The 1,153,433-nt window shown below is 37.8% G+C and overlaps 8 protein-coding genes, 1 long non-coding RNA gene and 4 pseudogenes across 11 annotated transcripts; 8 read left to right on the top strand and 5 right to left on the bottom strand.

Moving 5' to 3' along the window:
- Positions 1–13,075: 13,075 nt before the first annotated feature.
- On the bottom strand, positions 13,076–13,919 carry LOC117012222 (60S ribosomal protein L39-like; annotated as a pseudogene).
- A 184,952-nt stretch (positions 13,920–198,871) lies between these two features.
- STEAP1 (STEAP family member 1) lies at positions 198,872–208,239 on the top strand. Its single transcript, XM_033088767.1, has 5 exons — positions 198,872–198,972; positions 202,535–202,648; positions 204,533–205,045; positions 205,629–205,793; positions 207,898–208,239. Exons 2-5 carry the CDS (start codon positions 202,565–202,567, stop codon positions 208,153–208,155), a joined length of 1,020 nt encoding a protein of 339 aa, XP_032944658.1. The 5' UTR covers positions 198,872–198,972; positions 202,535–202,564; the 3' UTR covers positions 208,156–208,239.
- A 25,654-nt stretch (positions 208,240–233,893) lies between these two features.
- Positions 233,894–260,425, top strand: STEAP2 (STEAP2 metalloreductase). Its single transcript, XM_033088766.1, has 5 exons — positions 233,894–234,242; positions 247,206–247,730; positions 250,187–250,714; positions 253,615–253,779; positions 255,734–260,425. Exons 2-5 carry the CDS (start codon positions 247,239–247,241, stop codon positions 256,019–256,021), a joined length of 1,473 nt encoding a protein of 490 aa, XP_032944657.1. The 5' UTR covers positions 233,894–234,242; positions 247,206–247,238; the 3' UTR covers positions 256,022–260,425.
- A 5,495-nt stretch (positions 260,426–265,920) lies between these two features.
- CFAP69 (cilia and flagella associated protein 69) lies at positions 265,921–325,177 on the top strand. The gene is given in 24 exon segments (XM_033088515.1): positions 265,921–266,125; positions 275,478–275,537; positions 277,132–277,197; positions 279,407–279,516; positions 282,012–282,088; positions 284,748–284,846; positions 287,857–288,006; positions 288,114–288,291; positions 289,973–290,096; positions 293,450–293,498; positions 293,599–293,720; positions 295,906–296,122; positions 298,654–298,818; positions 301,672–301,790; positions 303,306–303,424; positions 310,822–310,826; positions 310,829–310,902; positions 314,082–314,274; positions 318,776–318,913; positions 319,500–319,576; positions 320,739–320,936; positions 322,685–322,771; positions 324,080–324,184; positions 324,735–325,177. Coding segments are annotated over 24 exon segments (2,817 nt in total). The 5' UTR covers positions 265,921–266,011; the 3' UTR covers positions 324,906–325,177.
- A 23,440-nt stretch (positions 325,178–348,617) lies between these two features.
- On the top strand, positions 348,618–371,823 carry GTPBP10 (GTP binding protein 10). Its single transcript, XM_033088921.1, has 10 exons — positions 348,618–348,737; positions 352,645–352,838; positions 356,111–356,202; positions 356,592–356,736; positions 361,537–361,610; positions 363,091–363,143; positions 365,240–365,347; positions 366,263–366,340; positions 368,323–368,446; positions 370,281–371,823. Exons 1-10 carry the CDS (start codon positions 348,705–348,707, stop codon positions 370,541–370,543), a joined length of 1,164 nt encoding a protein of 387 aa, XP_032944812.1. The 5' UTR covers positions 348,618–348,704; the 3' UTR covers positions 370,544–371,823.
- Positions 371,824–373,493: 1,670 nt separating this feature from the next.
- Positions 373,494–380,814, bottom strand: LOC117012221 (transgelin-2-like; annotated as a pseudogene).
- CLDN12 (claudin 12) lies at positions 380,595–389,037 on the top strand. Its single transcript, XM_033088790.1, has 3 exons — positions 380,595–380,718; positions 382,170–382,231; positions 387,545–389,037. The coding sequence occupies exon 3, from the start codon at positions 387,570–387,572 to the stop codon at positions 388,302–388,304; it is 735 nt and encodes a 244-aa protein (XP_032944681.1). The 5' UTR covers positions 380,595–380,718; positions 382,170–382,231; positions 387,545–387,569; the 3' UTR covers positions 388,305–389,037.
- A 4,215-nt stretch (positions 389,038–393,252) lies between these two features.
- Positions 393,253–397,997, bottom strand: LOC117012220 (40S ribosomal protein S8-like; annotated as a pseudogene).
- Positions 397,998–417,722: 19,725 nt separating this feature from the next.
- Positions 417,723–418,061, bottom strand: LOC117012219 (eukaryotic translation initiation factor 1-like). Its single transcript, XM_033088255.1, has one exon. It carries the CDS (start codon positions 418,059–418,061, stop codon positions 417,723–417,725), a length of 339 nt encoding a protein of 112 aa, XP_032944146.1.
- A 106,346-nt stretch (positions 418,062–524,407) lies between these two features.
- CDK14 (cyclin dependent kinase 14) lies at positions 524,408–1,077,971 on the top strand. Of its 3 annotated transcripts, XM_033088529.1 has the most exons (15): positions 524,408–524,662; positions 531,716–531,747; positions 655,144–655,389; positions 673,498–673,592; positions 706,762–706,841; positions 763,932–764,026; positions 797,440–797,502; positions 813,510–813,633; positions 850,489–850,609; positions 873,708–873,801; positions 927,854–927,917; positions 955,468–955,516; positions 989,614–989,753; positions 995,105–995,248; positions 1,076,851–1,077,971. In XM_033088529.1, exons 1-14 carry the CDS (start codon positions 524,572–524,574, stop codon positions 995,218–995,220), a joined length of 1,410 nt encoding a protein of 469 aa, XP_032944420.1. In that variant the 5' UTR covers positions 524,408–524,571; the 3' UTR covers positions 995,221–995,248; positions 1,076,851–1,077,971. The 3 variants fall into 3 exon arrangements, with proteins under 3 accessions (XP_032944420.1, XP_032944418.1, XP_032944421.1); XM_033088527.1 differs by lacking the exons at positions 524,408–524,662; positions 531,716–531,747 and adding an exon at positions 629,231–629,314; XM_033088530.1 differs by lacking the exons at positions 524,408–524,662; positions 531,716–531,747 and adding an exon at positions 629,547–629,678.
- LOC117012062 (elongation factor 1-alpha 1-like) lies at positions 874,002–875,792 on the top strand (annotated as a pseudogene).
- On the bottom strand, positions 933,672–983,054 carry LOC117012345 (uncharacterized). Its single transcript, XR_004421157.1, has 4 exons — positions 982,946–983,054; positions 960,090–960,157; positions 934,837–935,017; positions 933,672–934,226 (listed from the first exon to the last, which is right to left on the bottom strand). It is a non-coding gene; the product is annotated as an uncharacterized LOC117012345 (long non-coding RNA).
- A 44,258-nt stretch (positions 1,077,972–1,122,229) lies between the features above and the next one.
- On the top strand, positions 1,122,230–1,127,505 carry FZD1 (frizzled class receptor 1). Its single transcript, XM_033088671.1, has one exon. The coding sequence runs from the start codon at positions 1,123,753–1,123,755 to the stop codon at positions 1,125,697–1,125,699; it is 1,947 nt and encodes a 648-aa protein (XP_032944562.1). The 5' UTR covers positions 1,122,230–1,123,752; the 3' UTR covers positions 1,125,700–1,127,505.
- The last annotated feature ends 25,928 nt before the right edge of the window (positions 1,127,506–1,153,433 follow it).

Raw genomic sequence — 1,153,433 nt, 5'->3', positions numbered from 1 at the left:
TAAAAAAAAAAAAAAGATTTTCCAGTTAAAAGGGCATCTGAACACATCTGAACAGCAAGCCATACCATGGTTTTCAAAGTTAAAAAACAATCTCCACCAGCATTTCAGCAACTACCACCACAAAGTATATGCAAACACTCAAACACAAACATATGCTGAAGTGAAACTTTTGGGTCAAATGCACAACTCAGTGCTCATGGCTGGAGCTGAAATTAATACACACACACACACACACACACACACACACACACACACACACACACAGAGTTATAGAAAAAAAAGGATCTGAACCAAAGAGAAATCTTTATTCACGAATTTGTTTAAAATTCTTTGAGCATACATTTCTGTATCTTTTCATGATTTTTTTAATCAAGTAACAAATGAGTAAATATATCTTTCTGCAGGACCAAAAACAAAAACAAAACAAAATTAAAGTTCTCAAAAGCACCATGATCCCCCTTAAACTTGTGGTAGAGATATCATTAATTCACTTATTTCCTTAGTGTAAATAATACATTATAATACATTACCCTGGCCTGAAAGAGTGTATACAACTTGAAATTTGCAGAGTAATTCAAGAACAAGAAGATTCTGAATGGTTGAAATGTTGAATGAAAGCATTATCAGTCTAAGGCTTATATTTAGGATTGACCCTAAAATCTCTAATCTTAAAATCAGACCTCTGACCTGTCAGACTACCTACTTACTAAATGAATATCTTTATTTCCCAATAAATTTGTTATACTGCAAGGTCTTTATTAAGGAAGACATGATAGCCTTAAGGACATCTGATCCCAAAAGAAATGCAGCACTGTTATCTTTATATTAAATTGCATGTTTGTCGTGATACTTGGAGCAAACATAAATACTTGATAGATTAGGAAAGAGAAACTATGGTTTTTATCAAAATTTTCTAGTCATCTATCTAAAGCAATCATTTCTAATAAAGCACACTGAATAGATCAGTAGGATAGTAAATCTTCAGAACATAAAAGATACTTATCTCTACATTATCAAATGAACAAGTGAAAATTCAAATTTAAAATGCATCTACTATGTAGTCCCATTTAATGTGGATCACTCAAAGACATCTACTAGGAACTTGTTCTGTAAAATATAAACACATCTATGTTCAGGCTCTATTTGCAGATACCTATCCTCCATTTAAAAAAAAAACAAATTTTAAAAGTGTACCTTATATTCATTTGGCATCGATATTAGTCAGGATTCTCCATAGGAAAAAAAGAACAATAAATCTATATATAGAGAGGGATTTACCGTAAGGAATTGACTCACATAATATGGAAACTGAGAAGTCCCAAGATCAAGTTAGAGACCAGCAAGTTAGAGACCCAGCAGAACCAATGGTGCGTCCCAGTCCAAGCCCAAAGAGAGCCAAGGATCCAAGAGAGCCAAGGATGCAACTTCCAATCTAAAAGCCAGCAGGCTGCAGACTCAAGAAGAGCTGATTTTTGCATTCCAGTTTGAAAATAAGAAAAGACCAATATGACAGCTCAAGTGGTGAAGTGGAAGGAGTCCCCTTTTACTCAAAGAAGGGTCAGCCGTTTTGTTCAATTCAGGGCTCCAACTGATTGGATGAGATCCACCCACATTACGGAGGGCAACCTGTGCTACTCAGTTAATCTCCTGCAGATGTTAATCTCCTCCAGAAACACCCTCACTGACATACCCAGAACAATGTTTGGCAAACTGGCTGGGCACTCCACGGCCCAGTCAAGATGACACATAAAGTTACAAAGGGGGGTGGGGGAGGATGCAGAGGGTAAAGAGGGTCAAATATACGGTGACAGAGGGAGACTGGGTTCTGAAAGGTGAGCAAATAATGGAATGTACAGATGCTGTATTATAGAATTGTACATCTGAAACGTATATAATATTGACCGATGTTACCTCAATAAATTTAATTAAATTAAAATTTTAAATAAATAAAACCAAAATAAATAACCATCACAGTAGCTTTTCAAATAAATATATAGGACTTTTTAATTTTTATGAACAAATGAATGCTTAACTTGTGGAAAGCGATGAACAAGATTTTTTCGGTGTTAGAAAAGCAAAGAAAATTATTAACTTTAGAAATCAGAAACAGAGTACAGAAATATATGTTTCTAAAATAGGTCAGAAGAACAAAAGGAGAATCTTTAAATCTTATGTCAGACACCAAATTTCTTTTTATAGTAAAGTTCTTGATTGAAGAGGGCCTATCTTGAAGGAACAAGCAAAAAACTTTCTTGCAATTCTTTGTCCATAAGGAATCAAGGCCAGAAGCAGCTAAGAAGCCTTTGGCCTTTGAAAAGTAGAACAGTAAATAATCTAGTTAAGAGCACAAAATCACTTTTGGAACAATATTCTCAAAGGCATAGAAGGAACAAGTTTTTTGGTTTAAGCCCCATAATAATCTGTTAAGAAATCAAGAAATAACATTATAATATATAAAATGCATAGAATAATATTAAAATGAAATACTATTATATCTTAAAAATTCTACTATATTTTAGAAGACCTCATCTCATTTCTTGTTGTTAATATACATAATTAGATCATTCCTATAAATCTTAAGTTTAATGTATATTCCTATTGACAAAGAGCAAAGGGAAAAAGAGTCTTAAAATGCTAAATTTCTTTTGAATTTATTCAAAATTTTACCAAGCACTTACCTCATACAGTCCATGCTTAGGAAAATTTGTGTCCTTTCCATATTGTCCTAATTTGTAAGCAAAGCTAAAAATTCATTGTGTGTGTATATGTGTGCCTGTATGTGCATATGTGTGTGTGTGCATGTGTATGAAAACTCATATGTTTAAATAACAATGTAATCAAATTTAAAAAACACAATGTGAACCACATAGAACATACTTATGGTCCAAATCTGACCCCAGACTGCTCCTTTCCTCACTTTCGATTATGCCATCGTTTCTCTCTCCAAATCTATGTATCTTTTAACTGCCTGGCAATTCTCTTTTATACAATAAGGCTTTAGGGTTCCGATCACAGCCTTTCTATATATCCCAAGCATTGTCATCATTCTTGGTAGCTTCAACAAGGATCGAATTTTTTACCTATCACTTTAATCCCACAGTGTCTTAACATCCTCCATTCCAGTGACGTCATTTCATTGTGACGCCAACAGCCATATCCGGGACTTCCTTCTTGGTCTCGGTTCACTCACTAGCTATTGATGCCACAAGCTTCCTAAACTAAAGCATTCAACTTCTCTGACCACAGCTTTCTGTCCTCCAGAATCTTTCACACAATTAACAGCATCTGTTCTTTTGACTTACTGAGACCACTAATCCTTGATCCTTTCATTGGGGGCCTATCTCTTATCTGCCTTTACTTCCGTATTTTCCCTCAACTTCAAGGGTCATCACATCAAGGGCCTCTTGCCATTATCTGTAATATTTACCTTCTGTTTTCCTTTCATCAGTCATTCCTAACTAAATGACAACATAGGATCAACCCAACTTCTCCTCTTCTCCGTGCCTGCATCCAGGCTGGTAAAGCTTTCAAGGAAAATTACACAACTAAGCTCATTGATATCATGACACATTTTAGATCTCCAGTGTTGACAAAGTGCTATTTGCTGTTTGCCAAACTTTCGAATGTTTCCTTCCTTAGCTTTCTCATTCACTCTGCAGAGCATGTATTTCAAATTTCTCCATTACCCTCAAACTCCAACGAATCCTCCATCATTCAGTAAATGGCTTTTCTTCCTCCTCCACAGAGAAAAATAGAAGCCAGCAGAGAGAAACGATCTCAATTCTTTGCAACTGTACCTGCTGTTTTTACTTTCTTCCTTTCATAGAGAAGAGGTGTCAGCTTCCTAGGCCTACTGCATTCCCCCAAGGCTCTGGATCCATCCACAGGTGCTTCCTTGGGGGCTCCTTTCTCTTTATTTCCTCTTTCCTTTTTCTATAGTATTTTTTTCTCTTGTGCTGTCATTCATCCAAAGAAAATTTACACATGCTCATTATTTCTGCTATCTTAAAAAAAGACTCCATCCCTCCCTCCACAACTGTCTTCTCTCTCATTTATCTTCATTTATTCAACAAATACACACATACTACATGACAACCATAGTTCTTTAAGTTGTCCTTTTTTTTGTCTCCACTTCATCACTTCTTATTTACTTCTTAGTCCACTTATATCCGGTTTCTACCATCCGTTCACTAATAGCTCTAACTATTGTGATCAGTATTCTCTATTTTGGTAAGTCCAATAGACACTGTGTAGTTCTTACTTGATGTCTCTGCAACATGTAACACTGTTTCCCTTAATGTAGATGTTGCCATACTTTCCTGATAATCTTAGCTTTTTCTCAGATGGGATAAGCAGAGAATGGACCTCTTCTGGTCATTGTTTAAACGTTGATAGTCTCCTACCCTCTCCTCTTTTAGTCTACAAACTCTCTCCCTAAATAACCTCATTCATTCTAGTGGCCATTATATTACCATCACTAGTTCAGTACTTTCCTGAGTTCCAGAAAAGTTATGTAATTGCAAGGGCATTTATCCACGTAAATGTCTCAAGCTTCACTTGTACAAAAATGAACCAATAACTGCTCTCACAAATGTGCTGTCCCTTTGTGTTTCCTATCCCCATGAAAAGCAGCATAATCCTGCTAACTAAAAACTTCCTATATTTCCCAACCCAGGAAAAAGATGCAAAATTCCTTCCAACTGATCAAGCCAAAATCCTGAATGTTGTTTATAACTTTTCTTCTTCATCTGGTTTATTCCACCTCCTCAAACTTTTGCAATATGGACACTTCCATTCATCTTAGCTGCTAAATTCAAAATGCCATTTTTCCCTTTTGTGATCACTAACAGCCTCCTACATGATCTCCTCACTTCGACTGCCACCACTCCCATTATATTGTTAAATGTACTTATAGTGTTAAATATAAGTATAGTGTCCATACTATCCCAAATGATCGACAGATTCAATGCAATCCCTATCAAAAATCCCAATGAAATCCTGTACAGAATAAAAAAAGCAATCCTAAAATTCATATGAAAACACAAAAGCCTCCTTACAGCCAAAGCAATCTTGAGCAAGAAGAAAAGAGCTGCAGGTATTACATTTCCTAATTTCAAAATATATTACAAAGCTGCAGAAATCAAAAATGGTACTGACATAAAGACAGACACATACACCAATAAAACAAAATAGAGAGCTCAGAAATAAACCTCCTAAAATAAATTATAGGGGAAAATCTTCTTGACATTCATCTTGACAACAATTTTTTTGGATATGACACTAAAAGCATGAGTAGTGAAAGAAAAAAGTAGTTAAGTGGGACTGTATCAAAACAAAAAAGCAAAAGAAACATTCAACAGAGTCAAAAGGTAATTTATGGAATGGGAGAAAATATTTGTAAATCATATATCTGATAAGAGGTAATACCCAAAATACATAAGGAACTCATACAACTCAATAGCAAAAGAAAGAAAGAAAGAGAGAGAGAAAGAAAGAAAGAAAGAAGAAGAAAGAAAGAAAGAAAGAAAGAAGAAAGAAAGAAAGGAAAGAAAGAAAGAAAGAAAGAAAGAAAGAAAGAAAGAAAGAAAGAAAGAAAGAAGAAAGAAGAAAAGAGAAAGAAAGGAGGAAGGAAGGAAGGAAGGAAGGAAGGAAGGAAGGAAGGAAGGAAGGAAGGAAGGAAGGAAGGGAGGGAGGAAAAAAAACCCCAATTTGAAAATAAGAGAAAGACCTGAAGAGACATCTCTCCCAAGAATACATACAGATGGTACATAATAGGTGCTGAACATCACTCATCATCTGAGAAGTGCAAATCAAAACCACAATGAAATAATACTTCACACCTGTTAGAATGGCTATCATCAAAAAGATAAAAGATAACGTGTTGGCAAGGATGTGGAGAAAAGGGAACCTTTGTGCACTGTTGGTGGGAATATACACATACATCCACCATGGAAAACAATATGGATGCTCCTCACAAAATTAAAAATAGAACTACCATATGATCCATGAATAAACAAATACTAATACCTAATGCTAACACTTCTGAGTATATATCCAAAGGAAATGAAATCAGTATCTCAGAGATATCTGCACTCCCGTGTTCATTGTAGCATTATTCACAATAGCCAAAATATGGAAACAACCTACATGTCTAACAACAAATGACAGTAAAAATTGTGACACACACACACACACACACACACACACACACAGAAAAATATTATTCAGCCATGAGAAAGATGGAAATCTTGCCATTTGTGATAACATGGATGAACCTGGAGTACATTAGGCTAAGTAAAATAAGCCAGACACAAAAGGAGGAATACTGCATGATCTCACTCATATGTGGAATCTAAAATAGTCAGACTCATAAAAGCAGAGAGTAGATTGGTGGTTGCCAGGGGCTGCGGGACGGAGAAATAGGGAGATGTTAGGCAAAGGGTACAAAGTTTCAGTTATACAAAATGAATAAGTTCTGGAGATAAGGACTATACTTTACTTGAAATTTTCTAACAGGGTAGATCTTAAGTGATGTCATCACACACAAAAAAAAAGAAGGAAGGAAAGAAGAGAGGGAGGGAGGAAGGGAGAGATGGAGGGAATGAGGGAGGAAGGAAGAAAGGAAGGGAGGGAGATGATGGCTATGTTTAGTAGCCTGATTGTAATGGTTATTTCACAATGTATACCATATATCAAAACATCAAGATGTACACTTTTAATATACCTATGTAATTCCCACTTGTCAATTATATATTAACAAATAAACTGGGAAAAACTGGTATATAGAGAAATATTATCCCCAGGAGAGCTTATTTTCTAGGTTCATTTTATTTTCTCAAAGACTAGATGTAACACTAAATTCTATGCGTGCAAAAGATGTCACAAAATATGGAAATTTAACTAATTGAGACTTAACCTTGTTTTATTTATTTCAATACTAGAGTTGGCTCTCAGAACTAAAATTTTTTTAACAGCAGTTTCTGCTATAAAATGACCCAGTTGCCATTAAATAAAAGGTTTGTTTGGCAGAAGTGAAGGTGGGCTGAATAGATAAGAGATTCAGCATTGTCGTGGAAGATCTGAGCACCGTACCACAACTCCACATGGGGAACTCCGCCAAGAACTAAATGAATGCCCACCGCCAAGACCAACATACAGAGGGAGTCAGAGGAGCAAATGTGAAATGAAAGAGAACAGAACCAATTCAGGTCAATGAGGCCTAATGAAAGACCAGATGAGAGAAGAAATAGAAGCCAACCAAGTGAAAATGCCTGTCTAGATAACAGAAAATGAAATAACCCACCAAAATGAACTGTGAACAAAAGGTCCTCACAGGCCAACCTTCCAAGTGGTTGAAATGCAAGTGCTTTAAATGAAAACAGTCTTCTCCAAGAAGACAAAAAATCCAAAATGAAACTTTTCATAATATCACCATTTTAAGAGACAAAAGTGACTCCTGAAACATATTTTGGCTTAAGGAGAAATTGTTTAATACTCCATTAGTTCCCTGGATTTAGTAAAAACTTTTGAAAAGAAAAAGTCACTATGGAGGTTGCTGCTCTTTTCCCAATAATTAAATAAAAACAAACAAAAATAACAATAAAAACAAAGAAAACCTTCCTGGAATGAAGAACTATGTTATGACTATCCAACTATCCAGAACCAGATTCTCCATTGAAGCTAAGTGTTGATAACGGAGCAATTCAATGACCATCCAATTTTGAAGATTTGATGCCTAGAATAATAAAATAAATAAAACCATGGCGTAAAATAAGTTTTTGTAAAGGTCTTCTTTATATCATACCTGTTGGTATAGAGGTATTCTTATTTTGTTAAACATTTTATCAAGAAAAGATTAGAAAGTGTATCAAGCATTAATGGCTATAATAACCAATTTCCATTGCAGCAAAAGGTTAAGAACAATAATAAATACAATGAATTGGCTAGGAAATAGTTCAAAAATCATAGCAGATATCACGAAAATTTTCTAAAACTAATTAAAGACACAATTAAGTCTGTCTTGATGTTCCCAAGAACGCATACTGTGTCCACCGTCAGATAGCCTGTCTCAGGTTTGCACGTACTTGCGGACTTTGAGTGCCCACAGAGATGAACTCTTCCATTCAGCTTTCAAATTCTCTAGATCACCTAACCTCATCCATAGTCATGAGAAAGGAAGAATATTGCTTCCTTTGCATTCATTTACTTTGCAAAACTTTTACCACGCAGATTACACTTGTCCAAACCTCTAAGTTTGCTATGACCAGAAACTAAAAGTCTAATGAAAACTGGTTCTGGTAAAAGCGTGGGAAAAGTGTCATTCCTGGACATATCTGGTAGGACTGTAAACTACCTACAACCTTTCAGAGTGCAATTTGGCAAAATCACCAAAATTTAAAATGTGTCTGCCTTTTGACCCAACAATTCAACTTCTGGGAATTTATTCTGTGTGATATTTGCTAAGAGATATATGCTTGGGTATTTGGCCAGCATTATTTATACTAGCATGAACAAAAAAGCTAAATATGCATCACTAGGAGAGTGGTTAAATAAATTATTGTCCATCCATACAGTAAAATTAGTATACAGTGATTGAAAAGATTGCAGTATTCTATATTCATTGCTCAGGAAAAGCTCTACAAGATGAACTAAATTTAAAAAGTCAGGTTTAGCATACTGAGATTGTACCCTTCCTTTCATGAACAATTTCTAAAGCATATTTTCCTATTTATATATAAGAATATATTCATATTTACATGTATTCAGGCACGAAAATGTTTTTGTCAATGCATGCACCGAGCAAGTTTCAAAAGTGGCAAACTAGATTTGCGATCTAAATGGGAGTATGTTTTTTAGTTTTCATTTTACACTTGCTATACCATCTAAATTTTCTGACCATGTGCATTTACAACAGTTTCCAAATGTCTACGGGATTTATCCTAGCAGCTGGGATTTGAAACCACTTTGATTTTTGGTGTGTTTTTTTTTTTTTTCTGATAAAAGTTATTTTTTTGAGCTCAGCAATAACTGTCAAGTAAGAAAGAAAAGCATCCAGTTAGTCATGGTAGGGTTTCTTTGCTCAAAATGAAACATAAACAAATACTAATACCTAATGCTTAGATCCCCAGTACTGGCTCGTATGATCACATTCTCTACTTCACTCCAGAGTAAGCATGTTCAATGAGGCACTAGTGTTTAATTAAGCACAATTTTCAAAAGCTGGATCAGGCCCCACAAGACGTATAAATGCAATTTACTTAGCACCATAAAGTTTGCTAATAATACACATCCATAAGGTGAAAGCCCTTTTATAGCAGGGTGTCAGGTTAGCTGGAATCCAATTTATGAAAAACCTCCTGTATATTCTCATTTGTTAAGCAATAATGCATTTCAATTCCACCCTAACACAAAATCTCTCAGGTTCCTTTATGTCATTTTAAGTAAGTATCATAAAACATTAATAAAGGTGCTCTCCTAGGTCTCTATTCAAATGTTCCTTGATTTGTAGATTTCATTAACAAAAATCAAGAAAATTTTCTTTTGCCGGTATTACAGAGTGGGACAAAGCTGCTAACACTTGCTTTGTAAAAACTTGCATAATGCCATTTAAAAACAACTTTGTTTTGGGGCCTTGTCAAAATAAGAAATGATTTCTTCTTAGGACCAGGCCAATTTTGTCTTTTAATGAACAATAAGATAGATGTTTCAGCACACCAGGAGACTAAAACCAGCCAAAGAATTATTCTACTCTTCACTTTATTCCTTCCTCTAGGGCAATGATTTTTTTTTTTAGGAAATCAATTATGATCCATCCAGCATTGCATTTCAGCCCTCTTCTGAAGAGGGGAAATTGTAAGCAATCTAGGACCTTCTCCAGTCCCAACTCTGAGCCCCTTGGTCTTGGGAGGCAGACACAGAGGACTGCTGCAACCTATCACTTCATTTAAGGGTTAAACCGGGGACTTCTTCAAAGGCATGAGATATTTCCATCATTTTATTGCATACTCTGGAGCAGAACTAGGAACAGTAGTAATAACCGACCATAATTCACTTCCTCATTGAGGCAGGTTCAGGGGGCACGTCTCCCTCTCTTCCAAAAGCAATATTAAACAGCAACCAAGCCTAATTTCCCAAAGAGCATTTCTCATAGGAATTTTACAAGTACTACATGTTCTATTTGCTATAATATATGTTGTTTTCTGGGAAAAGTACACTCAGATAATAGCTTGATTGTAAGACTTGCTTATGGGAACAAGTATTTATTGTTTGTTTGTTCCCAGGTTAGTCAGTTTGGGGAGATTTTAGGCCAATAAAGGACAATTTGAGCATGTGCCTCACAGAACTATGCTAACAGAAGCACAGAAGAGAAATTTCATATTTCTACCAGAACAAAAATTCAAGTTTTCACCCATATATTAACTCTTAATTCACCTTCACCAGACAGGAATAGCAACAGCATGTTAAAGGAAAATTTGAGTGATGGAACCAAATGTTAAATGGAAAGCAATTTTTTTGTCTTGAAGTCCCAAGAAATTGTGATGACAGAGTGTTATACAATTCAGAGAACCTTGTATTTTAATAATATGTAATAATATTTCCAATTAACGTAGATATCACTTATCAGCACTGTCTACCCACAAAGTATTTAGACATACAAAGCATTTTGTATGGATTTAAAAATAGCCTTGTGACCTTAAATATGATATTATACAAACTATAGAGTTTATACTGTTTATTTACAAACATTATATGTCATAAGACTGCCATCTGAATGAAATATATGCTATAGTTACTATAGTATTTCCATTGTGGACATAGTGGAAATAGAGCCTGAGAAAGAATGAGTTCTTAGAATCACACAAAAAGAATCACACAAAAAGTTCGAAACTTGAATTGGGTATTTCCGCCTCCAAATCCTATGCCTTTCTATTATTACCTTGTTTACATGTAATTATATAGACATTCTATTAGAAATATTGTGGTTTACATGAGACATATGCTTTGTTCACATTTGAGCTTCAGGATACAATTCTTATCTTCAAGTAACATACCTGTGGATGGTAGTCAATCAGCTAACAAATATTTATTGAGTGCCTTCTACATGCCAAGCACTATTTTAGGCTTTAACAGTGACCATTAAGAATCCTTCTTTTTATTGAGCTAGCACTCTAGGATGAGAGGAGCAAAAACTAAACACAATATGATAGTGTTAGGTCCTGATAAATACTGCAATGTGTTAGAGTGACTGTATAGACAGTGACCAGTAAGGGAGGCTGTGGTAGACAAGCGCGCAGGGAGGGCCTCTTTGAAGAAACGGCTTTGAGTTGATAATCTGATTGGAGAGAAGGAAGTAGACATGTTTTCATCTAAAGGGAACATCAATCCAAGCACATGAATAATAAGTACAAAGGTTCTGATTTGTGTGAATTCATGGGTTAGGAAGAAATTCATGGGTTAGGGTAAATGGGGCCTAGTGAAAAAGGAGAGTGCAAAATAAAATGAGATTGAAGATATGGACAGGAGCTGAATCACGTGGGGACTAAAACTGTGGCTTAACAAAGTAATGCTTCATTTCTAACACATGTCATATTCCAATCAGAGTTAGCTGGGGTGGATGGTTTGCTCCATGAAGACATCCCATCCTTCTTTCATCTTGTGGGCATACCATCCTTAACACATGGCCTCCGATTTTGCCACACAATAGGAAGACAGAAGAGAGTATTCCACATGGGAAATTTTGAGGGTCAAGCCTAGAAGGGATGTCCAGTAATTCTGCCCTATGTTTCACTGCCCAAATTCAGTCAATCTCCACAAGGGAGGAAAGGATGTAGATTATTAGCTATGTGCCCAAGAAGAAGAGAAACTAGGAAAATGGTTGAGTGCTAGCATTCTTTGGCACTAGTTTTATATAAAAATGGACTTTCACATACAGTGTGAAACCTTTTGAAAGTGTTAAGCAAAAGAATAACAGGAGGCTATTGTAGGAATCAGGGCAAAAATTACGGGTGCTTGGACTGGTTGTGGCAAGGTAAATTAAGAGAAGTGATAAGATTTGGAATATAGTTATTTAAAGGACGGGGTAGAGCTTATTGACATATTGGATGCAAGTATGAGAGAAAGAGAACAGTCAAGAATGACTTCTTGATTTCTTTTTTTTTTTTTTTTGCTTAAGCAATTGGTATGATTTATTGAGATATAGTGATTTGGAGGAAATTAGATTTGGGATTAAAGTGGGAGAGACTGGAAACTCTACTTCTATTTGGAAACATTAAGTTTGAAATATCTATAGGTATTCATTCCAAATGAAGATATGAAATAAGAAGTTGGATACATGAATGTGGTTCTCAGGAGAGTAACTCAGTTTGGAGATACAAATTTTAATCATCAATAAATAGATGGAATAAAAATTCACAAATCTTATTTTCTGATACATACAAGGAAATAGAGAGACAATACAGATATAGTAATGAATATTTATGAAAGAAACAAACATTTAGATACAAATTCTTCACTTTCAAGGAAAACTATACTTTGGGAAGTGATAAATTAACAGAATCATAATAGGAATTTACATCAGGACGTGGATATAATTTCTTGTTTTCAAACAATGCAAACAGGGGGCTTATGTGTAATAATAAGACACAATAGCTTTTCTGTAAATCTTCTCAATTAGGGATACGTGGTGCTCTAGGGGCAAATGATGTATTTTCTGATCTCAGTTCTTAGAAAAACTAAAAGTCACGACTCAAAATTTAAAGTGACATATAAAAAAATCAAAATTTTTGATATGATCCACTAAAGCATAAAAATATTAGGTACCAATAGAACTAGACAAAATCATAGTCAAAACAAGTATTTCATCGTCCAAAGGTATATTCCAATTTGGAAATTTGATTATAAAAGCGTTTCAACCAATAAAATGTTTCATTTTAATTTTAGCTCACAATAGCCCACATATATTTCTAATCTTTTTATTCAATGCATGAATAAAAGTGAAAAAGCTTCAGTATCTGAAATTTTTCTTTAAAAAAAGAAAACTGCGTCAGAATACTTTGAGTATCTTTCTAGCTTGAACTCAACACAACACAGAAGTGTTCACTATCATGTGGGCTGTTTGTTGCAATCCCAATTTGGTTCTTCTCCAGTCTCCCAGACTTATGTGTCCTTTTATTATCAATTTTCACTTGAACTCTTTGAGGAATGGTATGATTTTGCTTTCATTTCTTTGCTAGGAATTGCTTAATCCTGAAAGTCTTATGGGAATGTAAGGCCAAGGCAAAAATCAAAAACCAAGTGTATCCATTAAAATGGAGAAGAAGAAAAAGAGGGCTTAGTCATACTGCAGCTATTGCAGATTTTTTCCATGAGGGACTAAAGAGTCCATTTTACCTAATTAACCGTGTAGCCGTCAAGTAGCCGATTTTAATGATTTGACACGTGTTTTAAGTCAACAGTTGTTCAATACAATCACTGTTCAGAAAAAGAAAAGAACGTTACCAAAGTTTTAGGTAACAAATAACGTGAAAATGGTGCACACTTCACCCGTATTAAAAACAAGTTATTGAAAAATATAAAATCTTTCCTATGAAGTTTAAAATTGTGTTATTAATAATTTCTCATAACCTTCTTCTTGGTGCATAAATACATTAACTTTAATTAAAATCCCAGGAAGGGGTCTTTATAGCACTACCGATCTCTTCTCCAGTGACTACTTTAAAGAATCTGTATCTGAAGTGAAAACAAAAGCACTGGATCACACAAATATTGAGAAATTTCTAAACTCCCCATGCATGAGCATACGAAACAAATGTGGCCTGGAACATCATGATCAAGAGCAATTTAATCAATATCAGAATCTTACTCCAAAAGCTTACATGTTGATCTCACCTTTTTTCAACCAAAGAAGAAAGTAAATTCATTATAACATTGTTATCTAATTCTATTCCTCACAGTTAATCCAAGTCCCCCATAAACAGAAAACAGTTTTAAGAACACAATCCTCCACATGGTAATCACAATCCTTGTAGATTTACACCTTAAATCCCAATTTATCCCCCACAAATCCCCCATGTGTACTTTTTAATCAGTCAAACTGTACAACTCTTTGTTTCCCCCATCTGTGGCTTTATTTGCCATCTTATTCTACTTCATAGCTATTTTTTTCCAAATAGTGCACATACCAAGGCCTGTTTCTTAGGATACACCTTTCTTATAAATGTCAATGACTGTCTTATACGTATTGCTTTGGGCAAGTACTCAGACACACACACACACACACACACGCACACCATGCCACACCCTTTGAATTTCCACTGCACAGCCACACCTGTACAGAGCACTTATCACATTCTAATTACGTAGTTATTCTGTATTCATTTTATCCTTGGGAGTAGGGAAGAAGCTTGAAGGCTAGCACAAAGCCTTGCTCAGAGAGAGAAGTACTAGTGAGGATACAATGGAATAGGGGTCAGCAGACTTGAGTTTGAAACTCACTGCCCAGCAGATTAACCTCTTTCTCTAAATTTCCCTTTATTTCTCTGTAAAACAAATATACCAGAAATTATTGTGTAGTATGATTATGAGGCTTAAATTGGTCACACACGAGAATCTTTAAGATAGAGCAGATACAAACGTAAAGCCTTATTATCTTTCATCTTCCTATTTATCTATTACTTTCATTGATCACAGCCCTTCACTCCCTGTGCCCACCTAGTATTTTAAGGAAAATGTTCAAAAGATATTTCTATATTCATATAACATTGAAGAACGGAAGACATAAAATATTATGTAAATATTTTTTTACAAATAATGTATAGTAAATCCAGATCCAATTAGAGTCCAGACAAATGGGACAAAGACCTCAAAGATAAACAAGTTGGTTGGTGTCAATAAACTAAATGCTACTGCATCCACTTACATATTCTATCTGGATGTCAAAATGGCATAAAAGGATACCTCCAGGTTGGGAAATGTTAAAAAGCATTATTCTGTTGTGGATGGAGGCTCAGATACACTGTCTCAAGCCCTCAGACATTAAGATGCTGTGCTTGACTGTTCAGCAGTGCACTTGTCACCACCAAGGAGGGACTATTCCATCCCAAATGGTTAAAATAGACAGATGGGAAAATGTAGTTTTACTATAAAGGCAGACATATGGGTCACAGAGGAGAAGATGACACCTAAAGTTTGTTATCAAAAAAAAGACACTGAAGAAAATGTGAACTCAGACAGAAGAATGCTTACATGGACCAAATAGACTTACCTACCTACTGTATTATACAAAATATAATTATTAACATTCATAATAATGATCCTGAATCATCAATAGCTTTACGTATCCTCTGTGGTCTTAACAAGGCAGAGATGCTTGTAATACTTGACAGAAATAATGCATACAAAATATACAGAAATGAAGAATGCAGTGCTTTTGTTATCTGGAAAACTCACTCTCGTGAAAACAACATTCGCAATAATAACAGATAAATGAAGTGTTGCATGAAGTACATAAAATGCTTTTTGTAACTCAATGCAAGTGTAGTAGGAGTTTAAAGAAAGAGTTCAAAAACTGTTGGAATTGTCAGGGAAGATTTCACAAAGCTGGTAGTGCCTGTATCCTCCTTGGACAAGTTAGGAGTAATCAGGAGAGGAGATGGAATTCCAGGACCAAAGAGCACCGTCATTAATGATTGGGGAAATGAACATATATGGCATGTTCATGAACCATAAAGAGACCAGTCTCGAGAAAATGAGCTGGATACCCAACAATGTAGCCAGAATGTAGAAAGAGACTTAAAAGCCATGCAGAGAAATTTGGTTCTAACAGAACATGTAATAGAGTCATTGAAAGCTTGGGAGCTAGAAGCAATCTGATAAAAAGCATCATTTAAGCAAGCCTGCTTTTATTTCTTTTTTGTTTGCTTCTTCGTTTCATCAATTGTTTTTAAGATACTGAATTTGTAAGACTGGAGACCAGAAAACCAGTTATCAAGTTCTGGTATCACCCAGCCAACAGGACAAAAAAAGGATGCTTCCTCCCTCCCTCCTTCTCTCCCACCTTTCCTTCCTCCTTCCCTTCCTTCGAATGTGCACCAATACCTGAAGCAATCCTATGAAAGGGTTTTATCAAATAGACAGAATTAAAATGTATACGAATGAACAAAAAGTTCATTAATATATCCTTGTTCCCAGCCCTTCACTCTTTGTGCCCACTAAACAAAATTCTAGCTTAGCTCACGCTTTGTCTTTCTTATTCTTCTCTAGTTGGAGGGTCCAGTAGAGGGTTGTGCAGGGTCTTTTCTTTCTTTTTTTTTAATTAAATTTATTGGTGTGACAATTGTTAGTAAAGCTATATAGGTTTCAGGTGTACAATTCTGTAATACACCATCTATATATCACATTGTGTGCTCACCATCCAGAGTCAGTTCTTCCATCACCATATATTTGACCCCCTTTACCCTCTTCTACCATCTTCTCTCCCTCCTTAACCTCTAGTAACCACTAAACTGTTGTCTGTGTCTATGAGTTTTTGTTTCTTTGTCTGTCTTGTTCCTTTGTTGCTTTCAGTTTTATATCAGACATATCAAAAGAATACAAAACCATGAGCAGTATTATGGACAGGCAGAAGCAGGAAATGGCAACCCTTACACAAAATAGGGCACCATGCACTTAACATAAAGGATAAAGAAGACAAAAATATTTTAAACAAAAAAAAAAGGGAAAAGAGAAGAAAAAGATAACTTGCTACTGCAACTCGGAAATCAACGCACAACATAAATTAGGGATAACTTGATACAACAAAAACATAAAAGGGGAGACAGTAAAGGTCTGAATCTGCAAAGGGGCTTTTCAATTGAAAAAATAAGTAGAAAGAAGAGGCAAAAGTCTGTGGCTAGAGAAGAGGCTTTTATGGGAATTCAGGAGAGTTTAGAGAATAAAGCGTGAGAAGGTCAAAGCAAAGACTTCACTGAACAAAGTTCAACAGGCAAAGAATTCAAGGCTACAGCAAGAGGGAAGGGAGGCCAGAATTGAGTCTGAGCTCAACTCTGCTGAAACAAAAAGATGCTGAGATTTTTTAAGGGCTGGAAAGGGGATCTTAGGCAACTTGTACGTGCTAGCAGCTTTTACCCAAAGGAAATGTAAACTTCCTCATACCTTCATGACAAGTTTACAGCTTTGAGCAAGGCCTGTGCACTGAGGATCCTACCCTCCCACAGAGAATGGGAGGTAGGATAGGTCTTCCCTGATGGTTACCATTCTAAGAGGTGGCTCCCGTGTCCTTCAGAAAGACAATTCTGAGTTGTGAAACTGGCAGGAGACTTTTTTTTTAAATTTACATCTCAAAGAGGCAGAGAAAGAGTTTGTAGTTACAAGTTTTCTAAGTAAATGTTCTAAGCAAAAGGAGTAGGGGACCTAGAGGCTGGAAAAGGCCTGTTTCCGCAAGCTGAGGGAAACCCTAAGGCTAGCTTGGTCGGGAGCAAACTGCTCTGTAAGAGAAAACTGAAAGAAAAACTAATTTAAGAAGTATTACTAGCATGAACAAAATTAATGTCCTTCATGGTTTTTGAAAAATATAAGGAAAAAAACAAAAACTTGAGTTTCTATGAAATTATTTTTTGGTTATAGTTTTTTTGTTTGTTTTTTTAATCAAAGCACTACTCTGAGACTAAATTTTAATACTTTTGAGTATTATACAATAGTACTAAAATACCAACTTCCAAAATAAAAACTAGCATATCACATTAAACTTTGATTAGCCTTTTAGAAATGATCCTAACAGAAAATAATCCCTCTCTAAAGAAAGGAATATATTCGGATATATGACAAAGGAAGGCTTCATATTAGAACGTTTTTTCTGGAAATCAAGAAAACAAAATTTAATAAATAGCATTGGTATTGTACCCATATAGAGAAAACACAAACATACTGACAACCTCATCTGTCTGTGGTCAGTAACATAGCCGGTGAGAAGATGACGCATTTAAACAATAGCCCACACCAATGTCCCTGTTTAATGTGCAACATCCAAGATATATCTATTTCACAAAGGTATTGTACGTTCTTAAGGAAAAAGGAAAAAGTTTTTGTTTTTTTTTTTTTAATTCCTAGTGCTTAAGGCTACATATGATAAATTATTTTCCTAGTTTTACACTTGCAGAGTTTTATTAACAGTTTCAGAAGAGAGAGTAAAGAAAACCCTCTTAAAATAATTGTTTCCTTTTATTCTCCAGCAGACTATCTGCTTGCATGAATACATAAAATACCAAAAGATCCCCAACCTAGGCCTAATTGCCATAGAAAAGTGACTAAAGCAAGAAAGTACTAAATATTGACTTTTTCTTCCAGTACTTCATGTGATAACACTAACCTGCAAAGGTCCCCACCTCTGAATTTCACATATCCACTGCTCCTCAAGCAATGACACAGTGATAGACTGGGCTTTTTACACATCATTGTGGGAAAGAGCAGATGCCCTCAAAGCATTCAAGTATCTAAATACTTGCTAAAATCTTCATTTGTAAACTATAACTCCCACAACAGAAATCACTGACCATCTGTTGGGCTTAATGAACTGCCAATAAAAAACTATTTTGATCTTAACTGGACCTCACTGTAAATGCTTCGTAGGAATAAACAAATTACAAGTTTCTCTAAAGGCCAATTTTCTCCATTGTTGCCTTTTCTGTGACTTTTCATTAAACCTAAAAGATACTGATTCATCATATCAGTAATACATAATAGGCTTCCTAATTTCTCTAATTCTCAAATTCCTCCTTTCTCCCATATTTTAGATTGCTGGCAAATTTGGGGGTTTTCTGAAACCTGCTGGACAGATTGAATAAAATTCCTTGAAGCTGCTCCGTATCCCCACTGAAAAGGAAAAAAATTAGTGTTTGCCTTTTTCCTCCCACTAAAGAAAATGTAAAAGAGGAAAGACGGTTCATCTTTTCTCCCAAGGGGAGGGTCTTAGAAAATAAACTGGAGTAGAATTTGGTTCTTTATGCTAATAATGTTATCATTACACTCTACCCTTCTTTGAGGAAAATCAAAAGTTTATCTGTCCACTCAATTTGTCAAATATTCATGAAGTGCCTTAGAGAAAATATATTCTGCTAAACACTGCAGGAGACTTAGAAAATAGCATCATACATTTCTGTCTTAACAGTAGAAATAGACGTATTTACCAAAAAAAAAAAACTATTTCAAAGCTGAATGTGCCAAGAAAAGCATTTTAAAAAATCACATGGATGGTTCAAAAAGTAAGAGGTCACCTCCATTTGAAGAGAACCAGAAAATAACATATCTTGCCACTATAGCTCTGTGTTAAGATATGTGACTCAAGTTCAGTTTCTTTAATATTAATAAGATTAATATTAATAATAATCAATAATAATAATAGTTATTGTTTATTATATTATAATAGTTAAAAATAGTTATTATTATTATTAATGATCAATTTATGAGTTGAGAGCAAGATCTAGAGAACTTGGATCATGAGGCAGGCAAGTTTGTTTCTGTCTTTTTCAATTACAGTTGACATTCAGTATTATACTAGTTTCAGGTGGCAATTCAATATTATATTAGTTTCAGATGTCTCTAAAGTAGAGAGGAAAAGCTTGGATCTTAAAAAAACCTAAGAGGGTTTTAAAGGGTATAGTGATAAATATTAGGCATTAAAGGGTATAGATTGAAACGATACAAAGGATTAAATTATCATATCAGATTTACAAAGATTAAAGATGTTATCTAGAATTAAAGCATACTAATAATTTCAAGGAGATAGGAAATCATGAGAAAAGGGAAAAAGAAGTCTGGGACAGCCAACGTCACTCCCCAGATCCCTTTGTGCAGCATTAGTACTGCTTTGGTCTAGATTTAATATGCAAGCTTTATGTTTTGCATGCAGAAGCATGACTAACATAAAAAAGAGGTATTTTTTGTCATGAAACATCTCCAATTTATACAACGATGGTCACATAGCTTATGTTATATTTTCCAGGTAGCCATGCCCCATAAATTCACACATTTCCAGGTTTAACATAAGCAATCCTAAACAGACCAGATACATGTACTAAAAATATTCCACATATAAGAATTCTCCTGCTAGTAAATACCATTACTGTGTTTGCCAGAAGTTCTCCAGGTGGAATGTTTACAAGGGGGTTTTATGTATCTTCCTTCCAGGGGCATCCCACAGCAGAAGGAGAAAATGACTTGTAGGTCTGCAACTCACATTTTCCTTTCTGTTATCAGTCAATATACCCCTTGACACAGATTTCTTGGGTATTTTTTCATTATTTGTCTTACAATATGTTATACAGAAGAATAAGCCTGCTAACATCCACAACTACCATGATTTTAGCCTCTCCGATGGTGAGTAGGAATTTCTTCCACAAAACATGTTAATTGTGACCATAACGCTTTAGGAGTCTTTTGATATTCTCTTACAAGTGTGATTACGCTTCTTCCTCCATCACCTATAATTATATGAACCATTTATAAGTTATGATAAATGCATTTAATTATGTGTGTAGTTATTTCTAAAATACGGCCAAATTCACTCATATGTCTGGCCAATTGGTTTCCATAAATATCGTCTGTGGGCTTCAAATCAAACTTCCAAAATATTTACTAATACATTGTATAATTCTATCAATAAACAAGCCATTTATTGTGTTATACAGCTTTGAAAGAAAAATTAAAGTAACATTTAACACACCATGAAATTAGTTAAAATTATAGCATTATTCTCCATTTCTTCCCAAGAGAAATTACATGTTCCCATGTGTCACACATTCCCAATGACGGGGATGGTGACTTAGAAGATATTGTTTGGCACATTCTAGATTCCATTTGGTTTTAATACAGCCATTCCAGATACCAGTGTACAGGTATTTACAGACACAGGTTTCCACGTATCATTCTCTACTATCACCTCTATACCTCCCATAGGTACAACAGGATGTGTTCATCATCTATCCTACCCAAACCAATTACAAAGGGAAGACAAATTCATTTTGTATCCATGATACCTGGGTCATTGAAAAACAATGATAAAAGCCTCACTGTCCAGTGGCAGTCTGCCAAAATGTGGGACGAACATATTTTTCCCATAAGTGTACCCTCTCAGCCTAGCTTTTCAAAATTCCAGGCCACTGGCCTTTAAAAACATCAGATTCAGTTGTGACTAGAATATCTAATAGTCCTTCCTTAGTAAGGGTACAAAACTTCTCCTAGTATGGTCAAGGATTATAGTGCTTCAATAGAACAATTATTAATTAGTTCATTTACTTAAAGCTTTATTAGCCTCTGGACAGTAATTTCTGAAAGAGAGCTCCCTCTGGTATCGCTGTTTGGGTTAACAAGTCCTTTTTTATCATGATCAATCCAGGAACATTATTTCAAACAAATTCAATACCCAAAGCCATCTCCTAAAATCTCCACAGAATATCTGGAGTGGCAAGGCCATTCTTATTAAGCTACCACATATGTTACTGACATTTAACATGTATGGGATTTGTGCAATTTGTAAATACATTCTACAATGAAAAGTATTCTGCATCAATCGGATCTATTTTACCCTCAAATACAGCTCCATCTAAGTGCACCGCAATACCGCCAGAAGAGACTTACTGGTAATATTGGATCACTGGGTTCCATTTCAGCTTTTTTTAAATGCATTCCATGCAGATGGACATTTGATATACTCGAAGGGACAAATCAAGCTTTCATGTATTTGGCAGAAGGCAGCAATCTGCTTTCCATTGTATCCAGGCAGCTGTGACAGCAATGCATCGCTTATGCACACATAGAAAGCCGAAACTCTGCTGTTCGGCATCTCTACCCAATAAGAGTCATTGGGAGTGTTTCTCTCAGGTCAACTGAGAAATAACCAGAAAGGAAAATACAGCTTGTAAACAACGAACTGAATGAGAGCCGTAGTTAGGTGCACTAAGCTGATTCATGAGAGGATACCGCATCCCTTCTTTTCTCAAATTATTCAGGTGGAGTTCAATTCCCCTTTTTTAGAAATAACAGTTCAAGAAATTTTCCCCAGCATTCACCGTTAGCCAGCACCAGACTGCTCTTATTGCACTCCTCCCTTTGATCATTTCTTTCCTCTTTTTGCCGAGACATTTCTCTGTATCCATTTATTACCTGTTCACACCCTACCGTGGGGAAAAACCCTACCTTTTCACCATGGTAGGGTTTCCCAGCTCACATGTACTATTTAACTATAGCACTGGTAATAACAAAATCTTTCCTAATACTTCTTGGCTCGCTCCCAGGAATAACTTATCAACTCATATGATTTCCTCCAATCAACAGTATTCAGAATCAGTGATATCATTAATTTTAATTAATGATAATTAAATCATTAACTTTAAGAATCCAATAGAGAGACTTACTCCATTACAGCCGTTACTAACACTTTCCTTTTCATAACTTAAGAGAAATAGGACAGCATAAAGAGATAATAAGTCAAATGAAAATTTTTCAACAAGAATAGGCAGAAGTGCCAAATTTCAGCCTAATTCAGCTTTGCCCAAGATCAAACTCTATTAAAATAATGGCTTAATTTTCATTTTAATTCCATTCAAATTTTTATTGATTTTAAAATAAGTACGTAGGTAGATTAGGATAAAACATTAAACCCTAAGTAATTATTTCTCTTGACATTCTACAGCAAACAGAAGCATTCCTTTAGATGTTTGGAGGAACTTCCTTGTATGAAGAAGTTCCACAGTAGATGATGAAGAACAGAGTAAAACTGTGATTCTGGGAGTTGAGACACTGAAGTTCTTGCCTAGTCTTTGCACTAAAGTGCTGGGAAACCTTGAGCAAATCACTTACTGTCTCTGTGTTTCTTTCTCTATCTGGGTATTAGGTTGGACTAGGATTTTTTTTCCTGTATTATTTGTCATACTTTAGGAAGATACTCACCCTTGATGGCTTCTGTTGCCTACAAAATCAAGACCCAACTTCTTAGTAAGGCACACAAGATACTTCACAATCTGACTCCAAAAAAATGCTCCATTTTGACTCCAGAAAACTTTCTCTATAAAGGTCCAGATAGTAAGTATTTTCATCTTTTCAGTCCACATAGTCTTTATCCCAACTACTTAAGTCTGCCATTTTAGTGCAAATGCAGTCATAGACAATACACAAATAGATGAGTATGGCCATGTTCCAATCAAACTTTATAATAGGCACTGAAATGTGAATTTCATCTAATTTTCACGTCACAACATATTATTCTCCTTTTGATGTTTTTTCTACCATTTTGTACAGTTCACAGGCCACAGAAAAATCAGCAGTAATCTGTCAGCTCCTAATGTACACTGCTTCTCACCAGTATCTCACCACTTCCCAAATAATTATTTTCAAGGTTCACTGCCATTGCACAATGATCCCTTTGCCTAGAACATCTTTTGTTTCACACCCTTGTTCTCTCCTGGTGAATTCCCAACAGGCCCATCAAGGCTTACTCACATATTGTACCCCTCTCTAAATTTTCTCCTACAATCTTTCCATCTCAATAAGTGGCAGCTTCAATCATTCAATGGCTTAAGCCACGTAACTCATGCTTGACTCTCTCACATCTCACATCCAATCCATGAGCAAGTCTTTCCAGTACTCTCTTCAAAAATATGTCCCAAATCCTACACTTCTCTCTCTGATAGTCGGTGACACCATTATCTTTCATCCGGTCTATCTGAACCCCTCTCCAATAGAAGGGAGAGGAGAACACAGGAGCCAGAGTGGTTTTCAACATAGAATTTGGATGATTCCATAAAAATATATCAGGTTATAATTTCTTCTGCTCAAAACCCTCAATGACTTTCTATTTTACTCAAAGTAAAAGCAACGTTCTCACACAGCCTAAAATTCCATACATGACATACAAATCCCCACTTATTGTCTCTCAATATCATCTCTTACTATTTTGCCCTCCACTCACCCAACGCCTGCCACAGTGTTGCCTGGCTATTCTTACCACAGGCTGCACAAGTTCCCACCTCAGTTCTGCAACAGGCTGCACAAGAACCCACACTTGCGGTTCCTCATATCTGAAATTTGCTTCTCCACTTATTTGCTAGGATCACTCACTTGCTTCAGGTCTTTGCTAAAATGACAAATTCTCAGAGGCCATTTCTAAACACTCTCTTTAAAATTTCAAATTCCATCACCCCCAAAACTTCATATTCTCTTTCCTGGCTCATTTTTTCTCCATCACACTTATACCATTTGACACGAGATACATTTTGCTCTTTGCTTTATAATCTGTCTCTCCGCACCACAATGCAAGCTTCAAGAGGTTAGGAAATTGTGCCTGTTTGTTCACTGCAGAACTGCCAGTGCCTCTATTAGCAACTTGAACTTGGCTAATTTGTTGATCACTTACTATGTGCCCGATTCTACTACTGAATACTGAGTGCCAAATCCTTATTTAAAATCTCCATCCTTTGAATGTCCCTTCAGAACTCATCATTATAAGACACCCATTAAAACTAAGGAAAAACATATTGAAATCTGGCATGAACCCCTCAAAAATTCATATTGGACTGTATTCCGGTACAAAATTTGCCATGAATACCAGTATTACATTTTTAGGGCCTTCTAAGGAGGTTTTTGGATATCAGAAGCATAAAAAATAGTTTTTTTTAAGTATTTAAATCAAAAGGAAAGTATATGATGCATTTTAATGACTTTAAGGAAATGAAAATATTCATTTAGGTTGCTTTCTTTGGCATACTCTCTCTGCTATAATCTAAAATATCAACTCAGATTTTTGCCATATTAAACCACTCTTACAAAACATTCCCCATATACAAAAGTCCTTAATTAAACTACCTACTCATCTACTATATCTTGAGGATACTTTTAAAAAGCTCAATTAGCAAGAAAGCTTCTTTTCTACTAGCAGGGCATATATAGCTGTTGATCCTGAATAAAGAGCTATGTGCAAACTGGACGAAATCTGCAGTGCATAAGCAAGTCAGTGCTTTTTGTAACAAAGTTTTTGCTATGTACCATAAAATTGACTTGGTTAAATTGTTTGGTTCCATTAGATGTACACTTCTTGCTATGGTAGACATCAGTGATTAAACATCATTTCAATTACATTAAGTTTAACTTATCTCCAAACTTCCCCATCCAATCCATTTGACGCAAAGCTCAAAAAAATAAAGATAAAATAGTGTTATAACAAAGCAATTTAGAGGCAGAAATTCACAAACTGTTGGGGTTTAGCTACCAAATTTATACCTTACCAAATATTTTATATATGAGTAACAGAAATTAAATGTTTAGTAAAGATCAGAAGATATAAAATTGATAAGAAATCTTAACTCATAATTGCCACATAAGATTTAATTTCTACATATACCTGTTTCCAGAATTGTTGCTGGTATTGAGAAATTTAATTACTTTAAACAGCATACACCTTCTTTTTTTAGCATCAGGCCAAGGCCAAAAGTGACAAAATGTGAAGTTACCAAAGTCCTCAAGATATCTTGTCATTACTGTTTATTTGTACAAATTTCCAATGTAAAAAGACATTTCTCCATACGCACAACCTAAATCAAAATATAAGAATACTATCCATCAGTCCTAGGGTGGGATAAATTAATATATTTAATGGGCTTAGAACAGTGTCTGGAGCGTATTAAACATTCAGTAAGTGTTGGTTGTTGCTGTTTTGGGCAATGGGAGTAGTTATATCATAAAGTAGGAAAAGCACACCCCCTGTGGATTGATATTCCAGCTACAGGACAAATGCACATCTTTATAGAATATCAGTTTTACCTGGAAGCAAATAATTTAAAACTCTTTTTTAAAAATATAAACATGGATACACCATGCAGCTGAATCAAGCATTCAATTGAATATTTTCAGTAATAAGGTAGATTTTAAAGAAATTTTCCCATTCATGGAAAACTTTGGCCTACAATTACAGACCCAGCTCAATCTCTTCCACTTAGGGATATTTTGGTAGGAAAAAAAAAAAAATCTTTGACAAGCACTGATTTATGAAACCACTCTTTGTGCCTGTAGACAAACAAACAGCACACGTCTACCCTCACTTTCGATGTAGACGAAGAGTGAATACTTGAACACCTTGCTCTGTCTAGCTTTTCATTGGCTAACATCTTTTCCTTGCTGCCCTCCTCACCAGGAAGGATTTATATCCTGGACATGTGGAAGCAAACCTGAGTTAATATCACATCTGTAATTGTTCCCCCTTTTTATTTTGAGCACTGTAAAACCAAGACTGACTAATACCTCCCTGCAAATTCCTAAAGTGCAGCTGATTTTCAATACTTATAATAAATTATAATTAGGAATTACTAACTACCATATAATTGCATCTTGATGAGAATATTGGAAAGGAGAAAATCAAAATAACGATTTCTCATGTTCTTAAGAAGTTCCATAGAATTTAGTGTTTACATCTTGATTACAAATCCTCTTCACAATTCACAACACATTCCTCAGTTCTGCCTCCTATTTAAATCTGGTTAATCCAAATGATCTTCTTTTAATAGCGGGTGGTTTACTGTGATTTATTTTTGGAAATTGCTAATAAAAAATAAAACTTTTATCTTTAAAATATCTGTATCCTAGGAAAGTGTAATATAACTTTTAAGGAGGCAGTATATTTGAGAATTATACTCAAAGCTGGTATAGTTACAGCTTTCTACACTGAAATGAAAAAATAAAATTCTCAGTATGCCCCTCTCATAGGAAGAGTTTAAAAATAACTGCATCTAATTAATAACAAAACTTGAATATGCACACTAGGGAAAAATAATTTTTAAACTTAACTTATAAGCACCAGATAGATATATCTAATTGTTTATACTTATAATTTTTCTCTATATATGAATACACACACATTTATGTACATGTACATATATAGAGAAAAAGTTGTAAACTTTACCAAAACTTTATAGATTAATGTAACATATTTCCACCAGACAAAACTAATAAATAAACTGAAGCAAGAGAGAAAATGTCTTGGTTTTGCTGGCATTGAAAAAACAAGATTGGTAAGAAGTGGTAATTCTGATGTCATCCCCTTAGGGATAGCTAAAGCGTCTTGTAATTGATTTTCATATCATCCCCGTGAAAAACACATTACACATATTATATAATAAGTAGTTACTGAAATGGAAATACCAGAAAATTACTTACTTTTACTTTGGCTTATTTTTAAAAATCACCTTAACTGTGGAAAACAGATTATCCCAAAAATTAAACTAGGATTAAACAACATCCTTAAAAATATTTATGAAAACAAAAAGAAAAGAAAACTAGTCTTCCAGGTCCTTCTCTGTTCATATGCGATTTTACAGATTGCAAGAGAGTTTGAAGTAAGTCCAGCAGAGTAATAACAAGTAAGTTTTTCTGTAAACATATCAGTGAAGGTATAAATATGAGATCTACTGTTCATATTATAAAATAAATCCTCTTACAGTCCATCCATATGACTTTTCCTGTATCCCCTGGACCACATGGACGAGTTCAGTGCTACATCTATCAGCAACCATATTTGGAGGATGCTGATGGGAAAGACTCCTTGCACACACCTATGGCCAGGCACCTGTGCCTCTGAATTCTACCTACCAGTACTACCTGTCGACCTCAAACTTTTCAGAACTCATGACAGTTGGGTGAAAAGTAAATCTCCTGGCATTATAAAAAAAAAAAAAAAAGTTTGATTTTTTTTTTCATAAGTCACAATTTTTCTGTCATTAGATATGATAAAATTGGGTTGGACAATTTCAGGATCTAGTGCCCAATCTGTCTTAAATATGTTGATCATTTTATGTCGGCCAAAATATTAAAGACAAAATATTTATACCAACTACTTATACTAGTCAAAATAGACTTTAAAACAAAGGCTATAACAAGAGACAAAGAAGGACCCAGTAATCCCATTTCTGGCTCTTTATCCAAAGAAACCCAAAACCCTACTACAAAGGGACATGTGCATCCATATGTTCACTGCAGCATTGTTTACAATAGCCAAGATATGGAGGGAACCTGGGTTGGATAAGTGGATATAGAAGAGGTTGTACATATATACAAAGGAATATTACTCCACCATAAACAAGAATGAAATCTTGCCATCTGAAACAACGTGAATCTATCTAGCAGGTATTGTGTTGAGTGGAGTAACTCTGACAGAGAAAGAAGACACATGCCATATATTTTATTTATATGTGGAATCTAAAGAACAAATTAATAAACAAAACAGAAACAAATTCATAGATACAGAGAACATTTTTATGGTTGCCAGATGGGAGGGAAGATGGTAAAAAAGGGAAAAGGATTAAGAAGTACAAATAGGTAGTTACAAAATAGTCATAAGGATGTAAAGTAAAGCATATGGAATTTAGTCAATATTATGGTAATAACCACACATCACGCCAGGTGGGTACCAGACTAGTCAGAGGAATCACTTCTTAAATTAGTCATAAGCTGAAAAAGAATTGTACACAGAGCATTGAGGAGTCCTCAGAATCAGTTGAAAGGTTATAGAATGAAGTTCAAGAAATTAGATAGAATCAAAGAAGGCCAGAAAGTGGGGAACACAGTCAAAGTCATGTTACAGGAAGAGACAGAGGACACAGCCACTGGTGCCACTGCCACTGGACACACACCACCACCCCACCTGGATACATTGTTAACATGATACGTTGCTGTATGTCACTATATCATTGTGTTAATGCCTCAAGTTAAAGAATTGCATAGCAGTTTCTAATCAGCTGAGTGAAGGCAATGTGTCTCTGTCAAGTGAGAAGAAATGTGTGCCCCCTCTTTGGTTTCTGTAGTGGAAGACAGACCTCAGTTTCCAAGGAATACCTCATGATAGGGAATACCCACAAATAGGAATGATGATTGGATTCTGCGTAGCCAAAAAATAATTATGTTAACTACAACCTTCTTTAAAGGAATCCTTTACCTTTGACTCCACATTCCCAAATACAGCATCAAGGAAATAATTATTCCATCCCCCAGACTCCCTTTCCAGACTTTTATTCTCTTTTTTCTTTTAATTAATTATTCACTGACCATTCCCCAGTCTTACTGCATCTCTCAGATAGTTCTTTTACTGCTAATTACCCTTCCTGGTTTCTACCTGTATAAGACTCCTCCAACTCTGTCAAGACTACTCTTCAAATGCAACCTCTTCCAAAACTCTTCCATGTTATTAGGTAATCTTTCCCTTTTGGGGTGGGGGTGGTCCCAATTTATAATAATTACACTCTTCCCAAATTATATTTGAATTATGTGTATGCATTCTATTTCTCTCTCTAGATTACAATTTCTTTAAGAACAGAGTACGGTATATTTTTCACATTTTTACAAGTATCTTTAACATAGGTGCCAAATAAATGCTGAACTGAGGGTGCAAATGTAGCACTCAAAAGCAGATCTAAAACATAATAATTCACAAGCAGAAATTGGTTACAGAATTGCTGTGGAACAAAAACACACGGATACTATAATAAAAATCGCCTCTAATTCAAGAAATGTCCTTATAAACATAAAAATCTAAATTTTAGAAAATTCCAAAATGCTAATTCGAAAAAATCTATGCACCACTATGTCTATTGCAGCACTATTCACAACAGCCAAGACATGGAAACAACCAAAATGCCCATTGGTTAATGACTGGATTAAGAAACTGTGGTACATTTATACAATGGAATATTATCAGCTATAAAGAAGAACAAAATCTTACCATATGCAACGATATGGATGGACCTAGAAAACATTATGCTAAGTGAAATAAGTCAGACAGAGAAAGACAAATACCACATGATCTCACCTTTATGTGGAATCTAAAGAATAGAATAAACGAATGAACTAACCAGAAACAGTCTCAGAGACATAGAGGAAAAACTGAAGGTTGCTAATGGGTGGAAGGGGTGGGGATAAGGGGGAAGGTGAGGGGATTAGAAAGCACAGTTGGTAACCACAAGATGGCCACGGGGATATGAAAGTCAGTTTGGGGGATAGAATCAACAATGTTGTAAAGATTTTGTAGGGTATCTGACGGACACTTGTCTTATTAGGGAGACCACTTCAGGGACGGTATAGATGCCTGATCACTGCACTGTACACCTGAAGCTGAACTGAATAATAATGAATGTCAACTATAATTTTATACATATATATATATATATATATATATATATATATATATATATGTATGTATGTATAAATGTATATACATACATAGTCACAAGAAGTGGAATACAGCTTATGGAATAGAGACAATGGAAATGGCTGTATGCGATGTCAGAGGGGTAGTTGATTGGGGGAGGGGGTTATCACCTTGTGAGGGGTATAAATGATAAATGTCTAACTATTACAGTGTTTTATACACATGAAACTAATAAAAAGAAGATCTAACACCAAAAAACAAATCTAAATTTTAAAAATCATTTCTCTTTGTACATTTACCTAACAAATGTATTCATTTTCAAAAAGATTCATTATAACCTTAAAAAAGTAAACTTGCTAGAGTATTAAAATACCATTTCCTTTCCCAAAATATGTTATTTTAAATATCTATTGTCATAATAAAGGTGCACATATACATAAACACAAAGGATAAAATCCTTTCATGAAACTCCTACTCTTCCAAAAATATCCTCTCTTGCTCTGTGATCTACAAGTAAGCAAAGAGAAAAGAAAAGAAAGCTGATTTAGTGGAAAGCTACAAATGGTGACTGAGGGTTTGGAAAAAGATCTAATAAGGGAGGTCATGAGAATGGATATTACTCAGCATGAAATTTGAAGGTTGATTTGAGACAATTTAATAACAATCTATAGATAGAGGAAGGGCTCTCACATAGGAAACAATCACCAGCTTCTCTCCAACTTCAATTTGGTCCAGGACAAGAGAAAAATTATGTTAGATAAAAGGAAGAATCCTTGATAGTAGGAATTATTTAATACTAAAATGAATAGCTGAAGAGAGATGTGAGCTCTTGTTCCTTGTGAGAAGGCTTTAAAATGTAACTCACAACACACCGCTGCCTATGGGTAAAAGAAATGCACTAGAACATGTTTCAAAGTCTCTTTCAACGTCTGCAGTCAGAAGTCTTAAATTCATTTCTCTTTTTAAAAATTTTACTATTTTTTGGAATCCTTGTTTTGCCTATGAAAAAAACTGTGTTGAAGAATAATTTTAGGATGTGGTTATATTCCAATTTCCTCCCACATCAATCTTCAAGTTCTGCCATTTTGATGATTACATTCTGGCATCTATTTGAGTGTTAAACACAGATAGAAGGTGAGCAAGAACATGGACAATATAAATTTTGAAATATGCTAGGTAACTTCTTCTATATTATAATTAGTTTCTTGGTAAAATAAACTAACTATAATATATTTCCAATTTTATATTGCATATGTTCTTGCTCACTTCTTGCATAGGTTCTTGCTCACTCCCTTCATATCCAATAGGGTTCCAGCAAAGCATGATTCCTTCACTTGTGTAGCTCTACCTTCTCCCATGCCCTATGGCTGGTTTATATTTGGATCAAAGAATCCCTTCTGCCTCTGTTGTTATTTCCCACCATCTTGTCTGTAACATTGACCTAGCTCAAGAAAATTAATAAAGGAAGAGATGAAAACAGTGTGAAGATAGATGTGACACAAATAGCCTTCAAGGTTAACCACGTTACAGCCTACATTAAAATTTCTATTTGCTTTCCACTGTCTACAAATTAGTAGAGGAAACTAACTCAGTGTTGAAAATCTCAAAATTTAAAGACAATTCGAATTGTTTTTAAAAAGCCTCGATATACTAGCAGTGTATTTAATTACAGAGAGTTAAAGATTTGTTAAAAAATTTTATTGGCATATCAGTCAGGGTTCTCCAAAAAAGAAAAAAAAAGAACCAATAGGATATACATAGAGTGAGAGACAGAAATAGAGATTTTAAGGATTGCCTCACAAGACTGTGTGGGCTGGCACATCTGTATGACAGATCAACTGGCTTATAACTCAAGGAAGAGTTGATGTGCAATCTTAAGTCCCAAATTTATAGGCAGGTTGGCTGCCTGGCAGTTCAGACAGTATTTCTGTGTCACAATCTTGAAGCACAATTATTTTCCCTTCAATTTTTTATCTTAAAGACTTCAACTGATTGGATAAGGCCCGCCCATATTATCAAAAGCAATCTTCTTTACTTAAAGGCAACTGATTGCAGGTACCAATTATATTTACAAAATACCTTTAAGCAACAGCTAGACTAATGTTTGACCAAACAATTGGACACATAGCCTAGCTCAGTTGATGTAAAAAATTTAATCTTCACAACTGGGTTCCTTGTTTTTAAACTTAGGAAGTAGGAGTTTTTACTCATTTCTTTGTTCTGAAGTTCCTGAATGTATTCAATAAACTCATCCTTGATAACAGGTATAGATTATTTGAAAATATTTTGGTTTGTATATTTATTCATTTAGACAAGAAATATTTATTGAGCACTCCTATAATCTGGCACTGTTCTAGGCAGTAGGGATACAAAGCTAGAGAAGACACACAAGGCCCTTGACATCATGGACTATAAATACATCTCATTTAGAATACTTATTACCTCTCAACATTTTATTTTTTATATCTGCTAGCTTATTTGTTAATTTAATCCCAACAATAACATCATTTTCAATAACCTGGAAATATTTTGATTTTTTTTTTATTGTTTATGCCCAACACATACAGGTCCAGATAGATCACAGGTAACCAAGACATGTGCTAAATGAATTAATAAATAGTCCAGTACAGTCTCTCCATAAGGCAGGTGCTAAAACAAAGACCCAGAGAAGTTGATTTATTTAGTAATACAATTTTAATCATTCAACCAGAATAGACCACAAATATCCAGTCAAATGTGTTCCAATAAACCACATATATAAAATGTACATTCAACAAAACATTTATGAAAACCCTATCAATTTATGAAAATACTGGCCCCACAAAGAGCAATTATACCCATGAAGTAGTCCAAGGGTATAATTTATTCTTCATCATCATTCTTCCTCCATAAAATTAATGTCAGTTTGACTACCTTATTCATTTTTAAATGAAAAAAAAAAAAAAGATTTGGTATTTAGAACAAGGGTATAACTGGAGCTCCACTGGTAAAAAAATTAGCATGAAGAGTTTCAGAGCCTTAATAAAAGTAAATTATTCTATCTACCCACACAGCCTAAATTTGATACACATAGTTTAGTACTTAAATTAAACTGTAATAGCTTAACAGTTTATCTCAAGTTTCCTCCAAAAATAACCCTGCTTTCCCACTAGAAATTCACTTCATGAGGTTGAAGTGAAAACAGCCTCCAAACTCCTATATTTCCTTCTTCACCCTGAGTGCAGGGATGGAACCACAAACAGAACAAATCATTCAAAGTACTATATTTCTCAGAAATTGGTTTCTAAAGAAATCTACAATGCAACACATTAAAATTAAATAGTGAAAAGACAAAGATAATTTTGAAATTGGAAAAAGTGACTCGTCACATACAAGAAACTTCCCAGAAGAGTTTCAGTGGGTTTCTCCAGACTCATAGACGGAGAGAGCAAACTGATGGTTGCCAGAAGGGAGGGAGGTTGGGGTGAAAAAGGTGAAGGGATTAAGAAATACAAACTGGTAGTTACAAAATAGTCACCGGGATGTAAAGTACAGCCTACAGAATATAGTCAAACAACTATGAATAGTGCCTGGTAGGCACTAGACTTTGGCACTATTCTAGTGCCAATTGGAGCGATCACTGCATAAATTACATAAATGTCTAACCATTATGCTATACACCTGAAACTAACATAAAATAATATTGAACATCAACTGTAACTGAAAAAATAAATAATTTAAAAAATGTATCACTGGGTTTCTCAGCAGAAAACTTGTAGGCTAGGAAAAGAGTGAAATAATTATTCAAAGTGCTGAAAGTCCACTCCGAGGTATCTATCCAGAGAATCCAAAACTCTAATTCAAAAAAATTTATGCACCCCTATGTTTATTGCAGCACTATACACAATAGCCAAGACATGGAAACAACCAAAATGCCCAGTGGTAGACGACTGGATTAAGAAACTGTGGTACACTTATACAGTGGAGTATTACACAGCCATAAAGAAGAAAGAAATCTTACCATTTGCTACAACATGGATGGACCTAGAGAACATTATGTTAAGTGAAATAAGTCAGACAGAGAAAGACAAATACCATATGATATCACTTATATGTGGAATCTAAAGAAGAGAATAAATGAACGAACTAATCAGAAACAGTTTCAGAGACATAGAGGGAAAACTGAGGGTTGCTAGATGCAAGGGGGTGGGGATAAAGGGAAAGTTGGCAGACTAGAAAGCACAGTCAGTAACCACAAAATTGCCACGGGATTATGCAAATTAATTTGGGGAATGTAATCAATAATGTTGTAAAGATTTTGTAGGGTATCTGATGGACGCTTGTCTCATTAGGGAGACCACCTCAGGGAAGATGTGGATGCCTGATCACTGCACTGTACACCTGAAGCTGAAGCTGAACAATAACGAATGTCAACTACAAGTTTATATACATATATATGTATACAGTTACAAGAAGCGGAGTACAGCATTAGGAATAGAGACAGTGGAAATGTAATGGTTGTGTGTGATGTCAGAGGGGTAGTGGATGGGGGGAGGGGTGTTCACACAGTGTGAGGGATATAAATGATAAATGTCTAACTATTACATTGTTTTGTACACCTGAAACTAACAAAAAAATTAATAAATGGGGAAAAAAGGTGCTGAAAGAAAAAAACTGCCTATACCTGGAAGAACTAGCCTTTAAAAATGAGGAGAGATAAAGACTTTCCCAGAAAAGCAAAAACTGAGGGAGTTTATCATCACCAGATCTGCCTTATAAGAAAGGTTAAAAGAAGTTATTCTAGTTAAAACAAAAGTACAGTGAGTAGAAACCTGAAAGTATATGAAATATAAATATTACTGGTAAAAGTATATACATAGACAAATAAAGAATAATATAATACTGTAAGAGTGGTCAGTAAAGCACTTTTAACCCCAGTATAAAGGTTAACAGTATTAAAAATAACTATGACCACAAAAATTGGTTAATGGATACACAATATAAAAAGAAATTCTAATATCAAAAACATAAAGAATGGACAGGAGTAAATGCGTAATTTTTTTTTAATAAAACAAACAGCTCATCTTTATTCTACATATTAGATGACATCAACACATGTGTCCTTTCACACACTTCATTTTATTTGTAAGAGTAAGATGTAAAATTTAAAAATTTTAACTTATCAACTAAATAAACAAGCTGCACGTTGGATAAAAATGGGTTTGCCCTTTGAGACAATGTGTAGAGTTTTTGTACGCAATTGAAGTTATTGGCTTAAATTAGACTGTTATAACAATAAGAAGTTTTATGCAAACCTCATGGTAAACACAAAGAAAAAAACTTTATAGTAGATACCAAAATGATGAAGACAAAAAAATCAAATCATCAAATCACAGATGACATCAAGAAAGGAAGTGAAGAACTAAAGAACCATAAAACACAAAAAATAATTAACAAAAAGGCAAGAATACGTCTTTACATATCAACACTTACTTTAAATATAAATGTATTAAACTAATCAATCAAAAGACATTGACTGAATGGCTTTTAAAAAATCAAGATCCAAATAAATGTTGTCTACCAGAGACCTACTTTAGATTTAAGAACACAACTAGGCTGAATGTAAAGAGATTAAGAAAGATATCCCATTCAAATAGTAAACAAAAGTGATCAGGGATAGATAGCTATACTTATATCAGATAAAATATACTTTATGTAAAGAAGGTGATTACATAATGATAAAAGGGTCAAGCTACCAGGAAGACATAACAACTATAAGTATATATGAACCCAACATCAGAACACTTAAGTATATAAAGCAAACAATAATACTAGGAGACTTCATTACCCCATTCACAATAATGACAGGCCATCAAGACAGAAAATCAATAAGCAACTAGCAGACTTGAACAACAGTACAGACCAAACTGACCTAACAGATATATACAGAATATTCTACCCAATGGCAGCAGGATACACATTCTTCTCAAGCATATATGTAACTTATTCCAGGATAGATCACATGTAGGTCACAAAGAAAATCTTAACAACTTTAAGAAGACTGAAATCACTCCAAGCATCTTTTCTGACCATGATGGAAAGAAATTGGGAATCAATTAAAAACAGAAAAAATTCACAAACACATAGAAATTAAAGAACACACTCTAGAACAACCATTGGGTAAAAAGAAATCAAAAGAAAAGTTAGAAAATATCTCAAAACAAAAGAGAATGCAAACACAACATACCAACATGTATGAGATGCAGCAAAAGCAGCATTAAGAGGGTAGTTTATAGCAATAAATACCTACATTATCAAAGAAGAAAGATATCAAATAAACAACTAGCATTACATTTCAAGGAATTAGTAAAAGAACAAATTAAGCCCACAGCAGAAAGAAACAAATAGTGAAGTTTACAGAAGAAATAAATGAAGTAGAAAATAGGAAGCAATAGGGAAAAAATGATAAAATTAAGAGTTGGGTCTTTGAAAAAAATAAAATTGGCAAATCAACAGACTCTTTGCTGGATAAGAAAAAAAAGAGAAGGCTCAAATAAATAAAATTAGAAATGGAAAAGGAGACATTATAACTCATACCACAAATAAAAAAGATCATAGGGACTATTATGAACAATTATATACCACCAAATTGGGCAATATAGAAGAAATGGATAAGTTCCTAGAAACATACAATCTACAAAGACTAAGTCATTAAGAAATATAAAGCCTGAACAGATCTAAAACAAATAAGGAGAATGAATCAGTAATAAGTAAGCTTCCTACAAAGAAAAGCTCACACACACACACACAAACACACACACACACAAAAACTTCACAGGTGAATTCCACAAACATTTAAAGATAAATTAATACTAATCCTTCTTAAACTCTGACAAAAGATAGAACAATAAAGAACACTCAACCTTTATGAGGCCGGCATCATTCTGATACCAAAGCCAAAGATACTACAAAAAAAGAAAATTACAGACCAATATCCCTGATAAACATCGATGTAAGAATCCTCAACAAAATATTAGCAAACCAAATTCACCAGCATGTTAAAAAGGTCATACACCATGACCAAGTGGGATTTACCCCTGGATTGCAAGGATGGCTCAAGATACACAAATCAATCAATGTGATAGATCACATTAGCAGCATGAAAGAAAAACATGACTATCTCAATAGATTCAGAAAAAGCATTTAACAAAATTTAACATTCTTTCATGATAAAAACTCTCAACAAATTAAAGAACTTACCTCAACACAATAGAAGTCATACATGACAAGCCCACACTTAACATCATAGTCAATGGTGAAAACTGAAAGCATTTACTCTAAGATCAGAAACAAGAATGTCCATTGACACCATTTTTATTCAACATAGTAATGAAAGTTCTAGCCAGAGCAATTTGACAAGAAATGAAAGTTATTCATTCGTAAAAGAAGCAAAATTATGTCTGTTTGCAAATGACATAATCTTATATGTGAAAACCCTAAAGATGCCACACACAAACACAGACATACACACACACACACACAAACACATGCACACACACACATACACATACTGTTAGAACTAATAAATAAATTCTACAAAGTTGCAGGATAAAAAAAATCAACATACAAATATCAGCTGCATTTCTATACAATAACAAATTATCTAAAGAGGAAATTAAGAAAATAATCTTATTTATAATAGCATCAAAATATAAAATAAAATACTAAGGAATGAATTTAACCAAGGAAGTAAAAAACCTGCACACTGAAAAGTATAAAACTCTAATGAAAATAATTAGAGCAGAAATAGAACACGTATTCTTTACAGAAATAGAAAAAAACAATTCTAAAATTCATATGAAATCAAAAAATACCCTAAATAGCCAAGCAATTTTGAGCAAGTAAAACAAAGCTTGAAATCACACTTCCTTATTTCAATATATTACAAAACTATAGTATTCAAAATGATAGTACTGGCATAAAATATATATAGGCCATAGAAAAGAATAGAGTGCAGAAATGAACCCGTAGATATGTAGTCAACTGATCTTTGACAAGGGTGCCAAGAATATATAATGAAAAAAGATAGTCTCTTCTGTAAATGGTGTTGGGAAAACTGGATATCTGATAGAAAGAAATGAAATTGGACCCCAAACTCAAAATGGATTAAAGACTTAAACATATGTCATGAAGTTGTAAAACTCGTAGAATAAAATATATGGGGGAAAATTCTTAACATTGACTTTCGCAATTATTTCTTGGTTAAGACACCAAAAATATATGCCACAAAAAAAGCAAAATTAGGTAAGTTGTATTATGTCAAACTAAAAATCAACAAAATGAGACAGGCAACCTAAGGAATGGGAGACAATACTTGCCCACCGTATGTCTTATAAAGAGTTAATATCCAAAATATATAAGGAACTTATGAGTCAACAGCAAAATAAGTAATAATAATAACCTGATTTAAAAAGGGGCAAAGGACCTGAAAAACATTTTCCAAAGAACATAAAAATGGACAATAGGTACATGAAAAGATGTTTAACATCACTAACCATCAGTGAAATGAAAATCAAAACCACAATAGGCTATCACCTCACACCTGTTAAAATGGCTATTATCAAAAAGATAAAAAACAGAAAATGTTGTCAAGAATGTAGAGGAAAGGGAACTCTGTACAATGTTGGTAGCAATGTAAATTGGTGCAATCACTATGGGAAACAGTATGGAGGTCAAAAAATTTTAAATAGATCTATGACACAATCCAGTAATCCCATCCCTGGGTATATACCCAAAGGAATTAATATCAGTGTCTCAAAGAGGTATCTGCACTCCCATGTTCATTGCAGTATTATTACAATAGTCAAGACACGAAAACAACTTAAATATCCACTGACAGATAAAAAAATAAAGAAAACATGGCATATACATATTAGGCAATTTTTAAAAAGAAGGAAATCCTGCCATTTGTGACAATATGGATGAACCTGGAGGACATTATGCTAGGTGAAAGGAGCCAGACACAGGACAAATATTGTATGGTACCACTTGTATGATGAATCTAAAACAGTCAAACTCATAGAAGCAAAGAATGGGATGGCAGTTATCAGGGGCTGAGAGGAGTAGAAAACTGGGAGATATAGTCAAAGGATACAGAGTTTTAGTTATACAAAATAAGAAAATCTAGAGATCTGTATGACACAATGCCTATAGTTAACAATATTATATTGTATACTTAAAATTTTCCTAAGAGTTTAGATCATATGTTAAGTATTCTTTTCACAAAATAATAATAATAACAAGAACAACAAATAAGAGAGCAGGAGGAAATCCTAGAGATGATGGATAGGTTTATAGCATAGATTATGATGACGATTTCATAGGTTTATTATTATCTCCACACTCACCAAATTGTATACATTAATTATGTACAGCTTTTTGTATTTCAAAAAAATTTTTAAACTATAAAAAATAGGTCAAAATAAAACTTGAGTAAAAAGAGGGAGAGAAAGGAATCAACATAAATTCCTTGGTTGTCTCAGAAGCTATGGCTTGAATTAAAATATTACTTAAACTAACAAAGCTTTAGCATATTTGAAAGTACTAATATCAACACTAAATAAATTAGTACCGTTGACTAAAATTACATGGTAGGAGAGAGACAAAGGAAGAGGAAGAAAACGTTTCTACTCTAAATTTACTGTTTATCATAGATACTGGGTAAGTAACAGGGTAGTACTTATATTATTTAAAGTTATTAATGTAAAAGTAAGCACTAGAACAAACATATAAACCTTCCAAAAGATCCAAAAATTCCATACATAGAAAGAAGAGAAAGAAAAGGAAAAAAAGGCAGATAACACCGTGATTGTGAAAAGCACTCTCTTCTTATATATATAATGTATTTACTCACATACATAATATATGTGGTGATATATTATATGTATGATACTATTAACCAAGTATCAAATGTATTAGTCATATCAACAAATGTAAATGCAGTTAACTCATCTACAAAATAAAACTATTGCCATATTAGTACTCAAAATATAATCAAATTTTATGATGTACATAAGAAGACCACCTAAAACAGTGATTCAGATATGTTAAAATTCAAAGAGTAATAGAAGGTTGCGAAGAAATTCTTATGAGCTAAATAGTGTTACCCCCAAAATTCATTTGTTGAAGTCCTATCTCCCAGTACCTCAGAATGTGATTGTATCTGGAGAGTCTTTCAAAAGATAATTAAGTAAAATGAGGTCATTAGGGTGGGCCTTAATCTAATATAACGAAGAAGAAATTAGGGCACAGATACCACAGAGAGAAGACCATGTGAAGTCATAGGGGAAGGCACCCTCTGCAAGCCAAGGAGAGCGACCTTAGAAGAAATAAATCCTGCCAACACCTTACTCTCAGACTTCTACGTTCCAGAATACCGAGAAAGCAAGTTCTGTTATTTAAGTCATTCAGTCTCTGGTCTTTGTCATAGTAGACATAGCAAATTAATACAGAGACTACTGACCCTCACAATGAGAACACACCAGATAAACTATAATTTTTTTTTTTAATTTGTCAGAGAACTGAAGATGCACAGAAATCTAAAACAATAAGTTCCAGACAGTGATGAGGTTTTCTTAAGAGAGAAGAGATTCACAGCTTTGTTTCTTCCTGGTGGAGCTGTAGGGAGAAGAGAAATCCATTCTATATAGAATACAGAAAAACTATCCAAACTTGTTTCAAATGTTTAATGGTTATGCATGTGTGGGTATGATAAGTTAGAATCACTAGGGACACCAAACACAGTGAGTCTGCGCCACCAACTTCCTCTTCCCACAGATTTTCACCAAGCGTGCAGGATAAAATGCCTAATACTGTGGGAAGAGCAGGAGAGTTGAGAGAGATCTACCCTGAGATGCACAGGACCTCCTCCAAGGACAAGGCAGCAGGCTGTGGAAAGCTGCGAGGAGAGTAAGAATGGGGAGTGAAATCCTCACAGGGCACTCCAAAGAATGAAAGATGGAGAGAGAAATTCTCAGGTACAGAAAGGAGAGGATGGAAATTAGGAGAAAAGACAATTCTCCAGAACCCAAAAAGCTAGTATCCATGCAGTAAGACAAAGAGGAAAATCTCCCCCAGTTCAGAAAGTTGATGACTGGGTTGAATAGGTAGGTAGATACGTATGGATGGATGGATGGATGGACATATTGGTGAGCAAAAGATAATAGTAGATTATAGATGGATGGATAGGTAAATACATATAGAGAGAGATGATAATGGATGGATAGAGAGATAGATGATAGATGATAGATAGATAGATACTCTTTCTCCTTTCAAACTGAATCATGCTTGTGGGGACAGAGCCAGGAGTTCAGTTTCTAGGTTCTGGCCCTCGCGTGGAAAGGTGCTGGCTCAGGTAGTAAATGGCCGTCAACTGTGATGGGATGGCCATCAGCTGTGGCTTGTTGGCCGTCAGCTGTAACCAGTGAGCCATTGGCCACTAATATAACTGCCGTGGCTATGCTAGCAGCAAATGGGGGCTAGCAAGGAGATGGTGGCTGAGCTAGCAAGCGCGGATTGTAGTTAGCACAGCGGATTGCAGCTAGCAAGTGGGGTTGGTTGGTTGGCAGAAAAGCAGACGGCAGGTTGCAGATGGTGTGGCTCCGCTTCTTGTGTCTCCAACCCAGCCGCCAGAGAGACTATAGTGGTATGACTCCCCTATCTATGGCTCCGTGGATGTTCCTTTTTGGCCTCACCGCGTCCTGTGTTCTTATGTGGGGAGCTGGACCAGAGACACCGCATGACACCCTGCATGACAATGCTATACTCTAGTTTTAAAGAAATACATTATGAAGGATTTGTTTTGCGAGGACCTCTTCTAGTTTTTCAGAGACCAAGACATCAGCATTATCACTACTGTGAGAGCCCACTGAAATCCATCGCAAAGGTCTCCTTCTAAATGCGTGTGAATTGCTTTCATTTACAACTGTAAGAAAGAAAACCTGCCGCGACATTACTAAGAGTAAAATCCATTCTTCTGTTCACTAAACCTAAACCACTGCATTAGTGTAGACCACGACAAACACAAAATATCACAACAGTGCTTTGGGGGATACACACTTCATTAAAGATAGTCCACAACAATATGACAAAACATAAGGTAGCTATTCTTTCTGCAGCAATACAGATGAAGACTTTATTTTAAACCTATAGCAGATGGAATTTTTGCATGATGTTTTCTTTAAACTGCCTTGCTTAATCTAGAAATACATTAAAACACTCATCCACCAGCTGTGCTGGTTTCAGCTGTAGCAAATTGATGATTAGCTTCCTCCTGACAATATTTTCCTCCCACAAAATTTTTTAACTCGACTGAAACAACATTAAAATTCAGGAAAGGAAAATACAATTTCATTATTAAACTTTTCAAAACTATTTTATCTTTAAATCATTTGAAGAACATATGAGATTAAACTATTAATATTATATAGAAAACATTAATTTGTATAATTAGTATTAATTATTTTGTCTTATTGAGATAAAACTCAAAATATCATCCCAAATATTATCCCAAAGCCAAGTAAATTCTGTAAAATTCATTCCAATTGCCTGCATTAAATTTGGAACTTTTGTAGTAGTCTCTAAACTTGTTAGTAATTTAAGGCAAGCTTGGCTATTAAAAATGCAGACCAATTTACTTTTTTAATTTAATTTATTTAGAAGGGTCTCAGCAAGAGTTGGCAAACCAGGACGTATGCACAACTGTCTGGATTTGGAAATAAAGTGTTACCAGAACACAACCACACCCAATCATTTCCATATTTATCTTGGCAGATTTCACATAATGGCAAAGTTGTGTAGTTAGAGACCTTATAGCCTTCAAGCCTAAAATATTTATATCTGGTTCTTTAAGAAAAAGTTGTCCAACTCCTTGTCTAAATAAAAATGTTTCAGACCATCTCTCACCTCTATCTCATCAAGGTTTTTTGTATGTTAATCCAGGAAGAGAAATAAAAATTAAGAAAAGAATTAACAGATGAGATGGTCTCCAGATTGAACCAATTACATTAAAATTAAGAAAAAATAAAAAAAAAACACCCACCTTAGCATTCAGCATTTCATTTGTCCCTTTACCTGACCCAGATATGACATGAATTCTCCTGAAGTGTGAGGAATCGCACATGCCCGTACCACTTTGATTAGAATATGCACCCTTTCCAATGATAGTATTCACACCTATCCTTGTTTTCATTCACATTATTTTGTATTTCCTAAAATTTGAAATAATTTGTACCAAATAAAGGGAAAGTTAATGAATTTTGACCTCTTCAAAGTCTGAGAGGTTAAAAGGTTCTGAGCATAATTCCAATGTACGAAGGAGGTTCCTCCCACAACTGTGGGTGTCCTATAAATAGACTCAATTCTGACACACTCCAGAGATAGAGGCATATCCCATATGTTGAGGTCCCAGTGCCCTCCTACACATACATACTTCAGATGCCAGGTACCTGTGCTTCTGACTGACCAGCTGCAGATTGGAGGTTCCCATGACCCTCTCCTTAGACTTCACACAGTAGTCGCAAATTTAGGTTGTTCTTCTGACTTGCTGGCTATAAATCAGGTTTCTGCAACCCCCTCCTTGGTGGAAGAGATGCATAGGGCAAGGTCTGAGGAAAGGGCATGGAGCTTCCATGCTCTCCCCAGGGGCACAGCTCTCTCTAAATCTCCACATTGTCACCAACCTGAACGCTATCCAAAGCCAGTCCTTTTGGGGTTTTATGGAGGCTTTACTACATAGGCACAATTGACTAAGTAATTGGCTACTGGCAATTGATACAATCTCCAGCCCCTCTCCCTTCCTTGAGGTCGGGGTGGGGGGCTGAAAGTTCCAACCGTCTAATCACATGGGTGGTTCTGCTGGCAACCAGCCCCATCCTTAGATGTAGCCCAAATGTCACTTTAGGAACATAACAACAGACACAGTTTATTGCTCTTATCACTTAGGAAATTCCAAGAGTTTTAGGAGCTCTGTGCAGGAAACAGAGACAAAGACCAAATAAATATTTCTTATTATGAATCACAATATCACTGAAGTAGACCAAATTACTTGACATCTAGCACATTCAGATTAAAATTTTGCTTAGATCATTTATGGTCAAAAGCTGTTACCTTGTAGAATTCTACAAGCCCCTGTGGATAGGCAGTCATAAGTGGTCTTATAAACTGAATATGTCCTAACTAGTAGAGCCTACCTGACCATGAAATCCTGTATGTGATGATTACCAACTCCAGGTATAAGACTGAAAATCGTTGGATTATCTTCCAAACTTCAATTAGAAGAATAGTATAACCAAGTACCCACTGCTATTATGAGACTTAACAAGTAGCTGCAGAAGATAAGCTAAAGTCATTCATTGTAAACATTTTCTAGTTCTCATTTGACAACAGAATTAAAGAAGAACTGAATCCCAGAGAAACAAGCAAGTCCAAATTCACAAAAATCCCTGAATCATTTTTAGGGAAGTCTGCTCTTGTGGGTTCCAAATCTTCCTGCACCTATGAAATATATTACAAAATAAAAGGTAATAATATTATGAGCCCTCCCTCCGAGATTCTGACTCAGAAGATCTGTGGTGGTATTAAGGATTATACAGATTTTAATAAGCACCTCATGCCATTTTGATGCAGTGGAGACATGGACAGATGTTTGGGAAGTGATGCAGTTGATATTAGTATAATAACAAAAGAATGATAATCTAGATAGATTTTTTTATTGTTATTTCTTTCCCCAGTAGCTATCTGTTTTGCAATCAGTGTGGAAAAGAGGTAAATCAATTTCAAAAAAATCCAGAACTCTTTATTCTTATCCAGTTTTATCATTGTCAAGCCCTGTGATACTGGACAATCTGTTGGAATGTGTATGCATCTTCTTAACCTAAAAATAAAAAGCTTATGAGAGGCCACAAGCGTTTATTTGAAATTAAAAAAAGAAAGAAAGAATTGAAATCCCGGGGCATCAAATTATGTGCAGATTTTTGGGGTAAAGGCAAGGAGTTTTTATGAGAAAGGGGAAGGAAATAATTACATGAACAGAAGAAAGGAATTTTCTAACAAGCTCGGTCACTCGTTAGTTGTACGTGGCTAGTTACTGATTCTAAAGAATGTCCATAATCATCAGTGCTTGTGGTCAGGATGGCTTCTTTCCTATTAGTTTTACAAACAGTTGTTTGTAAGACAATGTTGGCTTAGCCCAATTCAAAGCCTCTTTTGCCCAGCTCAAACATTCCACAAGTTCAAGTAGTAAGACTCCAAAGCAGTTCCTCTGGAATGGCTGCTCTAGCTCTATTTTAAAATGGTTCCATTTATGCCAACTTTTCATATTCTGTTTTTGAACCTGTTCAGTGATAAGGATACCTGTCTGTTTATCTCACAGAAATATGGGAGTATATGCCAACGTACTTTGAAGAAAGTAAGGGAGGAACACCAAGGTACATACGACAAATTGGAAGCACAAACTTCACTCTCCTAAGTGACAACAGTGACCTCGAGTATATTTAAAGGAATTATACCATAAAAAAAACAAAGGGAATGGGAAAGAAGACTATACCAACACAATTTAAGCAGAAGGATAAGTGGTAAGTGATTTAGCACACATGAGAAAGCCAAATCCTGAATGAGCATTACAGAAAGTTCATATGTAACCTAATTGGTATGGCAGAAACCTCAAAAGGTTCTACACGAGTGGAGGTGGAGGTAAAATTAGGACTGTAAACAAACAAAAAAAAAAAAAAAAAACAAGGAATAGTTGAAAGTTTATGGTGAAATTCAGTGCCAGGATGCACTTAACTGGATGACCATTATTCCCTTCCTCCAGCAGAAGAATGGAGCTCTATTCTCTGCAGAGAGCAAAATGAGGATCTCGGATTTGGGAGATGCAAGGTGTGATTGAGGGTGAGGTTACCATATAAAATCGGGGAGATTCAGGAAACATTTCATATCAAATATTGCAAGTCCCTAATCTCTAACTCTAACTCAGCTCCCTAAACACTGTCAGTCAAGCCTATACATTCTGGCAGGCAAATGTGTCTTCCTACTGAATCTGACCAGATCAAGGGAAAAGACCTCAAGAGTTTCCCAGAATAACTGGCCAACAAAATACTCTATGGTTCCCCTACAATCTCCCAATCTCTCAAGTACACAGAGCTTGCAGTCAGAACAAACACCTGCAGAAAGCCTCTAATGCAAAAGACAGATCCAAACAAAGAGTAGGTGCAACTAGGAAGAACCAACATCTATGCAGGAAGATGGAGGGTTTTAAAAATGGTAATTAGGTCCATAATCCATGTGTAAATAGAATTTGTTTATCTAATTATATTTTTAACTAACGTGCATCATAATTTTGGAGACACAATTTTAATTTCAGAGCTGCAAAAACAGTCTGCTCAAAACATAATAAAATAACAACACCATTTAGTATAATTTATCTCTTGACAAACTCAGTAGTATCTATTTACTTAATTATCCCACACAAGCCCAAGACTACACTGACTGATTAATAAAAACAAGTCATAAAAAGTTGTAAATGAAATGTTTTCTGTCATACTCAAGGCTAATTTTAATTGGGCATGTATTTATTTCATATATATGTGTGTATACATATATATACACACATATATATACATATATATTCCTTAAAGACGTCCGTGTGCCTCTATGCTTATCTACATCCCACAGTCTATTTTCAACACAGCAACCAGCGATATCTTGCTACAATAAAACCCAGAATCACATCATTGCTCTGTTTCAAATTTTCCTATCTCATTCAGAGTAAAAGCCAAAAATTTACAGCAGCCTGCAAAGCCCCTCCTTCTGTCTCCCCACTCTCCTCTCTGATCTCCTTCCTCCTCACTTCCTCCTCTGAAGCCACTGAGACTCCTTACTGTTTCCTAAAGAGCACACTGCCAAAGGGGGCCTTTGTACCAGCTGGTCAGTCTTACTGGAACCCTGTTCCCACAGATACCCATGTAACTCATTCCCTCAACTCTATCTGAAAGTGACACCTTTTCAATAAGGCCTACCTGGACTATGTAGCCACCACTCTTTTAACCATATCAATTGATTCTACTCTCTTTCATTGTTCTTAGAACTTATTGGCATCTAACATACCATATAGTTCAGTTATTAATTATCTCAATTGTGTATTGTCTTTCTCTCCTTGCTAGCCTATAACCCCATTACAGAAAGGTAATATGTATTACAATTACATAATCATTTCTCTTTTAGATTTTCTTAAATTTATTTTTGTTATAGTTGACATACAATATTATGTTAGTTTTAGTTGTACAACAAAGTGATTTGACATTTATATACCTTACAATGTAATCACCACAAGAAGTCTAGTAACTATCTGTCACCAAAGAAAGTTGTTATGATATTATTGACAAAATTCCCAATGCTGTACACTACATCCCCATGACTTATTTATTTTGTAACTGGAAGTGTGTACCTCTTATTCCTCTTCACCATTATCACATACTCTCACTCTCCTCAGTTCTAGAAACCATCAGTTTGTTCTCTGTATCTATAAGTCTGTTTCTGTTTTGTTTGTTTTGCTTTTCTTGATTCCATATATAAGTGAAATCATATAGCAGTTGTCCTTCTCTGACTTATTTCACTTAACATAGCTCTAGGTATGGTGATGATTGCACCACTTAGTAAATTTTCAAAAAAATCACTGAATTTTACACTAATGGGTGAATTTTGTGATATGTAAATTATACCTTAGTAAAGTTGTCTTTTAAAAAGAGATGTTTTTAAAAGGGAAAACATCATGATTTATTGGGGTGAACACTTCATAAGTTATATAAATGTCTAATCACTATGTTATATACCTGAAAGAAATAGAATATTGTATGTCAACTGTAACTGAAAATTTTTTCAATTCAATTTTTTTGAAATAAAGAAAATGTGATATAATGGTTTATTACTCAGCCATAAAAGAGAATTAAATCTTGTCATAATAATTTATTTTAAATAACTATCTGCATGTGCCTGGTACATAGTAAGCACTCTATAAATATTTGCCAGAAAGAAAGAGTTATCTTCTTTTTTCATTTGCATCTTCAAATAAAAAAGGAATAAACAGAGAATAAGAAAGCTGTCTGTAAAAATTAAAATGTGATAACAGAAATGAAAAACTCAACAAAAGAAAATATAGCGAAAAGCAAAAAGACCAAGAGATGAAAAATAGCAGAGAAAAAAATTAAAGGCTTAATCCAAAAAGTTAACATCAAAACATAGGAGCTCCAGAAAGAAAAAAATAGGAAAAAAAAGGAATATTAGAGAAATAATTCAGGAAAGTTTCTGAGAATTGAAAAAAAAAAAAGTAAATTAATACTTTGAAAGGGCCCATCAACTTCCCAGTACAATGAATGAAAATAGACTCACATATATTAAGGCAAAACAGAGTGTAATTTTCTGAATACTACCGTGTTTCCCCGAAAATAAGACCTAGCCAGACCATCAGCTCTAATGCATCTTTTGGAATAAAAATTAATATAAGACCCAGTATTATATTATATTATAGTATAGTATAGTATGACCCAGTCTTATATTATATTAAAATAAGACCAGGTATTATATTGTATTGTGTTATATTATATCATATTATATTATATTATACCCAGTCTTATATTATCTTAAAATAAGACCGAGTGTTATATTAATTTTTGCTCCAAAATATGCATTAGAGCTGATGGTCCAGCTAGGTCTTATTTTCGGGGAAACATGGTATGCATAAAGAGAAGATACTAAAAATGTCAAGAGAAAAAAACAAAACAGTTCCCATACAAAGCATAGAGCCATACTGGTCTTTAACTTTTCAAGACAACACTGAAAGTTGGAAGGCAACGAAAGCATGCTTCCAAAATTCTAAGAAAAATTATTTTCAACCTAGAATACCATAACAAATAAACAATAATTTGAGCAGAAGAATAAAGACACTTTAAGATGTGGAAGACCTCAAGAAAATGAAAAATTCCATTGCTCCCTTTCTTAAGAAACTAATGGAGGATATACTATACAAATATTAGGGGTATGCTAAGAAAGAGGAAGACAGGGGATCCATGAAAGAGACGCAAATTCAAGAGAGAGGCAAAAGGATATCCCAGGAAGATATTTTATGAGTTGAACTGTGTCCCCCCAAAACATGTTGAAGTCCAAGCCTGTAAATGTGACTTTATTTGGAAATGGAGTTCTTGCATATGTAATCAAGTTAAGATGAGGTTGTAACTGAATTAGGGTAGGCCCTAAATTCTATAAGACTACTGTCCTTATAATAAGAGGGAAATTTGAACACACAGATACACAGAATGTCATACGAAGATGGAGAGAAAGATTGAAGTTTTGCATCTATAAGTCAAACAATACCAAAGATTGTTCACATCCACCAGAAACTAGAGGAGAATCAAATGGTGCTGGGAGAATTGGAAAGCCACGTGCAAAAGAATGAAACTAGACTGCTATCTGCCACCATGCACAAAAATTAACTCAAGATGGATCAAAGACCTAACCGTAAACCTGAAACAATAAAAAAGAATAAACAGCATAGAAGAAAACATAGGTACGAAACTTATGGACCTTGGGTTCAAAGAGCATTTTGTGAATTTGACTTCAAAGGCAAGGGAAGTAAAAGCTAAAATAAATGAATGGGACTATATCAAACTAAAAAGTGTCTGCATAGCAAAAGAAACCATCAACAAAATAAAGAGGCAACCTACTGAATGGGAGAAGATTTTTGCAAACAACGCCTCCAATAGGGTGCTAATATCCAAAATATATAAGGAACTCATACAACTTGACACCAAAAAAACAAATAATACAATTAAAAAATGGGCAGAGGACCTGAACAGACATTTCTCCAAAGGGGACATACAAATGGCCAATAGACATATGAAAAAATGCTCAACATCACTAATCATCAGAAAAATGCAAATAAAAACTACAATGAGATATCACTTCACACCAGTTACAATAGCTATCAACAAGACAATTGTTGGAGAGGTTGTGGAGAAAAAGAAATCTTCATACACTGTTGATGGGAATGCAGATTGGTGCAGCCACTATGGAAGGCAGTGTGGAGATTCCTCAAAAAATTAAGAATAGAATTACCAGCAAGCCCTCTCCTGGGTATCTACCCCAAAAATCTGAAAACATTTATCCATAGAGATATGTGTGCTCCGATATTCACTGCAGCTTTACTTACGGTGGCCACAACATGGAATCAACCAAAGTGTCCTTTGATAGATGATTGGATAAAGAAGTTGTGGTATATATACACAATGGAATACTATTCGGCCATAAGAAAAGATAAAATAGTGCCATTTGCGACAACATGGATGGATCTTGAGATTATAGTGCTAAGCAAAATAAATCAGACAGAAAAAGTCGAGAATGATATGATTTCACTGATATGTGGGATATAAAACTGCAAACAACAAAGGAACAAGACAAACAAATGAAGAAACAAAAACTCATGGACACAGACAATAGTTTAGTGGTTACCAGAAGGTAGAGGGAGAGAGGGGTGGTAGATGAGGGTAAAAGGGATCAAATATATGGTGATGGAAGGAGAACTGACTCTGGGTGGTAAACAGACAAAGCGACATATAGATAATGTATCACAGAATTGTACAACTGAAATCTATGTAACTTTACTAACAATTGTCACCCCAATAAACTTTAATTTAAAAAAAATTAATCTCCAAACAGATACTCAAAAATCCTAAAAACCATAAACAAAATGAATTACAAATGGATAAATATCTCAATGCAATTTAAAGTCAATTCAGTATGCTTTGGAAAAAATTATGATAGTTTGTTAGGGGAAGGTTTCCATATGATATGAGATAGTAAAATTTTCTTATATGCCACCCAAAAAGTGAAGGTGGTAAAATTTGCCTACATCAAACTTAAATACTTTTCTCAGGCAAAATAACCTGTAAAGTTCAATTACAAGCTATGGACGAAGAGAAAATATGTGCAATATGTAAAAGCTAAATATCTATTATATAAAATGAATAACTATAGAACAATTTTTTTAGTAGACCAAAAATGGCAAAGGCTATAAATAGGCAATAACAGAAAGAGAATCCACAATAGCAAACAAGCATTTGAAAAGATGCTCACCAGAACTACTAATCAGTGAGATTATACCAATCTCACCATATTCATACCACATTCATCAGATTGGTAAAACCAAAATTTTGACAATATCTGCCTTGGCAGGGATATGTTTAAAAAGTTCTATAAAGTAAATTGGAATCACCATTTTATAGAGTAACAGGACAATTATCTAGCAATATCCAGCAAAAGTTGAAAATATTCATACAAATGGAAATGACAGAAAATCTGAAGTAGCAATACTTACATCAGACAAAATAGACTTTAAAATGAAGACTATAATAAACGATAATGAAGGACATTACATAATAATAAAAAAGGGATCAATTCACCAAGAGAATATAACCCTAGTAAACATTTATGCACCCAACATAGGAGGACCTAAATATATAAAACAAATACTGACCAATATAAAGGCAGACATCAACAGTAACACAATCGCAGTAGGGGACTTTAACACTCCACTGACACCACTGGACAGATCTTCCAGACAGAAAATCAACACAGAAACAGCTGCCTCAAATGACACACTAGACCAGATGGATTTAATTGATATTTTTAGAGCATTTCACTCCAAAGCAGCAGAATATACATTCCTTTCAACTGCACATAGAACATTTTTCAAAATAGACCACATGTTAGTAACAAAGTAACTCTCAATAAATTTAAAAACATAGGAATCATACCAAGCATTTTCTCTGACAACAATGGTATCAAACGAAATCAATTATAAGAAAAAAACTGAAACCACACAAACACATGGAGGCTAAATAACATGCTACTAAACGATGAATGAGTCAACACTGAGATGAAGGAAGACATCAAAAGATATCTCGAGACAAGTGAAAAGGAAAACACAATGACCCAAAATCTATAGGAAACAGTGACAGCATTTCTAAGAGAGAAATACACAGCAATACAGGCCTATCTAAAAAAAGAAGAAAAATCTCAACCAGTCTAACTTTACACCTTTGGGAACTAGAAAAACAACAACAAATGAAGTCCAAAGTGAGTATAAGGAAGGAAATAATAAAGATCAGAGTGGAAATATACAAAACAGAGGCTAAAAAAAAATAAAACAATACAAAAGATTAATGAAATCAAGACTTTTTTTTGAAAAGATGAACAAAATTGACAAACTTTTAACTAGACTCATCAAGAAAAAAAGAGAAGACCCAAACAAATAAAATCAGAAATGAATGACAAAAAAGTGATAACAGACACCACAGAAATACAAAAAGTTTCAGAAAATACTACAAGCAACTATATACCAACAAATTGTGCAATATGGAAGAAATAAATCCCTAGAAGCATACAATCTTCTAAGGGTGAATCAAAAAGAACCCAAAAATCTAAACAGACCAATCACTACTAATGAAATTGAATCAGTAATCAACAAGCTCCCAACCAGCAAGTATCCTGGACCAGATGGTTTCACAGTTGAATTTTGGTTGAATTTTACCAAACATTCCAAAAATATTTAACACCAATTCTTCTCAAACAATTACAAACATTTCAAGAGGAGGGAAGTCTCCCAAGCTTATTTTACAAGGCCACCATTACCCTGACTCCAAAACCAGACACAGACATTACAAAAAGAGAAAACTATAGGCCAATATATCTAATGAGCATGGATGCAAAAATCCTCAACAAAATATTAGCACACTGGGGGGCGGCACGATGGCTCAGTTGGTTAGAGCGTGAGCTCTGAACAACAGGGCTGCCGGTTCGATTCCCACATGGGCCAGTGAGCTGCACCCTCCACAACTAGATTGAAGACAATGAGCTGCCACTGAGCTGCCAGTAGGGTGGCCAGATGGCTCAGCTGGTTAGAGCGCTAGCTCTTAATAACAAGGTTGCCGCTTCAATTCCTGCAAGGGATGGTGGGCTGCATCCTCTGAAACTAAGATGGAAAATAGTGACTGGACTTGGAGCTGAGCTGCGCCTTCCACAACTAGATTGAAGGACAACGACTGATGAGTCCTGGAAAAACATACTGTCCTCCAATATTCCCCAATAAAAATTTTAAAAAATATATTAGCACACCGAATTCACCAATACATTAAAAAGATTACAAACCACAATCAAAGTGGGATTCACTCCTTGTCTGCAAAGTTGATTCAATTTCAGCAATACATGCAGAAAAAGTTTTGACAAAATCCAGCATCAATTTATGATAAAAACTCTAAGCAAAGTGGAAATAGAGGGAATATATCTCAACATAATAAAGGCTATATATGACAAACCCACAGCTAACATCACACTCAGCAGGTAAAAGTTAAAAGTGTTCTCCTTAAGATCAGGAATAAGACAAAGATACCCACTTTCACCACAAAATAAAAAATAAACAAATGGGACTACCTCTAACTAAAAAGTTTTTGCAAGTTTTTGCACAGCAAAGGAAATCAACAACAACAACAAAAAGACATCCTTCTGAATGGGAGAAGATATTTGACAATGATACATCTGATAAGGGGTTAATATGCAAATTTTATATTAAAAAACTCATACAACTCAACACCAAAAAAAACAAACAATCCAATTAAAAAATGGGTAGATGACCTGAGTAGACATTTCTCCAAAGAGGACATACAGATAGCCAACAGACATATGAAAAGATGTTGAACATCACTAACCATCAGAGAAATGCAAATAAAACCACAGTGAGATATCACCTCAGTCCTTTCAGAATGGCTATTATCAATAAATCAACAAACAACAAATGTTGGCAAGAATGTGGAGAAAACGGAACCCTCGAGCACTGTTGGTAGGATTTCAAATTGGTGTAGCCACTATGGAAAACCCTCAGTATGGAGATCCCTCAAAAAATTAAAAGTAGAACTGCCTTATGACGCAGTAATTTCACTCCTGGATATTTATTCAAGGAAATCCAAAATACTAATTCGAAGGAATATATGCACCCCTATGTTTACCGCAGCACTATTCACAATAGCCAAGATATGCAACAGCCGAAATGCCCATCGATAGATGACTGGATAAATTGTGGTACATTTATGCAATGGAGTATTACTCTGCCATAAATAAGAATGAAATCTTACCATTTGCAACAACAAGGATGGACCTAGAGGATATTATGCTAAGTGAAATAAGTCAGACTGAGAAAGACAAACACTGTATGATCTCACTTACACTATGTGGAATACAGAGGACAGAATAAATGAATAAAACAAAACAGAAATACGCGTAGACTCATAGATACAGAAAACAAACTGATGGTTGCTAGAAGGGAGGGTGGCTTGGAGGATGGGTGAGAAAGGTGAAGGGATTAGGAAGTAAGTACAAATTGGCAGTCACAAAATAGTCACGGGATGTGAATTACAGTATGGGAAATATAATCAGCAATGTTGTAAAAACTATGTATGGTGACAGATGGGTACTAGACTGATCAGGGGGATCACTTCATAAATTATATAAGTGCTTAAATCTGTGCTATACATCTGAAACTAATATAAAATAATATTGAATGTCAACTATAATTAACTACATACACATGGTCACGGATGTAAAGTACAGCATAGAAAATACGGTAAATGTTATTGTAATAGCTATGTACGGTGCCAGATTGGTAGTAGACGGGATTATCACTTTGTGAGGGGTGTAAATGTCTAATCATTATGTTGTTTTGTACACCTGAAACTAATAATAAAAAAGAAAGAAAGAGAGAGAGAGAGAGAGAGAGAAGGAGGAGGAGGAAAGGAGAGGGGAGAGGAAGAGAGAAAGGAAGGAAGGAAGGAAAGAAGGAAGGAAGGAAGGAAGGAAGGAAGGAAGGAAGGAAGGAAGGAAGGAAGGAAGGAAGGAAGGAAGGAAGGAAGGAAGGAAAGAAGGAAGGGAGAATTTCAATGTAGGGAAGAACTTCTTTAAAAAGACACCAAAAGCATTAACCACAAAGAAAAAGTTTGATAAACTGGACTACATTAAAACTGAAATCTTCTGTTCATCAAGATACCATTATCAAAGTAAAAAGACAAGTTCAAAGCAGAGAATATATGCAACATATAAATCCAACAGACTCATATCCACAACATATGAAGTATTCCTAGAAGTCAATTTCTCAAGACAGACAACCAAATGAAAACTGATAAAGAGGTTTGAACAGTTTAATCAGAATATATCCAATTGGCCCATAGACTTATTAGTCATCAGGGAGATGCAAATTAAAAACGCAATGAAATGCAACTACACACTCATCAGAATTGGTAAAATTAAAAGATGGCAAGGCTATAGAAAAATATGCATCATCTTATATTGCTGATGGGAATCTAAATTGGTGTAACTTCTTTGAAAACAATTTCTTATCATATACTGAGTGAAAGATATGCATAATCAATGACTAAGCAAATCCATTCCTAAATAAATACTCAGGGTTGTGTTGGTTAATGTTTAATGTCTAGCTCTCTGGCGGAAGTTGGGACTTCTTATTTGCAGTATTTCCTGATTTCCATGGGGTAAACACTGCTAACAATGGCTGATTTCAAGCTACCAACAAAATGTCACTGAACTCAGAGTTGGGAAGAGATGAACATAATTGGCTCTTTTGAGCAAATGGGAGTCAGCTACAATATATCACTGTAAACATCCAATATAAATGTATTCACATGTCCAAGAAAAAAACATTAATAAGAATGTTCACTAGAGTATTAGCATTAGAAAAACTAAAAAGCAATCTAAATATTCTTCAACAATATAATGGATAAATCAACAATATAATGGATTGCAATGTATATTAGCACAATGGAATATTATACAGAAATGAAAATGAACAAGCCATGACTACATGGAATAAATCTGATACATATTAAAAATAAAAGAGTGAAAGAAAAAGACCCAAAATAATAAATACAGTACGGTTCCATTCATTTTTAGAAGTTAAAAAAAATTGTAAAATTAAAGTACAGTGTTTATGCACATTTTGGTTATAAAATAAGTAAGGAAAATAATAAAGAAAAGCACTGAAATGTTTTTTTATAAACCATTAATGACCACATCTGGGGTGTTGGAAACTGTAATGATTAGGAGAATGAAAGGTGGAGAGTCTCTGGAATGCTGACAATGTTCTCTTTCTTGTCCTCGGTGTTCCTTTTGTGAGAATCATGAGTTGTACATTCAGGTTTTGTACATTCTTATATGTTGCTGTACTTTATTATTTTTTAAAAGTTTAAGCAGGAACCTGAAAGAGATACCTATGAGAAAAATTTTTCTTTCCTTACAGAAAGGGATAGATGTGGCTGGTACAATCCTTTCCTGTCTTTTTCTTTCTCCATTGAAAGAGGAAGTGATGGCTGGAACCGCTGCAGCCACATTGCAGCCATGATGGAAAAGCCAAGAGATCTGCAAACAAATTAGCCCTGACTTGTTGAGCTGCTGAACCAACAGCAGTAATTGCCTGTCTCTGGACTTCCTGTTATATGACTAAGATAAATTATCATTTTTTAACAAGAAAGAGGAGAATGTGGTTAAGGGTGAGGTAGTGTGATGAAACTTAATTGCTTTTCATAACATATCTAAATTTCTAAATATGTCAGTTTTCTCACAAGGGTAAAACAAGGATAATAATAATTAACTTATATGGTCATTATAAGGATTGAATAAGAAATGTAAGTAAAACACATAGCATATGATAGGTACTAAAAATGTTAATTTCTATTACTTAAAAAATGCTTTTATTGAAGAAAGGAGGACTTCAACATCAGTCATTCACACTTAATTTTTTTTTTACATTTCTGTGTTGTTAGTTTTATTTTATTTTGTTTTAGTATCCTCAGTGTTGATGACTATAGCTGTGTGTCTGTGTCTGTATGTGTACAATACTTAAATTTTATGTCATATACTTCATATCAGGTATCTATGCTCTACCAGTCTTACCTTGCACTATACTGCATTGGAGGAAAAAGTCAAACATTAAACATAAGTGTACTACACAGACTTCTTAACAAATTTCCAAATTATGAATTTCCAATTTCTTCTCTTTCTTTCCTGTTTGTCTTACCCTTACACAATCTGTTATAACACAGGTAGGTGAACATAAAGCTGGTATATTCTTTAGCAGTTTTTCACATGCTTTGCTTTAAAATTTCCCTTGATTTTAGATATTCTCATTTTAAAAAGTTTGAAGAATTTCTGCTAACTGAAAGCCAGATGTTAATAATTATGGAAAGAGGATTGCTTAAATTCCTTACCAACTGGAGTCTCTTGACCTAAAGGAAAAACATGATTTTACTGAATGATCTCATCATTTTCTAGTTGCCTGAGTACGTATGATTTCCATTTCCTCCCTGTTTTTAATTCTTTCTTCTATTTCCTAGTAGTGCTGTCTTCTTTGAGGTATTTGGACTGACAGTAGCTGAAGGAGAAAATGGAAGCTTGCACTCACTTGTGTTTGACAAATTATCTCCTGGTCAGAGTGAGAAGTAACTGTTAGGGTAGATTTTTGAGTGGAAGTTCAGTGCAGTTGCCATGAACAAGGACTCAATGGAACAAAATCATCATTCCCTCCTTGAGTCCTTGATATCCCCCACTATACCATATTGATGAATGCTGGAGGACTCCCAAATTTGCCCTAAGACCCTCATTGCCCTTTCTACCAGTATTTGTGAAGTTCTACCAGTATTGTGAAGCTCTTTAGGGGGTCTTGACTTCATGCTTCTGTCAGACTGACACTTTTCATGAATCCATGTTCACGCATATGATAGTACAGTAGACACTATTAAATAGCACAGAAGACATATCAGAGAGACATTTTAAAAGGATTGCTAAAGGTAAGAGATATTATTATACACATCAGAAGAAAGAATTCTTTTCATCCACAGGACAGAGTTCTGCAGGAGGCCAACCAAACCATGAATGTATTCTAACATTTAAAACCCATGCAACATATTAAAAATGAGACAATATTATGGCAAAAATTGAGCAGGCTTGCTTTCACAGACAATAACAGGTGTGCAAGCCAGATCACACAGTAGAGGGGGTGAACACACACACATACATACACGCACACCTCCTGCTCCTCTACTTTCCACAAATTAGATCCTGAAAAGCTATTCATTAAAATCTCCCTCTCTGTTAAGTCAAAATAACAACACTGTGCAAGGGACTTTTGAAAATATTAGCAAGCAGATTTGATATTTTATTGTGAGGTATGATTGCACTGGAATAATGACAGGATCCTAACTATATGAGCTTCTATTACACCACCACATGACATAGTAATGGAGGCTGGAACTTGTCTTTTTATGCCCCGTGGAAGATGATTTTCTGTTTCCTGACCCACCATCTGTCCATCATACCATTCAAATACTGCACATTTCTTTGGGACTAGGATGGCCCTACCCTATTCTCAGACCCCACTACCAAAAGATGAATACCCTTGGCCCTAAAAAAGTAAAAACAACCATTTAAAGGTGTTTCGTCTAATGGTGAGTCACCAAGTGCTGCCAACCACACGAGCATATACACAGTCTGTTAAAACAGAACAAATGGGCAACTGCTCAGGGCCTCGCCTAAGCAAAGCCTTGAGTGACAGATGAGGTCAAATATGACCTTAGAGAATAGATTTAAGGAGAACACATACTTTTGAAAATTCTGTAAGAATTCTAAACATAAAGGAAAATGCAAGGAAAACATAAGACATACATTGACTAATATACAGCATATTCAAAACACCCCAGATATTCCTGTCACTTGGGTTGTCATAAATTCTACAGACATCTTTAATTAAAAGCACTTTTTCATTAGAAGCACCCAGGAACTTACCACAAATTATATTTAACTTTGCTTTATTGCAATTTGAAACTCTTGTTTAAAATAATAAATTTTACACTGAGTTGTAAGATTTTAAAAAATTAACCCCAGGATATTTACATTATTGTTGTTTCTTGTAGTTTAGTTTAAAACAAATCTGCTACTAAAAACAGTAAACATAATCACATAATTTTTTAAAAAAAAAAGTGTCAAGCACTATCAGCGGTATAATTTAAATTTGTAAAAATTTGAAATGTACGAATAATATGCTGTGCAAGGATACAAAACAAACTTCCAATAGCAGTGCTCTAATAGTGGCCGTTGGCAAGTGATGTCATCAAAATGGCCGTGTGAGGTGAGCCTCCGTAAATCTCCCCTGGAATCAAACAACTATAACTCCACAAAGGACACGCTGCACAGCAGACAGGCAAGACGAAGAGGCCCACTACTGAATTCACTGAAAGGTGGGCAAATTGCATGGGCAGGGGAGGAGGGAAGGGAGAAGTGAAGAGATGGGGCCGCACAGGCGCAGGACGCAGACCTAGCTCCATGCACCGAGCTCGCTACATGCCGGAACTACTGCAGCTGCAGGAAAGGGAAGAACTCAGACTGCAGGGCTCTGCTTATGGCCCACAAGGCTGATGGGGACAGCATATAGCATGGCTGAACCCAACGCTCACTGCAGAGACCTCAGAGCAAAGACTGAGGGAAGAAGGCTGAAAACGGTGGTTTAAGCCCTCACTGCCGAGCAGAGAACGGGAAGCCTTAGGCACTGAGACTAGCCGCCCCCTTCCTACCCTCCCAGAGCTCGCCCCACCCCCACCTGCCCAGTGCTAGAAGCGGAACAGGAGCAGTGTCAGATCAAAAGAACAGAGTATTTGCAGTTCTGAGAACTGTGGACCGCAGACACAGATTTGCTGCCCAACTAATTCCAGCAAAGGGGAGGGAGCTGTGGAAGCAGGAACGGCTGTGGTGGTGGTCGCCACCATTGCTCTGGGCCACCTCTCATAACTCACCGTGCCCCTGGCCCCACATATCTGAGCAGATCCCTGCAGGAGTAAACAGAACTGCTGAAACACACAGGCTCTGAATCTGCTGCAGGAAGAGTTTGGAACTTCAAAAGCTCTCCGCATCCCCACACAGACGTGGCACCCTATGACCCAGGCAAACTGTTAACAGAGGAGAAGCCCACCTTCCAAGGAATCCCCCCCAATTGTGTGAGAAGCTGGAATAGTGCAGAGAAAACATAACACTACAGTGTGAGAGAGAAAAAAAGGCGGCAGTCAGAGAGAAAATAAAACATTCTACCAACACGTACTGGAAAACAAAAGAAAGACCTCTTCCTATCAACCTGTTGCAGAACCCACTCCTGTAGATGTCTAGGAAGAGAAATAATAAACCATTAAATGCCATCAATAACCAAGGCAACAAAACAGCTCAGAAAGAAAATGAAAAGTCTCCAGAAAATGAACTTAAAGATATGGAAATATGTGACTTAAATGACAGAGAATTCAAGATTGCAGTTCTGAAAAAACTCAATGAGATGCAAGAAAACACAGAAAGGCAGTTTAATGAACTCAGAAGCACAATCAAAGAACAACATGAACATTTTACCAAAGAGATTGAAATTTTAAGAAAGAACTAAATAGAATTTCTGGAGATTAAGAACTCAATAAAAGAAATGAAGAATGAAATAACCAGCTTAGGTAGTAGAGTTGACCAGATGGAGGAAAGAATCAGTGACATCGAAGATAGAAACCTGGAAATTACACGGATGGAAGAAGAAAGAGACTTGAGACTTAAAAGAAATGAAAGGACTCTACAAGAACATTCTGACTCCATCAGAAAGAGCAATATAAGAATAATGGGCATACCAGAAGGGGAAGAAAGGGAGAAGGGAACAGGGAGTATATTCAAACAAATAGTCAATGAGAACTTCCCAAACTTCAAAGGAAACAGAGGAAAAAACTGTATCCTCGAATCCAAGAAGCAAATAGAACACCTAATTACCTCAACCTCAACAGGCCTTCTTCAAGGCATATTATACTGAAGCTGTCAAAAATCAAGGACAAAGAAAGAATCCTCAAGGCAGACAGGGAAAAGAAGATGGTAACTTACAAAGGAAAGCCCATTAGATTATCATCAGATTTTTCAGCAGAAACTCTACAAGCCAGGAGGGAGTGGAACCAAATATTCAAACTTTTGAAAGAGAGAAATTATGAGCTAAGAACAATACACCCAGCAAAGATATCCTTTAGATATGAAGGAGGAATAAATACATTTCCAGACATACAGAAGCTGAGGGAATTTTCTAATACACGACCTGCACTACAAGAAATACTAGAGGAGGCTATTCAACCACCATCAACAGGGACAATTTGTGGCAACCAAAACATAAAAAGGAGGAGAGTAAAGGCTTGAACCGGAACATGGGAATTGAGAAAGTAAGCATGCTGAAGAAAATGAAATACTCTAAATATCAAACTTTCTTTTACATAAACTTAATGGTAACTGCTAAAAAAAAATCCAGAACTGAAATATATACTGTAAGAAAAGAATAAACAGAGGGAAACATCATAGAATACCACCATACAGAAATAATAGACAACAACAAAAAGGCAAAGAAACAATGGAGACACAGTCTTACCAAAAAACTAAAGATAGAATGATAGGAAATCCTCACATATCAATAATCACCCTAAATGTAAATAGACTGAACTCACCAGTAAAAAGGCACAGAGTAGCAGATTGGATCAAAAAACTAAACCCAACCACATGCTGTCTCCAAGAGACACATCTCAGCTACAAGGACAAGCATAGACTCAAAGTTAAAGGGTGGAAATTGACACTACAAGTAAATGGTCTCCAGAGAAAATCAGGTGTAGCCATAATGATATTAGATGAAACACACTTCAGGACGAAAAAGGTAACAAGAGACAAAGATGGACATTTCATAATGGTAAAGGGGACTATACAACAAGAAGACATAACAGTCATCAATATTTATGCCCCCAATCAGGGAGCACTGAAATATACCAAGCAACTACTAACAGAACTACAGGGAGAAATTGACCAAAACACAATTATCCTAGGGGACCTAAATACATTATTGACAGCTATGGATAGATCATCCAAACAGAAAATAAATGATGAAATAGCAGCCCCAAATGACACATTAGATGAAATGGACATAATTGACATGTATACAGCACTCATCCTAAAACATCAGACTATACATTTTTTTCTAGTGTCCATAGAACATTCTCAAGGATAGACCATATATTGGGACATAAAACTAACCTCAGCAAATTTAAGAAGATTGAAATCATACCAAGCATATTCTCTGATCACAAGGCTGAAATTGGATATCAACTACAAAAAGAAAGCAGGTAAAACCACAAATACTTGGAGATTAAACAACATACTCTTAAAGAACGGGTCAAAGAAGAAATTAGAGGAGAGATCAAAAGATACATAGAAACAAATGAGAATGAAAATACATCCTACCAAAATTTTTGGATTGCAGAGAAAGCAGTTTTAAGAGGGAAATTTATATCACTACAGGCCTATTCTCAAGAAACAAGAAAAATCCCAAATAAATAACCTCACATTACACCTTAAAGAACTAGAAAAAGAAGAACAAATGAAACCCAAAGTTAGCAGAGGAAAGGAAATAACAAAAATCAGAGCAGAACTAAATGAAATAGAGAACAAAAATATAATAGAAAAAAATTAATGTGACAAAGAGCTGGTTCTTTAAAATGATTAACAAAATTGACAAACCCTTGGCTAGACTTACTAAGATAAAAAGAGAGACAACATTAATAAACAAAATCAGAAATGAAAAAGAGGCAGTTACCACGGATGCCACAGAAATACAAAGGATCATCCCAGAATACTATGAAGGACTATATGCCACCAAATTCAATAACCTAGAAGAAATGAACAAGTTCTTAAAAACATATAGCCTTCCTAGGCTGAACTATGAAGAATTGGAAAATCTAAACAGACCGATCACCAGTAACGAAATGGAATCAGTCATCCAAAACCTTCCCAAAAGCAAAAGTCCGGGACCAGATGGTTTCACTAGTGAATTCTACCAAACGTTCAAAGAGGATTTAATACCAATTCTGCTCAAACTCTTCCAAAAAATTGAAGAAGAGACAGTACTCCCTATCTCATTTTATGAGGTCAACATTACCCTGATACCAAAACCTGGTAAGGACAACACAAAAAAAGAAAACTACAAACTAATATCTCCAATGAATACAGATGCAAAAATCCTAAACAAAATTCTAGCAAATCGAATGAAACAATTCATTAAAAAGATTATTCATCACGACCAAGTCGGATTCATCCCAGAGACACAAGGATGGTTCAAAATACCCAAATCCATCAATGTGATACATCACATAAACAAAATAAAGGACAAAAACCATTTGATTATATCAATTGATGCAGAAAAAGCATTTGACAAGATACAACATCCATTTATGATTAAAACACTTAATAAAATGGGTATAGAAGGAAAATACCTTAACATAGTAAAGGCCATATACGACAAAGCTTCAGCTAATCTCATAACTAACGGTGAAAAACGGAAGCCCTTTGCTCTACGTTCAGGAACACGTCAGGGTTGCCCCTATCACCTCTGCTTTTCAACATAGTGTTGTAAGTCCTCGCCAGAGCAATCAGAAAAGAGAAAGAAATAAAAGACATCCAAATTAGGAATGAAGAAGCTAAATCGTCACTCTTTGCAGATGACATGATGCTATATACAGAAAACCCTAAAGACTCCACCAAAAAGCTATTAGAAACAATCAACAAATACAGTAAAGTTGCCGGCTACAAAATGAACATACAAAAGTCCATTGCATTCCTATATGCTAACAATGAAATCTCAGAAAAAGAAATATAAAACAAACAATTCCTTTTGCAATTGCAGCAAAAAGAATAAAATACCTAGGAATAAACTTAAGCAAGGATGTGAAAGACCTCTATGCTGAAAACTATAAGACATTTGCAAAAGAAATTGAAGAAGACACAAAGAAATGGAAAGACATTCCATGCTCATGGATTGGAAGAATCAGCATAGTTACAATGGTCATATTAGCCAAAGCAATATACAGATTTAATGCAATCCCCATCAAAATCCCAATGGCATTTTCTAAAGAAATAGAACAAAAAATCATGAGATTTGTTTGGAACCACAGAAAACCCCAAATAACCAAAGCAATCTTTAGAAAAAAGAACAATGCTGGAGGTGTCACACTCCCTGAGCTTAGCTTGTACTACAGGGCAACAATAATCAAAACAGCATGGTATTGGCAGAAAAACAGACAGATAGACCAATGGAATAGAATTGAGAACCCAGAAATAAAACCACATAAATATGGACAGATAATTTTTGACACAGAAGCCAAAAACATACAATGGAGAAAAGACAGCCTCTTCAATAAATGGTGCTGGCAGAATTTGAAAGCCACATGCAAAAGAATGAAATTGGACTGCTATCTGTCACCATGCACCAAAATTAATTCAAAGTGGATCAAAGACTTAATTAAGCAAAAGATCTGAAACAATAAACTGCATAGAAGAAAACTTAGGTACTAAACTTATGGACCTTGGGTTCAAAGAGCATTTCATGAATTTGACTCCAAAGGCAAAGGAAGTAAAAACTAAACTAAATGAATGGGACTATATGAAACTTAAAAGCTTCTGCACAGCAAAAGAAACCGTCAACAAAATAAAGAGGCAACCAACAGAATGGGAACAGATTTTTGTAAACAGTGCGTCCGATAAAGGGCTAATATCCAAAATATACAAGGAACTCATGCTACTCAACAACAACAACAAAAAAAACGCAATTGAAAAATGGGCAGATGACCTGAAGAGACATTTCTCCAAAGAGGACATACAAATGGCAAATAGACATATGAAAAAAATGCTCAACATCACTAATCATCAGAGAAATCCAAATAAAAACCACAATGAGATATCACCTCAAACCAGTCAGAATGGCTATCATCAACAAGACAAATAGTAACAAGTGTTGGAGAGGCTGTGGAGAAAAAAGGAACTCTCATACACTGTTGGTGGGAATGCAGACTGGTGCAGCCGCTATGGAAGGCAGTTGTGGAGGTTCCTCAAAAAATTAGAAATAGAATTACCATATGACCCAGCAATCCCTCTCCTGGGTATCTACCCCAAAAAATCTGAAAACATTTATCCATAAAGACATGTGTGCTCCAGTGTTCACTGCAGCTTTATTTACAGTGGCCAAGACACGGAAACAACCAAAATGTCCTTCAATAGATGAATGAATAAAGAAGTTGTGGTATATATATATATATATATATATACACAATGAAATACTATTCAGCAGTAAGAAAAGATGATATAGGAACATTTGTGACAATATGGATGGATCTTGAGAGTATAATGCTAAGCGAAATAAGTCAGACAGAAAAAGCAGAGAACAATCTGATTTCACTGATATGTGGTATATGGATCAAAAACAACAAAAAAAGAAGACAAACAAATGAGAAACAAAAACTCATAGACAGACAATATTTTAGTGATTCCCAGAGGGTAAGGGGGGAGGGGAGTGGTAGATGAGGGTAAAGGGGATCAAATATATGGTGATGGAAGGAGAACTGACTGGGTGGTGAACACACAATGTGACATATAGATAATATATCACAGAATTGTACACCTGAAATCTATGTAACTTTACTAACAATTGTCACCCCAATAAACTTTAATTTAAAAAAAAGAATTATAATAGTGGCTGTTGAATAGGATTTCATTGCTAAGGAAAGACACACAGGACTCGGAATGACACTACTTAAAATTTTATGGTTTTTGCAAGAAAAGGATACAATAGATGCTCCACATCTTATATCATCAGGAAAATGCAAATTAAAACAATGAGATACCATTACTTATCTATTTGGATGGTGAAAATCTGGAAAACTGACAACACCAACTGCTGTCAAGGATATAGAGCAACAAAACTCTCATTCATTGCTGGTGGGAATGCAAAATGTTACAGCCATTTGGAAGACAGTTTGGTGGTTTCTTAAAAAACTAAACATACTCTTACCATACGGTCTAGCTACCATGTTCCTTGGTATTTATGTAAAGGAGTTAAAAACTTATGTCTACACAAAAAAGTTGCATATGGATGTTTATAACAGCTTTGGTCATAACTGACAAAACTTGGACGCAACCATGATGTCTTTCAGTAGGTGAATAGATAAATAACCTGTAATAAATTCAGACAATGAAATATTATTCAGCGCTAAAAAGAAATGAGCTATCAAGCCATGAAAAGACACAGAGGACACTTAAATGCATAATGCTAAGTGAAAGACACCAATCTGTAAAGGCTACATACTCTACGGTTCCAACTACAATGACATTGCGTAAAATGCAAAACTAGAGAAACAGTAAAAAGATCAGAGATTACCAGTAGTTGGGGTCAGGAGGAAAGGATGAATAGGCAGAGCACAGATGATATTTAGAGCCGTGAAAATACTCCATATGATACTATAACAGTAGATATGTGTCATTGTACATTTGTCAAACCCGTAGAATGTACACCACCAAGAATGAACCCTAAGGTAAACCACCGATTTTGTGTCATCATGATGTGTCAATACAGGTTCATCAGTTGTAACAAATGTACCCTTCTGGTGAGTAATGTTGACAAAGGGGACGCTAAGCATGTGTGGGCACTGGAGTACATAGGAAATCTCTGTACCTTTGTCTCAATTTTGCTGTGAATCTAAAACTTCTCTTAAAAAAATAGCCTGTATTAAAAAAATTGGGGGGAGGCAAAAATTCAAAACAGTCATGTAGAGTCAGTCTGCATGATTCTGATATTTCTTGAATAAGGGTACAATGCCAGGAAATTTTTTAAAAGTTACAATATAGCAACAGCAATAAGCAAGGATATGCATTTCAGCCAAAGGCTGCCTCCTAGCAAGAAATCCAGGGAGGCCAGGCGTGGGCTCCTTTTCCTTCCCTGTTTAAGGGTGCACTTTCTCTCTTGGATCAGGAGCTACCAGTATGTGCACAGAACACTTTGGAACCAGAAAGCCTAAAGTGGAGTCTCCACTGGGTTTTGTTTTTAGTTTTAATTTTGTTGGTCATGGAGGCATAATCCTAACTACATAATCATACTCAAAAGTAGAGCCCTCCCTTTGTCTCTGAGACCAGGTGCAAATCATCATTCTGATTGTTACTAATAACCATCCCTATGTTATTTACATGTCCGTGTTTACAAAGTAACACTCTTCCTCAGTGTGTTTCCTGCCTTGAGTCAGTGTAGTGCAGATACATTTCTTTCTTTTTTTCTTAGTATGTTATTTTTTTTAATTAAAGTTTATTGGGGTGACAATTGTTAGTAAAGGGGAAGGGGGGAAGGGGGTGGTAGATGAGGGTAAAGGGGAACAAATATATGGTGATGGAAGGAGAACTGACTCTGGTTGGTGAACACACAATGGGATTTATAGATGATGTATTACAGAATTGTACACCTGAAATCTATGTAACTTTACTAACAATTGCAGATGCATTTCTTTTTTCAGTAGGAAACCACAGGCTACTTCCAGACATACTGATTTAGCCCTCACAGCAGTTTCTTTGGTGAAAAACAAATCAAGGATATAGACCAGTCTTGTGATTTTGATTTTCTTTTTGTACTTTTTTACTGCTTAGAACTTCAGCACTTTGAGGAAGTATCTCCCTTTACAGATGTAAATGTAAGGGCAGGTACATTAGCAGATACCACCTACTCCATGTGAAACTGGAAATTAATTGTTATGAATAAAATGTATGCACAATTGTTATGAAAAGTCTTGCCAGTAGAAGGCAAGACTCCTGTACTTGGTAACCACAAGAATGATTAAAAACAAGAAGGAAGAACCAAATCCCATTTAATCAACATTTAACTTCAGTCTTCTCTTTTAGAAAAATAATTCCTAGCACATCAGTGGAGCATGGAAGCACTTTACAGCAGATCATTTAACCCAGAATGAGATGAGGAATCTCTAAAAAGTTAAAACACTAAGCTGCTGAACATAGGACAATTAAGGCCCATTCAAAACTCTGGCACTGTCATCTCTCAATTCTTCCTTCACACATAAACCAAAGCTCAAATGTAAAGTTGTAAATTCTATTAATAATGACGCTGCACGATGAGGAAAATTACATGTCCCAGAGTCTACCTCAGGGGTACAGGGGGAGTTCAGAAGGAAGAGAGGTTAAAGCTGAGTAAGAAATAATAATAAAAGGGGTACACAAAGGCTACCTTAATTCTTATCTGATGAGTTTTGCCTATAATTTATAGCTGAGAGGAGATCATGAATTCATCCAACTATAGCAGAACGAATTTTTAAGTCAATTAACAGGCATTTATTGAGCATGTAACAGTTGCTCAGAACTGTCTTATACTTGGCTCTCAATGGGTTTACAAACAAGCAATGCCATCCAAGAAACTTTTAATAGCTTGTCCTGTGCTTGCCTTGCATCTCAACTACCATGAATTTGTGTCACTGTTAAAACACTGGTTTCAACCTGATTCATTGAATGAAATCCTGGCTCGGTTTATAGAATATTTAGAGAGTCTACTGTAGTTGTTTTAGAAAACTTAGAGCTGGTTTGTGATTTATTTTTCTCTCTTAGTTTGTTTAGTTTTTAATTATTATGATTTGTAGCTGAGTAAAAAAATATAATGGCAATTTAATTGGTTTAAGTTTCAGCGATTGTTTTTCAGTTTAGGGGTCTCAGTTTGGCTCAAAATCCTTAATCACTACATTGTTTTAAATAAGCACAGTACAAGATTCACCAAAAATAACTTCTTTGCAACATTCACTTAGTGACATGACTTTTTTAAGCAAATCAGTCTTCTTGGAATAAATACTGCAAGAAGAAAATAAAATTCTGAAACTACCTGCTTGGTGAAAGAAGAAATTATCTGCATAAATGAGAAGTTGGGGAAACCAGTATAGGGCTCAGGGAAACAATTAGAAAACTTTTCCCAATTACAAAAAAACAAAACACTTTTTTTCAGTCATAACAGTTACTCCCATGCACACCCAATGCTTCGTGTGAAAGCTTTCACTTCATCTATTTCCCACTAAAGAAAGGGTATCATAATGCTAGTGAAGGAGTGGCATTGCTAGGGATACCAAGGCCCCTCTAATTGTGTAAGTAAATCAATTAACACATCAACAATCAATAGTAATATGTGCAACACACCTTGCTTCATGTCAAAACACACTGTGTCAAAACATCCTGGATGAGAAATGCAGAAGACAGTGTCATCCCAGGGCTGAATGTGCCTTCGCTTTAAGCAGACTCTAAGAAGGCCTCGGTGAGGCATTTGGTGGGAGTATTTTGAGTTGTTTTTAGGAAGAGTAAAAGGAATTGATGACATAAAAGAGAGGAGGGAGAACTACAGAGGCAAAGTTCTGAGAAGACAATAAGAAATGGGAGCACAGGTCACAAAGGAGGTGGTGTGTTTGACTTTGGTGGGAGCATGGACACTCCAAGTAATAGCGAAGTGAAAGGAACAGTACAAATAATGCAGGGAAGGGGACAGAGGTGTGATGGGAGACTCCGCTTCTCTTTCCGAAGTACTAGAGGAAACTGTCTCAGGATGAAATGAGAAAGGAAGAGGTAGAGAGTAAGCATCCAAGGGAGTGTGGACGCAATACTGAAGACCCATTTGAGAGCTGAGTCCTCCGCCCTCAGTAAGAGGTTTCTGCCCGCGGATTAATATGCCATTGGGTATTCCACAATTGATGAAGGCTTGGCAATGAGTCTTTTTTATTCTTTTCCCTGCTCGCTACAAGGGAGGTCTTTGTTGCCTTCTCTTCCTCTATTTCTTCCTTTCCATCTGAGTTCCCCTCTGTCTCTGACCTTTAAAGCTCTTTGAAAGAAGAAAAGGAAAAACCGTCCTAAGCAAACGCATACTCATTTTTTTCTGATTCAGTTTTCGTCCTGCTTTTATTCTTCTTCCTTTCCTTTCCCTTCCAGGTCACTCCCTTTCTTTCCTAAGAGCTCAATAATAAAACAATTAGGTGGGACAGAGCAAGGTAGGCATCTGTACTTAAAGCCCGGAGGAGGGGCCGTCATGTGGCCCAGGGAAAAGTGGCAAAGCTTAAGCAGAGGGAGGAGGACATTCATGTGGGGTCATAGGTACAAATTCTCTTTAAAAAAACTTAACATCTCTAATAAATTCTGACTTTTTCCGACACAGTGGCATGAATAAGAAAGGAGAAGAAGATAAAATCATGGCAGAAAGCACGAATTCTTAGGGGTGTCCTGAATAGCATAATAACAGAGAGTACCTTTGGAGAAAATTATACTGAGACTAATACTATACTATACTATACTATACTATACTATACTATACTATACTATACTATACTATACTAAGACAGATAGCCATAGAGCCACGGCTACTCCAGGACACTCCAGTAGGTATTGGGAATCCAGACTCCCCAGGTACCTCAAAAGGTCTCAAAAGAGCCAGAGGTTCCAGGAAAGTCCTCCACCTCTTTGGAGAGGTGCCAGGGGTGATGCAATCCTGCACCTTCCTAACTAAACGAACTTGAGGCAAGAGGCAAATGGTCCAGGTCAAGATACCTAATTAACGAAACAGGCAAGTTTGGAGACTATCTGCAAGGAGTCATGCATGCAAAGGTGAGGGGCAGTGCGGGAGGGCAAGAAAGCATCTATACTGAGTCACGTCAACAGCAAATCTTTTTTACTAAAAGAAGTCTCCATTCAAGATGAAACATAACTGAAGAATATCAGACTGCCCTCTGATTCCAGTAAAATACCTTGCCAGGTGCATAATTTTCTCAAATTGCACCCATTTTTATGACTAAGTGGGGCCCTTGGTAGCAGTTCCAAATGATTCTCACGACTAAGCACAGTGGCTGTTTCTTTGGTAGGAAAGCCTCTTCCTTCAATGTAGTCACCAGCATATCCTGATAACATCATAGCATCCTCCATTCACCCTCACCCCCACCAATAGGCCCTGAAGGCCCCAGGACAGTTGACAACTCATTTCTGAAAATGTTCCTGCTTTTCCTCAATAGTCCAGCAACCGAATCACATGGTCAGTTAGCTTGACTGCCCACTCTCCTCTTAATAAACAAGCAGCATCACTCAAATAAATTATATGATGCTTCAGAACTTAAGAAAGAAACTAAATTCGATGCTTTACAGTTAAAATGACTTGGGTCACCTCATTAGTTTTCATTTATATATAATGTGACCATGTTCTGAGACGGTTATTAATCTATGGACTCTTACGTCCAAATCTACCCCCTCTACACTCTGCTTCGTGGTGCCAGGGCTGGGACTCTGCAAACCATCTTTCACCTGTGCCAGCTGAATCTCTTAGATATTGTCAGTAATGGGTACTCAGGGAGACTGGAGGCTGGAGGAGGAGAAAGAGACTTATTGCAGATTATCCTGGTGGACTCTGAATGCCATCATACATACCCTTATAAGAAAAAGGCAGAGGGGTTTGGACTCAGACACACAGGGAAGAAGCCATACATAGAGGAGGAGACAATATGATCATGAGGTCGTGATTAAACTGACGCAGCTACAGGGCAAAGAACGCCAAGGAATGTCACCAGCCTCCACACCAGAAGAGGCAAGGAATGGATTCTCCCCGAGAGTGTTCAGGGGGAGCATAGCCCTGCGACCATCTAGTTTGGTTTCAGACTTCTGGTCTCCAGAATCGTGAGAGGATACACTGCTATTCTTTTAAGCCACCAAGTTTGTAGCAATTAGTTTTGGCAGCCCTAGGAAACTATTTCAGGTCCCAAATCAAAATAATCCAATTGCAAAAAGTGTTCTGACAGCATTGTTAAAATAAATCTAGATTTGAAAAAAAAAAAAAAAATTAGCAGACATAGTACCTGTATTTGTCTCCAGGTGGGGACAAAAAAACTATTTCAAAATAGTTTTTAAAATACAAAAGTTATTATTGTTCAGCTGTTTTTTAAATCAAAAACACAAGTTATGTGCGAGTTTCAAGAACCAAAAAGTCCTTCAAAAATTAGTGAATCATTAAATTTATTTAGCTAACCAATTCCTTATAGTAACAACTCTGGTTTTCAAAAGCACAACCAAAAGCAACCTGCAGCTACAATGACATTCTCTTGGGTGATGTGCTTCAAAGCAGCATAGAATGCCAGCCTCCAGCAATGCAGATAATCCCAGTGGTATTTTCTGTTCACTACCTATAGATTTTCAACCTGAAATCTTGCAAATCAGACAACGCTATTATAAAGTAAGTGAAAGAAATTGGATTATAGCTGTCTCCTTAATAAAAGAGAGGAGAGAAAAATTCTAGCATTTATCTTAATATGTGCAACAATTTAAAATCCTCTAAAACTATTTTTTCTTTTATTCATCAAGCTCATGAAAAAAGTAATTTTCCTAAAAGTAAAGAAAAATCGTGAAGGAAGCAATTCACATTATAGCGTCTTTCAAGTTATGATACCTATGTGTTTCAAAACTATTTTAAAGGATGTAGATATTATCAGCCTGGCTTAGAGCTATAGATCATCTAACAACCTTAACGACCTAGTTTTCTGCCTTTCATAGGTTTCAAGGAATGTCCTTGCTGACCTCAACCTTGGAGCATTCTAACATTTCAGAAACATATTGGTTTCCCTAACCCACTGTATCTGTCAATGGAAGAAATAAATAATCTAATTCTGTTTTTCTTTTCAGAGCTGAGTGTTTCAAATACGATATCAGATATGAATAAGTTAATATGGAGAAAAATAGTTTCATGAAATGACAAATTATATTCTAAGAGTCCCAGAAATCATTGGCTTCCAAGGTCAAGACTAACTAGAAGCTCTGAGAGACATTCCTGGTCTGCTATCACCAGACCTCAAGCATATGGCATTCTGGTCTTACAGGAAGTAGAAAAGCTTTCAAGGTATCCTCTCCCACCAACACATAAGCAAACTGATCTGAGCTTTAAATAGCAAATGGTGGGAATGGGGATATTTAGGAGCCTAAAATCGAAGCAGAACTGCCCAAGGCCATGAGTGGAAACACTGGGGCAACTGGCAGAAGTGGCGAATTGGTACCTGAGCTGCTGGGAGTCTGAGTAAACGGGGACCAGGGTAGTACATAGCCAGATTAGGCCAGCAGACCAGGAAAGGTCCAAGTTACCCACAGGTGCCACAGACACCATAATATAGCTAGCTGCACATAAATCATGGAACAGAGCAAGTTGAATCGGAGACTACTCTAATACCAAACACTTAAGGAGTAGGATATTTGCATGTTCTTAATGTCTCCTCACAAATTATTAGTTGTAAGGAGGGTGGGGGAAAATGTAATTATAGCAAATCAAGTGATCAAAATGAGTACCACCTATGAGGGACAGATGGATACATATAACCTCTGTATGTGACACCCTGAGAAAAATATGACATCATCTATCCAGGATTACAGCAAAGAACTAGGAAATGTTTCCAGGACAATATTTAAAATAGCACCAAAAAAATTGCAAAGTTACAAATGATGTGTTATAAAACTTTAATGAAAACACTGAAGTAGACCTAAATAAATGATCTTTCCCACGCTCATGGATTAGGAAGTCTTTATATCATAATAATGTCAGTTCTCCCCAAATTGATTTATATATTTACTGCATCTACAATCATATTACCAATAGGAGTTTTTATAGAATTAGAAAAATTTGTTATAAAATATCTATGGCAGAGCAAAGAGTGAAGAATAATACTTCAGAAGAAAAAGAGATTTTCCCCACCATATATATAGACTCATTATAATGTTATAGTAAAAAGGCAATATGATATTAGCATAAGGAATGAAAAACTGACCAACAAAAAGAACAGAACCCAGAAATAAGCCCATATCATACGTGGAATTGTGATAGGTAGTAGAGGTGACAAGCCAATCAATGAGGAAAGGAAGGACCATGCAATAAGAAAAGCTAAAAAATATTGATTATCCACAAAAAAATAAAAAGAGTCTTTACCTCAAACATAAAAGTCATCCCCAGATGTATTAAAACATTAATATTTAAAGCAAAACTTTAAAACTAGAAGAAAATATGTTAATGTCTTTCTGTCCTTGAAGCAGGGAAAGATAGATTCAACAAGACAGAAAATTCCCAAATTGTTTTTAAAAATGATAAATTTAATTATATTAAGAACTTCTATTCATAAAAGGCACCTTAATAAAAGTGAAAAGTCAACTAATACTTGGAGAAAATATTAACAACATATAAAATTGACAAAGGATTAGTAGTAAAATATATAAAGAATCCTTAGAAACCAATGAGGCAGTACACAAAGGATATAAATATGTGTTTTATAGAAGAAACACCGATTTAAAATAAACATAGGAAGAAACAATCAACAATACTGCTGATTCATAAAATTCAAATCAGAAACATTATGGAATATCATTTTAAACTTATTTGGAAAAAAAAGAAACAAGAAAAATGACAATGTTGAAATGTTGGAAACAATAGAAATTTAGTGTAATTTTTTTTATATATATTTCTGGTGGTATACCAACTTCAAAAAACAATTTGACATTATCTTATAAAGGTGCATGTAACCATGCTCTGTAACCCAGTAATTTTGCTCTGAGGCTATAGAAATGTTTACATGAGCGATGAGAACTAATATGCATGGGCACAGTGTTCATACCATTAAAATACTAGAAAACATGTAAAATACTCATCAAAAAATAAACTATAATATATATCATAATATAATGTTATACAAAAGTGAGAATGAAAAAACTACGGCTACAAGCAACAACATGAATGAATAATATAGTGGAGAGTCAAAATGTCATGTCCCAGAAAACTATATACAGTTGTAAAGTCATAAGCTCTTTTACTAAGTTAAAAACAAAGTAAGTTAAACAATATATTATTTGGCATATAAATATATGGGATAATACTTTTCAAAAAAAACAAAGGACGAGAAAATTTAGTATAGTATATATGTCTGGGGGGCCTGTGAAAATGGAATAGGAGAGGGACAAACAAGTAAATGTCAGTTACTGATGAATTCTAGTTCTTCCATCAGTAATGATTTTTCTCTTTTGCAGGGAGGGGGCGTGGTGGTGGAGAGAATGTCACACATAGACTAATGATGATAATGTGTTTCCAACCAAAGACTGTTATGATTAATACAATTCTGTTCACCTGAGTTTTTTTAAGTCCTATAAGGTTCTCACAACATTCAGCGTACTCTATTCAACACAAGATGAACTGTTTTAAAAGTGTCATTTGCTTTTTTTCCTATTTGTTTTATGGTTCATGTTTGTTATTTATTGGTAAGGGGAAGAGGAAAGAGAATAGAGAGCAAAGGGGCAAATAAAAAGACATGTCCCCAAGTTTCCTCTGATGCTTCTAGTGCTGTCAGAAAGTAGTCACTGGAACCTAGGCATTTCCATCTATTACATCCACAACTGCATCTCTTTGCAAACAAGCTCAAGAAGGTTCATGGCTTGTCATAACATAATTTTGTTTAGGTGTAAATTTGAATGATATGCATAGTACTTCTCAAATTGTAGTATGCATAAGAATCACTTAAAGTGTTTGAAAAAAGGCAGAGATTCTGATTCAGTAAATCTGATGTAGGGTCAAGGAAACTACTTTTTTTTGGGGGGGGGGAAGGGGAACAGGACTCTTTTTTTTTTTTTTATTGGGGAACACTGTTTACTTCCAGGCCTTTTTTCCAAGTTAAGTTGTTGTCCTTTCAATCTTAGTTGTGGAGGGTGCCATTCAGCTTCAAGTTGTTGTCCTTTCAGTCTTAGTTGTGGAGGGAGCAGCTCAACTCCAGGTCCAATTGCCGTTGTTTTTTTTTTCTAGTTGCAGGCGGCACAACCCACCATCACTTGCGGGAGTCGTACCGGCAACCTTGTGGTTGAGAGAACGCGCTCCAACTAACTAAGCCATCCAGGAGCTCAGCGGCAGCTCAGCTCAAGGTGCCGTGTTCAATTTTAGTTGCAGGGGGCGCTGCCCACCATCCCTTGTGGGACTGGAGGAATTGAACTGGCAACTTTGTGGTTGAGAGCCCACTGGCGAATTGAACCGGCAGCCTAGGGAGTTAGGAGCATGGAGCTCTTACCGCCTGAGTCACCGGGCCGGCCCCAAACTACATTTTTAACAAGCCTCCAAGTGATCCTGCACATTTTGAGAAACTCTATTATAGTTAGTGTTTTTCTGCCAGCCATATTGTTTTGATTATTGTTGCCCTGTAGTACAAGCTAAAGTCAGGGAGTGTGATACCTCCAGCATTGTTCTTTTTTCTTAGGATTGCTTTGGCCAATCAGGGTCTTTTGTGGTGCCATACAAATCTGATGATTTTTTGTTCCATTTCTTTAAAAATGCCATTGGGATTTTGATGGGGATTGCATTAAATCTGTATATTGCTTTGGGTAATATGGCCATTTGAACTATGTTGATTCTTCCAATCCATGAACATGGAATGTCTTTCCATTTCTTTGTGTCTTCTTCAATTTCTTTTAAAAATGTCTTATAGTTTTCAGCATATAGGTCTTTCACATCTTTGGTTAAGTTTTAATCTTTTGTTGCAATTGCAAAAGGAATTGTTTTTTTGTTTTGTTTTGTTTTTAATTTCTTTTTCTGAGATTTCATTGTTAGTATATAGGAATGCAATGGACTTTTGTATGTGATTTTGTAGCCGGCAACTTTACTGTATTCGTTTATTGTTTCTAATAGCTTTTCAGTGGAGACTTTAGGGTTTTCTATATATAACATCATGTCATCTGCAAAGAGTGACAATTTAAGTTCTTCATTCCCAATTTGGATGCCTTTTGTTTCTTTCTCTTGCCTGATTGCTCTGGCTAGGACTTCCAATACTATGTTGAAAAGCAGAGCTGATAGGGGACAGCCCTGTCGTATTCCTGAACATAGAGCAAAGGGCTTCAGTTTTTTACTGTTAATTACGATATTAGCTGAGGGTTTGTTATTGGCAGAAAAACAGACACATAGACCAATGGAATAGAATTGAGAACCCAGAAATAAACCCACATAAATATGGACAGATAATTTTTTTACAAAGAAGCCAAAAACATACAATGGAGAAAAGACAGCCTCTTCAATAAATAGTGCTGGGAGAATTGGAAAGCCACATGCAAAAGAATGAAACTAGACTGCTATCTGTCACCATGTAACAAAATTAATTAAAAATGGATCAGAGACCTAAACATAAGACCTGAAATGGTAAACTGCATAGAAGAAAATATAGGTACTAAACTTATGGACCTTGGGTTCAAAGAGCATTTTATGAATTTAACTTCAAAGGCAAGAGAAGTAAAAAGTAAAATAAATGAATGGGACTATATCAAAGTAAAAATCTTCTACACAACAAAAGAAACCATTAATCAAACAAAGAGGCAACCTACAGAATGGGAGAAGATTTTTGCAAACAACGCCTCCAACAGGGGGCTAATATCCAAAATATAAAAGGAATTTATACAACTCAACACCAAAAAAACAAACAATCCAATTAAAAAATGGGTAGAGGACCTGAAGAGACATTTCTCCAAAGAGGACATACAAATGGCAAATAGACATATGAAAAAATGCTCAACATCACTAATCATAAGAGAAATGCAAATAAAAAACACAATGAGATATCACCTCATTAGAATAGCAATCAACAAGACAAATAATAACAAGTGTTGGAGAGGTTGTAGAGGAAATGGAACCTTCATACACTTTTGATGAGAATTCAGATTGGTGCAGCCGCTATGGAAGGCAGTATGGAGAGTCCTCAAAAAATTAAGAATAGAATTACCACATGACCCATCTATCCCTCTCCTGGATATCTACCAAAAAAATCTGAAAACATTTATCCACAAAGATATATGTCCTCCAATGTTCATTGCAGCTTTATTTATGGTGGCCAAGACATGGAAACAACCAAGTGTCCTTCGATAGATGAATGGATTAGGAAGTTGTGGTATATATACACAATGGAATACTATTTGGGCATAAGAAAAGATGAAATAATGCCGTTTGCAACAACATGGATGGATCTTGAGATTATAATGCTAAGCAAAATAAGTAAGACAGAAAAAGTAGAGAACCATATGATTTCACTGATATGTGGTATCTAAAACTGAAACCAACAAAGGAACAAGACAAACAAATGAAGAAATAAAAACTCAGAGACATAGACAATAGTTCAGTAGTTACCAGAAGGTAAGGCGGAAGGGAGGTTGTAGATGAGGGTAAAAGGGATCCAATATATAGTGATGGAAGGAGAACTGATTCTGGTTGGTGAACACACAATGTGAGATATAGATGATGTATTACAGAATTGTACTCCTGAAATCTATGTAACTTTACTAATAATTGTCACTCCAATAAACTTTAATTTTAAAAAAAGAGTTAGTGAGATGTCTCTCATCACAGCTATGTAGTCTTTTCCTTGTCAACAAGTTTCATGGCTATATTATTAGCTGTCAATTTAAACTTTTTCAAATGGCCCTACAACAGTCTGGTGAATGTCACGAGTTGACTATAAATCTGAAAGCCTGCATCTCACTCCTAGCCCATTAGACCACATCAGGAAAGCATTTTACTAGGAGTCATTTTAGGCTAATGAGAACACCTAAAGGAGCAATGTGAAAAAGTGGCAAATCTTGCTGAATACAGAATGAGAAGCACTACTGTTCCTATAATTTCTTTTCCCTTCCCACTTCTCCAGTGGAGCAGCTTGGCACCATCTTGGTAACTACTGAGCTTTCCCCATAGTTCATAGCAGCAGGGCTACCCAGACCTTGTATACTCTTGTCCTTACCGCATGCAGACTTGAAGTCCCTGGCCAAACACAATATACACTGCCAGACTCTATTCACATCCATCTGGCAGTGACACCATCCAAGCAGTCCCAGCACCAACCTTGGCATGGCTCCCAGTGTGAATTTCAAGGTTGGGTGTGGCACCCATGCCTATATACCCAAAACTCCTAAGAAGCAAGCTTTGCTGGCCATTTTTTTTGTAAAAAACACACCAAGCTAATAGTTTCAAGAAATAAGCAAGATTGATATATTGAACTTATAATAAATGGAAGAGTAAGTACTCCACTTTTTTACATCTTTGTGTTTCTAATCTCTCATGTTCCTTATTGACTACAATTGACTCTTCTTTTAATCAGCCATATTCTAAAAGTTTACATTGTCTAGAAGAGTCTAGCTCAGGAGTATTTATACACTGACTGGTATAATTTTTCCTAAATAAAATATACCGAATACTTATAGTTAGGGTGTCATTAATGATTGTCTTATATCATGAGCCCCAAGCTGATTTATTAGCCCCCTCAATACAGATATGGAGGACTTCCGCCCATCGCTTTCCTATTAGGTATCCCTTTCTTAGGCTTACATGAGTCCTAAGGTTGTCCAAGGAGAGATACACTCCTGGGATGTGGAAACTGAGCAAGTCTGAGGCAATGACAGAGGTTACTCTTGTTAAACAGGCACCAAATTAGGTATTTACTACTGACGAAGTTAAAGTTTCACCATCTGCTCTCTAAAAGAACTGCCGCAGTCCATGCGTGTAGGCAAAGGTGGGCTTCCTCCAAGGAAAGCTGGGAAATCTATGATCCAGTTCCCACGTAGTTCCTGGATGTGCAAACATGCCTCTGTCCTTACCTGTTATGAGTCGAATTGTATCCCCCCGAAATTCACATGTGGAAGTTCTAAAGTACTTCCAATAGTTCAGAATGTGACTGTATTTAGAGACAGAGCCTTTTTTAAAGAGGTGACTAATGTAAAATGAGGTCATACGGGTAGGCCCTAATGCAATCTGACTAGGGTCCTTTAAGAAGAGAAGATTTGGACGTAAGCATGCATGCACAAAAAGACAATGTGAGGAGTGAGGAGTGAGAAGGCAGCAATATTCAAGCCAGGGAGAGGCGCTTCAGAAGAAACCAAACCTGCCAACGCCTTTATCTTGGACTTCTATCCTCCAGAACCATGAGAAAATAAACTTCTGTTTTTAAAGCCACCAAGTCTGTGTTATTTTGTTACGGCAGCCCTAGCAAACTAATACACTGCCAAGTAAACCCTTTTGGCTCCTCTGGGCAGCAGCCACTTTCTCTTCTTGAACAAATTCTCCAAAATCAGCTCCTTACTTGAACCCCTCCACTTGCATTTTGTCATCCTCCTTCATCCTATTTCTCCTTCATGCTTTCCTCATAACTTGTATTTGTTTTTCAGGGTTGCCATAACTAAATAACACAAACTGGGTGACTTAAAACAGGGAAATTTATTCTCTCACAGTCTGGAAGTTAGAAGTCCAAAATCAAGGTGTCATCAAGGTGATGCTCCCTTGAGACTCTGAGTAGAAAACTTCCTTGGCTCTTCCTACTCGCTGGTGGTGGTTGCCAATCCTTGGCTTGCAGCTGTATCACTCCAGTGTTTGCCTCTATTGTCACGTGAAGCTTTCCCTCTGTTTATCAGTCTTCTCATGATGTTTTTCTCTTCTTATTAGCACACCAGTCATATTGGATTCAGGGTCCACCATAATGACTTCATCTTAAAAACTTGATTACATTTGCAAAGACCCTATTCCCCAATGAGATCACATTCACAGGTACCAGGGGTTAGGACTTCAACATGTCATTTGGAAGGACACCGTTCAATCCGTAACACTACTAAATGTAGGGAAGGTTTAGATTTGCAGTCTCCAATATCCCCTCTCTTTTCATGTTTCTGATCAAAATGTTTTGTGCTATGAATTTCCTTCCCTTTGCTTCCTCTCCAACAGTCCCTCTATTTTTCTAACACTTTGAGAACTTCTAAAAATAGTAAACACCACTAAGTCTGTCAAAGCAGGGTTTGCTTGTTTTTTTATCTGTTTTTTCAGCACTGTACCCCAACATCCAGAACAGTCAGGCCCATAAATATTTCCTGAATAAATGAATCGCTACAAAGACTTATGGGGTACCTCACTTTCTGACTTGCCCTATACCTGCCCTTGTCAAAAAAGCCAAGAGCCAGCTCATTCCTTAATATGAGGATGGCAAAGTAGAAAATATAGAAGAAAAGAATCTTAATAACTAAAAATATTATTCAGTTACATGCTACAATAGCCCAAGGATATATTTCCAACACAAACAAAAAAGATGTATCAATAGGCAACTCAAATGATTAACATATTATAACAAATTATTGCCTTTATGTTTCAGTGTTACATAAAAATTTAAAATATGTGCTGTCTCATTTCATATTAACACTCGGAGGCTTTGAGAAAAGTCATTAGAGAAATCATTAATTAGATACCTCTGCATACCAAAAGTTGACCTCTTGAAACATGTCAGCCTATAATAAAGCCATATATTTGATACCAGAACACAGTAATCTGACGTAGTTGTTGAATTTTGCACAACATGTATGAAAGCTTAGAAGTGAGAGAAAGAGAATCATCTTATTTTCAAAAATCACTTCAGCAGGCCTAATGTCAAATTAAACATGTTGAGGGTAAGTGGTAACAAAAAATAAAGGCAGAGAAATCTTCAGTTATATGGAACAAACAAACACAGCCTGCCCAAGCACTTCCTTCAGTAGAAGAGCATGGTGGCTAGTCAGCCCTCCCACCAGGGGGCGTGGTCCTTCTCCCCAAGGTTTTCAATCTCAGGTAACTCACCACCTTTATTAGGTATCAGTACTAGAAATTATTTTATGTATTTCTCTACATGTTCTTCTGCCTCTAGAATGAGCAACTGGAAATTAGGAACACTGTCTTTTTCACTGCTGAATGTCTAATGCTTTAAATCACACCTAGCAATTGTTCAATAAATCTTTGTCAACTGACTGATTGACTAAAGTATTCAGTAGAATGTTTCCAAACATAGAAATCATGGATCCAAACAAGATTATAGGAAAGTTATAAGAGATTCGTACTCAAAGAAACAATGAAAATCTGAATTGGTTTTAGAGAGGAGGCAACAAGATACTTGATAAATTATATGAGATACAGTTAAAAAAGTAATTTGAACACAGTACTATTTGAAAATTGCAATGCTTAGCAGGAAAAAGGCATTGTGGGTCCTTTATGGTTTCATAGGGAAACAGTCTGAGAGGCACTTTTGTTTCAAATACTGAAAAGTCTACGTTAAAATATTTTTATGTACCCAAGTCATTACATTTATTTTTTTATATAACAGCAAAAAAAAAGTTAAAAAATAAAACTGCAGGTTTTATGGAGCACAGTGAAACAGTAATATTGCCATTTTACAGATAAGGAAACTAAAGTCTTAAAGAGGATGAATAACTGCTCAAAGTGACAAACTAGTAAGTGAAAGAATTGGGCTTTGGACCCAGAAGATGAAAGTTAGGAATATTAGCTAAGATCTCAAAGCTACTCCATGGGCAATTTTGACTCTAGTATTCAGTATATTCAATATGTTTCAAAAGCAAATCATCTCCCCTCTTCTTTCACATGAACATGGGTCTGGGCATATTACCAATTACTATAATTCCCATATAATTGCTCATAATTTTTCTAGCTCTTTTGTATACAGGATCTCAAAACACTTTCAGTAACTGTGAATGATCAAATTGTTAACATTTATACTTGCTGTCAGATTACAAATCAGTTTAATACAATTATCTTCATTGAATTGTTGAAAAATTACATTATGCATTATTGAATAGTATCTTTCTACTTGGCACTTTCTAAACCAAGCAGCATACAGGCCTTTCTTCATGCTATGGTATAGTGTGTTATTAGCTTCTAAAAGACCAGAAAGAGAAAAAGACATGTTGCCCTACAAAAAAATAAAAAATAAAATAAAAACAAACAGATAAGAAAAGCCATCAGAGGAATGAATATACAAAGTAAGCACGAGTAGACAATTTTTTGTCAGGGTATATAGCAAAGAACAGCTAATGAGGATGGAATATACTCATATTAGACATATCAGATGGGTAGCCTCAGATTTTTTCCATCTCACCTGTCTTCTAGGCCTTCAGCCTGTTCCCCTAAGTCACCACCTCCTAGCCCAATTCTAAGACCCAGAATGCTGTGTGGTCAGCCCTCTGCAGCTGACAAAACGAGTCATCTCTGTCTCTTTCTGCTGCTTCCTGACTCAGGTGAAGTACTACAGAACATGGGATCTGGATTCCCAAGCCGCACAACTTAGTGACATAACCCCAAATGTGAGGGGATCAACTCCCCATAGAGTTTACTTTGACCAGTGAGAAACTGGAGATGGGAGTGAGCCAGTAGATACATTCACTTTGCATTCCACCCGCCTACGGTGGACCATTCAGGAGCAAGGTGCTTCTGAACATCCTGACAGGAGACCTCTTGTGGCTGGAAGACCACCTTTGTGCTGCTGTGAAACAGGATTGCTCAGTAATGCACCACCTTATGTTGGCTTTCTGCCTTCTTTATCTAGGTCTCTTTTTTGTCACTCTCACTGCCCTGAGGTTGGATGACCAATACAGCATTAGCACCTAAGCGTTGCGCCAGTCTATTTTCCAAGGACTCTAAAAATAGACCTATGGACTCGTACTATTTGAAACCTGTCAATGCACTAATTATAAAACTGGCTGGAGAAGGAGCCTTCTAGTGAGTAGAAAAGACAAACACTTAGATGATGAACATGGATTATGCTCCTTATTCATCAAGATCCCAGCACAATTTTTGTGTGCAATATACAAGTCAATTACGAATGCCCATCAACATTAGCATTTTTGTAGTGCTGCATCGTGGAAAAACATACGTTTACATGAGACTATTTTTCCCATGTTTGAAAAGAAAATAATACAATCACAAGTCCATTTTACACAGATAGTTTTTTTTCCTTACGTAAGGAAAAATAGTGAAACCAGTCATCCAAGGTACCTATCTAAAATCTAATTACTGTTATCAAATAAAATCTAGGAAAACAGCATCAGAAACTATTAAACATATCTTAAAATCCACCCACACCCAGCACACCCTACACTTCATCCAGCTGCCTCCTGTTGTCTAGTTACCACAAACTGAGAACAATCGGCTGAATTTCAAAATGGAATTATGCAAGTTTATTTGACTTCCTCTGCTTGCCTCTCATGAAAAGACATAAAAATGAAAATGGATTGGTAGAGATGGTAGAAACAGCCAGGTGAATGCAAACTACGGCCATCAATCTCATCGTTTCCGGAAGCAACGGGCATGGTGGGCACAATCAGGCTTAGCAGAAAAGAAAAATTATTTCCGCGGAGGCCACCATGAAAAATGAGATACCAAGGAACAAGGCAGCAATTTTGCAGCAGGAAGTGAATGTACTTTCTTTATAAAAATCTCCAGGGAAATCGGCAATTGTAAGTAAAGGGATTAAGGAAAGAGATGCTTAGAGAAGAAACGCTTGACTTTTCCCTAACCACCACAAAATTTCACCAGCACAAACTCTTCAAAAGCCACCAGGTTTACAAGCCATGAGTATTGCCAGTTATAAGAGCCATTTCAATAAATTATTTTGAAGATTTTAAAAGACAAGAAAATGAAAACGTTGCTCCTGTGGCATAAACTGCTTATTTAGCTTTCAAGTCTTCCTCTTTGATGTATTTTGGCTAGTATCAATCAAAACCAATTGTGAGTTAACAGCACAAGAGATAATAAGTATGCATCTTGAAAAATTAAAAGATATTGTCAGCATTTACTCCTAGGATAATAATCCTTCCTATTAAGAGAGTCATGGCATTATTAATATAAGGCAAGTCTAATATATAAATAAGTTGCAAAAAAAAAAAAAAGCTCAGTAACTATAGAATTGTATTAACTTTTGTTGGTATTGGAAAGCTACAGTCTCTTTAGTTCTATATCAGACAGTCCGTTCATGATTTGGGAGAGTCTTTATCTTTAAGACTGTCCCTTCAATGTCACTCTTACTGTCCTCTAACCAGACAGCCTATCTGTGAACTTCTCTCCCAGGATAAAAGTATTCTTAAGAAGCTGAACCTATCCCTGCCCTCATTCCACGGTAACTAGCAATGGGCTATATACCAGGATCTGTAAGCATTTTCGACCATCTAGGAAAGCTATTCTTTTAAAGATAGCACCACTCCCAGATCTTCCACTTTCTTCATCAGAACTTAAATATTATGTTTCACTTTTACTTGAGATCTTGCCTCATTTCCAGTTACAATGGATTATGAGAGAAGAAATGAATTAATTTTATTTTTTAATAATTCTAGCTCATATATCATCCTTCCTAGAGAAAACACTAGTCTAACAATTGAAAAGACCAACATTTTCATCACCACAGAATGCAAGTGGGAGGAAATTTTTGGTCAGGGGCCCCTTTCTATTCTTCTCCAATTATAAACCCTGGAAGGTTGCCCAGCTGACCAATGCACAATGCCAGTCCTAGGTTAGAGAAACAATTTAATTAATAGCATGGGCAAATAAAACAGCAATTCAAACAGTCAGGTAATAGATTTCTAGGGTCAGACTCTGGACCTCAAGTATCCACATAGTTATAAAAGCAAATGACTGTACAGTTACTGCATCGCTGCTTTTATTGCCAAGGTTGTTATACGTAAATAGATTCCAATACCTACTTTGTCTCCCTCAAATTGCCATCACATTGCTAAACAGCAAGAACGTTCAGACCAGAAAATTGAGTTATTTTTTTTTATAAGTAAAGTTAAGTGGACAGCTGCTGCAGGATTAATAAATTCCCTTGATTTATTTTTTATTTACAGATGCACATTTTCATTAGCTGGGACTTGAACAGAACGGATTTTTACAACAAAAGCAAAAGCAGCCCAATTCTGGCTTTTAGACACAGATGGGTTTCTCTCTGTCTCCTTGGACAGTTTTGAGTGTATCCTCCTCCAACACAGCCCAGATGCGTCTATTTGTAATGTTCAGCTTGCAGCCTCAAGGCAGAGTACATAATTTCCCTCCCTAATCTTCAGAGGCAATCTCAGATTCAGTGTTCTCTGTGTAGATGCAAGGAAGTCTCAGGGAGCTGGACTGGAAATACAAACAGTGTTTCCCCCCCTTCCTCCTATGGAAATTAAGGCAATTCATGCCTCTGTGATGATTTCTTTAGTTATTTATATTTGCTGCAATGATTTCCTAAATGGCCTTAGGCTATATTATTTCCTCTTGCCTTAGAAACCAATCGAATTTGTTTTGCAAGTGTCCCAGACTGACTCTTCTGTTTGATCACAGTTATTACACTCTCCTCTAGTGCTCTGACATGTTTACTGTCTTAGACTTCGAACTACATTAGTTATAAATAACCAAAGATTCCAAAAATTCCTTATCTGTGGTCCACATTCTCACTGAACCAGTCTTGCTTGTTTAGAGGCCCACGAAATGTTTGATAATTGGATAAATGCACAGTAGATGTGGCAGAGAACTTGAAAATTGCTAACTGTCCAGCCCTGTCTTAAGTTCGGGGATGGTGCTGCCAGTACATCTTCAGGAGCTCTGGTTTAGAATTGACCTCAATTTTCTAACTGTGTTAGGGGAGCAGTACAGTATCCCATCCTGTTAAGAAATTTACAGGATGCGGTGCTACTAGTCTAGCCAAGACAGTAAATCGGCATCACAATGACTGATGGCGAATATCTAGAGTGCTGGATAGAGGCAACAGTACCCACTGTCTTTGTGATGACAAGATCACAGATTGCAGGAGACATCTGAACCCCAGGGTATGTACTCTGCCTTTTTCCTATTCTTATTCCATCTGAGGCACCCAGAGAGTCTAAAAAAAGGTAAAGAACTGGGGTGGCAGGTAAGCAGGTAAGCCTTGCTGACTCCATACTTTTATCCTTATCCCTGTGCAAACAAAAATAATAGGGAACTTGGTTGAAAAGTAAGACAGATCTAAAATATTAGCAAAGCAACCAGGCCATTTTCCCTGGTAACTCTCAGATTCCTAGTCCATTGTCTCAGGCACAAATTTTTACTTTCCCCTGGCACGTGCTTGTTCATATTTATGGGTGAGTGGATTATCATTAGGCAAAGACAAAATTCATTTTAAATCTGAAACTATAAAATGTTTGTTCAGAAAACAACATTTTCCAGTTGTCTTACCAACAGGGTGGTAAACAGGGTGACCTGGAAAAATAGAACAGCGTCAGCACTTTCTAAGCCGAACATAGAAAAAGAATTAAAATGACACTCCCAAGCACTGATGGTGGTCCTTACTCCAGCAAATGTAAATGAGCACTACACCTTTTAAACTAGGGTGGTAAGGAAGAAAACTCAGTTCCCTATTCAAAATGTATTCCACTGCTGGAAGCCCTGTCACCTCAAGGTTTTCATATACTTCCAGGTAAAGGTCTGTACACCAAGTTTCAACCCAGTGTGTACTTTCTAACAGTTCATCTGATTTCTTGACATCTGAAGTATCATAATATCACTCTCAATATCACTCTCAAGAACATGAATGGTTAAGTCACAATTCAAAGGTGCCTTATCAAATCCTGTGGAAATAATCCTCTCTGAACTTTACCTTCATTTTAGATGAAATACTTGTTGTATAGAATTTATACTCAGTGTTTGTGCTTAGGTTTTATTTGCCCAATTTTTTTAACTTAGCATGAGTTCTTCTGAAATTCACCTCTGCTTAGCTAAAGCAATCACAGAATAAAAACAAATATATAAATAAAAAGAATTTTTTCCCATAGATATACTGACACAACCTTAACTGGAGTGGAGGGAGTCATGCAGCTGTAATAATAAAAGTAGCAAACGTTAGCAATCTGCTTCATAGCATGAAATAAAATGTATTTTAGTAAAAACATGAACACTGCTCTAACTGTAATTTTTCACACAGCTGTGATAAAAGAATGATAAAAGTGATAAGGCAGAACAATTCCTGAGTAAACACACATATAAAATGAAGTGGAAGTTCAGGTCTAAAGTGTTTTGTTTTACTTGCAGACTCTAAATATACCAAGACTGATGCTTGAATTTTTTTTAACAAATATCAATTTTGTTCACTTGTACAATTTAACGGGTGCTAGAAGCTTCCAAAAATCATGTTGCATTAAGAAATACATTCCCTTAGCCTGTGCATTTGACATCTTGTCACTTTGTAACATTATACACTTTTGAATACATATCCTATCCATTGCCTCTTGATAGGAAAAAAAAAATAGCAAAAGCAATACCAATGAATCTTTCCTCTGGGGGGAAATAAAACACACTTTATTCCCTTAGAAATTATGTGATTCTATCCCTGGCTCTTAAAAATTTAAGTCTTTCCCAATGTAATAAAACACTTCTTTAATCATTAAAACAAATGGATGTTTGTCCAACAATGGGAACAATTATTTTTTAAAATAGAAACATATCTTCTAGAATGTTCTTTGGGCAAATAAATGATTTTTTTAAAGTGCTTAAATGATAAAATGTACTCAAGAAAGAAGATGACTATATATTTTCATAAGTATTCATCACTATTTCTGAAAATAATCTGTGACCTTTGGAGCAAGGCATGTTTAAAGAGTGTAGATAAATCCCAAACTGGTCATTTCTCCCTTAGAGCAAACAGCTACTCTACCACCACCCACATTAAGTCTGTGAACTATTACATCTAGTAGCCATAAAACACAGGCTAACTTGTGGCTCTCACCTTCTAATTGCCTATACCTTTGACCTGGTACATGCTATTTATTCATTCATTCTTTTTTTAACTAACATATATCAAACACCTCCGATGGAGCCGTAAAGAGCTATGATAGCCTGTATCACTGTGGCAGAGCTACTTGTTCAACAAAGATATGTGTTCCTATCCCATAGTGTCTAGGGAAGTGCTGTCTAGCCAGATGCTATATTTCCCAGTCTTTCTTTGCATCGATCAAAGAAAGACCAGTGGCCAGACAACTGCAAATGTAAGCAGAAAAGTGAACCCTTTGGGGCCAGCCTGGTTAAGAAGTGTATGTGCTGTGTCTACTCTCTCTTGTCCTTACCTGGCACTCTTGGAAGCCACATGTTTTTTATTTTGTTTTGTTTTTTTGTATTAGAGTTGGCATACAATATTACATTAGTTTCAGGTGAACAACATAGTGAGTCGACATTTATACATGTATATCTTAGGATGTGAATGTCACAATGTCTGTGTTGCAGATGGCAGTGCCTCCAAATGGAAAGAGACTGGTTGCTACATCACCATACAGGAGACTGCCTGTCAAAGACCACGCCAACGTGTGAGTGAGAATAAACTACAGTAGCATTAATTCTGTTATGACCATTAACACAATCACATATAATAATGCTGTTCTTAGGAGCTTACCTCTAATGAGAGAGATATAACTACCTGGAAACGTTTTGGGGACAAAATCAGCTGTATTTATAGAAGATAATAAAGGTGATAGGCAACTAACCCACAATTATAGTTTACAATATCACCAACGCAGCAAAATGAAGGGACCTGGGTTTCAAAGAAGGACAAGATCACTTAAGTCAAGAATTACTAGAAAAGGCCTCACGGAGACAGAGTCCTTTTAACTTGATTTCAAAGGATGTGCAGCCGCGTGACAAGTAAGCAATGAAGTTGAAAGGCATTTCAGGCAGAGGGAACCGTGTGATCAAGTCCGGAGGAAATAAAGTGTAATGATTTTGGAATAGTGAGTTGTCTGCATAAAGGATTACAGCCAGCACAGAAGTAACCATGAAATAGTTAAACAGAACCTCCCAAGTTGCTGTAGTTTAGCACTTATCGATAACCTGACAAGTAAATTATAAAGCCACGGCTTTGGCATTGGGGAGGGATCAAGATGTCTTGGAGGAGAGTCATTTCGTCTTAAAAGTTTTTCTCTTCTTTCCAAAAATCTAGGAGCTATGATATCTCTCTCACCACTCCAGATAATGAGAGAGTGATACAAGGATTTCAAAGATCTGAGGTCACAAAACAGAGCGAGAAACACAAAGCACATATCCCGTGAGTTCCAATGTGAAAAAGGAAACCGTTCCCCTAGAAATTGACATTTTTCAAGAAGCACGATGAAAGGGACAGAAATCCTGCAGTCCCAAAATTGCATGGATCTGCTGTCGGCAAAGACAGGGAAAATAAAGCAACATCGATTAATTACAGAGCCTTCTAATTTTATGAAGGAGACTAAAAACTCTGATCTTAATATTTAAAGATCTGATAAGTAAGCATTCGTTCAGAAATTGACGTGGTTCACAAAAGGTACCTGGGAAACCTGGATGATAACAGAGGGGCATAAGACGGCTAAGGAGTTCCCCAACCTTATTTAGAAAGGATTGAAAATTAAAATGAGAACCCACTATAATTATTCTTAAATAGTCCTTATGCTTGAGTTAGTAATGAAGAAGATTATTAATGATTTTCATTCCATAGTATAAATGCTCATTTTTTAGAATAATTCTTTAAGGAATTCTTTAATTGACAAATAATGGCTTATTCAATAAACGATATTTGTCTAGAGAACACATCTGCATTACCTTTGAATCTATATGTAGAGTTGTCCATTTATAGACAAACATCTATTGGCAAATAACTCTGTGTTTCTGCAAAAGGCTAATAGGTCTTGCCTACAAGAAAGAATATTCTCCTTTCTTCAAGCTCCATCTTTGTAAGGGTACAAAAGAGACCTACTGTTATGGACTGAATCTTTGTGTCTTCCCCCAAATTCATATGTTGAAACCCTTCCCCACTGGTTGTTAAGAGGTGGGGCCTTTGGGATATAATTAGGATTAGGTGACTTCCTGAGGCTGAAGCACCCATGAAAGGGATTAGTGCCCTTACAAGAATCAGGAGAGAACTTGCTTCCTCTCTCTGCTCTCTACCGTGTAAGGACGCGATGAGAAGTCAGCTGCCTGCAACCCCAAAGGAGGGCTCTCAATAAACCTGGACCATGCTGGCACCCTGATTCCAGACTACCAGCCCCAAGAACTGTGGGAAATAAAATTCTGTTGCTCATAGCCACCCAGTCTTTACTAATTTGTCAAAGAAGCCCAAACTGACTACGATACCTACCCAAATATAATATAAACCAATGTCTGCTGCCTCCTTTACAGAAGTTTGAATCGCGTTCAAGTCTTATTCTATAAAAAGGAAAATGTTTCCTTGTTTTTGTTTGCCTTTTTAAAAAGATACATAGTTTTCATACTTCTTTGCTAACATTTGGTGTCCTGTGTTATTTGTTCAGCATCTTTTGGGTTAGGAAAAAGAAGGTAGAGGCTCATTTCCAAGAGAGTACTGTGTGAAAAAACTGAAGAAAAGGTGTGGAGTTAGCAAATGAAGCAACCTTACCAGTTTCCTCCAACAGCTTGGCAGTAGCTTCATGTGCCTAACCATGCCAATCCTGATTCTAATTGCCAAATGTATCCTTCGCCATTTTTTTATTATTTCACTTCTTCTCACCATGTACTACAATAATTTACAAGGAGAGAAGTTTTGGATAAATGCACTTACGCTCTAAAAAGAAATTTTCATTTAAATGGATGCAAATGTCAAAGGAAGATAAAAATATCCCCTTTCTACACAGATCTTTTTCATCTTAACATATTTTCCCAGCAAATCTAAAATACATGAGGCTGCAGATTCTTTTGGACAGCAAAGAAAGGAGCTGTATTCTGAGCATAAAAAAGAAAAATAATTTTTCTGAAACCTTCATTCTTTCCAAAATGGAAGATAATTGGAAAACAAACTAGCACAATGTATTTTCTTAAGAACATTTTTTATGAAAATAATAATTTAATTCAAAGACCTACACCTGAATAGAATTTTCTCTTTGATAATCTCTTACTCAACATGCTTCCCTGAGCATTCTCTCCTTTCTGAACCACCTTCCCCCTGTTTATCCTCCATGGAGTCATGAGCACAGGGTGCCCGAAAATACAGCCTTCATAGTACCACTCTCAGGTTAAATTAACTCAGCAGCTACCTAATGCCAGCTTTAGAAAAGCATACAACTCACAACATAATTTCTTTTCTTTGTAATGCATCGACCTCATTTCCTATGTCTCCCACCTCCTTACTCTCCAACAATAATGACTTACTTTGATTCATATTAACATACCATAGCATTGCATGCCCTCCATCAATTTGTTCACTCTGTTTGCTTTGAGTGGAATGGACCTTTCTTCCTTTGTTCACTTGGTGAGCTTCTATTCCTCTTCCAAACCTTTGTTATCAGTCAGAGTTTAATGTAAAAATAGAAGCCACGCTGACTATGTCACACAGGAAGATATTTAATGCAGGGAATGAAGTGCCAACAAAACTGTTGAAAGGATTAGAGGAGCACAAGTCAGCCACCGCCAATAAGCTTTCAGGTCACAGCACTGCAGGTATAATCCAAAAATGGGGAGCTGCTGCTGCTAGTCAGAGATCAGAAAGCTACAAAACGACTGCTGATGTCACAGCTGCCCAACAGCCAAGGCTGATGATTTGGCGGTGAAACAAGGAGTCTGATCACTGTAAAAGCCAATGTTTGCTGGATCCTTATACATCAGCTGCCACCACTGCTAAAGGAAAAATGACTCTATTCTCTCCTGCTTTGCAAAGTTTGTACTAGAGCATCTTATTACATTTTTTAGCCTTCCAACCCTTGTAAATGTATAGAGACACTAAAGAGGACGAAATAGGTCAATAGGTAATATGAGGCATCATATCCTCTGCTCAGCCCTTCTCTGGACTTTCCACCCCCTAAAGAGTCTTGGTTAATCATTCACTCCATTATATCATCTGTGTTATTTACCAAGCATGTTCTTCTATTATGTTAATAGTCCCACCTATTGTAATATTTGGAAATACATGAATGATGTATAGTTCATGTATTATAAAAACATGATTATTGTACACCTGGAACTAATATAAAATAATATTGAATGTCAACTATAATTACACACACACACACACACAGAAGGTGCAAAAAAATGTATACACATTTTAAGAAAGGAAAACTGTATTAAAATGGTACTACTCAATATATACCGATAACTAAAAATAAATACAAATCACGTTTGACTTCTGCAACTACAAGAGGTGATTCAAGTGGTTACCATCAGTGTCCAGATACTTCTGATTACGGAGAACTACTGCTTGATCAATGTTGACCAAAGTGTCCACTTGTATACATCCTCTGTGTGTGTGTGTGTGTGTGTGTGTGTGTGTGTGTGTTGTGTGTATGGTCATGGGATGTAAAATACAACATAGGGAATATAGTCAATGGAATTGTACTAGCTATGTACCGTGTCAGGTGGGTATTAGACTTTGGTGAGGTTATCACCTTGTGAGGACTATAAATATCTAATCACTATGCTGTTTTGTACACCTGTAACTAATTTAAAAAATTGAAAAGTAAAAATATATATGTAAAAAAAAGGTACGATATATAGGTAAAAAATATAGGTAAAATATATAGGTGACAAAAAAGACCTGATTATTAATTTATTCATCTTTTTAAATACCCAGTGTCTAGCATAGTCTCTGGCACATAATATGCCTTGCACATTTATTTCACCAAATATTATTAAGCAGCACTTTAATTTGCAAAAAAAATATGAACTTTGAAAAGTGAAATTTTTAGTTTCAATCTTCTCTTTCAGTTGATTTGAAAAATATAGAGTTGGGAAGTGGTGACATTCAACTCCATTGAGAATGCAGTAAATTCTCCTTTTGTTAAAAGAATAATATGTTAGGATGTTATTCAATTAAAAATGCAAGTTTGAGGATTCTTTGGTTTTAGTAGATATTCTACTCATTGTACTGTCCAGTGCTAAATTTGCTCATCCCAATACAGAATAGAAAATCAGGCATTTAATTGCACTTATGCAAATTATACTTCATTTACGCATTGTGTTAAATAACCTCTGAGCATGCTTATAAGCCTCACAAGTAAAAACACAGCAAGCAATTTGAATTTATGTTCTAATATAGACTAAGTGTCAAAAGAATGTTCAAATCAGATTCAGAATATATTTTATGTTCCACTCACGATAATTTCTTCATTAAAGTGTGGTAGATAAAGAAGGATATCTAGATCTAGCTTCTCACATCACTAGAGTGGGCTGTTCTACTCACAATTAAGCCTAGGTACAGTCCTGTGATTCTACACCACCAAGTCATATATTAACAACAACAACAACAACAACAACAACAACAGCAAAAGCTTGAGGACACACAATATTCCTCTGGACACCATACAAATACCCAGTTATCCAGTGGAGGCTTGATTAGAGGGAAAACTAAGACATAATCAAATGAGCAATGCCTTTTTAAATACTGACCTAGAAACATCTTATGTAAAATTACGCCACGTACTAAGAGAATATTATATGGCCAAAGAAGAATTTATCTTTCAGTTTCACTTAAATTCAGTAACGAGAATCAAATGTAAAATTAGACTACTTTAGAGAAAAATTAAGAGTAGACATTGCAGTTATCAGTCGAGAAATTAACTGCAGGGGATACAACTGTCATCATTAGCTCTCGGGTACTTTTAAATGTCTCTCTTAATGTTTACAAATGAAGGAACTGAAGTACCTAGAACTTATGCTGAGAATATCAAAGAAGTGGAATTCATCAATGTTTGTGTCTTCTCAAAATTCATATGTTGAAACTCTAACCCCCCGTGTAACTTTATTTGGAGATGGGGCCTCTAAGGAAATAACTGAGGTTAAAGGAGGTTGGGTGGGGGTAAGAGGGAAGCTCATCTGATAGGATTACTGTCCTTATAAGAAGAGACACTAGAGAACTCAATCTCTCTCTTCTGGAGTCACAGAGGAAAGGCCATATGAGGACACAGTGAGAAGGCAGACATCTGCAAGCCAGGAGGAGATCCCTCGACAGAAAAAACCATCATGGTGCCATGACCTCAGACTTCCAGCCTCCAGAACTGTGATAAAATACATTTCTGTTGTTTAAACTACCCAGTCTGTGGTATTCTTTTATGGCAGCCCAAGCAGACTAACACAATCAGCAAGACAAACAAGATTCTTCCCCACTCCAGCTCTCATCCACACACTCATCATGTCTTCACCGAAAAGCTGATGGTCTAAGAAGCAGCATGTGGAAAGAGGATGAAAAGCACTAAAGTTCTTACACACTTCTATTAAGGAAAATAGCATACATATACTTTGTCCCTCTGATATTTCTCACACTTAAAGCTACTCCTGATGTAGATATTTATACAGATAAAATTAATGTTAGCTGTTATCACATGCATAAGAATGTTGTGAGACCATCACAGTGTGATTTAGCCCCCTAGGGAAACCCTGGGCCATACATTTTTGTTGGTAGAGCACTGAATCACAGTAATAGAAATGGGATTCCAGGTTCCTCATTCTCTCCGATGAGAACACAAATCCCGCTATATATTACTGTGGAAATTATTTACTGCATATAATGTGTTAAAATTGTTTTAAATCTTGGCATTGGAATTGATAATAAGAAATAATGTATTTCAAATTGTTTAGTTATAAGCTAAATCTAAGAGGTAGAAATACTCTCACCATTAGTTAAATTAATACTTGGAAAGCATTAATTCAAGCACCATTTCCTTGAAAAAGAATAATTTGGATACAGCTAGTAAAGGGAATATATAAACTAAATGGGTTTCCTCACCCTGTCTACTTCCTACCAAATTTGTGGCCACTTGATAAAGACTGCTCTCACATTCTAAGAGCTATGACCTAAAGTCAAAAACTCTAAATGCAGAAATATCTTTAAATGATCATAAATATTGTGGTGGTTATAAACCTCTCATCTCGCAGCTCTGAATCTATTATTCTCTATCTCTTGTGATCCTGGGGCTAAGACCTTGAAAACCACTTTTTTCCTTTGTTAGCTTGCTCCTTATTTGGTGCAGCCAGTAAGGGACTCTGGGTGAAGACTGGAAGGCTGGAGAAGAAAAGAAGGAAAACATTCTTTCCTGTTCCCTTCTTATTGTCTAACACTGACCCTTCATCCCAATAGTAGCCCCGGACATTCCTAGAACCAGCCTCATTGCACCCTCCTCAGAGAACCTGCAGTAGCCAGGTCATGATGCCTCTTCAGTAATTTGAGCCCCAATATACAGTCTGCAGTCTTCTAGATTCTGAAAATCCTAATCTCTCCCTTGTGTGCTCCCAGTCCGAGGGAAGGTAGGTATTCCTACAATTATAACTGGGCTTTCTGATTTTGCTCTATTAGCTTTCTTTAACCAATTCTCTAGATTAGATTCCCTTTGTTGAAATATCTAGTGAAGTTCCTGTTTTCCTGACTGGACCTTTACCAATACATATATGGAAAATGATCTTTAAATTCAAGATTTACTCAAGCTATTCCTCATTCCAACTAGATTATCCAAAACCAAAAACCATCTTTGACACAAACGGACTACCTACATTAAAAGAAAAAAAAAAAGCACCTTTTCTTTGGAATTGCGTATGGTACAAACAAGCACAGGTTTGGGGTTTCTCTATACAGAAATGGAATATTATCATATATTTTGTTCTGCACATGAAACAGTTAACTGCGGTAGCAAGCCTAAAAAGTGAGAGTAAAAGCAATGGAGACCTTTACTTTTTCCTCTTGACATTGACTAGGTTTTAATTTTTTTCAACTATGTGCTGTTGAAGCAGTTGTCTGTTTTCTTACAGGGTTGTTCATAGGATTACCAGCACTGCCATGCTAATTGCCTAATCACAGTCTCTGGCACACCGTAGGCAACCAACGGTAGGCAGACATTAACTGACCAATATTCTCTACAAGTTTCTCCTCTCTAAGCTGGTAATAATTAACAATTATGGCACAAGCCGTGTAGCAGTCTGGTCTGGGTCTTCCTGGAATCAAATGCTCGTGCCTTCAGAAGCATAACCACAAGCTTGTGCCTTGATCTACATAGTAAAGTAGAACACTGGGGTCATCTTTTCAGCACACATGTAACCAAAAGGGATTTCAAACTAAAGTAACAAATCTTTTATTTGTGTTTGTCAAACGTGGTAGAAAAGAAAGACGGTCCTAGCAACATCTTTTTTTATCTCTACTTTTCTGTTCCACTTCTGCTGTCACATCATGGTTGTGCTCCCAATCCTCTGCTGCTCCACAACAAAAACAAAACAAAACTACTTCCGGCAGTTTCTCACCAGTTTCCCTTTTCTTCCTAATTCCTCCTCACAAAATCTCACATCATGACCTGTCCAACATAACCCACTTTAGAAAGCCTAGCAGGGAAAGCAATTGAAAAGGTCAGGCCAGAATGCATTTCAAACAAGGAAGAGAAATTCAAGAAATTGATACCAGGTGACTCACACATTCCCATGCTGGTTAACCCTGCGTAGGCTGCATGGTGCTAAAGCTCTCTGCCTCTGTAGATTGAAGACTCCAAACGCATCTCTCCTTTATGGCAGTGATATCCTCTCTGCAGAACTGAAATTTTTCTAGCACCAACAAGACAGAATGGAGATTTTGATCTTATTTTTGTGCAGAAAGTGACATCTGTTTAGAGTGGTAGCGTTCATCTGTGTGGCTCCTTGACACCTCTATGGACCACTGTAATATTTTCGCCACCTTTCCAGCGAGTAAATCACTACGTATTACTGTTTATTCAGTTCACACTCAGCATCCTGTGAGTCACACAAGCTCAGATACACACAGATGTAAGAATCAGGAGACAGGGTTACAATTGCTACTTTGTCAACAAATTCATGAAAATTTGTGGGAAACGATATTTGTGCTCAGTTTCACTGTCAAGACTAAAAAAGGCGGGGGGATGCCTTTTCCACCTTCACCAAACTCATGTATGTGAAGTATCTAAAATATCTACAATATGAGGAACACAGCACACACACATTAAGTAGCGGTTTCGTGCTTAAAATATAAGGCAAAGTACATGGAGCTTAAAGGATAATAGAAATAGTGAAATTCATAGATTTAAGGAGATATAAGGAACATTAGTCTCAAGAGAAATGAATATGTCAAATAACTAAGGAAAGGGGGAGAGAAATTATTAAGAATTATTAAGAATTATTATTAAGAATAAAAGAGGAATAGAAATAATAAGGAAGACAGGGATCTAATGTTAATGAATCCATCTGCCCGTCCCAGCTAGCATTGCCAGAGTAGGAGGTTTTTTTCAACTTTTTGGCACTTTAGCATAGACCTTATATTGAATTACCAGAAATCTCTTACTGCGAAACAGATTAAAAAATAATTTGTATGCAAATCAAAATCATGACAGTCTATTACACCATCTCCAAATCCTGATACTTAATCTCTCATTTTAAGAAAGAAAAATAAAACACATCACAGCTTATTTTGATCATCTCCTATATCTGGTCATTTTTCTTTTATTTTATGTATTTTCATTTTATTTTGTTTTCATGTGGAAGTCCTTGACCAAAAATTAATCAAAAGACATTGCCTAGATATATTCTCGTTCTCTCTGAAGGGATGAATAGCCAACCTATAATAAGGCTTGTTCAAGGTCTAGCAATCACTATAAATGCTATGGCGTAGTTTGGAAGGCCGCCTCAATCCTTATCATTGCTCACAGACAGTGATAAGGTACAAAAACACTGTTATCTGAGTAATAGTTACCTCATCACTCTTTACTGAAGAATTTGTCCTTCATCAGTATCAGCCCCAAATCAATTGGTTAGAATACACCCCAGTTAGAAGCCCCATCTTGCCTTCTGCTTCCATGTATTTACAACCATTCTGTTTGTTTGTTTGTTTGCTGCTCAACCTCAATTTGCAGGAAAAGAACGGCAAAGATCAATTGGAAACCTCAACTTATGCACAACTACCTGGAAATCATTTCTTTGCTATTGATGTAGGGTCAGAGAAAACGACAGTGAAAAATACTGCTCACTTGAGCCAGAAAAGAAACAGTCTCAAGAGCAATGTTCAAGTACAATAGAAAGGGTGAATGGCTGGAATTCTTTTGTAGATAACCTGAGGGATAGAGGAAGAGTACTAATAGATTCGGCCTTAAAAAAGTGTTAGCCTAGCATTCTTCTTTAATTCTCTCTTTTGAAAAAGTAATTGTATTGTTTACAGACAGTTGATTTAGTTTGAAGCATATACATGCATTCCTCCATGCCTTTGACCTAAGAGTTTTCTCGGGTTTGTAGGATACACAGGACCCTGATTAATCCAGTCTTCATGAAGTCTCTTTTTACTTAGGGAATACCTTTGATTTTTGACTGGCATTATTTTGAATGAGTCCATAAATTAAAAAGGTTTTACAGGAATTGTATTTGTTGACCAAATTAAATTGCTTCCCAGTGGAAAAAAAAAAAGTGTTAGCCTAGTAACCTCAGCTCTCTCACACTGCATGAGTGTGAAGCTCTTATTTTTTAAAGAGAAAAATAAAAGTACAGAAAGATTGCTAATGTCGGTAATAGGCAATAATGGTACTTGGAAATTTCGCAAATCAAAGGCAAATCCAGGACTTGAAATCCATCCCCGGCAATGACCATCAGTTGGTTAAGAAAGATATCACCAACATTCTAGATCCATGTCAGAGGGGCACAAAAAAAGGGATATCCCATTGCCCAATTGCCACACTCTCTAAATCCCTTCCTTAAAACGTACTGGAGCCTGTGCTACAATGTGAGTTTCCTGTAGGTTGGTATCAGCCTTATTTTCCTAGGATTGATTTTTAAGCCAGCTGAATTTTATGTAAGAGCTCCCTATAGACTGATATCACTAAAGAAAACCATTCCTCTTGGGTTAAAAGTAGAAAAAAAATGTTATTATTCCTTCTGTATGATGCCAAACAAGAAACAGAGCAATACTGAGTCCAGGAAACTCTACAGTTAGGATAGGAAAACATCATAATTGGCCGTAATACCATGGCAGATACATTTTTGAAATCTGAATTTGTATTCCTCCCTATCCCTTTCCCAACTCAAAGAAAAGGCAGACCCTATGCTTCTTTACCTCAGGGAAATATGTGGCTTGGATTCTTTGAAGAAAGTAGGACCAATGGAGCCAAAGAAAAACTTGAAGGAAGAGGTAGAACTTTCTCTGAAACTAACAAAAGAGGTTCTCCAAACTAGGGAAAAAGAGAGGTCTGTGGCTGTCTTCACTCAGAGATAGAAACCTGTTCACTGCTCACTAATGTAGCAGCACCTCAGAGGGAAAGGCCAGTTGGTACAGGTTGTGGGGTAAGGTGCTATAGTCACGGTCATTATATCCCAATGATGGCACTAACGCAGTAAAGAAGTGGCTGGAAAGGCAGAAGAACAGGGAAGATGGAGCTAACAGGTGCTCCGTCTGCACACAAGGTGAAAAACTAATAGAGTCACAGTTATCCTTCAAAATGCCTTTGATTGCCCATTAGGCTTTAATCGCCGACCAATCATCTCTCAGGAATGCAAATCAGTCAGCTTTCTTCCAACACTGGAACAGTTTGTTATTTCTTCCATTGGGCCCCAGATTAAGTACCTGGATTGTGGTCAGGGGAGATTTTATGGGGGCCGGGGGGACACACATCAGAAGCACACTCAGTGCATCTAGATACCCACACTTGGGAAGCTCAAACTGAGCAGCAGAGACACAACTTCCATTTCAGGTTCACTCCCGGTGTTGTCTTCTGGAGTTCCCTATAGGTAAGGAAAATTCCCTGAACGTTTTTTCTCACTTTTTCTCTGACAACAGAGTTGGAGTTCACTGAACTACATAAAAGAATCCAACTAGATTAAAAGATAAATATAATAAGCAAGAACCTCTGTGAGGACAGAGTTTCCCCAGTAACCTATGTTATTATGTGGTTATCATGTGACATGCAGAATCATAGGTCATGTTGTGCAGAAAGTAGAATAGAGGGCTGAGAATCTGGAAGTGATTCCTTGTCAAAGGCAGAGTATGTTTTGTCAAGAAGAAAATGAGCTTTCGTGCTAAATTGCCTGAAGATCAAATGGCAGATCTCAGTTTGCCTCCGTGCATGGTCACAGGCAAGTCACTGTATCTCTTTGCTCCTCAATCACTTTATCTGTGAAAAGAGAAATAATGTATAAATCTGAAAATATACACAAACTATGTGCCACGCCCAATCCCTGGATTGTGGCAACTGTTGATTTTTTTGGTTTGTCCACAATATTCTTCCCTCCGCCCCCATTCTACCATCATTTTTTTTTTTTTAATTTAGAGAATGTCATTTTAATTTTCTAATGCTTACTATAATGCTTGTATTGTAGTGGCTTAGGCTACATGGGGAAATTTATAAAATCTTGTTATACTTTCAAATCTTTTCATACTAAAAATTTTAATTCATTTTTCTTCAAAAACTTCTCAGTACCTCTTAGCTATTAGCTATAAAGCAAATAAAAGAGGGATACACGGAAGCAATTCAATAAAAATCGGATTTGCTTTTAGAAAAAGAAAGGTTTTAATCTTCCTTAATTGTCCCTTTGATGTAGACAGTTTTCAAGAGTGGGACATTTTATAGACTAAAAGATCATGTTAAAGTCCACCTGTATGGTAATCAAGATTTGGTGATTCTCTGGAAGAACAGGAATGATTAAAAACAGCAAAGAGAAAGGAGTTATTAGATGTGGACGATCAAGGTCTCCAATATATTAAAGCAACTAATGCAGGCCTGCAGATTCTAGCAAGCTCAAGATAACATTTTCACTGCACATTTCTTTAAAAGAAGATAAAAAGCATTGAATCAATATATCATTGAAGAGATTATTATTTTGTACAAGCTGAAGGTTGGTGCAGGTCATTCCCACTAAAGCAAACAGAACTTGTTAATTTAATCCAACAAACTTGGCAGTAAAACCAAACAGGAATTTAATCAGCAGGTGAAGGGTGGTGAGCATCTCTGAAAATTGAATGATCGCTGTGCAAACAGTAAATATCCTTATGGAAGGGCAAGGAAATAAAAAGGGTGCTCCTTTCATGATTTTCATTGAGCTCATCAAACATAATAAATTATTCCAAGTAAACCGTTTCTAGGACTGCAACGATGACTTCACGTTACTTGTGCTAGAAAGTTAAAATTTATAGTTTTCCAGTCCCTCATCTTTCTTAAATACTTTTCTTAAAAATTGCAAAGTTATAAAATGAAGGACTAAGTGTCTTATATTCCAAGTAAACACAGCAGCTGACTTTTCAGTTTCTCATTTCAACATAATGTTCTAGCTTCCTGATGCCAACTTGAAGGCTTTTTATACATAGACTAACACAGAGACAAGGCTAAGATGTCTAAGGTAACCTGAGGTATTTAGTTGAACAATAATTGCTTTAATCACCTAAGCTTTTTTTAAAGCATGTATATTTTGTAAAAGGATAAATAAAATGTACTTTTCCCTTCCCAATCTCTGTCTCTCACTACTTCAATCAAATTACCATCAAAGCATATTCAGAATCTTTCCCACTTCTGGTTATCACTTTGCCATTCTTTCTTTCTTTCTCATTTCAGCCTTTTATAAAACTCTCTTAGCAAGCTCTACTTATCTCCAATCTAGTCTCCTTGAAAGCCTGTTATAAAAGCATAACCTTTTGCAAGTCTCATGCAGAATAGGACATGTAAATATGCACTATATTCAAAATAAAAAGACTTGCTCAATAGTGTTTTTTTCTCTAGATATGAATATGAAAACACAGTGTTATCATTAAACCAGTTAATTCATTACTCCATACAATCTCTTAAACAAATGTCAACTGCTGTTTCCCAAGAGGGTCAATTGCTGTTTCCCAAGAGTGACTAAAAAAAATAAATCATGTAAGTGGCAAAAAAAAAACAACACAATAAAAAACATATCCTTGTTTCATAGTCTCATAGAAAATGTTCAGTTATTCAAAGTAAAATGTAAACTTATCTGGAAACTCTAAAAGAACGTTGTCTAACTTCATTTAAAAAATTAGACTAAGAGTTGAAGAGATAATGAAGAACTGTATTATGTTAGACTATTGAAAAGAAAGGATTGGGAAAATCAGGAGCTACCATTTTAAAGGATATACTCAGAGAATAGATTGAAAATCCCAGCTTTAAGCAAAATAGAGAAACACTTTTTCATAAATTTTCTCTGTCAAAATGGACAGTAAGATACACACTTATTTGTTTCTAGCCCAGTGTTTATACTGTCTTGAATCACTTATCTCCATATTCCATCTCCCAAAGAAACAAAATATTCTCTTTTTTTAATGTGTATATGGCTGCACCATCTTTTCTTCGCAGTTAACAGAAAGGATAGACTATCCTGTAGAATTTTGGTTACTTTAAGAGTCTAAATATCTGTTTAAGTGTTTATGGTAGATTGTTTACAAAGAGAGCCACAAAAATTTCTCCCAATCTTACATGCACAATATCCCTTTACAATGTGACTTTGCAGCCTCTTCCACCAGGAGGTAGAGAATATTTCCCCGCACCTTGAATTTGAGCTGTCCCTGTCAGTTGCTTGGACCAATAGAATATGGTGGAGATGTTGGTTGTGACTTCCAAGTCTAGGCCTCCCTCAAGAAACCTGTCAACAATTGTTCTTGCCCTCTTGGAGTATTGCCTTGAAACTGCCATGGGAAGAAGACCAAACTCTAGGAGCGTGAAAGACCATGTGACCAAGCTGTCCTGGTTGAAGCCCTCCAGATCAACCTGCCAACAGCCAATCAACAACTACCAGATATGTGAGTGAGGCCATCTCAAACCATCTAGCCCCAGTCAAGTTGCCAGTTAACTGGAGCCAAAATGAGTGACCCCAAGTGAGATAAGAAAACAAGCCATTCAGTTGTGTCCAACCCAAATTGCTTACCTACAGAATCATGTGCACATAAATGCTTATTGTGTTATATATGTGTATATGTGTTATTGTGTTTTACTAAGTTTTGGAGTGGTATGCAGCAATAGATAACTGATACATAATTGGTACTAGAAATGAGATGCTGCCACAAAACTTAGGACATTTAGCATCAGCTTTGGGACTAGGAGGTACACAGAGCCTAAAAGGTGATATGAAATTGTTATTGGAGCCCTAAAAGTGATGAAGAAAATACTATTAGAGGCTGGAAAAAGAGTACCCTGGCTATATAGTGTCAAACGTGATAAATTATAATGATAATAGTCATACCTTCCTATTGCATGACAAAAAAATACAATTTGAAAATTAGAAAATGTGCTTAATGAACTTAGTGATACAGCTAAAGAGATCTCTAGTCAGTATGTCAAAAGTCAGGACATTGGGTGTTGCTAACTGTATATGGTAAGTCAATGGGGAAAAAAAGAACAAAAGAAAGAACTCACTGTTTGCAAGCAGAATTTAAGGAAAGTTGTTAAGTTGGAAAATAAGCCTATTTCTTATGCCCAGTCTCTCCAACTGGCAAAAAGATTCCAAATTAAGAAATAACCTCAAAGTTGTGGGTATAAAGATTAAATCAAAGTTGTGGGTAAAAACCCTTTGTACGACCTCAGAAATATTTAAGGTAGAAACTAATAGAGTCTCTCAGACACATAAAGAACTTCTAAGAATGTTAAAGGCATGTCCCACACATGCTGACACAAAAATAGAGATCTGTCTGAAAAAGAATTGTGGTGTTGTTTGTGGGGCAGGTAGTAAACCCTGAGAAGATTCATTTAAAAATGCACAAAGTTTTTAAGACAGTTTTTCTAGCAAAAGCACATCCAGCTTATATGAAAAGGGACTGAGTAATTCAAAATGAAAAGGAACAAATGGACCTCCAGATTTCTATGGGTAAGAAGCAGCCTGAGAAAATAACTCAGCTACAAACACAGGGCAGTTCTTATTTAAAAAAAAAAAAAAAAAAAAAAGGAAAGAGCTCAGAGGACTGAGCCAAGGCTGAGAACAGTAGACCAGGGTATCAGTCCACTGGAGTTCAACTAGTCTCTAATCAAGGCATGTGCTTGGCCCCTAGAACAGAAAAAACTGGCAACATGTGCCCAGTTAGATTTCAGAATTTCCATGGGCAGATGACAGCTGCGTGCTTCCATTCTTATCTTTTTTGAATGCAAATGTCTATTGCAGTTATCCTTGTCCATTCTTACCATTGTATGTTGTGTGTAGAGTGAAAAATTACTTATCCTCTTATTTCACAGCTTTCTGAATCAAGAAGAGTCATAAGCAAGGAGCTGCACTGAAAAACCTTATCCACATCTGGACCTTTTAGATGATGAAATCCTGAACTTCATGGATGATTCCATGTGAATATAAGACTTTTATGAAATGGGCAGTACATTTTCATGTAGAAGAGAATGCGAATTGTTGTTGCCAGAGGGCTGATTATGGTAGGTTGTATGCAAAGATGGCTACAAAAATTCTCAAACCTTTGTATGCATGTCCCTTTGTAATGTGACTTTGTTGCTCCTCCCAACTAGGGATGGAGTTTATTTCCCCAAACCATAAATCTGGGCAAGCCTAGTGTTTGGGAGCTCCAAATCCTAAGCATCAAGGGAATGTGCAGTTTCTTTTCTTGCCCTCTTGGAAAGCTGACCCTAGATTGCCATGAGGCAGCCCAGTACAGTAAATTAGAGGATAAGAGAACAAATAGAACAGAGATAAGTCATGCAAACTAAGACCCCTAGACAACCAGCCAAAGACAGACATGTCAGTGAGGCCACCTTATACTATCTAGTCCCACTAGAGATATAGAATGTAGCCACATGAGTGAACCCAAGAGAGATCAGCAGAAGAACCACCCAGCTGGGCCCAACCCAAATATTTACCCACCAGGGGAAAAAAAAATGACCATTGTTTCAGGTCATTTTTTATACAGTGAGTAATAAATAACTGATACAGTGAGTAATATATTTCCTAGTTTTCCAACACAATACAGATTTTAAATATTCTGTCTTGTTATCATATGCTGTGTCCAATAGACGCCATTATTTTCACTGGAAAAATGATCCTACCAGAAAGCAAGCCCTAAAATGTGTGCTATAATGATGGCTGCACTGATGAACACTGCTCACCTCCGAGAAGGTGGATTATTATTATTGTCTAATATTAAAATAAAGTCCTCTTAATCCTGAACATAGCTAGCTTTCCTTCCAAGGATGCAAATCAAAAGAGGCAGGAACATAATCAGATTCAAATGTCTTCTGCCTGCAGAGGTAATATAGATACTACTCAGTGACATTTAAGTCCAGTGAATTCCTTGAATATTCTTTCCCAGTTGTCATTGTCTCATAACCACTCTTTCTGCCACACACATCCATGGAAAAGCACACATACATAAAAAATAAAGTGAGGAGAGGAGAGGAGTGAGAAAACTACGGATTAAGAGGAAAAGATGAATAACAGTTATAATGACACACTGAACAATTACATTTCTATATATTTTTGTTTGAATTTCTTCCCAGCTAGACCTCTGCTTTGGGAGTTGCTGTGTAATTTCTTTGGTTATGTGATAGAACCAAGATCAAAGATAACTCAGGAGCTCCTGTGGCTTAAAATATAATGGTTGAAAATTGATGGGTTATGTATAAAGGTTTTTTGTTCCTTCTGTTTGACAAGGAAAAGCAGAACTATACTCACTACCCCCACCTCTGTCCTTCTCCAAAATAAAGGTCAAATTGCTTTATTTTTAAGACACTGCTAAAAAAATTCTTATGCAAATGTATAATGAAGGATAATATAATGGCCCAAATAGCACCCTCTTCTCTACAATGAAAACCAAAAGATCTAAAACTTCTAAAAACAAAGTATATTCAAGTCTGAAGAAGAAACCAACTTTAAAAATCATCTATAATTGAATATCTATAATTGCAAAAACTGTCACAACAATATCACATACCTCATGAAACAGTCATTTAGATTATATGATCACTTATTTTAACTCCCACTATTCTTAGAATAGATAAAAGTCAAGGATTTATACATCCAGAACCTCATCTCTAAGGACTGCTAACTAATTCTACCAAAGTCAGAACTTATTTCAATATTAATTATAAATTAAAATTAACTTATTTTAAACCTCCTAGACTAATTTAGCCCTGGTAGCACCTCTGTTCGAATACACAAAATTATTTGATGGATTTTTTTTTTTTAGTACATATGCTAGACATATGTAAAGATTTTTTTTTTTTTAGTGAAAAACTAAAATCATAGACTCAGCTCTAAAAGGGAGCATAGTTAAACTTCTTAACTTTATGTATGAGAAAACCAAAGGTCAGAGAGTTGAAATGATATGCCTGGAGGTAGTGGGGCTTACTAGAGGTGCTGCTAGTTTAAGAATCAGGTCTCCTGGACTCTCAGGCCAGTGAGCTCCCCACTTTACCATGTGGAGTCACACAGGAGTTTGTATCTGCTGTGGATGGGAGGTACTGTCCTCTCCCAGTCCTGAATCCAGGAGCTGCCACACCTAAGTACAGAATTTTTACATCCTTCAGTCATGCCCTATCCCTGAATTATTAATTCAGATTCTCTGGGAAGGAGCAGAGCACAAGTAATGCAAAAAGAACCCCAGGAGATTCTAACATCACTGGAATGGTTTCTCATCCTCACTCCCTAAAATGGTTTAGGCTACCAGGCTAGCAGTCACAGTCTCACTTCCCAGAGTTTCTGGCTCTCTTTGGCACTTTGACACCCTAGACATCAAAAACTTAATTCTGAGAGCCAAGGCTCTTGGAAAAGAAAAAATGAAAAAGGGAAGACAGAGAATATTAAAGTATGTGGTCTTAGGGACAGGCAACATCAGTGACACTTCTCATAGACACACAAGAACTAACAAGAGAAAACCATAAAAAGAAAACTCAGTTTGGCTATATAAAAATAGTATTACTTACAGGTGTTCATTCAAACAGCTAACAAACTTTGCAATAATATGCATCAGATTGTTTATTGTTTTATTTCATTATGTCACTCAACCACTCATATAAAGCCATGGTCATCGGATCACAAGCTCGTGAACTTAGAGGCAGCTTGGCTTAGATAGATTCTTAGACATTATGACAAGGGAGAGAAACAGAGGTAGAAAATCTCATATGGGCAAAAACAGGCCTAAATCAGTCAAAGTCCAGTTTAACAACAACAACTGTTAGCAATGCAGAGGTGAACGAACCTACATGTATCACGTGATCCTCCATTCCAGCCTAGTCCTCAAGGAGCAAAGCTAAATCCGGGTTATTCTGAACCTCAGAGGTGAGAAAGATAAAATTTACTTGTTGGAATAGGATCATAAGCAAAGACGGCCTCCTTGCCTCTTGCAATTCTTGCTAACTCTGGCAGCTCAGTTAGAAAAACTGGTGATGCTGTGCATTGAGCCTGGTGAAGCATAAACAGTTTGGTCAGTAGTGGTGCCACATCCGCCTGCCTCCCTGCACAGGCAGAACTGTTTGGGGTCATATGTTAATTTAAATCATACATAATACCAAATAGTTAGCAAATATTCTAAATCTGAACTAATCAAGAAAGGCGATGGCTGTGCAGTTGCTTGACTCAGCTCCACGTGGAGAATAGTCCAATATGCCAGAAACAAGCATGTTCCTTAAATTTCGAACAGGACTAAAAAGAAAAAAGTTAGTTTGTCTGGTGTAACGTGGGGTCTCTGGTCCCACTCCCCACACAAGAACGCAGGATATAGTGAGGCCAAAAAAGAACACCCACGGAGCCATGGATAGAGGGTTCATGCCACTATACTCTCATTGGAGGCTGAGCTGGAGACCCAGGAAGCAGGAGCTACACGATCCACAATCCACCGTCCACTTCTCTGCCCACCAAGCAACCCCCCTCGCCACGGCAGTTATATTAGTGGTTAATGGCTAACCGGTTACCGCTGATGGCCAACTAGTTACAGCTGATGGCCAACTAGTTACAGCTGATGGCCATCTGATTACAGCTGATAGCCATCTAATAACCAAGCCAGCACCTTTCCACGTGAGGCCGAGAGCCTGGAAACTGCTCTCTGGGACTCTGTCCCTACATCTGGTTTTAGCTTCATGCTCTAGTTTAAGGCATATTTTGTAGAAATGATTGCTTTGCTTTTCTGCCTCTGTCACCAATTCTTCTCCACTGCAGTAAATCCCACACATGGGAAACACAAGTTAATTAAGTGTTCTGTTAAAGAGTATTAATATAAATGTCTCAGATGTTCCTCCTTAAACTTCTACTGTGTAATTATTATTGCCCTGAAGGAGAAATGAATTTACATTGTTGACAGAAATACTTAGAAACAAACATATTTAAATGTTAACCATCAGTTCTACAAGAACAGATTAAAGGAAGCAAAGTTAAATCAAAATATTAACATTTAGGTGGTCCCACAAGTTAATGTGAAAAGAGAATATACAACTCTTGCTGTTTCAGTCAGACTGAAAGGTTTCAAATAACCTCATTCGCTTTCATTCTAGAACCAAATATGAGTGTTGTCAGTTCAATCTCTCTCTTTATCTTTTTCCAGGCTAATCATGAATATCATCAAGAAAGCATTTCTTCCAGCTCATCAAACACCCTCCCTCTGATAGATTAAGATAACTTTGCAAGTATCCACAAGTAGAGCCAGTGTAAACAGTGCCGGGTTGAAATCAGAGGGCTGCAAGTACCTTTCCGCTATTCTATGGTACATCCTCCACTTCCAATATAATCATGTAAATCAATGGTTCTCAGTCTTCGCTGCACATTGAAATTTTCTGAGAAGCTTTTTAAAATTCCACTGCCCAGCCCTAAACCCCAGAAATTCTAATTTAATTGGTCTAGAGATAGCCTGAGTATTGAGTTTTAAAAGCTCTTCAGGTGATTTTAATGTCTAGCCAAGTGTCAAAGCCCATCAAAGACCACGAAGAAAACATCTGTAGTCAAGACAAGTTAGGTTTACTTAGCTTGCTGTAGCATGGGAGACCCTAGGAAAATCTTGGGAGCTTCTCAGTAATGGTAAGTTGCAAGAGCTTCAAACTGGGTGGTTTTAAGGAAAACTGAGGGAGGCAGGTGACAGTTCTGGATTGAATGACATCAAGAAATGGGGGAAATTCAGTCATTGGGTATCTCAGTTATCTTCATCAAAGAGGCAGAAAGATTAATGCAGGGCTATCATTTATAAAGAATCAAGATTACTCAGAAGACGGTGTTAGAATGAGCCATTTTTGCGGTTAAAGTATGGCCTAGTAATTGTCTCATTGTCCTTTTCTAAACATGGTGTATTTATGACCTTTGGCAAACTCTGTGGTCCAGTTTTCTAGTGAGGCTAATTTTCCCTTTCTCTATTTAATAGGACCCATTTTCATATTCTCACAAAGGCTGGGAACCACTGATTTAAACAATCTCAAAAATCTAGCTGAATATGATTGTTATCTGGTTGTGACATCTGTCATTCTTTTGAATTCCAGGGTTAAAAGTAGCTGATCTGGCTTATTAAATATGTATTTGATTTCTCCCCAATTTTTCCCTACTTGAGCTCTGAACCAACTAAGAAAACCAAAAATTAAAGCAGAAAGATATTTAAAACATTTACAACCAAAAGAGGTCATGTCACAGGTTGGGTTCGCCAAGTGCAAGCACTGAAACAGATTTTGAGTTCAAGATGTTGTGGGGACAGAGCCAGGAAAGCAGCTTCCAGGCTTTCGATCTCACGTGGAAAAGTGCTGGCTTGGGTAGTAGATGGCCATCAGCTGTATCTAGTTGGCCATCAGCTATAACCGGTTAGCCGTTAGCCACTAATATAACTGCCGTGGCTACGCCGGCGGGTTGGTTGGTTGGCAGAGGAGAGGACTGTGGCTAGCAAGTGCAGTTAGCAAGCAGATTGTGGATTGTGGATCATGTTGATCCTACTTCCTGTGTCTCGCCTGACCGCCAGTGAGACTAGGGTGCAGGAAGACCCCTTCATTGGGGTACTGGCGGATGTTTGCTTTGTGTCTCAACCAGCCGCCATCGAGAATATAGTGGTATGACTCCCCTATCTATGGCTCCATCGTTGTTCCTTTTTGGCCTCACCATATCCGGCACTCTTGTGTGGGGAGCGGGAGCTGAGTCCCTGTATTACACATGGTGTAGCGAGCAGGGTATAGTGCCGGCCAAAGCTCTCCGAAGGACGGTGGAGCAGTTTGTGTGTATAGACACTCAGTCTCAAGAAGCCCGTGAGGAGTGCTGCCCGGAGCAGGAAATGCGATCTGCCTGGGAGAAACGTGACCGCTTGGTAAATTGTTAGTCCTCTCAAGCCGCTGGATGGCACACCACCCTACTGGCCATAGCAGGTATCACCTGCTTTCTGAGCCTGCTGCCGTAGGCTCCTAGAGTTGTGGACATCTCATACCGGGGCCACCACCCACTTGGATACCTGGCGCGGCAAGGAGGATTCCGGCCAGGTAGGAATGATGTCTGACTCTGGGCAGGAGGACATGTGGCCCCCACACAGTGTGTGGTGCCTGGTGGCCACTGTTCTCAGGAGTTGGACCCCCATGGAGGGGTGGGAAGATATGGACGGTTCTCCAACCAGCGTAGAAAAAGCCGGGCAGCTGCCGGAGAGCTGGACCCCCATAGAAGTATGGAAAGATGTGGAGATTCTCCAGCCAGCATGGGCTGGAGAAAGCCAAAGTCATTGCGGCCATGTGGGCGGGGAAGTGCTTGCTGAGGCAGCCCAGGTGCGGGACTTGTAGTCCCAGAAGGAAATGCTTGCTGAGTCCTCAGTAGAGGATGCAGGTGAGGTCAAGGTCATCCCTCACCCCCAGGTTGGGGAGGACTTGGAGCCCTCGCCCTGCGGAGAGGGCACACATTGTGAGGCCAATACACAGCCCTGGCGAATGACTGTGGACTATGGGGACTTGCCTTCCATCCCTAATTTGATGGACCTCTTGACTGTTTGCTTGGGAACGTACCACCATGTACGTTTACTTCCCGTGTCTCCCCCGGCCTCCAGCAAGATTGTGATGCAGGAAGACCGCTTGTTGGCGTACAGGTGGATGTTTACTTCTTGTGTCTCACCCAGCCGCCAGCGAGACGGTGGTGTAGGAAGACCCCTTGTGGGGGTGCAGGCAGATGTTTGCTTCCTGTGTCTTGACCAGTCACCATCGAGAATATGTAAGCACTTTGGCTGTGCCCAGAAAGACTGGTGGTACCCTGAGAACCCTGGCTGTGCCCAGAAAGTAGGTGGACATTGAGGGACACCCCCTGGGACATTACTTGAACTGGACTGAAACTTTTTCTCATGAGCTGGGTTCCTGGCACAGGGCCCCTCGGGAAAGACACTGATTGCATAGGGTGTGAAGCGAAATGCTGGAGGTCTACATTGTGGGGACAGAGCCAGGAGAGCGAGCAGGCTCTCGACGTTACATGGAAAGGTGATGGCTTGGGTAGTAGATGGCCATCAGCTGTAACTAGTTGGCCATCAGCTATAACCGGTTAGCCATTAGCCACTAATATAACTGCCATGGCTACACTTGCGGGTTGGTTGGTTGGCAGAGAAGAGGATTGTGGCCAGCAAGTGTGGTTAGCAAGCAGATTATGGATTGCAGATCGTGTTGATCCTATTTCCTGTGTCTTGACTGGCTGCCAGCGAGACTGGGGTGCAGGAAGATCCCTCACTGGGGTACTGGCGTATGTTTGCTTTGTGTCTCGACCAACTGCCATCGAGAATATAGTGGTATGGCTCCCCTATCTGTGGCTCCATTTTTCCTTTTTGTCCTCACCAAATCCTACGTTCTTGTGTGGGGAATGGGAGCTGAATCCCTGCATGACAGATGTACATAAGGGATTAAAGGAAGGGGACGAAGCAGGACTGAGAAGATGAAAAAGTCACACTGTGATGCAGACTCAAAAAAGCCTTGGCCAACCTGGCAGGAAGCTCCGGAGTGAACACTACTCATGAGAGTCATCCCATAGTGGGTTGAAATGTCTGGGACTTTACACCCCCTCCTAGCTCACTCACCAAATATGGGCTGCCCGGGAAGGGTGTGACTTTGAGCAAAGCATCTAGCTCTGTGCTGAGGCAGACCCAAAAACAACAGACAACTGTTTTGGAGACCCAAAAACACTCTCCCACCACCCTCATCACTGCTAGACAAGTCCTGCTTTGAAGGGACTCTGGGAAGCACATCTTATGTTTCCCCCAGACCAAGTTGGAATGTGTGGCTAAGATGTTCAGCAACAATACGTTTCCCAATACGACACCCAGTACTGTGACATCCAGACACAGGCCAGCCCTCAGTAATAACAGACCTCATTTACACGTTTGGGCCACTGAAATTTTACAGCATAGAGATGGTGACCCAGGATATGTAGTTTTCAGTAACAGCTGGCTCTTAAAGAAGAATGTGAAGAGACTGAGATAAATATGCCCAATTTCTGCTCCCACATTCACCAAAACAATGTTACTCCAGGAGAGAGAGTGTAGGAATGAAGATGTGGAGACAGGGCAGAAGTGATATGCTAGTGGTAACCCTCCACATGGAAGAAAACACCAGGAGGGGGAAGTGGGTGGGACCCTCTATCCTCCACCAACTGAGTCACAGAAAATGGCAGTCAAAGGCAGTACGGTGAGGCTTACTAATATTCTTAGGTCTCCAGATTATAATAACTCAAAAATATCATGTATACAGTAATCATTTTTCTGCATACTTATAAATATTATTCCATCTGAAACTTTGGTTCCTGAAGAGTTGGTTTGTTGTGTGGAAATTTGGAGTTTTTATTCTTGTAGTTGCATGTAAAAGAATACATAGGTTTCTTTACCAAGTCCTAAATAACATGAACATTTTCTAGATCCTCTCTACTCTTTTCTGTCTTAATGCGAAAGTCACAGAAGGAATTTTAATGACTCAGTGACAAAGTGATATATGCTGCCAAGTAGCAATTCAGCAGCCAGACTTTTCACCTTTATTCCCCTTGCAGCCACAGACCTCTCCAACTAACTAATAGTATGTTGCCACAGAGGGAAACTGCCTTGGCAAATACTTAGGATAAAGGAGTACCTAGGAATTCATATCAGGGAGTCAAAGTAAGACTCAGAGAGCACAGGAAGTCAATGAAACCACAGAGACGCCCACTTCCTCAGAGACATATTGAGGGTGATTCCAAGAGAGACCACAAGGTACAAATCACAGATTTTTAATGAAGGAGCATCGAATTGTCAAAGGCCTGTCAGTTTTTTCTTAGCCAGCCAGACAATTTCTTTTAAGTCATTGGTTAGTCCTTCCTCTATGAAGGCATGATAATAAAACGTTGCTAAGGAATTTCGTTTTTAGAACAGTGGTCAGCTGGGATTAAGAAGTTTAAATTGGCAGTTACAAAATAATCAACGGGATGCAAAGTACAGAATAGGGAATGTAGTCAATAATACTATAAAAACTATGTATGGTGCCAGGTGAGTACTAGAATTGCCAGCGTGATCACTTTATAAGTTATATAAATGTCTAACCACTATGTGTATACCTGAAACTAATATAATATTGAATGTCAACTGTAATTGAAAAATGTTTTAAAAATAAAAAATAATAAAAATAACTTTTAAAGTAAATTTAGAAAACAACAACAGTCAACTGTTTGATCATTTAAGATTTGACGTCATGGAAATTTACTCATGACAAGATAATATATGACCAGCTGTTAACATCTGCATGTGCAACTGAGACAAGACAGTCTTTTAGAATTCATTCTAGATTGATGATCTAAAGACTGCCATAAGACCATTTCCTAAAACCAGTTGTCTAGAATATCTGCGTGAAATATATGAACCTAACCAAATTAAAGAAAATACAGATCTAAGTTAGGTGTGCCTAACTCTTTCTGAGCATTTTACAGTGTGGTCCTATGACCACCTGCTACACAAACACTCCAAGCACTTGCTAAAAATGCAGATGGCTAGACCCCACCTAGTGAATGAGAATATCTATGCGCCGTGGCCCAAGAGTCTGCATGTTCAACAAGTTGCCCAGGTGATTATAATGCACACTAGGATTGGAAAAACCTTGTTAAAATTGAGGTTGCAACATCAAACACAAAGTCCAGAATTCAAGTTCAAAAGAAAAATTCTGCAAAATTTATTTGACATTTATTTGGCAATAGTCGTTTTCACAAGAGAAAACGAAAACGTTTACTCATTCAATAAATATTTGATTGTGTTCCTGACACATCCACTGTGGTAAATACAGTGGATTAAAAATAAAACACAAAGAAGATTGTAAGACTATGTGTAGTAGTGCCACACATTTTAACTCCTTTCACACTGAATTTGGAACTTAGGGCATGCATACCACTAGGAATTAAAACGAGAATTCAGGGGAAAAAAATTAAACTTCTGCTGGAGTAGAACTACACTAAGGAAAGAAAACCATTAAAAAGTACATATAAGTTATTAAGTGAATCTAGTTCCCTCCTGAGAAAAGAGAGGTGTGGTGGGTAGACACATGTGCACATGACTATTTTAAAACAAAAGATCTCTTGAAATAAGAGATCAGAGCTTAGAGATGATTCCCGTCCCAACTGGAGTCAGTTCTTTATACTAGAATCAGAGAGCTGATGAACTTTTGATCTATCCTTTCTTTCTCTAGAAGCATAGATCTAAAAGCTGTTATCAAACAGAGTTGTAAAGAGAGGCTGAAAGGATAATATATAAACCATTACTTATTTCCCATGAGCTCTGCTTAAAGAAACTCCAGATATTAAACCCACTCCACACGTACTACTGCTATGGGACTAAGTGCGTCCCCCCAAAATTCATGTGTTGAAATCCTAGTACCCAATGTGACAGTATTAGGGCCTTTGAGAGGTGATTAGGTCATAAGACCAGAGCCCTCATGAACGAGACTAATACCCTTATAAAAGAGACCACAGAGAGCTCCCTTGTACCCTTCCACTAAGTAAGACCACGGGAAGAAGACAATGAACAAGGAAGAGGGACCTCACTCCGTCATCCTGGCACCTTGAGCTTGTACTTCCCAGCCTCCAGACCTGTGAGAAATAAATTTCTGTTGTTTATAAGCTACCCAGTCTGAGGTATTTGGATACAGCAGCCAGAAAGGACTAAGACACTACCACAACCCACTAGAAAATTCCTCCCTCCTTACTAAAATAAGATCAACTTGCTCAAGAAGGAGCACCTGAAATGTTTTCTATAAAGCTTTACACAAATATGGTTATGGTATGAGAAGCACATTATATATTTCTCCATTTGACCCACATCGCTTTTGTTTATAAAAAGATTTTACAAAGTATTTGTATCTATAATTTTGTCCTCTGATCAAATAAAACCCAATTAGATGATTTTTATCAACAATTACCAAAGTCAAAACAAACAAAAGCATGCATTGAAAAAAACAGGAAAGAATATATATTAAATGTTAAGATTAAATGATGGAATTATATGGTTGATTTTCCTACATTTCCTAAATGTTTGATGATGAGAATGTATTACTTTCTAATGAAAATATCCAAAATGATTTTCTTAGGTAGTTTTTTTTTTTTATAACGATAGAATTTTTTAAGTAAAAATAAATTTCAAAATTAAGAGTCTTCAGTGGTCATTGTTACTTTTTACCTTATTTCCTTTCTTCTTTTCTAAAAATGTCGTTCACCCTACAGGCCAGATCATCTCCATTCTTTCAAACATTTATAAGCTTCAACATTTTTTTTATTTATGAAATTTACTGGGGTGACATCGGTTAGTAAAATTATATAGGTTTCAAGTGTACATTTCTATAATAATCATCTATATATATTACATTGTGTGTTCACCATCCAGAGTGATAGAAGGTCAACGTTTTTGCTAGAACAAAAAGTTCTGGCTTTTCTTTTTCTCTTCTTTTTTATTACAACTCCATAAATTCTAACTAAAGCTGTCTACTCTATCTCCCATTATTCTCAATAATCTTGACTAACTGACTTTGAAAGCATATTGCTTTAGCACATTAACTTTTGCTGGGGAACCTTTTTTCCACACCTGACTCTCCTACCTTGCAATTTTATATCCACTTTAACTAACAGTTTTCTAGGTAATAAATTATACATGACATCTGTCTTGTCCTAGTTTTCAAAATCCCCACAGCCTCTTAAAAGTCTTTTTAATGTCCTCATCCTTCAGGCCAGACCATCTTTGGTATTTCTTTAGGTAATACTTTCTGCTTATCTTTTCTTCAGTCTACCTTTATGCTCTACTCCACTATCTTCCTCAGCATTTCTTTCCATTTTCTAATCCCTTTTTTGTTTCTTCCATTTGTCTTCCTGGCTCACTTCATCAGCCTTGGGCTAGTGAAATGTGAACGCTCCTCATGCTCTACCAAAATTGTGCCCCTTCTACCTACTTTAGATTTAAATACAATTATACTACATTGTGACATAATCTGTCATGCATCACACCAAGTACCTGCTATGAATAAAGAGCCACACCACCTAGTTCCTCAGAATATTGCCTGGATTGGGACACTTTCCACACCATGTTGTCATTTCCTCATTTTTTCATCTACTTTTCCCTCTAAACTTTAACATCCAATTGGCAGAGAATGAGGTTATCTTCATGCTTGTATCATCAATATTTACCATAGCTGCTACAACATGGCAAATGTTTAATAATTATCTATTAGGTAAATACAGGATCCACTTTCCTGAATTCAAAGAAATCAAAAGATACCTTCAGACAAATGAAGAAAAAAACACAATGACCCAATATCTATGGGATACAGGGAAAGCAGTTCTAAGAGGGAAATTTATAGCATATATGACTACCTCAACAAACAGGAAAAATCTCAAATAAACAATTTAATCTGACACTTAGAGGAACTAGAAAAAGAAAAATAAGCAAAGCACAAACTGATGAAAGGATGGATATAAGTTTAGAGCAGAAATAAACAAAATAGAGTCAAAAAAAATAACAATACAAAAGATCAATACTTTGAAAAGATAAACAAAGTTGATAAACCTTTAAATAGACTCATCAATAAAAGAAGAGAAAGGACCCAAATAAATAATATCTAGAATGAAAGAGAAGTGACAATTGACACCACAGAAATATAAAGGATTAAAAGAAAATATTATGAATAATTATATGCCAATAAACTGGACAACCTGGAAGAAATGGGCAAATTCCTAGAGACATACAATCTTCCAATAATGAATCAAGAAGAAACAGAAAATATGAACAGACCCATAACTGCTGATGAAATTGAATCAGTAATCAAAAACTCCCAACAAACAATAGTCCTGGACCAGAGGGCTTCACAGGTGAATCTTACCAAACATTCAAAGAATTAATACCTATCAAAGAGAACGAAAGGCGCCCAAGCTCATTTACAAGTCCAGCATTACCCTGATTCCAAAACCAGAAAAAGACACTACAATAAGAGAAAGTTATAGTCCAATATTGCTGGTGAAAATTAGAGCAAACCAACATTTAAAAAAGTCATACACCACAATCAAGTGAAAATTTATTACTGGCATGCAAGTTTGGTTCAATATCCTCAAATCCATCAACATGATACATCAAATAAACAAAATAAAAACACAAATCATATGGTCATATCAATAGGTGCAGATAAAGCATTTGACAAAATCCAGTGTTCATTTTATGATAAAAACTCTCGGCAAAATGGGAATAGAGGGAACATACCTCAACATAATAAAGATCATATGTGACAAACCCACAGCTAACATCATATTCAATGGTGACAAGCTAAAAGCATTTTTCTTAGGATCAGGAACAAGACAAGATGTCAACTTTCACCACTTCTATTCAACATAGCAGTGGAAGTCCTAGCCATAGCAATCAGACAAAAAAAAAAAAAAACAAGAAAAGAAAGAAAAAAGAAATACAAGGCATCCAAATTGGAAAAGAACAAGTAAAACTGTCATTATTTGCAGATGACATGTATTATAGAGAGAAAGCCCTAAAGATTCCACAAAAAAAACCATTAGAACTGAAAAATGAATTCAGGAAAGTAGCAGGATACAAAATTAATACTCAGAAATAGGTTGCATTTTTATACACCAATCACACTGTCAGAAAGAGAAATTAAGAAAAAATGCTATTTAAAATTGCATCAAAAAAATAATTAGGAATAAATGTAACCAAGTAAAAGACCTGTACATGGAAAATTATAAAACATTGAAGAAGATATGAATAAATGGCAGCATATACCATGCTCGTGGATAAGAATAATTAATGTTGATAAAATGATCATACTACCCAAAGGAATCTCTAGATTCAATGCAATCCCTATCAAAATACCAATGGCATTTTTCATAGAACTAGAACAAATAATTATAAAATTTATGTGGAACAACAAAAGATGCAGAATAGCCACACCAATATTGAGAAAGAACAAAGTTGGGGATATGACACTACCTGATATCAAATTATACTACAAGGCTATAGTTATCAAAACAGCATGGTATTGGCATAAAAATAGACACATAGATCAGTGGAACAGAATAGAGAGCCCAGAAATAAACCCACACTTATATAGTTAATTAATCTATAACAAAGAAGGCAAGAACATACAGTGGGGTAAAGACAGTCTATTCAAAAAATGATGTTGGGAAAACTGGATGGATACATGCAAAAAAAAAAAAAATGAAACTGGACCACCTTCTTACACCATATACAAGAACAAACTCAAAATGGATTAAAGACTTAAATGTAAGACCTGAAACCATAAAACTCCTAGAAGAAAACACAGGCGATAAACTCTTTGACATTTCTCTTAGTAACATTTGTTTGGATATGTTTCCTTGGGAAAGGAAACAAAAGAAAAAAAATAAACAAATGCGACTATATCAAACTAAAAAGTATTTGCACAGCCAAGGAAACCATCAACAGTATGAAAAGAAATCCTACTGAATGGAAGAAGGTATTTGCCAATGATACATCCAATAATATCTAACATATACAAAGAACTCATACAAGTTAACACCAAAAAAACAAACAATTCAATTAAAAGATGGGCAGAGCACCTAAATAGATATTTTTCCAAAGCAGACATACAGATGGCCAATAGACGTTAAAAAAAAGATGCTCAATGTCACTAATTACCAGAGAAATGCAAATTAAAACCACAATGAGGTATCACCTCACACCCGTCAGAATGGCTGTCTATCATCAATAAAACAACAAAAACAAGTGTTGGCGAGGATGTGGAGTAAAGTGGACCCTTGTGCACTTTTGGTGGAATTGCAAATTGGTGGAGCCACTATGGAAAACAGTATGGAGGTTCCTCAAAAAATTAAAAACAGAACTACCATATAATCCAGCAATTCCACTTCTGGGTATTTATCTGAAAAAAAAATCAAGAACACTAATTCAAAAAGATACATGCATCCCTATATTCACTGAAACATTATTTACGATAGCCAAGATATGGAAGCAACCTAAGTGTCCATCAATAGATGAATAGATAAAGAAGAAGTGGTACATATATACAACGGAATATTACTCAGCCATAAAAAAGGATGAAATCTTACCACTTGCAAAAACATGGATAGACCTAGACGGAGTTATGCTAAGTGAAATAAGTTGAACAGAGAAATATTAATACCATATGATTTTACTTATATGTGGAATCTAAAAAACAAAATACACAAACAAACAAAACAGAAATATAGATACAAACTCAAAGAACAAATTGATGGTTTCCAGATGGGAGGAGGGTTGGGAGAGTGGGAACAAATGATGAAGGGATCAGGAAGAACAAATTGGCAGTTACAAAATAGTCACAGGGATATAAAGTATAGCATTGTACACCTGAAACTAACATAATGTTGAATATCAATTAAAAATAATTTAATAAAAGTAACAATGATCTGAAGTTTTTGCAAATAATTGTAAACATAGCTGTATGTAAGTTTCTATTATTTTCTTTCAAATAGTACAACATAAGCTTTTCATGAAAAAAAAAACATTCAGTCACAGGCAAGCCTTGTTTGATCTTTATAACTGATGCTTAAAATTGATTATTGTGAATAGAACACTTATCATAATCTTTGTAGATGGGGAAACTGAAAAACAAAAAGGTTTAGTAATTTTGCCATGAACATTCAATAATTTAGTGAGAGAGCAAAGAACAAAACTCAATTGCTCTGTTTTATTTTATTTTGTTTTCATACCACTTTATATTCTGACAAGAGCAGAAACGTTTCTCCAGCCAAGATGGCCAACTAGCATAGTGCTATGACTCCCATGGCTAATATGTTAACAGATAAACTACAGTAAAATGAAATATGCATGTGAAAATATCAGTTACTTGCAGAGAGAGCTCATGAATTCTCCTAGAGAATCCATTACTTTGAACACAGTAGGTGCCCCATTAATGTATGATAAGTGAAAGTACAAATAAATGGCTAATCAATCTAAACATGGTATTTTTACAATCTACAAGTTTTTAAAATTATTCTACTAGAATAAAACCACACACGATTTAATCAAACAGACACCTAGAATTCCCTAGATCAAAGGAAATAATTTTAATTTAAAGAAAGTGCAAAGTTTAAAACACACACACACACACACACACACACACACACACACATACACACAGTCACAATCAACATGACAGGTAGATTGGACTCATTTCACAGAATAACAGTATAAATATAAAAAGTAAATTCCACACTGGATCTCCATCAGTACGTGTGCATTCATTATAAGTAAATATATCAAGAAGCCTGAAAGCCTGAGAAATGCCATCTATAAAAATTATCTAAGACTGGCCTTCTAAATTCTTCTGACACATTCTGAGTATGCAATTGACACCAGAATATACAAGCAAACAATACAAGCATGTATACACCCAAATGAGGAATATAACTAGTAATCTAATAAGTGACTAGTAATGTCATTTACTAGTAATGTCATTCCCTAGTACAAGCACAATTTCACAGGCAATTATTAATATATGCTAGCTCTATAAATGCATTTTTCAAATAGTGATTTGAAGGACCCTGAAATTATAAACACAGAACATTGTGTCTCTTGAACAGGACTGTGATCATTCCAATTTGAAATTTCTTGAAAATGAAAGTGGTCATTAGATACCAAATACGTTTTTTGCTAAGAATTGTACTATAGCAGTTAAAAGCTTGCTAGGAAAACAATAGGAGGAGTTGTTCAGAATTAGAGCAAACCATTCAAACCTGCACTGTCCAATACTGTAGTTGCCAACCACATGTGGGGATTGAAATATGATTAGTTCAACTCAGGAACTGAATGTTAAATTTTATTTAATTTTAATTAATTTCAAGTTACATGTAATTCTAATTAATTTTAAATTACATTTAACATATTAATTGTGATTAATTTAATTTAAATGTAAAAACCAATCCTCAATACAATTAGGAAACTTAAATATATTTGGAATGATTTGAGTGTATGAACCTATTTTCCAAACTACAAATTCTATGAAATCTCAATACATATCAAGCGTTTTTCTGGCAAAAATTTATGTCCAAATTAAGTTGTGCTGATCCACTCAGTTGTTATCTACTTTCAGAAAAAGTCAGAGACAAATAAATAAGTTTTCTTAAGCACGGCACACCCTACTGAGTACTTACTAAAGACTCAGAGATAATTAAAACCACCCAATTAAATACCAACTGCATAAAAATTTTCCCCTAAAAAATAACAAAACAGCACAGATAAACAAGAAAATGTCTCAAAAGAGACTAACTATATGTTTTGTGGTCTTGGATTAGATATAAGAATGATTATCAAAATACAAAAAAAATCACCAGGAGGGGTTTCAATATTCTTAATATTAAGTCCCACAATTATATTGGGCATGAGCTCAAAATTCAGCAAGCCAAGTCATAATGATATAGCAATCAACCACACCATTACCCAAAATCATAAAGTACATTACCAGGACTTGAGATGCTGATGTTGGTTGGCGATGGGTGAAGAAATACCCACTTGGTATTACAGATCAGAGGTATATATTTTCAGACTAAAACAAAACAGAACAAAAGGTACAAGAGTTGAATAAATTTTGTTTTGGTTTTTAAAATAGAAAAATCTTTAAAAGATTTCACTTTTTTTTTTAACATCCCACTTTAAACATTCCTCAAAAATATCTGGAGAATAAGACACAAGGTTCTAGACTTAATTGCAAACTACATGGCAGTAGATGGTAACCACTACAAAGTTTAAAAGAAAAACGTAGGATAAAAACTTAAAAGTGTTGTCCAGAAACCATACTCTAGCTTCATAAATAACATCATGAATAAATATGATTTGGCATGTTCTTTGAATGCAGGGAGTACAGTGTTATGCCGCTTAACCTCACACACGTTGAGCATCATTACAAAAGTTTAAAAGCAAAGTCTTTATACAGAAGGGCAGCATACCAAAGCCTGGAATAGTGCTTTCAATTCTGTCTGCCATTCACGTGTCAAGACAGATGTAAGAGACCAAAAGAGACAAAAAGTTGAACCAACATAGTCAAAACTAAAGGGAAACAGAGATCCAATAGCCTCCAAATAAAAAGATGAGAAATGATTAGAATGTATCCAAGTCTATTTTTAAAATACCAATAAACAACAGAGACAGTAAATACCATCTTGTTTAAAAAATACACGTTAGGCCAATTCAATCACTTATTCATGAAACATTTACTGAAGACCCACTTCATGTTAAGCACTGTAACAGGTAGGTTCCGGTACAGAGATAAGAAAGGCAAAGGAACTGCCTTCAAAAGGTCACAATATGGATAGAACAATGGTTATAAGTGAATGCAATAAATATTTTAATGTAAAGCATGGCCATCCAGTCTGGAAACAGATATTATTTTATACGTATTTGAATATACCGTTAATAAACACGTGTACTGCCTGTGTTTCCAGACTTGAAGGCCACCCTTACCTATGTACCAGGTGCTATGGGACCACTGGGAAGGATGTACCCACCTCTTGACGAGGAAAAGAAGAGAAATGTCAGGGATTAATTTACAAAGGAAATAATGGTTGAACTTAGCTGGATGATGGAGGAATTTGGGAAGCAAACAAGGGAGGGAACATTTCTTAGTTGAAAGAACCATGGGAAAACAGATGAAAGAATGCACCGAGCATCTGGGAACTGGCTAGAAGTTATTCTGTTTAGCCCTCGCACAGAGTGAGTACACTGAAACTTCCTGCCTGCTGTCTCTAGTCCAACAGCAGTTTCTTTTTCTGTGCATTCTTGTTCCAATTAAACTTAAAGGTATAGGAAATTGAAAACAAAAATGAAATAAAGAAAAACATATTAATTACTCATAATTCTACCATCCAGAAATAAACAATTTTTGATTACTTTTCTATGAATGTAAATATTTTATGGATGGAAATATGGATAGATACATGATAGATAGATGATAGATAGATAGATGATGGATAGATAGATAGATAGATAGAGGATAGATATAGATATGTGTATATATCTATAGTTACATATTCTCTTTTTCATATTTCACTTAACAAAGACATCACCCTTTGTATTCAAAATTATTCATAGATATAATTTTTTTCCAGCTGTACTGATATATAATCGACAAATAAAAATTACACATATTTAAGGTATACAAGGTGATGTTTTGATATATGCATACATTATGTAATGATTACCACAATCAAGTTAATTAACATATCCATCACCTAGCAAGGACTTTGTCATGCAACAGAGCATGATTCAATTCTATTCTCTTGTCTTGAGGGGGGAAAAAAACACAAATGTTCATCCAAGTAGAATGGAAAAATGATGGGATTATTCCATTGGTGTCGTTGGGAAATGGAGTACTATTCAGCAGTGAGCATAAACATGCTCCTGCTCACAACAATATGGATGAATTACACATACTGAGTGAAAGAAGACAGCGACAACAAAGTCCCTACTGTACGAGTTTATTCCTATAAAGTGGAAAAACAGACAAAGCTAATCTCTGGGGAAGGGAATCAGGACAGTGGTTAGCAGGAGAGGTCAGGAGATGGTGCATTCATTTAGTCTACTAATATCCATTTCTCCCCAACTCCACTGCTACCACCATAGTCTATACCGCTGTCTCCTCCTGCGGGGAATATCCTGGCTGTCTCCCTGCCTCAGCTCTAAACTACTCCACCCATTCTCTGCAGATCCTCCATAGTGATCGTTTTTCTACATAAATTAAATCACATCACCTCTGCTTAAACCACATCGATGGCTTTCTGTTGCATTCAGAGTAAAATCCACTCTCTTTACATCACCTACAAGGTCCTCTCAACCTCTCCACTTTTGCATCCTGCTCACTCTCTTCTTGTCCGTAGCATCTGGTCACAACTCGTTGGTCAGGCCCAGATCACTAAACTCTTTCTCCATCTCAGGGCCTTTGCTCCAGGTCTCAGTTTAAATGTCACTTCCCCAGAGAAGCTCTCCTGACCCCTAGATTTGAAAGCACTTTGCCTTTCACTGCTTACTTTCCTTATATCATTGACTTACTTTCCTTATATCATTGACCACAATCTGTACTCATTTTGTTGTACTGTTTTTGTTTACATTCTGAATCATGCTGACCCATAGTAGTTGCTCAAAACCTATACCGTGAATAAAACACTACATCCAATCAACCCATAAGCACCACTAAGGCAAGGCGTGGGAATATGCTTTAATAACTTAATAAGCATATCTGAGATGGAAAAAAATGACTTCTTTCCCATCTCAAAGCTTTTCTGGAAATTAATTTCTGGGGGTGTGGTGGAGAGTGCTACACACACACAATATTGTTCTCCTTAATCATATACTTTCCTGGGAATAGCCAGGATTGGAGGTTAGGTCTTCTGTCCTTACTACACTTTGACCTTTAAAAGGGGCAGTATGGTGTAAATAACACCTTGTATGAGTAATTTGGATGCCTACACATATCCAGCCCCTTTCCTTTATCACACAGATGTAATATGCATGATACATATTAACAGGGTAAAAAAAAAAAACAGTAACAGGTGATAAACAGAAAATTGTGTGGTGTAGTAAACAGACGAAGAGCCATATTAGCTGGGTTTGAATCCTCCTGCTCTGCTCCTCATCAGCAGTTCCCTTGAAAAACATAACTATTTTTGATCCTCGGTTTTGTCAGCAATAAAATGGAGTTAACACAGCCACATGCATTTCTCAGGGTTGTTATGGAAAGCAGACAAGCAAATCTATGTGAAAAGTATTTTGCAAACCTGCTATACACTGTGTACTGTAAGTTGTCATAATTATTTCAATGTAAGCTTTTCCCCTTGCCTAAGCATAATTTACATCCCTCATTTCTGCTTGGAATGCAAACATTATGGCCAGCTAGATAAATGGAAAATTTTAATCATCCCATAATGGGGCACATTAATGTGATAAGGATGGTTATGCTGGCACAACTACTGTGCTTTATGTCAGTTTGGTCCCAATACTAATCAGGCATTTTTCTATATATGAGTGTGTGTGTGTGTGTGTGTGTGTGTGTGTGTGTGTGTGTGTGTGTGATTTATACATTTATGTTTTATACCATTAAATACTGTTGGCAAACGAAACAGACTCTGAAAAATTTGTTTACTTCTGGGATATCTAATTATTCATACTTTGCCTCTAAGAGTATGTAAATTAACGATTTTTCAGCCTCTAAATATTTTCATATATTTAATAAATGATAAAGATCAGGTTTTCACCTACACCATCTACTCATATCTCAGCAGAAAACAGCAGTTGAATTCATGTGAGTTCCCCTTCTCAGTTATGGCTTTGACTATAGCAGAAATTTTGTCACGAAGATCCTCTGCTTGTGTTTTTCTTTTGATTATAATATAATAAACACTAGGAATAAAGACACATGCTTGATTAGTCTGGAACCATGTAAGTTATAAAGAGGTGTCAATTAAATGTTATTATAAATTAAATATCAGTTATAAGCCATAGTCAAATTCTAATATTTTAGCTCTATAGCATAAAGGACTTTACATGCCTGTAGAATTTATTTTATTTCTATTTACTTGAAATTTTATTTACTTAAGGGGATTTTGTATCAACATATGCTTTTGCCGTTATGAGAAAAAAGAAAGAAAAAGTAAACCTCCAGAAAAGCAGACCACTGTACAATGAAGCCACAGTTCATGCAACCACTCTCATTTAAAACAGGAAATAAGTGGCTTCAAGGGGAAAAAAAAAATGATTCTAAAAAGTATAGAGAATAAGCAAGAAACTAGAAGATACCAGCGATGTGGTAAAGAATACACTTTTTTTTTCATCAATTAGGATAAAAAGAACAGAATCAGTTTCTCCAGCAATAATAATAAAAATGATACAAGCAGCAGAGTTCAAACATGAAACCTATTCAAATGTGACATGATTTTGAGCAGCCAGTAGACTGTATGACAGGAGAATATAAATGTTATCAATCTTGACTATAGAAAACTAAAAATACAACTTCCAGAAACTAGGACATGGAGGTGGGAGGAAGGCTAGACACACAAACATCCTCATCTTACAACTTGGGGAGGCAAGAGGAACTATGTAGAGTGGATGTAAGCAGACGGTTTAATCAACTTATTTCAACTTACAAGTGCACACAACAAAAATATGTTACATGTAACTATTGAGAGAAGGTGAGAAGAAAGATGGAAAGATGGACTAAAGCTTCACGTAGCATAGCAATCGATGACTCAAAGTTGATAAAACAAGAAAGAGCAACATAGCATCATATTTGAAGATACAGACAATGGCAGTAACAACTAAAGTAGCTAAACACCGTTAAAAATGTTTCTCTCTAGACAGATGGACTGAGGGTGGAGTAGACCAAGAAAATGTCACCTTTTCCTATAGGCCCTTCTGCACTATTTAGCTTTAGAGTTGTGTGTGTAAACTGTGTCTGTCAGCTACCTAGAAGACATGGTCACCTGGATGTCCCGCAGCTCCCTCACTCTTAAAATCTCCATGTTGAATTCCTCCTGGTCATTCTCCATCAAGCATTTAGCTCTTACTACATTCTTTCTATTATTCAATAACATTCATTTATTCATTCGTTCAATAATTGAGGGACTGCTTTGAATCACTGTGCTAAATGCAGGATGTACAATAGTAGCAAGATAGATATTGCTCATTTGCTCATAAAGTCTGTACTCTAGTAAGGGAGATAGAACAGGCATACACTCACTCACTCACTCACAACTAAAATTATTTCAAGTTATCATAAATACCTAGAAAAAATAAACTAGGGTGTGGGAGATAGAATAACAGGGGTCTATCTTTAACTAGGATGTGCAAGGAGGCTTCTCAGAGGTGACATTTAAGCTGAGACTTAAAGAATAAGAATTGGGTAACCATGTGCAATAGACATTTGTCATATTTGGGGCTACTCAGTATCTTTTGAATACCCTCCCTATGTTAGGGGAATTTCTTATTTCATAAGTGAGGAAATGAACACTCAGTCCTACTGAAGAACAATACAGCATTGTTCAAGAATGTGCTGCGATTAAGCAGAAGACTACATACTATGTGATTACATTTATATGAAAGGTTCACAATAGGTAAATCTATAAAGAAATAAAGTGTTTTAGTGGTTGCCTAGTGCACGTGGAGACAGTGAAAAAGGGGAAAAGAGAATAGGGAGTGACTGCTAACTGGAACAGGAATTCTCTTTGTGGTGATGAAAATGTTCTAAACTTAGAATGAGGTGATGGTTGCACAACTCTTTGAATATACTAAATTTGTAACATTGCTGAAAACACACCTCACAAGCCTTCACAGCTTTTTTTATGTGGTCATTCTTGATTAAAGAGTATAGGGTAAGAGTTGTGGAGAAGTGTTTCCCTGGGAAAGGGACAATGTTCATCATGTGATTAAGATGGTTAAGGTTAAGGATCACGCTGTTGAGCACCAGAGCCAATGAACAAAGGCACCTGTGCACTTTAATAAATTGATTGTGAGACACAGAGTCCCCCATAGTGCAGGGCCCAGGCCAAGAGCCCCACTTGCCTAAACCAAGATGGTGATAGTGGACATGAAAAGACGTGGAGACGCTAGAAATATTTTGGAGCTAGACGTGAAAGGACTGAACGATTAATCATATATGGGAAAATGTGGCAAAAGCTGTTCATGCCTAGCGAACTTGAATCTCCCCACATCTTAGCAGGAAGAGGAAGAAGAAAGGAGAAGAAGAAGGAGAGGAATGAGAAGGAGGAAAAATAAGAGAAGAACTGTAGAAGAGAAGGAATTAAATTAGAATTAAAATGATTTTGTTGATGTTTTGAGCAGCGATTTTGCTTCATGGCCCCCTTCCTAACCCCAGTGGCTAAATGATGACATGTCTAAATCAATCAGTTATCAAATACATCTAACCAGGGACTGATTTAGATATGGACCTACAACATAATCTTAACCAAAAAATATATCAGGGAATATCTTCTGGAAGAGCTCCTGCTATGATTTTCCTTATTCGTAAAGGAGACAGAAAACAAGTGCTTTGCTGGGTAACTATTCTTATCCAGATAAGATTGATTACTTCCCTTGTAGGTCCTCAGATCCTATATTTGTGTGTCTATTACAGCTCATTTAACATTTAACCTATTTACATGTTTGGCTCTTTCTATTAAATTTTAAACCCCTCTAGTACATAGGTGATATATTATTTGTCTTAATTACCCTCGGCTTCTAGCGCGATGCCTGGCTCAGCGTAGCTCTTATTAAATTTGTCGGACAAGGTGGTATAAGGCTTAAAACTAAGATCCAGTATTATGTGCTGCCTCAATATCTAGTGAAATCAGGAAGGACTCAAAGACCTAACCACCAGTCCCCCTTCCCACTCTGCTCCTGTGCATAAGATCCCCTAGCTAAACAACCCTCCTTATCAAATGGACCAGGTCCAATTCCTGCTTATTCTTAAGAGCAAGGTTAAGTTCTCTGCCAGTCTGTGGAATTATTCCAACAAGCCAATGACCCTCCCACTACAACCAGGAGGCACCCCACCTTAGTGATACTATAAAGCCTGCCCCTCACAGCGCCCGGTGGTTCACTCCTGAGTGCAATCCATGAATTCCTGTGTGGCATGTGATGCCCTTTTCCACCAGCCTGTGAATAAATGTGTATCTTCCTGTCTGGCAATTGGCACTGGCTTTCATCTGGGCCTCACTCTTTCTGTGTTCCTCATCCTCGAGGAGACTAGTCCAGGCTTTCTCATGACACAGCCCTAATTCCAAGATCTGTTGATATAATCTGTCCAGTGTTGGGCATTGGGTGTTCGGCCATCCCTATACACCTACGGCAAGAATCCCTCCCTCACTAACAGGGTGAAAAGGAGGTGATTCTATTCTCTATGCCAACTTTTAGTCAAATTATGTAGTTGAATAGATTTATTGGGGAGATCATTTCATAAATTATATAAATGTCTAACCACTATGCTATATACCTGAAACTAATGTAAAATAATATTGAATGTCAACTATACTTTTAAAAATTAGTTAAATGATGTAAAGTACAGCATAGGGAATATAGTCAATAATATTGTAATAATTATGTATAGTGTCAAATGCGTGATAGACTTATGGGGTGATCACTTTGTGAGGTATATAAATGTCTAATCATTATGTTTTGTACACCCAATACTAATATAATTTGTGTCGATGGTAATTGAGAAATAAATTTTTTTTAATTAAAAAAAAAACCCTATTTCCAAATAAGGTCACATTCTGAAGTTTTGGAAAGGGCATGGATTTGAGGAGGATATCATCCAATCCAGTATATCTATAAGCAGATATTTCTCAATGGAAATATTACAGAATTGTACACCTGAAATCTATGTAACTTTACTAACAATTGTCACTGCAATAATCTTTAATTACAAAAAAAAAAGAAAGAAAACAGAAATATTTCCTTTGTCATATAGATATTGTCAAGAATGTAATTTGAGTGAAATGTCTCAATAGCTCCATGTATACACAGAATAGCTGATGTGTACCAACATACATTCTTCTTTTATTAAAACACACACACACACAAATGGCTAAAGAACACTGAGAGAATGCGTATATTTTACCAATTGACAGAGAAAATTCAGTGAAGTTCACTACAGAAAAAAAGCCTTTTCAGACAGCACTTGGTGGTGAGGCTGTTAACCACTGCAGTGCTTTTGATCTTACTTCAATGTCGTTTTGGAAAGAATCACTATAGCTATCTCGACCAAGTCAGTTTAATACCAACTTGATTTCTCATCAAAAATGAAAACTAACCAAACAAATCTTTTTGTTATGTTTTTGACTGGGAACAGAGCTTGCACATAGTACCTTAGATATTTTGAGTGTGGAGATCAGCAGTGAGCTCTCACGAAGACCATTTGCAGAGGAACAAAACTAAATGATTCACACTTCTGATTAAAATACACATTACAGGAAGGGTTTCCCTTTCTTTTAAAAATGCAGCTTCTTTATAAACTTGTAAATTGTTTCTTCTCTCTACCTCTGGGTTTAACAATGCCACCCACAAATTAAGGAGTACATTTTTCGAAACAGAAGTAGGAAAGTGAAGCTCGCTGCACGCTATCATCAGAGAAAAGGGTTAAGCACCAAAGTTGACCTAGCAAAAGTTAAAAGTAGTCATAGGTTTTAATGAAATTATTTCAGAAAACTGGAAAGACTTTGTAAAAGTACCTCTTCGGCTTTAGATTATTATAATTTTCCACCTTGTGATTCTGCTCTTATTTTATTTTCTCAGTTTGCAGTTGGTGACATTATTGGATTCTTCTCTATGTTTTGATCCTCTGAACTTGCTTTCATGTATTTCATATAAATGAACACACATTATTAGCTAATAATGCATGTAAATAAGCTATTACAGGTGTTGTGAGGTAAGCTTCTCCGGAAAGATGATCACAGTACAAAATGACAGTTTAACTTCTACAGCACTTGGGTCACATCTTCTCTCCTGTCCTAATTTATTAATAAACTCAGATAATAATTACAACTGACATCATTGAACATGAACAATGTGCCAGGCACTGTTAAACATTTTTACTTCTTAGTTCATTTAATCCTTCCAGCAGCCCCACAAAGGGCACATCATCCAGCCACAGGGTGTTAGTGTTAAGGAAAGGGAACCTCTCCCCTACGTGAATGCTGAATTTCTAGACCAGCACGACGGACAATTATGCAGTAAGCACATTAGTCTTGCCCCACCCCTCCTGCAAAAAGTGACTGAATCATGAAAATATGAACACAATGAAAAGCAGATAAAATTACAAGTTTCCTTTTACAAAAAGTAAAAGATTATCAGATATTTTTGAATAAAATTAAACATACATTCACCACTTGCTCCAGGAATTCTACTCTTAAGTGTGTATCCAAAAAAATTAAAACACATCCACACAAGCACCTGCACACAAATGTCCGTGGCACCTTGATTTATAATAGCCCAAAACTGGAAGCACCCCATTAACTCTAACAACTGTATCGACAGATAAATGAATAGGCAAACTGGTATACTCAAACAATACCACTCAGTAATAAAAAGGAACTACTGATATGTGTAAACCACAGATGATTCTCAAAAACATTATGCCTGCCAGACATAAAAGAATACATAATATATGACCCATTTTACCTAAAATTCTGAGATGGGTAAGACTAATTTATCAAGACAGAAAGCAGATCAGTGATTGCCTGGTACCGGAAGTAAGGGGGATTGCAAAGAGACACAAGGAGACGTTTTTGGAGGTCTGGAAATACTCTATATCTTGATTAGGATGCAATTGATCACACATGTGTATACAATTATTAAAACTTATACTGGACAATTGAAATAAATGCCTTTCATTGTATGTAAGTTAGACCTCAATAAGTTAATTCAATATAAAAGATTGCCAGAGTTCGTTTAAACAGTAATTTCCTTTCCCTCAATCCCTACATATTTTTAACTACTCAGTGAGGGATAAGGCAAAGAAACAAACTATTAACAGCCACAATCAAGAAAAAGTCATTCTGATCTGAAAGGAAGATAACTTCTGAATTATGTACAATTCCATTTAATTCAAAAAACATTTATTCAAAATTATACAAGTATATTTATTATCACGTTTCTCCCTCAGAGGAATTAATTTAAGCCTTGTGTCACTACTATCGACTCCTTGGGAATAAATGAAGTATTTTTCTCCTTTCCCAAAAAAGTAAGGCTTCTGTTGTTGCGTCCTGGAGTTTCTGTCCTGTCTGGGAGATAGAAAGCGGTGGGAGATGGGGTTAACAGAGATTTTTATGTTTTTCCCAGAGTGATTATCTGGATATTTGTTCCTTTGTTCCTAAACTGACCTTTGTTTCTAAGCTATAAGCCAAGAGTCACAAATTCAAATATTAGGTTGGTGTAAAAGTAATTGCAGTTTAAAAGGTTTAAAATAATTGCAAAAACCACAATTACTTTTGCACCAACCTAATATATACAAGGAGTAAGCAGGTCATATAAAGGAGTGAAATAGACTCATGTAAGATGATATGGAATGATGGAGATGGTGATGAACTGGACAGCATATGTCACATATTATTCATCCATTCAACAAATATTTAAGACCTTCTATTTGCCAGGGAGTACCCTAGGCACTAAAATATAAACATAAACAGCACGGACAAGTCTGTTTTAAAAAGTAGTTTACATTCCAGTGGAGATAAAACTAACAATAAATAAGTGGACAAATAAACAAAAACATGTAATATGTCAATGCTACAGGTGAAAGGGATAGGGAATAAAAGAAGTTTTCGATTTTAAATAGGTCATCAGGGAAGTTATTGTTGGTAAAATGACATTTGAACAGAGACCTGAGGAAAGAGCCAGGCCAGCCATGTGGATATGCGGGGGAGAGTAACAGCATTCCAACAGAGGAAACGAGAGACCCCAGAGCAAAAGCAAAATTAACACAATTAAGAAATTACAAGGCTATTGGAGTGGAGTGAGGAAGGGAACTGTGCTAGGATATATTATTTTAGGATGTTTAGGCCTCTCTATGGCCTTGACAACTTTCTTTTTACTGTGTGTGAGATGAAAAGCCACGAGAGGATTTAAAACAGAGAAATAGCATAATCTGACTATTGCCACTGTGTGAAAAACAGACTATAGAGGAAACTGGAAAGCTTATGTGTAGGTTTTGGCAATAAAGAGACAAGATGGTGGCTCAGAAATGAATGGTATCTGTAAAACTGGTGAGAAGTAGTCAGACTCTGAATATATTTTGTAAAATTGAGCCAACCAGATATGTTACGGCTTATAGATGGAGTGAGACCGAAAGAGGAGTTGAGGAGCTTTCTCCGTATGGATCCTCTTCTGGGTAAAGATTCAACATGAGATATGCCTCACACAAATGATGACCATTTGAGACAAACTAATAAAAGTGTTACCTTAGCATTTAGAAGCAGCTTGTGTGAGTCCAGAGACTATATGGATATATTCATGGTAGATGTTAACTGTAAGATTCCGATCCTGGAATAATCTCTCTGAAGAGTAAAGTAGGTTGCCATCACACAGAGTCATCACTGCTAATGCTTGTTCTTCCAAATTTGGAGGTAAATATTCTCTAAGTCAACACACTCATTTTTCATTCAACTTTGTATCAAGCATCTTATAAGAGGAAGCCTGTTATCTTGAAACAAAGGGACCATGGTGAAGTATCCAGTGTCTCTGTTGACCAGAGGAAGTCTTCTCAGAACTACTCAAAGTATGCCTCTTCAGCCAAATAACAACCAGAACCAAGGCAACTCCCTTTCCTACTTTCCTAAACAAGTACAGGCAAAGATCAGGGGTGATACCAAGGGGGACCACCCAAGACAGCATCTAGCAGAGCTGCTGAGTACAGGACCTACAACAGTCTAGCCCCAGAGAGAACCCTGACAGCAGAATATATACATGGTGCCCCAGGAGAGAACACCCACCGGGCAGAGCCAATTGTTGTTGGATATATGAGCACATTGTATGCTGAGAATTAACTACAGTCACAAAGTTCCTTTCGTGGTGCTTAAAATGTGGGGAAACTCACATTGTAGGACGGGGTAAAGTAGTGTCAACTCAGAGTTGATAGGATTGGAGGCTTACCTGACTAAAAATGTTAGGATGGTGGAATTCCCATAATTAGTGTTAGAATATAGGAGTGCCCGTGGATTCTGAGCCAAATGTGGAAGTACTCAAGAAATAAAGCAGGTATATGATGCCCAAAAACAGGAAGAGAAGCATCAGTCCTACAAGAAGGAAACTGTGGCGATCCTGGCAGGCTCTTCCTTTCCACCTGACCTAGGAAACAGGCTTATTCTTGACCTCAAATTGTCAATAAGTGCCTCCCTCCCATTTTTCCATCCATTCTGGGTTGCCAGGGCCTACAGGTATAACGTTTCTCTTTCTCGGGCCCCCATCAGGGAGACAATAGCATGTGGGCACTAGTATGCCCTGGGATCCCCTCACCCCTAACATAGGATTTCCCGTCCCCTTGCTAATCCACAGGCTGAAGAATAGTATTGGCTGGACAAGACAGCGTCTGCTTCCAACCTAAAGGTGTTCACCCTCTCGTTATGCAGTAGTGAGGTAGCTTCCCCACTGTAATCAAGGTTACCAACACCTGCCACCATCGTCAAGCTCTATTTAGCCAATCCAAAGCCTATCATGAACTGTCTAAACAATTCTGGAGAAAAATAAATTTTCAACTTTGGAGGTAACTAAGCTGTATCTGTATTGCATTGGAATGAACTGGGCCCACACCCAGGGCAGCTACATCTAACCCTGACGCGCCCAGTGTGTCAGTGGCTATTCGGAAAACAATCTGGTGTTCCAGGTTGCTATGTCCACTGTATTCACCTGCCTATCCCTCTTCCTACAGGCAATCTCTGAGTTTGTTTGACTTCCATGATTGCTTCAGCCAGGAATGTAGTCCTGCTTTTTGTAAGGATGGCACGTGAACTGTTTTTTCACCTCTATGTAGAGCTTTTGTCGTGCAGGGGATCCTGCCGACTACGCCAAGTGTCGTGCAGGGTGTCAGGCGGGGTCTCTGGTCCCGCTCCCCACATAAGAACGCAGGACATGGTGAGGCCAAAAAGGAACCCCCACGGAGCCATAGGTAGGGGAGTCACACCACTATAATCTTGCTGGCGGGTGGGTTGGAGACACAGGAACCAGGAGCCACACAATTCTCAACCCTCACTGTGCCGCTTGCAGGCTCAGCCACCATCTTCTTGCTAGCTCCCCCTTTTCTCTTTTTCTGCTACTAGCCTAGCCACGGCAGTTATATTCATGGCTAATGGCTCACTGGTTACAGCTGACGGCCAACTAGCCACAGCTGCTGGCCATTTGATCACAGTCAATGGCCATTTACTACCTGAGCCAGCACCTTTCTATGTGAGGCCGAGAGCCTGGAAACTGCTTTTTGGGGCTCTGTCCCCACAGCTTTAATGATTGGGGTGTGTCTTAGGACTTAAAGATGGAACGGTCTCGCATGTGAATTTTTAACATGCCATTTACCATTTACATGACACCCATTTTCTGGATGGAATAAAGTGGATGGGAAAACTCAGGAGCTGTTCTGTCTCTCTGACCAGTCCTCGATGTCTTTGGCCATGACGTGAGCCCTCTTAGTCACTGGGTATGATGCTGGAGTATACATCTGTGATTGCTTTGAGACTTAATAGTGCTGTCAACTATTAGCTTGTCAACTCCCAAGTTGGCGCCCACTGTGCTCAGGGTGTATTATTGACTCACACTGAGACATAAGGAGCCAATACCGTCCACCTGAATACTGTGTGCTGCACATGTTCGCCATATTGGCATTATAAAAGATGATGGCCTTGTAGGTCTCTATCTGTTGCCACAAGGATTTCAATTTTTAAATCAAACTTAGTTTTGGAATTAACAGTTTAATGTCATCAGATAAATTGGGAAAGTAAAATTTGTGTGAGTTAAGAATAGCAAAATAAACTTTGTAACGGAATTTTTTTTTAATGCAAAAAAGTTCACCTTTTCTGAATGTACCAGTAATAGTAAACTAAATGATACGATAGTTTTACTCGGAAGTATGATCCCTCATGTATGCACTTCAGTGTTGTACGTATATCTTTGTGTTTTATGAGTATATGTAAATACAGCTTAAGTTTTTTGATGCCTTCTTTGCCTCATGAACCACTGCATCACTGCAAAATAACAAACTGTGGTTTTAGCAGTTCTCCCTCCTTGTATCTGGTCTCAAGCTCACATCAGAGGATAAACTCCCAGCATCACTTCTGATTGTGACATTACAGCCTCTGGAATGTTCACTAAGCCTATGTTCATTTCTTTCTCTCCTTATTTTTTAATTCTGTCAGGTAACCACTGTAACCATCCTAATGTAGCATTGATTGATATTATTTCAAACAACAGTGGGTTTTTTTAATTGAAACAGAGTAATTGAAAGAGCCTTCTAGTATGGCAGACTTTATAAACCTGAAATCCTTAGTATTCATAAATTCCCAAAAGATTGCCGCTTTTTTCTGAGCATTGATTTTAGGGAGAATCTCACTCATATTTAGATATAAATAATTTATGTAATGCTGCTCAACCATTCAGCAGAGTCTCAAACAAACAAAAGTACAGTCCCTGTTGCCTTTCATAGAGTACATCTGAGCAGGAGCCATGGGCACACCTACACAGGTGGCACTCCTTGGCTTTTTGGCCCCAGCTTCACTCTGGCTGAGTTCCAGCTCTCAGAACAACTGACATGCAGGCATCTTGCCAACAGCAGAAACTGGAAGAATCCCGTCATTATTCCAGCCAGAACATTTTTTTCCTTTTCCCATCCCCAGTTGGCTGCCAAAAGTTTTGGCTCATGGCTGGCCTTTGAGGGTATTTTCAAGTTCTAAATATATGGAGAGCAGAGCTTCACCTCATGAAAAGTTATTTAAAGAACAGAAAGGGTATTGCATAATTCAATCTGTCTCTTTGTCGCTGGCAGAAACCTTTCTAATATCCTCTACCATCTGATCCTTCCAATCCTTTTCCAAAGGGAAAAGAGTGTCTCAGTCATCTGGATACCTTGGCAGCTTTTGCAATATTTATCTCACCTTTCTATTCGAAACTGCTTAGGTAAACTTGATCTTAACTTTCCAATTAACTGTTGACAGAGTTCACGACGCAATCAGTCTAATTTTTAGTGGGCAATACAGGTGTCTTCAGGACTAAGATAAAAAGGCTAAAGAGAATGAGGCATATTTCCAAGATTAAATAAGTCATGTAGTGTCACAAAGAGTGAAACAGTAAAACATTTTCAAAATTTTTAATTTATTCTTCATATAAAAAGACAGTTTAAATATGTCATGTGGAATTGATGACTTGTCAAAGCTTCTACAGTACACATTTTGAGAATATTTACATGTGACTTATGACACTAATTATTGGTTAAATTGAACCAAAATACATTTTAAAAAATTACAATGCAGGTTTTTTTTTTTTAATTGAAAATTGTCCTCTGCAAATGTTCACTAAGGATCCAAGAAGATGCCCAGCTCACAGAGCTTTCAATTTAGAGTGTGGTTATCCAAGAATGCCATAAATAAGTAGCTTTGCTAAGGCATTTCTGCACACCACTACATTAGGAAATGCTATTTATTTTGACAGTCATTTCCTCAGAGATTGTCTGAAATCATTATTTATTTGAAATTCCTTTTTTCATATATGTCTTACTGCCACCTTGTGGATAAAATGTTTTTCTTCCTTTTTTTATCTCTCTCTCTCTCTCTCTCTCTCTCTCTCTTTTACACATATATTTTTGTATGTGGGTGTCATTTCAATGAAAATGTAAACCTCTGTTCCAGAGCAACTTTCAGTGATACTACCCTGTGGGGACAGAGCCAGGAGTGCAATTTCATGGCTCTCGCCCTCATGTGGAAAGGTGCTGTCTCAGGTAGTAAATGGCCATCAACTGTGATTGGATGGCCATCAGCTGTGGTTAGTGGGCCGTCAGCTGTAATCAGTGAACCATTGGCCACTAATATAACTGCTGTGGCTATGCTAGCAGCAAAATGGGGGCTAGCAAGGGGAGTGGGAGCAGAGATCCCGCCTGACACCCCGCATGACACATGGTACAGCGAGCAGGGTACGGTGCCGGCCAAAGCTCTTCGAAGGGCGGTGAAGCAGTTTGTGCGTATGAACACTCAGTCTCAGGAAGACCAGAAGGAGCAGCTGCCTGAGAGCTGGACCCCCGTGGAGGGGTGGGAAGACATGGACGATTCCCCAACCAGCATAAGCCGGAGAAAGCGAAGGTCGTTTCGGGCCTGTGGGCTGGGAAGTGCTTGCTGAGGCAGCCCGGATGCAGGACTTCTAGTCCCAGGAGGAAACACTTGCTGAGTCCTCCATGGGAGATGAGGGTGAGGTCAAGGTCATCCCTCACCCCCAGGACAGCCGTGGTGAATGACTATGGACTATGGGGAATTGCCTTCCATCCCTGATTTGATGGACAGCTTGACTGTTTGCTTGAGACTTACCAACATGTAGTGGAACTGGCGGATGTATGCTTTTGTGTCTTGACTGGCCACCATTTAGAATATATAAGCACCTTGACTGTAAGTCGCTGTTGTTCCAGCACAGTACCCTGAGAGGCCCAGAGAAAATGGCAGTGCCGTGAGAACTGTGGCTGAGCCCAGGAAGTCTGGCTGAGCCCAGAGAGAGTGGCAGTGCCCTGAGAGGCCTTGGTTGTGCCCAGGGCAACTGGTGGTACCCTAAGAAGCCCAGGAAGTCTGGATGTGCCGAGAAGAACTGGGTGCCCCGAGAAACCCTGGCTGTGTCCAGGATATTGCATTCACCTCCAAGCTTCTCACACAAGGCCCCTCGCAGAAGACGCTTGTCATGTAGATTATGAGGGATGGAGTGTGGGGACAGAGCCAGGAGTGCAGTTTCCAGGCTCTCACCCTCACGTGGAAAGGTGCTGGCTCAGGCAGTAAATGGCCATCAACTGTGATTGGATGGCCATCAGCTGTGGCTAGTTGGCCATCAGCTGTAACCAGTGAGCCATTGGCCATTAATATAACTGCCGTGGCTATGCTAGCAGCAAAATGGGGGCTAGCAAGAAGATGGTGGCTGGCAAGCGTGGATTGCAGTTAGCACGGCAGAGCAAGCACAGGTTGCAGATTGCAGAGAAGTGGACCGCAGGTTGCGAATAGTGTGGCTCCTGCTTCCTGTGTCTCCAACCCAGCCATCAGTGAGACTATAATGGTATGACTCCCCTATCTATGGCTCCATGGGTGTTCCTTTTTGGCCTCACCATGTCCTGCATTCTTGTGTGGGGAGCGGGAGCTGAGACCCCGCATGACACCCCGCGTGACATACTCATATTCCCAATAATAACCATTTTAAATCAAATGACTCCTTTATTTATTTCTAAATTAAGCTATGAGTCTTTAGCCAATATTTTCAATCAATCTTATCTATGTTTTCCAAAGATTTCCTTTAACTTCTAATATTACTCCACAACATAATAGAATGAAATACATGACTCTGAATCTACGTATGCAAAAGAAAATATTGAGGCCATTATTCACACAGTTCAGAGGAGAAAATGGCAACTTCAAGACTAGTAAGACTTTTTAGCCTTATTTAAATGCTAGAGGGTGTGGATTCCCACTATTAACATATAAGATCTTCAACAAAATAACAACCAGAAGCAAAAGGAGAGAATCAGACACAAGAGACAGAAAGTCAAAAATCTCTAGCAGCTTCTTTCTGTTTCATGTGAACCACAAACCAGATGCTCCAGCAGCATCTGACACTTGGAAATTCAGTCTCCACGGCCATTCCAGACCTATGGCTCATAATACCTGCATTTTAACAAGATTCCCAGGTGGTCTGTGCGTACAGAATAGAAGCATTGCTCTCTCCCTGTGCTCTTGACAAGACGTTGCTTAGATTGACTGAACCTATTACCTCTAAAGATCTAGCAGGTGTCAATAAACTGTGCCTAAAGGCTGCCTCGGGATGTGGTCATTATCACTAACGCAGTCCGTTTTTCCATTTTCCCACCCACTTATGCAAAGAACTGGCCAAATATGAGCCTAAGTGCGCAGAGTTCCTATAAAAAACTCATCAGAAACTACGATCTCTGTTATCATAAGTGAATGAACACCATAGGTGAACATCATCACAGATGATGATGCTGCCTCTCGATTTCCTTTAGTTTTCTTTTTTATGAGAGGAGAGAGCATTTTAATTTACAAAGAGCAATGAAGCAATGAAAATTTGCAACTGCTATCAGGCCTTGTCTACTTATTGCAAAGCAGAGACAGAATGTTTTCTTGAACTATCAGGTATTTATTCATCATTTTGAAAATATTTATTGCCCCCCCCTTTCATATTAGGCACCATGCCAGGCATTTTCGAAGGCATGATATGATAAATGGCAATAGACTCACCACTGTGTTTTAGTCCTAACTCTGCCCTGACTGGTTGTATTAGTCAGTGTTCTCCAGAGAAACAGAACCAATAATCTATATATAAATATATAAAACTATTTATTATAAGGAATCAGCTTATACTATTATAGAGGCTAAGAAGTCCCACAATCTGCCATTTGCAAGACTGAAACCCACGCAAGCAGATGGTGTTATTCCAGCCCAAGTATGAAGGCCTGAGGACCAGGAGTGCTGATGATGTAAGTCCTCGTCCAAGGTCAGAAGAAAACCAATTCCCAGCTCAACAGTCAAGCAGAGAGAGAAAATTCTCACTTGCTCCATCTTTTTGTTCTATTCAGACCCTCAATGTGTTAGATAATGGACCCCCTCACTGGGGAGGGCAATGTACTCTACTTAGTCTATTGATTCAAATGTTAATCTCATCTGGAAACACCCACACAGACACACCCAGAAATAATGTTTAGCCAAATATCTGTTCACCCCATGAACCAGTCAGGTTGATATATAAAATCATTATCCCACTTGTTTCTTCTGAGCAAGTCACTTTATGTCTCTCTGGGACTAAAAATCTTTGTAAAATTACAGGGTAGGGGATAAATGGTATTTGATAGGCATGTAAAAAAAACAATTTTAAAGATCTCTCTCTTTCTATGGTCATTAGCTCTGTTCCTGCCTGACATTGACTCAGTCAACGGAGCATATATTTCTATACTTGAGAGACAAGCTCAGAAAACAAGCATTTAGACAACATAAAAAGCAAACATAGGGGATGGAAATATTATCAAGAATCAGCCACTAAAACATACCTCTGCCTAGCAGTCTCCATACTCCAAATTGAGAGTAGGACTTCAACGTGTAAGAAGCCAAAACGAGTTCTAAGGCTACGGGTACTTCATAAGTGTAGATCAGACACTGCTGACATGAATTATATACCCATAGTATCACATATTCCAAATTTTGTTCAACAATAGTTCTCTACTTCCAAAGTGAAACTAAAAAGCAAGACTTGAATGTCAACCCAAATAATACCTTATCCTTCTCTAAAAGTCAAGAGTTCTGAGAACTAAATGGCATTGTATTGGATTTAAAGTTATTGAATTTTTTAACATCAGACACAATGGGAAGAACCTAAAGCATTCCCCTTAAGATCAGGAACAAGACAAGGATGCCCACTTTCACCACTTTTATTCAACATAGTACTGGAAGTTCTAGCCACAGCAATCAGACAAGAAAAAGAAATCAAAGTCATCCAAATTGGAAAGGACAAAGTAAAACTGTTATTCGCAAATGACATACTATATAGAGAGAATCCCAAAGATTCCACCAAAAAACTATTAGAACTGAAAAATGAATTTAGTAAAGTAAGAGGATACAAAATTAATATTCAGAAATAAATTGTATTTTTATACACCAATAATGAACTATCAGAAAGAGAAATTACAAAAACAATCCCATTTACAATTGCATCAAAAAAATAAAATAAAATACTTAGGAATAAATTTAACCAGGGAAGTAATAGACTTGTACTCAGAAATGTATAAGACATTGAAGAAGAAATTAAAAATGATGCAAATAAATGGAAACATATGCTCATGGAGAAGAAGAATTAATATAGTTAAAATGTCCATACTACCTAAAGCAATATATAGATTCAATGTAATCCCTATCAAAATATCACTGACATTTTTCACAAAACTAGAACAAATAATCCTAAAATTTATATGGACCCATAAAAGACCCTGAATAGCCACAGCCATCTTGAGAAATAAGAACAAAGCAGGAGGTATCACGCTACCTGATATCAAACCATACTACAAGGCTATAGTAATCAAAACAGCATGGTATAAAAAATAAGACACATAGATCAATGGAACAGAATAGAGAACCCAGAAATAAATCCATGCCTATATGGTCATTTAATCTATAACAAAAGAAGCAAGAATTTACACTGGGTGATGACAGACTATTTAATAAATGGTGCTGGGAAAACTGGACAGGTACATGTGAAAAAATGAAACTGGACCACCTTCTTATGCCATATACAAAAATAAACTCAAAATGGATTAAAGACTTAACTGTAAGACCCAAAGCATAAACTCCTAAAAGAAAATATAGAAGTAAACTCGCATACATTACCCTTAGTAATATTTTTACTGATATATCTCCTCAGGCAAGGGAAACAAAATAAAAAATAAACAAATGGGTCTACATCAAACTGAAAAATTTCTTCATCAACAAAACAAAAAGACATCCTACTGAACGTGAGAAGGTATTTGCCAATGGTACTTCTGATAAGGGATAAATATACAAAATTTATTGACAAAAAAACAAAAAACAAAACAACAAAAAAACTCATACAACTCAACACCAAAAAACAAATAATCCAATTTAAAAATGGGCAGAGGACATGGCAAGACATTTCTCCAAAGAGAACATACAGATGGCCAATAGACATATGAAAAGATGCTCAACATCATTAATCATCAGAGAATACCAATAAAAACCACAATGAGATATCACCTCACTCCTGTCAGAATGACTATCATCAATAAATCAACAAACTATAAGTGTTGGCGAGGATGTAGAGAAAAGGGAACCCTTGTGCACTGTTGGTGGGATTTCGGTGCAGTCACTATGGAAAACTGTATGGAGCATACTCAAAAAATTAAAATTAGGATTACCTTTGACCCAGAAATTCTACTCCTGGGTATTTATCCAAAGAAATCCAAAACACTAATTTGAAAAAATATATGCACCTCTATGTTTACTGCAGCACTAGTCACAATAGCCAAGATGTGGAAACAATTGAAATGCTCATCAACAGACGACTGGATCAAGAAGTTGTGGTACATTTATACAGTGGAGTATATACTCTGCCATAAAAAAAAGAATGAAATCTTACCATTTGCAACATGTGATGGACATAGGTAATATTATATTAAGTGAAATAAGTCAGACTTGAGCAAGACAAATACCATATGATCTCACTTATATATGGAATCTAAAGAACAGAATAAACAAAACAGAAATAGACTCAAAGATATAGAGGAAAAACTGATGGTTGTTAGATGGGAAGGGGTTGGGGGATGGGAGAGAAGGTGAAGGGATTAGTAAGTACAAATTGGTAGTTAAAAAATAATCACAAGGATGAGAAATACAATATGGGAAATATAATCAAAAATGTTGTAAAGATTATGTAGGGTCCCAAATGGGTACTGGACTTACCAGGGGGATCATTTCATAGATTGTGTAGATGCCTGACAACTGCTCTGTACACCCGAAGCTGATGTAGAATAATATTGAATGTCAACTATCATTAAATACACACACACACACACACACACCTACACATACATACACACACACATATATATACAGAGGATGCCAAAAAATGTATACACATTTTAAGAGAGGAAAAAACTGTATTAAAATTGTAATAATATATGTCGATAACAAAAGATGAATACAAGTCACATGTATACATTTTTGTGGCACCCCTGGTGTGTGTGTGTGTGTGTGTGTGTGTGTGTGTGTGTGTGTGTGTGTGTGTGTGTATTCACAGGATGTAAAGTATAGCATAGGGAATATAGTCAACAGTATTGTAACAGCTATATTCATTGTCAGAGTGGTAGTAGATTGAGGGGGTTATCATTTTGTGAGGGGTGTAAATGTCTAATCATTCTATTATTTTGTACACCTGAGACTAATTTTGTTTTAAGTTTATTGAATTTTTGGTCAAGCTACTTACTCTGAGGAAGAATTGCATTATAGATCTAACTAGCAGAGGGACCATGAAACAATTTTAACTAAAAAGTTGTATCTGAATACCTCAACTCCCTCAATAAAAATGGGAATATTTATATTAAAAATTGAATCAGTTTGCTACTAGTTAGATGCATATTTAGGTTATATTTATACACATAAGCAAGTTTACTTGAATTCATATTTTTTAAGCTGAGTTCAGCAAATAGCAAGTATTTTTCATGTCTCCCTAAAATCAATAATTCGTTCATCTGAATTTTCATCCTTTTTAACTAGTTATTTTGTCACAGTTATTTTGTCACACAGGCAGAACTTCAATTTTTGCTTGAAGTTTTGTGTATTGTGTTTGGTTGCAGTGTTATATAAATGCTGAACTTACCATCTAATGGCATTCCTGTTACGTTGTTGTTAGGTCATTTTTGTCTATCATAAGGCAAAAGAAGTGGTCTCTATCAAAGATCTTCAAGGATATTTTACAAGGAAAATTTATTTCCAATTCCATGGCTCAATAGTTTACGAACTAAAGTATGATCTTATAACCTAAAGCATAGAACTCTTAAGTTACTTATTTTACTATATAAATGTTATTGGTTATAAAATTCTCCCAACTTCATTTTGAATCCATCTGTTATAACTGACTTGATGACCTCCTATGGTAATAAATTCTACAGACTGAACAAATGTAATCTGGAAACTATTTCTGTCTACTCTTTTTCTTTTACTTAATAAGGCTGATGTGAGTGAGCAAGGCAGAGGACAATAGGGGCTCAAGTTTCTAGAAGAGAAGACCAGACCTATAGCTTCCCAGTCACTATAACTGATAACTGTAGAACACCATATAAAGTATCATGTTTTTATTAACTGAGAAAATTCATTATTTAAAAAAGGAAGGTTATCAGTTCCCATTCTATGTTAATTACTTCCTTTCAAAAACACATACTACAAAATATCGAGTACACTTTTAGTATGCATTTTTAACTTGGAATATAATTGAGGTTGGGCATTGGTTTAAGATGCACAGATCTTTCAACTTGTCCATCTGCTTTGGTTTTTACCTTGACAGTGCAAGCATCTGATTTGCAGCTCACAAAATTTTCTATTTTATTCAATATGAAATAGTTTTTCCCAATATTATTTGTTTAAAGTATAATTTTAAAAGTATTCAATCAAGGACTTCCTTTTGATTCTTCCATCAATAAAAGTAAAAATGCGAGTGGGAGAGGGAAGGCAACTGTAAGAATAATTTAGATCCAAAATCCTTCTACAAAGAATGAAATCATGCATGTCAGCCTGAGTTAATGTAATTTCTTGTCTATATTGATCAAATTCACAGAAAAATTGTTGATTTCTGTTCTAATTACCCCTGTAGACACAATTAAAGGTTGCTTTATTGTAAATCTCCCTCTCCTTATCTCCAATGGGAAAAATAAAAACACCTTATACTTCTGATTAATTTCTCTTCCATATAGCTTGAAACAGTTCACAGTATCACCTCATTAATCCTAACCACATTAACTTCAGGTAAATAACGGGAAACTATCGCCGTGTGCATTCATGGACATGTGTTAAAGCACAGAAAGGTTAATTAACATGCAGGAAGTCATACAACCAGTGAGCCTGAACCACATCTATTGTCTTCTCTCTCCTAAGACCCCACATTTTCTGCTTGATCTCACTGCTCCCTGCCTCCACCTGGGGAAGCGAGCCTCTTCTGCACTTCGGAAACCTAAGCAATTTTATGGTTTAACTTTGGTTTACATTTTATCATTGTGCTTTTTCTTTTAAAATCTGTATTGCTAGGTGTTTGGGTTGGAGGTAGGTTTTTTTTTTTTTTAACTTTGAGCTGTGAGTTTTTCTCTTCTAAAAAATGTTTCGCAATAGTGCTCTCACAGTCCATCAATGAATCAAAAAAGGATTTTGCTTTTTTTCTCTGTTTAATTTATATCATTGTAAAACAGCATGGAATCTAGCCATCATTTTGGAATGTCTCTCATAACTCAGATTCTGTTATTTTACAGATTCTGGCTATTTCTTTTCTAAAAAAAAAAAAAGATTTTTATTATTTCATTGTCTTTAATTAGTAGACTTTATGTTTTTAGAGCAATTTTAAGTTCAGAAAAAAATTGAGTGGAAAGTACAGAGTTCCCATATACATCCTGTCCCCACATATACTCAACCTCCCCAACTATCACCATCCCCCACCAGAGGGGTACATTTGTTACAATCAATGGACCTACATTGACACATCATTATCACTCAGAGTCCATAGTTTACATTACGGTTCACTCTTGGTGTTGTATATCCTTTGGGTTTTGACAAATGTATAATGACCTGTATCCACCATTGTAGTAGTATCGTACAGAATATTTTCCTGGCTTAAAAATCCTCTGTGTTCTGCTTTTCATTCCTGCATCCCCTAATCACTGGCAACCACTAATGTTTTTGTCTCCACCATTTTGCTTTTCCCAGAATATCATATAGTTGGAATTCTATCTAGTCTTTTCATTAGGTATTGTAACACTTTCACTTAGTAGTAGGCATTTAAGTTTCCTCAATGCCTTTTTATGGCTTGATAGCTCATTTCTTTCTTTTTTTATTTTTTTTATTAAATTTATTGGGGTGACATTGGTTAATAAAATTACGTTTCAAGTGCACAATTCTATAATAAATCATCTGTATATTGCATTGTCTGTCCAACACCCAGTCAAATCCCCTTCTGTCACCATATATTTGATCCCCTCTATCCAATTCTACCTCCCCCTTCCTCCCCTTTTTCCCTCTGGTAACTACTAAACTGTTATCTGTGCCTATGAATTTCTGTTTGTTTATCTTGTTCGTGTGTTGCTTTCAGTTTTATATCCCCCCAAATGAGTGAAATCATATGGCTCTCGATTTTTTCTGTCTGATTTATTTCACTTAGTATGGTAATCTCAAGATCCATCCATGTTGTAGCAAACGGCACTATTTCATCTTTTCTTATGGCCGAGTAATATCCCATTGTATATATACTATATACCACATCTTCTTTATCCAGTCATCTGCTGAAGGACACTTTGATTGTTTCTATGTCTTGGCCACAGTAAATAATGCTGCAATGAACAAAGGGGTACATAAGAGTATATCTTTACAGATAAATGTTTTCAACTTTTTGCACAGATACACAGAAGAAGGATTGCTGGGTCATACGGTAATTCTACTCAATATTTTGAGAAACCTCCATACTGTTTTCCATAGCAGCTATACCAACTCACATTCCACAAGTACTGTGTCAGTGTTCCTTTTTCTCTACAACCTCTTCAACACTTATTATTACTTGTCTTGTTGATGATAGCCATTCTAACATGTGTGAGGTGGTATATCATTGGGGTTTTGATTTTCATTTCCCTAATAGCTAGTGAAGCTGTGCATTTTTCATATATCTGTTGGCTGTTTGTATGTCTTGAGAGAAATATCTGTTCAGGTCCTCTGCCCATTTTTTAATTGGATTGTGTTGTTGCTGTTGTTATTGTTTTGTTGTTGAGTTGTATAAGTTCTTTATATATTGTGGATATTAGCCCGTTATCAGAGGTGCTGTTTGCAAATATCTTCTCCCATTTGGTAGGCTGCCTCTTTGTTTTGTTGATGGTTTCTTTCGCTGCTGCAGAAGCTTTTTACTTTGATATAGTCCCACTCATGTATTTTTGCTTTTACCTCCCTTGCCTTTGAGGTCAAATTCATAAAATCCTCTATAAGACCAGGGTCAATAATTTACTACCTATGTTTTCTTATATGCATTTTATTGTTTCAGGTCTTATATTTAGGTCTTTGATCCATTTTGAGTTAATTTTGCTATATAGTGATAAATAGCAGTCTACTTTCATTCTTTTGCACGTGGCTTTCCAATTTTCCCAGCACCATTTATTGAAGAGGCTTTCTTTTCTCTATTGTGTGTTTTGGCTCCTTCGTTGAAAATTATCTAGGTTGAAAATTATTTATTTCTGGGTTCTCAATTCTGTTCCATTCATCTGTGTCTGTTTTTCTACCAACACCATGATATTTTGATTATTGTCACTTTGTAGTATAATTTGAAGTCAAGGAGTGTGATACCTCTGGCCTTGTTCTTTTTTCTCAGGATTGTGGTGGCTATATAGGGTCTTTTGTGATTCCATACAAATCTGAGGATTTTTTTGTTCTATTTCTTTAAAAAATGCTATTGACATTTTGATGGGGATTTCATTCAATCTGCATACTGCTTTGGGTAATATGGCTATTTTAACTATGTTGATTTTTCCAGTCCATAAACATGGGATATCTTTCCATGCCTGTCTTCTTCAATTTCTTTTGATAATATGTTGTGTAGATAATATGTTATGTATAGGTCCTTCACATCCTTTGTTAATTCCTAGGTATTTTATTCTTTTTGTTGCAGTTTCAAAAAGGAATTGTTTATTTCTTTTTCTGAAATTTCATTATTAGTATACAGGAATGCAATGGATTTTTGTACATTGATTTTGTATCCTGCAATTTTACTTTATCTGTTTATTGTTTCTAATAGTTTTTTGGTGGAGTCTTCAGGTTTTTCTATATAAAGAACCATGTCATCTGCAAACAGTGACAATTTGACTTCTTCATTCCCAATTTGGATGCCTTTTATTTCTTTCTCTTGGCTAATTGCTCTGGAAAGGACTTCCAATCCTAAGTTGAATAACAGTGGTGAGAGAGGGCATTATTGTCTTACCCCTGATCTTAGAGATAAAGCTTTCAGTTTTCACCATTATGACATTGGCTGAGGATTTGTCATATATGGTCTTTATTATGTTGAGATATTTCGCTTCTATACGCATTTTATTAAATAATTTAACCAAAAATGGATGCTGTATTTTGTCAAATGCTTTTTCTGCATCTATTGATATGATCAGATGATTTTTATCCTTTATTTTGTTTATGTGGTTTACTACATTGATCGATTTGTGTATGTTGAACCATTCTCGTGCCTTTAGAATGAAGCCTACTTGATTGGGATGTCTAATCTTTTTAATGTATTAGTGTATTCAGCTTGCTAGTATTTTGTTTAGGATTTTTGAATCTGTAGTCATCAGAGATATTGGTCTATAGATTTCTTTTTGTGTGTTAGCCTTACCAGGTTTTAGTATCAGGATAATGTTGGCCACATAAAATGAGTTAGAAAGTATTGCTTCTTCTTCAATTTTTTTAAAGAGTTTGAGAAGGACAGGTATTAAATAATCTTTGGATGTTTGGTAGAATTCACTAGTGATGCCATCTGGTCCTGGACTTTTTCTTTTGGGGATGTTTTTGATGATTGTTTCAATTTCCTTACTTTTTTTTGTCTATTTTCCAGTTCATCGTGATTCAGTCTAGTAAGGTTATATATTTCTAAGAACTCCATTTCTTATAGGTTATTAAATTTAGTGGCATATAGCCTTCTATAGTATTCTTGTATGACCCTTTGTATTTCTGTGGTATCCATTGTAAGTTCTCCCCTTTCGTTTCCGGTTTTTTTGTTTTGTTTTTTTTTGTGTGTGTGTGTGTGTGTATCTTTTCTCTCTCTTTTTTAGTGAATCTAACCAGGGATTTGTCAATTTCATTAATCTGTTCAAAGAATAAGGTTTTTGTTGCATTAATTTTTTTTCTCTTGTCTTTCTGTTCTCTGTTTAATTCAGTTCTGCTCCAATTTTTATTACTTCCTTCCTTCTGCTAAGTTTGGGTTTCATTTGTTCTTTGTTTTCTAGTTCTTTAAGATGTAATGTTAAGTTGTGTATTTCAGATTTTTCTTATTTCACGAGATAGGCTTGTAATGATATAAACTTTCTTCTTATTACTGCTTTTGCTGTGTTCCAAAAGTTTGGATATATTGTATTTTCATTCTCATTTGTTTCTATGTATCTTTTGAGCTCTCCTTTTATTTCTTCTTTGATCCAGTGTTTCTTTAGTAGCATGTTGTTCAACCTTCAAATATTTGTGGTTTTTCTTGCTTTCTTTTTGCAGTTTATTTCCAATTTCAAAGTATTGTGGTTGAAGAATATGCTTGGTATGATTTCAATCTTCTTAATATTGATGCAGCTAATTTTGTCCTAATATATTGTCGGTCTATCCTTGAGAATGTTCCGTGTGTAGTAGAAAAGAATGTATATAGTCTGGTGTTCTGAGATGAAAGGCTCTGTAAATGTTGATTATGTCCATTTGATCTAATGTGTCATTTAAGGCTGATATGTCCTTACTGATTTTCTGTTTGAATGATTGTCAATGTCAATGGCAGTGATTGTCAACTGTCAATGGTATATTTGGGTCCCCTACGATAATTGTGTTTTTGTCTGTGTCTCCCTTTAGTTCTGTTAGTAGTTGCTGTATATATTTTGGTGCTCTCAGGTTGGGAGCATATATATTGATAAGTGTTACATCTTCTTGATGTATTGTCCCCTTTATCACTATGAAATATCCATCTTTATTTCTTCTTATCTTTTTTATCTTGAAATCTGTTTCATCATGTATCAGTATGGCTACACCCACTTTTCTCTGGATTCCATTTTCTTGGAGTATCATTTGCTACCCTTTTACTTTGAGTCTGTATTTGTCCTTATGGCTGAGATGTGTCTCGTAAACGCAGCACATGGTTGGCTTTTATTTAGAATCAAACCTGCTGCTCTGTGCCTTTTTATTTGTGAGTTCAATCCGTTTACATTTCGGGTGATTATTGATGTATAAGGATTTCCTATAGCCATTTTATCTTTTGTTTTCTGGTAGCTCAGTGCCTTCATTGCTTCTTTGCCCTTGTGTTTTCTTTTTGTTATTCTAGTTTGGGGGTATTCTATGATTTTTTTCCTCTATTTCCTCTTTTTTTTATGTCAGAACTCTTTTTTTTATGTCAGAACTGTGTCTCAGTTCTGGATTTTGTGTGTGTGTGGTTACTAAGTTTATGCAAAAGGAAGTTTCATACATAGAGTAGTCCTTTCTCTTCAGCATGCTTATCTCCATTCCCCTGTGCAATTTCACACCTTTAACCCCTCCCCTTTTATGTTTTGTTGTCACAAATTATCCCTTTTTATGTTGTGAATTCATTTCCAAGTCACAGTAGCTATTGTCTTCTCTTTTTTATAATGTTTTTATCTCCTTTAACCATTATGTTATATTTAGGTGTATAGTACCCTATTCTGAATGAGATGCAATTTCCTGATTTTGTCTGTTAGTAATCTTACTCACTTTTGTCTTTTTGTGTCAGATAGAATAACCTCCTTCAGTATTTCCTGTAATGCAGGTCTTGTGGTAGAAATTCCCTCAGCTTCTATATATCTGGAAAGGTCTTTATTCCTCCTGCATATCTAAGGGATAACTTTGCTCGATATGTTATTCTTAGCGGATAATTTCTGTGTTTCAATAGTTTGAATATTTGATTCCGTTCCCTCCTGGCTTGTAGAGTTTCTGCTGAAAAACATGATGATAATCTAATGGGATTTCCTTTATAGGTTATAGTCTTCTTTTCCCTGGCTGCCTTGAGAATTATTTCATCATTAATTTTTGGCAGTTTTAATATAATGTTCCTTTTTGGAGAAGGCCTTTTGGGATTGAGATAATTAGGTGTTTTGTTTGCTTCTTGGATTCGAGGACTCAGTTCTTTCCATAGGTTTGGTAAGTTCTCATCGACTATTTGTTTGGATAGGCTCTCTGTGTCCTTCTCCCTCTTTTCTCCTTCTGGTTATACCCATTATTCTTATATTGCTCTTTCTGATGGAGTCAGATAGTTCTTATGGAGTTCTTTCATTTCTTTTAACTCTCAACTCTCTCTTCTTCCATCTGTGTCATTTCCAGATTTCTATCTTCAATATCACTAATTCTTTCCTCCATCTGGTCAGCTCTATTTCCTAAGCTTGTTTGTTTCATTCTTCCTCTCTTTTATTGAGTTCTTCAGCTCTAGAATTTCTATTTGTTTCTTTTTTAAAGTTTCAATCTCTTTGGTAAACTATGCCTTTTGTTCATTGAGTTTATTTATGAGTTAATTAAATGGCCTGAGTTTTCCTGCATCTCATTGAGTTTTTTCAGAACTGCAATCTTGAATTCTCTGTTACTTAAATCACATATTTCCATGTCTTTAAGTTTATTTTCTTGAGATTTTTCATTTTCTTTCTGAGCTGCCTTGTTGTCTTAGTTGTTCATAATATTTCATGAATTGTTTCTCCGCCTAGGCATTTGTGGAAATGACTTCTGCTTGCTTTTAAAGAGTGATACCTCTTCAGCAGGGTGATAAGAGTCTTCATTTTGTTTTCCAGTAGGTAGCGCTGGAGCACAAGTGTTTTATTTTTATCATGCAGTTCTGCTTCTGGGATCTCTACAGGACCGTGGAAAATGCTTTGTATTCCCTGGGGAGGTGGGCCTCTCTTCTGTGACCAGGTCAACTTGGTCTCAGAGCACCACCTCCGTGGGAGAATATGGTGGGCCATGGGCTTTACGTCTGTGAAATTCCTGCAGCCAGTGCTACACTGCCCGAGGTGTCCCAGGTGCCCCTGCTAGGATAGGCCACGATGGCTGTAAGTAGGATGGGCTGGGAGAGGCCGCTGCTGTGTTTGTGGCTTTATTCTCCTCCCAGTAATGGCAACTGCCAGACCTCAGCTGCTTTGCCTCTGTATCTCCACCTCTCTCACTGGGATTAGCTGCAGTGTGTGTCTGCTGCTCAGGAACTGCCTCCAGTTCTCAGAGCCGTAGATATTCTGCTCTGTAATCTGACACTCACTCTAGGAGGGTGCAGGGAAGCGATCTCCAGGAGGGTCAGGGGAAGGCAGTCAGACTCCATGGCTTTGTTTTCTGCCTGGCAATAGCAGCTGCTAGGACACAGCTGGCATACTTCTGTGTTCTGTCTCTGCCCCAATCACTGGGTTCAGCCTCAGTATGTGCTATATAGATCATTCACTCCTCAAGTTGAGCATATGATAGAATTACGTTTGAAGGCTGATTCAAGGAAATAAATAAACTATTAGTGAGGGATTGGGCAATCAATCAGTTGAGCAATCAGAAAAAAAAAAAAACATTTATTGAGGAATACTGTGAATCAAGCAATGTACTAAATGTTGGTGGTACACGAATATGACAATATTACCTCCTGAAATAGCTCTCAGCCAGATGGAAAGATAGGCAATATATATAAAATTAGACATAATGTGGCAAGTGCTACCTAGATTGGGGGATAAGGGGGCACGAGGCAAGGTTTTGCATAGCATATGACATTAACAGTGAGTTTATACAGACAGGTAGGAGTTGGACAGACAGTGAAACGGGCTATGTAGGCAGGGGACATAGTGTGTGCATAAAAACAAGGGTATGGGAAATCTGGCAATATTGAAAAACAGCAATAGTTTCATATGCATAGCATATAAGATGGAAATTAGGAGTCAAAAAAAGATGAGACCCTGAATTAACAAAGACAAATGACAAAAGGCCTTATAGTCAAAGTATAAAGTTTGGTCTTGTTCTGAAAGCTATGGGGATTCTTTGAAAGATGTAGAGCAGTGAAATACAGGCTTTAAAAGAAGTTTTCAATGAATACTGTACTAGCTTCCTACTGCTGCTATTACATCAAATTACATCAAACTCAGTGGTTTAAACAACACCAATCTATTATCTTATTGATCTGGAGGCTAGAAATCTAATGTGATGGCAGAGCTGTGTTCCTCTCTGGAGGCCTCAGGGAAGCATCTGCTTTTCTTGCCTTATTCCATTTCTAGGATTCTCGCACATTCCTTGGCTTGTTGTCTCCTGCCATCTTCAAAGCCATCAATGTCCTAATGACTCTTTCTCACAACTCATCACATTGACTCTTAACACTTCTACCTCCCTCTTCCACATTTAAGGGACTTGTGATTACACTGGACCCACCCCAGATAATCCAAATCTCCCCATCTCAAGATCCTTAATTTAGTCACATTTGCAAATTTAGTCACCTCATAAAGTAAAATATTCACAGGTTCCTAGAATTAGGATGTGAATATCTTGAGAGACCATATTTTGGCCTATTACAAGTGGCACTGTTTTACATTTTTCATTTCCTTTAATATCTGGCTTAACCAAAGGCAACTGGATTCTCATATCTGTTTCTGCATTCAATCTGCAGCAATATCATACATCAAGCAGCCCGTGGAAAACTCTACTGTATACTTGTTAGAGAATAGAAGTGAAAAAGGTAAATAATGTTTAAGTATTATAATCAAAATGATTTTGATGTCATTAGCTGCTTGAAAAGGTCTCAAGAACCCAAGGATCCCAAACCACACTTTGAAAACTAGCTATGCTAGCACTTTATAGGCTATCAGAATCTGAATATTACATAATTTAGCTCAGTAATTCACAGAATTGCTGCAGTAAGGTGAAAGACTTTATTATTAATTTCTCTGAGAATATGCTCTTTTCACTTTGAATCTGAATTTAAAATTATAAATATCTAACAGCCCATCGTCATTGGGTACTTATCCTGAAAAATATATATTGTTATGAAATCTATTACAGGAATGTTTCATTTGTACCAATCAGGAAATTCCTCCCTCCTAAACCTTATATGTATTTTCTCAATTCCTTTCAAAGCAATTGGTGGAGAAAGGCTTTTGAGAAATGTACAGTTGAAAACTAGGTTAAATAAATAATTGTTCCACTCTATAAGGAAACAACTGAAATCCCAGATATTCTTAAGGCTTCCCTTGAATTACTCAACCCAGAAAATATGAGTGAATCTCAGAAGGTAAAGTTTTGGATGACAGAGAGAATGTAAAAAAAAAAAAAAAAAAAAAAAATAGGCAGGGTGTCTCCGTGGAATATGCATTTGCCAGTGGTAACGGAAAAACAAGGGCAATTGTCATTTTTCCCAAATCTAATTTAAAGGATTAGCAAAAGAGAAAACAACAATTCAGAATCTTTCACAGTCCCAAAGATTTCTTTGCCCTAATATATGAAATGATACAAGCATATGATTCTCAGGAGATTATATGTTAGTCAAAATATAACATTTGGAAAATAATTAAGGCATTATTTGCAAAAATAACTACTAGAGTTTCTAATTAAAAATGGCACCTGGGTTTCATTCCATGATACAATCTGTACTCCTTTCTGACTATTAGAAATATAAAAAGAAAAAGATGAAAACGAACAAAAATTAAAACTGACAGTTAACCTACTGACAGAAACCAGGAGAAATTTTCCATAACTATACCTTACCAATATCACTGACCAGACTTATTGAGAAACACAATTTATAAGTCATGAACACTTTGCCAACTAGAAACAATAAAGTGCCCATCCTAGAAAGACAGGGGGTCCAAGCTAAGTAAAACTGAGTGGCCACCCTGTACTGAGCAAACATTGTATTATGAAACAGCCAGAGTTGTGTACCTTATCTCTCCCTTCTGTTTATCTTTCTGTAGACAGAGACCAGATCTCAATTCCACAGCAGTACACAACAGCTCAAAACGGAGACTAGAGTCCTCTAATGTGAAATGCCTCTGGGTTAGTGTAGACCCCACTAGTAAAGTACTTCAGATAGAAACAAATAAAGAGCCCAGGTAGCTATCCAGGTCCTGTATTGCTTCTCAGTGCTAAATTTTTAAAACAGAAATAATAAGAGAATAACGCACACCTCATTCAGTCCAGCAAAGATAGATGACTGCTGGGTATCGGGAATTAGACTCGTAAGTACACAACTACCTTGTTTCTGTGAGGAATTTATGTGGAACTTAAGTAGCATCGAGTTGGCTAATTGTAATCCAAACACTTTGACTATTTATAAACATCCTATGTAGAAAGAGGTCTCTTCATTCCAGAGATCATGGAGAAAGCATGGTCTTTCGGTCCACAGGCACGTAAGTTTTAATCCTAGCTTCTGCACTCTAAGCCTCAGCTTCTTCATCTACTAAGTGAAACTAATAATCATTAATATATGGAAATATCCAGCACAGAGTTTACCCTGGAGTTGGCACTCAATAAATGACAGTTATTATTATAAGAAAGAATTAAGTGAGGAAAATTAGAATGAGCTTAAAAGCGAAAATACTTGAAGATCAAGTAAAAGAATACAACATACTAAAAGGGAAGACATACCACTAAAGCCAATTAACTACAAGAATTAGAGGACAACGTTTAAATACAATTCTACTTTCTCAAAAAATAGTTTAAAAGTTACCTCTATGAAAAGGAACAGAAATTAAAGGGTGGGGGGGGGCAGTGGGGTGCGGCCGGATGGCTCAATTGGTTAGAGCGTGAGTTCTGAACAACAGGGTTGCCAGTTCGATTCCCACATGGGCCAGTGAGCTGGGCCTTCCGTAACTAGACTGAAGACAATGAGCTGCCACTGAGCTTAGAGCGTGCGCTCCCTACAACAAGTTTGCTGGTTCGATTACCACATGGGATGGTGGGCTGTGCCCCCTGCAACTAAAGATTGAAAACAGCAACTGGACTTGGAGCTGAGCTGCACCCTCCACAATTAGATTGAAGGACAACTACTTGGAGCTGATGGACCGTGGAGAAACACACTGTCCCCCAATATTCCCCAATAAAATTTTTTAAAAAAGGAAATCAAAGGGGGCAACAAAATTAAGTTAAAAATAAAGATGGCCAAAAGAGATCTAAAGAATAAAATTTACATGTGAATTTTTTAAAGGAATACTAAGAAAAAAAATAAAATAGGCATAAAATATTATTTTAATTGTAATAAAAATTGCATAGTTGATACTGAGGAAAAGAGAATAAATGATGAGAAGTGTAAACTTGAAATGATCTCACAGACTGCAGAGGGATACGACTGTGAGATAAATGAAAAGAATGAGGGCAAAAGGAAAGAAAAATGGAGATTAAAACTAAAAGATCCTGATTTTTCTGAAAAACACAAAAACAAAAACAAGAATTATTAGAACAGATGCACTTTATCAAAGACAAGATTGAAGAAAGCTTTCCTGAGCTGAACCAAAATAACATACAAAGGAAACATACCACCTGGATACCCTTTCTGAGAAAGTTACTCAAGAAGGTAGTCCCAATCATATGAAAATTAGATCCAATGAAGATTTCAAGGAAGAAAAAATGAGGAGATAAAAAATGGTGATGAATGGATGAAGACCTACTGGAGGATTAAACTACTATAAATCATACATAAATAAAAAAACAACTACCTGAGCACTAGAGAGTGAACAAAAGTAGACAGATTCTGGAAGGGAGCACATGGTAAAGAAAGGAATGAAGGGAAGCCATAGAAAGTAAACACCCAAATTTTGTGGTGTTTAAATTCGAAGTGCAGTTGACAAACATTGAAATCAGCAAGCGAGGGCACTTGGGGTAAATCACAGTCTCTCTTACATAAGCATACATGTTTAGAAAAATCAAAACATTTTTCTGGCTAGGTCTCATTGACCAGGACAAGGTTATCTCTGATCCAGAACACATTCCAAACTAAACTATATTAATATCTAACACTTACAACATAGGCAATATGATTTTAACTCTCTCAAAGGGAACATAATTACAATCATATTTTGTGGGATATTCCAACCAAAGAAGCAGGCTGACGCTGCTTTTTTTTTTCTTTATCCTGAAATAAACAAAAATTGAAGAAATCACCAATACAGTTATAATTTTTACAATTTTAGTTATTATTTTTATCAGAAAGAGCATAATTATTCTTTAATTTAGGTTGTGGTTTATATATATATTTTACAACTAAATGTCCAGTGACAATCCATGTGCAGAGATTCAGACTATGGTTAGTAAAAAGTTGCCACCAAAAAAATGTCAAATAAGCCCTGTCTCCAGAGAGGTTGCTTCTAAGATTATATTTATCATAATGTTCCAGTATTACAGACATTTTTAAGTTACATTTTCTTACTGCTCAAGCAAATAAAGTAAATGTTTAACATATGAGGCAGAATTAGGTTTTCTAAGATGTTTTATCAGAGGTAAGCCTGTAAAAATATAATTGCTTTTTAAAAAGAATCATAGTAAAATCACAATACATGTTTTATAAGCAACATTTAAAGAAGTAAACCACTTTATAACAGATGTAACTTTAAAAAAATAAAACTCTTAAGACTTCATATAAAACCATTTATTTTGCACTTACAATGTCCCATTTCCTTGCATCAGCAGATATAAGCATTTATCACTACATGAACAATTTATCCAAAGTATAAAGTGATATAATTATCTTTTAGGTGCATTTTGCAAAAAATGTGAACCCTTTTTATGGTCTCCTAGAGAGAAAAAGAAAACATGCACATTCTAATATTTTACCTGATTTACCATAATGGAAGATTATGTATATCAAAAAGCTAATTTGACAAATCAAATTCAATTATGAAATTCTATAGAAATATGACACTATAGAGCAGGGCTGTCCAAACTTTTTTCAACGTTTTTCACCAAGGGCCATATGCGGTAAAATACACAAACAGCCGGGCCACTCACTCGAGGTGAAGTACGTATTGCCTCACCTGGTTTATTTAAGTAAACTAAATATATTTTTGGAATTTGCTGCGGGCCAATTAACAATTAACAATGGATCGTGGGGGGCCGCAGTTGGCCGGCGGGCGCAGTTTGGACACCCCTGCTATAGAGGAAAATCATTCACGCTACTTCATGTGTTTTGAAGAACTACATTCCATTGCTCTGGGGGGGGGGGGGAAGTACACTTTGAGTTGTTAAATATTTACCCAAAAATGCAGTTGTTCATTTGTCTGTTCCTATCAGCAACCTGGGTTTCTCTCTTTGAGAGAAGAAAGAACAGCTACGGTAGAGAATTGTAAGAAAAATTTCAACTGCATTGTAGTCCACCAATGGCACAGACCTTCCAACCTACTTACACAAAAATTTATAAGCAAATCTAAAGACTGGTTCTGTCCCCAGGATGCATCCCCTCTGTATTGCACAGTATTGCTACTGGTGCAATAGTGGAAATTGCTCTAAAGCAGCAATTAAAAGGGAAGAAATATTCTAAAATCTGCAAATGGAATACAGCATTGTTTAATATACATGGTAGCACAACAGAACTAATTGAGATGCTTTTTAAAAATACAGATTCTTAAACCACACCTCAGATGTACCAATTCAAAATTCCTGAAATGGTTCCCGTATATTGGCATTTTTTTAATAAAAAGCCATTTGTTCTGCTGTGCAGCAAGGTCTGGGAACCACTGGTATACAAGATCACTCAAACACAAATCCAGTTCTCAGGAAGAAACCCCTCAAAGAATCAACTGATATTATTTACAATTTTCATTTTTTGCCTACTCCATGGCTACTGCATATTTTAATTTGTGAAAAAAATTCCTATCTCCTTGACAGAGGCTGAAATGTGAAAATTAAAATATAAAGGGAGTCAAATATATGGTGATGGAAGGATAACTGACTCTGGGTGGTGAACACACAATATGATATATAGATGATGTATTACAGAAGTGTACACTTGAAACCTGTGTAATTTTACTAACAACTGTCACCCCGATAAATTTTAATAAAAATAAAATAAAATTTTTAGTTTACCCAGTTACAGAAAGACTGTCAGCCTCAAAAAAAAGTAAAATAAAATGTTCAGTTCCATTCTAATTCCTTGGGTAAGCATTCCTTCACAATCAAAAATCCAAAACAATAAAACTGAATTCAATATGGAATATTTATATGTGTTTTGTATGTTTTGAATTTGAAATACAGCTTTAAAATAACATAAAGGGTCATCCACTTTGAATATGGTGGCATATTGTCAGAATTTTCCTTTCCCCTCTTGGACATTCCAAAAATTAAAAATAAAAACAAGAATAGAAATAGAATTTTTTTCTTTAGCTACATCTAAAAGTACACCTAAAAAGGACCCACATAAAGATAAGTGAAATTCCCTTAAAGCAGACCAGAATAATGAAACATTGCCATTGTTAAAAGACAAAATGCAAGGAAAAAAAATACAACATTTCTGAAACTACACATCAAATGGCAGGTCATTCTCCAGGAAAAAAATAAAAACATAGTCCCAGAACAATAACATCAATTCATAGCTTTGGAAAGCTGTAAGAATTCAATAATAAAGACAGACTATATTAGCAATATGAGGGTTGGGGGGGTGGAGATCAAGGCATTCACTGGGGAAAGAAAATCAGCCTTAATTTTTTGGGGAGATGGCCTCAAACACCTCCATAGTAACATTCAATATTTAACAAGGCAGTGGAACGAATTATAAAAATTGTAATCCAAGAAATAAATATAGCCAAATGTTTGTTTGAATACAAAGGCAACACTTAACCAGTTTTTAACATGAAGAGAAATTTCATTTCCCGTTCCCAAATTCCTTCTACACGGAGGGAGCTCCACCAGCATAACATGCCTCCTCAATCTCTCTGCCTCCTTATTCTCTCCTAAGTGCATTAGCTTATTATTAATGGGATGAAATTAGGATCTGAACATCATGTTCCAACCCCTCCCCCTCTACCATTACTCTTAGTAGTTGCCTGAGTGCAGAAAATATAACAGCTCAGTTACTGTCAACCATATATCAAGTCTAGCACAACATTCCTTAATGGAGGCATTTTTGACATTTTGGGAGGGATAATTCTTTATGCATTATAGGACGTTAAGCCCTGCTCTTCACCCACTAAATCCCAGAATGGTTGCTGAAGGCTCATGGGGATGTCCAAGAGAGGACTCAACCCCGAGCAATGGTGACCAGGTTCTTGTCTCTGCGCAAGAAAGAATTCAAGAGTGAGAAGATGCAGGAAAGCACAGGAAGTTTATTGAAATGAAAGTACACACTTGAGAGGGAAGTGTGGGAGAACTCAGAAAGCAAGTCCACTGAGGAAGTCCTGACCAGGGGTATTTATACCTCCCAGCGGCAGGATTTGGTGACATCCCATCGAGGTGGCTCCTAATATTCCTCCCAGTAGGTGGGATCCTCAGTTCCCTGCTCTTTCTTCCTTATTTGGCTCCTCCAGAACTGTCATGGCATCAGATGCATGCTGGGAGTCATAGTAACCACAATGTAATTGAGATTATAATGACATTATAATTAGCTAAAGGGCAGGTTTCAGACATAGGGATTAGCCTTGCTGGATGAAACTGGTTCTTGTTCTTCTCCAGCTACAAGTGCCAGATACAGTCACTTGTTACTTGTGTAGCCAGTGACTGCCTCATGTTGTATCCTGGAAGGAGTGATCAATTTCCTAGGCTACTTATCCTGCCTCAAAAGTATTTCCTAGTTATTGGGACAATCAAAATTGCCTATTCAAATGCAACCTAGAGGGAAGTTACTCTCCAGTTGTTGATATGAAGAAAAAGCCCTTTCACAGAAGAATCATGTGACTCTCCAGCCTGCTCATGACCAAGAATGATATATCTGCCTAATTCTTGGGTTCAGTATTAGTAGCCCACCTGCCTATAGATAATAATAAATAATAGCTAATATTTATTGAGTGCGTAATAATCCAAGCACAATCCCAAGCATTTTAAATGTGTGTAAAATTGAATCCTAAAATGTAGCTTTAAATACTATTATCTTTCCCGTTGCATACTAGAGACTCAAAAAGATCATGATCCTATGATTTAGTACATGGGCAAGGAACATTGGAAAAAAGTATCAGATACAGGGAAGTAAAATATTACATGCAGATTATGTTTTCTGATATAGCCAGGAGGTGGCTTTAAACTCAGTTATTTTACTAAGCACAGATCAACAGAGTTCTTGACTTTTGCAAAACTTGTGCTACAGATTAAATGTTGGTTTCTGCCCCAGAAGTCATATGTTGAAGCCCTAATCCTCAATGTGATGACATTCTGGGGAGGTGGAGCATTTGGGAGGCTAGAAAGTCGAAAAACCAGGTGCCAGAAAATTGTCTAGCAAGGGCCCAATTCCTGGTTCACAGACAGCCATCTTCTTGCTATAAGTTCAGATGGTGGAAGCAGAGCACGGATCTCTCTGAGGTCTCTCTCATAAGGACTCTAACAGTATTCATGAGGGTTCTACCCTTATGACCCAATCACCGCCCACAGTCCCCACCTCCTACAACCATCATATCAGGTATTAAGATTTAACGTGTGAATTTGAAGGCAATGCTAATATTCAGTCTATAGCATTCCACCCCTGGTCCCTCAAAATTCAGGTCCTCCACACATGCAAAATATATTCATTCCCTCTCAACAGCCCCAAAAGTCTTAACTCATTCCAATGACAACTCTAAAGTCCAAACTCTCATGTAGATATCATCTAAATCAGATATGGGAAAGACTAAATCTATGATTCCCTCTGAAGCAAATTGTTCTCTAGTTGTGAACCTGTGAAACCAACAAGTTCTATACTTCTAAAATACAGTGATATGACAGGCATAGAATAGGTATTGCTATTTTAGAAGGGAGGAATCAGGATAAAAAAAAGGAGTGACAGGTCCCCTGAACAAGTCCAAAACCCAACAGGGCAAATCCCATTACAACTTAAGCCTCAAGAATAGTCCTCTTTGGTTCAATGATCTGCCTTGCAGGTCCACTGGGATAGAGGCCCTGCCTTCCTGACACATTGGAGCAGAGGGTCCTGCCTTTTGGACTGACTTGGGCAGTGGTCTTGATCCTACTTCTTTGGGAGGTCCTGCCCCCATGGCATTTCTCTGCCTGGGCCCCTCAGCTTCCTGGACTGGGGTCCCAAACTGGTGACTCTGCCAGAAGGCCCTGTCTTTGAAATCTAGGTAGAAGTAGCCATGACCCCATGGCTCTACTGGGTACAGCCCTTGCTTCTCTGGGGCCCTGCCAGAGTAGCACCTGGGGCAGCAAGAAATCACAGCACCAAACTGTGGCGAGTGGAACCCTGAGGTGTGAGGTGGTGCCAGGCAGCATGCACCAAGGTCCCAAAGATGCCAACAGACCCTCTGTTGCAAACACTCTGCCTCCTAGGCCCTTGCAAGTCCTGCCCCCTTCACCAACCCCGATATACAGATACCCACCCTGGACCTGTGAGGGGAGTGACAGCTCTGATGATCTCTGAATGGCTTTCAGGATCACTCTTCCATTTCCTTGGACAATAGTTCCTAGCTTCTACTGAGATGGCTGATCCATACAAATCTTATCAAATGGTCATTTGGCCACCCTTAGTGTTCTCTTCCAAACACACTTTTTCATTTTTTTAATATGAATAGGCTGAAAATGTTCTAAATCTTTCAATTCTCCTTCCTTTTAGATTAACCACTCTTGTCTTTAACTCATTTCTCTCTTCTTACGTTTTACTATAAGCAGTCAAGAGGAGCCAGACCTCTCCTTTAATGCGATTAATTCTTAAAGCTATTAGAAATAGCTTCAGTTAAACATCCACTTTCATCACTCCCAAGTTCTATCTTCCACAAAACACTGGAACACAGATACAATTCAGCCTATTTCTTTGGCACTTTATAACAAGATGGCTCCTCTTCCATTGGCCAATAACACATTCCTCATTTCCATCTGAGACCATATCAGAATGGTTTTACCATCCATATTCCTGCCAACATTCTGTTCAGGATGACTTAGGATTCTCTAAGAAGATTTAGGCTTTCACTACAGCTCTCCACTCTTCTTTCTAAGCCCTCACCAGAATCACCCTTAATGTTCCATTCACAGCAATGTAGGCTTTTCCTAGCATGTACTTCAAAACTCTTCCAGCCTCTACTCATTAGACTTGGGTTGTTTCCTCATGAACAAAATAGTTCATATGAACTTCCTAACATTGCTTCTACATTATATTTCAGATTATGAAAAATATATTGTGTTAAACTAATTTGAAATGTTCTGACAAACTTTTTATATCAACAGTAACGATGTGTAATACATCAACTTAAACATAATTTCTAAGATCTTTAGGTAACTTAAACCCTTGAGTCAATATTAAAATGAGTTAATAGATCATTTTGGGGTACCTACATAATTTCTAAGTAGGAAAAAAATACTGAAATATTAGTTACTGACCATAATTTTAAGTTTATATTCTATTAATTTTTATTTTTACATACTGTAGAGCAACTGACTCTTTGTGTCATACCAATAAAACATGTTCATTTTTGGTGCTTTAACACGTAAAAGTATTGTGTGTGGCTAAAGAAAGTTATGTGTATTCACAGTTACAGTCTGCTAAGATGCTTATCTCTGACAGTTTTCAGTTACCCATCTCTCAGCTTTCTCTGTGCAATAGAAGTTAAATTCTATGGTTAAAAGTTAAAATATTATGGGTGGTTGAGACTATGTTAAGCAATAGGAAACTACAACTGAATATGTATTTCTATTTTTAAAGAAAAAAAAGTAATTTTGTCCTAACATAAATATCAGTTTGTCCCAGAATATGAAATGACATTGCAAAGGACAAAAGTTGAAACAAGTGAATTTTATTTGCTTTGTTTATAACATCTGAGTTTAGAGAAGAAAAATCTATGAAATGTATTAAATTTTTAGCAGATTTTGTTTAGTTTTGAAGGGCTTATTTCCTAGCACCTTAATCTACAATTTGAAAGATGATTCTTTACCTTTTATAAATGTGTCTAGATAGCAGAGATTGTTTCTTATCAGAATAACTTCCTGTTCTTTATGTTGATGCATATACTTGATTAATAATATTAATAATTTTTTTAAAAACGACTAAGAACAAAAATGTTCTTACACGTGAAAGAGTTAAGTTTCCTTACACTTGAGTTACTTTCTTTTATGCTTATATATTTTATTTTCACTTTGTTTAAATAGAAAACCAATTGTTGTTTCTCAGGAACCCACATCCTATCTTTAAATATTGAAAATAATCTCATCCTACAACTCTTCAACTTGCCTTCCTCAGATAATATCCTACATTTAGAAAAATAAATAAAATAAAATTTTCAGGATATCTTTTTACAACTAAAGCTATCTTTGACATTTCCCAGAGGGCCCCTGGAAAATCACAAAGATTTGTTCTTCCATCTAATAAAAGGAGGGATGCTATTGAGCAAGAGGGCCTTAATGTCTCCCTCAGCTCTGCTAAACTTGAGATGAGCTTCATCCTGACTTCAGGCCTCTAACCTCCCTTTCTTAGAGCACTTACTTTAGAAAACTTGTAATTGGAAATTCTTTCTCTGTCTCTTCGAGATGAAATTCCTTTCTGGCCTCTTGCCAGTTTTATAGCCTAGGACTGTCTTTTGCAAGGACCTAGGAGCCATCCCTTTGAAATGTGACTTCATTAAGGAGGTTAGTACTCCTGTCTCTCATTCTCTATGGGAGAACAGGAGCCTACCTTGAGCAGGAGCCTTGTTCCAAATTGTTAAAACTATCTCCTGTCATGAAGGTACAAGAAAGCTTTCTTCTCCTATGGCTAAGACCAATTAGCCAACACAGGTGGCCAACTACTATGTACCCCTATGTACTATATGTACACACACATACCCAGCTCTTACAAACTTTCTTGATCTTTAATTCAACAGAGTTGAAATAAGTTAAGACTTTAGTTTTGGCCTCTCTCCCCAAGTTCCAGAAGACAATGGCATTGAATAAATTCTTTCTTGCCTGTTTAACTTTCTCAGGCACAAGTTTTGCTTTGACACTATAAATAAGTTGGTTTGCCTGATGTATTCCATATGGATCCTAATTAGATCCAATAGAGGGAAAGCTGCATAAGAAGCATTGTCAAATCAAAGAGACACTCAACCTTTCTTAGATTAAGGTAAATATGTTACCAATGTAAGTATTTCAGAAAGTTTACATTTTATGGAAAGGCCTTATAGATTTGTCAATGCCCCCACTGTCCATAACTTATTTTTAATTTCAGGGGTAATACTGATCAAACTCTTATGAAATAATATGTACTATACTCCAATAAATAATTTTATTCTCCTCCATCCCAATATTTTGGTTATACTGGAATAAATTAATCACATTTATTCCAGTTTGGGGCCTCTACAGATAGTTTATTTTACTTTGGTTCTTGCCTGAAAGCTCTGCTCTAAGTTCCTGGTCAGAGTTTATATCTTCAACCAAGGACAGTTTCACGTGAAGATAGCCTCATTAAAAAGGACTATACTCGTACAGTACAAGGTTTTTTTAAACTACTGATCCTTCCAGAAATAGGTTCTTGGGCACAGAGTTCCAAAATGATATCACTTAGACAACTTTCAGAAAGTGCCTGTGGACTGAGTCAGGATTTCCAGGACTCTCTTAGTCCAGAAGCAAATGGTTTCATGAAAATATCTCCTGACCCAAATTCCAGAAGACAAGAATTACATAGGACTGAGAGCACTGATGAGGGAAATTTAATTATGGCTACTTATTTGGAATATTATTAATATTGTAGTTTTTTATGTATATATAAGGAAGCCCTTGCTCCTTTCCTTAAGCTATTTCTTATGCTCAATTTAGTAAATTCTGCTTTTGAAAACTGACAGGAAGTATTTTTAAATGGAATCTAATTCTTGCTGGACTCCCCTCTGCCAAATTCACAATTACTTTAAGCCTTCTTGGTATTTAAGGCAATAAGGTTATTTGTATTGATTCAATAACTATCTCTTCTCCTTTTTACCACAAACATGATTGGATAAATCAGTGTTGCATCTGGAGTATCATATCTGAGAACGAGTCTCATTTAATCTTCCACAATGAGCCACTATTAAGGGACAAGTTTGACTTTATACATGGATTCAATATCTCCAACGTCCTCCCAGGAAAACTGGCGTCAGGGAAGGAAAGGAAGATCACTTACTAGCAGACCAGAAACCTCAGCAAATTTTAGAGACATCAAAAAGAAATTCATCTGAATTTATAGGTACTACAAGTGAAGTCTGATGAAGAGATTTTCTTGAATTTGGCTTACTGATCTTGGGAGAGAAGAACAAATTGCAGAGCATTTTAAAAAGTCCAGTCAAGATTCCTCATAAAAATTTCAAAATCAGTGTTAGTTAGTTCTGTGACTTTTGTAGTTTCATAGTATTGGCTGACTCTAGATTTGCAACGCAAATTCAAAACCTATATAGAAAAGTAATAGTTTTCTTGCACCCTGTGTTAATAATCATGTAAAACCTAATGAGACTAGCCTTTTTGTGATGAATATATTTGGAGATTATGTTATCATCACATGGAAGAGGGTGAGAACGTCGGGAAAACTGCAAAAGACTTGGGGGGAAAAGCGAAAGAGACCACTGGGTGCCCTTCTAGTGTAATGTTGGTCATTTGTCTGGTAGATTCTCCAAGTGATATCTAATTCCATGGGGATGTGAACCTTTGATTGTCTCATTGACTAGATTATTTAACAAACTCTTTACGAATAGAAATTAACTTGTGGAAAACTGCATAGTAATACAAATATCTCCAGCCTATAGCGATTCCAATTATTCTTTTCATAGAGATGCTAATAAATTTTGTCTAGTACAGAATGTAAATCCCTGTAAATCAAACTCTCTTTTTTAATCAGTTTTAACATCTTACTGGTTCCCTCATTAATTAGAGTTCTTTTAAATCTTTTAAATCTTTTATATAATATGTCTATTATATAAAAGTGATTTTTACCTTTTTGAAAATTATGCTTTATCAGCATGAACCTAGAATTTGTGTAAATAAAAGACAATGAGTTGAGAAATATATTTTAATTGAATTGAATTATATGCTAGCAATCACAATAGCTACTATTTATTAAAAGCCTAATGTGTACCACACACTCTGCTGACACCAATACTTTAGTTTTTCCAATGACCCTGCGTTATTACTATCCCCACTTTTTAGATGAGGAAACGTGTTCAAAACTATTAAGTGAGTTGCCTGAGATCACAGAACAGGTAATTAAAAATCCAAGATTCAAACACAGGTCTAGCTGATTTCAAATCTGTTTCCACTAGTATTACTACCAGCCAATCTCTTAATCTCTCTGGATGTTAGTCTTTCACCTATTATTGAATGGCAACCTTTCAAGGTCCCACATGTTTTTAATTGCAGTACATTTCCCAGATTCAAGCCTCAACCCAGTGAAGTGGTTTCTTTTTCTGCACATAGATTCAATGCAGCAAAAGGTAAACTTTTAATTTGAGGAGTCAAGAGATAAAAATAATACAACACAACACTAATTAAAGTAACTGAAGAAAATCAGCTAAAGTAATTAATAAAGCATCCAGATAAAACCCTTATTTAGGCACCCCATTGTGAATGGGGCACATTTCAAACAGGAAATAAATGTGAAGGAAGCCACAGTAAAAGAAATTAATGAGCCTTTTTAACATTATAAATGGTAAATTGAAGCTCAAGTAAAATAGAACTGCAAATTAAATGTAAAGAGGGTAATGAGTTAGAAATTAAGGTGGTACAAAAACAAAGTAGGCAAGAATGAAAAGGTGGAAGAAACTGAAACCCAGAGAAGGCTGGCTACACTGGCAATGAGAGATGGCTTCTAGACAAAGTGCTGCAGAGGCCAGAAAAAAACTACCCCCAAAATGTGGGACCTCCAACCCACTATCATATAACTGCTCAATTCATCACTTCCTTGTCCCTACATAGTATAGCCAAAAATTGTAACACACTATAGATAGGTGTCAGCTATAGCAAAACATCAGAAGGGAAACACAACCGCGCAAGCGCACTCACGAAAAAGCAGGGTAAATCACATGCTTAAAACTTCTAGCTAGATAATCGCCTGCAAACCTAAATTCTCTAAGCTGGGCAAACCCATAAAGCCATACTTTCCTTAGTTGCCTTTTCATTGGGAACGTAGATAGAACCTCAGTGTGACTTTACTTTTTCTGAAGCTGCTCCAATTTCAGATGATGCAGAGAAAGAGCCCTACCATTTGCTTCACCCCCTGAAAGCATGTGATAGCGCTTGGGACTTCAAGTCATAGATAACCGAGTTTAACTCTGGTTTCACCTGCAAGCCCTGTGACATTGGGCAAATTACTCGTGTATTCTGAATCCCAGTTAAGTGAGAGTAAAGGAGCAAAATAGTAGCTATCAGATTAGGTTGCGGTAAGAACTAAATGTAATAACGTACTAATTTAATTAAGTACCTGGCACGTGCCTACCACAAAAAACTTGCTCAACAAATATTCTCATTCTGTTACCAGGTTGTGATAATAGTCTCAGCTCTTTGTCTTCTTGAGGGAGAGAATTCAATTGAGAGACAGAGTTTTGTGCAGGTATAGGGTAGTAAGAAGTTTATTAGTAAAGGCAGATACACTCCAAGATGTGGAGCAGACAAATCCCAAAAGCGGGAAAGGCCTCTCCTTACATTGTATGGAGGCCTTTATCTCTATGGGTAGAATTGCCTCTCTCTCTCCCTCCTCTTTATCTCTTTCTCTCCTGCTAAGGTGCCCAGTCCTCCCTTTTGGTTCTCCAGGCAGTGTCTGTCAATTTTCTTTTTAGGATTTGTTTGAGCTCACTAAAATGGTCCTGATAAGCAGGATGTATACTCTGGTAAGTGGGATGTCCTCCTCCCTTCTCTGGCTTCTAACAACACATCCCTTTGATTTAGGGGTATGTGTAAGCCTGGAATCCTGGTGGGTTAGTAAGGCATTGGTGCCCTAAGTGAGGCCAGCTGCAAGGGGCCTTGACCCAAGTAGGAGCTGCAGCAAGGGGCTTTCAAACCAGGTCTAAGTCTCTCCTTCTGCTCATTTCTATCTACCTACCTTATCAATTCCTTTCCCTTCTTCTTGTAGACTATAACTGTTCTTGTAGACTATAACTGGGGATTCCTTGCCTCATTTTAAAGATTCTGTGTCAAAGACATATGCCTACTGAGTTTTTCCCAATAGAATTAAATCATGAGAAACCTTAAAGTTCTGTAAAATTGAATGCATCCACAAATTTCTCATGTCATGCCATATTTCAAAAGTAATAATTATGCCGCACACTGGGATATTAACAGACAAGACTGTTGGGTTGGGAAAATTTTCCGTCTATCCTTCTGGGTTGTTTGGCTGGTATAATAATTAAATTGGTATCAGACAAATTAACAGGACAAAAACAGATTTAGTTTTGTATGGTCTGGAGCCCCATAAAAATATATGACCCAAAAGGCCGTCCGGTAATTGAAGCTATATAACATCCTGAGCTAAGGAAAGGGCCAGGGACCTCGGGATACAAAACAGGAAGACCTTTCACAGGAAGGCAAAGGAGCTGTTTGGAAAACAAAGGTTACTCTGTTATGCAGAGAAGTTTCTTAGGTAAAAAGGTACCTCTGCTAATAGCTCTTTTCAAGACAGGGTCCCCTTTCCAATGTTAATTTACGCAGTTGAGAGGGACTATAAAGAGTTTTCCTGAGTCTGCTGGGTTTTGATTGCCTTTGGCTCAAAAGAATCCTTATGCCAAAGAGACATATTTTGGGGTAGGAAAATCTGCTCCCCCTCAAGAGATAACAGGCTTATGGCTCTGGCATTTCTACAACACACTTATTACCTCAAAGATGAGGTAGTCATATTTCAGCTCATTTGAAACCCATCTGAGACACACAAGCGCGTCACAGCTCACCTATTTGAACTCTAAAGTGGTTCTCAAAGTGTGGTCCCCACACCAGCAACAGGAGCCACCCAGGAACCTGTTAGAAATGCAGCTTCTTCCCCACCTTCCTTCTACTGAATCAGAAATTCTAGGGTTCGAGTTTAGCAATCTGTTTTAACAAACCCTGCAAATGATTTGGATGCACACTTAAGTTTGGATACACTGCTCTTAAATAACAAAGAACCCTTCCCATTCTATTGAATGTATAGTCATGCACCACATAACATTTTGGTCAATGACAATGATCCCATAAGATAATTAACAGAGCTGAAAAATTCCTGTCACCTAGTGAGGTCATAGCCGTCATAACGTGACTCACAGCTATTAATATAAAGATATAAAGAAAAAAATGTTTGTATAGCTGTACCCCATGTTTGTGTTTTAAGCTAAGTGTTATTACAAGAGTGAAAATGTTCAAAATTTTTTAAAGTTTATAAAGTAAAAAAGTTACAGGAAGCTAAAGTTAATTTACTATTGGGAAAAAAACAGTTTTTACAAATTTCGTGTGGCCTACGTATATAGTGTTTATAAAGTCTACAATAGTTACAGTGATGTCCTAGGCCTGCACATTTGCTCACCACTCACTCACTGACTCACCCAGAGCAATTTTCAGTCTGTTCCTGGTTCAAGGGGTCCCTTTGCCTGTACACATCCAATCCAAACAAGACACAAATATGAGATTGCAGCAAAGAAAGTAAATGTTTATTTAAGGAATTGGCATCAAACCCGGAGACACAGGTGAGCTACTGCTCTCACAAACCTGGCTCCCCAATGGCCTCTAGTGGCTACGTTATATAAGGGACAAATCATTAATCATGGTTACTGTGGGAGTGGGGGTCAGGGGCTCTGCTGATTGGTGGGGCCTAAGGCAGGGAGCAATGGATCCTGGCTCCGGGTCCTGGTGTTGGTCACAGCATCGTGCTGTCTGGTTTCAAGGGGATGAAGTCTTTCATGAGTCTAGAGCTGAAACATGACTGAGGCCAAGGTGTTATCCTTGTTTGATTAAAACCTTATGCTAGTTTGAGGTCTGGTTATTGTGTCGTGGTCATGAGTGATAGATCTGATGCTTTATTCTTAAGTGAATTTGGACCAGAACCTAATGTCCTGAGGACTTGATGACTAAAGGGAGTGGACATATGGTACGTGTACAGGTAGAAGGATCTGGTGCAAGCAAGTCATAGTTCTATCAGGCTAAACACAGCTAGCTTGGTTTAAAACAAAATGCATGCTAAAGTTATAAAGTTCTTGTGTGTTTACAAAGGGCCTTGGGACCAATAATTCAAAAGGCCAATATTCAAAATGTCGTTCCAAGTCCTTGAAATAAGGAAAGGTTTATTCATCAAGAAAATGGGGGGTGGGGGCTTTAATACTTCCACAAATCCATCTTAGCAGCCTCAATTTCCAGTGTCTTTTATGTAAAGGGAAGGGAGGAGGGGCAGGACAAGAGGTGGGTGAGGAAGAGTGAGAAATCTCCAAATCTCTCCGTTCTCAGTCAGCGGGAATCCACTGACCCCTGCTGATCTGAGCGCCTTCCTGAGGCTCCTGTAAATCTTTGATAATCAGTCATTGTTTTGTACATATTTCCCACCTCCTCGGGAGATGCCCCTTCCTGACAAGGGGCTGTTTTTGCAAAATATGCAAAATACTCAAGCCTTAGGCAGAATTCCTCTAATTAATAAGCATATCTATACCGGTAGCTATTAGCTTGAGTGTGTGTGTGTGTGAGTGTGTGTGAGAGAGAGAGAGAGAGAGAGAGAGAGAGAGAGAGGAGAGAGACAGAAAAAGCATTTCAGTCTGTTACAGTCCTGCAAGCTCCATTCATGGTAAGTGCCCTACACAAGTGTACATCTCTTTATCTTTTCTACCATATTTTTACTGTACCTTTCTATTTTAGATATGTTTAGATACACAAATACCATTGTGTTTCAGTTGCCTACAGCACTCGGTACAGTAACATGCTGTACAAGTTTGCAGCGCAGGAGCAATAGGCTATACTATACAGCCTACGTGTGTAGTAGGTTATACCATCTAGGTTTGCGTCAGTGCACTCTATGATGTCGGTACAAGGATGAAATCACCTAATGATGTATTTCTCAGAATGGTTCCCCATGGTTAAGTAACACATGACTGTACTGAAGCTGAGGGTCCTCATAATTCTGATTCGATTTGCGACTATAGCTTTAGAAATCATTTTGCTTTCTTCTCTCTGCACACTTCACAGACCTTAGCCTTTCCCCTGAGGCAGCAGAAAACAGTAGCCCGGTCCTAACTAACGGTCACAAGGTTTGAACCTCTGGCAGGCTAAAGATAACATCTTGATAAGTTATGTTTCAGTTCGGAGCCCTAAGGCAGATTGACCCCCTCTGCTACCTCGTCAGGAAACCAGACAGGATGCCAGAGCTGTCCTCAAGAGTTGAAGAAATGATTCACTACCCTTACCTCACCTTCGACCAGTCAGCTCCTAACACAACCCCCAAGCTCCTAATCCACAGTGTCTTGTGATTTTGCCCTACATAACCTGTTAGCCCGGTCTTCCAGAGTACAAGCTCACCTGAACACTGGATTGGCACCAATCTTAATAAAGTACTTCCTTTCTCTATTGCAAACTCCTGATCATCGGGTTCTTTTGGCCAGTGCACGCAGGCAGATGGACACACATATTGGGGTTCAATAACTACTCATTTTTTTAAATGTTGCCATATTAGTGATACATGTGACCCTGAGGTAGTACCTATTCTCTGCTGACTTTCAAGGGAGCAGAATTTGTCTACCTAAAATATGCCTCTTTGGCATATGGATTATTTTAGGCTGATAATTAAAAAAAAAAAAAAAACAGCAGACAAGATAGAGCACTCTAAAAACCTAGTAGAAATTACTTTTTGTAAGAGGCGTTTACATTTATAAGAGAAATCTCCATTTGTAAGGGTGTCTCCCTCTCTGTACCAGGAAGAGAAGGGTGACTAAATCTCTAGAAACTTATCAATGAAGAGGCATGGACTTAAAACTGCATAACATGGAAACAACCAAAGTGTCCTTTGATAGATGATTGGATAAAGAAACTGTGGTGTATATACACAATGGAATACTATTTGGGCATATGAAAAGATGAAATAGTGCCATTTGCGACAACATGGATGGATCTTGAGATTATTATGCTAAGCGAAATAAATCAGACAGAAAAAGTTAACCATATGACTTCACTGATATATGGGATATAAAACTGAAAGCAACAAAGGAAAAAGACTAATACAGAAACAAAAACTCATAGACACAGACAATAGTTCAGTGGTTACCAGAGGGTAAGGGGGAGGGGATGGTAGAAGAGGGTAAAAGGGGTCAAATATATGGTGATGGAAGGAGAGCTGACTCTGAGTGGTGAGCACACAATGCGATACAGAGATGATGTATTACAGAATTATACACTTGAAACCTATGTGATTTTACTAACTGTTGTCACCACAATAAATTTTAATTAAAAAAACAAACTGCATAACAACCTTACTCTTGATTAGTGTGCTTTTCCTGAAAACCTGGCCCTCCCCCATGCCACGTCTTTTGTTTTTAGTTAGAGATGATATGTATTTAAGGTGGTGGTTGGGCCATTTGGGAGAGTCGCTCATTTTTCCTGGGTCTCTCCCATATATACAGGGCATATATATGTTATTAAACTTCTATCTGCTTTTGTCTTGTTAATCTGTCTTTTATCACAAGGGAATCTCAGCCGAGAACCTACAAGGGTAAAGGAAAAAAATGAGTGAATAGTAGAGTTCTTCAAGACTGAATAGTGGAGTTCTAGTACCCCTACAGCCCAGCAGCAAAGTGTCCGCTCATTGGCTGGAGGGTTAGTATTTGGCAGGAAAAGAGATAAAGGGAAATAAAAGAGAGTGGAAAATATTTAACTCTTGGAAAACCTTTCCAAAGGGCTTCAGGTCCTTTGCTGTCCCCTAGAACCTATTTCTTTAAGCACTTTATGTAATTTGATCTTTTGTTAAAGCCACACTTGCCTGGAAGATAAATGAAATTTTCTACTTGGTTTTTAGGAGGAGAAAGCTTGACCTTTCCTACTCCATTTCATTATGAAGATTAAAGTTAAATAGCCTAATGGAGAAGAGGAGAATTTATTTCATATTTAATAATTAAAGTCATCAAGATGAGCAATTGAATCTGTGAAGTGTATTAGGTAGCAAATGTGAAAAAGAATTGTTCTCCAGATTAGAATGCCATCTTTTTTATAAAGTAAGCATTTTTTTAAAAAAGGGCTTTCACAATTTAAATAGCATCTCTCTTATCCCTTATGGCCACAAAAATGAGAGATTTGTCCTTTTGTTGTGAATAATTTCCAAGTGAAAGAGCCATAGGAGAAGTGAGAATAGCATAGTTCCAAAAGATCTTAAAAGAGAAGATTGATTCATCTTTTGACATTTTGGTTTCTTGTGTATTTATTAAAAATTATACCGTTTTAGTGGATTCGGCTTTAACAAATGTCAACCTCAAGCATTTTCACATTTTTAAAAAACCAATTCCACACGTCAGCTGGTTCCTTATTCACACCTCAAATCCTGGTACAGACTGAGGAGCGTTCATTTAGGTCTCTCCAGTCTCCACTGAACTTTCATCAGAGGATTTAATGTCTCCCACCACTCAGGTTAAAGATTTCTCTTCACAGTTACACTACTTCATATCTCATGGGTTCTCTTCCTCTCACAAATGAATGTTACTCATTTCTATTTTCAATTTTGCTATTTTACACTTCATTAGATTTCTACAATATTTATTTATGAAAAAATGTTTCCTAAATTTCATAATGTTTTCTACCAATAGTCTTTAATTTAGCCACAATCAATAAACAATTTACTCTCCAAAAATTTTTGTAGGGTGTATTCATCTGAAAAGGGCTGTATTTAATCCATACGTGAAATTGAAATTTTATGGTGTTTATGTCTCTGTCATTCATTCGTAAAATGATATCATTATCATTGGATCTCAAAAAATACAATGTATCTACCATATTTAAAAGCTACTTTTTTCCTTTATGTTTTTTTGTTTCTGTGTTTTGCGTTTGCTTGTTTTTTTGTTGTCTGTATGTTAATGGCCACCTTTACCAAACAAATGATTTTAAAATGCTGGATGAGCACCTGCCATACAGTTCTTGAATTGTATAGTTTATCAGAATAAACATCAAGAATGGTAGCCTTCCTTTGGTGATTTTACTGAGAAGTTCTAATTTGTATAGCAGCAAACAATAAAATGGAGTGGTTTTGAAATCAGAGATTCCTGGGTTCTAATTCTAGCTCTACCTCTTACACAAGGTGAATGTCCATGAGAAAAGTGTTTAATTTTCAGTACATGGCGTACAGCAAGCCTGCCAGCAACTACAAAGGAGTTATAGGGTGTTTGGCTGAGACATATCACCACCCATTGTCCTGCAGAGTAAGTCAGCTGATCTGGCTGGCTGACAGCTGTCCCATTATTTTCTTCACCACTCGGAAACTGCATTCTAGGTTAAAACTGAAAAGAAAAAATATAAAGGTATCCTTCCCCAATTTAAAAGGACTATTTTTAAATCAAGAATATAAGAGTAGCCATGTTTCACTGTCAGAAGGATCATAGTCTATGAATTGAGATAATACAGTTTCAACAATGGAGAATACTTATTTTCATCAGTATTTTTAGAATCAGTTTCTTAAAGAGGTGCACAAAAGACTTTGTTTTCAAATTAACACAGGCCTGTGGTCACAGATTTTTTTTAATTATAATTAACTACAAATTTCTTGAAAGGGAAAAAAATTAAGGAAAATGAAGAAAAGAGGAAGAGAATAAGGGAGAGAGGGAGGAAAAAAAGAAGGAAGGAAGAAACAAAGACTTAGATATCATTGATTTAAAGAAACCTAAATTAAAATTGAATATTTAAAACAAATTAAATAATGTTTCCAAAACACCTAAAACACCACAGCCAAGAATTCATACTGGAAGATTAACTCTGTATAGTGGAGAATAGTAAAGGCGCCAAGAAGGCCTGCGATAAAAAATTTTTTAAATTATCTAAATTGTTTTAGCCAAGATTTCCAAAAGTCTTTAATTATGGGACCCATTGTTCCTTGGAATATCTCTAAACACTTTGCTGAACCAGCTTTCTGAGTAAGATAATTTGGAAACTGCTTATCTAAGTTAATCATTGGGTATACCTGAAAACCTAAGGCCAAGTCTTTAAATTCTGAGTTCCCAGACATCTATCATACTTGCGCTTCATTATCCATCTTATGTTGTAGTCCAAACAGACTCTATGCCATTGACTGATTATATTAGATATTTGCACACTGTTATTTAGGTGGTCCCTTCTATTAATCAAACTCCTAGTCATCCTTAGGACCCAGGTAAAAATACCTTACCTAATCCGCCTGGGTAAAATTAATTTTATTTTCTAGGATCCCACAATACTGTAGAGCTTTAATGCTATTACAGACTTTATTTGACTCCTAAATTCTCTTTTCAGAATTAGATCATAAATACGTGTATCAAATAAAATAACATAACTCATGTCATATTGCCTTGTATATAATTACATATGATTTGCCTCCAAAACTAATTTAAAGTCTTTTGAAATCTTTTTAAATCTTCCATTAAATTCTACAGAACGCTTGAGGTAGAATTGTTTTGAATAATTTGTATTTCCCACTTGAATTAAATGACGATCCAGATATGTGAGATTATTTGAAGCTAGTGTAGAAAAGAGGAAATTGATTTTGTTTCCAATATTCTCTTCATCCCCCATCTAGACCCACATTTACTAAACTTCTAAGACAAGAAGATAAAACAACATATTTTGCCCTCTGACATTAAAATATCATGGAGAAAGATTCTTCTGTAGTTTAATGATTTCTGAGAACTAGGTCATGTGCCTCTTATTACCACATAATTTGGGCATTTCAATACAGCCAGAGTGAAGATTGCAGTGCAACTAACAAATGCATCCAAATAAATGTGAAAGTCAGTGCGCATAATTCAAATCCAAAATACATTAAGAGTGGGTTTTATTGGCCTGAATCATCAGGAGAATTTCTTCTCCACTTAGCTTACTTGCATTGGCACAGCTTTAGAGAAATGAATATAGAGATAATGCTTTACATTAAATCGAGCCATGGAGGGAATCCTATATTTCTCATTTATTTCCTTCATTGTCTTAAGTTCCATGTCTTAAGAAAAATATTTCCCGATAAACTGGAGATAAAATTTTGGTGAGATGGGCTCTAACCAAAGACCTTGTTGAATTCTATAGCCTTCCAACAGACACAGAAATTCCAAGAACTGGAGAGGTCTCCTAACGTCTTGAAGAACTTCAGCTTTTTAAACCCTTCCATCGCTGGCAACATTGCTAGTCCTCAACAAGTTCCCTAATCTGTGGGGATTCCCTAGTTTCCCTCCGCAGTTCCTAAAATTGTGTCTCCTTCTTGCTTCAATCTAAATACAGAGGGTGCCAAAAAAATGTATAGACATTTTAAAACTGTATTAAAATTGTAACACTCAATATATACCAATAACAAAAGATGAATATAAGTCATGTGTATACATTTTTTTGGCACCTCCGATATTTATCACATATACTAGAAATAAGCTATATTTTACTCTCTTTTAGGTGCCAATTTTGTGCTTTATACTTAAGGAACAACATAAACCTCCTTATGTGTGAGACTGTATCCCTACTTTCTTAAGCCTATATACATTGGATTCATTAACAAAGAATATATTAAGAATGAAGGGAAGTGTATGTCCATATTTCCATCCTTGATATCTTTTTTCCACGGACTCAGGGAAAATAATTTGAACAACAAGTTTGTTACTAATGGTAGTTAACATTTATTAGGCACTGTTCTCAGTTCTTTATATGAATTAGTTCATTTAATCCTCACAACAATCTTATCAGGCAGGTACTACTACGTATAGCAGGTACTCCACTCTATAGATAAGGAAAATGAGGCACATTAATGTTAGCTAACTTGCCCGAGATTAAACAGTTAGTGAGGGACAGACATGGTATTCGAACTCAAGTGGTCCGGCTCCAGAATCTATGTTTTTAATTACGATACTATACAACCTCGTTTGAAAGCATGAGCAAGAAAGTAAGTCATCTGAAATGGCTGCTTTGAGAGATGATACAATTAATATTTTAAGTATCCTTTCAAGCACATCTTTAGAAATATTCTCATTTCCAAGACAGTTTCCTCACTCACATATCTGGCACCTTGGCCTCTCTCCACATGGCACCTCAATCCTCTAGGGTTCAGGGTTGTCAGACTTCTCACTTGGTGGCGCTGGGCTCCAAAAGGAAGTGTTGCAAAAGAAGGAAGTGGAAGCTACCACTCTGGGCCTAATCCTGGAAACTGGTACAGCTTCACTTTTGCTATATTCTGTTGGTCAGAGCAGTCATAGAGCCTGTCCACATCCAAGGGAAGGATTCATAGATGTCTACCCCCCGATAGAAGGTGTGTCAAGAAATTCTTGGCCATCTTTTATCTGCCATAGCTGAATTAATATATTTTAAGCATCCGTTCAGGCACGTCCTTAGACATATGAATATTGTGTGTGTGTGTGTGTGTGTGTGTGTGTGTGTGTGTGTGTACATACATATACATACACACATATATATACATTTAAATAAATGGAATTGCAGTAGTCCCCCCTTATCCACAGGGAACACGTTCTAAGACCCCCAGTGGATGTCTGAAACCACTATAGTAACAAACCCTGTATATACTATGATTTTTCCTATACATACTGTGTTTCCCCGAAAATAAGACCTAGCCGGACAAGCAGCTCTAATGCTTCTTGGAGCAAAAATTAATATAAGATCCGGTCTTATTTTTCTATAATATAAGACCAGGTATAACATAATAAATATAATATAATATAATATAATACTGGGTATAATATAATACTGGGTATGATATAATATAATATAATATAATATGATATAATATAATATAATATAATATAATAAAGACCAGGTCTTATCTAAGACTGAGTCTTATATTAATTTTTGCTCCAAAAGATGTATTAGAGCTGATTGTCCGGCTAGGTCTTATTTTCGGGGAAACACGGTACATACTTATGATAAAGTTTAATCTGTAAATTAGGCACAATAGAGATTAACAACAATAACTAAAAATAAAATAAAACACAACAATATACGGTAATAAAGTAATATGAATGTGGTCTCTCTCTCTCAAAATATGTTAGCGTACTGTACTCACCTTTGCACTTAAAGGAAGCATTTCACAGCTTCTCTTTGGCATATCCAAATTGCCAGCATCACTACGCTTGCGCTTGGAAGCCATTATTAAGCAAAATAAGGGTTACTTGAACACAAGCACTGCAATAACATGACAGGTGATCTGATAACTGAGACCACTACTAAGAAAGTAACAAGTGGGTCGCAGGTTCAGCATGGATATCCTGGACAAAGGGAATGATTCATGTCCCTGACGGGACAGATCAGGAAGGCACAAGATTTCATCATGCTACTCAGAATGGCATGCAATTTAAAACTCATGAATTGTTTATTCCTGGAATTTTCCATTTAATATTTTCAGACTGAGGTTGACCATAGGTAACTGAAAACGGAAACGGAAACTGAAACCACAGATACAGGAGGACCACTGTATGTGACAAATGCTGTTTTTTTGGACTTCTTTCTTTATATAACTTACTTGTATTTTACTTGCCTACTTCTTCCAATCTATTCCTTCTCCTCCTAAACACATGCCTTCTTTCCTCAGCCAGGTAACCAATGTTAAAAAACACCAGTCAGGTAACCAATGTTAAAATCCTTTTCTGCAGTTATATAATCGTATGTTTCACACACATACACACACACGCGTGCATACACACACACACACACACACACACACACCTTTATTTAGTCTTTTAACAATTGACACTTTCCTTGATCAAACTTTAATTGGGCCCCTCTAAGTCCTCTTCTAAACTAGGCTTCAACCTTGGGCTTCAGTGTCAATCTTCTGTCCTGTCACACCTGTATCACCCAGTTCTAGCAAGAATCCTGCTAAGTCAGTTTAGATCAAATTTACACCCTTGATGTCGGATCTCTATAACATATGATCAAATTCCTCATCCCCCATCCTAAATATCTGATCCCGCTGGCCTATCATCAGCAAGAATCCTGTCAAGTTGGTTTAGCCAGAATCCTCTCATCCTTACCCCTAATGCTTCCTTTTAGTAATTTTCTTACCACCGACTCCCATCCTGTTCCTCGGCTATACATTCCCACTTATCCAAGCTGTATTCGGAATACCCCCCTATTGCAATAGTTCCTGAATAAAATCATTTTTTACTTCTTTAACTATGGTCCAGCTCTGGTTTTCCTTTAACACAATACATTGGAAATCCATCCAACTTGCATGGAAAGAAGTTAACATTTTTTTATTGGATTAATATCTATGTTATTAATATATTAAAATGTATTCAACCGTTCTCTGTAAAGATGGAAAGTGATATCCAAAATAGTTATAAAAACGAAAATACTAATGGGGAAAAAAAAAAGATGGGGGATTAAACACACATTTACTGCTGCCCTATCCTGAAGTTTTACTAAAATGAATTCACAGTTAATTTATTGTAAGTCGCAAATCCATAATGACAGGGAGAATGGAAGAGTGCATAATACCCACAAAATTCAGAAGATGGAAAGCAGACAGACGTTTTGTAAATCATTTATCAGACCCGAGACAACAAAGTCCTGTCAGTGTTGAGGAGAGCCAAAAAGAAACCAATTTACACTGTAAAATCCCCAAAGGATCAGAATCGGTAATAACACATACCCCTGGAGAAGAGGTGAATGGGAGACTACTACCTAGAGTAGAGTGGATTAGTTGAAAGTCTATTTAAGAAACTGCTAGAGGCGGTGACAACATCACTGCCTATGGTAGGTAGCATAGGTCGTTCCCAACTTCAGTCCCGCTCACAAGACCAACTAACTATCCATAGACAATACCATTGTGAAAATGCCAGAACCCTGGTTATAGAGATGGAGAAGGACCCCATTAGAAGGGTAAGAGGAGTGGTTTCACTGTGACAGCATTGCCCCTCCCCCCTTCCCGAACTACTGCCAGTGTAGCCAGCTTTCTATGGTACACCACGTCCTTTAAGGTCCACCATAGGTAGAAGTCAAGGGGTGTTAAGTCAGGAGAACGTTCTTGAATTTCAAGTACCACTTCAAAATAGTCTTGTTCTCCTTGAACGACAATTGTGCTTCCCCCATTTTCTTTGTCCTACCTGTCACATGGTGACACTAGCATTCATTTGATTAATGCAGTCTTTTCAGTGAACGTTGTACTACACATTGCTACCGTAATTCAATTCAACTTCAAAAAATAATACATAGATAACATCACTTAAAACGTGTATACATTTTCTTGACACCCCTGGTGTGTGTGCGTGTGCGTATTGATCAATAGATAGATAGATTGATAAAAAGATAGATGATAGATAGATAGATAGATAGATAGATAGATAGATAGATAGATAGATAGAATCTCAAATTAGCAATTTTCTTGTTTAGTAAAGCCTACTATTGGTGGGGGCTGCCAGGAGAAGGCACTGCTAGCAAAAATGTAATTTATTAAGAGTGTTTTTAAGAAGCAGTCTGTCATCATCAATTAAACTTAAAATTCATACTACCGCAGACCCAGTAATCTCATGCTTGGATATCTATCACAGAGAAATAAAAATGCCAGTGAGTAAGAACATCAGTACGAGGATGTTTACTGTAGCATTGTTTGAAGAGGCAAAAACTGACAACTTAGAAGGTGTCTTAATGGCACCACTGATGAAAACAGCTGTTTCAATAGGTTAAACCACAAAAACTGAACCAGCACACTCAGTTCCATTTAAACACTATCCCTGACTAATCAAGAAAGCTAGTTTTCCTTCCTCTTCCTTCTTTGTACCGTCTGTTAGTTTAAGCCATCCAAACACTTTCAAATCTCTAAACCCCATGTCAGCAAGATCCCTGGAACCCACAGAGACAGTCACATGTCCAAAGCTTTTCCTCAAAAAAGTCTCTGCTTTCTACCCTCACCACTGTTTCCCATTAGACCACACCTCCTTTTAATAAAATATTGCCTTGAGATTAAGTGATGATTATTGTGGCTACAAAACAGCAGTATCTAGTGCAATCCTACTCACATGTTACAATATCTATATAACTGACGTCTATCAGTTAGATAACCATCTAACTAATCTTTCTCTGGAAAGGTATGCTCCAAATTCTCAACAGGTTAACTCCATTTGGTTGATAAAATTACCATTCATTTTTATTTTCTTCTTTCTATCCTACAACTTCTACATTTCATTCAATAAATATGTATTTTTTTCATTGAAAGCCACAATAAATATGTTTTAAAATAGCATTATCACAGTTCCAATTTTTTTGTCTTCAACCATGTTGATGAGTACATATCAGAGTGGAAGGGAAGAGACAAAGAGATAATCTATTTTTGTGTGTGTGTGTGTTATCCAACCTACAGACTTCATTCAGATTTTACCCTCTGTCCTGCTTGTCCTTTGTAGTAAGAATTTTTCAGGTCCAAAATCACCTGTTACATTTCAGTTGTCATATACCTTAGGTTCAGCCTTCCTTCACGTGGATCAGTTTTAATGAGTCTTTCTTTGTCCTTCACAAGTTTGACATTTTGAAGAGATGGGGCCAGTTACTTTGAAGAATGTCCCTCAATTTGGGTTTGTCTAATGTTCATTAGATTCAGGTTATGCATAGGTGGTGGGAATACCCCAGAAGTAATGCTGTATTTTTCTCATTGATTCTATCAGGTGGCAGGCAATTGTGACTTGTTCCCATATTGGTGCTGTTAACTTTGATCACCAAGTTCTGGACATGACCTCCAAGTTTCTCAACTGTAAAAATACTGTCCCTCCCAACCCTTGTAATTAATAACCAACCTTTGGGGAGATTATCTGAAGCTATGTGAATATCCTGTTCCTTATACTAATTGATGGCTCTTGCCTGAATCAAATTACTATAATGATTGTCAATGATTTTTAAACTCTATCATTCCTTCTGTGTTTATTAGTTAACATTTCATGGTAAGGACCTTTCCTTCTCCCTTATTTACTTATTTACTTCTGTCAATATGGATCCATGGATTCTGATTTTATTCAACAGATTATATCCATTACTATCATTACTTGTTGTGATGCTCAGATTGAGACAATCTTTTTTAAAAGACACTTATTTGAATGGGAAATGAAAAATTTCATTAGCAATATATAAAAATTAACCAAGAAAATGGTAGAGCTACTCTATGTCTGGGACTACAAATGAAATTTTTCACTGTAATTTTAAAGGCAATAATCCTTCCATTTTGCCAGCCTCTAAAATTTGAAGAACTATTAGACTACTCCTCACTTCCTTTTGTCCAGTAGTCATGTATATAAAAGCTAGATGCTAATATACCTATATAAGTAAGATTTTTCTCCAAGGAAGGCTCACCATGTACTACGGAGAAAAGAGAACCATAGTGCACTGTTGGTGGGAATGTAAATTGGTGCAGCCACTATGGAAAACAGTATGGAGGAGACTCAAAAATTTTAAAATAGAACTACCTTATGGTCCAACTATTCCACTTCTGGGTATTTATCCAAAAAAATAAAAACACTAATTTGAAAATATATATGTATCCCTATGTTCACTGAAGCTTTAGTTACAATAGTCAAGATATGGAAACAACCTAAGTGTGCACCAACAGATGAATGGATTAAAGAAAAGGTGGAATATAAACACAATGGAATATTATTCAGCCATAAAAAAAAGAAATCTTTCCATTTACGACAACATGGATGGTTCTTGAGGGTATTATGTTATTTGAAATAAGTCAGACAGAGAAAGACAAATATTGTATGATCTCACTCATATGTGGAATCTTAAAATAATAATAATAATAATAATAATAATAACAATAAACTGAGCTCATAGATACAGAGAACAGATTGGTGGTTGCCAGTGGGTGGGGAGTGGGCGAAATGGGTGAAGGGGATAAAATTTCCAGATATAAAATAAATAAGCCATGGGGATATAATGTATAGAATGGTGACTATAGTTAATAATACTTTATTGTATACTTGAACCTTGCTAGGAGCACAGATCTTAAAATTTCTCAACACAAGAAAAAAAAATTTTGTAACTATATATATAGTGACAGATGTTAACTAGACTTACTGTGTGATCATTCCACAATATATACAAATATCAAATCATGTACACCTAAAGCTGATATAATGTTATATGTCAATTATACCTCAATTTAAAACAAAAATAAGACAATTTATGTGAAATGCTTGAAATGATAAGCACTCAGTAAGTATTCGATGAAGATGTAAATATAGATACTAAAGGATATATAAAAGTACACACATATACACCTAAGCAAACACATAGGTGATAAACACATAGAAATGAGTCTGAATATACAGAATCTGATGCTTACTCTAAACATCATGAAAATTATTTAAACCTTGGAATACGCTCAAATAGCATAATAGTGACACAACCGCAAAGAATGCCATCTTTTTCTCTTTCCAGGGTCTGAGAAAGTGACTTTGAGAAAGCCAGGTAAAACAAGTTGGAAGCCTCATGACCAGAGGCCCGGGAGTACGTTCGTTTTTGCTGCAAAGGGTTCTGGAGCCACCTTGTGGCCACAAAGCACAGCATCCCAGCTCTGCACAGAAATTGTGACGTCGGAGCTTTCCAAAGGCTGCTTTCAACACTAAGATGAATAGTTTCCTTGATTGGAAGAAAAATCCTATCCTATCCTATCCTATCTCAGACGGAAACAGTGCGTAAAGCTCACCCTATTTCCCACGAACCTATCTCTGCGTTTTTACTGAATTATCCCAACTAACCACTCTCCCAGTGAAGCTGGTGGTGGGTCCTTAAGGATTCTGCCACAGCTAGTCAATAGGAGAGGCAGGCATGTTACACAACTGACTAGAACATGATCAGAAAAGAACTATAAAACAGGTGTGTAGACAGAAACAAAGGCTTTGAGGGAAGCTAACTGGAATTTAAAAAAAAAAAAAAAAAGCAGAACTAAGAACGACAGGCCAATAGCCAGGGTTGAGTAGGAGAATTCCATCTAATAAAAATTTTTTTGAGCTCCAGCTATGATTCATGCTCTCTGCTAAGGGTTGGAGATACGATGAAGCCTAACTCCTTAAGAAGCTCACCTAGGGAAAAGCTTTTATGAAGTACTAAGGAATCACCAATAATACCCTTAGAAATTCTCTGGTTAGCTCAAACAAGCAGTAGTCTACCAAGTTTATAAAGCTAATTCCTGGCATAAACACGTTGCTAAATGGAAGGAAAATTTAATCCACATATGCCACTTCTGGTTTGGGAGAGGAAACAAAACCTTCCCCTTCCTTTTCCCCAGTGAAAAATCTTTCACTCTTCCGAGGTCAAGTTTAAAACATCAACTCCTCCATTTTAGGCTTCCCTAACCAATTACATCCCAAATCATTGCTCCATTGCTTCTGTGAATTTTAGGCACCCCAGTTCCCATATTTTATTACTTGGTACTTTCCCAATAAAGTCAGTTATGTTTTATCTTGTCTCGCCATTTCAGTCAAATAAATGTTAAATATTTTGAAGGGAGGGAACAAGTCCTCAATTTTTGCAGTTTCGAAGTCCCCACCCTCTATCCCCTTCAGCTGGTCTTGACTCCATTGGGCAAAAGCTCATTCATTGTCCTCTTACCTGCTCCACAAGGTTGTGCACATCTACGCACATTTCTTTTTTTTCTTCTAATCCCCGAGAAAGGGGTGTCCCTGCTTCTACTCAAAGATAACTTTTCACCATGTTCCGATTTTCATCTCCATTCACTTTACTCATGCGCCTAACTCCATATGTCTTTTCCATATATCTGCAATCTCTCTCTTTCTGCAGTTCTGTTCATTCAGCCTATAAAAAGACTCTAATCTCTCTGACTCTTAAAAGACTATTATTCTCCAACTGTTGACCCAACTCTCTCCCTCATTTTTATCCAACCTATGGAAAGTCTGTAGTCATTATCTTTATCCTTCCACAGTTCTTCCTTGATGTACTCAGTCTTGCTTCCCCCCCAATGATTGCGCTCATACAGTTAGCAAAGTCCTCTCAAATTCTGAATCCAAATATACTCTTTTTTATTTCCTATTGTTTTAACTTTTTATAGCACTTGACTCTCTCTATTGACCACTTGCTCTTCCTTAAATTCTCCCCAAACTACTCTTCATTTGGTAAGTATTTATCAGCTCCTCACTATATATACTATGCTTCTTACCCAGCCCAAGGAGTCACATAGACAGAAATGATTCCTGCCCCCCAACAGTTTACAATCTAGCAGAGATGGGTGAGTATAAGGTACGGAGAGTACAGAAGTATCTGAGCCTCCTGGCTCTCATCCTCACCTTTGCATGTTCTTCTTTTCCTATAACAAAGGTCTCTCCAGTTTTTCACCTTATCTATGTCTTCAATATACTTATAAATATATGCATATATAAACTATCATTGGCTAATATCTCAGCGTAATAAGGCGAGATTTGTCATTATGTATACTGAATATAAGCCCACATTTCAAATAATCCTTTAGATAGCTTCCAAAAAATTACTTCATAATTAAACTGATATATAGATTAAACTTGGAGTAAGAAAACAATGCCAGCTCAAGGATGTGGAGAAAAGGGAACCCTTATACACTGTTGGTGGAAATGTATATTGGTACAGCCACTATAAAAACTGTATAGAGGTTCCTAAGATATTTGAAAATAGAACCACCATATGATCCAGCAATTTTACTTCTGGGTATATATCTGAAGGAAATGAAATCACTATCTCAAAGAGACATCTGTACCTTCATGTTCATTGTATCATTATTTACAATAGCTAAGACACAGAAGCAACCCAAGGGTCCATGAAAGGATAAATGGATAAAGAAAATATTATGTATATAGAATATTACTCAGCTATAAAGGAAAAGGAAATCCTGCCATTTGTAACAACATGGATGAAACTTGAAAGCATTTATGCTAAGTAAAATAAGTCAGAAAGACAAATAAAAATGTTGTATGATCTCACTTATATGTGAATCTGAAAAAAAACTGAACTCTTAGAAACAGAGAACAGACTGGTGGTTGCAAGGAGCCGGGGTTGGGGGATGACGGAGGAAGTGGAATAGGTGAAGGTGGTCAAAGAGTACAAACTTTTAGTTGTAAGGAAACAAATCCTGGGAATACAATGTACAGCATGACTATAGTTAACAATACTGTATTGTATATTTGGAAGTTGCTAAGAAAGTAACTCCTTTTTCTGGTAAAAATGGCAGAGTAGGTAAATGCTGTGCTCACCTCCTCTCATGACCACATCAAAACTACAACTAAACTACAGAACAAACATCATTGAGAATCCCCTGAAGATTAACTGAACCAAAGTCCTACAACTAAGGACATACCGAAGAAGCCACCTTGAGACTAGTAAGCGAGGCAGAGACATGGAATGGGCTGGTCCCACACCTGTGTGTGACCATTAAAAGTCACAAGGATATCTCATCTGTGGAGGTTCCTCCACCCCACCAAAGGAGGAAGGGGTCCCAGCCCTACACCAGGCTCCCCAGCCCAGGTCTCAGTGCTGGAGAGAAAAGTACCCATAACTTCTGGTTGTGAAAACCAGCAAGATTGTGGCAGAATAAGATGGAGAACAGCTGCAGTCCCAGGCAATCCTCTTAAGGATCCACGCATGGACTTACTGACGGACACACTCGCTCTGAGTTCCATCGCTGGGGCAGCAGCTCAAAAGGTGCTAGGGACATGTGGGGAGGAACTGAGTTGTTTGGCTTCAGGGTGAGGGCTAGAGAGGCAGCTTTCTCCTGGACAGAGGAGCTGGCAGAAGCCATTGTTTCTTTGTTAGCCTCCCACCCCCAGGTGCAGGTGTAGGCAGCTGCTATATCTGAGTTTCCATCAACCTGGCTAACACCATTTGTTTTTTCCACCCTGGTGAATCTGACTTGCACCCCACCCAACTTGTGGGCCCACCCAAGCTGCTTTCAGTGGTTTTTCAATACAAACTGCCTGCCTGGGCTCATGCTGTGGATTTTCCTAAAATCTCTCAAAGGTTCACAAAGCCAAAACAAGCAGTGTCTGGCTTTAGCATGTCCTGTACCTCTGACTGAGCAGCCCTAAGCCTGGCACTAGTAACAGCTGGCCTCGGTTTGCAGCTAGCCCTCTTGAGGCATCTCTAAGATCAGCATGGGTGGCAGCCATCTGTGGATTGCTTTGTGGCTCATGACAGGTGGCCCTGGGAAAGGCACAGGCTGTGGCTGAACTTGGCCTGCAGCAGGTCCACTCCAAGGAGGCCCCAGAGCTGGCACACCCAGTGGTCAGTTTTGGACTGATTCAGAGCACCACCCAGCCACCTCCAAGGACAACACACCCAAAGGGTGCACTGTGCAGACATCAGGGCCCTGCTAAAGCAAATCCTGCTCCATGGAATCAGCCCCTGTACAACAGCTCCTCCACTGTAGTCACAGCAAGTCTTCAGAAACATTGAGCCCAAGGCTCAATCCTCCTCATTGATATGCAAATAACAACGAAGGCTCAACTACAACAGGAGGGTATACACAACCCATACAAGGGACACATCTGAGTACCTGGCTCTGGTGACCAGGGAGACTGAACCACTAAGCCCCACAGGACACCTACTACATAAGGCCACTCTACTAAGACCAGGAGGCATAGCAGCCCTACCTAATACATAAAAACAAACACAGGGAGGCAGCCATAATGGGAAGACAAAGAAATATGCCCCCAAATAAAAGAATAAAATAAAGTTCCACAAAAAGAATTAACAAAATGAAGACAGGCAATCTGTCAGACGCAGAGTTCATAACACTGGCTATAAGGATGCTCAGTGACCCCAGGGAGAACTTCAACAAAGAGATAGGAAACATAAAAATGGAGATAGAAAATATGAAAACAACCAATCAGAAATAAAGAATACAATCACTGGAATGAAGAATGAACTAGAAGTAGTCACCAGCAGACTAGATGAAGCAAAGGATCAAAACAGTGATTTGGAAGACAAGGTAATATATAACACCCAATCAAAACACTAAAAAGAAAAAAAAATCCAAAAAAATGAGAACAGTTTAAGGGGCCTCTGGGACATCAAGTGTATCAACCTTTACATCATAGAGGTACCAGAAGAAGAAGACAGAGAGCAATGAATTGAAAACCTATTTGAAGATATAATGATGGAAAACTTCCCTAATCTGGCAAAGGAAATAGATATACAAGCTCAGAAAGCACAGAGAGTCCCCAACAAGATGAACCCAAAGAGACCCACACCAAGACACATCATAATTAAAAATGCCAAAAGTTAAAGACAAAGAAAGAATCTTAAAAGCAGCAAGAGAAAAGCAGTTAGTTACCTACAAGGGAGCTCCCATAAGACTATCAGCTAATTTCTCAACTGAAACTTTGCAGGCCAGAAGGGTTTGGCACCAAATATTCAAAGTGATGAAAAGCAAGGACCTACAACCAAGATTACTCTACCCAACAAATATAATTGAAGGGCAGATAAAGAACTCCCCAAACAAGAAAAAGCTAAAGGAGTTAATCACCACCAAACCAGTAATACAATGAATGTTTGAGGGACTTTAAGACAAAAAAAAAAAAAAAAAAAAAAAGATTAAAAATGTGAATAATAAAATGGCAGTAACTATTAACAATTACTTTCAATGTAAATGGATTAAATGCTCCAATCAAAAGACTTAGGGTGGCTGAATGGATAAGAAAATAAGACCCATAAATACACTGCCTATAACAGATTCATTTCAGATCAAAAGACATACACAGACTGAAAGTAAAATGATAGAAAAAGATATTTCATAAAAATGGAAAAAAAAAAAGCTGGGGTAGCAGTACTTATACCAGACAAAATAGACTTTAAAACAAAGGCTATAACAAGAGACAAAGAAGGATCTAGTAATCCCACTTCTGGTATTTATCGATGAAACCCAAAACACTACTTTGAGCGGACATGTGCATCCATATGTTCATTGCAGCATTATCTACAATAGCCATGATATGAAAGCAACCTGGGTGTCCCTAAATGGATGAATGGATAAAGAGAAGGTGGTATATGTATACAGTGGACTATTGCTCAGCCATAATAAAGAATGAAATCTTGCCATCTGCAGCAACATGGATGGACCTGGAGGGTATTGTGCTGAGTGTAGTAAGTGAGACAAAAAAAGACAAATGTCATATAATTTCACTTATAAGTGGAATCTAAAGAATAAAGTAAACAAACAAACAAAATAGAAACAAACTCGTAGATACAGAGAACATTTTGATGGTTGCCAGACGGAAGGTGAGTGGGGGTGGGTGAAAAAGTGGAAGGGATTAAGAAGTACCCATTGGTTGTTACAAAGTAGTTATGAGGACGTAGGTTATAGCATAAGGAATATAGTTAATAATATTCTAATAACTATGTATGGTGTCAAATGGGTACTAGATTTATCAGGGTAATAGATGGAAGGGGTTGGGGGGGCAGAGTAAAAAAGGTGACGAGATTAAGAAATACAAATTGGTAGTTACAAAATAGTCATGGGGATGTAAAGTAAAGCATAGGGAATATAGTCAATAATATGGTAATAACTATGTATAGTGCCAAGGTGGGTACTAGGCTAGTCAGGATCACTTCTTAAATTATATAAATGTCTATCCACTATGCTGTACACCTGAGATTAATATAAAATAATATTGAATATCAACTGTAATTTAAAAATTTAAAAGGATGGGAAAGGAAGGGCAAATAAGAGGTTCAAATTTCCAGTTATAAAACAAGTAAGCCTTGAGGATATAATATACAACCTAAGAAATATAGTGAATAATATAGTGATAGTGGGGTATGGTGTCAGATGGTTCCTGGATTTACCATGGTGATCACTTCTTTAGGTATATAAATGTTTAATAACTACTGTGTACGCCTGAAACTAATATAATATTGTATGCTAGCTATATTTTAATAAAAATCTTTAAAAGAAGGAATACATTGGATGCCAGATCCTAACTCATAACAGACAAAAATGCTCTGAGATGGAAACTGGACTAATCAGATTCTGGCTGTCTTTTGCAAAGTGTGATGCCTAAGAAACTTGGTCTTACTAGGAACCTTGGGTTGATTTCTGATTAGCTGATTACTGAAGTCAGCAGCAAAGTGAAAATAATGTAGTGGTTCACAGTGGGGTAAAAACAAAAAAGCAAATCTTAAAAGTTCTCACCAGACACACACAAAAAAATGTTAATGAAGTGAGGTGATAGATTTAACTAACCTTATTGTGGTAATCATTTTGTAACATATACATATATAAAATCATTGTGTTGTACACCTTAAACTTACACAATGTTATAGGTCAATTATATCTCAATAAAGCTGAAAAAAATGAAACAAAAACAAAACGTCCATGTCTTTCACCATCTTTTTTGTTTCCTTTTGCTTTCATTATAAATATTTATCTTCAAACTACAATGTCTTTGAAGAAATCTTTTAAGTGACTGTTTAAGTTGAACTTGTCTAACAGGATATATACAGAGGGTGCCATAAAAATGTATACACATTTTAAGAACGGGGGAAAATGTATTAAAATTACATTTTTAATACTGATGGTAACTACTTTGAGCAGCTCTTATAATTGCAGAAGTCATACGTGACTTATATTCATCTTTTGTTATCAGTATATATCGAGTATTACAATTTTAATACAGTTTTTTTTTCCTTTTTTAAAATGTAAACACATTTTTTGGCTATATATATATATATATATATATATATATATATAGATTACACTTAGTGAGTATTTATTAATAGATTTAAATAATATGCTGTAGGGCTTAGGCATTTTTCTGTGCTAAGAGAAAACATGTTTCAGGTCCTTAGAAAGACTTTAGAAATTGAACGTGTTGTGAGAAACTGCAAAAGCTGCTAAGAAGTGGTCCTGGATCACTGCACAAATGCTCCACCCTTGGGACTATAAATAACTGTGAATAGGCAGATACATAGAACTGAATAGTTGCCACCTAAAGTAGAATGGATCCTGACAGAAGAGGATTATTGCGGAAAATTGGTCAAAAATAAGAGAAAACAAATATATATTCACCTTCTTAGTGCCCCTAATATTGGTTTTTACTTATGGCTCCCGATTATTTCTTTTTAATTAAAGAGTTGATTCTGTAGTAGCAAGGGGTCCCATGGTGGAATTAAGTGGTGCCCCCACAGAGTATTTCTTATGTCCAAGCATACCTGGAGAGCCAGCAGGAAGACCATATGAGAGAACCTCTATACAAAATGCTGGTGGTCAGGATATTTATGAGTTTGCTTTGGTACTAATAGCCTCCAGTGTAAAACTGAACTGTAACAAATTTACCCTGAACCTTTAGACAGGCTTCAAAATGAGGAAGGCATTCAGTCCAATGAAGGAAGAAATCTAAGTTCCCAAGCTTGGTATGAACACAAGACCAGAGTTAGAGATGAGAATGGGGTACAGAATTCTAGTTGTTCACCAAACTTTGCTGTCTTTCTTTTAAAATAAATTTTATTTTTTAAATAAATAGGTTTTATAAGTTATTTTTGCCATCCCTTATTCCACAGTAATAGACCTTAAAAGCTGGCCACTTCCCTAGAGACTACATTTCCTTGCCTGCCATGCCATATAAGTAAATTATCATCAATGGAATGTAAGAGGAAGTGATTGCAATTTCTGCCTCAATTCTTATAAGAAAAGTTTCTTTAGACGTGTACTCTTTCCCTCTCCTGCAAGCTAGATAATGGATGTGCCTATGCCATGCTTCAATCATGATGTCAAGGACTGGGCCCTAGGAGACAGCAGAGCAACAAGATGGAAGGAGCTTGGGTCCCTGAATGACCTCATGGAGCAGAATGACCCCACCAACTTGGAATACTCACTGCAGGACTATTACATAAGCATGAAACTATTTTCCTTAAACACCCTATTTTGATCCACTTTGTTAAGTAGCTTAGCCAGTACTCTAATTGATACCGAGGGAAAACTGAATACATTATAGAATGGTTTTTGTAAACTATTACTCTCTTGAATCCCCCAAACTGGTGTAGCCTGGGGAAATTTTAGCTGCTTATATGTGGTCAGAGAGGCAGTGTAGTACAGCAGAAAGAGATCTGGAGTCAAATAGACTTTGGCTGAAGTCCCCACTTGACCTCTAAAAACTACAACTGTGATCAAGTTACTTAAACTGGACCTACATGTTTCTGGAGAAAAAAAAAAAGAAGGATACAGACTAAGAAAGGTTATGGGGGAGAGTCTTTTCCAAGATGTGACCACTGCCTGATCCACGAGAGGGACCCAAAAGAAGGAGATTGCTTCCCCCAACTTCCCTTTGGAAACTGTCTAATCCTAATTGATGTTTGTTCTGAAATAAACCAGTACTCCTCCCTTGCCTTCTGTGCTGATACCTGGAACAGGCCATTGTCCTTACCTGGTCAAATATGTAATCTTCTATATCTGGTAACATTCACGTAATAGAACCTGTGACTATCTCCACCCTCTTTATACTGTTTAATTCTTTGCCACCTGAAAGCAGTATGGGGATCCATTTGTCTTGCACCTGCTGAAGACACACCTCTTATGTAAGTTTCCCTTAATAAACTCTATCACTTACCAGACTGTAGTGGCCAGACTCTTTCTTCAGTCTTTCCCTGCCTTCTGCTTATGGAGGTAGATTTTCAGTCTCAGGGCCTTCCTCTGGGTCTGTGGGTACAAAGAGAGGTGGGTAAGAGAATGTTCTCTATAAAACAAATAACCAAAGGATGTATACTCCCTGTTCAGGTACATGATGTCCAGACATTCATGGGTCCCATATTTATGTGCTCTTACAATTTTACTGAGATGCAGGGCTAAAATCACATTCCACAAACATTTACAATGAGATTGTTCTATCTATCTCTAAGTTACAAGAGATACAAAGATAAAAATGGCAAGGTCTCTGCTCTATGAAGGTTCACAATTTAATGAGGGTAACAGAAACACATATAAAAATCTCCCATACAGGCAGACTCTGAAAAGTGCTATAATATCAAACAAGCTAGGATGTGGGCTAAGCTACCATAACAAAGAGGACCAAAACAGAGTGGTCTAAAGAAGAGAGTTTATTTTATTATCATGTATTGTTTGATATGGAGATGTGGGGAGAGGAGAAATTGCCTAGTTTAAGTAATATCATCAAAGTGGTGAAATCTGTCCCCTTGGCCCCAATGCTTCTTTTTTTTTCCCCTAAGGTATAACCCCTTTATGACCTCCCAGTATATGCCTTCAATATCCTGATATTTCACTCCCAATGCCAGAATATACTTTCATAACAGTACCGACATACTCATTCATAGCAGGATGTAAATAACCGGTAAGGCTTGATATGGTAACACTTCCAGGGCCTTTAGCCTTTTGATAGATCACAACAGATTTGAAGACAATAGAATGTATTTTGTCATGTAATTTTGAGTATCATTAAGCAGTATTTGGGCAGAGATGGATCTGTGAACCTCAAAATAAACCATCTATTCTTAAAAAACCGCTAGAACAGAATGTTGACTGTCAACTGTGTTGGCGAATGAACAATAAAGGGTTTGGGTTGGGAAAATTCTATGGAAGAATTTTTAAAACCTCTAATCTCAAGGGTAGACTTTCTGTCTACCCCCAACCACTTTCATACACAGACATTGGGGAGGAACTGACGACATACTTTGAGCACTATCCTACCAGTAGATCTCGAACTATTGAAAAGAATTTATCAATTGAGGCTAATACAACCAGAACAGTAGGCCAGTAGAATTCTAACATGTCTGCACTAAAACAATCATTTTGACAAAATATTTCTCCATGAACTGTAGGTAATTTTTGCCTCGTCTTAAGTCTGACCATTCTTCCCCAGGAAAAGATAGACTTGGAAATACTATTGATCTTTATTGAATTACTGTGCCCTTAGGAGTTAGTTTGATTTTCAAAGGAGAAAAACCAAATACAGTTCTAGTCATCCTCTTAACAATTTACTGTCTATGGCTTATTGTGATTATCTTTAATAGTATGATCATTTTAATTTTATCTCTCAAGCCATTGTCCTCCAATTACTTCTTAAATAGCAGTCTCATCAAATTCTAAGATGAGGTCGCTTATTCATCAGGTAAAAGTACTCATGAATTCTAAATTATTACATTCTCCCCATGACATGTTAATGTGAAATGACTAGTTTAGTATTTGACCCCAAATACCATTGAAGAACTGTTTTGTTAATATGCCCTCTTTCTATAGTTTATTACAAAATATTTTGAATAATCCAAATTTGTCTTATAACTCACATTTGAATTCCTATTTTAAAATCCTCTAGCTCTTACAAGTCATACCCAAACTAGCAGTCTGCTTTTCAATATCTATAATAGCATAACATTGTTTTCCACAAGTCATACCACAAGTCATTGTTTGTGCTATAGAGGTTGACTCAGAACATTTTCAAATGCTTTAGCTTTGTATTTCTCAAAAAAACAAAAACAAAACAACAACAAAAAAAAACCTTCTTTACCTCATACCCAAATCAAAGGTCATTTGTATGCAAAAATTGCATAAATTTCATCTGTAATATTAACTCATGACAACTCAGTAAAAGTTCTTTAATACTATTTTTTAATCCAATTTTGTGGTGTCTTTATAACATCGACAAACTAATTAGTAAACAACCTCACATTTTCAATCATTTTACTTTGAAACATACTATTTTTATTCACCACAATAAAATATTGACCAAGAAAAAGCTTTCAGAAGAAGTGCAGAAATAAAATTGGTGTTCTAATTATAAAACAAAAATATTTTAAGCTTGATTTTAATTAAAAGGGGAAAAGCAGTTTTAAGTAGTTTGCTATAATTAGCCAATTTATATTAATATAACTTCCTTGCTCCCTTCATATGCAAAATAGATTTTGAAAAAGAAAATGTTCTAGCAAATCTTAAAGAATAAAAGCATATTGCTTTGTTTGACCATTTAAGACCGATGATCATTTAAAAAATTCAACAATGCTTAGACACATTTAACAATTTGTCTTAATTCTTTGTAGTCTGTGTTATGAACACACAGAGCGAGATTTTTTTTAACGCTTTTTTAAATGATTATTTTATAGTTTCACTAGAAATAAAAGTGTAAGTTTCTATTTCTACCACAAGGCGTCAGTCAGTCCATGGTAATTTAACCTCCAAAGGGTTTTTAACATTACCCCATGGAAAGTTAATGACTACAAAAAAAACATGCTAAAACATGAACAGTCCCAGGAGCCCTAGCTATGAATAAAGGACAATCACGGGAAATGAGGTTGAGCGTTTATTTTCCTTTGCTTTTTCTAATAAGACTGTTTCTAAGAATGTTGTACACCAAATCCCCAGATGTTGCAACTCAGGTCTCCAACACCCTGAGACTGGTTCCAACTCAGAGGAGTAAATTCTCTGTTCACATTGTCTCTTTATCCACACCCCTCATATTTTAAAAACAACCTAAAACAACCTAAAACGTTTAGTGACAGAAACTTTGGTTTAGGTGGGAGTGCTTGATTAAGTTAGGATATGGGCAGTTGGCTTTAATATCTGAGGCAAGGAAGGGAAGGAGTAAACGTGGGTTTTAAGAGCTTATTCAGCTAGGGGATAGATAATGTTTGTGTGGTTTAGGGTATAAGGTTTGGACAATTTATGGGGGAAGTCACTCTCAGAGACTCAGATTCGGATTCCTCAGCTGTAAATAACAGCCGCTTTACAAGTTGCTGTGAAGTTTAAAATGAACTAGTTAAGCTTTAAAATAGTCCATCTCAAAGTGTGATCTAAGAGTGTTTCAGCATCACTTGGGAACTTGTTGGAAACGGGGAATCTCAGGCTCCATTCCAGATCTACTGAACTGGAAACTGAGGATGGCCCAAATCGGTGTTTTAATAAGCCCTACAGGTGATACACGTTAAAGTTTGAGAACCACTGCTCTGAAGAATTGCACAAATGTTCATTACTTACGAGATTAAAGAAAGGCGAGGAGTGGGGGGTAGGGAGCGTAGCCGACCTCAGGCGGAGGACATGCCTATTGGGGGCGGGGGGAAAACGGGAGCCGCCAGTTGCAATATAGGGGAAATCCTCAATTCGGGGACTGGAACCTGCGAGGACAGCCCATCCGAGGCAGGAGCGGTGCAGATGCCACGCACCCACAGGTGGCGCTAAACCAGCAATTGACAAGGAGGCGGAGTCTGCAGCGGGAATGCAGGCTCCGCGCTCCCTAGGCTCGGGCGCCGCGTGGAGTTGGCACTTTCAGGCAACTGCTGCGGTCGCGACTTACAGTCAGGTCACGCCGGGAAACAGGTGAGTCCCTTAAATTGTTCCTGCTCGCCGCTTGCTCCCCGCCTCCGGGTGTTCCTGCGAGTCCGGCGCCGGCTCCCAGCCTCGGGTGGGCTGTAGTGGGCTGCGAGCCGGCGCGGGACCCGGGCGAGCGCCGCTCAATAAGCCCCTTCTGCGCGACTCCGGGGAGCGCTGCCTCGCAGCCCTGCCCTCCGCAGAGCACAGCGCTCCGTTGTGGCCGAGCCAGGGGCTGGGAGCCAGAGACTCACAAGGAAGGCTTTTCGCTGGGGGCTCAGGGGATATGATGGGTTATTAAGTTTGTCCTTAGATTGGGTTCTGATGGCAAGTGTGCCAACTTGGCAAAATCCCCGCGAGTTTGCCTCGCATTGATGAATGACTGGTACATAGTACTTAAAATCATGCAACTTGTCTTCAGGTTTCCTAGTAACAGGAAGTTTTCATTTTAAGCCAGTGGAACATTAGTCCTACTCTTTCAGGATCTGGGTTGGGGTTTAAATTACCTCCAAATAGTCAACCAAGGCTTTATTATTTGTATGTATCATGGGTCAGATCCGTTGGAAGGGGTTTGTAGACTTAAAATTTAGAACACCTCCAAATTTCTTACTCTGTTCTTTTTGTAAAAAAATATTTCTCTGAACATCCTGACACATAATAAAAGGTCATTCATTTAGCACAGAATATTAAGCACAGGGAAGAAGCAATGCTTAAAAGAACAGCCCAGTGAAGAAAAACATCTCCCCTTCACATAGTTAAATGTGGTAACGCAAGTGTGCACTTGAAACTATGGAAGATTTGGATATGCACTGCAATCCACAGTGTATCCCAGTCACTGAGTTCCTTCATTTTCTAAACTCTTCAACATAAACATGAGTCAGTTGGTCTGTGTCAATATTTAGCAGGAACATCAGGTCAGCAGTCCTGGTACAACAAAATGTAACAGTCACATCAGAAATATGCTTTGCTTTTTAATGGGGGTGAAAGAGAACTCTGGGTGAAATTTTGGAGTTCCTAATATCTAAACACAGTGCTGTTGCCTGTATTTTTTTTTCATGAGAAGATTTTACTGTAGAATTTAAATTATATATTTGGTTCATGTCTGATGGAAACCAACATATTTTATTTGACTGACATTTTATTTTCTTGGTTTCTGGGCACAAAGTTGACTGCGGGCCACACGATCAACAAGCTCTCTCACTGCCTGGGTTTTCCTTCCTGACCATGCAGACAAATGGCCGGATACCTCTCCAGGCCCACTCTGGCTTTTCACCCCGATTCTGTACGAAGTGGCCCTCAATCAGCAAACACTGCCAACTTGCTAGATGCCCCAGGTCTTTTAGACCAGGTCTAAAAGAAAGCCTTCACCCTTCCCATGCTACATCTGTCTATGAAACTTTGTCTTCTTTTAGGATTGCACGACTGTGCAGTTAGTTGTTCAAATGTGTGCCTTCTCTCCTAGACTTTGAGGTGTTTGAGAGCAGAGGCTCCTTCTCATTTAACTTTGTATCCCCACTGCCCTGGCATTGTTGTTCACAATACAGTTAGTGAGGTAACATTGAGTAAGTATAGATTTGAGTGTTAACATCCCTGAAATCTTGCAATTCACAGAGTTAAAACATCTGCCAAATAGTGTGAATTATTTCTTGTTTGACTACAGTCGATAAAACTTCTATTCCTAGACACATGTTCACCCCCAAAACTACCCTATAATGTTGGGTAAATCACCAAATGATTTGGAATACTTCTTAAGGAAAAATATCGCAAGTTCCTCCAGCGCAGGTCCAAAGTCTCATTTCTCTTTTTCTGCTCAGTATCTATCATAGAGTTGACTTCATAAATACTTGATATGCTTTACTCAGAATCTTTCAAATGCCAGTGATATAAACCCAACTCAAACTAACTTAAGTGAAAAAGGGACTGTATTGGCTTGTGTAATTGAGAATGTCAGGATCTGGTGTCAGGGAATCTAAATACTTAAAATATGCCACCCTGACTCTTCCATGTCTTTCCCTGTTTCTTGCTTGTGCTTCTGTGTGTAGGCTTTCTTCTGTTCTATTGAAGACATCTTCTTCCTTATAGCATATAGAAGAAAGCATGGCAGGCTTCTGTTATCCCACTTAAAATGTTCAAAATGTGTCCTCTTTATCTTCCATTTCCATATATGAATATCAGAGAAGAACTCTAATTGGGTCAACGAGGGTTGTATGCCATCTCTAAGCCAATCAATGTGACAGAGGAAATAGAGAACTGTGATTAGCCAAGACTGAGTCATATGCCCACTTCTATGACCAAAGGAGGGTATTTTTCCAAATGGGGGAAATGTTTTATAACATAAAAAAGTGGGGAAAGAATGTGTGCATACAAAAACAACAAATATCCCCAGCATGAATATGTGAAATTTAGAAATAGAGAATATATGGAAAATGTTCTCAGAGCATTTCCACAAAAGCAAATATTAACATTATATAAAGATGGCTCTTCTTTATTCCTTTGTGAAGATCAAACCTTTAAAAGTTAGAGAATGTTTTAAATATTTTAAACTACTCCTGGAAACAACTTTCCACTTAATGAAGTATTACAGGTGCTCTAAAATTCAGAAATACTTGGCATGTTTTCTCTCAATCAAATTGTTGTATGCCTAATCGGCTTTTCTCATTGAATTTCATCAAATTGGTGATAATAGTCCTCTGGAAATAAATGTAGAACTAATAAAAACAATGAATAATATTGTGATATTATATGTTTCCCTTCCCTAAAAAAATGTTATACAAGCCTGAATAAGGATCTGTGAAGGGTGTTAAGGAAAACATTCCTTTACTGGGTAGGAAGTTTGACAAAATTGATTTCCACAGAGTTAACCTGGAAAATGGGCATGTCAGTGATTGAACACAACTCCATAACCCCACTGGAAATATAATAACAATTCATGTCTTACCAATAAAAACCAGCCTGTTACTCTGAGAGGAAAATGACACTCTAAAAATACCACCTTTCATTTGTGCCCTATCATGGTTCATCTTACCTAGAGTGTCTATTCTGTGCATTGTCTAAAACTCAGAATATATTTGCCCATAAAATCATTAATTATTATTTCAAATTCTAATGTCAACCTCAAAAGTCTATTAAGCACAACTTCCTGAGTTATAATCTTGTATCCACTAACTTGCAACTTCCACTGATAACATTATTACTCTTAGAAAAATACATTCCTAATTATATTTACCTTTGAGGGGAGTTGGCTTTCCTCTAAATGAGCACCTGGAGCTAACTTCCTCTAAAATAAAAGGCAACGTCCAGCCCTTTGAGTTCCATATAGACACCTAGGTCATACATTGTACCAATAGTTGGACAAAGAAAAGCTGTTATTATTGACACAAGGGCCCTCCTTTGAGATTCCTGCAGATTATAAAGTGAGGTTAAATGTGTAAGTAAGTCACTATTTGTATTTTAATTGTACTTTATCTGCCAGTCTAGTCCTTATATGAGTAAATTTTTCATCTTGCCCTGTCAAACCTTGTTTATATCATAAATAGCATAGACGTGAAGATAATCATTTTTATTTTCATAGGTGGCTGAAGCCATACTTTTTATAGAGTTAATGGAAAGTAGACTAAACATCACAAACCAAGAAGAACTTTGGAAAATGAAGCCTAGCAGAAATCTAGAAGAAGATGATTGTTTGGTAAAATAATAATTAATTAAAACCTATAAACATAATTTAAATGCTGTTCTATATCTCCTAGTGTTGTAAAAGTGATTTTTGCCCTGACCTGTTGAAATTGTCACTCTGATTCCTGTCACTGATACTGTGATGGGTGAAAGGCAAAGTCATAAGGAGAGACATTGTACCTTGACTGAATGTCACAGACTTAGCTGAATAGCCTTGAACTAAGTCCTTGGAAATCCTGGTTCTTGATTTGTCTATAAAGTGAGAGAGTTGGACCTGATCATCTCCAAAGCCCTTCCCATTCTATCTAACTTTCTATGGGTCTGTTTTAAGAATCATCAATTCCTATGTAACAGCAGTTTTATAAGCATCCATTTTTTTTTAATAGGCACCATGACAGCTAACCAAGAGATCATCAAGTTAATTGATGATTCACTGCTTAAGTGAACAAATTCAATTTTGGAATAATAATCACTGGTCCCATTTTTGCCCCACCTCAAGATTAAAAGTGTCTCACTACATTATTTAACTGAAAAAGTGATGGAAATTTTTGGTTTCAAACTATTTTCACCTTTCTAAATGATCTCAACTGCAAATGTAACAGAAATTATTTATTGTTTCTTAATAAGAACAATAATTAAGGAATTACAGGTACATACTCTATAAAATAGGTATGCATGAAATAAAATAATTTTTATTTTTTAAGTGAACTGTTTTACTTGCTGTTACATGATTGTTTACCCTTAACCAGAAAATTGACCTCAGTTGATTGTAGATTGTTTTAATACGAAGAGATGACTGACACTGTATCACGCTCTACTCCCTTCCAAATGGAATAATTGGGAAAAGCATTGGATGTAACAGTGATCTATTACTAAAAGTAAAAGTCAAATGATAAAAGATCATTTTTAAACACCAAAAATTATAGAGAACTATGTGAAGTAAGGTTACTCTGCATAAAATGAGGACATGAACAGGACAATCACCAACATGTCCAGCATTAAAATGTTATGATTCTACATATAGAGCTATAAGAAATACATATTCGATGAGAAATTAAATTTATTCGTGAAGTAACACAATATGAAACATTATGATATAATTTCTTATTTTGGGTTTTTTTGTTTTTTGTTTTTTAATTTTGCTCATATGTCATTCAGCTGGAGAAATGACAAAATATTCCATCCAACCTTCTTTTCAATTGTTGACGACTACCTAGAATTGCAAGTGGGTAAAGAAGTATAACTTTCTCAGGAAATAGATCATCCCTATAGGATTTAGCTACTTATATAGCCTTTGTACTTCTATTGGACTGGCCATCAGTACTTACACAAATGAGATATTTTAGAAACATAAAATCAAAGTACAAGACGACATGACAGAAATTACATATTTTTATCTAATAGTAACAACTATATTATTCCTGATCCTTTGCACTTAATGAAGAGTTCACTCTTTACTTCTTTGCAGAGTGTTACCAAGTAGCCAATAAAAATATTGAAAAACAAACACAATTGTTAAAATTTACATGTTTTACTATTTTTACCAGACTACTGGAATTTTTTAAGTTTTTCAGTTTTAGTTTCCCAGTTGCATTATTTCCTCCTTTTATGCCTTCAAGAGAGAAGGATAATGGCCTGAGCTTTAGTGGAGGAGCTGAAGACTGTGTTTCTTTTGTCTTAAATAAAAATAAATGACAGAAATGAATGGACAACCACAGCGTAACTCAGTGCACCTTTCATTAGTGCTACATAGACATGCCATCTCTTCAGCTAACCCGTACCCAAAAGCAAGGTTCTGACTGTCCTTTTTTACTGATAAGCACAATGAGCAACAAGTACTTAATTAAGGAAATCTCATTGTTTTCATTTTAAGGTGTTTATTTTCTTTCCTTTGTAGAATAAGGACTCAGGAGAGACCAGCATGTTGAAAAGACCTGGGCTTTTACATTCGCACCAAGCAACCTATTCTGATCAATTCGATTGCCCCCAAGAGCTTCAGCACCAACAGGAACTCTTTCCAAAGTGGCGCTTGCCAATTAAAATTGCCGCTGTCGTATCATCTCTGACTTTTCTTTACACTTTTCTGAGGGAAGTAATTCACCCTTTTGTAACTTCCCATCAACAGTATTTTTATAGAATTCCAATCTTGGTCATCAACAAAGTCTTGCCAATGGTTTCCATCACTCTTTTGGCACTGGTTTATTTGCCAGGTGTGATAGCAGCGATTATACAGCTTCGAAATGGAACCAAGTATAAGAAATTTCCACATTGGTTGGATAGGTGGATGTTAACAAGGAAGCAATTTGGGCTTCTCAGTTTCTTTTTTGCTGTACTGCATGCAATTTATAGTTTATCCTATCCAATGAGGAGATCCTACAGATACAAGTTGCTAAACTGGGCATATCAACAGGTAGGACTGACAATATCACTAAACTCAAAAAATCACCTGTCACATTAACTCTTTGTCATTTTAATATCAATATCCCAAACCCCTGTGGAAACCCTGTGTTGAGAAAGTAATCTTCATTTTAAAAAAAATTTTATTATTACTCTTCATTGGGGCTTCGTTGTGTGGTTTTACATTGAGGAATTTAAGGTGAAAACAGTAAACTACAGCTTTAATAACTTAAGTATTTTGTTCATGGATGATAGAGCCATGTATCAATTTTTGACCACCCTCACAAGATTACTTTTTAACGTTAATTTTTCTTATTTTCTGCATATTTACCATATGTGCATGCACATTACAATTCTAACCATCAAATAAGTATTATATAAATAAAACAGATTATATCAATGTTACATTCAAGGAAAACAATTAATAGCTCCCATGTTATTTCTCTAGAGGAGTGCAGAAACAAAGTCATACTTTGGTGGAGGCCCTTAGTTACCAGGCCCTTCATAGTAGCCAGAGTGAATGCAGAAGGAGGTTCATATGCAGGAAACAAGTTGTTCTTCATGTTGTTTTCTTTCCTCTTTTCACCCACTGGTAGGTCCAACAGAATAGAGAAGATGCCTGGATTGAGCATGATGTTTGGAGAATGGAAATTTACGTGTCTCTGGGAATTGTCGCACTTGCAATACTGGCTCTGTTGGCTGTGACATCTATTCCATCTGTGAGCGACTCTTTGACATGGAGAGAATTTAATTATATTCAGGTAAATGACATATAAAATAACTCTGTTCCCTCAGGTAAATCTTTTTGTGCTTATAATATCATCAAATATATTGACTATACCTATAAAAATTGACAAATGGTTTTCCAATAGCAAAGACTGTATACTTGTTCCAATTAATAATGTGCTCTCCCATCAGTTTTCCTATTGCTACTAAATAAAAGTGTTTTCTAGATATAAATAAACGGCATTGCTCAAAAATATTATTTCTAACATTTGAGACTTGTTAGACAATTTGCTGTCCATCTAATAACCATAAATGTGATATTTTAGAAATTCAATATTCATGGTTTGTTAGTGCCCAAAAAATAAAAATATGTTTGCCCCTATTTTATTCATGTCTTAAATTACACAGCTTTTTACTATCCATAGAAAAAAATCATCTCTTCTTGAAATATGGTATTTTATCCTCCAAAGGCATTCTAATACCTAATTTTAAAGGCTCCTTTTTTCAAGTTACATTTTGTGTAGCTTACTCACTTGAAGTTTCTCAATATTCTTGGAATTCAAAACTAGTCAGATTTACTGAGGTTAATCTGTTAGTGGTAGATTACATCCTAAAGAGCTATGTACCAGAATTCCTAAGGGTATCTATGTTGGACAAGATTCAAGGCACTAAATTTGATTAAGTCATAAACACTGCCAAGATTTTTTAAATTACATAGCTTTCGCCTTTATCAGAATAAAAACTAAAGCTATAGAAATTCTCACAAAATCAGACATTTCCCACTATCCTTTGTACATGTTCATACATATACTCCTACAGACACTTGATCCGGGTATCTGATTAGGCTGAAAAGTATGTCTCCATCTGAATTATTCTATTGTGGCTTAGAGACGGTGCCGTATTTGCCAAGTGCAGTATTTGCTGATTTTTTAAGTTAAGCCTGATAGCCATTGGAGTTTTCTGTTCCTCATTAAATAACTTTCTTCTTATATTGCTCTGCCTGTTACACATATCCTGAACACCACTTTCCAGATTTAAGTAGGAATTCAAGCACTGCGTCTTGGCAACTGAGCCCTTTCCACTATGTGCATAACACCTAGCCCATAATAAGTATACAGTACATATTTGGTAAAATTACTCTTCAACCAGTCACATGTATTTTTCAGTTAATAACCTAGACATTTTTCATTTACCATCCAAGAATTAATGTACCTTGGAGATTTATATCTGAAAACATTAATTTAACTATTTGATTATGTTCATTGGGGCTTAAGAGTACTTACTGCTGAGTTTTTGTGAGTTGGAATTGTTCTGGCAGGCTAATGACCATTTCCAGTAAAGTGAATAGAAGTCAGAAGTTATCCAGAAGAGCTATTGTCAGGATGCCATGAAATTACTCAGATGAACAATTGTTTTTAAGCATCTTTAGCTGGATAATGCCACATATCCCAATGCAAGCTGAAATTTTTCTTCACATCTTCATATCTCTGTGTTTAGTTCAAACATTAAAATAATTGTTGGTATTTTTCTACTTTATCAGAAGGTTTGTTTTTTAACATAGGCCAAGCTCATTCACTTTAATATTCGTACACTAAAATCAGAGTCAATCACTTTAATTGCCATCACAATTAATAAAGATCACTGAAGTTGAATTGATTTTTACACTAATTTTCAGTCAACCTGCAAATATTTATTGAGCACCTAAAATGCGCAAATCATTGTGTTCATTCTGTAGGGATCCTATGATAAATGAGACTGAGTCCCTTATTTTTAGATGTCTCTTGATAGGCAGAATTAAGGCAAATGCACAAGAGACAAAGCACCATAAAATAAATGTCATAGAGAAATGAACAGTCTGGAGAAAGCTACTGATTAGCCGAGACTGAAAGGAGAATGGTTGTGAATTTTCTCAACTTAAATAGCCTGGAGACAAAGGCATTAACCAAAAGTAGGGGCAAGCGGGACATATATAAAAAGAATGGAAAGACATGAGTGGACATAGTTGAAAAATGTAATAGGAAAGCAATTAGAGATGAATGAAAAAATTTCCAAGGAACAGAACAGATCCAAATGAGGTAGGAGGGAATAAACTCATATTGAACCAATCTTCACCAAAATATTTGTTTTTTTCTTTTGCAGAGCAAGCTAGGAATTGTTACCCTTCTACTGGGCACAATACATGCATTGATTTTTGCCTGGAATAAGTGGGTAGACATAAAACAATTTGTATGGTATACACCTCCAACTTTTATGATAGCTGTTTTCCTTCCAACTGTTGTCCTGATAAGTAAAGCCATACTATTCCTGCCATGCTTGAGGAAGAAGATACTGAAGATTAGACATGGTTGGGAAGATGTCACCAAAATTAATAAAACTGAGATATCTTCCCAGTTGTAGAATTACTGTTTACAATGCTTTTGTTCAGTTTTGATATAATTTTATGATAAACATTTCAAATTTGTACTTGTTTAATAAAATGATCACTGAGCATCTTAATGTATGTCTTTGTTTCTGAATGATGAGTTTGAAATATGTGTATTTCCTTGCAGATTTTATTCAAAGCAAGAAACAAAATAATCTTTAGCACATTCTCTCTGTTCAGTAAAGCTGAATAATCACATCTGATTTGTCAGACAACATAGCATTATAAATAATAAACGGCCCTGAAATACCAGTACTTGCTCCTCATTAACAGATATCATGAGCCATGAAAAAAATATATGAATCCACCACACGAGTATGTCTGGTGTTTATGATTGTTGTTAAAGAACTTTCATTTTTCTGTAACTGGGTGTTACTCAAGGAACACCTATCTCAAAAAACACAGATTGTGTCTACACAAGTAAAGCAACAGAATAATATCAGATACACATCCATGCAAAATAAAACTCAGGCTTTCCAAGAGCAAAAGTCAATTTACTCATCTTCACCTGAATTATGTACATACAACTCAGTTAAATTTAATATATTGTCAAAAGCAGACCACAAACCAGTTCCCCAAAGAACAAACTATACATCTACTATCAGGACTCTTCTAACCCTACATCAGAGGTTTTTCATAATTAGCAAAACTAGAAACCTTTTATACGGGTAAATCATCTATTATGACTAAAAACAGTAGAGTTAATGCTAATGGTACAAATTAGGAAAAACAATTAGTATATTCATTGAGTGGAGTCCAGTTTTCTTTTTTTCTTTTTGTTATAAAGAATAATTATTCATTATTACATATGGGCCAAGAAGCCTTCTGGAATATAAATTAGAGTTCTGTGCACTATTGGGGTTCAGACATACAAAGTCATGTCTGCAGATAGTGAAGAAAGGAGTTGAAATTAGCACAACTGGAAATAGTAGACTACAGTGACCTTGAGAAATAATTCACTCTAAGACAAAAATGAATCTAGGGCTCTAGAACTGCAAACCAGATGCAGCAAGGGGACTGACTATGGGACTACTTAACTAAGCATCACACATTTACCATGATCAACCAGCTCTAATATGCAGCAGTCAAATACCTGCATTGAAACCTGGCAGAGAGCCTCTCCAGTACTGAAAGGGAGAGCTCAAGTTTCAACCTTCCTGGTACCAAGCTATCATAGAGGCTGCAGCTTGGGAACAGGGTTCCAGCCTGAAGTGGGAATTCCTTTAAGGAATTCCCAGTGATAAGAGAAAGCAAACTTACAAGGGCCTTAGAAGTAAAGTATAAAACATCTTCATTCGATTTGTAGTGACAGGCTGTTGAAAACAAAACCATTCATTCTTTGTATCCTTTCTGAATTTTGTACAATGCTTGAGGTAATATTTTTATAAGCAGAAGAAAACAAAAGTCTTAAATAGAACAAATATATTCTGGTATAAGCTTGGATTTCCTTTTACTCATTCAACCAACATTTATAGAGTACCTCCTATATACCAGGCCCAGTGCTAGACAAGATATAGCAAGATAAAAATGACCTAGTCCCTACTCACAGTCTCAGGGAAGTCAATTTTCATCAATGGATTCTAGGCTTATTGATATCACTGAAAAGAAAAAAAAAGTTCAGTTTAGAGGAGAAAAATCAGAAAGGTGTGAGGTTGATCCAGAAAGAGAGAAACTATTTGAACTGGGTGTTAAAGTATAAGTAGGAGTCTTTCAGATAGAATGGGAAAACAGGTAGCATAATGAGTATCTTGGAGGTATAAAATGATGGGATGAAATGTGTTGGAAGTACTAAAGTCCTGGAATAGAGAATGAGAAGGAAATACCAGATTGAGTGGGGACACGGGCCAGATAGATTAATAAGATCATTCATTGTATGACATGAAACTAAATTTGGACTTTGTCCTTCAGGGAGTTGGAGAGCCCCTGAAAATACTTTAAACAAGACCTTAACATGATCTGGTTGGCATTTTAAAAAGATCTATCTATAAATTATCCAAGAGATGGATTTGATGGTGGTGGACAAAGGGTAAAAGCAAGTTGGAAGGCTGGAGCAATACCTAAGAAGATAATTGCAATATACCCAGACAGAGACAGTAAGTTCTTAAATGGAGGTCTGTACAGAAGGGGTGGATAAAAGAGTGGCACTAATGAAATACGGTAGAAGGCAGAATTTCCAGGAATTCATGATCATCAGAATACGAGGAGTGAGGGAGAGGAAGGCGTTTAGGATGGGGCGTCCAGGATTCCGTTACTTAGATGACTTAAAGAATGATGCCATTACAGAGGATTGGGGAATTCTACAGGAGAAGCAGATTTTTTAACCAATACAAAAACAGAGTGTGTGTTCTGTACATTTCATGCTGTTTATAATCATCAGTTGCTAAGGGATGCGGTGTGTTTTTCAGTTTCAGCGTACACAAATGTAACTCACTGTGAAAGACATACAGTTTGTGGCAGGGGGAAGAAAAAGGAAAGTATGTGTTTACAGAACTTCTGAGACAATTAACAGTTGTGGAGAACAGTCACACAGGGTCCCGCTGGAGCACGAAGAACAGCACCTAAAAAAGCTGCTGGCCAGGAATCCTATGCCTGCCTTCTCCACACAAAGCTGCCTTTCCTACTCAAAATGAAGCCTGCCTGGGGTTTATTTTCTTTATTTGTGCTATAGGGATCTTATAATCTTTGGTTTAAAACTGTTAAAATTATATTCTTTTAATATTTTAATAATGAGTTACATTTAATGTTGTTTTAAGACAATAAAAAATCTATGACTCTATGCTGTACTCCAGATCCTGTGACTATATATATATATATATATATATATATATATATATATATATATATACATGTATACATATATATATATATATATTATAGTGCTTATGAGATAGTTTTTCATAACAATTGTTGTATTGTCTTAGAAAGGAGCAAAAGACAAATAAAACTTTGTTTCTATAAAAAAAAAACTTATGCTTCTGATTTAATTTTCAGACCATAGGCCACATGTGTGAGAACGCCTGCAAGAAATTATGGCCTATTGAGCATGGGATCTGTAAAATTAATAACAAAAATATGTAATTTTCATTGGTAACATTAAGTCTAGAATTGTCTTCCAAGAAAATGAACAAGATGTAGCTCCTTTCTCGAAAACTAGTCTTCAAAGTAAAAGTGTTTGTTAGAATTCCAGTATGGGTTTAATGTTAAGATTTACTCAGTTAATTAGAAACTCTCTTTCTTCATGCCAATTTTTCCACTTATTTTCAAGAGGCCCTTTGAGGAAGTAATACATTATTTGATCTCTTATTTGTTGAATACAATCCTATGATTGAATAAATTAATAAATCACTGACTTGTGATCATTACACAAGACCTGAGGTTAAAGTTCAGTGCCTTCTTCTTCTCAGCCAATTCTACTTCTTCAGTTGGTCAGACCTCACATTAATTGCTCGTGAGTATGTGACATTCCCAGAATTATTAATGGATGCCCATTTTAACTGTGCCAAGAACAAGTTGCCGGTTCATGCAGCTATAAAATGATTGAACTGACGAGATCACGTGCGCTTGTTAATCCCTGGCCCAGAGGCATGACCCCACTGAAACAAGTCTCATTCAGCAAAACGTCTGTATAAACAGCATTGAAGAGAGAGAAAAATGGAAAGGAACATAGATGCCAAAATTGTAATGGTGAAGAAGCTATTGATCTTCTTAGGACCCATACCTGCTCTTGCACATCGACTGGATGAAGAAGTCACTGACTGGACAAGATCTGAGTCGGAGAACAATGAAAATAAGCTTGGGAGTAATGATGACCATTTGATAATGATTGACATGTGTCTCAACAAATGACCTGGGAAATTATTTCAGACCTACTCTCATCTTGTACCTTGAAGTTGTTCTATCACCAAAGATAAATATTAGTGGATTTACACAGTGGAATTATACAGTGTAAGAGCTGGAAGAGTAAGCTCTATATTCATTGTTTAAAATATGGCCTTTTTGAGTGAAATCCCTGACAAAAGTCCAGCATATAATAGGGTAAGAGTTAAAGTAGGCTAGCGGGACTGGGAGCTGTGTCTTGTTGTTACGTCTTCCATCCTGCTCACAAGCCCCTGTGACAACTTGGTCTCCATGTGCACAGTTTGAAAACCCCTCCTCATTTAAACAGATGAGGAAACCGATCTTTGTTTACAAGGCACAGAAACCCACTCAAAGTTATTCCTGGGGGAGATATTGATAACATAAAGGGGGACACTGAATAATATAGGTAAGGCGAATGACTTATCCTCCCAGGCCCTAGAGCTGGAATCTCACAAGACAGAATCTTAGTGTGTCTACGTGTTTTATCTCTGCAGACAGCTGGAATGGTGCTGTGAAGTTCCAAGTGGACTCTTCCCTATTTTTTCAAATTTGGCAACTAGGCCTACAGCTGAGATTCAAAATTACTAACTAGTCCTCATTGTAATTTCAGAGAACAATCAGCTGCAGGGTCAGAGTTTGGTGAGAGCTGTTTTGCAGCAGAACCAGCACTACAACCACTCATCCTCACCACTAATACATATATAAGCGGACAAAGGGACGGATGAAGGTCTCCGTTAGTCTGGGAAGTGCAGCATTTATGAAGACAAACTACGCCCACGTCTTAGCTCACTTCACCTGAGCACAAATTCAACTCTTCACATACTCTACATCCTCACCGAAGAAGATGGACTTGGCTGGAAAAAACATATGTCCTCCACACTGACTAGCCTCACTTTAAATTGACGATCGCAAATGTTAAGTGAACTCAACACTGGCTAATCTTTCTATATTTCCATAGTGAATTTGTTGTTCCTCTTATTAACACTGCTATATTACACCTTCCCTCTGGGCAAACCAATAATAACCTCTCCTACACTCAACTGGTAAATTTTTCTTAGGAAACAGATGTAAGCGGAAGAGAACTATCTCCTCTTAGCAACAAATCTACTAATGTACATGCATCTGGTACCCTTATCCTCTGCTTACTATAGCAACAAAAAAGAAAATTGTCTCCATCCCTAAGGCCAACTCTTCTGTTTCTGCACTGAATCCCATTCCTTTTCTACTCAAAGAGCTTTGCTCTTATATTGTGTACATCTTTCTTCTGTCATTAATTTACCCCTCTCTGCTGTATTATGCCCATTAGTACACAAATATTAAAAAAATTAAATAGTTTGAACTAATGCTCCCCTCTAGTTATTGGCCCATTTCTCTGCAAACCTTTAAAACAAAGTTCCTTAAAAGATTTTCTTACTTTAATATTAATTTATCTACTCAGCTTTCTTTTGGTTAGTATTTGCATGGCATGTATTTTACCATTCTATTACTTCCAACCTTTCTGTTTTCCTGTATTTTTAGATGTGTCTTTTGAGAGCAACACATAGTTGCTTTTTTAAAAAATTCCATTTGGCAATCTGTGCTTTTAATGGCAGCATTTAGGCATATATGTTAAATGTAATTATTGACATATTTGGACTTCATTCTGCCATCTTACTCTTTGCTTCCTATTTTCTCACCAGTTTTATGTTTATTATTTCTTTATTATATTGCTTCTTTCAAATCGATTATTTACTATTCTAGTTTTCCTCTCTATAACAGTTACAGATGGTTTACTACTTTTAGAAGTTACTCTAGCAGTTACATCATCATTTACTTAGCAAAGTCTAATATCAATTGGTATTTTTACCTCCTCTTATACAATGTAAGAAACTTAGACCCTTTTAACTTCATTTAACGCTCTCTTAACATTGTTGTTGTGTATTTTAATTCTATATATATTTAGACCCAACAGGAATTATAACTACTGTTACCATGTTTCCCCGAAAATAAGACCTAGCTGGACAATCAGCTCTAATGCGTCTTTTGGAGCAAAAATTAATATAAGACCTGGTCTTGTTTTGCTGTAAGACTGGGTCAATATAATATAATATAATATAATACCAAGTCTTATATTAATATTTGCTCCAAAAGACATATTAGAGCTGATTGTCCAGCTAGGTCTTATTTTTGGGGAAATATGGTATACACAATCATTTAGATTTATACACATTTACCTTTTTCATTACTCTTTATTTTTTCCTGCATGTCCTAGATTCCATCTGGTTTCATTTACCCACTCCCTGAAAAAAAAAAAAAATCTTTAGTTTCCTTTTGAGTGCATAATGCATGCCTGCTGGAAAAAAATGTTTTCACAACTTTTTGGTCTAAAAGTGTCTTTATTTCATCTTCATTATGGAAGGATATTTAGATGCTTAGTAATCTAGGTCGGTAGTTATTTTCTTTCAGAACTTTGTAAAAAGTTCCATTGTTTCTGTTGAAAACAGAAACTAACTGTTGTTAGAAACAGAATTCTAACTGTTGTTTTTTGAGGTTCCTATGGTTACTTTATAATTTTTTTGCTTTTTGTCTTAGTTTTCAGTATTTTTGCTATAATTAGGCAAAGTGTGGTTTTCCTTTTAGTTATCTTAGTTGGAATTTTTAGTACTTCTTGAATTTGTGGTTTAATATTTAGCAACCATTTTATCTCTCCTCTGCTTCTTCCAGGGCTCTAATTACACATGGTAGATATTCCCACTGTGTCTCCTCTTCTATAATCTTCTCTTTGTATTTTTCATTCCTTTTTTCCCCTCTATCTTCCTCTGATAGTCACATTTATCTATCCCCTAGTTCACTAATTCTCTCTTCAGCTGTGTCTAATCAGTTATTAAATCAATTCACTGAGTTTTTAATTTCAGTTATCAGGTAAATTCAGTTTTAGAATTTCAGTTTGGTTCATTTTCATAGCTTCCGGTTTTCTGTCAAATTTTCTTTATCTTCTTGAGCAGAATTAGAATCTTAAAGACAAGTCCATTACCTGATGCTCCTATGGGTCTGTTTCTATCGTCAGAGTTGTTTTTCCCCCTTGGTTTTTACTCATGTTATTTTGTCTCCTAATATGACTTGTTGTTTTATTGAATGCTAGACACTGTATATTAAGACACTGTAGACATAATTTGAAGCCTAAAATGATGTTATCTTACTCCTGCCAGGTATACGATACCTGGCAGATGTTTTCTTCTAGCAGGTATAATAGGGGCCCTGGCAATGTGAGGTTTCCTTAATTAAATTTTATGATTGAGTTTATTTGAAACTAGATTTCAGTCTATGCCAGATTGGAACTACATCTGGTTTACACTTATTTCTAAGAGTTAGTTTTTTGGGGATTCCAACTCTAAGACTGGTGGAGGGTGACTATGTTGCTCACCCCCTAGGCATACTCTGGATTACAAACTTTTCCTATTAATCTTTTGAGAGTGTTAAAAGTGCTATTCAGTTTCTCAACATCTCAGTTACCTCTTCTCCCAATGAAAAAGTAGACCTCGGTTCTGGGATTACCTCTCTAGGTTTCTTTCGTCTTCCAAAACGTATTATTCTTCACCATTTTGTTAGTTGTCCAATACCTTCAGGCAGAGAATTTTTATATTTAGTCTTGCTGTTCTAGTTGTTCTCAGGATTGAAACATATAACTTAGGCAAGCATTACCAGAAGTAGAAACCCCTAGAGAGAGTTGACTATGTTCACATCTCTATACCCTCTTCTTCCACTTTCTCTCTTCTATTCTGCATAGTTTTACCCCTCACTATTCCACTGCATTCGCTCTTGTCAAGATCACCAACTGATCAAGTTTCAGTACTCATCTTACTTGCTCACCCAGTAACATTTGACAAGTTTGATTACTCTCTTTCTTGAAGTATTTTCTTCCTTGACTTCTAAGAAACCAAACTCTCCTGCATGCCTTCTCTATTTCTTTTGCTGGCTCCTCTTTCTTTCCCATCATCTCAGTGTTAGTAAGTTTAATTTCTTGGTCCCCTTCTCTTGTCTATCTACACCCATAATGTAGGTGATCTCCTTGAGACTTATGGCCTTAAATATAAAACATCAGAAGTATGTTGATGTGTCCTAAATTTATATTTTACCACTAGCGTTAACCTTTCACCTGATTTCTACTTTATTACATTTAACCATCTTCTTGATGACTTCATTTGAATGTCTAAAAAGCATCTCAAACATAAAATTCTCAAGGTAAAATCTTAATTTCCTTCCCATCTCCACCTAGTTGCTCAAGATACTCAGGAGTCATCTTTAATACTGTTCTATACCTCACACACCATATCCAATTTATCAGCAAATTCTACTGCCTCCACCACCAGAATATATTCTGTATCCAACTGTGTCTCATCACTAATGTTATCTTGGGCCAAGCCACCACCGTCCTTCTCTTAGAATTCTTGAAAACCCCCAGCTGGTCTTTCTGCTTCCACTCTCATCCTCATCCAAACACTCTGTGGGAAATACTCTCACTCCCACAGAGTATTTTCCACTCAGCCACCAATGTGATGCTTCAAAATGTAAATGATATATCTCTCCTCTGCACAAAAACCCCCAATGTCTTCCCATAAAGTTTAAAATAAAATGCAAACTCTGTGTCATGGGTTATACATCTCTAAAACATCTGCACCCTGCTCACTTTTCTGAACTCTGCTACTCTTTATTTCACTCAAACTACTCCCATCACATTGGTCTCCTTGCTTTTTCTCAAACACAAACTCATTCCCCCCTTAGGGCTTTGATACTTGCTGTTTCCTCTGCCTGGATGTTCTACCTTTCCCATGATTAGCTCTTTCATGTCATTATATCTATATTGAGATGTGGTCTCTTCAGACTGACCTTCCCTGATCATCCTATCTAAAATAGTTCTCTTCCTGTACCATGCTCTCTTTTTCCTTGGCTTTATGTATGTAGTTCTTATTACTATCCAATACTACATCCTGTATCAACATGCTTGTGTTTGTCTGGCTGTCTTGTTTCCTTACTCATGAGAACAGGGATTTGTTTCATGACAATATTCTCATGACCTAGAACAGAGCCTGGCCCATTGTAGAAGTACACTAAATATTTATTGAATAAATGAACAAACAAACAAGTGAATAAGGAACACAGATATATTATCAATAAATGGTTGAGACAGTGGTGCTTAATTTAGATGAGTTGTTCTCAAAGTATGGCCCACAGAGCACTAGTATAAGCACCACTTGGGAGTTCATTAAAAATGAAAATTCTGGGACCCCTATCCCAGACCTATTGAATCAGAGACTGGAGGTGAGGACAGCAATCGGTGTTTTAGCAAGCCTTGTTAGAGATTCTGATACATGAAAATTTTAACAACCACTGATGTCAGGGATAGGTGAAACCCGGCCCACTGCCTACTTTTTAAGTAAAGTTTTATTGAAACACACCCACTTCCATCCATTTACATATTGTCTGTGGCTGCTTTTGCACTAAAACAACAGTGTTGGATAGCTGCAACAGAGAACTTATAGCCCACAAAGCCTATAATATTTACTACCTGGTCCTTGCAGGAAAAACTTGATGACTCCTAGTTTAGATCAACACTTTATACCATATAATTATGGCAGAGTAACACACATCTATTTTCTTCCCACCAAATGCCACTGAAATTAAAGAAAAGCTATCATCACTAAAGAAGGATCCATAAGAGACTAAAAACCAAGAAAAGGTGGCATTGGTGGACCAGAAAACTTGAGGAATTTTCAGTACACTAAAAGTATTTGGTGCAGCAGGATAAGCAGATGTGATTAGATCAACAGAGAAACAAGTAGGAGAAATGGCAACACAAGATCCAAATAAAAGCTGTTGTAAACGTTCTTAAGAAAACCCTGGATGAGTTTTATGCCAGAAGCTAACAAAACCAAATCAGTCCTGGAGAAATCCTTGGATGAGTCATTAAAGGATCAGAAGATCTGGCCAGTAGCCCTTTCACCCAAAGATCTGAACAGCTGCCTGAAGATTTCAATTATAAACAAAGCTAAAAAACCTTTGGGAAAGGCTCCAGTGACAGCTGAGGACACAAAGAAAAGGGCACCCTGACTCCAGCATTTGCCATCAGCATAAAATGTCATGTACAGGTCTCTGAAGTGAGAGTTCTGGAGTCGAAGACTCCCAGAACAGCTTCTGGGATTGAGAAGTAAGACGTTGTACAAAGGATAGGAAGCCCACTTTCAATCAGTGGACAATCTACTTACTCACTGCAATAAGTTAAATTGTATCCCCAAAACAGTTACTTTGAAGTTCTAACCCCTAGTACCACAGAACGTGACCTTATTTGGAAATAGGTCATTGCTGATATAATTCGTTAAGATGGAGTATATTGGGCCCTAATCCAATATGACCGGTGCCTTTATAAGAAGAGGAGAGAGACATAGAGAGAAAAACACCATGTGAAGACACAGACACACACAGACACCGAAGGAGGTTGACCAAGTGAAGCCAGGGGCACAAGTGGGAGTTATGCTGCCACCAGCCAAACAATGTCTGGGACTGCCAGAAGCTGGAAGAAGCAAAAAAGAATCCTACCCTAGGGACTTCAGAGATTATGTGGCCTGGCCAACACCTTGATTTTGAACATTTAGCCTCCAGAACTGTGAGAGAATAAATTTCTGTTGTTCAAAGCCACCCAGTTTGGAGTACTTTGCGAGTGCAGCCCTAGGAAAGCAACAAACCAACTCTCTGGATCACACATTCCACTGTGCTTCTCCTTTGTCACCAGGAAAACATGCATTCACAGATAAGTAAACAGGGATTCTCATTTGGTCATGGAAATAGATCTCACCAACAATAAGAATAGACAATTATCACCAAATATTTGAGGAAAATTTACACCATTAGAGAGGATCAACTGATTTAAATAACAGAACAACTAAAACCTACAGAAAATTGACGGAGGCAACAGAATAAGACCTTAAAATAAGTACACTAATATATTTGGAGAGATTTGAGAAGCTAGTATATTCATTAGCAAAAATATGACTGCTATGAAAAAAAGAAACAATTGGAGTTCTTGGGACTTAAATTATTATTGCTACAATTTTTTAAAAACTATGCTGCATAGAGCAATATTGTATACTTATTAAGTTAGGGGAAAAGCATGCATAGAAGACAACAAAATATCTTTAGCATACAAGAATAAATGCAGATTTAAGAATCTTAAATAGAAACATCTTAAATATCAAACATCTCAAACAGAAATAGTGATGAGGAGAATGGAAATGCAAATCAGGGATGAAGTTTTAGAAAATAAATGAGCGAGACAAGACCCTGACATGGACAAATGATAACGTGTTATGATTTAAGGTGTTAATGTTAAAGAAAAGTTAAGAGACATGGAAAAGAGATCCATGTATTTGAGATGATTTCAAATACCTCTCATGTAAGTTTCAGAGGGATGGAATGGAAGCAATAAAATGAGAGAATAAATAATAAAAGAAAATTTCCTGGAACTAGAGAAAGACACTAGACTTCAGATCAAAGTTCTCCCTAAGATGAATTAGGGGTTGAGAGAGGACAGGAATCCACCCTTATACTATTTCGGTGAAATTTCAGGCCACCAAAGACAAGGAGAAAAATCCCAAAGCCTTCCATAGAGAGAAAAAACAGACTACTTACTTTAGGAAAAAGGTATTTATTAATAGATTCCAAGTAATTGAGGAGAGAGTGGGTGGTTAAGCACATTCCTAAAATTTGGCTGCAGAAGAAAGCGAGGCAGTATATAGCACTGCTGGAAGGGATGTCATTAATAATGAGCTAAGGAGACTAGAATTATCACTTTCCTCATACAGCTTCATGTTCTGACAGGTATGAGGCAATTATAACTCTGGTCCCCGCTATAAATGAACTGGCGCCAAAATGTTTAATGTACCTTCGCTTAAGTTTTCATGTATAATCATTCTAACATTTAACTCTCATAAGAAGCAGAGTTTATAAGATCACATTCTAATGTCTACATATCCATAATCCAAAATAAAATTTTTGTAAACTCTAATTATGCATCATAAATTTGTATCACAAATCCCTTACAAAGTCCCATTTTTACAGATGGCACTGAGGCCAAGAAAACTGCTCTGGAGTCACACACTTGTAGGCGGCAGAACGAGCTCATGGCTTTGCATCACGTCATACTAACAGCTTAGCCCTAATCCTTCTACATTCTTGGTCTCTTTTGTGACAAAGGGTGTGTATTTGTGCCTTTCGAAGGGTTGGTGAAGAGTCTAGAGACTCAAAACGGCAAATCTCCCCGTCCTTTGCAGAAATCCTCAGTCCTGGCTTAACAAGCTCACCAGTCAGAGGCAGTAAATCTGAAGTTGCTTCAGGTTACAAGACAGGTCCACAGTGTAATAGTGCTGGGAAAACAGTCACTAGAAAACCCCTGCCCGGGCATTGTTCAATGACTACTCATAAATCCTTTGTGGCACAATCCTTCCTTCTATTGAAAGCCACGAACTGTCTGACACCACCATTAGTCACCACCAGGACTTCCTGATGAATCTCGGTTCTGGGATAACTGGACCTTGTGAATAAAATTTACGCAATAACTCTAGCAACAGTTCCTCGTCCAAAGCCACTTCAGAGTAATCATTAAGATCTCATGGACTAGTCAGGATAGTGATTGATATATGCTTTCATATTAAGAAATGCCTGTTTCTTCCTTTTAAAATTTTGTTTTTTAATCTACCAAAAACATTTAATGTGAAATTTATTGACTATTATTTTAAAAACTTGAAATTCAAATACAAAATAGCCTATTAATGCCTAAGTTTTTAATACCTATTAGAGTTTCCTAAATCTACATTACATAGGCTATAGAATAACATACTGTCTTTATCTATACAAGACAAATCTAGTCTTTCTGAATTTTTAAGGCTAATTGTTGTAATATCAACCGGTTATTTACCTTCTTTTCTTATTTCTATTAGTCAATCACAAATCACATTTCCTTCTTCATAAGAGTCCTTTGAAAAATATTTTTGTTCTTTTCAGAGAATCAGAGAATCACTAACTAATTCTTAAGAGGTCAGTGAAAACCAAAATTATTTTAGGTTTTCATTACATTTGTGCAATATCACTAGTAGAAAAAGAATGCCTTTCCAGACCACTTACTGGAATGAAAATATGAGTGGGAAATACACCAAACCTATATAGTTAAACATTCTCCTTGGCAACCAAATGCTTAATTTTCAACATACAATTTTAAACTAGGGAAATCTCATTTGCAACATGAAAAGTGGCATTTTATTATTAAATTACACTGTATAGTGCACAAGTTATATCAAAAGAAATAGCAAAATATTTTTAAAACAATCTTGTAAAATGAATGCTCAGGAATCTTCTCCCTTGTTTTCTACAGAAAAAAGAACACTTTGTCTGCTGAGAACTGAGCTAAATTTGTTCCATAAAAGCTGGTAAGATTTATTTCTCACTTCGAAGGGGATAAAGGAAGAAGAATGCACATTGTCTTGAAGAAAATCAAGAATACTGCCAAATCCTGACTCCTGCTTTGGCATTCTGCCTTTATCCTGAAAGATAATATCTTCTGTATTATAACAGCTTATCGTAAGATGAACTGTCAACAAAAGGAAGGAGGTTGGAGTTAGGGACAGAGGAAAAAACAGCATCATGAAAGGAAAATTATGAAACCAATTGACACAATACTCTCTTCGTTTGCATATACTTATGCAAACTGAATTAAAAAGTCAAATAACCCCTTTAGCCAGATGCAGTGTAGTTAGAAAAGGCTGACTGGGAATTCCCCTGTTGTCATCAAACAGTTGATGAGTGAATATTGCATCAGCTTGGTCTTCTTGACATTCTCAGATGGTAAGAAAACCTTAATAAGTTAAGGCTATTATTTCCAGTGATAAAAATCTCTGCTGTGTGGTTTTAGAAAATCACTAAAATTAAAAACGTTTTTGCTAATCCTTTCATGCTTGCCAAAATACATGTTTTCAAAGAAAGGCTCTAATTTTTCATTAAAATATTCAACTGGATGTGGGGAAAGTAAACAGTAAATCTCTAGGGCAGTCATCGACCAAATCATGCAAGCAGATGAGATTTTTCCAGACTGGAAAGAAAAAGTACTCAGTGAATCTAAGATGTGGGGTGAAGAGGCAGGAATGTGATGGAGCTGTTTTCTTTACGTTGTCCCACTTCCTTGTTTGCTGGGTTGCACAAATCCTATCGAATATCAAGATTTGGCTTCTTACGACTGAAACTTAATAGAGAAGGGTGTTAACTTTTTCAAGCCCATAAATGCCTTTTAAATGTTCATAAAATTTTACAACAATTTGATGAAAAAGTATTAAAAACCATAACTTCTATAATTGTGTCATTAGAAATGTTTTTAACTATTACCAAAGAAATTTAGTAATGCTGAATAGAAAATACTTAGGATTTACTATTTAAGTTTATGAGCTAAAAGGAAATCTTAGCAACTGACTAGTCTAACTTTCTCATTCCACATTTCTGTTTTATTTTCTAAAGCAAAACAAAACAAAACAAACAAACAAACTAAAAAACCCAATATTTTGTTTGCTTCAGGATTATGTTAAAGAAAAAGAGAAATTTTTTTTTCAGAAACAAAGACTAGATAACTTTTTTAAAAAGAAAAGAAAATTAAGGAAAATTGAAATTTAAGCGTATAGCACAATATAGGAAAAATACATTTACAGGGCGTAAAATCACTTCTAATGAAAAAAAGACATGGAGTTTGACAGTTTGCTAAGGGATCTTTTGGATTTCTCTGTTTTTCTGAGTATTTTGTGATATGGCCAGTATTACATAGCATAGAAGTAAAAGTTTTACATAGCACAAGTAAAAGTGGAATTGAAGTAATTTGCAAAGTTGAGAAATGGGTGTGATCACGAGTTTTCCTGATCCTGGTTCCAGCCTGCCTACTAAATTGGGTACGGTCCAACAAGATCATAATCCACCTGAGGTAACAAGTAAGAAACAAAAAGAAAACTGCTGAGATCTATGGGAGGAGAAATTATGGTTATTGCTTCCATTTACTTTTAGTGTCCCGTCTTTTGAGTGTGAGTGTGTGTGTGCACGTGTAACAACTAGCAGAAATCAAATCACTTACTCGGAAGTGATTTTAAACGCTATATTATTATAATAAATCCAGTCTCCAGCATCCTCAATAAGGAATCGTACAGTGACAGAAAACTCACTTGTTTGTGAGACACTCTACTTCGTTTTTGTGAGTACCAGCCATTGTTCCTAATATTGCTAACCATAGTCTCAACCTAAAAATAAATTCCTTATCTTTGCCGATTCATCTCCCTTAACAAAAAAATCTCCCTTCCCAACATTGTTACATCTGTTAATGATATAACAGTTTTGTCATACTCAAAAATTGTCCTCCTTTACATCTAAAAATTCAATCAGTTACCAAGTCTTACTGATCCCATTTTGGAAACTTTAACTTCAATCCCTACTCAGTTTCATATTGTCATTTAAAAGATACCATCCATTTTGCTGTATACTACCTACTCATCATATAGACCAACCCTAATACAATATGAAAGGAGATTTTAAACAGGCATGAATATCAAGAGGGAACATAGAGGACCATTTTGTAGGCTGCCTACCACACAATGTGACAGAAAACATGACCACTGACAATATTAGGATCCCTGAAGAAGAGGGTATCTTTCCTGAGATCTATCAGGAGAAGTTCTAGAGATAACACTAATTGGCTCAGTTTAGATCGTGTGCCCATGTGTGAACCAATAATTATGACCAGACAAATGGATGCCTTGAGTTGAGCAGATTAGAATTGTTTGCTTAGCTGTGACTCTTCAGGGGAAATCTAGTTGAACCACTGAATCAGAAAGGAGAGAATGTTGAACAGAAAAATTACATATGTCCTCTGTTCTATCTCACACTTCAACTGCGTTATTAGTCTTCTAAATATCCTTATATTACCCCATCTCTTTGCTTTCCTTTCAAATGGCACATGGCTAACAGATTAATCTTCTTACAATTCAACTTGGCTCAAGATATTTCTTTTATCAAAATCTTGCCCAAATAAGGCCTCACTGCTTATGAAATAAGTACTTAATTCATTAACCTGGCATTCTCACTCTCTCACAATCTGACCCCAAACTCTTTTTCTAATCTAATCTACAATTTGTCACCTCTCCTCCCCAAATAGCTTTGACTCCATAACCTCGTTCACATTGCTTGCATTCTTTCATCTCCACCAGTGCCTTTTTCTCTCTTCTTCCCTTATTCAAAGTCCACCTGTTCTTCAAGTACAACTTACTTCTGTGGCTTTCCCAACCCAAAGGAACTGTTCTCTCCTTCTCTCTCATAACATTTTTTGTGTGTCATTCTTTGACAAATATGATATACTGCTTTATTCTATAATGAATTCATATTTCAATTAATAACACATATTATTTATCTGTATCTACCTATCCAGAGTGCAAACTTCTTAAAGGTAAGGATTATGGCTTTTTATCCCAACTAAGGCTTAGTTTGCAATTAATAAAAATTGTTTATTTGACTTTTATTGTACACCTCTGGATAATTTATAGATATAAATGTCCTTAATCCAGTTTAGGAATTCTACTTTCTGATTGATGTACACATTAAGGGAAATTGCTAAGTTTCCATTGACTCTTTAGTCACTATACAATGACACTCGTATATATTTTTTTTTATTTCTTCCACACACTAGCTTAAACCAAAGTCTACACCAGAGGAAGGGGTGTTCAGTAATTAGAAAGGCAGTTCAGGTATAAAAAGATGTGTACTTTCTACTATATATCTTCAGAAAATAAATTGTGACTTTCCAAAATTAATTGAATTACTGAAGCAAAACAACCGAGATAGTTTTGACCAAGAGTTAAATACTACTATTACTCCAAGCTAGCTATCTACAGTGTTAGTTTTACCACACGTTGTTTTATCACTTTTAAATGAGCCTGTTTGGACCAAAGTACAGTCAATGCAAATTGCTTCTAAGAATCCATTTCTGAAAGAATTTGGCTATTTATATCTTTGGCCAGAATTACTTGAGTTTTGGCTTGCAGTACCTATTTTGGTTTCCTTGTAGAAACATGTACTCATAGTAACGTGCCTGAGAAGATATCTTGCCAAAAGGAAATTTACATGACTTCATCATGAAAGGACCAGAGCTCTCCCAGGTAGACTTGGCATATACTCTAAATGAAATGAACCTACCCATCATTACATCCTTGCCAAGCATCTATTAAGACACTGTTCTAGGTATTGTGGATAAAGACTGTGGTAGGTGTTGCAGATATACAAAATAATCCAAAGGTTACTTAGAAAGATTAGCAATACAAAAAAGCATGCATGCTCTATATCAGTAATAAAGAGGACAAGAGAAAGGTTTTATAAATGAAATAAATTTAACCAGGGGTCACGTAGTAGAGGTGGGTTCTTTAGTAGGGTCCCACCAGGAAAGAGGACTGCAAATGACATATTCTAAGCCAATAGGATATAAAAAGAGAGCTTACACAGGGACATGAAAAGTAAAAGAAGCTATGTAATTTGGAACTGCACTAGAAAAGTTTTAATAGTCTTGCTTTATCCTATAGACAATTGAGATTTTTGGAAGTTTAAGAGTACCTGCAAAATAATATTTTAATATCAAAATGAGAAATAATTAAATCATTAAAACAATTTTTGAAGAAAAAGGTAGACAATTAAAAATGGCATCATTTTTAATAAAAATTACAGACAGCTTAGAAAGGAATCAATAAAGCTCAACGTCAGCATTTTGAGTAGGAAATATAGAATTCAAACATCATAGTGGTTGGACCATAAAAAGTAACAATATTATATAACTGAAATAACTCAGCACTTTCATTCACATTTAGCGTTTTTTCCTGATTATAAAACAATCCATATTCATTTTTTAGCAATATTTCTTAGATATTTCAAATATGTAAAATATAACTGGAAACTTGGTAAGACAGAAAATTAGAAGTAAACGTTTAAAAGCTGTTGTGAAATTAAAGGGATATTAAAAATCTTTGCTCTAAAATTCAAATACTTTATTTTTAGTGAGGACTTCATTCAAAACAGACTTACAGATACTTTTGACATAGTTATATCAAACTTTTAACTAGTTTATAGCACTTCAGATGCAACTTAGAAGAGTTTTACTGCTAGGTGCTGGCATGTTAATAGCATCAGAAAGTTAAAGCTCATGCCAAGGGTAGAGACAGAGAAGAAGAGGAAGAAGAAAAGAAGAAGGAGAAGGAGAAAGAGAAGGAGGAGGAGGGGGAGGAGGAAAAGAAGGAGAAAAAGAAGGAAAAGGAGAAGGAGAAGAAGGAAAAAGAGAAGGAGGAGAAGGAGGAGGAGGAGGAGGAGAGATCCAAGATGGAGTAGAAAACTGCTGTGCTTGCTTCTTCCTCTGAATACATCAAAATTACAAATAAACTATAGAACAATCAACCTGGAGAACCACCCAAAGTCTAGATGAGCAGAAGTTTTATAACTAAGGATATAAAGAAGAAGCCATGTGGAGACACACAGCAGCCCATAAGCTGTGGATGTGGTCAAAGCCCACAGCCAGTCAGCCTGAGGGTCAGTTCCACCCACTGACATGCTAACAGCAATCAAGGATCAACTATAACAGGAAGGCACACACAACCCACAGAAGGGACACTCCTGGAGCACCTGGCTCAGGTGAACAGGGAGACTGTGCTACTGGGCCCCACAGGACCACTACTACATAAGGCCACGAGGCACGACTGGGAGACATAGCAGCACTACCTAATACATATAAACACAGAGAGGCAGCCAACATGAGGAAAAGGAAATACATCCCAAATGAAAGAACAGAAGAAAACTCCAGAAAAAGAACTGAACAAAATGGAGGCAAACAACCTACCAGAGACAGAGTTCAAAACAGTTGGTTATAAGGGTGCTCAAGGAACTTAGAGAGAATTTCAACAAAGAGATAGCAAGCATACAAAAAGACATAGAAACCATAAAAAATAACTAGTCAGAAGTAAAGAATACAATACTGAAATGAAGAATGCATTAGAGGGATTCACCAGCAGACTAGATGAAGCACAGGATTGAATCAGCAATTTGGAAGACAAGGCAGGAGAAAACAACCAGAACCCAGTGAAGAAAAAAAGAATCCAAGAAAAATAAGGATAGTTTAAGAGACCTCTGGGACAACAGCAAGCATAACAACATTCACATCATAGGGGTACCAGAAGGAGAAGAGAGAAAGCAAGGGATAGAGAACCTATTTGAAGAAATAATGACTGAAAATTTTCCTAACCTGGCAAAGGAAATAGACATATAAGCCCAGGAAGTGCAGAGTCCCAAACAAGATGAACCCAAACAGGCCCACACCAAGGCACATCATAATTACAATGCCAAAGGTTAAAAACAAAAAGAGAATCCTAAAGACAGCAAGAGAAAAGCAGTTAGTTACCTACAAGGGAGCTCCCATGAAACTGTCAGCTGATTTCTCAACAGAAACTTTGCAGACCAGAAGGGATTGGCAACAAATATTCAAAATGATGAAAAGCAAGGATCTACAACCAAGACTATCTTATCCAGCAAGGCTATCATTTAAAATCCAAGGATAGATAAAGAGCTTCCCAGACAAGAAGAAGCTAAAGGAGTTCACCACCAAACCAGAATTACAAGGAAGTTATAGAGACTTCTTTAAGACGAAAAAAAATTATCAAAAATATGAATAATAAAATGTCAATAACTACATATCTCTCAACAATAGTTTCACCGTAAATGGATTAAATGCTCTGATCAAAAACATAGGGTGGCTGAGTGGACAAGAAAACAAAACTCATATGTATGCTGCCTACATGAAACTCACTTCAGACTGAAAGACACACACAGACTGAAAGTCAAGGGATGGAAAAAGACATTGCATGAAAATGGAAATGGGAAAAAAATCTGAAGTAGCAATACTTATTATACCAGGCATAATAGACTCAAAACAAAGACTATAACAAGAAACAAAGAAGGACCTAGTAATCCCACTTCTGAGTATTTATCTGAAGATACCCAAAATGCTACTCCAAGGGGATGTGTGCATCCATACGTTCATTGCAACATTATTTATAATAGCCAAGGTGTGGAGGCAATCTGGGTGTCCACTGATGGATGAATGGATATAGAGTAGGTGGTACATATATAAAGTGGAATGTTACTTGGCCAGGGAAGGGAATGGGTTCTTGCCATCTGAGGTGGCATGGATGGACCTGGAGGGTATTGTGTGGAGTGGAGTATGTCAGGCAGAGAAAGACAAACGCAATGTAATTTCACTTATATGTGGACTCTAAAGAACAAAATAAACAAACAAACATAACAGAAACACACTCATAGATACAAAGAACATTTTGATGGTTGCCAGAAGGGAGAAGTGTTGAGGGAGTAAGTGAAAAAGGGGAAGGGATTAAGAAGTACAAATTGGTAGTTACAAAATAGTCATGCGCATGTAAAGCATAGGGAATATAGTCAATGATATGGTAATAACTATCTGTAGTGCCCAGTGGGGGCACTATAGATGGGGGATTATTTCTTAAATGATGTATATGTCTAACCACTATGCTATTCACCTGAAATTAATATAAAATAATTTTGTATGTCATCTGTAGTAGAAAATTTTTTTAAAAAGTGGAAAAGGTGAAGGGTAATAAGAGGTCCAAATTTCCAGGTATAAAACAAACAAGTTTTGGAGATGTAATATACATCATAAAGAATATAGTCAATAATATTGTTATAGCATAGTACGGTGTCAGATGGTTACTGGACATATGGTGATCACTTCTTTAGGTATATAAATGCTGAACAACTATGGTGTACACCTGAAAAAATGATATAATGTTGTATGTTAGCATATTTTTTAATAAAAATCTTGAAAAAAGGAAAGAAAATAAAACATGGACCTTCTTAACTAAATGACATAATTCTGGAAATATGGCCTCAAAAATTAATGATGCTCATAAAATGGGTAAGTTTACTGCTGTAAAATAATCTAGGCATTAAGATAATAAGGACCAGTATATAAATTGAATATTGGAAAGTATGGGAATTGCTTTATTATATAATTGCATAATAAAAATAAGAACAGGAAAAATGTCCTTGGCATTTATAAAATGGTCGACATTTTACTTTTTGCCTTGACAAAGATTCACTGCAAATTTTAAATAGGTAAAATCTTTGGTGATTTACTTAAAGGTGGAAATACTTGATTACTAAGAATTAATAAACAGGAAAAGAATAAAGAGATTATACAGAATGCCTATAGACGGTATCTTTCTCAGTGTCTCTATTTATTAAACAGTTTTATTTCCTCTTTATTAAAGTGTTCATTAAATAGTTTTGCCCATTTATTGAAACCTAAACTTTTGTTTCTCTTCTGAATTTGTGTGACCTATTTGAAATATTTAAGACATAAATATTTTGTTAAATTTAAAGCAAACATTTTCCTTTACTATGTTTTTTTAAAAACATACAGAACTTTACATTTTATTTAGTCAAAATATAAATCTTTATCTTTGGGATTGCTTCCATCTGGTCAAACTTAGAAAGTCCTTCCCCACTAGAAATCGGACAATTATTCATTTCTGCTTTTTCTAATTTTCTTTATCAGGTGACTTTTTTGTTTTAATACATTGACCTAAATAGAACTTATTTTGATGTATTGTATGGAATTCAGTATTTAAAACACTTTGGGGGCAGATGGGTGGCTCAGTTGGTTAGACCGCGAGCTCGGGGCAGTGGGGCTGCCGGTTCAATTCCCACATGGGCCAGTGAGCTGCGCCCTCCTCAGCTAGAATGAAGTCAATCAGCCGCCACTCAGCTTCCCCGGGTGGCCAGATGGCTCAGTTGGTTGGAGCGCCCCTGTCAACCACAAGGCTGCCAGTTTGACTTCCCCAAGGGATGGTGGGCTGTGCCCCCTGCAACTAACAACGGCAACTGGACCTGGAGCTGAGCTGCGCCCTCCACAACTAAGATTGAAAGGACAACAACTTGACTTGAAAAAAGTCCTGGAAGTACACATTGTTCCTCAATAAAGTCCTGTTCCCCTTCCCCAATAAAATCTTAAAAAAAAAATAAAATAAAATAAAGGACTTTGTTAGTTATAAGCACTGTGATCAATTCCTATAACTTTTGTACAAAAATAAATGGCACTCTCTTTCAGAAATATTTGGAGTTGGAGTCATAAAATGTTAACATTTTAAAGAACATTTTAATTTTACTTAATAGATTAAAGGCTCTGAGAATTTCTAAGTAAAGACATTTACTTAACCTATTCCCAATAAATTCCCAAATTTATTCTGAGCACTGAAGCTTTGTGAGCAATGCTTATTAAATGAACTAAGTTAAATATAATTTAAAAAATAATAAAATACAGATTAAAATAGATTCCTGTTTAATATCTTTTCCATTCCTAATCCTCTCTGATCCCTTTACAGTCATAAGGGTGAAACATTTATGTTTATTGAAATAGCAGTGGGTTTTGTTTCTGAAAGCTGGTTTCATTTGTCGAGTATTAACAACAGGATTTGTAATGTTGGAGATGTGTTAATTTTTCCCAGAAACTACATCTTAGACCAGGCATCAAACAGATGATGAAATGATATGAAATTATGAATTAGAGATTGATTAATTGCATATCTTCATTGGAGAAATGTGTATTCAAATCCTTTGACCATTTTATAATTAGGTTGTCTTTTTATTTTTCAGTTGTAAGAGTTCCCTTATTAAGGTTTGACACCAATGCAACGATAAGTGCAAAAAAATGTGGGCTTTGAAATTACATAGTTGTACTGAGTTTTAAGATCATCGTCCATAAAATCCATAATCAAATCTGTTTATACTGAAAATTTTAAGATCATTTTTAAATATACATTTTAAATGTTTGATAGTGAACTGATATCAGAAATATTTCCTCCACTTATTACCCCAAAGAGTAATTTGTTCAAAAAAGTTAAAGCAATTTTAGTTACAGTACAAGAATCAGAAAATGTATTTTCCTAAAGTTTAGGGTTAAGAAAACTATTCTATACCAATATTATGGAATATATATATATATATATATCCATTAAGAATTATACACATCTGGGCCATGGTAATATATGAAAATATGTTCATGGAAAAATAACTACAAAATATTTGTTTCATACAGATGTACGTTCATATACTTTCATAGATTTATAAATGTTTCTGTCATTTTGTCCAGACAAAAATCTATAAAAATATATTTATTCTTATGTATTAAAATACATGAATGTATTTATAAGTATTTCTATACCATGTTTTTCTTCAGACAAAACTTATTTCAAATAGATTATATGTATATTTATAAATCTATTAAAATATATGAATGTATATTGACAAATAAATGTGAGGTAATATTAATGAAATTTTATGTTTATTGGATTCTTTGGTTTTAAAAAAGCAGTGTTTTACAAAAATGGTTCTATTTTATTAATACGCATTGCTCACCAAGTTTCAGTGCTCAAAACAAATTTGGGGTTATTTGGAATAAGTTAAGTAAATGTCTTTACTATAGAAATTCTCAGAGCCTTTAATGTATTAATATGCATTGTGAATCTCTAAAAAAAAATCTCTAAAATAATCTCTATTATTTATCTCAAAGTCTATTTTCATATGACTTACACTTATTTTACTTGTGTACACAAATTTGTGTAAATCTTATTTGTATTTGTTTCCTAGTATGTCTTCCCAACCAAACGATACATTCTATCTGGATAGGTAAGTGTATCTGGGTTCTCCACCATTGTTCCTACTGCCCCAGCTAGGGGCCTGTAGTGGAGCTCAATCAATATTTTATAGTGTATGAATTACTGGAGGAGAATCTGGAGGGACTAGTGCTTGAAGTTACATACTTTGGGAACTACCACTCTCAACTTATTCAATTGTAGAATAATTTCAAAGAAGAAATTGTGTTAACACCTCTAGGCCACTAGAGATCCATTTAATAAACTATTGCTGCACTTCAGTGGAATCAATTATTACTTCACGGAACTGAGGAGATTTCTCAGAGAGCACGTCATGACCTGGAAAAAACTTGCGAAATCATTTTTACACTCTGAAACTCCAAGCAAAAAAACAGTAGTAAAAATTGTAGTTAGCGTTAGACGAGCTGAAATTGTGCTTTGCATCAATACCAACAATTTTTTGGAACACATTTCATTACGAGATTTTCTACCAAGTATATTTTCTTATTGTAATAATTGAAGTATGATTAAGCAGATATTCTGTCTGGAAATTGCAAATTATTGACTCATTGATTTTCTTTTAGGATAAGTAATTTCACATATTACTATTTTATTTTTTTTGGATAGTCAGTCAATGTTAAGGCAACTTTTAAAAATATTTAAAATATGTGGTGTTCCTACATGTTTTATACATAATTTACAGTTCTAAGATAGTTAGAAAATGGTATATCTTGTAATAACCCTTTGTGAAAGTTATAATATATAATACTATTGTCTTTTTAAAACTACACACTTTCATTAACTTCTAAGATTCATGAATGCCCTCCAACTGTCCTTCAAAAGTGGTAGGAAAAAAAACGCTAATTGCATTATTTGAGAATCATGTTAAAATGAAATAACAAAAATTGATATAAAAAGCTTATTATTTTTTTCCAGTTACCACAGGGGAAGAATTTTATCAGCTGCCAATGCTCCATAACCTAACACACCACTAAAAGCTTAGCTTATGCCTAAACTTTAACCCTTAATAATATTTGGCGGTGGAGGAGGGACCACATGTCAAGTCAAACATAGGATGTATTTCCAAAGCAGCATTTGCAAAGGTTAATCTGTGTATGGACTTCAGAGGGGAAAGTGCAGTGTCCAACGATCGATCCAAGACCCCCTTCTCGGTTTTTCCCCTGGTTAATAAACCACCGGGAGAGATAACTTTTAAACTTAATTTGCTGAAATGGGAATTCACTAACGTATGCGAAAAAATCCGCGAATTTGAGAAATTTCAGTAAATTGATTTTATATCTGAGAATAAAGATATCTTGCTTCTTCTACTGACACCTTCTACACAAGAGATAAAAGATACCTAAATACTTGGTAATCTGCAAGGAGAAATTTCACAGAATCCCTTAGCCAAAGGTGCCCTTTCAGCTCAGAGATTCCCTGAACACTCAAGGCCACCGTGGCCCCAGGGAGTTGAAGAGGTCTTCCCAGGAACACAGGTCTCCTAACTCCAGGCTTAACCCTCTTTTCTCCAACACCAAAGGTCGCGTGGCTCCAGCTAGAGTGAAGGTCAAAGTCAACAGACTGATCTCCAGTCTACCAGTTTTGAGGGTCCCCCTATCCGAGTGAATTTGAAAATATGGTTCGCGAAAGGACATTTCTAAACATTTTATTCCAAAAACAGTCCTGCCAAAAGATGGTTTGAGTGAGTGGAGGTGAGAGACAGATCACGTACAGGAGAAAGAGCGCAGTTTCTTGCAGACTTGACAGGAAATGAGAGTGGGGAAAAGGGAATGGGGGTGGGGGGGGTAATAAAAAGCAATCTAGAGAGGAAAGGCGACCACAAGCACAAAAGTAGTGAGTACAAAAGTGGGCTTGATTTTTCTAGAGCTGTTTCAAAAGCCATCCTCGGGGAGCCCTGCAGGCGGGCTCCGGCGAGGGGCAGATACTCAGCTGCTCCCAGTGAGGGGGGAGCGCAAAAGGGGAAAACTGGAGCCGCGCAGCTGGGACTGCTGGCTGCACTGCCCGCCCCCCTGGGCTCCCCGCGTCCTCCCGGACTCTTCCCCACGCCTCTCCCTGCCCCTACGAACTCCGCGACTCCTCCCTGCGCTCCGCGGCTCTCCCACCTCGCCCGCCTGGCCCTCCAACCGGTCTCCGCGGGCGGGCTCCTGGCTCAGCGCCCTCCCTCCGCGTAGCCCTCGCGGCGCGTCACCGCCAGGCCGGCCTCCGCGCGCCTCCCTCCCTCCGCCTCCTCTCCAGCTCTACGCGATCCAGCCTGGGGCGGCGGAGGAGCAGCCGGAGCGCGACCGCCGCGGCGGCCACCCTGCATCCGCGGAGCCGAGGCGCAGTCCCTAGGCCCTGGAGCCCGGGCGGGCCCCTGGGGAGTTGACGCCGCTCCCGGGGGGTTGCCAGGCTGGCCTCTGCCCGGCGTGGAGGGCGCGCAGGTGAGTGGGTCCGAAAAGCACGCGAGACGAAGTGTCGGCGGCGTAGTTGAGGGTCAAGATGCAGGCGGCGCCACGCGCTGCATGCATCCTCCTGGGATTCCGCGCCCTCCGAGGGCGTCCGCCCTGAGCTGGCGGGGTTCCTGATTTCCTGGCACCTTGAGGTGGGGAGTGGGAACGGTGGGGAAAGGTGTCTCTTCCACCGATTCCGTTCTCTTCCCCCCCGCCCCCTCGGTCTTCGTAGAGCTCCCAGATAGTCCTGAGATTGGGCCCTGGAGAGTAGAGGCCAGGAAAGACATCGTCCCAGGTAGGATGTGCCCCAGAGGGAAAGGTTATTTCCCTGATAGTCTACCTACCACTTTTAGGCTTGGTGCAGCCCATTTCATTGAAGATCAGACAGCACTGGGACAGGGAAGTATTTCTAGTAGTCATTTTGTTTATTACCCAGTTATGTGACCGTGATGTGTTTAGGCCATTATGTGTTAGAAGTAATTGGCCTCGTCTTTGAATGTCCTAAATTACCTTTGAATCCTGTCTTCAGCCTCAGCCAAAACTTGTTGAAAATTATGCCCTAAAAATCTTGCTCTTAAAATAGGGCAGAGAGATAAAGAGAATTTTTGTCGAGAGATTTCCATTTATTATCTTCCCCACTTTTTGGAGAAGAATTGGTGTCAGTTTTTACTCCTCAGGCAGTTCATTTTTTTGGATGGAAAAACTTATTACAGGCTATGGCTAATTATCTCTCACAACTATGGATGAAACTGGGAGAAATAGAATTTGAGTTCCCCCACCCTCATGGCTTTGATTTGATTATAGACCAGTTAACAGCCCCACTACTGGGCACCTTTTTAGTTCTCTTTCCAAACCACTGCCCCCATCCCACCCCATACACACTTTTTCCACCTTTATTATTTCTTCATTGTGTTGATTGCCTCCGTTTTGTTTTGTTTTTTCCTCTAAGGCTATATATATTTTTTACTCTGTCTCTACTTCTGTTGTTTCATAGCTTAAAAGCTATTTACAAAAGAAAAATACCCATTCTAGATATTTTGCAGAGTATTTAGAAAACAGTTCGCAGTTTCTCTCTCTTAGCTAGTCAGTCTTTGGGGGGGGCTTGTGAAGGAATGAAACAGTATCAGTAATAATCAACTAAGCTAATTGTGCAGAAATGAAATGAAAAGCTGTATCGAAGTCACTTTTTATTGTACTGGTAACAGGGAAAATGTACTTGTAGTTAATGAGCATAATTACATTTTAATACTGAAAAAGCACAGATGAAGGCAAACAAATATTTAAAGAAAGGATCATAAATGAGTTAGAAAGGTGAGAAAGAAAGCACACCAAAAGTTTGAAAGACTAAGGCTGCAGGACATAATCAGGACTTGAGGAAATGCATTTATTCTGTGCTCAGTTAGTAACCATGACATTGACAGAACTATGACATTGACATACCACTTATCCCCTTTGGGTCCACATGTCTTGATCAGCAGAAAGAGAGGTCTGACCTAGAGGCCTCTGAGCTCTCTCTTGGTCCTGACATTTTTAGATGCCTTCAACAACAAAGAATATTTATTGCATTCTTATTTCCTATGTGGAGGCAGTGATGGACGAGACAAACCTGGTTCTGCCCTCAAGGAGCTTTTTGTCTGGTGGAAGAAATAGTAATGAGTAAAGAAACAATTACGTAAGATAATTACAAAGGACACTTAACAAGGCCTGAAAGGAAAACAGAACAAAACACGGAGTGAATCATTCTACTGATTCACTACATGTGCAAAATTCCCAAGATGGGAAAGAGATTGGCCTTTTCTAAAGGATGCTGTGGCTGGATCGTAGGGAGTAACAGTCGTACAGGATGAGATTGGAGAGGTGTGCAAGGGCCAAGCTCAATGAGGGCTTTGAGGGAGTCGAACTGGCAACCTAGGGATTGAGAGCCCACGATCCAACTAACTGAGCCATCTGGCCACCCAGGAGCTGAGCGGCAACTCATTGACTTCATGCTAGTTGCAGAGGGCGCACGCAGCTCCCTGGCCCATGTGGGAATCGAACCAGCAGCCCGGTTGCCCAGAGCTCTTGCTCAAACTAACTGAGCCACCCGACCGTCCCAGCCATTGAGTTTTAACGAGGGGAGAGACATCATCTGATTTGTGTTAGCTCATCTTTAAGATGATCTTAGGGGCTGTGTGGAGAATGATTTGGAAAGAGGCAAAGAAGAAAGTAGAGGGAAAATGTTTGCAGAGTTTAGGTGAGAGATGATAGAGACTTGGATTAAGCTGGTGTCAGTGGAGAGGGATTTAAGAAATATTTTGGAGAACAGGAGTTGGTGTTGGAGTTTATGCCAAGGGGAAGGGAAAGGAAGGACTAGAGAATGAATCCCAGATTTTTGACTTGAGCAGCTGGTGGGTAACGGTACCATTTACTGAGATGAGAAAACCTGGATGAATGGGAACAGGTCTGGATGGGGGAAAAAAAGAGTTCTATTTTGAACCTATTAAGTTTGAGATGTCTCCGAGGAGATAATAACTACCGCCCCTTGGGAAAAGAAAGGGGGTGGTCTCCAGGATAGAAGTGGACACACTGTTTGATGGGTGAAGCTGGAGATCATGAATTTAAGGTGACACTAATGAGCTCAGTTGTCTGATTTTCTTCGGCAGCCTTCATCAACTTGGATACAGAAAATGGATACCCAGGTATCCTTTCTTTCAGGCCTAGAGTTTTGTCAAGTGGATGTGATAGAGAGCAAGAAAGCTGTTCTAGTTCATTCAGACTGCTATAATAGAATACCATAAACTGGGTGGCTTAAATAAAAAACATTTCTTTCTCACAGTTCCGGAGGCTGGAAGTTAAACATCAAGACACTGGCAGATTCGGTGTCTTATGGGAGCCCACTTTCTGGTTCATAGACTGCCATCTTCTTGTTGTGTCCTCACATGGCAAAAGGGGGAGAGAGCTCTCCAAGACCTATTTTATAAAGCCACTAATCCCATTCATCAGTTTCTACCCTCATGACCTAATCTCCCAAAGTCCACACCTCCTAATACCTTCACATTGGGAGTAGTTCAACGTATGAACTGGGAGCCAGGGGTGGGGGGAGGTGTGGGGTGGGGACACAAACATTTAATCCACAACAAGAGTCAATCTTTTTAAACAAGTGATGATAAATATAATACATACTATGGAATCCAGGATGGATAAAGTGAAACCAGTAGGAGATCAATGGAGAGTGAGAAAATAGTGAGTTCCATGAATCAGATTTCCTCTGTCTAGAATTATCAGTGTGAATATTTCACTAAGATTATTAGAAGGCTAGGAGATAGTGTTTGGAGATATCAGAAAGTGAGTGACTGAGGTGGGGTGGAGGCAAAAATTCATGGACTTTGATGAGTAAGTGAAGGAAACAAGAGGCCGTGAGGTTGAATGGTTCATCCCCTTGAACGGTGTAGTACTAGAGAAGGATGACAACGGTTGGGGTAGTGAGGAAAACTAAATATGTATTGGGGGGCCCAAGTCACCAGTGATAAAGAATAAACTAAAAGTCAGTAGATGACAGCAGTACGTTTGGGAAAAGGGTCTTATGAGGTGCCATGAACCTCAAAGGAACTGGGTGTTTGTAGGAAAGACAAAAAAAGTTTCAGATGTGGCCTTGCAAAGTCAAAAATCCACCTACCCCATCTCGTAGCCATGGAGGATTACATTTTCTTGATAACATATGTAAATCAGCAGGTTTTGAATGTCATCAAGATCTCTGAGGACAGCCCTTTCAGAGTTACTATCATCCATTAATTAATTCCCTAGATGTTTATATGTGAAATAAATTAGGTTATATTTTTATAAATTTATATAGGATGACAGCTGCCATTCAGCCAGAGGAATGTCAAAAAAACCCTTCTAAGCTGCAAATCTTAAGAGGCTATATAGCTGAATGTAATAAAATTATCATATCTTGATAATATACTTCAAGTATTAAATGCATACAGCAAGTCAAATGTCCATTAAAGGAAACTGTGACCTTGATATTTCAGGGAGCCATGTGCTACTTAAATCACACTTTTAGATTGAGCTCATAAAGTTGAAGTGTCACAGTGTTAAATATAAGATAGTGATATTACCATTATCATATAACTTTAAGACTTGAAAACAAAAGAATTTTATTGTTGGAAAGGACTGCAGGAGTCAAGTGCAACCTCTTTGTTTTCCATTTAACAAAGGAAATGCACTCAAAAAACAAGTTGATTTCAGAAGCCTCGGCCAGTCCTTTAATCTCAACACCACAGAAACAAAACTTTCTATCAGTGCCATAGTCGTTTCAATTATTTCGTCTGTATGACCCGTAAATAACAACAAATCAAAAAGTAGAGGGACTCTAGGACATTGCTAATCAAGGTGTGGCCCATGGACCATGGATACAGGCATCACCTGGGAGCTTGGGGGTAATGCAGAATCTTGAGCTTCACTCCATCCAGACCTAGAGATTCACAATGTGCATTTTAACAAGATCCCTAGGTGATGATATTCACACTGAAGCTTGATAGGCATTATTCTAGAACAAGGCAGCCCACTTAGAAACTCTCATCTGCTCATGTCAGCAAAACCTATGCCTGGAGAACTGAGGAGAGGAGCCCTTTGTCAGACAGAAGAAAGAGAGATCATCCCTGGAACATTCTGTATTTCGAATCTTATGGAAACAACAGGAAGAAAGTATGCTGTGTGTTGGATGACACATTTTAAGGAATGACACTGCCCTTCCAGAAAACTAAGAGAGGAAATTGCAAAATAGTGAATGGACCTTCTAATACACTTCCTGCCCGAGTGGGAAAGGGGAAAGGTCTGCATGCAAATCCTTCAGCTTCCTGTGTTCAAGGGCAACTGTTATTCTCTCACTAGTGTTGTTTTTCATTATTACAAACAACAATGTCAACATGGGCATAATTGAGGATCAAAAAGCCACATCTGGAATCTCCAAATACCAAAATAAGCATTAGGTTGAATCCTGAATCTCTTAATAGAGGTGTTTTCAATCTTGGCTGCATATTAAAACATCAGATGGTCTCCGAAAAGAAATCTTGATGCCCAGGTTGAACCCCAGACCATTACATAAAAATCTGGTTGGTGGGGTGGGGATTACGTGTCAGTGGGTTTTACAGCCCAGTGTGCAGCTGGAGTTGAAAACCACTGTTTTAGTAGTCGTTCCCCCTTGTGAGAAGAGGCAGCTCGGAGACTGCAATTCTGCCTCTCTGCTTAACCAAATGGTGGGACCTTCTATTCTTCTCATAGCATCAAGCAGAGTCAGCAAACCTCGGGTCACACTCTGCTGTGTGTATGAACGCCAGTGGGGCTTTCAGAACATTGAGGGAGGCAGAATTTTTTTTTTTTTTTAAAGAGGCATTTACTCTTGTCCAATTTTGTTAAAATTTGAGTAATAACAGGTACTGCTGATGGAAATGTTCTAAAATTGGATCGTGGTGATGGTTGCTTAACTGTAAATTTACTGAAAATTATTAATTTATACACTTAAAAAGTGGGTAAATTTTATGATGTGTAAATTACACCTCGATAAAGCTTTTTTTAGTTGCTGTGTATAGTTCAACATCCATGACTTTATCATACTGATTAGATAGCCAGGAAGCCAGTGCCTGTTTTGTATCCTTGGAGTGTCAGCACCTAGCCAAATGCCTGGTGGATGGGGCTCAATAAGATATTGGATAGGCGAATGGTTAGGGGTGGATGGATGGATGGATGGATGGATGACTATCATTATGATCTTTGGCTGTGGGCTGATTTCTAAATTAATTTCAATCACCAGAGATCCCTAAAATTCATAGCACCCAATGGGCATTGGTGCCATTTATAACCTGTTTTATGGTATTGCATTGAAATCAGGGAAATGGGTTTGCGTAGAAGCTAGAATGTCAGGCCTTTCAGAGAAGATTATTTATTTATAAGTGAGTTATGCAACACAGGAAAAGTTATATTTGCTAGCCAATAAACATAAGTATCCTTATCTCAAAGTACCATTTGCAGCAAGGTTATCAGATGGGGAAATTATTTCAGCCATGCTATGACCCGCTACTGCTATGTCTTCCTTTTAGACCATACCTGTTGGTCATCATGTTAACTTGTATTGTTATGAAAGCCCAGGTATGCACAGGCACATGGCTACGCTGGTGAGTTGGACGGAGGGACGCATATAGCATTCTCCTCTGTCCGATATATAGAAGAAAAATGGGTGGGGAACTATTGGGGAGTTGTTGCTTTAATATATTGATGAGGATTCTAAACTTTTGTTAACTGAAGTCCTTGGGAAATGAATTTTTGAAATTGAATTTGTAAACTAACCTAAATTTAATCAGAAAGCTTTTTTTGTTGAAAATATTTGTGACATGTATTAAATTCTTTCCTGCCCTACTATTGCAAAGTAATAAATATATGATGTTTTGTTTTGGTGACTTAGGGTCTAGAAATGTCATAAAATCATACCCATATGAACATATATATTGACTACATACTGAGCCTAGGAAATATCATAGAAATGACTGCTTATTTTAAATTTGTCTCATGAAAATTCTGGTTGCAGGGTCTGGGAGGCTTAGAGTTAGTGAAGCTTTAGCTATAAGGCTATTATATTTATTTTCTGATAATTCTTTGGTTCTATAAAACATGAACACCAAAAGACACTCATATCTGAGTATGAACTATTAATAAATCATTTACAATTGCAATATAAACAGAATTTCAAAGAATAAATCTACATAGTTTTAATAAAATTACTATTTCATAATTTTTGGAAAAGGATTTTTAAATGAGGTTGCGTACCAATTATCCAAGAGTTTCAGCTAAAGGAAAGAATTTAATCATTTAACTTAAGTGGATTTTAATATTCAAACAAACAGCGAATAGTAGTTGGACTGCATTACATTAGGGAAGTTATTCTCAAACTTTCACACGTATCAGGATCCCCTAAGGATTCTTAAAATACAGATTGCTGGGCTCCATCCCAGGATTTCTGATTTAGGAGGTCTGGGGTAGGGCCTGAAAATTGACATGTCTTACATGTTCCCAGGGGATGGTGGTGCAGGGACCACACCTGGATCACTGCCGCTTCGGAAATCACAGTCTGATTTGTCAAACAGAATGGTAGCTTTGCTTCTGGGGTTTTCTGAAGGACTTAAAAACGTCTTCCAAAAAATAAAAACCTGGAAAAAAAAAAATCCACCTCTTCCATCAAAGAAATTCTGTATTGTCACAGGTATAAATTTGTTTATTTAAATATCAAGAGAAATTAGATTATCTTTGTGCAACCCAGAGGTCATGATGTAAAAATCACCACTCACAGAAAATTAGATTGGGATATTTGATATTTCATCTTCAGAATGTGTTCACCTGAGTATTCAGCAGACATCACCAGCTGTAGGGAGCTTTTCTGCCCTCTCTAGAAAGGAGCACTTTCATATAGAAAGCTTCCTAATGTCTGCTAAGTCCGTGCTCGTCAAGCTTACAGGTTTTACAGTAAAATAAAAAGGAGGGAGGGGATCTTTAGAGGACTGCCAACTCAAACGGCTATTATCACTATCCTTTTATGAAGAAAGGACACTTGGACCCAAAAATGTAGGAAAGACATATTTTCAGAGTGAAGGACAATCCTTTAAGTTGAATAGGTTTATGAAAAACTCTCTACTGTTTCCATGTACTTAACATTTTTTTTAATTGAAGTATAATTGACTTACAATATTGTATTAGTTTCAGGTGTACAACTTCATGATTCAATATTGATCTACATTATAAAGCGACCACCACAATAAGTCTAGTTACCTTCTGTCACCATACAAAGTTATCGCAGTATTACCGACTTTTGATTCTCTATGCTGTTCATTACATCCCTATGGCTTATTTATTTTATAATTGGAAGTTTTTTACACCTTAATCCCCTTCACCTTGTCCCTCTGGCAACCACCAGTTTGTTCTCTATATTCATCAGTCTGTTTCTGTTTTGTCTTTTATATTCCCCATGTAAGTGAAATCATACAGTATTGTCTTTCTGTCTGACTTATTTCACTTAGCACGATACCCTCCATGTCCATCCATGTTGTTGCAGATGGCAAGATTTCATTCTTTTTTATGGCTGAGTAATATTCCATTCTATATATGTACCACATCTTTTTTATCCATTCATCTATCGATGAACACTTAGGTTGTTTCCATATCTTGGCTATTGTAAATAATGCTATATTGAACATGGGAGCGCATACTCGTATGTCTTTTCGAGTTAATATTTTTGTTTTCTTCAGATAAATACCCAAAAGTGGAATAACTGCATCATACAGTAGGTCTGTTTTTACTTTTTTGAAGAACCTCCATACTGTTTTCCATAGTGGCTGCACCAGTTTACATTCCCACCAACAGTGAACAAGGGGTTCCTTTTGTCCACATCCTCGCCAACACTTGTATGTTGATTTATTGATGACAGCCATTCTCACAGGAGTGAGGTGGTATCTCATTGTTGTTCTCCTGCATTTCCCTGGTGATTAACGATGTTGAGCAATTTTTCCTATGCCTGTTGGCCATCTGTATGATTTCTTTGGAAAAATATCTATTTAGGTCACAGGCCCATTTTTTAATCAGATTTTTAAATATATATTTAGTTGTTCCATATGCTTTTTAATTGCTATAGACCAGTGATAACTTTATATTTTTGAAACCAGTAAGGTAAGTTCAGTGAAAACCAAACTTAACTTTGAGTCCTTATAGTTTTAAGCCAGAATGAACCTGTAGTGCTCTAGCATCAACCTGGCTTGAAAAAGTTCTGTGTAATTCAGAGATTATTTTGTAAATACAATTTTATATATATGAATGACTTGAGGTAAGGGAACACCATGTGGTATTTATTCTCCCTGGTTTTCTAGAGTATGCTCTAGAAAACATGGTACAATCTAGTTTTTAATTATATGCTGATGTGAGGTTTTTTCTGCTTTCTATTCTAAATACATCTTGTCTCTTCCTAACTAGAGTGTAAATTCCTTGAGTGTAAGCACCATGCTTCTTTGTCCTTTATCTCTAATGTGCAAAGCACACACTGGCCTTGATAAATTCGTGCTGGGTCACAGCAGGGTAGATCTTGTCCTTAGATTATAATTGCTTCATTCTTTGTCTGTGGAAATTTACAATGTAAGGTGTTTAGTATTCTTTTTTTAAAATACTAGGTAAACCTCCTTCAGATATTGACATTATTCATTTTTATAACCTGTTGTTTTATGGCTATCACAAGTGTTAACTTCAACTCAGCTGTGAACCAAGTGATCCAAACAGTAGCTTAGCAAATTATAAATTGATTGATGAGCTTTTGCTCCAGTGTCTTAGCACCAGATAGTTAGCCATAGCTTGTGGGGATGGGTTGCTTTTAGGTCTGTATATGGATAAGTTCCACAAGATACCGACACACATCTTAGCCCTTTCTTCTTCCCTCCCTCTATAAGCAAACACACCTTCAGGGGGTCAGCAGAGTCCCCAGAAGACAAATGGGTTGCTATCCAGGGTTTCCCAAGAGTTACCTAGCAACCATTCATGTTTTATTTTGCGCTGTTAATAAATTTAGATTTTTGGTTGGTTTTGATCTAAAAATTGGAATTATTTCAATATTTTATCTGTTTTGTAGCTGGAATTCCTAAGCATATAGCTTTGGATTTACCTAAAATTTTCCTAAGCTGAGATTCATATGGTAACTACCCTGTTTCCCTGAAAATAAGACCTACCTGGACAATAAGCTCTAATGCATCTTTTGGAGCAAAAATTAATATAAGACCCGGTATTATACTATATTGTATTACATAAGACCCGGTCTTATAGTAAAATAAGACCGGGTCTTATATTAATTTTTGCTCCAAAAGATGCATTAGAGCTGATTGTCTGGCTAGGTCTTATTTAAAGGGGAAACACAGTATTTAAAGTTAGTGTTGCTTTTAAAGAATATAGTTATGGCTGACATTTAGAGATGTAAACAGTTTTAAGATTCTCCATATAATGTTTGAACTGCAGTTGTAGAATGAGCAGAGATGGGAAGACTCACATTTGAATCCTGGTTGAGTCGCTACAAACTGCATTGTCTTAAGTAAATTGCTAAATTTCCCCTGAGCCTGTTTTCTTGTCTTTAAGATGGGAATAAGATATATTACACAGCCATTTGAGAATTAAATAAGATAATATTATATATGAAAACATTGTGAACTATGATGTAGCAACAAGCACATCGTAGTATTACATGCTTTCAACAATACACAAATAAGCCATCAGATCCTTTAAAGGTTTTTTTTTTTTCCCTCTCTCTTATGGATGCTTTTACATTCCTTAAAACTATAATGAAGAGCCTCAATTATTAGGCCCACTTTTATTTGTAGCCACAGTCACAATATTAAAGTGTTCAGTTAGAACTTGCCATTAGAAATATAATGTGAATAAGGCCCAAACTTGTTAGAACAGAGTCACCCATAAATATGTATAAAATACATGGTGTAACGAGGGGCCCATAGGTGACGTTACTAGAGCCCAATGTATTTTTGCCAGTTCACATTCTGATTTACTGAAGGGATTTGAACTCGCTTTGTAAAACAAGCAGATACCTGTTGTTGTTTTGCTTTTGTTTCATTTTTAGTTTGAAAAGGCCTCGATCATCATGATTTCTTAGGTTTAAAGATTTTTTTGCAATTCCTATTTTTTGGGAGATGCTGCAGTCTCTACTCAGAGGAACTTGAGACTGAGCTACAGGACACTTGGGTTCCTGTGTGTGCGTGTAGTAAGCCTTCCACCCTTAGAAAACATAAATGATTAGGGGTAAGGCGATCAGTTCACCTTGAATTGTCGTCAAAGGAAATGAGCAATTTAATTGCTTCTGGTTCCTTTAACTGCTCCTGAATCCCAAGATAGCCCACGATTTCTCCAAGAGGATGTTGATGCTTTGGTACTACCCTGGTGCCTCCGAACCCCTCCTGGCCTTCTGGGTACCTGGAATCAATCAAGGGAAAGCCGATAATTACCACCCCTTCTATCTTGAAAAATGTGAAATGAAGCATGCGTAATAGATTCAAAAATAATGTTCTCCTTCCCCAGGATCTGAGTCAGGCATGACGATCACTAGATAATGCTTAGGCGTAGTGACACGGCCAAAGAAGGCGAATATACTAATGTAAGCGCAACTATTACCCTTCTCTTTTCCCCCTCCCACACCTAAAGAAAAAGCGCTTCCTTAAATTCCTTACATGCACCCAGATGATACATGCCTTAGCTAGACTGCCTGGATTCTAATCCTGGCTCCCTCAATTTCTCTCTTATGACCTTGGACAAATTAATTAATCTTCAAAATGGACAATATCAGCACCAATCTCACAGAGGGTTGTGGGGATTCAATCAGTTCATATAAAAAGCACAAACAAAGCTGGCACAAGAACGTGCTACCATGAGTATTACGTAATATTTCATCGTCTTTCTTAAGATTAATTTACTGATTTCTTTGGAGTCATTGAATGTGATCCATTTCTAGGGTTAAAAAATGAATTTTCCTGGCTCTGGTTGTTTCAACTTTCATTTAGTAAAATCCCTAAAAACATGTTTTTGAAACATTCTAACTGTTCCTGTAAAATCCATTAAATCCTCTGAAGTGTTCCACATCTGGTGTTAGCATGAAAGAAGTTGTGCAGCAGCGAGGGAATGAGAGTCTTTTTCATTCAGACCCAATAGTGACACTGATTCATGGCACTTGGACTGGTATTCTTGAGGAAGTTATTATGAACATTTCAGACATTAGTCACTTAAATAGAATTTGAGAGATTTTTCCAGAAGGAATAACTGTATCATATTCTATTCCACCAATGAATAAAAGGAGAAGAAAAAGATTTCATAAGTATTGTGTCATTTAAGGCCATAAAATACCTTACTAACACCCTTTTCCCGGGGGAAACTGTCTTTCTCAGTGACAAGTTATAGGATGTAGGGTGAATGATGGAAGCCAATGATATTTAATTAATCCTTTACTATATTTTGATGCCTATTTTTCTGGCGATATTACGTGCCAGGGTTCACTTTTTTTAGTAGTTGATTTATCTTACTCTCATTTAATAATAAAGTCACGCGCTAGAGGATAGTTTGTAGACTCCACCCTCAAGTGACTCTAGATAGTTTGGATGTAAGCAGTTCTTTGTGGTTTTTTCTGTCTTCTGTTATCCTGCATGCTATCCCGTTCTAGCACAGTCCTTTTTATCTCTAGCAACATTTCCAATTTGCTGCCTCTGATCTGCTGAGAACCTGGGTAATCAGACTTGTTAGAACTGTGTTTTTTAAAAAGTTCTCAGTGAAAGCATCAGTCTCTTTGTTTTGTGCCCTATTGCCTTGCTGCTCAAAGGGGGGTCCGCAGACCAACTGTGTCACCTTATTAGAAATGCAGAATCTTGCGCCTCACTCCAGAACTACTGAATCAGAATCTACGTTTTAACAAGATTCTCGGTGATTCGTGTGCACATTAAAATACGAGAAGCCCCACTTTCACACATCAACTTTGTGACAGTTCATTTTTCTATTTCAAGATCCTGTTTTAGCTTACAGATTGTGTCTGGTTGTGTTCTAGGTTACATAGCTTGTCAAAATATTTTATCTCTAGGGGTGGCCAGATGGCTCAGTTGGTTAGAGCGCAAGCTCTGAACTACGTGGTTGCTGGTTTGATTCCCACATGGGATGGTGGGCTGCACTCCCTGCAATTAAGATTGAAAATGGCACCTGGACTTGGAGCTGAACTGTGCCCTCCACAACTAGATTGAAGGACAATGACTTGGAGCTGATGGACCCTGGAGAAACACACTGTTCCCTATATGCCCCAATAAAAAAAATTTTTAACCTCTAAAAATAAGGGACATTATTGTAATGTCTAGAAGTGTATCAGTGTTTGGAAATAGGCAACAGATGAACCGTTTGTTTTCTCTTCCCTAGGCTATCCCTGGTGATCTTGGAAGAGTCCACATCATGGCATCCATCTCTATGTTGGGGAGCCCTAAGAGCCTTAGCGATACTTTTTTGCCTAATGGCATAAATGGTATCAAAGATGCAAGGAAGGTCACCGTCGGTGTCATCGGAAGTGGGGACTTTGCCAAATCTCTGACCATTCGACTTATTAGATGTGGCTACCATGTGGTCATAGGAAGTCGAAATCCTAAGTTTGCTTCCGAATTTTTTCCTCATGTGGTAGATGTCACTCACCATGAAGACGCGCTGACGAAAACCAATATAATTTTTGTTGCTATACATAGAGAACACTACACCTCCCTCTGGGACCTGAGACATCTGCTGGTGGGTAAAGTCCTGATTGATGTGAGCAATAACGTGAGGATAAACCAATACCCAGAGTCCAATGCTGAATATCTGGCTTCCTTATTCCCGGACTCCCTGATTGTCAAAGGATTTAATGTTGTCTCAGCGTGGGCACTTCAGTTAGGCCCTAAGGATGCCAGCCGGCAGGTGTGTATTTTTAAACTTTATTCTTATTTCTTTGGTATTTTGTATGTAAGTAAACAACTATTATACATTTAAAAACCAAATTCTTACTAACACACATCCACAGTGATTATCATTCTGAAAAGCATGTGTGAGCTCTTGAAAGTTAAGGCCACTTTTTTCTACTCTCAAAATAATGTGGAAAGCTGAGCAAATAATTTGGACTTTCCTGCCATAAGCAGCTAATTCAAGAAAAGGCCAGCTTAGCTGATGAATAAAGAGGCCGCTGTGTCTCTCCTTGCTTCCTCAGTAATAGAAACAGTAGCACACGTGTCTTTTTTCTTTCCCTCTTTCCCTCCCAACCTTTCTTCTTCCCTCTTTTTCATCTTCCCTCTTCCTTTCTTGCAGCTATTTGTATTCTGTCTCTGTATGAAATACTACATAGTCTGATCCTCAAAAAGAATGCTTTAGGTACTTACCTTTTTATTTTACATAGATTATTCATAGAATTTAAAATAGTCCAGTTTGTTTTATCTTAAGTGTGGGTTTTAATCTGTGTGGGGAGGGTAGAGGCAGATCGCATTTCTTAGGTTCTCTTTTAGTTTAAGGGTTCTATCTAGTTCAACGTGAGAATAAAGCAGATGGGAAGCTCCATCAAAGGCTTTGTGGAATGAGAACTTTTATAGGTAAACATACAGAATCATGCACCTTAAAAATCTTTTCAAGGTGTGGTTATGCATTATAATTAAGCATGATGATAAAATACTTTTATTATTTTTATCCATAAAGAAAGTTGACTAGATGCCTTAGAAAATAAATGGAAGCATTATATCATTGTATGTAGCATATCAGAATAATAACAACCATTCACTTTCACGTCGTTAATTTGGAAGACTAGTTCAAGAATATATACTTTCCAAATTTCCTAGAGGCTATTTCTGATTTTTTTTTTTAATTCCTTTTGCATATCCTCTAAAGTTTAGTGATGGATATAGACCAAATAAATTCAGGATAAATCTAAATTTAATCCTTTGCCTATATCTGTGATAATTTTAATTGTTTAACAACAACCACAAATTCGTGGAACAGTGATTAAATTCTAAGTGAGCAACAGAAATAGCTGCATTTGTATCCCATAGTGTTCATGTCCTTATTATGAATGTTTGGTTTCTACTTTTAGGTTTATTATAAAATTTTATTTATAATTTGTAGGGTTTTTTCCCCAATGAATAAAAGAGTTTACTTCACCATTGTTACAACTATAATAAATTAATTTAGAACACTTTTCCTTATTTCTTTGGTATGTAGGTATTCTTCCCCACTCCATTTTAAAAGTTCATGAACATTTGTAAAATAGTATAAACTTTGTCATTCATCTGGCTAATATTAGGTAAAATTAATAATCCAAAGAGCTTTCCATTGTCAGCATAATGTAAATAGGTTTAGCGTGCAAATATTTTCAGTGTGGTCTATTCCAGAGCACTTATATAAACATCTTTTGGGATATATTTAGGAATTTGTTTTCCCAAATACCTCTCAAAGACTTTATAGCAATATTTTTCTAGCCCAAAGTGAGATGACCTACCCATAAGTAATAGTGGCTTACTCCAGCAATGAATTTGGTGCTCAATAAGTATTTGTTGAATTCTCAACTGCAGTACTATATCTAAGGTTTTGGTAGCTCGAAAGCCCACTCTCACCGCCACCTATCAGGTCATTAGAGTTCCTACAGAGTTAACACCTTAGTCTTAGAAAATGGCCGTTGATTTACTTTTTAAATTAACCAAGCCTTATAATACTATTCTGACCAATGAAATAATGTACTTGCGGTTTTTCAGCAATATTTGGTAAATTGGTTTCCTAGCCAAAAGATAAATTTTATAAATAGTACAGAATTATGACATCATTTAGAGGTTTTAATTGCAAATTCATTCATCCAGAGTCCATGCCCACCTTCTCTCTTGCCGAATATCTCTAAAGTGCTTGCAATCACTCTACTAGGCAGAATCACTGCAGTCCCAGAACTAAATGCTGTTCAGGACAGCCTGGATGACCAGCCCACCCTGTTCCCTGAGGGAGAGAGAGAGCTGGAGGGCGGAGAGGCACGGTCTGCAGCTCAGACTCCACCAAGCCCCCCAGTGAAGGGAAGACCTGAAATTGCAAGTACCACTGAACCAGAAACCTGTGATCTAGAAACCTTGCTCTCCTCCTGCCTCCTTTCCACTGAGGACTTCCTGACCTCAGGTTCTAGTAGATTCTTCTGCATTTTATTTTCAAGCCATCACAGGTAGCAGGCGCTTTGTTTTCTATGACACTATTTTAATCTATTAATAAATTGCATAATACATGCTTTATCTCTTTAACTTTTTGCATCACTCAAGGTTGCCACAAGTGATGCTCCACAGATTAAGTGGAGTGTGGGATCATTACCATTTTTATAAACAACAATAGTAATGATGCGTCTTTTGTTTTTGCTACAGGTTTATATCTGCAGCAACAATATTCAAGCTCGACAACAGGTTGTTGAACTTGCGCGGCAGTTGAATTTCATTCCCGTTGACCTGGGGTCATTATCATCAGCCAGGGAGATCGAAAATTTACCCCTGCGACTGTTTACTCTGTGGAGAGGGCCAGTGGTAGTAGCCATAAGCCTGGCCATGTTTTTCTTCCTTTATTCCTTTGTCAGAGACGTGATACATCCATATGCTAGAAACCAGCAGAGTGACTTTTACAAGATTCCTATTGAGATTGTGAACAAAACCCTGCCCATAGTTGCCATTACTTTGTTGTCCCTGGTATACCTGGCAGGTCTCCTGGCAGCTGCTTATCAACTGTATTACGGCACCAAGTATAGGAGATTTCCACCTTGGCTGGAGACATGGTTACAGTGCAGAAAACAGCTTGGATTACTAAGTTTTTTCTTCGCTTCGGTGCACGTTGCCTACAGCCTCTGCTTACCAATGAGAAGGTCAGAGAGATACTTGTTTCTCAACATGGCTTATCAGCAGGTATGGAACGTGCTTGTTATTTATCTGATGCTTAATGTAATTTGTAAAACATAAGATTAAAAACAGTACAATTTTACATACCTCATAATAGAAATTTTGGTATATTTGGGCAGGGAAAGTATTTTTTAAACAATGTTTGGGCATAAGAATTATGTGGCTAATTCAAAATCATTTAGGTTTGTAAAACGTGCAACCATGCCTTTCTTTGCAGAATAAAAGTAGAGAAATAAAGTGTTGGGTTTTTTTCTTAAATGTTACGATTGCAATGATTGCGTTCAGTACTGAACATGTCACTATTTTAATGTTTTGTAAATGGCTGTGTTCCACAATAATGTTAAGGCAATTCTTAGTAAATGTATACAGTACAGTTAGAACCAATGAAAATATAAAACAGAATAGGAAGTCAAGATGAGAAGACGTACACTTTTTTTGTTATCAAAAAGCCGTAAAGATACTAGTTCCTCAAGTGAAGGGTTTCTAGCACTTAGCTCAAGAAAATCTCAAGGAAAGCTTCATGAAAGGAGCTTGATGATAGAGGAGGCTATGATTTCCTCAATAATTCCAATTCAGCAAATGTGACTTGAATGTTGTCATTGAAGCTCTTTGATGTAGCTTTTTTTTTTTTTTTTTTTTTTTATGAAAGCCGAGGACACTGCACCAACACAAATGTGAAAAGGCTTTTTTTCTTTTTATAAGGAACTAAGGCATCATGGTCCAAGTATGTAGCATCTAGTACTTATGCCTGTTTCCACAATTTCAACCTAAAATAATCTGAAAAGAAAAAAATGAACACATTAATGTTTTTAAGCCATTCTTTCCCAAAAAAATACCACTTCTCTTAACTGAATACTAAGGCTTTGCTATCTGCTCGACCAGCTTTCACCCTCCTTCCAGCCATTTGCACAGAAACTACCTCCTCAGTGAGGTCTGCATTGGACACCATTTTACATTCTGCTACCTACTTCCTACTCAGCCCTGGTACTCCCAGGCCCTCCTACATACTCTGCTCGTTCTCTTGTGTCAATAGCGATCTACCACCTTCTAACATCCTTTATGTTTTCCTTGTTTATTATAGTTACTGTTGTCTGCCTTCTCTCCTCAGAATGTTATGTTGAACAAACTCAAAAAGAGTCTGGAGACTTTGCTAGAAATAGATGATAGAGATTGATTGAAGGGCCTTGGAGTCTGCAAACTGGGAACACAGCTAGACAAAAAGCCAGAAGTGTTCCAAGGAAGAAAGAAGCGTTCAAAGTTCTTATAGTAAAAAGTACCATCTTGAGAATTATCAGTCCTGCATTCTTAGTCCTAGGATTAATCCAGGAAGGTTATTAGTCAGATGTCAGGCAGTCAGGATGCTGGATACCAGGTGGACTGGAAGACGGGTGCCAGGAAGTCTGGTCAGGTCCCAGGGGTCTCCATAATGGTTATCAGATAGATGTATACATGAGTCCTTCAGAGGGAAACAAGGTGGCCTGGATAAGTGAGCCCTTCAGGGGATAACTAGAGGGTTACCTGAAGGTCCAGTTGTGTATCCAGACATTGACACAGCGCTAGAAAGTTCAAAAAAGTTTTAAGTTCCCAGGCTAGTTAGAACAAGAATGGAGTCTTTCCTCATGCCTCAACCTTCATAGTAATAACTTTGGCAGCTTGGTTAAAATGACTCCATTTTATATATTCCCTATTTTCACTCTTTCCTCAGTAAGTTTAAGAGAGGAAGGATCTTAGTCCATTTTGTTCATTGATCTATGCCTAATGCCTAGAACTGTGCCTGGCACATAGTAGACACTCAGAAAGCATTTTTGTGGAATGAAGGAATGAACTGGGAGGGCAGGTAGATCCAGGTTGTAACTTCTGGGTACACCGAGGTATGGTTGTATAGACATCACGCAAGATAGGAAGAGCCTTTTTCCACAGAGGAACTCTCTGGCTTTTTTCAGCATGTTGGTATAATTGCTCCAGGGACCTAATGGCTAAGAACTAGCTTTTCTTTGTTTTAACTTCAAGTATGTTTGGTTAACTGGAACTGGACAAAGTTAAGCTGTTGTGAAATTAGAATCTGTTTACCATGAACACTTATTTAAATCAAAGCTTTAGCCCAAGAGTCTAACCCTTGGTTGACACTCCGATTATATTATGTACATCTGAAAGTAGTCCCTATGAAGAATACCTCACGTCCAGCATTAATCAAGCCTGACTTGATTATAAATGAATTATCAGTGTGAAGGAAAGATACTTGGTAAAGTATTGTATAGAAATGAGGTAGTTGGACAATTGGAAAAGCATATTACATAATGAGACAATTCAAGTAGATAAATATTTGCATTCAGTAGGGCTTTTTCCTCAGGGAAACCTCAGGTTTCTGGAGAAAAGAAGGTGAGAAGAAAGCTAAATGAACATATAAATCTTCATGTGAGAGAGGAAGATACAGAAGTAGTTTAGAAATTCCCGTCCTAGATTCTAAGTTGAACTAAGGCCAAAATGCACCAAAATATTCAATGAAGTTTAAACCAACTTGTAAGAGTACCTCAAAATTAAGTCTAACTGCCAGTACTTCTTTTGTGTCACCCAGGAACCAACCACTCGTTATTTCATGGTCTGAGGACCCTAGAGTCCCTGTAACCGTGATCTATTACAAATGTGATGACAGGTCAACCCACTCTTCTCCTATGTATGCAAGGAAGGAGAGAATCTTAGTCCTCTTTTTGTTTAATTCTCCCTTCTCTTTCCCCCACACCTGAAACAGTGCCATCCAGTAGTAGGTTCTCCATAACTGTTTGTTAAATTGAATTAATACAACTTAAATATGTCCGTATGTGGTGTATTCTTATGCCAAGCGTGAACTCTGTGCTGATTTACTTAATGTTCTACCAAATAAAAGAAATTTGCATTTGCTCTGTTAGGTTCATGCAAATATTGAAAACTCTTGGAATGAAGAAGAAGTTTGGAGAATTGAAATGTATATCTCCTTTGGCATAATGAGCCTTGGCTTACTTTCCCTACTGGCTGTCACCTCCATCCCTTCAGTGAGCAATGCTTTAAACTGGAGGGAATTCAGTTTTATTCAGGTATGTGGGATTTTGTTTGGTGAAGGAATGGGCTGCACAGAGATTAAGTGTCAAGATTTTCATTTTAAATATGCTTCTTATTAAAAGGAATGCCTTTGGGGGGTGCATTTATGTATCTAGCTTGGAGAACACATATCCTTGGAGGCTAGCTTAGGACCATTCTGGTTTAATAAGTGAAAGACCAGTACAGGATTCTACTGGAAGGCTTTGATATCATTGCCTGCCTTGCTATGGGGAAAGGTTATTTTTAAAAGAGAAAAAAAATGAAAGTGGAGATAAGTGAGCTTAGATCAAGTTTAATGCCAAAAGTCAGTGTATTATTAGCCAAATGAAGAATTATTTTATATTTTGAGTCATCTTTATCTGTCCAGAAAAACTCATTAATTTGAATTCAAGTGGAGAGAAGGTCATTCTGAATATTTTAAAAGAAAGAACACAAGCAGTGGAAAACTAGGTAACTAGGTTAATGGATTATGACAAACAACCAGCCTTATGAATCTTGTTAGCATATAAGTTATATACATATGTATATGCTTGTCTATAAAAGGGTTTCAAAACACCATTGTTCTTTAATAAGTTAAATATTCACCACCAGTAATCATTATTTAATAAATTTGCACATTTAAAAAATATATAACTCAAACTTAGACCCTATCTATATTATCACAAAATCAGTATTAGTTGTACCCAAGTGGTTTACAGCACAATGTGCGAACAATTGTTTTTGGTGGCACACTAAATTTGGGAGGTTTTGTCCGTTCGCTTGAGCTTTTTGTTTTTAAGTCATCTAAAAATCTCATTCAGATTAAGGGTATAGCCCTTGTCGAAATTCATTTTTCCTTTTTGAAGAAAAGAAAATGTGAATACTTTCCCAACTACTAGTTTGATCACACCTGAAAAGAAATAGAAGGCCCTCTGATAAAGGTGCTAGACGGTGTAAATTATCATTATAAATTTAGATGAGTACTTGCAAGCAACAATTTTCTGCTAGAGATTTAATCTTTTCCCAGTGAGGTTAGACGTTATATCATTATATGGGTGTAATACTACATTTTATGTAAAAGACCCTTTCTCAAAGTAAGCAATTGAACATAATAATTTAGGGAACCCAGAATGCTGACCTATCAGATTGTGACCTATAATTGCTTAACTGAAGTGCTCTTGATAACCTCATTTAATATAATGAATAAAGCCACATCTTTGAAATGTTATTTATATTACATATTAATATATAAGATTTTTTATATATATCTTCAACTAGTATGTAAGTATGTATGTATACATTTAAGAGAATGTTCCTCAGCATTTAATTTTACTATATATATGTGTATACATATATATGTATGTACATATGTATACAGACACACACTTTTTTTTAATATGCACAGCTGGCAGAAATGTAGATAACCTTTATAAAGAAGCTTAGCAGTTTTTATTAACACACTTAAGGAAAAGTCAGATGTTTCAACCAGCAATGTCACAATTAGAAATCAGTTCTAAAGAAGTAAAATAAAATGTAGAAAAGGGCTTAAAGTGACATTGTTTATAGTTGAGGAAAACTGGAAACAGTAAATGATCAACAAAAAAGAACAGTTAAATAAATTATAGCACATCCAGTCAATGGACTATTATACAGCATTAAAGGCATGTTTTCACATTTAATGACACGAGGAAAAAGTTCTTGATATAATATGTATCAATGAAATAATTAGAATATTAAACGATATGCAGTATGGCCTTATGTGTGTAAAATAAAGTGTGCATATAAATATATAAATATATGTATGTGAAAATGTTTAAATTGTTTAATTCAGTAGAGAACAAAGAGTAGCTTGGTAAGTTAAGATAAAATCATTTTATCAAAACATAAGCATGGTATAGCTGGGATGGGTTAATTTATGAGTTTGAATAATTTTTTCTTATTCTTTCTTTTTCCTTCCTCTCCTGCCCCAAGTCTACACTTGGCTATGTCGCTCTGCTCATAAGCACTTTCCACGTTTTAATTTATGGATGGAAACGAGCTTTTGAAGAAGAGTATTACAGGTTTTATACACCACCAAACTTCGTTCTTGCTCTTGTTTTGCCCTCAATTGTAATTCTGGGTAAGAGCATTTTACTTCTGCCATGTATAAGCCGAAAGCTAAAGAGAATTAAAAAAGGCTGGGAAAAGAGCCAATTTCTAGAAGAAGGTATTGGAGGAACAGTTCCTCACCTCTCACCAGAGAGGGTTACAGTGATGTGATGTGATGGTAAGTGGTGCTGGCTGATGCCATATCAAGGTCTTACTCGTGCCATTAGCTTTGACCTCCGCCATGTTCAGTTGCCAGTGCATTGTCAGATTGCTGTGGGCTGAACCCTGTTCCATGTGCTCTCAGCCAAATTACTGGTAGAATTTTCTTCCAATTATTTTTCACAAATGTCCTATTTTGCCAATATGAATTTTTGTAGTTAACTTATTGTTGAAATTTAGGTATGGTTTGTTTTGTTTTGCACAACTGTAATACTATTGTTATTTTAAGAGATTGCATTCCACAATCAGGCAAAAATATTTGTAGTTAATAATGTAGATACAGTATGATGTTGAGAAAATTTTGCAAACCAGGAGAATTTTAAGTTTTAATATAATTCAATAGATAACATTTTTTTTTTTCTGAAGCTTAAGTAAGGTTTTTCATTGTTAGCCAGCATAAGAAACAGAAATGCATAATTGTACATTAGTTTTAAGAAAGGACACATGACATTAGCATCTAGCTAAGGGTGCGTGGTAACATTCCTGTATTTCTCTCCTAAGATAGGATTTGAAGAATGTAATTAATTTTAAAAACCAATGTGATTATGTGAACAAACACAAATTAAAAAGACAAATTGAACCCGAAATTGTATTTAAAATGCGTGGAGACAGGAAATACATACTGATAATCTGTACCTCATGAAAGATTTTCTTCTTTCTCTTATTACAGAGCAGTCCTATTTGCATATTAAGATATTGTCAAGGAGAAGCCAGTAACACCTGGCCTCTGAGATTGATTTTTCTAATATAGTTCCAATCCTGGGAATCTTATAATAGTTTCTGGTCAGAGGGAAAGTGTTACGTTTACACACAGGTAGTTGTTTGACAACTGATCTTTATTGTTGCGCCTTAGCCAGTCACCACTCTCTATGGTATAGGATTTTATAGAAGTTCATGGAGGGAGTATAACATGCCAGGTACTGTTCTCAGCGCTTTACTTGTATTATCCCATTTAATACTTAAAACAACTCCGTGACAGAGGTAGTAATTATCCTCATTTCACATGTGAGAAAAACTGAAGGATAGAAAAGTTACGTAATTTGCCCAAGCTCATGGAGTTAGTAAGTGGCAGAGCCAGCATTCAAGTCTGGGCAGTCACATTTCAGAGGCTGTGGTTTTAACCACTAGTCTGTATGGCCCCTGACCCATCCCCCGCATTACAGTCAGGATGCCAATCTAGAGGCTTCCTCTTTTGTATAAAGTCATTGACATTCTTTAGAGTGAGTTGTGGGTACCAAAAGAAGTATGAAAATATTGCAATCATATATTTATTATTCCTTGTGGGATAATCCACACTTATCCTGGGGGAGAGGGGATCTTACCTGGGACATGACCCTGGAGACTGCTCTCTACGCAGTAAGGGACTCCAGCAGAGAGAGGACCATAGCAGTTTTAATGAATGGCTGAAGTCCTGCAGAATCTTAAAAAGTCCCTGTAGAGTTGGTCGTCAATTTTTCTCTTCTTGAGAAGTCCTCCTGCCTGCTCAACCATTCGTTAGGGAGCAATTTGCAAGTAGGATGGATATTAGAGTAAATGGTCCATTATAAATCCACTCTAGAGATATAATCACACAAATTACTCATAAAATTTTTCAGTACTGACATTCCACACTAAAATTGCATTTTATTCAAACTTTGGTTAGAATGCCCTAGATTTTTTTTCCATTTGCTCTTTTCTTGTTAAAATAAAATTAAAAAAAAAATGCAGATAAGATACAGTGATACGCATTCCTCTGAAATTATAACAGTTCTAAACTTACCCATTGAGGTATATACTGAATCCAGCTGCCAAAAGTACAAGGACTTTTTCTTAATGGAGGATAACGTTTCCCACCAATGGCTCTCACTACCTTGGCATTATGTCACTTTGCTAAGTCACTCATGATTCTCTGCTGTTCTTTTCTTGGTGGATTTTAATATCTGCTATTTTTTAATTGCTCTAGCTTTCCATTTTCTTTAATTATATTCTTCCCCTCTTGATAATCACTTAGTTCTTAGGAGAAATTCAGTTGGGTGATAACTTTTAAAGGTAAACACCTATAAACTATTGTAGTGGACTAGTGAAATCAACAGCATACTTTCAATACTTTCTTATTCCTTAAGTTTCACTGTCTTAAGACCATAGGTTCACCATTTAAGGTAAAAATACAATGAAATATTTTTAAGTTAGAGCACTATTGAAGTATATTGTTGCATGTATATATAAAATAGCCAATAAGTAAAATTATCACTAAGACAGATAAATGGGGCCTTTGAAAATACGAGAAAAGTGTTTTTATGAAAATGTATATAAGGTGTAACTGTTGTTTCAAATGATATCTCCTTTTCTCCTTTACACAGATGAAATTAATTTTGAAGTTTTAGAATAAATGTAATATATTCATTATAATTCTTAATTATTAAGTCTTTCTAAAAATGCAAAAATATTGACTTTTAATTGCTTTATTTATTTGAGTTTTAATTACTTTATTTTACTATTTCCTATCTCATTATTTTTCTTCATCACTGTTATTCATAATCATTTTCTTTTAAGTCACTACGCTGGCCTCAGAAATAGGATTGAATTGTTTTTGCTAGATGTGAGAAAGTGGAGGGGATTTTAAAGTAATATGGATTTGTTTCCTAATCTGTATTTTGAGAAGTGCCCCTGGGAATATTATAAGAATGTAGAAAATATACCCGGTCTTAAACCTATGCAAAAAAATCAAGTAATTTTTTTCCTGAGAAGAAAATAATTGTGGACTGAATCATGCTACTTACCTGTTTTGTGTGCAGATTTCTTGTCTCCTCTATTAATAATTTTAAAAATCATGTTTAAATATAAATGTATTCATGCTGACATATATTTTTCAAAGCATATATGGAAATTTAGCCAAGATTGCCTACATTTAGAGATTTTTATTTAAATTTTAAAATATTTTAAAGTATGAATAAATTATATTTATAAGTATTTATCAGAGATGATTATTTTGTACTACATAAAGGATTGGCTAATGAACTCCAGTGTTAAACTACCTGATTATTTTCTTATAAATTGGCATAATCCTGACTTAAGTAATTTTACTTTCAAAATTAATTTGGTAATAGTAACATAAAGTATATTCATAGTCAAATTATGAAAATTATTTGTGTAAAAGGGCTTCAAGAATATATCATATTCAATTTTTGTATTGTTTATCTCTTATGTAATATGATTCTTTTAAATTGCTTTTTACCATTAAACTATTTCATAATAAATTCTGTATAGAGCTCCCCCAAAAAATGTGAAATTATTTGTGAAATGAAGGTTTCTTAGGTGATATTTTAAATGGAGTACCATAAATGTAATTCATTATTTCTTTATGAAGAACCTGTATCAGTCTATAAAATCTGTTTTGAAACAAGTATTTACTCAGCCTAAAATGTTGTGTTGAACTTATTTTGTAAATTCACGACTTAAAGCAGTGTTACACATCGTAAAACATACACCTGTCCAGTGTTAAGATTAGTATTTGTGACGTGTCATCAGAAAAGGAGATGTACTATCTTCAATTGTTCATATGACAGTAAGTCAGTAAAACAAATTCCGGTATGTATGCAGTATATGTAATTGCTCTAAATGGAACTGTAATCATCTTAGTGGAAACACAGTCTGTTCTTACCTTTCAATAGTGGATTTTACAGTAATGAATAGGTTCTTCAATTTTTAATGCAAAAAAATTATAAAGTGGTAATATTCAGAAATTCTCTCCATATGATACCAAAAATATTTAGTTCAGCCTAACACATGTACATACTGAGATCTTTAGCTTTCCAAATCATTGGATCTCTATCGTGAAGTCATCCAAAATTAGGACAGACTATATGGATACATCCAGTGGCTAGATAGGCTAAATTCAATCACCAAACCAGGTGCTTTTGTCTGATTTCCAAAATGCCAACTTCTAGGAAGTATTCTCTAAAGATTTTCTTTAATGGTCTTTCATAGCTTTTTAGATATCCAACCTGAACAGGGACTGTTCTTTGAAAGCTGCTGCCCATCCAATTCCTCAGTTGCCCTTGCAGTTAGGTGTTCCCATGTGACTGAGTGTTGGCCAGTGAGATGTAGGGGGAACAAATGAGTGACTTCCTGGAAGTCTCTTCAAAGGAAAGCAGCATGTGTTCTGTATCTTATTCTTCCATCTTGCTGCTGCCAGTATGGATATGACAGGAGCCCTAAGGATCAAGGCCACACCCAAGGAAAGCATGTTAGAGACTAAAAAGATCTTGACTGCTTCACTACTTGGACTGCCTTTTCCTGTATTTAAGCCATTGTAAATTTTGGTTTCTTTATGTGAAGTCAAAAATCAATCCATTCTGGCCTTTAGTTGTTGTTGTTTTTTTTGGTTTTTTTTTTGTCATGATACCGTTTAACATTGTTTGAATGAAGTAGACTGCAATAATTCTTACCTTTAAAAGTTTTTAAAGGATATTCTGCAATTCACATTAGAATTGATTTTCCATTGTTAATTTATCATACTCATTTTCTTGCCTTGATCTTTGATTAGATATTTTGTATCTGCTTAGAAAATACTGTCTTCTTTATAACTGTGTAATAAATATTTGTGAAAACTCTGTAATATTCAAAATATTGCTATCAAAATACATGCCATGTTTTTATGTCATTCTCATAGATCTGCCTTATAAACACCTAAATAAAAATACTATTTAATGTGTTTTACCGTCTTTTTTGAAATGTTGTATACAAGCGGATTTTTCTTCCTTACTGAATAATAATTCCAATATTTAATGGAGGCTATCTAATATTTTTATGTTTCTTTTTAGAAGCATCCAAAAAGCAATACACATAATAGTTTTGGGGCTTGGCGGCAGGGGGCGGGGAGTTTAGTTTGTTTGTTTTTGCCAAAGTAGTTATTTAGAAAAATAACCAACTCTCATGGAGTTGGTATTCTTAAAATTATTTCATTTCACTAGCATTCATTAAGTTTCTTTAACGGAGAACTCAACACAATATTCCAGCGATATTCTGGAAGCTTCCTGATAGCAGGAACTCTTTCTAATTCACAACTATACTCCCAGTGTCTACTGCAGTATGGTCTGACAGATACTAGCAAGATATTATAATGAATGTTAATTCATTTTTATAGCAAATTGTGTTATTTATCTCCCACATCCATTTGGCCACGCCTGCCATCCTCCTGCCCGCACCTCTCCCCATCACTGCCTCCGTTTCCGCCTTGCCTCATGGCCAATAACCTGGAGCCGCCCTGGAGTCACTGCCACACTGCCACCATCACTCCCCCTGCCACACCGCTGTATTGGGGAGGAGAACTAACCTTGATGCCTATACAGTATCTGGCTTCCCCTGCCGCTGCCTGGTAATGCATGGGTGTTAATGTCCTTAGACTAGAGTTGCCAGGTAAAATACAGGACAAACACCCAGTTAACTTTGAATTGCAGATGAGTAACTTTTTAGTGTAATTCTGTTACTAATATTGCATAGGATTGGCCATTTATTTATTTATTTATTTATTTATTTATTTATTTATTTATTTGCTAAATGTGGCAACCCTACTTAAGTGGGGAACTTTGACCAAAGAGATGCAGCAGAGGGAGATGGTGGATAAATTCTCCCTTTCCCCCAGATGGGCTGTTCCAAAGTGCAATAATTCAGTGCAATAAGGCTTCCATGAAAATATCTAAAAGACAGAGGAATTAACTGCACTTATTCCAATGCCATAGCCAGCTCCGTAACACCTATATTTGTGCTTCCTCCTCCACTGCCTGCCTCACTTTCATCTGTTTCTAACTTCTGCTTCCCGGGGACAGTGCCCCTCTCCCTCCAATAAAGTGGCAGCAGGTGAATGTTTGTTGTTGTTTGTTTGTGGCAGTCTTTAGGGAACCTAGGCTAGCACAGTAGTTTGGGTAGTGGATTCTTCAAATGGAAAATGAAACATGAAATAAATGACGATTTTGACAAAATCCAGATTGGTTGGGAGCCCTGGAAGTGAATACATGTCCCAGGGGCAGATTCACATTGATCAAATGTACAGATAGATTCTTAAATCAGAATAGTGATTTATCACCACTGTGAGAAATATCAATGTCCTGTAGGCAAGAATATCAGTATTGCCTTGACTAAGCATATTCTATTCTTGAATCTGTTCTAAGAATTCAAATTATAATTCAAAGGATGTTGGAATCTGTTATGGCTGAATTGTATACCCCTAAAATTCATAGGTTGACCCCCAGTATCTCCGACTGACTATATGTGGAGATAGAGCTTTAATTACCTCCTTAAGGTAATTAAGGTAAAATGAGGCCATAATCCAATATGGCTGGCATCCTTATAAGAAAAGGAGATTAAGATATAGAGGGAAGACAAAGGGAGACAGGAGGCTTCTATACGCCAAGGAGAAAAGCTTCAGAATGAAGCCAATCTTGGACACCTTGATCTTGGATTTGTAACCTCCAGGCTGTGAGGAAATAAAATACCACCCATCTGTGGTATTTGTTCTGGCAGCACTAGCAAACTAACACAGGGTCCGTGGAATTAGAACAAGTCAAATTAGTTATAGAACTGGAATAACGAATGTCATTGGAGAAAACCTGTCTGGTTAATCCTGCTCCACAATAACGACAGTTCTATCCCGGAGGTACTTCACTATAACCTCCCAACATGTGAACACAGTAAATAGTTACTAGCTCTAAAAGCTTGAGAACATTTTCATTTCACGGAACTATTCCTGTGTCATGGAACTGAAGCTCTGATCAGGTAAAAAGACACTCTTTATAAATTCATTTCATTTATTACCATTTATTTAGTTTCTCCACTAAACATGAGTACCTCCTCCAGCTTCCTAATTAAAAATCACTTGCATTTTGGATTAGTAGTACACTTTGTATTAGAATGGTTGACTTCAGGGATGGCTGTTATTTTGCTTTGTTTTCAGTTTCATGTAGTTATTACTCCCAAATTTGCATTAGTGATTCTCTCAGAAAGAGGTAATTTTGTTCCTTTTTTAGGCTTTGTTTCTGTAACAATCAACCTGAAATAATTTTTAAAACACTAAGGTAGATTAAAGTCCAGCTTTATATGTATTTCTTCTGTTATATAATTCCCCTAAAGCTAACCTACTAAGACTATACTCTAATAACATTTCATAAGTTCTGTAAAAATTCTGTTTAAAATGAATTACTCTGACTCAGAAAGGAATAACCTTTGCTTGAACATTTAGAATCTCTGGCATGAGTTTAGAGACTACCAAATTTGTATGTAATCTAAAATACTTATTAGAAATGTTCCTAATTCATTGTAATGAATAATTATAATTTTACTGAGCATTGCTAATTAGGCAAGTGTGTAAAGTATCAGGAAAAAAATCAGAACAATATTTCTTAATACTACATTTATTTATGTTAAAAACATTTAACTTTGTTACTTTAAAAATTAAAAAACTTAGTTACTCTTTAAGTTTACAGCTGCTTTTTTAAAAGAAATTGCAATTTGTAACTTAACAGAGATGTTAAATTCTGCAGACTTGCTATCAGATTGAAGCATTTTTGTTTTCTATGTATAATTCATTTCTCATACATTACTATGAATTTAACTTTTTGTTGAAATAATTTACCATTTCAATAGTTGCTCACTTTACCCTTATATCTTCCTGGTTGAGTCTCATAAAAATGTCTCCTGTGCTCTTAACTTACAGCCTTTAAAAAATCTATATTAAGAAGGATCCATGATTAATGTTTAAACCTAAATCCTACCTATTTTAAACAGGAAAAAAGTCAAGGGTTTTTAAGTGCTAGAAAGAGGAGTTCACGGGAGTTTTGCTAATTAAGCATTGGAAATTGGTACTCTGGATATAGGGCAGAATTAATGGGTAGGTCTATATACACATTGGTTAAAATAAAATAAAAATCCTATTGTTCATTCAGGAAAGTGTCTTCAGTTAAGTCAAGTGAGGAGAGTCTGACGTTCCAGAGTCACTGAGGTTTATGAAACCTTATCAGCTTCAACCTGTTGGGCTGAAACACAATAGTTAGTTGATATCTCCTAGGCAAACTGTTTTAAGTGGAAGATTTTCCTTTGCAATCCCTCCTATTTGGTTTTCCTCATCTTGAGATGCCAGGATGCGCAGAAAAGATGAGCAAATCATCCAGTTGTCAGCTGTCCACCACCATCTTGGTTTCAGGTGCCAGTCTCACAGGATTCCATTGTCTTTATCCAAGTGGTTTCAGTTTCGTTTTGATGAGGTGTACTCAGTATGTGCAACAGCAATTGAGGTCATGTTAATAATACACTTGACGCACCCTTTGCACTCTCCCTGGGTGATTGTAACCTGAGACCTACTGAACCCAACGCTAGGTGTTAAGGCCTGAGAGGCTTTCTAGAAATACCGATGGGTAACTGTAAAGAAAAAAGAAAAAGAATGCTGCAGCCCAAGCAAGGGAGTTTCAAGAAGGGAAGAGTAGTCAACACCGTAAAATACTGCAGACAAGTACAGCAAGGTTGAGGACAGGAAAGCGTCTGCAGACTGCCGTCAGTCAGAGCAGTTTCAGAGGACTGAGAATGAGGAAAAGGGAAGAATGAATTGAAGTTAGGAAATAGAGACTGGAAATGCTCCAGTGCTCTTTTAAAGAAGCTTGGTTTCTTTGGCTATGATTTACATTAAGTGCTGCCAGGCCATATCTAGTTTTTCTTTTCATTTGAAGAACCAAAACTGGTGTCATTCAGTGTTTGAACTGGTTACAGAATCTTAGAAATCACTGATCAACTTGCTTATTCTACAAACGAGGAGAGAAACCCTGAGAAGTGAAGTGAAATTTATTTTCATGGAGTTTGTTATGTGTAATTTTTTATAAATTTTATAAATTTTATAGAAGATATAAGAACTCACATTTAAATCTTGAATTTCTGGAGGTTGAAACAAAGATGAAAAGGTTAAACCTAAAGGATTTTTTTTTTTTTTAAGGATTCTTAAGTAAGGATTCTTAAATAAGTTTCACAGCCATGGTGTTTGGAGTGATTGAGTTATACTGATGATTATCACGAAAAGCTTTCCATTCAAGTTTTCACCCTTCTTGTATTATGACTCAGGACACAGTGAATAGATAACGATAGTAAAGATAATGATAAATTGACCATTTATATAGGTTGCTTATTATGTGTCAAGCACCACTGTACAAAACTATCATCTTATTGGATCCTCTCACAGCAATCCTATTTCACAGATGAGTAAAGGGGGGACGGGGAGAGGGCTTCCAGGGCTTAACTTGCTTTAGATTCAAGGATTTGATTCCAAAGCCTTCTAACATTGTGTAAAATGCCTTGTTTGTTTACTTAACCAGTAGGGCCACTCAAGTACAGAAGAGATAGTAGACTGGGAAATGCAGATGACAGTGGTCACTTCTCTGGGGTGTGACTGCTCCGCTTCCAACACTATCCGTCATCCATCACTCAAACATCGTACAAACCTCACCCCTTCACCCACTCACGTCCGTTTTAAGAAGGCCCCGCACAAACTACCGAAACAGACATACATGGCGCTGAGGTCACATTGTCCTAGTACGTACCGAGGTCTTCCCTCGCCTCCCTAAGCGGCGGAAGCCGACCCGGCCACCCCACGCGTGGAGGTGCAGATGAGTGTTGGGGATAATTTGCATCCCCGGGCATCCAGAGGAGGAGGCGCTTTGGCCGCCTGTGGCCCCGCCCCTAGCAACGGCCTGGCTTGTGTTAGCAACCGGCGGGCGGGCGGCGGCGGATCGCGGCGGGTGGTCTGCAGCGGCGCGCTGAGAGTGGGGTCCGGGTGGCCTAGGCCACGGCAGGACCCCTGGGGCCTTTCACTCTCGCGGCTCCCAGGGGGGAGCCTTCCTTCTCCGGGGCAGAGCTTCTTTGGGTCCCGCAGCGGCGGACACTGTAGGACCCAGGACCCCCACCCCTCACTCGGCCGCCGCAGTCATGTTTACACAGCAGGCGACCGCCCGGTCCCAGGAACCCGGCGGCAGGACTAAGTCCAGCAGCCCTCGACAAATCCCGGTGGTCGGGGTGGTGACGGAGGACGAGGACGCTCAGGTAGGGGCAGGTGGATGTGCTTTGGAGGGTGTGGAGGGAGGGGGTAGATTGAGATCAGGCCAGGGGCAGCAAGGGCCGAAATGGCCCAAGTGGAAACACCGGGAGCCCGCGGGACCGAGGTTCGGAGCCCAAGGCCGATCCCTTCGAGAACTGCGCCGCCTGCAAGCAGGGCTGACTGTCGTCAACCAACCTGTCTGGAGATTTGAGCCGCGAGGTCCTCCCAGAGCGTCCTACTACTAACTAACGGAGCTGGCAAGGCTTTTGCTGCTCATCTTCGAAAAGCGTGACTACGAGGGGCCTGGGGAAGGAGACGTTCTTAGCGAAAACAGGAATTGGACCACTTTATGTGCACTGTGCTTTTGTATGTTAGATCCCTTTTGTCAAGGGATGTTCTTGACAGAGGCAGAAATTTCTCCGGTGTTGAAATTTGCTATTAAAACCTGGACCGGGAGGGAAGGAAAAATGCTGTTAAAATTAGAAATTAAGAATCGTTTTTATATGAAATTGGAAGCTGATTGTGGAGAGGGTCAGAGAGAAGTGGCAGAGAATAGATTTGATTTCTTGTTTTGTGCTCGTATTTGGTTTTCTGTTTCCTTTTGTTATGAATACAAAATTGATTCTTTCAAGTTGGTCTGTGGAAAAATTTCACTTCGGAACCCTCGCTTGGATTTCCATTTGTGGCGAGGTGTTTAGAAGCTCCAAGTCACTTGTTTCATGTTAGGGTCCTATTGCTCCTCCTTTGAGAGCCACGATCAAGCCCTAAAAACGTGAATTCTATGGAGGAATCCAGCCCTGCGTCCTCACACTAATGGCGTGGGGCCGCTATGGGAATTCCTGTGGAGACTTCACAAGTCTCAGGCTGCGTCAGGAACCCGGTCTTCTGGGTCCCCATCCTGGAACCTTGGACAGTTCCTTGGGAGTGGCTAGTTAGTTGTCTGGGGACCTCTTCTACAGCGGGAAGAGCGTTGAGTTCTCTGAGGATGGTCAGACATTTACATTATCTGCAGAGCAACAAGCACTTTTGCATGAGGAGAAGCAGGCGGAATTGACCTAAACAGTTTTGTGGAAATATTCCAGCCCGGGTTGAGAGAAGAAGAACTTTGAGGAACAGCAGCCCTCCACTTGCAGGGCTGGCTGCAAAGGTCGCAAGACTTCCGCTGTTCTCCCAGGAACTGGGCAAATTTGGGAAGCAGGTGAATTTTGTATCTTATGGCTCTCATTAATTCTTCCTTTACTTGGTGTGAAAAAAAGGGTGGGCGTGGCAAGGGTATATGAGGCAAGCAAGCATGGCTTGAAAAAAAAAAAAGAAAAAGAAAAAAGAGAAAATACTTTAATAGGCCATGGCCAAAATAGTCCACAACATACCAAGTAAAGCAAAACAAGTATACCTGTTTATATGTGTATTTTCTTCTTTCCCTTTTTCCTTTCATGCTTTTTTCCTTTGCTTTCATTGCCACCTCTCCTTCCATGACCTAGGATTCTCTCCCAGGAAGAAACCAATTTGTATACATTAAAGTTCCTACCTTGTTAATAATGACAAGAGAAAAATTCTGAGATATCCTGCATTAAATTACATCAGGCCTGGGTAGTAAGAGGAAAAGGCAAGAGTAGTTAACCAGTTAGTAGCTGTGGGCCAATTAACAAAAAAATGTGTGTTGGAGCTATGAATCCACCTCTGGGTGTCTTATTAGCTGACCGCTAGACCCACCGCTTCCTGCATATGTGCATGAACTTTCACAATTGTTAGTACCAATCAAATGTAGTAAATATTTCATAGAGATTGTGCTTCTGGGCACTTCTTATAGAACTGCCCCTACTTCACTCTTTCCCTGCTCCACTTAGCTGTAGCCAATGTAAATTCTTTCAAAACAAGGTACATCTTTCTTCCACAAAACATAATGTCTAAAAGCTCTCCTCAACTCCAGGATGGTGGACAGATTTGTCCTTCCTACCTAGCCCTGCTGTTGCTGGTTTAAACGGCATGCCCCCGTACCTGGTCTTTTTTTTTTTCTTCTTCTTCTTCTTTTTTTTTTTTTTTTTTTTTTTTTTTTTTTTTGGCTAGCTTATGGCTCAATAAATCCTTTCTTTCAGAAAGACTTTAAGCCGTGAAAGGTTTTTTGTTTGTTTATCTACTTCAGGAGTATTGATATTTTATAAAGTATTAAAGAAAAAGGCAGTATCTACCAAAAGAAATGCAATAGAATAAAAACTTTAGAGCCGGGAGAAATGATCACAGCCTCGCTGGGTTTTATTTGTTATTGATTTTACAAATGAGGACCCTAAGGCCTTGAGAAGTTAACTTAGCCTTACTCAGTTTCATTACCCAGAGTGGGGTCTAGTCCTCTTTGCCATCATTAAAATGGTAATTTTTAAACCCCTACTGCCTCAAGCCAGTAGAGGAAAGACTGGTGGAACTCTAAATGTTTTCAGTCCTTTCAAACCATTCCACATTTGCAACCTCCTCCTCTGCCTACACTTGAGACACAGTATATATCCTAGCCACTAAAAGTGAGTGTGGATTCTACCTCAATTCTTTAAGCCAGCTCCATCATAGGTTTGAAACCACAAACTGTTTACCTTCATCTATCTTCTATTTATGTTAATGTTGTTCCTGTCATTCTAAAGACTCAGAAACCCTTTAAAATTTTAATGTGCATTTGTAGCACCTGAGGATTTTATTAAAATGCAGTTTCCAATTTTGTAGGTCTGCAGTGGAACCCTGGATTCTGCTTTTCTAACAGGATTCCAAGCGATGTCACTGTGACTGTATGGAGGACCCCACTTCCCACTCTGAGTAGCAATGCTAGTGTATTATGGCTACAGTGTGGTGTAAACAGTGTTACAGAGTTTCACAGCAACTAACTCCTGGAAAGCTGCAGGAGGTATTTTAATACGATTCAGATTATAAAACAAAGTAAACAATAACAATAAAACAAAATTCCAGCTCTCCCCTCACCAGGTCAGATGAGGTGGTAAAAAACCCAGGGGTACCAAATGGGGCTCTACAAGAACTACCTGCTGTCCTTTCTTGTCTCCACAGTGTCTCAGTTCGTCCCGGATTAATCTTTCCTCCTCCTAGTCAGGCCTTTGGTTTGCTCCTTTTCCTTTTTCCAATCTATTTTCCATAAATACCACGTTGTCATCTTCCTTTCTCCCTGAGTCCCAACCCTCTTTCTTTCGGGATTCCCCAGAATCTCCTTATTGCTTACTTCACCTAATACGCATGTATAATTACACTGGCCAAATCATTTAACCTCTCTAGACCCGTTCCCTTTTCTATTATCAAACAAAAAAACGTTCAGGGCCGAAAGCTTTTCTAAAAGAAAGGGCTTATTGAACCATATGCTCGCGAGGAAAGGACCAGGTCCTGGGGCAGGAAATGTAAACCACCGCTCGGTGACCATCCCGGAGTGGATGGACCGTTTTGTACATCGAGTAGGGCGACGAAAGACGTAAGTTGTGTTGAAAGCATTTACATTGATAAAGGGGGTGGAAGAAGGTGAAGCAGGGCTAGTTCTGGGATAGGTGCACAGTCCGTAAGGGAGAAGTGTTTATTCCTTTGCATTGGTTGTGGGTAACAGTCCGGAAAGTTCATGCGTAAGCAAAGTAAGCAAGAAGGGAGGCCCCTGGTGGTCAGTGGCACCGGATTGTTCTCTTTAGATAGTCATGGAAACAGCCACCGGAAGTCAGTTCAGAGTCCCAGCATCCACCCAGGAATGGAAGCGGTCTTTGGTTGGTTTTGCCCTGCAGTTGTTAGCTAGTTAACATATCTTTTCCTTCCACACTCTGGCCTGCTGCGATTAATTTAGGACATCTCCGAGTTTTCTCCCCGTCACTGTAAAACCAGCCTGTCCTAGATGAGTGTTCCCCAAACCTGAGTGACCATCACAGTCATCTCAGCTTTTTAAAAACACTGTACCTACGTACTACAGATCTACTCAATCCCCAGTATGGAGCCTGGGACTCTTGAAACTCACTGAAGTGATTTTTAGCCTCAGAACCACTGTACAAATGATAACCAAGGTCTCTGCCATCCCTAAAATGCCTCAGCCCCACTTCTGTGTTCTGTTTTCAAGGTTTCCCAGTGCATAATCTGTACATTATCTGTTATGTATGCTAGGCATAGTGCCAGCTTCATGAAGACAGAAACTTGCCTGTTGATTTTTAGCGCGGTTTCCCGCATTTCCCCCACTATCCCTACCAGCAGCATCCAGCACAATACTTGGTACACAGAGGGTGAAGGAGTCCCTTTCCCTCTTTTCTGAATTTAAATCTTACACCACCTTCAGATCCAGCCTCTGCAGCATGAAGTACTTTCCCAATAGGAAGCACTCCCATTTATTTTCACCCACCGATCTCTCATAAATGGGTATAGTCCTAGGTCTGAGTCACACAATTTTTCACCCAGTTATCACTTGTTTTATGTTGGTCACTGTTTCATTTATCTAAGTTTTGTCTCTCTCACTAGAATCAGGGTTCCTTAACTGCAATATACCTTAATACTTACGTGTCCTTCTCTCCTGGACTCTGAGCTCAGAGTGGAAATTTAAGTCCTCATGGTAGCTTACAAAGCCTTCTGTGTTCCAGTCACACTGGCCTCCTAGCCTCTCCTCATCCATGCCAGGTGTACACCTGCCTTTGCACTTTGCCTTTGCACTTGCTGGGCCTGTTGTCTGAACGTTTTCCTCTTGCTATTCATGGCTTGTTGCCTTAGCTCCTTCGAGACTTGCTGAAATGTTACCCTCTCTGTGAGTCCTTTGCTGACTCGAGCATCCTAGCACTTCTCCTTTTCTCCAGATCATTACCATCTTGTGGTATGCTAGATAATTTACTGATTTTGTCTCCCTCAAAACATATGAATTCTTTCTGACAGCAGATTTTATGTGTTTTATTCAATACCATATCTTTAGTACCTAGAACAATGTCTAACACACTGTAAGCTCTTAATAAATATTTGCAGAAAAAAATGTGGAATTGTGATTAGTTCATTTGCATAGGTGTCATGGCTGAGCTTTCTTGCCCAAATTTGCCCTCCCTCTGAGAGCCTCCACAATCTGCTAGTTGATGTCATATCCCGCCACTGTCTGTACTATTGCCGTGGACTGTGTCCTTAAAATTGCCCACCCCTGTTTTGGAGAAATTGCTAGAAATAACCTTTGTGGTCAATTGAGGAGTCAGGCAGAGAACTAAAATGCAAAGAACCGGCATTCGTGCAACAGGCAGACCTGCTAGCCCATTTACTAGTTATGTGACTTTAACAAGTTAGGTCTCAGGGCCCCAGTTTCGTCAACAGTTATAATAATGCTACCTTTCTATGGCAGATTTGAGGATTAGCTAAGATATAAAGTGCCAGCCACATAAAAGGACCACAGTAACTGTTACCGTAGTTCCTTTCCCTATAACAAAATATCAAATGAGTAAGATTTCTCCCCTTTGAAAGCTCCCTTGGTAAAGTGGGAAAATAAGTTCATGCTATAACTTGAACTTGGAGGTATAATTTACTTCATAGCAGTTTATTAAACTTTTGATCTTAAAAAGGTTTTGTTAAATATTTTTACAATTTCTCTATCAACATCTTATGATAATAACAGCAATTATTTTGATATTTATACGTGTATGTTTTCTGTTGCTTTTACCCTCTGCTTGTGTGATCTCATTACCCAAACTTTACCAGATATTTATCCTATGATTTAGACATCTCTGCCTCAAATTTAACACATCGCCAGCCTCAGCACAAGCCTCTTCCTCCAGAATTCCCTGCCTCAGCCAGTGATGATACCACCACCACTTGTATAATTCCTCCAGCCCAGGAGTCATCTTCACCTTTCTCTTCTCTTTCCCACCAAATCAAATCACTCATTAGGTTCTGCTGATTCTACCTCCTAGATGGTTTTCGTTCCATCCGCTGTTGTCTAGCCCAGTTACCACTGCCTTAGTCGGGGCCTCAAATTACAGACTGCTCTCCTACCTCCAGTTCAGACTCTACTCAGGAGACAAAATTATCTTTCTATTGTTACATTCCTCTGGCTAAAACCTGTGGCAATAGACGAAGACCACCCTAATAGGAACCAAAAGGCTATTTATTCAGAACTTGTTATAGAATGAGCGTCAGCCAGCACTACTTGCGTTTGACAGAGACTCCAGGGCAGGCAGAGCTTTCCAGTGAAGGTGTCTGGTGTGCTTTGGTTGGGTGTGGTTGCCATGGGGAAGCTGGAGGTGAGCTAGCTAGGAACAGGGCATCCTGTGTCACTCATTTGGGAAGTATATTTGGCTTTTTCTGGGTCCCAAGTGGCAAATGGGGCAAAATTAGGGAGTCTGGCAATCATTGACCTAGTCCTAACGTTGCTGAACCAACTGCTGCAGAAGATGTGGTTTGGCTCTCTAGGTTGGTTGCTGCAGAGGTTGGAGGCCAGAGTTCTAGTGCCATATATAATCTGGCTATTGTCTGTTTATATATCCAGTCTCTCAAACTATCCAATAGCTTCTGAAGAGCCTCAGCATAGCATACAAAGCCTTCTGTAAAATGGAGTTCATAATGGCACCTATGTCATAGAATTTAATTAGTAGATACGTGTGAAATGATTCCAACTGCACCTGGAAATAGACATTGTCTAGTAAGTTGTAGCTATCACCATCATTGTTATTATCATTATTGTTATTCGTGATTTGACCTCTACTTGTCCTCAGCAGCAGCACCTGTAGCCACGAACTCCTGCACTCTCCTCTCCCAACATACCAGGTGACTCACGGATCCTCTAGATGCCATGTTTTCTCTTGCCTCCAGGCCTTCACACATGCTACTCCCTCTGCCTCCATCTTTCAAACCTTCAGTTCATCTCATAAATCCTACTCACTCTCGCCTCTGCCTGCAGATTACTTCTTCTGGAAGCTGTTCCAGATTCCCTCCCCTGCTCCCCATGTCATTCTGTGTCCTTCCACCTCTTAGTATTCGTGGAGCATTTTGTAGTGTGTCATCTGTATTCCCTGCATCCCGTGCCAGACTGACAGCTACTTGAGGTCAGGGCAAGATGTTTCCCACACCTAGCACAGTTTGTAAAACACAGAAGCTGTGTTATAAATATTTGTGAAAGGAGGTAAGGGCTAAGGGAGATAAAAATCTTTAAAATATAATATATGCCAAGCAAGTAAAACACAGAGTAACATGAAGAGATAATACAAGATAAATCTAACAGGAATCTATGCTTTAATCTTTACTACTCTCTGTTTCTTATAAGAGTTATACCTGCTCATTGGGGGAGAAAAATCTGATAATACATATAGATATTAAAAAGAAAATCCTGCACTGACTTTTCATATCCTTTCCAACCCTCAAAGCCAATATTGCATAAAATCAGAAAATAAAAACTCACTATATGTATTTCTCCAAGAACACAGGAAGAAAAAAGAAAGAACTACTAAGGTAGTGGCGGATGGCACTATTAAATACCCAAATCTTAAAAGGCAAAATTCTATTTACAATTTTTTTGGTCACAATAAATTTAATAATGTAAACAATTTAACAGTAAAATATAATAACTTTTAATGATAACCATAGTATCAGATATAGTTAAATATTTACTAAATCCTTTTTGATTGTTAATTTTTAAAATAAAAATCATTTTGAATAAATAAACTCATTCCAGTATATATTCTGCAAAGTTAAAGTTAAAATGCTTAACTGAAAATTGTTTTTGCAAGATTTTTTAAGGTCAGAATATACGACTTTGTAATTGTGAAAGGGAAGGAAATTCTAGATTTAAGAGTCAATGGAATAATGACTATGTAAAAATAGGGAAATGTATGTATCATAGATTTAAAGATCAGAAAATACAATTGTGTTAACGCTAAGTGAAATTACATAAAGTATTTATATATGTAAATAGAACCAAAAATAATACATAAAAATATATAAAACCAAAAAATAATATGTAAAAATACAAATAGGTGTATTTAGATGATAGGAATAAGTAGGATTTTTCTCCCTTTTATAGCATCATTACATCATCTTTCCAAACAGTTATTTTAAAGTAGAAGTAAGCACGAAAGCAGGCCCCCAAGGAGGGGGCCTTTCCTTCCCCCAAGGAGGAAGGAAGGAAACAAAGGAGATTGGGATAGCTTAACTCATATAATAGGAGTAAGCAATTTTGATATAACATTTGAATTAAAAAGAAAATGCCGTGCAACAAAGCATTAGTCCCCAAGATAAATATAGCCAGAGCTGCATTTAGAATTTAAAGATTTCTGTATCACCATAAATACTTAAACTTTGGACGATAGTACCACCTATTTCCTTCCTCACTATGCCAGGTGCAGTGTTTGGTGCTGCGGGTGCCAGAAAACAAAAGCCTTTGCTCTCAAGTGAACTTTGGGGCAGGGTGTGGTGGGGAATAAACACGCACGGAAACCATTTTAGAACAATGTGATGAGAGTTGCGATGGATATGCACTTAGGGTGCTATGGAGCATGGAGGGAGGACATTTGTTCTGTCCTTTTTCATCCCTTGAAGAGATGACTCCTGAGCTATATCTTGAAGGACTGACCTGTGGGGGTTAACCAAGGAGAGGAATAGAATTGTAACAACATAAATGGAAATAAAGGAGGGAATGAGAGGCATTTGGTGGAGATTCATTGAATGATTCAGACAGTTACGTTCAGATTTGAGTTTTATTACTCTGACCGTAGGGTAGAAGACGACGTTGCAAGATACAAGAGTAGAGCCAGGGGGAACAGCAGGAAGTCTTCGCAATTGAGTGAGAGATGAGAACTGACTGGGCTCAAAAAATACTAAAGATATAAAATCTGTAGAACTTGGAGTTTCCTGTTTGCTAATGTGGATGACTGTAAGAGTGCTGGTACCAACTGAAAGAGGGGATACCTAATTCAGGAAGGCAATTTCCTACCTGTAGTTTAGAAGCTAGTCTTATGTGTATCTGCATAGGCAAATTCAGTGTAGTGTGTATTCAGTGTAGTATGTAGTGTGTATTCAGTGTAGTGTGTATTCAGTGTAGTGTGTAGTGTGTATTCAGTGTAGTATGTAGTGTGTATATAAATGAGATGATTTTATTTTCCAAACCATGGAACTGCTGTTGTTATTCCAGATGCTCTCTTGGGCCTTTTGGGACTAGTGAAATTTAAAGACGTTAGGATTATAATACTAGAATTCAAGAAGTTTGGTGTTTTTTTTTAACTCCAAAATGTATTTACACCTGTAATGTCTCATCTGCTTTTTATTCTCCCCCATCTTTTTGTCATAATATTTTTAAAGTTACCAAGGGATAATATAAAAATAGTGTGTTTGATGTGATTTCTTGATTCTCATAATATAGAATACTAAGAATTGTTTGTTTTTTAGGGTGCTTTAAAGCCCATGGACCTAAATGGTGTCATCAAACTCCTTGAAGAGACTGATAAAGTAAGCTTTGAGAGAAAATTTCTCTGCTCTATCACTTATAAGCCGTGATTTCCCTGAAAGGTAACATGTATTTCCCCAAATATAAGTCTCATTTCTCTCCTGTTGTTGAAAATATTTCAAATAGTATATGTCTTATATTCAAGGACTGTTTAAATTTAGTATGAATGTATTTAACCTGGTAGGGAGGCTGGAGGAGGAGAACAGACTAGGTTTCATGGGGTGGACAAATCGATGGTGGAAGTAAAAAGAAGAAATCATAAGAGCAGAAAAAGACTCATCTAGCTTCTATATTTGCTTGTTACCAAGTGGGATGTGGGGAACAAGGTGGAAAAAATGTTTCATGATATACTACTTAAATTTTTCTGATATGGAATCAAGATGTATATATATATACATACTCATACATATTCAGAGGTAATTTATTTTGAGAAAAATCTTACATAGAATGTAACGGAAATCAAATTATTTTAGATACAAAACTCAAAATTGAGATTTCAGGCATTGGGAAAAGGTTAACAAATGCATATATATACCTGCTCACACACCACACTCTCCTGACATTACCCAAGAATTGACTGAATGCCTAAAAGCCAGCACACACTATGAACTTACTACAGGAGGAAGACGGCGTACTTTTAGTAAGTGGAAAACGGGCTGACCGTGGTAGAGCTAATCAGAATAGAACAATGTCCTGTGATTAGTAGGCACAAAAATTTAGTCATCGTTTTAACATTTTTTAGACTCTCCATTTTTACATAGAAAGAAGAAAAACCAATAAAAATAATGACTCTATAGGAATAATTTATCTTTTACTGGCTATGTTTGTTGTGAAAGTTATTTTTTGTTGTGAATATATCTGCATTTTTTTAAAAAGAAAACCGAACTACATATAACTCCTACTAGTTGTTAAATAAGGATGGGCAAAAAAAAAAAAAAAAAAAAAAGGGTGTGGGGGGAAGAAAATATAGAAAAAGCCACATCTTCTTACAGGCAATTTAAGATTAAAAGGACAGATGTGATTCAGTCATGTAAACACATCACTGTAGAGTTTTATTTTGTTTTAATTGGCTGAAGATGTTTGGCTTATGCCAGTACTCTGGGCATATTTTAAAGGTTAAAATACAATTTCTGGAGTCAGATTGCCAAATGTGACTCCTGATACCACCACTTATTATCTGTGATTTTAGACAGATGAGTGTTTCAGCTTGAGTTTCCTATTCTGGAAAAGAGGAATAATAATAGTACCTTCCTAATATGGCTGTTTTGAAGATTGATAGTTGTGTATAGTGCCTAAATGGTACATGGCATAGAAAAATACTCAACATACTTTGGGTATTCTTAATAGTATTTCTGGAAACAAATACTGCTTTTATATTAACCTTGTTTTAATTCTCAATTTCTTAATCAAAATTAAATGGTAGCTTATTCTTACCTTCATTGTTTCAGGAAACATTTTATAATCCTTACACTATAACACAGTAATTTAAGAATTTCTTAATAATTCTGATGTGTCTACTTTCTTTTTATAGTAGAAATTTTAAAATCTCAACAGTTTTAATAGCACAAAAGAACTAAAATAGATCATTTGTTTTAGGGTGACTTAGAAGGCAAACAACTTAAATCTGTCAAGAAACTGATGCAATATTATCAGAATGGACTTGTATCCTTTGTGTATATATATATATATATGTATGTTTGTTTCATTCATCCTGAAATGGGAGGTTTTTATTAGAAAATGTATTAGTTTCCTATTGCTGTTGTAAAAATTACCGCAAACTTAGTGACTTAAAACAACATAATTTTTTTGTCTTACAGTTCTGGAGATCAGAAGTTCAAAATAAGTCTCACTGAGTTACTAAAGTCCAGGTGTTAGCAGGGAAAATCCGTTTCTTTGCTTCTCCCAGCTTCTAGAGGCCACCTGTATGCTTTAGGCTCAGGGTGCCTTCCTTTGAAGTCGCATCACTCTCACCTCTGCGCCTCTCACCACCTCTCCTGCTCTCTTTCCCTTGTAAGGACCCTGTGATTACATTGGGTCCTAACTGGATAATCTAGGATTACTTTCCCATCTCGGTTTTTAACTTGACCACTGTAATGTCCCTTTGTCATGTAAGGAAACATATTCACAAGTTCTGGACATAGGATGTGGACATCTTTGGACAGGCCATTATTCTGTCTATCACAGAAAATAACATTTTGGGTTTTTTATAAAATTGTATTTTTTTGTTTATCAGAAAATATAAAATGGAAGAGAACAGTATAATGCAGTTAACTCTGTGCAGATAATGTCAGTTTCTATAGATTCAGAGAGACAGCAGTTGTAGTTGGGAGGGCCGCATCAAAGTCTTGTTTCTGTCAATTTACTTGAGTATTTTCACTGTTGATAAATTTCTTAACTTCTCCGCCCTTATGAAACAGGGATAACAGCACCTCATGTAGTAGTTAGCAAAACTAGATGAGATAATGTACATGCAAGTGCTTAATAATCTGCTAACCATTACAGAAATATAAGCTACTACCCCCACTGAATACTCGTATGTCACGCCAATCAGAATATATGGAAACTAGAGCATCTCAAAACTATCTGTGCTTAATAATCAGTTTTTTGTTGGGTGCCAGTTGTTGTCATTGTTTCAGTCCTTGCATATATATGCTATTATAAAATGCAATAAAATGGTCACAGGAAACTCTCACTTTTTGTAGTCATCTTGCCACAGACTGGTAACATACAATTTCAGAACTGGCAGTGGTCCATGGAACACACTTGCAGTAGTAGTGATCTAAACAATCTCTGACAGTTGTCTGGCCTGATCTAAACAAGGTACCAGTCTCTAATATTAGCTTGTTCCAGTATTTCAAAATGTCTTAAGACTACCATTCAAGGAAATGTGCTTATAATTCTACTTCTTTTCTTACCATACTTTAGCCTAGCTTTATATGGATTTGTTGGGTCAGTTACCCGATAGCTTGTGGATTTTAAGCACTATTTACTGGTAGCCAAGAACGTCTACTAGCAAATGATTTATTTTCCTATCTTAACTATCATTTTTTCTCTTCTTCAGGTTAGAGAGTGGGTGGCAAATGGCTCTATTTCTGAGTGCCTTTAGTAGGCTGGCTTTAGAGGTTATAAAACTTAAAGCAAAGATAAATTAGAGAAGTATCTTGGTCACTTCTCTAGGAAGTTAACAGAAGTTTGTATTTTTAATATACCCAGCTCTTACAACTTCCATGTTCCCTTAGCTGTAAAACAAAATTATGAAATTTGTTTATGTCCCAATTGGGTTTTTTGAATAGATGAAATAAAAGGTGCTTTTACTGGAAGATCTAGAGATGGTACATTTTGCTTTAATACTAGTTTTAAATGAAATAAAATCTCAACCTATTTAAACCTTAAAAACAAGAAACTGAATCTGAGTAATGTTAATAAAATAATGCAGAAAAGTAAGATAGGATTGGGTTGCTCATTCCGAACCAGTTAATGTTTCATGTGGGTGGGTGGGGATGAAGGATATAATTGAGCCATTAAGTTAATTTTTTTCAATGTGTTATTACTCATAGCCAATAGTAAGTTATTGATCAACTGAATCTGTGGTGTAGTAGTTGGTAGTCAAATTCTAAAGACTAGGAGAAGTTAAGAGAGGAGAAAAAAATATTTTAAATAAGAGTTTACTAAGACAAAAAGTGAATAATATTCCTTAAAAAAATATGGTTCTAAGTTTTCCTCTTTAGACTTCAAAATTATTATAATTAAAATAGTGTCAACCCATTTAACAAAATAGGAATTCTATAGACTTTCTTGGCAGATGTGCTATAAAGAATATGTTAATAAAAACATTAATCTTAATTTTCTTTCTTAACTAAAAATATTAAAGCCCCTAAGGGATTTAGCACAGATATTTAAAATTCTGAAACTGTGTGCAGGAAAAATTGAGCACCAGCCCCATTTTATAGAATCTGTATATAATATCCTAAAAGTATGTAGGTAAGTTGTTTTTCTTTAACTTTGTTTTACATTGGCATGCAGTATTGTTAATGTTTTATTTTGTATTGCAAAGATATTATGCATTATGGTATAGCAAAATGGTACAGCACTCAACAAAACACTTGATCACTTTATTCTAGCAGTTGGTATTGTGAAGGTCATAAATTTTGTAACCTGGGATGGTAGCCACGAGAGATTGAACTGTAAGTATATTAAAATGTGTTCTGATAATAAGTTGCTCACATGTGAACGACAAATGTGAAATGAAACCAAGAAATTGTCATATTTTTAGAGAATCCTTGATATAGCCTTATTACTTTCAGGCTAGTTTCTTTCTCTATCTTTAGAAAATTTAACTTAAATATATATTAGGGTCTGTGTCATGTTTTATTTGATTTTCCAAATATGAATATGAATTAAGAATGTCAAATTATTTTTGATATATATGTTTTAATGTTAATTAGAGGTCAGAATTTAAAAAGTAATATGTCCCACCCTCTGTACTATTGTTTCTCCAACCATTTTGGAGAACTAGGAATACCTTTTGCTTCCTTGCTGCCACATAGTGGCTAATCAAGATATATATTAATAATCTGTTTTTAGTTTTCAATATACTATAGTAGAAGAAATTTCTTAAAGCAGGAATAAACTTTTCTGACAATTTCACCTTCTAAACCTTTCTACCAATTTAGCTTTTTAATTAGTGTTTTTCTTTTAATATGCAAATATTAGCAAGACTGTAGGTTTTAACTCTGACATTTAGATTTAGCAGCAATAATATTTAAAATTTTGTAACTACTTTAATTTTTTTTGACATCTGAACAAAATAGTCAAAAATAATTTATTGAATGCCTTTACCATGCCTTACTTTTTAATAGTGACCATGAAAAATAAAGAAATTATTGTCCAGGTGCTTTCAAGGAAATTTAATGTACTAATTGGAAGTTGTTATTAGTTGTTATTATTATACTGATGTGAGATTATGAATGTTAAAGCATTTTCAAATTTGAGGCTGTGCAAGTCATAGGACTGCAGGTTCATAAGCATCCACCAAAAACTGGTTCTCTCTGAAAGCTGTGACTAAATGTTTCACTGCAGAATATGACAGATCTTTTCAATACTCTTCACTTTCCCTTGTATTTCATAATTATTCATATTATTATATTTCTTTTTTTCCTACTCTCTTAATTTCTGCTTTCGTCTTACATTTCTCCAGGCCTCACCCTCACTTGATTCTCCTTTCAAGACATTTTTGGGAGATAAAAGCATTGAAAATTAAAAACTAAAATAAAGCCTTTCTTTTTTGGCCTCTGACTAGTATGCTTTCCTCACTGCATCAGAAATAAAATGCTTTTTTTTTTCGTAACCTTTTTTGGTAGAAAATTCTTCTGATGCTTTATCGTTTAGGTTGTTTGGTAGAAAACAAAAAAGTTGGAAGACAAATAGAACTAGTTTTAGAGTTCTTCAGATAAGAGGTTTAACAATGCACTGAATAACAAGTGATAAGTTATTTGTTTCAAATGATAAATCCTAACAAACACTAGAAACGAACCTCTGTGGCATTTATAAAATTGTCCGTTTCATAGCTTGCCCTTGAAATGTCTTAAATATATATGTATATATCCATCCATAAGTGAGATAGTTCTAAATGCCATTTTTCAACCACTTGGTTAATTTTTCTTGAAAAACATTAATTAAAAGTCCTATAATAGGATATATTATACTTTTAAATAAGTAATACAAGAGGTTCAAATTTTGAACTCAAGAAATACCAAAATAGTTTATATTTTGTATTTAAGAAATAACTTTTATCTGTCCTTTGACATTTAAACTAATGACCTAGGTTCGAGTGCCTTGTCTTTTATGATTTGTAAATAAAGTATTTTCAAATCACTTTGGTTCTAGTGGCTGTGAAATGCAATTATAATACAATTAATGTTTGTTAACTTGGATTCCTTAGTGTCTCAAAAAGTATATCTGTTATTTTTGTGGACAGTAACTGATCCAGGTAATAAGGAAATGTCACTGACTTTTAAGAACAAATAGACCATTGATCTATTAACTAGAGTTTCAAAAACTTCAGAAAAAGGCCTTGAACAGCTTTTAAATTATGGTAAGCCTAGATCTGTGATTTGTATCAGATTATCTAATGTTGTCCTAATTTTGGTAAAAGTATAGCTATAATCCTTTATTATTTTGCCCTCAGAGAGAAAGAGAATCAATTTTTAAGTTTTTTATTTATGCTGTATTCCAAGATGTCCTTCTTAACCCTTGCCTTTCATGTCCGTCTCTCTTCTTTTTTATTCACTTTCTTTTCTTTTTGGTCAGTTAGAGACACACATTTTTTTTTGCTAGTTACCAATTCCTAAGGCTAAAGTATAGCATATTATTCTCATTTTATTCGTTAGAAAGGATATTTTCCCCTACTTTGCAAATGATGCTTCAATTAAGGACTTCATTAAACATAACTTGTACATTCTTCATTCTTATTGAAGCTTGCCGTTTTTGAAAAAAAAGGTATCGGATGAAATAACATATGCTGAAGATACTGCTAACTCAATCGCACTTCTGGGTAAGTTACGATTTCCTTAACATAGAGGGGTGTAACAGGCGCTACCGACAAGAAAGAAATATCTCTTTCACTAAGTTTCACTAGGAGTTCTCCTCCAAATCTAGGCTCTTTTCTTGTTTTCTGGCTGGAAATTAATCATAGTGTGCTTGGTGATAATTTTTGTATTGTTTTCCACTCGGGTGTTTTGTGATACCAACAAGATTCTGTGTTTCTTAAGTATAAGGACTGGCAGATACTTTTGTATGCTTCTTTGTCTTGATGTTATTCAGTATGTGTTATTTAGACGTATTGGTCCCTTTCAGTAATCACAAAATGTTTTCAACTTTGAACTCTAATAATTGCCAGAATCATTGAGAGCCGAAGTGTTCAATAAATACATCTAAAATTTTAAATAAAATCATAAAATGGCAGAGCATTAAGAACTTTAGTATAATACACAGAAAGATGAAGGTGCCTATGTTTTGTATTCAAAAATATGAGGAAACATAAAACAGCAGGTGTTCGTGTTTCAGTTATTGCTTAATTTTCTAGAGAAAGAAAATAATAATTTTCTAGGGAATGAGATCAGACACTAGTGCCTTGAATCTGCCCTTGAGACACGACAGCATGTTCCCAAAACAAATCCTACATTAAATTTCTACTTATTAATTTGGTTTTTTGTTCATATAAGAGAAATAAAAGATACACAATTGGCCTGACAAATAAAAAACAAGTATTTACGGAATACTTATGTTCCCAGCATTATATACCATACTGAAAGATGTTAGAGACTCACCTGGAATAAATAAAAAACACTCTTCGTTTTTAACATAGACACTAACCCTTTTATATATAAATTAGTTTCTCAGTAGTCCTCAACTGTAGATTCTTTGGGGAAAATTTGTGGCCTAGAGAAGGTAAAGGTGTTGAGGAAATTAGAATAAATATGGGGAGTTAGGCAAGGTGACCTTAAGAAGCAGGCAGGCTAAAATAAAGTATTTTCAAAATATTTCAAAAACGAATGGGACACTGAATTCTGTGAATCTCTGTCATCAGTGGAAATTTACAAGGGGAAGCCAAGCCAAAAGAGGACATGGTAGTATTGACAGATTAAAAGCGTAGGTTTGGTTGGTAACATTTTAAAAATTCCTCTGTTGCTCCTGTTATTTTAAAATGTTGCCTCCGAGAGTGTTGGCAGACATTTGTATGATAAATACACAGCCTGCTTCTTTCTGTGTCAGTCTGCTCTTTGCTAAATGACTGCCTGCCTACAGAACATGCTACTGTCTCACTTGAGGCCGGTGTGAACACGCAGTTTAAAATGAACTCCCTTCACTGATTACTGACTGCAAATACTGCTGCTCTGTCCCTAATTTTTTCATTGCTGGAAACATGAGTTTAAACTAAAATAACTATAGGTAGTACAAAGACTATTTATTCTTTATTAATAACTTCCAATTTCTACTAGGTACTAATAAATTATATTACTTATTTTTCTAAATGATAGATATGTCTGACTCCAGAGCAGGATTCCAGAAATGTGTGAGTGAAGAAGTTGGCACTCTGCCCTGAGATTATAAAACAGGAGACTGAGAACTAAAAGGCTGGAGAAGCAGATGAGAAACCTTAGGATTTCCTATAAACTGAATGTTTGGTTAGTTTTGTTGGAAAAGTTTAGTTGTTACTGTTGCCTAAATTTTTTTCAAAACATGATTTTTCAACTTCAGAGCAATGCCCCCAAAAATTAAAATTGACAAAATAACCTTGAACCTGCCCTTTTTTGTAGTGGTGTCTTTTGCAGATAGATTCTTCTCAAATAAGGATGAGGCTTTCCTATGTGCTCCCTCCTCTGTCCACCTGCGTCCGCGTTCACTGATCACCCCTAGAGATGAATATTGTGTAAGCCCTCAAGTCTTCAGGGAACACCTGATTCCTCCCTTTTCCCTCTGAGAATCCAACCAGATATGAGTCAATCCTAAAGGTAACACTACTGACTCCACTTATCCTCAGTCACCCAGAGGGAATGGATTAGTTCTAGAATTTCACGGATCATTTTCAGATTCCTTTGAGGATCGTACTTGTAGGACTTCACCAGAGCAAAAGCAATCCAGTTGGAAATATCGCCTGAAGCCAGTTCAGAAGTCGTTGAGAAATGACTGAAAAGGAACCTTCTCTATCCTCCATCCCCACCCAGAGAACTTGAACATAAAAATATTACCTGTAGGACAAAAACTGCCAAGAAATGCACTGTTTTCCAGTTCATCAGCAAATTGAAGAACAGAGCTCACTTGGACCTTCTCCAAGCAAAGGATGCTTTATTACAGGCAACAAATTACATTCTCTGGTTAGGGAGGAAAATGCTACTCACCCACATCTTGCCAAAATAGTAATAATAACTTACTATTTGCCAGACACTGTTCTCTGTCCTTTTATCATAGTAACTCATTTAATCCTCACAACAATCTTAAATGCAGTCACTTGTTATACTTGCTTTATAGACAAGGTAACTAAGACACAAGTTTATGCAGATAGTAAGTGACAGAGCCAGGATTCAATATTAGACAGTCTGGTTCTAGCATTTATGCTTTTAATCACTATTCTTTTCTAACACTTTATGCTTAAATTTGCAAATAAATCTCTGACAGTGTTATTAAATAGTATTCCTTTGTCTTTCTGGCAGGTGACTTAATGAAAGTACCAAGTTCTGAACTGAGGATACAAATTTGTAAGTGTATTGTTGACTTTTATCATGCAGAACCACCAAAGAAGCATATTACAGGTGAAGATTTTAATGGTCTTTCAGTAAATACTTAAGTCTTTATAAAACAGACTATTCTGTCTTATTTGTCTTTGAACTTGGTAAGACAGAGTGGGATCATAAATGCAACGTAACAAAAGCAGGTTTTTTGATTATTTTTTTTTTGTAGATTCAAGCTCTTTGGTCATTTTTAGACAAAAAATTTTACATATTTTAATTTTAGATTTGTATGACTTTTTATTCTCATGCTAAATATTTATGATTTAATTTTAAAGTCATACCCAAGTTAGTTTAATTATAATTATTATCATTAGTTTAATGTATTTCATAGTGTTGATAATATTATTCATTATTTTCTAACATTTTATAATTATTTATAATATCTGTCCCACCCAATTAAGTGTTACATTCCTAATAATAACAACATTCTCTATCATGTTTGGGAAATCAGTTCTGCATGTTACAGCTAAGGCATCTGAATATATGATGATAAAAATGAATCACACTGAAATGGATGACATTCAAGGCAGAGGGCGCTTGTACTGTGAAGGGTATAAAGTCATTTAGGACATACTTCCTACCGTCATAGTTTCTATAATCTATAATCTAAGAAGAGAGAGACAATATAAATAATATTTTTAAGTTATATGTTCCTTAACATAGATAGTAATAAGACTCTGTGGTAGAAAAGAAAGGTTACATATGCATAAGGGAAAAATAGGAAGACATCTGAAGTGAAGAAAATAAGTGAGACTATTAAATGTCAAACTTAAACTATCGATGAGTTATACAGGTGGAAGTGTTGGTAGATAGGAGACATTAGATACTAAAAGCAGAAGCTGGTGATGCAGGTTTGGAATTCCTCCAAACAGATGAAAACTGAGGCCATCAGAATGGTTGAGTTTACCAGAAAAGCAAGGGACCAAGAGGGACATGGAAGGTGCCCATATTGAGGTTTGGGGAAAAATGATCCAAAGAAATTGGCAGTGAAGGGAGAGTCTAAGAGGAGAAAGAAAACCTAAAGATTGCTATGTCTTGTGTGCCATGAATGAAATGTTTGATGAAGGAAGGCGTGGTCTCAACAGCAAATACTGCATGCAGAGGCCTCTGTAGTTGCAGAATGAAAAGGCCAAGTTAATGTGGTATCTGGAAATTGTGGTTAACCTTTGGCAGATTATTGCCATAAAATGTTGAGGGCAGATGCAGGATTGAAGAATGAGAGGATTGTGGGAGTGGAGACAGTGGGAACGAGGGAATAGGGGCGGTAAACGCAGACTTGTATTTTAAGATCAGGTGGTGAAGAAAAAGAAGAAAGATGGAGTACAGTTCAACTGGTAGCAAGATCAAAGAAAGATATTTAGGTTTTGTTGTTTTTAATTTGTTTTTAGGATAGGAAAAAAATGATGTGTGTAAGTAGAGGAACAAGAAGCGAGTAAGTGGGAAATGGGAAGGTGAAATTCCCAAAGAATGCATGAGAAGATGGAATTAAGAGTGCAAGCTTAGGGTTAACCTTGGTAAGATACAGGCACCCTTCTTTAAGACAGAAAGAGAGTATGAGATATGACAGAGGAGTGAAGGGGCAGAGCAGTGAGCTTGACCTTAATTGTATCAGTCTCTCACTAACTATCACACAGTTGATTTCAAGTGATGGGCGTGGCTGGACATCTGGGACCTCAGCTGAAAAGTCCTCAGTAGAGCAATTGTAAGAGACATAGCCCTGGAGATAGGAATCCAGTCCATAAGCCTTAATATTACTCTATCCTTCCACAGAAATGTAAACTCGACGGGAAAAGATACAGTAAATTTAAGTAGGCATTTTGGGCCATCCCTATGATAGACTATTACGCAAACAAAAATCATGTTTTGGGAAAATGTTTTACAGAATGGAAAAAAAGCTTACAATAAAATGTTTAGTGGCTCCAGTAGAGTGTAAAACTCTGCATGTATGTAGTATCTTGTTAAAGTTCTATGCATACATTAAAATATCAGCAAGAAATACACCAAAATGTTATATTGTTATATCCGGATGGTGAAATTACAGGCAATTTTTGTTTTCCTCTTTATACTTTTTAAATGCCTAAAGTGAGTAGCTGGAGCATACTACAGAGAACCCATCACAGGAAGGGCTACGGCCTGGTCCAGGGCCAGAGCTCAGATTCAGAAAGATTAGACAAACTGACTATGACAATGTTAAATAATCTAGTTAGTCTCAAAAGTCAAGAAGTCAGGGAGTCATATAATAGGTGAGATCATCGAAAGAAAATGGCTGCATCTTAGGTGAGCAAGTACCCTCTGATGTTCATTTAATCTCTCTTGTTAAATGTCGTTGGATAGGTGCCTTTCAACTGTATCAAAAGGAGAGGTAGTGTTTCCCATAAAAGCTAAGACAGAAGGAAATTCTTATAAGACATGTCACCAAGAATCAAACGTCCCTAAAATGCCATGATATTCACTAGCATTTGTCAGAACAGCACTACATTTTTACCTCTTAACTTCATTGCCAACATCACATTCCCTTGGAAGCACTGAAGTAACGTGTAGACTTGAATAGTGAAAACATTCAGTATTTGTAATCGTGCCGTTTTCCTTTATGGAAAGGCATAGCTACTGACAAATAAGAAATATTGTTCCTTTTTAGAATTTAAGATGTGCCCCCAAATTTGTGGACCTATTTCAAATGCTACACCAGGGATCAGCAAACTATTCACCCCTGGCCAAAATCAGCCCGCTGTCAATAAAGTTGTATAGGAACACAGCCATGCCCATTTATTTTTATATTGTTTACACCTGCTTTCATGCTATGGTCACAGAGTTGAGTATATGAAATGGAAACCTTATCACCTGCCAGACCTAAAATACTACCTGGCCTCTTATAGAAAAAGATCCCTGTGCTAAACCATTTTATAATGTCATACACTGGTAAAAAGTTTTGTTGCTGTTGTTTAATAATAAATTACTCATTCCTTTGTTGTAATGTAGATGACTTACTGTGTGAGATAACTATACATATGTATCAACTAATTGTTGTTAGGTTACCAGCCGGCCAGCTCATCCTATAAGATTCAAATGGCTGAAGTCGGAGGATTGGCAACAAGTATGGTCCAGTCACTGGCCTGGCTTGAAAATCAACTTGTTGAGAAACTTTGGGTACTTAAAGCTCTACAACATCTCTCCACTTCTGGTTAGTATATTCTTAACTTTGAATACTTTATTCTCAGCTACTTTTGTTTCTATCTAATGATGTCAAGACTGTGCGACATAACAAATAATTTTTCCATTTATTTGCAGAAGTGAACTGTACTTTAATGATGAATGCACAAGCAGCCAGTGGCCTCTGTGCTCACCTCACTGATCCAGATCCCTCTGGACAGCTTCTGTTTCGTTCATCAGAAATACTTTGGAACCTATTGGAAAAATCTTCCAAACAAGAAATCATACAACAGCTTAGTAGTTTGGAATGTTTGCTGTAAGTATATGTGGTTAGATAGGAATATTTTTTAATCTTGAAGCGATCGTCAGTGACATAACTAACATGTTTGTTTGAATTCGTGTGCAGTTAGGCTTTTGATTCATGTAATGGCTCAGTTTCAGGACATCTTTTTGGTGCCATGGTGTAAATGCATCTGCAAAACAACAAGCCATTTTTTCATAGGTGGAAGGCTTTTAAAGTAGCTTGTTAACAAGACTAAAGTATGTTTTTGAATATGTGTAAAGTAAAATTAGACATTTCAAAGAACTATTTCCTTTGTTCCTTCAGTAAATCAATTTTTTGAATACTTATTGTCTTCTAGGTACTGCAAAAAGCATTAGATATAATGAGTCAGGCTTTAGTTACTTTTTCATTTACTCATCAAGGAATTCTTATCTGCTCAAGTTCAGTACTCGACCATAGAAAGACAATTGAAAACAATACAGACATGATCTTTGCTCTCGTGAAATTTGCATTATGGTAGGAGAGATGGACAAGTAAGTAGGCAACAAAAAGGGAGCGTACTAAAGGTCACAAAAGAGACTATCACAAGGTGTTACATGTTTTCCAGAAGAAGGTGAATCAGTATGTTTTTGCTTGCAAGTGACTGAACACCTAACGCAACTGATTTAAGCCATAGAGGAAATTTATGGGCTAATGTAACTGCCAAGTTAAGAATAAAACTGGTTTCATGTATTCAAGGCTCAGCAAATATCAGGACTGGGCCCTTTTCATTCTTCCTTACTGTCTTCCACTGTGTTGGTTTTCTTCACAAGGTCCACATGGTGAGACCTAGGAAGTCTGAGTTCACAACCTCACTACCCCAAATCAAGCAGAGAAAACTTGCTCTTCTGAAAGTGCAAAGAAAATTCTTCAAATCGAGTCCCCATTGGCCCTGGGCATTCTGGTGTTGGCCATATGCCCACTCCAGAGTGAATTACTTGTGACCGAGAGAAGGACAGCTCTGGCGAAAAGGAAGTGAAGGCAGTTCACAAGACCAAAAGTGGGGAAAGAGTGAAGCCTGCATAAAAATAAGGGTGCTGTTATCACAAGAACAAGAAGTGGGTCCTAGGAAGTACAGGGGCATTGTACAGGGAACCTGACCCCGACTTGGAGAGTTAATAAATGCTTCCTGATGAACCCTAATCAGGAAGTAGGAATGATAAGTAGGAACTGGCAACACAGAAGAGTTTTGCATGTGGACGGCATCCTAGATGGGGGAACAGAAGTGAAAACAGAATTCAGCAAAATCAAAAACCTGAAAGAATTTCACTGTGGTGAGAGCAGAGAGTATAGGGTAGAATAGTGAGAAATGAAGCTAACAATGTTAGTAGAAACTGTAAGGACCATGGAAGGCCTGAGAAGCCTTGGTAAGACAGTAGGACTTTATCCTAAGAAAGAACAACAAAAAGCCTTTAAGTAGTTTTAGAAAGGAAAAGGGTGTGATCGAGTCTTCATTTTAGATCATTTTGACCATCATGCATGGATTGGGTCGATGGCTTCTTACTACCTGGATAGTCTCACTACAGTGAGTTAGAGGCAGATTGGGAAATACAGGAAAGATGAGAAATACTTTGAAATGAATAGTATAATATAAAACGGAAAATTTTGTTGACAGATACCTAAGTAGTCGTCCTATTAAAAAATGTGGTTCTAAAAATATGGTTTTCCTTTCTAGGGCTTTGAAGGAAGTATTTAAAAATCTGTTTATGAGAGGCTTTAGTCATTACGATCGTCAGCTTAGAAATGATATATTAGTGATCACTACAATTATAGCTCAAAATCCTGAAGCACCAATGATTGTAAGTATGAGTAAATGGTATTAATTTTAATTGGGGGAGGGGTAAGAGTGGGGGGAGGGAGAACTAGACTGTGTTGTAAAATGTACTTTGTTGTAACGTTCAGTTATATTGTAATGTCATGATGCTCAACCAGTGTCCTCACTCTGCCAATTCTTTTCTTTCCATCACCTTTGGAAACTTGAGGCCCTCCTCATATTTTATAATTTACCCACATATTTACCATTTATGATGCATTTCTTTCCTTCCTGATGATCTGAGTTTCTATCTGATGATCATTTCTCTTTCACCTGACGTACTTCCTTTACCATTTCTTGTGATGCAGATCGGCTGGCTGCTGGCAACAGATTCTCCTCGTTTCTTTTATCTGAAAAGATCTTTAATTCATTTTAATTCTTAGAAACCTGTGTTCACAGAATATAGAATTCTAGGTTGCAATTCTTGTAGCACTTTAAAGATATTGCTCCACTGTCCTCTGGCCTCCATTGTTTCTGATAAGAAGGATTTGTTGTTTCAAATTGTTCTTCTCCTGTGTAAAATGTATCATTTTGTTTTCTGACAGTTTTCAAAGATTTTTCACTTTGTCTTTGGTTTTTAGCAGTTTTACTATGCTGTTCCAAGATGTGATTTTCTTTGTATTTATCCTGCTTGAAGTTCCTAGAACTTCCTGAATATGTAAATTTAGCTCTTTTACTAAATTTGGAGAATTTTTAGTCACATTCTTCAAGTATATTTTTTCAGCCCAATTCTCTCCTTTTGGAACTCTGATTACATGTATGTTCAACTTTTTGATATTGTCTCACAAGTTTGTGAGGCTCTATTCACTTTTTTTAATCTTTTTTCTCTCAGTTCTTCAGATTGGATAATTTTTGTTGGTCTATATATTTTAAATTCACTGACTTTTCTCCTGTCATTTTCATTTGCTATTAATCCCATCTAATACATTTTTATTTCAGATGTTATATTTTTTAGTTTTAAAATTTCCTTTTGGTTCCTTTTTATAGTTTCTATTTCTCTGCTGCGAGTCCCTGTCTTTCCATTCCTTATGAGCATCTTGACGGTGAATTCTGGTATATTCCTCTGAAAAGTATTCAATTTTTTCATATTAATAGGCATGTAGATTGGCTAGCCTCATCCCTACGGTGGATGGCAGCTCAGACCTCGGTTCGATTCCTTTAGCCTTACTTACGTGGGATGCTTGAGTATTCGCTGCCCTACTGTGGTTCAGGCATCAGCCAGAGACTTGGGAAGTTTATTCACAGAAATTGAGGTTCCCCTCCTCTGGCCACCCTCCTTTATGGGATTTCTCCCTTCACTTTCCAGTAGCGGTGGTTGCCCCATGATTGCCTCTGTCCTCTGGTTCCTCAAGCCACTAAGATTACAGGTTTACCCTGAGATTTAGCAACTCCATGAGGTGCAGGCGAGAGCCTGGCCTCACTCTAAAAGCCATTTTAAGAAAAAGGGAAACTCAGGCGGTGCCATTTCCCTCATCAAAGGCCTGACTCCCCTCCAGTACCTGCTTGGTTTTGGTCGCAGACAGGTGTTTTTATATTTTGTTCAGAATTTGTCATTGCTACCTGCAGGAAGATTTCTATAATAATAGGAGCACTGAGCCATATCAGAAGCTTAGCTACCCCATATTTTATAATGTAAAAATCATTGAATGATTGACCTCCCAAAGTAGGGATCTTTGGCAATAATATTCACATGTCAGCCACATACTTTCTAAGTTGCACTAAAGGAAATTTGGCAGTGAAGGCCACAACCCGATGTTAATGGACGTCGAGTGATCCCAACATAAGAAAACACTCACAGGATGCATACGAGTTTTGACAATTAAGTTTGCGAACTTGTTGCAATGATGTTGCTAACCTTTTTTGATATCAGAGGGATTATTCATTATGAATTTGTACCAACTGTACAAACAGTTAACGAAGTTCACTATTTGGAATTGAAAAAGTTAGACAAAAACGACCTGAACTTTTCACCAACAATTCATGGCTCTTGCATCACGACAATGTACCAGCTCACATGGCACTGTCTGTGAGGGAGTTTTTAGCCAGTAAACAAATCACAGTGTTGGAACACCCTCCCTACTCACTTAATCTGGGCCCCGATGACTTCTTTCTCTAACCAAAGATAAAGGAAATATTGAAAGGCAGACATTTTAATGACATTCAGGACATCAAGGGTAATACGATGACAGCTCTGATAGCCATTCCAGAAAGAGTTCCAAAATTGCTTTGAAGGGTGGCCTAGGTGCTGGCATCGGTGCATACCTTCCCAAGGGGAGTACTTTGAAGTGACCGTAGCGACATTCAGCAGAGAGGTACCATGTTTTCCCGAAAATAAGACCTAACCAAAAAATAAGCCCTAGCATGATTTTTCAGGATGATAACTCCTGAACATAAGCCCTAATGCGTCTTTTGGAGCAAAAATTAATATAAGACCCAGTCTTATTTTCAGGGAAACATGGTATGTAGTGCTTTTTCTAGGATGAGTTTGCGAACTTAATTGTCATTCCTCATCCTGTGCAAATGGGGAAACAATCCTAATAGCTTCCTTGTCAAGGCTGCAATGTGTAGGTGGACCTGTATGTTTCTCTGGAAGCCCTGGTAGGTCAGTAAGTTCTCATTGGAATCCTTGCAAACATTCAAGTGAATACCATGAATGTGTCAAAGAAATAACATCCTCACTTAAAAAAAAAAAAACAACAAAAAAAAACCGTATTGATCCTAAAGTAGAAGGTATGTAAAGCTGCAAGCTCAAAAGCCCAGAGTTTGCCCCTATCAGCTCTCCCTAATGTACAAAGTCCAATTAGGACATCTCTGTCAGGAATGAGTTCTGTCATGCTGAAATATTTGCACTTCTGGTCATTCTTCAGGGCTTTTCATATTAAGTAGGAATTGTTTCATCATTGCTTGACCAAACCGTTGACATCCTGAGAGTGGTTGGGGTTGGGGTGGGGAGCGTGGTTGTTTAAGAAGAAAAACTGTTGAAAATAACTGTTTTCTTCCCTTATTTGTTGTTTGAAGGTATAAATAATGAATTACATACGTAACTTGTACTCAATACATTTTGCATTTTTAACCAAATTTTAAACAGCATCTTATTCTTGAATAATGTAAAATATTTCTTAGAACCTACACAAATAAGTTTAATATTTAATAAATTACAAATTTATCTGGCTATATGCTTTTATTTTCTTGCTTTCATCCCTTCCTATTTTAGTGCTTTGTTAATCAAATGAATGACAAGGGAAATCTGATAGTCATATATTAGGTAAACATGGGCATCTGCAACTTAATTTCCATTAATTAATTTATCCTTCTGTTTGTTTTGTGTATGTATATTAGGAATGTGGCTTTACCAGGGATTTGATACTACTTGCAACCTTTAATGAAGGTAAAATCATAAAATTTTCAACCTATAATTGTCTCGATGAGTCTTAATACATCATATTAGCTTTTATTTTACTCTTTTTTTTTTTCTTGTCCCCTTACAGTTAAAAGTCAAAATCCTTTGGTAAAAGGTCTTAAGCTTTCTAATTCCTATGAAGATTTTGAGTTGAAGAAGTTGCTGTTCAATATAATTGTGATCTTATGTAAAGATTTACCTACTGTACAGGTAAAGGGTAATCAAAACAAAAATTAAAATCAATTCATTTTGTAGTATAACTTTTTAAAAGTCATGACTGTAAATCATTTACCATAGAAAGGAACAAACTCTCGTTGGCCAGAATTTTACTGTTTTCAAAATTTCCTTTGCTTATCTGTAAATAGTGAACTTACCTAAATTTAAACCATAAACCAAAGAAAAGCAGGAGAACCCTTGAGATGTATTTACATATTTAAATCTTCTCAGTAAGAGAATATAAAATGAAAGAAGATCCATATAGGCCCATCCAGCCAAATAGTCTATCTCTGACCATAGAATCAAGTAAGTGTTGATTCTGCTGGAGGAATGAATGCTGACCTCTGTGCCGCCAATCTCAAATCCTTATGAACCTCCTTTTTCTCTATTTATCTTAATAATTTGTATCCTATATAACAGCATGATGTAATTTGAAGGACAGTAGACCAATATTTCACTTCTGTCTTATTACCTACTAGCTCTGTGGCCTTGGCAAAATTACCTAAACTTTCTGAGGCGCAGTTCTTCCTAATGTAAAAGGAGGGTTCTAATACTTCTGCCCTGCTCACAGGGCTATTGTGAGATTTAGATGCAGGCTTTGTAAACTATAAAGTGATAGAAAAAATGTCCTACTAACAGTTTCATTAGTTTAGTTATTTGCTGCATTCAGTGAAATTTCATTTTAGTCCTAAAACACTTTCAAGCTCCAAGGGGTTACCATGAAAAAGAACTGGGAATTCATTTTATCAATATTATTAATGATAACATAAAGGTGACATAAGATAGTGGTTAAGGTTTTAGTTAGGGTAGGCTGTTTAGTTTCTCTAAATCCCAGGTATCTCAACTTCAAAATGAGTATAATACCTACTTCATGGAATTATTATGAGAATTAAAAGAGCTCAGAATTTTCTTGGTAATGCCACTTTGAGGAATATATAATTAAAAAAAAGAAAAAGAAAAATTGCTCAAAAAAAGAAAAATTGTCTTTACAGTCATAACTATTATTTATATCAAAAATAAATACTCTATACAATCTCAATGTATTTTCTGGAATGCCAAAAGAACCATTCAATAAAATACGGTTTCTTGTTATAGTAGAATATTATATAACTATTAACATGATACATATAAAGATAATAAATAACCTTTACACTATAGTTTACCAGTTTAAATTGAAACAGAATTAAATGGCACAAACACTATGGTAAGCTTCTTAAAGCTTCCACTGCAAGCAGTGGAATCAACTAATTTTTTTGTGTTAAATGTATTAGTGGCCCGGTCATAGTAGTGATAATGAACATGTGTACTGTTATTTGCAGTTTACAGAGTTTTTCAAAAATGTTATCCACTTTCTATTTACCATAATGCTAGAACTACTTGTCATTCTTGTTTTCTCAATCTTAAATCTTGTGTTCTTTTCATGTGGACTAGTAGAAACCCGAGAAAAAATTCATAGATATCATTGTGAATAAGTCTTTATAGAATAATGCCAAATGAAAAGAAAATTGAATAGAATTTAGCACATGGGGTGTTACTATCTTGTGAACCACAAGTATGCATCAATCAGCATTGGCTACAATATTAATAACTGATTATCACATAATAGCTATGCATTCTTTGTTTTATTTTTATTGAAATCATGAATTTAATTTTAAAATTCTAGGCATGTAATTAAATATGACTTGTGATCTGACTGGCATTCATTGGACAGAATATTTGTATAAGTTCTGTTGTGTGTGCTTAAAAATTAGCCATAGTCATTACTTCAGACGAAATTGATTTTTACACATTTGAGTCTGTGAAATGTTTCCTTTAAAAAAAAAAAGAGAGAAGAGAGAAATACCAGCAGTTTATTTGCCCCAAATTTTCTATTCCTGTGGTTTTATGATAAGGAGGAATTAAACTACATATATAAGCAGCATAGATTAATGCTTACTTTATATTATTAATGCTTACTTTATATTATTTATTGTCAGCTACAGAATACATATCACAGAAAGAGGGGATCATAGCCAACTGTTGTTATTATTAAGTTGTTTTTATCTTTTTTGGGTGTTCAACATAGGTTGGGATCTTTATGAAGGAAATATTTTGAAATGATCAATAAAATATCAAATTGGAAATGTTTTATCTTATTTTCTTAGATTTTTAACAAAATACTGCCTGCCCTTTCTCATAGCTACTAATTGATGGCAAAGTTGTTTTGGCTTTGTTTACCTATGTTAAAAAGCCTGAGAAACACAAAATAATTGAATGGTCTGCAGCACAGTATGAAGAATTACAACTGCATGCAATTGCCACTTTGTCATCAGTGGCTCCTTTATTAATAGAAGAGTATATGTTGTGCCAGGGAAATGCTCGAATCCTGGCATTTCTAAAATGGTGTGAGAGCGAAGGTGAGTGGTCTTTCAAGATTCCTGTCAAAATTCTAATCTAATATATGGGGAAGGAGATTTGACTTTGGGTGGTAAACATACAATGCAATATATATAGATGATGTATTGTAGAATTATACACTTGAAATCTGTATAATTTTATTAACCAATGTCATCCCAATAATTTAATAAAAAATTCAAACTACATATTTTAATTGAATTTTCAATATATGCATAGAAAAAGATTTAAAAAATTAAAGGAAAGAGAAAAACATAAATCTGTCTTTCTGTGATTTTGATGTTATTTACATGTTTTAAGAAAAAAAAGATCTGAGATTTCATTTAAAATCAAACAGTAAATGTCATAACTATAGCTAATGCACACCTCTCAGTAAAAAAAAAAAAAAAATGATACATACAATCTGCCGTAAAGTTTTGTATAATTAGGCCTATCCAACAATTATACTAAGTCCTGGCAATATTTTAATTATTTATTCAACAAATATTTGTTGAATGCACCATAGGTACCAGATACTGTTTTAGCAGCTAAAGATACATTTATGTTCAAAATAAATAAAAATCTACCTTCATGGAGCTTAAAATCCAGATCTCACGTCAAAGGTAATGATGCCACATGTAGTCTACCAAATTAGCAGCGTCCCAATTTGTTGAATATTTTATTTCAATTCTCATAATTCTTAGAAAAGAAATAAGAACTAGGTCTTTTTTAAAAAAATATAAAGAAGATACTGCATTCTTTTCTGAGAGTATTTTGCTCTAGAAATAATTTTATATTGTGCATTTTCATTCGATCAGGAATATCACTCATGTATCCATGGGAGAGGAAAAAAATGATAGCTTATTTTTTTTATTCTCTAATTTCTAATATGCTGAGTTACTAAATTTAGTCTTGTTAAATTACTACACACTAAATAAAACAATTTTTCTATCCTTTATATCATACATGTTTACAGAAGATCGTATCATTATTGTACTATTTATGTTTATCGAAGACTGTAAGCAAAATACAAAAGGTTACCTAATAAGAGGAAGACTGATAGCTAACAGTTATTGAGTACCTACTATGTGGTAGGTCTTAACCACTTTACAAGTACTAATTCATTTAGTCCACACAACAGATCTAGGAGTTATAGGTACTATTGTTATCCCTGATTATCAGCTGGGTAGAAATCAATAAGAGAAATTAAAAAACTTGTTCCCAGCCATACAATAAGTGGCAGAGCCAGGATTTAATGCAGGCAGTCTAGCTCCAGGACCCACATTTTTAACCAATACACAATACTCAGAACAGTATTTTGAACATTTTTTTTTTTTGGTTTAAACATAGCGCTACTTCTAAAACAACCTTATAAAGAAAAAAGGAGGACTTGCCTTGCTATTTTTCAAGACCTACTACCATGAAGCTAGAGTAATTAAAACTGTGTGGTACGAGGCCAGGAATAGACCAATGAAATGGAATATATGGGAGTCTGGCCTTATCAGAGATGATATTGCCAGTCAATGAGGGAAGGATGGTGCTGGGGCAGTTGGCCCTCCAGGGGAAAAAATAAAATTAGATCCTTTCACCTTGTTAAAAAAAAAAATCAATTACAAAATGAATTAAAGCCTTAAATATGAAAGGTTAAATTGTAAAATTATTAGAAGAAAACATGGGAAAATATCTTTATGATAACAGGGTAAGAAAAGATTTTTAAAAATCAGAAGAGCTTAAACTATACAGGAGAAGACTGATGCATTTAACTACTGTAAAACTTAGAAATGTCTCTATGACAAAATCTGAATAAAATATGAATCTACAAATTGAGAGAAGACATTTATTACCCCTGTGACTGATAAAGGATTAGAATAAAGGTTCATAACTCCTACATATCAAAAAGGAAATAACTCTGTAGAGAAGTAAACAGAGAGACTGCCAAGTAACAGAGAAAAATCTCAGTTTTCCAAAAGACTTTAATAGATTTTCAACCGCATTGGTAATCAGAAATGCAAATTAAGATAACAATGAACTACCATTTCACATTTAACAGATTGGGAAGACTCTATTAGTCTTACACATTATATCCATATAACCACTTTGGGAAACAATTTGGCAATTTCAGTAAAATTCAATATGGGTATAACCTATATGATTCACATGGCAAAACTCTTTTCAGTGGGAATGAGAAGACATAAACCAGAATGTTCGTTGTAGCAGTTTGTACTAATGAATGGCAAAACTGTGATTTATTTCTAAGACGGATGCCAAAAATGATTAAAATGAACAATCTAGATCTACTTTTGACAATGTGAATAATTTGGAAAACAATGTTGAGTAACAGAAGCAAGTTACAAAAGATACGTACAATATGATACATTTGAAGATTATTTAAAAGCACGTATTTCTATTCTGGAAATAAAAGTAGGAAGGGGAAGGAATAATATTTCTCTAAAAAAAAACTTATAGATATAAGATGTCTGATATATATTCAGTTTTATCATTTGAAATGTTTTAAATTTCTTGATGAAAGTAAATTATTACTGTTTCTTTACAGATTCCTTCTTTATTCACGGTAACAGTTTTCATGGTACAGGCGGCCGTGGCAACAAGCTCGCCCATATGCGTTACACCTTAAGGCTCCTGAGAGCCATGGTCTCTCTTGAGGATGAGACTGTAAACACAGACCTTTGTGAAAGGAGAACAATTCAGCAACTGATAGGTAAACATAGCATGTTTGGTACTGATGAAAGTAGACTATTTATAAGTTAGAAGTTTTGTTTGAAATGTTTTCTACAAATTTATTTTGTTTTTATAGCTGAGACACTCCTCAATGTTTTCTTGATTTTTGTTTTATATTGTTGCTAGAAATCAGTTTCTTTACTGAAACATGATCACTCATCCCTTAAACATTTGTTTTCTCAAATCAGGTACTATTTCATTAGGGCTATTTTTATCTTTTTTTTTTTTTTTTTTTTTTAATGGGCTATTGTTTGGTTCATTCTTCTAATACTAAGATCACCACTTTCTGGCCACGCCTTTTGGAGTCATTTTAAAATAGGATAATATTACATTTATCAGTGCATCTGATATACCAGAACACCGATACACTGGTACATACAGAAATGTACACTGGAGCTTCTTTTCTAATATGAAATATCAGGATATCCTTGATTTTCAACTTAGAATCAACTATACTAAGTCGCTTTATCCCCAAAATACATCACATGTGAGGTCAGTGTAAAATTCAGAAACCCTACACAAAAGCTTCTTACCTTTTGTTAAGTAAAAAATAAATAGCCCTCCAGCCCTAACCTTTTCTGACTTTGAAAAGTAAGAGCTATTTCAGTCATATGCATATTCAGTGTTTGCCTCATGAGTAAGTGACATAATTTGCTGGATGTCAATTAATTACAAATGCCTCCTCAGAAACTCTTCTGCCTATTAAATTGAAGTGCCTACTCTTTTCTCTCATTAGTGGACTGGAGTGGTGCTCTCTAATAATAACACTAGTAAGCAAAATAAGGATATCAAAAGGGGGCTAGGCAGAAATATTCACTTCCTTGATGAGTTTGCTTAGGATGACCAAACCTGAAAGTAGATTTTTCTCACTTCTGCTGCACTATTCACTTGTTTGCTTAGGATGACAAACCTGAAGTAGATTTCTCACTTCTGTGCACATTCCGTGGTACAGAACTCCTAAGACCCCTAGCCTTACTGGATGGAGTCAGGAAATACAGTTCCCATATGTCCGAGAAGAAGTCTTAACCTTACCTGGGTGGCAAGTGGGGCAGGGAAATGGGAAAACAAATAGCAAGGGTTCTTTTCTTAGGACCTTCTCCCTTTATTGAAAGAAGCTGATCTTTATCACGTGAGTCCTTATGGAATCTGCAGAGGGTTCTGCAGTAGTACTGTGCTCTACAAATATAACTGCATTGTAAATGTACATGTTTATACACCCTTCGTATAGGCACTTGGATTACAAACACGCACAGAGTGGACACTGGGGACCTTGCCCGTAATGAGAACAAAAGAAAAGACGTATATCATAGAAGCTAGCTTGCGTTACCATGCTCCATAAGGCACTTAACGAGTCACAGAATAAACACCATAGAAACGAAAAGATATGGGACGTTTTCAAGGCGAGGCAATCTGAACAGGAACCTTTCCTGAGTTGGAGTGTAAGGCTACTTTCAAGACGGGGGAAAAAGGGACAGCCTGAACAGAGACGTGGTGCTAAAATATACATGATGATGTGTTCAGAGCTAGCTTAAGTGGAGTCAGAGTTTCATGAAGACAGATAATTTGAGATAAGGTTAATTATCTGTCTAGTTAGGAGCCAACCCAGAAAGAGTTTTCAGGGGCAGATAATAGTTTTAACTACATCCTCGTTAGGTATGGGGAACCACTCGTAGTTTTGGTCAGGGAAGTTATGTGTATAATGCTGTTTCAGAAAGAGGAATCTGGAAAAAATATATCGGATGATTTAGAATTGAACTAGGAGAGGGTAAAGGGAGGGAGCTAATCAAAGCATAGTGAATTTTAAAGAAAATGATTCAATGTTAACATAACATGGGAAAGTGAGGTGCCTGTACCCAGGTAGAAAGGAGAATGAGATCATCTAGAAAGGAGAAGCAGACCCGTGGGCAGCCAGCTGCGTTTCCTATAAGGTGTTCCCAATAAAGGCACGGAGGTCCCTCCGTCCGTGGCCTGCCCCTGCACTGGGTCTCCAGCATGCTCAGCTGGCCTGCCTGGGTCTGATCCCCCACCTGTATTTCATCCTCACAGAACCAATAATCATCCCTCAGAGCCACCTGTGGAGATAGCCTTTGATTTCCATGGTCCTTCTATTTGGGTAAAAAGCTCCACACCTTCTGCTAATGCCAGTGACCTCTTTAACAGAGGAAAATGACTTTTGTTCCTCATTTAAAGCCTAAAGGAAAATTCCTTTCTGAGGCAAAATTTTATTGTAAATATCATTCCATCAGTGTAAGTGGCTGTTTTCATGTCGTTTTAAATTTGGATTAGAAGCAAGGGACAGATTTTAAAGAACATGGGACTACTGCTACCTAAAATTGTTGAGGACACTTTCATATAGACATAAGGAGAGGATGCAGAAAGACGTAACAAGAACGGAAAACATACCTATGGAGGTCTTCCACCTTGGATTAAAATTGACCCAATTAGCCATGAGGAGAAGAGATGAGGCAAGCTATGATCAGGCATTGTGGTCATATATTTACAAAGGCACTCATTTCTGCCTCATGAAACTGCATATTTTTAAACGGTTTTGTTTACTGAGCAAAGTACCAGGTTGTGAGGGCCTCTTAATCACACAACGTTAATTCTGTGCTAGAACTTCTGTATAGATGGGGCTACTGATTTATTGAGAGCTCAAAGAATCCATCTATCACCATCTGTCTGCAGCTTCTAGGCAACTATGCAATGAAAATAGACCCTTTTAAAATTGTTTCTCTAGCTGAAATGTTCTAAGAAGGTATTTCAAAACAGTCATTGATCAAAATAAAAATATAGTCTCTAATAACTTTACATTTTTTAAATTTTTTCATACCAGGAATCTTTAAAAATACAATAAGCAAGTCTAATGACAAGGAAGAGGCCATTGTTTTGGAAATTCAATCTGATATATTACTTATTTCATCTGGTCTTTGTGAACATAATATTCCTAGGAAGGTATGTATGCATGCCTGTGAATCAGTTTTGTTTAGAGCTTTCAATCACCTAACACTTTGAACATTTTCTTCGTACTTGTCCATAAATGTTGATGTTCTTTAATCTTGTGAATATTTAATTTAATATTCTTTTATAATTAGAGTATAATTACACAAAGTATATAGATCTTAAATAGGTTTTGATGAATATATACACTCATTTAACCAATACCCCAATTAAAATATAGAATATTGTTAACTCTCTATAAAATGCTTTCATGCCCCTTTAACCATTTCCCCACTTGCCTCCAGGAAACTACTGTTGTGATTTTTATCCCCTTAAATTAGTTTTGACTATTTAACTTTATATTAATGGATTCATAGTAGTTACTCTTTCATATCTGGTTTCTGTCATCTAGCATCATATTTCTGAAATATGTGTATGTTGTTGCATATATCAGTAGTTTACTCCTTTTTATTGGTAAATAGTATTTCATTATGTGAATATACCAAAATTTGCTTCTCCATTGCCATGTTAATAAACATTTGGGACTATTATGTATAAAGCATCAGTGAACATTGTTGTACTAGTCCCTTTGTGGACATAATGCTTTCATGTCTCTTGGGTAAATACCTAGAAATTGATGGGTTCATAAAGTAGGTGTATGTGTTTGAGAAATGGGCAAACAGTTCTCCCAAGTGAGCTGTACCATTATGAAGGCTGTTTTGGGTTTGCATTTGGTTCATACCTAAAACGAAAGTTAAAAAAAAAGAGCCAGTTCCCTTTGATCTTTTTTAACTCCATAGCAAACTCTGAGTCTCAGAAATTGATAATTAAATAGCAAGAGACAGAATTGGAAAGGTAAAACTAACAAATTATGAAAGTTTCAATAGAGGGAATTTAGGGAGAGTTAACAGGAACAATAATGCATACTTAGCTCCAAGCTTTGATGCAACTTCTCAAGCTTTTATATTCTACCATTCTGCCTGTGCTCTTCTGGAAAAATACAGTCTTGCTTACTGGGAACCAGAACTGAACAACAAGGCAATGAGAAAGGTAATTAGCAACGGACAAATATTAACTGGTAATAACTTCATATAAATTATTAAAGTTTTAACTACCATTTATATATTTATTTCTCCTTGGGGAGCATTAGAATATCTTCCATGATAGAATTTTAGCCTCTTAAATGAATTGTTTTTATCTAGTATTCATCTGACATGATGATTAACTACTGTAGAAGAAAATCTTATGGTTTGTTTTTCTAAAAGAGAGAGAAAGGGAAGAAGAAAACATAAAGGTACACTAAGCTGGTCTATTGATTGAGCCTTTCTCTTAAAATAATTAGCTTTACAATAGTTTGTCTTAAATTTCTGAGAACAAATGAATACAAGTTTGGGGGGAAATATTGTATTAAAAGGAGTATTTACCTACTACTGTTGTATTTTTCTGGTAGAAAAATTTTTAGGGAACAGTATAAAATGGGAAAGGAAAGGAGTATTTATTTCTAGAAATAATTTTAAATAAATCTCTTAGGAAATTTTTGGAACTGAAGGAGTGGATATAATTCTTCATGTAATGAAAACAGACCCCAAGCAGTTTCAGAGTGGATTAGGCTATAATGTACTTCTTTTTAGTACATTGGACAGCATTTGGTGAGTATTACTGTACCCCACTTAGATAGAATCACAGTATGAGGAGATTACCTCTAAAGCTATTTATGCCAATTGTCTTACCTCAAAATCACACCAGGAAGAAAACTCTCTCGATGTCTTTTTCTTTTCAATAGTCCAGAAATGATACTTACAAATGTCCTTTGGAAGGTAATCTTGTCCATCACTCAAATGTAGAAATCATTCTTGTATCTAAACTTAAAATCTTGTTTTTGTGATTTGAATCCATTCCATTTTGACCTGGTCTGAGAAAACACTAGCATCTATTATTACTCATACAGTATTCTTTTTACACTTGCAGACTGTTGAATTCCTTATTCATCTTTTCTTCAAGGAGTTGAAAACCAATATTGGTTAGGTATTTCCTAACTTAAATAGCAAGAGACAACCTGGAAACAGCCAGATGGAAGAGATGCAAAATATGGGAGAAGGGGCATGGAACGCCCCTTCGGGGTATTTCCTAACCAATATTGTTACCCAAACTTTATAGCAAAATATAAGGGCAAAAAATACTGCTTTAATATTAATTTATGAAATTTTGTTTTGGAGAAAACTACTTGAGCTTCATGTATCATTCACACTTAATACATTTCTTTAGTTCTAGTTGGGTGGTATTTATGAAAGTCACATTGCAACACATTTGTTAAAAAACCGCTGATCACTATAGAGCAAATGAACCTAACAGACATACACAGAAGATTCCACCCAATAACAGCATACATATTCTTTTCAAGTGCTGTGATACTGTAATTTATAAGAAATATATGGGGGTGCCAAAAAAATATATACACATTTTAAGTGACGTTATCTATGTATTACTTTTTGAAGTTGAATTGAATTACAGTAGCAATGTGTAGTATGACATTCATTCAAAAAATGCCATTAATCAAATGAATGCTAGCGTGACAGGCAGGACACACAAAGAAAATGGCAGAAGCACGGTTGTCATTCGAGGAGCACAAGACCACCAAGACATGAGAGCTTACCTCAATGAGAATTTGCCAGGACAATGGATAAGACAAAGAGGTGGGGTTGAGTTACCCTCACGTTCTCCTGACTCAACACCCCTTGATTTCTACCGATGGGGAACCTTAAAGGATGTGGTATACTATAGAAAACTGACTACACTGGCCGTACTTCGGGAAGAAATTGAAACAGCATGCACAGCGTTACAAGTGGACACTTTGGTCAACATTGCTCAAGCAATAGTTCGCCATAATAAGAAGTATCTGGATGTTGATAGTAACCATTTGAGCACCTCTTGTAATTGCAGAAGTCAAACATGACTTGTATTCATATTTTGTTATCAGTATGTATTATTACAATTTTAACACAGTTTTTTCCTTTCTTATAATGTGTATACATTTTTTGGCACCCTCTTTATATTTGGTCCATTCCTAGTAAGGAGTTCCTAAAACTCTTGTAATTTCCTAGTCAATAAGAACAATCAGAACATCTTTTTTTTATATTTCGTCTTTTATTCTCCGTCCCTATAATAGCTCCAGAGTAATAAATATTAGTGTCTTTTGTTATTCATAATAAGTCCCTTTCAACCACATCTGAGTTTATGTTATTACAGTGATTTTTGGAAAGCCCCGAGATAATCACAGAATAGGGGGCTGGTTGCCAAGGGAACCAACCAGATGATTGATTAGAGAGTTAAAACTTCACCCCTACCCTCAACCTCCAGGGAGGTGAGAGAGACCAGACATTGAGTTTTTTCATCAATAGCTAATGATTTAATCAATCATGCCTATATAATGAAGTCTCTATAAAAATCCTAAACTATGAAATTGAGCGAGCTTCCAGGTTGGTGAACACATGGAGGTTCTGGGAGAGGGCATGGGCGTTCCACGCCCCTTCTCCCATATCTTGCATCTCTTCCATCTGGCTGTTTCCAGGTTGTATGCTTTTATAACAAACCAGTAATTTAGTAAATACACTGTTTTCCTTCGTTCTGTGAGCCTCTCTAACAAATTTTTCATCCCGAGGAGGGGTAGAACATCTGATTAATAGCTGGTTGGTCCGAAGCTCAGATGACAACCTAGACTGGTGTCTAAAGTGGGGACAGGGAGGCAGTGCAGTCTTGTGGGACGGAGTCCTCAACCTGTTAGATCTGTTTCTAATTCCAGATAGACAGTGTCAGAATTGAATTCAATTGTAGGACACACAGTTAGTCTGCAAAGAATTGGAGAATTGGTGTAGGGTGAAAAAACAATACATTTGGTGGTCAAAAGTGAAGTATTGAGAGGAGACAGATTTTTTTTTCTTTTTTTACAAGCACATGTGCAATATTCTCAGGATAGATCACATGCAAAGTCACAAAACAAGTCTTAAATTTAAGAAGACAGAAATCATTCGGAATATCTTTTCTGACCACAATGGAATAAAATTAGAAACCAATAACAAAAGGAAATCAGGAAAACTCATCAATGAATGGAAACTAAAAAACAAACTCTTGAAACAATCACTGGGTCAAAGACAAAAACAAAAGAGCCATTAAAAAATTTCTCAAGACAAACTAAAATGAAAACGCAACATACCAAAACTTATGTAATACAGCAAAAGCAATACTAAAAGAGAAGCTTACAGTGATAAATACCTACAACAAAAAAAGAAGACTCAAACAACCTAACTTTACACCTCAAGAACTAGAAAACAAAGAAAAAACCAAGCCCAAATAAGGAGAAGAAAGGAAATAATAAAGATTATAGAGCAGGCAAATGAAATAGATAATAGAAAAAACATAATAAAACTAAGAGTTGTTTTTTTAAAAAGATAACAAAATCGACAGGTCTTTAGCTAGACTCAGAAAAAAAGGGAGAAGATTCAAATAAAATAATAAATGAAAGAGAAGACTTCACAACAAATGCCACAAAAAAAGGTGATTAAGGATAGTATTATAAATAACTATATGCCAACAAATTGGACAATAATAGAAGAAATGGATAAAGTCCTAGAAAGAGACAACCTACCAAGACTAAATCAAGAAGGAATTGAAAGCCTAAATAGACCAAGGAGATTAAATTAGCAATCAAAACCTCCCAACAAAAAAAGTCCAGGACCAGAGAGCTTGACAGGTAAATTTTACCAAATATGTACACAATACCAATCCTTCCTAAACTTCCAAATTCATTTCATGAGAAACACATCTTATATAGCATCTCATGAGAAAATGTTATACCAAGTCCTGACGAAGATACCATATGAAATGAAAACTACAGACCAATATCCCTGATGAACATGGATGCAAAAATTCTTTAGAAAATATTAGCAAACTAAATTCAGTATCACATTAAAAGGATCACACACCATGACCAAGTGGGTTTTATCCCTGGGACCCAAGAATGGTTCCATATATGCAAGTCAATCAGTATGCTTGAATGAAATAAATATCACATCATCATCTCAATAGATGCTGAAAAAGCATTAGAAAAAAATCAGTATTCTTTTATGATAAAAACTCTCAACAAAATTAGGTGGAGAAGGAACTTACTTTGACAAGTAAAGGCCATATATGAAAAGCCTACAGCTAACATCACACTCAGTGATGAAAAGCTAAAAGCTTTTCCTGTAAGATCAGTAACAAAGCAGGGCTGCCCACACTCACCAGTTTTATCAGCATATTGTAAGTCCTAGCATAAAAAACATCCAAATCAGAAGGAAGAGGTAAAATTATCTGTTTGCAGATGACATGATTTTATATGTAGAAAATCCTAAACACTCTTCCAAAAACGCTGTTAGAACTAATAAATGAACTCATTAAAGTTGCTGGTTACAACATAAACGTACAAAAATCAGTTGCATTTCCACACATTAATAATGAACTACCTGTAAAGGAAATTAAGAAAACAATCACATTTGCAACAACACCAAAAAGAATAAAATACTTAGGAATAAACATAGCCAAGAAGGTAAAAGACTTACACACTGAAAACTATAAAACACTGATGAAAGGAAAAACGCAGACACAAATAAATGGAAAAGCTTCCTGTATTCATGGATTGGAAAAATTAATATTGTTTAAATTTCCATACTACCCAAAGTTATCAATGGATTCAATGCAGTCCCTATTAAAATCCTCAGCTATTTTTTATAGAAATAGAAAATACAATCCTAAAATTCATATGGAACCACTAATCTTCAGAGAAATGCAAATCAAAACTACAATATGCTATCACTTCACACCTGGTGGGATGATTATTATCAGAAAAAGACAAGATACAAGTGTTGGCGAGGTTGTGGCGAGAAGGGAACCCTTGTACACTGTTGGTAGGAATGTAAAATGGTGCAGCCACTATGGAAAACCAATTTGGAGGTTCCTCAAAGAATTCAAAATAGAACTACCATACGGCCAGCAGTCTCACTTCTGGGTATTTACCCCAAATGATTGAAATCAGGATCTTGAAGTATCAGCTGCACTATGTTCATAGCAGCATTCTTCACAATAGCCAAGATATGGAAACAACCCAAATGTCCATCAGCAGGTGAATGGATAAAGAAAATGTAATGTCTATATATACAATGGGATATTACTCAGACTTTACAAAAGAAGGAAATCCTACCATTTGAAATAACAGATGGACCTGGAAGACATTATGCTAAGTAAAATAAGTCATTCACAGAAGGGTATCCCGTATACATGATTTCTCTAAAATAGTCAAAATTATAGAAGCAGACAATGGTATGTAGCTAGAAGAGTGATAGGGTGAGGGGTTATGAGGAGTTGTTCAATGGGTATAATGTTACAATTGTTAGTAAATTCCAGAGATTTGTTAGACAACATAGTGCTTATGGATCTACTGTACAACAATGCCTATAGTTGACAGTGAGGTATTGTGTACTTAACAATTGTTAAGTGGGTGAATCTCATGTTAAGTGTTCTTACTACAAAAACACACAAAAAACACCAAAGACACAGGGAAACTTTTAGAGGTGTTATTTTTAATACCACCTATTAAATACCATCTATTTTAATAATAGAGGTGATAGTAACATAAGTCCAAAGTCCAAAGTCCAAAATATACATATGTCCAAACTCACCAAATTGTCTATATTAATTATATGCAGATTTTTGTATTCCAATTATATCTAAATAAGTTGGGAGTGGGGAAACACTGATGAATACTACTTCCCATAAGATCAAGTAACTAGTTTTACCCATTGCAAATTCACTATATCGAGAGCTGGAATACTCTGCTCTCATACAGATGGATACACGTACATAGGCAATGGGGCTAATCAGTTATCTAATTTGTTTGTTTGTTCATTTGTTTTTTACTGTAGAGACAAGAGGGATATAGTGATAACATGAAAACCTGATCTTAAGTTTCAATAGCCATTTCTTATCGACCAAAGCACTGCGTTAAGCATAGTAAAAAACCCAGAGCTGAGTATCATTAGTACTACCCTTACTATCTACCAATATATTGAGATTCAGTGGTTACTGCAGAAAATATCTTGAGGTTTTATTCCTTCTTTATTTAACACATCACAGTTATACTAAAATTAAAATTAATAGATGAAGGTTTTATTTATCTGTGTCTTTTATTACAATACAACTTCAAATCCTTTTGGACAAGAGAGAAGGTAGAAATAACAAATAAGTAACAAGTTCAGTGTTTAATTGGTGATACCCAGGCATTTGTTCTTTTTCCTCTTCTCAGGAACTTAAACTGAGGTAAGTTCTAGTATCTAGTTTATGTTGATATAATAAAACAAGTTAGGAAGTATTCTTTCTTTTATAGTCTATAGAAAGAGTGTGTGTAAGATCGTTGTTATATCTTTCTTAAATAATTAGTGGAATTCACCAATTAAGTTGTCTGTGCCTAATTTACTTTGTAGAAAGATTCTGAAATAATAGATTTTATTTCTTTAATATATATATATACATGTCTGTTAAGATTTTCTGTTTCTTCTTGTGTAGGTTCTGATAAGATGCATTTTTCTAAGAATTTATTTATCTTGCTTAAATTTTCAAATTTACTGTCATATAGCTGTTTGTAATATCTTCTGAGTATCTTCAATGTCTTTAGGATACAAAGTGGTGCCTTTCTTTTTTTTCCTTCCTGGTATTAGTCATTGATTCTTTATTTTTTTTTTTTCTTTGATGGAGATGGGTTTCACCAGGAATTAATATTATTGGTTTTTCCAAAGAATCAATTTTTGTGCTTTGGTGATTCTATTTTATTTTTTTCCAATATTTCATTACTGTCTATATTCTTTTTCTTTGATTCAATTTTACCTTTTCTGTTTTTTGAGATGGATGACAGGATCATAGGTTTCAACCTTTCTTCTGCACTAATAGATGCATCTAAAGCTGTAAATTCTCCTCTAATCATGGTTTTAGCTCCCACCCACAAGTTTCAATATGTTCTATTTTTATTATCATTAAGTTCAAATTATTTTCAATTTTCATTGTGATTTTCTTTTTGACCTTGAGAGATTCAGAAGTATATTGTTTAATTTCTGAACAAATGCGAATGTTCTATTTTTGATTTTATTGTAATTGTTATGAATGAAAGAGGTAAAAGGCAGCCCATGATAGGCGTCAGAGAGTATTACTTCAAAAGGGGGAACAAAATAAGCGCAGTTCATACCCAGAGGTGGAAAAACCTGGAACCACCTGAGTGGGAGGAGCCAAGCTCATGGCCTTTATGCACCTCACCCCACCCAACACACCCGTCTACACACAACCATCACAAACCAGGCAGCAGAAACAAGTATCTTTGTTTTTTTTTCCCAAAAGGAAGCCATGTTAAATAAGTACCAAAATTATTACTGAACCATAGATAAATAAGTAATAATCACGTTAAATAGGAAAGGGACACAGGAAATTGATCCCAGCAGGTTTACAATGCCTGGAGAAATAGAGGAGATCAGCCTCTGTTACTATTTTCCACCACCACCACCACCACCACCACCACTACCACCAGCAACAACTTCAATCCCTCCCTCCAGGTGAGCTGCACAGGCCTAAGCAACAGGCGCTTTAGCAAATAATCTCAACAGCAAAGATAAGAAGTAATTAAAAATCATCAAATGTTTGAGACATACCAACACTGAGATAAACCTTGAAGAAACAGTTACTAGAGTAACCAGGGGAGACCTTTAAGAATAATTAATGTCATGAAAGCAAAGGAGAATATTGCATCTACATAAAAGAATTAGGCGGTTATAAAAAATTAACTGATATTGGTTTAAAATAGTTGAACTTAAACTACACTGGCACAGTCTCCTTAAAGTTCAATTTTTAAGTAAAAAAATTACTTGATTTAAGGGAATGAAAAAATTCTTTGAAAAAATTTTGATAGAATAAACTCACAAATTGAGGTTAACAACAAATGTTTGTTAAATGCATAACTTCATTTTTATTTAAGGTGCTGCATTTGGGATGTTATGCCTTGGAGGATTACTTTCTTGAAAAAGAAGGCATTTTTCTCCTTTTGGATTTATTGGCAGTAAGTATGATTATAACAACTCTAAAAACAAAAATAAATGTCTATATTAACCCTTTCCAAACTAAGTACCACAGAACATTATTCTGTGATAAAAATGTACCCTCAAATCATTCAAATGTTTGTTTTATCAAAATCCTATTGGAGATTTATAATATGCATTGGCATATTAAAAGTTCTGAAAATTCCTCCAGTGAGAAACCAGTTTATATAGGTGAGTGTTCCCAAACACATGACAGTAGAGAATTTTTATGGGTTTTTTCTTCCACCAACCTTCAAAGAAACATTTTGTGAAGTGCTAGGCTATATCAAAACCCTTCATCATTTATTAATAACTTCTTACTTCTTCTGTCAGTATTAAAGTTAAGAGCCACATTAGACAAACAAGTAAAGATCAGCCTTATTTAAGAATCGTGTAATTTATAGTTAACGTGAAGAGCTAGTGTGTCATGGACCGTTTTACAGGATAAGCAGGATTAAGCATCCATACGAAGCCTTCAGGAAAGACACTTGCCATCTTGCAGCTGTGAAGAATGGCAAACACCCTCATTTATCCTCAGAGTAACCCCTTACTGACTGTCCTCAGTCCCAAGTGAGTCCATAGTCAAGATGATATGGGAGAAAAAGTATAATTTATTTCAATAAAACTTTGTAAGGTATTCTCGGAGAGTTCTAGCTATGTCACTGGTTGCCAGCATTCTTTTTTTTTTTAAATTAATTTATTTTAATTTATTGGGGTGACAATTGTTAGTAAAATTACATAGATTTCAGGTGTGCGATTCTGTATCACATCATCCATAAATCACACTGTGTGTTCACCACCCAGAGTCAGCTCCCCTTCCATCACCATACATTTGATCCCCCTCACCCTCATCCCCCACCCCCCAACCCCCTTACGCTCTGGTAACCACCAAATTACGTTCCCCAGATTAATTTTCAAACCCCGTGGCCATCCTGTGGTCACCGACTGCCCTCCAATCCCCTCACCCTCCCCCCCACCCCCCACCCCTCCCGCCCATCTAGCAACCCTCAGTTTTTCCTCATTGTCTCCCAAACTGTTTCTGATTAGTTCATTCACTTATTCTTTTCTTTAGAATCCGCAAATAAGTGAGATCATATGGTACTTATCTTTCTCTGTCTGACTTATTTCACTTAACATAATGTTCTCTAGATCCATCCATGTTGTTGCAAATTGGTTGCCAGCATTCTTGATTTTATTAACGGAATAACCTACTTTGATTTAACAAAAGTGCTAAAGTTATTTGTGTCCTTTGATCTTTCTGAAAGAAAATTAGTTGACACTGGTGAGAAGAGAGCAGACTCATTATATATAAAACACTGCAAACAAAAAAAAAAGTAAATAATAATAGCAACAATAATAAAAATAATCCAGTTTGATCAACAGAAATGGGTCATAACCAGAAATCCTTGCGAAGTTCTGAAATTCAACTTAATAGAGAAGGCTGTATATGTAGCTTTCCTAATATCCTGAATGATGAACAGCTCACCATGTTTCTCCGACAAGAGCACAAGTATGCCCAGAGGCACATGGTGATGTGTCTGGGGTTCTCAAAAGCCACAAAATTAATTTGGTACAACTTCCTGGAATCTTGCTTTTACTTAAAGATTTGGAAGTAAGCAGTTAAACTTGTACATCTTAAGTGCTTAAATTTAAGTTAATATTTAAGATTATACAGGCGACTTCAAAGACATTTCTCACTGTATTCACTCTCCTTCACCATTAGGGTTTCTTTGCTGGAAAGGCACGAAGACTGGGGTACGCGAAGCCGTATAGCATAGTGAGCACAGGCTGGAATCAGTGTGAAAGGCCTCCAGTACTTGTTAGCCATCTAACTTGGACAAGTTATTGAACATCTCTGTTATCAACTTCTTCAAAACCGAGATAACAGTGTCTACCTCATGTGTTATTGCGAGGATTAGATGAGTGATTATGTGTGTGCATTCACACATGTGCACATGCATATATATATATATATATACACACACACTTACATGCATTAGTTAGAAGAATTCCTGACACATATTTTTGCTATGTAAGTGTTTTCTATTATTATGAGTACAATTATTAGATTGTGCTTAATGTAGATTGAACCAATCAAATTAATTATAACTTATAAGCCTTCTTTAATGAAGTTTTTATACCAACTTGAACTTTGGACATTTGCCTCTTTTGAAAGTGAAGTATAAAAACAGAAAACTCATTCGATTGAGAGTTCTGCTTAATGGAATCTACTAAAGTATTTATTGAGTGTGCAATGATAATAATTGCTAATAGTGATTAAATATTGAGAGCTTCCTATCTGACAGTCAGTCACATATTAACACATCATCATAACTCTCTAAAGCAGGTAATATTATTATCTTTCATTTAATAAAAAAAGGGAAGCTGATAATGTTTGTAATTCAGACAACAGGTTTCCTGTTTTCTTTGCGATATCCTATAAGCTGTATACTATAAGAGTTAATCAACAAAAAAAATTTCCAATAGAAGCCCTCACCGTGTGGAGGAAATTGCTCTGGATAGACTTCTCTCTACTATTTTGGTTTTCTGAAAATTAGTTGTAGCAAAACAAAGGAAATAGGCTTGATAATTTTTATTAAATTCTTAAATATTCTTATGGGTGCTGATTTTCCAAATACAAAAATTGCAACTCATTTTGATTATTTTGATATATGACCGCCATTTGAAATTACCATCAGTTATGCTCTTAGTAACAATGAGGTTATAGGTAATATGAGTCTTTACAAACCTTAAGAAAGCATGTAAATTGGAAAGACCCTATAATTACAGTGACCTATGCATAGCCCAGTTGATGTTGCTCCACTTAAAATGAACATCTTTACTGATTTTTACAATCTCTCTTTTTCCTAGTCAACCAAATCAGTTACATTTTTGGTCATGACATATGTTTATGACTACATCAGAATTATATTGAATCTTTTTATTCTTTTTAACTCCTAATGTTTGAAAATGTATTCATTAAAATGAGTATTTTAGCAGGAGATTATCATAAATCATACTTGATTAGAGTTTGAATTTTATAAGTCAATCATGTAGAAGAAACACTGATTAATACAAATGTTTCTCCTTTTTTTTTTTTTAGGCAATAGTTCTTTATATATATTACAACTTTTTTTCTTTTTCTGTTTCCTTGTAAAAGTTGAACCAAAAGAAATTCTCTAATCTAATACTTGGAATAATGGTTGAATTTTGTGATAATCCCAAAACTACGGCTCGTGTCAATGCTTGGCGAGGAAAGAAGGACCAGACAGCTGCTAGTCTTTTAATAAAATTGTGGAGAAAGGAAGAAAAAGAATTAGGAGTAAAACGTGATAAACATGGGAAGATAATTGGTGAGTGTGTTTATAATTGTTAGTAGAAGCACTTAAATATGTATTTTTAAATAGAGATCTTTAAAAGATACTAGGAAAATATGAAGACTTTCACCCATTTGTTTAAAGTTCTTTTCACAGGGTTTGTAGGTCTTGCTATCATAAATTTTGTACGATTAAAAGAAAACTGAGTAAATTAGCAGATTCGTATTTATATAGAAAATTTCAGAAAATGATATTTGATTATATTCTTTTTAAACATTTTTTTATTTTTCAATTACAGTTGACATACAGTATTATATTAGTTCCAGGTGTACAACATAGTCCTTAGACATTTATATAACTTATGATCACCCTAATAAATATAGTACCCATCTGACACCATACATAGTTATTACAATATTATTAACTATATTCCCTTTGCTGTAATGTACATCCCCATAACTATTTTGTAATTACCAATTTGTAGTTCTTAATCTCTTTCCCCTTTTCAATCATCCTCCCAAACGCCTTTGATCTGGCAACAGTCAAATTGTTCTCTGTATCTGTGAGTTTGTTTATGTTTTGTTCATTTATTTTGTTTTTTTAGATTCCACATATAAGTGAAATCATATGGTATTTGTCTTTCTCTATCTGATTTACTCCACTTAGTACAATGCCCTCTAGGTCCATCCATGTTGTTGTGGGTGGCAAGATTTCTTTCCTTTTTATGGCTGAGTAATATTCCACTGCATACATGTACAACTTCTTTATCCATTCATCTATTGATAGACACTTAGGTTGCTTCCATATCTTGGCTCTTGTAAATAATGGCTGCAGTGAACATATGGATGCATATGTTTTCATGAATTAGTGTTTTGGGTTTCTTCGGATAAATACCCAGAAGTGGAATTATTGGGTCTTTCTTTATTTATTCTTGTAGCCATTGTTTTAAAGTCTGTTTTGTCTGGTACAAGTATTGCTACCCCAGATTTTTTTTTTTCCATTTTCATGAATTATCTTTTTTTCAACCTGAAGTGAGTCTCTTGTAGGCAGCATATATAACTATCTTGTTTTCTTATCCATTCAGCCAACCTATGTCTTTGGATTAGAGCATTCAATCCATTTACATTTAAAGTAATTGTTGATTACCAGAGGGTAAGGGGGGAGGAGGGTGGTAGATGAGGATAAAGGGAATCCAATATATGGTGATGGAAAGAGAACTGACTCTGGTGGTGAACACACGTTGTGATATATAGATGATATATTACAGAATTGTACACCTGAAATCTATGTAACTTTACTAACAATTGTCACCCCAATAAACTTTAATTAAAGTTTGAAAAAAAATAAAGTAATTGTTGATTACTTTAACAATAGATATGTATTTATTGCCATTTTATTATTCATATTTTTATCTTTTTTTTCTTATTATTTAAAAATTCCTTTAACATTTCTTGTAACACTGGTTTGGTAGTGACAAGCTCCTTTAGCTTTTTCTTGTTTGGGAGGCTCTTTATCTTCTCTTTTCTAAATAATAGCTTTTATGGGTAGAGTAATCTTGTTTGTAGGACCTTGTTTTTTATCACTTTGAACATTTTGTGCCTTTCCCTCTGGCCTGCAAAGTTTATGTTGAAAAATCAGCTGACAGTCTTATGGGAGCTCCCTTATAGGTAACTAATTGCTTTTCTAATTGCTGCTTTTAAGATTCTTTGTCTTTCACCTTTGAAATTTTAATTATGATGTATCTTGGTGTGGGCCTCTTTGGGTTCATGTTGTTTGGGACTCTGTACTTCTTAGGCTTGTATGTCTGTTGCCTTCGCCAGGTTAGGGAGGTTTTCTATCATTATTTTTTTGAGATAGATTTTCAATTCCTTGCTCTCTCTTCTCCTTCTGTTACACCTATGATGTGAATGTTGATATGCTTGATGTCGTTTCAGAGGCCCCTTAAACTACCCTTTTTTTTTTTTTGCTGTTCTATTTGAGTGTTTTCTGCTACCTTATGTTCTAAATTGCTAATTTGATCCTCTGCTTCATCTGATCTACTGTTCATTCCCCCTAATGTATTCTTCATTTCAGTTATTGTATTCTTCATTTCTGACTGGTTCTTTGTTTTATGTTTTCTATCTCCCCCTTTTTTTTTTCTGTCTCTTTGTTGAAGTGATCTTTGTTGAGATCATTGAGCATCCTTCTAACTAGTGTTTTGCACTCTGCAGCTGGTAGATTGCTTGTCTCCATTTTGTTTAGCGCTTTTTCTGGAGTTTGTCATGTTCTTTCATTTGGGTCATGTTTCTTGGTCTCCTCATTTTATCGACCTCCCTGTGTTTGTTTCTATGTATTAGGTATGCCTGCTATATCTCTTGGTCTTGGTAGAGTAGCCTTCTGTAGTAGGTGTCCTGTGGGGCCCAATGATCACCTGAGCTGGGTGTTCCATGAATGTCCTTTTTGTGGGTTGTTTGTGCCCTCCTGTTGTAGTTGAGCCTTGATTGCTATTGGTACATCAGTGGGAGGGAATGACCCTCAGGTGGATTGGTTGTGAGGACTGGCCATGACTTTAGTGGAAGAGCTGTTGTGCAGGGGCTAACTCTACAGAGCAGGATTCACTTTAGCAGGGCTCTGGTGCCTGCTCAGAGTACCCTTTGGGTGTGTCATTTGTAGAAGTGGTTGACTAGTGATCTGAAGCTGGCCACTGGGTGTGTTGGTTCTGAAGCCCTTTGGGAGGTACTCTGCTACAGACCAAGGTTAGCTGCTGCCTGTGCCCTGCCCAGGGCCATTTGGTATGAGCTACAAAGTGATCTACAGATGGTTACCACTTTTGCTGGGCCTGGGAGAGGCTAAATTGCAAACTGAGGCCAGCTAGTGCTTGTGCCAGGCTTGGGGCTGTTTAGCAAGAGGTATGGGACATACTGAGGCCAGATGCTACCTTTTGGGGGTTTGCGAACCTTTGGGAGATTTTAGGAAAGTCCACAACATGAGCCAAGGTGAGCCATTTGTATGGAAAAGCAACTGGAAGCAGTTTAGGTGGGCCCGCAAGTTGGATGCAGTGGGGTCTCAGGAAATCACTAGGGCACAGTGAATGGATTAACCAGGTTGATAGAGACTCAGATATGGTGGCTGCCTGGATGTACAGGCTGGGAGGGGGAGGGCTTAACAAAGGAACAGTGACTTCTGTCTGGGAGAAAGCCACCCTCCAGCCCTCACTCTGAAGCCCGTCAATTCAGTTCCTCCTTCTGTGTCCCTGGTGCCTTTTGAGCTGCTGCCCCAGCGCTGAAGCTCAGAGCAAGTCATTCTGTCAATGAGTAAGTCTCTGCTTGGGCCCTTTAAGAGGAATGCCGGGGACTCCAGCCTCACTCAGGTACAATCACCACTGGTTTTCACAACCAGAATTTATGGGGACTTGTCTCCCCAGCACTGGAGCCCTGGGCTGGGGAACCTGATGTGGGGCTGGGATCCCTCGCTCCTCAGGAGTACCTCAGCACCCAAGGTATCCCTCCTGATTTTTAACACCACACGGGCTGGGTGTGGGACCAGCCCGTTTCGTGTCCACCGCTTTTACCAGTCTTGCAGTGGCTTCTTCTGTATGTCCTTAGTTGTGGGACTTCTATTCAGCTAGACTTCAGGCGATTTTCAGTGATGGTTGTTTTGTAATTTAGCTATAATTTTGATGTGGTCATGGGAGGAGGCGAGCACAGCATTTTCCTACTCTGCCATCTTAACCAGAAGCCTTTGGTTGTATTCTTTAACTTGAAAAAAAACTATCAGTATTTCCCAAAAGTTACCTGCTTTTAGAAATAGATTCAGTAATATTTCCTTTACCAATAAAATTTGGTATGTAAATAGAGTGCTTGAAAACACTCTTGAAAAAGCTATGGTATTTTGTAATTTAATTTTTATATGAAAGAAATAACTTTTCTAAATAAAAATAAAACAAATGTTTCATAAATTTCAATTACTAGAATCTAAATTAATGAAGTTTACTATATCAGAATCTATAGTTCATTTATTCTACAATGTTACATTACATTTTATAGACCTCTTAAGATTCTTGTTATGGTTCATCTGAACTGTTAGTATTACCTATTTTTAAATGAAAATACTTCCCCTTTAACTTCTGATGATTTCTGTCTTTTGATTTTTTTATTTCTTAGTTTTGATCTATAACATCATGAAATAGTTTTTATATTTATAGCTTAATATATAGAAACCAGAAGCAAAGGAGATTACATCATTGTTAAACTGACATTGTTCAATTTCTGGATTTCAAAAGTAGAATAGTTACATAGGAGTATCACTTTTTAAAAAGTAATTATGTGAAATTTTCATATTTTACATAAATGATAAAAATAAAAGCTATAAGTTTTGCCACAGAATGGGGATGAAATCATAGATTACTTATGTTTTCAAAAGAGTAACTAACCATCTACAAGGCACTATTTTACTTTGTTATATATTTTATGATGTCTAGTCTAAAATCTCAAAATTAAATATTAATTTACTACAGTTTTTATCTGTCTTTTCTGTTTTCATGATATCTAACGATTAGATACAAAGAAACCTCTATTTACTAGTTTTCAAGAAGAGCAAAACATCGTTCCACTGCCTGCCAACTGCCCAACTATTGCAGTTATGGATGTTGCCGAGAACATTAGAGCAAAAATTTATGCTGTGTTGGGCAAACTAGGTAAGAAGCTATTCGTCAGATTCATAAGAGCGTCTCTGTTTTGCTAAGTATGTGAGTTGATTTTACTTTGGAATCAGTTTTTCAAACACGATGAACAAAAGTCCGTCTATACAGATAAATGCAGATTCCATTGTTAACCCAGTGCCCAGGCCACACCCCTGATCAATTAAAGCAGGGTGTGTGGGCCCAGACATCACTGTTTTTTAAGTCTCCCATGGCAATTCCATGTGTGCAGCCAGGATTAAAGGCAGTTACTTTGGATGACTGGGCTTAAATACTAGAATTCTGCATTGCCTGAGTTGGTTTAAATCCTTGCTTCTTATTAAGGAAAAGTCCTCACCGTTCAGGTTCTGAAAGTACAATGTCATGGTCTCACCACAGCACAGAAAGTATTCCTGTTTAATAACTAGATAAGGATGACCTGGCAGAGGTTTGTTAGTAGGAAGAAGTTAGAAGGCAGAAGTAACTTTTTTATAAATCAAAATGAAATCAAAGGGAACTGTTTGCATTTATTTTTATGATAGATGTCTGCATTTGGAATCACTTGTCCTGTTGAAGTAATTCTCTCTTTGTAACCTTTGTTTAGATTTTGAAAATTTACCTGGCCTATCCGCTGAAGATTTTGTTACCCTCTGTATCATACATAGATATCTTGATTTTAAAGTGAGTACCTTCTTAACCTTGCGATTAAAATCTAGTATGGCAAAAAGCCAGTTGGGAAATAAAAGATCTCTTCATAGTGTGAGCAATTGCTCACGTACTGTGTAGTTTTTACTTTTCATTTGGTACTATTCAAGAAATATACACTTGATTGTGTGTTTTCCATGGGATAAAATTTCATCCAACTATTAGTTTATAAAAGAAGATGGTTGTTACTGACATAGAGCTATTCAGAAGCCTAACATAATGTTTAAAATATAATTTCTTCTTGCTATCGATAATTAGGAGCTAGAATTAAATTAATTATTGCTTATTAAAATAAATTATTACTACGTATTTTATTATCACTTTATATAATGATCAAAAATCAATTATAAGATGTTATGTTGCTTACGTTGCTGGTTATATTTTTGTTAAATAAATGTCTTTGAAGTTTCAGGAAAGTCTTTTCAAGTAAACATTTTCTTCCTCTAATATTAGTATACTATGTATTTGAATGTTATAAATGAATAAACCTATTTTCAAATAAAAACAAGACTAAATTTTATTCCTTTCCTGAATATATAAATTTTTCTCAAAATGTAAACATACTCAAGCACATTAATTTCCAGACAACTCAGAATATGAGATGGAGCTATCGACATGATTGGAACTATGGAGTTAAGAACTTGAGATGCAGTTATTGCCTTAGCTAGAAGGGGAGGGGCAGGGCCCTATTTCTCAGGGTGGCTGGGTTCTAGAGTTCCAGGAATTCCCATGTTCATTGTCATGTAAATTGAGCTTTACCTAGCCTTCAATGTAGAGCTTTAAGAAGGAAAGCATCAGTAGTTCAGGAGGAGAGGAAAGAGCACTTTCTGCAGCTGTAAAAACAGACTGACTATAAGAACCAGAGGGCAGTGATGATGGCAGTGAACTAGACTGAAGTAACAGAGCCTCATCTATGAATACCTTATCATTGAAAAACATTTGTTAAATTACCTCTGAATACTCAAATGTAACTGGTGCTCCAAATCGTTCCCCATGCACTTAACCTATTCTTAAGGAGTAAGTTCGGAAAAGCTGATCAGTGTTAACTTCAGAACAATCCAAATAAAGTATTAGCTAAAACTGAGTCGTGTATTTTTGGTTAATTTCACTTTTTTAAACTTAAACTTTGTTATAACAGATTGGAGAAATATGGAATGAAATATATGAAGAAATAAAATTAGAAAACTTAAGACCAGTCTCTACAGATAAACATATTTTGGAAGCTATTACAACAGCATCAGAAAATATTGGGAAGATGGTTGTCTCTCTGCAAAACGAGATAATTGAAAGCCAAGCACGCCAAGATGTGCAAAATGAACAAAAAGTATATGCAAAAGTAAGCGACAGATACCACTGAGGCACAAGATGATAATTTCATTGTATAAACTAGTTGAAGTTATCCATAGGATATACTTGTCTTACTTGTGAATATTTTAGCACTTAAGTTATTTTGTAGTTTTATAGTTACTTCCAGTCTCTTTGTACAGTTTTTAAAGACACCATGGAGTTAAGAGCTTGATATTTGATTGCTACACTCAATGTTGTTTTGTGGCATTATATAATAATTTTATTTCTACAGGCCTACCTATTAAAAGGTAAACATTGAGACACTCCCATTTTTCAAAATGTCAAACTGAGTTCCAAACATTGTGGGCTATTTAAATGTATACATTTAGCAAATCCTGACAATCAGCGTGTCTCTGTGACTATCGCGATAACCTCGCTAATAAAGTTGCCCTCATCCCTAACTGTGATAAGGCCTCACTGGTGTGCCAACCAGAAGTGAATCGATAAGCTCCATCCTCACCTCAGGGCTAAAACACGTACTATGAGCGTTTTGTAAATCTAGGATAAACTGGTCTCTGACTTTAGCTAATCAGAAAACACCTGTCAGGAAAACATAAGCCATTTTCCTAAAGCTTTATACAAGTGGGAAACTGACACGTCAGAAGCTTTTGATCAAATAGGTTAAGTGACTGTTTAAATTAACTTGTCCACAGACACAAAGATAATGTAGATTCCCCATTTTTGCTTGCTGGTCCTTTACGACTGTAGTGAAATATTTAAAGCCCTTTACGGTGATTTCCAAAGTGTGTTCTATTGCCTGCTCTTTTCACATGGACTATTAAATGTTTATATCTTCAGTCTAGTGGAACTCTGTCTGTATCCACCTATGAATTCCGCTCCAACTTAGGCACCTCCTTGCTTGAAACTTTCGTTTGCTAAGAGTTTTTATTGCATGGATGCTGCCATTTAAAGCGTTTCTTTGCTCTCAAGTGGGGTAGCCCTGTTGGAAGTTTAGCTGCCTCGTGAGTTCTGTTAGATGGCAGAACGTCTGCTGTGTGGACTAGCTATTGTCAATTTGTTGGTTATTGTTGATTTGTTATGGCTCTGACACCACTTGTTTTTTTAGCAGTTGTTTAATTAAATATTCTTAGGTTCATGATTTAAACCCAACAGTATATTTTACACCAACCAAAGGCATGTGTGTCCTCTGACTATATATGTATATTTAGTGGCTAGCCTGTTGAGTATAATTTTCGCAGTTTGTTAGTTACCTCCCTAGACTGCATCACCATAAAAACTCAGCACTCTCAAAAAAATAAAAATAAAAGTGAAAAATGCTTGTCTTGTTGCAGTCATAAATTAGAAGTCATTTTACAAATATGATCTTGCTTAAACTATTATCAGTGGCGGCAGGAATCTCTTTATGTTCTCTTATGAATGTGCTGTTGGGTCACTTATGTATTTTGTTCTGGATTGTTATCCGTCTTCACAAGTGATAATCATGGAAAACAATCAGTCTTGCTGAGAATGATTATTGGTATTTTTATAACAACAGTTTTACATTACATTTCATGGAAAGTAATTCAAACCTTAGACAAATAAGGGAAGGATTTCTTTTTCCGTGTTAATACTTTTGCCTTTTAAGTTGTTGAACTTTATGATTACTCTAATCCTTCTGCCAGTCAGCCTTAAATTTTGCCTTGGCAAAAACTAGGTCTTCCTTCAAAGTAGGGGCTTTCATGCCCACTGGTATCTTTTCATAGAAACTAGAACTCTTAATTACGTTTCTCATTTCAGATCCAAGCCTCCCACAAGCAAAGAGAATTGGCTAATAAGTCATGGGAAAATTTCTTGGCTAGAACATCAAATGCTAAAACTTTAAAGGTAGGATTTTTTTAAAATATTGAGATATCCACAACAAATAGCCAACTTTGACAGACTTCTTCAGAAATAACATTCATTCATCTTTTTTCTGTTGACCTTTCTGTAGAATACTAATATTATTAGATCTTTATATGCACTTTAGAATGATACTTGAAACTATGAATTTTCACAATTACAGAAGATGCTACTCTGAGTTTTACTTGGTTTATTAGTGGGAAGCAAAGGAGGTCTTTCTGGTTTGTAAAAAGGAAAATGATAGCTAGCTAGCCTTCATATTCATTGATCTGTTCTGTAAGAAGCAGAGTGAAGGACAGAGAAAACAATTGTCTATATTATTCTCTCCCCCACAGATGTTTCCCCTCCGGGAACACCAAAAGAAACATTATATTAAAGTTTCAATGTGAATTTAGGATAAACAACCCTTCAGAGAATGTGATAAGCTTCTTCAGCTAGAAGCTAGAAACTAAAGAGTTTATAATGCTAATTGTTCACTTTGAATATATGAGAAGTGCCACAGATTTCCAAAATCTCATTACTTTTTTTCTCCAATTTTTCCATTAATACTTTGAATACACTATTATGTAACATTATGTTAATAATTCTTCCTCTAAATAGGAAATTGTTAAATGTTAGCCCACGAAAATAGTGGAATCATTTTAAGATAGCAAAACCAAAGCTAAGAACACACTTGTTCAAAGTACCATGCCTCTCTCTTCTCATGGAAAGTTCTTCACAACTTTATTTATAACGTATTCTCATAACTACCTGTATTTTAAAGGAATAGTTAATGAAAATCATCCCCTTCCGTGCAGGTCATTGGTTACCTTGAATTTCACCTGTTCTAGTGGCTCAAATATTGAGTTTGAATATAACTGCAACAAATTATGTAATTTATATTATTCTGAGTGCTTGAAACATTTAAGTGTACTGAATTAGTATTTAATGTATGCAAAATATTTGGAAAACATGCATCATCACCTGATGTAAATTCAGTGGCTTATTCAATTAAGTGTTAAAAATTGAACCTGATTTCCTTAGGACCTGCTTTATTCCTGCTTTATTCACCTATGACTAGTACCCCTAGAAATCTCAGTGATATTTTCACGTGACTGGTATCTTCTGCAATATACAAAAGATATAACTTGCTAATAATAACTATATTCATAGCCTAAATGAGTAAATAAAGATTCCAGTGCTAATAGTCAAATAATAAGCCAGACACAATTAAATGTATCTTGTATGCTTCATTGTAAGTACCACAGTTAATGCTTTAATAGCAATATTATATTCTAATTTAAAAATCTTCAGAAAGCAAAAAGACTTCAGGACAAAGCTATAGAATCCTCTAGATACAATGGGCGACCACCAAATGCAATATTTCACCAGACAGCTATTAAAGGCCTAAACACAACGGTAAGATATTTTTTCTTCATAGCTTTTCTTAGCAGACACTGAATTTAGCCCTCAAAATGTTCTTTCCATGGGGTTTTGTTTCATATTTTTTATTTTCGCTGCTCAAGTTTCACATAGCTAAGGCATATTGATCTCCAAGGTACCTCTACCCTCACTCACCCAGTGCTGGTTTGGTCTAGACGCAGCCCTCCAGGATGCCCAAGAAACTGCCACAAAAACTGGTCAGAATATATTTCTACATCTCTTTGGCAGAAGATGTGCAGTGCCTCCTTTGGCTGGCAGATAGATCCGTGCCACATTCCAGTGTCCTGGTTTCCTCCTCTAGACATAATTTGGCCCTGACTGCGAAGCTGAGAAGCAGTAGAAGGAGAATCCAAACCCGTTTCCCTGGCTCCAAAGCCCTTAGGTTTCCATTATGCCATGCTGCCTCCTAGTTACTTACATGTACACTTTGTGTCTTTTCCAAAGGAAGCGGAAAGACGAATGGGTTTTTCTCTTACTGAAAATCGTTGTAAGTGGACTCTTAGATATTTGCCTTTTGTTTTTTTAGGTGCCTTCTGGTCAGGTAGTAACACTGGAAAGCACTCCTGCCCGTTTAACAGGAGGACCTCTGGCTGAGACAGACATTGCCCTTAAAAAACTGCCTATTCGAGGAGGAGCCTTAAAAAGGGTGAAAGCAGTAAAAACTGCGGATGAGCCAAAGAAGAGTGTTCCTAAATAAAATGTTCTAGAGACTTTTTGAGATAAATTCTGCTTATAGTTTTTTTAGTTAAATAAATTGTTATATACAAATGTAAAGCAAATATTTTAGAATAAAATGCTATAAAAATAAAAGCAAGCACATATAATTTATTGAAAATATCAACATATAGCATCAGAAAAGCATATATTTCTTTGAAAAGATTACTAATTCTCTCGACTGAAATTATAAAACATGTTGTATCCGTTAAGACCATTTTGGTTGCATAGGAACTACTCCAACTGATTTAATGCCCCCCCCCCAAAAAAAAAAACTTTTATAGTCTCTGTAGCTATCAATCTGGGAATAATTAAGACTACCAACATTGTTGGATCTAGGGACTGAAACTCTGTGAGTAGGATCTTCTTCCCTAGCAGCTCCTGGATAAAATTCTGGGAGATCGCCAGTAGAAAGGAGTGCGAGCCTGTCTCTCAGCAGTCCTGCAACTGCCTCTGAGTCTTGGGATCCCTGACTGGCGGCAGGCCCATTGCTGAGCCATTCACCATGACGTTGGCCAGATCTGAGTACTGCCTACTCGTGGAACTGGAAGCAGGCCAGCACCATCCACGGCAGATGGATGGACAGTTATCATGAGTCTATATAAATACTAGGCAGCAAAAACATTAGCAACAAATACATCGGTCAAAGTAAAATAAGTTATCTCTGTGACAGGAAGCAAATGTTAGTCATGAACTAAACAATGAAAAATTAAAAATACAGATGGTTTTATTTTACTATATAAATATGCAAAGCAAATGTTATTCATGAACTAAACAATGAAAAATTAAAAATACAGATGGTTTTATTTTACTATATAAATATGCAAAGCAAACTCTATGCTACTTCTCTTGTTTAATGGGGAAGGGAAAGGGAGAGTGGGGAAGTGTTTTCCCTTCTTTCGTAGTGGAGGTATCTGGCCAAAGAATAGGAGGTAGATGCCTTAATGCTGGATGTGGAGTAGTATCTGTTCCCTGTATGCCCTGATGAGGTTTCCATTGCCTGTCTCCATCCTCATCAATCCTCTCCTCCACCCCGGAAACCAAAAGTTGAGTTCATGTCCAGAGCTGGGAGAGAAAAGAATTGGTGTTCTTAGACAGAAAAATATACTGGAATTTGTCTAGATTCTAGGCCCGTAGGGCACACTCAGCCATGTATGCTGATGTACTGTTATACATGTACTGCATGTATAACAACTAGCTCTTCAAGAGGAAAAAGCCCTGATTTGTAGTGTTTGACACTTTGCCCTCCACTATGACCAATTCCAAGCTCCCAGCATGATCCTACTGAATGCAGAGTTGGGAAGACATGCATAGAATCCACTTTCATTATCAGGTAAAAGAGGGGCCCTCCTCCCATGAGGCCCACCTTCTACTTCCTTCTTCCTTCTTCTCCTCCTCCAACTCACCTTCCGCCAGGAATTTTCCATTATCCTTGTCTGAGGATAGTAACACCTACAGTGGAGAGAGAAACTGCCGCTGTTGTTGTTGACGTTGTTCTAATTAGAATGAGTTGCCAGTTCACCTTTGGCCAGCGGCCCCTCACCCTGGCCCAGCTGCCCATTCAATTCCTTGTGGCCCGCAGGAGTAGATCAAGTCCATCAGCTTATTAGTGAGCTTTGTCCTCTCCTGAATCCCTTTCTCGATTACCACCATCAGTAATGAGATCGAGCTATGAGAAGGCATAATTTGTTCCTCTTCTTCACAGGAAGTCCTGAGCACAAAGGTTCCGTGTACAGAGAAATTACTGAGACACTAGAATGGATGTGGGTAGAAACACGGAGCAATGAGATGTCCATACAAAAAGCACCAGATACACTTCAGGTACATCTCAGATGCAGAATCAAGATGAAGTATCAATGGCTAACAGCAATGAGTCATTGCCCCATTTTCTAGACGATACGCTCCTTTCTCAGTCTCTAAGCTCCCTGAGGACAAGGTGAAAAACCACATTTCATTCATTATTGTAACCAGTTCCCCAGTAAATTAGTTATTGAATAAGTGTTGGTGGCCTCAGCTCCGGGCAGCTTTTCCCTTGAGCTCCGCAAAGGCAGACTTTTCCTGAGCTCAAAGGAAAGATTCAGCCAACAAAATACTATACAGGTAATGCTAAACCCAGACATGTTCAACTGTATTTACCTCAGAACAGTGATCGACTTCCTTTAAAATGATGAGGCATAAATACTATGACATTATTAAAGCATATGTAGAAATAGAATCGATATCGGGTGGTCGAATATCCGTTTTTATATGTAATATTATACAACTTGATAGCTCCAGATTGATTAGGAATGACTTTGATCAAAATACTCTCGTGATGTCTGTGGACCTTTCTCCTACCATGTAGTTCTTATCCATCAGGAAGAGGAAAATAAAACAGGGCAGGTTATTATTACCTAGCAGCCATCCAACAGCTGAAGAAATGTAGATGGGCGGAGGGTAGTAACGTTGCTTAATCCAGACCCTTGCACTTGGGTAGACAGATGGCACCTAAGTTTGCGTATTATAGTTCCAGCCACCCAGCAGGGAGTGAGTGAATCGGTCCATTTGTCTGACTCACTAACTCTAATGGTTTCCCTGTCTCTCCTCACATCCTGTGCTCCCTCCCACAGCACTCCTGAGCCCTAGGGGATATAGTGGCTAGCCTATGAGGTCAGGCAATTAAGTTTGCAAACCCGTCCTAGAAAAAGTGCTACATACCTCCTTGCTGAATATCACTACAGTCACATTCGAAGTACTCCCCTTGGGGAGCTATGCATCAATGCCAGTGCCTAGTCCACCCTTCAAAGCAATTTAATTGTCAGACCTTGTATCCAGCCTGACGAAAGGTGGACAGTATATTTCCTTCCATGAGTCAGCTGAGACAACATTTCAAGCTCTCAAACTGAAACTTGCTAATAAACTAAAGGAAAAGTCAAAAGACTCGAAATGATGGAGTTGACTGAGCACAGATGCAAGTGGCTTCAGCACTCTTCAGTGATGACGTCTTTACCACATGAGGGAGCTCATTCCATGGTTAAATTCTTGTCAGCCAGTGATTGCCTCTAAGGGATGAAAACCAATGAATAATTAGGTGAATAACTTTGGTTCATCTGGTCCTCAGTCTGCCTTCTGGAACAGAAGATAACACTTTGTATCACAGGAAAAAACTATGATGTTCACCCTAAGTCTTTTTAAGTCCAGTTTCTTTAATCATTCTTATTTAATCCCTCTAGACTATGAATCTGGCCAAACCCTTTTGAAATGCTATAGTTTAGTAATATTTCTCTCTCCTGTGACCAGCTGAGCCAAAACAAGGATTTCCAGGTGTATCAGGACCCATAGAGGGAAGTGTAATGAGACTAGTCCTTCTCATTTTCACACACTTTCTGCCAACACAGCCTAAGATTACATTAATTTCATTAGCAATCATGTTTCATAAGTGCTTGTATTTAGTTTACAGTCAAGGAAAATGTCAAGGATGCTTTCTGAAAAAGAAAAGCAACCTCTGACATCCAGAAACTGGCCTGGTACTATCAGGTTAAAATTCTATAGATAGACCCAATGCTCAGATCTTGATTTCTAATAATTTCCAATAAAAAGAAACCAGAGCTCCTTGGAGAAATGGCTGATTCTAGGGATGGGGCAGAAATACACAGGATGCATCTGGAGCATCCTATAAAGCTCCCAATGGCCAAAGCTGGAACAATTTGAGCAACAAAATAAACTGTAGTCTTGGATTATAACCCAAAGTGTAAATAAGTGTCCAAAAGTCCATACTAATATGAATAAATGATGAAAGACTAGGAAGGGAAGGAGGGAGGGGAGACAAATCTCCCATACAAAGAATTCCAGATAATTTTTGTAGGTATTCCCTCCTCAAGGTGTTGGAACATTGTGGGGACAGAGCCCCAAAAAGCAGTTTCCAGGCTCTCAGCCTCACATAGAAAGGTGCTGGCTCAGATAGTAAATGGCCATCGACTGTGATCAAATGGCCATCAGCTGTGGCTAGTTGGCCGTCAGCTGTAACCAGTGAGCCATTAGCCATGAATATAACTGCCGTGGCTACGCTAGCAGCAAATGGAGGCTAGCAAGAAGATGGTGGCTGAGCCTGCAAGCGCGGATTGCAGTTAGCACGGCTGATTGCAGCTAGCAAGTGAGGTTGGTTGCCAGAGAGAAGTGGATGGCAGGTTGCGGATCATGTGGCTCCTGCTTCCTATGTCTCCAACCCAGCCGCCAGCGAGACTATAGTGGTATGACTCCCCCATCTATGGTTCCGTGGGTGTTCCTTTTTGGCCTCACCATGTCCTGCGTTCTTATGTGGGGAGCAGGACCAGAGACCCCGCAGGCGGCCCCGCACGACACATGGTGCAGCGAGCAGGGTCTCCCGCATGACAAACATAACTCCTCATTCCATTAAGTGTTGGTTATGCTTAATGACTCACTTCCAAAAAATACAGAATAGAGAAGGGAAAGTAACTTTCCAGCAGAGAAACCTGGCAAACACTACCTTAGCCAAGATTAAACATCACCAGTGCTAAGTTACGTTGATAGCGTGTACCCTTGATATAAAGTGTTGAGAATAGTATTTTACCTCTGTAGTCTTGTGGGGACAGAGCCCCAAAAAGCAGTTTCCAGGCTCTCAGCCTCACATAGAAAGGTGCTGGCTCAGGTAGTAAATGGCCATCGACTGTGATCAAATGGCCATCAGCTGTAACCAGTGAGCCATTGGGCACTAGTATAACTGCCGTGGCTAGGCTAACAAAAGATGGGAGCAAGAAGATGGTGGCTGAGCCTGCAAGTGGCACAGTGAGGGTTGAGAATTGTGTGGCTCCTGTTTCCTGTTTCTCCAACCCAGCCGCCAGCGAGAGTATAGTGGTGTGACTCCCTTACCTATGGCTCCGTGGGTGTTCCTTTTTGGCCTCACCATATCCTGCGTTCTTATGTGGGGAGTGGGACCAGAGACCCCGCAGGCCACCCCGCACGACATCTTCATCCAAAAAACCTATAACCACAGCGAAACCATGAGAAAAACATCAGGAAACCAAAATTGAGGGACATTCTGCGATATACGTGACCAGTACTCAAAATTGTCAAGGTTATCAAAAACATCTTAGAGCTAAGGGGACATGACAACTCAATGTAACGTGGTGTCCTGGATGGGATCCTGGAACAGAAAAGGACATTAAAGACGAACTAGTGAAATCCAAATAAAATATGAAGTTTAAGTTTATAATGTATCAGTATTGGTTCATTAGTTATGACAAACATACCATACTGATGTAAGATTGGAAAAAATGGGTGAGAAGTGTACAAGAACTCGGCACTATCCTTGCAACTTTTCTGAAAACCTAAAACTATGCTTTAAAAAAAAGCTGAAAGTAAAAAAATAAAAATAGAGACATTTTATAGGAAGAGCAGAAGAATTTTAGACATAGATACTCAATTATTGTCCATTGTTTGACCTTACGAGAAATATTTTGGGAACAATATTAGATGTTTTGCTGCCTGTTTTTCCTCAACCTTAAGTTCTCTGGAAAATAATTGGTTATGAGTTAAGCAATATGAGATCAACATAAACCCAAAGCTGTAAAACTGATTGAATCTTTTCCATAATTGAGTCAAGAATTAGTGGGGGTTTTGTTTTGTTTTTAATGATCTTTTGACTGATCTAGTCAAATGATTTTGAATATGGCAAAAGAGAATACATATTGCTGTGTCCAGCGCAGACAGGAGGGCTAGGCCTGAGGGGGAAGGTTGGGAGATTAAGAAAACCACAGAGACAGGAAAGTTGGGATCAGGAGGTCCACTGTCCACGGATGGCAGAGCAGTGGCGCAGTTTTTATTTTTCACACGGTTTTTATGCTGTCTGGAACAATTGTCTGTTTAAGCAAGTATTAGTGGAACTTTCTGTTATGTGTATTTGCAAGCTTGTATGTCTGCGGCTGTCATTGTGCTGTCTTGTTCTTTCTGGGGGAGGATGCTGAGGTGAGGCGTCCCTTGGAATGACCTTGCAGGCGGCAAGGACCTTGTCAGCTTACATCCTGCTCTCCACACATATCATTCCCCACTCAACCCCATTTTGGCCAACATTTCTGTTTTTTTGAATTTGTGTTTTAATATCATAAAACTGTTTTTGAGTTACTTATATTTCTTACTTCACCTTTGTCCTACTGGAATGACAGCTCTGTGAGTCAAGAATTGTATCTGGATTATTCACCATTGTATCCCCAAGCTCAATGAATTTTTGTTGAATAAATGAATGAATAAATTAAACAATATTTTAGGAGCATTTGAGATCTTGCTTCCTGACACATCATCAGTTTAGTTTGGCTCAAATAAACTCTTATAAAACTTCCAAAAACAAGAAAATATTTTTTTCTATATACAAATTACATGATTTGGGCAAAAAAAAACAGGGGGCAGGGGGTAATTCTAACAGAATATGATACCAAAGGACCATCAAAAAGGCTTCAGAATAACTGCTTTAAAACTAGAATGCCGTTTTTGGCAAATGTCCTTATTTTTAATTTGTAATAATCTGATGTAGCATGTAAATTCAATTGGGAGAACTAGGGAATCATTTGTAATTAACCTATTTTGGACAGCTAATAATTCATTATATTAACACTAAAAAGTTCATATTGATGCAACAAAACTTTTATGACAACTATGATTGGTGACAACTGGTTGGACAATTTTTTAGATAAAATTATGTGGTCTTGCTTTATGGCATTGAACTTTTGAGCTTCGATCATTTGCCCACAGATTGTAAAAGAGCTGTTTTCTGAGAAAAATGATGACCGTGTGCGCCAACCTGCAGGAAATGAATTAGACATCTTGGGTATCTGTCTGGTCATTTTAATAAGAACATAAGCCCTCCAACCAGTTGATTTTCTGAGCTTAGAGATCCATCATTAATTGGCAAGATAAAATATTTTCAACCTAAGAATTTATTAGACTTATAACCTCATATTCTGTGCAACCAATTATTACATCAAACTTGGTTATATGAAATAATGTTTGTAAAAGATACCTGAAAGCTATGCAGTCTATTATTGTTTAATATTGGAGATTCTTAACCTCAGGTTCTTGGACTCCCCTGAAATTATACACAAAATGATGTGTACATAATACAACACCTTGTATAGAATCTATAGCTTCATCAGAATTTCAAAGGGGTCCATACTCAAAGAATATAAGCCCCCACGCCTTTAATTCAAAGTTTATCCTTGGATCAAATCAAATCATCAGACAGTTGCATACGTTTTCAGTTTTTTTGTTTGTTTGTTTTTTTTTTGCTGCTTTTAAAATTGTTTATATTTGATTGAGTTTGGGTGTGCTGGTATCAGCCTGCATTGAAGGGAATGTGTCATTGTCAGGATAGTTGAAAACAGAGCTGTACATCATGGTAGACATTATGAAACCCTAATGGACCGATATCTATTGGCTTTCAGTCCTAGGAAAACCTGGGCTTCTCCCAAACAAGTTTGGTTTTTCTTATTAGCATTGTGAATCTTGAAACTGCTCCTGAGTCCCTCTTCACCCTGAGAAGCAGAAAACTCAGACCAAATTTACAACTACCCTTTATCAAAGATAGAGGTTTTTATGACATGCATTTTAAACTATTAATCTAAACTAAAACTGCATATTATTAATTTCTTGTCTTTATTTCACATCATCCCAGTTTTCTCATCTACTTCATCTTACCTTATTGTTTGGTATATTTCTTTAAAGCTTCATATCCTTTTTTAGAATGAGATGTGAGCTATAAAAAGGAAATATAAAAAACTGAGCTAACACCTAAAGACAAAAATTCTATCAAACTGTACTTTACTAAAATGAAATTTCTTATTACCTTTCTGTTTGTTACTCCTTTTTAAAAATGAAGACAATAAAAATGAGAACATAAAAAATGTAGTCCCTAATGCATAGAAAAACATTTTATATATAAGATGGCTCAGTGATGAAATGCCGTATCAGAAGCCACACAGTACACTACATCAAGATTACATATAACGTTTTAGAACAATACTGGCATTAGTTTTGGTACAGTTTTCAAGTCAGAGTTATGTATAAGATACCTTATAAAATTGGTGACAATTTTATACCACTGACTGTTGTATTAAGAAATATGTTGCATTTTAAGTGGTGTTTTCTTTAAAATAAAGATGCTTAAAAGATACCTTTTAAATAAATAACTATTAGCAAATTACCTGAAAAGACAGGAATGATCATTCAATAGTCATAAGGCAATTACACATCAACAAAAATACAACCTTCGTCAATATTAAAGAATTAACAATTTTGATAAATACTACAGGAAATATTTGATCTCATAAATGCCAACAGAGTTAAACTTTCAGGTTGGTGTCATCTTGCTAAAGATATTTTCCATGTTCTCTTAAATGTAAAACTCACATTTTGTAAAATCCAGTCCTATAAAGTTACAGAGAAGTTGTTCATATTTATTTTAATATGTCTCTTAATATTCCCTCCTATTAAACAACCCTATTGAAAAAATTAATTTCAAAAGGCTAAATACATATCCAATGTTTAAAAATTTCTTCAACAACAAATATAATATAAATAATTACAGTGTTAAATGGCTTTCTTATTAACTATTCATGGGAAAAAGTAAGATAATTTTAATGATTTACCGAAATGTACTATATTCCGAGATCACATAGAATCAAGAGTTTGTACATCAGAGCTCCCGTGGTTTCTAAATAACATGAACTCAATAAAAACAACAACCAAAGCCAATCATATTAGGAAAAAATACGACGAGTTTGCTAGCTTGTTGGATAAACTTGAACAATCAAGAGGATTAAATACTGAATGTTTAGGAAAACTAAACTGCTATTCTCTTGAGTACACATTTAGATTACCTCCTGTTATCCTCTGTGGAAAATTATATTTGGGAAGCATCACCTGTCTTCTGCCCATTCCATGAGATTTTGAAAGCAAGCAGTCTACATACATGTCCCAGAAATCCTGAGCTATGCTTAAGAAGACTTTATAATGTCTAGGCCGCTGGGATTTTTGCAAGAACAACATGAAATTCCAGAAAGCATCCACATTGTGTGCTATCTTGAGTTCCTTGAGATCTATCAGTGTCAAAGAGCAAGCGTTCCAGCACTGGAGATCCACGTCTTCTGTGATCCCTGGGCTGACACTGGCAAGCACTCCCTTTTGAAATTCAAAATCTGCATTAATCAGGTTGATCAGCATCATGCACCCCAGTGGTAGACAGAACCATCTTCTGGCAAAGCCCATATTCTATACAGAAAAAAAAAATGAGGGGATATATTTTTAACTTAAAAAGAAAATGATTCAATTACTCAATGATCTGTTTAAACCTAAAAAATGATAAATAATATGGATTTGTTTATGAGCCAGCCAATTTTGCCTACTGTGTTGGTTTACCTCTAAGTTGCTGACTCTCAGACCTTCCTTTGAAAGGATATTACAATTGCAACTTGTTTGCCAATATTCTAATCAAGTCTTCAGCAGCCACTGAAATCCAACACGTTTATGAGGATGCAATAGATTCATTCCATCATAAACCTTTAGAGCTGGAAGAAACCTTAAAAAGCATGTGCTCCAACCTTCTCCCTTTACAGGCTGGAAAAATTCTCAGTGATTTGGCTCAGCATGTTTTCAGGGCTCCTATCACCCTAGCCAAGACTCTTACCACAACACATTGCAATTAAGTGGATCAAACTGCAGCTCATTATATGTGTAACCATGAGACAAAGTTTTTCGGTTTTGGGTTTTTTTTTTATTGAGCTGTTACCAGTCTATTAAACCAAGTGGCGCTGGAGCTCAAGCACCGTTTTAAGTTTCAAAGTTACTGATACTTTCAATTTTATTCATTGAAAAATTTTGTTAAGCTTTGACGTATAGCAGATCCCTGGTTTCTCTTCGGTTGTTCAGCAGCTGGAAGGAGAAGATTAACATGAGGGGCGAAGACAATAAAGGTGATATCAGCTCATATGAAGGACATGGTGCAAGGTCAATGACATTCAGCAAAATCTTGGATTTTCTAATGGCTCTTTACACAGATTTCCCTTTCACTGATCGCTCAGTAAATCGGCCTAAAGCACGGAGGTGGAAGACAAGGAAGAAAACGGTCTTTGAATTGCCACAGAGCTACTATTGAAGGCTGGCATTGGAAACGTCCCTGACACAAACTTGACAACCTGAGTAGGGGAGTGGAGTGGTGAAGACTGATCCAGGAGGCGGGACTCACTTACCTCCTTCCCCGTATACTGACTGCCATCGGCCACCTTCCCCCAAAAGTTAGGATAGACAAATCAAAAAAAAAAAACTAATTTAAATTTAGGTTATTCAGGTCGTTTCATATCGTCGAATATTATGCACATTCTCCAAACTGACAGCGGCCACTTTATGGAGATCTAAAAGGAAGGGAGGGACTGGGTAGGACGGGAGAATATTTTTCCCCGTAACTTTGAGGTGACGTTCCCCCACCAATGCCCTCTTCCCGGGTCGGGTCACCTGGATACAGAAGAGGAAGCCCGCGCGGGAATGGAGTACCTTTAGTCGGTGGCCGAGGTGCGCGTCCTGGAGCTGTGTCCTGCGTGCGTTGCGCTCTCGGGGAACGCCGGCTGCTCCTGTCCGGGAGGGACGAGAGGTCTCAGGGGGGCTCAGACCACCACCGGTCCTCCCAGCCCAACCGAACTCACCCAGGGGCAGGTGAAAGGCGGGAAGCAGCGCTCAGCCACCCGCTGCGAACGCACCTGAGCTCGAGCGGCCGAAGGGTCTCTGCTGCTCCGCGCTCTGTGCTGCGAGGCTCTCGATTTACCAGGGCGGCGCTGTGGGTTCCGCGGCGGCCACCGGGCGCTCTGGAGTCAGCCCCGCAGCCCGAACCGCGCTCCTTTTCTTGTGACAAAGTGAGGGGGCAGAGAGTGGGTGGCCGCGCTCCCGAGTCCCCGCCCTCACCCAGCCCGGAGACCCGCAGGCAATCACGTCCCGCACCCCTGCCTCTGCCACTGCTCCCGCCTCTCTTGTCCACCTGGGGGAAGGGGATCTTGAAATTACGGTGACTCAGGGTCTTACTCTCTATTCCTTCTTGATTCTTCCTTTCTCTCCTTGAGAAGATCCATCACAGCAATAGTCTGTCTATATAACCAAACTATCTGCTCCCTCTACCCACCCAGCCTCCACACCATGCTGTTCTATCCAGAGAAAAACTTCCAAATCGTGGTCAGTTGTCTGAGTTCTTGATATATTTTTGGATATTATACCCTTATTGGAGGTATCATTTGCAAATATCTTCTCCCATTCAGTTGGTGGTGTTTTTGTTTTGTTGATTGTTTCTTTAAGATGATTTTAACAAAAATAATGCATGACTTGGAAAACATATTTGTTTAGTTAGAATACGGTTTGTTTTGGATAAATGGTAAATTAGATGGGTTGATTAACTAGACCAACTGTTAAGTCTAAACTTCAACATGAATTTATTATAGTGATTTATTTATAAATGTGTTCTGTGCTTTTGAGTTTCACTGCTGCACCTTTTTGCTACAATGAGATACCACCTCACACCTGTTAGAATGGCTACCATCAATAAGACAAGAAATAACAAGTGTTGAAGAAGATGTGAAGTAAAGGGAATCCTTGTACACTGGTGGTGAGAATTTAAATTGGTACAACCACTATGGAAAACAATATGGAGGTTCCTCAAAAAATTAAGAATAGAGCTATCATGTGACCCAGCAATCCCTCTTCTGGGTATCTAGCCACAAAATTTGAAAACACTTATTCATATAGAGATATGCACCTCTATGTTCATTGTAGCATTATTCACAATAGCTAAGACATGGAAACAATCTTAGTGTCCTTGACTGGATAAAGAAGATGTGTTACATCTTCCATTCATGTACAATGGAATATTACTCAGCCATAAAAAATGATGAAATATTGCCATTTGTGACAACCTGGATGGATCTTGAGACTATCAGGCTAAGTGAAATAAGTCAGATGGAAAAAGACAAGAACCAGACTTCATCTCTGAGTTATATCATAAACATTCTCCCTTTCTCTCTGTCACTTTAGGTCCTGACCTCATTTCAAAGACCCTTCCACTTAATGAAGCCTTACTTCTGTAATTAGGTGTTCATTTTCACTACATTACTTGGCATCTTTTTGTATTTGTACTTGGCATGTACTACTACACATGTCATTTTTTCCATGAGAACATGTGATCTTCCCTATTAGTTTACAAAAATACTATTTTTATTTCATGTTTTTCTAGTGACTGGAGTATTATAAAATGGATACTAAATAAATAGTTTTAGCTGATTTCTCCTTCATATCCATGATATTCCCTCCACTTGGAAACTTTAGTCAGCTTTCCACAGGCTTTCAGAACTCCAGTGTTTGCTGTGAAGATTTCCTGGTTTAGTCAGATCGGTGGCCTATTCATTTGCCCCCAGGTTTCCTACCTTCCAATCACTTAGTTGCAGTTCTGTCATACTTGTGTTTATGCCATTTCTCCTTTATACAGCATATTTCTCCAGGAAATACTGCCATCATCACACCCCACAGGATTCAGAAGAGCATTCCCCACACAGCAGGACCATATTGACTGACTAATGCTAAATATCTACAAAAAGAATAATTTTTCAATTCATTGACTTTCTGACTCGCTATAATGAAAGACATTAATTTAAAACATCCACCATTGCAACTGCCTCTAGTAAACTTTAATAACAATCTATTTATCAAAGTGTGATTCAATGACCTTGGGGAGAAAGAGAGCAGGAAATGAAGTCAAAACAAATAAGTACCCTACAGAGGAAACAAGCACTCCTTGACTGCTGACTAATTGAAGGGAAAGAGGGCATTTTCTTTTTTGTTGTTGTTTTTCAGGAACACAAAATGAACAAAATACTGTCTCTGAAACAGGAGAAAAAGAAAAAGTTCAAGAAAGAAGGTGAAAAAAATTATTAATCCTTACTCGTGCCAAAAAGGACCATTAGTACTAAATATTTTGTTGTCATTTTTTAAGAAAAACAAGAAATAAAAGTTTATCTTAGGTTTAGTTTATATTTATCTTTAGTTTAGCTAAAACATAGAAAGTGTATAAACATCATGTATTCCAGGATCTTCATTATACTAACTCTTTCATTATTTTTTTTAGTGGTTTCTTTAAGGATCACAATAGATATCCTTAACTTTTCATAGGCTGCTTAGGGTTAATATTGACTCAATTCATGTAAAACGTAGAAATCTTGCAACGTATGAATCCATTTACTCACTTTCCCATCCTTTTTGCTGTAGCTATCAAATGCATTACATCTACACACATTATAAACCCATAGTACAATGTACATTATACATTATAAATATTCCTCAGTGTGAAGAGCTTATTTAGTATTTCTTATAGTGCACATCCACTGTCAACATTTTTTTTTTCTTTATCTGCAAATGTATTTTATTTCACCTTCATTCTTGGAAGATGATTTTCACTGAATGTAGAATTCTGAGTTGATGTGGTTTTGTCTGGAATTTCCATTAGTGTCTTTTTTGTAGTTTCTATTTCTCTGCTAGTTTTCCTGTATTTCATTTATGATATACATATTTTCTTTTGCTTATACTAATTGCTTTAAATCTTTGTCTGCTAATTCCAACATCTGACGCATCTCCAGGTTGATTTCTATGTGTCTTTTTTCTCAAAAATGAGTGACATTGCCATGTATCTTGGTTTATTAAGTAATTTTAGGTTGTATCCTTGACATTGTAAATGTTATTTTACAAAGACCGTGGATCCTGTAATACTCTCCCAAACAATGTGAGGTTTTTTTCTTTAGTTGGTTGTTTCGGTTTAGCATGCAATTAACTTCACTGGACTGTTTTTTGGTCAGCAGCTCAAATATCAGATTAATTCTTTTAGCCTGGGCTTATCTGTCCCCCAGAATCTGCTTACTTTTGGTTGTTCTCCCAGGCCTTCAGGTATTTGTTCTTTGTCTTTCACATAGAGTTTATCCTTGTCTGACAAGAGCAACTCATGCCAGAGCTCCTTTATGGCTCTCATTTTGTAGGTTAAGAAAATTGAATATAAGAAGGTGTTTTCTGGTTAATGAAGAATTTATTGGAATTGGGATTTGCCACCATGAGAGTTGAGTTGTTGCAGTAAGATAGAAGTTATTGGGCAATTTCCTTAACCATAATAAATATCACTAGTTTGCATTAAGAAGCGTGACACCCATCAGTGTTAATTAAAATTCTATATTATGAAATATTGTAAGAGAAATCGTATGTTATAACTTTTTAAGGACATTGCTAGAAAACAGCTGAAAATAGAAGTTCCTAAAAGATATATTTTACTGAGTATCTAAAAACTGTTTGAAATTAGCATACATATACTCAAACAGACAGTCTAATATGAATGTTTTTTCAAAAGCTAAAACAATATACACAAAAACAAACAATTACTTTACTGGATGATAGAATTTAGGGTGTTTTTATTTTCTTTGTAATATTTTGAACCTGTACTGTTTTGCAATAAGAAAAAGAGTGGTTTTAAAATAAAATAAATCCTCAAAACATTTCATTCACATTAAAGCATTTAAAAATTTTATCTATGCTTTTCTCATAGATTATGCATTTAATGCTCCATCCAAATCACTAGAAAATTTAAATTATTATGGGCTACAATGAAACTATTACTAACATAAAAGCAAATATTTGAGATATTTGCAATTAACTTTCTTGTAAATTTGTGTCCTATACCATAAAATCTATAAACAGTGAAAGGATTATAATGCTTAATTTTTAAAGAAAAAAATGTTATGTATAAGAAAAATATTCAGTGTAATGTAAAAGTAAGTAGATGTTTTGAAAGCAAAGATCTGCATTAATAATCTTTTAACCTCTAGTTGTACTCAGAAGTTAGCAATAATTTCTACATTTTGGAGAAAACTTTAGGCCTTACTTTCCTTTTCAACTAGTAGAATGTTTTTTGAGTTTTAAAGATTCATTGTCATGCGCTGGCTTCTCCAGGAAGCAGGTTCTGTGATTGCATTTTGAGGGCAGAATGTTTATTAGCAAGTATCTTGGGATCCATACCTGCAGAATGGAGGGGAAGAAGCAGGGTTGGACAGAGAGAGAAGCTGAGCTATGATTCGTCTCCAATGAAGTACTCAGGGAACCTCACTGGGAATGCTAAAGCTGAAGTGGTCCATCAGAGTTTGCCATATTGGGTCAGACTGGTAAGTCCCTACATCCTCTCCTCTGTTAGTCATTGGAAGATCAACCCTGGAAGGGTGTGACCTTGGGCAAAATGACATCTTGCATTTGAGACAATCTTTGAAGGGCCTACAGCTAAAGGCTGTTTGTTGACACCATTCCCAACAGGTGAGATAACAAGTCCTTCCTTGAAGGAGGATTTTGGTGTTCCATCTCCAAATTTACCACAATCATGAAATGTCCTTTCTACTGGAAAATTCAACTCAATGCTAGGTTCAATATGAATCAAGTAAATATTTATGCCCATATTTAACGAAGACTGGAGATCTGGATTATCAGCATGATGGGGTACAAAATTTAAGGCAGTAAATGGCCCATTTAGGAAAAGTAGTTTAAACATAATTATTTGAATTAAAAAGGAGAGAGCTAATGAAAAGTAGATGGGATTATCTGAGGAAATGTCTAAGAAAATACAAATATTGTATAGGAATAAAATAATCTTCTAGAGCCATACGTTGCTGCTAAATGTCTTTAGGACTGTAAGGGCTGAAAACAGAATGCACCAATGAGGATTCTGGTAAGTGAAGCTCTGTACTCTGAGAGATACAGCTCTCTCTGTACACCGTCTGTGTCAGTCCATGCTGTAGGAGCAAGAGAAGACTGTACACCAGGAACCACAGAGAGAAGGAAGAAGAAAGCAAAATACCAGACAACAAGGTCCAGCAACAGAAAAATATGCCAAGCATAAGGAACTGTTCTGCAAAGTCAAAAGGAAAACTAACATATGTGAATACAACCTTTATTCAGGTTGAATTAGGTCATCTGGTACTCCGCGGGACCCAGACTAGATACACATTCAGTGACCAAAAAGTAATTTATAGTATTGTAGATCTTCTCTATGACGGGAAATGCCAAGGGAGAGGGGAGTGGGATTTCTTAATAAACAGCACATCTTTAAAACCTTCTCAGTCCATCATCATTCCTCTTTGTATTCTCCAACACCATAGCTATTCCCAGAAACTCTAACTCTTCTCTACTCTGAGCTCTGTGACTTCTCTGACAGCTTTGGATATGCCTTTTTCTCTCTACCCCCTCTCTTTCTTTCTCTGTAGCTTTTTATTATGTAGCTCCACCTAGCCTGTCTTGTTTCATTTGTTTTATTTTATTTGTTTACACTTATACTTGAATTGTGGAGACCAAATGATAGCCCGAAGGGGCCAGAAAGAAAGAATCCTTTGTATTAAGTGTAGGTGAATGTCCAATGAGAACAGAGAGAGTATGAGTGTTCAAAAATTAGTAATTATGACTTCGTTACACAATTAACTAATAAACGTATCTCTATTACACTAATAAGAATAGTGTGCTTTATCTTGGAGGATTTTGTTAGGGGTGACTGGAATCTAGACCCACCTGTGAATTCTGAAATTAATGGATATACAGAAGCTTTCTTGAACTGTTGTGTATGATTATGATTACTGGGTTCCTCTAAACTTTGTTGGGTACAGAGATAGAGGGCAACTTGATGCTTAGTCCTTTAGAGATTAGAGGAAATAAGTTTTTAAACCTATACCTTATTGTTAATTTTTAGCTAGAATCACAGAATAACATAGTACATTCAGCTCCCTATATCTAGTTTTTGGGGAGGTTATCTATCCCACTTAGGAGACCCAAAATGGGTTGGACATCACCAAAAACACAACCAATAAAAATAAAGTATGACTAACTAGGGATTATGGAGGGCCAAGCGACACCATGGAGAACTTAAGGGTGGAGATGCCAAAGTAATGTTTGAGGTTCCATAATGATGGACCAGCTTCTTGAAGGGAACAGTTACAGAAAGCATGGTGATTATGATTATTTGAAAGTAGAGAAGAGAGTGCAGATTGAATTGTTATTAAAGAATTTTAAATATATGCAAAGAAAAGGACACATTTTGAGAGTGAGGTCTCTTTTTAACGTTACTTCACTGAGAACATAAGTATATGTAATACATGGTAGGCTTCTGGATTCCCTTTTAATTTCCTTGCAGTGTTTAAGATTTTTTGGCATTCCTTAGTGTAGACTATGCTGTACTCTTCCTGGCCTCTCCTGCCAGGATAAGCACACGTCTTCTCTTTCTTTGACATTTCCAAGGAACTACTTTTACGTTGGGTTTTTTGAGTGCTCCAAATGAGGTATAACTAAGGGTAACTCTTTTAATCCTTTCTATCTATACACAGTCATTACATCAGATAGGGTTCAATCAGAGAAACAGAACATTATGAGTAGTATGGGATAAGGGATTTATTACAGGTATTTGAACTTACACAATTGTGAGAGGAGCTGAGGAAATAAAGGTCTGAATGTGAATAGTTAGAGGATTAGAGAAAAGCCAACAATAATGAAGGACCACAAAGAGATCTGTGAAGAAGGCTGTGGTGAGCTGCTGTCTCTGCTTATGGTGGTGGGTCTGAAGTCATTGTAAGTAAGCAAGTCAGAGAGTCAGGAAGAAAAGCTGGACTGCTGGGCAAAGCAATGACACATTTTCCTGCCACAAAGACAAAATGGAACCTATGTTGGTCGTTCATTATGTGAAACCCCAAGGATACAGGCCACCTGCAGAAAAAGTTGGTTTCTTTGACCATCTTGCTACACATGCTACTGGCCCAAGAACTGTAAAAGCTGAAGGAGGAGATTTCATGGGAGCGAGAGAAACTGTGCGCCTGGGTGCTGCTGCACATGAACAAGATGAGCCAGAATGTCAGTAACTGCAAACACATGCATGCACACATATGTGTGCACACACACACACCACACACACACACACACACACACACACTCACTCACACATGCACTCATGCATGTGAGGTACACAGGCACTGCCTGGGACCCTGCACCAACCTTCTGAGAATAATGGCTGCTGCTTCTCCCTTCCAAATCCCATGCACATTTCTCTAATGGCCAACTCTAAATTGAAACAACTGAAGGGAAGGAAATTCTGGAAACAATAGTTCCAACTGAACTGACACAGCACTACATTGCTACAGTCATGCTTGTCACCAAACATACCATGAAAAAGATAGCAATAACTCACCTTGACCCCAATTGTGGCCCTATTAAAAAAGACATGAAGTGAGGTTGGATGTATTTAAGACCTACAGAATGAGATGGGACAAAATAAGTCAATGAACTCAACTTTCTGGTTCCACCCACCCAACAATTCTGCCAGAAATTCTCAGACATTACGAGTAGCACTAGCATAGCAGTTTTTTATAACCTTGGGCTACTGTTATTAGTAAAATGTGGAGCTGAGGTGGATCATAGCTTTGACTCAATGGTAATTCCTATGTTCCCACATAAAAGAAAAATGGGCCAAGATTACTCAAGATTACTACCTAATTCTGCTACAGCCTTGTATACACAGCCTCTCAGTAATGTTTGATAAGAAATCCTTGCTTTCTTGTTGCAACACTTTAGTATCTCAGAAGGAAGCAATACAAAATTGAGGTAGTTATTGGTTTTTCTCCTCTGAACTGTAATTTCCACACATCATAGATCTCATCTTCTTTTAAGAAAAACAGTGTTCATCAGCTAATAAGATACAAATTTTCTGTGGTAGAAAGAAACCATCTTTCATTTATAGTAGAATTTTCTATGAGAAGTCTTATATGGCAAGAGTCTAATAATAAGAATTTTTTCTAAGATGAAGTTTCATGTGAGAGATGATTTACTTAATGAAGAGACGTGATCATTCCTAACTATTAGAGAGACAACTTACACAGTAGGTAAAGAGAAGTCCAAATTTGAAATTAATGGCATACGAGTCCAACCTCCCATAGAAGTTTACTTGAAGTATTATTATTTCCTTTATATTTCAGAAGGAGAAATAAAGGATAAAAGAGGTGGGAAATATCATCCCCAAATATATATCAGTTATTATAATAGAAAAGTTGTAAAGACAAAAAAAATTCATATTAACACCTTCGTCAACTGCCCATAACTAAATTATTAATTAACTAAGAAGAGACATGACAAGAGTTTGCCATCCTGCAGAGAAACAAAAAAGAATAGAAAATAATGTGTTTATATTTTAGTCAAACTCAGTTGCAGTCCCAAATTTCATATTTCCCAAAAGGGAATATCTCAGGATATTGAATGACAAGTTATAGCTGTTCGTGATCAAGATGAAATAGATGCTTCATACTAAAGTAAGATGCCAGCCCAAATTCAGATTTTTAGAGGAAATGATCTCAAAATTCTTAGACCTCTCAGGTCCTCCATCTCCAATGGGCAGGAAGTAGGGGATGCCTGATCCCTTTCCTCACGCTCATTTGGATGTAGAGGGGCCTCGAAGAACTCTGCTAAAAGAGCATACTGTCTACCCCTGCAGTGGTGAGGCATTATGACTGAGGTCTGCTGATATCTCTTTCTAGAGAATGTTCTAGCTGATTAACTTACGATGTGGTAGTAACAAAGACTTAACATATACATGAGTATGCTAATATAAGCATTCATTTCTTTATTTTGAATTATTATTGAAATTATCTAAGAATTCTATTTTACTGGAAATGGTTACTGCTTTATGAAGTATCAGTAACAAGCAACAAAGAAAATGGGTCAGGTAAATGAGATCCTGAATACATTGCTGACTTTCTTGCTGTATATACACTCTTGTTTTGCACAAGCAGGAAGCATCATTATCAAAGGCCTTTCTGATAATTCCACTGCCATTCTTAAACTTGCAGATGATTAAAAGAAGTATAAAAAAAGAGAGCAATCAATGACTCATAGTATAGCAATAGCCCCTTAAAATATTTTTATTCCTCTTCCACAAGTGATTGACAAATGGGGGTCTTAAAAACATGATTCAGCTAATTCTTAGGAATTCTATAAATATTTCTGAGAAAGTCACCTTTCATGATATCCTTCCAATTGAAAACAGGATACATTAAGAACAAAGTAAAATCATGTTTTATAGGAATAAGTTTCCTCCACTCACTATGAATTCAGGTATCAGAAATATTAAAATTCATCTACGGACATATCATGCATGTGCCTAATCTCAGAAGCTAAGCAGGGTTGGTCCTGGTTAGTACTTGGATAGGAGAAATATTAAAATTTGCTTCTTTCCTTCATTAACACAACTATTCTGCTTAATTAATCTTGCTTAGTAATTCTAAAAACGATGGCAGTGTTCTAGCATGTAGCTAAGTGTGTGAGACAAATTAGAAACCCGGTAATGGTTGTTATTGAATGAATGAACAAACCGTAAATCCTTAGGAAGAAAAGCAGTAAGATAAATTCACTTTTTTTTTCTTCACATTGGTCTTATTTCAGGACAACAATTACACGGCCTGAGGCCCTCACTTTGAAAATGCTATATTTTAATGTAGAGAGATGAATAGCTTAGCTGGTATGTAGCTCTCATTTATTCAATCCGCTTACCTTTATCTAGAACTTGATTTAATTGTAAAGTGTAAGACCCCCATTTATAATGGTTCTCTGTGTGCAATATTTTGAATAGCATGAAACTAAAAGAATATTTGGTATTACTTTTGGGGATTATAAGGCTAATGAGTGAGAATAACTCTATGCATTTCAGGTGATTCATATGTCATAAGAGTTAGCAATCTAGGTATTGTCTTTCTTAAGAATAAATTAATTAACTAACAAATATTCAGAGAGTATATACAAAGTCTAAGGCCTGATTCAGTTGGAGCCTGTTAGGAAATATAAAAAAGGATAAGATGTAGATAGCTAAATAGTTGGAGATAGAAATATATCCAGCATTTTTTTAAAAAGTTATCTTTTCAAGATTGAGGTGACAAGAAGATATAAGAATAGAATTTCCAAGAAAGCAACTTCAAAGATGTCCTTAACTGGAATATGGATATAATGGCTGGAACGACAGCAGTCATGCTGAGACCATAAGGGGATCTTGAATACAGTGATATGATCAAATCTGTTGTTTAAGGGGAAGAAAACACCACTGGAGATCATTGTGGATAAAGGATTACAGTGAACAAGAGCTTTGGGTCATAGTCTTTTCTCTGTATATGAAAACTGGTGAAGCCTGATAGCAATTAGGTTATATAATCAATAAAATAATTAAGGTTAGAATAAATCTTATAGAAGCAATGTAAGCTGCGGTGTCCTGTTATATTAAGGATAACAAGAAGCTACCTCTGTTTCCACATAGTTCCTGCACTGAAGGATCTCCCACACTAATGCTTGATATTCTTTTACTGAAAGCTAGCTCCTTTTTTTCATTCCACAATTAGAGATAAAAACTAAAAGTAAATGCTATGAGAGAATTAACACACTGACAAAATCATGCCAGCTTTTAAAATGCAGATATCAAATTGATGCCTGAGATCCAGTTTTGACAGGCACTGTGAGAGGAAAGCAGAAAGGTACTTACTAGTACCTGTAGCAAGAAGTGATTACAAGGAAGAGGGGGGATGCAGAAAAGGGAGGTTACAAATACTAAAAACAAACTACTCTTTCACACATAGTGTGTCTTTGGAAGAGGAAATGCAGAGAGGAAGCATTTTGTTAATAAGTACTAGTAAATCCTCTGTAATGATTACTGCTTGCTAATCTATACTATTCATAACAAAAATTAGAGATCCTGAAGAGTACCAGAAAGTCAATCTCAGCAAATGCCGAGGTAAACTATTTAGTAAAGAGAAGTGGGGTGAATAATATAAAACAGTAGAAATATGTTTATGGTTCTAAATGTAGTGATGTACTTTCATTTATTGGTTGTATAGGAAACTTCTTGAGAATTCGAGTACAGTTATTATCTCATAAAAAGAAATTTCAACACTCACTTACTTATACAGGCTTATTTATTTACACATTTAACCACCTTTTTTCCCATCTGGTTTAGGCCTGTAAATTTAAATTTATTACAAAATAAAATGCTTGTTTAAAAATGTTTCTAATTACAATAACTCTAGTTTATACTAAACGTTTTTTGAAATCAAATTCTGAGTTATGCCAATGGCTGGCTCATTTGGGACTATCATTTCTATTCAAATTTCTTTAGTGCCATGAGTTTAATGGTTGGCCTATACTTTAATCTTCTGAGCAACCATGGGGAAGGCATTCTATCCTCTCAGTGGCAGAAGTAGTAGTATTTTCTTCCAATAATGACTTGTGCACCAGGTCTGGATAATACCTTGGGTCATTTCACCTCATGTTCATTTTAGCCACACATTTTAAAGGGATCAATTTCCAGTTTCATGCTTCTTTTGCTATCTGGTAGCCAGAGCTGTAATCAATACTTCAGGCTCTGACCATATTTTGTTCAAGAAAAATATTATGCTTTCTCCTTTGTTTATACTACATAATATTCCTCGGTGTTCTGAGATGTTTTTATATCAACTTCTCATTTATGTTTTATTTACTGTTATCATCTCCCCATGTATACATTATAGGAAAGAAAACAATTTGGGCTTATATTCACTAGTAAGAAATCTTAGAAAGTAAATAAATTGGGCTTAACACAATTCTGACATAAGAAGAAGACCTAGTAAAAATAATCATCCAAATGGCAGCAAATGTTATCAAGATTAAACATCTACATAGTAACAACTTTATGTCCTGATTAATTAATCATTACATTACAGGTTAAATTTCAATTACAGCTTTGACTGGTGGGGAAGAGGGAGGTTCAGTAGCAGCAAAGGAATCAAGACAGAGAGGGATAGTTTCCACATCGTGCATTTCCAAATAATCACTGTTGCAAGCGAGGGATTAAAAATGTGCAAAGGATTCTAGATATTAACAATCTTGGTGGTTAAGAAAGACAGAAAGACTGGCTGTGTAGTTCAGGGCCACCTAATACGGCTGTGCACTTTTCACTGCAGGAAGGCTCGGGGAGAGGAGTGGGTGGGGCGGACCACTCTAGGCTGATCCTGCCCAGGTGGAGGGAAGTTAGATCAGGACCCTTAGCTACCGGACTCCAAAAAAACTACTGTCTGACAAACAGTTGCAAGTTTCCTTCCCCATTGAATACAATGTGATTTTTACAGATCTCAGATCCTGACATTTGTCACAAGTTTTACATTCACTGTCTCCTGGAAGCTTTTCCTAGAGATCACTCAGCTCGTCAATGAACGAACAGCTTTCTCTAACTCTTCTTTTCCTGCTGAATTTCCGGGGCTTTCATGCATTCAGTTTTGTTTGTTGGAGTTGTTTTTCTCCCCCTCTGTTTTACAGGGACAAGAGACCGAGGCACCTTATGGTTTCCTCAATTAGCACAAAACGTCCTCCCTGGTAGCTTAGTTCAAAATGTTCCCGTTCATCATGTTAATTCCTGAGGCACACTCTCCACACCTAACTGTCCCTGGCCACAGTGCCTCTCGACATTTCCTCAGTTTTACGCTGCTTTCCCCTAAACAGAGTACGTGCCTACTTCTTGCAGGGTGCACTGCAGGGCGCATGCGCCAGTCCCGCAGCGAGCGCACCCCGCGGCGCCTGCGGCGGTGGCGGAGGGACCGTCCTGTCGGGACGGAAAGTCGGCGGCCCGCGGTGACGTCAAAAGGCCGCGCGGAAGTTCCGTGTGTTCACTTCCCGCAGGAGTGAGTTCTGGCGCGTCGCAGGCATGGTGCACTGCAGTTGCGTGTTACTCAGAAAGGTCTGTGACGGGTGCCTTTCCGGCTGAAGGTGCCCCTGCCCCCCCCCCCCGAGGGCTGGGGTGCTCCTGCCCTTCCTCCCCTCTTTTTGGCGTCCTCTTTCCTGCTTTTATGCTACCATCGTTTTCCCTCCACCTCTCCTGGAGTCGGGGTTGGCTTGTGAGGGGTGTGTCTGCGTGGCATGGTTAGGACGGTTGTTTGGGGACAGGGTTTGAGATTCTTCTGGGGAATCGTGTGCACTTGGGATGAAGAACTGGGGTACCTGCCTGCCGTTTAGACTCGCAAGATGGTATACGTGGGGTGTAGGTTTTAACTTTTTCTTTTGACTCAGTGTATTTCCCTTCTTTTAAGTAATATCCATAGAGTAGTTTCCCCTTGAGTGCATTGTTTCTAAATGCTTTGTCATCAGTAAACGAAAATATGTAACAGGCTTGCTTTATTGCAAGAAATTAGGTCCGTTTTTGTGCAGTGTTGGTTTTAGAACCGTTTATGTAAAAAAAAAATCAAGTTTGCTTCAAATTAAAATCCTCTTTAGGAGACTTGCTAGTAATGTTTTTGAAACCTGTGGACATCATAGTTTGGCCATTACTAATGAGGAGATTGAGATATTCCTTTTAAGTGTGGGTTCTAATTCTCGGAATCTGATAAATCTAGAGCAGTTAAAAAATATGTCACACATTGAGCGGAACTCTTAAGAATAGATTTCTTTTTATTGGAGGAAAGGCATGGTTAGTAATATCTGAAAGAAAGTATACTTTATCCCACCCTCTGTTTTCTAGAAAGTGAGGGAAAGAGACTTATGAAGGGTAGTGCTTAAAATATATGAAGTAGCTAATCCAACCAAAAAAGAAACTACTGCATTTTTTTTGTATGTGGATAAGTTATTAAAGGCTACTTTTGTAACCTTACTGTCATGAAAACTTACTTCCAATCAATGTCATTTGCAAGTGGAATCTATCTCTTCACTTACATGTGATTCATCTTTTTTTAAAATAGTAAAAACAGCAAATCATCATGTATCTATTAATCATTTGTTATTTTCAAGGCCTTTAATTCCATTTTTTAAAAAAATGTTATTAAATTTATTGGGGCGACATTGGTTAATAAAGTTATATAAGTTTCAAGTGTACAGTTCTGTAATACATCATGTATTTATTGCATTGTATGCTCACCACCCAAAGTCAAATCTTCTGTGACCATATATGTGACCCCCTTTACCCTTTTCTACCTCCCTCCACCTCCCTTTCCCTCTGATAACCATCATATGTTGTCTGTGAGTTTTTGTTTGTTGTTTTCAATTTTATATTCTACATATGAGTGAAATCATAATGACTTTTTCCATCTGACTTATTTTGCTTCGCATGATATTCTCAAGTTCCATGTTGTCGCAAAGGGCAGTATTTCATCTTTTCTTATGGCGAGTAGAATGCCATTGTATTTATGTACCACACCTTCTTTATCCAATCATCTATCGAAGGACATTTCGATTGTTTCCATGTCTTGGTCAGTGTGAATAATGCTGCAGTGAACATAGGGGAACGTATATCTTTATGAACAAATGTTTTCAAAAATTTCATGTAGATATTTCATGTAGATATCCAGATCCTTCTGGAAGAAGGATCATATGAGTCATATGGTAACTCTATTCTTAACTTTTTGAGGCACCTCCATACGGTTTTCCATAGCGGCTGTACCAATTTACATTCCCACCAACAGTGTATGAGGGTTCCTTTTTCTCCACAACCTCTCCAACACTTGTTATTACTTGTCTTGTTGATAATAGCCATTCTAACATGTCACGTCCAGCACGATGAGGGTTGGAGGGAGGCGGAAGGGTGGTGCAGGGTTAAGAAAAGACAGAAGCCATGAATAGAATGGAAACCGCAGGGCCAAGGGGAACAGCCTTGGACTGAACCCCGAAACAGGCCAACGCGAAGTTTTTATTGGTAAACTTCTACAGAGGTAAAGGATTGTTAATCTCAAGATCTGTGTGTTAGTAGCCTGCTGGCTGTCTTTCCGAAAGTTCCCATTGTGTTCCAGCTTGTACTTTGCCTTCACACACACGCACATCTCCAAGGAATCCATTGAAGGGGAGGGGCCAATATGATTCCATCGGGTCTCAGTTTGCTGAGACTTCCCCTCCAAGGAGCGTTTCCGATATCTCTCCATCGGGCCTCAGTTTGCTGAGGCACTCCCTTGTGAAATCCTGGGTCTTCCTGGGGAACAAACGGTTTGGCAGCTGTAAGGCAATACTAACAGGTGGTGCATTTCTGATCTAGGCGTGAAGAACCAAAGCATAAATTCTTTACCCTCAGAGAAAAGTACTCTGGCTAGCTCTCAAGTTCATTTTTTATATATCCCTTCCACCCAGTTCCCTTACAACACTGTTTCATGAGTACATCCGCATACTTAAATGGATATCTGTGCTTTGAATCTTTGCTGTGAACCCATCCACTGCAATCTCTGATCTAGACTACATCAGAATCACCAAGGGAGCTAAATGTGCTGGGTTGACCTGTCCTCATCCCCTCCTCCAGAGTGTATCAGAATGGTCAGTGGAGTGTATGTATTTTGCAAAAAGTTTCCAGATGTTTTTTGATACTTAAAGCTATCCTAAATGACTAAAGATGTGAAGATTATGAATTTAAGAAATTACTCTGTAAGGAATCTTGATAGTCTGAGAGGTTAATACTTAGGATCTTTACCTGCAAGAAACTCTTGATTTAGTGAGGGATACAGACGTAAACACTAGGTACAGTATAAGATTTCAAAAAGTGTAATAGTAGAGATACAATCAAATTGCTAAGAGCCCAGCAAAGTGGATGATACATGTTGATTAAAGGAATTAAGAAAGATGTCAGTAAATACGACATTCAGGTGGGTTTATGATAGAAAAGAATGAATGACATAAGTAGAGGAAAAGAATGAATGACATAAGTAGAGGGAAAGCATTCCCAGAGTGGCGTGGACACATGAATATGTAACGTGTAGTACAGAGCAAAAGAGGAAAAGGAGATAAGAGGGATAGAACGAATGGAAACAAAACTGGGAAGGTAGGTTAAGAGCTTAAGAGCTTTGAATATAGTGCTGAGAATTTTAGACTTTATTAAATAGCAAACACAAAAAAACAATTTGAATAAGGGAGAAACATGGTTAGAGATCAGATCCATTTTTATAAAAAATGGCTCAGGCAGCGAGATGAAGGATGTGTTGAGAAAGGAATGCCTAAACGATGGAAGACCAATTAGGAGTTAATGAAATAGTCAAGATACTAGGGCAGTTTTTACCAGAAAGGAAAGAGAGGGTTTGGGGAAAAAAAGCAGGTATAGTAATAGATTCCCATATGTCGCCTCAGTGAATATTAAACTGTGGTTCCATTATTTGAGAGAACATTGGAGGAAGAGAATTTACCGAGGAAAAAGTTTGGTTTTGTCATATTAATATGCATTTGAGGTGACTATTATCCTTTCAGTGCCTACAAACAAGTTACATATTTGAAGGGTTTCAAATATAAGTTAAATACCGATATTGTTCGTAGTTACTTTAGACTATTAAGTTTACATTCTGGTGGAGATGTCCAACAGACTGGACGTGAAGAATATCTCATCTAGGTAATAGTTTCTGGTACAGGCTGAGATCACCCAGGGGAGTCTGGATTGAAATGTGGGCCAATGTCAGAGACCTTGAGGATAGGTGGGACAACAATTGATAATTGGAAAAAAAGGATCTTAAGAGAGTTAATTGGGAAGAGGAGGTCAGACAGATGAACTAAGAAAAGACTATAAATTTGGCATACAGGAAACCATTATTGATTTTTTTAAAGGAGTTTTAGTGGCAACAAAGAACTAGAAAGGAGTTCTAAAGTGCTAAACACACTTGGTATACAAACGTTCTCTCTCTCTTTTTAAGTATGGAAACTTCATCGATAACTTAAGACTCTTCACCAGGGGAGGAAGTGGTGGAATGGGTTACCCTCGTTTAGGTGGAGAAGGTGGAAAAGGCGGTGACGTCTGGGTTGTAGCCCATAACAAAATGACGTTAAAACAGCTTAAAGACAAATATCCTAAGAAACGGTTTGTGGCTGGAGAAGGAGCAAACAGTCGGTGAGTATTTACTGAATGACTTTGATTGTATAAAATTAATCCCTCCCGGAAGAAAAAAGTTAAAAAATAAAAATTTAATTAATAATTTGAAGTAAATTATATTCTGTATTTTTAACTGAGCAAAAATTTACGTTTGTCTAAACTCCAGTAAAAAGATAGGTACTAAGAATTTTTTGGAGCTTTTAAACTTTTTATCCTTTTCTTCTCTCGATGTCTGTTTATATTCTTTTGCACTTACCCTTTAGAAACAGAAATAGTCTGAATTCCCAGTTTTCTCCCTAATTTATCTTTGACAATCCTTAGGAATCCTTTCTGAAATCTCAAATTTCGCCCCCCACCACCAATAGTTCTGCCAGCATCTCATATGCAGTGCTGAAAATTTAAAGCCTGTTTCACTAATACATCTCTTGTATGTTTTCCTTTTGCTTCCGTTTTGGTCTTCTTTCTATGACAGCAAAACGTTTCCTTACTTTTAGTTAATGTACAAGCATTTTTTGTGGAACATGCTGTGTTGACCTCAAAATATGAGAAGATTTTTTTCTTTAATTATAAAGAAAAGAAACAAAAAAATTCTTAAAGCTTCTACCAAAATGTAGGCTATGATTCCTCAGGCCTCTCTCACTCGGTTCTTCCTTAGGAGGTGTTGATGTAAAGGTTAGATTTGATGTCGCTTTTTTCTTTCTCCTTCTCAAGGTAGTGTTTTGGTATATTTATTTGTCACAGTACTAGAGGATGGAATGTGGCGCTTCTTTGGGTGATGGATATGATAAGCAAAAGATAGAGGCTGGGATGTTAAACACCCTGTAATGCAGAGTGAGGAACACTCCCAGCAACAACAAAGTACCCTGCCCAAAATATGCTGGGAAAGGAATCCTTAGAGAAACCCCTTAAATTCTTTTTGAGCATTTTTGTTTTATGAATAGTCTGACTGAAACCATTTTATAGGACAAAATTTGGGAGCCTCTATTTGTTAGAATTTAGTAATCAAAGTTTTGAGTTCAGAATGTTATTTTATTATTTTGCTGTTACAGGCAGGAAATGATAGCAGTTTACATCCTGAAGTAAAAATTTTGATAATTATTTCTTTTGAAAAGTAAAGTTGCTATAATTCCAACCTTATTCTGTGTTCAGATTAGTGGTATATTAAAGATGGTATACAATGTGTAAATGTTAAGAAAGATTTAAATAGAACATTTTTCTTACTGAGATTGTGTGTTGCAACTTTTAGAATGTAGAGGCTTAAATATGAAGGATTACAGGAGCCAACCAGGGTGAAGGGGAGGAAAAAACATAACAGAAAAGATAACATGAACAAAGGCCCAATGATAGAAGACAGATACTAGTGTAAGACTTTAAAGGAAGGCCCGTGTGGCTGGAATACAGACAACACAGGAATGCCAGGCTTTCATTCAGACCACCATCACTGCTGAAATACTGCAGCATTCTCCAATTTGGTCTCCTGTTTCCAGTCTCAGTCATCACCTCCAATCCATTCTTTATCCAGTTATTCCTAGACTGATTTTCTAAAACACCAATTTATTGATGTCACTTGCCTATATAAAATCCTTCAATATTCCCCATCACTCTAAGATAATCTTTAGGCTTCCTAACTTAACATATCAGACTCTTCATGATCTGGACTACAGTGCCTTTATTTCACACCATGCCACCCCACTTGTCCCAGTGTTATGCTAGAAATAGCTATTATGTTCCCTCCTAATCCAGTGTGTATGTATTCAGTTTGGCAACACATCCTTCCCTACACTGATTGTTTGGCGAAGTCCTATCCCCCCTTCAAGACATGATTCAAGCACCACTTCCAAAATGTACGTAACTAAGTAAGATTTTAATTTCAGATATCTAATCACGTCTACTAAAAATCAGACTGCTTTTGTTCATCATGAAAATATCTCTCAGTAAATTTGTTTATGATTGTTCAATTAAGAAAATTATCAGATGCTATTTCAATTATTTAAAAAACTATCCAAAGTTTTTCTGAAATAAAAGTGTAAATGTTTTTAATAACATGATATTATAGTAGAAGTTTCATCAGCGATAACAAAAAAAAATGGAAAGCCTTGCCTCTACATTCTAAAAATTACAACACACAATCCCAGTAAGAGAAGTACTTTATTTAAATCTTTCTTTAATATATTTCAAATTCATCCATTTCTGTCAATCCAATTCATTCATTCAGCTAATGTTAATTATCTACTATGTGCCAATCACTGTACTAGATATCTAGGATAAAAATGATGATCTAAACTAATAGGTTCCCTGCCCTCCTATCCTAGAACTTACTATAATCTAATAGGAGAGCAGATATTAATCAAATACATGAAAAATGGAAAATTATAACTGTGACATGTCTTATGAATGAGAGCCTACGTGTGTGGGCATGGGAATTGTGACATAATCAGGGAGATCAGGAATAAAATGATTTATAAAAAGGTCAACCACCTATAATTCTTCCACTTGGAGATAACCACTATTAACTTTTAATTGACTTTTCTAAGACTTTTCTGTGTAGTTACACAAATGTAATTATGTGTATATGTATATAATTTGGGGTATGAAAACGAGAGGACAATATTTTGCAACCTCCTCTTTTTACTTAACTTTTTTTCCGTGACAGAAGATTATTCAGGTTGGCTGCATAGTATTATAGTATTGGAAATAGCATTATTTATTTTGTCATTCATCTATATAGGTAATTGTTGATTTTTTTTTTTTTTTTTTTACTGTTATAGTCCCAATGCAACAAACATCCATGGGTATATAATAGTTTATGTGGTTGTTCAGTTATTTTGTTTTAGGATAAATTCCCAGAAGTGGAATTACTAGTTACAAATTTGTACCAATTCACTCTCTCACAAGCAGTTTGAGAGTAGCCAGATGAGCCTGCTGTAATTGAGGTCAGTTTTTTAAAAGTTTTTTCTTCAGTGGATTTTTCATTTTTTTCTAGTTGGTGTTGTAATGATTTTTTCATTTCAGGTATGCAATATATTAGTTCATTATTAGTTGAAATGACTTTTGGTGGTTAACTTGGTAACTTAAATCATTACTCAATATTATTGTTATCGGGATACAATAGTCTAAAATGCAAATAAATAAGTAGGTATAGTTTTAGTTTTCCTCTAATATTTGACCATTTATCATCTATATTGGATGAGTTGGTTGCTAGTCTCCTTTGTATACCATTATATTTGCTTGAAACATAATCTTCAATTTAGTGGGTTTTGCTTGTTTTAACTTAGCTTATGTTTTTGTAGGGTTAGTGCACTGAAAGGCTCCAAAGGAAAAGATTGTGAAATTCCTGTACCTGTGGGCATTTCAGTAACTGATGAAAATGGTAAAATTATAGGTAAGTATACTGCATAGTCTAAGGTTGTGAAAAATGCACATTTTCTAAGTTGTTTAGGAGCTATGGGGAATAGTACCTCTTGAGTGTCAGAATTGTTTTTAAACATTCCTGTTTTAGCTGCTAATTTATAAAAGAACTTTTAAAAACGTTATGTAAAGGTTGTTCAAAATTAACTGCTACATTTAAGATTATTTTAAAAATATAAGAGTATTTACTTGGTTTTAAAACATATAACTGGTCTCTTTTCAGCTGCTTACAAATGTGCTTTTCCACTGTCAAGCTTTTAATAGAAACTTCTGGCATCTATTTCTGAAAGAAAAGTGTCATTAGTGATTAATTAGCTCCACTTACTAATGTTGGCTCTAAGTATCTTTATCTCTCTTTTTAAGGAGAACTCAATAAAGAGAAAGACAGAATTTTGGTAGCTGAAGGAGGCCTTGGTGGTAAATTATTTACAAATTTCTTACCATTGAAAGGCCAGAAACGAGTAATTCACCTTGATCTAAAACTTATAGCTGATGTAGGCCTAGTGGGGTAAGTATCATTCATATCTTTATTTTTTTTTTACTTTCAGAGAGATAGTTCATGCATAGGAAATAAATATAAATGGTAATTTGGGGCTGGCATTATTTCTAGTTTATGGAATATATGCATTGTTTGTGCTTTGAGAATATGCTATTAAATGTGGTTATTTTCACAGTACCAACATAGTTTCATATTTACTATTCATTTGTCAAAGATGATAGCAATATAATAGGCCAGTGAAATGTTAGAAAATGAATAAAGAAAGAAAACATCAATCAAATGTAGCAGTATAAGAAAGTAAAAGAACATTACCAAATATTAGGGAATAAAATGAGAAATCCGAACAATCCACATTTTAAAAAGTGTATAGAAGTAAATAAAAGAAGGGAAACAATAATTAAGATATTCTTACAAGTCTTAATAGAGGTACTAAAGTGTCATTAATCAGATGGCTAAAAGCCAGTACAGACAATGTCAACTGTTCGACTTTTACACTATCGAACACCAAAGTTGAATCTTGCTATAATTGCTGTGTTTCCCCCAAAATAAGACCTAGCCAGACAATCAGCTCTAATGCGTCTTTTGGAGCAAAAATTAATATAAGACCCGGTCTTATTTTACTATAATATAAGACCGGGTATAATATAATTAATGTAATATAATATAATACTGGATGTTATGTAATATAATATAATATAATATAATACAATACCGGGTCTTATATTAATTTTTGCTCCAAAAGATGCATTAGAGCTAATTGTCCAGCTAGGTCTATTTTCGGGGAAACAGGGTGTTTCCCTATCCTGTACACTCGGCTTAGGATCTGTCCATCAGCACTGCAGACCTTACAATGTTGTCCTTTCCACCAGCCTCCATTCTTTCATCAGACAATGCTATTTAGCTATAGGGTTTGCAGTGTTGTTACCCAACTGACTGGAGGGAGATAGCAAGATAGAATAGATAAAGGAAGGGAAAATTTCAACTTTGCATTTCTCCTCTCCCTCCCTCTCTTTCCCTGCCTCGTCCCCCTACAGCATTACACAGTAGTCAGATGGAGGCCTAAGGAAAAGGTAGAAAAATGTTGCCAAACTGAGTGCCAAACTGCCATTCCATACCGTATCTTCCCATAGCTTTTTTCTAAGCTCTTTTCATCTTCCTCTCCAGCAATTTCACTGCTTCTTTACCAGACTCGACAGTCTGAATCTCTCACCTCTTTCCATGCCTGTCTAGGTCTTAACCAGCAGTGGCTTAGAGTTCACAGAAGCCCCATTCTGCTGAATATGTAACAGGGAAGATGTGATGCTGGCATTCAGGCTTGCCACTTGCATTTAATTTTTTCAATGAAACATAGTTATGAGGGTTATGAGTCATAGCTTCTGTAATATTGTATATTTTTCAGACATTATGGGTATAATAGAGTTTTGTGGGTAAGACTGAAAATCCAGCCATTCAATTTCTCATTTAGTAGAAAAATGGTTTCAAGTTCCATAGAGATACCTTTACAGACTAAGAAGAGCCTAGCAAAGCTGAGTTGTAAAGATGGGGTAAGGGTCGGGGACTCAAGTGAGACTATTTGGGTTAGAATCTCAGGTCCTCGGGAGGCTGGCTGGCTGGTCTTGGATGTGTTATACAGTCTCCCTAAGTTTTTGTTTTTTCATCTTTAATAGTAGATGGAGATAGTTCCCACGTTAAAATGTTGTTGGTGTGTAAGAGATTGCATTTGCAGCACAGCACATGCCTTGGATTTATGAATGCCCAGTGAAAGAATGGCAGCTGCTCTCACCATCATCATTGGAGTGCCAACTTATTGGAGACTACATACAGTGAAATGCTGAGCTTTTCAGAAGGGCTTGAAATTATAGTCAATAATTAAAGCATCATGATTCCTAAGCACAATGTTAACATGTGTCCTAGTGCTTTTAAATTAAGCACCTGTTCTTCAAAAGTTACTAATGTGAATACCAGTATAAGCAGATATCCTTTTAGCTGGTTTCAGGAGTGAATTGAACCTTACAAGAAAGGCATCATATAACGAATACACTTGTACCGCTGTTGTTAGATCTGACCTTTGCATAGGTTGGATTTCAGCCTCTAAAATTTTCGTTAGGTACTTTTCAAGAAAAATCTCAAGTATCTTCAACCACGAGCATCCTTTTCTTCTCGTACTTTTATCTTTTTGGAAATACGTAGTTGCTTGCATTTTCCTGTGTTTAATCACTATTATGAAAACGTAAGGATATTGGAAAGAAAGAAGCAAGTGCAACCCGTGGTCATCATAGACGAAAATGATTGCAATTTACTTTCCAAAAAGTTCCAAGAGCCTAGGTATAACAGGATGTAAGAAAATATTGTATTTCCAAGGGAAACAAATCAGTAAGGCATCTCACATAATTTTATTCTAAAGTCCTACAGAAGTATTTTTAATGAGAAAAATTGTTAAATGAGCTCCATTAAGAGCTTACAGATTTTTACAGAATTCTAAATTAATATTTACAAAATGTTACACCATTATTTCAAATGAGTTTGGAAGAGTTTTGGAAGAAGAGCTTTCTCAAATTTGAATGAAAGCTCTGTGAAGAGGGGAGGTCACATTTGTCTCATTGATTGCTGTGTATCTGGTGCCTGTGATATTGCCCAGCCATTGTTTGGGTATGATACAAGTCAATGCTCAGTAAATATTTGTTGGATAAAATTTTTTATTGAGATATAATTGACATATAACATGTCAGTTTCAAGTGTACAACATCATGATTCAATATTTGTATGTATTATGACATAATCACCATTGTAAGTTTAATTAATATCTATCACCATGCATAGTTGGCAAATTTCTTTCCTTGTGATGAGAACTTTTAAGATTTGTTCTCTTAGCAAGTTTCAAATAGACAATACAGTATTATTATACAGTATTATTTACTATAATCACAATGCTTACATTATATGCTTCATGACTTATTTATAACTGGAAGATTGTATCATTTGACGCTCTTCACCCATTTTGCCCACCGCCACATCCCCCACCACTGGCAACCGCCAATATGTTCTCTGTATCTTTGAGTTTGATTGTTTGTTTGTTTGTTTGTTTAGATTCCACATATGAGCTCGTATAGCATTTGTCTTTTTTTGTCTGACTTAATTTCACTTAGCATAGTGCTCTCAAGGTCCATCCTTATTGTCACAAATGGCAATATTTCTTTTTTATGGCTGACTAATGTTCTATTGTGTGTTATATGTTATATATCATGTATATATTGTATATTATATGTGTATATACCACGTTTTCTTTATCCATACATCCATCAATGGACGCTTAGATTGTTTCCATATTTCGGCTATTGTACATAATGTTGCAATGAACTTGGGGGTGCATATATCTTTTCAAGTTTGTGTTTTTGTTTTCTTCAGATAAATACCCAGAAGTAGAATTGCTGGATCATATGGTAGCTCTGTTTTTAATTTTTTGAGGAAACTCCATACTGTTTTCCATAATGAGCAATGGCTGCACCAATCATATTTCCATTTCTTGGATAAATTTAATGAAAATACCTGAATGAAATTTAAGAAATTATCTCTTAAGTGACCCTCCTCCCCCATTCCTAGTACTCTTTTTCATGCATTGTGGGCCTTAAGGAAAATTTAGCAATAAAATGAAAGCCTTTGAAACTACCATGTATTTTAATCCATATTTCCTTATCTAGAAATTTAACTCAAGAAAAAGATTAAAGGTATGTAGAAAGATTCAAGGATAGTCACTTCAGTGTTTATAAATTTTTAGAAAAAAGTTAGACAATAAATGCTCATTTACAGAAAGAATAAGGTAATTGTCTATTAATCCCACCATTCAGAGGTGACTGTTAATGCTGGTGTATGCGTGTGTCTTTCTAGCTGTGGCATATTTCTGCAACATTATTTATAATAGTAAACAAATTGAAGACAACCTAAATGCCTAGCAATAGGAATTTAGTCAGGTAAATTACAGTGCACCTTTGAAAGGTATTCACCTTATGTAATTCAATTTGAACAAGAGGCCAACCAATTATGGATAGTTGTTCAGAAAAAAAAAAAAATCAAAATTTAATCTGATCAAGGCTTTATAACTAATTACCAATTTTTAGAAAACCCAGGGCAAAAGAGCATGTTAAATGACATCATGGGGTGTCAACAGAAAAATCCAGACTGTGGTAAAGAAACTCCACAGGACAAATAACCCAGTTTTTAAAAAAAAGTAAAATTACAAAGGGGGAAACAGATGGAGGGGGAACCTTTACCAAAAGAAATCTAAGAGACACATCAACCAGTTGTAATGCAGACCTTATTGGAATCTATATTCAAAGAAGACAACTTTTTAAAAAGTTTTGAGAATAATATTTGTTGAAGCTAGATGATGGCTAAATGGAATTTATTACTCCTTTCTGCTTTGGTATATGTTTGAAAATGTCCATATAAAATTTTTTTTTAAATCCATAAAACAATAAAAGTAATATTTTATCAGTTTTTGGCTAGAGATAGTGAATTACAAGTATTTTTGTTCATTTCTTTTTGTTTTTCTATGCTTTACAAGTGTTTTTTTACATAATTTGAATTATTCACAATACTGAAACATTTCAGTGTCCAACATAAATTTATCTTTACCTTTTTCATAAGTATATTTTGTTCAAGTTTTTCAAGATTATTTTAAATTTATACTCTAATTTCAATCCCAGAAATATTCAAGATGTCTGCTTCCTGAAATGTTAGGAATTCAGAGATAACCAAGTATTAATAGTACTGATACCTATTGTAATATATAAATTTATTTTCTCATTTCAGATTCCCAAATGCTGGAAAATCCTCTTTGCTAAGTCAGATTTCTCATGCAAAACCTGAGATTGCAGATTATGCATGTAAGTATAATTAATTTTGTACTTTAATGTGTGGTGGTGAATTTTTAAAGACTAATTTTTCTTTGAGTATGAATAAAATGACAATTCTAAGGGTAGCCATAATTTGAAAACTCTTGGCGGAATATATATGCATTTCCCATTAATCTTTGAAACCTCTATAGCCCTCAGCAAAGTTTCTAGTACTTGTTAGACACTTTGTTGCATTTATTTTTCTACTCCTTAATCATTTATTTGGTTTAGTTATGATTTTATGAGTACCTATCCTTTATCAAGCACAATGATAAATACTAGGAAGGGAGAGATGAATTCTTTCACTCATTTAGCAATTATGTTTTTCTGGGAACTACAATAGATTCTGGAATTATAAAGACTGGTGAATAGAAACAGATACTGTTCTGACTTTTATTGAGCTTACAAACTCGTGGGGGAAGGCACAAATCTCACTAATGAATATAAGGGAATATAATACCATTCTATGAAAAGAGTGTAGGCGACTGCTTTACTTTTTTGTGGAAGTGTTGAAATTTGAAGAGTAAATATGAGTTAATGAGTGACAAGTAATGGACGTGAAAGGTCTTTCAGAGGAAATAGCATATACACAGAGGCTCTGTGATGGCAGGGAGTGGATTTGTGTGTCTAGAGAACATGTGGTAAGGGAAAGGAAATCAAGATGAGGTGAGATGTAGGTAAAGGCTATCAACAGACCATGTAGGCCATATTCGATCTTTATATCTTAAGAGCAGTGGATAGCCTTTTTAGAAAGGGATAAAATTATTAGATTTGCTTTAGAAAGATGTCTGCATATAATACAGAAAATGGATGGGTGTGGGACATATATAGATCTTGGAAGAACAGTTAGTGGGCTATTGCAGCAGCAAGATGAGAGCTAATGGAAGCTTAGACTAAGAGTAGTGAATGAATATTACAGGATCTCTGCCATCACTAAACAAAAAGGTACAGAATGACATTAACTTGGAGTAAAATTAAGCCATTCTAAAATTACACTCTGATAGAGTTAATTTTGTTCTTAATACGATATATTACATGGCCAGTATTTATTGTTGTAATACAGGGGACTCTTAGAAGGAAAGAGGAAGAAAAGCAAAAAGTCATAGGAAGGAGACTAGTGTAGGACTGGTGAGGCTTGAGGATAACTGACTAAGAAAGCACCAGATACATTTCTCCCACAGACGCAGTGATAGAAACCTAAATTCTGCCCCCTTCCCATGCTTCGTAAAGTATAGTAGACCCACTTATTAGATTAGACCTGTGCAGATTATAATAATTAATATTTGTCCTTTTCCAAGCATATTGTAAATAGCAAAGATAATTGTACCTTCCGTTTCAACAGATGAGAACATAATGTGAATTAAAGTGTTAATAGAAGAGAGATATTGTTTATTTTAAACGTAATCCTAGGGCAGTGTTGAGAGTACCAGCCTTTATTCTAACCTTAATTTATTGTTGTTTTTTCTCTCAGTTACAACACTAAAGCCTGAACTTGGAAAGATTATGTATAATGATTTCAAACAGGTGGGTTTTTTGTTTTTTTTAAAAGACAATTGGTTAAAAGTGAAAGTACTTGCTTTTAGTACTTGGGCTTTATAATATTTGACTGTTTCTGTAGTGATAGGGGGAGGAAAAGTAGCAGAATTTTGTTTTTGATAAATAAAACTGTGATCAAATCAATTCTGCTGAACATTGTCATGGTAAAAGATTGTATAAGAATGTAACTTCTTGTTCTTGGAAAGTATAAGTCCAGTTTGTCATTACAACATCATAATTTCATTGTCTTCCTAATCTCTGTTCTCATTGCAAGTCCCTATTTTACCTCCATATTTGATGATTGATTTTAGCTTCCTACAAATATTTTTCTCAAGTTCATGGAAGTCATTTTGTTCTAATTTTCTCTTTAAAAAAGTGGTTTTTTACTTGAACGGGATTCTGACCTTAGGTAGCTCTTAAAATTTATTTTTTCTTGACAAGGAAGAACTACATATCTTTTGATTAAAAGAGAATAAAAACAAATATAAAAGAGACAAAATTTTAAAAATATGTAATATATGATCAGCAGTCATCCTCTGGTATTTACCCGAATGAGTTGAAAACTTAACGCTCACACAAAAACGTGCCCACAGATGTTCGTTCGTAATTGCCAAAACTTGGAAGTAACCAATAGGTCCTTCAGTAGGTGAATGGATAAACTATGATACATCTAGGACATGGAATATTATTCAGCACTAAAAAGAAATGCGCTACAAATTATGAAAAGACACAGAAGAGCCTTAAATGCATATTACTAAGTGAAAGAAGCCACCCAGAAAAGGCTACATACTGTATGATTCCAACTGTATGACATTCTGGAAAAGGCAAAACTATGGAAAGAGCAAAAAAGCAGTGCTTGCCAAGGATTAGAAGAAGGAAGCGGTGAATAGGCAGAACACAGTAGATTTTTAGGGCAGTGAAACTATTCTGTATGACATTATAATGGTGGACGTGTCATACATTTGTCAAAACCCATAGAATGAGAACCAAAAGAGAATCGTAACGTAAAGTATGGTCTTATGGTGATGATGTATCAGTATATTTTCATATAATCCATTGGCATAATTCAAAAGAAATAAAAGATTTGTATTCATTTATAATAGTGATATAACAGTAAAAAATAAACAAACAATTATATAGAATATTAAATAATAAGTAAAATTATAAATTCAGGATAATATGAATATAGCAAACAATATTGAGAGGAAAAGAGAACATTGTAATTTTTAAGGGAAGTCAGTAGAGAACCTTTGAAGACAATGTCAGGGCATGAGACCTCTATAGTGTACACTGCTTTGTCACAGCCACAACTTCCTTTAAAACTCAAGTCCTGATCCCCATGTGCAGTGTGTTTAGAGCAGTGCTTCTCATCCCTTACTGCACGTCAGGATTATCTGGGTGGCTTAAGAACAACAATGACAAATGAAGCATGTGCCCCAAAGATCCAAAACCAAATCCCTTAGGGATAGGGCCTAGGCATCTGTGGTTATAAAACTTCCCTAGGTGGTTATGAGGCACAGTGAGGTTTGAAAACCAGAAGTGTAGAATAATAGTGAATAACTCTTATCACCTCCAAAAGAGTATAGGAACACTATATCCTTTACTTTTTAAGAACGGTCAGTAGTCCTCTTGGTAGAATGTGAACAGAAAAGGAAAGTGGTGCCAAACATGTAGAATTTAAAACTTAAAACTGCAGAGCTGTATTAAGTAAATGTCAGTTGAATTAATATCTTTGAACACTTTTAAGAATTCAGAAAGTTGAAGTTCTATGGAAAGTTCATATTGAACATATAATTTATGGAATTCTAAAGAATTTATGTGATTAATAACTGTTAAACTAATCCCTAAAATTCTGTCTTGTTAGATTAATAAGTAAAAATTGGACTCTTAATTTCTGATAACAAAGGATTTGGATTCTTAATACATTTATTTTGTTATTAAGGTATCTTGGCTTTATAAAGATGTGGTAATCACAAATCAGGAACTGTTTATGTTTGAAATACCATGAAAATTTTTGAATGTAATTGTGCTTGTGGTTTTCATATATTTTTCTTTTTTTATCAAACCATTTAACTTTGTATTAGATATCAGTAGCTGATCTTCCTGGTTTAATAGAAGGAGCACATATGAACAAAGGAATGGGCCACAAATTCCTCAAGCATATAGAAAGAACTAAACAACTACTTTTTGTTGTAAGTCATATGCATATACATGTAATATTCAAATGAATGTGAAAATCAATGAATTTAGTTTTCCTAGATTTTTTTTGTAATAATAAGATGTAAAGATAAAGTAGTAACATACATGACTCCACTAAGTCTGTTTAGATTGGGGTCAAATATGGTAAGTAATCTTTGTTTATAATATGCACATTGAAATGGCATTATTTACTATGTCAGACGTAAGTTTGGCCATATTTGGCAAGGTTTAATTCCTTAAGATTTTCAACATAGTACTATATTATATAGTATCATTTTCCTACTTCATCGATGGAGCTTGAGTTACACAGCTGACTCAAACAACACGGGTTTGAACTGTGCGGGTCCACTTATATACAGATATTTTTCAATAAACACGTGTTCTGTTTTCGATCCATGGTGTTGAGAGTTTGCAGGTGCAGAGGGCTGACTGTGTGCATTGATCTACACCATTTTATGTAGGGAACTTGAGCATCCACAGGTTTTGGTGCCCTTGCAGGGGTCCTGGAACTCATACCCAATGGATACCAACAGTCTGTAGTTAAGTTTTGGGGGGATCAAAAGTTATACGTGATTTTCAACTGTGCAGGGTGGGGTAGGGGTTGGCGCCTCTAGCCTCCATGTTGTTCAAGGGTCAACTGTATATGAGATTGTCCATATTAGTATAAATTGTCTTATCTATACTAGTTCCTCATTTTATTAATGGTTGTGATTTTTATCAGAATAATTATAATTATCTTGACATTTCAATTTCTCTTACTTATTTTGAATTACTAAATTACCAATAGAGTATAGATTGAGACATTATTTTTAGCTTCAAAGAATACAATATTTCAAAACATAGAAATGTATAGCTATTCTTCTATTAAAGGCCGTCTCTTTTCCTACTTTTTTTTTTTTTTTTTTTAGGTCGATATTTCTGGGTTTCAGCTTTCTTCCCAAACGCAGTACAGAACTGCCTTTGAAACCATAATACTGCTTACAAAAGTAGGTTTTCTATTTCTGTTTTACTGTGTTCTGCATCTGGTCTAATATGTAGGTACATAGTCCTGAATGAAATAACACATAATGACTAGAATAAATATATATTTCACCTCTACTTTTTGAAGCTTTGATGTTAAAGAATTACCTAAACTTACTGTCTTAAAAGTTCTTCAATATTAACCTGCTCCTTTTGAAACCAATAAAATCCTCCTTAGTTCCAAATTTCTATTACATACTTCTCAAACTTCATCTTGCTTGAACTTTCTTTCTACTTCTTAGACTATTTCTCAGTGTACTTTTTATGCTCTTTTCTGTTTATTTAAGTAGCATTAAGTTACAGTAAATATACTGATGACTGCCAAATCTGTATCTGAGACCCATATCTTTTGACTGTGCTTTAGACCAGCTGCCTCTTGGACATCTTTGATTGTCTGTCTTATTGACTTCTCAAACTTAATATGTATAAAACTGAACTGAACTTTTTTTTTTTTTTTTAACTTTCCAGCCTCCTCCAGAACTTTACTGAGGATGTAAGCCGGAAACTGGGTGGTGGTCTTGATTCTATCTTTCTCACCTATATCAAGCACTGTCAGTTTCATGTACTAAATGTCTCTGAAATCAATCTTATCTTCATCCACACTGTTATAGTCATCAACCCTTGTCATTAGACTGTTTTAAGTTTCTCTTTTCTGGACTCCCTGCTTCCAGTCTCACTTCTCTGCAGTCCATTTTTTACATGGCAGCTGGAGTGATCTTTGTAAAAGAACCACAGTGACGTTTGTTCCCTGCTTAAAACACTTTGATGGTACCCCATTACTGTTAGATTAGTCTAACCTCAACATGGTTAATGAGGTCTGGCAAGGTTGGACTCCTACTTAGCCATCCATCTCTGCTTCCCTCTGCCCCTCTTACATTCTGTATCCAGCCCGGAGATTTCTCCCTAACACAACACGATGTGTCTTGCCTCCAGGTCTTTGTATATCCTATTTCCTCTTATAAGTAATACTGCTGAGAACAGTTGTGTGCATGTTTTTTTATGGACATGTTTTCGTTTCTCTTGGGTATATACCTAGGAATGGAACTGCTAGATAATATGGTAACTCTATGTTAAATATTTTGAAGAACTGCCAACCTGTTTTCCAAAGTGGCTGCACCAGTTCAATATTTACAATTCTACCTGCAATCTATGAGGGTACCAATTTTTCCACATTAATGTCAATACTTGTTATTGTCTATTTTTTTATTTTAGCCATCCTAGTAGGAGTGAAGTGGTATTTCATTATGGTTTTGATTTGCATTTCTCTAGTGACTAATGATGTTGAGCATCTTTTCACGTGTTTATTAGCTGTTTTGTATGTCTTTGGAGAAAGGCTTATTCAGAGTCTTTGCCCATTTTTTAATTGGGTTATTTGTATTTTTATTGTTGAGTTATAATAGTGTATTTTGGATACAAGTCCCTTCCCAGATATATGATTTACAAATATTTTCTCCTATTCTATCAGTTGTCTTTTTACTTTCTTTAAATCTTTTGAAGCACAGAGTTTTAAATTTTAATGAAGTCTTTTTTGTCTATTTTTTATTTTGATTGTGCTTTTGGTATCATAACTAAAAAAACTATTGCCTAATTTATGATCATGAAGATTTACTCCTATTCACTTCTGAATTTTATCTTAATAGAAGTCCAGATATTTGTATTTGGCTCTAGGCACAAATCACAACCTTCTCTAGGATGTCATGTGAGCCAAAATATATTAGCATGGTTTTAACTCAATGCTTACCCATGCATGCTTAATGCTTGCTTAACCATTAAGCATTTTCTGATTTGCCTTTGTTAATTAATTTTGTGGTTATTGGGATTTACTGCGTTTCAGAGATGTGAATGGGCTCTAGATTATCCAGGCCTCTGCAAGGTAAAGAGAGACATGAAACAAGTATTCTGTATAGATATGTTAATAAAATGATTTGGTTTTTCTCTTGATTTAAAGGAGTTGGAGTTGTACAAAGAGGAAGTTCAGACAAAACCTGCACTCCTGGCAGTTAATAAAATGGACTTACCAGATGCTCAAAATAAATTCCGTGTACTGATGAACCAACTCCAGAATCCTAAAGGTAAACCCATTGATTCATTTAATGCTAATTTAATAAATACCTAGAATGTGCAGAGTGCTAAGTGATATAATCAGTGGAAAAGAAAAATAACAGTTTTTACTCTTTTAAAATGTATGTTTGAAGAAAGGACACATACCTTGTAAAATATTTAAATAACATTGTAATGTAATACTTACCAAATTTCAGAATATGTGGTATAGATGGTAAGTGAGAGGAGACAAAAGAAGAGAGAAAGATAATTTGAACTGAGAAGGTTAGTCTTCATGAAGAAGTAAAACTTAAACTGGGTTCTTAAAGAGTTAATGGGATTTGGGTCAGAAGAGGAAAAAGTCAGTATTTACCTGTGAAGTCTTACATATTAATGTATTTCACAAGTTCTAGAACTTCATTCCCCTAGTACACCGTGAATTTAAAAACGGAACTAATAGTTCTAAAGAGGTATGTATCTTTGCAATGCCAACTTTATCGGTGAAGAAGAGTACTAATTTCCTAAGAAGAACTTGAGTACCTGTATCTGTGTATGTGTGTGACACAGAAAAATAGATGCTGTTAATCCAAAAGGATTTTTTTTGTTTGAAATCTGTTCCTAAATGGACCACTTGGTATAAAGGAACTTAAAGTAAGGATGCTCCACTGTCTTGAATATTGAACTCGTAGAACTCTCTCTGTCCTACACTGAGGATGCTTTCATTTTTCTGAGTCTAGTTAGAGGACCTCTTCACAAATGAGGAAAAATAGGGTGGTTGGCAAGTAGTTAACATGTTTTTAAATAGTAGCAATTGCTCTTTTTATCCTTGGGATAAAAATTGGGGAAAATAAATTATTATTATTAGGACTAGCAGACAACACCAGAAGATTCTTTCTCCCCTCAAAAATCTATCCCCGGTGTAATTTACATATTGGAATTGTCCTTGAGTTAATAAGTTACTTTTGGGGTATAAATATTCCCTGGAATTAGTAAGTAGACTTTATTCCTCAATCTCATTTGCTTTGAGAGATCATTAGATCTGTTTGCTAGTTGGTTTTGCAGAAAAGGGAATTTTCAAAGGAAGTATCAGAAAGGTACCTGTGGCTATTTTGAACCGTCATAAAACAGAATATAGTAGTCCCTCAGTGATAATTCCTGAGTTAGCCTCTCTGGACTTTTGGGGGCATAGGAATCTCAAACCAAACTCCAGATTGGCTTGTCCACTCTCTTTCCGCCCGGCCTTTCCCGTTCATATCAGTATGCCATCCCTCCTCCCATTGTGTTGTGGACAGGGAGAAGGAAAAGTGATAGAACAGCTGTCTGCCTCTGTGGAGTGATAGACTAGACTCATCGGAAATAAACCCCCCACCCCCCTTAAACTCTTCCCAACACCTTTTTCAATTTTAGTATGGCTCCTAGCATCAGTGATGATAAACCTATACTTTAGGGCAGTTAAAGGCTGCCTGTGTACAAGCTAGAATATCCCAAATGATGTTATTTTTATAGAAAGTTTCTTTCAGAGAATCTGTGTTGCCTCACTTTATCGAACATCCCCCACCCAAAAAAGCAAAATGTATTGCTTCTGTAAGTAAATCATCTTCTGTGATTCTTTTATTTATACTTAATTTGGTGTAAAATATCTTTATCCAACAGATATTTACTAAGCAGCTATCACATGCCAAGAACCTTACTATTGTCCCTAGTAAAAACCAAGGGTTCTGAGGGCTTATTAGATAGAGATGAAAAAAAGGGAACTAAAAATTCTAAGGTGTCAGTTCTTTGGTTCACAAATCAAACTTCTAATATAGTTTTGACTTACTTTCAAAGACAATGAAAATCAGCATAGTATTTTGTTCTTTGTTTCAGATTTTCTGCATTTATTTGAAAAAAACATGATTCCAGCTCAGATTATGGAGTTCCAACATATCATCCCCATCTCTGCGATTACCAGAGAAGGAATTGACGAATTAAAGAACTGTATAAGGACATCTTTGGATGAACACGCCAACCAGGAAAATGATGCATATCATAAGAAACAGTTGCTCAATTTACAGATTTCCAATACGGTATCTTACAGGGAGCCACAATCAAAGAATGCTCTTACTAGTTCCAGAGTGGACAGAATTTAAGTTTATTCAAAATGATATTGATATGTGTTCATTTGAAAGCTTTTTCATAAACACGTACTTTTTAGAATGTTAGTTATTACTAACCTTCTAATATATATGCCATCATTTGAGAACCATATCTTTTTAGGGTATTTTGTAGTTAAACTTTTTATCAACAGTAAAAAAGTAACTGAGAACAAAAACTGACAGTTTATAATTTTGTGGCCAATCCACCTGTAATAAAATCCTCTGATATGCCTGTACTTAAGATGTCTCTAGTGAGGTCATTTTTTTTTTAATATAAAAGGATTTCTAGCATATTATGAGAATGAGCAACTGTGTTTTATTTGTTTTTGAGTCTGTCATGTACCTGTTTCTACTAAATATATAATAGTTCTCATTTTTACAAAATCTTAAAACCGTAAATTGGAACATGTGTTCAGTGATAATAAAGATCATTGATAATATTTAACAGAAACCAGCCAATAAATGCTTGTGAATTCAGCTTTCAGAAATTTTTTTTTCTTAAATGTAAGAGTATTTTTTCTTGCTTTGGAGCAGACAGATGTACTCGTATGTCTCATTTCCTTATGTCCTAGTCTGTTTCATTGTTTACTTTCATATTTTACTAAGAGAGAATAGGAAGTACAAACTTTAAACAATATTATCAATCATCAATATATTCTTAAGAGACTATAATTTCTAAATTTCTGCCTAAATTTAAAAAATACTTACAAATTGGACATTTTTAAAGAGTTGTATTATAAAATATACATGTTCCTTGTGAAAAATTAAACAGTGCATAAGCATATAAAGTAAAAAGGAACGTTCCCATCGTTCTGCATTAGACCCTCCAGCCCTTCTCAGACATAACCAGTTAAGCTTCCTATGTTCTTGCAGAATTTTTTTATTTATGTATCTCTTCACCCAAATTAATTTATTATATAAAACTTTTCCAAGTTTATTTATTTTTTCACAAAATAGTAGCAAGTTAATGAGATTTTAATGTTTTATTCAATGCTACTTTTATTAGGAATTGTTTTGGAATTTAAGGCTTAGTGAAGCCGTTTCATATGGCTGTAAGTATTACATAAAAATATTATAAGTATTGTTCTACTTAAATTTCTTCTGATATGACATTGTGACTTTTTAGAAGCATTATTTCACTTTTATTTGTTCTGTTTTCTTTTCCCCACTCCCACCTCTCATCTCAGTCCCCAGATCACTGGCTTTTTCTTGTATTTCTTTTATCCTCCTTGCACAGGTATTGACTCAGTGTCTCCCCTGTACCAGGCACTGCGGAACGCAGTGAAATAAATATTTTAATATAATCTCAGATGCTAGCTGTGTGTCCTTAAACAACACTTTCTTATTTTTACCTTTCAAACTACATCATGTTTGGAATGCTTATACCTTACTGTGTAGCCAGGATATCAATACACTATGTATTACCAAGTCCCAGTAGTTACCAGTAGTTCTTGCAGAGCTTACTATGTCAGATTCATTTATTAGGATAAATTACAAGTTTATACTGCCAGGCACTCAAGTATTAAGTATATCGTACTGTGAAGTTGGATCTGTACTGTGAAGGTTTCGCCTATGAATAAAAAAATTTCAGAAAGCTGTTATATTGTTCTTTTTGTGATATGTATCCGTATTATTCTTATTTGTCATAGTAGATGAACTTTATGTAAAATGAATGTTTTAAGTGGTAAATATGTATTATATAATCGGGGGAAAAGTCTGCTTTCATAATGGGAAAAATCGGGTCAACAGTTTTATTTCAGGTTTTGTCCAATTAGTTTTCTTGTAAAGTTATGTTTTCTGTTAGTTGGGAGGATGGAAGTCAAAGATTCTCTTGAGCATGAAAGCTACAGATTTTTTTCCTGCCAAAAATGAACATAAACACACCAAGTATTTTCCAAGCAGTTTCAGGGTTTGCAAAGTTCAGGTATAAAACTCAGCAAAAGTTCCATCTACAAATTTTTAATATCATTAGGGTACATTAAAAATAAGTTTCAAAGCGACAGCATAAGTGTACTTAGAAAATATAACTTAAGGAAATGAAAATTAGCAACAATACAAATTGTAAACTTTACACAAAAGACACTATATTTCAAAAATATGGCAGTATTTTGCTTAAAGACCAAATTTTGAATTGAATTTAGTGGATATTTTTAAATCCTTAAGAGTATCTTAAATTTGGTTTAAATCCGTCTCTCCTATGAAATAGACAACTGAAACAAACCCCCAAAATTTAAGTACATAGTTTGTGCTGGTAGTCATAATATCTAACATTGTGCTGGTAGTCATAATATCTAACATGGTAATGTTTTCATGCTGGCCACTGTACTGAATGTTTCACATATGAGTATAGTATCTCTTCCTTTTGTTTTTCTCCTTTCTTCAAAAAGAGATTCTTTATTAAATCAGCTAACTCAGATGCTTCTATCCCCAGCCCACAGTTGGCAGCCCTCCCTCCCCTTTACCCCTTAGCCGCAACGAGGGGAATGGAAAATGAGAAGCCAAGAGGGCTTCCTCCAAGGCAGGCTGCCTCCAATGTGTGGTGAGCCCAGTCCAGCTGTGGTAGGGGTGGCAGTCGCCACAGGCCCCTCCCTATAAAGTAAGTCCCCGTAGCCACAGCTGTAGGCAAGGCATACCAGGGCGCCAAAAAAATAAATGTATACACATGACTTGTATTCATTTTTTGTTATCAGTGTATATTATTACAATTTTAATACAGTTTTTTCCTTTCTTAATATGTGTACATTTTTTTCTGGCACCCTCATGTATAATTTTATTTTATGTTATATATATATATATATATACACACACACGTATTTTATACGTATACAAACACACATACACACACACACCTTGGAGGTATATATACCCAAGGGGGGTGTGTGTGTGTGTGTGTGTGTGTGTGTGTGTATCTATAAGAGAGGGCAGGGGCAGATCTGGGGGCGGATCAGAGGGTCTGGCATGGCATCCTGCAGCCGGTCATGCCTCCCTGAGATGCCCCACGGTTGGTGCCTACCTGCAACCCAATCACGTTCTTGCCCTCTTGCAGCATGTTGTCGGAGGGGTTCCAAGGGTTCTCCTTGGAGTTCATAGGAAACCCGTTGGGATTCCCCAGAGAAAAGCCCATCGTCCCGGGCTACTGCCAGCCCACCCGAGTTCATCATTGTCCACTGCACACAGGCCATGTTCTTTCCTTCCCACAGGTTCACAGTCTGGAAGATGGTGGTGGTGGTGACACTGTAGCGCTCAGCTGCTCGCGGGAACAGAGACCTGCTCCATCTGCTTGAAGGCCATGATGCAGGCCTGGGTCTTCTTCAGTGGGGCCTGCCACTCAGGATACAGTCCATCCTTGACTCGGTTCTGGAAGTTCTCAGAACTTCCCACATCCCTGCGGCACTGGGTGGTGAGCCACTGGATCAGGATTTGCTCCAGGTCTGCATCAAATTCAATCTTCTACTGCGCCTCCCAGCTCAGGTTGTAGGCAGGTCCCAAGTTGGCCGTTCTGAAGGGTGGTGGTGACTGCTGAACCTTGGGCAGGGCGGAGAGCGCGCACTCTGCGTGGGGCTGCAGGGAAGTATATTATCTCTTTTAAACACACACTATATTGCCTCCTGGTCATTTATTAATTCTAAATTGGGTGGTGGGTATTCTGGGGTTTTTTAAAAACCTTTTTGAAAGTCTGAAATATTTTATCATTTTAAAACTTTTGCCTTACAAAGTTTATACCTTGAGAAGTAAGCCATTTAGATACCCATAGCTGACAAAATGTTGGCAGACAGAATGCTATAATTTTTACTAAAACGTTAAACAAGAAGAAAAAATAAACATCTATTTTTTTTCCTTAAAGAGATATTTCAGAGAAGCATTTTGTTTTGTGATTGGAGCTTGGCAAGTAGATGGAAAGTATCAGAGGAGTCTCTTCTTTTGAGTGGGTGTCACAAGCCAGCTGAAGGAAAAGAAAAATCAAACAGGTAACAGAAATGAGAAAAGGAGAGGAAAGGGAAAGAAAAGTATGTATGTTGGAAAGTTGTAGTATTTATTTCCCTGTGGATAACTCAGGAATAACAGGTGGGGTTATTGCCTCAGTTGGCCATCATAAGGATGAAAAATCCGGGGGCAATTTCAACTACCATTTCTGATCATAACAAATCTCTAATTTTCAATTTTTTTCTGTTTCTCATTATATGACAGTTACTTAATAATTGCTGGGTACTTGGAAGACTTCAGAGAAAATAATCACTTTTGTATATATTATTAGGTTCACAATAGGAATTAAATCTAAGATATCCAGATACTAAGCTAGGTGAAGCATTGCTATTATCTGAATCATGTCCTTTGAAATACTTGGAATTTGAAGAACAGGATATGCAATGTATATTATAACTAATTTTGGAGCAATATATGGCAGTAATTTTCTACTTATTTTGGAAAATCAGAGTACACGAAAGTTGAAAGTGAAGGACAAAAGCTTTTTTTTGTTCATGGCACATATTTCAATATATTTTTCTGAAATATATCTAATATCTTCTGAACAGTGCCTTCATTTTCTTATTTGTTATCAAACATTATTATTGGTATTATTTCTGCATAAAAGGTTTTAAGAAGACCATGGTATAATTTTCGTATATTAAGAAAAAGGATATGATTATAAAGCTAAAATTTACCTTTAGTTTTATTTGTGTATGGTTTGCTACAAATTAAGGGAGATTAAAAATATTTTAAATCAAGAGCAGACATTGAGTAAAAAATTTTATGATTTAGGATGGATTTGAAACATGATTAAATGACAGAGAAAATAAAAGCCCTGGTCAACCAAATCCTAATTGGGGTGGGAATGGAAATAAGACTACTATATCATAGTTGAGCTTCGGTTTCAAAAACAAATCTTTCTATGATCTGGTACTACTTTGGGATCAAGAGAAACTGTAAGAAGAATATAATAAGCATAAATGGCCTTTCCTATAAGAATATGAACCAAAAAAAAAAAAAATCACCTGTTTTAAAGAACCACTAATGTCATAATGTCAAATTTGTAATACATTCATCAAAAATTGAACATACAGGTTTCTCCTTAAAAACTGAGTTAAAAATAGCGGTGGCGGGAGGAGTGGGTAATAGGCATGGTAAAAGACAGAGACCTGAGTGCAATTAAAAGTAAACAACTTGGGTTATCCTATCTAAGCCAATTTTTCTGTACAATCCCCTCCCCTTTTCACTAGTAACTTTGTTAAAGAATATTTGAAACAAGTGCTTTCATCCTACCTATTTTATAGTAAATCACAAATTTCTAACAGTTTTTTTAATTGAGCTATAATTGCATTTAACACTATATCAGCTTCAGGTGTACAACATAATGATTAGATATTTGTATACACTGTGAAATGATCACCACAGGAAGTATAGTTAATACCCGTCACTATACAGTTTCAAAACAATTTTTTTCTCGTGACGTGGACTTCTCAGATCTAGTCTCTTAGCAACTAGCAAATATGCAATACAGTATTGTTAACTATAGTCACCATGCTGTCCATTACATCCCCATGACTTACTTATTTTGTAACTGGAAGTTTGTACCTTTTGACCCCTTCACCCATTTCACTCACCTCTGGCAACCACCATTCTATTCTCTGTATCTGAGTGCTTGACTTTTTTTGTTTGTTTGTTTTTTGTTTTACATTCCACGTATAAATGAGATCATATAGTATTTGTCTTTCTCTAACTACACTTAGCATAATGCCCTCAAGGACCATCCATGTTGAAAGTATCAAGATTGCCTAACAGTTTTTAAAGTGACACCTCTCTACTTGATTTATCCAGAACCTTCTTCTCTTATTTCCTATATTAGTTTGCTAAGGCTACCATAACAAAGTAGCATAAACTGAATACTTGACCAAATTCCTTGTCTCACAGTTGTGGAAGCTAGAAGTCAGAGGTTACTTCTGACCACAGAGTTGAGTCCTTTTGAGTGCTTTAAGAGAGAACCTGTTCCATATCACTTGTAGTCTTTGGAGTTCCTTGACTTTTAGAAGTATCACCCCAATTTCTGTTTTCATCTTCACTTGGTGTGTAGTTGTTTCCAAATTTACCCTTTTTATAAGGAAGCTAGTCATGGACTAAGGCTCACCCCAATGACCTCTTTGTAACTTGATTAACTCTGTAAAGACCCCATCTCCAAATAAGATTACATCTTGAGGTATATTGAGGGGGTTAGGATTTCAACATAGAAATTTTTCAGGGACACGTTTAATCCATAACACTTCCCTATGTTTCTCTCTACACTTCCTAACTGTACTTCCCAACTTCCCACTTAATAGATGATGTTATCTATTATTTTTTATTTGAGTCTTCTTTCTCCAGAAAATAAGTTATGGAGCTTTTATTAATCTATATTTATTCTATATTTGTTGAATTTCCATGGAAATACTATGGTGATATATGATTAACATGAAAAGGAAACACAATGTCCAAGTTAGTTTATAATTTAGGGTTGATGTATGTAGTTTAGAGAAGATACAAATATTCAGAAAAGAAGGAAGGTAGGTAGGATTTGAGTGGGCAAAGAAGATAGTAAGGGGCCATTCCAAATTCAAGAATAGCTTCAGTGAGCATTTAGGGTATGTAAAGCATTAGGGGCAGAAATCCAAAAATTCTGAGTCTGGAAAGTTCTGAACGGTGACAGCAACCTTTTAGGAAGATCTACCACCTAGTACTTGACTCAGGGCAAATTATTGAACCTCTCTGCATCTCAGTTTCTTTGTTATTACTATTGGGTTATTGTGATTAAATTAGATAATCCATGAAGAAGTGCTTGGTACATAAATATTTAATGTTATCTATTATTTTTAAATTGACTAATATATGTAAAGAAATTGTTGCATGTGTCTTAATGTGAGAAGAGAGGGATTAAATAGGACTGTGACAATTCTTTGTAGTGAATAAGTGGCAAATGGATATTTCAAAGGACGAAATCAGAGGATATGGTTCCTAATTTGAATAAAAGGTATGAAGAAAATATCAAAGAAGCTAAGAAATAAAGAAGATAAACCACTGACAAAGTAAGGAATGATAGAAGACATAACAGGTATAAGTTGTATTTGGAGAGTGCTAAGACTGAAGTAGTAATAGCAGTTAACCATAATGAACTGATAATTAGAAATAGTTCTAACTTATGGAAAGTCTTGGCCAGAGATGTGGATTTGGGGAAGAAAACAGGTTGCCCTCTGATGAGGTTTTTATTGACAGAGCAGGCGTAAGAACAGAAACTTTTGGTAATTGGGGAGTGGAGAAGAGGAAGTGAAACCAACAGATAGACAGGGAACTAATCAGATAAACTCGAAGAGAAGTGGAAATGTTGGTGTTTTCAAATCCAAGTAAGAAGAATTTAGGGGTAAAAAGAGATGTTCAGAATTGTGCAGTGTGGACCTAAAGGGGGTAGAAGAGAATTAGGACCAAAAAGATGCCTTTGGATTCAACCAGAAAGAGGTTATAGTGACTGTGGAAGGCATAATAATGGTCTCCTAAGATGTCTTCATCCTCATCTCCAGAATCTGTGACTTCATGTTCCATACATGGCTGGGGGTGTTAAGGTTACCAATCAGAAGACTACAAAATAAAGAAATTATTCTGGATGATCTGGATGAGTCAAATGTAATCACAAAGATTCTTAAAAGATGGAAAAGGGAGGCAGAAGAATGTTAGAGTGATGAGATTTAGATAAGAAAGACTTGACTGGCTATCGCTGGGTTTGAAGATAAAAGGAGGCCACAAGCCAAGGAATGTCAGCATCCCCAGGAAGCTGGAGAAGGCAAGGTAACTGAGCCTGGCCTGGAGCCTCCAGAAGAAATGCAGCCCTGCTGACACCTTGATTTTAGCCCAGTGAGACCCATTTCAGATTACTGACCTCCAGAACTTTAAGATAATATATTTGTGGTGTTTTAAGCCACTGAGTTTATGGTAATTTGTTTACAGCAGCAATAGGAAACTAATACAGTAATCAAATGGGAATCTTTGTAGAATTTGGGTGGTGGTATATTGCAGTGAATTTGTTTTGCCTTATTCCTTAAAGAATCTTTTGAAAAAAAAATTGGAAAGCCAGGATTAATTGTCGATCTAAAGTCTTACCTAAAGTACTTCTGAGAATGATATTTCAATATTCTAGTCACACTAAAGCATGTAAGATTTTGTTCCACATTTGCTATACCAAAGGCAGGTTAACCATAGACCTGAACTTGATCAATAAATCTAGAAATAGGACTTTTTCCCCTTCCTTTTTCAGCTGTTATTTAAAAAATTATAATCAATTACCTACTTCGTATATATTCCAGCTAAAGTCTGCTAACCAGGTAGTATTCATTAGTAATAAGGAAATAAATTATAAAATGATTGTACACAGCTATTTGATTCAATTCAGTTTTATAGATGAGAGAACTGAAGTGAGTTATTCTGTATTACATTGCCATCATTCGTCCTCTATTGCCAGAGTGACTGGAGCCCAAAGCCCATCTATACCCAGAGATCCTTTTACCACCCAAATGCTATCTCTCTTTCTCATTATTACATTTCTAGGTCTGGCTTTGGGATTGGATTGCTTCTGGTCTTAGATAAACATCCATCCACTGAAGTATGGCAGATGAGAAGGTGCTAGCAGTGGACGATAGTAGCCTCTCCCCCTTTTTCCATAACTAACAAATAGTCCAATTGCTACTAGAGCAACACAAAATGGAAAATGGTAATAGCAAACATGTATAGTCCTTACTGTGTATTAGACATGGTTGTAAATTTCTGTATGTAATTTGTTTAATCCTCACCATAATTTTTTGATGTAAATGATTATTGCAGATGAGATCCTGAGGCACAGAGAGTTTACTTAAATTGCCCAAGGTCACACAGGGTCAGGGTGGGATAGGGATGGATGCCATCCTTTACTTTTGTTTAAAACTATGATGCTTTTTCTCAAACTTTTTATTTTGAAAAATTTCAAAGGTACAGAGAATTTGAATAGTACAATGACCATCCATATACTTACTCTCTCTAGATTCAAAATTATCAACATTTGCCACATTTACTTTATTTCTACTTTGTGTGTGTGTGTGTGTGTGTGTGTGTGTGTGTATGTGTGTTCGTTTGAAAGTAGGCATGACACTTTAGCATCCTTTATGTAAAAAAAATAAAAGATCACTCCTATATAAGACTTATGAATCCTTTATTTTAATTCAGATGTTCAGGACTAAAACAAGACTTCACATTTAAGAGAAGCCACAAAAAAATGGACAGGACAGTTGAAATTGTGTGGGAGAGTAGTGAGATCAGATATCTAATGGCTCGTTAAGTGCTCAGCACTTTGCCTATATTAAGTCCCTTAATTTTCAAGACAACCCTATGATGTTGGTAATCTTATCCTCATCTTCCAGATAACCTCCGAGAAAGGTAACCTGCTCAAGGCCACCCGACTAAGACCTACGAGAGCCCATTATAAACCTAGGCAGTTAAATATATATTTAAAAAAAATTGAAGGATGCTGATGTGTCATGATGCCTACTACTTTCAAATGATCACACACACATACAGAGAGATAAGATGAATGTAGCCAATGTTGACAATTGTTGAATCTAGAAGGTAAGTTTATGGGTGTTCATTGTATTATTCAAACTCTCTGCACCTTTGAAAATTTTCAAAATAAATTCTAGAGTTTGAGCTCTTTTCCCCTTTGTGCCTTTGATAAATACTTTGTGGGAAAAAAAGTATTTAAGGATTTTTGCTAACAAACCTTATAGGCAAGTTACATTTAGTGGGAAATATTTACGTGGGTACCCAACTCAAAACTAATTTCAGTTTTTTGTCGTTGAACTTTTTTTTTTTTTTTTTTTTTTTTTTTTTAAGGCCTATAACCCAAATGTAAAAGGAACTGAAGGTGCATCAGGAATGGGGGAGGTGGGAGAAAGGCGGGAGGTGGTCGCAGGATGTTGCTGCGGCTGGCGTCCCAGTGGATTCTGGGAATTGTAGTCTCATTAATACAGGGCATTCCCTTTTTAGGGCTTCGGGAGAACCTGACTAGGTTCCCAGAAGCCTCCGGTGCGCCTCGCTGGGAACGCACTTCCTGGGACGCTGAGAGGGAGACGCTGTAAGAGGCTCCTCAGTGTGGGCGAGTAAAATGCCTTGGATGTGAGAAACAGGTAGGTGTGGTAACGAATGTTCCGATTTCTGGGTCTTTTACCTAAGTAGTTGAGAATTTTGTGTAAAATAGCAAACTCGAGGTCAATGAGGGACATTGAAAAATGCTGACCACATTTGTGGACATGGAAATTGAATGAGGAAAGGTATTTGACACAGCTTTAGAAATTTATTTTGCACACAGGCGTATGGAAATGTCGAGGTGTCCTGCCGGCCCAGCGACGGGCTTGGCGCCGGGCTGGCCGGGTGTGCTCTGTGCAACTGCAAGTTGCTATTTTTGAATCACCAGCTGCTGGTGGTTGTATAATGATGATCTGCTCGTGGTTCAAACCCACTCACTGGAGCGCGATGGGCTTGTTTTGAGAGGGTGAACAGTCACTGTTGTGGTCTCTTTCCATTGGCTCTAACCAGGAGAACTCCCTCCACCCTCCTTTTCCTTTCTTTCTGCCGCCTCTGGTGCTCCTAAGGACACTTCTCTGAGGGAGGGAGAGGAGAGGAGAGGAGAGGAGGGGAGGGAAAGGGAGGGGAGAAGAGGGAGAGTGGGTTGCCCTCGAAACTTGGTTTGCTTTCCTCTGAAGCCCTCGTTCTGTTAGGGGCCTTGGAAGGGGGCCGTCACCACGTTAGAGAAAGGCCAGACTCTGACCCCACTTAAAATAATTGCTCAGAGACCACAGGGTGTGTTTTTATTTGTAAAACGATTTCCTTAACTTTGGAATGAGGAATTATGCTTGATACCAACTCAAGAAACATATTTAGAAAAGAAAAATAATTTGAAATCTCTTTTGTGCAGACTGTCCGACATTCTACCTAGTGAGGATAATAGGGCTAGTGATAAAAGCCTTAGTCCAGGAAGTTCTCAGACGTTTACAAGTTTTCATTCTCATGCTACTTGTTGAGATAAATAGTATTTAAAGAGGAAGTTGCTGATGCTTAAAAAGGATATATGGAAACATTTAAATGGCAGGTTGAGCCACTGGTGGAACGCTAAACTCAAAGAAGCATTCTAGTTGCAAATTTTAGAATGTACAACTGCAGATAAACTTCGCCTAGTATTATATCCTTTAAAAAAATATAAAAGAAACATAATGAGTTTCTTTTACTTCCAAGACAACTAACTGCACAGTGTTTCCTCCACCCTCTTTATTCTTTCACGATAGTCATGAAGAGGATCTAAAAAATTCATTAAATATTGCTAATTAATTTTTCAAGACAGAAAAGTGATTTTTATCCTTATTTCTCCTATCTTGCCAAATCATAAAATGAGAGTTAATTTTTCTTTTGTATGTTACAAATAATGTTTGAATTTAAGAATAAACTGCCTTTAAAAAAACTTACTGCCCACCTTTTTTGGTATAACGTTGGTTTTAGATGATTCCTAATTATTCCATGTGAATTCAAATTGAGTTTTAAAGAAGTATTGTATTAACTTGGGGCATTTTTCTTATTTCTTTAGGCCCAGATCATTTCTTCTAAGTTGATTAAAGTTGTTTTAGAACTATTCAAGTACCTCAAAGAGTAAGTACATCCTTTGATTATGTTATATTTCTCTTTTTGCTGCCAGATATCAGATGGTACGTTTTTCTCTTGTTTGACAAATGGAGTTACAGGACAGACCTCCCTTGGGAATGAGTGATGACCTACAGTTCCTAAGAAAACCCAAATTATAGGTAGAAGGGACTGCTATTGTTACCATCAAAAATTAATATAGCTGCTGTTACATATGTTCTCATGCAGCAATTCCTCGGAATTGTCCCTGAAAAAATGTATAGTAATGTGTCTGAATTCCTAAAGCCCTTAGTCACTATTCCTGCTCCAAACTTCTTTGAATTCTATTCAAAACCACAGAACAGATATCCTTTTGAAAATATTTTTTATTTGAAATGATATCTTTGGTAACCTTTCATTGTGTACCAAATTTTATCCATCTACTTCTCTGAAAGTCATTATGGAATGGATAGTCAAATAACAAATACGAAGCTGTTGTTGTGAAACAGAGTCCTTATTTGATTTGGTCAGTAACAACTCCAAAGAGAATGCTCTGTCATTATTGTTAAATGACCATAATCATCTGTGGTTGTTTGCTGAGAGTTCAGAAGAAAAGCATGTTCCTAGCTAATGAAAGTGAATAATCCTACTAATAATCATTAGAAACTTAAATTTCTGACCTTATTTGGTTTTACAAAGAGCTTTACTAGTCACGCTCTCGCAACTACCTAGGGGGACATTTTACAGATGAGTATTCGAGGTTCAGAGGACATAGGTGTCTTGTCCAGTTTGTAAATGGTAAGCTAGGGCTGGCATTTGGGTCTTTGGTCTCTTGGGCTTCAATATCAAGCTGCCTCTCAGATGGAAATGACAAGCCCACACATCTGTATGTAGGACCCATCTCAAGGCTGTCGCCCTACTAGTGTTCATGAGTGCTCCTCAGATTTGTTGAAGTGTGTTCCTAGCCTTGCACATTTTTCACCCCCTAATAAGTGATTTTCATGTGGCAAAAAGTTGTTTGTTTTCCCCCATTGCTATCTTAAAAAAGAAAATATAAATACAACTATAGTAAATTATTTAGCTTTGATAAGCAAACAATTTGATATGTTAATTAGTGTTAATGAAGAGGGGTATATCCAATATATAACATACTTAATAAGTTGAAAACACAAGAAACAACACAGTCATAATTGACCACGGTGGAACTTAATCAGTGTTGCCAAACTTAGATATTTCTAGAAGCATGATTTGTATGTGAATACCTGGGAATTGCTTCATTTTGTTGGGAAGTTTTTAGGGGAAGAAAATGAACTTTGTTTTAAAAAATGGGAGAGACTTTGCCAATAAAGAGGAAAGCAGGGGCACTGTCTCGAAGCAGCTTGGAGGCCTCAGAACACAGGATATGAATGAATGGGACTGTTGTTAATAGAGCATATTTATTACTTTTTGTATCCTGACCATACTCGTAGACCTTTCATTTGTTTGTTCATTCATTTAATAATAATTGAGTGCCTTCTATGCTCCAGTGTTGGACACAGTGAATAAAACAGAAGGCTCTCTGTCTTCCTGGCATTCAGAGTCTGGTGGGAAAGATAAATACTGAACAAGGAATTATGAGCACAATCGCTGTTATCAAAGAAAAAATACAGAGGTGCTTCCAGAACATATAACTAGGGGCAGAGGAAGATTACAAGAAGGGGAAAGGAGAGCCAGGTTTAGCGCCAGGAAACCAGAAACTGAAATAATAGATATATGTTAGCTAAGCAAAGAATAGGATGGGATTAAGAAAGTTCTAGGAGGAAGACTAGCATGAGGAAAAGTGCTTAGCCAAATTAAAGAGAATATTTGAGAAGTTAAAAGAAAAGTAGTACAGCTATATAGACTGTAGTAGGTAAGGTGAGAGAGTGAAACATAAGGACTCACAATGGAAAATTTATCAGGAACCACATAGTGGGATTTGAACTTTAGAAATTTTATTCTGTGGGAAATAAGAAATCACTGAATGGTAAGAAATGTAGTGAAATGATCTGATTTGCGTGTGAAAAAAATCCTGGATTCAATAGTGTAGCACAGGAGTAGAGGCCTTTTTACCCTTTCAATACGAACAGACCCTAACCTAAGAATCAGCATTAATCTTATAGTTTTAAATCACTAAACATACTCCTTCTCCCAACTATCCCTGTAAAATGTTACTTCATCCCTCTCGTGGGATATAGACTTACCAAATCTTATGTGTACGGAGTTAAGAATGGCATAAAAAGTAAAGCAGCCAAGGAAAGTTACAAAGAGCAAGGGCAATTTCAGCATTAAGACAGAAATTTAGCTAAAGAATTGGGGTTAATTGGTATTTCCCTTCTGAAAAAATGCCGTGATGTCCTTGTTGGCTCTGTTAAGTAGGACTTTTAGTCAGTCGCTGGTATCTGAGCTAAGTCTGCTTCCATCTAAAGCAAGTTCAGGGGATTGATGTATTGATTTGAAACAGAATAAATTTGAACACACACTACTGAAATATTGACTCATCCCTGTTTATTAGTGTCGTTTGATAATTCTATAGGCTAAGAACTAAAGGAATTTATTCATAATAAAGTCATCCTGATCTTCTCATTCCATTTGCATTTTAGGACTCTGGTACAGGGCAATTTGATTGGAAAAGTCTGTTACATTGATATTCCCAAGTATCTGTCCCCTACCTCTGAAAGCAGGAAGGAATTAGGGTTGGATTAGGACTGAGTAGGTTATCTGAAGGAGTTCAGAAGCTTTGAAAGAAACAGCGGGATCCTTTTTCTTACGTCTTTACAACTTTGATCCAATCATCATTATGTTTCATTGCTCAGTCTTTCTCTAACCCTGGATGATGCATATTTTTATGAACAGGTACCGTGTTGGTTCACTTTGCTTAATACCTAACAATAATCACTTGATATGTAGTAATTATACAACTCATTCACTGTCAGCACTTTGAGTTCTTATAACACAGCATATTCTTTCCCCCGGTCTGACTGTTAACACACTGGGGCAAGGTCCAGATCTCAGTCGCCTCAGTGTCCCTCTAGGGCCTAACACAGTGCTTTGCATGTGCTAGATACTCAGTAAATACCTACTGAAGGAAGGACAGCTTAGTAATGGCAACCTCCGTGTCCAAGTCTACATTATTGATAGCCTACCTTTGTGAGTTACAGTAGTCTCAGCACAGGGCCCAGCACTCATTTATTTAAATATTCCTTGAATGACTTGGTTGCCAGGCAGTTTGTATACACAGGCAAGACTTGTGTGCTATGCAAACTGGCTACAGTGTATGGGGGAGACAGGTAAATGAACAGACACCAACAGGAAGCTGAATTTTGGCACATGACCTTATTTAGTAGCCTTTTCCAGTATAAATATCCCCAAACCTCCACCAGTTTCCATTGCTGGACCAAGGTGGTTGGTTGCTAAAATTAAGCATGACAGTATTTTACCCCCAGTTTGCACGAAAAAAATAAATTAGGACTATAATTCCTTTGTTTTGTTTTTATCCATATTATTTTCTTAAACTTTGCTCTTTTGTTAATATTGACAGAAGACAACATGATAAACCAGTAGTAAAATTAATGGAGAAACTTAGAACTAATTATGCTTAACTTGAGGACTTTAAAAAATGGTCACTTGTGCTTAAACTGATTTTATATTATACATTTATATATGTATGTGTATATAGGTATGTACACATACCTATATATTTTCTGCAAGTAAAATTATTCCTAGTTTATATGATTACATTAAATATACAAATACATTGCTTTTTAAAAAGCATAGTGCCTTCCATTCAAACACATTTGATCAAGTCCTAACCCTGTTTCGTAGCATTTTGGTCATGGTCTTCTTTCTGACCCCTGAACTCCTGGGACTGCTACTCCACCATCTCAGTAGATAATATTTGACTCTGCAAAGGATGATGGGTTCTCTAAACCTGTACTGTATCCAAAAATAAGAATATTCTCACCCTTGCCCCTTTGTCATGATCTGAGAGAAGTAAATGTGCCACCTTATTAAAGTAGTCTTTTCTGTTAGTAGAAGGCAGAGAAAATATTTGAATGGTGTTTGGAGAGTGAGTTTCAAACTTTTGAAGAAATTAAAACTGAATAAAATACTGGTTTTTATAGTTTGTCATATACAGAAAAAGAACACAGCCTTTTAATTTGGTTGAGAGAAAGACCTGGCTACTTTTCTTCTTTTCCTTAGAATAGCATTAATAGAAATAGGTTGTTGTTATTTTAGAAGTCTTTTGCATTCATCTTATATGAGCAGTAATGGTATAATAACCAATAACCAATAGTATAATAACCTGCAAAGCATGCAAGTCATCTTGAATCAGCCAGGAAGTAGCTGAGCAGAATAATTTCAGGGACCTTTATTCTCGTCTTTTCATTTGACTACCTCATTGGAGAGGAGTCCATATATGTTTTGTAATTTTCCATTATGCTTAGTGTATAAGAATGAAATGTGTGCTTTTTCTTATTTACCATTTATTCAACGAATGTTTTTTGAACTGCTCCAGTATGCCAAACACTGAACTGGCCAGAATACTAAGAAGTAGTTAACACTTGCATTGCACTTACAATGGGCCATGTGTGTTTTAAGCACTTGACATTATATTAACTCATTGACTACTTAGAACAACCCTGTGAGGTGGACACTTATTTTTCCCATTTTACAGATGAGAAAAATGAGGCACAGAGAACTTCTGTAGCTGACCCAAAGTCGCTCTGCTAGTGAGTGAGGAAGTGGGGTTTAGAACCCAAGCCGTCTGGCTCAGTGTCTGCCCTCAGCCCCGCTGCTGTCCTGTAGTACTTCTTTCCCTACACTTCTGTCTTTTATGAGCCGCCCACACTTCAGCTTTGTGCTACTCTAGTTTTATATTTGCATGGGTATTTGAGGCTGAATTTGTGTTTGTCGTTGATAAGTGCTCTGACCCTGTGTATTTGAGTGCCTGACACATGAAAATACTTAATATACGTATGTTGAATGAGTGATTATTAACAACAAGGAGAATTTCAGATGTGATGTTAAGAGAATTTGAAATTCTTCTGGTCGTTCTTCTGATTTGCTGTGAAGAAAAATACTCCACGTGTAAAGGCTTCAGTTGACCAGTCGGTGGTAACCAAGCGCATGTGTGTGCTCCTGTTCTCTGAGGTACCACACACCTGGGTTTACATATGTTCATATTGTACATGCGGAGGATACAGGACAGAATTTCCTCTTCTCGTTGACATCATTCATTGTGTTGTCAGTCAACAAACACCCTTTCTACTCTGCTCTCCTATTGTCCCCTGATGATTTGTACTCTTGTGTGTCACCCCCTAGTCGGACCGACAGTACTGCACCTGCCATGGGCTGTCGGGATGTGCACGCAGCCACGGTCCTCTCCTTCCTGTGTGGAATTGCCTCGGTAGCAGGCCTCTTTGCAGGGACTCTGCTTCCCAACTGGAGAAAATTACGGCTGATCACATTCAACAAAAATGAGAAGAACCTGACGGTTTACACAGGCCTGTGGGTGAAGTGTGCCCGATACGATGGGAGCAGTGACTGCCTGATGTACGACACCACCTGGTACTCGTCGGTTGACCAGCTTGACCTGCGGGTCCTGCAGTTTGCCCTGCCCCTCAGCATCCTGATCGCAGTGGGCGCCCTGCTGCTCTGCCTGATTGGAATGTGCAACACGGCCTTCAGGTCCTCGGTGCCCAACATCAAACTGGCCAAGTGTCTGGTCAACAGCGCGGGCTGCCACCTGGTGGCCGGCCTGCTGTTTTTCCTGGCGGGGACTGTGAGCCTCTCCCCATCCATCTGGGTCTTCTTTTATAACGTCCATCTGAACAGGAAGTTCGAGCCAGTCTTTACATTTGACTATGCAGTGTACGTCACCATTGCTAGTGCTGGGGGCCTGTTTATGACTTCCCTTCTGCTGTTTGTTTGGTATTGTGCATGCAAAGCTTTGCCTTCCCCTTTCTGGCAACCACTATACTCCCACCCACCCAGTGTGCACACTTACTCGCAGCCCTATTCATCGCGCTCCCGCCTCTCTGCCATCGAAATCGACATTCCAGTGGTTTCCCACACCACCTAATGGAGAAACCGTTGTTAAAGAACACCTTTAGCCTCACGTTTCCCTTGTACAAGGAGCTGTTTTGGACCAGTATACATTTTCCTTTATTTCTGACCAGTCTACGAAGCCAAATTTATATGTCCTGGTAGAATGAAGTGCTGCTAGTTTTTATGAAAAGTGCATTGTTTTAAATGTGAAGCATTCCTTTTATCGTGCTTTTTATACTAGGAGAATTTTTAACCTCCACATTGACATCTGATCAGTTATTCAAGTGGAAAGGACCTGTGTCTCAGTTGACGTGATTTACAGCAACATGGTAGTGTAAAAACAAATGATGGCTAAGAGAAGCTACTGTATATGATCTTTATGAATATTTCAGAATGTGTGTTGTCCTTTTTCTCTAATACTTTAAATCGGTAAAAAAAAAAATAGGGGGGCAATTTCAAATATAAGAAACTTCTTTCAGGTAAGGGTAGTATCTTAACAGTAGTTGTTTTACCATCTTACGGCTGTGACTTTTCTTCTCTCTCGGGGCTGATTGTATTAAATAGAGTTTGGTATTTTGAAGATTACTGTCTTTTGTGAGTTCCTTCTACCTCACGCCAGTGTTTAAAAATAAAATGCATTTTAAGTGATGTCAGAGAATAAGCCTAACATTTTAAATATCTATTAGTATGGAGAACATTTAACATAATTTTAAAAGTTGATGAGTCTATAAATTGTATTACTGGAGTTAAAATGTGCCATGTGATGAAATGCTTTGAGGCAGAAAAACCTTTTTTCCCCCCAGATAACATCCACCAAGTGGTACTCATGCCTACGTATAATCTTAGTGACTGAGAGAAAAAAGAAAGGGGCCCAAGTGGTTTGTTCTCTTGTAGACAGTGGTAGGGAACAAGCATCTGTTCTTCAGTGACACACATCAGAGATTCACTCTGGTGCCTGCCTTTTGGGTGATGGGTGAGGTAAGATGTGGCTTCACCATGACCACATTCACCCTTGATTCCATTTCTGCCACCATCACTGAGTATTTCCTTGAGCATGTAACTTTGCCCAACACTTTAGCAGATGCTATAGAGGATAGATGAAAAGTATGAGACCTGGGTCCATCCGCTAAGAAATTTAAATTTAATAGAGAAGGTCAAACTGTTATCTAACAATTAGGGAACAGTCTGACTTCATGGGTAGCTGGTTTTAATTGCTTAGTCATTGATCCAGGAATATATTTCAACCAGAGACATGGGTTTCTGGCAGACAGGCTTGTTGTATAATGCCAGCAATATTCTGGAACCTAGAAATGCAATTCATTGGATCTTTTAGAGCACCGACCTTTGCCTGGAAACTCTTAATGGCACGACATCAGATTCGTGAGAATGGGCAACAGTGGTAGAGAAATTAGATTGTTCACTTTCACCTCTGAAAGTACGATGACGTATTGAAGAGGGAGTATTTAAAATCTCCCTTCCAGTGGGCTAACATTTAGATGAAACCATGTTAACACTGAGAGGAATACTTAGAAATTCAGGGATATAGGGTCTTTACCCTTGTGAATGTGAGCTGCTTACTTAATTGGTGTAATTTGCTGCACATCAGTACTATGTTCATAACGATTTTGTTGTGTTAACCATGACAGATTTCACAAACAGCTAGTTGCATGGTAAACAGAGTATTATGTCTCTTTGCATTTCTGAGTATGATTCTGGTACTTCTGTCGATGTAAGTGGTACTTTTTTCCCCCTCCTAATTCTAACACTAGTTTATGTATATAGCAAATAAATCCAGGTGTATAATTTCTAAGTGACGTCAGAAGAAAGCATGCACGACTGGTTTTTTAGTTATATATAGCTCCTGATTTCCTTTACTTCCATTCCTTTTAACTCTTCTCAGATTGAGCTGAGTCTTGATCATTCCATGGTGATGGCAGGTAGAAATTTGAGATTAATATTAATTTCCCCCTTTGCTAATTAATTTCATTCCCCTCTCTCACTGTCCAGAAGTGTCAAGAATTCCACCATCCTCCTGTTCTTTGTATAAACATTGTTAAAAGTAGACTCAACTATTAATGTCAGTTTTCAGTCCATGGGATCATAAATATAAATGTAAAGCTTTTCCTACGTGAATCTTTTGGATTCTTTTCATAATCTGTAGCCTTAAATGAATATTTTATTATAGATTTACTAGACAAAAGAAACAGCTGTTTTCCCTTATTGTCTTTAATATTTCAGATTTGCTATCATTAGTTATTCTTGAAAGCCATCAAAGAAAAGCAAGTATTTACAGTTTTTTTTTTGTTTTGTTTTGTTTTTGTAACTTTTGAGCATTCATCAGGCTATCATTGAGATAGGGGATCTTCTTTTGTTCTTACAAGCTATTAATGTTAATGGCCTTTTATAGAAGCCAGCTTGAAAAACAACTTTAAATGTGGTATGATGCACCAGATTTGGTTTATCCAGATGTGGGAGAAAAGAACCCTAAGTTTATTTTACATGTAAATATACACTGTAACAGATAATATGTTTGTTGTAAGCTGCAGTGTAAAACCTCGATAAAACTGTACTGTACTTCTTGATGTTATTAAAAGATGTATTTTTACAAGTTTCTGTTTCTGTCCTCATTTTCCTCAATGCTTTAAGGTGAAATATTTTGAGAAGTGTTTCTCAAATATACGTAAATCGAAGAAGACACAGCCCCATTTAAAGCTCCATGGAATAGCAGTTAGAAAGGAATGGAAAACTGGATTTATTATTTCAGAAGCAGCAAGACTCTTTATCCATTTCTAAGAGTGGTCTTAGGAGTTTACTGGGCTGTGTTAACATTCCACGAAAAAGCGCTAAATGGAGTCAATGTGCCAGATTTGCCTTATCAATGAAGTTTTCTAATGGTCTGTGATTTTGGAGATTGGGATTTATCAAGTGGTTAAGTAGGAGGAATTTCCTTACTCTGAAGAATTTGAGATTTCCATGAGAAGTGGTCCTGACAGGTAAGTCACCTTAAAATGTCTGAAACCTGGGATGCACTTTCCGTTTTTTGGATTTCAGCCTCCTGGGGGTAGTTCTCTCATGAACACACGGTACCTTACATTGGAAATCCAAGCTGCTTCACGCTGGGCATCCACAGCTGATGATGCTAACACACCACAATCCAGACTCGGCCTCGCAGTTTGGCAGGCTCCCTGAGGGTGACTAAATGCTAGAGAATCCCTTCATACTAATCAAATTGACAAGAGACTTATTTACTAGCCAGAAATGAGAAATACAGATTACTTGCAATTGCTATCCAAGACGAGTTTTTAAAAATATACCCTACACATTTCCTTGGAGGAAAAACTGATTCCAGCCCTGGGAAAGGAAAGTACAAGATGAGCCTGGCACATGTTCTTCCAGAAAGTAAGGAAATGCTCAAAGAATGACGGAGACTTACCAAGTTACGTAGTATGTGCCAGCTTGAAGAGGTTCCCACTGGCCAAATCTGGGAAACCTCAGCATCAAAATAAAGAATCAGTTGGTTATAACCCATGGAAGAAAGCAAAAATCCATGTGTTCATACTGATATAAATAAGTGGGGAAGAAAGAAAAGCTGTTTATTACAATAAAATACCAAGTAATAGGGGAAAAACATGGAGTTAGGTTAGGAAGACATCAGTAAACTTAAAACTAGTTGGTGAAAGTTTGATGAAAAACAGGATACTTATGTAATCACAAAATACTCCACAAATTACTGAATAATTTCAGTGGAAAAAATAGTGACTTTACGAGTATAGTGGATAAACTTGGCAGACACAGCCTTAACTGAGTGTTCATCACCAATAATAAGACAAACCAACATGCAACTCCTGTTATGCAGTGAGAAGGCCACACTGTTGCTTTTGTGGTATTTCCATTTAAAATACATATCTTGAAACTAATCTTGAGGAAATGCGCAGCTTGTCAGTTTCATTTTTGCTTTATGATTCTTTCTCTCTCCTGATCTCAGACCTCTTCATTTTTGTAGAAAAGCATAAAAACTTACAGATGAAGTTCTCTCCAAAGTATAAAATAACTTTTAGGAGGGATTTTGAAGAGCTTTTGTCAGGCCTTCTGTCCTGAAAACCTAAAAAGGAAAGGTCCCTATGGAAGAGATATAAATCAAAGTCACAAGACCACAGAACTCGATGGAATCTTAATTAGCTGTCCCATTTCCATTGATTAGCAATATCTTCAATCCTACAGGTTAGTCTAAAGACTCTCTTCCCTCACTTCCTGTCCCCACTTTGGAGGAAGCTTTCTAGAAGGTCACTCTCCCTGTACTTGCTCACCACCCTCCAGCCCAGGAAGGTTCTGTGTCAGTGCCATGAAATACCAGAAAACCTCACCGCAGGACTGTGGAGAAAAAGCACAGCTATAGCCTGCCTGGTATTCATACCCAAATCTGCTATTAACGGGGATTTGGGCTAGTTTGTTGTATTTTGTTTGGAAGTATACCAACATTCCAGACTGTTCTATAAAAGAAATTCTGCAAATGTTGAGGAAGAAAGTAAGATGGTGGATGAGGAAAGAAGAGAAAATTTTCTGTATTTTTGTATGAAAAACCCAGTGTGACTAGGTCCTGTTAGCAAGAGGCTAGTAATCATGATTTTGAGTGGTTCTTGTTCACTAAAATCCTCTGTAGAAAGACAGTATATATTCCAGTCTCCAGGGTTTTGCTTTATAGAAAAAGGTAGCAGCTTCTCATTAAGTAAAGTCATTATTGATACTTTAAAAAACATTTTTATTAAAAAATATAGCTAACATGCAATATTATATCAGTTTCAGGTGTACACTATACCATATTTCCCCAAAAATAAGACCTAGCCGGACAATCAGCTAGCTCTAATGCGTCTTTTGGAGCAAAACTTAATGTAAGACCCAGTATTATATAAGTCCGGGTCTTATAATTCTAAGAGAGGAGGGAGGAGGACTTATCTGCCTTTGCGGGCCTTGATTTTCTTCAGCTAGAACTCCAGCTCCTTGCCCTGTAGCACACAGCCATCTGCTTGGCCACACTGGCCTGGTCTTGAAGCGATGCATGCAAGAAGTGTGCCCTGCTGAATCTGCTCCTCTGGAAGACTGCTGATTTGGGCATTCTTTCCCCTTTCATCATATTTCTTCTGAATTTTCTTTGATCATTTTTTGTTTAAAATCTCTTCCTTCTCAGGAGTCAGCTTGGCCCCCATCTTGCGGCCCAGAGGCAGTGCATAGTGGGACTCATACCACTGTCCGTCCGGTGTGCTGTCAGCGAGCACGAGGCAGTTCTTTACTAGGGTCTTGGTGTGGACCAGTCCCTTGTTGGATGCATTGTAGACAACATCAATAATCCTTGTTTTGCACGTACAACACTCGGAGCCCCCGGAGAAGTTCCCCACGTCCAGCCTCAATGCAGGTACATCTTGTGGCTTCTACGCACACACACTGTGTATGCAGCGGGGGCCAGTATTAGTGTTGGCAGTAGGGCATCCCAGCTCCTATTTTCGCTTCTTGTGGTAGGGCTTTCTCTTGCCGCTCGTCTTGCGGCACTTGTGCCAGTTGTCCCGAGACGCTCATGGCTCAGTGCCAATTGGAAAAAGACCCCATGACTACTTTGTAACAAGCAATTTGTACTTCTTAATCCCTTCCCCTTTTTCACCTACCCCCTTCATCCCTTCTCCCATCTGGCAGCCATCAAAATGTCTCTGTGTCTATGAGTTTCTGTTTTGTTTATTCTTTAGATTCCACATATAAGCCAACTGACATTGCATCTGTCTTTGTCTGACATCATCCACTCAGCACAATACCCTCCAAGTCCATCCATGCCACAAGTGGCAAGAACCCATTCCCTTCTATGGTTGAGCAATATTCCATTGTATGTATGTACCGCCTCCTCTTTATCCATTCTTCTATCAACGGACACCCAGGCTGCCTCCACATCTTGGCTGTTGTAAATAATGCTGCAATGAACATATGGATGCACACGACCCCTTGGAGTAGCGTTTTGGGTTTTTTCGGATAAATACCCAGAAGTGGGATTACTGGGTCCTTCTTTGTCTCTTGTAGACTTTAAAGTCTGTTTTGTCTGGTGTAAGTATTGCTATCCCAGCTTTTTTTATTATTTGCGTTTTTATAAAATATCTTTTCCCATCCATTTACTTTCAGTCTATGGGACTTTCGATCTGAAGTCTCTTGTAGACAGCATATGAAAGGGTTTTGTTTTCCTATCCATTCAGTCACCCTGTGTTTCTGATTGGAGCATTTATTCCATTTACATTGAAAGTAATTGTTGGTAGATTTGTAGTTATTGCCATTTTATTACTCATATTTTTTATTTATTTTTTTCTGTGTCAAAAAATTCCTCTAACATTCCTTGTAGTACTGGTTTGTAGTAGCGTTTTCTTGTCTGGGACGCTCTTTATCTGTCCTTTGATTTTGAATGATAGCTTTGCTGGGTAGAGTAATCTTGATTGTAGGGCCTTGCTTTTCATCACTTTGCACATTTCCTACCAATCCCTCTGGCCTGCAAAGTTTCTGTTGAGAAATCAGCTGACAGTCTAACGGGAACTCCCTTGAAGGTAATTACCTGCTTTTCTCTTGGCTGCTTTTAGGATTCTCTCTTTGTCTTTAACCTTTGGCATTTTAATTATGATGTGTCTTGGTGTGGACCTGTTTGGGTTCATCTTGTTTGGGACTCTGCGCTTCCTGGGCTTGTATGTCTTATATCCTTTGCCAGGTTAGGAAAGTTTTCAGTTATTATTTCCTCAAATAGGTTTTCTATCCCTTCCTTTCTCTCTTCTCCGCCTAGTACCCCTATGATGCGAATGTTGTTACTCTTGACGTTGTCGCAGAGGTCTCTTAAACTGTCCTTGTTTTTTTGGATTCTTTTTTCTTTCTGCTGTTCAAATTGGGTGTTTTCTTTTACCTTATGTTCCAAATTACTGATTCAATCCTGTGCCTCCTCTAGTCGGCTGGTGATTCCTTCTAGTGCATTCTTCATTTCAGTTATTTTTCACTTCCGGCTGGTTGTTTTTTATGTCCTTTTTAATGCTTGCTATCTCTTTGTTGAAGTTCTCACTAAGTTCTTTGAGCATCCTTATAACCATTGTTTTGAACTCTATATTTGGTAGGTTGCTTGTCTCCATTTCGTTGAGTTCTTTTTCTGGAGTTTTCTCCCCTTCTTTCATTTGAGACGTATTTCTTTGTTTCCTCATTTTTACTGCCTCTCTGAGTTTGTTTCTTTGTATTAGGTAGATCTGCTATGTCTCCAAGTTTTGGCCGGGTGGCCTTATGGAGTAGGTGTCCTGCAGGGCCAAGTGACACAGTCTCCCTGGTCATCTGAGCCAAGTATTTTAGAAGTGTCCCTTGTATGGGTTGTCTGTGCCCTCCTGTTATAGTTGAGTCGTAATTGCTATTGGCACATCAGTGGGTGGGATTCACCCTCAGGCCAACTGGTTGTGGGGTTTGGCCACATCCACAGCTTATGGGCTGCTGTGTGGGGGTATTACCACATAGAGCAGGGTTTGCCCCAGTGGGCACTGGAGCTTGTTGAGACTGTGCTTTGGGTGTGCCACTTGTGGGGCTAATTGGGTTTTGCTGTGCTGTGTTCTGAAGCCAATCTCCAAGTATGTTGGTTCTGGGGCCACTTGGGAGGGTCTCGGATGCAGGCCCAGGTCAGCCCGTCTGTGATAAGCTGGGACTACATGGTAGGACGTACAAAGCAATCGGCCTTTGCTTTACCTGTAGGCATGTGTGAGAGGCCACGCTGCAAACCAAGGATGACTGCCAACAATACCAGGCCTGAGGTAGCTCTGCAAAAAGCCAGGACACTCGGAGGCCTACTGCCACCAGCCGCTTCTATAAGGTTCAGCCTCCCATAAAACCTTGTGAGGTATGGTGCTGGGTATGTGTTGTCACACAGCAGCCTACCTGTCTGTCCCCTCATACCTGCCCCTAAAGAAAGGAGAGTCAGTGAGACTAATCCTTTCAGGGACTTTGCTTCACCTTTGTGCTTGCACCTTATGTCTCCCTGTTTGGCCCTGGAGGATGGCTGGTTAACCAATGACGAGTAAGATTCCCCATGGGGGGGGGGGCAACTCAAGCCAGGCGCAGTCGAGTAGGGACCAGCAGGAGAACCCACGGATTGATAGAGGTGGGCATAGACCCCTCCACCTTCCCCTGGTTAAGGAGAGCTTATGCCTTTGTGGCTGCATTCCTTTCCACAACCTGCTTGGGAAGAGATTCAATAGTGTAATAACATCAGTTCTCCATCTATGCATTTCAGTAGGTTTAAGCCTAAAGGTTCAGCTGCTTGCAGGAGGTACATCCTGAACTTGACGGTGCAGCTGCTTGCAGGCAAGGGTAATTGGTTCAAATCCGTTTCTTAGTATAATGTGTGAAATTCACAGACCTTGGAGAAAACAATGTTGCTTTCTTGTATATGTATCAATAAAAGCCACAGGCAGGCCCCATTCAGGGCTCTCAGTCCTTTGAGACTGTGAGACCCTTGGCCCCTGTTTCATAACTTTCTTGATTTCTGTTTCTTACTTTCTTAACCCTTCGCTGCCCCTTCTCGTTCGCTCACTGCCTTTGTTGCGCTGGACACGACAGGTATGGCAAGGTCTCAGTGAGTCACCAGGGTGGAGTGAGCGGAGCTCACCAGACCAATTCAGATTCAGATTTGGTCATGGGCGTGGGGGAGGTCTTAACACAAGACAGATGGCACCCACTTGCTGTCTGCACGAGACCAAGATCCCACACAGGGAAAATGGTGACTGTACTTCCAGTCCTTGCCCCGAAGTTATACAACTCAGTCTTTCCCTGTCTGTCTCCTCCCCCTCCTGAGTTACCATCCTTCTCCTGGGGCCCTGAGTGAGCGCCTGCTAGCGAGTGAATTTGTGCATAGGCCCTTTAAGGGGACGTCTGCCCTAAATGGAGGGTCGGAATCCCCACTGTTTTTCACAGGCAAATGTTGTGGGGGCTCCTTTTCCCAGCACCAGTACTCCGGCTAGGGAGCCTGGTGTGGGGCTGGGGTCCCTCGCTCCTCTGTGGGTAACCTCTGTGGCCAAGATAACTCTCCTGATTTTCAGCCACCACCTGTGGGTGTGGGACTAGTCCATTTCATGTCTCCGCCCCTCCTACCAGTCTCGACATGGCTTCTTCTTTATAACCTTAGTTATAGAACTTCTGTTCAGCTAGACTTCAGATGGTTCTCCGGGTTGATTGTTTATAATTTAGTTGTAATTTTCATGTGTTCAGGGGATAAGGCAAGCCAGCGTTTATCTGCTCTGCCATCTTGGATCTCTCCCCTGTTGATACTTTAACTGCATTATATCTAGTGGCCTCATTCCAAGATTCACACTCATCAATTTGAAAGGATACTTCTGGTAAATAAATCAAGATAACTCATTTGTAATTTTAAATAATTTTGCCTCTATCCCATATCCCTTTTCTTGCCTTTGCTCTCAGACTAATCCTGTGGTCTAGAAGGTCCAGGGATTTTAGCACCAGGAGACTGCTGCAGGTAGTGGGGACCCCCACCCAGGTCGTGGAAACCCCCTTCTGAGGTGAGCAGGTGCCTAGGAAGCCCATCTTCCCCCCTTGCTGGACATATGAATGAGGGTTTTGGCACAGCTGGTCCCTTGTGTTCCTGACCTGCTAATCTGCTTCTGGCTCGAAGCTCGAAGGTTGTGGTGGATGCTGGAGCCAGGTGGTACTGGCCAATTATGCACATGTCTTCCCAACTCCTGTCCAGTGACAGTAGCTTGAATGTGGTGGAAGTATTTATGCCACAGAAATTGACAAATGCTACAATTTTGGATTTTGGATGTCCTCTCTCTCTCGCTCTCTCTCCATTTTTGATTGTTGTTTTTTAAACATTTAGCAGTACACACCATCGCTTAGGCAAGATTAATGTGCTAAAGCTTCTGGTTAGTTGATAAGAGGAAGTTAGGAATCATAATGAGTGCTGAGAGCTGTAAAACTTTCTCTGTCATAAAAGGACTCTATCTCCAGGATCCCTCTATCTCCCCTTTTACCACCAATCCACCTTGTACACAGGCAACAGAATGAACCTAACAAAATGCAAATATAACCTATTCTCTCCCCTGCTTAAAATAATTCAGCAACGACCTCTCAGAAAAGAGACTAAGCTTTTTAAGTTTGCATGGAAGGTCTTGTGCAGTAGTACACACAGGAGTACATCAAATATTATAGAGCCAGGGAAATCTAACTGCCTGGCAAAGTACAGCGACACAATAATTATCTAGAAGGAGGTTTTTCTCACTCCCCATAGCTGATAAGACTTTTAGCAATTATTGACACTAACAATATCTCACAAATCAATGTGTAACAAGGAATGCAAGTTTGATAATCAGAGGGAATATCCCTTTTCAGGGACCATTAGATTGGTCATATTCCTCATTCAAGGAATTTCTATTTCCTTTGTGATAGAAAGAGTGGCATGATAAATGTGATAACTAACCTTTACAATGGCCCCCAGAGATCCTTGCCTCCTGATATTCATACCCGTGTGTGCTTCCATCCCACACTGAGCAGGGCTGACCTGTGTTAAGAAGAAGATTTTGCAGAAATGACAGAGTGTGACTTCTGAGTTTCTAGATCATAAAATACGTTGTAGCTTGTGCCTTTCTGTCTTGGATCACTTGCTCTGGGGGAAACCAGCTCCCATGTTGTGAGGACATTTACAGCCCCATGGTTAATATAGGAGGAATTGAGGCCTTCTGCCAACAGTCAGTACCAGCGTGCCCTCTGTAGAAGAGAGCCATGTTGGAAGCAGATTTCCTCAACCCTGGTCAAGCCTTCAGATGACTGCAGTCTGGTTGAGAGACCCCAAGCCAGAATCACCCAGGTAAGCTGCCCCCAACTTCCTGATCCACACAAACTATGAAATAATGCTTATTGTTGTTCTAAGATGCTAAGTTTTGGGGTGATTTGTTATGCAGCAATAGATGGCTAAAACAAAGAGCTAAAGCAAATTTGAGGGGCCGATCTTGAGGAACATTTGTTTTTATGCTATGAAGAGGTATTGGGAGCTTCCTTGCTCCATGTGAGAAAAAAATCTCTCTCATGATCCCTGATTTCCTTGGAAAGTGCTGAATATTTATTGCCAAAATGTGATAAAACAGCCTAATCTGAAGCGTGTATGTTGGTGGGAGGTGAGAAAGATCCGAGCTTAGATTGGGAGCACAGTTCTTTCTAATTTTGGTTAGGTTGTGAGTGACTGCTGATGTTACCAGAGAAATAAACTGAAGAATAAATATACGCGGAGTTTGGAATAGAACTTAAATACGTTTACAGTCAAATGAATCTGATATACATGGTGGTTATGTTTTTACATGGTTACCAGGAACAATTAAAATACCTACAAAATACATCATCTGTTTTTATCATTAACATCCAGTTATTTCTAGGGTCAGCCCTTCAGGAAGAAAATAAAACTGATAGTTTCCCATGTAGGAGAGGAAATAGCTGATTCTGAGATTCTTTAGGTAGTTGACTTGATAGACAATACTTCCCTCTAGCAAAACAAAAGTTTGGGACAGGAAGGCTGAATTTTATTGACATTTCACTATAGTGAATGCAGTCTGATTCTTTTGCTAACACTAGGCGTGAAAAGGGGCAGGACTAGGTGCTTTAGGGCTCCCAGAGGATACAGGTCTAAGGACACTGAGCTCCTTGGTTGGGGAAGAAAGGAGATTTCATAGAAGAAAATGTAATCCAAGTAGAAAATGGCATGGGAATGAAAAGCATCAAAAGCCAACTTTTCCTACTCTTTTTAGGCTGCTTCTCTCTCTCCCTAGCCTGTACAACTTGTCAGACAACTAAGCTGGTGAAAGCCGTAAGTGCTAAAGTGAAGGAGAGACCAGAGAATTTTCCCAGGTAGAACCTCAGTGCCCGTGGAATTAAGCTCACTTTCACAGGGAACAGAGCAGGAATTAAGGAAACCCTAACACTTCATGTTAAAACAAGTATCTGTAGCTGCTCAAGTCAAGTGAAATTCTGTGTCCTTAGAAATGATATCGTGAAAGAATGATGGACACAAATTCAGTTTATTCAGAGAACAAAACTATGTGGTAAAGAAGTTAAGGAATCAAACTTTTAAGATGTCCAATGAGAAAAAAATTGCAAAGAAAAAAAATCATTTATGTTTTACTTAAAAATCCTGCTATTGTCAGTCACATGTCAACAGACTGGCAGCCTGCCTTTCTGTGTTTATATGTTTGTTTCTACAGATGCCCCTGAATTCTTTGTTAGAAACAAAGTAGTCAGACTGCTGAGAGAATTAGCAGTGCTTCCACAGTGGCGTAGACTTGAATCATACAGGGACAGATAGGAAGCACACTTGTCCTTCCCCAGCTCTCACTGGACCTGGGCTTTCTGAAGGCCAGGAGCGGCTTCATGGGCGTGAGACCTGTGCTCAGAATGGCCTGCCTTGGTTAATATTCTGTGGTCACTGTCTTGAAATTCTTAATTTTTGAACAAGGAACCCTACTTTATCATTTGGTGCTGGACCCTACAAATTAATGTAGCTGGTCCTGCATGAGGGCACTCAAGGGAAGGCAATACACCAGCTTTGGAGGCAGGCAGCCTTGTGATTTTATCCAAACTGCCTCTTCCTTGCTATGCAGTGGAAAATCTACTTACCTCATTATTCACATTCTGAACCTCAGATTTCCATCTGCAACAAGGAGAGTGCCATCTACCCTCTAGGGTTATTACTGTGAGAATTAGACGTTTTGGGGAAGGAATGCAGATAAAGCACCAAGCACAGCATGCCTGGCTCCACTGTGATTATTATTCATAAAAGCCAACTCCATATTAGATCCCAAATGAGTGCTGGTCATAAAAATAAGTATTTTTATGAAAACAAATCTCTATTTTTGCTTTACATTTTACAGATAGGTGTTGCCATGTAGCAGCCTACCCGTCTGTCCCCTTGTACCTGCCCCTAAAGCAAGGAGAGTCTGTGAGACTAATCCTTTCAGGGACCTTGCTTCACCTTTGTGTTTGCACCTTATGTCTCCCTGTTTGACCCCAGAAAGATGGCTGGTCAGCCAATGATGAGTAAGATTCCCCATGGGGGAGACATCTCAAGCCAGGCGCAGTCAAGTGGGGACCAACAGGAGAACCCACGGGGATCATAGAGGTTGGCACAGCCCCCCATCTTCCCCCGGCTAAGGAGAGCCTCTGCCTCTGTGGCTGCATTCCTTCCCAAAACCTGCAAGGGAAGTGATTCAGTAGGTTTTGTTCCTTGGGGAAGTACAAACTTCCTGAGACTTAAGGTTCTGCTGCCTGCAGGCAAGGGTGATTGGCTTGACTCCGTTTCCTATCATGATGTATAGGATTCACAGATCTTGAGATTGACAAGCTTTATCTCCTTTACTTCCCTACCTAACTAATAAAAGCTAATGCGTAGGCCCGATTAGGTGCCCAGTCCTTGAGACTGGGGGTCCCTTGGCTCTGCTTAAACTCTTCATGGCTACTGTCTTTTCTTAACCCTGCACCATCCTCCTCGCTCCCCACAACGCTCCCCACAACCCTCGTCACGCGGGACGTGACAGATAGGTATGGATTTATGTTGCTACTGCTATTTTGCCAGGTTCCTCATGACCTCTTATTATTTCTATTAGAGCCATTATTAAGATTAAGAAAATTGGCAATCCTCTTAAGTATTAGCTACTTCATGTAGAATAATTACAAGAGGTGCTCAAAGTGGTTACCATCAGCGTCTGATTATGGCGAACTACTGCTTGAGCAACGTTGACCAATGTGTCCACTTGTATACATTTTTTTGGCATCCCTGGTATGTTATTTATATACAGAAGGTTTTTTCTAACCTTGAAATTCAGTCTACTGCGATATGGCTTTATTTTTACGGAACAATTGTGACATCTAGTGGTTAATCTAAGTAATTCCAAGGAATGGCTTCATACGGTATTTTTCTAAGTTCATTTATTAATAAATATGAGAACTTGATATTCAAACAATGCTGTAACAAATATCCTTGTACATATCTCTTTACATACTTAATTATGTAGGATAAAGACCAAATAGTGGAATTTCTGAGTGAAAAGATGTGTATTTAAAATGTTATTGCCAATCCACCCTTCAAAGATTTCCATTTCCCCTGTGATTCAGGGTAGTTCTTCACATCATATTAACGATGAATATTAGCAAACATGTTCATTTTTGTTTTAATTTTCACTTATTTATGAATGGGGCTGTTCATCTTCTTATGGCTATTTTTTCCCACTTTCTTTTGTTTGTTTGGCCACTTGTATTTCTTTATCAGTGAAGTGCCACATATTTATGCCATTTTTAAAAATTTACTCATTCTTGAGCATCTTTTTTATTGAAAAAGATTTTTGCATAATAAGTAAATTCATAATTTACCTGTCATTTGCACGGAAAATATTCCCCCAGTTTGTCACTTATTGTTTATACTTTGTGATTGCTTTTTGCTTTGCAAAGTTTTTATTTTTAAATTGTCAGGTATATCAGTTTTTTCCCTTTATAATTTCATTTTTGTGTCATATTTAAAATGGGATATTGGTGAGATAAACAGAATTTTACTTTTGTCTTGATACAATTCTCTGTCATTTGAACATATGACTATGAACATGTATTATTTATGTTATAAAAATTATTTTAAAGTACTATTTAATAACATGGGAAAATACTTAGGATCTATAGTTAACTGAAAAAGCAAGTTATAGAACAAGTAAAATATGGTTCCACTTTAGGAAATAAAAGGAAATAAATATCCATGAAAAGAAAAAGAACTGCATGGATATACTACATCAAAATGTTAACAATGATCTCAGAGTTGAAGGATTTGGGTAAATTTTTTTAAAGATTTTTATTAAAAAATATAGCCAACATACAACATTATATCAGTTTCAGGTGTCCACCATAGTTGTTCAACATTTATATACATAAAGAAGTGATCCCCATAAGTCCAGCAACCATCTGACACTGTACCATGCTATCATGATAATATTGATTATATTCCCTATGCTGTACATTACATCCCTGTGACTTATTTGTTTTGTACCTGGAAGTGTGAACCTCTTATTCCCCTTCACCTTTTCCCTCCCTTTTTAATTTTTCAATTACAGTTGACATTCAATATTATATTAATTTCAGTTGTACAGCATAGTGGTTAGACATTTATATAATTCAAGAAGTGATTCCCCTGACTAGCCTAGTACCCACCTGGCACTATACATACCTATTACCATATTGTTGACTATATTCCTTGTGCTTTACTTTACATCCCATGACTATTTTGTAACTACCAATTTGTACTTCTTAATCCCTTCACATTTTTCACCCTGTCCCCTAACTCCTCTTCCATCTGTCACCCCAATAAATCTAGTACCCATATGACACCATACATAGTCATTACAATATTATTGACTATATTCCTTATGCTATGCCCTTATGCTATGCCCAAACATCCGCATGATTACTGTGTAACAACCAATTTGTATTTCTTAATTCCTTCCCTCTTTTCACCCACCCTCTCAATCCCCGTCTCATCTGGCAACCATCAAAATAGTTTCTGTATCTATGGGTGTATACACTCACAGTCTCTGTATTTAGGTTGCACATATAAGCGAAATCACATTGCATCTGTCTTTCTCTATCTGACACTCCACTCAGCACAATACCCTCCAGGTCCATCCATGCCACCACAGATGGCAAGAACCCATTCCTTTCCATGGCCAACGGGTACTTTTAAATTTTCTTTTGTATTAAACTCTATTTTCTAAACACTCTACAATGGACATACATTATTTTTTTATTATAAAAAGTAAAAAAATATAGCAGAATGGATTAATTCCTGTGTATAGATCTCTGTAAGATACTTTAATTTCATGCAGTTTATGTGTTACTTACCCAAAGGCCTAGCACTGCCCTTCTCTTTCTTTCCCAATCCAATGATTTATTTCATTCTTAAAAAGTTTGATTCATCAGGCATTTCTTATAAAATAGGATGATATGCTTCATTAATACATTCAAAGGGAGAAATTTCTGGTTCATGGAGCCAGAAGATAATTGGATACAAAAATATCTGACATGAAGGTTATTTCTTCCACTACATTTCAGTTATACAAGACCTCTTACTCACTGGATTTCTCCTCCACACTGGACTGATTTCATCTGTATTTTATGTGGAATAAGTAGCAAATACTTATGTTCTTTGAAGTCTTCTTGTTTATATAATTACACTTTCCCTTGTTCCAGAAAGAATTTAAAGTAGTGAGTAAAAACACCTAAAGTTTAAAAATAAATAAAACATAACCAGATAAAGTAAATGTAAAATAAGTGGGTGAAAAAATCAGAACGAAGAAAATAGGAGAGATAAAATTAAATCATAAGATGAAATCCTTTAAGGGCCAACACTCTTTTTAGCATGATACTGACTCTTCTAAGCAGCTTCCTCAGCCACCAAGAGAGACCAGTACTGAGATGGAGGACAGAGGGACATTACTCCAGTGCATGAGATTTATGTGTGACAATAACAGCAATAACAGCAGCGTCTACTGAGGCTTCCTGTGAGTCAGGAACAAGGCCAAGCTCTTTACATCATGGTTTTATTTAAACTTCACAATAACCCTCTTGTTAGTGGGGAATATTTATTCCTGCTTCCCATGTTTTCACGTGACTCCCTAGGAGGGAAACATTTGGGAGTAATTCTTTGGGCTTCTCAGATCTGCCCCTTACATAATTTCTTCCTCCTCAGAAGGAGTTTGGGAAAGTTGGTCAGTTTGAGAGAAGGAAGGCACAGCTGCAGCTCCTTCCCTGGGAATTCCTGTTCTCCAGCCCGGGGGCTCCCTGCCCCTCCTGCATAAAGCAGGAGAGCTCTGCCTCCTACTTCTGGACTTCTGATATGTTCCTCAATTCAGCTTATCACTAAGGACCCAGACACTGTCCAGTCTCTTATCTGAAACTCGTGAGGTCAAGGTGGGTTTCAAAATTCAGAAAATTTTGGATTTTGGAAAGATTATGTGGTTCATTTACAAGTTCTGGGACAACTCCCCATCATCCATCAAACATATTATTTCTGCAATAAAAGTTATAAATATTCACACTGAGATAAGTTAAGACTATATCACATCAATTCAGATCAGATTTTACTGTCAAATGAGTTCAGATGGTGTTGGATTTTGCTGCCAAATGAGTTACAAAAACCCTTTTGGTTTTTAGAACTTTGTTGGATTTTGAATTGTAAGTAAGGGATTGTTTGGCTATATTTTGATCTCCAGCTGACTTCTATGTCTAGTTTCTCAGTTGGTTCCTGTCTTGGAGAAGGGAGGAAGGCAGAGGTAGATGAATTATGAAGGCAATAAAGCTTAAGCTGCAGGTCCCCTCCTGTGGCCTTAGAACTTATTTTTATAATTTTATATTCTTTCTCTTAAAGAGACCCCTCAAAAATATAAGCTTCAAGCCCCACAATACCTAGGTCCACCCTGGAGAGAGGCATGATTGCCTTCCCTAAAACCTCACTAGCCCACAGGTAGATGCCATTATCATCCCCATTTTAGTAAGGAAGAGACTGAGGCAATGAGAGCTTAAATAATTTTGGCATCCATTTATAAGTGGCAAAGTCTGGATTCAAACCAGAGAGTGAAACTACTGAATCTGTGCTTTTAACCACTGCCTTTCTATATCTGTGCATAAAAATAGAATTGTTGGCATTGTCTTTCCAGTTAAAGTAAATCCCAGAGGATAGCTCTTATCCCAACAACAAAAATAACTGTAGACATCTCAATTTCTATCAAACATCTCAGTCTGATTAGAGAAGAATGAAATTCTTCCAATAAAGTACCTATCAACTTAGGGAAAAGCACTAAAATAACACCTCTGTACACTTTCTTCTAAAGAGAGTCCTAGGAATTAGGTCCTGTTTGTACATTTTCATTCTCCTAATAATGAGTCTTCACTATTAGGTGGAGTCTGCTCTTTTTCCCCAAAAAGTGGATTGTCTTTGCATTCCCTGACATCTTATTATATTTCGCTTTTCATGAAATTCAATCTGGAAATCAGTGAGAACCGTGTATACAGAATCCTCTAACATGTCTGTAACAGTAAACAGTCTCACAGTTATAATGCCTCACTTACTCTGCACAACAAACCTATGAGAAAAGTAAACGGAATACCCACATTTTGCAAATGAAGAAACTGAGGACAAGAGAAAGTAAATTCTCCAAGGTCACCAATTAGTGGTAAAATTGGCACCAAGACCCTGGATATTTTCCCCAAGGACCACTATAACCACATCTGTTTTATAAAAATTGGGGGAATAGCTTTCTCCACAAGGGTGATGTAGAAGGTTGTTTATCTAAAGAGCATCAACTCTGGTCATATATGTTCCAGCTTGTTTCACGCATAACTTCATCTGCTACTAAATTATGGGTGAAGTTTCCCAAGAACAACAAAACCATTTACACATTCAGACAGGTTCGTATTTCATTCTCAGGTTCTCCACTTGGCATAAGAACAACAAGGAAAATTTTTGTTTTATTCCCACAATTGCAATAGTATTTTAAGATATTTTATTATGAAATATAAATGAAGTTATAGAGAATAATGATAGTCCCTCAAAGAACCTAATGATACTCACCCCCCAATATACCTTAACATTTTGCCCTACGTTTGCTTATGTGATGAAGACTCAGTGAGTGTTTCTCCAATCCCATTCTTTTCTTTCACTACCCAGAGGTAACCAGCAGACTAAATTTTATACATTAATCTATAAATATTTATATAGTACTTTTGCATTAAATTTTTTAATGCAAGACTTTTTTATATTTATATAAAAATATTATTATTGATATAAGTAGATTTACCATCCTGCAATTTTTTTATACTCACTCTTTTTTGGGACTTAGTTTGATAATGAAAACTAACAGATTCAGGCCTTTAGTTTTTATGATGTTGTGGATAGGACCTTTGTTTCAATTACATTTTTAAATTGGTTATGACTGCTATATGAGAACACTATTGATCTGGAATCAAGTAAACTTTCTGAACTCGTTTATTAGTTCTAATGGCTTGTAGATTCTCTTCAATTTTCCATGTGGGCAATCATCTGAAAATAAAAACAGGCAAGCATTTTTACAGTGTGCTTTTAACCACCACTGCCTTTCTATATCGTGTTTCTCAGTGTAACCTGATAACTTTACAGAATAAAAAGCTCATAGGAAATCTGATTTCTAAAATAAAATCACTCTCCAGTATCTACAAGCATATGTTCCAATGGAGAGATGCAGGAAGTGTCTCCTATTCTCCATTATGAATCTTTTTCAAGAGGTGTAGTTATGACCATGTTCATTTCTTGCTTTATCACCAAAGACTGGATTCCCTGAGGATTGCTTGGTGTGGTTTCAAATGGAGCACCACAGGCCAAAGAACTGGAAACAAATGGGTGACTTGTATTAATATTTCAAGAAGAGCATATTACCCTACTTAACAACATCTGTGATGTTATACTACAGTGGACTTTTTGGAGAAATAGTCTTTAGATATAGGAAGCTCCTAATCAGATTTTTTCTTTAAATATATTAAAAACAAATCTATTTATTCTCTTTTTCATTTATCAATAAAATAGGCTGGAGAAGAGCAGTGAATTCAACATCATCTGTTCCCATTGAGAAGAAAAGTAAAGAGGCACATAATGAAAATCAAGGTCAGAGACCCATTATTTTTGTGGCCATTTATTCTGACCTCCTGTCAATGCTGGACAAAAAGGCCAGTAGTCTTAATAAAGTAAGAGTCTTCTGGGAAGGCATAGTCTGGTTTCCATGTGAACTGGAAGCCAGAGCTTTAACTGTATGTCCTTTCTCATTATTTTGAACTCACACTGTTAAAGGACATTTTCCCAAAACTCTGTTCCATAGAAGACATTATTGAGTAAACTCTATGTCAATTAGCATTCTTTGGATGCAAACAGAGAACTAACTTCAGCAAAAAAGTTATTGGAAATATTCCAGGTAGCTTAGAGTCAAAGGAAATGTTGAATAATTAGGTCTCAGGAAGGAAAGGGATGAAGGCAGAATCTGGGTAGTCTCTGCAGAGAGCTGCCATTTGTCAGCTCTACACATATTCCTGTCTGTGTCACTCCACTCAAGACCAAGAGAGAGACTGATTTGCCTGCTCGTGCCAGTGGTCCCTCCTTGACATGTGTGCTGATGGGCCAAAGTACGGTGCCAGGGAGGGCACCTTCATTTTCAGATAATTCCATGACTATGTACGAGTATGCTGGAGAAGGGGACGTTAACAAGGGAAATCAGGGTTTTGTTACCCAAGAAAGGGGAGAATTGCTGTACAGGAGGACCCAACAAATATTCATTTCACTCCTCTTTTTTATCAAACCTTAATATAGCAGCTTCCTGGCAGAACCTCTTGTCAGTAGCACCAAAGGGGTCTGGGACCCCAAAAGGTGATGACTCCTCTGAAAGTAGCCCCAGAAATGCTGAGAGGGGAGACCCCTTCCAGTCCACTAGGGACACCAGGCTGCCAGCATGGACCTGAGTCCTCAGGGAGAAAGGAGACTTATCACACACGTGAACAATGGGACTGAGACTTTTAAAACTGAGAAGAGTATTCAGTGGGCCCCGATAGGCAGGCTGGCCTAGAAAGCTTCCCGAAAGCACAAAGCTCCCCTAAAGGGACTTCTTATTTTTTTGGCTTCAGACTATTGTTAGAGCAGGCAGTTCCCCCAGGAGGCTTCTGTGGTGCCCATCTCCCAGCTTGACTGTATAGCCAAGGTTTCTTCCTGAAATATCTCCCATTATCTTTGTTTTGCGTCTGTTTCCCATTGCCTTTGTCTGTAACACAGGTAAATGTGCAGACTCCAGAGTGGACCACCTGGATTCATCCCGACTCTTCTGCCTACTTTCTGGGTCACCTTCTATGTCCCTACCCTGGCTAATATGTGACTGCTGCTGCTTTACCACTTACAGCTCTCTAATCTTCCTCCTTCATGAGAGTTATTAAGATACCCAGTTATAGAATTAACCCCGTTTCCTGATAGCATCTAATTCAGAGAAAAGTCCTACTTCCTTAAGTCCCAAATCACCTACCAGAGCAAACTCTTCAGTAAGTACGTCTGAACGCCCTCTTATTGAGACACCCACATTGCTTCATGCTGCGAATTCTCCCTCTCTGTAACGAGTATTGAATCCAAGTTGTTCAACTACAGGGTGTTCCTGGTGGTCTTTAGCTGGAGGATATGGACACAATCATGGGTCAGTTTTGAAATTTGCGTGACCTGGTTTGGCCTCCCAGCTCCACCACTTACCAGAATAAGACCTGACAGGTATCTAAATCTCCCGATGCCCCAGGTTCCTCTTTTGTAAAATGGAAATAATTTTCATTGAATTGTTATGAGTATTAACGTGTAAAGAGCTTAGCACAGTGCCTGATACATAATATATTATCAATAAATATTTGCTATTATTGTTGGTTTCTTCATCTAATGGACATAATACTTCTATGATTTGCATTTGATTTTGCCTTTAAAGATTGGTGAAATTATTCTTGATTTTTTTCATGGTTCTTGCCAAATTACATACACTTGAATTCCAATATATGCATGAGAATGTATGCCTGCATTTGATGAGAGGATGAGAAGAGGGCCAAATATTTACTGAATATTATATACCAGACTCTTTGCTGGGGTTGTTTATTTTTTGTAATGAACAAAATCTAAAGGGATTTTTATGAAAATTTTTTCGAGTCTAGATGCAAATAATTCCAACAGAACTGCAAACAATTTTGCTGGAAAAAAATGCCTCCTGAGGAATTTGAGCCTGATTTAAGTCTGAAGCAAGGATTTAGATTTGATTTTCCTGCTAGGGGTTGGTACATTCTCTGCCAAAGACATGACCTTCAATTTTTTCCCCTAAGAAATGTCTTTTAGAGCCTTGCAAAACAAATTCAACTCACATGAGAATGTAAATCAAGTTAGGATATGAAATCACATATGCTACTTACTGGCTCCATGAAAGTTTGACAGCAGAGTTTAGGTTGCAACAAGCTTGGAGATACCCGAGAAGACCTGTCATTTCAGGGCCTGAAATGATTAAGTGATTAAAATTGCTCGTTAATAATTAAACGTGCCATCTGTATAAGGCAGAGTGTGACCTTTCACCCTGGGTCTCTCAGGCTGTTCTAGAATTTCTACAGTTGGCACATATGGGATCAGAAATCCATTGCTATTCTTCCTTTGAAATATTAGAGGAGCGGACTTAGAGCAGCTGTTTTTGTGCTGCCAGATTTCATTGAAATGTGGGTTTTAAAAGCCCTTGGCTTGTCATTTTGAATTAGCTTACCTTAATCAAAAATTTCACCATAATATAATTCAACTGATGCCTGAAACTCAATATAGCGGAACATTCGCTGAACAATGCACTTAACAATAACCAACCGGAATGTACATTTTCCATTGAAATGTCCTTTTCATGTTATATGAGCCCTTAAAAATGTCTAATAGATTATGAACACTCCTTTTTCTATAATGACAAAATATCAAAAAAAGCAACCTCCACCATGCTCTCTTTCCCCTGCTTGGGCACATAAAAGGGTGTATGACATTTGGAGACCTACATGTTGTACTACTGAAAAATTGGTGCAACCTGGTCATGAAGCCAACTGCAGTAATTAGACAGTAAAGACTAGCTACGTGCATATTTGTCCTAAATGTTATATCAAACAACTCCCACAGCTCAGAGATCAACAGGTACAGTGGTCAAAACAAAGGAATAACGGCCACCATAGACATAATTTCTCTGTGTGTTCGGGGGAAGGAGGCATTGACCTAAGCAGTGCTCACTAATTAATCTGTACTGTCCTGGAGACTTTTCATCTGCTTGCCTTCAACAGGCTGTTTAGTTATTAAAGTTCAGCTGTTAGACTACATTGAATGCTTGAAATGTTGACTTTAGTGCTTCCTTTGGAGATCAATTCAATTCTCCACTTCTTAATTTAAACCTGTGGACTTTTAAAGCCAGAAGCAAAGATAAATGAGTTAGTTTTATTTTTAACATATACTGCAAATTTTATGTTTCAAAGCTACACCCTGGGGGAAACACTCTTAGAATCTGCTATTTGAGTTTGTTTCTCACATGAACTTATAGCTGGGACTCAGGAAAAATTATCCTGGTTGCTTTATTATATTTGGGAGCTAGATCGAATTTGCTGGGCTTTCAATTTAACATAAAATAGGGTACATTTGCTCTTTTTCCCCCAGCAAGATTTTAAGCCTTGGGATCAGAAAACAAGTATTCACTCATTCACTTATTTATCTAAAAAAATATTTATTTATGAGTTCCTCCTATAATGGGTACTGGAATACTTGCCACTATGAATGAGACATGTAAGAACTCAATCCTGGATTAATATAGGGAACCACATACATAAATATCCATAATACAAGGTAATTTTATATATGTACTGGAGGTGCCAAAAAAATGTATACAAGTGGACACTTTGGTCAACGTTGCTCAAGCAGCAGTTTGCCGTAATCAAAAGTGTCTGGACGCTGAGGGTAACCACTTTGAGCACATCTTGTAATTGCAGGAGTCAAATGTTTCTTGTATTCATCATTTTCGGTATATATCGATTATTACAATTTTAATAGTTTTCCTTTCTTAAAACATGTATACATTTTTTGGCACCCTCTGTATACACACACACACACACACACACACACACACACACACACACAATTTATAAATCAGAGGAGAGGGTAATTCAATTGGTGAAGGAAAGGTATGCTGGTTACTCACCAGCTAACCCTCCAAATCCATTCCCTGCCCTTCTTTGCCCTACTCTGACCTCTACCGATTGCGTTACCTGAGTTTCTTTGCCCCTCTGGCTTTGGGAGGATAGGTAGTAGAAGAAGAAAGAGGTCAGGGTATTTATTCTCCCTTCCCCCCTAGCCAAGTTATATTTCCTCTACCTGAGGACCACAGCTCCTACGGGCAGTCCCTCTCTACTTCTCTGTCTGCTCCCACTTTGCCCCTTCAGTTCCTGGGTTGGTAATAGCTTCCCTTTGTTAGTAGTCCCTGGGTGCTTCACCACCCTTTGTTCTTGTTACTCCTGCCCACACCTCTGTATTTAGTCCCTTCATTGAGTTCTCTTCAGTTAACCCTCCTGCAGGGCCCTTGACTGGCATAGAGAGGAATACAGAAGGTCAAGGAAGGTAGTATGGAGCTTCCTTTACCTTCACATGTTCAACATATATACTTTGATAGCTCTGAGCAAAGCTATTATCCAGAATAAAAATATGTCGTTTCTGTTGCCACCAACAGATGGCATTAGTATTCGTGTCAGTCATTTAGGGCTGTGCATTGTTCTTTTCTTGAGTCGGTTGCCTATTGTGATACAGTAGTCACCCTTATACTGGGTTTCTCAGTTTCAAGGACCCGTATGTATAGGAAAAACATGCTATCTATAGGATTCAGTACCATTCACATCCCCAGGGCCCTTGGAACATGTCCTCCCTGAATAAAGGGTCACTACTGTTTTGTGATTTATAATAAGAAACATTTTGTCTTCATCCCCATTTCTGAGAGCAACGAAGGTTTCTTATGTTAATGAGGCAACTTCTGTTGACGCCCTAAACCCCAATGTGACTTTGGAGATGGGGCCTTTGACGGGGTGATGTAGGTTGGTCTGGTCATAAGGGTGGAATCCTAATCCAATAAAGACTGAGGTCCTTAAAAGAGGAAGAGACACCAGGAGTGTGCACCGCAGAGGGAAGGCAGGCCACGTGAGGACACAGTGGGAAGCTCAGGAGAAACCTGCTCTGCTGGCACCTTGCACTTGGCCTTCCAGCCTCCAGAACTATAAGAAATAAACTGTTGTTTAAGCCACCAGTCTGTGGTATTATGTTACAGCAGCCTGAGTAGACTTATGCACTAATAATGGACAAATAATTCACAAGAAATTAGGCCAAGTGACTGAGGCTATGAAAGAAAATATTCGTTTGTGTGGCTAACGGATCATAATTAATATAGGGAGAGGGCTAGGAATTTGTTCCAAAACTTGAAATGAGGAAAGACTTTGAGACTTCTCTCTTAGATGACTGTATGGATATTGGTGCTATGAATCAAACTAGGAATATAGGAGGGAGAACAAATTAGATAGGGAAGATCAGTCTGGTTTTGGGCATACTGAATTTAAGGTGTCTGAAAGACATTCAAGTAGAGTTTTCTAGAAAGAACTTGAAATGTAGACCCAGAACTAAGGTGATAAATGATTTTGGGATGTAGATTCAATTAAAAAATATTTACTGAGCACCAATTATGTGCTAAACACTTAAAAACATTTTTTTATTCCACCATTCTCTTTGTTTTATTTTATTTTTTTGTTGTTTTTTCTTAATTTTATTAAATTTATTGGGGTGACATTGGTTAGTAAAATTATATAGGTTTCAAGTGTACAGTTGTATAATACCTTGTCTATATATTGCATTGTGTGTTCACCACCCAGAGTCAGTTCTCTTTTCATCACCATATACTTGATCCCCGTTTCCCTCTTCTACCACCTCCCTCCCTCCTTATTCTCTGGTAGCCACTAAACTTGTCTGTTTCTGTGAGTTTTGTTTTTTGTTTGTCTTGTTCATTTGTTGCTTTCAGTTTTATATCCCACATATGAGTGAAATCATATGGTTCTCGACATTTTCTGTCTTATTTTGCTTAGCATGATAATCTCAAGGTCCATCCATATTGTTGCAAATGGCACTATTTCATCTTTTCTTATGGCTGAGTACGATTCCATTGTATATATGTACCATATCTTCTGTATCCAATCATCTATCGAAGGACACTTTGGTTGTTTCCATGTCTTGGCCACTGTGAATAATGCTGCAATGAATATAGGGGTACATATATCTTTACAAATAAATATTTTTGGATTTTTTTGGTAGATACCCAGAAGAGGGATTGCTGGGTTATATGGTAATTCTATTTTTAATTTTTTGAAGAACTTCCATACTGTTTTCCACAGTGGCTGTACCAATTTACATTCCCACCAGCAGAGTATGAGGGTTCCTTTTTCTCCACAGCCTGTCTAACACTTGTTATTGTCTTGTTGATAATAACCATTCTACCAGATGTGAGGTGGTATCTCCTTGTGTTTTTGATTTGTATTTCCCTAATAGTGAGTGAAGTTCAGCATCTTTTCATATATCTGTTGGCCATTTGTTTGTCTTCTTGGGAGAAGTGTCTGTTCAGGTCCTCTGCCCATTTTTTAATTGGATTGTTTGTCTTGTTGTTGTTGAGTTGTATGAGTTCTTTATATGTTTTGGATATTAACCCCTTATCAGAGATGTTGTTTATAAATATCTTCTCCCATTCGGTTGGTTGCCTCTTTTTTTGTTGATGGTTTCTTTTACTGTGCACTTTTTTAGTTTGATTTAGCCCCATTTATTTATTTTTGCTAAGCACTTTGTTAATGCTTGGTTTACATCAATAAACAAGACACAAAAATCCCTACTCTGTGGAGCTTATGTTCTAGTGGGCCAAAGAAAGGAAAAAAGCAATAACCTAACAAATTACACAGCATTGCAGAAGGTAACACAATACCTGGGAACCACAGAGCATGCCCAGGGGACAGGGAGTGCTGATATGAGTGGGTGTGGGTTGCAATATTCTCTGAAGTGGTTCAGGTTAAGCATCATTGAGAAGATGCCATTTAAGCAAAGACTTGAAGGAGCTGAGGGAGTTAACCAAGGGGCTGTCTGAGGGAAGTGTGTTCCAGGCAGAAGCATTAGCCACTGTGAAGGCCCTGAGGTGAGAGCATGTCTGGTCTATTTGAGAAGCAGCGCAGATGCAAGCATGGTTCTAGCCCAATCACACAAGAGGAAAGTAATAGTAGATGATGCTACGGAGGAAAAGTGGAGAAGTGTCAGATCACATAGGTGTCGGCTTTTTATAAGGAGCTTGTGCTTGACTGAGTGAGAAGGAAGGTTCTGGATAGAGGTGTTACCTGGTCTGAGTTTTATTTTAAAAGAATTGTTAGTTAGACCATGAGAGTTGGGCAAGTCAAGGGTCGGGGCAGAGAGACCAGTTAGAAGGCTATTGCAGTAACAAAAGAGAAGGTACACGTTTGCTAATTTATTGTTTTTTTTTGTGGATTTGCTAATGGATTGGATGTGGAGTTTCAGAGAATAAAAGGAATCAAGGATGACTCCAAGGTTGTGGGACTGAAAAAATAGAAGGATAGGAAAATGGATGGAAGGAAAGATCATAAGTTTTGAACATGTAGAAATGAGATGTTTGTTTGCCATCATTTGAAGAACTTGAATAGGCATTTTGATATATTTGACTAGAGTTTAGCGAAGAGGTCAAGCTGGTGATATAAATTTAGGAGTCTGCCACACTTGGTTGATATTTAAAGTCACTGGATGAGATTACCAAGAGAATAAATGTACCTGGAAAAGAAAACCAAGACTCAGTCTGGACCACTCCAATATTAACAGGTCTTAGAGAAAAGTAGCATCCGAAAAAGCAGACTAAGCAAGAACAACCTGAGAGATAGGAGGACATTCAGGAGAACACAGTGACCTGGAAGCCAAGAGAAAAAGGATATCAAGTAATATGGTGTGATCAACAGAGTCAAATGTGAGTAATAAGTCAAGGAAGATGAAGACCAAGATTTGATCATTGGATTTGTCACATGGAGTTCACCAGTATCCTTGACAAAGGACTTTTTGGTGGAGTGGGGGGCCAGGGAGTCTGATTAGAGAGTATATAAGAAACAATTGGATGAGAATTGAAGTCAATGAATATAGGCTACTCTTGCGATATTTGCTGCCAAGGGGAACAATGAGGAGATTCTAGTTAAGGAAGTGGGGTTAGGACAATGTTTGTTTGTGTTTTTAAAGACTGGATCAATAATAACATGTTTATCTACTGAGAATGATCCAGTAGAGACTGAAAAACACATGATGCAGAAGAACATGGGAGAGTTGCTGGAACAATGCTGTTGGAGAGATGAGAAAGGTGAGATCCAGTGCCCTTGGGGTGGGTTTGGCTTTGAATAGGAGCATGAATAATTCCCGTATAGTAACAAACAGGAAAGCAGAGAACGGGTGTAATGCTGGGGTAAGCGTGGAGGTGGGGCCTACGTCTCCTTCTGACTGGTTCCATGTTTTTCTGGTAGTAGACAAGGTTATTGGCTACAAGTGATTTGGGAGGCTGATGAGTACGTGGCAATTGTTCTGTGTGAAGTGAGTGAGATTGCCGGTTCCAAGTCAGCCAGAGGTGGCTCTAACTTTCTGGGCAAGATGGTAGTTTTGGTGAAGCAATGAAACCTCAACCATGAGGCACCAAGAGACTGAGGTCAGTCCAAGGGTGTCGGGTATCATGGGTGGTAACATCCCTTTCCTAACCCTCTGCCTGAGGTGGGATATTGCCATTATCTGTACAGAGTTAGAAACTCAGAACTGGGGCGGGGGGTGTGTACGCTTGAGCCTGGGGAAGCATAAGTAGGCACAGTAGAGTGTCAAAGAACAAAATTCAGCTGAGTGAATTTGAAGATCTAATTGGCTTTACTAAGCAGCAGTAAGTAACCTAGAGTAAGCAACTAGAAGGGCGCTCTGAAGGGCTGTATACAATGGAAGGGTTTTTTGTTTGTTTGTTTTTCTGAAAACAAGTTTTATTTAAATAAGGGTTTAAATACATTACATAACGTTAAAACTGAAGGGGAAAAAACCCCAAACCAGTTTGTTACTTCACATGGCATTGGGCTGTTGCTAGTAAGTTGCAAGCTCTACCGCCAGCAACATGACTGACGTATCAGTTTGAAATTTGTTCCCTTGTGGAAAGTTTAACTCTGATAGAAGGTTGGCCTCATATTGTGGTGTTTGGACGTCAATTAGCTAGCCTATGTCTGGTCAAAAAGAAGTTGGTGGCAAGCCAGATGTCCTGTCACCTCACTAGAGGGAAGGTGGCTGCTTTAAGCTCCGCTCACTGGGTCAGGTTGGTGACACAAGGGATCTTTGACTACCAAAGGCTCCCTCTAGTGGTACAGCTGCCTTTGCTGCCTTATCCCCTCCTCTCAGCTTCACTGAAGGCTGTTCAGCTGGGGACATTCTCTGCAGACGGAGAGCCCAGGAGCTTCTGGCAGACATAGCCAGCTGTGATCTTGGGGCTCTGGCTGAAACATCACATTATTGCTCTATTTCAGGCTGGACACTGCCAGGCGCCTACTGCTTGACGTCTGTTTAAATGAGGGACGTGAAGACTAGACAGCATGGCTCTTTTCCGTTTATTGCACGATGGAGCTACACTAGTCCAAGTGAAGAGCAGACCCCAATGGTTACATTACACAAGCTGTGAGGTTTTTAAACTTGTGACAAGGGACAAATTCTACTCATTGCAAGGAAATCCTCACTTAAGCGTCAGTGAGCCAAAAGCACTTACAACCCATGAACCTTTAGCTGGTCGTCTTTAGCTAGTCCAGTCTCTCTGAGGAGCTGGCATATGTTCTTGGGCTGGTCACCCTGATGCTGAATCACTTCTCCATATTCTGTATGCTCAATTACAGTACCATGGCAGGAAAATATCTTCGTAACTGCCTTCACTGGTATCTTTTTGTTATAATCATCAAGGGTCCCTTGGACAGTAGTAAAGATCTTCCTGCTGTTTTTCTGTTGAATTATATGGATATAATCCTCAGTGCCAGCAGGAAACAGACCGTCACCCTTATTTGCCTCAGCAAAGGGGTGGAAAGAGTGGAGATTCTGGATAGTGGACATACCATACAATTCCTTACTCTCATTGGAAACTGGCCTGCAGGAGGTGTTGTCGGGAGAAGGCACACAGGAATGGAGTGTTGGGAACCAAGCGAGCTCAAGGGGAGGCTGCTGAGTCCTCGGTGGCAGCTCAGTGACTGGGGCCTAATATGGAAGGTTTTTATAGGAAGAAGGTTGAGGCAAGGGAGCTATGAACAAAAGAAAGGATTATTTTTTTAGATCAGGACCTCTTTTTCAGGGAAGGGAATGGCAAGGGTTTTTATCATGCAGATTGTCTCTTCTTTCTATGGGGGATGGAGAGGGCCCACGTGACAGATTACCTCATTGGTGTTGACCAGAAAATTCCAGAATGGTTGATTAAGCTTGTATTTCTGGGAGACAGCAATTAGGTCAGGTATTAAATCTAGGTTTGGTATCATGGGTTTTAAAGCACAAGTGACATCATTTTGGGCCTGTGGTTTTTTTCTTTAACAATTGTGAAGCTCTGAGGGAAGGAGTATGCTGATCTCTTCTACTGTTCTGCCACCAAAATTAAGGGTCTCCTGTAACACACAACAATCCTAGTCTACTGTTGTTTTTTGTTGTTTTTAATTAAAGTTTATTGGGGTGACAATTGTTAGTAGTTACATAGATTTCAGGTATGGAATTCTGTGTTACATCATCTATAGATCACATTGTGTGTTCACCACCCAAAGTCAGTTCTCCTTCCATCACCACATATTTGATCCCCTTTACCCTCATCGCTACTGTTCTTAATTTGGAAAAAAAAACAAAAAAAAAAACAAAAAAAAAAAAAAAAAATATATATATATATATATATATATATATATATATATATATATATAAAGTTCCCTTTATCTTTATTTGGGTAGAGAATTTTTATTTTTTGTGTGTGTAACACACACGTATGGAAATGTGAATATAGATAGAAAGAGCAAGTGAGTAAGCTTGATTTATGAACAAAGGAGCTTTATACATGGGATCTGTTGTAGACTTACTGGGTTTCCCTGAAAATAAGACCTAGCCAGACAATCGGCTCTAATGAGTCTTTTGGAGCAAAAATTGATATAGTAAAATAAGACCCGGTCTTATATAATATAATATAATGTAATGTAACGTAATGTAATTTAATGTAATATAGGGTCTTATATTAATTTTTGCTCAAAAAGACGCATTAGAGCTGATTGTCCGGCTAGGTCTTATTTTTGGGGAAACATGGTACATATTCTCCTTCCTCAATGCAGATATTCAGATCAACTCTAGGAAGGAGAACAGGGACCTTGCTTAAGAACAATAATGATAAATATGTTACCACCATTTTTCCTTCCAATGAGGAGTCTTGATATGTTCCTGTCAAGGAATCCTCAAAAGATGGCAAACATAACTAAACTGGCTTAAGCAAAAGGGGGAATTATAGACTCAGATAGTAGAACAATTTGACCGCAGGATTCACTTTAGTAAGGCTCTGGTGCCTGACCAGTGTGCCCTTTGGGTATGTTTTCTCTGGAGGTTGCCAGGCAACGTTCTGGCTAGGTCTGAAGCTGCCAGCCCAGAAGCCTCCTGGGAGGGGGCCCCTACAGGCCAAGTTCAGCTGTAGCCAGTGGCCTGCCCAGGCCACCTGACATGAGTGACAAAGCAATCTGCCCATGGATGCTGCTCGCTCTGGGCTTGGAGGTGCCTCGAGAGGCGATGCTGTGAACCGATGCCAGCTGTCCCTAGTGCTGGGCTTATGGCTGCTCAGCTAGAGGTAGGGGATATGCTGAAGCCAAATGCTGCTTGTTGGGTTTTATCCTTTGAGAGATTTTAGGACAGTCTGCAGCATGCACCAAGACAAGCTGTTTATATGGAAAAGCCACTGGAAGCAGCTTGGGTGGGCCAGGAAGTTGGGTGGGGCAGGATCTCAGAGAATCAAGGCAAACAGTGTTAGACAGGTTGATGGAGACTCAGATATGTTGGCCGCCTGTGTCTGCATGCTGGGATGTGTAAGGGCTCAACAAAGAAACAAAGATTTCTGCCAGCTCTTCTGTCAAGGGGAAAGCTGCCTCTCCAGCTCTCTCCCTGAGTCCACACAATTTAGTTCCTCCCCATATGTCCCTGGTGCCTTTCAAGCTGCCACCCCAGTGCTGGAGCTCGGAGCAAGTGAGTCCATCAGTGAATAAGTCCATGTGTGGGCCCTTTAAAAGGAACACCTGGAAATTCAGCTGCCCTCCATTTCACTCACCACAATCTCCACTGGTTTTCTCAGCCAGAAGTTGTGGAGACTTCTCTCCCAGCATTGGAACTCTGAGCTAGGGAGCCTGGTTTGGGGATGCGACCTCTTGCTCCTTGGCAGGGAGTGGAACCTCCACAGCCAAGATGTCCCTTCTGATTTTTAATGGTCACCTGCAGGTGTGAGACCAGCCTGTTCCATATCTCCATCCCTCCTACTAGTCTAGAGGTGGCTTCTTCTGTACTTCCTTAGTTGTAGGGCTTCAGTTCAGCTAGACTTCAGGTGATTCTCAATGATGGTTATTCTGTAGTTTAGTTGTAATTTTGAGATAGTGATGAGAAGAGGTAAGCACAGCATTTACTCACCTCACAATCTTGACTAGATCTTGCCTAAAATATACTTTTAAGCACATGTATTCATTGACTTACTTGGACTTCCTTTTTTGTTGGACTCTTCACATTTCTGGTCCATGTTCCTATTGTTTTTCTTGTCTTTTTCTTGTCATTTTTTAAGAGCACTTCTGTTATTACAGCTAATAACCCTCCCAAATGGTATCTCTCAAATGGTATCTCCCAAATCTCCAGACAGGAGCAAGCTGAGAACAAACTCTGTGGAGGACGGTGCGCCATCCTGCGCCCAGAGGCTGGTGCCCCGCGGCGCCACCGCTGCCCTCCATAGCGCCACCCTGGCATGCTGAGATTTTCATCTCTAAAGTTGCACTTTGGTGTTGGCGGGAAAACATTTTTAAAGGCTCCTGACGTTTTTTTGGTGAAATCCAGTTAAATTAGGCTCTGCATTGCAAACAGACAAGGAAAAAGCAGTCTGGACCTCTGCACATTCTTCCCTTTCCCCATCTTTATTATCAGTGCTAGTTCCATACTCCTCAAGGTGCAGCCTAGATCAATCAACATGCCAGGGATGCCGTGGGATAACTCCATCATTCATTTTTGAAAAAGATAGGCCCAGTCAAGGACAAGTTTCCATGCCCCATTCCTCCCTCCGCCCCCCATATTGGGGCAATATTGCTCACATTTCAGTCATTCTGGAACCACTGTCACCATTTTGCCATATCCTTTAAATCATGTACTACTATTTATAGGTCTGAAACTTGACATTTTTACATAGATTTATTTAAAAAACAAAAGTTTATGTTGTTGCCATTATCATTATAGCTACTAGTTATATTTTTCTGATACACATTAAAAATAAATGCATAAGTATGAAAAGAAGACATTCACCTGTATACCACTTAAAATGCACCATGCTTTGGGAAACCACTTAGAGCATGCCATAGGGCCACAGACTCATCAAGGACAAGATCAAGGATTAAAAGAGCTGTGAGTTTCGTTGACCTCACCACTTAATTCCACACCCCCCACGGGGTGGAATGGATGGTAGGTTCATTTACATCTGAGGAAAGCAGCACTGAAAGGTGCAACTGCTTTACACACTATCGAGTGGTGGAAATTAGAATCCAGGCCTTTCTCCAAAAAACCACGGCGTAGAGGCAATCGATTAAATCGAGCAGGTGAACTGCACCCGGTGGTGGGGGCCCTAGGAAGCCCCTACCCAGTGCAGACCTGACGGCATTATGAACAATCCGTGTCCACGTTCTGGCCGGAACATTAAGAGTTCTAAGGTTCTGCGAATTATGCTGGTGTCCAGGGCTTGCAAGGAGCTGCCTCAGGACCCGGGGCTGCGACGGGTCACAGCCCCTGAGCAGGGTACGCCTGTCCACCCCTGTACCCTGTGCCCACCACAGGCCCACTGGCCGGGAGCCTGTGGAACCCACGGGCGAGGAGCCATGTACTGGCTGCGGACATGGGGCCAAATCCTCCTGCCACTTTTCCTCTCCCTCGTTCTCTTCCAACTGCTTATGAGCTTCTCAGAGAATGGTATCTCCCAAATCGCCAGACACAGGAGCCAGCTGAGAACAAACTCTGTGGAGGACGGTGAGCCATCCCGAGCCCAGAGGCTGCTGCCCCGCGGCGCCACCGCCGCCCTCCGCAGCGCCGCCCTGGCATGCTGAGATTTTCATCTCTAAAGTTGCCCTTTGGTGTTGGTGGGAAAACATTTTTAAAGGCTCCTGACGTTTTTTGGTGAAATCCAGTTAAATTGGGCTCGAATGAATTTATCTTATCTGAAATGAGAAAAATTGATTAAAATCGTTTTAAATTTGGAAAGCAGGTTTATCCCTTCACTTTTTACATGACCTAGTAGATATACAGCATATATGCTTTTTGCTGTGAATAAGGTGTTGGGGTTTGTTCTGATCAAACTTCGCTCAATGGCCGTAGCTAGTCTTTCTAAGTGTTTTAAGATCTTAATAAATTGCTTAATTTGAGTCTTAAGAAATAAATGCTTTGGTTTGGAGACGTCCCCTGGCTCCTCTCCCAAACTGAAGAACTTTTGAAAAGTTAAAACTGCTGCGTTGAATTTATGAACTCGGAAGTAAGGTTTTTAGAAACCGAAATTGGAATTACATAAATAAAGACAGAATTTGAATTACTTGGAAAATGCCCTGTAGAGCCAAGATTGCCATTTTTATGAGGACTATAAGACAGAATAATTACTGCTGTCTGGTTTCCAGAGTCTAAAAGAATGTTAATATCTGTAAGCGAGTCAGTCTTCTTTACCAAAATCAAACTGAAAGCTCTCAGCTTTGCGCCAAATTGAGACTCTCTTTTGAGAGCGTGGGGGAGGTGAGATGATGAATCAAAAGGCCTAGCTTGTTTCCCTTGGTTTTGTTTCCCGATTTCTCTCTCTTTTAACCTCTTGGTCTTCCGCATTTATACTCCAAGAGTAACAGCATTCCAGTACCATCCCTATTCTCCCCACAAATAGTGCCTAAAAACATAGGCTACACATATTAATAGAAACAAATCCTTCCCTTTGTTCCCCAGTAAACTGGAGTCATACTAGAATTGTTTCAAAAGATTTTATTAAAATGCTGAGGTAGAACAAAAAGGGAGTCAACATAAACAAATCAAGAATCATAGATAACACAGTCAGTTCTAGGGCTGACCAACCCTAGTAAGTGTTTGTGAGCAAGCAGCTTCCTTTTGGGAAAGCCTGGCTCAGCTTTCCCTAGGCCTCCCCCAAGTGTTTGCTTCCTGGCCTGGGGCAGTTTCCCCTTTGTGCTTGCCTTTAACTTTCCCATATAACAAGGCTATGGTTTCTTAGACATCATGATTCCTTCACTTCTAAAACTGAGAAAAGGATTCTAACCCCTCCCTTAGATCTCCACCTGTATCCCTGCTAGGGCTCTGAGTGATAAGCTTTTCTCACAGGAAACCACAGGACTTTGTGAATGATCCCACATACAGTGAGACCTCCCCTAGATCAGGTTGCTTTGATCCCCAGGCCTTTTAACAATTATGTTCATTTATATTTGAGAGCTTAGTAAGCAATATCCCAAGAAGTTATAGTTTGCACTTGGAACTTTGGATTAAGAATCTTCTTCCCCAATATCTAATGAATGAATTAAAAAAAACACTAAATTGTAGAGAAATTCTTTCACCAGGAGCAACCAGAAACAAAGGAGCATAATCTGAAAAGCTAGTGGCAACCAAGTAAAAAAATTGAAGATTATGGATCAGAATAGAATAGCACACCATGGCTATGCTCCAAATGCCACCATCACCCCTTAGAAGTAACTAGTGAGTCACTAAATTCCAAGAGTTTTCAGTAATACTCCCAGATCTGGAGAGATGCAAACTGGGTGAGTGTCCTATTCTTTATTCTGAAAATCAAGAGAGGAAATGGTTACAGAGGAGAAATAAGAGAAACAGAGAAACTGAACAGTGGCCTGACTCTGATAGAAACACAGATTCGTGGGCTACAAACTGGATTTAGGGGCATAGCTACAATCCAAAGATATCCCCTTTATGGAAATGGGAAACACTTCCAATTAACTGGAGTGAACCCTGGCGGTGGAAAATAGCAAAACCTCAGAAGAGCGTGTCAAGTTCAGATAGTCTAATATAATCTAGCACAGCACCACCTGAGTGCTCTCCCTTTGTCAAATGCTGAGAACAATCAAATGATTAGAACATGTAATACCATAAAACTAGTTTTTCAGAAAAAAATCTCAAGGACAGTGGTAAGGTGGTCAAGATTTTAAAAAGCAATATAGCAGCTATGCAAATACTGCATAGCAAACAAAATAAAGAATGAAATTAAGGAGTATATGATAGCATGTAGAAAACAAATTATCTACCTAAGAAGAGAACATAACTCAAGGAACAGATGAAAATTTTCCCAACAAATTCTTTGAGCTAGAGAACCACCAAATGAGAAATAGATTCAGTGAAATAAGTCTCGAAGTCAAGATAATAAGATATCCGAATGAGATGAAAAGGCAGATTTCTCCAAGGAAATAAACTGAAGGCTAAATAATTTGAAGATGAGGCAAGGCTTCCAGGCGTTCTCCTTATTGTTGAAAGTATCTATTTGTTTATTTCTGCTAATGTTAAGCATATTTGTCATGTACACTCTAAGTAAACTTACTGTATTGGGCTCTGCTAGCTGCTTCCTTTCTGTCCTCTAGTCTAGGGGCTGCTGATATCTGGGAGGAGGTGGGATTTCACTCTTTCCCCTGGTAAACTTCTCAGTCTCTTCCATCACGTGCTTACCCAATAAGAGCAAGAAAGACTATAAGAAAGATTGCTGGTTAGTTATATAAATGCTCAGTCTAAACCTCTGAGATGGATCCAGATCAGGTGACTTACTTCTATGAAGGTAGTGAAGACATGAGGGCCAGATTTGGAAGCAGTGGAAAGGTCAAGCTAAGTGAGGGTCTGAGTGATGTCAAAATGCATGTGAGAAATGAAAGGAAAGGAAAGGAAGGGAAGGGAAGGGAAGGGAAGGGAAGGGAAGGGAAGGGAAGGGAAGGGAAGGGAAGGAAAGGAAAGAAAAGGAAAGAATATTCTAGTCAGAGAATAGAATATTGCAATTGAAGAGTTCATGGTTGGAGCTATGTGGAACGATGGCAAAATCCAACTTCAGTTCATGGAAATAATTTGCTTAAAGTAAGGTGAAGAATCTGGATAGTGGAATTTCAGTTGATTTTTATGTACACTTATTTCTTATATTGAACATGTATCACTTTTATAACTACAGAAAGATGATAATCCTGTTTTAATTTTGGAAAAAAATACGTAGCAGGAATAAAAAGAAGGAAAATATCAGGACTTAGTGGAAAGAAACAACCCTATGGACTTTATATTCACTGGAACATCTAAAAGATACAGTGTAAGAAACCAAGATTATAAATAGGAGAGAAATGTAATTTTGTCTCTCTTGAATGAAATAAGAGAAGAGCAGAAGTGCAGCGGATGTCAGACATGAGTGAATCACCATCAGCTCCCTATTTCTTCTTCTGATTTCTCTTCTTTTCTCTGCCTGTCAACTTCATTCTCTCCTACTGTAATAGCTTCTTCCTCAGAACTTCATTCATGGCCACTGGCACCTCCCTTGCCCACATCCTCTCAGCTTTCCAAACGAAGAGAATGAAGTTCCCCACTATCCCTTAACCCTCAAGTTCCAATTTCTAAGTCATGGGGGGAGGATTCTGATTGGTCTGATGTGATCATATTCCCTCTCGCTGGACTAATGAGTGTGGTCTGGGATTAGCCCAGGTTAATTTAGGTGTGCAGCCTTAGCTCCTGGCTGTGATCAGGGAGTTTGTATAGGAGAGGGCAGTTACCCGTCCTACTACTTATATGTGTTTACAACTGAGGAAGGAGCAGTTCTGCAAAGGGAGGATGGGTTATATTTCCCAGGAGAAGGAAGACGTGCTAGTGAGCAAAACAGGAGGTATCTTGACGCAAATCCATACTCTGTCATATTAGCAAGCGAACTGCAATGTGTTATTTGACTTTTCTGAGGTCAGTTTCTTTATCAGTATAGTGGGAATTGTAATAACCACCTTTGAGGATTGTGAAGATGAGCTATAATTGTTTACCAAAAAAAAATCTATGTTTATAAATTGCTTAATAAGGGTTTCATATAACCTGACAGTGAAGGCCAGCTTAGCTTCCCATTAGGCCAGGTTTCTGGCTGTGTCTGCTCAGAAAAGGTGAGCATTTTTCTAATTGATTCTTTCAGACGTGTGCCTTTTCCACGTTCACACAGAGATGCCCTGTATCCTCAACTAGTGCTAGCAGCAGCCCTATGTCTTCAGCGTTCTCTAATGTGTTTAAATATATAACAGTTGAATGAAAACCATGTTGATACCGCATACCTGATGACATGATGTGATGAGGAGGGAACTTCACCTCTGCAGTGTTCTCCCCGACACCCCATCTCCAGGGTAATCAGGAGGAAAACATCAGACAAACCCAAATTGAGGGACATGCTACAAAATATTTGGCCCATACTCCTCACAACCGTCCAGGTCGTGACAAACAAGGAAAGGCTAAGAAACTGCCACTAATCAGAGGAGACGTGATGACTAAATGCAATGTGGTATCTTGGATCTTGGAACAGAAAAGAACATTAATGTAATAACTGATGAAATCCCAACAAAATCTGGAGTTTAATTAAAAGTAATGTATCAGTGTTGGTTTCTTAGTTTTGATAAGTGTATTATGGTAATGGAAGATATTAGCAATGGGGAAACTGGGTGAAAATTATAGAGGAACTCCCTGTATAATCTTTGCAAATTTTTTTGTAAATCTAAAGTTATTCAAAAATAAAAACTTAAGCTAACAAGAACAACAACAAAAAAGCTGTGGGAAGCAAGTAGAATTTGGAGAATGGTGGCTTAGTCACGTGCCTTTTGTTTCCCTGCTCCTGTCCCCTGAAGTAAGCCTAAAAAGCCAGCTGTCCCCAACGTAGCTGAAGCAGTAGACTCTTTCCCATTTACCTTGCCTTTTCCTCCACTCAGCTTTTCCCTTGGGAACTTCAGGGGTACTTTTGGGTAGGAGGAAGTAATATACAATAGGACTTAATTTGAAAAACTATTATAAATTTTTCCCCCAGCCAAATCAGATCTCACAACAATTTGAAATTAAATAGGAAGGTCTGACTTTTCCCACAGAGCCTATGAACCCTGTCCCCAAAATAACAGAGAGTGACTTCATTGTTACTGTATCACCAGACAGCTGGGGTATTAATTTCAGACCCTACTTACTTTAAAGAGATGTTGGAGTTATAAACAGAGCCATCAAAATGCTTTTTTCCAAACTCATGTTTTTTATTCTAGAACTTTCTAGCACAAATTATATTATTTTTTTCACAAAACAAGAAGGATTTTTAAAAAAATATTTAAAGGACTAGTTAACCAGGTATGTCTTGAAAAAGCCATGCTGAATAACAAAGGAATTAGTAAAAGAGGTTTTTAAAGTATGATGTTTTAAATATAGAGTGATATTGACAATTTATTTTTCCTTATTATTTTTCAGCAGTCATTTTTTGCAACTTACTTGGCTAATGAAAGTTGGATGATGCCATTTTGTATTTTTCCAAGTAACAGGAGAAAATAAGAAAAAGATAGGATTTAAATAGTACCGATGGGAAAAGTTTTCTAGATATGTGAAAATAATGAAGTAAAATGGTGGGGTATGAATGAATATGCCATAGAATAACTAAATGAAATGTACTTGTATATAAAATTAAACACTACATAGGCTTTGTATTTACGTTTTGCACTTAATTTTTTGTTTTTTAGGATGTCAGTTAAAGAGAAATTGTCAATTATGCATAAAAGATAAAAAAGTAAGTTAACTTTCATATGACGAAATTGTTCTGGGAATGTTATAAAGTCACACAATTTACAGCTGTAGTTTAAAGATACGCTAAACTTTGTTTTACGTAATTTTTTATAATAGGAATGACTAATAGCAGTTATTAAGATGTACTTCTGCATTTCAAACCAGTCTTCGAAGATCTAGAAATAAACAATGGAAATAATTTAATACAAATATGTACTTCCTTCTAGAAAATTATACTTCAAAAACACAACAATTTTTGTTTTTGCACGATAAAAGGTTATACAGACTTTGGCAAGAATTTTTTTCTAAGATGAGGAAAACGTAAACCCTTTGAGATATAATGAAAATTTCCTTGCTACTCTATTCCCTCAAGACTAAAAAGGATGATACACTGTTCCGTAACCACAAGGTAGCTAAGGTCCCTTTCTCAAATCATTAGGCATCTGACATCATTATTTTCATTTCAGGTTTGGAAGAAAGCAGAAATGTCATAGTAATGAGGGAAATGGTGCTACAAAGAGCTTTGCAGCAACCTTCTCAAAGCCTTTCTACTCTAACACTTATTGGAGAACTGACAATTAACACCAAAGGCAGAGAGACGAAATCACTAATTAGAAAAGGGCGCACTCTAGTAATTGGGATCTGTCATAGTGGTCTGGGTGTACCACCTGTGCCCCTATTTATCTTTATTTAGGCCATTCCACTGCTTTAATGAAGTCAGGAGCTCAGGGCTTTTGGACTTCTTCACCTGATTCCTGCCATAGCCTTATGTGCTTTCCACACTTGACAATGGCCCAGACACACTCTGTCCTGCAGTGTCCTGATTTCCTCAGCTCTGTGCATTAGGAAGTCACTCCCAGGGCCACATGCTCCATCTTGCATGATCTACACTGGCTCTTGCATTCTCATTTCCTTATAGTATTCTTACTTTTTGGCCTCAACAAGACAAGACCATCCTCTAGTTCTTCAATTTCTCATTTTTCCTTTAACTCATTGACCCTCTCATATGGACTCCCTTCTTTCCTCTGAATTCTCATGGCTGTTCACTTGAATGGGCACCTTTCTTTGTTTGTTACAATGAAAATTTTCAAACAGAGAAAACAGTATGAAAAACTTTATACTCTTAATATCCGTCTTGGCCAGTCTTATTTCATGCATGCCCCCTCTTCAAAAATGGGTTATTTTGAAGCAAATAATGATATGGATATCACAGCATTTTATTTAGAAATATCTATCTATCTATCTATCTATCTATCTACCTATCTACTATCTATACCTAGTGATCATATATATATATATGACTTCATTTTAAAATATTACAAGTCTATTATCACACTTAAAAATCAACAATAACTTTTTAAAATCATTAAGCATCCAGGAAATAATCACATTTCTCTTGTTTCATCGTTTTATAAGTTCTTTTGAATCAAATGTATATACATTACAGTTGGCTAATATATCCGTTAAATCTCTTTTTATTTATATGTTACTTCTCCCTCTCTTTTTTTCTTTATTGCAACTTACTGAGTTGTTTCTCCTATTGATTTCCCACAATCTGGATTTTGCTGGTCATAGCTCCATGATGAGCTTTAGCATGTTCCTCTCTTCCCTGTTCTCCTGTTCTTGTAAACTGGTAATTACATATGGAGGCTTGATCAGATTCAATTTAATTTTTTGGCAGGAATACTTCATGCTGAGGTCTTTGATTAGGAGGCAAGTAAAGTTTGTTGTCTGACATTTTGTGATGTTAGCAGATTTGATTGTCCTTGTCTAGACCCATTATTTTACTGGGAGTTGCAAAAAACACCACTACCTTAATGCCCTGGCCATCTTACCTTTAACTGTGCTGGATCTACATTCCTCAGCGCTGATTGGTCATTTGGTCTATCTGTTCATTTGCTATGCATTATTAGCTTATTGCTACTGGAGCGTGTTGCATCAAAGTCTACATTAGTGCAACTACAAATTCACAATTTCTGGTCTCACCTGAGCCCAAATACTATCCATTACTTGCCTTTGGTTAGCATCATTTCCTAAAATTTTCCACAATAGCAGTTCCAAAACTTTGTTACTATCCTTAAAGTTCCCATTTTATCCAACACTCACTCATTCTCAATAGATGACTTTGTCTCTGATTTTGTACATAACATTAGAGGCCCTAGTTGTAAACCTTACTCCCCAAACTGATACAATTTCTGCCATTTCTTACCCATCCTTATCCATTCTTACCCTTCTCTTTAAAGGAAGAAGAATACTTCTTCCAGTTCCCCTATCTCTGCTTTGGATCACGAACATGCACATTTTTCTATTGTAATTCATATAAATTTTTTGCATTTCTCTTTCTCCCATTCTCAGTTCCCCAAGGGGAGAATACATGTTTTATTCATCTTTACATCTGTAACACCTCACACATTTCTCAGTACATCACAGTATTCAGTAACTGTTGAATTGAATTAATGCTTGAACCACTAGAAGGTTAAATTATATTTAACATACTCTATAATGTAGCAAGGTAGATCACTTTATCTTTAAAATTTGCAAACATAAGTCATTATGACGGTTCTGGGGATAGGTATATTTTTTTAATTTTTAATTTTAATTTTTAAAATTTTAATTTTGTGCATAAGGTCTTTTTAATTTTTTAATTAGTTTCAGGTATACAAAACCACATAATGATTACACATTTATTCCCTCACAAAGTGATAACCGTCCCCCAAGTCTACTACCCGTCTGACACCATACATACTGTTACAGTATCAATGACTATATTTCCTATACTGTGCTTTACATCCCATGAATATATTTTATATATAGATACACACACACACACACACACACACACACACACATATAATTATAGTTGACATTCAATGTTATTCTACATCAGCTTCAGGTATACAGTACAGTGGTCAGGCATCTATACAATCTATGAAATGATCCCCCTGATAAGTCCAGTCCCCATCTGGCACCGTACATAAACTTTACAACATTATTGATTATATTCTCCATACTGTATTTCACATCTCTGTGACTATTTTGTGATTACAGATGTGTACTTTCTAATCCCATCACTTTCTCTCCCATCCCCCAACGCCCTCCCATTTAGCAACCATCAGTTTTTTCTCTGTATCTCTGAGTCTATTTCTGTTGTTTGCTCATTTATTCTGTTCTCTAGATTCAACATATAAGTGAGATCATGTGGTATTTGTCTGTCTCAGTCTGATTTATTTCACTTAGCATAATGTTCTCTAGGTCCATCCATGTTGTTGCAAATGGTAAGATTCCATTCTTTTTTATGGCCGAGTAATACTCCATTGTATAAATGTACCACAGTTTCCTTATCCAATCATCTATTAATGGACATTTCAGTTGTTTCCATATCTAGGCTATTGTGAATAGCGCTGCAATAAACATAGGGGTGCATATATTTTTTCAAATTAGTTTTTTGGATTTCTTTAGATAGATACCTAGGAGTGGAACTGCTGGGTCATAAGGTAGTTCTAGTTTTAATTTTTTGAGGAACCTCCATACTGTTTTCCTTAGCGGCTGCACCAATTTGCAATCCCACCAACAGTGCATGAGAGTTCTCTTTTCTCCACATCCTCGCCAACACTTATTGTTTGTTGATTTATTGATGATAGCCATTCTGACCGGACTGAGGTGGTATCTCACTGTGGTTTTTATTTGCATTTCTCTGGTGATCAGTGACGTTGAGCATCTTTCCATATGTCTATTGGCCATCTGTATGTCCTCTTTGGAGAAATACCTCTTCATGTCCTCTGCCCATTTTTTAATTGGGTTGTTTGCTTTTTGGTGTTGAGTTGTATGAGTTTTTTAAATAAATTTTGGATATTAATCCCTTATCAGATGTATCATTGACAAATATCTTCTCTCATTCAGTAGGGTGTCTTTTTGTTTTGTTGATGGTTTCCTTTGCTGTGAAAAATCTTTTTAGTTTGATGTAGTCCCATTTGTTTATTTTTTTCTTTTGCTTCCCTTGCCCAGTGGGATATATCAGTAAAAATATTACTAAGGGTAATGTCTGCAAGTTTATTTCCTATGTTTTGTTCTAGGAGTTGTTTGGTTTTGGGTCTTACATTTAAGTCTTCAATCCATTTTGAGTTTATTCTTGTATGTGGCATTAGAAGGTGGTCCAATGTCATTTTTTTTGCAGTATCAGTCCAAATTTCCCAGCACCATTTATTAAATAGACTGTCTTTACCACAATGTAAATTCATGTTTCCTTTGTCATAAATTAAATGGCCATGGATTTATTTTCGGGGATATGTATATTTGAGTACAATTTTTAATATATTCCAAGTACCTCATAGAAATGAACTAAGAGATAATTCCACCTGTTCAACCCAGAATCAGGGTGTTATCTTTTGGCAAAAGATCCCCTCTTCTCCCAGAAATTGGAAGGACGCCAGGCTTTCAGTGAGCGTGTCTGCCATACTCCCAGACAGAGAGCCGGAATTTATAGATGGCATAAAGTAAGTAACCAAGAACATCTGAGTTCTTCCTGGGTCGTAAGGAAGATGAATAGATGTCCTGGGATGCCTAGAACTGTCCTACTTTATGGTGGTGTTCACCAGGCTTGACTTGGTGAAATTATTATACCTGCTCCTTTTCATTCCCCAAAATATTCAAGTTTGAATGATAAATTAGATGCTTATCCTTCTTAACTATAAGGAAATCTTCCTCAGATTCCATCCAAAACATTCCCTGTGGTTCAGTGAGACGTGACTAACCTTCCTAGAGTTAGAAGACATTCTTACCAAAAACAAATGCATAAAAAGGAACTAATTTACAGCACTACCCCCGACCTACAACTCATAAAAACAGCATATGAAAAACTTTATATTTTAGTTGATATCTTCTCTTTCATTAGAAAAAAAAGTTCAAAAACCATGCTAAGAAACTTAGAGAACTTTTGCTGGGCTTTCATTGTTGCTCAGAATCATTATATGTCACTGGTGAATTCCTGGAATGATAGTATTCAGAGTGTCACAATGATGGGAACTGTCAGAAGTAATTTTTTTTTTTTTTGCTAATTACAGGTAAAGACTGAGTTTTGCAACTGACTTAAAAAAATAAATCAAAATAGATTCTAGGTTTTCTCCATAATCACATCTTTCTCATTCATTGCATCTTGATATGGAGTATTGGTTGGGACAGAAGGAATGAAGCTACAGCAAGCCAAAGGGGTATTTTTGAATCTCCCACAGCCTGCCTCATCTATCGCACAGTTCATAGGAAGTGAGCATTACTCACATGCATGTAAAATGCATTTGTAAACGCCATCCCTCAAGCCCCACAAGGATGCCACTTTGATATTTGTTTTTTGTAAAAAAGTGTGTGTTTGAACATGTGGATATCACCTGTCAAGGGTTTCTGAGATTGAAAAAAAGTGGAGAACCAGTTTCATGGATTATTCTCCAAGGCAACTATTCCCAACACCTTACCTGATCTTGGCATGACCATCCTTCTGGAGCTTGATTTTCCTTCAGAAGTTTAAGCCCATCTGTCAGGTTCAAGTTCCCTCATTTTTCTTCTGAAGCAATTCGGTGACTTTTCTGTTACACGCTTTCCTCCCTTAAGTCAATTCTCGGTTCCAAGGCTAATCTCCTAGTCTCACCTCCATGCATTCATCATACTTAGAAACACATGCACATTCACACACTCAGAACCTTTCTCATGTCCTTGTTCCTTGATGACAAATTTAGTCTATTTCTCTGCATTGGCTCCTTCCTTTCTGAGTTCAGATGAAATGGGACAAAACAAAACCTTCTTGTTTCTTAGCAGCTAATGTCCTTATTCTACCTTTGCTTCCTTATCACAATGATTTAATCCTTAGCAAACTGATTAAGAGTTTACAAATGACCTTTCAAATTAGTCATACCTTCTGGAAACTTGTTCCTGGCTTGGTGATCCGGACTTATACATTATTCTGCCCTGCTTCTTCCCTCACCTCTCCATTTTCTTTACCAACTCCTCTTTTTCGTCCTTCCTTGTACTCCGAAGCATTATTTTATACTATGTTCTCACCCGTGTGCTATCCCAGGAACTGCCATGGCCTCTGCTAGTACCTGCACACACAGAAATCTCATTTTCATATTCTTAGACTTAATGGCCCCTGGACCTTGGGGTCGCACTCATAGCTGTTTGACATTTCTTCATCACCTCAAGCTCAAATTCTCTATAACTGAATTTAATTTTTCTTCCACACAAAAGCTCATTTTATTTACCTCTTTATTTCTGGTAACATTCTCCCAGACGTTCTTTTTGAAATCTTTGGCTCCTTGATCTTACTTTATCTGCAGTTCACGGAGGTCTATCTGTCCTTCCATTCTTTTCTTTCAGCTGGAACAATCCTAGACTTCCGGGGTCCCAGTCCCTGGAGTCCCTCCTGATGCCTTATTCATTATCATAAATTAGCACTTTTATTATGTCACCTTTTAGCTCAAAATCCTTCAGATTAATCCCTAGTGTTAAGATAACACACAGCCCCATCACAATCTGAGAAAAGTTTAACTTTCCAAATAATTTCACAAACTTAAGCCACAGCAGATTTTCACTCCTGCCATGGTGAATCCCTCCTTTCAGTCTGTCATGGCTTGTGTGTCTAAGACCTATTCTTTCCTGTCCAAATTTGGCCTATTCCTCAAGGCTTGGACCAAATCCTACCTATTCCCTGAAAGAGATCAGATCTAGTCATTCTAACTAGAAACACTTTCTCTTATGAACTGGTAGTACATCTGTTGCACTCTTTTTGAAATTATATTATTCTTCCAATCAGAGGTTTTGTTTTTTTGTAGAGTGTACGTATTGCACCTGCCAAAGCCAAAGCCAAAACACCACTCAGTCTGTGTAATGTCTGCTGAATCTATCATTTGCACATAAATAACCAGTCATTTCTCTTTTGATACCTTCAACGTCTATTACTTAAAAATCCCCCTTTGCACAATTACACTTATTTAATACTTTTTTGCAGCATAATATTAAGCCATTTGTTTTATACAATATCAGCAAACCACTAAATATTATTATGTACCTTTCCCCTTTCTGCATTTTTTCATTTTAATATTTGCTTATAAAATTATCAATTTTGGATATCCACATAAGCTTATTAACACAGAGTTCTACCCTAAGACAAATACTCTAGTTTTCCCATGAAGCGATATTAATCAGTCTTCTAAAGTCCTTTAGCTGACTTCTCAGTTGTCACTCTCTTAAGAGTCTGAAGTTGTCAATGGCTTTGTATTTACATGGATCATTTTCCTAAATGACAAGGAAAAAAATCCATGTAATTCGTCTTAATTTACTCATTAGCAATTTAGGGATGTTGAATATTGTGTACTGTTTCTCTGGGTACTGTGAAGTACTGCTCTTTGAAGACTTTTAGTTTAGAAGATTTAGTTAAGGTATTAGTCACATCTTTTGTGTTAGGTGACAGAAACCCAACTCGAACTAATTTAATAAAAGGGGGAATTTACTGATTCACAAAATTGGGATGTCCCGGGCTGGCCTTGGCTTCATATACAACTGAATCCAAAAGGTTGTTATTTTCATTTCCTCTCTTTTCATCTCCCAGTTCTGCCTCCCTCTATGTATTGACCTCATTTTCTTCTATGGCAAGTGGACATTCTTTATATAGCTGGGGAAGATGCTGGCTCCTAGCAAGTCTCTCCCAATGTCTGTATACAACTCCGAACAAGATTCAAACGGGCCTGATTTTGGGTCTGGTATTCAGCACTAGTTCCTGGGCCAGAGGGATGAGCTACCCTGAGTGCCCCTGCCTGGGTCCGATGACCCCAGTAGTAGGGAAGTGGGAGGGGGGCAAAGCTGAGTGACAGCTACAGAATCAGGTGGAGTTGGGGGAAGAGGTCCACAAAAGAAAGTGGTGGCCGTTGCCAGAAGAAGGGATGGTTAGACAGAGTAAAAAAATAAACTGCCATGTTGTAGGAATGAGGGTCTGTCCTTGGCTTCGCGCAGGAAAGAATTCAAGTGTGAGCCAGGAAATAAAGTGAAAGTAGTTTATTGAAAAAAGATTTTCTCCAAAGGCAGAACAGAAATTGCCTCCTAGCTAGAGACAACCTCGATTTGAGGTGTGGCCGTAATTTTTATTTGGTAGCTATTTTACATGGAAATGAAAGGGAGCAATATTCTCTTAGTTCCAGGAAATGGGTGGGCTTTTCCGAGAATCGTGGCTAGAATCCCACCCCCTTTGTCCTTATATGGTCCTCTCTGTTCCATTTAGTATGTATTACTAATGTAATTCATTTAGCATGCATTACAATGACTATATAATGTGGCTAGAGGTTACTTGGAGGTGAATCTTGCCACCATCTTGGCCTTGGCCGATTCTGGTGGGTTTCCTTGTCTCATCTTGATTTACTGGTCCTTTGTCTTCAGCTGGCGGTTAATGGTTTTTCTTGGAGGCCAAAGTTTATCTTTCCAAATAATTTCACAAACTTTCACAAACTAATGGTTTCACAAACTAATGGTTTCACAAACTAATTTCACAAACTAATGGTTTGTGAAATGACCCTATCTCAACCATAGTCTACTGTATTTCACCCATTGACCTTTCAAGACGTGCATATTTTATTTTCCCCATCCCTACATTTAAAAAAGTGCTCTTGCCACTAACTAAATAATGCAACTAACCCTCAACTAAAATTGTACTTACCCAAAGTCATTGTCAGCTATTGCCCCTCAGCATTAAGTCTGGAATCTCAGAGAGGGTGCATGACGTGAAGATATTCTGTTGGGTTTCACTGGCCAAGCTGTGACTTCCAGGTTACCGACCTGGCTACCCCAGGCTCAGCCTGTGAAAGAGCTCTCGTTTCCATTATTTTCTGAGCCCCCATCAGAGAGAGGCACAGGGGAAAATGTCTCTTCTGGGAACTGCACTGCTTTAGAAGCAGTTCACAACCAAGTTGTGTAAACCAAGTTGTGAACTTGGTTACTGAGGCCTGGGAATCAGCTCAGTGCTGAGTAACCGCAAGCTCCTCCCTGAGAGGTTCAGGTTTTTCTTTCTGGCAGTTAAAACTCTGCTAGAGGGAAAAACAGAAACAAAAACAAAAACATCCTGCTAGGTGGCGTGGATTTGATTCCTAGAAACTCCAAGAACTGATAACCAAAATCAGAAGTCTCTGGGTTTGTAATCCTTAAATCTAGGCCTTGACTTTGCAGTTCTAGCCTTTACACAACAAAGATGACGGGACTCATTCCGCCTAAGTGACTTCAATCTTAGACTTGCCTAAATGGCTTCATTTGAACTCTTGTTTTGGTGTTCCCTAAACAGGCAGCTTGAGAAAGGGATTAAGGTACATGTAATTTCTTGAGGGACAGCAAAAATCTGTAATGTGAAGAGTAAGGGACTCGGGGCAAGTAAGGGACAAGAGCCAAGCAAAGGTGTAGCCTCAGCTAAAGTCTACACTTGGCCTGAACCATGGGCAGCCCTGGGGCAAAAATCGCATAGCAGAGTTACCCCGCCTCAAGGCAAGGCTGCCTACCCTTAGGAGCCCCATATGTTAGTCAGTTATTGGCAGTGGGGGAAGGTACCTCACGCACAGGATAGTTCCTATCCACTGAGGGCAATTCAAGAAGAAGGGCAGCTTGCGCCACAGCAGCCAATGTTCACTGCAGCTGGGGTTTGGGGGCATGGGCTTGGTAAAGAGGATCAGGGCCGACCTCCAACAGCAACTACTACTGCTACTGAACGATGATGATGATGATGGTAGCTGTATTTATTGAATACTTACTCAACTAGCACTAAAAACTTACTGGAAATGTGGTTAGTATACTTGGACACTGCTTTTATTTTTTTTTCTTTCCAAATACAGTGCTTTTGGTGCAATGAACGACTTGTTTGCAAAAAATTTTGTTTTTTAAATTTGGGATGTCAAATCAGTTCTTCATTTTGGTTAAACTGTAAAGGTGAGTTGTCCCTATTTGAATTTGTATGTGCTTTTAAAATTTTATTTTATTATTTTTTTTTTTATCTTTTTAGTTTCAGGTGTTACTTTTAAAAATTGACTTGGAAAATGCTACTTATTTTCTACATTTAAAGGATTATAAATTATTATGTTTGCATTATTAAAATATAGCAAGTCTGTTCATCAGTGTTTCCCCTAATACAGGCTGATACTTGTTCTTTCCAGCCATGGTTGGTTCAACTGGGTCAACATTCATTCTGATTGGTGGGTCCCTTACTATGCCAGTTGTAAATAAATACTTTACATTTGATCTCTAAAGTACTCCAATAAACGATAACCGTAACCAATGAAGGAGGGTTGTGTTCTCAAGTTGTTTTAGGAACTCCAGGAGTTTCTTATAAGCTAATCCTGGGGTGAGGACATACCGTGTTTCCCTGAAAATTAGACCTAACCCGGGTCTTATATTATATAAGACCCGGTCTTATATTATAGTAAAGTAAATCGGGTCTTATATTAATTTTTGCTCCAAAAGACACATTAGAGCTGATTGTCCAGCTAGGTCTTATTTTCGGGGAAACACGGTATTGAGCCCAATGGCATTGTTATAACGTACATTTCCTCAGTTTATATATTTTGTACTGAGAATTGCCATTCAGAACAATGACTGCCTAGGACTGAACAAATCTCAATCATCAAAGCATCTTTAAATTATATCTATAATGTTATAATTTTGGTTTGTTATACAGTAGCTACCAAGGCAGGTAAAACTACCTTTTAAGTTTTGAAACAAGATGCTTTCTAGGGGACCCTTAACTATTGGAGAAAACCCAGTCTAGTACTACCAATTGTCTATGTTTTCTTTTCTTAATTGAAATGAAAAAGCATGAATTTTGCCTCAAGTCCCTGTTTTCTTCAGGTACTATCAGGTATATTTAAGTCATAATTGTTTGTAGCAAAGAGCTTATAAACAAGCAACCCTTCATCAATTTAGCATGAATGGGGAACCCCAGTCTCCTGTTTTATGATCTATAGTTTCACATAGTCCTGAGAAGGGGGAGAAGGGAAGTTTCCAAGTGCTACAAATTTGTTTTCCCAGCAAGCATTTGTTTTCTCCTTGATAAGGAACTGCTGAAACTCATACAGTGAACATCCCCTGCTGTCTATATGTATCTTCATAGAAACCTGAGGGCACTGCTATTTTGTCTGTTGAAATATTGCCTGGAATAGAGTTTTTAGAGAGAAAATAAAGGAAAAAAATAGCCAGTGACCTAATAGTTTACCAATTTGCAAATAATATTATCTCCTTGTAGCAACCTCAATTATTTTCCAATGTTAGTGATTATTGTGTTAATGATAGTTTTGTTGGAGTATGTGATGTCTGTTATTGTATCATTTTCATTAACAACTAAAATTGTATTTAAGAATCAGACTGCATGATATTAAGGGGAAAATATAAGAAATTATAATTCTTATAATTATAATCTTCTGTTAACTTAAACTGTATTTCTTTTTATACATTTCAGTTGATATGTTTGGATTCCTGATGCTTCTACTCATTGCAGTATTACTTATAGTGTTCATTTGGCATTGCTTCATCTTTCACTATTACCTGCGGGAGTATGTTCATTTTATCCTTAGTAAGAATGCACTTTGGAATAATATCATTGAAGAGAGTACTGAGTTAGTCCTCGGGAAATGTTTAACCTTTTTTATATAATAAAAATAATATATCGATATGATAAGGAAAAAAGTTCAAAAAGTACAGAAAATTATAAAATGAAAAACTTAACTTGCCCACCCCCTTATTCCACCTTTGATACCTAATCCCTAGAAGTAATCCTTTTAACATGATTCTGTTTGTACTTCTTTAGGTTACCTCCATATATTTGAATAATATGGTTATATCTTCTTTTCATGATTTATTAACTTAAGATGTTATCTATTGGCTTCCCATCATGAAAACTGAAAATTTTATCTTGCATTATCTATAATTTTTGGTATTTTACTGTTAGTGAATAGTAACCAATGTTTTTCCTTATTGGCTTTTAAGATATTACTAATATGTCTTCTGTTATTTTTTTGACTTTGAGAAATCTGATCTGTGTTTCTATTTGCATCAATACTTCTCCCATTATTTAAGATAAGAACATTTGGAACCTTGTATATACTTCCTTCCATCTAGCCTCTCCTTCGGCTATCTCCTAAACTCTGTAAACTTTCTCACTCATATGGCCTTTCCAAGTGTTTGTTTACATTCTATCCTGTAACTATATTTATGTCTTGAAATGCTTACTCTGTAGTTTGAATCTAAAAATTTTAAACTAATAAAAATAACAGAGCATATTATGATTGTATAAATATTGTTCATAAAGAACCAAAATGGAAATAGGAAATGTAATTCTATGTCACTAACCTACTTGAAAGAGAATTGTCTAGTGTCAAGATCAAATAGATTCTCTTTTCTTACTCTTCCTTTTCTCAAAATTATGCTACATTTCAGCTTGTTTCATGTTTACATTGTGACTTTCCTATACAGCTTTTTCATTTTCTAGAGTTTCTGATAACATTCAGTATTTCTTGTCAAGAAGGACACATATATCTTTATTCCCACCATTGAGGTTATTTATCTTACTATTTGGGCAAATACATTCATTTTCTTATAGACATTCTTCTAAAAGTCTTCTGATTTCCTGTTATGATTTATAAAAATTAGTTGCTTTTCAGTGCTGTACAGAATTAGAAGAATATTTTGAATACCACATCTTCCTCTTTTTAGGATTCCGTTTTTCCTTTTAGTAGAATACATCTTCAAGTAACTTTTTCAAAAAGAGATCCCAGAAGATACGGAAAGTATGTCCATAGTCCACACATGTTGAGAAATTTGTTTCTCTCCCATTATCCTTCAGCCCAGCATGGTATTATTTTCTTTTTTCAAATTGTACACCTCTTCCAGGAAGGACACACAAATAAGATAGATGCACACTAATAGGCCCATGTGTAAGTAAACTATGACTATAAAAAGATAAGATTGGCCAAATGTTCTATTGCTTACTTAAGACCTCTACTTTGTCTAGGATTTTGTGTTTTTCTGCCTTTGAGACTTTATCCTTCCCTATTAACACACAAAGATAAAAGAAAGGATAAGATGTAAGGTAATTCCTTATTCTTCACCTCTAGAACAAAAACATTCAGAAGGAAGATCCAATGAGGTATATTACATGAGTGGCAAAAGGCTGTGGCAAATGTGTTGTTTTTTTCTTTTTTATATTTTCTTTCCAGGATCCTGGTGTCTTATGTGTCATCCCTTTTTTGTATAGCTCATGAGTAAAGTGGCAAATTATACCTGTAAGAAAATAGGGATCTGAGCAAATATTCATCACTGAAGCTTCTTTCTGTTGCAGTTTAAATGGAAACCCCTAAAGCCTCTCTGCAAATTGTACTCAGTTCTGGTTTAGCTCTGCTATTCACCCTCCATCTCTTCTTTTACAGTTTCCTCTAGGGAGCTCCTAGATCTCTTTAATTCAATGAGCGCTGGATTCTGTTAGAGAATTTTGTCTCACTAAGGATTTATTGCACTTCATGATCCAAACATGCATCTTTCGTTTAAAAAATACCCTTGAGTGACTGATGGAGCATCAAAATAGTGATTACTACACTTGACCTAATATTCTTGTTATTCAACAGCTATGATTTAAAAGTTAAAGCACTTTTAAAAGTTCCAAATGTTAGAGAATATTTACTCAGTGTCTCCTTGACTCTCATCTATTTCAGCAAATAATTAAAGATGTATTATGCCTAGGCAGTGTTGTTGTCAGTAAGGATATAATTGTAATACAAGAAAAGGTCAAATCCTGGCCTTCATGGAACTTACTGTCCTACTAAGGGGAGACAGGCAAAAAACAAGCAATTGTTAATTCTATTGCTAACTTATTGATATTTTAAATGATATTCCTTTTATTTTTATTGTGTTGTTCTTAATCAAATACTTTAATTCTCTTGGTAGATATATAAAAAGAGAATTTAATGTAATAGAGCAATGGCAATAAAGCGTTGCATAACTGTAATCTTCTAATGAAACAGTTATAACCCTAACTATTCTAAAAGTAAACCTCACTAATATAAATTTACCATCATTTTGGACAGAAGTCAAGTCATTCCTAGAAGACCACAAGCACTTTGTTTTCATCGTGGGGAGACTGGCAAGTATTTTCATTTATTTCACGGATGCCCCAGACTCTCTCAGTAACTCACAGATAGAGATCTTTCTCTTACTTAGCAGGCATCAAAATTAAAGTGTGAGCAGGAAACATGACAGCAGGTTTCATTGTTCTCATTTCTAAGACACATTCTTATAACTTCAATAGTTAGTCTAGGATGGGTAAAACCACAATATTAACAGAGAAGAGTTAACATTTCCAACCCAAAGTGGGTATTAATAACTTTCCAAGTTCCCCCAACTACCACTCCGTAACAGCAACTCAACAAAAGATGACCTTCCTTAAGGAATCCTTGCAGGCTTTTCCCAAGTTAATCCACTTCATCTTACCCACTTGGCTAACCCTCTATCCACTCTTCTTAAATTGATTCATTATAAACTTTGCCTTACTTACAAGGCACCCCCTTGCCCAAGACCCAACTCTAGACTCTCTTCAGCTCATCACTCACAGATCCAGGCCCTCCCCCCCCCCCGCCCCCCGTCTAGGCCTGCATCCTGGAACACCAACTGAAAGCAGAATCGTGGCCCCACTTTTCACCTGAGTAATTAGACCATACAAAATTTTAGATCAGAATATGACTGAGAAAAAGGGTACGACTGCAAGGTCCTTTACAAATACCATCACAAATAATTTTGGAGGAACATACAGATTATTGTGCTGCTCTGGGCCTTTGGGACATAACTACTAAATCCGAATGAGAAGCAGGATAAACCTCATAGGGGCAACAGTGAAATGTCAAGCACATACACGCTCCATTGCCGACTCCTAGATCTTGTTATGTAGAAATTGTTTTGGCGGCAACAAGATGATGAACTGTTTTAAAAGTTATTTGAGGAGGGGAGCTGAAATACTAGGTGATTACTGCTTGCTGGGGTTGAAATCAAACCAGAGGATACAAAGAATGCTGCTGCATTTCAATTTTTCTCCCTCCATTTAATTAATTAAGTAAGTAAGTAAGTAATTTCAAATCTATTAACCCTTGACCACCATTTTTATTTTCTTTGGTTTTGTAGTGGAGTTGTTTTTTTTAAAAGAACTTTAAAAAAATTTTCAATTACAGATGATATTCAATATTTTATATTAGTTTCAGGTGTACACCATAGTGGTGAGACATTTATATAATTTATGAAGTGATATCCTGATTAGTGAAAACCTGGCACCATACATAGTTATTACAATATTATTCACTATATTCTGTATGCTATAGTTTACATCCCTGTGACGATTTTGTAATTACCAATTTGTATTTCTTAATACTTTCACCTTTTTCACCCATCACCCCTCCCATTTAGCAACTATCAGTTTGTTCTCTGTATCTATGAATCTATTTCTGTTTTGTTTATTTTGTTCATCAGATTCCACATATAAGTGAGATCATATGGTATTTGTCTTTCTCTGTCTGACTTATTTCACTTAGCATAATACCCTCTGGGTCTATCCATGTTGTCATAAATGACAAGATTTTATTTTTTTATGGCTGAGTAATATTCCATTGTATATATGTACCATTACTTCCTTATCCAATCGTCTTTGAGGGCCATTTTTGTTGCTTCCGTATCTTGGCTATTGTAAATAGCGTTGCAGTGAGCATAGGGGTACATATATCTTTTCAAATTAGTGTTTTGGATTTCTTCAGATAAATACCCAGAAATGGAATTGCTGGCTCATAGATAGTTCTATTTTTAATATTTGCGGACCCTCCATACTGTTTTTCATAGTGGCTTTACCAGTTTACAGTCCCACCAACAGTGCATGAGGGTTCCCTTTTCTTCACATCCTTACTGATACTTGTTTGTTGATTTATTGATGGTGGCCATTCTGACAGGTGTAAGGTGATATCTCATTGTGGTTTTAATTTGCATTTCTCTGATGATTAGAGATGTTGAGCATCTTTTCATATGTCTATTGGCCATGTGTATGTCGTCTTTGGAGAAAAGTTTATTCAGGTCCTCTGCCTATTTTTTAATTGGATTCTTTGTTTTTTGGTGTTGATGTGTATGAGTTCTTAATAAATTTTGGATATTAACCCCTTTTTCGATGTATCACTGGTGAATATCTTCTATTCAGTAGGTTGTCTTTTCATTTGGTTGATGGTTTCCTTTGCTGTGCAAAAACTTTTTAGTTTGATGTAGTCCCATTTGTTTATTTTTTTCTTTTGTTTCCCTTGCCCAAGGAGCTATATCAGAAAAAATATTACTGAGAGTGATGTCAAAGAGTTTACTGTCTATGTTATTTTCTAGGTGTTTTATGGTTTCGGGTCTGACAGTTAAGTCTTTAATCCATTTTTAGTTTATTTTCATATATGGTGTAAGAAGGGTCCAGTTTCATTTTTTTGTATGTATCTGTTCAGTTTTTCACAGCACCATTTATTAAATAGACTGTCTTTATCCCACTGTCCATTTTTGCCTCCTTTGTCATAGATTAATTGACCATATAGGCTTCGGTTTATTCCTGGGCTCTCTATTCTGTTCCACTAACCTATGTGTCTGTATTTAACCTGTGTGCCTTGTAGTAGTGTTTGATTTGAGGTTGAGATCAGGTTGTATGATACCTCCAACTTTGTTCTTTCTCAAGGTTGCTGTGGTTATTTGGGGACTTTTGTCGTTCCATATAAATTTTAAGATTATTTGTTGTAGTTCTGTGAAAAATGCCACTTTGATAGGGATTGCACTGGTTCTGTAGATTGCTTAGGGTAGTATGGACATTTTAACTATATTAATTTTTCCTATCCATGGGCATAGCATATGCTTCATTTATTTGTATTTTCTTCAATTTCTTTAATGTCTTATAATTTTCCAAGTATAGGTCTTTTAACCCTTTGGTTAAATTTATTCCGAGGTATTTTTTCTTTTTGATGCAATTGTGACGGGATTGTTTTCTTAATTCTCTTTCTGATTGTGATTGGTGTATAAAAATGCAACCAATTACTGAATGTTAATTTTGTATCCTGCTACTTTACTGAATTCATTTATTAGTTCTAGTAGTTTTTTGGTGGAATCTTAAGAGTTCTCTCTATATGGTATTATGTCATTTGCAAATAATGACAGTTTTACTTTTTTTCCAATTTGGATGCCTCTTATTTCTTTTTCTTGTCTGACTGCTGTGGCGAGGACTTCCAGTACTATGTTGAATAAAAGTGGTAAAAATGGACATCCTTGTCTCGTTCCTGGTATTAAGGAAAATGCTTTTAACTTTTCACCATTTAGTATGATAGTATGATGTCTAGCTGTGGGTTTGTAATATATGGCCTTTATTATGTTGAGATATGTTCCCTCTATTTACACGTTGCAGAGATTTTCTTTTTATCATAAGTGGATGCTGGATTTTGTCAAATGCTTTTTCTGGATCTATTGATATGATTATATAATTTTTATCCTTAATTTTTAAATGTGGTGTATCATATTAATTGACTTGCAGATATTGAACCAACCTTGCATCCCAGGAATAAATTCTACTTGATCATAGTGTATGATCTTTCTAATATTGCTGAACTTGGTTTGCTAATATTTTGTTGAGGATTTTTGCATCTATGTTCATCAGGGAGATTGGCCTATAATTTTCTTTTTTTGTAATTTTTTTTTTTTTCTGTTTTTGGAATTGGTGATGGTGGCCTTGTAGAATGAGCTTGGGAGCCTCCCCTCCTCTTGAATTTTTTGGAATAGTTTGAGAAGGATAGGTGTTAATTCTTCATTGAATGCTTGATAAAACTCCTCTATGAAGACATTCAGTCCAGGACTTTTGTTTGTTGGGAGTTTTTTATTGCTGATTCGATTGTTTTACTAGTAATTGGTCTGTTTAGATTTTCTGTTTCTTCTTGATTCAGTCTTGAAAGATTGTATATTTCTTGGAATTTATCCATTTCTTCCAGATTGTTGAATTTGTTGGCATATAATTGTTCATAGTATTTTCTTATAATGGTTTGTATTTCTGTGGTGTCAGTTGTCACTTCTCCTCTTTCACTTCTGATTTGATTTTTGGGGTTCTCTCTCTCTCTCTCTCTCTCTCTCTCTCTCTCTCTCTCTCTTTCTCTCTCTCTCTCTTTTGCTTTTTTTTCCCCCTTGATGAGTCTGGTTAAAGGATTATCAATTTTGTTTATGTTTCCAAAGAACCAGCTAAAAATATCAATAAAATTTATCTGGTCTAATGTGTCACTTAAGGCCACTGTTTCCTTGTTAATTTTCTGTGTGGAAGATTTATCCATTGATGTTAATGGGGTGTTAAATTCCCCTACTATGACTGTTGAGCTCTCCCTTTATGTTCATCAATATTTGCTTTATATATTTAGATGCTCCTATATTGGGTGCATAAATGTTTATAATAGTTATATCCTCTTTTTGGGTTATCATTTTTGGATTATCCCTTTATCATTATGAAATATCCTTCTTTGTCTATTACTATAGACTTTGTTTTAAAGACTATTCTGTCTGATATAAGTATCACTATCCAGCTTTTTTTTTCCCATTTGCATGAAATGTCTTTTTCCATCCATTTACATTCAGTCTGTATGTATCTTTTGATCTGAAACGGGACTTTTGTAGACATCATATGTATGGGTCTTGTTTTCTTATCCATTCAGCTACCCTATGTCTTTTGATTGGAGCATTTAATCCATTTACATGTAAAGTGATTATTGATAGGCACTTAGTTATTGACTTTTTGTTATTTATATTTATGTTCTCCCCCACTCCTTCTTCTTAAAGAAGTCCCTTTAATAATCCTTGTAATAATGGTTTGATGTTGGTGAGCTCCTTTAGCTTTTTCTTGTCTAGAAAGTTCTTTATCTCTCCTTCAATTTTAAATGATAGCCTTGCTGGGTAGAGTAATCTTGATTGTAGGGCCTTGCTTTTCATCACTTTGAGTATTTTGTGCCAATCCCTTCTGGCCTTGAAAGCTTCTGTTGAGAAATCAGCTGACAATCTTATGTGAGCCCCCTTGTAATTTACTAGTTGCCTTTCTCTTGCTACTTTTAGGATTCTCTCTTTGTCTTTAACCTTTGGCATTTTAATTATGATGAGTCTTGCTGTGAGCCTATTTGTGTTTATCTTGTTTAGGACTCTTTGCACTTCCTGGACTATAATATCTGCTTCCTTCATCAGGTTAGGGAAGTTTTCAGTCATTATTTCTTCAAATAGCTTTTTCAATTTCTTGCTCTCTTTATCTTCCCCTTCTTATACTCCTGTGGTGCTAATGTTGTTATGCTTGATGTTTTCCCAGAAGTCCCTTTCTTTGGTACACCTTTCTTTGTCTCATTTTGGCTGCCTCTCTGTGATTGTTTCTATGTATTAGGTCGATCTGCCAGTCTTGGCAGGGGTGGCCTTATGTAGTAGGTGTCCCATGGGGCCCAATGGATCAGTCTTCCCGATCATCTGAGCCTGGTGCTCCAGGAGTGTCCCTTGTGTGGGTTGTGTGTATCTTGATTGCTCTTGACGTGCGTTGATTGCTCTTGGCATGCCAGTGGGTAGGATTGACCTTCAGGCTGACTGTCTGAGGATTGACCATGACCACATCATATGAGCTGCTTTTGAGAGCTGACCCCATGCAGTGGGATTCTCCCCGATGGTCTCTGGTGCCTGCTGAGACCACCCTATAGTTGTGCTGCTTGTGGTGCTAATTGGGTGGTTCTCTGTTGTGGTCTGACAGTGGCCACCGAGTGTGTTAGTTTTGGGGTCTCTTGAGTGGGGATCCCATGCAGGTCAAGGTCAGCTGCTGTCAGGGTGACTGAGCCAGGGCTATCTTGTAGGAGCTACAAAGTGATCTGCAGTTGATTGCTGCCTGTGCTGGACCTACAGGTGCATGGGAGTGGCCATGCTGTGAACTGAGGCCGGCTACCACCAGTATCAGGCCTGGAGCAGCTCAACAAAATGCCCAGGACACCCTGTAGCCTGCCTCTATCTGCCTGCAGCCCATATGGCTCAGCCACTGAAAGGGCCTCTGGCAGCACTCGAGTTGTATGAGGCAGGGTCTTAGGAAGTCACCATGGTGGGGTGATTGGTGGTCACCCGGTTAATGCAGATTTAGATTTGGTGCCAGTGCTGAGCCTGGGGCCACTGAGCAAAAGGTACAGAGTACACCAAGGCTAGCCACCACCCACCTGGGGCCTGTGGACCCCTGAGAGGTATCCAAGAAAGACTACTGTGCAGGCCAACATTGGCTGCCCATCCCTAAAAGAGCCTTAGAAGTTCTTTGAGTTGGGTGGGGCAGGGACCCACGGAGTTACCGGGGTAGAGCAAGCAGAGTTCACCAGGCCAATGCAGATTCAGATTTGGCTGTGCTGGAGTAGGGCTCAACACAGGGACAATGGAGGCTATCCCTCCAGCCCTCACCTTCAAGCCCCACAACTCAGCCTCTTCCTGTATGTCTCTGGAACTTCCTGAGCTGAGATCCCTCTGCTAGACACCAGGGTGTGTGCCTGGGAGCAGGAGAGTCTGTGTGTGGGCTATTTAAGAGGATGTCTTGGTTTTCCATCAGCCTTCTGTCTCACCCAGACAGATGAAATCCCTGGTGATTTTCAGAGTAATGTGTTGTGGGGGCTCCTCTTCCCAGCACTGGTGCTCTGGTCTGTGGAGCCCAGTTTGGGGCTGGGACCCCTTACTCCTCAGGGAGACCTCTGTAGCTGACATATCCCTTCAGATTCTCAACTGCCAAACATGGGTGTAGGGCCAGCCCATTTTGCTTCTCTATCCCTCCTGCCAGTCTCTGTGTGGCTTCTTTATAGTCTTAGTTATAGGGCTTCTGTTCAGGTAGTCTTCAGATGGTTTTCCATGTTAATTGTTCTATAATTTAGTTGTAATTTTAACATGGTCATGGAAGTAGGCGAGCACAGTATTCACCGACTATATCTTGACTGGAACCTCTTTGTCCCTCCATTTTAAATTCCACAGGAATCTGGACCAAGAGAAATGCTTTGAAAAGAGCACAAGTTTGGGTATTTATCTATTGTTGGTAGAAACAGTTATGTATTCACTAAATGAGAACAGTTAGTTATACTAGATTCATTGTAGAAAATAAAATGTTATCAAATTCATAATTCAGGATGCTTTTCCACCCAGGAGAATAATCTCCAAGCCCAAGCCCAATATCTATATTAAAGGGTTAAGTAAGGGAAACATGATTGTTCAAAGGGAATTGAGAAGAAGATGGAAAAGTGAGAGACCCGGATGTCATAGAGATCAAGAAAGGAGGGTCTGAATATGGATAGAGAGAAATTCACGAGGGCCCTTTGGGCTCCCAAACTGGGAGGTTACTGATAACCTGTTTATATGTGGTAGTCTTATGGTGTTTATTCAAGACAAAAACTAAGCAGACTTCTGACTTGTGAAATAGAAAAATATGGAATCTGAAAAAGTTATTTGTGTTATTTGACCATGATACTCCTTATCCACAGAGTTATCTTCAAGAAGTGGTGGTAATATCACCCCTTTCGGTCATTGGTCCTTGGTCAAAACTTCTATTGAGATTGATTTCAGAAGATGATTTGCTGGGATTAGGGGTTCATTGAGCATCTTCAGGTTTTCTGCCACTGCAGACAATTAGTCTTGTGGTTACCACAAAATATTTGACCTTTTCCTCTTTGTCAAATTCATAGCCAAGTTGGTAATACCTTAAGTCATTTGATCCCTAAATATTATAATAGCAGTAACATTAAAATCTCAGAATAGAAATCATATGATAATTTACAAATAACTTGTTTTTCAGTATTTTTAAAAATTAGGTAAGTCATCGTTAACTTTTCTTAGAAAGACTTTGAAAAGGTAAATTGATTTTCTCTTTTCATAGCATATGATGAATAGATAACTCAAATAAAAGATCTTCCAGAAAGAGAAGAAGGAAGTTTCTATAACGGTAAGATTTCAAATTATATTGCAAGAATTTTCTGCATGCCTTTCCCTCCCGCCTATTAGCAACTTTGCAGAAATGTAATCAGAACTATTTAGAAAGTAAGTGGAAATCAAATATGTAAAATGTAAATAGGTTTTCATTGCCTGAAAACATATAATAGAAGGCTGCAGAAAATGGAGATATAACAGCCCTTCAGTCAGGCTGCCTTAATTGATGTCTGGGCTTCATTTACTGTGTACTGTGTCATATCGGACAACTAACTTAATCCATCCTTTAATTTACTCAATTGTTAATATTATGTAACAATCGTGACTAAATCATTGGGTAGCTCTGAGGACAGAATGAGATTTTAGAGGTAAAATTTTTAGGGTTGTTTCTGACATTCAGTAAGTCGTCAATAAGTGTCCATTGCTACTGGTCTAGTCACAGAATTTCAGTACTTGAAGGTATATAAAGGTCATTCTGTCCAAACCCTCATTTAGTGCTAGGACCCTCTTAACATCTCCGGCATGTTGGATGATGAACACCTAGGACTGTGACTTGGATGAAAATAGTTACTAATTTGGACGGCTGCTCCTCCCCAGCCCGGCTGCTGTGGCGATGAGGCCGGAAGCCTGGCCCCACTGCATGGCCGCTGCTGCTGTCACTGCTGCTGATGTGGCCAGAGGCTGGGGAGGCTGCGGCGGCCGAGGCGGAGACCTAGTCGCAGGGGTCCCTGGCCCTGCAGCCGCTGCGGAGCCCACTGGGAGTCCCGGGAGCGTGGACACGGCGCAACCTCTGCCATGGCCCAGACCCTGTAGAAGGAGGAACTTTCACCACAACAACTTCCACAGCCCGGTGCCCTTCTCTCTTCCCCGCCCTGGGCTTAGCTTCTCTGGGGCCTGAGAGGGGCAGGTCCTGAGTGAGGGGTGCAGACCGAGGGTCTCTGAGGATAGGATGAGAGGTTTCCGGGCTTGCAGAAACGTGTGTATACAAGTTTTGCTTTTAAACAAAGGAAGATCTAAGAGGCAATGGGACCAGGGTTGGAACCCAGAGGAGCAGGCTGGGGAGCTACTGCCCTTCCCTCCCTCCTCCATCCTCACCCAGCCCCCACCCCTGTACTTACTTTTTAAAACATTTTTTTTTAGCTAATGAAATATTGAAGTATAAGTTTCCTTTTATTTTTCAAACCAACGGGAATGTGATACTGGTCCCGCGAGCAGTGGAAGGCAGCATGGGGGGTGGGGGCCGGGCAGGCTGAATGTGTGCTGGTCTGTGGAGTGTGGCCGTGCGTTTCCGAGGTGGGGCCCCAGGCCCAGCCACCCACCGCTGGGACTCCTGTGGGTCTGGCCAGCTCCCCTCAGGGCTACATTTGAAGATGTCCCTGGTCTTGACCTGTTGGCGCAGCCCAGCTCCTGGGGACAGGGCAGGGTCCTCTCCATTGTTAGAAGTTGTTTGCAGAATTTTCTTTCTAACCATTCCTCTCCTAACCTTGGCCAGTGCGAGTGGTTTTGGTTTTCTTGAGTTTTACATGTGAACTAAAGGGTTCTTTTTTCACTCTCCATCCCCCCATGCTGGGTGTCATTTGATGTTTTGGTCTCTGGCCCTTGTCCAAACCCTCAGGTCTCCTCCCCAAGTCTGATGGCCCATTGCTTCCAGAGGCAGGGGATTACCAGAGGTGGGTGAGGACCACCACAGTGGCCCCTTGAAATCTGACTTGGAGGCTTCCCCTGGACCCAGCAGCCCCTGCCAGCCTGTGGGAAGGGGACCCTCTGGCATCTGCTTGTTGTGGAGATGGGGGTGTTGGGTCTGGCTGGGGTCCTGGCACTCCTCTTTCTGGCCTGAATGTGGAGCAGGGATGAGGGTATGGGGGAGTCAGCACCCGCAGCTAAAGCACAAGCGCCGTAGTCGCACCTCCACCACCCCCTTGCCCTGGCCTTGGAATCCCACCCCAGCATCATCGCACAGCACAATACCCTGGTCACTTGGTGGGTCCCTGGGCCACAGAGGGGTGGGCTGGGGTTCCAGCGAACCCCCAAAAGGAAGCAGTAGTCCTCAGGCCTTCCCCCATTCCAGGCCTTGGGTGGGAGCAGCTCCTGGCATTGGGATCCTCTCTCTCCCCACCCTATGTCCTGGGCAGCCTCTTCCTACCTTGTCACCAGGTAGGGTTTGCCCTTGTCCTTCCTCCATACTCTTGCAGCACTGGGTTGGGTGGCAGAGCTCCCTTGTTTCAGGAACCCAAGGAGGTGCCCCCGGCTCTGGGGACTGTATGTATTGGTCTGGGTCGGGGTGGGGAGAGGGGCCAGTCAGGGGTGCAGAGGAGGAAATTCCTCACCAGGAGAGACAAAGACAGAGTCGTGCCTTACCCCAGGAGCCACCCCTATACCCATCTGCCCCACCCTGCCCTGCCCTCCTGGGTGCCTGCTGCTTTTCCTTCTCTCCCCTTTGCCCTGCTCTGCTCTGAGCTGTATGGTTCCCCACCAAACCAGGCAGCCAGGAAGGAGCACGAATGGAGAATCACCTACCAATGCAAAAAAAAGACTATGGGGGGGGTCCCCTCGTCGCCTCCCCTGGCTGCCCCTGTTCCCCACAGAACAGGCCACCTACTGTGTCTGTGTGGAGTGCCAACACAGGCCCAACTCTGGGCCAAGCGCCCCTCCCGCCACTCGGCCTATAAGTGAGATTACACTTTAACTACTGTAAGGAGAGGAGCGCACTGGGAAATGTGAACATGAGAACATCAGTGACGCTGATGATGAGAATAAACACCTTTGTAGCAATAACAGTAACAATTACTAATTAGGCTTTGTGTGTGTGTGTGCATGTGCTCGCATGTGCTTGACTTACAACAAGGTAGACACAAGGCATACTTTTATTGCCACCTCCTCCATCCACAGATACAGACAGGGAGTCCGTAGCTAGAGGTGTGCAGAACTCTACTGCTCCTGAAGTAGTCAGTGCAGGTTAACGGAGGGAGGGGAAGGAGAATGCAGGTACCTCCCAGAAACTTATAGGCCCCCTAGAGGCTAGAAAGAGCTCTTTTATCAGTTTCAAAGATCAGTAACACTACAGAGACCATATGTCATCCAATTGGTACTATTTTGAGAGTGAAAGGGGGGTACTACCATGTTTCCCGCAAAATAAGACCTAGCCAATCAGCTCTAATGCATCTTTTGGAACAAAAAATTAATATAAGACCCGGTCTTATTTTACTATAATGTAAAACCAGGTCATAATATAATATAATATAATATAATTAATATAATATAATATAATATACTGGGTCTTATATAATATAATGTAAGACCGGATCTTACAATGTAATATAATATAAGACCGGGTCTTATATTAATTTTTGCTCCAAAAGACACATTGGAGCTGATGGTCCAGCTAGGTCTTGTTTTCAGGGAAACACGGTATTAATAATTACGAGAACAGGTGTAAACCGGCAGTACCTTGGGGAAAGGAGAGTGTGCAGTCATGCTGGGTAACACCCACTGTCCTGAGGGAAATGTGCACATTTTCTATTGTTGGGGGGATTCGCTGTATATAAACTTTTCAGAAGACAATCTGACAGTATCTTTTAGTGTTTTATTCTTTTGGTATTCTTTGACCTGGTAATTCTGTTATTAGAGATTTTCTTTCCCTTATAGAAACACTTCACAAGTCACCAAAATTATGTGTATTAGTAAAACCCTAAGAAATTTACAGATGTGTCTATTGATGACATATTAAAGGGCAATTTCATATGGTTCAAACGAATAAAATAACCCAGAGTTTATCTAGGTTTTGTGGGGCCTGAAGCTTATGGGATTTTGCAAAATTTTCCTTTTGTAATTTTACAAAAATATTTGATTCTGATAACACATATTTTCAGGGCCTTGAAAGGGCTTGGCGTATGAGGGCTCCTAAAGCTTAAGCTACACCACACACACATGTATTCCATTAAATATTTTTAAAATGAGAACACACTCATTCCTTTTTTTTAAGTTAATTCATTCATTTAATTAGTTTCAGGTGTAGAAAAAATGTACTAGTGAGACATTTATCTTTTATATCCCTCACACAATGATAACTCCCCTCCCCCCAATCTACTACCCCTCTGACATCACACACAGCCGTTACATTTCCACTGTCTCTATTCCTAATGCTGTACTCCACTTCTTGTAACTACATATATACATATAAACTTGCAGTTGACATTCATTATTGTTTGGCTTCAGCCTCAGGTGTACAGTGCAGTGATCGGGCATCTACATCATCCCTGAGGTGGGCTCCCTAATGAGACAAGTGTCCATCGGATACCCTACAAATCTTTGCAACATTATTGATTACATTCCCCAAATTGACTTTCGTATCCCCCTGGCAATCTTGTGGTTACCGATTGAAAACACACATTCTTGACTAGACTTGAATAAGAATGGAACTGTCATATGCTACATTTGGGGATATAAAAACTTAGTACAAGAATTCTCAAAATCAGTATGCTAATATGAATCAAGAACTTTTTAACTTTTTTTCATTTTGTATCCCAATAATGTCACTTTTGGGAATTTCTCTTCTGAAAATAATCTGAATAGTTTCATTTTTTAACATGTAGCTCTGTTATCCATTTGGAATTAGTCATGGTATATATAGTGAGATTCAGCTCCAATTTTCTTTTTCAAAATGATTATTCAGTTTTCCCAACACAGTTTATTTTAAAAGCCCATCTTAATGCCAGTTATATGAAATGTAATCTTTTTCATAGATTACTTCTCCATACACATTTCAGTATATTTTTGTATACTCTATTCACTGCCATTGGTTTATCTGGCTAATCATTCCCTAATAGCATAATTGTTAAATTATAGAGAATATATAAATTATTTTAATTTCTGCTAATGATATTAAATTATCACTATTTTGTTTCCATTTTTCTTAATTTTAACTTCAAGCAGAATAAAGATTAGTTGTTGATTCTAACTTGTGCAATATAGCTGTACATTTCAGAAAAGTAAACATTTTGTCTCGGAAAAAGATAATCATTCTAGAACTTCCGAGGTACTGCATGCAAAGTAATTCATGAATTTACAATGATTTTTCCCTTGATATGTTTTAACTTGGTTCTCCCCTTTCCTCCCCTCCTCTCCCTTTCCCTCCCGTTCTTTCCCTTCTTTTGTCTTTCTTCCCCTTTCCCTCTTTCTTCATTCTCTCTTTCTCTCTTTTTCTCTTCCCTCCCTCCTCCCCTCCTTCTCTCCTCTCCTCCGTCCTCCCTTCCTTCTTTCCTTTCCTTTTTTTCAGAAGCAGACTTACCAAAGAAGAAGTTGATGATATTAGGAATTTAAATTTTTTTTCTGTCTTCTCATGCTGCCTTGTTGTCCAGATTTTGTGCCAGAACATTTTCATTTTGAACCAAAATGCTATTACAGGGGGAACTGTTATTGCAGAAGAACATTCACCATACAGTTGACTGTAACAATCATATAAAGACATTTAAATACATAATATAAAAGACACAATGTTCAATCCCTTTTGGTTAGATAGTCTGTTAAAAATAAAACAGTGAATTGAAACATTTAAAAAATTAGACCTGACAGTCCAATCCCAAACGAACTTCTGTAAGGCAGTATTTTGAAATCACGGACTAAGGCATTAAAACATACTAGTATAAATTAAAGAATTAGTTATGGGTTCTTTTCATATCTAGTTAGTAACCTTAAAGAAAAGGTAGTGACTTCTACTGAGAGAAAAGGAATTGATCCAGGATTGTGAGGAAAAACAAGAATGTGAGGAGAGAAACATAAAGAGCTAGAAAGATTGTGATTGGAGGAAGCTTATGTCTGGGTGATGAGAATAGGATGAGAGAGAGTTTGAAGAGCGCAGCTGACTAGAATTGGGTTTCCTGGGAAATAGGCTCCAAGGCAGAGATTTGCCTGAAGGAGTTATTTGGGAAAGCTCTTAGGAATAACACAAGTAAGGAAGAAGTAGGAGCAGACTTGCTGGGGAATAGTTGAATTTTCATATAATTGCAACAGAGGCCTCAGTCAATCTTATAGGCAGTTCTGGAACCTGGATGGCCTCCCTCACTGAGGCAAAGGGGCCTAAACCCCCATATCAATCATCGTTAAATGTGAGATGCTCTCCAAAAGAGAGTTTAACTTTGAGTGAGTTGGCTTCGTTTGGTTGAGGGCAATTCCCAAAGAGAGCTTGGCAGCTGGAGGAATAAGTGCCTTGTTCCTGAGTGGGAGGTTTGGGCAGTACACCATAGCATTTACCACAGCAGCTGTCATTGATTTGGGGGGAATATTAGAATAGTGATGCTTAGAAGATAGGATTTTGAAATGTTCTACTCATTAAGAGGATACTCCTCCTCACTACTTCACCATTTTCTTTATAGCCTAAGTAAATATTTAACTTTCTTTCAATTATATCTTTCCATTGGTATTGAACTGATTTTTCTTTATTGACCCAGTGCAGAGATTGGGCCACATGTGCCCAGCTTTATTTTCAGGTTAAATAAATTTTGGAATGGAATTAATTGTGCTAGTGACTGAGAAGGGAAAAATATATAAACAGAAGATGGTAGATATACTAGAAAAAGAACGTAATTGAAAAAATGGGGTATCTCGGAGAAGCAGAAAAAAGTAGATCTAATGGAACGGAGAGTAGAGGAGGTGAAGGTTGTGGCCAGAGAGTATGATTTCCTCCTGGACCACTAAGATGGAACAGTTTAGATCAGTGATTGGCAAACTTTATCTATAAAGGGCCAGATAGTAAATATTTTAGGCTTTTGGGGCCTTATTGTTTACTACACTTTGCTGTCATTGTGCAAAATCAGCCAGAGACAATACACTCATATAAACGAATATAGATGACAGTGTTCTATCAAAATTTTATTTACAAAGTCATGCAGAGGGCCAGATTTGGTCTGTGAGCCACAGTTTCTGGACCTTTGGTTTAGATGATGAAAAAGACCACTAAATGGCTAATCAGTGTTTGCCTAGCTTGTTACACTGACTTGCACCAATTTTTTAAAGATACCAAGTGAAAAAATCAAAAGAAGACACAAAGGGAAAGCTAGAATAAAGTAACCAGTGTGTAACTCCTAATCCCATCACTTTTGTCACATGGTTGCTCATGTCTGCCTAGCCTGTGGTTCATGACTTACTAATTTTTTCATGCTTCACATTTATAGTCTTCCTTCAAAACTACTCAGTGTTTTGAGATAGAAGCAATGATTAATCCAAGCAACATATGTCGCCCTGATAAATGCAAATGGATTTTGACAAATGTATCATTAGAAGTAGCTAATTTCATGATAAGAAATGTCACAGTAACCCCCCAAAATAGATTAGATTTCTGAAATACACATGGGACAGGAGAAGGGGTCTTTTCACTTAATTTGTGTGATTTTAGACAAATCTTTTACCTTCTATACTTCGTTATGCAGCTGTGCAATAAAAACACATTTGATACTTTTTCCAGAGTTTTGAAATCTGCATGACAAATTTTAAAATCATTTGAAAAGGATGTTCATGCCTCTTTTAGAATAAGAGAATATTTTCCACATCAAGTTACTGCTCAGCCAAATCCACAAACAGGGATGTTATTAAGGAAAGCCTTCGTTGTTGGACTGTAGCTGAGATGAGATGAATGACTCTAACCATCGTAATTGTACAACCAATAGAAATTCACTGCAGAATTTCATTTACTTTTATAATTTGGGTGCCCAAACAATTAAACAGACAAGAGAAGCCTGTATGTCCCTTAGCTGTCTTTTGGTAAACATGTGCTACTGAATTATGTATTGAGCATACCAGAGTCTAATGAGAAAATTGTGACTGAAAATCGATTAAAAAGACTTAACCCGATGTTTCCTTCTGGTAGAGGAGAGCAACAGTTAAAGGCTGAGAGTGCGTGGAAGAATGACAATAGCTTTGTTAACCTATTCTAGTTAAGATGATTATGGCCTGAACTGCCAGCCTCTGGTTGGCTTTTTGAAACGCCTTTTTCTCATTTCACTCACCAGCTTTTTCCCTCCATTTAAATGGTAATTACATATTTATAATGCATTGCAAGTGTGTCTAGTTTTATTCAGAATCCTCTGGGAGCTCCAGAAATTAGTACTTTCATAACAAGGGATACTCTTTTGGAGTTATTTCTTTGCTTGGGAAGATTTGGGTTCCATTAATTTTTTTCTACTTTCACTTGCACTTTTTTCCCTCAAAACAATAGAATTTTTCCAATGAAATAATGAGCACTGGCAAAATTGAATAATGATAGTCCAGTCATGCAACTTTAAATAATATCTGTATTTTAAGTAACTATCAATTACCTTCGTAGTTGCTGCATACCTGTTAATTTGATAATGTTGTTTTCTCATCAATAAGTCTAATTTCCAATAAAATCACCATCCCCAGCCATTTTTCCTTTTCAAAATTATATTCTTATATTCTTTTAAAATCTAATGGTTAATTCTGATTCTGCATCTTTCCTTTTCCCCCTCTTCTTTTTATGCATAGCATTTAGTTCAAGGTTCATTTTGGTATTCATGTCAGTGTTTACTTGTTTCTATAGGTGTAGTATCTTGACGTTCCAAATAACTGGAATGCAATCGAACTACCAGGCAAAACCTAATGATCTTAATGAAATTCATAATCACACGTCCTAAGTGTGGATCTCTCAACATATTTCTGACCTCCTGTTTATATAATCGATCATCTAATATCAATACCTTTTATCTTTCTGATTTCAAGATCATTTGTATGTAAAATTCCATCAGATTCTTAGGAGAACAAGCATTTCTTTTTCCAAGTTATTTATAATAGGATTCAGTAGTCAATATATGAAGACAAAAGTTGACAAAATATAATGCAGAAATAACATTTTTTTTATAAGTTATGTAGTGATGGTTTCTGTCAAAAGGGTGTCTACATGAAATAGAACCACATAAATGAGACTCTGTGAGTAATAACAAAATAATAAGAAGAAAATTATGGTGATAATAATAATAATAATAATAATAATAATAATGGCAATAACATTTCTCAAGGACTTCTGAAATTTGACAAGTGCTTTTTGGGGGGATGGAGGGGTTCTGTGGTCAGGATTTAAAATGAAATCTAGAATTTACCAGCTGTGAGATCTAGGGAAAATGCTTAACATCTCAGCCTCGGTTTGTTCTCATGCACATAGGAATAATAACAACCGCTTTGCAAGGAAGCTTAGGAATAATGTATGAAAAGTTCCTGGACTATAATATGCAGTCATCAATAACTGGCAGCTCCTGAGCAGGGGAAGGAGCAAACAAGATACCACCATGAAGTAAGAGCCCAGTGCCTGAACCAGCCAGGTGCTGCGTTCTAATCTCTACCCATCAGTTTCAGCTGCCTAACCCTAAGCAAGTTTTTTACATACCGTCTTCTGTATAGCAGGGAAATAATGATATTGTAAAAGTTTTGTGAGAATTTAAATACTGCATGTGCCTGGCACATAGTCAGTACTCATAAATGATTCTATTCTTGCCCGTTACGGGCCTGTTAGGTCACTGTAAGGCTGTACACACTGTGGGAACATAAAAAGGAACTGCACAGGGTACCGTAAGACACTTAAAATCTTCAAGGAAGATAAGGCCTTGAGATAAGTACAAGTTTAGATAGTACAAAATATACTATGGTAAGTTCCACAGTAGGGGCCCACAGGTACCTGAGATTGAGTTAAAGTCTAGACAATTCATATTTATATTTATAGAGATCAAGTAAGACTTGATGGAGGCAATCATAGCAGATCAGCAGAGTTTAAAGAGTGGACAGCATATCAACAGGCAGAGATTGGAGGGGGGAATGTTGGTGTGCAGACCAGCTCAAGAGGCCCTAAGGCACAAATATCCGAGGAGACCACACTCATCCTTCACACTTATGTGAGTCAAGAAGCACCTTGACATCGATGGCACATTCAGTCTTTGGTGTCCTTTGTATATGGAAGCAGAATGAGCCACGAAAGTCACAAAGGTGAAAAAGCACAGATTATACATGAGTAAAATAGTATTAATAAATACATTCTATTTATTTAAAGTTTAAGGAATGGGGTAGATGCGGGATTAACAGCTGACACTTACTGGGCACTTGTGTACCTGGCACTGTTCTAGGGCTTTACACACACTTATTCAATTCTCACAGCAACCCCATGCAATAAGTCTTAGTGTTAGCCCACTTTACGGAATAGGAAATGGAGCTCTTCGAGTGCCGATAAGTGAAATAGAAAATAGTGCCACCTCCTCCAAGCCTGTAGAACCCCTGTGGTGAGACACAGTTTGGCGAGTGGTACATGGACTACACTTCTACCCCACTCACCCGTCAGCTCTCAGCCAAATGCCTCACTCAGGACCCCTCAGCCTCCACGAGTGTGTGCAACAGTCCTGCTTAATGTCACAAAGCTGGGCCATCGGGCTTCAGATTCTGAGCTTTTAATCACAACATGGTGTGATGAGAAAGGCACCTGGTCCTTATTTGTGCAGAACTTTGAAATCCCCACTTAGGAATTTGAGCTTTATTTTAAAGTTACTGGGAGACGTTGACTTTATTTTGAAGGAATGCAGAGGCATTTTTCAGCAGAGGTGGGGCATAATACAATCACATTTGTAAGGAAACATATCGGTCTTATTAGAGGGGGCAGGGAGATGGGATGGGTGAATGGTTTAGAGAAGGGAGATTCAGGCAGGAAGACAAGTTAGAAAGCGAATGCCATGCATTAAAGTGGGAACAGATGAAAGCCCAAATGAGGGCAGTGGCACTGGAAATTGGGAGAAGGGGACAGACTTGAATGACATTTTCAGATTAGAATTGGCAAGCTCTAGTGATCACTTAGAAGTAGAGAGTGAAAAGAAGGAGCTGAAGGAGACCCCAAGGTTTCCAGCTTGGGAGATTGGAAGATAATGATGCTATTATAATAAAGAAGGAAAACAGGAGGAAGGGAAAAGCAGTTTTGATGACAAAGATGAAGTTGTCATGTTGAATTCATGGTAACAGCAAGACATGCATGTAGAAACTCCAACTGAGGGTTGGGATTGTGGTTCTGGAGCTGGGAAATTTTGAACTGGAGACTTACATGAGGAAACAGTCTACGTGAAGCCACAGATGTGGGTGAGTGATTGTGGCATGTGCCAAGAGAAGAACAGAAGGGCAAGAATGGGTCCTTCAGCACAGCCTTAATCTCGGGTGCGGAAGGAAGTTATGGTGCCACCAAGATGGAGGAGTAACTCCCAGAGTAAGTGAAGTAGGATCCAGCCGTGCTGAGATGTAGCATAAGGGTGGCCAGGAGTACCAAACGCATGACACAAGCAAGTTTGCTCACACACACAGTCTATTTTGTAAGCTGCACTAACGCTTTTAAATTATTAGGATGTTTCAGGATACTGAGGAGCTCTTTGCTGAATAGCAGGCACTATGGTAGCTGAAAATAGATTGTAGTTCTCCAGAGTGCCTTGAACTGCAGGATGCATTTTCTATCCTGTGAAAAGGGTCATGCACAATACATGTTTTATCTTCTAGGGTAGAGGTGCCTGCAGCATCATGTAGAGAAGGGATCTGAGCAGTGCCAGGCTCAGTGGGAGAGAGCCCTGGGATCTATTAACGATATGTGCCCTCTGGGGAGGGAGGGCGGAGTATGTGTCTAGTAGGTCTTTGCCTAGTAAGATGCTTTCTAAGGTATTGTCAAAACTCTAAATTTCTATGATTATCAGAACCTAGTTTATTATACACATCAATTTAAAAAAGGGTGTGTGTGTGTGACAAATATTTCCTCATGATTTTGTAGCCATTTTCCAGAGCCAGGACTTACACAGTGAAGTTGAATGAGTAAATGAATGAAAAAAGTTATGTGTATTCAATAGACTAAATAAGGAAGCATCACCACACGCGTGCAAATCAGCCTTTTCCTAATATGAGCATTAGGGTGTGTGTGTGTGTGTGTGTGTGTGTGTGTGTGTGTGTGTGTGTGCGTGTGTGTTCAGTTGTGTGGGATTTTAGGTAAATATTCTAGTGGGCATATGGTGGGAATATGTGAAGGGAATTGAAAGAAAATGTTTTTACTGAAAGAGGGGGAAAAATTATTTAAATTTCTCCAGTCAAGAACTTTGATTATAGAAAACCACAGGTAGGGAACATAAAAAGCAAATGCTGAGTTGAATTATTCACTGAGGAGAATTCATGGTAACTGTATTAAAGTTTTAGATGAGATTCTCTGCTGTTCCACGTAAATAACTTGCAGAAAATTTTTATTTTGTAAGTATTCATTGTCATAGACATTTACTGTTTTTTGTCTTGAAAAAATTGTGCATAAAAGCTTTGAAAAATATCAATTTAAATACCTACTGCAATTAATTTTCAAACAATTTTGCTTCACAGAATTCTACAGCTGCAGTTTTTTGTATTTCTCCTAACAAATTCACTATATGTACTGTAAGCATTTGCACCAATCATTTCATTTCTGTGTCAGAATATAAGTCCCTTGAGGGCAGGGGTGGTATTTTTATCACTGTACCATTGTCGTCACTGTGTGGAGTGCCTAGCCTCTTTCTAGTCTCCTCTGACTGTTCTTCTTGTTCACTGACATTTTCAAGAGTCAGTTTTTTATTAACCCCTCCGAAGAAAGTGTAAGACATGGCGCCTGCTATCAAACAACTCAAAATCCAGTTGAGACAATAAGCACCGGAAGTAGATAATGAACTAATAACAGAGAATAGGTCCCAGAAGTTATCATTTTAAAACCTTGATTGTGTTTTCATTTTTTTTTTTCCAGCCACAGGTAAATTCTCAGTGATATGCATTCAAGGACTTGTACTATTTGGGCTCAAGAGATGGGACAACATATAATCATAACTCTACTATTCGTGTTTCCCGTGCACACTTAGTATCTCTTTTCCCCTGTATCTTTGTTCTCAATGTTTTCTTTCTGATAAGGGTCTTTTGTACTATTTCCTGGTATTCATTTGTCAAAACCCTAACTTTTTTCAAGTCTCATCTTAAATTCCACCTTCAAAGAATTTTTTCCTGGACTCCCTTAAGCAGATATTATCTCTTCCCTTTGAATTTCTCGCTCACTTTTCTTTCCCTTCTCTCGGTACTCATCTGAAGTAGGAAATTGTGTTTTATTCATTAGAGAGCTATCACTTACTGTTTATGATATCTTGAGCACATTATTAACTTCTCTATGCCTCAATTTTCTCATCTTTAAAATAGGGGTAAAAATAGTTGCTTGTTTACGTGGTTATGGTGATATGAGATAACATATAAAGTACTTATAACAGTGCCTACCTAGCACATAATAAACAATCAGTAAATAATAGCTGTACTGGCAGCACCTTACAGTTTCTGGCATATGGTAAGTATGTATGTTGATTTGAATAATAATCGTAAAATTGAGTAAGTGATGAGTTCATTTTGGTCTGATCCCTATAAGAACAAAGGGCGTTAGAAAAAGATAGATCAGGGTAGGATGGACTCGACTGAATAAGCGTTTATTGCACATTTGCTTTGTTGCACATTTGTCAGCATTGGGAAGAAGACCGACAATATCGGGGGGAAATGAGGAGATGTTGCTCAAAGGATACAAACTTCCAGTTAAAAGATGAATACGTTCTGAGGCTCTAACGTACAGCAGAATGATTACAGTTAATAATACTGTATATATACTTGAGAGTTGCTAAGAGAGTAGATCTGAGATGTTCTTACCACAAAAAAATTGTTAATTATGTGACGTAATGGAGGTGTTGCCTAGTGCTATGGTGGTTATCATTTTGCAATTATCAAATCAACACATAGTACACCCTAAACTTACACAAGGTTATATGTCAATTATCTCTCAGTAAAGCTGGGGGGGGGGGGGAAGACAGACAACAATTGCAGCATGGATACTGAAAAATGTGAGGAGCAAAGGAAAATAATTGAAAATTGTAACATTGTTGAGAAGAAAATAAGGGACCAAAATTGGGGAAATAAAGGTGGGGAACATACTTGAGATAAATAGGAAAGCCCTCCTTGAGGGAACGGGGTTTAAGCAAAGACCAAAATATGAGCAGAGTGGGGGGTAGGAACACACCAGGTGGGGGCTCCGAGGCGAGACCGGGTTTGGGGTGTTGGATAAACAAATTCAGTGTGGCTGGAGTAAGCAAGGGGGTTGGACTGGAGACATAGGCAGGGATCGGATCGTGGAGGGATTTATAGGCCATTAGAAGGAGTTTGGGTTGCACTAGACTTGACTGAGATCATGTGATAGTCAGCTGGACTTGAGATAATGTAACATGGAGACAAATATTTGGAGCAAGTATTTGAGATGCAAGAGCAAAGCCATGGTGTTGTGACTAAGAATGGTGTCAGAGGAGACAAGGGATATTCTGTGAAGTGGAGGAGTTGCACTGGGGCATATGAGAAACTATTCTCTCTTGGAGGGTATCATTCTACACAACAGCTGCTGCCTTGCGGTAATGGACTCTGACAGGCTTTTTCTCATAGCAGAGGAAAAGTCGAGCCGACGTGGTGACCTTTTGGAATAGATGGTTTCTTTTCTGCCAAGTTGAACCTTTCCTGGGAATATTTGTGCTGAGTGAGCTCTCTGACCTTAGTGCAGGGTGGGTAAATGCTATCTGTCACGAGCATTCAACTCTCTTCCTTTCATGTCAGCAGAAGGAAATAAATCATTTATGTTAGTTTGGGTAATTGAAGAAGCTTTTCATTTCCAATTTACCCTGGTGTGTGTGACTAATTTGAGTTGATAATCATTATTACCCACATACAGCTTTTCAAGGGATGGACGGTGAGTGGAAAAGCATTGTATTCTATAAAAATTGGTGTAATGGCCTTGAACGTAAGCTTTCTAGTCTAAATGTGAAACCTGAGGGTTAACGTTGTATTACATTTCCAATAATGACTGTGACCTTTTTCTTTCAGGCTTCCTTAAGGATTTTAATCATCTTTACAGTCTCTTGGAGAATTACTGAACTTCCAAGTGCCCTTAACTTAAAATTTTAAATTCTGTTGAACATTTTTATAGAGTATTTCATTACTTTTACATTATGACTTGTGTGGTAATTTAAGACCATACGTGTTGAAAAAGCTCTTGAAACAAGATTTTATGGTTGGTTAAAAAAATTTTTTAAATTTTTGAATAAACTCCTTCCTAGCTAGTTTTACAATCTGAATATTCTTCCCTTAGAATACAAAGAGGTTTAAATAAAGAATGTTCAAGCACCTGACATGTAAATTTATATATGGCATACGGACTAGAAGCTACACTCTGTGATTCTCTCTGACTTTGCTATTTTCTCATAAGTAATAAGTAAATACTCTAATTCTAATTTTGTTTACATTTATCATTACAAAAATTGCTCCACTATTCAAAATCTTCGTGACAATAGTAAACTTGGGGTAGTGATTGATATCATTAGCATCTGTGTTCATTAAATTTTCAGTGGATAAATGGTAATATATTTTTAATGCTGTAGGTATTTTCAAATAAAAGAGGTTAAAACTTAACAATTTAAGAAAACTACAGGGGATTTTGTAATAGAACAAAACTATGCCAGGCTTGTTTCAATAACAAATAGTTTATTAAAATTCAGAAATGTTCTGATACATTCATTAATAAGTGTGTTTCACCAACTTTTTTTGTGGTTAGACATTTATATAGTTTAAGAAGTGATCCCCCTGAACAGTTCAGTACCCCACCTGGCACTATTCATAGTTATTACCATATTATTGACTACACTCCTTATGCTTTACTTTACATCCCTATGGCTAGTTTGTAACCACCAATTTATACTTTTTAATCCTTTCACCTCCCTTATCCAGTTCCCCAACCCCCACCCATCTATCACCCTGTTAAATCTAGCACATGTCTGACATCATACATAGTTATTACAATATTATTGACTATATTCCTTAGCTATACCCTACATCCTCATGACTTCCTGGCAACAACCAATCTGCACCTCACTTTCACCCACCCACCCAACCCCAACACCATCTGGCAACCACCAAAATGTTCTCTGTATCTAAGGATCCGCCTCTGCCCTGATTATTCGTTTATTTTGCTCTCCAGACTCCACACATAAGCGAAATCACACTGCATCTGTCCCTCTCTGTCTGACATACCCCACTCAACACAATATCCTCCAGGTCCATCCATGCCACCACAGATGGAAAGAACCCATTCCCTTCCGTGGCCGAGCAACACTCCAGGTGTATATGTACCACCTCCTCTTTATCCATTCATCAGTTGACTGACACCCAGGCTGGCTCTGTATCTTGGCCACTGTAAACCATGCTGCAATGAACATATGGATGCACACGACTCCTTGAAGTACCATTTTGGGTTTCTTTGGATAAATACCCAGAAGTAGGATTACTGGGTCCTTCTTTGTCTCTTGTTATAAACTTTGCTTTAAAGTCTATTTTGTCTGCTATAAGTATTGCTACCCCAGGTTTTTGTTTGTTTGCTTCCATTTTCATGAAATATCTTTTTCCATCCCTTTTACTTTCAATCTGTGAGTGTCTTTCGATCTGAAGGAGTCTCTTGTTGGCAGCATATTTAAGAATCTTGTTTTTTCCTCTGTTCAGCCACCCTATGTTTTTGATTAGAGCATTTAATACGTTTACCTTATAAGTAATTGCCATTTTATTATTCACATTTTTTATCTTTTCTTTTTTTTTCCATCTTAAAGAAGTCCCTCTAACATTCCTTGTAATACTAGTTTGGTGGTGATAAACTCCTTGAGCTTTTTCTTGTCTGGGAAGCTTTTTATTTATCCTTTGATTCTAAGGGACAGCCTTGCTGGGTAGAGTAATCTTGGTTGTAGGTCCTAACTTTTCATCTCTTTGAATATTTCCTGCCAGTTCTTTCTGGCCTGCAAAGTTTCTGTTGAGAAATCAGCTGACAATCTTATGGGAGATCCCTTATGAGTTACTAGTTGTCTTTCTCTTGCTGCTTTTAGGATTCTCTTTTTGTCTTTAACCTTTGGCATTTTAATTATGATGTGTCTCAGTGTGGGTCTGTTTGGGTTCGTGTTGTTTAGTACTCTCTGCACTTTCTGGGCTTGTATGTCTATTTTGCTAGGTTAGAGAAGTTTTCAGTCATTATTTTGTTCAAACAGGCTTTCAATCTTTAGCTTTCTTTTCGTCTCTTTCTGGTTCTTCTATGATGCGAATGTTGTATATGTTGTCCCAGAGGTCTCTTAAACTAGCTTCCTTTTTTTTCGTTTTTTTTGCTCTTCTGATTGGGTGTTTTCTGCACACCTTGTCTTCCAAATTGCTGATTCAATCCTTTGCTTCATCTAGTCTGCTGGTGATTTCTTTTAGTGCATTCTTCATTTCAGTTATTCTTTACTTCTGGCTGGTTCTTTTTTTATGGTTTCTATGTCCTTTTTTATGCTTGCTATCTCTTTGTTGAAGTTTTCACTAAGTTCCTTGAGCATCCTTATAACAGTTGTTTTAAAGTCTGTATCTGGTAGTTTGCTTGTCTCTGTTTTGTTTAGTTCTTTTTCTGGAGTTTTCTCTTGTTCTTTCATTTGGGTTGTATTTCTTTGTTTCCTCATTTTGGCTGTCTCATTTTGTTTCTGTGTATTAGGTATATCGTCTATGTCTCTCAGTCTAGCCTAGAGACCTTATATAATAGGTGCCCTGTGGGGCCCAGTGGCACAATCTCCCTGGTCAGCTGAGCTGGGTGCTCCAGGAGTGTCCCTTGTGTGGGTTGTGTATGCCTTCCTGTTATAATTGTGCCTTGATTGTAATTGGCACGTCAGGGGATGGGATTGACCTTCAGGATGACTGGCTGTGGGGTTTGGCCATGTCCACAGCATACAGGCTGCTGTATGTGTGTGGGCTTACTCCATGGAGCAGGATTCGCCCCAGCAGGGTCTGGTGCCTGTTGAGACTGCTCTTTGTGTGTGCCACTTGTGGGGCTAATTGGGTGGTGATCTGCTGTGATCTGAAATGCAATTCCAAGTATGTTGGTTCTGGAACCTCTTGGGAGGAGCTCCAGTGCAGGCTCAGGTCAACCACTGACTGTGACCAGCCAGGAACTACCCGATAGGAGCTACTAAGTGATCCACGGTTGGTCGCTGCCTGTGCTGTACCTGGAGGTGCATGGGAGAGGTCACGCTGTGAACCAAGGACAGCTACCACCAATACTGGGTCTGGGGTAGCTCTGTAAAAAACCAGGACACTCTGAGACCTGCTGCTGGTTGCCAGCTCCCATAAGGTTCAGCCACTGATAAAGCCTCATGCAGTATGGGAGTTGCATGAGGTTGGGTCGCAGTGAGTCACCAGGGTAGTATAAGCAGAGCTCACCAGATTAATTCAGATTCAGCTTTGGCCATGATTATGTGAGAGGGTTCAACACAGGAAGGATGGCTCCTGCCTGCCGGTTGCACGGGAAAAGGGCTCCACACAGGGAAAATGGCAACTGTCTCTCTAGTCCTTGCCTTGAAGCCACACACCTCAATCTGCCCCCTGTATATGTCCGATGACCCCCAAGTCATAGTCCCTCTACTGGTGCCCAGGGTCAGTGCCTGCAAGTGAGTGAATCTATGGGCAAGCCCTTTAAGAAGATGTCTGGGTTTCCCTGCAGCCTTTTGTCCCACCTGGATGGTGGGAATCCCCACTGTTCTTCAAAGCCAGGTGGTGTGGGGGTTTCTCTTCCCAACTCAGTATTCTGGGCTGGGAAGCCCAGTGTGGGGCTGGGGTCCCTCGCTCTTCCAGGGGGAACCTCTGCAGCTGAGATACCCTCTTGATTCTCAACTGCAACAAAGAGGTGTGGGCCCCGGTCTGTTTCATGTCTCCATCCCTCCTACCAGTCTCGATGTGGGTTCTTCTTTATGTCCTTATTTATAAAACTTCAGTTCAGCCAGACTTCAGATGGTTTGCCAGGTTGATTGTTCTACAATTTAGTTGTAATTTTAATGTGTTCATGGAGCGAAGCAGGCACAGTGTTTTTCTACTCTGTCATCTTGGATCTGCTTTCACCAACTTATTTTTAAACTTCTACCTGTTAGGTAAAATTTTTTGGGGGAAAAGGCATAAACTTAAATTTGATATTGTTGCTACTTGCAGGACTTTGATATAAAATGATTATGGCTTTAGTTGAACTGGCAGGGAGGACATGGAATACCAAAATTGTGTAGAAAATGATCCATTGTCATAATGGAAGTAAATAAAGCTTGATTCTATATATATTTAGAAGTTTTTCCCCAAGATATTGAGGCTAGAATTTCTTCAACTAGGAAAACCCAAATTTGTCTAAGTTAAGGTGTCTGTAAATCCAGCAAGACAGATCTTGCAGTAGATCAGAAATTGATATCTATGCCAGGCAGGAAATGTAACTTTGATGGAAGAACTGAAACAGCAATGCAGAAACAAGTAATCTCTTTTGTTCTATCAAAATCCACAAACTTCCTCTATCCTCCCCCCATGAAGTAATAGGTTATCTCGTCAATGGAGGATCTCTCCTGTCTGTCTCATTTCTTTCCACTTTAGCTTGTTTCTTAGAATTTGTTCTTACTTTACCTCCCCCCACCCCAACTTTATTGAAGTATAATTGACATATTAAACAGTCATGCACTGCATAATGACATTTCAGTCAACAACAGACTGATATATGATTAGTGGTCTCATAAAAGTATAAAGGAGCTAAAAAGTTGCTATCATTTAGTCACATAATGGTCAATGTCACAGTGCAACATTATGCTATTTTTAAATAAATTTAGTGTAGCTAAGTGTATATACAGTGTTTATAAAGTCTACGATAGTGACAGTATGTCTGAGGCCTTCGCATTCACTCACACTCATTCAATGACTTGCCCAGAGCAACTTCCAGTCCTGTAAGCTCCACTTATGCTAAGTGCCCTATACTGGTGTATCTTTTTTGTCTTTTATACTGTATTTTACTGTTTAGATACACAACTACTTATATTGTGTTATAATTGCCAATATTTCATTATAGTAATATGTTGTACAGGTTTGTAGCCCAGGAGCAATAGGTGATACCATGTGGCCTAGGTGTGTAGCAGGCTGGACCATCTAGCTCTGTGTAAGTGTGCTCTCTGATGTTCACACAATGACAAAATTATCTAACAACAAATTTTGTCAGTATGTATTCACATCGTTAAGTGATGCATTACTGTGTATTTAAAATTTAAAACATGATGATTTGATATGCATATACATTGTGAAATGATTACCACAATCAGCATAATTAATACATATATCACCTCACATAGTTACCTTTGTGTGTGTGTAATGAGAATATTTAGGACTACTCTCAGCAAATTTCAACTATAAGAGATACTGTCACTATGCTGTACATTATATCTGCAGTATTTATTCATCTTATCACTTGTACCTTTCGACCAGCATCCCCCCGTTTCCCCAATTCCCCAGCCTCTTGTAACTACCATTCAACTCTGTTTCTATGAGTTTGGCCTTTGTTTGTTTGTTTGTTTAGCTTCCACTTATAAGTGAGATAATACAGTGTTTGTCTTTCTCTGCCTGGCTTATTTCACTTGGCATAATGTCCTCCACGTCCATTAAAGTTGTTGAAAATGGCAGGATTTCCTTTTTTCTCATGGCTGAATAATATTCCACTATATATATATATGATAGATAGACAGACAGATAGATATATTACAGAACTATCAATGTGTCTTTATGGATCGTTTTGGTGATAGTTTTTCCAGCAGCTTTCTTGGGGCTTATACATGGCATCTGAACTCAGTTAGCCTCATTGTTCAGTTGCCAGTACATTGGTGGCACTGAGATAGAGTGAACAGATAGATGGGGCCCAGTAAACTCAAGTTTCATTTAACTTGCCATAGATTGGAGCTTTTTCTCATAATTTTAGGTGAAGGTGGAGTGCTTATATGTAGAAAAATTAGGAAAAATAACCAGGAGTACTTGTTTGACTATAAGATTACTATTACCAGGTTAAAATATATCTTATTTTTAATTAGAGAAATTCATATCTCAAAGTCATGCTAACTTTTAGAATGTTAAAAATATATCCATTTTTTGTTGTTAATTATCTACATATGGCTATTTTTCACAAATGTTTCAAAGTCTCATTAAATTGATGTCTTTGGAAAAGTTTCATTCTTTTTCTCGTTTCTACATAACAAACTTTAATTTAGCTTCCTAGTTCAACATAATTCAGAATAGGCTGTTATCTTTTGTAGAATGTCATGTCATCTCCAATAAATTATGAAAAGAAATCACCCTTTAATTACATAATCTGAGTATGGCTCTTGATTTATAATCATCTAAAAAGAGCTTCTATAAATAAACATCAAAGGAAATAATAATATATTAAGCCATATTTTATTTTATTGTAATTACAATATATTTTTTCAATTAATTTTTATCACTGACCCTAATTAATTCATTTTAGAATCTACCATTACATATTTATAAAAGTAATTTACTGCTTTTGTTTCAATATTTTTGTCAATCACTTATCTTATATAGTCAGATTGAATCACTACTGATATAATTCTAAAATGCAGATATATCTAAAGGATCAGTGATTTTGAAGTTGTTTGATGTTAAATGAAATTATAAATAACTTTGTTCTCTGTGCTCTGTTTGATGTTTTTCTTTCCTCACCTATCAGGGAATCTAAGAGTAGAGTGAAACTCAGCTGGTTGTCTTTGAAGAATAACAATTTGAGACGATAGTTAGTTGATCGTGTAGTAATTAGGGCTGGTGATAGCTTTCCCAGGAGAAAGCTTATGCAGAAATGATGGAGGTCTGTCCATCATTGTACACAGAATGCTGACATTCTTGACTTTAATAGGAAAGCATTTATCTTTTGCACCTGCTCCAGTATATGAATAGCTGTCATGTACTCCAACAAAAGAGAGGAAAAACTGTCACTATGATTTTTAAAATATGCATTGACCGAAGAAAAAGCAAAATATTTTGAGCATTTAGAATTCCTTTTTCTTGCTTTTTATGCCTGGTTCCTACAGTGAATTATTTGTTACATTTAATGGTATTAGAATTTTCCTGTTGGTTTCATCATTATGACTTCATCATTATAGAAAACTCGTTAAATTATTAAAGAGAGCCTGTGTGCATGCTTTATGAGTAAAAGGTTATGCATTTTTGATTACTGAATTTTCAGTGGCATGCAGCAAAATGAAACACCTAGACAAAGTGTAAAGGCAGTTTTTACAAGTATATCAATAAGACAAAATTTAAAGTTGATGAAGTGAAAATTTATTCCTAAAATTTCACTAAATAAGTAAAAAAATGGAATACAATGTATATTGAAATTAATTATTGGAAAAACTAACGGTTCTTATAGGTTTTTAGATTCCTAACAGGTTGACTATGAAGCCTTTACATGTTTTTAAAAATACTGAAATGTTATTGCTTTTTTACAACATTTTTATTTCTAACTATTACTACTTTATTGGGTAAAATTATGAAGGAAGCCTGTCAGATGTCTTGTACATTTATGTTCGCCCAGCAGGTGTTTCCTCCCATGGCATTTTACATGCTGATTTTTCTTATGAGGCTGTCTTTCAATTTTAACTTTCCTTTTAAAAATATGCAAGAGATTATAAGATCATACATACACACACGTGTGTGCATGGTGTTTATACATATATAAAGTATAACAAAAATTTAATCTGACTCATCTTTTAATAAACACTAAAATTAAGAACCAAAATTAATTTTCTCCCTTAAGAGTTTTACTATTAGAAATTATTCACTTATTTCAGTGCTGCTGCTATTACTTAAAATGACTTTGGACCTCTTCCTTTGAAATGTCCTTAAAAATCTGCAAAACATTAAAAATACATCTTCACAGGTGGCAGGTCATCATTCTTTGAAGATGGTTGAGAAATGGGAAGAAAGAATTTGTTTTTGAAGTAGCAGAGAGACATTCAGAGCCATGTATGTTGAGTACGTAACTGATTGTTTCAGATAACCTATTTTTGGTCAGAGACAGGGATTGTCATGTACAGGGGAGAGGAAAAATGAAAAAAGCAGGGAGGAAAAGGAGGGGCCCAAAATGATTATGACAGCATTTTGAAAAGAAAAATACAAACTGGTTTCAGCAATTGAAAAAGCTTGGAGTCTTCCATGGTGACTATTTTGAAGAATGTGATCGCTTAGAAGTACTGGCAGCCCACGAAGCACTGAGATTCTACATGATTTTCATTATAATGTCTGAAGACATTATATCAATATTGGCATTTAAAGTGATATAAATTAAAACCGAATCTGATCAATTCTTCCTAAGGCTCTACCACCCCTCCCTAGCATCAGTCTGGCCCCAAATTTTACTCTCTACCTTGGGCCATCGTGTTTGATTCTTACTGAGGAGACTTCCTAGCTTTGTTGAGTTTCTGAAAATTCTTGAGTTGCATACATAGTGCTGAATCAGGATGGCTCTGGGAGATACCGGCTTTGAACAAACAGAGCAAAGTAAATTTAGAAAAGAGGGAAAGGTACCTAGATTCAGAGTCACCATTCCAACCAGAACTTTGTGTGGTTTTCACATTAGGAATCTACAATCTGGAAAGGGATCAAAAATAATCAGTTTAATGCAGTTGCTAGTAGAAATTTTATACTAATTATCCAAGCATCTTTATGTCTTACTTCATGAGACTGAGAGGTGAGTTTGAAAGAGGAGATCAAGATTTAGATTTAGAAGGCCTTGTTCTAATTCAGTTCTGACCCTAAATTATTTGTGATCTTCACAAATTACTTTAAGAAAATGGTAGTTTTCTTCTAAATGACTCCTTTGAGATAGACAGGTACTGGTGCCCCTGTTGTACAGATAAGGGATTTAAGAAACAAGCCAGCCATGACAAAATAAATTGCCCGAGACAATTGATTTTAAGAGGTGGAGCTATGCTTGGATGGACACAGCTTTTGTCTCATAGGAAGCTGCTTCTCTGTGAGATTACAGCTCAAAAAGTTCCTTTAAATTTATATGAAATCATGCAAGAAAGAAGTTATTGTGCTAGAATAAACTTCCCTGTCAGTGAAACTGAACAATTCTGGAGGAAAATGCTTTCTCAACTGTACAACAGTAAACCAGAAAAATCTATGCTTGCTTATGAAGTTAAAGATAGCTTACTTTTTATTACCTTTTTGTTTGGTTCAAACATTTCCAGTGATTTTTGGCTCAAAAGTTTACCTTGTTCATCACTGTGAAAATACCAAAGCACATAATATTATATTAAAGGCAGTCTTCTAGTCACCTGGAAATCAAATACTAAAACCTTAGGGACTCAGTTTCCATATTTAGGAATGGTTTTGTGCCCCGTGTTTAATCCTAACTCACAATATTTACAGGCAAAGGATTTTTGGTTGTTCAGAATAATTTTAATAGCAACACTACATCTAAAAATATTATGCAATGCCCCTGGACGTCATGCAGTATAGACACAGATTCTCAACAGGATATTTTCATGTTCTCTTGCATAAACTTACTGCTGCAGCCTATAGACAGAGGTTATTTCATTTGAAAAGGTAATTACAACAACAAAAATCAATGGAGTGTTCATAAAAATTTGCAATTGCCAATTGTTTTTTGTTTGTTTTGGTTTTGGTTTTTTATAAGACGAGAGCAGAAGAACAAAGCAGCCATGGTTCAAAATGCTTAATCAAATATCTCTCATTCTCTCTAATTGTCTCCTCAAAGGTGTCTGGCAAAGTTTTTCCAAAAATAGCCTTCAGCATTTTATAATCTTAACACATTCTGAGTTGTTGCACTAAGGAAAAAAGAAAGACTAGAATTGCTTTAGGAGAAAGAACCATTTACAATGTTCTATGAAATTGAGCCGTATTAAGTACAGTGTTATGAGATGGTTACTTCATTGTACTATTTAATATATACCTTTTGAAGTGTTATAATATATACCATTTGAAATATATATTGCCAACTTTTATAAAAATAGTGGCCCTTAAGCATGTAACTTATGCCATATTTTTCCTTTGGGAAAAATCCATCAATTTTAATTATTATTATTAGCTTATGTAATAACAAGAATAAAATTTTATATAATTTTGTTAACAAAGCATTGTCACAAACTTATAACCCAATAAGCTTTTCTCTTCTTTACCCATATTTCTTTCTTTTTACCTCCTTCATTCTTTTTTCCTAGTTTTATTGAGACATAATTGACATGTGACATAGTATGACATTTAGTATTAGTATTAACATTAGTATACAACATAATTATTTGATATACTGCAAAATGAGTACCACAATAAGTTTAGTTAACATCCATCACCTCACAGTTACAAAGTTCCAGTTATAAAACAAATAAGTTCTGGGGAATGTAATATATAGCATGGTGACAATAGTTAACAATTGGCAACTTTTTATCTTTTGACCTCCTTTACCCATTTCACCGATCAGCTTTTTACCATTACATGATATTAGCTGTGTGCTTGTCACATATGGCCTTTATTGTGTTGAGGTACATTCCCCTCTATACCCAGTTAATTGAGAGTTTTTATCATGAATGGATGTTGAATTTTATCAAATGCTTTTTCTGCATCTATTGAGATGATCATATGATTTTTATTGTTTATTTTGTTAGTGTGGTGTATCACATGTACCAGGATCAGGTGGTATTTATTCCAGGGATGCAAAGATGTTTTAACATCTGTAAATCAATCCTTCATTCATCTTTGTGGAGGTCACCTACACAAAGTGTGCCCAGGACAGTCCTACTGTATGCCTTTGGTTTTGGTGTAATTAAAAATAGAATCCCTCAAATAAGCACATGAAAACATATTCACCATCATTAGTCAAGAAAATGCAAGAAAATGCAAATTAAAACCAAAATGAGATACCACTGCATACTTACTAGAATGGCTATAATTAGAAATATGTCCGTACCAATTGTTAATAAGGATGTAGAGAAACTATAGTTTTAGTACATTGCTGTAAAGAATGTAAAATGGTGCAATCACTTTGGAAAATTATTTGACAGTTTCTTAAAAATTTATATGCATTTTGCATACCACCCAGCCATTCTACATCTAGATACTTACATAAGAAAAGTAAATACATATGTCTATACCAAGATTTTTACATAAATGTTCATAGCAGCTTTATTTGTAATAACTCCTAACTGGAAACACAAACATCTATCAACAGGAGAACGGATAAATTATGGTATAGCCATACAATAGAATGATACTCAGAGATAAATAGGAAGAATGTTGATGTGCACAACATGTAAGAATCTCTATGTGAAAGAAGTCAAATAAACAAGGACAAAGTACATGATTCTGTTCACATAAACTTCTATAAAAGCAAACTTGTGACAGAAACCTGATATGCTTTTGACCAGGAATAATAAAAGAGAATGAAAAGAGAGATTACAAAGTGGCACAAGGAAATATTTCGGGATGGTAACTATGTTTATTATCTTGACTGTAGCAATAGTTTCACAGGTATATGTCAAAACTCATCAAACTCTACATATGTGCATTTTACTGTATACCAATTATACCTAATTAGGCTTTTAAAAAAAATGATGCCACCTTTCACTCTCAAAGGTATTACAGTTTGAATGTTGGTAAAATTCTATTTCTTAATCTGGGTGCTGATTTTATAGATTTTGAATTGGGGTATTGGTTTCATAGCTTTATTCAGTTGGTGAAAATTCACTTATCATATGTGTACTTTTCTGTATATCGGTTATTCTTCAACCGAAAAACGACAGCAAAATCAAAAATAATAAAGCCTGAAGGAATCCCTGAAAGAAACATGTAGGAAGTGTTTCATTTGGCCAATAACTTAAAGGATGACCCTATTCTTTGCATTTTTATTTTTTCTATTTTAGAGAAAAGAAAGCTAAGAATTAGAAATGACTTGTAAAAAGCCACAAAAAAATAATATAAATATTTAAATGGAGACTTCAGCTAGCTTTTTCTTTCCTGAAAGATCTATGTGCTTTCCTATGCTTTTCAGGGCTTTAATGAAGATTTGTTAGGTTCAAAAATAATCAGCCTTATTTATGGTCATCCCTTATACATTCATATCATAATTTATGACGGTTCACATCAGATTCCTTCAGTGATAAAGAGTAGTATTCATTTCAAGATTTAGAGCAAGTTTGGGGACATAAGGCAACTGACCCTTGTCCGTGCAATGATGTCAATATCATCTTTGGGGCAAAGAACTGTAATACAAAAACATTTTAAGGGAACAAAAGACCTCCTACTAGTGGAGAATAGAATTCTGATCGTAGAATGAAATGACCAGTAGAAGATAACAATATATTTATCAGCATTTTGAGGTACAATGAACACTTAAAAAGAAAATACTCATGCAATGATGTGGATTTTTATGTATTTTGGTGGCAGTGACTCAGTGGAAATCTTTTCAGTATGGAATTTGATTACCAGGGTAAAAGGAAAAAAACAAACAACTCTTTGCTATTAAATAGCCAAATAGTTTAGAAATTGCTTAATATTATAGAGTAATACACTGACTTTTAAGTAATGTGGCTTATTGCATTTTAATAAACACTCTCCAAAGATTAAATTATATTAGTATGATGCTTTGCATACAGTAGGCCCTCAAAGTAGTGTGGGCTAATTTCAGTTCATTGCAAGTTTAGGGGAAGGAGAGGGAGGCAGAAGGTGGTAAGGAGGACAGGGGAGGAAAAAGAGATAGGTACAGTAAAGCAAGGGACAGCAGAGAAGGGCTCTATAGATTTCTAAAATAAATCTGTTCTGGTGATCTTCATCTGTTACTGGAGGCTTTGGGTTCCCGATAAGGTGTAGAAGATTCTGTTGGTTTCCTACTCATTACCTATTTCTCTATATCCATGTGCTAAAATGACTCCGATTTCGTTCTAATAGCTATCCTCCATCCGGCCATGCACTTGAAAGCGATGGCCTGATTCCCAGGCCCAGAGGGTAAATCCTACTTGGTCTATGGCATTCTTTTTTTTTTTTTACTTGCCAGTCATTGTTTTTGAAAGGACACACGACCCAGTTCTGACCAAACAAATAAGAAATCCGCTGCAAGCTTCCAGGAAAGGCTTTCACTCTCTTAAATAAGACACAAGAAGAATACCTTCCTCTTCTTCATTTGGGCAGTATTGTAGCAAAATGACTCCCAGAGCAGCTTCAGCTACTTTCTTATCCTGAGATAAGTGAGTCTGGAAAAAGATGATACTTTGCGAGGGTCAGAACGGACCATTGGAAAGAACCTAGGTCTCTGATGATGTCATTGAGCCACTAAATTATCCAACCGTTGGGTTGCTACTAACCAGCCAAGTGATCTTGAAATTAATCTGGGCCTCGGCTTCCTCAAGTATAAAATGAGGAAGATGAACTTCTTACTTGATTTATCTGAGACTCCGCAGCTGTATCATCCATCCACGGTTCTCCCAATTCCTAAACCATTTCACTGAAGTGACTGAACGGTTCTTGCTGGTAAAAATATATACAACCTGGAAAACACAAACATCAGTGAGCTCTAACATGATTTTTCAGTGTAATTTATAGGAATACGTGTTGTAAATGTTGCCTAGGCCCAAGCTATTAAAAGCTTTCCAGGCATTTCAAATATCAAAAGCTGATATGTGCCCAGTGTTGATATCATGTGAGAAATAATTGGCAAGAAGCTCAAGAGAGTGCCGAGGGGCAGAATCCAGACTGGAACTCCCAACCTTCCTGTTATACTGATGAGTGTAAAAGAAGAGATGGGCTATGCCTCACCCGTTTTTCTTTGAGCCATGATACCTTCATAGTAGGGTATTTTGTAACTTGGTGATTTTTCTCACTAGTACGACTTTGCAGTTTTGAACTTTCAGCTTCAATGAGATGAAATGGAACCGTCTTTTGTATCAGGAGATCCCAGGGACTGTTCTCTCTCTTTTGCTTCCTGTGCTGTTGCCGCTACTACCTGTTAACTTACATCCAGTGTTTTAAAGCCTTTTCTCTTAGTCTGGGTTTGCCAATGATGTTTAACAATTGCTGACCTTTCAATTATTTACTGTTAAATATTTTCAAAGCAAAAAAGAAAAAGGGATTCTTACATCAAATGGGGTTTTAAGTTAAATGATTTCTAAGGCCTTATGCCACACTTTGAAATCCCTGAGAAGTAAACATTATCCCCAATGGAATTTTCTCTATTTTAAAAAACAATGATTAATGTTTCCAAGTTATTGATAGAAAAGGAAGCTCTGTAGTTTAAGTTCATCGAAGCTACCCTGTGTGCAGGCAAAGACGTAGTGAGTTTCAGGGGGCCTGGGTTGTTCGCGTTAGTCCAGCACCTGTGCTTGAAATGCCCACTCAAGTCCGTTAACCAGCATCTCACAGAGAATTCTCCTCCGTCAAGAAGAGAAAAGATGCACAAGAGGGCTTTCCACATAGTTTTCCAGGTTCGAGTTTCTGTGAATCAGTATGATACGAATTAGGAAATTAGTCAAGTCTATTTTACTTTCTTTCATATCAAATATTTGACGAGTCCCGATAATATACAAGGCAGTGTGCTTTTATTTCATGCAAAAGTTCACATATTATAGCTAGAAAATTAAACCAATATAAATGTAAACTTTACCTTAGAAACCCTGGACAAAGAAAGCAAGTGATAGAGAGAGTGGAAAGGGGTCGGGAGTAAATCCTGCAATTCGTGGCTTAAATTGCATCTTAGTTCCCCATCTATACAATGGTAGACATTGAATGCTTTTGACTTAATAAAAGCCACCTGTTTATAAAGGACTTAGAATTTTATAAATTACGTCAGGGCAAATATAAATGTGATATGAGAATCTTAAAAGTAATGGTATTCTCACCTAATGCTTTAAAAAAAAAAAACGTGTACAAACTCTCTTTTGGTCATAATGATTCTAACATTGCAGATATCCCAGTCAAGAGACCAGCTTTTCTCCGAACAGAGAATCTTCCCTTTGGAAGTCATGTGATGGAAAGTCAGTCTGTTTTCATTCCCCCGCCTCATCTCCTCTCTGTTGTCTTTTTCCACAGATGCCCTCTACTCACAGGCAGCGTTCCACCCCTATTTCTGTCTAAGTTCCTCAGGCTGTCTGCAGGTTTCTCAGAATTAACTCATCATCCCGGACCTGAATCCCTGGGCTCCTCCCTCAAGCACCGTTTCTGACAAGACTGGAGTTTCTGGTGTGCCCTGGATGCAGGACACTCCTGAGCTCAAGCATCTTTCCTCCTCTCCCCGTTCTCCCCCCGTGGGCTTGTCCATGGTTATAGCATCTGCCTCAGTTTCCCCATCTGCCTTCTCACCTTCCTTATCTGATAGTGGTGCCCCATCTTCTAGGATCAGCCAGGTCCTGCCAGGCCATCCTGTAAAACAAGCCATCAAAATCTTAGAACTGAGCGTAAGATATAGTTTTCCAGTGTTATGGCTGTCCTAGTTTAAACACGCATTCTTCCTTCTTTCAACAGTGGACCTAACTTTTGCTTTGGATCTATCCTTCCTCCATTTTAGTCTGAGTAGAGTGGGTGGGCCACTGTTGTAAGTCCTATAGGCGGTGGAGTTTGAGACCCAAAGTAGCTTATTCCCACAGTGATTGGTTCAGGGGTGGGAACATGACCTGAAGTGATCCAAGCAGAGAAAATATTAAGACTTCTGTTGGAAGTTGTAGGATGTTTGCTGCCTCTTCTTTGGTTAAATTTAAACCTGAAAGGTTGTAACTGAAGCAAGTTTGATGCTAACATTTGCACGTCACAGAGCAAGAGAACAAAAGGAGGCCTATGTTCTAAACCTAGAACCATATGCCTAAATATGTAAAAATTATAAAATCAAATCCAATGTTAAATATAAATTGTTCTTTTTCCTATCTGGACAAATGTATTTCCATAATGACCTGGAAGGTCAAGTTCAAACTCTCAGACTCAGATTTCTGGCTGGATGAAAAGCTCACACATACTTTGGCCCATCTCCTCCTCTCATTCCTGCCTCCGTTCTGTACCACAAGAGGACTCGTAAGTCGTGTATGAACACCCTAGCCTGTTCATCTGAATTCCACACACACCCTCTGCAAACAGCTACCTCTTAGTCCCAGAGGTATGCAGATGGGCAGTTTAGTTCACCCTCAGGTGTTTGGAATCAAGGACAAGGCCCACACAGGCCTGTGAACTAGCTTGGGGATTTTTGCCAGGGAGTTCTTGGGTCCCCGGTATGCAAAGTGTGATCTAGAAGGATGTGAGAAGTTTCCAGGGCAGTGTGTGCCTTTGGCTCCAAGGGTTCTTGGACCCATGGGGAGGGACATAGCTGGAGAAGAGCCAGAGAAGAGCTCTCTGTAGTGTAGGGTCCAAGGGAGGGGACCTTTTGCCTGGATCTAAGGGTGGCACTTAGCTGCAGGCAGCCGTCTCACAACCGTGAGGGTTGGAGCTATCTTAGAAAAACAACCCAACACGCTAGAGAAGAATGAGCCAAACCAAGAGATGGAGAGAACTGGGTTAGGGTGACATCATGTGAGTCTCCACATAAGCCACACCTAAAGCCAACCCTGGCCTGGGACTGTCCAGTGTTATGAGCTAATTCATTTGGGTTTTGCTCAAGCCAGTTTGGGGTGAGGTTGCTGCCGACCGAAAGAGTCATGTCCGGTAGGCTTCTTGATGGTGTGTCTGAATGACTCATGTCTGGGCTGTTCTGCTTCCCAAAACTATTAACATTGAGCTAACCAATCTCTGCAAATGAGAGAGTTTCCCCATCCCCCTCCTCTCCACCCTGGTAGGGAGGTAGTTCTGTGTCCAATGCTAAGTCTCTTCCTTGTCATGCCCATTCTGTCCAGGTACCAGCCTGCTTCATACCTACATCCTCCTACTTTACGAGGAAAAGGAGCTATGGACTGCCAAACAATAATACATTCGTTAAAGTATTGCTACATTTATAACACCCAACAATTGAGCCAGTTGAAAATATGCTACAATGTGATAAACCGCAAAGAAAAGACAAACAACTATCAAGGTTATAGTCTTGAAAGCATCGATTCTTCATCATCAGCTTCTTCAGGAAGGGCAGTCCAAACATGGGAAGGAAATAAATAGTCCTATTTTGAAAACTGGTTCTTCTGTTTATTGACCGATTGCGTTCATCATTCAAGAAGATGTACATTTGTGTACAAACAGCTTTGTTTCCTACTCTCGCTCTCCAGTGGCCTATCTGATTTTAGTACCAGTTAATAAAGGTTCAGCTCAGAATTCAATCCCCCTACCAGAGACTCTAAATCCCAGAAATTAACTTCTTAAGGTCATATGGAATACTACATGAGAATACATAAAGAAAATGAATGAATGAATGAATGAATGAATGGAAAAGCATATAATACTTCATCAATTTCAATTGACATAATCACCATGTTTCTTATGAAATCATGCCCTAATTAAGTTTGTGGGTTTTTTGTTGTTGTTGTTTTTAATGAAAAGAAACATGTTGAGGATGTTCTAGAAGTCATACGTGAGGATTTTTTTAAGTGAATATCATAACATAAACTTCGTCCAACCAGAACTCCTTCCTAGTTCTCTAAGAAACAACTTCCGCTGCTCCTACAGATGGAGCGGGTGTCTGCTCTATGTATACAACATGCCTCACCACCACGCCTTTCACCTTTGGCCACAGAGAGGGAGGGGATGAGAGCAGGAGTGAAGCTGATGAACAAAGGAAAAGGAACAAAGATGAGAGACCCCAAGGGCCTGGAGAGAGACTTGCATGCACAAAGCGAGAGCGATGGCCACGGGGTCTTGACAGTGTTCCAGTTCCTGGTTCTACCCTCCCCTGAGGCCCACCCTCAGCTCCTGCCCATTGGTTCTGAGACACTCCCCAGAGCTTTCCAATAAAATCTGGGTTTTTTTTCCCCTCTTTAGACTAGCTCCAGTCGGTTTTTGCAAATATGTTCAATGTAAATTCTTAATAAACATAGGCTTTTAAAAAGTTTGTCTTTTAACTTGTGCACAGTCATGGATTTTCAGCTCATTAAACTTTAAAGACTATCTTAAGAGTGGCGTTTTTTGGTCTGAGCACATCCTGAAGTTCTGTGATTACTGTCACTTGAACGAGAATTTGCTCTTCTGCTACAGAAGAAAGTTCTAGTTAAAGCTGTCGTTTTTTCCATGGATGATGTGAGTGGTACAACTTGTCATGTTCCTGGGATTTTAAAATAAAGCTTTCTCCCCCGAATCTCTCAGCAATAATTAGATGTCTAATTAATTGCTAAAGTCCGTAGTGACTCAAATCGTCAACAGACTTGAAAATATTGAACTTTACCTCTTGGTTTTAATGGTCTCTATGTACTCTTTGTTGAAGTGATTCTAGCACGCGTTGACGTTGTCCTGGAGTAAAAGAAAAGAAACATTTTCTAGCTGACCATTTTTTTCTAACCTTGATTAATGCCCCAAGCCTTCTTTTCTTTTTTTTAAGAAAACAAAACAAAACTTCTATGAAAACCTCCCTAGTATTTAAACATTTGTAGGGCTGCCATAATAAAGTACCACAGACCGGGTGGCTTAAACAACAATAATTTATTTTCCTACAATTCTTGAGGCTAAAAGTCTGAAATCAAGGTGTCAGTAGTTTCTTCTGAGGCCTCTCTCCTTTGCTTGCAGATGGCTGTTTTCTTTCTGTGTCATCACCTGGTCTTTGTTCTGTGTATGTCTGTGTCTGAGTTTCTTCTTCTTACAAGGACACCAGTCCTATTGGATTAGGATCCACCCTAATTACATCATTTAACCTTAAATACCTCTTTAAAGACCCTATGTCCAAATACAGTCACATTGTAAGGCACGTGAGGGTCAGGACTTCTAGATGCTAATTTTGAGGTTGGGGGTGGGGTGGGGGGAGGATAATTTAGCCCAGAACAACATTTAACCAATATTTTTTTTGACTGCCTAATATGAACTATTTTAAAGATTGGAACAACTATGACAATGGAAAGTCCTCCCACCTACCCTTGTAAAGGTCTAAATCTTGAAGGACATATTTTATTTAGGATGCTGTTTAAGCCTCTGTGACAAAGAGACCCCAGAGTAGAACAGATGGAAATTTCTCTCCTATCACCTTAGAGTCCTGAAGTAGACAGCCCAGGCCTGTCGCAGGCTGTGCCATCCGAGCACTGTCTTCCCCTCTGGGCACAGAGTAGCTTCTCTGGCTCTCACCATCCCCACATCACTACCAGCAGGAAGGGGAAAAGAGAAATGCACACCCTTTTTAAGGGCATGACCTACAAGGTGCACTTATTATTTCTGGTCAAAAGAGAGTCATACATCCATGGGTGGCTGTAAGGAAGGATGAAGAAATGTGATCTGTGTCTCAGTTGTCATGGGCCTAGCTGTTATAAAACACAATTTACTGTGGATAAAAGAGTGAATGGATATTAGGGAACAATGAATGGGGACAGTGACTATAAAAAGGCAGTGACTTTACATGGTCTAGTAAAGGAGAAATGGGCACTACGTACAGAAGCAGCAAAAGCTGGCACAAAGAGAGGGAAAAAGATAGAGTTGCACAGAAAAGTGGAAACCAGAGACCAAAGACCAGAGAGAGGGAAAATGAGAAAAAAGCTGCCTGGATTCCCAGAGCTTTTTAGTCCTTATTCTAATCCCTCATGTTATAGAAACACTTTCTTATTCCTTATTTTTTAATCCTAAATTGCTTACAAATTCAGTTTTTAGTTTCTTTTTAAAGTCACTTTCCTATTTACCATGCCCACTTACCTGCCAAACAAGTATTTGCTTTTAACCAACAATTCAGAAAAGTAGGTCTTACTGCTTATTCTTACTGAAAGTAATTGCTGTAATAACACATGGGAAAGATGTCAACTCCGCAGTTGTTTGATAATCTATATTAATATTTTAACTCTGTAACCACAAAAGAAATTATGTATAAAAGAGGCTGCAATTATTAGCAGAGCTTGCTAAACCTGTTAAACCATTCTATTTTTTAGTAAAATTGTCCTTTTAAAGAAATAGTCCCCATTAGAAAAGGTTCCACGTATATTAGAAATTGCTACCACAGGATTGTATAGTACAGTATTTTAGTAATAGTTTTCCTATATGGCATGATAAATCCATGCAAAAATATCCTAATCTAAAATCTTGATCTGCTAACGGTTGTTGAAAGCCATAAAGGTCAGATGATCTCATAAAAGTTAAAAAAGCAAATTAATTTATTTCCTAGATAGGTTTCTAAATGGTTGTTCATATAATTGTTGTAGTTAAAAAGAAATCTGAGATTCCAAAATTATTTCGCTCTGTAATCAATGTCAGTGGAAATTCGCCTGAGACAGCTAGGTTTTGCTTATGGGTATTTAGACTTTGGCTACCCAACATCCATTCCCCATTCTTTATGGCACCCCAGGATCCTTTGGGAAATTACTTCTTCTGCTTTGGAGATACTCTTAGTCAAATGGTCAACTAAGGTCCCTTTCCTCCCATTATGAATGAGAAAGGGGACTTTTAGGCTCTTTCCTCCAGACCCATTCACTCACTGAGCAAGAGGCCAGCATCTGATGTAAGCTAGATCAAGTTAAAGCTCATTCCTGGGACTTTAAATCTTGAATAGAGTGAAAATGGAACTGACATTGGTAGGATTTAGTCTTTCCTGCACCAGCAGTCTCCTCGTTGAACCTAGGCCCAGGGCTCCAAAGATTTGCGTAAATTCCATGAGTTCATATAATTCCATTTTCCTTCAATTTAGCAGAATTGCTTTTTGTTGCTTTCAGTCCAAAAGTCCTAACTGATTCACCTTCTAGCTACTGATTTATAAATTGACCATATTGAACTATGATATCAAGAGTGAAAAAAAAGACAAAAAAACCCAACAACATACACAACAACCCCACAACCTATGAAGGGACTCAGACAGCAAGTGCCAATAATTGAAAAGACACACAACAAGGGAGAAGAGTGAATCAAGTTCCTGCAAATTTTCTCAAAATTTTCAAAAATCTTTACTAACGTGGTAATTGTCCCCAATAGAACAGAAAAAAAAAAAAAGGAATGTATCAAAGAAAAAAATATTTCAACTTCATCAGTTATTGAAGAGAAATAAAACTACATACCAACTTTTCCCCATAAAATTGAAAGTTATTTAAAACATCAGTACTGTTGAAAGAGTAGTGAGATGAGCTAGTTCTAGTGGGTGTATAAACGATGAGTTTTCAGGAAAGCAATCTGGTAATATGTAACAAGAATCATCAAAATATTCATATATTGTACTAGGCAGGCAAGCAGATATAGTATGAAGGTGACAGAATACGGGACTTAGTATATACACAGACCGTACACAACTGTGGGAAAAGCTGGAGAAATGAAAGCAAGACGGGGATCCGAGAATCAGAGAGAGAGTCACTAACAAGTGCTCAAGCACTGGGGTAGGTGGGCAAAGCACAGCAAACCTGACACGTTGCTGTGGACACACAAAGGGGGTTTTGGACTCGTGGGGCAGAGTCTGGGAGGCCACTGCCTCGGAGGGACCCAGCCAGATGTCTGGTGACTGATCTGGGTCCACTGTGCATCGGCAGGGCCGGCAGATGGGTGTGGCGTCCAGCGCAGCACGGGCAGTGAGAGAACGAGAAGGGGCGGCGAAGGGTTAAGAAAGAAACAGAAATCTAGAAATTTGTGCAATGGGGGCTGAGGGTCTCCCAACTTCAAAGGGCTGAGAGCCCCGAATCGGGCCACCATGTGGCTTTTATTGATGAACACACAAGGACGTAGCATTGTTTTCTCCACGGTCTGTGAGTCTCATACATCATACCAGAAAACTGATTCAAACCAATCACCCTTGCCTGCAAACAGCCGGAATAGAAAGTCCCATGATGCTTAACAATTATGGTATGTGCCTCCCCAGGGACAAAACCTTTATGCTGAAACTTATTGATATGAATAGAAGGAGAACTGACGTTATCACATCATTGAATCACTTCCCAAGCAGGTTGTGGGAAGGAATATGGCCACATAGGCAGAAGCTCTCCTTAGATGGGGGAGAGTGGGGGCTATGCCCACCTCTATCGACCCTGTGAGTTCTCCACGTGGTTCCCACGTGACTGTGCCTGGCTTAGATCATTCCCCCTGTGAGGAATCTTACCCATCATTGGTTATCCAGCCATCTTTTGGGGCCAAACAGAGACATGAGGTGTAAGCACAAAGGTGAAGCAAAGTCCCTGAAAGGATCCGTCTCAGACTCTTCTTTCTTTAGGGATAGGCACGAGGGGACAGACGGTTAGGCTGCTGCGTGACAACAGATAGGAAGAAGGGCTGGGGGCCATGAGAATAGTGAGGACAATCTGGATGCCACTGAACTTGCTGACAACAAAGACCTTCAAAGAGTAAGTGAAGCGACTGCCTTACTTTTGCTGCCCAAACTTCACATCCATTCCCCTTTTTGCCAACTCTACCTCTAAGCATGCAGGGAAAGGAATTCTGGGTAACCATTCTCAGCTTAACCAAGTTGACAGTGGAACAGTCCAGTGCTCATATCTGCTGATCCTGTGGTCTCATTCCACATGTAGGAATAGATCCTAATGAAGTGGATGACGTAATCAAAGATTAAAGAAAAAGATGACTATAGCTGCCACAGTTAAAATAGGCCACATTAGAAATTAGTTAATTGTCCAACAATCGGAGAATGGTGAAATAGATTAAGGAAAGGCAGACCAGACCTAAGGAAAGTTCATGCATTCATTTAAAAACTTATTTCAAGTGACTTTTAGGGACATGGTTGTGTCCTCGTGGTATAGAATGAAAAAAGTAGATACAGAACAGTACCTGCATTAGAACTGCAAGTTTGGAAACATATTCATGGATTTGATTTTCTTTGTGTACTTCCTTATACCCTTCCCTGTTCATTCCTCACAAAGCAGCCAAAGTCATTTTTTAAAAAAAATGTGGACCAAATCATATGTCTCCCTTGTCTAAAATCCCAGCATGGCTTTCTACTGCCCCCAGAACAAAATGCAAACCTTTCCCACCGTCTGCAAGGTCCTTACTACTTTTGCTGGCTGTTCTACCTGCATCTCTGATGCCTCTTTGCTTGGCTCATTCAACTCCAGTCCCACTGGGCTTTGGCCAATTCCTAGCCAGGCAAACACCTCTCCCACCTTAATGGCTTGGCAATTATTAGATTCACTTCCTATGCCCTTCTCCTTGACTGACCTTTCTCATTATTCAAATCACAGCTCAGATGTCACCTCCTCGAAGAGGCCTTTCTCTGAGCACCCCATTTACTGTGTCTTATTTTGCACCCCACTCAGCAGTCATTTTCTATCTCATTGCCCTGCTTATTTTTTTTCTTCCCTGAAATAATTATGCTTTTTACTTAGCAGGCTCCCTCATAAACAGCAGGGCTCACGAAAGCAGAAGCTTTCCTGTCATGTCTGTTTTTTCCCTATGATTCCAACAAAGCCATCAGAGTGCTATATTTTCACTGAATGAATAGATTCGTGGATGGATCAATTTTCTGCATTTTCTACTAGTGAGCATTTTCCATTTTATAGTAAGGAAAAGATATTTGGGAGGAATATAGTGCTTGCAGGGCAGTCTTGTGGCAGGAAAGATGTTCACCTGTTACATAACTTAAGCCCTCTCAGTTGCCATATCTAATGATTATTCAGGTCTATTTGGGCTGCTCTATACCTCTTACGAGATCTAGATTGGAGTCTCCATTCTACAGAAGGAGGTGAATTAAATGTCTGTAAAAACACAGGAATCTGGAAATCATTCTCCCATATAAATCACGTGATACATAGCAGTTACTGGGCAAAACCCATTTTACCATATAACACTCTGTAAGACTCCCAGAAAGCCCATTTTTAGGGCTACAACTGCCTCCCATTCTAGCTCAGTGGTTTAGTCACTCAGCACCTCTGGTTTGCTTTATCACCACCATCTACCCAGCAATAATTCTACTCTCTTTACATCTCTTAGCCCCTGCTGCCCCCATGTCCTACCCTGTCATGACCAATGTGTCAACTCCTCTTACCGGTTAAACCTAGACTTCCTTGTTTCTCTGTCCTTCAGACTCTCCTGTCTTAGATAATCTCAACTACAGAGAAATCCAAAGGCCTCTTTTCTCCATGTTTGTGTGTTGACTTTAAGCTGTCTCCAGAGTAGCAAAAATTTATCACCTTTTGCCTTAGCTTGCCTTTTTATGTTCCAATCTTCGGCTGTCCCTTGTTAATTGATTGGATGCAAGGCAAGGCTGAGGGAAGTCAGGCTATGGGAGCTCGCATACGTTCGCCTTCCTGATCCTACAAAACATACACACAAGGATGGGAGGCTGTACCGTATGTTAGTTTTGGTCAGAGCCTTCCGTCCTCTGCAGTGGCCGAGTGTCATCCAGGCAGCTGATACCTGATTCGTTCGCTTGGCAGAAAGCCGACAGCAAAAGCAAGTACCTACTCCCAGCAGCCAGACCTTCAGTCTGGGGACTTGTCACATTCTTCTTGGGAAAGGGCTAAGTTTTATATATAAGGAAAAAAAACCTGAGTAGAGCTTTAATTCTGTTTCATTCAGTAGATGAAGTAAACAGGTAAACCTACTTCTCAAAAATTCATTTTGGGGATTTGCCAATTTTTGTCCAAAATAGTCCGTGAAAAACTTCTAACACTCTCCTATGGTTGATGGGTTGAACTGTCTTTAGCAAGCATGAATTCCGGTGAGGGCAGATAAACAGACAACTTTACGGCATATAACTTAACAGCATGGCCTATTTTGTGCTAACCCAACTATGAATTTTATGGCAAATGAAATTCTGTGTGACAGGTTCCTTTTTTAGACTCTGAAACTCGCAGCTATTTTGTTCAATTTTATGGTTGTATAAATTTTGGTATCAACCTCAGAAATGTTTCATGCTTCCCGTGTTCCCTTATGGGAACATGGACAATCATTAGAAAGTCGCCCTAGAGCACTACCACTTGCCTATCACTGAGGGCTGCTGGAGCAAAAAATCACCCTGTTGGGAGATTGATTTTACTATAAATTGGTGGATACCCATTTCTGCTGGGCCCACCACATTCCCAGTTAATTCTATTTCCCTTCACTTCTTTCTCTTATTCTCAACAAAGATTGTTTCAAAACATCTCTACTATCAAAACCCCATTTCTCTCTTCACTCTCAGAAAAAGACTATGTCTTACTTGGCGTAGATAATAGAAGCCATCTGAAAAGTGCTGTCTCCATTCTCACTACAATTATACAAAACTACGGTGATCTAGATCCAATTCTTCCTCCTTCCTTTTTATTGCCATAGAAGAGGTCTCCCTCTGCTGTGTAAAGTTTGTCACTCTGTGGCAGAGTCTGTACGACGGCTCCCAATGATTCCTCACTTACTGCTACTCCTGCCCTTGTGTGTGGACATCAGATTGCTCTCACTCTGCGTACTCTATCTACCGGGCCAATCTCACTTCCTAATGAATCCCAAATTGATATCGTCAGCTGCTTCCTGAGCTCCAGACAGTCCCACTCAGCAAATACAGAACTAAACTTATCATTAACTCCTGCCCCATCCTCCTTTTCTTCCTCTTTTTTCTATCATAGCAAATGACATTGCTAGCTGACCATTTTTGCCCAAGCTAGAAAAGTAATCAGCTTGACTCCCATCTGTTCATATGCTTAACTGTTGTCTTTCTCTTTTCTGAACACTTGACAATTCTGTCCCCCTCTCTTCATTCACAGTGCCACGGCTATGGCCCAAGATACTGCTGTCTCTTGCCTGTGTAACTGTAAAAACCTTCTAGCTGGTCTTGAATTCATTGTTCTCTCTGCAGCCTAAGGAATTGTTTTATAACACTTAAAAAATGTCATTTCCCTGCTTAAAATTCTTCAGCATCTTCCCATCCCCCTTCAGAGAAAGTCAAAGTTTTCTGTCAGAGCATATAGGTATAGGTAGTGTGCCCATTTAATTTATCATCCGAATGGGGCACATTGAAGATGAAAGGAAGAGCTGATACTGCGTTTCCCCGAGAATGAGACCTAACCGGAAAATAAGCCCTAGCATGCATGATTTTACAGCATGACATCCCCTGAACATAAGCCCTAATGAGTCTTTTGGAGCAAACCTTAATATAAGACCCGGTCTTATTTTGGAGGAAACACGATAGTAATTAGGAAGGAACAGATGCGTAAACTGAGACTGTCCGAGAAAATGCAACATAAGGTCACCTTATTGATAGAGCCCTGTGAGATCTGGTCCGTGGCAACAGCCCTGTGCTACCATACACTCTAGCCTTTCTGAATTGCATGCAGTTCCTTGAACTTACTATTCTGTCTGTTGCTTTGAGCTTTTGGATATATATTCCCTTTACCTGAGAAACTTCTCACCCCTCCTATTCTTCTGAAAAACTCTTATTCATCCTGCTGGCCTCGACCTAAATGTCCCTTGTCCAGGGAGACAATTCCTGACCCCTAGATTCCTCTGCTGTGTGTTCCTGAAGCATATAGCACACCTCATATACCTCTTGCTTCTCTGTATTATTTATAATTACTTACTTGAGGACTGACTTCCCAGCTGGACTATAAGATCCTTGAAGGAAGATATTGTCTCTGTTTCGTTCGTTCCTATATCACAGGAAGAAAGCAGTTTATGGAGGTAAAACTTTTAAATGCCTGTGAGGGGTTAAAAAAAAAAATACAACAAAAAACCATCTCCCATCTCTTGCAACTGCAGAAGATGAGATTAGCTGTCTACCCAACCTCCACTTCCCACCCCAGCTGGCTGGTGATCTTCATAGCCTGGGGCAAGAATTGAGCACAGTAGGAATTTCTGAAGATTAAGATCTCACCTCCAGAGATTCTGAATTGGTTGGTCTGGTGCGGGCCCAAGCAATAGTACTTAAAAACATGTCACCGTGTGATCTAATGTGACTCCTCCATGATTGCAAGTAGTACTCTTAGAGCAGCGCTAGTCAATAGAGCTGCTTTCAATGATGGAAATGTTCTGTATCTTTATCCATTGGGTAGCCGTTAGCCTCATGTGGTCATTGAGTATTTGTAATGTGGCTAGTGCAACTAAAGATGCGAAGTTCTACTTTTCTTTCATTTTACACATTTTAAATGTACACATGTGACTAGTGGTTTTGACAGTGCAGCCCTAGGACAGTGGCTCTGAAATTTGAGTGTGCCCCAGAATTAACTGGAGGGCTTGTTAAGTCACAGATTGCTCGGCCCACCTCTTGTTTTCAATACTGTGTGTAGTTCCCAAGTGGGGTCTGAGAATTTGCCTTCTAGCAGTTTCCCAAGTGGTGCTGCTGCTGCTGCTCTAGAGACCACACGTCGAGAACCATTGCTTTACCCTTGTTAAAAATGCAGTCTCTTAGGTCTTATCCTCGTTCTACTGATTCAGAATCTACATTTTAACAAAATCTTCAGATTGTTTGTATGAACATTAACGTTTTTAAACTGAAGTATAATTGACATATAACAGTGTGTTAGTTTCAGGATGAACATTAAAGTTTGAGAAGCACTCATTTGGGTGATCTTGTGTTAAGTCAGACAGTTGCAAATTACCCCATGTCTATGGCTTTTGTGCTGTAGAATTATCATCATAAGTTTCATTTAGCCTTCACCTTTCAAACTGGTTTAAAAAAAAAAGTCAAATCATGTGTGTGTCCCTACTCTTTGTCTTATTAACTAATCCTTCTCTAGATCTAAATTTTCTTCTTGAAAACATAGACATCCTAATACTAAATACCCAGTCCTTCACACAAGTCAGAATGTGTTACATCTAAACGAAACACTTGGTGTTCTCTGTGTGGTTTGTATTCTGCTTGCAAAGCTTTCAGTTTATTTTTTAGGCTTTAAGTAGATTGACTTTTTTTTAGATTGCTGTGCCTACCCTTTCAATTTCACTCCCAACTGGAATGCAGTTAATTTCCCAAAGCAAGACCTAGTTATAGCTCTACCAAAGACGTGGGGGTGGATGGAATGGAAACACATGAAGAAAACCAGCCACTGGGGAGGAGTGCTTCAGGAATTCACGGCCACACCTTTCCCAAAGGAGCATTCGGACCTTTGGCTTTATTCCTTGATGTGCTGCTAAGACGCAGTTCACCTGCCCCACCCTCGACCCCTGCCTATACCCCATGTTTCCATCTCCTCCAAATTACCACCCACCTACAACATAACTCCCATCTCATCTGAGGACCAAAGACAGAGAAAAATCTAGTGTCGCCCTCTTGTCCTGACGTAAAGCCTCCCCCGGCCCAGTGTGCTCATCCTTGCAGGGTGTGTCTAGCTCCCTGCAGTCCCTAAAACTCTCCAGTCTAGGAGAGATTTGGCCTGATCTTTGCATAGTCAAAATGGTCCACCGAAAGTGTCCAATCACCCCCAGCACCGCATGCCCCCCCAAAATATTTCCCTGACTTCAGAGGCCCTTAGTGAAATAGAAAGGTGCTGCAATGTTTCAAAAGATTAGAATTCTGCTGCAGATAGAGGACTCTTTCCACATGAAATAGCTTTGTTCATTCATTCAGGGAATAGATCTAGCTGTCAGATATTCATGTATTTTTAGAAAAATATTTACGGTCATTTGTGCATGTGGTAGGAATACAAAGAATGACTCAAGTGTGAGTCAAACGCCTTTTTTCACTCCTTATTTCCTTTTTTTCCCAGTAATCTTCCCAAAGCTTCCTGTTTCTTGATGTAATTTCAGTGAAATTAAACTTAAACAAAGTCGTCTCATCAGACAGGGCTGCCACAACTAGATATTCATGTGGTGGAAAAATGAACTTCAACTCATACCTTACATCCCACACAAAAATTAATTTGAGATGGATTATAGACCTAAGCATAAAACCTAAAACTATAAGACTTCTGGAAGAAGTAGAAAAATATCTTTGCCATCTTAAGTTAGGCAAAGATTTCCTGAGGAAAACACAGAAAGCACTAACCACAAAAGGAAAACAAAACTGGTAAGTTGGACTTCATCAAAATTAAACACTTTCAAAAGACACTGTTAAGAAAATGAAGACAAGCCACAGAATGGGAAAATATGTTTGCAAAACATATATCTGACCAAACACTTGCACCCAAAATATGTAAAGTATACCTGCAACTTAATAATAATTTTTAAAAATCCAATCTTGAAAATAGGCAAAAGGATTTGAATAGACACTTCACTGAAAGATACATAAATGGCCAATAGGCTCTTGAAACATGCTCAACATCATTAAGTACTCATGAAAATACAATTTTAAACCACAGTGAGATACTACACACCCATTAAAATGGCTAAAACAAAAGAGAATAAAAACTCTAAACTCTCATATGTTGCTAGTGGAAGTATGAAATGATATAATCACTCTGGGAAGTTATTTGGCAGTTTCTTATAAAGTTAAACATGCACTTACCGTACAATTCAGCAATCCCATTCCTAAATATATACCCAAGTGAAATGAAAAGATGCCTATGCAAAGACCTATATACAAATGTTCAGAGCACCTTTATTCCTTATAGCCATAAAATGGAACCAGCCCAGGTATCCAAGGACAGGAGAATGGATAAACAATCTGTGATATATTTTTATACAGTAGAATACAATTTAGCAAAAGAAAGGAACTACTGATACAGCAACAAGAATCAATTGCAAAAACATGCTTGAGTAAAAGAAGCCAGACTTAAAAGAATACATATTGTATGATTTCACTTACATGAAGTTCAAGAACAGGCAAAACTAATCTATGGTTACAGAAATCAGAACAGAAGTTGCTTGGGTCTGGAGGTAGTGGGGAATGACTGGGAATGGTCTGAGAGAACTTTCTGCTATGCTAGAACCTTCTATATCTTGATAGGAGTGTGTACCTTGTTTCCCTGAAAATAAAACCTAGCCGGTCAATCAGCTCTAATGTGTCTTTTGGAGCAAAAATTAATATGAGACCTGGTCTTATTTTACTACAATATAAGACCAGGTCTTAGTATAATATAATGTAATAATATAATATAATATAATATAATATAATATAATATAATATAATATAATAATATAATACTGGGTCTTATATTAATTTTTGTTCCAAAAGACTCTTTAGAGCTTGATTGTCTGGCTCTTATTTTCGGGGAAACAGAATATTATACAGGTGTCAAAACTGAAAACTGTGTGTCAGTTTTGTCAAAACGGATCAAATGTACACAACAGAGCAATACATTTCCCTCTGTCTAAATGCTATCTCAATTTTTAAAAATTTGAGCAGCTTAAAAGAATATAATAATTGCATTTAGCCTCTTTTATAACCATCGATCCATGGTTACAGTAGTCAGTTCTACTAATAATAGTCAACTACTCAATGGTGGTGCTGAATAGCAGTTTTATGTGTTGTCTAAGTAGCTAAAACTATTGTTATCTGAATCTTCTGAATTTTACCAAACATAGCTGCAGATTTATTTTAACTTTTATTTTCAACTATAGCACACTGTATATTTGTTTTAGGAAATGACTGATTTTCAACTCAATTCCCTCAATGCTTTTCACCAACATATGATCCCCTGACATGTTTTTGTTCTTCTTTATTTCCTGATCTGAATTGTCTTCAACATTTTATTCCTTGCCACCAAAATCCCATCAATTCATCACAGCCCAGGTGAAGTGCCATTTCCTCTACAAAGTTTTTGTTCCTCCCTGAAACAAACATAGTTCTCAATTCTTTCCTGAGCTATTGAAGCACTTTTTCTCTCAATTACTAATTCCCATGATGATACAGTAGGTTAAAATATATTTGGAACTTCGTTTCTGGAATGGCCCTTTTTTCTGCCGTGCAGACCACCCAGGTTTAGGCACACAGAAGGTACTCAAATGTCTAAATAAACATTTGAACTCAAAAAATATTTAAACTCATACGATGTGGATTTCCTTCCCCTGAATCCAGAGCATACATGTAAGAAGATAAATCATTTAAATGTGGCCAAATAGCTCTTGCCTTATCTAGAAAAAATTAATAATAGGAAAATTTGAATGATGCTCTAACTTTTAAACTCCAAGGGTTAAAACATATTGTTCTCATAACCAAGGTCATTATATACATTGCAGTCATTTATACTGAAGAAAGTTCAGCAAAATAACGCAAAAGTGATTGACAATTTCTATCTTATCATCAAACGACAAGAGACTGTTTTGACTAGAAGTCTCTGTTTTAAAAAGGCACATCATGCTTGTCTTTGGCAGAAAGTTAAAAGACAGCTTCATATTTCAAATTGTTTGAGTTGGTGACAAACATTTAGCCAATTCATTATAGTTTTATTGCGAAGGTTCATTGTGTTATGTGATGCGAAACCCTTTACTATGTATTAGGGATCATAGCTAAATACGTAAATATGCTTTAGTTTTTAGGTGTTTTTGGTTGTTATATTCAGTACTTGATGGAGGCTCGACCAGTCAGTCCTATATTATAATGGCAATTAAAGGAACAATGCTAATACATGATGATTTATTATACTGAACATACAAACTCTGCTTCATGAGTTTGCTCATTGTCTTTCTCTGTTCTGGACATTAGCCAATGAGTACTTCAAAGGCCCTGCCAAATAAGTACATATAGAAGGTAGGATTTAATATGCTAATAAACAAACTACCGTACCTTAAATATACTACATCCGCTACTAAGGTAGTTCAAGATATTTACTAAATTAAAAACCACAAGAGGGCAGCTTGATATAATAGTCATGGAATACTTAAAAGAGTATGGTAATATTTTAGAAGTAATTCCAATAAGTTAGATCCTATAGATATACAGGAAAGAAAATGAAAAGAGACACATTTAATATTTTAAAATTTCATTTAAATAAATATTTCTGAGTTTGGCATATTTGCACGTATTTGGAATTTAGTGCATTTTTTAAGTTGGTTTTCAAATACAAATGTGAATTAAAATGATCCCACCACCTTTTTTTGTTTTTGTTTTTGTTAGTGGCAAAATTAGCCAGGAGGTCAAGCAACTTGGCCAATATTTAAAATGTTCAGTGTTATTTTAGGTTCTCCTCTCTGTGTGGTGGCCTGTGCTCCTCCTGTGAGAAGGAATCAGCACCACTAGCTTGTTTCTTTCTAATTTAATGGACTTAAAAATGAAAATTAAAATGATGATGATAATCTCTTTAAAATAGATTTTTTTTATAATTGATGTATGAATTTATGTGTTCTCTGTCTCTTCCTCTAGTTTGAAAGCTCCACGAGGTCAGGATATATCCTTCAGGGACCTTGCCAAACACAGTGGCTAACAGTTGGCTTTCGATGATTTTTTGTTGATTTAATTAAGTAATTAATTGTAAATCCTTAAGGGACTAACACATCTAGACACCATTCCATATTTTCATGTACTTAACAGCCATGTCTTCCATCTACCCATCACCTATCCACCCCTCCATCCATCCTTCCATCTGTTTAGCTGCCCATCTATTTTTCCTTCTGTCCATTCATCTATCTTCTCATCCATCCATCCATCCATCCATCCATCCATCCCCACAGACATCTAACCCTCAAAGAAAATCTTCAGAAAGGGTTGTTTTCTCTTTAGTGGCTGAAAAAGAAAATTTTCCCATGAAGAATTCCCAGTTTAAAAACCTTCCTTCTAGAATATATAAAGTTGCTTGACTAGCCTTTACAACTGGGACAGCCTCATTTTTAAAAGAGTGACATAGTGCGTAAGGGTTCATTACACTCTGTTTCCCTTCCTAAATCCCTGGTTGCTGGTTAGGAACTACTTTTTGACAAACTGAAAGATGAAACCTTTCCTCTTTCACAAGATTTATATTATTTATCTTGTAATATGCCAAGAGTTTCTGAAGAAAACGTATTGCCACTCTTGTGGCTTCTTAAAAAGACGAGCATTAGGATTCTGCTCTGGACCGTGGTCTCTTCTCACTTACACGCCCCACAGCTTTAACCATCACCTCTATGCTTTTGCTTCCAAATCTGTACCTTGAGCCCGGACTGCTTCCCAATATTTCAGACTTTTGTACCCACCTGGATGACCTACAGCCACCTCCCACCCATAGTGGGTGTGGAAGGAAAGGGAAGAAAAGGGGAGGAAAGGGAGACGGGAGGAGAGAGAATAGAGAGTTTGGGTGTTTGGGAGAGTTTACCTTCTACCTCTCCTCCTCCTTAAATCTCTTAGGAAAATACAGACTTCAGAGCATTTTTAGCATCCATCAACAGCAGACGCTTTTTCTCCTTCCATCAAGAATTCGGGAGGGTAGGGGCGGCCGGTTAGCTCAGTTGGTTAGAGGGTGATCCTTATAACACCAGGGTTGCCGGTTTGATCTCCACATGGGCCGCTGTGAGCTGCGCCCTCCACAACTAGATTGAAACAACTACGTGACTTGGAGCTGATGGGTCCTGGAAAAACACACTTAAAACAAATAAAAGTTAAAAAAAAAAGTTCAGGAGGAGGATGCCATTCAGAGAGCCTGAAAGCAGCATGAAGTAGCCTGAGTAGAAATGTCAGAATCTCATTTTTAGGCAAAAAGAGAGGCTGGAGAAAATATCCCACCCCCAAATTCCTCAAAGCCTGCATGAAGCAGAGAGAAGATATAACAGTTACATATGCTGAGGTTTGGGGATGCTGAAGATCGAGCTAGTGGCCTGCCAGGAGTCACTGTGATGGGATCACCTAGAACTGAGAGCTGGGTGGCAGAGGGACATCAACCTCCCCAAGAGGTCTGAGGTGAGGCAAGTCAACGGCACAGTGGAGTGATTTAAAAAACTTTTTGATCTAGAAATTCAACTTCAATTAATTTATTCTAAAAAAATTATCTTAGGAACTCTTAAAGATATATGTGTAGAATTTTTCATTATCTCATTGGTATTTTTAAATAGCAGGAAACAGTCTAAATATTCTTTCAAAGAAAGAGGTTAGTTAATTAACTAACTAAACAGCCATATGATCAATTACCACGCTGCTGTTAAAAAATATATTGAGGATCAACAATGAATGTGGAACTTGAAATTAAAAACACAGTATCATTTACATTAGCACCCTGAAAAATGAAATACTTAGGTAAATCTAATAAAATATGTATACGATCTAGATGAGGGAAAACTATAAAACTCTGATAAATGAAATCAAAGAAGCACTAAGTAGGTGGAGAGATATTCTGTGTTCATGAACAAAAACACTCAATATTGTCAAGATGTTAGTTCTTCCCAACTTGATTTATAGATTCAATGCAATCCCAATCAAAATCCCAACAAGTTATTTTGTGGATATCAAACAGCTGGTTCTGAAGTTTATTTGTAAAGGGAAGAGATCTAGAATAGTCAACACAATATTGAAGAAGAAGAAGAAGAACAAAGTTGGAGGACTGACGCTATCTAACTTCAAGACGACTATAAAGCCACAGTAATTAAGACAGTGTGATATTGGCAAAAGAATAGATAGAATACAGAGTTCAGAAATACACCCACATAAATATAGTTAACTGATGTTTGACAAAGGAGTAGAGGCAATACAATGGAGCAAAGATAGTCTTTTCAACAAGTAGCGCTAAGACAGCTACCACTTTAAGTTCCAACTGAGTGTATGGCGTGCCTCTTTCCATACTTCTCCAGCAACACTGGGCATTATAGTGTAAGTTCTCTTTAAAAATATCTTTCAATGTGAAAAAACATTGATTGAAAAACTATCTTGTTTTAATCTCTAATTATATGATCCCTGGGGAAATGGTACAGTTCTTATTGATGGATACATCTCTCTATCGAGGATACTGATAATTTACTATACGTTGCCAGTATTTTTCCCACTTTGGTATTTTAACAGGTACTGAGTTCATCTGTGAATATGGGAAAGTGACATGGTGTGAAATGTCAGTAATGACAAAAGCAACAGGTGTGTGTGTGCACACGTGTGTATGGAACCAATGATTTATGCTTCAAATAAGTAGTTAATGGACACTGATATATCCTCCTTTCCTTCTCAGTAAGTTAAACATAGTCCAGGGAAAATCTATTGAGACAGTAAATTAGTAGTTGCCAGAGCCTAGGGGGGAGGGGAGAATGAGGAGTGACTGCTAAGGGGTACAGGGTTTCTTTTTGTCATGAGGAAAATGTTCTGGGATTAGATAGTGGTAATGATTGCACAACTTTGTGAGTGTACTAAAAACCACAAATTGTACACTTTAAATGGGTGAATTTTATGGTAGTGAATTAAATCTCAACAAACCCATTATTAAGAAAAGTCAGTGTGCTTATTTTTCAAATATGCAGATGATATTTCAATTTGAATAAAAAGGACTATTTGTTCTAAATCATTTTTCCCAGGGCAGAAAAAAGAGCAGAGAACTCTATGCTTACTGATCCAACATTAATTCAAGGATAACGGGTGCAGGTTTTCTATTTGGGGTGATGAAATTTTTGTAGAATTAAATGTGGTGATGGTTACCTAGCCTTTGGATATACTAAAACCCAATGAAGTGTACACTTTAAAACGGTGAATTTTGAAACTGAACAACAGAGTGTCATAGCTTTGTAAGTTTGAGAATCACTGTCCTCAATATTGAGTACATGTATTTTATGATTGTATCACTTATTGTACATATACACGTGACTTGTGCTGTTGTTGTCTCTTTAAACATATGCTCAATTATAACCTGTAGAATTATAGTTCTTAATGTAAAAGTGTTTCCACAAACACCAGAAATGATAAGTAAGTCTGAGTGGAAACTAATAAATACACAGCGTGCAAAAAACAACAAAAACCAACCAAACAAATAAAACTGGTGAATTTTATGGTACGTAATTTATATCTCAATTTATAAAGTTAAAAAAAAAAAAGTTGGCACAGAATTACTACATGACCCAGCCATTGCCTCTTAGGTATAACCCAAGAGAAATGTAAACAGCTGTCCACACAAAAACTTGTATCAAATGTTTATAGCAGCATTATTTATAATAGTGAAAGCCTCCCAAATGTCTATAAAAAGAAATGAAATACTGATACATGCTGCAGTAGGATGAACCTTGAAAACATTATGCTGACTGAAAGAAGCCAATCACAAAAGACCACATAATTGTATGATTCCATTTATGTGAAATGTCCAGAAATGGCAAATGTATAGAAGTCGAAATTAAATTAATGGTTGACCTGGGAGGAGAAGGGGAAATGGAGAGGGACAGCTAATAGATAGGGACTTTTTTTTTTTTGGTGGTAATGAAAATGTTCTGGAATTATGTGGTGGTAATGTTTGCACAATCTTGTGACTATACTAAAAACCATTGAATCGGACACTTTAAATGGGTGAATTATGTGGTGTGCAAGAATTGTATCTTAAAGCTGTTAAAAAAAGAAAAAATGCTAACACATAGTTACAAAATGTTGAGACAAATGATGAAGAAAAACAGAAGGTAGAAGATAGACTCTGCTGTATGACATTTAAAAAAACCCCACAGAATCCTCTTTTCCTTTCCCAACCTTCCTCATGAATCACAGCCAGCATTTACCAATATCTTGCATCTATAATGTCTCCTATTACAGGTCTTGAGTATATTACTAATAGTTAGGACTGTTTCTCCCTGTTTCTCCCCCGGAGGGATCCACAATTTACTGTTCCGTGCTTGTGCACATTGCACATATCCGGCTTACTCACAGAGTTTATGAAATCCCCATGCGTTGTTTTGCCCAATGTTACGCTGTTTTATACTACAGTGAAGAGTTTAATGCCGTCTTCAAATTTTTTACTTTTACCATGTACCCTTTTGCTCTTCACATTATATTAATGCTAAATAATATTGGTCATGCCATTCATGCCAGACCATCACCACAGGGGTCGCTTTTGCCAGAAGAAGAACATTTACCACTAGGCTTTGGTTCTCGTTGTTATTCAACTTTCTTTCCATGAGAATTATGTCTCCCTGGTAACTAGGTTGTTTTCGCCATTGTTTTGACTTTTAACAGCCTGGAGAGTGGAATCTTGTCAAATGTTTTAAATTATAGCACTTCTGAATTCATTCAACAAGTATTTATTGAGTACCTATTTTTGGCCAGGTACCATTTATTTATAATGATCATTAAAAGAACTCCAGTTGATTAATCAAGTGTGATTTTTCTCATACAGATACTGGGAAGGACACTTACATGATTTTTCTCTGGTGAGGGCACTTCAAAGATCTGAATGGGATTAATTCAGGGCTGTTGCTCCTGACAGATAAGCCAGTCTACCTGCTGTTGAATCACATGCAAAACAGAAATTGGTATGAAGAAAGTTATTTGAGTAAATTTTTGTTTGCAATTTGAGATTGCGTTTGTTTCTCAGGGTATTTTTTAACTTTTTTTTTTTTTTTAATCCTCTCAAGAATCTTGGGAGTAAGGATGGCCAACACTTTCCCCATGATTCTTCTGTGCATGAGGATGTGGAAGTTGAGGAGGTTCTGTGATGTGCTTGCTTAGAGGGGCATAGGAGTCCAGAAAGCTTGACTCCTACTATTTTCTTTCAACTTTGCCTCCAGAAGCAAACCTGATTAATGACCATGCCTCCCTAACATTTTCTATACTGTCTATGTTACTCAAACTTGATTCTAATCTTAAATTGTCTTTAATGGGGAAAGAGCCCCAAGTACGTATTAGCTCCATGGGAAATGGTATTCCATCCAATCTCCATGTGTGTGTGTATATATATATATATACACACACACACATATACATGCATGCCAAGTTTAAAAAGAAAATGAAATCTTTCCTCAATGTTTGGGGATGGTGGAGTAGGACAATTTATTTGCAAGGTATGAAAAGGTAAAGTGTACCTCTGCTTTTTGGTGAGACAAGTTCAAAAATCACTGTTCTGTTCATGAAAATGTCACAATACTTATCTTTTGGCTAGAGATTAAACATGAAAAATTCCATCCATTCAAAATGATAATTTTTGTAAAATTATACATGGTAAAAACAAATGGATCAGATTCTTCATCTGTTGCAGAAACTTTACAGCTTTAAATATTGCCCAAATGTGTGTAATTCCTGTATTTGGAACCATTTTCATAATAATAATTTCTCATTTTTATCGAGCACTAATTGTGTACTGTAGGAAAATCACACACCACTCCTCCTGAGTCTCTCTTTTACTCTTACACTACTACCACACTCACAACACTTCTGAAACCAAATGTGTGGGTTTCCCCCCCACACATCAAACAATTCTGTGACACCAGCTGGGTGTCCTACAATTTAACTCAGTTCTGACACTACTTACCTGGTGATAGCGTCAGATCCTACAGGTTAAGAGCTCAGTCCCACAAGGCTGCCCCCTCCCCTTCTGATGCCAGTTGGAAGTAGTAGGTCCCCAAGTTATCCACAACTTTTGTCCGACTTGCCTACAAATCAGAGGTTCCCACGATCCTCCCCTTGGATTTGATTATTTGATAGAACAGCTCACAGAATTAAGGGAAACCCTTATTTATGTTTACTAGTGCATTAGAGGATATGACAAAGGATATGATATGTATATATAGTTCATATATATATGAGCATTCAGATGGCAGAGATACGTAGGGCAAGGTTTGTGGGAAAGGGTACAGATCTTCCATGCTGTCCAAACCCTGTACATTTGGGATTTTTATGGAGGCTTCGTCATAGGCATAATCAATCATTAACTCCATTTCCAGCTCCTCTATAAAGAATGGGAGGTGGGCTGAAAACGCCAAGCTTCTAATCATGGTTGGTATTTTTGGGGACAAGCCTCCATCCAGGAACCCACCAAGAGTCATCTTATTAGAACAAGAGACACTGCTATCGCCCAGGTAGTAATTCCAAGGGAGTTAGGCGCTGTGCGTCAGGAACTGGAGTCAAAGACCAATTAGAACAAAAGATGCTTCTAGTGTTCTTATCCCTTAGGAAATTACAAGGTTTTTGGAGATCTGTGCCAAGAATGGGGACAGACAGACAGACACACTCACACATATCCACACACACACACACACACACACACATAATTTTCTATTTTCTCACATGTATTAAGAGCTGTTCTAAATGGTTTGTAAGTGTTAACTAATTCTCACACAACACTATGAGCTGAGCTTCAAATAACATAGTATAATAACATAACATGATGTGACCTGACGTGGTGTGATACAACATAACATAACATAATGTAATGTAACAATATACCTTCATCTTATAAATGAGAAAACTGGAGCACAGAGAGAATGAGTTTCATAGCTTTTAAGGAATAAGGTCAGGATTTTTAGCTAGGCACTTAAGCACCACTCTCTTTTATCTTCTTTAGATCAAATGCTCTCAGTCATTTCTCACACATTTCTTAGTTTAGTTATCAGCAGCTTCCCCTACTTACCAAAAGCAAATAGTGAGTTCACTAACACCAGGGCCTTAGCAAAGTTTGAAATATTTCTTTAGCATCTTTTCATGTCCTTACACACACCTGTAATCCCCTTTTGTTGTCGCCATCCACCCTTTTCCCTCCTCCCATGGGCTCCTAAGCCCTGACTCTGGCACCTTATTCCAGGGCAGCCCTTCCCTCTAACTGACCTGGTCCTCCTTTTTTTCTGAAATCTAAACTGCCTCCACTGTGGCTGAGCTGTCATGGGGAAGCCCCAGTTGTAGTTTATGTCTACAGAGGGACCTGGTGATCAAGTCAGAGCACAAAGTCTGGTCAGGATTTGAAGGTGAGGAGGTTGTTTTTCCCTTGGCGTATTCCACCCTCGCCAACAAGCAGCACATGCGATAGACGAGAAATCAAGGATGCAAAAGAGTGGCGGTGACTATCTGCTACCTCCTCAGGTCCCCGTGTAGTTCCCTGAAATTCAGTGGCATTTCCTGAGGACAGCGAAAACGCACTCGGTCAGAGGAACCCACCAGACATGCTCCTTGCCTTTGGACGCGTGGTCAGGGAAGGGGTCACAGCCTGGCTTATGGGCCCACAGGAAATGCTTGCTGCTCCACGGTCACTTGCAGTCTATGTTCAAGGTTTTGGGGCCTACAGAGGAATTTACTATAAAGCTAACAAAGTTGAAGCTTCAGGACTCCTCACTTCCCCAGGTGCCTGTGGGTGGTGGGAGTTGCTTGGAGCTGTACAGTGTCCTAGGTGGAAAGCAGAAGCCAGGGCGCAGTCAGGAAGCATACGAAATATCTGTGTAGGCATTTCTGGTGTATTTCCTGGAGACCGTCTCTGGAGAAAAGGCACTGAATCTCCCAAACTCCAGTGTTTTGCTGTTATTGCTATTCTCATTCTAAGTAAATAGCCACTTTCATACATAGTTTCTATTTGTAATCATGTATGTATGTATGTATGTATGTATGTATGTATGTATGTATGTAGAGGGCTCCCAAAATTGCATCAGTGCCAGGCCACACAAAGTCTGGAGCCACACCCAGGGCCTGCCTGTCTGGTCCTTGTTATTTTAGCTGAATTCAGTAGGAACCAAATTTGGTGGCAAGAGACTTGGCAGATGGCAGCCTGTGCTGGATATTCTGTGTGCTCCTCCAGGCCTGCTCTCCACCCTTCTTCGCCTAGCCATAGCTCAGGAGACTACCCTCATTGGATGTGTCCCTGGCTTCCTTGCTATCTAGTCCGAGTCCATCAGTGGGGGCACCCGCAAGAGATGGGAGGGCCAGAGGAAAGAGCGTTGGTTCCTCTGGCTTCTTCCTTGCCTGCTCATGGGTTGGCAGCAGGGTGGGTTTCAAGGCTATACGACCTGTACAGTCAACAGGTCCCATGCTCAGAAGGGCACTACCCTTGGTTGAATGCTTTGCTGGCACCATCTTGAAATTCTTAATTTTATCTTTGAATGTGTTTTGTTAGTGAAGTCTGGGATGTGCACAGAGGAGATACACACACTGTGTGACTGCCAGTTCTGGTTGCTCCATTTGCATATGGCGTTGCCAGTGCTCCAAGATCATAGGATTCCTGTGCGTGCATGATGCTCGGGAGCTCCAATGTGACTGAAAACAAGTACAAGGTAAAGGTGTCACAGCTACTACGGATTCAGCCCCGAAAGGCCTCTTTCCATTTGAACCAAAAGTTGCTTCAAATTCAGAAAAAGGCAATGGCATTTCTTGCTCATGTTACTTCCCTATGTTAGTTAACCACTTGCTCTAAAAATGATGCCATAGAAGGAAAGAGAAAGGGTAATCCCTAGTTCCTTTTTCTTTCAGTCCCTCTTTACTCATCAGCAAGCCAAAGGCAGAGTATTGGCACAATGCGTGTGTATAAAGAAGTGAAATAAACAGTTGCGTAACCTTTGTGAAGCCTTTCCATTGTTCCAGTAAGAAAAAACCACGTAGGTACATCTAATGTGTGAAATACAAATTGCATAATTTCAGTGATTCTGGTCTTAAATGCTCTTATATTGCATTTGAAACAGACATTGCACAATGTAAATGGTAAAAGTCAGGCTAATAATTTAAACTTTCAGTGTTTTCTTTATTTAGAACGGCATGAAACAGAAAAATTTTAAAAACATGACCAGTCAAGAAAGAGGGAGAGAAAGACTGTGGAGGAAAAGCTGAAGCTTTATATTTTAGGACCTTAGCCACATTTTTTCTTTGCTTTTTTCAGTTTGCACTGGCCTTCCCAAATTATGTACGGGGCATTGGTTTACAGTGGCTGCATTCCTCCATTCAGGGCCACCATTCCTGATGTGTGGTCCTTTCTGACAGTTACAGGTCTCCGTGGGTTCCAGGAGTTTGTTCCTCTCCCTTGGGGCTTCAAGGAGGCTACTGATAGCACTTCCCCCTGTCGCCAGTCCAGGGGGTGGGTGGGCATGTGGAGGGAAAAGAGGGACACTTCACCGTCCCTTGTTTCCTTTGAGCCCTGCCCACATCTTTGTAAATCACTATTAGTCTATCATTTACATTCCTCCCGTAGTTTTATTCCTCCCTTTCTTTTTATATATTTTTATTATAGACCATTACAAGCATAGACAGAGAGAGAGACTAGTAAAGCAGATGCCCACGTACCCATTATCCAGCTTCAACAATACTTCTTTCCCTTCCTTGCAGAGTGCCATCTGTTTTGTGCTGGGATCCTGGCCGATACCGGGCCTTCCTATACATTTTGACTATTCATTGTCACTACACCCCTCTCCTTAACAGGGAACAGCAATATAGCAGCCTTGTTCTGAAAAGAACTAAATGGACATCATCCCACAGATTAAGATGGAGAAAGTGGTGTGGACACATTCCCAGCCTGTTCAGTGACACTTGGTGCCCTAACTCTCTCCCTAGCACCCTAGCTCATCTTATACCAGGCTTTGTTCCGTACACAAAGCTACAAAGAGAGTGTATACTTGGTGCCATTTATTATAAGCGAATCACATTAATCAGCAGCATTGATTTCCACAGATTAATATGTGCTTTAGTTTTTCAATCAGAAGGAAAAAGGAAAGACTTGGGAAGAATTTTTGCTTTGTGAGGGGGTCCTCTTTGTGAGAGGATTGGTTACGTGTTCATAGATCAGCAACATATTTGTCTCCCACAATTTCGTGAAAATAATTTTGTCGTTAAAGAGATTTGCTAGTAAAGCAGAAAGGTCGCATCTACAAGGATAGAGTCATTTATAACATGAGACCCTGGTCTCTTTTCTGAACAAGAAAGAGAATCACGTAGCTGAATGTCTTCATCAATTTAAATTTGAAGGTGAAAAAAAAGAATCATTTCAGATTTCGTCTTTTCACTGGGAGACACACAATAAAAGTAATATCCTAGTCTATAAATAAGTATTTGCAATTAGACTCTTTTTCATGTCCCATCAGGGGTACCATAGAATTGTCTAAATCAATAGGAACTTAGAGAAGGAAGGAGTAGAAAGAACTGGTATTTATTGAATGCCTTCTTTGTGTTATAAGTGCTCTCAAGTGCATTATCAATTTAATCCTCGTAGTAATCCTAAGAGGTAGATGTTATTATTCCTGTGTTATATCGGAGGAAAGTGAAGCTCAAGGAGGATAAGTTTCTCCAAGACCCACAGCGACGTAATAATCACAATTGCCATGATTTTTCTATGCCGTGCTTGACTCTATGCAAAGACTTTGCATTCACTGTGCCTTATCCCTATGTGGTAAATCGCATTCTTCCCATAATACAGATGAGGTGGGTTAAGCATCTTGACCTAGGTTACATAGATAATAACTGGCAGTCAGAATTCTGCGTCAGTCCTGGGTGACTCAACTCCTTGCTCTTCTCACTTCCTTCTAGAGGGAGGTGAGTACATACTATTACAATTTCTTTTTCTACCTTGAGCTTTTCTTCCCCTTTCCAATGTCCATTCAATCATTCTTCGCTAGATCATTCTCTTTGATAAGGGACACAAAAGCAAATGTGAGCAGACAGGTCCTTTATCATCATATTTCATTGCACAGTCAGTCTCAACAGCGGGTCTCTCCTTTCCTTGATCATTTTCTTGTCTAATGTAATTTTCTCCTTTCGTTGTCTCCAGACATTTTCACTCAAGTACTCCTAAAATATTTTAAGAAGCAATACATTCCTTGCCACATTTTTAAGTTGATGTCTAAATTTTTTTATCATGTTAAAAGAGTTTTATATATGTATGTAAATTCCAACACATTATGGCATTTAAAAATAAACTGTCACATCACTATTTGATATCTATCCAGTAGAATCTAAATAACATACTAATTCCCATCACACTTTTAAAATATACATAAATAAAATCTTCACCACTTATAAGAAATTTTCTTTTGTTCATTTTTTTAATTGAAGTTATATTTCCATTACACTTCCTAATACGTTTTTATACTTTAAAGTATTTCATGAATAACATCAACTTCTATTGCAAGAAACATTTGTAAATAAATGGAAATAATTTTAAATTTCCTGTGACCGTAAGGTTCAAAGTATTAGAAAATGTCACACAATTTACCAAAATAGCATAAATGTATTACAAACACTGATGATTAATTGCTACACATAAAATGTAAAGTTGTATTGAAATTGCACTTCTTAATGGGATGGGCAAAGCCTTTTCTGCTCATGTATTCAGGGATAAATATAACAGGGTTAAACATCAGTGCTGAATGGATGATTTGGTAGATAGATATAAGCTCTGAGAAACTCTTCACTTAAATAACTAAACCAGAACAATGAAGTTTTGTTATAGCAATGGGGCTTAATTCTTTGAATTCTTCTCAGTTATATACCAAAAATTACATGATAATCTATTATCAAGATTATTTTTAGTAATCTCTCACCTGATGACTTGATTGAGTGACTTTTACTTCTGTGAAAAGCATAGAATTGTAGTCCATCTGATTTGCCAAAGGATTGATTATCCTATTCTTAGACTCATTCACTTCCTTTCCATGAACACCTTAAAGATTTTTTTTTTTTTTTTAAGTTTCAGGTGTACAAAACACAATTGGTAATCACACGATTGCCACGGGGGATACAACAGACAGTTTGCGGAACTGAACAACCCTGAAGATTGTTAAAGCCCAGGCAATGCCTTAGGCGTTTTGGGATGAGTGTGAGGTAGCCCTTCTGTTCTCAGGTGATAAAAGAAAGGTGATTATGCAGAGGAGATAGGCGCAATGGGTCACTCCAGTTTAGGAAATCTTATCTGGAAAGCGAATCCCTTGCAATACTTCATGCCCCTCGGTAAGACTTCATATACTCCCTGTCTCTAACATTCGTTTTTCCAAGCTATATAGCTCCTCTGGCACTTTAGTACCCTGACACTGCGGATAAACACCGTGGCTAGTCTTTTATATTTGTCCCGTGAAATGGGCCTTTTTTCTCCCCGTCTTTAGCATATATTTTCTTAAACTTTAAACTCTTCCAAAAGCTCCCGTAAGGGCTTGTAAATAAGAAAAGGACATGGGAGCAAATGTTTAACTATTCTGGCCAATCCAATGGAGAGAAAGAAAAGAAGACGGATGGAAAGGTGGGAGGGAGGAAGGAAGATCACAAATACTCTTGAAGATAGAGATGGAAGTTTAAATGATAAGAGGTTGATTCTGTATAGAGGGGCTGTACTCGGGCTGCAGTTAGGCCTCCTAGACTTACAGGGACATTGATTGGTTGCCGCCATTCAACATCTATTCCTCCTTCTCCCAGCAATAGGACCCCCTGCTCCTTCTCAATCATGTGGCTTTGATGATTGAGCCCATCTCAGCTCTGCAGGTAAGAGCTGATTGTTGACCCAAGCCAGTGTATCCCATATTCCTGCGTGTACGAATTGATTGGTTCACAATAGTACATAATTAAATCTAAGGGATTTTGCCCATGCTTCTAGAGAGATAGAAAGCATATACTATTTTTTTTTTTTTTTTTAATATATGGTTTGGCAGATTCTACTGGCAGACATACTTTCTTCGCTGCTGGACATGAGTGAAGAGAAGTAGCCCCAGGAGTCTCTGACAGCCATCTTGCAACCATGACGGCAGAAGTGTCTTAAAAACAGGTCCATCTCCATTTGTTTGTAGTACAATTTCTTTTTTCCATCTTGAGATTCTCAGAGCTCTTGGCAAAGCCAAGAAATGGAGAGAAAGAAACTAGGAACTGGTCATAGTCATTTGATCTAGGATCAAACTCTCCCCGATGCAGATAAATTCCCAAAAATTCTGTGATGCGACCCAATGAATTTTTCTTATTGTTTATTAATCTGAATTGAGTTTCCTGTTACTCGCTACATTAAAAAAAGTGGCAATCAATGTGATTACTACTGTAATCAGGACATCTTTGCATGTATTTCTTAGTTGTTTTTTTTTTTTCCTTCATACCCTGGGACTAACATATACATGGTTTAAAGAAACAGTACCATTACTTAAGAAGTTTGAAAAGCCACAGACCTAGATTTTCATTCATTTCAGGAAAGAGATATTGGTGTTTATAGGGGTCAATATGTAGCACCTCCCTTTCCTCCACCTGATCTCCAAAGACATTGAAATCCAGATCACATGTCGACATGCTTTCTGATGGAGCTGCTGTGTCATGGGTTAATTACATCATCTCAGAGGGCTTCCTCGTCCTTCAGGCCTTGACAACGGGAAGTTGTCAAGCCACTGAAGAGTTTAAACAGGAGAGTGACAGGAACTGATTTATGGTTTAAAAAGATCCTTTTGGCTATTCTGAAAATGAACTGGGCAGGTATAAGTGCATAGACAGGGAGGTCAGCTGGAAGGTGATAACTCTTCTTCTTCCTCTTAATATGGGAAGAATACATCAACCTTTCATGCATAGACACGTTAAGTTTGAGATACATATTTAAGATTCAACTATATGGATATGTGAATCTGGAATTAACATTTGGGATATGCCCTGGGGAATCATCAGCGACTAGATGGCATTTGAGGCCATGGGAATGATTGAGAGCACCAGGGAGGGGTAGATAAAGAGACGAGGCCAAGGAATCAGAAGGTCCAAAACATTTAGAAGTCTGATAGAAAGAAACGAGCTAGAAAGAAGACAGAGAATGAGTAGCCAGTTGGATAGGTGGAACTGTCCAAGAGTATAGCCTCATGGAAGTCAAGGGAAGAGGTTTTTAGGAGGGAGTGGCCAACTGTATCACACATACTTTCAGGGCACTATAAGATGAGGAAAGAAAAGTCTTCTGCATTTGGTCCCATGCAGGTCTTACCTTGCCCTTGACAAGAGCAGTTTCACCGGGGGAAGGAAATGTAATTAAAATGCATTGAAGAATGAATGGGAGGTGAAGACATGGAAACAGAGTTACAGGCAACCCTTCTGAAAGATTTTTCTGTGAAGGGGAGTAGAGAAGCTATAAAGGGAAGGAAATGTAGATCCAAGGGATGCATGGTTGTGTGGGCGTGTGTGTGTGTGTGTGTGTGTGTGTGTGTGTGTGTGTGTGTGTATCTGTTTAAAGATGGGAGATTTTAATGCTGGTTGTTTGCTGTTGGAGATGCCCCAGTAGGGTCGGAGATAGTGACGCGCAGGAGAGAAGGGTTAAGCAAAGCAACGAGGTCCTTGAGAAGGAGACTGAATCCAGAGCCACAAGGGTTGAGACTGAGAACTGAGAGTAAAGGCTTCTCATCTGCCTAACAGGCGACAAAAAGGAGGTGGGAGCAGAAGTGAGGAGGCAAAGAAGATGAGGGAGGGTCCATCTGATGCTTCTGTTTCCTTACTGGTATTTAAGGCCTGGGGTAGAGTAATATAGATATAATATTCCCCAATAATTCCAATGTCTTAAAATAATGTTTTTAATGCAGTCATATGTAAATAAAAATATGACTTAATTTATAACACTGTGAGACTTTCCATAGATGTAAACTTACAAAGAAAAACAACTTTCTTGGTCAGACTACGGGTACAAATGTTTTCACTATAAGTACATTCTAATCGAATTAAATATAAAATATAAAAAAGCAAAATATTTAGAATTAAATATTATATGAAAGAACCAAGAGTATTCTCTAATTATAGATATAATTACTGACATTTGAAATCTGCTTGGTTGAGTAAATCAGATAATTAGAATTTCATGTCAAATAAGCTGAAGTTCAAACCTGTACAGGACCGGGGTGCTTTGCACAGAGAAAAAAATTCCAGGGCTAGAGAAGTACATTCTTAACCTGGGCCAGGTATTTCAAAACGATGCTGTTTTGGTCATAAGGGAACAGCAGATGAGGTGGAGTGGGTGGGTGGGGAGACAAACATTACAGACGATTTTGTGGAAACTCATCACCACTGTTGGAAAAACAACACAAATGCATGACTAAGTCGAGGTAACCTTATCGTTGGCCTATAAAGAACAGTACATTTTTTAGCTGGCAATCATTCTCAGTCATTTGTCTTGGTGTTGCATAATGTGCTTCCTTAAGAAAACTCAGAGAGCACTACACAAGTTATTTCATTTGCTTTCATAGCATTCTGGAGCTGAGAGCCGTTGTCAGGACTGGTGCTGTCCAATAGAAACGTAAGACCAGCTAACATATGTAACTAAAAATTTTCTAGTAGCTATATTTAAAAAGGAAGTAAAAAGACATAAATGGAATTAATTTGAATATTATATTTATGTAACTCAATGTATTTAAAATATTATCCTTGCAACATACAGTGAATATAAAAAATTGTTCATGAGATCTTTTCCATTCTTTTTTTGGTACTAAGTCTTTGAAGTCGGGCATGCTTTTAACACTTGGAGCACATCTCAGTCTGGATCAGCCACATTTCAAGTGCTCAGTGACCACATGGCATCTCAATTCTAAAGAGTAATGGAAAGAACGACGGTCCCAGGATCCAAAGTCCAGGCTCTATTGCAAGCTAATATAATGTGAGTCACTGTCATTATCCTGCTCAAAATCCTCCCAAGACTTCCCATCACTTCTAGAACAACAGCTAAACTCTTCCCTATGAGGCAGTTTCCAGCTACTTACCTGCTTTCTTAGTGTTCATGCCACTAGTTACTGAAAGTGGTCATGCATTTTAGAATTTGTTTCCTATCTTCTCCACTAGAAAGTAAGTTCTGTGAAGTCAGGGGCATTGCTTTGTACACTGTTAGATCTCCAGCACCTGGAATAGTACCTGGCACACAACACACCAGGTTTGCTGAATGGATGAGTAAAGAGTGTTATGTTTGGCTGATTGTACAGAGGGTATAATTTAATGTTTAAGAGTGTACACTCCGGAGTCAGACTGCTTGAGATCAAATTCCCGCCTATCTTCTTATATTTTCATTCCTTTGAGTAATTGCTTAACTTCCTGAAATTTCAGTTTCTTCATCTGAAAAGTGGAGTTGTTAATAATAGCATCGATTTCATAGAGATGATATTATTTTGAGGATTAAATGAGATGAAGTATGTAAAGTATCTCGTATAGTATCTGGTCCACGAGAAGCACTCAAGAAAATTTCCTATTGCTACCTTTAGTTAAACAGATTAAAATGAGTGCTTGGGCTGTATAGTCCTCCAGCTACCCCGCCACTCCACAGACGTAGCTCTTTTCAAGGTTACTGACACTCCCTCGTCTTCTGTCCAGTGCATTGTTCCCGTTCCTGTCTCAGTCACCCTTTCAGTTCCATTGAGTGCTGTTGGATATTCTCTTCGCTGACTTCCGTGGTGCACAGGCGTTCGTACTGCCTCTCTGCTTGCACCCTCTCACTGCCCTTTGCTGACCCTTCTTCCTCTTCCCGTGTGTCCATTCCTTCAGGCTCTGCCTTTGAGGCTGCTTACTCTGCCCACTTGCTGAGCAATCTCATCCAGTCCCAGGACTTCTGTTGCCATTTCTGTGATGCTGATTCCAAATCTACATCTCCAGTCTGCTTTCTCTCCTGAGCTCCAGGTCTGTATCTGCAGTGACCTTTCAGCCATTCCATTTGGATATCTAAAATTGAAATCATTCCATTTCCTCGAAACCTGCTTCTCTTCTGGATTTCCTATATTAATGACTGGCACCCCACCCACCCATTTTCCACACCAGAAAATGCAGCATCAGTCTCCCTCTCCTATCCCACAATGCAATTAGCCGTAAGATACTCACAAATCTGTCTACTTCTACCTACCCTATTGCCACACCTGAATCCAGGCCAATATCACCTCCTCGATACCAGGCTAGACTAACTAAGCTTCCTAATACAACCCTCTGTATCCATTCTTTGCTCCTTCTAGTTCTTCTCCACAGAGTAACTAGAATACTCTCAATAAAATGCAAATCCTCTCCACGGTGATGGGTAATTCCCTACTGCCTTTAGGATACAAATTTTGGGGGTAATTTAATTATCTGTGCTTGAAAAGTTATACATGTGCACTTGTTACAAACAAACAGCAGTCCCCCAACATACCCTCGCCCACCTCCATATCCACCATTTCTTATGCTTTAGCTCCCGAGAGGCAACTGCTATCAGCTGTTTTTCCTGATTCCTTCGGAATTAGTTCCGCATCTCTAAAGAATATGTTTATATTGCTATCTTAAAAATATTTTTCAGTGACTTCCAACTCTAGAAGATGAAGAGGTAGCTTATTTTCACCAAATCCTATGGTACCCACCATGTACGTGAACATGTCCCTCCCTCATCTTCTCAATATGGTTGTGATGTAATTATGTTGCATTCAGTGTCTGCACTGATAAGACTTTGTAAATATTATTCACGTTTGAGCCATAGAGTGCACTATGCTATTAATACTTTTCTTTTGCTGTGCTTTTTTTTTCTTGAGTTAATAACTGTGTTTTTCCCCTTAAGTTGGTTTTTGTAATACAGAAGCTTGACTCCATTTTTGATGTTTGACTATTGCCAGCTTTCAATCTGCACCCCTCTTTCCCATCTCCTCCACATCTGGGCAACCAAGATAAGAAGACCTGTGTAAGCCTTTATTTCCAAGAGCTGATGGGAATTTCAAATAGTGCAGACTCTAGCCCATGCTAGGGGAATTCCCCACCATTCTGATTCTACCCTTTAACCACAAAAAAAACCCCAAACCACTCCTAGCCCTTTGCTCCTTTTCTCATCTGATTCCTGTATGAACCCTTTCTCTGCTGGGAACCCCAGCTTAGTATTAGTACTAAATATACATTATTTGTACTCACTGATGGGTGCATTGTGTCATGTGTCTAGTCATGGGCAGACTGACCTATGTACTTTCTACATACGTATTAATACATCCCCCAACCCCAGTTCTGTAAATCTTCCCTTGACATGCTTTAAACAACAGTCATTTTATCTACGTCATGTTCTTGATAATCTTTCTTCCAGGGCCTCTGCCCTGCTCCAGTTCACTAGATTGGTTGATCTTTATAGACTTCCTTCAGTGCTGTGGTCTTAGATTTTCTTTCACCCTTAACTTTCCTTTCTCATGTATCAGAACCCTGTTTCCTGGATTTCATTTTCTCTTTTCTTATTTTGGTTGAATAAATCCTCTGATCGCTTCCTGAGAAATGGACCTTTAGAGTTAATGTTTTTGACCTTTCACATCTGAAAAATCTATATTCTACCCTCCCACTTAATTAACAATTTGGCTGGAGAATGCTCCATTAGGAATCATTTCCTTCTACTATTTTCTAGCATCCAGTTTGGTTATCAAGAAGTCTGAAGCCATTCTGGTACGGGATTCTTTTTAGAATCCTACTTTTATTTTCTGAAAGTGTTTAGAATATTCTCTTTGTCCACATAGTTTGCAATTTCATGATGATGTGTCTCAGTGTAGGTTTATTTTCATCCGTCGTCTTGGGAGCTCAATAGGCTCTTTCAATTTGGAAAGTCATGTCCTTTCATTCTAGGAAATTTTCTTGAATTGTTTGATAATTAACCCCCCGCCACTTTCTGTGCTTTTTCTTTCTTGAACTCCTATCATTCAGATATTGAACTTTCTAGACTAGTCTCTACCTTTCTCATCTTTTTATCTCTTCTCTTTTTATCTTTTTGTTTTACTTTCTGAGAGATTTTGCCAGCTTTATATTTTAAATCTTCACTTAAAGTTTACTTTTATACTATATTTTTAATGTCCAAGGGTTCATTTTTGCTCTCTGGCTGCTACTTTTAACATCGTTTATAGCATCCAGTTATTTATCTTTTTAAGAAGTTAATTTTTTTTAAATTGGGGAATATTGGGGAACAGTGTGTTTCTCCAGGGCCCACCAGCTCCAAGTCATTGTCCTTCAATCTAGTTGAGCTGCACCCTCCACAACTAGATTGCAGCTCAGCTCCAAGCACAGTCACTGTTTTCGATCTTTAGTTGCAGGGGCTGCAACCCACCATCCTATGTAGGAATTGAACCTGCAACCTTGTTGTGGAGAGCTCGTGCTCTAACCACTGAGCCATCCGACCGCCCCTCCGGCAGCTCAGCAGCAGCTTGTTGTCTTCAATCTAGTTGTGGTGGGCGCAGCTCACAGTGGTCCATGTGGGAATCAAACCGGCAACCCTGTTGTTCAGAGCTCCCGCTCTAACCAACATCCAGTTATTTTTTAACGACTGCAGTATCTTATATTTTACTATCTTTGAATCTTTGAAGATGTGAATATTAGGTTTTCATTTTTTTCTCCTTCACAGGCTTTATTTCTTCCTTGTTGCTTTTCTTTTTTATGTTAGCTGTTTTTGATTTCTATCTTTCTTATTAGAGTATTTCATCAACTGTCTGGATACCCTTGGCTGTCTACCCATAAGTAGGAGGGAAACACTGAAAAGTTTGGGGCAAGCTCAATTTACATGGTTGGGCCTGTCACCTGTGGGTTTCACTGCAGGGCAATCTGTTGGTTAGAACTATGGGAAAGAAAGTGAGGAAAGAAGACTCGGTGTCTTGACATTCAGTCACTAGATTGCCTCAGCCTTGTCAACTGCTGGCTTGGGATTCAGCTTTCTTGGAACTGACAAGTCAGTTACTACTCAAGTATAATTCTTCCAGCTTCCAAAATAATGTTGGTGTGGTTTCTTCTTTCATTATCTATGTGTTTGTGGGCTTATGCTTTTTAAAAATCTGTTCACTATAGTTGGTGTGGGTTTTCAGGAGGGACAGAAACTATCATGAGTGTTGTCTCCCACTTCTAATAGGAATTAAAGCATACACCACTTTCACTGTATGACCATTAAAGTGTCTACCTTTTGGCCCTTGCCCAATTCACCAGCCTTATCTCATGTCCATTCTATACTCAGACCATCTTTCAGCTTCCTGAATGCACCATGTTTTCCCTTGGCCATCTGGCCTCCACAACCTGCTCTTTGTGCCGGAAACTCCTACTGGCTGCCTAACTACCTCTATGGGTCTTTCAGTTTTCATTTTAGGTGTGATTACTCAGGGTGGACATCTCTGACCCTCAGGTGAGGGTGAATTCTCCCCCCTGTAGGGTATCCATAGCACCTAGTCCTTCTCCTATTTTAAAATGGGTCACCTTTTATTTCCCCTCACCAGTTTGTAAAGCTCTGTGCAGGCAGGGGCTGTGAGCGTGCTCCACCTCTTTCACTGCAGTAAATCCAGCTCTTAGCATAGTGCCTGGGACATAGTAGGTGCTCAATATACATTTGATAAATAAACAAATGAAGACAGTGAAATTACTTGCTTATGATAAGAAAACAGAGATAGCACTGGAGAATGATATTCTCAATCCCTTTCTGTTCAACTATATTGGCTTATCGTTCTTTTTTTGGTTTCTTGTAATTAGAACAAATCAAATATACTTGATTAGGAAAAGGAGATAACAATCCCTTAAATTCGTAGGTGGGTAGGATCAGCAAATTGTCTATCTCTAATTTACTGATGAGGAAGCAGAGGATCGGTGATGCTACATAGGTCATGAGAGAAAGTTCTAAAACTGAGATGTTTCTAGAACTGAGAATTAATATCTTCTGGCTTCTAATCTTATTTTTTTGTTTGTTTGTTTGTTTTGTTTTTTACTGTTTGAAACACATCAAGGTTGTTATCTCTCCAACCTTAGTTTCTTTTATGCTCCATGGGCATTTCTATGTTGTCCTCTATATCTGACTTTCATCAAATAACTACCATCACATTGCTATTTAAGGGAGTAAATCAGCAATTCTTACTTGGAAGGTTGTCCAAGAATTATCCTGGAAGCTTCTTCAATCTTCCTGCCCCTCCAGTTCCTGCCGTGGATGTTCGATAGTGGTCCTTTGACAATGTTCCCCAAGTGCTATAGACTGAATATTTGTGTCCCCCCCCAAATTCATACATTGAAATCTAATCCCCATTGTGATGGTATTTGGAGGGTCTTTGGGTGATGATTTGGTCATGAGGGTGAAGCTCTCAGGAATGGACTAGTGCCCTTATAGAAGAGGTCCCAGGGAGCTCCGTCACCCCTTCTGCCAGATGAGCACTTGGTGAGAAGTTGACAATCCACAATGCAGAAGAGGATTGGATTCTCACAAGAACTCAACTATCCTGGTACTCTGATCTTGAACTTCCAGCTTCCAGAAGTGTGAGAAATTCCTTTTTATAAGCCACCCAGTCTATGGTATTGTTATAGCTGCCCAAACAGACTAAACCACCAAGTAATTTTGATATGACTCATCCGCATAAATGAGGACCATTAGATTAAGTGCTGGTTCTGACCATAACTAGTATTTTATTAATCCATTAATAGGAGATATTTTATTAATCCATTACTGATGTATGCTATTACTGATGTAATACAAAGGTTCAACAAGTGATAGTTTTAGAATGTTTAGTTCCAATTAGAATAGAAAGAAGCTTCTTTTCAAAGTCATTTGTGCATTTTCAATACCACACTTTTAATTTCTTCCCATAATGTAGGTAAAAGCAAAATACAGTGTTGAAATTTAGGCGTTTTGATCCATCCATTAAGCTGTTTGAGTTTGGCCAGTTCCTTGAATTCTTACTGCTTCAGAGTAGTCCCTATCTATACAGTAAGGACAACCATAATTATACCCAAAGTATGTCAGAAGAAAAAAAATGCCATACATCACGCTACAAAAATGTTTCATAAAAGAGAAGATTTTTAAAACCAAAGTATGTCTCAATCTAAAACTGGAACCTGTGTGATAATCTTGGGGACAGTCCCATGGCACCTGTAGGCCCATTTCCTTGTGTAACAGTGTATGTTAGTTAAAAATTGTGGTAGATATTTTCTTATATAAACTTTTATTGTACAAATTATATAACAATGAAAAACAGGAGTAAGATGCCATTGTAATATTTATGCCTGGTTTAATAGGAAAGTGTACCAGGCATTTTAATGCACACTTTGACCCTGGTAGTTTATTTTCTTCAAAACTGTTCTGAGCTAATTTATGCTTAACATCATTTGGATAATTCTCCAACTACTTTGTTCTTCTTCCTACAGTCATTTGCAAGTACATCAATTTACTTAGGTCCCGAGGTGTCTTGAAATATATAATGAAAAAATATAGAATTACCGATAAAACAATCAGACAAAATATAGGTCTTCTTCCTGAACGAGCCTGGAGGTTTGTGTCAGCAAGGAGTGATTTCTGTAAATGTGAAAAGGATTGAATTACGAGTGAGTAGGCAATGGACGGCCGACAGAAGAGGGAGGAGAAGTGGCAATACAACATTTATAATGGTTCCTGCAACTTTCCATTTCTTTCCCCTTTTTGATTTTATGAGTAATTTGCTCTTTGTCAAAACAAAACAAAAAAGGAAGGAATGCTTAAGACTGGACATTACCCAACAGTTGGAACATAAAAGTCGGTGACAGTTTTGGATTCCATGTAAGTTTCACGGGTGAGTCACTAGGAATTTTGTATAAGTCACTTAACTTTGTGCTACTTCAGTTCCTGGATATGTTCAAGCAGGGAGGATAATATTTGATCTAAAAATAATTAACTAGGGTGACCGTTTCGAGTTTTAAGAGGATATTTAATCATGTAATTTCCACCACTTTACCAATGACACCCAGACTATATGTCTTAATCTTTAACTATCTACGTTTTGGCTAAATTCTAAAATTTTACATTAATACACATGGTTTCTCTCTTTAATTTCACTTTACAGCTCTATTCTCCACTTCCTTGTTTCATGGATTTCTCTTCTCTGACATTTTTTCATACTCTTTCAGGTTAGTAAATCTGCTTCTGCAATTGCATGTACTTCAGATTCTAATCAAATCCTCTATATTTCATCTTATTTGGAGTAATATTCATTCCCTTAAAATTTACTGCCAGCATATTAGCCTGCTATTTTTCTTATATGGACAAGATCCATTTATAATAAAAGCATAATTTATGTATAACATGAGTGGAAATAATGTATCTTAAATTTCACATAATTTTTATCAATGGATCTGTCTCTCTTATTTGTGTATTAATTACTCTTCATTAATGTATCTACCTTTTAGTATAGTAGCTAGGAGAGGAGACATTTCACCATTCAATTTAGAATCAGAATTTTGCAGCTATGACTGACCCTCGAGGCCATCTAGTTCAAGCCCTTCATTTTATAGGTAAGGAAGTGTGTAAGTAACTTATTTCTCTAAGGCTACACAGCACTTAGTGGGAGAGTAGGGACTAGCAACTCATGAGTCCTGGATCTCCAGCCACTTTTGCTACCTTTCCAGGCCTAATTAATACACATGCATGCTTTAATTGATGAATTTGATTAAAGTTCAGACCCTAGGTAAGCTTGTCTGTTTGTATTCAGACACTGCACCTTTAAATTGGACCAGCCAAACTGTAACCTTGTGAACCAGAAGTTCAGATGGAGAACTGGCACTGATCCATCCTCCCACTGAAAATACATATGCCACACAGATGCTGGATAGTCATCTTTGTTTCTGAAGATAACGCATCACTCCTCAATGGCAGCAATACATTCTACATTCATTTGACAAACATTTAATTTACATCCACTATGAAACAGGCATTGTATCCTAGGGTGTCTGCTCTCAGGGAACTTACGATCAATAATGAAGGCAAACGTGAAACAAATAACTGAATAAAGAGTTGAAGCCTATGATGTACTGTACATATTTTAAAAACATCTGGTTAAAAATTTTCTTCTTTGGATTAGTGTTTCTTGCAAAATTAACCATTTAAATATATAACCAACAAAGGAAGCAGATAAGCATATCATGGAAATTTGGTTATTCAGAATCGCTAAGGTTTACTTGGTCTACTACTACCAACTGTTTCTCCTGCTGGGTATAGTGTTGTAATTAGGTGAAGTTTTTTTTTTTTTTTGGAGGTGGGAGAGGTGAACATTTGGAGTTGAGTAGGTAAAAATGAAATAAATATTCCTTTCTTTAAAAAATCATTTATTTTTTCAGTTACAGTTGACATTCAATATTATTTTATGTTAGTTTCAGGAATACAGAATAGTGGTTAGACATTTATATAATTTATGCAGTGATCCCCCCATTAGTCTAGTACCCACCTGGCACTACACAGTTATAGCAACATTATCAACTACATTCTCTATGCCATACTTTATATCCCCATGACTATTTTGTAACTACCAATTTGTATTTCTTAATCCGTTTACCTTTTTCACTCTGCTCCCCACCCCCCATTCCCTGGCAACCATCTGTTTGTTCTCTGTATCTCTGAGTCTGTTTCTGTTTTGTTTGTTCATTAATTTTGTTCTTTAGATTCCACATATAAGTAACATCATATGGTATTTGTTTTTCTCTATCTGATTTATTTCACTTAGTATAATACCCTCTAGGTCAATCCATGTTGTTGCCATAAAAAGATGCATGTTGGGTAAAACATTCATATTATACTTAAAGGTATAAAGTGCAAAGGAAACATTTTCTCTATTCTGTGCACACTTAACAGTTTCTTTGTGTTTTTTTTTGCTAGAAACTTTTTATGCATATAGAAACATAGTATATTTTTCCCACAAATGGGTTAATAGTAAATGTTTTTTCATTTACCCTAGACGTATTTATACATGAATATATATCGATCTATCTCATTAAAAATGTTTATCTACTATTTCTTTGTATGCATATACTATAACTTATTCAAGCGGACTGACCTTTTAAAAAGTCAGAAATACTAACTACTGGGGACATAAAACAGAGATTACCCATGCACACACATATGAAACAGCCATTGTCAGAGTGAATAACATGACAGCCACAGACATACATCGTGTTTCCCTGAAAATAAGACCTAGCCGGACAATCAGCTCTACTGTGTCTTGTGGAGCAAAAAATTAATGTATGACCCGGTCTTATTTTAATAAAATACAAGACCGGGTCTTATATAGTATAATATAATATAACATAACATAATACTGGGTCTTATATTAATTTATGCTCCAAAAGATGCATTAGAGCTAATTGTCCGGCTAGGTCTTAATTTCGGGGAAACACGGTAGTTGTCAGAGTTCATAAAATTAATATCTACCTGTTCATTTTTGTTGACCAGTAGATAGAACCCATCAGTATTTTGATTGGTAGCTTTTGTCTTTTCATTCATAGCTGCTGCTAAGTTTCTCCCTAACTAATCTAAGGAAGTGGCAAAAGTGAAACATTTTTTCTGTCTGAGGTCACACTTGGTGCTGTCTGTAATATCTAGGTTTGGTGACCAGTACCCAACATCCTTGCATTTGCACTCATACTGACTTTCCTTACGAATTCCCCACCCTCTTGTGCTCCCCACTTGCCTTGACTTCCTGTCTTTTATCAGCTGCAATCTATCAAGACCCTATAATGTGCTCAGTGGGGAGCAGAACCAATCAAAGTGTTCTACCTCACAATTTAAGGAAGGCAGGGGGCTAGTTTTTGTTTCAAGATAAAAATCTATTAACAAAACACAGACTCCCCAAAACTTCCTTTCAACCAAACAGCATTGTCACACGCTCACAAGCTCTTATTACACAGCCAGATGACTCAAGATTACTACATTTCCATTCAAAAGGAGTTTGCTGGCCCCATACCAACACATTCGGGCCCTCCCCGTCTTCCTCCTCTCTCCCCTGGGAGACTGACATTTGGAGCACTCATTTTAGTAGAATGAAGATGACGATGTGTGTTTGCCTCCTGAACTGTTTGTTCTGGGATTTTATAAAGCATCCTTTCTTTCCCCTTTGTAAGGTTCATTTTTTGAGGTGGGGAAGAGGAGGTCAGGATTTTTTTGGCCTCTAAGTCTTCCAATTTAGGAACGTAGTCTAAACATGAGAAATATACTAAAGAGTTCTGTTTGTTATTTACTACTTATTCACAACATAAATCAGCCACATCTACATTCCGTCTGTCGCTCAGTGTGACATGGGGACGAAGGAAACAGAGCACTAGCGTTGTCATGGGGTGCTACAGTTGCAGCTTCTGCTTTCGCTCTCGACTCTCCTAAAACCTTTCCCTTTGCATCTTTCATTTCACAGCTTCCTTGGCAAAATTGAAACAAACAAACAAATAAACAAAGAAAAAGCCAGCGTTAAACCTGAGTGACCCCTTGAGGCCTTTCCAATCCCCCCACCTGGAGACAGCCGTGGCGCCCACCCTCCTTACCCCCAACTCCGCAGTCTTTTCACACGCATTCGTGGCAGGGAGCAAAACCACTCAGATGAGTGATCTAGACTCAGCCCCTTTCCTTTCGGTGGCCTTTCCGTGGCCCGAGACCCGGTCTCCAGTCGCGGCCCGCTCCCAGTGCCGTGGGTTCTCGGCCTCCGCGGGCCCGGGTCCCCGCGCGCGCGGGCGGGGCGGCAGGGCGGAGGGAGGAGCGCGGGGGCGGCCGGAAGGGGGCGCCGCGGGGACGCCAGCGGGGCGGAGAGGCCCGCAGAGGACGCGGGCTCGGAGCGGGGAGCCGAGGTCGCGCCGGGGTCCCGCGCCCGGGGGCCATCGCCAAGGGGGCAGCGGGGTGGCGGCGGCGGCGGCGGGGGTTCCGCGCGGACGCTCTTTCTCCCGAACGCCCCAAACTCGCCGCTGAGAACTTCTCCCCGCCCGCGCCTCGCGCCCACGGCGACCCCCGGCTCCCGCACCTTGTCCCCGGCCCGCCTCCGCCCCGCCTCCAGCCGCGCCGCCCCCACTGCCGGCTGCGCAGCTCTCGGTTACAAAGGAGGGAAAATGAGCCGGGCGGCGGCGGTGCGGCGCGGAGCCAGGCGGGCGGCGGCGATCGCGGCCGCCCCCGGCACCACCTAGGACGCCCCCGCCCGCCCAGCCGCGCGCGGCCCAGGCCCGAGCTGAGCCTGCCGCTCGCCGCTCGCCGCTCGCCTCCCCAGCCCTGCGCGTCGCCTCCCGGCCCGACCAGGAGGAGGAGGGGGCGGAGGCGCCGCCTTCCCCGCGCCGCGCGCTCCCGCTGTTGTCTGCGCTCCGCTCTGGACCAGTTTGGGGAAGTTGCCGCGGCTCTGTGTCGCCCAGATGTGCGACCTCATTGAGCCGCAGCCGGCCGAGAAGATCGGCAAGATGAAGAAGTTGCGCAGAACTTTGTCGGAGAGTTTCAGCCGCATTGGTGAGTGGCGCGCTGCCCGGGGGCACCTGGCACGGCCACCCCCACGCCTGCTCCTTCGGCACCGCGCTGCTGGCACGAGCGATGCAGCGGCGACCCGGGGCTCGCGCGGGGTGCGCTGAGCTGCGCGCGGAGGGTGGAGGGAACAGTGCCCGGGACCTGGGGAAGGGTGACGACGGAAAGGAGAAACGCCCCTTTCCTGCAGGATCTGGGGTTTGACTTGTGGATGGTCTTAAGCCTCCGATTTGGGCTTCCCGTCCTCGGCACTAGCGCTCGGGCTTTCGCGCCCGCGGGGACACAGGAGAGGGGACGCCCCGGCTCCCGCCGCACACCGGCTGTGCGGCCGCGTGGGTCACTTGTTATTTGTTTGCGCGCAGGCTTTGGTGTTGGGTAGTCAGTCAGTAATTTCGTTTTGGAAATTGGTGAAATTTTGAGTTGTGCCTTGGTTTTGTTTAACACATGCAACCTAAAGAGAAGTGGGGCAGATACCTTGGGACCTTACGTTGGGTACTTCGGGTGTTCAGTCCCGAGATCTCTGAATTTTTCCATTGCTGCAGAGAAATGCGCGCTGTGAACTTGTCTGAACATTTAGGAATAAGTCTTCCGAACTTCTTCGGTTTACTAGAGCTCGGGACTATTGTCTTTAAACCAGCCAGCCAACTGACGAACGAATAAAAACCGACCGAGAAATGTCTAGGACATTTAAGAATAAACCCAAGTCACAGACTATATAACAAGGTGACAACAGTATCACGTGCAATGAATGGGCTTGTTAGATTTCTCGGATTGGCAGGTGAAAACCATCTTTAATCTTAAAACAGTGGCTGCTTCCTCTGTCATAACTTTCATTTACACAGGTAGCTGCTTTCAGCAAGACAATCGTGCAAGCACTAAAAATAACCTCTCAGAGTTCCTAAGAAGCCTTCTAGCCTTTGTTTAACTTGTCATCCACGTTAATGAAGGTGTTCGTGGAAATGAAGCATAAGGTGCTTCATTCCTTCCAATACAACCCTGAACTGGATATGAGTATTGGAATCATCCTTCCATCCATTCATTCAAAAAGCATTATATAAGTGCAGAAAAGATGCCAACTTTCTTGACGTCAGAGAAAGCATGGGTCAAAATGTAGATTAGTTTTCTTTATCGTCTTTTTGACTGAAAATTTTGTTTGGGGATAGATACAAAATCTTTCCCAAGATGACTGTCAAGTCATGGTGTGAAACCAATATGTAGTCCTGGTTTTATATAGTACATGTATGGGGTATTGCAGTTTTACTCTTAGGGGTTAGAATGTGTCTCTACATTCAAATGAACTTGGAAGCCAAGATGAGAGAGAGAGAGAGAGAGAGAGAGAGAGAGAGAGAGAGAGAGAGAGAGAGAGAGAGAGAAAAGAAAAGAAAGAGGAGGGGGAGGGAATGAGGGAGGGAGGGAGAGACAGTGAGAGAGAGGTGTTGAGTAGGTGTTCATTATTAAGGAGGATGTTTCAGCCTCCAACCCAAACTGTCACAGAGGTGGTTCTGGAGTCCATTAAGCCTTGTTCTAAAACACATTAACTGTATATTTACTAATGCTAATGACTCTGTTGGAACCCTTCCAGTTTTGTGTTAAATAATTCATTGCAATAGAATCTCAGTAAGAAACCATGGATATTGATGTAAAAAATCCTCATGTTTAAATCAGTGTAAGGTTTTGATCAATAATCAGTAAAATTTGGATTAACTACAAACTTTGGCAAATAGGGTATTATAGCTAATTGGATTTTTCTAGCTTACTGAGATTTAGTGATATGAAATTCCTTTTGATTCCAACTCTTGTTAAAATGTCTTCTAAGATCTAGTAGATTTTACTTCCTCCCTTTCAGGAACAGTACACTGCGGTAAACATAACTGATTATTTCTTGTATTGATGGAGCATCATGATTCTGAATAGGAAATCTCATTCTGGAATCCTGTAAAAGGAGATAAAGAGATTTGAAGTGATTATGATTGAATACCACTCCCAAGACATTTATTAGAAGTAGCATTACAGAAAAATCAATCTTTGTTATCTATATAGTTTCTTGATGTTTTATTTGCAAAATCAAAAAGCAGTGAAATCAATCTGATTGTTTTAGGATTTTTCAGGTGCTGGAAGCTGTTGAATTGAGGCGTTAGTATGGGATTATGTAGTGCATAGATGAAAGGTGTTGTGGGCTGTGTCAGATGGACTAGGGATTTCTGGTGTTGCCACTTGTAGCTGAGTGACCTTGGACAGGTCCCTCAACTTCTGAGCTTCAATTTTTCATGTACAGCTCAGTTTTGTTATTGGCATTAATGAAGTAATATGTATGATGTCCTGTGTGGTATGTAATAAAGACTCAGCAGATGTTATGTTATAATATGTTATCATTTTTCCTGATTGTATCATACTGACATAATTGATCTTTTAGGTGGAAAGGATAATATGTTACTATTTTTAAGGATTGTATCAGACTGACATAATTGCTCTTTTAGGTGGAAAGGATAATATGTTATTATTTTTAGTGATTGTATCAGACTGACATAATTGATCTAGGTGGAAAGCAAGAGAAGTAAGGGAAGAAGTGGCCACTGACTTTACAATATAGCTAATCTGAAAACAGAATAGGTTTTGGAGTTGGGCTGGTCTAGGTTTGAACCCAATTTTCTCTGCTTGCTGTGTGCCTTGGGAAACTAGCAGAATTTCCCTAAATCCCAGAGTTCCTTTTTGTAAATTTTCTTAAGGTTGTTTTGAAGATTAAATCGGATAAAATACATAAAATATCTAGTGGAGTATCTGTCACATGGTAGAAATTGTTACAGGAGGCTGTTATTATTCCTTCCAATTTCTACGTTTATTCCCTATCTTCCTCCTTTCTTCATTGGTACTTCATGATGAGATCAAAGAATAAATTGTTTATTCCTGTTGAATAATCCAACATCTCAACATATTCATTCCCTTTAACCGATCCATGATGGCTTTTGAAATAAACATACTGAGTTTATTTTGCTTTTTCAGTGTGATTCAAAAGTGTAGCTTGTTATACAATAAAATACACAATATCATTGTCTAGCCATAGAAAGTAGTAATCATTCATCTGCAGAAAATGAAGACAATTTTTGGAAGTATGTGATATACAACCAATGTTTATTATTAATAATAATTCTGACTATATAAAAGTGGCAATGCTAATGTTTAATTTATTCATGCATGAAAGATCACACCAGCTTTGTCATTGCTCACCTCAAATACAGCTGATCTGAGATTACTGTATTATAAAGGGTTTAATAAAACACATTGACTTTCAAGCCATAGCACTCTAATTTATGACATCTGCCAGGGAGTGACTATTATACAGCTATGGTTCTTTTATAAGATGGGTGTAATTGAATTTCAAAGTCATCCATTGGTTTCAGTAGTATTTATGGTTTTCTGCCAGATAGTGTCAGTACCTTCACTTATTTAGGAATTACTATAGTTGTCTCACGTGTTTTTTTTTTTTTTTTTTAATTTAGGTTAGCATAAACAAAGACAAATGGGAACTTAATTGTTAAAAACATTTGTATTAAAATCCATTTTCTTTTTTCTTGTTTCTTTTTTGTTTTTGAATGTAGACTAGCAGGAGAAAGGCTTTCTGTAATATCCGGTTTAAGATTAAGGTCAAACTGACGTTTCTTCATACTCATGTGAATGCATTTCTTCACATTTATTTGGATTATCTCCAAAAGGAAGTTTATACTCTGTGACATTTGAGATGAAATCCATGTATACTATTTCTTCAAAAGAGTTTGTGAGAGAACTCAATAAAAGGAAGAGGCTGTGGTTACACTGAATTTTGGAGTTTGTTACATTGTACTGTAAGTGTGTAACTCTAGAGTCCAGTTGTCATTTGATAAGTCCATTCTGTCAGAAAAGAGAAATGTAAGGTTAAAGGTTCAGAAAAAATTTTAACTTGTACTGTGTCCTCTCCCGATGTCGTTTCAAAAAATTTTAATTTGAAAACCATGGAATGGAATTTAAATCGATGATCCTTTCATAAGAGAATATAGTATATGGTTTTCGTATGCCGAAAGTTGAGTATGTCTCAAAATGTAAGATGCTGTCTTTTTGCCATTGAGGTATAAGTCAGAAATTCAAAAAGTAATTATCGAGTACCGCCTCTGTTGTAGATATGTGCTGGCATTCAGATCCAGAGACCACTGTTACCTGTCCTTGTCCTCAAGGGCTTTAAGAGAAGACAGGTCAGTGAATGGGCATTGACAATATGTATAGAGTGACAAATTCTACCATGAAGATTAGCATAATTTGCTATCAGAGAACATAGGAGGGACACCACTTTAGTCTTGGTGAGATTGTGGAAAGCTTTCTAGAGGAAGCAATGTCTGTGCAGAGGACTGAATAGAATATCTGAGTATCTTAAATGGTTTAATGCATACCCCTTTGTTAACCCAGATACATGTAATACCGTGTTTCCCCGAAAATAAGACCTAGGCGGACAATCAGCTCTACTGCGTCTTTTGGAGCAAAAACTAATGTAAGACCCAGTCTTATTTTACTATAATATAAAACTCGGTCTTATCTAATATAAGACTGGGTCTTATATTAATTTTTACTCCAAAAGACGCATTAGAGCTGATTGTCTGAGTAGGTCTAATTTTCGGGGAAACAGGGTAGGCTTGTTATTCCATGATATCCTCAAATTGTTGGTTTGTATTTACATGAATGATTAATGACAATCAGGGAATGTAATCGATAATGAGATGTTGTGTGCTTGTTTAGGTCAGAGTTTATTCATCAGTGACCTGCTAAGTATTTGGTGATGACACCTATGATTGGCCTTTGTTGTTATTATTAACTCTGTTTAGGGCAAGGATTCAATATTTAGAAGAAACTGGAAGGTGTTAGCAATGAAGGGCTTAAATGAAGTGATAGACTAATTGGTCTTAAAATGTTCTCCTCCGTTATATCCTGGCCTTGAGAATCTGCCCTCCTGCTCCTTATATTTTAAATAAAACACTGCAATTAATTTCTCCTTTTCTTTCTACCTATAGACCCCACCCCTTTATCCAGAATGTTGGGGAAATTGGTAGGGGGCAAAAAGGAAATAAATAGTCCAGTCTGGGTGTTGAAGACATTCTAGTTTTCTGCTTTCTTCATTTTTTAACTTGAGGGTCTTCATTCCTTATTTGCAATTCTCTAAGTGATAGTATCAGCTGGAGTTCTTACTGGATGCTTTGTTTAAGAAGAAATGTGGCTGAATTTCCAGAACTTTTATCATGTCCAAAGTAAATATATTTAAAAGTGTGTGCTGTGAATTATAAGCTTGCTGCTGTTTGCATCTTCCATGGCAGCCCCATAATGTGTTTTCAATTAATTTTTGTTAAATGTGCTAGGTATGAGGCTGTACAATAATTGACTTTGTTTTTCAAATCAATGAGGTAACCATTTCTTATGCCAAAAAATTGTGTTTTTTAGATGGACCAACTTGTCAGTATTTACATATGTCATTAATATTTTATAACAGAATCACTAGTCAAGTATGTTAATTAAATAATGTGCCATGGGTTGAAGGAGTGAGGGGTTTAATCTAGTAATATTGTCGACTGGTATTTAAAGAAAGCGTCCTAGAGGAGAAGTTTCACATTCTAAGTTAAAATGTAACCATTAAGGACTAACCCTAACCATTAAGAACATCTAGGATCTCATATCTTTCTATCAAAATAGGTTATTTTAAATTTAATGCAAGTTTAGTCAAATACATAATAAAATATGTGTAATTGAATGTGAGATAAGCCATTTGACACAGGGACTAAGGACTGTTTTTTAATTTTCCATTCAGAAGAAATTATTCTCTAATAAAGGAAATAGAGAAATCTCTTACAGATCAGTTTCTTAGGCAAAAGGGAAAGATTAAGAATTAAACTTTCAGAAGTATTTTATCTTCCTCAACCTGCCCTCGTCCCCCTTAACTCAAGACCACAACCCCATACTTCTTGATGTTTTAAAAAGACAAAGTTATAGTGTGAAACAGAAAAAATAACTTTTTCAAGATTGCTGACTATATAATGTAAATTTTGATATGATAACTTCAGTTTAGACACATGGCTTCTCTCAGAATAATTTGCTTTCCATTGCTTTTGTCAGAACATAGCTTTCTAAGTAGGAGCTACCCAAGTGCTTGTATCTGGAATAGAACTATCAGGTATAGACCAGTAAATACCTATGCAGAATTCCACCCATTTGAAACATTTCTCCAACTAGTGGTTGCAGCTAAATTGGCTACTTTGTACATTTACCTTAATATGAAACATTCTAAGTAATTGTGGGATTTAAGGAACTCCGCGTTTGCCAACTATGTATGAAATATTTCTCATTCTCTTTAGAGTAATAAAATTCTAGTTCTGACGCCATGTATATTTAAAATAAATTTCAGGTATTCGCTAGTTACTATAAAATATTCTGAATGTATTCTTTCCTTTGGTGATACTTTGTTATAAAGTTTATTATGTTGAAATGTTTGAATTATGTTTCTGTACCGCCTATTTTACATGCTTGGTCTTTCATCACTATACTTAAACTTTTCTCAGCAGGAAAATGTCATTCAGGGCTCTGTGTAGAGTGAGTGTCATCTTAACAATTGGTGTGGGAGGTCCATACACCATGCATAATGACATATGCTCAAAACCCAGAAGTTTAAGGGGAAATTTCTTTAAGATTACTTTTTGATTCTTTCATCCTTTCATTAAAACATTTTCCTACTAAAGAAGAGATAAGGGAAAGATATGCATACTTCTTTTCCATACTTGGGAGGACAGTAGCATTTACATATTTATGAGAGTGCTTCACAAAGATGCATGCTGTGCAATTCTCTCTCTTATTTGCAGTTTTCCTGTTTGTATCATAACATTGTTATTCAGGTTGGGGTACAGTTTTACTTTCTGAAATGAAAACACCATACTGCTTTGGGTTTTTTTTTTTTTTCTGCTTTCTAGATCTTAGATATTTTGTCTCTTTGTGATGTTTCACAATAACTGTTTCCTTTCCCTTTTTATTTTATAGCTTTGAAGAAAGATGACACCACCTTTGATGAGGTAGGTTAAATTTCTTTATCTAATGTTAGATGTATTTAATTACTGCCAGGTAAAGTCAATAGGTGCCAACTTTGCACTTAGAAACAGAAAAAAATAATGCCTTAAAAAAAAGAAGTGACATCTCTTTAGTTACAATATATTGTCTTCCAATTTAAAATAATCATTCAAATGAATTTTGGTAGCAATCAACATAAATATATCTTTTTAAATTGACAAACAAAAGACACCACAGGCTTTTGTGTTGTTGCCCTCTTGATGGTGGCAGTGCTGGCACAACCCAACGTGATGGGGGTGCTCAGGGCTGGTCTGGAACTGTTGGTAAGTTGGGCACCATGACTTCCTTGCAGCCCCTCTCTGAATCAGGTCGTGATGCGATGTTGACGCCACATATTGTCTGTCAGACTCCCAAAGGAGGAGCTGACTTTTCCCGTTCTAGTTTTCCTATTCTTTGTGTATCAGACAGATCTGTCTTTATCTACTTGTTACAAAGTAGCAGAAAAGCCTGTTCAAGTAAGGCAGAGGGGTTATATGTAATTAATAGCATTCTGAATGTGATTTTTCAATTGTACTCTTTCCAGAGTTTTTTGGTGCATCAGTAGGAATCACCAGAGAAATAATATGTTTACGAAATGTTCTCAAGAGTGCTATAGAGTGGCGCTTCATTGTCGCCATCCAAAGCCACAGTAGTTAATCTGTGTTGTAAACTGGGCCATGTGTATATGTGTATCTCATGTTTATACTATGTGAATACAGATGTATCTATACTAGGTGCTTATCCTGCAACCTAATGAAAGCATAGATTAGTTTGGTGTGGCTGTTTGGTTTAACAGATTCCATGAAGTATGCTACCTGTTCTCCCTCGGCTGTAGTGCTTCAGAGAGGAAAGGACATTTGTGCTCATGAAAAGTCCCCTTGGCTATGTGGCTCGCTGTGCTGCCTGCAGGGCAGGACCACTCAGGGAGAACCTGCTCCAGACTGGGATTTCTGGATGAGGCCAGCATCATTTGCCTCTCACGGTCTGCTGCTTCGTCTGATGCACCTGCTCTTTTTTTTTTTCCGGGCCCAGTTCTGCAAAGCTGTGTGTCCCTGGACTCCAAAGTCACTTCCCCTGCCAGCATTCCTGAAACAGCCTATAAAACTTAGCTATTCTAGGCCTGAAGCAATAGAGAAATCTTCTCTTCCCCATGTGTAGTAGGTAATAATGATGTTCTCTTCTAAACCTGTATTTCTGGAATTACGGCAGTGGTACTGAGATGTTTTTAGGAGAGTATTTTCTTTCTTCTCAAAAGAAATCAGTGGGGGAATATTGAGCACCTTGTCTCTTTTTATTAAGAAAAGTCTCCCCCTAATTAGGGAGGTAATTTAAGGTTACATAAAAAAGAAAAATAAGGAAAAGTAGGAAGAAAAAATCTCCCAAATTCTGTTATCCAGCGGCAACCACTGTTGAAAGGTCTTTTTGTTTTTTTACTCCTGTTAAAAAACAAAAAATACCACAGCCCATATATACCCTTTTTTTATTTTCACCTGTACGTATTTCCCCGTGCTTTTATATTTGACTCCTAATCACCAGTAGGAATGTACAAAACCTCTGTTTGGTTTAAATGTCGTTGTTAATGATTGTATTTTATTCTGTCATGTGGCTGTGACATTAGCTTTCAAAAAACTCTGAGGCTGGAGCCTAGATGAAAGTTAAGGATGTATGAGGTCGGACAATTAAGTTGGCAAACACATCCTAGAAAATGTGCTGAATATCATTGTGGTCACCTTCAAAGCACTCCCCTTGAGAAGCTATGCACCGATGTCAGCACCTAGTCCACCCTTCAAAGCAATTTTGGAACTCTTTTTCTGGAATGGTCATCAGAGCTGTCATCGTATTACCCTCGGTGTCCTGAATGTTATCAATATTTCCTTTATTTTGGGGTAAACAAAGAAGTCATTGGGGGCCAGATCAGGTGAGTAGGGGGGGTATTCCAATACAGTTATTTGTTTACTGGCTAAAAACTCCCTCACAGACAGTGCTGCGTGAGTTGGTGCATTGTCATCATGCAAGAGCCATGAAATGTTGGCGAAAAGTTCAGGTCGTCTAACTTTTTCACGCAGCCTTTTCAGCACTTCCAAATAGTCAACTTGGTTAATTGTTTGTCCAGTTGGTACAAATTCATAACGAATAATCCCTCTGAGATCATAAAAGGATAGCAACATCATTGCAACAAGTTCACGAACTTAATTGTCCGACCACATATAAATCAAACCTGTAATTATCTATCTTCATTACCCTGAAACCTCTGCGCAAAGTCTACAATTTGTAATTTGGGACAGAATTATCCTTAACTCTTACAAAGTGTTTTCCTTCCTCTGTACCACAGAGATTGGTTAAATACCTCAAATCAATAAATCACACAATCCTACACTTGGAAGAGCCATTGAAATGGTCACATGTCCCACTTCATCATTTCATAGATGAAGAAACTGAGGTACAGAGAGGCCAGATAGTTCCCCGTTACTCAGAGGAAGACCCAGGGTCAGGAACCTGGGAGATAGTAGCCGTCAAGTCGTGTAAACAAACCCAAACTCAATCATCCTCTCGAGAGCAATTGACTGACTCTTTCCAAGCCTTTTATAAAATTATTGTGAGGATTAAATAAACGGAGTATACGAAGGTTCTAGAATAGTGATGATCACATAGTAAATGTCTCATGACTGGTTTTATTATTGCCCTTGTCTTCCTGTTCCCTCTCCTCGATGCTGCCCCCATGACATCCACCTCCTGTGGTTGGGAGGGCTACGAAGAGGGTGGGCGGATTTAGTTCAAACTTAAGAATCATGCCTCTGAGGAGCAGTACTCTCAGATATTCCTCTAAAATACCATATAAGGTTTTGTGAGATGATTTGCATATTAATAAAAACTGTGAAAGTTGTCTGAAACCTACCGTGGTTTAGATTTCTTGGGAGGGTGACTGCATGCAGCTTCTTAATCCCTTGGGTGTTTTGCACATGTTAACGTTCAGTCAATATCTGTTGAATATGAGTAAATGCCTGTTGCAGATTAAGGAGAGAGACTGTTTTACTGAGTGTCAGACAATGTGGATTCTCATTTGCCAGTTCCTGGGTATGGGGGCCAGTCATTTAATTTACTCAGGGCTCAGTTTCTCCTTTGTGAAACCAATCAGCTAGACTATGATCTTCAAATTTGTCAGCATCTTTAAATGTAGGATAGAATCTTATATAACAATCAACATAAAATTACAACTTTACCAAGCTCAGAAAAGAGCTTCGGGTCTGTTATATATATATAAACAGAACGTCACTGACTTCTTCTACAAGCATCTTCAGATTATAGTGGTAGAAGTTTTCTTGAACTCATTTTGTGTTCTTCCTCTTGAAGGTGGGGGAATTCTAGTGTGTTGGAATTCAATGAAGATTTGAATCTTGAAACCTGGGGTCTGGGTCAGCTTCTTAGATAGGCATCAAGGTGAGGCACCTTTCTTCTTACTCGGTATTTATGAGCTGGAGGGCTCCTTATCTCAAGGAGCTGGAGTTTAGTTGCTACTCGCTAGTTTATGTGGAGGATTTCTCTAGGATGTGTATAAATGTTTGATTTTGAACAGAGGAGAAAAAGAAATATGGACTTATTTGAAAAAGTATATTTACTTATCGGTTCTTAAATAGGCAGAAATACCATGACTGGTAATTTTCATAAGCAGCCCGGAATTGTATTCAGGAACTGCGTGCTAATGCTTGTTGTAGAGAGAAATGGAGGCACTTGGGAAGTTAACTATTGAGGGCTTCAGAAATTACAATGACAGGCAATTTTGTTAGAATAGAGAATTTTGGCGAAGCCATCATATTTGGAGAGAGGATGCGTTAAGGATGTTCATTTTGCCCTTAATTCATTGTGTATCTGGGCCCCTATTCAAATATGAAGCATTTTATGTGCTGTGGGTTTACACTTTTGATGTGGATAGGCTAGTGATTTGTAAAGGATATCCCAAGTAAAATTTTATTGGTTTTAGTTTGTGCTTTTGTTGTTGTTCCTTACAAAACTTCTTGATCTTTGTAGCCATAGGGTTTGGCATAGTACATGGACAAAAGGAAGGGGCTAAGTAAATAATTGTTGGAGAAACAAATGGTTAAGCCAGATTAAAGGATGAAAGAAGATTGCTCTTTTGTGTCATAATTTTAAGTGGATACAGTGATTTTGGTGACATTGTGATGAGAGCTTCTAGTAAGTGTGAACTTTATATCTGTGATACTAGTGCATCCAGAACTTTCCAGATTTCTTTCTCATCTTTTGGTCCCCAGTAAATGCCCAGGGCAGATCCCCTGAGTGGTCCCATTCTTCTTGGAGCAGCGAACAGTAGCTACATGACTCAAGTAAATTTTTGAATCTTATTTTTTGATTTTATGACTTGTTTAAAATTATCATGATGCCTAAAATATAAAAGGTCAGAAATACGGTTAATCTACCCCAATGTAAAATTGCCACACACAAAACTTTTTGAACTTTGGAAGCAAAGAGTACCAATTAAGTGTAAACATATGTGTTATGGAAAGAGTTGGCAGTGTTTAAAGCCACAGCAATTCATGAATGATTCTTGTGCATAAATTAAAATGGTAAATCGGGTAGTTTTAGTTCTGCTTCCTGCCTCTGTTATTTTAGCTCAGATAAGTTGTCAGCAGCAAGTGTTTGGCTCTTTGGGTAGAAATACAAAAAAATTTAGCAATTGAAATCAACCTTTGAGATGTGAAGAGTTTCATTGGTTTATGATATACAATCCAGATGACTAAGCACTTATTTGTTTAAAAAAAAAAGGGTGGTCATTTATGAGTTTTCTGATTATTCTCTGCTCTGCTCATTTGTTTCATGTTTATGCATCAGAAAGGGCTGCCAACACTTATTTTGGCATCTTCCAGCTATTTATTTTTTTGTACCCTAGGAAAATACGAATCAAGCGTATAAAATATCTTCCGATCTTGACATCTGATCTGTCACTTCTTCAAGTACATTCTTATAGATTAACTTACACTTCCTCTCTGCTTAATGTCATCATTTTGTGAGATGGACGGGGGCAGTGTACATGGGTCTCAGCTTCTAGTCCACGTCCTTCTTTGTTATTTTGTGTAAAGATGTAACTAATACCTGCTGTAAATGTGGCAGTGACTTTTGTGAGAATGCGAGTCGAGCGGTTAGGTACAAATACGGTTTGGGGGTACTCCTGTTCATTCCTTTCCACACACTGGGGGTGGTAGAAGCTGTTGCAGCCTTTTCTCATCCTGACCACCATCATCATCGTCGCCATCGTCAGATCGCCATCACAGGAGGCGTCCACATCTATACGAATGACGTATATGCCGTATATGCCGTATACAAGGGTCTAGCTTTAGACTTCCCTGACTTCCTCATCTAAGATATTAAACCCCAGCAACGGTCTTTCCTTCCCAGCTCTCTCACGCCTGCTGCACTCCTTCTGCCTCTTCTTCGCTGGCTCCCGGTTTCCCGATGACCCGTCCTCTGCCTGCTCTAGCCCATCCTGCCAGCCCCTCACCCAGCCCCCTCCTCTGTTCTCTCCTGGTGCATCGCTCCTGTGCCAGGATGCTCATGGCCTTACCCCTTTGTACTTCGCTTGTAATCTCCTCTGCCAGCCCTTGATTTTAACCTGGCATCTTTTCCTCTCATCCACTGGCTGCCAAGAGCTGCTTGAGGAAATCACTCTATAAATAAATTTATCGTCTCCGGCCTTAGCTGGAACCTAAGGCAACTGTGCACAGTCCTGTACTGTGTGGCTGGCCTGTTTTCTGCCGAAACCTTTCCACTCCCCTCAGACCTTCGAGTTTCCTTCCTCAGCCCTCCTCCTTTTAGTAGATGACTTTCTCTCTGTATCAGTTTGCTAGGGTTGCCATAGAAAATTACTACAAACTGAACAACGGAAATTGACTGTCTCAGTTCCTTTGAGGGCTGTGAAGGAAGGCTCTCTTCTGGGCCTCTTTCCTTAGCTTGTAGAGGGCCGTCTTCTTTCTGCACGTCTTTACATCGTCTTTCCTCAATGAGTGTCTGTGTATCCAAAATTTCCCCTTTCTATAAGGACATCAGTCATATTGAATTAGGAGCCCACCCTACTCCAGGGTGATCTCCTCTTAATTTAACTAATTATATCTGCAACAACCTTGTTTCTAAAGAAGATCACATTTGGAGGCACTGGGGGTGAAGACGTCTACGTAGAAATTTTTGGTGGACACTGTTGGACTAGTGCGCCCACTGCCTTCCTACTGTCAGGAGTCGGCACCCTGCCCACACACGCACCTCGGTTTGCTCCAGTTTTACTCCCCTTGCCTCTCCCCCTCCCCCTCAGAGGTGGGTCCTCTCTCCTATTTCAGGGGAGACCTCCTCCTGTCCTCTGGATTCCTTTCCCTCCTTTCCATACCAGAAACTGGCGTCATTGATTCTGTCTTATCTGCATTTCCTGTCTCTTCCTTTTTATAGGTATTTCCCCGTGGGCTCTGAGCATCGTTAAATCTTCCCCCATCTCTTTTCGTCACAACCGAACCCTCTGTGGTCATGTTTTTATGTTCTCCTCTAGTGGTTTGTGTATCCCTTGCTTTTGGCCACTCCGTCATTATACTCACGTCTGTGTGGCTGACTCAGCTTTCTGTCCTGAGCTCCACTCCTAGGGAACCAGCTGCCCATTTAGACGTTTCTGCCTCTGCATCTCCTAGTCACCTCAATCTCAGCACTTACAAAACATGACTAATGCATATATTTCATAAACCTGTACCTATTCTCTTTCCTGTCTCAGTGACTGGCTTTAACAGCCACATGACTTTCCAAGGCAGAAACCTGGCAGCATCCTACACTTCCCTCCAAGCCCCCATCCAGACATTGGCTCGGCTCTTGTGCCCTCCTGCCATCTCCATCCCACTGCGGAGGTGCATGTTCAGCCTCATCCTGTCTTGCCAGGACTTGAGGTAGTCTGGTCTCACTGGCCTCCCTGCTTGTCTCCTGTTCCAACACAATGACAGCTCGGAAATACAAATCATGCTCTTCTCCTGCTTAATCCTTTAAAAGCTCCCTGTCAGCTGCACGTTCAAGTCCAAACTCCTAGCTTGGCTTTCAAGGCCATTCACGATCTTTTTGTCTACCTTTCCACCCTTATCAAACAGTCATCTCTTATTTTAATGTCTTCATTGTCATTCCCCCTGCCATGGCCTTATTTCAGGACTTTGTCACTTTTACCTGTTTTATCCCAGTAACCTCTTAATTGATCTCACTGTTCCATTTCTCACTCCTCCACTCCCACCTTCCCCACACTTCTTTCTTGTCATAATTCCCTTCAATTCAAAGATGTATATATCAAGTATTTATTGATGTCTGTTTTATGTGAGGCTCTGGATATGCTCTGAACCCAACTCTCAAACCAGTCATTCTCACAGAATTTAATCCTACTGGCCTTTGCAGGTTGGCCAGCTTCTGTCACCTTGCAGTATTGAGCTTGGGCACAGATTCAATCGCACTCTTTACAGTAAGATTTTACATTACTTTACATCCTATTTATTTTCACCATGGTCATGTCTGCCAGTCCTGCCTGATATGAACCTATTGCATGCCAGATGTCTAGAAATGTCCAGACTGTTCTCTGATTATGCCAGTAATTCACTAAGCATTAGGTTTCAGCTTCAACATTTTGGATGCATAACTGAAAAAGAACGTTACTTCCTTCTCAATTCTCTCATTGGAAATGTAGTGGAAATTTTCAGATGCTTGAAATTTTCTGTGCTTCAGTTTTTCCTTTCTATAAATGTTTGATCTCGTTTGCCATCTCCCTAATTATGGTGGTCATAATTACCATCATTATGTCTAGTCCCAGACAGTGGCCAGCATGTCTGGGTAAAGATTCGGAGGGCAAGTTGATGTCCCCAAATGCAAAATGTATGACATTTGGGAGAATTAGTCACTTTCATATTCTTAATTCCCCAAAGACGGAATGTTACGGACTGACGTGGAGGGCATGAGTAGCGAGTGTCCTGTTTCTCCTCCAGAGCACTGTGCCTCCTGATGGACAGGCCCATTAGCCTATAGGAAGTTTCCCTGGAAGGGTAGTTGGTGTGCCCTTTGGGGTAGTGCTTTGATGTGTATGTTTGAATTCCTTTGCAGAAAGCTGACCTTTGGTGTAAGAAGTCTCTTCAGACAGCCTAGGTACTTAACGATTTTCTTCAGCAAGTACAAAATGGGCTCAGCTACCCATTTTCCTTCGACTGATATTTGAGCCACTCATTTATAATCTACAAATCCTTAAACTGCTTGGTTGTGTTTGAGATGGCCCTTATTCTAAGAGCCATATGATAATTGAAGTCAGCTAAGCGGGTGGGAGGGGTGGGGTTCACGATTTTTTTTTTTTTTTGGTAAGATCAAAGAAGTGTCATTCTTTTTTTATGGTCAAAAGATTTTCTTTCTTTTTAAATTAAATTTGTTGGGATAACATTGGTTAATAACATTGTATCAATTTCAGGTGTGCAACTATAATATGACATCTGTATACTCTATTGTGTGCTCACTACCATGTTTCCCCAAAAATAAGACCTAGCCGGACAATCAGCTCTAATGCGTCTTTTGGAGCAAAAATTAATATAAGACCTGGTCTTATATTATATTATATAAGATCGGGTAGTATATTAGATTAAATTATATTATGTTATATTATATTATATTGACCCGGTATTATATTATATTATATTATACCCAGTCTTATATAATATTAATTTTTGCTCTAAAAGATGCATTAGAGCTGATTGTCCAGCTAGGTCTTATATTCGGGGAAACACGGTAGGTCAGGGTGTTTGAAGACTGGAATTGTGGTCTGTGTTTGATCTGGAGTGTGCTGTCACTGTGACAGACTTACCTTTCTAAATCATCCTCTGAGGGATACATTCATTAAACATTTTTATAGTCTAAAACACACTTAACTCTTCTTATTCTTTATGTCATAAAATTTACGGAAGGCACAATTACAAAAAATTGGAAACCGGCAAGTCGCTCTCAATTTTGCAAGCTTGAGTTCTCCAGGGTACATCAGTGTCAGGTTTCTTGAAAGAGCTCTTTCAGCATGTAAAGGCAGTAATTGAAGGAATACTCCATTTTTCCTTCTGAAGATATTTTATTTTCAATATGTAAAGTTGATTCTGGTTATTCTTTCAATTTGTTTTTTAGTTTTTAAATTTTCTTTTCTTTCATTTTTTTTGCCTGTTTTCCTTCCTCTTCCCTTCCCTCCCCTCCCCTTTCCTCCTTTCTCCTCCCCTCCACTACTCCCCTTTCCCTTCCCTTCCCTCTGTTTCCTTCCTTCCTCCCTCCCTCTCTGCCTCTCTGCCTCCCTCCTCCCCACCCTCCCTTTGTCCCTTCCTCTCCCCTTTTCCCTCCCTTCTTCCCTTTTCTTTGTTTAAGCATGTGAACCTGGAGATTTTCTTAAAATTTTTGTTTATCACAATATATGGCAGTACTTTTTAGTACAGTATCTTACAGTGCAACATGTGCTTAATTTTTTACTAATGAGATTAATTGTTTTTATGTGTAAGTCTTTTTTCATGTGTAAATCTTTTAACTCTTTCGCTGCATTAATTGATTTCAAGTTTTCCAAAATGTGTCAGAAATCCACAAAAAACAAAAAGTTGATATTTTGACTATTTTATGTGTGTGCTAATAACAATTTGAGCTGCTTTGTATATAAATGACATTTTTATGTATAAAAATTTTGGATATAATCATTCAGATGTAAACGAACATCATGGCAAAACGAACATCGTGGTTATTAAAATAGCTGCTTATTAACTTCTATGACATTAAAACTTATGTGCATGGGTAAGGAATGTGTGGAAAAAAAATTTTAGGCTCTTATGACCAGTTAAAATAAAGTAGAAAAAATTATTTCAACATGTAGTTGTACGTATAGTCAGCCAAAGTTGTATCAGGTAGATTATATATTTGGTTTTTCACTGATATACTTTTTTCCAGGCTGGTAAGTCAGTCTTGTAAGTGTTAAGAGAGACTTGAAGTTGGACAGAGATCCCAGGGAGTCTTAGAGTCACTAATTCCATGTGCTTGTGTTTTCTCAATCTGTGGGTACCCTCATGTGAGATGTCTGTAAAGTGTGATTCTAGAAGGTGTCTTCACGTTCAGTGTTTGGGAGTTACCATTCCAGTCTAGCTGACCTCAAACACGTTGTTCTAACCTTGTTCTGATCAGCTGAAATATTGAAGTATTCAAATAATGAAAAAAATGTACAGTAGATTGATGTCAATCTCTCGATCATGTTTTGATGTATTTTCTTGAGTTGGAAAGAAAAGGGCTGCGTTGCAGTTAGAGTATCAGGAATTTGGCTTGTGCCAGTTTGTCCATGTGGAATGTACCAAGTATGAAATTATCACCATGACGTACATCGTGGTGGAAACAAACTGAAATATGTTCTTCTAGTCTGTTCCTTGCCTTAAGGCTGGGCTATGACTGTAACTTAGTTACCTGAGTGCATTATTTGTTCTGTTTTAAAGGATTTTCAAAAAGAGCACCAGCTTTATGAAACAGTGATAGGCCTGGAAGGTGAGAGTTTTCCAAGCATCCCCTGAAGGTTTTGGTGTAGGCTTCCCCACTTCCCCTAACCTAAAAATCACACCTCGAGAACACTGCTGCTGCAGTTAGGCCAGGGTTATTTTGTGAGAGTCTGTCATATCCCACAAGTGTGTTCGGATGATAAAAATGATGGAGGGTGACTCTTCTAAAATATCTGTTACTGAACTACTGGAAAGGAGTTAAAGATGGATATTGGTACAGTCACATGCAGTCTGAATTTTTCCGAATAGTTCTTGATTTCAGATCATGCATCCTGATTTTTGGTTCAGAAAATATATTCCTAATTCTACAATTGTGTATTTCTTAATATCACACTAATTTTCCAGATATTTTAGCCAAAAGAAAAACTAAGACAGTGATAACGAAATTTTAAACAAAGGAAGGGCTAAGTAGACATTATTCTACAACAGATAAAAATGAAGAAGGATAACTTAACGGTTATTTTTTCAATTTTAATGAAAATTGTATTAATTAAAAATTATAGATAAGGAAGAGATAAGATTGAGATAAAATTGTGTGTTAGTAATCGTCATTCAAGGCATGAATTACAGCTCATTTTGAGTTATGGGTGCTCATTTGTTTTCTTGAAATCTTCAGCTACATAGCTCTTTCATATCGTCTTAAGTGAATATGATGGAGCAAGATTCTGCGGTACTTGCTTTTCTTCTCTTAAAAGGCAGACTATTTAATTTTATAAGTGAGCATCCTTGGGTCATTAGATATTGGGGTTCAGGTGTGCAAAATGCTTGGTAACATATGGCCTGTCCCCGGATGCCCTAATTGAGCTCAGAACTTTCCCCAAGAGGTTTGCATTATTTTACCTAAATGATGTGTTACATATGCAACAAAAAGGTGCTTTAGTCATAAAAGGAAAATATAAATAAATATATACTTTGCAAGATGTACTGGTCTGCTTTACATTAATTTTTCCACAGTGATTGGAAGATAAAAATCTTAAAACCCATATGAATGACATTAATTGGATGACAACAATTTCAGATGATTCACTTTTAGTATCTACGGCATTCCTTTTATTTTCCTCATTATATTGTTTTATATATACATTTCCCTTCATTTGAATATTTTTTTCAGGCAACATAGGCATATTGAACGCCCCCTAGACTTTTTTTCAGGTTCAGCGTTTTTCCTTCTTATCACAATTACATCTTTTTCACTGAATAATTTTAGTCTTTGCTATTAAAACGAGCAATGCTCATTGCAGAAAATTTATAAAACATTAAATAGCAAAAAATACAAATTAAAATGTTAAGTGAAAACAACCATTGTATATAGAGTATAATCTCAGCTTTGCAAAGCGTATCTGTTCTCTGCATGGGGGAAACATCTGAAAAAAGGAAATACAACAAAAGGACAATGTGAAAATTGACGTGCACTGAAGTTGTGACTTGCTCAAAGCCCCTCAGCTAGAAAGTAGTTTAATCCGTGATTCCAACCTAGTCTCTGTGATTCCAGTATGTGTTTAGTATTTTCCTGGGCTGCTTCCCGGGAGAAGGGGAAAACCACTCACAAGCAGTATGGGTGTGGTATGCAGTGTACACGAGTACATGGGCAATTGACCTAAAGTTCTCATATGCAACTGATAATTATTAGTATTTCTAATAGATGAATGGTTTTCCTAACCAGGCAGAAGAGGAAGTGAACCTAAAAGATTCCTGCAGTAGATGTACGCGTATGTCATTTCTGAGCCAATTACACCCATTTTACCCAGGGGAAACTGAGGTCCAGGGAGATGAAATAAATTGCTGACCAGAACAGGGTTAGTTAGTGGGAGATCAATAAGGTCTCGTTTCTCAGTTACTCTTTACATTGCTTGTATTGTTTTTTGTTTGGAAGTGGGTGGGGATTGGGTGGAATTGTTTGAAATACAAGCGTGATCCTTCTAGTAGTAATAGTTTAATACAAATTTCCAATTAGACATCAGGGCTCTGCAGACAATGAAGGTTACAGAAGGTTCACGGTTGGATTAGGTACCATGGATCAGCAGGCTGCCTACAGATTGGTTCGAGGTGGGAGGCATTATGAGAGCAGTGCTGGTAGGTGTGTTAACTGGCATGTTCAAAAAATGGTGTCAGAAGATCTTTCAAAGGGTGTAAATTGCCTTCCTTAAATAAGGCACGTAGTTAATATTGAACAGGATATATCAGATGATAAATTCATTCTTTCTCTTCAAATCTTGACTATATATACATTTCGATTATTCGCTTGTGCCTGTGAAGGGATCCTAGCTTCATTTTTATTTCATATTGTGACTGTTGAAATCTTTGTGAAGATTAAAAATCTAGAGGAAACAGATAGAGCTTTTAAATACAGAGGGTGCCAAAAAAAAGTATACACATTTTAAGAAAGGAAAAAAAACTGTATTAAAATTGTAATACCCAATATATACCGATAACAAAAGTTGAATACAAGTCATATGTATACTTTTTTTGCCACCCCCGGTATTTACATATTAGTAAGAAAAAAGAAAGGTTTTAGGTGGGCATGGAGAGAGACATTGAATGCTTTGTATTCCTTTTTATTGGTAAATGGGTGTTGAGAAAATGGACCCATTTTTTTTTTCTTTCTCCCTTTCTTATCTTCTCCATGCTTCCAGTATCATTGGGTGTTCTTCCCTTTTTTTCCTGAAACTGCTTGGTCTTGGCATGGACCGTCTGCTCCGTCTAGTCTGAAGGAAACGGCTCAGCCGCCAGCCACTGTGCGTTCTTCCCCTGAGCCCTTTCAAAGCTCAGGCAGTGGGTCCGATCTGTTTATGACCATTTGGTTGCCTGTGCCATCCTTCCACCATGACAGACATAATTCTTTTGTGGTGCATGACTGGTGCAGGCAAGAGAAGAAGAAGAGCTATGCAACAGGCAGGAGATGTTGATGCTTTATAATGGTTGGCCCCTGCCCTGCAATTAGCAGAAATATGTCCCCTAAAAAGAAAAGTCTTTGAACGCCCTTATGCTCCCCACTGCATGTCATAGACTAGTTCTGGCATGTGTCTCATTGATTGTCTTCTGCTTTTACAGTTGCGTTGGGAAGATTCGAGGACATAAATGTAGAGTGATTTTTCAGATTCTTCTGTGGTACCAGTGGGCTCAGAAGTAGGTGAATTTGTGCTTTCTTAGTGTTTTTTCTTTTTGATGAGGAGCAGGGAAGTGAATCTCTCAAGAGAGCGGAATCAGTGTTCCGGTCACCAAGCTCATTAAGTTAATATTTACTTTTAAAATGAATGTATTTGCCAACCCTTCCTGCTGTTTATTTGGGGAGCATTTAACGTACATGTGAGAGCTTCTGACTAGTTTCCACTTCCATTTGGGCATTTTACCTCTGAGGCCACAGGCTAGTGTGGTGTGCTAATCTCGCTTATAACACGTATTTTTTATTTTTTTACAATATAAAGTAACACCTGGCTATTAATGAGAAGATTAAAAAATACAGATAATATAGAAAAAAATGGAAGTTTATAAAAATAAAATTTTATATTTAGTAAAAAGTTTTCTTTCGATATTTTTAAAAGAATATTCTTTTAAGTTTGCAGTGTTATTTATTTTTTTCATGCAGGAATATGGTATGTCCTTTTGTTCAAGTCCTTATTTTAAAATACAGATCTTTTCATAAAGTATAGTAGTTTTTTAATTCTTTGTGTCTCAGCTTTTTCACTTGTCATTCATGTTATTTTGAGACATCTTTTAAAAAATAATTACTAATTTAAGAATGAGACTCAAATTTTATTGTTTCTGCTTCTATAGATTTTTATATATTTACTTTATGTTTTGCTAGTTTACTAAACTCTGTTGGTTTCCGTATTTTTCAGTGGTTTCCTTTGGGTTTTCTAGGTATATAATTATGTCATCTGCAAACGATTTATTAATCTTTTCCTTTCTTGTATTTATCAGTTTTTTTCTATTGATGCTTATGACTTTCTAAATTAAAGCTGTTATTCTTTACATCTCAGATGAGTATTTTTTCAATATAAGCAATTTTAATGAACATAAAATACTGATTATTTCAACTTCTAGATGTTTAAGAACCAAAGGGTCCTCAGGTACGTTTTATCTTAAGTTTTGTTTGGTGAGAATTTAAAGTATGCTGTGTTAGAGAACTATTGATCATGTTTAATTATTTGAAGGCTGTTTTGAGAATTTTTAAATTTATTATTTTTTTAAAAGAGATATATGCCTCTTTGTTCATTATCTTCTTGACATTTCTTTGCTCTTAAAAGTCTCTATATTAAGTGTTTGTGTAATGAAAGCCACAAATATATCCTGCAAGATGTTGCAACTAGCACACAGTATTTCTGTCTAGTTATAAACCGGCAAAATGTTTATGAACTTTTGGTGGGACATCTGTTAATATCACCATTGGGGGATCAGCGAACGTCACCGATTTGTGGATGAGTCACAGGAATTATTGATTCAGTAGGTGATGTCTGGGTACTTGTCTTCTAGATTTTATTTTCCAGTGGTTGATTGGTGCCGGCTGTCTTTGGTTGTGACACTCTCTTGTATGCTTTCCTGGGCTTCCCATCCTGAGCTCTCTCCCTCTGATGCAGGTGGTAAACAGGAACAGGAGCTTTGGGATCTCTTCTCCTGTCTTCTGGCTGGTATTCCCCTCCCCTCACCCTCCAAGCTATGTGCATCTCTTTTTCCTTATCTGTCCAATAAGGATCATAATCTCTACCTGGCAAAGTGATTGTGAAGATTAATCAGATAATGCTTGTAAATCCTTTAACAGGTCTTGGCACATAGCAGCAGTCTCCTTCATAAGACTTGATTCTGCTACTCACAGCATCCATCACGCTTAGTGACACTTGTGTCATCCTTCTCTTGATGTCAGCCCTCATATCTGTGGAGCACAAGTTGAGGTCATATGGCACCTGCTTAGCTTTATCATGGGACACCGGTGGTCTCATTTTAGAAACCTCCTCATTTTAAAGATGGGGAAACTGAGGCCGTGAAGTCCAATCTTAGGCTTCCTCCTGCCACTGCCCCCGAGCTCTCTCATCACAGTGGCCTTTCCGTGACCATGTGTTGATTATATCTGGCAGGAAGGGATGTCCCCTGGCAGGGTTTGTCAGCTAGGTGGGTTTTTGTTCATTCTCATTGGTTCAGCGTAGTGCTTTGTACCTCGTGTGCTGAATAAGTATTCTTGAAAGAGGAAATTGACAACACTTTTGAGGTCTTTTTGGTGAGATTCTTTCCATAATTCATAGATAAGACTTCTTTTTTTTCATTTTTCTCTTTTAGAATACCACAGGAATTCACCAATCATTTATTAATTTTGACACACACACACACACACACACACACACACAAACCCTTAAATGTTTCATAATTTTCAAATCTTTTTAAAAATTAAATTTATTGGGGTGACATTGGTTAATCACATTGTAGGAGCTTCAGGCATATGATTCTATGATACATCATCTGTATATTGCATTGTGTTCACCACCCAGAGTCTAGTCTCCTTCCATCACCATCTATTTGACCCCGTTTACCCTTAAATGCTTTTTCGTCATGTACATTTTTTAATCGTCCTCATAATTTTGTCGTTATTATTTCTAGCTTTACAGATGGGGGAGCTGAGGTTTAGAGAAGTCCAGCAACCTGCGCAGGGCTAGTGAGATGGTGGCACGGGGGTGGGGGGGGGGTTACCTAGTCCGCCCCCTTGCCGACCGCTGAAGTGGAAGCTGGGAGGGGCCTACTGGATTGTTGGCTTTTTCAAAGGGACGGTGAAAGTTTCTTGCATTTACATGGTATTGAGTTACATGTAGTGTTGAATTGTGTGACTTTTAAGTTGCAAATTAATGCTAAGTGTGTATTAGGGTAGTTCTTGGCTGTGGGGCTAATTGAGACACGAAAGTGCTGCAAACAAATTGATTTTCCTACTTAGAGAGTAGGTGTTTATTACTCCAGTTCTGGCAATCCTCTGGCATTTGCCTTCAGGATTCTTTCTTATCTCCTTAAACAGTACAGGCCGAATGTTTTGCGTTGTCAGTAACTTAGTACCCAAGTCCTATGCCTTGAGGGTTAGTTTGGAAATAATTTAATCTGTGCACATTTTTTTTTAATTATATTTTTTAAATTTATTGGGGTGACAATTGTTAGTAAAATTTTAAAAAATCTTAAAGTGTGGTCCGTTGGTGTGGTAGTGTTTTTGCTCATCCAGAGCATATGTGTTTTCTGTACTTAACCTTGAAATGATCTAGAAAAACTGAGGATCCAGTATGGTGACCTTTCAAGAAGTCTGTAGCTCGTAATAGGGAGAAAAGCAAGCTGTGATCCATAGCACGTGTTTTGGGGTTAATTCTAATTGTATCTTTGGTTTTCTCCCTCCTCATTCCCAAGATAGATAAAAATTAAACATTTGAGATGACACATTTGTGCTTTCGATTTTCACCTAAATTGTCCCTTTTCTAAGTGGGGAGTGAGGATGTGGAGGGTGGGGCAATACCTCCTAATCTTCTTAGTGATTTGGGAGATGTATTATTCTTATCCCAAATATCCTAGCAAAGACCGCCCCGACTCTGTTTTTACTGAAAGCTCTTCCTGCCATTTTGGGTAGTTTTTATTGTTTGTTTATTTACCTTTGTGTAAGGAAGTTCCTTCTTTACTGTCTCATCTTATCTTAAATCAAAGTTTCCACCCAGAGACTTTTACTTAAATAGTATTGTCTGAGGCTGTGTTTTCTTTCCTTCTTCTTCTTCCTTTTTTTATTTTAAAAGCTTTCTGAATTTTGGCCCCATCTGCACTCTCTGGTTTCCCTTCATTCTATTTATGACTATTGTGTAATGAATATTCATAGTTTCCATTATTAATGTAGTAGCATGCTATTTGTCAGCTCACTGGCTTCCTAGTACTATAAATAAATAAAAATCTTTTTATTTTTATTTTTTTTAATTTACCTTAAAATTTTTGTCTTTAAGTTTTTTTCTTCCCGGAGTTTGTAATCATGGGAGTTTTCTGCCCCTAACTGAGACATATGTGCAGGTCTAAATCTGCACAGTGGAGGATGTCACATGGCTTAAAAGGATTTGTATCGTGCACTGAAAGAGTGGATCTGTGCTTTCTGCGGGTACAGTCCCGCCACATGAATACCAATAATTAGACATCTTTTATTTTAAGAGAGGGGCAGCTGTTGCTGTAGTCGAATTTGAAGACTTTTAGTTATTTTGTTCCTTGGGCTATTGTCCATATATACTTCTCGTTGGCAGGGTTGATAGCAGATATTGGCATGTTGATATGTGAAACAAGGAGGAAAAAAGAAGCATCTGAAAGGAATATCTGAAGTGTTCTGAGCACTAGGTTTTTCAGGTAGTAGCTTTGTTTTAAGTTTTTTTTCCAGTTTATTAAAAACAAAAGTAAAACACCCAAGCATTGTTCATGTCAACTCATTTTAGGTGATTTGAAGGTACAGTCTCCACCTGCCTCACACGTGATCAGAGCAGCTCCCCCAAAGAATCCGCCATCCCTTGGAGACTGGATTGGGATGGCAGTCGCAGTGGTGGTGGCCTCCTGCAGGTTTCAAGCCTTTCATTTTACGTCAGCGCTTATTATCTCTCACTGTTGTGTAAGAACACAGCTCCTGAACTTTAAAATCCAGTGATGGTTTCACCTGTGTGTGTGTGTGTGTGGGGGGTGGTTAGAGGGACAGACCACTGTCTCCCCCTTAGCCATCATCAGAGGTCCTGCAACCCCTTGTCATGTCAGGTGAGAGTGTCACTGCATATTCATAGCCGATTTGGTAGGGCTTCAGCATTTAACAAAACAATTTCACATGTTATTTCAGTAAATTCTTGCAACAACCCTGTGAAGTCATGAGTAAATATTTTCATCCCTGTTTTGTAGAGGAGGAAATTGTACTCTGAGAAGGTGTGTGCTATGCCCCAGGCCACAATTTACTCTTGTCACAGTGGAGCTGGGTCTGGAACCCAGGTTGTCTGCCCTCCTACCCTTACCCTATTATTCTGCTTTACCTGAGACAGTCAGGATTTAAGGACATATTCAGGATCAAATTAGGGGAGGTGTGTGAACTAAAAGCCCTGGTAATGTGGATTTCAAAATGATATTTTCTCAATATTGTAACATTAATGACAAATGACATGTCACCCACTAGTTTGTCCATTCAGACAGATGCATTTTATTTTTCATATTCTGTGACAGATTTATAGACCAGAATACTTAATTTTCCATAGCTGTGAAGAACATAAATCCTATTTTGTATTCTTCAGTTGCCTCAAGAGCCAACAGCTCTAAACTATGCGCGGAATATTGGCAGTTTGGCTAGGAGGAAAAAAGGGAGAGGTGGCTAGCAACCATCCCCTTGAGAATAAGGAGAAAATAAGACACTTCTGACAGCATTACAAACTGGGACAAAGGTTTGGTGAAAACAGGAAGCTGCTTAGGAGAAGAATGTAGCCTTACGTATGGACTCGAGCCTGTGCCCCACCATTTAGCAGCTTTGTTAACGATGAACAGCCAGCCTCTTAATCCACTCCCCCTGCCCCCAACCCCAGAATCCTCATTGGGGAGCGAAGGCTGTGAGGTAGTTTCATGTTCTGGGCGAGATGTCAGGCCTGGAGCCCAGCTGCCCGGTGTCGTCAACCTGCCGTCATGTCAAGGCTCGAACACCTCTTGGTTGTGTGACACTTAACCTCTCCATGCATGTTGACATGGGGGGATAATAATAACAGGGTTGGTAGAATCACATGAGTTTTAATACATGTAAAGCCCTTAGAACAGTGAATGGCTCACGGTAAATTCCCTATTAAAAGTTAGTTATTTTATAAGTGGGATAAGGCAGGGGAATACCTGGTGCCTCTATGTAAAGTTCTCAATATGTTAATTTTTTCCCTGTATAGATTTGTTGCGGTAAAACCGAATGAAAGGAATTTGAAAGCCACTAGAACATGATGTTTTAATATTTGCATTAGATTTCATTCATGTGGTCAATGGCCTCTTACACCTTGAACATTTCTTTTTTAAGTGTGATATTTTTGTACCATTAATCACTTAAAATATTGTGTTTTATCATGTCTAGGAAATTCATTATAAGCCTTTCAAAGAGGGAAGGCTTTGTGATAAAAGCCAGCTGCCCAGACATTTCCACCCTCCTCACCCTTCCCCCAGCAGACTGCAGAAGCAGCCCGTTGGCAGGCGTCCAGATTTCCTAAGTGATGGGATTGTTCCCTGGGCCAGGAATGACAGGAATCTGTCCAGATTGGAGATGGCCTCAGCTACTTTGCCTACTTCAGATTCGTCCTCTCATTCTCAAACTGACTGACCTGGCACCATTTTCCAGTATCGGGAATGTTTTAAGACTGTTCTGTGTGGAGGTCTTGCGATTAAGAAAATGATTGTGAATCTACCTTTGAATTCCATGAGAGGTTTTCTTTGTACTATGGAAGAACTCTGAGTTCATTTAAAATTTTTTTCATTTTAATTTATAGTTGCATCTCTCCAAATCAATATGGTCAGCCTCTGGCTGTGTTTTCCACATATAGTGCTTTTCTTGCTCTGACTCAAGTGTTGTGATTGTGGTTTTACCTTCGGCATTTTACTTAGGGGTAGGAAGGGTTAGTTATTTGAATGGCTTAGGCCAGGAAATTATTGGCTATTGTCAGTGGAATTTGTTTATCTTTTCCACTCCTCTACATTCCTAGACCCTGAGAGAACTCATCATCACTGTGATTGCACTTGAGTTTGTATCAGCTCCTCCCCTTGCTCTGTTTTCATCAAATACTTGCAATTTCTCTCTTTTTTGGATGTAAATTTAGGGACCCCCCCCGCAGACATTTCATAAAGGGCTCTCTTGTTCAGGAGTTGTTACAATAAAAAAGAACACCCCCTGTTCTTTTCATTTGCCTATCTCTTAAACACACATTTTCTGCAGGTATTCTGTAAGATTTGGGATTTATCTACATATTGTTTTTTTAAACTTAAAGTTGATGCATGTATAATTCTAATGAGCTTCTAGACCAGCACTGCCCAATAGAACTCTAATGCCAGTCACATATACGTAACATTGTTTCTAGTAGTCACATTAAAAAAGTAAAAGAAATACATTAATTTTAATATATGTTATTCAGCGCAATATAGTAGACCCCCCTTCTCTGTGAGGGATATGTTCCAAGACCCCCAGTGGAGCTTGAAACCAGATAGTACCAAACCCTATATATACATACTATGTTTTTCCCTATACATACAGACTTATGATAAAGCTTAATTTCTAGTTAGCTACAGTGAGAGATGAACAATAATAGCAACAAGGGCGGCCGGATGGCTCAGTTGGTTAGAGCGCAAGCTCTGAACAACAGGGTTGCGGGTTTGATTCCCACATGGGCCAGTGAGCTGCGCCCTTCATAACTAGATTGAGGGACAACGACTTGGAGCTGATGGGCCCTGGAGAAATACACTGTTCCCCAATATTCCCCAATAAAATGAAAAAAAAAACCAATAAAATAGAAGAATTATAAATGGGACATTATTAAGTACAATAAAGGTTACTTGAACACTTCAGTACCACAATAATTGATCCGATAACTGAGATGGCTGCTAAGTGACCAACAGGCAGGCAGAGTATACAGCGTGGAAACTCTGGGCAAAGGATGTCCCTGGTGGGATGGTGTGAGATTCCGTCACACTGCTTGGAACGGCGTGCAATTTAAAACTTCTGAACTGTTTATTTCTGGGATTTTCCGTTTAATGCTTTTGGACCATCGTTGACTGTGAGTAACTAAAACCGCGGAAAGCAAAACCTCGGATAAGGGGGACTATTGTTTAACAAAATATTACAATTTGGACATTTAATGAATATAAAAATTATTATTGAAAGCTTTACAGTTTTTTGTGCTAAGTTTTCAAAATCTGTTTGTATATTTTATACTTGCCAGAATATCTCAGCTTGGACTAGCCACCTTTCAGGTGGTCAATACCCATATGTGGCTAATAGCTACCTTATTGGTCAGCCCAGAGCTACAGGGTAACTTTTCTTCTGTTTTGCAAAGGAATTGTATTTTACCGACGATTATTTTCTCATCAAAGTGGCTTAGAGAAGAGGCATGAGTCTGTGCCTCTGTCTTTGCCTGTAATTAACACATCTAGGGAGATTGCCTTTGTGAGAAAAACCAGTTGTGGGACAAAACACCTTAAAACATGAACTCACATGTAGCATGTGTCAAGTCACCTCAACAGTTGGCTGACTCATTGACTGCTAGTGATAAAAATTGCTTTGTCTTATGGCAAGATTTAGCAGTCAGGGCAAGACTCAGCGTTTAGCACAATCCCCGGGTGCATTCTCTCATGTAGAAGCTGTGGGACTCAGTTTTATGCCACTGAAGTGAACTGCAAAGCAGTGAATGTCATGTGTGATCGAGACTTCGTTGTTTTTTCTCCCCAATTCCTTTTCCAAGTCATGAAGTTTAGAAGGTGAAAGAGGATTGATCTTTAGGGTGTGAGCTCACCTACTTCATGTTTCATCTTGTGCTCTCATTTTTCCAGGACCCCTCAATTACCTTCTTTGAGAAAATGCTTATTGTGTGTTAAAGAGCATTACTGAGTCTTAGATACAGATGGCTGTGGCTGAATTCAGTCATTAGAAGGTCAGTATTACCTATTCGGGGACCGTGTGCCTCACACTTGACTGAGGATGTGAATTACGTGGGGATCTTGTTAGACTGGGCCTTTGATGCAGGATGTCGGACGTGGGGCCTGAGATTTCACATTTCTGAAAAATTCTCATGTGATGCTGACGGTGCTAGTCCACAGACCACGCTGGGGGCAGCAAGGATCTTGTGCTGTGGTAACAAAATTGCAATCTTTGGTAAGTTTTTATCAGCCTGCAGCAAAAAGAAAAAACTAATAATGTAGTGAGTGAGGTTTTTCCACCATGTTGAAAGTAGTCTTTTTTTTTTTTTCAAATTCTGAAATAATTTTTTCCTGCCTTCTTGTTACCATGGTGATTGTAATTGGTAGTGATTATTTTTTTTAAAATGACCTTTCATGGCAGTATTAAAAAACTGACAACCTTATTTAGGTCTCCAAGTTAAGAAAAGAAAATAATTTTACTGATCTACCAACTCCTAATGTCTGAGGCCACCCTACCATCTAAATTAGTGTATAATTTTCCTTCATAGCACATATAGGATTTTGTATTGATATGATTACTTGGGTAGGTGTTTAATGTCACTTTCTCTGCTATGCTCTAAGGTCTTATTTTTTTTCCATCTCTTTGTCCCTAGTAACTAGCACTGGGTCTGGTGTCTGTTAATTCCAATCAATACTTTTAGGACTGCTTTATTCAGTGGGTCTCAGTAGGAGTGGTATGGCCTCCTCATGGTGTGTTTTGGATATTGGGGAGAAACTAACTGGTTGTCCAAAAGAATGGAGTGTGCCATTGGTGTTTGGTGTGTGGAGGACCACAGGTGCTAGCATTCTGTCATGTACAGAACAGCCAGCTAAGTGAAAGTGTATTCTGTGCATTCTGCAAAATCTTAGAATGTTCCTGTTGGAGATTCTGTTGGTGAAAAACCTACCTATAATTACCTGAACCAAAAACCTAATCCCATTTAACGTATAAAGCCACAAATATTTTGAGGCCCAGTTTTTACTATGGTATATGAAATTTTCAGGAATGTAAGTGCTGAGTACTTTAAAAGTTGCACTTGATCTATTAGTGGCTTTCCAAAGACATTTTGGCACATCCCATCACCAGTGCTGCCTGTGGTGTTTTAATTGTACCGGTGCACATTTGTGGGCAGTGTGATGGATATACGTATGTGTATTCTCTCTCTCTGTCTCTCTCAGCCTTTATTTGAAAGTATCCCATAAAACATGTTGCAGATATTCAGGTGAATGTCTTTTCTTTGTTATAAACTCAAATTTATTCACTAAATGTAGTTCCAAATATCTTACTACATCATTAAATCATTTAGTGTAGTCATGTCTATTTACATCTTAAAATACACACACACAACTTATACATATGGAAGACAGTAAAATCACTCCCCTTTATTTTGCCTTTATATTACAGTTTCTCTCTCTGTGTGTATACACTGTGTGGATTCCAAACATTTGCTATCAAAAGGTGGCGCTGGTCGGACAGGGTTGAAAAAACCTGTTCCTGTGGAAGCATCATGGAATCAAGGATTTCTGCATCCTGGCTGTGGCTTATTTCTCCAAGCTGCTCATTTAATCTCTGAATTCACTAGATGGTCTACATCATACAAGTGACAGTAAATGTTTCGTGAATGACTGAGTCCATGGTAAAATGCCCTAGCTTAGTTGGTGATTCCTTGCCCAGAGCTCCTCAGAATGGCATACTGCCCACCGGAGAGCCACTGTGCTTCTTCCCTTGTGTTTTCATTTTGGAAAGACAGACGGTTTTGGAGGAGGGGTTTGCCATATACTGAGGTATGAAGGGGTGTAGGGAGTGCTGGTAGTGGTGGTGGGAGTTAAAGTTTGTCAAGTATGTAAAAGTAGAATATGTTTTAGCTTTCCAGGAAGAATTTAAGACCTTCAAACCAGGGGCCACTATTGTAAGAATTTTCTGACAATTAAATGTTTGTCTATTGCAGAGCGATTAACCACAAAACCCATTAAGACTCATGAACTGGGAGACTTGTATATCTTGCTCAGCACATGGCTTGGATGGGCTACCAGGCTCAGAAGCCAGTGGGGAGTACACAGTATCTACCTGATGCCAGGAAAGACTCCTGGACTCAATTGAGGAAAGATGGCAGCAGGTTCCACAGAAAGCCCCTTTGGGCACAAATAATTCAAGTAAGCTTAGATCTGGCTAGAATGTTGCTCATTAATTGGAACTAGAAAGATACAGGAGGCTCAAGGGTAATTGGCACTGGAAGAAGGTCACTGAAGGTGAATCCACTTAAAATGGAGATCAATATTTCATGGTTAATATGCATTTAAGGTTGGATTAGGATTTGGTCTTTCACAAAATAAACTGATAATCGTGCAAATAAAGTTCTAATTTTTATTTGTAACTGTGCTAATTCTTAGGAAAAAAACGAATTAAGTTTTTTTGGAATAATTATTGTATGGTAACACATAATGCTGTCCTTCATTTAAGCATAATCCTACAGCAAGACCTATTTATTTGTTTTTAGTTTTCCAAGGGATTTTTAAAAATTTGGTAATCATTTCATTCTCTTTTAAAGAACCCATAAAATTGCAGATTTTCCCTCATCTTTTATTGTTAATTATGAGGAGGATCCATAGATTCTCATTTTCTGTGGTATTTTATGTGATAAGCAGTTTTCCAAAATCACTTCCATTAATCTCATGAAATATTGTCTATTTTGCAAGATTTGTAGTTGCTTTGTTTGTATTCTCATGCCATTGGTGGAAAGGGAAGAGAGGGAGGGATATTTGAGTGTGGAACTGATTTTATAAGTCATTAGTTCTTCAGCATATATTTTTGAATTATGCCAACCTAAATTTGGGGATAAATATTTGGCTTCCAAATCCCTTTAATATCCCTCAGATTCTTTGTGTATTTTGTGATGCCAGTTTGGTGATAGAATCAAAATGAAGTGTGTTTATTGTCCACACTTCTATCACAGAGTCTTATGCAAAGTACGTTTTTAATAAATACTTATTGAATGGAATTGTTGAATATCATGGATTTGTATTCTTCCATGGTTTCACAACTGCAAACTTTCTCTCAGTTGCTCAAGGTTGTTGACATGGTAAACTTAGCCCAACATTCTTTTTAATGTTATACTTTATATAGTAACATTTTCATCTAAAATTTAGATGGTGACTGTTAAATGTTTGCTTCAAAGAAAATACTCTGTTCTTTGAAATTCATAATAATTAAAAAAACAGAAACCAGCAACACACGCGCACACATTGGATAGCATCTGTGCAGGGAACCCTCCTTTCACTATTATGAGCAATTATGAATCATGACCAAAGAGAGGCCTTGTAAATTATGAATATTCTGAAAAAACAATGAGGCATATTCTCCTGCTACAAAGATAAAATGGGAGTTAATGGATGTGCCATATGCCTAGGGGGAAATGTCATCAAGACAAACATGTAGTTTGTCAAAGTGGCATTTAGATGAGTGTAAGCAATATTAATCCAGTCATAAGCTGTTGTCAAGCTTACGTCTGATTTTAAAAGTAGCTATTTTAGGCTTGTTTGTATGTCGCTGTCTAGTGTAGCAAGTGCTTTGAAGTCATAAACTTTTAGGGTAAAAGATAGGAAATTACACAAAATTAATCAGCATTTGGATCTCTTCTTACCAACTGCTTAACACAAACCTTGATTATTTGAATTATCTTGACTGCTTTGATCCATCCTATTTTATTATGAAATATTGGAGGAAGTAAGCTGCTTTCTCCACCTATGGTACCACTTCTATCCTGTATAAAAGAGGTGTTAGCAAAGAGAGGCTTTGTGTGATATCACAAATATTCACTATTCATAATCATCCAAGGGAGCGTAAGACCCTTGAAAGCAGCTGTTTTCCAACTGGGAAACGTGTACACACAGGGGAGTACAAAAGACTTTTTAAGTGGTATGTAGGCCCTGCTAGCTTTAAGAGAATGTCGTTCCAGCTCCTTAACTTCTGATGTATTCTTTCTGAAATTTGATCTCCCTGAAAACACACCTTTCGTCTGGGCATCACGTTGAATCTTCTTTCCCATTTGTCTTTCTACTGCAACCTTCTTCTATTTTACAAAAAAAAAACAACAACAAAAAAACAATACTCTCCTCCATCCATAATCTGACTATGACTTCCTGACCCCGGGATTTCAAAGGCCTGATCATCAAATGAAGGTCCAGTTAATAGTTTTAATGTCAGGCAAATCTTAAAGCCTTTTAACTGTCCCTTACCCCATCCATCTTAATGAGCAATGCATTACGAATAAAATTTGTTTCTTATGTTCGGTAACTATTTATCACAGTCAGTGTTATGTTTATTGTGTACTATTAATATAAGGAATTATAAATATTTAAAAACTGTGAAAATAATTATAATAACTGAATCCAGAAGATAAATATTAAAGCTTAGAGTTTTCTGATCACAGGAAATCAAAGGCATTTAAAATTTTTAAAATATGCATGAAACCTTTTGCTCCAGAGAAGTATGATAGAGTATTCCTAAATCAGTAAAAGACTTTCAAGCCTAAATACGTAGGAGGGAAAAGAGGAAAGAAATATGATTTCAAGGAGAAAAGGGTATGATGTAAATTTTCCTACTCCTTGTTCATGTTTGTTTTAAAGGGATTATTGTGGGAATGACATCTCCATGGTATTTAGGCTTCTCTAGAGACAGTAAAAGCATACTGTTAAAAAAATGAAAAGAGAGCTCACAGAATGGGAGGAAGTTTTCGCACATTATATGTCTGATGAAGGACTAGTATATCCAAAATACATCAAGAACTATTACAACTCAATAATAAAAAGTCAAATGATTTAATTAAAAAATTGGCAAAGGATCTGAGTAGACATTTCTCTGAAGAAGATACACAAATGGCCAATGAACATGTGAAAAGACGCTCGATATAATTAGCCATTAGAGAATTAGCCCAAACCACCTCACACCTACTAGGATGACGAGAAGGAAAAAGAAAGATCACTACAAGTGCTGGTGAGAATGTGTGTGGTGTAGCTGTTTTGGAAAATAGTCTGTAGTTTTTCAACTGCTTACACACAGAATTACAATATGATCCCGTAATTCCACTCCTAGGTATGTAGCCAAGAAAAGTGAAAACATGTCCAGACAAAAAGGCATATACAAATGTTCATAGCAACATTGTTTATAACAGCCAAAACGTGAGAAAAGTCTGAATGTGGTGGATATATCTGTACAATCGGATATTATTAGTTAATAAAAAGAAGTGAAGTATTGATAGATGCTAAAACATGAATGAATTTTTATAATGTTATACTTTTAAAAGAAAAAAGACAGACAGAAAAGAAAACATATTGTATCAAACGTCCAAAATAGGTAAATCTTTAGAGATAGAAAGTAGCTTCATGATTGCCTAGGGCTGGGTGGGAGGGTGATGAGAGTATCTGGGACAAACAGCTAAGGGGGGTGGGGTTTCTTTTTGAGGTAATAAAAATGTTCTAAAATTGATTGAGTTAATGTTTGTGCAACTTTGTGACTATACTAAAGGCCACTGAATGGTATACTTTCAATGGATAAATTGTTAACATGTGAATTATACCTCAGTAGAGCTGTTTAAAAAAAATAATGTAATAAAAAATGGCAATGTTTACAATATGCCAGAAATGACATTCATTGCATCCTTTAAATAAACTTACAATGAAGTGTTCCAAATGTAACCTTAAAAATTAAAAACACCATAGTCAGTTTTTTGGTTGCATAATATTTCATCGAGTTTATGCAGGATAATTTGCTCATTCTCCTTCTATATAAGGACTTTTTCGTGTTTTGATATTTTAAATAATGAAAATTTCTATGCACTTAAGTTTTTTTTCTTTTGGTTACTTTCTTTGGATAAAATTCTAGCTGACTCTCTGGAATGAATATATTGCTGAAATTCTTAATAGGAATTGCCATGTTACTTTTCTGAAGGGTTGAACCAATTTTTATCATTTAAAATAAAATTTACTGTTTTATGAAGTATGCAGTGTTCCTCACCCTAGTAAAAGTTGATTTACGTTGTATTTTTTTTTTCTTTTGGCTAAGTAAATTGTTTTTAAGCTTGTGTTTGTTCCCTATTATTACTTCATGAGTGATGAGCATTTTTATTTATTCAGTGAGCATTTGCTGAATACCCACTTTACGTCAGGACTTGTGCCAGATACTAGAGAGGTAAAGATGAGGGAGATTATTTAGCCCCTGCACTCAAAAACATTTCACATTTCATGGGGAAATAAATAATTCCAGTAGGTAAAATGAGAGCTTAATCAAACAAAGTCATAAAAGGTGTTTGTGGAAGAACCTGGGGGATGTGGCCAGTATCAGAGAAGGGGAAATGCACGTGCAGCTTGAAGATGTACCAGCCTTTGCCTGGAGGAAGGACGAGGGACAAAGAGAAGGCATTCTGCGTCAAGTGCAAGTTATAGACACAGCCACCAAACATCGTGACATGGGCCAGGAGTTCCCAGAGGTTCCCTCTGGCCTAAGAGTTGTCAGTCCTTTGCGTTTCCTCTTTATTCCTCAGTACTTGCTGTCGTTTTTAACATGCTTCCATTCTTATATTCCGTGCAAATAGTAATATTAGTGTTAACGTTTGTCATATTTAAGACAAATATTTTAAGTATGTTCTTTGACTTTTAGTTTTTTATCTTTTTCATTCTCATCACAGACGATTATGATGACTTGTTTTGATGTGTGTCATATGGAAATTTCTTAATTCATAAAATTATGGATTTGGCTGATCCAGCAGCAGCAAACTCTTGTTTCTAAAAGTGGTGAGAAGAGTTGTAAAATGTGTGTGGAGCCCATATTTTGCACACCCAAGCTCTTTCCATGTCTGACCTTTTTATGATAATGCAGCCTTATGTTATCCTGATGACTGAGCCAGGAGGCCAGAGGACAGTTTTTCTTTACTTGCCTGTCTTCTCCAGGTAAGGGTGGCTTTATTTATTTATTTGATCCGAAGAACCACATCAACAACCTACTGTCTGTGGATCTGTGTCAGCAGTAAAGGAACAAAGTTGTCCATATCTCAACAGCCTGAGATTTGTAGTGTTTCAGGAATATAGGAGATACTAAGGAGTGAGAGAATGGGACTCAAACGGAAAGGGAATTGCTGTGGACCAAACTGTCCCACACCCTACTTCCCCCACATGCAGCCCGATTTCTATGCTGAAGCCTTAATACCCACTGTGACTATATTTGGAGACAGAGCCTTTATGGAAGTAATTAAAGTTAAATGAGGGCACAGGGTAAGTTCTGATCTGATAGGATTAGTGCCCTTCTAAGAAGAGACACCTGAGAGCTTGCTCTCTCCATCATGTGAGGATATAGTGAGAAGATGGTCATGTGCAAGCCAGGTAGGGAGCCTTTACCAGAAACTAAACCCTGCCCAGTCTTGGTCTTGGATTTTCCAGGCTCCAGAGCTGAGAGACAATACGTTTCTGTTGTTTAAGCTACCTAGTCAGTGGTATTTTGTTATGGCAGCCTGAGCAATCCAAGACAGGAATTACAGTTTAGACAATTATTGATTATTGAATATACGAGGTCTGACAATTAAGTTTGCGAACTCATCCTAGGAAAATGTGCTACATATTCATTGCTGAATATCACTATGGTCATCTTTGAAGTACTTCCCTTGGGAAGCTATGCACCAATGCCAGTGCCTAGTCTACCCTTCAAAGCAATTTTGGAACTTTTTTTGGAATGGCCATCAGAGCTGTCATTGTATTACCCTTGATGTCCTGAGTATCATCAAAATGACTTCCTTTCAATATTTCCTTTATCTTTAGGTAAAGAAAGAAGTCATTGGGGGCCAGATCAGGTGAGTAGGGAGGGTGTTCCAATACAGTTACTTGTTTACTGGCTAAAAACTCCCTTACAGACAGTGCCATGTGAGCTGGTGCATTTTTGTGATGCAAGAGCCATGAATTGTTGGTGAAAAGTTCAGGTCATCTAACTTTTTCATTGTAGCCTTTTCAGCTCTTCCAAATATTAACCTTGGTTAACTAGCCAGTTGGTACAAATTCATAATGAATTCTCCCTCTGATATAAGAAAAAGGTTAACAACATCTTTGCAACACGTACGCAAGCTTAATTGTTATAATTCATATGTCAATTTTGGATTTCTTCACTGCAAAATATGAGTTAAGTCATATCTTTCTATCCATTTTACAGTTGGAGAATCTGATGATTAAGTAATTTGCCTCAGGTCTCAATGCTGGGAAGCGAATCTGTGAATCCCTGTTGAGCTTATGTCCAATGAGGAAATAGCTCTGAGTAATGAATTTACATATTTTAGGGGGAAAAAACACCCAACAATACCCACACGTAGATTACAAAGTATTTCCTGCTCAAATAAGCTTGTGAAACTTACATCTGCTTCTTGGTGGATGCACATTTAATATTCAAATCTGAGAAATCCTTCAGTGAAGAAACCTGTTTACCCTCATGTTTCTCAGATCACTTCCTAGGGGCATTGCCTGTGATTTGCTGGGGAGAACATTTCATGGTCACCCATTTGGGCAGCACAGCCCAGAGTGGTCATCAGATTCCTGCGCTGGGCCACCAAAGACCTATTTAATTTATAATGTACCTAAATATTTGATGAGCATGGATACTTATTGCAATTTATTTGAGCTTAAAAATGTGATGAGAGTATACTTTCATGCTACTTCAAAAAGTTCAGGTGAATTCAGTTTTATTTTTGCATAAGGATTAGGCAAAAATCATAAGGTAGATATTTAAGAAGTCTAGGTATCATACATCTAAGAAAAGAAAGTAGATGCTTTTATAAAAATGAGCTTCTTTGATTTTTCTGAGCACCTGGCATGTGGCAGGCGTTTTGTAGGAAACGATGAGAGCCCTGGTTTCATGGAATTTACATTTTACAGAGATGAGGAGATTAGGGGTTACTTGTGTCCTTTTCAACATGTTTATACATATCCCTACAAACTACTATAGTTGCAAGGTTTCTGCATATTATGATGTGGGCACTTGGCCTTTTCTTAATAATCAAGTCCTCTGTTGTTGCAGGCATTAATGTTTTGATTATGGAAACTAACTTTGGGTCTATACTCAGTTTACAATGTGTCAGTCTACAAATAAACCTTATTTCTAACTAAAAGAATGATGGTTTCCCTTTAAACAGCCTTAAGATGCTTTAAGATCACTAAAGAGGCTGGTTAAAACTGGTTCCACATTTTCCCCCCTTTTTCTGTAACTCAAAAGAAGTTTTAAAATTTGTTAGATTAGCACTGAAAAAGAATCTAAACATCTGGGTGAAGGTGTTGGTAAAGGTGTTTGGGGGGGTTTCCTACCTAGTCTCATGATAGCAGTGCTTCAGTAATTTATGAGGAAAACTCTGGGTATTTTCCTCATTTTTTAACAGGTTATAGCACATATTCGATAACACTTAAATGAATGTTTTTAGGCAGCTATATATATTTATAGTTAAATGAACAAAAGTGTCCTCTACTGTTAGCAAATACAAGCTCAGTTTAAGATATGAAGGTGTTGGGTGGCCAGTTGGCTTCGTGGTTGGAGCGCAGTGCTCATAACACCAAGGGCGCCAGTTCGATTCCCACATGGATCAGTGAGAAACAGCAGCTTGAGCTTGGAGCTGAGCTGCCAGTAGGTGGCCGGTTGCTCAATGGTTAGTGTCGCCCATAACACCAAGGTCCCAGTTTCGAATCCCACATGGGCCAGGGGCTGCACCCTCCACAAGTAGATTGAAAACAGCGACTTGACATGGAGCTGATGGGTCCTGGAAAAACACACTGTTCCCCAATATTCCCCAGTTAAAAAGAAAAGATTATAAAGGTGTTTTTTTTTTTAACATTTTTGGGCAAAAGAACAAAAGAAAGTTCTTTTTGAAAGCATGTTGTCCTACGTCAATTTCCCTTCCGGTCACACACACTGAGAAGCACTTCCTAGATTTCTTTTAAGCAGATCACTGATCTGGGAAGCGCTCACTAAGTCTCGGAAAGGGTTTGGTCAGTGGAGAAGAAAATCACAGCTGACATTTATGGGGAGGCACCGTGGGCAGGAGCAGCCGGCTTTTTGACAGCGGTTGTATGCGCTGGGGATGACTTCCACCGGTTAGTGAAATGAGTGCTGATTTCTTATTTCTTTAACCTTGCCACTTTTTGCCTAAACATTCAGCGAAGGGCAATTCTGTCACCTGTCACGAGGCACGAAGCTCAGGGCAGGAAGATGCTCATCTCATAGACGCCTCCGGTTGTTAGGGGTTTGCATGAAGGTGGCAAGAGAGCTCTCATTTCCTAACCAGTGAGAGGCACACGTGGAAGGTGTGAAGGGCCTTTTTTCTCTTAGAGACGCTTTTTAGCGGTTGAGTGCATGTGAGTGTGTTACGCCCAAAGCCAGACTCTGGCTACTCTGATGGATTGCATGATAAATTAGTTGAAAAATAGCTATAACTTACGCATTTATTTATTTTTTTTGTCCTTTTTGTCTGCATTAAGCTCTTCCCCCTACTTTAAAAACAAATTAAACGTATAATATGCACATACAATACGAAAGAGCATACAGTAAAAAGTTTTCCTCCTCCCACGTCCCTAGTATCCCTCTCTAGAGGTAACTATAAACAGCATTTTAGAAACTCCTTCCAGACGCTTTATAAGTCTTCTCCCCCCTTTTTATACTAATGGGACATATCTTGTTTTTCTTCCTAACAATATATTATGCGGGTGTTTCCTATTAGCCAGTGTAGTGATCCAATTCATTCTGTTTACAGGTTGCATACTATTCATTGTATGGTTGTTCTGCGATTTATTTAACCATTTTTTAAATCGCTGAACATTTAGGCATTCATAGCATTTTGTCCTTACAAACAAAGGTGAGTGGACAGTTTTGTATACAACTGGAAATGCTGAGTCGCACAGGCTCTGTAGAGTTAAAATTTTAATATACGCATATATTGCCAAACTTGCCTTTCAAAGAGCATGCACTGATTCACTCCCCACCCACAATGTATTTTTCTCCACCCTGTGTCCTGGTGTGTTTTCTGAAATTTGCAGATTTTTCCAGTCTGGCACATGAACATTAATGCTTTGCTAGTTGTTTTAAATTTGCATACTTTAGTTATCAGTTAGTGTCTTTTCTTTTTAAGTTTATAAGCCATCTTAATTCTTCTCCTGTGAACTCCAGGATACTTTCAGTATATAGCTATACCTGATGAGAATTACTGCACAGTAATTTTTGGGGAGACATCCAGAGACTGGTGTCTCAGAACCTTCTAAGTGTTATTAGGAACTTTGGAGTTCATCGAGTCCCGCCTTCCAGTTGGTGTAAGAAATATCTTATAACCTTTGATTGTCTGTTTGAATGTTTCCAGTATTAGGGGGCTTAAAACCTCAAGGGCATTTAGTTCCTCTGCTGGCTTTAATTGACAGAAAATTCAAGGTATGTTAAAAGAGTAGTTGAATGGATAGAGAGGGTGGGAGCAGCTGGACTCTTTAAGTAAACCACAGTAATGAAGCTAGAAGATTTTCTCAGGCCCAACCAGGGGACCAGAAGCAATGCATGTGTAGTGAATCCAGTCCATCTGACTACATAGTGAGAACATAACCAAGGAGGGCTCTTTGTGGGATGTTAGAGAATGATCGATTGCTCCATAATAAGTCACCCCTAAACTGAGTGACTTAAAAACAACAATAAACATCTTTCTCTGATAGGGTTTCTGTGGGTCAGGAATTTGGGAGCCACCTCGCTGGGTGGTTCCGGCTCTGGGTGTGTCAGAGGTTGTAGTCAAGATGTTGGTTGGGGCTGCAGCCATCTGAAGCTTGACTGGGCCTGGAGGATCTGCTTGCACCATGACTCATTCGCATGGTGGTTGGAAGAAGGCCTCAGTTCCTAGCCACATGAATATTTCTGTAGAGCTACAGAGAATGTCCTCACATTCTGGCAGCTTCTTCCAGAGTGAGTAATCCAAGAGAAAGCAAGGTGGAAGCCGCAGTGTCTTCTATGACCTTAGAACTCACATGTAGTCATTTCTGCAATATCCTTTTGGTTACACAGGTCCTCCCTATTCAGGATGGGAGGGGACTATGCCAGAGTGTGATCACTAGGAGGCAGGGATCACTGGGGACGTGGGGGGGGGGGGTGTGTACTAGGAGAATGACTGCTCTCTGGCCCCCAAAGATTCACATTTATCAACAAAATAATATACACTGATTCCTCTCAGGGCCCCCAAATCTCAACTGAATATACAGAGACCAACTCTTTGTGTAGGAGAATTAGGAGACATTGCAAGATATTTTTGGAAATGCTAGGACTCTATTAAGAATTTTCCTTTGTTGGAAGAAATTGTTGTATTTGGATAGTGTTCTCAATGATAGAAGTATTTCTTTAGGATCTACCCTATGGGATTTCTGGCACAAATAAATAGGAAATAGATTTATAATCCTGACAGAGAAAAGGAGTTCTAGTGAAATATTCCAACTTATTTTTAGTCAGAAAAGCTTCATGACATTCATTAATTCTCAAAAATGAAGGTTAGGTTCCTGGAAAACTCATATTGGGGAGTTCTCGGTCGAAGAATTGGAAACCTAATTGGGAAACTACGGGTATCAAATTGTGCTGGCTATTTACTTGTGGTTTTAGCTTCAAGTCCACCATTGTATATTTGTTTTGTGAGGCTGGGCCTGGAGCTCTGTGAAATACATTTCCCAGATTCCCTTGCCAGCTGGATTCCTGTTGGTTTCTGGCAGTAGGAGACACTGGGTGAAGAGTTGTAATGTAGGGGGGAGGAAAAGAAAGGACTTTGCTATTTTCAGATCCTGGCAGCATTTTGTCTGTGGCCCACTGTAGCTCTAAGTCTACAGTTTCTTTAAAATTTTTGGCATCAACTTTGCCATGGCCCCTAACCAAGATACAAGTCTCTGTGATACTGTGCGTCCTGGTCCCTCCAAACTGCTTAGAGTCCTGAGGGTGCTCCTTAGGGTGCCCCTTCTCTGAGCACCCAGATTCTTGTAACCCCTCAGCCTCCCTTTTGTTTCTTCAGCCCTCGGTTGTACCTGCTTGTGGCAGTTACTAATATCACGGTTATCCCTGGGTCCCCTTTTCACTTTTTCAGCCTCCCAACTCCTATGTAGTCAGTTTCCTCTGTTTAAATCCCTGCCATTTAAAATACCTAATGTCTGAGGTTTCTGCATTCCCATTGATTGAGACAGTTACTGAGGTTTCTAAAGACGTCATCCTCACAATTACAGTGACCTGCCTGCAGTTAAGGTTTCTTTCTTTCTTTTTTTTTTTTTTCTGGTTAATGTGAAAACAGAAAGTTTTATTTGTCTTTTAATTAAATTTATGTTCTATTTTTTTTTAATTTTATTTTTTAAATTTATTGGGGTGACAATTGTTAGTAAAATTACATAGATTTCAGGTGTGCAATTCTGTATCACATCATCCATAAGTCACACTGTGTGTTCACCACCCAGAGTCAGCTCCCCTTCCATCACCATACATTTGATCCCCCTCACCCTCATCCCCCCCCCAACCCCCTTACGCTCTGGTAACCACCAAATTACGTTCCCCAGATTAATTTTCAAACCCCGTGGCCATCCTGTGGTCACCGACTGCCCTCCAATCCCCTCACCCTCCCCCCCACCCCCCACCCCTCCCGCCCATCTAGCAACCCTCAGTTTTTCCTCTTTGTCTCCAAAACTGTTTCTGATTAGTTCATTCACTTATTCTTTTCTTTAGATTCCGCAAATAAGTGAGATCATATGGTACTTATCTTTCTCTGTCTGACTTATTTCACTTAACTTAATGTTCTCTAGGTCCATCCATGTTGTTGCTTTCTTGTAAGGTCATCGCAAGAGGCCGCTGTTCTTCTTCATCTGGTTCTTGGTCCCAATATGTAGAGCTTTTCTGATTTTTTTTTTTTTTTTTTAGTGCTCACAGTGGCTGACTTCGTTTTATGGATGTGTACTCATGAGCAGGCCTTCCGGGTCCTACTTTCTTGTTTCCATGGTGGTCTGAGAGATTCAGGTTGTCTGGGATGGCTGAGTAGTTGCGTTTCATTTATTTAAGCCCAGGACTTTCCTCATTCACTGCCAATGCACAGGAGCGTACACTGTGTATCCTGGGCTCTCCCGGGTCCTGCCTGAGCACCTGTTGGACCCTCCTGGCACACTTTTCAGTGGCCTCCATCCTCAGAGACACTGCCCCCTTGGGGACAGTGGGACCTGCACTTATTATCCCTCATCTTCCTTTATCTTTCCCGAGACTTTTACTCCTGCTCTGCCATCTGCTTTGTTTCCCTTTTCTAGTCCCAACTCCAGTTCCCTTTTTTAAAAAAAATTATCCTTAGTTAGAATGATTCACAATATGTATATACAAAGCTGAAAAGCTATGTCTGCTGAATTACTTGAATTTTATATAAAAACTCCTGTATGAGGAAGCATAATTCTATTCAGTTATTGAATCAAGTGACCATTTTATAGACTAAAGGAAAACAGCTAGTGATTTCATTAATGGCAGTTTTCTTCTGCAGGTTAATAAATTAATTAAGCCAGCCTACTTTTACTAGAGGGGTTATGTGTTTCTTTAGTAAACGTTTACCTTGTTGCCCTGTTTACACAGCACTATATCCACTAGGTACATGGGGCATAGCAAAAGAGTAAAACGACCCAGCTCTTGCTTCTTGAAAGACTATACTATGTACCTGGGAAGGGAGAACACAAATACTAAACAGCTACGGGACCAAAATAAGTGTCAGATAATGTGATAAAAACCGTACTTAGGTGTGTGTTGTGGGGCATATAACAGTGCTTCCTGTACACAGGCACTAAGCACTTTACATTGTCTCATTTAATCCTTACAACTCTCATGCAGTTCTAGTTAGTCCTGTTTTGCAAGTGGTGAATCTGAGGCTTTGAGGTTAAATCACTTGCCAGAGGATACACATCTAAGTGACAGAAGTTAGGATTTGAGCCCTAGGTTGATCTGAGTCTAAAGACTCTAATAGATAGAAGCGAAGGTTGTGTGCCCTTGTGTTGTACTTGTTTGCATGTGTTTCAGATGAGCGGGGTCTCTTCTGTTTACTCCCCTGGCTCCCTTCTCCATCCTTCTCTGTTCTGCTCTGTGCCTGGGAGGCTGACCTGTGGAGATTACATCAGTGAAGACCTTTGCCCTTCAGCTTCCAGATAGATTCCACCAATGGGAAGAACTCAGGAGACCTGAGGACAGGTGGAGATGATGTAGGGTGTTTATCCCTCCAGTTCTCTCCCGGGTTCTGGCCTGTTGGCTCCACAGCTTCTTCTCCCCGCAACCTTTGTCCCTCCCTCCCCTCTGTGTCTTTCTGAATTCCAGGACTCACTGTCACTCCTTGTCCCTGCCAGCACCAAGGGAGTAAGGATTCGTTGCTGTTAGTAGCACTGACCTTGCCCCTGACTTTAGAAGTTGTCTCTTGATCAAACTCATTTTGAATGTATTACACCCGATTTGAGTGTGTCCTGTGTTTCCTGTTGGGACTGATGTGAGGAAATCCTTGTAAGGCATTCCTTCCTTTCTCCCTTCTTCCCTTCTGTCTTTTCTCAGTATATCCTGCATAGAGGATAAGAAATAGCTAAGACATAGACCCTGAACTCAGGGAACTTACAGGTGAAAAATTGATTAATCATAACAGAAATGAAAATGAGTAGTGTATTCGAGAAGCTGAGTAACTGAAGAGAGAATCTAGCACATGAAATGTGTTGATTATTCATCGTGAAATGTAGCTGGCAGTTCACAGATCAGTTGCTTATTCTTTCTACCTGTGTATTAGCTTTGTTCCCTGGCCAGAATTTAGAAAAGCTTATCTTTATTTAGTTTAATAAAACATCAAGGAGGGTGTAAAGTGTTTTTGAAAAAGTGAGTAACTGGAAGTGTGGCTTTTAAAACTCGTGATATTCACTACACAGGTAAGTTCACCGTAAGAGCTGTGAATCAAATAAACTTCTCTACTTGTGTCCCTGGATTGCGGATGCATATGAAGTTTGGGAAGGTGTATCAGGTGTTTGTTTTGTTTGTTTATTTTTTAATTTTTAAAATTTTTGTTTTAGTAGTAGACTTATTTTTTCTTGGAGCAAGTTGAAGTTTAAGAAAAATTGAATACAAAATAGTTCTCATATCACATCTCACTCCTCCCACCCCCACATCCCCTATTATTGACGTCTTGTGTTAGTGTGGTGAATTTGTTACAATTGATGAGACAATTCATTATTATTAACTACAGCCCATAGTTTACATTAGGGTTCACTGTGTTATACAGTTTCTATGGGTTTTGACGAATGTATAATGACATACTCCCGTATCCACTGTTATAGCATCGTACCGAATAGTTTCACTGCCCTAAAAATCCTCTCTGCTTCTCCTCTTCACCCCATCTCCCCTTTCCCTGAACCCCTGGCGACCACTGATCACTTTACTGTGTCCGTAATTTTGCCTTTTCCGGAATCTTATATAGTCCGAATCAAACAGTAGCCTTTCCAGATTGGCTTCTTTCAGTTAGCAATATGCATTTAAGATTCCTTCACATATTTGTGTGGCTTGATAGCTCATTTCTTTTTATCACTGAATAATACTCCATTGCGTTGGTGTACCATAGTTTGTTTAACCATTTACCTATTGAAGGATATCTTGAGTGCTTCCAAATGTTGGCAACTACGAATAAAGCTGCTATAAACATTTGTGTGTAGGTTTTTGTATGGACATAAGTTTTGGACTGGTGTCCCAGGATTTAAGATGTGAGTGGAGTTTGGGACGGTCCAACAGAGTTTTTTTTTTAACAGTTAGGAAAAGTGTAGTTTTTGTCTCCGTCAGTGTTCAGCTCTCACCCTGTTTTATAGCTTGGCTAATTAGACAAGCACTATAAGGCAAGGATGCCACATCAAAAGATAACACAGAAAAAGGAAAAGGAAGTATTTCTGGAGTAAACTATCTATTCTCAGACGTGAAGTCCAGTCGCTAGGCCTGAAAAGGGGTTTCTTTGAACCAGTCAGAGCCAAGGGCAAATACTTGCTTCCTTCCTTGCCAGACACACTGAAGCCTAATTAATCATTAAATCGATCACATATTTAATGTATGTCCTGAGAATTAGAGTTGAAATATCTGACATTAATAAATCAAATATAAAATACTTGTTCTATAATTTTATATGAGCAATTCACCTGATGACTTTTATTTCAAATTGAGGAAAGTAAACACGTTATAAATGCATGTCTAGTGTATGGACACGTCTTTCGGATGTTAATGCGGTTCTCCCTTCCTTTTGAGTAAGCAAAGAGCCATTGTTTCAAGGACTTCCTGTGCCACCAATAATTCTGCCAAGGGTTCTGACATCTTGGGAATTTGCCAGCCTTTCTTCTGAGACTTTGACTCATGCCAAAACACCCTTAGAGTTTCTAGTGGTCTATTTAAATCTTTTGGTTCAGTGTACGTGGGTGCTGAGCCAGACATACAAATTCCCATCTTGAATCACCTAGCTCTGAGTTGTGCAACTTCAGGAAACTCACTTTTTCACCTTTTTTGTGTTTTAGAGAATACCTCTCTCTGCTGCCTGGGGATATTATAAAGGTGGACTAGCCCAGGATTTTAAAGCACTTAAAACTCCCCAGGGGAAAGTGCCTTGAAACTTCCAGGCATAATTACTGAGTATAGTCCAGCTGGAGTAAGGCAAGCAAAGTGCACTCACTTTAAAGCCAAATGCTCCCCCTTTTCTTCCGAGGACTCCACCTACCTCCTTCGTAGGGGTAATAAATCTCGAATGTGAAAGCATTTGAGTTGCAGTGGGGGATGTTTTGATTTATTATTCAATACTCCATCATAAATTTGGACTCATTCTCATTTTGGTATCTGAACCTAAAGACATCATGCACAGTGGCCCAGAATCTTCCTTAGCCTAAATGAAAGGGGACAGATGCTTCTGCTTCTTGTTTCTGAAGAGCGCTGAGACTAAGCTTCTCAATCTGGTTTTGCCGGGTTAATGGAACCATTCTGGTTTACAGTATCCTCCGTGTGGTTCAGTGTATCTAGTGCTGATAATAAAAGTGAGTACCATGGACGAGTGACTTTCTAATTTTCAATTATTAATGCAAATCATAAGCAAGAAGTATTTTTGCATCTAGAAGACATTCATTTCTATTTCATAGAAAACCACTGGCTAAAATATGATATAACATCTCACTGCTCTCCGAGGTTTAACCTTCCTATTGACACCAACAGAAAAAGTGTGAACTGGAAATAGTTGCAGAAACATAGATATTTTAAAATATTTTCTAAAATGATATAATTTATGGGTGAGAAATTGGTGTCACAAACATTTGGTTAATAATTTCAGAGCTCACTGTCGGTCGTTTATGCACTTCCTTCTCCCTTTTCACTTTGTAGTTAATAGGAGGATCTTTACATTTAGGAAATGCTTAACATCTCAGACCATTTTATTACTGTCTTGACTTTTCATACTTGATGCTAACAGTTTCTTAAGCTAGATGTGCAAGTTTAAAGCTGGATGTAAAGATTAACATGCGATCGTTCATTTCAGTATCTCTAGGTCTCTAGTGCAGTGATGGTAAAAATGTTCTAAAGCTATAGAAATTCAACTGCTGGTATTTTTTCTCAATCTATGGTACCAATACTGGAGCCACTAGACAACTATTACGCATGTGAAATGTGGCATATAGGACTGAAGAACTGAATTTTTAATTTAAATTAATTTAAATTTAAATAACCACATTTGGCTAGTGTGGGGACAGGGCCCCAGAGAGCAGTTTCCAGGCTTTCGGCCTCACATGGGGGAGTGCTGGCTCGGGTGGTGGATGGCCATCAGCTTCGGCTGGTCGGCCGTCGGCTGTGGCCAGGTAGCCAATTGGCCACTGATATAACTGCCACGGATGCGTTGGTTGGGGAGTCGGTTGGTTGGCAGGCAGAGAAGCGGACGACAGGTTGCAGGTCGTGTGGCTCCAGCCACCAGTGACACTATGGTGGTATGACTCCCCTACCTATGGCTCCGTGGGTGTTCCTTTTTGGCCTAGCCATATCCTGCGTTCTTACGTGGGGAGCAGAACTAGAGACCCCGCAGGCCACCCTGCATGACCGCTAGTATCAGACAGCACAACTCAAGTGAGTCGTTTGGTTACTAAAGGCTTGTCTTAAATTTTATCACAATGTCCTGGCAGCCTTAACAACAACGATAAAAAGTTATTGAGCATCTGTTTACTTTGTGCAAGAGATGTCACTGGATATTTAATTTCATGATTTACAGCAGCCCTGTGAGCTCCTGCTGTACTGCAAGGAAACCGAGGCCCAGGGGAGCATAAGTAACTCGACCAGGTCATCGAGCTAGTCCATGTGGTCACTCTTTCTGTTTCGTCACAGGATCTAAGTTTATTCAAACTATTGCATCAATTATTTTGTAGAACATTTTTCAGTTTGGGTTTGTCTTATGTTTTATGATGATTAGATTGAAATTTTTCAATATTTTCACACCCTCAAATGAGACCCTGTACTTACTAGCAGTCACGGCCCATCTCTTCCTCCCCCCAGCTCCTGGCCACCATGACTCTATTTCTCTCTAGATTTTCCTGTTCTGGAGATTTCATATAAGTGGAATCATACACTATATGATCTTTCTGACTGGCTTCTTTCTTTGTTTCCTTTTTTAAAGTTTTCAATTATAGTTGATATACAATATATAGTGATTAGACATTTATATACCTAATGAAGTGATCACCACAATAAGTCTAGTACCCACCTGACACCACACATAGTTATTACAATATTATTGACTATATTCCCTATGCTGTACTTTACATCCGTATGACTACTTTTATAGCTGGTAATTTGTGCATCTTAATCCCTTCACCTTTTTCACCCATCTGCCTAACCCGCCCTTCCATCTGGCAACCATAAATTTGTTTCCTGTATCCATGAGCTTGTTTCTGTTTCACTTGTTCATTTATTTAGATTTTTAGGTTCTACATATAAATGAAAGCATATGGTATTTGTCTTTTCTCTTTCTGACTTATTTCACTTAGCATAATACCTTCTAGGTCCATTCATATTGTTGCAAATGGCAAGGTTTCATTTTTTATGGCTGAGTAATATTCCATTGTGTATCTATACCACATCTTCTTTACCCATTCATGACTGACTTCTTTCTCTTAACATAATATTTTTAAGGTTCATCCTTGTTGAAATCTGAACCAGTGCTTTGTTCCTTTTTATGGTTGAATGATTTCCATCACCTGGGTATGCCACGTTTTGTTTATTCATTCATTGGTTGGTGGAAAATTGGGTTGTTACTACTTTTTGGTTATGAAGAATGCTGCTATAAACATTCATGTACAAGGTTTTGTGGACAAACCCGGTTTCCTTTTGCTTGCGTGTTTGCCTAGGAGTGGAATTGCTGGGTCATGTAATAACTCTGTGTTCAGTATTTCTGGAGTAGGAGTAGTTTCTTTCTGATAAATGTGATTGATTCTTCATTCTTTCTTGTGGTTTCTGTCTACTAATAAATTAGGGTTTCAGTGGAGTATAGATTCAAGACAATAATAATAGTGTATTTGATACTCTCCTTTTAGTGCCACATAAAACATTTTAAAAAATAATCAGTACCTGTTTTCAGATTTCTGCACATATGTTTGGGATTAAAAATAATGTGTGATAGTCTTCCTTTTTATTTCTTCATACTTTTATTTGAAAAAATACATATATAGGTTGGAATTTATATGAATGGTATTCTTAATATAATGTAGATAGCAAGAGTCTATGGATTGTTGGTGGAGTATCAGTTGAAATAAGAATCTGCACTTTTGACTAAATATTAAAGATAGCTGAAGGGAAATTTTATGAACTCAAAGCAGGACAATAATTTCCATTGGTTTGTGGCATTTTTCTAGGCCTTATTATGTTTAGACCCTAAAGGGTTGGACTACATGTGTCCCTGTTGATCTGTCTGCAAGAAACAGCAGAATTTTAAGGCAGTATAGCTTCTTTTGGTTCAATAAATAGACATTTCTTGCTGAAACGACAGAAGTCTGAAACTACTTTTTAAAACTGCACATAGTTTAACTCTGCGAATGTTGCCAGAAATGATCTTATTAAAATAAAGTTATGATGTACTTTGCCCTGCAAGAATATTACCCTGAATTATAATGCAGTTGGTTTAAAAGGGGGGGAAAAGTCCTAGGATAAAAATCTCCACACTTGCAATATTTTGCTGATTTCCCCATTTTATCCAAATATTTTCTATTGTATATTGTATATTCTATCTGATGTGCTAAGGAGATCGCAAAACTGTATGTGTTGTTCTTGTCTTCAGGGAGCTTATGCAAATAATGATACAAGGCAGAAATGAAGAAAAGCTCCAAGAATGAGACAAAGGGCTGTGGGAAAGTTTCAAGTAGTTCAGAAAAAACGCAGCAGTTGGGGTCCTTGGAGGGGGTGGAATCCTGTAGCTGGTGTGTGTGTGTGTGTGTGTGTGTGTGTGTGTGTGTTTAAGCCTTTTGGCTGACTTTTTATTTTAAAGACTTTTTTTTTTTTAGAGCGGTTTTAGCTTTATAATAAAATTTAGGGGAAGATCCACAGATTTGCCATTCACCCCAATCCCCTAAACATGCATAGCCTTCTCCATTATCAACATCACTCCTCAGAATGGTACACTTCTTTTCTTTGCTTTTTTTTTTAAAAACAAGGATGAATCTGGAATTGACTCTTTATAGTAAAAGAACTACCTTGTTAATTTGGACTCTACTGATTACTACGTTTTTGTGAATTGGTTAAGGATTGAGCTTAAAAAGGGTTTTCTAAGAAATTAACAGCATCAATGACATCAAGGAAATGTTTGACCTATTTAGGAGAAGATAATGGTGTAAAGTACTTCTGTAATGAATGACCCGTGCATAAACATTCTAGTGACATTTATTGCCTATGTAGAATGTTGGTTGAGAAGGAATAGTGTGATGGCTGAGAGCATAGACTCTAGAATCAGACTCCCTGGATTTAATTATCAGCTCTACTGTTTCCTAGCTCTGTGGCTTGGACAAATTGCTTTTCTGAGTCTCAGTTTCTTTTTCTGTAAGATGGGAAGAATAGTCTTGCTTACTACCAGTTTTGCTGTGAGGATTGAATGTAATGATACACATTAAATACTTCGATCCATGCTTGGTACCTGATAAGCACTCATTAAGAGATAAATGTCATTAACGTGTTCCTAGCACTGTGCTAAGTACAGTGGGGAGATATAAGAGAATGTCTGGTGTCAAAAATCTTACAGAATAGCAGGTAAAATAACATGTGTTGATTGACATAATAGTCATACAACTTTAGTAAAATACAGTACAGACAGATGCATACTTTCTTTGTCATTTGCGATTTAAAAGTGGTAATCAATGGACTTTCAAAAACCAGGTTTGAATCATTTCAGCTAACAGAAAAGTAACAGCTTTTCATAGCACATGCTCTGTAGTTTAGACTTTTCCATGCATTCTGAATGACCTTTTCTCTTAGCTGGGTTGATTTAGTGAAATCGGACTATTTGGCTCACTGGAGAAATGCACACTGACCTTTACCCTCATGTCACTGGTAAATGTACCAATTAGGAGGAAATGCTCCTGGTTCTTGGATATTTTCTTACAGCACAGCTGCAAAACAGTGGCTCCTGTGTCTAAGGCAGTGGAAACCAGCAAAGCCAGGGAGAAACCACCATGTGCGGTACCCCGGTACCCTCAGCCATACCTCTTGGCACCTAGAGACAGAACAGACGTTGGTCATCGGGTTGTTTCCCAGGGATTCTGCAACCTTTCCTGAGGAAATGGTGAGACACAGGTGAATTGAATTCTGTGTCCAGGATCCATGTCAAAACTTTTGAGATGCTGAGGTTTGCGTAAGCTGAAATGAAAAACTAGTGTTTTGCAAAATTTCTGTTGGCAAAAGGTGCCCGTGGGTCCTGCTGCTCTTTTCCTAACTTCCTCACTGTTTTAGAAGTGTGCTGATTAGGGCCACTGCAGTGTACAACTCCAGGGGACAATAGACATAGTTTCTGAAAAGTGCGCCCGCTGGAACTGTGCGGCACACAGCCTCACAGCTGCACGGGGAGGTCCCGGGGCTGAATTGGCTCTTAGTCTTGTTTTAGAACCTGTCCTTCCAAGTGCTTTGGAATGTGTGCTGGCCTTCCAATGAAATCAGGCCTTTAACTGGATAAGGTCTTCAACTCCAAATACTCAGATAACCCTGTATTAACCATGTGCCTGCTCTGCCTGTGGCATTCACCCAGACTCTCTCTGTTATCATCCAGGTGATTATGGCAAGCCTCACCACTGTAATTCATCTGGTGACTGGTTTAAAGGATTTCTAACCCTTGCGTGCTGGGACTTCACTAAGCATTCTTCACTTTTAAGCCTGGTTTGTGTTCCTACAGTCGCTGTTGTTGGGGTTGATCCTTCCGTTGTCACTGGAAGGTCTGGAAGGTTATAAATGTATTGATGCTTGTGTGCAGGAGGTTGCTCTTATCTTATCCAGCAAGGCGAGCTGGGCTTCCAGCTGCTCCAGGCGGGGTCTTGAGCAACTGCAACAGCTGCCCTAGGAGTTGTCCAAGCCCTCTCCTGCATTACAGAAGGATTAAGTATGCTATTTGCTAGAGCTGTGTCTGGCAAGCGTCTTAGAACACTTCCAGGAAAGAAAAACAAAATTGTATTTCAACAAAGGAGTAAGAAAAGTTGGCACTTATCTCCATGAGGTCACTTCACATGGGACGACAAGTTTGTGTGCTCTTTTATTTTACCCAATTTTGTAGGTCCTCTGAGGAATCCTTTAAGCCTCTGATTCTGACTTAGAGAAATTAGAAAAAATAACTCTGTTAACTTTGGGGTGATTGGAACCAGGATGATATATTTGCTTATATAAGTTGTTATGAATTTATATTTACTCATCAATGAAGTGGATCACTGTTCCTGCCCAGACTTCTTTTCTTCTTCATGTTTGGTAGTTAGGAGTATCGGTATAAAGCAAGTCTGTTGATTTAAATCATAAGTGTTTCAAACTGGAAAAATTCTGGTATCATTGATCACAAACGCCTCATGTGAACACTATTGGAATGGGGTGGAATAATGTGTATAAAAGGCCCTGTCACTTACTAGAAGTGTGACCTTGGGCAGTTAGTTAACTTCTCCCTGGTGGGATTTCTTAATCTGTAAGATCACATTTACTTCCTCGTACAAATCAAAGATGCTTGAGCCGGCGCTTGTCAGGTGCTCACAGCAGTGCTGGGCAGAGGAGCTGCATGAGCTGTCGGGGGGGATAGAAACAAAAAGGAAAGTTGCCTTTTAACTTTCTAAAACCTGGTGTAAGAGAAGTGTCTGTAGAGAGGTTTGGACAGACATCATCTTGTCGCATGGTCCTACTAAGAAGTTTAAAAGGGCGACAGACTTTGGCGCCAGATAGTCATAGGTTTGAATTTGGCTCCTCCACTTTCTAGCTATGCCACCTGATTCAGCTCCAGCCTCCTGTTCAGTTTGCTCATTAGCCAAGTGGAGGTAGGAATATATGTCTATGTATTTATTAGGTTGTCAAAATTAGAGGAAATGGATGTGAAACCCAGCCTTAGCACACAGTGGCAGGTTTTTTTGGTTCTTTTTGGATTTAAGTGGAATACACACACACACACACCTATTTTTTACACTAAGCCCCTTCCCCCCCATGGCTCTCCAAATTTCAAAAACCTCTCTCCATATAGATTATAACACATCTGCATCGCTTTCCTTCACTTCATTCATAGTGTCTTGAATTATTTAAAATACTTTGTTGTCTACTCGCTTTATCTCTCTGAAATTGTGGGCTTCTTGAGAAAAAGCATTCAGATTTGCACTTGTTTTGGATCACTCTCTTCTCAGTACTGACGGTATGATAGTTGCTCAGTAAGGAAATGTGGTTGTTGATGGGACAGTCCATCGAAGTAACAAGGAGTGGGTCTTCTCCTTCCTGCATGGTCGGCTTTCTTTTTCTCAATCACTCTTTTTAATCTCAGTACCTCTGTGTGAGTGCTTTCTGCTTCTGATTTCTGAGGAGAAGCCATTGTTCCTTTGTCTTTGTTCTAGTGGAAGAAACTAGAGATGTTCCCAGTCAAGAAATATTTATTAGCAAAATTTCTGCTTAAGATTTTTGGTCATACTCTTCTATTTAGAATGTTTCTCTAAGAATTCATTGCAACCTTCAGTCACCTTTAATACAACAAAAACAAATTCCCATCATTTTCATGGTTCAAGAGCTTCTTGGCAGTGCTGGTATGTTATAGTCCCTTTCCTCTGAAGAATAGAAATGGCTTTCTAAAACATATTGGGTTTTCACCCAATATATAATTATAGATTCCAGAACCTGTGGAGATAGTTTACGTTATCAATCTGCAGAGTTTTTTAAATGTAATATTTTATAATTGTTTTTTGTAACAAATTTTTACATTTTACTTCTTATATTTTGCTTGAAAAACTTTTGAAATGGATTTTTCTCCTGAACGTTGCTTAAAATTATGTTGATGTTGATAGTATTTAAGGAACGTTTATTCATTCAGTATTTATTGTGCATTCTGAGGCAAGTGGTGTGCTAGGTTCCGGGGATACAGTGAATGACACAGTTAGTTGTAGTCCTTGTAGATTTACAGTCCAGTGGAAAGTAGGGAAAAAAATAGCCTTCAAATGAAGTAATAGGTAAAGAAAGGTTAAAGTCAGCAGAAGTTGCTAAATTGCACCAGTACTGAAATTAATGAATATTTAAAAAAAACTGCGCAAGATGTAATGAACTGTGAAAATGAGTCAGGATGAATGCATTTTTTCTCCATGACTATTTACTTTCGCAAGGACTGTAATAATTAATTTCTCCATACTTTATGTGGCAGAGAATTCAAAGGATCTTAGACATGGTCCTGCAGCCATCTGACATCTGTGACAAATGGAACTCCCTGGAGCTCAGTGTTTGAGCTTCAGTATGCAGCCAGTCCAGGGAAAGGGAAAAGCCTCTTTCTGTGAAGCCTAAAACCACACGTAGAGACAAGGTGACTCTTCTGTTTCCATCAGAAAATGGACAACCCACGTTTAAGTGAAATTTCAGATCCTTTACTGAGTGCTAGATATTTAGCTGATGATTATAACATTGGGTTATCACACTGTCGCCTCCTGAAGGCAAAAAAGCACGTGTAAACAATCCTTTCAAGTCCCCTTTGTTTCTCCACAGTTTAATGAGATGATGAAAGCTGTACTCATATCCAGTGCGAAATATTTTCTTTTTCCTTTTTTTAACAGCGGTAAGCAGGGTTGACTTAGGACTGAAGTAACTAAAGGAGGAGTCAACTGAACTTCACACGTTTGATAATGTTGATCAATCATGAGTGATTTATGGCCTTTGTCTTCTATTAGACATGAAGTACAAGCATTAGGTTGATAATACATAGAAAGGTCTTAACGATATGGAGTCTGCTTTCTCAAGTGTCCTTGAGAGAACTTGTAAAGACCTGAAGAGTAAAGCTAATTGAAGGACCTCAACTCTGGGGGAAAATTTTGGTAAATCGCAGGTGGTGATCAGTTCAGCTTTGTCTTGAAACCCTGAAATTTTTACTTGAGGAAAAAGAATTTGAAGTTATATTTTACTTAGGCAAGGTCATAATTCAACTGCAGCAATTACTTATTACATTTTGTGTAGTTGCATCCCTAGATGCCTGGAAAATCTATTTGCTTGTTCCTTTTTATTGGTGGGTATTGTTTTTGTTCTTAATTATCTTATGTATTCAGTGTGATAAAACTGCGTATTTTTTTGGATGAAATTTAGATCAGTATAATCCTATTTAATAAAAATAAAACCAGGCAACAGGCATCATAATCTACATTGCATGAATATAAATGTGCAAAGTGCAGGGTGAGTCGGGTGCTGAGTGTATTTAGAAGGCTCATCTAAGGGGGGGTGATGTTATTTTTATCTCTAGCTGATTGTATCCTGTGAAAATCCAAGCTCAGTATTGACAGGTCTTTAAAAATACCAAGGAACTTAAGACATCCAGATTTTATGTTAAAAATCTAGATCTTTAAATGTTTTTAACAAATTAATTTTTTTTAAGAGCATGATGGATGACATACAAGCCAGTTAAAAAGCAAATCCACAGTCAGGCAGCAAGGGACAGTTTTTAACCTCAGCAGCAGTTAGGGTCGATAATCGAAAGTGCAACATGGAAAATAACTGTTGAGTAGCTTTTAAGTAATGAGGGGAAATTCTTTTAAGTGGCAGTATATCCTGGAATCTTTTTCCTCATTCTAGAAATGCAAGCATTAGAGGGAAAAAGGGAGATTTTGGAGAGATATTTTCCAGGTGTTCAATAAAGGGGACCACACATTTAAACATGTCTGCATTTGTAGCCAACAGTTGCATGAGTTGGAATAGAAGTCGTATTAGATAAGTGAATTATACTTAGGCTGAAGTTTGAATAATTGTAAATGTGGACTGGGAAGTTGCTTCAATTAGCACATCAGTTCTAATATGACTTATCCAGAGTAAATCAGCCTGCTTCAGGTAGACATACAGTAGAACTATTTGGGGACACCAACAGTAATTGCAGAGGTGACCACATGACTCCTCTGCCTGTGCTTCAGTGGCTCTCCACTTGTCACACGTCAAACTCAGTAGCCCTACAAAGTCCTTCCCTTCCTGGTCCTTTCTCCTCTTCAGCCTCATCTTCTGCTAGCCCCTCCACCCCTTCATGTGTTCCTGTTTTCCAGTAGTAGGGGGCTACTCTCAGTTCTCAGATGACTCACGGGTCCCTTTGCATCCATGAACCTGGTATTCCCTTTGCCAGGAATACAATACTGCCTGGTTAGCTGCTATCCAGGCTCAGATCAAATATCTTTTTTTTTTTTTTTTTTTTTTTTTTTAAACAAAGACTTTCTTATCTCTAAACTAGCATTTCATAAATTCTGGTTCGGGTGGATCTTAAAAAACAGACAAACATTGTATTTATATCAGCCTCTAGAAATGACTTGATTCTCTGCCACGGTTGCAAGAGAAATGTTTCATGAGCTTCATAAGTATGTTGTATAAATAAGTGGATTTACACAAATTTCCCAAATTAGGAATATTATACTGGTAGCTCCTTTTGGGTGATTCACAGTGCATGTGACATGGAGAGTTAATGACATTGAGAATTAGTGTAGCAAATACATTAACTTTGTTTGGCCCAGTGTTTCTCAAACTTGTTTCACAATGGAACACTTCTTTTGGAGTGCATGTGTTAATGTCTTGAGGAATGGCTGTTTTGGGAACATAATTTGGCAAAATATTGCCTTGAAACATGGTTTTGGTTAATAAGAGGAAATATCTTAGGAAGGAATGTCTTAGAAGGGCTGGAAACAGCAAACATATTTTGTCCATTTCTTTGAATGGATTTTATGCCTTGGTTTCAGTATTGCAGTACTTACTCACGTCAATGGAGACCCTTTAAAGCCATGGCTGGCCTAGTTGCCACATAGTCCAACCACAAGAAGTCCAAATTTATGTCATAATCTATTTTAATAATTTTTTATTTGAAAAATTTCAAACACACGCAAAAGTAGAGAGGAGAGTATGTTGAACCCACATATACTTATTACCAAGATCAACAATTAAGATTTTGCTACATTTTTTTCTTTATTATGTACCCTTTTTTATTTTTGCTGAACTATTCGAAAGCATATCCAAGACATCGTGTCATTTCACTTTTATACTCTTCAGTTTGCATGTGCGCGAAAGGAGACGGACATTGCTTTATGTGACTTCAAAAATATTGTTGCACTTGTCAAAATTAGAATAATTTGTTGGTAATGTCTAACACTCGGTCCATATTTAAACTGAGAAATATTGAGCTATAATTCACGTACTATAAAATTCACTCTTTCAATGTACAATTCAGTGGTTTTTGGGATATTCACAAAGTTATGCAACCATAACCACTATCTAATCCCAGAACATTTTTATCATCCCCAAAAGAAATCCATACTCATTACCAGTCGCTCTCCATTTACTCCTCCCCCCACTAACCTAATTTCTGTCTTTACGTTTATCCTATTCTAGGCACTATGTGGTCTTTTGTGACTGACTTTTTTCATTCAGCTTAATGTTTTTGAAGTTCATCCATATTGTAGCATGTATTGGTACTTTATTCCTTTTTATAGCTGAGTAATATCCCATGGTATGGATATATCACATTTTGTTTATCCATTCATCAGCTGGTGGGCTTTTGGTATGTTTCCACATTTTGGTTATTATGAGACATTCTGTAATGAACATTCAGGTACAAGTTTTTGTGTTGACATGTTTTTCATTTCTCTTGTGTATATCCCTAAGAGTGGAATTGATGGGTCATATGGTAGCTCTATGTATAACTTTTTGAGGAACTGCCTGTTTTCTTAAGTGACAGCAACATTTCACAGTCCTATCAGCAGTTTCGGAGGGTTTCAGTTTCTCCACATCCTTATGAATACCTGTTATTGTCTGTCTGTCACATTTTAGCCATCTTAGTGGGTGTGAAGTGGTATCTCATTGTGGTTTTGATTTGCATTTCCCTGATGACTAAGGATGTTAAGCATCTTTTAGTTTAGCTGTTGACCATTTGCATATCTTCTTTGGAGGAATATCTATTCAAATTCTTGCATAGCTTTTAAGTAGGCTATTTGTGTTTTTATTATTGAATTGCAAGAATTCATTATATATTCTAAATATTAGTCCATTATCAGATATATTAGTTGTGAATATTTTATTTCATTGTTTGGGTTGTCTTTTCACTTTCTTGATGGTGTCCTTTGACGCACAAAGTTTTAAATTTTTTTCAAGTCCAATTTATTTTTTTCTTTTGTTGCTTGTGGCTTTGATGTCATACCCAAGACCATTATAATCCAAGGTCATGTAGATTTATGGCTATTTTTTTTTTCTGAGACTTTTATAGCTTTTTCTTTTACAGTTAAGTCTTTGATACATTTTGAGTTAATTTTTGTATACGGTATAAGTAACGGCCACATTCTTTTTTAAAAAAGTATTTTTTTTTATTTTTTAATTACAGTTGATATACAGTATTATATTAGTTTCAGGTGTACACCATAGTGAATAGACACTTGCATAATTTATGAAGGGATCACCTGATAAATCTCGGACCCATCTGACACCATGCAGTTATTACAATATCATAGACTATATCCCTTATACTGTACTTTATATCCCATGACTATTTTGTAACTACCAGTTTGTACTTCTTAATTCTTTCACCTTTTCATCCATCCCCTCAATCCCCCTCCCATCTGGCAACCATCAAAATGTTCTCTGTATCTATGAGTGTGTTTTCGTTTTGTTTGTCCATTTATTTTGTCCTTTAGATTCCACATATATGTGAAATCACATGTCATTTATCTTCTTCTGTTTGACTTACTCCACTCACCATAATATAATACATTCTAGGAGTACCTAAGTTGTTGCAAAGGTCAAGATTTCAATTTTTTTATGGCTGAGTAATATGCCATTGTATACATGTACCACCTCTTCTTTATCTAATCATCCATTGATGGACATCCAGGTTGCCTCCATATCTTGGCTACTGTAAATAATGCGGTGAACATATAGATACACATGTCCCTTTGAAGCAGCGTTTTGGATTTCTTTGAATAAATAACCAGAAGTAGGATTACTGGGTCCTTCTTTGTCTCTTTGTCCTTTGTTTTAAAGTCTATTTTGTCTGGTGTAAGTATTGCTACCCTAGCTTTTTTTAAAATTACCATTTGCATGAAATATCTTTTTGCATCCTTTTACTTTCAGTTTGTGTGTTTGTTGAATAAAGTGAGTTTCTTGTAGGCAGCATATGTATGGGTCTTGTTTTCTTATCCATTCAGCCACCATATGTCTTTTTATTGGAACAATTAATCCATTTACATTTAAAGTAATTGTTGATAGATATGTAGTTATTGCCATTTTATTATTCATAATTTTGATCTTTCTTTTTTTCTTTTACTTCTTAACCCAGTACATCCACTTGTGCACCTTATACCCCACGCCAGCTCCTTCATCCTTAACCAATCATGACATAATTTATTAGATTCTATTTGTGTAGTAGGGAGTACAATGAGTTTATGAGAGGACAAAGTCTATTACAAATGTGATTACATTTAGTTAAGCAAACAACCAAGTTGTAATAAACATCTGCTGTATTTGCCGTCCTTGCCTACTCTTTCTATTTTTCTGGAAATAGGACTTGATTTATTCTTTGTGGAGTCTCCTTTCCACAGTCTCTGTCTGAAGGCGTGGGGAGTCTCTGCTCAAGGAGTGGGGAGTGGACAAACTGTGCTGACTTGGCCAATGAGGATTGTATCTCTAGAGCCATAGTGGTTGGTTCACAGATGGACACAGACCCAAAAAGGGTTATGAGAGAGATACCTGTAATTGGTGGGAAAGAAAACTGGTTTAGCATGGAAATAAAGCTGTCTTACTACCAGAAAGAGGTATCTGTTTATAAAACCAGCATGAGGAAAGGTCAGCTAAGAGATGGATTTTTAACTATCTATTGAACAGCTGAATCTAGCTTTGCCTGAAGCTTAGACTATTCCTGGACCTTTCAGATACATGAGTGGGTATATTTCTTTTTATTTTTGCAGCTGAGAGAGTTGTGGTTGTTACACAGAGAGAGTGCTAGAAGCTGAAGACACTAGATACATAAGATACTTTCTGCTTTCATGGACTTGACAACCCAGAAGAGAGACAGAGACATACATATGTACATACATGCATACATACATACATACATACATACATAACAAATGCAGTTGTAGACATACCCTGTTTCCCCAAAAATAAGACCTAGCCGGATAATCAGCTCTAACGCGTCTTTTGTAGCAAAAATTAATATCAGACCTGGTCTTATTTTACTATAATATAAGACCTGATCTTATATAATATAATAAATATCATATATAATATACAATATAATATAATATAAATAATACCAGGTCTTATAGTAAAATAAGACCGGGTCTTATATTAATTTTTGCTCCAAAAGACGTTTTAGAGCTGATTGTCCGGCTAGGTCTTATTTTTGGGGAAACAGGGTATGTATGAAACAGATGGACAGCACAACTATTGGGGAGAGGTTGGGCAACTGGAAAAAGTCCTCAAAAAGATCAATCTTAATTTGGGGTTAAAAGATGAATTGGCATTCACTAAGGCTTTCTGTAAACCACAAAACTGATTTTCCCACTGCAGCCGGCGTAAGTCATTTGCGTTACTTTACTGAAGATGGCTGTGTTATTACACTCTATCAGTGGTGTGGCACTGACCATCAAACGGGTCGTACCATGGTACTTTCCTAATGGACATGAAGAGAAGGTGGGAACTAACTGTAGGACTGGTATGTTGTTATAAAATTGATAATTTGGGAAGTGGTGTTAAGGTTTTCAGAACCTTATTTTATTTAGTATTTTTGAGATAAAGGCCCAGTGTAGTATTGTGCATCAGGCTACTCTAACCCTGCAGACTTAGGGTCATTTGGTCCAACTCATTCATTTCACAGAGAAAAAAAAATGCGTAGCCCTTATAGGCTAGAAAATGTGCCCAAAGTCATATAGCAGGGCTGGAACTATAACCCTGGTTTCCTTATTCTTGGTGCAGTCTTTCTGCTGCTTCATATCTTCTCCAAACAGACCTATTGAGGCTTGTTCTTAAGAAAACATCTCTTTGTTAAGAACAAAAGTTAGTGGGGCTTGCAGTAAAATCCTTGAGGAACAAATAAAGACTAGGGGAGGATTTTATGTGGATGAGGCATTTGTTTAGCAAGTTGCCAGCTGGATGGTTTCATCATTCTGAGTTTGGTACCCAGACTCCATTTTTCATCCAGATGGTGCTTCCCGTGTCTGTTAGATCAGGTGGGAAGTTGTGGTCCTCATGTAGATTGTCAGCACACCTATTTCCAGCATTGAGGATTTCCAGCATACTTAATTCGAGATGAAGCAATTATTAGAAGTGACAGATTGTTTTCCCCCTAACTCTCAGGGATTATTTTTTTGATCTTCTTTGCTGAGCCACCATCTTCTCTCTTCTACAACCTTCATAATAAGAAAGTTATACAGACTCATTGTAGCTTTGAATAAGATTATCAGCAATGAGTATGGAAATCTGAAGGTGTAAGCAAACAAAATAAAGTTAATTTTTTTTTCTTAGGGAAATATTGATGCTAGTATTTGGTCCTTTCCACTGGTGGGCACTCAAAATCATTATATGGAGGGGCTGGCCCGGTGGCTCAGGCGGTTAGAGCTCCGTGCTCCTAACTCTGAAGGCTGCGGGTTCGATTCCCACATGGGCTAGTCGGCTCTTAACCACAAGGTTGCCAGTTCAATTCCTCGAGTCCCGCAAGGGATGGTGGGCAGCGCCCCCTGCAACTAAGATTGAACATGGCACCTTGAGCTGAGCTGCTGCTGAGCTCCCGGATGGCTCAGTTGTTTGGAGCGCATCCTCTCAACCACAAGGTTGCTGGTTCGACTCCTGCAAGGGATGATGGGCTGCGCCCCCTAGTTAGCAACGGCAATGGGATCTGGAGCTGAGCTGTGTCCTCCACAACTAAGACTGAGAGGACAACAACTTGACTTGGAAAAAAGTCCTGGAAGTACACATTGTTCCCCAATAAAGTCCTGTTCCCCTTCCCCAATAAAATCTTTAAAAAAAAAAAAAATCTTTATATGGAATAGGCTCAGAAGGGGAAATCTATTTGTGTAGCAATCAAGATGACTTGCCTTGAAATTTCATTTGGATATCAAGGCCATATATTTTTATTTTGTATGTTATTTGGGGTGGCTGATTAGGGGGCAGTTGATGGTGTTGTGGGAGGAAGGATCATGCTCCCACCCCCAGCCCTCCCAGCAAACCTTGGTATATATCACCACTGGTTGTTTCTTTGTATCTTTCCTGATGCTCAATGAAGTTGTTTCTAATGAATTTGCCACCGTTGTAGTTGTGAAACTTACCTAAGAAATACGAAATTCCTTCAGCATCTTTACTAATGGTATTTAAAAGCAAAAACTAAATTGACATGACATATGCCCACTAAAATGTTGCTGTCTGAAACTGAGGATGACACAAAAAGACAACTGTGTTTAAGCTCAGTTGCAAATTATGCTGTTCGCTTTGGTGTCCAGGAGCCATTCGCCAGAGCTTTGGGAATAGAATAGCCTGTCAGTTATCCTCACGTTGAATGCAGTTTATTTTGGGGGATAATTGAAGTGGGAGGAAGATACAACTTCTGGAATTACTTGGACTTAGTATAGAAAGGTGACTGGAAGAGGTGAAATCTAAATAAAGCTAAGAGAGATGAATATAGAAGAAGACATGAATATGGAATATAAAAATATAGACCCTATTTTTTTGTTTGTTTGTTTGTTTAGTAATAGCTTTACTGAGGTATTATTCGCATGCCATCCAATTCGCCCATTTAAAGCATACACTTCAGGGGTTTTTATTATATTCATGGTGGTGTGCAACCCTAACCCCAGTCCACTTTAGAACGTTGCATCACCTCAAAAAGAAACCTAATGCCCTTTACCTGTCACTCTCTGTTCCCCTGGGCCCCACCCACTAAGCAGCCACTCATACACATTCTATCTGTACGGATTTGCCCATTCTGAATATTATTATATACATGGAATTCTACAGTTACAATATGTGGTCTTTTGTGTCTGGCTTCTTTCAGTTAGCATAATGTTTATACGATTCCTCCATGTGGTATCATGCACTAGTACTTCTTTCCTTCTTATGGCCGAATAATATTTCATTGGATAGATATACCATATTCTGTTTATCCATTCACCAGCTGATGCAGATTTGTGTTGTTTTCATCTTTTGGCTATTAGGAATAATGTTGCTATGAGCATTTGTGTATAAGTTTCAGTCTTACATAGATAATAATACAAAGGTTAGTGGGAAATTATTCTAGCTAAGATGTCAGAAACGTTTTAGTTTGCCATCGTTTAAATGCTGATTGACCCTTTCTAACACAAAAACTGTGTATTTACTTCTAAGGAGTAGGTAAAAAATTTGGAAGACTGATTTTAGTTCAAGTTATGGAGCTGGAACTTTTCAACTGTTGTTATTCTCAGGAATTATTAAATTCCTTTTCTCATACATATTACTATCTAAGACTGTGGTTCTCACACTGTTATCATTTCACTGTGCTGAAGGGATAGGACCTTCTCCCATAAGGCTGTGGGGCTCTGTGGTAATGATTCTCAAGGCGCAGGGAGAGGCAGTAAGTAGAGGAAATAAACATACAGAGACATTTCGGTGTGTTAGATACCATTATGGGTACCAGTGATGGAGAAAGAATAGCTAGTGATGCCCTCATCCTGGAAGTCAGCGAAGACTTCACTTCACAGATGTGGTCACATTCAAATTCAGATTTTTAAAAACTAAACAAGAACATGGATTTTTTGTCACAATATAAAATAGTTTAAATTTTTGCTCACTGATTTTTTTGTTATGGTCATAATCACTATTTTTAGCACTCAATATGTTTTCTTTTTTCTCATACCACCCCTCCCCCTTTTTATTAGGGAAATAAAAATAAAATAAATCATGTTTACATATCTACCAAACCCTGTGAGTTGCACAGACTTAAAAAAAAGAAATCTGTGAACTTCTATTATTGATGCTGTCTTCTGAGCTGTTTTATATTTGTATTTGGACTAATATTTTTGTTCTTTGATCCAACTACTGCACAGAACACTTGCATGTTAACGGACTGGAATATGTGGAGCTTTATGTGGGAAGACCAAATTCTTAGTGTGGAAACTATATATTTTACCAGAGTTTAAAATGTTAGTTCTAGTGTTACAATTCATACAATTTTTGTGTAAGTCTTCTCAGTGTCTTTTCACTACAAAACGACATTTTAAATTCTAAGCTAGTGTTTAAACACTAATTACTCTCTTATTTGTAGATATTATGAGAATTGCTTGCTTCATTATATTAAAAGCTACAGAATTTGGAAGAAACTCTTCAAATTGATTAATCCATTGCTCAGAGACTTGGTAGATGGTACTTATTAACAAGATTTTCTCTGGAAGTCTTCTGACTTCAGTGTGAGAATTATCCCAACATACATCATTACACTGAGAAAAATTTAGATGTGAATAACCACAAACCCATCTTTTATAAATCACAAAACTATAAATATCAGGCTTTATTTGTTATGCAACACATCCTTACTTTGCTTTCATGATTGCTACTATGTAATAAAATAATGACATACTATGATTGGTGCATTTTAAAGTATTCTGACATCCACTGAATTTATATCAAGGTTAAAACTTGTTTTTACATAGATATCAAGAATCCAATGAACTGATTTAACAACTTGTTTGTCACTCCGTATACACATCACTTACTGCTTTTCTAGAATGTTCAATCATGCTGATTGCATTAGGATGAATGTTTTGTCATGGAATTGCTCTTTGACATTTGGGTATTTGATGAAGTTGGCTGTTTTGGACCCTAGTTCTATAATGAGAGAGTCTATTGTTCATAATAAAGGGGAACATAAAATTGCAGGGAAATTTTGAATGAGTCTTACAAAAGGGCTGCTTCCAAAGATGGAACAGTATTTTTCAGAATATGGTTATTTATAGCAAGAAGTAAAAGCCTTTCAAAAAAAGCTATGTGTTAATTATTGGGCTATGGGTTCTCCAGGGAGGATCACGAGAGAGCCAATGTAGAGTTGGACCTCTGGCTGGTGGAAGGGACTGGGGATCACTTGGTGGGATTGTCAGGGTTTGTATTGGAAGTTTCATTCTGAACAAATCATATGAATCTAAAGAGAGCATCGCCATGACTAGAGAAAGATGATCAGTTAGGAAAGGTGGGGCCACACATTCCTCTAGAAGAATACGTGTATGAAAGATGAATTTCTGCAGATATAGACATGTTCAAGGTGAGAAGAGAAATGAGCTATGGACTAACCTCAACAGCTTAATTTACTTCCATAATTATACTGGGAAATGGGAAGGTAAAACAAAATTAAACTTTTAGATTTAGATGTTTTGGGGATGATTCTCTTCTCAGAGGGCTAAAAAGTATCATAAAATGCATAATTATGGTTTGTGTAAGCATGTTTTTCCAAAACATTTGTCTAGACAATTTTACAAATGATGAGTAGAAACCATAGAGACATACTTGCCTCCCCCCCAGGAAGCACTGCCCCCTCCTGTTCTGCTCGCTGGCAGCTCCAGATCTTCTGGGACAGGCCAAGACCCCTCCCCAGCAATCCCAGTCTGGCTGTGCCACCAAGCCGGCACTTCTCTTCTCTCTCTCTGTCCCTGCCTGGAGGGGACACCCATCCCACTCTGAAGGTAGAGCCCAGCCCTGTCCATCTGGGGTTTATTTTCACATATGTTGTAGAGGATTTAAATAGCACCCCCCTGCCACGCCCCCCCACAAATAGTTAATTTTAGGAGCTCCATTTGTTGAGTATGGTTCATTCTCATCCAGTGGTGTTTGGCCGTGAAGGAGGAATTCAAACTGGCTTATCAACAACATGGGTCTCATCAGTACCGAGAAGGTGTGGGGTTCGGGATGGTTATGAGGATCCAAAGCCTGGAATGCTGCCCCTTCAACCTTCCTTTTCCGTGTGTGTGGGGACAGAGTCCCAGAGAGCAGTTTCCAGGCTCTCGGCCTCACGTGGAGAGGTGCTGGCTCGGGTAGTAGATGGCCATCAGCTGTGACTAGTTGGCCATCAGCTGTAACCGGTTAGCCATTAGCCACTAATACAACTGCCGTGGCTACGCTGGTGGGTTGGTTGGCAGAGAAGCGGACGGCGGGTTGAGCATCGTGTGGAGCCTGCTTCTTGTGTCTCCAACCCAGCCTCCAGAGAGACTATAGTGGTATGAACCCCCATCCATGACTCCATGGGTGTTCCTCTGTGGCCTCACCATATCCTGCGTTCTTATGCGGGGAGCGGGACCAGAGACCCTGCATGACAGTATGTTAACCTTTTATGTATAGAATTCTAGTCTTAAGGTATTATTTTCTATTTATCTTCATGTATATTCTTGTGCCCAAACTATGCTCTTCTATTATTGTGGGCATATCATACATTCCAATACCTGGTATGGTGTCATGCAGGGTGTCAGGCGGGGTCTCTGGTCCCACTCCCCACACAAGAACGCAGGACATGGTGAGGCCAAAAAGGAACACCCACGGAGCCACAGGTAGGGGAGTCACACCACTATACTCTCACTGGCGGCTGGGTTGGAGAAACAAGAAACAGGAGCCACACAATTCTCAACCCTCACTGCGTCGCTTGCAGGCTCAGCCACCATCTTCTTGCTAGCCCCCTTTTTCTGCTAGCGTAGCCACAGCAGTTATATTAGTGGCCAGCGGCTCACTGGTTACAGCTGACGGCCAACCAGCCACAGCTGATAGCCATTTGATCACAGTCGATGGGCATTTACTACCTGAGCCTGCACCTTTCTATGTGAGGCCGAGAGCCTGGAAACTGCTTTTTGGGGCTCTGTCCCCACATATGGCTAGTCTGACCTGTAATTCATTGTTTTCACATTTAACTATTTTCATCTGTTTGAATGCTTTGCTTTTTAAGGTCTGAGTATAGGCTTCCCTAACCCCAAATGAATGTTGGCACAGACTATTTATAACTTTTTTCTGGAAATATAAATTTGGCCATTGCTAGCAAAGTATCCGTAGTTAATTTTGAGTATCATGAAGTTGATTGTAAGGAGGTAGGTGCTTTATGAAATAACCAGCCAACTATAACGCTGTTAAAATTGTTTATATGCTTAATTTTACAAACCACACCTTCTTGAATTAGAATCAATTCAGTGCACTGGTGTAATTTATTCTTTTTTATATATGCAAACAGATATAGAAATCCACCATTTTCTACATCAGTTAAGTATCAGCCACCTCTCCATGAGCTTATAATATGATTCAAAGATTGCAAAAGCATGTAAAATTGAGAGCGAAAACCTTACATGGCAACCATGCTCTTGGCTTTTCCTTCCTGATTTCTTTACATTCTGCTTTCACAAACAATTCCAGGTCACTTACAATAAAATGCCATTTTAAATAAGACCTACAACAATGAATACAGGGAGGAGGATGAAAACCAGGAAAGGAGAGGATGAAAGGTGAGGCGATATGTCAAAACTTTTTGGCTAGGCAACCATCCTATGAGGTGGGACTTTACAGCTCATCAAGAAGGCAGACTGGTTAGTAAAATGACATACCGTGTTTCCCCGAAAATAAGACTGAGTCTGTCGTGCAGGAGACCCTGCCGACTACGCCATGTGTCATGCAGGGGACCCTGCTCGCTGCGCCATTTGTCGTGCGGGGAGACCTGCAGAGTCTCTGGTCCCGCTCCCCACATAAGAACGCAGGACATAGTGAGGCCAAAAAGGAACACCCACGGGGCCATAGGTAAGGGAGTCACACCACTATACTCTCACTGGCGGCTGGGTTGGAGACACAGGAAACAGGAGCCACACAATTCTCAACCCTCACTGAACCGCTTGCAGGCTCAGCCACCATCCTCTTGCTAGCCCCCTTTTGCTGCTAGCGTAGCCACAGCAGTTATATTAGTGCCCAATGGCTCACTGGTTACAGCTGACGGCCAACTAGCCACAGCTGATGGCCATTTACTACCTGAGCCTGCACCTTTCTATGTGAGGCCGAGAGCCTGGAAACTGCTTTTTGGGGCTCTGTCCCCACAGAGTCTTATATTAATTTTTGCTCCAAAAGATGCATTAGGGCTCATATTCAGGGGATGTCATCCTGAAAAATGATGCTAGGGCTTATTTTCTGGGTAGGTCTTATTTGCAGGGAAACATGGTAGGTTTCAAGTGTGCATTTCCATAATATTTACACATCATCTCCACTGTCACCCCAATATATTTAATTAAAAAAAAGGCAAACTGGGAGACCAGTCTAAGAACAATGTTTGTGTAGACTCATTCGTTTAGTCAGGAAATATTTATTGAGCACCTACTCTCCATGTGGCACTCTTTTAGGCACTGGAAATGCAGTAGTGAGTAAAGCAGACACAAATTCCTGCCCTCGTAAGGCTTACGTGTTAGCGGAGTGCCAGTAAACAAAGTATACAATCTATGTGGTATGTTAGATAGTAATAATTGTTAGGGGGAAAAACAAACAAAGCATGGAAGGGAGACAGGAGGTGCTGGGGGAGGCTGACATTTTTGCTGGAATGGTCAGGGAGAGCCTCCTTGAGAAACGGACTTTGGAAAAATGGCCAGAAGGCTACAAGGGATTGGTAGGGATGGCAGGGGCGGAGAGGTAGGCGAGGGAACAGTAGTGCAACGGCCCTGGTGTGCTTGGAGGTAGGGATGGGGAGAAGGGGCTTGTAGAAAGAGTGAGGGGAGCGTGTAGGAGGTGATACCTGCAACTCCAGGACCAGTCCTAAATGTTCCCAGGTGTTTGGATAAGAGGCAGGGCTGTAAATAAAACCAAAGAAACTAGCCTTGCCATACTTTCTAATTTTTATTCAGTTGTGTATCGGGTTTGTTCTGTGCTCAGAGTTCCCAATATCCTGAAGAATGAAGAGAAGTAACAGTGCATACAGGTACAAGTTTACAGTTTCTTTTCTATTTACTTTGACATAGGCCATTTTGAAATTGTAGCAAATATTTTAGGATGTACTTCTAAATGTGGTACATCATTGTTGATTTTGGAAGCAAATAAGAAAAGACCTCTGGATCCACTTGGCATTATGAATACTTAGACAAATACCCAGTGAGAGAGTATTGTGCTGTAAGCTGGCGAACCCTGTGGTTTGTAATCTTGTTTAAACAGTCAGAGTTGCAAATAATGATCCTTGAAATATAATTTCCTGTCATTCACCTACCTGCCAATTTCCCTTTAAATTTATGGGTTCCTATAAAACTTACTGTGAAACTCAAGGTGCTTGTAATAGTCATTTTCAGACTAATTTTACACTTTTTCCAGACAAAGGTGACTTAAAATTATGCCGCTGATGTCCTGTAGTCATTTTCACACTGTCTTATTGTATTGCTGGCTGTTTGTTATCTGCTTATTTAAAAAAAGTCGAGTGATGTTTGTAAAATCATGGTTTCAGTTCGGTTCCAGAAATCTCACCGGGTACTCATTTTACTGAGGTCTCGTCTATGTATTTCCTAAAGGGGAAAACACCAACTCACTTTGCATTTTCGAGGTGATGGGGAAGAATACATGTTTTTTTAGAAGCTGTTCTTTCTCCTGGTGAATAGGAAGAGGAAAGTCTACCATCTGTGCCCTGATGCGTATGTAATCTAGCCTGTGTCCTCTGAAGTTGATGTTTGGTGCCTAATATGACTTGATTTTTTCCATTTTAGTGACATTTGTGATTTTGATCCCTTTGTTTATGCAAAGGGGAGATGGGGCAAGTGTTATGAATGTCAGGTCTTTGCTGTGGCTGGGTTAGGGACTCACTCCAGGGTATGCTGTTCCTTTAGGCTGTCTGGGGAACAGGTTAGGAAGTGCCCAGCAGCACCAGCTGTGTGGCTGGCAAGCAGCTGGACCACGTGGCGCCTTGTTGGCAGAGCCAGCAGTTGGGTCAGAAAGGCTGTCACTCAGCGACGAGTGCAAACATTTGTGTAGTTTGCATGATTAGGAGCAGAGCTTCTGGTCCCCGGTTGTTAGCTGATTAAGTGAAGGGGAGGAAAGCTGCAGCCTTCGATGGAGAACAGTGCTGTCAGAAGTATGTAGTACAGGGGCTGAATCGGAAGCCACTTGGTTCAGAGTATCAAATGCAGCCATGGCATCGGAGGACAGGCGCTTGGTGGGTTCTCCAAGGCCCAGCACAGGGGTGAGAGAGTGGGAGGGGTTTGCCTGGCACCATATGCTTGTCATTTGCTGAGACACTGCACAGTCACATCAATTGGCACACGAGCAGGGAAATGTGACCCAAAGCTTTAGAGGAGAGTAATAGCAAGAGCCAAGGGAAGAGTTATCACCTGTATTATTGTTTGCTTATATTTATGTGTCTCCCCTAGACTGTGGGCGCCCGAGTGGTGTTCATGCTCATTCATTTTATATATACATCACCACTGTTGACTGAAATGAACTGAACGGTGGGATGAACTTCTCTTTTTAATGCCTTTTTTTTTTTAACTTCTTCAGTCTGAGGATAACTTGTTATTCAGATATATTCTTAGGAACCCACAGTGTGTAACATCACTTTTCTTCCTTTTAAAGGTGTGGGATTTAATGAAGAAGGATTACACAAGAGCAGAGTGCAGGCTCATCTTCATATAAATGCAGAAGTAATCGTTGGTTCACTGTTCGTTCGTTTGTTCGTTCGTTCATTCATTCATTCATTCATCAGACATGGACTACCTATTATGGACCAGATGTTGGGGATGCAAAACACAACTTAATCAGTGGCTAAAGAAGGAGCTCACAGACTTCTGTATGTGGAATAAAAAGGCCAGAGGATAATCATCCATCTAAATTGTTTCCAAAGGAATTATATTAGGAAGAGTTACAAACAGAGTTGAGAATAGTTCTTAAGAAACCTAGCTCAGAGATAATTTGTGTGATCCAGCTTAGAATGTAGTAACTGGAATTAACAAAATAATTTCATTTACATATTCATATATAACAGTCTAAAGCTTGTTACTTAAGATACATTTTTTTTTATAATTTACCCAGTGTAGTTCTATTATATTTGTGTTTTATGCTGATACTAATGACTTATTAGGGTGCGTAATGTGTTGTCTCTTTAATATCCTGTATTGAAAATTATCTCAACCTGAATAAATGCATATTTTGTCAGATTGTTTATCCCTTCCAAAGGCCTCTAGAGACACCAGTCCCCGAAAGCAGTTTATTTTACAAGAGAGTTATAGGCAATATTGCAAAGAAAGGAGAAAGATCCATTTTTTAAAATTTCTTAAAATACTCTGCACATTGTGAATGTGCAATAAAGGTTCTTAAGTGACCCCACTAGATTTATTGCATCAGAAGAGGTGGTTTTCTTTTTTAATCAATCCACTTTGTTGGCATAGTGCAGCTGTGTCATGTGATTTGCTGTATAAATCACTGAACCTCTCGTTTGTAAGAAATGAGTTTTTAAAATGGTCCTGCACTCTATAGATTCATAGTCACCATAGGCTATTGAAGAGGCTGCCTCACAGTGTGAAGGATGGATGTCCCCAACTCAGAAATGTGCTGTGGCTCTCAGAGGCCATTATCTTCATTATCTTTCTCCTAGTGCCATAGATATGATTAAAAATGATTCTATGTAGTTGGGTATGAGGGGTTTATATCATTGGCATCTCCTTTGTGTGTGTATGCATTTTGTTTATACATATTTATACATACATATTTGTATAATACTCATTTGTAGTTTACGTACGTATATATTTTGCGATGTATATATACATACATAAATTTTGTGTACATATACTACACTATATATATATATATATGTATATATATATATATATGATCATTTGAGGAATAAATTAACAAAATGTCATTTTGTGTAACATCTGAATTTGTTTATGTTGTGAAATATTAACTCAACTAATGACGTTAGAAGGACATAAGTTTATATCCCTTGGATTTCATGACGACAACCACTGAGGTAAACTTTAATTTCCTTACATCATTAGACATATTTTCTAAGGTCTGATTAAAAAACACTTATCTTAGGTTGTCAAATATTATTTAATGTAATTAATTTTCTTCATCCAGGAAACCATGTAGATAGAAGAGCACCAGTTCTTTATTGATTGGAGAAATGAAATATAGGATGAATAATTTAAAATCACAATGTAGAAGAAGCCCCGTGAAACCCTGGGGTCAGACAGAATGAGTTTCTATTTGTCTTGCTCTCAAACACATTGTATGTGTTGGAAATCTATTGGGCAGATTAATCAGATTCCCTCCGTAGGCTTTTCATAACAAGACAGTGCATTAAGTTGCATGTCTCGATGTCATCACATATCAGACGTGCATAATAATGTAGTGATTCAGATCGGATGCTGGAGTGTTTGGACACTTTTGTTCCTTTGAATTCTTGAGGGTGGAGAAGAGGTGGGTGTGACAGAAGTTAGCGCCAGAAACCCTGACAGTTGCCATTACTTGTTTGGTACATATTTTTAACAGAAACATAATTGGGATCACAAATTAGAAGACTAAATAACTCATTTTTAATGGTTTAAAACTTTGTGGGGCAAACCAGATTTCAGCCATGCCTGGATGTACTGTAGAATATGACTATAGACACAAAAACTCTGTTGGAAAATTAAAGTCTCTTTTAGGGATTTTACCAAGAGACAATTCTTGTATTTGGGCATAGTGTATATATTTGAAAGTATGGATGCTTGGATTTATTTTATAAGAGGGCATCAAAGTCAGAGTTGTTACTCCCCTTTTGTCTTATGTTCTTGTCATTCTTTCTTGATTTGTATGTTTGTTTTTTATGAAATAATTTAAGACGACTACTTGGGGCACCAATTTCAAATTGTTGTTTTATCATCTAGCACCAGATGTTTCTGCTGTTTTCCCTCCATATTGCTGGTCCATAAGAACACAGGGAGGCTCTTGAATTGCACCTACTTGCCTGTAAACTTGATCAAATGTCACTTCAATCCCTGTGCACTTCTGGCAAACTAAGAGCTATTCATGAAGTGCTTAATTCACTTGTTTGAGACAAATATTTTTATTACACACTTGGAGGTCACTCCATTTGGGTATCTACCAGACACTCTCACAACTGAGGTCCACTGTGGGATTGACAGGTAGGTACTTGCCATTCCCTCTGAGGACAGACTGACTGGCAGTGCCCACCTTCTTTCTAGGATGCCGATGTACTGCCGGTCTCATTGGCCGAACTGCATATTCGCGCTAATTTTACTTCAGTTTCTAAGTAATATAATATAATTAACATAATATAATTAACAATATATAATATAATTATATATAACTAATATAATATAATTAACAATAAATGGTAAAGTTATAAGTGTATAAAGAATGTGGTTATATAAAATTAAGTTAAATGCATTGGAAAGATATGATACAGGAATGTTCTAAACTTTTTTTTTTCTGTTGACTCGGGTGTAGGAGAGACAGCACTAAAGATTGTACAAATTTAGAAGACTTTTTCCCAAGTGTCTTGAAATCTTCCGCTTATGAAACTCATTACTGGAATTTGTAGATGATGCTTTAATGGTTATGGTTAATGTGGGGGAAAAAATGAATTCCTGCATCATCTTCAAAGAAAAATCCTTCACTCTATTTCAAAAGATACTTGAGTGAATGCCCATGTATAAGAATTAAGTTAAATAAGACTTTGAAGGCATATGTTATACCTTTGTGGTCAATCACTACTTGAAATAACATTTTTACTTTGTCCGTTTAGTAGTGGCATCCATTAGTAGTGGATTACTTGACATTCTATTAATACGTCAATTTATCTGTATCTGTCTATGCACTGAGATTATATTTGAGCCTTATTCGTTAGAGTCCTGAGTATTAAAGTTTACATTTTCACTTTCTAGGAGGAAAATATCTAGAAAATAGTAATGACCCCAAAAAGCCTTTAGAGAGAATGTATAAATATCTAAAAGAAGGCTTTTCTTTTATGTGTAGAAGCAAGCTAAATACATTTTAAAACTTTTTATTTGGAAATAATTTAAACTTACAGAAAAGCTGTAAGAATAGCACATTAGCACATTAAATAGCACAAAAGAACATTAAAATGTCTTTTACCATTTGCTTTGTTATTTGTTTTATCTATCTTTGTGTTACCTAGCTAATCTGTGTGTGTATGTGTATATACTATATATACATATATACTACACACAATCTCTCTCTCTCTCTCTCTCACACACACACACACACACACACACAATCTTTTTTTGAAATATTTGAGAATAAGTTGCATATAAGGTAGTATATATTTCTTAAGAATAAAGATATTCTATTACATTACCCTAGTGCAGTTATTAACCTAAGTGTATTTTACATGGATATAATACTTTTTATCTAATCTATGGTCTGCTTGACAATTTGTTAATTAATCCAATAATATCTTTTCATGGCATCTTTTTCCCTCCAGTGCAAAACCAAGCTTCGGATTACACATTGCATTTAGTTGTCATGTCTTTTTGTTCCTTTAATCTGGAACAGTTCTTCAGACTTCTGTACTTTATGAAATTGACATTTTTAAATGTAGGGGATTTTTTTGTTTGTTTTTAATGGAATGTCTGTGTATTTTCTCTTGTTTAGATTCAGGTTATGTGTTCCTGCCAGAATATTTCATAACTGATATTGTTCTCAGGGTCTCACATTTGGAGATACATGATACCCATCTGCTCCTTAGTTTTGATGTTAATTTTAATCAGCCAGTCAAGGTGTTCTCTGATTTCTGTATACTATTTTTTCCCCATCCTACTAATAGGCAATGTGTGGAGAGACATTTTATTTCCATGTAAATACCTTGCTCCTCATTAAACCCCCCCCGCCTAGATTTAGCATCCATCTATCATTCTTTGTGGTAGTTGCAAAATGATGATTTTTTTCCTTCCACATTGGCCCATGAGAAGGCCAAGTTTAAGTTTAGTACTTGGCCTTCTCATATAAGCAAAAGCCCTCCCGTTATTCTCTTTTATGTTTTAATCCTTTTATTATTGATGTGAACTTATAGATTCCCATTTCCCCCCACAATTATTTATAATTCATTCCTGTTTTTAAAATAATTTTGATGTTCAAATTGTCTGAATTGGCAGTGGGAGGGAGCCTCTTCAAGCTGGCTCCTATGTCTTTGTGATATGCTAAACCATTTCCTTGTAGCACTGTGTTACTTGATGATATAACTAGATGTTGCAGGCTTATCTTATGACTTTGTATTCCAGCATTTCTCTAAGGGGCTCTGATTCCTTTGAGTAGGGAACGGTGTTAGAAACCAAATTCTGGGTAGGTGTGTTCACTGCTTCTGGGGAATCTACTTCTAGGCCCTTTGAGCAGACAGAGATAGAAAACATATGAATGTATATATACATCCATATATACATTCACATACCCATATATATGTACGTATGTATGCATGGTCATACATATACATATTTTAGAAATCTTGAGTCCACACCCAATCCCAATTCTAATCCATCCCCATAGAAAATCCTCCATTTAATCTATTATTTCCCCCTCCCCCCAAAAAATTCAGTCATGAGTGTTTCTTCTATTCTTTTTTCTTTTTCCATTAAAAATCCATTAATTTCTGCTTCTCTGTTCTCTATTTTATTCCATTATCCTGCGATCTACTTATTTGGAGATAAATTCCAATATGTATGATAACTAGAGATCTGCTGTTTTATCAAAAACGTCATGAACATCTTTTAAAGCCAATAAGAATTGATTTTCAATGTATAGTTGGGCCTATATCTCGATGATGATATTACATTTATTTTTCTTTTCCTCTATCAGTACTTCTCTTTTACTTACTGAAGCATGATAATATATTTATCATACATTTGGTCTGCCAATAAACATTAGAATATTTTTTTCAAACTTGAGAACATTCCCTATTGAGATTTCCATTAGTATGACATTGAATTTAGAAATTAATTTAGGAAGAATTGATATCTTCAGAGTATTGAAGTCTTTCTGTTCAAAACCAAGTTATGTCTCCAATTACTTACTTTCTTCCCTGTTTCTTATTTGCACTTTCTAGTTTTCCTCATACAGGTACTGTGGATTTCTTATTAATATTCATTCCCTGATATTTTTCCTTTTCTTGATATTTTGATTATGCTTTTTATTTAAATATATTTTCTGTTTGTTTTAATGTTGGTACATAAGAAAGCTGTTTTAGTCTACATAGTAATTTTAATAAACAGAATAGCATAGTGTGTGTCTTTGGGCAAATTACTTGCTCCAACTCTCTCATCTTTAAAATAATAGTTGTAACTCTCTCATAGGGATTGTTTAGTTTAAATAGATCATATTTTAAAAGGAATTAGCACATAGATTTCAGCGAATGTCAATTGCTGTTATTGTGATTTTTAGTTTTTGACCAGTTTTTCTACTGCATTTTCTTATTGTGTCTAGTAATTTTTTTCAGTTGATGTTCCCTAATTTCCAAATGTTCAGTCATTTACCTCTAAATAAACATTTTCCCTTTTTTTTCCAATTAGGTAAGGTTTCAAAGTTCTTTTCTGTAAAGCAGTTTAATTTCAGGGAAAAGGTATCCTGGATCATTACCATTTTCAGCTGCCTTTGGCTTATTGATCAAAATGTCATCCATCTCCTAATGTGAATGAATTTGGGGAATTATTTGTGAAAAATGGATTGTATAATATGGTTTTGTTTATTTCTTGAGAAGCTCCTGGAGTATATGATCTGTAAAAAAGGTGTGTTGTTCAGGATGGCCTTGTTAAAAACTGAAGTCAACATTATATTATTAAAAGAGAAGAACTGTGTTTCGTTCTTTAGTGCGTCCCATCTCTCTGCCTAAGTACTGGTAAATATTGTCAACTAAATGGATTAACTGAAAATTATTATTTGGAGTGGATAAGATGATATTAAAATGTTTCTTTTATTATTTTCTAAAAGTAAGATGTTGTGGGGAAAATGATAAATTCAAATTGCTACTAGAGGCCATTGATCTTGAGATAGAGATTTGTTGAGGGAATCAGTGGAATATTATTGTTTCCAATTAAAATCTCTCATGTGTTAAACATTCTTTCACGCTTAAAGTGAATTTTAAGTGAGTAATGCAGTTCCATTATATTGTATGAACAAGAGAACATGAAAAACTCTAACCAAATACCACATTATTTGTGAACTAGAGATCAGGGAAGAAGAAAGACTTAAAAACCCATTCATCATGGCTGCCCCTAATGAATGAATGCACGATCTAATCGTGAATGAATCTTTTTTTTTAAGGAGCAGCTGTGATTTATACAATATAGAAATGTTAACTTGCAAGTAGATCAAAACCATCCCCATCAGGGTAGAAGGGATAATTCATTCAAAAGGGATTTCTTAACTCATGTTCTGGGTGGTCTGCAAGCGCCATGTAAACATGAAAAGTAAGAAGAGTTAAGTGATAGAGTAGTGAAATGTGTGTCCCCCCCCTTTTTTTTTTTGGTTGTCAAATGATCTTTAATTGAAATACCTTCTTTTGTAGTTCTTAACTAGCTGGACATTCCACGGTTGATGTCATCTGTGACGTTATGAGGGTGGCAGCCATCAACATTGCAGCCCACACTGGGCAGTCCCCAAGATCTCTTTAGTGGTTCCAGAGAGTTCTCTAGCTAAACTTTGGTGCCATATCTGTTGGGCAATGTTGACAATCTCATCAGAAGTGTTATTTCCACTGTGCTTATTGTTTTTTGCTTCTTTCTGTCTCTTGGTGGTTCTTTGAGGGCTTTGATGATCAGGACAGAAGGTACTACCTCAGTCTGGACCTGTCTGTTCTGAATGGTCGGTTTCACCGGAATCCTCTGACCCTTGCAATCATTGGCTGCTTTGTCAATGATGGCTACTGGACTTTTGGGTTGAGGGACGCTAATTAAAACAAGAATTGTGGGATAAAAAGCCTTCCTTAGGAGGCTGGGTTTAATTAGGGTTCTTCTGAAGGGTGAGCAGGGTTTGGGTGGAAGATGGAAAAGGGAGGCTTTTGGGGCAAGGGGAAAAGATGGGAACGGTGGTACTGAAAGTTAAAATAATAGTGAGGTATGAGGGCAAGAAGTGATTTAGAGGCACGTTAATGACTAAATGTGTCATGGGATGGGGAAGAGATGTGCTAGGGTTTTGGGGGCATCTTGATAACTATGTAGGTTTTTTACCTGTGGTACTTTGGGTAACACTCCCCTCAACCCCCAAGCAAGGATTTAGGCAGTTATTTAAAACATAGCATTTTACCTTTAAAAATTAATTAGCTTTTTCTAAAGGAATTTGAAAGAGAAAGGTGTCATTGGTCATGAAGAAACTTGAATTTAACAAGCAATTTCCGAGGTACTCTGACAAAATTGTGAAATGAAGCACCTTTTGCTGATGATCTAAAACAATAGGAACAGTTGCTGCAGCTGAAAGCAGTAAGTGCCAAAGAACAGAAAAGACAGCCAATAAACACTTGATTTAAGTCACCAGAATTGACAACCGAGAAATGTGACTTAGAATTATGATTTCTTTTTTCTCAATGTCACCTAAATCAATATCAACAATATTAGAATGACAACATACAAAGTTTAAAAGCCCAGGATGTAAGGAAAGTCAGAGTAGACATGTGCAACACATTCCTGTGACCCTTTCCCAAATCTAAAATGAACTGAAGACGATTATTGCTTCACAGGTTTCCTATGGATGGCCAGTATCAGTTTTGACATCTAGAATCAGTCACAGACCAGTGAATATAGATTTCTAATGGAAGTTCTGATGACACCTAAGAAAATAAATAAGAAATGGAAATATACATGGAAAAAGCATGTCATTTTGCGATCATGTGAAAAAAGACCTAACAACTTGAAGACTTAATCTTTTTCACTTAGGTCATAATTATAATAGCTTTCCTCTCTGTGTCCCTACTATTAAACTACTTCATTGAAAATCTGTTTTATAATTTATATTTTATAAAAAATTATTTTTCATGGTTTATGTAGCACACGGAAATGACCTAATGTGTGTGCTAAAGCACCAAGTCAATAATTCATGGGCAGTGACAGTAATAGCTACTAACAAAAGTCCCACCGCTAACAAATTATTGCAAAACTGGAAAACACAAATGTGGCATAAGTAAACGTGATGTATTGAAAATGTTTTATCGTAATAAAAACTGTCATACATGGTGAACCAGTGGGATAGTGTCCCAAGACGGCATTTCTGAGATAGCAGGCATTAAAATCTACACTGGTATAATCAATGCTGACTTCAGAGACAGTTTCAAACAGTGTTCATGTGTAGAAACCATGTTTACAATGTGATTATATTTCTCCACCAACCCATATGCCATAATGAATTTTCAGAGTCCTTCCCCTCGCTCCTTCCCTCTTTCCCTTTCTTCATCCCTGTCTCCTTTCCTCCCTAAATGACTGTGCTCCTGAAATCTACCAGACATTGGGTTCAGGGTTGCCGCCATAAATAGGCAAGACAGAGAAGTCTCTTGCCATCCCAGGATGTTCACCTTTGTGGAGCTTGAATCTGCTCTGACCTTTTTCCACTCTCAGTGACTCCAGTTTTCAGACAAGATAAGCAGGCAGTTATACTATAGCGCTGATGCGAATATTGGAGTCATTTATACGATTATCTTGAATTCCAGTGCTCCAGGAGAAGCAAATGTGGCCAAATGTGGTTGAAAATGTAGAAATATACTGTGCAGTTCTCAAAGGGATTTGTGGTTTACTTTCAGGAGCCCTAGAAGATTATGGTGCTGGTTTTAATGACTAATTTAACCTCAAATTTATGGTTTATAAAAAAATGATGCTTGTACAGATTAAACACTACCTTTGTTTTCATTATCATTGGAAACATTGGTTGTTTTATATATGGACTGAAGGAATGTTTAGGATGTCTGGGTGTGGGGAGAAAAATCTCTTTACGTTGTTGAGTAGGAAATGACCAAGAATGGAAGAAAGGTATTCAAGTGGGAGAATATGCAGGAATGAAAATAAAAATGTTGAAGTGAGCTGTGGTCTCTGAGTCCTTGATTGCCTTTAAGGAGAAAAAGACTGCAGGCATTTTCACAATTCAGATCTTCCTCTACTGGCCCCCAGGGGGAACTGTTAACCCAAAGTAGTTTAGTTTCTGACTAGAAGTCTGTACCTTGGGGAAGGGTAGTAAATTCCTGGTTGTTGGGGGACAGACTGCTTTTGTATATTCCTTGTTCATAAACCAGGTTCCCATAACTTAGAGAATTTTTACCTCAAAATAATATTTGAAAACCTGTGGAATTCACTTCAATTACTTTGGAGACATGAAGTACATCTTACCTATTTTTAGATCCCTCCCTAGGTAGGTTCTAGGCACTTAATCATTGTTTGCTGAGTGGATGGAAGAATTTGAAAGTTCCTAATAAATTGCAGATTACTTGGAAATCATTATTTGATGATCCAATAAGAAGATACAGAATTTCAGAATTTATGATTGATGTGAGAGATGTAGTCTAACTTGAACCTACATGTTTAGTTTTTATTCGAAATTTCTAAAGTTAATGTACTTTTTTATGGATATATATGAAACTGCATTAGAAGAATCTGATCATTTGTTCTGAGAATCTTAATTTTTAATAAAGTGATGTACCACCAAAATTGAGGGCCCACATCTTTAGATTGTAAACACTCTAAGGCGGATCTTACCCTATATTTAATGCTCTTGAAGGCATGCAAGGTAGATTTCCTTGGGGTTTGCTGTCTTAGAAGAAGCAGTTAGTATAACACTTAAGTGTGTGGGCTCTGGAGTCAGACAAGACAGGGTATGTTCCAGTTTAAATTCTAACTCGACTAGGATTCCTATGAAGTGGTTTATTTTTTCAGTGCTCTAGTTTACTCATCTGGAAAATGGGAATAACAATAGTACCTACCTACCTCAGAGGATTGTTGTACAGATTAAGTATGGCAAATTAAGCAAAACGTTTACAACTACCTAGTATTTTGTTATTACTAACTCCTTTCACTACATCTATGTAACTTTTATTTAGAAAGTGTTTATTAAATGAATTAAAGAAAACACCACAACTCAATTTATTTCATCTTAGAAGGAAATGCCTTTGGAAACACTGAATACTGTATTTGTAAGAGCATTCAATATGATAGTGTGGTTTCTCTCACATTGAGCCAGATGGCGTTCTCTAGCTGTAGAAGGAAGAACCCTTTAGCTGTGTATCATTTTAGGAGCAATCACATACATTACATTAAAATGAAATTAACATGGAATTAAAAAAGTGATATATGGCAACTGTATAGAATTTTTGACTAGGTTGTGAGAGAATTATCTTTGCATCTAGGTATTTTAAGAGCATCAAAAAATGCATTAAAATAATTATAATTGTAAGGGCTTATGTTGACAAAGGTTATTTTAGAATGTAAGCAAATAAAAGCAAAAAAAGAAAAAGCTATAAATTTGATGATAAATGTGACCGTCATTCTCTCGATGTTCAACTCGGATTTAAGTCCTCAATGTAATCTGTACTGTGATTTTTCTATTTTAATTTTTTTCATGGTAATGATTACTTAAAGTATTTTTTTTAAAAACTCTAAAATGTAGTTCTTATTTCGTCACATGCAATTTGGTGATATGCAGATAAAAATCACTTCATTCACAAGTATTTTTTGAACATCTAGTATGTGTTTATCTCAGTTCTGAACAATGAGGATACAGCAGTGAGCAAAACATACAAAAAAGCTCTGCCATCATGGTGCTTAACTGTGAAGGGAGGCAGGTAATAAACACATAGGTAAAGTTTGCCTGATGGGGTAGGTACTGTGGTGAAAATAAAGCAAGGTAGTACATAGGAAAGTTTGTAATGTTAAATAGCATAGTGAGGTCCAAGATGGCGGAGTAGATAAATACTGTTTGCCTCCTCTATGACCACATTAAATTACAACTAAATTATAGAATAATTAACCTGGAGAACCATCAGAAATCTAGCTGAACAGAAGTCCTATAACTGGGGATATAAAGAAGAAGCCTCGGGGAGGGGGGAGAGAGAGAGAGAAGGGAGGGAGGGATGGAGGGAGAAACACAGACTGGACTGGCCCCACATCTGTGTGTGGTAGTAGAGAATCAGGAGAAATATCTTGGCACAAAGCCTCCCCCGCCCCCCGAGAGGTGACTCACCAATGTCAGTATATGGAGCCTGTTTTCTTAGAGTGGTTTAATTTTTCCAGAGAAGATTCTTGCCCCCTCGGGATGGGGAAATTAGGCCCTGTATGTGGGAGCAGATCAAGGGAGTAAATCTGAGGATCCTAGTATTTTTCAGTTTGCAAATTTTTACTCAGTCCCTGTGTATTTAGTCTTGCTTCTCAGTCCACTTTCCCTTGTTAATGATCCTCAAGACTCTACAGGTCAGTTTCTCCAGAGAATAACCTGGTTGCATTGAGTAGGGGTGGAGGCCTGGGGGTTTCACTGCTCCATAAGGAGACTTCACCTAGGTCTCCTGTTTTCAGTTCTGCTCTTCATTGTCCCTTTTCTTGGTTAACCTGGCCTGTCTGAATTTTGTGCATCAGTTGGCTCACATCTCATTGGTATCTCCCTGAGGCACTTGACCAGCGGCTTTCTCTGCTCTATCAAACCAGAAATATTTCTAACTTTCTCTTTGTCCTGGTGCATTTACATCCTTTTTTATTCCTTTACTACCATGTGTTTTGAAAGCGAGAGAAGATAAAAGGTCTGAATGGTTAATCTGCCATGGTTAACAAATGTCCCATCCCATTATTTGAATTTTTATTTCATCTTGCTAGATTGCAAGTATTTCACTATCTACCTTAAAATCATTTCTGGAATAAGGCTGAGTATAAAATGTTTTAAAAGCTGCTTTTGAAGGATGGTGCTGTGTGTGGGTATTAGAATGCGGTATGAAATGGAGTACAGAATTGAAGGTTAATAAAGCCTTAACACAGTGGTATAGCAAATAGAATTTAGTGTGATTAAAGATAACCTTTCCAGTTTTAGATATCTGAAATATATAATCACCATTCCTTCCAGTCAGATTATCCGCCCTTCTGCCCCCCTCGAAAAGTAAAAGAAAATGAAAAAATTTCAAAGAATATTATATAGAGTGTGTCTTCAGGTACATTTTCTTTATGTTACTACCTCTTTTCCAATGCTGTATTAGTACTTTAGAGATGTGAGCATACTGAAAAATGGGTATGTGATTCTTGCTGACCAACATAATTTTTTAATATAGGTTACAGATTATGTATAGTAACATAGATTATATTACTAAAAATAGATTTTTTTAAAAACGAATTCAGATGTATAGATTCTAGGTTTGATCTGTGTGTATTTATTGACATAACTGTTTCATCAAGGTACACAATATGAATAACTACCTTGTTAATTTTCAAAGATAAGTTTAATCTTTAGTGGTCGTGTGACTTAAATTTAGACAGGCAAGTGAAATATTATAACCATTTTATGTTTGTGTTTGCTCAAATAGAATAGCTGAGATTATCTCCTTATTCGGAGTCTAATTAAGAATAGACTTGACATGGTAAAGTATATAACTGTGGAATAACTATGATGTGCAACCAAAACTAATATAATATTGTATGTCATCTACACTTAATTTAAAAAAATAGACTATCTCTTCCTCATATTTGGTTTCTATACATTATGTAGATTGAGTGCGTTCTTGCATCTCTTCTAAACGGAATAATACATTTATATAAAAGCATTTTTTTGTTCGCTGGAGTATATTTTTTATATTGCTATATAGATATAAAACACTTTGTTCAAAGGGTAATTTGCTTTTGAGCACAGGGTAATTGGTTTTTCCTGCTCACTGCTTAGTGCATTAGCAAAAGCTTAGTGTTTGGCCAGAACTATTTTTTATTTTAAATTTTTAAAAATTTTGTGTGTATAGTGTTTACTGTGTACAAGGCACTGTTCCAGAACCTTTACAAAGATCATCTAATTTAATTCTCACAGCAATCCTCTGAGGTTGGTACTACTATTATTCCTATTTTCTCAGAGAGGAGAAGGAACTTGCTGGAACGGCTGGAAATAGTAGACTTACCATGTGAACACAGGGAGTCTAACTTCTGAGTCCATGATCTTGACCACTATGACTTGAAGTAGTATCTCACACCAGCATGTTCGTTCACTCTGTGTCAACATAAAGCGGTTACAGTTCCTTCAGTCTTCATCTGAACTGTGATAAATATTAAAGAGCTTGTGGAGTAACTATAAGATTCCAAAAGAGTAAGTCTGCAAAACAAGACAAAAACAAAAAAACTGTTTACTGTCTTGCAGTTAGTAATAATGGCCAATTAAGAACCTTGTCAAACTTTACATTTAATGATCTTACAAAAGGAAAACATGAATCTGTCAAACTGTTTTTATATCCCTCTCGGAAGGTAGTGGGATAGAAATCAGCAGTTCTACTGTGATTTCAGCTAACACTTACAGACAGGATTCCCTCTCATAATACTGAGGCCCTTTGGTTATCTTAAAAGCAGACAAAGACCAATTTGGTTTGGTAGTAACCTGGGAGATTTTATTCCGCCCATAGCCAGTGAACCACACAGAAGGCAGGATGTACAACAAAGGTGTCTTAAAAGAATGGATTTTCACCAAACGCTAATGGATTCCTCCGGCACAGGGTTACACCTTACTCTCTTCCTAACCATCCACCTTGTATGACTGACAAAGGCTGGATTGGAAGGCACATTTTCAGAAGTGGTAAAAAGTCTGTCTGTCTTCAACTTGGAAGGTCTGTATTTTACCTCTATGAGGACCCAATCTGTGCACATGGGCATTAGACTTAGATAGACAGTGTGATGGTGGGTCCTTCCCACATTTGTACGTTAGCAGATAGATGTGAGAATTACCCAGATCTTGTATTAATTTGGGGAAAAATGAAGTCTTATAGGCAATGAGGGAGTGTTGTAGATTATCTGGTTCCTGTGTTAGAAGATAAAGAGTGTGATGGAGGATGCCACACGATGTAATCCCAGAGCAGGTCTAGCTACCAGACCACAGAGCTCAGCTGGAAGCAGAGAATATCCCTGTTTCTGTCCGAAGCCAACATGGTCCCCACCATGTGCTGTGTGAAGGAGAGACTACCATGATTATGAAAGATAGTGGCGTCCGGATAGTCATAGAAATCAGAATATGCAGAACAGTATAGCGTTAAAGTGTCTTCTAATAAACACTAGGTATTTTTAGGTAAATGATAACTTTCCAGTTATCCATGAATTCAGAACCCTGGGAGATCTGGAGCGGAAGGAACAATTGGGCCTGCAGGCTTTGGCATCAGCAGACTCAGGCTTGAATCCTGGCTCCGCCCTTTTTGTGACCTTGGACAATCTGCTCAAGCTCTCTAAGCTTCATTTTTCTCATAGATAAAGTGAGGCGCATAGGACCCACCTCTCAGGGTAACCAATGGGATAAACTGAGATAACGTGAACAAGTATTTAGTGGAATGACTGACACTTTGGAACACCCAGTACCTTGTAATGATAATAGTATTAATTGTAGGAGTCGTCCTCAGCAGCAATGTCTCTGTCTCCTTCAGATACTGATCCTGTTCGTTTCATGTGCTAAATGTTTCTAAATTTCTATCCTACTCCTGTCACCTCAGTTTCAGTTTTCACCTTTCACCTGCAGTCCTGCAGCTGTGTTCTGTCTGACTTCAGTGGCTCATTCTACACCTCTAAAATCCGTCCTTAAAATTCTTCCTAGTGATCTTTTTAAAGCTCAAATGTGACTATGCACTTCAGCGCTAAATCCCTTTTGCTATTCCTCATAACCTTCAGGATAAAGGTGATCCTTCTCACAGTTGCGAGAAGAGAGTCTCTCCTTAGAAATAAGCCCCAGGTGGTTATTTTTAGCTCTTACAGGCGACCGATAGGACAGAGTTTTGCTTCCTTGCTACTGGATCATAAAGTCAACCCCTGAACACTCCTCATTGCATCATTGGCCAGTTTGATGAGGAAGAAATAATGATCCTGAGACCTTCTACACATGATCATACAGCTCTTTAGTCAAGTCAATAAGTATTTATAGAATACTGTCCATGAACTAAACAAATTAGATGGGAGTTGTACTTTCTGTATCTCAGTCTGATCATTTAAATCTCACCTTTTTCAATTTAAATAATTTCTGAATTTACTGTGGGTTAGAAATTTTATTAGACTGTATTAGCAAGTAGAGTCTACGTACTAGTGGGCTCTAGTATCTTATTTTGACTCCACCAGGATTTCTCTGTATCTGTTTTGACAATGTAGGAAATTTGTGAAGGAAGCTGGTAGTCTGAATTGGCTTCCCAGTCGTAGCTGGGTCTCCCTTGGGAGATAGCACCCATTAGAAAGAGTTCCTATAGGAACAGGATTATTTTATTTTTGTTTCTATTAGGTGAACTCAAAGTACAGATCTGACATCTTTGTAGGCATAAACCCAGGTTTCATTTTCCACCTTGCATTTTTCATTATATTTTGCATAAAGGTCACTGCACTGTTATGATGAGAAAGAAAAACTACTTTAAATTCAAGGCATTTCTTATATGAAGTTAGAAAAGTTCTCCCCAGAGAGAAGCATTTTGCCAGCAGGGTTCTGTAGCTTGTGGGGTGTACTAGGAAAAGGTGCATAAAAATGTGAAGCACATGAATGACAATCGTTCATTTAGCCTGTGTATGAAATTCCAGATTTCTTTTTCATGCTGTTATAAGAAGTATTTCAGATTTTGTACATATTTGCTTTTTTCCATTTGGAAATGGTTGCTCTGTGTGTTCTTCCCAAAGGTATTTAAAATGTGATGACTTCTGTGGAATGTAAATATTAAGGTTGATGTCTAAAGGTCGGTTTTAAAATTTAAAACATCCGCACTCCTTCATATTTAAATATTTATTGAACAGAAGTTGTATAAGTGATATAAGCTGGCAGTGAGTCCTGGAATAGACCCTAGACTGTGATGCCCATACAGACTTGGAAGAAATGGGCCAGAAAGAGCGCCCATTCTGTAAGCTTTGCCCCCGGGACAGACATCCTCAGGTGTTTCCCCATTTATCTGTACCTTGAGTCTTTGTGATGAATAGCGTGCAGATACCTTTCTTTTAACACCATATACTCACGGTTGTGTTGTTGGGAAGGTTAATCAGGGAAGTAGATCTGGAGAGCAGAATTTGAACTAGTTTGTACTACACCTGACTGTGCTGTTTTGGCTTTTTTTGTCCCTAGAGTCAATTCAGTGGGTGTCCCAGGCACACACAAAGAAGTCCCGTGAGAGAGCATCCACTTGGTCATTGACTCTGGGGCCTCTGCCTTTTCTCATTCTTCTTAATGATTCCCTTTCTAGAGCCTTTCTGACTTGGTATTAATCGCAATCCTGCTTACTGAGCAAAGAGACGTTGTTTAAGTTGACTCTGGTATCATACATCATTCATTTATTTGAGTTACTTCTTTTCCTTTAAAAATGGACTTACAGCATAAGGATGCTAATGTAAGAAAGATCATTGAGGAAGATAAAGTGTGTCATTGGAATTAAATCACTTGCGTAAGGAGGTAAAAGCAGGTGGAGATGTGCCCTATAAATTAAAGGACAGCCCACACCATGGTGGATGCCCAAGGGATGGAAAGGAAGGAAGGAGGGATCACTGCCATCAGGATCTGCCGCAGGCTGGGACTCTTGTCTTTTCCTTTTTGCACCTTAGTGCTTGGTGCTGTGCCACATGCGTAGTAGGGGTTCAATATATGTTTTTGAAGCAGTCAAAAGTGGAGTAACTGTCAAAGGAGATGTTGACAGTAAGCTCTAAGCTAAGAAGGAAAGTAATGATTACATTATAAATACTAAGGATCCAAGACAAGCCAGAGGAATAGAAGACAAACAATAATTTTTAAAAAACAATGGAAACAAACCATTTAATGTTACTTGAATGGCATTTAATTAAAAAAAGAAATGTAGACTGACACTATGCATTCCACATTAAGCTTCTTTACGCAAGTAACTATTTAATGTCAGAGTCAACCCTATTGCCTTAACCTTAAAAATGCCGGACTTTTTATATGCCTCTTGTCTAGACCAACAGAACTCTCTTTTACTTTAATTTGAAGATTGTATTGGATAAACTCTAGACTATTTCAGTATCTGAATGATCGGATGCTAGTTTTTTACTAATTAAAAAAAACACACACACTGTAATTGAAAAATCTTGTTGAATATGTTCCTACCCAATGTAGTAGTAACATTGACTATTATAAGTAAGTTAACTGGTTCATTGTGCAGACACTACAATTTGTGCATTAATTAAAGAGTGTCATGTAAGTGTTCTTGAATTAAAGAGCTAATTGATTGAAAGTTGAAAATATTCAAATAAGGACATGCTGAGAAAATGTTACATTTGGAAAATTAGTTACAGCTTTGTGAGCAAGAAACTATGAATACCTTTTAGGTATGAATGATAAGGTGTTAAATAATCATTTAAGACTTGTATGGCGTCTTATTTCTATGGAGATCTTGGGCAGCTAAGTTGGTGCTTCAACTAAGAATAGATTACATGGTTTATATAATCTTATGTGACCAGAATAATTTTTCCCAAATGAAATTCTGATTGCTGTTTCTTTGCTCATGACTCACTCTTGCCTACAAGATAAACCCAAAACTCAGGCTGGCACACAAGACCCTTCATGATGGCCCATCATCTGCTTTCAGCCTTATTCCAAGCCTCACCTTTCAACTATCCTGCTTCCTTCTCCCCTAACTTTCCCTAGATCTTTTGTAGGGAACTGCCTATATTCCCTAATAATATGTTATAAAATTTTCTACCTCATTTTTGGTACCCATGCTGCTCTTTTCTGTCTAACAATCCCTTAGCTGACATTATGAGACTCTAAAAATATAACTTGAAAAATATTTAATGGCTCTTTTTGGCATTCTACTATGTGTATAGAAGTAATAAACAATAGAAATATGTATTCTCTATCTCAGTAAGCAATGAGTAAGAGTATAGAAATGATTCATTTAAAAAGAGCCAAAAAGAAAAAAAATAGAAATGATTCATTCATGTATTTACTCAGCAAATATTTATTGAACACCTGCTATTTGCCAGGCACTGTTCTTGGTCTTGGACACTTGAGAGTGAGCAAGAGAGAGACATCTCTGGGACCATGGAACTTACATTTTAGTGGGAATGGCTGACAGATAATAAACAAATATAATGGTCAGGAAGAAGTGCAAGAAATATAAACCAAAGCAAAGAAGACATTTGGGGGGGGCATGGGGGGTGAGTGTTGATAAAATGGTCAGGGAAAGTATTTCTGAGAAGGTGACGTTTGAGTATAGATCTCAAAGAAGGGAGGGAACAAACTGTGGGAATATCTGGAGGAAGAGTGTGTAGCGGCCTTGAGATATAGAGTGGCTTAATGTTATTAAGAAACTGGACGGAGCTCAGGGTGGCTGAAGTACAGGGAACAAGGGGACTGGTGAAAAGATCATGGTTAGGATGTAGCGTTTTATTCTAACTTAGAAACTCTTTAAGGTGTTTTGAGCAGGACAGAGATAATTTTAAAAATCCTAGCTGTTGTGTATGGACTGGGGCAGGGGGAAGAATAGGAGCGTAGCAGCAGAAAGAAAAGTTAGGAGGCTGTTGTGATTGTTTAGATATACATGGTGACTTAGACTAGGATGGAAGCAGTGTAGGTGCTGAGAAGTGATTGGATTTGAAATAAGTTCTGAAAGTAGAGTTGAGAACTAGCTATTAGATTGGATATAGGGTGTCAAAGAGAGCAATCAAGGATTCTCAGGTTTTTGACTAGAACAATCAAGTGTACTAATGGTAGCGCCATTTTTTGAGATGGAGACTACTGGGTGGGGAGGGTATGGAATCAGGAATTTGGTTTTGGGCTTGTTAAATTTCAGATTCCTATTAGATATCTGAAAGGAATTGTCACATAAGTAGTTGGACACGTGAGTCTTGGGATGAGGGAAAGGTAGGGCCTGGAGATAGAAATTTGGGAACTCCCAATGTATTTTTGATGACATTTACATCATTTAGATCATTACATTGAAGATCACCTCAGGAGGGAGTCTTTAGAGCTTGGTAAGAAGAGAAACTGCCAGCAAAGGAGACTGAGAAGACAGAGCCAGTGAGGTAGGAAGAACACTAGCTTGGAGCCCAAGTGAAGAAAAAGTTTCAGAGAGGAGGAGGTGATCAGTTCTGTCAGTTGCTGCTGAAAGGCCCGGGTGAGGTCTGGAAATTGCCCCTGGAATTGGCCTTGTGTAGACCATTGCTGACCATGCTGGAGTGGAGAGGACAGAAGCATCGTTAAAATAAGTATAAGAATGAAAGGGAGTTTTTGCTTTTGTTGCTGTTGTTTTTGGTCTCAAAAAATCATTGCCAAGGTCGATGTGTGGTAATCATTTCACACTATATACATATATCAAATCATTATGTTGTAAGCCTAAAACTAATACAATATAATATGTCACCTATATCTTAATTTTTAAAAAAGCCCTCCCCCCAAAAAAAATGAAAGTAAGGAGAGGAGGTGGAGCCAATTTGGTTTAACTACTCTTTTTGAGGATTTTTTTTGTTATAAAAGGGAACAGAATAATGAAGCTGTAGTTGGGATGGTTAAGGGACCAAGGGAGATAGATTTAAGGTGGAAAACTTTGGGAATAATGTCTGGGTCATTCCCCTCCCTCTTTTTGGTAAACAAGAAGACATGCTGTCCTGCAGGGCGTCCGGCGGGGTCTCAGCTCCCCACATAAGAACGCAGGACATGGTGAGGCCAAAAAGGAACACCCACGGAGCCATAAGTAGGGGAGTCATATCTCTATACTCTCGCTGGCGGCTGGGTTGGAGACACAGGAAACAGGAGCAACACAATTCTCAACCCTCACTGTGCTGCTTGCAGACTCAGCCACCATCTTCTTGCTAGCTCCCCCCTTTTTCTTTTTGCTGCTAGCGTAGCCACAGCAGTTATATTCATGGCTAATGGCTCACTGGTTACAGCTGACGGCCAACTAGCCACAGCTGATGGCCATTTGATCACAGTCGATGGCCATTTACTACCTGTGCCAGCACCTTTCTATGTGAGGCCGAGAGCCTGGAAACTGCTTTTTGGGGCTCTGTCCCCACACATGCCTTAGCTGAAGTAGTCCTTAGCTCTCATATTTACAGTCCCAATAAACATGAGAAAATTGTCTTTGAAAGAAAGAGATAGAGCTTTTTACATTCTCTATGGTGTTAAAAAATCTTTTATAAAGTACCAGATTTCAGCGCATATACAATGTGCTTTCTTCTTTTAACTTCTCAGATGTTAGATGGTGTCTTTGAACCAATATAAAATTGAACTGCTCTGTGTAAAATTTTCCATAAACCTAGAAGTAATTTCAGAGTAAAAATTCTAGAGAGAACGTCTATGTCTGAAGCAGAATTGGTGACAGTTATAGTATTCCAATTGTTTTAGAATATCTAGATGGAGTTAAAGGAATCAAGCATTTCACCAATAAAAAGTGTTGTATGAACATGTCGATTGTTAAAAAAAATTCAAGAGTACTTAAATGCTTGAAGAAAATTAGCTGATACATGCTACTTGATGTTTGTTCTGATAGGTAGGGCTAGTTCTAGTTAAAATAATTATCCCCATAAAAATATGGTGACCTTGCATTTTCAGTGCATGTGGGGAATATCTTAGAGAAGGACTATTCTTCAGAGTCCTGTAGTGGTGGTATTTTTACCTGTGTTTATATACACTGTTCTAACACTAATTACTTGATTAGTTTTTATATTCTTGCTTTAATTTCCTGCTAATTGCAGTGATAGGACAATAATGAATTTCACCGATAAATTATCTTACCTACTCTTAAAATACAATTTCTTATTATACTACCTTATGTTGTTTGTAAGTAGTGGTGAAATACGCTTGTAAATGAGAGAAAGCAGAATCGTGGTGGGTTCTTCTGATTGAGATTTAGCACATGTGGGTAGACTCTGTTTCTGCATAGATATCATCATGAATGATTCACCAAATTTTAATAAGAAAGCCAATTATTTGTATATGTTTTGAAAGCTGTTGCCTCAGCATTTTATTCATGTTTTGATCGGATAGAACATTTTATTTAGTGCAATCTCAGAAGATAGATTCCTGTTCTTCCTGATTGGCACCAGTTCTCTTAAAACATCCCCGCATTTTTTTGGAAATGTGTGCCTGCTGATTTAGAATTATTTATTTTAAAAGTTACTTGGTTGCAACTGGCAAAATTGATGAGTTTTTGTTTTTGTTTTTTTAACCTTCTTTTGTCCAAAGTTTTGAGTGGCAGCCAGGTAAGAATACTTTATGTGGCTGATTTTCCTATTGGTATATGTAAAGTTAACCTGTGCCAGTGGTAAATCTCTTATCATTCTAATCTGTTCAGTACACCTTATCTTTGAAGTTTCATTATGAATTGTCAGTTCTGACTTGACTCTAAAGCTGCAGATTTGTAGTTACAATGGAGAAATATGATAGTGAGAAAAGAAGGGTGGGAGGGAGGGAGAGAGAGAGGGAAGGAGAGAGAGAGAATGAGAGCTAGCTAAATTTCCTCATTAAAACTCAGAGGACTACAAATAGATCCTCTACCTTTAGCCAAAGGAATATTGAGAAGAAAGGGTAAAAGGTAGCATGTATAGCTGTTAAAAAAGTGGTTGAATTTCATGGAGTGGTGCAGAAACAAGTACAAGGGCAATAGAAATAGAAAAGTAGATACTGGAGAGGAATCAAGTCAGTAGGAAAGATGGACTTAAGGAGTGACTGAGAAAATGAGTCTGATAGCTCGTGGCTGATGCAGAAGGAAATGCCCAGGCTGACGTGAAGGCAGAGAACCAAGGCCATTACCAGACCTCATGCAGAAGTATCGGCCCCAGGATAAAGGGGTGTTTGTGGTGCTTAAAGCCTTAAATATACATTGTCACCCCTAAATACACATTATGTTTATCACTGGATTGTAAAAGGCTGTGGTTTTCGTGAACACTGTCCTAAGCAGTTTATACATCATTTAGCCTCACAACAACCCTCTAAAGTATATAAACTATTATTAGTAACCCCATAAGTTGGGTATCTTGCCCAAGGCTTGGATTGGGAACTCAGGTTTGTTCGATTCTTGAATTCATGTTCTCCATCTGGCTGTTCTGCATCTGAACTTGTGTTGAACTTACTGCTTCAGTGTACCTGTTTGTATGATTTCATCCATGATGTTGCTTCTTTTCTCCTTGTCAAACCTGTTTCGTCCCTTAGAGTTCTGCGTTAAAGAACCTTGGTGGACACGAGAGGAAATACCTGAACCAAGGTGGTTCTGTGCCAGATTGTGGCACTTGAAGTCAGGTGACCTTGCTGGGGATGGAAGGGATTGGTTGTGGTGGGGTCAGTCGGGAAGTATGAACTGAATTTTTGTTTGTATATGAACTTAATCTTCCTTGAATGATTAGGAGAAGCAGTGAGTATTGAGGGAATCTGGTGCTTCAGGGGAGGATTGATAAAACTAAGTTCATCAATTTGGACTTTGTGTTCTGATGAGTAAAACTCCATCTTCCCTCAATTAGAATCAGTCTTGGGGAGAGGAGTGAGAGGCACAGATGGTCTACAAGTTCCTCATGACTAGCTGTTGCAACAATTCCCAAAGCTCAGTTTTCCTTAAGGAAAATGGAAAAGGAGTTTGGTTGTCTGTATCCAGGGTAACCAGGAAAAAACCCATCTTTGAACCCTACGGGCAGGCAGTGTACTTGGAGTTCCTGGAGTCCATCCAAATAATCTTCCACCAGAGGGGAGAAAAGAACCATTGTTCACATCACAGAAATTGTTCAACTCTTTTAGGCTGTACTCCTATGATATCACAAAGGTTCTTTGTTAAATTATCAAATTACATCCAGATATAGATAACAATTCTTGTGCTAAGGGGTAATCATTGCGAGTCTTTGGATATACATTCCCTCCTCCCCTGCCATTCTTACCTATTGAATTGGTTGTGACTCTTCTAGCATTCAGAATTTGATTGCCTAAAGTGAACATCTGCCAGTTTTGCTTGATCCACCATTCTGAGGCCCCCCTCATTCTGAACTCCCAATATATTTTCTTTTACTTCTTCTATGGCAATTATTTCTTGCATTATATTTATTTGTGTAAGTGTCTGTCAGCAGCAATTGTGTCTCATTCATCTTTATACCCCCTACAGTACTTAATACAAAGGTTAATACATGGTTGGGAAATGAATAGAACATGAAAACAAATCCTTTAGTAATGAAATACAGAAAATATAGTTTATAATGTCTTCTTAATACTTTCTTTACATATTCCATAGTCCCTAGTGTACTTTTGTGGCTTTTTCCAAAAGCCCCTTGCTATTACTTTAATTTTTAATAAGTCTCTTTCCTTCATGACCAGAAGCCTATAAAGCTCAGGGTTGGTGAAACAAACTGTTTTCCCTTTCATAATTCCTGTGACATTTCTTAGCTACTTATGGGGGTGATATTTACCAACACTTTATAAATGGAATCTGTAAGTCTAAGGTAGTTTATTTCCCTTTAGGTCCTGTGCCTAACAGAAGGTGAGTCCGAACTTGTTTCCGGATTCAGTGTAGAATATGCCGGAGGCCCATTTGCCCTCTTCTTCCTAGCAGAATACGCCAACATTATTATAATAAACATTCTTACCACGCTCTTCCTAGGGGCTTTCCACAACCCACTCATACCAGAACTATACACTGCCAACTTCGTACTCAAATCCCTCCTCCCACTATCTCCTTTCTATGAATCCGAGCATCCTACCCACGCTTCCCATACGATCAACTAATACACCTCCTATGAAAAAACTTCCTACCCCTTCATGCTACCACAGCAACTTGGATGCCTAGTTAAATTAATTGGTCCAAGTATTCAGGCTTCCTACAGGTGCAGCTAACTGATTAATAGGTAATACTCCCTAGACTGCCTAGCAGTGGATGCTGTCGGGGCAGGAGCCATTCCAGGAACCTACCTTACTTCAGTAACCACTCAAGAAAAATATTCCACAAGGACTGGCAGAAAGGATTCACCTGTATTTGAGTGGTGCTGTTGTCACCGTTTTACTGGACACAAAAGGAGTATAGGAGTAAGTTAAAACACTTCAGAGTTGTTAATATTCTTGTTACTTAAGGCAGTTATACAATTTCCTCTGTTAAGTTATAACAATAAATTAAAATTTGTAATATATATAATTTAGTATAAATTTATAGAAGTGTTATTATATATAATAGACGTGTAAAGTAGCTTTGTAAAAACTTTTGGTTGTGGTTAGACCCATCCTTTCCTACTATCATATAAGTCAACGTCGATCTTAAATCTCCTTTTCCTAGAGTTTAAAGGAACACATCTATTAAGTTACTTAGCTCTAGCTCTGGCGTTAGTGCTTCAAAGTACCTTTGCATCCTTTTGTACATGTATTTCCATGTGTACTAGCACTCTGGATTACAAGGAACTAAAAATCAATCTGAAATAGCTAAAGGAAAAAAATGGGCTTTATTGGGAGGGAAGTGTGGCAGAATAGCAACAAGGGCTGACCAAGTTGGCTTTATAAGTCAGGCAGCAAGGCGGTGCCGAGGACCTCAGCGGCTGGGACCAGGGATTCCATGTTATTGGTGCTGTCTCTTGCCCTCATCGCTAGACTCTCACTATGTGGTAGTTTCAGGATTTCAGTCCAGCTTCTCTACTGAGCTAGAGACACTGACAATGGTGGCTTCTAAGCCGATGCTTGCTCTGCTTTGGCACCATCAGGGGTGGAGGGATAGGGTGCAACTCAGCTCTGGTTGGACAAGTCCCAGGAACGACTGGCTTAAGTTGGATCCCTTGTCTGTCCTGGACAGGGCACGGCCCTCCCTACACTGTAGTGGGTGCTGTAGGGCAGGAGCCGTTCTTATTTTAATAACCACTCAAGAAAAACATTCCACAAGCAGTGGCAGAAAGGATTCAACCAGTATTGGTGTGATGCTGTCACTCTTTTTGTGGCTACAAAAGGAATATGGGAATAAGTTAAAACACTTCAGAGTCTTTAATATCTCAGTTGCTTATGCATTTTTGCAGTGGACCTCATGCTCTGTTACCCAGTGATACCAGACTGGTGATATGATCATCTGATGATTCTCCCTTAGACGAATGACTACTTTGGTTTGCTTTCTGGTCTTTGAGGGTGATGAACATGTGGTTTTAGAATGATCTAAATTTTACCAGTATATCTTGAAAAGGCAAATACTAAGACATCGACCACAGGAAAGTTACTTAAATTACACGGGAGCACATATTTTAATTTCAGTTGTGAGTTGGTTATCTTTCATTATTGTGAGTGTTTATTGTTGAATATACAGCATTGTTTGTTGTTCATTCTTTCCCATGGTCCTGCTTCCTATTTTATTTCTTAGGTGTATAGAGTAAGACAAAGGAAGCAAATTATTTTATGAATACCTTTATATTTTAATATTTTTAAATACATACAAGTTCAGGGGCAGGGAATTTCTAAATTTAAAATGTCAAATGTAATTTAAAATTATTTCTCGTATGTCTATTGGGCAGGAAGTTTTCTTCCTTTTGGGATTTTCCTGAGTTTCTAACTAAGTGAAATTTTAGAAAGCTGGGATAAAGTTCCTAAAAGCAATGAAGCTGACTTGTAATCCTAAACTAGAAAATCCTTTCTCCCCTTTACATAGTTAATTCAAAAACTTAGGTAAGTTTTAAAAAAACACGTTGTAGCGCCTTAAGAAGCTTTTTGATAGTCATGGATACGTCGGCTCTGTCCTTATTGGCATCTTCCTGACATCAGGAAGAGAGAAAATCCTCACATCGTTTCTCAATGCCTTTTGCTTTACTTCTTGCTGCTACCTGAGGATTTTGTGTCTGCCACTGAAGCCTTATAATTTAATTCACATTTCTCAGATCATATCAGTGCTACACATTTGGAACTCTGTGTTACTATTCTTTTGTGAATGTGATCATAATAAAATCACTTTTATATCTGGGTCTTCTGCTTCATTTCACACACCTGGGGCATGGCACCACATCAAAAATCCAGTTGTGTTTTTGCCAAAGCTTGGATAGGAAAAACTGTACCGGGCCACATAAATGCCCATGCATTTTATTTATCACTTGAATAAATAATGAATACATAAATGTGCATGTATATATGTAGAAACCATGTAATATATGTTTTAATGCAAATGCAAGTCTTATGTATCAAGGATTAGAAGTTTAACTGAGGAGAAGCAAAGACTGAGCTGCATTTGTTACCTGGGGTCATTGAGGGCACACAAACAGGAAACACAACATCCAGGGAGGAGAAAAATTACTCCTTAAAAAGGAGTAGGCTGAAATCTTGGGTAGCAGCATCAGATTTCAGATTTTTGAAATAAAGGCAAAAAGGCCTGCCTTTTTATTATTGTTATCTACATCTACCTGTTTCTGTTGTTAGAGTCATGACTCTCCACCTTTCACGATGCTTTTTAACAGTCATAATTTAAGGTTCTCCTGTCCTGGTATAACTCTACCTTTGGACTTTTAATTTAGATGAAGTTCATAACTGAACTTTCCCCCAGGACATACTTTTTGCAGTTCACAGTGACCAACACAGGATTTATCTCTAGTCAAGAAATAAATATAGAGCATCTATCGTATGCAAGCCCCGGTGTCAGCACTGTAGGGAAGGGAGAGAAGTAGAAGATAGGGTCCATATGGGTGTGTTTGGTAGGACTGTTTGGTTTATATTAGTGCTCTGGATGCATGCAGTTTGAATGGTCTGCCCTCAATTTTGTTTTCCCCATAGGCCCTTTTGTTTTTAGTGTGCAATTTAACAGAATGCAACGTTTTTCAGGAACAAATTTATTGGGTTGTGAAAGCATTACGTGTATTTACTGATAAAATTTGTTCCTTTTTTTTCTGTTTGGAATCCAGAAAACAGTCAAAGTTGTGTAATATTAAGTAGAAAAGTCCTAAAGTTTCCATGAAATGCCAGGAATGACATAGTGGTATTTTTGGTATTGTGGTTGAGTAGTGGCTTTTAAAGATTCATTTCAAACCCTCCAGAATTTCAGTGTTTTGAGAAAATATTTTAAGTAACATTTCTCCAAGTATATAGGAGTACTAATGACTGGCATCAATGGAGAAGAATTAAGTCATAAAATGTTTAGGGTTTATTAAAAATTTGGGGTTTAGGTTTACTAAAACAGCATGAATATTTAGTAAATCAGTCATATGAACAGTTCACTGTAAAAGTTTACAGTAGAAAGAAATTGCTAGGATTACGTAGAATTCCAGTAATATGAAATTCAAACTCTTTTTGGGAAATTTTATCTTTATCATTTCTCAAAATAAAATAAAATATTTTTCCCTCCTTAAAAGCTTAAAATTTATGATCAAATATATGGTGATGGAAAGAGAACTGACTTTGGGGTGGTGAACACACAATGTGAGATGTAGATGACGTATTACAGAATTGTGCACCTGAAACCTATGTAACTTTACTAACCATTGTCAACCCAATAAATTTTAAGTAAAAAAAAAATAAGTTAAAAATCCCCCCCAAAGGCTTAAAATTTAATGAAATTAATTTATAAGTTAGGTGACTTGTATTAGATTTGTATGCATAAGGTAGTCTTTTCTCTTACCCCTTTCCTAATTTTTAAAAACTTTTATTATGTAGTGTTTTTTTTTTCTTTTTTCAGTAAAAATAAAAGGTCTTTCTCTATCCTTTTCTCCAATTACTTCTTTCCTCAGGTTCAGCTTTTTTTTTGGGCCCTGTCTGTCTGTAAGACCTTACTTACACAAGTGAAAGCCAGACATCTGGAAGCCTTATATGTCTGAGGTAGCTCCAGGTAGGTTGATCTGAAACAAGTGTTTCTGCACAGATGAGAAGAACCACAAAGCCTGTAGGGTACAGCCTGTGGTCGGTGCCTAAGCTAATATTTGTCCACTCAGGAGAAAGGTCCTAGTTCTGCTTTGAACCCACCTATTAACTTAAACCTCAATTCACACAGTTTTATAAGCAGCTTGTTTATCTAGTTACCCACTACAGGGATGGCTGAAGAAGCTTGTGGCAAGACTAAGAAGAGCATGCTGGTGTTAGAAGGAGGTGGCACATTTAGAGATGAAGAAGGAAAGCCTGATGGCAAAGAGAGAATGAACCATAAAAATGAAACAGAGAAACGCATAGATGTCAGTTATTGAGATCAGGAGCTAGTGGCCCTGTATACCCTCCATTAAACCCTGACGGCTGCTGTCACTGATGTTCATAATTGACCTCCTCATTCATCGAAGATTAGATTGTGTTTATTATCATTCATTTAAAAAGTCAGGGAAGTGCATGGTAGTCTTTAAAATTTTCAGAAATCACGTATAAAGGCAGGCACTTCAAGATATTAGTTTTTGTTTTTCTGCAAAAGTGATCTAAGCAGATGTCATATTCTAGCATTTTTTGTCTGTAGTTTTTTTGTCCTACCTTTTCTTTTACGTCCACTAAGAGGCTATTTTCACAAAAAAAACTTTTTCTCTCTCTCTTTGAAGATAGACCCTTTATTTTAACCTCTACTGTTGGTCTTGTATGGTGTGCTTTCAGAGACATTTCAATGTCCCCTCATAAAGATATTCTTTTTTTTTTTTTTTAAAGATTTTATTGGGGAAGGGAAACAGGACTTTATTGGGGAACAGTGTGTACTTCCAGGACTTTTTTCCAAGTCAAGTTGTTGTCCTTTCAGTCTTAGTTGTGGAGGGCGCAGCTCAGCTCCAGGTCCAGTTGCCGTTGCCAGTTGCAGGGGGCACAGCCCACCATCCCTTGCGGGAGTTGAACTGGCAACCTTGTGGTTGAGAGGTTGCGCTCCAACCAACTGAGCCATCCGGGAGCTCAGCGGCAGCTCATCTCAAGGTGCTGTGTTCAATCTTAGTTGCTGGGGGCACTGCCCACCATCCCTTGTGGGACTCGAGGAATTGAACTGGCAACCTTGTGGTTGAGAGCCCACTGGTCCATGTGGGAATCGAACTGGCAGCCTTCGGATTTAGGAGCATGGAGCTCTAACCGCCTGAGCCACCGGGCTGGCCCCCATAAAGATATTCTTAATAGCAGTAGACTGTGAATCCTGTGTGACATGAACGTAACGATTCGTTTTCTACATCTTTGCTCTCTAGCCTCTGTGGTAACTTCTGCTCTATGGCCAAACTTCTTGTATAGTTGTATGTATTTGTTGACACTGTTTCCCCCTCGCCCCCTCCTTATCCATTTCTCAAGCTCCTTATCCATTTCCACTCTACAGGAGTTCAAAGAATTTGTTTGAACTGCTGTCACCAGGAGCTCCTCCTAATATTTATTTATTCAACAAGTGCCAAGTGCTATTGTAGGAGCTGGGGAAACCCAGGAGAACAAATGAGGAAAAGTCCATGCTCTTGAGCAGGTGACATTCTAGTTGGGGAGGAAGACAAACAAATGAATACAGTAAATTAGATAATGAAGCAAAACCAGTACAACGTGATGGGGGAGGGAGAAGCAACAACAGAAGAGGGGAGCCCGTGGAGGACTCTGATGTCCACCTGAGTAATGAGAAGGACTTGGCTGGGGAAGAATGTCCCAGGCAGATAGAGCAGCAAAGACAACGATCAGCTCTGAGGAAAGGAAGAACTGTCCGTTGTGTCTGAAGCCTATTGTGGTGAACGGAGTGTCCTGCTCAGCTTCACTTGGTCAGTGGGCACCCAGGCTGTATGGCAGTCCTTCCTGCCAGGCCTCAGCTAGTGCCGGTGTCCAGGTGTTCTCCAGGTCAGCCCTCTTGCTTCCCTGGAACTGACTGGGTGCAGTTGTTTCACCTGAGGCCACATTCTTCCTTGGCTTTTCCCCATCCTCCTGTCCTGCCTCCTTACTCCTTTTCTCTGAGAGTGTGTCCTCAATGAATGAGGTGAACAAGAATCCTGGCTCAGCTCTATCTCTAGGAAACCCTGACCTAAGACACATAAGAGAATTGTTGACCTTTTTTTCTGGCCTCTGGACCCTTCCAGAGTACCTACTCCACATGTCCACCTGGATGTTCCGGAAACACCTAAAACTCAACATGTGAAAACATTGCATTACTAATCATTTCCCCCTTCTCCTCAAGCTTTTGTTCTTCCTGTATCCACTCCTTTAGTTTATGACCCCCCTTTTCACCTAATTATACTAAGAATCCAGAGTCGTGCTCAGATTTTCCCTTTCCGTTAGACCTTATATTTAGTCAGTCAACAAGGAACTCATACCGAATGTCTCACACTTCCTTTGTCTTTCCATCTCCACTTGTATTGATTTAGTTCAAGGCCCTGACTGAACCATTTTCTTAGTCTCCCAAGTGGCCTCCACACTCCCCTCCCTGATGCCTCCAATCCATTCGACACCATTACCCCTTTATAAAATGGAAACCCCCCTCCAGCCACTCTTCTACTTAGAGCCTCAGTGCCTTCCTTTTGGATTAAGTGGCAACTTCCTGGAGGATAAAGTTCCTGATTTCTTGGCATGGCTTCCCGTGCCTGTTCCATGCTGACTGACCCTGGGCCGCCTTTCCCTCAGCCTTCACAGCTGCCAGCACTGTGGGTGCTGCTTGGGGGTTTCCTCAGACCGCTTCCAGTTTCAGGCCTCTGATCCTCAGTCCTGCCTGCTGTTCCTCAGAAGCCCATCCCCTCCTGGACAGTGCCTGGAAGCCTTCGCTGTATGCTGCCTCCTCAGCAAAGTCCACTGTGAACCACTCATGGAACGTTGGTACCCAACCAAGTGCTCTCAGAACACTCATTTCAATGTATAGTTATCACTTCCTTTATTTTTCCCCACCCACTGGGTTCCTGGAATGCAGAGAATGCGGCTGTTCACATTGCTAGGCACACTATTAGTACATGCTTATTGAATGACTAAAGGAGAAACTTTATGGTGTTAAGTTTTTTGGTTTTTATACAGGATAGCTTCGTGATCAAGGTCGTTGTCCATGCCTTTATCCACCAATTCTGTAGAAGAAAGATACAGGAACTATTTAGATGAAGTGACTGAAGATAATACTTCTAACGTGTTTTTCCAAGGGAACATGGAATGACAGGGGAGGGGAGATTATCTAAACCCTAAAACATGGAGTTGGGAAATTTATTAATCTGTTAAATATTTATTTAATATTTTCTAGATGCCTAACATTGAGTGGTGTACTGTGGAGAATTAAAAAAAAAAAAAAAAAAAGATGCAGTGATACCGTTTGTTCCTCCAGGGCCTTAAAATGAGGAAAATGCCAATAATACAAGAGAGTTTTGTGAGGGAACATGTGATTAAATCCTAAAATATTCAAATAAATGCTATTTGTTCTGTAAAAGGAGAGTGTTTATGAGCTAGAGGGTTGATCAGTTACAAACAAAACTTCAGATTGTTGAAAGACTTGTTGAAATGAAGTTTGCTATGCAGAAATAATGTTCATATAATGCAGTAGTTTTCAGCTGTTAAGGAGACAACTTTCTCTTGGCTTTTCTGGAGAAGTAAATACATAACTGTGTTTGAAGAACTTTTTGTAAAATTTTTGAATGAGCTTTTATGTTGAAGAATAAAATAAAGTTCGATATCTTCATAGTATCATTTAAAACAGTGAAGGTGAAGATAGTTTGCAAATGGGGGAAGAGGGAGGTGATTCCTTTAAACCAGTTAGAATGTGAAGGAAAACGCTTTTCCCTGAGCTTTCTGATTATAAGCGTGCGCCAGATCTGGGAGCTACGAGAATACTGACCACTCATCATTGACAGAATTAGTTACCTCTTGTACTTTTAATTTCTTAACTAAGTGAATATGTATGTGGTCAGATTTCATGCCTGACTTTTTTGATTTCCTGCCTGACGTATTCCTTAGTTGTTTCCTTGTGTCTTCATCTAATTCATGCTCTTCTGTGGTTCTGTTTGCTGAGGACAGGAAATACTTTAAACAATGGTAGATCAACCACTCTCCTGTAGGGGTCGCTATGAGAGTAGCAGTTTGGCATCCTTCCTTGCCACCCAACACCATGTGGCATGACTTGACACAGTTAGGCTGAGGTTTGTGAGATCTGGTTTGTGTTGGTATTTTACTTTTGAGAATGGTATGAGCTCTGACCCCACCAAGAATTCCGCAGGCTCATATCTATGTATTTTATCACGTTAGTCCATATGTGCTACACCTGTGCATTTTTTTAACCTCACATATTTGGTGCATTATTATTTTAGAGTTCTCATTATGCCCTATCTGTGTATGAAAAGTTATGTCCATAGATACATTAAGTCATTTTAGTGGCTTTTGCAGCATGTCTGATGCGTGGTAGCCTAAACGTGGCCTTCTGTGGGACCTCAGATTATTTAATGGGGTTGTCACTCAGGACACTTACTGGCTTCCTTCAGTGCTTTTAAAAAATTGAATTGAGCATGATGAGGTGCATCCCCTTGATTAAATGTTTTTCCTCCCATGCAATCTCCATTAGCTGTTTGGCTCCAATTCTGTATTCTTTTGAAGCAGCCCTGCATTGCAAATCAATATCTTTCTGAAGAGACAGTGTGTTGTGAATTGCTTGGACAGCATATGCACAGTTACTTTGGCTGCAATGCTGCTGCAGAGCCTGGATACTCTGCCTTCCTGGGAACTCCACAGGCAAGTCCATCGTGTTTTGGGAAAAAAAAAATTAGATTTTTTTGGGAAAAAAATTGAACTCTTAAAGCTGTTGATACTGAATGTTAACATGTCTTTTGTGTTCTTCTGAACCATTTTTGGCCTTATTCCAGTGAGGTTAGCTTCTCTGGGGTTATTTCTGTGTTGGCTTTTTTTTTTTTTTTTTTTTCCCTTTGCTTCTGCTTCCCCCTTTCTTGGTTGTAGTACGGCCGTACCATTTCAGCTTGCTAGTGCAGAAAGATGTGAATTCAGTTGCTGGATGAGCCTGGCCTGGTGCAAACACATTGCTAGAGACATGTTAAAGAGTTCCAGGTGAATCGAGCCTGGGAGAGACAACAGCAAAACGGTAAGACGGAGCATGCTTAAAATTAGAGCAAGGATTTTTAATTTGGAGCATCGCGGCAAGTCTGAATCCTGACTCACTCATTTACAACTTGAAAAGGATTCATTTTATGCATGTCATTTTACTCATCTCCTCTCATTTAACTGCTAAAAACATGATCAAGGGGGCATTTAAATTAGGGATCTGACAGGAGGTTAGATGGGAGAGTCTCTTGAGGCTCCCCAGGCTACTGCTGCTAGTTTGTAAACACCGGCAGCAATGATAAAATGAGGAAAAGGTTTAGTGGCTGTGCTTCTTTGCCATAGCTGAGTCTTATTACTCCTGAAACTCACTGATTCCAGCTGAAAGAGATTTTACTGATTGTTTTGCCTGGCTAGGCTTGGCTGCATGCCCTCTGAGTCAAGCCAGTGAAGGACAGAAGACCACTTTTTTCATTTGGGTAAACTGATGTCCATGAATTAGCTGGTTTGGATCTGAGTGAAATAAACATCTCTGATATATTAGGGATCTGGGGCTTCCTCCCTGCTCAGTTCGCCCCCTCCCCTTCTGGAGCACAGAAACGCACCTGCGTTAAGTATGTGCTGCCTGGCAGAGGTCAGTGTGCTGGTATTTGGCATCGTTACACCTGTGGTGGTTATGCTTTCATGTATGAAAGGGTTGATCCTTCGTGCAGTTCTGCTTGAAGTACTGGCTCTGATAGTGGACCATTAGCATTTTGGATGCAAATGGAGAACCCCCGCATGCACGAAGGACCTGGGCAGCAGGCAGCCTATTCCAAAATGATGCTTATCTGCTCGTGAAGAAGAAGATAACAATCAAGAGACAGAAATGTAAACCTTGATATCTACAGAGGTTGAATTCCTCTTTCCTTTGTTAATTGTCACACAGTATTATTAGGGGTGGGGGGTGGATGGAGTTGAAGGACAGGTTTTAATATTGTTCAACGTGAGGCTACTACATTGCATGGTCCTAGTGAATTTTTCAGGATCCATCTATTACACAGGCGCTGAGGGTTAAGGATGTCAGCATTTGAATTTTTGCTTTAAAAATACTCTAGGTATACTTGAAGTCAATAATTCATGTAAAATGTAGATGATGTAGGTAGGGAATATTAGTTGAGAATGTCACCAGTACCTTGCTGTAGCACGTTGGCCAGAAGCAACTTGTGTATAATTTTGTGACATAGGTATTTTTAAGAAAGAACTCCTGATTACTTGATAGGCTGATTAAGAGAAATACTGATACTGTGTTGGGGTTCACTAGAATTTGGCGGGGAGGAGCCTTACATATGCTTTTGTATTCACTCAGCTATTTATTGTAAAGGTTGGACAGTAAGTTTTGGGAATGAATACTTGAATAGTCTTCCAAAGAGAGTTCAGTCTTTTTCTATTTTGACATTTTGTATTATGTTCTAAAAAGTCAAGATGGACTATACGCTATTCCTTTCCATACTTCATTTGTTCTTTTTAAAAAACTTTCTATTCAGCAGATAGCCCTGTGTTTACTGTTTCTTTTTTTCTGAGAATAATGTATTCTAGCTATTTATGTTTTTACCTTTACTCTGTGAAAGCTATGAGGTTTATTTTTTTCACCCTGTGACAGAAGGAATTGTGCATTTGAAACAAGTAAGGAATTTTTAAAAAGGGGAATAAATAGAAGAGCGGTAATATGACATTGCTTTGCCAATCATGCGTGTTTTTATTCTGCATTCTACAAACATTTATTAGCCATCTACTATGTGTAAGAAATTGTAGGACATGCTGTGAGGAAATACAGATGAAACAGATACACTTCCTTTTCTGAACTGAAGCAGCTTAGATATAGTAGCATTGGTATTTTTCTCTGGAATTTGCTCCATTATACTTTCTCATGAATAAATAAATTTAAAGCTTTTTGAATGTTATGTTTCCTACTTAGGAGAATCCTTGGCCTATTTTCTTTTAATCATTTATTTATTAAACAACATTTATGAAGAGTCTACTGTGTAATACTGTAACTACTGTGTATCAGTAAGTAAAACAGATCTGTTCCATGTCCTCAAGGAACTTACAATCTACTCCTTTTATAAAAATATTTTAAGGGGAAATTTTGGGACACTTTTTTCCCCCCATTTTGGTCACTTGTGAAACAGATACTGTATGCTTTGATTTTTTTTTATTGTGGCATTAAATACGCATAACACAAAATTTACCATTTTAACTATTTTTAAGTGTACATGTTAAGTATGTCACAGTGTTTTACCATCACTGTTATCCATTTCTAAAACTTTTTCATCATCCCAAGCAGAAGCTCTGCCCGTTAAGTAATAACTGCCCATTCTCCCCGCTCCCCAGCTCCTGCTAATCTCTAATCTACTTTCTGTGTCTATGAATTTGTCTATTCAAGGTACCTCATATCACATCAAGTGGAATCATACTGTATTTGTCCTTTTGTGTTTGGTTTATTTCACTTAGCATGTTTTTAAGACTTACTCATGTTGTAGCAAGTGTCAGAATTTCATTCCTTTTTAATGCATGCTTTGATTTTTGTACGGAAAAGACAGCAATTTTCCTCCCTCAGATGATTTCGTTAAATCAAGTTCCTATATGGACATGATAATAGATAAGTTAGAGATACTGAAAACACAAGCCAGTGAGCAGGGGCAAAGAGTGAGGACTAGAAATGCAGTGGGGGGACGATCCACGGATATGTTCTATTTGGCTGCTTTACATGACCTGGTAATTGAGCACAGTGTCGGGCTACTTACCACATTCCCCGAAAATAAGACCGGGTCTTATTTTAAAGTTTGCTCCAAAAGACACATTCGGGCTTATGTTCAGGGGATGTCATCCTGAAAAATCATGCTAGGGCTTATTTTCCGTTAGGTCTTATTTTTGGGGAAACATGGTAGATTTTTATGTCCGTTCTCTGCTGATAGAGAACAACAATCAGCTGAAATATTCAATGGAACCGGGATTGTGGTTTTTGTCATTGTTAATATTCGAATTTCACCCACTATGCTTCTGGTCCCTTCTTTACTCTATCTAACTTCACTAGCAAAGACTGATTATGTTGAGGTCTGCTTATCGAATCAGAGAGTCTTAGAACTGGCAGGTATGTAAGCAATTGTATTATCTCATTGGCTCATCATCATTCATTCGCCACTGGGAGAGTGAGACTCTACTCACCCTCCTGATGCCCACTGCAAAGTATCTTTCGCTCCCCACTGCTGTTTTCAGTGGACACTCAATCCGAAAACCCCAGGTATCCTCTGAGTTAGAGAGGAATGAGAGAGGCTGTAAGCTTGATGCCATATTAAGCAGTTTTCCATTGGATGAGGTAAGCCTGGCTTCATCATATAGCATTCTGTTTCTCAAATTTCTTCCTGATACCGCTTCTCTTCAACCCAGATGGTTTTTCTGACAGAGGATCCTTTTTAGAAAGCCAGGTTAAGGCTCCCAGAGTTGTCCATTTATCTGCCATCAACTGATTTGATGATTCTTGGACTAGATTAGTCAGGAGGTTATAGCCATGCCTTTAACATACTATTCAGGAAATGCAAACATGTATGGAGAAGGAAAATTCAACGTGGCAGTGCTCATGCCTGAGTCACCCCATCTTCCCAGTCCTGTCCTATTTAGTGAGTCTTATGCTTTCTGCCCCCTTAATTACTTTGCTTTTCAGGCCTGACTTTTCATGTGAGGCAGAATCAGATTAGTCAAGAGTATGTTAAATTGGGTGGTGGAAGTTGGGGGTCAAAGGGGGTCCCTAAACCAGAGCATTTATTTTGTTCATCTTTAAAAGTGCTTTTCATTCCCTCCCTCCCTCCCTCCGTCTTTCCCTCCCTCCTTCTTTCTTTCCCTTTCTCCCTCCCTCCCTTCCTCTCTCCTTCCCTTTCTTGCATCAGGAGAAGAGAGAATCAGAGAAATGTTGCAGATCACGCCTGCCCTTTGTGTTTATTTCTCTTGGGCTAGAAGTCCCAGGGGCCATGTAGGGGAAACAACCTGGTGGTCAAGAGCTAGGATCCTGGAATAAATCCCGTTTCCTCTGCTTACTCTCTGCATGATCTTGAACGTGTTACTTAATTCTTGTGTGCCTCAATTTAATCATCTGTGAAATTGGGGTAATAATAGTACCTCACGGAGTTGTTGTAGAGATGGAGAAAACACTTGTAAACTATTTTTCATAGTAACTGTGATGTAATAAGAGCTCAGTAATAGACATCAATATCGTTGTCATCGTCACATAGAAATCCTTAATTTCCAAGTCTCTTTTCTATCAACTTGCGTTCTATCTTGCCCAAGATCCATCTCCAGTTTGGTTGATTGTGGTGCATAGAGGACAATTGCTTTATGTTCATTGGGTTTGAGTGGATAAAAGGAGGATGTGAAAGAATGATCCAGTTTGCTATGTATCATCTGGCAGGTTTTACAAGGGTGTATGTTCTACAGACTCCCTCTTCTGCCCAGCCAAGGCAAGTTTGCCTCAGCGGCTGATTCCTCTGCTAAATGAAATCTCACTAAAAATACACAGATGACAGTGAAATGCTCCTGGAAGCACTGAGGATTGTTTTCAGGTGGCAGTGGGATATGTGTATCCCACTGCTCTGCTCGATTCACCTTGGCTATCTCAGGATTCACTGTTGACTTGTCTCAGTCGTAGGAAGTCACTGGTTTACAGAACCAGTCCTCATGAACTCAGTTAGGACTATTATCAATGGACTGCTGTCAAATCTATTGCTGAAATTTCAGCTCTTGATGATAGATGGACCAATTGTTAAAGCTGTACTGAAAGCCGCATTCTATTTCCACCCCAAAGGTTCATTGTTCCCTGCGTTTCTCTTCATAAGCTCTGTGTGCTTAGTGACCCATATATGCTTCTCTGAAAAATTTAAGAGCTTCAAAAGTCAATCCTATGTTGAGTGATGCCCTATATTTTTCTGAATTCTTTGGTGGGGTTTGCAACTCGATTTATTTTATTAGAATAAAAACATTAAACTTTTAAACTTTGTAACATCACTCTTGACATTAATCACTAAATTATTATCCAAACATGAATAATACATTTAAATTTTATTAAAAAGGTGCTTATTGTAGGTGAGGCGATGTGAGTTGTATTTATTTATACAGCCATCTGTTTCAGAGGATGAAGATAGTATACAATTTTATTTCTCCTTCAGGGGAGGAATTTAAAAATGTTTATAATATTTATTTTTAAATGCTGTTCATATGGTTACCAGGGGAAAGAAATTTAGGTCCTAATGGATCAGTCAGTACCTCCAGTAGTGTCTTTTCAGTTTCCAGTTTTAATGTTATTATGCCTCCTGGATGCTTTATCTTACATGAGGGAGAGAATAGCAAGCTACAGATATTTGAAAAGTATAAACATGAAGGAAGAACTAGCCTGGTTTTGTACAAAGGAGCTATGGGTGGTGCAGTGAAACTCAGAAGAGAAACAAACCAGAATTCAGAAGACACCTGAGACTGTTGTTTGCACAGCTTTTGAGACAAATGACATCTTCTCAGGTCCTCATGATGTTAAAACCCCTCAAACACTAAGCATATATGTACAGGTAGAAAGCATCCGGGACCATGTTATCGATTTGAGACGTCTGTGGATCTGAGTTCAGCCTGATCTGTTTATTGGTTATTAGTGCTTCTGACATTGTAGATATTTTTAAATGGTTGTAGCTCATATTACTCAGTCCCCCTTGCCAGGTTATAGCACACCTCTGCACGGTGATGGGTCCTCTGAAAACACACACTGGTTTTCCCTTCTCAGGTAGGAGCCAAGACAAAACTGAGTCAAAAGAAAATCTATATTTAAACCTGTAAATTCTATGAGAGGGGGTGAAAGTCCTTATTTGCAGGACCAGACTCTTTTTCTTTTTTCCCTAGAATAAGAGCTTTAAGGGAAGAGTGTCTTGATGAAGAAACTAATTGGCCATGCAGTGTGAGCCACTTTGTGTAGCTGATTTCTTCTGCTTCGTCGAGAATGGATATTCTACCTCCCAGGGCAGCTCTGGGAATTTTGTAGGTTGGAATAGCCTTTTGCTTTGTGGAATCTCAACAGAGCTTCTCCCTTGCTGTGCACAGGAATTCTCATTTTATCTCCTCCATTTCCAGTGCCTCTGGCTATAAATGGGTGGGGGAGGCAATATAGAGTCACTGCTAATGTCACCTTCCCACACTGGGTTTTCATTTGGCCGTGTGATGTGAATGCGACACTCCTGACTGTCTTTTTCCCATGAGGGAATTTTAACCAACATATAATTATGGAAGTCAGGTGGGAGTCAGAAAATCCATGTATCTTTTTCTTTTTTCCCTTGACCTTCTTGGGATATTGAGTACTCTTTTAGGGGAGACAGTGACCCAGGCTTCCACAGAATTGCCATGTCCTTGTGTTTGGGAATAGGGGTTCATGTCCTTTGTCCAATATAAGGTGGGATATGTTCATTTATGCCATGTCGGCCAAGGGCTTTTTTGTTTTCTTCCAGGGAGGACCTGCATTAGGATACATGGTACTCTGCACAAATGTTAAGTTCGTTTTCAAGTCTCGTTTCTGGATCTCGAAGTGACTTCCTTGTAATTTTTATTTTTTAAAGCTACCAAATAAACTCTGGTAAATAAGGAGCAAAGCAAGATGCTGGATTCAATTCTCCTTAGAACAATTTTATGATAATTATTTTTTCATAGCTATGGTGGCCAATGGCAAAACAAGGTTTCTGTATTATAAACCTATAAATCCACATATTTCTATGCAGGAAGTAATGTTACTTGTGCTGTTATAACCCATGTATACTTTCCTGTTTCTAGTTCTCACCCACTCCAATCCTATTGCTTTTTAAAAAATTCATAAATATATTTATTTGGGTGTACTGAATAGAGTGTGCCTTTTTGAAAAACTTTATTTCAGTGTTCAAAAGTATATTGAAGAATGATCTGAAATTACCATGATCTTTTGTGGGACGTTTGGGCAAAATTGTTATCCAAGGAATACTGAAATGATTATCACTCGTATTGTACCCAGAGACTGAAGCAAATTTTGACTCTGGAAGACTTGACCTCTCACACAATCTCAATCTCTTATTTGACCACAGCAGCAGAATCTATCAGTATATGGTTTAGAGCACTGCACCTCCAACTTGAACGTGCACACAGCTCCCCTGGGGGTCTTGTTAAAGTGCAGGTTCTGGCTCAGTGGGACTATGGAAAGGGGAGGGGAGGAGGCCTGATATCCCAGGTGAGGCCAGTGCTTCCTGGTCTGTAAGCAGCAAGGGGTTAGACAATATTCCAGATGAAATCCTGCTCCCCAAAGATAACTACATTCTGAAAAACCTACGAGGTGTTTTAAAAAACATATGGGGAATGTTTAAATTTTAAAAAATGTATTACAGTAAAAGACACATTCCCACTACTCCTGCTCAAAATAATCCTCCTTGCTTCAAACACACAGATCCCATCGTTCTTACCACTTTCTGAAACAGTTCTGGAAGTCCTCTTTCGTGAGTGTCTTCGGTTGCACTGTTGTGGCTGCCTTGATGTCCTGAATTGATTAAAAATGTTTACCTTTCACTGGTCATTTTGACTTTGGGGAAGAGCCAGAAGTTGCACGGTGCCAGATCCAGTGAATAAGGTGGATAAGGACACACCGTAATGTTTTTATTTGACAGAAATTGCCATACCAGAAGTGATGTGTGACACAGAGCCTTTCTGTTGTGATCACAAAATACAGTGAATACTGCTGCCGAGTGCCATCCAATGGAAAAGCAGGGATCTTCAATATAGGCCGTGGCTTGTTGAACCTTAGTAACGGTGTGTGACAAGTTTCAACTCGTTTGGTGCAGTCAGTCAGGTATGAGCTGCGGGTGAGAGAAGGTGTGTTTTAAAGTGTGCTGTAAATCATCCCTCATCATGACAACACTCCGTGTCACACATTACTTCTGGTACACAGCAATTTCTGTCCAATAAAAACATTACAGTGTGCCCTCATCCACCTTATTCAATGCATCTGGGTGAATGTGACTTCTGGCTCTTTCCCAAAGTCAGAATGATTCAGGGCATCCAGGAAGCCATGATAGCACAACTAAAGACACTCACAAAAGAGGACTTCCAGAACTGCTTCAGAAAGTGGCAAGAATGATAGGAAAAGTGTGTTTGAAGTGAGGGGGAGTATTTTGAGGGGGATTAAGTGGCAATGTGTCCTTTACCGTAACAAATTTTTAAAATTTAAACATTCACAGTATTGTTTGATCATACCTCGTAAGTAGGGCACAACTAACAATAGAGATGATATTTCTACTTTTTCTATGACCGTTCATTGAACTGTATGTTAAAGTTATCATTATGACTTGGATGAAGTACAGAACCTAGAGATCAGTAAAAATATGCATCTGTCTATGTGAGCCTATGAGCAAAACTGTATCTTTTACATCTGAATCAAGTATATAATTATAACAGAGGGAAAGCAACTAAATAAAATTATTTTAGCAATATAGATGAAAAGTTTAAGCTGCTGGGAAGACGACCTAAATATTTTATCATAGAATTGGCAAAGCAGTTGTCAAGCCTGTTGATGTGGTAATCACTGAGCCTAGTAAGGGTGGTAACAAAACTGCAGTCACTGACGCAGATAAGGGAATGCTGTGTCCTCAAGAGTTCTCCATTCAACTGTGTCCATTAGCCATGGATTCAGGGTTTAAATGAAATTGGGTCAGACTGCACAGAAACCAGTCAGGAGAAAAATCAGCATATAAAAATTAAATCACAATAATAGACATTGAATTCTGGTGAGTGGGGAACAGCTGGTGAAAGCCTGTTCATTGACTGGAAAAGATCTAGGCTCTGAAGGTGCTTCATTGTTACGTCGTTTTCTTAGGACTCACTTTTTAAATGGCCTGTCTGTAGTTAACGGGGAAGTCTTTCTAATAACAAGAACAATCCATTTTTGAGTACAAATGAACAGAATACCCATTTCATGCTGCCTTTTGGGCTTTGGGGACATTAAAGAAATGGAAGATACAGTTTCTCTGCTCAAGGGGTTTGCGGTCTTGTCACAGAAATATAATGAACACATGAGAAACGAGTGAAACAAAGACCTCCTCCCACCCCCGCAAAATAAACCAAACACATGGAAACAAATTCCACAGTAGCTTATATGAAAGCATATCAGACAGCATATATTTAAGTGACAAATTGTGAGGTACAATCTAAAAATGTGACAGTTCTTAGGGCATTTGTGGTTGTGACAGTGATAGTGACATAGGGATGGAACTAGCATTCAGTAGGCAGAACCAGGGTTGCCAAATGTGCTGCAACGTGACTGGTGCACCGTGCTGTTACGAACAATTCCTCAGCCAAAAGGCCCGGGACTCCATCACTGAGAATGCCAGGATCTCAGGGCTAAGGAAGACTCAGAGAAACTGGAGCTGTCAGGGAAGTAAGTGCGTGGTGTGGACCTGTCTGCCTCCTTTCTAAACCTGAAGGGAAATGGAATGTAAAAGGAAGCACTAAGAAGTGAATTCATGTGCCTGGCCTTATCAAGTTGATCTGTTTAAAACCATTTACCAACTGTACACTGCCGCCTAGTTCATAGTCACGGGACAGTTGAGCTGTAAAAGATCTTAAGAGATGTTTTCTCCGGCTGTCTCGTTGTACAGATGAGAAAACTGAGACCCAGAGAGTTTAAGTTGCTTATTCTAAGTCACTTGTTCGTAGTCACGTCTGGTTTAATACACACACACACACACACACACACACACACACACACACACGAAAGGGAAGGGAAGGGAAGCAAAGGGGAGAGAAGGGAAAACTATAACCAAAGAGAGGACAGCATACTTTTAGATCTTGCAGGTTTAGATTAAAGATGAAAGCAGCTGTCACGGGTTATGAGTCCAGTGAAATCAGAAATCCCCATCCCAAATACTTTGCCTATCCCCTGATAGCCGAAATGTATTTTATTTATTTATTTTTGCAAGGGATGAAGCTTTTGATTCTATATTGCTTAAAGTTCAAATAATTCTGGGAGAAGTAATACTCTGATATGAGTGTTCAAAAGCTTTAAGTGACCAATGGTGGTTTTTTTATTGGGAACAGATTTTGAGAGAAGATATTGAGTAGGAGAAAGCTGTCAGGGCTTCTTTGGGTAATGTGCAAAGGGAAGAACAGATGGAGGAGGTGGTCTGAGTGTCAAGACTTTCGCCTATTTCAGTTTTGCACTGGACCCATGATGGGTATTCCTTTTGTGAATGTCAGAAAACCATGGCTTATCTTAATGCCAAACGCATGATGCATATTTGCTGTGGGTCAACTCGGAGTCCTTTAAACAAATTCTTTTTCTGGTGTCTGCCTTCGTGGAAAGTGTGGAGTGAAGAAATAGGGAAGATCACACTCTGAATTCAGTAAAATGCTCATCAATAGAAAATGGGTGATTCAAAGGGACAATTTTCAGCCCGAATGAATTCACTTGAAATGAATGCCAGCCTTAGCTGAATTAGGTTGTGCTCTTTTAAATCCACTGCTGTGAGATTGGTAGACAGTTGTCTGGATTTTGCATAGCTCCAAGCTAAAACTGTAGGTCAAACTGTGACTTTTGGAACCTCCTACACTGTTTGAGTTTCCAACAATTTTTGCAGAGTTTGGAGTCTGCCAGCTAGTGTACAGACCCCTCTTAATAACGAGTGAGCCAAAATAATTGATTCAAATGGACGCCCAAATGTGCGGGTGCATCTTTAAACTTGTTTGAAATTCTAGCTTCTATTGACTATATTGGCAAAAATAAGAGAACTGGAGTTTATTTTGGTATTTGTAATGATTTCTTTCTATCTGTTTTCACAATAAACAGAGACATCCCTGCGAATGTAAATTTTGTCACTTAGTTTCTAAATGGAACAAGGAAGTGTGAATAAATGCCGTCATAGAAAAAGTACAGTCTTAACTCCTATTAACATTGGAATGTCTGTTGTTTTCAGCCAGTACTGACGACACAGCTCTTTACTGTGATTGGCTGTGGGTAGGGGTCCCAGAGGTGTTTTCTTCCAACCCCATGATTTGAGAAAACCACTTTAACCAATGGAAACCCTTTACTTTCCATAAATTAGTGAAAAAACCTTGACCAGACCCTTCAAGCAGAGATTTGAAGGAAAAGGTACTCTTGGGGGCTAAAAAATGAATATAAAACACAGTTTTTGTCCTTCGGAGGAGACAGTTTGTTGAGATTATGATAAAAAAATTATTACAATCCAGGGTATGCAAAATATTGGAACAGACTAAATGCACGATCATGGAGGTGAATTTTTAATGAAGGATTGGTCCGAGTGGATGGGATTTAATTGACAAGGGCTTTTTTCCTGAGCAAAGAAAAATCTTGTACAATACAGTGGGTCCATGGCTTGGTGTGAGAGGAAGTGTATGGCTTGGTGTACCTTATGCTGAGGTTACTGAAAAGGTATGTGTAACAGACTGTGAAAGCTGGTGGGGTCCGGATTGTCTAAGGGGCTTCTGTGCCCTGGGCCAAATGCCCACGTCTTTAAAAATATATATAGCTAATAAATATAACTTTGAAAGCCATATGTCTCAATCTATTTAAGCTTTTAATTTTGAAAACCATTTGTCTCAGTCTATTTAAGCATTGATTATTGACAATGAAATTCCTTTAATTTCAAATACTAATTTAGTGTGACTATTTTAACATATTTCAGCAAACATAACCTTAAGCAAAGAAAGCATGCACAAATATGATTATTGCAAATTATGTTATTACATTTATATTTATCCTGTTTTAAAACACCAACACTGTGTGTTTAAATAATTTCAATATCTTTTCTGTATTTCTTCTTATACCTTCCTAGGGTTATAGAGTTACTTGTTGAGATCCCTCCCAGGGATTTCTGTAATGATATTTATTGAATCTTCTTGGTGTTGTGTAATCTTTACTAATCCCTAAGAAAAAACAATGCCTTCTTAGAATAGCCAGGGTTGTAGAATCTGAGTTGTGGGCTGTTGGGGTCTTGGTGGATTTTTCCAAAGTGCTTCAGATCTGAGTCACTGGTTAGCAGTTAAGTTGAGTTTTCTTTTTCAGGGTTAAATTTCACATAGTCGTTAAAATTTAACTTTCCAAACAATGCCTTCCTCATTGGTTTCACATAAGTTTTCTTTGCAATCTGGTGTCTCTCCACCAGATATCTTCTTTGTAAAACGTTGCTTAGGTGACATCACATACCCTTTATTCTGATTGTGTTATATTGACCTGGTGTGTCATCACTGGAACATCCCGTGTTGCTGATCTTTCTACACTTATGCTGCTTAGACTGTCTCCATAGCCCTGATCAGTTATTCCTATTCTTGATAACAGATCCTACTTTTTAGACACGGCTTACTCATATTTCCATGTGTTAAAAACCAACCATATCCTATTATACTCATCCTCCTTTTATATTATAACTGCTATTTGCCCTTTAAATTAACTTTTGTCTCTTGAAATCATAATAGACTCACGGTTTTCCAATAACTCAACTTGTTGCATTTAACCATTTTATTTTCCCTTTGATACTCAAATACATAATCAGAGTTTGGCCCGTAAGAACCCCTATAGGCAGATGCCTTTGTCCTTTTAGCATTGTCTCTGACATTTTGGAAAGGATCCTAGTTTTCTGGTAACAGCAGGATATTTTGCAGCTGTTTTGTGCTTCTAGGCCTGTGAACTCGACTCAGGTCACCTTCCAAGGATTCCTCTTGTTTTATAGTGGAGCACTGGAACATAGACCAAAATCTGGGCTCTGGGGGTACACATGAAACTTTGTAGTGGACCAAAGGGCTACTATTCGTGGTTGGAAAACTCTGCCTTTTTGAAGTTATGGGTTCCCATTAGTTTTTTTCCAATTTGTCATATGCTTCTGCCCTTATGTTTTCTTGTAGTAGGAGGTTATATCTGTCATCGAAACCTTCTGCTGCACTGACTATAAGCACTGTGTTATGGGAAGAAAGACAGATTTTATTTGGGGAGGGGAAATGTTTCTTTCGAATGCTGGCAGGTTGATAGGAGGATTCAAGCAACGTGTGGAATCTGGCTTCTCGAACCCTCTTTCATTGCGAGGATTCCAGTCTGCTCACTCTTCTCTTCATGTACAACTGGAACTTCAGTGATTTTTATCCTGTGGGCTGCCAGCATTTGCAGCTACTTGGGGGAATGAGCACAGTCTTACTTCACTTTGTCTGCATCCTTCTCTAGAACAAACCCTGCCCTGTCCTCTTTTGGTACTGCAGAGTGCATTGCCTGCGGTCAACAAAGCTGATGCCTCATGGTTTTAGGAAGGGTGTGGATTCTACTTTCTGTTGTGCTCATGGTAACAGAGATGGCCAGATCACGTTTAAGTTGTTTGTCCCAAAGATTGGAAACTTGAAAGTTTTCCAGAACAGTCAGTTTGCCCTATGTGGAAAATTCAAGTATAGATTACTTTCCTGGATGAAGCTGCATGCTCAAAGCAGATGCCGATACTGGTCTTACTCACATAAACCCCAGGCGAAGAGACCAGCATAAACTGTGTGTAAATGTTAATTATGTACAGAACTTCTTTGTGGGCTTTATAATGCTAATCGAATTAACACCACGCAGAAAACTCTGTGTTTGTTCATTTCTGGATAGTGGTCATTAGAATCATTACTTATTTTCTCATGGATCTGATACAGTGTATCAAATTCAGAAAGTGGTATCTGCAACATGTTCCTAAGGACATTCTGCTCAAATAGCAGAGTGCTTCAAGCGATTTCAGTCAAGTGAGTGTAGTAGTAGTTTTCTACTGCTGTGTAACACATTCCCACAAACTTCCTAGGTTATTATCTCAGTGTCTGTAGATTACATGTGCCAGCACGGCATAGCTGTTTTCTCTGTCCTAGGTCTCACTGGGCTGAAATCAGGATGTTGGGCGTGGTTGTGGTTCTCATTTAGGGCGCAGGATTCTCTTACAAGCTCACTAGTTGGCAGAACTTATTTTCTCATGGTTGTAAGATGGTGGTCCCCATTTTCCTTCTAGTTGTCAGCCATTGACCACTGTCAGTTCTTAGAAGCTACCCCACAGACTGTGTGCTATGGGGCCCCCATTTCAAGTCACAACATGAAATATATTTGTTTTCTCTTAGGCTAGTCAGGTCACATCTGTATTTCTCTTCTGTGACTAGCTGGAGAAAATGCCCTGCTTTGAAAGGGCTCTCCTGATTAGGTCAGGCCCACCCAGGGTGACCTATTTGGCCAATCTCATAACACAGTCATGGGAGTGATAGCTCAGCACAGTCACATTCAAAGGGGAGAGGCTTATTCAAAGGTGAGGGACACATTGGGTGTCATTTTAGAACTCTGCTGGTCACAGTGAGCTTGCAGTTTAAAAACAAATCGGCGATCAAAATGGCGGTGTGAGGTGAGCCTCTGTAAATCTCCCCTGGAATTTACAACTAATCGAACAACTATAACTCCACAAAGGACACCCTGCACAGCAGACAGGCAAGACGAAGGGGCCCACTACTGAATTCACCTAAAGGTGGGCAAATTGCACAAGTGCAGGAGGAGGGAAGGGAGAAGTGCTGAGACAGAGCCGCAGCGCGCAGGATGCAGACCTAGCTCAGTGCTCCGAGCTCGCTGCATCCTGGAGCTACCACAGCTGTGGGAGAGGGAAGAACTCGGACTGCTGGGGCTCTGCTTATGGCCCACAGGGCTGAGGGGGCAGCATATAACACGGCTGAACCCAACGCTCACGGCAGAGACCTCGGAGGAAAGACTGAGGGAAGAAGGCTGAAAACGGTGGTTTAAGCCCTCAATGCTGAGCAGAGAACGGAAGCCTTAGGCACTGAGACTAGCCGCCCCCTCCCTACCCTCCCAGAGCTCGCCCCGCCTCCACCTGCCTGGTGCTAGAAGCGGAACAGTAGCAGTGTCAGATCAAAAGAACAAAATATTTGCTATTCTGAGAACTGTGGACCGCAGACACAGATTCGCAGCCCAGCTAGTTCAGGCAAAGGGGAGGGAGCTGTGGAAGCAGGAACGGCTGTGTTGATGGTCGCCACCATTTCTCTGGGACACCTCTCACAACTCACCCCGCCCTTGGCCCCACCTATCTGGACAGATCCCTGCAGGAGTAAACAGAACTGCTGAAACACAGGGCTCTGAATCTGGTGCAGGAAGAGCTTTAGAACTTGAAAAGCTCTCCGCATACCACACGGACACTGCACCCTGTGACCCAGGCGAACTATTAACAGAGGAGAAGCCCATCTCCCAGGGAATCCCCCCATTGTGTGAGAAGCTGAAGTAGTGAAGAGAAAACATAGCACTACTGTGTGAGAGAGAAGAAAAGGCTGCAGTCCGAGAGAAAATAAAACATTCTACCAACAAGTACTGGAAAACAAAAGAAAGACCTCTTCCTATCAACCTGTTGCAGAAGCCACTCCTGTAGATGTCTAGGAAGAGAAATAATAAATCAGTGATTGCCATGAATAACCAAGGCAACAAGATAGCTCAGAAAGAAAATGAAAAGTCTCCAGAAAAGGAACTTAAAGATATGGAAATATGTGACTTAAACGACAGAGAATTCAAGATTGCAGTTCTGAAAAAACTCAACGAGATGCAAGAAAACACAGAAAGGCAGTTTAATGAACTCAGAAACACAATCAAAGAACAACCTGAGCATTTTATGAAAGAGATTGAAATTTTAAAAAAGAACCAAATAGAATTTCTGGAGATTAAGAACTCAGTAGAAGAAATTAAGAAAGAAATAGCCAGCTTAGGTAGTAGAGTTGACCAGATGGAGGAAAGAATCAGTGACATCGAAGATAGAAACCTGGAAATTACACGGATGGAAGAAGAAAGAGACTTGAGACTTAAAAGAAATGAAAGAACTCTACAAGAACTTTCTGACTCCATCAGAAAGAGCAATATAAGAATAATGGGCATACCAGAAGGAGAAGAAAGAGAGAAGGGAACAGAGAATATATTCAAACAAATTGTTGATGAGAACTTCCCAAACTTGTGGACAGAACTGGATCCTCGAATCCAAGAAGCAAATAGAATACCTAATTACCTCAATCCCAACAGGCCTTCTCCAAGGCACATTGTATTGAAGCTTTCTAAAATCAATAAAAAAGAAAGAATCCTTAAGGCAGCCAGGGAAAAGAAGACAGTAACCTACAAAGGAAAGCCCATTAGATTATCAGCAGGTTTTTCAGCAAAAACTCTACAAGCCAGGACGGAGTGGAACCAAATATTCAAACTATTGAAAGAGAGAAATTAAGAGCCAAGAATAATGTATCCAGCAAAGATATCCTTTAGATATGAAGGAGGAATAAAGACCTTTTCAGACATACAGAAGCTGAGGGAATTTTGTACCACACGACTTGCACTGCAAGAAATACTAAAGGAGGCTATTCGACCACCATTAACAGGGACAATTTGTGGCAACCAAAACATAAAAAGGGGGAGAGTAAAGGCCTGAACCGGAATATGGGAATGGATAAAGTAAGCGTGCTGAATAAAATGGAATACTCTAAATATCAAGCTTTCTTTTACATAAACTTAAGGGTAACCACTCAAAAAAAATCCCGAACTGAAATATATACTGTAACAAAAGAAGAAACAAAAGGAAACACCATAGAATACCACCACACAGAAATAACAGACAACAACAAAAAGGCAAAGAAACAATGGAGACACAGCTTTACCAGAAAATTAAAGGTAGAATGACAGGAAATCCTCACATATCAATAATCACCCTAAATGTAAATGGACTGAACTCACCAATAAAAAGGCACAGAGTAGTAGATTGGATCAAAAAACTAAACCCAACCATATGCTGTCTCCAAGAGACACATCTCAGCTACAAGGACAAGTATAGACTCAAAGTGAAAGGGTGGAAATTGACACTCCAAGCAAATGGTATCCAGAGAAAATCAGGTGTGCCATACTGATATCAGATGAAACAGACTTCAGGGTGAAAAAGGTAACAAGAGACAAAGATGGACATTTCATAATGGTAAAGGGGACTATACAACAAGAAGACATAACAGTCATCAATACTTATGCCCCCAATCAGGGAGCACCGAAATATACCAAGCAACTACTAACAGAACTAAAGGGAGAAATTGACCAAAACACAATTATACTAGGGGACTTAAGTACATCATTGACAGCTATGGATAGATCATCCAAACAATATAAATAAGGAAATAGCAGCCCTAAATGACACATTAGATGAAATGGACATAATTGACATTTATAGAGCACTTCATCCTAAAACATCAGACTATACATTTTTTTCTAGTGTACATGTTACATTCTCAAGAATAGACCATATATTGGGACATAAAACTAACCTCAGCAAATTTAAGAAGATTGAAATCATACTAAGCATATTCTCTGATCACAAAGCTTTGAAATTGGATATCAACTGCAAAAAGAAAGCAGGAAAAAACACAAATACATGGAGGTTAAAAACATACTTTTAAAGAATGACCGGGTCAAAGAAGAAATTAGAGGAGCGATCAAAAGATACATAGAAACAAATGACAATGAAAATACATCCTACCAAAATTTTTGGGATGCAGCGAAAGCAGTTTTAAGAGGGAAATTTATATCATTACAGTCCTATCTCAAGAAACAAGAAAAATCCCAAATAAATAACCTCATGTTACACCTTAAAGAACTAGAAAAAGAAGAACAAATGAAACCCAAGGTCAGCAGAAGAAAGGAAATAACAAAAATCAGAGCAGAACTAAATGAAATAGAGAACAAAAAGACAATAGAAAAAATTAATGTGACAAAGAGCTGGTTCTTTGAAAAGATTAACAAAATTGACAAACACTTGTCTAGACTCACTAAGATAAAAAGAGAGAAGGCACTAATTAACAAAATCAGAAATGAAAAAGGGGAAGTTATCACGGACACCACAGAAATACACAGGATCATCCAAGAATACTAGGAAGGACTATATGCCACCAAATTCAATAACCTAGAAGAAATGGACAAATTCTTAGAAACATATAGCCTTCCTAGGCTGAACCATGAAGAACTGGAAAATCTAAACAGACCGATCACCAGTAATGAAATTGAATCAGTCATCGAAAACCTTCCCAAAAGCAAAAGTCCTGGACCAGATGGCTTCACTAGTGAATTCTACGAAACCTTCAAAGAGGATCTAATACCAATCCTGTTCAAACTCTTCCAAAAAGTTGAAGAAGAGACAGTACTCCCTAACTTATTTTATGAGGCCAACATTACCCTGATACCAAAACCTGGTAAGGACAACACAAAAAAAGAAAACTACAGACCAATATCTCTGATGAATAAAGATGCAAAAATCCTAAACAAAATTCTAGCAAATCGAATACAACAATGCATTACAAACATTATTAATCACGACCAAGTGGAGTTCATCCCCGGGGCACAATGATGGTTCAACATCTGGAAATCCATCAATGTGATACATCACATAAACAAAATAAAGGACAAAAGCCATATGATTATATCAATTGATACAGAAAAAGCATTTGACAAGATACAACATCCATTTACGATGAAAACACTTAATAAAATAGATTTAGAATGAAAATACCTTAACATAATAAAGGCCATATATGACAAGCCCTCAGCTAATCTCATAATTAATGGTGAAAAACTGAAGCCCTTTACGTTCAGGAACACGACAGGGCTGTCCCTTATCACCTCTGCTTTTCAACATAATGTTGGAAGTCCTTGCCAGAGCAATCAGGCAAGAGAAAGAAATAAAAGGCATCCAAATTGGGAATGAAGAAGTTAAATTGTCACTCTTTGCAGATGACGTGATGCTATATATAGAAAATCCTAACGACTCCACCAAAAAGCTATTAGAAACAATCAACGAATACAGTAAAGTTGCTGACTACAAAATCAACCTATAAAAGTCCATTGCATTACTATATACTAACAATGAAATCTCAGAAAAAGAAATACAAAAAAACAATTCCTTTTGCAATTGCAGCAAAAAGAATAAAATACCTAGGAATAAACTTAACCAAGGATGTGAAAGACCTATATGCTGAAAACTATAAGACATTTTTAAAAGAAATTGAAGAAGACACAATGAAATGGAAAGACATTCCATGCTCATGGATTGGAAGAATCAACATAGTTAAAATGGCCATATTACCCAAAGCAATTACAGATTTAATGCAATCCCCATCAAAATCCCAATGGCATTTTTTAAAGAAATAGAACAAAAAATCATCAGATTTGTTTGGAACCACAAAAGACCCCAAATAGCCAAAGCAATGTTAAGAAAAAAGAACAATACTGGAGGTATCACACTCCCTGACTTTAGCTTGTACTACAGGGCTACAAAAATCAAAACAGCATGGTATTCGCATAAAAATAGACACAGACCAATGGAATAGAATTGAGAACCCAGAAATAAAACCACATAAATATGGACAGATAATTTTTGACAAAGAAGCAAAAAACATACAATGGAGAAAAGACAACCTCTTCAATAAATGGTGCTGGCAGAATTGGATAGCCACGTGCAAAAGAATGAAACTGGACTGCTATCTGTCACCATGTACCAAAATTAATTCAAAATGGATCAAAGACTTAAGCATAAGACCTGACACAATAAACTGCATAGAAGAAAACATAGGTACTAAACTTACGGACCTTGGATTCAAAGAGCATTTTATGAATTTGACTCCAAAGGCAAGGGAAGTAAAAGCTAAAATAAACGAATAGGACTATATGAAACTTAAAAGCTTCTGTAAGCACAAGAAAGCATCGACAAAATAAGGAGGCAACAAACTGAATAGGAGAAGATTTTTGCAAACAGTGCCTCTGGTAAGGGGCTAATATCCAAAATATACAAGAACTCATGCAACTCAACAACAAAAAAACAAACAACACAATTGAAAAATGCGCAGACGACCTGAAGAGACATTTCTCCAAAGAGGACATACAAATGGCAAATAGACATATGGAAAAATGCTCAACATCACTAATCATCAGAGAAATGCTAATGAAAACCACAATGAGATATCACCTCACCCCAGTCAGAATGGCTATCATCAACAAGACAAATAGTAACAAGTGTTGGAGAGGCTGTGGAGAAAAAGGAACCCTCATACACTTTTGGTGGGAATGCAGACTGGTGCAGCTGTTATGGAAGGCAGTGTGGAGGTGCCTCAAAAAATTACGAATAGAATTACCAGCAATCCTTCTCCTGGGTATCTACCAAAAAAATCTGAAAACATTTATACATAAAGACATGTGTGCTCCAATGTTTATTGGAGCTTTGTTTACGGTGGCCAAGACATGGAAACAACCAAAATGTCCTTCGATAGATGAATGGATAAAGAAGTTGTGGTATATATACACAATGGAATACTGTTCGGCAGTAAGAAAAGATGATATAGGACCGTTTGTGACAACATGGATGGATCTTGAGAGTGTAATGCTAAGCGAAATAAGTCAGACAGAAAAAGCAGAGAACCATATGATTTCACTGATATGTGGTATATAAAACCAAAACAACAAAAGAACAAGACAAACAAATGAGAAACAAAAACTCATAGACACAGACAATAGTTTAGTGGTTACCAGAGGGTAAGGGGGGTGGGAGGTGGGAGATGAGGGTAAGGGGGATCAAATATATGGTGATGGAAGGAGAACTGACTCTGGGTGGTGAACACACAATGGGATTTATAGATGATGTAATACAGAATTGTACACCTGAAATGTATGTAATTTTACTAACAATTGTCACCCCAATAAATTTAAAAAAAATCTTACTTTTGTTAATAGCATTTTATGCATGCACGTTTATTAGTTTTGTAAAGCATGAGGGAGGAAGGAAGGCTTTACTTGTAGATACTTGTAACAATTTCTCTTGCTTAAATTGTATAGACTCAGTTGTCAAACTTTCCAATTGTAGTATGTCTGTCTTCTAAATTTAACAACTTTGTGAGTCTTGGTTTTGTCAGAATTGGTAGCATGAAGGGCAGCAAATGAAAGGTTTATATGAGTTTATATGATTGCATGAACTGGTTAAGAATTAAATTCATTCTTTTCTATGATGGTCCCTTCCAGCTCTTCTTTTCTCTGCTGACATGTTGAAGTGACATTTGTGATTTAGTTCTTGCTAATATTATGTGCCATACATGTGCTACAAATTTATATTTCATAGTATATTTTCCTCCATATGTCTAGAAAAAAATTTCCCCATAAATGTAGAAAAAAAGAGTATTCTATCTAATAAAGACTATTTTACTAAGATAGTTCAAAGACCCTGAATAAAAAATAGACTGTAGGGTTGAATACAAAATACCATATTTTTCTTGGCAAAACCAAGAGATATTTCTGTGGAATTTATTCTTCCTGGTGCTACTTCCAGGTTTAGAGCTGGAGTTCAAACATGGTTACCATTTTTCCATTATTCATGTATCAATTCAATCCCCTTTTTATATTTTCTTATATTATCATTTTATACACATTCATCACGTCATTTTGATTTATATATGTATATGTAAATCTCCGTTTAAGTAAGAAACAATATTTTATGGCTGAAGCATATAGAGATTAGCTTCTTCCTGAAAGTGTCACAGTAAATTGAAAAAAATCCGTGAATTTGTTCCTCTATTTTGTTTTTACCCTTTAGTTTTTGCTTCTTTCAGCCATGTTTTGTAGTTTCTGAATGTAGATTTTGCCCACATTTTGTTAGATTTATCACTAAATATTTTATATTGTTTGAAGCTGTTGAAAATAGTGTGTTTTTTTATATTTAAATTTCTGATTGTTACCAGTATCTAGAAATATGAACGATTTTTGCATATTGATCTTGTGTCTTGCACCTTTGATAAACTTATTCTCATGGCTTTTTTGGGGATAGATTTTATTGGATTTTTACATAGATTATAATGGTATGCTGTGAATAAAGTCGCTTTTATTTCTTCCTTTCCAATGTGAATGATTTTGATTTCTTTTTTTCTTGCCTTTTGGCATTGTCTAGACTTTCAATGTTGAATCAAAGTGATGAGAGTGAACATCCTTGATTTGTTCTTGTTCTTAGAAGAAAGCTATTCATTTCTTCTTCATTAATTTTTATGTTAGCAGTAGTTTTCTGTAGATGCCTTTTATCAAGTTGAGGATGTTTCCTTCTATTTTTAATTTGTTGAGTTTTTATCGGAAGTGGGTACTGGATTTTGTCAAATGCTGTTTCTGAGTCTACTGAAATAATCATGATTTTAAAAAAGACCTGTGTGTTAGTTATCTATTGCTGCATAAAAAATTACCCCAAAACTTAGCATCTAAAAACAGCCAATATTTTTTTATCTCCCATTTTCTGTGGGTCTAGAATCTAGCTGCTCCGTAGCTGCGTGCCTCTGGCTCAGGGTCTGTCATGAAGTTCTAGGGCTTGCAGAAGGGCAGGACTGGGGTCGAACTTGAAAGCATAACTAACTCTTGTGGTTGTTTTCAGGTCTCAGTCCTTCTGCACATGTGCCTCTCCGCAGGGCTGCTTTATGCTATGATAGCTGGCTTTCCTCAGCCAGTGATCTAAGATAGAAGAACTGAAAGTCAGAGAATACCAATACAGATGCTGTGGTCTTTTATAATCTTTTCTCACAAGGGATATTCCATGATTTCTGCCCTAGACTATTTATTGGATACAAGTCAACAAATGCAGCCCATACTGAAGATCTGGTGACAAAATAAGAGTGTGACGATGTGGAAGTGGCCACCACTGGGGGTCATTGGAGAGACTTCCTACCATTGTATATTAAAATAATGAACTATACATTTTTGAATGTTAACCTTGCCTTCCTGGGATTAATAGTACATTTTCATGATTTAATTATCTTTTGTTATATATTATTGGATTCAATTTGTTAAAAATACACCAATAATTTTTGTATCTATGTTTATGACAGAAATTGATGTGTAGTTTTCTTGTAATGTTTTTATCTGGTTTTGGTGTGGGAATGATGCTGGCTTCATATAATAAGTTCAGAAGTATTTCCCTCTCTTCAGTTTTTTTGGAAGAGTTTCTGTAGAATTGGTATTATTAGGTTGGTGCAAAAGTAATTGCGGTTTTTACAATTATTTTTAACCCTACAAACTGCAATTACTAACCCTAATATTTCTTTCTTAGATGTTTTGTTTACTTTACCAGTGGTGCTGTCTGGCCCTGGAATTTTCTTTGTGATAAGGTTTTTGGCTACAAATTTAATTTCATTAATAGACATAGGCCTATTCAGGTTTTCAACTTTTGTCTGTGAGCTTTGGTAGTTTTTGTCTTTCAAGGAATTTGTTTCATCTAAGTTCTTGAATTTATTGGCATAATGTTCTTCATAATGTCTGTAAAATCTATAGTGATGTCATGTCTTTCGTTTCTGAAATTGGCATTGTATGTTTTTTATCTTTTTGTCCTTATCAGTCTGCCTAGAGGTTTATCTTTTTTTCTTTAATCTTCTTTGAAAATCAGCTTTTGTTTTCAGTGATTTTCTTTATTGTTTTCTATTTTCTATTTCATTTATTTCCACTCTGATATTTATTCATTATTTTCATTCTTCTGCTTAGTTTGGGTTTCAGTTGTAGTTTTTTTCCCTAGTGTTTTAAGGTCTAATCTCATTGCTTTGAGACCTTCTTTTCTACCATGTGCATTTAGTAGTGTAAATTTTTTTTACAGTTAAAGTACTACTTTAGCTGCATCCTGCCATTTTGATATTTTGTGTTATTATTTTCATTTAGCGCCAGATACATCCTAATTTCCCTTTTGTATTATTTAGTTTCTGAATATTTGCTGTCACACTGACCCTTTAAAATACTTCTTTTTCCCCTCTGCATCTTGAAGATATTCTCTTTATCACTGGTTTTAAGCAATTTGATATTGATGTGCCTTTGTGTCATTTGCTTTGTATTTCTTGTGCTTGGGTTCATTGGCTTCTCAGGCCCATGTGTTTATATATTATAATTATAATTCAGTTGCTTCAGTGATGTGGGTGGTTTCACATCCATATCACATTTATTGCATGTTGCTTTCATACCTGTAAGAATAACACATACACCCTTGAAAATATTCAGTGCATCTAATCTCCTTGTGATACATGGTGAGTTTTTGATCATGAGTAAAGGACTCTGCCTTGACTCTTTTAAACACATCTTCAACTGTTTTCTGATCTGATAAAGTATGATGATATCCTCCTCATTGGACTTATTAGAATCAAATCTGTGCATTGTAGTTGAGCTACACTCTTAGGATACAGTTGCTGCTAAATAACACACAGTTTGGTGTGTTTCCTTTCTTACATGTCACTGTGCTCATACATACACATACAGATATCTATATTTATGGCTGTCTCTGTCTGCATGTGTATCTATTTCTATCAATATCTATTTGTATGCATAGATGTATTTATTCCCCATATGGAATCGTCCTATGTATATTACCCAGGCACTTTATAGTTTTACTTTAACAATATAGGGTTTTCTTAAATATCTTCTGTTTTCCTGCCTTTTAAAATAGGGATGTGGAAAGTTTTCACAAGAAGAATAAAAACTTTAAAATCAATTTCTTTGATTTTAGAGAGTTATCTTTTCTCTAGTGAGAATAATAAAGTTACCTAGTTTTACAGACAAGCTAGAGGCCATGACATTATTTAAGAAGAACAACAAAGTCTCTGGGGTATAGGGAGAATGAAAGGGTTAGAACGTAAAGTAGAAAACAAGGAGCAAAAGTCAGACTAAAATAAGATGAGAGAGTGGGGCAGGGTGTGCAGGAAGAGAATGAGTGGAGAAGTTGGGAAGGAAATAAGGGTCTTGCTCAGTAATGTAAATAACATTTTGAAATAACTGTCGTTCAGTGTTTTTCTTTTATGGTATTATTCCTTTCATCCACTAGTTTTGTTATGAAAAAGCATTATTTTGTAATTTTCAACATCTCTAACCATTAGTTTTTTTAATATACTGTATTCCAGTTTGGAGATTAATTCAAGATGGGGACAGGTTTTAAACATATATTCAAGCATAAAACTTTTGACGAATATAATGATCTTCTTTTCTAGCCTGTGTTAGCTGCTTCCACGATGACCCATCAGTCAAAATGCTCATCTGATTTAGCTCAACTGATTTTTTTCACTTTTATTAAGTTATCCAACTTCTTAGTGATTCAGAAAATAGTGCCACTTGCAGTCAGATAGTAAAACATGTTAGAGTTCAAGAACCTGAGGACACTAGCTTTCCAGCCCTTAAGTTTCCTGTTTTAAAGGGATAGTATTTATACTATCAGCCCTAAGTGAATATAAGCAGAATGATTATGAAGAACATTTCATGCTGTGATTTAAGCTGGTGTAGCTTTTAGAATGTGGCCTTGTTGGTCTTTCCTGGAATTAAAAGTGGAATGCTTTCTAGAATAACAAATCTGCATGTTTTTGATATTAAAGTTTGAGGGGAGAATTCTGATCTCAATTTCTTTCTTTCTTTTTTTTATTCCCAGATATGTGTCACAAAGATGTCTACCCGGAACTGCCAGGGAATGGACTCAGTGATCAAACCCCTGGACACAATTCCTGAGGATAAAAAAGTCAGGGTTCAGAGGACACAGAGCACTTTTGACCCATTTGAGAAACCAACTAATCAAGTAAAGAGGGTGCATTCGGAGAACAATGCTTGCATTAATTTTAAGACCTCCTCCACTGGCAAAGAATCTCCTAAAGTTAGGCGGCACTCCAGCCCCAGCTCGGTAAGTGCAGTTTCTCCCTTATCAGTGGCTGAACAGAAGGAGTAGCTCTCAGACGAGCCGCACGCTGTGCTGGAAGAGGGCAGGTGGCTTTATCCTTGCATTATGATGCTTTCTCTCCCAGGGTGGTTTAATGTTTTGGAAGAGAGTGTGCTCGAGCAAACTGTATGCACACTCTTTATTCATAAGCACCCAGCAAGCAAATGAGAAATGATTCAATTTATTTTTGGAAAAATCATTTTTTTTTTCTAGTTGTTTCCTGTTAGAGGAATTTATGATTAAAAATCCTTGGGTATTTCACACCCTTGGTGAGGACATTGAACTTCGCTGTGCTTGCAGGCAGTAAGGATAGTTTTGAATTTGGCAAGTTCACAAAGAATGTTAAAATGTGTTCACTTGTCTGATTCCAGTTTGTTTTCATTGTAAATATTTTAAACTTTAAGAGTTAAGGATCGAATCTTCTTAAAGAGAAATCCTTTTTATTTTAATGGAATTTTCTAAACTCAAACTACATCTAGATTTAAACTGTATCAAGTCTTGCATTTTAACCTAAGGTTGTTTTAAGATCTGAGGTGATTGCTGCTTTTTGACTATAAAATTTTTACTGAAACTCCTATTTCCAAGGCTGGCCTGCACTTGACATTGTAAAAAATTCTTATGATCTTTTCAAATTAAGTAATTTTCAGATTTAACTTATACTTAAGAATCTTTGGAATAGATGTTCTAAGAGTTGAAAAGGTAAGAAGAGAATGCTAATAGAATTTTGATTCTGTCATCTTGCTAAGAAACACCTGCTATTTTAAATATTAACACAAATTTTAAATATTAAATTCCATGAGAGCCAAAACAGAGCAAGAAATGTCAACTTCTAGAAGAGTATTGACACTTCAATTTAATTAAACTGTATGACACTGAACAAATTTTGTGTCACATTTTTTGAAGCTGAAATAAATATTATTAATGCAACATTTGTGAAGAGAATTGATTATCTGGTTTTCTCCATACTTGTTTCCATAATCTTGTCTATGATTGCAAGGTTGCATCCACCGAGGTCACAGATAAATCACTAACTTCTGGGAGAACGTTTAGATTTTGTATCATTTAGAAGAAATGAAAGGAGTTGTTGAAAATGATTAAGCTTATATTATGGAAAGAGAATTGTATATTTTTTACTGTATAGTTATCTTACATATCAATCTATAAATGATATGTAGAAATTGGCATTTTCAGATATTGCAATGAGGCATACTTAAACTAAAATATTACTCACTCTTTAAGTGAAATTTAAATTTAACTAGTCATCCTGTATTTTATGTGCAATAGTAGTTATAATCTACTGCTGCATTATTTCCCTTGTTGCTCCATTGTTCCTGCTTCGGCCACTGGGAGCTCTTTGTCCTTTTGAGATGTGTTCATCCTTTTGTTTTTTGAGCACTTCCTTACTTTCTGGTTTTACAAGACACTCTTGGCTTATATTGTATTTTCTCAGCCCCAGATGTAGAATCGGTCATTTCTCCAAAGAGCCTTGGTTCCTTTTATGAGAAAGTGGTATTTAGAAACCAAGACGTAGGTGCTGGGTACGTTTGTTGCTCCTGAGGGTCATGTAGTTTTGAAAGTCAGTGTGTGCAACCTGACATATAATGGGATTTCAATATTTATTTTTAATTTCTAATAAGGAATTAGTTAAAATCCTTACCAAGAAAGTTGAGACATCTGATGCTCTCTGTATCTCTATCTTTAAAGTTAAATTTAATGTTTATTCAAGTAATGCTTGAACATAGCTTAAAAGATCAAAGAGGAAAGGATTCTGAGAGGATGGTAGTAGCATAGGATTTGAAACTTCTCATGTAATTAGATGGAAGAACAAGGATAGTAAAACCAAAAACCAATGGATAACATTGACAACAAGGTCACATGGTGTCTTCATGAACCTTGACATAGGAGTGAAGGGAACAGATCCTGAACAACTTTTAAAACTGCACAGTATCTGACAGTGTGATGGGGGAAGCTCAGGGAAGGCACAGGGACCAGTGAGTTCTGAGAGCCAGGAAGCTCCACGTGGCAGCCTGCTGGACCTTTCTTAGGACAGTGGCATCAGCTGGGAGGGGACTTTGATGACTCCTGTGAATGGAAGGGTGCCAGGAGACCATGGATGGTCTACTGCTGTTGGAGTGGTCTGTTGCTCTTTCTCCTGTGACTTCTCCAGACGTCTGTCCATCTGAAGCACCTTTCCAGGCCAAAGCCCTTCACTGAATAGAAAGTGCTAGAGTAGACTTCTGTGCAGGGTAGATTCAACAGGGGCAGAGGAAATAGAGGGTCCAGGCTGAAGTGTTGGAGAGAAACAGATGGGGGAAGATAGTGTGTGCTAGATTTGATTTTTTGTAAAACTTCATGAAAACAGAGTAAAGAACTTTGTTCTGTGAAGCTTGAAAAGGTATCTGGATCCTACCCCTCTCTTCTTAAACTACAGAAAAATTCATTTTACTTAAAAATAACCAATAGAAAAATTACTGGTTGAATCCCATACAAAACTATGAAGAAAAAAGAATAAGGAGCAGAATAACATCTTTATGAAAAGATAATGAAAGCAAGGTAGAAGGAGGTAAACTTATCTTTGTTGGCGGGTTTTTAATGCATCTGGAAAGTCTAAAAGAATCAACGGAAATACTACCAGCAATGAGAAAAGTTAGCCAAATAGCAAGTTGTATAAAATTTACACACAAAACCCAATAGAAACCTTTACAAAATCAAAGAAGAATCAGTGTGGAAAACTAGTAAATAAAGCCAATGACTAAGCATTTATTTTCTGTGATTCCTATATGTAATTTACCACATGGTAATCTAGTCATTGATCAGGGAAGTTTCTTTTAGATGTAATCCCACTAATAAATCAAGAAAGAACAACACATTTAAGAATCACCATTTGGCAACCCCTGATGAATTAATACGTGTAGGCAGTGATTAGCAATACCTGTTAACATCAACCAAAAGAGAGATAGCCAGACATGATGTACTGATGGAAGTATACAAAAAGCACCAACAGCATTAAACCCGAATCTGAGCAAGCCTCTAGATATAACCACTGATTTACAGGGTACAAAGGAACACATCAGGAGAGGATTTTCTCTGTTACATTCATATCTCCAAATACATTTCCCTTACTTTTTGGCTTAATATATAGCATTTATAATCTGATTCTCATGTAAATACTGTTCGTAGTAGGGTCACATAGTGTACTATGGTTAAGTTTCCTTCCTTGAACAACTTGATTTTCCTAGTCATAATTGCCTCCTCTTTTCATTTGTTCATAATTAATGTAATTAATTGGTATAATTTTAATCACAAACTGGGGCCCCAAACTACTTGATAAAACTATAAAACTCCTGAAACAAGTGGGAATCATGTAACGTATCAGTTTTCCTTTCCCTTGAGACTGGCCTTGCGATTCTCCATCCTTCCAATCCTGGCTTGACTGGTTGATTTCCCAGCCTGCAGCCTGCTGTCCTGAGGCTTCCCTTCACTATCTTCCTGGGAATTTGCTTTTCCTCTCGTTTTGTGTTAAACATGAAGGCTCTGGTTTACTTACATACCTTTCTTGTTCTTGGTTTATTTAGTTGCACATATGACTATGTCTTTAGCCATATTTGATTACTTGATTAATGATATGACGAGGTATAGGATTCCAGTTTAGAAAGTAATTTTTTTTTTTAGCCTTTCAGCATTGCTTTGTTCTGAAAGTCCCAGTGTTGTTATTTAAAGCCCTGGGCTATTCTGATTCCTAATTCGTTTTTTGTGATCTGTGGTTTTTCTTTGTGGGACCTTCTACGATTTTCTTTTTATTCCTGATGTAGGCCTTTTCTTGGTACTCAGTAGATCTTTTCAATTTTGAAATTAATTTCTTTCAGTTTGAGAATGTATTATTTTATTATGTTTGTTAATTTCATTTTTGGTTTTCTTTGCTTCATGAGTTTGTTTTTGGTTTTTTGTTTTGTTTTGTTTTTTACTTTAATGTTCAACTAAATTTTTAATTGATGCTAACGTTTATTTCCAAGAGCCCTTTCTTATTCTTGGAATGTTCTTTTTAAAACTAAATCTGTTTTTCTTCAATGAATAATATATTGTCTTATATGTTTCTGAGGATGCTAAATCTAATTTGGGAAAATTTTGAAGGGTGTATATATATATATATATATATATTTTTTTTTTTTTTGTATATATATATATTTCCTAAACTATCTTGAGTTTCCTTTAAGTTCTTTGTTTCTGTTTATTTGTTTTGGTCTCGCCTTGCCTGTTGAGATTTTTTAATTTTGGTGAGTCTAGGTCGTGCTTTTTGGAAAGAACTATTGGCTCGGTTCACATTGTGAGTAATGTACTGAGAAGTTGAGTTGGCAGTTCTTTGGGCCTCCAGTGCTTGTCAACTAGCCGGCCTTAGCGTAGGGAATATCAGTGAAGACCTAGTCATTTCTGATGTCAGTATTGTTCCATCTTTTTTCTTGGCCAAGTAGGTCCCCCAAAGTGAATTTACAAACCTGTGTTTTTAGGATAGGTAAACCTAGCTGTAATTTCTCTGAAATGATCAAGAAGGGGCTCAGGGCCTCTCAGGTCTATGCAGACTTTCTGGTGCTTTGTTTTCATTCAGTGTGACTCTTCACCTTGATTTCCACTGTGTTCCACTTCTGAGCCTTTCTGGTTCAACCTCTTCCAAGAATAAACCTCTGCCAGGATTGCAGAGAGGGGTACACCTGGTTAGGAGAGTTCAGGAGAAAGCGCCTGTTCCTTAAACCCACTCCAACTAATCATTTTATTTTTAGCATCTCCTTGAAGTTCAGCCTCTAATTCTTGTGTGTTTCTGAGATTCTGAAGTAAGAATTGACTTATTTTGTAATGGCTTATGTCTTTAGTCATGGTTCTAGTTAGCGACCTCCTAGCCGTTTGTCTTCTATCTTCAAAGTTTTGTTGGTATCTTATCTGCAGTCTTCTCCTAACTCATTCTATTTGTCCTTTTGTGTTATAACTTGACTCTCATTTTAGCATGAATTGGTGAGAGGAGGAGATAAATATATGTGTTAAAGCCATCATGTTTAACTGGAAAATTTCCTGTTTCTGTCCTATTTTATTGTTAACTTCCTTTAGATCCTCTGAGATTATTGGCCTTACCAATTCCTGGTGCACCCTGTGATGTCTTTTTTATGTGTCATTTATATTACATTGTGTGGAAATTGCTTTGCTGTCTTTTCATTTGAGGAGTTTTTGCTTCCATTACTGGAAAAATTTCTTTGCTCTTCCCTCCTTAAGCTGGTAATAGTCTCTATTTCTCAATTAACACGATGCTACAGTATTCTGTTTTGAGTCCTTTTTGCCTACTGCCTTTTTGTTCTTCTTTTTGTGTTGGGCAAAGGTATTTTATGATACTCTTTTTGATGGAAAGACTAATTTTCTTTGGATTCCTCATTGGGCATAAAATGGAGATGATAAAACTTCTTGTGTAACACAATTTTGCATCCAACAGTGTATGGGTTTGATCATTTTATATCCACTGGCATTGGAATTTTATGGACATAGGTTTGGTTATTCTTAAATAATTTTAAAGTCTGATAGGCATCAAAAAAGTCCCTTTACCCAAGGGCCACGAGGATTAATGTCATACTCTATTTTATTGTTATTTCTTTGAAAATATTAATTATTGTGAATAGGCTCCAAGAATACAGCTGAAGAGGAGGGAGAGCTTGAACAGAAGTATGACATTGCAGCCTCTATTTTAGTGAGGAAAGCAGGACAGCCATTCCTGTTTCTTGGATATATTGTGTTAGAAACTGTTATACAATATCACAGCTTCCCAACTGTGTATATGAGGTCTGCCACTTAAGTTCATGAACTCATCCTAGAGAAAGTGCTACATACCTCATTGCTAAATATCACTATGGTCACCTTCAAAGTACTTGGGAAGCTATGCATTAACATCAATGCCTAGTCCACCCTTCAAAGCAATTTTGGAACTCTTTCTGGAATGGCGAATTTTGGAACTCTTTCTGGAATGGCCATGTATTACCCTTGATGTCCTGAACGTCATCCAAATGTCTTCCTTTCAATATTTCCTTTATCTTCGAGTAAAGAAAGAAGTCATTGGGGGACAGATCAGGTGAGTAGGGAGGGTGTTCCAATACAACTCACCATGTGAGCTAGTGCATTGTCGTGATGCAAGAGCCATGAATTGTTGGCAAAAAGTTCAGATCATGTAACTTTTTCACACAGCCTCCTCAGCACTTCCCAATAGTAAATTGATTAACTGTTTGTCTAGCTGGTAAAAATTCATAATGAATAATCCCTCTGATATCAAAAAAGGTTAGCAACATTGTTACAATAAGTTCAGGAACTTAATTCTCAGACCTCATGTATCGCTATGCTGTTTACATACTGGTCATTGTCTGTATTAGAATCATGACTAGGGCCAGCCCATTGGCTCAGGCGGTTGAAGTGCCGTGCTCCTAACGCTGAGGTCGCTGGTTCGATTCCTTCATGGGCCAATGAGCTGTGCTCTCTACAGCTAAGACTGTGAAGATCGGCTCTCCCTGGAGCTGGGCTGCCATGAGCAGCTGGCAGCCGGCGAGAGCTGCCATGAGCTGTTGGGAGTGGCAGACCGATGACTGGCGACCGACTGCCTCAGCTGGGAGGAGCGCAAGGCTCATAATACCAGTATGGGCCAGGGAGCTGTGTCCTATACAACTAGACTGAGAAACAACAGCTTGAACTGGAGTGGGGGGTGGGGGAAGGTGGAAGAAGGAGACAAAAAGAAGGATCATGACTAAAATCAAGGAACCAAGAATGCCTTGACCTTTGTGACCATCACACTCATGTATACTTCTCGATTTGGTCCAGATAGTGGCACTTTGAAATTCAGGCAAAATGTAATGAGTGTGACTTTATTTAAATTGGTATATTTCAAGAGGTATTTGACAGATTTTGTTTATTTCAGACACTTTTTGCGTGCCTACTCTTCCTGGGCCTAGTCCTTAGGTAGTGATTAATACTGTTACTGACAGGACAAACTTTCCCTCCCCTTTTCCTACCACCTCCTCCAACCCAGCTGTGCTCTTCAATAGCTAGACCGATTGGGACTGCTCTTGGAGTCTGCCTGTCCTGCTGGCCCAGTTTAGAAGGAATTTCAGTGAGCTGTGTTTTCATAAGCCAAGCTTAAAGAGACCATATTTACCAGATATTCATATTGAGATTGCTGTCCTCTGTACATTCCACAAATTCCTCAAAATTTGCCTTTTTCCATCACCAGAAAAAATCTACATCCCATGATAGGCAGGCCCAATCTGAAGGGGAAGAAGGTGCAAACTTGAAAATGAGAGTTCTTCAGTTCTCCGATGGTCGTCCTTGGGGATCTCATCTTGGCACTGCCTCCTTCTTGTGGAGACTAGACAATTCCCAGATAGAACCAAGTCCCCTTGCCAGGCTGTCATCATGTATGGTGTTTGGGTCTGTCCCTTTGTGTAGCATCTAGATCTATTTTGTAACCAACACACCCATCAAATATGAATTACCTTTTTGTGGCTGTGTTTAATAGGGATAGAAATGCAGGATGATAGAGCCTGTTCTAGAGATCAAAGGCAGAAGAAAAATTAGCCAAAGCGGGTTTCACTTCAAATCCTTGTTTAATGAGGTCACGTAGTTCGAATGGAAGCCTTCCCACCTTACCCTCACACCCACTCTCACAGTTATAGTATATTGTGATAGAGAAGTGATTCTTGTGGTTTTCCTGCAATTCATGTGGCCATCAACAGTCATAAAGGGTTATGTATGAAGGTTAAAATCAATTTTCAGTGAATTCAAGGTGGAATTGCACATTCTTATAGCCATATCAAGGTATAATCACAATGAACACAAAGGCATACTCATGTAGTTTATAAAAATACAGTTCAAAAACACATTCCTGCCTCTAGGAATGAGATTTCAGTAGATGACAGACTTAAGCATAATTAATATCTCTTCCATTTGGGTAGGAGTTAGATCTCCATGGCAAGATTCCACCAATGTAATAATGATAAAGGTAATCCATTTTTGATTCCACTCGAGGATCTTAGATCTCCTTCCTTCCTTCTTTCCTTTCTTCCTTACTTCCTTCCTATCTCCTTCCCTCCCTCCCTCCCTCTCTCTCTCTCTTTCTCTCTCTCCCCCCTTCTTCTTTCCCTCTCCCTTCCTTTTTTCCTTCTTTTTCCCCTCTCTCCCCCTCCCTTTCCTTCCCTTCTTTCCAGTCAAAGAAGATTTATTCCAAAATTCCCCTTAGTTTTAAAAATTTAAATAGAAGTACTCTGTACCAAGAATCACTTGGCCACTTAAATGACAAACCCTTCAAGTTTTATAAATACTTTTAGAAGAGTTCTGCTCTTGCAAAGATGTCTCAGTTTCTATGATTTGAAGCATCCTGACAGAATTCAGTAACAGTCAGTTCCCTGCTTTTTTTGTTGTTGTGAAAGAGGAACGTTTTCCTTACCAAAGACAGCATGTGGGATATGACCTTAGATAGCACCTCGTTTTATAGGCAAATGGTTTTTGTAGAAAGAACCATGTGGTAGTAAGAGAACATTTTACCCTAAAGGATGAGGAAATTTTAATATTCTCTGGATGAACTTCAGTCTGTAAAGGGTCTTAGCTTCTCTTTGAAATAATGACAATCAATAAAGGCTATGGGAGCCCAAAAGGTCTTCTCCACATGGCCCATCACCTTCTTGCTGAAGGAGACGCTTCTTGAACACCTAACTAGAGTGAGACTTGTACACAGCTGGGGACTACATATTTTGGTAATAAGAACAATTTAACATGAACACATTTATAACAGCAAGCATCTTTTAAAGGTAGTTCTCGGTGAGAAATTCACTTAATTCACAGAGTGTTAGGTTATAAATTTTCAGATACACCTGTAACAATAATTTTGACTAGTGGACTTTACTATGAAGTACTACTTTACTATGAAGTAATACTTAAGTTTAATTGATATTTCAGTTTGATTTATAAAACATAGTAAGTAAAATCTAAAATTCAAATATTAAGTTCTTAAGAACTAAAGTATGAATACACATATAAGGAATGACAGATTTGGCAAAAGCATAAGGGATTAAAATATTCAATAATTCAAGAATTTATCTTAAAAAACTTAGAGTTACAAACAAAGATATACATTGGAGGAATTCACTATAACCTTATTTTTAATAGTGAAAACTGGAAACCATGTAATTGTTAGGATATTTGTTAAATGTTATAGTACAGCCACATGAAGGTACACTGTAATACCATTATAAATCTGGTTTTGAAGGATGATGTGGAGAAAATAAATCTTTTTATATAGTTAGTGAAAAAATTAAATATAAAATTACATATACACTATAGTACTAAATATGTTTTTAAAAATATACACAGAAGAAAGGGCTGGAAAGAAATATATCAAAATGTTAACATGACCTATCTGTGAGGGGGTGAGTTTAATTTTAGTTTTCTATTTTATTCAATATTCTCCAATTACTGTTTTATAATCAGAGAGGATAAAGGGGTTCCCCCTCCCCATTCTTTTATAACTTCAGAATGGAAAGAAATAAGACAGTCACATAAAGACCAGTTTCCACTGGTTCATCCAAAATAACATCCTCTTCACACACATCTACTGTGATATATTTAAATAAGGATCTGTTTAAGAATTTCCTTCATCGTTTTGGATTTCTTTGCCATGGAACATACTCCAACCATAATCACCTTTTAGGTGAAGACTCATGCTTATCATCTTCATCTGCATGGTGGAAAAAATGTCTTATCATTTCAGGGTTGATTCCCTATCTTTAGGCCCAAGAAAGAACCTGGGGGCTTCCCTCATTTTTCTTTCATCTGATACGGATTGTAATTTACATGTGCTATACTAAAACTGCTTCTAAATAAACAGTATCAGAAGAAAGCCTTCTCTATACTAGCTGACAGAAGTCTGTTGCTGCAGTTTGTTTCTACTTATACAGTCACTTGAATTGTGATGACAGTTGGCAAATGTTCTTTTGTTCTCAGCTATCATTGCTTCATTGTTGCTACAGTTTTAAAAGGCAAAGATAGTGAGGCTCTTGCATCAGTGAGGTGATACAGCAGTCTTTTTACCTTGCATGTAATGAAGCCACAGAAACACGTCTTTCCCTCTGCTGCTGCTGGAGAGCGCATTACATCTTTTCTAGTCTGACCACACTGCTAGAGACCCTTATGAACACTACTGCCCGCCACCGCTACGGTTGTCACTTTGTCACGCGAGCAGCTGGAGATGGCCGAGCCCATTCAGGTCTCAGGATTGCATAGAACCAACCTCAGGGTGGTGTCATAGGGATTACATGTAGGTAATGTATTTAAAGGGATTAGCTCAAAGCCTGGCACACAGTAAACAGTTGATACTAGCTAGTTGTTTTTGTTGATTACACAAATAATGAACTAGAGCTAGTAAGGGCAGGGTGGCAGACACCATTCAACCGCAATATTGTCTTCAGTTTTTCATTATCCATGCCAATGTTCACCTCCACTGGTCCAGACAATTGGCAGTTCTCTGTACCTTTGTTCTGTTAAAAAAACTGTATTAACATTTTCTTGTTAAATTCCAAGTGTCTGTGCAGTTAATATCCACTAGTAATTGCTGTTGCGCCCTCTGGGTTTCCAGTTCTCTAAAGTGCTATCTCAAACCTGCACCCTAAGTAGCTAAGTGATAAGACAGGGATAGTTGGCCCATAAAGCTGTTTCCCATTCATCTATGCACCTGATGTCAAGGAGCCAAAGAGAATGTTTAGGGTTGACAACATACTGGTTTGATCTAGCATCTGTATTTAAATGTGATGACTTAATAAAGTTACAAGGGAAAAAAAGAAACCAAAGCCTTGAATTTTAATTATTAAACAAAATAGGATCTCTCCTTCTGAATTATTCTTAGTTTTGCTCATTTGATAGGAAAGATTTTATTATTGCCTCTTTAAAGACTTAGCACTTGGATTCCTTATTTGTATGATAGTAATTACAGTTCAGAATATTACTGCATACTTAAAATAGGAGGTCAACTTTGCAAGAATCTAACTCTTACAGCTCAGACTATGTCGTAGACATGGCCTATTTCATTGGCTCATCCTTTTGTATACTAGAACAACTTTTACAAAGGCATTACATGTATGCAATTCTTGCTATAGAACGAGCATGACTGACCTGTAAATTATAGTGTATTTTCATAATGTTTATATATCCATTTCACAGGACAAATAACATTGATTGTATTACCACCAAAGGTGGTGAAATGTTAATTTTCTGCCATCACGGTTTTCATAGAATGTATTTTAACTATAGCAGTTAAAGCATCCAAATTCATTTAATTAGATAAACAGACTACTTTGTGCCATTAGCATCTTCTCTTACTTGATTTTTCTTGTGGATAAATGGAGTATGTTTTAAAAAATATTCCACTTGCTTTTCTAATTTCCTCAATTCAATTTCTTCAACTCCAAGTTTCATATGATGTGCCTCAAAATGATTGCATCATCTCTGTTATATAGGCAGTTTATGAAGAGTGAAATCTATCCTTTTTAGAAATTATTTGTGTCTTTCCAGGAAGAGAACGTATTCTCTTACAAGTTTTGTGTAACCGTGTCCTGTACTTGCTCTAAGTACCCATTAACAGTTTATCTCCTAATATGAGTAAAGAGATAATTTCTGCTTGCTGCTTTTTTCTTCAACTTAGATTGGATTCATTCTTAAAGGAGCACAACAGCAAGCAGACTTCTCATTCTGATTTTAAATAATTTAGAGTGGAACTGTGAACACAATATTTTCCCCATTGAAGATCATTTTATACTGAAGTTTAATATAGGTTTTGAAATTTCTATTTGAAACTTGGGCTCAGGAGGGTGATGGTAAAGTGTAACATTCACAAGCTGTTTCCTGGTGATGAAAACTGCATGAGAACATAACCCACATAGGACTAGTCAAGCGATTTTGAATGTAATTTTCCATTAAGTTTTACTTGATTCAACTCAACACATGGTTAGTACTTTACAAGTTTCTTAAGGAAAAGAATAGGTGGTCCAGTGTTTTTATTAATCTCTTCCTACTATGTACTATGTTGTTCCTTTTCTATCTGTAGCTTAAATGTCTAACTCATACTACTTTTAATCCTTTTTCTTTTCTAGTATGTGCATGTATGTTTAAGTTTTCTTTCATGTGTTGATGTGGCCACATCCCAGGGGTCATAAAATGTCATGTCCTTCGTGCTACTTATTTATTTATTTATTTTTAAGATTTTTACTAAAAATATAGCTAACTTACACTATCATATTAGTTTCAGGGGTATAACATAGTTATTCAACATTTCTATACCTAAAGAAGTGATCACCATGATAAGTCCAGCAACCATCTGACACCATGCTATGCTTTCTAACTATATTCCCTATGCTGTACATTATATTCCTGTGACTTATTTGTTTTATACCTGGAAATTTGAACCCCTTATCACCCTTTCCCCCCCTTTTAAAAATTTTTTCAATTACCTTTGACATTTAATTTTATTTTATATTAATTTCAGGTGTCTGCATAGTTGTTAGATATTTATATAATTTAAGAATTGATCCCTCTGAGTAGTCTACTTCCCACCTAGTACTATACATAGCTATTACCATACTATTGACTATATTCCCTGTGCTTCACTTTACATTTCAGTGACGATTTTGTAACTACCAATTTGTACTTCTTAATCCCTTCACCTTTTTCACCCTGCCCACAACCCCCTCCCATCTATTACCCCAATAAATCTAATACCCATCTGACACCATACATGGTTATTACAATATTACTGACTATATTCCTTATGCCACACCCTACATCCCCATGACTACTTCGTAACAATCAGTTTGTACTTAATCCCTTCCTCTTTTGCACCCACCTCCTTAACCCCTGTCCTGTCTGGCAACCATCAAAATGTTCTCTGGATCCATGAGTGTTTCTGTTTTGTTTGTTTATTTTGTTCTTTAGATTCTACATATAAGTGAAATCACATTGCATCTGTCTTTCTCTGTCTGACACTCCACTCAGCACAATACCCTCCAGGTCCATCCATGCCACCACAGATGGCAAGAACCCATTCCCTTCTATGGTCGAGCAATAATCCATTGTATATATATGTACCACATCCTCTTTATCCATTCTTCTATCAACGGATACCCAGGCTGCCTCCACATCTCAGTTATTGTAAATAATGCTGCAATGAACATATGGATGTACAGGTCCCCTCGAAGTGACGTTTTGGGTTCCTTCAGCTAAATACCCAGAAGTAGGATTATTGGGTCCTTCTTTGTCTCTTGTTATAACCTTTGTTTTGAAGTCTATTTTTTTTCTGGTGTAAGTATTGCTACCCCAGCTTTTTGTTGTTGTTTTCATTTCCATTTTAATGAAATGTCTTTTTTCATCCCTTAACTTTCAGTCTGTGTGTCCTTCAATCTGAAGTGAGTCTCTTGTAGGCAGCAAATGTAAGAGTCTTGTTTTCTTATCCATTCAACCCTCCTATGTCTTTTGAGTAGAGCATTGAATCCATTTACATTGAAAGTGATTGTTGATAGATATGTAGTTATTGCCATTTTATTTTTCATATTTTTTATCTATTTTTCCTCCATCTTAAAGAGTTCCTCTAACATGCCTTGTAATACTGGTTTGGTGTTGATGAGCTCCTTAAGCTTTTTCTTGTCTGGGAAGTTCTTTATCTGTCCTTTAATTCTAAATGATAGCCTTGCTGGGTAGAGTAATCTTGGTTGTACGTCCTTGCTATTCGTCACATTGAATATTTTGTGCCAATTCCTTCTGGCCAGCAAAGTTTCTGTTGAGAAATCAGCTGGTAGTCTTATGGGAGCTCCCTTATAAGTTACTAATTGCCTTTCTTGCTGTTTTTAAGATTCTCTCTTTGTCCTTAAACTTTGGCATTCTAATTCTAATGTGTCTTGGTGTTGGCCTTTTTGTTTTCATCTTGTTTGGGACTCTGCGCTTCCTAGACTTGTATGCCTATTTCCTTCACCAGGTTAGGAAAGTTTTCAGTCATTATTTCTTTAAATAGGTTCTCAAAGCTTTGCTTTCTCTCTTCTCCTTGTGGTATTTCTAAGATGTGAATGTTGTTAAGCTTGATACTGTCCCTGAGGTCTCTTAAGCGTTCTTCATTTTTTTGGATTCTTTTTTCTTCTGTTCTGATTGAGTGTTTTCTGTTACCTTGTTTTCCATATCACTGATTCAGTCCTCTGCTTCATTTAGTCTGCTGATGGTTCCTTCTAGTGCTTTCTTCATTTCAGTTATTGTATTCTTCACTTCTGACTGGTTCTTTTCTATGGTTTCTATTTGCTTTTTTATGCTTGCTATCTCTTTGTTGAAGTTCTCACTATGTTCCTTGAGCATCCTTTTAACCATTGTTTTGAACTCTGTCTCTGGTGGGTTGCTTGCCTCCATTTCATTCATTTAGTTCTTTTTCTGGAGTTTTCTCCTGTTATTTTATTTGGGACATATTTCTTTGTTTCCTCATTTTGAATGCCTCTCTATGTTTGTTTCTATGTATTAGGTAGATCTGCCACATGCCCCAGTCTTGGCCTGGCTTTATGTACCATATTTCTCCGAAAATAAGACCTACCCAGACCTTCAGCTCTAATGTGTCTTTTGGAGCAAAAATTAATATAAGATCCAGTCTTATTTTAATATAAGACTGGATCTTATATAATATAATACAATACAATGTAGTACAATATAATATATACCAGGTCTTATATTAATTTTTGCCTCAAAAGACGCATTAGAGCTGATGGTCTGGCTCTGTCTTATTTTCGGAGAAACATGGTAGTAGGTGTCCTGTGGAGCCCAGTGGCACAGTCTCCCTGGTCACCTGCTCTGGGTGCCCCGTGTGTGTCCCTTACGTGGGTTGTGTGTGCCCTCCTGTTGTAGTTGAGCTTTAATTGCTATGGGCACCTCAATGGGTGGGATTGACCCTCACGCTGATTGCATATGGGGTTTGGCCACGTCCACAGTTTACAGGCTACTGTGTGGGTGGTTTACCCCCACTGAGTGGGATTTGCCCACTGTGGTCTCTGGTGGTCTCTGGTGCCTGTTGAGTCCACCCTATGTGTGTGCCACTTGTGGGGCTAGTTTGGTGGTGCTCTGATGTCGCCTGAAGCCAATCTCCAAATATGTTGGTTCTGGGCGTCTTGTAAGGGGCTCCGGTGCAGGCCCAGGTCACCTACTGCCTATGTCCAAGTGGAGATTACCTAGTAGGAGCTACAGAGTGATCCGAGGTTGTTTGCTCCCTGTGCTAAACCTGGAGGTGGGTGGGAGAGACCACACTGTGAACTGCGGACATCTGCCACCAGCACAGGGTCTGTGTATCTCTGCAAAATGCCAGAACACCCTGAAGCCTGCTGCTACCTGCCAGCTCCCTCAAGGTTCAGCCACTGATAAAGCTGCGAATGGGTGAGGCAGGATCTTAGGGAGTCACTAGAGTGTGAAGAGTTGTGGTCTCCAGGTTAATGTAAATTCTGGTTTGGTGCCTGTGCTGAACCTGAAGCTACTCAGCAAAAGTCTCAGAGTATACCAAAGCCAGTTGCTGCCAGCTTGGGTGCTGCGGATTTCAATAGTTTTCCAAGGAAGAGTGCAATGTGGGCGGTGCTGTCTGCTGGAGAGAAGCTGCCTCAGGTGTTGTGGGAGTTGAGTGGGGTGGGGTCTCAGTGAGTCAGCACTGTAGAGCTGTGGAGCTCACCAGACCAATCAGATTCAGGTTTGGCCGTAAGCGTATGGGGCAGGCTGGACACAGAAAAAAGGGTACCCACCTGCAGGCTGGCTGGGAGAAGGACCTCACACAGGGAAAATGCTGACTGTTCTCCAGCCTTCGTCCGGAAGCCACACAACTCAGTCAGCTCCCCATATGTCTCTGATACCCCTGAGTCACTGTCCCTCCACCAGAGCTCAAGGTGAGTGCTTTCAAGCAAGAGAGTCTATGTGCGGACCCTTTCAGAGGATGCCTGGGTTTCCCGCAGCCTTCTGTCCCATATGGATTGTGGAAATCCCCAGTGTTTGTTTATAGATGGATACTGTGGGGGCTCCTCTTCCTGGCACCAGTACTGGGGCTAGGGACTCTATTGTGGGGTTGGGGTCCCTCACTCCTTTGGGGGAAGATTCTGCAGCTGAGATATCTCCCCTGATTCTCAATTTCCACATGGAGGTTTGGGGCCCATTTCACATCTCTGCCTTCCTTCCAGTCTCGATATGGCTTCTTTATATCCTTAGTTATGAAACTTCTGTTCAGCCAGACTTCAGATGGTTCTCCAGGTTGACTCTTCTGTAATTTAGTTGTAATTTTAATTTGTTCATGGAAGGAAGCAGGCTCAGTGTTTATCTACTCCACCATCTTGGATCTTGTTTTCCTTTTATTCTTTATTTCTGATTTATTGCATTGTGTTTATAAAAAGTAACTGGAACTGTTTCTGTGGTTTTGAATATTGAGATTTTTTTGTGGTGGTTTTTTTTTTGTGCTAATTTATGGTCATTTTTTTGTGACTGTTAAATATGTATTTGAATGTATATTAATATGTATAATAATTGCAATATTCAAACCCATATATCCCTTATGTATTAGTTGTCTGCTTGCTCTGTTGATGTCTGAGTGATGTATTTCTCCCATTATCACTGTGGATTTGAAAATTTCTCATCCCTTTAGATGCTTTTAATTCCTTATATAGTTATCATTTTCTAATATGTTTTGGTTTTACTCTTTTAAAGTGATATTAAAATTTGCTCCTATGGAGGACAGCATTCTCCTTTTCTTGCTCTCTGGTGAAAGTTGGGGTGGGTGTTGAGCATAGCAAGAGTGATGAGATAACCCACTCTTAGCACTTTTATGGTTGTGACAGGATGTACCATTTTTCACAGAAGAGTTATTTTGTCGCTGTTAAACCTGAAGAATTGGTTTAGTGAGTTTCTTTTGTACTAATTCATGATATATGAATGATATGTTTTTGATTATCTTTTTGTATTATCACTGAAAGATATGGAGGAATACCTTTGTCTGACTGAATTTTATACAGTGATTTACAATAGGGTTCAGATAGTAAACATTTTCAACTTTGCTGGCCATGTGATCTCTGTTACAACTACAACTCTGTTGTAATTTGAGAGTTGTAAGGCGTGAATACTGTATTTCCCCCAAAATAAGACCTAGCCAGACAATCAGCTCTGATGCATCTTTTGGAGCAAAAATTAATGTAAGACCAGGTCTTATTTTACTATAAGACCAGGTATAATATAATATAGTATAGTGCAGTATAATATGATATGATATGATATAATATAATATAATATAATATAATATAATATAATATAATATAATATAATATAATACCGGGTCTTATATTAAGTTTTGCTCCAAAAGATGCATTAGAGCTGATTGTCCGGCTAGGTCTTATTTTCGGGGAAATACCATAAGTGTAACTGTGTTCCAATAAACTTTATGTGTGTCAATGAATGTTTGCGACTGTGTTCCAATAAACTTTATGGACACTAAAATTTTATTTGCATATTATTTTCACATGCTATGACATTTTATTCTTTTCACCCCACCCCACCCCCCGTTCCCCATTAAGAAAAGTAAAACCCTTTTGAAGCTTATGAGATACACAAAAATGGATGGTGGATGGGATTTGCCAGGCGCTGATTTAGAAAATGATATAATAACATGGAAAATATTCATATCTTACTGAGTGGAAAAAAGCAGGTTACAAGACAGTATGTATAGTGTAATCCCATTTATGTAAAAAAGCAATCATCAAGATACTGGAAAGAGATCAAAATATTGACAGTGGTTCCCTCTTGGTGGTTAGATTTTGGATAAATTTAAACTTCTACACTGTGTTCATTTGTATTTTCTGAGTATTGTACCCTGAATATTTACTATGTTGTTTTTTTAAAATAAACAGTCATATCAGAAAAAAGTTATTTAAAAAGTGACAGAGATCTGTACATGTTTAGCAAAATTGGATTATTGTTAATTAGTTTGATACAATCTGTTTTGTTTATCCTCTGCTCCATTTTTAGCCGACAAGTCCCAAATTTGGAAAAGCTGACTCATATGAAAAACTGGAAAAATTAGGGGAAGGATCTTATGCTACAGTATACAAAGGGAAAAGCAAGTAAGTTCACTAGTTTTTGAATATTTGACAAGTTAAATATGATCTCCTAATACTAAGTAACTATATTTAAATAATTTTTATTTAATATATAATAAATTTCCCTCTCAGGTTTTTGTTGTTGTTATTGTTGTTCTTTTAACAAGTAAAACTCAGCAGAATTGGTTTTCCCTGCTAGCAAACAGTTTTGCAGACTTATCCAATTTATTTTTCCTGTCCTGTCTCCTCCCGCCAACTTTGTTTTCTCTTTCTCTCATTGGAGTTGGAACCCTCAGATGAGAATTTGTTTCCAGGTAAAGGATATGATTAATTTCTCATGGAGATTTAGCGTTTGCTTAAGGGTAAGAGTACTGATTTGACAAAGCTAAATGTATTGGCCATTCTTGACGTCTTTTTATTACAAATGAACTTTTATTCCATCTTTCAGACGTTACTTAATTAAAAATACTGCACACTCTTTCTTTTTTTCTAACTGTCTGTTCTGGCATCATGTGGCATATATTTTCACAAAGAGAAGCAACTTTTCCCCCATTTGTCCTCTTCCCTTACGCTTCCCAGAGAAAGGGCACAGATTTAGATCCTTAAAAAGTTCACCCACACGTTTCTGATAGACTCCCTCCCTTTCCCTGACTGATTAAGAGTACAGAGTTATTGTATTTGGTGGTGTGTAGCTTATTCCTTTATTAAGAAAACTTAATGCTATTTCTGAAATAACTGCTGGAGACAAACAAGCCTTGTTTTACTTTAATCACATTACCAAATAATGTTGAAAAGTAATTTTGTAAATCATCCCTGTTTTTGTCTCAATTAAGTCATTGTAAAATTTAGGAAATTCTAAGCTGATTAAAAAAAGATGTAGAAGAAAACACTCTGAACTATGATTTTAAACACATAATTAGAAATTTTGACAATGTGCAGATTTAATAATCTTTGTCTTTTGTGGAATGTATTCTTATACCTTTGTTTATGGTTTCTGAATTAAGATGAAGGAATATTCCTGAGAAAGAAAGGAAGCTATGTAAGTAAGGAAGTGCAGAAATGCTGTAAGTCAAAAATAATAGTATAAGTTTTGAGATCCTAGATATTTGAAAAAAAAAAAAGGTCTGTGTTTTTTATTTGAATGAAGCATAAACATGATAGGGAATAAACAACAACAACAAAATCTAGAGGGCTGTTAATGACTTAACTACCTATATTACTTGAGCATTACAGAATGCAATGGTAACAGTCTAAATGGTTGAGCTAATTTCAGTAGGGATTGTGTCTCAAATTTTATATTTTTTCCTAAAGAAAAATAGTTATGACTCTACTGTATAAAAATTGCTTGTATACTTAATGTTAATAATGTGAAGATAACTATGCTGGATTAAGCAATTATGTTATATGTCATATGGTGTAATCCTTGTCTCATTTACTCTTCACAATGCCCTATAAGATAGGTCCTAGTATCATCATCTCCCTTTGACCAGGAATCTGTGTTCGTAGAGAGTTTTAGCCATTTGTTCAAGTCCGTACAGGTAGTTAGTGGCAATGCTTGTTTTGGCGCATGTCTCTTTGGTTTGAAGACATTCTTTTCCTAATCATTAGGCTACACTGCTTCCACAGTATAAGGCCTTCCTTGGAAAGACTTGTCTTTGTTGAATATTCCAGACGGTTCTCGCATGTGCTCTGAATCTAACCGAAGCAAACATACTATTTTATTATAAAGAAACAAACCAATCACTTTGAAATGCCTTCCCAAAAAAGATGTGCTCAGCTGATTTCCAAATGTAAGTTAATAACTCTATTAAATGTTTAAGATTTATGTCACAGTCTTGGAGATGGTTGAAAAATCCTCCATTTACTATGCCTGAATGAAAGAAAGACTGCCTTTTAAGTACCTGAAATGTTTGAGAAGGATGGTCCTGGACAGTTAATACTTTTCACTCCAGCAGGTTTAAATGTATTTCGTCACCATTTCTCAAGCAGTTTCAAGCCTGCTGTTCACATGTAGTATTTAATTTCCACTGGCTGGAGATGAAAGCCATTGACCACTCACCTCCTTTAAGAGGTGACAGGTTGCCTGTGCTTGCTTGCTTTAAGGTGACAAGGTCAGGCCAGAGAACAACAGTTACATGCCATCCAGCAGGACTAGAGAGCTGCATTTGTTTGGTGCTGCATGATTTGAAGAGCCTGCTAAGCACTGGGATGCCTGTTACTATATTCCTAACCACTCTCCCATAAATGTCTGCAGCCCTGCCCGCATCTTTAAACATTATCTGTAGCATCTTTTCCAAGAGCAGCTATCATTCTCTTGCAATAAAACTGCCTGGCATTTGCAGAGATCTCACTGATTTTTGGTTTGAGAGCGTTTCACATATATGTGTTGACTTATGGGTGTCAACTTTGGATTTTGCCATGAACCTTATTGTAGTAGTTTGCTAGGGCTGCCAAACGAAGACTGGATGGCTTAAACCATAGAAATTTATCATCTCATAGTTTTGCAGGCTAGAAGTCTAATATCAGGGTGTTGGCAGAGTTGGTTCCTTCTGGGTCAGTTCTGTGAGGGAGAATCTGCTCCCTGCCGCTCTCATAGCCTCTGCAGTGCGCGGCAATCTGTGGCATTCCTGGCTTCTAGAACCATCACCCTGATCTCTGCCTTCATGTTCACATGGTGTTCTCTATCCATGGGTCCATCTCTGTGTCCAAATGCCCCCTTTTTATAAGGACATTTCGTGTTGCATTAGGGCCCAGCCTAATGGCCTCATTTGAACTTAATTACTTCTGTCAAAACCCTGTTTCCGCATACGGTCACATTCTGAGGTATTGGGGGTTAGAACTTCAACATATCTCTTCTGGACAACACAATTCAATCCAATTAGGAATTTCAAACCTCACTAATTTGGCATTGTGTTCACGACAATGTTTTTCTTTTTCTACTTTCGGTATTTGTAATCCATCTTTTATTTCGTGGTTCTTTAAATAATTAATCAAAGGATATTCTACCCCCCCACCCACCAAGAGGTTTGTGTAATTGTTGATTGGTATAGTAGTTGTTGCTATTAGCCTTCATTTAGAAACTTAGCAAGGCTTTGTATTACTTTTGAGTTCTCTTGACTTTCCTATTCCTGGAGGGACACACAGGCTGGGGAGAAGCTGACTGAGAGTCCTGTGTGTGTAACCGCCTTGGTAATGAGCTTGGCTCTATAGATTATGGCTGGTTACCTGCAACCATATCGATGCACAACACTCAGAAATCAATTTTTTTTTAAAAAAAAAAGCTTTGAACTTTCCACATTTTCATATTTGAGTAGAGATTTTCTTTTTTAAACAAGTGTTCTCCAGGTTCTTACTTGTTTTCTTTGTGCAGGCTTGTGTTTATATTTGGGGAAGGGAGACCATTTATGATCACTCTACCAGTCGCTATCCTGGTTTGGTTTCCTGATTATGTTCTCTCTTCTAAATCCCTATAGCAATTAATAGAGGATTTTAAAAAATCATGTATTGTATAATACTCAGCATTTTAAAGCATGGCATTTTAAAATGTCTTAAATTCAGCACCGTGAACTCATCTTTTTACCTCAGTTTCCCAGGGACCTCATACATTAAGACACTTGTTAACATTTTCTGAGCTTATTCAACTAATTATGAGTGTTTATTATGTTGTTTTTATGCCCTTTCTATGCTGTATGTGAAAAAGGCATATCTTAGATGCGGATTCTGCTGTCAGGAAACTTAACAATCTTGAAGGCAGATGGTCCATATACATAGGTACTCTCTCTATAAAGTTAGAATGTAGCATATTCTATATCAGCTAGAATGCAATAAGAAAGGGCAGGTAAAATGGTAGGGGCTTCAAAAGGAAGGAAGGGAGGATGGAGTTGACTAAAGTATTTAAAATATATTCTCTCCAGTGGCCAGCGTTTGAATTCACAGCCTCATTTGCTTTTCAATCAAGCCTCCCACATCACTGTGTGTATTCATTCGTAGGACTCCTTGGACAGTTCCTTTTGGGGCTTAGTTCTCCAAGGAAATACAATGAGATTTTCACCCTTCGTAACTAGACACTCCACTGACTTTGTTAAAGTCCGGGGGCCTTTCAAGTAAGAGCAAACTGATTCATTTTGATTATTGTGCAAATTTTCATTAAGCGAAAGTGTTATGTTTGAGTGTTAAAGTGGAATTGGCGTTAAGGCATGTAATTTTGAAGGGTTGGTGGATTGTTATTATGTGAGCACCTATGAATGCATGGCTGTGGTAGACAAAAGCTCTGATCACCAGTGACCTCAACTCCCAAACATGAGATGTGGTGGGACCCATATGCTCCTCAGCGCCCTGGGATTCTGCTGGTGGAGCACACCTCACTCCCTCCCAGATGCCTGAACTCCCTGGGTTATTGCGCCCTGCCACAAGTGGTGAGATGCCATGAAACTTTCCTCTTGCCTGGGACAGAGTCCTCTTTTCCTTCGTACTTTAGGTATGCGGGATGTGAGGCTGGAGCCGCTTGCTTTTGCTTTTCTGTTACTTCTCGTGTTAATTTAGAGAGGGAAAAACCTTGCTCTTGGTTTCATCTCTGGAATTATAGTATTGGACTTACTCTGACAAAGTCACCCCAGAGATGATCCTGAAATCTGTTTTTTTTTTTTTTTTTTTTTTTTTTTTTTTTGGTGTGTGTGTTTTTTTTAAATTTGCTTATCTTCTGTTTCTGTTGAGGTGAAGATGCAAAGCTTTACTCCTGTGGGAGCCTGCTAAACAGAGAAGCCTGTCCACACTGGTTTGTGCCAGTCCTAAATTGTTATCTCAGAGGTGAATAGGAACAACGGAGGAATTTGCTCACTTTATGTAACGTGAGACTTTATGTGATTGAAAGTGCCAATCTTCTTTTAGCGTTTCATTCAGCCAATTTGTGCTGAATTATTGAAGTTGAATTAGACGACCTTCTAAATCGAGAGACTACCCCAAACCAAGACTAAAATATACTAAGTACATTTCAAAGACTACTTCAAAGCCGCAGGAGAAATGGGGAGAACAAATGCTGTTAATTAAAACAAGCAGCAGTCAGAAGAGCGACAGTGGCACTTAGCCACCTTTTCAGAATATGTGAGATTAAAGAGGTCGCTTTTACTGCTTGCCCTGAAGGTCAGAGCCATTGAAACACTATCAGGAGGAGTTTGAAGAATTCTGAAAGTCAGAAATGCCCAGATGGAAAACACAGGGACTCCTGGTTCACTGGTTTCAATCTCATGTGTTGACACCTGGACTGTCATGCTGACTTCCAGTGTCCCGGGAGGTTACTACCCACAAATGGGTACTGTGTACGAATGAAGCAAATCCGATTCCATTGTACGGGCTCTGACGCAGGGTGCTCCCAAGGCCCCCTCTCTGGTTATCCTTAGGTCTGCTTGGATTTCTTTTTGACTTTGTGTCCCCAGGCCAAAGCTAATTACCTAGCACAGCTCACTTCAAAGATCAAGCCTATATCCACACTGACTACAGGGTATGAAAATGACATCCCAGTATGATAATACACTCAGTGTGAGATTTGCAATTGAATGCACAGCATACGGCATTATGACGTTCAAGAGAAACTGGACTTGGAAAAAAACAGTTAATGGAGTAAATGGAATTTGCTCCAAGTGGGTTTCAGATCTGGTGCTTCTCGTGTGTAAGTAAAAGTTGAAAAAGTAGAGTTCTCGTCTTCACCTAGGCCAAGGAGGATAATAGCCCACCCACCAACATCTGTTAATTTTATTTTTAAAAACCCTAAAATCTATCCAAATTGCAGATTCAGCCCTGAGTTTGTTTAGAGGAAGAATGTAAGGCATTAGAGACTGGTTCATTGGTCCAGCTGGTTTCAGTTAGCCTGCAGCAGATAAACAAACAATGCCTAATCTTTTTGACAAAAGTGACAGTGAGGATATTGTGTAGGCAAGAAGCATGATTTCAATTATTAGACTAAATTGTACAGGAATAACTTTCCTATTAGACAGTGTTTAGATGCATTGGCCTCTGTTGGTCATTTTTATTATTAGGGTTCTTTGATGGTTTGATTAGGAGACCCTCAAAACAATCAGTGATATTTGTTATCTTCTAAATTGAGGTCAGCTATTCCCAGCTGGTGAAAATGGAGGTATGCTTTGGATAGTGGAAGAATTTTTTGAAAGAGCATAGAAATTTGTAATTATTACAACGTCAGGGCTCCTAGAATCTTTCTTCCATAGTTGAAGTGGTTTTTGAGGAGGCCTAGGGGAAGGATATGCTGATAAGATTGGTGTCATTTGAAAGCATACTCCCTTTCCTGTGTTGGTTCATTATTATCGTCATCCTTTTAATTTAAACTGGGATGCTAGCTAGGGAAGTAGCATCTTTCTAGTCTAAATTAGTGGTTCTCAACTCGTTCTCGATTTTTCTCCCCAAGATACATTTGATGATATCTGGAACCATGCTTGCTTTTCACAGCTTGGAAAGTGGTGGTTGTGTTACTGGTATCTAGAATGTACACACCAGGAGTGCTGCTACACCAACCTACCAATGAACAGGACAGTCTTCTGCAACCAAGAATTATTTGGTCCAAAGTGTCAATTGTACCAAGGCTGAGAAACCCTTGTCTTAAACAAGGGATGTATGGAGGCAGTGTCTGTTTAAAAGAGCTCCTTCCTTTCGAGGTATTCACTAAGTCCCTAATGTATTCTGTGTACTAGGTCAGGCAGTGGATATGTAGCGGTGAATAAAACTGAGTTTTTCTTCTTGTGGAACCTGTCATCTAGCTGGGGAGACAAAAATGAATCAAGTTAGCAGACATATTTGTAATTTTCAATTGCATTAAGGGAAGAAGCTCTATGAGAAAGAATTAAAATAGAGAGTGGTGGGTTGTATGTTTTTGTGTGAGCAAGAGGGGTAGGCAGTAGGTATACTCTAGATCAGGGGTGTCCAAACTTTTTTCAACGTTTTTTATCAAGGGCCATATGCAGTAAAATACACAAACAGCCGGGCTACTCACTTGAGGTGAAGTACATATTGCCTCACCTGGTTTATTTATGTAAACTAAATATATTTTTGGAATTTGCTGCGGGCCAATTAACAATGGATTGCGGACTGCAGTTGGCTCGCGGGCCGCAGTTTGGACACCCCTGCTCTAGATGGATGGACAATGGAAGCCTTGCTGAGAAGGACACAGCTATGCTTACATCTGAGGGGGATGTGACCAACCAGGTAAAGAGCAAAGACAAGAAGTGTTTCAGGCCAGACCCTGAGAAGAGCTTGGTGGGCTCTGCAGACTCGAAGAGCCCCATGTGACCGGAGGCATGGGATGTTTTCCGGAGAGATTTGTGAATTTATTTTTGAGAAGTTGGCAAGGCCTTGAGGATCATCTTAGGAATAGTGTGTGTGTTTGTGTGTGTGCGTGTGTGTGTGTGTATTTGTGTGTGTATCTACAAAGGGAAGCACCCCAAAACTTAGAGACTTAAAGCAATAACTGTCATATAATTTGCTCATGAATCTGCAGTTGGGAAAGGGCTGGGCAGGAAAGCTTTGTTTCTGTTCCATATGGTATCATTTTGTGCAGCTTGACTGCGATATGAGGGATCCATTGTCAACATAGTTCATTCCCATGGCTGGAAAGCTGGAGCTGGCTCTTCACATGGCTTAGGCTTTCTAATAGCATAGTAACTGGTTTCTCAGCGTGAACATCCCAAGACATAGGAAGTAAGACTTCTGGCTTCAGCTCCAACGTGTACAGTGCTTGGGAGTTGCTGCTCTCATCCTTCCAAAGCTGGACAAACTGAAAATCAACATGTTTTCTTCAGTTCATCCAAAAACAGCGGTCACAGGGAAAACCATTATACTAAACTCTGAAGAAACAGACACGTCCAGGTAGACAGCTCAGATGTCTCTACCTGGAGCACAAGCTGCTGGAGCCAGAAACAGGTAGGGACACTTACACAGGAACTCTGATGGTGTGCTGGAGGCTGAGTGTGGACAGAGAGGAGTGTAAACTCCTGGGGGCTGCAGTCTTAGGGAAGCCGCCACATTTTCTTGGACTTTGTCTCCCACAAGTTTCTCACAGTGAAGCTCATGGAAAGAAGTTCCCTTGTGGCTGTGGCAGGGGGAGGGGGAGGGTAATCTTTCTAAAATATGCCCGAAGCATTCTTCTTCACAAAAGCCTCCTTACTGGACAGGGAAGAGTCTTTGTGGAGCCTTATCCCAGCTGATGGAAGGGAGTTTCTTCCACTCAAGGTCTCTCCAGCTTTCTGTCTCACTTAAGTGGGAGAAACCGTAGTAAATAATGGTCAGGGCCTCAAGGAACTAGACTGGGAATACTGCAGTCAGGGGAGGAAATGGGGGGGGTGGGAGGGAAAAAGCTATATCATAATCGAAATACTAACAGAAGAAAGAACGGAGCAGAAGTATTTGAAGTAATAATGGTAGAAAACATTCAAAAATTCATGACAGACTCCAAACAACAGATTCACGAAGTTTAGAGCACACCAAGTAGGATATATATATATATATATCTCCAAAAAAACAAAAGTGAAAAAAACCCAAAAAAATCCACTCAGAGGCATATCATATTCAAACTGCAGAAAAGTAGAGAAAATCTTGATTGAAGCTTGAGGAAAAAATACCTTTAAAGGAACAGGATAACAATTACATCAGACTTTTTGTCAGAAACTATGCAAGCAAGAGTAGAGTAAAAAAAAAATACTTAGAGAAAAATACTTTTAAAAAAACAACAGAAAAACCCACCAACCTAGAATTCTATATCCAATAAATATCCTTTAAAACTGAAGGAGAAATAAAAACTTTCTTAGACAAATACTGAGGAAATTTGTTGCCAGTAGACTTTTCATGTAAGAAATGTTAAAAGAAATTCTTTAGGCAAATGGAAAATAATACAGATCAGAAATGTGGATCTATATAAAGGAATGAAGAGTAATGGAAAATAATACAGATCAGAAATGTGGAAATGGAATATATAAAGGAATGAAGAGTATCAGAGGAGGAATAAATAAAATTAAAATAAAATCTTTTATTTTCCTCTAAAGCGAGCTGCTTATTTAAAGGAATAATAGTGATGATGTATTGGGTGATTATAGCATATAGATAAGGGAAATGAATGACAGCAGTATAACAAGGAAGGAGTGACTGGAATTGGGAATACTCTGTTACAAAATTGCTTATGTTACTCATGACGTGACATTGTGTTATTTGAAAGTGGACTTAGATTATTTAGAAATGTGTGATGTCAATTCTAGGACAACCAGTACAACACTTTTAAAAAGTATAATTGACACACTAAGAGGATATAAAATGGAATCATATAAAATGCTCAATTGAAATCAGAGGAAACAGGAAAAGGGGGAAAACGAACAAAGAGAATGAATAGAAAACGTTTACAAACAGGATAGATATTAATACACTTATATCAAAATCACTTAGAATGTAATTGGTCTAAATACACCAATTAAGACTGACATTGTCTATGTGGATTTAAAAAAAAAAAAGACGCAATTATATGGTTTTTTAGAAGAAACCTACCTCAAATACAAAGACCCAGGTTGAAAGTAAAGGGATAGTGAAAAATGTACCATGCTACCACCAGTTAAAAGAAAGCAGGGGTAGCTATATTAATTTCAGACTAAGTGGACATTTCTGATGATTCAGAAAACCATCAGGGTTTAATAAAGAGGGTCATTAGATAATGATAAAGGGGTCAGTTTCCGAAGAAGACATAACAATTCTTAATGTGTATGCACCTAACAATAGAGTGTCAAAATATGGGAGGCAAAAACTGATAGAACTGAAAAGAGAGATGTATAAATCCACTGTTGTCATTGGAGACTTCCACACCCCTCTGTCAGTCATAGGTAGATTTAGCAGGCAGAAAGATCAGGAAGGAAAAAATGGCCCGAACGGCACTATCAACACACAGAAAGTTGAAGCTGACAATGTTTTAAGGCCTGTGCCCAAAATTGGCAGTGTCATTTTCACCTATTTTATTGATCAAGCGTTTGAAGAGACCACATTCAAGAGTAGGGGACATACTGCACCTCAGTGAGAGGTGCCAAAAAATTCTGATGCCTTGTTTAAAACCTCCTGGAAGAGTTTGAATTTCATTCTAGTCTGGAATGAAATCGTTGCTTTCACCTGTGCACAGTCTTTCATTTATCTTTTCTGACCACTTATTCATTGACTGCTTTTTGAATGAACCTCACTAAGTTTTAGATAACATTCTTGAGAAGGACAAGGGTTCTGTTTGGAATAAGGTGCATTGTGTTGACGGGGACCTTATTCCTGGTTTGCCTGGGACAATCCTGGTTTCTGCTTTTGTCTTTGAGTAATTATTAATACTGCTTCTTTTTACTACTTCAGTGTTTTTACTAGTCAGTGTCCCCATTTGGATATACATTCTATGATCACATTACTTAGGTAATGTTTTATTCCTTTAGAAACTTAATAAAACATTTTGCCCAAAACCAAAATTTGATTAAAATATTTTATTATGTGATTCATTTTAAGTATTTAGAAGCATAAATTTCAGGGAATCTTTGAGAGCTTTTGTGAATTGTTCATAATTGTCCTTGAATCTCTGATGCAGATTTGTCAATTTAATATGTTTAATGGCTGGCTAATGAGCGTCAGGTACAGTACATACTCTTGGACAGCAAGGTATGGAGACTAGACTTAATGATTTTCGTGAAATAGTAACTGATCAGTCTAAAATTCAAATGCCCTGCCTCTATTCCTTACTACTCATAATATAAATGATAGGCTCAGAGTACTGTTAAGATAGTGGAAATGCTGGAAATTTGAAGCAGGAATTAATGCATAAACTGGGGATTGGGTAAAATCAGGTGCTATTAGAGCTCAAAGCTAATAGTAGGTTGTAGTGTCAATGAGTTGTAGTCAAATGCTTACAGTCTGGCTAGCACTGATGCATAGAAGAAGTATATGATAGCATTGGAAGCACTTATAATAATAGAGAAATGGCATGTCACTAAAAAATCTAGGACTACAAATTGCATAGAATAATCAAGTGCAAGATTGGATTATGGACACTGTTGATTTGGGACAGTTTTGAGGAATACAAGATCCTGTAGGCCAGGATCAGAAAAGAAAAGGAGTGGGGTTTGATCTCATTCTTTCTTTAAGTATGCTTAGTTTGCCCGGAAAGTTCAATTTCAGGCTCTTGTTTATTGTCTCATCATTGAGCTCAACAGTGATATCTACCTTTGTCAGTAAAATCTGAAAATGGAAAAGATAAAAGCTCAGTGGCTTCTACCCAGAAAAATATCTGAGCTTTCAAAAAAAAAAAATCTCAGACAGAAAGGAAATTATTTTAAAGATTTCAGGCTTGAGACATTTTTCATGCTTTGATTCCCAAGCAAATAAAGTATTCCCTTCCTTCTAGGGTTTAAGAAAACAGACATCTATTTCCCTGTATAAACAAATTCTTTGAAAATTTAAAAGGTAATTCTCTCTCTAGTTCAAAATGGTCTCTTTGGGATTGCTGTGTTTTTAACTATCTCTGTTTTCAGGGATTTAAATCAATGGTCCTACAGATCTACGAGCATTGTCTGAAACTGAGGGAAAATTGTAAACACTGAATACTTTGGTTAATAGTTGAAAGCCCTGTTGTAACTCAACAGAGAATAAGATAGAAGTCGTTCCTAATTGGCCTGATGGGTGGTGAGACAAGAGAGTGAATTCTGGAAGCAGTTTAGCAGCCAGCATAGGTACTGACTGACTAAAAGGCCCCTGAGGAAGCAGAAAAGGAACCAAAGGCTTTTGTTGTGCTTCTGATCAAACCTCTTGGGAGAAAGAAGAGGGAAATGGAGATACTGAGAAACCAAGTAAGTGTTACAAAGGAGCCCTATTGGGATCCCAGAGGAAGCTGAATTCCTAATGAGGAGGCAATGGACCTTTTTTTTTTTTTTTTTTAACTTCGTGTTCCTGGGAAAGTTTCAATGTAAGCTCTAGAGAGTCGCGGGCACTTGGGACTTTGCCCAAAATAAAGCATAGAGTATTATTAAATTGAAATAGAATATATCTCATCTTCGAGTGAAATAGGTCAAATAACAAAATGCCAGTGTTTAGAGTTAGACAAAGGAAGACACAAAGAAGATGAGAGGGATTGCCTAGAGAGGTAGCATGAAAACCAACCAAGTACCAAGGAAGGAAAAGAGGTACAGAAGAGTGTAGATGAGCAGGTCCAGTATTCAGCAAGGTCGAATCTGATGAGTACTGAAAAGAATCCATTAAATTTGCCAATAGGAAGGTTTTTCATAAGTATGTGTGGGGGACTGGTGGGGAAACGGACCTACTTGCTTTGGGTTGAAGAGAGAAGGGAAAGTGATAAATGGAGGCTGAAATGCAAGGTACTACTTTAGATATGAGGCAGGGAAGGTAAGAACAAAAAAGGAGAGAAGTATTTTTTGTTGTTTTAGTTTTAAACTAATTGGGTAAGAATTGAGTATGATATAGATTATAAACAAGGAATCAGTAAAAAGAGAGAGAGAAAAAGATTAAGGAAACGTGAAATACAGGCTTGATGAAGAAATTTGAGGAGCTTTGTTTCCTCTGTCACTTGAACTTAATTCCATGTGTTCCAGATAATTGGTCTCCAATTTTCTTGTTTTGATAATGTATACAGGATGCCAAAAAAAATGTATGCACATTTTAAGAGATGTTGGCTTAAAATGTGTGTACATTTTTTTGGCACCCTCTGTAGATCTGAAATAGTTTTTATTGCCAGATTCATCTCATTTAGGACTTAGACCTATAAGAATCTTATCCTTCCTAAATATCTATTCCTTTTTAATTTGTGTTCTTTAAAATTCAGATACCTCATTGAACTCTCTGTGTAGCACATTGGTTTCTCTTCTTGGCCCCTTTTACTTCATTGATACTAATTGTGACTTTTTTCATGACGATATCAGTTTTTGTGAATCTTCTGTTAATCTTGGTGTTACCTTCCTCTTTGTTATTTAGGGTTATGAAATAAAGCTGATGTTTATTGAACACTGGGTTAAGCTTCATTTTTTTCACCTATAAAAATAGGGCTAATAATAGAATTGATTCCATACAGCTGTGAGGAATATATATGAATGAATACATTTGGAGTGTTTAGAACATTATTTTGCATATAGGACATGTTCAATGAACGTTAGCTATTACTTTTTTATTTGTTTCTCATAACAATCCTAGAAAAACTTTAAAATAAGATTATTTTCCCCATTTTCAAGATTTAGAAACTAAGGCCCATAAACTTGGTATAACTTGCCCACAATCACAGAGCTAAGTGGCAGAGTCAGAATTCAGGCCCAGTCAAGTCCAGCTAAAGAGCTGTTACGATTTTTATCTTCTTTTACTTTAATTTTTTGAAAAAAAAATTGAAATTAGCTTTTAAAAATATCTATTCTTATTGTATGCTTTCATTAATGATTGACACTAAGGGAGCGTAGCCAATTTCTCCCTTGATTCTCCCCTCGTGCCAGCATTATAATTTCTCTTCTGTCATTTATCATTCGTATTCTCCACTGTTTTAGGCAGCTTCACAGTGACATCACAGCTATTTCACCCTCTTATTTCACTCAAGTGATTTGTGGCTTTCCATATAGTAGGTGCCTGCATGAAATAGAACACTCACTGTTCCCCTTTCCCTTTGAGCGAATAAGTTTATTTTGGACAAGAGTTTCCATTCCATTGCTGTCATCTCATTGTGGACCTCAGCGCAAAATTTGATGGCACCCATTTTTCTTACTTCCTTTTTATTCTACTCATATGGCAAACATAACTCCTGATCTGCCAGCACCTTTACAACCCTTTTATCTTTCTCATAAATAATGGAGGAACTAATATTATACCGGTAAGAACAGTACCTTAAAAAAATAAAATTCTTTCAAATAGGTTTTTGAGTAAATCAGAAACTCAGCACCCTTGACCCCCAACTCGAAGTATATTCCTAGCACTAGCTGTGCATGTGGTGAAGCATTCAGAATTTAATTAAGAGGACCAAATAATTCTCTCCATCTGTTATGTCTCTTGAAAGTCTTGCCAAATTTTCATGTCTTGTTCTTATTTTCAGTCACTTCCTTATGTATTTGTATCTAAGCAGGTACAATTATATTGTTTGTATGTATTTATTCACACAAACTTACAGATGACTTGTTTAAATTATATGTATGTATAATTTAGACATATATATCTTTTTGTGTGTGTATGTGTGTGTGCTATGTTTGATGTTACCTGAGCTAGTTTACTATTGACCTATCTGTTATTAAAAAAGGGGGGTCTTGTTTAATTAATAATACCTGGAGAGACCAACTCTATTTAACCTTATTTTGTCTAATGAATATAGTTATGTGGATGATGCTTCATCACAAATGCAATTATTGAAGCCAATGTGGCCAGATCTCTACATACAGATAATGCTAGTAGCCACTTATTATAATAATCAACCGATACAGTTATATTTCCCTTTCTACTTTTCAAAAACTTTCCATTGTATTATATATTCATATAGTACATGAATATATATATATATATACACACACACACACACACACATATATACATATGTATATGTATATGTGTATATATATATATATATATATATATATGAAGGAAAATGCCGAGTTGACAGGTTAAATGATGGGCCTAAGTTTATACACCTGAGTAGTAACAGAGCTGCACTGAAAACGTGCGTTTCTCAACTTCACATCTATCACTTTCTTACTATACTTCAGAGTTAGAGCCTGGGATGAGTGAATCTCTCTGAGATGAGTGAAGCTCCCTGTTTTTGTTTTTGTTTTTAATCCTATGTAATTTAGTCATACTTTCTCCTTAGTCACGCAAAATGAGTGAGTGTTTATAGCATAATGATTGGATGCTTATCTGACACATGATTAATCATAGTCTCTCACTTCCTGACATTCATAATCTGAGTCCAATTGACTAATTAGTAGTCTGGATTTTAAAGATCGTGGTAAAAAAAAAGAATATAACGAATGTATTTTCTTTAAAAATTTGTGTATTTAAAAACAAAGAAAATAGGAAAGGTAGTCTTATGTGTTATAACTACAGAAAGTTGTTTATCTACCATGGACACAGGATGTTAGTTTTATAGTGTCCATTTTTTGTTGTAATCTTTATGTAGCTACATTCAGTTTTTTTTAAAACAAGAAACTAGTATAAATAAATCTTAGAAAAAAAGGAAAATGGACAGTTGCTAAGTGACTAAATATCTGCAGATATTTGACATGCAAAGATTTACATATATGTATTCAATTTACCCAATTTACAGATATTCTACTCATTTTTTAAAAAGAAACTCATAAGATAACATATTACACTAGCTAAAGTCTCATTGATTTTCTTGGCTAGGATTTGTATGTATGGTGCTGTTACGGAAGAATTCCTCCACTGGATGACTGCTGATGACTTCCCATCTGCTTCAGTTGGAGAAGAGTCATGGCAGTTGTAGTCATTCCTCATTTTAGATGAAAACTGAGCAAATATCTTATTGCTTTTGAGTATATAGTATATGTTGCCTTAGAAGTCAGGGACTTTGCTCCTCCAACACTTGTTTTGAACTTAAATGAAAATCCTATCTGAAAGCTTTCTGTTAATGATGGAGAAGAAAGACATGCCAAAGGAGAGACATTTAGGAAAGCTGACTTTTGTGATTTCTTAGTTACAGAAATTGTTCTAATAGGTAAAGTGGGTGTAATGTGCCCCATCGGTTGCTGTTCACCGGTTGAGTCTTTGTTTGAAGTAGTTGACTTCATTCATTCATGCATGCACTGTTTATTGAAGCCACACTCCGCGAAAGCCAAGCAAAAGCCATACAACATGGTTTTTCCTCAAAGTTATGTTATTTCACTGAATGGAAATTAAATTTCTTATTAGAAGCTAGATTTGGTGACAGAGGCTTAACATTACCGAATAGTTTTTATTTAAGACCTTTTCCTGATTTTGTAGCACTAAACCATGCAAAACAGATTGCTCTTTAGAAAAGGGATGCCAATGTCCTGCTTGATGGTGATGAACATACAGGTTATTGCTTGGAAAACCCTGGATGTAGCAATAGGTAGATTTACAAATTGAGTATTTAGCTTTCTTTGTTATTACAATAAAGATTTGCCATGAAATATTTTATAGTATGTATACATAACTACAGTATTTAAATCCTAGAAATTTATTAATTTTAGTGTGTTTTAATTTATACTTATAAATATATTTTACAGTCTATATTTAAATTTTAATCTATATATCATGAGGTATATTTAGTAGGTTTATAGCTGCTAATTTACCTTTATTGGTTAAGAATAAATGTGTATTTAACTTCTTCAAATGAATGTTGCTGATACATTAACTCTTACTTCATTCAAAGCTCTTCCCCATCCCAAATGTAGCATATAATAAAAATATTGATGTCCAGCAAGATCAAATATCTAATTACTTTGTTGGATCAGTTTTATAGAGGACCTGACACCCAAATTCCTCTTGATTCTGCTTTTCATTCCTTATGCCCTACCGCTTCCCTAGTTTTTACTCTCTGTACTTTAAATGTGCCTTTCCCGGTTCTGCACTTTTGTTTATGATAGATCTCTCTATGTAAGTGGTTACCTCTCCTTTTCACTTGTCCACCTCTTGTTCCATCTGTAAGACTCAACTTAAGTACCATTCATACTACAAAATGTTCCTTGTTTCTGATAAGATTCTCTTCTTAACTAAAACTTGAGTTATGATCCCCTAAAACCGTCTTCTTGACTAGGCCTTGATTTGCCACCTACTACCTTTAGCACCCCCCTCCCACCCCCCAAACACACACCTTGTCTTTGCCAGGCCTGGATAGCTCACTTTTAGCAGGAATCTGGCTAAGTCAGTTTAGAGAAAATGCCCCCACCCTTGATATCTGATTGCTCTGACCTGCCCTCAGCAATAATCCTGTTAGATCAGTTTATTAAGAACTACCCCTACCCTTGAAGTCTCCTCTTAGTAATTTTCCATCCTCGGTGACCCCATAACCTGCTCTTTGGTTATAAATCCCCACTTGTTCTTGTTGTATTCAGAGTTTAGTCCTATCTCTCTCTTCCTTATTGCAATAGACTTGAATAAAAACTTTGTTGTCTTAACAAATGTCAAAATAATTTTTTATTTTTCATGATTCACTTACTGCCTTGCTTGGTATTTCCTTTACTTGATCATGTGTATATAACTTATTCTCATATGTATATAACTTACCCTTATATGTATGGTTGACCTTTGAACAACACGGAGGTTAGGGGCGCTGACTTCTCGCACAGTCAGAAATCCACGTATAACTACAGTTGGCCCTCCACAGACGTGTATTCCCAGCTGCGCAGCTTACCCTTGCACAATGCAGGTTTGAACTGTCCTGGTCAATTGAACTGAGCTCAATTGAAAAATCTGCATATAAGTGGAACCGCACAGTTCAAACCTGGGTTGTTCAAGAGTCAACTGTATATAACTTATTCTTTAGCACCTGTCACAGCGCTATTAATAGATGTTGAACTAATAATTAACTATGTAATGATTGGGGACGATGTTTAGGAATGTTCTACTCATGCCCTTTAAGTGTGATGAGAAGAGACTGACAGATGGCACTTGGGAACAGAGATTTGTCATCAGGACATTGGAAGTTCTTCAACTGACATTTGATTACTATGAGTTTCAGTTCTTCCAAGTCAAAAATCATGTATCTGGGTTCCTGGAGCAAAGTCTGCTAGCATATCTATCTTGGAAATGATTTGATTGGTGGTTTTCTGTCACTGGGTATGGAACACTTAATTCTAGCCAGGCCAACTCAGGAGAACTGTGCCCCATAGTTCCTGCTCCCATGCAACTGGCAGGCACATGCATTGCTTCCTCAGCCAGGCCTCTGTTGCTTGGCTGGCAGAGTTGCTTTCCTCAATAAATCCAAATGCAGGAGTCATGAAATTTTAAGAAAAAAGTACTGGGGCCATTTTCTTAAGAGGAAAGTGTGAACTTGTTTGAACTTGATGCTTCCTGGGTTCTTATTTCAGCCCACTCAGTAAAAAGGATATTTTGTTAAACCACAACAAGAAGGTAAATGACCAAGTAGGATATCATTTTGAAAAATCTACACAGAGAAAGAAAGTCAAGAACATACACACATGTTGAAGAATTTACCTCTGAATAGTGTGATTTCTGTGGATATAAAATTTTTCTGTATTTGCCAACTATTCTTCCACAAACATATATTACTTTTATAACTTGGATAAGACTTATCCATTCTAAAATATATTGATTTATTTTGATGTTTGTAAATAATTATTAGAGAGCAGTGGCATTGCTTTGGGAGTAAATAATTTGATCACAAGTGTCTGATAAAAATATATACTGGCGTAAGCAGAGTGCCTCTGTTTAATGAAGGAGTGAGCATGTGGACCGCACACCTTTCCTCTGTGGTTGACACTTTACTTATCGCTACCCTTTATGAGTATGGACTCTGAAGTCCCACTTCCTAGGTCCAAATTGTGGGCCTGCCACTTCTTGTGATTTAGAACTGTGCCTCAGTTTCTTCGTAAAGTGGAGATAATAATAGTGCCTATCAAACTGCGGTGATATAGGGACTAAATGAGACAGTGTAAATAAGGTCCTTGGCCCAGGGCCTGCTGCATTGTTGGTACTTTAACAATAGGGGTCATTGAACACGAGTGCTATTTTTGAGTTAAAGACAGCTATCTTGATTTTAAACTTTATTGACTGTGTATAAAACCCTTTCATTCCGAATCAGGTTAACTGATTTGTACTTTGGCTCTATTGCTAGGTTTTGGAAGAAATAATACTAGTATAGATCTTATCATACCAATTATATGTAATTTTTATGAAGGTCTTTTTATATTTTATATTAATCTACATATTACCAAGGAGCCAATTAAAATAAAATGCAGTCTTCAGTATGTGTAGGTAGATTGTTTTCAACTTTATATTTAATTGAATCAGTTTTTACTTTGACACTCTGCTTGCCTATAAAGCAATCTATTTTAGTGTCACTTTTATTTTTAGGAGAATAGTCTTAGACTTAGGTAATTCATGGTGGGATAACATTGTTCTCCAATCCTTTTGTCATAAAACACTTAAATCAAACTAGGTAAATTTCGCTTTGCTTGGTATTTTTTTAAAATTTCATTTTAAAGATATTTAAAAATGACAACTTCTATAAATATGAAAGTAATACATTTTAATTGAAGGAAATAAAAATTACTTGTAATACTCTTGACTTGATGTCTTAGTCTTTTAACCAAGCTACTGTGTCTTTATAATAATTTTCTGTGTTTGTTCTCTATAGGCCTTTGCATCCAAACCAAAAAAAATGAAAATACTAACTTTCTGTCCTGGTTATAATATAAACTTGAGGTGGTGTATGTGTGTGCACATGTGAGCGCACACGCACGCCCATGAGCATACTGGGAGGTGGGGGAATTTGTGTCTTTATTAGAATTGGGTTGAGAATAGTCTGAACTCTGAATACTCCAGCACTAATGGTTCTCCAGGGCTGCTTTAATTGTTTTGTCCTGCTGTTCCAAACTTCATTTAATTTCGTATGACTATATTTGAGTGGAAAATGCAAGATCTCTGTGGTTAACGGCACTTGGCAATGAGTATTTGGGGACTGCTCAAAGCCTTGTGGTGAATCAGTGATGTGCTTTCTGGTGCATCTCGTTTAGTTCCTTTGGAGATACTTTTTTTTCCTGAGAGTAGAAGCTTGATATTTTTCTTGTGATGGGGAACATGTATTCTTCTCCTAGAGAAAGGGGAACATAATATGACTCTGTTAGAGAAATAGGACAATTGTGCTTTAAACATACCTTTGAACTGGGAAGCTTAACATGCTGTAATGTTGAACATCAGACTGTATTGTCTTTTCTTTAATCCCAGCTCATCTATTGACTCACTCTGATTGGAATGCTGTAGTTAGGCTTTTTAAAAAGAAAATTATGACTGAGTGGATTTGATTTTTATTTTTAGATATAATACGTAAGAATTTAGCAGAAAATACAGATGTTCCACAACCTACGATGGGGATATAGTCCAATAAACCCATCATAAGTTGAAACTATTGTAAATCGAAACTGCATGTAATGCATCTAACCTACCAAATATCATCGCGTGGCCTAGCCTACCTTAAATGTGCTCAGAGCACTTACAGCCTATAGTTGGGTAAAATTATCTCGCTGCTGCCACCCAGTATCATAAAAGATTATTGTGTCACGTATCACTGGCCTTGGAAAAGATCAAAATTCAAAATTTGAAGTATGGTTCCTAGTGGATGTGTATCGCTTTTATGCCATTCTAACGTCAAAAAATTGTAAGTTGAACCATTGTAAATTGGGGACCATCTGTAATAGGTAATCCAAGATAGGGGGAAAAAATGATAATACCTTTCAGAAGTACATCCATTTCTTTTCTGCTTTTTTGAAGTATTTTCTATGGGAGAAAAGCTACTGAAGGTGAAAATCTATTTGAATTGGCAACTTGACCTCCAAATGAGAAAATTTGATTTCTTTACAAATGTTAAATGCAGCCTTTTCAAAGACCTCAGTAATATGTTTCTTCAGACAAGTGTGCTTGAAAGTGCAACAAGGGAAAACGAAACAAAACCCAACTTCTGTTTCTTCTTTATCTTTACATTATCCCTTCATTTTTAGTTTTCAGTGCGTCTGAGTGCTCGTATATTTAGGGTACTGCATGTTTAGTGATATAAATTGTTGAATGTTATGATAAAAAACTTCTAGAAGTAATTAACACAGTAACTTTCAAATTTCACTATGTGAAAAATCGATCTCTAAAATCTCCTCATAATAGACTACATTTTACTTATTTTTGTGAAACCCTCCCATTTCATGTAATAAACATGGCCCTTTTCTAGTAATTCCAGGAGCATGTGTAACTAGCTGCTTTTACATCTGTAGGTGTCCTGGCATCTTTTCTGGGTTCATGCCTTCTCTTGATATGTTAAAAATTCCTCCATTCCTTGTCTTTGATAACTTTGCCTTACTTTTTTTTTTTTCTCGAAACTTACCTATGTTGGTCATGCATTTTAGTTGCTCGGTCCTGTGTTGTTTCTTCTTTGGCTGGTAATCTCCTCAAGGGCTGTATGCATGTGACGTTTTGCTCTACTCAGAATGGCTCCTTGCATCTGGAGGGATTCCAGAAAAATATCGAGAAGTGTATAATCCATTGCCCTAAAACTCCAAAGGTTAATATATCAAAACGGATTATAAAAGTCTCTCAAAACCCAACAAAGTTTAGATCAGATAACTACAATACAGTTTCAGCTCAGTGAGGGAAGGAGAGGAAGCATTGGAAATCCTAGAAAAGCTCAGGTTTGAAGTTTACGTAGTGAAGATGCTACTTGGGTAGAAAGATGATAGAGAACAAGTGCAATTACTCACCTGTTTTGCTCACATCCCTGCTAACAAGGAGAGTTGGCTTCGGGTACCAAAGTGCAGAACAAATATAGGAATGAATTCAATTATCAGCTGTCTTAGGAAGTTTGACAGTACCATGGCTCTCTAAGGAGTGCTGATTGAAGACCAGGGATAACTGTTTCACAGAATTTTAAAGAAACTGGGAGTTGAGATTGTCCCATCATTGTCAGTCATCTTTGAGGAACTATGAAAAATTGGAGAGGCATGTGTAGCTTTGAGATGTCCAAATATTCACGGAAGAAGATGATTTTTGTGAATCAGAGCCAAGGGAAAGGTGTGACCTTCCCCCAGAATGTCCTTCTATTCCCCCTCCTCCAGGGGAAAATTTTAGGACAGCTTATTGTCCCGATGCTTTCTGCGTAGTTAGAAAGCAAACTAGTGATCTAGGAGGTCATTAGAAAATTATGTCATACCTAAGTAACCTTAATTCCTTTTTCTAATCAGATTGTTAAGCTGGGGGACGAGCAGAACACTGTAGGTATTGTATATCTGCTTGTTGATCGAACATAGGTAAATGTTCACAGTTATGTTCTGATTGATAATGGAGAAACAGACAGTTGGGTGGTGTGCTGTTGCTGCTGGTGGTGGATTGAAAACAAGCCAATTAATCATACTTAAGAGCAGTAGGATTTCTAGTACCTCTTTTACCTGGTAAGTGGTCGGCTCATCCATTCATCCCCGAGCCCTAATGTGGGCCAGAAATTGTGCTGGGTGCAGATTTTCAGCACAGGTCAATGTAGAAATAGAAGGTCTGTGCTGTGGTCTGGGACAGAAGCTGAGGTGTGACTGAGAGTGACTTTGGAGAGGAAGGGCTGGCCTGGAGAGTTCGAAAGTGAACAGAGAAGGAGGGAGGTCAGAGAGAGACAGAGAGAAGGTTAATGAAGCCAGGTGCCCCAAAGGTAGATGGGATGGGAGTTAAGAGTGTGGTGTCAAAGAGCACTGCCCTGAACCTCATCCCATTAAGTGCTGTCATCCCCACCTCAGATGACGACAGACAGGATGTGTGGCCACTGCCTGTCATAAACAGGACTGGAATTGAGTATAGACACAAGAGGCTTGAGCAAGTTGGTTGCTGCTGACAAGTTGGACTTTTTTTAGGGGTAAATCAAACTCCTGAAATCATGTTTAAAAAGTGAATTGTATGGCATAGGTCAAGTTAGAGATGGTGTGATTGCAAGGGTTTTGGTTGTTGGCAAGGTCATTATGAGTTCACAGTATTTTGTGACTCTGACAGTCTACTTCAAGCTTAGGACAAATCAGTACAAGTCCGGTTTCTGGACTGTCCCCATCCACTCAGCACTTACACCACATCTCAGTGGGTACACCCAAGCATGTTCAAAAGAAGCTTGCAGCTAAGACGGAGAACACTCAAAATAGTAAAAAATTTTTGAATGTTTATTGTAACAAGGAGACTTCAATGTCGGAGAGACCCAACAAACAAATATAGACAATGAGAAGTTGATATAGGAGCCTGAAGACGTAACACAGTGGTTCTCAACCTCATGCGTGCGTTACAATCACCCGGGGTGTTTTAAAAAGTACGGATACTAGGATCCAATCCCACACCAAGTAAATCCGGGGTGAGGCCAGGCTATGGTTTGTTTTAAAGCTCCCCGATTGATCCTAATACCGTGTTTCCCCGAAAATAAGACCTAGCCAGACAATCAGCTCTAATGCATCTTTTGGAGCAAAAATTAATATAAGATCCGGTCTTATTTTAATATAATATAAGGGCCGGGTTTTATATAAGACCTGGTCTTATTTTACTATAATATAAGACCGGGTATAATATAATATAATATAATATAATACAATACAATATAATAAATATAATATAATAAATACAATATAATACTGGGTCTTATATTAATTTTTCCTCCAAAAGACGCATTAGAGTTGATTGTCCAGCTAGGTCTTATTTTCGGGGAAACATATATGTAGCCAGGGCTGAAAACCTGTCCTTTATCTTCTGACATGGCAAAGGCTGGCCCAGCTTGTAATGCCTTCTCATGCATACAGGGGCAGCTACTCTGAGCAGCAGCCCGACAGCTGCTTTGTGGCAGCTTTGTGGCGGGTTCTTTGTGGCCCGGCAGCTTCCGAGGGACTGTCAGGATGGAATGTCCTCTGCCCAGGCACTTCCCCAGGGGTAAAACTGCCTGATCAGCCACTGTCTCTCAGACCTCACCCCCATTTTGTCACTACGTCTGTGTTGTCCCTTTCCCCTGTTCTCCAGTCTCTTTCCTTGTCTAGACCTAGAACATTATTCTCCGATCAACAAACTCTTACATATTCTCTTCCTCTTTCTGAGGGTTCTCTTTTCCCCTGCTTTAACAGAAAACTGGCTTTCTCTTGACGTTATTACTTCCCTTGAAGTTTTTCAACTGACTCTTAAATGTTTTTAACTGGCCCAGATTTTTGTACTGGGATCAGGAGCCATAAATACCAGTGCTTCCTTTACATCACCACTTGGATGTTCCCTGACTGAGATCCTCCCTGACAGGACTCTTGGTACCCTCTGTCCATATCTCGTCTCCATTAGTTTTTCTCGATTCTCGAATATTAAATAATACATGCTACCTCCATTTACGCAGATACACCTGGAGTCATCCTTTACACCTTTCTCTACACCAAATCCGATTTACTCTGACAACATGTTGATTCTGTCTTCAGAATATCGCTTACCTTTTCCCCATCCCTCTCCCCAGTTTCCTGGTTCTTTGTGGCCACCATCTTTCTCCTGGACCATAGCAACAGCTCCCTGACCTCCCTCCCTGCTCCCACTGATTGTGTTCCAGGTCATTCTCCACACTGTAGTGAGTGAGCTGTAGACACATAATTTAATCACAGCATCCCCTTCCTTAGGAGCTTCCAGTGGTTTTTTTTTAAATCAGTTTTTCCTATGGTCTTTAAGAACCTCCATGATCTGGCTCTCCTATCCCTCCAGGTACTCCCCTCCCCCAACTCCTGGCCAACAAGCTCTAGCCACTCTTTCTTTCTTACACTTTGATTTAATGAATGCACTGTGTTCTCTGCCTCTGGGCTTTTGTACAGGTTGTTCCATCTGTCTGGAATGTTCTTTTATATGTCTTGTTTCAGCTTGAATGTCGTGTTTTCAGAGAAACCTTCCCTAACTGTCTAACCTAAAATAGATTCTTTATCTTTTCTATAGTACATTACAATTTTCCTTCATTGTATTTATCCCAATTCCTATTGGGTGTTTTAAAAAATTATAGAACTTAATATGGAAAATTAGTAGAAAACACAGTTATAATAAATTCCCATAAGCCTATCACCCAATTTCAAACATTGACAACCCATTTCTGATCTTGTTTTATCTATATTTGTTCTCCCAATTATTTTGAAACAAACCCCAAACAGCGTGTTATTTCATAGTGCATTTATCCTTTAAACCAGGGGTGTCCAAAACTGCGGCCCGCAATCCATTTTTAATTGGTCCGCAGCAAATTCCAAAAATATATGTAGTTTACTTAAATAAACCAGGTGAGGCAATACGTACTTCACCTCGAGTGAGTGGCCCGGCTGTTTGTATGTTTTACCGCATATGGCCCTTGGTGAAAAACGTTGAAAAAAGTTTGGACACCCCTGCTTTAAATGGTAAGAACTCTATTTTAAAACACATAACCAAAATCATGTCAAAATTTAATGGTTCCTTTATGTTATCAAATATACATGCAGTGAGTTTTAAAATACGTTGCTGGAATAAAGATAAAATTAGATCTGTACATTGCAAATAGTTGATATCTCTCTCTTTCAATCTATGGATTCCCCTCTCATTTTTCATGAAATTTATTTGTTGAAGAAACACACTCATTTCTCCTGTATGAAGAGTTATCTGTAGTCTGCATTTTTCTGATGTATCCCAATGATGTTATTTAACTTGTTCCCTATCTCTTTATTAAAATAAGTAGTTAGGTAAAGACTTGGTCAGATTCCATTTGGATTTATCCCATGGAGGGGGATGAGTGCTTCCATCAAGAAGCACATAATAACAGTGGAAATGTAATGGCTGTGTGCGATGTCAGAGGGATAGTGGATGGGGGAAGGGGGTTGACATAGTGTGAGGGATATAAATGATATAAACGTCTAACTATTACATTGTTTTGTGCACCTGAAACTAATTAAAAAAAAAAAGAAGCACATAATATCTGGTAGTCTTTTTTTTTTTTTTTTGGTGATTTTAGCAACTGGTAATAATCCATTCAATGATTATGGTTAGCAAAATGGTGCTATTCAAATTCTATCATTCCTTCTTCAGTTGTTACATGCAATGTATCTATAAAGAGAAACTTGCACATATCGATGATCTGTTTACATGAGATATAGTATATATGAAAATAAAGGAAAGGTAAATGCTTGATGCAGTCTCTATATTTAACAGTTTTTAAACTAGTTAGATGGTTCATAGTACCCCCCTGCCCCCAAGTATAACAGTTTTTTTAGTCTCATTATAAACTTATGGACTTAAACATATTTGATTTTAACATATTACCTTTCTATCAATGTATTACTTTAGTGACAATAAAATTGTCTCATCTTTGATGAGTGGGGGCCTTCTGCCTTCCTTTGACGTGTTTCAGCCATCTTTGTAGTTCTGTGCTTTATGTCTGTCGCCTTGGTGAGATGTAAGTGGACCATGTCTGCGTTGTTCATCCTTTATGTCAAGCACAGAATCATAGCCTCAACAAATAGTTGACTTGAAAAGCAGGATATCAAAACTTAATTAAATGAAGGGCTGTCTTGTGGAAGAGCATTTAGTTTAGTCTCTTCGGAGTCAACTTGAGTCAGAGAGTAGAAATTACAGGAAGCAAATTTAAGTTCAACATTTAGGAAGAACTAAATCATTTGGGGGTATTGTAGGGAGTTTGAGTTCTATCACAGCCTTTTGGGGGGCTACTTTGTTCCAGGCAGTGAGAGGACAAAGATAAACAATCAAGGCAGTAAGGATCATTTTATCTGCTCAGAAGCCTAACTGATCACTGAGGTTATTTTATTTGCAAGGCAATAAAATTCTCAACTCCTTTATTGACAGATTTTAATTTTGGAAAGGTGCACAGTTGGCTAAAATCGTTGAAATATACATAATTCTCTTTTCTCCCATGAACATTATATGTCACTAATTTTATGTTTCAAAGTATTATGGGTTTGTACATTTGATAAGACATTGATAGTGATAAATTATACCTTAGCAGCCATAATTTCTTTTGTAAGCAATAATTGTTGATTCAGCATATCCTTTTCTCATTGTATTAAGTCTTCAGACTTTTTGCACCGTTGGTCATATCCTAATAAGTAGCCATCACTATTCTCTCACTAATCTTCAGGTTTTGTTAAAAAACATTAATTTAACAGAAATAACATTAGTCATCTTCTACTTCTTTCTATGTTATTTTGATAAAGATTAGGGCAAGATGTGATTACTGACAGTTTACCTTGAAATTCTAATTTGTTTTTCCAGAATAAATTATAATAGACAGCACTTTTAGGGTATTTCAGAATAGCAAAGGTTAAAGAGTATTGAGATGATTTCTGAATAAAAATTAAATTTAGATGGGAATAGCAAGGCCGTGAACACTTTGTGAAGTTTTTAAGTTTTGAAGAGTGTATGTAATGCAGTATAGTCAGCATTTTAACTAGTCTCTCAAGAAGGAATTAATAAAAGAAGCACTATTAACACCTTTAAAATATTTTAATGACTTTGTCAAACATTTATAAATTCAGCCCTAAATATTGTCCTTGATATATTCCATCTTGTCATTGTCACTCCCCCGTAGTATCTCATTTTCTTCTGTTGCTTCTAAGCCAATACAGTAAGGGAAACAAAAGCATTGTAGCTGCCTGCACTCAGTATTATTTTCCTTAGCAGCTTCTCTTGAGACAAAATCATAATGGAAGAGTGAGGCAGAATATATTAAATTTCCCAGAGTATATTAAATTTCTTTTAGGTATATTGCCTTAATTTCCTTTACATCCCCTAGACATAATTTCTTCTAGGTGTTAGTACATGGACACTGCTTTCAAAGATGACCTGGATAATATTTGCAATTTTGTTGTATTATACTAAGATATCCTATTAATTTGAAGTAACTAATAAAATAGAAAATCTTTAGGCTTTCCTTTGAGAATTGTTTGTCTGTAATGAAATTTTCTTTGTGCCTCACCTTTCGAACCTGGAAAATTTACCCTGAGCTAACTGGGGAGTTTTCCTTTGTAAGTTTTACAAAATGTCGAATGAACAAATGAAGAAATGCATGAAAAAATGAGTAGGCTGTTCTTATTCAAAGCTTCTCCACCTTGCTTCACTCTCACAGGAGAATTTTATCATTTTCAAACTTACAGCACATACCGTGTTTCCCCGAAAATAAGACCGCGTCTTATATTAATTTTTGCTCCAAAAGATGCATTAGGGAGTATTTTCAGGCCATGTCTTATTTTTTTCATGTACAAGAATCTACATTTATTCAAATAGAATCATGTCATCTTCTTCTGGAACATCGTCATAACGTACTAAACGCCTCCGTCTGGCTGACGATCTTAACTGGGGCTTATTTTCGGGGTAGGTCTTGTTTTCGGGGAAACACGGTAGAACTGTGGACAGAGTTCTGAAGTTGGCTGAGATTGATATTTGTGATTAGAACCACTCTGAAAGCTGGATCCACTTCAACATGGCTCTGCTGGGACACTCAGCGTCCCCGTATCTCTGTGTGTGGGTAGCTCCATGCACACGCGTGGGCATCCCCTCCGTCCTCCTCTGCTGCACTTGACAGCTTGTCTGGTTTGATGGGAAGACCGGAGGAGTGAGCCACTCATCCTTGGGTGTGAAGTGAGCTGCACAGTGAGGCTACGCTGGCAACGGCATTTGTTGGAAGAATTAGAGAATATTTTAAAATGCCGGAAGTTAAAACAGCTCCCTATGTAGCTTAGAACAACTAAATACAAACCTGACAATATCTCCAATAGAATGTTCTGTGGTAATATTAACACAATTGAAAGCATTTGTTTTTAACCGCGTTATTTACCTGAATTATGTCTCCATTGCCAATCAGGCCTTGATTGCCTTCTGTTCATTAGTCTTTGATTTAATTAATAAAACTTGTTAAAGATGAAGCTCCACTGTTTTCCTGTAAACAGCTCTAATTTATTTATTCAATTTGAAGGTTGTAATTACTCTAAGAACTTAAAGCTGTTTGAAGTGTATGTTTTGAATCTTTAATAAAATAGCTTAAACACACTGCTAATAACTAGATACAATGATTAGTTTGTTTTTCATAGAATGATACATAGCTATCTTCTTTTATGTCTTTAAAAACTGACATTTTGTAAGAGTAGTATTAGAATTTTAAGTATTTCAGCCCATACTAAAGTTAAAAAGAAAATATGCACCAAAAATAGAACATTAGAAAATTTGTAATGTTATTTTTTCCAGAGGTACCTTTTCCAAAAGTGGAGCCAGTGACCTAAAATTTTTACTAGACTTTAGCAGTGAGTAATGCAGTAGTTGGTGAGTGTCTAGACATGTAGAGGAAAACTAATTAAGAAAAGAGAAAGTCACAATGACTCTTAGGTTAAAGAGCAATTTGATAATCAATATGATTCTTAATGGGAAACCAGTGAAGCAGTTGGAGAATACTGCAGTTGGGAGATACTCATTAGTGGTCTGGGCTCGGATTATTCAAAGATAGTGAGGGTTTTGAAACATGTCCATTGGGTGTAGAAAAGTTCATTAATACAGCATTTTATAAATTCTGAAACTTTAAGGAAGTGCAAACTTTACCTATCTGTGTGCATCAAAAACAAAGAGACGGCACCTTTAACTTGGAAAAAGAAAAGTATTTAAACCAAGCATGAAAGCTGTTGAAAGTTTTATAAAAATTTGAGATTTCTGAACTTTTTGAAAGCAATTAAATTTTTAATTGAATAAATTTGACGTGAGCATTGTGTATGTTTGGGGTATACGACATGTTACTTTGAGCGTTGACCTATTATAACATGATTGCCTAGGTGACCTATTATAATATGATTTTCCATATTATACATTACATAATTATAGTACAGTATTATTGTCTATATTCATTATACTGAACAATAGATCTTTATGGCTTGTTTCCTACTCGTTACAAGTTTGTCTTATCTATCACCCTCTCCCCCCCAAAATCCTCTGGGGGCCACCATTTTACATTCTGTATTTTATAGGTTTAACTTTTTTAGATTCCACATACAAGTGGTATCATACAGAACTTACTTGTCTTTCTCTGTCTGATTTATTTTGCTTAGCATCATGTGCTCAATGAGGTCCATCCATGTTTTTTTTGCAAATGGGAATATATCTTCCTTTCTTGTGGCTGAATAATATTCCATTGTGTATGTATAGTACTTCTTTTTTCCTTTCTATTCATTCATTGATGAGCATTTGGGTAGTTGCCATATCTTGGCTATTGTGGATAATGCTGAGATAGATATGAGAGTGCATACATCTCATCAAAATCCTATTTTCATTTCCTTGGGGTATATACCCAGAAGTGGAATTACTGGATCATATGGTAGATCTATTTTTTAATTTTTTGAGGAATCTCCATACTGTTTTCCATAGTGATTAGACCAATTTACATAACCATCAACAATGTATAAAGGTTTCCTTTTTACCACATCTTTGCCAGCAACTGTTTCTCTTGACTTCTTGATAATAGCTATTCTAACAGGTGGGAGGTGATATTTCATTGTGGATTTGATTTGCGGTTCCCTGATGATTGACAATGTTGAACAATAATTTTTATTCTTGAGTTATCTTGAAGATATAAGGAAGGGAATGTAAGTGTAGTAACATTATTAGTATTCATTCATTGTAATATTATGTGAGTCTACTCTATGCCCGGCAGTTTTAGGCACTGGGCGCATAACAGTTAACAAAACAGAAAAAGTTCCTTCGCTCCTGGAGCTAACAGTCTAGCATAAATCTTAAGGAAATGTTTAGTTCCATATGATGTAATACATACAATCTCAATGTCTTTAACTGTTGTGCTTATCATAACTACGAGAAATTAATGGTTGGAGGTTTAATTCATGGAGAATTATGCTTCAGAATCAGAATTCCATTAACCTAGATCTTGTTCCTTTATGCAGTTATAGTAAATATGTTCAAATGTTGTTTCACAACAAAAATGATGCACATTAGTTGAGATTACTTAAAGGTGTTCCATTTCTAGTTGTGTGAGTGTTGGATCCATTGAAGGTTTGTTTTCTTTCAGTGTATTTCAGGACAATCATAGTTTCATGGTCTAAGAGTGTGTTTTAAATATATAACCTTCAAAAAATGAATTCCCTGTATTCCAGGATTTTCGGTTCATGATACATATAATTTAACAATCTCAAGGGAAATGGAAAGGCTTTGTGGGAAGTAGGTTGTGTGTGTGTTTTTTTTAATGGGTGAAGGGAAAATATCAGTAAATGAGGGAAAAATTCCAAGCAATTCCTGGAATCAGTTATTGCCTCCTTGGGGAGATAGTGATGAGCTCAACTGGGCTGAGAATAATCTGTGCAGATGTCAGCACTGACTGCATCCCAGCCTCCAGCCCTGCCAAAGACCTCCCTTAGTCGTAAAGGACAAAAGGAAGAGCAAAAGGTACAGTCTCCAGTTGAACCCCATGTGCATATTGATGTTCTGCCTGCACCTGGGTACCTAGAGCACAGTCAGGATTAGAAAACTTAAAGTAATGTACTTGGGAGAGGAGAGTCACAGGGCAAAAACGCAGCAGGCTGTCCTCCCAGCTGAAAAACAAGGAAAAATGAACACAGCATTCATGCTTGTGTGGAGGGCGCCTTGTGGAGCCTTATAATCAGCTGTCCTTATTCGATCGCTGTAACCAATAATGTATTTCAGCAATCAGTTTAATGAGAAATGCCACTAGGATGGTTGGGCTGTGATAAATTCCTTGGACTTTCAACTTTTGTGTCTGTGGCAGTTTTTTGAGCAAAAACAGATCAAATGGATGCAGTTCTAAGAAAAAGAGACCTTCAAATTCTTTATTTCAGACTCAGGCACTGGATTCTCAGGGCCACGTAAGTTCTCCTTTGCTAGTTCCACAGCCTCGGAAGATCTTGGCTGCAATTTTAAATTGCAGTGAGAAACCATTTTTCAACTACCTGATTGGCACATTCAGTGGTTGATAACTTGCCAGTGAAGGAGGGACAGGAGCTCTTCTCATTTACTAAAGGAAGTGGAAACTGGCACAGCCTCTATGCAGGACAACTTCCCAGTATTTATCTGGATTAGAATTTACCAATGCACATACATTTTGATCTTGCAATTCCACTTTTAGGAATTTTCTTATGGGAATATTTTTACATGGATGTCCAAAATATTTCTTGCATCATTGTTTTAGTAGCAAAAAATTGAGAACGTGCTAAATGCCTGTCAATAGAGGACTAGGATTAAATTAAACATGTTACACTCTCAGACAAAGGAATACCCTGTGGTCTTTCAAAAGCAAGAGAAAGTTTTTTATGTACTTATGAGGAAGTCACCAAAATATATTAAGTGATAAAAAACAATGTCAATGTATTGATAGTGTGGCGTACTGCAATTTGTGTATGTGTGTGTATATGTATTGTGTGTATATGTGTGTCTGTATGTGTATGCATGTGTATGTATGTATATGTACACGTGTACATGTATGAGTGTGTGTGTGTGTGTGTGTGTGTGTAAGTGCATATGAACAATGGTAAATGGCACTCTCTGAGGACTGGAGCTGGGTGGCTGAAGGAGGCTGTGGCAGGGAGATTTATTTTTCATCAAATGCCTTCTTGTATCTTTTAACAAAATTTTTAATGTATGCATGTTTTAACTTTTAATTAACAAAATATGCTGCATGCTCTAGTACAGATAGAAAGGAGAGCAGTCAACTAGAAGACTAATGTAGATAGTCATGTCTTTTTAACAGAATTGACTGGATAAAAAATTATCTGCCTAGCACATTCTTACTTTTAGTTAGAGCTGATACATATTTAGAATGCATCTGGAAGAACCATCTGCTTTGGATAGGTCTTGTGTAATCTTGTAATAGTAAAATATTCATAATTTTAATTTTGATGATATACTGTATTATAAAACACAATCAGACCAAATAGAATTTTAGGGTGCTCTAGTAAGAAAAAATCGTGAAGAAAGGAGAAATGGGTGATGTTGAAAGAGAAGGAGGGAGGAAGGAAGGGAGAAAGAGGGAAGAGGGAGGAGGGAAGGCTGAGTGTTAAGATTCTGTCCTTGGGGATTGAATGACCTCATTTTAAAACTGAAGATGAAGACATTTCAGCAAAAGAAACAAAGGAGCTATTGGAGAAACAAAGGGAGAGAGTTATTTTGACAGCTTGAGTTCTAATTAATCAGAATAATTGTCAATGCATGATTGGTGATTTTGTTAAGCATTAGTTTCATTCTGGAAGGAACGTAGAGTGAATCACAGAAAACTTCAGTTAAATCTTGGACTACTCAAGTGTGAATATTTAAAATGTGAATATTTAAAGTGTGAATATTTATGATGATAAAGAATTCCCAGCATTACTGAAATTAATCTTGTTGTGGCAGCATAATTGAGTCACTGACATTTTCAGTGCAGAAAATATAAATTGTAAGGAAGATGACTGTAGATAACAGGAACTTATTTTAATGGATTTGCTTCTCTTCTTTTGTTTTTTTTCAGGGTAAACGGGAAGTTGGTAGCCCTGAAGGTGATCAGGCTGCAAGAAGAAGAAGGTACACCTTTTACAGCTATCAGGGAAGGTAAGCATTTTCTCTTGTTATCTTTGCTTTTGTGTTTGCATGATGCCCATAACTGTTTAAATATTATACACCTCTGAATATGCTGGGTTTCTAAATTATATGGTTGTATTTCTCATTAAAATGTGTAAACTAAAATTTAAAAATCAGTGCCTTTTGCAATCATATCAAGTCTTGTTAAATAAAATAAGACTATCCTGCTGTATACTTACGTGTGGGGAAAAAACGAACTGCTCTGTATTGATGGTGAGACTACTACTAACTGAGGAATTTTATATACTTGATTTTGCTTGCAGTGCTCCTAAGGTACATGCTAATCTAATATTACTCTATATTCATAACTTTTAAGGAAAGCCCTTAAAAATGGGCGATCATACTATCTTATTACTCATTTGTATTTCTTCTTTCTTGATTTCTTTGTTCCTATTCTTTACTATATTTTCTATTTCTTCTTATTGACTTATAGATACTCTTTATATATTAGCATCATTTGTGTTACAATGTTTTCTTCTATTCTGTTATTTTCCTAAAAATTTCTTTTACATTATAGGTAATGTATTTGTTACATATAAGTTTTTAATTTTTATTAAATAAAATTGCTCTATCTTTTGCTTTATTATTTCCTGCATAGTTTCTCTATTCCAAGAAAATAAAAAAATCTTCTTTTATTAGTGGGAACTTTTTGGTTCAATTTCAGAACTTTTGGTATTAATAGCTTTACCTCTACTACATTTTCAACTACAGATTATCTTGAAATAAACTTCAGTTTATTTTTGCAAGAAACCACAACCATTTGTTCTGCTGATCTACAATGTCAGTGATTTACTGAAATAGCATTATTAAGGTGTTGATGAACTGAATGTGCTCTGTCACTGGTTTGATTTATTTTCCACAACTGTTATTATGATTTACATTTATTTTTGAGAAGTCTCTTTTCTGTTTTCACTGTCTCACTTCTCATTCTCTTTTTCATACCACGTCCATTTGGTTTCCATCATTACTATTCAGCTGAAATGTTCTTGTAAATTTCATCAATGACCTTCTTTATTGCCAAATCAAATAGACACCTCTCTGTCTTAATTTTGCCAAATCTTTTAGCAGATCATGCATGGTTGAAATATTATCTTCTGTGATACCAGATCTGCCAAGTAGGTAGCTTTTTCTCTTTTTCTTGTGCTGGCTCCTTCTCTAAATATTAGGGATTTTTAGGACAGGGAAAGGGACTTCTTTTCTCTAATCAGTACTCTTTCCCATGTGATTTTATTATTTCATGAGTTAAAATAACTATAAGCTGATGACCTATATATGCCTCTCTTTAGTTAAGACCTTGTCTTTATCTTCATTCATATATATCCGTCTGCCTATCTGGCATTTCCTCTTGAATCCAGCAATATATCAAAAGGATAATATGTCCTTTTGATATGATAATAAACCAAATGAGGTTTTTTTCCAGGAATGCAAGTCTGGTTCAACCTTGAAAAATCAATCAATGTGTAACAGTCACCTCAAACTGAACACATCCAAATGGAACTCATGGTTCCCCCGCCATCACTCAAACCGTTCGCAATCCCTCAATATTAGTAGTAGTCTCACCGAGTGTTCCTCCTCCCCAAATCTAGCCCATGAAGGAGATCTGTAAGTTACTTCTCTAAAAGATATCTCAAATCTGTCTACTTTCTCTCTCTTTACTGCCACCCCCAGTCCAGGGTATCATTAGTTCTTGCTTGGACTTCTGCAATAGCTTCTTAATTGTACTCTCTACTTCTCCTTTTGCCTTCCTGTTACCCTTTCCCTGCTCTGTAATCAGTGTGATCTTTTTAAAAACCTAAATCATATTATGTCACTTCTTATTTAAAAGCTTCAGTGTCAAATACTGTATGACCTGTTTTTCCCCAAACATGCTACAAAATTTCCTATGTCATGGTACTCTCCATGGCTGGACTGCTCTTCCCTGGCTCTTCTCAAACGCCAGGTATCAATTTAAATTGTTCTCTTTTCACACAACTTTCCTTTGACCATCATATCTAAAATCGCAGCTGACCATCATCTTTCCCTGTTTTACTCACCATGCCACTACCTCTTCTCTTTATAGTTCTCATTGGAACATGAAATTATTTTCACTCCTCTTTATTAGTATATAATCTTAGTGAGATCAGGGACCTTGCTGATTATTCACTGCTACATTCTCAATCTCTAGCATGCTAATCATAATATTTATTGAGTGAGTTAAGGAAAATCATTGAGCTAGAGTCTGTAAATATGACAGAGTATTAGACACAGACTCTGCCTTCCAGGTAGGAAGCAGAAGATATAGATAATAATTGGGGAATGATATTAGGTAATATTAGGTGGCATTATAATGCCAAATCATTTCTAAAAGATTTTAAGTTTTAAAGAAATACCTTAGTTAGTCAAGGGAGGCAAGGTGTCAGCTGGGTCATGAATTAGGCGTAAGAGAGACAAGCAGTGAAGAGTAGATTGAGGACAAGTTGCATTCCAGATAGGTATAGAAAAGGAGCTGAGACAAGAAAATTCAAGTGCAGTGAATAGGAATATTTACATCATGAGTTCTCATTTGGTGGGTGTAGGAGGGTAGGGAGGTTTTTGCTGAATAGGAGGTGTCATCACAATAGTTGGATATTACAACTGGCATTAAATGGATAGGAGCTGGGCATCCTGCAGTATGTAGGACATTCTAATGCAGAGGTAGGCAAACTACAGTCTTAGATCCACTGCCAGTTTTTGAAAATAAACTTTTCCTTGAACACAGCACTCCCATTCATTTATGTGCTGTCTATGGCTGCTTTCTTGTGACAGAGTGTATGGTCCATAAAATCTAAAGTACATACAGTCCGGCACATTACCAAGTTTGTCAACTCCTGTTTTAATACAATGAACAATTGTTTTATGTCCCATAAGCCTTTTGGATGTTCTACTGGACATTCATGCAGGTGAAAACCTGTTTATATTTGTCTTAGGCTATAACTCAACTATTTCACATATAAACCCAAAGTATGCTCTGTGCACATTTAATATGTACCAAATTTTCTAAGAATACAACAACAGTGTAAATCAAAGGAAAAATATATTTTGTTTTGTTTAAAATGTTACTGAAATGTGTTTACCATTTTGGAAAGTTGTTTATCTAATGGCAGTACTGCTTGTTTTATATAAGTAGCTAATATAACACTCTCAATTAGTCTGAATTTGTAGTAGTGTGTTCCTACTGATTCTCTATATAGATGCTAGTACCACTCTATCATATTTTCTGGTACAGTTTTGCCTGAATATTTATATATTTAATACATTATTTTATTATAAGTTATTTTTTAATTTCTTTTTTGAATTTCATTTATATATGGATACATATTTGAAATTTCATTTGTAAATTTTTGAAATTATGTGTGTACGCAGGTCTTATGATCTATGAATTTCATTTCATTAATAGTAAAGCAATCTTTATAAAGTTTTTGGTATGTAAAGAGGGTAATGGGTCTGATGAGAGTGAAAACCATTGGCTGAGATGGAGCAGTGGGTTCCCATTGAGCTACAGAGCGAAGCAAGGTTAAGGGTGCTATTGAATTTGATTATGGTAGACTTTGAATGTTAGGGAGTAGGAGAGTGGCGAAGAGATTCTGGGCCAAGAGAGAAGCAGAAAGAAAATGAAACTGGGCAGCAGATATGCTCTGTAGCATGTGGATTGTATACAGGGATTAACCATCCTAACCTTCTTGTTAGTGCTGTTCCAGGTTCAAGGTTAAGAGAAAGTTCGTAACTGGATGCAGCTGTGACAATTGGGTCCCTCAATGGGAAGTTCAAGGTCAATTGAAGTTGTTGATGATCTCTCTGCTCCTACTGGCTGTATATGAGGCAAAGCCCCTTGGGCACAAGTTAAGTCTTGAGATCAGCTTAGAAACTGGCCCTGGGATTCAGTTGTGTTATAGATTGTAGGGCTGGGACTTTGTTCTGTGGTTGGACAGCATCTGAAGACTTTGTAGCTGAGTGTATTAGGAAGATAAACCTGATATTAGGATATGATATAGATTAGATAAGGAGGAACCTGGAAGCTGATAAATCAGTAATTCAAAGTAGTATAGATTTGAAATTATAAGGACCCAAGTTTATTAGAAAAATGATGTGTAAAGAAAGAAATGTCAGAGCGAGGTGAGTTATTGGTTATCGGTGATTTGAGAGGGAAATATCAATAGTTTTGAGTTTGAATGAGTAAAAAAATGCTAGACAGAAATGGTTTGTGATTGCATGGAGAATTGCTTATAACATTTTACAGTTTGAAAGGGCTGTTATCCAATTTAATCTTTACATTACTCCTTTGAAGGCTTTTTTTGGGGGGATAAAATTTATGTTTTTTATAGGATCTGTATTATAAATATTGAATTGAGACTCAAAGAGTTTAGATGATTTGTCCAAGGAGTTGGATCTTGTACCTAGATGTTCTTAGAGTCCAAAACGGTATCATGCTAACTTTGAGGGTTAGTTGATTTGGGTTTTAGGCATTTTGAGTTCATGAGACATCTATGTGACAGTGTCTTATTGGTGATGTAGGAGTGTAGCTCACAAGAGTTCAGCGTAAACAGTGTATATTTAGCATTGTCCTTAACAAGTTTAACAAGTATGAGATTTTTGTGGGAGAGAACTTTGAGTGAAAACAGGGAGTTAAGTTGCAAAGCAGTGCAATAAAGTGGAGAGCCCCATGAATGTTAGTCTGGAAAGCTGGTTTTTGATCCTGATTTTGTTTTTCATCATCGTACAATATAAGGTACGTCACCTGTGTTAGTTTGCTAGGGCTATAACAAAGTACCCGTAAACTGAGTGGCTGAAACAACAGAAATTGATTGTCTCATGGTTCTGGAGGCTAGAAATCTAAGATCAGCATGTCATGTTCCCCTTTCTAAGGGCCACGAGGGCAGGATCTATTTCAAGTCTCCTTCCTTGGCTGATAGATTACTGTCTTCTCATGTCTTCATATCATTTTCCCTCTGTGCCTGTCTATGTCCAAATTTCCTTTTCTTATAAAGAAACCAGTCATATTGGATTAGAGTCCACTCTCATGACCTCTTAATTACCTCTGAAAAATTCCTGTCTTCAAATACAGTCACATTCAGAGGTGCTGGGGTTAGGACTTCAACATACGAATTTTACAGGACACAGTTCAGTCCATGACACCGCCTAATGGCTTTGGGTCCCAGTAACACAGGACTTGGTTTTTGCCATCTCTCAGGAGCTATGTACTCTTATTGTGGTTTTGATTTCCCAAGGAGTCTTTAAACTCAGAGTTTTGAGTGCTTTGGAGAGCAGGAAGTGGTACAAGAATTGTTGAGGCCTGTAGGAACCGCTCACAAAATGACATTGTATTTTCTTTTGAATAAAATAGTTTGAGGTTTTCCTAATAAAATTTGACTTCCCAGTGATTTTTAATGGTTATAAGTGACCCTATAGTAAGAAGAATTAAACTCTGTGTCAGTATTGCTTATTTGTTCTTCTCTTGCCTTCTCATTCCTGCCTTTCATAGTCTTGTCTCCTATTTATGTGTGGAAGCAAAAGCTATCACCATTGCTCATAATTTTTGGCTAGTAATACTTCTAGAAATTGGTACCCAGTAACTCCTCTGTGTGGCAAGTGGTAGGTAGAGCCTGAAATATTTAGGACGAAGGTGGGAGGTGCTTGAGATATGTTCATTTTTACATATTTTTTACATTGATGAGGCATGGCTTGTTCAATTGCGATGAAGCACTTTAAATTTAGTTTGCCTCTTTCCTGCTGTTTTGGTCAATTTCCTCATTCACAAAATGTCAACAGCAGGAAGATTTCAAAATAGGAAAGCACTATGCTCAGTAAAGTAGTTTTCAAGTGGCTTCTTGCCACTTATAAACTTACCTGGGAATTTAGATTTTAACACATAAATTTTCACTTAAAGTGGAAACACTTGTAAGAAACCCTGATCTTATCTAGATTTATGTCCAAAGATGGACTTTGAATTTTATCTTTTAGAGTTCAAGTGCTCAATGGCTTAATTCATTTTCAGGTGCTTTCAAACTCATCCTATCTTTGATGGCAGTTTAGAGAAATTAAGTAGCAGTGCTAAGGGCCAGGTTTTCTATTTTAATTTAAAATCCATCTATGATATTGGCATGGTTTTAATGGTACTGATGAAGAGTCATGAGGCAGGTTTGAAATGGAGTAGGTGAAATTTCTTAGGATATACCAGCTTTAAAACAACTTCAAAATGTGTATGTTCTTACTCTGTGATACTATATTCTAGATGTCCAAACATTTTTTTTAGCCAAGATTTCCTCAGACGAGGAATGAAAGTGAGGGAACCAATTGTCTCCTTTTTTGGGTTCTTGAATATCTAATGGTTTTCTTCGGTGAGAGTTATGCTTCAAGAGTTATACTTAAAGGTACTCTAATAGAGAACAATTTAAAATTGTAACAGTAACAATATCAATAGACAATATTTAGTATGTGCTTACACATGTGTATGCACATACACATTGTACATACACAGCCAGGTCCTCGTCTCACTTAATTCTCACAAAACCCTCAAAGATGTGCATTTTTATTATTTCTAGTTTAAAGTGGAGACAGTTGGACACAGAGAGGTTAGTCACTCACTCAAGGTCAGCGCTAGTGTGTGGTAAGAGTGAAAAGTTGAACCTGGGCAGTTACACTCCAAATATCACACTTAAACATTACACTGTCATAGAGATTTTTAAGTAGAAAATTTGAACGTACACTGAATTTTGTTTCATGCAGAGGGTTATAGTATTGGCATTCAATTAAGGTAAGTAAAAATTTGGCGAGTGGGGGGAAGAAGGGAAAAGCTTACTTGTAAAAGCGAAGGCACATTATTCAATAAAGACAGTGGGGCAGTATCCATATGGGACAAGGGAAGGTACAAAACAGGAAAGAAAAAATAGACTCAGCAGTGTAGCTAAGTGCCAGTACTAAGCATGTCGAAGAAAAAGAACCTTCTAATGGTAAACTGTGTAGTGTGGAACTCATCATTTGGATATATTCTTTTTAATACAGGTCTGAATAGTTTTTCCCAGCTCTTCTCTCTCTTCCTCTCTCTACCCTTTTTCAGAAATTGAATCTTTTATTTGGTTTCTTCCTCAGTTGATTTCCCCCCCCCAACACACACACACACACACACACACACACACACACACACACACTGTTTATTCTATTATAATTCTGGGGAAGCATTTAGATTTCAAATAAAAACTGAGGTATCCAGGGAGGCAAAAGTAGATAGAAATTAAAGAGGAAATTAAAAGAGAAATACAACCTCTTTTATTTGGAAACAGTTAAACTGCTGGTAAAATGAATAATTGACCCTTTAATGGTTAATTAATTACGTCATACTTTTAATTTAATTACATAATTAAATATTTTAATAGTACAGTAGGTTTGGTATATAAATTATCTGTTGGTATTATTTTTTATGAATTTGGTAAAGTTATGAAACAGAAAATATGGCTGATTTTAAATGAGCCATTAAAAATTTTGGTATTTGACTGCTATTTGATGTTCTTAATCCCATTCATCTTATGTCACAGCCTCTTTATTTTTGTTCATTTCTATAACCACACAATTCTTTTTCCTCATAGTTGTCTGATATAATTGCTTTTGAAGATTGACTGTTAAGTTTGATGTCTGAGTTGTAATTCAATTAGTAATTAACCAATCCGAGTTTCATTTTCTGCATTTCATGTTTGGCGTATTGTATTACTTTCCTAGGGCCGCCGTAATAAATCACCACAAACTTGGTGGCTTAAAGAACAGAAATTTATTCTCTCACAGTTCTGGAGGCTAGAAGTTCAAAACCATGGCATTGGCAGGGTATGTTCCCAATGAAAGAAATAGAGCAGAATTCTTTCTTGCCTCTTCCTGGCTTCTGGTGGCTCCCAGCAATCCTTGGTGTTCTCGGCTTGTTGCTGCATTATTCCAATCTCCGGCTGTGTCTGCAGAAGACCCTCTTCTTCGTGTATCTTCTGTTCTGATAGGGACAGCAGTTGTTGGCTTTATGGCTTACCATATTATAGTATGTTATAACTTAGATAGTACGTTGTAACTTAACTTAGTATATAGTATGTTATAACTTAGGATAATATGTTATAACTTAGTATAGTATGTTATAACTTAGGATAGTACGTTGTAATTAACTTAATTTAATTCCATCTGCAAAGACCCTATTTGCAAGTAATGTCACATTCTGAGCTTCTGAGTGGACAGGAATTTTGGGGAGACACTACTCAACCCACTACAGGTGTTTTGTCTTCTCTGTTTCACAGAGAGATTCGTAGGTACTAGTGGACTGGGACGTGCATTGCACCTTGCAAAGCTTAGGAGAAAAATGTACCGTATAGTGGTTTTGAACATACTCTTCGTTGTTTTCTTTTTACTATGTAGACATATATTAGACCAATGAATAAATGTATTAGCTTTCTTCAGGGTGATTTGTTCTTGTTTCTATCTGCCAAGGCTCTTTTGTTGTTGTGAATTTTTGTTTTTTAAAAAAGTACTACTTTTCTGAATGATTGAATGACTCTTGAATGAACTGTAGCTTATGTTGAGAGAGATTATGTCTGTCAGGGCAGTGAATATGATTGAGGCATTGATAGTCTGGAGTTGGAAGCGGGGAGAACTGATATAATGGAGATCCCTACAGCTACTAAGTAGATGTGAAATGACAAAGTTCTACTTCCACAATTCTGTATATTTATTGTTGGGACTTCAAATGCATTTACTCAAAAGACAAAATGTTGTAAATCTTGATTGGGATCCTACGCTGTTTCACAGGAGTCTTCTTTTATCCAGATATGCAGTCGAACAACTACATAGTTCTTACAATCAAATAGAACCTAAATATCCTTCCGTGTTTCCCCGAAAATAAGACCTAGCTGGACAGTCAGCTCTAACGCATCTTTTGGAGCAAAAATTAATATAGTAAAATAAGACCCGGTATAATATAATACAATATAATATCATATCATATCATATCATATCATATCATATCATATCATATCATATATAATAATACTGGGTTATATTAATTTTTGCTCCAAAAGACGCATTAGAGCTGATTATCCGGCTAGGTCTTATTTTTGGGGAAACATGGTTTATAATATCCTCTCTTTGACAAGATGATTTCTGAATTCCAAGTGTCCAAATGCCAAAACACATCTTACCCCTATCACTTTTCTGGTGAGAGAGGGTATCTGCCAGACAGAAGTCAGGTCTTCCATTTCCTCTTTCTTCCCTGACCTTCTCATTTGGGCTCCTGGAAGCTGAATGGAGAAGGTGGGCACAGATGGGAAGAGGAGCTTCTGTAACAGAACCAGACCACAGTGCTGGGGAGTGGGGAGAGAGGACAGCTATGTGTTCCCGTCTATATTCTATCAATATTAGTGTTGTGACATTGTTCATCATCTTGTATTGATTTCTAAATTAACAAATAGGTTATAAGCACAATTTTTAATGAGACTTTCCTCCATGCTAATGCAACATCTGACCCTGTACGGTGGGTGACAGGTGAAATTAGGTGTCTTTCAAAGGTCTTAATAACTCTTAGGATTTAGCAATTCTGTGTTCAGCTTAGACATTTCTGAATTCAGCTCTTTCATTGGCAAATGTTTTTTAAGGCACTCATTGTGTCATCATTGTTTGAGATGTATTACTCCTATAAGAGCTAATTTGGAAGTTAGTCAGATTTTAGAGATCACCTTGTCTAGGGGTTCTCTCAGTTACCTACTTGGTGGCACTCAGACTGCATGTTTGGCTCTTGCAGTTGACTAATGAATGACCAACCAAAAAGAGTTAGTTTCACTTGTAGTTAAGCACCTGGGCTCTTAAAACCTTACTGCCTGGATTCAAATTTGGCCTCCATTCCCTCCTAAGTGTGTGATTTTGAGCAAGTCTGGTAAACTTTCTGTGCTTCAGTTTCCTCATCCGTAAAAGGGAGATGTAAATACTACTACCCTTATAGGATTTGGGGGATATTTTATCCATTAAATGTAAAGATGAGGCCATAAAGGACAAACAACCAAGAAGTAATGAAGACTGTTTGGAAACAAACAATGCATTAACAAGAGTTAAAAATTCAGGAGAAGATTTGGATATAATCTCACAGAAAACTCCCAACAGAAGATCAAGAAGAGTTACTGTCTCTTATCTCTTTGAGGATAAGTGATATAGTTCCTTTTAATTTTCTTCTGTATTGTCTCTGTTTCATTTTTTTCTGCTTGTCTGTTTGGTTCTCCTTCTTATTGGAAGCATCCTCCACTGGCCGGAGATCTTGATTTTTCAACTCGTATTTAAGAATGAGACACTAATATGCTGACTTGAAGCTCTGGGTGTATGGATGGGAAGCGGTGGTTGGTGGGCTTTATTGTAGGGTGATGGCAGTGGGTTAACCAGTTTTTCTCCCTCATAGCCCCTCAGAGGTCAATATGTGGGCATCTTTTCTTGGGAAGAGGCTTAAGTTTCCACAGAAAGGATTATGTAATCTCCTGCCTATAGGATTTAAGTTTGCTGCCCATATCATGGGAATCGAGTAAGAGATGGATGTTGTGGGTGTACTCTCTCTCACCCTTCAACATTTTTGCTGAATCTCCTTATTTTCAGTTCAGGTCGTGCAACTAGTGTAGAGGGACTAAAAGGTGTTGAAGTCTGTAAGGCAAAAAATGATGAGGGCCTGTTTAAAGGCCTTGGGAGTAAGGAGAGATAGATGAAGCTGCTTGGGAGGGACTTAAGAGAATGACCTGGGGAGGGCATAGAGCTTAATAGAGATGGGGATATTCAGAATGACTTCCAGGATTCTGGCTTGAGTAATTGGATAGATAGTGGAGCCAATAATAAGAAAGGGACTACCGAATGGGGGCAGGTATAAGAAGGGAAAGATAAGTTCAATCTCAACGTGTTAAATTTGAAGACTGACATTCATGTGGCAGTTGTTTATGTGGTGGTGCAATTTAGATACTAGGTCATTGTACCTATATTGGGGATCTTATTTGGCACTTTCAAGTACATGATCTCATTTCATCTTGCAACATCTTAAGGAAGGTTGATGTTATCTTCAGTAATGGAGAAGCTGAGATCTAAAGAAATTTTTGTCCCAGGTCACACAAATAATTATGTGGCAGATAATAGAGTTCAGCTTGGGTTTTCTCCCCGGTGCACAGAACAGTGCCTGACACATGACGGCCACACAGTGCTTGGATGAACAAGAGAGTGAATCAAAGTGCGTGAATTAAACTCCAAATCATTTCTTTTTATTCTACTACATTGCAGTACAGCTGGCAGGAACTAACTGTAGGTTGGGAAATCACCGTACAGCAAGTTGGAAACTGAGGTTGGGAAATCACCGTACAGCAAGTTGGAAAGTTTTGAGTCTTCATAGAGACTGTGCTACTAGCTATGTGATCATTAATGACTCACTTATTTTTCTTCAGTTTCTTTATCTTTGAAGGGGTCAGACTATTTGATCTTACAGCTTCATGACTAAAATAATAATACCAGCATGAATCTTTACCTGGATAAAGGATCTATAATTGTATCATCAGTATTCTTCATATACATATGCTGTAATGTGATGCACATTTACTGTTTAAAATGTTTCTTTTAAACCCTTTAATAATAGCCCTTTATGTCTGTCACCGCAAAAATTAACGTGAATTGCTTCAGAGCATTTCACAATTGACAGACAAAAATTTTGTAAATGGAAGATAAAAATCCACCAGTCTAGACTTTGATTCTAAATAAGCTTATGCAAATTGCCAAAATTGTTATTCTTTGTAAGGTTGCGTAATTTGATGGGTGTCTGCCAGTTGTTATCAACAAAAAATTTACAAGCCATTAGATCATGTGACTTCGCAAACTATGAAAATCAAGTTTTCTTTTTCATGTCTTTAATTTTAAAGGATAAAGTTTTTTAAATCAAGTAATTGACTTCTTGTCTGCTTTAAATTTGTCAAAAATTTATATTACATTGTATCCTCTTTTATTTGGAAATTTAAATTTTAAATTATATTTGGAAATAAAATTTTTTTGAAATATAAATTGAGCTATGATACATTTACATTTAAAACATTTTTAGAAAGATTATGTAAGTAGTTCTAATCTGAAGGCATTTATAACTGGATAAAAATCTCTATGGGCTTTTTCAATACCTACTGTGCTAATAACCTTTTGAAAATGCTTCCTCATTTAATTCTCACAATAATCCTATATTATATATAGATACCAGTATCTCCAAATTACAGGTGAGGACATTGAGGCCCAGAGATAAATAAATTGTCTTGTGTCAAACAATTTGCTAGTAAACAGCTAAATTAGGATTTCAAGTTAAGGGGTCTTTTAACTGAGGTGTCTTGCAAAGATGATACCTCTTCCCTTAAAAATTTCTTAACTAATTTAGATATGTGATAGGAATTCATAATCTACATATAAATTGCTTTTCATAATAGTAATTATCATAGCCACTACAAATTGCTATATAAAAATGCAATCCATTGGTATATCTGTGTACTTTTCAGTATTTGAGAAGCTGTTGTATTTTCTTGTTGCCTAAACTATGTACTCTCTAGTAACAGAAATAGTGAAAGGATGACAAACTATGAGCAATAGTTAATTCATAACCAATGTCATGACTACTGATAGGATTTAGTGTCATATAGCTTCAAGCTCTAGATTAAGATAAATTTCCTTGAATGATAAAGAAACATACAAGAAGATAGTAAGCAAGGAAATTTTTTAATCTTCATTTTTAAAAACAGATATGTCATGTATATGGAAACAAACTTTATGGAAAGGAATTTGACAGTGCCACAAAGAGGAGAGAGAGGGAAAGGGGCAAAAACATTTGAATAAATAATTACCAAAAAGTTACTAAATTTATTGGAAAATATGATTCATCTATTAATCAAAGAAGATAAATGAACTAAAATTAGGAGAAACATAAAGAGACCCAAACCTAGATCCATCCTAGTTTCACTGTTGAAAGACAAAGAGAAAATCGTGAAAGCAAGAGGAATAAAACAACTCATTGCATGCAGGAGAAAAAAAAGTAATTTAAGATCTAACCTCTCATTTAAACCAATGGAGGTAAGAAAGCAATGTAATGAGATATTCAAAATGCTTAATAACAAAACAAAACGAAACCCATCCACCAAAACTTCCACACCCACCAAAACTACTCTTCAAAAATAAAGGCTAAAGACATTTTCAGATGAGCCACACATTGGGAAAAAATATTTCGAAATAATATGTATGATAAAGGATTTATATCTAAAAAAATCTAAAATATGTAAATAGGTCCGAAACAATAATTAGAAGACCCCCCCCCCCAAATGTTTTTAAATGGGCAAACAATTTGAAGTCACTAAAGAAGACAGATGAATGGCTAATAAGCCCATAAAATGGTGCTTAAAGTAGTTAGACATAAAATAAATGGAAAGTAAAAAAACAATGAAAGATGACTATACACCCAATACAATGGCCATGATTGAAAAGACCAACAATACCAAGTATTAGCAAGGAAGTGCAGTGTACCATCCCTCATACGTTATGGTGGGAATACCACCTGGTACAGTCACTTTGGGAAACACATTGACAATTTGTTTAAAAATTGAATATTAAGTTACTCTATGACCCAACATTTCACTCCTGGATATCATCAACCCAGGAGAAAGGAAGACGTACTTCCACACAAAGACACTTACATGAATGTTCCTAACATTACTATGCATAATAGCCAAAACCAGGAAACAATCTAAATGTCCCTCAGCTGTTGAACTGATACACAGAATGACGAATATCCATAGTGCAATAAAAAAGGGGCTAACTATCGATAACATGCTTCAGCACGTTTGAACCTCGAAAACATTAGGCTTAGTTCTATGAACTTTGTGTAGACACATAAAATTCCCAGTAAAGGCAAATCTGTAAAGACAGAAAGGTCAGTGGTTGTCTGGGGCTGGAGGTGGGAGTGGGGATTGGCTGTAAACTGTCACCACTCTCTGGTGAAATGAAATTGTTCCAGTGCTGGATTGTTCTTTGGTTGGACAAATCTGAGTTATGGTAATGGCTGTAGAACTCTATATAGATTTACTTAAAATGATCAAATTTTATACTTACAGTGGGTATATTTTATGGTTTATAAATTTATACCTCAAATAAATTTTCACCTCGTTTTATTAATATATATGCTTAGCTACAAATAGAAGGAAATAATGTGTTAACAGTGATTATTACATCTTAATTGACAATAAATTACTAAATTATAAAAATCTATGAAATCCTTGTCTCTTTCAATTTCTCTAAACTTTGTTACTTTTATTATCAGAAATAAACTTGTTGAGTATAAAAGCTGATACCTCCAATTTTCAATCTTAAAATTTATTTGTGGATTTTGAAAAGTTTATTAGTGGAGAAAGATAAATATGCTATCAATTGAATTATAGGACTATGATAACAAAAAGTCTATTGAGGGGAAAGAGTGAGAGGGAACGTGTTGGTAAGTCAGAGCCTTTAAAGCAGGGGTGTCCAGGCTTTTTTCAACGTTTTTTACCAAGGGCCATATGCGGTAAAACATACAAACAGCCGGGCCACTCACTCGAGGTGAAGTACGTATTGCCTCACCTGGTTTATTTAAGTAAACTAAATATAGTTTTGGAATTTGCTGCGGGCCAATTAACAATGGATTGTGGGCTGCATTTGGCCCTCGGGCCGCAGTTTGGACACCCCTGCTTTAAAGTAATAGAAGAGGTGACACCTGAGCAATGTATTCGGTCAGAAGGAAGATTTTGAAGGTCTCCTGTTGGTACTACCCAGCCTGTTCTGTCATTACAAGACACATGGGTCACATTTTAGATCAGAACTCAAAAAAAATAACATCATTCCAATCACTTGTCAGAAATTGTCTTTTAGATAACAATGTTGACACCAGTGCTCTTATGGCCTTCATCATTCCAGGATGGTGGAGAAAGGAGGGGCAGCCTCTGTGTGCTGAACTGACCGCCCCCCCCCCCCGCCCCCAACCACTTGGAAGAAGGAAGAGCCATCCTCTAAGGTTATACTGAGGAACCTTTTGAAGCTGTATGTCACTCCTGTCAGTTTTTGACAAACAGCTTTAATCACAACATACTATTTGTTCAGTGAGACAAAATAACCCAATTGTAGCAGAAATTCACGGTTTAACTTATGCAGCCAAGAAGCCGATTGTAAACGGCAGCTGACAGGTTGAACATTATGACTGTATAGTAGAGAAGCAGCCAGAGAAGCTCTATCTTGGAGGAAGGAATGTCCTTTGCCCTTCTCAAGCCTGAGTGCCCCCAACCCCTCCCCACCTCGGCTATGACCATCTTTTAAGACCTTGTTAAAGTGTTGTCTTTTTCCTGAACACTTTCTGGCTTTCACAGAAATAATCTTTTTCTTTTTGTGCTTTTTCGCTCGCTTGTTTTGTTGTTTTGCTGATACACTTATCTTTTAGCACTTACTACATTGTACATTTTGACATAGTCGGTTGTGTTCCATTGTAAACTGTGGATAACTCTTGCGCCTTTGTATTCTGAGGGTTGTAGTGTGAAGCAAGCATTGACTAGTCCTGTGCCAGCTCTTTCCCTACTGCTACCAAAATGGAACTGGCCCAGAGTCCAGTTAGTGTTTTCATGGAATTTAAGCAGTAATGAAAAGGGCCATAGTAGTTTTTGAGTTAAAAGGGAAAGAGATCTCCGGTGTGGTCCTGGAAGAGATGGGATTTGGGTTGAGCTTACATGATAGTGTCTTAGTCAGCTCAGGCTGTTATAACAAAGCATCAGAGACCTGATAGCTTATAAATGGCAGAAATTTCTTGCTCACATTTCTGGTGGCTGGAAGTTCGAGACCAGGGTGCCAGGATGGTTGGGTGAAGGCCCTCTTCCAGGTCTCAGACTTCTTGTATCCTCACATGGCGGAAGAGGCTAGAGACTTCTGTCGGATCTCTCTCTCTCTCTCTCTCTCTCTCTCTCTCTCTCTCTCTCTCTCTCTCTCTCTCTCTCTCTTTAACTTTTATTTATTTTAAGTGTGATTTTCCAGGACTCAGCTCCAAGTCAAGTAGTTGTTTCAATCTAGTTGTGGAGGGTGCAGCTCACCATGGCCCATGTGGGGATCGAACCGGCAACATTGTTGTTAAGAACAACACACTCTAACCAACTGAGCTAACCGGCCACCCCATCTGTCGGATCTCTTTTAAGGGCACTAATCCCATACTTGAGGGCAACGCCCTCATGACCTCAATTCCTCCCAAAGGCCCCACCTACTAATACCCTCACCTTTGGGGGTTAGAATTACAACATGAATTGCGGAGGTGGTCTATGCACAAACATTCAGATGATAGCATATAGGTAGGTAGGATTCATACAAGGAGAAATGAACAGAGAAAGGCATGTCTGCTAGAGTAGCTGACTAAGGAAATATCACTTCCTGCTCCTCTCGACACCCATTGGATTGATGTAAAGGAAGTTAAAGCCCTTTGTAGTGGGATGTGTGGATTGTTCCTAAATGTTTTCTGATGAAAACTAGCTGTTGTTGTGTTCACTATGTTCACTGGATATTGTTCGGTGCAAAAATCTTACTTTTCTGGAGTTCTGTTCTTTTTGGGTTTTGTTACTCCCACATTTGTTACTATGACATGAGTTTCACTGTTGATATGGGTTCATTTATATGGCCAGGGCATCTACGATAATTGGTGAGGGGAAAACCAAGACACCAGGGGTCTATAAGAGAACGTCATGAAGCCTGAGAAAGAGAAGCTAGAACAAGATGCCGAAAAGGAAGAAAGTTTCTAGTCTAGGGGGATTAGTAAGGAGCTGAGAATGATTTGAGTGTCTTGAGCAAGGGTGAGTTTGAGGTTGATAGATCCATTTACAGAAGAAGCAAGGAAGCCAGAAGTGGCAGCCATTTTAGGATCAAAGTGTTTGAACAGATGTGACATATGCTGAACTTGAGTTGATAACCATTTATCCCAGAAGCAATCACTGGATCGTACGATTTTGAGCTGAGAAGAACTTTAGGGATTATGTAATCCGGTTCCTTCATTAAATAAAAGGACAAACTCAGACCTAGAGCGTTCAGAAGGTCATTTGAACTAAGAAGATCAGGAGAGTTCAGGCCTGGAGTGAAAGTCGTGGGAGTCATCACTGTACAGAGGACGGTCAGAGATCTGGTGTGAATCATGTCTTTAAAATGCAGGTCTCGCCACAAAATATATCTGATCTTGGTGAGACGTGCCAAAAGGAGACGTCATTTAGGTTTCTCTATATTTCTCATTTTCCTCTGACATTTTGGAATGTGGTGGAACTCTTCAAAAGGCCATCAAATAATTCCCATTGTAATTTTTTAAAATGCAAATGAATACCATATGTGGAGAAAGTGTAGCATATAGTTTATCATGGGAAAAGTTTAGAAGTAGAAAGTTAAAGCACAGTTTAGTACAGGACATTTATATTTTCGGGACACATGCCATCTCAGGCAAGCCCTGAGTATACTCATAAGAATTAAATTGATAATAGCACTTTTAAAAAGCCCCAACAATTTGAATAGGACCCAAGAAAAAGAATTAAAGGAAATAATAAGCAAGAACTTGGCAGTGGTTCTCTTGTCTGTGAGCTGACACTCCTTCCTTCTGTCCCGAAGTTTAGGGCTAGTGTGGGCAGGAGCCAGCAGCAGGCGTCAGAGTTAATGATGACAACTTGGTTTCACAGAAGTACTTAGGATTATCAAATTTTCTTGATGAAGACCAGGGTTCATTTTTCTGTAGGGGCATCATGTTCTTTTGGCAAGAGATTTAAGGCAGTTCTCAGGATGAGCAGCAGATTGGTTGGGTTGGTTTGTTTAAGATGACCTGGGTAATGTTTTTAAAGTTCTAAATGCATACTAGTCATTTCATAAATAGTTGTCTGTGACGTTGCTTTCTAATTGCCTTTAATTATACTATAAAGATTGTAAGCCTGATGGAAAGCAGTTATACATTTCTGTTCTCTCAGGGACTTCCAGGGTACATTTGGATCTGCCCCACTTATGTTCATACATTTGGAATGTTGCAGATGGTTGATGGGGGTAAGGGCAGCCCGTAACCTCCCCCATCTACCCATCTAACCAGCAGATCGTAAACCCACGGGATTGCCGACCAGATAGATGCAGAGCTAGAGCCATCTGACTACAGCACAGCTCTTAACACTAGCACATGCTTTTTCCCAGAGGCAGGATCATAGAAGTTAACACTTAACCCTTAAGTGATTTGCTACTTGATTGGCCCAGAGCCGCAGATCAGTACTCAACTCCTGGTCCATATTTCCTCTCTTAGCCCGACATGCAGTCCTTTAACAGGATCCTGAATGTGTTAGAGAACAATTGAAATTTGACTGCCGGGGATTCACCCATAACCAGTTAAATTTGGGCAACAGAGATGAACCAAATACTAGACACCCTGCTATTTCATAAGGCAGTCAGTATAACAGGACCTATTGATATCACACATAGTTGAATAATTAGTGCAAAAGAAAATATTTTTAAAGTGTTGCTCTATAAAGGGAACTAAATCAAACTGATAGTAGAAAAACATGAGAGTACAGCTGCTTATTACACAATTTTGTTGTCAAACGCATGCTTGAAAGTTTTCAGAATTGGGGATCTCTGGGAGCTTAGCTACAGGCTGAGAAACTAGACTTCCAGACACTGTCTTTTATTTCCCAGAAGATTTTTATCTCAGTAGTAGATTATTGAAAATACTTGTCAATAAATTTATGCTATTATAATTTCAGATATATCTAAGCCATTAAAAATAAAATCATAAAAATATTCTGAAAAAATAAATGATGGTAAACTTAGTTTGTTAGGAATATTTTCCCTCAACTCTGAATTTTATGCATGAGATGGAAAAATTACTGGCAGTAAATCTGCAATGTTTAACAGGAAGTCCTGCCTGATTTATTTAGTAAAATCTTCACTAATCTAAAATGTTTTGAGTGAAACAAAATCTTAAAGCCCACAAACAACAAATGGCCAACATATATTGTTTGTTTATATATAATTTGTTACACAAACTTTTCCTTTGCTGCCATTTTATTATACATATTGCTGTACTTGAGCCAGCGAAATATATGGGTGTATTATTTCAATGATTTGATTAAGCTGTGTATTGCTTTTGGGCTTCATAAAGCATCCAGGCAAATCCTTAAGTACGGTGATATATTGCTTTGGTCTGTGCATGGAGTTGTCAGTGGAAGCTTTATGTGTCATTGGAGGGCAGTACATGGTCTTTTATACTTCAGAGATGAAGTATAATGCAAAAGCAAATTTGAGATGACAGTCAAGAGCAGAGATTTTCAAATCTATGGATTTTTCCTATGAAGAATGTTTATTTTTCTTTATTTACAAGGAAGTAATTGAAGTAATTTGTGATGCATGTGTGATCCAGAGGATATCTAGCAAGCTTTGTCTAATGCGGGTATTTCCAGGATACAGTTCTTTCTGCATACATGCACATACATAAATATATGCATTGATACATCCCTGCAAGTTAAAAGCTTAGTTTAGATAATTCATGTTTAATAAGTGTGATTCATGTTTTTCATTTCCCTGATAAGTGCGATTTTTTTTTTTTATCTTTAATAGAAATAAACATGTAGGAAACTGTCTTCTTTTTAATTGCTGTGTATCCCCTGAGTCCATGGAATTACTCTAAGCAATTTGTGGCCCTTAGAGAAAAGAGAGAAGACATTTCTGTAAGGTTTTAAGATAGTCATTTATAATGCATGTATTAATGTAGACAACCAGTCTTTCGAGAGCTTCCAGAGTTTTGAGGAATATTAACCTTCCCTCAGTAGAAAGAGGAAAGCTTCGAATGTTGAACATTTGCCCTTTCTCTTGAGGGGCAATGAAATTCCCCCCTTTGAAATAATTTTGGTAAAAGAATAATTTGATCACAAGTTAAATTAAGAAAGCACACACAGTAATTCAAACATAGAAATCAATCAACTTTTTATAGAATTTTTAAAATAAAAACTAGAATATGTTCCCTTCAAGATTACAAGTGACTTCCACTTAGCAAAATCCCATGACCTTTTCAAATTTTTGGTCATCCTTAACACTGTTTTGTAATTTGACACTGTTGCTGCTACCAGAGAAGAACTGTGTGACCCGTGCAGTGTTTAATTGGCCAGCCTGTGTTGTATTTTTATTTGCTAAACCTGGCGTCCCGAAATCCCCTCTCTTCTCTGTGGAAGCTTCCTCCTCTTTCTACTTCTTTTGGGCATCCCATGAGCCCATGGACTTGACTGTCTTCATTTCTTCACCAGAGTTAAACTACCCTGTGATATTAGCTGTCACCTTTCTGTACTGATTTCCCAATCCACATCTCTAGCCTTGACTATTTTAGCCCCTAAATTCAGGCAACTTAATATAACTCTTATTGAATGTACTGCTACTGTCTCTAACTTAACATGACCAAACCAAACTCTATTTTGAATGCCCCAGACCAATTATCCCGTTGCGTTCAAGGTTGATATTATTTTCACTGACTAAAATAAATCAGGTTGTCTGTGAGACTCCTCTCTCTGCACATAAGTGATCTGTCACCATTGTAGAGTTTTCATCAGAATGGCTACCACTTTTATTCCCCTCTTTTCTCTCAAAATTGCTGTTTTCCTACCCAGATGTGGAGAGAAAGTCATTGAAATATCCTTTCTGGGGCCCTCTGATTCATGTGTTCCTCCTTTCAATTTCTCCTACATTCTGCTGCTAAATTAGTCCTCTTGAAGCACAGTCTTAGATTTGGGTTCCCTGGAAATAGACTGGGAGGCAGATACGACATGAGTGTTTATTGGGGAGTGCTTCAGGAGATACGCCTGCCAGGAAGTGAGGAAGGCAGGGTTGGGCAGAGAGACAAGTTGACCCTCCATGGAGTTGTACCCGACGCCTCAGCTCATGCTCCAGAGTGCTCTAGAGCTGGAATGGGCCTTCCCAGTTGCAAACTGAGGCAAAGGGCCAGACCCTTGTACCTACTCTGTTCTCCTGAGAGGCCCCTGATGGGATCCGTTTCGAAGACCCTCTGATTTAATCCCCTGCGTGGCTGTCTTTTCGTCTGGAACCACCATGTAAGTCTCTCCCTTTCTGCCTCCTCAAATGCCTGGCTCTCAGCAAGTCACCTCCCTGAGAAAAGGACAAAGCTGTGGAACGGAAGCTGAGGGGTGAATGTGTGGGTGCTGAAGAGGGCTGAGCCCCACAGGATCCAGTGCAGCATACCCGACATCTCGCTGCCCTGTGTAGGAATCTGAAGTGCTTTCCTAGTGTCTGCTTCATCGAGGTAAACGTCTCTGCCTGACTCCGAGGGTCCTTCCATGATCTGGCCCCACCTTACCTGTTACTGAACTCAGTTGCTCACCATCTTCCCTGCCTACCCTCTGCCCAATGTGGGTCGTCCTCAGTGTCGCCCCACCAGTGAAGTCTGGTGCACGGCCTCCTTGAGATCCCTGCTCACCCACTGCCCACTCTGCACCAGCCGTCAGGCCTCAGGCGTCTGCTTCTGCTGCCCTCCCTCCCTCAATGTCCCCTCTCCTCATTCTTCGTTCATACCCTGTCCATTACTGCTGCTAATAGCCAGTACTATACAATTCTGTACTTTGCTGTACATTTCCTTATAATTCTTCATTAGTTTTATGGGTGCTATTTTTGTGTTTAACATATTATTTTGGAAGGTGAGGCTTAGATTTAATTTCTTGGGTATTCTTGACAATCTAGCAGAATGCTGGTCTCATACGTAGTAGAAGATCAGTGAGTGGCTGTTTTATTTCCTGATTATTTTTAAATGAAACACCCCCCCCCCCCAGTAATAGATTGGTGAGATAAGATAGAAGCAGTTTTCTAGAAAGATTGTATTTGAGTTCAAGGGATGCAATTTTCTAAAAGAGTTTCAGAGTTGTAAATTTCTAAGGGTTTGTGTAGCTCCTGAGTAGATAACCCGAAGTAAAATTATGAATTAATAGCAGTTTTCTTACCTCTTGTCCCAGTTCACTTTCTCACACTGTGCTGGGCCAATCCAGCCTGCAGGTCCTTCACTGTGATTCCAGTCCCCCTTCAGGAATTTTCTTCCAGTCTCTGCACCCAGCGCTGTGGCCCTCTCCATTCCTCTCCCTGAGCTGCCCAGGAACCCCCTCTATTACCCACAGAGCAACTTCCCCCTGACAAAACCCTCGAACATCCTCCTGGCCAACTGTCCCCCTCAAAACTTACATGTATTAGTGAATCAGGGTTTCTGGAATGAGAGGAATCCTTTCTTTCCCGATCCAGGGCTGATTATATACTTAGGATTGGAACTTCTTTATGTGTATGTTATACTCTGATAAAAAGTTTTTCAAAATTATCTCTCTGCTTGGCAAGCCGATCACTTCGTGAGCCCTTCTGTGAACAGGGCGTGTGTTGCACTTCCCAGAAGTACTGACTTAGAGATAGTAGAACGAAAGGAGTCATGACCTTGGCCCCCGGGGTTCATTCACCCTCATCATGGTGACTCTGGGGAAGAGTGAGAGGTCATCAGATTCATTCATCTGCTACCGGACATTATTATACATTACTAATAAAAAACTCATGCTCAAAGTCTTCAATTTTGCTCCACATAGAGCCTAGTTATCAGATTGTTTTCCCTTAAGTCTTATTAATTCCTCCTACCCCAAAGGAAATATCTTTACTCTTGTTTTATTTTCAGGAAGAGTTAGACAACAGTTGCTCATTATTTTCCTTATGTGTTCTAGATAGAGCAGTAATTAATCTGTGTTGAAAAAAAAAATCTCCCATTGAATACTTCAAAATATCTGGGAAGGGAACATTGAAGTAGAGGGAACAATTATTATTTTTTCCTCTGGCTGTATCGTCAACTTGGATGTACTTTTTCATGACACAAAGGCTTACAGCACCAGAGAGAAGAGACCCTGTGGACTTTTTCACTTTTACTTGAGTGGTGTAAATTAATGTAATCAGGTTGGAAAGGCAAACACCGGAGAAGTGTCGGGAGCAAGCCATAGGGAGGGAGAGTAGGTTTGAATCAGCCACGCGTGGTCTCTAATCTGGGTTCTGGCCCTTGGTATAGCAGCTTGGGCAGATTGTTCAGCCTTTTTCTAAAAGGGCAATAGCAATGCCCTCTTCACGTACCAGATTCTGGTGAGGACTCGACCTAATGATTGTAAAGCTCAGATTGTAAGTGCTCAGTTAAAGTCTGTGATGGTTACTGTGGTGGTGACGTAGGGCTGGAACAGAGAGGACCCACTTTTCCAGATTGCTATTTTGAATGCACAGTGTTTCACTATAGGTATCAGACACTAAGCGCTTCCCACATGTTTGGGAAATAAAAATAAGTAGACAGAGGCAATCCTTTGTCTTCGAACAATTAACAGAATTTTGTGAAAGAACTAAGCAACAATTTTATGGCCATATATTAGCAAGTAGTACAAAATCTTTCCAAAGGGGTCCAAAGTAATACCAAGGGGTCCAAAGTAAATGAAGATTCTTGTGAGATGGAGTTTGTCAGGGGAGAGTTCTCTGAACAGAGGTAGGTGTGCTTAGAGCTGAGTTTTGGAAAATTAATCATAATGACAACAGACCGTATTGATTCTACATGGACTCTGAGCCGGGCACTCGACTTCCTGCTCTGTATGTATGAGCTCATCTAATCCACAGACCTACCTGTAAGGTGTAGCTGCTGACATTGTCTCCATGTGATAGGTGATACAAACCAAAGTTTCAAGGAAGGGATGCCACCTGCCCAGAGCCGCACAGTTAGTAAACGAGTGGGGCAGATGTCCGAACCTTTGTACCCATCTGCATTGTCCTAAGAGTGAACATGATATTTGTAGGGAAAAGCCCCAAAATTGTGGTAACAGTTGCGCTCAGGGGAGCTGTGAACCAATTGGGGAATTAATATTTCTGTTTTGTTCTCTTAACCCCCAAGGACCGTGGATGAGTTACTCCACAAAGCTGGGCACCCATATCTTTACAGAAGATCAAGAAATAATGTCCCCTGCCATTTTTACCTCTATAAGACTCTTATAACCATCTCCTGGGTTTAAATTAAACTTTCAAGGGCTACAAAGTAAGTTATGTTTGTTCATAGTATAAGTAATAGACATGGTGATAATAATACGGTGATGGTGATATAATAACGACAATAATAATAATTTAAAATAGTAAAAATAGACAGTAACAGTTCTGTGTCAGATGGCCACAAGGATTGACTTGCCCTTTGCTGGCAGTATTTCAAGTATTTGCTGATTAAGTTGTTTTGGTAGATTTGCAGTTTATGCCCTTCTTGGCTCAAACAAGCAATTAAATTCTCCTCAGGAAATCATGAAAGGTTACCTTTAGTTGTGCCGCTTACACTGCTGAAACTTTGGCTTCAGATCAAGAGTCAGGGCCAAATTAACACCTGAATCACTTGAGGCCGATTCATAAAGAATAGGATTATGGACTCAACTGAAGTTTATGTACTTGGCTAAAGTGACTTGAGTGTCACTACTGCCAGGAGGTAGAGACTGTACTGTACTTCATACTCCCGTTCCCGGACTGAAATGTAGCCATTTGTGGGTCTGTGACTGTGTTTATATGAACACGAGCATCTGACTTGGGCTGGAACTTGCTAATTTAGTGGAGGATGCGTCCAATTTACCCACTGAGATTTGTAAATGGCCCCTAGGGCCCTCCAGGAACATTTTTGTATAAATGAGAGATAATGGCAACATTTCAGTCATTTACAAGTCATCTCTTTTAAGTAAAATGCCTTATGAAAACCACTAAAATCATAGTATAATTATTTCTAAAAATTAAGTTCAAGTACTCTTAGAGGGACTTTTTCAGAACTAGAAAACATTTATTTCGTACTTTAAGTTGTCATTGCCCTGGCCTTTTTTGCCATGTGTTAAGTAGTGTAGACGTGTATACAAACTGATATCTTGGAAGTGATTATTTTTAGGCAAAAAAATTCTTTTTGGATAATTCTTTTTTAAAAAAGAAGATTGCTTGATATTCAAATTACACCAAATATGGTTCTTACAGAATTCTTTAGATAGTCTGAACGTTAACGTTAGGGATTTGTGAAAAAAGTGTGGGTTATTTTTAATAAGCTGTTTTGCTAATAGGACTAATTCTGTTTGACAAAATTCCTACATCATTAATTTGTCATTGCTTAAAATTTTTTTTACTTATGTTTTGGCAAAGATCCTTTGAGAGTAAATTAACATAAAAATGACCATTGAGAATGTGGTAGTCATGCTTCTATTAGTCAAAACTCCTAGCAGTTCTATTTTTTAAACTGAAGTCTTGATTTGTCTTCTGGATAGAAATTTCGAGAAATTGCTTCTGTAATTATAGCTATCTTAGGAGAATTCTTTCTAGAGAAATTGAGCAAGGATGCCAATTAATTCCAGCTGTTGGAGTGAGTTGTCTGAGTTCAACTTCCAATAACTTGGGGAGAAGCTCTTAAAGGCTATAATTTAGCAACCAAACAACATTGCAGGCTGTTAGTTCACGCATTTGAGTGAACTCCCAAGTGAAGCACTGATTGCTCCATTTCCTTTTTCACGAGTATCCTTGGCATGTTGGCCATCTCTGTGGAGATGCCAGGTCTAGTAGGAAGGTAAGTTTGGGGGAGGTTTTAAAAAAAAAAAAAAAAAGCTTAATTTCTAAGTTTTAAATTTGTTTTTAAAATTTTTCAAGATTAGTATTTTTCTCTAATCTTGAATACTCAGTTGCATATGTGTATGTGTGTTTTTAAAATAATACACTTTATATTTTTTTTAGAACAGTTTTAGGTGTACAGAAAAATTGAGCGGAAAATAGAGTTCCCATATACCACCTCTCCCCTGCCATGAAATTTGTTACAATTGATGAACAAATATTGATACATTATTATTAACTAAAGTCCCTAGCTCACAGGTTCACTTTTTGTTATACAGTTCTATGGGTTTGAGAAATGTATAATGATAGGTAGCCACCATTACTGGCTCATACAGAATAGTTTTGTTGCCTTAAAAATTCCCTGTGCTCCACCTATTCATGCTCTATCCCTTTCACTCTCAGTCTCAACCCCTGGCAACAGCTGATTGTTTACTATCTCTATAGTTTTGGCTTTTCCAGAATGTCATATAGTTGGAGTATGTGGCTTTTCAGATTGGCTTTGTTCACTTAGTAATATTCATTTAAGGTTCCTCCATGTCTTTTCAGGGCTTTGTAGCTCATTTTCTTTTTTCAGTGCTGAATAATATTCCATGGTCTGGATGTACCACAGTTAAATTAACTGAAGGACATCTTGGTTGTTTCCAACTTTTGGCAACTATGAATAAAGCTGCTATAAACATTTTTGTGCAGGATTTTGTGTGGACATCAGAATTCAACCACTTTGGGTACTTAATTTCGTTTTACCTAGAGAGCAAGTAGATGCTGACCAAATACGTGAGGGTCAGGATAAACATACCATTCTGGTGGGGGTAGAATGTGGGAGGTTGGGTGGGGGGAATTTTGACTAAGCACATTTAAAGTATAGGTCTAACAAAAGTTTGCAGTTGCCAGCCTGTTTCCTGCCAGTGGGTATGAGTTCTGACAATTAAGTTCACAAACTCACGCTAGAGAAAATTCTACATACCTCATTGCTGAATACCACTATGGTCACTTTCAAAGAACTCCCCTTGGAAAGCTATGCACCAGTGCCAGTGCTTAGTCCACCCTTCAAAGCAATTTTGGAACTCTTTTTCTGGAATGGACATCAGAGCTGTTGTCGTATTACCCTTGATGTCCTGAATGTCATCAAAATGTCTTCCTTTCAATATTTCCTTTATTTTCAGATAAAGAAAGAAGCCATTGGGGGCCAGATCAGGTGAGTTAGGAAGGGTGTTCCAATACAGTTATGTGTTTACTGGCTAAAAAGTCCCTTACAGGAGCTGGCCCGGTGGCTCAGGCGGTTGGAGCTCCATGCTCCTAACTCTCAAGGCTGCCGGTTCGATTCCCACATGGGCCAGTGGGCTCTCAACCACAAGGTTGCCAGTTCAATTCCTCCAGTCCCGCAAGGAATGGTGGGCAGCACCCCCTGCAACTAAGATTGAACATGGCACCTTGAGCTGAGCTGCCTCCCGGATGGCTCAGTTAGTTGGAGTGCATCCTCTCAACGACAAGGTTGCCAGTTCGACTCCCGCAAGGGATGGTGGGCTGTGCCCCCTGCAACTAGAAAATGGCAACTGGACCTGGAGCTGATCTGCGCCCTCCACAGCTAAGACTGAAAGGACAGCAACTTGAAGCTGAACGGCACCCTCCACAGCTAAGATTGAAAGGACAACAACTTGACTTGGAAAAGAAAAAAAAAATGGCCTGAAAGTACACACTGTTCCCCAATAAAGTCCTGTTCCCCTAAAATAAAAACTCCCTCACAGACAGTGCTGTGTGAGCTGGTGCATTGTCGTGATACAAGAGCTCCTTTGGGACCATTGTTGCACACACCTGTCTCATGCCAAGATTTTCAGTTAAGGTTTTCCTAACTGTTTTTCTATCGATGTTTACTTGGTTTGCTATGCTTCTTACAGTCAGCTGACAATTTTGACGCACAACTTGACAAATTTTTGTGATGTTTTGTCAGTTCTGCTCGTTACTGACTGCCCTTTTCTCTCTTTTTCAGTGACATGTTCTCTCCCCTCAGAAAAATGTTTAATCCATTTGTATACTGTCAGTTTCTTTATGGCATCATCCCTGTAAACTTGGACTAACATGTCCCTGATTTCACTTCCACACTTGCCAAGTTTAATGAGAATTCAAAGTTTGTTCATTGCTCTAATTCAAGCTCAGACATTCTTACGACGTCACACAAAAACACACAACAACAATAATGAACGTCACTCAGCAGGACACTACCACACATCAACACGAACAAAGCTATGAGACACTGATACACCAAGGTTATGAAACCTTACCGAGCTTTTTGTACAGTGCTGCCAGTGTAAGCGCATGGTCTCAAGTTCAATAACTTAATTGTCAGACCTTGTAAGTGGACCAACAGGGAGAAGCTGGAAGGATGTTTTCCTGCTTGGTTACAGCTCAGAACAATCCAGAGTACCACCAATGAATGGGCTTAATCAGTCTAATTACAGTCTAGTTAATTAAATTTCCATAAACACTGTTAAACTGCATTCATAAATTTAATATATTTGGTTCTTTGAAGCATTCAAATGCTTGATCCAGCAACCAGAACTTCTCCAAGTACTTACCCTATTCTTGTTAATCTAACAAAATAAAATTTACAAGTATAGTTCCTCTTAAGAATTCTAATACTGGTGAGAACCCAGTAAAACTCTTTTTATACCTTTCAATTTAAAATCACATATTTAAAATAAATTGAATTGGAACTGCAAGCATAGCCTGTCAATATCTCAGACTGTCTTAAACATGTTAAACACGTTATCAACGAAATATCGAACCATGTCCAAGTAATTACACATTGATTCCTAACCTTAACATCAAAGGTTTTAATACTGTAGGTTTAATTTGATCATTACGTCTCTATTTAAAACCAAATATTTCCCAAAGTTCTCATCAACCAAAGTGATTTAGATTTAGAGTTATCCCTGCAAGAGCAGGCTTATTGTATAAGGGGAGTTAGGTAACTTACCAGTCGAGGTCTGAGAGCTGGTGGAGAGCTGCCGTGGATGTCCAGGGCCATTCTCCCCCAGCCACAGAAGGAGAAGCTGCACCATTGTGTATTGTCAGTATCACAACCGAAGATGCCACGTCTCTCCTCTTAAATAATTATTTTATCTCATTTGAATCTGAAGTTCTCCAAATCAGGAGGCGCTTAACTAATCTCTTCACCTCCTCCTGGAATGCTGTATTGTTTGAAATTCTGCATTATGTTCATATTTTTCCTGTCTGATTAGGTCACACTTCTTAAAGCTATATTAATCTAATACTACTCAGTTCCTCCTATCTCTCAGAGACCTCTCTCTGTCTCCAACCACACACTGAAGTCTTGTCCACGAGAGCTGTGCTGTTTCCAGCTACATCTGACTGAGATACTGCTCAGCTGCTTGTTGAATGACTCACTGATAGAACCGTCCCTATGAATCATACTTATTAAGGAAAGGTAAAGATGTAGTTTTCTTTTAGAATTCAGATATTTGAGGTCTTGTATGACATGTATATTGTATATACATGTATCTATAAGTGGCGGAGTGAGTGTCAAGTGCAACGCAAGACTTTTCACAAAAGATGTATTATGAAGTACAGTTTTAGATTAGGTGGTTAGGATTGACTTGCCTCTTTCACTCGGCCCTTACATCTCGTCCAACGATAAATTCTATTGGCTCTACCTGCAGAAATAGCTGTAATCTAATAACTTCTCACCACATGCTTGACTGCCATTATCTCTAGCTTGGGCTCTTCTGTTAAATAGCCTCTCGATGGCTTTTTGGTTTGTTTCCAATTACACCCTCTTCCATCCATAGTCTATCTTTTACACAGTAGTTGGCACGATCTTAAAACATAAAGCAGATTGTTTTTCTACCACTATCAACCCTCCAGTGGCTTTAATCACAATACACTGAAATCCAGATTCTTTACTGATATGTTCCACATCCTGGCTTATTTTCTACCTTATGTCTGATCAATGCCCTTGACCTGACTGGCCTCCTGTTTCTCAACCATGTAGCACGCATGAGGTTCTACCTCAGGACCTTTGGACTTACTGTGCCTCTTGCTGTAACTCTCTGCCCTGGAATATTAGCATGCCCCTCGTCAAAGGTTACCTCCTCAGAGGCCTATTCAGAGTATGTCTGATCACCCTTTTCAATTTAACCTCCCTCCCTGCACGCTCCTCTCACTCTACCCTAGTCTGCATCATTCTGTGTCCTCTTACTGATACACATTTATTCATAGTCCTTACCATTAGCTGGCATTGTCTTGTATACTTCTTTGTTTATTGTTGCAAGTTCATTACTGGATCCTCAGCACCTACCATAGTTCCTGGCATTAGCAAGTTTTCAAGAATGTGACACAACTGAATGAATGAATGAGTTCCGCATTATAATGAAAATCCAATAAAAGCAAGGCTTTGCCTGGTGTATAGCTGCATTCCCAGTGTTTGACATAGCAAGCACTCAATAAATATTTATTGAATGAATGATGGATGGACTTGAGTTCAAGTGTCTGTGAAGCATTTTAATTCCTGGTCTTAGATTCCCTTGACCTTGTCTTACTTACTCAAAGTAACCTTTCTCCCTACCTCCCTTGCTGCTTGTACCTCACCCCAATGATGAAGTGTCTGAAAGGAGTCTTCTGTTAGTTATGTATAAGAGAGTCTGATTAAAACATTTGTTAGTGGGCCCTTAGCTGATTGATTTAGTTTTCCTCGTGTCCTTAATGTAAAACCAGAAACAAAATTAATGGTATAAGCACAAAGCTGGTAATAAAATGAAAAATTTGAAATTTTCTGAAGACGTAGGGTTGCTAACATAACTTATCATCTTCAGCATGAAATTTACATTAGACATTGCCACTTCCAAGTTTTTGTTTTTTTTAAAGCCACTTTATATACAGAGTAACTTATAGTGAAATACCTAGTATTTATAAGAAGACAAAAGTTTTTTGTTTTTTTTTAAATCTGAAAATCCCTTAAAGTTTGAATTTTTAAAATGTCATGTAAGATGAAAAATAAAAGACTGTGTTCTTAATATTGAAGTATCACTGAGGACAAAATACACCCTTCTGTTTGAACAGTGCCATGCAGTATACACAACACTTTCCCCTACTTTATCTTAAGGAGATGTGGCCTGAGCTCTGGTTTGATAAAAATACTTTCGCTTCAGGATGTAGGAGCTTATACGAAACGCTTTGGAGAAGTTATTTTATAGAAAGGCACCGAGAGCAATGGTTACTGTCCCTACTGCCAGGGGATATGGGGAAGGTCCCGTGGGTAAGGACTTGGTGAACGTTTGCAGAGCGGCCCATGGCGCCTGCACGGTCCCTTCTCAGGCTAGCGGCCATCTGCTTCCCTTATCTCCAGCCCTCACCTTGTCGTCCACCATGTCAGCACTTAGCTGTTGACACTGCCCTAGTCTTGTCTCCTGAGAAGTAGCAGGGTAGTGAGATTATAGGGTTCAGAATCACCAGGCCTGGGTATAGCTTCAGTTCTGCCACTTACTGTTTCATGGGTTTATTTCATTTCAGATTTAATTCATATCCTGTAAAGATCCATGCTTCCAACTATGAGTTGTTTGATGGTGGAAACCACCTCATTTCTAAGATTGGTGAAACCACTAAGTAAACAATGACTATGATGTGAATGCCATTTAAGGGCTCGGGGGCCATGGTTCTTGAACATTCCACACATCAGAATCCCTTGGGAAGCATTGGAGCATGAGTCCACACAGATTCCAGGGCTCACTCAGGTATGCTGAATCAGAAATTTTGAGGCTTAGGTACGCGGATCTCATTTTTTTATTTTTATTTTTCATTTACTTTTAAAAAAATTTTTTTTTTTTTGGCAGTGGGGGAGAAGGGGAACAGGACTTTATTGGGGAACAGTGTGTATATCCAGGATTTTTCCAAGTCAAGTTGTTGTGCTTTCAATCTTAATTGTGGAGGGCGTAGCTCAGCTCCAGGTCCAGTTGCTGTTGTTAGTTGCAGGGGGCGCAGCCCACCATCCCTTGAGGGAGTTGAACTGCCAACCTTGTGGTTGAGAGGATGCGCTCCAACCAACTGAGCCATCCGGGAGCTCAGTGGCAGCTCAGGTCAAGGTGCCGTGTTCAATCTTAGTTGCAGGGGCGCAGCCCACCTTCCCTTGTGGAGTCAAGGAATCGAACCTGCAACCTTGTGGCTGAGAGCCCGGGCTCCAACTGAACCATCCGGGAGGCAGCTCAGCTCAAGGTGCCGTGTTCAATCTTAGTTGCAGGGGGCACAGCCCACCATCCATTGCGGGACTCGAGGAGTCCAAACGGCAACCTTGTAGTTGAGAGCACACTGGCCTATGTGAGAATCGAACTGGCAGCCTTTGGCATTAGGAGCACGGAGCTCCAACCGCCTGAGCCATCGGGCTGGCCCCCGATCTCATTTTTTTAGTTTTGATGTTTGAAATCGCTCTTCTGGGGACACAACAAGAATTATAAGGCATAGTCTCTGCGTTATGTTGGTGTTCAGTTAGAAAACAAAAAGATTGTGAGTGTGGTACAATTAGACAATATGATGGAGTTGATTTTCTCTTTATTTGGTTGATGTGAATGGAGGGTCGTCTAGATAAGAGCATGGGGTTGGGTGTCCTTGATTTATTCTTGGATTTGAGAGTTTGGGTAGAAAAGTACCAGACAGTCTGATCAGTATAGCAAGATTTATTGTAGCATAACTATCATTAGGATGGCTTCAAAACATATATAATGTTAAGTAGCTCTTTTATGTACAAATATTCCCTTCCCGCCCCCACTTCCCACCTAAAGCCGGTAAGATTTTTCAAAAAGGACTTAAAAATAGACCCAGCCATTTTGGTTAAATTTGTTTCTGTTGTGAAAATAAAAGCCCTCATACCTTGTATAAATTTGAGTTGCATCTCCTTTCATATTCCTTTAAGAATGTGAACTTCAGATACTGCATAATAGTTCTTATGATCTTAACAATTTAAAACCTTTTAGATCAATTTACCCAATTGCCTTGTTTCAAAACTGTTTAGGCCGTGACTGAAAGACTCCTTGGTGGTAATCAAATCAAGTATTAGCTCTTGATGTTTGTCCTTTCATGTGCTTATGATCAGAAAGATCAGTGACTTTCTGAAACTTATTTTAAGGGCTTTTACAAGTAAATGATCAGAAAATTAGATGTACTCAATTACAGAAAATTGTATCTGTACTTTGTATCTCTTATGTAGCATGTACAATTAATGTATTTTCCTAGAAGTTACTTTGGAAAAGATAATAATCAACAATACTAACAGGCATTCCGAGAACAAAGCCGTAATTATCACAGGTTCAGTTTATTTCAACAATGGCAGTATGTCTGACATCTAGATTGAGGTGAAGATTAGTAAAAAGCAAGTGATGCTAAAGGCTGAAGTATGAGGACTGAGGCATGGGGAGTGCTCTGGTAAAATAGGATTTTGTGTGTAAAAACTTGTGATTTTATTATGTTATGACTATAATGGGAAGACATTGGAGTAATTGTGAAGAAATTGAAGAGTTTTTTTTTGTTGTTTAAAATGAAATGGTATACCTGATTGAAGTTTTAAAAGACTACTTTGCATTTGTATTTTTAGTAGACTAGAAAGAAAGATGTTGGTAGTTTAAATTAGGGTCACAGTATGGAGATGGGGAAAACAAATGGAGTCTGGATATTTTTTTCGGTGGGACCACTCACTAATGGGTCTTGCTGCTGTATTGATCCAGGGTGTAAGGGTACAATAGGAATCAAGGTCAACTCCTACGTTTTATTTATTTAGCATTTACTGGAATATATTATGGAAATAACAGATCTGGGGGGAAATCCAGGATTCATCAGTCATCCGTTTGAGATGTGTATTTGACAGCTAGATGTGTAAGGCTGGTGGTGTTCAAGGAGACACCCAGGCTAGAGGGAAAAACTGGAATAGATGGTCGTTAAAGCCAAGTAAATAGGTGAGATCACCTACAGAGTGAATGTAGGCGGAGAAGAGGACTTAGGACACAGCCCGGTGTTTAGACATCGGGCATAGGAGAAAGGAGGAAGAGGAGGCAGAGAAGGAGGAAGCAAAGGTGAGTGTTATGGTACCAAGAGATAAACAAGTGAGTGAAGACATTGAAGGAGAGAATGATCAATTTGTCAGGTGTTTTTAAGCATTAGAAATTGACCAGAAATAATGAAAGAGTGGATGCCAAACTAAAATGGTTTGTAACCAAGCAGGAGGCAAGGATTGGCATCTCTCTGAAGAGCACCTGAGTAGTGGTGGTTATGGGTTATTAAGAGTGGTCCGTGGGGATGGAGAAGTTGAAGTCAAGGAAGAACTTTTTAACATGATGTTGGGGTATATGTGATGGGAATGATCTGGTAGAAAGAGAGGAAGCATAAGTTATGAGAGAGAACAGCTGGCAGTTGAAAGAGAGGGGATTGAATTTCCCCACAGTGGATGGCAGAGACTATGAATACGGACGCGTGTGCTGTATTGGAAGACTTTGTACCAAGACAGTGCTAATGAGAGTCAAAGTTTATTGTAAGCAGGAGAGTGCTGTATCAATGTGATGTGATCCCATCATTCTACAAGTACTTCCACGATTACTGCTGGCTTTCCATACCTCTCCTCCTGTCCCTTTCTCACCTTCTACCAAGTCACATACGATACTGAGAAGAGTGTTAGGGTAACAAGAGATAAACAAGACGATAAAGACATTGAAGGAGAGAATAGTCAAATAGTACAGCACAAAGTGTGTGTGTGTGTATTTGTGTGTGTGTTTGTGTGTATTTGTGTGTGTATGTGTGTGTGTGTGTGTGCGTGCGTGCAGTGTAGTTTAGTGTGTTTCTCCAACCATGAATAGCAAGTAGAATGTTTCCCTCTTTTGGATTACAGGCTCTTGAAATCTGATGTAAGCAATCATCCCTCCCCTATAAGGAAAATGCAAAGTTATGAAAATCAGCACGCATTTCAGGGGCTTCTTGGACACCCAGTGCTTTCCTGTGGTCCTCAGAGTAAGACTCACTTCTTGAGTTTAATGAAATACTGAGCCATTTCCCTCCATCCTACAGACGACAGCAGTGGTAATTACTGGGCCCTGTGATCAAGTGCCAGGTTTATGTGAGAGAAAGTTTCTATGCCATGATGCGGTACACTTCTGCAAAATATTGTTTAGTAATATTTACAAATGAAATACAATTCTAGAACGCAGAATGGTAAGCTTAGTGTGTTGAAACATGATATCAGAGTCATTGCAGATTGCACAGAGTCAGAGATGGGTCAGGTGCTCTTTCCCGTCAATGCTTCTTTATTGTTGCCTTCTGGTTTCATAGTCAAATGCTGGAGAGGTCATCTGTGTAGTTGAGAGAGGCATGTTGGGCCCAGAAGAGCATGGCCAGAGTGTCAGACAGGGGTTTAGAAGCCGAAAGAGCCCTGTCCTTCTTTGACTTTTTTTTTACTGGATTTTTCCTTTCAGTTTCCTGCTTACCCCCAGTCAGGGCAGTTAGATTCAGAAGGATGTGTGGACACCTTCTCTGGTCTGATGGTGTGCTTGGGTTTTACAGAATGAGCCTTAGATTTACAGATTCTCAAAACATTGGTGTCCAAAGGCACATTGAACACCTTTTAGTGTGGTGATTTTAAAGCCTGGATGGGTTGCATTTAAGAATTGCGGCGGGGAGGGGAAAACTTGTGTTGTTTAAAATAGCCTGTATAGTATGACGGTTGTTGCTGTAATAGAAATTACAGGCAGACACTCTCCAAAATCCTTTTGGCTGTGGCGGATATGCCACTGGTCAAGTGAGAAAGTTTTGTAGAAAGTTGAAAGGAAAAAAATGTTAAGATCTAGTCCATCTATTCATTGAAGATGTAAGAGAAGGAATCAAGCACGTCCCCGGGGTGAATTGACTCAGCCAGCGTTGCATAGCTAACAGTGTAGAATCGAGACTAATGCCTGGTCTCCAGAGTTCTAACCCTGTGCTTTTCCCTCTATGCTGATGGCCGTGGCTCCCGACAAAGTTCATTAGCCATTACGAACAGTCCTGCTGTTCCAGTGTGGTGGAATCCACAGCAAAACAGTGTGCTAGTGATAAAGCTTGTAAGCAGAGAAGCCCATTTGCTTACTTCCTCCCACCCCATCTGTTCTTTTCCCTGGGATACATACCTTAATGGTCTCGACTTACTGCGAAGTGTTTCTCAAGATTCAAAAATGAATGGCACACTTGTGCCTCAGGATTTTTAGAATGTCTTGTAGAAATCACGTATTACACATCAGAAATAAAGACTTGTATTTTCTGGTCATCTTTCAAACTTCCTCCAAATGATATTACCGAATGCTGGGCTTCCTTCCACTTATCTAGTATAAACGACGGGTTTCAGTGAAATGTAATTTATTACAGACAATAGAGTTTTAGGCATGGTTTTCATTCAGAATCAAAGTGGAATATGTTACCGAATGCCTGTGAATAGTGAATTTTTTTTCCTATTTGAAATTCTTTCTTAACATTATAGTGATTCTTCATCCCTCCTTTCTGTACTGACACACGGGTTTGCTTGTTGGGACATTCAGTCCAACGTACAGCAACCAGCATTTATTGTATGTCTAGTGTAGACATCTGGAATGATATTAAAAGAATGAAGGGTGGGAGTTAAGCTGACTGTCATTTAAACTTTGGGATAGATGGATGAGAGACTGGAAATAACTTGTTTCTTAGGACAGGCTACATCTATTTTCCATCTAAGAAGGACTGGCTGTCTTATTACCTTGTCACTGTCACCGAAGCTGTCAGCCTTTCAAACCGAGATGTTCTTTTCTCCTATCTTTCCTAGCCTAGCAACTCCCTATCTTCCTTTCAAAGCCCCATTTTATTTTAAACAAGTGAAGAAGATAGCTGTGTAGTTATCCCTCATTGGGGAGATGGTCAGCTTGATTTTCAAGACCCAAGGGATGACCAGAGCTCAAGTCCTACTTGTCATTTGAACAACAAAGTTTGGAAAAGTCATGATCCTTAAAAATAAAAAAATAAAAATGTATAAGAAGGATTTTAGTTTTCTTTAAAGCCTTCGTGATTTGCCAAGAGCATCCAACAGATTGATCAGAAGAAGACATTCTCCTAAAATTATAAAACTCCTTTTTGATATATAAAACTTAGGTAGGCAGGGAGAATCAGAATAAAAATAATTTCATGTCTTTTAACTGTGGTTAAAAGGATGGTCTCTCCCATCCTTCGCTTTGCTTGGGAAGGGCTGCTGGGTGGGGAATTGAAAACAAAAGGGAAATCTGTGGCCCGAGTTCAAAGTAGGACAATGTAGACGCTCTGAAGAGTTGCATGAATTCAAACTGAGTCAGACCACTTAACAAATGGATTCTCATATACTGAAAAGTACACAGCTGGTCTCCATTGAGAGCTTTAACTAGTACTGCATTTGTAAAAATTCTGCGTGATTTGTCTTTACTTTTTCATGTCTATTTAAATGAAAATGCAAGTGAATAAAGACAAGATACAAGAGAGTACCCCTCCACCCCGTCCCCCACACACACTTGCTGGCGTAAGTATAGGGGAAAGAAAAAGGAGGAAAGGCCCATAATTGAGGTTATCTGCCAGCTGAGATTATGATGGATCTTTTGCTTTTTACCTTTTGAAATTGTGAAAACATTTTTTTTCCATGAAAATATTATTCTGGGGGCCGGCTCGGTGGCTCAGGCGGTTAGAGCTTCATGCTCCTAACTCCGAAGGCTGCTGGTTCGATTCCCACATGGGCCAGTGGGGTCTCAACCACAAGGTTGCCGGTTCAACTCCCACAAGGGATGGTGAGCTGTGCCCCCTGCAACTAGAAACGGCAACTGGACCTGGAGCTGAGCTGCGCCCGACACAACTAAGATTGAAAGGACAACAACTTGACTTGGAAAAAAAACCTGGAAGTACACAGTATAAATATATATATATATAATTTAAAATAAAAGTCACAGGGGATTTTTAGAGTAGTGAAACTTCTGTGTGGTACTGTACTGGTGGACACATTTGTCAAAACCCACAGAGTGTTCAACACAAAGAGTGAATGTGATCTATGGACTTTAATTAATAACAGTGGCCACTAGCAGTTCATCTATTGTAACAAACGCAGCACATTAATCAAAGTTGTTAATAGGAGAAATTGTGGGAAGGATGGGGAGAAGAAGGGGTATATGGGAACCCTCTGAACTTTCTGCTCAGTTTTCCTATAAACTAAAAAGCTCCTCTAAAAAAAATAGAGTCTATTGTTTAAAAATTAGAGTAGTAGAGTATTGTTAAATTTTTGATGGTAGCTGAACATGTTGCTGAGTTGCTGCTGTTACGGAACTTCACCTGTTGTAGCACTTACGAGGTTTCTGGTAGAGTAAGTGTTTTCATTGTACCTACCCAACTACCAACTTTCCCCAGCGGCACAGAGGGAACTGGGAGGAGTAGAAGATGGACTGTGGTTAATCGAGGGTGTTTCTTATATCCCTAGTTGTCCCAGACACCTGCTTTGGGGAAAAAGGAAACTCAATTTTATGGAATGTCACTCTATGCTGGGTGTTTCACAGAGCCACGGCCAGCCTTCTGATACAGATATTATTATCCTCGTGTTCTAGATGAGGAAGAGCCTGAGCAAGGTCACAGCTAGCAGAGACCAGAGCTTAACATTCAGACCCAGCCGGCCGACCGTATTTTCTTTTGACTTTTTCTAGTGCTAATGCTTAATTATGCACTCGCCCAATTTAGCACCTTAACTTTATGTATTTTCCCAAAGGTGCCATTTGATCCTGTGAAAGTATCACTTGACACTAATGTTCATTTTCTTTATTCTTGTCTAACGCTCCTCACAAGTACTTGGTGCCGTGTGCAACTCATGTGACGGCCTGGTGAAGGGTTTGCAAGAAGCCGTCATAAGGTGGGAAATGTTCACTTAATAGCGAGTGCGCAAAAGCAGGCGGTGAGAATGTGTGCCAGAAAATAATTTGGTAATAACAGCTAAGGAAGACGAAGGCAGAAAGGAAGGGGGTTGGAGACAAGTGTCGCCGATTAGAGAAAGCAGCGTCCTCTAGAAAAGGCTTTTCAAACAAAAAGACGTCTTTCCCTCAGAAGGACCAGTGTGTGTTAGACAAAATCTGACATCCGTACATCCACACACATACACATGCGCTCAGCTGGCACTCTGTTGCATAAGTTGGTATCACAGTTATTAACAAGTGGCAAGTACTGAGCACTCTTCTAACCAGAAGTAATGGTTAGGACCTGGAACCCTGCTTTGGAAACCTCATTAATCCTTCTGTTAGTGTCTGAGTTGGATGCGAGTCTGAGAGAAGCAGCATTATGGCTTTTGCTGAGTTGTAGATCTTTCACAGGAATATCAAATACCCTCGTGACCGATGCTGCTTTTACTGGAGAGATTTGCACAGCGATGGTGATTTTCCCACTTGGTTTTCTTGGGACCAAGATATTATTACTGCACTGTAAGGAGGGTTCTGTTGTTAATTATGTAGTTTGATTGTTTTAAGTAGATGAAAGAAAATTGTAATAGCTCCTTAAATTCACATCTTCTTCAGTAATAATGGGAGCTATTGATGTTTGGTTAGATAGAGGTCATATGAATTTGATATAAACCAAAAATCGGCACCAAATAATGCTATTGCTCTCTCAGCTCTAAGATTTCGGCTTGCTAGTCATTTGTTTCAGTCTTCTTTTCCTTCAGAAAGTCCATACTTATAGTTCAGTGAAAGTCATCTGTACTTGTCACCTAACAGAAAGATGCAAGTTTCAATTTTAAAAGTAGTGATTTATCTTGATATTTTCAGATTAATTTTGCAGCTTTACCAGAAATTTGATTAATGGCTTGACGGTTTTACTTATTAAAGTTAATTGATGGTGATGGTCTTAAGTCCCTGGGAATGAACCATCTCCATTTCAGTAGGTTGACCTTGCACCTGTGGGAGATACTTGTACAGCTCTGAATTTTAAGCATAATGTTTGTTAGGAAAAACAACCTATCGAATCGTATTCATGAGTGAAAAGCATCCTGGGTGAGAAAGCCACTGCAGCTCTGGTCTCCTTAGTGCTAGGATGGTGGCAGGGGATTCTTACAGATTCAGACCTGTGGCGAGGGTGTCTGAAGTAGGGGCCCCGTTTCCTGGGAGTGAAGGAACCTCCCCTGTGCTTCAGGGAGCCAGAAGCAATCTATTGAGAACGTTCTGGTTTGGAAGCCAAAGCCTACTTTCTGATGAGAGGGAGGAAAATCCTTGTAAAGAACTGGTATGGGGTGGGGGAGGGTTCCATAGCCAGGAACTAATCTGGATGGCTCTTATGTTATTTCTGCCTCTTATATTATTTCTGTGATGAAGTTTTTAACTATGTTGTGTCTAGGATAGTTTACTTTTTACTGAACTATATCACATCCCCAATCTTCTATTGCTATACCATCTTGCAAACTTTACTAAGCAAAAGGGAAGAGTTTTCATTCTACTGTCACAGAGCTACCAAGTTATAATTTTGATTTTGTAGTTTAAAATGTAATAGAGTTCTCAAAAAATATTCCCGTTGCACCTTGGCCTTGCAACAGGCATTAACAGAGCAATAGACCAATAACAGGCTATGAGGCTATGTGTGTTTAGCTAAGAGATTTTGAAAAAATTAGAAAAGCACTTGAATTGCTACTTGCATAGGGAGTTAATACTGGAGACTGGAGAAAGTCGACCTATGGAAGTGTAGTTAGGTTCGGGAGCTGGAAAGGTGAATTTGAAATCTGTTTTCAATAAGCCCTGACTTTGGCCAGGGGATTTAACTTCCAGGGATCTCAGTTTACAAAATGAGGGGTGTAGTCTAAATGATCTGAAAGCTCCCTTTCAGCCAACATTGCGTTTGTCTGAAACAGAGCGTGAAAGGAGCACTGGTCTAAAGTTAGGAAGTGGTCTCTTCCCTAAATGAAGGATGAAGCTGAATTATCTTCTCAGAACTTCTAGGTAGAAAATTCCCTATTTTCCTGCTTAGGTTCATGTTTTATTTGCACCAATTTTCAGAAAAGATGGTGGAAATGATCAAGTTCCATTTCTAACCTCCAGACCCTCTCTGATGTCAACAAGTGATGGATAAGAAAATCTCAGTTCCATTTATGTATAAGAATAGCATCTTTTTGCCTGCAAGCCATAGATGACCTTCACTCATATGGTTTAAATGAAAAAGAAATGTATTATCTCACACAATTAGAAGTCCAGAGGAAAGTGGGGCTCCAGATGCTGTGTGACAACCACTTCCTCTTGCCACATCTTTACAGGTCTCTCCTTAGTATTGACTTGTGTGTAAAATGACAAACCTATGTCAGATGTACAGTGGCAGCCTGTGGCTGAATGCTCCCTTGTCCATGTGCAGCAAGGAAAGAGAGAGAAACCTCAAGTGTAGAAGAAGTCTTTTATTTTTCTCCTTACCACTTATCGCATTCTAACAGACTACATAATTTTGCACCCTTTTTTAACTTTTTATTTATTCCTTTGGTTGTCTCTCCCCAGCAAAAGATAAGCATCATAAGGGAATGATTTTTGCGATTTATGTATTTTGTTTACTGATGTGTCTCCAGTGCCTAGCTCAGTGCCTTTTATATAGTAACTGCTCAATAAACATTTATTGAATGACTGAGTTCTCTTAACATTTTATAAGTAAGCATTGCATGACATATATCTTTGAACTTTAAAACTGCATATTCTATATTTTTTAAGGTGTTTAAATGATAGTAATTACAGTATAAAAGCTGGTTAAACATTTTTGGATATCAGTGTTCTTATCCCACTTTTTAAAACAGTTTCATTTTACTCCTCATGTTTTAAAATCATTAAGTGGAAATATTATTTTCTGGGGTAAATTTCCATCAGAAAATTGAGTAAGCTCCTTATTTTGAATCCCTTTTGTAATCAATTTCTTTTCCTTCAAAATGAAGAAAACCAGCAGGAAATAACATGTCCAATTTATAATGTACAATGTGTAGGAAAGCAGAGATTGTTTTTACTAGCTCTCTTTTCTAGTGCCATTCATTTGAATACATTCCCAACAAACCTTCTCATAAGACTTGTAGTAAATTATATTATTTAAAAAGCAAGTAACTGGCACCATTCAATGCTAACCTTTTATTAGACATGTACATTTTCATTTCAGTTAATATAATATCTGTATGAATTTTTCTGGAAAAAAACTGAAATGAGAATTGTTTTTTTCCCCTTGGTGACATTGTTATGTCATTGAGCTGGGATGGCAGGTAGTAATTTTGTTTTCTATCTATTAACTTGTTCTCTCAAGTTGTCACTGGAATAGTACATTCAGGTGGTTACTTTTATGTGCAAGGACTTCCTCTTCTCGGATGGTAGACCATTCTGTGTAGTCCTGTTGGATAAGTCTTCCAGTGGTTCTGTTTAACCCTCCTTTCTTCTTCGTATACGAAAATAATTAAGCTCCATGAAAACCTGAGAAATGGGAACACAAACCTTTGTCTCAAACCTTGTCCCCATTACTTCCCTTCAGACATTTTGTTTCTTAGCCAAAATAAACTATATAAGGAATGTAATATTTCCCCCTTTATGACTCTTGTTCGTTCCCCACACTCAAGTTCCTCAAGCTTAGAATGTTCCATCTCCATATCGCATCTCCATGGTTTCTTCTGGAACCACTCTTAGGACCTGTATTACACGATTTCCACTCTTTGCTTCAGCAGGGAGTTCTCTCTTCTCCCTCTTCTTTGACTTAGTATTTCAGTTGTTCACTTGGTATTCTCTCGTGGTACTTACACGACCTGTGGTCGTAGTTACTTATTTGCTTCTCCCCCACCTGAGTGTAGAAGTTAGGCTTAAAGTAAGGAGCTAGGTAGGATTCTTCTTTGCGGTGACAACAGTATGTGCTGTTGCTGAACGTTCTCTACACTAGCTCCAGGAATGTTAGCAGGAGTTCCATCTCCGTTTGCCCAAAGCAGCTCAACAGTATGCTTCCATCAAACAAAGCAGTACCTCGGGTGCTAAAAATGTGAAGGAGAAATCTCTTTATTTACTGAGGAAGCAAGAAAAGAGGAAGAAGATACAAACACAGCAGTTGCCTGGTCTCCCACGCCAGGATAGGTTAGGACTGTGACCTGGACAGAGGGTAGGTGTGGCCAGCTGTGGGTGGGCTCAATCTTCACCTGGTCAGGCCCACTGCTTGCCTTGGTTTTCTGAGGTGATACATTGGGAGACAAATGTACATCATCTGAGTAACCAAAATGGCACCCGGCAGTCTCATGTTGGGGCTCAGCCTCTATACCGACTCCTGCTCTGCCATTTCCTCTCTTCTTTCCCCTTACTCTTATCAAGAGCAGTTTGCTTTCCGGCTGGTCCATTTCCCCAGAGCTGTTATATATGAATGGGGGAGGGACAAGCAGGACCTTATTTCTCATTACCTTCTTTCCTTCCAAGACTCTGTCAGAAGATTTGGCAGGGGACTAGAATTATTGCACTGTTTTTAATGGCTACCCATTTTTTGTGGTTGCACGGATGTGTCATATTTTATTTCACCAGAACACAATAAATGGATACTCTAGATTATTTCAAAATTTCCATTGTTTATTGAGAGCATTGACGAGAACATTCTTAGTAAGTTATCTTTGCTTATTTCTGCATCTATGTCTGTAAATTCCCAGGAGACATGCTGGTACAAGGGCTATGAAGAATATTTTCCTTTTTGATAGATGTTTACCAGTCTCCCACTCCAATAATATCTGACCTCAAATAGTGTATGAGTGTATTTATTTCCTGACATCCTTGTCGATATCAAATATTAATTTGGATCAATTTGCTCTGCATCTCATGCTTTAGGCTTTCCTTTCCTCCTGATGGTTGGCCTCCTCCCCAGCCAGTCCTTCTGTTTGTGTGTTGGGGGTGGGGTCTGTCAGGCCAGAAGCATCACCTGTGTGGACTTTACCTCTGCAGTTTTACGCTAGGAGCCTGGCATGATGGCTTGAGAATCAGAGACTTGGCTCTAGGCCCAGCTTGGCCGTAGGCTCATTGTCGCTGCCTTGAATAAGTCCATTTTGTTGCCTGAGTTCTCACTTTCCTAGGCTGTAAGTATCAAATGTTTAATGGCTACTTGACATGTTTCTTAAGTTTCTGAGAATGAATTGCAGAAATAGAGGGCTAGAGAGGGGAAGTCGGGTACCAAATTATGTGAGTTTTCACAGTCTTTCTGGACCATAATATTTTTATCTGAAAAAAGTACATCGATTGGACTAAATGTCCTCCAAGTTCTGTTTAGATCTATCTATCAATGAATCTCTATTCAGAATGACTCGGGGGAAAAAATAGTCCTGTGCTTGTATTCCTAAGGAGGCTTTATTCCACCTCCTTGGTTTCAGTGGGTCTTTGAGGTCAACATTTGAAATGGTTATAATTGCATTTTTGCCTGTTTTTCTTTGGTAGAAACTGTGATCTTGCTGTAATAAATTGTTCTCCTTCTAGTCCACTTTCTTACTCTGTTGGTTTGTGGGATTCAGAAACCCACTTTGAATGGTTGCTTCCAGATTCCTCATAATTGGCACTTCACTTGTAGCTTACATAATCCAAGTGATATTGGACTTTCACGCGACACTCAAATATTCAGAGATCACAAATTTAGAGGTTCATCAAATAACAGGCTATAAGAAGAGCATCTGTCACTCTGGGGGTCCAAGGAGGGTGGGGAACCATAGCCGTGATGTCTTGTATGAGAGGCCAATTGTGTATCTCCAGACAGACAACTTTTACCCACATCTTGTTATTCTAGAAAAGCCAAACTCATGCATTTTATGTGAAATCCTCTCTTTTCTAAATATTTAATAAATTTCTAAAACATTACAAGCCAAACAAACCAAGGCTGTGGGTTGGATTTGACTCTGCTCTAAACCCAGCTATGGTTTAGGACATCTTCCTGTTCTCATTGATACTGCCTTATTGTTTATGAGCATATCTCATGCTGGGTATAATGTTAGGAGGTAATTTTAGTTTCTATCATGATCTTTTAAAAATAAATTGTAATCTCAAACAAATTTTTAACCATCTTCCCATAATCGGAAAATGAGTGGAAATTAAATCATGCCTTTTTAGTTATTGTATTAGTATGCAGCATTTCTTTCACCTACTTACGGAAAGGAAAACTCCTAATGATGTCCTATGGGATGTTTCTTTTCAAAATTCGGTGAAATATATTGCCCGGTGTTTGTCAGTAATTACAACAATGAGAATGGATTTATTTCCATCAACATATCCAGGCTGAACTAACACATTGTAATAAGATCACCAATCTGTAGCACAGTGTAATACCAGGACTACTGGAAGATCACTTAAGGGTTTTATTTTTCTCGTTTGTGCACACGCTTTTCAACCTGCACTTAATAGGGATGTTCTATAAATTCAGCACTGAATCGAGTGCTGTGAGTACAGCAGGAGTTAAGAGCAAATAATGACTAAGTGGGGGGTACAGACAGGTAGAAATAGGTCATCAGGTAATTATAACACTGCACAGGACAACTCATGGTGCCAAGGGACTGAAAGAAAATGCTTCTAACTTGAGAGTTCCAAAGCAAATACTAAGTTAAGATCTGAAGAGATGGCAGCAATGTGTGGGGCTCAGAGGCTGTGGGAGAGGGCAGAGATTAGACCACATCCTACAGGTCTGACAAGACCTGGTGAATTGGAGATCTGCAAGAAGCACCATACGGCTGGAGTTCCGAGTGGGGCAGTGGTGGAGGAGCTGACGGGAGAGCTTCATCAGGGGCCCTGTTGTGCGGTCCTCGTAAGTCCTGTTAAACAGCCGCTGAAAGGTTTTAGGAAGTGACTTGATCAGATAAAGGCAATTTAAGAAAGCCAACTTGAACAGCAATTTCCTTTTTAGCTCTTTTCTTTACTTTTTACTTTAGTCCAGGTGGTGATGCCGCAAGTGAACAACTGACAGATATATCTGATATATCTGCTGTCCTTCTGGTCTTCTTAACTTCGGGCTTTAATTACCTCAACACCTGAAAGGTGAAGATAAAGGGAAACCATGACCACAGCAAAACACTGGGAACAAAGACAGGAAAACCAAGACAATAAGAGAAATAGACGATGCTTTTTTTATTTTCCCTCCTTCTTCCGCCTCCCCCACTCCCCACTCCAGTTCAAGCCATTCTTTCTGAGTCCAGTTGTGTAGGACACAGCTCCCTGGCCCATGCTGGTGTTATGAGCCTTGCGCTCCCCACATCTGAGGTAGTCGGTTGCCAGTCGTAGGTTGGCTGCTTACAGCAGCTCACGGCAGCTCTCGCTGGCTGTCGGCTGCTCACAGCAGCCCAGCTCCAGGGAGAGCCGTTGTTCACAATCTTAGCTGTAGAGGGCACAGCTTACTGGCCCATGTGGGAATCGAACCAGCGACATCAGCATTAGGAGCACGGGGCTCCAACCACCTGAGCCATGGGGCCTTCCCAACGATGCTTATTTTGATTATAGAAACAGAATTGTACTGTGTCAGGCATCAGGAGACCAGGATTTGAGACCTGTGGCCAAATTTCTGTATAGTTTATTTTCCAAGTTGTCAAATGAAGGTTTGGGTTAGTTGCTCTTGAAGGTGACACTCTGCTTTACAATTCTGTAAGGAATTGTTTCAGTTTTGCATGATGAGTCCATCACCCTGTGTACAAAGTCCAATCACAGATGTATTTACTGCACTAAGATTTTACATGTATGTGTATGTATGTGTGTACATATACTGTATATGAAACAGAAGGAAATTTTATTAGAAAAGGAAATATGGGCCAAAAGAAGGTAGAATCCATTTGAAAAGCCAATGGCAATGCCAATAACAGGTGGACTTTCACCGTAGTTCTAAGGAGCTGCCTTCTTGTATGGAAAGGCAGCTTGTTTGAGCAGGAGCTAGCGTCCGTATCAGACACAAGTGTAGGGACAGAGACACTAAGAAAGGTTTCCCCACGGTCACAACACTGGAGGCTCAAAGTGTCAGGAGTCAAACCGTTTCCTACCTAGATGAATGTATAATCAAATTAGCCCTTCATCCAGCTCCACGGGTTCACAGTGCTGGACAGAGGTGTGCCAGATTTCCGGAAAATTTGAGACCATATTAGAGAAACTGTTTTTCTTCCCCTTTGTCATTTTCTTGCTTGGCCGTTTGTTTGTTTGTGTTTTAACTACCACGTTAATCTGAAGTTACCTTGCTAATTTAGAGACATAAAACCTATAATGTACAACTTCATTTCTTATACTTTACTTATATAGTTACCATAGTAGACAAATGTTTTATCTTAAGTAATAGTACAATACAGTGCATGAGCTCTAGCCTTGCAAAGGTGATGCCAGTTTCTGACAAGTAGATAGTGACTTTAAAGAAGATAATATGAGACTCAATAAAAATTTTAAAAATTCTTCTTTTTTTTACTGAAGTGGCTTTTCTGATGTAGAAGAGATTTAGCAAGATTGCGAGGAAGCTTTCCTTAAACTCATTAAATAACATTTTGTCCACATCACTTTGCATAAATAGTTTTGATTTTATCATCATAGGCCTCTGAATACTGAACCCTCTACCCTTTATGTCAGTATGTTTGTTTTTCTTTCTTGTGTTTGTATATTTCCAAGCAGAGACAAGTCTCTTTCACTGAAAGAATGTGAAGCAAGAGAAAGGAGAGTGTTTGAGGGGTTTGCCAGTCCTGCCACCATACATGGGAAGGCAACCCCTGACTCGATTCTTAATTGCCTTTCTTAGATTAAATAACTTGTAAAACTCTGAACATCTGAGTGGTGCCAGAGTGGGCCAAGTGTTGTGTATTCACCTGTGGAGCATCCCTGGACACAGAGCTGGAGGAAGCACTGGTGGGAGAGGAGCAAACTGGGACTGAGTGCGCCAGCGACCTTCTCATAGTGGCCGAGCTCACTCAGAGCTGAAAGGAACTTGGGCGCCCACTAGAGCCCCTGCTGATCAGAGGCACATGAAGGACTTGTGCAGGACTTGGGATGGTTTACTGAGCTTCCTCTTGGGGTTGTAGGGTGAAGGTGCCGTGACTGCCTGAAGGTTACCTCATGCTGTGAGAAACGCCGGGCTCTGTGCTCTTTACACTGCATTATACTGTAATTTGTCAGTTTTATAGCTTTGACTTTGCTGTACAGTCAAATGAGGGTGTGGTATGTTTACAATTCCAATTCAGGGGATAGTCAAGGGTAAGAATTAACCCCAGCAAAATTCACATTCATTCCTTACAGTCTTGTGCTCCTGTTCCCTCTGTGCTTATAACCTGCTCCCGTTGTGTCCTGACCTCTGCTGCTGTGCGGTTCTCGCAACACTGGTGCTGACGGCAGGCCTTTTACACAAAACCTTACCGTTTCACAGCTTTTAGAAACTGTTGTGGGGTTAAAAGGGCGATGTGATCATGACCTTATCAACATTTTATTCATACTGAAAAACTTTATGAAAAACTTTTTTGGGGGATTTTGAACTGAACAGGAAAAAAACTACACATATCGAAATACCACCAAATTTTCAGAATGAAGAATTTTTCTCTGCCTTCTAGCTCAAGACTTTCTTTCAGTGGAGTCTTTCTCAATGGCTGTGTGTGTGTGTGTGTGTGTGTGTGTGTGTGTGTGTGAGAGAGAGAGAGAGAGAGAGAGAGAGAGAGAGAGAGAGAGAGAGACAGACCAGGGAAATGAACTGATCAATTGACTTGCTGGATTTTTTTTGTTTGTTTGTTTGTTTTAAAAAAGATTTTATTGGGGAAGGGGAACAGGACTTTTTTGGGGAACAGTGTGTACTTCCAGGACTTTTTTCCAAGTCAAGTTGTTGTCCTTTCAATCTTAGTTGTGGAGGGTGCCATTCAGCTTCAAGTTGTTGTCCTTTCAGTCTTAGTTGTGGAGGGCGCAGCCCAGCTCCAGGTCCAGTTGCCGTTGCTAGTTGCAGGGGGCACTGCCCACCATCCCTTGCAGGACTCAAGGAATTGAAATGGCAACCTTGTGGTTGAGAGCCCACTGGCCCATGTGGGAACTGAACCGGCAGCCTTCGGAGTTAGGAGCATGGAGCTCTAACCGCCTGAGCCACCGGGCCGGCCCTGACTTGCTGTTTTGATTGATTTGCTTGTGGAACCATGAGTGGCCTGCAATATAACTAAGTACATAAACACACAACACACATGCACACAGACACACACACACACACACACACCATAAACATACTACCCATTCCTCCACATCAAAACCATACACAATGGGTGTTGAACTTTAGGATACATAAGCATTAAATAGAAAACTTGGTTGAAATACAGAGTACATGCTTCATGCGGACTAGAATTCTGTCTGTGTCTCCCCTGTGCCCAGGGATTGGCATGTAGTAGATGTTAAATAAATATTTGCTGGATGATGTTTGGGTCCCATCCCATCGATTTGGGTGTGGTCGGTTTGGGATAGGAACTAGTGAATTTGCTATGAGGCACACCAGTTGGCTTTGATGTGGGTCGCTGAAGGACCACACACTGAGAAGCACCTCGTGGTGGTAGCTGTGATGACAGGAACGGCCTACTTCCTGACAGAGGAGGTGGGCAGATAGAGTCTCTTGTGTGGAAATACGCTGCAAAATTATTCTGCTTTGGGGAGCAATCTGACTGCTCCACCACTTTACTGGTATCTTGCAAAGTCGTGTTCTGTGTGCAGGCCCTTATGCTCTAGGATGTGGCAGAGAAAACATTTTCTGACTTTAGATTTATCTTTATGAAAGAATGTAATTATAGCTGTTCATATAAGGAGAGATTGATTTAAATCTAGTCAGACAGGGATAGCTATTATGATACGTATGTTTATTTTTCTTAACCAGAAGACATAGGGACTAGGTGCCAAACCACACATCTTTTTTTTTTGAATTGCATACTTTGTAGTATTCTTCTTGAGTCTACATGTAACCCATGTGTAATACAGTGTAAAATAGTTCAAATCGAGCAAACTACCTAACAGCTTTTAAACCTAGTTTTTACAGCCAGACAAAAAAACAACTCTTCTGTTATCTAGGTTCCTAGTAACCCTTTGCCCCTAAGTTGTCTCTTTTCCATCTTCAAGACAGTACTTGGAGCATAACCACCACTGTACCCAAGACTTGTTTCTGCAGAAGTTCCTAGTAAGATGTTTGCATTCGAGAACCACATGTGTGACATTCACATACTACCTGCATCTGCGTGGATCCTTCCAGATTAGCGAGAGCATGGAAAAGCAACTGGACGGCCATTTACAGGTTCAACTGGGAGTAACTGGAGACAATAAAACTAGGAATCTTTTGCAGTGAGAAAATTAATCTTGATGCAAGGAAGTAACTATTTGTATAAGAAATAGTTTCAGCATTTTGTGTTAATGTGTGACGTTAACAGGGCCGGCAGTGTTCCAGATAGGAAAAGAGACTCTGAGAATGCAAGGATTTGTACTAGTACCTGAGTAAGGAGGGCCTAGCAGTGAAGAATTACACCTCAGTCATAGTGATTCATTACTGTAATTGTACTGTAGTTACATATTGTTCGGTTAAACATCTGTGTGCCTTTTATCATGTTATTTCAGTTCTCTTTAGCCAATTCACTTGCAATAAAGAACTCCAGGTACCTCACTTCTTTTATTATAAAAGGAACATATTTTTATCAAAAACAATTCAAATTATATACAAAGTTACATGTAGAAAATTAAATTGTTTCTATATCCCTCCCCTCAGCTGTAACCATAGTTTGATGAAGAAATTTTTCCAAACTTTTTTTTTTTGTTCTATGGCATGTGGTAGCAGATTAATTGGTTTGAGTATTAACAGTGGTAGAAGTAACAATGCATTTGTGAAAAAGTTAAAATTGCTTTGAACCAGTAAATTCTTTTAGTTTTAGAACCATTAGAACCTGCAAAATTGCTGTGTTAGTAGGTCAAAAATGTCAAATATTGGCAGTTTCATGTGGTTAAACTACACTAGGAGAGTAATTTGTTCTTTGGAGTGATTTAGTAAACAGTCGATGTCGTCATGTGAAGCTGTAATGTGGAAATAGGCCCCAGGTTACTGCTCTTTGCCAGTAGTCAAGGGGTGGACAAACAGGTATTGATGGCGGGGGAGTGGTTGTGACTGTACTTTCCAATACCACATGTCAGGTCTGTGACGCAGAAATTAGGAGGGGAGCAGAGCAGGTGGAATAGTCACTGGGATTGAATTCATTTCAAAATAGAACAACTCAGCTCAGGAGCAAGTAAAAACGGTAGACTTTTGATGGGTATCAAAGAATTTATGGGATATTTGTAAGGTATACCTAACCTGTTTTATTATCTTGCCACATTTGGATGACATCTGATGAACGAAAGACATGTCTCTAAATCCTGAATGTGATTTTAGCTAAATCAAGTTTATATGATGTCACATTTGTTTTAACATTGTGTTTTGAGTTAGCCATGAATTCTTTCCCCCAGTTGACTCTTTGTAAGTGTGTGGAAAGTATAAACAGCAAAAATGGTGTCAAAGATACAATTCAATTTTATAACTTGATTTTTTTCACCTTTTCATTTAGTAGTTGGTGTGTGTGTGTGTGTGTGTGTGTTTATATATCATTAAGGGGAAGGTCCAGTACAGAGTGGAACCTCAGCGTTTCTCTTACTATGTAGCCAAAGTAGGCAGCATACTTATAGAAAAGTACACAAGTTAACCTGGAGCTGTGTACCCATTCTCAGGGTACACAAATGTATGTTACTTTCTCTGTCTCCACCATCTACACATCACAGACACAGTCAAACAAGCAATCCTGTCTTTTCTCTGTGTGTATTTTTGTTGTTGTCGTTGTGGTTCGCTCCTAAGATTTTCCCATTCAGAATATTTTAGCTATGAAAAGATTCAGAATCCAATGGCAAGGAAGTGAAATAGAAATTCTCATTGAAAGTAAGTAGTTTTACTATTTCTGGTGTAGTGAATTTTAGTAGCCTTAAAGCTCTCTAGCTGTGGGCTTGAAGAAAAAGTTTATCTATTGCAGTTATAGCTTGAGAAATGGTTGCTTGAGATATGGTTGCCTCCTTGGGTTTAATGGGTAGTAATTTTTGTCTTCTAGAAAAGTCTGGTAGCAGCCCCTCCAGTGTACCCCACTGAAAAAGAACACATAAAAAATATGAGAGGAAAAGGTGAATGTACTGTTTCTTTCCATAGGCTAAAGGGGGAATGAGCAAGGATGGGTGGTGTTTATTTGTGATCTCCCCTTTCCCGGTAGGATGTCAACTAAGGACCAAGAAAACTACCTGAAATATTAAAGAAGGGCTGTGTTTGTCTTTTCTTTATTAACGTTGCTTTTAAAAATAACCATTACAGTGAGAACCTCATAAAATGAACAGACTCTGAATTTTTCCATTAATTCAAAATTTATTTTAATCATGATGAGACTGGAGTTTAGGTGGAATTTCTCTCTTCCAAATTGGAGTAGAAACTTAAGATGTTTATTGTCAAAGTGGGAGGTCTAGGTTTCAATATGGCTGATGGGTAGATATCTGAATCCTGCTACCAAACTAAGGGAGGACTGCCTGTATCCGTCTGTCATACTGGGACTTTATCAGAGGCACAGTTAATTTTATGCACAACGCTGTTTGTCTGCTTTTGTATTGGTTCAGCATCACCCCAAAACTATTGTTAGAATTTTCACTCTCAACCCTAATTACAAGTCTTTTACATCATGTACAATTATACCTTTTCAAGCCTCATCAGTGAAATGAATTTAAAATGTTGCCATATGTTTACTCAAAATTTGTGGGGAAACCCAGCATGCTGGCATTGCTAACATGAGTGTTACAGGATTTGTTTTGTATGTAAACGATGAGAAAATAACATGTGGTGTATTTGTGATATCATTAGGACTACACGGAATTTTATTTTGACAGTGTTTGTCTTAAAAAAGGAGACATCCTGACACTAGGACTTGTAGGTGTTAATCACTGGACTGACTGGGCAGCCCAGGAGACAGCAGGGATGACAGTTATCTGGCATCTTGCTGGGAGCAGTGGCTGCTGCATTGGCAGCCTCCAGTTTAATCAGGTCTGTCACCTACCCTGATGTTGGTAGAGATTATAGATGGTTTTTTGCTCCTAGGTGCCATTTTTCTGCCATCAGCGTTGAAATTAGTGGCCCTATCCTTTTCCAAATGTGAATTTATTAGGTTCATCTCAAAAGAAAGAGGGCTTGCTTTCAAAAACAGATATTGGTATTTATTTAACTGATAGTGTGTTTTAAATGTATTTAGAAATCTCAAAAGCTGTAATAATTGAAGCTTATTTAGAATGAAATGCAGAGGCTTTGAGTCTTCATGCAAGAGTGGTTAAAATTATCATATAAAAAAAGATATGACTTTTTTCTATAATATTAATTGCTGTCAGGAAAAAATATTTTTTTCCCAAGATGCATGATGGCAGGAATTTGATTTTACTGAAATTGCAGGAAAAACACAAGGGGAAATGATAGGTGTGAAGATGAGAAGTGAGAAACAATTTAGGTGTAAGTGGTCAGAGAAGAAAGGTGGTGATGGGGGAAAAAGAAAAGAAAAAAAAAAATTCCAAGGCAAAGGATCCTCAGGGGATGAAATTCTCAATGAAGTGTAAGCTTCAGTCCCTTTTTGGACTTGTTGCTGCTGATCAGGATGGATCATCAGTAAATTTGACAAGCTGAGGGATAACTTGAAAAATGAAACAGGACAAGATTGCAAATGATATTATATAACACAATGACAAAATTTGCCCTCACAAAGCCACGTTCCTTTTCATACAACATGAGAGTCGTTGGTGCTTAATTCATTTCACCTACACATGTTCCTGCACAAACTCGGTGTGAAGTTCTGTTCCTGGCCATTATTTTCAAATATCCCGTGGTGCTTTGAAATACTGAGATGTGAGGATGAGTCTGCCTCAGAAGACTAGTGCAGCAGCAGGTGTCTTTTTTAAAAATGCCATTTAACGTGTCCTTGTAAATGTCCATTTTTAAAGTGAGCAAATGTGAAGTTGATCCCCAGATTAATATTTGAACGCTAGCTATTTTAAAAAAAGCTTTAATTGTTTAGAGCTGATGGAGTGGTTGAATAAATAAAAGAAGGAAGAGTGTAACTTATTGGCATTAACGAGACTAAGCTATCATCAGTCTGTGTAGTGGCTGTTCCTTCAAAGTGCGTATGCTGTGATTTTATTATAATTTTTGAAATTATTTCCTCATGCACAGTAATGCACAAAGCTCAGATAAAATGAGTTTGTAGATATTTTTACTATAAGATTTGTAGTGTGTAAAATTAACTTGCCCATCATGCCTTCCTTTCCTACTGTCAACATCTCTCACCAGAGGGGTACATTTGTTAAAATTGATAAGCCTAATTTGGCACATCATTATTGCCCAAAGTCCATACTTTACATTAGGGTTCATGCTTACTGTTACAAATCTCTTTTTAAACATGGGGTCTTGCAGTATTGTTGAGTATCAAGGGTTCAAGTTTTGCCCAGGGCCACCCATGCCAGTAACCGGGTTCTGAACGACTGAATAAATGAATGATTATAGGGTCTCGACAGAACACATGCAAAACATTTTTCTTTTTTCTCTCCAGGTTGTACACCAAAGATCAAAATTAAAGACTGAGAGTTACTAAAATAAATAACAATGATAGAGGAAGCTTCTGTTATTTGAGTATTCGACCTGAATGGTCTTTGATGTAGAGGGAACTCATTCTGTTTATTTCTAATCTTACTGAGGGATGAAGAAGAGTTTATCTTTAAATTAACACTTATAGTATATAAGATGCTCTTATGTTAATTTAATAAGGGTTTTGATTTTGATTATTTGATTAAATGGGTTACTTCCATGGTTCATTATTTTTTACATTTTTTTCTGTCTTTTATGGTTCTTTTATTATACAAAGTTAGAAAGATGTAAGACTAAATCCACTTATTCTTAATTAATAAGTAACGTCTTATAATCATATTTCATTTTTAAATTATGTTCCATTTTTCATAATTTGTTATAGGGAGATAATCCTAAAGAAATATTTTTTAAAAGCTCAGTTATGTCTTTTGTGGTATTATTTATAAAAACCCAAATCTTAAACAATGTAATTTTTTTTTTTCTTTTGTGAGATGAGCAGTGCCACACTGAGTCTGATTATGGAGATGGGATTGTCTCGTTCCTTTTTTCAATCAAAGGAAAGGAGGCTTCTATGGGGGAGATATAGAATTCAAGAGTTAGAACCCGCTGTTCCTTTCCCAGATTTTGAAATTGCCTATATTGTTAGCTGGGCTTTGGGTTTTTGCAGGTGTGGATATCAAGGGGCCCTTATGTTGAAAATGAGTGTCCTCTGTCATCAGACTGAGATCTGGGGCTAGTGCTGGTCTCATAGTAAAAGGTTGATAGATCAAACTTGAGGAAGACCTGCCAGATGACAGCAGGCCCTTTTCTTATTCAAGGAATTGAGTAAGCGCCTGCCCCATATGGGACAGGGTGTGTGTGTGTCTGTCTGTCTTTCTCTTCCCGCCCCAACACTGGAGTGCTTAAATGAATGACATTCAGTACATGTATTGTTTTGCTACTGTTTAGCAGGCCTTGATCTAGGACAAGGGGTTGGAGGAGAATGAATGATGGCTGCCTGATCTTGAATCTTCTCACTCACACTCCTCCAAAAGTCATAAATCCAACAGAAAGAGGAAATAAAAGCACACATGACCCACACCTTCAAGAGCATTAGGAGACTCAGTAAGCTTGTGATTGCAGAGAATGGTACAGGGGAAGCTTAAAAGAGATTTAAGAAACTGTGACAACAGTGGAGGGGCATGTAAGACTTAGACAAAGCACAGAGAAATCACTTCAGAAAGAGAAAGCTAGGACTCCGTATAGTTCACAGCACTGACTACAGGAAAGGAGATCAAAAGTGAATGGGAGTGAAACTATCAGCCATTGGAAAACATTACTTCTGGGAGAGATTCAGATATATAGGAAAAGGGTGGTACCCCTTGAAGACAAGGCAGTGAAAGTGAACAAGGAAAGAAAAGGGAGAAATTAAGGATCCTGTAGAAATGAAAAAGAAAGAGGGCACCCCACACTCTTCCCTTTTTCTCCCACCAGCACCATCAATGAAAACTGCCTAGAAGAAGGAAGAACTGATAGAAGAGACACCCCTGAAACTAAGAACCCAGTCCATTGAATGAATAGAAATAGAACAAAGTGGTCCACATGTATACAAAAGTGTAAAAAAATTAGAAAATATAAATCATTGCATTTCTGCTGATAAAAAAATGCTTTTTAAAAAATCAACCATGAAATTAAAGAAAACTGTATCCAACCCTAAAATCTAAATTAAGTGTTAATGTAGGCTCTTGGGTATATGAATCAAACAAATACAAAATTTAAGAGAAGAGAACCAGAAAAAATAAAAATGAAATGAGAGTTAATTGAACTCCTGGGAAATATAGAAGAAAAGATAAAATCAAATTGGAAATGAAGACTAAATTGCAAGATGCCCAAGGAAAAAATAGATTCAAATGATCGGTGACCCAATATCATTAATATTTACATTAAATGTAGGTAATCTAAATATCAGTTAAAAGTCAGAGATTGGCAGAGATTGTTGTCTATAAGAAACTCACTTCAAATATAATGCTATTGGTAGGCTAAAAGAAGAAAGATACAAAAAGATACACCATGTAAACACTAATTAAAAGCAAGATGGAATAGCTATATTAATATCAGACAAAACAGACTACAGAACAAGGAAAATTTCCAGAGACAAAGAGAGACATTGATATTGATAAATGGTCCAATTCACAAAGAAAACACAGCAATTTTAAATGTATCTACAATAAACAACAGAACTTCAAAATATACAAAGCAAAAACTGGCAGAATTCAAATCGCCAGTTACAGTGGGGGGGGTGTGTCAAAACCCCTCTTTTAGTCATTGATAGAACTACTCTTCAGAAAATTAGCAAGTATTTAGAAGAACTCAACAAACCATCAACCAACAGGATCCAAGTGACATTTATAGAGCTCTCCACTCAACACTAGCAAAATATATATTGCATACATATGACATGTATACCAAGATAAACCGTACCCAGGTAATAAAACGAACCTTAACAAATTTAAAAGAATTGAAATCGTGCCAAGTATGTTCTCTGACCATAATGGAATCTAACTGGAGATTAATAAAAAATAACAGGTGAAATAATTGGGGGGAGTTTCATCTAAATGAAAACGTTGTTCCTCTGCCCTTGCTTCTGAATTGTTATTGGCTTGAAAAATGGGAAAATGGATTTATTTTATCTGACAGCGTGCCAAAATGGTAATGAAACAACATATCAATTGATTATTACCCATGATAATTTATCTCTTTGTCCACTTTATTTTACAGCTTCTCTGTTAAAAGGACTAAAACATGCGAACATAGTGTTGCTTCATGACATTATCCACACCAAGGAGACGCTGACACTTGTGTTTGAATATGTGGTGAGTAAAACAAGAATTCAGATTTTGTAAATATGAATACAAATCTTAAAGCACTGCCTTACAGTTTCAGTTTTAGGTTGCTATACTGAATTGAGTATTTTATCTGAGTACGTGTAATTTATCTGAGTACTTGTAATTTTGCATTATTTTGAGTGATGTGTAATCTTAAGAGAAAAATCCAGAAAAATGTTAAGTTGAATGAATTTCCGTAAGATATGTTATCTATTTATAACCTATTTCTTACTCGGATACACTGTTATTTTTAGGTTTATAAATAGGATTAAACAGCATGATGGTTATCAGTCCATCAGAGGAAGTTCACAGATGACAAAAATGTTGTTGTTTGTCTGTGTACTTGTAGCTTGGTTCCGTAAAGGCATCCTTATTAGGATGTTTTCTGGTGAAGGAAAGCCTGATACTTACAATTTAGACTTCATAGTTTTTCCCTTCAGTTGCTATTTCAACTATTAATTAAAACTTCCAATTTGCAAAGCACACAATGTAATGATCTTATTGTGTTGAGCGTATTACTGCTAGAAGACTTGGACTTGAACTCATAATTAATCTTTCTCCATTTCGCTTAGAAAAACATGTGGTATTTGTGTAGCACCACTTCAGCATTTAACTGTGGAATCATGAAATGTAACCATGATAATTAACATCCCAGTTTTCACAGATGGATCTGAGAACATGTAATTTATAAGATACAGATGACATTGGTGGAGACTTTTATTGAGAAGAATGGTTGTTGGTATTGTGAATGTATTAAGATCCCATTTGTAATTACCACACTACTTCTTTTAAAAATTTGAAATAGTTTTCATCTTTTCTTAAAAATACATAATAGAATGAATATTTGCAACATTTTTATTTTGCGAATGTCTGCCTGTCTGTCATTTGAAAATTGTTGTCTTGTGAAGAAGCCATTCATCTTGTCTATTTACATATAAATGGTAGATACATTTAAATAATATGGTAATGTGGCTACAAGGACAGCTAGAGCTGAGCAATTGAATATATTACATGCTACCAACAATAGATGCTGATTCACACATCAATGCAAATATAATTCTTTTGTTTAATCGATGATTTTGGAGTCAATAATGTATTCAGCTGATTCGGAATTGGAATTTTTTTCATATTATCCAGTATGTCTAGTTGCGATATTTCAGTTAAATCTAGATTTTTCTTACATACTTCACTAACTTTTGTAATGTTTTGTAGAAAAGAAATTTCAAAATTATACTTGTTCCCTCTCCAAGGTAATTAAATTAAAAGGGAAAAAAATAGTTTTGCCCCTAAAATCAGTGACATTGATAGAGAAACTAACAAAAATAATGTGAAGATATATCCTCGAAATCTTAAGAAAAAAATAAATATGTTTGTGGGGCTAAAATTGTGCATATCAGATCAGATGACACTTGATGATTTTATTATCTGTGGATGTTGCCACAGGAAAGAAATTCACTGTCTTGCAATATTTGCTAACGAATTAAGACTGACTTTTAAACAATCATTTTTGTGTGAGTGAAATTTCTCTGGTTCCAATTCCTGTGGATACATCCCAGGTCCTCATAAATCAACCGCAGACAACCTGCACACATGCAGTACTCTATAGGTGACATTTCATTCCTAATTTCTCTGTGGGAGTTAACACATAGATGAACCTGTTCTCTTTTACAGGATGAGGCAAGCTTGTGTCATCCGTGGCTTACGATTGCTCTGCTTTACGTCTAGTCAGTTCTCCACTCCACTTTTATTTTCTTACTTTCCCATTGTTTCTTGGCCTTCCTCCTTTCCATTTTTCTTTGTCTCTCTTTTTTATTCTTTTAGTTTCCTATCCTTTTGTTCTCTCTGGTGAAGAACTTTTCGTTGCTGCAACTGAAGTTTGTTTAGTTTTTGTTTCTCTTAAATAAAATGTTTCAGTGAATCTCTGAAATCAGAGTTGGGGGGGAGACTGGTAGAGAACATCTCCAGGTGATAGAAATATCTTACAAGAGTCTTACCAGTTAGAGTGGGGAAGGTGTAGACCCCTTGGCAGCATTCGTCTGTCTATGTGGGAGTTGCCCAGTACAGAAATAACTTCCCTGAATACTTCCTAAAGTTTTTATTTTCATACATTGCTTTTTCATTGATTGTTGTTCACATATATGCCGATACCTCAAGCAAAATTAAGGTTTGAACATACTTGAACGTATTAGTTTAATTATATTGCTTTCCTCACAGTATCTAGAAGAACTAAATTCTACTCTTTTATTGAATGCTTTATAGCAGTGGAAAGGCAGTAGTAATTTCAAAGCATGAAATGTCTTGGGAATTAGAGCAGATCTAGGTGAGGGACATAGGACAGGAAATAGGAGGGCACTGTAGGCTTGGGATGATGGGTGAGAGATCAGAAAGGGAAGTGAAAGAGTCTTTAAGACAAGTATGATCACAATACGAAAAACCAAGAACTAAAATTTATTGAGTTTTATGCCGGGCATTCTGATCAGGGCTTTCCGTGCATTGTTACTTTTGATGTTCTCAACAGCTTTCGGGAACTATGAATATCACCAATTTACAAAGGAGAAACCTAAGGATTAAAGAGCTTTTCTAGGTCTTGTGCTGTGTAAGACAAACTCAGACCCATCTTACTCTGAACCCTAATTGTAATATTATATCTCCTGTTTATTTTTATAATTTTACTTAGGTGGAGCCTTTGGAGGAAAAGGAAACTTTCTTTTTTTTTTCTTTCTACAACCCTCTTTGTACAACCTCTGCACTTCAGATCCTGAGTGCAGTAAATCCTAAATATAGTTAAATTGCTTTACAGCATACGTAAGTTTCATAGACTGGTCAAAACTTAGCCATTTTATTTTAATTATGAGATTTTTTAAGTTTCCATAAAACAAACTTTTAAGGTACAGTGTTGGAATCTACTTAATCATACACACATACACACATACATACACAGAGAACCTTGTTACTTAGCAAGACCTAAAATCGATATGAAACATTTAATCTACAGTTTCTTAAACTTAGTGATGATGTTGCCATATTTCTGAATTGTTAACGTCAAAGTTATTTTCTAAAAACTGTTGATTTTGTAGTTTCATGTAACTAATAGTACCTTTTTTTGAGGAAGGGGAATGAGTAAGTTAATCAGGGTAAGAGAAATAAATATGTCATGCCCATTAAAACTCCAGATATGAAGGGAAAGTAAAATAATTTAAGGCTCATTAGGTACTACTGGATTTTTCCATCGGATTAGAATTAACTAAGTTTTCCAGAGGTTTTTGAGGTACCTATGTAATTTGAGTTCCACAAAGTAAAAGATTCCTATTTATGATAGTTTACACACTGCATAATATATTCTATTCTTTGCATTAAGAGAACTCTAAGCCTCGCTGCTTTATAGTATTCCAATGAATGACATATTCGCTTAATTAATAAAAGCTTTCTGATGGCCAGACTAATGAAATACGTAATGACAAGTTTGTGATGTGAAAAAATATTTGAGCAAATGACTGAAGGTCAGGTCATTATTTTTTTAAATTATTTTTTTAAATATTGTTATTAAAATATAGTTAACATGCAATATTATATTACTTTAGGTGTACAACATAGTTATTCAATATTTATAGACCTAAAGAAGTGATCACCAGAAGTCCAGCAGCCATCTGACACCATAACACGCTATCACAATATTATTGACTATACTCCCTATGCTGTGCATTACATCCTCATGAACTATGTGTTTCATACTTGGAAATTTGAACCTCTTATTCCGCTTCACCTTCCCCCTCCTTTTAATTTTCAATTATATTTGACATTCAGTGTTACTTTCAGGTGTACAGCATAGTGGTTAGACATTTATATAATTTACGAAGTGGTCCCCCTGACTAGTCTAGTACCCACCTGGCACTATACATGGTTGTTATGATATTATCGAGTATATTCCCTATGCTTTACTTTGTATCCCCGTGACTATTTTGTAACTAACAATTGTACTTCTTAATCTCTTCACCTTGTTCAGCCTGTTCCCCAGCCGCCTCCCATCTATCACCTCGAAAAATCTAGTATCATCTGATACCTTACAAAGTTTTTACAATTCTATTAACTATATTCTTTATGCTATACCCTACATCCACATGACTACTTTGTAACAACCACTTTGTACTTATTAATCCCTTCCCCTTTTTCACTCACCGCCAAATCCCCTCCTGTCTGTCAACCATCAAAATACTCTCTGTATCTGAGTTTGTTTCTGTTTTGTTTGTTTATTTTGTTCTTTAGACTCCACAAATAAGCGAAATCACATTGCATCTGTGTTTCTTTATCTGACATACTCCACTCAGCATAAACCCTCCACGTTCCTCCATGGCACTGCAGATGTCAAGAGCCCATTCCCTTCCCTTGCTGAGCAATATTCCTTTTATATATGTACCACATACTCTTTATCCACTCATTCATTGACGGATACTCAAGCTTCCTCCGTATCTTGGCCATTGTAAACAATGCTGCCCATTAAAACCCTAGATATGAAGGGAAAATAAAATAATTTAAGGTTCATTAGGTACTACTGGATTTTTCCATTGGATTAGAATTAAGTTTTCAAGAGTTTTTTGAGGTACTTAAATAATTTGAGTTTCACAAAGTAAAAGATTCTTATGATAGTTTACACACTGCATAATATATTTCTGTTCTTTGCATTAAAAGAGAACTCTAAGCCTAGCTGCTTTATATTATTCCGATGAATGACATGTTAGTTTAATTACATAAAAGCCTTCTAATGGCCAGACTAATGAAATACGTGATGAACATATGGGTGCACATGCCCCCTTGAAGTAGTGTTTGGGTTTCTTCGGATAACTATCCAGACGTGAGATTACTAGGCCCTTCTTTGTCTCTTGTTATAGACTTTGTTTTAAAGTCCATTTGTCTACTATGAGTATCGTTATCCCATCTTTTTTGTTTGTTTGTTTCCATTTTCATGAAATATCTTTCTCGCATTCCTTTACTTTCAGTTTGTGTGTGTCTTTGGATCTGAAGTGAGTCTCTTGTAGGCAGCATATGTAAGGGTATTGTTTTCTTATCCATTCAGCCACCCTATATCTTTTGATTGGAGGATTTATTACATTTACACTGAAAGTAATTATTGATAGATATGTAGTTATTGCCATTTTATTATTCATATTTTTTATCTTTTTCTAAAATGTTAAAGAAGTCTCTTTAAGATTCCTTGTAATTCTGGTTTGCAGTTAATGAACTCTTTTAGCTTTTTCTTGTCTGGGAAGCTTTTTATCTGTCCTTCGATTCTAAATGATAGCTTTGCTGGGTAGTGGTTCTAAGTCCTTGCTTTTCATCACGGTGAATATTTTGTGACCATCCCTTCTGGCCTGCAAAGTTTCTGTTGAGAAATCAGCTGACAGTCTTATGGGAGCCCCTTATAGATAACTGTCTGCTTTTCTCTTGCTGCTTTTAAGATTCTTTCTTTGTCTTTCGCCTTTGGCATTCTAATTATAATGTGTCTTGGTGTGGGCCTGTTTGGGTTCATCTTGTTTGGGATTCTCTGTGCTTTCTGGGCTTGTATGTCTACTTTCTCCAGGTGAGGAGCATTTTCCGTCATTATTTTTTCAAAAAGGTTTTCAACTCCTTGCTCTCTCTTCTCCTTCTGGTAACCCTATGATGCAAATGTTGGTACACTTGATGTTGTTTCAGAGGCTCCTTAAACTAGCCTCATTTTTTTTTCCTGCTGTTCTATTTGGGTGTTTTCTGCTATCTTATCTTTTAAACTGCTGATTCGACTCTCTGCTTCATCTGATCTACTGTTGATTCCCTCTAATGTATTCTTCATTTTAGTTATCCTTTATGTCTGACTGGTTGTTTTTCATGTTTTCTATCTCTATTTTTATGTTTACTATTTCTTTGTTGAAGTTCTCCCTGAGATCACTGAGCATCCTTATAACCAGTGTTTGGAACCCTGTGTTCGATAGATTGCTTGTCTCCATTTTAATTTAGTTCTTTTTCTGAGCTTTGTCCTGTTCTTTTATTTGCAACATGTTTCTTTGTCTCCCCATTTTGGTTACCTCTATGTGTTTGTTTCTGTATATTAGGTAGGGCTGCCATATTTCCTGGTTGTAGTATAGTGGCCATATGCAGTAGGTGTGTTGTGGGGCTCAGTGATGCAGCCTTCTTGGTCACTTGAGCCAGGTACCCCAGGTGTTTCCTTTGTGTGGGTTGTGCATGCCCCCCTGTTGTAGTTGAGCCTTGGTTGCTCTTTGCACATCAGGTGGAGGGATTGACCCTCTCAGGTTGTTTGGTTTTGAGGACTGGCCATGACTACAGTGGAGGAGCTGTTGTGCAGGGGCTGACAGTACAGAGCAGGGTTCACTTTAGTAGGGCTCTGGTGCCTGTACAGTGTGCCCTTTGTGTGTGTCATCCTTGGAGGTGGCAGGTTGATGCTCTGGCCAAAGTTGGCCACCAAGCATGCCAGTCCCAGGGCCTTCTTGGAGAACCCCCACTGCAGGCCAAGTTTAGCTGCATCCTGTGTGCTGTCTTGGGGCTACCTGTCATGAGCCACAAAGCAATCTGCAGAAGGCCGCCACCTGTGCTGTGCTTGGAGGTGCCTCTAGAGGCCAAGCTGTGAACTGAGGCCTGCTGTGGCTAGTGCCCAGCTTCGTGCTGCTCAACCAGAGGAAAAGGATACGCCAAAGCCAGATACTGCTTGTTTGAGTTTTGAGAGTCTTTGAGAGATTTTAGGAAAGTCTGCAGCATGAACCAAGATAGGCTGTTTATGTGGAAAAGCCACTGGAAGTGGCTTGGGTGGGCCTGATTTTGGGTGGGGCAGGGTCTCAGGTAATAATCATGAAGGAACGGTGTCAGCCAGGTTGATGGAGACTCAGATATGGCTGCCACCTGCGTTTACATGTCATGAGGGAAGTGGACTCTACAAAGAAACAGTGGCTTCCGCCAGCATCTTCATCCAGGAGAAAGCTGCACCTTCAGCCTTTTTTCCTGAAGCCAGACAAGTCAGTTCCTCCCTGTATGTCCCTGGCTTCTTTTGAGCTGCTGCCCCAGCTTTGGAACTCAGAGTGAATGAGTCCGTCAGTGAGTAAATCCGTGTGTGGTCCCTTTAAAAAGAGCTCCTGGGACTGCAGCCTCCCTCATCTCATCAGCTAGCATCTCTGTTGGTTTTCACAACCAGATGTTCTGGGACTTCTATCCCTCGCACTGAAACCCTGGACTGGGGAGCCTGGTGTGGGTCTGGGACCCCTCGCTCCTCTAGGGGGAACCTCCACAGCCAAGATATCCCTCTCAATTTTTAATAGTCACACACAGGTGTGGGATCAGCCTGTTCTGTGTCTTTGCCCCTCCTACCAGTCTCAATGTGGGCTTTTTTGTATGTTCTTAATTGTAGGGCTTCGGTTCAGCTAGACTTCAGGTGATTCTCAATGATGATTGTTCTATACTTTCGTTGTAATTTTGATGTGGTCATGAGAGGAGGTGAGTACAGTGTTTACCTACTCCGCTCGCTGTCTTACCAGATCTCTGAAGGTTGTTTTTAAAGTAATTCAGTGGGTAATAGGATGTTGTTAATACCTCTTAAGCATTGTGAAGAGCTCCTAAAACATCTGAAATATAGATTGTTATACACTGTCAAAGTGTGTAGATATGACCTGCAAGCTACAAGGTTGGGAACACACTAGGAAATATCCTGTCCCAGTAGCTCATGTCTCAATGTTGTAACATGCGAGTCCTGTGGTGCATGCTATTTGGAGGACTACCTTTCTCCGGTTGTTGTCAAGCAAAGGGGAATTGTCAACCAAGGAGTGGCTTGATCAGCTTTAAAAGGTATCTGGTTTCATAATGGTCTAAAATATATTCTTATAACTACGTTTTTTTCTTCATATGTTTGACTTGGAAGAGAAATATAGAAAATAGTGAAAGTGCTCACACATTTTTTTCTACTTAAACAGAAAGTAAAGTAATTTATTTTTTATTTTTTATTTTTTTGCATAAGACAAATAACTGCCGCATTACTCTATCACCATGCTGAAAAATTTAAAACCGATTCCAGAAGCAGAAATAAGAATATTAATAGTCAACATGATTATGTAAATATGTATTATCATTAGCTAAAGTGCATGACTATTTTGTTCTGTTTTAAATTTAATGAGAGTAAAGTAAGTAAAACAGCATTTTTCATTACACATTTAATAATTATGTGTAAGAAGAAAAGCAACAAACTTATAGCTAATCATGATATTTATTGGAGCAATCATTTTCTTTCTTTTACTGAGCTGTAAACGAGTGAAATAACCCAAACAAATGTGCAACATTATGTAAAACAAAAATCTATATTCCACACACACACACAAAAAGCTGTCACCAAATATCATATAAAGTGATTTATGGATTTGCAGAGATCACATAATGTGTTTTTATAGTACTTTACATTCTACAATGCACTCTCAAAAATGTTGTTCCAGTAGAGTCCCTCTTTGGCCCTTTGAAGTATGTAAGGCATGTAATATTGTTATTTAGTTATTTTACTGAGGAAGAAAAATAATACTTGGAAAATTTACTAAAATCACTCAGCTACACTAAAAGGGTAAAGGGAAGATTTTAGCTTAAGTCTTCTGTACTTAAAGATCCTTATTTTTCAATTTCACCCCGCAGCCTGCTGGTGTTAACCATCTGCATTGTTTAACATGATGGTCTGAGGCATGTGTGATGTTAGGATATGGGACTCGCTGCTGAGAGTTATGTTCTGTCTTTTCACCCTGTGACACTACCTACCTAATTGTGTGCTTTCTCTGCCTCATACATTTTGATATCTGAATCTATGAGGAATGCTTTAATTTGCATGATTTTATGCTACATCTGTTCTTGATTACTTGAGCTCTCCATCAGAATTCTGGTTTCCAGATTAAACTATCCAGGGGCAACTGAACATTTTTCTGCATTCCTATGAGATAAAAATGTGCGTGCACATGCCCATGCATATCCAACGTTAAATGGGGGGTGATCAGGGTAGGCCTCACTGAGAAGGTGAGAGGTATCTAGGATCCGAAGGACAAATATGAAGGATCTGAAGGAGAAAAACACATACATTCTAGGCAAGAACCTTCCAGAGAGAAGTCTCATGTGAGGAGCAGCTGGCCTTCTGTGGCTGGAATGGAGCAGGCCAGGATGAGACAAAGTCCAATATGCCGTGGGGTCTGGATTGTGTCAGGCCTTGTAAGCTTTTGTTTTAATGAATTTTGCTTTTACTCAGAAGCCACTAAAGGGTGCTAAGCAGAGGAATGATGATCTGATCCAACTTATATTTTGCTTTGATCTCTCTGGCTTCTTTCTTAAGAAAAGACTACAGGTGGACAACTTCTGAAGCCAGGGGACCAGTCACAAGGCTATTGCAATTACTTAAGCATGAGATGATGTCAGCAGTGCAGGTGGGGAAAAGGGGTTGGATTCTGGATATATTTTCAAAGTTGAGCTGATAGCATTTGATGTGGGATTTGAGAGAAGAGGAGGAGTCAAGGAGGTCCCCAAGGATTTTGGCTGAGCAACTCCAATAGTGCAGCTGCTTTGAGGAGTGATGGGGCAGACTGTGGCAGGAGCACTGTGGGCAAGATGCCACTCGTTTTTAAATGAGTTAAGTTTGAGGTGCCTATTACATATGCAAGTGGAGATGTCACAAGGCAGCTGGATGCATGAGTCTGGAATTTAGTGGAGAGATCAGAGATAGAGATTTGGAAGTTGTCTGGGTTATAGATATTTAACAAAGAGATTGGAATGAGACCACCACGTGAGATAATTGTTGCATTGATGGCCCTAAATTACCTATGCCTTCAGCTACTCATACTTTTGTATAGTCTATGCCCCTTAGTCTAGGCTGGGCTTGTGCTGTAACCAGTAAAGCAACATGATGGAAGTGACACTATGCCCATTGCAGTCCTGACACCTTGTTTTTTTGCTCTTCAGTGTCTTGACTGTCGTGTGATGGTTCTAGTTGTCCTGCTGGAGAGACTATGTAGAGAGGCAACGAAGAGAGGGAGAGTCCCTAGACTATATGGAGGAGAACTGAGAACCCAGGAGACAGTGTAAAATTGGGCCCTAGACATGGGACCCCAGCCAAGCCATTTGCCCAGCCAGCCTAACTATGTGCCAGACATATGACTGAACAAGCCACACGGGATGGGGAGTAGGGGGAAGGGGTGCTGCATTCAAGGTGCACAGGTATCACATGGAGCGACGGTGAGTTATCCCTGCTATACCTTTTCTGAATTTGCAACCCAAGAATTGTGAGAAATAAAATAATGGTTGGTGTTTTAAGCTCCTAAGTTCTGGGTTAGTTTGTTGTACAGCAGACCATAACTAAAGCAACATATGAGTAAATGAACACAGAAAATGGAAGAGAGTTTCATGGCCTGAGCAGCACTTAGGCACTGCCACATTAAAGGTCAAAGTGATGTCCAACAGCCAACAAAAGAAACTGAAAATGAAACACCAGTAAGAAAGGAGATTATTCATGAACTCAGATAAAACTGTTTCATCTGAGACTGAGCTAGATAGACTTGGGTTTCAGAAGAGCAGGTCTAATGTTGTGCCTAGCAGAGTGTCTGGCATATAGTAGGTGGTTAGCAAATACATGTTATGTGAATGAATGAGTGACATTTGAAGCAGGAAGAGCAAGAGACTATAATAGTTTTATTACTAAGGGCAAACAACCAAGAGAAAATAGAACGACTTAATTCACATTTTAAATGTCTTAATTTTTCCATTTATCTATATTTCATCTTTAGTTTCTGTGTATAGTTTATTTTTTCTCTCAAAGCAAATATTCTTCCAAGCGGAAGATCAAGAACAAATCTGACTTCATAGCAATTAGAGCAGACCTCAGACAATGCCACCTAGTTGTGTTGAAAGAATTAAAGTGTCTATCCACTCTGAATCAATGTACCAGTCAGCGTTTTCTATGGCAAGCAACAGAAATTCTCTTTGGCTGAACTAATCAGAAAAGTTCATTGAGAGGATACCATGTGGCCAACAAATCTGATTGGAAGACTTTAAAAATGCGCAGGAACTGTGTGAGGTTGGATGGCCAGAACCAGAGCCAAAATCATGCCATGGAATTGTCCACTGAGTACCCTGAGAACCGAGAGTGCACGCTCCAGACGTCGTTTCTTACTTCACTGGTCTGGCAGCTCAGGCAATTGGATGTTATTACCTGTGCTGATGATGTCAACATGGCGTCTACAGAGTCCCTGCTTTTTTGGGTTGTTGGCTCCTACTGCTAAGTGAGAGTTGGTTGTGTTTAATGAGCTGACACTAGGTCACATGACCATGTTTTGACTGCACAGGCCCCTGAGAAAGTGAGTATCTGGCCTTTGGCTTTTGTAATGGCAGGTGAGTCTTGCCTCCCACCAAAACTCATAAAGCAGGGAATTTTCCAACAGAGGGAAGACATTCAGATACAGGACACACTTCCCTCAGATCGCTGCTCTTTTCCCCACAAAAAACACCTCAAAAACATCCACTACAATCAGTTCATTATGTAGTACCAGATAAATTACATCTAGAATGTGAAAAGAATTGCGGATGGTGTGTTCATAGAATCATTGTTCATAATCTTAGAGAAATCATCAAGAATGAAGGTGAGCAAAAGTAATGCTGATATTTAAAGGGTGGTGGGGAACAAACCTCTGAATCTAAAGATGTATAAGCTTACTATAGAACACTAGTGAAATTCAAAAATTGATTTTTTGACATTAAAGTCTAATAACCTTCTTTCCCTCATAGTAAGAAACAGTGTTATTTCTTGATTTTAGCAAAGTTTATGACAGGGACTCTCATTAGAGCCTTTAAATAGAATAAAATTGAAATCCAGTTGTTAGCAGATTATTATTCTTTTAAATTATTGCTGGTTGAACAACTTCACCCAAAGCTTATTGATTAATGAATTGACATCAGGGTGGAAAAAAGTCTATCAGCGTATGCTGGAAGGCATTGAGCTTGACCTTGTCCTATTTGATATTTTTATTAATAACTCAGATAAAGACATGGTGATGATGTACTTGGTGTGTGTGTGTGTGTGTGTGTGTGTGTGTGTGTGTGTGTGTGTGGTAGCTGAGAGCCATGATTAACACTTGGAGTGATGGAATCAGGGGTTAAAAAAGAATCTGATGAAATGATGACCAAACCTACAAGGTGAATTGCTGTGGGGATAAGTAAAACAATCTGTGTAAGTTAAAAAAAAATAATAATAATAAAAATAAAGACAACCCAACCTAATCCAGAAAAACAAAGTGGAGGAGAGTTAACTTAGAAGCAATTCATGTGAAAAAGGCTAGTAATTTCTTTGGTTCAAAGAACTGCAACCAACAGGAGTGTACACTGGGGAGTCCAATGCGATGGCAAGAGGTCTATGAACCTTGTACAACATAAACCCAGGAAAAGTGCCAGGAAGACTTCTTCAGGAAAATTAAAGACATATTGGAGAGTAGTTAAAAGGTAACATCTCTATTCCACACAGAATAAGAAAACCAAGTGTGAGAGTTCTGAGGAGTCTAGTTCTAACTTAATCATGGGAAGAATGTTGCAATGTTTTATGTTTTTTTTTAATTAAATTCAGTGCCCTGAAATGTAATGAGCATTTTATTACTAAAAGTATTCAGGCAGAGGATAAGTGGATCCACATCCGAAATACTGGGGGAAGGTTCCTAACCTGTACTCTATGTAAGGGACTGAAGTATATAATTTAGATATGTGATTTCATGTAGTTCCTACTGAAACCATGAAGTAGGTATAAGGTGAGGGAATTAAGGCAAAAATGTCAAATTCAGTTGACCTTCAACAACGTAGGTTTGAAATGCACAGTTCCACTTATATGCAGACTTTTATTTTAATAAGTATGTAATATAATATAATAATGTAGTAACAAGTATATATTTCACAGTATACTGTAAATATATTTTCTCTTATGATTTTCTTAATACCACTTTCTTTACTCTAGCTTTCTGTATTGTAAGAATACAGTATATAATACATATAACATACAGCATATGTGTTAATAGACTGTTTATATTATTGGTAAGGCTTCCGCTCAACAGTAGGGGAGTCAAAACTTACACGTAGAATTTCAACTGCACATGGGGTCGGGACCTCTTAGCCCCGTGTTGTTCAAGGGTCAGTTGTACTCCATGCACACATCATATCATTTCCTGCGTCAAGTGTGAATCCGGGTAATTCCAAGTGTACATAGCAAAGGACTCCCCAAGTTTTTGCAACTGTTATGTAAACTCATCTCATTTGGCATAATTTTTGGAAGCAGAAACACAACTTGCTATGGTCATTCACTTAATAATTCATTTGCTCATTAATTAATTAATTATTTTTCCCTCCAGCATGTATGGGCTGTCTTCTCTGTGCCAGCGACTATCCTTAAACTCTAGAGATACAAATATTTAGCCCTTGTTTTTAAAGAGGTTGAAATTCTCTGGAAGATTGTGACCGTAGACTAGATAATCTTTGTGTGCCACTTGAGTTGTAAATTGCTGTCACAGATCTTCATGTGTCATGGGACTAGAACACAATTAGTGTTTTAGTGAAAACAATAGGAAAACTGGATTTGACTGGTGAACTTTTTTTGTAGATGAGTTTCAAGGATGTTTTAGTTTCACATATGGAGAACTAGTTATACAGTGGAATACTATGATTCTGTATTCTGTATGGGTGGCTTGTCATTCAAAACCAAGTACCCGGTGATGGAAGGGGAGCTGACTCTGGGTGGTGAACACACAGTGTGATTTATGGATGATGTGATACAGAATTGCACAACTGAAATCTATGTAATTCTACTAACAATTGTCACCCCAATAAATTAAAAATAAATTTAAAAAAAACAAACAAACAAAAAAAAAAACCAAGTACCGAATGTGAACAGATGTAAACATTAGGGATCACTGAATGTGCATGCAGCATAAGATAGAAAAATTCTGAACCAAAAGGAGAAAATTAAAGAAATGAAAAAGAAAAAGGCGAGCTTTCAATCAGTGATCTGTTCTGCACTTCTCATTTTCTCTAATTGATAGGATAAAGTCAATTAACTTCTTTTCTGTCCTTTTCCCTAATGGCTTTTTCTCACCTAGTAAGCAACCACGGCCTCTTTTAGTTATTTTCAACTGTTTGTTCACTATCGTGTTGGATTCTAAGGTTTTAATTTATTTTTTTCTCTCTACATAATACCTATTTTCTTTATGTTCTAGTTTTATTTCATATAGTTGCATCCTTATTAGGAAGTCCTAATCATAGTTCAGTATTTTAATTCACATGATTTAAGATAGAAGCTTGTCTAACTGTTGCAATAGTAAATGCGGGATTATCTACAAAAACACACTGACGAGTACATCCCACTATCAACGAGAACTTTTTATTAGAATACCCTATGCCTTTATTGGCTTTCAAAATTTTAAATTATTTTTCTTGCTTTATTTAGAATTTCATCATTTAAACTACAGATATTTAATGGGAAAGCTAGCGTAATCTGTGTTATTTGCAGAGAACAGGCTGATAAAAGATTATTGATAGAGGGAAATCAGATGAAATGTAAGAACAGTAATAAAAAGAGAATTCCTTTAGGAAGGAAAGAACATACTGCACATGCTAATTAGTTGGGGATTTTTTCTGATAGGAATTATTTCCTTATTTCTTAAGTTAAGAAAACAATCTTGAAAAAATTGGACATGTTTCAAGGGGCAGCTGGAAGCAGGAGAATGATGCATTCATGTAATAAGCCTGGCAATAATGATCAGTTTGGAGAAACTAGAGGAACTTTTCAGCTAATGTATCACACTAAAGTTGCCATCTGATGCAAGTACCCAAGATCTGGATGAAAATGATCAATAATTCCAGTCACCTACACATTTTATTTGATTAGGTCATTAAGTAATCAGAGAAAAAATCAGCAAGTTTGTCTTTAAGTCAGAAAGTATACATTATTATATATCATACAAAAGGGGGTGTCTTCAACTTTATGAATTTTCAAAATCAGCAATTCGATAAACGCATATAATTATAATATCCATTTAGACTTTTTTCATATTATTATTTTCTTACATTTTAAGAATATTTCGTTAGCATCACGTAATATTTTAGTTTAATATGCATTTTGTGCTTTGGGAAAGGGATATTAAACCCACTTCAGGTTTAAATCACTCATTTTTGTTGATGTGATTGTTGATTTTATGCAAGTTATACACCACGTACATATAGAATCCATTAGTTCTATGGTTTGTTATGAAAAACAGCAGTTTTTACTTTCAACTCTTTTAGCTAATTCTTTCCTATTTCCTCTGAATATCTAATAAGACTTTCTTTTATTACCACTTCTTGATTATTTACCTTTTGGCATCATCCATTGATTTTTACAGTGAAAAAGGGGAATATAATGGACTCTTTTTTCATTCTTCCACTTTCAAACAATTGAACCAATCCTATCCTGCCATCCACCCAACCTCCCATCCTCCCAATATAGCTATATTATAATTTTGATTAAATCACAAATTCAATATTTACATTATTATGTCAATATAAATCTTGTTTGTAGCTGCGGCATATAGTATACTGTAATTACTTTCCCCCTTTAGTTAAACTTTTGGTTTCCCTGAAATTAATAATAGTTTCCATATTTTATTTCCATTAGTAATTCAAGGCCTCACCAAGCTTCTGCCTAGTGCATCTCCCTTCACTGTTTTCCTGGGATGCTCTTCCCCTCTCTTCTGGGCTGGAGCTCTTTTTTTCTCCATCTCATATTCTTTTGTTTTGGGGAGCACACCATTTCTAATAGCTCCCTGGGAAAGAGTGTGTGGAAGATTTTTTTTTTTTTGAGGCATTTCATTTCTGAAAATATCTTTATTCTGCACTTAGGCTTGATTGACATTTTGGCTAGATAGAGACTTCTTGGTTGGAAGTGATTTCATTAGAATTTCAATGGCATTGATCCATTGTTGTCTAGTTTTTACTGTTTCTGTTAAAATAATTCTGTTTGCAATTTCATGATGAAGCAAAAAATAGACTAAGGTGCAGATTTATTTTTGTTGGGTGCACTTTTTAAATCTGGAAACTCATGTCTTTCTACCCCCTTTTTAAATGTAACCGTTTTATTGAGATGCAATTCACACTACAACATTTACTCTTTTAAAGTTTATAATTCAGTGAATTTTAGTATATTCACTGAGGTATGGAACCATCACTACTATCTAATTTCAGAAAATTTCATCATCCTAAACAGAACCCCGTATCCATTAGCAGTCACTTCATGTTCTCTACCCATCTGACCCCTGGCAACTACTAACATACTTTATATCTCTATAGATTTGCATGGACATTTCGTGCAAATGGAATCATTAATATGTGACTTTTCTGACAAGTTTCTTTCACTTAGCATAATGTTTTTGAAGTCCATCCATGTTGTAGAGTGTGTCAGTTCTTCATTCTTTTTAATGGCTGAATAATATTCCATGGTATGGCTATACCACACTTTGTTTATCCTCATCAGTTGATATACATTTGAGTAGTTTTTACCTTTTGGCTGTTGTGAATAGCGCTATGAACATTTGTATACAAGCATTTGTGTGAATACCTGTTTTTAGTTCTTTTGAGTATATATATATATATATATATAATATATGTTATATATTATATATATATATAATATATATATGTTATATATAATATATATAACATATATATGTTATATATAATATATATATATAATATATATGTGTTATATATATATATAATATATATATGTTATATATAATATATATATAATATATATATGTTATATATAATATATATATAATATATATGTTATATATAATATATATATATAATATATATGTTATATATAATATATATATAATATATATATGTTATATATATTATATATATATATTATATATATATATATGTAGGAGTAGAAGTTCTGAGTCATCAGATAACTCTATTTTCTTTATCTTTAAGTTTTGGAGGGACTGTCAATCTGTTTTTTAAAGTGGATGTACCATTTTACAATCTAACCATCAGGGTGTGGAGGTTCTAATTTGTTCACACTCTTGCCAATACTTGTCTTGTCTGTCTTTTTTTATTACAGTGGGTATTTAATGGTTTCTCATTATCATTTGTTTTGTGTTTCCCTTATGACTAATGATGTTGAACAGCTTTTTTTTTTTTTTAATTTTATTTTTTAATTTATTGGGGTGACAATTGTTAGTAAAATTACATAGATTTCAGGTGTGCAATTCTGTATCACATCATCCATAAATCACACTGTGTGTTCCCCACCCAGAGTCAGCTCCCCTTCCATCACCATATATTTGATCCCCCTCACCCTCATCCCCCACCCCCCAATGAACAGCTTTTAATGTACATATGTCCTTCTGTTCCAAGAAATTGTCTTAAGTTATTTTGTTATGATTTCCTCCCTCCATTTTCTTTTGGGATCTTTTATTGGTTAAAAGTTGGGCCTCATAGATGGCTCCTTAATTTTCTTATGTTATCTCTCCTATTTTCTAATTATTGTTTCCTTTAGGTGAATGTAAGGGACATTTTCTCAACTTTGTGTTTCACCTATTTTATTGAAGTTTTTAAATTTTAATATTGTGAATTCCAAGATACCTTTTTATTCTCAGACTATTCTATTTTATAATATCCTTTTCTTGTTTCAAGGTTGCAGTTTCTTTTCCTATCTCACTGGAAATATTAATAATAGTCTTTTTGAAGCTTTTCTAACAGTATTTCCTGTTTCAACGTTGTTATTATTATTATTATTATTATTATTATTGTTATTTTTTTTTATTTTAGTTTGTTTTGGTCTCTGTCTTTAATTTTAGAGGCTTTGTTTGCTAGCTGGTGATTCTTGGCTGTCTGGTCGTAAAAGTGGTGTAGTACCAACCTGATTGGGAGCTCCAAGTGTGTGGATGGCTGGTTCACCATGAATTTCACCATAAAAACTGACTAAGCTATGTTGTTGAGAAACCCTTGATATCGGTATCTATCTTGCCTGCAATGCTGTAAGATACCCAGCGATGATTCTTGTGGAGGAGAGAGGCTTAGCTTGCCAGTGTTTGGAGGCAGAGAGGGGAATAGGACCCCACATCATCCTCCTGTTTTAGGGTCGTATCCTTGTCCCTAACTGGTTGGGTTTCCTAGTTCAGACACTCTCTGCTTTCCCCCTCTCTGAGCTTTGGAGAGGCAGTTACCTATGTATGCAGAGTGGGAAGGAATCTAAGGATTATATAGCTATAGAAAAGACTTTCAACCAGTCTTTCATATTTTAAACCTCCACATGTAGTCCTTCTATTCATTCTCACGTCCTGGTGCCACCAACTCGTGAGCCTTTTTGGTTGTTCTGTTGTACAAATGCGGTTGCTTCCAGGCCTTTCCCACTGCCAGTGTCATAATCCATGTTTGTTTTATTCTGTTTTCGGATGATAAACTTGCTACTCTCTGTTTTGGTACTTCTAAAATTTGGTGAACAGGGATTCAAGACAGTACAAAGTAGAGTATGTATGTTCACTTTGCCATCTTTATCTTGGAATTTCATCCATTCTTAATAAGTTGAAATATGAACAAATGCTTGAGCTTGTCACTGTGTAAACCACTGTGTAATTAGATAATTTTTTCACATTAATGTTTGTGAAGCATATTAATCTTTGCTATTTATCAATTGTCAAAATTTGTCAAATGTGTCAGGTCCAGTGGAAGTGAAGATATTTGAATTAACTGTTATTAGATTATGGTCTCATCAGTAAATACGGACATGAGTAGTATCTACAGTGCAAGTGCGCCTTTATTGGGGTATCCTGTCTTGGTGGAAAATATTTATGTTTGTTAATTGGTTAGTTAGTTGTTGTTTTGTTTGTTTTCATAATTTGTTATGATGATTGTGGGATGTTGATACACTGTATAAACACACACTCAAAACATTAGACAGTATTTTAAAGCCAGTATTTTAAAGCCAGTATTTTAAATAAGAATTTTACAATGTAACTGTGTATAAGTAAATAGACAATGGTGAAGGGTTCTGATTTTAAAACTTTTCTGAGAATGTCTAGATTGCTTAATTTGCAGGTTCGTTGTGTTTTTGAGTGCTGTATATAATTAGAGTCCTCTCTTTTAGAAAATGTCAAGATGATTTCACTCATATGTGGGATATAAAACTGAAAGCAACAGATGAGCAAACAAGGCAAACAAACAAAAACTCATAGACACAGACAATAGTATGGTGGTTACCAGAGGGAAAAGGAGTAGGGAGAAGTACAACAGGATAAAGTGTGATTGAAGGAGACTTTTGAGTGGTGAACACAATGCAAATACAGATGACGTATTACAGAATTGTACTTATTGAAGCCTATTAACCAATGCTACCCCAATAAATTTAATAAAATAAATTTAAAAACAAAGAAAATGAACTTTATTGTTCTATGTTAACATTGAACTTCAAGTGAATAATTTACTCCTTTCTCACTGGCATATACAAGTCCAGTTACAAATCTCCAACAGGTGCTCATGCCTCATTTCCATTTCATAATTCAGGAAGTGAAAAAATAATTTGTCATGGCATTTATTTGGTAACTAAGAATTTTCCATCTCCTGGGTATTTCTTTTTTCTTAAATATGTGATCTTTGTTTTAAAGCTTTGGATCTGTAATTAGCTTTCTAGCCATCATCAGGAACATTTGGAAGATAGAATTTGTTCTCTTTTTCCTCCTTCTATTTCTCTACACTTTCTAGTTGGATAAGGAATTTAGAAGCAGCAAGGAAAGGCAAAAATGTTGAGTATCCAAGCTATTTGGGAAACACATTGAGGAAAGATATCTAATTCTAACAATATGATAAAAAGGGAACAGTGACGGGGGAAAGAGGTGTGGGGAGAGATGGTTAGTGACAGAATATTTGTTAGGAGAAAAGAAAGGTCTAAGGATTTTTTTTTCTTTTTTTTTTGTAATCAGGTTTTACCTGAGTAAAAATACCATGAAATGAGTTCTATCTTGTAAATGGTAAAAGGGCAACGTGATCATTCTTGTCTGTCATCATGACATCTGTAAAAGATGAGTGGCTCGCTAGTCTCCCTGAGGGCAGGGGATGGTTTCTCATTTGGTGTATCTCATAGTACAATTACAGTGGAAACTATAAATCTTTGCCAAATTGATATGGCTATTTTCATAGAGTAGATGCATGAGACAGAGAGAGAGAGAGAGAGAGAGAGAGAGAGAGAGAGAGAGAGAGAGAGAGAGAGAGAAAGAGAGAGAGAGACAGAGAGAGACAGAGAGAGAGATGTAGAGTCATTTTTTAAGGTTTTCATTAAAACACCCTTGCAGAGTGTGACAAATAGAAATATGTGGACTACATTCTCCTTTAAAAAAGGACTTGCTACATAGATACAGGAAATAGGGTCACCAGAATGCTTCAAGTTGTCAGCAACTCCAGGGTCTGTCTCAGCTGCAGAGACCCATCTTGAATGAGTTCACGCCTTTCCCCAGACATTCTGTATCTGGTGACTGTTAGAGGCAGGGGTAGAAAGGTCTGGTCGTTTCTGCCCAATGCAGGGCCACTCTGGTGCTAGACTGGGCAAGGCTTTATTGGCCTGCATTACAGTTTGACTTCCTTTGTACAATCCTGCTTCTTTTTCCTTCCTTTCAACTAATAAACATATGTATTCTTTTTATATAATAAACATATTGTACCCCTAAACTACATCTGGAGAACTCAACCTACGATACAGAGTCATTAAAGTTAATGTAACAATGCAATTTAACTATTTGATTTAACAGGGATTTGTCATCTTTTAGGGAAGTACTGTTCGAATATGGGGCTCTGACTTAAGTATCCAAGTCTACCAGACATTATACCAGAAAATCACAAGATTTTCAGGGTTCAGAGGGGGGGAAAAATCACATGGTATTGGATGAATTTCTACAAAAAGTAAACTTTAGATAAGAAGTAATTGAGTTTGTAAAATTGTAGCATCCTTTTGAAGTTACTAAATCCTTGACAAAAGGTTCTATTAAAATTCAATGCAAATATATACTTATATGTATTCATATTCTTACTATGTTATCAGTGAAAAAATTATGATTTGCTTAATATAGAAAACTAGTACTACTGTTCTCTAATATTTGAATCGCAATACCTATAGGAAGATTATATCTATCTCCTGTTTCTATTGAACTTAAGCATGGCTATGTGACTTGCTTTGGCTAATAAATTGTGTGTAAAAGTTATTTGTTATTGCAGCATAACCCGGCCTAATCCTGATATATCCCAAATTACATACTATCCCACCACCCCAGAGAAAGCCAGTGCTACCATGTGTTACCTTCTTTTATGATTTATACTCACATGCATGTTATCTGTGTGTATGTATGTATATTTATATTTATACTATACTCATATATACCATAAGCTATTTTTTTAACCTTTTATACTCACAGAAGTTAATGCTATCATTGTTTCAAATCAATAATTGTAGTTAAGTATAAATGTTTATCTGCATTTTAAAGTGCATGCATCTTTTGTATAATATAAACATCCCATGCTTTTCCTTGATATAATTTTAAATCTTGGATAACTTTAAAATTCTTAATAAAACAAATTCAAATAATGATGGCATAAAAAGGTTTATTAAACACTTAATTCTGGCTTTTTAACATGGATATCCCCATGTTTTATAAATGTGGACACTAACTCAGCTTGCTTACCACAAGCTTTTGGATCATAGATAGTGTCGAAGTTCAAGCACTAATGCAATCACCTTCCATGTCAAGTATGTTTTCTGCTGTTTTTCTTCATAGAAACTATTACAATCAGCTTTATATGTTGATTTTGTTAATTACATGCCAGGACTACTAGTTTATTTTGAAGTAAATATTCTGTATTTTGCCCAAAATTCTCCAGTATGATTTTCTGAAAATAATTTTTATATTATGTCAAATTTGAGCATTAATAACTTCTAAATTTTGGTAAGACTGATTTTCAAATGGTATTTTCAACCACAGCATCAGGAAAGCACTACCTGAATTTGTCCCAGACAGACTTGTTGAAATTTTATTCTTTCTCTTGAAATTTTTTTTTCAGTAACGTTTTTATGGCATGTTGCACTAAGTCAAGAGCATGAGAAGATATTTTTAGCTCTGATTCACTGAATACATAACTAGATTTTGGCGTAAAAGCTTAAAACATATCATGAGGAACAATAATGTTGGTCTTTGCTTCTTGAAGTTTCAGGGTTCATATTCAAAACATCAACTATATCTGCCAAATATGTCAAGCTCTTGGGAAAGTTATTGTGTTGGCAAATTTGCAAGTATCTAATATTTGAGAAAAAAATACAAGAGGTTTTTTTTTTTCCCAAGGTATCTTTAATTTTATACTCAGGCATAGCAAGGAATTAAGCATATTTTCTTTGTCAATGAATTGAGAAAAGCTACTAGCAAAAAATGAGACAAAAAAGGTGATGATTTGATCTTTGGCAATTTATTTATTTTTATTTTTTGACTTTTGCTGTTAGATCCTAAAAGAAAGATACTTTGGAATTTCTACTCCATTTTAACTTTTGGCAGTACTCATGATACAAGAATTCATGAGTTTTATTTATTTTTTTCCCTTCTGTGATCTGAGGTCTTTTTATTTTTGATATTAAAAGAGTTACTTGAAGCAAAACTTTCACAATTATTGTGGATTCTTAACAAATGTTTTGCTACTCTTCAATTTCTTGTGCTTCAGAGCATCATACTCTGTAGATAAAAACTTCGTGATAGAAAATAATGTTGCCGTGATCCTTGTACTCATTGAAGTTTGAGAAATATCAATTACTTTTGCCCCTTGACTTATTATGTTGAAATAATGACAAAATATTTTTTAAAGCGGAGATCTTGCCTAAATGTGCTTATGCTATTCTTGTGGGATAAGAATACCAATATAAATGATCTCATTAATCATAAATAACAATCAAATATTTCCTATACTTCATAACTTGCCAGGACTTTATCTGAAAGCTTTATCATTCTATACTCTATGTATTCCCACCAGCCAGGAAAATTTAAATGAACTCTACATTGGTAAAATTTTTCAAACTGTTGTTCTGATTAAAGAGTTTTTTTTCCAATCTATCCCATTTTGGAATCTATAGCCCACAACCCTTGCCCCATAAATAATTAGATATTCATAACCATGTTTAAAAACTCCAAAGAATTTTGCATTGTAAAATCTTAATACCATTGCTTCTAACTCACCCCTCTGTATTTCTTTGGGGGAAATAAACCTCCTAAAAGGATTACTACTGGGTCAAATGATATGAGCAAAAAGTTAAAAATGTTCCAATTAGGTAAGAATGGGAAGAGTATTATTCACATTCATTTGTCATTCTTGTTTCTCTCAGAGTCAGTAAGCTCCTACTGTATACTTTTTATTCATCTTTGTACAGTACTTCATCCATTATAAGAGTTTGAAAATATATTTTGATTTTCAGATGGTATGTAAAAAAAGGGGTTGACAAATGAACAAATCATAATTGCTCACTTTTTTTGGTTTGATTATGTGTTCAAGAATTACAACTTTTTAAATTACAAGAACATGTACCTGAAGCGCATTAGAGTATATTTCATAAAGTTTTCTGACCCACACATCTAGTGTGATCCGTCCTTATGTGTTACTTACCCTTAGAACCCAGGTTATATACAAGGCTCCTCTATTCTACTCTGTAGCCAGCAAAAGTTATTCCAGGATGGCCACCTGTGATTTCTCTATCTTCCCTCCCTCTCTTTATTGCTCTTCTTTCTCTCCTCTCTTCCACTTTAGTTCACTGTTTCTAACTTTTTTTGCTCATATTGCTTTTACCCTATAATTCCATTATCTTCCATATTTCTAGCAGGGCAGCTCCAGAAGCTGTTTTTGGAGTTAAGATATTCCTAAGAACTATTGTAGCTCCCTTTTTTTTCTTCTTCCATCTCATGCTTAGACTCCAAAATATTTTACGTGGCCCACTTTGTTAACCTTTTTTCCCCCCATCAAATTCTTGAGGATGTTGGATGATCAGAACATTCCATTGTTTATAACCAGGCGCTTTTTATTTTTCCTTTAAAAATTCAACCTGGCTTCAAAATAGCGTGGACATCTTTTTAAAGGGGTTATTTGACTCCGTTGAAGTTTATTATGTGGTTTAGGCTCATGCGTGGTTTGCCAGAGGGCATACAGACCATACCGATAGCTCTTTCACTGTTTCAAGAGAGCACATTTTACACTTTCTTCCAATGCAAGAATAGCATACGGTTCTAGAACAACACTGTTCTACTTTTAAAGATTTCCCCAAAGTTCGTGAAACTTTCCCAATCTATATTTAATTTAATGAAGTAAAATCACGTATACCTCCAAGAAGTTTTGTAAAGTAAATATATAGGTATAGAGCTATGGAAAGGATATATATGTGTTCAGTTCATGAATTAGCCCCTACAACCCTACGATATTGAAATCCTTCAGACACGAACTGTTGGAGCATGAATGTCTTTTCATCAGAGAAGAGCGGTTCACCACAGTCTGACTGCCTGCGCAGATCTATACAATCTGTCTACCCATGGTGTCATTGCCAGAAGCCAAATAATAAGTTTTTTGGTTGAATGGAAAAGATCTTTCAGGTTGCTGGTTTTACGTGATGGGAATGTGGTTGGAAATGCTTCCTGTTCCAGACACCAGCCCCAGGCTGCCCAGGCATTTTGGATTCAGAAATGACAGCTGAAACCAATTAGGCAGACTTATGGGATAGCTAAGTCACATGTAGGTTTAATATGACCAAAAAGGAGAATACATTATACTATTTTTTTTTAAAAATGACTAATTTAATTAGAAATAAACCACAGCACTGTGATTGCTTTGTGAGGAATTTTATGTAGTATCAACTATTTGTGTGTGTTAACCACCCTTGTGCTCCCAGGGAGTATATGTGTGTGGTTTACTGGTGGAATTTCAAACATTTCCTAAGTCGCTTAAAACCAGGTACAAAGAAAATAACCCAGAAGCAGGCTTTGTAATATGTAAAATAAGACTGTTCAGGAACAATGAAATATTTGATAATATTCCATTTGAGAACATATTTTTCGGTGATGATGCAATATAAGTAGATTGGAACATAGTATTGTTTCTATCGGCATACCATGTCCTATGCTACAAACTGAGGCATAATAATCAAGTTCTAATTAGAATTTCTGCTTCAAAGGGAAGAGACAGAATTTTTGTACTGTTCATGAATGTCTTTTTCTTTGTTTTGGGGTTTTTTTTGGTTGGTTTTTTTTTCGTTGTTGTCATTAAAGGTAGGGATTTCAATGCATTATTATAAAGCCTAAATAACATTTGATAGAATACTTACAGATTTATTTTTTTAACCACTGTTTTAAAAATGGACCCCTTTGATGTATAGTGGATACAAACCTCCTCTGTAAAGCATCGTGAATGGTTGTGATTTTGTTTTAAAGGAAAAGTTAATTAAGGTTTCTTTTCATCTTATTCTCACTAATGAATGATGCTCACATATTGGAACTCACAACATTAAAATTTCATTAATTATAATTTGGGAATGAAATATATGATTACCATAAAGTTTAAGGGGAAAATGCAATTTCAAAGTCAATTTAAACCTGTGGACTTCATATAAGAGAAGTTTGAAACTAACTGCTCAGTAATTTAATGTATTAATTCTTACAGCATTGTAGGCTGATTAAAACAGATTGTAGCTAGAGGAAAATGGCATTGATTGCTATAGAAGAAAGGAAGGGAAATCTCAGCTTCTATTAGTTTTCGTCAGTTTCCTCTAGCAGCAGCAATTCCCCAGTGAACTATATGACTTGAATGAGCTACAGGTGAAATGGGTTAAAAACTAAAATGACAGAGAGTTCTACCAAAGTTCATAACTACCCTTCAGGTATGGTTTTATTTAGAATGTGTGTGGTGTGTCCAAGACCTGGGACAATGTCATTGAAGGTGATATGAGACAGTAGGGGAGTAAGCATCGCAAGTAAGCTTCTGCCACACCTGCTTCCTTGGTCATACTAACAGTTACTATTAATTTTGGGACCACGTGCAGTTCCACTGAAGAGTGGCAATAATTGCTCTCGTCCTTTAGAAATTGCAAATTTCTTGGTCTCTCTTACCAGACAGAGTACTATTTAAAAGTTCTTTATGGGGTCACTTACCTGGAGGAGATAGGAGTGTCTAGAATCAAACTGGGATGAACACTAAGGAGCTTCTAAAATAATCAGAAATCAGTCAGGGAAAGGAACACTCTGTATTTTTATGTTTCTGGTTTGCCCGTGTTATCAACTAGTTCCCTTTTTATCCCACATGGTTCCACTTAATTTGTTTGTTTTGTTTTTTGAATTAATTTTGAAATAAATGTATAACTAAACCTTGGTGACTCAACATAAAGTAAGCCTATCTCTTAAGAACAAAGAAATTCAGAATTAGTTTTATTATCTTCTGGAATCTTTCCATATTCTTCCTCTTGTGAAGCAATTTTTTTGACGTTATAAAAACCATACACCAAGCTTGAATATAATGAGTGTCCTCTTGCTGTCAAAATGGAAAGCTAAATGAAATTGAAGTAAAGGATGGGAGGCAATGTTAAACATAACTTACAATGAGGATTTCCACTGGCTATCCCAAGAAACCCTTTCTTACTTTTAGCTTAGATACTAAAAATAGAGCTGTGCTATTTTCAGCATCATATTTTGGCAGTACTTCCGAAGAACATCAAAATTAGCTGACAGATATTGTGGACATTATAGGAGAATGGAAACAAGTGTGTGTGTGTGTGTGTGTGTGTGTGTGTGTGTGTGTGTGTGTGTGTTTGGGAAGGAGCTTTGTTTGGATTGCTGCTTAACAAGAGAAGTCCAGTCTGGAAGCATAATTTCTCTGAGGACCTTAATGTCTCCTGATGAGGAGGTTTCATCATTTGAAGAGCCTACAATTGGAAAACCTCACTTCGTGGATAATATGTTGAGGAAAAAGGAACACAAGTACGTACTGAATGGCTCAGCCTACGTAACAATTGACTAATACCTGTTTCCACCCTGGAATATGCGTGGGTACATTTCCTACCCAAGAGTTTGTCTGAATCTGTGCTCTTCAGAGAGTCTTTTTACCAGTGTCTTTCAGTGGAGGGATGTTGCTTCTTTCTCTGAATCCAAAGTGAATTTCAAAAAGAGCAAGGGATGGAGAGTGGAAAAAATATGAAGAGATGAATTTCATAGTCCAGCTTGTCTGTCATCTTTTCTTTGGCTGGCTTCTCTTTCCCAGTCCTCTTTTAAAGGGCTGTTATCACTCAGGCCTGTTTTGAAACTGGCGTTATATTCATAATTTACCTTGGTAGTTTTTTTTCATGGCTTTCCCTTGAAGTCGCATGGCTGTGTACTCATGCAGTTCTCAGCTCTCCATGTGATTGAAATTAACTGAGACTGTACTGTGTGAAAGTGCTCGTGAGTAAAAAGTCTTTTCGATTTTCTGTGGTCTTTCTATATCCTGCCTTTTTACAAAAGGAGATTTCTCTCCTGCCTTATAAATTGATCCAGCCACAAAGTAATCAAATCAATATGGGGAAACCCAAATTGTAACTGTGGCAGACTGCTTTAACAGAGAACATTTATGTTCAGGCTGTTACGGTTTCACACACGTTCCTCAAATTCCTTCCCCTAGAAACACTCCTGCACTTGTATGTCAATAACCAAATACATGCAGCCGAGAGGAAGGAGGAACCAGATTTTGAAAGACATATGTGCTGGGGTGGGGAATGAGCCTTTGGAGCCTCTTTCTGCTCTTTCTCTGCCTTCCGCTTCATATGTAAGCTTCGCCACACTTGATGGCTTCATTTAACACCACCTACTCCATGGAAGATGGATGAGGTGTTCTTAGGCATTCAGGTATAATCCTGTGTCAGACACAAGTGCTTCTGAAAGCATTACCCTGAAGAGCAGCAGCAGTGATGGAGTGAATAAGGTGTGGGGAGATGGGGGGAGGCCTAACGCAGTGAGGGGAAGAGGAAGTGTTAGCCGAGAGCCAAGATAGAGACCGAGGATGGAGAGCAAGCGTGCCTGATCCACAGGCATCTAGCCTGAAGGTGCCCCTTTTATTAGCAGAACAAGAAATAGCCAAAGGTCAAGCCCAATGTAGCTGAGATTATCTGTGTGTCATCAGAGGATAGTGATCTGTTGGTGACGTGCCTCAGGGGCCTTCTGTTCTAAACTTTTATACCCAGGATGACTTTAAAAAATGGGATGACAGAATACCTTCTAGTATTATGTTTAAGTTTAGTTTTGTATTTATGGACCAGTGCAAATCATGAAGGGGGCACATAATCCAAAGTTAAAAAGAAGAATGTGATGAAATTTATAATTTTTGGCACATCTAATGCAGTCCCAGATGTAGTACTGTATATTCAAAAAGAGAGAGGGAAAGTAAGCTATTTTTAATGCAGATAGAACAGAAGTTTGTTATGGTACGCAAGGGGACCTTGTACTACCTCCTCTCTCTTCCTCTATCTGAGATTCTCCATATTCTTACCCCTAATCATTCAGAGTAATCTCAGATCAATCATATATTTGCGAGACGTAGTTTCAGTGGTTGTGTACAGAGATCAGTGAGGTGTGAATGAAAATGTCTGGCACACAGACCGGAAGAACACATACATACAGAAAGATGAACGGCTACCCCTATGGGCTCCAGTTTTCTGACTGTATTTATCATTCCATTTTAATAGCAATCCTCCCAAATATCCCTCCCTACTCTAAACACACCACAGAAAAATCACCACCACCATCATCATCATCTGTCACGTCTACCATGTGCTGGGCAATGTTCTGAAAGCATTCTGGGTATTTACTCATTAATCTTCACAATGTCCATGTGAGTAGGATGTATTAGGATTATCCTGTTTGCATAGAAGAAGGTACTGATATCCGGAGGTTGTATATTGTGCTCAAGGTCACACAGTTAAGGACAGCTGTGTATATTCGTGTGATGGGTACGCACACACACATTTTCATGCTGTTCATCTAAGGAAATAGGAATTTTAAAACTTAAAAGGTTTGGGAAAATCTCTATTAAATTTCTCAAGATCTCATTTCTGAAGAGTCCTTCTTTCTGAAGTTCATGACGCTAACATTATTGGGCGTAAGCTCAGAAGGACAGCATGTGTTCCTTGAGAATCCGGAATTCTTTTTTCCCTACTCCTGATGTGTTTCCTTCTTTGTGGTTTTGGTTTCTTTTATAATTTTAAACAAAACGCTTAAATACTTTATTCTTAGAAAAAACTACAATACTTTAAAAGTAGATAAAATCCACAGAATGTAAACTTTTGTCTTATATGTACAATATCAGCATTTAATAAATATATGTCACACAAGTTTTGCACCCAACACCATTCCACTTCTTTAATTTATTAATTTTAGAGGATCACATTAATAGATGTTCTTACGTTGCACTTTTTTCATTTTTAGGTTTCACCTTGTTTGGTGTTGAGGTGTTAGTCTTTTAATATACATGTTATTGAATTCTAATACCTGCTATCATTAGAATGTATACATCTGTGATTATAAAGAGGTTGGTTTAGTTCTCTTCACCTCACCCTTGTTTTTGCATGCTTTGACATTGTAATCATAAAGGAGGAATGGGAAGCATTTTTATCTTTTACTTTGTTGTGGAATAATTTATATCTGTTACTTGAAGTTTTGGAAGGTTTTTCATGAAAACCCTCTGAACTTAGTACCTTTTTTAGGTTTAGCTCTTCAATTCTTTGTCTTGTAGAATCAAATTTAATGATTTATGTTTTTTTAAAAAAGTTTTGTCTAGATATCAAATGTATTATAAATGTTTAAAAATGTTTATAATTCTGTTTAGTTTAGTTTATAGTACCGTATGTTTATAGTATATTTTTAAATCTCCACATTTTTAGTTGTGTCATTTTCTCATTCTTAATGTTGATTACATTTTGGCAAAACCCCTTACTTTAAGAAGAAAATCAGATTTGCTAACGGTTTGTTTGTTTTATTGGGCTTTTCAAAGAAGTGGGTTTTTGTTTAATCAAGCCTGTTGTTTTCTAGTTTTCCTATTTAATTAATTTCTGCTATTAACTACATTAATCTCTTCTGTTTTCTTTCGGTCTTTTCGTTATTTGGTATTCACTACCTTGAATTTATTGGTTTTATTTATTTTCTTATGTTAAAATTAATATATTCAAAGGTGAAAACTTTTCTGACAGTAATGCTCTGACAATTTTACATTGCTTTTAAATATATAGAGCAGCTTACTATCATTTAAAAAAAAAAGGATCTAAACATACTTAGGTTTAATATTTTTTAAATTTCCATGAAAATGGATTGTCTTTACTTCTCATTTTCTCATTCCTTCCCTTTGACTGTTTTTCTTTCTTATTTCTGCTATTATTGACCTTAAGACCTCATTGACTGGAAGAAACACCACTTTATATATTTTTAAGAAACATAACATATTCAAACTATGATTGCTTCCTTATCATGTAGAATTGTTACTTTATGCTTATTAAAAGGGTGCTGTAGCTTTTAATTCTGGCACAAAACCTGAAATTGTCAATAAATGGTTTCCAGATTACAATTATACCTTCCCATCTTTCTTCCTCAATTGGTCCTTAAACTATTTGTTGATGACTCATATCATCAAAGTGATAACTCTGCAATTAGAGAAAAAAACAGTTTGCTCAAACACAGGCAATGACATCTGTATTCCAGCTACTGCCTGGATAATAGCAAATTAACGCTATTATTACAATATCAAGACAAAAATTATATATCTTAGATTGATGAAATATAGTATACCTTGATGTTAATTTTATTTAGTGGTGGGAGAGGATGTGATATTAGTATGATTTCTGCTTTCTGATAACTTTTGAGACTTTCTCTGTGTCTAATATATTGTCAATTTTTATGAGGAGGCTATTTGTTTAAAAAGAATTGTGTAACATGAGATTATTGGGCACAAAAGTAAACATGTAATTTAACTGTGTTATTCACATCCTTTATAACTTTCCTTTTTTGCCAATTCCATTTGTTGATTTTTGAAAGAAGTAAGCTAAGCTCTTCAAGGTTTTGTGAATTTTCAGTTTCTTCATATATTTTTACTAATTTTTACTTTATATTGATATGCCATACTGTTAGGTTCATTAATATTTAGTACATTTTCCTTGAATTCTATTATGTCTAATATTTATGTTGATACCCTGATTCATTTTTATTGATATTGACCAGTATCACTAACATAAAATATAAATCATATGAGTACATAATAGAAAGTATATTCTTTATTTTATATTTTCTGTTATTTTTTGTTGTTGTTCATTATTCCTACTCCACACCATGGAAACAGTACAAATTTGATTTTCTTTGTTTTATAAACTGAATTTTTACCTTTTTAATACAAATTTTAGCATTCTTGGCTAGATAATAATTGGTATAAATGTACTTTCTATTTACCGTTTTACTTGTGTGTGAAGCAATGAACACATTAGATACAGGTCTCTCTCTTGTGGATCTTACTGTGCAATGGGCAGTATTTTAAATAATACTGTATTTTTGTGTATCGTGTTATAGGTTTAAAAAAAGTACTTTCTTATGTATTGTTTGTTCTTCAAAAATTTTCTGAGAGGGAGGTGTTAGCCATATTTGAAAGGACAGAGAAATTAATAATATTGCATTACAAAGTGGCAGTCTGGGGTACAGAATTCATTCCTCAGTTTGTTAAATGCATAATATAAAACTTTTATATAGTCACCCAGGGAAAACTCCATGGAACCCATTATAATTATATTTTGGGGGCATTTTCAATGAGCTATATACTATATGTAAAACGATTTCCACCTGTATTTACTCTGTTCTTTGTGTCTTACATTTTCCCTTGACCAGAGATTAATAACTTCCAAATCAAACATAGTTTCTGTCCTTACGGAGGTTGACTTTGATTTGGAAGTTAAACATCTTGAGTGTGGTCCAAAATAAAGGCCATATTGCCTAGGACATGCCTAAAAGCATTTCTTCTGTCCCCTTTTTACCTTTTGCCCTTCAATGGCCCACTTCTTTGATGCTCTACTCATGTCTTACTTAAAGGGAACTTCTTCCAGAGGCCTTTCTGAAATCTTCAAACCACAATATGTTCTCCCTGCCAAGCCCTCAAACATTATCCAATACTGTTGTAATACACAGCGTACTGTGCTATTCATCCTGGCGTGTCTGGTTTTTCCCATGTGCAACTGTTTCATTGAAGTCTATGTGTTGAGGGAATAGTGTGGTGCCTGGAACATAATGAGGGTTCCAGACGTGCATGGTGATTAATGAAAGAATGCTACATTGTGCTCTGTGTCCTCATCAGTTACCACCTGGCATGAAATAAAAACTCAGGAAAGGAATCTGAACTGTTGTCACCATGGCTACAGCAAGGTTCCTGAATATGTCATAAAACTCATAATTCCTCAATAATTGATTCCTGACAATGGTACGTGAATACTCATGTTCTGTGGCTTTTACAGAATAATTAAATATTTCAATGTTGTAAATCTTATAGTATGTTCCAAGAGACAAGAAAAATTAGAATAGCAACTTTCATGCTTTTTTCCCCAAAAAATTCTACATAGTTTATAATAGAAAAAACAATTAAGAAGAAAATACATAATCATGAGCAAGTAGAGGTTGGATATTTAAAAGAATAATGTCTAGAGATATTCCTTTTCTGTTATATCTGGATGTATTTTTGTCTTAATTTATAATTTTGAAAGTATTTTTATTAATTTATAAAGTATATTTTGTCAAATATATTCAGGAGTTCTGGAAACCTGAAAATTATTTTTTAATGAATATAGCTAAGAGAAATTTAAATAAATCCAATGACTAATTTTACTATAATGATCTGTTTGTAGTATTTTCATCTCATACAGAATAATCCTAACCTGCTTTTGTACTTGAGAAACACAAGATAATTGAAATTGTAATGGGATTGGTTAATTGTGTTAGTTTAGTGTTTTTAGTTAAAGTATATTTTTAGTTAAGATTTCTTTTTTTTTAGTTAAAAGATACGTATGTTTAATGAGAAGGAAATTAAGCGTTTAACAAATTATGGACATAAATTCCTCCTAATACACAGACATGTTTAACATAAAACAGAGCCTAGAAGTAAAGATAATGATTCAATTGTGGTTAAAAATGGCGGTTGGAGGATCACGCAACTGCATAAACAAAAAAAATCTACCCTCTTATTTTATATTTGCTTTGTTCAGAATGTAATGGTGACTTTGAAGTAGAAAAATATTGATTCATCATGTTATAGCCAGAAGGATTTCATACATTTTCCCTTTTTTCTTGTAGCACACTGATTTATGTCAGTACATGGACAAGCACCCCGGGGGACTACATCCAGATAATGTGAAGGTAGGAAAAGATCTTTTTAAGCCGAGGGTTAGCATTCTTCATGTGTATTTTCTGAGCCAAAGTCTAATTTCTACCATAACTTTTTCTGTTTTAAAATTTTTGTATAAAGGGAAATACTTTGAAGTGAACTATTGCCATTGTTTCATTTAGTGGTTACAAACCATGTTTTAACATTAAATATTTTCACTGGAGTATTACTGCTTAGATCTTATCCTATTTTTTCTTCATGGGAAACATTTGCCAGGGTTGAGTGAGATCCATTCGAATTCTATGGTAGCACTATTTTCAATAGAGGGGAATCTCAGGTATCTCTACCTTAGAACCTCATACTGAAGTACCCTTTGGTTTCAATACAAAGTATTATTATGATCCAAAATAGTCTTGTGGTGAGTTCACAGTGCATACGTTTCATTTGTATGTACAAACAGATATTCCCTATTGCTCTCTTTCATTTCTTCCACTACAAATTGGATTACTATATATCAAAAGAAGTTAAGTTTTTATAAGATTTGACTTAACAACTATTTTGGGAAATTATCCCAAAATTTCAGGCTTAAAAGAGGAGTCTCTTTTTTTGGCATATGTTAGGGAATTAGAAGATTCCAAAGGTATATCTGAACATTTAATGATGTGCTCACATTTTGTAATTCAAGTGAACTGCATTTCACAATCCTGAGAATCAGTTGAGTACTATAGATGTATCTGAAATAAAATTATTTGTCTCAGTTTCTTCCTATTCATTATCTATATACCACTCTTTGCAACGTAGCATGTTTTTTTCTTTTGTACTTTTCCCTTTGCTTATAGAGGTATATATGTTGATGTGGAGTTTTGTTTCTTTATTTTTTATTTTTTGCTCTATAAAAATGTTATATTATTTTTAACCTAAAACATCTCATGCATTTCTTTTAAAACCAATACATAACTGTGTAGTTCAATCTTTCTAATAACTGCCTATTAGAATATAGCATGAATAATTTTCAACTGTTTCTTATTCACAGATCTTTGGGTTTCCACAATGTTAGTGTTATGAATGATTTTAGAGTAAATATTAGTATAAAACCTTTAAATTCTTATTTCTTTTGCATGTCTAGTTAATCAGTTTTCTTTACTAAATAAGAGACGTAATTTCAGTTTTAATGAATTTGACTGGAACATTTCCTCACAAGGTTGTAAATTACAGAACTGTTTTTCTCTATTGTCACTAACATTCACTGTAACCAATCATTTCAGTTTTTGCTATTCTGATGACTGAAAATGGGATGTCTTTTATGTTGATGTTTTCTTAACTGCTAGTGACATTGAGCATCTTTTCATACATTTCTTGTATGAATCTTCATTTAAAATTCTACTTTTATAAGTTGCCTGTCCTTATATATTGTTCATTTTTCTGTTGAGTTTTTCTTTTTTTAATAAGTTGCAGGTGCTTATTAATATCTATGACATTAATGAGGGGTTTTGTGGTGGTGAGTTACGAGATACCATTTTAAAATGTGGGAACTTGTATCTCCTCTGAAACATTTTGTTTTAAAAATAAATAATAGAATTGATATGTACTTATCATCTTTGCTGATTTTTTTCATATATCTCATTTTTTGTTGTTTTTTATTTTATTGATAGATTTCTTTTAAATTTTTTGACTATTCATTTTTCTTCAAAATCTGTATTCATTGACATAGATTTTTAGTAGTTAGATTGGGGAGAAATTGTAACAGATAAAGAAACTTGTCTTATTAATCTTGCCCATGTTTAAGTCCAACTCTAAACATTGATATAATATGAACATAATTTTTTTACGTTGAAACATCACGAATTGTCTCATTTATACATTAAATGTCCTTTTCTTAGTGTTGATTGGGTTCAAAATTAACACTACAGTACATCCTTATTCTTCTTTCTCTGTTTGACCGTGGGCATCTGTAGAGAGCCCAGCTAGAGACCTTTTGCTTGGGGGAGCCCAGGGAATTCACAGCCTCAGTGGAAATCAACAACTACTCTAAGCTAACTTTGACTTCTTACTTCCAGATTCAGTGACAGTATTGAGACCGTGTTTCCCTGAAAATAAGACCTAGCCAGACCATCAGCTCTAATGCGTCTTTTGAAGCAAAAATTAATATAAGACCCGATCTTATTTTATTATAAAACCCTAAGACTGGGTCTTATATTAATTTTTGCTCTGAAAGACGCATTAGAGCTGATGGTCTGGCTAGGTCTTATTTTGGGGGGAACATGGGATTAAAGAGCTGAATGTACCTTTTTAAAGAACCATGGCATCGCTGGATATTTATTCTTGCTTGGTTTTCTCACCACCTTCTGTGTGTCATTAGTTACGGGCTAGCATTGGTTGAACATTTTGTTGCTGAAACAAAAGAAAGCTCATTTCACAAAGCAGCTGTATGTTTACTGTCCTCAGGCCAGTGTCATTGGTGATTTCTGTAGTATTTGTAAGTTCTCTTTCTTCCATTATTTTTTATTTTTCCTTTCTCTCCTAATGGTCATGGGGAGATTGATCTCTGGGTGGCTGATTTTCAATAACTAGCCTGCACTTCTTGATATTGTATTCCAATAGTTCTTATTCAAGTTTCATATTCTTTTCTTTCACCTTTTGGTTGTTCATCATATTTTACATACTTAGTGTTTTCTATCTGTATTCCAAGTCCAGATTGTATTTGGCAGTAAATGGATTTACTACTGCAAGGGTTTGTGCCTCCTAGGGTGTGGTGAGAAACTTAATGGTGAATGAGATGTGCAGTCAGCCTAAAAATAACATCTCAGAAATTAGATGCGACACCACAGCAAGTCTAGATATTAGTCATACAGAGCAGGAATTGTTCCTTATTGCCACTCAGAAGTTGTGTAATGTGGTCACAAATTGATGCCTTACAACATTTCTTGCTTTTGAAAGAGCATGATATGATTTACCTCTTCTTATGATGTTTTGAATCAGTGAAAGGCAGCAAAATATGTTGATATATGGGTATTCCTTTCCCCATAGCTATTGAAATCTTGGCTCCTTGAGGAGTTGCCAAAATACGTTGGATAGTCTCAGTTCTTGAAATATTTAAGGGTACAAGAAACCTCAGTAGTCATCTAAGAGGTCTTCAAGCTTGGCTCCACAGCAAAGACACCTGCAAAGCTTTAAAACAAATTGTATATATAGTTACACATAAATAATATATATATAGTTACACATATATAATAAATTACACATATAATTTATTAATATGTGTATGTGTATATGCGTGTGTGTGTGTGTGTGTGTGTGTATGCTGCCAAAAAATGTATACACATGACTTGTATTTTGTTATTGGTATATATTGACTATTACAATTTTAATATAGTTTTTTCTTTTTTAAAATGTGTATACATATTTTTGGCACTCTGTGTGTGTGTGTGTGTGTGTGTGTGTGTGTGTGTGTGTTTTCTGTCTTCTCATCTCCCAAAATCAGAATCAAATTAAAAAGAAAAAATCATGACGTAGAAAAGGATGGGCATTTTCTCAGACCCAAGGCTGAGCATCTCGGTACCTCCCAGGACCCACAGTCTCCCGCTGCTGTCCCTGTGGCCCTGCATGGCTTTGCCCCCAGCCAGGAGGACATGAGTGCTTGTTAACAATCCCGGCCTGTTGCTGTCCCACAAGCTTCCAGCCTCTCTGCCTCCACTGCTCCTCTCTCTGTGGAGAGGTAGCTGTGGTGAAGTGTCTCCAAGTGTGGCAGGGACTTGGATGAAGCAGCGTTTCTTGCATTGATTAGACAGAGAAATATAGGAAAGAGAACGTAAAAAAAACTACAATTAATCTTCTCAAAGAGGTAAGAGAAAATACTACATCTATAAAAACAGAGTATGTTATTGTTTCAAAGAATATGTTTTGTTTAGTGAATAAAAGTAGCTTTGGAAATTAAAAATATGATGACAGCAATTAAAATTACAATGATAAAAAAGGATGAAAGATATAATTGAAAAAGTGTGGCAGAGAAATGGAGCATAAAATACAAATCTGAAAAATGAGAAAGTATCAAAAAATTAGAAATCCAGTCCAGGAGCTCCAACATCTGAATAACTGGAGAAAATAGAGAGGAAGGAATCATTAAAGTAATAATCATTAAACCATACTTTTTGACGGAGTGAAGGATGTGAATTTTAAGATTCAGAGGGTTCACTAAATGCCCTTATAACATTTAATGAAAATAAACTGACAATACTGTCATTATTACAGAATTTCAGAACACAGGCTTCAAAGAAAAAGCCTACAAAAAGGAACTAGGCTTACCACAGAGGATCAAGAATTACAGTGGCATTAGACTTTTCAGCAGCAACACTGATAGCAGTGGGACAGTGGCTTGAAAATTCTGATGTAAAATGATTTCCAACCTTGTATTCTATACATGCTATCGGTGAAGAGTGAGAGTAAAATAATTCTTTTCAGATGTTCAAGGAGTTGAAAATTCTGCATTCACCCTCAGGAAGCTACGTGATGATATGCTCCACTGGAGCCCAGGGCATTCGCCAAGGTAGAGAAGTCCAAAAAACCGGTAACAGAGGCCACACAGAAGAGAGATGAAGGAGATTGCCAGGACAATGATGAAAAGAACCCAGGATGACAGTTATGCATCAGGCTGGGAGGGTAACGCACCTGTCCAATTGGAGCATGTCAGAAGTCTCCAAGAGAGTTTTCCAAGAAGATGAAATTGTTAGGTAGAACACCTAATGTGTTTGAGCAGATTTACAAGATGGGAGAAGACTTTGGTGTTATATTAGTGATAACCACAAAGAAGACTAAACAAAGGCAAACAAACCAACAAACAAAAGAAGTAGATCCCTATTAACACCAGGAAAAGCAAATTATTGTGCAGGGGGGAAAATATTCGTATTAAACTTAATAACTCAACTGTAAATAAAATTTCCATGATCATAATAATTTAAAGATTAAAGGTTGATATAATTTTAAAAGAAAAACACCTCTTTAAATGATTCTGCTGTAGCCAAGCCCATTCTAGGAGTAGCATCCTAGAATCGTCATCCATTTCAGCTGCCACATTTTACATAAAATGAAGATCAGGATCATTGAAATTAAAAAGGGTTTTTTGACACTTTGTCCAATGTTCTTTTTCCTACACTGCATGATTATTACATTCAATTCCTGTAATTAGCTTATTATTTGTGACTTTATATGCACTCAGTCACATAGATTTATCATCATTTTCCTATTGAATTAGTAGTTTCACCTTCTCTGAGGGTATGGGAGGTTAAAAAATAGAAAAAAGCTTGTTAATGCCTGTGTTTTGGCATCTGAATTGCAGTGCACAGACGCAGACAGCCTTTATTACATGTTGGTTTCCACGGGAGGCCACTCAGCTAATTATGCACTGACTTTTCTTCACCGTTTGTCTGCTTAGAGACAATACAGTCCTCCAGTGTTACATTTAGGTCCTACACTGCAGGTGAAATTAGTCTCAAAGAAGGCTGACTATGACAAAGTGACATGTCCCACGGGTATTTCTGTTTGACATATTACCATATTTTTTTCACGTGGTGATATTTATTGTCACTTAACTCTATGAATGCAAAATGAAGAACATAAGAATAATATTTACTAAGTTAACAGCTGTTCATAATGCTGGACTAGATGTTAATTAAACAAAAACAAAACAGCAACAACAGTTGAGCTAAAATAAGACCTTGTAATGGTTTTCTATAAATTTAAGGAGCTGGGGAAAACCAGGTGAGATAAGCTATTATCTTTAAGAGGGGATGTTCTTTTAATAACTCTAAAGCTCTGTATTTGGCTAAATAGTTCATAGATCATTAAATGATTAAAAAATATTCAATATTTATTATGGTGAACAGAAGGAAAGCAGAGTGATCGAATTGTTTTGCTTCTAAATTTGGCAATTTTGACTTTTAGTTTCATCATTATGCAGCATGACTACATAAAAACATTTTAAACAGCCATCTTGGATTCTGCAAATATACATCTGTTTATGTATACTTGTTTATTGTAAAAATGTGTGGTATCATGCACCTGAGAATTGAGGAGATCGTTTTTTAGTGTGAATCAGGTAAAATTTCAAGCATTTCAAAGGTGATGTATCATTGAAAACTGAAGGGAAAAAAAGAACAACTGGAACAGCACATAATTTGCAATTTCATAATAAAGCATGGAATATTTTATAGTAATTTTATATGAATTCCCAGCAAAACATCTGTTAAAGTTTTATTTTTCTTGATGTATATTCCTTGTAAGCACTGGAATAAACTCATAAGAAAAATTGCCAATGTTCCCTAAATTTCTAGAATCACTTTGTGACTTTAATTGCCTACAAAACGTGTCTATTCTCAATATGAAATAAATATTTGCTATTAATTAATGATTTGTTTCTTAACATAATATCAATTTTAGACAAATGAGTAATTTTAGCAGTTAATTACTTAGAGAGCAATTTAAAACCTGAATCAGAAACCTGAGGACATTGGCCTTGTTATAAATATTTATGATGATTAAAGGTGTAGCAACCATTTGTTATAACATGATAATTGGTATGTAGGAAATTGGTTAGATTTTTTTTTTTGTAGGTTAGTTTATTTTTTCTCTCTTTAAAAACCATTTGCTATGAAGTTTGGCCATCAGAGTTGAATTGAATGCAGAACTTGTAATACTTCTTCATTTTATAATTCTCAGTGATTTGCAGATTGATCATTGAGTTAAAAAAATGACTATAACATTCTAAATTTCATCCTTCATTCAGTTTTTCTTGTGTTCTTTAAAAATTGATAAGCATAAGAGACTAAAAATTAAGGTTCATGAAAAAAAAGATTAATTGATGCTGTCTCCAGCTGATATCCAGAAATGTAGATGCTTGAATCTTATTACCACAATGAAATTGGATCTTCCTATGTTTTTTATGTAATGTACCTTCATTTCCATGATATCTTAATGAGTTTCCTAGAAGATTCCTTGCAAAAGCACATTTTCCTTATTTTTTTAAAACAAAACTGTTTCGGAATAATCCAAAATAACCAAGGTAATTCTGAATTCTCTGCCTTATTCTCTGAATTATCTGAAATCCTATTGGTAGAAAGCTGAGTTATTTTATTTTTTATTTCAATATTTATATTAAAAAGATATGAGGATTATTACAATTGATAAATTGCTATTTTTCTTTTATAGTCCAGAGAACAAGCAGGTGTATAACAGACAGAACAATGTTATGCCAAATTAAGATCGTCTTATACAGATGGCACTGAGAATTGATTCCTAAATGAGAATATCTAATGTTGAGATTGAAAATCAGATAACACCTGATTTTCTCCATATTCTGACTTAGAGCTCTCATTTAGCTGGTAATGATTTCCAACTGTGCATTACTGTATCATAGAGCTTTTCCTCAGTCTGTATTTTGGGAAATGTGATTTTTTTTCATGACTCCTTTAAAGATTGTTTTAACAATTTGACACCTACTCTCAGCACCTGTCCAGGTTTCTTTTGAGCCTTTAGACCCCATTTTTGTTATAAGATAGTGGTCTTCCATATCTAGAAAGCTTCATTTGTGAATGTATGCTACTCTCCCCCAACTACAGAAAGTGGTGTTTTGTGTGTCAAGTCATATTGTGTTGGACATGCAGACCAGATCTAAGTAGTGAATTTCCGGTTAGCATGTGACGCCTGTGTTGAGTTGTTCAGAATATGTCTTTTGTAGCCTTGACATCATCTGCTGATCTGCTTGTAACAATTTGGATCAGACAAAGGAATCAAGGCAGCTAATTAAACAGCAGACTCCTTCCTAGAGGTGCTTTGAAACCAAGTTTGAAAAGAAATCACCCCAAAGATTGATGAAATAACAACCATTGGAAGTACGGCACGTGGTATTTTAATTGTCAGACGGAAACACCCAGTTTGGGGACTACTACCCAGTGGGAATACACCCTCCTGGGTTTCAAGCTTCACGCCATTGACCTTGCCTCTCTCCTGTTAAAGATAGATCCTGCATTTGACCCCTTTGTTTGCATGTTTTCAGGACAAAGATGAGGACCCAGGAGGGAATTCAGCGAGAGTAGCAGAGCATACACACGCTGCCAGGGGGTTTTCTGATTGTCTTGGGCAGGTACAGCCTTCATGTGACTAGCCAGAACATCTCAGACAGTTTCTCATTAATATGTACCTTCCTGTACTTGAGGCCTCTTTGAGAAGATAGAGAGGTGTGCTGATCATATCTATCCAAACTCCAAGTGTTTCCTGCATTCCGTTGAAATTTATTTTTCTCTGTTACAGCTTGCACACGTGAGCTTCCCAAGACTCTTAGACTCAAAAGTCGTCACACTCTTCTTCTCTCTCACTCTCTTTTTTTAAAAACGTACTTTAGCTTTATCAATTGGTATTAAGACAATTCATGTCAATTTAGTGTTTGAGATGTTACTTTAGACAGTAAGACCATTTTCTAACTCTATTTATTCCTTTTCACTGTGTGTAAAAAGGAATGGCCCTAGAGTTGGGGAGAGCAGCATACTCGTATGTTCACAAATGAAGCTGAGTAAAAATGTCTATTTCGTGCTATTCTTTTTTGTTCTAAAAGGGCGTATCAGTCAGGTCAGTTGTATAATTCTGAACTATACCGACAAACAGAAACGTGACAATGACCGATTTAAGATCATATTATTGGAATTCTTGGAGACAAGTGTTTCAGTTTTTCTCTGGGAAAATTATGGTGGGTAACTATTAAAGCCAGTAGCTTAAGTTTGATCATCTTGTTTTCTACTCAGCTAGGGAATGTTTCTTACTAATTTTCGGCTGCTAATCAACTTTATTAAAAAAGGTCCTCATCCCTCTCCCACTTTCTTCATCATACATACAAACCCTAATAACTTGGAAACCTACTAGCTATATTAGAGCATTTTGCAAGGAACTTGGCAAACAAAGAGCTGTCTTGCAATCCCCATTTGACTCCCTGTAAGTATCTCAGCTCTGGTGCCCACGGCTTCCATCTGCCTGCTCACTTAGGTGGCTCCGTGCCCAGAACAGCATCTTGGTATGCTGGAAGAAAGGGCAGAATGGGAGGCCAGCTTACCTGGTACGCTCGAGGATCACAGAAAGGTGCACGATCTTTCCCCCAACGTCCTTACCGAAGTGCCTAAATTCTCATTTTTTGAGTTATTTCTTTCCAGAAATTTATCATCTTTAGGAATAGAACATTAACATTCAAATATCTTAGATAATATAAATGAAATTATTGTTATATTGATGTAGAGGTGTGTCTCAGGACCTTGAATACAAAGTTGAATGGAAAAACCTCAAAAAGGGCAAAAAGTGGCAAGACAAACTTCTCATGCTATTCAGATTTCCCAAGAGCTGTACCTATCTACATAGTACATGGCAAAAAACGCACGTCTCTGACCTGTTGCCCGGGCATGAATACTTGTGTCTTATACCATCCCAGTAGCACACTTAATACTGTCAAGTATGTCCAAAGGGATGCATAAATTATACCTTAATGTTGAATATCTAGTTATATTTTGTCTCATTTATATCTTTGTATATAACCTTCTAAGTATCCTTTATAAAAAATTCAACACATAAAATTGCAGTGATGTTTGTAAAATAGAAACTGTCTGGGTATGAATTATGTACATTGCATTACACATTAGGATTTAATATTTGCATTAGACATTGCAAGTTTGAAACTCAATGGGAATGAATCATGATGAATCGTTCTGTGGCTTTGAAAAACTGAAGAACACCTAATGTAATAAAAACATTATCTGATGCTATTATAAAATATTTTGACATTTATTAGATATTTTGGGGGTCTCAAAGTTCTAATTATTTTTCGTTTCTAGAGAGTTTGATGCCTGGGTAGTTTAATGTTTGTGTAGTCTATGGATTTTTAAACAATAACGGTGTTAAACATGGAGCATATTATTTGAAGTATTTATTTGCCATGTATAACTTTGCTTTATTTGCCAGTGTCACATTTTCCAGCCTGGGTTCACACAATGTATAACTACTTTAGTACACATACTTTAAAAAAAATCAAATAGTACAGAAGCAGTATTCTTAATTGTGGATGTCAGAGCCAGACAAAAATGGGTTCAAATAACCAGTATTACCTCTTACTTGCTATAATGTATGTCCCATTGGCCAGTTCATTTAGTTTCTCTGAATCTTTGCTTCTTTATCTATGAAATAGGGATAATCATATATGTCTGGCAGAGGTGTTGGGAAGATGAAATTATCTAAATGAATATAGAACACTTAGCGCAATGTCTATCAGAGTAAGCACTTAACAAACAGCAGTTATTACAGTTGTTTGATTTGTAGAGTCCCTTCCATTTCTGTTAGTCATAAAATTATGGAAGGATAACAGTATTACAACAGGAATAATTATTAAAGGCATCGAAGACTCAATTAGTTGTTTTCAAGATGAGAAACCTAAAATATAGAGATGTTAAGCTTGGTCCCCAGGTGGCAGGAAAGTAGCTTAATAAGTGTTTTGTAAGAATTGATTGTGTGCCATAAGGAGTGGTGTCCATTGCTAATAGTTTTAGTAAGCCTCCTGTAAGCCCTAAGAGACCCTGAACATTCCTTAAAGGAAGTCAACCAATGCCTTGAAAATCTGCAAGATTTTCACTGTGCTTAGTCTTATATTAAGTGAAACCACATATATTAAATAATGCATGCATTTCAGACTATTCCTGGGACCTAATGACTCTAAACATTGAGACAAAGAGCATCTGATTAAACATCTTTAGACTTTAAAGGGGGCAAGGGAGATTATAAAACCAGTTGCTGACTTCAAGTGCCAGTAATCTTGTGAGTAATGATTCCAATATGTGTATTTTTTTATCAACTTACCCTGAAAGTTTGAGAAAAGGCCTCTATCTTGCTATTTTTTACCTACTTAAAGTCTTGAGAGTTCAGAAGGGAATAGTTGAAGGATTGAGGCTATTCCTAAGAAGGCTATGCCGTGGCAATGAGAATTTGAGTTTCTTCTTATTGAAGACAGCAAGACAACTGGACTTATAGATAGATCTGCTGCTGGCAGAAGTGTCCCCATTCATCGTATCATTGCTATGTAAGGCATTTTCCCATTGGGGTTTTTGTTTTGTTTTGTTTTTTTTAAATTAAAGTTTATTGGGATGACAATTGTTAGTAAAGTTACAATCGACTTCAGGTGTACGATTCTGTAATACATTATATCTCACATTGTGTGTTCACCACCCAGAGTCAGTTCTCTTTCCATCACCATATATTAGACCCTGTTTACCCTTCTTCTAGAGCCCCTGTCCCCCCTTACCCTTGGTAGCCACTAAACTATTGTCTATGTCTATGAGTTTTTGTTCCTTCATTTTTTGTCTTGTTCTTTTGTTATTTTCAGTTTTATATACCACATATCAGTGAAATCATATGGTTCTCTTACTTTTTCTGTCTGACTTATTTCGCTTAGCATTATAATTCAAGATCCATCCATGTTGTCACCAAATGGTCCTATTTCATCTTTTTTTACCACCGAATAGTATTCCATTGTGTATATATACCCACAACTTCTTATCCGTTCATCTATCGAAGGACAGTTTGGTAGTTTCCATGTTGCCACAAAGTGAACATTCAAACTACAATATAAATCTTCAATGATCTCACTGAAAAATTTGTAGGAATCCCCTTTAATACAATCGAATAGACTATCCTGAGGTGACAAATTATTCTTAGGAAGATCTTATGGCTACTACAGTAAAAAATAAATATGAAGAGAGTCTCAAATATGTTAATTTATTAGCTGTTTTCTGCCATGTTATTTATTTCTAAGAGGATTTTAAATAGCAAAAACAGAAAATCAAGAATCATATGCACATTACATAACATGCTAATTGAGAATTTTGCAAAGTTGGGTTCACTTAATAAAAGGACTTTGATTCTATTGAGTGTGTAACTGTATTCATCTATGTATTTATTTAGCATCAACCTGATTTAGGATAATGAGTTGTAGTGGAAAGTTCACAAGCACTGTGTGATGGTTGGATGGATTTGAGTGAGTTTCTTGTGCATTGAGAACTTTAGTTTTCTCGTTTGTTTAACAGAAAAGGAAAAATATAAGATTATAGATGGAAAAGATTAAATAATACATGGAAAAGTACTTGGGACAGGCTTGAAACTAGAGTAAGCTTTCTGTTAGGATTAGTCCCCCTTTTCTTTTTGAGGCGTGAAAGCCCATCAATGGTTACCAGGTTCTATTAGCAAATATCAAAGATGATGATTTTTTTTTTCTGCTTGTGACTCCTTCCTCTTTGGTGATCCTTCTTGTTCTCACAGTGTCCTCTGGTTTTCACAAGTATATCTTGTTGTATGGTGATTTATACAATAACCAAGTGAAAAGACTTTCTCAGATGTTTACATGGGAAAGTTGGATACTTGCCTGCTTGTCTAAAGGAAGAGATCTCCAAGTTCTCAGGGCATTCCCAAAGAATATTCCATAGGAGAATCTACTTAACTCAGCATGGCTGCTACTTACAGCATCTCCAACCCTAGCCAGAGTGCATATTCTTTTAAGCACATTAAAATGTTATTTTTAAAACACCAAATTTTCTAATATTTTCAATGAAGTCTACTCTTGCCCTCTTGCCACCAATACTTATATGAAGATGAATTGGTAGATTTACAGATTCATATATTCTCTTCTTTTTCATTTGTTGAATTTTTTCTTCTTAATTTATCTAGTGATCTGCTTGCTTGTTTTCCTCAATATTTTCCTTCAGAATAGTAAGAGGTTTGTCATGTAACACATCCTTTCAACTCGTGCACCTAGTGAATGATCCCCTAGGTTTCTTCTTAATATTTTTTGTGTAATAAGCTGGTTTCAGAGTGACAAGTTCCCTATGAGTCACCTCTTCCACAGGCTAGTCTTCGGATAATGGCAGGATCGGTTCTACATTTTTGTTGTTGTTAGATCCTCCCATCTCTGTGCCCTCAGTATCTTCCGTCTGTGTTGCTGTTACAGTGCAGACGTCTTTAAGTAGTAATCTGTATATGTGTCCCCGTACCCTGCAGACTGTGAGTTCCTCAAGTCCAGGGACTACATCTTACGTCCTATTCCTCTGTGTATGCCTCTTGTATAACAGCACCAGGCACATGGTTGGCACTTAATCAATCCTGAATGAATTCATTCCATGGGGATTCATTCTTACTTTGTGTATTGCTCAAAGATCTAAACATTTGTTTCGGGCGATCACTTAACGTTTGGGGCTCTGTTTGTCATGTTTGGGGCTTAGTTTGTTTGTACAATTGTAATTGGAGTGTATCATTACATCTTTTCCTAACACTGATTCTCGTAATTTCCTTTAATATGATACCCTATTTGAATAGCTTATGTATTAGCGTGAGGATTATATATTTTCACTAATTAGTAAAGGTATTAAAAGAAGAGCCCTTGGGACTGCCTGATCTACCCACTTCTACCCTTAGCTTCTAGAGAATCCCATTTTGTTGTTTTCTATCTGTGATTTTTGTATCTGCTTCATCCAGATGTCTCTAAATTCAGTTCAGAAATCACATATCTGGCAGAGGAGTGTCAGCTGTGTACGCAGGTTAGGGAGATGGTGAAGGCACACTGTCTGTGGGAGAGAGGCTAATACCATATGCGTTGGCGTCTGCAGAGGCCGCCACAGGAGCACCGAGGAGAGTCTCCTCATGAAGACCTGACCAGGGAGTGAAGGCCTTAGGGGTGGTCAAGTAAAGCTCCAGGGTGGAGTGATTCTTGAGGAGATAACTAAGATATACATGGAGCTCAGCAGGCAAAGGGGAGAGAGGGCTTTTCTCGCAGAGCAGAGTCAAGAGCAAGGGCAAAGTGTTGAACAGCAGTACGCTCTGAGTGTGGCAGTGGGTGAAATTGCCTGGAGTCGGGGAATGTCCAGTGATGACGCCTGAGCACTCAGCTGGAATCCGGGCTCAGCTCAGTGGCCTTGAACGCCCTGGTCTTCAGTGCCTGGACTTCATTCTGTGAAGCTGCTTCTGTATCGACATTTCGCCTACTTGTATTTCTGGCCAAGACTCCTAAGGACATGGACATTAGAGTCCTTGCTTGCTCTGCTGTGTGACTTGGAGAAACCGCACAGTTTCCTCCTCAATAATGAAGAGATGATAGAGGTACCATCTTCATTAAAATTGTGGCAGAAATTAAATCAGGTCATATTCGATGATGCATAGTGGTAGTGACACTTGGTGTCTGTGTGTTAAACTAAAATAAATGCATTGCAACGGTTAGACAGTCATATTCTGAGAAGTCTCTCCTATAACCCAAACATGAGTTAGCACCCTGCCGATGCCCAACTGTCTTTTCAAAATCAGCTTATGTATTTATTTTATTTTATTAAATTTACTGGGGTGACATTGGTTAATAACACTATGTAAGTTTCAAGTGTACTATTCTATAATACATCATCTGTATACTGCCTTGTATGCTCATCAATTAAGTTTACTTGTTATGTGGTCTGCCTTTGTGTTTATTATATAGTATTTTTAAACTTTTGAAAACACAAAGTGGCCTTACTTGCTCACTCTTTCTCCTGTCTAAACTGAAGGAATATGGATTTTCTTAGAATTTGTAAGCATTAGGCTTCAGGATGCAGGGGCTATTAGACGTGAGGGATGAGGCTGGAAGCGGCTGGTGATGGGGTGTCTTTGCATCTGCTGCACAGGAAAGGCTGAGAGGACGAGTCCGAGAGAAACGTTTGCTTCTGGAGCTTCTTCAGCCACTAATTTAATCGAGGCTAACACAGAACAGACTTTTACTTTGTGATGCTTAGATTCTGGAAATACTGATCCTAGGCCTTCACTGCTCCACAGCGTATTATCACAGACAGAGATTTTGAAATGAATTCATCTTACTGTAATTTCAAGGTATCTACGCTGTAAACAATTTAGTTGGCTTTTATAGCCCCCTAGTTAGTTGGAAACTATTCCATCAATGCTACCTTCCAGGGTCCTCAAAGAGTTGCCATTCTTTTCCATTTGAATATTCTGGAATCCTATACCATCAATCTTTGACAACTAACTAATTTAAAATTTCCCTGACACTACATTTTGTTACTAGCTGACTATATAGACTAGGACACTCATGGCACTTAAAACATTTGTTTTTATTTTTGTTTTAGGAGATTTATTTTTAAAAAAACAATGTCAATTAGGATTATTTTGATGAGTAAATGGTTTAAAACATTCCCTTTTTCATAAAAATAATATTGGAAAGCCTAGTGAAGCACTTTTTTTTTTTTGCCACAAAATAGAAATATGTGATAGATCCAATATGAAACTAAACAGAGAAGGCCATCAGTCACTTTTTTAAAAAAAGTATTACTCTTCAATTCTTAATTTCTCTGTTTTCTGTGTTTGCTTTCCCTTTAGGATGGGTCTGCTCTGTAATTAGAGAAGGTACATGTCTGTCTTTAGGCAACAGCCTAATCTCTGTGGCCATATGTGCAAAAGTAATGTAATTACAACGTAGTATTAATTGGACCGTGTGACTGTTTCTGTTTTAACTATTTGAAATCATCTTATCTTTTCATTCCTTAAAGCATATTAATAGGGATATCCTTGGGTACCATGTTTATGATGTTTCCATGGAGTTAAATATGTATACATTCATAGAAACTTCGTAAAAAATAATTCTGCTTTTTATAATGTTATGCATGGATTGTTTCTCTGTCTCAGACATCAGTTTAGCCTGAGGAAATCAAATTCTTTACATTTTGCTTAATTTATAGAACACAGATTGGATTGTCGATCTCTCTGGCTGAGGACATACTACTCTGGGTTAACATAATGAGTTGTTAGAAATTTTCAGATTTACTTTTTAACGAGTGAGCAGTGTCCATACTTTTATGCACAGTCTTTTTAAATACTTTGGTAGGAAAGGTAGAGATGGGTACCCATTTTCGCTAAATACGAATACTCAGCAGACTGTATGTAGAAACTGGCATTTATCTATGTTCAGATTTTAACTTTTGTCTCCCTATTTTTTCAGTTGTTTTTATTTCAGTTGCTGCGAGGGCTGTCTTACATCCACCAGCGTTATATTTTGCACAGAGACCTGAAACCACAGAACCTTCTGATCAGTGACACGGGGGAGTTAAAGCTGGCAGATTTCGGTAGGAAAGCAGTTAATTACCAGTCTGTTTTGTCATACTGTGAGAATGCCAGGCAGATGGTGGCATTGCATTTATTTAGGTGCACTTCTTCTATCATTATAGATCATGGTACAATTTTTTTTCAGGAATGAAGGAATTTTTTTTTTTTATGGTCAACATCATGCTTGGTGGATTTTTAAAACTTTTAGACTGCTTGTTAGAGTCTTAGTAATCATCAGCATAAATCACATCTCATATATTTCCAAAGAAAAAGTCAGTAAAATTTTGAGCATAAAATATCGTGAAGGAAATCTATGTTTTTCACTTTTTATTATGAAACTGTCAAACACATTCAGAAGTAGAAGAATAGTAAAATGAACCTGTCACCCATCACCCAGCTTCTACAATTATCAATATACTGTCACAATTGAAGGAACCTGAATTTAAGTCTCTGGATTATTTCAGGGCATCACAAAATATATTCAATTGTATATGTTGCCCTAAGTTGTTAATTTAAACATCTAGGGGCAGTGTTCACCCTTTTGGAAGTGATTGTTGTTTGAAGAATTCTCAATAATTTTCTAAAAGTAGGCACCTTCAGATTTAAAAGTTGAGGTCCTGACCTGTTTTAAGTCATCCCTTCCTTAAAAGTTTTAAGATTAGAAGCTTTAAAGCTTTCTTCCAAGCACTGTCTTGAGCACCCAAAGAGGAGCAAAATGGTTGTACCATCCTTGCTACCTCCCGTCCCTTTGTCAATTCTGACATTTATGCATTGCCTGTCTCTCTGTCACAGCAGAGAGTGTGCTGAGCTGATGCCTAGCACCGGGGAATGCTGATGGCATAATGTGTTGACATTGCATTGCTTCAATTATTTTTGAATACATACTCTGATTAGAAATTTGTTCCATTAAGAGTGGAATGGAAGTATTACCCTTGAGACATAAAGACACCTGAGGGTGAGATATGGGCTTTTGCTAAAATATGATGATCTTTTCCCACTCCAATTCTCCCCCCACCCCAATAAATAAGAGAGAGCAGAAAGTGTTTATTTCTTATTTCAAGGTGAGTAGACTGTTCAATACCTTTGGAATGAATCTACTCTGTTGGGTGCTATATGTCCTTTTCTTCTAAATTTGAAATACAACAAAGGTGAACATTTGTATTTTGCAAAACTTTGTCATTTGTTCTCATCTAGTTTGTTAAAAATGATGAAACCGTGTGTGTGTGTGTGTGTGTGTGTGTGTGTGTGTGTGTGTGTGTGTTGTTTCTGCAAATGAATAATACTAGGTAGATAGATGTAAAGTTTTTCAACCATGTTTCCCTGAAAATAACACCTAGCCAGACAATCGGCTTTAATGCATCTTTTGGAGCAAAAATTAATATAAGACCCAGTATTATATTATATCATATTATATTATATTATATTATATTATATTATATTATATTATATTATATTATATTATAAAGACCTGGTCTTATATTATAGTAAAATAAGACCGGGACTTATATTAATTTTTGCTACAAAAGACGCATTAGAGCTAGGTCTTATTTTCTGGGAAACAGGGTATTACTGGGTAGAAAATAACAGGAGAGTAGGTGGGAGGAGAGAAGACTTGCAGTTCTTCAAATTCAAGGTTGTTGGATTTGCTGTGAACATATTTGTAGTTTGTCAGTAGCAATAAATAAATTAATAAGGATTTATAGTGATTTTCTTCTGGTGTTTTAATAATACTATAAGGTATATGTTGGAATAAGTCGTATTGAACATGATTTTCTTGTATATTTTTAAAATACATTTTTACAAAGTTGATTTTGTCTGTATGAACAAGGGTATTAAAGGACACTAAAGAATTATATATGTGGGGATTATTTTTAATTTTATGATGACATTTTTATTATAACAGATAAGTTCATCTTAAAAGATCCTTATGGATCTTTAAAACTAACAATTTATAATATTGGATTCAGAAATAAATTTAAACGTAATTTTAAATAACTTAGAAAGTTTTTTAGAATATTTAGAAAAGTATGAACAGCTCAGGGATGATAATTGTTAACATTTTTGATGCATATTTTTCCAGTACCTTTCTCCTCCTCTCTGTCTTTTCTTGCTTGTTCTACCTATTATAATCAACAAAAATGAAAATATGTTTTTGTGAGCATTTTTATATAAGAATGTGTTCTGAACATTTTATCGTATTATCAAATATTAAAAAACCATTTGTAACAGCTTAGATTTTTTCCTTAATGGCCAAAGCCTAGTCTCATTATTCAACCCCTTATCAATTAAAATTCCTCGTGCTTTCTGATTATTCATTATTATGCACAGTTGTATATTGAAGACTCTTGTAGAGAAAGCGGTCTGTACTGCAGTTGCAGTGCTGAGTGTTTGAAAGCCTGTGGTTCTTGAGGCAGAAAGGTTGTGCTGTGCACCTCCCTCGGTGTCAGGGACTGACTCCATCCTGCTTGGAACACACACTTGGCTCACATCATGTGCACGAAGTGTAATGAGCGAGATCCATTCACCAACTGACAATTTTCCCCAATAATTGTGCATTATTTTTGACTTTAATTTAAGACATGCAATTAACTGTAATTTACTCTGCACTTGGGCACATGTTTATGTCTGCGGTGAAGGAAACATAGTGGAAGCTGTGGAGAATCAGACAGTCAGAATGTGGATGATTCCAGGCAGCAGAATAATGAGGAGAACCACTAGGTCCTTAATTCAGAGTTTGTTTGTGAAGAGCTTTAGAAACAGTTTCTTTGTCCTACCTCGTTCTCTGATGTGAAAAATACCATAAAAATTTTATTATAATAGACAAATGAATCTGTAATTATTTTCCCATATTGTAAAGGTTACTGCCTTTCTTAGAAAAATAGGTGGGGGGAAAGGGAGAAGAAGAAACACTAAAATTTATTGAGTTTATTCTATGGACAGACACTTAGATATTTTTGTTCAATTGTCTCTTCAACCTAGTAAGGTATAGTAACCTATATTTTTGAGAGAGACATGAGATTCAGAGAGGGTTATGATCTTGCCTGGGCTTGATTACATAGTAGGTGGTTTTGCAAACTGCAATTCAGGGGTTTGATCAATATCCTACAATCTCAGATGGCCCAGGGTCTATATATTTGTATACATGACCATGTTATCTTACAGAGCTGCCTAATTTCCAGTAAATTATTGATCATTACATATATATGTATATGGTGCCAGAAATGTATATACATATTAAGAAAGAAAAACTGTATTAAAATTGTAATACTCAATATATACCAATAACAAAAAATGAATACAAGTCACATTTGGCTTCTGCAATTATAAGAGTTGCTCAAAGTGGTTACCATCAGCATCTAGGCACTTCTGATTACGGTAAAATACTGTTTGAGCAACGTTGACTAAAGTGTCCACTTGTATGCATTTTTTTGGCACCCTTAGTATATGAGTATATGTTTTCTATATACAACAAACATAACACCATGCTATCAAAATAAATTGCACTAATACCAAAAATAAATGTATCACATTAGAACATTTTATAATTTGAATTACTAATTCAATAATAATGAGTGAATTTAACCTTAGTACTTTGGGAATTTTACCTGCTGGTCAAGGTAAAACAGACAATAAAGTATTTATAGACCCATTCAGGTTTAAACAAAATGCAGTTCTGATTTCCAGGTGACCATAATGCTGTAACTATTTTTTTTTCTTGTAAGCTAAGTCATATTTAAGCACTTACCTGAACCTTATTTTCTCTATGCATTTTGAATGAGTAAATCCCACAGGTTTTAGAGTAACTAGAGGTTTGTCCTGCCTGTATGTAATAAAATCATACAATTATGGAGAGTCAATCAGACTCATTTCTAAAAAGGAGTTCATCTTTACATTATTTTTGAGGAAAAAGGATTTCAAGTCCCTTATCTGGCCTCTGTCTTCACCACATTGCCTCTTCTTGCTGTTGTGTTCTGCAACCAAACCCAAACTTAGCCTTTCCCCTTACCTGGAGTACTTCTCCACTGTGGCGGCCATTTTCTCATCATACAGATCATAGCTCGTATGTCACCTGGTTCAAAGAGGCCACTTTTTGAAAGTTTCCCATCACTATCATCCAGTTTCACTTCTTCAGTAGCCCTTAGAGTGCATTGAAATGATTTTGTTCATTTGTTTCTCTGTTTGTTTTTTGATTTCTATACATGTAAGTTCTGTGAGGGCAGGGTCTTGGCCTGTGTTGCTCAATTCTTGTCTGCACTACATTGAGAACCACGCTTAGCCCATAGTAAGTGCTCAGTAAATATTGATTGAATGACCCAAAAATATGCATGACTAAAATGAGTATTAGTGTAAAGACTAAGACATACCTGAATTTATTATTTCTGCTTGATTTACTCTGGCCAACCAGCAGTTTACAAATTAATTTTCTCTTCATCAGTGCTGTCCTGGCTAGTCACCATCATGAGTGTCGGTGCAATTAGATGACTTTAGATAGCATTGGAGTCCCAGGATTGCTTTGAGACTCTTATGTATAGACTGTACACACCTGCTTGGTGTTTACTATGTTTGTAACCTCAGGCTACAGAAATAAATATCACTGAGTTAATGTAAACATGCACAAAAGATGTATAAGACTTGAAGTTCCTCCTCTGAAGACCTCAAATGATTGTCTGATTGTACTGTGGTTGAGAACAAAGTGTGTTGAGCGTTGAATTAAGAGACCTGACTCTGTCTGTAACTCACTTGTGACTTTCAAGAAGTCATTTATCCTCTCTGAACCTTAGGATGCTCAACTGACAAAAAGAGCACTGAACCGATACTTTCTAAGATCCTTTTCAGTGCTGGGTTTTCATGTTGTATATTTCTGAAGTTATTAACTTATTTTCTAATAACCAGATATCCTCTGGTGAATAAAAATCAGTCCATTGAATCTGGAATCAGTGCTATACCATCCCTCCCTAGAATCTAATTTTTTATTCTAGCTTTTGGAAGTTTAAATAGATGAGAGCCACGCTTCTGGGATATGCATTGAAATCACATTAAAAGAAAATTATTGAAGTGTGACAAGTAAATGCATAAATAAATTCACCGAGAAATTAATGTTCATTTGCAGCATGATAGTATGAAAACCTAAAAGGTATTTTCCCCGTGTAAATGAGATTAAAACAAAATAGATGAGTCTGTAGAATTGCTGCTTCCTGTAATTCTTGCAAGATGATGATGGTGTCATCCACATTTCTCAGTCATTCCTTCACTATTTTGAAGGGTCATGGCCTTGCTGGATGGAAAGATAGCTGGGTTAAATTTACCCTTGAAAAAAAAAGAGACAGTGACAACTCTATAATATAAGCATTTAAGGTCTTGGCTTATTTCACTGACTTTCCTAATGTGGGAACCAAGTTAAATAGCTCATTGGTTTTAATCAAGTAAAATTACACAGGTCTCTTTCCCACCAGAGGTCTAAAATATTACCCTCCTCCAGGCTGTTCCTTGTCTTGATTTGAGAAAGGAAATTATTGTAAATCACATTGTAGATTACTTTGCAGAACACACCAGAGATGTAACTCTGCAGAGGCCACAGCAAGTGCAGGGTTTGTTTGTAATGTGCCTCTCAGAATTCACATAGGGAATAGCAGAAAACAGAAAGAAATCAACTGCCTTCGGATGCAGAGAAGAGTCTGTCAGTTTGATAAATATCAAGTCTCTGGATAAAAGCCCGTAAGTCCCCAAGGTACAGACCTTTAACTGTTTTATTGTCATTAGCATGTAAAATTCACCATTGATGCCATAGTTATAAATTCAAGGTTAGATATAACTTATTGCATTCATTATGGCCTGTAGTATTCAGTTTTAATGTATCTTTGTTTTATAAAATATTATCTTTTAGCAAAAATATCTTTATTAACCAATAAAACATCACTGTACTTTTAAAAAGGCCCTTTGAACAGTTTAATGCATAAGCAGTTTTAATGCAAAGTTCAGGAAGTTGCTTTATATAGATCTGAAAACTTAAAAAATATTTTTAGAATAATTAATGCCACAATATGAACCAAAGGAAGGGCTATTTTTCTTCCCCAATTTTCAAGACTTCATTAAAACTCCAAATCAAAATGTACATACCTTAAAATCTATCAGGTTATCAAGATTACATGTTAGAAATAATTTTGATCGACATATGAATTAGACAAAGTTATTTCCCCCTAACTCATTATTTTAGCAATGTGGTAACCCATTTGAAAAGGAAAGTGTCTTCTCTCTGATCAATTAATCACTTAGCTTCAGTATTTAAATCTTGTTTAATACCCCACTCATCCTCTCAAAAGTTTTCCTGCATGCAAGAGAGATGATGGTATTTAATCATCTGTAACTTTTCCCAGATATGTTAACATGCGACATATATGAGATTTTTTTTCTCGTTTTAAATGGATTTTATTTTTAAGAGCAGTTTTAACTTCATAGTAAAATTGAGCAGAAACTACAGCTAATTCACATATATTCCCTGCACCCACGTATGCATAGCCTCCCCCGTTATCAACACCTTCCACCAGAGTGGTACTTTTATTACAATTGATGAACCTACTCTGACATGTTACTATGAACTAAAGTCCATAGTTTACATTAGGGTTCACTGTTGGTGTTGTGTATTCTATGGGTTTTGATAAGTTATAATGACACGTAACTTATTTGCCATTATAGTAGTATCATACAGAAGAGTTTCACTGCCCTACAAATCTTCTAAAAAACTCATCTTTATGGATTTGTTACAAGCTGTAAATAGGAACAAGAAGGAAATGTATGAACTGCAACTAATATACATATTCTACTCTATGAGAAATCTCTGTTCAGTCACCATTAAACAGATTGAAGCAATGTGGATAAGGGGTGATTGCTAAGAATGGCAGCTTCGAACTCCATGGAAAGGAGGAAATTCAAAACTGTTCATTCATTCTTAGCCAAATCATGCATGTGAGGTAACAATACATCTTAAAATGCAGAACAGACTGCTCCAAATAGGGCTGATATCTTATTCTCTACTGTATATGGAAGCCTTCTGGCCAAAGGGATTTCAATATCAAAAATACTCTTGTTCTCATACAAAATGAGGGGCAAAATTGTTGGCAGTAAATCAGAGAAGTGATACGGGGTATGAGTTGAAATATACCCATATATCCTTATGAAAAAATCTGCGTATGGGATAACTAGCACCCTAAGTGCTGGCAGTGATGGCCAGAGTGAAAGAAATATAGGTCATGAAAACAAGAATATCACTGTAATGAATTGTAGAATTATGTAACGCTCATATGCTATTCAACATAACAATGATTACACTTGAACATGACTTTTGTTAACCTATAGGGAAGGGTAAAAGGTTGCTTAGACTTTAGCAAATCACTAATGTCCCTTATTTATGGATCTTCATCCATCTCCTGCTCTTTACCTTCCAAGAAGCCACATTTTAAAATGCAGCCAAAACCAGACTCTACTGATCTATACATCAGTATGCCTGATTTGTACTAGAATTTTGGATGACAGTGAGTTATTATAGTCTAAAGCACACGCTTTCTAAAATTTTTACTGGAAGTAAGAAAAACTGACCGCCACTATGGAAAATCTGAGATAATGCTATAAATCCTGAAAGTTAGACATACTTGAAAAATTTGTGATTTTGATCCTTTATTTTCTCACTTTAATAATATCAGTTTAATATTAGTTTGCTTTCCTCTTTTGTTCTCCAAGGTTTTTTTGATGCCATATATGTTGGTTTACTTTTGAAATGGTGCATATTTAATGTTTGAAAATTTCCTTCTCAACTTGAATTACTTCTTCTGTTGTATTATATAAACATAGGAAGCTAGGACTTCTCTCTTTTTTATTTTAATGAAAAAAAAGTACTGGAATATTAAAGAATGAAAAGCAAGAACTATTGATCTCTGCTGCTTTAGGAATTTTAGATACATGTCTAAAAAATAGTCCATGTTTCTTTTACCACATACTATAAATAAAACCTTGACATGCATAATCAAGCTTACCGATCTAAAGTAATATAACTTTGCCCAGAGATGGAAAATAGTTAACATTGTGCCTGTGATTGAGTAAGTGATGTGTTAAATTATTATTAATCCAGCGTTATATTACCAACATCTGGAGAGCCCTAGATTATTAGAATGTTGATACCTTATTTTGCACATGTGTACTCTGAGTGCCCCAAACATGTGAGAAGGTAGAAATGCTAACTTGATGTTCAGGTCCAGGTAACGGCTGCTGGTCTAATACCTGTGCCAGCTGAACACTAAGATCCTGGTCGGGAAGGTGGGATCCGTAATATGAGCCATCACTCAATCCTAAACTCCGGAACTAGGACAGGTGTCTTGAGGAAACTGCAAGACACAATATAAAGAACAATTCTCGCAGCAGACCTGGAGGAAGCCTTGTTGGAATGGAGCCTGGGTAATTTATGAATTAGAAGGAACCACCTCTCTAATTATATTCCAGGGATAAATGAAAGCATTGAGAAGCCTTTGTGGGCAGATGAGGCTGAATAAGCTATAAGAATGTTCCTCAGCAGTGCTGGGCAGTAGCTGAAAAATGCTCGTGATGCCTCCCAGTGGGAGGAATCTTTTGTGCAGATCTTACCTTTTCCACAGGCTGGACGTAAACAGCACACAACTCCAGGGCAGGTGGGTCTGCAACAGAAGTACTAAGTGAAAACATTTAAGTCTGAAAGAGGACATTTTTTACATGGAAGCAGATACACCCACATGAAAAGATATGATAACTTGAGATATCCCCAAATGGTTAGGGTGCAGATTCTGGAGCCAAGATGTCAGAATTTGAATCCTGCTTCTGCTGTTGACAAACCTTGTGTGCTGGGGTGAATTACTGAAATTCTCTGCACCTTAATTTGCTTGTTTGAAAATGAGCATGATGATAATACTACAGGGCACCTCACAAAAGTGTTTAAAGAATTATATAATTTAATACTTACACATTTAAAGACAGCGCCAGGCTATATAAATGTCAGGTTTTTTATTAGCCCTTTAGGGTTTAGGGTTTAAGTGTTCAAAATGTTATTTTTTTCTTTTTTAATTTTTTATTAGTTTTGTGTGTACAAAACACTGTAATAGATAGAAAAATGTTATTTATTTTTAATGTGAATTTCTTCCCCCTAAATTATTTAACATACTTTCTTGAACAGGGATATAATTTGGAATATTATTCAATAGTTCATTCAACAGATTTTCTTTTTAAATTAGTTTCAGGCTTACAAAACAATGTAATAGTTAGACATTTACACCCTCACAAAGTGATAATCATTCTCCCTCAATCAACTTCCCCTCTGACACCACACAGAGCTGTTACAATTCCATTGACTCTATTCCCTGTGCTGTACTCCATATCCCATGACGATATATATCATTCAACAGATTTTTAGTGAGTGCTTACTATACACCCCAAACCACTCATGGCTGAATATATGGTGGTAAATCAAGGTAACACGGTTCTTGCAGTCCTATCCGAGCTTTCCGTACAGTCTCGCAGTCACCATTTTAAGTATTAGTTATTGTGTTATACAGAGTTGACCTGGGAGCTAATGAACTTTTAAAATGATCTTATTTTTAGATCATTGTCTTGTATATTTGGGGAAAATTGTCATAGTCTATTTTAAAGTATAATTATTGTCAAGGTAAGATTTTAAAAATAGTTAAAATAGTTATCTACAAATCAGTGTTAAATTCTTTCTGTGGTTTGTAGTTCAGATTTTAAAATATCTCTACCACAGTGCCGTCCAGTTTAGCTTCCCTGGCAAAGGGACTAAGGATAATTCTTTAAAAGGGAATGATTCTTACAATAAAAGATGTTAACATAGATTCGTAGTCATTCTTTGAGAATAAAATTATACTTTGTGTTAATTTCTTAAGAGGCAGAGCACTGTTAACGCACCGAGAATCTACTGTATTACCCATTTTCTCCTCATAAACAACAACTGAACGCTTCTGCCAAATGTTTCTTTAGGAGAGACCTGTGACATAAGGAAATTTTGTGAACCACCAGAAAAATCAGTCTCAGTGAAAAATATAATTACACCTCCGTGTACATTTTAATAAAGAAATGAGTAAAGCCTGAACACTACTAGAATGAGCACTCCTTCTGTCCAGTTCAGTACATGCAGTCTCTTAGGGGTAGGTCTTGCCCTGGGAATTACTTTTACCTTGTCAGGTAATGCAGAAATCTAAATGAAAAATGGCATATTGATTTTTAAGAGTCTTCAGAGGTTTAATGCTCTGTAAAACAGCCCAATTAGTTTATAAGAAAACAATGTAGGACTATTATAACTTGTTTTCTAAGATGTATGTGGCAGTTTTTTTGAAATTAGATTTGGTGTCAAAGTTCCTTTGACCAGTCTTTAAATCTCAAGAGGAAAAATACACAACTAGAAATAGACATACATTAAGGAATGCACTTGTAGTCTTGGAAAAAAGGTAAAAGGTATGTGTAGATTGTTAAAATTAATAATTTAAGATAATGGGAGACTGTAGATTCCTTAGCTGATTCATAAATTAAGGACTCTTGTACCGTGCATCCTTCATTCCAATAAAAGTATGAGTACTCTATATTTTGTCAGCAATGGCTATGACAGCAAACTTAGTCACTTCGTAAGTTTTAAGAATAGCTTGTTTTACCTTCTTTGTGAATGACGTGTCTGTGATCTCCTTTGGATATGGGCACCTGTGCTGTACAATGGTGAAACGACGGGTGAGCACTTTGCCTAGTATAAAGTGTAGAAGTCATTCTAGTCTCCAGTGTCTGGAAGCATTTTTATTTTTGAATATTGAATTCAACAATTGGAAGCATCTAGTAGTTGAATTATGGAAACATCTTATCTGAAGTACTTGACATTAGATTGCTTTTAGGAAATGAAATGGATTCAAACCTCTGTGATTGCTGATAATAATAATAGCAGGCCTTTATAGTTCGTGAAGTGATTTCATAACTCTATTTTATTTATCCTTATAACCCTGAAGTAGATAATACAGGTCTCATTATCCCGTTTTTGATATGGGAACATTGATTTGTGCTTTTAGTATTAGCTCAACTTGGGCATCAGATTGACTGATATTTTAACATTGGCATTTCTATTGAGTCTGTAAAATTAAAAATATTTCATCATGAAATCATCTGATAAGCTCATATGACTTCTTTTATGTCTTTTAAATAACAACATGAAGAGTATTCAAGTAGTTCTAATTGTTGTTATGATCAGTGATCTTTTAAATATGAAATACATAGATAAATACGTTTTACTATGCAGCACGTTATCAATGGGAATAGCTGTAAATGAGCTCTTTGATCTCCCTTTGATCAGCAGAGACAGGTTGATGCAAATTGGAAAGTGTCTTTTAATCACTAAGTGAATGCAAAATAGCACAGTACCCACCAGCTCTAAATGGTGGGTACAAACATTCAATGCAATAAAACATTCTACTGTGTGCCAACTTTCCCTGTCATTGCCAAAGATAGAATTTCCAGAAATAAGGAAAGGCATTTAAAAAACAAAACTCAAAACCTTTTTTAAACATATGTGACATATGTGACAACAAACAAGATATTCATTAGACTTTACTCTCCCACTTCCTCTCTTCAAGCTACCCCGTCTCACTCCCAGCTCACGGACAGTAACGCTCGATGCTGGAACAGATGATGTATTTCACTGTTGTGACGGGGGAATGAAGGGGCAAGAAAGAATGAGATCCTACTGTTGTGACTTCATCGTACCTGTAAATTTCTTTGAGAAACACAAGTGTATAATTTGTTTTGCTTATAAAAATGTCACGCTTGGTATATTTAGAAAGAGAAAAGACCAGAAAAGACTATACAAATACTGGAAGTGAAACTTTTTAATCCTTGTATTATTTTTAGAAGGAACCAGACAATTCCTCCCAACTCTAGCTGGATGGCTATTGTCCCCTTTATACACTTATCCTGCTTTCTTTCTACTGAGGTATTCAGATCTAGCTTTTGAAAAAAATTAAGTTTCTTGGGGTAGCATTGGTTAATAACATTGTATAAGTTTCAAGTGTACAATTCTATAATATATCATCTTTACATTGTGTTGTGTGCTCACCACCCAAAGTCTAGTTTCCTTCTGTCACCATATAATTGACCCCCTTTACTCCTTCATCCTCCCCTGTCCCCCTTTCCCCTCTGGTAACCACCACACTGTTGTCTGTCTTTGAGTTAGTTTGTTTGACTTATTTGTTCATTTGTTATTTTCAGTTTTATATCCCACATACTGAAATCATATGGTTCTTGACTTTTTGCATCTGACTTATTTCTCTTAGCACGATATTCTCAAGATCCATTCCTATTGTCGCAAATGGCAAAATTTCATATTTTCTTATGGCTGAGTAATATTCCATTGTATTAGGATGGTGCAAAAGTAATTGTGGTTTAAAAGGTTAAAAATAATTGCAAAAACCGCAATTACTTTTGCACCAACCTAATAAATATGAACCACATTTTCTTTATCCAGTTATCTATCCAAGGACACTTTGGTTATTCCCATGTCTTGGTCACCATGAATAATGTTGCAATGAACATAGGAGTATATATATCTTTATGAATAAATGATTTCAAATATTTTTAGGTAGATACCCAGAAGAGCTGGGTGGTATGGTTGCTCTAGTCCTAATTTTGTGAGGAACCGCCGTACTTTTTTCCATAGTGGCTGTACAAATTTATATTCCCACCAGCAGTGTATGAGTGTTACTTTTTGTCCACATTCTCTCCAGCACTTGTTATTACTTGTCTTGTTGTTAATAGCCATTCTAACAGATATGAAGTGGTATCTCACTGTGGTTTTGATTTACAGTCCCCTTATAACTAGTGATGTTGAGCATGTTTTCATATATCAGATGTCTTCTTGGGATAAGCGTCTGTTCAGGTCCTATGCCCATTTTAAAATTGCATTTTTTGTTGTTGTTGAGTTGTATGAGTTGTTAGCCCCTTTTCAGAGGTATCATTTTGATTGCTATGTCTTTTACTGCTTCTATAAACCTGAAAATACATTCCTAAAATTGTGGTCCATCAAGCATTCCTTAATGAAAAATAATTTTTAAAAAATCAAAAATATTCCATGGTAAAATCAATTTATGGTGAGCTGCATATGTGCGTCTGCCCCACTTCCCCTTGCCCAGTGAAATCACGATTTACACTAGCTAGTGATTTAAGTTTTTATTTCCCCCTTTCTGCTGTTAAAATAAAATCTGACATTGTATCTCCCAGATTTGTTTCATTCAGGACAGATTTTTGAGTCTGTGGAACTTAAGTTGGGGAAATGTTAGTGTACTAGTTATCTATTGCTGTGTAACAAATCATCACAAACTAAGCTGCTTAAAACAATACACATTTATTATCTCACTGTTTCTGTGGAGTAGGAATCCGGGCATGGCTGAGTACCTCTGCTTCCAGGCCGCTCACAAGACTGCAATTACAGTGTCATTTGATGGTTCTGCTAGGAAAGGATGAGTTTCCAAGCTCTCATGGTGCTTGGCAGAGTTCAGGTACTTGAAACTGAGTGCCTCGGTTTCAAGCTAGCTGTTGGCCAGAGGCCACCCTCACTTCTTGCCATATGGACTGCTCCGACATGGCTACCTGCTTAAGGAAAGCATGCAAACCAAGAAGGCAATAAAGAGTCTGCAGCCAAACACTGTGATGGTCGTATGTAAACCTAATCTTAGAAATGATATATCATCACCTTGGTCATATTCTGTTTTATAGAAACAAATAGTAGGTCTCACCCATGCTCAACGGAAGGAGATTCCACAAAAACAGGAATACTAGGAGGCTGGGGGGTCAAGGGAAGCACCTAAGAGTCTGTCGATCACTGTTCCTAAAAAAGTGCTACTGAATTATTTCATGGTGATTATGCCATCTGTTATAATTTTCCATTAAGAATAACAATTAACTGAGCATGTAAAAACCTTATGCTAGACTATAAAGATGTATAAAGGAAATTGGTGGTGGTGGTGGTGATGATGATGATGATGGTGGTGATGATGATAAATATGCCTTATTGATTGGTGCTTGTGTCAGATACTGGGGTGAGCACTCTGCTGCTAGTATCTTACACAAAAGGGCGCCATACTTTTTGCTTGGGAAACTTAGAGGAGACGACTTGAAGAATGAGTAGGATTTTATGAGGTTTCTGAGACAAACACAGGGACAGGGCCCAGTACAAGTAAAGGTAAGTAGTTTTATATAATGGTAATATCTACAATCCCTCTACAAATACTATGACAAAGGACAGAGCCTTTACAGTTTAGCCCTAGTCATAGATATTGGTGGACATATGGGCAACAAAGCTAGAGGGTAGATTAAATTGTCAATTAGGTGGTGGCCACAACAGCAGATGGCAACTATTTGGTTATGTTTTTTATTATTTATTTATTCCCGGCCTTTTTCCAAAATGGCCCTGAAGCAGCTGCTGATCGGATGGTCCACTTGCTTTATTCATATTTAGCCTGCAGGCTGTTCTAGGCAGACTTGTTCCCATCCAGCACTTGCCCACCCCTCCCCCTCCCCACAAATTTCATTTCTAAGTTCCACTTTCAGGCACCTGTGTTTGAAAGGCACTGGGTGCCAGTGCTAGCAGATCCCAGGCGCTGGAGGGCTGTAGCACAGAGTGTTTTAGCACTGGTTTCTCTGGCCTCCTATCAGCTAGAACCTGCTGCCAATTAGGCAAGACCTGGGCCAGGCCCAATCCCTACATAGATAGGCCCCTGGGACTATGGCAAGGCACTGAGCCAGGCTTTCCATGCAGAGACCAGTGACAGATCGGGAGGCCAAAGCTGCGAAAGTTAAGTCCTGGTCCAGTTTATGAATCCTGTGACCTAGAAGAGGGAGCCAAGGCTCACAGCAAAGACAGTGGGTAAAAACCTAGGAAACCTTTGTCTTCTCTGAAAGCCCATCCCTGGGGCAGAAATGGTAACTAAAAGGCAGGCTCATTTAGCAATGAAATTTGATAAAAAGAACATGGTTGCAAGAGTGAGAAGTCTTAAGTGCTTGTTCTAAACTTTTCACTAATTAGCTGTTTGACTTTGGATTAGCTACTTCAACGGGCTGTTTTGTTTTCTGTAAATTAAAAAAAAATAATGATCCTTAAGCTTTAAATTAAGTTTACTTTATTCACTATGTTTTTACAGTTTATGGTCACTTCCTTAAAAATGCCTTTACCAACTTCACAGTCAACTTCTGCTTTGCCCATGTAAAAGTAAACAAACCCTCAAAATACAAAATTATTATCACTACTAGCCTTATCCTGAATGGAGATTTTTTTAACCTTTCTTAGTGTAGTCATTCCATTGCTTATAATTAGGTAGTGAAAAAAAAGAATGGTGAATAACTTTTAATGCTTTGAGAAAGTGTCATTTTTAAAAGAAAATGAAAGACATATCTGGAATACATTCTACCAAAAGAGAATGCATAATCTTCCCCCTATTTTCCTCTGTATATTTATCGTTCTAAGCATTGAGAATAAGGTAAGAAATATAAGATGCCGTAGGAAAAAAATCTAAAAACATTTGCTCATAATCTTGTGAACCTAATCATATTTAAAAATTTTCAAAATACCGTTAATTCCTTGATTACGTGCATACATTTCTTCACATAGTAGCAATTATATCATTGATAACATGGTTTCTGTCTTTATCATGGACATAGCAATATCTTCCATATTTTGTTTCCATATATTAACTTCTACAGTTACAAGTAATATATGTTCTTTGCTTTAAAATATTCATTATAGACAGCTATAAAGAAGAGAACAGCAGTACCTATTATCTTTCTTCACTAATATCCCTGTTAAGCTCACAGCCTTTTCTTTATACTTACATAATGACATATTTTTCTTTAAGAAAAGGTAACTTGCTTTATTTTTTAACAGCACATACATTGCTTTTTAAAGGTGATATGTTTTTTTCTTAATGTGGTGAATTTTCTTACCAATCAATCACCACTTTCTTGGTTGTCCCAATGGTGTTCATAGTAAACTAGAGAATTTATGTGACACACTGGAAATGAAGTAGAAAATGGGCAAATGTTTTTCATACAATGGTCACAAACTTTATATTGAAATGCAATGATATTGTATTTCAACATGCATAGGTTCTTTGCTTCCTTTTATCTCAGTATACATAAAACATACGATTCAGGTTTTAATGAAGAGAAAACTTTTATGCAGGAAACCTGGATGGTCTCCTATGTTAATACTATTTCTCTTTTATTCCTTTGAACTCATGGTAGTTATTAGATTCTCTTCATAGATAATAGATTTGTTGAAACTTATTAAATGGACATTACTTTAATTGTTAATGTGTATGTAAAGCTGAATAATTCTTTAAACCCTTCAATTCTGAAACTTCACCTTGGGTATCCTCGGGAAGAGAATAGTCTTCATCACAAAATAATTACTGCTCCCTAATGTTCTACCTCCTGGTACATGGATGAATACTCCTGTTGAATCTGGCATCTAAATTAAACTATTTTTAATAACTCAGATTGTAGGGCATTGTAAATAATAGTTAAGAATAATTTTTTTATAATTCTACATTGTTATGTGTTTTGTCAGTCATAACTTAAACTACGGAAACATTTCAGAAATCTTATAAATGACTAGTTTCTCATTATGATCTTCTACTTTTCAGTTTTAATATTTTATTAACCAACTATAACAATGAGGTGAATTTATCTTCAAATGTTATTTTTTAGTGTTTTTGTTGCGTTGTATTTTGCATAAAATGAAGTTTACCCATTACAATTTGATGAGTTTAATAAATGTAGCTAGTGGTAAAACCACCTCCACAAACAAGTTTTAGATAACTTTGTTCACTTCAGGAAGTCCCCTGTTTCCCTACAGCAGTCAAGTAAATATTACCTTTCTTATTATTATTTTTGTTTTAAATTTTGGCCTTAGTCAATTTGGAAGAGTGGGATCACAAGTAAAACACTGCTTAGAAAACAAAATCTCTGTCTTATGAGATAGTCTTGATTGGGGTTGGCAAACTTTTTCTGTGAAGTGCTAGATAATAAAACATTTTAGCCATGAAGTCTCTGTAGCAACCATGCAAATCTGTTGTTTTAGTGACGACGAAGCCACAGACACTGTTTCAACAATTGGATGTGGCTGGGTTTGGTCCGTGAGGTATAATTTGCCATCCTCTATTCTAGACATTAGAAATTCATTTTTTCTTACTCATAGCCAATGAGCTGGTTGTAAAATATTTAATTCAGTGGGATTTTCAAAAGAATGCATTAGATAATGAAATCATTTGTAGCATTTCATTTGGTACACTTGTCTTTTGAAAGTTATTATTTCTAAAAGTATCCAATCTATATGGTATTCCGAAAACCTGCAAAGTGCAATTAGAATAAGTTAATAGTGCTGTTTCTTTCTCTTCTTCCTTTCTCTCTTTCTTTCTTTCTTTCTTTTCTTCTTTCTTTCTTTCTTTCTTTCTTTCTTTTTTTCTTTCTTTCTTTCTTTCTTTCTTTCTTTCTTTCTTTCTTTCTTTTTCTTATTTTTTTTTTATGGTAGCAAAGAAATACTGAACAAAAAAAGAGTAGTTTGGAATATGTGTTTATATTGAAAACTAAAATGCAATTCTAACAGGTGTGAGGTGGTATCTCATTGTGGTTTTGATTTGCATTTCCCCAATAGCTAGTGAAGTGGACCATCTTTTCATATATCTGTTGGCCATTTGCATGTCTTCTTGGGAGAAGGGTCTGTTCAGGTACTCTGCCCATATTTTCATTAGATTGTTTGTTTTTTTGTTGTTGAGTTGTACAAGTTCTTTATTTATTGTGGATATTAGCCCCTTATCAGAGGTATTGTTTGCAAATATCTTCTCACATTTTGTTGGTTGCCTCTTTGTTTTGTTGATAATTTCCTTTGCTGTGTAGAAGCTTTTTAGTTTGATATAGTCCCACTCATTTGTTTTTGCTTTTACTACTCTTGCCTTTGAGGTCAAATTCATAAAACCCGTAAGTTTACTATCTATGTTCTCTTCTATGTATTGTATTGTTTCAGGTCTTAGAGTTGGGTCTTTTATCCATTTTGAGTTAATTTTGGTGTATTGTGATAAATAGCAGTCTAATTTCTTTCTTTTGTAGGTGGCTTTCCAATTTTCCCAGCACCTTTTATTGAAAAGCTTTCTTTTCTCTCTTGTATGTTTTTGGCTCCTTTGTCAAAAATTACTTGCCAAAAATTAGATACCACCTCACACATTTTAGAATGACTCTTATCAATAAGACAAGTAATAACAAGTGTTGGAGAGGTTGTGGAGTAAAAAGAACTTTCAGACACTGCTGGTGGGAATGTAATTTGGTACAGCCACTATGGAAAACAATATGGAGGTTCCTCAAGAAATTAACAATAGAATTACCATATAAGCCTAGCAATCCCTCTTCTGAGTATCTACCCCAAAAATCCAGAAACATTTATCTGTAAAGGTATCTGTACCCCTATGTACATTGCAGCATTATTCAGGATGCCCAAGACATAGAAACAACCAAAGTATCCTTCAACCGCTGATTGGATAAAGAAGATGTGGTATGTATACAATGGAGTATTATTAAGCCATAAGGAAAGATGAAATACTGCCATTTGCAACAGTATGGATTGATCTTGAGATTGTCATGCCAAGCACAATAACTCAGACAGAAAAAGTCGAGAACCATATGATTTCAGTTATATGTGGGGGAAAGCTTAAAGCAACAAACGAACAAGACATACAGCAAGAACTCATAGACACAGACAACAGTTTTGTGGGTTACCAGAGGGTAAGGGGGGAGCGAAGAGGGGTGAGGTAGAAGGGGGTACAGGGGGTCTCATATATGGTGACGGAAGGAGATTTGACTTTGGATGGTGAACACACAATGAAATGTATAAATGATGTATTATAAAATTGGACGCTTGAAACCTATATAATTTTATTAATCATGTCACCCCAATAAATTTAATAAAAAAGAAAACTAATATGCAAATTATGAATCCTAAGTCATACACCTAACCTATAAAATTTAACAAATGGTTGACTTATGTCATATTGTATTTTTTCATGTAATATTGTTGCACTAAATGGCATTTTAAAAAAAATAACTAGTCTACTTTGTTTTGTGAATGTTTCATAACAATTTGAACAGTGTCCTGAGGATTAAATCCTGAGGATGCCAGAGTTTGTTGTGAAAGAACAATGTCACCCTGACCCCTGGGCTAATTGAGCATATCTCCAGACTATCTGTGATTAGAGCTCTTCTACTTATTGGAGTTTTAACCTCTGAATGTATGGCCTTTGTCATAAACATCTTTTCTTTCTCAAAAGTCCAACTTGATGTTATAGTATCCTTACCACACCATTTTTAAGTTAAAACCCAGTAATCTCATAATAACTCAACCTGAATTTACCAATTCACACATTGGTGAAGAATAGGTTTTTCATAGGAGCTAAGTCAGTAGTTTGTAATAGAAAACAGTCACTTGTTACTTCATGATAAAACTATTGCAAACGTGGATGGTAGCATAAAAAAAGTATTGTTAGAAAAAAGTATTATATAAGATGACTTACCTTTTGATTTAAAAGTGAGTTATATGTAAAGTTGCTTTTTTAAACATATATGTATGTATGTCTATATATATATATATATATATATATATATATATATATGCCTTTTTTTTAAGACTAAAAGGTTTATAGAAAATCGTTGCTAGTGTAAAGGATATCTATTTTTAAAATATGGGGGTGGTTTATTTTGAAGATTAATTCCCTTGAAATTTCTATTTAGAAATATATGCTACATTTGTTCACAACATTTTATGTAGGGTCATCTTTAAAACCATGTAATAGATTTAAAGCAATTTAGTACCAAGGAGGTATTGTTTTGTCCTTTTGACTTTTAATATGCAATCATGAATTCAAAGATTGGTCAATCCTCATGTACTAAATTTTATTTAACTTCCAGATTTATAGTTCAAGTATAGTTTTTCCGTTTGTGCTCCTTCAACAAAATATTTAATGAAGGAAGTCATGAGATCAATAAAAGAATGGATAGGAAAATAGAAAGCACTTTATCATTCTGGAACTCAAATTTGGTTTGAAGAAAGTTTTTAAATTTAAAATGGCTTCAGCTACATTGTAAGATTTTAAATAAAGCTCTATTGGTGAAGATAAATGCTTTGAAAGAGAAGGTATTTGGAATGACTAGATGGGAATATTTAAAGTATATTTATCAGATTCTAAAAAGGACACGTGCTTCAGATGTTAGGTTTCTGTCTGTAATTCTTAAAGAATTAGGCAGTTGTCTAGTATAGCACAAGATGAATTTACACTTTGTAGCTGACAGCTCTTTAAAACCGTAGCAGGATAAATAGATTGTCGGGTTGCTGATTCTGAGTTCGAACTTCTCAAAATCTACCCAACGGTGTTCTTAAAGCCATTAGTTCTTGGTAATTTAGACAGCGTGCTTTCATGTTGTTAAATTGGAAGTAGAAATGAAACCTTTATTGTATGAATTGTAAAATATATAGATATATATATATGTATCCTAGCTGCCTGGACAGTTTGGACACTTTCATTTTAGAGAACTCTATTATAAGTTTTATACTTGCAAGCAAGTTTCCCTTCAAGGAACTTTTTTTTGTTTTTTTGTTTAAAGTTCAAAATTGCCTGATGATTCCAATTGCTCACGCCAGCTTACGGTAGGTCTTAGTAGCTAAACTGGCTATTATGCAGACAAGCCTGAGTTTTAGAAGGCAGCTTGGTTGTAGTGGTGAGAATATTTAAATAATAGTTTATTTTTGCTTGTTCCACCCAGTCATTAACTCCCTGCTGCACGCCATCAGTCTCCCTGCCACACCAGGAAAGCCTGTCATTTACAACCAATGGCTATTTTAGGACCCACACGATAAAATATAAAGAAACACCCTGGAAACTTAGGTCAGAGGCGGGAAAAGGAGTGCTAAGATTGTACAGGGCTGGGTGAGGACTTATGTGACCCTTTTTCTTTCTCTCTTTTAAAAACAAGTATTTTGGTGTGTTTTTTTTCAGTAGCGCACAGTCATAGACATTTCAAAAAGAAGATAGGAGTATAGTGAACATGAAGTTTCCTTCTCCCTCCTGTTTCTTTATTCCCTTCCCCGCAGGCAGTTGCTTGGACCAGTTTCTTATGTTTCTTTCCAGAGATAGAATATGCACGCATAAGCACAAGTTTCCTCATGCAGACCATACGTAATGTGCCCACTCTTCATTATTTTGCCTTTCCCCTTAACAATGTATTGTAATTGGTTGTATATTAGTCCATAGAGACTTATTGGTCCTATTGGCTTCATTGTGTCGCTATACCATCAGTTATTTAGCTATTTTCTTCCTGGAATTTGAGGTTATTTTTATTGCTTTTCTATAAACAGTGTCACAATGAATATCCACGCACATAAGTCTTTGTGGGTATAAATAGGTAAGACTAGAATAAAAGTACCATCGATCACTCTCCAAAACTTCTGAAACAAACCCAGTGAATTCCAAGTCTAGTTCAGCCCGTCACCTCAGTGAACACATTACTCATTCCAGGCCTGCGCTGGTCCTGGGGACTTTCAAGTATCAGACACGGCCTCTGTCTTAAATTGGTTAGTGTCACTCTCCAGGGACCGCGATGCTTCAGGGTAAACGCCTGGGTGACAAATTAGAGGTACAGCAGCATCTTGTGTAAATCAACGGCAAGGAAGAATGACTTGTGACCTTGGGGGTCAGGGAGGAATTTGAGGATGGGTTGGAATTAGAATTAGATGTGGGACGTGGCAGAGAGGGCCAATGGGGAGGGTACGGGGAGCTCGGCTGCACTGCTGGGTACACTGCCCCGCTCCCTCCTCCCCACCTGGACGTCCTCACCGTTCCTGTGACATGACAGGCTCACTCCTGCTTCAGAGCCTTGACACTCCCTGTGCCCTCTGCCTGGGATCCTTCCCCTAGATTTCTTTATGGCTTTCTCCCTTTAACAGCAATGCCCACAGGGCATCAGGGCTCCTCAGCATGGGCCCTGCTTATTTGCCGGAGTGCTCCAGGTATGTGAGAAATAGATGCCTCCTGCTCCTGCACTTGGCCCTTCCTTTGATGCCACCATAAAAGTGTCTCATGATGGCCTTATGGCACAGCTGGCTCCTCCGTGGTGTCTTGCATGGCTACGGCCATTCTGCTCTCCTTTGCCATCTGCCCAAGGGCAAAACAGGCCCTTCCCTTAGGCTGTTTATCTCCTGCTCCTCTCTGCCTAGAACTGGCTTCTTTCTCCCCAAAGGGAGTGTACCCCAATGATGCTACCTAGAATTCAGGCCCCAAGGCCCCTGAAAGGTGAATTTCCCTCCTCGTGATAATCTAAGTCCCCTGGTAGTCTAATTTCAGAACTTGAGTTCTCCCTTCCATCCCCTAGTCACAGAACTGGGGGCTCTGGCCTGCAGCCCCAGTAAACAATCATAGCACTTAATATTTATACCATAACACCACCAATAGTCCAGTATCAGTACTCCCAGTAGGACTGAGACTTAAATGCTACTATAAGTTGGGCTTTCTGGTCCTGTCCTTTGTAGGGTGGAGAATAGCCTACATACCCTTTCTTAGGTCCTGTGTTTCCCTGAAAACCTCTGCCCATGAGCTGGGGGAAGCATCAATGTCTGTATTTCTCAAGGCAGCAAACATCATCCTTATGAAACACAGAGCCTCAGAAACCTATTAGCTCTGACACAACATGCACCCAGTTTGCATTAAACCCTTTGCTCTTTTTAAAACACCAAGATTCAGGTTAATTTCACAGCTTGCCCCAGAACAGTGGGTACGGACTTTCTTTACATTTGTATAACAAAAATTGCCATTAAGTTGGTTTTTTAGATTAAAGGAACAGTCAGCCTCAAAGGTAAATTCAGGTCTCTTCCTTCAGTAAAACTGAACAGCTGGAAGCTTTGAAATTAGTGTCTTTCTTTGTACTTCTCCTCGACGGGGTTTTTTTAAAAAACAAAACAAAAAAATACCTCTCAGTCTGGGCACACTTCATTCTATGCTTTAGTTAACTGTTTGAGAGGCAGCTAAGTTTCCATGAAGTGTTAGAGACACCGGCCGTGTTATAGTAGTTGGGATCTAAGCAGGTTTAACATCCGAATACTGCCATTCATAAGTGGGATCCTAGTAAGGCAGAGGCAAATTGATCCCTGATTTGATTGTGGTTTAGACCGACTTAGTCTTATCTCAGGGGACTGCATTTTACAGAAGACTCTGTGTCATGTCAGGATGCAGAAGGGGTGGGGAGTGGTGGTGAGAAATGGAGCAACGGTAAGAAATGGTACTTGCTCATGGGTTATAATAATAGATGGAGAGGTAAACATAGAGATAAAAAGATGAATAAAACAGTTTTACATGCTTACTACCAAGTGAGCTGAATAAAGAACGAGATATAATATAAAAATTTAGAGGAGAGATTAATTCTTGAGGTTTCATTTATCTAAATTTTAAATAGGCAAAGTTTAAGAAATTACGGAATTTGTTAGGAAAGAAGGTCTGTAACTTACATTATTAAGAACTAGTAGCTTGTATATAAATAGCCTTATGGTATGTTGTCTTTTTGTATTTTTATTTAATATACATGTGGGCATCATAAAGGGGTTCAAGTATTTTATGTATGTTCTGGCTTCTTACCAAAAAATATGGATGATGAGCTTTTTGTGATTCAGTTTTACTCACATTAGGTTTTCAAACATTTTAAAATCCAGGCACAGATTTTTCTGTTGAAACCTGACACAAAGTCCCAAGGTATAAAACAGGTCAAAGTGGAGGTGCCCTGGCTGACGTGGTTGGGTTATTCTCCCTGTTGGCCAGGACAACATGCATATGCTACCTGCTATGGGAACACTATCTCAGGGGTTCATGATAAGGCCTATTCTCACTGTATATGTCCATCCAACAATAGGCTCACTGTGAGCCAGACACCATACCAGGAGCTGGAGACAAAAGGGCAAATGAACCATGGTCCTACTTTCAGGGAAACAGCAGCCACATGTGGGGTAGGTGGGGGTTGACATGGAAATGAATGGCTGGGGACGCCCATGCCAGGTCAGGGCTGCAGTCAATCAGAGATCAGAAGAAGGCTCAGTACCTGGACCAGGAGGCGGGGGGAGGGCATGTCAGGGAAGCTTCTGGAGGACTTGGCCAGTATATAGACTTGAAGGACTTATAGGAGTTTACAGCTGAGTGAGGCATTCCAAGATATGAGACCAGATTGTGGAAAGAAACTGACCTGAAAGCAAATCTTACCTTAATATGATAGGCTGCTAACAGTTGGCTAGAACATAGAAAGGAATAAGCAGAAACAAAGCTGGAGTTGTTAATAGCAGGGATTTATTCCTTGGAGTTTGGACCTTCAGGATAAAGCCCAGAGGATCGATCCATTAAACGCATTAACAGAGGAGTGACCTGATCAGGTGGTGTTTTAATTAATGGTAACAGCCAATATGTATTGGGTATTACTATATGCTAGTGCACGATTAAACATTTTGCATGCATTCCTCATTTAATTTGGACAAATGCTCTGTGTGGTGCGGTCAGTGTATCCGAGATCCTAGAAGGAAACAAAGGACAGTTCAAATGGGGTGATTGAGGAGAATTTTGATGGAGGGACTATTGATGAAACTGTGGACAGGGTTAAAGATGTGAAATCCCTTCAGGCTAGCAACAGTGGGGAGACTTTACCACTCCTCCATTGCATAATTAAGAGAGAAAATTATTCTGGAATCCAGTGAGTAACAGCAGTCGCCTTCCAAGGGTGGACTTAGCCAGTGCCATTTCCCCATCCAGCTGGAAGGAGCCAGGGCACAAATGCACTAGCTTCGCTCTTTTCCTTCCTTGTGGTCTTTGGTCAGTGTGCCTCCCACTGGCCAAAGCCAACTTGAGACCAGAAGTCAAGAACTATAATTACAAGCTCATTAAGGCCAGCCTCGAGTGGGGGGGATTTCGTGGGGAGAGTCGAGAAATTACACAGCTTGTAAGTGGTGGTCCCACCTGACCCCACAGAGGAAGCTCTCTCACACTACATGGAACTGTCTCTTCCTCAGACTAGGGAAAAGGAATGGAAAAGGCAAACATGGCAGTGGGGAGACCAGTTGGGAGCTCTTTCCAAAGTTCAAGACCCAGAAGAGTAAGTTTGAGGGCAGGAAGTGACAGTGGCAGTGAGGACAGAAAACAGGGAATGCATTTGAAGCAGTGGAGGCAGAATGGGCAGAACTGTGGACCTCAATTTCCTTCCTCATAAGAAATGATACAGGCTATCTTAGATCCTTTCCAGCATGAAAGCTCTATGACTCATCTCTGCAGTGATTGTGATACGTATTTATTTCATGGGATGAATCTATCTTTGAAAATATTCCCCTGATGCTCAGTATACCTACTTTTGGAGATTTGAAGTTTATTTATTTACTACATTAGTGATACCCAACTCCAAATTCATGACAACCAAGATTGTCACTAAATATCATAAGACATCAAACCATCAACAATAAACGTGACGTGCATATCTTCTAATTATAGACATTTTCTTCTAATTATAATGTCTGGAATCCTATACTAAGTACAGTGTTGAGACCCCCAAAATACAGCTTCACTCCTGCTCAAATAGTATAATAAAAGAAAAAAACTAAAAGCATGAGAGAAAATAATACAGAAAAATTGGACAGCAACAATAAACTTAAATATATATACATATACTATAAGGATTCAGTACGACTCAAACCTCTTTTCCCTTGAATTGGCCCAATAATTGCCTCATTAATTTGAACTGATTCAGTTAGACATTTACTGTTATAAAAACATAAAAATCTCTTAGTTCAAGTTTGAAAGTAATTGCCTCTTTTCATCTCATGGAATATTTTAAAAATTTGCTTTAGAAAGGACATCTCAGAAGAACTTTCTTTGTGTTATTATTATATATCCTTCATATTAGCTTTAACCACACCCAAGTGTATGAGGTTTCTGAAAAAAAATGGGCCCTCTGGGTCCTGTAGGATAAATAGGCCACTCCCTATAGTCCATTTTATTATTATTATATTGTAATTTCTACGAGTTATCACAGCCTTCTGGCTAACTGTTCCATTTCTTGGGCTACTGTTGCCTTCCGCCAATTTCCACTTTAAAATGAAGAAAGCAAGCAGCAGATCAAAATTGTTATCATTTCAGCAGCTGGACCCTACTTGAAGGTTCCTGAGCATTTCTCCTGAGTTCTTCTTTATCAATTTTCTCTTTTCTTTGAGGGCTTTTTGTCTGACTGTTCTATGAGGCTCCATGGACAACATCAGTCTTTGTCTCTTGAGTTTACTTACATTTTGGAACCTCCTTCCAGTAATACCAGCTTGTGTTTTCTCTTCCCTTTTCTTTCCTTTCTCCCCTGCCTACCTGTCGTTGTCCCATCCATCACCCTCTTTCACCAGAATGACCTGTGACGGTTCTTTGGACTCACTCAGTTTCTGACACTGCCCATCTGGAGAGCAGGAACACATTTGTTCCCGAATTCCCAGTCGTCTTGGGCAGGCAGTGACACTGCCTACATTCACATCCTGACACACTTGTTACTGTGTGACCTGGGGTAAAACTAGTTTTCTTCCTGTTAAAATTCGGATACTTATAATCATACTATCTCCTAGGTTGTTGTAATGAATAAAGGATATCATATATTTAAAAACCCTTAGAGTACCTAATAGATTGTAACTGCTCCATAAATTCTTGTCAGGTTGCCTCTGTATTACAAGTACTAGCGTATCCACTGATTTTCATATTTTAGTATTATCTGTAGTAACATCAGGTAAGGATTTGCCCCCTACACACACACACACACACACACACACACTCAAAATCTTTTTTTTAAAAAATTGGGTGGTTTAGGAAAGAAATGGGAATGCTTTTCTACCAAGCCTCCCAGAGAAACACTCACTCGAATTTCTTATTTCTCTTAAAAGCTAAACAAAAATTGAGAGCATATATTGTCATTTCAAATGTCAGGTATGTATGATAATTTGATCTTTATAGATTAGTTTCTTTCCTATTAAGTACAAAGCATACCTCTGGCATAAAATAATTATTCTTACATTATTTGACCTAATTATACTTGTGATTATTCAATAAAGAATCTCTTTAACACATACAAGTGCTTACTCATATATTGTGTGTATATATTAATCTATGAGCAAATGGCTTAAAAGTTCTGAATTTTATGTCTTGATTTGAAACTTAGATTGTTATGATGAATTTAGTATGTTTTACCTTTAATTTAAAAAAAATGGAAACAAATCAGCATGAATATAGATATTCATCAAAATTGCCAATTTAATCAGTCTACGAAATTTATTTTCTATATTGGGTTGTCATCTAGCCTTAGAGTAATAACACCAAGTTTCATTAACTGAGAAGCAGAAAGTAGAAAATGAAACGTAAACCAGTGAACTGTGAAAATGATAATAGATTCACATATACACTGTAGAAAATGATTTTGCATTCCCTGTTAATGCAGATGTGATGTAATGGAGTCATTGAGGTGGAATTATTTCTTTAACATTTATTTAAAGGGCTTTTTAAAGAACTTGGGTATATATGATTTTCATACCTTTAATGAACAAGGTTTTTAGTAATATTTTCTTAGGATCACTGAGTTTTAACTGTACGGGCATACCTCGGAGATACTCTGGGTTCAGTTCCACGCCACCGCAATAAAGTGGTTCCACACCACTTTTTTTGTTTCCCAGTGCGTATAAAAGTTATGTTTACACCATACTATGGTCTACTAAGTGTGCAGTGATAGTACTGTGTCTAACAAAAACCACTGTACATGCCTTAATTAAAAAATACTTTATTGCTATAAAATGCTATCATCCGAGCCTTCAGCGAGTTGTAATCTTTTTGCTGTTGGAGAGTCTTCCTCGGGGGTTATGGCTGGTGACTGATCAGCGTGGTGGTTGCTGAAGGCTGCGGTGGCTGTGACAACTTCTTAAAATGAAACAATGCAGGTTACTGCATCGATTGACTCTTCCTTTCACAGACAATTTCTCTGCAGCGTGCGATGCTGTTCGATAGCATTTTACCCACAGCAGAACTTCTTTCAAAATTGGAGTCAGTCCTCTCAAATCCTACCCCTGCTTTATCAACGCGGTTTATGTAATATGCTCAGTACTTTGTTGTCATTTCAACAATCATCACAGCAGGAATAGATACCATCTCAAGGAACCACTTTCTTTGCTCATCCGTAAGAAACAACTCTTCATCTGTTCAAGTTTTTTCGTCAGATTGCAGCCCTTCTGTCACATCTTCAGGCTCCACTTTAATTCTACTTCTCTTGCCCTTTCCACCACATCTGCAGTTACTTCCTCCACTGGAGTCTTTGAACCCCTCACAGTCATTCATGAGGTTGGAATCAACGTTTTCCAAAGTCCTGTTAATGTTCGTATTTTGACCTCTTTTTATGAATCCTGAATGTTCTTAATGGCATCTAGAATGGTGAATGTTTTCCTTAAGGTTTTCAACTTACTTTGCCCAGATCCATCAGAAGAATCACTATCTATGGCAGCTATAGCCTTACAAACCATATTTCTTATATAAATAAGACTTGAAAGTCTAATTACTCCTTGATCCATGGGCTGCAAAATGGATGTGTTTTAACAGACGTGAAAACGACATTTATCTCATTGTTCATCTTCATCAGAGCTCTTGTGTGACCAAGTGCATTGTCCCTGAGCAGTAATATTTTGAAAGGAATCTTTTTTTCCTGAGCAGTAGGTCTCAACAGTGGGCTTAAAATATTTAGTAAACCATATTATAAAAAGATGTGCTGTCATTCAGACTTTGTTGTTCCGTTTATAGAGCACAGGCAACATACATTTATCAAAATTCTTAAGGACCCTAGGATTTTTAGAATGATAAATGAGCGCTGTTCAGCTTAAAGTCACCAGCTGCATTATTAACCCCTAGCAAGAGAGTCAGCCTGTCCTTGGAAGTTTTGAAGCCAAGCATTGACTTCTCTCTAGCCAGGAAAGTCCAAGATGGCATTTTATTTCAGTATAGTGCTGACAATCTGTTGTTTAGTGACTCCTCCTTCATTAAAGATCTTAGCTAGACCTTCTGGATAACCTGCTGCAGCTTCTGCATCAGCACTTGCTGCTTCACCTTACAATTTTATGTTATGGAGACGACTTCTTTTCTTAAATCTCATGAACCAACCTCTCCTAGCTTCAAACTTTTCTTCTGCAGCCTCTTCACCGCTTTCAGCCTTCACAGAAGTAAGGAGAGTTAGGGCCTTGCTCTGGATTAGGCGTTGGCTTAAGGGAATGTTGTGGCTGGTTTGATTCTTCTATCCAGACCACTAAAAATGTCTCCATATCAGCAATAAGGCTGTTTCGCTTTTTCATCATTCGTGTGTACACTGCCGTGGCACTTTTAATTTCCTTCAAGAACTATTCCTTTGCATTCACAACTTAGCTAACTATTTGGCACAAGAGGAATAGCTTTCAGTCTGTCTCGCCTTTTGACATGCTTTCCTCATAAACTGAATCATTTCTAGCTTTTGATTTAAAGTGAGACCATGTGTGACTCCTCCTTTCACTTGGACACTTAGAGGCGTTCGCAGGGTTATTAATTGGCCTAATTTCAATATTGTTGTGTCTTAGGGAATAGGGAGGCCTGACAAGAGGGAGAGAGGTGGGAACGGCCAGTCTGTGGAACAGTCAGAATACACACACACACACACACACACACACACACACACACACACACACACACTTATTTATATTTATTTATTTATTTATTTATTTATTTAAAAAAAAGATTTTTATTAAAACATAGCTGACACACATAGATGGGAGGGGGGTTGGGGGCACACACATTTATTGATTAAGTTCACCATCTTAGATGCTTAGGGTTCACGATGCCCTCAAACAATTAGTATAGTAACATCAAAGATCACTAATCACAGATCACCATGACAAATATAATAATAATGAAAAGGTTTGAAGTATTAGGGGAATTACCAAAATGTGACACAGAGCTACGAAGTGAGCTAATGCCGTTGGAAAAATGGTGCCAAAAGACTTGTTCCACGCAGGGTTTCTACAAACCTTCAGTTTGTAAAAATATGCAATATCTGCAAATTGCAATAAAGCAAAGCGCAATAAAATAAGATATGCCAGTGCTTGGATAAACTCTGAAGTTTCCTTAGTCTGAATCATGGGTCAGCACACTTTTTTTTAAAGGGCTGGATACTAATTATTGTAGCCTTATGGGTCTGTCAGCTTCTCAATTCTGCTATTTAGCACAAAAGCAGCCACAGATGACACGTGAAGGAATGAGTGTAGCTGTGTTCCAGCAAAATTTATTTACAAAGACAGGTAGCTGGCTTGCAGGCAGTATTTTGCTGCCTCTGATCTCAGCCCCCTTGTTTTATACATAACATAAGTAAGAGAACTTAACAACTTAATCAAGGAGACACAACTAACTAGTGTCGGCACCACTATCAGACTTTTCATATCACAAGTCTTCAATATGTAGGCTAATGCTCTGACCAAAAAAAATGTTTCTTGTGTGGTATACAGCCAAAAAATTCTGACTAATTGGTTTTACCACCACAACTATTCATTTCATGTAAAGCACCATTTCCTAGAGAAGTATATTGTTTTTATCTTCTATACAAAATAGAAAAGATAAAATCTTCCTACGTATGAAATTTAATTGAATATTTCCTTTCTTGTTCAGAATGTCTGTATTAAAATGTTATGATCATTTCTGTTATTTAAAAATGAAAGCTATAAAAAAAAATCTGTGCCCTTTGGGATAGCCTGAAATTAGGCATAATTTATTAACTTTAAAAAATTCAAAGATGATTAAATAAAATCAGAGCAAAATAAAATACTGTCTTAACATGTTTTAATATCTTCTGGACTTAATTTTATTTTATTAGAATTGATTTTCAAAAATTCCTCTTATTCAGTTGAAAGATGCTGAGAAGTGCCAGTCAAAACATTTTTAAGGGATTTTGGTATCCTGTAAGAGTAGCTTCTGTTAAAGTAGATGTCTGGATAGAAACAAAACCAAAAACATTTCATTCAGAGGAAAGAAAAATAAAATTGTAATCTCAAATTTTTTTTCCACTTTCAACAATACCATATGATGTTAAATATACAGCTGACTCTTGAACAATGTGGGGGTTGAGGGCACCGAATGCCCATACAGTTGAAAATCTGAATGTAATTTTTGACTCCCCAAAAACTTAACTACTAATAGCCTACTATTGACTGGAAGCTTTGCCAATAACATAAACAATTGATTAATACATATTTTATGTGTTTTACATATATATCTGTATTCTTACAGTAAAGTAAGCCAGAGATAAAATGTTATTAAGAAAATCATAAGGAAAACAAAATACATTTAGAGTATTTATTGAAAAAACTCCATGTATAAGGGAACTGTGCAGTTCAAACTGTGTTGTTCAATGGTCACCTGTTTAAAAAAGCATAGACCTGTCCATAAAACACCCACATTTCCTGCTTCCTGTAATGGCAGATATGGGGCAAGGGAATTGCAGGATGTCCAACTTTTATTGTGTTTATAGGGGAATATTGGAAATTTAAGTCTTTTTATTATTATTCACACTGAAGAGTATTCCAATTAAACTTTAATTTTCAATAAAACCAATTTCAATAAATGTAGATAATTTATTGTCTACAATGTATTTGGAAATTCATAACTATTTGCCATGGACAGACATGAGACTAGTGTAACCATCCAGCAAGAGGTGATGAGGAGGACCTAAGGACGAAGAAGAAAAGAGGGAAACTATAAAGTAAAATCCATTGAATTTTGTAATTTTGTAAGTGGAAGGAACCTATAATGAAACAAGACTTCTGGCTTTGGAGAATGGATAGATGGTGATCTTTAGTGGTGAGTCCTAGAACACTGGTAGTACTAGGTGGGGACTTAGGGACAGGAGAAATGTTTCACATGCCTATGGAAGATCTAAGTGGATATTTTTTATGTAGAAACTTAAAGTTTTAGGGGAAGATTAATACTACAGATAGGTATTTGAGATCATCAGCATATAGATAGTAATTGGAGCCACAGGATTCAATGAAATCATCCAAGAAAACTTGTCAAGAGCAGAGGGAAGAGGTTAAAGCCAGAACCTGAAAGAACACCAGGAAAAAAAAATTTGTCTTGTTTTGTTTTGTTCAATGGTTGTTTATTGATACACCCTAAGAGCAGCAATAAAGACTTTTTAAGCAGCTTTAGCACATCATAAGATATTTAATATAAATTCTCTAGGCCGGAGAGGATTCCAAAAAAAATTGGTATGGAAACAGAGATTCCTGGCCAGTTCCCAGGACTGTGGATTGGGAAAGAAATATAACAGCCTTCCTTGCTCTTCTCCAGGGACTGACTCATGGAATAGAGAAGTCTGTCCCTTTCCAGCCTAACGGCCAGATGGTAAAATATTACCTAAGTAATTCATGTCTGTTTGGAATCAAGTTGTGAAGAAAGGAGCTCCTCATCTAGAAATACTGATTTTGTGATTAACTGAAAACAAAGTCCTCCTTTTCTGATTTAGTTTGGGGAATGAAGTATATTGAGAGAGACGTGTAGGAGTTGTTCATAAAAATGAAACCACTGACAAGCTCAAAACTGTCGCATGTGCTCTGGAAAGATTGAAGTGGTGAAAGATATTCCTTTATATTATATTTTAGTTGAGTTTTGCAAGTTCATCTAGCTTTTGCCATTATTCCACTTAATTAGAAAGAAACAAGTCAGTGTTGCCAGTTCTTTTTCAATCTCTTAGTCAAAGCAGAGACATGGGCATCATTCTTGAACCCCCAGCCTAGGTTTGTGATTTTTTTCCATAGAGTTTGAGAGATTACTCAAGTCTGCAAGCAATTTTACCACTTGCAAAAAGGATGCATTGAAATTTGAAAGCATAATTAGATGTGCATAAAATATAAAGTCTAGTGTATACCTGTGTACAGCTGAAAGAACTTTTACTGTGTTGGGAACCTAAAACAGCTTACTAGTAGAATGCACTTGCAACTGGATTCATGGCACAGCCACTGTATGAATGATGCAAATGGCTGTAGAGACTATGGTTAGGCTTGTGCTGAGTGCCTGCAGGACCTTCTCGTACCTCTGTCTACTGAGGAATTGGATAGACCCAGATCTGAAGCCCAGAGACAAGTATAAGCTGGAGATAAAATCTTGTGAGAAATCGCCTATGGATGACAGTTAAAACATGGCATGAGCCAGTTACCTGTCACATGTATGCATTTGAGAAAGCCCTGGTTTGAATATATAACCCTGGACGAAACCAGCAGTAAAGGGACAGATAGAGAAAGATTCTATAGCTGAGAAGTGAAGGGAATAAATTTAAAAGAAGAGGAGTGGTCAACAGTGTCCATTGCAGCTGGGAAAGCTATTAAGATAAGGCCTGAAGAGTCTCCATTGGTTGATGCTGAATGGTTAGCTTAGGGCAAGTGTTAGAAACATTGCTGCATGATTTATTCTGTGTCCTTGCCAGAGGGTACAGCCATGCTTAGGGTGGCAGCAGATGTTGGATAACCATCTTAAAGAGATATGAAAAGGAAGTGTTTCATTGGTTAAGAGGTTCACTTCGGAACTCTTCTGGAAACCTATGATTCTGCTATGCGAGCTAGTGTCAAGGTTGCCCAACTTTGAATGATTGGCAATAGGGCTTGAATAGCAGGATTTTTTACTCTACTTTAGGGTCTTTGATTAGTTAGAAATGGTAACATCTTAAAGCTGGATGCTGTGAGTTGTTATACAAGCTATATTTTAGATGCTCATAGCAACACACAACGTTTCACATGCATGTGCTCAGCCAAAGCAGCGGTGTGCAAATAACCGGTACTCAGCTGGTTAGCATTTCGCTTTGCTTTTTGACTCCTAATTTACACTAAACATTAATGTGAGAAGTTTTGATAATAACCCATGAACTTCATCCTTTTTAAAAGGTAGTGTAGCTCTCTTCCTGTAGTGTAACCATAGCAACTGACAAGGAACAGAGAAAGAAAGCTTTCACACATGCTGTGCTAATTAATCCTGTCCTACAGCTTTCCGTCAGCTGGAGGATGCAGTTTAATAAATTTTGCATGAGTAAGCATGTTTTGATGCATGAACGGTATAAATGCATACCAGAAATATTTATTAAAAAATATAGTTATATATTCCTACTTCAAAATATACTTCTTTTATATTTATTTTTTGAGTCACTGTTTTAATAATTTGCTCCCTTCCTGACAAGTTTTGACATTTATTTATGTTTTTAACGGAACAGAAGTATTTGTAGGGTGAAAACCTTTTGTTTGTCAATATACAGAACACTTTTCACAAGAAACTGTTTTAATTGACTTTATTAAAATGAGATGAGTTTTTCTCAAGCAATGCAGAAAAATGTATCTTAAAACATAATAACATTCTTCAATATATGACACATTTACATGCAGCCTATTTTCAGAAACTGTTTTAACAGTTTGAAGAGTTAGGCATGGAAAACTCATTTTCACTATTGACTTGGGAAGTTATATGGTTCATGTGAATGGAGTTTGGGTAGTCCTTGACCTAAACATGTGGGAAGGAGGAAAATATTGCAGACAAAGCCTTTTCTATTTACATTTTCCAGAAATATTTAACCAGTTTTATAAACTTACATACAGAGGGAACATAATTGACCTGAAATCACATATAATTATTTAAATTTATACTATTTCTAAGTTATTTACAGATCGTGTTCTCCCTTTAAAACTGGGAATATCCTGATTTTCTCTAACTAGCCTGGTCTTCTGAGCTGTCAAAGAAAATCTCAGATGTTTTCATTCTCCTATCCCTCTGGCCCCGCTTCCTGTCAACAGGGTCTCAGAAAAACCAAGGGAATCCAGCCTGAATGCTGTGGGCATCCCTTTTGACTTGACGACAACATATGGAATGAGTCAGCACCTATTTCAGGATAGCTTAGCTCTTAGTGTGCTTAACTCTTTGGTTCTGTGTAGAAACATGCTCACTGGAGGAGCTAAACCTTTGGATGGGATCACTAAATTGTGGAAACACTACCATTCTGTTGTCCTATCTGTTGTTCAGTTTTGCCTGAATTGAGGTAGGAAAAAAACCTTGTAGAGAAAAGGTAAAAGAGATTTAGAAGTACAAACTGGCAGTTATAAAAATAGTCATGGCGATGTAAAGTACAGCATAGAGAATATAGTGAATAATATGGTAAAAACTACGGTGTCAGGTGGGTACTAGACTTATCGGGCGGATCACTTCATAAGGTATGTAAGTGTCCAATCACTGTTCTACACTTGAAATTAATATAATGTTGTATGTCAGCTCTAATTGAAAAATAATTTAAAAAGAAAAAGAAAAGAAGTAGAGGTTCTTATGGGAATCTGTTATCAAAAATAGTTATTCTATTCATGTGCAGAGAAGTTGGAGACCACATATGTGTGTGTATGTTTGCCTGTGTATAATCTGTACATTCTAATATGGAACACTTATAAACATTAACCAATTTACAATTTGCTATTATATTATTATAAAACCTGTGTTGTAGAAAGAATGGTGTTATTGTAACCATAGTAGAATTCATTAGAAATCCTTTGTCTCACCAGCTATCCTATTAATTTTAATATTTACATAGAATATAGTAAAGGGAATACCAGATGTTTAATAAACAGGAAAAAAGTCATGTTCCTAAAGACTACATAAAAATTTAAATAATCAGGATATTGAAATGAATTAATTTGTTATGGTAAAATATTGTAAAAATGTTACATGTGCTCTGAGCATCATAGTTATATTAGGTTAGTGCAAAAATAATTGCAGTTTAAAAGGTTAAAAATAATTGCAAAAACTGCAATTACTTTTGTACCAACCTAATAATTACTCTACACTTTTCATTAATGAACATACCCAGGTAGAAAGCTATCACACAGATTTTTTTTCTTTTAAAAAGTAACATCTATAGATTTTGTGATTTTTAAAGGAATTATATAGTCATTGTAGGAAACTTGGGGAAAATGTATTTTCTGTCATTCTTTTTTCTATGCATAAGTATTTATGGTCAAACTGCATATGCATTATCACTTAATATATTATTGTAACCATTTTCCCAGTTTTAAAAAATTCTTAGAAAACATTTCAGTTTATTTATCTATTCCCTTATAATTATTTATTTAGGTAGTTTTCAAGTGAGCTTCTTGAATATGGAAGTTCAGAACACTGAAACCAAAAGAAGTTTTAGAAAAACCCTTTGAGGAAGGTGTCATCTTCTTTCAGAAAGAAATGTCTCTTCTTTCAGATTCACAATATGCATTGTGAGAAGGACAGTGAGAAAAGTCTCACTGTATGAAGACCTGTTTAACTTTTTTAACCTTTTTTTCTCAAAATTATTTGCCCTTGGAATGCTTTCTAATAACATTTATGACCTCAGAACTAGAGCTCTGTGAAACATTCTTTGGAAAGTCCAGGAGATTTCTAAGCTTCTGTGTCATATCTAATCGTTTGTGAATCATTTGTTTACTCCCCTGGGATTTGATTAGATGTATGATGCTTTATAATATAAATGACTTATTGGTTATTAGCATGTATTTGAAACAAGTAGATCACAATATGCTGTCCCCAACCTTTCTAGTAACCTTAACATTGTGTTCGTGGTTCTGTATTACAATATCATGCTTGACCTTTTAAAACTGTGAACATTCAAATTTAAATTCCCTTGTTCTATTAATGCCTATTAAAATTCTTTATGTTTCATGTAACCCACAGGTCTTGCAAGAGCAAAATCTGTCCCTAGCCACACATACTCCAATGAAGTGGTTACCTTATGGTACAGACCTCCAGATGTCCTCCTGGGCTCGACAGAATATTCCACCTGCCTTGACATGTGGTGAGAAATGGAAGCTTTGCTCTAGCTAATCTATCTGCAGTGCTTAGTCTGAGTCAAGCCTAGACAAACATCCTAACAGTCTGAATGAAGATTAATGGTGGAGGCGTGTTTGCCTGTGTGTGACAATAATGCTGGATTTTTTAAAAACATGATTGGGAATATTCCCTAATCAAAGGCTGCTTTGCAGCTGGGTTCTGGTAATGGTTCTTGATGGACAGGGGCAGAGACATTTTTCTGTCACTACAATGATTTTTCTCCCGAAAGGTCTTAACTTGTGGCTTTATTTTACAACAAGAAATATATAGCTCCAAACAACAATATGAGTTGGAAGCAGTAGGGAGCATGTTTAAATTCACAACAAAGCTCAGATAAGTGGTCTGAAAATTTTGTTGTAATTATCAGGCACTAAATTTGGTGCAGTATACCCCAGAAAACTGTTGATACCAATTATCCAAAATTAAATAAAACAATTCCTTTTTAAAAATGGTACAATAAGTTGAATTTCAATAGAGTCTCAGTTTCCCACGATGGTTAGCAAAACTTAAACATCTACCATAGGAGACCCAATGACTGGTGAGATTTAATGCATAATTATTATTAATGATAAAGTATGATGAATTCCCAGTCCAGTGTGATTTAAGTCAAAGAATCAAATAAGGGAATAATCTTATTTTTAGCACTCAGGAAAGGCTTACTAATGACTATTGAAAATGTCCTTTCTTGATAGAAAAAAAATCCCTTTTCTAGACTCACAGTTGTGTTCGAAGCAAAACAGTTCACATAGCACGTTGTTATTTTATAGCAGGAATCATCATCCATGAATGACTATGCACCCATATACAGAATTCGGCTACATGTTCAAATAATGTTTATAACCTCAATAAAACTTCAGCATGTGTTGTTTATCTTACTGCCATATAATTATTTCACAGGTCTGCCCTCAGTAATCTTGGCTTTTAGCAAATTAGGCTGTGATGAGGCCTGGCTTCTTCCCTGATGTTTTTGATCCAAATATTTTATGGTGAGAAAACAGTCAAGTTCCTTGTGATACAGGGCACAGTGTAGATTTTCTTAATCTAGGTACCAGCAACCGATCCTCCTAGGAATGGGATTTCAGGATCTTTGAAACCACTGAAAATATATGCAATATTTTGTGTACACATGGATATATTTATTTTATGGGGTGTAGATCTGTAGCTTTCAATAGAGCTATAAAAGAATCTGGGTCATGAAACAGCCTTAGATCTATTGCCATAAATTTTGTAATGCCTTATAAGAAATCTAATACCATCGTAATGCATGTTCCAAAACACTGAGAATAAAGAAGACCATCTATCATTGAGGAGCTGAGCTAATCCATATTTTCATCCAATATCCTGGCTTTTTTGTTTGTTTGTTTTGGAAATTTTTTTTTACACAGTTAGATTTTTTTATTTTCTAAGACTAGGCAAGAGCTTAGGCAAAATAGATATTTTGGTCATTAATTCAAATGGAGGAAAAAATGGAAATAAAGGTCAGAGACTACACCAGGACATCAGTTTCTTTCTCATTCCCTTCCTCCTTTCTGCCTTATAGTTGAGAGTAGGCTATACAAGTAATCATTACTTAATATTCTTGAGTTATGGAGTGTTTTTCTCTATTTTTGAGTATGGAAATTCTGGGTTGTCTTTCATTGAGGTCAGTTAAGGACTCTGCTAATAGAACATTGTTTGGAAATATTTGTGGCTTGGAGCCAGTTTTGTCTTAGTGCTTGGCAGTTCATACTCTACTCTCATAATCGGGAGAAGCTGTTTTTATACACTACTGGTTAATTTTTCCCAAACCTTTATAAAGTACGAAGAACCACATGGATTGTGACCTGCTAATATGTCTGTTTCTGATATATAGTATTTGATTTCCCGTCTCTGCCCCCATCCTTTTTTTTCTTTCATGTGTGTGTGCATTAATTCTCTTAAGGAGAAACACTTTGACGCTTTCTGCCAATTTGCTTGAAACAGAGACATAATGAAGCATAAGAAGAAAACTGTTATTTAAGTGGAAGGGAGGAAAATTAATACAAAATAGTAGACCCCAAATGCCCTTTTGTCTGCATGCCAAGATTATTCATTGGCAAAAATAAATAGTAAATGTGTTATGTTTGAGCAGTTCCCCAAGCTTATTGGCTCTTCATTTTCAAGCCCTAAAATCTGAGTTATGTCTATGCTATGCCTGTCATTCTGAATCTGATTTCATTCTAAGCCATTTTCTAAGAGCCATTTTGTTATTATCCTATAAGTCAGGTAAAATGTATATATTTTTCCAGTTAGAAAGAAGTTCACAGGACACTGATTTTTGCATAATCAATGACATCAATGCTGCATATTCAAAGACCTAGAAATGGGACTCTAATTGAGTTAGGCTCAGCTGCACCCAAGAGAAGTGCAAATATTAACCCATGGACAATAGCAGGGCGGCAGGTGGCCATGGTTTCAGGCTATTTTTACAGTTCATTTACCATCCTGGGGCAGTAGGGTAGTAACTAAAAACTAACGATCCCTACACAGTGTTACATTTTCCAGTTTTCTGTTTAAATAGCCACAAGCAATAAAAATATTAATGAAGACACGTATGTATTAACATTGGCAGCAAGTGATGGAAATCAGAGCTCGCTGTGTTATGATTTACTGCTCTAGGTCTCCAGCACCATGGTGTATTTGAACACTGTGTGCTTTGAGCACTCATTAAGAAAGTTAGTTTTTGATAGCTTTGTCTCCCTCCGTGAATGAAGCTGTAAGCAGAGAACTCAAATTGGACATTGTTTCATATATAACTGCTCTTAATTCTTGGATTTTTATGACTCTTTCAAAGTCAAGGCATAGGAAATTATCTTTTAAGCTTCTAAACCAAAAAGGCTTACCAAGTGCTGAAAACCACTTTAAGAGAAGTGCAAATGTGAAAAGCAGCTTATCTGTGTAGTTCCTCCCTTGTCAGGGAGTTCCCTTCTAGCTGTGGAGGTCATTTTCTAAGAAGCTTTATAGTCCTTTCCAGAAGTTTCTATGCTTAGACCGGCATTTGTTTTCTAAAATGGAAGGTCACTTGGGATTATTTTAAGGGATTAATTTTTAACATAAGGTGACTAAGTTATCTGTAGCTAATAAACAATTATCTCATCAAGATCACAGTGCTTTTGGGGGGGTCCCAATATATATTAGCACTACCTTGTGGTATCAATTACAGTGCTCCCCAACATGGTATGTGAAGAATGATAGCGTGTCGGTATCTTCCTTTCATCATCTGTTTAAAAGCTAATTAACATATTAACTATGCTTGTCAAATGTGGGGCAAATCATTTATAAATAAGCCTGTCAAATGTAATGAGATTGCATATTAAATTACCCTTTTCTCTATTACATCTCTGATTTAAGATTAAAATTAATTTATTTAACATTGTAGCAGCTGGGTGCTTAGAAAAAAATTTCCATACCAGTCTTGATATATAGAAAAAAATGTCTGCATCAAAATGGATTTTGCATATATCAGAAAAGAAATTGCCTATTTATTGAGTATTATAAGGCCATTTAGCATTGCTTTTTATTAAGTAAGCCTAATCACCATGCATATTGGCAACATACAGAGTTCTGCCATCATCCTTAATGATCTCTCTTGAACCAAGGAAATTTATGCAATAAAATAAGGTTTCTGAGGACTCAGGTTTGTTTACCTGAGTTTACCTGTGTTTTAAGAGAGAGAATCATAAATGAATCCTACCCTAGCCTCCACCCTGAAAATAAATTTGTTCTGTATGAGGTCCTGTCTTTAGTCATTGAGTAATAACAGTGGTAAAAATAGAGTCTTAACTAATAGTAACTATAATAGTAATAATAGTGGCAATAGTAGATACTTTTATTGAACATGAGCTATATTCTAAGCTCACTTATGCGTTTGAATTACTCACCTACTGTACCATGATACAATAGAAGGAAACAAAACCCAGGAAGACTAAGAAGGATGGTGAAGTTCAGTCAGAGCTAGCATTCAAAGTCAGGGCTAACCGACTGCAAAGCCCTTTCCTTAACAACGTATTATATAATCTCGTAAGATGGTTCAGAAGCAGTTAGCTTTTATTTTACTAGTAAAGTGATTCCCAAACGCAAAAACTGTTTTGTAATTTAGGTTATGCTCTGAGTTATGTTGGGTCCTTCGTGTGCTCCAGGTAGAGTGGATGGCTTTCACTCTCACTCAGCAGCCTTAAGGACTGCCGTTCTCACCTCACATCAGTATTCTGTATTATGCAGTTTTGGTCAAAGAGGAATGTTTTCGAAATAAACTTAAGACACGAATCAATGAAATGAATACATTTTCATGGGACTAATAGCTATGCTGGCATGTGTTTTCCCAACCCCTAACCATTACTCATTTACCACTTCTGCTAAAATGAATGAATCCGTTTGAAAAAGAATGCCAGTAAGGATGAGAATTTTGAGTTCATGAGTTACATAAAGCCATCTATCTGTCAACACTATTTACACATTTTCTAATTAATCAGGTCATAAGACCAAGGAGGGTTTGAATTAGTCTCTGTCAAAAGTAACAACTGTTTAAGAACTCTGGAGAGCTGCTCAAATAATACATGATCCACGTGACTTGTTGGTGTAGCCACTGACAACTGTGCACAACAAAAGAACTGGAGACAGTCCGAAGGGCATCCATGTGGGTGAAAGCTGAGCTGACGGTGGCAGCCACGGTTTCTGAGCCCATTTCCACTACTCAAGTCCCTCAAAATTAAGATGACCTTGTAGTATATCATCCACACTAGGACACCCTTGAGAGTTAATAGTAATGCTGTCAGGACAGTAGATGTAAAATGGGGATTTAACTGTTATATGTGGTCATCTTTTTTCAGAAAGCACGAGAGCAATAACTTGTTCAATATTAGTAATCAGAAGAGATTTAATGTATTTGAGTGCTTCATTCACACCCAAGAACTGCTGGCTACAAACTCAAAGTCCTTGTGGAAAGCTTCTATAACACTGCTTAATGATGAATTAGCTCCAAAAGTACAATTCACTAATATTAAACTATTATGGAATTATAGAGTGGCTGCCAGTGTGCTGAATTTAGTGATGGCTTTGGAGTGCTGAAGGGAACCAGTTATATTTTTCTATCAAAAGCTTAGCATGGTTATGGTTTTTACATCCCATGTTGTTTATCAATTTGTGTTTGTGAGAGAAAGAATATACGGGTGTTTTCAATGGATATGTTTGGTCATTTATTAGTGAAAAGTTAGCTGAATAACAATAAATAAAGTGAGGCATTGTATGTAGTCTTAACTACTAAATATTTTTTTAAATAAAAATTATCCTATTTTTATCAACATTGGCAAAGTAATTGGCTACCTACAAACTGATTTTTGGATGATTTTTAAATAGCCAATCACAATTACTAAGTTTCATGATATTTTGATAGCCCTTAGTATTCTCAGCTGCTTCACTGGCTTGTGAGAATGGCAAGAGATGGTTAAATGTGAAATTCTTTAAGAAATATAATATTCCACAAATGTTGAGAATAGTGTTCTTATCAGTTCATAGTATATCAATCAGCCAAGTTAATATATTGCATTTCTATTGGAGTACAGGCATACCTTGGAGATATGGCAGGTTTGTTTCCAGACCACCGCAATAAAACGAATATCGCAAAATGCGAGTTGTAATCTGTTTGCTGGTGGAGGGTCTTGCCTTCAATTTGTAAAAATCTTTAAAGCCTAATAAAACAAAATGCAACAAAACAAGGTATGCCTATATAGCATCCAAGGGTGCTATAGGACATATTGAAGAAATGGAAGCAGCTCTGTTTGGTTTTAGGCAGATTAACATACCATTTATGTCTAGAGAATTAGGGAGAAATTTTGGCCTAACATGTTCTCATCTTACGTTTGTGTGTGTGTGAGTGTGTGTGTGTGTGTGTGTGTGTGTGTGTTGTAATTTAGAAATACAAGTGCTCAAAGTTTAGAGAACATTTTCTCATCTTACGTGTGTGTGTTGTAATTTAGAAACACAAGTGCTCAAAGTTTAGAGAACATTGTATATACACTAGCACCTTTTATGTTTTAAGTTGTGTATTTATTCATGCAGAAATCAATTGTTTGACCATGTAACTAGCAGTGGTTTGTTGTGTAAAGGAGAGGCAATCTTATAGTAGAAAACACATTGTAAGCCTAAATTAGGTTCTGTCTCTACCACTTCTTACCTGTGTAACCTTGGTTGACCAAATCCCTTAACTATCCTCATTTTTAGTTTCCTAATCAGACAACAATTAATAAAACCTATTTCAGGTATAACCAATAACTAACAGGTTCCACAACAGTAGCAACACAAAAATAGTAATCTCCTGGCTCATCCATACTCAACCTCTAATATTGTTTCCCAGAAGCAACTATTTTCAGCTCTTTTAGTATCTACCTCTGTATGTCTTTAATCATTCAGATATCTATTTATTAATTTACTATTTTAGACATTATCTATTAAGTAGGTGTTACGGTACATGAGAATTTCATCTTTTCCCATCAACCTTCCCCCACTCCACCTTCAACTCATTCTCCCAATATAGAATCTATATCACATTTTGAAACATTAATATGCAAATATTATTCATGCTGAAGTCAGGGAGTATTCATGATATACATAGTTTCTTGTATAACGTTTTTCATTTTGTACTTTATAATTGTCTCTGATTTTTAGTAGTTCTCTTGCCTTTGTTCCTATTATATTTATAGGTATAAAATATTTGTCAATTATGTATGAAAAAAATTTTCCAAATGCTCAAACACATCAGCAAATCCATCAATCCCATTTAATTTTCTTGACATCTCCCTCCCTCAGCCTTTTCCTTGAAGCTCGTCTCTCTCAGCTCTCTGATTTCTTGCCTTAGCATAGCTGAACATCTGTCATCTTGGGACTTCCATTTGCCCCTCTCCTATTGTTGTACGTTGTTCCTAAGCTAGTTATTATCTGTTTCCCTCCAAATCTGTTCTTTACCCCCTTCTGCCCTGCCCTATGTCCTAGATGGCTGACCCCTAGGGAAAACATCATCCGAGCTATCTTGGCTGTGTTTCCAGCTGGATTGAGGCAATGGGCAAGTGGGAGGAGAGGGAGATTGTATATTCAGCCCTAAATCTTTCCTACTTTAGTCCATATTTCTGGAAATGGCTGACTACAACTTCTATGGGGAAGTCTTTTTCCATAGCTCTCACTGTCAGTGGATTTCAATAACATTTGACCGTTTTACTTCCAGCTCCCTAGCATAATGGCTTCCTGCTGTTGCTAGCCTCTTAGTGTTTCAATTTATTGGTTCCCTTGCACTGCGGGAAGTAGTCACTAAAGTCTTTTCTAGTTTGGGTTTATTTTCCTTCTGGACCTTTACTGATTATAGATTCCTTATTTCCTGCATTCCATGTCTTCCTCCTTTAGTTTCCCAAGAAAGAATGCATGGGAGACACGGTTTTCAGATTCTGTTTTCGGAAATGCCTTTATTCTACTCACACACATGATTGATAGAGTTTCAATCTGACTATATAATTAGCCTTTTCCCCCTCAGAGTTTTGAATGCATTGCTTAATTTCTTTAGAGCTTCTATTATTGCTGCTAAGAAGTCTGACTCCATTCAGATTCACCACCAGTATGTGCCCCCTCATGCTTTTCCTCTGGAAAGTATTAGGCTCTGTTTTCTATCCCTGGTATTCTGAAATGTCATGACAGTGCACTTTGGACGTGTCTTTTTCTGTTGGTGTTGAGTAGGTTCCCTTCAATATAGAGACATCTGTTTCAGTTCTGAAAGCAGCTCTTGAATTTCTTTTTTTGCAAAATTTATTTCCTTCCATCTTCTCTGTCTGCTTTTTTGGAAAGTGTGTAATAGTTTGATATTGGAGCTCCTATACTAATCCTCTTTTTTTAAACCTTTTTTTCTCATATTTCACAACTTTTTGCCTTACAAACCTTCCATTTTTTGTTTCAAAATTTGTTATCCTATATAGTATAACCCACACTTCCTTTTTCTCTGGTTTCTATTGGAAGCTTTCCTCAAATATGAGGGTGGAGGAGACCCTTGACTGTCTATTTACTTTTATGAATGAGTCACTAATTGATTGGTCAGTTCATTATATATTGTTCATGCAAAAAGCTGGACTTCTCATTGGGATATCCTGAAATGTCAGTGTCTGAAGACCTATTCTTTGTTCTTCCTCAGATACCAATTCCTGGCAGCTGACATCCTCAAAGCATGATGGGAAAGGGTGTGATTGTCACACAGACCAATAAACATATTTTTCATTTAATTTCCCTTTTTTTTCCAGCTCTGTGCCTTACCCTGCTCCCACTTCTAAATCCTCACTTTGAAATCTTTTGGTTTTCATTTCTCCAGAGAATTAATACTCAGTGTCCTGCTGGTGGTTTGCGGTGGGAGATGGTCAGAGAAGACCTGTGGGTCAATTGCTTTGTACGAACTTTCAATCTTCCACTCTATCTGCAGCTGTCAGACTCACCTGCACACTTCCTAGAAGCTGTGTCCCCAAGTCCTGAGCCTCTTCTGAGTTGTTGTAACTGAAAACTCGGACTTTAACTTGAAGTTGTAACTGCCTATGGTCTGCCTACATTTCTGCTTCTTCTGAAAAAGGTTCCCTCTCATCCACTTGTGTCTCCTCCTCTACTTATTTTATCCAGTTTAAAATTGTATTCCTTAACTGACATTTCAGTCATTTTAGGGAGGGAGAGTGAATCTGCATATGCACATTTTACTGCATGTTCAGCTCTTGTTGGCAGTTTAATATTCATGGATTTAACTATAGACAGTTGACTGCTAAGGTCTTTGCCCTGTGGAGATTTGCGATTTTGCTCAAACATCACAGATTTGAATTGTAGGTGCTGGTGGCTGAGAGCCAATCAAGCAGTATAGTGCAGGCAGGCGCCTCTTGACTGTTGGCATGTTAGTGTGGTGGTAGGAATTTGTAATCTTTACCACTTGTCAGTGAAATACTGACAACTTCATTTATGGAAAAAAAAAGATCCTCGAAAAAAGTCATATGCTTTTTTTATGAGCTAGTGATGAAAGGGAATAGAATATGAAGGGATAGTTCTGAAAAAGATAAAAATTTTACATGAATTTAAAAAATTGATTGTAGAAAGTAGTCCTTTGGATCAATGGCATGTGTGAATCCAACGTAAGTTTGCTGTTAAAACAAGCAGAAGCGATGAGTGAAACTCTTTTAACAAATGTTCCAGTCAATATAAAGTTTCTAATCCAATGAAGGTGCAAAGATCGACTGTTCACTTACATACACAGGAAAGATCTGATTGAATGGGAATGTGATTTTGTAGAAACATCATCTGTGACTATAGTTAGTAAATGGACTTGGTTGTCCAATTCATACTGTGCGTTAAAGGATGGAAGAGGCGACTTCTGTGCTATTGTAACATTTGTGGATTAATTCCACAGGTCACTGCATTATCCGGATTGTATTTTAATTAAGAATCAAATTTTCATTTACTGGTATTCTGTATGAATTAATATAACTTAATGTACTAGTAGGTGTCTTGATTTTAGATGTTATATTATGTAATTGATAAACTTAGATATTTGTTTTGTTTTGTTTTTTCAGTTTTGCTCTTCAAATGTAGTGTCCTTAGATTCCTATTGGTAAAGGATACCACGGGGGGCGGGGGGGGGGGGGAGAAATAATACAATAATTGAAAAATAAAGTCAAACTTAACTAAAATAACCTATCAGTGGCCAAGAAACAGCCTGCTAAATTCCATTTCAAACAAAACCAAAAGTTAATCATAGTCTGTGACAGGCACTTAGTAATTACTAAAGACAGACTCTGAATAGCTGCCTATTTTCCTATACACATTTGGGTTGTGCATCTTTTGCTATGGCGTTTTATGTTTCTCTGTATTTCCATGTGAGGCGGTAGATTCCAAGAATGAGATGTTTATATGTTCTGTAGAATTTGGCAAGGGTTTCCTATTCTCTCTCAGTGATAATTCAATGGTTATTCTTCATTGCTCGCTTTGCCATGTTTCTGAAAGCAGAATATATTCATAGCCTCATGTAAACTCAACAAATTAAAAAACTTTATCAGCTATATACATTTGCATCTGTTTGTCATGTTTAATCCTAACATGTTCAATTTAGAAATTGTTTCAGAATTTTAACAACCTAGTGAAATCAATTTGTAATTTTTGCTTTATTGTCGTTTTGTGGCTATTTTATACCTCCTGCCTCCCAAATCTGAAGATGCTTGGTTATACTGCACACATGAGCTGGCTGGTGGTGGCACAGAAAAAAAATAAAAATAAAACATGTCTAGAGTCCCAGGGTAGCCCCGTTCCCACAAAGATCTCTCTTATTCTCTGTGCGTATCTTCATTCATTCAACAAAATTTGACAGATTTTCCAGAGTTTCAACAGTGGAAAAGACCTGGTTCCTGCCCTCACGCAGCACCCACTACTGCTACCACATTGCACAGCTCCACGGGGCATCATTCACATTGTAGGCTGTGTGCAATGTGTAGTCTAAACAGCAACATTCCAGGGCAAGTCTGAGAATATATTTCAAGAAGCCCACAGACTTCACCAACAAAATGGACAATTAGGATTTACAATGGAAAGGTTTTGCCTTCAGATCTTCCATATATTATCCAAGAGATCAGATGATTGTCAAATATTTTACTGTCACATATTGTCTCAGCAGTTATTCTCTTTGTGATATGCTAGATGTGGTTTCTCTAAAAAGATTGCTTAAATGTGTTGCCTGCTTGATCTTTTAAGATAATTACCCATGAGCAATTTTTCCCCCTAATTCCCCACATTATTGCAGGAGGATTAATACATTTGCAGGGAAAAATATTATAATATGACTCCCTTGTTCTGCCTCAGCTGTCATATAAGCAGAAATTAAAGATGTGCAAGGCTTATTAATTTGTTTTTTCTTGTCCAGACTGGTCGACAGTTATTCCTTACAGAAGGTGCTTTCACTGATAGCATTTTAAATGACTAATCAAATGGGACTTCTCTCTTCCTTTATTGTTCCATAGTACAAGACATAATATTTCTCTGCTATTTTGAGTTTTACATTTTGAGTTTTACATTTTTTGAGTTTTACATTTTGAGTTTTACATTTTTTACTATTTAACTGCTATTTTGAGTTTTACATTTTTTACTAATAGTAGTCCTTAATAAGGAACTTTGCAGTTTACATTGTTTGTATTTATTGTGCCTGGTTCCTGGATGTTCCGAGTCTGAACATCCTGTTATCTATATAATCTGTGGCTGTTGTTTTAGTACTTGATCTCTGGGATCTTCATTATGAGAGTCTGTTTTGAATTTTCAAGCATTTTTAAGCATCGATAACCATCTTCTTTTCAGTACACCAGGCTCTGAATCGGGTCTTGGGGTTTATAGAGATGAGAAAGATCCATTCACACATTCAAGGTCAGAGGGAAAGACAGTGTGATGAGCTGTAGCACAGTTATACAGTTGGTACAATGGCAGCATAGAGGTGAAGGTGGTTGAGGAGAAGTGGGGGTCACCAAGTGGTAATTACTTGGCCTGACTTGTCAAAGCTATCTTTCCAAGTTGACAGAAGCTAAGGTTGAAGAACATGAAGGCCATACTGTGGACAAAAATATCCCACGAAGGGGTGAAACAGCTGATGTTTGTGGATAGGAAGAACATGGTTTAAGAAGCAGGTGGAGAAAAAGAGAGGAATGGGGGGAGGGGCGGGAAAAGGTTAGGGACCATAATGGGGGGATATTTAGGAATAGTTAGGCTATGACAACCAGACGACTGAATGGGAGTAGCAAGGGAAAGGCACAGGTTTTGGATAATTCCTCTTTCTGGCTTAGGTAACTAGACCAGAAAGCAAAAATATAGCTTTGCCATCTGATTTTATATGTATATAATTATGTACACACACTACAATATATATGTATTGAAATATATGTATACTGAAATATATCTATTATACACTAAGATAGATAGATGATAGATGATAGACAGACAGATGTCATAATGTGTGAGGAAGAGTTATCATTGCAACTCAAGGAGTATTAATGCCAGCGGGTACTTTCAGGTGGTTGGGCTTCTTGAGCGTCCTGAAGTCTTGTTTCAGATGTGGAGGCAGGTGCGGGCCTCCCACTCGCCTGCCTGCTACCTATTCCCAGGTCAGCAGCAGACCTGCCTGGGCCTGGGCCTTACGGAACTACGTTAGCTTCCTGTGCTTCATGTTTCGCTTTTGTTTAATTTTGATTCTGATGCGCTCACTTTGTAAATACCCCTTCTTAGAGATACAATTTTGGCTGGTTGTTTGAAAAATATATCTTCAAGTTTCTCCTCATATAAAAAGTCTGTTGTTTTGAATTGAGTGTTCTTTTGAGATGGGCTTTTACCCACAGTCTGGGTTTGGTTTGGTTTGGTTTTCATTCCCTGGGAACTCAGTACTCCGCAGAAGTATTTGACTAAGATATATTGTGCCTATCTGTGCCTAATGAAGCACTAACCACAGTAAATGATGAGTGACAGTTTAATCAATTCAGTCCCTTCAGTCGTCACCAAGGGCATGTGGAATGTAATTTTTTAATCTTTCACTCTCAAATACTGCAAATGCCAACTTGAAAAGATCACATCTGTCATGTGTAATCAATTTTCTTACGAGTTATTGCAAAAAACTTTTTTTTAAAAAAAAATTGATCTTTTAGAAGCTAACCTCCTAGGGAACAAACCTCTTTGGTCTATTTTACAAATATATACATTCCAGCAGAGAGAAGTGACATAAATAAATGACAGCCGTGGTGCATGGAATCGCACTAGTTTTCATAGCCTAATGGTTTCTTTCAGTGGACCATGGCCAAATAGAATTACCTATTAGGTTAATTAATGAGGAACCTTTCTGAGTTAGTATTGCATTCCTGTAGGTTAAGTTCAGCTTGTGTTTAGTATTTAATCTAATTGATTTCACCAGTCTACTGTTTCTTTGTTGTCCCTTTGGCTCGAGCCTGCATTCATATTCAGAGAATTAATCCAAGTCATGAAACTCCTTTCAAAACAGAATTCCCCTGATTCCTTTTGATTCTTGCTCCTCGCTGTCCGGTCCTGTGACCAGCAGCCCTGGCGTTGCTTCGAAGCTTGTTAGAAACACAGGACCGCAGGCTCAGTGCAGACCTAGCTAGTCAGAGTCCTCATTCTAAGGAGATCCCCACGTGATTAGCATCCACATTAGAGGGTGATACGTACTGCTTCAGGTGTTTTTTTTCCTTCCGATGGACGCACAGGCTTTGAGGGAATTTCTGGTGCCAGCATAACATTGAAAGAGAAAGGCAGAACCTGCGCTGAGTTCTGGGTCTGTTCATCCATTGCCCTGTCAGAACCAGCTTGACACTGTCTTTATCTACAGCCCTCTTCCCAAATGTTTTGACAATGCAGGTGGTTCTGAGTGGCTCTAAATTAGTCTCTGAACTTGAGTAGGGGCCTCCTAACTTTCAGTGAGGGAGGTCGGTATGAGAAAGGGCACGTCTCCCCTCGTGGTGACAGTGTGAGCTGGGCGGGTCGCTCTCCTCTGTGCACATACGTGCTGGTTATGCTGTGTCAGGATCCCTCATGGGCTCTGTGGCCAACTGCTGCCACATGAGAGAGAAACTGGTTCAAGCTCTCCACCCCGAGGAATTGCAAGCCATTGTTAATAAATGGATGAAATTAGAAGCTAAAATCCAGGAGATTTTGGGGGGGATTTTAATTGAACCATATTTTAAGATATTAAAGTCTTTCTACATTGTCTGAACCTTTGTACATTGATTGAGCCTTAGAATTAGAGAAGGAAAACAGTGTTTTATTTTTTGATGACCAAAATAAGATTAAGGTAGTCTAGCTAAATAATAACCTCTAGGTCCTATTTTATACTTCTTCGTGTGGGATAATCATTTATTGCGTTAATTCACATCTTGTAACATTGATGTGTTTTCGAGAAAATGGAGTACAGTTCAGTTAAAATGCCATGTGTCAAATGCAGATATTATTTGAGTATAGGAGTTGATGGATCTAATTAATCTGTATTTTAATTGAGAGACATAAAGTTGTCTTGTATACCATAACATCTCAACAGAACTTTAATAAACAGGTATGTTACAGTGCATCTTAGCTGGTGACTGTAGTGACCTAACCCTATTTCATTCAGGTCTGGGAGGGCTGCTATATTGCCATAACACTTTGGCTCATTTGAACTTTATCTTTCAAAGCAAAAGACCAAACCCTCATTCTGAGAAAGATGGTAGTGGCTAATATAAGTACAAGTAAATAAATTACAGTTGTAGGAAGTACCACGAGAAGCATGGAGGTAGGGGACCTAACCCAGTCGAAGGGACCAGAAAGCCTTCCCAGAGAAGTGTCATTGGATTTGCTGTTTCCTACTCTGATGGATAAATGTCTTGCCCCTTCCTGGAGAAGTCCATTTTTTCTCTGCATTCCACACTCCATGCATTGCCCAAAATTTAATAGTTTAGATAAATTTTTTCATCTTGAATTCCTTCGCCATAGAGTGCATACATATGTCAGTTTTCAAATATCTTCATATCAAACCTAATTAATCTTTAATTAGTTTGCTGTACAAATTATTTCAGGTTAACCTTAACTGACATTTCACATTCTAGCCTGCAGTTCTAGATGGCTCATTTTGCTTTCAAGAAAAAGTTCATCAAAATGCACAGAGGTTCTTTTTTCCTCATATAGGGAAAACTCAAAATGCTGTGGCTCTTCTACTTAAAGGACTAATTCTGTACACTATCCCAAGGAGATACTGTCCTTCATTTTGCCTTTCTTTAAAAATCGACGTTTGATTTTAGAATAGTTTTAGACTTACAGAAAACTCACAAAGACAATAGAGAGTTTCTATATACTTCTCAGCTGGTATTCCCTATTGTTAATATCTTACATTACTGTGATACGTTTGTCACAACTAAGGACCCCACAGTGGTATATTACTATTAACTAAACAACTTTATTTTCACTTCACTGGTTTTTCCCTAATTTCTTTTGTCTGTTTTAGGATCCCATATTGCATGGAGCGGTCCTGTGTCCTTAGCCTCCTCTGCATTAATGATAGTTTCCCAGATGTTCCCTGTTTTTCATGACCTTAACAGTGTTGAGGAGTACTAGCCAGGCATTTGTAGACTGTCCCTCAGTCTGGAGTCATCTAGTGTTTTGGGGAGGATGACCGCAGAGGTGAAGTGACATTCTCACCACATCATATCAAGGGTACATATTATCCACATGACTTCTCATGATGGTTTTAGCGTTGATCACGTGGTCAAGGTGCTGTTTGCCAGTTTTCTCCATGGTAGAGTTCCTCTGCACCCCTTCCCCTGCCTCCACACAACACTCCTTGGAAACAAGTCTCTAAGCTTAGCTCTCAGTCTATAGTTGAGAAGGGGAGGGGAGCGAGGGTTGCGTTGCTTTTGATTCATTCATTCAGCAAATATGTTTGAGCCCTTAGTGTGTGCTCTTGGGACATGATGATGACACAGCCTTTCCCCTGGTCTTATGGGTTTTCCACCTTGAGGAAACGCATCCCAAAACAGCAAAGACAACTTCACATCCTTTTAGTGGTGTGAAGGAAACAAAGTCGGGATAGAAGGGTGAGAAATAGGGCTTGGGCAGCAAGGAGGAACCTGTCTTACAGATGGTGACAGGGAAAAACATGTCTAAATAGCGCCATTTGAGTGGACCCCTGAATAACAAGGAGCAATTATCTATGCACAGAGTGAGGGGAACCACATTCTGGGCAGAGTTAACAACTCATGCATAGGTCCTGACGTGGCGAAGAATGTTGTATGTTTTAGGAACAGACAGCAGAGCAGCATGGCTGGAACAGAGAATATCTCATGGTCAGAGGTGTGAACGTGGAACTGGAGAGCATGTGGGGCCTTCACACCCCCCAGTCCCTGTTCTTGGTATTAAGGGGGGGAAAAAGCTCAAGATATAATTTTATAAATCCGATTCCTCTCTTTTCATCATCACAAAGACATATATATTGGATGTGGATAAAGGGAGGACAGATGGAAAGAAAATAACTTGAAGTCATTTCAGAACACAGCAACCTTAAAATTTCGTTTATCAGGTGAAATTTCCTATTGTTTATAAAACAGTAGGTAGTACTTCCAATCATAAGATTTTGCTCCCCAATCTTCTAAACACAAAATGAAAACTTCTAAAAAAGTTTATAAAAGTAAACTCTCCTTGCACCCAACCCAATATTCAAATCAACTCACCAAATCCTGTATTTTAAGAAGAAATTCGTATAGGACTGGTTGTAGACTCACTGTTATTAAAAATTTTACTTTAAAGATAAAATATTCATCTTTAATCAAGTTTTAAGAATACCAGTTTTTTACAAAATTCATGGAGACTTCTAAAGCATACAAGTATCTATCGTGGGAAAACTGACAAGGAAAATAGTGAAAACCAGATCTTATTTGAGAGCCCATTTCTATTAATAATTACTCATAAATAATCATAATATGTAATTTTTATTTTTTTCTCCATAACTGATGAAGATGATTTCTTCTACTTATAGTATAGTAAGTTTTTATACAGGTGGAGCATAACATACCTCAAGGTTGGGCAAACTTTGTAAAGGATCAGATAGTAAATATTTTAGGCTTTCAGGGCATATTGTCTTTGTAACAACTATTCGAATCTTCCATGATGATGATGAAGCAGCACAGACAGCATGTAAATGAATGAGTTGGCTGTGTTCCAATATAATATTATGAACAGTGAAATTTGGCTTTCATATAATGTTTATATATCACCAAATATTTTTCTTTTAATTTTTTACTACCATTTAAAATGTAATAGCCATTCTTAGCTCATAGGCCATTATAGAAACAGGCAGTGGGTGGGATTTGGCCCGTGGTCTGTAGTTTGTGGACCCCTGGGCATTACTGTGTTTTGTCCCTCATCCCCCAGTAGATGGAGGGCTTATACTACTTAGTCTCATTCATTTGCTGCCCTGTGTGGGAAACAAGGTGGCTTTACAACTGGTGGTTGTAATTGCTTCTGTCCTCAAAACTATTTTATCCCCTAATCCACCACTTTAACGTGGGTCCCCTGCTCATGTGAGCTTTATCCACCATGAATATTGGGATGCAGAAAAACGATGATACCTTCTAGCCTAGGAATAAAACACAAACTTCTTAGTATAGAATATGGACTTTTCTCTTTTGAACTTTTCCTTTCATCTCCCACTCAATAGCATATGGCTCCCTCAGGATTCCTCACTTACTAGATCCTATCTTCTCTACCTGAATACCCCATTTCCACCCCATCACCCCATAATCTATCAGATTATACTTCTAAGTCAGTTGGCGACAATTCTTTCCTCATTCTCCACATTAAGCTGAGCATATCCTCTCATGTTTCTTTGGAATCTGATCATGGGAATTGTGTAGAATGTTTTAGAATTACTGTGTTTATAGTATACAGATATACTTGAAAGAAACGTGATAGAAGTTTTTCAAAAATTGAACACAGTCCTAAAAGTTTACATGACTAGACCAATAATGAGAAGCGAAGATGAAAGAAAAAAATGAAAGTTTTTTCTATATTATCAGAAAAGATAGTCATCATTATGCTAGAGGAAAGACCAAGTTATCTCCATATTCTGTGTATTTTCTTTACAGAAAATATTATTATAGAATTGTTATAAGTGAAGTACTCAAAGATTATGCAGCCAAAATTGTAGAAATAAAAGTATTAGAGAGGTGTGTCCAGCAGTTAATAAATATGTTACATTACTTTTCTGAATTTTATATTGTCATATTCATTAGCTTTTAAAAATTTATGATTTCTTTTGATTTATTTCCTTATTATAAATTCAATTTTGTACCCTATTTTTATTAATAATTTTGTATTCTTTTTTAAAATAAGAACTCTCAAATTGTATGACCTTTAGGCCTAAAAAACTCCATCTCTAATGACAAAGAATGATTGATACTGCTTAAGTTCTTGTTTTGAACTATGATAAAAACTATTTACATATCTACAGAATAAATTCAATTTGGAAATTTTGAGTTCAAAAGAATTGAAAGATGTGTAAGTATGGGTATATGTTTTATATATTACCTTATCAGGTAACCAATCCTAAAATAAGAGTTTGAACACACTGCATCTTTCTTTTTTATCTTCAGAGAACATTTTGATGGTTGCAGAGACGGGAGCGGGGTTGGGGATGGGTGAAAAAGGGGAAGGTAGTACAAATTGGTAGTTACAAAATAGTCATGGGCATGCAAAGTATAGCATGAGTAATATAGACAGTATTAGTTTAATAACTATATATGATATTATATGGGTACTGGATTTATCGGGATCTTCACTTCTTAAATTATGTAAATGTCTAATCACTATGTTGTACACCTGAAACTAATATAATATTTTGTCAACTGTACTTGAAAAATAAAAATTTATTAAAATCCACCCACAAATTTCCCATTCTGTAGTTGCCTTTTAATTTGTTAATTGCTTATTTTGTTGTGCTGAAGCTTGTAAGTTTGATGTAGTCTAGTTTTCAATTTTTGCGTTGGTGTCATATCTAAAAAGTCATTGCCAAGACCAATGTTGAGGAATTTCTTCCCTGTTTTCTTCTAGTAGTTTTATAATATCAAGTGCTTTTTTCAGGTCTTTGATCAATTTTAAATTAATTTTTGTGAGTAGTATAAGTAGGTGTCTGATTTTTTTTCATGTGTTTATTCAGGTTTTGCCAACACCGTTTGTTGAAGAGACTATCCTTTCCCCATGTGTGTTTTCTTGGCTCTCTTGTTGAATATTAGTTAAACATATGATATGAGTGTTTAATTCTGGGCTCTCTATTCTCTTCTATTGGTCCATGTGTCTGTTTTAATGCCACTACCATACTGTTTTAATTACTATAGCTTTGTTGTATAGTTTGAAATCAGGGAGTGGGATGCCTCTGCCTTTGTCCTTTCTCAGGATTACTTTGGATATTCAAGTTTTTTGTGGTTTCATACAAATTTTAGGATTTTTTTTCTACTTCAGTGGAGAATGCCATTGTATTTTTTATAGGAATTACATTGAATCTATACATGGCTTTGATTTGTAAGGACATTTAAACAATATTAATTCTTCTGATCTATAAACATAGGATGTCTTTCCATTTGTTCATGTCTTCAATGTCTTTCATCAATGTACTCCACTGTTCAATGTAGAGATCTTTCACCTCCTTGGTTAAGTTTTTTCCTAAGTATGCTAAGTATGTGATTGTTTTGTTTTTTGTTTTGTTTTTTATGTTCTGAATGAGATAATTTTCTTTATTTCTTTTTCAGATGTTTTATTATTAGTATATAGAAATGCAACTGATTTCTATATGTTTATTTTATATCCTGCAACTGTACCTAATTTGTTGATTAGTTACAACAGCTTTTTGGTTGAGTCCTTGGGATTTCCTATATACAAAATTATATTACCTGCAGTTAATGACAGTTTTACTTCTTTCTTTCTGATTTGGATGACTTTTCGTCAACTTGCCTAATTGCTCCAGCTAGTACTTCTACTACTATATTTGAATAAGAGTAAGTGGACATTGTTGTTTTGTCCCTGATCTTAGAAAAATAGCTTTCAGTTTTTCACCATTAAGTATGGTGTTAGTTGTGACTTTGTCACATATGGCCTTTATTATGTTAAGGTCTGTTCCCTCTGTACTCAATCTGTTGAGGGCTTTTTTCATGAAGGATTGCATTTTGTCAAATGTCTTTTTGCATCTATTGATCATGTGATTTTTATTTTTTATTCTATTAATCTGATATATCACATAGATTGACATAAATATGTTGAAGCTTTCTTGCTTTCCAGGGATAAATGCCACTTGGTCCTGCTGTATAATTCTTTTGATGTGCTCTTGAATTTGATTTGCTAATGGTTTGTTGAGAATTTTTGCATCTGTATTCATCAGGGATATTGGTCTGTACCGTAGTTTTCTTTCTTATACTTATCTGGCTCTGGTATCACGATAATGCTGGCCTCGTAGAATGAACTTGGAAGTCTTCCCTCCTCTTCAATTTTCAGGAAGAGTTTGAGAATATTTGCTATTAATTCTTTAAACATTTGGTAAATTCACCAGTGCAGCTATTTGGTACTGGTGGTTTTCATGAACACACTGCATCTTATAACAGTTTTAATTGTAACCTTTTGTGGCCAGTTCTTATTCTTGAAAAATTTAGACTAAATAGGTGATGATTACATAATTATTCAAATTATCAAATGAAGGAACAAATTAAAGGAGACATATACTGAAATAAGATAGATAGATAGATAGATAGATAGATAGATAAGATAAGATAGACAGATCAGGGGTATCAAAAAATGTATACACATGACTTGTATTCATCTTTTGTTATCAGTATATATCAAGTATTACAATTTTAATACAGCTTTTTCCTCTCTTAAAATCTTTATACATTTTTTGGCACCCTGTGTGTGTGTGTGTGTGTGTGTGTGTGTGTGTGTGTATCATAAATATAGAACTTAAGTGGATGAATTATTTCTGAGTAAACTACTCAGAGCAATCAACTTACTCCATCAAGAGAAAGAACAGAGAGCTAATGGGAAATAGAAGGTAGGGGGAGGAAAGCAGGTAATAGTCCTTTCATATTAAATTGTAGGGCTTTTATTGCTCTTTGGCATAAGGCAGCTCTAGTAACAAAGTATTCTGCTATGTTAATATATTGCTGTATTTTATACTTCTACTTTTTAATTGTCTTGAGCTTTCTATCTCTTTTTATAAGTCCTTTAAGGATAATTCTCTCAGCTTCATTAGTGTACCCTAAGGCTTCTTTGAAAAATGATATCATAGAAACATCCATTAGAAATGAGACGTCAGGTCCCTTAGCTAGCCTATATATGTGCTGTATCATTACATACCAACTGAGTAGAATTACAGCATAGATTTGTCTTTTAATTGTTCTAAGTATCACATTATGGAGATGATATAGACTAAGCACAAGCAGTAGCAAAAGAATTTCTCTAAGTAGCTCTGACAGTGTAATGGTTACCTTCCCAGCCAGCTTAGTTGAGTACACAGTGGGGTCAACTGTGGTTTCTGCTGAGGCTCTTCTTACTCAGAGTTGTAGCTTATAGTGGGAAAGAGAAGAGAGGGTATATTCTCAATGTGAAAAAAAGGAAGGTGCAGAATACTATTTGAGGTCCAAGATATTTTATATAAACTTAAATAAGAAGATGGTAGAAATGTAGGTCAGTAGTCTTAGAAAAGAATTCTTGGCATAAAAATTTGGAAAACTACCAAATTGAAATTTTAGATTTAACTGGACATCTGAAGTCCCAATATTTATAAGAATATCATTGCATTTTAATATGCTAATAAAATAATTCTCAATGCCTATGTTGTCTCTGAAATCTTAAAGAAAAACAACTTGTGTTAAAACCCATCTTCCTAGAACACTGATTTTAAAATTAATTTTTTACTACTTTAATAGAATTATTCTTTATGATATAAAGTAACATTGTTTTTAGTCATTGCAACTCTATATACTATTGGTGTTCAATTTGGATAGAAGTTATGTGGTATAATAGAGAAGAGATTTCTGCAAATGTATTACTTCTTTCATTCAAAACATTGTTTATTTACAATTGTGATAACAACTGGGGCAGCTGTAGAAAAGTAGGTGCTTTGTCTTTAACCTCTGGAAGGGTCTGAAATAAGTTAAAGACACAAGGATCTGCTCACCCTAAATTGAATATAAGTGCAGCAATTGAAGAAGTGTGCCAATATATTCATGATATTGTTAGTATACCCTCAGGAAACATAAACCCATTCAAAGTAGAGCCATTAAAAAAAAAAAAAAAGTCCTGGAGAATTACTAGCAGGTAGAGAGATCTGGCAAAAACACTGGATTATCTGAACATCCAGGTCTTAGGAAGGCAGGAACCAAGTCCGTTCAGGGAACGTCATTCGTCATTCGTAGGAAAGTGACCATTCTTGCTAGTTCTCTGCCATTAATGTGAATTATTCCATCTACATATGCTAATTTCTTTCCACTTTGTTCCCAAGTGACTTGTTCTTCAGAGTCCCGGCAGGGGTATCTAGCTCTCTGCCCATACGATGGATTGGTTGTTCCTGTTGGATTAGGTGCAGGCTGCTGTGTCTGGGAGGCACGGTCTCCTGGTGCTCGTACGCTGCTGAACTGCCCTGCTAGATAGGAACTGTGGGCATGGAAGGCTCAGCTAGGAGAGGCAGCTGACCATAGTAGATGGCTGATATAGTGAATAAAAGCTTCACAAATAAACTCGTAAAGGGAGCTATTCTTCCTGCTGGAATGTTCACAGAAGGCTTCATGGAAGAGACGGCATTAAAATTAGATTATAGAGGTTGGGTTGGATTGACATGTGAAGAGCAAATAGATGAAGAAGGAGGAAGTTCTAGGTAGTGGAGCAGTTTGAGCCAAGGTATATAGGTTTCTGCTTGGGCCGTGAGCAGATCAGTTCTGCTCAGAGATCCCCAGCGTAGTTGCCCTAAAGTACCAGAGCAGCCCTCGTCAATGCCTGGGCTGCAACCGAGACTGATTGAAACAGACTCTTTGGGGTTTGTGTTCAGATCATTTGCAGTTTTTATGTTTCCCAGATGATTTTGATGCAAAGAGGTATGAGTCCTGGGCAGCTAGGGAGGAGAATACATTATGAATTTGTGAAATAGGGTTGGAAAAAGCCATTAGAACAACACTGTGGAGGCTTTCTGTATCAGGCTAAGGAGTTCCTTGACTGTGTCCTGTAAGTAAGGTGGAGCCACCAAGGCTTACATTTTATTGGTTTCCACTATGTTCTGAGCCCAATTCAGTTCCATCTATTTAAAGTCCTTTCAGGCCAGTAGGCAGAGATAGGGAGGAAAGTTCTGGGACCTAAGTATATGTGCCACAGCCCAGCTGGTGGTACTCAGTAAGAATATTATTGATTCATTGTTTCTTCTTTGTAACTGTAGATGTTTTAGTTCCAGATAGTTTTCTAAGCAGAATATATTGAAGTTTTGTAACAATTCTTTCTTCTCTCTTTAGGGGAGTTGGTTGCATCTTTGTTGAAATGATCCAAGGAGTTGCTGCTTTTCCAGGAATGAAAGACATTCAGGATCAACTTGAACGAATATTTCTGGTAAGTTCTTTACAGAACTCTTTTGAGAAAACTTGGTTTCTAGTTCGTCCGTTAGTGACACACTCGAGTGGAAAATAATTTTAAACAAATTTATTGGTTGTCACATTCAATTCTAACATACTTTTGGATCTTTGAAAAAGCAGGAAATTAGTTCAGAATTATGTTCTTTTTAAACTACTGCACATGAAAAATATGCAAAAATGGTAAAAAAGGACAGGATGTTCGAGGCAATATAGAATAGTGGGTAAAAATTAGGTTTCTGACAGAAAAATTGCAAATAATTTATAGAGATACTCCCTTTCAAGTATGTGTAGCTGACTCCATCCCACTCCCACCCGCTTACATGTGTGCTTGGATCAGTAACTTTTTTCCATGAAGTAGGACATAGAAAGAGGGTAAGGGATGGAGAGTTTAGTCATTTTAAAATGGAGCTTTTTCGCAATGGGTTTGCCGCCAGAACACAGGTGTAGTGAAAACTACCACTGAATCTAACCCAAAATGGGAAAGGAAAAGACACATCAACAACGTCATCATTGGACACGTAGATTCCGGCAAGTCTACCGCTACTGGCCATCTGATCTACAAATGTGGTGGGATCGACAAAAGAACCATCGACAAATTTGAGAAGGAGGCCGCTGAGATGGGAAAGGCTCCTTCAAGTCTGCCTGGGTCTTGGATAAACTGAAAGCTGAACGCGAGCATGGGATCACCATTGATATCTCCCTGTGGAAATTCGAGACCAGCAAGTATTATGTGACCATCATTGATGCCCCAGGACACAGAGACTTTATCAAAAACATGATTACAGGCACATCTCAGGCTGACTGTGCTGTCCTGATTGTTGCTGCTGGGGTTGGTGAATTCGAAGCAGGTATCTCCAAGATGGGTAGACCTGTGAGCATGCCCTTCTGGCTTACACACTGGGTGTAAAACAACTAATTGTTGGTGTTAACAAGATGGATTCCACTGAGCCGCCTTACAGCCAGAAGAGATACGAGGAAATCGTTAAGGAAGTCAGCACCTACATTAAGAAAATTGGCTACAACCCTGACACAGTCGCATTTGTGCCAATTTCTGGTTGGAATGGTGACAACATGCTGGAGCCAAGTGCTAAGATGCCTGGGTTCAAGGGATGAAAGTCACCCATAAAGATGGCAGTGCCAGTGGAACCACACTGCTGAAGCTCTGGATTGCACCCTGCCACCAACTCATCCAACTGACAAGCTTTTGCGTCTTGACAAACCAATGGAGGCAGCTCCAGGTTGTCTACAAAATTGGTGGTATCGGTCCTGTCCCTGTGGGCCGAGTGGAGACTGGCATTCTCAAACCCGTCATGGTGGTCACCTTTGCTCCAGTCAATGTTACAACTGATGTAAAGTCTGTTGAAATGCACCATGAAGCTTTGAGTGAAGCTCTTCCTGGGGACAATGTGGGCTTCAATGTCAAGAATGTGTCCGTCAAAGATGTTCGTCGTGGCAATGTGGCTGGTGACAGCAAAAATGACCCACCAATGGAGGCAGCTGGCTTCACTGCTCAGGTGATTATCCTGAACCATCCAGGCCAAATCAGTGCCGGATATGCACCTGTGCTTGATTGTCACACAGCTCACATTGCTTGCAAATTTGCTGAGCTGAAGGAGAAGATTGATCGTCGTTCAGGGAAAAAGCTGGAAGATGGCCCCAAGTTTTTGAAATCTGGTGATGCTGCCATCGTTGACATGGTTCCTGGCAAGCCCATGTGTGTTGAGAGCTTCTCTGACTACCCTCCTCTTGGTCATTTTGCTGTACGTGACGTGACACAGACTGTTGCTGTGGGTGTCATCAAAGCAGTGGATAAGAAAGCAGCTGGAGCTGGCAAGGTCACCAAGTCTGCCCAGAAAGCTCAGAAGGCTAAATGAATATTATCCCCGATACCTGCCACCCCAGTCTTAATCGGTGGTGGAAGAACGGTCTCAGAACTGTTTGTCTCAATTTGCCATTTAAGTGTAATAGTGAAAAACTGGTTAATGATTATAATGCATCGTAAAACCTTCAGAAGGAAAGGAGAATGTTTTGTGGACCATTTGTTTTTTTGTGTGGCAGTTTTTAAGTTATTAGTTTTTAAAATCAGTACTTTTTAATGGAAACAACTTGACTGAAAATCTGTCACAGAATTTTGCGACCCATTAAAACAAAGTTTAATGAGGGAAAAAAAAAAAAAAGGAGAAGCCAGGTCTACAGTCCCTCATCCAGGTCTTTGGGGTTTGCATCATCAAAGATACGTCATGTTGGTAGCATGTAGCTTTGACAGAATGTATTGATAATGGCACTTCACCTTCGTGGTCTTTGTCTCAAAACCATAACCCCAGTCTAATCATGAGAAACACATCACACAAACCCAATTGAGAGACATTCTACAAAATAACTGACTAGTATTCCTCAAAACTGTCAAGGTCATCAAAAACAAGGAACGTCTGAGAAACTGTCCCAATCCAGAGGAGGCTAAAGAGACATGACAGCTCAATGTAATGTGATATTTTGGATGGAATCCTGGAACAGAAAAAGAACATTAAAAATAAACTAGTGAAATCCTAGCAAAGTGGGAAGTTTAGTAGATACCAGCATATCAGTGTGTCCTCAGTTGTGACAAATGTTTCATATAAGGTAAGATTTTTAATAATAGGTGAAACTGGTGAGGGTTATACAGGAACTCTCTGTACTGTTTTCCATATCTTTTCTAAAAGTGTTCTAAAATTAAAATACTTAAATTTTTTAAAATCTGAGAAAATAAAAATAAAAGACGATCTGGGTTTGTCACCTGCTTTGTCACCTGAGGCAAGGGACTTAGCTCTTGAGCCTTAGTTTCCCCGTGAGTGAAATGGGGGATAATAATAACACCTACTTCACAGGTTGTTTTGAAGAATAATTGACTTAAGACACATAAAGTGCTTTTAGAACTATGCCTGGCATATAGTAAATACCCATAAATACAAGTTGTTATCATTTTTATCAAGTCATTTTTATACCAAATATTTTTGTTCAATGGAACTTCCACATTAACAAACATTCACATGAACTTATTATTTAAAACATGGAATAAGAGCTAGACAACGTAAGGTTTTTGTTCAAAGGATTCAAACCATATACCTTGTTACAGTCAAGCGCATTACCATACTTTTCTCATCTTTAATAAAACTGAAATATGAAATCACTGGGGCATATTTTAGTATGGGCAATGTCAGGAAATGTACTTATTGGGTTATCAGTAGTTATATATTACTGTTACAATAGTAATAATATCGCTTATTTATATTCTGAGAATAATTTCCTAAACTTTAGATTGCACTAAACTGTTCACTCTCTTATGGCTATTGAACAATACTTAAATAATCCTGTCAAATTACTGGTTTTTATGGTCGAATCATTAGTTTACTGAATTTTTTATATTAGCAAACTTCAAAAGGGAATCACATAGAAAGAAATATCTCCACTTATACATTACTTCAGAATAAATTTAAAATAAAAGGATATGGTTATACTAGAAATGAGGTATATTTTATAGCAATAAAACCAAAAAAATTAATTTCATGAAAGCATAGTTTTTGATTAAAGCTTAGTCAAAATTTTCATTTTAAATATTTTTTATAAAGTGAGTAATTTTCAATAGGTGCTATCCTGTTGCATTGTTTCCTGTATGGAGATTTTGCTATTATGTCTTAATTTTATGGCCATAGTTTCTTAATTTTATGGGTATTCAGGGCCCTTTGAGCTATGTGAGGCTTTTAATAAGTCAAAGAAATAAATCATTGTAAATTTCCCATAGGAATATTGATAAACTAAACTACTGTTAGCTCTTGTTAGAGCACAGAGACCCTTAAACAAGAAAAGTATCACGATTAATGGTAATAACTCCATCTCTTACTGTAGTTATTGTACATGTGGAGTGCTTTTTACAAGCAAAATGTCCTTTGGTAATTAGGAGATAAATATCATCATCTATATAAAATTGCTGTTTTACAATTAAAATGTTATGTTTTACCCTGAGGAATTAGACATGTTCAAAGAAAGAGAAATCTACAACTTTCTTTTGACAGTAAATGTTATCATCTTAAATATTTTATGTCCTCTGCTGAATTGTTTAACTTTGGAAATACTCCCTATATGTCATGTTCTACAAGCAGACTCTCTTAGGACTTCTGAGATCACTGTAAGAGGACGTTGTATTAACCCAATATGGTTGAATCACAGGGAAAAAAATGCTTTTCCTTGGTGGCCTTTTACATCTGGTGTGAAGAGGAATGACTGTTAAAGTGTAATTAAATCCACTTTCACAAGCTTATCGTATAAACTGCCAGAAACTCTTTTTTTGAAAGCGGCAGTTGTGTATCCAGCCTGGGGTAAAGCCTTGCCAAGGAGATAATCAACTTTGAGAAGTTGTGAAACATGGGATTATTTGGTTTGCTTTATATTTTAATACAGGGATTAAGTCCGTTTATTCACCTGTGAGCTGTCTATATAAAAGTTAATAACTTTGAAGCACAAAATTAATAGTTTGTTACCCAAGATACCTAATATAATTAACTCCCATACACTGAGTCTTTATAACGAATGTGAAAGGCAACACGCATCAGTCAGTAAAGCCTTTATATTTTTCTTTTGAAAGTTTTCATTTCTTTCTTTTCTTTTTTGCTCTTTGATGGAAAGGAGCTGTTTACATGTTTAACAAGTCCAATGAATTCATTTCTACAACATTATCACTCTAGTGATATGTCTAAAGTGAGCTGGCTATGTAATCCTTGATTTCACCATTACATAATTTTCCTCGAAATTATGATGTTCATATGCAAGAAAGAAGGAAAGTGATGGAATTTTGACAAATTATATTCAAGATACTTTGAATTGCCAGGTGAATGGGTACTTCTCTAAGCACTAACTCCACTCTTAGGTGAAAAAGTGATTTATTTTCATTTCTTTAGCATTACCCAGTTTTTAATGTGGCATGATACATTCCTTTCATCTCTGTTAATTGCAAAAATAAGCAGTAGATGTATTCATCCAGGTAAATATACAGAGGGTGCCAAGAAAATGTATACACGTTTTAAGAAAGGAAAAAAACTGTATTAAAATTGTAATTTTCAATATATACTGGTAACAAAAGATGAATACAAGTCATGTTTGACTTCTGCAGTTACAGGATGTACTCAAAGTGGTTGCCATCAGCTCAAAGTGGTTGCCAAAGTGGTTGCCATCAGTGATTTTAATACAGTTTTTTCCTTTTTTAAAATGTGCATACATTTTTTTTTGGCACCCTCTGTATATTCAGAGTGACAAAATCAGAACTAATTAAAAAAATGTGTATGTTAATTACATTATTCTGAATTGAAGAAGAAATCTGCTTGGTGGGACCCTGGGAATATGCATCTCTTTCACTTCACAACAGCTGGACAAGTGGCAGAGTGCTTGCACAGCCACCTGAAACCTTTGACACATGTGTCTGGGCTTGTGTGTCTCATGGCCCAACGCACAGCAGCCATTAAAGAGGGGCTAGCATGATTCCACCTGGGGGCCTGTCCTTCCTCTCCCTGCCTTTGAATTTTCTGAACCCTGAGAGTCTCACCTTTTCCTGTCTCCTGGCTCTTCTGGCGTGTAATAGAATTTCATCTGCCAGCTGTTGGTTAACCTTTGTATAATACATTATCTGATTGGTATAGTTATTAATATGTTTCTCTTAATCTATGTCACTCAGAATTTCAAAGTGCGTGGGTGTGAGTGTGTGTGAAAAGAGCCGCTTGCAACTTTGAAAGCTTCTACTCAGCCTGGCCTTTGAGTCAGATCTTTCCTTAAGCCTCTGTGTTTTGCAGTGGACTCAGTTCCAGTCCGTACTTCCCGATCCTGGTTCTGTTTTCAGGATCTTAGCTGAAAACATAACCCTGAGATTTCATGATTTGCTAGGACAGCCATATAGCCTGCGAGAGAAAGCTGACACTGACTCCTTAGATGGTCATTACCATCCAATAGGATGTAGCAGCCACATTATTAAGATGGACTATTGGTATCACAGATTTGTGTCATCACTACCATTATTAGATTTACTTGAGGTCATTTCCACCGTACTTCAGCACTCTCTCTGCAGAACTAGTTACCATGGAAATGTGATTTCAATAATGTCTTACAGCTCAACCATTTTTAATTCTAAAAATGCACGCTATTACAGGATTATGGGTAAAGGTCTGTGGGTGTTTAAAGATCAAATCACTAAGTAAATTTTTGTTAAGCATTGAAGAAAGTTTTGAAGTGGACTAAGGGAGACAGGACATCAGGCAGTGAATGGTACAGAGTGGGAGTCTGTCCTGTATGGGTGGGTGGGACGTGCGACTGGATGGTCAAGACTGGACTTCAATAGATTGAGGACTTTTTACCTTATTTTATCAATAAAGTAATAAGGAGACAGTACAATTTTTTTTAAAAAAGAGAGGGTTAAAATGGCATTTTAGCAAAATTCATATAGTATGATATAATGATAAATTCAATTGTATAAAGACTGACAGTAGTAGAGCAGTAAGCAATACATGTTGGGGTGAAGGCTATTGAAAATATTAAACAATAGTTTTTAAAGTCAACTTTAGAAAAACAAAGTGGGGGAGATATACCTCCCACCCTGAAACAAATGCCTCTTTTAATTTGTACATGCTTCTCTCAAGCTTTATCAATAGGCATAAGTATTTACGCAATGGCAGTTCTTTTTCGGAGTGTTAAATTTATCAAAAATAAAGCAGTTAAAAAAATTAAAAGCAGTATGAAAATAAACAAAAACCACCATTTAGAGATAACCAATATTGCACATTTTTGTATTTTCTAGATTTTCACAGTTGGGTTAATAATAAATGTATGGTTTTTGTATCTAGCTTCTCTTTATTTTCACATTAAATAGGGAGCAATTTCCAAGCCATTAATATATACTTGAAAATATTATTTTAATGATACTATAATATCTTATAAATGTACTAACACATTGCCCTATTATTAGGTAATTTGCTTGTGGTTTTTATGCTGCAGTAAGCATCACATATTTTCGTCCTGTTCAATTATTCTTTCAGCAGGATTATTAGGCATCTATTCTGTGTCTGGCACTGTGCATACAGATGGTGGTAAACCAATAGACACCGTCCTTGCTCCTCTCAAATGTACTGTCAGCTGGGCTACATTTGAATAGCTTCCAGAAAGTCAGATCTGAAGGATGTTGTTGTAAAACTGTTGTGATATGTCCCGGATATAAATGATAAAGAAGAGAAAGGAGTCAAAGATAACTTCAGAGTTTCAAGCTTGGGGAACTACGTGATTAGTGAGGTCATTGAAAACAATGGAGATATCGAAAGGGAGTGCCAGTGGAGGGAGAGGAAAAAGAGAGCTCAGGTTTCTGGGCTTCCTGTGTTAACAGGTGACCCCAGGTGGAGATGTTCAGTACACAGAACATACAGAATCAGGAGAAAGATGATCATCAAGGATCCATTCACCGAAACCAGACAATGGTGACTCCCAAACCATACTCGTTCCTGACTGAGAAGAAGGTGGAGGGGGAGCCCTGCTAAAGCTTTAGGGATGTTCATGGTTTGGGGGTGAGGGAGTGACCAGGAGAGAACCAGTGCAGTGACATCAAAGTCAAGGTGAGGGCAAGCAGCAGAGGAGTGAAGGATAAGAAAGGAGGAAAAAATCGCTCCCTTTAGGGAAATTATAGATCAACTCAGGTCTGTGTAAGTGGTGGGTAGGGAATGTGAAGCCAGAGCCCTTCTTTTCTGTGTTTCCTTAGCGTGTCCCTCACACTGTGTAGTGTATTTGTTCAGTTAATGCTTTTAGCCCAGAGGAGGAGAAGGGTTTCCTGTCCAAGAAATGGAAGCGTTGACACAAAAAAATACATCTGAGTTTAATGAGGAAAGTTTAGACTATCCTTGATTTTCAAAGGAGGCTCATGATTCTCCTATGTCTGAGAGATGGAGTCAAGGTCGGCGTGGCCTCGAGGAGGCACTGTTCCAGCCCCTCCACTCCCGGCTCTGCTTTCATTAAGATTTTAATTGTGAAATAGATCCCACTGCCGAAAGAAAGGTTGAAAACCCCTGGACTAGTGATACCTAAGGTCCTCCCAAGTCAGGAGTTCGAAGGAGAAAAAGGGAAAAAAAAAAAAAAACCTCCATGTAGAATAAAGATGAAGGGAGATCCAGTGCAAATGAAGATGTTAGATACATAAAAATTGAGTGATTCATATATGGAGAGACATTAGACAGATATCCTAAGAAAGAAAGTTCTGTGCTCATCAGCCAATAGAAATTTTAGTAGTAAATTTCAGTAGGGTCATTTGTCTTACGAAAACAACAGGACTGTGGGATGTCCCACTATAGAATAGCTCATCACATTACTTTTTGCAGAGACACTTCTACTTGAAGATTAGCTGGCTGTTATGTAGAGGACTAAATCTGAATTTAGTCCCATGGTGAAAAAATATTTTTTACCCCAAGTGGTCTTGCATTTACATGATAGTGTTACAAACTTTCTGTAAATGGAAAATGAGAACAGTTTCCTGAAATTATGCACTTTCTCATTGTTAGTCATTTCTTCAACAAATATTTCTTGTGTGGTTATTATAGGCTAAATACTCATCCATATTCTGGGGAGACAGCCGTGTACAACATGGAAGTCCCTGTGCTCATGGAGCCTATATTCCTGTGAGGGGAGGTAGACAATAGCAAATAAATAGATAATGAGTCTCCTAAGCATTGCATGGCCGGTGCTGCTTTACATATGGTGTTCTGGAGAGGTCTCTTAGAAGGTGATACTTGTGTACAGAGCGGAGGTAGTGAAGGCACAAGGCGTGCAGCTACCAGAGAACAGAGCATTTGGGTGGAGGGAACAGCCACCTGTATGTGCTTAGTCATAATAACATGAACATCAGGGTCCTGAGCCTGAATCTGGTGAATTAAGGATCATTCTTCCTCGTGCATCAAGGCGCTTCCGAACACTCGTGACCTCCTTTATCTTAGGTGGGTGCAAAAGTAATTGCGGTTTTTGCAATTATTTTTAGCCTTTTAAACCGCAATTACTTTTGCACCACCCGAGTATAAAGCATTTTCTTGTATGAGAAGCCCTTGTTTGGTGTGAAGCATTGAATTCCTGTGTCTGTTATTATTCATACATCAGATTGAGAGCATCAATAAAGAGACTTTGAGGACATCTGTATGCATGTTTCAAGTTGGAATTAATGCTGCAGCTAGAGTGATTCCTGAAATCTTTTGCTTCCTGATTTAGTTCACCAGAAATGTTGGTATAGGTGGAAGAAAGCGGGGAATGTTTCTGTTTTGGAGAATAGATGGTGATTTAGAGGAGAGAATGGAGAAAGAATAGCTAGAGGACAAAGAAAGCCAGAGAACACTGTTTTTGAAAGTCAAAAGTAGAATTTCAAGAAGGGAAGATTTATCAACTGCATCAAATACTACAGTGAGGTCAGCGGAGGATACTGTTGAGAAAAGGCCACTGGTTGGTAACTTCTGAGGGAGTAGTTCCAATAGCATTGGATATTTTCAGTCAGATTACAATTGGTTTAAAGAGGAAGTAGGTAGTGAAAAATCGGAAGCTTTGAGTATAGACAATTTCATTGAAAATTGGCTGAGTGAACAGGATTGGATGTCACCTCAAGGGTCGTTTAAAAATCAAGCTGTACAAATTGTATAATATAAGTATTTATAAAATAATGAAGACTAGGATGTTTGTAAGGTAAAGGACACCACATATGTAAGAAAGCATATTTGATGGATCAAGGTATTGGAGTAGGCAAGAGTGGTCCTGCGCTGGTGCCTTGAAAATGTGGATGAAAAGCTTTTCTGAAAGATAAGGAAGAAGAAAGGGAAGGAAGGAAAGGAGGATTTAAATAAATATTGTAGATGAGAAAAGAGGAAGTTGATGGTTTCACGATCTGCCTGATTCTTAAATGAAAGGGAGGGGGTGTGGCGAACACAGTGATGTGCATATGGGGATCAGATCTTGTAGGGGATGGGTAATATTTGCCATGCTGCTGTAATATCATGTGGTTTATCACTGTGATGTGACAAGAGAGGTGGTTGCTGACCACATTTGTTAATCAATTGTGAATCTGATACATTACTTGTATTATAGAAACAGAAATGCTGTATTTCTCGTTTCTATGATTTGTAATAGTTTACTTTTTTATTAACATAAGATTGCTTTTAGGCACATCCATCGTACCTTTAAATATTTCCCAACTGTAGTGGTTTTCACCAAAGACTTCTGTAGGCAGCGGTTCACATCTGTGGGCTGTCTTGAAAATGTGTTAACCTAATGTGTGCCTATTTTGTTTATATATGACTTTATTGTCAGTATATGACTACTTACTGGCTGTTGCTGTTATTCCTTGTCATGTAACCAACTCAAAACTCTGGGTTAGATTAATAGCAGTTTTTAAAATGATCTGTCTTCGTGTCAAGGACAGGAATTCAGTAAGGTGTAAGCCAAGTAGTTCTGGACTTGGGGTCTCTCATGTGGCTGCAGACAGATGGTGAGTGGATCGGAAACAGTCAGAAGCTGCAGCAGTTGGGGACTGGCCAAACATCTCTCTCTTCATGAGTCTTGAGGCCCATCATGGATTTTCTTCATGGGGCCTAGTTTGAGTTTCCTCATGGTATGGAGGTTGCGTTCCAAGAGTGGTTATCCTAAGAAGACCAGATGGAAACGGCATGGTTTCTCTTAACTTGGCCTCAGAAGTCGTTCAATGACTCTATCCGTCAAAGCAGTCACAAATCCTCTCCTAGAATCAAGGGGAGGGGACACAGACCCCACTTCTCCATGGAAAGAATGGCAAGAATGCCAGGGCCATGTTTTAAAACTCTAAAACAGAAATCATGTAAATTTTCATTAGGGAATTTCACCAAGTTGAACTGATAAACAGTTTTGTGGGGAAAAAACAATCTGGGAAATAATTTTTTTCAAGCTTCTTAATTTTTTGTCATTTCCCTCACACTCTTTATAGCCATTACAGTACTGCTTCCCATGATAATATGAAAGTGTGAATTGTCACAGAGTCTTCTTTGCTGGGTCATAAGGTCCCTCATTTGCTCACCCTCCTTTTTTTCCTTGTTTGACTAACAAGTTCACAGATGTGTCAGACTGAAAAAGATGGTGAAGTACTGCCATAATGCAACACATCTGAGGCAAGTGAGGAGGTGGTGACACTTCTTAGCAAATTCTCAGAATGTTATCCATAAAGTAGATTTTTATTACTCAAATTCTGCCTCAAACTTTTTTTTTTCATTTGTAACGTGCTCCCACATCTAAGTCTTTTATTCCTCAGAACATCACATATGTTACCTCGTGTAATAGGTGGCAGCTAAGATGCTCCCTGTGATCCCCACCTCCTGGTATTTCTGCCCTTATGGAATCCCCTCCCCCTGAGTGTGGGCTGGACCTAGAGACATGCTTCTAATGGATAGACGATGGTAAAAGTGATGGGCTATTACTTCTGAGACTAAGTTACAGAAAGATTGCTACTTCCTTCTTGCTCGCCCTCTCTTACTGTCTTGCTGGCTCACTCTGAGGGAACCCAGCTGCCATACTGTAAGTTTCTCTATGGAGGGACCCTCAGGCCAAGGAGTGGCAGCTGGTGAAGACCTGAGGCGTGGCAGCAGCCGTGTGAGCGAGCTTAGACGTGGGTCTTCCCCCAAGTGAGCATACCTGTGAATCCACAGCCATAGTTAACACTTTCATTGCTATCTTGTGAGAGACCCTGAAGCAGGACCCAGCTAAGGTGCTCCTGGATTCCTGACCAACAGAAACTTTGAGATAATAAATGTTTGTTACTTAAAGCCATGAGTTTTAGAGTAACTTCTTCCACAGTAATAGATGACTAACACACCTTTGATCCCGTGAACAAGAAAGGGTAGGTACTATTACTGTCGTTTTATAGCTGAGGAAGCGCTGCAGGGATGCTACTCGTATGAACTTTGCTAAGAAGGCATGTTTGGTAAGTGCTAGAAGTGAAACTAAACCCTAAATCTGCTGACCCTTTCACCAAAAACTCTTTTGTTTTGTAGTTTGTTTGTTTGGTTGTTTTTGCTCTGATTCGTAACCAGTAGTATGCAGGAGATGACTAGGGAATCGTTGTCGGAACACACATTCTTAGGTCCACGCAGGGCCTCTGAATCAGAACCTTGGGACAGGCCTCTGTGCATTCGAACAAGCAAGCAGGCGCTAGTTGATGAGTCCTCCTGCTTAAGAAACTCCAGTCTAAGAGATGCATGTTTTCAATTTTCTGGCCTGATGTGGCAACCTAAAAACCTCGATTCTCCAGACATACTCTCTAGAATATAGAAATCTTTATTCAGTCAGACTAAATCCTCTGTTTCTGACAGGGATAGTTTTGATATGACCCTCTAGGGGCATGTCCTTATAATGAGTATATTGGAGGATTTCTTTCCCATGGCTTCGTGTTATAACGTTAGGTGACTATTATTAGAATTGTGTACACAAGCAAACCAACATCTGCAATCATCATATCCCAGCACTGTAACTTCATATCTGTCCTGACCACTGATGAACATTCTGGTTCCCTCCCTCAGTTTGCAACCTACCTTTTCTTATACCTCAGAAGACTTTACCCGCAAGGAAAAAATCTGTCTAGGCTGTTAATCTTATGGTGAGGCATGAGTTCATTTAAAATCTGACCTTGTATCATTTCCTGCCTGACCCGCTGCCAGAAAAAAAAGCCTCCTCAAAACATCCTATCCTAAATTGATCTCTCATGTCTCATTATCATATATCTTGGTAGAAAGCTATGGCTGTTTGATTAAAATTTATCATATAGAATAATCTACCCAACTCATTGGAGCATGTCCTTGAGAACAGTTTTATCCTAAGTCAAGTTAACAAATTATCTGACCTTGGAGCTGAATTTGTCCTCTATCTCACTCATCTCTATTGAAAATGACAGGCATGTGTTTTTGAGGTAGTGTTGAGGCTGTGGCATTTTTAAAATTTTTTCTAAGAATCTGCAAATTTAGTCGTACTGGAAAGTATTGAAAACCTTCTGTTTAATTAATTAATTTATTTTATTTTAAATCCCCAGCTTATTTATTTTATAAATGGAGGTATGTATTTCCCACCTCCTGCCTCTGGCAACTACCAGTCTAGTATCTATATCTGTGAGCTTGGTGTTTTGTTTTGTTTTGTTTAGATTCCACATAAGTAAGATCATATGGTATTTGTCTTTCTCTGTCTGACTTTTTCACTTAGCACCATGCCCTCAGGATCTATCCATGTAGTAGCAAGTGGCAAGATTTCACTCTTTTTACAACTGAATAATATTCCACTATATACATGTATATATTCAATTATATATACATAGAAACATATATACCAGGGGTGTCAAAAAAAAAATGTATACAAGTGGACACCTTGGTCAACATTGCTCAAGTAGTAGTTCGCTGTAATCAAAAGTGTCTGGATGCTGACGGTAACCACTTTGAGCACCTCTTGTAATTGCAGAAGTCAAACGTGATTTCTATTCATCTTTTGTTATTGGTATATATTGAGTATTACAATTTTAATATAGTTTTTTCCTTTCTTAAAATGTGTATACATTTTTCTGCCACCCTCTGTAGATACAGAATTAGTACTACCCATGTATAATGCGCACCCTTACTTTTCCCTCACAAATTTGCGCAAAAAAAGGCACGTTATACATGGCAAAATACGGTAAATATAACCCATCCTTCTAAATATTCGAAATATTTCCCTCTCCCGTGAATTTATCTCTAATTTCCCAATTACAAATTTTCTCTCCTTCTCCTACACCTCTTGCTCTTTACCCAAACCTCTCTGTTGTTTCCCTTCAGTTTTGATCTTATAGTGCAATTATTTTTGCTGTTCCCCTAATAGAATTTAGGATTTGGGAGTAGGGGTGGGGGAGAAAGGAGTATTTTGTGTGAATCACATATTAGCGTGTACCCTGACACTGCAGAAATAGACTCATGACAATAGAATTACTGCATTTCTTAAACTTCACTGTTTTTTTTTTTTTTAATGCATCTTTTGGGAGAACTCTGTGGAGATGACATTAAGAACCACTTTAAAAATTAAAGACAATTTTCCTTCTTTCATTTATTTGTTTGAAAATAGCTGTGAGCTCATGTTTTCCTTTAGTTTTTCCTTTTGCAGTTCTTGTTCTAATAATATGTAAATCACTATCATTTAACATTCAAATGCATAGTTCATTTTATTGAAGCTCAGTAGAACAAAATTACTACCAATTTGCTCTAATTAAAATTTATTATTTAAAATGTTTCATGCTTTGAAAGAAAACCCATAAAATGTACCTAAGCCATCAGAAAAAAATTTTTTATGTTTTCCACGTGTAAAGTAAATAGCTGAAAGTTATTAATAAAACCTTTTTTGGAGAATAATATTTCTCAGATCCCATCTTATTCCCAATAAAATGAAATATTATTTCTCACACAGAGTAGTGAAGTATGCATATTTTAATCTGATTATTGACTCTTTGGATGTGATTCATTTCATTCAGCAATTGTGAGTGGCTATGATATGCCCAGCAGTGGGCTTCAGTGAATTTTTATTTTGAAGAAGTTTGGCACAGTTTTCATTGAGTTTTCTTTGTAGTTCTTAGTACTAGGAGTGCCACTCTGAGGAAGCGAAAATAAGGAAACTAAATATGATTGACAATTCCTTATTAGTTTTCTTCCTTATAGTGAAAATTGTGTTTAGACATAATCAGGTAATGTATAGAATGTCTCATCTCTTCATTGTGAGCTTCCTATATACCAGGACGTCAAATTGGATGTGAAATGGGAAAGGAATTTACGTTAGTGAAATTATAATCCTCTATCTAACACAGAAATGTTAAATGAATGTAATAGTGTTTGTTCATCTTTTCAAAGATTAAGCTCAATTTTTGTAAACAATAAAAGATGCTATTATATGGGAAATCTTTATACCTTCCATTCAGTTTTTCTGTGAACCTGAAACTGCTCTATAAAATAAAGTCTATTGGAAAAGAAAAAAAAAAATGATGACGTGGATGGATTAAAGCAGAATACGGTCCATAAAATCCATTCTCCTCTTCTGAGTCAATAATAAGATTCCCCTTTCAGGAATTATGTCTTACTTCTGTCAGTGAGTCACTGTGTGGAAGGGAATAGACAATTAGGCAATAAAAATATTTATTGCCTGGCAATTGAATGGAAGCCGTGGTAGGTGGGGCAGGGCAGGGCAAAGATCAGTAAATATCAGGTCCTGAATCAAAATGGCTAGCAATATAGTAATGAGATCAGGTTGATAATCATTACTTTGGGAGAAGGGTGTAGGGTTGGGGGGCATTGCTGATGATCATTCTTATTCCTGTGTATTTAAGTTGATATGAATTGGTTAAAATAGGAGTATTCATTTATTTGAAAAGATCTATATTAATGTTATTCCAAAAAGGTAAGAGGATCTACACCATATTGTCCATCACACAAACTCAATGACTTTGATAGAAATCAGTGAGCCTTTTACCTTTGAGTTTTAAGATAAAGAATGCTCTATATGTTAAAACGTAAATATTTTCTGACTTACAAATATTTAACTATTATTAACTACCCTGTTTCCCCAAAAATAAGACCTAGCCGGACAAGCAACTCTAATGCATCCTTTGGAGCAAAAATTAATATAAGACCCGATATTATATTATGTTATGTTATGTTATGTTATGTTATGTTATGTTATATTGTATTGTATTATATTATACCCAGACTGGGTCTTATATTAATTTTTGCTCCAAAAGACGCATTAGAGCTGATGGTCCGGCTAGGTCTTATTTTCAGGTAAACACGGTAGTAAACTATTCTGTCTTAGGCAACACTTAGCTTTTCTTTAATACCAATTTGAAAAAGAAAATGACTCAGGCATACATACCATGAAATGGTTGCATTTTCTCTACTGATACGTGTGTTTCTTTGTTTCCAAGGTAATGATTTTATTCATGAAAATGCTACAAGAAGCAAGCTGGTTTTTAAAAAATAAATAAATAAATAAATAAATGGCTTGCTATTCCTTTGCTCAGAAAATTAGATAGCTGAATGAAACACACAGAACGTTCATTTCCTCTTGCCTTTTGACTTACCTTCAGCTGGTAGGCCTGCAGGCCATGAACCGAGTTTGACAGATGCCAGGAATCTAGACTGTAATTTGAATTTACTGCCCAAAACCCTATATTAAGGTAAAAAGAACTACAAATATGTCTGCCATAAGCTACTTCCATTTCACTGCTTAGTATTTGACTGTCTCTTGTGCCCCTGCCCACACCCCCAAACAGCTGTGCTTTATTTTCGCTGATGTGCACACTTATTCCAGATTATTTCCACCGATGTCAGCCAGGCCTGGCAAGCCAAGCCGTATGTTTATAGCACTGGATAGAATCCAAGAAAGTATTAGAAGGACGTGGCTACTCTTGCAGGTACAGAAAAAGATGCTGAATTCCCGTCGGTATAAGTAGTTCTTCAAAGTATTTGTTCTCCGAGGACAAAGATGGGCACGCTTCTTTCCCTCCCACATACCACAGGCTGCTCTTCGGTACATTGTTATGCTTCAGAGCTGCCTGTGGAAATCTTTAGGACAAGTTTTAGAAAGTATAAAAAGACAAAGATAAGACTTCATTTGAAGAGGGTCTTTCTTAAACCCTTAAAGAAGGAGATACTCTAAATGAAGTCCTCACATCGGGTGACAACGTCCAAGGGCAACTTGTAAAGGGAATGAGTCAGAATGCCTCTGTGTGTTTCGGGAAACATCATACTAACTAAGGCCAACATGTTAATTAACTAAGAGGAAGGCACATTTTACAAATCAATGCATTTCTAAATCTTTTATTTATATTTGTTTGGTCTTCACTGGAATAAAGCTTATGGGGGCAAGGTAGGCATACGGCAGACCAGTTTTTGCAGAAATATGTAATTCAATGAAGAAACAACCACAAATCAGCAGGCAAAAGTATTATTTTTTGTTTGTTATTCTTGTTCTTGGATTTGGTTTTTAGTCTTAGTCTCTGAAAACTCAGTGTTTACCTTCTCTCTCTCTTCAGCAGCTTTTGGTTAGAAATGCTTCCTGCTCTTCTGTTCTAGTTCATCTATTTATGATAAAATTGTATCCCAATGAAATAGACTTTTACATATTGTGAAGGAACCGTACACTGTCCTTAGGATGACAGATTAATTATCTGTCCCCCTTCAGGGAGCCCAGTAAGAATTTGAAGACATATCAGTGCTGATAGCTTACCCCTAAGGTCTGTGTGTATCTAGCAAAAGTAATGAAAAAAGGAAATTCAGGCCTGCTACTGACTCTCAGGATACACAGCTTTGATAATACCAGCCTGTCGTTTCCGATGATAGATAAAAAATTCACTCAGAAAAGAAAGGAGAAAGCAAATGAAGAGATTTTATCCACAGTATGTTGTAGCATAACCTGCTTGAGAAATAATATAGTGATAATGCAAACATAACATGAAGGGACCTTCAATACTAGCTTGGCTTTATATTTTTTCCTTCTTGGAAAAAGCAATACTTTTTTCAAAATATGAATGTAAAAAGAGACTTTCCTTTTATCCTATCACTCTGTACTTTAATCAGAAGATTAATATTTAATTGATTCCACTGAAACCCAAGGGGAAAAATTAGGATTTGATGCAGTAATCTGTGTATTCTTCTCCTAGCATGTTTGAGCAACAAAGTTGGTTGACCTGAATACTCTGTACTGTCTCCATTAAAATAATCCTATAACTGTAGCCATCAGAACTTAAACTCGACTGTTGTTGTCAAAGCTCTTTCTTTTGGCATAATACTGTATTTAAGCCAGGTATAAGAAATATAACCATCTGTAATAAATTTATAGAACTTATATCTCCAAGTCATGCTAGATACTAAATATAAAAGGATTTATATGTCAAGGATTTTTTTAGATAAATTCTGGAATGAAAGCTCAGGATCTCTGGACTGCCTTTGGAAGACCCAACTTCTAGTCTTGGCTCTATTTGTAGTTGGACATGCTGAAGCAGAATTCATTTCTTAACCTATAGAATGAGGCTAGAGTATCCATAGCTTTCAAAAAAAATTTTTTTAGAATGTAATTCTGTTTCAAAATAAATCTCACCTATAACACTGAGACCCCAAATCCCTCCTACTTGACTTTCCTCCCCTCAACAATCGTGCTCCTGTGCCTCCAAGCAATTGTAAAACTCCAAGGAACATAGTATGAGAACTATAAATGGAGAGATATACCATGTTCATCAACTAGAAGACTCAATATTGTTGTGAAGTTTCCAAAATTGATCTCCAGATTTAAACTGTTGACAGAAATAAAAAATAAGGCAATAACTCTAAGGAGGTCCTGGCTAATAAAATCTAAAATAAAGAACAACCATATTATGTATTCGAGGGGGAAAGGGGGGTGGTATTGGTGAGGTGCAATTCTGACTTTTTCTATTAACCTGAGAAGAATGTGAGCACGGTCAGTGAGAGGACAAATCAAGGATTTAAAAATATGGATTTTGAAGGAAGTTCCCACTTTTACTTAATAAATATCAGTTGTTGTCATCTTCTAATAATTGTTGGTGAGTTGATTGAATTGAACCCAGAGGACGTAAGAGAAGGTCTAACCCTGGTAAGCAGTGTGCCAGATGGAGAGTGAGAAATAAATGATGAAATTAATGAACAGTGTTAAGAGCCAACCTGTGGTTTAAAGTTGCTACCCTGACTGAATCAGGGTCCAGTCTGGAGTCAGAAACCATACTGTGATTTAAGCAGGGATGATTTAATATAGAGAGTTATTAACTATTTACAGGAGATTTGCTATGAAGAGGGTATAAAAGGGAATCCTAAAGAATATCCTAAGGCTAAGGAACAGAATCCAAGAAAGGAACAAACTTGGAAAAGGTCTCCTTCCCCAAGTTCGGAGTTCAGACCTCAATGGGAAAGGTGTGTCTGCAGCCTCTTACTAGATGGCAGAGAAGCTCCTTGGGTTGCCCTGGGCCACAGTTGGTCCACAGCTACAGAACAGAGACTAGTGGCATGAACTTCCCTTCCAAGACTAGCTAGCCTCCCCCCTGGGGTGCCAGAGGGCCTAGACTGGTGGGCAGGGCCTTGCATTCAGGAAATTCCTTCCGGGTTCTGGCAGGCAGAGAACTTCCAGCCAGGACTGGAGGGCTGGAAGGTGAGTGCCACAGGGTGGCATGGCTGGTGCACTCCTGAGGGTCAGGTGCCACTGAATCAAGCTAAGACTCTTCCTCCTCCAAGGTCCCTCCAGCACCATCTACTGACAAAAACTTAACATTGTGCCAGCTGCCAAGGGAGAATTTTTCCGGTATCACAAGTAGACAACGAAAAGTGCCTTCGGAGCTGAGTCGTATTACATTGATAAAGGGCACAGTTCTTAACTTCTGCCCCGGGTACTCATGAACATTTTCAGGGACTTTCTTTCCTTTTCAGTCACATGTGAGTACATATGCTCATTTTATTATTAAATGGTAGATTTGTTATTACGTAAAGGAGAAAAACATCTCCATGTTTCAAAGGAAGAGCCCAGACTATGACTCCAGCCCAGTTAGAACTCATGGTCAGGGAGCCTTGGAAGGTAAGCGATTTAAAACTGCTACACTTGGATAAAATCGCATATTTTGGCAGAATTTTTAAGGTTTACAGTTTCACATTCTAGGGTGTGGCCACTGTACCATTCCGACACAGAATTAACATCTCTAATTAATGTTATGTAAAACAGAGGCCTAGGCTTGTGAGGCGGAGCCCAAGGAGACGACTTCTGGTGAGGCAAATCGTATTTTTAGAACCAAACCGGATCTTTCTTTTAGGGTCCACATGTCACTAAACAGATGGTGGTGTGGGCGGCTGTGGTTTGAGATCTGAAGCGGTTTCTAAAGACACCCAGTCTTGTCTTGGTCCCAGCCCAGAGGCAGTGATGGCTGCAGACTGGTCCAGGCGACTCTGCTACACAATGATGTCAGCCATCCCTGGGGGCGGACACTTGTAGAACCCTGCAGACTGGCAGCACCCTAGAGGAGACTGCAGGGCAGGTGGGAGCTCAGCCTGCTGGCAATGTTCGGGATTAGCATAACTATGCCTATTTTGATCTGGAAAGGAACTTCCAACGTTTTTTTTCATAGCTCTCTTTAGTTCTTAACGGTATAACTTAATGTTGAAACTCCCCTTCCCCATATTGCTCCCCTCTTTTAATTGTTGTTTGATATTTCATTCTGTCTGCTACCTTGGCTGCTCTGATCCAGAAACTTGAATTGTGGTTAGTTAGTAGAGAGGAGAGAGAAAGTCATTTAACGTGTTCAGTTTTTACCTCAGAAAAACATTATGTATTCTACTTGATAGAAATTCGTTACTACCAACACCTGTGTTACCAAATTCATTTTCTTAGTTTGATCACATCCCATTGTTCTTATCGTGTGTTTTCCATATCAATATCCTGTTCCATTTATTTTACGTTTATTGGATCTTGTCTTTTTTGATATATTAAATTGAAAAGCACTCCAAATTGCACTATATTATGGAAGTATGTAAAGGTAAAAGTCAAAATTTTCTCCAGCCTATGCAGTCATGTAGATAAACAGTATGTGTTCGTTAGTGATGTGTGTTTCACCAAAAAATGTTACAGTTTTCAGCTCACCCCATTTTGTTTTAATTAGTGCATGATAATCCGTTCTATGGCTGTTTTAACCTTCCTAGTCCTGTAAATTCAGGTTGTTCCCAGTTTTTTCCAATCATGGAAGGGAGGGCCTGCTGGGTGTACACCCAGAGCTTTATGCACTCATACGTTATCTCTGCAGAAACATTTCTACCGTGATTCCCCGAAAATAAGACCTAGCCAGACAATCAGCTCTAATGCGTCTTTTGGAGCAAAAATTAATATAAGACCCAGTATTATATTATATATTTTATTATATTATATTATATTATATTATATTATATTATATTATATTATATTATATTATATTATATTATATCTGGTTTTATATTTATCTGGTTTTATATTATATTAAAATAAGACCGGTCTTATATTAATTTTTGCTCCAAAAGACGCATTAGAGCTGATGGTCCAGCTAGGTCTTATTTTCAGGGAAACATAGTAAGAGAAGACTATTGGGTGCACCTTCAAGGTTTTTATATTTTTGACAAATCATCCTCCAAAAATATTGAACCAGTTAACGCGCCCATCAGCAATGACGCGTGTGCCTTCCCGTCCACTGCGATGCCAGTATTACTGACTCCTCCCCCAAAGCTGCCCTCCCCTCCGCCTGGACTGGTTGGCACTCAAGCCAACCTCATGGTTGAGCCCATGATTTGCTTTTCTGAGGTAGCATTGTAGTGGAGGAAAAATTGTTTTCCCTCTACTCTTCTGAGTTCTTAGCTGAGATCCTTGTGAGGAAAGACAGATTAACAAGAGAAAAACAAAAGTTCTTTAACATGTATACACGGCAGATACCCAGGGGAAAATGAGTAACTCCCCATAGTCACTTAGAATTCAGACTTAAATACCTTCTTAATAGGGAAAGGGGAGAGGAGATAGGCCTCTGAGAGGAGAGTAAGTGATTTTTAGGACAGATGAAGGGGCCCTTCAAAGAACGGGTGGGAGGTATAAGAGTTTGTGACAGAGTTTGTCTGGGTGTGGTGTTGACTTCTAGTCTCCTCTTCTGTGATGAGTCAGTCAGTCTTTCCTGGTTGATAGAACTTCCTTCCATGGAGGGGGACCTATGACATTTGAGCTCCTTTTGGAGGATCTGTCTTTAGGCAGATAGGGGAGTTCAGAAAAAGCCTCTCCCTGCATTTGCTGTTTTTTAAGTATCTACAGCTCAAAATAATCAATATACCAAAGCGGCCTATTTGAGGGTGACCTGTTCTGCTACCCTCAGAATAAACCCAACAAAAGCTTGTTTCCTATCTTAGATAATTTGCCACAGTAGCCTCATTCCCTGGAGACTACATCCAGACCAACCTTCCTGGGAGTTATTATAACATACACAGTGCTTGTAACCAGGGTCAGTTTTCTTCATCCCATGGAATGGAAGATAATGTCGTGATAGTTGTTTTTGTTTTTTGTTTGTTTGTTTTTTTTGCTCCTAAACTGTATACATTTCCAGACAGAACACTGCTAGACACATTTATAAAATGTATAACAATCATATAACTGTTACCAGTAACTGGCAGTCAAACAAATCCACCACAGTTACCACCACCCACCACAGGAGCAAAATAAATGTTATTTTTCCTTTTTTCCCAGATGAATAGAAGTCTCAGATTCATTTCAGCAGAATAGAATGAGAAAAGCCTTCAAGCTAGCAGCTGAGAAGCTGTCAATAAACTGTTTTTTTCCCCCATAAAGACAATATAACATCAATAAAAATAGTGAAAACAGGAGGCAGGAGAAAAAAACCTAACAACTACTTTATTATCACTTTTATACATGTCCTTCTAATTTTTGTCCATCTGTCAGTATTTTTATGTGGTTAAAATTATTTTATGAATACAATTTTACATCCCTTTTTTTTCCTTTTAAACATGACATTTTATTAGCTCTTTTAAGTGACAGCTGCAGCCTTTGTGGTCCTGGTGTGTTAGTTCAGGTAAAGATGGTGGTGGCCTCCCCAGAAAAGACGTGTGGCACTTTCAATGACCTATTACTGGATTAGAATTGTTCTTTCTGGGCACACCAAAGCTGGGAACATGGGGCCAGGGGAGGGAAAAGGCTAGGAAACATGGATGGGGACAGTGGCACTTAGTTGCAGTAATTCCACTCTGGGATTTGTTGTTTGACACAACACAAAGCTTGCTCACTCAAGGTGAAGCCAGCTAGCAGCCTAAAATTGTGAATTTAGTGTGGCTGGAGATAATCAGGATAACGAAAGATGAGAGAAAGACAGGCAGGTGAGGCAAAATGAACAAACAACCTACCTAAACAAGCATCACATCTTTCGATTCAAGTTTAGAATAAAGGCCCAAACTTAACCTCAAATTCAGGCTACATTTGAGGTCATTCTTTGGTTTCTGCTGTGTTGTTAGTTGTTCGTTTTCTTCCTTCTTTATCTCCTTCCCTCCCACCCTCTCTCCCTGTCTTCCCTCTCTTCTCTCTCTTCCTGCCTTTTCTTCCTCTGTATCTTTCATGGTATCTTCAAGTGCCTAATTGGAAGTAATTTTTTTTTCCTAAAAAACCTGAAATCATAATCTAAAAGGGACTGGAGCATATCAAAGTGACTGAAGGAGAATTTGCAGTTGAAAAAGCGTGTTCAGTTACCTTTTCTTTGTTCCTCTCAGAATACTTACTTCTGAAACTGTACATAACATTTATGGAAGGCATAAGGATTTTATGTTTAAAAGAGGCTACTGACTTAACTAAAGTTTTAGAAACAGTACCCTAGAACAAGTGTTTGTACTTGTGTTTGTTCTATGTAGTTGCATTTTATGCTTAATTCCTACATTTTGAAGATGACTGTGACTCTTTTTTAAAAATTTAATTGTTCTTGAGGTATATTTGACATATTGTGTTTAAAGTGTACAGTATGATACATTTTGCCATGAAACCATCACCACAATCAAGAGAGCCAGCATATCCGTCATCCCTGAAAGTTTCTTCATACCTCCTTGTAATCCCTCTATCGCTTTCCTCTTTCTGCCCCCAGGCAACCGCTGGTCCACTTTCTCTCGCTAAAGATTAGTTTGCATTTTCTTAAATTTTGTGTAAATGGAAATGTAGAGTATGTATTCTTTTTTCTTTCTTTCTTTTTTAGGGAGTCTGGTGTTTTTTTAGTGAGCATAGCTATGTAGATTCATCTATGCTGTTGTTAGTATCCGTAGTTCATTGTTAATTGCTGAATGGTAGTCCATTGTATGGATACACCACAATTACCCATTCACTTGTTAAGATTTTGGTTGTTTCCAAATTTGTTGTTTCTCATTATTACAAATAACACTGCTATGAATATATCCTTAAATGGACAATGTTTCCATTTCTTTTGGGTAAATACCTAGGATTGGAAAGGCTGGATCACATGGTAGGGGTGTGTTTAACTACAAAAAAAAAATAAAAAATTGCCAATCAGTTTTCCAAAGTTATTGTACCATATCACATTGCCAATAGCAGTGTATGAGTCCCCGCTCCATATCTTTAATCTTAGACATTTCAATAGATGTGTACTGATGTCTCAGAGTGGTTTTAATTGCATTTCCCTAATGACTATTAATATGTACTTATTTGCCATGTGTATGTCTTCTTTGGTGAAATGTCTGTTCAAATCTTTTGCTCACTTTTTATTGGGTTATTTTCTACGATCATTGAGTTTGGAGGGTTTTTTTTTTTAATATACATTTTGGATAGAGAACTTTATCAAATATGTGATTGTCAAATATTTTTCTGGTATTCTTTGGCTTGTCTTTATCCTCTTAACAGTTTATTTTGAAGAGCAGAAATACATCATTTTAATGAAGTCAAACAAAATTTTGGTGTATCCCATGGTCACCAAGATTTTCTTCTGTGTTTTCTTCTAGAAGTTTTATAGCTTTAGGTTTTAAATTTAGTTCTCTGATCCATTTTTAGTTAATTATTGTATGTGTTGCCAGGGATAGATCAAAGTTCCTTATATAACTATCCACTTATTCCAGCACCATTTGTGGAAAAGAAAAGGCTAAAGGAAAAGACTATTCTTTCTCCACTGAATTGCTTTTAAAACTGTATTGAAAATCAGTTGACCATGTACGTGTATTACTAGACTGTTCCATCTTGATGCCAATACCACACTGTCTTGATGACTGTAACTTCATAAGTCTTGAAGTCAGATTTTGTAGGTCCTTTAGCTTTGTGGGTTTTGTGTGTGTGTGTGTGTTTGTTTGTTTGTTTTTATGGTTATCAGAAACATAACAAAATTTACTGTAGAGAACTTTTTTCAAAGTTGATTGGCTAATCTAGATCCTTTGCACTCCCATATGAGTTTTAGGATCTGCTTGTTAGTTTCCACTGAAAGCTTACTGAGTATTTGAATGGGATTATATTGAATTTATAGATCAGTCTGGAGATAATTGGCATTTTTAGTGATCTTGAGTCTGCCAATGTATAAACATAATACATTCCTACCTTTATTTCGATCTTCTTTCATTTCTCTCAGCAATGTTTCATAGTTGGAAATGTGCAGGTCTTGCACATCTTTTGGCAGATTTATAACTGTTTAATATTTTTATTCTATTGTAAATGGTATTTTTATTTTAAATTCCCTTTGTTCATTGCTAGTATGTAAAAATACAATTGATTCTTATATATTGCTCTTGTATCTTACAACCTTGTTAATATCAGCTTATTCTAGTAGCTTTTTTGTAGATTCCTTCGATTGTTCTGTGCAAATAATTGTTATCTCTGAATAGATAACAATTCAGATAGTTTTTCTTCTTCCTTTCCAATGTGTAGTTTTTAAATTTGTTTTTCTTGCTGTATCACACTGGTTAGAACTTCCAGTACAATACTGAAGAGAAGTGCTAAGAGTGGATATCTTTGTCTTGTTCTTAATCTTGAGGGAAAACATTCAGTCTTTGACCATTAAAGACGGTGCTTGCTTTAGACTTTTTGTAGATGTCCTTTATCATGTTGAGAAGGTTTCTTTCTATTCCTAGTTTATTGAGAGTTTTTATTAGGAATAGATGTTGGGCTTGTCTAATGTTTTTTCTCATTTGTTGAGATAGTCATATCATTTTGCATCATCTTGAACCAAAAAAATATGCTGTTATCCTTATCTTTGTTGCTCTGCATGTATTGTGTCTTTTTTCTCTGGCTCTTTTTGTAATATTCTCATCATCATTAGTTTTAACTAATTTGATTATAATGTGATTTTTGGTATACTTTTGTGCTTAGGCTTCATTAAACGTCTTATATGTCAGTTTATAATTTTCATCACATTAGGAAAAATTTTGGTCATTTTCTTTAAATATATTTTATTCTGCTTCCCCCTCTCACTTCTCTTCTTTAGGAATTTCAATTATATGTCTGTTTGGCCACTCGAGTCACTGCTTGTCACATGGTGCACTGATATTCTATTGACTTTTTTCTGTCTTTCCCCCTATACATTTCAGATTGGAGCAGTTCTGTTGCTGTTTATATGCCTTCAAATTTACTCATCTTTTTTCTTCATTGTCTAATTACTCATTAATCTCATCCAGTGCATTTTTCATGTCACATATTATAAATTTTATCTGTAGAAGTTTGCCATTTATCTCTTCATATCTTTCCTTTTCTACAAATTCTATCATCTTTGTCATGTCTGGGTCAGTTTGCTTCATTTGATTTTTTCTTCTTCTTGTAAGTTGTATTTTCCTCCTTTGTGTACCTGGTAGTTTTTTTTTTTTGTATTCATTGCCATATATTGTGAATTTTTTCTTTCCCAGTTCTGTGTATTTTTGTATTCCAAAAAAATATTTTTCAGCTTGTTCTATGACATGGACAAGTTACTTGACACAGTTTTACCCTTTCAGATCTTACTTTTAGTCTTTGACAGTCAGGACACAAGCTGTGTTTAGCCTAGGATGAATTTTTCTCTACTACTGAATCCAGATTCTTCTTAGTACTCTAAACAATCTTTATGAATTAAGAGATTTTTCCATTCTGACTATTGAGAATATGCACTATTCTCAGCCGTGGGTGGGCTCTGGGAACTGTTCCTTCTAATCATTTGGGTGGTTCTTTTCCCTAGCATTGGGTAGTTTCTTTAACTTTATGCACTAATCAGTACTTAACTGAATCATCAGTTAAGACCTTTAGAGTTTTATCTTATACTGATTTCTACTCTCTGATAGTCCACTTTGCAAATTCTAGCAGCCTTAGCTTCCCTGGATTGTCAGCTACATATCTTCAACTGAGAGAAGTTACTAAGCTCCCCTTGATTTTCCCCTCTCTGCACTGTGACCTAGAAATTGTCTCTATGCAGTAAAGTAGAGCAATCATAGATCTCCCCTTGTTGTTTCCTATCTCAGAAGTCACTGTCCTTCATTACCTGATATTTAAATGCTTGAGAGCCATTATGTCATATATTTTCTTTGATGTTTTAGTTGTTTCAGGCAGGAGGGTAAATTCAGTCTTTATTGCTTGATCTTGGTTGGAAGTTGTGATTGTTTCCTCATACCCCATAGCATTTAGCATGCTGCTAAGTACATAGTAAATATTCCTCAAAGAGTGACTAAAAGGAGTCGCTTACACAGATCCATATGCAAATAACTGGGGTTTGGGGGGTGTAAGAGAAAGAAAAATATGTAACTTATTGAGAGGATGTGACAGTAAATGTTAGACAACAGCATTTCTGAGCAGGGCTTTCCTGGGACTTACTGAATTATTCCATGCCCTTGCCAGTTAGTTACTCAGGGAAACAGTGCATCTGAATTTCACCTTCTTTCAGCACTGCCGAATAGAATTAACAGGAGCACTAAACTTTGTAATTTATTACTTAACCTGATAGATCCAAGCCAGCAGGAGAGAGGCATCAAGTTTTCACCAACCCAGATGGTCCCAAACGCAGGCTCAGGTTTATTACATAAACAAAAACCAAATTCCCTTCTTCCTTTGTTCCCTTCCTTCCTCTTCCCAGGTTCTTGCCTGATGCCTCGCTCAGGAAGGGCTGCTGATTTGTTCTTCTATAAGGGACAGATGCCTCCACATCCGCTACTGTTGAACTAATTTATTTTTCACTGTCTTCCTACTTTAAGTTCTGCTTTCTGGCAAGAGATTGTTCTTTGCTTGTGTCCACTGGCTTCTACCAATTATTAGAATTTTGTATTTTATTTTGTTACCTATGCCTCTCAAAATTTTATAAGCCCAGAAACTGCATCAAGATTTAAAGGAAGACATTCTGGAAATCATCAAAGAAAACTGCCAGGTTATTTTCCACCTGGAACCCTTTTTTTTCTTTCTTTTTTTAATGTCACTCTAGCATTGACAATATTTGAGATTCTGTTCTTTAAAAATAACTCCAATCTAGTTGGGACCTAGGGTCCTTTCCTATTAATTCACCAGTGTTTTTAAAGAAGGATCTTTCTATAGACCCCAGTCTCATTATCCTTGTGGGATTTTTTATTCCTGCTTCTTCTCCCTGATTTACATTGTGGTAAGAAAAGGCAGTTCTGAGTTAGGAGAATCTTAGTCTGACTCTAATAATCACAAACTTTATATAACAAGATTAATTTGAGGTAACATGTAATTAAGACTCAATCTAAAGAAGGTCGGCTCTGCACAGGAGAGAATGCTAGAATGTTTCCAGCCCTGCATGAGTCTGTGTGACCAGTGAAATAGCTATTAAAATTGGAAAATTGGACTGGAAAGTAGGTGACCTAATTTTATTTTCTTGTACCATTACAGATGTGCTGAGAGTATCTCACATGAACTCTTCTAGTGTTTAAGCCGATGACATTTTTGTTAGTTGTCAAGATAAAAGACCCTTAAAACATCAGGCTAAATGACATGTTTTGTCTTTCTGCTGGTTTCATCACCAAATTTTGCCTTTATTTTATTATAATCCAACCCTGGTTTTTGAAGTCACACATTAGGTAAACCAAGTTTTAACACTTACAATCCTGGTACGAGAGAAGTTGGGCGTTGGAGAAAAAGGGAATGTAATTTAATTACAAAACAAACTTCCTTTTGCTTACATTAAGCTATCCTCTATTTATGTCCCCTTGTTGCCTCAAATTAGTTTATATTTCGGGGATCTTCTGTTTTGTAACTCAATACTTTCTTATAGACATGGGAAAACTAAATCACAAAGGTAATCCAGAACAGAAATAGGGATTACTTTGTGAATTTCTCATTCTTTTCTTGGCGTCAAAACATGAGAGCATGTTTAGAATAATGGTCTGGTTTATGTTTTGTTTTGTTTTTTCCCCAAGATTTTTAATTAAATGTTACCAATTCTACAGCATTAAATATGCCATGACATACAATGATGATTTTTTTGTTCCGTGGTCTTTATTAGAGGACCATATATTGTCACTAGGCTAAATGTGATGTAATAGGTGGCAGTAACACTAACCAGTCACGCTCGCTTCGGCAGCACATATACTAAAATACTAACCAAGCATAGGGATTTTGTGTGCATTAAACAAACTAATATTTTAAACAAACTTATCATAGGTTAATTGTCATAAATTAAGTTAGCTGCCAGTAAAGCTTAGTTATCATTGTTATTAACAGAGACTTGTTGGAGGTAAGATATGAGTATTAAATTCCACTGTGGTGTGGGAAGACAGCCAGATCTGGGGTGCCGTGTCTGAGTGCCCACCTGCTGAGCTGTGTGGATCAACCATTTAGGAAGATTAACTCTTGACGGAGGCAACTCTGGACCCCCCTCTCTGCTCTCAAAGTCTTTGTTTCTTATTCATATTAAAGCACATAATCCTCGAAACTTAAGTTTTGAAAAGTTCTGTTCACTGTCGTCACTCATACATATTAATATACTTAGTATGTTTCCCTTCTAGAATGCTTTCTTCATCTAACAGAGAGCCTTCTGTGTAACATGTCATTGGACTTTGCCTTAGTCTCCTGTGCATGTGCTTGCTCTCTTTCTGCGTTAGGGGCGGTCCAGACACCTTCATCTCTTCTCATCTGACTCCCACTCACATGCCCACTTTTCCTCTTTAGCAAATCTGGTCAATCTCCTTACTCAACCCCCTCTATTTACCAAGCTCATTCTTATTTTTCTTTCTTTTCTCAGGCCATTACCTCTTCCTCAAGGCACCCCCTGCTTTCACTCTCTTACCCGCCTTCTTCATGTTCTTTAACCGCCATGGTTTCTGCAGCCGCAGGAAGCTCTTTCTTTACCAATTCCTCTTACTCACAATTCCGATCACACAGGCTGTGCTCCCGCTACGTGCCACCTGCACCCAGCCTTGCTCACAATCACTGCAGATACATCCGGCAGCATTCTTCTTCCCCATGACAGTGTTGTTTCCAGTAGGACACGTCTTTAGTGGTCATACCCTACTTCATGGAATGTAGTTAGGGCTCAGTTCTACGTTTACATACGAAAAAACTGCGTATGAACATCCCACAAAACATCTGTTTTCTTTTACAGGAAGTATCCTAAAAATGATAGTTGGGGACACGTATTAGTAGATTCCTGTGTTTTAATTACATTTGGGGGAATGATTGGGGTTGACATGTCGTGTGTCAAAATTTCTGCCACTTAAAGTAATGGGAAATAGCCTCCATTAGCATTGCGTGCGAACTTGGGCTTTTCAGAAGTGGACGACCAACCTAAGGTGAGCAAGGCCTCTGCTAACCATCGCTAAGCAAGTGGATCCCTGCTGCAGGCACGCAGGACAATGCTGGGAGTGACACACAGCTGCCCGCCAGCCGATCTCCACCTGCAGAACCAAACACCTGCAGCTAGAGCTTCTGCCCCTGCCAATTTTGTCTTGGGAATATTTGAAATCTGACATGTCTTCCCTGCTAGCAAAACCATAATACTCTTAACATGTTGCTACCAGTCACCCTTTACACCTGCCTCTCATTTTACCATTTCTGGTCTGGCGGCCCTTCAGGCCTCAAGGACTGAATTTTGTGTATCTCCCAGTTTTAAGGACGGCTATTCCAAACATGTCCTCAAGGATTCATGAAAAGCCATTGAACCGTTATCAGAGGGTGTAAATATCCCCTAGATGGATATTTACATTTATTGATTTATATTTTTTATTGATTATACTCTCATTGTTTAATGTATGCCATGTGGCTCCACCTGGACTGTCGGCCTCTGTTGAAATGGGAGGTGTGCATTTTGACTGCTTCTCGGTGGCCCACCCAACCCGTCCATATCAGCTATTTGATCAGTACTTCTGGGGAGGTTTGCAATCCAGACCATAAGCAGAATTGCAGGGTATGTTTGAAACCTAAATACATGTGGTTTCTCTCAGGCCTTGCTGTGATAAATCTAATGCTACTATATGCTGGATACCTTTTATATTCATCATTTATCTGGCAAATTTTAAGGTTTTGGAAACCAGATTCTATAGGATAAGTGAGAGGAGGTGTGTGTGTGTGTGTGTGTGTGTGTGTGTGTGTGTGTGTGTCTGACTTTTTATTCAACTGTCAAACTTCCAAGCAAAGCATTGTCTATAGTAACTTTATATGCACGCACTGAGTGCCTATAGAGGCACAGAAAGTGACCTAGAAACGGTCCTTGTTAAGCCTCCCACAAACATCAATATGCCTATTGTTCCTGTTAAGAAACAGAGAAAAAGCAAGGAAGAAACAAAGTCTCGATATCCAGGAAGAAGGCAGTCTAAATCCCTATGGGACTCTTGTTTGTCTGTTCTTGGGTCCTCAGTGATGGTCCCCCTTTCTTCACTTGATCTGCTGGAATCCATCTGTAATGAGCAAAAATGGTTTAAGGACACCGCCTCTTTTCCCTGAAGTTAATATTTCTTGGTGAGATACATTCCACTTTTCAAAATAGGTTGACCTAAGACTTTGTTCCCCACTGTTTTCTCAGTATAGAAAGATTTTTCAAGATATGTAAAAGAAAAAAGGCAAAGTACAGAATAGGTCTAAGTGCCCATTAGTGGAAGGAAGAGAGAGCAGATGGATATGATATGATGACGGATGCAATATGCTGAACAGGTGGATATGATGTGATGTCCAGAGAGAGCCCAGAGCTTTTTTCAGATGGAGGTTTCCTATAGGGTTCAGGACTGGGCCTATGCTAACAGGCTCACTTTTTGTTGCCGACTCATACACTGTTAATTATTATTATTGCTTTTCTATTTGCATACAATATTTTCATAAAGCAATTTTTAAATATGAAAGTTAAAACCAAGTTTTTAGAGAGGAGAGCCCTTTTAAAACAAGACATCTCCTGGTTAGCTTTCATACACACTTTTTGCTCAGCAGTAGGCTGAATGCTTTGTGATGCTCGCTTGAATGCTGGCGTTTTGGTCTGTGTATTGCTATTATTGATTCCTTTGGCTGCCTGAATAGGTGTTTGTGCTGGACATAAGCAGGGCATATGGGCAATGCTTTATGACGAATGAATGTCAGAGTTTCTGGAAAGGCTCTGCATTCAAAGAGCTCTGATGGGAAAGACCAACACCGCTGTATCCTATTATTAGTGGTGTTGTGTGAGTAGGTGAGTCTGTGCACAGAGATAACAGAGCCTTTTGAATGACAGAGCCACCAGGGTGCAAAAGCCAGCCAGCCTTCCAGATTATTTCCATAACTAAAGAATGGCACTGCTAACCCACTTCATCCAGTGTCAGAGCTTGGATGAAACCAAATTCGATTGGCTGGCCATCAGCCAGAAGTTGTGCCGGCAAACAGAGGCATGGAGACAGTGGTATTTCTGAGTGAATTTATGATATGATTCATGACATTAATGATGAGTAAACACAAACTGGTACATTCGAAATGCTGAGTACAAAAGAAGCAGAGGAAGGAAAGGAAAAGATGACATTTTTGTTTAGATACTGGGGAAACCTTGTGATGTTGCAGAAAGAATCTAGGCCTTGGGGTCAGAGCTCTTGATTCTTTCTCCTCATCCTCCATTTACTAACTGTTTGCCTTCATACAACGAACTTCACTTTGTGAGCCTTGTCTGTCATGAACACAAGAGGACCTCACCTGTTAGGATTATCACGATGGTTGAAGATAAAATAGAGAAAAGTTTCTAGCAGAGAGAGCCTGGCACGTAGTAGTCCCCAGTAAGTAAGAATGACTTGGCCATTATTGTTGGCAGAGATGAGCAGCCTCTGTGCTAAGTCTGCTTCCACTCACAGTGTCTGCATCACCCGTGGGCTGGCTCCACTCTGTGAGTGGGCAACTCCATCCAACTACTAGCTTCATGGGACTTCCTCTTTCATTCTATAGTATTAAGATTTGATGCTCTCTCTGCACCCTTCCCCAAGGAAAATCACACCAAATAGACCTAGCTTTGATCTATTTTCAATTTTGACTGCATTATGGACAATAATACTGTATTTCAAAGTATAGCCAGACTCCAGGCTACAAATCCTTTTTAGTATTTTCAGATCTTGGAAGTAGATGATTGACCACGGTCAGTTCTACTTTGACTTGGGCTTTCTTAGCTGTTGAACTCCTGGCTCCATTCTCCCTGTAATCTTGTATAATTTTTTTGTAATGCCTGAATTTCAGGAAAGCATTTATGTATTGGTTTTGTTATTTAGTAGAACTATGATCTTTGGTATGTTCTATCCTAAAAGCTGCTTTTAGCAGAATGGTTTCAAAGCATCCTGTAGCCAACAAAAGTACTACTAAAGCTTCTTGATATCTTCCTTTACTGCTTTGCGCTTTCTTCCCCAGAAGCCAGTGCCAGGAAATTCCATATTAATGATACCTCAGGTGGCCTAGAAGTGCAAAGAACTCTTCCTGATCCTTGATAATGCTGCATAACAAACCCCTTCCAAATTCAGTGGCTTACAACACCAATTTATTCTTGTTCAGACACTCATGGGTTAGTTGGGGTTGACTGATCCAAGCGTAGCTCACCAACTGCATGTTTTTTCCCTCCTTGGACCAGGGGGTTCATCAGGGCATGCTTTTCTCTGGCGATGACAGAAGGACAAGAAGGGTGACTAGAAACATGTGCTACATCCTAAGTCCTAAGTCTGCAACTGGCCCTTTCACTTCCAGCCCCATTCCACTGGCCCAGCTAGTCTAAGTGCACAGTGCCGTGGCAGAGGGTGCCGTTATAGGATGGGGTGATGAATCAAAACCAGTAATACAGCCGACCACATCTGGCTTTGCCACTAACCATCCAGAGACTTGGAGCACATCTCCAAACCTCAGCTTCTCAAGGATTGCAGTCATTCGTGGCATTCAACAAATAATTTCACCATCTACTCAGCGCCAAACACTGTTCTAGGTGAAGGGAATACAACAGTGAACAAAATAATGGGGAGTCCTTGCCCACATAGATCTCATATTCTAGTCAGAGAGACAGACAGTAAATAATGTGTGTGTATGTATATGTGTTCGTGAGTGTGTAACGTGTCAGAGAGTAACAAAGTACAATGAAGAAAAATTAAATAGGGTAAGTAAAATAATTCACCTCTTCTTAGCCCCAGAGATTGCCACTGTTAACAGTTTGGTGTTTGTGGTTAACGGAATGGATAATGGAGCCTGATCGCCGGAGGTTTGAGTCCCGCTCTTCCTTTTACTTGCTTTATGATCTTGGACATGTCTATTACTTTTTCCATGGGTGCCTAACCAATGCCCACAAACTTAATGCCTTAGAGCAACATACATTTGTTACCTCCTCGTCTGTGTGGATCAGGAGTCCAGGCCGCAGCACGGCCGGTCCCTCTGAGCAGGGTCTCGCGGGATGCAGTCTAGGTGTTGGCTGCACAGCCTTCCTTTCTGCAGCTTGGGATCTTCTTTCTATCTTAGGCGGTGGTTGACAGAATTCAGTTCCATATGGTTGTCAGAATGAAGTCCTCATGTTCTTGCTGTCAGCCAGGGGCTGTTCTCAACTCCTACAGGACCCCATAGTTCCTTGCCATGTGGCTTTCTTGTAGTTCCTCTCACAACATGGCAGCTTGCTTTTCCAAGACCAGTGGGGAACTATCTCTCCAGTCTAGTAAGTGTACTAAGACAGAGCGTTACATAAATAACATAATCATGGGAGTGACTCTCCCATCACTATTGCCGGAGGACGCAAGGCACAGCTTCTGCCTGCATTCGGTGGGAGGGGTTTACACCAGGCCATGACTAACTGAAGGGCATCTTGGAATTCTGCCTGCCACCATGTTACTTAACCTCTCTGTGTCTCAGTTTCCTCATCAGGAAAATGGGGGTGATAAAAATGATATCTACCCCATCGGGCGGTTTTGAGTATTAAAGGAATTAATATTAGGTTGGTGCAAAAGTAATTGTGGTTTAGAAAGGTTCAAAAAATTGCAAAAAACACAACTACTTTTGCACCAACCTAATAGAAGTAAACCACTTTGCTCAATGCTGACTGCAGAGAAATCCCTGTTTGTGTTACCTATTTTTGTTATCGGGAAAATGTGAGAATTTTGTTACGTGATTGTTAAGATCCCTTTTGGCTCAAACATTATATGGCTTTGTTACAATACACTGTACTGTAAACATGAACAAGGATAAGAAATCTGATTTTTTTTTTAAAAGCGAGAAAGCACAATAAAGGCATAAGTTGAAGTGAACCTAAATAGACTACACTTCAAGGAGGCAAGAGTCATTCTTCCTTTATGTTGCCATCAGCGGGACTTCCATAAGTACTTGCTGTTGTGAGGTTTTGTGGCTTGTCTTTCAAGGGATCTTTGAGGGGACCAGAGGCTCTCTAACCAAATAGTACTTTGTAAGAAAGTTTTCCCCTTTGGTCACTATACTGTCCTCTAAATTAACTGAAGCCTGTGATCTCAACTAGATCATTGGATGATGCCACTGGATTATAACAGTTTGAATATAGGCATTAGTGCTATGTTTGCAAGGGAAAAGTGTGAGTGGCTTTCAGCCATACTTGTTCAAACACGAGTAACGGGAGCAGTACAGCCCCCGAATGCCCTCTCCCACTCACACAGGCCCCTGAAGAGAGAGCCTTATGGTCATTTCTCCAAGATGTCTTGAGGCAACAGAAAGGGCCCAGATCTTGCTGGTACTGCTCCCCCTGCTAAAGCAACGAATGAAAGCCGTTTCTCCCCTAACCAGACAGAAACTGCTTGGTGTGAGGGTTGGGGAGTGTGCAGTCTCTCCATGCCCTGTCTTTTTGGGTGATATACTCTGTCTATAGTAGCGAGGAGCCAAGAGGCAGCTTCAGTAGCTGTTTGTATAATTCATATCCTATGTGTTTATGTTCCCTGTGTGAAGGCCTATAATTCAGAGCAGCAGCACTGCTGACCTTTTGAGCTAGATATGCAGCGCTGCCCTGTGCTGATGTTTTACAGCAGACCTGGTCTCTAGCCACTAAATGCCATTGGCAATCCCATCCCCCATTGTGACGACCAAAAATGTCTATAGATGTTGCCATATGTCCCAAAACATTTTTTATATTTATTTGTTTACACAGTTACCATGCTTTTAAAAAAAATAATTAAAACATGCATGATTTTAAATAATTCAAATAGTACAAAATGGTAAACAGTAAAAAACCTGTCGTACACCAAAACCGAAGCACCGGATTTTCCCTTCCAGAGCATGTTTCCATTATTTAGGTCCCCAGAGATCTCTGGAGATTGCACTGAAATGTATACAAATGCATATGTGACTATTTAGTTATTATAAGGTACACAGGCATGTGTATTGTATTTTTATTAGCAACTTTTAAAAATTTGTATTCGAGATGAAAAGAAAGCTCATTCCAGAATCTCCTTTAGTTTCTTCCCACTGTATTTTTAAAAAAGTTTGTCAGCCCTTTCTGGATTGATATATGGTCGGTCAGGAAGAATTATTTCCTGCACAGTGAGAAGCTGCATCCCCTTAACTTACTTCCTTGGCCTCCCTCCGGAGGCTCTCACCACGACCTCTTTTAAGACTGATGCCATGTGGCAGTTAGAAAGAATTCTTTAGGGCATCAATATTTTAAGCTCTCGACGTAGACATTTTTCATCTAAGGAAACAACTGAGTCCTTCAAAAGTACTAACAGCTGGGTTTTTGTTGGGAGTATTTGAACTGTGGTTTTTATTGATTTCCTTGTCCTGTTGAGGATACTACATACTTCATGAGGTTGTATTTTTCACACTGTATTCACCTTCTCCCACAGTGGAATACAGTGTTCTGATCAAGGCTTGTTCATTTGCTAGTGTGTATGATTTGCCATTTTCATAATAAATGCATTGCTGTTCCTGCTACTCATAAGTCTGTTTTCTGTATTATAGTGACATGAAATTTGTTCGATTTTTGTTGGTCTTAGTAATGGTGTGGTGAGCTGCCCGTAAAGTTGACTTCCACAGCTTCAGCAAGATATATAATGTAGATCTTCAACTATGTATATTTTTACATGTAATTCAGCGAAGATTTTTCAAACTGATCATTCCTACTCTTGGCAAGATGAAATAAGTACTCTCATACTTCTCATGGAATTTTAAATTGACATAATGAGTCTACAGAAAAAAATTAGAAAAAGAAATTAAAATATTCCTATCATTTGGCTTCGAAAGTAGCCTTCTCAGAGTTGCTAAACTGTCACAATGGCACAAAGATTTCTGGCTAGAAAAGTCCAACAATGGGAAAATAGATACGTAAGTTATTTATATTACTACTACTATTACTCCTGCTGCTGTTAGCTAACAAAGTGCCATACGAAGCATTTTGTAGGCATTATCGCATTCACTCTCACAATGTTGTAAAATAGGTGTTATTATTATCCCATGACCAGAGGAGGAAAGTGTGTCTTATAGAAGCTAAGCAAGCCTTCAACATGATAATGATATTGATGGTGATGATAGTGATGGCAGCTAACAGTCACTGAGGGCCACTATATGTCACATGGTGTTCTAAGTACTTTACATGTACTACCTTAGTTAATGTCTTACCAAGAATCCAACCAGATAGGTAGTTTTTGTTATCCCCATTTTACCAAAGAGGAAAGAGGTTAGTTTATAGCATTCAAAATATGTAAGTTGGGTTTGGAGTGTAGATTGATTTTGGAGGCCACACTCTTATCAGAGTGTCTACCAAGATCATGCGGTTGGTAAGTAAATGGCAGACCAAGACCCAAACACAGATCTCCTAGGCAGTCTCTTAACCACCAAGCAGGAAAGCTAGATGGTTCAGCTAATTCCATTTGATGGGTTGGCTTGTAGTATATGATGTGATTACTTAACTCTCTTCTAAACCGAATGGGGTGAATACAGGATACCAAGAGGTTGTCCAGGATAAGAAAGAAATGAGTTCTGTAGTTAGGGTTACATTCTCCCTATCCCCCTGGCTGCCTCCAGGATGTGATGACAGCTTCCCCACCAGAAAATTGACTGGATGGGGCCGAATAGTTTCATCCTAGAAGGAAGGATACCGACTGAGCCTAGATCCTACAAGCGGTGTGATATTAAATAAGGAGTGTGGACTCCAGAGCCACTTACTTTTTGGAAATCCTTCTTCTTCTGCCTGCTTGGTGAGGCCTTTAGTCAAGTTCCTTAACATTGCGAAGCTTCAGTCTCCTCATCTGTAACATGGAGGAGTGTGACCCACTCAGAGGCATTGTTGTGAGGATTAAATGAGATGATGGATCAACACGTCCTGCACAAAAGGAGAGCTTGGTGGTGTGGCTGAGACCTCCTTTCCCTCAGCTCTCACCCAGCACTCACCAAACACCTCTTCCTAGTTTAATAGCAACCCTGAGTACTTAACGCTCTTGTCTTGCATACATGCCACTCTGAAATCTACAACCATGAACATTCCTGTACACAACTAAGAGTTTTCTATCCTTCCCTCACTCCAAACACAGGCCAGCCTAGCCGCAAATGCACATGATGGTGAATAATTTTAAAGTAAATTAAGAACTGGGGATATGTGTCTTCATGTAAAATAAGTGGCATCATGTAAAATAAGTGAGGTCTTCTTGGTCAGGGGTAGAAGGGTCTGTGTATTTTCAAAGTGTTTGTTCCTAATCTAGTAATGAAACGTTTCATAGTACACATAAATAAGAGAATCAAATTCTGCTTTATATTATGACTATGCTATAATCAAACCTTAAATTGCCTTGTTCTGTACTACAGTGGAACCTGCCACTTTGTTCGGATTTCTTAATTCTGAAGTCAGCGACAGAAGAGCTTATTAAAAAAAGAGATGGGTTTCTAGCAAGGGATTGTCCAAAGATAGAAAAGTACATCTTCAAAGGCATCTTGGGAAAATGTAGCTCATCAGTTCAAGTAGGAGGTGGTTTAAGGCTTATTTAGTCAATAATTTAGAGGTGGACAGTGAGGTTTTAAGATTTAAGTCTCATTAAATTGCATGCATGTAAGCGTGGTATTTGGAATGAGAAAGTATTGGAAATGATGGTGGTTGTTCTTGGACTCAAGTCTGGTACTTTACGCGACTGTGGATGGCTTTATCATATGGTTGCTGCCTCCTTTTGACAGGCTAGTAGGAGAAAGAAAGACACAAATGACTCTGTTTGCAAATTGCAGTGTAGTCTGAAAACACATCTACTGAGGACAATCTTTTTCAACTGCCTGTGCACTGTCTCCGAAGCAACATAGGAAAATAAGAGTGGCGGTGAGCCACTCTTTTTCTTCCCTTTTGAATTTAATTTTACATCACCTAAAGGAATGAGTCCCCAGTACTCTTAGGCAGCAGTACCATTGGCCAAAATCCTAACTTTTATTTTTCAAAAATTCCTACCCACCCTCAACCTCCATTCTTCCACTTATCACACTGTGAGCCTATTTTAATCACAAGGAACTTTAAGACAGTGGCTGAATACTAAAAAGTCTAGGTGAACTCTTTGAAAGGACTAGGTTACCTGCCTTTTTAGTGAATACGATCATTGGAAGACTTTGCACCTTGGTTGGACTGGCCCTTTGCTCCTGTTTGTTGACAGGCAATTTTTGTAAGGCTGCCCTTTGTCCTCTGTAATCTGTCAGTGAGAGGAAGAATGGGGGCAGTGGAGAAGGAATCATGAGATGCTGGCTTCTGGAGAAATCAGAGGAAGAGCCGCAGCTGACAGCTTCAACTGTGTCCAGAGTCCATGCTGTATCAACGGTTAGATTCCTAACTTTAGGGAAATGTTATCCTTTACTGAAAATGATGAGCCATCCTCGGAATATTTTGTAATGTGTTGATAATCCAGAGTGAAAACAACTTTATAAGAAATAACAAAACACGATGGATGTTCTTACAGAAGTATGATGGAGAATAGGAAGAGATACCCATTGTTGGGCCAACCCCTGATTTGTCTGAGTATCTTTAGTCTCCATTTTGTCTTTCACATGAGGATAAAATTCATGGTTAAGGGTCACCATGTGTGTTTAAATTATTTTTATGGTGTAATCTAATGGGAATCCAGAGACCGTCCTTTCCCTTCCCTCCCCCACCAGTCAACATTAGCTTACAAGTCACTCAGCCCATTTCAGACATCATTTGTATGTCTCTGTATTAATCAGAGAACCCCATTTAGGGTTTATTATTCAATATACAACATTTTATATTCATACACTCATATGCTGAAGCCACCACCTCCCCCAACCCCTCTCAACATGGTAGCTCTGTCCAAATTATCATAATGCAGAATAAATTAGTTTGAGTGTTTCTCACCTGGAGCTCTTTGAGGACAGGTTCTCACTTTCTTTTCCTTGGTACACTCAAGCAGGCAACAGATCTCTAGGCCCTCTCACTCCACCCTTTCCTATTTAACTTTGGAGATAACAGTAAGTGTCTCCCTCAGTACTGGCTGCTATAACAGAATACCATAGACTGGCTGGGTTAAACAACAAACATTTATTTCTCACCGTTCTGGAGTCTGGAAGTCCAAGATCAGGGTGCCAGCATGTCCACGTTCTTGGTGAGGGCCCTTTTCTTGCTTATGCCTTTATACCACTTTCCTTGCAGTGTCTGTGCAGACAGATCCCAGGTCTCCTTTTTTTATAAGTATCTTAATCCCATCATGAGAGCCTTGCCCTCCTGACTTAATCTAATCCTAATTATTTCCCAGAGACCCCATTTTCCAAATACCATCACATTAGCGGGTAGGGTTCAATATAATGAGTTTGGCAGGGTAGAGGAGGGCACACAAACATTCAGTCCATAACAGTAAGTGTTTGCATTAGTCTCTTAGCTGATTCATGTAGAACCCACCATGCATAATGGCAGAATTTCCAGTTATTGGAAAATAATTGGCCAAATATGCCGTCAATGGAGAAATGCATTAAAATACAGCGTGAAGTTAACCAGATAGCTCACAATAACATAAGCTGGTGCTGATGAGGCTAAATGAACACCCGTTTAGAATTTAAAATCCAGAATAACAGCAACTGAAAGCTGTAGCCAACTCGTTGTGGCACTGACGATGCGCCCACAGCTCAGTGTTTGCCAGAGAACCGCTGATCTCCCGACTCCCTGCATGGGCCAGGAGTTCTCAGGAGCATCCAAAGTTGTCAGGACCTGAGTGGCTGCCATACTTCCTGAGAGAATACCTCATTTTCATCTCTGAAGAAATCTACTCATTTTAGGTTATGAGTACCAAATGTTAGCCGTGATATTCTAACTACCAGTGCATGACCCACTGAATCTGTTAGGAATAAGTAGCCCATTTGTGGGTGAAAGTCTGTAGCATTGCATGTCGGTTGCCAAGAGAGTGTTGCATTGAGAGTGAGAGTCTGTTCTTGAGCAGACGAGGCTGGTAGACCTAACGCTATCATGAGATGAGTTCCTCAGGGCCCATCTTTTCCAGGGTTGTATCCTAGCTCCTAGGACACAAGGCCTTGGCAATTACAGGTTCACAAAACCTTTTTTATGAAAACATGAATAAATATGTATTAATATACACATGTTGAAATTGTAGTTGTAAATATCTATATACATATATATACACATATATATATATAGTTGCATAAACTATAATAAAATATGGCCAGTGCAGCACATACTGTAGAACTGTCTTGACCTAAATTTTTTAACAGCTTTCTGCTAGTAAACTTACCATAGATCAGGTGTAACTCACACATTCCTGTACACCCCATTCAAAGCTCTAAAAAACAGCAGCATCTTTTTTTAGAACAGGTAAGTGTATGGATTTCCTTTCCGTATGCAGGCCCTGACCTACATATTCTCAGTACAGGCACAGCCTTTACTCGGTTCTTCTATCTCATCCCCAACCCCAGCACTGCAGACAACAGCAGCACAGGGGCAGCGGCACCTCCTTTCACTACTCTCCACTTCTTCCAGGAACCTCCATTCTGCCTCTCCAGTGCCCCATCCTAAGTGCAAGTAGGTGCCCCTGTGAAAGAAGAGGTAAAACGGCTGTGAAGAGGAGAAAGAAAATCTAACCTGGCACCCTTCAGGCAGCCTCTGGACCCCACCTTGCTGTGGCACTACCCCTGTTAGCCGGTGCTAAAAATGCAGAGATAGTGATTCACTTTTCACCACCCCTCACCCCGTCCTTGAGAGTTATTGTCACTTCTCCCAAGTCACAGCTCCCTTTCCGTTCTTGGCCTCAGTCCATCCCAGGCTTCCCATGGGCTCGGAAGCCTCAGGCAAGTCTGCTCTTCCTCCTCTGGGCTGCATTTGCTGCCCCAGGCTAGAGCCTGGTGAGGCTTGAGGACTGGATCCCTGTCCTGTTCCCTGGCCACCTCCCCTAGGAAGAGTGTAGTGATTTCCATGGTGGCTGCGCTTTTATTGGAAATCCTGTTGTATGGGGTGGTTTGGCTCTGTAGTGCTTTTTGGTTTGTTATGCATTTAACAGCCTTCTGTGTGTCTGCCAGGGCACTAACCACCATGTAGAAAATCGTTTCTATGGGAAAATATATTGAGTCCCAAACAAGTCTCAAACTGTTGGACCACAGCTCCTTTTTAGGTGCCAATCTTTTATTTTTGCGTTATGGAATTTTATAGTGGTAAAGGGATAATGAGATGGCTGCTGAGCTTTCAACTTGCCATGTTCACATAATGCAATGTTCTTTCCTGAATCCTGGGCAGAAACTTTTAAACAACACAAATATCCATCAATCAGAGAGTGGATGAATAATATTCCATTCACATGTCACACAAGAGTTTGGATAAATCTTAGCAACCAATGTTAAGTGAAAAAAATAATCCCCAAAGATTGCTATGTCATTATATCCTAAATATAAAATTTTAAATAAAAATATTTTATAATCTATAAGGATGGTAAAATTATATAAAAGGAAAGGTAGAGAGTAATGAACATAATTCAGGATGGAGCTTGCTTACTCCAGGTGGGGAAGGCTGGGTGATTTCATGGGGCCCAAGCCATAGGATTAGATGTGGTACCGAGTTTCCCCAAAAATAAGACCAAGCCAGACAATCAGCTCTAATGCATCTTTTGGAGCAAAAATTAATATAAGACCCGGTATTGTATTGTATTATATTATATTATGTTATTTTATTTTATTTTATATTATATATTAAGACCCGGTCTTATTTTACTATAAGACCGGGTCTTATTATTAATTTTTGCTCCAAAAGACACATTAGAGCTGATTATCTGGCTAGGTCTTATTTTTGGGGAAACACAGTAGTTGTAGTAGTTGTAGTTGTAGTTAAATAACCCAGCTTTTGTCTGGGGTGGCGAGCTCATCGGTGCTTATGAGTATTATGTTAATTAAAACAAAATTCTGTGTACAGATAGAAAAAATAATAAATGCATTTTTTTCTCTTTGGTTTGAGGGATAACTTCTGTTACTTTCGTCAGGATCAAATAACAATGAATGACAAAATTGTTTTTTTAGCCTATATGGACTATATGGACTGAAAGGTATTAGTCCATGACTTTGAAGCTAACCTAAGCATGTCCAGGAGGTCAGCAGCAGAAGCACAACAGCACCTGCTGAGAGGACAGGATTTGCTTAGCTAGTGAGGTCACCTCAGCTTCAGTCTGTCGTTCTTTGCTGGTCTTGCATACATAAGTTGCTGTAGGAGCCAACTGAGATGAATTAACAGTCTTACTAATAATGTTGCACCAGCATCTGAGTGACAAGGTGGGAAGGGCACCGGGCTATATCCAGGTTGTGTCCTGGTTCTGTTCCTCTCTTCTGGGGGACCTAGGCAGGTGCCCCTCTTTGCAGTATATGAGGTGTGATCAAAAGATACAGTGAATGTTTAAATTAAAAAAATATTTATTACAGTAAAAGACACATTGCCATTAATCCTCCTCAAAATACTGCCCCTCACTTCAAACACACTTATCCCATCGTTCTTGCCACTTTCTGAAGCAGTGCTGGAAGTCCTCTTTCGTGAGTGTCTTTAGTTGCGATGTTGTGGCTGCCTCGATGTCCTGAATCGATTCAAAACATTTACCTTTCATGGTCATTTTGACTTTGGGGAAGAACCAGAAATCGCATGGTGCTAGGTCCGGTGAATAAGGTGGAGGAGGACACACCGTAATGTTTTTATTTGACAGGAATCGCTGTACCAGAAGCGATGTGTGACACGGAGCGTTGTCCTGATGGAGGACGAAACTGTTTGCCCATTTCATGTTAATGTGTTGTTGGTGATCCATGATTACGGCACACTTTAAAACACACTTTCTTTCAACCATAGCTCACACCCAACTACACTGAACAAGTTGAAACTTGTCACACACTGTTACTGAGGTTCAACGTGCCACTTCCCATGTTGAAAATCTTCCTGTTGGGTGGCACTTGGCAGCAGCATTGACTGTGTTTTTTGATCACACGTCATTGTTGTCTCATCTGCTCAGTAGCCAGTATTGCCCTAATTGGGTTGACGACAGCTCACGTGAAATAATAGGTATAAAATTGCCACGAATCAAGCAGCTCATGTGAAGTAATTATTGCTGCCTAGGGGCACCTGCCTTCGTCCCCCACAAGAGAGGAACAGACCAGTCCACAAGTTTCCACAACTTTTCCTGTTAACTTCATGTTTTCTATGTATCAAATATCTGTTTTGAGTATCATTTCTAAATAATATCTTGTCAATGGTAATCTTACTCTGTAGTAGGCTAAATAACGAACGCCCAAAGATATTAGACCCTTATTCTTGGACCTGTAACTTTACCTATTTGGAAAATGGGTTTTTGCAGATGGGATTAAGAAAGGACCTTGAAATGAGGAGATTATCCTAGATTATTAAGGTGAGCCTTAAATGCAGTCATTAATGTCCTTATAAGAGAGCGACAGGAGATTTGATACTGAGAGGAAATGGCACTGTGAAGATGAAGGCGGAGACCACAAACCAAACCAAGGAATGCCCTTAGGCCCCGAAGCTGGAAAAGGCAAGAAACAGATTAGCCCCGAGAGCCTCAGACGGTGACCCTTGCTGACATCTTGATTTCAGACCAATAAAACTGATTTCCAGCGTCTGACTCCAGAACTTGGAGAGAATTAAATTTCTGTTCTTTTAAGCCCCCAAGTTTGTGATTATTTGTTACAGTACCTGCAGGAAACTAATAAATGCCCATTAACATGTTTTCTAAGATATTTTCTAAAACACAAAGTTTCATAGGGTTATAAATCAGTTCAAAATCTTTTGTCATTTTAAATTTTAATGTTAAAAATGAATCTTTAAAATACTACATTTTTGAGAAGTTATAGTTTTGCCTTTTTATGCCTCTCACTAATAAACACACTGCCTGGCACACAGTTGATGCTCAATAAATAGGAAAACTCATTCAAGAAAAAGAAAATGGTGGTCAATTTGGGCAAGTGTTATATCTCATATATGGCACATACGAGGTCAGACAATTAAGTTCACGAACTTTCCACTGAGTAAGCGCATGTATGTCATAAGATTTTAATTGGCCTCGAGTTTACAACTGAAGTAAGGAACATCAGTGGATGAACTGAGTATTTTTCAAAAATTATTATCATTCACATTCTGTCAGTTTCCAGCAATGATTCAACGCCTCTTGCTGTAAGAGACACCAAGGGTATAAGGCTGTTAAAGAAAGGACAGAAGAATAGGTGCCGGCGGATGAGCTCCGGTTTATAGAATGCTGAGCCTCTCCTCCATGGAGTAGTTTCAAATGTTTTTTCATTGTCACCTGTAGTAGCTCCTCATAGGAGCTGCCCACACCACTGAACTTGACATTGCCCATAACCTCTCTTTTCCTAATGGTACCTGAATAAAGATGAAGGCATATCCGAAGCCATAGCTTCCTCATTATTGTTTGTGCATTTTAGGTTAAAAACTCCAATTAGAATGAATTTTTGAAAGCAGTGCTTCTGGAACTTCAGTGTGCATATGCGTCACCTGGGGCTTGTGCTGAATTATAGATTCTAACTCATCAGGTCGGGAGTGGGGCCTGTGCTTCCTTCTGCGGGGGACGTGTTCGTGGACTTTGCCTGGAGCAGCAAGGCTCTAGCATCTGGCGCTCCTGCCTCCAGGTCCCTCTCCCTGACTTCATTTCTCTGCGTTTTGTGCCGCTGCTTCAGGCAGTCAGCCTAGTTCTGCTGCCTTTGCTTGGCAACACCGCCCCCCTCCAGCGTCTGCAGGCTTCACCCTCTGGCTCTGGGACGACGCGTACATTTCCATCAGCCTGGCTCCCGCAGCGCGCAGTTGGGGACAATCTGAAGCCCTGTCACAATAACATCACTCAGTGAAAAGAAGAGGAAAGCCACTGAGATGAGAGTGAAATCGATGAGGGAGTCAGGGTTTGGGTAGACCGAATAGAAACAGTAGGAGAAAAAGAGAGAGGAAAAAGAATGAACATGTAGTTGGAAGAAAACGTATTTTAAACGAGCTGTTCTGCTGCAGAAATTTCCAGTTAAGACCATTTGCTGGAGTTGTTTCAAATGTTTTTTTCCCAGTGATCCTGTAATTTCTCTAACAGCCAAATGCTTGCTTTGTTTATTCACCTACTGAAAATCTTTTCTGGCCCTTAAATAAGAAGACTTAAAAAATATATGTGGTGTCAACTTTATCTGACATTGGAAACACTGGGGTGGTTTAGAAAATTCCATGCCTAGGCTGCAGCTCAGCCAATTAAATCAGAATCTCTGGGGTGTGTCCAAGTCTTTAGTACTTTTTATGTTTTTTTCTTTTTTTAATTCTTCCCAGATGATTCCCAAACCGACCTTTACCTTTTAGCAGGTGAATTGAACTCACTTTAAATAAAACTCTAAGAGTTGTCCTTTACTTATTTGGGTGACTTCTCATCTAAACCTTTACCATATTGAAAACTCTGCACAATATTTTGGAAACACCATCTCCTTTAACCCAGTACCTTCAGTTGAGCAGCTGATTATTCAAGGAGCTTTCAGAAGCCCTGGCAACTTTTCATTTTCCCGGTTCCGTGGCTCCCCCTGCTGGCTTTTCTCAGGTAAAGCGCCCTACTCTGCAGAACCTCGCTCCACGTTCTGTTGCTCGGAATCACAACCCTGAATCAGCGTTTTAAAGCAGCCTTTCTAATCCCACATCCAACCTCCATGCCATTGGCCATTGCCAAAAATGAACAATTCGAACACTCCAACCTCTTACCTAGTGACACTTTAGCTTAGACCTTAGGGAATGATGGAAGAGAGGAAGTGTGTGTGAGTGTGTGTGTGTGTGTGTGTGTACATACACGCATGTATTTTGCTTATCTTGCTACTAGAAAATATTCTGACATCCACCATTGATTGTGCTGGTTCTCTGAAAAAATAATGAATATTGATAGTTAATTTGGATAGAAAATGGGGAAGGAAAGCTTTCATCCTTAACTTCTCTACCCTCGTTCATCTAATCATACCCTTTCCTTATCTACTCACTTCTCACTATCTGCCCTAGGTAGACCAGATAAAAACAAAGCTAGATATAAATGCATGTCCTCATCTTATTGCCCAGACTATTTCTTGTAGTATTTCATAGAATTTTACTACATATGACCCTATGTCTATGGAAGCAGAATTTGATCCTTATTATATCTGAATGCAAAACGTGGTGCAATGCAACCCTTAGCTCCAATTAAACCTCAGAAGCCTGTCTATTCCATTTTATATAGATCTTGTCATTAGAATGGTCTTCTTTGTTGTATACTATGTCTTACCCCATTTCCCTTGTTTTCCATCTGACTCAGCACAGCATCAGTCAGTCTATTCGAGGTGATGTTCTAAGCCATATCTTTGTCACTGAAGGTAAACATTTTTAATCCACCTCAAGCGACATGCGTCCGCCACCCTCTGACCTTTCTGGCTATGTCCCATAGCGGACTTCCTTGTTTATTTTTGTCCCTGTCACAGACAGCCCCTGGTTCTGGCACAGCAATCCAGATGGCCTCGACTCGTCTGATATGATCCAACAATGAAATCTATATTAGTTGTTTATTGCTGCATAACAGTATTACCACAAACTCAGCACACTTATCAGCTCACAATTGCTGTGGGTCAGGAATCCAGGCCTGGCTTAGCTGGGTGATCTGCTTTAGGGTCTCCCAGGGCTGCAATCAAGGTGTCACTGGGCCTGCAAGTCGTCTGAGATTCGGCCGGGGAAGGATGCACTTCCGAGCTCACGTGGTTGTTGGCAACATCCATTTCCGTGCAGGCTGTTGGACCGAGGACCTCAGGTTCTTGCTGGCTATTGGCAGAGGCCACCTTCAGCTCCTGGCCCTGTGGTCCTCCCAATGTGACTGCTTGCTTCCTCAAAGCCAGCAAGGGAGAACCTCCTGCAACAGGGGAGTTAGCATCTTACACAATATGATCACAGATGTGTCATCTTGTCCCTTTTGTCGTATTTTGTTGGCTAGAAGCAAATCCCTGGTCCCATGCACACTCAAAGGGAAGAGTATGAACACCAGGAGACGGGGATTATGGGGACACGTTCAAGTCAGCCCACAGAAATCTTCTGTGATTTCCACTGGGTGGTCTCATAGAATTTATACTCAGCTAAAAGCCACGAATCTTTTTTTTATACCGTTTCCTGCCACGTCTTCCCATCTTGAACAATTAATTAATAGAACCTACGTCCTAGAGTTTATGTTTATTGGTATTAAGTTCCCCAGTGTTCAGTTCAACCAGCTGTTCCTACCTGATTACATATTTTTAATCCTGACTCAACCATTAGAATATTATACATCCTTTCTATTTTGTGTCATCAGAGAACGTAAGACATTTTTCTGTCTTCCTTTAAGTTGCTAAAAAGGTTAATACGCGGTGTGTGTGTGTGTGTGTGTGTGTGTATGTGTGGTTGGACTGGAGGGAAAGAGAGAATGAAAAAAGCCTTGTTTCTAATACGCAAAATCTCATTCTAGAGTCTGGTCAGTTGGCTGTGAATTATTTAACCCCATCTGAGCCGCATTTCTCCGTCTGATCCTCCCAGGAGCACACAGTGCGGATCCTAAGAGTGTAGTCTTTTTTTTTTTTTTTTTAAGAGTGTAGTCTTTCTATTCAAACTAACCTGATTTTGAATTCCAGTTTCCACCCACTTGATAATTATTTTTCTAGATAAAGAGCACACAAGCAGGATAAGAGTTAGGAAGTTCTGCTTTCTCTCTGGCTCCTCTTTGAACTTCATACCATCTGTCCCAGAGTGGAGTGTGTAACAGCCAAGCCGAGCTCTGCTGAGCCTCTTAACAAGTTTCATTTAGGACTTCTCACTGCGGAGCCAGAAAAAAATCTTCCAGAACCTAAAGTAGTACAGCTATGAAGCAGTCATTATTTTAGAGATGTTGTATGTGTGCACTTTCAGAGTTTCAGTTTAAAAATCCTAATAGTTATCCGGTTCACCGTTTCCTCAGATTCCTTGCTAAGTCAGTTTGAAATCATCAAGGGTACCTGTAGGGTTCCCATCTCACATAACGGAAAATTCTAAAGTGGGAACCCAGCATGTTCCATGTCACCTCATTAGTACATACTTGGGTGAGCCCGTCTGTCTGCCCTGGATAGGCCAGGATGCCTCTGTGCCAGAGTCTCTGTGGGATACTCTCTGACCCCTTGACCCAGAAAGAACTATCAGCAGTCCTTGTTCTGCTTAAACCACAGTCGCTCTTCAGGGAAAGCCCAGGGACCCGTTTTTAGCAGCCCCTGGGCCTGTGCAAAAGCAAAGACTATCACATTGAGAATTAGTGTTACTATTCATAATCTAGAGTGGTTTATATCTCGGCCAAACCCTCATCCTTGAACACTGAGCTCTACAAATTTAGAATTTGTTTTTCTCTCATTCTTTGTAAAGTAGATGTTTCCTCAGAGAGGCCCTCTGTTTCTTCATGTCTACCTCTGCCTGTCACAGAGCCTGTCATAGAGGGTGAGATTTAAGCCATACCTGTAAGTGCATAGGTAAGTCTGGAGGAATAAGTTTAAGGTCCTTAAATCATAGCTCATCAAGGTCAGGCAATGTGAACCTCTGCTGATAAGGTGAGATTGTTCCTTGTTTTTCTTTAGCAGATGCTGAAAGTCCAGAAAATCACAGAGCCACCCTTCTGGGAACTGTATATATGTGAATATAGAGAAGACCATTTTGTAGCTGTATTTTGGCATTTGCTTTCTACTACCACATATATGCTGAAGAATTCTAAATGTTTTCCCGGGTCTTATATCCCTCTCCCAAGATCCATATCTGTATTTCCAGCTGCCTTTTATACATCCCCTGTCTTGACCTGCAGGCATTTCTAACATTTAAAAGACCCAGAACTATACACATTGCCCTCAGCCCCCAAACTTGCTTTATTGCCTGCATCCCGATTTCAGCTAATAACTTCTTGTTCCCTACACAATGGCTCTTAAACAGTAAGAAACGCACTTTGCATCATGATTCACAATGCACACAAGAGAGAGAAACAGAGATACAACTTGACCAAAACTTTCATTTAAATCAATGTATGCCTTTATCATGCATGTTACCCTCTGATAGTTTCTGTTTATTTCTTGTTTTGAAAAATGCTGTCAACACTCTGAATGAAATTTACCATCTCCCCATGGGTCATGAGACCTGTAGTTTGAGAAAATCTAAAACAAAATACAGTTGCCTTGGATTCGGTATCTGGCCGTTGGCCTCCCATTCCATAACCTCGTCTGCAATCTAGTCGTAGCAGACTTCACCCTTCATGCTGTTGCCCTGACACAACATTCATGCATTAGCCAGCATTTGCTGAGTGTATATTTGGTGCCTGGCACGTGGTAGGCACTAGGGATCCAAAGGTAAACATAACGGTCTCTACTCTGAGGTCCACGGTCCAGTGGGGAGACACGAGTAATCTAACAAATGAGGCAGTGAGTGGGTCCTATAATAGACGTCTACAGAAAGCCCTCAGAGATCATAAAGATCACTGCATGTAACATGGACCAGAGAGTCCAGAAAGTCCTTCAGGAGAAGGTGACCCATGAGCGGAAGATAGAATCAGAGGTCGGAGTTATGCTGGCCAATCCTGAGCAGGACATTCCAGAAAAGGAAACCATGGTGGGAAGGCTTGCGGGCACATGCAGAGGGAGAATGTGGAGAAGTGAAAGCATTTTGACATAAGCCTTTCCTTATAGCCAGAATACTTTGCTGACACTCCCACTCTTTCTTTACTTGGCCAGCCATGACCCAGTGTTCTTAAATATCCTCCCCTACAGAGCTTTCCTCCCTGCCCCCAGCATACCAGCTTTGGGCTCTCACCTCCCTCTCCCCACACTTCCAAGAGAACACCTGTGTTGAAGGCAGCTCATCACTGCCTGTTCGTCCGCCTCACTTGAGTGGGAGCCCCAGGTTCATCCCTGTCTTCTGTGATGCACACAGTAAATGTTAGCCCAGTGAAGAGATGAACCACTAAAGAAACCGGGAGATGTTCAAGCCATGACACAGCTCTAAGGTGAAGCTGCTTAAATGAACATGCAGAAGACTTTTTAGCGTATCAAAGCATGCCGGCTTAAGATTTCAAAGGGCCTCAGATGCTTAGTTACAGATGTGGTAATCACGGTTTAAATGTTGGTGGCCCACCGGATGCAATTTTTTTTTTTTGCACTCTTTTATTTGCAAAAGATTCTTTTTGGCTTTTAGAGAACACCACCTTTTCCTTCCAACGTAAAAGTATCTTGATAGTGGAATTTGTTAGTTGATTAATATAAATGAAATGCTGACATCAGAGAAAACACACATACGCGTCCTCTAGTGCAGAAGTCACCCATCATCACTAACCATGAATTTCATCTGAACTGCCTTTCCCACAAAGGCTTTTACAAGAAGCAAATCTGACTTTTAATTTTTCTTTTCCTTTGCCCACTTTCTGCCCACTTTGTTTTTATTGTGCCATTGCCCCAGAGTTGTAAGCAGGAGAAGAATTTGAGGTCTGGAATCTCATGAGTCAATGCTATAAAAACAACAAAAAAGAGTCTTCTATATTTGCAGGTAATTTTTGTGAGATGGCCGTAATATTTGATCCTCTCTTTGGAACAGAACACTGGATCTGGATGAGGCTAGCACCTATGAAAAGGTTTCGCGAACACAAACATTGTAGAAACAGATCCAGTGAGGGTAACAATCATACCTTTCTTTACTAGGCATGAGAGGACAAGGTTTCAGGTGCTAGCTGGACTTTTCAGTCTTTGTAAAACATTCAGGTCTGTTTCATATGTGATGGATTAGTTGTGATCAAGTTGGGATTTCTGAGCCGAAAGTTTCTCCTTTTAGTTGCTAAAGTTGAATACCGTTGAACCCCTTTGTCCTTCATGCAGAATTCAGTGTGAGCTCAAAGTGGGGGGTCCCCCGATGAGCTTGGGGTGCTGCCCACACTCTGATTGTCTCCCTCTCTTGAATTCATGTCAGAATTAGTGAAAAGAAGAGAAAACGCCTTTTGTGGAGGCACGGTTATCACACTGTTTCTGGCGCAGTGGCTTGGTCTCTTCCCCTATCTTCCAGCCCTTCCAGCCGTTCCAGCCCTGTCGCCTGTCCCCTTCCCATCCCACCCAGCCCACCAACAGTGTGACCTTATTTGTGTAGATCTGCCTGTTACTGTTAGTATTATTAGTACTTGTAAGATTAACTAGTTACAATGGAAAAGAATTGTATTATCAGATCCCCTGAACCCAGATTCCGTGTTTCAGTGAGGGACATAGTACACGTGTTTAACCTCCACTCACCAGAGTAGGAAGCAGAAGGTGAAGCTCTCGCTATGTGTGCCACCCTTTGACTTGACAGCCCTGTCCCCTCTCCCCAGTAAGTAAACGCATACATCGTCAGAGCTCTGTATTTCCTTTTTGCCTAGCAGTACCTGCTAATCCTCAGAGATGAAGTGAATACACTCCATTACCTCCCAGGATACCTGCCATGTCTCTTGTTTTGCCAGCTTCTGGCTCTATCTCTTGTGCTTTCTAACTTGTTTGGCTCTGTGTTGGTCTAACTCGAATGACAATTCAAGTTAGACCATGTGGCACTGACTCCCGTGACCAGGGGTCACTGTGGAAGTAGGGGTCACCAGGTCTCCCACATGGCCAGCACCAACCGCACCTGACCCCATTTTCTGTCGGTGCTTTGAATAATATCTAATACATACACAGTGGTTACTGCATGCCAGGCAGTGTTCTCGCCACCGATGAGGTGGGTACTGTTACCATGTCCAGTTTACAAATGAGGGAATTGAAGCTCAGGGAGGTTATGTTTTACTCAAGGTCACATGACCGGTATGTAAGTAGGGGAGCAAAGAGTTCGTCTCCAGGGTCTGGGCTCTTAACCCTTCGCCTCTGCTGTTCTCAATCAGCAATTGACCACGACCACTGAGGACCACAGCAATGGATGGTGAACCTGGAAATTCAAGGGGAGTGTGCCCAGCTATCTGGGAGCTGGAATTACCCTTTAATTCCTTTAACCAGATCAGACGTGGTGATGGAAAAGCACATAGGGAGAGAAGGTGGAGGTGTGGGCAGAGAAAGAAAAAGAGTAGGGAGAACAGTGTTTTGGTAAGAGGAAAACTATAAGTCACATAATTAAACATGTTAACTACTGAGCAGTAGGACCAGTGGAGGATATGTGCTCCCGAGCTTCCTGTCCTGTTTCTTTGAAACATTCTGATGTTCAGACAGAGGATGGCGGGGGGATGACAGCATTCTTAGAACTGTTCAATGATGAGACATCAGATACTGGAGTGAAGGACAAAAGCTCATGAAATAATCATGAGAGACACGGACATACTCTGTTCAGTTCCAGGAAGATGACAGCTTATCGTCTGAGTCCTAAACCTACTTATTAAGTTTGGAGTTGATAAAATGCAGCCGATTTAACTTGTCTTACTACATTCAGCTGCATTTGTTAAAACACAGACATTCATCTTGGGTGGCTCTTTAGCTGGGTTTGTTTTTACTGAAATAAAATTCCTGGCACACGATAATGGAAAAAAAAGAAATCCAGAGTTTCATCATATGCAGTGTACTGTTTTCTACACTAGAGAATTTTGAGTGCTTTGGAAATAATAAGTCTGTTTCCACAATTTCCTGTTCTCCTCTAGGTTCTTGGAACGCCAAATGAAGACACTTGGCCTGGAGTCCATTCTTTACCACATTTTAAGCCAGGTATGTTTCATTAATTACAAATGACTAAGTGCTTCCTATATACAAAGGGTGAAGATATAAATGTTCCTCCTCAAGCTAATATATTGCCTTGAAAAAGTCTGGTTACTTTTGCCATTTTGTAGTCTACCGATTAATGGAGTTGTCTTTTTATTTTCACATTTTGTAATGATCAAATTAATGACATCCCTCATGAGAGATTTTCATCGTATGTAACTTATTTGATTTCACTGGCTAATCTTGACATAAATATTCATTTCATCATCAGTTAAACTAGCATCCATGTCCATAAAAATTAAATTTAAATCAGGCTACTACACTCTGTGTAACTTCTTGTAATAATATTAGGAAAAGTACTAAATTGTAAAAACGAAGACATCACATTTTGATTTCTTTTTAAAAAACTAGTAATATGTGATCAATCAATTTGTATTTAGACATGAAATGTTCTGAAAGTCATACTGTACAGCACTCAGTCTTTTTTATGTAAAATATTTAAACCCCAAAACTGGAAAATCTTGAGAAAATGCAGAATTTTAAAAATAAACTGTCACATGTTTTTCACCAGTAGGTGGCAGTCAAGAAACTTTCAGTTTTAATAATTACACTTAACAGAAGAAGAATCTCAAACATGGTCTATTTAACTTTTATAGGAAGGATGAAAGGTTTGGAATTGGAAATTTAATAAAAATCAGTGGAATGAATTATTGTAAAGTGATTCTCTTGTTGGTTGGTTTTTTTTTCTTTTCTCCTTTACAAAACATGCATTATAAAATGCAGACCCACCATAAAATTACTGAAAGGGATTTTTATGGAAGATCTAATAGTTCATTATTTTATGAGGGAAAAGAGCTATGAATAATTTCTGTTATAGGAGCCAAGTATATTCTTTTTCTTCTCTCCCCTTCTTTTGGGGGACCATCAGGAATAAATTATCAATCCCAAAGAATGACTGAGTTGGGAAACTATTTTTGTTCTTAATATTTTTTTTCTGAAAGTGTAGAGTGTGCTGAGAATTCTTTTATCTTCTTCAGTGCCCCAAGGACTATTTGTACTTTTACTGAAATTTTTAAATAACTCTTGTGTTCTAAAAGACTATAGAAACCTAACAATTTAAGAAGGATTTCTTTTCTTTCTTTTTTTTTAACGAAGTGGGAACCATCCTCTTAACTGCTCCAGTTTTTCCTAATAGAGTCGAAGTGAGAACACAATTCTTAATAAATGTTCCAAATGTGGGCTCTTAAAGAAGGTTAACGTCCCCATGTTAGTATCTAAAATGTTAAGTCTTGGGAAATAAAACGGAGGAGGATATGAAAAGATTTTAAATAAATAAAGTTAGATGCAGAAAGGAACAATTATGGCAGTCATTTGGCCTGCCAAGTTTCTGCACTGTAAAACATGGAGTAATTTGTTTATTTTGGTATAAATGGAAATTATCTTCATCAACAGTATACAAAAGCATTTATTAAATGTGTTCTGGAAATTAATATGATGTAGTGCAAAATAAGTTAACAAATTGGGGATTTCCTGAGATCAGGAACTATGCATAGTACATGATTTTGGTGTTCAAGAAATGTTTGTTGCCCTGAATTACATTGAATGTTTAAAATCAATTGTTACTTATGTGACTCTTCTGATAGACATATATATGTTGCAGTTATTAATATTATGTACAAGTGCCACTACAGACACATAATACATAGAAGGTAATGGTGGTCCAGAAGAATAACGTGTTTGGATGGTATAAGGTGTGGTACTGACAAGAAAGAAAGATATTCTGGGCAAAGCTTGGGGCTTGTGGATAAGAGTAGATGTGATAAATGCTTCCTGAGTTGGCTTGGGACTGAGGCAAAGGAAACAAATCTATGAGTCTTTTCATGTAGCTTGTAATCAGACCCTCAGGGGTCCTCGTCTCTGACCCCTGGACTTCATACTCCAAGGAAAGGAGATACCCATTCCCAGAGGAGAAAAATATCTGGGCTAGGGTCCACTGTTTCACCCCTACTCGTCACCTCCTTGTTCTACCCCCAAAGAGTGCCTTGGAAAGTCGGAGGGAAAACTGAAAAAGTCTGAGCTATGAGGGCGTACTTTGTTTTGTTTAATAGGCTTTATTTTTTAGAGTAGTTTTAGGTTCATAGCAAAATTGAGTGGAAGTTATAGACTTTCCCATATACTCCTACTCCCACACAGCATTGCCCCCCCATTATCATTGTCCCCCACCAGAGGTGTGCGTTGGTTACATTGAACGGCCTTCGTTGACATGTCAACATCACCCAAAGTCCATAGTTTACATTAGGATTCATTCTTGTTGTTGTGCGTCCTACGGGTTTAGACAAATGTACAATAACATGTACCTACCATTATAGTATCGTACGGAGTAGGTTGCCCTGAAAATCCTCAGTGTTCTGCCTATTCGTTCCTCCCTCCCCCCTTGCCCTTGGAAACCACTGACCTTTTTATTGTCTCCATAGTCTTGCCTTTTCCAGAATGTCATACATGAGAGAGAGAGAGCCATCAAAATATTTGAGGGAAGAACTTTCCAGACGTAGAGAACAGCTAGTACAAAGGCCCTGAAGTGGGAAGGATGGGAGTAGAAAATGAGGTCAGAGGTCAGGCGGACTGCGGCAGGTCACGTAGGGTCTTGAGGGCTACTAGGAGTCTTCCATCATTTACCCTGAATGATGTAGAAAGCGCTGGAAGGTTTTGAACAAGGCAGTACATGATCTGAGTGACATCTTATTTAGTAGGATCATCATGGTTCTTGTGCTAAGAATGGGCTAGGGCAGGAGTAGGGAGACCAGTGAGGAGAGCTGACAAGAGTCTAGGGGAGAGATGATGAAATGTACCATGAATAAAATTATCTACCTTCTCAACGTCTGTGTTTTCCCTTGGAAAGTCTAGCAAAACTGGAGCAATGTTTTAAGGACAATTGTTAAAATAGTGAGCGAATAATTATGTAACAACTGTGTTTTATTCTTTAGTGCTTAGCCTGTATATATCCTCTTCTGCTCTTACATTTATGCTAACACAAATTTCCTTAACTTCAGCTTATTCCCATAGCAACCAGGCAGCTGGGCCAGACACAGTTCCATAAATTAAATAAATATGTAACGTGCACACATGTGTATGTGTGCATGTATGTGTGTCTGTACTACATATAATGAATCTAACCTACTGCTTTTCAACTATCATTTACTTCTATTTAAATTTCTCTTTTAAAAAAATGGGATGTGGGTCTGTTTATTCTTTGAACCTGATTGCCTCCCCATTTCTTTGCCCTCGCCCTCAGGATTCTGGTCTCAAAAGTATCCGTCTCTCCTTCCTCTTCCTCCCTCTCTTTCCCCCTCCTCACTACCCCCTCTTTCACCTCCTCTCCCTCTCTCCTTCTCTCATACTGATGTGTCTCCTTTTATCACTGTCTTCAGGATGCTTGCTGTGGGCCAGCCTCAGAGGAAAGAGATTACATTGTGCCATCCTTAGCACTTCAGTAATTCTGTCACTTTTGATTAGACTCATTACGGACCAAGCCCCATGCTCTAACAAAAAGTTTAAGAGTCCACAGCAAAAGAAAGACATTTTTCCTTTCACTTGTGTCACAGTTACTCATCAATGGGATGCCTTTACATAATGCTTCAGTTTCCTTCTGGGATAGCTTCTTTACATCGAGAAAAGCAACAAAGCTCATCTACCTCGGGGGAAGTGATGCTTGAAATTCTTCGGTATAAGACAGACATAGCATTATTATTTTTTTTTCAAAACACATCTTGCGTACCTATTTGAGAGGCTTTGTAGAATTGTGGTAACCCTAAATCAGGACCAAATGTAGGTAGACACCTACGGTTCTCCCAACTGGTAGAATCAGCATGAGAGACTGAGAACTCGGAGAAGACTCTGGGATTTCCTGCTGTCAAGGAACACCCTGGGGTCACTTGAGCTGGGAGTATGAGTAGTGTTGTGGTTGTGCCACAACTAAGCAAATTGAACATTAGAGCTGGAAGACTCTCCAGCCCTCCAGGGGGGCATCTAGTCCTGCGCTTTCCTTTGTAAGGTTAGGAGCCTGAGGTCAGCGACATTAAAGAACTTTCCTGAAGTTAGTGTCAGAGGTGGAAGTAGATCCAGTTCTCCCTGGATTTCAGTTCAATGTTGTTTTGTCCAGTTTACATCATGGAAGATCATGCTACTGGACCTGTATCATGATTTCTCACTGTCCTTCTTCTAGTGAATGTTTTATTGATAATTAGTCTGTAAAGAACATGTCAGAAAAGTAGAGAGGATCTGATCTCTTTATTTGGCAAAATACATCAAACCACACATATCACTTAGTGTAAAATAGTTTGGCCCCAAAATAACATGTAGACTCCATGTCTGATACTTTTAATCATCTCTTAAATGCTTCCAACAAAAGGGGCATTCAACAGCTATTTAATGACAAATTATTATTCTGGAGTTTGAAAAAGAAAGGCACTGTAAAATTCAGGGAGAAAAAAATGCTGCTAGAGCGGAAGTGATTAAATGTAATGAAATTTAGACTAAAATAATTCTATTTTCCCAAATCAAGCAAAAGAACAGAGCATTTCTAAAGTGATTATATCATGCCTAAGAGAAAGTTATCTAATACAAGAGGGTATTTGATTAAGGCAAGTTGGAGGAAGAAGAATTTCTTACCATGAATGAAGTAAGATAAAAACAAGAATTTGCCATTGCAGGCACATTGCAGAATGGTAGTATTTTAAACATTCTATGCCTAAAACTAAGCCCACAGACACAGTGACTTCGAAGGCAACATTTAAATATGGACTTAGTTGTACTAACACTTTGTCATGAGCTGAAAAACTCCTCCTCCAGTCCTGCCTATTTCCAGGCCTGACTGGGGCCCCAAAACTAACTAGATCTAGACTTCGTAATTCCAGAGGGAAGATGGAAATTATACCATGTTGATAACGCCTTACATTTTATGTTGTATTTTATTATTTACAAAGCACTTTAATATATTATCTCCATTGGTATTTAGAGTAACTTTGAGTTATGATAATGTTATTGTCCTGATACCATTATCCCATTTTACAGACAAGGGAACTAGGAAACTGAGGCTTAGAGGGATTGTGTGGCTTGGCAAGGCCACATATCCAGTATGTAGCAGAGCCAAAACTCAAACCCGGGTTTTTCAGTCCCGGGGCCCCTGGAATCCCCACTGATGTCTGTGTATCTTTTTTTTTTTGTCAGTGGCGGGGGGGGGGGGAACTTTTTTTTTTTTTAGTTTCAAGTGTACAAAACAATGTAATAGACATTTATCATTTATATCCCTCACATACATAGTGATAACCTCCCTCCCCGATCTACTACCCCCTGACATCACACACAGCCATTACATTTCCATTGTCTCTATTCCTAATGCTGAATTCCACTTCTTGTAACTATATATATATATATATAAAATTGTAGTTAACATTCATTATTGTTCAGCTTCAGCTTCGTGTGTACAGTGCAGTGATTAGGCATCTACATCATCCCTGAGGTGGTCTCCCTAGTGGGACAAGTGTCCATTGGATACCCTATAAAATCTTTATAACATTATTGATTATATTCCCCAAATTGACTTTTGTATCCCCATGGCAATCTTGTGTATTATGCAACCAGAAAGAAGAATGAAATCTTACCAGTTGCAACAATACGGATGGACCTAGAGAACATTATGCTAAGTGAAATAAGTCAGACAAAGACAAATACCATATGATCTCACTTATATGTGGAATCTAAAGAAAAGAATAAATGAATGAACTAATCAGAAACAGTCTGTGTCTTTCTTGAAGCAAGAGCTTCCCCAGCTGTAGACAAAGAAGTATGAGGGAGAATTGTCAGATTCTTCTCAGCCCTGCCTTGTGGCATCTTGGCAAAGATCTGTATCTTCTTGTAGGTACCAGAACCCACCCTCCACATACTAAGGATGGGCATTAAGCCCTTTAAACCTGGGCTTCCAATCAATTGTCAACTATGAAGTGCCCTCTGTGGATGTTTCGTTTCAGACAACTGCCCAGTTTCATGGTTTGTCGACCTGAGGGAGTTTGAACCCTTCCCCTTTATTCACCCTCTGGGCTTTCCCCTGGTCGTTAAGGTGATGGAAAAGCTGGGGAAGCAGCAGAAATTGTTGGATGGGATAGTCAGTGCAGGAAGGATGCGAGGTGGGCATCTTCCTGCCATGATGTTGCCCTGCACAGACCACACCTGCGGTCAGGGGAAACCTGGGGCCATGCAGAGACACCTTCCATACTCTTCCAGAAGAATCACATCTGCTCCATCCAGCTCACAGAATTCCTATGGAAATTAAATGAGATTATCTGTTTTTATATTCTCTTTATTACTTTTTATTTACTTATACTTTAATTTTAAGAAGGTTTGAGCTAGCGATATATAATTGCTATAAAAGTGCTTTTAAGCTGTTAAAGGCATGTACCTATGAAATAATATTTTGTACCATTTATGCAGTGTCCTCTGCCTGGTACATCCTTTCCCACTTGTCCTTTATGCTTTTCCTCAAGAATCTCTTTTTAGGTCTTGTTTTCCTATGGATTGATAGCAACTGTAATGATCACGGATTACATCTGATTGTACAAGGGTGTAACCGTGTGATGGTTATACAAATGGGCTTTAAAATGATTATGCAAATATGTGACTCATCTCAGCTTGTATGGCTAAAAACGCTGTGGGTCTGTTTGACCCAAGGCTTAGGACATGTAGCCACCCACCGTCAACCACCCCCTTCTTCAACTTGGCCACCCCTCCCGCCAATAAATGCCACTCTGGTCGCCTAGTGAAAAAACCAATTAATTAGTAAATGTATGAAATAAGTGAACTTTATAGAGCAGAGGAACTATTCCTAATAAATAAAGAACTTAACAAGACAGGAAGGGCAGACTGTCTTTACTTTCACACTTGCTGGTGGTGGCCGTCGTGCTGGGCGGTCACTGGTAGCTGCAAGCTGCAGGGAGAATGCTCACGCCGGGAGGCCACATTTCAGTCCGCACTCCCCGTGTTTCAAGTCCTTGCTGGGTGCCAGGCAGTCGTGCACAGAGCAGAGAAACCCCTTTCCTTATGGAGCTTACGTGCTAGAGGGGAGACAAGATAGTAGACAAATTACAGGTTAGCATGGCTGGCGCAGTGCGACCACAGAGGGAGGGCAGCCCGTGATTCAGAGAGGCTAGTCCTCGGTGGCCAAGGGGAGGCATCAGGGTTTTATGTGAAGTGTGAGACAAATCATGAGTGGGTTTTTGAAAAGGGAAGGAAATTGGTGTTTTATGTTTTCAAAAGGACCCTAACTGGCTACAAAAAGTCACGGGCCTACTCAAGACATAGAAAGAGGCTTCATCTCAAGTGTGACCTTCTTTTGATTGGTAGTTCCTGAGCTCTGGGTTGAGAAGGGTCTATAATGGCAAGTCCTGGCTTGGGGGAAAAGAGTCTCACACCGGTTAGCAGTAACGTCATAGACATGGGATCGTTTTTTCCCCATAGGTTCATAGCTGACCAAGGATTTGATATGAAACAAGTCAACAGATGTGGCCAATGCTATAACATAAAAGTAAGAAATAGCCCCAAATCTTGATAATCATTCAAAAACGTGAAATACTGTAGTCCCTTCTAATCTGCAGTTTTGTTTTCTGCATACCAGTTACCAGCGGTCAACCGAGGTCTGAAAATATTAAAAGGATAATTCCAGAAATTGACAATTCATAAGTTTTAAGTTTTTCAAGTTCTGAGTAGCATGATGAAATCTCACACCGTCTTGCTCTGTCCCGCCCAGGACATGAATCATCCCTGTGTTCAGCGTCTCCGCACTGAATACATCCCCTGCAGTTTAGTCACTCAGTATCATCTAGGTTATCAAATTGACTGGCCAGTAACACAGTGCTTATATTCAAGTAACTCTTACCTTACTTAATAATGACCCCAATGCACAACGGTAATGACATTGGAAATTCAGATATGCAAAAGAGAAGCTGGAGGGTGCTTCCTTTAAGTGAAAAGAAAGGAATGTATATATAGGACAAAACATAGTATTATAGTGTTTGTACTCTCTGTGGTTTCAGGCATCCTCCAGCGATCATATCCCTCACGGACAAGGGGGAACGACTGTAGCAATTCAGTTCCTCACCAATAGAAAGCCCCATGGGTGGGATTATCTTTATGAATTGTAGAAACCCATTTCAGTGCAAAGCAGAGAATATCTGTACTGACTTTCTCTGTATCTGCTTGAGGAATTTTACATTTATTTTCACTAGAGGGCATCAACAACGATGGAGACTAATAGTGTCTAGAAAATGTAGTAAGATTAAATTTTCAAGGAGAAGTGAAGTTCTTCTCATTGCAGCTTTAACAACACCAAAAAAATAAAATCCTCTTGTAAGTGGACTGATTTCACTACTGTTGCTGTTGGAATTTTGTAAAACCCAGTTTGGTAGTTAGGCACACCTCATCACAAAGTTGACAGGGAATGCCAATCGCTAAATGAAAACTTCTCTATCTCTTCAATAATCCTACTACCCCCTTCCCAAGAGGACCGAAGTCCTTGTATACTCTCCAGTTTGTGTGATTTGGTTAAAATCATACCTAAGAAAAGAAATCAGAGTTTCATCCTAAGGGTGGAGATCAGAATTAAATGAAGGCATGGATAGTTTTCAAGGTACTGAAAGAATTGTCATCTTAAAAATAGAACATTTAAGTTGTTATAGACCATTGTCATTACTGTAAACCAGCCATACATTTTTTATTGCTTTCTTCTGTAACTGATGTTTTATATTTGTCCTGCTCATAATATACGCCAGCAAATGTGCAGCTAGAAATCTACGCATTGCAAAAAGTCTTCCATATCTCCTGACCCTGACCAACTTTAAAAACCAAGATTTTAGGAAGGGGGACAAAGGGATTGGCAGTTTAGGTCTAGAACAAGAAAACTCTCTTCCCATGTTCGGTCTGGGTTTTGACTTCCCGTACCTTGAGTACGAAACTGTCTCCAGGGAAGATGTGGGCCTCCACAAGATCAAAGCTTTGCGCAATTGACCACCTTGAGAGGTGATTTCATACCTCTACGAGAGATTCATGACGAAGTGGTTGAATCAAGGGTAGGATAAAAGAAGGATTTTGTCTCTTCTGTCTCTGGGGCATTGGTAGCACAGAGAACAGCCTGGTGTTTGTAATCTGCGAATTCGTGTAAATTTTTTTGCATTTGAGAATTCTTAGAAACACAGAATAATACAAAAATTTTAAATGTGGGTTGATTGGCGATGCTATATGCCTTGTACAGTTTTTTTCTGTTTGCCAAAAGCTTTCACATGTATTATCTCATGAAGTCTTCATAGCAGAGTAGGTAGACAGGAATCTGGATGGAGCTGAAGCTTGTTGAGGATAGCTCTGCGTCATGTTCCAGGTAACCCTGGACCAGAACCACACATAGCAGCCCGTTCCGCCTGATAGTACTCAAAACACACCTCTCCAGAGCCGGTGCCCTCACTGAGAAGGCGTGTTTATTGCTCACGCCTGTGTGGTCAGTCGGGTTTCTGAGTTCTGCAGGGCTTGCCTTCCAGGTGCAGGTTGCATTCTGGTGTTTCCACACATCTCTCATCCTCCTTGGAGCAGCCGCTGCAAAATAATGCTCTTCTTGTGACAAGACACAGAAATACGAGGGGCAGGCCCAACGCCACAGGCACATTTCAAACCCCTGCTTGTGGCACTACCACTAACATCCCGTCATACAAAGTGTTAGTGGGGCAAAGAAGTACCCCACTCATGAAGGTGGAAAGAGTGGAGAAAGGAAATATTTGATTACTAATAATCTAATATTCCATACTAGCTCTTCTCACTCAGTAGGCTTGTCAGCTACTCCTGGCTAAAATAAGTGAATTAAATTAATTGATTTGTTTAAAATGATGTTGATTTTAAAAAAAACCTGTTAAGTCATTATCATAGAGCTTCTGCTGCAAGACAAATACTTGACTATGGAATAGTAACTCTTAGGCTAATATATAGGTGAAAGAAAATATCGAGGTTTCCATTATTTAAGATGCAAGCGATATTTTACTTGAAATATTCAACTTAGAACAATAGGGTGATAAACTACTGAAAATTAGCTCAGTTGTAAACTGTGATGAAACTCTCTTCACTTCTTTGTGTCCTTGAGTCAGCACTGTCAGAGAGTCTTTGCAGCTAACAGAGAATAACGTTTGCAGTGGAGATTATTTTAAAAGGACATAAGTATGTACGTACACAGACACTTGTGCCTCTAGAGCCAGCTTTGTAAATCCAGTTTATAACCTCTTGACTGGGAAAAAGGACAGCTGATATTCTCTCAGAATGCCAATCCTCACTCTTCACTAGTACATTAGAATCACAGAGTTACATGTAAGGACTTAGAGGAACATCAATGTGTCTGATTTCTATTCATTCCTTTAACTATTACCTCAGGAGGGATAATTTGGGTAGCTTAGCATTTACCCTCCCAAAAGTAGTATTGCTTTTAATAGAACACATGTGTTCCTCATACATGTGTGACATAACTGTACCAGATGCTCAGTTTTCCAAGCATATTATTAACAACAGTTGTAATAATAACAGGTAGTAATAACAGGTAACAGGTGACTGAAGGTTTATTATGTGTCAGACACTTTATTAGCTCTTTAGATGCATTTTCTTATCGAACATTCGCAGTTAACTCTATAATGTAAGTTCTGCTGTTATTTCTATCTCTGATATAGGGAACTGAGGCAACGAGAGAATTTTTTGGGAGGGTTGGTAGGTAATATGTGTAAGGCCACTGGAACTTGAAAGACCTTTGTTTGTTCAGCCTGGCCTGTGTACACGAAACAGATTTGTTCTTCTAGACTTAAAAGGGTAAGACACCTGCAGCATGTGGAAAGAAAACTTGGGAGTAGAGAGAGTATTGTTTGTGTGCATGTTTGTTAGACAGACTTTTTTTTTTTTTTCAGAGCAGTTTTAGGTTCACAGCAAAACTGAGCAGAAGGTACGGAGATGTCCCACACGCCCCTTGTCCCCACACATGCAGGGCCTTCCCGATTCACAGCATCTCCCAGCAGAGGGTACCTTTGTTGCAATCAGTGGACCTACACTGACACATCATTGTAACCCAGGGTCCATAGTTTACATTACTGTTCACTCTTGGTGTTGTACATCCACCAGGTTTGGTCAAATTTGCAATGACATGTGTCCATCATTCTAGTATCATGCAGAGTATTTCACTGCCCTGAAAATATCCTCTGTGCTCCACCTAGTCATCCCTCCCTCTCCCTTAGCCCCTAGCAACCACTGATCTTTTTACTGTAGCCACAGTTTTGCCTTTTCCAGAATGCCATATAGTTGGAAATGAGTTTTTTTTATTGCTGGTTAAAGGAGCTTCGATTTATTTGTGCTGCTTGGGTAACAGTAGACTGGGAGAGGAGTCCTGGTTCAGCCGCTGCCACTAGCCTGCTTCACGGCCTCAGGCAACTCAACCTTTCTAACCTCAGTTTACTTATTTATAATATGAAGTGGTCCTGTCTAGCTCACACTTCCCCTGGAAGGTTCTGAGTCTCCCTTCCTGATCTCTTTTCCCCTTTGCACGTTTGGATGGAGGGATGGGACACACATAGAGTGAGACACAAAATCTTTTTTCTCCTTTCTTTTCTGGGAGCTGGAAAGTTTCATGCTGATTTGTGAGTAGTACACTTTGAATAGATGCCTAACTGATGAAACTTTATCTCTCTAGAGAAAAACATCTTATGGAAAGAGAAGTGGTCCCTGACTTGTAGGTTGAGAAAGGTGGGGATAGTTTGAAGACCTCACCAGCAACAAACACACATTTGTATGTATGTTAGAAAACCAAATGCCATCAGAAGTTAGACTATTTAATGAATGTAGCAGAAGATTTGTTTCTAGAAGTTGCTCAAAGATTACTCATTTTAAAATGCACACCATTGGTAGTTGAAGAATGATTTGCTGCAGCCAGGGCAAGTCAGGATGCTGCAGTCTCCTGCTTTCAGGACTGAAGATGGCTCCTCAGTATTTTGAGGTAGCTCTCTGAGTAACGGGGACAGGGAAGTGCAATTCTGTTCAGCACTAATATGTCACATCAGATCCTCTCGCCGATAAAACTGAACTGCGTCAAATGTCAATCATTATATATTTTGGTAGTATCAAGTGTTTTAAAGCTGTGAATTGCAATTGTGCAAACATACATATTATTTCCAAAATGCCTGTTTGGATCACTATGCTTTTTGGAGTTGAGGTACCTAAAATCTTCATATTTTAGAACAGGCTTAGCCTTATCGATTTGAGGTAAATGTTCTTCCGTTGTACATGAATTCTGCTTTACTTCTGTTTTAAGGACTGTAGATGGTTTTGATCAGGCTTTTTTATATTTTGATCACAGTTTCAACTGAAATGTTTACTGCTAGCTTGGTTCTCCTAGTAACTATAAAAAGGTGGAGTCTTGTGAATACTTATAAACATAGTTTTATTTTATTAGTGGTCCCTTAGAATTGGGTTCCATTATTTATTATAGGCTACTTATGACCTCGTATGTTTTATATCCACAGTCCCTAGAACAGTGCCTGGCAAACAGCAGGAAGACAATAAATATTTGTAAAATGGATGAGAGAATAAATGAATACTTGTGCCTTCTATTCTGAAGGATTTAAGGATAATATCTGTTACATAAACAAATAACTAGGGTGATTGTTTAAAATGTCACCAGAGTGGTTCATGACTGCATTAATTGTTCACCCTTATAAAGGACTGGAACCCTTTTCTTCCACTGAAGCAATCTTGAGAAAGCTTCAGGTTCCACACCTCTGCCAGATGACAGAACACAGCTCTTTGCTTAAATCATTACTATTTTCATACAAGCTCAGTAAGAAAATTAAATGCACTGGTTCCAACACAAAAGAATCCTAAAGAATTTAATTGTGAAAGTTGAAATTCAAGATGGTGGAGTAGATAAACACTGTGCTAGCCTCCTCCTGAGACCACATTAACATTACAACTAACTGGTGGAACAATCAACCTGGAGAATCATTAGAAGTCTAGCTCTACAGAAGTTTTATAACTAAGAATATATAGAAGAAGCCCTGTTGAAACTGGTGGAGGGACCGAGATGTGGAATGGGCTAGCCCCATACCTGCATGTGGCGGTTGAGAATCAGGAGGGATATGTCAGCCGTGGAGGTCTTCCCTGCCTTCCCTGAGGAGCGAAAGACCCTAACCCCACACTGGGCTTCTCGAGCCATAATGCCGGTGCTAGGAAGAGGAGTCCCCATGCTCCCCACAACATCTGCTGTGAAAACACAGTACAGATTCCAACCATCTGGGTTGGACAGAAAGCTGTAGGAAACCCAGACATCCTCTTAATGGGCTGGCACACAAACTTAATTGCAGGCACCCACCCTGGGCTCCAGTGGAGGAACAGTGACCCAGGTGGTGTTGGAGACATACAGGGAGAAACTGAATTGTGTGGCTGTGAGGTGAGGACTGGAAGGACAGAGAGTTACCATTTTACCTGTGTAGAGCCCTTCTCCTGTGCAGCTGGCAGGTGGGTGCCAACTTTCTTGTTTTGAGCCCTCCTCCACACAGCCAAATCTAAATCTGGCCAGGTGAACTCCTCTCGGACCACTATGGTGACTCCCTGAATCTCCACCCCACCCAACCCACACAACAAGAGTCAGAGGCACTTGCTCCGAGAACAGCCAGCCCCACTTGCATGCATTGCACTCTTTCTTGGACAACTCTCAGGGGTTTGTGGGCCTATGGTGGGTGCTCTGAGACTTTTGATGGATAGTTCCAAGATCAGCATGGTCACCAAACCAGAATCTACATTAACCTACTAAATACCACTCTTCTCACCCTGGTGACTCCTTGAGACTCACCCAACACACATACTACACGAGGCTGTATCAGCAACTGAGCCTTACGGGCATTGTCAGGCTGCAGCAGGCCGTGGGGTATCCGAGTCTTTTTCTGTAGTTAAACCATGCCTGGTACTGGTGGCAGCCATACTCAGTTTGCAGTGTGGCTTCGCCTATGCGCATCCAGGTCCAGCACAGTCAGCGACCAACCACAGATGACTTTGTAGCTCCTACCAGGGAGTCCCTGGCTGGTAACTGGCAGTGAATGACCTTAGCCTGCACTGGAGCCCTTGCAAGAGACCCCAGAACCAACATACCTGGAGGTCAGCTTCAGACTACAGCACAGCACTACCCAATTTCACCACAAGCTGCACCCAAAAGGAAGTCTCAACAGACACCACAGCCCACTGAGGCAAATCCCTCTATGCAAGGTTAGCTCCCCACACAGTAGCCAGTAAGCTATGGACATAACCAAACCCCACAACCAGTCAGCCTGAGGGTCAATCCCACCAACTGATGTGCCAATAGCAGTCAAGGCTCAACTGTGATGGGAGGGTGCGCACAATCCACAAAAGGGACACTCCTGGAGTACCCGGTGCAGGTGACCAGGAATAGTCCGCCACTAGGCCCCACAGGGCGTGTACTACATAAGGCCACCTGGAAAAGATTTGGAGGCTTACCAAATCTACCTAATATGTAGAAACAAACACAGAGAGGCAGCCAAAAGTGAGTGAACAAAGAAATGTGTCCCAAATGAAGGAACAGGAGAAAACTCCAAAAAAAGAACTAAACAAAATGGAGGCAAGCAATCTACCAGATGCAGAGTTCAAAATAATGGTTATAAGGATGCTCAAGAACCTGAGAAGAACTTCAACAAAGAGATAGCAAGGATAAAACAGGACATAGAAACCATAAAAAAATAAAAAAATAAAAAGAACCAGTCAGAAATGAAGAATACAATAACTGAAATGAAGAATGCACTAGAAGGAATCACTGGTAGACTACATGAAGCAGAGGATCAAATTAGCAGTTTGGAAGACAAGGTAGTGAAAAACACCCAATCAGAACAACAACAACAACAACAACAATAATAATAGTTTGAGACCTCTGGGACATCATAGTGTAACAACATCACAGTGAAGTGTAACAACATTCACATCATAGGGGTACCAGAAGGAGAAAAGAGAAAGCAAGGAATTGAAAACCTATTTGAATAAATAATGATGGAAAATTCCCTAACCTGGTGAAGGAAATAGACATACAAGCCCAGGAAGTACAGAAAGTCCCAGATATAATGAACCCAAACAGACACATTTTAATTAAAACAGCAAAGGTTAAAGATAAAGAGAGAATCCTAAAAGCAGCAAGAGAAGGACAACTAGTTACTTACAAGGGAGCTCCCATAAGATTCTGAGCTGATTTCTCAACAGAAACTTTGCAGGCCAGAAGAGAGTGGCAGGAAATATTCAAAGTGATGTAAAAGCAAGAACCTATAACAAAGACTACTTTACCTAGCAAGGCTATCATTTAAAATTGAAGGAGAGGTAAAGAGCCGTCCAGAGAAGGAAAAGCTAAAGGAGTTCATCACCACCAACCAGTATTACAAGAAATGTTAAAGGGACTTCTTTAAGAAGAAGGAGGCGGGATGAATAATAAAATGGCAATAACTATGTATCTATCAATAATAACTTTAAATGTAAATGGATTAAATGCTCCAATCAAAAGACATAGGGTAGCTGAATGGATAAGAAAACAAGATCTGTACATTTGCTGTCTATAAGAGACCCACTTCAGATCGAAAGATACGCCCAGACTGAAAGTAAAGGGATGGAAAAAGATATTTCATGTGAATGGAAATGAGAAAAGAAGCTGGAGTTGCAATGCTTATATCAAACAAAATAGACTTTAAAATAAAATAAAGGCTATAATAGACAAAGAGGGATATTACATAATGATGAGGGGATCAATCCAACAAGAGGATATAATCCTTGTAAACATGTATGTACCCAACATAGGAGCACCTAAATATATAAAGCAAATATTGACTGACATAAAGGGAAAGATTGACAGTAACGCAATCATAGCAGGGAAATTTAACACCCCATTGATACCCATAGACTTATCTTCCAGACGGAAAATCAACAAGGAAACAGCAGCCTTAAATGACACAGTAAATCAGATGGATTTAGTTGATATTTTTAGAGCATTTCACCCCAAAGCAGCAGAATAGACATTCTTTTCAAGTGCACATGGAACATTTTCCAAGATAAACCATGTGTTAGGCCACAAAACTAGTCTCAATAAATTTAAGAAGATTGAAATCATATCAAGTATCTTCTCTGACCACAATGGTATGAAACTAGAAATAAATTATTTAAAAAAAACTGTAAAACTAACAAATACATGGATGCTAAATAACTTGCTACTAAACAATGGATGGGTCAACAATGGGATCAAGGGAAACAACAAAAGAGACCTTGAAACAAATGAAAATGAAAACAGAATGACCCAAAATCTATGGGACACGGTGAAAGCAGTCATAAGAGGGAAATTCACAGCAATGCAGGCCTACTCGAGAAACAAGAAAAATCTCAAATAAACAATCTAACATTACACGTAAAGGACCTAGCAATAGAACAACAGAGTCCAAAGAGAGTAGAAGTAAGAAGGAAATAAAAAAGATCAAAGTGGAAATAAATATAATAAAGTCTAAAAAAAAAAAGAAGAGATCAATGTAACCAAGAGCAGATTTTTTGCAAAGATTAAACAAAATTGGTAAAACTTTAGCCTGATTTCATCAAGAAAAAAAAGAGAGGATCAAAATAAATAAAATCAGAAATGAAAGAGGAGAACTGACTACAGACACCACAGAAATACAAAAGATTATGAGAAAATATTATGAATAGTTATATGCTAACAAATTGGACAATCTGGAAGAAATGGATAAATTCCTAGAAACATACAATCTTCCAAGGCTGAATCAAGAAGAAAGAAAATCAGATCTGACTGATTGCTACTAATGAAATCGAATCAGTAATTAAAAAACTCCCAACAAAGAGAAGTCCTAGACTAGATGGCTTCACAGGTGAATTTTACCAAACATTCAAAAAAGAATTGACACCCATCCTTCTCAAACTATTCAAAAAAATTCAAGAGGAGGGAAAGCTGCCAAGCTCATTTTACCAGGCCACAAATATTACAAAAAAATAAAGAAAATTAGAGGTCGATATCCCTGATGAACATAAATGCAAAAATCCTCAACAACATATTATCAAACTGAATTCAGTCATGCATTAAAAAGATCATACACCACGATCAAGTGGAAATAATTCCTAGTATGCAAGGTTGGTTCAATAGCCACAATCAATTAACATGATATACCACATAAACAAAATGAAAGCTAAAAATCATATGATCATATCAATAGATGCAGAAAAGTATTTGACAGAATCAGCATCCATTTATGATAAAAACTCTCAGCAAAGCAGGAATAAAGGGAACATACCTCAACATAATGAGGGCCATATATGACAAACCTACAGCTAGCATCATACTCAATGGGGAAAAGCTAAAAATATTCTCCTTAAGATCAGGAACAAGACAAAGATTCCCACTTTCGTAACTTTTATTCAACGTAGTATTGGAAATCTTAGTCACAGCAATAAGACAAAAAGAAATAAAATGGCTCCAAATTGGAAAGGAAAAGGTAAAACTGTCATTATTTTCAGATGACATAATACTATATAGAGAGAACCTGAATGATTACACCAAAAACTATTAGAACTGATAAATGAGGTCAGTCAGGTAGCAGGATACTAAATTAATATTCAGAAATCAGTTGCATTTTTATACACCAATAATGAACTGTCAGAAAGAGAAATTAAGAAAACAATCCCATTTACAATTGCATCAAAAAAAATAAAGTAAAATATATAGGAATAAACTTAACCAAGGAGGTAAAATACCTGTACTTGGGAAACTATAAGACACTGAAGAAAGAAATTGAAGAAGATACAAATAAATGGAAGCATACACCATGCTTATCGATAGGAAGAATTCACATCATTAAAATGTCCATACTACCAAAACAATCTGTAGATTAAATGCAATCCCTATCAAAATGTCAATGACATTTTTTACAGAACTAGAACAAATGTTCTTAAAATTTATATGGAACTACGAAAGACCCTGTTTAGCCACAGCAATCTTGAGAAAGAAGAACAAAGCTAGAGGTATCACACTACCTGATATCAAATTATACTGTAATGTTATAGTAATTAAAACAGCATGGCATTGGCATAGAAACAGACACATAGATTGATGTAACAGCATATAGAGCCCAGAAATAAACCCACGCCTATATGGTCATTTAATCTATGACAAAGGAGACAAGAACATATTAAAGACAGTCTATTTAATAATTGTTGTTGGGAACCCTGGACAGATACATGCAGAAAAATGAAATGGGACCACTTTCTTACACCATATATAAGAATAAACTCAAAATGAATTAAAGACTTAAATGTAAGACCCCAAATCATAAAAGTCCTAGAAGGAAACATAGGCAGTAAACTCTCTGACATTGCTGTTAGTAATATTTTTTCTGATCTATCTCCTCAGGCAAAGGAAACAAAAGAAAAAATAAACAAATGGGACTATATCAAACTAAAAAGTTTTTGCATACCAAAGAAAACCAGCAACAAAACAAAAAGACAGCCTACTTAATAGGAAAAGATATTTGCCAATGATACATTTGATAAGGGGTTAATACCTAAAATTTATTTTAAAAAATTATCCAACTCAACACCAAAAAGCAAGCAATCCAATCAAAAAATGGACACAGGCCCTGAATACATTTCTCCCAAGAGTACATACTCATGACCAATAGACATGAAAAGATGCTCAATGTCACTAATCATCAGAAAAAAGCAAATTAAAACCACAATGAGATATCACCTCACACCTGTCAGAATGGATGTCATCAATAAATCAACAAACAAGTGTTGGCGAGGATGTGGAAAAAAGGGAACGCTCATGCACTGTTGGTGGGATTGCAAATTGGTGCAGCCACTATGTAAAACAGTACAGAGGTTCCTCAAAAAATAAAAAATAGAACTACCGTATGACTCAGCAATTCCACTCCTGGGTATTTATCCAAAGAAATCCAAAGCACTAATTCAAAAAGACATATGCACCCCTATGATCACAGCAGTGCTGTTTACAGTAGCCAAGATATGGAAACCACCTAAATGCCCATCCATAGAAGATTGAATAAAGATGTGGTATATATAAATGTAACAGAATATTACTCGGCCAAAAAAAGAATGAAATCTTCCATTTGCAACATCATGGATGGACCTAGAGGGTATTATGCTAAGTGAAATAAGTCAGACAGAGAAAGACAAATGCCATATGATTTCACTTATATGTGGAACCTAAAGAACAACATAAACAAACAAACAAAACAAGAGCAGACTCATAGATACTGAGAACAAACTGATGGTTGCCAGAAGGAAAGGAGGTTGGGGAGCTGAGTGAAAAAGGTGAAGAGAGTAAGAAATACAAATTGGCAGTTACAAAATAGTCATGGGGATGTACAGTACAGCACAGAGAATATAGTCAACAATGTTACAACAGCTATTTTAGTGCCATATGAGTACTAGAGTAATGGTAGGGCTGGGTGTGATCACTGCATAAATTATGTAAATGTCAAACCACTGCCCAGTATACCTAACACTGGTATATTGAATGTCAACTGTGACTGAAAAAAAATAAATAAGTGATTTAACAAAAAAAATTGTGAGTAGTTGAATATGTGGTTTAGAGGAGTCAATTATGAAGTACGTCTAACATTTCTTACGGCATGTTGGACGTACTCATTTTTATATTAACACATTTATTCCATGGTATTATTTACATTGGGTGACAGTAAATCCATTTTTAAAAGATATACTAAGTTTGATCATTTTTATGATCTCATTTCTATTGCTATTCCTCCTTCACCTCCCTTCCTTCCCCCCACCAAAGAGAAAGGAAGGAAGGAGGGAGGGAGGGAGGGAGGGAGGGAAGGAGGGAGAGAAAGAAGGAAGGAAGAAAGGAAGGAAGGAAGGAAAGAAGGAGAGAGGAAGAGGGAGAGGGAGAGAGGGAGAGAGAGAGAGAAAGGAAAAGAGTTAGCTTACAAATCCTGGCTTAGCCTTTCAAGTCCTGTGAACAATACTTGGTTGTTTTTATTTGGTTGATTTAAGTATTTATGTTTTCTTGTTATTGAAGTTGAAAATACAGCAATGTCTTTTAATATACAAAAAAACAAAATTGGTGAAAAGGAATTTTAGAGAATAACAATTAAAATTGTTCTCCTCGAGCGTATAGTGCATACCAATAAGCAAATGAGTAATTTCCAATTTAGGTGTTTTCTTCATATAGATTCAGGTCTGCTTTCACAGTGCATCATGCCATTTCAGGTGTAGTTCTTTTAAATTGAGCAATTTTAGACTACATAGCTTTGTTCTCCAGTTGTTTTCCTGTGGAATTTCAATGAATTGTGATGTGGTGCATAAAAGTATGGCAGTTTGATGGAAAACCTTCCCAGCCGTCTGTCCCCACACCTTCATCATGTCGCATAGCAAGTGATTACTTCCCTGCAAGCTCTCCTCCCTGGTCTCCAGCTGTGTGTGACCACCCTCTGCAGTGTCCCCACAATAAGAGAAGGTGAAAATCAGCCTGCAGGTTTAAATTAATTGCATTCCTTGGTTATGCTATTATATGAGTTAGCCAATGTTTTAAAGCACAACATTCTGAACTTGTAGTTTAAACATAATTGCAAAGAGAAAGCTGACATTGAAGTAGTAAGTGACAGAGTAAACTTAACTGAAGGAAAACAACGTAAAACACTCATATGCAAATACTCAAATAATCTGATAAATTTATTCATAGGCAGTTGGATATCTATTTTGTTAAATACACCTGTTATTGATTTGGGACACTAATGTAAACCCCTTGTTGTTTTCAAAACTTACATGGTTCATTATGTTGTTTTCATTCTAATGGAACATTACGTTTATTCATGATGGAAATAGTTTTCAAAATAGTTTTTAGTCTCATAAACGTAATGCGTGCACAGTGCAGAAAATGTTAGAAGTGGCTCCATTTGAAAAGGTGTACTTGGGCAGTTAAGATCTGAAAGATGCTGTTGAATACGAGATATCAGATCCTGTATGTTACTTGAGCTAGTTTTAGATATCTGAGTTTATCCTGCCTTCATTTGGAAAAGAAACAGATGTAGTTAGTGGCTCTGCTTCTGGGCTCCCAGGGGACTGCGTCCATATCCACACTGTACCCTTTTCGCCCTGTATTTGTAATTCTTCATTTACATTTTTGTGCCACTACACTGTAGCCAGGACTTACTTGTGTTCATGGGCCCATTGCCCCATGCAACACCTGGCACACAGGCAGGTGCCTAAGTGACATTCACTAAAAGAATTAAGAGTTTATACAGATTGTACGCCTGAAACCTATGTAACTTTACTAACAATTGTCACCCCAATAAACTTGAATTTAAAAAAAAAAGAATTAAGAGTTTATGTGAAGGGATGGAAGGTAAACATAGGAAGCCTTCATTTTTCCTTACTTTTTCCTACTTTCATATGGCATGTTTCACTACCAAATCTGGCTCTTAGGCACAGCTAAAATGGACATACTGTACACGCATTTAGGAAAAACATTTCTGTTAGCGTATCCTGGCCAGCTTTACATAGAAGCGATTCTTAGAACTAATATTTATGTGTGGTCATTAATTGCTAAGAATAATAATTTACTCGTAAATGCAAGATTGTATTAATTTTATCTGTAATGGAATTCTTGTTCCTCCCGAAATCCTAGCAAATTATTAAAATTGCTTTGTGGGGAGTACAAAGTTAAGGAAATCAAATTTGTTTTAGAAGGCCATTTGATGTAATTAATTTTTAAAATGTATCTTGTTTTTTTAATACCAGACTTTACATAATAATAAGGTTTTTAAAAGACCTTTATAAAAAGAACTATTTTTCCCATTTATCCTTTCTTTGTCAGTTAATCCTCAAACCTAGAACATGCCTTTAAATTTCTGCTGTACACCAACTGGCTATATTGCATCTCACATAATGCAGTCTCATAAAGAATAACTCAGACTTTAGACATTTTTTTGAAACAAATAAATACATAATTGTTGGTGAGCACCTTTGCTTATAGCTTTAGAACAAGGGATATTTATAATCAGGCCTGGTCTTCAGCTAATGCACACCATTGTAGCATAATAGCTGATTTCTGTACTGATTGATTAATAGCCTTGCAGGTTATTAAAATATTTTTACAGTTACCCCTGCTTATGACTCTGGGACTCCACTAGAACTTTAATGTATTCTTGGGGGAATATTTGAGTTGTATGTGTAATTCCAAGTCTTTGAAACCTGGAAATTGGAGATCAGTAAGTGTTCTAACCCCTAACCTTTCTGTCACACTTCATGTCCAATTTATCAATAAATTTTACTGGTTCTACCTTTTAAAAAAGTTTCAGACTGACACCTTCTCATTGCATTCACTCTGTTGCCATAGTCCAAGAGCTATCATATCTCTCCTGAAGAGTTGTAATAAGCTTTTATTGGTCTCCCTGCTTCCAATCTTGACTCTGGTAGTGTATTCTCCAAACGGAATCCAGAGTGATCCTTTAAAAAAAAGTCTAGATCGTATTTAAAGGCCACAAAGTCTCTGGGCAAGCTGATCTTCTGCCTTTCTGCCCCATCTCTCTCAGCTTCCACTCATCTTTCCTGGGCTCTCTGTCCACTCCAGCCACCCTTCCTCCAGGGTCACTCCAGCCTTGTACATCCCCTTCTAGAATGTGAGCTCCCTGCAGGCAGGAAGGTTTTCTGTTTGGTTCTCTCCTGTACCTTCAGCCCCAAGAAGTATACCTGGTGCACAGTAGTTGCTCAATAAACAGTAATTCAAAGCAAGAATCATTGCACAGTATTTTCAGTCAATCCTTTTGAATAAACTCTGTGTGTAGAGATAGGAAGCTGAGTGTGTTCTTAAATTTCTTTTTGTTGTTCTTATCTAATGGCATTCTTCTACATGAAACATACCATAACAAAAGCAATATAAATCATTTTGATTCTCTCCTTTAAAAAGCTTATAATCAAAAGCAGACAACACTGACAAAAGACACCAACAAATAATAAGCAAAGTTAAGCCTATTGAGTATAAATTATTAAAAAGAAACTGGATCAATATGAAAAAGAAACCATTTAATTTTACTAGAGGATGTATACACAAATCCTATCTAAATGGAAAGAAACACCATATTGTTATGTATAAAGATTTTGTATTATCCCTTTCATATAAATATATATTTTAAAGAAACTCCAACTACATTTCCAACGGGAATTTCTTTTGTTTCTTTTGTTGGCTCACTGTTTTGTTTGAAACTCACCTTTCCTCATCGTACAACCTCAAACTGGTCACTTTATTTCTCTTTGTTTTACTTTGTTAGAATACTGTCTTTTTTCCCAGCTTCGTGATATATGATTGACATTTAACATTGTTTAAGGTGCACAACATAATGATTTTATATGTGTATACAAGATCGGACAATTAATTTCACGAACTCATCCTAGAAAAAGTGCTACATACCTCATTGCTGAATATCACTACAGTCACCTTTGAAGTACTCTCCTTGGGAAGCCAGGCACTGATGCCAGTGCCTAGTCCATCGTTCGAAGCAATTTTGGAACCCTTTTCCTGGAATGGCCATCAGAGCTGTCGTCATGTTACCCTTGATATCCTGAATGTCATCAAAATGTCTTCCTTTCAATATTTTCTTTATCTTCAGGTAAAAGAAAGAAGTCATTGGGGGTCAGATCAGCTGAGTAGGGAGGGTGTTCCAACACAGTTATTTTTTTACTGGCTAAAAACTCCCTCACAGACAGTGTCATGTGAGCTGGTGCATTGTCGTGGTGCAAGAGCCATGAATTGTTGGCAAGAACTTCAGGTCGTTTTCATTTAACTTTTTCACGCAGCCTTTTCAGCACTTCCACATAGTAAACTCGGTTAACTGTTTGTCCAGTTAATACAAATTCATAATGAATAATCCCTCTGATATCAAAACACATTAGCAACATCGTTGCAACAAGTTTGCGAACTTGTCAGATTTCGTACATTACAAAATAATTACTACAATAAGTTTAGTTAACATCTATCACTTAACAGTTACAATTTTTTTTTTTTTTGGTGTGGTGAGAACTTTTACAATCAGCTCTCATAGCATCTTTCAAATACACCATGCAGTACTGTTAACTATAGTCACCATGCTATATTACATCCCCAGACCTTATTCATCTTATAATTGGAAGTTTGTACCCTTTGACTACTTTCACTCATTTACAGCCCCCACTCCATCCCTGGCCCCAGCTACCACCAATCTGTTCTCTACTTTTATGAGTTTGGGGATTTTTAGATTCCACATGTAAGTAATATTATACAGTATTTGTCTTTCTTTGTCTGACTTATTTCACTTAGCATAATTCCCTCAAGGTCTATCCATGTTGCAAATGGCAGGATTTTCTTCTTTTTCATGGTTGAATAATATTCTATTGTATATATACACCACATTTTCTTTATCAATTTATCCATCTTAGGTTGTTTCCGTATCTTGGCTATTGTGAATAATGCTGCAGTGAACATAGGGGTGCAGAAATCTCTTCGAGATAGTGATTTTGTTTCCTTCAGCTATACACCCAGAAGTGAAATTGCTGGATCACATAGTAGTTCTACTTTTAATTTTTTGAGGAACCTTCATACCATTTTCCATAGTGGCTGCACCAATTTACATTCCCACCAACAGTGTACAAGGATTCCATTTTCTTCACATTCTCATCAGCATTAACTCTTGTCTTCTTGAAAATGGCCATTTGAACATGAGGTGATATCTCATTGTGGTTTTGATTTGCATTTCCCTGTTGATTAGTGATGTTGGGCACCTTTTCATGTACTTGGCCATTTGAATATCTTCCTTGGAAAATGTGTCTGTTCAGGTCCTTTGCCCACTTTTTAATTGGATTATTTGGTTGCTTTTATTTGTTTTGCAGGTTTTTTTTGTATTTTTATTTTTGTTTTTTGTTGTTTTTTTGCCGTTGAGCTATTTGAGTTCCTTATATATTTTTAATATTAACCTCTTATCAGATATGAGGTTTGCAAATATTTTCTCCCATGAAAACTTTGCCTTTTCATTTTATTGATTGTTTCTTTTGCTGTACAGATGCTCTTTAATTTGATAAACTTGTTTATTTTTGCTTTTGTTGTTGTGCTTTGTGGATTGTAGCCACAAAATCATTAAGATTCCCTGTTTTCTTCTATGGTTTCAGGTCTTACTTTTAAGTCTTTAATTCTTTTCACGTTATATAAGTTTTTGTGAGTGGTGTAAGATAGGTGTCCAGTTTCATTTTTTTGCATGTGAATATCCAGTTTTCCCAGCACCACTTATTGAATACACTCTTTTCTGCATTGAGTATTTTGGCTTCTTGTCAAATATTAGTTGACCTTATATGCATGAGTTTTTTTCTGGGCTCTCTATACTGTTCTATTAATCGATGTGTCTTTTTTTATGCAAGTACCATACTATTTTAATTACTGTAGCCTTGTAATACAGTTTGAAATCAGGAAGTACAATACCTCCAGCTTTGTTCTTCTTTCTCAAGATTGCTTTTACTATTCAGGATCTTTTCTGGTTCATAAGAATTTTAGGATTGTATTTTCTATTTCCGTAAAAAAAAAAAAAAAAAATGCCACTGGATCTTGATAGGGATCACATCAAATCTGTAAATATGTGGGTAGTAAGAACATTTTACCATCCATTAATTCTTTCCATTATGAGCATGGAATATCTTTCTGTTTATTTGTGTCTTCTTAACTTTCTTTCATCAGTGCCTTATAACCTCTTTGGTTAAATTTATTCCTAGTTATTTTTTTGGTTTTGGCACTATTGGAAATAGGATTGTTTTCTTTATTGTTTTCTTGAATAATTTGTGTGAGTGTATGGAAACAAAACTGATTTTTGTATATTGATTTTGTGTTCTGCAACTTGACTGAATTTGTTCTGTTTTTTAGTGAACTCTAATATTTTCTACATCATGTCATCTGCAAGCAGAGACAATTGTACTTCTTCCTTTCCATTTTGTATGCCTTTTATTTGTTTATTTTTTCTTGCCTAATTTCTCTGGCTTGGACATTTAGTACTATGTTGTATAGCAGTGGTGAGTGGCACCCTTGTCTTGTTCCTGATATTAGAGGAAAAGCTTCCTACCTTTCACCATTAAGTATGATATTAGCTGTGGGCTTGTTATGGCCTTTATTGTGTTGAGGTACTTTCCTTTATATCCAGTTTGTTGAGAGTTTTTAGGATGAATGGATTTTGAATTTTGTGAAAATTTTTTTCTGCATCGATTGAGACGATCATGTGATTTTTATCTTTCATTATATTAATATGATATTTTTTTGACTTGCATATGTTGAGCCATTCTTACATCCTAGGATGCTTACTATAAAAGAGACATTGTTTTTTCATTGCTTGTGGAAAAATGAAAAGTAACCTGTTTGCATCTATTTAAATGTAAAATGTGCTTACCATTTGCTAAACAGTTCTATACTGGGATAGCTATTCAACAGAAATGAAAGCATCAGTGTATAGAGATGGATGTGCAAGGATATTTATTAAAGCATTGTTTTTAAAGTAAAAGGAACTGGAAGCTACCTAAATTTTCATCTGTTTGAAATGGTCAAATAACTTATGGTACTGCTATCCTGTGAAATATTAACAGAGTTTTAAAATAATTGTTACACTTATTTTCTTGATTTGAAGACCTATATTATTAAATACCTAAAATTTTTTCAGAGAATATTTATTGTACAAGCCATTTAAAAATTTAAAGCAGTGTATGTATTTGTGTAGATGGATGGGTTTGTGTTTATTAACATAAGAAATATGTGGAAAGAGACATACCAAGATATTTACAAATACCATATTATCAGAAGTGAAAAATGGGAACAAGAGAGATTATCAATATCTATTTTATACCACTTTTTTGTTTAACTTGGTAAAACAAATGTTATGTTTTAATTTAAAATATATAATAAAGGTTGTTCAATGATAAATGTAAATAAACATACATTGTAGGATATTGGTAGTTTGGCTTTGCACATGTGTAAATACCATATGGTGTATGAAAGGAGAGCCAACATTACTGTATTTGGTCAGAGATATCTTTTTTCATAGAGAAAACACTTGACTGATGTATCCATATTCTCACTCGACTGATGTATCAATATTCTCCTATAAATCTAATTAAAGTTTAGAGGTTTGGAATTTACATTTTTTTCCAACTCACGTAAAACTTATTCTAAGAAATAATCACTAGGAAACCACATTATGAAACAAATCACTCTAAACAAAAGAAAATAATGCTTCATTGTTAAGAGCTTCCTATTTTACTCTTCGTAACTGTCCCATGTAAAAGTGAAGACCTGTGTTGGCTAGCATAATAGGACTAAACCGATCACTACCTTTTTAAGAGCTGATTTTTTAAAACACGTTTGCAATTTGTACATTTGAAACAAAAATTGTTTATCCTTTTTTCTTTTTTATTTCAGAGCGCTTTACCGTGTACAGCTCTAAAAACCTTAGACAAGCATGGAATAAGTAAGTCTTTATACAGATTGTACTCTGTACTCATTCTCTCTCTCTCTCTCTCTCTCTCTCTCTCTTTCTCTCTCTCTCTCTCTCTCTCTCTCATGCGTGCACAAATTTTAAAACTCTCCTGATAAATTGTCATGACATCTTTTTTATTTATACATCCAATTATTCATTCATCCATTCATTTAACCATTAACCAGTTATTAAGCCCTGTGTGCCAGCCCATGTTCAGCCTTGAACCAACACTGTTGTACGAACCAACACTGTTGGGTTCCTAGAGCTATGTGGCATTGCTTCAGAGTTGTAAATCCTAAAATTCACCGTGCTCAGTCTTCTTGTAACTAGATTCCAAGAAACATTTTAGCATCAACAAAATAGCATTTATTAAGTACAATATAATGACTGACTTTCTAATCTAAGTAAAGTTGATGACAACCTTTGAGTTAGATAAAATTGATCTTTCAGATTTTTTCTATTCATCTATTTTTTTCCCCTAAGCCTTATTGGGAAACGAAGTACATATATCACTTAAAGTATATGTACTCCATTTATTTAATTTTTATTCTCTCATTTCAACTTGTTGAAATAGGTTTATTTATTGGCTTCGAAATTTGATGAAATCTGTAGATCTGAATTTCTCAATTTATTCAGAGGTCTTTTATTGCAAGCCAACCTGTTAGTAAATCATTAAAAGTTGGAAAGCAGAGTAACAGAGTCACTAGTTTTCTTGGGGGTATCACATTTCAAGCATTATGCTGGGAAAAAGGTAACTGGAACTAATTTGATAAACTATAATTTGTCATAACAAAATTTAGTCTATAGGGAATTTAGCATTATTGTCTCACTTTTTACTGTTATGACATTTTAATTTTAGATATCATCAGTTATGAAAATAAAAAGTAAGAAAAAAAACTTTTTATAATAAAAATACCTTTAGTTGATGCTGTCAGTAGATAGAGTAGACAGTTTATTGTAAGGAACTCATGGAAAGACTACATTAAATTCTACAGTGGTTTATTTGGAAGATTTGGCAATTTATTTTGAGTCCATTCATACTTAGAAGAACATTCTGGTATAATTAGTTTTGTCTAATTTAAGGCTTTGCACTTGCCATTTGAAGAGTCAATTCTTAATATCTAGAGTCTCCCTACTATGGAGGGAGGCATGCGCTTTGCCTGGAACATTCTTTGTGTGTTCCTCACCCTTTTAACTTTACCCCCCTCCACTTAACTGATCCGTGGTCTAACACAGTTTAAAATGTTTTCGTATACCAGGTAATGTATACAGTATACAGTTCCTACCTTAATGAAATGATCAAACACATTCTTCTCTCATCACTGCTTGATACGTTTTTTTCAACAAGGTAACCACTTTATGAAACAATTCTTGATAAAGCAGTTGAATCGCTAACCCTATCTTTGAAGTAACAGGGAAATCTGGCAAATCCACTCATACTAGCATTTGTGGAGAATAGCCTCCAATTTGGATAACTCTGAATTTCCTTCCTTCAGAGGGACATAGCTAGAATGGCCTCCAAATTACCCAGGAAAACATATATGGCAATTCTCATCCACTTAGAATCATTGACTAAAGATGGGGGAGGTCTGGGAACAATGCTGTGATATTTCTTCCACTGTCTTCTTGTGGATATGATCCCTCGCCATTTATACGTGGCCCACTCCATTCGTCCCTTTTAGCGACTTCTATTCAGCATCCGCCATCATAGGTACTCTAACATACCTGGGGTGCCAAAAAATTGTATACAAGTGGACACTTTGGTCAACGTTGCTCAAGGAGCAGTTTGCCGTAATCAGAACTGTCTGGACGCTGATGGTAACCACTTTGAGCACCTCTTGTAATTGCAGAAGTCAAATGTGACTTGTATTCACCTTTTGTTATCGGTATATATTGAGTATTACAATTTTAATACACTTTCCTTTCTTAAAATATGTATACATTTTTGGGGGCACCCTCTGTATATGCCCCAATGAATGGCCTTTCTTGTTCAACCATTTCACAGAGACTAGTGGGACACCTCTCAGAGAAGATACTTTGGTCCATTTCCATTACTTTATCCCAGGAGAGACTAGGTTATTTCTTTCATTTTTTTAAAAATTAATGTTTATTGGGGTGGCAATTGTTAGTAAAGTTACATAGATTTCAGGTGTACAATTCTGTAATACATCATGGATATATCACATTGTGTGCTCACCATCCAGAGTCAGTTCTCTTTTCCATTAACATATATTGGATCCCCTTTATCCTCTTCTACCACTCCCCACCCCCCCTTACCCTCTGGTAACCACTAAATTATTGCCTGTGTCTATGAGTTTTTGTTTCTTCATTTCTCTTGTTCGTTTGTTGTTTTCAGTTTTATATGCTATATATCAGTGAAATCATATGGTTCTCGACTTTCTCTGTCCGACTTATTTCGCTAGGTTATTTCATGGCTTCCAAAAACAAAAAGAAAATTGAAGTAATGTTCAACTTTGCATTGTTTATCTTCAGTGTGACCACTTACAACCTGATGTTTTTCTTTCTCTGAGAGGTATTGATTATGTCACAACAAAAGTAGTTAATTGCATTAACAAAAATCAGGATGTACAATCCTCTGGTAGTGCTGTTTTGGAAATTTTAAAAACTATGTGCACCGTGCTCAGTTCTCTAAAATTTTCTTAAAAGATGCTAAATATGAGTAAATGTGCTTTTGAGGGCTAATAAGAATTCTTCAGAATATTATTTTTCACAAAATAAGAATACAGTTTCTATTTAAGATATCACTATAGAGGTATTTGATTTGTTTTTGCATTTTCCGTGAACATAGGATTTATGAATTTTCTACCAAAAACAAGGTCTAAAATACCGAAGGAAATATTATGTTTTCATGTAGTTTTTATAATCAGTTTATAATCAGTTTTATAATCAGTTTTATAATCAGTTTATAATCAGTTTATAATCAGAATTGTAGTCAATGATTTTTTTTTAAATCTCTACCATCACATATGCTTTTTTAAAAAATTAGAATTAATTCAAAGTTATTTAATAAACTGAATCCCAACTTTAGATTACTTTTAAAATATTTTAGGTAAAATATTAAAAGCTGAGCTTGAGGTAAAATTTTTAAATTATAAACATAACTTGTTTAGAACCATGCTATTTTTATGGCCTCCTAAGTCTTATTTTTGTTGCCTTAGGATTTATTTTGGAAAACAGTAATAAAATCATCGCTAAAAATATTATTAAAAAATATTACTTTCTGGTATCCCAGTGTTACATACTGAATCCTTAGAGCCAAGCTATAGCCTCTAGCCAGTTTGAACCCACTGCAATTTAGAGAGCACTGAGAATTCAGAGACATTAATTATGTTATTGATTCTTCCTCCAAATGGACTTGTGACCCAGCAACCTTCATGACATTTCAACATTTCTCACTTCAGAGTGAGGTCTAGATTTGGAAGAACTGCATTTAAACACTATTAAGCCAGCTCTGGCTTTCTCCATTGCTGCTGACTAATTTGTTTGTCAACAGCACAATTATAAAACTGAAGCAATTAGTAAATTCTCTTGTACAGCAGTAATAGATTCAAAATAGATTGAACTCATTTGCAAGAACTAATCTGAGTTCAGTTTAGATGGGTTAATAAAAGGGTAGGTTAATATAAAGAAGCAAGTCACTATTCAAAATTAAGTAACAATGTCTTTTAAAATATATATTAACTCACATATTAAAGCAAGTGGATACGTTAACCTGCCTAAGAGATTAAGAATTTCTTGAGAAATGAATCCTCAAGTCCCTTTGAACGGCTGTAACTAACATGTGACCCAGACTATTTGGGGACCAAATCTGCCCTAGGTAACCCAGGCAATTCCCTGCTGAATTCATTTATATCAGTAACCATGGGCATAATTTTATCCTTTGAAGGACTTTTTAGTATTCTGGGCAAACAAAGCACTGATGGGAGAAAAATATCAAAAGATCTAGCAGATGCGTAAACTCAAAAGGATAATATAAAGAAGAAACCTTAATTATAGGATTGAGAATAATAAACATATATTAGTAAAGAAAAGAAAGTGGTTTTCTTCCCTTATATTGGCCATGCATGATCTGGGTGGGCTGTTCCTACTCAAAGCGGATTTTGGACTAAAGGGACAAAAATCGTAATTTTATAAATACATGTGCTGTTTTCTGACTGCCTTCAAAACTTTCTTTTATTTCATTGGCGCTGTAAAGACTCTCCCTATTTTTCTTCCAAATCTCTCTATTTATAGTTGTCTGACACTGGCACGTATGTGCAATCAACCAAGAATTTCAGCCACTTTAAAGACCTTTTATTATTTTGGCTGGAGAAAAAGCCTTAGTGTATGTTCTCCAGCAAAGTTAAGCGTAGGATTCCAGGAACACATTTGCTTGTTTTGGAACTTTATAACAGCTGAACAGTTTTCGAGGTTTGAAAGTAGCAAAAAGAAAACTAAGGATAAACCACCAAAATCACAGAAGACAGATTAGAAAACCCAGCTCGTCGCTGATAAGCAGAACCCAGTCTACAGACTTGAATAGATACAGGCCGACCTGTCCTACCTGTTCCTCCCACGTGCTCTAGTTCTCCTTAGAATCCTTCTTGTTGGTTCAATCCATCTGGATTTCTCCTATGAATTAAAAAAAATGATACTTTGAAACATGTGATAAACACAGAGACATTCTAAGGAAGCTACCTTTATGGAGATACAAAAATAGAGAAGAAAACGTTTACCTGTGTGTATTTGAATGTAGCAACAGAGTCACAAACCCTAATTTAGAAGATTTAGAAATGTTTCCTAACTTTATGTTCTTGAACTTTCCTTGACTATTTTATCGAATTTGATAACTTCCAATATATATTTTAAAGGTGACTTGCTAGAAAGTTGTGTTACATGTGAATAAAAGAAAACGTATTTAAAATATTTAGAAAAATAACAAATATCACTGTATATTTAGGTTACTGGTTCTCTACTATAGTAATCTCCTCATCGTATTTAATTGCTTACCATTAAGATTCAAATCAACTGACCTTCTCAAGAAACCAAGAAGCCCTGTTTTCTTACTCTACCTTATTCTAGGTTGATCTCAAATTTTCTAAAGTAATAGTATATTGCCAAGTAAGTTGGAGCTTTCAATTTCTTTACCAGTTGTTCAGAAATGTTAGAGAAAGGTAAGAATGGTTACTGACACTAGGAGGCGCAGTTGAGTTAAGCCAGATCTTTAAATCATCTTTCTCCGCTTTCACAATTTTTTTCATTGTTGATCATTTTTGTTATAATTCTATTTACTTCAAAGTCACAGTTTTAATTTATTTAGTGCCTGGAGATTTCTTCTCACAATATTTTCAAAGAAATTATTCTTTACATCATCAATGCACTTTTTTTGTGATGGCTTTATTGAGGTCACAAGCTCTGAAGCAGACATTGTGGGATTCCATTCTCTTCACTCAAAGGATGAGCTGTATCATCAATTGTCAACTGCCCTGTTCTGTGGATTCACCTCCAGCATTAGGAGGCTATGTGGGGTGTAGTTCCTCAACACACCCTTGAAAATATCGTTTTCAACCCTTGGACAATCAGATCCAAGCAGGTCTCTTGTCCTGACCTTGGACAGTCACACATGGTAACGTTTGGAGGCCACAAAGTGTCACCTGCCTGCTTGAAAGTCACAGTTCAGAGCAATTTCTAGGGACGTTCATTTTCACAAGAATGAACCATAGTTCAGATACTGAAAGCATTATGTAGGTGAGATGTTTATCAGATCCATTAAACCGCTTGCCACCTAACAGAGAGCAGTTCTTCTAGAAAACTGCAGAGTGGATTCTTGAAAGGGAAAAATAGTAGGTTATAGAATAGGAACTGCTTTCCAGGCTTTGGTGGGAGTCCTAGAGAGCCTCAAAGTAGACAGCATAAAGGTCTGTCCGACAATACAGTTTGGGGCAAATGCCAGGAGGACCCAAAGAAAGCTATCCCAGAGAAAGCTGGCACGTTTGCCAGAGGCCTAATCCTGCTCACTAATGGTAGCTTAAATGTGATAACACGTGAAATGTTCCTAGTCAAAGGCCTACCATACACTCATTGCCCCACAGTCATAGCTGTGCGGGGACTGAGTGGTAATTAACTGTGGACAGCCTTTGGCAATATAGAATTTGCTTTCAACTATGTTGTCACATCCTCATATCCTTATAACAACCTTGGGAGGTAATCAGAGATGATAACATCTCCATTCTATAGCTTGACATAAAAAATTTGCGCAGTGAGGTCAAATGATCAATGCTATTGAAAATTATAACTTGGAATGTATGCCCCAGGAGTGAATCTTTTTTTTTTAATTAGTTTATTGGGGTGACTAAGAGAATCTTATGAAAGAAATATTACCAATTTAAAAACCCTGGTATTTGAGTGGGCTTATGTGATTTTATTTTGTTTTCACTACAACTTTGGGTGGAGAGATCCGTTCTGGGAACTGCTGTCATTCCGTCTCAGTCTAGCTCTTAGGCATCTGAAGAGCTGGGATGGAGTATAAGCCTGACTTCCTCAAACCCTACCAAACAGTGTTCACAGCAGGCTGATCACCCACCTGCTGGCCTCCCACCTCTCCACTGCTGGGTAGTACGCCGTTTGGATAAAGTGGGTTTGTGACCATCTCAGTGTTAGAGATGACAAGCCTGCCAGCCACCCACTCAGACCCTAGCAGTGAGTTTTGTCACCTGTTTGTCACACAGCTCCCACAAGATTATCCTCTGTCATTTTGTGTCATTGCCAGATTTCTTGTCCATGTCTTTCTTTCTGAAGAGAAGAAGTCTCTGGTCATTAATAACCCCTGGTGGTGTCCCAGGGTAGTCCCTGTGCTGTTTGTCATCGGTCCGGTGCAAGTTTTTTTGTTCCCCTTCTGATAGACAGAAAATATCCGTCTACTCTCTCACTAATTGGTAGAACGTGCCAGGCCTAGAAGTTGGCAACAGCCATTGTTTCTTATTATGTGTTGGATTCCTCATCCAAAAGTACACTCTTATGGTGCAGCTAATACCTTCCTTCTGCCATCCAGCTCATTAAGGAATAAAACCCAACCATGCTCCTGAAGTGGCTCAGAGCTTCCAGGAGCAGCTGGGCCGTACCTTTCCCTGAAAGGAGGCCAAGAGAATTAGACTTTCTCAAACTGTTCCCCAAAACAGATTCTAGACGTGTGAACTGAAGAAATTCTTCTGCTTCTCCAAAATATAAAACGGTGCGTTTGTATTCTGTGACTGCAATCACAAATTCCCACAAATTTATTGGTGTAACGCCACAAAGGTATTATCTCACAGTTCTGTTGGGCAGAGTCACCATGGGCTCAGCTGGTTTCTCTGATCTGGGTCTCACAAGGCCAAATTCCGGGTGTTGGTAGGCCTGGCTCTGCGGGAGGCTCTAGGGGAGAATCTGTTTCCAGGCTCCTTTAGGCTGTTGGCAGCATCCAGTTACTGGCGATCATCAGGCTGAGCCTCTGTGTCCTGGCTGGTTGTCAGCTGGGAGGCTTGCCCAGCTCTCGAAGGCCACCTGTGTGCCTCCCCATGCTGCCCACTCCTCTGCAAACCAGCAGCAGTGCCGCAGGCTTTCTCATGCTTCCAGTCTCTCTCACTCCCCCTTCTGCCCTCTCCCTCTGCCTCCAAGGGGCGAAAGTTCTCTGCTTCGAAGGGCCCCCTGTGTAATTCAGGATAATCTCTCTAGTTGAAGGTCTGTAACCTTCATTACATCCAGAAAGGTAATATATTCACAGGCGTCAGGGATGGGCACGTGGACGTCTTTGGGGCTACTGTGCTTTCCACAAGTGAGTGCTAAGCTTTCCTATATTCAGTGATGAGTCAGAGGGTGAAGCAGAGCAGAGGGACAAACCAGCCCTCCCCGGGTCACACACAGGCCGCTTTGCCTGGCTCATCAGGTGGACTGTGATGGTTCCACGTTGCCTGGTTCACATTAGGTAGCCTCAGACTAATGTGTATGGAAGAAATTATTTTCCACCCCCAGCATAGAGAAAAAAAGAGATGGTTCCCAGGAAAGCTCACAGTCTCTGATAAAACTAAAAAGTTGGCCTCACATTTCTGTCCCCTCTCAATCAGTGCTGTCCCATAGTCTTCTCCAGTGATGAATATTTATGTCTGCATTGCCCACTGCAGCAGCCAGTAGCCCCCTGAGGCTATTGAGCACTTGCAATGTGCCTTAGGAACAGAATTTTGAATTTTATTTAAATGTAATGAATTTAAATGTAAACAGCCACATGCTTAGCTACCATATTGGGCAGCACAGCTGTCCATCAACATGTAAGCTATTAGTTTATTTTCAGTGCCCACCAGTGTAAGACGAGTGGGGATGTCTACTGCTTTGGAAATCCCAAGCTCTAGAGTCCTTGCATTTTGCACTCGAGTGTCCAGAGAACTTGCTTTGTATTTTTGCTTCTCACCCTTGTCTTTTATTTGTAAATAGTACTCTGAGAAGTTTGTTACACTTGCTGGAGGACCAAATAAGTGTAATAAATCTGCAGAGGGAATAGTGGAAGCATCAAAGCACATCAAGCAGACATGCCTTCCCCTCCTCCCCTCTAGAAGCCACACGGTTCCCTCCTGAGGGGCACTGCCGGCTGCAAGCCTCTCTATTCCTTTCTCTTTCTCCTTTTCTCTCTCTCTGTTCTGTTGCAAACTGCTAGGGGTTAGACACACAGCTCTCTCCCCTTTTTGAACTCCCTTAAGAATTCACCTCTCTGCTGTTGTTCCCGGCCCCCTTGATCTCCCCTAACTCTACTCAGAAAATATAGTCATGGCTCAGCTTCCTCTTCACCACATAAGGAGATGCTATTGAGAGGGGCTCTATTTTCTAAATAAGCCTCCCCTGGGCCCCTGTGGGGACATTTGTTAATTCTTCAGCTTCAGAACATTGAAAATTACCACATTTTACAAAGTGAAGCATGAACAGAAATGCAGAAGTCTTCACTGCTTTTTATTTACAAGAAACACCAGATACAAGATCCCTTTCCTCAACATTTGTTTATATGATTTTCTTTTGATTAAGAAAGATGTTTATGAATTTAATGAATTGTCAGCCTCAAAATTAAAATGAACATGAGAAGTCGTTGGAGAAAGAGATGATTTTAACGTCATCTTTCGTACCCACTGATACCCACTTCACACTTTCTCTTGGTTGCTTATTATGAAAATTAGGATTGGACACGAGGCCCAGTCATTTGTGGGGACAACGGGTACCCCCTCATCATTTGGGGAGACTTTCTATAAAACTGGGGCTCATTGGTGAACATACAGTTAATAGACTATTCCTGTTGATGTGTGCGTCCAACATCCACTGTGTATATAGTGGTCCTACTGACCATGTAAGAATCCGCAGACTATAAATACCATTGATACGAACCACAAAAGAATAGAAAAGAGGAAGTCTGCAAACGCCCGTTATTGACACAAATGGCAAGAAAATGATTAAAACCAGTATAATCTTTGGTGTCATAGGGGCCAAGTTCCCATCCTAGATCCACTACTGAATCGTGTAATATTCTGGAAGCTCACTCTGGAAAAACTCTGAGCCCCAGTTTTTCAATCTTTAAAACCCTTGGCAGGATTTAGTGAGGGTTTAATAAGGTATGGGTGTGACGAGGCCCCTCTGGCAAAGGAGCTTACCTCCCTTCTGTTTTTCAGCACAACCTGCCCTCCCCTGCCAGTCAGAGTTTCATTCAATTCTAAATACGCAACTTTCCTTGAACACGAATACCACGGCTATGCAGCTTCCTCAGACATCTTCTGGAATATTCCTTCTACCTTTCTAGGAGCAGGTGCTGAGCTATTTGGTCACCAGATCATTTTTAAAAAATACTTTTTGTGCAGAAACAAGATTGCCCCTTCCCCAACAGTTCCTAAGAGTCATATGTTAATAAATAGCATTGTACATAATTAATGTGAAACTGTGGTTTATCCTACTAAGTCTTGAAACACATTTATTAGACAGTTTTACTAATTAGATTGAAAGAAACTTGTAGACAAACACTGTTACCAAATTCAAAGTGTCTGTTAGACCTTTTCCATAATGTTCTCTGTACATGAACTGAAGGGTAAGCCTAAACCAGGTGTGTAGGGCCTAGGTGTCCACTTGACCTAGAGATTTCCATGGTGAGAATGAAAATAATTATTCTTGCTCTTAATGGCTTTTAAATGGGTAAGGTAGGTGACTTATATGTAGAAACACAATGAATAAAGGCTGGGAGCGTGGTTTGGTATACCTGTCATCACTGGGGAGAAAATAGGTGGGGGAGTGTCTCCAAAGATAACTGGCCTTTGTCTTCGAAACACTGAATCAAGACCAGACCCTAAGGCACAAATCCCACGTTACTCTGTTACATCCATCATGGGGGTGATGTTAACAGTAGATTTCATTATGTCTTTAACAACAACAAAGATACACTAAAATGCCTTAAACACATGTGTACGATCCCCAAATCAATTTTTTTGTCTTATCTAAAAGAACATTTTTAGATATTTTGACAATTTTAAGATCTCAGAAAAATGTAGTAGCAATTTACAATTGAAGTCTTAACATTGAGTATATATGTGTATTGATGTTATTACTCAGACTATAAATTAGATATGAATGAATACAAATAGTAACGCAAAGGAACCAATATTCTGGCCTACGTTGCATTGTTAGACAGCGTATCTTTGTGTATTTGTATGTGAATTCTCTGCTAGTCCTCAGCTGTATTTAATCCCTCAAGACTTGATAGACAAACACAATGCCAAATAGAGAACGTCCCTTAAATTATTTAAATCTCCCCATAAGTGATTTCCCACTCTTCCTGCAATGGAAAACATTTGATCATAAATTCAATTAAATCAGCCACCATCTTTGTGATGCTTGTCCAGCTAAATCCTTTAGTGGCGAAACCAATAAACACACCAGCTGTGTGTATGTACATGTGCATGTGTGTATGTGGGAGAGAGAGAGAGAGTGTGTGTGTGTGTGTGTGTGTGTGTGTTTATGGCATAACTGTTGTGGAAGAATCGATTTGAAGTAAAGATAAAGAGTAATTCTCATTTCTGAGCCCAGATTCTGACCACTTCACTGCAGCCAACGTTTAAAAAATTAAACTCTTAGCAGGAATAAAATAATGTATACTGTATTCCTTTAAATGCATTGCCTTTTATTTCCCAACACAGAGCCTAGTTTTAATATATCGAGTTTTAGATCAAAACTGATAAACTTTGGAGATGTTAGTAAAAGCTTTTAAACCCTATCAACCATTCTTCCTCTTTCTTCCACGTCCTCTTCTGTCCAGTTAAAACGAAAGAAAAATGACTGCCAACACAGCTAAGTTTCTCAGGGAAAATGCCATAATAGGACTATAGTCCTATTTATGATTTCTCATATGTATGTCAGAGGTTTATTAGAGGCTTATAAATGTTGATTAGGCTTCAGACAACAGATATAACCAACCACCCCTCCTCTTTTCTGTCGTACCTTTGCAGATCCTATTAATTTGGATATAACTGAACCCTTATTTATGCATATATTTACGCATGTGTATATCCATGTGGCCTGTAGAGGGCAGCATGTTCTGGTGGGGGGGAAAGTTAAGAAGATAGCTACTTACCTCGTAAAATATGAGATAAGCAACTGATTTTTTTTTCCTTCAGCAAAACAAGTCAAATATCTCTAGCAGAGAAGCCTGAGCTGCCTCATGCTTTGATTGTCCATCTCTGTCTGCCATGGAAAATATTTTTATGATTTGGCTCAGCCATCTTGGAGGCTACGTAAGTAAGGACTACCCCAGGTTCCATGCCTTTGCCTCCAAATGGAACTAAGCACATCATTTTATTTATAAAGATGAATACAAATGGGATTTTCCATTTGTCTCTCATTTCTTGTCACCCTGAACTGAAGTTTAGAATCTGAGTTGAGTCATACCCACAGTTCTAATTTTATTTGGTGGTCAGATGAGGCTTTTCCTCTCCTGCCTTAGAATTCAGCTTCCTTATATCCCTTACTTTTTGGTTGTGACCCCTGAAAGAATTCTAATGTCTGTTATTTTTCCCAAGGAAGTGGAAAACATTTCCACAGAGACGTTTTCTATCCATCATGATTTTAGGCTCCTTCCCTTACCGGCCAGCACATCTCTGAGGTGATCCCTGACCCGGCCCTCTTCTCTATAGCTACATTCATGATTCTCTCAATCTAATCTCTACTCTTCACTTAAAGAACCCAATCCTCCCAGTGTATACACTACACAATTATTTTTAAAATTTTTAGAAATTTCTGGAAGCTACAGCAGATCTTTTCAGGCTAATAGAGCAGCACTGTCCAGTAGAGCATATGCATTGGTGGAAATATTCCATGTCTGCACTGTCACTCTGGTAGCTACTCACCACATATGGCTAATGAGTTACTTAAAATGTGTTTAGTGCAATTAAGGAACTGAATTTTTTTATCATACTTAATTTTCATTAATTTAAATTTAAATTGTCATATGTGGCTTGTGGCTACCAAATTGGATAGTAGAATAGAGCATGACTTCTGGTCAGTTTATAACAAATGTTTTACCAAAATATATTGTGAGGTGGACTTGATTTTTTAGCAAAAAACCTACTGCCCAGGCTTTTATTCTCTTCCTTGTTTGTTTCTCATATAGCTGTAGGCTTAAATCCAAATCCTCCGACTTGGCCCCAGGATTTTCCCTCTCAGAACATCTGAGAGATTTTCAATTTTCAAATTCTTCGATTTTGTTGACTATTGAACATATCTCCCTTGGGTATCCAGAATGGAGTTTCAAAGCGTGACATTTCGGCAGCTCTGATTCTAAGGGCACTGGCCATTTCGCTGTCTAAGCTCAGTCACCTCTTTATATCTAGCTTTTGCTAAACATAGAAACAAATTTGGAAAATGTGCTAAAAGCTGTCAAGCTGCATACAAATTGGACACAAGTTAGCATATTTCCTAAATTGGATCCTCCCTCCCTCTCTCCCTCTCTTTCTTTCAATAGATAGATAGATAGATAGATAGATAGATAGATAGATAGATAGATAGATAGATAGATAGATAAAATAATTATTTACATTGACTAATAATAAAGCCATTCTGAAGTGACCTCAATATGCTTTTGAAAAATTTCTTGTAAGTTCCCAAGTAATAATTTTTTTAAATGCTTCCATATCTTTACACATGATCTGTATATGCACATTTTCAGTTTTCTACATTATGCTGATATCGTTGGTTTTAAGACATAGAGACTTTTGTATAATGGTTTGTGTCTTGCCACTCATTAGCTTCTGCCTCATGTTCCATCCATGTCTAAAAACACTCTTACTACGCATACCTGGCAATTAGAAGTAGTTAGACCCCAGATGATAATAAATGTGCAGCTTTTTAATGCTATTCATATGTCTTTCTTTTATTTCAGCTGTAAAGATAGAATTAGTGCTCAAAGAGATAAACAGCTCTAGCACTTATGCCACCTCTAGCACTTGGGGTTGCTTTAAGCCATGATTATACAATGGCACCCTTCCATTACAAATCATTTCCTATAAAAAGCCAGACATAGAGTTAAGGCAGGAATAAAGGAATGTGCAACTCAAAGGTTGTACTCACGTTTAGTAAAGACAGCTTCAGCCTATTCTCTGCTCACCATCAAACCCCCCGTTGTAGCACCCATGTCCCCAGATCCATAACCTCCTCCACACGATGAGAGAGGAAAGCAGGGGTGTTTGGTGGTCACAGTGTTCCTTAAGAGACCCGCCTCTTGGGAAAGCATCGGCATCCCCATACCACAAGGCACAGCAAAGCCAGATAGAGAAGGATCAGGTCAATACCTTCTTGTCAATACCTTGTTAGTAATGGGCTTTAGGACTGGGCCCCCATGCACAAAGTCAGTGCCATGCCATTCTAAGCCTTGCAGGCTTTCTGTTAATGGACATGGGCGTTATCTACTGAAGTCTCCATAATGTAGCAACTATTTTTGTATTGGGAACAGCTGTTTGCAAACTCCAAGAACACTTTAGGCTATTTGATAATAGAGATACCATTATACAAGTATGCAGGTTCATCTAGTTAATAAGACAGAAGAAATGGATTGTCAAAGGCAAGGGCTTGGAACTCGGAGAAGTATATGGGGTACCAGTTCTTAGCTCTCCTTGAGTTGGAATACACCCAGCAAATTTGTTGCTAAAAATCGCTCTTTAAATTATACTTTCTATTGTAGGAGGAAATGATATCTTGTGATAGAAATGTATGACATATATTTTTCTATAAGTTTAAAAATCTCTAATGGGTTCTCGTATTTGTAGCATACATCACATCACAGAGTAGAATAAGTTATTTTCCAGGCCTTGAATTGCAAAACTAAAACACAACAAAAAATAAAAATGTTTTCTCCATACTAACTTTAGCATCAGCCCCAGCCACGTATGAAATTACAGTAATCCTCTCCAAACACATGTTACAGTTACTCAGAATTCTAGTAATAGATGTCAGTTTGATATTCTACAGCTCTGCGTGCCCTGGTTCAGATGACTGTGAGTCACCCCATTTGGGGGTGAATATTTGAATAGAACGGTTGGGACAAGAAAAGACGAATGAGGATGGCTGAGTAGAAGACATGCTTTCTCACTGTTGTCTCGATAATTCTGGGCTTGAGATCAACACCTTAGTGCCTGCTCAGCAGGAGGAAATCAAGACATGTAATACAGGCCAGGGAAATGGGAACAAATCAGGGTGAGCCATGAAATGAGACTGACATTGGACATTTAGAAAGAGCACAAACATAATTGGAGTAAAGGGGAGACTGGCAAAGTGGGGAAGATACCTTGGTGTGTAACACAGCAAAACACATTTACAGAATCTTAACATTGAGAGGCAGATCCTCAAGTGTGTCTATTAAGAAAATGTCTTGATCTTTATGTGAACTAATACTGAAAATATGTTTACTTAAGGTGCTCTATCATTTTATTGTAGTGAGCATTTAAAAAGTATGAGACCTTTTGTGTGTAAGTTACTAAGGCCCTCAATCCTCCCATTTATTCCACTAGTTGTAAGTCTCCCAATGAGGATTTTCAGGGATATACTATGATTTGGGAAAGAATATTAGTCTTAAAATACTCCTTTTACTGCATTTAGTAGGGTCAGTTTCATTTTTGGACACGTATGGAAGTGGTGGAGAAGTAGCAGTAATGTTTATTATTAAACACCAACAGCTGCATTTGTTCATGGCACCCATGGATGTGGCTGCAGCTTGCCAAATGCTTCTTCTGCATTATCTCATTTAATCCTGAAAATAACTCTCAAATAGTTTTCCATATATTTCTGATAGGAACGGTTAAGCTTATTTTAGACAGTTTATTTCTCTGTCTTCAATTATATTCTAGCCTCTAGAGCAAATCTATAAATGTATCCCCCATTTGCCATTTTGTACATAGCTGGGCTGAGACTACACTGAGGCAGGTAAGGCATTCTCTTTGGGTTCCGAATTTAAGGTGATGCCCAAAAAAAAATAAATAAATAAGTAAACTGTATAAATAACATTTTAATGCAATATTTAAAAAAATCCAAAGACGGCGTCAGCGTTTTCTATCATCTTCCTCAAACTATGCTTCACTAGCACCTGTTTCCCTGGATCCACAGCCTCCTCCTCTTAAACGCCGGTGCTGGCGAGGTTATAGAGAAATGGGCCCATTTATTCACTGCTGATGGCACTGGGAACTGGGAAACAACGTGGAAAACATTAGGGAACCGTGTTAAAAGCCATACAGATATTTAACCGTGGCACATTCAAGAAATTTAATTTAGCGTCATCTAAATGTTCTGGGTGCTTGGGAATGCACAGACAAGGTTCTTATTCTCATAGAGCTTACCGTCTAGAGCATCAGGGACAATACACAAGTAATCAAATAAACAAAGCCACCTCTGAGAGTGGTAGTGCGTGAAAACAATAAAACAGGGCAATGTGATCCAAAGGACTAGCATTGGCAAGCTGTGAGCCCTGGGATTTCAACTATTTTCTTTACTTTTCTACCCTTCACACCTACAACAGAGCCCATCACACAATAGGCACTCAAGAAACAGGGGTTGAAGAAAGAAGATACCCAGTGGTTAAGGATATAGTGAATGTGAGGAGAGTGTGCAGACGTGAGATTGCAGCCTGGAGACAAAGGAACAGCCTCATAGGCTACAGTGGGGGTCACTTGTCTTCCAACAGGAAGCCAGAGCAATTAAGTTTTTGACCTAGTAATTTCACTCCTTGGTGTTTCTCCCGAGGAAATAAATCAACAGATTAAAAATCTAGTTGCCCACATATTCTCATTTCTTTATATTAATTTTATTAATTTTTAGGAAGAAGACTTGGTACCAATTTAACCAAGATTAAGGGAACGGGGAAAAGTTTAATAAATCATGATTCCCTAACCCAGTGTAATATTACACAACAAGGTTATGATGGTATTATGAAGATTCTGAAAACATACGGAAAGTTCCATGTTTTCTGAAAAATAAAATGAAAAATTATACACATAATCATGTTAACTCTAAAATTCTATCTGTGAACTGTGACTAAAAAATAATATAACATGAAAATAGTGGTGTTAAGACAGTAGAATTTTGGGTGATTGTTTTTCTACTTTCCAAAAATTACCTTAATATTATTGTCAGATTATTTTAATAACATTTTAATATGTTTAAGTAGTATAGAATTTCTGTTTGGGGTGATGAAAGAGTTTTGAAATAGCATAGATACTGGTAATGGTTGAACAATATTGTGACTATAATTAATGCCACTGAATTGGCATTATATAACTAATGTCACTGAATTGGCATATACACTGTATTGTATACTTAAAAATGGTTAAAATGGCAAATTTTAGGTTACATATATTTTACCACAATTTAAAAAACAGATATCCTCTATAATCATCAGCTTGGTTCAGCAGTCTTCAAGATGGCGCTCAGTGATTCCCCATCTTTTAGTCTTTACATCCTTCTGTAGTCCCTCCCATATTGTACCAGGATTGGTCTTGGTGGCCAATAGCATACAGCAGCAATGATGACACATTACTTCTGAGGTTGAGTTATAAAAGATTGAGGCTCCCATCTTAGCTCCGATGCCCCTGCCACCACCACCACCCTCTGATCACGGGCCCTAGGGAAGCCAGTTGCCATGTCACGTGAACAGTAGTCCCACGGGATGAGGAACTAAGGTCTCCTGCCTGCAGCCCCGTGAATGAGCCACTTTGGGAGTGGATTCACCAGGTCCCATTAACCTTCAAATGACTGTAGCCTTGGACATCAGCTTGACTGTAGCCTTGGTAGAGACCATGAGCCAGAAGTACCCCATTAGGCTGCTCCGGGATTCCTGACCTGAAACTATGTGGTAAGAAATATTTGTTGTTTTTCTTAAAAAAAAAAAAAAAAAAAAAAAAAAAATTTCTATCGAATTTCCAATCTAGCTGTCCTCATGGGTATGCAATAATAACCAACTGTTTTTCCCCTCGTCTTAAAGTCTTATTTTCTCCTCTTTTAATGGAAGTTCTCGGTGCAGCTACCTTTATGAAATCAAGTATATTACAAGAAAGGTGTGGTAAAATTAAGAAAAAAATTCTCTCATCATGACATCCACAGTATAGAGTCACACAGCTGAGAGCATCATTAGGACTTGACCTAATTAAAATGCCTGGATTCACATTTTGCATATGAAGGAGACTTGGTGAAACTACACTATTAAGAGAACGTTGAGTGGCAAAGCAAGAGTCAACGTAAAAATTTCAAGTGAAAACCAAAAAGCATACACCCTCAACAGGATACAATATTTATGGATGACTGAATTTGGGGGTTGTAAAAATTTTTTTTGTTCACTAGCAGGAAAACAAAAAGCTAAAATGACCTCAAAAAGGACTTGCATCTGACTTTTAGGAGTTTGAGGAGAGCTTTTAAATTTTTTGAGAGGAAATTTTATCATGTGAAAAAATGTACGCAGTATTAAATTTATATATGTTCTTAGACCTATCCACATAGGAGTAACCTATCGATTAAAAAAAAGAAGTCATCATCTCTGGATTACAGACTTACGAGATGTTTTAATTTTCTTTTATATGTTTCAGGATTTTTAAAATTCTCTAAAGTAATCGTGTCTTACTTTTATAGTGAGGAAAAAAGTAAGATATGAATAGAGCCTTTATAATGATGGTATAGAGAAAAGACCATCAGTGCTTGAGGCACCTAACATGCTCCATCCCTCACTTGCTGTGTGACCCCAGCAATGTTGCTACTCCTCTCTGTGCCTCAGTTCCCTTGTTGGTAAAGAGGGATGAGGATCATCTCATAGCTGGGATCTGTAGAATAAGAGAAATAACATGTGAAAAGTCTCTAGCACATAGTTAACTGCTCAGTAAATGCTTTGTCTCCTTTGTATTGTTTCCCACGGTAGTATTTCGAACAAGGGTGTTATTTGCTAGGTGGTCATGTCTTTTGAAATAATCAGAGATCAGATAGTTAGTTCAATAGGTAGTGGTTCAATGTGCAATCTAGAAGACACTGGGTGACAGGGAAGACAGACGGGAGGCTTCTTGGAGGAGCAGTAAGCATTAAAAGGTATTTTGACTTTTCTTTCTAGAGCATCAGACCTTGTAGAGGATACCCAACTATTCAACAGTCTTAATCCAATTTTTGTTTTAGGCTTAAGACCAGTTCTTCTTTACAACATAAGGAGCTCATATAGTTTCAAATTCCAGATGCAATGTTATAAGAAAGCTGAAATTAGAGTCCCCAGCAAATCGATTGATCATTTGCCTTGAACTGACAAATCTTCAATAACCCATAAGCTCTGACCTAACTGAATTTTCTGTCATGTTGATTTAAATGGGATAGATAACTGTTTTTGGTGATTTTCTCCAATCTCAACCATTTCACAACTTTACAAGACAATAATTCTCTCTTTTTTTTTAATGGAGTAGGGAAAAATTATTTCTTCTATATTAGCAAAGAGTGTTAAACTGTGTATCTTTTGACTTAAAAAAAAAATCTTTCCTTTTTATATTTTTCTTATTATCTTGGATCATATCCAGTCTCTAAGGAAATAAACATGTGAAGAAAGAGTTCTGGGGAATGTTAACTGCACTGGTATTTTTCTTCCTTTTATCATGCCCCAAGATTCGCTGAAGTTGATATAAATTCACCATGCCTTCTTTAAAAAGCGTAACAACAAGGCATTCTTCCTGTAGGAGTCGGACTGTAAAAGGTGATTTCCTCTTACTCCATTTGGTTTAAGCCTGTAAAAAGCATTAAGTGAAAAATCTGATATATTTGTTAGGGTATTTATTGCATTACCAAGTTATATTTTCAGTTCTCAGTGAAAGGTTTATTGAGAACATAAACTTTGAAGAGGTTTTGTTCAGGATTAAAGATACATTTTTTTCCTTTTCTTTTGGCGAAATAATATCACGCAAAATGATGCCTTTCAGGAGCTATTTTTAGCACTGTTTACAGTGGAGGAGCACATTGTACCATTCGGGTGAAGCAGATATCAGCCTCCAAAACCAACCTCTGGTGATGAGATTTGTAACTTCTGTAGGGTTTTAGAGAAATGAAAGGCTATGAAGTTACCATTTCTATTAACTCAGTTTACCATAATACAGATGCACCAATAAGTTAAACTGTTTTCAGGAGCCTTTTATAGTGAAAATGTTTTTCACACTGCCCATACAATTGAACTAAATATTTCTAACTGATCCATCTGAATGAAAAACATTAGCCATTGCTAAAGTTTAATGGGTATTGATATATATATGTGTGTGTGTGTGTATATATATATATATATATGTCAATACATATCATACAATACATATATATGTATTGATATATATGTATATGTATATACATATATATGTGTGTATTTGATAAATGAAGATTTGAATTTAAACTCCTAATGCAGTCTTTTATCCTCGAAAATGAGAGCTGTCTATTTCACATCAAATGGTGCAGGAATTAACTACTTTGAACTCAGGAAAATTGGCTAATCTTTATTCTCTAAATAGCATAAATATCAATAACATCACAGGGATAGGACATTCTCTAACAATTTGCTTTGCTTCACTCTTGATTTCCTAAAAATGTTTTGAAAACTTGTGAAATAGGTGAAATGATCAGCTGAAATAGGTGAAATCAATTTAAGCAAGTTATGGTAAGAAAAGGTCAACCTTCACAGCAGTCCTGTGAAGCAGGAGAAGGCTATTAATTTTATCCTGATGTATATACAGACATTGGAAAGATTACAAGTTGCCTAATGCCCTTCAGGTAACAGTGGCATTCCTGAAGGGCCACGTGGGGGAAGATCATGTGGTTATGAAGTTCTAGTGTTTATGATGGGATATAACTATAAACAGAGTAACTGAGAAGTTGGGAATCAATTAAGTCAATCGCACATCCTTTAGGTTTTGAGGATATTCTGCGTTGACGTGTGAATTTAGAATTTTCTTTTAAGTATTCTGTAAGTTTTATCATTCTGATTACAAGGGCTAATTATTCATGTATTTTTATTTCTTTTAATGAAATAAAATATAACCCCTTCTATCATATCCTTTAGTCAGAGGATTGAAAAGTAACTGGTTGTGCTTCTTCTGCTGTTAACCACATTATTAAAGTTACAACACTGAACAAAAATTATAGAATCATATAATCACTAGTCCACTAAATCTAGAATCTTTTCTAAAATATACCTGAGGTACAAGTATAATTCCTGACAGGTTTGTACTATCCTTTATAAGAAAAATGTCAATGTTTGGCAAGCTCTAATGTATCTTAGGGTAAGTTTTAAAAATTATATTATTTAAGCATGTAGAATGATAGGTTAAGTGCATATGGGTTATAATGTTTTATATACGCTATAAAGAAATAAAACTTTACAACTCAAAGAAGTCACTGCTACTAGGTACTGGAGAAGAATTGGAGAGGACATTCAGGAATCCCTGTAAAAACAACGTAGTGAAGTAGGTAACTGATTCTTTCCTATAAGCAGGTTGAAGGGAAGGAAGCATGATCTACCTTGTGGTAGTTCAGTAAAAATAAGTTTAAACATGTACACAAGGGAGTTTCTTGAAAAGAATATAACATGAAGTTCACTTATATTAGCTTTCTCCATGAATATTTTATAATAGCTGCATCAGTGGATTTATGAAGTGCAAATATGAAAATCTATAGCCTCAGATTAGTACGTGGGAAAGGCTACTATAATTAATTATGTCATAAGTGAACCAATTCTTTAAAGCCAGACCACTCTTTTTAAAATGTATTTATTTAAAAGTGAACTTAAACATTCAAAGACACCTCTTTTTTCCAGGGAGGGTAGAAAATAATAATAAATGAAATCAAAGCTAGGAAATTTGAGGTAAATATCTAGCTAAGCTCTGAAAACCAAAACAAGAATTTAATACTTTCCTTTTTCTGGCCCACTTTTTGGCAGTTTATAATACGCTTAAGAGGGGCAGCGCTGGCATTTTCAAAAACTTGATTCATTCACATTCTGCGGAAGGCTCTTCAGCACTTTCTGTACTTTTCCACCAGATCAAGTTTACTGAAAGGGTGACTATGTATTGAGTAAGGGTTAGAGCTGCAGGAGAGCTAGCAGGGCAGATTAGTATGACTGGCTTTGGGGATTTTTTGTCTGTTATGTTAAGGCTATATTCTCCCTGTTGTCTTTATTTAATATAGGGCAATTGGGGCATTAACAAGAATATAGAAAGAATATTCTTTACAGCAATAGAGTTGAGAATTAAAGGAGAAGAGAGAAATATCAAAAAATGTAAGGGAACCTTATGGAAAACTTTACAATCACCCCATAATCCCTTTACCAACTGGTTAACATACATCTTGGTGTATTAGCAATAAATCTTTGACATGACATGTAATGGACTCTAAGATTTAAGAATCAGAAGTCTGGATACTCCCCATTTTGTAAGTGTGACACTTTGATTATCTGGATCTAATAATATAATTCATGTGAAAGCACTTTGTAAACTGTAGAGCTCCCTACAAATAGCATTATCATTATACAGCATTTTGACAGTCAAGTGAGCTGACCATTATGGGAATGAGTGTCTGCCAGGAAGAGTGTGTCATTAAACACTTTCACTAGAATAAATGAATAAGAATTGAACAATTTTCTGTGCAGAACAAAACACAACCTATTTATGGAAACTAATAAAAATGTTATCTGTTTACCTTGAGGGGAGGAATCTCATTAATTTTTTTTTTTACAGCAGTGCATTGACAAAGAAAGTCTCAGCATTAAACAAGTCTGTCTCTTCATTATTAATGTAACTAAGAGTCTTGCCTGTCATTTCATTGCACAGCTCAGTGAACAGAGAAGTTCACCGCACAGGCCTAAATCTTTCCATATATTAGTATTTATTTTACCCAAGAGTTTATTCCATTATCAGGGATTCCCTTCATGCTCTGCTTGACCAGTTACTGACCCTGTTTGCAAAATGAATGCATTTGTGCCTTTTTTTAAAAAATAAGTCACTTTTTGAAAAATCAGAGCAGTGTTATGACTGCAGTCCTCCCTTTAAGTGAAAAGCTTTTATAAGAAGGTGATTAAGTGAGCATTTTCCTTTTGATATATAGACAAGAAAGAGTGCTTCATCTGACAGGTCTGTTTGGTACGGTTGAGGAAACAGTCAGACTTTATGAGTGAGTGGACTTCTTCACAAATCATTTTCAAGAGATCAGTTGTTGTATAATCCAGTGACCAGTGCCCATTTGGACAACTTTGCCACAGAGACAATGTATGCACTATCAAATGAAAGGATCCCAGCCTGCTGGTTTTGTTCTGTGAAGAGTGTGGCAGAAAGTAAAGTATGAAGATAGATACCCTCCACATCACTCACTCCAGGTTGCTTTATTTCCAACTCTGAGAGACAAAGCACACTATTATTCTTCAGATAGATATAGGCCCACAGTGTATGTAGTTCTATCCCATTATGGAATGTGAGAGATATTCTAGAACTTTTTTGTTCTCTTTTATTTCCTTTTAAGCTTTTATATGGAAATCAGTACCTTCATTGAATGCTCTAATAAGGAAATTGACTCTACTACACCTCTATTCTTTTTTTTTTTTTTTAAAGATTTTATTGGGGAAGGGGAACAGGACTTTATTGGGGAACAGTGTGTACTTCCAGGACTCCTTTTTTCCAAGTCAAGTTGTTATCCTTTCAGTCTTAGTTGTGGAGGGCGCAGCTCAGCTCCAGGTCCAGTTGCTGTTGCTAGTTGCAGGGGGTGCAGCCCACCATCCCTTGTGGGAGTCGTTTCGGCAACCTTGTGGTTGAGAGGATGCGCTCCAACCAACTGAGCCATCCAGGAGGCAGCTCAGCTCAAGGTGCCGTGTTCAATCTTAGTTGCAGGGGGCGGAGCCCACCATCCCTTGCGGGACTCGAGGAGTTGAACCAGGAACCTTGTGGTTGAGAGCCCAGTGGCCCATGTGGGAATCGAACTGGCAGCCTTCAGAGTTAAGAGCACGGAGCTCCAACCACCTGAGCCACCAGGCCGGCCCTACACCTCTATTCTTTAATCCAGCTTCCATGAGCTAAAACATTAATAAATCCCAGTGAAGACTTTTATATAGAGATTTAGAAGTCAATTCTTGGGAACAAAATGTGCCTTGTCTTAGTTGTTCCACAAGCAGAGATATCATGAGTTTTAGAGGGAGCCTTTTGGAACATCGTTAAAAAAAACAAACAAAAAAAAACATAAAACTTGCAGTCCCAGTTTATAAAGTAACTTTAAAAAGATAAGGGCCAATTTTCTTCCCACCTCAAAAAAAAAAAAAAAAAAAAAAGGAAGGAAGGAAAGAAAGAAAGAGATCCTCCAGGGGATATATACTTTGAAGATGTTCCTTAAGGACCAGGACTTGACCTTAAGATGTTTGTGCTTAAAAATGATTGTTTACTTTTTTAAATTTATGTTTCTTAGGAAAGGTAAAATTTCTGTAAGTATAACAATTGTTATTCTCAGTCCTCAAGCAAACACTCAGTCATTCAATAAATACCATGTCCCCACACTATACCGGAAACTATACCTTATAGGAAGTAGACCTTTTCACCTTGCCATAGCCCAGGTCTTCCTCTTTTTTGTGGCATCATTTTTATTTTCCATTTTTAATTTTCTCTTCTCAACCTTGACAGTCTCCATTAGTCTGGCAAAAGACTCTGGATTTGCTTTTCTCTTTGTCTCAGGATGGCTTAGAAACTTAGGTGAGCTTTTAAAGGCTGTTTGTCACTATTCATGTTATCTTCTTTCATATATATGTATCTTCATAGATATATTCTTTCATATATAGAGATTTTTATGCAGGTAAAGTGTATGTGTATGTGTGTGTGTTGCACAGGATAAAGATCAGGAAAATGAAGAAAATTCATTATGATTAGAATAGCAGGAGTTCCATTATTTTCAACTGTATTAAAAGCATTTGTTTGAAAATTACTCATAAGATTCTCTCCACACACACACATTGAATTCAGTAGGGATTGTTTCTCTTCGTTTCCATACAGATTTAAATTTAAATTTTAAATTTTAAATTTTCTTAGGTTTTTCCCAGAGAGTTTCCACAAACAACATCTTTTACTTTTTATAATATGAATATGGAAAAAACATTGACGATTTCCTGTCCCACAGACTCTGCCAGATTTATGCGACCTTCATGAATGTAGAGCTTACTGACTACATATCTGAGCTGAGAAGCACAGTTCTGCCCACCTGAGGTGGATCCCGCTTAGTATCCTGGGATTGAGCCCTGAAATGGTAGGAGGGCCTCACCATTGGCAGTAGCATCTCCCTATTTGCCAGAACATGCCGAGGCATCGGGTCCTCTCCCCTAAGACACAGAAGTCCCAATGTCAGCCACTCACAGAGGGTCAGCACTGTACCTCTAATGCCTGAATGTTCCCTGTCAAAAACCTGCTATACCCCGTCTCTCTGAACAGCTTTCTCCACTGAATTTCCTTGGCAAGTACTCCTAACCCTGCCTTCTCACATTTCTAGATGGCCTGATGTCTATTCTTCTTGATCAAGACACAGAGCTACCTGAAAAAATTCTCCTGTGTCCTTTTGCTAACCCCTCCCACACCCAGCCTCTGATAACCATGGCTCCCTTTTCTGTTTCTATAAATTTGCCTTTTCTAGAATATCATATAAATGAAATGATATAGCATGTAGCTGTTGGCTTCTTTCACTTAGGATGATGCATTTGAGATGCATCAATAAAGTTGAGTGGTGAAAGAACATTAGCCTGGAACAACTCTGTTAGCTAATTAGAAACTTAATAGAGGTGACCTAAAAGTTAAAAAAAAAAAAAAAAAAAAAAAAAGGAAACAACACTGATTGAGGGATTATTCCAGGGAGAAAGACCTAAAAATTATACATGTCAATGATTTTATAGTAGCTAATTAGATTGTGGCGATTATAAGTATACACCTGTAAGGGGGGGGAGGTCTCTTCTACTACCACTAAAAATCACCTAAAATGTTGCATAAAATACCACAAGCACATCCGTTCAAATGTACATGCCTAGCTGAACCAAGAAGAAAAGTGAAATCTCTGGGGGCCAAGAGTGAAGACACCAGAGTGATAAGTAAGCACCACAGTTACAGCTGCCTTGGCAGTGTTGTTAAAAAAAGGAACGTGGAACCGCTTGGGGGTCAGCAAACAAGGCTTTGGGCTTGGGAAAGATGGGGCATAGGAAATGAGATTCCCCAGGTAGAGTCAAGCCCCTCAAAGCACTTCAGCCTCAGGAATAGGCTGGCTTAAAAAAATAAACTGTTTCCACCAAAGAGAGACTGCAAGGACAATTGTTTGTGTTGGCCTTGGTTCTAGATGGGGATGAAAAAGTCTCCCCTGAGAATTCTATGAGTTTAGGTTTAAATTTGTATAACTCTCATGGTCTCAGAAACCAACAAAACTTGTACTGCTTAGTTGTTGAGAGAGCCCCAGGACTCCTGATAGAAGCAAAAGAAATACCTATGTAGAAAAATATTCTCAACCAAGATCCCTCAGGATTCCCACAGATTAACACTGGCCAAGCATAAGCTCACAATCCAGAATTATAAAACGTATGAGAAAAAGTCATTTTGAGTGAGGGTTAGTAGCACAAGCAACAAAATTGGACTCCCCCTCATACAGAACTTCAAATACTGAGAATTATGAGACATAGAACATAACTACATTAAAAATGTTGTAAAGAAATAAAAGACCAAATTTAAAACTTGAACAAGAAACCATCAAAACTGAACATGTAAATTTGTCAAAGACTTAAAAAGAACTTATAAGAACAAAAATGAACAGTGAAAACAGCATATTAGACGCAACTGATTAGAGAATTAGTTGAACTGGGACATAGCTCTGAAATAATTACCTAGAATAGAGAACAGAGGGACTAACAGATGGAAAATATGAAAGAATGACTAAAGACATGGAAAATTTAATAAGATGGCATGACGTTGGAGTTATAAAATGAGAGAAGAGAGAGAATTGGGGTAAGGCAATGGCTTCGAAAAGGAATGGCTGAGATTTTTTTCCAGAATTTATGAAAAATGTGAAGCCTCAAATTCAGGAAACGCTATGAATACCAAGCAGGTTAAATCAAAAGAACACCTTACACTGCAATCTCAGATCTAACCATAAGGAAGAAGAGAAGACCTAACAGGCAGCAACCACAGAAGACTATGAAATAATGTCTTCAGAGTTAAGGGAAAATGCTTTGAACCTAGATTAATCCCCAGCCAACTATTACCTTATACGAGTATGAAAACAAAACAGAAAATTGACCACTGAATTCTTTCATCATGGAAAAAACTTCTAAGGTTTGTATTTCACGTAAAAAAAAAATATATATATATATATGTAAATATATATATATATGAAAAAATATATAATTATATATTATATATATTATATATTATATATAAAAATATATATAACACATAAATATATAATATATATATTTATATATAAAATATATATATTTTAGAATATATATATACATATATATATTCTAAGAAAGAACATTTGAAACATGAAAAGAAAGATGATTAAATAAATGATAAACATGGGTAAACCTAAATAATAATAATAATAATAATAACAGTGATTAATCTGTGTCCCTAAAAAGCATAGAAAACAGAAATAAAAGATTAGACAATAACAGCATGAGAGAGGGGACCAGTGTCGTCAGAATTGAAGTGTTCTAAGGCTCTTGTGTTGTTCGGCAGGAGGGTAAAGATAAAGTTTAAACTTTAAATAAAGTTAAATGTTAAAAAATTAAGGAACCATTCACTTGGAGAACTGAGGGTGAAGGTATAAAGTGTGGTCATTTTTTCTGATATCTTTTATGATAAAATAAACAAACACAAACCAACTTACCCCAACAGATTGGATGGTTCTGTGGTGTCCTTGGTCACATATTTATTAAGTTTCTGAAGGGCAGCGGAGAGTGTTGTCAGGAACATGATATAACTCCTATACAGACAAGTGAAACTGTGGCAATTCATTACTATTCCACCAAGAAGCTCCATGAGAGGTGTTAACTAGGACACAGGACGATTGAATTAAAATAAGGAAAGCGTTTTACAAGAGTTCTGACCTAGATGGGCTAAACCTGGGGGGAACTTCTTCTCTCTCGCCTCATTTCTGAATTAAAGAACTGCCGCTGTTTGCTAAGAGGTTCGTTTCACTTCCCATTACTCCGAACCTCATACTCAAAAGCACTGAGAATTTCAAGTGTAGTATACAGAAATAGACTTCCGTTTCTTTACATCATTCTTTACATCACTTCTGTGTTCTGTATTGAACTATTTCAAGTTTTTCCTAATCCTATTAAGTGTGTTTTAACTAAATTGGCTCAAATGAACGGACCAACTCTTGTGAAGTCATCCACAGGACAGTGCAACCTGTGTGACCTTAAACAAATTTATAGAGGAATTTAAAAAGTGTGGCATTACCACAATAGTAAGACTGTGTGAAGCAACTGACAAGCCTGGTCTTGTGGAGAAAGAAGGTGTCAGGTTCTGGATTGGCCATCTGATGGTGCACTGCCATCCACCCAGACTACTGATGACTGGTTATGATGTGTAAAAATGAAGTTTCTTAAAGAACCTGGTTGTATTGTTGTCATCGTATTGCAGGTCTTGAGAGAACTCGAATGCTTGCTGCCCTGGCATTAATCGAAGGTGGAATGAAATATGAAGATGCAGTAAAGTTCATAAGACAAAATTAGAGTGGAGCTTTTAAAAGCAAGCCAATTTGGTATTTGGAGAAGGACTGTCCTAAAATCTACCTGCGTGTCGTAGATACCAGTAGTCATAGAAATTACCATTGCAATCAATAAAACTGGGCTGCCTGATGTTATTGCCTTGGAAATGGAACTTAACTCTTTCACTGCATTAATTGATTTCAAGTTTTTTTCCAAACTGTGTCAAAAATCCACACAAAATGAAAAGTTGATCTTTTGACTGTTTTAAGCATTTAATAACATTTTGAACTGCTTTGTACATAAATGACATTATTTTTATTTAAACCTTGGTTATATGGTAATAAACTTACCATTATATTGAATTTTAGCAAAAAAATACTCAAAATATACTAAGTGGCATCAATTGGAGTTACGTATGGATAAATTAGAATCTAGTGGCATTGATACCATAAAAAATTTATTACAAAATGTTACACAACATGGCATAAAAAACACCATTGTTGTTGATAGTGCAAACCACAGGAAAACATATGTGAACGTCACAGCAAAAGAGTTAAGACAGGTCCCAATTTATTGTAACAATTAGCCAGCTGTCGGCTTGGTGAGTGATTTGATTAGTCTAAGGAAGCTTTCATAGGAGCATTGATAAACAGTTTTATCAGACCTCATGCTTGGCAGAATTTTAGCCTCTGTTTTGATTATGATCAGCCTGTTTGGAAACTTAGCAAAAGATTCTTGCTGTTCATCATTTTAAAAAATGCTTATCATTTTTGTCAATTGACCTTTCCTAAAACCATGCAATATTGAGTTTAAGCCTTCTTCAAATATATTCCCATGCCAGAATCTTATCAGAGTATAAGAAATGTAGAGAGATTGGGTGCCGAAATGCCCAGCACAATACTTGTGTGTTTTTAATATCATACATAATTAAAATCCCAGGAATTATGAAAAATAGTCTAGATGGTCTCTGGTTTATCCCTTCAGTCATTTCAAACATTGATAGTAAGACCGATATGGCTATTGCCTGCTACTTTATGTTTATATCTCCTATATTTAAAACAATATACATCAGGTTTGTGTAACCACTGATTTTGTTGGCTTGTGACCAAGTCTCATGATAAATTTTTTAATATCTTCCTATCTCATTTTGTGAAGTTTTGAAAACCTCGATTTTGAGAATCACAAAATTCTGGTGGAAAAGTTCACATAAAATCCACATTGTACAGAAGCACACATCTTTAATGTCTCCAGACAAAACATCTTAAAACTAATTTAATGTTTGCACTTTGGGTGCAACTTAAAGAGATGGCCTAAAAAGAGAATGGGAGTGAGCTATTAAGTATTTTCAGCAAAATAGTTTGCTTGTCTGGTCTAGAACGTATGGAATATGCCCTTTAGTAAGTTTTATTTTTAATTAGGCATGTTTTGTTGTTGTATCTAAATTAATATTTAATCATAAAATTTCTGAAAATCCTGCCCTTTTTTCCCCCATTTTTATTGGATTTGTCTGCCAACTATTGTTAGAAGTATGATTTTTTTCCTTCTCTTTCAATATTTCTTGCTAATAAAGAGAAGTTAGTTTCTGCTAATGAATTGAGCAGATATCTAATAGTTTATATTCCTATTCAGCTGTATAACTTAATATTTGTATACTTGATAATTTATCTTATGTAATTGATAAAATGGTTCTGTGTTAGTCATATATTTGTACTGTCTGTAATGTATGATTATAGTTTTTGGGGAGAAACAATTTGTCAGTGTCCACCAGCTTGTAAAAACTTAGTGTGAGAGTTTAAACATCTAAATAAATATTTAAATGCATAAAATAAAAGAGAAAAAAGTTAAGAAGTAATCACTAAATACATGGAAATAGAATGTATAACTTCTAAAACAGAAAATGGAAATGTTGAATTTTAAAACTCAATCCAAAAAAAAGGCAGAAAAAGGAAAAAAAGATAAAGCAGGTCAAAATAGAATACAACATTAAGATGATAGCAGTAATTCTAAATATATCAGTAATCACAAAATGTAAATGGACTAAATTTTTTTCTTAGATGATGGAGGTTGTTTAATTAGATAAGTATTAAAGCCAGCTATATAGTATTGATGGGACACCTTAAAATTATGAATATGAAACATTAAAATGTAAGAGGGTAACGAAAGGTATGCCAAGCAAATATTAAACAAAGCTGAGAAAGCTGAGGTCATTAAATTAATATGAGAAGAAAAACAGAACTTTAGCCCAGAAACCTTTATCAAAGGTAAAAGTGGGACTACAGCAGGATTGATGCCTTAATTTACCAGGAAGAGATAATAGTGCTAGATTGTTATGCATTTAATTATTCAGCTTTAGAATATATAAAACAAAAATTGGTGCGATTACAAAGGAAAATTTTAAAATCTACCATCGCAGTGGGAGATTGCAAATAACAAACACAGTCATTCTAACATTCTGATATGGTGCATACTTAGATTTGGGTTAAAACTTCCAAATAAGATATCCCGAAGGGTCAAATTTCAACTTGGATGGACTGAAAGAGTGGTTCTGGTAATGACGAAAAATCTGCTGTTGAAAATGCATGTGGGAAGTTGGAATAAAAGTGGTTCTTGAAATGCAAGTGAGGAAATAGCAAACTTTCTAAATTAAAATTATATATAAAAATATTTGTATATAAACCGAATATCACAAATAAGCATTTGATTATTGACATTAAACTTTAGTCAATTTGGGAGATAGGAAATGAGATTCTTACATTGGTGAATTCCTTATAATTATGAGGTGTGATCAAACAATACAGTGAATATTTTTAAAAAATTTATTACCGTAAAAGACATATTGCCATTAATTCCCATCCGAATACTCCCCCTCACTTCAAACACACTAATCCCATCATTCTTGCCACTTTCTGAAGCAGTTCTGTAAGTCACCTTTTGTGAGTGTCTTTAGTTGTGCTGTTGTAGCTGCCTCATTGTTCTGAATCATTTTGACTTTGGGGAAGAGCCAGAAGTCCCATAGTGCCAGATCCGGTGAATATGGTGGATGAGGACACACCGTAATGTTTTTATTTGACAGAAATTGCCACATTCCAGAAACAATGTGTGACATGGAGCACTGTCACGATGAAGGATGATTTATGGCACACTTTAAAACACACCTCTCAACCATAGCTCCCACCCAACTGACTGCACCGAACAAGTTGAAACTTGTCACACACTGTTACTAAGGTTCAGTACGTCACTTCCCATGTTGAAGATCCTTGCCTTTCTGTTGGATGGCACTGGGCAGCTGCATTCACCATATTTTGTGATCACAACAGAAAGGCTCCATGTCATACATAAACATTTTGATTCGATTCAGGACATTAAGGCAGCAATGACAGCACAACCAAAGACACTCATGAAAGGGGACTTCCAGAATTGCTTCAGAAAGTGGCAAGAACGATGGGATAAGTGTGTGTGAAGCAAGAGGGAATATTTTGAGGGGGATTAATGATAATGTGTCTTTTACTGTAATACATTTTTTAATTTAAACATTCACCATATTTTTTATCAGACCTCATAGGTACATATGTATTAAATTTAAATGTGATCAACAATCTATTGCAAAAACAAAGATACAACCATAAATATTTATAATTCTTCAAAATAGTGAAACCATGCTTCAAGTATGATCCATGGCTTATTGGAGATACTGCAGACATAATGGGGTCTGTCACCCTGTAACCATCAGGACTAAAACTCAGATCTAGTCTCAGTGTGGCACTGTTGTTATCTTTTATCAAAGCTATATAAAATTTACTCTTTTTTTTGATTTTTTAAAAAGTTTTTATTAAAAATATAATTAACATGCAATATATTATTTATAAATATATAAATTTATACCAATATGTTCTTCACCATGATTCTATATAAATTGTACATTCAGTAAAAGTGCAACCTTTACCATGAAGTCTACCTGTCTCAGACTTTGCATTTGATATTTTAAAAATATTAATGAAAAGTTTATAATAGTGAGAAGAGTCTGAGAAAGAGGAAGGAATAGTTTGGATGGCCCAGGCCCCTCTTAAAGGGAAGGGTTAAAAAAAACTCTAGAGAATTTTGAGAGTTTCTCCTTTTCCTGCAAATTTCTCTTTGCTAGGCAGAGATATTTAAAACCAATTCACTGATCCGTTTTGTTTTTTGGGTTTTTTTTAGAAAAAACAAACAAACAAACAGCCATTGCAGCAGCCAGACACTGAACCCATCTGTGAGACCTTCAGGTGTAAAGATTTAGAGAGAAAGTCTCTTAGACTGGATCTTTGTAGAAATATTTTTCTTTGCTCTTTACTCTTTTTCTTTCTCTACCCAAATGCATTACCTTCTCTCCTCTTCCTCACTTCCAATTCTCCCCACCCCATAACAGTTTTAAATCAATACTACAGTGCTGTGTGAGGAGAGGCACAGGAGACTTGGTCATTGAGGAAAAATGTTTATTCGCTAGTTGTGTGTTTAGTAGCTTCAAGACTTTTGAACAAATACCTACTGGCAGGTGCAACTTTCTACACAGTCTTCTGGCTGCACTTACGAGTCACTGCACTTACCTTGTTGCAGAAACTCAGGAATCCGTGGATAAAAAACCTTTGGAAACAAACTGAAAGCATGGCAAATGCAAACCATTTCATTCATTTAAGTTTTTTTTTCAATTACAGTTGACAGTCAATGTTATATTAGTTTCAGGTGTACAGCATAGTGGTTAGCTATTTATATAACTTATGAAGTAATCCCCCTAACTGGTCTAGTACCCATCTGGCACCATACCTAGTTATTACAATATTATTGACTATATTCCCTATGCTGTACTTTACACCCTCTAACCATTTGAGAGTTATAATTCTGGATAGGCTTGAATCCATTCAATCTGCTCATTGAACAATCCACTACCTTCTCTGACTCCCACTTAGCTTCCAACTGCTATTAGGTGGGAACAGGATTACCTTATTGGACTAGAATAAATGAGAGAATGCACAGTTGACTAGGAAAGTGCTTGACACATGTTCAACTATCCATAAATAGAAGTTATTATTAGGAATAATATTATTTTGTTAATTATCTGGGTTTGATTGCGCTAAGCAGTGACATAGAGATTCCAGTGAAAGAAAGACTGAGCTGTACTGTGTGGTCTGCTACCCATCTGAGGATTGTACCACATGGAAAACTTTACTTCTCTGCTTTTTTGGTAATCTTAAGATATTTTCTATCTACTGTTGTTTTAAAGGTCATCTTGAATTGATTCGGCCCCATATGGTTTAAGCATATCCCCTTTGTTAACCTGCATGTTAATATTTTGATTGTTGACATTTGACAGTGTACTTATTCCAATAATGTTATTTTCAATGTAAAAAAAATGTGAATTCTTAGAGAAAAGGTAACTTTAGTAACTAGAGAATTTAATAGCAGTTTTATTTTAATTCTCCTAGTTATTTTGTATTAATTTTCCTATAAATGTATCCAGATGTGTATGCAGTACATAGATCCTATGAACAAATGCTGGCAACTATTTGATAAATTATCGTCTGAAATTTTCTACCTCTGGACCTAGTTCTAACCTGAAAATATCAACCCTTTGCTTATAGTAAGAATAGTTTAAATCAATGAGACTAAGATAGCAAGAGTAAAAACCAGTTTAGAGTAACAATCTAAGAACCAATGTGAATTAGGCTGGGTTTTTTTTCAGCAGGTAATTTAACCTGTCTCCTGGGCCAGGAATAAATACGTCCAGAAAAATTAGGTGAGCTTCACGTCTTATTTAGTGACTTTTCATGTTTGTTCTGATTTCTCTCTTTTGTGCTTATGTTTTCAGGCTCAGCTATGTGGATCATGCAGAGGATCTGGCCTCCAAGCTCCTACAATGTTCCCCAAAGAACAGACTATCAGCCCAGGCTGCCTTGAGCCATGAGTATTTTAGTGACCTGCCCCCACGGCTATGGGAACTGACCGATAGTGAGTAGGACAAATGGCAACATCCAATCAAAGCAGAGACATCATTTTAGCATTTATGTGTAACATACATGTAGAGAGATTAAGATGTTTACATGTACGTGCGTATAAGATTATGTTTGTGTGCATTATGTGTGTGTGTGTTTGTGTGTCTACATATATGTGCAAAGGGAGAGAGAGAGAGAGAGAGAGAGAGAGAGAGAGAGAGAGAGAGAGAGAGAGAGAGAACATGGGAGAAGGGGGGTTATGTGGGTATATATTTAGTGGAATCCTGCCATTCGATTGCTAGCTTAACCAGACAGAGGAAGAAAATGGATTCCTTTTTTGCTATCTCTGCTCTGCAGTCTGCAGCTGCATGCCTTTGTATTTGATTATGTGTGTGTCCAAAAAAATGATCTGAGCAGTCAGAAAGGAAAGGGAAAATATGATTTACATATTTATGCATACAGTACTTTTTAACTGGCTGCAGTACAGAGGAGAAATGATTCATTTCTGTTTGATTCTCAGAGACCATCTTGGTTGTAACAATAACCTTAAAAAGGGCTGCTATGCAGTGAGCTGACGAACAGAGTTGGCAATTGGTTAATGCACTGAATTGACATGTAAGAACTAAAGACATGTAATTCATTTTAACTACAAATGCTCTTGGTATTCATACAGACAGAACTTCTCTGGATCTTTTAAAACAAAACACATTCCTGGGTGGGTTTTTGTTTTGTTTTTACAGAAGTATTCATATTTATACAGCCTCTTTCAATTACATTTTAAATATTTGGGGGTGGATTTATGGCCAGGATGTTCTCATCTTTCTTCCAAAGTGTGAAACAGAATTCTTGTGAAATTCTGCAAAACACTATTGCAGTAAGACCATTTTTTTCCAATTGTGATGCGTACTTTCCACACACCAGTTGGAGATACTTCTTCTCATACTCATTCAGATTGCCTTAAAAATTAATATACTGCATGTATGCATAGATATTTATAATTGGCTTATAATCTTTGGGTTATACATCACTTACCATGGACATACATAAAGTTATTTCTTTAATCTCTTGGACTTTAGATTTTTCCTCCCATTGTAATGTCGGATTCTCCTTGACAACAATAACCCTTTGTTTTGGAACTAAGTCTTCAGTAACAATTCCTCTTGGGTATTCCTACCCTAAATCTTTTTTGATAATCCTGCATTTGATTTGAATTACTTTTTTTCACCCTAAAGTGACTGTAGATATATGACTTCCCCTACGCTTAGTAAACCTTCTTTGGCATCTCGTACGTTACCAGCCCATATTTAATTTCTATTCTGCCCTACTTCTTTTCTAAAAGTCTAGCCACTGACCATTACAACAGCTATCCCCATTAAAAAATAATACTAAAGATGAAATCCCTATGGAAAACATAATGAATTGCTGACACATCTTTCTATGCTGAAAAAAAATAAATGATGCAAATGGGCTCATTAGTTTATGGCCCATGAGACTCAAACATATGGTTTGTTTTCCCATTTAGGGTAACGTGTAACTTGATATCCACTCCTCCTTGGTGACATCTCAATCCCAACTGATTCCATGGTTGCATTTAAGCCAGGATTTTGATGGTCTATGGATTCTGAATTCTGTAGTAGTACTTTTCTGTTAGTGTGGACTTATTACCTACTTGCCACTTAGTTTATCAGCCAGTGGGTTCAATCCAGTTTCTATCAGTACGGAAATGCCTACACATTATCACTCGGCAGCAGGCTGCCAGCGGAAACAGCCTCGTCCCTGTCATTAACAAGCACAATGTATGCAGAACACCAGAGGGGAATTAAAACCACAAAAAATACCTCAGGGTGGTATTTTTAATATGAGAATTTAATTTGTAATTTCACACATTAAGAATTTTGGTTGCATTAATCCCTTTATCAGCTCACAGCAGGCTATTTGCAGAAGCATAACCATAAGGCGATATTCATTGGCAGAAACACGTCTTTGCATAACGTTAAACATCAGGAGCAGTGAAACCTTTTGAAGGGGGGAGAATAAAGATGAAAAATCATTATATTTTTTAAAGCAAGATTCTGCTAAATGCCTCTGGTAACAATTTTGAGTTACAGAAATGCTATTTCTGTGTCTAGTAGATAATCATTATGAAGCATAAATCCAGTCGCAAGAAAGGACAATCCCAATATTAAATACTACAGCCATTTCCATTTAGCAACGTGGTAGTCTTTGTCAACATGTTTACAAAACAAAGAATTCCGAGACTTTGGGAACCAGTTCTTTTAGGTGAAATGACTAGTTTTGGTGACTCGGTTATCTAGGTTAATATTCTGCAAACTGTATTTAGAAATTCTAAACTTCAATTTTCCATTAGTATGGAGTCTTGTAAAATTTCACCACCTGGCAAATGGCAGTAGCGGTGGCAATACCCTCATGTGCTTCCTTTTCAAGGAGATTTGATAAGCGGTCCACCTGGGAAGAAGTTGCAGAACCAATAAGTGGATTGTCTTAGCCACCAAGGCATGATTTAAATTTACCAATTCCAGGAACCTCACTGCATGCGTCTGCTCAGATTGCTATAACCATATGCCCTAGACTTGGGAGCTTAAACAACAAACATTTATTTTCACAGTTTTGGAGGCTGGGAAGTCCAAGATCGAAGTGCTAGCAAATTGGGCTCCTGATGAGAGTCTCTTCCTGGCTTACAGACAGCCGCCTCACTGTCCCCTCACGTGGCAGAAGGAGAACAATCTAGATCTCTTCCTCTCTTTCTCTCCTCGTAAAGCCACTAATCTCCTCAGGAGAGCCCCACCCTCGTGACCTCATCTAACCCTAATCATTATTACCCAGAACCCCATCTTCAAATACCATCACAGGGGGCGTTAAGGCTTCAACATATGAATTTTGGAGGGACACAATTCAGTCCATAGCACTCACATTCTCAATGATAGTGCCTAGCTTTTTTAAAAGAATATCCACAAAGGGGAAAGAAAATATATGTATGCAAGCAGGAAACAAAACCAGGTTAAAGGAAGGAGAGTGGAACAAAAATAAGTTCAAAGTGGACTTGGACCTTCTTGGCCACTGTAATATATCAGACCTTGTGAAAAGAGTATCAAGTATTGTCAGAGCCTTAGTGACACAGAGTATTGCAGTCACTTCATGGCTTATATGAAAATGAAGTTGTATACTTCTGCCAGACTCTTACTTGCTTTGGAAGAACACATAACAGTATAATCTCTTTCTTCATTGTACTATTCTTTAAAACCTCGTCAGTCTACGTAATACCAAAATTTAGAAGCAATGTATGCGTGTGCCAGCAAGGCAGGAATTATAAATTTATCAAGCAAGAATAATGGTACAGTTACCTGGGGATCTGGCAGTTAAAGCTGGCTGATTCTGGTGGCACCCTGTCATTCTCCCCCTGTCCTGAAACCCCCACAGCCTTGCCCCACTTCTTCACAAAGATTTAATTGCAGGGAAGTAAATGGAAGGCTGAGAAGAAATTCATTACTTTTCCCAAATACACCACAGGGCATTCTCCTGTGTATACTATCAAGTTACAGAAATTATTGAAGCTGAACTACCCTTGTCAAAATAAATGAACAAAATACATTCATAGCACAGAGTCCTTGATTTTACGACATTCATTTGCTAATTCAGAAAACTCAGATCTGCAGTAAAAGAAGGCCCACAAAGTGGTGCAATGTGTCGAGCACTGACGTGAGAATCAGACCACCTGGAATCTGGCTTCAGCTCCATTGATAACGAGCTGGGCACCTTTGGCAAGTGCCTTATTCTCTGTGCACTTCTGATTTCTCATATAGAAACACAGTGATCCTCAAGGACCCTTCCAGCTATGTTTGCGGGTTTTCCTAAATATTCCTAACTATGTCGTATATATTATTTTGTTAGACCATTAATGTAGCCATCTTTTTTTAAATGAAACAAGCGCACCTGTTTCAAATGTTTTGGCTGCCATCAGTTTCTAGGCTTCCATTATCTCATGAATCCTTTTGAACCAGGCCTTTGGGCCCAAGACTCCAAAACCACTGTTTTCAAAGTCTCTATCCGTTGATCTTGTCCCAGCTCTCATCGTGATCCTTCAGCAGAATTTAATACCACTGACCACCATCTCCTTAGTCACACTTCCTTCACTTGGATTCCAGGACAGGACTCTTCCATGGTTTACCTTTTGCCACTACTTTTCAGACTCCTTTGTAGATTTCTCCTAATCTGCCACACCTCTCCCTGATAGAAGCCCTAGGGCTTACTCCTCAAATCTTTCTGTCTGCATTCATTCCTTAGAACCTACATGATCTCATCCAGTTTTGTGATTTAGTTATCATTTCTACATTGACAGCTTCCAAATTTATATCTCTAGGCCCATCTTTTCTGACTCCAGATTGCATATCCAACTGACTACTCAGCATCTCCATTTGGCCGTCTTGTAGGCATCTCAAACTTACTATTACGAAAACTGAACTCTTGATCTTTTCCCCCAGACTTGTTCCTTTTGTAGTCTTCCCCTTGTCAATAAATGGCAATGTCATTCGTCCAGTTAGTGGAAGTTATCTTTGACTCCTTTTGTCACACTCATACCCAATTCTTCCACAGACCCTATTGGTGTAACCTTCAAAAATACATCCAGAATCACATTTCTTCTCACTCTTCTACTGCTTTCACCATGTTTCAAGTCACTCTCTTTTATCACCTGTATTTTTACAATAGTCTCCTGTTTTGCCTGCTTCTTTTTTTGCCTCCTTAGAGTTGGCTCTTACTGTTTCTTCTTTAACATTTGTACTTTCTCTTCCTCTAGGTAAAGGCATGGCTTACTCTCTCACCTCCTTTGGGTCTCTGCTCAAATGTACTTTATCAGGGAAGCCTTCACTGATCTACTTCCAGTTTCTCTTCCATGATTTATTTGTCGTCATTACACTTACTAGTAATTGATATATTTGATTGTTTTTAGCTCTTTCCCCCAAACGAAATCTACAAGAACAAGAATTTCTTTTCATTCTGATTTATACACTGCAGGATTCCAAAATCCTAGAACAGCGTGGGGCTCAATAAATATTTCTTTAATGAATGAATGAAAGAATGGCACAAGTAAAGGTCAGAATATTAATATGTTGTTTTCATCAACTGAGCTGTGGTTCTGAGAGGAAAGCAGACTATCTTGTCATGTGTGTGTAAATCTGTGTAAATGTGTATGTGGCTGTGACCACTTGACATTTCAAAGACGAACACATACCATACTTACTGTTCCATATGCTAGACATCCAGAATTGCATCTCAATATGGATTTTTAAAAATAAAAGACTATAAATACATCTATAAATACATAAATGTAACTTTTCATTTTCTTCACAGTGTCTTCTATTTTTACCGTCCCAAATGTAAGATTGCAACCAGAATCTGGAGAAAGCATGCGGGCCTTTGGGAAAAACAATAGTTATGGCAAATGTCTATCGAATAGCAAGCACTGATGAGCACAACGTTCTCAAGAGAGCACAGGTAAGATGACCTACTTTACTTGGAAAGTAATACTGAATAGATATCAAATAGGTCTTTTAAATGAAATATTTCAGATTCATTTTCCCCCAAGGATCTTATGAGTGTCTTGTGTTCATTATGGCCTTCATCACAGATTCTTCTGAGGCAGAGTCCAGTCAGTCATTTCCATAGTTTTCAGGCACGACTGGGTTCTAACCAAAATTGTATTTCATTTGTGTAGTCAGAGGCAAACCATTTTCGTGGTAAGCAAATCATTTGAGCTATTCACACATTCTTCATTGAGGTGGGTAAAAGGTTAACCTTGCCAACGACCTGCTTTATTTGGCCCACACCATTTTTTTAAAATTAGTTGCTCTCATTTTTAAATGGGGAGATTTTATACCAAGTCAAGATTTTTGGCTTTTCTTGAAAACCAGCCACTCTGGCAATATCGTGCTCACGTTCCTGCCAGAAGATTGTGTGTGTGACTGAATCGTGGCTGCCTCCCTTGGGAAGGACCCGGGCTCCCTGGTTTTGCTCAGCTGCCATGTCAGCCACTTCACCCATTTCTGATTCCTGCCAGGTCCCTGGTACAGACCTCATCATGGTGAAGCTTTTCTTTGTTTCCTATTCGGTACCTTTGACCTCTACTATTCTGCAGATAGGAAGCCTAATCTGAACAAGGCAATATCTAGGCATGTCAGCCCCTCCCGGTCATCACATGTGCTGCCCAGAAACAATCATAGGACAGCAACTTCTGGAAAGGCTGTGTTTCTCTTTATTGCCAGAAAGAAATGTCTGGGATTTTTAGAATTTTGTGCCTCTGTATATATCTTCTCGTTCAATGTGACGTAACTCTCAGGAGCAAATAGAGAAAGAAGGTTTTTGTGGGGAAGGCTTTGTATTTGCTTGTCCGTTTTTGTTCCTTGCTCCTGTGGACATTCGGTCACCGTTCAGGTGAATTGGTTGATGTATGTATGTATGCAGCACTGCAGGAGCTCCTCCCCCTTCCTCTCTCCCTTAATTTGAAATATATTAACAGGCTGAATTGGCAGCTTGGCAAAGAGAACCAATTAAACTGTCCGCCTTGTCTTATGGATGATTCGCCAGTAGCTTCAGGTATTTCTGGACTTAGCTTTTGCATGCACTCAAGGTGGGGGGCCAGTTTTGGCTTCTCAGGAGTATGGTGGTGATTTATGAATGATTGGAAAGAAACGAGTCCTAGATAAAAGATGGTGTGTAAATGCCAGGCAGGAAGTGTTAGTAGTAAACTTGCCACTCCATCCTTAAGAGTAAGATTCTTCATTCTTCCAGTTATTTCTCAATATTGGCTAAAGTAACCTAGAAGCACAGCTCCCCAGGGAAGCATTTGTACTCCCATTCAGAATTTTCAATTGGTCATACAAAGAATGGGGCTGAGTTTTTGACCAGTTACCTCCTGGTTCTGAGAATGATTTTAATTCAGGGTTGTGACATATACTTTTTAAAATATTTACCTTGCATTACCATAATGAGGGCCCCTGGCTTTATAAATCACTTAACCAATTCAATAGAACTAAACAAAAAGTGGACTTCATTTGCATCGCTCCCTCATACACACATGCACACAAGCAAGTCTGAAGTTCAATTGTAGGGCTGTATCCTTTTCTCTGCTCTTTTAAGATCTCTGACCTGAGCCTGGCCAGTCAAAGCTGCTAGAACATGTTTCAGGTCACCTTCTCCTTGTAAAATCAAATCAAGCTCACAGAACAGAAGCATTGACTATCAAGTCTCAAAAATTAATTGAAAAGAGATTTTAAAAGATGCTCAGAACTGCAATCATCAGTATTTGGAAGCCTTTAAAAAATGTATTTTCTTTTCAGTGTATTTTTAAAACTAAGGTTATAGCTGCATAGTGGAAGCGTCTCCTCTAGAAGTAATTTGATAAAAATACAAATATTTTCTGTATTAATTTTTCATCTTTTTCACATCAACCTTTAAAGCTTTAATGTTGTTATTGTTTTTGTTGTTTTCTTCCAAATCCAAATACTTCAGCTTGATTCAACATTATATTGAGAAAAAAACATTGAAATTTTTCGTTTGTCAGGAAAGCTGCAGGGAGGCTGGGTTCTAAGAGTTTTCAGTCAGCAGAAAAAGAAATTTTAACTTCTCACCTTTGTGGGTTTTATATTTTAATCAAATGGGGCTATCTTAGAGATCAGATAAAATATAGCCTTTAAGTTGTCCTAAAACATCCTGTGCAGTGGAACTTATTTTGACCAATAGTTGAATATCAAATTGTAGACACTTTAGAACAAAAAGACTCCATTAGTAAGGGTAGTCATTGAGAAAAACATGGAATTCCCTAGAGTGTACTGTTGTTGACGAATTGATTGTTTAGAGTAGGATGTGGCATCTTAAAATTTCCTCAAATATCCCAAATCTTTGTAAAGGGGAAGAGATTGGGGACCCAGACATGCTAAGACTAGGCTAAGGCTAGCATTTCAATCATCTCTCTAGAGAGTTACATGGGGAAATGTGGAAAATGCATTGTATCACTTTTTCATGCACTAGACAGATAGCTGTATATTTATTGTTTCATAGGGTCATTCTTTTAGAAATGATGGTGGACTGAGTAGACAGTATTTCAGGTCCTAATTTTTCTCCCATGCCTCAATGCCAAATTGCTTTTATACTTGCATACTAGGTCACTTCATTATTAAGTTAATCATACTGGATTTGCATAAACTGGCCTTAGCGGAAACGCTAATGAGAAGCATTTTTCTTTGCAGCAGAAAGCCATTTTGATTTCAGAGTCCTGTGACAAATTAAATGAAAAGAAAACATGCACCTAAGTTAAAAATGGGATAGGTGCCACTGGATGATCAAAGTACTGTTTCCTGAATTTTGTTATCCTCTAAAGATATTAATAGACTAAAGATTTCATAGACTGTCCCCACTCTTTTTATCAGCATTGATGGGTAAGACATTCTTAATGTCTGCGAAAGCCTTAAATGTGCCTAGAGATTTTCCCCAAGGAAAAGACCAGGAGCTATATTGAATACCACATACATTAGTATCACCTATATTTGCATACAGTGATCCGAAACACACCCCAAAGTTGAGCTTAATTTTCCAGTTATTCTAAACAGACAGGAAGTACACAGTCGCTCTACTTCTCTTTTTGCTGAATGCATGGAATAAGAATGGACTCTAATCTTTTAGGCAGATGTTTTATAATTTTTCTGAAATGGTATGTGCTCTCTGAAATGGTATGGTACATCTCTTTTCAATGAATTAGCTAGTCTTCAGACCCTATGAAATTTGTAATAAATATACAGCTATCTGTCTAGTGCATGAAAAAATTGTATGTGGTTCAACTGCAAGTTAAATGCATGCATATTTTGGTGACTCTCTCCTTGCCTTATAACATATTCTCCTTGCTAATCAACATGCTTTAAGTATTATATGGCAATGAAAAAAATATGATAGACTCTCTCTGCCTGACTTAGTCATCAAGCAATAATTTCTAAAAGTAGTCTGCCAGGTAAACAGTACAATGTCCAGAATTTTAATTTGCTAAGGTAAAGATTTTTAAAAAACCAAACTCCAAACAGAATACACTCCACTGGTGTTTAAGGATCTCTGGCATCACTGTTTGAACATTCAGTAGAGTGGTGTTCTCTGGGGCGCCAGAACCGCTGGGGAGGTTTAAAAATCCAGGTTCCAGGGGTCCATGAATCTGCACTTTAAAGACCCCCAAAGGATGTTGGTGCAGGTAGCCTTTGAACCACACATAATGAAATATTCAGTAAATATTCAAGAATTGTATATTTATGAAGTAAAATAATCAACTTAGTTGGGTCAGGATTGAATAAAGACAAACTAGGAAAATGCATTCTTTCTCTTCCCTTCTCTCTTTTTTAAGGAAGAGTAGGGAGAGTAGAGTCGTGCTGTCTGACGGGGTAACCACTAGCCACATGTGGCTATTTAAATTTAATTTTTAATTAACTAAAATTAAATTTGATTACAATTTTGTTTCCTCAGTAGCAGCACCACATTTCAAGTGCTCATTAGCCACATATGACTAGTGGCCACCGTATTGCACAGGGCAGATACAGAACCTTTCCAACTTCATAGAACATTCTACTGGAGAGTGCTGGTGAAGAGTGTTTCTCCGGCCTGGTGTTTGAAAGAGGAATCAGAAAAATTAAACTGGATTCGATTAGCAAAAATATGTTTCAGTTCTGGATTACAGCCACTGAAGAGAAATTCAAAATGTTTGAGGAAGAGAAACTCTCTAATGAGAGGAGCAAAATGAGAAGGAGAGTCACAGAGCATTGAGAATGACAAAGAGCTGTGCCACAGGAACAGGAGAGACCCCAAGAAAGTGGGTGTTGGGATCTTTCAGGAGAAGGAGACACGATCAGATTTCCTCAGTTAGTGGTGGTTTTTGTTGAGGTTGTCGGGGAAGGAAGACTAGGTTGACAGTCTAAGGGGCAGGCCTCACAAGACTGAAGGTCCCTCAGAATCCCACCGGAGCTTTAGTTTGTCTGCCATCTCAACCGCCATTTCTTCCTTGGTCACTGCTCCTGGAGAAACACCCACCTATTGATTGCTCTCCGTGTTATAACGTTATGGCATCTCACTCTTCTGTCTCTACATCAGCTAACACTACTCTCATTGTCTCTTCACCTCATGGCTTCTGCTGATTTGTTTTTGCTTATTCGTGAATCCTGCTTACCGCCATTTCTCTTTGTCTCTCTTTTTTGGGGGCAGCCTATTGCTTAGCTTTTTGTCTCAGATTCAGACCCTCCTCCAGAGCAGCTCTGATTGGTTTAGTCATTGTCATGAACTAAAGAGCAGGCGTTGAGCCAGGCTGTCACCCCCAGAAGCTGCTGGTTGACTGTTGACTAGCCTGGGTCAGGCACTGAACTCTGATCCAGTCAGCTGAGCTGTGAACTAGGTGGCCAACTTTTTCTTTAGGAATCCCCCAGAAGAGGGCTCTGGGCACAGCGGTCTCTGAAGCTTCTCTGAAGAGGCAGTATAACCAAAAGGTACCTTGCTTGTATACTACCAAGGAAAAACATCAGACCAGTACAGAGGTGACACTCCAGTTTTAATGGAGTAACAACATCCTTGTTGTATGATATTTTTGGCTAATGGTCTTTTTAAGCCATGTTGCATTTTCTCAACTATAGACACAAAAGGAGATAATACCAATTAGTACTTATCACAGTGTAAGAAATTTGAATGTCGGATTTAGCTTTCTTTCAGTAGCAGGAATACTTCTGGGTTTTTTTTCTGCAAGAACTGTTGTTTTTCTGCATGATCCTGCAAATTTTTTTCCTATCAAACAATTGCAATTGTATTCTTTCTGTTGTCTCCTGTAGTTGACAACAATAGTTCTGGAAATAACAGGCAGAGGGGGAAACAAACAGTGTTCCTGGAAGGTATTATCTGAAAGAATCCCTGGTTTTTGTCATTACCCCTACATTGCTACAGATTAAAAAGTACATCTTATTCAGGAAATTGACAGTGCTTCAAACCACAAATGCATAATGCATATTATGAACACCCGATTAAGAAGAAAGAAACTGGAATGTTGTTTAGTTTCCCCACCCCACCTCCACCCCCTTTTCCTTAGCTTCCCCTCTACTCTAGAGTGTCTATTATCTCCTCTAAACTCTGATGCAAATTAGTAGGCTAAGGAAGTTTGTCTCTTTTCTCCTCCTTCTCCCTTCTCTGCTTCTCCACGTCTCCCTTTCTTTGGGTCATCTGTGATCTGTACCCTGCACCGTCACCACCAACCCTGTAAGTGGGTTAGCAAAGGACCCTGTAAGTGGATTAGCAAAGGCCTTTACTATCTAATCTGATTTATCATGTCCTCGCATTGTCACAAAGCAGAATGAAAATAAAGTCAAACATATCCTTCTTTATCCAGAGTGCATTTTTATGTATTTAATTTTTATATGTTGACATAATTTCAAATTTGCAGGAAAGGTGCAAGAATAGTACAAAGAACTCCTGATACCCTTTACTCACTTACCCCAAATGCTTGCATTTTACTACATTTGCTTCAGCATATTCATTTATTCATTCCTTCTCTCTCTCTCTCCCCCGCTTTCTGTCACACACAAATATGTGCACATACACATTTACACATTGTTTTTCTAAACCATTGTTTTAACTCACATGACACTCCATTGCCTTTAAATATTTCCATGTGTTTTTCTTAAAAAGAATTGAGTGATAGTTTTCTAATTAAAAATATTAATAATTTTTTTGCCCTTTTTTTTCCTTCTCTGGTTGAGAGTTTTTAAAGGCAAAATGGCCAAAAGAGAAGAAACGTCTGATGCTCCACAAATTGATTCATCAGTCCACGATGCTCAAAAACTGGTTATATGTTTGTGATTCAGTGTTTTGAGGTCAGATGAGCTTTCAAAGTGGCAAGGGGAGGTGGCGTGGAGGAATAGCGCTACAACTTCCATCTTCTGTCTTTTTAAAACCCAAATTAATTTCTTAGGGACCATTTAGCCAGCAGCATAATATTAGTGAAGCTTTCTTATAAATAGTGGGCACAGGATGTGATGTGGCTCTAAGATATCTATTATTAGAATGCTTAGCCAAACTATTATGAAGTTAGCAGTCACATATAACAAGTAGTTCTAATCAGTCAGGTACTCGATTTTTCCTTTTCATTTAATGTTGATTCTTATGAATTTGGGATACAGAGGGAATCGTCTATGCCCTAAGTGCACTGTATTGTATTATTAATACCAGGATAGCAGCTGAGTCCCACTAGACAGTCTTTGTGGTCTGCGGATACTCTAAGAAGTGTCTGAGCATGAAAGGAGGCTGTTTGAGTTGAAGTGGGCTGATGGTCTGGGATGACATTTGAATGCATGGAGGACAATGTCTAAATGACAATGTCGAGAAGGGAAGGCAGAAAGAAGCTTGAAACTATTCCCATTGTCCCACAGATGCTCATCAGTCCTCCTGAGGTATTCCTCACACGGGATCTTTGTCTGGGTCGAAATGGGAGTGGGATCAGGGAGGGGTAGACACTGGGGCTCTGGGACAAAAGCCAGGGATTCAGGTCTTTAGACACATTAAAATTCTAGACAGATAGCAAATGTAATGAAAACCATAACCCAAATGTATTGCAAGTCTAACCAAGTTAAACATTTTAGCTAAATTATTACAAGTGTATTTAACAAAATGTTTGCAATACTCAGAGATGCTTCTATGAATAAAGCTTTTAAGAACATCAAATCAGTTGTGCAGATGAATAATTTACCAAGTCTCTTTTGGAATTTAGGATAGCTGTTTCTTCTACCAACACACACACACACACACACACACACACACACACACACACACACACACACTCTGTGTACTCACACAGCCAAATAGAATAATTTATCAACAGTCCTGGAGTCGTTAGGATAACATCATAGATTAGTCAAAGGATTACTTTTTCATCTAAGGAAATAATGTACAAGGTCTAGGATAAAAACAATACAAACGTTTGAGAAACTGGTGGAAATTTATTTCGCAATATCACCGTGTATGCCAGTCATGGAATCAAATACTGTGCTGTTAACTTCCATACTTGGGTGAATTTTTTCCCTTTAAATTATCGCCATTCTTTTAATGTAGTTTGCATTATGTATAGTGCCCTTGGATTTTTAATAGCTCTGGATTATCATTTTCAATGCAATTAGTAAAATGCCCTCAATTACATATAATAATTACTGTAAGTGGGGCTATTGGCCTAATTACTATAAATGAGGAAAGATCGGTGATTATCATGTGCAATTAAATCATGTACAGTATTTATTTTATATTATTAACATACAATGGTGTAATGATTAATTATATTGTATCATTCCTTGGTCAACAAATCTACTTTATATTAAGACACCTAGAGTTGTGACCCATTGTCAAAGATCTGTGTACCAGCTCTTTCTTCCTAAAGTTATTGTGTTATTTTGTGGGCTGGAACCCACTAAATAAACTGATGGTGCACAGGCAAGAAAAAGCTAGAAGAAAAAAATATTTTACCTCCATTCATTAAGAATGCCCAGATTATCCTATGTTGTCCGTGTTAAATCTTCCTTGAGCCCAATGCCATGTTCCACCATACCTGTTTGTTTCTATGTAAATGTGTAAAAATCAACACCCCTAAATAATGAAAACATTTAAAATAGGCCTGGAGAGGGTGGGGAGATCTTTTCTTCAGTGTGGCAAACATGATAATCACCCCTAGTTTACAAATGCACACTTAACAAGCTTATAGCACGTAATTAATTCTGCAAAGGATGCTATTCGACAGAGTGGGATTATGAGACTTGCATATTGATAGTGGCAGGAGAAATAAATTCTATTTTTTCTACGTCAGGTAGACTGTTCTTGTGTTCTTTAGAAACTGGCACATCTCAGAGGTGTTGCTCTCAAAATGATCTCAGGATGGAGAGAAATCAGTAATTACAGAGCCAGGCATGCAGTTGTGTCCTAATTTTCCCACCAGTTTTTCAGTGTTTCAGCTGCCTCTGAGACTTAAAGTATTCTCATTAGGTAGCTGCAGAGGCAGCCGCTTGCCTACTCCTTCATTCTCTCACTCGTGTTTCTTTTTTTTTTTTTTTTTCCCATTCCTGCCGTGGGAGTGACTGTGAAGATCATTTGCTGGAATGATTGACAGGTTAGAGGATTCGATCAGATGAGTTCCTCTTAGTGCAGGTCAAAAAGGCTAGTTAGCAGGAGCTGTCGAAAAATGCCAGCAGCATTCAAAATGGGAAATGTCATGACTTCCAGGCAGGGGGTGCCACCTGGAACAGAAAGCCCCCAGCTCATTAGCAAGTTACAGGATACGGGCTTAACTGGAGGGAGCAGAGAAGGAAAGATAATACCCAATAGGGAAAATGATTGTGAAGTGGAATTGATTTCATGTATAATTTGTTTATCACTAGAGGGGACAAATGCTGTCCTTCTGACATGAGCAGAGGAGCATGGACTATGAATGAAGCCACTTAGCATAATCTCCAGGTTGAGCTTTGGATTTAAAGAAATCAAACTTCTTTATTCTTAACTGTGGAAATGATCGGGTCATGTTACATTAATTAAAGCTGACATACTCTCAAATGTTTTATCTGGGCGATTGTGGCAATTTGACAGAAATGGATAGAGATGGGCAACTTTAGAAAATAAGACGGATTTTTTTTTCCTCTTCTGGTGTGGAAGACTAGCTCAGTTGCATTCTGAATTATAACAGGGCTGTGGTTAGCTGCCCTGTACAAACCAAACTCGGCCTCCCAGTTCTTACTCAATATCATTTATAGAGGAAAGTATTTGCCCTTTGTGAGATCTAGATCTCATCCATGTTAAAATATATTTGTATACTTTAGAATATGACTGTACCATATATTGGTACAATGTTACAATTTTAATGTTTTTTTAAAGGGAAAGCTCTCCAATTTCATTACTGCCTCGTTGTCAGTTCACCTAGAATTTGATATTTTACCATAAAGTCAGCAGCTTACAGTAGACATATTTACAAACAAAAATACTCTACAAAGATGTCCTTATAGGAAAAATTAATTTGCAGTTTGTAAAAAGAGAAAGTAGTGGCAAAACAGAAAATAATATAGCCTAGTATGGACTCAAACTAAACTTCAAATTTAAAGGTTCCAGGATTTTTACAATGTATTAATGGGCTTTAGTGTACTACAGCCTTTTTCTACATAAAGTCCATCAGCAAATGTTTTTCCTTTTGATAAAAAAACTTTTATGATATCGTTCATCTTTTACATGGGGATCTTCATTTGTTATTTCAAGTCACAAATGCCACAGCTGCAAGTCTTTCTGGCTGAACAGTAAAGGATGTTTACTTAGCATTCAGGTTTTGGTTAAAACATATATTTTCAAAATATCTTTCCCTTGAGTTTTTCTTTTCTCTTAAATGTTGAGACATTTTATGAGGCAGTTATGAAATAGCCAATGCTTGTTTTATCAAGCAGCCTCAGACTGCTGTCTTAAGTGAATCGGAGTCTTAAAACCTCCTAGTCCAAACACTGGTGGAAAATTCATTCTGTTCTGTATTCAGCATAAAAAGCTTAGCATTAAGCTACTGAATATAGCTGTCAAGATATACTGCATTAGTTTTGTCAAATCTGAAAATTTAAACATCAGTGTGAATTCACTCATCCCCTCATTTGGGAGTTTTATTGTGTGGTCCAGAAGCTGGCCTTTGAAAAAAAAGTATGAAATACTATTTGAAATGGTTCATCAAAAGTTAAGATTTTTTTATTCTTCCACAGTAACTCAATTTGTTGATAACTGACAGATTTATTAGAAAATGAATAAATCAACTATTTTGAGAGAAAGCATTGTCAAGAATTTTTTTTTTTTAAATAAGAAAATTGGGTCAAGTTGTGTCCAAGTGGATTTCTTAGTTTTAGACTAGCTGTAAGTAAGATGCCCTGACCTCTTCAGATGGGCAAGCCAGAGATGAATGGAGGGGTCTGTGCGTGCCGTGTCTCACTGCCCTCCTTTTATTCCGTCCCCTGCCCTCAACTTGGCCTTCAAAGTCTGCACTGCATTCATGGACATCATCTCCACTATCTTGCATTCTTCTCGTTCCCCTCTCCATTAACTAAAATACTATCTGGTATATAGTGACTTTCTTATGTTTATCATTCCCTGTGTTGAATCTTTCCAAACTCGATGGATTGAGTGATCCTATTGTTAAAAGTTTCCCCTTCTGATTTGTGGGTTCCCCTCAGATGAAATCCTTAGGTTCCAAAGAAATGGCATCTATAGCATTGTCATCGTCCTCTATAGCAGCAGTTCTCTACGTATGGCCTATATACCCTAGGGATCCCCAAAGACTCCCTAGGGTCAAAACAGTTTTCATAATAAGACTAAAATGTTCTTTGCCTTTTTCACTGTGTTAACATTTGCGCTAATGGTGCAAAAGCCTGGTAAGTAACACTGCTGACTCCTTAACATGCATCAGGGCAGTGGCTCCTTACTGTATTCCTAGGCACTGCTTTCTATACCACCTCACAATGGTAATTGTTTTTAAAGGCCGATTTCACTTAATAATGTCCTTCAGGGAGAGGTAAAAATTATTAATTTTGTTACATCTCTCCCTTTGAGTAAATGACTTGTTAATATACAGTTCGATTAAACAGGAAGTTTACATAAATCATCTCCACTGTAGACCTAATTACTATGGCAGCATCAAGGAAACATTTGGGAGCAGGTCGTTGAGTTGCAAGGTTAACTAGCTGCTTTTCTTTTTTCTTGAAATATGGTTTCCACTTGAAAGAATGACTGACTGACTGACAGAGAGATATGGTTATTTAAACTTGGATATTTAGCAGATGTTTTCTCAAAAATAACAAAAAGTGAGTCTGTCACCCAAGGGAAACAACTCATAGTATTTGCCGCCAATGATTAGGTTAAAGCTTTCAATAGAAAATTAGAGTCTGGGGAAGCTTGAGATAACTAGTTGCCACTGTGAACTTGACAATTTCCCAAACACTTTTCAAGCGACATGGGTGGTGATATAAGTAAATGGGATTATATAGTGAAATGTGTCAACATTAGAAAGACCTGTATGACTCATCAAATGGGTGTTTTCCAAATGACCAATGCATGATTTAGAAAATCATTGTATGAATAAAATAATCACTAAAAGTGTGAAACCAATAGGTGTTAAATTAACCGAATACAAAGATTTTATTGATGTGCCTTCAGATTTCCCAATGCAACTAACTAACCTTTAAGAAACTACTACTTGTTGAGTTTTGCTGTACTATAATAGAAAAATACATATCCACAATTATTTGAAAGGGCTATTAAAATACATCTTTCCTTTCCAACTACATATCTGTGAGAAACAGTATTTTCTTCAGTTACTTCAACCAAAACAACATGTCTGCATTCAGAACAGATTGAATGCAGAAGAAGATATAAGAATCCAGCTGTTTTCTATTCACCTTGACATTAAAAAGATTTGCATAATTGTAAAGCAGTGCCATCCCTCTGGCTTATTCTGTTTGGAAAATATACTCATAGTTCTTTTTATTAAAACAATGTTTTTATGTTAACATGTAATGTGTAAATTTTTTTAATGAATTAAATATTTTAAGTTATCAATTTAAATTACAAATATGGTAAATATCAATAGCTATAATCCATACAAACAAAAGCTCTTTTGGATTTCTGTATAGTTTTTTAAAGTATCAAAGTCCTTAAGACCAAAAAGTGAGAAAGCCACTGCTCTATATCACTAGTGCTATGTATGCATTAACTCTAACGTGCTAAATTATGTTGGTAACATTTTCCCCTTTAAATAAATTACTATTCACTGATTTTTTTAATTAAAAAAAATTTATTTTTGCTGTATAAAGTTATTCTAGTTCTATCCATCTAATGAATATCTCAGTTTTTATGAGGGAACAATGGATAAAATCCCTATTCTTGTATTCACACAAATACCACCTGAAAATTACAGTAGAGTGCCATTTGCTATGTATGCCCTTGATCATTAGTAGCTCAAGTCTGAAAAGATTTTTGCTACATATTAGTCGTTTGGGCTGTAACTTTTCCTTTTTTATATGCATTAGGTTTGACCTTGCATGGAAAGACTCTGACTATGTAATGATAATGCATACGGCCATTTTCATAGCTTGTTTATAAGACTCAGGACTTTTAATACAGCGCCCTGATCAGACTCAGTGTGAATACAACTTCTTTCAGGAGAAGCGACTCGGATCTTTCTCTGCCCAGGTACTAGGCAGTAGATCGTGGAAATCTGGGTGCATTTTGGGTTTCAGAATTGAAAATAACTACTCAGCATGAGTAGCAGTCAGATTAGGGTTGTGGGGTTTTGAGTCGCAAGGAGCTGTTTGTTTTGTTTTATTTTGTTTTAATTCTTTATTTTAAAATACTTTTATATTTATGGAAAAGTTGTAAAGCTAGTGCAGAGAGCTCTACCCTTTACCCGACTTCTAATATTAACAACCTTTATAACCATGGTACATTTATCAACTTAAGAAATTAACATAAGTACCATACTATTAATTACACTACAACTTTATTGGTAGTTCACCTGTTTTCACACTTATGTTCTTCTTCTGTTCCAGGATCCCATTCAGGTACCACATTACATTTAATCATCATGTCTCCTTAGTCTCCTCTATGATAATTTCTTAATCTTATCTTATTCTTCATGACCTTCATGCTTTTGAAGAGTACTGTTCAAGTATTTTATAGAATGTCCCTTATGATGTTTTCTCCTGATTAGACTGGGGTGATGGGTTTTGGAGAAGAATACCACCAAGATGAAGTACTCTTCTCATCACATCATGTCAGGAAGTACATGATATCCACATGACTTATTGTTGGTCATGTTGACCTTGATCGCTAGGTTAAGTCAAGTGAGGTTTTAAAGCTCAGGTGATACCCAGAAATAAAGTCAGAGTAACAAGAAGTCTAGGACAAGTTCTCAATCAAATGGAAGGAATTCAAGATGAGTTACTGAACTGAGGACAGGGTGCCTGATGTCAGAATCAGAAGGGAGAGAGTGAAATTACTCTCAAAGCTCACACCTGGCTGAAAATGGGTAGAAATGAAGAAGAGTCATGGAAAGAAAGGAAGTTGTCGACGTAAGAAACGTCCAAGGCTGTAGAGAACTTTAATGAGTTTATTTCTTAATCTCAGCCGATTTCACTTAATAATGTCCTTCAGGAAGAGGACATTATTTTTATTTTATTTTATTTTATTATTTTTATATTATTTTATTTCTTAATTTTGTTAAGATTAAGAAAATGCTCCAGAGAATGGCAGTTATGCAGCTTATTTTATACATTAGAATCAAAGGAGGAGATGTAAAGAGGGTGACATGAAATCCATTGGTGGCAGATTAAGGAGGCAGGAGCAAGCAAAGCAGGGAAATCTCTGGGACTGGATAAAAAGTAAAACGGAGCGACACATACTTCTTTTACATTGGTGAGTACAGGATAGTACCTAAGTAACATTTACAGCACATAGAGGTCGTATTCGGGGAACAAGATAACATTGAGAGGTTCTGTGGTCTCCTGCTCTGGTACAGACGGATTGTGCCCTGAAAGGTCTAGAAAAAGAGATTACTCTGACATTCCAAGGGTATGTTATTTTAAATGCAAAAATGACAATAGACACGCTCACTTACGGTAAAGATTGACCTTTGTCAAGGAAGCTACAGGCCTAGGATGTGACTACTGGCCCTGACCCGCTTTTAGATGGGAATTTTTATGTTCAGACCATCCCATGTGGTTAATTTCGGTCTCTTGAGTTTGTAGGGCCTGCCATGCTGGCCTCCCCTGAGCTTGTCAGGTTTAGTAGGTGGCGCCTTTTTCATCCACAGTATCCGAGTTAAGAATCCTGAGATGTGCCAGCCTCTGACTCAGGATCAGTAGTAGAATTTAGCAAGATGTCTGACAGCATGTGAAATATATATTTGAGTAGTCATTATATTGATGTTATTCTAGGCAGCGGTGAATAAGACAATTTCTTAATTTCAAGACACAATTTAGAGACACAGATATGAACATTTAAATTTCAGGATAATAAAGGCAACAGTAGAAGTTTGCGTGAATCTACATGGGAGAATAAATGAGGTTAAAATTAATTCTGCCAGAGGTGTTTGCGAAGATTTCACAAAGGAAGAGATTTTGAACAAAAGAAGGAATTAGAATTCCCATGGGCATGAAGGAGAAGAAGGGTATTTTCAAGCAGAAGAAACACTGGAAGCAAAGTCATGTCACAAAGTGTAGCATCTTAGGGAATGGCCTGATAAAGCTAAAAGGCATGGAGATGGGGGAATCAGAAGAGGTGGGACTGAAAAAGTGATTTGAAGCTATATTGTGAAGGGGCTAGAATGCCAGGCCAAAGAGTATGGATTTTAATGTGATTGCCCATGGGGAAATATATATGACTTTGTGGTCACAGTAGAATCAAAACATTTTAAAGCTGGAAGATCCTTTAAGGATCATATAACAACCCTAAAAGATGACGTGGTATTTTTTATTTCATTTGAACTTCTGATTATGGTAGGTCATGTCTTGAGAGTAAGTAAAGAAAATATGTAAAATTTCTTTTACACTTGTATCTAACATGATGTTAGAATATTAGAAATTAAACTAACACTTACCCTTCTCTTTGGCTGAAAACCTATTAATCCTCCAGCACTGAAATTTTCTGAATCTATTATGGGTATACTTCCTCTATTGTACATTTTTCAACATGTATATAACGCATTTCTTGAAAAGTTATGCATAAATTCTTTATTTTAGTGAAAAGAATATGCCGTCTTTGTTCACATATGTTTTTGTAAAATCTAAAATATCCCCTTTATTTAATTTTTGTGAATATGTAGAATTTCATGTATTAAGATATCTTGACACCATTTAGGGGATATGCAACAACTAAAAAGTGAGATAACTGGTTTTCCAGGGATAAAAATGTAAGGCAATTTTTGCAGTTGAAAGAAATATTAAAGAATTTAGTATCTTCATGGTATTATAATGTACACACTCTTAATGTGCTCAGCACTCAGTAGATGTGCACTAGTATTTTCATAAATAAATTCATACTGATGTTTATGTACTTCAAGTTCCTATAAGAGTTAATTCTAGTTTTCATGCCCATTTTTCCATAAATACAGGTAAACTGTTAAGTATTTGAAGACTTTAAAGTGTCTATCCAATTTCTTAAAACCACCTAATGTTTAGTAACTCAATGACTTGAAGATGATAATGATGATGATGACAAAGAAAAAAATGTTGAAACAACTAACATATGACAGATTAAACATAAATTATTTAGAATAGATGACTTAAATATTTTTAGGAGGAATTAATTATTAAGTAAATTATACCAAACTAGATGGAATATTGTGCAGTCTTAAAAACTGTAGTCACAAAGGCAAATAAAAAGGCAAAATACATGTGATAATGTGAAAAAAAAATAATATTCTGCTTGTACACATAAAATTTATATGTAAGGAAAAATAACAAAAGAAATGCATTAAACTGGTATATCCCTGGTTTAGCAGAGAAAAAAATGCTTTTACAAATTTTGTTGTATAATTAGAAAGTTAGTCAATTTACAGTTTTATAGCCATAGTAGCTTCTCACTATAATTCCAACCTCAGAACCCCCTTGGATGGGTCCCAATTCTTTGATGCGGTCTCATTAGCAGACTTTTCTCCGTAGACAGTGGTGTATGCTGAAGAGTCAAATGCCAAGCCAGTGAAACTTATTAACAACCACAGAGCATTTCAAAATTTAGCATTTTAAGTACTTCTGGTACTCCTAAGAAATGCTGGTAAATTGACACTAGAGATAGCAGTGTCCAGATGGTTAAAGAACAGCATAGAAACATTTAGACAAAAGCAAATAGAAAAGCTAAAGTAATCACATCAGAATAAGAATTTGGGACTCCAGATTCTTCACCTACCACTTATCTCAATACTTTTTTCAAAGACTGTTTTTTAAATCTTTTTTATTGCAATATTACCCCCTTTCCTATGTCAAAACGAACTACACAATGTAGTTTTGTGGGTTGAGAGGATGGAGGCATTGTAAGAAAGCCATGACTGTTTTCCAGTTTGATCCATTTAAATATAGTTCCAACAGTTCGTGGCTGATGGGAAGTGTTCGCAGTAAATAATTTCTTTATTATCTCGCCTCATTCCCAAAGTACTTCCTGATCATAGTAGGTGTTAGTCTGTGTGCAAGAACATAATACAATCTTCAGTGGTCCACTGCCTTCTGCCAGGACCTGAAATGTTTGCAAGAGGTCAGAAATTAAGATTCTTGACCTAATCTCTGTGTTGTCTGCAGCTTAAGGATAAAGAAGAGAGGCTGGTGAGACAAAAATCACTGCTTTTTTTTTTTTTTTTTGGTACCTTTCATACACAAAAAAGGTGAAAATAAATTTTGGAAAGAAAATACACCTTCAGAAAATGAATTTATATAATTTTCATATTATATACAGGTATATGAAAACACAAACATATTTGAGACCCAAAACCAGCTTATTATGTGGCCTTTTTACATAAATATTATTCAAATATATAAATTTACATTTTATATGTTTATATATTTGTGCCAACAAAAACAATTTGTTTCATTTTTAATTCTTCTATTTTCTTTGTGATTTTCCTTGAGATAGTTCACCATTCCATAACCTTTGCTTTTTGAACTCTTTTTCCATAGTTTCCAATTTCCACCTTCACTCCATCTCTTTACTTGAAATGTTACCAGGGTGGAGCCAAAAAAATAAAAGTGTTTGTGTATGGTGGGGGGAGAAGTGGTGTGAGGTGGAAAGAAGGCACAGAGAGGAAGACTGCTGGGGAGTGGGGTGAGGAGGAGATTTAAATGAGAAATAGAATGAATGCTTCACTTGTTGGCTTTTAGCACAATTACCATACCTTAGGAAATATGCAGGGAATAGTTAATTGTGACTAAATGCACCCCTTTTAGAGGCAGTGGCAAGCCCAGGGAACTGACTGTCAGAGCTCTGAAAGATGTTGAATTGGAAGGCTGGTCTCCGTGTCAGGCAGTGGACGTTCTGCCGGGTGAGCCAGACAGAAAAAAGATAGCTGGGTGAGAGTAGCCTCAGACGAGAGAGCCACGTATAGCATTTGCATATTTTTCCTGCAAAGGAGGTTTAATCCAAAGAAAGGAGGAGATTTCAGTATTGTCACAGAGGCTTTGTTCAGGGTGAAGAGCAGAAGGAAATCTGCTGAAGGGGCCTTTCTCAAAGCCTTGGTCTCAGCCTTGAGGTTGTTCTACTAAAGTTATGTTCTTGAGGGATGTTTGCACACTATTGTCTGTTTGAAGAGCTTCTAAACCCAAAGGACACAAAGTATCCCCCTTTGCCAGCACAAAAGAAGGTAGTTTGTGTGGTAGAAATGACTTGTGTTGCAAACTGAACCCAAGCACCTTTTGTTCTTGAACAAAATACTCTGAAGTTCCAAGGATGTCTTTTCGAGCCAGACCGAGTGAGTCATACCCTGAAAAGTGTTTGCAGGCTAGAAAACAAGGTAAAACCAACCCACATTTCTGTCTTTCTTTGCCAGCTCAAAGAAGGCCTTAATGTAATTCCCAAGAAAGATGGCTCCACAAAATATGGCAGATAAAAAAAAAAAAAAAAAACAATTTTTGATTGGCTTGGATAATTTTTGCCCTATTTCCTTAACAAAATGTTCTGAGATTAAAGTATTTAACTAAGTCTAAAATTAAACTAGATTATTTGGACTGCTAAGCAGTACAAGTTTTCTGACCACATAACCAACTTTATCTTTTATCTAATAACACGAATTGATGATTGTGGTCTGCATCCAATTTTCAAAACTATGCCTTCTTTCCTAAATTATGATGGTCTACTCTTCACCATATGTTTTTCTAATAATTTACACATTTGTAGTGAGGATTGTGTGTCTGCAATAAATACCTGCTTACACAGTAAATCATCACAATATTTATAGGTCAGAAATCAGAATTTGTTACTACTTCACTAGTTGGTTAGAGCCTGAGTACCCATAATCCTTAAAGTTCAGAAAAGTGTGAAAAACACAGAATCTGGGTTTTAAAAAAGAGCAGCATACTTGTTTATAAGGATAATGTGGGCAGTTGTGAGTGCCTTTTAAATTTATGATCTTCCACATGGGGTTTAATGCTTCAAAAAATATGGTATCTTAACACATTATGGAAGTAATTGAAAACATACAAACTAAACATTGCTTGTAGCTGATCAAGCAGGATATATAATAAAACTTGTCCTTGGAGGTTAGGAAAAAACTTTATGTATTTATACATAGCAACTAATTTGGTTTGAGAGAATTTTTTTATTAAGGATATTGCATTATCCATTTTTTTTTTTATTTTATTATTGTTGATCCTTTTGCTAGACTTTTGGCTCATTTGGAGACCTGCATAGAAGACCCTATACAAACTCAAAATAAAAGTAACTAATGAAAAATCTGTTTCTTGTCTGAGGGCCTAAAAAACAAGGAAATGTCCACCTGAGTTTCAAAATAGAGGCAAAACCTGTAACATGTAAAAAGAAGGAGAAGGCTTACTTTGAAATGAGTATGAGCCAGCTTCTGAGAGAAAGTTATGCGATCGTTGGTAATTAGGAAACATTTTATCACTGTGATCATATTTTGGGGTTTCCACTGGTGTTATAATGCCAGGGAGTGCAGATCACAGGTGAGGTTGGAAGCTAAGACATTGTCAATGGCCAGACAAGAGTTTTCTGAAGTTATAAATGAGTGGATAAAACGTTGCTTGGTACTTTCCTAAATACGTTATTTTTGTTATGGTTGAAATGCTTGTCTCTGATCTGAGTAAATTCTGCTTTGCTGGAAGTGGTACATTTCTTTCTCCCACTTTGCATTTTTGCCTGTGAGAAGCGTGTCTGCATTGAGGGGACCTGAATACACCTCTTTGTTGCTGAGCTTGTCAAGCACAGCGTTGTGTTCTCTTTCCCACCAGGAAGGTCAGGCCGCTGGGGGCCAATCTGTTTTCTGAAATGAACCCTACTGTCTGTCCCTGGTGTCTGGCAGATTGAAACAGTTGTCTGTGTTCCTGCACTTTCAATGTTTAGTAAATGCCTTGTTTTCCAGGAAAAATGTAATCCATATAGGTTCCACTGAAAAGAGAAAATTTTTAGAAAGACCGGACTTCGGGTGGTAGTATTGATCTAAAAGACAAATTTAATTAGCTTCCTAAGAAGATATTTACAGATTCAGGAAGTTAACTGTAGGCGCTGTGTACACACACACACACACACACACACACACACACACACACACCACACACACCCCAAGATAAGCCTTCACTTGTGAGTTCTCCTTCTCGAAACTGATGTGGTGGGTTTTTTGTTTTTTAATTGGAGTAATAAAATTATGAAGTATGGAACTGTTTCAATAGTAGAATTGTAGAAGTAAGAGTCTTTTGTTCACTTCGATTTCAGTTTCGTGTATTTGGATCAGAGGTAGGTATAAAGCCTGAAGAAATCTGTGCTGTGCTGAGCCTCACTTCAATACTCTCCAGATAATTGAGCTAATTAAATCTTTACCAACATTAACACAACTCCAGCATTCCTTGGACAGTGGATAATTATTGCATGAACATGGCAAGCTTAAGCTAAACAGATGAAAATAGAGTTCTGTGGAATGGGTATTGAGCTTATTCTTTATTCATCTTTTGATAAGGTTTAATTAAAACTGCCTCTCTCCATTGTGGTAAGAATGAATGTGCTTGTTTTCTTAGTGAAAAGCAAATTATTCACTTCAGCCATGGTTCAGTAATCAAAGCCTTTGCAAAGTTTTGGGTTATAGTGTAGCTGTGGGGATATAATTGCTGCAATTCTTTATGAAGGCTTTATCTTTTTTTTTATTACTTTCTCTTATTTATTTTTGTAGAAAGAAATTTATAAAAGCCCATTTTGTGATTTGGGGTGGAAGTACATATGTTGGAAGCCTTGTTATAGGTTTAACACGGCTAGATTTTTATTTTTTTCAGGTGTGTTTTTTACAGCCTCTTGCTAAAATGAAAGGTGAAAATGGACACACATTTAAATAGATGGCATTTGAGATGATCTTTTAAGTTAGTGAAGAAAGATCAATGCAACCTTTAAATCTTGTGGCTGCCACTGGATTGACATAGTGAGTCGACAGTCCTAAGGGTGGAAAAGTAGTAGACATTGGGAATTTTGCCACAAATTTTGTTTGCATTCTCTTTCACATTCTTTAAGTCCACTGGAAATATTTTCTGTATCGTTCTTCAAAGGGGGTGAGTTTTCCCTCTTGATGTTGGTGATAATTCTGTAGCATGAATAGATTTTATGTATATTAATGACAACTTATTTTGGAACTTGTTGTCATGACTATGCTGTGATTTCTTTTCCTTTCTTCTTTTGTTTTAATAAAATGGGAGATTACTAGGATGTGGGATGTTTTATGAAACCAAGGACAAAAATAAAAAGTAGCCTTGGGCATAAACTGAAAGCAGGGACTTAGGCACAGACAAGCTCTCTCTCCTTCTCCATCTTTGTTTGTTGCCTTGACTCTGACGTTCCCTGCTTCTCTGGTGCATGTAATGGAAACCAAATTGGCTTGTCCCATGATTTGTCATAAGAAAAAAAAGACCAGACATCACTCTAGGTCCACATTTCTAGTCCCTCCAGAGGGAATCTGCCCTTCTTCGATCAAGTGACTCAATCCTACTCCAAACTTGAATGCCTCTACTTACCATTTCTTACTGGCACTTTTCGTCATTAGTTCCTTAGAGAGGGAGGAAACACAGACAGAAGCAAAAATTTCTTCCTCTGTAGAATTATAGAGGGTGAAGTCATTGAACGCAGTGTTTTTCAACTCCCCTAATGGGTAGTGATATCAATCTAATAGACCTGGAAATAGTGTTTCTTAAATGGAATAGACTTGATGAGAAGGGAAAATGTCAGTGATCCCATGTATCATAAGGATTACTTCATGAATTTTTGTTTCAGCTGTGTGTGCACGTGTGGGCGCCCAAGTGCGCCTACACTGAGTCACTTAATAAAATGTGTTTTTACAGTCAGTGGTGGCCAAAACAAGTTTGAAAGCCAGTAACTGCTCCTCAGATCCCTTTCAAGGTTTCTCTTGGGAGGCAGGGGGAGAGAGGGAGACGCTGGGCAGGGCTCCAACCCCATCATTCTCCTCATCAAAGGGGTTCTACTTTAATCTGCTTTATACTTTATGTTTCCACCTCAGATAGCTTTTAAACAAAGGATGCAGTAGCCAAAAGTTGGAATAAATGATTTCCCAGGTCTCTTCCTGGGATTTTTACAGCTGAGTACAGTAGCCACAGGAACCAGATCAGCATTGTTTCGGTTTTCTGCACTCAGGAAGGCTTGGGACACCATCCAGCCCTCGGTTACTTGGGTTTGGTGTTTTTTCTTTCTTTCGTTTTTTCTTTCTTCCTAAAGTTGACCTGCAGTTTTCCTACTTTATCCCATAAAAAACCTCTGAGACTTAGTATATAACCAGGACGACACTAAATCTGAATGGACTTTAAACAGCTTTAAATTTAAAAGGGGAGCAGGGAAGCTGTGAATTCATCTCCCTGAACTTTTTCCTGTTCAGTTCTTTAGGGAGGACGGAAAGGCAGAAGTGAGCCCTGGTGACATGAGTGAGAAGGCTTTGGGCAGCCTCCTCACGAGCCAGAATAAGGTCGTTGGAGAACTAAGAATCATGGACGGAAATAATCTCTCTAAATGAAATGAATAGTAAGAAAACAAAGACTAAATTAGAAAAACAAACTGACTTCCCTGAAAGTGCATTTTCTTATGACTTCCCTTGAAAAGTTGAAATAGGTTTCGCCATCGCTTTTTCTGCCCTTGACATTGTTGAGGGGATCTAGGTGACACAGTCTGTCCTGAAAGCTGGGATCTAATGTTGAGCTCTTTTGCTTAATTTTGAGTTCTGTTGTGCCTATTGGCAAAAAAAAAAAACTGTGAAGCAGTTACGGGCTTTCTTTATTTTGACATTATGTTAGTGAGCTTTTCATTAGTCATTCATGGCATTAGCATCAGTCCTATTACAAGGAGGAGACTCCACTCAGTACAGGAAATTCTTTAACTCAGGGAATCCATGTAGGGTAGGGATTAAGATCTCTGGCTTGGACCAGCAGCCTGGAGTTTGAAACTTCACTGCATTGCTTATGGGTTCTGTGACCTGGACTACTAGGAATAGTGCCTATTTTGTCAGCTTGTTGTGAAGGTTAAACGAGATGATAGATATAAAGTATTTAGCACAATGGCTTGCTTGGTTCATAACAAGTGCTTGGTAACCATTATGGATCCCAAATTTCGTGAAGTCCGTGACAAATGAAAGACAGATTTATTTGAACTCTTTCATGATAATTATTTTTTTTCATTTGTCTTTCCATTTCCTTTCCCTAAAATGAAAAACAAAAAAATAAATAAGTTAGACATTCTTGTGTGTGTTATATGCTGTTGAGTTGCCAACTCCTGGCGACTCTGAATAAATGATGCCCACAACGTCCCGTCCTCAACAGCCCTGCTCAGCTCCTGGAGACTCAAGCCTATGGTTTCTTTTATGGGGTCAGTCCATCTCATATTTAGTCTTCCCCTCTTCCTGCTCTTCCTTTTTTTCCAGCATTATTTTCTTTTTCAAAGAACCCTACCTTCTCTTGATGTGCCTAAGGTAGTATAGCTTCAGTTTTATCATTTTTGCCTTTAGCCATGTTTCAAGCTTAATTTGCTCTATGATCCATTTGTTCATCTTTCTGGTGGTCCAGGGTACCCGTAGAGCTCTCCTCCAGCACCACATTTCAAATGAATCAATTTTTCCCCCAGTTAGCCTTCTTTATTGTCCAAATTTTGCATCTGTACATAGTAATTGGGAATATGAGGGGGACGACCTTAGCCTTGGTCTCTAATGACACATCATTGCTCTTGATGATCTTCCCTAATTCTTCCATTGCTGACCTTCCGAGTCTCAGCCCTCTGTTGATTTCTTGGCTGCAGTCTCCATTTGAATTGATGACTGAAGCAAGGTAAGTAAAATCTTTAACAATTTCAGTATCTTCATTGTCTGTGGTAAAGTTGTGTATTTCTTCTGTGGTCATGAATTTTGTCTTTTTGAGGTTCAAATACAGTCCTGCTTTGGCACTTTCTTCTTTTACTTTCATCAGAAGTCATTTCAGATCATTGCTACTTGCTGCCAGTAAGATGGTGTCACCTGCATATCTTAGGCTGTTGATATTTCCTCCACCAATTTTCACTCCTTCTTCTTGAGTCTATCCTGGTTTTTTATATGATGTGTTTTATATACAGATTGAACAAACAGAGAGATAAAGTGCACCCTTGTCTGACACCTTTGTCTAAAGGAAACCATCCTGTTTCTCCGTATTCTGCCCCGACAGTGGCTTCCTCAATACAGGTTACACATCACGATGATCAAATGCTGAGTCACACCCGTTTCTTTGCATGATTGATGCAGTCAAAGGCTTTACTGCAGTCTATAAAACATAGACAAACCTTCTTCTGAAATTCTTTGGAGCGCTCCAGTGTCCAACAGATGTTCACAATTAGGTCTCGAGTGCCTCTTCCTTTTCTGAATCCAGCTTAAACATCCAGCATTTGTCGCTCCGTATAAGATAGACGACTTTGTTGCATTGCTTTTACTTGTGTGGGCAATTAGAGTAACGGTCCTGTAGTTGCTACATTCCTTGGCATCTCCATTCTTGAAGACTGGGGTATATATTGAATGTTTCCATTTCGTAGGCCATTGTTTTGTTTTCATATTTGTTGACATATTCTTGTTAGGATTTTGACAAATTGAGTCTCATGTCTTGAAATAATTCTGTAGGTATTACTTCTACCCCTGGTGATTTATTTCTTCCCAATACTTTCAGGGCAGCTTACCCTTCACTTTCTAGAGTTAGAGTTTCTTCCTAATAGGAATCTTCTTCAAAGGTATCTGTCATTCTTTTGTCTCTTTTGTATAGATTTTTACTATACTGTTTTCACCTTCCTTGTATTTTCTCCTGGTCAGATAATGTGCTTCCTTGTTGGTTATTCAGCATTCCTAATCTGAGTTTGAATTTCCCTTTTATTTCTTGAATCTCCTGGTAGAGATCTCTTGTCTTTCCTTTTTTGTTGTTGTCTTTTATCTCCTTTCTATTGACTATTGTAATAATTCTCTTAATGTCTTCGTGATAGTCATTGAAAAACTGCATTCAGAATTCTAGCCCTCCTTTAGTCACCTTTTGCATTGGCCTTTTGTCTATTTCTAATGATTTTTCGTGTTTTTGTCATCCATCTTGATTTTTTTTCTTGTTACTTCCAGCATTGTCTTTTCACATTTTCCCTTAATATTTCTAGTTTCAGTCCACAGTTCTTCTGGTTCTCAGTCAACCAACAGTGCAAATCTGTTTTTTATGTGGCTTTAAATCCATCAAGAATGTTAGTTACATTGTGTTTTGGCACTATGGTTCTTTTAATGCTCTTCTTCAGCTTTACTCTAATGTTTGATATTAACAGTTCATGGTCAGTGCCACAATCTGTTCCTGGTCTTGTTTTGGCAGAGAGAATACAGCTTCTGCATCTCCTGCTTCCAAAGACATAGTCTGTGTGATTTCTATATTGGCCATCTGGTGATGTCCATGTACATAGTCATCCATTCTGTTGTTTGAAGCATATGTTTGACATGGACAAGCTGTTGGCTTCACAGAAATCCACAAGCCAGTTTGCTTTGTTTCTGACCCCCTAGTCCAAGTTTTCTAATGACATTTGATTCTGCTTTATTCCTACTTTTGTGTTCCAAATACCTATAATTATCAGCATGTCTTGTTTTGGCATGTGATCCATTTCGTCTTGAATACTTGTGTAAAAGCTTTCTAACTCTGTGGACTTAAACTAGAAACGTTAGGGGAAAATGCAAACAGACAAGGCTGGAAGTAACAAGGAAAAAAAACAAGATGGATGACAGAAACACTAAAAACCATTAGAGATAGGCAAGAGGCAAATGCGAAAGGTGAAAAAAGAAAGGTTACAATTTCATCATCTTCAGACTCTGTAGTTGGAGCAATGATGGTTATGTTGATAGGTTTTCCTAGAAGACTGATTGATATTATTCAGTCCGATCTTGCATGGTAACTGCCTGCACTACATCCTGCCTCAATCTTAAAGCTACTCCATTTTTTCTGAATTTATCATTTTCAGAGTAGAATACTTTGTGTTGCCTGACTGGAACGATCACATTCCAGTTCATTTCAGTTCACTAACACTGAGCACTGCAAAATTTAGATGTTCTATTTCTTGCCTTACAGTTTCTAGTTTACCTTGGATCATGCTTCTTAAGTTCCATGTTCCGATTGTATATGTTGTGCAGCATCACACTTTCCTTTCATTTTTGTGCACATCAGCCCCTAGACATCCTTCCGGCTGTGATCTAGTTGGGTCATTAGCAACAATGCCATTCATACTTGTTCTTTACTCCTCCCCGTAACTGTTTGAGTGCTTTCCAACCTATGAGTCTCAGCTTTCAGCACTATCTCATATTTCATTTTGGACTGTCTCATCATAGGGTTTTCAAGGTAAAACAAAAAGAAAAAGGAATCAGAAAAGAAAATGCAGCAATGGTTTACCATTGCCTTCGCTGTACAGGGTTGGTCCAAACCACACGTGCTTGGGTCTATGGTCGCAATCACTAAACACATACAAAATGTAAGCACCTTGCACTTACAAGACATTCTTACAATGCAGCATATTGCTTTGTACAAATCAGACATTATCATGAGAGAAGGAAGAGCAAATTGGGGCTGGTTTGGCTTGAGTTTTAAAGAGGATGAAGAAAAGGGATTGGTGGAAATTAGGAAAAAACATCCAGGAGTTCTGGGTTTTGTTATGTTTTGTTTTGTTTTCAATCAGCAAAAAATCACAAAAGTAGAACTAGATGTGTTGCATGCAGGAGATGACAGGGACTTACTTGAGAGAAGCAAAGAAGTGTAAGCAGTCTTTAAGGAAGATTATTTAAGTTTCATGGCCCTCAACAAGGAATTGTTGAAAACCATTCCGAGTAAATCATGAATGTGATGTAGTCATATGGTTGGAGTGGGAGGAGACAGACAAGAGTTAAAATTGCCTCCCATGTTGTAAAACTAGAGAATTGGCCAGATGGCACCTTCACTGGTGGTCTGGAAGAACTCAAAAGGGGTAAGCAGTCGGTGAGGGTGATTAGGGCACATCTAGTGATGTAAAGTAGAGGTGACTTTTAGTTTAAGTTGGTGTATCAATAGAGAGAGAGGAAGAAATTCAAAGCAGAGCTGAAGATTTGGTGCCTCCAGCACGATAGTGCTCTGATGAGATCAACATAAAGTTTCAAAAGCTGGATCGCTATTACTGAGCTGCTGGCAAAGGTCAGCACAGACAAAAGAGAGAGAAAGGTCGGAATAAAGACAGAAATAAGTTGCGATGCGTCCCAATTCCATCTTCTCCATTACACCAAGCCAGCATGTTCCAAACTACAATTGTCTTTCTCAAACTTTCCAAAACACTTGTGGAGACAGTAACCTGGAAGCCTTTAACAGATACTGCCCATACACATTGTATTTACATAAAATAGTGTTTTTAAATCTTAAAGAGCCAACATGTGAAATTGTGTAAATTTTACATAAAAGTCCAGATTTTTCTGCATCTCAATTAAGAGAAAAGGACGATTGAGCCATTCTGGGCATTCTTGAAGTGATCTGATATGATTGAGTAGTGGCTGCCTTCTTTAGGAAAGGCTGTGCTTTGAAGTTTGCCACAATCCCTGCCACTCACATCTGTGCCACTGAGGCTGAGATCTCAAGGTAGAGGGAAAAGAAAAGAGAAATATTTTTTGTAACCATGTCTCTATCCTAAATGACAAGTGTGAAAATAGTCCAGAGGAGCTTTTTGTTGCATAAAGAATTGGCGAGAGCACATTTCTATATGTAAATTAGGTAACCCGCTTTACTCACGTGTTACCTTCTTGGCCCTTATTGGGATCATCTGAGAATCTTTTCTAATTTTTTGGCAATTAATCAGGTTTACTATTATATGTGTTTACCTTCCATTCTCTAAGGGTCCACAAAGCTTCTTGAGGTAAAGTTGATCTATTTCAGTGTCTGGAATAATGTTGTATACAAAGTGAAAGATTTGCATATAGTTGCTGGGGAACCAGGAGCAAACTGAAGAGAATATAACAGGTCTCCAGGGAAGAAAGATATACATAGAAATAAGTGGCCCAGATGAACGAGAACCAAAAGACAATTGACAAACATTTATTAAATGCCAAGAACTCACGTAGATAGATGTGTGAGAGATATGAAGACATGGTTGTATTAGTCAGCTGGGGATGCCAGAACAAAATACCATAGACTGGGTCGTTTAAACACACAATTTATTTCTGGCATTCTTTTTCACTGTTCCGGAAGCTGGGAAGTCCAAGGTCAAGGTGCTGGCAGATTTGGTTCTTGGTGAGAGCTCTCTTCCTGGCTTATAGATGGGCCACCTTCTCTCACTGTGTCCTCATAGGGCACGGAGAGAAGGGGAGAGGTCTGGTCTCTCTTCCTCTTCTGATAAGGACACTAATCCCATCATGGGGGCTCCACCCTCAAGACCCCATCTGAACCTAATTACCTCCCAAAGGCCCCACCTCCATGCACCATCATACTGGGGGTCAGAGCTTTCACATGAATTTTGAGGGGACACAAACATTCAGTCCATAAAAATGGTCTCTACTGTCAGGCAGTTTACAATGCAGTCAATGACATAAGATACAGATAATTAGCCCAAGGTAACGTGTGAAAAGTACCATTATACTAGTACAAATAAAATGAATGAAAACTGAGCAGGGACAGACCTCACCGAATAAGGGAATGCTTCGTGGAGAAGACAGCATCTGAGCTAAAGCTTGAACACCAGGTGGGATGTTTATACTCAGGGACCAGAGAGGGCTGTCAAAAGGCACAGAAAGGCTGGAAAGTCCAGTGTGTGTTTGAAGCTGGAAAAGAAATGTAATGCCCTCAACAGCAGGGTGTGTGAGTGGCTAGCTACATGGGTGCCTGGGGAAGGGCTGGAAAGAAAATCTGACCAAAGACCATTCGTGGTTATGTCTGAACAAGCATGAGCTACTCTTTGCCTAAACCTTTTCTCTTTGCCTTTTATTTCCAGAAAATTCTGCCATAAAGCACAACAATCAATCAGGTTAATAATAGTAATAGTGACAACAGCTCACTTTCTGAGTGCTTACTGTGTGCTAGGCATTAGGCTGAGCACTTCACAGGAACACTCTCACTGAGTCCCCACAACAGCCCTCTAAGGTAGGTGTTCTTACCTCCATTTTGCAGAAGAGGAGACTGAGACATGAGCTGTTTGTTCATGTCCCCAGCATCGCGCAGCTGAGTGAGAGGTAGAGCTGCAGCCATAGCCCATGAACAAAGTGCTAGACGTGTGACAAAGTGATGTGTCATCTCTTTGCACTCATTCCTAGTCTTCTGATTCTGACAAGCCTGCTTTATTTTAGATGTTTCAATCATAACCTGTCTAAGCCTATGCAGTTATTGAGTTGTTAGTGTCTAGAGGAACTTTGACTACCTCCGGAGATAAAATTAGTGATGCAAGAACTACAGTGCCCCCAAAACCCTGTCCAAATTGAGTTTAATTAATCCAAAACTCCAACACCCTAAAGGCCTTATTTAAATACAATTTCACCATTAGTGAGAAGTTCCAGGAACCTTGATTAAAACTGAATGCAATCAGAAATAAAAAGTACAACTCTGTCTTTAATCTAAAATTCTCAACATGAAAATGTGGCGTAAGTTTCATATTGTTTCAGTTGCCTCTTAAAATACATATCACAGTTATTAATAAAATGACAATGTTTTATATAAATTTCACAAAGGCACAATTAGACTGAAAACATCTGAGATTCCCACCTAAGCACTGGTTTTCTTTAAAACATGTACTTACGATACTGTGATTATGGGCCCTATTCAGATGGCACTGTCATTTTATTAATATTTCTGTCAAAATTAAAAATGCAGTAGGTACAGTAGAATTCAACTGTCACTCACATCTCAGACCAGTTTCCATAGATTCAGGCAGCTTTCCATTATTGATGTCAACACAAGAGAGAAGTGACACAGATAATCTAGAAATCACTGAGTGTGAGGATACATTATTTGAACTATAGCTGTATTATCATAGTAATTTTTGGCGTAGTCTAATGGTAAAATTAATTTGTGCTTTTGAAAATACTAACCCTTTTGGAGCAGGAATTCCAGAATGTCCGGATGCCTGGAGCAGGTCCACAAAAGGGATAATCAATTCACTGACGTATATATCAGAGAGCTTTTAAAAACTGCATATTAAAAGCAAACAAAGTGAAGAATCAGAGGAGAAAACATGCAAAGGAAAGATGATTGCAAGGAAAAACATGAGCTGTTTCTGGCTTTTCCTTTCTACGATCAGAATTTTAGGTTATATCATTATAGTTAGATAGGTGTTGGGGACACAGGGGCACCGAAAGAAACCAAGGGACATTATTATAGACATTCCTTCCTGCATAGAGATTTGAACATCGAGACAGTGTTTTCTCCTTTTGTTTTCACCTTTTTATTCTCATTTAACTAATTGTTGAAGCTTGTGTGAGGAAAGCCATAGGTATTTGCTGCTCAGATAGCGAGTACTCTTCAAAACAAAAGGGATGGTACTCAGGATTCCAAAAGAAAACACTAAGTGAATGAGACAGAAGGAGGGCTGACCTATTCTCTTCAATGTTTTAAGATTTCCTACTGATGTTGATCACCAGTATGGGCGAAGACCTGTTCTGATTGAGCAGTCTCGCTGCGATGCATATAGTGCCTTATTTCTTTAAATATACCTTTTTAGAGGGCTGAAATTTAAATTAATAAACCAGCCAGGGCTGCATGTCGACATGACTTGAAAGTTAACTAGAATTTATTGATCTGCAGCCTACAAGCTGTTCTATGCCGCGCTGCACATAAGAAAGCCAGTCTTTAAAGTCGCCAAAATTCTTTTTTTAATTACCTCAGGAAAGATCTTTTACATCTTCAGACAGTACTGTTGTTTGACTGGGACCTTCTCTCCTGTACCCCTCTTCCCCCAAAATTGGGTCATTAGTGACTGATGTTGACAACAGCTAAATGCAGCATGCGTAATCCACACTCAATTTTCTGCATTAATGGAGGGGAACGAAGCAATGGCTTGCCAGGCCAGCCCTCTTCAGCTTCTGTCTGTGAGGCGTGGTGGGGAGGGGAAGTTCAAAAGGTGGGGACGCACCTAGAAGCTCCTCATTTCCTTTATTAACCTGGTAAGAATCTAGCCTCCCTGAATGTCCCAAACTTCTTAAGCCTATTTCCATTTTTCACTAGAGGCTTTCTCTGGAAGAGCCACCTGTTGTGTAAATCTAAGCCCTCTTATCAGCATCCTAAAAGAGCTTTTTGAACTTCAAAAGGGTTTACCTGGCTTTGCTGTTCAGACAGTGGGTATAGTGGATACTCCCACTTGGGTCCTTTGTGATTTTATAAACTTTTCCAGTCGCTCCTCTCAACTTCTCTTGGAAAACCAGGCTGAACAACCTCCATTTTCTATCCTTTTCTGTCTGCTTCCGTTTTGCTTTGATCACACACACACACACACACACACACAGACACACACACACACACACCTTTATCAATGAGGTTTCCTTCCCTCGTTTTTTAAAAATAATACTTAGAATACTTTATTTCCCCAGTTTCACTAGACTTTTCTAATCAAGTATCTTGCAGGACAGAGTGATTAAACTTGTACATACTGGGTGGGTGCAGGTAAGCCAGCTTGGTACAGCTAAGTTAAGGGCGTCATCTACTTACCATTTTTTCAGGTTCCCCAAACAACCCCCCTCCACCAGCACCTAAATCTCCAATCTCTCTCTCTCTCTTCTCTCTCTCTCTCTCACACACACACACACACACACACACACTCACACTTAGTATATACTCACACTCGCACACATACACACTCACAGACACACACAGAATTTTACATGGTTTAAGAAGCAGATGGGTCCTGCAGATTTGCCTTTATTTTTGAGTGTGCTCTCTTCGAGATAATTTTTAATATTGAAAAGAAAATCCAGTTAATGGTGGCTGCTAGTTACTTTTAACAACTGCTCCGATGGAAAATATTGGTTCTACTCATTATTTCCCATCTTCAATCAAGTTCTGTCTTCCTGAGAAAATACTCTCCCCAATCCCATGTTAACTCTGTTTTTATAAACTGTCTTTGATGTGGAATCTTGTCAAAGGGTTTAAAAGTTTAAATAAATTATGCGCCCTGCTTATTTACCCTCTCAAATAACTCAAAATGATTGCAGAGACAGGCCCTCTCTGCATAGAAACCATGCTGCTTTTCCCTAATAGATGATGTTTGCATATGTGGTCAATATCATACGCTTTATTGTAGATGTTACCAACTCACCACATAAGAAGTGAAGCTATTAGTCCCAGGATCCAAACCAAACTCTTTTTTTTTTTTTTGTCCATAAAAATAGGGATAGGTGCACGAATTATCCAGGATAACAGCCAACTCTGAAATTATTCCTCTTTTGGTACAATAATACTTCATAGCTTTTATTCTAATCTGTGTTTCTAATGATGTTTAATCTTAAAAAGAACATGTTTAACACTAAAATCACCATCAGGGCATCAGTCAAGAAGTAAAAAGAGTTAAAAGGGTTAACAGTTCATATATCTTTATCTTTTTCTATTTCTGTCTACACATACATCTGCGTGTATACACACATGGACATATGTAATTAATAACTACCTCCAGATTCTGGATAACATGTAAATAAAATTAAGCTGTACAATATAAAATAAAATTTTACTTTAAAATACAAGTTGCAAATCAGACAGTGATGTGTACATAATTACATTTTACTCATATAAAAATTCTCCATTTCCAGTCCCTTTAATAGGATATGATGGTAGCTTCTTTGGTGGGTATGAAGTTTGTGATGTAATAATAAGCTTTGATGCCTGAAGGCAGAAAGTGGTGTGACCCTTATGAGTACAGCTCTGTGCTAGATGTTTAGGCTATGAACTCAAATAAGCCTGAGCGCTCATCCTTAGGGGTATTGCAGTCTCGTGGGGAAGACAGACAACGGTCAATGAGTCTTGCCAGAGTAACAAGGACGGGGGTCAGGTATGCCCAGGAGTCGGTAGGGGCGCTGAAGACGGCTGAGTCAATAGGGCTTCAATTGGACCCCTTGCCCAGAAGTATTATTTTATGTTTTCTATTTCCTTCATTTCAATACAAGTCAACAGATGTCTACTCAATTCTTGCTATTTGCTAGGCATCATGGGAGACAAGATATAGCTGCTGTCTGTAAGAGGCCTGCAGACTAACTGCAAAAGTTGTTGAAATTTTATATAGAAACATAACACACCACATGTGAAAGTTTACAATGAGGAAGACTATTTTTACTGTTATTACTATGTATCAGGTCCTAGGATTTTTGACTGTTCTGGATGGACTGATAGTCCTAGCTCTTTTTTAATAACAGTATTTATGCAACATTCTGATTGTTTGCCATAAAACAATTTTTGCCCTCTTGAAAAAGAATAATTTCAAAAATATAAGTGAAAGGGCCATTTCATGATACTGAGTAAATAGCCCTGCAACTAGGGAAATACTAGATATGAGGTCTTACTTAGGTGGGATGAAATGTTGAGAAGAGCTTCATTTCAAAACATCCCGTCCCTCTTCCGAAACCCCTTACTAAACATGCCCTTCACATTGGGAGCTTCTTCAAAAAAAAAGTTAGCACCACATTCAACACATGTTACAGCCTATTTCTTTGTGTTCTTGCCTTTGTGACTCTCCTCCCCCTTCTGCCCCCTTCCTTGCATCTTCCGTCCTCTGGAGCCTGCACACACAGGATCCCTAACATGAAGAAGAGCTGCTGACATTCTGCAAATGACATTCTAATAGTTTTTAGCAGTTCAGGCTCTCTCAGTTAGCTTGTAGCTAATGTATAAAATGTTAATACGCCTTAAAAAGAACATATGTTACAATCTCAATGCCTTGTCAAGCACACTCTAATCTGTTAGCAATTTTAGACCTGACAAGAGCTTGTTCTTGGCCACATATCTGTCTCCATTATATATCCTGTGCAAGTTCAAAGCATGATGATGACATTAAATAGCACATGTCTTGGTTTTGTTAGCTAGCTCTAAACTGTTTGATATGAATGCACTAATTTCACTGTGTGGAATTAAATATGCCTTTTGGGTGTGTTCCGGTTGGCCTGATACATTTATTTTATTCTACTCCGTTCCTCCCCCCCCTTTATTGACCCAGTGCATCCAGATCTATAATGGGGAAAAAAAATTGATTGACTCAGAGAGTAGGGGATTGCAATGTAGTGATTTCACGCTCAGTTGTTGGCTAACAAGGCGTCATAGCTTTTATTTAGTGAGGCCCGGTGGCAGGAGATGAAGAATTGTGTACGGCCCAGCTGCCACGGTTGCAGAGCAAGCAGCTTCAAGGGCTTCAGGGTTCCAAGTGTGAGGGGAATTGTCTCTTCCCAGCAGGTACGGGATAGAGCTAGACAGTCTGTCGTGTTCAAGATGCTGACTGGCCTGGCCAATTCATAAATTCAAAAAATAACAACATCCTCCAGTTGGGAGGAAATGGAAGCAACATTTCATGGTGCACTTTAACCCTTTTAATGCCATAGATGTAAGAACTCCGGCTTACTGGTTGTTTTGTTTATAAGAGGGCGTTTTGTGTTTAAATCATTTTTTTAAATGCAATTCCTCTTTCTAAGTCTCCTTTTAAATTAAAACATATTAGATCAGCTAATTAATTATCTATTTAGGTGAAATCTAGTGAGTCAATCCATTCGCTTTTGCTGCTCTGTAGCAACATAATGTAATATATTATCATTCTTTTTTCAGACAATTGGTGATTTTTTTTACATGTGAATCTAAAAGAATCAGAAAAGCCTAGTGTTTATGTGTTGCTTGTGTGTGCACATGGGTCTGCACGTGTGTGTGTATGCACACGCGCACACACACATATATGAGACCACTACTACATTTTTACAACTTTTTAAACACTTAAACTTAAGTATATAATAATTTTTGGTGAGACAAGCAGCCTAGTGAACTTGGCCTTTATCTATGAAATGTAGTTAGCTAAATCAATAATGTTTCTGAAGAGGAACACAAACAAGGACGAGGGTTTAAACTTCAGAAAACCGTTTTCAGCCATGTTAAAATTACTGTCGATATGTTAAGTGCAAGTGAACCTGTGAAGGACATCTACTTGATAAAAGTAGCTCTCTTCGAGTTTCTGTGTATACTTACCATAATTGGTATGTCTTTGGAGGGTATTTGAATGCAGATTTTGATTCAGTTATGTCTTTCAGGCCATTAATCCAAATTAGGTTTTACTGTAACAAACACAAGATTCATATTTTTTGATTATTTGCCTCATTAATGCATAAAATATTTTGTTTATGTGGAAAACTCTCCACCGTCGTTCACAGATGTCATTATTACTACGTACTATTTAATGCCGGAAATATATTGAGGATTCTATGTCCCATGAAGTAGGCATACAAGTAAATTGTTCTTAAAACCGGAGTTCCTTGGTGGAGACCACTCCTTTTTCTTCTGCTTTGGTGTTCAGCCCTTGCTGTCACCCCACTTGCATCCATACCCCAGTCTTCAGACTGTCTCACAGTTTGGGGCAGAGAATTCAAATTCTCATTTCTAAAGTAAGTCGGATTTGCTAACAGTTATAGGTCCAGCGGGAGCACCCAGAGTCCATTTGTTTCAGACCGTATATCCTGGATGCAGAATGGCCCTATTAAAAGTGGCTCATTGTTATTCAAATCCAGATACTATGGATCTCATTATGCTCTCATTCATGCAAAACATAACTTCACCTGTTAAAAGCCTGAGGGAATGCGGTTAGCCAATAAACCGGGGAGCTGGACCTGAGTTTCCATAACTCTAGAGTTATGATGGGGTTTCATGTAAAGCTAAACCTTTTTTATTTCCTGATCTTTATTTCTCTGTTTGATTTCTTAGCAGTTCTATTTTAAATAATGTTTGCCATGTTATTATAACACTCTAAATAAAAACGGGTTTCGAATAGCTTCCTTTTTGGAGTTCCCCATTTAATTCCAAAAATGCATTTTTGTTCATTACCCCATAGATGAAGAAGAGTAAAAATGCTTCCCTTTTCTTTCTGCATATTCTCCCTTTGATCCAAGTTCATGCCTGGATGGATGACAGGATCCACTGGTAGCTAAATATCTACATTTCATGGTCTCCAAGGTAGAAAGAGGAGTCTCAGTTTTGCCCACTTATGATGTAATGTTATGGCCCATAGAACTCAAAGAAGTAAAGTAGTCTAAAGAAATGGGAATTAAGGCCAACATGAAATGGAAAACTCCTTACAGACTCGGTTGGAGTTATACCCAAGCATTATATAAAACCAAGCCTGTGTGTTTGGGATTATGGTATTCTTAAATGCAACCAATGGCTTAATTGGTATATTAACCAGTCAGACTTTCCTCATGTGGTTACAACTCCTCCAGAACTCCACAGAAAAATTATAGCTTCCCATATAGACCACTTATTCATACAGTGTTGTGTCTTGTGAATTGTGGTATGATCCTTTGGTCTCCACTGATACATAGCAACTTAAGAGTAATTTAGAATATAGTGGGAAAAAGTAGCAACTGGAATTACCATTTGGGAATTTTAACAACCAGTAAAAATTCTTTTTTCCTTCTCTTTCCTTCCCCCATTTTATCACTTAATCTCTAGATAGGAACAAACTTGTAATGTAAGAAACCAATATGACGGTTAAGACATAGTACGTTTTCAGGTTAACTTTTATTCATCTCTTAGATATCTGGCAAAGCTAGGTGAACATAGGACGTATTCTTTATCTTTAACAGTTTCACTCATGGAGATTTTAATTGTTTCTGGTGTTGGTGTTGTATTCCAGTCATAAGTCACGTGAAAGTTGCTTCCAGAATTTTCCTCAAATAACTTATATTTATTTTAGATACAGGTTCACCCATTTCCTCTAATCTGTAGTTCATTCAACAGATATTTATTGAGTTACTACAATGTGCTAGGTCTGTAAAGCTTAATTAGATATTAGGACTGAACTAAAGGAACTGACAATTGAGCATGAGAGACATACATGTAAATATATCAGTTTAATTTAAGTGGGAAGTGCAGACATGATAGGAAATGTGACAAATGTGATGTAGGAGACAGAAAATAGCAGTCAAGACCAGCGTGTAAGTAATAAACCTGCAGTGCACAAAGGTAAGCAGTATCATTCATACCACTCGCCTGGCCTGTGTATGGTAATTACCTATGACTTTGTAAAAACTGTGTGGCCCACAGGTTAGTGCCATTTTCCACACATGGTAAAACTAGAAAGTCCCAAGCGTTGATAAATAAATCCAAGTTATACTCTAAGAATCCAACAGAGGAACTGATGCCTCGGTATCTGTGAGGTGTGCTTGACGGAGTGGGGCCCTGGTGGGGCCTTGACCTACTGCGGAGCTGGTGGGGGATGGGGAGGGGAGGCGTGAGGAGGAGATCAGTCTGGCTGGGGTCGACGTTCTCCTGGAAAGACACAAAGGTTGGGATTGAAGAACCAACAAGAAGCCCTAGACAGAGGGGCTTGAACTGTAGGCAGAGAAACATTCAACCCAGTGTAACACTGTCTATTGCCGTGTCCTTGAGCAGGGCATGGCACTGTAGAAGTAGTGGGATTCGAATATTATTTTTTAAATAACATTTATCATAGGAGGGGGCTCTGATTACAATGTACCATATGCTCATTGTAAAATTTCGGAAAAGCATGAAAATCAACCCCTTGGAGTCCCAATACCTCAGAAACAATTTTGGTTAACATTTTGGTATATTTGGTTTTATTGAGGAGGTGGGTTGTTTTTGGTGTTTTTTTGTTTTTGTTTTGCAAAAAAAAATTGGATTAATACTTTATATTACTCTATATAACTTTTATAATTTTTTTTTCCACCACTAGTAAATCTTGATCATTTTCCCATGTCACCAAATACTCTTCTGCAATGTCATTCTTAATGGTGTGTGTTCCCTCATGTGCATGTGCCACAGTTCTATTTAACCAACCACTGAACATTAAAGTTGTTTCCAGTTTAGGAGTATAAATCATGCTGCAGTGAAGATCTCTGTATATAAATCTTTCCATACATTACTAATTATTTCCTGAGGATAAATTTTCAGAAATTTTAAATCAGATTTCGAGCCAACAGGTATGGATAATTGAGGTTACCAATACGTATTGCCACATTTAAAACACTAATTTAGAGAAATAAAGTGGATATAGTGTGCAGCATGGCATGTGAAAAGTATTTCAATCTAGTGTTGAAGAATTCTAGGATCAGGCAACTTTGGTCCAAATCCTGTCTCTGCTTGTTGTGTGATAAACGCATCTCTGTGCCTTAGTGTCTTCCTGTGTAATAAGATCATGAATATGAAGTGCTTGGCACGTAATAGCTGACATTATTGAGTTGTTGTTAGTGTTATTATGGCAATAATTTAGGATTGAAGTGATGAGAGCCTAGATTTACTGAATGAGAGGAAAAATACAGAGAGAGAAATCTTTGACAAATCAGTAGGACTCTGGGACCTATTGGCTGTTTTGGACAAAGGAGAGAAAACAGTGAAAAACGAGTCAAAGTCTTTAACCCTGGAGAAGCAGTTCTGTCCATGGTGGAGGTGGCTCTGAGCATACTGAAGTTGATGCAGTGGGAGAGGGACACAAGTTGGTTGGTGTCTGTAGATTACAGGGTGGAGACTGAGGAAGGACATATCAATTGGGAAATGATTAGAAGGGACCTGTCGACACAGAAGCAAATGGACTCCCAGGAAAAGTGAGGGTTGGAAGAGCAAGGCTTAGGATCCTGGACTGCTGGAGGCAAGTGGAGATAAAGGAGGGAAGGAGGGAAGACAAACCAGCCACGGAGATTAAGAAGATGCTATTGCAGATGTAGACAGAGAATCAAATTGTGGAGTATAGTCATCGGTGCCAAATGGCAGAGAGTTCAGACCTGATGGGAAATACAAACCATGACTAACTGTAGTCAACAAATTGAAGGTAAGAGAGTTTGAATTTTCTTTGTGTATTCTGTGACAGTTCTTTTTGTTGATTTTTCTTCTAGCTTTTTAAACATTCTTTGTAAATTTTAGTCATTATGTCTTCTTGGTCGTTTTCAAACACTACTTAGAATTCTTTTTTACTCTGTAAGTTACATTTTAAGGAAGCTTTGCAAAGCAGTTAGTCTTCCAACATGCCTTCTAACAAATCTTTATTTCTCAATCATATCAACCAGTTGCTCAAGCATTTGGTTCATGTAACCATTAAAAACGCATGAACAAAAATGCTGTAAAATAAACAAGACTGCAATATTTTATGCAGTAATCACTTGCCAAGTCTCCCCTTTGAAACTGAAGCCATTTTTGTGTCGTTGAAGTATAGTAGAATGATCCATAAACAAGATTTCTTTCGGGTTTATATAATAAAACAGATGAAATCATTTTAAGTAAAATGTTAAAAGCATTTACTTCCTAATTCAGACCAAGCTTGATCCAAAAAATATTCATCATGTATCCAAAATTTAAAAAGAACTGAGTTTTGATCCCCAAATCATTTGCTATATAAACCTGGAAAGATTTTTTCAGATATAAAAACTCAATCACTAATGTAAATCATTTCTTATTTTATTCCACTCTGTGCAAGTTGTTTTCCCATGATAATTTTCACTCTTACCTTGTAAGGCTTAGCTTATTGGCACTCACTTACCACCTTCTAACTTTATATATAACTCTTCCTGAAATTGGCTACTAGTTACCTGCCTGTTGGTGTTTCTCATCACTTTTAAAGTACACTTTGCTTTGTTTTGAATTTAACTCGAAGGATAATTTTCCTTTAGGCTTGGTCTACCTGACTTTGCATTAAATCATCCTGAGGTTGATTTTCCCCAAAACAACATGGGGTTGGGTAATTTTTAAATCTCTTTGTTAGAGTCGGCTGAAACTGTTTTTCTCCTGTTTTCTATTATTTCTTGTGTGCCCAGCACAGCAATGATCCCAGATGGATTCTTTATAAGGGCTGTTTGACAATTTGAAGGAGGGAGTGAGGAGATCCTTTTTTTCCCTCTTGCCTACAGCTGCTCTCAATATGGCTCATCATGACTGAAAGGAAATGAATAAAGATGAGTTATCTGAACTGAAAATCAGCCACAGAGCAGAAGCAATTCATACTCGTCAACCCATCCATGAATTCAGTAGGGAAAAGGAAGTCATTGCCATCGTTTATTTATTCATATATTTTTAATGGTGGCGAGATTATTTTTTAAATCTTGTACCTTTGAGTAGTGGCCTTTTAGAGCGTTTGTGAAAGGCCATATGGTTTCAAATGAGGTTCCCATCACATTCTGTGCATTTGAAACCGTTTATGCTGAGCCACTTGGCACAGCCTGGGCTTGGAGCATGAGCAGACCCATGCAAACGCTGTAGACAAAACTAAAGAACATGTAAATAGCATTTAAGGAAATGTTAGTGGTTTGACTTGCCATTTTTGGATTGGTCTTCATTTGGATGATACAACCTATATTTTATTGTAAGCAGCTATCATTTCCATATTTTGTGCATTACATGTCTCCGGTGATTAATTTCTACCCTTGTGACTTAGGTATCTTAAGTGCTGAAAAACATTTCAAACAGGGAAACATGGAGTTTTGAATTTGGGTTCAGGTTAGGATGGAGGAGAAGGTTCATCAGAGAAGTTGCTGAATCACACATTTCATGTTTTCTCTGTAAGAAGAATAGATGTACATAAGAATGAAAGGCCATTGCTAATGAAAATGATCTCATGTCCCCTGAGATTTGGGGATATGAACACCTCAACTCTGGCCACAATTAGCTTTTATCCATGACAAGCAAGCGACTTACGGTGGCTTGTCCTTCAAAAGCCAAATAGTGCTTCTAATTGTATTTCAGGTTCTTACAGACCTGGATTCAAATCCCAGCAACGTCATTATTTTTTGCTAGCTGGGTGGCCGTGGGCAAGTCCCTAAATCTCTCGGAGGCTTGTTTACTTCATTTCCAAGTATGGATAGGAACACTTATCGTACAAAGCTGTCGGAGAATTAACTGAGAGAGGAGGGATGTCAAGTGCCTCATCTTACGTGAGAGGCATTGTGACACGGCCATCAGGAGTTCTGGTTCCAAAGTCAGCTCTCTGGGTCTGACACTTACTAGCTCTGTGACCTTAGCAACATAGCCCCCACTTCCTCATGTAGACCATGGTAGCAGTGACACTCGTATCTCATTGACTCGTGATGAAAAGCGACTGAGATGGTCAATGTAAGTCACCGAGACCCGTACTTACCTAGTACATGGGAAGTACTCAGTGCTCCCACCAGCTGACGTCTCAGGACGCTGGGGCAGATGGGCGTTAATGTCTGGGACCCCTGGCTCATCCTGCACAGTCAGTAGCTGCAGTCCGGTTATCTGAAAGGAATCCAATGTGGAGTCTTACCTCGCAGGGAGCACTCTTGATTAGATGCCCCGGCTCATCCCTGTGGATTTCATCATGGCCACAGACGCATCCAGTCGGGCACTTAAACCATCTGTGATGCTGCTGTCCTCCTCCGAAGCCATGGTGAGTTCCACATCTCTCAGGAAACTTTCTTTGTCTCTAGCGATAGCCATTTGCCAAACACGGACATTTTTGACATCCAGTTAGGCGATGGCACTTCCAGGCTTGTTAGGTTGGCGATGTGGAATTAATCACAACTTACATACTGAGGGACTATGAAACATTCTCTAATTTCTGAGCAGTTTTCTCTGAAAAGTAATGTGTCCTTTCCAAGATAAGTTACATGATATTGCAAATTGCTATAGAAAAAGAGGACTGTGAGAGGCCATTCCAGGGCACGCGTCTGAGTGAGTGATCCTTCTGCCTGGCAGAGGTAAAGAATGATGGGCAAACAGTTGATAATCTTTCTCCATCTTAAATATAGTCAAGTCCAGGCTGGGGGGGAGGGCTGGTATTTAATGCCCTGGGTATCTTGCAGCAACTCCGAAAAATTACATCCTTAAACTTCAGGGCTCCAAAAGAGAATGTAAATTACGTTACATTTTCAATGACATGCCTTTTCCAGCAGGAGGAAAACTTTTAATGTCTCTGAACACTTTCTTTAATACCCAACAAATGTGATATGCTGCTGATAGGAGAGGGAAACGCCTATTTCAATTTTGTGCTTCAAGGTAATACAGAGTTAATATTGCAGTACCTAGGCTCTAAAAGTACCCTTCTAATGAAAAACAGCACTGTTTGGGCAATATTTTCTGGCATCTTTATGTTTCCTTTAACTGGAAACAGAGAGAATGCTGGCTTGATGTCATGACTACGGGATACTGTGTTTTCTAACTAAAAACAAATTGTGGAGACAGTTTTGCCAAGAACAGGGAAGGTGGTTAGAAGATAGGAATGGAGGCTCAGATCTAACAGCATCATTACAGCCATCGATTGGTATACTAACTGAAGGACTCAGCATGGCAATGCTATTACCTGCTGGGATTTTCTAAGATATGATCACTTATCCTCCTTCCTGCCTAATGCCTCAGTGATGAAAAAGAGCATTTGGGAAAGATGAATAACTCACCATTATGAGAATCATGAACACTTGGAAATTTGAAAATATCTGAAATCTAAAGTAGTTCTACTTATTAATTATCCATAGGCCAATTATCCAAAGTCCATATTATCTAAAGCACTGTCCCAAACTTGCTGTCTGAGCAGATGTGAGTAGAGGCTGTGCTAGAACCACAGCTTCAAGGAGAATTGTTACTGACCCGTGGGTTGAAGAGCATGGTGGTCTCAAGGAGAGAGGAAAGGAAACAAAACTGGATATAAGTCTGAGTTGTGTCTCACAACCAAGAGTCCAGCGGGAAAAAAAAGGGAAGAATCCAGCAGACAGGCAATGGGATCAAAACCAGGGTTACCAGCCAAGCACAGGAAGTTCCCCGTGCGGCAAGATGGTGGACTCTAGAATATGCTCATGGTGTTTATAGGACACCTGTAGCTTCATTCACGGAAGGCAAGGGAATGGCAGACCCGTAAGCCAGATGAGCTCCCGATTTTGCTCGAGTTTCCAGCTTTTCGACCATATACTACTCTTTTAATGCATTATTGTAATGGGGAGACAGTGGTACAATGTTTAACGGCTAGAATCAGAATTTGCCTCAAGGATACTAATTTTGTCTGAAGAAATACTGATTAGAGATTGCATTTAAAAATGAGATCCACCTACATTGAGAGAATGAGAGGGTGCCAAGATTTCCTCTAGGAAATCTGAATTACTTTATCCAATATAGAGAGAATGAAAAACCAATAAAAATAAAATTAAATAAAATAAAATAAAATAAAATAAAAACAAGATAATAGGGAGAGAAGAGACACATCTGGGTGGTAAAAGACTACGTGTTCTTGGTTTGGCCTTCCCCAAATCTTCAAAATATTTCACTAATGTCAACTGCTGTGAGCTGAATTTCAGTGTGCATGTCCCAACAGGTGGGAGATCACCAAAGCCGTGAAAACTAAGTATCACCCCCGTCTTTGGAATTTACAGAAATCTCGGGGACTGTGGACTCCGATGGGCTGAGGCATTGGCAGGTTCCCTGCCCATTTTATCCAGACGTAAAGGGCAGAAAAATCCTTAGCTACCACCTGGGTGTAATATACTTATAAAGGTAGTGTTACAACAAGAAGGGGAAATAAATTCAAATAAATGGCCTACAAATGCTTGTATAGAAATGTTCATTTCAACAGATGATTGAAGCCTGTAGCTAAAATTTAGTTTGTAGTTATCTATTGATTTTACTTGTCCAGGTTTACAGGTAATCAAATATTTACTCTGTACTGTGTATATGTATTTATATATATATATATATATATATATATTTATATATACATATATATGTATGTATAAATATGTATATTTAAGATTTTTCCTTGTCAATTTCAAGCTCCTTTTACTATATTCCATGCTTGCTATTTCCTTTTTTATTTCTTTTGTTATAATGTACCTGTGAACTCCACTTATGTACATGGATGCTGCAAATTTTACACAGTACAAGGTATCACTACACAATAACGCAGTTGTTCCTACAGGCCATACATAACCAAGCCACACTTCTTTATTTCACAATCCTATCATAAATGTTACATATTTATGCCACAGTTCATCATGTGATTGAGGGAGGGCAGCTCACAAATGTATATATAATGCAGAAGATAAATGATTGACTGTCTCCAGAATCCTTTATCTCCAGGAATTCCCAGTCTGGTTGGGGAGGGAGATATGGAGACCCACATAAACCCTGGGAAGACAAGTCCTAAGAGAACGAGTGTGAAGCGTTACAGACAATGGTTGTTGATATTCTGAGTATGCAGACACTGCGTCTGGTTTGCAAGACTCGTAGTGGAGCTGGAATTTGATCTGGATCTGGATGAGTTGGTAGAATTATGCATATTGTAGGTTAGAAGTGGGTGCCTGGACAGAGAGAACTCAGGCAGGAGCTTCCCTGGGCACAGAATCAGTGGTAACACAGCCAGCATATGCACAGGGCAGCAGGTAGGTGACTAGAGGATGTGTTTCTTAGACAGAGTGGAAGGGAGGCAAACAGATGAATTCACTTATTTTAGAAATCGAGACAGTCTCTGTATAATGGACATGTATGTGTACATCTAATATATTCTGAGAAAAATCAAACTGATGAGGTTCCCAAAACGCAGGATTTGTTGTTCATTTTTCTACAATACCAGAGCTGAGAATTAACTTTATACAGCAGGTCTTTGAATAACATCGTTTTGCTCAACGTCATTTTGTTATAACATGGACGAGATGTTGTAGTAACTTAACTCTTGTGTATATCTATCAGCCTATGGTAAAATTAGTTTCCTTATACATCCCTGTTGCGGTGAAAGTTGTGGAACCTATCAGTGATGTTAAGTGACTTACTGTATATCAATTCTCGATCACAGCACTTGGCTATTTCTGTGATAGGCTGATCCTAAAACGGCTATGGAGTGAAGGTACCAAATCATGTTTTTACAATGAAGTCATCAAGTTCGTTATTTTAATTATGCTCCCTTGTTAATAAATCCTCTACTTTACTCTTTCCAAACAGTTCGAGGCAGACAACTTGTATTTAATAAATAAAACCAATGAGCCTAAAATGACTTTTAAAATCTAAGGTATGATTGCAAAATAAATAGTTAAGCTGAATATTAAAAAAGGAAAGCTATAGACACTGCTAAATTCTTCTTGGCATTCAGCACACGGCTAGAACATAATAAATAAAATATTAGTCTTAGTTTTTCCCTCAGTTTGTGAGTCAATAGCTTCTATTAACACTTCATAAAATAGCATGTCAACATGAAATTAAGGACATTTTTTATATAACACTAAAGTAATAAAATCTCTATAGAAGTTGAGAAAGCAAATTAGCTATTCTGCCTTCTCCAAGCTTGATACTTTTTAAAAAATTAACTTTTCTCTTGGTATCTCAAATGTTTGTTATTTTTTAAAAACTCATGAAAGAGAGACACATAAGAGAGAACAGTTATTGCCTTCTTTGGCAGGCAAGTGGCATTAGCATGGACAGACTTGTTAGAAAACCCTCAATGGAGGACTTTATAACACGTGGAAACATTAGATTATATATATTCTGACAAAATGGTCTTTCTTTCAGAAGAGCATCTTCTTAAAACAAGCCAACGAAAACATCCAAGTTTAAGTTTTCAAACACCTCTGTTCAAATTGCACAGGCCCGAGTCGACCTCATTCATTCAGTTACTCAGTACATATTTATTTATTGCCTCTTGTATGTATAAGACATTTCACTAGTGGCAATGGTATCTTTAAGCACTGCTGTCTCTAAGACTATGTATTTGTATTAATGAGTACATTTTCATTTTTTTTTATATCAAATATTTCTTCTCCATGTATTCCTAGTAATCATTTAAGCTTTGTGTTGAAGGGGAGTGATTTTTTTTTTTTTGTCATGTTTCAGTGGTGAATTTAAATTGTTTTCACTCTCAGGGAAGACTTTATGGAACAGGTAGAAAGACCTTTTTGGAAAGGAAGGGGGAGGTAGGCTGTATGAGACTGGGAAGTCCACGTTTGGGGTGACCCTGTCGAGGTACAGTTGAGGAGCGAATGGGAGGAATGAATAGGAGGAGGTTGCTATGAACTGGGCTGGGAGGGCGGAGGGTGGTCGACCCAGGGATCAAGAGCTCCTATAGGCCCAAGGTCATGATGAAGAGCAAATGGCCTAGGACCAGACTGCCAGGGTCAAATCCCAGCCTTACCACTTACTGACTGGAACTTGGGGAAGTTACTTACCCTGTCTATATCTCTGGTCCCTCGTGTATAAAATGGAGACAGTAATAGTAATAATAAAAATCGTACCTATCTCCTAGGGTTGTGGTGAGGATTAAATGGAATTCATATATGTAAAGCACTTAGAATAGTGTCAGGCACATAGTAAATGAACAATAAATTTTAGCCATTATTATTATTATTATTATTATTATTATTATTATTATTATTATTATAGTTTTAGGTCCTCTTAAAGAAGAGTCGGGTAGTCAGAAAGGACAGCTGCAGCTTGAATGTGTGGTGTTGCTAAAGCCATTCCGGACTCCTTTCTCTGGGAGATGTTGTGTATGGAATAATACAAATTCTTACATAATTGCTCCTCAATTACCATCTCTAGCTTCAAAAAAACAAATGTATCTGTATGTGCCTTAAACTAGCATCTGTGTGATTCATTCACACAGCTCCCAGTAGTGATGACAGGAATTTGCCCCCTGACCACAAGGTATTTAGTCAGGTTTTATTAACTGTGTTGTACAAACCTGTAGCAAGTGAAAAGCAGCAGAGATCTTGTTAGAATATAATTATATTGTGTCCTCCAGCCCCTGAGATTGCTCTTCATGTCCACTCTATGTCTTGCGGGTCCAAACAACCTGGAGTGAATTGATGCAAGGAAGTGCCCGGATCCTTTAGAAGCCAATGTAAGGTTTTATGAAGCTGCCGGTGGTTTTGCAATGTAAGCATGCCTAGTAATAGGTGAAGGGTTTTAAACTGAGTTTGGACCCAAGGGGAAAAGAACACTGCAGTCATTCTGAATGAGTGAGAAATGAGATGGTCCATATAAGAAAACATTTAGGTAGATGGCGTTTGCAACTTTAGGGGTACACACCAGTTGTTATAACCATTCTATAAAAGAAGGGAAATGTTTAAGGCTTTGGGATCCAAAAGCTTGGGCTTGAGTCTTGCATATAACACTTACCCAGTTGTGAGATCATATTGTATTGATACTGTATAAGTCTTAGTCCCCTCATTTGGGAAATGACAATATTATGAGCATCGACCTCATAAGGAAGTAATAAGGTGAGATGCTAGAAGTGGCAGAGAGCATACAACATTATCTACATAGCAGAACACTAGAAACACACTGAAAGTCCAATAATAGGTGAAGGGTTAAATCAGTTACGGTATAGCCATATGAGGTTCATTAGCTTAACAAGCTATTCTTTCACTGATGTAAAAGTAACTATGGCCAGCTGAGATCCAAAACGATGAGGAAGTCTTAACTTCGTGGAGTGGAAATCATGATTACAATAACTAATGTTTATATGGTGCTTGTATACCAGGTCCTCTGTAAGTCCCACACTTAGAACTACTCATTCCATCCTCAGAACAACCCTAAGAGACAGGTTACTATTATTGATACCCATTTTTACACATGACGTTAGTGGAGCAAAGTAAGATTAAGAAACATGTCCAGCAGGAAGTGTCTAGGCCAGAGTCAGGGGAAAGGAACTGGGGACAGCGTATCAGTAAGAAGTAGAGTGGACTGAAGATGGTTCCTCCAAGCCTCATCTAGCTCTATGATTCCCTAGGCAAATGTAGAAAGACTTGGCAGTGTTGCAGGTGAATAAAACACACAATTATTACAATATTGGCATACGTAATAGCAGCTAGCTGGCCCGAAATGTCTATGGCAACTGCCATACTCGGAGTACAAAGCCCTATAAGTACCAAGATTGATGGCCAATGATTCTACAAGCCCAGTGTACAATTGCAGACCGTTTTCTGCCTGTCTGCTCTATGCTGCCTGCCTTTATTGAACACAAACTGCGATGTACTGAAGGAATCCAAGATAAATTTGTAAAACATCATTCAGGCCCTTTCTAGTCCCAGTATCCCCTGGTGATCCAAGGTTGGGGTCTAAGAAATAGAACAGAACAGAGTAGAGGAAGCAAACACCAAGTTGCCACAAATATATGTAGAGTGAAGGAGGTATTTTTGTTTAAAAGACAGACAGCTGAGGAAGAGTTATTTGATCCCTGCTGCTTGAGGGACAGTAGGGAAAGAAAGGTATTTTTGTGATCACTCTTCAGCATTCCCTGTGCAGCTTGGTTCATACAGTCACAACAAAAACCGAGCTCTAATAATACATTGCAACCGACCACAGATACGTTGCAAGCATTATGCACAGTAGTATCTAACATTCAGCTTCCTTTTGATTACTTCCAGGCCTGTGACATTTAGATTGCTGCACATTTCTTCTAACCTCAGAGAACTCATGGAGTCAACAGTGTACATCTAATAAGCATGTGCTGACATAGAAACTGTCAGGAATTGGTGTCGTTCATCTGCCTTTCATCACCTTTAGGTTGATAGCGTGAATGAGCACCGTATTAGGAGTCCAAAGACATGGGTTTTAGACGAAGTCTAACCTTGTCACCAACTGGCTGTGACCTTCAGCATGTCACTTAATCTGTATGAGGCCTCTGGTTCCTTTTCTGTAAAATAAGGATAGAGTTTGGGTCTCCAGAAGCCTTTTCTACTCTAATATTCTATGTGAAGCCATCAGTGAGCTCTGGCTCCTAACGGTTTCAAAAGGGAATAGTGTTTACATTCCACTGAGTAAAATGAGAGAGCAGGAAGACCAAGAAAGTGGACATCCCAGATGCTTGTCATATTTACCCATATACTGAGGATGGCTCAAATAGTTCCCAAAGTAAGCCATGCACCCCCGTTTCCAAAAGGAGAGGGGAGAATGTTAACGTGCATTTAAACATTTTAAATGTCAGATGCCTCTGCATTGGTTTTACTTCTAAAGTTCTCTCATTATCAAAGTTAGTCAATTGTGGCGTTACTGGGGAATAAAAACATGAGTGTTTTTTTAATCTCACCTAAGTCTTTACTCAATTTTATTCTATTACATCATGCTTGAGAATTTGTGGTTTGTAGGTCTGGTCAGCGAATGCATACTTTTTGAGCAAACTAATGTGACATGAAAGAGCAGTTTTCAGCATTTCCCTCTACTTGTATTTGTGGGTGCCCTTCGCTGTTAAACTATACCAAGTCCCCCAAACCATCACAAATGGACTATTTGCCAAATGCCTGATTCCCTAAGAAGGAGGCAACATGTTGCTGACAGACTTATGTGTAGAAGATCTCATGTAGAGAGACTCATGACATGCATATCTGGATTTCTATATAGATTTTTTTTTTTCCATAAAAGTCTAACTGATTCATGTAGTCAAATCTTAGGAAAGAAAGCGTGTTTGGTAGCTTGTGCCTGCTGCCCGTACAGGCTCTGTGTGTCTGCTGTGAACGACTAAACATCATCCCAGTGGACCTGACCTAGTTGAACATAAATAACACCATTGAGGAGCAACTGGCTTCAGAATTAATCAAATTTATAAATAAGTAGGATGGCCTTGCAAAGAGGCTGCATGCGAAGTGCCTCTTAATTTTCTTAAAGCGCTGCAGTGCTCTACAGTTTTCCTATTGAAGACAAAACCTGTGAAATGACATTGTTCTTGTAGAAGGCAGTTGGATGGTTCACATTTTGCAAGATTAGGAAATGAATTTAACCCAGAATAGGATCCTAATACAGAGCCTTATATTGTTTTGGTCAGATGCTGGTCTAGCCTAAGAGCTGAAAGTTAGAACTGGTTTTACCATCCAAGTAAGTTGGCATTTTCCCTTTTTATCCATAAGGTCTCTGAGTATGGGTAATGTGTTTGTAAATGCATCTCAATTTCAGTTTTTGTTATTCATAGAGTATACACACTGGTTTCTCTGACCTGTCCCAACAACTCAGCTCAATCTACTTCTCAATTGATCACTTATTAAAATTTAGAGAGCTGGGCAGCTTCGGTGCTCCTGGACCTGCCCGTGAAACTCATTGAAGAATCAATCACCAATGAGGGCATCCATCCACAAGGACTGGAAAGGAAGCACCCAGATCCTGACTTCCCTTGAGAATATCATCTTAAAAAAAAGGAATATTTCTCAGTTCTTGCTCACCTATGCTGAATTTTGAGAAGTAACTGTAAATTGAGGCTGAGAATGATAATTGGGTCTTTGGTATAGACAAATTATACTGTCTTTTGATTTCTTATTTTAAATTCCCCCTAAAAGGTCACTGAATACAAAGACAATCTCTGAATTTATTGAAGGGGAAGCTACAAAGCCGTTACATGCAGCTGTATAGATGCCTGTTTGTATTTCACACTTCCTTTTGTCACTCAGTAACAGACAAAATGGAATTCAATCTAGGAAATTTCTTGGCTGTCTTTTAAAGATGTTTTTCAAGGACTTATTTCCAAACATGATGAAAAGTGTTTCTAATTTTAAAAAAGAAAAGGACAAAGGTCCCCACGTTGGCCTTGTTCCATGGTATCTTCTCTGTATTCCCAGTGGCAAATGTTAGAAGGACATTTCAAGTTGCAGTTCACCTGGATGAGTGTAGACATAAGGTACAGCTGATTGCTGTGATGGAGACCAGGGCCGTGACTCCAATGTAAACCCAGTCTCAAGGCCACGTTGCACTTGGAGCTATTTTCTAGGTGACTTGTTAGGTCTCAACATGGTGTCTCAGTTTTGGATTCCAAATCAGCCAAGTGGTCACCATGACATTGCCCCCAGATAATAGGGGCTTTGGGCTCCTCTGATACAGAGAGGCAATGCCATGTGGTAAGGGCCAGCCTGCCTGGGTGTGAATCCTCAGTCTGCCACTTGCTTGCTTTGCACGTCACTTAACTTTTGGAGGCATAATATTCTCATCTGAAAAAAAAAAATGTGGAAAATCATGTCTATCATAGGGTATGCAATTAAGCTGTTTTGTAGAAGGTAATTGGCCTGTTCACATTTTACAAAATTGGCAAATGTGTTTAACCCAAAAGGAAATCATAGTACAGAGCCTGATATTTTTTTGCAAGATGGTGATGGAGCCTAAAAGCTGATAACTGGGGCCACTTTATATGTGGTTATGTGAATAAATTGACTTTTGTAAAGTGGGTCAAACAGTGCCCACCACATAATCAACATTTTACTAGTGTTACCTATTGTTATTGATATAAATTCAAGTGTGCTCTTATCACAAAGAGCCCCTTGCAGAAGTCATAATTGAGAAATAAAACATAAAACAAATTCTTTAAGCTTTTTCAAAATTATAATTGTCAGGCATGGTATTAGTCACCTATATCCATTATCTTATTAAAAACTACGTGATTTCTTGGAGAACATGTATTTTACTCTGTTAAAAAGAAATTAAACAAGTATAGGAAATAGATATTTTCTGTTTTTACATGTAGACCAAATATCCATTGATACAAGTTGCATTCCATTTCTTAAATAGTTCCTAAATATCACCCATTACAGCATCAAGCTGCATTCTTTTCAACTTTCAAAAGTCCTTTCTCATTTAGGAATTGATTTTTTTGTTTTCCCCTTTGGGGAGGTAGATAGGCCAGGAATAATAGGAAATTATTATTTGCAATTTATAAATGAGGACATTGAAGTTGGGTGAAACCAAGGTGAAGTGACCAAGATCATAAAACAAGTTCATGGTCCAGGGCCACACCCTTGATTGTGCGGGGCCTCAATTTCAGCCCCTGGACTGTGCTTCATCCTGCATCTGCTGAACAGTCATTTCCAAGAACTGCATAAAACCACCAGCTTTGCATGATTTCCAAAGCTATTAATTGTGCCCCTATTCTTCATTCATCTTGTGGATAATAAATCCGTCCATTTAAAGACAAGAAGAATCCAGTGTTCAGCTGTGGTCTGCTACACACATGTCCACTTTCCTTACATTTTCTTTGAACAGAACACAGTAAAATCTATTGTACAGCTCGCCGGCGTGATATCGCTTTGATAGACACTGAGCGACCTAATATACACACTCCAGTGTACTCTAATCTGTGGTCTCCCAGCTCCCACTCGGCAGGAATTCTGAGATGTTGATGGAACCCCGTGATTTAACAGAGCAGCCGGGCTGCCCTTTCACCCCTCACACTGGTTCTGACAGCTGCCTGCCATGTGTAGAGAAAACCTCACAGGCTGAAACCCTGTCACAAGAGGAAAGGTCCTCGAATAAACATACAAGCATGATCATGCTACTACTCCAAAATTAAATTTTTTTTAACTGGATTTGCAGAGGGGAGATTTTACGGCTGAAGATCCGAAGTACGCCACAGTATGCCAAGTGCCTCTCCCTTTAAAAATAAAACGAAGCTACACACACACAGTAAGCCTGGTCTTGTCCACATTTATTTGAGTTACCCATGTTTTTCAAATGGATTAAGCCAGTTTACCAATGTCCAGAGTCTTCTACTCTAAACAGTAACAAACCTGCCAGAAATGATGTGCAGTATCTTTGGGGCTAGTTAGGAAACTCAGTTGTGTTTAAGCTATCACTTTAATCCATACTGCCTCTTTACTTTTATCGGGATATTCTTCAGGTAGAAAAGAATGGAAGGAGACTTTAGGCACGACTACGATCCTAAACGTGAAGTTGGTAAAAAAAAAAAAAAAAATTTCCCTACCCGGCCCAAATAACATTGTGCTTTATAATTCATTCTTTACACATACAGTACCCTTCGTTATCTTGGCTAATGTTTTCCTGCTGAGCTGCCATCATCTTTTGTCAAGCTGTCAGGGTATTAAATTGATGTACCTTCCACATTTGGATAGAGGTCATTATCCTGTTGCCTGGTTGCATTGCCTCTGCTGAGCAGGTTAACTGCTTGAGGTCTTTCATCTAGATAAATGTTTCGCCAGCACTTTTGCTCTGTGATGACATGAGCTGTTCCTTAGAGGTCAAATAGTGATTCTGTGATAAGTTGTTCCCTGTGTGTTCACAGATAGGAAAAGGACTGGAGTCCAAATTTCATCATAGGCCTAAAAATAATGATAAGTGCTCATTTTGGCATACTTTTCCCAAAATACTAGGTTTGGGGCTCTTTTAGAAATATGTACTTGCTTTAAACAACTTTATTGTTTCTGCATCATGAATGATTCCCCTGAATGTGTCAAAATCTACCCTTGAGTTCTGATAATGGCAGAAATAAGTGACTGTGTGTGCATGTGTATAATAGATAATGTGCATTGTAAATTTGCAGGTTTTCTAGTAGTAAAATAATATGTAGAGTAGTTTAAAGACCGCAATATTAGACACTTTGGTACTGCCCACATAGGAAGACAGAGTTTAAGTGGGGAGATACAAGTAAATCATTTCACTTTAGTGAAAATCAATTTGTTAATGAAAAACACTTTAGTTTGCTTGTGTTTGATTTTTTTATAATGAAGAATATACCAAATAAAAAGGAAAACATCATTTTAAGTGATTATATTATAACCAAGTAATTTATATAAAAAATTCGTTTTTGAATTCCTGGGTTTTCAATCTAATTTTTTATTGTGGTAAAATACATATAACATTTATCTTCGTAACCAATTTTAAGTGTACAATTCAATGGTATTAAGTATACTCACAGTGTTGTACAACCATCACCACCATCCATTTAGAGAATTCTTTTTTTAATATATCATTTTCCAAGTGAAGCAAGTTATTTTCATATCACCATAACTAGTGTTGTCAAATAACTAAAAGATGCTTTTTTGAGTAAATTGCATAAATGTTTTTTAAAATTTTAATACCACTTTATAGTCTCTTTTAATATGTAAACACAGTGACACTTGGAATTAACTTTCTTGATAGATACTGAATAATTTTAAGCCAAACTGCTTAATTTTAATCTTTTATTACTTTATTTCTGGTTGGATGGTATATTTAGTCTTTTAAAAATATATTTAGTGTTTTTTTTAAAGGTGTACTATTATTTTCAATAATTGAGTAGATTTTAGTTGTTGTTTTATTATTAAGGGTCAGTTATGTGCAAGTCTACAAATTTTGTCATAAAACCAGATTAAATCCTGTCGAAAGGTACCATCTTGTTGTGGAACTTGGAGTGAATGAGGTCAAATACACTGATAAACTTACTCATTTATTCAGTAATATCTGTTAGGTGGTGTAGAAACAAACATGAGTGAGACAGTAAGAACAGCCATCAATGAGAAATTCCGTATTCCCTTTCCTGTCTATTAATTTTGTCATCGTCAACGCAGTTGCCAAACTAGAAAGCTCAGTATCCTGCATGACTTGCCCTGTCTCTGCACCAGACATTGAGTAAGCAACCAAGACTTGTCAATCCCTTCTAAATACTATCTCAAAATCCATTTTCTTCTCTACACTCCCCATTGCCTTCTTTTATCCCTCATCTTCTTCCTAAATTGTTTCTCTGCCCCTGGTACTGCCCACCAGCACCATCCATCTTCCTCTCTTCTTGCTAAGAGAGTTTTCTTTCCAAAACACCAATCTGATCAGTCACTCCTTGCTTATAAATGTTCCAGTGGGTCCCATTGGCTGGAGGGTGGAGTAAAGAATTCTGAACCCTGCATAATCTGTCCCTGATTGATCTTTCCACCCAACCTTCATCTGGTCCTCCAAACCCACTCAGTGCCACAGCCATGGAGATGCTCGTGGTGCTAACCATACATCACTGTCCCGCTCTCTAAGCCTGTTTCCCTGTGCATGGACATGCCTCCTTCCTTATTCTCTCAGACTTATTCCTCTAAGAAGTCTTTTATTTTACTTCTCCGGGAATTGGTCATTGTTCTTCCTCTTTTACCTTGTACTTTACTATTACACTCATATCAAATTGTATTTTTGTTCATTTATATGGCTCTCCCATCAAATTATGAATTCCCATAACGCACGGATCCCATCCTATTCCTGCAGTTTTCTAACTAGGATGAATGCACCCCTCTCAACCCAGACTCTTTCCTAATTTGCTATTGTATTCTAAGTTTCATCTTCTTGAGAACACCTACTACTTCTCCTTTCCCAATAGCCTTTCTTCCCATTTACCAAAGAAAGCATCCTTGCATCCATCCCAACCTTACTGTGTAGAATGACGTTGAGTTGTACAAACCTCCAGGTAATAAAAGGGTGGATCCCCTTATAGGTGCCCAGAAAGTGTCCTCTAATCAAAGCACACAGACTCATTCTGGTAATAAACACAGTTCTTCTAGAGATGCATCAACAACTTGGAGAGAGGGGAGGCCACCCTCATCTACCTCATTAAGAGAAGCATTTCCAGTAAAAATTTAGTTTCATGTTTCATAATTTTCAATTTGTAATATTTTGTCACTTTGACAATTTGTCTTGGGAAATTTTTTAATTAGAATTAAATTCCTTATGCCATGGAGAATTATAGAGTGATAAATAAAGACATTTCAGGATAAGACTATATTAGGACAAAATTTTACTAGGGAAGTATAATGGAAACTCAAGTTAAAGAAGCAAAATGTAGGATATAAAATATCCCACTGTTAAAGAATAATATATTCATGTACCTTTTAAAATGGAGGATGGTAGACCAAATATACTTACATTCCATTGAACCGATTTTTAAAGATACATAAAATCTTCATTTTAAAATTTCAATATTTTCAGTAAGCCAAACATTGTATCCTTTGCTACTATTTAAGTTTATCATAAAAATATCCTATTTCAACTTTAAAACGCACATTTATGGAGTACTTAAGCAAAAAAGTTTGAAGACTGTTAAAATGATCAGATTCCAATTCTAGAAATGTTAAGCAAATGTGTGGAATGTAATTCCTATACCTTAAAAAGAGTTGTTTTTACTGTTATTTTAGTGTTATAAATGGGTAAGTGGACAAAATCTCTTTCCTCCCAATTATGCCAAACAATAAGTATTATCCAAAGGCTAACTAATGGCCACCCAGAATACAGGACTTGTGCAAATCCCTGTAGTTGGGCCTAAGCCAGAAGCCCTTGCTAATCTCCAGTGGGCACAGAACTTACTGGATTTCTTACGTAAGCATATGACTACTCTTCCCAACTTCATTAATTGCTGCCCTTGCCTCTGATCTAATATATAAGAAGGTGGGGCAAGCAATCAGTGTTCTTATTTGGATTTGGAATTACCTTGTTGAGAAATCAGTGACATCCAACATTGTCATTAAATGTACAACTTTCTAGCCTTGACTTTTTTTTATTGCACTCAGATACCACGAGCTCATGGACATTGGGTTAAGTGTGTAATAGGATCCCCAGCCAACCTACCAAAGCACAGCCCCATGGTGAACTCCATCAGATGTTGCCCCTCAAGTAACCTCATCAACGTTTATCATGAAAGATGCTTTGCCAGCTGCTTGGGATGCAAAATGCATCACAAATTCACATCACTCCTGCCTTCAAGGAGTTTACTTTCTGGTTTTGATGAAAAGTTTACATAATAATGCAGTTCATACTGCGGCTATTAAATAGTCATTGAAGTAATATTTAATGACATAGAGAAATGCGCTCTATGCCTATCACTAAGTGAAAGAAGCAAGTTGCAAAACAGCTCTATATAGTACTACCCCATTTCAGTAACTAATATGTACTCATCTATGCATAGAAAGAAGAAAGAAAACTGTCAGTTAAATATTAACAATGTTTCTCTCTTGATCAAGTAGAATTATGGGTGAGCTTCACTGCCTTTTTGCTCATTTGTAACTTCTACAATGAGGGGATCCCTTTGCTAGTGAAGCTGTTGTCACGGGGCTTGGGATCACTCTAGGTTTTAAGTATGAGGCTATGGACCGTGAACAAGAGAATAGGCTATTAAGACAAACAGGAGAACCTGCTTCTCTTGTTTGTGTTTTTGGAGGTCAGAGCGTAGGTAATCTACCTGTAGAAAGGGTCAGGCACCCATCACACACTTATATCAGCCCCAATTCAGGTTTCTGTTCGCCGGGAAAAATTCCATTCTTGCTGGGAAGCCAGAAGGGATTGGAGACATGAGTGAACCATCTGCACTAAAGCTCCCACGTTGCCCCACTTAGGCCCTGGCCATCCGTGGTCTACAGGACTGAGTACCTGAAGGAGGGCCAGTCAGTGTCTATGCATACCACCTGATCTTCAGCCTCCGTCCCAGGTTTCTCACCACTTTTTCCATTGCTAAAAAATATTTTGACGTTTTTGCACTCAGGGGTTTAGGAGGAGGGAATTTGGTAGAGTGGAGAGAACTTTGTCTTGTAGTTGAGGCCTGGCTCCAGTCCTTATAAGCTAGATCATCTGGAAAGTTCCTTAATGTCTAAGTTTATATCAGGAAATGCCTTTCAAATGGGAATTGTACCACCTGCCATGCCTCCTTTTAGGAGAATTTGAGAGAACAAAAGGAGAAAATATGGATGGAAAACAAAACAAACAAAAAAAAAAGACCTGTATAAATATAAGAAATTCATATTAGGAAATCTAACTTTACATTGAAAGATTATCCAGAGACTCCGTTTTTATTAACATTTTAACCAGATCCTGTTTCTTTGAAAATGTTGGGGAATAAATTTGGCACTCATTACCCCAGCTGAAGTGCAGCTTTCCAGGGCATATCTGTTTACACGCGACAAGTAAACACCGGCTCTGAGATTCACACTGCAAACCTCTAATGCTTAGTTGACTTCTAAGGGGTTTAATCAAGCTACAGGATATATGATTCAAAAGCAGATTGTTTCCATTAATTTTATGAGTAATTTTGTTTTTGTTGGCTGAAAACTAAACTCAGGGCAGCGGTGGTGCGCAGTAGGAGGGAGGTCTGCTTGGAACAGCACAGGGTTTGTGTCACAGAGGTGCCTTACTGCACAGTTGTGTGAGCACACAGACGTGTGCACACAGACCGGCCACTATGACTCAGGGCAATCAGAGTGGGGTTCTTCTCCCCTGACCAGTCAGCCATCCCTCTCAACTTTTCTCTGGGCATCCTGGGCTCCACTCTGCTCACAGCAGCTCTACCTCTCCTTTAGTCTTCATTCCCTATCAGCTTCCTAAGATCTGCCCATCTTTGCTTTGAACAGTGTCTTGAATGTCTGCCCTCTTCTTCCTTCTCTCACCTCGTACCTGTGTTTCTGTAAGAGTTTTTCAGGGTTAATCAATCCAACATTTATTGAGTGCTTGCTAGGACCCCCAGCTCTCCTTTATTCCTCTCCACCCTGAATGGTGACACACAATAAGTCTTCCAAAATAGTGTTTGCATCATGCCATTTCCCTTCTCAGAGATCTGAAGTCACCCCTTATTTCTTTCCACCACAAGTCTAGCCTCTTCTGTTTGAATGTCAAGGCCTTTCACACTCTGACCCCATCCTATTAGAAGCTACCCACTGAAGTCCCACTTTCTCTATCAGACCAGATTCTGTGTCTGTGTTTCATTTACTCATTGTCTCCATACTAATTTACTGAACACATGCTCTATGCCTGACACCGTGCTAATAAGCACCTAAGAATAAGATATGATTCCTTCCATTAGGAGCTCTTAAAGTCTATGTAAGGAAACAATATAATATGATATGATATGATCGACATTTAGTAAAGGTTTGTACAATGTGCTGGATAAGTTCAGAGAAGAAAGTGACTCCTGATTCCACCTAAGGAGAGCTGAGGACGCAGGCTGATGACCTCATCCAGAGGAGCCAGGGAAATGTCAAAAGGGGGCCAAGTCCAGACCAAAGGAAAGGGAAGCTGAGAGTCAAAAGCTGGTTTGCTTACCTAGCACTAAAATCCAGATCTAAATCCATGAACAGGAACAGAACTTCAAATGAGGAAGGAAGCACGAGTCAGATGGAAGGGGCGTCAGAATGGGAACGCGTGAGGACGATAAAGTGGGTCCTGGACAATCCCTGAGAGCAGTGTTAGGATGTGGAAGGCTCTTCTTTATTACGTGATAACTGTTTGGCTTAAAAGCATTGCATTGGTGCGATGAAGGCAATCGTGAGAGCCAGCACACAGAAGTACAGGATTACTATGGCTTAGACATAGAATAGGTGTTGGAAATGGTTATGATGGGATGATTGAGAAGGGCTTTGACTGCCAGCCCTAGAAGCATGGGCTTTATCCTGTATGCATTTGGGGGTGGGGCCATGAGAAGGGAGGTTGGCCAGGCAGCAGGGTCAGGACAGGTCATGGGTGAGCAATTGATGGACTCTTCTAGCCACGAGTCCTAGAGAGGAGCTGTACCTAGGAGAAGGGGCACCTTTTCCTGATTTGCTTAAATACACCTATGTTGCAAGTGGTAGCCCCAGCTGTCATCTGTAGTTTAGGAAAAGGATTCTAGCAACAAATATTCTTTCATGGATTCAGTTAATGTTTATTGAGGACCTTCTCTGTCCGAGACAGCATTCTCGACGCTGGGGACTCAGTGATAAATAAGATAAATACACCTCCACCCCAAGAGCCCAACAAAAGTAAGAAATGGTGCTTGAAATAAAAGAACTATTTAGAAGGCTGTTGCGCTTCCCGTGGCCTTTCTCTATCCAATGTACCAGCCCTACTCATTCCCCACCACCTTACCCAACTATGGCCCCAACTGATATCCCTCCCCAGAGCTTCTACTTTTAAAATGTTTTAAAACAAAACTCTGATACTTCACCTTTTCTCTGATTACAGAAATAACATATGTTCAATACACAGATTCAAAAACAAGTACGTGGGGTGAAGAGAATGTACCCCATAATCTCATTCGCTAAATACAACTGCTTTCCATTGGTACATATTCCTCTAATATTTTACTTTTCTACAGCCACTAAAACATCATTGGGGTGATCATCGTCATCATTATAAAATGGGCAAATAGCTTCCAAAGTTATGGTTTTAGACTTCATTCGTGGAGAGAGCATAGAATTCTTTTATTTTTACAAGTTTATTGAGATGTATTTCACACACCATAAAATTCACCCACTTAAAGTGTGCAGTTCAGTGGTTTTTAAGTATAGTCACAGAATGGTGCAAACACCACCACAATCTAATGTGTTGATATTATCACCCTAAAAAGATACCATGTACCCATTAGCAGTCACTCCCCATTCCCACTTCTCTATATCCCCCACAGCCCCAGACAGCTACTAATTCTACTTTTCATTTCTGTGGATTTGCCATTTCTGGACATTTGACATAAATGAAATCCAATAATATGTGGCCTTTTGTGACTGGCTTCTTTCACTTAGTGTGTTTGCAAGGTTCATCCGTGTTGCAGTATGCATCGATATTTATTTCTTTTCAAAAGTAATATTCCAGGGAGATTAGGGTAAGGGGGTTCAAATATATGGTGATGGAAGGAGAACTGACTCTGGGTGGTGAACACACAATGTAATTTATAGATGATGTGATACAGAATTGCACGCCTGAAATCTATGTAATTTTACTAACAATTGTCACCCCAATAAATTAAAAAAAAAAAGATTAAAGAGGTGGGCACAAGGGTAAAAAAAAAAAATTTCACAAATACATTCATTTTATATGGGGAAGAGTTATAATGTATGAAGTACTAAATAAATGTTTTGCAACTATAAAAAAAAAGTAATATTCCAGTCTATAGATAGTCCACATTTATTTATGCATTCTTCAGGCGATAGACATTTGGGTAACTTTCTATTTGGCCATGATGAATAGTGCTGCTATGAACAGTAAAGTGGCTGTACCATTTTACATCCCCACCAGCACTGGATGAGGATTCCAATTTCTCTGCAGGTTTCTGTTCAAAGAAGGGGCTGCCTCTACTCTGGAATAAAAGGCTCTGCGGTGGGCAGGTTGGCTGCTAATGTCCATTTGTTGTATGTGTGCAAATTACAAAAGCTTTGTCTTCCAGGTTACAGTCTGAAAAGCTGCTTTTGAGTGAATCCTTGTCTTTGGGGAAAGAATGTTTGTATGGGTTAATGTTCTTCAACAAAGGGACACATTTGACTATAGTCTTTCTCTTTCGGCAATCACATGAATCCAAAATTTAGCAATCACATGAATCCAAAAGGTGGGGGTTTTTTTGTTTGCTTGTTGTTTTTTCTTTAATTCTGAGGCAGGGAAAGAACTTGAATTTAGATATCAGAAGTTGTGGGCTACGGCCAACCCTGTAGCATCTGTGATAATGAAAACATTCTCTTTGAGGGTCAGTTATGCCCCGAAAGAGAAAAATAGGCACATGAGATTTTATACTTGGCAACACTTCTGAAAACAACAGAGCTATAATAGATCTGCAGGAGAAAATACCTCCAGAAACAGGTTAAAGGTGAAATAATTGCTCAATTAAAGCATAAGAATAGTATCAAGACTAAATAAAGCAGTGATAGAAAACAGTTAAATTAGTAAATACAGTATATAATTATGTCTGTATCATGACATCTCTTTAAAACTTCATCTAATTCATTTAAACATGATAATTCCTCTTTGTCCTTGTAATAAATTACTCTATTTTTATTAAAAATATAGTTAAGTACATCTCTGATTAAGCTCTTTACCACATGCCCCAATGAAGACATGCCTCTCTTTTTCATTTTGCACTCAGGACACATGAGAATCAATAAAAAGGCACTCCAGTGTTCGCTTCCAATCCCAACTTCAGTAAGGCAAGTGTTATGGGAAGTACATGGAAATCTCTTAAGACATGGTCAGCAACTTCTTCTAAACTTCTGAACTCAGTAACGTTCCCTTCGCTATTAATCCCATTGTTAGCCTCCTCGTTATTATGAAGGATTACTTTTATTTGTCAAGCACTGGAATCATTTTTAGCTCAGGAAGAGTAAGGGAACCAACGTCTATTGAGTGAGCCGAGTGCTGAGACTTATGTGTGATTCATTGTAATTTTTTTTTTAAAGAAATTCGAGTTCCAATAATTAAATAAAGATTTTTAAGAAGTGTCACTTAAACATTCTGCATGTATGTAACTCATACTCTTTTATTACTGATGATGACCAGTGTAACAAACTGCAAATGTTAATCAACCCTTGATGGAATTGAGAGGAGAGTAGTAGTAAAAGAGAATCTACTGTTTATCTCCTCCCAACCGAAGCAACTGAAAGCAATACCCAGACAAAACAGAGCCCTCAGTGTTAGTGGAATTAATTAGTTGTATGCAGTTGTCAGTTTCTTCCCCTGGATGCTGAGTTCACCAGCTAAGAGCTAGATGCTCAGGACCAAGGTGTAGTATATATAGATCAGATAGATAGATAGATAGATAGATAGATAGATAGATAGATAGATGATAGATAGATAGATGATACATAATAAATAATCATAAGAAACATGCCACTGTCATGTTTAGAGTAAGAATTATGGAATATCTAATTAAAGTTTTACATAAAAATTACCAGGTCCAAAGCTTTTGTCCTCCTGATGCTCATTATAGAATATGGTTATAAAGAAACTAGTCATTGGATGAAAAAGATAATTCCCTTGCCTTATTGCCAACATTTTATCGTACCTCAAAATAAGGTGTGACTATGGAACAACTGTTTATCAATATGTTGTATAATCGTTGATCAGTTTAGAAATAAGAGATTCAAATCTAGTTTACTTTCTGTAAAAAAAAAAGGATAAAATAAAAACATGTTAAATTTGAAAGGTGCATCTTTAATTTAGTAATAACCAAAGTGCCTAAAAGTATGTCGTTATTTGATTTTTTTCTTCATACATGTGTCTCAGGAGTTTCTAGTTGAAAGAGGTCGAGCAACATTTGACATTCATGATTATTTTTTATTTTGATATTTTATCTCTCTTTTTCCTCTTCATCACTTCAGTTTATCATTACTGCCTTGAATAGATATCATTACCAAAAAATCACAAAATTTTTCAATTTAGATATACAATGTGCAGCATGAAACATATTTTACCTCTTCCTTTTCTGAACAATTTTCTCTTCAATATTAGGATATTTAGCAAAGCTTAAACAATACTGATTAACTAAGCCAAATACCAAACAGGTCTAGTTTTTCATTGCAGTTACCAAATACTACCATATCACCAACCCACATTTATGGGGTCAGCAGTTATCTATCACATCTTGTTAATTATACAGATAATTAACAAACACAGTCTTATGGGAAATAATCCAAATAACATATAAGCATAGCTAGAAAACTTTAAAGTTCCCACCCTACAAAAAAATCTTGATCTCCTTCCCAGAGGTAGCTAATATTAACAGTTTGCATGTTATGTTTCCATTTCCTTTTTGATATACATGACATTTCATGCTTATATTTCAAAGAATACTATTACTTGAATTTTACTCAGATTCGGATTATATAAAGTTTAACTTACCCAACCTGAGTGTGATATTCATATGAGAATCCCAATTTTTCTTCACCAGATGTCTGGAAACTTTCCCATTGCTAGAAGGAAGAAACACAAGCAAAAATAAAACACCGTAAAATTTGGCAGTTACATCTAGTACAATTATTCATTTTTTTCACATAAAAGCATGAATTTTCTTGTATAGCTTGTAATATTTTTCTCATTGCCTTATCAAATCCAGTTCTGTTACTTTCCAGAAGTAAATCTTCTCTCCATTTAAGACTTAACTGCCTTCACAACAGAGTAGAAAGGGTATCAGATTTGGAGTAATAAAATCAGGCTACAAGTTCCAACTTTGCCACTTACCTAGCTGTGAGTCGTGAAGTAAATTATGTGTACTCTCTATCATTCATTTTCCTTATTGCAATAAAGAATGACAAAACCAACTAGCTCACTAGGATTGTTTTGAAGTGTAGGTCAGTTGTAGTTTCTGTCCACAGACTTAGGACCCAAATTAGACATAATAGGCATAGTATCTCTCAGGATGGGCCGGGTTTTGCTATGGCTTAATATAACAAACGTTTATTTCTTGCTCACACTCAATAGTAGTCAGTGGGGGACCCTGCGCAGCAACAAAGGTTAACAGACACTGTATCTCCATACATGCTTCCTCAGTCACCTTGGAAGGGAGAAGAGTCATGTCAAGATGAGTACTGGCCCTTAAAGCAAAAACATGGATGTGCACATTTCATTAGTCCTAGCAGGCCGAATGGCAACCCCTATCTTCCAAGAGAGCTGGGAAGGGCGTTCCACTCAGCGTCCAGAAGGCAGAGAGCTGAAAATTAGTGACTAGCACGAATGACCATCACAGAAATGTTAGCAGACACTAGAGGTAACGTAAAGCATTTCTAGGGCAGGGTGAAAAGTCATTCCTTGTTATTGTCCTTGATCCCAGAGATCTTCAAGAAGGATTTCCAAAAGAGGAAAATAAGTCAGGGGACAAAAATGGAAGTCTTATGTGGGTGTCAGGCATGGAAAGGAACCTCAGTTGAAGATTTCAATAAGAAAGGAAAATAAAGGAAGGGATGGTGTCAGAATGAAACAGCGGGGTCTCACACGTCACTAGAAATCAAGCCCCATACCTCTAGAGCTGAAGAGGGTTGCACACTTCAGCCTAAGTGAACTCTTCCCCTCAATCTCCACCCTACATCATCAGATGTAGGTTGCCTGCCCCACACAAATGACCTCAAAGCCACTTGACTCTGTCTCTGAGCTGGGTCCCTGGTAGTGCCTCCAATGTCTGGTCTCACTGTCAGCATTGTGTTTTTGTTTTGGGCTTTGTACAGCTCCTGGTCCTTTGTCGTGAAAGATCCCTTAGCTGACCCGGGTCAGCAACCCCATAGCCACCAGGCTCCACAAGCCACGAGAACAGTCACAGCAGGGTTTTCTCCCCTTATTCCCTCAGAACCTCTAAAGAACATCCTATTTGCTTGGTGCTTAAACATAAAGGAAGTGAGCCTTCCTTATTATTTAAAAGGAAGCCATGTCAAATGAAAAAAGTTGCGATTTTAGTACGCCAAGTCCAGTTTTTCCTTAAAATTCCTCTCCTTTGGCTCAATTCTAGAAGGATTTAAAGTCTGTAAAAACTTAGGATCTCATATCTATATGTTTAGAATGTCTCTTCAGACTATTCCTTCAAAAATATCAAGAACTGACATTCAAATGGTGTGGGGGGGGGCGGTGTGTCAAGGGAAGGGCGAATCAGGGAAGAGGAAATGTGAAGCTCTGAGAAGGGGAAAGGAGGAATGATTTTGTCACATTTGATCAGGTCGAAAACTGGTCAAAAACCTTATGTGTACTTTTATTTTGTAACTCTTAGTCTCTTATTTATGTAATGCTCAAGGGGAAGACGTGGCATAAAATTAAGTTGTATAAAAGAAAAATTGATCAGAGAACTGTAGCAATTCTGTGCAAACTTCCGTGGGCACCCAAACCAGCAAGCAGATCAGTGGTAGGAGCAAGGTATTAACAGTAGGACAGTGTGGTGTGGTTGCTATGGCAACCTTATGCTGATTGGAGTGAGTCTGAGGAGTCATGGTTTATCCCTGACTTCACACTTTCCTTTTCCTTTCTTAACTAGCTCCTGAAGATTTGTAGTCCTTGGGGTCTTGTTGCTACCAAGGCAGGTCACAAAGAAATACCATGTAACTAGAGGTAGCTGTCCCCTAGCAAGGAAGGCACAAGTAATTCATGTGCCCGGGATGAACAGCGTACATGCGTAGATAAGGCTGAGACAGGTAGATGAGAATTTTGCAACAATTATCAGCTTCTTGGCCAAGCTTCCAGACCAAGTTCTGACACACTACAACTGAAAAGACAGAACCAAAGTAAGACCATACAGACCAGATCAGTCTGTGAAGAGCAGATGTAGAAGACCATGAGTTAGTCTTCTGATGATAGGAAGAAACATTATTACTGATCAAAGAAACAAGAGGTTTGTCCCGATAGTAGAAATGGGAAATACTTCTCTAACGGCTTCAGCTTTCTCAACCATAAAATGAACTACCTGCCTTGAAGGTTGCTGTGGGGACCAGAAGCACAATAAATCCTCTCCAGCTGCTCAGATGAGATGTCTGTGACCCTTTCTGAGAGGGTAAACATGGGTGGCCATATTAAAAATAATTGCACATTCTTGGCTAATACTGTTTTTCACCTTAAAAGGGAAAATAAGAGTTCAGGGTCATTGGCAAAGCCATGAGAAGCCATAATAATCATTTTTATTTTCAACAACAATAAAGTAACAAAGATAGCACATGAAATAAAGTGATTGTTAATGGTATTTAATATAATTAGTAAGAATGAGTGCTGTGGAATTAGTTTCCATTTATCTTTTATCCTACACTAATGTTGGTACATCACTGATAATGACTTTAATTGAGAGGAAAAGGGAGGGATGATTGAAGGATTGTGTTTGAGGAAAAGAATCTTTGACTCAGCTCCTCATACTCTGAGGATCATTGACTTAGCTCCCTATTTAGGGATCCACAGTGCCCATTTATGCTTCTTCTATTGGCAGTTGCCTTCATAAGATAGAATGGTCCAGGTTCTACCTCTCTTGAAGGACATATGATGTACATGCTGAATGAGATTTGGGGTTTTTTGTTTTGTTTTTGGTTAGTTCGTTGTATTTTTATTATCTAGGGAAGGTATAGGAAATCAGGCAAGCCTTCCCTACCCCCCTAAACAGGACTGTGCCTAGACGGTGCCACTGGTTCAAAAGAAATGACTTTTAAGTACTTAACTTTCATGGAAGGTATTTCCTCTGCACTATGCTCTAAAATTATGGCTCGATGGTGGAAATACTGCTTGATGCTTCAGCATTCTGGCATTCTGATCCTGAGGTTCTTCACCTGCGTGCCATGGGTCTATGAATGGAATTCAGAAGGTCTGTCAACCAACTGAAATTGTATGAAAAAAAAAAAAAGCTGCCTGTAGTTATATAGATGCAGTCTTCTGGAAAGAATTCCTTGGTGTTCATCTGGTTCTCAAGTGTGACAGTGCCTCCAAAAGGTTAAGAATTATCACAGTCTAAATGCTCCTGTTCTTTTATCGGCAGTTGTATTTATCAGTGTTTTGTCCACTGAGGAGTTGGTGAGAGTAGGAAAGTGGGTGACATTAAATATTTTTCTTTGGAAAGAAAAATCATATTCTCAGGTTCTGAATTAAAAGTGATCTCTCCTGTTATATAGCAATGAAACATTTTTCTGGAAAATACCGTTAAAACTCATCAAATGATACACTTAAAATTTGTGCATTTTAGTATAAGTAAAATTTACCTAAAAAACATAAATCTGTATTGGGCTCTAATTAATGATATGTATGTTTAGGGGTGAAGTGTACTGATTTCTGCAACTTACTTTGAAATGCTTCAAAATAATAGGATGGATTAATGAATGGATAGACAGGTAGGCAGATTAATAGATATGTTGCAAAGCAGACATTTCAAAATGTTCACTGTAGATGGATGTTCACTGTAAAATTCTTTCATTTTTCTAGGTATATGTGTGAAAAATTTAATAAAATGTTGGAAAAATATATGATCGTCACATTTAGAGTACATACAACTGTGTATATCACAGCAGACAGAACAAGCATTAAAATAAGTGAATGGAAGTTGATTTTATTTTATAATTTAGTGATTTATTGAGTTAATTTAGAGGCAATGTTTTGTTTTGTTTTGTTTTCTGAGAGAAAGCATGTTTATTGTTTTGATTTACTGAAACAAAATATCCCATCAAATTACCCAAGACAATCCAGGTAGCAGAAATATATAACAGAGGCAATTCTTTGGTGCATAAAAATAAATCTATCCAGGTGCTCCTCAACTTAGGAAGGGGTTACATCCCAATAAACGTATCATAAGTTGAAAATGTCGTAAGTCAAAAATGCGTTTACTACACCTAACCTACTGAACATCATAGCTTAGCCTAGCCTCCCTTAAATGTGCTTAGAACACTGACATTGGCCTACACTTGCGCAAAATCAGCTTTCTTCTGCAGCCCAGCATCACAAGAGAGTATCCTGCTGGATATCGTTAGCCCAGGAAAAGATCAAAATTCAAAGTCCAGTTCCTACTGAATGTGTATCGCTTTCATACCATTGTAAATTCAAAAAAATCATCTGCTGAACCATCGTTAAATTGGGGGCAATCTGTATGCAAATTTCAAGTACAAAGAATTTATGGTCAAGAGGGATGACTGTGATACGCGAGTATGTGTAGGGCTTAGCAAGACAGCCCTCCAAACAGTGAACATGATAGCGTATTTTTTCCAGATTGGGTAGTGTTTGCACAGTTTTATTTGAAGGTGGTTCTAACATAAAGCTCTTCTTGCCATTCATTGTTTTCTAGTCTCTCTAAATATTTCTTTGCTTGACTTCACACCATTCATCTTAGTAATTCCCCTCTACCCTATCTGCTTCAAATATGTCTTATCTGAATCACCCATCTCTAGTACGTAGACAGTCTTAACCACACTACATCCCATGGACCTAAAAAAAGAGTTGCCCTGTTCTTCTTTACATTTTACCGGGCATACGTCAGTCCCTAAAAATTAACCTGTTAGCATTTTTCCTAATAAGGAAGTACTGAGATGAGATTTAACTTCACTGTGTTGATCCAAGCATGAGTAGTTTTATATCCTGCTTGGACCAAGGTACTCAATAATTGATTATGAGACCGACACACACTCTAGCACTAAAACTCAGGAGGTTAGGAATTAGAAAACGAATTGCTTTTCCGTTTTAGTATCTCAAGTCCTGGCTTATTGTGCATAACATCTCATGCAGAGCCACAAAATCTAAGAATTGCGAAAGAAACAAAACCAAAGCAGCTTATTAGATCTTATTGGGCTGTTTTGTTGTGCTTGTTTGTTTGTTTCACATTTGTATACTTCGTACAATACACATGCTATTTAATTATAATGTGAAAAATGGAACTGTGGTGATTTTTTTTTTTTACCATGGTAACATGAAACAACAAAGTCATGAGATCTGGTTTTTTGTTGTTGTTGTTCCAAATGACCCCAGTGTTCAAAGTCAAAACTTTTGAAAAGAACTTAATAGGGCATCATGAGACATATAGGTGCTTAGAGTGCAATTTTAATGCCAACAGACTGTAAAACAAACAGCATTACCCAGACAAGACAGGACTTTGTTCTTCAGCATCTGTGTGAAGAGGAAATAAGAGCTTTCTGAGATGTGCTCCCATTCACAGATGTGGAAGAGAAGTTGTCACATTCCTGACTTACCACACTGTGTGTGGGATCCTGGTTTGGGGCAAGGAAAAGGGGATTGCATTGCCTCTCACCGTGAGAGTTCAATAGTCTTAACTCCATTGTTGCCACAAGTGGACACTAACAAAACATGAAGCATCCCTCAATCCATGAGCCTGGTATGTGCCAGCTACTGTCATTGCACTGTCCAGCTCTGTCGCCAATGGAAGTGAGACATTAACCCAGGCCTGCAACCACTCTTCTTTGCTGTGCCACTAAACCACTAAGCGGTTGGCACTTTAATTGTTTTATACCAGGTGGAAACTAATTATGTTGATGTGAATGGCTTATTCATCAGACATTACAGCCTTCACATTTTTAATGAGCTGAAACTCCTAGTCCACAACAAGCAGCCCCAGTGAATCAAGACAAGAGTGTAGTGATGACGTCTGCTAATTCATTGCAGTTGCTCTTTAAAAGATTTGATGGTATTTCAGAACTCCAAACGCTGCAATTTAAAGTCTGTCTGAGGTTGTGTGCTAATCAAAAACAGTAAATCATGTTTGAGTTATTAAAGGACAGCAGAGAATTAGTAAAGCTAGGAGTTAGTGCATATTTTTTTCCTTTTCTTTTTAAATGTGTGGACAAATATAAAGACACAAGCGAACAAACTGTTTATTGAGTATCAAAGGCATCTTTCTGGTGAATGAAATGTCCAAAGTATCCCCGTCAGCTACATTTTGAAAACTGCAGTCTTTGGGAAGAAGTTTAGTTTCTATGTCATCATTAGTCTAGGTTATTTCTCACAGGTAGACTAAGACCTTTTCTACATTAACTGTTACAAACCTGGTGGTTTGTGAGCAGTTGCAACAGTCATTTGAAGAACTGGTTGCTTTATCTGATTTGATGGCATCCTGAAGAAGACAGCTATTTATCCATAAACTTCACAGAAGCAGGTGAGCCTTCATCTGTGTGAAAGTACTACGTAATTGTCCTTGGGTTGGAACCTGACAACTCCCTACTCAAAATCCTCTAAGACCTCCTCACCACACAGGTAAAGACCAGACTCCTTAGCACAGCGTGGGAGGCTCTCCACTCCACCACTTTCACCTACCCTCTCCGCTTCCCCTGCATCTGGTTTCTAACACCCAAATATATGCCTGCCTTATTGGCCAGTCACTGCCTCCCAGAACCTTTGGCTGTTCAGGAAGGCTCTCCTTCCTCCCTTTCTACACATTACATTTTTATTTCTCTCTCAAAGCCCAGTTCTTCCTCATTGGCCTGGTACCTCTAGGATAACATTGCATTTTCCATTTTGACTTATAGGTTGTTATTAACCTGGCCAGCATCCCCTCCCAAACTCTCGAGGCTCCGAAGGGCAGCAGTGGTGTGCTGGTAAATATTTAACAGCCGGCTCTCCAGAAAGAAAGCAGAAAAGCCCTAATTGGTCATGCTTCTCTTGTATCTCATGGTGTAATCCCTCCTTCCATTGCCCATTTCAAGGATGGCTTTGTTTCTTAAAAATGTTAACATCTGACTAGTGGGCCAGTTCAAGCCAGCTCCAGACCACAACTGGGACCTGGTTTTAACAGTCCTCATTATTCTCCCCTTCTACCCTAAGCCCTGTGCTTTGCTTAACAGTAGATGCTCACTTCATAAGTTATATAAATGTCTAATCACTATGTTGTACACCTGAAACTAATATAATGTGGTGTGTCAATTGTAATTGAAAAATTAGAAGAAGAAAAAAATAGACGCGCAGTAAATGTTTCCTGAACTGATGGTTTGGCTCTGCCACTGCTCATTGAAGGGGGGCAGGGGTCATTTGCCACAGAGATTCAGGCAGTATTTACACTTCTTGTCATTTGAGAGTGGTGGCCTTAGCCATCTCCTCCATGCCACACTGCGCAACCATGTGTGAATTTAAATAGACAGATTTATTATAAATGCAACTGAGAATTGTCATGAAGAGCAAGTTGAATGTCTTGAATTCAACAACCTCATTAGAGCAGAATGTGATCCACCAAGGCTTCAGTTAAAAAATCTTGCAGGAGAAAGTCAAAAACACTGAGTCAAGGCAATAAGTGAAAATTCCGTTGGGAGAGTTGAGAGGAGAGAAGGCTATGGGCTTAGTTCCCACCTGCTCTTCAGCAAATCTCTTGCCATTCTCAGTGTTTAGCATTTGTAATACTTTCGTGATTTTGGAATTGGAATGTCGGCGTGTTTTAGTTCATGTAGTAAAGTGCCAAACTTGCTGGCTCTGTTTTTATAACAATCTCAGAAATTAACACTATGTCAATCCTGTTGTTTCTGGTGGGGTGATCCACTCATTCTGGTTTGCCCAAGTCTTAAAACGGAAAGTGCTGCATCCTGGAAACCCTCTGCATTCTAAAAACCAGGACAGGTGGTCACCCCGGTTCCCATAAAGATCGTGGATCCTATAGTGGGTGTTTAACCCTGGAACATACCTCTTGCTGCCGCTATGCCAGAAGACATTGAACCAGTGACTAAAATGGTTAGAACTTTTTTAAAAGTACAGTTTATAGAATCTCTTCTCTTCTTAGGGTCATGGTCCTATTTTTTCAGGCACGTTCATTAAATGAGAGGATAAAAGGAAAGGTACTTTAGGTAGGAGGAAATGCTACATGGGCACAAAATGCTGGTGTTTCTTTCTCCCACTGATACACATGTTTCATGATTATATCTATCAGAACTCATCTTGGGTTTTATAGAAAGACAGCAACTTGTTATAGTAGCATAATGCATATCCAAGTACTTTAAAGTAACCAATTATCATTTTGTGGAGAGTTGCATGTTGTCTTTGTCAGATGTCTTTGCACGTAGATCAAGTCTTAGCTTTTGTGAGTCCATACTCGGTGGTTTTTCCTCTGTTGAGAAGTTGTTCTTTGGCACTGTTCATATTGAAAAGCAGCTACATGGGGAAGAGTTGGTGGGGAGCTTAGCAGGCGCTCCAGCATCAGCACCCCTCAGCATGTGCTGTTGGACCCTTCTTGCTGTCAGCAGACATTTCCTGGTGGAAATGATATGCAATGGTAGTGTCCACAGTGTGTCACCACGTGACAGTATCAGAATGTGCCCCACGGGAATAGATGTTTCTGCTGTGATATGATATGTTCCTAACTGTGTTCAGCAAAATATTAAAGTAAAAATTATATGGCTTATGGGAAAAAAGAGAATAAAGGGCAGACCAATCAAAATGTATTCAACTTGGTCTGTTCAGTGTACTATATCAGAATACTGTAGACTGGGCATCTTCTAAACAACAGAAATGTATTTCTCACAGCTCTGAAGGCTGGAAGCCCAAGATCAGGGTGCTAGCAGATTCTGTGTCTGGTGAGGACCCCCTTCTTCTTCTTGTTGTGTTTTTACATGACGGAAGGGGCTAGAGCGCTCTCCGGGGTGTCTTTATAAGAGCACTAATCACACTCATGTGGTCTCATGACCTAACCTCCTCCCAAAGTCTCCACCTGGAAATCCCATCACATTGGGGATTAGGTTTCATCCTTCAAATGTGGGGGTGGGGGGGTGAAGGGACACAAACATTCAGTCTCTAGCACACGCAAAAGCAGTAAAAACACTAATAAGAATTACTAGCACAGTTTACATGTGAAAGACGCTGGATGGAAGGATTGAGGATGCTGAACTTTGGATGAAGGGGCAAAATGTGCCAAGATCTAGGGAAATTGTACAAGAAACGATTCCGAGACAAAACAAACAAAACAGACACAAACTCATAGGTAGAGAACATTTTAATGGTTGCCAGATGGGAGGGGGTTAGGGGTGAGTGAGAAAGGGGAAGGGATTAAGAAGTACAAATTGGTTGTTACACAGTAGACATGGGGATGTGGGGTATAGCATAAGAAATATAGTGAATACTACTGTAATCACTATGTTTGGTGTTGGATGGGTACTAGATTTATCGGGGTGACAGGTGGGAGGAGAGTTGGGAGACAGGTGAAAAGGGTGAAGGGACTAAGAAGTACAAATTGTAGTTACCAAATAGTCACAGGGATATAAAGCAGAGGGAATATAGTCCATAATATGGTTATAACTAAGTATAGTGCCAGGTGGGTACTAGTCCGGGGGATCACTTCTTAAATTAAATAAATATCTAACCACTATGCTATACACCTTAAACCAATATAAAATAATATCGAATGTCAAAATAATACATAAATCAAGTGTAAAAAAACAAAAACAATTCCAAGACAGCATGTGGCCAGACCAAGCCAACAGGAAAGAAGCATGGGAGTAAATGAACATCATATACAGTACCGTACGCACTCCAGCTTGCATACAACTGTGTTTATGTCTCTTGCACATGGCTACTGTGATTTGGTATCTCAAAACTTTAACAATAGGAAGAAATCTCTCCCACGAGCCATGCAGCTTTTGGTTTATGCTGACACCATTCTCTATTTACCAATTATAGGTGACCTAACTTACGCTACAGAAATGCGTGTTTGAACTTCGCAAAATTCTGCTGAATAAGATGGTTCACGAGACAGATTCAAATTCTATGTCATCATATATACTGATTTCAAGCCCTTAGCATGAAAACTGCTTGTGCTTCAGCACGTTGGACAATAATACTAATCAAATTTTAATTTGAAAAATTAAATCCATCCAAAATGAAGTCACATCTCCTCTCAGATCTTTTAATTAAAGTCAGACCTGAACTCTTGTGTTTCTCTGACTGCTAAATACTTAGAAGTGGTTTTATGAGATTTGTGTGTGTGTTTTGTTTTTTAAAAATGTACATACTTCTGGGTTACATGACTTTGTATTTGGTTTATTTAAATTATTTTAGTAGGACTGTAATATATAAGGAAGGTTAAGTTGTCAGAATCCTATTTAATCAACTTATACTCATTTGAGAGCCACTCAGGTGTAAAGGTGTGCTGAGCAAACAAACCTTCAAATATGAAATCCTTGAAAAGAATAAGCAATATTTGGTAAAGCCTTTTCTATTCTTAACTTTGTCATTACAACTAATTCAATGAACTATTTGAAACAGTATACGTATGTATGTATGTGTGTACGATTTTATATTTATGATTATATATACATATATATGTATATGTACATATATATACACACACATATACATATATATATGTATATGTGTGTGTATATATATGATTTTTTTTAAAAGATTGTGACTTGGTGGTTCTTAGAAGACCTAAATTACTACTTTCCCTGCATTTCTTTCAGCCTTCTCTGAAACAGGACAGGCTCCCAGAATTGCCATTCTTTAGTCCACAAGTGTCTAAAATATGACCAGTATTTTACATTTACATAAATCTGATTTAATAAGCAGTCACACCATTAAAATAGAGCATTCTTTTCAATCACAGCTAATTACACATCATATAATGCTTGGTCTTTAATGAGGATTTCAATAAATGTCCGTTGATAATGATAATTATTGAAATGATATGTTAAGTCAGTCTCCTCATGTGAGAAATGCTTTGTTTTGAAATGTTAGACTTATAGCTTTGCCTCAACAATTTTAATTAAAATCACCACTTGGCATGAAGCTGAAAATGTGCAAAGTTGCTGCAATTAGTCCATTGTGCATCCATATGGATGTTACAAAACAGCTTTCAACTTAAAGGATTTGGGCTATTTTGAATGATGGACCTTCTGTTAAGCTTAAAACAAAAGCCTGTCTATCTCTGCATTCATTTTAATTAATATTCTCTTGCTGGTCTCAAAGATGTGTTCTCTTCTGGAGGGAAGAAGCATGATTATCATAAATCAGAAATAAGTTACAGAAGTAGGTTTGACTAATTTTCTACTTCCTTCTGCTTTATCCCATTCCTTCCTACCCCCTAAGGAGCTTCAGTGCAATGTCAGAGTAACTGAAAGTACTGATTTCAGATGTTCTAAAAGAAAACCTGTATTTCTAGCCAAATCGTAACATAATTAAACTCAACTCAAAAATGAAGAAATTAAGCTGGCCCCAGATTTTGTGAAATCAATATGAAATTTAAAACTTACCATTTGGAGGCTAACGTTCATATAAAATATATAGTATAAAATTTGTCTATATGTGTTATATATATACAAATGAGTACATGTGTCATATATGTATGTATTTGTATATATACATGATATTTTTACTTCGGAGAGATATGGATTTGCCTAGGTGCTTAGGGGTTAGCCACCTTACTTGTGGATTTAGTTTTCTATGGTAGCCAACTCTGCTTGAAGATGAATTAGGTACAACAGATTAATTTGTTTGTTTTTCTTAGTATTTTAAGAAAAATCAAACTCAAAGTGGCCCCCAGCCTGGTAGGTTTTCTTTTTCCTTGCTATTTTTCATGTGAACTCTTATTATCATGGTATTTGGGGAAAAGGAGCTTTCTGAACTTTGTGTTCCATGAAAACAAACAACTCTAAAGCAAGTTATATGTGCTAGTTAATGCCCTGATTTTCCAACTATTTTCCAACATCTTCCCTACAGCCACACTCCATATACCTTCAGAAAGATATTTATGTCCATGATCACTGGAATCCTCTGACTATCTGGGTGCCCAATTTAGGCCAGTCTTGAATGTTGCTTTAAAAAGTAGACAGCTAAAATGATCCCCGCAAATTTTCACCGAATTTTTATGAATAAGATAAATATGAAAATTACAAAGCAGAATTATAATTTACTAGAACACATGGGTAAAATCATTCATCCAACATGGGGGTGAAAAGGCGGGAAATCAGAAAGTCTACTCTAGAACACCATTATAGCAAGTCCTGGATTTTTTGTTGTTTGTTTTATTCCAACATTATGGAAATTCATTCACCATAGCCACTGGATTTGGCACAAGATACCCCAATTCTTCCGTACCATCTGGATTTTTAACTTTTATTTCCTTTTAAAAAAAACATGTAGTTAATTATATATCTATCCTTAAATGCCTCCTATGTACCAGCATTTTGGATTCTACATTAGAAAAGAAGGTTGGAATTAGTTTTACTCTAGGTTAGAAACAGATAAAAGCTAAACTTGGTCAAATGATATACATTGTCTTTCTTGAAGAGAATTTAATTATTTTATAATTTTATACTTTCTTTGCTATCATGAGGTAGCTTTCTTTCTATCGAATATTAGTAATTCTTCCCTCTCCATTAGGCATCTTTATAAGGAAATCTCTCAAATAGAAATGAGCACAGAGTTTCACATATATCCTTGTAAATATCCTCTTCACAGTGTAGGCAATGAAAGGAAAACCTACAGTTGTTTTAATTTGGAACCAAAATAATCACTAGTCTCCAGTGAAGACTTGCAGGGAAAAAAGTGGGGGTGGGGGTGGGGTCTTCCTGTAGAAAAACAAATACTTTATTAAATTGTGAAAGGGCAATGCAGCAGGAAAAAAACTTAATTAAAACAGAAGAAAAACAATAAAACCAACACAACACCTTAGAGTGGGTAAATAGGATAGTGAAAGAGACCACCTGAACCCATGGAAGCACCCTAAGCTGGGCTCCTCGGCTGTGTCGTCCCACTGACGAGTAAACTGTGTGTGTGTGTGTGTGTGTGTGTGTGTGTGTGTGTGTACACATGGAGATTTAACAGGGAGCACAGAGGGAATTAGAAAGAGCCTGGCCCATTTTTAATTTGGGTCTGTTTGCTTGCATTTAGCACTTAAGGGCTCCACATTCAGTTTGCTCAAAAGAGTGATGAAGCTCTCCTTGCTTATGCCTCAAATCAGAAATGCATGAAGTGCAGCTGCAGAGATAATACATTTTCCCCAAAGGCTTTGGCTGAGCAAATTAGGTGTCAATGGGGTGCCTGCGCAGGCAGTACTCTCTCTAATTAGTCTCTTGAGCCTAGTTGGTGGCGGGTATGAGATGATCTAATCAATTGGTCTGTGTCTGATGGTTCCTGTAAAAATCCTACCAGGCCGACTCTCTCCCACAGGTCACCCACCTGCACAGCAGGACTGCTCATTTTCATTTTTCATCTCCTCCATCACATGATGCTGACAGTTGGTTTTAAGAAAATTGAATCCAAAAAATATCTAGTTCATAGGGCACATGGGTCAGAACAAAGTTGCATTATGGGTATCAGCGATCCAATTAATTAATATTTATAGCTGAGAAGCTCTATGTAGATAGTTCTGAATAAGGATTTTATCAATAAAACCCAATTTCTTGTTTAAAACATTCATTTCTAGAGAAAGAACATTGTAAAAGCAGAAAGCGAGATAAAAATGACATCCATTAATCTAATGATTTATATACCTATGAGTTGATACACACAAAGCTGATCTTAGAATTCATATTCAGTGTTCATTTGTATTGTGTATACAGTCTATTTTGATCATTAAGTGTAAGGGATGGATTTACATTGCTATTATATTTTGCTTCCCTTCGAATGTCATATACCCTCTTCTCCTTCCACCTCTATCCCCACCCATCAAAGTATGATTACATCTAGATTTTAAAGAATTTTTCTAGCAGTAAACTGATCTACCTTACATGTATGTAGTCCTTGAAAATTGAAACTGATGTTTCTCAAAGAGGGAGAAGGGACATCCCATGCGGCTAGTGACCAATATCAGGCAGATTAGGTGGCACAATTTGGGCTATAGAGTCATCTCACAGAGATGGAAAAGAGTCTGGCTCTCATTGGCACCTCCCTTCTTCTTCCTTTTCTTTTTTTCTTCTTCTTTTTTTTTTTTTTTTTACTGTTGCCTCCTTTCATTAAATGTCTGAGCCCAAACCTAAGTCATGGATTTATCCACAATCACTGTGTTCACCATTTATTATTCAATTACCATTGTTATGTATTATCCTTTATTATCCAGTTCTGCCTATGCCCTGGGCTAGGAACATGAAATTCTCTTAGAGATTCCACTCAAAGAATCAGGGCAGAGGCAAGGACAGACACCATCAATAGCTAAAAAAAAAAAAAAAAGTCTTAAATCAACCCAACAGGATAGTAACATGCGATGGACTATGGTGACCATGTAGTTTATTGTGACATGAAATCAGATGTGCTGAAAAGCAAATCATTCCTCTCAAATAAAACGCCATGGGCTGTAAAAACGAAGCTTGGCCTATGGGGAGGTGCTAACGCTGCCCACCTTTCTCCGCTGGTAGTGTATCTGTGGGTGGTCTGCTCTGTATCCAGGACTGTGCTCTAGAGCTCAGGCACGGCATTTGCCCTCGGCCAATGTGCCAGGAGAGAACTCTACATCCGAGAACATCTTCCTCTCCCACATTTTCAGAGTCTACCTTTCCCCTTCCTATCCATTCAACAACTATTTACTGAGCTGGGTCTGGGCTATGCTCTAGAGACACAATGGTCAACACCAACCAAGCTTAATTGAGAACGTAATGGTGCCACGTGCCCCCTTCCTTGCTGCCTCCCAGGCAGTGTTCCCACACCTCAAGAGCGACTAAATGAAGTCATTAGTTCAGGCGGTCAGCTTGGGCACTAGGTCTGCATTCTGTTGGTTAATGTGATGCCGTGGAGGAGAGCCAGGCAATGACTTTACCATTTCAGTGGGACTGTACGGACTCCGTGCATAGGCAAGCAGATGGCAGGACAAACCCACAGCTCTCCCAGGCAGCCTGGGAGCCTGGGTGAACTGGAATCTCAGCTGCTATTTAAGCCACATGGAAGAGAAAGGGCATTTCGGTCATCTGCTTAATAAAAATATCAAGGTTGATAGTGGGATTGGGCTAGAGATGCCTGTGGAAAGGTGTGGTTGAAATACTGTGCGGACAGGTACTCTCTCTCACCCTGATGTCAGGGGCCTCGGAAAAGATATCAGTGCCAAAATCAGAATGCATGATCACATGGGCGCAACGAAGGGTAGATTGTCTGTATTTCCCTGGAAGAGCAAGGGATGAGATGGGGGCTGAGGCCATAGTTCCCATGTAATCATCTCTACTGGAGTGGTGACTTTTTAAAGAAGAGGTTTAATAAAGGCATATCTGGGCAACCTGGCAGAGGTGAGGGGGTGGCCAAATGAGCCACATACAGAACTGTTCCGCAAGCAGCAAGTGTGTGAGCTAGCAACTGAGGAGTCAGACTCAGTGGTAGTGAGGGGCCAATGTGTGGTACCCATCCACTCCCAGGCTTCTCCCAAAACACAAGGTAAGGACTTCTGTTTACATTGGCTCAGTTATTGAGAACAGAGAGCTCTTAAGAGTGGAATGTCACCCGTACTTCACAGGATGTACCAAAATTAACTCAAAATGGATTCAAGATCTAAATGTTGTAAGGACGAAACATAACGGTAAGGATGAAACATAAGGGTAAATCTTTATAACCTTAGATCTGACGATGGATTTTTAGATATGACACCAAAACCACAAGCAACAAAGCTGAAAATGGATTAATTGGACTTTATCCAAAATAAATTTTTTTTGTGCATCAGAGAACACTGCCAACAGTGAAAAGGCATTCCGTGGAAAGTGAGTAGATATTTGCAAATCAAGGGATTAATATCCAAAATATATAAAGAACTCCTGCAACTCAACAACACCACCTAATTGAAAAATGGGCAAAGGACTTAGATATTTCTCCAAAGAAGATATACAAATATACAAATGGCTAACAAGCACATGAAAAGGTGCTCAACGTCATTAATCATTAGGAAATGCAATGAAAACCACAGTATGATAGCAATTCACACCCACTAGGATAAAAAAAAAATAGAAAGCAACAAAAGCAAGGGTATGGAGAAATTGGAGCCTTTGTATATTGCCAGTGGGAATATAAAATGGTGCAGCCAATATGAAAAATAGTTTTCCAGTTTCTCAAAAGTTAAATACTAAATTGCCATATAACCCAGCAATTCCACTCCTAGGTATTTGCCCCAAAGAATTTTAAACAGGTATTCAAACAAATACTTGTACATGGATATTCACGGCAACACTATTTACAGTAGCCAAAATGTGAAAACAATCCAAATATGCATCAACTCATGAATGGATAAACAAAATGTGGTATACCTATAGAATGGAATACTATTCACCATAAAAAAGAAGGAAGTACTGATGCATGCCATAATATAGATGGACTTTAAAAACATTATGTTAAGTGAAAGAAGCCAGACACACAAATGTGTGATTCCATTTGTATGAAATATCCAGAAGAGGTAAATACATAAATACAGAAAGCAGATCAGTGGTTGTCAGGCTGGGGCAAGGGTAGAAAGGAAGTGACTGCTTAAAGGATATGGGGTCTCTTTTAGGGATGACAAAATGTTTTGGAACTAGGTAGACGTGATGGTTGCATAACATTGTAAATGTACCAAATGCCACTAAATTATGTGCTTTAAAATGTTTAATTTTGTTATATGAATTTCACCTCAATAATAAAAAAAAAAAAAGATGGAAGGTTAACCTTCTAAAAAAATCATTATAGTTAGTAGGAGAGATGAGTAGAGAGAGTGGTGAGGATACTTCCCTGGCGCTCATGGTCAAGGTCATGCCATGCAGAGATGAAGTCCTTGGTCCTACAGCCCATGTGGGGGACAGGGGGGCAACTGCACTGTGAGGTCTCCACAAAAGGCCAAGGTTCACTCTCTGCCCGGGAAGATGACAGTGTGGAATTATAGAAGGGGACAAGCAAGCCTGATCAGGCCTTGATGACCGCAAGCTTCTAAACCAAAATGACAAATTGATTCTGGCCTCAGTGGAGCTGATGTTTGGAATCTCTGGGCTGTGGGAATTGAACCCGGAGTACAGTGGTACCTTGGTTTTCTAACGTAATCCACGAGCTCTGAAACATTCGAAAACAGCCGACAGCTAGGCCTCAGGATCTTGCACTCAGGGGAAGCTGAGTGACATATTCGACTTCTGAGTCATGTTCGAAAACCAAAGCATTTACTTCTGGTTTATGTCATTCATAAACCAAAATGTTCGTCAACAGAGATGTTCGAAAACCGAGGTACTACTGTATTTCTTTTCGGCTTTCCTGGCAAGACATTCTTTTCCCATCCGAGAGACTTGATGAAAATGCTTAAAGACCAGAAAGAGATGTGGACAGGAGCAGCGTAAACGTCCCTTTTCTCTTCTTGAACCATTCATGTTGGAAGTAGTTACCGAGTTTCAGCAGGCATCATTGAAAACACACCGTCATATGCAAGAAGTTGGGAAGAGGCTGGCAATTCAGGTCATGCTGGCCAATTTTCATGCTGCTGAAACTATGTCTGATAACAGGCAACCGAGGAATTATAGACAGCTGGGGTTTTTTTCTTTCTTTTTTTTTAAGCATGTATGTGATCCAGTTTTCTGTTTCTTGTTCAGAACAATGAATACACTGTATGTCCTCTGAATGGCCTGTATGATGCTACAGACACTTGATTAAGACCAGTATTACTATTGATGATTTGGGGAAGGAAATTTGCCGAATTTCTTTTTCTCTAAATAATCCAAGAGGAGGTTAGATCATCTAAATTCATGGAGTTAAATTCTCCTAAGGGAAGAAAATGCAGTCAGAACATTTGTTTATCATATTACAAGAACTTTTTGGGTGAAGGAGACTATTTTGCCTTAGATGCTCGGGGTGGCTATGAAGAAAACGGATGGGCTCACTCTGGCCTGACCGATTTTGATGTCTCATGTAATTTAGGAAAAATGAATGATGTAAAGTTTTTTTATTGTTTTTTTTTTAAACCGTATAACAATTTTCTCTTTTCCTCCTTCCAAGATTAAGTTGTCATCATTCTGGGAAGAATAGAAAACATTAATGAAGTGGCCAGTAATACGAAAGGCCATCACGGATCGGTTTCCTTTCACTCCCTGTGGTGGATTTCACTTACAAGAAAATTGAAGCTGGCAAGACCCTGTTTTCTCTGCAATTTATTTAAAACCTTGCACGCACTTGGCTACCTTGTGATTTCCAAGAACTATGTGAAGATTAAGCTTTGCTTACTGGTACATGGCATGTATTCTTTTCAGTCTTTTGTGTTTGATTTTGTTTGATTTCCCCCTCTGCAGCACAGCGTCTCTGTAAAGTTTTTATGCTTTTACCAACCACGTCTTAAATACATTAAGACAACACATTTGGTGTTCACACTTGTTCAGAAATGTCTGTAGTTAAAAGCCACATAGTGGCATAAAACAATGTGTGTTTTCCTTGAGACCAGGGCACATTTCGCAACCACCAGGAAAGAGCTGTTTAGCTAAAGCAAACCCATGTTCTCCAACTGACTTGACAAAGTGGTCCCTGGCCTTGGGGCCCATCTTGTCGCTTACCTTTTGAGGACATTTGCAAATGTGTTCTTGTTTGTTTTTGTTTTTTTTTCTCTCTTGGAAATAACTGCACATTTATATAGGATATCAGAATATGCTTAGCATTTTCAAGCCACATAGCATGACTGTCTTCCAAGTAGGTTGAAAGTGGAGAGACAAGTATCAAGCATTAAGAGAACAAAAACCGGGATGATAAATTGCTTACTTTTCAACCTTTGGAGACTGAGGTAACTTTTTACATGTTTTCTGGGACTTGTCAACATCTTATTTTTCCATCCACTCTTTTACATTTTGTCAGTATTTTCTTAATGGAGAAAAGAGTGAGGAACAAAATGTTTAAAACTTAGGTGCACAAGAATTGGATCTGCTGGGTTAGCCCTGAAAACCATCTTTGCGAGTTAACGTTTAAAAAGCAAATTACAAAGTTATCAAGAGCTAAACATTTGCTCATTTACACCAAAGCACCTTTAAGTTACATTTTTTTAAACATTCCAAGCTGATTGGAAATCATCATTGGGTACCCTAACTTTAAACAGTCTCCTGGAAAAACTGTTTGAATGCAGGTTTCAGAAGCAATACAGGCGTCTTGCTTTTAAGATGGCAAGGGGAAAAAAGAAGGGCCCAACTTCCTTTGTTTAAGGAGAGTTGAGAGACCCTGGAGGATGAAGGCAAGCATGTGACATGGAGGAAAAAGTGGATTGGGCATTTGTTGAGCTTTGATCCAAATGGAGAGCTGTCTGATGCAGGCCAGTCTCCCAGTGGGGCAGGCCTGGCTGCAGAATCCCAGGCCAAGGGAGTGGTTAAGAAATTCACCTACAGCATGAAACCTAGCTCCTCAGGACACAAATTCCTATGGAAATACCTTCGTGTACATTGTTTTACATTTTCCTATTGACTCAGATAGAAGGAGAGACCAAGAACTTGAAATGCATCGCACTTTTGGATATGGAGACTAGAATGAGCCAGTTTGAGAAAGACTTTGTATGCGAGTCAAGTGAGGGAAAAGCTTTCCTATAGCCAAACCCGATATAACTGGGGAATTAGACTCAGAATTCCTAAACGTTAAAATGGTACCTTCCTTGGAGTGAGGTGCGAGTATATATTCAAGGTCACAATCCATCCTGTCCAAAAGTAGCATTCATTGTAAGCTTCTAAGTGCTTTCATTGTAAGCTTCTAAGTACTAAGCAAGGAATTATTTACTGATTGGTTTTACAGAGAGCAAAAGTTACACAAGGCAGGAATGTTTAGTGTTTGCTACCTAGAAATCTTTCCCATTCTTCTTTCATACATTCCAACCTATTGGAAACCTTTAGAGGTATTTTGATTTCACATGTACTTAAATTAGGATTTCTTAAAGTAAATATGGAGAAGAAAACCTTACCTGCAATCAAACACAGCCTTGCCTGTGACTTACCTTGAATTATTATTCATTTTGGGGGAGAGGCATAACTTTCGGATTTTACTAAGTTTAAAACCAAGAGCAACTGATCATTAAATCTTGCTATTTAATAAGCTTTCTAATTTGAAACTATTTGGTGTGAAAAGATTTCAATTAGGAATGTTAGAGTCATTCCGAGATACATGTCCCTGTCATAGCCAGCTTCTCTTGGGAAATGTAACATACTACTTACTACTCAGTGGGGTGGGGGGATCTGTTTTATTACAGAGACATACCTCTCCCAAGATTTTATGTAGGAGGTTTGAGCTACCCATCCTCGCTTTCGGTACAGGAAATCCAACGTTTGATTTGTCTTTCTCTCCTTTGCTCTCCCATTGGCAATCACATTCTCTCTCCCTTTCCTTTCGCACCTTCTCTAGCTGAGGGCAGTCGTGAAAATCATTACAGAATGTGTTCATTAGCAGATTTGCTATTCTGTTGAGAAAGCACTGGAATGTTGTGTGAGATTATTTTTATATGAAGGAGTAGCTTGAATGCCAACAGTTGCAATAGGAAGAACACGCTAGCATGATTGCATCAATGCAACATCATTACACACAGTCTTCTAAAAGGAACTTTGGGACTTCGTTTCCATGTTCTTAAAGGAACAGTTTGGTTGACTTAAAAATACAAGATATGTAGGACATGAAAAACATGTTTGCAGCGCTCAGAAGAAAACGGGGTATAAGGCAGGGGTGGCTGTCCATTCACTGATACAAGGATGAGAAGCTATTTCTACCTCTCAAGAGTGATGAGAAAAGTTTCCAGGGGCGCCTCCGGCTTGCAGAGAAAGCACGGCCTCTGGGTATCCTTTCCTCAGTGAGTATGTGATAGCCAGTGTAATCAGTACCCTAGGTTATGCGTCTATAAGATACTCATCTGTGAATATTACTGGTTTTGTAATCTTTGTTATATAAGAGGATGTTTAGGCTGTACATACTGGGGTAGATTATTGCCTGCCCCCTATACATAGGAATATGTGGCATAATCGCGCATAACTTCCATCTCTCTTATTGGCTTGTAGGCAGAAGAAACTACTTATGTTACTGCCTTGTAATTTTCTCATACACCAAAAACAAAACAAAACAAAAATCTCAAATAAAATAAACAGTCTCCTATTCTCATTCCCTTCCCACAGCAACATATGTTATAGGCACATACAAAATCTACATTCTCTAGTTGGGAGTGGATTTTTTTTCTCTTATCTTTTTTTGTGTTTGTTTTTGTATGATACATTGAGATGTGTACTTTCTAACAGGGGGTTGGCGCCCAAGAAATGTGCTAGCATCATTCAGAAAATTATTATACTTCAAAAATGACACATAGTACGGAGAATGGAATAATACATGTTGCATATTTGTTACCAATTGTAATTTGTCTGTATTATGAAAGATGTAATGGTTTGTCAAGCTGTCACTGTTGTTTTCTTGTAACATGATACGGAATAAAATATAGCAGAATCTCTGTACATTTTCTTGGTGCATCTTCTTGGCAGGTGCCAAGCAACCCTATATACTGTATCAAAGAAGCATTGTCTTAAAAATTCTTAGACACAGCCATTCTTAAAGAGGGAAATAACAGACCAAACACACAGTGCTCTTGGATGTGGGAAGGAGTGAGTTTGTTGGAACGTTCCAGGAGTCTGTCCGACTCTCCCTTTCCTTGATTTGCTAAGCCAAATTTAGGGAAAGGAGTAGAGGGCGTGCAAAACAAATCTTGTGAGCTCAAGGATCTTCACAATTCCCCCGGCTCCTTACTGATGTTCACCACATGTTATATGCAGCTGGAGCCGATCTAGTTTTGTCTAATGACAATCCTAGTTTTCTTTTTTTGCCTCTTCAATTTTTTTAAATGTATCCTAAGATAAGGTGAGTGGCTTTCGCTCCACTGAATACAAATCAAAGCTTCAGCCTGCCGACATACTGCCAGAAGTGTTACTGTTCTCTGAGCTGAGCACAGGTCCCTGAACAGCAGCTAGTGGGGGCCTGCACGTGAATGGGCAGGGGGCACCGTCCTCACACTAGGATTGGCAGTGTCACCTTGGAGGCCGGTCTCATTGCCATCATCACCTCCTTCTTTTCAGATCTGTCAGCTTTGTAACCCTAAAGAAACCCCCAGGAACTGATAAGCTGTTAATAAAGTTCGCGTCAGATATAGTCATCAATTTATAAATATGCTATTTGGTGATTTAAAAATGTTTACCCTTGAAGGTAAAAATCAAAGTTCAGATCTCATGTTAAAAAGAGCCAGGACCCCTTGCTTCCGCCGGGGCAGACCCCCTTCTCCCCACACCAGCAGCCGCCACTTCAAGTGTCCCTTCTCTTGCTCCTCTCTTGGAACTTGGAACTTCTGTGATCTCATAAGCCCTTCACAAACTAACATTCTCACAAACCCAGCCGTGTGTGTTCTCAGCTGATGCATGTTCCATTCCAGAAAAGCTCAGGAGAGCTGCTGCATCTTCCGCTCCCTAAAAATCTCTGCTGATTCCCCTAAAGCAGTGACTCACCTATGCCAAAGGCATAAGCATTTTCATACAGTCCCGCAACCACCAGTGGATTCCGACGCGAGAAACTGCATTGAGGCAGAATTGACGGTACCCAAGGTAGAGATCATAGCAAAATTTCTTTGTTAAATGGGAGCCAAATATTACCCTGGAAACTGATTAGAATTATGGACGTGAAAGAATAATTTGTTCCTCCGAGTTGTTTCAAGGGTGCGAAATGTATGCCACCATCCCGGTTCCAACAGCTCCAGCAGCACCTATGCCCGTTGCTGGGGCCGTTCCCACAGCCTCAGGGGTGAGCTCACATTTTAGAGCCTGTGCGTCTCGGTGGGTGTAATCCCGTGAGCTCTCAAAGAAAAGAAAGGAGGTGGAGGGCTGGTATCGACAAGAGGCCAAAGAAATAGCTTTGAGAAATATTTTTTGGACTTTTTAAAGTGTGGCAGTAGAGATGACAATCATCACTCAGCTTCATAGTGGCCCGATGTTCCGTTCTTTTTCAGTGGGGGCACTCCAGCTCCGCCAGGCTGGAGGAGGTGATGTATGCTCCCTGAGGCGAGCAGTTCCAGGAAGGAGGACGGCAGTCCTAGAGTTGCCATTGGCCCCCAGAGTAAAGAGAAACCAGAGGGGAAGGTGTTAGAGCAGCCCTGTGCCACTAGGTTAACACTGAATAATGGCTGTGCAATGAGAACCCCACAGCGGCCCAGCTGCCTGCTGCTACCAGTGGGTGGTGGCGTTCTGGGCATTAGCTTTGAGAAGCTTATACAGCAGAGGGGGCTAGGATAAAGGACACACATCAGGGGAAAACTGACAAGATTAAAAAAATAAATAAAAAAAATCTCGGCGTCGTATTTACTGTTCATCCCCCACGCTCTCCGTGTGCTATATTGTCTGCATTGAGTCATGCTGAGAGCGAGCCAGGCACAATAATAGCGGGGAGCAGCCTTGCAGCCCCAGAGCCAGCCTCTGCCAATGGTGCTGACTGCGCTGGTGCAGGATGGGATTCTCAGAGAGTTGTCTTTCTTCTCCATCCCTGTGAGAGTACCAATAATTACGGAGGACACGAAGCAGACAGGGGCTAAGGGTTCTCTGTGGGAGTGGATCCTGAGAAGTGAGAGTCCCGGCGGAGGTATGTGCTACAACAGCCCACGGTGTACCTGCCTGACAGAGGCAGACAATGCTGGGGACATCCAGGGACACGTGTTTGAACCAGCCGTTCAAGGATGTAGAGAGGTCCAAGGGAAACGTAACTGTATGCATCATGCTGTAGTGTGAAACACGGACTTTTCCCTCTCTCCATCTCCAACCAAATCGGGTAACTGGGTACCTTGCATCCTCCAAGAAAGGCTTTAATCCACTCAGATCCTCGGGGAAAAGCAGGCACCAGTCCTACACGCTCATTCTGCCTAACGTTTGGGGAATTCAGACCTGCACGTATCCACTCCCTTCATCCAGTGGCTCACAAGCCTGGCTCTCGTTAGAATCATGGGGAAGTTTTAAAAACATGCTCAACCCCAGACCATTTATTCTGGGAAATATCTACAGTGGGGCCCTGGCATTGGTCTGTTTGGGGAGCTCAACAGGTGATTCTGTTGTGCAGCTCAGGTGAGAACTGCTGGACTCTTCCCATCCTCCTTTCTGCCTGCTACTTCAGGGAGAAAGCAGGCAAACCTTCTATAAGAGCCAAATGGTAAATACATGCGGCTTTCCAGGCCGTACAGTGTGTCCCAACTACTCCGCTGTCATCGCGTGAAAGCAGCCATGCACACACGGCATAAATGAATGAGCATGGCTGTGTTCCAATAAAACAATTTATGGGCACTGAAGTTGGAGTTTCATATAATTTTCATATGTCATGAAATATTTTTCTTTTGATTTAAAAAAAAAAGCTATTTAAAATATAAAACCCATTCTTAGCTCACAGCCTGTATTAAAACTTGCAGTGGGCAGGAATTTGCCTGGGGCTGGAGGTTGCTTACCTTGGCTTAGAATGCAGTCCTGGTAATGGGGTAGGGCAGGACCACCCCTGACATTGGCTGGGCCCAAATGGAGGCTGCCATACTATATATCTAAATATTTAAAAATATAAATGTGACCAACAAAATGGTAAAAATATTCCATCTCTTACCTTGACAAACATGTCTTTATAATGACCCAGAAGGCCAGGGTTGCACTTAGAATTCTTGGACTCCTCAACATTCACCAAAACATGGCAGGCGGCATGCAGACGGTCGGCCCAGTTTCAAGACCAGCCCCTTCTTTTCACTTCTCACTCCTGCCGCTAGGGGTGTGTATCCAGTGTGAGGAGACACACATGCATGTGTGTGGACACCCCAGCTCCCACATCCATACCCTTTATAAGCAGCCCCTCCTTAGCCAGCCGTTGAGATCAAGTTCAGACTCTCAGGGAAAGTGCTTGGGGGAAGACTCCATTTGCAGAGAGAATTCCGGGGTCCCAGACATCTGGCATATGTGGCATAGAAGTGGGAGTGGTAGGTTCGTGTTGGGCACGGCACCATGGATTCTGTATTCTGTATTCCGCACGGAAGGCTATGCCTAAGGAGGATAAGAGCCCTGCGCTTTAAACATGGAACCCAAACAGGGGCCCTCTTGCCTGGGTTTCAGGGCAGTACTGATGGTCGATAGGAGCCTGAGAATCAGCTCCTATGAGTTTTCAGGTCCCTTGTGTATTGGCCCAACCTACTTCACACCCATAGAAGCAGACCTCGTGATGTGAAGCAGAGCCATTTTCAGGAAAGGGCAAACACTTGCTTCTATCTCTTAGCATTAAAGGATCTGGCTCCTGTCAGTCATGGTACCAGAACTCACTGGTACCATTTCACTAAAACCAATTGTTAATATTTAGGAATTGTGTGAGCCAATTGTGAAATCATTGATAACTTGAAAACAGATGGGAATACTTACACCACAGAAATAGGCAAACTCTACAAATCAGGTCTCCCTCTCTCTGTTTTTCTTGTTGGTGTGTTTTGTTTTGTTATCTTTGTTTTGTTTTGTTTTTGAGAGCCAGTTTCCAACACACCACTGCCTCTGACCCCTTTCTTTCCAGACTCATCTCCCATCTTTCTATGTGCACATCCTCCACACGCACCATGCCTAACTTCCTAGTGATCCTTGGATATTCCAGAGCTCCTCATGCCCCTGTTCTTCTGCACACGCTGTTCCCTCTGATTGGAATGGCCTTTCCCATTTTTCTAGCAGGCAAGTTCCCATTAATCCTTTTAAGACCCTGTCCCAGAACTATATCTTGAAAGGCCTTCCAGAACTTCCTCAGAACAGGGGACTTCCTTCTTCCAAGTCCCCACATCACTATGAAAATAGTAATAATACAGCTCCTGTTTCAATCCCTATATCCTCAAACCCAAAAATGGTGACTGAAACATAGTAGATACTATTTAACTTTTTAAAAATTGAATCAGTTATTAAAGGATAATACAGATTAAAGAAGAGTGAAATGGAATATAGTTTGCCTTCCTAAGAAAGGGTTTATAAGCCTGCAAACAAAGTAAATACACTATACATATACTACATGCTATGATATGCAATTATACAGAAGGTGCTGCCTGGCTCTATAGGAGAAAGAGAAACCAAAGAGGAAAGATCTCTGCTTATCCTCAAGGAGCTAACTGAAGCAGTGATTCCTACTCTCGACTGACTACCAAAATCACCTGGGGAGCGTTCTAAACAATCCTACTGAAACTCAGTCTCCGGGATGGCAGTCCAGGTGTGTGTACTTTTTAAAATCTCCTCAAGCAATTCCAGTGGTCAACCATAAGTGATTCCAGTGGTCAGCCATAACCATGAACCACCCTGTAGGAAAGTTTAGATGCATAACCTCCTACGTACGCTGTTTGCCTCCCTCTCCAATCTTTCCTCCACCCTCTCCACCTGAAGACGGTTCAAATTGTCAAATATTGGAAAGCCACTCCTGCTTACAACCTTCCAGGGGCTCCTCCTCCCCTGCAGAATAGAGTCCAAGCTCTGTAGAATGGCATCAAGCCCACCACACACCATGATCTCCCCTTCCTTCCTCTTCGTTTCTTCTCCTCTCCTCCCACTTCACCTTCAGCCTCAGGGAATGCTTGCTTGTGTCCCCCATTTGTCCTCCCTCTACCTGGAATTCCTTGTTACACCTCCTCACGTAGCTACATACCACTCATCCTTTAAGATCTTTGCATCACTCCTTCATGAAGCCTTCACTGACAAGCTTCCTTCTGCTTAGTTGACCCTTTTCTCTTCATTCCTCCCTCCCTTCATTCACACAGGGTGGCAGGGACTGGCTAAGTGTTTTTCTCCTGTACTTGACCAGCTGGACCACCTTGGCCAGCCCCCTTTACAGGGTCTGACCAATGAAGTATGAACAGAAGTGGTTGTCCCATCTCCAGGCCTGGCCCATTAAAGAATTCTGTGCCCAATTCCCATGTCTTTTTCCCTTTCTTGACCTCTTCATGCAGATCAACATGATCAATTGGAAGTCACGTGCTTAAGAAGATGGGACCACAGTATGGAAGAATTACTACTTGGAATGGAGGCACGTGATGGTCAAAAGGTCCTTTGGGGACTTTACATGAGCAAGACGTCAACTTCCATTGTGAATTAACTGTAAAAAAACAAAACAAAACACCAAAGTTATCCTCCTCCAATTCATTCAACAGATAGTTGAGTTGATACTATGTGACACCAATGTTCTGGGTGCTGAAGATATGGTGGTGAATCACCTTCTTTCATAGTGAGAGAGATAATTTTAAAAATACAGAATATAATTTCAAGTCATGATAAATGCCATGAAAAAACTCTGAACATCCCTGCCATGGCATTTTTTTCCATTTTATTATTACTACTTTTTCTTGGTCTTATTCATCATTTTATTCCCAGTTACTAATACATCAATTGTCACCTTTTACAATAGGTAACTACTTTTATGTATCTATTTTTTTGAGGTTAACTACTGGATATTTTTCATCTTTCTGTCTCCAAATCTTAGAACAGAGCTTGCGCTAATGTAAGTCGTCAATAAATGTTGGTTAAATGAATGAGCTCACAGGCATATTGTGACAGGGACAATGAAACCCAGTGCAAGGGGAGAAAACATTAAAAGGAGGATGTCTCTTGTAGCTGAAAGTAACTGGGAAGGCTTCCTGGAGGAGGTGGCACTTAAAGCTAGGTTTCAGAAATCGATTACCACTTCAGCATATATAAACTGAGGTAGGGCAGAAAGTCACACTAGAAAAAATGGAAAACATGCAGAAAGACATAAGTGAGAGAAGAGCAGAGTGTTCAGGAGAACACCAAGGAGCTATGCTTAGGCTGGCGCATAAGGCATGTGAGAGGGATTAGGGAGGAATACAACTGAGCTGTGGAGACTGGAATACAACTGGATGCCAGACTCCAAGAAGTGTGAACTTTATTCTGGGTTATCACTCAAAGAAATGGCGTAATCTGGATTCTCCTTTGGGAGCAACCACTTCGCACATATTTCTTACCGTTTTTCATTTTACCAAACGTGTTCAGTGCTGATATATGCCAGACATTGAGTTGGGTGCTGCAGGTACCTGAACCAGAAAGACACTGTCCTGCCCTCATAGTCTCCTTGGGACAGACAACTTAATGTGCAGGCATTAATGTGGCAAAAGTTGTAAGGGAGAGTTACAGAAGTAGTGCAGAGAAGGTATGACATTTTGCTTTGGTTCTGGGACAGGAGATGGGGGCGGTGGGGAGGATATCTTGGAAGGGACACACGGGAGTTTTCCGAGAAACCTGGACAGGCTTTCCTGAGCAAATACAAACACACACAGGGGTGCAACAGAAAGTACTCCCTTCACATTAATTCAAACTCACTTCCAAGATTCTGTAGCAAAAACATCAGGGTTTCTCAATTTTCACTACCAAGGCTAGCTGGTACAATTCAAGGTGTCTCTTAACCTCATAAAATAATAAATACCCCAAGGAATTCTGCACATTCCTTCTTCAGAGCTGCAGCTCCTCCCTACCGTCCATCCGCCGTGGGCCGTACTTGTTTGATTCCCCTGGGGACCCTGAGCTCTGTAAGAGTGCACACTTGTTCTCACTCATGTCTGTAGCTCATGTGCAGCACAGCTCAGGTGCTCCCAGATTGCTGAGGCACAGAGAGAGCGTTTCGCTTTAATCACATAGGGAAGAGCATATTGGCAAGTTATTTCCTACATCTTGACAAAGCGAAACGAATGAATGAAATTCTCAGTTCTTTCCCACGTTCTTGGAAGTCGTGGGCACACTACTGAGTGTATGACTCTCTGACATGGACGCCGTTGTTCCAGCAGGTGTTCTGACATGCTCTTCTTACTGACCCCAGAGGAGAGCCACGTCCTGATGGGAGGGGGCCAAATTACCCTTCAGTCTCTGTGTCAGTTAATCTGCCAAGTGTACCAGGGAACTCACAGGACGCTGAAAAAAATAGACTTTGTTTTTTCTGTTGTTGATCAGGAACCTCCAGGTGAGGGCGCATGCTTTCAATTGTTGCCACAATTGAGAACCCAATATGGTACTCTATATAATGTCATTTCAGGATCCCATTACTACTTATCCTGTGTCATTCCTAGCTCAAGTTTATTCACAAGTTTATCATCAAAATCATGGCATTTTGGGGTCTTCTCAGTTTGTGAGCCAGTAAACAGACCCTGAGAATATAGGTGCAGCTTGACTAAAATGTGGCTACCTGTCCAGGGAGGTCATCAGCTGCTGGCTGAGGTCCTGACTACAATTAACAACTTGGTTGGGGTAAGGGTTCATCCGGAAGCTTGGAGACACATCCCACCTTCTAAGCCCCCACTGAGGAATAGACAAGAGGCAGCTGTTTGCATGGGGGAAAGGATCTTGAATGTGTGTGTCAGAGAGGATCTGGGGATGGGAGAGGATCTGGGGATGGGAACAGAAGGGGCCTCCATTTACTGTCTTGTCAGGTACAGGTGTGCTAAAGTGGAGATCAGGGCAGTATTTGGGGGAATCCCAGGGTGAACTAGACTAGAATGCCCAAAAGAGATTAGTAAACCTAGTCCCCAGTTTATTAGGGACTAGCCTTGGATTTAGTGACAAATAAAGTTAAGACACAGAATCAAATGGAGGTTAAAAATTTTAAAAGGGACAGGAGAGATAAAGTGAGAAACAGAGTAGGCTGGGCAAAGCCTGCAGATGTCAACCAACGCTTACAATTGGGTTTGCACAGACTCCTAGGATTGCTTTCTGAAGGACTCCGAGGATTTCTATTTACACAGAGTAAAATGTGACTGGTGCCCCCTTGTTCTGATTATCCACTGCTGTATAACAATCACCCTAAAATTCAGTGTCTTAAAACAACAATCATTTATTATCTGTTGTAATTTCAGTGCATCAGGAGCACTTTGGCTGTGTGGTTCTGGCTCGTGATTTCTCATGAGGCTGCAGTCAGATGGTGGCTTAGCTGGGGTCATCTTTAAGGCTCATCACTTAGGATCTGGGGGCTGAAAGAACTCGAGCAGAGGCCCTCTAACTTAAGGAGGTTTCTCCACAAGTTCTCTGAAGCATGATGCTCACGGTAGTTGGACATTTTATATGGTAGCTCAGCGCTCCAAAGTGCACGTGCCAAGGGAATAAAAGAACCAGGTAGGAGCTGCATCGCTTTTAATGAGCTAGCATTCTATTTGTTAAAAGTGAGTCACTAAGGCCAGCCTATATTTAAGAGGAGGAGAAGTAGACTTCATCTTTTGATGGCAGGAATGTCAGAGTTGTAGGCATGTTTTAAAACCACTGCAGTCGGCCCTTCAGCCACAAATTATTTAGATTGATCCCACATGCAAAATACACTCATCCCCTCCTAAGACCCCAAATAGCTCATGTGGATGGGATCCATCTTGGGCTCAAGGTCCAGTATTCCGTCATCTAAATCAGGTTCAGGTATTGCCGTGAGTCCCCCTAAGGGAGACCCTCAATGACAGCTTCTTGAGTACCATTCTTGATCTGAAGATCTGTGGACTCAAGTGACATTTTGCTTCCCTCACCCAACATACTTTGGTAGGATAGGCATAGGATAGCCACTATACGTATTTCAGTGGTCTGTGGCCATCAAGTCATCAGCAGTCTGTAGCAGTTCTGAAATCCAGCCAGGTAATGTTGCCAGTTCCTTGATTAGAGCTCAGTATAGTTTCCTAGGAATGATTCTCCATGGCTCTTGGCTCCGCTCTCTGGGCTCTTGGTCCCCCCTTCCAAATTATCCTTCCTGTTAGATCAAGTGTACCCCCATGTTTATAGCTGAGTAGTTTACTCAGCGTGCTTCTTTCTCATAGAATTTTGGGAGTCCAAAAGCCCCTTTTCGTTTTACGCTAGCCCTGTCCCTTTTAGTCTGATCGGGCAATGTTTTCATTAGTACAAATCTCTTCATCACTTTATGTGATTCCCATCAATCTTGTTGGGATTCACTCCATTAGACAAAAACCACATCCACAAATCTCATTGACATGAGATTTTTCTCTTCATTAGACTTCTTTAAAAGCAACTGTGGGACTGTGCCCTTAAGATTTTTAGAAGCATTTCTGTTTAATGGAGATATCTGAAAGGTGTGCCCTTAAGATCTTAAGAGGGACTTTTGATTGAGAAAATCTGTGAGGCACTCACTACCTTAAGTCTGTGGTCTTAACAAAGGGTTCTAGAGCCATACCCTTGCCTTCATCTTTAGATGGAAATTACATATTTTAATGTTAGCCTCATTATCCATCTGGAGAAGATAAAACTGAGAAATAGTTTTGGTTTTTGAACCCCAAAAGTCTTGGCTGTTTTATATTTAACCTTTCTTTCTTGAGGTCATCTCTTTTCCCTCATATTTTACTACGGGCAGCTAAAAGAATCAGGCGACACTTTTAATACTCATGCTAGATCATGAGCTTATTAGGTACATTTTCTATTTTCCATGTTATCACTAGTGAAAATACTAGACTTTCCACCACTTTATAACCAGGATTTCCTTTCTTTCAGCTTCCAACATACTGTTGATATAGAAATGTCCAAACCTGTAGAGAACTTTAATGAGTTTAAAACTGATGAAAATTGCTGGGAAGCAAAATTTCAACGAATTAAGAAAATGCTCCAGAGAATGGCAGTTTTGCGGATTATTTTATACACTAGAATCAAAAGAGGAGTTGTAAGGAGGGTGTGGGGACAGAGCCAGGAGAGCAGTTTCCAGGCTCTCAACCTCATATGGAAAGGTGCTGGCTTGGGTAGTAAGTGGCCATCAGCTGTAACCAGTTAGCCATTGGCCACTGATATAACTGCTGTGGCTACGCTAGCAGGTGCGGAGTGAGATTAGCAAGGGGGTTGGTTGCTTGGTTGGCGGAGAAGCAGACAGCGGATTGCAGTTAGCAAGTGCGGATTGTGGACTACGGATCATGTTGATCCTACTTCCTGTGTCTCGCCCAGCCGCCAGCAAGATGGGGGTGCAGGGAGACCCCTCGTTGGGGTACTGGCAAATGTTTGCTTTTGTGTGTTGACTAGCCGCCATTGAGAGTATAGTGGTACGACTCCCCTATCCATGGCACCGTTGGTGTTCCTTTTTGGCCTCACCAAGTCCTGCATTCTTGTGCTGGGAGTGGGAGCTGAGACTTGGTATGACAGAGGGTTACATGAAATCCATTGCTTGTAGATTAAAGGGGTAGGAGAAAGCAAAGCAGGGAAATCTCTGGGATTGGAAAAAAGTAAAATGGAGAGACACACTTCATTTACATGGTGGGTACAGGATACTTAACATTTACAGTTCATAGAGAGGATATTCGGGGAACACGATAACAATGAGGGGTTCCATAGTCTGCTGCTCTTGTGTGGTGTGTGTGCACCGAGGGATCCAGAAAAAGGGATTACTCTGACATGCCAAGGGTATATTATTATCTTAGGTGTAAAAAGATACTAGACAGCCTCCCTTAAGGTAAAGATTGACCTTTGTCAAGGAAGCTACAGGCATAGGATGTGACTACCCACCATGAACTCCTTTTAGTTAGGAATGTTTATGTTCAGACCATCCTGTGAGGTTAATTTCAGCCTCTGAGTTTGTAGGGCCTGTCACGCTGGCCTCCCCTGAGCATGTCAGGTTTAGTAGGTAGCCCCTTTATCATCCACACTACTTTCCTCTCTTTCCTTTAACCTTTCACAAACAGCCTCTTCAAAGCTTTCTCAGTCTCCTCCCTCCACTCAGGACCTTAACCACTACCATATGTTTTAAGTTTTATTATAGCAATGGCTCACTTCTAGGTACCTTCCCAATTTGCAGTTATCTCTTGTTGTGAAACAAATTACCCCCAAAATTTGTGGCCGAAAAACAGCATTCATTTGTCTTATCTTTCATGATCTCTGTGGATCAAACATTCTCGATCAGCTTGTTTGGGGAGTTCTAACTAATGATCTTTCACAGTCAGACGCTGCTGAGGCTGGGGCCAACTCAAAGGCTTCATTGCTCAAATATCTGGCACATGGGCTGGGAAGGCTTGAATGGCTGGGGTTAGAACTGCTGGGTCTCTGTGCAGCCATCTTGCTGTGTGTCTACGTGGTCTTTCTCTGTGGTTTCTCTAGCATGGTGGTTTCCATGCTCCAAAGGAACGTACCTCAAGAGAGAGCCAGGCAGAAGTGTGTTGCCTTTGATGAACTAGCCTTGAAAGCCACAAGAATCACTTCTGCTACTTACTCTTAATTAGAAGCAAGTCACTCAGACCAGCCCCATGTTTTAAGGGAGGGGAATTAGACTCCACCTCTTGAGGGGAGGTATTTCAAAACATTTGGAGACTTGTGTAAAAATCACCGCCGCCTCTGGATGAGAACAACATAGAGGCACTGTCTAGTATGTTTGCTCGCTGATCAAGATGAGTTTTGTAGACTGGGAGAAAATCCAAGACTGTGACTTTCTTGGAGTTCTGGGAGTGAGGTCTCTGTTTTTAAAATTATCTGTAACTGAATGTTATCCCCCATAAGTACTTGGGAAACGTTGCCTACCCTGTTGCTTTTGAATCTGGAGGTGACAACTTGCCTCACAGGAAACCACATATTATACAGAGGGGTTTTGTTCTATGTCCCTCATAGGCTTCCTGCTTCACAAAGCCAGGCAGCCCCTGTCCCAAAGGAGAAAGAATCCTCAAGCAGCCAACAAGCAGCACTCACTTACTCCATCTCTAGTCTCTAAGACTTGCTAATGCTTGGATTTGAGTTAGGCTGGGTAAGAAGCTTTATAATACTAATTTTTAGAAATCCTGCTGTGCAAAAGAATTAAATAAGCCATTGTCTAGCTTTACATGCTTCACAGGGGACTAAAATAACAACTTTTGGGACAGACAAGCCAGTTCCCAACCCAACCTCGTTCAAGGCAACAAAATCTCTCTTCTATAAGATTTTGATTCTGTGGAATACAAGTTTTGTAGCCATAGCTAGGGAGAGTGTGCAATCAATTTTCCAAGTGTAAAGAAATTTTAGGGGTGCAGAGGTTTTTCTTTGCCGGCCGGCAAATGAAAGTATGTTTATGGGTGTGGGGGTGCAAAGGAGTGATGTTCAACCCTCAGAGACGACTGGAGGCTTCTTTTTTGTATTTAGACTATGTCTTGCAATTCATGAAAAGGAATTGCTTGTTCTTTCCCGCCTTAGACCATTCTTCCTCTGCCCCCCTCCCTAGACTTTATTTATTTTTAAAAATAACTAAGCCACATGTGATTCATTCCTAAAGCCTAAGATTTAGTTTTAACAACTTGTTCAAACACAAATCCCATTGTTCACAACCCTACGGAGAGTTAGTTACTCCAGAGGGGGGAAAAAGGTAGAGATTTTGTATACATTCCTTATTCAATGGCTAAAGATTTAATTTATGTTAAAATAAATTATACAGAAAATATGACATTTTTGAATTATCCAAAGACTACTACTGTATTGGAGACCAGAAGAGAAATGATTGAAATACACAACGCTTTGGCGAAAACAGTGAGGGGCAATTTTCATTCAAAGATTTTTTAATGGTGTCCTTATTCTTGTTTTGAGTGCTGAGGCTCTATCTATAGTTCCAGGGGACTCCTTTCATTTGGTCAACTAGTTCATGTTCTCTTCTTCATTGTTAACAAGTGTTTGGTGTCCAGGAAGTTTTGATAGAGACTCAGCTCAATTAAACCTCAGAAATCATTGATTTGGTGTAGACCAGATGAGTGAAAAAGCAAAAAAAGAAGAACTCAGCAGAGGTGCGGAAGAAAAGAAAAAGAGAGAAAGAGAAGCAATAGGCTATGATGAGAAAATATCATATTGAATCAGATCAACTTCCAGCTCTTAGTCTCTTTCCTCCTTGGGTATCAATAATACTGCTGCTAAAACCTCTTTCCTCCTTGGGTATCAATAATACTGCTGCTAAAACCTATAGCTACAGGTGACATAAACATGTCAATCTACCAGAGACAGATGGCACCATCAATCTCTATTGTTCCTCCCTTAGAGGACTCCCAGCACTGCTACTGCTGCTGTCTGCGGTGAATAGGACTTTAGAGGTGACTATTTCCCACAAGGGCACTTTTTAGATTTACCTTCAGGAAGTGAAGAGGCTTCATTGTTTTAGGAAGAATTTTGTTGGCTAAGGCTGTGGGAATTACAAAAGCAATAGAAAGCTAGCGCTGGAATGAAAGTTACCAGTTAGCAACTCTACAACTTCCTGTCTGTTCAGTCTTCCAGGATAGCGGATGAGGTAGTTACAGCTAGCCACCTTTATCCCAAAAGTTTGCTCGTGACCACACAGCCTGCTCACAGATTGCCTTAATTATAGCCAGGGAAAGCCCAGTGATCACGCCCTGTTTTTGATCATAGAATCTCGAAGAACATATTTAAATTTATGATCATGCACTTAACCAGAATACGGTTTTTTGCTGAATTGTCTTAAATTTTTTTTTTTTAAAGATTTTATTGGGGAAGGGGAACAGGACTTTACTGGGGAAGAGTACTTCCAGGACTTTTTTCCAAGTCAAGTTGTTGTCCTTTCAATCTTAGTTGTGAAGGGCACAGCTCAGCTCCAGGTTCCGTTATCGTTGTTAGTTGCAGAGGGCGCACGTGGTTGAGAGGACGTGCTCCAACCAACTGAGCCATCCGGGAGCTCATTGGCAACTCAGCTCAAAGTGTCGTGTTCAATCTTTAGTTGCAGGAGGCGCTGCCCACCATCCCTTGCAGGACTCGAGGAGTTGAACTGGCAACCTTGTGGTTGAGAGCCCACTGGCCCATGTGGGAATCGAACCGGCCGCCTTAGGAGTTAGGAGTACAGAGCTCTAACCGCCTGAGCCACCGGGCGGCCTAACTGTCTTAAATTTTTAATGTCCCATTTTTCTATTCTGTGACAACCTCTGGTTGATTGATCGTCACTAAATACATTATAACATTAACACTTTTTTAGATGCTTGTCTCCTCTGCATGACTCCAAGCTCTGCTTGTTCTCTACATGAGCACAAGGTCTGGCTCACAGTGGGGCCATAAAAAACATGTGCTGAGTGAGGGAGTAAGTGAGTATCTGTGCTGCTCCCCTCCTTACACCTGAAATGCCAGTTAATCCCAGGCTGCCTGCAGGCTGCCCCTGTCCTGTTCCCACTGCTTCCCCAGCACCCTGTGTATAACCATTTATTTCATCTCCTTATATTAGGTTATAAGTACTGATATTACTGACCTACTTATACATTTGCTATTTCTGTATGTTAAAAAGGGCCAAATATAAGCAATTTACTATGGTTCAACCTAACAGAAAAGCAGAGGCGTATAGTGGGTATGCAAGGCCTGACAATTAAGTTCACGAACTTGCTGCAACGATGTTGCTGACCTTTTTTTGATATCAGAAGGAATACTCATTATGAATTTGTACCAACTAGACAAACAGTTAACCAAATTTGCTATTTGGAAGTGCTGAAAGGCTGCGTGAAAAAGTTAGACGACCTGAGCTTTTCGCTAACAATTCATGTCTCTTGCATCATCATGTCAATGCACCAGCTCACAGGGCACTGTCTGTGAGGTAGTTTTTAGTCACTAAACATATAATTGTATTGGAACACCCTCTCTACTCACCTGATCTGGCCCCTAATGACTTATTTCTTTATCTGAAGATAAAGGAAATATTGAAAGGAAGACAACTTGATGACATGCAGGACATCAAAGGTAATACGATAACAGCTCTGATGGCCGTTCCAGAAAAAGAGTTCCGAAATTGCTTTGAAGGGTGGACTAGGCACTGGCATCAGTGCATGGCTTCCCAAGGGGAGTACTTCAAAGGTGACTGCAGTGATACTCAGCAATGTGGTATGTGGCACTTTTTCTGGGATGAGTTCGTGAACTTAATTGTCCACCCTCATACATCAGACAGACTTCGGCTGAAAGCTGGGTCTGTCACTTCACTCACTGCGTGTTCTTGTCAAACTCCTTAGCATTTCCATGCCTCAGTTTCCTCATGTGTAAAATGAAAAGAATAATAGCAACTGCATCATAGTGGTGGTATGAGGATTAAAAGAAGCCCTGCATGTTAAAATACAGAACACCGGGCTTGGCTCATATAATAAGTGTTAGCTACATTCAGTCAATAAACAAATATTTACTGAGGGCCCACTATGTGCCAGAGATAGTGCTAGTTGTTGGAGGTAAAAAGATGGATAAGATAAAGGCGGGCTTGCCTTCCTGGAGCTCACTGCCATTGTAAGTGTGATGAGTTTTATCATCACTGCAAAGGAAAAAGTGCTGAGTGCTAAAGGTATCTGTCTCCCAACTCTCATGCCAGGGTGAAGTCACCTTTCCATAGATGTAGTGTCCAGAGTAAACTGTTAGGGGCCTTGACTATTTTTATCCCTGGTATATGGTGGGTACCATACTTCAGTAACTCGTATATTGTGGGTACTCAATAAACGGGTGTTGAATGAATCAATGAGTGAGTCAACTAATCAATGAATGAATGAGCAGTAGCTCCAGTTCTAAGAATGTATGAGACAGAAGCTTGCTTCTCAGGTCAATGTTCGCAGCCAAAACAGTCAGGAGTTCTTTCTTAGAAAACTGAAGTTGTCCAGTGTTTGACTACAGAGTTCATGGGCCAGAATCTAGTTTTGGTAGAAATGACAAAGAAGTGCCCCTCAGCTAAAGCCTAAATCTTTGCCTGGTTATTGTTTGTTGTTTATCTTTTCATAATGTTGAGGCACACACACACACACACACAATGGGTTTTTGAACATCACTGCTTATGTCAAGTATTATATAATCATGAAAGCAAGCACACAAACAGGAGAAAAATAAGAGATGATTTTCCCAGTTCAGACTTCATTCATTTCACAAGCATTCTATATGTTCAGGGCACATAGTAAATCTTTGGGAGAAAAATAACCAGCCCCCAGCCACAGTGTCTAACAGCCCTCTGCTTTAGGATCTTGTTTCTCTTACCTTCTAACATACTTCATTGTGTACATTTATTCATTTATTTAAGAAATGTTTGCCAAGAGCCAATTCTATACCAGGCCCTCTCATGGGCACGGAGGACTCAGTGATGAGAAAAGCTGTCTCGGCCTCTGCTCCCATTAAACTTGGAATCTAACGGGCGAGGACAGACAATATCAAACAATCACATAAGTATATCACCAAACTGTAATTCCTGCAGCAAAGGAAAAAGAGGGTGTGATGAGAAGATGTAGCAGGGGGCCTGACATGGGAACCAGGAAAAGCCTCCTGGCGGAAGTGACTTTGGAACCGAGATCTGAAAGTTGACAGGAGTTGGCAGAAACAGGAGACTTGAAGAAGCCAGTGTGAGGAACAGCATGGACAAGCGGTCCACGGAGATGAAGGCGGAGAGTTGGACAGGGAAATCCAGGTCACGTTACTAATTTTTAAGAATGTTAATGAAGCATATGATCCACTCACATTTACATTTTTCACTCTGTTTACCAGCAAGTAGATTGCGTGTTCTTTGAGTTATGAGGCTGCATCACAGTTTTACATCTCTGACTGCATCCAGTGGAAGGCTTTGAATGCAGCTGGTGCTCAACGAATGTTGATTGAACATGAGGAAGAATGTCCGTGACATGACCGTGCCCTGGGATGCTTGCATGTCCAAGCCAAGAGATGTCCTAGAATCTCCAGGGGTTTCCCCTCAGCCATGCAGACAAGAGATGAAGGGACATGGCCCTGTTTTTCACTTAAGAAGTGTTTTAGTTTATAGGATTTCTCTAGGAGAGAAGGAGTTCTTAGCTCTCCCCTTGCTGGAATTCTCATTAGGAAAGTTGTTATTTGGTCAACATCCCAACTGCAAAACTCACTGAGCATCACTGATGATTGGGGGTGAGTGGGGATGAGGAGTGGATGCTCTACACTGAGTCTCTTCTACCTCTGCTCCTTCACTCAGAGTCTGGTCAGCGACTTCACTCTTTCTATTCTGAAGGCCTTTGCCCCTCTCCCTCACCACAGGCCAGTCAGAAAATTAGAGGTGTCCTTTTGGAGTTGTGGGACTGACTTCTCTTATATTTTGAGATGGATGCTCAGCAACTAGAGTCAATGCTTCCACCGTCTGCCAAAGAAAATGTGGCCTTTGAGGTCCTTAACAGTACATTTGCCACCCCAATCTTTAGATACTAAGGGAAAGGCTTTTTGGACTAGGGACAACAGACAGAGATACATTTCAGAAGCCTTTTTCAAACAATGATAATTTTCTCAAAATAGACCCAGACTTCAAGGATCTTCATCCCCTTCAGAGAGGCTTTTCTTCCCAGTGTGTGGATAGTACATGAATATGATTATATAAATACAGCGGAAGGACAAGCTCCTGATCATTCTTTAAATTATTTGATGCTGGCAATGATCTCATTTTTAAAGCCACCAGAAACCACAGATGATGGCTGAATTACTGACATAGTCTCCAACAGCTTCCATAATTCTCCATTTAGCTGTTTTCGTCCCTTCCTCTCCCACGTGCCATTCTGTGATACCACCTCAGCCTCAGAGATTCAGTGGGGTTGTGTGCTGAACACATGAATACGAAAGAATTGGTTTCCTTAGTAACAATAACCATGAAGCAGCTCTCAGAACTTCTTGCTCTCTGTCTGTCTGACTTTCTGTTTTTCTGTTGGTCACATGGAAAAAGATGCCCAAAGCAGGCCTGCCCATAAAGCATGCACATACATTTTGTGACACATAGGAAAAGAGAGGCTTGCCTCTGCTGATGTGACATGTCTTTTCTCAACCTGCTGTCCTGTTCTGTGTGGGCAGGGCTCACACAGTAATAGGTAAAATATGCTGAACACCTGCTAAGGCCCGTGACCATCTCAGAGCGCCTTTTCTTTCTTTGAGTCAAAATCTAGAACACCATAATGCAGTATACATAACCGAAATAACTCTTTCTCTGTGGTCACCCAGGTGGAACTTTCCAAACCAGTAGACGTCCTTTTCTTTCCATGATATTTCTAATGGTAAAAACACAGTGTTAATCAAGTAGAAAAAGTTTCGCTGATTTTCCAGGATTTTTCTTTTCAGTGTCTGTTTGATGTGAGAAATTGCCCTGTTTCCTGCCCCTCTCCCCAGCTCTAATCAGGATGAACCCCAGGGGCCTCCCTCCCCGAAGGGAATAGAGGGAAATGTGCTTTGGGAAGCCTTGGACTCACTCTCTTGCCTCTGGGTCCTGAGCCCATTGTCCAGCCTCTTTCGATGGATACTGCCACCTATTTCCCGGGTGTCTTCTGGGGTGTCTGCCTTCTGTGACACTGTGTCCCAGCCTGGATCCTGCTGTGGTGACAGAAGCATCCCTCTGCATGGCAAATCACACTCAGGCTCCTTCTTGCCTCAGCTGTCTTCTCAGGGCTGTGTCACTCGGTGTCCAAGCAGCATAAACAGAGCGCCGCTCGGTGCCAGCACAGAGCCAGACAATGTGACACGGAGGATGATTATGATGACAGGTCCCTGCCCTCATGAGGCTCACAGTCTAAAACAAAAACATGGATGTAAGACAATGACTATTGTACACCAACACAGGAGCTATACCCAGGGTAAAAGGACCGCTTGAGAGAAGTGTCTAATACAGCCTGTGAAATTCGAGGCAGAATCGGGAAAAGTTCCTGGAGAAGGTTAAGCCAAAGCTAAGTCTTAAAAAAAAAAAAAAAGATAGTAGTAATAGGTAAAATATGCTGAACACTTGAATATGAGGAACTTGGCTTGTGTTGGACAGCAGATCCTTACATACATCATTTCGTTCAATGTCATTTCATTAGAACATTGATGAGATATAGTGGGAACTTGACTATTGTCTATATCAATTAGCCCGTGGTAAAATTGGTTTCATTACGCATCATTGCACTTAAAGTTGCAGACCCCATTGACGATGGTAAGTGAGGACTTTCTGTACCTTCATTATTTCATTAAATTCCCACAACAGTGTCCTAGGGAGCAGATTCCATTATCATGCCCACATTACAGACTGAGGCTCAGGAGTCAAAATTCGTCACAGATGGGAAGTCACAGAGCTGGGAAGCTGCAGAGCCTCAGTCAAACCCAGAGCGGTGTGACAACCAATTCCAGGGTCTTGAGAACAGGCTGAGTGGAAGGGGGCATCCCAAGAGCCCTAGTGCAAAAGGCACATGAGCGGTTGCTTTCCCAGGACGTGAGTGTGAGCTGAAGCACGGAGAGAGGCAGGCAGGGCCAGACCATGGAGACCTTGCTGATGAGCTTGGTCATGGTCCTCAAGCTGAAGGCAAGCCGCTGAAGGGTTTTAAGTAACGTTGAGAAAAGTCTGATTTGCATCTTGGAAAGACCATTCTGGCACTTGCAAAGAAGATAGATTTGAGGGGATAGAACTGAGGGCAGGGAGATCAATTAGAAGTCCCTTGCAGTTGGTGCTGGTAAGCAGTGTTGTTGGCCTGAATTTGGGCAGCAGCAATAGGACAGACAGGTAGGACCTCCCCCGGCTTTCCCTGGTGGCTTCATCTGCTGGATGCCTGCTGCCTGCTTCCAACTCTGCACCTACAGCTCAGGTTCCAGGGCTCCTTTTTTTTTTTTTTTTTTTTTTTTTTTAAGATTTTATTGGGGAAAGGGAACAGGACTTTATTGGGGAACAGTATGCACTTCCAGGACTTTCTTCCAAGTAAAGTTGTTATCCTTTCAATCTTAGTTGTGGAGGGTGACGTTCAGCTTTAAGTTGTTGTCCTTTCAGTCTTAGTTGTGGAGGGCGCAGCTCAGCTCCAGGTCCAGTTGTCGTTGCTAGTTGCAGGGGGCACAGCCCACCATCCCCTGCGGGAGTCGAACGGGCAATCTTGTGGTTGAGAGGACACGCTCCAACCAACTGAACCATCCAGGAGCTCAGCGGCAGCTCAGCTCATGGTGCAGTGTTCAATCTTAGTTTCAGGGGGCAGAGCCCACCATCCCTTGAGGGACTTGAGGAATTGAACTGGCAACCTTGTGGTTGAGAGCCCACTGGCCCATGTGGGAATAGAACCAGCAGCCTTCGGAGTTAGGAGCACGGAGCTCCAACCGCCTGAGCCACCGGGCCGGCCCTCCAGGGCTCCTTTCGATCTTGTATCTTCAAATCTATCTGGGGTTACATTATGCTCCCACACCCTACACTGCATCTTATTTTGTTTTTAAGTCCCAGAGCCTCGTATAGTGGTAGGCACTTTGGAAAAAAAAAAAAAAAAAAGTTAAATGGAATAGTGAACTGAAATAGTTTCCAATTTCAATCCTGTTTAATAAAATCTGGGGTCCTGACCACTGCAGTCTTCTTGCTGTCCTCATTCAAAGGTGATGTGAAAGCTGGATGGATGTTCTGATCAAGCCTGAGATATGAGCAATCTGCCTGTCACAAAGCAGATGATCCTTGATGATACATAGCATCATTTTCTCTGTCTTGGATTTGACACTAAGTGGTAGATATCAAACAGTATGCAGCTCAGACCCCTCAGCTAAAAGAAAAAGAAGTAGAATTTAAGAGATTAATACTGTGCAATTTCTTATTTACTTAGAGACAGAGGCAGGGATGGGCCCTCTCTTCATAATTTTCCCAAATAAACATTGGGCCAAAGTCTGGTGGGATGGTGACAAGAGAATTAGACATACACACAGAGAGATAGCTGAGATATTCCAATCAGTTGAGTACCTACTATATAGCATTTTGAAGGCAACACAATTCATAGCTAATAATTTGAAGAGTTTCTCCCACCTGGTGGTCTCAATTTGTCCTTGATCTAGAAGAAGTAAAAACTTCAAAAAGTAAACACAACCTGCACACAGATGTGTATAGCAGTTTTATTCATAATTGCCAAAACTTGGAAGCAAGCAAGATCTCCTTGAGTAGGTGAATGGATAAATAAACGATGGTACATGCAGACAATGGAATATTACTTAGCGCTACAAAAGAAGCAGCTATCAAGCCATGAAAATACTTTAAATGCACATTACTAAATAAAAGAAGCCAATCGGAAAAGGCCCTATATTGTATGATTCCAACTATGTGATATTCTGGAAAAGGCAAAACTATGGAAACAGTAAAAAGATCAGTGGTTGACAGGGAGCGGGGGAGCATGGGCAGAGCACAGAGGATTTTTAAGGCAGTGAAAATGTTCAATATTATAGTGATGGATATATGTCATTATATATACATTTGCCCAACCCATTGAGTAAACTGTAATGTAAACTATAGACTTTGGGTGATTATGAGCATTGTCCTTGCTAAAAAAATGTTCCATTCTGGTGAGTGATGATAAGAGAGTAGACAGTGCATGTATGGGGGCCGGACGTATATGGAAAATCTCTGAATTTCCCCCTCAATTTTGTTGTTAACCTGAAACTGCTCTAAAAAAAAAGTCTTAATTTTCAAAAAGACAAGAAAACACAAAATCAACTGTGGAGTAAATTCAATGACATCAGCTGCAAGGGAGTGAAGTACACATAATGTTGTATGGCCCAGCATTTTAGCAAATAACTCAAAGCTTTCTCCTTTTTGTACATATTCCCCCAAAAGAATTTTGACAAAAACTGTATACATCTCATGCACATGTTTAGATACCTTTGGAAGAGTAGGACTGAGATGGGCAAAGGATTTAGGGACCCAACTTGTGTGGAACCCCATCTGCTTTTGTATGACAAGATGTATTCCTGTTAAAGAAATGAAAATCTGCAAATAAATGCCAAGGGGAGACTAATGTAGTTCTCAGATTCTGTGGTAAGGAAGTGCCTCGTGGCTCTGACTCACTGGCCAAAGGCAGCAAATCACCACTAACTCAAAAAGACACAGGAAAACACAACTACTTCTTCAAAAATCATACAATAGCAATTACCATATTTTAGCATGTGGTTCCACACTGAATTATTTCACAGTTATAATTAGGTTGTAATGCAGTGCAGAATTGGACGATACACTAATTTGTTATACACTTTATCTAATCTGATGGAAATGCAACATTTAGAGGGCCTGAATTTTTTTCATAAGCAATTAAAAAGGACTTCTTTAATTTAAGCACTTTAATATCACATTCTTTTTGCTCATTGTGTTGAGCTTTGTGGTGGGTGGGTGGTGGATAGGTGAGGGAGAGAGAGAGAGAGAGAGAGAGAGAGAGAGAGAGAGAGAGAGAGAGAGGGAAAGAGAGAGAGAGAATGAGTTCCCATCCCCATTATGGACACAAGCCATGTACTTTAGTCTGATTTGTTTCCAGCATTCATCATGTAAAGATTCTTTGCTTGCTTGCTTGATTTTTTTTTTTCTTTTTCTTTTTTGCCTTTGGTGAATTAAAACTGAATTTTCTTCTCCAGGATAATTCTCTGTTCCAGTCATAGTAAATACCAATTTCATTTCTATCCTATTATTTTTCTAATTAAGCATTTGTCATGCAAAAGAAGATCTGAGGTGCCCGCGCTTTCCATTATGTAAAATATTCAGTTATGATAATAGCTTTGGGATGGTATCTTGAAGGTGTTATGGAAAGAAATCAGGGAAGAAATAAAATAAAATCAACTGTATTTTACCTTGAACTTTTGCCTGTTTATTTCCTCCCTTATATGCCACAATTGCTAATATTGACCGTGTCCCATCATGAAGGATGTATACATAATTAGCATCATTTAAAAAGGAGAATTCTGTTAAATATCTCAATTTTTTAAGGTTAAAAATATAGTTTTGGGTCTCATTTTTTTCTCTTCTATTCACACTTAGCAAAACCTATAATTTCTGTACTCGATGAAATGTGCTTCTGAGCTCAAATTGTTTCAGAACAAAGTAGGAATATGCCAGAAGGACAACCTGATATTTCTTGGAAATTCTTTCCTCCTTCTTATGACAAATCCCAAGAGGCTAGTAGTCTCTGTCAAAGGAGAATTTATTTTCTAAACCCTTTGAACACAAAGCTTTTCCATTTTCTGTGGCAAGGTATTTTTCCCAGACAAACATAAACAATCACATCTTGTATCTATCTGTATTTATATCCATACATAGACTACATATCCATATATATATATATATTTTTATATTTGTGTGCAGGTATATGTATAAGTATACATTTATCTTTATCTATTGATTTATAAACTGTATCGACTTTGATTTTCGATTCTTTCCATAGTTTGCACAGAATAAGTTATGAAACTGGACTTTATTTAATAAAGGTGGGACCATTTTCTTTCAATTTCTTAAAATGTAGACTGAGAACTTTCTGGTTTGGGAAGGAACCCTCATGTATTTTCTGAAATTGCCACCTCCTGAAACATACTGTGTATGGATGTGTACATGCGTGTGCGTGCATGTGTGCATGTGTGTGAGTGTGCGTGTGTGTGAGTGTGCGTGTGTGTGTGCACACGTGTGTATACGTACGCTGTGGGGACAGAGTCCCAGAGAGCAGTTTCCAGGTTCTCGGCCTCACGTGGAAAGGTGCTGGCTCGGTTATTAGTTGGCCATCAGCTGTAATCAGATGGTCCTCCGCTGTGGCTGGGTGGCCATCAGCTGTTATCAGTTAGCCGTTAGTCACCTAATATAGCTGCTGTGGCTACGCTGGCAAGGAGATTGGTTGGTTGGTTGGTTGGTTGGTTGGTTGGTTGGTTGGTTGGTTGGCAAAGAAGCGGACGGTAGATTGCAGATCGTGTGGCTCCTGCTTCCTGTGTCTCCAACCCAGCCACCAGCGAGAATATAATGGTATGACTCCCCTATCTATGGCTCCATTGGTGTTCCTTTCTGGCCTCACCATGTCCTGTGTTCTGGCACAGGGAGCGGGACCAGAGTCCCTGCATGACACATGCACTGCCTAAGGAGACAGGACTATGAGCTGAATCTCACTGCAAGTAACTACGCATTCTGTGTTTTGGGAGATGCTGTTGTGGGGTCCCATCCCAGATCTGTTTATTGAGCTGGTGAAGCACCCCCAGCTGTAGAATGGTGGCTGCTGCAGGCTCATAGATGCCCCCACTTCTGAGGAAGATGCCCTGGGTTAATTGAGGAGCCACCTCCCCCAGGACGTTAGTTGTTAGTTGGGTGGCTACAGCCAATGACTGATTGATAAGGATTACAAAAGGCTAGCACTCTGGTCCCAAGAGGGAGCAATTCCATGGTGTGGTTAATGCTCCAGAACCCTCCACCATGCTCCAGGCCCTGGTGGACTTTCTCCCAGACCACATCCCTCCCCTTCCCTCTCCTGCTTCACTCCCTCCCTCACAGGATTTTCCTGAAGAGCACTTGCTAAAGAAATTGCCTGCACCCAAATCCCTGTCTCATGCTCTGTTTCTAAGAAACGTCTTTCAACTTTAGACATTCAGTTTCCTAATAAAATATGAATAATAATTCCTGCCTCGTCTATTTCTCAAATTTGTGGTGTGAATGGCAAATGGTGTGGAAAAAAATTATAAACAGCCAAAGCAGGAAAAATTATTTTGCAGGCAACATGATGTATTATCAATTTAATATTTAACCTTAGGTTTTATAAAAATATGGTAGATTTCTCCCAACTTGTGTTTTTTCACTCTTTAGGTTAATGTCCACTGTGCTCATTTTATCACTCCCTCGTAAGAGCTGATTTGTAAGAGTTGCTGACTTATCCAGATCACTCTCTGCACCTGGGCTTCCAAAGGAAAAAGATATGAGCGAGAGAATAGGTAAATGAATTAACTGACAGAGGCAGAAAACCATGCTATGAAATTTTGTAGGAGCTAAAGTGAAAGAGATGTAAGCCCAGCTAAGGACCATGTCAGCCTGGAGAGCACACAGCCTGCACCGAGGACCAGCTAAGCAGGAACCCAAGACCTGGCCCTGCCAGATCTTCACGTGGTTTTAAGCAAAGCCAGGAACCAGATTTTTATATGATAGCTCCAGATTCTTAGATACGAACAATATATTTTAGAAAAACCTTTAACACCCTGCTATTCAAGCAAAATATGACTAGAAGCCTAATTGGGCGTGCTGTGTTACCTAGGTCCAGAATTAAACCCCTGAAATAACAGACTTGGTGATCCCCCATGAGACCTCAGCTCCTGGAACAGTGCTCATGGTACATGGAAGACCCTGGAGAAACAGAACTATCAGTAACAATGCAGGTTTCCAAGAGTTAAATGACTGACCCCTAGTTTTTGTAAATAGTTCTCTCCTGTGTAAAAACCGCTTCGCATATGGCTCTTTTCCCTAAACAGTATTCTAACATATGCAGATTTTATTCACTTGTCAGCTTGCTGTTGCACAACTTTTCAAAGACACTTAGTCTGTTTCCTCATCTGTTAAACAGAAATAATTATGCCTGAGCTGAAAATAAGTGAAAGCTTGTAAAACTGCTTTACAAACAGTGGCGATCAATCCAGATGTAAGAAATCACTGTTCTCTAAATTCTGCCCTGGGATCTAAATCCCGTACTTAGAAATTTGAAACCAAGGAACAAAAGCTCTCTTATCTTTCTTCTAAGATGGTGTTTCCTTAACTTTACTCATGATTTTTGCTCTAAAACTGCAATATTATTTTCTATTAATATTAGTTACCTAACTTCTTTCTTTAAGTCAAATACATTGTTTTCCTTACTGCCAACTGTTTTTTTCAACTACCAACTTTATCTTTGTCCTAAGCAATAATATCCATGAATGCACAGGTTTCATGTCCTAATATTTAACTTTTATACACACACACATACATATACATGTATACTCATATATAGATATGTATGTGTGTGTGTATATATATATATATATATCTGTATATGTGTGTGTATATATACATACATACATATAATATTCATCATTGTACCACCCCAAATCACCTTGCTTATCACCAATTATATGTCTCTCATCATTTTGGAATATTCTGTCCCCCAGGAATAGTAGAATTTCATAGGAAGATTTTCTGCCTCTCACAGTTCATTAATTTACTTATTTAGCATTTGTCACCTACTGTCTGTCTCATGTAAACCTGGAATAGGCAGGAAAAGATTAACATCATTGGTTCCACAAAAATCTTAAACCATTCTGAAAAGCTTTGTGAGCCCATGTGGCTAATGAATTGCAGGTAGGAAATTCACGCTCCAAATCTTCCCACTCCAGATTCCTGTGGACTTGGTAACGCTCAGGAATCACAGAGGGAAACCTCAAGAGAGCCATATTTGCTAAGTGCTTAAGCTCTCCTCTTAGCGTTGCCCCAGGGGACCCCGGATAGTTCTGCTAGTGAGTTTTCACACAGCAGAGTCTGGTGGCGCCTTCTTAACAACTTTCACACAGGAAGCTGTCTGGTGTCCGTTGTTCCTAACTATCCAACACCTTCTCCCCGCCCCGCCCCCAACACTGTAATTTCTAAGATCGGCTTAAGTCATTTAATAAGATAATGGTGTTCAAACCATTCTCCATTAGGATATGAGATGATGTTAATAATTATAATCTGCGTTTAGTTGGCGTCTCTCCCGGTAAGCAATGAGAGTTTTACAAACGTTATCTCATTTTCATCATCATGACACCCTTGTGAAGCCAACACTTTTTATTGCGTTACTACAGAGAGAGCAGCTGAGGAGTGAAGAGGTTACACTTTGCCCAATCTGACACCAGGTCTCCATCCTGGTTTGAGGTTGCCTAAAGAAAGTATCTGTAAGGAGTCTGTGTATGGGTTTCACACCAAATGCGAGGAATGTCTCTGAAAATATTTACATTTAGGTTTATACACGCATAGGCTCTTTAAACCTTGCACGCAGTGTGGAATCAATGGCATGTGCCTTCTCTAATTAGCAAACAAACATAGAGGTTTAATGCCAGAGTCTGACTTAGTAAATACCATCTTCCAGATAATTTATTTACTAAATCCCTATGTACCACGTGCGTGTGCCAGGCACTGTTCCAAGTGCTTTATAAATATCAACTCATTGAAACCTCATAGTAACCCTACAAAGGAGGGCCCATTACATTCCTCATTGTAGAGGGAGAAAAACTAAAGAAGTTAGACAACTTGCCTAAATTCCCACGGCTGGTGAGGGGCAGAGCTGGGATTCCAATCCACACTGTCTGGTGCCTGAGTTCATATCTTTAAACCAGAACATTCTGCATCCATCAAGCATTTAATAGTTGTTTTCTTGAAAATATACTATTTCTCTCTTCTGCATGCCAATCAAAGGTTTTTGCCTATGTCAGTGTTTATCCTCTTGACCCTGTTCTAGGCAGACGCTTCCTATTTAGCCAGCGATCCTAGCCCTCAAATTGTGCTTATAGTCTAGACGGGTGACGAGCTGGTACTCGGGCAGAGTGACTGCAAAAGAGGGTTCCAGAAGCTCAGCAAATCATCAATGTATTCCATTCAGAGTCCAACAGGGCACCTCCCAAAAGTATAGAAGAAAGGAAATCCTGTCTTCATTTGCGCTTTGGAAAAGGAAGAAGAGGGAAATTCTCCCACTAGTTTGCCCCAGGATTGGGATGAGTGTTTATAGCAAGCAAAGCTTTTTTTTTTTTTTCACAAATAACTTATGACATATACCTTAGTTTGGGGAGTGTTTTCAAAGTGTTCTATATGTTCATTATTTCATTTGATCCTTACACAACTCCCCAATGAGGTAATCAGGGAAGCTATTTTTATAACAGCCACTTTACAGATGAGAAAACTGAGGCTCAGTATCATTAAATAAACTTGTCCAAAATCACCAGCTAATGAACTACAGGAGCACAATATGTCCAGTGTCATATGTTAATAAGCCCTATAAATTATCTCATCTCATATTAAGCTTAATAGCTTCTGGTGATATCATTGCTAACTAACACCAGCCATTTAAACAAATAAAAGTCAGAGTGATTCTTCCTCAGCGTTGCAGACAGTCAGGACTCTTGAGAACATTTAATGATTTCCATGGACGGCTCCCTTCTCTTGTTTGAGAGAACATGAAATAGACTTTCCAGGAAGGAGAAGAGCTTCCATGTGGCTACTTCTACCAAACCTGGCTCTTGTACATGCTTGCTTGCCCAGAGGTTGCCCACCTTTCAGTGAAGGGGACTTCTAGGTCCAAAGAAGAGCCATCTCTCTTGTTTCAGGTTGTGTCCCTTCTGGAAAATGAGTTCCTCTCCAGAAGAAAAGAAAAGGCAATTCGCTTGGATGAGTAATGTATGGGCTAGGCATTGAGCCCTGGAGGTCAAATCTGCCAACTTTTTTTTCTTTTTTAAATGTTTTCTATAGAAAATTGATTATTTTTGTCTTCCAATTGCTGGAAAAATTGCAGTGAATTATCACTTGTGATTTAAGATTTTTTTAATTCTTACTTTGCCTATTTACGATTATTTCTTTTATTATTGATATTGCTCCAAACAAGTCATTATTGTAAGCATTGGCTTCCTCCTTCTCTGCATAAGATCTTTATCTCCAATGGACTGGAATCCAATTATCTGATGTGCGCTTCTTTGGTTTTTCTACCTGCCACCTCAGGGTTTCCTGGATTTTCTCTCCCAGTCCTCCTTTTCTGGGAAGAAGTGGACTCCTCCCTTCCAAGATTAAATCAACCCCTACTTCTGCTGGAGACCCCTCCCTTAGCATCACCTTGAACTCTTCACCTCATCCATTACACACATCTCCTGACACACCCATCCACTGTGCATCTCAGCCTTTCTCTCCTTACTAGAACATTTCTCTTCATCCACCAGGAGGTGTAAGACTTTTTACTTCTGCTCTTCAGGCATGGCATGCTCTCTTGGCTGGCTTTTATGACATTAACGTCTAGCTTTTGTATCTTTGCCATTTCTGTTTCACCTACCCCAAAACATAAATATTCTCCAAAATTTGGTCCTCAACATTTTCTCTATTCTCTAGAATTTCTCATTTGGTGGTTTATCCATCATATAGTTATTGCTCTTATGTCTGATGGAATATTTTGTTTGTCAAGTTTCCTTTGAAACAACAGATCAGTTTCATTTATAAATAAAAATACAGTGCGCTAAATTAAATTATTAGCAACTAGGTAACAGCAAAATATCAAAAGACTAATACACTATGACCAAGTGTATGAGGCTTACCTAAAAATGGACGGATAGCTCAGTATTAGGAAATTTATTAGCATAATTCACCATATTCACAGGTTAGAGGCAATAAAACTCATATAATTACTGAATAGATGTTGAAATTTGATAAAATTTAACATCCTTTCTAATAACAATTCTCAATATTGATAATGGATGATAACGTGATAAAATAAATATCTCTCATCTCAAATGCCACATTTATCCTTAATCAGAAAATAGTAGAAGTATCTCATTAGATCAAGAATAGGACAATTATGCTTAATATCACCAGTATTATATAATGTTATTCTAAAAAAAACTTGCCAACATAATTAGATAAGAGAAATAAATACAATATAAAATAGTAAAGGAGAAGAGGTAAAATTATGGTTATCAGAAAATTTGTAAAACTACAATAAATAACAGGAATTTGGTCTAGATGTGTTAGACAATGTGTTGGGATACAAGCATTCGCACCTTCTGCTGGTAAGAGTACAATTTGGTACAACGTATATGGAGGATAATTTGGTAACAGCTATTAAAATTAAAATATATATACATTTGGCCCAACAATTTGATTTTCAGGAATACAGTCTTAGAAATGTATTCGGACAATTAAGTTTGTGAACACATCCTAGAAAAAGTGCTACATACCTCATTGCTGAATATCACTATGGTCACCTTCAAAGTACTCCCCTTGGGAAACTATGCACCAACACCAGTGTCTAGTCCACCCTTGAAAGCAATTTTGGAACTCTTTTTCTGGAATGGCCATCAGAGCTCTCGTCATATTACAATTGACGTCCTGAATGTCATCAAAATATCTTCCTTTCAATATTTCCTTTATCTTCAGGTAAAGAAAGAAATCATTGGGGGCCAGATCAGGAGTGTAGGGAGGGTGTTCCAATACCGTTATTTGTTTACTGGCTCAAAACTCCCTCACAGACAGGGCTGCATGAGCTGGTGCATTGTCGTGATACGACAGTCATGAATTTTTGGTGAAAAGTTCAGGTCGTCTAACTTTTTCATGCAGCCTTTTCAGCATTTCCAAATAGTAAACTTGGTTAACTGTTTGTCCAGTTGGTACAAATTTATAATGAATAATCCCTCTGATGTCAAAACAGGCTAGCAACATCGTTGCAAACAAGTTCACAAACTTAATTGTCAGACCTCATATACTTGCATATGTACAAATTAATATAGGTATAAGATACTTGTTGCAGCTTTATTTGTAATAAATGCTTAGAAGCAAATACCCATGAATAAGGGACTAGTTAAATAAATCATGGTACATCGTGGAGTAGACTCTTATGCAGTCACGAAAAAGAATGAGGCAGCTTTATGTGTGTTGAGTATGGAACTACCTCGAAAATACATTGGTAAGTGATGAGAGGAAGGTGCAAAACCATGTGCATAGTAACTAACCATCTGCATGCAAAGAGGAAGAAAATGAAAAAAAAGACAATATATACATTTGTGCCTATATTTAAATACCTATGGAACTGCCATAAGTGGTTGTCTCTAGGAGTGGAACTGGGTAAAGGGTAAGAGGAAGATAAACTTTTTTGCTATATGAGTTTTGGTAATAGTTGTTAGTAAAACAATAAAAAGCATAGTAAAACAAAAATGCTAAAAAAAAAAAACCTCTAAAAACAAACAAAAAACACAACAATAACAAAAAATCCATTGCCTCCTAAAGAAATGGTAAAGAAATCCACATAGAATCTCTACAGTGACTATTGCTGTGTAAAAAACCACCACAAAATTGAATGGCTTAAGACAACAAAAATGTATTACGCCTTACAGTTCTGTGGGTTGACTGGGTTCAGCTGGGCAGTTCTTCTGCTCACAGTGTAAAATTGAGATCACTTAGGAGCTGCACTCAGTTGGGAGTATGGCTGGGACTGGAATGCACAAGATAGCACCTCAGCCTCCCAGGCCTTTCTGTGTTCCCTATCATCATTCAGTAGTCCTACAGCTTCTTGACAGTACGGCAGCTGGCTTCCAAGAGCACAAAAACAGAAAACACCTGTCTTTTGAAGACTTACATTGGCAACTAGCAGTGTCACTTCCTTTTCATTGTACTACTGGTTGAAGCAAGTCTCAAAGCCAACCCAGAATCAAGGGGAGGGGAAATAGACTCCATCTCTTAATGTGAGGAATGGCAAGGAATTTGCAGTCATCTTTAATCCACCACAGACCTCCACATTTGCTCAGCTCAAGTCACCGCAGTTATTACAATAGCTATCTGGAATTATTCCTTAAAGTGTTAATAAATCTGGGTCAAATCATCATATGTAACTCCTAATAGATACTATTTCTTCAAAAGAAGAAAATAGCTCCATTTCTGGCTTTAGGTTAATAGAAACATAATTTTATAGGCTCTTAAAATTCAAGAGCTGCTTTGAAAACTATTTAAAATTCTGCTAGAATCTACATAGGTCTGTTTTATACATACAAAGATCAGTTGGCTTATTTACAAAATCTAGAGAAAGTAGGTAAAGTGAATTTTAATTAACCCTTTTTTCAAAAAGAAAAGCCAATGTATTTCTGAAAAGAGGATGAATATTTCTGGAAGGCATAAACAACCATAAATTAGAGATGTGAGCTATCTCTATTATAACAGTAGAGAAGAGCCCACTCCGAATTTGCCCAGGAGCTCGGCAGTGACCTTGCTGGCCACCAGGAGTCTCACTGGCTTCCTGGGAGGGCTGATGAAAGGGATGTGAGGCTCCAGACAAGACCTCCAGACCACTAGAGTTAACATATGCTGTTTGCCATAATTCAGACTTCTCATGGGTCCTCAAATATGTCTTACTTCTTCTTACCCAGTTTTTGCAAACACCATTTCTGTTTGTCATGATGCCCTACTCTCTCTCCTTCCCATGCTTTCCTTCTGGCTTAGTTAACTCTTGTCCATCTTTTAGGTGATGGGATTATATGTCTCATCCACAGTGAAATTTCCGTCGAGTCCACCTCCTTCCCAAAATTAGGTCCGATGCTCTTGGGGCAATTATTACTTCTGCTCTATAAACAATTTTGCTGAGGCTGCCTCACCTCGTCTCTGGGATCTTAATCCATTATTCGGGGATGTCTGTACATGGAGACCAGCTTCCCTGGGTCTGATCAATTAGTCCAGGGGCAGACACCACACTCAAGATGGACCAAAGACATTCCCTTTTAGACTGAAAGACTTGGAGTTTTGATAACTGAAGCACATTAGAAGGAAGATACATAAACTTCTACCAGAGATCTAGAGTTAATTTGAGCCTTGCACTTGTTTATTTCTTTCTGTATCCTCTTAGACACCTCTACGACTTTCCTATGCATTCCTTTCTTTGATGAAGTTATCCAGAGTTGTCTATAACTCCCAACAAAAGACAACACAATTTATACCAACTGGAATGAACTCATGCATGCATGTATAATAAATGGTATAAGTATTTGTTCTGTATCCTTTTCAGCTGTCCTTTCTATATCTTTCACTCAGCTAGAATGAAGGGTCTGTAAAGACAGGAGAGATGCTTGTCTTGTTTGGTATTATATCTTGAACACTAAGTCGAGTGTTTGGCACATGATAGGTGCTCCATAAGTATTTGTTGAATGAATGAATAAATGGAAATATTTATTCATTCAAAACTGATGTGGCTCTTTGCAAAGTACCTGGGAAAGAATGAGACTGCATTATGGCTGCGCGGGCGGGTTCAGGGGCCATTGTGGGTTTGGATTCAATGTTGGTGAGAAATGCTTTGAATGGAAACCTTTGATTGAATTATAAAGATGGCATATAGATCAACTTTGGGAAGACATATTACCTGATGGCAAAAAGAGTAAACTATAAAGACCCGGTTTACCATTGGATACTGGGATTAGCTGAAAGAGCTTTTTTACTGTAGACAAAAAATCTCTCTAAACTTGGGAATAGCGGGAGGAGGATGTTAGGTCGGTGAAGTGATAGGCCCTGTAGGGCTTTGTGAGCCATCACTGACTGACTGGGAGGAGGGCAGCTGTGCAGCAGGAACAACGCTGGCACTCTCTGGTGGCTGATGTGTGAGGACAGAGCAACTGTGACAGCCATTTGCAGCAGGGAGTAAGGGTAGGTGGAAATGAAGGGCTAAAGGAGATCCTATTTTTCTGTCTACTCCAATTCTCTGGAAACAGGGCCAGAAGAGCTGAAATTTCAATATCCATATTGGTTCTACACAGAGTGTTGCGCCCTAATCCCCAAGATCTTAGCCCTTCCAGGCTGGTGTCACAAGCGTTACACTATCTGAGCTGCATGCTAAGGTTTTCTAGTAAGAGGTAGGGATCCTGCAGGACACAGGTTTTTAATTCATCTCAGGGGTGTGTCTCTTTGCAATTTTATCTGTTTTGTAGGACATGAACCTGCTCGATCACTTAGTTTGATGTGTGAAAATTGAGTTCAGAAAATAGGAGCTTTATATTTCTGTGCTTTAGCTATCTACTTTCTAATTGCCCTGAAAGATGAAATAAATTTGCATTAGAATATGTCTTGATAGCAGCCCAATTCTCGATGCAAAACCATCTGTGAACTTTGGAATGATATCCAACTAAAAGTCAAAGACAAAAGCCTGATTTCCCAGCATTCACAATACAGTAACCCTCAAGCCTCATGACTCACCTCATTCTTCTTGGTGAAAGTTCCTGCTCTGAAAGTTCCAGCTCTACAAGTTCAAGCCTGTCCAATCCTGTTAGGAAAATATTCTGCCAACGCACAGGTGTCTATGTAGAGGTGAGACATTTTATTCAATTGTTGTGGGTCTGAGACCATCAAATCTGTTTTAGTAACAGTTTTATCTAAAACGTTGCTTAATGTTTAGTGAAGACCCATAGCTTTTTTTTTTTTTTTTTTTTTTAATTTAACAGTTCTTAAAAAGCTTTACTATAGTTAGCTAAGGAGGAATTACACATCCCAGTGGTTAAACTCCTGGAGTCTATAGCCAGACAAACTTGGTTCAAATCTCCACTCTCTTGTTCACTAGGCTGTGAGCAGTTCGTTATTCTATCTAAGCCTCATTCACCTCTTCCATGAAATGGAGATAATAATAGGACATCCCTCATGGAATAAATGTGAGAATTAACAAGCACATAGTAAACACTCAGTAAGTGTTATGATTATTATAGCTATGTTTAACCGTGTAATATAAAATAAAATTATTTTATTACATTCACATTCCTTAGTGTGATGGTTTTTAAAAAATGTTACCAACTCTTTGACACTGCTCCTATCTATGTCTCCATCACTTGAATCTGGTCAGGCTTATGACTGCTTTGACATTTGTGTATGTTGGAAGTGATACTCTGTGACTTCCAAAGCTAGGCCCTGAAAGAGCATGCAGCTAGCTTCAGCCTCCTCTTCTGGAACATTGAGCTGCCATGTACAAAGTCTGACTGGAGAGGCCACTTATCAGCCCAGCTGACAGTCCCAGCAGACTCCAGCCATCCCTAGCTAGGAGCCAGGGATTTTGGAAATAGATCCTCCAGCCCTAACTGTTCCAGCTCTTAACTCCCTGTGTCACCCCCTAGCTGCTGGAGACCTTCCAGCTGAGTTCTAAGTCATTCCCGCTGTCCCTGTCCAAATTCCTGACTCCATGAATTGTGAGCATAATGGCTATTATTTTATGCCACTAAATTTGGAGTGGTTTGTTACATAGCAACAAGTATATGAAACATTTAGAAAATCATGGATTGGGGGGGCAATAATGGGGTAAAGGGACAATTGACCATATGAAAATTAACAGATCCGATCTTGATCTGTATGTATATTTTTCAAATATATATTAGTTTTTGTTGATGACAAAGTTTACTTTCTTCTCTCTAAGCTAAAAGTCCTGTGTTAATTTGAAGGGCCTGCAGCAAACAGAATGCCATATAAATGCTACAGAAAACAAGGGCCCAAGGGGGAAGCCACTAACCCCTGTAGACAGAGACGTCTCTTCTTTTCTTGAGAGAACTGAGAGGAATCGAAAGCTGAAAAGAAAAGCCCTTGGTTTAAAAGGACCCTGACTGCATTCCAACCTATCAGATCAATATTGCAGAGATTCCTAAAATCAATGTGCTGAGGCAGTTTTATCAAATGTACTTGCCTACTGATTAATATTCTGACTTTTAAATGTACACATGCATACCTCTTTGTTGTGATCAGAATTACAGTATATTACAGGTAGCAAGATACACAATGCCCACTAGATTATCATCCTAATTTGATAAATTAGGAAACTGAGGCTCAGAAAAGCAAGAAAACTCACCATGATAAAAGAAATGGCAGTGCCCTTTACCCAGCCCCAGATAATACACCAAGGGCCAGGCCTTTCTTCTGATGCAGAATAAATGTAAGAATGGCAAGTATATCCCCTCAAGGTCTACCCCTGGATCAAATCAGATTACAGGAAAGCTATACTTTGAGTCTTTTTTCTTTTTTTTTTTTTGTCTCCTTGCGGAAGCAAACAACTTCCCCCATCTAAGATGCACTATTGTGTCTCTGTTTTTTTTTTTTTTTTTATCATGGGTGGGTATAAGGAATGGTTCTCTGACAATGCCCTGTGATGTTTGATCTCCTTTATGCTAAAACATCCAAATAACTGTGTTAGAGCTAGGTTCTTGGCAGAATTTTGTATTTCCTAATGAACTTCATTTAATTAGGTTACAAAATCTGTGGAGTTGATCTTATTTCCCTTGGCTGGTTGCTGTGGTAATGCATGTGGTAACTGCATTTGAATTCTGGTACCTCCACTGACAGGCTGTGTGAGAAAGCCAACTTCTTAAACCTCCATTCCTGCATCTTATCAGAGGGAGGGTCATCTTGCTACCTTCATCAGCATTGTTGTGAAGATAAAGCCACATGCTATGGTATGATGACAACTTTCATGGTGAAGACATTTTTTTGTTGTTTTTTAATTTTTTCAAGTATCAGGATCAATTCAGCCTTAGCTGTCTAACAAAGTATAAATAGTCCAGTGCTTTTCTTTACCCTGGCCAAAGACATGTTCTCAGGCCCTAAATGAAAATGATGGGTTGCATGTTCCATTTGTTCTTAATCATAATTCCAAAGATATTATTTTAAGAAGAATTTGTACTAATGCTTTAGAAACCATGGATTGACTTCCATGTTACCTTCTGCCAGAGGATTTCAGGTTAAAGCAAGAAGCAAATAAACAGAATGAAAACCATTTGATCAGACTCTGATTTTAAAAGACATATAACATTATTTCCCCCATACACAAAAAATGTCAAGTCATGCAGAAGGGAGAGCAGAAATGCTTACTTCTAGAGACACAAGTTTTACTTGTTCGCTTAACTTCTTTCTGCTCCAAAATGATTCCAAACTCAGCTCTCCACACCTTAGCCAATCAGAGAGGCCTCTTTAAGCACATGAAACATAAGGTTTTAATTTACAAGGGATCATCTATATTTCTTTCCCAGAGCCTGACAGAAGGACTACATTTTAAATCCAATACAAACCCCTGTATATTTTGCAAATGTTTTCCCGGATAATATACACTATTTCCAATTGCAATGCAACAACAGAACTAATTAAAGCAGTCATGAGATAATTCTCAACCTCTGGTCTTTTTGAGACACGGGGTTTAAGTAGCAGATTTAGCAAAATCTTTTTATAGTTTGATCTTTGAATCACAAGAAAATTTTGGGTAATTATTACCCTACCCTATTGATGATAATTTAGGGGTGGTGGTGATTTTTCTCCTTTCATACTTGTATTTTTTAACATGTGTTTTGTGAATACTGTATATAAGTAATACATGATTCATATTAAGACCTACCGAATATACCCATCTATATTAAGTCTTTGAGTCTTACCATGTTTAAAATGTAAATTGTAACAAATTATGCCTCACTCTCAAAAGATAGTTAGTTTAATGAGAATCAGCTGTAAGTGCCCTATCAGATAAAAGTCAAGATAATCAAACTCACAATCTCTTTTGATAAGTTGTTTTCGGGAAAGCAATGTATTTTTATTTAAAGATGGACCTTTCAAAGAGAGTCTGTAAACTGAGGCTCTGTTCATAAATGAAAACAAGAACTTTCTCATCCATGTCAAGAACAGATTTGTGTAAGAATGGATAAAAAAAAATGCAGAAAAGACATAGTTTTAGAATTGTTACACAAGAACATAGATGTATTAGAAAATAAGAATTAGAAAATGCAGAAATTCCTGGGTTGGAAATTCAAGGGAAGAAATGAGATAGAGATCTACACTGAGAGCTCAGATAAGAGTTATGCCTAAAGCGTCTCTATAAAGACACTATAATAGATTCCTAGGTGATGCCTCCCATAAAAGAGGGAATAGCATAGTCGGCTTTCTTTATCATTATCAGCTCCCTAATCAAACAATATCCCTTCACCAGGAATTCAAAGAGAAGAATCAGGCCAAGTTCTCACTTTCTACTCTGGACATACAAAAGTGATACAGAGGTGAGAGTCCAACCTTATAAAATTTATTTGCAAAAAACGTTAGGTCTAATCTAGCATTTCTCAGACTGTATTTCACAGCGCATGAGTGTCAAGCAAAATATTTATATTATATAGTGTGCCTGTGTGTGTGTGTGTGTATTCCAAGTGTGTAGGTATATATGTATGTTCCAAATGTAGAAAATACGAGGTAAGACAAAGTTTAAAAAGAGTTCTTTACCTCAGGACTTCTCAGAGATTTTATTAGACTAACATGAATCTCCAATAAGGACATAGACTATGGCCTTTTTCCAAACTTATTTGAACAAGTATATTTCACAGAACACCCTTAGCGAAGTTATTATATTTCACAGGACACAATTTGGAAAATGCTGATCCAACTCGTCAGTGAGTCCCAGCATTGATACCCCTATCATCTATATCCCAGTATAGAAAATGATGTTAAATACTGAGGACTCACTATGATCTGAACCCAGAAACCACCTTTCGCCCTATAATTTTTAGGAATGGACATGTTCACTCAATGGAAGTCCATGGATTTTGGTCAGATACAAGGCCTACTCTGGCACATACTAGCTATGGGACAAATTACTTAACTGCGTTGAGCCTTTGATTCTTCATCTATTAAAAGAATATAATAATTAATACCCACCTCAAAGATTGGTAAAGTTTAAGTGACATAATGTATGTACACATGGTATGTACACCATGTGTACATTAAGAAAAGCAATGTCAAATACATACAGTAGGCGCTCAAAAGTCTAGTCTTAAACAGTGTTATAAACTCTGTTATTCAACAAAAACGATTCAAGCCTGCCACCTACAAGCCAGCAACAAAACAACTCACCTAGAAGCTCAAGGTCCTCCAGGAGCATTCACCTAACTGCTTGGGTGACCCTGTGCACTCAACTGTATGTAATTGAAACTGGGTCTCCAGCCCTGGTAATTGTCAACATTCAATCTGACATGAGCAGTCTAGAGAAACTTCAGAAGATTTGGGAAAGGCTTGATAAAACAAGATCTTTGATATAAGAAAATTTGACTGTCTGATGCTTGAAAGACTGATATCAAGGAGAAATTGGGTTATGTTTATAGTTTTTACCTAATTGAAATTTTTTTTGAAGAAGTTAATAATAGTTCATACTTATTTAGTAATTTTTAATCTGTGGACCTCAAACCTTTCCACAACCTGAAAAAATAATGTATTTTAGATTAAAGTAAAAATATGCTGCTTATATTTCTCTTTTAATATTTTGTTACCCACTACCTTCACACCTCCCTGAAAGACCTTCCATAACACTCACTGTTATTGGCTACAAATATGAATTGTTCCTAATTTTAACAGCTTCTGTGTCACATAAGATTAGTATAAAAATAAATTTGAAAAATCTAAATTTTTTAACTTTGGAAGACAACTTTCAAGAAATACTTTCTTATGCCCATCGGTAGATGACTGGATTAAGAAACCGTGATACATTTATACAATGAAGCATTACTTGGCCATAAAGAAGAATGAAATCTTACCATTTGCAATGATATAGATGGACCTAGAGAACATTATGCTAAGTGAAATAAGTCATACAGAGAAAGACAAACACCATATGATCTCACTTATATGTGGAATCTAAAGAATAGAATAAATGAATAGGATAATCAGAACAGTCTCAGAGATATAGAGAAAAAACTGTGGGGTGCTAGATGGGAGTGGGGTGGGGATGAGGGAGAGGGTGAGGGGATTAGACAGCAGAATCGGTAACCACAAGATTGCCACGGGGATACGAAAGTCAGTTTGGGGAATATAATCAATAATGTAAAGATTTTGTAGGGTATCTGGTGGACACTTGTCTTATTAGGGAGACCACTTCAGGGACGGTGTAGATGCCTGATCATTGTGTTATACACCTGAAGCTGAATAATAATGAATGTCAACTATAATTATATATAAATTATATATATATAGATAGATAGATAGATAGATATAGATATAGATATATTCACAAGTGGAGTACAGCATAGGAATAGAGACAGTGGAAATGTAATGGCTGTGTGCGATGTCAGAGGGCTAGTAGATTAGGGGAGAGGGGTTATCACTTTGTGAGGAGTATAAATGTCTAACTATTGCATTGTTTTGTACACCTGAAACTAATAATAATAATTTTAAAAAAAGAAACTTTTTTATTAATTTTACGACGTCTTTTTACACAAACCATTGAGAACTTCTTCAGAAAACTAATTAAAAAAAAAGAATTTGTAAGCTACTTGAAAAAGGCATAAAAAGGGTTAAAATAAGCATCTAATAAAATTCAAGCCAAGCAAGGCCATTTAACCTGTAGCACATCCCTTAACATTTCCGGGCCTAGTATTTTTAATTGTAAACTAGAGAAAATTAACGAGCTCCTATATAATGCCTTTAGTTTCTTGCAGTTCCATGATCTGGTAAGAATGACTCTTTTTTTCTTTTTACTCCAACCGCTGCACTTCTCAGCCTCCTCCCTAGTAAACTTCACTGCCCCGTGGAAGACAAAATAAGCTCAAGAATTTCAATAAAACAACTTTTGAAGCAGGACAATGTCACCTAGTCTGAGGAACTGAACTGAGTGCTCTACCATATTCCCTGTTCCCTTCTATTGGGAGAGAAGGGTTTGGAGTGATAATGGTGGTAGATGCTCTTAATTCATGTGATGCTTCTTGGTAAATAATACATTAGAATAAATCCACCTTTCCCCCAGTCCAGTCACCTAGAATGACCTTGAGAGAACGGAACACAGGACAGATAAGTCTTTACAAGAAATAAGTGGTAGAAGGAAGATGGCTTGGTAAAATTTCTAAGCATGGGATACAATCAGCCAAGGAAGGAGCATCAGGGAGGAAAGAGAAAAGTATCCCAGAGACTGTGAGTCGGATGCTAGAAGGTAAAATGAACAGTTATGAACTGTGCATACTCAGAGAACATCAGAGAGCAACCCAACCTCCTTTTCAATATCAAAATGTTTCATGAACCACTGCCAACACACACACACACACACACACACTCACGCACGCACATATGTGCACATGCACACACTCACATGATACCTATTGTACATTTAGTACCTGCTGTTTTTTATTTTAATAAATACTAGGAATCCAGAAACAAATAAGTATTTTATGAATTTACTGCACCCACGAATATTTGAAAAACAATGATATATTGTATCTGAAAGTGTCATTTTGTTTTAACAGATAAAGATATGACTACACATTTTTCAGAGACACCAACATGCATGGTGATGAAATTCATAGTGCCCTGATAGATGTAGTACAAGTAGCACCCATCTTAAGTAATGACCTTTATGTCTGGACTAATAATGTTCAAGCTTTTCAGTGACAGAGTGTTCCAGGTTCCCTCCTTCACAGTCATCTTGAAGCCATCCCCTGCTGATGTGGGGAAAAGTGGCCTTTAATAGCTCCCTATTGTCTGTATAATTCAGCCCAAACTTTTTAGCAAGGACTAAAAGTGTCTCCTGCCTTCCCCAAAATATCTCAGCCACACTCACACCCTGCCCCTCTTCAGCAATTTAAGCACTTCAGAGCTGCTGTCTTTTGCACCTTCCATTTACCTCTCTGTCAGAATCCTCCCCACCCTTTCCACAAGCTGGCTGCTTCCCTCTGTTCCTTCAGCTAGGAGATGGGCCTTAGGATAACTGATCTACATTTCTGTGCCCTACTGTATTCTGTCTGCCTGTAAGACTGGTCCATGACTTGTTCATCTTGTACTCTTCTACCCAACAGCTCTTATAGCATGATAGGTGCTTGGTGAGAATTTATTAGAAAAATAAATTGATAAACAGAAGAAAATAATTGTGTGAAAATACCCCAAGAGAGAGTCTAATCATAAGCCAACAAATCCTAGGTTAATTAATAATACAATGGCATTTTATTGATAAAACTGAGTCACGTAGTTAAACCATCATTTGATAGATCTGACAGCGAAAACAAGTAAAATATAGTCTGCTGAGGTGGATTATAGTATTTGGAACTAGGAAGGGTATGTGCAGGCTGTCTGCTTTTTGCTTTCAGACTTTGTTGTTTTGTTTGTTTTCCAAACTGGCCTCCCCACCTCTGCCTACCGGTGGAAGACCACGCTGCAACCCAGCCTGTGGCACCTAAGACAGACACTCCCAGAAGTTCCCCAGAGCCGTGGGCGAACGGAGCCTTGGGGGGCTCGGAATAGCTCCCCAGGGCCCAGGCTGTCTGCCAGCGCAGCTGGGCCCGAGCCACCCCGGGGGTCGCTCCCGGGGAGGTGTGGGGCAGGCCGTCGGGTTCCCAAGTTTTTCTCTCTAAATATTTAATGGGTAGTTTCCCATTGCTTCTGTTTCTGACTTGATTAAAGAGGAGAAAAGGGAGTTTGACTACAAGAATAGTAGCAGACGGCGCATCTGGCTTTACTTTTTAAATTCCATCAAAGTTTGTGTTTTGTTGTTCTTGTTTTTCTTCATTTGACAGCGATCCCACGAACTTCTCCTTGGGGGAAACGGCGCGACCAAAGCCCGCCAAGCCCAGCCTGAGCGCTCTAGGATTTATTAGAGTAATATTTTAAATAAAACCTTAACATAAACTCAAAGAAAGCCGTGCGCTCCTTAAGTCAAAGGCAGCTGTTCTGATCTAAGCGCTCGGTTTGCTGTTTGTTACCAGCGTTAAGAGCAGGACTTTTCACCATGAAAATGGCTAAAAGAAAAGAAAAGCTAAGTCCCGCGGTCGGCCGACTCCTATTCATTATCTCCAGCAGCATATGGGACCATTCTGCTGCTTGTACTCGTCTTTTCTTCCGCAAAAGCAAAAGCAATCAGGCCTGTCCCTCTTCATAGCAAGCCCACTCTTTGTGCCCGAGCGGTGCCTCTGCCACCACTCACTACTTCCTCTACCTCCCGCCTCCTCCTCCTCCCGCCCGCCGCCGACTTTCGCTCAGGGAAGCAGGCGTCGGGCGCCCTTTGCGCCGGGAAGCCAGAGCGGCGATTGGGCGACGGTCCCTGAGCCTCCAGTTTCGCGTCGGTTTCAAGGCTCCTCCCTCCTGGTGAAAGACAGACTGCGGGGCGCCTGGAAACCGGTCCGAGGGCGCGCGGGGGAGAGGAGAGCTCGCGAGTTGAGGGATTGACACAAATGGTCAGGCGGCGGCGGCGGAGAAGGAGGCGGAGGCGCTGGGGGGAGCCGAAGCCGCTGGGCTGCCGAGAGTTGCGCGCTCTGCGGGGCCGCGGCCACTAGCGCGGCGCCGCCAGCCAGGAGCCAGCCAGCCGAGGGCCAGGAAGGCGGGACGCGACTCCGGCGCGCCCGAACTACCCAGGCTCTCCCCGCCGCCCGCGCTTCATGAATCGCAAGTTTCCGCGGCAGCGGCGGCTGCGGGACACAGAGCGGGAGCCGGGGGAGCGGGCCGATCGCGGCTCGGGCTCGACGGTGGGCACGGGCACGAAGGAGATCTCCCCGGCTGTAAAGGGAGCCGCCGCGGGCCGCGCCGCTGCCAGCACCAGCCGAGCGTCGCCAAGAAAGGAGCCGAGAAAGTATGGCTGAGGAGGAGGCGCCTAAGAAGTCCCGGGCCGCCGGCGGCGGCGCGAGCTGGGAACTTTCTGCCGGGGCGCTCCCCGCAGGGCCGGTGGCGGAGGGGAGCTGGGACGCGGGCGGCCACCGCTGCCGCTGCCGCCCCCCAGCTGACTCCGGGCGCTTGGCGCGCCGGCTATTGCTGCTGATTTGGCTGCTGGAGGCTCCGCTGCTGCTGGGGGTCCGGGCGCAGGCGGCGGGCCAGGGCCCTGGGCCGGGGCAGCAGCCCCCGCCGCCGCCGCCTCAGCAGCAACAGAGCGGGCAGCAATACAACGGCGAGCGGGGCATCTCCATCCCGGACCATGGCTACTGCCAGCCCATCTCCATCCCGCTGTGCACGGACATCGCTTACAATCAGACCATCATGCCCAACCTGCTGGGCCACACAAATCAGGAGGACGCGGGCCTCGAGGTGCACCAGTTCTACCCTCTGGTGAAAGTACAGTGCTCGGCCGAACTCAAGTTCTTCCTGTGCTCCATGTACGCGCCCGTGTGCACCGTGCTAGAGCAGGCTCTGCCGCCCTGCCGCTCCCTCTGCGAGCGCGCGCGCCAGGGTTGCGAGGCGCTCATGAACAAGTTCGGCTTCCAGTGGCCGGACACGCTCAAGTGCGAGAAGTTCCCGGTGCACGGCGCCGGCGAGCTGTGCGTGGGCCAGAACACGTCGGACAAGGGCACCCCGACACCCTCGCTGCTACCGGAGTTCTGGACCAGCAACCCCCAGCACAGCGGCGGGGGCCACCGTGGCGGCGGCTTTCCGGGGGGCCCCGGCGCGTCGGAGCGAGGCAAGTTCTCGTGCCCGCGCGCTCTCAAGGTGCCCTCCTACCTCAACTACCACTTCCTGGGGGAGAAGGACTGCGGCGCGCCTTGTGAGCCGACCAAGGTGTACGGGCTCATGTACTTTGGGCCGGAGGAGCTGCGCTTCTCGCGCACCTGGATCGGCATCTGGTCAGTGCTGTGCTGCGCCTCCACGCTCTTCACCGTGCTCACGTACCTGGTGGACATGCGGCGCTTCAGCTACCCCGAGCGGCCCATCATCTTTCTGTCGGGCTGCTACACGGCGGTGGCCGTGGCCTATATCGCCGGCTTCCTGCTGGAGGACCGGGTGGTGTGTAACGAAAAGTTCTCCGAGGACGGGGCGCGCACCGTGGCACAGGGCACCAAGAAAGAGGGCTGCACCATCCTCTTCATGATGCTCTACTTTTTCAGCATGGCCAGCTCCATCTGGTGGGTGATCCTGTCGCTTACCTGGTTCCTGGCGGCCGGTATGAAGTGGGGCCACGAAGCCATCGAGGCAAACTCGCAGTATTTTCATCTGGCCGCCTGGGCCGTGCCGGCCATCAAGACCATCACTATCCTGGCGCTGGGCCAGGTGGATGGCGACGTGCTGAGCGGGGTGTGCTTCGTGGGGCTCAACAACGTGGACGCGCTTCGCGGCTTCGTGCTGGCACCCCTCTTTGTGTACCTGTTCATCGGCACGTCCTTTCTGCTGGCCGGCTTCGTGTCGCTCTTCCGCATTCGCACCATCATGAAGCACGACGGTACCAAGACCGAGAAGCTGGAGAAGCTCATGGTGCGCATTGGCGTTTTCAGCGTGCTTTACACGGTGCCAGCCACCATAGTCATCGCCTGCTACTTCTACGAGCAGGCCTTCCGGGACCAGTGGGAGCGCAGCTGGGTGGCCCAGAGCTGCAAGAGCTACGCCATCCCCTGCCCCCACCTCCAGGCAGGTGGAGGCGCCCCTCCTCACCCACCCATGAGCCCCGACTTCACAGTCTTTATGATCAAATACCTTATGACACTGATCGTGGGCATCACGTCAGGCTTCTGGATCTGGTCCGGCAAGACCCTCAACTCCTGGAGGAAGTTCTACACCAGACTCACCAACAGCAAACAGGGGGAGACCACCGTCTGAGACCCGGGTGCTCAGCTCATTGCCAGCCCTCTGCTGGGTCACAGCCACCCCCAAAATCTGGCCCCAAGGAATTATTGCCAAGCCTGGCTACTCAGGCTCCCTCACTAGACACTCACTTTCGCAGGCTGCTTTTAACAACACAGCTCCTGCAAAAGCTTCTGTCCCTGGGGGCAAACGGACTCTAGGGCCCAACTGCCAAAGAGGGGGGATGGACAGACCTCTCTCGCTCTCACACTCTGATACCTGAGCTGTACGCTTTTATGATTGTAAATAACCTGTGTAAGATTTTTGTAAGTATATTTGTATTTAAATGACGACCGATAACGCGTTTTCCTTTCCTTTCTTTTTATTTTGTTTTGTTTAAATTTGAATTATTTAGGGCGGTTGCACGATTCGAGGCCCCGTCCTGTCCTTTTCGGAGAACTGCACAGATAAAACTGGAGCGCACACGCGGGGTGCTCCTGCGGGTCCTCGCGCGCCCCTCCCTGCCTCGGGTGGGGTGCGTCTGGGGCTACCGCCCGGTCACTTCCCTCCACTTTCTGCTCCCTCCCTTCCCTTCCTTGCTTGAGGCTGGGGCTCTTAAGGTACAGAACTTCTTAAACCTTCGAAGTCCTCCCTTGTCTGGGACTAGATTTCAAAGGCCTGTCCCTTTGACTTCCCGAAGCTGAATTTTTCACTGTTGAGAACCTTTTCCCCTAGCTTCAAGGAGGCCTACGGATGTGGGCGCCGGCAGTCCCAGCCTTCCTCCGCGCTGGCCTCCAACGCCCAGACACTCCCTCCTTCCACCTAAGTTGGTTAGAGGGTGAGTGGGATAACCAATGCCAAACTTTTTAAAGTCTAATTTTTGGTGGATGAGCTCATTTCATTCTCTAGTGTCTAAACCCTGGTATGTATGGGTTTGGCCAGCGTCATGGAAAGATGTGGTTCCTGAGATTTGGGAAGAGGCATGAAGCTTTGTGTGGGTTGGGAGAGACTGAAGATGGAGGTTATAAAATGTTCTTTCTAATTGCATACTGATGCCTGGCAACCTGCCTCTAGGACTGAGACAGTCCGCGTTTAGATTTTACTGTTCTGTAAAATGGAAACATTGAGGTCACCTGGAAAGCTTTGTTAAGGAGTTTGATCTTTGCTTTCCTTAACAGGACAACAGAATGTAAACTGAATATAAAAAGTTGAAGATTTCAGTGTAATGGACTTCCTCAAAATGAAGTGATACTTTCTTGTTTTTAATCAAATAATAATTAGACATATATCAAAAACTTTAAAATGTGAAAGTTGTACTTTCAACATATTACGTTTGCTATTTAGCAACACATTCTGAGGGAGGAACAATCCACATCACTAAGAACAACCTGGTAAGATTCTGGGCGGTAAAGGAGGTAGAATAATTGATGGGATTAGCTCCTGAAATAAAATACGGACATGCATGCTAAGGGGAGACTGTGTGCAGGTCTGCTGCATTAAATCCTGTGTGCTCCTTTTTGGATTTACAGAAATGTATCAAATGTAAATCTTTCAAAGCCATTTAAAATATTCACTTTAGTTCTCTGTGAAAACGATGAGAAAAGCAATCCTCCTGGTTGTATTGTAAACTTTAAGAGTTTATCAAAAATGCCAGTACTTAGGACCTAAATTTATCTATGTCTGTCATACCCTAAAATGACAATGGTCTTTGAATTTGGTATGCATTTATTCTGTTCACTATCACGAAATCATCTATATTTATAGAGGAATAGAAGTTTATATATATATATATATATATATATAATACCATATTTTTAATTTCGCAAATAAAGTCAAAGTTTTTTTACAAAATTATATGGTTTTTGTGCCTGAAAATAGTAGAGTTGGAACTGTTTGAACTATGAACTTTCTTTACAATTTATAGTGTCTCTTGGCTATTCCCACAGTATATAAATTCAGGAATTCAATGAAAAAAAAAAATCTATCTTTAAACCTTCAGATCAGTCCTCCCAAAGAATTATCCTCCTTGCATTGTTGTGATTGACGTTGTGAAGTCCTTAGTAGAGAGCTGCTTTCATGACAGTAACAATATAAAATCAAAGTTTGCAAATTATATCTTTACTCAAAGATTATTAAAAAAAACTCTAATTTTAATATTAAAGCTTTTTTTTTCTTTCAAGGGGTATATTTATATTACCTTTATAATATGGAGGTTTGTTTTTAAATCATCCATCACCTTTGTCATGATTTTTATGAGATATTGCCTTATATTTTTCATATTTTTAGATATTCCAAAACCATAAGTAGGTATTCAATAAATGGTTAACTGACTGTATGTTTATAAGCATTTTAAACAGCAGTTTGGTGTCTAAGGCTATTTTGTTTGCTTCTGAAGACTCCATTTTTATATTGTTCAAGGAACCTTCTCCAGAGGAATTACCCTAGTTGGTCTACTCTTAGTCAGAATTTATATATATGTATATATATGTACAGTGTGTATAGATATACACATATATATCTATATTATATCTATATATACATATACAAATAAGTATATACACAGTAATTTTTATAAAAGATGCAAAGTTTACTTACACATTTTATAATATGCAAATAGGTTATGTGAAATGGAAAAAGTCAGATGGAAAACTTCAGATACCTTTGAAAAACAAGTCTCTTATTCCTTTACAGACTAAAAATATATTAAATTTTTCCATGTAAACACTTCAGGTTAAAATGACAAGGGGCTAAAAGGAAGACCATTGATACAATAGTTACTCTCATGGTTATAAAGAAATTGTCTTATAAGTCACCATTATTTATTTTAAGGCAAATGAAAAAATTAAATCTAACTGAAAATAGAGCATTCAGTTTTAAGTACCAAGATGCAATTTTATGTTCTTTTTTTCTTTGTTACATTAACCTAATATAGTAGATATCTGAGAAGGTTTTATTGTATAGACTCAGAAAAATAACAATTCTTAGGCCAAATTAAAACATGTCTCCTTACTAGATAATTTAATCAGATAATTTCTGGGAAAAAAATAAGATTATTAGTCTCTATCCAAGGAATAAATAGAAAGCATTCTTACTGTGGGTGTCCTTAAAATGATGTAACTATAAATTGATGCAGAAAGGTTTTGTAATAGCTTTAAAAGACATTTTTAAGTCAACACCAGGCTTTACTTTTGGAAAACAACTTATTTTAAATTATGTAGCATATGGAAAGCCAGTGTATTATTTTGTTTCTTTCAACACTGGTGGCAAAATCAGACTTGCCTGGAAAAATGTAAAGCTACTGGGAATATGGTCCCATTAACATGCTGTTTCCATGACAAACCCTATTTTCAGATGGTTTGGTTTGCCTATTTTATTTTTTTTAAACCAGCTATCAATGGGAGTCAGTTTTCCCCCTCACAGTGTGCTTGATTCAGCTTTTGTAGTAAAGGTATACATAGTATAAAAGCCTTCTGATGCTCTTTCTAAGACATTTTTTTACTTAAATTCTGTAGACACAGAAAGTCATATTTTTAATCTCAAAGCCAGCCAGTGTCAAACATATGCTAAACAGCTGGACCGGATTTTTCAGTTTGTCTGGGGTAGTCACTTGTCAGCCTGAGTTTACAATCCGGGTCCTTTTGTGTCCAGTGAGCAATGAAGCTGGAGTTGCATCATTCCTGAAGTTTAGCATTTAACTAGGAAAGGAGACCACAGTGAAGAGTTGGTATCTAATCAAGAAAAAAAAATTGCCTAAACCACAAACAATTTTAGGACCTGGATGGCTTCCGATCACTTTCCCTGATACCATGTTTCAATTTTGGGACATTTGGCTTTTTAAAAGATGCCATATTTTCAGTGTGTGTGTTTGGGTTCAACTTCAGCTACTCTAACTTATATTGCTTTCTAATCCATCTATTGGCTGTAGGCCACATTTTATGTAATGTACATGCAGTTAATTGAAACCAGTGGTATGACACTGGATATCTCTGATACACTTCTGATTATAATATTCTATGTAACTAGGGCTTGAGAGATAAGAATCAGAATGTGGGCATTTCCTATATTTTGAGGAATGTGGGTATTTCCTATATTTTGAGGTGGATACTAGTAATATCGTTATTGTGTACTTCACAGAATATACTAATTTCAAAGCCTTGCAGGATTAACCTGTAGGAGCCAAAATAAGATGTGGACTACATATAAGAATTCTACAGTTACATTACTAAAAAGAAATTGCAGTACTACCTGAAATTCAAGGCTTTTCTCTTAAGGCCCTTACATTTGAAATGGGGTCTTCTAAGGGAAGTGCCAAACAAAGTTTATTTTGGTGACTCCTAAGATTTATATCTATATTTGGAACTGTTGGCAGGTGCCAATAGCCCCTACAATTTGTGAAGCAGTACTTGAGCTTCAATCGTGACTCAGAATTCCCATAAACTTTTTGGGCTTAAATATTTCTAGTCACTTTGGTCGTAAGTTTTGACAATGGATGTGTCAAACCATAACAATTACAGTGACAAGAGCTTATTTGGAACCTGATGATTAAAAGATAGATAGACTCTAGACTAATTTTCTTAAGTTTTATCATGATCTCTGGTGACAAGTGTTTGTACTGCATTACAGAATCAAGTTCTGTTTAAATATAACACTTTCTTTGGGGATTTTTGCTTACATATTGGTTTGGGACCCTAATGACAGGTTAAATCGAAGGACTTCTCACAGAAATCTTTCTCATGTAATGGATAGGCTCAAGTACACTTTATAAGTACATTCTATAATGAACAGATAATAAATATTCTAAGGGTTATCAGTTTTATAAGTCGAGCATATTCTTAAATTGCTTGAAAGATAACATTTCCCAATAGAGATTTCTGTAAATAAAACATTTTATTTTAAGATGGTGCTATTCTAAAGAGGTATATTTTTGGGTGATAAAATTCAAACAGCACTGCATTTTTCAAAGGAATCATTAATACATTAGTTGAATGGCATATTTTTATAACAAATAATTCTAAAAGCAAAGTATTAGAATAGCATTGACTTGCACATTTTACATGCTATTTTAAAAATAAAATTGGTTTGCTTGAAGACAAACATTTTTAAGTTTTAAAATTTATAATATGCATATTTCACATAAAGAAGATCTCAAGGAATTTCATTCACAGTATTGACTTTCAAAACATGTTCACAGGAACACAGTGATTAACATGAAAAGGAAACACTATTGCTGCTTTGAGGTAGTTCTCTGTGGCCTGGATTTCTTTTCTTTCCTTTTTAAAAACCAAGTATTCTCTAATTTGTGGATATCTCCATATTTCAGATCTCTCAATACCTGTTTGAATTAAATTTGCAGGGGAATAACTGCAGGATCCCCCCATAGACAGAGTGAGCCTCTGTTTCCTTTCAAGTTGGCAGTGTGTCCTTGCTCAAATGAAGCTCTCTGAGACAGATTGTTCTCTTGCCCTTGGAAATGCTCGTCTTCACAAATGCAGCAGCAAATACCTGGAAGTCATACAGGCTAGTTAAAGGCATATTCCAAATGCCAAGTGTATTTGATTGTCAGAAGGATTTTTTTCTTTTCTTTAAAGGTAGACTTGAAGACGATTCTCAACCTTATATTTCTAACTCTTGGAAAACATTTCTTAAAAGTTAACTTCAACAAATACTCTGTCAAAAACTCGTAACTCCGATAGGGTGACCCACTGTCCATGTTTGCCTGGGACTGAGGGGTTTCCTGGGATGTGGGACTTTTAGTAGTATATCCCGGAAAGTCCTGGGTCAATTGGGATGGTGAGTCACCCTATTCCATGGATAAAATTGTGCTCCTAAAACAGCGTAAAAGCTTCTATGGTGGTCTACCATTAAAAGCGTTCCACTGTAGCTTCAGCCTTTTTCATTACCAGGTGAAAAGCCAAAGAACACAACCCTTTGCAACTGATCTTCACAGTGAGAACCAATCAATGGAATCTGAGTGGAACATGAAGGTTTAATGGGACAAACCGCATTGGTGTCTTGGCCATTCTTTCTTCAGCCATCTGCCTCCTGAGGAAATGGGGCCTAGATACAAGAATCTAACCAGCTGCTGAGCCCCGTTTGGGCTACTCATGAAATCAGGTGAAGCGGCTATTTTCATAACAGAGTCTCCCTTGGAATGCATAGGGTTGTTTTCTTTTTTTTTTTTAATTGATGTTACAGTTTATTAGATTTTGAGGAACTGTTAGGTTTGTACATATGTTTATATTTATTTAATTTTCCTGTATAATAATGCAGTCTGCTGGAATGAGATTACAAACTCAAACAGCGATTATCGTAAATGGCTATATATCAACATACTTTTTCCTCAGAGGTAAGTAGGTTTAGCACCCATACTTTTCCTGAAACGAAAAGTGGTATCTACAGAAAGGAAAAATAAGTGAATAAACTTAAAATTCTGTGATAATTGGAACTTGTAGAATGTAGCACGTGGACCAGGCACTCCACAGCCTTCACATTTCTATTTGCATGTAACTCTTCAAACAGAATCGGTTCAACCCCTTTCTTTATTGAGTTCATCCTTCTTGTCATGCCTCATATCTATCCATTCCTATCGTCCTTCTTGGAAATGCATACAAAATTTCTCTGCCTTTTTTGTTCAAACAAAATACCATTCTTGCTACCTTTTAATTACACTCCATGTAAAGGAATAAAAAAGACGTGTATAACGTAATTATTTCAGGAGATACCTACACATTAGACTCTAGAGCTAACATTCTCATCTGGCAGCATCTGAATACATTCTCGATTGTCACAACTGGGTGGGGGAGGGGTTTACTACAGGCATTTTAGTGAGTAGAGGACAGGAAGGCTACTAACGTGTTACAATGTGCGGGACAGCTCCTGACGGCAAAGGATGATCTGATCCGATCGAAAGTGCCAAAGTTGAGAAACCCTGCTCTGGAGGAATACTTAAAATTGAAAAATATACATTTTAAATGATGAACTATATGAAATTTATAAAATAGAATTGAGGGAAAATACAGATTTACTGTGCCTACAGCATGGGCTTCGCTTTGGACCTGAAAATTGTGTTTGAAATTGATGAATAGCCTCATGATATTGCATAGTAGTCATTGCTTTTGTCTGCTTGGGCTGCTATAACAATACACCACAGAATGGGTGGCTTACACAACAGGCATTCAGTTCTCTTAGGGCTGGGGCCTGGGAAGTCCAAGATCAAGGTGCCAGCAGATACTACGGTGTCTGATCCGGCTTCCTGGCTTACAGGCAGTCACCTTCTCAGAGTGGGTGCCTACGGAAGTGGAGAGATCTCACCTCATCAGAGCACAAATCCCATCCTGAGGATCCCATACTCAGGACCAGACCTAAGCCCTGTTATCTCCACAAGCCCCACCTCCCAATACCAGCACATTGGGGATTAAGACTTCAATATATGAATTTGGGGCGGGGCAAGCATTCAGCCTCTCACAGTCAATAAAATAAATCTTTTATTATTTAAATCTATACAGGGATATATTGTACCCTAATTTCAGTGGAAACGAATCTGTAAATAACATTACACAAGTTTATTGGAACACCTCGTAAAGGTATCTGTTATATTATGCTATTATACTTCACATCCCACATTCTCGTTTTCTTTTACACATTTTCCTGCGTCATGGGAGGTGTGATGGTATAAAGGAAGACCTCTGGCCTGGAACCTGAACACCTGGCTTCCCGTACTGACTGGGTTGAGCAGCTTAAGATACCTTGGGGGAGTCTGACCCACAGGATTTCACAAGTCAAATGAAAGGACAGATGGGAAAGCCCTTTTATAAACAATGAAGCTTCGTACAAATGTGAGGAGTTTTCATTATCATTTCCATTGAGCTAATGAAGAAGAAGATTGAAATATCTTGAAGGCTCCTTCTCAGCTTTGACGGCCCCCAGCTCCTCCAACCTTTAGGAAAGGATATTCCAGTCACTGAAGGAAACTAAGGTGACAGGGGCCTTTCTGAAGTTTTCCTGACCAGCCATTCCCCGGTTTTGTCACTACACTTGGGCTGTCCCAGGCACGCGTAGGATTTTTTCCCAGTTTTTATGAGACTGGTTCAATTTAATATAAATCAATCTGTAGTGCAGCTACTGTGTCATTTGAGAGGAGTGGGGTCCCAGTAGGGGAAAAGAAGGCCTTTTTTTGAGAGGGCTGGTTTAGGGCAAGTATTCTGCTACAGGAGTGGCTTAGGGTCAGAGGAGTTGGAACTAAGAATATGTTCTACCATAGGTCCAAATGTAGCAAAGTCACAGGCAGACACTCTGGATTGAAACCCTTCATGAGTGTCCCAAGAGCTGTGTTTGTTTATTCGTTCATTGATGTGTTGGAGTAGATATGAGAAATGGCTTAGCGGGGTGTGTTCTCTGTCCTGAAGGCAGACAGGTTGGGGTCATTTGGCATTGGAAAGGGTAAAAAGTAAAGGGGTAGGATGAAAACCAAAGTCAACTGCTCTTTCCGGGGGCTAGCCCTCATGGGGGTGAGTAGAGTGGTTGAACGGAAATATCTCCTGAAGGGCCATAACTCTGGATTGGAAATATTACCTTCTTCCCTCTTACTCCTTAAAAAAAAAAAAAAAATCAATTATAATAGGGAACCAGAAACAAAGAAGTTGAATGTCATCTTGGAAAGAATATTGGACTTGTAAGACCTGGCTTGAATCCTAACTAGATCTCAGACTCAGATTCATTTACCTAAAATGGTAATAATAATTTTTTACTAAATTGGTTGCGGGGAAGATCAAAGAAATGAAGTATATAATGGTATTTTTAGCACTAGAGAGTCATCTACAAATCTTCGTCCTCCTCTCCCCGCTGCATATCTTTTTCTCTCTTCCTCTGATACCTATTCTCCACCACTCTTCCTCCTCTCTTCTCTGTCTTCCATAATTTCCTCTCCCTTTTCTTCTTTCTTCTACAACTCACCATTATCGCTGATGGAAATTGAAAAGGCATGCCTTTCAATGCAAATGAATGCCATATTGTTCCTGCATCCTCTTTTCAGGCTAAGCATGTTTTACAAGACTTATTCAGATAAAAAAGATTAAGCTAATGGGCAGTCTTAAAGTTAGATGACACAAATAATGTTCTGTGTATTAACTAGTGATATTGCTGTCAAAGTATAAGTGCATTTCTATGCTGTCATGCTCACTTTGGATACACTGTTTCAATTTCAATTTCTTTACAGCTGCTAACAATTCTGACCTAATTGGTAGGTTATACACTTGGGTAACATGGCAACAGCCCTTCGAGGCCACTCCAAATCATGACCAGGAAGAGAATCATAATTTCCTTTTAGAAATATGCTCCTCTACTGCACTGATAACTAATTGAAGGAGTCTTTTGTTTGTCCTTGACTATATTGCCAAAGGGGGTTTATTCAGTAGCATTATGAAAACGTTCCTTTGATGCTACTGAAACATACTGAATATATTATGATGCATAAAGTCGAGCAGGGTTGAGGGCTTATATCAAAGCAGTTGATTAGTCATTTCATTATTTCCTCATATAGAAAGAGCAGTTAGCCATTTGGTGTTTGGGTCAGCCCCATGGTCTAGTGTATGGATTTTCTATTGCCTCTATAACAAATTACCACAAATTTGAAAAACACAAATTTAGTACCTTATAGTCCTATAGGTCAGAAGTCTAATATTGGTCTCATTGGGCTACAAGGTGTTGCATGGCTGCATTTCTTTCTGGAGGCTCTAGGAAAGAATCCATTTCCTTGTCTTTTCCAACTTCTAGAAGCCACCCCATGGCTCATGACACCTTTCCCTCATCTTTAAAGCCAGCAACATTGGGTCAAGTCTTTTCTCTCACTGTCTGAATCTCTCCAGCTGAGAGTGGTCCCCTGCGTTTAAGGGCTCATATGATTAGATCATTACAGATACAGTTCTAAGGATTAGAGTGTGGACATCTTTGGGGAACCATTATTCTACCGGCCACATCTATGTTTAGCTGTTGAAAATAGGTAGAGGATCTTTCCTTTAGAAGTATTCCCACCACATCTCATTCTTTGTAATTCCATATTTGAAAAACTGGCTTCCTACAGAGACCAAAAGGATGATTACCAGGGGGGAGGGGTGTGGCGGAATACGTACAAAAGGTAAGGGGAATGTAGTCAATAATATTGTGATAAGTTTGTATGGTGACAGATAATTACTAGAATTAGTGGGGCGATCACATTATAAGGTATAAAAACGTCGAATCATTATATTGTACACCTGAAACTAATATTTTGTATTTTGTACTGTAATATAATATTGTATACCAACTATACTTTAAAAAAAAGGTGGCTTACTGAATTTCTTGTTCTCTATTTCATTCTGCCAAAGCATGCTTCTGTCGGTGGCCAATGCCTCCTTTTCCCCTATTTTCTGTTAAGCAGCCTACTGATCAGTCCTAATCCTCTAACTCTACCAAACTTCTTTATATTCTAGATGTCATCTTTCTTTCTCTGCCTTGCTACATATCCTCCTTTTGCTACCTTTTTTGTTACCCTACATGTCATTTCAATACATATCCCTTTAGAGTCATGTTTTGTGTCTGTCTCAGAAATAGGTCAGAAACAGATGGTGATTGACTAACGTCAACACTCTTCTTCCAAGTGAACGCATACAATCCTACTAATTTTTTTTTTTTTTTTACTACGGATTATATAACTGTAAGGTTTTCATCAGAAATACATCTGTCAAATTATTACATTTTTGCCCTTTGGTGAAGGGCTGGATGTGAGAGATAGTGAAGGCAGTTCATCTCATCTCTGAGTGATCAGACCTGTATTTCTGACTGTGATTATAGATCTTAATTCTTTATGAAGTTACCATCATGTTCACAGAGGAAAACTTTTTTCTCATGATCTTTAATTTAAACATTTTGTCCAAAAAATAAAAAGAAATCCCGATTGCCTGGGTTGCGTTTTATACAAATCCAGGTAATGAATACATGTGCCCTAGTTTAAAATGTTATGTTGACATTTTTGGAGAAGAAATTTTTCTAGCATTACAAACGCATGCTTAAAAATGTTCCCTAAAATGTAATTTTTATTCTACACTAGAAACCAACTGCAAGATTTTTTTTCTTTTTATCTAGACTGTATGGCTAAAAGTACATATTTTCTTCCCATATACATATAATCTGTCTGGAAAAAAATGCTTTTTTCAGCAACTATTTAAGAAGAAGGATTTCAAATTTTCATAGCTATCCCCAAATATGCATTATTTGCAAGGATCTGAATCTGCAGGGATTATATAGAGATATTGTAGTATTTCTAGAAATCAGTAATGAGTTAACATATAGAAAGGTATCATTTAATACCACTATCATTTATCTTCTTTTAAGTTTTTACACCATTTATCCTTTTTATGGCTTTTTTCCCAAGTAGGGATAAGTCAGTAACAGACCAGAGGTCACCTGAAAACAGTAATGGCTCTTTTATAAAGAAGATAGGTTTTAATAATAGAGATCTTCATTAGAGCCATGTTGAATTAATGTAGAAGGTGTAGAGTGTGTCTGAAAATCTCAGATAAGGCAAGTTATAATGAAACCTTATCCAAACATAGCTAAAAATAAAACCAGATGATCCTCAAAATATACAATATTTATCAGAATTGGCAATGGGTTATGAGGTATTCTTAAAATTGAGTGCATATAAGAATCACTCAAGGAGCTTATTAAATAAGAGGATTTCTGGCTTCGTTTGCACAGAATCTGATTTTGTGGGCTAGGAAAGGTGCAGGAACCTCTATTCTGGAGGTTCCTGGAGGACCATGGAGGTTTTTAAGGTGCTCTTTGAAACATTGGGCTAGGTAAAGTTACGGAAATGTGGAAAGGACCGATAGGAAGGGAGATGGCTTGGAAAAGGAACACATAGCAGACCCAAGTGGGGGCAGGGTGATCTTGGATGAAACTGGTGATAAGATACCCACGAGTGGCAATGCTGGCAGGACCCTTTGCTCTGTCAGCCTCTCCCCCAGTTTTTGGTAGAGACAACTGATATTTCTCAAGCTTGTATGAAGTGTTTAGCAAACACAACTTCGAGATAAGCACCTAGCCATTCCTCCCACCTGCAAGCCTCCTCTTATAAAGTCTTGTGAAAACTTCACTGGACTCAGGGCCTGAAAACTAGGAGAACTAGATTTTCAGAACTCTCACTAGGGAGTAGACCTGTCCTGTCTGCACTGTCTTTGTCCCTAAAAATCTAAATCAGTAACAGCCTTGTGTGCCCAACGGACCTCTCTCCGAGGCCACGCGAGAGGTACACTCAGGTCTAAAATTCTTTTCATTTTAGTTTTTTTAAAAAAAGGTATGGGCTTTAACTGCATAAGTAGAGGTTAATTGAGCTTTATCCCTTAGTTAGACTTTCAGAGTCCAATCAATTCATGGATCACTGCTTAGGGAAGGAGAAGGATATGGAGTCTCTCTTGCTTAGATGCAGCTTCTGACAGTGACACAGAAAGGAGGGACAGTGCAGCAAGTGGGGGATTGATGGGCAAGCAGAAGAGGGACTTCAAAAGTCTCCTGGTCTCCCTAGGGTGGGCCTATTCACTTTTAGTGGGGTAACCATTGGTGGAAGCTGAGCATAGAGGCTTCTCAGGCAGCTCAGCTTCTCATCCTTTCTGAGTTTGTTTGGGTTTTTAATTCAGCTGATTCTTAGAAGGCTCTTCCTTCCCAGGGAATTCACTAATCAAGGAAATACTCTATTTATTTCCATAAACAAAGCCTATGAAAGAGCAGTTCATTCATTCTTTAAGAAATATGATCATTTTCACTGTTGTACCCGAGTGCTTCAAAGCACCATTGTTGTTCACATCAATTAATCCAGGTAACTGGGAAATGTGAGTAAGACAGGACTATAATATGTCCCAGCTGACTTTACAAGGGAAAAAACAAACAAACAAGAAAAACTAAGATATCTAAACTCATGTTGTCTTAAGCATGTTAAGAACTTACTTCATAGGAAAGAATAATCACAGTACAAAGGAGAGGACTGTCACATCTTTGTACAATGAAGTAATTTTATTCCGTAGAATTTACTGGAGCTTGGAAAGTTTCAAGCAGACTCTTCCTTTGTACTGGGAAGAAATACCTCCTCCAGGAATAGTGAATGCCATGCTAACATCTAGCTAGGGAATATGGAAAACAATCTTTGATAAATTTTTCATTACTAAAATGTTTTTATGGTCTTAGTAAGATAGATATTGAATTTCAAAAATAAATATTTATTACATCAAATTAATTACCTATACATAGTCTTGATTCTTAATTCAAAGGACAGTTCATGACTAACAAGAAAAAAATTTAGTCGTTTAGCAGCCATTCCTTCCAAATAACAAATTGTATACATTTGATGGCAAGGGAAACAAAAAATGGTATGAGCTTTTTAAAAAAAGTTACAACAGAAAGTACCTAAATTAAGTAGAGATAGTTGAAATGATGACCAAATATAGCCCTTCGTAGGGCTTTATTTCATTTTTAAAAATAAAATTGATCTATCTCTCACACATTCTACCTGCCCCCAACTAATTCTTCCAACTTCTTTTTTTTTTGAGATATAATTCACATACCATAAAAGTCCCTTTTTAAACATGTGTAAAGTTCAGTGGTCTTTGATATTTCACAAAGTTATGCAATCTCACAAATATCTAATTCCAGAATATTTTATCAGGCCAAAAAGAAACCCTGACGCATTAGCAGATACTACTTCCCCTCCCCCCGGCAACTAGTAATCTACTTTCTATCACTGTGGATTTGCTTATTCTGGATATTTTATATAAATGGAATTATACATGTGGCTTTTGTATCTGGTTTCTTTCACCTAGCATTTCACCGTTAGGTTTCTAGGTTCATCCACTTCACTCCTTCTTCTTGCTGAATAATATTCCACTGTATGCATATACCACATTTTGCTTATCTATTCTTCAGTTGATGGATACTTGGGTTGTTTCTATTTTATGCTATTATGAATAATACGGCTGTGAATATTTGTGTACAAGATTTTGTGTGGACATATGTTTCCAATTTCCTTGTGTATACACTTAAGAGTGGTGCTGGGTCATATAGTAACTTATGTTTCATTTTTTGAGGAGCTACTAAACTCTTTTCCAAAATGGTTTCCACATTTTACATCCCCACCAAAAATGAATGAGGGTTCCAATATTTCTACATCCTCGCCAACACTTTTTGTTGTCTTTTTCTTATACCCATTTTAGTAAGTGTGAAATGGCATCTCATTGTGGTTTTGATTTGCATTTTACTTTTTTTGATATTTTGAAATTAATTCAATGGTGAAAAAAAGAAGGCTCCTTTTTTCACCATTGAATTAATTTCAAAATGGTAGTGTTAAAACTGAATAAACAGAAAAAAGGAAAGTTACTCTAGAGTTAGTTCATAGCTTACCTAATTATATATCACTCCATTAAGAAAAAGGATGCATGCGGCCTATGAAAATGTATAGCATAATATAAATGTAGAAAAATATAAAATATTGCTATGCGGTAATAGGACTTAGGGTATTGCGTGAGTGGAAAAGAGGTGCAGTAACGTGTAATATGCAATGGATGTATTATACTCTCACCAGAGGGGGGTTAAAATTTTGTCTCCAAGTTCCCTCAGAGCCAAAATAAAGAGACAAACTGTAAAATCCATAATGCTCATAAGATTAAAAACAAGTTAGAATCCTTTACTGACTGTTGTAGAGTCATTATCTATTCTCTGTGTGATCCCTCCAATATCAAGGAGATCCTGAATCTTTTTGCATTCCTTCCCATTGCTGACTATTCCAGATGATAGAAGAGCTAAGGTCAGTCTCTAACATCCTTCTGCCCAGCAAGTTCATATCTGCACTCCTTCTCTATACCCTGCCTCTTTTACCACTGAGGAAATTCAAACTCCAGTCTTCAGGGCCAAATTCGTATGTTATTTTTTTCCTGGTGGGTTCTTAATACCCCCAGACAGAATTAATTTTCCTTTCTCTGTATTCCCACAGTAATTTTGCATAGAATTTCTCATTGTGGGCTGTTTATGTGTCAGTCTTCCCCATGGACAGCTTTCACAGGAGGGAAGAATTCGTCTTCAGACCCTCCGTGCCTGGCACAGAGCAGGTACTCAGCAAAGGGTGGTTGTGTCCAAATGCTTTTCTCAGTCGCTCCTGACTTCCGTCCTGTGTGTCCTGAATGCAAAAAATTAAATCTATTGGGGTGACAATGGTGAGTAAAATTACATAGGTTTCAAGTGTACAATTCTATAATACATCATCTGTATATTGCGTTGTGTGTTCGTTACCCAGAGTCACTTCTCCTTCCTTCACCATATATTTGACCCCCTTTATCTTCTTCTACCACCCCTCCCCCCTTACCCTCTGTTAACCACTAAACTGTTGTCTGCATCTATGAGTTTTTATTTCTTTATTTGTTTGTCTTGTTCCTTTGTTGATTTCAATTTTATATACCGCATATGAGTGAAGTCATATGGTTCTTGACTTTTTCTGCCTGACTTATTTCACTTAGCATAACAATTTCAAAATCCATCCATGTTGTCGCAAATGGCACTATTTCATCTTTTCTTATGGCAGAATAGCACTCCATTGTGTATATACCACATCTTCTTTATCCCATCATCTACCACAGGACACTTTGGTTGTTTCCATGTCTTAGCCACTGTAAATAATGCTGCAATGAACAGTGGAGTACATACATCTTTATAGATAAATGTTTTCAGATTTTTTGGGTAGATACTAGGAGAGGGATTGCTGGGTCATATGGTAATTCTATTCTTAATTTTTTGAGGAACCTTCACACTGCCTTCCATAGTGGCTGCACCAATCTACATTCCCACCAACACTGTATGAGAGTTCCTTTTTCTCCACAGCCTCTCCAACACTTGCTATTATTTGTTTTGTTGATGATAGCCATTCTAACAGATGTGAGGTGATATCTCATTGTGGTTTTGACTTGCATTTCCCTAATAGCTAATGAAGTTGAGCATTTTTTCATATATCTGTTAACCATTTGTATGTCTTCTTGGGAGAAATTTCTGTTCATGTCCTCTGCCCATTTTTTTAAGTGGATTGTTTGTCTTTTTGTTGTTGAGTTGTATGAGTTCTTTATATATTTTGGATATTAGCCCCTTAATGGAGGTGTTGTGCAAATATCTTCTCCTATTCGGTCAGTTGCCTCTTTATTTTGTCGATGATTTCTTTTTGCTGTGCAGAAGCTTTTTAGTTTGACATAGTCCCATTCATTTATTTTAGCTTTTACTTCTGTTGCCTTTAAGGTCAAACTCATAAAATCCTCTTTGAACCCAAGGTCCATAAGTTTAATACCTATGCTTTCTTCTATGCTGTTTATTGTTTCAGGTCTTATGTTTAGGTTTTTGATCCATTTTGAATTAATTTTGGTATAATTATTATCTTTCTTTAAAAGTGACCCCCAGAATGAAAAAAAAAATTACTGCAATTTTAGCCCATCAGTGTGCAAAGTGCCCATCTGCTCTGGAAACCAGGCCTTCCTCAGCTGCCACTTGCTGATCTAAATGGAAGTCTTTATTTGTATCCCTGATAAACGTAATCTGGTTTCCTGCAGGAAAAGATAACTTCATCTTGCCAAACAGAAATGATCAGTTTCAGTTTTAATTGTCATCTGTCATATCCGCTCTGTCAACCAGTTTGATGTCATCTGCGTATGGGGGGATAATGCAAATTATGTTCATTTGCCTTTTTAATGTAAGTATGTACATAGTGCCATAGGAAAAATACATCCAGTATGTTTAATTATTTATTGGGAAATTTTTGTTGTTCTTTTAATTCAAGATTCTAAAATATCACATTCCTCTCCCCCTCCACCCTCTCTCCAAAGCTTTTAGACAGCTTTGGAAAAATATGTCATCATTTAATATATGTGTCCTCTGTCTGATATGTCTCTCTGACTTGTTTATATGTCCCACAGACTTGTTTATATGTCTCTATTGTGCATTCTGTAGCATTCTAATGTAAGAGTCATTATCATAGACCTTGCCACATTTCATGTAATAGTTTGTATAATCGTCTCTCTCCCTTGCCGGTCTATAGTTTCTATTTTACTCAATATGTCAATTGCTTAGCACATTGCCTGAGTCAAGTCTCCTTTAGATCAATTATGTAATATGTATAAATACTATATTCTTTCATGTGGTTTCACCATTGGATCAGTAACTAACTAAAAAGAGGGGGTATGCTATTTCAAAACAGCAAGACAGACATTATTTGAGAGAAGGTTAAAGAAGTCAGTGGATCCAATTATTTCCCTGATAGCACCATTTCCAGTTTACCATAAACTAATCAAACAAGGACTTACATTCAGTAAAATTTAAAGCCTCCTAAAATATGGAATATAATATTTTATCAATAAACCAAATGATAATTTGTATTTGTTGCCCTGAAACTTTTACATAACTCTCGGCTGCAACGCTGGATCAATTGGGGTGTCTTAGCCACTATCCAAGAGGTTTTGTTCCTGAAGCAGTAAAAGGATCTTATGAGAAGCCACTCAGACCCCAAAGAAGGTCCCACAGCGGGAAGTCTAAAGAGAGTGTTCTGGTGAGAACTCAGTACAATTTGGTTTTTAAAAATTCCACTATGTAAGACATCCCCATGATATAAATATTCCTAATTAGCACAGAATTTCAGTTCCTTCATACAAAATGCTGCAGTGTAATTTAAGGCTGCTTAAAATTATCTTAACTTGTCCCATTTGGCAAACTAAGCCAGAGTCTTAAGAAATGTAGAGCTGTAGTATGCAGGAATGTGGGCAGGCTGTGTGAGCTCCCTCCAGATCTGAGAGCGCCTTTTTTTGACCTTACACTGAATTCTTATGTTTGAATATATCATCAGGATGCAATAGCCAGCTACTGGCTAACTGACAAGAGCAACTTCTGAAACATCAAGGCAGAAAAATGTAAGAATTGGAAAACTACCAAAACTAAAGTTTTTCAGATATGGTTTGTTTCCTAACGTACATTCACATAGGCAGCCCTATTAAAAAGTAGGTTTCTGTTAGCAGATGCTGAAGAGACAAAAGTACTGTTCCTGTCTACTTTTTTTTATCTTTCGTTAGCTATTAAATGCCATGAAAAAGAAAATACATCTATATTTCGTAAACCTACCCAATATTTTTAATATTTTGACATCTATATTTATGCTCTGTCCAAAACTTTAATAATATGAAGGATTTATTATAAATCCTGAGCTTGATTTTCTGAATTAGAACAGCAGTTATTAAGGATTCATATGCTCATAGCATTGAATCTGTGCTAAGACATGGTCCTATTCTCTAGAAATTTACAGTTGAAGAGATGTCATTCAACAAGATTCCCCACCCTCCACTTTCTTTCACCACAATAAAAATAATAGAATAAAGTACAAGAATTAAGCAAATGAATAAACATTACACTGATAATAATAATAATAAATAAAAAACTCATGAAGCTTGGAATACTGTCAAGAAAATGTGGACGAGGGAAGGAAACAAATGAGTAAAAGGTAAAGAGAAAGGGGACCAAGGATATAAATAGATTAACAAATGATTGCATGTGGCAAATAAGATCACACTATGATTCAAGTATGCACAATTAACAATTACACCGACAGAATTTTGTTTTAATGAGGACCAAGGCACCTCTTGGGTAACAACTCACCTTAGGCTGAGTCAAATCCCCCCAGATTGGTGGGAGATTAGGGGCCAAGTATCAGGAATGAGATATACAGGTTTCCTGCCTTTGGATGGATCCCCATGGAATCGTACCTAAAGCTTACCAAGAAGACAGTCCGAGAATGAATACCGAAAGTGCTGTTTTCATTAAAATCTATAAAGGACTCTAGTAGCATGCTTCCCCATTGATTGACAAATCCCACCATGCGGGGCGTGTCCTCCTTCATTGGCGAGTTCATTGAGACCTTGTGGAGCTGAGAGTGTTGGCTCATTGGCAGCTTCGGCAATTTGGGTGCATCTGGTCCACTTAGAGCTATTACTTTACAGCATTATCAGTGCAGGTGGCACCAGCAGGGTTTGACATTAAACAGAAGGGTCCCAGTACCAATGGGGGCAGCAGAGAGGTTGCAGGAGTGCTTTCATGGTCGTTCCATGGATGCTGCAAGCTTTAGAAGCACAGGTCAAGAAGAGGAAAATGGTGGGCATCATACACTAGCTGTGACAACCATGCTTTTGAGAACATGAGCTCTTGAAATTAGGGGTTGAGGGTGAATTTTGAAAATGGACTGAAAGAGTTCACCATGGTTAAGTCCGGAGTGTGAGTTATGAATAGGATAGCATGCAGTTTTTCATCCAAATAGGGATGACTGTGAGAATGAAGCATGTGCTACTAAGAATTATGCCGAGACAACAGATGTAAAGGAACACTGTCCCAGACAAACTGGAATGAATAATTGCACTGTCACTTTCCGCTCTGTTAGTTTGGTAGTGTTTGAAGTTTTAGCCTAAGCAAGTATTGTTTTTATAAATAGGAAAAATACATAAAATTATATAACTTGCATATCTAAATGAAGCAAGGGAAATGAGGTCTCACAAGAGTGACAAGGCAAAGATAGAAGTATAATGTTTGCATTGTTATGTTGACCATAGTAACCCCCTTCCTCACCCCACATTATAGTCTAGAAAATAGTCTGTCAATAATTCATCACTCACCAGTGTCCTACCTCAAATCATCCTACCTTGCTTAGCATGGTCACACTGCCCCATGTGTGATCACACTGTAAAGCTGTGGTATGCCCTACTCTAGTTATTTGATTTTACTCTCTGCCTTATATTCCTAGTGCAATAGATAGTAGCCTTTGAAAGCCCAAAGGGATGTTTTTATGTTAAAATCCTGGGGGTCAAGTTTAGAAACACAATGTTTCTCATCACAGCTTCCCACATCCGTCAGTTCTGTCAAGATACAAATGGTAGAAAAATTCTTTACAAATATAATACCCATGAGATCAAGATCTTAATTTGCTTTGTTCGTAATTCACAAAGAGAAGTTGACTTCTTTTCTTAAACTAAGTGGAGGTTTTGTTTTTAGGGAATTCTAACATGTAGCTTGGAGTTTCCATTGCAAACTGTACTTGTTTTGTTTTAAGCTCTTTTCAAGTGACTTTATAACTGTTACAAAGTTACAGGTCCAAAATTGAACTCTTCTTCTGTCCACAGGGCTGGTACAGATAGAACTATGCAGTCCTCTGCCATTGTCTCAGCCCACTTCCTTGAACAACCGCCTTTGTGAGAGAGATGACATTTGGCTACTCAGCTCTGCAGTACTCACAGAGGTGCAAATAAAGCTGAAGTATATGAGAGCAGATGGGCTGCCAGTCCACTCACTCTAGGCCCAATAGCCCTACAAAAGTTGAGAAGCAGCTATCTACTGTATAAAGCAAGGCTCAGCGGGGAGGTAGCTGACTATTTGGTCTGATTTAAGATCTCTGCCAATAATTTTTCTAAAAATTCTCTTTATTAACCTTCCCAGTAATCTGATATCCATGAGGGCATGCGTTTTTGTGTTTTGTTCATAGGAGTAGTCCTATAACAGTGCCTGGAATGTAGCAGAAGGTCAAAAATTGTTCTTTAATAAAAGGATATTTCTTCATCTTTAAAAACAGGAATAGTAATAGTACGTGTAACCAGGACTGATATTCAGCTGGATTCCATTCTGACATATAATTTCAGTGTCACGGGGTTGTTGTAAGGATTGCATGATTTAAAACATGTACAGCACTTACAATAGAACTTGACACATAGCAAGCAGTCCAATAAATGTTAGCAGCCATCAGTTGGAAGACAAAGAGGTTGGCATCCAGGAAGATTGGGGAACAATGCAGGAGCCCCGTAGTGGGCACCCCTAAGTCTGAGAGGCAACAGTTCATGCTGAGTCCTACCTGATCGTGGGGAAGGACAGTTGCCAAGGTTGCTGTAATCCTTATCTTGCGTGTCCAGGCTTCAACTTCACTGCCAGGATAAGGGACTAATGGGGGTGGGGGTGAGGTGAGTTCTGAGGAAACTGGTGACCATAGAGGCAAGGGCAATGAGGTGAGAGCCAAAGTTGAATGCACTCTCCCACCTCCACCTGCCCGAGCTTGTTTACTATTCAACCATTAGTTTCCTATTCCTTTAACTTAATACATTGGATATTCAGGTATCTATTCTCTGTTGAAATGCAAATGACCTCGGGGCTGGAGGTCCTACTTAACCTATCATCAGTGAATGGCATTTACATCACCTATCTAGGCATACTGTTCTCTTGGTGAGGAGATGACAAAGTGCTGAGGGAATGGACCACAGGAAAGGAACATTTGATAATGGGGCACACAGGTCATCACAGGGTGCAACCTTGCCCAGGCAGGGGTAGCCCCATCCCGCCAGGGAGAAGCATTGTCAATAGTTAACTCTTGGGTGGCTGAGGCTGAGGGGTGGAGGGGGCAGAATGTGAGCACAACAGGTAGGAGGGCTCTGTCACCAAAATATCTATTGTCTACCCTGGAATAAATCATCTTACAAAGATGAGAAGTTCAGAATTAGTCTCAGAAGGTTTTTACCTTAATTGCTCTGTTCCTTTTCCTACTAGAAGTTTTATCTACTTAGGATATAGAACATGGTACTTGTAGGTTAAGTTATGCATGTACGAATCAGGTTAGTTGTAGAAGGTTAAGTTCGGTTGGAATTTATACTATTTGTGCATTAGGTAATAATAACAACAAGTCTTACACTTCACATTTGTATAATGCCATATATATATATATATACATATATATATGTATATGTATATATGTATACATATATATTCACAATAACTGTGAAGTATGTAGGGCATGTAATATTAACTCAATTTAATACATGAAGAAACTAAAGCACAAAGAATTAAGATACAAGGATAGTGGTAGAAGCCCCTGGAGATGTGGATTCAAACCATGGTTTTCAGATTCAAGGATTTTTTTGTTTTCGAAACCATACTTGGCTGCCTCTCAACCACAGATTAATTGGTGGCATCTGGCAAGCCGAAAAACAAAATCGTTTTGAATATATATATTTTTGCCATTAAATGGAAAAACCTCCTGGGTTCCACCAGTTTGTTCCTTATTAAATACACGAATCAAAGAGTAAACTCGTTCTATTCTAGAGGATATATAAGATGATCCATTGGGGTATGGAAAGAAAATATTTGGTTTTTAGTTTTAGATTTTTGGGTGTGTTGAAATGAACATACTATATCACTACAGTATACCTTAATACATATATACATAAAACACACATACATATGTAGCAATAAATGTGTATAATTTACAAGCAAGTATATTTATAAATACTGGGATGTGTCTTTTTTTTTTTTTTAAACACAGAATTGCAGGCTCAAAAAAGTTTGGAAACCATTGTTCTTAACTGGTAACCCCTTTCCCTAAAATGTCTGCGCTGTTGTTAGCTAAGCACACCCTTCCTTTTGTTTCCCCTTAGGCTTAGTGCAACAGAGTATGGCAAAGGGCTGCTATGCCCAGTATAGCAGCAGCTTTGAGTGAGAAGGGCCTGGAAGGATCAATTCGCCTAACCCTCTCATTTGACAGAGGAAGAAACTGAGGCTTACAGGGGTTAAGGGATTTGGCCAAGCTGACAAGTTAAAGTTGAGCCCAACAATATGGGAAACGGATGGGAAATCCAGTTAATGCTTAGCTAGCCATGATCATGTGTCATGGGGCTGGCTTGCAGAAATTAAGTCCGTTAATAATCCCCAAAACCTTATTTTAGCCAGAAGTTTGAAATGCCTCACCTATCAAACCCTTTGCTAAAAATGATAATATGGTGGCTTTATTTCTCTGGGCACCCAAGAATGTCTGCATGAAGCAAAAATGTCACACATAGGCTGCTCACTGGGTATCGGGTTACGTACAAATACAAATGTGAAGTATACATACAGCTATTTAATTGTATACATTAACTGGCAAAAACAGTTGCATTAAAACAAATATATTCCTTACTCCTAACTGTTGTAAAGAATGGAACCAAATTATAATATTTTCCAACAGGCAAATAATTCCTCACTTAAAATCCACTGAATTTTGAAATTTTGTAACTCTGTTTCTGAAGGGACCGCATCTCCTTGGAATTTAAGACCAGGCTGAGGCTGGACTTTTACCATATGATAAATTCCAGGAGGTATTTGGTTCTATTTCTAGATTCTCAATTCTCTCCCATTGATCTGGCCGTGTATTTAATTACCACTGCAAAAGGGTTTTATTTACTGAACTATTATGACAGATAAGAATAGCCCCCCTTTATTACTTTTTAATTTTATAAAAATGTCCAGGCATATATTGAATACCACCCCCCTGCCCCATGAACTTTAGAATCATTTTGCCTATTCAAATGAAAAATAAAACAAAACACCCCCAAACCACCATCATCAACAAAAAAATTATTAGTGTTTTTTTTTTTTTTTTTTTATTGAGAAACTCATGAAATTTATAGGTTGGCTTAGGAAGAACTGGTTTTCTTATATTGTTGGATCATTTTTTCCCAAAAGAAGCTATTTAAGTTTTTTCAGTTAGGTTGTATCTTTACATTTATTCAATCATTTTATGTCCCCTTGGCAAATGGGATTTTTTTGCAAACAGAATTTTTTTCATTCTATTATATTTTTTAACTGATTACACATTGTAAGAAATCTGTGAACGTTCTTTACAAATCTTTTTTTTTTAATTTTATTGGGAAATATTGGGGAACAGTGTGTTTCTCCAGGGCCCATCAGCACCAAGTCATTGTCCTTCAATCTAGTTGCGGAGGGCGCAGCTCAGCTCCAAGTCCAGTCGCCATTTTCAATCTTTAGTTGCAGGGGGTGCAGCCCACCATCCCAGGCCGGAATTGAACTGGCAACTTTGATTGTTGAAAGCTCACGCTCTAACCAACTGAGCCATCTGGCTGCCCCTCTGGCAGCTCCGCAGCAGCTCATTGTCTTCAATCTAGTTGTGGAAGGCGCAGCTCCCAGTGGCCCATGTGGGAATGCAACCGACAATCCTGTTGTTCGGAGCATGTGCTCTAGCAAACTGAGCCATGCAATCGCTCCATACAAATCCTGTAATCTGTCATCTTATTGCATTTTCCTGTTATTTACAATAGTTTTTTAGTTGATTCTCTTGGGGTTTTTTACAAAGACATTCACCTCATTTGTGAATAACGATGATTTTGCCTCTTTTACATTTTTGTTCTCTTATGTAACCATATCAACTACTACTTCTAGAGCAATTATATAATTTTACTCAATTACCGATCGTTTAGAATGATAATGCTACAGTAAGCATTTGCATAGAGTTTGTGTAGGTTGAGTCTTTTCCTTAGGATGGATTCCTACAAGTGTAATTTGTTGGGTCAAAAGGTATAATAATTTTGAAGACTTTTAATGCTATTGGTCATGTTACTTTCCCAAAAGGTCTATCCACGACTTTTCCTCCTCTGTCCACAGTCCAGAGACTCCCAGCATAGATGCCCTCTTCCCACCCCGTCCACCGTGTGCCTTTCCTTTACCGCCCACCATCACACCACATAATTAGCTAATTCCTTCATCACATCACATAATTCCCACTTCTTTTTTTTCCCTTCCTCTCATTCTAAAAGCCACAAAGTCCACTAGATTCCACCAGCTTATCTTCTTTTCTATCCATTGTTGTTCTCCATGCACACTGTTACTGCTCTGATTCAGGACCTCAGCTGGACCGCTGTAACACCCTCTAATTGATCTTACAAGCTCTGAGCTATTCTTTTTCCACCTACTCAAAATACTTCAGTGGCAGGAAAACTCAGAATGGTCCCCATCTAGCTGTCCAGATTTAACCTGTCAATTTAACATTCCCTCTTACAGACTGTGGGGGCAAAGTCCCAGAGAGCAGTTTCCAGGCTCTCAGCCTCACGTGGAAAGGTGCTGGCTCAGGTAGTAGATGGCCGTCATCTGTAACTAGTTGGCCAATTGGACACTGATATAACCACTGTGGCTGAGCTAGCAAGAGCGGATTGCAGTTAACAAGGGGTTGGTTGGTTGGTTGGTTGGTTGGTTGGCTGGCTGGCTGGCTGGCTGGCTGGCTGGCTGGCTGGTTGGCAGAGAAGCTGACAGTGGATTGTGGATCGTGTGGCTCCTGCTTCATGTGCTCCAACCCAGCCACCAGCGAGAATATAGTGGTATGATTCCCCTATCTATGGCTCCGTTGGTGTTCCTTTTTGGCCTCACCCTATTCTGTGTTCTTGTGCGGGGAGCGGGAGCTGAAACCCTGCATGACACAAACTACCTTCCAGCCAAACCCGACTATTTTCAGCTCCCTGACAACTTGTAATTCCAAGTCTCTGTGCCTTTCTATGTCCCTTTCCAACTGAAGGAATACCCTCCTTAGCACCCCACACCCCCAACCCCATTCACTCAGAAAAATCCTTTTTATCCTTTAGCTCCACCTCAAAGGGTGCCTCTCTGGTGAAATATTTCCCATTCCACTCCTTGCCCCACCCTAGAACTGTTATAGGAAGGGCTAAAGATTGATGAAAGTTGGTAGGGACTGGCTTTCCCGCCTTTTGGTGAGTTATATTTGTTTAACGGACTTCAAGGTTATTCAAAACAAATCCATTTGCACCATCAGTATAAACACAAGGATTGGCATTGCAGAAAGGCCATCCATTGTGAACTAGCAGAGGGATGTTTAAAAGATCTCTGCACCTCCCTGCTTGCTTGCTTTCTTTCTTTCTTTCTTTCTTTCTTTCTTTCTTTCTTTCTTTCTTTCTTTCTTTCTTTCTTTCTTTCTTTCTTTCTTTTCTAAAGATTTTATTGGGGAACGGGAACAGGACTTTATTGGGAAACAGTGTGTATTTCCAGGACTTTTTTCCATGTCACATTGTTGTCCTTTCAATATTAGTCGTGGAGGACGCAGCTCAGCTCCAGATCCAGTTGCCGTTGTGAGTTGCAAGGGGTGCAGCCACCATCCCTTTTGCGGGAGTTGAGGAGTCGAACCGGCAACCTTGTGGTTGACAGCCCACTTGCCCATGTGGGAATCGAACCAGCAGCCTTCGGCGTTAGGAGCTCGGAGCTCCCTGCTTTCTTGAGCCTGGGGCACTTGGCTTGCTGATGCTAAGGATCCCCGTAGGCCCTGAAGCACAACCCTGAGAGTCCTCCTTCAACTTCAGAAAAGGTTTTGGTTCCACCCCCTCTCCTCCAACCTTGCTGCTGCTGTTGTTGTTGTTGAGAGATTCAGAAATCCTGGGAGCACGTTTGATAGAAAGGTAAAATCTTAGAGCTGAAAAAGGAGGGATCAGCGTGTCATCTAATTCAGCTCTTTGCTTTCCAAAAAAGCCAAGGAACTAACCAATAACTCCTATATTTCTAGAGGTCTGTGGGAATGAAAACTCCTTTGTTCATCCATACCAGCACTTGTCAGCCCTCACCTGCGAGGAATTCCTGGGTCTCACTTCCTGTTCTGCCTGCAGCCCATCTCCTCAGCTCCTCTCACTCTATTTGCTGTCTCTAGGGTGGCTGGTTTAACCCCTGGTTTTCGGGAGCAAGACTCTCCCCTGAATAATGCCAGTTACATGCTTCTATCTTATACCAGAAAAGCCTACGTCTGATGCGTGTTCTGCAGAAATGACTGAGGTGCGGGGAGTGAGGGAGCGGAAAGAGCCTCACATATAAACACAGCGCACAAAATCCATGGAGGGAATGGAAGACGTGGTCCCCATCACACACCTGGGGGCTAAGTTTGCACAGCACATCTGCCCTTCTGCAAACTGTTCCAAAGCAGGCCAATTTATTCCAAATTCCAGCGCAAGGGTCTGTTAATATCTAGTGAGATGTTCAAAGCAAGTTAACCATCTACAAGTTATGGGGGGGGGGTGCTCTTTTTTTTGTGGATTCATTCAGAAACACAGATGAAACTGCTAACATATGTTTCTGTTGCTAGGCCTTAGTCTTATCACACTTTGAAACTGTAGAAAATCAATTACGTGCTTTGAATGACTCCCTTCCCTGGCACAGAAGCATTTCTTCATTCTTTCGGGACAGTGCACACTTTGCAACATCTACCACTAACAGCCTGTTAGGATTCTCTGCTAAATTAATGTAGTACAAATAAACCAAACAGAAGGCCGGTGGAATGCTAAACACCCCCCTCTCTCCTCTGCTGTGGCCTCCTTGCAGCTCGGGACCTTTCCGCCTTGCTGCTGCAACATCTGGACAGCATTCGGGGTTGTGGTTGTTTCTTCAAGGACACAAGTGTGCACCTCCGGTGAATTTCAACTTTCAACATCTCTCTGGCTCTAATCTATATTTAATGTTTCATGACTGGTAGTCAAAGGAGCTTCAGCTAAATATCAGGTTGGAATGAAAATGATCCTTGGGAGAACATTTGCTTCCAGCGTGCGCCAGCAAAGTGTCTGTGACAGAGGCTCTCCCCAGAGATGTGTTGCCCATTCTCTCGCAGTAATAATGATTACGCCTTATGATTGCTGTGCCCACATAATCAAAGATCGCTTCATCACACATGATCCCGAGGGGAAGCTGCCTCTGCTCCTAACTGGATGTCAGTCACAGAGAGCAGCACCCCAAGGGATCCCCAATCTTTCCATTGCCCTTTTCAGTACGGTGTTGTTAGCATTGTGTTTCTTAGTATTCTTCTCAATGCAAATGATGTGTAAATCATGCCCTCCAGAAGGCACATGTGGTGGGGAGGTGAGGGGGAAAGGGGGAGGGGGCCGGTGTATTCT

This window comes from Rhinolophus ferrumequinum, chromosome 20, assembly GCF_004115265.2.
Source record: "Rhinolophus ferrumequinum isolate MPI-CBG mRhiFer1 chromosome 20, mRhiFer1_v1.p, whole genome shotgun sequence".
NCBI lineage: Eukaryota > Metazoa > Chordata > Mammalia > Chiroptera > Rhinolophidae > Rhinolophus > Rhinolophus ferrumequinum.
This window is presented reverse-complemented; position numbering and strand designations above follow the sequence as displayed.

Bases quoted from the DNA above. Each gene is read 5' to 3' on its own strand.
- STEAP1 (XM_033088767.1), top strand. From the start codon at position 202,565: ATGGAAAGTAGACTAAACATCACAAACCAAGAAGAACTTTGGAAAATG. The intron at 202,649-204,532 runs GTAAAATAATAA...TTTCCTTTGTAG, and splicing joins TAGAAGAAGATGATTGTTTG to AATAAGGACTCAGGAGAGAC. The intron at 205,046-205,628 runs GTAGGACTGACA...ACCCACTGGTAG, and splicing joins TAAACTGGGCATATCAACAG to GTCCAACAGAATAGAGAAGA.
- STEAP2 (XM_033088766.1), top strand. From the start codon at position 247,239: ATGGCATCCATCTCTATGTTGGGGAGCCCTAAGAGCCTTAGCGATACT. The intron at 247,731-250,186 runs GTGTGTATTTTT...TTTTTGCTACAG, and splicing joins CTAAGGATGCCAGCCGGCAG to GTTTATATCTGCAGCAACAA. The intron at 250,715-253,614 runs GTATGGAACGTG...TTGCTCTGTTAG, and splicing joins TCAACATGGCTTATCAGCAG to GTTCATGCAAATATTGAAAA.
- GTPBP10 (XM_033088921.1), top strand. From the start codon at position 348,705: ATGGTGCACTGCAGTTGCGTGTTACTCAGAAAG. The intron at 356,203-356,591 runs GTAAGTATACTG...TCTCTTTTTAAG, and splicing joins TGAAAATGGTAAAATTATAG to GAGAACTCAATAAAGAGAAA. The intron at 365,348-366,262 runs GTAAGTCATATG...TTTTTTTTTTAG, and splicing joins CTAAACAACTACTTTTTGTT to GTCGATATTTCTGGGTTTCA.
- CLDN12 (XM_033088790.1), top strand. From the start codon at position 387,570: ATGGGCTGTCGGGATGTGCACGCAGCCACGGTCCTCTCCTTCCTGTGT.
- LOC117012219 (XM_033088255.1), bottom strand. From the start codon at position 418,061: ATGTCCACTATCCAGAATCTCCACTCTTTCCACCCCTTTGCTGAGGCA.
- CDK14 (XM_033088529.1), top strand. From the start codon at position 524,572: ATGTGCGACCTCATTGAGCCGCAGCCGGCCGAGAAGATCGGCAAGATG. The intron at 764,027-797,439 runs GTGAGTAAAACA...TTTTTCTTGTAG, and splicing joins CACTTGTGTTTGAATATGTG to CACACTGATTTATGTCAGTA. The intron at 927,918-955,467 runs GTATGTTTCATT...TTTTTATTTCAG, and splicing joins TTTACCACATTTTAAGCCAG to AGCGCTTTACCGTGTACAGC.
- FZD1 (XM_033088671.1), top strand. From the start codon at position 1,123,753: ATGGCTGAGGAGGAGGCGCCTAAGAAGTCCCGGGCCGCCGGCGGCGGC.